The sequence below is a fragment of the Schistocerca serialis genome, chromosome 6, assembly GCF_023864345.2.
Source record: "Schistocerca serialis cubense isolate TAMUIC-IGC-003099 chromosome 6, iqSchSeri2.2, whole genome shotgun sequence".
NCBI lineage: Eukaryota > Metazoa > Arthropoda > Insecta > Orthoptera > Acrididae > Schistocerca > Schistocerca serialis.
Window position 1 is genome coordinate 538,368,709 of NC_064643.1, and position 1,047,937 is coordinate 539,416,645.

At 43.5% G+C, this 1,047,937-nt stretch overlaps 1 protein-coding gene, 1 non-coding gene and 1 pseudogene across 2 annotated transcripts; 2 read left to right on the forward strand and 1 right to left on the reverse strand.

Annotated features, from left to right (window-relative positions):
• Nucleotides 1-73,632: 73,632 nt before the first annotated feature.
• Nucleotides 73,633-803,331, reverse strand: LOC126484447 (uncharacterized). Its single transcript, XM_050107967.1, has 5 exons — nt 803,209-803,331; nt 509,814-509,891; nt 297,933-298,016; nt 261,086-261,185; nt 73,633-73,869 (listed from the first exon to the last, which is right to left on the reverse strand). The coding sequence occupies exons 3-5, from the start codon at nt 297,933-297,935 to the stop codon at nt 73,637-73,639; spliced, it is 336 nt and encodes a 111-aa protein (XP_049963924.1). The 5' UTR covers nt 297,936-298,016; nt 509,814-509,891; nt 803,209-803,331; the 3' UTR covers nt 73,633-73,636.
• On the forward strand, nt 97,332-97,405 carry Trnat-ugu (transfer RNA threonine (anticodon UGU)). The gene has a single exon. It is a non-coding gene; the product is annotated as a tRNA-Thr (tRNA).
• Nucleotides 751,302-751,419, forward strand: LOC126485311 (5S ribosomal RNA; annotated as a pseudogene).
• Nucleotides 803,332-1,047,937: the final 244,606 nt, after the last annotated feature.

A 1,047,937-nucleotide genomic window follows, 5' to 3' on the forward strand; every position in this document is an offset into this window, starting at 1 on the left:
CATTCTGCAAGTACTGACAGGGATGATATCGACGGCGCATTTGACACTAATAAGTTAATTCAGAATAAAATTCAAACAATTGAGAATTGTAATGACACTGATAGGCAGGACCTTTTTGAGATATTACAAGCACATTCCACAGTTTTTACTCACAAAACAGGTACAATCAAGTGATTTCAATACCAATTTCGTGTTCGTGAGCATACTAAATTTTGTGTTAGACCATATGTAATTCCAGCACATTATAGGGACCGTGTTAGAACAGAAATACAATCTATGCTCGACGAGGGCATTATTGAGCCTGCAGTAAGCTCATACAACAATCCATTACATGTTGTTGAGAAGAAAAATGGATCGATCAGGCTTGTCTTAGATTCGAGACAAATCAATACGATCATTATTCCTGAAACAGACAGGCCGCAAACGTTGGAAGAACTTCTTCAAAATTTTAATGGTGTAAAAGTGTTGTCTTCCATTGATCTCAGATCCAGCTTTTATCAAATCGAACTTCATCCAGAATGTAGAAAATACACAGCTTTCCTTTGTTTCGGCGTTTGTTATCAGTTTCGGAAACTTCCTTTTGGTTTGAACATTTCTTCAGCAGCATTCATTCGCGGGCTAAATTCCATATTACCTGAGTTCTTAAAACGTCACATCACCTTATATGTGGACGATATTCTAATAGCAGAAGCTTCATGGGAACTACATAATCGCATCCTCAACAGTTTGTTACGTATTTTTGCAGAATCTGGAATTACAGTTAACTTGGAAAAGTCTGAATTCGGTAGGACAAAGGTGAAGTTTTTGGGACATATTATTTCTTCTGAAGGCATTCAGCCGGATCCTGAAAAGTTAGAAGCAATCAGAGCCATTCCAGTTCCATCCACAAAAAGACAAGTCCGCAGTTTTCTAGGTCTCGTAAATTTTTACCGTCGTTTTCTGAATATGCAAATTCTTGTTACACCAAAACTTTGTTCTCTCACTGGAAAAAATACTATTTGGAACTGGGACGAACAAGCACAGTTGGAATTCAATTCTTTGAAAGAAGCGTTACTTCACGCGCCAATCTTAGCTCATCCAGATCTGTCACAAGATTTCTGCCTTAGCACGGATTCTTCTAAAGTCGGTCTTGGTGCTCATTTATTTCAAGAAGCCACAGAAAATGACACTACTGTTCAGAAAACCATTGCTTTTGCTAGCCGAGTGCTAACAAAATCTGAAAAAAATTATTCCGTTACTGAATTAGAAGCTTTAGCTATCGTTTGGGCATTTAACAAATTCCGTTTCTTTCTTTCTGGTAAGCACGTAAAAGTATACAGTGATCATCGTGCATTACAATTTCTTATGTCTTCAAAATTAAATCATGACAGGTTAAAACGTTGGGCATTGTTTCTGCAAGAATTCCACTTCACAATAGTCTACATTCCCGGCAAGGAGAACATTGTTGCGGACGCACTGTCACGCGCACCGGCTGGGCTTGAGAAAAGTACCGCAGAAGGCAACCTCGAGAAAAATTTCAGTATTCTTTACATTCAGAAAGTCGCCTTTGAAAACTTCATCACCACATCTTTAAAGGACATTGCTCATGAACAAGATAAAGATCCGATTTGGAAAGACATCAAGAGCAAATGTCATGAAAAGACACACACACAGATTCGGCATTATTACCTGGTTAGAAACAACATACTCTTCAAACGCTGCACTGTTGATGACAAGCTATGGGTACTTTGCATTCCAGACGATTTTGTTAATAAGCTCATTTGGTACATTCATTTCAGCTACGCACATTTTGGCCCACGAAAATGTTATCATATTCTTCGAACGACTTGTTATTTTAACAATATGGAAAAGAGAATTCGAAGAGTCTTGTCTATTTGTAAAATTTGTCAAAAGGCGAAACGATCTACTGTCTCACATCGTGCTCCGTTGTTTCCTATTATTCCTTCTAAATTAAAAGAATTTGCTGCTGTTGATCTCTTGGGACCGCTTGTCAGAACATCTAATGGATTTTCGTACGTTCTAGTCGCTGTTGAACTTACTTCAAAATTTGTTTCTTTCACTCCGTTACGTAAAGCCACTGGACGGTCTGTATCCAACGCCTTTGTTAAAAATTTCTTACGTGAAGTTGGCCACGTTGCTAAAGTCATTTCAGATAACGGACCGCAATTTAGATCTGCTGTTTGGTCACGCATGCTTCGCAACCATAAAATCAAACCTGTTTTTATTTCATTGTACTCACCACATTGTAACCCGTCTGAACGTATTATGAAAGAAATCAATAAGCTTTGCAGACTTTATTGTCACAGAAAGCATCAGCATTGGGACAGATATTTACACTTATTTCAAAACGTGCTGAATGAAATGCCTCATGATTCCACTGCTTTACCACCTACTCTTGTACTAAAGAATGAAGAACCACCGAACAGAATCAGAGAGCTTGTACCTTTCCCAAATACACGTAAACTTGACACAAAGACATAATTGATTTGGCTCTTAAAAATATAAAATCTGCAGCAGACAAAAGGAGAAAACTACACGGTAAAGCAAATGCAAAGAAATTGTATATTGGTCAGAAGGTTCTCATTAAAGCTCATTCATTGTCACATAAGAAGAAACATTTGAGTCACAAATTCTTTCTAGTTTACAATGGACCTTACAGAATCCGACGTATACCACATGATAATTGCGTTGAGGTTGAAACTCTGCGTACTAGGAAGAGTAAAGGTTTACACCACATTTCACATGTAAAACCGTTTATTGAAAGATAATCTGCTTTTTAACTTAGTCCTTGTCATAAAATTTTTCGCTTCACATTACTAATATGCTTTGTCAGACTTAGAAACTGTTAACATGCAACAATGTTTGAAGTTAAATATCCAGTCTAGAACCTAGGGAACATTTTTAAAACAGAAATTACGAATGCATTGTTATAGTGAACAGACGACACAGTGTTGTATTTGTACATTCTTGCTTGTTAGTTGCACGATTACGTAACGACTATCAGGGTTACATACTTAGGACACATACTGGTACTGCTAATGAGATTTTAATGCAACATTTTGGTTTACTTGAAAATACATTCTGGGTTTAAAGTGCTTTCTGAGAGATACCAGATGACACAGAGGTTAGTTTATGTGACAGCTACACGATTTTTATCACGACGCTACTAATGAGTGACAATTTACAATGTTGCTTTTGCGGTGTTTCTGTTTCATATCTGCACAGTTTTTCTGTTTTATTCTAGAAAGTAAAACATGTTTTAGTAGTAACTTTTGTGGTATAGCTACAAGGAGACAGCCTTTTCCATAGCACAACAATACGTTACAGCACAGTACTTTCATCATCATGGCAATAAGCGTAATAACTAAGATATCTACACGCAAAGCATTTCACTTTGTTTATCATGAGGTAAGTACATTGACTTCTGCAGAACTTAGCTTTCGGAGGACGATAACTACGACACTTCCACAGAGATTATGTTGCAACAAGACGCACATTTAGCGCTACAGGACACGTATTTGAGTCATTAATTTTGTACTTAAAACATTTATTTTTAAAGATTTTTGAATTACAAAGAAAGTTTTCCGTGATACATTTCATTCCATTGCTGTAATCTGTAACACCTGAGGGTATAATTACATTAATCCTCAGGGGGGTACATGCTTACTTTGTGTACCATGTGTGTGGCAACCACAAGGAACCCTAGCTAATATGGTATTTGCTTATACAACTTTACACTTCGGTACCATATTTCTCTAACACAGAATTACACAGCTATCTGATTATTTAACTGAGAGAGACAAACATTTATTTTACTGCATCAGTGACACATGTTTACGCAATTACACGGTTGGATAACTTCACACTTATGAAACTGTATTTTGTCTGTGCATTGTAAACTGTTCATATTTTTTTGGAACCATTGTGATACTATGAGAGCTTTGAATGATGTATTTGGTAAAGGGATTATGATTTTTAAAGTACGTTTGAGGCAGATGACACTTTTGACATGAGCAGAGAATTTTTTTTAATTATTGGAGGAAGCTACGACGATTTTGAGATTTGACTGAGGTGTTATGATGTTATTTTTACGACGACGATGTGTATTATGCTGCTGAGGTATGTTTACGATTAATAGGCTGAGGCTATATGAGTTATTTGATTATGCTTCATATTTATAATGACGAAATATTGACGAGTGTCGATGGATACGTATATGTGTAATAAGGTAAGGAGTAATGAATAGTGGGTAGGGACTCTTGACTTGTGAAAAAGGATGTTGGAAACCAAGAATCGTACTTTAAGAGTTATGACATGTGTGAATCATGTGTGAATGTATCACAATGCCACTGAACATTTTTTGGACACTGTTATATCAATAGCATTTTGTTTCTACAGATTTGTAACGCAAATTCTTGACCTGTGAAATATTTTTATATGTGACTGTCTCTGTAGCGGAAACTGCTGTCGTAAATATTTCCGTAAGAAAGTTAACGGACCACCTACACATAATGCGTCGTGGGCACCCAGCTGTGTCAGACGCCTGGAGAAAAAGCCATTACCGCGTGCCTTTCAGAGCACAGGAAAACACCTGGAGAACAAGCCATTAGGGTGTGCCTTTCATCGCTAATGCGACACCCTCGTTACTTGAAAACATATGATTACTCGCACTTTGTGCTAATTGCTGAAATGCTTATGAATTGATGGGAAATATTCGTACATCTGCACACCTGATTACAACAAGCGTCTTTCTACGAGAGTTGAGAGCTACTAACTTATGAAATGTCACATGACTACTGAATGATATTTTTATGCTTTGCTTTTCATAGTTGCTTATTTCATTTGACATCTGTTTTCCAGCTGTGTTGCAGCATTGCTTTTATAAAATAAAATGCATTTGCTAATGTGAACACTTTCTGTCAACAGATCTATTAAATAATTATTTTATGATCCACATTCTTCAAAAAAGGAGCACTTGGAAAGGAAAGAACAATAAGAAGGAACTAGTAACTGCATTCATAATTTTCTTTTCAAGTAATTGGTAACTTTTTGGTAGAATAACTTCTTGTGGTGCACCACTTTAATTACATAGACATTAAGATGTGAATATACATTTCCCTTATCTGCATTGTTGTTTAGTGTAATATTTTTTCTGCTTGCGCTATGTCATGTTTAGGTATAAGTTACTGCTGTTTGCCAGGCATAGTGTTATTGAATTTGACTTTTGCTCATTTATGCTGCTAGCTTTGCCAATTTGCATTTTTTGCATTGCTGTTTGTGTTGATTTGTTATGTGATGCTGCATTGCCTCGTCCCTTAGTTTAGCATCTGAGCTCAGTAGATTTAAGTTAGCTTAAGAGGGGGTAGCCTCTAAGAGAATGAGTTGCGATGAATTGGAAGAAATGCATTGAGAAAACAGGTTTAGGTAGGATTTTCTTGGAAATAAATGTTGAGGTAAGAAATGTGTGAACATATAAATACAGAAAGCATGCTTAGATAGAATCTTTTTTGGTGGAAACAAAGGATGAAATAAGAGGAAAGATATATGAAGTTTTGGGTTGGACTGCAGTACCAAATGTTACACTGAAAACGAACCCTGTCCTTTCCTATTGGTGTTATCCCACTATGTGTTTGTGTACCCTTGAGTATTTGTTTTCTTCCTGTCTCTGTGTACTGTTTCATAGAATTTTTCTCTCTTCTAATACTAAGCTATATTCACTATGAGGAGGAATACTGTTATCCTCAAATATAAGTTGCATTAATAATATGTTATTTTCTTTGTAAAGTTGTTTACAATTCTGTTCTGTTTCAAGGTTCATGTGTGAAATTGTTTCGAAAACTATTCTCATTATTTTATGTATGTACTCATGTCATAATTCCTGTAACACTGATGTATATGTCTATTTCTATTCTGTTGTAAAGCCTGTACTACAAATGTTCTCTGTATTGTTATGTTTTAATGATGTTTTCTGTATCTTTGTAATTGTATTCTCATGTTATAAGATTGTAATTGACACCAGTTTATCAAACTAAGTAACTTGTAAGCATTCATTGCACTGCACACGTTTCTGTTGGTCATAGTATATGGACAATATGTGAGAAGTAGGGACTGTTCGTGTTTGCACGTGTGTTAATAATTCTGCAAGGGACTGGATAACAGCATTGCTCGTTCTAAGGACAATTCCAAAAAAAACTTTGTGAGTGCACAAGTGGTGGTTTATGGACTTGCTATATTCTCCGCAAGACTCTTCGATGGTGAATGTGCACCTGCACAATCGCAACAGATGGCTGCTGGCCATCTCTACAAGGACTACAGTGGGTCTGCACCTCTTGTGGCCCACCAATACCATTATCTCTTCAAGGACTACAGCGGGTCTACATCTTTGATGACCCACAATGCCATTATTTCTACAAGGACTGCAGTGGGTCTGCACCTCTGGTGGCCCACCAATACCGTAATCTCTACCAGGACTACAGTGGGTCTGCTCTGTGATGCCCTACCTACCAATATTCATCAAAACTTCGACTGACTCTGCTGTGGGTTTGCTCTGTTGTGGCCCATTACCTGTATGCATGTCAAGAGTCAGCACTGTCTTTCCGTTGGAAGGACAACACTACTTCTTCAAGACTGCATGGAAATCCACTACTTCTGTGTGCAATTTCTTTTACTAATGAGACTTTGTGAAAAAAAACCTGTGATTACTGTGATGAATCAGGACTGTCTTTATGGACCTTGAGAAAATTTTAGCTTTTGACCAACATTGTATCAATAAGTGTGTGCATTTGATTTCTTTGTTATTGTAATTATGAAAAATTTTATCAAATCATTATTGGCCACTGCCCAAAAAAAATTTTGTAAAATTTTTTGTGGGGAGCATGGGGGCTATGTAAGTAGGCTGTTTATGTTTTCTTATTGGCAACGTTACGTAGCGCTCAATATGAAAATCACTGGCTGTGCTGTGTGCAGTCTGTGGCTAGTTTGCATTGTTGTCTGCCATTGTAGTGTTGGGCAGCGGCAGCTGGCTGTGAACAGCGCGTAGCGTTGCGCAGTTGGAGGTGAGCCGCCAGCAGTGGTGGATGTGGGGAGAGAGATGGCGGAGGTTTGTAATTTGTCATGAACTGATATATATATTATGATTTGTGATGATATTAAGGTAAATACATTGTTTGCTCTCTATTAATATCTTTCATTTGCTAACTACCCCTATCAGTAGTTAGTGCCTTCAGTAGTTTGAATCTTTTATTTAGCTGGCAGTAGTGGCGCTCGCTGTATTGCAGTAGCTTGAGCAGCGAAGATTTTTGTGAGGTAAGTGATTTGTGAAAGGTATAGTTTAATGTTTGTCAGGGCCATTCTTTAGTAGGGAGTTTTGAAAGTCAGATTGCGTTGCGCTAAAAATATTGTGTGTCAGGTTAAGCACAGTCCTGTATAATTGTTCAAAGGGGACGTTTTCACAGGTATTCCACTGTCAGAGGTATCAGAAAGATTTTCGCTTATAACCAGGGAACTTTACCTCAAAGTGATACATTCACCCTTCTCCATCATCCCTATAAGTTTGTAACACCGTCACAAATCACCCTAAACGTGAAGAATATCACAAGACCTAAAGAGAAACCGTGTTGACGTCGTCATCCGACAGAGTCGGAACATTGTGATACACGTTCCTGGGCGTGGGTGGGACATTGTCATGTACTGTAGCGAGCTCATAGCCAAGAAGCCTCATCCAGTGGATGCGAACAATGGATGCTGGTCGACAAGCAGATTCTACAATTATTTAAAAATGTGTCTCTTCTTATTACATGAGATGACATTGGGTTGGACGAGGAAAAAACCTCCTATTAATGAATGTTTGTAAAAATATTACTTATTTGAGATGTGAGCCACTTTTTTCAATGACCGGCTTTTTTCTGTTGATACAATGCACTCACCATCCATTCTTACGTATGCTTCATCTTTCACGTCTCAAGGAATCATGAACTCGTGCAAACACATCTGCCCTGGATTTACACTCTCTCTCTCTCTCTCTCTCTCTCTCTCTCTCTCTCTCTCTCTCTCTCTCTCTCTCTCTGACGTGTGCACGTTGTCAGTAGCCGTGGAGCACGCCATCAGTTTCAAATGCTCCATAGCTGTATCTATGAGAGATTAGCGGGTGCCGAACGGGGAGGCTACGCTACGGGAACCCCTCGACCAATCTGTCGCTCATGAAACGTTTAGGCTAGGTACTGTCGTGCGAGCCACGAGAAATGGGATGGTACCCGTCATGCATAAAATAACTCCGTTGCATTTCACAAAGTGCAATACTTTCCAATAGCGCAAGTAATATGTCGTGTATAAACTGGTGTGAAGCACCGCATGCTAATCATACAGTAACAGCAAACGGAACCTGATACCTCGGTTTAATGATCGCTAGAGGCTTGCCTCTCCCTACACATAGCTATTTTGATAGTTTACTGTACCAATCTGTGTAAATTACTTCTCAGCCGTCTCGACATACTTAAAATGACTCATGTCTCAACAAGTCTTTTTCTAAGTTTTACCAGTACTATCTCCATTAGGAAAATGCGATTCGCCCTTTTTTTTAAACACCATGTACAGTATGGGATCAAAAGTATCTAGACTAAGTAATGCGGAATTCACTAAACGTCACGAGGGACGGACCCGCCAGTATAAACGGAAGCAGAGAGTATTTTGAAGCGGTAACGGCAGAATGGGTCGGTTAGGAGAGTCCGGTGACTTCGGACGTTGACTTAGTCATTGGATGTCATCCATCTGAGACTTTCAAGCCATGTAAACCACCCCATGTCCACTACTGATTATGTGATTGTGAAGTGGAAATTCCAAGCAACAACCGCTATTAAACTGATACCAGGCAAAACTCATGTGCTATAGGGGAGGAAACGTCGAGCTTTCTCGAAGGCGGATGTAAAGTATCACATGAAATCAGTGGAAGGAATCACTCCAGAGTTCCCATGTGCTACCAGCAGTCCAGCTAGCGTTATGGGTACGTGTAGGTAATTCAAATGAATGGGGTACAATCGGTGAGAAGCTTCTCTAAGCTATACATTTCTGTTGTGAATGCTAAACGACATCCGAAGTGGTGTAGAGAGCGTCTCTTTCATACAGTGGATGAATGAAAAAGAGTGGCTGACGAACCACGCTATACTCTGTGGCAATAAGATGGATGGGTTTCGGTTTGGTGGAAACTTAGAGAAAGTTACCTGTCCCCCAGTGTACAGCAAACACGTGGTTAAGATGCCATCCTGTTCCGCAACTTACGAAAAGACCAAATGCAGCCGCGCGGGATTAGCCGAGTGGACTAAGGCGCTGCAGTCAAGGACTGTGTGATTGGTCCCGGCGGAGGTTCGAGTCCTCCCTCTGGCGTGTGTGTGTGTGTGTGTGTGTGTGTGTGTGTGTGTATGTGTGTATGTGTATGTGTGTATGTGTGTGTGTGTTTGTTCTTAGGATAATTTAGGTTAAGTAGTGTGTAAACTTAGGGACTGATGACCTTAGCAGTTAAGTCCATAAGATTTCACACACATTTAAACAAGACTAAATGCAGAAGGCTATGAACACATTATACAGCATTATGTATTTCATGCAGTAGAGTAACAGATCGGAGACGATAACTGTTTCAGCAAGATAATGCAACGTGCCATAAAGCTGCATCTATGAAGTAATGGTTTGTGGACAGTAACATTCCTGAAATTGACTGGCCGGTCCAGTGTCCCGTCTTTAGTCCAATGGATCAGCTTTGGGTTGAGTTATTTTATTAATTACCTGCCCTCCTCTTGACAGTCAAAGGTTGCTGACGCAAACTTGATTCTAACATCGGAACTCGTACCAGCTATCTACATAGCAATAGCGCTTGCACTGTGAGAGGTCCTTGCAGCGATACTTCGTCAACAGCCAATGTATTGTAACTGAAGAATCAAAGCATATGACAGTTTTCGAACTGAAACAGCTAACTTCAAAGTGAACAGTAATACAATCAGTAGATCGGCTAACAAGTAAGACTAGTGCAACAATTGCACTGTGCCGTTGCTCTGTGACGCATTTAATTAGGTTATTTAACTAACAGCCATCAATTTCGTGGTGGTAGGCAAGCTGTTTACCACAGAGGGTGCCCTCATGAAGTTCGAGTGAGAGATCTGTCGCAGTAAGACAAGAGAAATGATACAAATTTGTTGACTTATGTAAGTTTTGGTCGCTTGCAAAGGAAGCCCCATTTCAGTGCACTTCTTCAACTCCTTTCTTGCGAGTCTGCGACACGAAATTTCCGTTGGTGCATTCTAGAAGAGTGCAAAGACACGCATTTGGCAAACTCTTGGTCCATTGATTTTAATAAAACTTATTACCGTGTAACGACACAGTTTAACACCGAGGAGAAGACGCCCACCAATACACCGAGAGGTAAAAGTTCCTTAATAATACGAGCAGACTCATTGTTTTGGGTCAAGGTTGTTATGAATAGCAAAAAAAATGGTTCAAATGGCTCTTAGCACTATGGGACTTAACATCTATGGTCATCAGTCCCCTAGAACTTAGAACTACTTAAACCTAACTAACCTAAGGACATCACACAACACCCAGCCATCACGAGGCAGAGAAAATCCCTGACCCCGCCGGGTATGAACAGCAGTTGATCTTCGTAGCTACAATAGCTCCTTTTCAGATGATAACCCCACGTTCTCCTTAACTCTCACAAAACTGCTAAATTGGCTATAAGTGAAATACTAGAGCTTTCGTCAATTTGGAAAGCTTCTTGTTGATCAAATCAATTATCAGTTATCAACACGACTGCCAGTTGGAGATCAATATTCACGAGTAAGTACGCAAAAAATTTCATAAAAGTCATAAACGTGGTAGTATCACGTCTAGCGCGTACACATTTGGTATTTAAAAACGACCGAAGGTAATGGGAAATTTTTTTACTACGTAATTGTACCCGTATGGTGACAAATTAACACAGTATTAGTATTCTTAACGTTTCGTTTTTCGCCATATTCATTCGAATATTTTTATTGTTATTCGTGGAACAATACTTTTTACTAATATCCTTGGACGGTTGTTGAAAATACATGTAAACTTAATGTTTTGGGATGTAGCTTCTCGCAGACATTGTCGAACGAACACAAACTGAATGGTAAGCGTGCTGTCTTAGAGCGCTGGCAGGCGATGTTTAAATGGCAACAGAGGTGAAATAGAGTCGGGTTTGATCCTCAAATTTGTCACGTTTCCTTACTATTTTTTGAGAAATGTTTCACTACGAGTAATGAGGACACATCATAGTACTATTTGCATAAATCTCTATTGCCGTATGAAATGTACACTGCCTGACAAAAAATGTGAAGCACCTACAAGTGTAGCAGGAAACGAAATGAAACTTCACAGGTTGGAACGGTATATGAGGTTGTTTCAGTTATTACAAATTCGAGTCAAATTTACAAAAAACTTGGCAGTATGAGCCCACTTATGACAATGGGGCCTGGATGTATGCATTGACTCGGTTGTGAATGGAGTCATAAAGCCGGTGAATGCCTTTCTGAGGGAAGCTGGACCACAACTGTTGTAATTTGTCCTTGACATATTCTATACTGTCACTAGAGGATGCAGTTCGATCTGGTCACACACATGCTCTATCGAAGCAGGTCTGGGGTTCTTGCCGGCCAGGGTAGTACCTCAGTATTACGCTGACAGTTCAGAGAGACATGTGCCGCGTGTGGACTGGACGTTGTCCAGTTGAAAAACGGCACCACAGTACTGTAGAATGGGAGGTGACGCATGAGAACGCAGGATGTTCCTGACGTAGAGTTGTGGCGTCAGGGTTCCCTTACCCACCACAACCTTGACCTGAAGTGATACCCGAAGGCTTCCGAAGGCATGGCGCTTGGGTCATACTGCTGTGCCCCTCCAAATCATTGCCCCTCTCATAAGGTCGCCTCTATACTCGCCGACGATGGCAATCTGTAGTAGTGAAGAATTGCAATTGATCGCTGAACACCATGCGGCGCAATTCATCAGAAGTACACACTTCGCGGCCACGGCAGCACTCCAAACGCAACCGTTTGTATTTTGGTGTTGTCGGCAGCCGACACATAGCTCAATAATTGCCTACTCCGGCGACTCAAGTCTCCGGCAAATGGTGCGGCATGACACAAGACTTTTGAGTGTGTCCATACTTGTTGAAAGGGAGGAGCTGATGAGAAGGGGGTACATTATGCTTGGTGCTCGAAACGGCGATCCTCGCTTGTGGTGGTCAGATGCGCTCTATCGGAACCTTGACGACGAGCGTATCTGCCCTCACGTTGGACCACTGTCATATCCGAATGTCCGAAAAATCTCGATGGTGCTCGATTCGACGAGCCGGCTCAATGGAGACCTACACTACTGGCAATTAAAATTGCTACACCACAAAGAAATGCAGATGATAAACGGTTATTCATTGGACAAATATAATATACTAGAACTGACATGTGATTACATTTCCACGCAATTTGGGTGCATAGATCCAGAAAAATCAGTACCGAGAACAACCACCTCTGGCCGCCTGGGCATTGAGTCAAACAGAACTTGGATGGCGTGTACAGGTACAGCTACCCATGCAGCTTCTACACGATACCACAGTTCATCAAGAGTAGTCACTGGCGTATTGTGACGAGCCAGTTGCTCGGCCACCACTGACCAGAAGTTTTCAATTGGTGAGAGATCTGGAGAATGTCCTGGCCATTGCAGCAGTCGAACATTTTCTGTATCCAACATGCGGTCGTGCATTGTCCTGCTGAAATGTAGGGCTTCGCAGGGATCGAATGAAGGGCAGAGCCACGGTTCGTAACACATCTGAAATGTAACGTCCACTGTTCAAAGTGTCGTCACTGCGAAGAAGAGGTGACCGAGACGTGTAACCAATGGCACCCCGTACCATCACGCCGGGTGATACGCCAGTATGACAATGACGAATACACGCTTCCAATATGCGTTCACTGCGATGTCGCCAAACACGAATGCGAGCATCATGATGCTGTAAGCAGAACCTGGATTCATCCGAAAAAATGACGATTTGCCATTTGTGCACCCAGGTTCGTCGTTGAGTATACCATCGCAGGCGCTCCTGTCTGTGATGCAGCGTCAAGGGTAACCGCAGCCATGGTCTCCGAGGTGATAGTCCATGCTGCTGCAAACGTCGTCGAACTGTTCGTGCAGATGGTTGTTGTCTTGCAAAGGGATCGAGATGTGGCTGCACGATCCGTTACAGCCATGCAGATAAGATGCCTGTCATCTCGACTGCTAGTGATACGACGCCGTTGGGATCCAGTACGGCGTTTCGTATTAGCCTCCTGAACCGACTGATTCCATATTCTGCTAACAATCACTGGATCTCGACCAACGCGAGCAGCAATGTCGCGATACGATAAACCGCAATCGCGATAGGCTACAATCCGACCTTGATCAAAGTCGGAAACGTGATGGTACGCATTTCTCCTCCTTACACGAGGCATCACAACAACATTTCACCAGGCAACGCCGGTCAACTGCTGTTCGTGTATGAGAAATCGGTTGCAAACTTTCCTCATGTCAGTATGTTGTAGGTGTCGCCACCGGCGCCAACCTTGTGTGAATACTCTGAAAGGCTAATCATTTGCATCTTCATCCTGTCGGTTAAATTTGGCGTCTGTAGCACGTCATCTTCGTGGTGTAGCAATTTGAATGGCCTGTAGTGTAGAATGAGATCGATTACTAACTCTGTCAGCTGCTGATAACTCTGTATCACACGAGTACTCTGCATTTCCATGTCCTTCACAGCGATCACTCGAATTCTAACACTATTGTCGCACTATCTATAGCCAGCCAGGCCTGGTAACAAAATTAAACATGAAGAACACTAACGCATTTTGGCGGTCGTTCTACCTGTCACAGAGAATTGTAACTCTCATGGTTTACATATCCGCTAATGATGTGTACGTGTAAGAAGTGACATTGATGACCGACCACATCTTCCGACAGCTTCACTTTTTTCTGTCAGGCATTGTGCAGACGATGGAAATATTAATTCGACAAGGTGATATTAGATAATGGGGTATATTGATTACAAGTTTCTTTGTTGAAACGAGAGAACAGTCACAAATACTAGCAAAGATTATGCAGAAAACGTAATGGGTTTTATGTGAGCGGGTTATTGCTATGGAAACGGTGTAATTCGACAGTTTCATAGAAGCGTCTCAGAATCGCGGTTGAGCTGTAATGATGACATTAACGCGCCCAATAGCGTTTTTAATTAAATCAGAAGAAGGAATATGAACATTCGGTTAGCAATTATGAACACTGTCTGTTAATGAAAAGGCATTAAGTTGTAAGTGAAATTCTCCACTTTTGTCTTTGATATTACTACGTCAATGTGAATCATACAATAGTAACAGAATGTATAAAATGAATTAGAAATAATACACTACTGGCCATTAAAATCACTACACCACGAACATGATTTGCTACAGACCCGAAATTTAACCGCCAGGAAGAAGATACTGTGATATGCAAATGATTAGCTTTTCAGACCAGTCACACAAGATTGGCGCGGATGGCGACACACCTACAACATGCTGACAAAAGGAAAGTTTCCAATCGATTTCTCATACACAAACAGCAGTTGACCGGCGTTGCCTGGTGGAACGTTGTTGTGATGCCTCGTGTAAGGAGAAGAAATGCGTACCATCACGTTTCCGACATTATTAAAGATCGGATTGTAGCCTATCGCGATTGCGGTTTATCGTATCGCGACATTGCTGCTCGCGTTGGTCGCGTTCCAGTGACTGTTAGCAGATGGAATCGGTAGGTTCAGGAGGGTAATATGGAACGCCGTGGTGGATCCCAATGGCCTCGTACCGCTAGCAGTCGAGATGACAGGCATATAATCCGCATGGCTGTAACGGATCGTGCAGCCACATCTCGATCCCTGAGTCAACAGATGGGGAAGTTTGCTAGACAACAACCATCTGCACGAACATTTCGACGACGTTTGCAGCAGCATGGACTATCAGCTCGAAGACCATGCATGGCTGCGGTTACCCTTGACGCTGCATCACAGACAGGAGCGCCTGCGATGGTGTACTCACAGACGAACCTGGGTGCACGAATGGCAAAACGTCATTTTTTCGGATAATTCCACGTTCTGTTTACAGCATCATGATGGTCGCATCAGTGTTTGGCGACATCGCGGTGAACGCACATTGGAAGCGTGTATTCGTCATCGCCATACTGGCGTATCACCCGGCGTGATGGTATGGGGTGCCATTGGTTACACGTCTCGGTCACCTCTTGTTCGTATTGACGACAATTTGAACAGTGGACGTTAGATTTCAGATGTGTTACTACCCGTGGCTCTACCCTTCATTCGATCCCTACGAAACCTTACATTTCAGCAGGATAAAGCACGACCGCATGTTGCAAGTCCTGTACGGCCCTTTATGGATACAGAAAATGTTCGACTGCTGCCCTGGGCAGCACATTCTCCAGATCTCTCACCAATTGAAAACGTCTGGTCAATGGTGGCCGAGCAACTAGCTCGTCACAATACGCCAGTGACTACTCTTGATGAACTGTGTTATCGTGTTGAAGCTGCATGGGCAGCTGTACCTGTACACGCCATCCAAGCTCTGTTTGACTCAATGCAGAGGCGCATCAAGACCGTTATTACCGCCAGAGGTGGTTGTTCTGGGTACTGATTTCTCAGGATCTATGCACCCAAATTGCGTGAAAATGTAATCACATGTCAGTTCTAGTATAATATAACTGTCCAATGAATACCCGTGTATCATCTGCATTTCTTCTTGGTGACAACAATCGAATTTAGCCCACAAAGAGACGGGTGTTTACTCTGATAGTAGCTTTCAGTTATTTTACGAAGTCGTAGACATGGACATGTCCTTTGTTAGTAAGGGAGCGACCGGATATTTGTGGTCCCAAAAATCTCCTCAGAAAACATGCAAGGAACTTCCCGACAGAATAAAGTTTCGATTGGTCCTGCGATGATTCTGCTAAATCTTCATCGAAATTGAACAAATGCTATTTATTTAATGACCAAGAAATAATCTCTGAAACGCGAAAATGTAGTTAACATCAGATACGAATGACAGTCCTTCACCACCGTCGGTAAGTCAGGCGAAGCGTATCAGAGAGATTCGCTCTGGGGATTGGCTGCAGTCAGTACAAACAGCAGGATAAGCAGCTAAAACAATAATTAGGACATGGACAACAGGAATGAGCTTATTTCGAACAATATTTTACACATCTGAAGTTTCTAGGGCTTATATTGTAGGACTGTGGTTGCTCAATTTCTTGTTTTGAGGAAACGACCGGCGTCTGAGAGCAATATGAAAGCGTGGTGTCTGTTCTTTCGGTCTTGTCTGAAAGAACAGACATCACACGGAAACAGCAGCTGTGATACACATTACGGAAAATGAAGATGGAGTATAGATAAAGGAAAGGAACTGATGATATCAGCTGCGCAACGACTTTATACGGAATCAGCGTTGGTGGTTGAAAATGAGTGACGGACTGGGATTCGAACCCGGAATCTCCTGCTTAGTGGGCAGTTGAGTTAACCACTGCACCACAGTGTTAATCGCAAATGCGAGGACTATCTCGATACGCTCCTCTCCTGACCCACATTCTCACCTAGCGCCACCTACGATCCACAGTCACCGTCCTTGTCCTCGACGTTCACTAATTTTAGGTTTCCTCTGGACGTCGAATTCAAATTTGCATCAGCATTGAAGGTTGTGGATTCATAGCCCATCGAGGCATATGAATTATACGGATATAATATAGTTGATACGTCTTGATGGGGCGCGAATCCACAACCTTCAGTGTAGATGCACATTTACGTTTGACCTTCAGCTTGAATCTATGAATAGCGAGTGCGGAGGAAATGGACAGGGTCTATGGCTCAGATATGGCGCTAGGTGAGAATGTGGGTCATGAGAGGAGCGTGCCGAGACAGTCCTCGCATTTGCCATTAACACTGTGCCCGGGTTGTGCAGTGGTTAACGCAACTGCCTTGTACACAGTAGATCCCGGGTTTGAAACCCGGTTCGTCACACATTTCCACTCGTCGCCCCTGATTCCGCATAAAGTCCTGATGCAGCTGATATCAGTTCCTTCCCTTTCTCTTCCTTTCTCCTCCCTCCAACTTCAAATTACATATTCTCATAGCTAACTGTGAAAGTGCCAATAAGAAAATATCGTAAGGAAAGTGAAGAGATTTTGTTACTCTGCAAAACATGGATGCCTAGAGAAACAACAAAGGTTGCAGATCAGCCCATTTTGGTATCAGTGTCGAAAATCCATTCCTATCAACTTCAGAAACTTGGTTCTGTTTCCAGTTACCGGGATCCTACAAGAGAAGAAGCCATTACTCCATTAGAAACACGTATAGCCTTCCGTCTCCACTATATCCCACCTGGCAGATTTCTGTGACTTGATGACGCAGCCTGACGCGAAAGGTTTTTGGTTTGCACGATGAAGGCTGTGTGTATGGAGACCCGATAACTATCGCTGGTTCCCAAGTTTGTACAAGGGTGACTGTATGTACGAAGACCCAACAACAATCGCTAGTTACCTAATCACATTATTGGAACAGCACAAATTGGAAAAAAAGTGGAAGAATACACGTAGCTAACGTTCCATAGCACCCCGGCCCCTTCCGCTTTGCTTCTAGTTCACCCAGCACTATTTGTACGCCACAGTTAGCGAGTTAACCAGTAGCGTTTGTAAGGTGCGGCAAGCCATCCACCCTTTTGGGCGAAGATGGTGTTTTCAAGTGGATTTCTGGGGCAGGTGAGTGTCGGTATGGATATAGAAAAGGTGCCGCAACCCATGCGGGACGGAGGTTGTTCAAAATGGTTCAAATGTTTCTAAGAACTATGGGACTTAACATCTGAGGTCATCAGTCCCCTAGACTTAGAAATACATAAAACCAACTAACCTAAGGACAACACACACATCCATGCCCGAGGCAGGATTCGAACCTGCGACCGTAGCGGTAGCGCGGTTCCTGACTGAAGCGCCTAGAAACGCTCGGCTACACCGGCCGGCAGCGTGTCCTCCTTTTGATTTTAATCAGTTATCCCCTTGTGTTTCAGATATTATCGGTGGTAATTGATAGAAAATGGTTGGAGATGTTGTAGTGGTGTAGTAACGATTTTCGGGGTTAATATTCCAGTCTCGTGCTCGGATCTGAGGGCTGTGACGGTTTTCCGTTGAGTGGCTTGCTGTGCTTCGCAAGGATTTGAGTTAACTTGAGGCACGACATGCTGTGGTGGGGAAGTGTATTTTAATAATTGTGGTAGTCAGCAGTCGAGGTCCAGGCTTTGTTCATTGCCCGTACTTCAATTCTTTTAGTGGGTTACACCCTGTACTTAAGAGCACTAACTGATATTAGATTTGCGTCAATTTTTTACCTTATCTTTATCTGCTGGCAACACTTGAAAGACAGGGGTTTTATGACTAAATGTTCTGTTAATGGTGTTTTAAAATTTTTTTTGTGTTTTAGGTTTTACTGACCTATCTTAAGCGGTGGTGAGCTTATTGAAAAAGACTCTTACTTAACCACACTAATTTGCAACCATAGATCCATTGTCGTACAGCAGTAATCGATCGCAAATTATTTTGCTATTTGACAGTTACTATTAGAGTTTCATTGCGTACAAGTAAATTAACTACTGAGCAATTTTGGCGGCTCCATTAGCTGACGCCGTGTATCCTTTATTTAAGGATATTCTTTAAAATTTCTTCTTATGCACGAAAATATTCTTTAATAAATACAGTTGCTGTTATTGTGTGTTATAATTCCCGAGCTCTTATTAGGTTTTGGTCGTTTAAAACAATTGTACTTTGTTTTTATATGTTAAGCTCGTTCCTTATTTTAGAAGTTACATGCCCCAGCCTGTAACCAGACTTTTCACGCTAACGCATGCGGCCGCTGTAATAGTAGTATGGCGACCAGGGGCCTTATTGTTCCTGTTTGTAACAGTTTTACAACCAATAATGTTTTTGTACTGGAGCTATTTAATTAATGTAAGGTATTGTAATAAAGTGTCTTGAATTTACATTTTTGTAACTTCTGCCTTATATCCCTAGCACTCTCGAGATTGAACGTAATTTTGTCCATCTTCTCGTGTTTATGATTGCTCTTTGGCTGTATTTTACTTGTAGAATTACATTTTCATGTTCTACTTTGTCGATAAAAGTGGAGGGACAGTTGATGATTTGTTAGTCTTCCAGGAGCAGTGACAGTTTTAAGCCTGTCTCACGGATTAAAGTGAAGATGACCCTTATTTAGACTGATTTAACAGTATAGCAATGCTCAGAGTTAATCCGGATCCGCTAACAAACGTTTCTGGGAACATCCACGGAGCAATAAGTCGCTATGAATGCGTAGATTCTCGCTGCAGCCTTCGTTTGTTTGTCTGGTTATTTGTTTTGCACATGATCAGAGCCGCACGTCATTCAGTGTTGGCCATCATGTATCTTATACCTTTACGGAACATGAAATACATTTTGTAAGTAATAAAAGTAAGCTGACACGTAGCTTCTACGCTTTTACGTAACCAAACCAATTACTTTTGATGTAAGTATTGTTGTTGTTTTGTACTCAAGAGAACTTTCTTCTGCAGAAGCAAAGGGAAGAGTTTCCTGGTATTATTGTTAAATGCGAAAGTTGTTTATGAACAATAGAAACATGTTTTCTCTAAGTTTGGCGAAGTATTGAAGCAATTTTCCACATATTTTTGTTTTGCGTGTTTTTAATTTACTTTTTTTGATAAAATCACGTTTTTTAGTGCTGTGTGATGAATCCGTACTTCTTTATTTTTCCAGCAATATCCATCTTTTTTACGTTACAAATCAACAATTTTAGCATAAAATCTGAATTAAACATTAACAATTTCAATTTTGCTGTAAATATTGTTTATTTTTAAGTAACTGACACGAGGATGCAGAACAAAAATGTTCCGCAGGTTACACGGCCCTTTATATACCCTCACTCAGGTTCTACACAGATCACCACTTCCCGTTTCTAGGGGAATCTGATAACACACTGATCATGTGTGTAAACAAAGCGATCGATATCAGGTAACACACGATAGGTATGCAACACACCTAACGTACAGACAACGTTGGCACGACCTTAATAGATCAAGGGTATTAGGAAAACTAGCATAGTCTACACTTACTTATGATGCCCTGCAGTAGTTTTGTAGCTACACTTACGACCTTCCGAAGGAAGGAGGGAAGATTTGCTTTAATGTCGCATCGACAGCTATGTCATTAGAGACAGAGCACAAGCTCGGATTTCAAAAAGAGGAGAAAGGAAATCGCCAGTGTCCTTGTAAACGGAAACATCCCGGCATTTACGTAGAGCGATTTAGGGAAATCACAGGAAACCTAAATGTGGAAGGCCGGACGGGGATCTCAGCTACCACCCTGCCGAATGCGAGTGCAGTGTGCTAACCATTGCGCCAACTCTTTCGATATAACCATTCGAAATCGAGGCGTTTTCCGCTTACTGTTTCGTGACAATACTGGCAGTGGACATCACTGTTAGCTGGGCACTGATCGTGGTGCTGGCGTGTAAACACAGTACTGCCGCAGCCGTCGCCCCGTGACGTCACTGTTCGCCCGGGCCCGGTCGCCGATCTTCCGTCCCGGGGGTGTGTTTGCCCGTACGTTAAGCGGCCAGCCCTGTGACGTCCCGCACTTACGTAATTAACCGCTGTGTGCCCGGCGCATACAGCGCCGGCCGCAGCACGCCAGGCGGCTCTCCGCTGGCGTACCCCGCCTGCAGCCAACTGATGGCGCCAGCGATTCAGGCGCCAGCCGCTGATTCTGTTTTTTTATCCGAGAGATGGTCGACGTTATTAGCAAGACCTTTTATCTGAGCCAGCCGCCCAAACGGAAGTTTATCGCAAAGATTTGAAAACACTAATCGTCAACGATTTTTCGCTGCGCTGCGAAAATTTTCCACTTGCTTATCCGTGGTATTCTATACATGGTGTTAAAAAAAGGTACGGCCAAACTTTCAAGAAACATTCCTCACACACAAAGAAATAAAATATGTTATTTGGACATGTGTCCGGAAACGCTTACTTTCCATGTTAGAGCTCATTTTATTACTTCTCTTCAAATCACATTAATCATGGAATGGAAACACACAGCAACAGAACGTACCAGCGTGACTTCAAACACTTTGTTATAGGAAATGTTCAAAATTTCCTCCGTTAGCGAGGATACATGCATCCACCCTCCGTCGCATGGAATCCCTGATGCGCTGATGCAGCCCTGGAGAATGGCGTATTGCATCACAGCCGTCCACAATACGAGCACGAAGAGTATCTACATTTGGTACCGGGGTTGCGTAGACAAGAGCTTTCAAATGCCCCCATAAATGAAAGTCAAGAGAGTTGAGGTCAGGAGAGCGTGGAGGCCATGGAATTGGTCCGCCTCTACCAATCCATCGGTCACCGAATCTGTTGTTGAGAAGCGTACGAACACTTCGACTGAAATGTGCAGGAGCTCCATCGTGCATGAACCACATGTTGTGTCGTACTTGTAAAGGCACATGTTCTAGCAGCACAGGTAGAATATCCCGTATGAAATCATGATAACCTGCTCCATTGAGCGTAGGTGGAAGAAACTAAAATGAGCTCTAACATGGAAACTAAGCGTTTCCGGACACATGTCCACGTAACATCTTTTCTTTATTTGTGTGTGAGGAATGTTTCCTGAAAGTTTGGCCGTACCTTTTTGTAACACCCTGTATTTGTACAGCCAGCCGGAGTGGCGGGTTCGAATACTGCCTCGGGCATGGATGTGTGTTATGTCCTTAGGTTAGTTAGGTTTAATTAGTTCTAAGTTCTAGGCGACTGATGACCTCAGAAGTTAAGTCGGATAGTGCTCAGAGCAATTTTCTATACTTGTACATTTTACTGGGTGTCAAACAAGATTATGACTTTGTTTGGCCTTAACTAAAAAAGCTGGTATTTAACTGATAAACATTGTTTGTTGAGTGCCGCTCTAGCCGAGGTGAAGATAGCCAACTTTTATTTTATTTACTGAGTATAAGTGGGCTGTAGCATCACCAAATGGTAAGACGAAGGTTACAACTAAATAATACGAACGCTCGTCTTTAAAAATCATGGTTAAATATCCCGTTAGGCACTTTCTCACCAAGCAGATGGAACCATTCCTCTGTTAAGTTCCCCCCCACCCCCCTCACGCCACCCACCGCACCCCACCCCACTCCACTCCACCCCACCTACACCCCCACCCCCACCCCTCACCCCTCACCCAAGAAATTATTTATTTATTATTATTGCATCAAAGTGCAGTTAAAGTGTTCGTACCGTAAACCATCATTCAAAATAGCCTACTTTAGACAACCACTTTTTTTATAACCAGCCAAAAATTATTTTTAACAGTGTCTTCGAACGTAGAAAAGTGAGTCACAAATTCCTCATCTCCCCTATTCCTAAACTAGAAATCCTATTACGAGCAGTACTGCCATGTTAGAGCTTCAGTAACATCACACTTTCGGAATCACGCCGCATCTTCCATTCGGGGTAGTAAAACGGTTTCATTCGGAAAAAATTTTGACGAAAATTAGCTTACATTGTTGGGATGAATTTAAATATATTATTAAGTCAGGAATTTGTTGAATGTCGGTCACCTCAATATTATGTGGAACAAATACAAAAAGAAAATGAAGACACTCATTCTATAGAACCAGATCTCACAAGGAAAAGTCGCATTTGGTATTGGTAGGACTCAAACACGGAAGGTGTGCATTAAAAGATTCAAAAGATTGATTTTTCTGAGAACGGCAGTTAAAAGTATACGTACCGATTAAATTTCCCTGACACGTACGGCAAAAATTTTATCAAATGAGATGACTGTAACACTGATGTATTTACGTCATTTTCTAAATGCAGAGTACCGAGACAGGCATTTGATTAATCCAGTGTAGTTACTAGCGTATTATAGATAAGGTTTCAATGTTCAAAAATTGACTTGGGAAATTATCTGGAATTTACTGAAAGAAGAAAAATTCCAGTTCCATTCGAACGCAAGGAAAGACATTAACAAATTCGAATAAATGGCAGCGACGAAATGTACTCTTTTCTAAAGAAATTGTAGATTACACAAAAACGGGTTGTCATTCATCCACAGAAATTCAGACATCTCACTCAAAGTGTCTCCAGCAGAGTTCGAGGCGTCATATAGGCGAATGGTGGACGCACCACATATTAATGTCCACTAACACGTTTACAAGTATTTTATCAGATAATGTGTTTGTAACTCAAAGCTACGGTACGAGAACTTAATAGTTTTCCACAATGACCGCATTTTAAAATCTTTAAAAAGGCGGCACATCTCTCGAATGTTTTCAGAATGACAAGAATTTCGTAGTTTATTCTCACATTTCAGCAGCTTTTGTCAGAAGTTTGTACTAGTTACAGCAACAGTTAGCTCAGCACCTAACAATATTCCACATCCCGACTATTAAACACTTACACTGAAGCGCTAAAGAAACTAGTATAGGAATGCGTATTCAAACACAGAGATATGTAAACAGACAGAATATGGCGCTGCGGTCGGCAACTCCGATATAAGACAACAGGTGTCTGGTGCAGTTGTTAGATCGGTTACTGGTACTATAATGGCAGGTTATCTGGATTTACATGAGTTTGAGCTTGGTATTATAGTCGGCGGACGACCGATGGGTCACAGCATGTCCGAGGTTGCGATGAAGTGATGATTCTCCCGTACGACCATTTCAAGAGTGTATCAAAACACCAACATCGCTGCGGCTGGATTTGGATCATCCAGGAACGGGACCGACGACGACTGAATAGAATCATTCAACGTGACGAAAGTGCAACTCTTGCACAAATTGCTGCAGATTTCAATGCTGGGCCATCAACAAGTGTCAGCGCGCAAATTATTGAACGAAACATCATCGATATGGGCTCGTGTACCTAATATGACTGCACTACACATGGCTTTACACCGACATTGGAAACATGTTGCTTGATCGCACGAGTCTCGTTTCAAATTGTATCGAGCGGATGTACGTGTACGTGTATAGAGATAACCTCATGAATGCATGTCAGCAGGGGACTGTTAAAGCTGGTGGAGGATCTGTAATGCTGTGGGGCGTGTGCAGTTGGAGTGATATGGGACCCCTGATACCTTTAGATACGACTGTGACAGATGACACATACGTAAGCATCCTGCCTGGTGATCTGCATCAGTTCATGTCCATTGTGCATTCCGACGGACTTGGGCAATTCAAGCAGGACAATGTGACACCCAACAAGTCCAGAATTGCTACAGAGTAGCTCCAGAAACACTCTTCTGAGTGTAAATACTTCCGCTGGCCACCAGACTTCCCAGACATGAAAATTATTGAGCACGTCTGGGATGCCCTGCAACGTGCTGTTCAGAAGAGATCTCCACCCGCTCGTGCTCTTACGGATTTATGAACAGCCCTGCAGGTTTCACGGTGTCAGTTCCCTTCAGCACTACTTCAGATATTAGTCGAGTCCCTGCCACGTCGTGTTGCGGCGCTTCTACGTGCTCGCGGGGGCCCTGCACTATCTTAGGCATGTGTACCTGTTTCTTTGGCTCTTCAGTGGATGTTGAGTCTCGATTGCGTTTCCTTCATGTAACTTTTATGTTTTCCTATGTGTAATGTAATATCTGTGTTTCAGTGATCTGTTACTCATCGTGTATATACAGGGTGTTTCAAAAATGACCGGTATATTTGAAACGGCAATAAAAACTAAACGAGCAGCGATAGATATACACCGTTTGTTGCAATATGCTTGGGACAACAGTACATTTTCAGGCGGACAAACTTTCGAAATTACAGTAGTTACAATTTTCAACAACAGATGGCGCTGCAAGTGATGTGAAAGATATAGAAGACAACGCAGTCTGTGGGTGCGCCATTCTGTAGGTCGTCTTTCTGCTGTAAGCGTGTGCTGTTCACAACGTGCAAGTGTGCTGTGGACAACATGGTTTATTCCTTAGAACAGAGGATTTTTCTGGTGTTGGAATTCCACCGCCTAGAACACAGTGTTGTTGCAACAAGACGAAGTTTTCAACGGAGGTTTAATGTAACCAAAGGACCGAAAAGCGATACAATAAAGGATCTGTTTGAAAAATTTCAACGGACTGGGAACGTGACGGATGAACGTGCTGGAAAGGTAGGGCGACCGCGTACTGCAACCACAGAGGGCAACGCGCAGCTAATGCAGCAGGTGATTCAACAGCGGCCTCGGGTTTCCGTTCGCCGTGTTGCAGCTGCGGTCCAAATGACGCCAACATCCACGTATCGTCTCATGCGCCAGAGTTTACACCTCTATCCATACAAAATTCAAACGCGGCAACCCCTCAGCGCTGCTACCAATGCTGCACGAGAGACATTCGCTAACGATATAGTGCACAGGATTGATGACGGCGATATGCATGTGGGCAGCATTTGGTTTACTGACGAAACTTATTTTTAGCTGGACGGCTTCGTCAATAAACATAACTGGCGCATATGGGGAACCGAAAAGCCCCATGTTGCAGTCCCATCTTCCCTGCATCCTCAAAAAGTACTGGTATGGGCCGCCATTTCTTCCAAAGGAATCATTGGCCCATTTTTCAGATCCGAAACGATTACTGCATCACGCTATCTGGACATTCTACGTGAATTTGTAGCGGTACAAACTGCCTTAGACGACACTGCGAACACCTCGTGGTTTATGCAAGATGGTGCCCGGCCACATCGCACGGCCGACGTCTTTAATTTCCTGAATGAATATTTCGATGATCGTGTGATTGCTTTGGGCTATCCGAAACATACAGGAGGCGGCGTGGATTGGCCTCCCTATTCGCCAGACATGAACCCCTGTGACTTCTTTCTGTGGGGACACTTGAAAGACCAGGTGAACCGCCAGAATCCAGAAACAATTGAACAGCTGAAGCAGTACATCTCATCTGCATGTGAAGCCATTCCGCCAGACACGTTGTCAAAGGTTTCGGGTAATTTCATTCAGAGACTACGCCATATTATTGCTACGCATGGTGGATATGTGGAAAATATCGTACTATAGAGGTTCCCAGACCGCAGCGCCATCTGTTGTTGACAATTGTAACTACTGTAATTTCGAAAGTTTGTCTGCCTGAAAATGTTCTGTTGTCCCAAGCATATTGCAACAAACGGTGTATTTCTATCGCTGCTCGTTTAGTTTTTATTACCGTTTCAAATATACCGGTCATTTTTGAAACACCCTGTAAATGATTGTTCTTTTTGGAAACACAAGCGCCCGAAGACACTCCTTAGGGACTAACCATCTATGGTAACTTTGTACCTACACAAACGACACAATGAGGCGAGTCCCTGCACATCAGCCACAAACTAGCTTCCTAGCTGAGCCTCTGCCATGAGAACTGGCAATCGCAGGGAAGCCATACACGACTCACAAACAAACCCCAACATGTATCACACTGCCAGTTCCTCCAGGACCACCGAACTGATAGAGCTACAACGACATGGCTATGTTACAGGAGCAGCAGCAGCTGGCCCAGGAGACATCGTCGGCCCAGCAGCAGCAGCGCTCACCTCCTCGTCAGGACTGATCATTCCATGACAATCTGGCATTGCTTCTATGTTACTGATGCATGATACCCAACCTTTAACATAACCTTACCTTGCACGAGCTGTCGCAGATAGCAAGAAACCGCTACTGCCCTTACTACCTAACCTGACACTGTCGCAGAGGTTTTTTTTCCCTTGGCACTTGCCTTGGCACTTTTTGCCCTCTGCCCTTCAAACCGCTCTTCTTTCAAGCCTGACTCTGTCGAGCTTTTTCGACCACTTCTATCACCCGGATGCGCCCGTATTAATGGGTAACCCTACCCAGACGCATGGATAACATCATTCTAAACACTAACAATGCAGAGGTGACAGTAGGCCTTTTGAGTTGGTCACCATGCTTGTGCGAGCGTGGAGGGGCTCACACCCATAAAATAAAATAATATCTGTAAAGTTGCTGAATATAAGTTTCAAAACTACTTTCTATCACAAAACTATTACGTCAAAGTATTATGTCTAAAAATGTTTCATTAGTAGCTAACGTAGGATATACAGATGTAAAATTTGCAGGAAGTCCCTGCAAAAAGAAAACTTGAAGTTGGGAATATAAAAGGTGGTCTGACGTGAAAGACCGAAAGAAGTCTTTGGAGCACAGATAGTCGGATTAGGCAACCCGTTCGACTTCCTCCAGGCGTTAGAGCAGCCACGACGCTGAACTGGTGTCGACGTTTCTGACAGGTACATTTGTACTGTGTTCATCAACACAGGTACGTGTTTGGGACCGATAGGCGAAATGGGGAGACTTAGAGGAACCCTCGCTGTTTTATTCACGCCCATGTTAATTTTTCACCGCTCCCTCCCCTCACTACCCCGGTCCCCTCCATTGCACTACCCCCCCCCCCCCCCCCCCCCGCCGTCCTTTCCTTGTCCGCGCCACAGGAGGGCTGAAAAAGAGTAAATACCCTTTACTGCTTCGAATGACGTTCATATTTCGTAGAATGATTCTGAATTGTCGCTAGTGGTTCCACCCTGCACACCAGAGCAAAAACTACGCTCGCACTGCACTGAAACTGGGTCAGATCACGCTCAGTGGGGTTGTAGCCCAACGGTGTGCTTGGAGTGGGTTTGGAACGCTAGGGGGTGGCAGCAGTGTCAAACGTTGTCAAGAACATCGTCCTGTTGCTCACTGCACTGCTAACTGTCGTTTTCGACCACGAAATGTGTGGTAATCAACGTCCCAAGGGAACAGGTGGTTACATTGACGACAGTTATTCCATCCCCCGTGTCGATTCTGACCGGTGGCTGTCTGAAATGTTTTGCTAGACTGACAATAACGAAACCTCATGCTTTCAACACTAGGTGTCGCGGTTCTGACCTCCATCATAGAGACGTCAGAAGAAGGAGTGAGATGTGGATAAGACAGAATGTGACGACCTTCACATCGTGGGACACGTCCGAGGTGGGGCTGGGCAGAATTGTGGCGAAATTTGTTGAAAATGTGACATCATTAATCCACCTTACACGTCACATGAACTACTCAGCTGTGGCCTTTTCTTCGCATGGGTTCGACACCTTGCTTTCTCAAGCGCCGCTGAACCCAAGAGTCGGCCGCCACGCTTTGCTAAATTTAACTTAATAAATGTTTTACAATAGTGTAGCGCTGTCACTACTGACTTCATAACGGTTAAAAATCTATTCATAAGAATGCACAGGATCTTAAAAACGAGTATTCTGTGTTTTGCGAGGTGGTAATATGGACCAAAACAGTGAAATATAATTTCCAGTAACGATGTGCACTAAAATGCATACCTTCACAGCTATCATCACTTGCTGATCTCCGATATTGTCGAACACATCTCTTCCACTGCAACTTTCTTGCTGTTGCGAACGACCTACCGAATGCAGTAAACAAATGAGTAGCCATTCCTGTGTTACTGTCAAATGGTTCAAATGGCTCTGAGCACTATGGGACTTAACTACTGTGGTCATCAGTCCCCTAGAACTTAGAACTACTTAAACCTAACTAACCTAAGGACATCACACACATCCATGCCCGAGGCAGGATTCGAACCTGCGACCGTAGCGATCCCGCGGTTCCAGACTGTAGCGCCTAGAACCGTTCGGCCACTCCGACCGGCTGTGTTACTGTCGATAGATACAGTACGCTGTTAGTTTTTGTACTGTAAACCGTATTGACAGTTCTGGGCGGGTGCAGCACATGCTAATGGAAGCAGTTTTTGTTTTCATGAGTTTGTGGAATGCTTTTACACTATAGGTTTATCTTTGCACTTACCAGCATAATGGAAGCCTATTATTTCTCGCGGAGAATAACTGATATGATCGTCTATTACGGTCTGTCAAATGGAGGCAATGTTTGCCATTTCCGTTGTGGGATAATAAGCTCTTACTACGTTTCATTAGAACTAATGGAGGCGCTGCACCTGCCCAGAACTACGAATACGATTTGCGTTAATTCCACTAACTGATGTTTACAGCATGCTGTAACAATAGACAATAACATAAGAATGTATACTCATTTATTTACTGCATTCCGTAAGTCGTTTCTAATAACTAAAAGTTCGCAGTAGAAGAGATGTATTCCACTATAGCGAAGATAAATAAATGCTCATAGCTGTTAAAGTTGGAGCTCATGTTTAATGGAGATTTTTTATTATTTTATTTCACAGTAGCACCTCTCAAAATTTGGATTTTTTTTTTTTTTTTTTTTTTTTTTTTTTTTTTTTTTTTTTGTATTCTGTATAGCGTCGCCACATATATGATGATCCCATCCAATGGCGAATAATCAGCTGACATTATTTCAAAAAGAAAGCAGACAAAGTTTTTTTTTTCTTGTTGTCAGGTCGCAAATGAGATGTCAGCAGTGCACATTGTTGGGATTGAGTGCATGCAAGTATCAATGTTTTCACAGTTAATGCAAATTAGAGGATTAACACTTGTCCCTCGATTCACAATTGACAAATCTGTAGTGAATTCATGAAATTACTCAAGTGAGGTGTAAAAGATGGTTCAAATGGCTCTGAGCACTATGGGACTTAACATCTATGGTCATCAGTCCACTAGAACTTAGAACTACTTAAACCAAACTAACCTAAGGACAGCACACAACACCCAGTCATCACGAGGCAGAGTGTAAAAGATGATTAACACATTCATCATTGCGTGTGTGAAGACTTCCATGATGAATACTACTGAGGGAAGCTCTCAGGTTCCCTGCCTGGTGGTTGTGTTGTGATACCTCGGCGTTTCATCGTGTATTATTCCACTTTTTGGCGATGTTCGATGTTTTAAGGAAGTCCCTATATTTATATTGGTAGGGCGGCCACCCCTGGCTAATAGTTGTGTTCCGCTGAAGTGGTGTAGAGATTGCGGTCGAATTTCTCCATGGGCACTCTTGGTCAGTCAAGTGTGGTGCCCATTGCCGGGCGCCCCCTCTTGTCATAACTGCTAACGCGGGATTTCACGACGAAGTGATAATCTTAGTCCCTGTTGAGAAGACAGACAGAGAATCCATAAAAGATTTACATCTGTGTATACATAGATACTCTGCAAATCACAGTACGATGCTTAGCGGGAGGTACCGTGTACCACTTCTGATCATTTCCTTTCCTGTTCCAATAGCAAATATAGTGAGGAAAAACGACTGTATGCCTCCTCATGAACCCTACTTTCATGTATATATTCGTGGTCCTTACGCGCAGTGTATGTTGGTGGCACTAGAATCGTTTGTCAGTCAGTTTCAAATGCCTGTTCTCTAAATTTTCTCAATTCGAAAAGAATGTCGCCTTCCCTCCAGGGATTCTCATTTGAATTACCGAAACATCTCCGTAACATGTACGTGTTGTTCGAATCTACCGGTAACAAATCTAGCAGCCCGTCTCTGAACTGCTTTGATGTCTTCCTTCAATCCGACCTGGTACGGATCTCAAACACTAGAGCAGTACTCACCACGATAAAATAAGGGAAAGCAGAGCTCGTACGGAAAGATATAGGTGTTCATTCTTTCTGCGCGCTGTACGAGATTGGAAAAATAGAGAATTGTGAAGGTGGTTCAATGAACCCTCTGCCAGGCACTTAAATGTGATTTGCAGAGTATCCAAGTAGATGTAGATGTAGATGTCGCACCAGCGTCACATCTGCAGTTTCATTTGCAGGTGAATCACTCTTTCCCAAAATTCTCTCAATAAATCGAAGTCGACCATTCGCCTTCTCTGCCACAGTTAGATTGCATATCGCTTTGCAACGTTACCCCTAGATATTTAAACGACTTCACAGTATCAAAAACCGTTCAAGTGGCTCTGAGCACTATGGGACTTAAAATCTGAGGTCATCAGTCCCCTAGAACTTAGAACTACTTAAACCGAACTAACCTAGGGACATCACACACAGCCATGCCCGAGGCAGGATTCAAACCTGCGACCGCAGCGGTCGCGCGGTTCCAGACTGAAGCGCTTAGAACCGCTCGGCCACACTGGCCGCCTTCACAATATCAAGCAAGACACTAGCAATCCTGTATCCGAACATATCAGGTTTGTTCTCCCTACTCATCAGCATTAATTCACATTTATCTACATTTAGAGCAAGCTGCCTTTCATCACACCAACCGGAAATTTTGTCTAAGTCGTCTTGTAACTTCATACAGTTACTCAACTTCAACACCTTACCGTACACCATACCATCATCAGCAAACAGCAGCAGATTTCTGCCCAACCATTTCCCCAAATAATTTATTTATGTATAGAACAACAGTGGCCCTATCGCATTTCCCTGGGACCCATCTGACGATACGGTTGTCTCTCATAAACACTCGCTTTCGAGGACTGGTTCTATTACTTAAGAAGTATTCGAGTCACTCAGATATCTGCGAATTTATTCAGTATGCTTGTACCTTCGTTAGCAGTCTGCAATGGGGCACCGTGTCAAATGCTTTCCGGAAATCTAGAAGTATGGCATCTGCCTGTTGCCCTTCATCCATAGTTCGCAGCTGAGTTTCACGCGAACGATGTTTTCCAAAACCATGCTGGTTCGTGGACATAAGCTACTCAGTCTCAAGGAAGTTGATTATATTCGAACTGAGAATATGTTCAATGGTTCTGCAGCAAACCGATGATAGGTATATTAGTCTACAATTTTTCTGGTGCGTTGTCCTTTCTTTTACCCTTCTTATACAGGGTGTTACAAAAGGGTACGGCCAAACTTACAGGAAACATTCCTCACACACAAATAAAGAAAAGATGTTATGTCGACAGGTGTTCGGAAACGCTTAATTTCCATGTTAGAGCTCATTTTAGTTTCGTCCACCTACGCTCAATGGAGCACGTTATCATGATTTCATACGGGATACTCTACCTGTGCTGCTAGGACATGTGCCTTTACAAGTACGACACAACATGTGGTTCATGCACAATGGAGCTCCTGCACATTTCAGTCGAAGTGTTCGTACGCTTCTCAACAACAGATCCGGTGACCGATGGATTGGTAGAGGCGGACCAATTCCATGGCCTCCACGCTCTCCTGACCTCAACCCTCTTGACTTTCATTTATGGGGGCATTTGAAAGCTCTTGTCTACGCAACCCCGGTACCAAATGTAGAGACTCTTCGTGTTCGTATTGTGGACGGCTGTGATACAATACGCCATTCTCCAGGGCTTCATCAGCGCATCAGGGATTCCATGCGACGGAGGGTGGATGCATGTATCCTCGCTAACGGAGGAAATTTTGAACATTTTCTGTAACAAAGTGTTTGAAGTCACGCTGGTACGTTCTGTTGCTGTGTGTTTCAATTCCATGATTAATGTGATTTGAAGAGAAGTAATAAAATGAGCTCTAACATGGAAAGTAAGCGTTTCCGGACACATGTCCACATAACATATTTTCTTTCTTTGTGTGTGAGGAATGTTTGCTGAAAGCTTGGCCGTACCTTTTTGGAACACCCTGTATACTGGAGTCACATGCGCTTTTTTCAGTTGCTTGAGAACTTGTGCTGGACAAGAGATTCACGATAAATGCACGCTAGGCAAGGGGCAAAAGCCGTTGAGTGCTCTTTGTAAACTCGAATTGATTCGGTCCGGACGTGGTGATTTATTTGCTTTCAAATCTTTTAGTTATTTCTCTACGCCAGGGATGCTTATTAATATGCAGTCCGCATGGGAGTCTGCCTGCTCGGCATGCACACATGCTAACCATCCTAGCAAGAGTAACTGAAGAAGTAACCTATAAAAGCAGACAGAATTCTAGATATGCAATTTCCTACCCCCTTGGTGCGTCATCAATGGTCGCTGATGCGCAGCCGGCTGTTCAGTGAGCAACTACAACGCTACAGACTGAATGAACTTACACTCACAAAAGCGCGAGGTTGAACCTCTTAAACAGAACAAAGACGCACGAAATGTAATAACTATACTACGAGGGAAACACAGAAAAAGATAAACACTTAACTGGCCGCTCTGTTGTTGTATATAAGTTGAAGCTGGAGCCTGACATGAAAGGAATCCATAGAAATAACGATTTACGAGTATCACGAGAATTTGGACGAAGGTTATCTCCTGAGTTTGCAATATCTGAGATCGCTAATATAGCCAGAGAATTAGCGACATTAAGTCTTCCAGAAAATTCAGGCGAGATGGAAACTGATAACTGCTTTGACACGAATTCGGATCAATTGTCGCTCAACTACTTCAGACTTACATAGGATAGGCATCAAGGATAATTCTTTCTGTGAATGTCAAAAGAAAGGAGATGGAAACCACGTGCTGTCTTCCTGTAGTTTCCCCGAAGCACAGAAAAACCGCTTACTGAAAAATCTTGTGAATTTGAACGTGGCCTTTCTAGCACATGTTCCTGTCACTCATACTCTTTTCCCTAGCGTTTATCCAGTCTAACTCTGGATCCGTTTTTTCCAACACGTGTTCCTATCGTACACACTTGTGACTTTCTTTTCCCTAGCGTTTATCCAATCTAACATGGGGTCCGTTTCTTCAGGCTTCGGCACATTTTTGTTTTACTATTTAGTACTGTGGCCGGGTGCCATTCCAGGCGCCACAATCTTCAAGTTAACGTAAGGGAGGGAAGCTATGTGCGTCATCTGCCTATGAATCGTGTAAACTTTGTTCCATGTATGATGGTAAACCACCCACTGTTCGTGTAAGATAGTATCTCAGGTGGAATTTGGGGCCAGCCCAATATTGGCCTAAACGATCTTGAAGAACTGCCTAAAAACCGCATTCAGGCTGACAGGTGTACCAGCCCACGGCCGTTAATGCGCCCCGAGGATGCAATCCCGGTCTAGCGCACCTCCCTGTCTCGCAAGCTAGAGCGCTACGCGTTAACTACGAGGGCTGTCCAGAAAGTAAGTTACGACTGATTACGAAACGAAAATCACAGTGAAAATCGGAAATGTTTCATATGTAACAGTTAGCTACACCTTCCAGCTACTTCTCTACGTAGTCGCCGTTCTGACTCAGACATTCGTCGTAGCGTTATACCAACTTTCCAATACCCTCATCATAGAAGGCAGCCGCCAGTGCTTTCCGCCAATTCTCTACGCTGGCCTAAAGTTCGTTGTCTGTGCCAAAATGTTGTCTTCATAGCCAGCGGTTCGTTTGAGCAGAGATGAAACACAGTGGGAGACAATTACGGGCTGTATTGTGGGTAACCAAACATTTCCAATTGAAACGATGCAGGAACATCTTCATTGCCCCTGCAGAATGAGGCTGAGAATTGTCTTGAAGAAGAAACCGCACGACAGTTATGTAATGTTGGTTGCATAGCTTCAGGGGAAAATTCTCACCAGGCCCTCGTACTTGACGGGAGACACTACTTTCTATAACATCTTTACGCGCTCACTAAGAGCTCAGGAATGAAAAGAGCGACATAAGTCTACCTACACACTGCCCAACACATCTTTGCAAAGCTTTATCGGATTTTCATAGTCGTTTCCATTTCGCGACCGATCGTAACTTACTTTCTGGACAGCCCTCGTATAAGAGCAATCCCCTCCTATTAACACAGAGCATTTTTTTTTTTTAAATTTTGTACGAATAGTTACGTGTGTAAATGAAATTTGGTTTACTATAATGGTGTAAGCAGTATAAGTCCACATATTTATATTGGTGACTCAACAACATCACATCAGCATTTACATCATTGCAAACAAAAAATTATAGATATCACAAGTCTTATATTTTTAGGGTGGTTAGTATCTCCAAGAACGTGTGGCATGAGCAAGCCATTAATGTTTATTTTCCCATAGGCAGCAGATCAGGTGTTTAAATGTGGACACGTGGACGTGGAACGGTTAGTGTATACTAACAGGTGAAATCAACTTAGTGCTGCAGGTACAGCCATGCAGAAAACATCAGTTCGCAGAGTCTGTGATGTGTTTGTGGGAAGACTGTTCGAAGCAGAGGAAAAACAACCAACACACTAATGTGTGTACATATTAAGATACCACATAGAAAAATATCTGCACTGACACCCGTTAAGTCATGAATATATTTGCATAAACACTTACCTCTAGGCGTAAATTTCCCAACCTCTATTTCAGTTCTTTTTTATTCTTTTTTTGCTGTAGTTGAGATCATGGTAAAGATGTTTCAGCTGTAAATATTGTGCCTACGTGGACACTGTGAACTAATCTGAAATCATTGCGCCAATTATTTAAACTGAGACGTGTTTGTATGTATGACTCTATTTCTGTGCCAACCTGTTGACGGTGAGTCCAGTAAACTTAAGTATAATAATAAAATGGTTCAAATGGCTCTGAGCACTATGGGACTCAACATCTGTGGTCATCAGTCCCCTAGAACTTAGAACTACTTAAACCTAACTAACCTAAGGACATCATACACATCCATGCCCGAGGCAGGATTCGAACCTGCGACCGTAGCGGTCACGCGGTTCCACACTGAAGCGCCTAGAACCGCACGGCCACACCGGCCGGCTATAATAATAATAATAATAATAATAATAATAATAATAATAATAATAATGAAGCTCTGCATACCTGTGACAATTCATTAGATGGTTAGTATGATGTCGTGGCATGTAAATAATGCCACCAACCTGCAAACCTCAGAGCTTTCCATCAGATCCATTACATCTTAAATCATGAAACAATATACAAGGTGTTCCAAAAATCAATTCAAAAATCTATGATTGGATCCCTCATCTAATAAAAAGAAGTGTCTAGTAAACAAGGGCTCTAAAATGCATTTCTTAAAAGCTATAAGCATCTCTTCAATCTTCCATATTGTAATTCAGATCTCTTATAGTGTAAGCTCTTCGCTTTCAATATTTTGGGAGGAGGTAGTACGGACCAAAACAAAAAAAACAAAAAAAAATTAAAAAATTAAAAAAAATAACATGTCCAGTAAACACAGACTCCAAAATGCATACCTTAAGAGACCGAATGCTTATTCGGTAGAAGAGATGTGTTTCATTGTAGCGAAGATCAACGAGTGCTCATAGCTCTTAAGCTATGTTCCTTAGAGCCGATATTTACTGGACATTTTTTCTTGTTTTGGTCCATAATACCACCTCTCAAAATATGTAAAGGAAAGAGTTTGCAATGAAAGCGCTTTGTTTCACAGCTTCGAAGATTAAGTGCTCATGTCTATTAAAGTACGGTATGCTCATTAGTGCCCATGTTTACTTAGACTCTTTTTCTTATCGTTGCATGAAGAATCCCTTCCTGAAATTTCGTCGTCTATTTTTGGGACTCCATGAAAGCCAGAACCGGTCTGCAGACGTGCGTGTTGCTGACGATGCGTATTTAGGTGTGGACCCCGAAGTCAGCACAGGGACATGGAGTGAGACTGCACGCTGCGTTGTTATCCCGGGCGGCACGGCGCGGTCACGCCAAGCAACTTTTAATGAAAGTAGCGGCGAGACGACGGGAGACGAGCACGTTCAAGGAGCGCGACCGGCAGAGCTGGCTCCGAGAGCTAGGTGCCCGTTTGATATGCAGCCCGCCTTACGGCTATGTCCGACATTGCGTCTGCATCCTAGGCGACCGCCAAAGCAAGCCGAAAGCAGCTGTAGCCACTAGAGCTGTTGGTGATCGTACATAGTCGTTACCGAGTAACGGGAATTCCACGTGACACGAAGTACCGTTCCATTACCGGCTGAAATGTTTCGTTACTCGGCTGATTTCTTCCCCGCACGCAGTTCGTACCCGACCAGAGCCGAGTTGGTACTCCCCTTATTCGTCCAATTTGTTACCTTCAGCGCAATGCGAGTAACCGGGAGATTTCGTTGCTGGCTGTCTTTTTTCCAGCACGTTCGTATCCTCTCTGTAATTTTTGTTTTCCTCAAGTTTATTTTTTGCATCATAGCAAATCTTTAGTGAAACTGAGTACCAAATACATGTTGCCAACATTGTAACTTGAACTGTTCTTTTGTTAACCTGTGTCTAGGTAAAACAGTATGGACTTGAGAGTCCGCCATGATAAAACCACTAGTTGTTAAGTACTTTATCCATTATCAGCAACGGTATTTCTGTTTGTTGAAATAATCAGCAACCATCTGCACAAAACAAATTTTATGCCTTCATGGGCTTCACAGCAAAACGCTTCGAGGACTGACAAACTAAACGCCACTAATCTTTCACCCACGTAGTTGGACTAACAAAACACACACCACATATGTGAGCCTAATCACAGCTCACACCTCACAGTGTAACCAATCACAATGCAGCTATAACAATTCACCTGAGGAACCACTCGCAGTTGAGCTACAACCGATTCCCAAACGCGTGATACAGGGTAGACCAGAAACACATACATCAAGCAAACTAACTACCAAGCCTCTCTGACACGAGTTTATCGATGACTGCCGCAGGAAACAAACCTAACTTGATGTTGCTAGAACATGAACGAGGCTAGTCAGTTCATTCACATTTCAAAATATGGTACCAAGCCATGTGACAGTGGAGAAAAACAATTAAAAACACCTTCCATTTTAAGGCGCATACTGCACAGGATCTAACACACTGCCGATTTCGTCGCACATGACAGAACTCACTATGAGAATGCTGCAACCGTTATTACGGAAATATTGTATAGGATATCAATCAGACTGAGCAACTCAGACATCAATGTACAGCTGGCCGTACTAAACATCGAGTGTAAGCTTCAGAGGATTAAACCTCTAAACATTTCGCGTGTATGGCAAACGTAAATATCCTATTAGTAGCGGCACGTTACGCTGGAAACCTCGCCAAACGATCAAAACGATTTCGTTAGACCTGGGGCCAAAACTGCCGGCAACACACGCGCTCCTTGGTGCAAAACGTGAGACTGACACAAATTAAAAACTATTCCTACAAGCAGTGCGCACACCAAACAAACACAACACATATCCATAATCACTAACCATAAGTCATTTACTAAACCACTTTCAGTGGAGCCAACGCATTTCAGAACACGTGATTCATGATAATTAAGAACACAAACACGTACTACATACACCACGAACCACGGGGATTTTAGCTTGCCGGTCCCTACAGGAAATAACTCTTACTACAGATAGCAGAAGATCAGAATTCAGTCAGATGCTTCCAACATTTTACGAATGAGTAACCACGATCAAACAACAGGACCAAGTACTTTTTAAGCCGTTCAGCTACACGGAAGAATACTGAACACTACACAGCTCCACTGTACTAGATGTGATAGATATGACGGCTCGAGGGAAAGCCTGCCACAATAATTTATAAATACGTAACTTGACGCCTCGGTGATACAACGAGGGAAAGCTGTAACTACAAGCACAGGAGGCGGCCCTTACTGGTAGCTAGTTCCGCACTATTCCATGTCGCCGGTCGCCGAGCGGTTCTAGGCGCTTCAGTCTGGAACCCCGCGACCGATAGGGTCGCAGGTTTGAATCATGCCTTGGCCGTTGATGTGTGTGGTGTCCTTAAGTTAGATTTACGTAGTTCTAAGTTCTAAGGGACTGATGTCCTCCGATGTTAAGTGCCATAGTACTCAGAGCCATTCCATGTCACTCGAGAGAATACCAAGGTTTCTGGCCGTTGCACGCCTCAGGTCGTGAAATCCGACGCCAGAGGGAGTCACTTTGACAGCAGCTCCGAACACCGCAGGTGGCGCTGTTTCCAAAACATCGGAGGATAGGCCCACAGGGCACAAGAGACATCCGTGGCTGTCGGTTTCCTTTGGACGAAGACGTGCGCGCTGGGTACAATCATGGTTCCCCAAGTAAACATAAACGTTTTTCCATGAAGTCAATGACCATTTTGCCTCACAGTATGATTAATGTATTAACAGTTATGGCGATTACATTTTAATTAATACACTGTTTACTTACTTATTTTTCATCTGTCACGTCATCATTTGAATGTCTCTTACAGAAACGACTGTTCAAGTGTAGAGGACCAACTCTAATGTCTCACTTATGAGCACAGTTATACTCACAACTTGCTAGGTTACCAGAAATGCATTAATGCGGAATGGTTACATCAGCAACAACGTTCAGTAAAGAAAATAACGATCACCGAACACTTGGATAAGGTTGGTTGGTTGTTTTGGGGAAGCAGACCAGACAGCGAGGTCATCGGTCTCATCAGATTAGGGAAGGATGGGGAAGGAAGTCGGCCGTGCCCTTTCAGAGGATCCATCCCGGCTTTTACCTGGAGTGATTTAGGGAAATCACGGAAAACCTAAATCAGGATGGTCGGACGCGAGATTGAACCGTCGTCCTCCCGAATGCGAGTCCAGTGTCTAACCACTGCGCCTCCTCGCTCGGTCTTGGATAAGGGTATGTGTCTTGACAATACCGAAAACATATGTTGCTTAGACAGACCCATTAGCCACAGATCACTGTTAATGCCAAGTTCACCACGCACTTGTTCCCTGGAGCGGAGAACTGAGCACCACATAGTGCAGCTCTATCACAGGCACACAAAAAAAGAGAGAGAAAGAAACCGAAAAGGTGCAAATGATACACTGGCAGTAAACCTGTACACAAAACAAAACAGTCGCTAAGTAAACCAACAATTCTTCCAGCTAAAATCGTAAAATTCCTCGCGTTGTCAATTTGATGTAACTTCCAGATCACCGGTGACGTGTTTCACATCCCACAATACACGCAAAATAAAATGTACAGAACGAGAAAACAGAAAATTTCGAAGCGAATATATGTCGCCGAATTTTCTTCAGCGGAAATACGTCTCGTAAGTTATCACAAGAGTGGAGACGAGGACACTGGCAAGACACAAAAAAGTAACTTTCATTTTATTTAAGTAAAAATTATGGTGTGAACTGTTACAAATATATAGGTAACAAAGGTAAAAATAAAACTGTACATTTTGCAGAAAGATCCATTAAAGAATACTTTATTGTAAGAGACGAAATGAGTCTGAAAATTAAATGTTACCACCTCAGCAAGAAAAGTCGTTTAATTTATGAAACGAATATTGTTATACTCGCTGCAGAAAATGGTCACACAGCTAATGGCCACACAGCTATATTTATCTCCCCACAGAGCGAAGAAGGTATTTAGCCCGATTAAAATTACTTGATAATTGACATCTGTCACTTGCTGCTCCAGCGTAGCTACATACGCTGCCGGTTACTGCTTGGTTATAGGGGACACACGAACACGGTGGGTCAAATGACAAATGAAACGGAGCACACAGCGAGGTATGTCCGAAATGCGAGATAATCTGTCTACAGCTGATGTTATGTGCCCAATGACTGAACTGCTGCAGACGACACGTTTTATAGCCACGAATTTAAACTCACTTCCTAGCCTAACCACAACCTCTTGACGTGCAATGTATCCGAGAAAACGGCAATCTGTGGCAGAACTAAATTCACGACAGCTTTGTTCACGGCGTTTAAGATTAACTTCTAAGAGCGAATTCAAGACAGAAAAAATTTATAATATGTTTGTTTACATAGCCACCTCCCGCAGCAAAATTCCAGTTTTAGCTGTAAAAGCAAACTGATTTCTCCCTGTCATTGGTTATCTGAAATGATTGACACACTGGCTACAAGGGATGCCGCGATACCAACCGATGAGCAGCGTTAGCTGGTATTTGGTTACAGATTATCGCCGCCACAGATTCCAAATGAAAAATAAGAGCAAATATAAAAGTCAATATGACGATGAAAATGACGCGGCATCCAAAGCATTAGAAATTAAAAAAATACATTTAAACCAATTAACTGAATAAAAATGATGAACAGTGTCTTTAGATCTGATTTAGAAACATAAAAATCCCCCCTTCCCTTTTATGACTTTCGAATATGCGATCTTTTATCGTAAGGTTTACACGGTAACCACAACGCTATTCCATTACACTGTAAAGCGCTCTTGTATTTACGACTCTGGCGTTGCAGTCACAAAGCTTAATAGACAGCCTTCAAGAATTCGACTTAATTCAGTGTATTACAAAGCTTACCTACCGTAAACACATCTCTGTTATTATAATAAGTATATAAATGACGCTGATTCGCATCTTTTGCAGAAGGATTCAGTATTGTTTGGTTAGTACTGTGTGTGAAAATTGTGTATTTAGTCAGCATATGTGTGTGTGTGTGTGTGTGTGTGTGTGTGTGTGTGTGTGTTTTTGGTGTCGTTATAACATGTGCTGAAATACGAAAAAGAGGGCCACACCCAGGATTCAGGATGCAAACACAAGACAGAAAGCCTGACGGGGAACTGGAAGCGAATTAATTGTTGTGGCAGTTTGGCAACAGCGAACGGTTCGGGCGTGGCGTTGAGCGCTCTGATTGGAGGAAACCAGCTAAAGCGCCTGCAGTGTCGACTATCAAGTAATTTTAATCAGACCATAGTGTGCGATACCATTTACACTACCAGTCCTACGCCATTCAGGAACTAACAGGCCGCCTTGCCAGCATAGAGTCACTTTGTATCGTGCTGGTCTGTACTTTATCTGCCTCGCTGACACTGTGCGTGCATGACTGGGCTGCTTATTAGAGATTACTTGGACAACTCTTTGGATTGCGAATGCTCGATGCTAATAGACTTGCGTGACCTCGGACTGTCTGGATTTTCTCCTGGTATTTGCCTACGACTAACGACGACCCACAAGAATTGATTTTGTCAACTGTCAAGTGATAATTGCGTATTCATCCTTACTGCGTAATGAACAGTGTTGGACATTACATCACGTAACTTGCCTTATAATGCAGCTGGGATCTGGAGTATTTTACGAGAGTACAAAGAAAGTATGACTTGGCAAGTTCCCTTGAGATTTTGCGTCAAAATATGTAATCCCAGCTTCAGCTTCATCTATACTCTGCAAATAACTGTGAAGTGCATGGCAGAGGGTACATCTTGTACCAGTTACAAGGTCTCTTCCTCCTCCTATTCATGTGGGGAGCACAGGAAGAAGGTGTGTACTGTAATTAATTTTGTCCTCACAATCCTTCGGGAGTGATACGTAAATTGTTAAGATAAACTCACAGTTAAAGTTGAAAAAATACTGGGCCCGGCAGGAGTACAATTGTTCTTATGGGAAGTTCCGTCGGTTTACACAAATTTCAGTTAAGACGCATTACGAACTCATTTTTCAGTGCCTAGCGTAATTAAATTTCGTTTTAATACAAACTTTTGATGTTACAGTATTTTTAAGTGTTAATTTTTCCAAAATGAGTACAAGAAATGTAACTACAAAGCTAACAATCCACTGTTTACTTGTTTGTAAAGTATGGCAGGGCAGCAGCTGCGATAATCACCTCAACAGTCAACTTGTACAATGCATTTAAATAAATTGTGAATTAACATTTATATATGTATTTGATGCCTAGTGTCATAACCAAATCGAGTTATAATACTGAATAAAAATTTAAAAACAGTAGCATGCGAAACACGGTAAATAGGAAAGAGACAGCTCTAAAGGTACAGATAAACGTAATACACTTCATCTATGATAATTGAGAATGGAGAAAAAATCATTAATGCTGCTGCATCAGATTCAGGAAACAGATCTAAGCAACTTCGTAGCGCTACGCGTGAAGTCACCGAGACATTACCGCTGGAACTGAGGGTTTATGTTTCCTATGCCATGACTTGGTCCTACTCATTCAGGGCAGCATGAACACGAACCAGTAGGTTTATTTTAACATTCTAGGGGACTATATGTTGGTCTTTCTTCTAAATCTTCGTAATGATTACACTGTCAACAGACTTGTCTTGCAAGACAACGGCAGTATTCACAAGGGGGCCGGCATGTGTTCCTGGCTTGACAGCCACTGAGACATCCTGCCACAACTCGACTGGCATGCCAAGACATGCGTCCCTCTGAGGTGGTACGATTTGCGATTCGATACGTAATGTGACTTGCGATGTGATAGAGAAGCAACCCACATTGGTGGACTGCATAGAACCAGTTAACGGGTCCATACTGGGACGATAGTGCTACAACATTGACACCTCTATTGTGCATCCCAGTACAAGACTGAGTGCTGGCAGCTCCGTGCAACAGAACAGTTCAAGAGACAAGGAAGGGAGGACCCAATTTCATGACGTCTGATGCGCCTCGAGAAAAAAATTGTTTTACCTAAATGGATTAAAGCTACTTCTGTCTCCGTAAATAATTTCTCAGTAAAGCTTTTATATTTTGCGTAAAAAATATGAAACCACCGTTTTCGATTCCATATGCTGTTAATTACACAGTCTTTATCATTCGATTCTAAGGAAACTATTAAGTAAAAAAAATATTATTTTTTTCATCTTATAGTTTCACATCTCGGCTAGGTAACGAACTGTTTTTTTTCGCTATTGGCCACAGTTACCGTCATACCTCAAAATTAAGTAAACCGCTCTACATATTTTGAAATGCTTACAGCGAAAAATGCAGTTCCTGGCCAGCTTTAGTTTGTTGTAACGTAGATCACACAATGCTGCATTTGAAATGCAGGTATACATCGAATTTGTTCAATACCAATACCTCTTTCCAGTCTCAAGTAAATATTAGTGATATACACAGATGGGGAAAAAATCACAACACCAAGAAGGAGTTGTGCGAGATAAACTAAAGCTGGTAGGCATGTTTCTATACCTGAAGGATGATGTCTGTTCAAACTTCGCGCCAGTGGCACAAGAGTAGCGCTAGTAGGCGCTCCTTGGCAGAACGTAGGGTACGATGCAGGGGACCCGCACCGGAAGGTCCTAGCGGAGGTGGTTTGCCATTGCCTTCCTCAGACCGTAATGGGGATGAATGACGATGATGAAGACGACACAACAACACCCAGTCATCCAGAGGCAGGTGAAAATTCCTGACCTCGCAGGGAATCGAACCTGGGACCACGTGCTTGGGTAACTAGAACGCTAGCAGTGCCACTATCAGGATGCAAATCAGGTTCGCTTTAGCGCTGCAGTGGTCGTGAGCAGGGCGCAAGCGCGGAACAGAAGACGGAGTTTGACTTTCAACCCCGTCAGCGCGTATGCTGGGAATTTTTTGCGCCGTATTCACACGAGTGTCAATACGTGCGGTTCGGCTAGGAAACGGCAATAGTCTTCAAACCACCAGGGGGAGAGAAAGAGAGAGAGAGAGAGCAGTCTTTGATTGCGTTGACTAAACGTGGCATGAGATGCGCTGACGCCCTGCAACGCCAAAGCTGTGCTCTGAATTTTTGTGCTGCTACTTAATCAAGGGTGAGCATTCGCTGGAATCCGGAATCCACCTAGGAGTATTTATTCCTACAGTTCAGTGAGATCGTTTTGCACTGGTGTTGATAATATTCCGCTTACCGTGTCTTGGGCTCGAATTCTAGTTGGGAGAAAATGTTGCTTTTGTTGAAACTGTTACCCTCATCCTGCACTCTAAGTAACATTAATCTTAAAACTATAACCAGTGGTTTTTACTTTATGTTAAAAAGGAAGAACTTAATATCTAACTTTCCTAATTCAAGATCTTATGGTTCAAATGGCTCTGAGCACTATGGGACTCAACTGCTGAGGTCATTAGTCCCCTAGAACTTAGAACTAGTTAAACCTAAATAACCTAAGGACATCACAAACATCCATGCCCGAGGCAGGATTCGAACCTGCGACCGTAGCGGTCTTGCGGTTCCAGACTGCAGCGCCTTTAACCGCACGGCCACTTCGGCCGGCTCAAGATCTTATCCTGGTTATCAGTTTATTCCTATTTTGAGAAGTCATTTGAGACTAATTTGTCTGCCATAACGTATAAACTTACGTTGCTTCTCTGTCCGTTTTAGAAGCCCGCTAGTTAGTGTGTACCGTAGAGATTATTTAATGCATGGTATGGGTGCACTGGCGATTTGGACCAACGGTTGACTGAAAATGTTGAGACTAGTGAAATTAAACACGCGCCTGCTCAAGGAATGTACATGATACACTGTGTTCGCACATCTGGGTATAGGTTCACGACTGATTTCATATCCCGTGCAGTTTTCTTGACTGGTAGTGCTATTGTTTTGTAAATTCTGTTTTATTGTATTTTTTTCCCCTAAACTACTCAGTCTGTAGGCCTCTGATAAAGGTTCACTGCAATGCAATTTTTTGCGAATGAAAATCATTAGCTAGTCAGCTTTGGCAGCCACACTCTGTTTTACTGTAAATGTGTAAAGTTTTGATATCTACTAACTACTGTAAACTCTGACTTGACGCTGTTTAAGCAATTATCTAGGATTTACAACCTTAGTTGCTTAAATTTAAAGTGGGCTAGAGTCCGTACTTACGTCTAGTCATTCTAATGTGCAGAAGCCCGCTCTATGTGTAACTGTTTATAGCAGAAACCCGGTAGTTATTTCGAAAAATTTTGTTCAAATCAGAGCGGGCTAGAACCCATGCAAAGATAACGTACATTATAGATCAAGTTCTCAATTGATCTAAGGGCAAAACGCCATTACTCTTTCTTAAAACCAGAAATAGTCGATGTACAGGGTGATTCAAAAAGAATACCACAACTTTAGGAATTTAAATCTCTGCAACGACAAAAGGCAGAGCTAATCACTATCTGTCGGCGAATTAAGGGAGCTATAAAGTTTCATTTAGTTGTACATTTGTTCGCTTGAGGCGCTGTTGACTAGGCGTCAGCGTCAGTTGATGCTAAGATGGCGACCGCTCAACAGAAAGCTTTTTGTGTTATTGAGTACGGCAGAAGTGAATCGACGACAGTTGTACAGCGTGCAGTTCGAACGAAGTATGGTGTTAAACCTCCTGATAGGTGGTGTATTAAACGTTGGTATAAACAGTTTACAGAGAATGGGTGTTTGTGCAAAGGGAAAAGTTCTGGACGGCCGAGAACGAGTGATGAAAATGTAGCACGCATCCAGCAAGCATTTGTTCGCAGTCCAGGAAAATCGACTCGCAGAGCTAGCAGAGAGCTGCAAATTCCACAATCAACTGTATGGAGAGTCCTACGAAAAAGGTTAGTTATGAAACCTTATTGTCTGAAATTGGTTCAAGCACTGTCTGCAGCTGATAAGATTAAAAGAATCGATTTCTGTGATTTTATCCTTGCTCAAATGGAAACAGATGAATCTTTCGTTTCAAAGATTGTGTTTAGTGATGAAGAACTTTCCACACTAACGGGAAAGTCAACCGTCACAATGTCTGTATATGGGGCACTGAGAATCCGCGGGAAACAACTCAGTATGAACGTGACTCGCCTAAGGTGAACGTTTTCTGTGCCGTTTCAGCCAATAAAGTTTTTGGTCCCTTTTTCTTCGAAGGTGCTACTGTAACTGGACTACAGTATCTGGAGATGTTAGAGAATTGGCTGTTCCCTCAGCTCGAACAAGAAGCACAACAATTCATATTTCAGCAGGATGAATCGCCACCACATTGGCACTTATCTGTCCGCAACTACCTGAACGTCAACTACCCGAGGCGATGGATCGGCCGCCAGGCAGCCCGTGACAGAGCACTTCATCACTGGCCTCCAAGAAGCCCTGATCTTACCCCCTGCGATTTTTTCTTATGGGGGTATGTTAAGGATATGGTGTTTCGGCCACCTCTCCCAGCCACCATTGATGATTTGAAACGAGAAATAACAGCAGCTATTCAAACTGTTACGCCTGATATGCTACAGAGAGTGTGGAACGAGTTGGAGTGTCGGGTTGATATTGCTCGTGTGTCTGGAGGTGGCCATATTGAACATCTCTGAACTTGTTTTTGAGTGAAAAAAAACCTTTTTAAATACTCTTTGTAATGATGTATAACAGAAGGTTATATTATGTTTCTTTCATTAAATACACATTTTTAAAGTTGTGGTATTCTTTTTGAATCACCCTGTATTTTAACCAAATGTTTTGTGGGCTAAGGCCCAGTTCTTTTCTGTAACAGTCTATTTGGTTGGATCTAGGTGGATGGCCTTTTTGTGAAAAGACATATCAAGTCAGTTTTTGGTGAAAATGAGTTACTGGTAGACACCATTTCTAAGATTGTAGACGCATCGTTCAGTAACTAAATCTGGTGCTTAGAATGGCACGAACAAGCCTGATTTTTTAAAAATGTAATCTCTTAGTAAGTCGCATTACGTTCCACCATAAGCAATTTAAAAAAAGTTCATCTTTCAAGTGCCATGTAACGAATGTAAACAAGCTGGAAGCGCGCAAAAATGCGATTCTTCAACTGTACGCTGTAGCCGAAAAGAGTGTGAAGGAACTATAGCCTTTATTATTGCTAGGAAAATTGCCAACGGGTAGATTGCGCCAACAAGAAAACAAGGGGACAGACGAAACAGAAATTGTGCAACAAATTAAAGAACATATACGTTCCCGCCCAGCAAGCATCACTCACAATGCTTCAAGTGAAATTAAGTATCTTCATTCGGCTCTGGATACTACAAAGTTTTGTTGTTTCTCAAGGGAAAGTTTCCATATTCACAGGTGCAGTATTCATCACATTTAAAGATATTCAGAGTTTGCTTTGAATCGTCTCTACGTAAACCACAGGTTGATATTTGTGGTATTTGTGAACAGCTCAGAGTTAGACAGTCATACTTTAAAAACGATGAAGCAGCAGTATGTGAAAGAAAAGCTTAAAAGGTTTACAAAAGTGTATGAGAGATTGAACAACTACCTAAAAACAGTAATACTATTGGGAGTCTCACGTTCGATGTCATGCACAACTTATCCGTGCCATGCATTCAAGTTCAAGAGGTGCATCATTACAAGCAGCTTTCTATTTTGCCATTTACAGTACATAATCTTTTTGCACCATGGAGGCGAAGGGAAGAAAGGCACAAATGAAAAACGTTAACACATTTTCAGATATTTGGATGAGCATGCTTTCCCGAAGATCAGAGAACTTCATCTTCTTAGCGATTCCTATGGAAGATAAAGTAAGAACCATTGGATGATAAGATTGTTACTAGACGTCACAGACAATAAGAAATTTGACAAAAGTGATTACCGCTTTCAATCCGCGATCACTCATTCTTAAGTGTGACGGGGAGATTGATCTTGTAAGAGGAATATTCAGAAAGAGAGGTAGCTACGATGAACCGTAGAAGTTTGTGAAAATACCTGATCTGCAGCAGTTCCTGATAAATTTAATATTCACATGGTTACATCGGAGGGTGTACTAATTTTTAAAACATGGTGGCCAAAACAGTACAAGCGAACATGCTTATCAGAAGAATCTAAATCAAGTACAGTTCCACGATCCCAAAAACAAGCTTCACCATTGCTAGTTTCATGAATTTTGAATACAACTAAGCCAACACGTAGGGCTTTCGATAAAACACACTTTCGTATTCAGGCAACAGAATCATTTGAATGTCACATGTGTAATGCCAAGAGAAGCAGCATGTGATGATGAAAAATTTCCTATTAGTCATGATAAAATTAAAGACTTACCTAACACGAAATATATAGCAGATGAACATAAAATTTTATAGAGCTCTCTTCCACAGGAAAACAAACAATCTTCTGGGTAATTATGTTTTATAACTTACTGGTATTCGTTAAATGAAATACCCTATGCTATTTGTTTATTCTAAAAGAAGTGAAAACAAAGTATTATTATTGTATATCTAATATTATTCGATGTTTTTCCTAAAATATTTATGTAGAGGCGTAAGTCAAGAAAATTTTCAAAATTTCAACTTTTTTTGTGGGTGCCCTACATTGTTCATGTCTGAAACCTTCCCATTAAGCGATCATACATATACGGACAAATAAATTAATGAGTGTAAAGTGTGGCGGGCAGAAACCTGATGAGTTTCTAAAAATTTGATGTGGTTTTATAATTCTGTAATGATTATTTATGTTATGAAATGAAAGTAACTGTTCAAGTACCAATGTATACTTAATTTGTATTGCACTTATTTGCTGTACAAATAAAATTTTGTAAATAAGTGTTCATTGGCTTACCACTTAAGGATCTCTGCACAAACCTGCTCTGTGGTTAAACCTCCATCAACTGCTGTGAGAGATGGTACGCACTTTCACTACAGGGTCGATCTCGTAATCCCGATGAATACTGTATGGGGCTCCCATACAGAGCCCAGCCAGTGGGCTATTCCAATCTGCTGAACAGGTCTGTCCCAACCCATTCACATGTGTGTGGCCGATTTTAACAATAGTCAGATCCACAGTCCGAGTGCGTCAGTTTGCCGGTCGACCTCTACCGGCCGGCCCTGGCTGCTAGCTGCCAGTCCACATTACATCAGTGCAGGCAAGCCTTGGCCCACGAGGAAGACAGGCCCTGGCACACACCCATCACAGCATGTGACACTGCAGGTCTTTGAGTGGCAGCAGCCGTCTCCAGTGGGGACCGAATAACTACACTCATGCTCATAAATTAAGGCTAATGCTGACGCATGGTGAAACAACGCTCTGGTGGGCGGTTTGCGGGTTTAAATCACCTCGGGTTATGATCATGCGGTGCGTTTGATCTGCGCTCGTCGCACGTTGGCGCTGGCAGCAGTCCACATACGCAGATGTGTGTTGGTGCATGTCAGAGTACGGTGCAGCGAGTAAGTGTGCAGACGTTTTCAGATGTGCTAATGGTGACAGTGTGTTGAAAATGGCTCAAAGAGCACATATTGATGACGTTACGAGGGGTAGAATACTAGGGCGACTGGAGGCTGGTCAAACACAGCAGGTCGTAGCACGGGCCCTCCGTGACACAAAGCGTTATCTCAAGATTACGGCAACGATTCCAGCAGACATCAAACGTGTCCACGGGCTACATTTCGGGACGGCCACAGTGTACAACACGACAAGAAGACCGATATCTCACCATCAGTGCCCGCAGACGGCCACGGAGTACTGCAGGTAGCCTTGCTCGGGACCTTACCGCAGCCACTGGAACAGTTGTCTCCACACACACAGTCTACAGATGACTGAACAGACATGGTTTATTCCCTGGGAGACCTGCAAGTTGCATTCCACTGACCCCTGGTCACAGGAGAGCCCGAAAAGCCTGGTATCAAGAAGTCAGTACATGGTCAGTGGAACAGTGGTCCCAGGTTGTGTTCACGAATGCGTCCACGTATAGTCTGAACAGTGATTCTCGCCAGGTTTTCGTCTGGCGTGAACCAGGAACCAGATACCATCCCCTTAATGTCCTTGAAACGGGCCTGTATGGGGGTCGTGGTTTGATGATGTGGGGTGGGATTATGATTGGTGCACCTACACCCACGCATGTCTTTGACAGAGGAACTGTAACTGGTTAGGTGTATCGGGACGTCATTTTTCACCAGTATGTCCGCCTTTTCAGGGGTGCAGTGGGTCCCACCTTCCTCCTGATGGATGATAACGCATGGCCCCACTGAGCTGCCATCGTGGAGGAGTGCCTTGAAACAGAAGATATCAGACGAGTGGGGTGGCCTGCCTGTTCTCCAGACCTAAACCCCATCGAGCACGTCTGGAATGCTCTCGGTCGACGTATCGCTGCACGTTTTCTAACCCCTACGACACTTCAGGAGCTCCGACAGGCACCGGTGGAAGAATGGGACGCTGTACCCCAGCAGCTGCTCGACCACATGATCCAGAGTATGGCAACCCGTTGTGCGGCTTGTGTACGTGTGCACAGTGATCATATCCCATATTGATGTCGGGTACATCAGCAGGAAACAGTGGCGTTTTGTAGCACATGAGTTTTGGAACGGTTCTCTCAACTTATCACCAATACCGTGGACTTACAGATCTGTGTCGTGTGTGTTCCCTGTGTGCCTGTGCTATTAGCGCCAGTTATGTGTAGTGCCACGTTGTGTGGCACCACATTCTGCAATTATCCTTAATTTATGAGCATTAGTGTATTTCAGAAAACTTTAATAGTTATTGACTATGCATTTAAATGCATGCAAACTCTCGCCACATGACCAAGTTAAGATCTTAAGTCGGTACCTTTTCAATTACATATTGATTTCCCGTGGGCCCTGCACGGAGCCGGGCATTCGCGAAGTGTGATGGACCAGCTGACTAAAGTGCGCGTCATTTATGTTGGCGGCCGAGTTTAGGTTCGTTCTGCGCATCTGACGTCACAAAACACAGTCAGCCAATGAACAGAGAACGACGTTGCCAGATCTCGACCACAGAGCAGAGCACAGATGAGTGTCTTCAAAAAAATGGCTCTGAGCACTATCGGACTCAACTGCTGTGGTCATAAGTCCCCTAGAACTTAGAACTACTTAAACCTAACTAATCTAAGGACATCACACACATCCATGCCCGAGGCAGGATTCGAACCTGCGACCGTCGCGGTCGTGCGGTTCCAGACTGTAGCGCCTTTAACCGCACGGCCACTCCGGCCGGCCTGAGTGTCTTCAGTTTTAGAAATGTTCAGTCATAAATAAAGTAATAGAACAAAAGAAATGTCTTGATAGCAGACTTTCTTTTATAGAAAGTTTGAAAAAAGCATTCTTTATACCAATTGCTTCATATTCTATTAATTAATTAAACCAAACAAGCAATAAGACTCCTAATTCAGGCGATAGCAAGGAAAGGTGTTTGTATCAATCTCACGAACCGCTTTTTCGCAGTAAAGAACAGCGGTAATTTTTTATTTCCTATTGTACTTCGACGAAGTGTGAGTAATTCATAGTCATACCAACAGTGTTTGTCAGTGTTTTGCGTGACGTGTTACACTCCTCATGGAGCTGCCTTGTAGGACGAGCTGCGGTAGCGTAACGGTTAATGCATTGGATTAGTAAGTGGATGGTGAAGAGTTCAAAACTTGTGTGGGCCTTAATATTTTCTTTATTTAAAAACAATATCGAAGTGTCTTACCTCACGAATTTTATTCGTTTGAATGCAATTTTTTGAAATTTCTAGTGCTTTGTCTCTTCATTAAGCCTTTCGCCGCTGCAGACACGTGCTCCCCGCATTTTGTCATCACTGCACTGCTCGCCTGTGCAGACAAATGGTGTTCCCACTGCTTTGACACACTTATTCGATTTCACAAAAACTATTTGGCCCAAAAATTATATTTCTACACACCTTCTTGACTGATACCTTCCCCCCACAAATGACTTAATTTTGTTTCGATGCTCAACCCAGTTATTGAGCAGCATTAAATGTAGTAAACCATTGAAGTGTTTGCAGAGGTTAAGGTCCATAGCGTATACTTTCCGTATGGTCGATTTTAGTTGCCACACTGTTGAGAATGAAATGTGGACAAGATAACTGAATTTCATATAAAATTTACTGTATAACAATATCTCATTTAATTTAAGTACCACATAGGTGTCGTATGTAACATTGAGAAATATTCCGTCTTTCGCGACTGTAATAAAAGTTTTATTTACACCGGGCGCGTTTGGCTTTATTTTAAAGCACTTCAATCAAATTTTATATGAAATTTAGGTATCTTGTCCACATTTCATTCTCAACAATGTGGCAACTAAAATCGACCATACGGAAAGTATACTCTACGGACTTTTACCTCTGCAAACTCTTCAAAGTTTCGTGCAATGGTTTACTATATTTAATGCTGCTTAATAACTGCGATGAACATCGAAACAAAATTAAGTCATTTATGGGGGAAGGTATCAATCAAGAAAATGTGTAAAAATCTAATTTTTGGGCCAAATAGTTTTTGTGGAATCGAATGATAAGTGTGTCAAAGCAGTCGGAACACCATGTGTCAGCACAGGCCAGCAGTGCAGTGACAAAATCGCGCACAGCGCGGAATGCGGGGAGCACGTCTCTGTAGCAGCGAAAGGGTTATGCGGCCGTGGTGGCTTTACTTCTTGAAACTGCGCGCTCCCCCCTAAACGCAAGCTTGCGAACTATACTATGGCGCTGCTTGTCTTGGCGCGTGCGTCGTGTGCAACTGGCAACGCAGTAATCTCCCGCGTCCGGGCGGGCATGCGCGAGCCGCCAAGATAAAAGAATTGAACTATAGTGCGGCGTCACAAGTTCGTTGCGGCCCACGTATTTCTCGTGGACCCCCAAATATATAGCGTCCGCCGAGTAGTTAGCGTTGCCCACACACAGTCAGATGGAGTGGCAACGGAGCCGGCGCACCGGTCGGGCTGTGAATGGGCGGCTGAAGAAGTGTCACAACCCCGGGCGTTTTCTGAGGCGGCCCGGTAAACGGCAGGGCGCGGCGCGGCGCTGCGTGGCCCGCTAGCCCAGTGAAGCACGCGGTAGGCGAGCGCGGCGGCCGCCGAGGACCGCACCAGGCCCGGGCAGAGGGCTCTCTTCAATTAGAGCGCTCTGCCGGCGAGCAATTAGGCCCGCAGCGGTGGGCCCAGCAGAGATACTCAGCCGCCACCGCCGCCAAGCAAAGCGCAGGTCCGGGCCTGCAAACCGCGCGCCTGCTCTGCTCTGCCGCGGCTCGCGTAGCGGCGCCACTGCAGCGCGAAGCACTAGCAGCGACCGCAGCAGTACGGTCTGCTGCAGCGCCCAATCTCAGCTCGCGTCAGCTCTGCTGCGTACCGTAAGGTCCGTGTCCTAACACAGAGAGACACTGTCACCTACGCATTTCCTATTTTCTTGTCACAAAATTACACGCTGAAAATCCAGTACCTGACGATTTTGTCATTGCACCCCTTCCCTTTTTCTGGGCCTCAGTCTGTAAAAACGTAACCCTTATACATTGTGTAAGTAGGCTGTTTAGGTTTTTATGTTGGTAACACCACGTAGCGCTCTGCATGAAAGTCACTGACTGTGCTGGTTTGCATTGTTGTAATATTCGATATTGTAGCGTTGGGCAGTTGGATGTGATCAGTGCGTAGCATTGCGCAGTTGGAGGTGAGCCGCCAGCAGTGGTGGACGTAGGGAGAGAGATGGCAGAATTTTCAGAGCGGACGGTCTAGACGTGTGTCCATCAGAAAGAGTAAATTTGTAATACTGCATATCATGAACTGCTATATATATTATGACTTTTGAACACTATTAAGATAAATACATTGTTTGTTCTCCATCAAAATCTTTCATTTGCTAACTATGCCTATCAGTAGTTAGTGCATTCAGTAGTCTGAATCTTTTATTTAGCTGGCAGAATTGGCGCTCGCCGTATTGCAGTACTTCGAATAACGAAGATTTTTGTGAAGTAAGTGATTCATGAAAGGTATAGGTTATTGTTAGTCAGGGCCATTCTTTTGTAGGGATTATTGAAAGTCAGATTGCGTTGCGCTAAAAATATTGTGAGTCAGTTTAATGATGATCAGAATAAGTAAAGAGAGATATGTCTGAGTAGGTTCAGATTTGCACATCTGTTTGAAAATCAAATCACGTAAGTAGTTTACCAGCACAATAATTCATAAATGTTTCCAAGGGGAGATTTCAATTGACGCGCCAAAAAAGAAAAAAGAATGGTAAAGGCATGCGTATTCAAATACAGAGATAAGTAAACAGGTAGAATACGGTGCTGCGGTCGGCAACGCCCATATGAGACAACAAGTGTCTGGCGCAGTTGTTAGATCGGTCACTGTTGCTACAATGGCACGCTATCAACATTTAAGTGAGTTTGTGGTAAGTTCCGATGGGACCAAACTCCTGAGGTCAACGGTCCCTAGGCTTAACATTACTTAATCTAACTTAAACTAACGCTACGGACTACACACACATCCATGCCCGAAGGACACGAACCTTCGACGGAGGAAGCCGTGCAAGCCGTAACAAGGCGCCCCTGACCGCGCGGCTACCCCGCGAGGCCAGTTAAATGATTTGAACGTGGTGTTACAGTCGGTGCACGAGCGATGGGACACAGCATCTCCGACCTACCGACGAACTGGGGATTTTCCGGTACGATCATTTCACGAGTGTGCTGTGAATATCAGGAATCCGGTAAAACATCAAATCTCCGACATCGCTCCCGCCAGAAAAATATCTTGCAAGAAAGGGACCAAAGACGACTGAAGAGAATCGTTCAGTGTAGCCCTTCCACAAATTGCTGCAGATTTCAATGCTGGGCTATCAACAAGTATCAGCGTGCGAACCATTGCACGAAACATCATGGGCCTTCGGAACCGAAGGCCCAGTCGTGCACGATTGATGACTGCAAGACACAGAGCTTTACGCCTCGCCTAGGCCCGTCAACGCCGACATTGGACTGTTGATGGCTACCGGCCAGAGTGTCCGTGCGGTTCTAGGCGCTTCAGTTTGGAACCGCGTAACCGCTAAGGTCGCAGGTTCGAATTCTGCCTTGGGCGTGGATGTGTGTGATGTCCTTAGGTTAGTTAAGTTTAAGTAGTTCCAAGTTCTAGGGGACTGATGACCTCAGATGTTAAGTCCCATATTGCTCAGAACCATTTGAACCATTTTTTGTTAATGGCTGGAAACATATTATGTGGTCGTTACAAATTGTATCGAGTGGATGGACGTTTACTGGTGTGGAGACAATCTCATGAATCCGTGGTCCCTGACCGAGCGAGGTGGCACAATGGTTAGCACACTGGACTCGCATTCGGAAGGACGACGGTTCAACCCCGCGTGGCCATCCTGATTTTGGTTTTCCGTGATTTTCCTAAATCTCTTCAGGCAAATGCCGGCATGGTTCCTTTGAAAAGGGCACGGCCGACTTCCTTACCCATCCTTCCCTAATCCGATGAGACCAATGACGTCGCAGTTTGGTATCCTCCCCAAAAACATCCCCAACTTCCCCTCATAGAGGCCTTCATGGCCCCTGCATGTCAGCAGGGGACTGTACAAGCCGGTAGAGGCTCTGTAATGGTGTGGGGCATGTGCAGTTGGAGTGATATGGGACCCCTCATTACTCTAGATACGACTCTGACTGGTGACACGGACGTAAGCCTCCTGTCTGATCTCGTGCATACATTCATGTCCGTTGAGCATTAGGACGGGCTTGGGCAATTCCAGCAGGACAATGTGACACCCCACACGTCCAGTATTTCTACAGAGTGGCTCCAAGAACGCTCTTCTGAGTTTAAACACTTACGCTGGCCACCAAACTTCCCATACATGAACATTATTGAACATATCTGAGATGCCTTGCAACGTGCTGTTCGGAAGAGATCTTCACCCCCTTGTAATCTTACGTATTTATGGACAGCCCTGCACATTTATGGTATCAGTTCCCTCCACCACTACTTCATACATTAGTCGAGTCCATGCCACGTCGTGTTGCTGCACTTCGACGTGCTCGCGGAGGCACTACACGATATTACGTAGGTGTACCAGTTTCTTTGGCTCTTCAGTCTAGGATAGCTTAGCTGCCAGTATCTCTGTCTGGTAAGGCCCCTTTTTCTTTGAACAAGGTGGCGTATCTAATTCAAATCTCTGTCTATATTAAATTCTATGCTCCCTTGCCGATGTAAAACATTTAAGCGTCTAAGCTAATTAAGTTAGAAGATTCGCCCAGTTATGTCACATATTTTGAAACTCACAAACGCATTCTCATCGTAATCTTCCATTCAAGAATTAGCCTGTTGCCTGTTCCGAACTCACAAATAAAATCACTCGCATCTTGTTCGATGTCTTCCAAAATCTCTTTTCCCATTCGTGTTGTTGTTCAGGATCTTCTGAGGAATTCTGTTTCCTGGCATTCTCGTGTGGTGTTGTCTCCAATCTTCGTTTCTAATCATCTCTCTTCTTACGCAGCCCTTCGTCTTTCTTGGCAACCTCATCCCTGCTGTTTGCAAAAATGGTTCAAATGGCTCTGAGCACTATGAGACTTAACTTCTGAGGTCATCAGTCCCCTATAGCTTAGAACTACTTATACCTAACCAACCTAAGGACATCACACACATCCATGCCCGTGGCAGGATTCGAACCTGCGACCGTAGCGGTCGCGCGGTTCCAGACTGTAGCGCTTAGAACCGCTCGACCACCCCGGCCGGCGAAATAGATACAGTAACCGTGGTAATTGCAGTAACACAGCAAGTGCTTTTAAGAAGAAAGTGAAATGCAACTATAGAACTTCGAAATCTCCAGAGAAGATTGAAAATGCAATTTTTAATATTGATCTAATGTTTAAAGAAATAGAGAGATACCTACATTGTGTGTGTGGTGAACAACTGAAACTAAATGCCGCTCTGTTTAGGTTTAGGCTGAAAAGTCTCAATAATGTGCGGTAAATGTGGAAACGTTGGTGCATTCCGAAACAGTGCCATGATTGGACAGAAGAAAAGAGTGTATGCAATCAACCGACAAATTGTTTACACTATGCGGTTCTTAGGACAAGGTTTGTCAGCAATCAGCTTGTTTTGTGGATTGATGAACTTTCCTCCTCCAATAAAACAAACAACATACAACCTGATTGTTGACAGATTTCTGGACTGCCTTTGTCTGTAGCAGAAGAGTCAATATCACAAGCTGGTAATGAAGAAAAAGCTTTGGAGCAGAGTAATGAAATTGCTGTTAGTTGTGTCAACAGTCATTGGGGTAAAATGTTGTGAAGTTCTTGACACGGATGCACTGTCTTTGAGTTGTAAATCTTGTCAGTTTTGGAAAAATAAAAAGAACACTGTAGAATATGCTTAATGGATGGAGAAGCATGAAGGTAAATTCAGCATTAAACATACAGGAACATCTGGCAGTATGGAAGCAGAAGGGATGAAATCAATTTTCATGCGATCTGAAAAAAGCATAGTGTAAAATATTGTAAATTCATTGGGGATGGTGATGCGACAACTTTTATATCAATTTCTAAAATGCAGCCATATGGTCCAGATACTCCTGTGGTTGTGGTAAAGTATGAATGTGTTGGTCACATACAGAAGAGAATGGGTACGAGATCAAGAAAGTTGAAGGCAGACTATAAAGCAACAAAACTGTCAGATGGAAAAAGTATTGCGGGAAAAGGTTGCTTGACTGATAGTGCCATAGCAACATCAACCAGTTATTATGGCAATGCAATCACAGCAAATAGCTCATCTGTTGAAAATATGAAACATGCTGTGTGGGCTGTTTGGTTTCACAAGTCTTCTACAGATGACAATCCAATGCCCTCACTTTGCCCAAAAGGAGCTGATAGCTGGTGCCCGTACCAAAAAGCTTTACATGAAAATAATTTAAAAATGTATAAGCATAAAAACAGCGTTCCAGTTGCAGTAATGGAAGCAATTAAGTCCATCTTTCAGGATCTTTGTGACCCAAAATTGTTAAAAAGGTGTGTGGGTGAATTCACTCAAAATCCCAATGAGTCATTCCACTCAAAAATTTGGAAAGTTTGCCCAAAGACTGGCTTTTATAGAAAGAGAATAGTACGAATTGGGACTTATGATGCTGTGGTTACTTTCAGTGATGGTATGGATGGCAGATAAAAGGTTTTTGAAGGACTGGAAGTACCTGTGGGCCACAACATCATAACATATTTTAGGAATGAAGACATGCAGAAAATAAGCAGTTCCCAAAAAAGGCAAAACGGTCCACGAAGGATTCAAGAAAAGCAAGGAAGAGGCTAAAGTTACAAAATGAAGCTAGGAAAGAAGACGAACATCTGGGCAGTTTTAGTTCAAAAAACTTATATTAAGGTGCAGTAAAAAGATTTTCGAACTTCAAAGTTGATTTTCTCGGTTCATGTATTTCTAAAATGATTTCCCTGGTAACTCTTTGTTTGATGCTCATATTATCTTCTAATTTTCAGTGAACACTCACGATACCATGGTCTACAGCATAGACTACAAGATCTGAAGAAAAATGAAAATTTAATGATTTATGATTTTTTGTTGTTGTATATTTTGAACGAAAAGCTATTTATATATTAGTTTTTTAATAAAAACATTTATATAAAGAAAACTTTGATGATTCTAGAGGATAATTGTGTATTATACCTATAATTCTAAATTACAATAAATGCAAAGTATTGAATACTTATTGTTCTATAACGAAAACCTTGATAATATGCACATTTGCGTTGTTAAATTTTCATCGACAATTGGGCCTTTATCAACCTTCTATATGATACCTCGGGAGCAAGTGTCTCTTCCAGCAACAAGTAATTAGCCATCGATAGTTTGGCAGCAAGTGTCCCCTGACTTAACTCTTCAAAGCCTGACTATTTCTGCCAGTTACAGCAGACCTTCCGAGTTCTGACCAATAATTAATTTCTAAATAAGTTACACGCACTCCTGAGTGCCCGGTTTTTGCCATGGTTAACCAAGGATGTTCTGGCGCAATGAGTAAGTCAGAAAATCTGTCCCTCTCTATGAAAGGTTGCTAATCCTAGCCAGCTGACGGGCCTACACAATGACACATGCGGAGAAAGTGAGCCTTCTACGGCAATAATTATTGTAAGTCAATCAGAGTGCTCATCTCTAGGATTTTAAATGAACATTTTTTCATGGTGTGACCCCAAAGAAACAGCCAGTCTCGGAACGCCCCCATTCTGGCAGCTACACCTGGATTCACATGTTATCTATGGAAAATTATTTCTTTTAGCGTCCTACACAACAAAGCTTTATGGCAGATAGGCCGCTCCATCTCACCTGCTGTTGTGAACTCTGCTTCTCCTGCCTGCTCAGGCCGACAGTATTCAACGTTTATGACTCCGTATACTCCTTTCAAGTAAACTTTCATGCTGCATGAGTAATTAAACATCGATAGTTTAACAGCGTCGCCTGACTTAACTCTTCGAAACTTGACTATTTCTCAAGACTGCAGAAAGTAACAGGCCTCCCTCACCATAATAAAAGGAAATGAAGAGAAGTAATTAGTAGAGCAATATTGAGTACTGTCTGCAGTTATGATGCTGCTTTAAGGGATTGGCTACATTGACAACTGGGACAGGTGTATCACAAAAATGTTGCGTGATGGTTTTAGGTTATATTTCTATGTAAGAACAGCTTCAGACCAGCGACTCTTGTGTTTTAGATTGGCTCTGAGCACAATAGGACTTAACATCTGTGGTCATCAGTTTTAGATTGGATTCGGCCTTTGTTGGCTCTGTTAGTGTGAAGGGATTCTTCGAAAGCGTGCCGCTGCAGCCATATGTCCCACAGTTCATGCTCTCCTGCTCTTCAGCATTGTTGTCCATTAATTATAAATCGATATGCTACTTTACTGGATGTATTATGACCGAAATTGAACACAGCGCGATTAGCAGTGACGGTTTTGAAAACGTCGACATTGTTGTTGTTGTGGTCTTCAGTCCTAAGACTGGTTTGATGCAGCTCTCCATAAAGTCGACATGCCCCAAATCATATGCACTCCTGAACTTCGTGCATATGTGTCTGCAGCACAAATTGTGTTATAAAAAGAAAGGATGAGATTCAAAAAGGCGCTGATATTTACCCAGGTTGAACTGTTACCCATTTTCAATCTAATGATTTATTTTGGTCGGCATCCCATTACTGTTGTTAATCTAATTGGTATTAACGAAAGTTAACAGACGATGTATCACCATCCTAGAAGGAAATCATTAAATTGTACTACATTTCCTAACTATTCAAGATTTTTCCTCATTTTTGGGTAATGTGTGTTTACGAAGTAGCAGTTATTTGAGCTACAGCTAATTGTGAATATACTACTATGGAATGACAAGTATGCTGTTCTTTGTCCTGCTGCAGGAGGAGAGAAGAGAGAAAATGTGGAGGTAGTGACCGCGAAAGCGCTCTGAAAATCTGTTGCTGTTGTTGTTCTTGTTGTACAGACGTCATTTCACTAAGGCTTATTCTCTGTAGATTCTAACAGTGTCTGTGTGACGCATAAAAGACTCTCTTGTGTCAGTTGCCACTGTGTAAGATTTGTGTGTCACACGTTTCTATATATCAAATTTAGAGCTTTACCGTACAGCTGGCCCGGATCTTCTTCATTTTTACTGACAGCACCATGAAAAGTTCCTGCAGAATACAGCTTTAAAGTACATGAGCTTAAGAAATTGTTTGTAATGCGTATGCTTATTTGATCATCAGCATTCTTTCACGTTGTATGAAGTGGGAGATATTTACGGAAGGCTTGTATCCACTGACTGAATATATGAAAATCATCTCCAGAGTTGAGCTGTCTGCCGTCGGTAGACAGTACCTCCCTATTTAAAAAGGAAAAGAACGAAAAACGTTTGGTACTTACCGGTGTACGTCGTAATTGCTGCTTAGACCCACTCTGGCTCTGTAATAAAAAAGGTCTGCTACAGTTTCACCATTCCACTGCTTAAATGCTCTCCGGTGACGACGTATTACCTACTTTACCAAACCCGAAGATTCTGACTGCGTGGCGCTCTCCATTTGTCCCGTTGTCATTCATCTCCGTCATTTGTTGTCATCGATAAACTGTAACAATTTGCAATTGGACGTTCGCAGTAATCGATGGTGATTTCGACTTCAGGTTAGTGATTTTAATTCCATTGCAGCAGTTTTCTGTAGCACCAGCCACATTCTAAACTGATGAGGCTGCTATTGGTAGCATTTTTTATATTAGCGATGCAATGTGGACCGTGTAATGACGCAGATGATGGGACGGATATCAAGGTACGTCCTCTAGAGAGGAAGAGATTACCGCCAATATTTGTTGGATGCTACCTTAATGTAAGCTTCATATGGGCCATAATGTTTAGCTTTAAACTATTAGACAAATTAATATACTTACCATAGGTTTTTCAAAGAATATGCTCTAACTGTCATATGTCGGTGAAGAAACCGTTACCGAAATTAATTGCAGTCTTCGCAGTCGTCAAATGTTAGCGCTTGTCAAGAGACTATTTACCACTGCGCACTGCAGTTTCTGCACAAAGTAATTTTTGAAATATCTATTAAGCTTCAACGATTCAATCGCTGCTGTTGTCATCTGCCACGTCATTTTCTCTTGAGCTGGTTCATATTTGCAGGTCTGCGTATAATATTGTTCCTAGACTGGCATAATAACGTCGATTTCTTGTTTCCCTAGTAGCTTTCGACATCCTTAATCATTTAGTACGTACAACCTTCATGTAGGGGGGAATGTTGCATCCAGTGAACAATGTACAATGTACTTTACTTGATTGGTGTTGCGGTCTAATGAGTGGTTTTAGATTCACTTAAAGGAATGCGCACTACAAACAGCCACAAGCCGTTTTTTTAATTTTCTATTTTTTTTGTGTTATCAAACACGAGGATGTGTTTTGTGCAGCGTTTGTAAATATTATGGGCACTATGTATTTAAGTAATGTATAATACATTAAAGTTATCTGGAAGGTATTGTTAATTCCCTATGGCCAGTGAAATACTGTATGTTTTTAAAACCAGTTGCGTAATGTGTGGACAATGCAGCCATAGTTTGTCAGTCGTGAACAATTGTGTACCTTGAACTGAAGAAGGTTTTCAGTATTTGAAAATAAACTGAATTTCTTTAATGTCTTCACAATTTTCTCTGTCTTGTAAATGGATATCTGCATTGGCTATCAACAGCGTCTACTTCGAAATGTTTTTAACTTGTAACTGGTTTTTGATAATTTTTTTTTCGTATTGAGTGTTAGTGTGTTGTAGATTAATAATGTAATACATAGGCTACAGTACCAATGAGATTTTGTCGATTATAGCACTTTTAAATTTGAACAGAATGTTTGATCCTTGTTACATAGTTTTTCACATTTGAGAAAACCTTAATAATGGCTCAAAGTCCGAAACAGTAATAGTGAAGTGAAATAAATGGAGGCCTACGCGGAAAGTAACAGCCGTTTTGAAATAAAAATTACCAACATTGAAAAACCAGGTTGAAGTCATCCAAGTTTTACTATGCATACACTCTTAAGCTATTTTTTACATAATCGCCATTCAGACTGAGGCACTTGTCATTCCATGGCACAAGTTTTTCTATACCATCTTTGTAGAAATCTTCCGGCTGCGATTGCAACCACTGGTATGTAATGACATGCAATTCGGCGACAGTATCAAAGCGTTGTGCAGCTAGCCACGTCTTCATTGCTGGACAGAGGTGGTAGTCGCTCGGCGCCAAATCCGGGTTCTATGGTGAATGATCAAACATCTCCTATCCAACACACCGTAGGAGCTTTCGGATACAATTGGCCTTATGTGGGCGTGTGTTGTCGTGAAAAAGCAAAATTTCTGCGGTAACTTTTCCCCGATGCTTGTTTTGTATCGCTCGCTTTAACTTTCTCAGTGTTGAACAACTGGTTTGCAGTTTTTTGCCAACATAAACCTAATCATAGAGCCCACCTCACAAGTAGCGGGATTTTCTATTGCAGCGCACATCTTAACACGTCACAGAAAGCAAAGCAGCAGACACGCAGACCACATGCAACCACCGCTGGATGCATATTGAATGCTGGAACATTATGGCACAAAGATGGCGGCTGTAGCCACGCCCTGCGCCGCGATAGACCAAAACGTCAGTTACTTTCTGGGTAGACCTCGTAGTTTCCTACAGTCAACAGTGAAAATGATGTCTTTCAAAAGATTGTACATGATTGTGAACACCGACCATGAGAAGTTACAGTTTTTCAGAGTTATTTTTGTGTTTTTAGAAAACGCCTGTAGCACGCATTAAGTGAAAGCTGTCATTTAAAAATGGAATAAGAAAATATATTAAACTTGTATTACGGTGCTGGCTAGAGGTGAAAAATCTGAAATGTGTTGCAAGTTACAACACTCTCGCCTATTTGATATTTCACCAGTGCTGACTCAAAACACCTCGTTACTATATCTGCACCCAAAACATTTCCTATCCGTTCATATCAGTTCTGAGCTTTATGCAGAGATGAGTAATGTATTGCTGACACAACAGTTTATTCAAAACCTGTCTAAATGCAGTTCCAAATTCGCTTTCCTTTATTTCCACATGACCAGTTTAGGGTCAGATGCCCATTTTTAGATCTATTACAAAATTTTTTAAATTGCATATGGTTCACATTACAAGTGGTTTAACATTTATGTCTAGAAAACTTCAACATCCTTCAGAAATGTGTCACAATATAATACTTGTGCAACATATCATTTGTTACAGTATGAGAGTAACTTGTCGAATACGAAACTGAAAGTTCACTGTCTTAACTAGCCATACACTATCGTGTTGCGGACTTTTTAAAGAACAATAACAAAAAACTTAAAAAATTTTGTAATAACGACCCCAACTGGTGCAAAGCCTGTAGCGCTCAGAAGTGTCCTCCATGAACTGATATAATACCTAAACATGTTCCTAAATTAGACATATTAAACATAGGTGAGGAGATTAACATTACAAAAAATTTTGAAAGAGCTTAAAAACTTCCAAAAATATCTTCTCCTCCTTCCATTTGGCGATAGTAGACTGAAATAATTCATACTTTAAAATTTTAAGTATGCCTGACTTACAAAACATAAATCAGGTGTTTAATATCATTAAATCTTTAAAAGAAACTTTACAAAATTCCCTAAGTATCTTCTCTTGCTGTTATTCGGCGATCGTAGAGTTTCTACTGTGCCAGGCCGAACACCTGCCATGCTGAAGTTTTCTCTGCCGTGGCCAGTTCGCCGTTGCCAGTGCACTGAGGGCTGGCGCAGCTGGTGGTAGAGCATCTTACACCAGCGCAGACCAAAGCTGTAATATCTCTTTAAAATTTTCGTAACGCTACTACGCATGCTGTCGCTTTGCTCATTACGTAATTTCTCTCGGTCTTTCAGTTGGTGGTACTGTATTTCCAATTCCTCCAGCACATTCACATAAAAACTTTACGGAGCTCTCCGAAACACTTTAATTTGCTCATTTATTACGCTAACCTCATGCCTCCCATCCTTTACGTGCGCTCCACATTCTGTTCGGTCACTGTGACTACATTGTGCTTTGTTGTAGAAATAATTCAAAAACCAAGATCACTTAAATACTGTTTACTGGATAACCGGTTTCAACACACTGAAGTTGCCATCATCGGATCTGTATGTAGAGAAACGTTAATCTACATAAAGATCCGATGATAGCACCTTTAGTGTGTTGAAACCGGTTATTCAGTAAACAGTATTTAAGTGATCTTGGTTTTTGAATTATTTCTACAACAGAGCGATCGCCCCACTACGCACTGTGTGTTCACTACAAAATTTTACTTTGCATTGAATTTCGAAATTTCGACCGTTTGATCTATGTAATACTCATCACACACCGCGCATTTAATCTTGTGAACACCGGAGTCATTCTATTTATTTTGCTTCGTTGCGTGCTTTAACGTATGCGCCATATGCCCTTCATTTTGATACGCCATGGCGATTTTTTTTTTTTTTTTTTTGGAAAGAACTTCGCACCTCTCTTCGGTTTATGCCCTTCGTATGACAAATATATCCAGTTTCGATAGTTTAATCCACCGACGCTTTTTTAATCTTTATTGAAAATAAATGTGCGTGTGTCCTCAAAAAAACGCGCAGCGTAATATTTCTGTTACTCTACATCCACGAAATTTCGGTGTGGACAGAACAACTAGAGCCTAATATTCTGGATTTTATGCGGTATACGTAACACGAACAAAATTTTTAGCGGTAATTTATGTGTTTCTTAGCTGATTATCTGACTTTGACTCACTTCTGTTAGACAATAAAAGGAATTATAGTGCAGAATCAAAGCATTTTTAGTTCCATATTTTTATAAAAGTTCAAGTACACTACGCACTTCTAAAATAAAACCTTTACAAAGTTAGCTATAATATACATTCAACCTACTATACTGATTCCCCCCATCCAGCACAAGTGGAAGAATAAATGCATTCTTGGATGAAGAAGTACATAAACTCCTCTTTACCAGATTTAGAGCCCGGGCCTCATTGTGCAAGCGATCAGGAAGATGAGGCGAGGATTAACAACATTGTAGAAACCATGGTTCACCTGGTCCAGTTGACAGAAATCTATGTTGGGCCCTTCCTTAAGTTACAGCAAAGAATTGGACGGTAGTGAAGACGGAGGCAGTGGACATCCGTTCGGTGAAGCTGGCAGAGGTGGCGTTTCAGTTGACAAAATTCACTTTACGCCTGGTTTGGGTCAAGCGGCAGAGTAATCAGCGTCTGTTCACCAGAGCTGCCGCCGGAACTTAACATTCTGGAACCAAACCCTTCAATTTTAACCACAGGTTCTTTTTTCCAAACTGAACCCTGTAATTAGAAGTACACTAACAGAGCATTTTAATAACCATAAAATTACCCGTGTTGTAACAACTCCTTCGCCACCTGTGCTTCAACTAGTCTATAGGATTCTGGGGAGACTAGGATGCGATGTTATATCCCAAATCAGAACAAATCTGAGTTCTCTGGTCAATTGCAGAACAGAAACAAAACTGTGGCGCAGTCATCACTAACTCACTCCTAAAGCTCTACAAAATAGAAGGAACAAGAATTAGCCATGCAAGAAGTAATAGTGTCAGATGAGAACACTATGAAATTTTAAAAATTACACGATGTTCACTTGTTAAACAGACAAAAAGTCTTTAAAACTACATCTCATCTGAAGTTGCATTCAGTTTTCCAAGACATTCTTAGTTACATGATCGAAATAAAACTTGTGAGCAACAGATTACTGATAACGTCTTCGAAATGTGCAAATGAATATCTACACACTCTGTAACGCACATATGTGAGTCAACCGAGAAAATAAACCCAGGAAAAGCAAATAACTCATGGTAGATGGGAGAAAATACAACCGATAAAATTCCACAAAATGGCATGAAAATTCTAATGAATTTCAATGCACTGTTATGGAAAAAGAGGAAATTTAGGAAAATCACTGGTGAAAATCAACCGATCAGAATGTAAAAGAGTAGGTGGAACCACACAGAAATTTGTCTCAAAATTATGACAACCCATTTTAAGATGAAAGCCGCAGAACATAAAAAGCATGGCGATTGCCCAGCAAGAATGTAGGCGAATTAAAAAAATTGATCATATCATAGTCTCGTATCCATATTAGAAAAAAAAAATTTAGTGTTCAAGTACGCAAAGGAGTAAATATTGACACAGACCGCTACCCAACCCAAATTAAATTAAATTTCAAGCCCAAAGCTTTAGCAAAAGGATGGCAGTAACCTCTAAACTTGCAAATAGCAAACTCCAGTCACTACTGTTAGCAAACGAACTCGACAAAAAGCACAAAAACACAAAATTGGGGATAGATCGAACACAAGCTTGTCAAAATTGCACAAAACCAAATTCTTTTACAAACGAGCAAAAACGTCCTTGGTGGAATGAAGATTGTGAATAAGCTGTAAAATCTCGACGCAAGGCATGCAAAACTTGGAACAGTAAAAAATAAGAAAATGCACTTGACATGTTCCTGGTGACTAGAAAAGGAACTTAAATGAACTGGGAAAACAAACACACAAAATGAGAACAGTTGACCCGGTGAAATTAAGGAAGACTTTTAAAATAGGCTACACCAGGACTTTTTATAAAACCTTTAAAAAAGCTTAATGGGTACTAGCGGATAATCTCTACCCCAGGAAGTAAAATGCAGGATAATGGTAAACATTTTTAGAAATCATCTACGTAAGCATGAGTTTAAAAAATGGCTCAAATGGCTCTGAGCACTATGGGACTTAACATCAGTCCCCTAGAACTACTTAAACCTAACTAGCCTAAGGACATCACACAACACCCAGTCATCACGAGGTAGAGAAAATCCCTGACCCCGCCGGGAATCGAACCCGGGAACCCGGGCGTGGGAAGCGAGAACGCTACCGCATGACCACGAGCTGCGGACTAAGCATGAGTTCATGGAAGGATTTCCACCAGAAATTTCTCTGAAAACCGATCCATTTTCAGAAGAACAATGTGAAGAAGAAATTCTTAGAGAAATTAAAAGGTTACAAAATTCTTGCTGAATTTCTGATGTCAACTGGCTACAAAGCATTAATAGAAATCACATTTATCATGAAAATTGCTCTATTACATCCACCACGTAAACAGAAAGAAGGGGTATTAATAACTATAGAGGGATTCTCTTCTTGATAACACATACAAAATGCTCTCTCATTGGACCGAGCACAGAAACAGCAACAAGAATACAAAATTGGCTAGTATAAAACAGGTTTCAGACCGAATACATTTCATGAAGAACAATTTTTGATTCTGAAACTGACTCCCAGGTATCGGAAAATTAACAATAAGAAACTATTTCGTAAATTAGTTGACTTTAACAAGGCTTATGGACCGTAAGCCTCACTTGAAAATTCTAAATGAATAGTGTTTGGACCACAAAAAGACTGCATTTAATAGCGAAACACTCAATGGTACAAAATGTATGATAAGATCCTGGAGGGAAATTTTGGAACATTTTAAAATTAAAGCAGAAGTGAGACACGCTGATGGATTTTCTCCATTACTTTTCAGCTGTTCCCCTAGAAAGAATAATCCAAGAATGGCGGGAACTAAAATCAGATCTTAAAACTGACGAACCAACCAAATTAGGAAAAACCAGAACAAGGACAGATTGTTTAGATTTTGCAGGTGACCTAGAGGTTCTTTGTCAGGACACTCACGCACCATAAAGCAAATATAAGTTCTTAAAGAAACAGAGGAAAGAATGGGACTCCAAATATCGTTAAAAAATGTGCCCAGCAACTATCTGGCACCCAGAATTCTAAAAACTAACAATGAAAAGGTCGAGAGAGTTTCTCAATTCAAGTATTTAGGCAAAAGCTTTCGGGGAAATGGCATAGAAAAGACTGGTTGCGAAATTGGTTGTCACGAAATGGAAACATCTTTCAACCTTACAAGAGACATCTTTAACAAAAAGTACATCTCAAAATACGCCAAATTCAGACACTGCAACAGTCATCAAACCAGAGGCTGAGACAATAATTTACACAGCAAGAGAGACGCTGAAAAACTTCAAATGAAAGAATGAAAAGTATCGGAAAAAGTGCAAATTATGTTGAAGAATGTACGTACAGACTTTAGAGTAAGTAAAGAAATTGAAAAGTAACCAAAGTATATTGGGATATGAAGAAACGATGGCTAAAATTATATTGGTATATTTAAAGAATAGAAATAACCAGATTACATGATACGTTGTGGAATTCTATGTCCGTAAAGACAAAATTGAAGCAATGAAATGTGTCGGTGCAGTGAGAGAAGAGCCGAAAGAAGCAGGCACAACACAACTTGGTATACGAGACATGAGAATATTTAGGCTGAAAATTCGCACTGGTCAGTTGACCTGGCAGAAAAACCCAAGAATGCAGGAACAGTGTGATCTTACTAGCGGAAAGCAGTCCATTCTGAGAAAATTAAAATAATATCGGCACAAAGTACAGCTAAAGCAATGAAATGTTAATTGAAGTTAGCCAATCAGATCATTGTGCGCGCACACTCAAGCAAGCTGCCGGAGGCTGTGTCACTAAACGCGTTCTTAGCTTGGTTTCCTCAAATAGAACAAACGGAGCTTTTGCTCACCTAGCTTAGATTTATCACTTCCGAGGGTACGTTTTAAGTGGCAATGGACATTTCAACAGGTGGTAACTCACGACCTCACTGATGTCTCTGCAATACCTCATATTAGCACCTGCAAATGAAACGACCAGACTGGCTAAATTCAATGCTAAATTTCTCGGTCCCCATAAGTAACAGGTCAGTATATGTGACTGCTATGCGAAGGACCCAGGTTCAATTCCCGGTACTGCTACGGATTTCTCCTTTGGGAGTCTGTTCAATTTCGTCATACCTGTTGATGAGATACCGGAGTGAGAGATAGCGGCTACAAGGTCTGGAAAGATCACAACGTCCGAGAGAGCGGTATGCTGATCCTATACTCTACGTTAACTCATCTGAGTGGTGCCACTGACAGAGGACGACGCGGCGGTCGGCCGCAACCGAATGGTCCATTAGGGCCTGAGCATCGAACAGGCGGATCATAGCAGTAAGCTATTACACAGGTACGACGAAATGCTAGACGGTATAATCAGTTATTTCATGAATTACGAGGTAACTGTGATACTACGAAGCACCATCTCACATTCTTGCATTAGTTATGAAGTTGTACCTCATCGTCCCCCGTAAAAAATTTCATTATAAAACACTGTATAGCATTTACACTGTCCAGACATATTAACGTTACTTCTTGTCAAAAAGCCTGAATAATCACATTTCGCAGCATGGACCTCTGCGAGACGAGTGGGAAGAGAGTCATTGAGGTTCTGGAAGGTATCGACACTGATGTGGAGCCATACCGACTCTTGTACCGTGGCAAGCTGCGCTAGATTTCTCGTTTGAGAATCCCCGGTGGTCCCACAGATTCTCGACTGGGTTTAAATCCGGAGAATTTGGTGTCCAGGGAAGTACGGTAAACACATCCTGGTATTCTTCGAACGATGCACACACACTGCAAGCAGTGGGACACGTTGCATTGTCCTGCTGGTAGACGCCATTGTGCCGAGGAAAAACAAACTGTGTGTAGGGGTGGACACGGTCCCTTACAACAGACGCATGCATCTGTTGATCCATTGTGTCTTCGAAAAAGACGAGATCGTCCGAAGAACGCCAAGCAAACTTTCCTGAAACCATAAGCCTCCCTCGTCCGTCCTTGACCCTTCCGACAAAGTGTTTGCTCTCAGTCCGATGGAGCATAAGATGTGACACATCATTATAAAAGGCCAACTGTCGCCACTTAGTGGACGCCAAGTTGAGGTACTGTCGTGGCAATTCCAGCCTTCGTCGCCGATGACCATGTCAGCTTGAGCGCATGAACATGGCACCTGCTGCAGAGGCCCATATCAGCAAATTTCGCTGAGGAGACACTGTTGGTTGCCTCTTGGTTCAACTGGATGATCAGTTGCTCAACAGTTGCACGTCTATTCGCCCGTACAAATCACCGCAGCCGTCGCTCACCCCTGTCAACAACGGCTCTTGGTGCACCACAGTTGCCTCATCGCCAGTTTTGGAAGCACTACTTTGCCAGGCACGGCGGCAGGGCAACAGTTTACAAACTTAGGCGTTTCAGATGTGCTTCCACCATTGGCCCGAAAACCAATGATCGTGCCCTTTTGGGCGTCAGATCAATTGCTCCGTTTCCGCAGTACAATAATAAATGCATTGTTTTACGTGTCCCACTTCGACACGCTATATATGCCCTCCACTACCAGAACCTTCACCCGCCGTCTGAGAGGGGGTGTTGCAAATTGACGTCGAACGTAAGCGGTGCACACGTTACTGTGGCTAGATCGCATATTACAGTGGTAAGAGTGTCACCACGGTTAGTACTGTATAATCAAATTCGAGATTCCAATACACAACTGCTAAAATACAGTTAATTCCGTTACTATTGTAAGTAGGCTGTTTAGGTTTTTATGTTGGTAACGTCACGTAGCGCTCTGTATGAAAATCAGTGGTTGTGCTGTGTGCAGTCTGCGGCTGGGTTGCATTGTTGGAACATTGTTATTGTAGTGTTGGGCAGTTGGCTGTTAACAGCGCGTAGCGTTGCGCAGTTGGAGGTGAGCCGCCAGCAGTGGTGGATGTGGAAAGAGAAAAGGCGGAGTTTTGAGAGTGCATGATCTGGACGTGTGTCCATCAGAGACAATAAAGTTGTAAGACTGGAAGTCATGAACTGCTATATATATTATGACTTTTGAACACTATTAAGGTAAATACATTGTTTGTTCTCCACCAAAATCTTTCATTTACTAACTGTGCCTATCGGTAGTTAGTGCCTTCAGTAGTTTGAATCTTTTATTTAGCTGGCAGTAGTTCGAGTAACGAAGATCTTTGTGAGGTAAGTGATTTGTGAAAGGTATAGGTTAATATTAGTCAGGGCCATTCTTTTGTAGAGATTATTGAAAGTCAGACTGCGTTGCGCTAAACATATTGTGTGTCAGTTTAGTGTTGATCAGAATAGGTAAAGAGCGAAATGTCTGAGTACGTTCAGTTCTGCTCAGCTGTTTGAAAATCAAATAACGTAAGGAGTTTACCAGCACAGTAATTCATTAAATTTTCATACCATGACCATGTACAAGCCTTTTCAGTTATTATCGTCAGTGAGTAATCAGATGCGGAATTCTCAGGAGGCCTCGTTTGATACCCACTTTGGTCAGCGGATGCCCCTTCCGTTATATGTGAAAGTGTGTGGGAAAAGTGAAGAATAACACAACGAAGGAGCGATCGCTAGCACTACCTAAACAGCCATTCCCATGAGAGGACACTTCACAAAACTTTCTGTTGATACGTAAGATAACAAATCACTGAATCTGTTATAGAGATATTAATGATAATTTAAGTGATAAAAAGCTGGTTTTCTGTCAATAAAGTGCACAAATTAATATGTTGTTAGATTCTTTTTTGAAAGATTTCTTCTCCACACAATATTTTGAAAGCTGTAGCCCCATAACAAGTGAATACTAGTATGCGTTGCGCATACTCAGATTAAGCAACATTGTACACAGCGCATTATCTATGCACTTGCATTCTTGTCATCCTGTATGAATATTTCAAGGCAAATACTTGTTTTAGTACACTGAAGAGAGTCGAAAACATTTATAAGCAATTGTAAAATTCATTATCGGCTTTTTGTTGTTAGGCTTCTCTCTTATTACACAAGATCATCACTATTAGATACAAGCTGCGCAAATAACTGTTCAAAAGTAATGTGAAGGATCAAATGAAATGCACAAATGAAAAATCTGCTGTGCTCTTTTTTGGAAGGTGTCTTCTGTGCGTAAAATATTGATAGCTGTAGAATCATAACAGCTGAATATAACTATTTCTTGCGGATACTAATTTTAAACAAGATTTTACACCATGTGTTATTTATATAACTGCGTTCTCATGATCCTGTAAGAATATTTCAAGGAAAATAATTGTTTTGGCAAACTCAACAGAATAAAAGGATTTGAAAAAAATTTCTTGGATGCTATGGATGCATGATCGATCATATTTCTAGCGCTCAGTTAAGTAGGTTGTGCATAAATGTTTTCAGTTATCAAATATTCAAACTGATAAAGATAAGTGCAGTTGATTAGTACCAACGAATGAGTGCAGTATTGTCTCTTAAAATGTTTAATTAGTTTGTATTCATTCTGTGATTTTCTTCTGTTAAATTTGTTTTTTGTGCGAGCTGCGGCTGCAAATAGGAAGTGAATGTTGTGCTCAGGCGACATTACCCCAAACACCATCCAGTTGACCACTGCAGGATCCAAGGATGAGACGGTTTGACAAAGGCTTCAGATTAGATTCTGTATAAAACGGCGAAAAAAAAAACTGTAGGCTATACGTATGAATACTGAAAAGCATTATCGTGTAAACTTTATTGGAACACATCAAGTATCTTGCGTAACTTAAAATGTTGTTGTGTTAGAATCAAAGCGTCGTGTAATCTAAGATTATAATAAACAATTACATACTGTCAGTGGATGTAATTAAAAAGACACAAATAAAACTATTCCGGCGTCGACATTTATTGACTAGAACTATAATTTTCCAGATAAATTAAACTGAAATTTGAACAGATCAAAGCTGTTGCGAGACACTGTTAAAGCTGAAGTAGTAATTTAAAGATATCGTAAGCTGATAAAACTTTGAGCACATATATTATGCGAATTTCAGAAATGAGAAATGATTGTTCTCTGGTAACACAGAAATTGCTTAGAAAAACACTCTGCAGACATAAAATACAATCAATGGATTATACCAGACTGTTCGCAGTTTTTGTTTTATAATCGACTTTTTATACCAGGTATATCCTGTGTGGAACAAGTAGACATAAGGAATAACAATCTTTATTGAATTACTCTGATAGGTTGTTTACATAATCTTCGAATCTAAAATTCCCTTCGGTAAGCAACAATAACTCTCATTGCACACTTGGTCCCAGAATGTGCTGGATATGTGCATTTCTGCTGCTGCTCCTGCTGCTGCTGCTGCTGCTGCTGACGTCACAGTGTCGGCGCTCACAGGCGTCATTGCTGCGGTGAGCGCCACGGACAGGCAGCTGCCATGTCTGCGTATTGTGAAGGCAGCGGCCATTGCGAATCTTTCTGCAAGTCAATGATTTTACGTACAAGTCGGAAAAAAACATACTTCTGTAAGTGTTTTCAACAAATATATGTTGTAGATCTCTCTCTGGAAAGGCACACACCAACTGTCTTGTGCTTATATGACAACCACACCTTTTACTTATCAATTTCATGTTGTATATACATCTTTTCAACTAAATGGAAATGCCGTGTGGCTACGGCCCCCCGTCGGGTAGACCGCTCGCCTGGTGCAAGTTTTTCGAGTTGACGCCACGTAGGCGACTTGGGTGTAGATGGGGATGAAATGATGACCCAGCCGGGAATCGATCCCGGGCCGTTACGCATGACATTCCGTCGCGCTGACTTCTCAGCTACCAAGGGCAGACTTCAACTAAATGAAAATCCAAAGATCGAATCAGGAATTTTACCCACAGTTTGTGGGTAAACCTATTTCATCATGAAGTGGTTTACACATCTGTTCTGACCTATAATTCTTTATCTTTAGCTTTTTTTCACAATATAGCTTAATAATGTGGTGTGGCAACAGCACAGGTTTGGAGTAACTGAGGCGACAGCTGAACTACAACCTTCGTGTATGCGGGACATGTGGAACGAAGTCCGCAGCTCGTGGTCTAGGGGATCACGGGCTCCCGTGTTCGATTCCCGGCAGGGTTGGGAATTTTCTTGCCCGGGGACTGGGTGTTTGTGTTGTCCTCATCATTTCATTATCATCATTATTCGCCACAGTGGATAAATTTGACTGTGTGAAAAAATTGGGACTTTGTACGGGCGCTGATGACCACCCCACAAACCGATCATCATCAACACGTGTAGGACGAAGGTGATACAGAAATTTGAGGAGAGGGGGAAATTTCATCCTCTGATAGAGGATACGTGCAGAAGACGAACACAATAGCGAACGATGACGCCAGTTTTGCCTTAACTTTTCTAGTTTCTCAAGTGCTAAAACACATATTCAATTACTTTATACTGTTTTTATTGTGGATGAGATGCAATGTTTTTCGGCTTTCAGTTTCTCTCAGGTTTTCAATAGACTGCATAAGAGTTCTGTCTATGAATTTCCTTCTCAGGTGAAAACATAGATAAAAGGTTGTTACAAGGAAATATGCATTTCTATAAGGATTCAATTTAGCGACCTTCTTATATTTCAAGATATTCTACAGGCTTTTTAACGCTTCAGGTCTAGGATCTATTCAGTATGAGGGGAATCCAAGAAGGAAATTACTTATCTTGTCCCACGCCAAGAGTACTTCGTAATAAGAGTGGCACGTTGCCAGAAGAGAGTACATGTTCTGATTTTCCTACAAACAGAGTTCTACTGCGGTGCAGATAAGAGGTGTGTCAGAGTGTGGGAGTGGAATGTCACGGAATCTGGAAATTTACTCCAAAGCTGAATTACGAAGGACAGTACTCCTCTTGCAGGCAAAAAATCTAAATTGCACGCACATTCATCATGGAATTCTGGTGGTACATGGATCAAATAAAATTACACATTCAGCCATAATGAAGTGGTGCCAATGATTTGACCAAGGTGGAACAGGCGTGGGTGATGTTACTCAGGAAGGAAAGCCATCGACATCGATCAATGATGATAATTCCCAGGCAGTCGAGGAACTGAGTCGCAATAAAAACAGATTTTCCGACGATAAGGATGTTTCACTACTGGCCTGGCAAGATGATGATGATGATTATTATTATTATTATTGGTTTGTGGGACGCTCAACTACGCGGTTATCAGCGCCCGTGCAAATTTCTGTACTCAGTCCAATCTCGACACTTTCATGAATGATGATGAAATGATGAGGACAACACAAACACTCAGTCCCCGAGCAGAGAAAATCCCCAACCTGGCCAGGACTGGGCCGGCTAGTGACACCACGCACCAGATGTGTGGCCGCGAAGCGCTGGCTCAGTGGTCAGCTGGCATTCGGTGCCGACAAGTACACTCTGTTCCGAGCCATGTCGCACTGTTCACAACAGTCATGGGGATTTAGACAGTGCACTGAGGTCAACGAGCATGGGACAAATGCCCAGTCTGTCCACGAGATGTGGACATGGCGCACCCCTGTACCTGAAGAAAGTACATTACATGTATATGTCTGCAACATGAACATTGCTGAATTTGCGACCGATTCCCAATGACGAACCCAATGGTTATCTTGTGAGGATCGGAACGATCACCCTGACAAACCTGTATCTGCTCCCCCACCCTTCAATTGGGTTTGCGCTGCCTAATATTACCGACTCATTAAACAAATAAAATAGATGCCTCTTATAATTTCTTTACTATTAAGCAATTGTTACATCAACCAGAAGCTTGGGTGGAGTCTTGCGTCGTACTGAACTTGATGTTGTTGGAGGAGAACTCCAAAATCATAAATGTCTTACCCCTTGGAACTTCAGTTCACTGTTATAGTATGAGACAATGCTACAGATAAAAAAATGAGATAGTAAATAGTTATCTGCTGATCCACAAAGGTATTCGACATACCGCCGTCAATAATCAAAATCTGTTTGGTTCAGATACGTTTTACATCTCGTAGTTAAATATTCCCAAAAAAGATCATAGCAGATTCATTTTTACACTCTTGTCTATATAATCCAGAACTTTTTTCGGAATATGTGACGAGGGGGATAGTGGGCTCTAGCTGCACTGTTTCCAGATTTCAAATCACTTCTCCCCCCAACCCACCGACTGCACTGTTCCCCTACTGGCAGACAAATGAATATGTTGTGATTTCTTAACCCCATTATCCAGGACAAAAGAACGGTACATTACACCCTTTCCCTCCCCCCCCCTCCCCCCAGCGACTAACAAAAGATATGACAGGGCTGTCACCAGTGGTATAGGACAGACAGTACGGTCCAGGACGATTTATTACCTTCTCCCCCACACACAGCCTCTCCCAAACCCAGGACAGACATAATACAGACCCACAATTCCCCCGAATCTATCACAAGGGTTGAAGTCGTTGAAAGTTCGATGAGATTTCGGGATTGCCGCCGAATCACGTTGACTTCTTGTGGCAAGAAGTCAACGTGATCCGGCTGCAATCCCCAAATCTCATCGAACATTCAGTACGCCGGGAAAACTTCAAGAATCACAAGTCACTGGAAGTCTCCCGCAGAAATAGTGAGCCATGCTGCCGCTATGGCCGTCCATAATTGCGAAAGTGTTGCCGGTGCATGATCTTTCGCTCATGCTCATTTCGCGCGATCCTGATGGCCAAATCATATGCTCCAATTGCGCATAATGTGCTTCAAAGCAATTGCGATCAATTGTGGCCCCGTGATATGGGGCATTGTCATCCATAAAAATTTCATCGCTGTTTGGGACGTGAAGTCGATGAATGGCTGCACATGGTCTCCTAGGCAATGATTGAATCAGTTAGGCCAAAGGACTCAGTTCGTTACATATAAACGCATCCCACACCATTACGGAGCCACCACCGGCCTGCACAGTGCCTTGTTGACAATTTGCGTCCATGGGTTCGTGAGGTGTGCGCCACACTCTAACCAACTGAAATCGGGACTCAACTGACCAGACATGGTTTTTAGTCGTCTAGGATCCAACAGACATGGCCATGAGCCAAGAAGATGGATTGCAGGCTATATCGTGCTGTTAGCAAAGACACTCGCGTCGGTCGTGCGCTACCACAGCCCATTAATGCCAAGTTTCGTCTCACTATCCTGACTGATAAGCTACTCTTAAGCCTCACATCGATTTCTGCTGTTATTTGCTCGTCTCTTAGCACTGACAGCTACCCGTTAGCCGCTGCTCTCGTTCGTTTAGTAAAGGCCGTCAGCCACTGCCTTGTCAGTGGTAAGAGGTAGCGCCAGACATTTGGTGTTTTCGGCACACTATTGACACTGTGGTTCTAGGAGTATTGAATTCCCTAACGATTCCCGAAACGATGTTCCATGCTTGTAGCTCTAACTACCACTCTGCGTTCAAACACTCTTAAATTCCGCCGAGTGGCCATGATTACATTGGAATTTTCACAGGAATCACCTGAGTATAAATAACCTCCCCGACAATTCATTGGCCTCTTATACCTTCTATAAGCGAAACTATCGGCATCTGTATATGTGCATATCGCTATCACATGACTTTCGTCACCTCTCTGTATGCAGTTTATACTATCAATGATTAATGAAAACCACTTCATCTGCATTTTTCTAAATTTCTTGCGTTTCGACCGGTTTCGTTTCTTTGAACATCTTCAGGTTGCCAAAGTGTGCTGAAGTCAGTACATAGATAGTCTGGTTGTCGTATGTAATGTTAAAGGCAACATCAAGATCACCGATCGGAAGGAATCTGTCGGCCACTGGGAAAGAGATTGACTGGTTCTTCACGACCAGTGATTTTGGATGTTGTCGTTAACATTACATACGACAAGCAGACTATCTATGTCTTTATTTCAGGTTCAAATGGCTCTAAGCACTATGGCACAACATCTGAGGTCATCAGTTCCCTAGAACTTAGAACTACTTAAACCTAACTAACCTAAGGACATCACACACATCCACACCCGAGGCAGTATTCGAACCTGCGACCGTAGCAGCAACGCGTTTCCGGACTGAAGCGCCTAGAACTGCTCGGGCACATCGACTGGCTTGATTTCAGGACTCGACAGTCTAAGATGCTCAAAGGAATGAAATCGATCATAACGCAATAAATGAGTAAAAATACAGATGAAGTGGTTTTCATTAGTCATTCACAATAATGTCAGCTATGGGCACAAATTGATCAAGACTGTTCAAAAAATGGTTCAAATCGCTCTGAGCACTATGTAACTTAACATCTGTGGTCATCAGTCCCGTAGAATGTAGAACGTAGAACTACTTAAACCTAACTAACCTAAGGACATCACACACATACATGCCCGAGGCAGGATTCGAACCTGCGACCGTAGCAGTCGCGCGGTTCTGGACTGAGCGCCTAGAACCGCATGGACACCGCGGCCGGCGATCAAGACTGTTTCTACTGTCTTTGCGTTGGGTACCTTGAAACAGCGGGAATGAGCTCAAGTATGATAAGGAAAAACAAAGTCACAAGCGCCTCCGTAGCAGGGAGAGGCAGGTGTGACGAAATTGTCACTCGTCGGAAATAATAATCTCCTCATCACTTCCTCTATATATCTCCGTCCCCTTCCCGTTTTAGTTTCTTCCAACCCTTTCACTTCTTCTTCTCCTTCGTCTCCTCCTTCCATTTTCCTTTAACCTTCCTAAATTTTTTCTCCAATCGCAGAACTGACACCATTCCTCCCCCAGTGACAGCGTCCAGCGCGCGCGCCTCATTTGGAATCCCCTAACTACGCCGTGGGCTGGTTATTTACCTGCTGTGATTTGGGATAACTTCGTAAAACCTCCAAATCGGAATGCTTGAAATGGAAATGACCTCGCTACTCTACTTCACGTTAACCACTGCACCAGCTCGCGTGGCTGAAGTGCATGTCGTCGACGACGACAGAGCGACAAGTGTTAGCAGAGATGTGACGTCGTCAACCGCCCCCGCTGATGTAACACAGCGGAGTTAACACGCGTAGCGTCGGGCAGTGGAGCATTGCGCAGTGCGTATGTGTGTGTGTGTGTGTGTAATGGGGAACAGCTGCGTGGGCTGCGGCCGTGTGACGGATGGCTGTGACACGCACAGCCGGCCCCCTTGTGATACAGGTCAGCTCTGCGTGCCCGGCTGCCCGCAACTAGGTCAGGCACATTCCAGACCACCAGCCCGGAGCCAGCGCCCTACCTTGCGTTTCCAGGTCAGTTTTTTATCGATCCTCTTATAACAGCGTGTAACATTTCTGGCACTTCCAGCCATGATTACTTTATTCTCAATCAGAGCATCATAAGTAGCGGGCACCTGATGTCACTAGGAAGTAGTGATCGGTATATGCGACCACGTGTCGTTTTGTAGATGGCACCAGAGTTCATCTCCTTCGTGTAACTAACGTGGAACCGACTGAGCGACCCTGTACTCTAATTGGCTACTGTCCATGAGTACCAAAATATCTAACGTCTTTACTTATCATTTTCTGAGTAAGACGACAATAGGAATTTGCGTCAGTTTAAAGGATCTCTCACCAACGTCGTCATTAGCAAGTACTTTTGAAAATAATCTGACAACAACATTTGTAAGACAGGAAAAGCTATGAACAGCCCAAATCACTTCGTGCTGGCACGAATGATGCCCAACGGCAGTGAGCCGTGCTGGCTGTAAAGAGAGTTCAAGTTCTTTCCGGCAGCCAGTGAAATTTTGTTTTGTTAAGCTAAGTGGCTAGAATTCAAGTCCTGTCGGTAGCGGCCGGCCGAGGTGGCCGAGCGGTTCTAGTCGCTAGAACCGTGCCATCGCTACAGTCGCAGGTTCGAATCCTGTCTCGGGCATGCATGTGTGTGATGTCCTTAGGTTAGCTAGGTTTAAGTAGTTCTAAGTTCTAGGGGACTGATGACCTCAGAAGTTAAATCCCATAGTGCTCAGAGCCATTTGAATTTCAACCTGTCGGTAGCCAGTAAATACTGGTGTGTATTTTGTGCCGCGAGTTTGTGACCACTGCAGAGCAGTCATACAGTGGAAAAGTGTTACCTATTGTCATTTGTGTATTAAAATTGTGTTGATTACAGGTGTGGATTACTTTGCTTGCAGATTCGTGGCACACAATTTTATGGCGAATGTGGTTTTGTTGTTTTAACCACCGGCGTATCAGAAATAAAATAATTGGCACCCCTTTTGAAATTTCAACAGCGACGCTTAATAGTGTGTCTGAGGATGAACATCCATTTCACGCACAGTAGAAATACATTTCAACCAACAGTACATGATCAAAAGCCGACGTATCACATTTCACTGTTCTGCAACAAATACCTAGAATAAAGACACAACTTAGATACAATGTGCAGAACTTTGCAATCTTTTCCGACGAGAGTCAACATCCAGCAGCGCCCCCCCCCCCCCCCTCACTCTCCACCTCCAAAGATTGTAGTTTCAGAACAAATGAGGCCAATACGGAGGATAATGTGGTAACATTTTAGGGGGAAGGCTATAATTAATATACCTTTTGAAATGTGGTGCTACAGAAGAATTCTTAAGATTATATGGCTAGATAACGTAACTAATGAGGAGGTACTGAACAATCTTGCAGAGAAAAGAAATTTGTGGTGCAGCTTCACTATAAGAAGGGATCTGTTGGCGGGACATATTATGGGGCATCAAGATATTGGAGGGAATTTGGGAATCGCAGGCGGAGAGCAAGAGATGAATACAGTAAAGCGATTCAGAAGAATGTAGTTGTTAGTAGTTATTCGGAGATGATGAGGTTTGCACAGGATAGAGCAGCATTGAGAGCTGCATCACACCCGTCTTCGGACTGAATATCACAACAACAACCACAACAACAATGCTTTAATAAGAGATTAAAACTTAAATAAGGGCCATTCAGAAACTATTGCTTCCCTTGTTTTGTTTTGAGCGTCCAACGCCAGATTACGTTTGTGTGTCGCTAATTATTAAACCGTCCTGCTAATGTCTTGTTAGTGTAGTTGTTGTGCGGTGGATAACAGCGGTATGTTAGCGTTCCAAAATGACACTGACGTGCGTACAAAGGAAGTCTTTGTAACTGTATTCCCCATATCTGAAAAAATTGAGCCAATTAAAATCTATCGACGCTTGTTGTAGATGACTAAAGACCGCACAGTGCACGAGGGTAGTGTGAGCTGGAGGGTACGGCATTTCAGGGGTGACGAAAAGGGCGCCGGCACGGTAGCTCAGCGTGTTCGGTCAGAGAGCCGGTTGGCCTCTGTAATAAAGAAACTGAGTGGATGGATCAACCACCGAACTCGAACAGGATGTCTTGCGACGTCCGCAACGACCAAACAACGATCAATATCAAACAAAATACAAAAAAAAGGAGGTGCACGACAAGACGCGCCCCTGCCGACCCTGTTCTGTTGCCATTCCTCATAATGAGCAGCGTCTGGACCGATTCATCAGTGACGATGGGGGGATTACGACCAAGAAATTGTGTGCACCCCTGAAATGTCGGTTGCAACGCCTTACGCAAGATGTTACGCAATCTTGGTTATCGGAAAATGAGCTTGAGAAGGGTCGCGCAAAAGCTTACACAAGGCTAAAAAAAATGACACTCAAGGCGAATTTACCGGGAACTTCCAGACCAACACTAGGATGACGGGTACAAATTTCTGAACGCCACTATCACTGCTGATGAGACATGGTGTCATAGCTATTTGCCGGAATCCAAAAGGCAGTACATGAAGTGGCCACACGTTCTCCAAAAACGAAGTAGTGCAAGACGCAGTTCACGGAGAGGATTAGAACCCGTACTTTCAGCATGTTAGCGGTGGATCTCAGCCACTGCGAAACTTGACTAACGCTACGGCTACAGAAGGTGAGCACAAAAATTCGATTTTCTCACAAACTAAGGACCGTCGCATGAAAATGAAAAAAAAAAGGAAAATTGAGTTTAACGTCCCGTCGACATAGATTTCGTTAGAGATGGAGCATGAAAAGCCGCTCACGACAAGTCCCTCTAGAAAATACCTAAGTTATAAACTTTCGTGATTAATAACTCTGATGGTCCTCTTGTGAGTGAAATGGTGGCGGCCTTGGGACAATGACTATTTGTCAGATACACTCATACAAATTTTTTGCAGTAACTACTCACGTAGTATTTGTTACACAAGACAATAATCTTAGACGAATGAGGCCTAAGGAGGTGGCAGTTGTATTCCAGAATCACTCTTAAATCCGTGTTCTCAAATCTTTCAGTCATCGGCGGAGATCTGCGTTAAAACTCACAGCTTATCACAATTCACCATTTCGAGCCATAAACTAGAAATAATATTATGATATCTTTATCGCATTCCGTTCAACTGCATTTACACATATCAGTGTTTGATTTTATTCTGGCAATGTGACATCCGGAATTTTCTTCAGAAATAGTACTCTTCTCTACAATAGACCATATTATTAATAACTTACGGAAAATGTTTTGCCCATATCTGAGGGCAAAATTAAGTATTGAAGGAAAAAAGACTGCTTTGAACCTGACGCTCGTTCGACCGTCAACGAGATGAACGGATCCCCAGGGCGCTTCCCCAAGCTACGACTTCGCGCGGTGGCTACCTCGCCTCGTAACACGGTACTGGGCAGCTAGCCGCTTACCTCAGATACTGACGTTAAAGGTACTAGGAGCACATCCCCTTTGTTCGTATATGTATAATTCATTACTACCCGACCGCAATATTAAATTACACTACTGGAAATGGAAAAAAGAACACATTGACACCGGTGTGTCAGACCCACCATACTTGCTCCGGACACTGCGAGAGGGCTGTACAAGCAATGATCACACGCACGGCACAGCGGACACACCAGGAACCGCGGTGTTGGCCGTCGAATGGCGCTAGCTGCGCAGCATTTGTGCACCGCCGCCGTCAGTGTCAGCCAGTTTGCCGTGGCATACGGAGCTCCATCGCAGTCTTTAATACTGGTAGCATGCCGCGACAGCGTGGACGTGAACCGTATGTGCAGTTAACGGACTTTGAGCGAGGGCGTATAGTGGGCATGCGGGAGGCCGGGTGGACGTACCGCCGAATTGCTCAACACGTGGGGCGTGAGGTCTCCACAGTACATCGATGTTGTCGCCAGTGGTCGGCGGAAGGTGCACGTGCCCGTCGACCTGGGACCGGACCGCAGCGACGCACGGATGCACGCCAAGACCGTAGGATCCTACGCAGTGCCGTAGGGGACCGCACCGCCACTTCCCAGCAAATTAGGGACACTGTTGCTCCTGGGGTATCGGCGAGGACCATTCGCAACCGTCTCCATGAAGCTGGGCTACGGTCCCGCACACCGTTAGGCCGTCTTCCGCTCACGCCCCAACATCGTGCAGCCCGCCTCCAGTGGTGTCGCGACAGGCGTGAATGGAGGGACGAATGGAGACGTGTCGTCTTCAGCGATGAGAGTCGCTTCTGCCTTGGTGCCAATGATCGTCGTATGCGTGTTTGGCGCCGTGCAGGTGAGCGCCACAATCAGGACTGCATACGACCGAGGCACACAGGGCCAACAACCGGCATCATGGTGTGGGGAGCGATCTCCTACACTGGCCGTACACCACTGGTGATCGTCGAGGGGACACTGAATAGTGCACTGTACATCCAAACCGTCATCGAACCCATCGTTATACCATTCCTAGACCGGCAAGGGAACTTGCTGTTCCAACAGAACAATGCACGTCCGCATGTATCCCGTGCCCCCCAACGTGCTCTAGAAGGTGTAAGTCAACTACCCTGGCCAGCAAGATCTCCGGATCTGTCCCCCATTGAGCATGTTTGGGACTGGATGAAGCGTCGTGTCACGCGGTCTGCACGTCCAGCACGAACGCTGGTCCAACTGAGGCGCCAGGTGGAAATGGCATGGCAAGCCGTTCCACAGGACTACATCCAGCATCTCTACGATCGTCTCCATGGGAGAATAGCAGCCTGCATTGCTGCGAAAGGTGGATATACACTGTACTAGTGCCGACATTGTGCATGCTCTGTTGCCTGTGTCTATGTGCCTGTGGTTCTGTCAGTGTGATCATGTGATGTATCTGACCCCAGGAATGTGTCAATAAAGTTTCCCCTTCCTGGGACAATGAATTCACGGTGTTCTTATTTCAATTTCCAGGAGTGTATAATCACTGCTATGAATATCCCATATGCCCTATGATGATCGGGAACAATTTGGCCTGTTTGTGAGTGATGTTCACGGAATTGTTTAACTCTCATTGTTACACAGAAAAGAAAGAAAAAAACAATCCGTTACCCGTTGAGGTACAAAATCAATTTTAAAGTCCCTCTAACAATATAAAGGCATATAAAAATAAACGTATTTCAGGACCCAGCAACACCTTTTCAGATTGAATCCACAGAAAGGCTATATACTTGAATGTTCTAACAATAGAAGTACAGCACTAGGAAACCAGTGGAATAGAGACTCGCTTCGGACATGAGCAAATAATAGATATTTCCATATGCGAGGACAAATCGAAAAGTCTTTGCCCCTATTTTTACTGCTGTAAAAACTAGAAACCGCCCTTTCTACAATGTCAACGTACTACAAAAAGAATTCTCTAAAATCCAAACCCTCCAAAACTCAAGTGAATGCATTCCATCTGAACTCGAGGCAGGCAAAGTACAGGCTCAATGTTACCTGGGATGGGACATTTCTGGAACACACTGATACTCCCACCTACCTTAGCGTCGTGCTGGACAGAACATTGACATACAAATATTATTGCGAAAAAACACGCAAAAAAGTAGAAGCACTAAATTCCCTAATAAGAAAGCTGTCCAATTGCAAATGGGGTACCAAACCTACCGTGGTCAGAACTTCAGCCCAAGCTTTGTGCTTCTCAACTGCCGAATATGCCTGCCCGGTATGGTGCAGATCCGCCCACGCAAGAAAGGTAGATATTAGCTTGAATGAAACATGCAGGATAGTGACAGGCTGCATGAAACCACCCCCATAGAAAATCTTCACAGAGCCGCAGGTTTCACAAACCCTGACTCACCTAGGAAAGCCCATGAACATACCGAGAAGCTAAAACAAACCTTTGATGCCCGTCACTCAATATTTGGCCTAGAGTGTGGCCCCAGCAGAGTCAAATCTAGACGCAGTTTCCTAAGTTGCGCCTTAGATGAGCCCCCCATCTACTATCCACTAAGAGAGGACCCACCAAGCGGCGTTTCTGGTGATTGGAAAACCTGGAGAATGCTTAACCGCATCAGAACTGGGGTGGTTCCTGTGAAATCTAATCTGATCAAATGGGGTTTGTTGGACGAAAATGACGACAAATGCGACTGCGGCACTCGACAGGACATGGAACATCTCCTACAATGCCCTGCCTGCCCCCACAGATGCACCCTCGACGATCTATGGCTGGCTAAAGAAGAAGCATTGGACAGTGCCCAATACTGGGCAAACAAATTGTAGTTTCCGGACACGAAAAAGTAAAGTAAAGTACTGCTGTAAAAGCGAAGTCAACGTATCCATTCCAAGCGTTGTACCTTTCTTGGTTCGTGCCAACCCTCCGCCTCCGGAAACTCCGCTGCACGGCGCTGCTGTCAGTTCTTATAGGTGGCGATTGTGCTTCACGTGTCCTCGGCGTTAGAGCAACGAAGTGTGATTCATTTTATATGGAGCAAGGGACGAACGCCCGTCGAGATCTACAAGGAAATGCAGCCCACAGGTGGGGAAAACCGTCTCGTTTTGAGAACTGTGAGGTGGTTACGTTGCGATTTCGACAAAGGCCGTGAAGTCTTGCATGACAATGAGCGTTCGTCTCAGACTGACAACAACATTTCCTGCGTGGATGAAATGGTGAAAGCGGATCGGCGTGTGCACCTCACGGCCGTTTCCCGGGAACTTGGCATACTGTATGTGAGTGCTTACGACATCATTGACGGGTCCTTAAGGTACGGCAAGGTTTCATGTCGGTGGGTGCCTAAGCAGTACGATGACATGATGAAAGGCAAGCGAATGATGTCTTTACTGGATTGGTAGCCCATTTGGAATTGGTACATCTGGAATGGTACTCCAAGGAGGGTGAAGGTTTCCTGGACCGCATTGTTATAGGCGGTGAAACGTGGATACCGCATTTCACGGCGGAATTCTAGCAGCAGAGCATGGTGTGACCAAAAAAAAAAAAAAGATCATTCAGCGCCATTCGTTGGGAAAGTGATGTTAACGGCCTTCTGGGATAGCCGTTGATCGCTGCTGCTGCATTTCATACCACAAGGTGCAACCATCAATGCAGATGGTTATTTTTCTACACTGTCACGACTGAGGGTTGCCATCAGGCGAAGGCACCAAGGGATTCTCCATGTGGGCAACATGATACTGCTCTACGAACGTGCGAAACCACATGTGGCAATCATAACTGACGAAAGGCTCCGGGCATTTCACTGGGAGATTGTGGACGACCCATCATACAGTCCAGACCTCGCCCCTAGTGATTTCCACGCTTCTGGACCGCTGAAGCAGTTCTTGGCAGGACAGCAATTCACAATTAACAGTGGAGTCGGACGAACTGTACAGCAGGAGCATCTCAAATCAGTGCTGTGATCGGACAAATGTGTGAACCGGTGTGGAGAGTAAGAGGAAAATTAGTGCAAGGTATGTGCTCTAGGATGTATATTCGTCATTACCTGTATTTACCTTACTTTCGGTAGTAAAAAATAGGAGCAAAGACTTTCTGCTTTGCCCTCGTACGCTTTTAGAAAGGAAGTTAGTACTGTGAGCTAGAAACGAGAGCTCGCTTGAGAGAGATCGATACGTCCGTATCTCATAATTTTCTGTCGTAGATAGTGAAATGGATTTTGTGAAATTTTCTGCCGAATATGTCCCCATCATTGGTGATGTAAGTGAAATAGTTTTACAGGTTGTCATTATGTATTGCATACCGTTTAATAAAGTTAGTTAGATGGTTCATTTATCGTATGTACTCTAACTGATCATTGTATTGAATCATATTAACGTAGCATACCTCTGACTGTGACAAGCGTTACTGTGAGCAGCTATCGGTAAGTGTGTAAGTGTCCCCTGCGACTGTAAACGAAACAGGATTAACTTATGAGTAAGATAGGTACAAGTACTACGGAAAAAGTGTACATGTGTTATAGCGCAATAAAAAGCAAGAAGTAGGGTATGTGAGCATCTTCAGTTCTTGCAGACGTCAATAATTGATCTTACCCTACCAGGACACGGTGCATTAAAGCGAAAATACGCTTTTTGATCAAAAGTATCCGGACACCTAATACTGGACATTAAATTGGAGTTGATCCACCGTGCACCTTCATGGTGGCTTGAACTCCACTGCAGACACTTTGAATGAGATGTCTGAATGTCGGTGAAGGAATGGCACCCTCTTCTTCTTCAAGATCCGAAACCACAGTAGGCAATGATTCTGGGCGCTGAGGTCTGGAGCAAAGTCAAATTTCTGACTCATCCCAAAGATGTTTCATTGGTCTCAGGTCGAGGCTCTGACAAGCCAGTAGGTGTGAGGAGTGTTATTGTCCACAAACCATTGGCTCTTATAGGTGCTGATCTATGACAGGGTGCATTGTCATACTGATACAAACAATCATGGTCCCCGAACTGTTCCTCTATCGTGCTCAGTACACGATGGTGTGAAATGGGCTCATATACTTCCGCATTCAGCGTTTTTTTAAGGGCAATAAGGGACGACACCGTAATTACCAAATACACCACCTCCTCCCTACTTCACTATTGTCATTACAGATGATGGCAGGTCACATTCTTCATTATTCACCAAACCCAAACACTTGCAGGATGACAATAATTTCCGCAGCGCGTGGTCTTGCGGTAGCGTTCGATTCCCGGCGGGGTCAGGGATTTTTCCTGCCTCGAGATTACTGGGTGTTGTTGTGTCGTCTTCATCACCATCATCATCCATCCCCATTACGGCCGGAGGAAGTTAATGGCAAACCACCTCCACTAGGACCTTGCCAAGTACAGCGATGCGGATCTCCTGCATCGTCCCCTACGCTCTTCTGAGTACGGAACCACATCATCATCATCGCGGAAATAACGTAAATTAGTTACAAACTACGGCGTGCACAAACTTTATTCAACAGATAAAAGTAACTACAGATATTCGGATTTAGGTTATGACATGTTCAATATGTCTACCATCATTGGTGATGTGGCGCAGACGAATAGCGAAATTCTGCATGGCCCGCTAAAGCGTCTCAACATCGATGCTGTCGATGACCTCACGATTGGCTGTTTTCAGCTCAGCAATGGTGTCGGGGTTATTACTGTACACCTTGTCTTTAATACAGCCTCACAAAAAGGAGTCGCATGTGTTCATATCCGGAGAACATGGCGGCCAATTGAGATCCATACAAATGGCCTCTTGATACCTCAGGGCTCGAATGTGGTCCACAGAGTGCTCCTCCAGGACTCTCCTGCTTCGATGGAGTCGAGCTCCGTTTGCATGAAACACATCTTCTCGAAATCGGTGTTGCTTTGGATAAATGGGATGAAATGATCTTCGGAAACCTTCACGTACCGTTCGGTAGTCGCCATGCCATCATGGAATACCACAGCGATTATTCCGTGACTAGAAATCGCACCCGTTGAGGGTGAAGAGGCTTCTCGATCGCGAAATGCGGATTCTCATTTCACAAATGCGCCAGTTTTGCTTACTGATGAAACACTCCAAATGAAAGTGGGCTTCGTCGCTAAACCAGAGCATACTAATTCCCATCGTGCCCCGCGGTCAATCGGGCAGTTTGAACGTCCTAACGCAAACCGTTCAGAAGTTATGACGTTGTTACTTCATGTAGTTCAACAATTGTAACCCTGTACATCGTATTGTCACAGAGTGTAGCGTGTTCCATCACTGCATATCACTACTTTCAGTCACCCACTATCCAGTGGTGTCGCTCTTTACACCAGCTTAAGCTCCGCTTAGTACTTACTATATAAATGTGTGGCTCCTAAAGTGATCGAGCATTGCACGTCATTCTTCTCGTCCTTTTACGCACAGTCATTGTGCTGGCTGGATAGCTGGTAGCACTTTGGAACTCAGAGGAAATCCATTTGCTGATTTCACGTTATTTGTTACAAACACTCTCTGAAAATGCTCGACGGTTCCTGTCCACATGCTGCCTGGGCTTGGTTACGCTGTGGGTGTTCCTTGGCGTCTCCAACTCATAATTACATCACCGACAGTCTGCTTGGGCTACCTTAGAAGAGTTGAAAGGTCACTAATGGATTTGTTACTCACATGACTTGCAGTAACTATCCTACGTTCGAAGTCACTATGCCCTCCTGACGGACGCAGAATGCTGCTTCCCTACTAACAACGTAATATTCCCCCACCTCCTTTCATACTGGTGGATCGACCGGCTCTCGCCACATCTAAAGGTCAATTGCACATTCCATAGAGGTGCCCGGGCACTTTTAATACATTGTATATTGGCACTCTGCCCAAAATAGGTAATTATAGTGGCTTAAAACGAAAATAATAATTATCATTAAACACACATAATGCAGTTAGACGAAAATTGTAATACTGACACTGTCCTTTAACTTTAGAGCACAACCATCGTCGCATGTTTGCAGCCGCTAAGTATTTATTACTTCGCACGGTAGTTTTTAATACCTGTAGATCAATGGGCGGAACGTAAGGTACGCGTCCTGGCAAGGGAAATTTTGTTGCAATTAAACCGAATAAACATCAGGTTAGAGCATTTTTCGAATTAAAAGCCTTTAGCTCAGTACTTAAGGTTTATTATTTCATGGTTTTATTCTATGGTAAAAGATATGATTCAATGAATTAGTGAAATAAAATGAAAAAGTTCTGTTTTTAAATTTATTTAGCTTTTTAACAAAATTAATTTGTAGTTCGTGGCAGCCTGTAATAGTAGATTACACGGGGAAATATAAAAAAAGGCGTTTTACTACAATTTTAGCTTCACAGTTGCTTTTACTTACAATTAAAATTGTACAGCAGCTACAAGTCGTAAGTAACTTTCCTTTACTGACATGATTCACTCGACAGACGTGAGCATTTGCAGACATTAAGCAGCTAAGAGCCACACGTTAAATGTACCTGGCTGTATATAGTGACGACGTCATACGTAAAAGTTACATGTATGACGGCTTCACTACATACAGCCAGGTGCATGCAACATGTGGCTCTTGGCTGATTAATTTCTTAAGATGCTCGAGTCTGTCCAGTGAATCACGTGAATAAAGGGCAGTTACATGCGACTTGTAGCTGCTGTACAATTTTAGTGTTTTACCGTCGCCGTTGCCCCTGCAGGCGATGCCTACGCTCGCAAAGTTTGTTCTTACGTTGTAATTCGCCTGCAACGACTCGTACAGCTGCCACAGAAATACTGCATAGTGCGCACCAACGACAGTTACATGCGTCATAATGCTGTAATAGTGATGTTGACATATTTTTATAGGTTTTCCGACTGGTGGTAATATAGTTATTACAAACAAATGAATATTTCACAAAAAATAAATTCATAGTTTTAAAATTTGTACATTTCACTACTGCGTTTCCCGCTAAAGCGTATACAGCGGTCGCGTGATCATAGCTATGACGCTGCGAGCCAGTAAGCAACCTATCATATGCTGCGGATCTTAAGGCACCGTGCATGTTTCTTGGTTCGGATTGAATTAGTTACGCAAGAAATCGGGTTCTGTTCCTGGAAATCGAGGTTATATCTCCGATTTGCAACACTCACTTTCGAAGACATGACTTGCTGCAAACTCCTTTTTCTTTTAGAGGTTGTGTGACTTGTAAAGAAAGAATGTGTTAGAATGAAAATCGCTGCTTACTACTGTCATTTCGCGACATAAAATCTCATTCCAATACAATGAACTAATTTCCACTGTGATGCACGCCTTCTGAACGCACTTTACGCAGCAGAAAACACGAGAGCTTCATTGCAGCGATTTTTCACGCCACACAGCGAACTCACCGACGACAACCGCCTCCATACGCAGTTAAGTTCAACTTAACTATTACGCCACATATTTTGTAGTGCCACTTGTAAAGGCTGTTGATTACATTATTGCCCTTCTATACTGTTGCTGTAGCTGCTCGATGGGCGCTTTAGAAGATTATCAGTAATAACTCTACGCCTGTAGATTGTTGATGACTAGTTCTGGCATCTGTCAGTTTTTACTATGCTACGTATTGCCTTCAACCACTCAGTCAATTATAATTACTTCACGATGTCTAGCACAGAAAACGCTGATAACAACAATCAGTTGCAGTGCCTTAAGAGAGTATGGACGAAAGCAGGAGCTAATATTATGCCTTTTTTTTTTTTTTTAAGAAGTACACAACTTTAAAGACAGAACTCCTACTGAAGATTATGAAAATTCTAAGGATCGTTTACAGGAACTGTCAAGATCAACCGATCTTGATAACAAAATACGTAATCTTCTCGCTGACGATAATAATGCTGTTGACGTGTCAAAACCTGACGAATACACAGACGCAGCCAAGCGCGCAATTTTACCGTCGTCACGGGAAACAGAGGGGAACGTATGACTTCTATGGTTTACATCACCGTCTTTGATAAACAACCCGCTGCGACAGTCAATCCACCATCTAATATTAGACTGCCCACTATAAAACTTGATACATTTTTAAGCGATGTTGAGGGACGAGCTTGTTTCTGAGAACAGGTCCAGAAATTGATTGAGCAAGACCCCACGATATCCATATACATAAACAGATTTTTCTTTGTGGCTGTGCCGGCCGGTGTGGCCGTGCGGTTCTAGGCGCTTCAGTCTGGAACCGCGTGACCGCTACGGTCGCAAGTTCGAATCCTGCCTCGGGCATGGGTGTATGTGATGTCCTTAGGTTAGTTAGGTTTAAGTAGTTCTAAGTTCTAGGGGACTGATGACCATAGATGTTAAGTCCCATAGTGCTCAAAGCCATTTGAACCATTTGAACCTTTGTGGCTGTTTCAAGGGGAGCCAAAGCGTTTAGTTGGCGGTATCGCTGAGAGTTCTGACACACACGAAGAAATTAAGAGAATTCTCAGAAGATAGCATGGCTATAAAAACAGAATTATAGAAGCTCATTTGGACTATTTGGAAGCTATGAAACCAATACCCTTCCCGAATCCAGACTGCCTTAATTCTACCTTTATTGATAACAACAGACGCGGCCAAGCTTTGCGCGCGCTCGCTGAAGACGTAAATGACTACGGTCGCGTACTAGTACTAAAAATTCTCAGATCTTTTCCTGATCATATCTGCAGACGTTGGCCTATTCAGCTCAAATAAACCAGCTTCTCAAAAGGAGGCATACCTCAGTTATAGGAATTTATAGGAACAGGAATAGCGCTTAATTCAAAGATGATACGTTGCGACATTAAAATATTGACTTCAGCTTCCGCAGTTGCGACCATTCAAATCCGTGCTCAAGAGAAACACAACCCAAGGGTAATAAAAATTATTGTCCATTTTGCGCCCATTGTAAAGAACGTGGCCATTAGTGCAAGAATTTACGAGGGTCGTTCAATAACTAATGCCTCACTTTTTTTTTCTCAGAACGTATTATTTTATTATTAAGAATCAGAATTTGGTGTCAATATACATCAACATGTCTTGTCCATGTACTATTTTTCTACGTATCTCCATCACGTTCTATGGTCGTACGACAACGTTGTGGAAGAGCATGTATTCCCTGCTGGTAAAAGCTCTTGTCCTGTAGGCGTAGCCATGTTTTCACTGCATGACTGACTCTCTCGTCATCTTCAAAGTGTGTTCCCCGTAGAAAATCTTTAAGCGGCTCAAAGAGATTGAAGTCCAAGGGTGTCAGGTCTGTACTGTAGGGTAGATGAGGAGGCAATGATGTCCAACCCAATCTGACGATGTGTCTAAATCACTGCAGACGCACTTCCAATGCTGACCGATAATTGTAGAGCCAATTGTCGAGTTATGATGCACTGGTCGGCACGATTAATGGCATCCACAAGAGTCAGCATGTCTGGAGCAGTGGCTGTGACAGGACGTCCCGAGCGTGGCTGATCGTGGAGCTCTATTTCTGCATTTCCTCAGGCTATAACTTTCTTTACCCATTGCCATACACTGCACAAAAACTTTGTGGATATTCACCACAAAATAAGTGGCTCTGAGCACTATAGGACTTAACATCTGAGGTCATCAGTCCCCTAGAACTTAGAACTACTTAAACCTAACCAACCTAAGGACATCACACCCATCCATGCCCGAGGCAGGATTCGAACCTGCGACCGTAGCGGTCGCGCGGTTCCAGACTGAAGCGCCTAGAACCGCTCGGCCACTCCGGCCGGCTATTCACCACAGTTTCTTTTTCTGCACACAGGAATTCAATAAGAGTATACTGCTTGTAAGGTGAGTCGTATGTAGACGCCATTTTGACGCTGCACTACGGCTCTGCCATCTGCCAGAACGGTTTGAAATTCACCGGCTCACAGAACAAACATCAAATGTGAAACACCAACAAGGATGTTTGTCTGTCTATATTAATGGCTCTTTAAAGAAAATGTTTGGAATAACTTCATGAGCGACCCTTGTAGTAACGTTACTGACACCACAGAATGAAAACAGAAATTAAAAGTCGCTAACCGGAGTTTTCTATAACTAAAAAAAAGGATATAACGTGTAAAATTGCGGAGAGAAGGGTCGAGTCTTTTGCGCTAATTGTAAAAAAATCCACATGACAAGCCGATATGCGCGAAAGATACGACATGTAAGAGAGTAGCGCGGAGTAAAGTCGCTTCTGTTTGCAAAATTGACGCAATTACACCCTCCTTCACATTCTTGCAAACTGCTCCGGTGAGCATCGTAGCACCAACAGGATTAAGCAGACTTGCTCGATACGAGCCAGATAATGGAAGCCTAGCCTCTACAGGAGGTGGGCACAAGTATGGGAATACCAAAATCACACTGCCATGCCTATCACGGTGCAGTAAAACCAGTGGACTTGAAAACAGCATCATCACGCGATGGACAAATACAGGTCCAGTATGGAAATTTTATAGGATTCTTCCTGCAAATCAGAGGCAAGTTCAGGGAACAATCAGGGTGCTGGATAGTGATTACACACTCTTCTCTCCAAAGTACACCATAAAGGCTCAATAAAATCGGGATATGGTGGCTGTAGTGGCCAGGGGATTTGCGATAATTCATTCTCCTGCTCACAAAACCAGTCCTTGACGATACGAACTGTGTGAACATGGGACTTGTCGTCTTGGAGCACAGAATCGCCACAGGGGAACAAACATCGTATCTCGGGATGGACCCCATCAGCCAAGCCAATCGCATAATCTCTAGGGGTAATGCGATCTTCCAGAATGCCTTGGGGTTCGTGGAATACCGCGATGTGGCTGCCCAAAATCATCATCGACCCCAAGGCATGCGTCACTCCTGGGACATAAGATCTGCCAGATGTAGGAAACAGTGCGAAACAAGACTCATCCGATCAAATTATTTTCATCCATTGACCATAGTTCAGGTCTTATGGCTTCGGCACCCCGTTTTTCTGTTACTGTCATCTGCATCAGTAATGAGTGGTTTTGGAATTCCAGCTACGTCTACATCTACGTGATTACTCTGCTAATCACAATAAAATGCCTGGCAGAGGGTTCAATGAACCACCTTCAAACTGTCTCTCTACCGTTCCACTCTCCAATAGCGCGCGAGAAAAACAAGCACTTAAATTTTTCTGTGCGAGTCCCAATTTCTCTTATTTATCGAGATGATCATTTCTGTCTATGTAGCTGGGTGCCAACAGAATGTTTTCGCAATCGGAGGAGAAAACTGGTAATTCAGATTTCATGAGAAGATCCCGTCGCAACGAAAAAGGCCTCTGTTTTAATGATTTCCACTCCAACTCATGTATCATGTCTGTGACTCACCCTGCTATTCCCTCCTTTTAGAGTTCCCTTCCAGTTTTGGTGCTGACAGAATTCACGTGTTGGACATTCAGTTCTGCAGTAACTTTTGCAACTGTCGTCTTCTTATTTTTCATCGCAATCCTCTTGTGTGACTGTCTGTCGGCCGGCCGTTGTGACCGAGCGGTTCTATGCGCTTCAGTCCGGATCCACGCTGCTGCTACGGCTGCAGGTTCGAATCCTGTCTCGGGCATAGACGTGCTTGATGTCCTTAGGTTAATTAGGTTTAAGTAGTTCTAAGTCTAGGGGACTGATTACCTCAGATGTTAAGTCCTATAGTGCTCAGAGCCATTGTTGTGACTGTCTGTCACGATCGCTGACACACAAACTCTGACCAGTGTTGTGGCTTAGCGGATGATGATTTTTCCGCTTTCCCTATGTGGTATGTAGCTCGGATATGGCGCCTCTTGAAACACCAAACACTTCGGCTACCTTGGTTAGGAAGCACGAGAACGAATTGTCGCATCCACTCTGATCACCATAATTGCAAGAACTTGGTTACGGAGGGACGCACCATATGGGCACCAACGATTTGCACAATAATTCACTTAGTTCCAATATAACACACTCGTAGCTACACAGAACACTATTCTCACCACTACTGGCAGTTGGAAAGCATTGAGGACATCAGACAAGTGCCGATCGTGGTCAAATACAACAGCTCAACCTGCAGGCTCTGCTAGCATCTGCGTTTATGTTCAGACATGCGTTTCCCTCAGTATCTCGATACTTTCGTCCAACCCCTGTACAAAGAGGACCTGCCCAGACAGGGCTCATCACAGACTTAGCGACAGCGCGGCCTTGTCCAGCAGTCCGAGCTTCACTTACCAGCGTGTCCCGCCTGCTGCGTCACGTCGCCGTCCGTGGCTATTTTTGCGGCGCGCCATGCTGGCTAAGCGCTGCCGGGGACGGAACCTGGCGGCTGAGTGCGCGTTCTTCGCGGACAAGCGGACAGGTCAATATTCTGCGCCAGCTAGCCGAGCCTTAATTAGAAATTAACATGGATGAAACATGGCGCTCGTCAGCCAAAATTACGACGGACTGCACTCCTGATGGCACAGGCGCCGGGGCGAAATCGCGCCTCCCGACGGGGAAGCGAACTTGCAGAGGAAGCGTAATTAAAACGTTGGAATAATTACGCTTCTGCAAATCTCCACCGTAACAGTTTCCTTACCGCTGACTGGCTTTCTCTGTGAGGAAGAATTTCTGTGGCACAGAACAGAGATGCTGCTTTCTCGGCGGGAGAAAGCACGTCCGTTTCATCCGAAGCGACGTTGTTCCGCTGTCAGTTTGCAAACAAAACAGACGTTTTGCTGTCTATCGTACATAGTTACATCTTTAAACAAGAATCTTTAGTATTCTTATTTAACGGATCCACCGGCCCTACTCTCAAAATACCTGAATACTCTGCATTTTGGTATGTTTGGAAAATCACATAAAGGTATATATATGAAGACAGTAACTGTTCTCGAAAGGACAGATACTGTAGATGACCGTGCAGCTTTTCCCTGGAATAAATGATGACTAACTGAAACCCTCAGCTGCCGACAGGTGTTGTTGATATACCTCGATGTGAACAGCTGAAAATGTGTGCCCCGACCGGGACTCGAACACGGGATCTCCTGCTTACATGGCAGACGCTCTATCCGTCTGAGCCACCGAGGACACAGATGAATAGCGCGACTGCAGGGACTTATCCCTTGCACGCTTCCCGTGAGTGAATGGGCAAATGTCTTCATATATATAGCTATAAGGCTACCCAGCCATTGACCTTCGTCTGTGCTAAAGCGCACAGGTTGCCCAAACTCTTACGGGAATCGCCAAAGCGTGCGCGAGGAATGAGTGAAGGGGCAAATGTCTATAAGGTACATTACGTAGGTAGAATTGTGGACAGCTGGGAATGTGAGTCTCACGGGAAACGAGCAAGGGATAAGTCCCTGCAGTCGCGCTATTCACCTGTGTCCTCGGTGGCTCAGACGGATAGAGCGTCTGCCATGTAAGCAGGAGATCCCGGGTTCGAGTCCCGGTCGGGGCACACATTTTCAGCTGTTCACATCGAGGTATATCAACAACACCTGTCGGCAGCTGAGGGTTTCAGTCAGTCATCATTTACATACAGGTATCGTAAAAGTAGTCCACCGATTTATAAAACAATATACGTGGTGTCTGCTCATTCGGACATGTCCAAAATCTCAGCACCACATATACAGGTTTCATCGAACAGGACTTTCCAACTTGGAAATGATAGAGAAAATTATGTGTCATTATGTAGAAAACAACCACAAGTTTCATATAAAAGTGTCAAGTGTCGTTTTGATTCGATTTGACCACCACTTGTGTTGCGGCAAATTTCTCAGGTCAGTGGACTGGCCGTGAAGGGCTATCGCATGGCCACCTCGCTCACCAGATTTGGATTTCTTTCTCTGGGTTTCCATTCAAGAGCGTATCTATGTTCCTCCCCTACCAAAAAATTTAGCCGACCTGAAAAATCGAATCCACGCTGCCGTTGCACAAATTACGCCCGATGATATGCTGCAACAGGTGTGGGAAGAAACTGATTACCAGTGGAATCTTTGTCGCATCACAAATGAGGCCATATCGAACCAAAATGGCACTTGACACTCTTATGTGAAACTGTAGGTTGTTTGTTACAAATGAGAAACCTACCAATTCTGTAAGTTATCTCTATAAATTTCTATATCTTTCCAGAGTTGTAAAGTTATTTTTGACTCACGCAGTATAATTAAGGAGAGATGGCCAATGATCCCTTCAGTGCAGACGCACACCAGGCTCAAAGTCTTACGGAAATCGTTGAGATGCCGCGAGTAATGAGTCTAATGAGGAAGAGCACTACATCAGTAATTTTTATTTAATCGTATCGCTAGGGCCCCCCGTCGCGCAGGCCGTTTGCCGGGCGCCGGTATTTCAATTTGACGCCACTTCGGCGACCTGCAGTTGATGAGGATGATAGGATGATGATGATGATGACAACACAACACCCAGTCCCTGGTCGGAGAAAATCGCCCGACCCAGCCGGGAATCGAACCCAGGCCCAGAGGATTCACAGTCCGTCACGCTGACCATTTAGCTACCGGGGACGGACTACATCAGTAGTGTGTGGTATAAGTTGAGAATTAAGTCTCACTGGAGGCATGCTATAGTAGGCCATGCGGTAGTGATCACCATCGCATCCGGATCGCATCTGTTGAGTAAGCAGGTGACCGGGTTCGGATCCCGGTCCAACTTAAATTTTCATATTACCCCACTGATTATAAATCAATGCCCTCTGGCAGCTATCTTTAATTCCTTTAAGTCTTAATATTGCGAGACCATGCACGCTCTGTTATGCTCTAATTGGTTATTCTTCCTCCTTTCCTTATCTTGCCAAACAATCTTTATGGTAATGGGAACTTATTCCACTACCATGATTTGGGAGGACCACATCCAGATCGAATGTTACCGTGGTAGCAGGTGAGTTACTGCATTTAGGTGGTCGTTGTGGAAATCGGGGCAACTCACTTTGCTTCACAACAGTTCAATTTCTAAGCAAATTCGCCCCGTCTGAGCTTCGTATGGGTACAGATGACCCATCTTTTGCTAGTTTCTTCTGTCGCTTAAACACCTCTCCAACTACTGGGCAACCTTATGTAATACACTGAAGCGCTAAAGAAACTGATATAGGCATGCGTATTCAAATACAGAGATATGTAAATAAGCAGAATACGGCGCTGCGGTCGGCACCGCCTATATAAGACAACAAGTGTTCAAAAAAATGGCTCTGAGCACTATGGGACTCAACTGCTGTGGTCATTAGTCCCCTAGAACTTAGAACTACTTAAACCTAACTAACCTAAAGACATCAAACACATCCATGCCCGAGGCAGGATTCGAACCTGCGACCGTAGCAGTCGCACGGTTCCGGACTGCGCGCCTAGAACCGCGAGACCACCGCTGCCGGCAACAAGTGTCTGGCGCAGTTGTTATATCGGTCACTGCCGCTACAATGACAGCTTATCAAGATTTAAGTGAGTTTAAATGCGGTGTCATAATCGACGCTGGAGCGATGGGACACAGTATCTACGAGGTAGCGATGGCCTGGGAATTTTGTCGTTTGACCATTTCACGAGTGTACCGTGAATATCAGGAATCCGGTAAAACATCAAATCTGCGACATCGCTGCGGCCAAAAAAAGATCCTTCAAGAACGGGACCGACGACGACTGATGAGAATCGGTCAACGTGACAGACGTGCAACTCTTCCGCATATTGCTGCAGATTTCAGTGCTCGGCCATCATAAAGTGTCAGCTTGCGAACCATTCAACGAAACATCATAAATATGGGCTTTCGGAGCTGAAGGCCCACTTGTGTACCCTTGATGACTGTACAACACAATGCTTTATGCCTCGCCTAGACCCGCCAACACCGACACTGGGCAGTTGATGGCTGGAAACGTGTTGGATGCGCGGAAGAGTCTCGATTGAAGTTGTATCGAGTGGATGGACGTGCACGGGTATGGAGATAACCTTACGAATCCATGGACTCTGCATGTCAGCAGGGGACTGTTCAAGTTCGTGGAGGCTCTGTAATGGAGTGAGGCGTGTCCAGTAGGAGTGATATGGGACCCCTGATACGTCTAGATACTAAATAGAGACTAAGGGGATTAAAAGAGATTAAATTTGAAGTTATGATGTATTGTTTTGTAATATCGCGAAATAGGAAGTGAGTGTCACGGAGCGCGGGGTAGCCGCGCGGTCTTGAGCGTCTTGTCACGGTCCGCGCGGCTCGCCCCCGTCGGAGGTTCGAATCGCCACGCGGGCATGTGTGTGTGTGTGTGTGTGTGTGTGTGTGTGTGTGTGTGTGTGTGTGTGTGAGTGTCAAGGATACAGTAAGCAAATTGGGGCGGCAATAAAAAAAAGGCGTTTTTCATTGTGACGAATATAAACAATCAAATTTCTCTCCGAACGCCAAAATATTTTTTTAAGTCCAACATACAGACTGAGAAATGATCACTATAACAAACTAAATGAAATAGCTCGAACGGAAAGATTTAAGTGTTTATTTTTTCTACGTACTATTCAAGAGTAGAACGTTAGAGATATAGTCTTGTCTGAAAGTAGTTCTTTGAAGCCTTCGTCAAGTGTGAAATCACAAGCTAAATATGTGGATGTAGATGTAGAGTTTTTTATCACTGATTACTATTAATATCATTTCACACTACGTTTGTTCATATTCTATCATTGATTATTATTAATGTCATTTCAGACTACGTTTCTTCATATTCTCTGATAGGTTGTGTGTTGTAAATATAATTATTGGTACTAGGAGTACGGTCTGCTTCTGAAGGTGTTTCGAGAAGAAAGGAAACGAGTATGCCCACCGCTCTTGCGGTCTCGCTCCCAGGTTTGTGGAGGCTGTTGGAAGTAAGGGGACGTTTCACTTGCGAGTGGAGGCGTGGCGCAAGATTTTATGTTGGTGGATTCATCAGTGTCCACAGCAGGGGCACTCCCCGGGCTACAAGTAAGACGTCGTTAAGGAGAAGTGGGCCTGACAAATTCGCCGACCGCCCAACGCCAGGACAGAATGGCAGAACCGCTAGAGCCCGGTGCGGCCAATGTCGGCGTCAACCGACGATGCCACTGCAAAACCATTTTCTTCAGCACCAGCAAAAGAACTACGTGTTTTCTTGAATAACAGTTTTAATTATAACTGTTGACGTTTCTAGTGTAGTATTGCTATTCGCTGTTCATTGTTAGCCAGACAGGATCCTTTAACCTCTATCAAATTGAAATTCCAGTCATCGTTAATCATGAAATATTGAGAACTAGTTTAACATATGAACCAAGCATTTCAATTAGTGAGTTTTTTATATTTAAACAACTGCAGTTTTGAAATCAGGTATGGTTTAAAATTTCTTTGAAGAATAACGGACTTTGGTCTCAAGGTCGTTATTCGCAGTTATTATTATTTAAAAATGTTCTGGCACCCGAATTTTTGTAGTTTCCTGCTACATTTGTCGAGTGTTCGCCCGACGTTCAGTATTTCCACGTTGCTGCGCCATTTTGAATAAAAAGTGTTTAATAAGCTAGACAGTGAAATAACAAATTAAGCGAATTTACTCAGTTCATATTTTTTATACCGAAACGTTACTGTGTCTTAATGTTGTTCAATATCCTGTGCGTGTCTGGTTCATTTATAAGTAATTACTTCTACGGCCATATATGAACTCCTAAAGCCACTTTACGGTGTATAGTGAAGGGTACTTTGCGTACGACCCTCACTTCCCCCCTTTACTATTCCAGTCGCGTATGGTACACGGGAAGAGCAGTTGCTGGTAAACCTCAGTGTGGGCTCGGACTTCTCTAATCTTACCTTCATGGTCTATTTTCGAGATATGGGAGGAAGCAATTTATTGGTTGGCTCTTCTAGGAAAGTCTGTTCGCGCAATCTTAACAGAAAGTCACACCGTGGTGCCCAATACCTCTCTTGTAATGTCTGTCATTGGAATTGGATGAGCATCTCCATGACACTTCCGAGTCTGCTAATCGAACATGTGACGAAACGCGCCACTCTTCTTTGGATCTTCTCAGTTACCTGTATCAGTCTATGGATTCAAGATTGACGAGAATATTCATTTATCGTTTTAACGAAAGATTTGTAAGCAGCTCTGTCGTGCGTGTTACAGTGCGTATTTCAAAATTGTCAGATAATGTCTTTTCTGAAAGACATGAATTGCATCCGCTCAGACAATGTTAATATTTGATTCATTAAGGGTGCTGTACGATTCTGAATATCGTTGTTCACGCGTACATGGTAGTGTACAGGACCTAAGATGAAAAATTTCATATAATTAATACCACAGAACAATATTTTTATTAAAATACCGAATCAAATTAAGGGAAGAAATATTCACCATTTTCTATCTGAAGAATATCTGAAGGTAATCAATGCAAAAATAAAAGACGATATACTCGTAAATAATCAAGAGAGAAAATTTACACGCCAGCGTAATAAGAACCATATTAATGAGTAGTTGACTGAACACTGAGGACAGTGTTATTAGTTTATTTTCGATTTAACTGGCATTATACGCACTTCGAGTCAGTTATGTTGAGATCAGCACTATTAATGGAATTTATTAACAGTTACAATAAAATTTTCGAATGTAGGGCAGGTGTCTGTTTCGTAGCATATTTCACTCATTCCCAGTATGATCAGAAGTTTTTCGCACTGAAACTTTGTTTCGAAACAGCGCGAAACACTACCATATGGCTTTAACGTAATTACAAGGATCAATATCTAGCAATGCTACAACCCGCATCATCAAGCGGACAGGAGGCCAAAGCTTTACATTCCGATACTCTACTATTAGCAATCATTTCGGAAATCCCTCTCGAGGGACAACAGCACTTCCAACCGATAAAAAGTCCGTTTCAATATTTTCACCAAGTGCAACATTTCGTTAAGAGAATCTGCGTTCAGCGACTCCAAACTGACGTCAGGTAATGATATATTGAGTTCCATGAGTTGAGATGTTCTTACGAAAACGTCTTTACGGCGACAAACATTACGGTAGATGTGAAAATGTCGTAGTAACTGCCCTTGTCACCTAAGAGCAAATGTTTTTATTTTTCCTTAAAATGAGTTTTCGTTAGAAATCATAACACAACAATGTGAAGAGATTTAATACTTGACTGTAATAGTCTAAACAACATGGAATATAAACAGGAAGGGTGCACAGAACTGCAAAGTCAGCACTACATATTTTATTCGTAGCAACTGATAAATTAGACAAAATGATAGAAGGGACAAGGGCTTACAAGCTGAAACATTTGTATCCCGCCTGGGGCGGAAATTGTTGGATTTTGTACCACAGCAGTATACTGCATGACGTATGGACAGCAAAGGATTAAGGCGGTACGTCTAATCGTAAGTTCTACACCTGTATCTCTGCTCTATAACGTGTGCCTACGTTTTAAATTACGCAGTCTGTTGTAGACATTAGTGGTGACAAATCAGTAATCCGTTAATATTTTGTTGCTAACGGTTGTGGTTACATCAAACAGTTGTCTCTCTCAGGAGCAGTTCTAAGTCGGATGTCAGATCGAGCCGGTTCTCCTTTCGCCATAACCTTTCTCATTATATGTGTGCCATATCCAACGCCTGGGCAGACGGATGTGGAATGAGGTGTTTCGGTGTAATAAGAGCAGAGTGAATTTAAAGATTTGCGTTGCAATGACTGCCATTCAAATATACATGTATGTAGAAACTGGTATTCAAGTACGCTGAAGGACTGTCCGTCTATTTAAGAAGAAAAGGGTCTTCGTTGCTTTGCTCATGCTGTTAACACACGATGGTTGAGTTAATTTTACGACCAGTAGTAACTGAGACTTGTGTAAAGACTACTAGCTTAGTCCTGTCGCTGTAATTTTCTCGCAGCTTAGTAAAATGGTGTGGGTGTCTGTCCTTAGCGATATCGGTTTCAGGAACTATTTATGGTTGTTTTCAGATTACGTGATGAACTGTCTGATGTAATGTTCGCGGATCTCTAGTGAATATTGTCAGTACTACTAGTCCGGCGTCATTTCCCCCTATATGGTGCGTGGCGGTTGTCTGCATAGCGGATCTGGGAGCTACTGGGTCGCCTGTGTTGTCAAACAAGGTGCTGTCAAAAGAAATGTACTAATCCCCGTCACGTGTTGGTAATTTAAAGTATCCTTATGGGTTGTTACTGCTAACCCATTGTGACGGTGCTTGAAATGCTTACAATGCCTGCTGAGCGATGTGTGGACACAAACTGTAAAATTTCTTCAGTTACTATTTCATGGTTAGTAGAAAATTATGCCTGTTATACGGAGTTGTGCATATAATTATTATGGTTTTGCGGTTTTTCTGGTCAGTCAGTTTCAAGTAAATTTTAAGTGTGTAAATGGCCATTATGCTTTTATGATTTTTATCGTTAAGTAACGAGATATAAATTAAAATTAAAAAAAAAAACAAATATGATCGAATGTGTGTGAAATCTTATGGGACTTAACTGCTAAGGTCATCAGTGCCTAAGCTTACACACTACTTAACCTAAATTATCCTAGGGACAAACACAAACACCTATGCCCGAGAGAGGACTCGAACCTCCGCCGGGATCAGCCGCACTGTCCATGACTGTTACGCCCCAGACCGCTCAGCTAATCCTGCGCGGCAAAAATTTAAAAAGAAGTGGTTCTATTTAGGTGCTATATTCAGTGGATTATTTAATAGGAATCTATCTGGTAAATACCTACTGGAATATATAATTCACAGAAGGCGTACCGAAAAAGAGAGATTGTGATTAATGATTTAATAATTTGTAATCTCTGGTGAATGTTTAGTTTTAATAAAAAATTGAAAGCATCAGTCGGCGTTTCAAATACCCAGTCCTTACTCCACATTACCTTCTGGTACAAATTTTTCTAACGGCTATTAAACCACGGAAGGTCTTCCCAATCACTTAAGACCTTGCTACGACCATGGTTCCCTAACGCATACTGAACGGAGCTTTTTTTTTCATTTGCGCATCACGTACTCATTCTAGGCACTACTTATTTGATGTTGACTACTCAGACACAGTGCAATTTGTATCCCGTCACGATAGCTGAGCAGAAATATTGTCCTACCTTTCTTAATATTCCTGGTAACGCCCGTAGTCATAGTTGCTGTCACTGCCTTATGATCGGATACTTTCCTCTACTTTAACTGACTCGATTAGTTTTATGAGTAGCTGCGTATCGCCTGGAACGTAATCTGGTGGACGCACTGTTGGAATATTCACAAGGATTTTTCTTGCCCATCTCGTGCACCTTTCTGCACACAGCCGCAGTTTCACCAGGAGCAGTTCAGACTAATAACCCTCTCTAGAAGGAAGACCTCTGACCTCGTGTGTGAACCGAACGACTCACAGTTTGTTCTATTTGTTACGCCAAAACTGCTGCAGAGGGTTCTGCCTGTTAGCAAAGGACTTCATACGAACACTTCCGAGAAGAAAGTATTGCCCATGCAGCAGCTCGCTACATGATAAATGTACCCGTCAGTTCAAGTACTGCGTTATGATGCCTAAGCGCTAATTCAGTTAACTAAATGAATTTTGAGCACGTTTTCTACCACTCTTATTATGTTACAAGCGTATCCTAAAAAATGCTATGCGCAGGTGTCCCATGTTTAAGAAGAGGGGTTATTTATTACTTCAAAAATTTTCGATTGTCCACCATTATCTTCAACAGTTTCTGTCCTCTGAATACTGGATGAAAGTATGCCAACTGACTATTTTTAGCGCACCAGCGCCCCGTTGCTGCCATATGAAGGTGGGCAGGGACAAGCCCCCCCCCCCCCCCCCTCCTCTCCGTCTATAACTGTATACACAGACATCAGTGCAGAAAGCGTTGTTAAAACCCCATCAGGAAGTCGCAATATCCACTACACATGGATCCAGCTCTGTAGGTAGTACTTGCAAATACGTTTCGTACTAAATTTTTTCTCCGAAAAACTCCTCCACTCTTTGTGATGTTAGTGATCAAATTTCATGTAAACGACAGTTCCTCCGTTACCTTATCATTCCGATTAATGACCTTAAAACTTCTGTAATCTCTCACAGAAGGTCCTAACAACAGAAACAATAGAAATTATAGATAAGAACCTCAAAACTTATAGTCAACTCCCTGATGATCATATTAAGGGAATATGCACACTAATAAAGCTCATAACAGAACAATATTACTTCCAATCTAATAATGAATTTTATTTACAAGAAGATGGATTTCCAATGGGGTCCCCCCTTGCAGGAGCCTTAGCAAATATTTTTCTAAACCACACTGAACAGACCACTTTAAAAAAAATGGTTGAAATGGCTCTGAGCACTATTGGACTTTACTTCTGAGGTCATCAGTCCCCTTGAACTTAGAACTACTTAAACGTAACTAACCTAAGCACATCACACACATCCATGCCCGAGGCAGGATTCGAACCTGCGACCGTAGCGGTCGCGCGGTTCCAGACTGGAGCGCCTTGAATCGCTCGGCTACACCGGCCGGCATTTTCACAAAAACAGTAGCAAAAGAATACAACATATTATATTGGTTCAGGTATATGGATGACGTCCTTCGGTTAATAGATGAACCACAAAAAAAAAAAAAAATTTGAAATCCAAAGCAGAGGGGAAAATCCTGTTGAATAACCAAGTACACATGCTAAGCAATTCATTATTTACACTAACAGAAGAATAACGTTCGCAAAAGGTATTAATAGAATAATACTGTCCAATATGATAATAATAATAATAATAATAATAATAAATAATAGAACCCAACATCTTTACACTCATCCACGAATCCCTTCACAGAATACTGAAACGAAAAGTCAAATCAGCTGTCACCAAAGTTGTCAACCACTCGCTAACAATAAGTACAACCCCCCCCCCCCCCCTCTCTCTCTCTCATACACACACACGTCTTTAGGTTGGCAACAGATGGGTAAACATACCTAAGAAGATGAAACATGTAATGGAGTCGCAATATTTACGTTGTGGAAAACAGTGTACGACGAAATAGGAAATAGTTGTACCGAGTGACAAAAGAACAATAGTCCACCACAAAAAAGAGTGAGAAACATGGTGAACAGTGTGTGGAAGGCGAGAACACAAAGATGTGATTATATGGCAGTGATAAAAGTGGTAGTGTGACCTCCAGACCAGATGTGAGGAAACGCAGATCAGCAAATCATAAGTATTTACTTTTTTTACAAAAAAATCGCGAAGTGAACTGCTTAATAATCTAAAACTAACAAAACTGTATCGTTATAGATCCCACTGATGATGCCTTAGAACAGGAGAAGGCGAAACGTATATGGGATAAATAAAGCAACTAGCAGCAGGAAAAGGCAGTTTTGTTTACAAAACAAGTGTCCACATACATTATCCGATCAAATGTATCGGGTAACCTGTCAGTATCATGAATGTAGGGTGTGTCCATCCCCTACATTTTGACGACTTGAGGAGGCTTTCAGTGATTCGCCTGAATGTATGCGGAGGGATGGGAGTCCGTTCATTCTCATGAACAAAACCACGGAAAGTAGTGACATTGGACACTAGAATCTGGGGCGACTTCGACATTCTAACTCATCCTACTGGTGCAGCATTGTATTCCGGTTGGGAGTCTGGGCAGACAAGTCCATTTCAGAAATGTTATTGTCCACAAACGATTTTCTGCTTTACGATAGGCTGCCCTGTAATGCTGATACATACAACTGACCCCTCAGAACCGTTCCTGTACTGTACGCAGTGCACAATGCTGTAAAACGTATTAATATTCTCCCGAATTCAGCGTTTTCTTCAGCGTAATAAGGGGAGCACACCATAACCACGGAAAACAACACCCCCCTGCAAACCGTAATACCACCTCACCTGTGCTTCACTGTCGGCACTAAGCCCTCTCATCGTGCAGTCACAAAGTATCCCGTGACTGATAACTCCAAACCTCTCGTTTCCAGTCGGTTGCTATCCAGCGACGTTTCTCTTTACACAGCCTCTAGTGCCGGTCAGTACTGACCACGTAAATGTGGGACTTATGAGGCCTTGTTCCACCAACGTATCCCATTCTTTTTAACTCCTACCGTAATCATGAGCTATTCCTTCCGACGATTTCATGCCATTTTTTTACCCACCCCCTCCCCTCCCTCCCCCCCCGTTCCCCCCCCCCTCCCCCCGTCCTTCGTAAATGAAGTATTCCTGGCCTTAGTTTAGCTTAGATATTCCTTCGCACTTCCACTTCGCAATCACAGACGTGACCAGCTTTAGAAAGGTTGAAATATCTCTGATGGATGTACTGCCCAGGTGACATCGAATAAGTAGTCCACGTTGCAAGCCGCTGAGGTCACCTGAGCAACACGTTCTGCTGTCAGTGCCTCCCTACCGACAGTACAATGCTTCCCGCCTTCTTTTACGCTTGCTAGTCATCTGGTGATACACAGTGGTCAGTTCCGGATTACATAGGTGCGTCCAGATACTTTTTATGGCATAGTATAGCCATAGAACAAATGCTGGCAAACATAGACGTGCAAAGAGTGTTCCCCGTGATACGCAGACGCTGTCTCCTGCGTTGCGCAGGGAGCCAGTATCTTCACGAGCAGGCTACCGGCGCTGCGCGATTCTCCAGCTCGTTGCTCGGACGGTTTGACCGGCAGGGAAAGTACGAGGGGCGTTTGAAATGGCCGTGCAAAGTCTGAGAGATTGTCATGTTTAGTTAGTACCATCTTTGAAAAGAAAGTACACCAGGTTCCAGCCATATTGGTGTATTTCTTTGTGTTTGGCATTCGTGTGAATCAAAGAAGTTGAGTGATTGTCAAACAATGTACGAAGAAGAATTTCGTTTGGTGATTGAACATTACTTTATGAAAGGCATAACGACTCAGGAGACATTACGGTGACTCTGCACCTTCGATTAGAAGCGTTCATAAGTGGTTTCAAAATTTTCGGAGTGGCCATATGCGCACAAGTGATGCTGAACGTTCTGGACGCTCTGTGGACGTTACAACTCCAGAATTCATTGATAAAATCCATGATATGGCGATGGATGACAAAAGAGTTAAGGTGAGTGAGATTGTTAGTGCTTCTGGCATCTCGAATGAAAGGTTACATAATATTTTGCATAAACATTTGGAATTGAGAAAGTTATCCGCAAGATGGGTTCCGCGATTGCTCACGCTTGACCAAAAACGGAATCGTGTGAAGTGTTGCAAGGATGGTTTGCAGCTGTTCAGGAAGAATCCGCAGGACTTTAAGCGTCGTTTCCTCACTGTGGATGAAACCTGGATACATTACTATACTCTTGAGACCCAACAACAATCTAAACAATGGGTTACTAAGGGAGAATCTGCACCAAAAATGGCGAAACCAGTCCTTCGGCCAGAAAGTTCATGCGACTGTCTTTTGGGATTCACAAGGGATAATCCTCATCGACTATCTGGAAAAGGGTGAAACTATTACAGGTGGATATTATTCATCGTTATTGGTCCGTTTGAGAACCGAGCTGCAGGAGAAACTCCGGCGATTGGACCGCAAAAGAGTCCTTTTCCATCACGACAATGCACCAGCACACACCTGAGCAGTTGTGGTCGCAAAATTAATGGAAATAGGATTCCAATTCGTTCCACATCCCCCGTATTCTCCAGACTTGGCTTCCTCGGACTACTATTTGTTCCTCAATTTGAAGAAATGGCTGATGGGACAAAGATTTTATTCAGACGAGGAGGTGATTACAGCAACTAATAGCTATTTTACAGACTTGGACAATTCCTATTATTCGGAAGATTAGAACAGCGTTGGACGGAGTGTATAAGTCTAAAAGGAGACTATGTCGAAAAATAAAAAAGGTTTATCCAAAACACGTAAGTAGTTTTTATTTTTGCACGGATTTTTCAAACGCCCCTCGTAGACCGGTTAGAAATGGTCTTGGGAAGCAATCCCAGAACATCGTCTGCGCCGTTTAGCATCTGCTCACGCAACTGGGTACTGAGTGAAACTGAAAACTAACAACATAAATTCGGTGCTTCGACTGATGAATCAGTTACTGTCGCCTGACCTCAGTACGGGAAAGGTTAATAAAGTGCTCTTCTTTTCTTGTGAATCATTGCTGCTTTTATCGTGGTTCGTCAATTTTCAGAACAGTAGACGTTGGAGTTATGAAAATCCTTAGGAATTCCATCGAAAGCAACTGCATGTTGTGAGAACGGAAGCGTCATGTGCTATTTGTGTAACACGAATTTTGTGGCTCATATTTTCCTACCAAGCTATAACTTCTGATGGGTATATGAACAGTATATATTACTTTTCGCAGTACAGTGCAAGATTATGCACCACCGATGCTTCTATAACAGTATTACGAGGATTAAGATTATGAGAATTGGCCTTTGAGTGAGAATTTGTGCACAGACCTGTGATCAGACGCTACTGAAAACCCAGTCTGAAGTGATAAATGGCGCAACGATTTACTCGGACTTCTTTCACACGCCACTCCCAGCCCCGTTAGTTCTTTCCCGGTTCAGACCAACACCCGTTGCCACACAGTCCGAGCAACGGGTCGCAGATTGATTCATTGATAGCAGCCACAGTCTGCCCGCAAGGCTGCTAACGTACGCACAACGGCGGCGAAAACGATTGGGTCGCATTTGAAACTCCGTCTATGGCAGAGTTAAGTCAATAGTCTTGTTCGCGTGGCAACTGTTAGCGGAAACCGGAAGGCCGTGCATAACAGAGGTATAATTTCCCCTCCATCGTAAACGTGCGGAGGTTTGCGCAGCGTGAACATAAAAGCAGTTCTTGTGGAGAGGTCAATATTCGGTTTACGACCCGTGTGCGACTGCGTTCACTGCAGCTGGGAACGTGTCACAGCAGCAGCTGCGACGGCAGTAATAGTCGGCTACACGCTGAGATAGGTACCTGGCTGCGTCCTACAACACCGCCGTCTTGCTCAAAGCGTTACTTCCCTGCTCGGCGTAACATATCGATATCCCTAATATACACTGATATGCTCTCTGAGGTTACGGAAACTCAAGAATTCTGAATAATCTGTTTACCAGGTTTTTGCTATCTGGTCCTAACCAGTTTACAAGACTGGATGGAATGACACTGTAGATTGTGTACAAAAATGAGCGCTTGAAGCAGTCGCAAGAAAGGAAAAAAAAAAGAAAAGGAGGTTGCAGTATGGATGAGATAGAGGAAGCCATCAACGAAAACCGAAAACCTTACTAACTCCTACCAGAAAGGAGATAACAAAAAGCAATGAAGGAGTACAAAGATAAGTGAAGTCACGCTAAACATTCAATAAGAAAACGACACAAAGATTCGTGGGATGAAATGATTACAAACACTTAACATGAAACACAGGACATAATTTTGCTTATAAAATGTCGATGAACTTAAATCTATCTGAAAAAGACAACGCTAGAATTAATGAATAAAGAACAATGGATGAAACATTATAAGAAACTGTGGAATAATGAAACTGATGGATCAAATATGCAGCACGTGACACCCCAATACAATAATTTTCTCCATAACACTACACGACCGCCAACAAGTTTAAAAAAAGTCGTAAGGCGTGCAGCTCAGATGGAATAAACTTATTAAGCATGGAGGTGTTCTGTGTCAGTTAAGGCTTTTAAACTTGTTCAGTGAATGCTGGATAGGTTATAAAGTCACGGCTGATTAGAAGACCGCAGAGATAATCTCTACTATTTAACAAAAAAGTTGCATTTGAAAATTACAGTCGTGTAAGAATTTTGAACGTAGTTTATAAAATTTACTCAAAACATTAAATAATCGCTTCAAAGCAATAGCAGACGCATTTTTCAGAGAGTAACAAGATGGGTTAGGCAAGGGACGCTCCCCCGAAGATAGAATTTTCAGCGTTAAAAGAATTCTAAAAAGCATCGCGGTCTAGAAACACATATTGCTTTCATTGACTCGGTTCTTGGAAACAGAGTATGGACAATAATGGAAGAAAGAGGGTATACCATGCATCTTAAACAGACAATCAAAAACGTACATGAAGATTGCAGCTACCAGCAGGCCTGGGTAACCGAGCGGTTGTAGGCGCTACAGTCTGGAACCGCGCGACCGCTGCGGTCGCAGGTTCGAAGCTTGCCTCGGGCATGGGTGTGTGTGATGTCCTTAGGTTAGTTAGGTTTAAGTAGTTCTAAGTTCTAAGAGACTGATGACCTCAGAAGTTGTCCCATTGTGTTCGGAGCCATTTGAACCAATGGTGCAGCTTGCCACCGACACGTTTGAACATCTGTACTGAGAATCTCACAGGAAATGGTAGAATGAAGTACTGAAAAAAAGAAAAAGATAGAAATATCCTTTAAAGGCTATGCCGTGTGCTGATTTTGTAGCCTTAATATATAATAATGGGGCAAACTTACAACATTTGGTGTATAGATTATATGAACCAGAAAGACACATCCACAATCGGAAAATATCCAAAATTGAAATTAAAGTTATGTCTCACATAGGTAGAATTCTTACTGAAGACAATACACTGGAACAAATCCTCAGCTTTAGATATTTAGGATGCAGTGTCAACCTGAATAATAATGGTGATGTACATGATGCAGTCAATAGATCTAGCATATATGAGGAACTACAAATAGAATCTTAAAGAACAAGACAAGGAAGGACACAGAATTAAAGTTTTACAAATAGTGGCTGTGCCTGTCTTATCCTGTGGCAGTGAATCTTGCGTTGCGTAAGAGGAAAACATAGGAAAACAATCATCCGAAATGAAATTTGTAAGATCGGTCAAAGGTTGCTCAAGGCGCGAACTTATAAGAAATGAGAATATACCAGAAGAATAAGAAACATTTACCTTAAATGATAAAATGGAAGAACGTAGAGACAAATGGAGGCAACTTATTATACGTATGTATGAGAACAGAATATATTGTTGTAAACAGGTGCAAGTCCTCGGGAAAAAAAGACATTGGAAGATCGAGAAAAAGGTAATCTTAAAATGTGTATACGGAACAGACATATTGATAAACCTTTAAGTGAAGAAGGAGAAGGAGAAGAAGAAGAAGAAGAAGAAGAAGATGACGATATTAAGATGGGAAGGACGAAGGATTTAAGATTAAGATCCCCATCCAGCTCGAGGTTCTTTTAAGAGTAGAGGGAGGATTAACTCAGACGCCAGTAGGATGTAGGACGCAATTGGCTGTTATCTTTTAGCGAATCATTTAACTGAAGTAATACAAGATACCAGTGAAAACACATAGAAGACTAACCAGACAGGGATTCAAACTTCAATCCTACAGGGTATCTGTAATTAAAGCTCCAATTTCAAAACACTGTAGAAAGAGAACCATTGCTCAGAATGACTAGGAATTCTAACAGCATATGGCTCTGTAAGTGTCAGAGTATGCACATCAACAACCGCGGGGCACAAGGCTGTTCTTCAGTTTCTTGCAGAAGTTTCGTACAGTCAAGGTCAAAAAGAGCATTGGTACGATGTCTGCTTAGCGTCTAGAGAAAATGATTAGTAAATTTGAAGCATCTGAAATACAATGTAGCAGACGGAGGAAAGCAGTTGAGCCGGCATCTGTCGAAAATGAGGCCACAGCATTGCAGGAGCGGCCAAACTGTGGTATGTAAATATTCCGTGCACGGGTAATCGCCCGAACGTTGGACATACCTGCGAGTACAGTACATAAAATACTACGAAATATGATGCCTAACTATCCATACAAAATTACCTATGTTAAGGAGTTGCTTTCTGCTGACCTGTCAGTAAGAAAGACTTTCGCTTTGGAACTTCTTGCTCGCATGGAAGTGGACAATGAAAGGTCATGCGACATTCTGTGTACAGACGACGCCCATTTCCCTATCCAAGGACACGTCAATACGCAGAATTGCAGAATATAGGAAACGAAAAATACTTCATTCTGCCGCGCGGCATTAGCCGAGCGGTCTAGGGCGCTGCAGTCATGGACTGTTCGGCTGGTCCCGACGGAGGTTGAAGCCCTCCCTCGGGCATGGGTGTGTGTGTGTGTGTGTGTGTGTGTGTGTGTGTGTGTGTGTGTGTGTGTGTGTCCTTAGGATAATTTAGGCCTCCCTCGGGCATGGGTGTGTGTGTGTGTGTGTGTGTGTGTGTGTGTGTGTGTGTGTGTGTGTGTGTGTGTGTGTGTGTGTCCTTAGGATAATTTAGGTTAAATAGTGTGTAAGCTTAGGGTCTGATGACCTTAGCAGTTAAGTCCCATAAGTTTTGACACACACAACACACACACACACACACACACACACACACACACACTTCATTCTGCGCAGGTAACTGTGTGGAGCAGGTTGTAGGGAGGCTAAAATCTGTAGTAGAAGACAGATATTGGAATACATCCAACAAATAATTGAGGACGTAGGGCGCAAGTGTTGAAAAAAATAATAAAGAAATCACTGTACTCCCGCATGCTGTCGGGTTGTTTCTTTCCATGTTCTTCTGTATGCGCATCATTGGTATTCCCATTTTCTCGTTTATTGCTATTCGCTGTCTGATCACTTAGTCTAGTGCTATGTTGGACAAAATTGGTGACAATACATGTCCCTGTTAGACTGGCTGGCTGGTTTGGGGGAGGAGACCAGACAGCGAGGTCATCGGTCTCATCTGATTAGGGAAGGACGGGGAAGGAAGTCGGCCGTGCCCTTTGAAAGGAACCATCCCGGCCTGGAGCTATTTAGGGAAATCACGGAAAACCTAAATCAGGATGGCCGGACGCGGGATTGAACCGTCGTCCTCCCGAATGCGAGTCCAGTGTGCTAACCACTGCGCTGCCTCGCTCGGTCCCTGTTAGACACCAGTGTCGATTTCAGTCGCTGTACCTAGTGTTTGTATATTTATTAAATTTAATTCATTTTGGTTAGTTGTAAATGACAACAGTAGCTGGCTTTCAACGCTTTTCTACGAGCCCGCACTTGGCAGTTCCTTGCTCCTTTAATCGCTGCGTGGCAGCCTTACCCATTTATGTCGGGAGCCTTCCTTCCTTAAGGCATGCAGATCTCGTAAGGATCATTACACGTATTTCGGTCCAGCTGAGATGTATCACCGGCCTGACGCTCTGGTCGTTAGCGGTACACGAGAGCTGAGCGCCCCCTCTGGGCTGCGACGCCCCCGGCAGCAGGTAGCGTGCGCCGCGCCCCTTCCCACAGCCTTATCCCTTCCCTCCACCCCCACACCCACCCCCACCACCATCACCCAGCAGAGACGGCACTCATCTTGGCAGCGTCGCCGATCCCCGGCGTCCTTTCAGACGATTTAATGAGCACAGGCCGGGGAAGAGGAGCCCGTATTCCCGGCCGGGGCAAATGAACCACACTGGCTTAAAAAATAAAGTTACGCCTCCCGGTCCGACAGGAGACGCGGCCGGATCTTTTTCTGTTTTTTGCCCGTTTTTCGCAGAGCAGTGCCGCTGACGAATAAAACACCGTTTAAGCCACTGTGGCGCGAGGCCCGGTATTGATCCGCCGGCTGCGGGGGCGGCGGTGGGCGGCAGCCGCCTCCAGCCTTCTTACCGCCTCCCCATTCATGTGGCCACATTCCACGCCACGCCACAGTTGCCGCCGCCACCGCAGTTTAGCCCACAGCGCGCGCTCTGTGCGGTGTGTGCTGTGAGCTGTGATCTTCCGCTGTAACAAAGCCCTGGGGTTTGCTGGCACTCAGCCCACTCAACCCAAAATCCCCGAAATCTCGGCTGCAACCAGGTAATTCTTCCCTGTTTACAGTAAAGGTTACGGCTTTCTAATTGTTGAAGGGCCTCTAAGGTCCAACAGTAAATCGTTTGGTTTCTGACTTTTGGGTCATCAGTCCTCTGGTGTGATGCAGGCCACCACGACTTCTCTTCTGTACTAACTGCTTCATCTCAGAATACGAAGTGTATGAGAAAAAGCGACTGATTTTTCATGTACCAAAGACTTGTATTTTTTCAAACAACAATATTGTCCCCTTGAAAGTAGTTCTCTTCGTCAGCTATATACCGACGGAATCGCTTTTCCAGTCGTGGTGGCAGCGCTGAAAAGCTTCAATTTGTGGCGCCCTTACCACGTTGGTCACATTCTTTTGGACGTTATGCAGAGTCCCAAATTGATATCCTTACGCCTCATTTTTCAATTTTGGGAAAAGAAAAAAGTCACTAGGACTCATGTCAGTTGAATTCGGGGGCTGTGGAACAACCTGGGTGCCTTTTGAGCTCAAATATTCCGTGATAGAAGTAGCCTTGTGACATTAGGCGTTGTCATTATGCAGCATCCACTTGTCTGCAATAACTGGTATCACTCGATTCATCCTTTTCCTGAGCCTTTCAAGAACGTCTGTAAAACATTTGGTCGATAATTTGTACTGGAGGAACAAATTCTTTGTGCACTATACCATACTCCTGCCGTCAATAAAGCAAATAAGCTCTGTTTTGATCTTTTATTTGCTCATTCGAGCTCTTTTTGGTCTAGGAGATGTCTCAGTGTACCACTCGTCACTTTTCCGCTTCGTGTCATGATGGTACTCAGAAATCGTTTGCGTTGTAGAGCAATTATGGTGTACGCGTACGTAAAGATAGTGTTTGCGCAATTGCTGACATAGTGTAACTGAGGCGGAATAAGGGGAACCAGCCCGCATTTGCCGAGGCGGGTGAAAAACCGCCGTAATAGCCATCCACAGGCTGGACGGGACACCGGACCTCCACACTAATCCGCCGGGCGGATTCGTGCCGGGGACCGGCACGCCTTCCACTCACGAAGAAGCGCGTTAGACCGCGTGGCTAGCTGTGCGGACGAACCACTCGTGGTTGTTCCAATTCCCTCAATAAAATCAGCGCACTCGTTTCTTCGATTGTCCAAATTCTCAGATGAGAGATTTTTCGGCACCGTTTTGGCATAAGCCTTTCGCATGTGCAAATCTGCGATCCAAATTTTGATGTGGGATAAAAGTATTTAACAGGTTATCCATTATACCTATTGTTAAACGTTAATCTGACCTCACAAGAGCACGCACAAGTTCGACTTTTTTGTGCGTTTGAAGTTGAAGGCCTCCCTGAACGAGGTTCATCTTCAATATGTTCTCGACCTTACAAAAATGATTCGTGCCTGTGAAAAATTTTGTGCTCTTGATAAGGCCTGTTTCAACATTTCAAAGATTACACTCGCGGATTACCCAAACTTAACACAAAACCTGATTGCAAAACTTCGCTCTATATTTCTCTGCTCCATTTTCGTAACACACGACAAAAACATAACTTCACTGATAGTGGTCTCAAAAATCGCGAGACGGCAATTCGGAGCTAAAACTGGGGCTGAGTACCTGGAAGGGATGAACACCCCAGCCTACAAAAAAAATTGCTCTGAGCACTATGGGACTTAACGTCTGAGGTCATCAGTCCCCTAGAACTTAGAACTACTTAAACCTAACTAACCTAAGGACATCACACACATCCATGCCCGAGGCAGGATTCGGACCTGCAACCGTAGTGGTCTCGCGGTTCCAGACTGTAGCGCCTAGAACCGCTCGGCCACTCCGGCCGGCCCAGCCTACACAAGTTCAACAACACAGCGTTGCCAGATCGCTCGCAGTGTTGTCAGTCTCGTTACTTTTCTCACAAATTCACTTCCGCCTAACGTCACCGACTGTCTTCCCGTTCAGTTTTTACTTTCCACAGCTCCCCCTAGCACCATGGAAGTTATTCCTTGATGTCTCTTAATACACATACTATCATCCTACCCCTTCTTGCTGTCAATGTTTTCTATTTGTTTCCCTCCTCACCTGTTCTGTGCAGAATCTTCTCATTTCTTATCCCATCAGCCAAATTAATTCTCAGTATCCCTGTATTGTACTCTATTTTACACTCATCGATTCTGATCCATTTCAGCTTTCCCACAATTCGTAATCCACTTCCACACAATGCTGTGCCGCAAACATATTTCCTCACAAACCTCTTCGTCAAATTAAGACCAATGTTTGATACTAGTGGTCTGCCTTTGACTAGCCTACTCGAAGAAAACAGTCTATTGACACACGGTCAACATGGGGTTAGAAAACATCGTTCCTGCGAAACACAACTAGCTCATTATTCACATGAAGTGTTGAGTGCTATTGACAAGGGATTTCAGATCGGTTCTGCATTTCAAATGGTTCAAATGGCTCTGAGCACTATGGGACTCAACTGCTGAGGTCATTAGTCCCCAAGAACTTAGAACTTGTTAAACCTAACTAACCTAAGAACATCACACACATCCATGCCCGAGGCAGGATTCGAACCTGCGACCGTAGCGGTCTCGCGGTTCCAGACTGCAGCGCCAGAACCGCGCGGCCACTTCGGCCACTTGATTCCCACAAATTTCGTGGTTCAAAACAGCGTTTCTCAGTGCTATGAGGAATAGGGGGAAGTTCTTCGCAACCTTTGACACTGTTGACACCCTCGGATGTTTCACCCCTTACTTAAGGACATTGTCGGGTTGCATCACCATTGAACGTGATTCCACCAGTTCGAAGTACTGCGCGACCGCAATTTTTGCTCTCAGGTGCTTGTGTTAACCACTAGATAAGATTCAAAATCGTTTATGGAATTTTGAACGTATACATTCAGAAGTTTCGACACCATGTTAGCTTGGCGGCAGCTGCAGCACCTACAGACTATGCAACACCTTTGACAAATCTGGGTTGCGATTTGCCTACTTTCAGGCGCTGGAGCAGCTTCGAGGCTCGAATTCATATCGAAGTTCCTGACGGGTACATTTTTTTAATGCGCTCAACAAAGTTGCGTGGGTGACACCGACGGTGTTGCCGAACGGGGGGGAGTGACACTTTACCACTTTACCGTTGTATTCACGCATACGTTAATGTTGCCTGATAGCGCCACAACAGGGCAGAAAACTGGAGGTCTGAAGAAGCGTAAGTACTCTTTCTCCTACGGATCACATTCAAATTTTGTTGAATGGTTTTGAACGGTCCTTCATGATTTCAGTTTGCACACAATGTGACATCATTAACCCACGTTACAGCTCACATCAGCTCCTGAGCTGTGGCGTTTTTTTTGCACGTGTCGACACATTGTTGTTTGAAGCATCACCAAGCCCCAGGAGAGACGTCGTTGCATGGCATCACTATTTTGCACCATTACAGACGAAGGTTGTACTCATCTTTGACCTAAATTTCAGTGACTTACAAGTTCGTGGCGCTCTCCATCGGTAATGCTAGGAATTCAATATTGTGCTGCCCCACCCTCAGCCTTGATGACAGCTTCCACTCTCGCAGGCACACGTTCAATCAGGTGCTGGAAGGTGTCCATTCTTCACGGAGTGCTGCACTGACGAGAGGTATCGATGTCGGTCGGTGAGGCCTGGCACGAAGTCGGCGTTCCAAAACAACCCAAAGGTGCCTTATAGGATTCAGGTTAGGACTCGATGCAGCCTAGTCCATTACAGGGATGTTATTGTCGGGTAACCAATCCGTCACAGGCCATGCATTATGAAGAGGTGCTCGACCGTGTTGAAAGATGCAATCACCATCCCCGAATTGCTCTTAAACAGTGGGAAGCAAGATGATGCTTAAAACATCAATGTAGGCCCGTGCTGTGATAGTGCCACTCAAAATAAGGGGTGCAAGCCCCCTCCATGAGAAATATGACCACACCATAACACCACCGCCTCCGAATTTTACTGTTGGAATTATACATGCTGGGAGATGACATTCACCAGGCATTCGCCAAACCCACACTCTGCCATCGGATCGCCACATTGTTTACTGTGACTCGTCACTCCACGCAAGTTTTTCCACTGCTCAGTTGTCCAATGTTTACGCTCCTTACACCAAGCGAGGCGTCGTTTGGCATTTACCGGCGTGATGTGTGGCTTATGAGCAGCCGCTCGACCATGAAATCCTAGTTTCCACACCTCCCGCCTAACTGTCATAGTACTTGCAGCGGATCCTGATGCAGTTTGGAATTCCTGTGTGATGGTCTGGATAGATGTCTGCCTATTACACATTACGACCCTCTTCAACTATCGGCTGTCTCTGTCACTCAACAGACGAGGTCAGCCTGTACGCTTTTGTGCTGTACGTGTCTCTCTACGTTTCCACTTCATTATCACATCGGAAACAGTGGCCCTAGGGATGTTTAGGAGTGTAGAAATCTCGCGTAGGGACACAAGTGACACCCAATCACCTGACCACGTTTAAAGTTCGTGAGTTTTGCGGAGCGCCCCATTCTGCTCTCTCACGTTGTCTAGTACGTGTTCCTTCACGCTTCCATTTCACTATCACATCGAAAACAGTGGACGTAGGGATGTTAAGCAGTGTGAAAATGTCACGAACATACGCATGACAAAAGTGACACCCAACACCTGACCACTATGGAAGTCCGTGAGATCCGCGGAGCGCCCCATTCTGCTCTTTCACGATGTGTAATGATAACTGAGGTTGCTGATGTGGGGCACCTGGCAGTAGGTTGCAGCACAGTGCACGTAATATGAAAAACGTATAATTTCGAGGGTATACTTTTGATCACCTAGTGCACCTTGCTACCGTCATCCAAGGCCCTGAGTTTTGTGGGTCAATTTGCTATCCATCTTATAGATGGGTGTGACCTGCGCTTTCTTCCAACTGTAGGTCACACATATCAGGGTTGAAACGGGAGCTAAATGAGCTACTAATGTTATGTACTTCTTTGAACACAATGGCAAGTAAAGGGGCGCTAGAGAATTGTGCAGCAACTGTCGTACGAAAGCTAGACAGGAGCAGAAATTATTTGCGAACAAGTTAAGGCAACAGAAATAATATTTACTTAACTCTAATTTCTCACAGTGTACGAGGACTAATTACAAATAACGCAGCATGAATTAGAGCCGAACTCATTGAGTAACAAATAGGATGAGGCTCATCGCACTAAGCAGGAACGATAGTGTCGTAGCGATGATGCTCCAAGAGCAAGTGGACTGAGTGGGTGCCGCCGCGCCGGCTGTCCTATACCGCGGCGGCAGAGGGTGCTCACGATACACAGCCGCTGGAGGCGTGGCCGCGTAGGTGCGCACCATTGGGCCTGTCACATGGATGCTTATAGTTCCGTTGCTATGACGTCCGTGATACCACAGCTAATTCTTTATAGAATCTGATAGGGATTCAAACGAGCTATGGTGCCTAACTCTGTTTCAGAAATTTCAGCTTTTTGTCAACACTACTCCACTAATATCGATGTAACCTATCTTTGCAGAGGTAAGGGAATCAAACTGGAGCAATACTCGTCGACCTTCATTTGTAACAGAACATCTCAAACAGAATACAGCAATTCTGCTTTTGCTTTGTGAACCTCAGTTTCAGTTCCTGCATCATCCATGAGTATCTGGACACGTAACGTTGCCGCCACTAACAAACGTTACACGTGGTCAGAATTGCTTTTGTCAGAGGTCTTTAATATTGTACTACGACATTCGTTGAAGGATCTACTCATTGTTCTACTGACAGTGAAAAGTGTTTCGTTTCGTAATTCTCTGTCTATAGTCCTATACCTTGTTTGACACCTAACGTGCAATAGTTGCTGTTTGTTTAAAACTTTCGTAACAGAGACTGTGGAGTGTATCTCCCATCACAAACTGTTCTGCTAGATACATATGGGTCCAGCGCTTGGTCAGTTATTATTCTAAACTTGACCAATAATTCCTATACATTCTCCCATCTTTCTTTCTTTCTTTCGCTTGTGCCTGTTCCCACAATGACGCAGGGTCGGCATGGTTAATTGGATTTGGCAAGGTTAATTTAAGGGATGGCCGGATGTCCTTCCTGCTGCCACCCTGTACCCCCCAGCGCGGAATTAGTGTACCCCAACTGTCTGTGTCTAGTGTAATCCATGGAATAGTACGAACGTGTTCAGATCTCTGCGAGCCGAGTAACTGAGGCGGCACTTGGGGATCAGCCTGGTATTCTCCTAGCGGAATGTGGAAAACCGCCTAAAAACCACATCCAGACTGGCCGGCACACCGGCTTCCGTCGTTAAGCCGCCGGGCGGATTCGATCCGGGGCTGGCGCGCCTACCCGAGTCGAGGAAGCAGCGCATTAGGGCTCTCGGCTCACCCGGCGGGTTTCTACTTTCTCCCATCTACATTTAAATATATAGAGGTACTCATTCGATATGAAACATGCACCTCTTTATTTAGCTTCCTGCACATATATAACTTTCCGTTTACTTTAGTCGTCCTCCTGAATGTGATGATCACATTTGCTACAACGGCCAAATGGGAAATGGTACCGTGGATATGCTTTAAGTCGTAAAGTGTATTATTTGTCTTTAAATATAATATACACTGAGCGACACAACTAAAGGATCACCTTTTCGAAACCCTTTAATTGTCTCCTATTATGATGCATAAGTTTGAAATTTGGCTCAAAGGTGCCAACAACCTTCCTTTGTAAAGGTGACGCCTTCCTCGGGCTCTGACGCTTCAAACAGCAAAGTGTCGACATACGCGAGACAAAGGCCAGGGCACAGAAGTTCATGTGACGTGTAAAGTGGATTAATAATGTCACATTGGCACCAAATTGCACCATAGTTTTATTCAACGCCATTGTTGACGTGTCACACGATGCGAAGGGCGTCACACCCCCTCTTACCCACATTTCACCCCTTCTTTTGATGCCTGTGCGGTGAAGTTGAGAATCTTTGAAGCCCATCGTTGAAATCAGCGGTGTCTTATGGGTGATATAAGAAAAATTTTTAGACATACAGACGCTTAGAATCAGAACGAAAAGCTTCAGGGTCTGGTATAAAAAGCACCAATGAAACCACCCCCATCCCTTCAGGCGTTGATTCCCACGAATTAGGCTGTTGATACGACATTCCGCGGAGTGACGAGCAACAGGACAAGTTCTTGACAACGTTCGACACTCCTGACAACCCTTGGACTAATCAACACTTCTCTAAGTACATTGTGGGAGGTACAACCCCGTCGAATGTGATCAGACCCCTTTGGAGTGTAGCGCCACCTTAATTTTCACTATGATAAACAGGGTGGAACCACGAGGGTCCGTTCAAAACTCATTCTACGAAATTCAGACTACATCCTAAGCAGCACAGGGTGTTTATGCTTTATCAACCCTCTTGTATTGCGCCCTTGTGTGACGTGATTAGCCGGCCAGGGTGGCCGAGGGGTTCTAGGCGCTTCAGTCTGGAACCGCGAGACCGCTACGATCGCAGGTTCGAATCCCGCCACGGGCATAGATGTGTGTGATGTCCTTAGGTAAGTTAGGTTTAAGTATTTCTAAGTTCTAGGGGACTGATGACCTCAGATGTGAACTCCCATAGTGCTCAGAGCCATTTGAACCATTTTTTGTGGCGTGGTTACTGGGGGAGGGGGTTGGAACATTGAAATGTTAGTGACTAGAATGGCAAAGGGTCTCTCTTCGACAAGCATTAAGCTGAGTGGCTCTACACTGGTGCTCTAGGGCCTTGCCTGCTGGCATACGGAAAATGAGGGGTGTCGAAGGGACTGGCTGCCATCAGGTGGTAGAGCACTAGGCACGTACCACATAGCTGAATGAGTGTCGAAGTCTCTACACAGGTACATTTTTAATTTTTAATTTTTAATTTTAATTTATACTGCATTCTGGCCCGAACTACAGGAGTTGGCGAACATGTTTGCGCGAGGTGTCCTTGCTTGTGTGCATGAATGGTGTGTGTTTCTCTTTTGCTGATGAAGCGGCTGGTCCCGGTGGAGGTTCGAGTCCTCCCTCGGGCATGGGTGTGTGTGTTTGTCCTTAGGATAATTTAGGTTAAGTAGTGTGTAAGCTTAGGGACTGATGACCTTAGCAGTCAAGTGCCATAAGATTTCACACACTTTGGAACATTTGGAGCTGATGAAGTCTGTGGCCGAAAGCTTTGCGTAAGTGTCTTTCAATGTTCCCTGTTTGCAATTTAAAGTGTCTTCTTTACGGTAAGTAGCACTCTAACTTTTCCTACGTTTTTGATATTCTTTCCTGGTGGGTTAAAAAAGCATAAACATACTTTGCTGCTTCAAATTCCATCCAAATTTCGTCGAATAGTTTCGGACGGTTCCTAGTCGTTTCAGCGTGTATACCAGAGCAAAAGCTGCGATCGCGCTACACTTAAAAAGTGTCAGATGACTTTCTTTGGGGTTGCAGCCCCACGATGTTCTTATAGAGGGGTTGAGTAGTCCATCGGTATGGCTCAAATGGCTCTAAGCACTATGGGACTATGAGGGACATCTGAGGTCATCAGGCGCCTAGACCTACAACTACTTAAACCTAATTATCCTACTGACATCACACATCCATGCCCGAGGCAGGATTCGAACCTGCAGCCTTACCAGCAGCACGGTTCCAGGCTGAAGCGCCTAGAACCGCTCGGCCACAGAGGCCGGCTAGTCCAGTGGTTGGCAGGTGTGTCGAACGTTGTCAAGAACGTCACTTCGTGGATGTTTTTTCGAGCGCATAGTGTATGGGAATCAGTGCATGAAAGGAAGTGGTGGTTTCATTGCTTCCTTTATATCACCCCCTGAAGCCTTTCCATGCTGGTTCTCAGCGGCTCTCTGTCTGAAAATTGTCCTATGCCACCCACAAGAAACCGCGTAACTTCAACTCTGGGCGTCACGGTTCTGTCCACCATCGCAGAGGCGTCAGAAGAAGGGGTGAAGTGTGGCTAATAGGGGTTGTGACATCGTGTGAAACGTCTACGGTGGCGTTAGGTAACATGGGGCGTGTCGACTTTCCCAGCGGGTGACACGTCCACAATAGCGCTGGGCAGAAACATGGCGAGATTTGCTGCCAATGCGACATCATCAACCCACGTTCCACGTCACAAAGACTTCTGAGCTCTGGCCTTTTTCGTTCGCATGTGTCGACATCTTGATGGCTGAAGTGTCGTCGAGCCCGCGGAGAGGTCGAAGGGGCCACGATTTCGCACCATTACAAAAGAAATACACTATGTGATCAAAAGTATCCTGACACCTGCAAAAACATACGTTTTTCATATTAGGTGCATTGCGCTGCCACCTACTGCCAGGTACTCCATATCAGTGACCCCAGTTGTTTCTAGACAACGTGAGAGAGCAGAATGGGGCGCTCCGCAAAACTCACGAACTTTAAACGTGGTCAGGTGATTGGGTGTCACTTGTGTCCCTACGCGAGATTTCTACGCTCCTAAACATCCCTAGGTCCACTGTTTCCGATGTGATAATGAAGTGGAAACGTGGAGAGACACGTATAGCACAAAAACGTACAGGCCGACCTCGTCTACTGACTGACAGAGACTGCCGACCGTTGAAGAGGGTCGTAATGTGTAATAGGCAGACATCTATCCAGACCATCACACAGGAATTCCGAACTGCATCAGGAGCCACTGCAAGTACTATGATAGTTAGGCGGGAGGTGAGAAAACTTGGATATCATGGACGAGCGGCTGCTCATAAGTCCCACATCACGCCGGTAAATGCCAAACGACGCGTATTTTTGTGTAATGAGCGTAAATATTGCATGATTTAACAGTGGAAAAACTTTGTATGGAGTGACAAATGCAAATGGAAATGAGCGTACGGCTTTGTGGGCCGGGAGTCCCCCATTCAGGGAAGTTACGTGGCGTGACAAATCACGGTACGCAATGTGGCGATCCGATGGCAGGGTGTGAGTTTGGCGAATGCCCAGTGAACATCATCTGCCACGTCATCGGAGGCGGTGGTGTTATGGTGCACTCGTGTTTTTCATGGAGGGGGCTTGCATCCCTTGTTGTTTTGCGTGGCATTATCACAGCACAGGCCTACATTGATGTTTTAAGCACCTTCTTGCTTCCCATTGTCGAAGACACCTTCTTGCTTCCCACTGTCGAAGAGCAATTCGGGGATGGCGATTTCATCTTTCAACACGATCGAGCACCTGTTCATAATGCACGGCATGTGGTGGAGTGGTTACACGACAATAACATCCCTGTAATGGACTGGCCTGCAAAGAGTCCTGACCTGGATCCTATATAACACATATGGGATGTTTTGGTCCGCCGACTTCGTGCCAGGCCCCACCGACCGATATTGATACCTCTCCTCAGTGCACTACTCCGTGAAGAACGGGCTGCATTTCCCAAGAAACCTTCCAGCACCCGATTGAATGTATGCCTGCAAGAGTGGAAGCTGTCATCAAGGCTAAGGGTGGGCCAGCACAGTATCGAATTCCAGCATGACCGATGGAGGCCGCCACGAACTCGTAAATGATTTTCAACCAGGTGTCCGGATACTTTTGATCACATAGTGTATGTAGGTAACTTCGAGCCAAGTTTCAAACTTATGCCGTCATAACAGGAGAGACTTATGGGGTTTCGAATAAATGGTCCTTTAACTGTGGTGCGCAGTGTATTTGGGTCATAAGCGAGTTTTCAAACTATCTTTTCGATGTGGTTTTCTGACAAAGTATGTTGTATTGAGAATTCGTAGAAACAAAACAGTCATGGACCACAAATTTCATTACTTAATTCATTTTCCGGTTTCGATAATTACCATCATCTTCAGATGCATCTAATAAGTGAAGGACGTGCTTACTTAACACTATTGTTTTGCAGGATGGCTTGGTTCGCCACCACTTAGAAATCTATAATTAGCGTAATCGGCTACTGTATGACTGAAGTCAAATACAGTGATCTCATTATGCTTTGGGAACGTATGTAATAACAAGATGAGGTTTCCTCTAAAATTTTTAATTATATATTGTTGTAAGTCTGATGGTCGATACAAGGACTAGTTGCACAGTTACGGTCATCTTTGATACGGAGTGTTACCCATACATTTTTACTCTTTCTATCTCAGCGAATTTGAGTCGAAATCTAGTGGCAAGCCAATACTGTAAGAACTGCAAACACTGGCACACTACTGACACAGAAAATCCAAATTTCCTTTCAAGAAATTTACATCTTCCATTCGCGTTTCCCTTACTGATTTCACCTGTTCGTCCCATACAATATCGCTTCTTAGGGTCACCCTCAAAAATCTGTGCGCGCTGGTGACAATACCCTAAAGAGCTTTAGCAGGTATTCAGAATATTAGCAGTCCTGTGACGCTCCGTTGTGACACACTTGTTACTATCGTCCTTATTGAAAACTTGCAGTAAAATACAACTTTCTTCCATATATCAGTTAACAGTTCTTCAAGACAATCACATATCCTCGGTGGTATTACGCATGATCGTGTCTGACTGTCAGTTCATGCTGTGATAGACTGTCAAATGTCTTATGGAAGTCTAGGAAGACAGGTAGATTCTACCTGTTAATATTTAATAACGTTTCAAGGTATTGTGTATGAGTGTGAATAAAGCGAGCTGTTTTAGGGACGAGCGCTTTTTCTGAAATCGTGCCGATTCTTAGACGGAAACTTCTTTTCCACCAGGAATGTAATAATGTACCAGCTTGCAATATGCTGTAGGATTCCAGAACAGACAGAGGGTAGGGATATTGTGTACCCGTCCTTTTATTCTTTTTACAAACAGAAGTAACCTTCATTCGTCGACAGTCATGCGAGACTGTTCACAGCTCGAGAGATTCTCAATAAACAAGATCTGAAAAATGCTCCAATATCGCTGCTTATTCAGTATAAACTCCAATGGCAGTTCAGCGCCGTCTTGTATCTTTCTTCGATTTAAATAGTCACAGTTGCTTTTCATACTGAGAGGTTTTATTTCAGCATAATCCATTTGAGAGTTACTGGAAGTCAAGCAGAGTGACGTGTATCTTGAATACATGTTTGAACACAAAATTCACTATTTCCGATACCTGGCTTCAGTCTTAAAACCAGACTGATCGATAAGAGATTGGCTGTATGGCTTCGTCTGCAGAACGAGGCCTCATGTAAAAGTTGGTACCTCGCAACGGCACCACAACCAAAGACAGTCGTTCGTTAAATGAATCGGAGATGTTGGCGCACAGACGCCTTCAAGTGTTTCCCTTATGACCGAGGGCAGTGCCGCCCGCCCAAGTCTCCATGTAATCAGCAACCACTTACAATCATCGCTTACGACAACAACAACAACAACGTCTTATCACAAATTCGGCTGCGCGCAATAAAATAGTTATTCATAACTTTGTATCAGGATGCAGACAATTTTACTGTGATGTGAAACAGTCATTCTCCAATGAACGAAGTACTAAATGTTGTGTCAGCGACAGTTGTTGTTGTTGTCTTCAGTCCTGAGACTGGTTTCATGCAGCTCTCCACGCTACTCTATCCTGTGCAAGCTTCATCTCCCAGTACCTCTTGCAGTGTACATCTGTCTGAATCTGCTTAGTGTATTCATCTCTTTGTCTCCCTCTACGATTTTTACCCTCCACGCTGCCCTCCAATACTAAACTGGTGATCCCTCAATGTCTCAGAACATGTCCTACCAACCGATCTCTTCTTCTAGTCAAGTTGTGCCACAAGCTCCTCTTCTCCCCAATTCTATTCAATACCTCCTCATTAGTTATGTGATCTACCCATCTAATCTTCAGCATTCTCCTGTAGCACCACATTTCGAAAGCTTCTATTCTGTTCTTGTCCAAACTATTTATCGTCCACGTTTCACTTCTATACATGGCTACACTCCATACAAATACTTTGAGAAATGTCTTCCTGATATTTAAATCTATACTCGATATTAACAAATTTTTCTTCTTCAGAAACGCTTTCCTTGCCACTGCCAGTCTACATTTTATATCCTCTCTACTTCGACCATCATCAGTTATTTTGCTCCCCAAATAGCAAAACTCCTTTACTACTTTAAGTGTCTCATTTCCTAATCTAATTCCCTCAGCATCACCCGACTTAATTCGACTACATTCCATTATCATCGTTTTGCTTTTGTTGATGTTCATTTTATACCCTTCTTTCAAGACACTGTCCATTCCGTTCAACTGCTCTCCCAAGTCCCTTGCTGTCTCTGACAATTACAATGTCATCAGCGAACTTCAAAGTTTTTATTACTTCTCCATGGATTTTAATACCTACTCCGAACTTTTCTTTCGTTTCCTTTATTGCTTGCTCAATATACAGATTGAATAACATCGGGGATAGGCTACAACCCTGTCTCACTCCCTTCCCAACCACTGCTTCCCTTTCACACCCCTCGACTCTTATAACTGCCATCTGGTTTCTGTACAAATTGTAAATAGCCTTTCGCTCCCCTTATTTTACCCCTGCCACCTTTAGAATTTGAAACAGAATATTTCAATCAACGTTGTCAAAAGCTTTCTCTAAGTCTACAAATGCTAGAAATGTAGGTTTGCGTTTCCTTAATCTATTTTCTAAGATAAGTCGTAGGGTCAGTATTGCCTCACGTGTTCCAACATTTCTACGGAATCCAAACTGATCTTCCCCGAGGTTGGCTTCTACCAGTTTTTCCATTCGTCTGTAAAGAATTCGCGTTAGTATTTTGCAGCTGTGACTTATTAAACTGATAGTTCGGTAATTTTCACATCTGTCAACACGTGCTTTCTTTGGGATTGGAATTATTATATTCTTCTTGAAGTCTGAGGGTATTTCGCCTGTCTCATACATCTTGCTCACCAGATGGTAGAGTTCCGTCAGGACTGGCTCTCCCAAGGCTGTCAGTAGTTGTAATGGAATGTTGTCTACTCCGGGGCCTTGTTTCGATTCTGGTCTTTCACTGCTCTGTCAAACTCTTGACGCAGTATCATATCTCCCATTTCATCTTCATCTACGTCCTCTTCCATTTCCATAATATTGTCCTCAAATATATTGCCCTTGTATAGACCCTCTATATACTCCTTCCACCTTTCTGCTTTCCCTTCTTTGCTTAGAACTGGGTTTCCATCTGAGCTCTTGATATTCATACAAGTGGTTCTCTTTTCTCCAAAGATCTCTTTAATTTTCCTGTAGGCAGTATCTATCTTACCCCTAGTGAGATAAGCCTCTACATCCTTACATTTGTCCTCTAGCCATCTCTGCTTAGCCATTTTGCACTTCCTGTCGACCTCATTTTTGAGACGTTTGTATTCCTTTTTGCCTGTTTCACTTACTGCATTTTTATATTTTCTCCTTTCATCAATTAAATTCAGTATTTCTTCTGTTACCCAAGGGTTACTACTAGCCCTCGTCTTTTTGCCTATTTGATCCTCTGCTGCCTTCACTATTTCATCCCCCAAAGCTACCTATTTTTCTTCTACTGTATTTCTTTCCCCCATTCCTGTCAATTGTTCCATTATGCTCTCCCTGAAACTCTGTACAACCTCTGGTTCTTTCAGTTTATCCAGGTCCCATCTCCTTAAATTCCCCCTTTTTTCAGTTTCTTTAGTTTTAATCTACAGTTCATAACCAATAGATTGTGGTCAGAGTCCACATCTGCACCTGGAAATGTCTTACAATTTAAAACCTGGTTCCTAAATCTCTGTCTTACAATTATACAATCTACCTGATACCTTTTAGTATCTCTAGGGTTCTTCCACGTATACAACCTTCTTTCATGATTCTTGAACCAAGTGTTAGCTATGATTAAGTTATGCTCTGCACAAAATTCTACCAGGCGGCTTCCTCTTTCATTTCTTAGCCCCAATCCATATTCACCTACTATGTTTCCTTCTCTCCTTTTTCCTACTCTCGAATTCCAGTCACCCATGACTATTAAATTTTCGTCTCCCTTCAGTACCTGAATAATTTCTTTTTTCTCATCATACATTTCATCAATTTCTTCATCATCTGCAGAGCTAGCTGGCATATAAACTTGTACTACTGTAGTAGGCGTGGGCTTCGTGCCTATCTTGGCCGTAGTAATGCGTTCACTATGCTGTTTGTAGTAGCTTATCCGCACTCCTATTTTTTTATTCATTATTGAACCTACTCCTGCATTACCCCTATTTGATTTTGTATTTATAACCCTGCATTCACCTGACCAAAAGACTTGTTCCTCCTGCCACCGAACGTCACTAATTTCCACTATACCTAACTTTAACCTATCCATTTCCCTTTTTAAATTTTCTAACCTACCTGCCCGATTAAGGGATCTGACATTCCACGCTCCGATCCGTAGAACGCCAGTTTTCTTTCTCCTCATAACGACAGTATCAAATACATTACCGTCAGGACAATAATTGTTTCCAAAGTTAAGTATTTGGCATCATCAAATTTTAATAATACATATCTGAAACGTAAGGGACAGTTAAATGGAAACCGAACGTCCACCACAACCGGATCATGGAATGGTTCCACTGAAAAGTTATCACCACATGCGTTAAGACATTTATCCCATTGGGAGACGATCAGTTCCTGTATCGTAAAACGCTGCTGGTCGCTGTTGCATCCACAACCACATCCACTCTTGCACTTCCTCGTCCGACTGAAATCGACGTCCACCCACGTCTTTCTTCAGGTCACCAGAGACGTTAAAATCAGACGGTGAAGGACCCAGGCTGTACGGGGGATGTTGCAGTGTTTCCTGAAGAAATCGCTGAAGCGTAGCCTTCACCGGATCGGAAACGGGCATTACCGTACAAAAGGATGATTTCGTTCGACAGCGTTCTTGGACTTTTTGACTTTATGGCGCATCACGGTTCCTGAAATGTGTATTCTCTGTGCTACGCAATGATTGCGGTTTCACGCTCGAGGTTCTCGACGAGCAGCGGACTCTTGCAGTCGAAGAAAAAGGTCACCATGACCTTGCTGGAAGTTGCGTGAACAACTTTGGATTTCTTTGGTGGGGAAATGTTGGTTTCTTCCACTGTTGGCTTTGCCGTCTAGCCTCGGGCTGCAGGAATGCTTTCGGACGGAATCATCCTGTTGCACTAAAATGCCCCCGCCAATCGAAGAATACTCATCAGCAATTTGGTTGCGAAACACTGCAACACCCTCCGTACAGGTTGGATCTTTCACCGTGTGACTTTCATACTCATAGCGACCCGAATATAGACATGCGTGGACTTGGGTTTCAGTCGGACGGGGATGCAAGAGTGGGTGCGGTGTATACCCCTCAGCGTCCGAACGCGTTCTACGAAACAGGAACTGATCATCTCGTCTGCCAGTGGGTTAATGTCTTAACGTGTGTGGTGGTAACTTTTGAATCGAACCATTTCATGGTCCCGTTGTGGCGGACGTTCGGTTTTCATTTGACTGCCTCTCATAATCTAGACTTGCTGTAATACACCACAACTATCGAGCTATCCATTGATTTTGGGTAAGTTCGGAACGTCCCACGAGTTCTTTCATGGGTTTCCACAAGAGCCAGACTGGATCTTGTAGGGTTCTCGCGCAGCCTTTCTTTACGGCACCGAGAGAGGTGGCGTAGCAGTGATACTCTGGATTCGAATTTCTGAGAATGGCGTTCAAATCTGCGTCAAGCCGAATAGTTTAAGGTTTTCCGCGGTTTTCCTAAATCACTTAACACAAGTGCCGGGATGGTTTCCTTGAAAAATAAATAACCGGTATCTTTTCCTGTTCCGAGGTTGTGCTTCGTCGCTGAACACCTTAACATCGAAGGAATGTTTATCGCTTATCGCCCTCTTTTTATTTTTGTTAATGATGCACGAGTTTCCTTTACATACTGTTTTTAGTGATATTGTAACAGTATCAGCTGTCGTTATACAGGGTGTCATGTGTGCCCTGTGCAAAGGAATACTTGAAGCTATCTGAAGCTCTGCAGTCCTCTATAAAATGTATTGGGAGGCGCCAGCAACAGGAAACAACAGGAGAGACGGTGTTTTACGTTCCACCACTGGTGTGTGTTCGTTACCTGTGAGCTGAGAATCGTCCTATACTGACGTCAAGTGTCGCGGACCGCCACTAAGTCTGCAACTCGTCCGGTCATAATCAGCTATTTGCTCCTACATACTCATTTCAGTGGCAACAAGGCCATGTTAGTTAATGACCCACAACCTTGAGCGTTCCTCAAGAGCGGCGTGCCTTACACAGACGTTCATAAATCGCAATTTAGCGTAAGCACTTGCTTTAATTAATGTCATACCGGACACTGAATGACCTACAAATATCTCACGGGACGGTCATAAGTGGTCAAGTAGTGCCATCAACAACAGCAACTTCCTTATGCAATAGCGACCTACATTCCTCCTACAAGCACTTCAGTTCTGTCCTGTACGGTACGGTTTAGCATCTGTATATAAAGATATTCTACAGAATGGAGCTCTATAAAAACATTTCTAGGTGACGAATCTGAAGATATATTCCTAGAAAAAAAATCTGTGGGTCACCTACGAGTCTTTATTCGCAGACTTGGAAAGGACGGATGCCAAAAATGAAAAAGTTATTGTTCGGGAGACTGTTTGTATATTTCAGACAGACAGACAGACAGACAGAGAGCGAAAAAAGGGAGTCTTACGTCAATAGTTCCGAATGACAAATTTTCGACAAAATTTTTGTAGTCAGTCTCTTTTATATCATAAAGTACGCCGACAATCTTTCGCTTATCCTTAATAGCTCGATATGATCTCTTTGCTGAATACATCAGCTGGCGTGAACATAAATTCAGTATTAAATTTTTTCCAATGATGTAACTCTGGGAATCGATTTTTCGAAAACTGAACTCCATAACTGTCTATTAATCCCAAAGAACATCCGCTATCGCATAAATTACTGAAAGGCCTGTTCATCGCAGTGCTGTAATTGTTAGGAGGCGGTATGAACACTGACTTGGACGTAGTGTTTAGTACTGGTCCTGAAGCCTCGTCGTATAGGTAACAACTAGTGTCAATTCTGTAACAAATTCAGTAATAAACTACAAAAGAAAAAACTCGAGTATTTATTTCTTATATTTAAAAGGAGCAAAGTATTCCCTTACCCTAACGCAGCCACTACATCGTCTCCATGTTTCGACGCAAGGCAAGAGTCGGAGGACCAGGGCGCAGGAAATATCACCTAGGAGCCGACAGCGCCATTTCCTCGAGCTTGCGGAAGAGTGGTAACATATTCACTTTGCGGAAATCGATCATTCGCTCTCCAGAGTGCCCGTCTGCCAATAATTCACATGATACAGAATCCAAGAGAGGTTTCTCGTGAAAATTTGTGTGACATGGCTACGCCTCTCACGACAAACGGAATTCTGCACCGTAAACAAAACTGAACATAGGATGAATTATTAGTCAGTTCTGACGTGTTGATACTTCTGCTATTAAGGTACATTTGGATTTTACAAACTGTTCGAAATAGACTCTGTAGCATTACTTACAAATTTGTGTCATAAAGAAGGCATATCAGAAATCATTGAAATTTTACATCAGTACTAGCTGTAGAGGGCCAAGCGATGTCGTGGCTGAGTGTGGTTAAATGGAAAAGATTAAACGAAAAATCACATGCTAATATCCTTCTCTGCCCTGCTCCTCTCCATCTCCTCTTCCTCCTCTCTTTGTCAATTTCCCTCTCCTTCCCCCTCTCTCTCTTCATCACCTCCGCCTTCTTCTCTCTGTCCCACTCCTCGCCTTCTCTTTCCATCTCCTTCTGCCCCCGTTGTCCTTCTCCTCCTTACTGCTCTTCACGTCAGTTTCCTGCCACTCATCTGTCCATTTCTACTTCTCTTCTCTCACTAGCCTTAAGCCTTGCTTATTACATTAATGGCCATTAAAATTGCTACTCCAAGAAGAAATGCAGATGATAAACGGGTATTCATTGGACAAATATATTATACTAGAAATGACATGTGATTACATTTTCACGCAATTTGGGTGCATAGATCCTGAGAAATCAGTACCCAGAACAACCACCTCTGGCCGTAATAACGGCTTTGATACGCCTGGGCATTGAGTCAAATAGAGCTTGGATGGCGTGTACAGGTACAGCTCCCCATGCAGCTTCAACACGATACCACAATTCATCAAGAGTAGTGACTGGCGTATTGTGACAAGCCAGTTGCTCGGCCACTATTGACCAGACGTTTTCAGTTGGTGACAGATCTGGAGAATGTGCTGGCCATGGCAGCAGTCGAACATTTTCTGTATCCAGAAAGGCCCATACAGGACCTGCAACTTGCGGTCGTGCGTTATCTTGCTGAAATGTAGCGTTTCGCAGGATCGAATGAAGGGTAGAGCCACGGGTCGTAACACAACTGAAATGTAACGTCCACTGTTCAAAGTGCCGTCAATGCGAACAAGAGGTGACCAAGACGTGTAACCAATGGCACCCCATACCATCACGTCGCGTGATACGCCAGTATGGCGATGACGAATACACGCTTCCAATGTGCGTTCACCGCGATGTCGCCAAACACGGATGCGACCATCATGACGCTGTAAACAGAACCTGGATTTATCCGAAAAAATGACGTTTTGCCATTCGTGCTCCCAGGTTCGTCGTTGAGTACACCATCGCAGGCGCTCCTGTCTGTGATGCAGCGTCAAGTGTAACCGCAGCCATGGTCTCCGAGCCGATAGCCCATGCTGCTGCAAACGTCGTCGAACTGTTCGTGCAAATGGTTGTTGTCTTGCAAACGTCCCCATCTGTTGACTCAGGGATCGAGACGTGGCTGCACGATCCGTTACAGCCATGCGGACAAGATGCCTGTCATCTCGACTGCTAGTGATACGAGGCCGTTGGGATCCAGCACGGCGTTCCGTATTACCCTCATGAACCCACCGATTCCATATTCTGCTAACAGTCATTAGATCTCGTCCAACGCGAGCAGCAACGTCGCGATTCTATAAACTGCAATCGCGGGAGGCTACAATCCGGGCTTTATCAAAGTCTGAAACGTGATGGTAGGAATTTATCCTCCTTAGACGAGGCATCACAACAACTCTTCACCAGGCAACGCCGGTCAACTGTTGTTTGTGTATGAGGAATCGGTTGGAAACTTCCCTCATATCAGCACGTTGTAGATGTCACCACCGGCGCCAACCTTGTGTGAATGCTCTGAAAATCTAATCATTTGCGTATCACAGTATCTTCTTCCTGTCGGTTAAATTTGGCGTCTGTAGCACGACATATTCGTGGTGTAGCAATTTTAATGGCCAGTAGTGTATTATTGCAGACACAAATAATGTATGAATGTTTAATAGAGTATCCTTTAAAATTTCAACGAAATCGGTGAAGAAATAATATTACGTATTTATTTATAGTGTACATAATATCTCTTTAAAAAGAGGTGTACCAAAACAAGCTTATTCGAGTGCAAACTAATGTCAAATTTCAAGCCAGTCGATCGACGTCCTTTCGAGTTTTGCTAGCACGAAAATACGCAGGCTGAATTTTTATACACTGACGGAAAAAAATCGCGGCAACAAGGAGGAGTTGTGCGACGCAAACGAAAGTCGGAAAGTCGGCTGGCGTGTTCCTATATCTGAAAGATGATCTCTACTTAAATTTCATGCCAGTCACATAAAGGTGGCGCTAGCAGCAACACTACCAGTTTTAAAACCAGGCTTGCTTCCACCACACGCTGAATGGTCCTGAGAGTTAGTTACCTTCAAGATTGGACGTGCTGAGTTATTTTAGTCAGTGCTGTCGTTTAGATGACAAAGATGTCATTATGAGTACCGCACTGAGTTAGGGCTACGAAAGGCTGAATGTTCCTTCTGCAGTATTGCAGAAAGACTTGCCAGGAATGTAGTCGCAGTACATGATTGCCGGCAGCGGTGGTCACTAGAATGTAAGATCGCGAGAAGATAGTGCCCCGGTGGGCAACGTGGCACGACCGAGAAAGAAGAGCATCGTGTTCGGCGTATGGTTCTGGTGCATCGTACTGCGTCTGTAGCAGCAATCTGAACAGCAATTGGTGCCACAATGGCACAACGAACTGTTGCAAATCGGTTACTTCAAGGAGAGCACCGAACCAGATACCATGTAGCGAGCTTTCAACTGACCCGAAACCGCGGCCATTTGCGACTTCAGTGGCGTCAAGCGAGAGCTCACTGGAGGCCAGGGTGGGTTTCTGTTGTGTGTTCTGATGAAAGCTGGTTCTGTGTATGTGCTAGTGATGGCCACTTGTTGGTTAGAAGGAGGCCAGTTGGGAACCTGCAACCAAGGCGTCTGCTTGCTAGACACGCTCGACCTTCACCTATAGTTATGGTCTGGAGTGCGATTTCGTATGACAGCAGGAGCACTATTGTGGCTATCCAATCCATCCTGGCTGCAGATTTGTCTGCCAGTCTGGTGATTCGACCTGTTGTGCTGCCATTCATGAACAGCATTCCAAGGAGCGTTTTCCAGCAGCATAACGCTCGCCCAGATATCACTGTTGTAAGCCAAATGCTCTACAGAATGTCGATGCATTGCCGTGGCCTCCCCGATCAACAGATCTGCGCCAAGCGAGCACAATAAGGGACTTCATCGGTCGACAATTCCAGCGTCATCTACAAACAGCATTAACCGTCCCTCTATTGACCGGCCAAGTGCAAAAGCATGGAACTTCATCCCACAAACTGACATCCGGGACCTGTGCAACACACTGCATGTACATTTTCATGCTTATATTCAACGTTCTGGCTGTTACACCAGTTATTAATGTATCAGCATTTCACATTTGCAATGACTTACCTCGCACTTACATTAACCTGTCACCTTGGAATCTCAGTCACTTAAGTATGATACCTGGGCAAATGAATTCTCGAAATTTCGTTACTACACGTTAATATTTCTTGGTGTTGCAATGTTTTTCGTTAGTGTGTATAAATACATGTTGCAGATATACAAAAGTAAATAAAGAAACGAAATTGGTTCAAATGGCTCTAAGCACTATAGGACTTAACATCTGAGGTCACAGTCCCCTAGACTTAGAACTAATTAAACCGAACTAACCTAAAGACATCGCACACATCCATGCCCGAGGCAGGATTCGAACTGCGACCGTTGCAGCAGCGCGATTCCGAACTGAAGCGCCTAGAACCGCTCGGCCACAGCGGTCGGCTAATAAACAAACACATGTACAGAATAATAACACCATATTATTTCTCTTAAATGAGTATTTGTTGGTCTCCATGCGCAGTATTAAGAACCTTTGCAGGTATTGACACAGAATGAGGCAGGCTACCAAAGTATTCCGATGAATACATTGATTTAGATATCAAGAAGGCTTTCGACACCGTTCGTCACAAGCGTCGTCTAACTAATCTGCGTGCCTATGGAATATCGCGACTGGATTCGTGATTTTTTGTCAGAAAGGTCACAGTTCGTAGTAATAGACGGAAAATCATCAAGTAAAACAGAAGTAATATCCGGCGATCCCGAAGGAAGTGCTATAGGCCCCCTATTGTTCCTGATCTGTATAACCGATATAGGAGGCAATCTTAGTAGCAGTCTTAGATTGTTTGCAGATAATGCTGTCATTTACCGTCTTGTAAAGTCATCAGATGACAAAACGAGTTGCAAAATCATTTAGATAAAATGTCTGTGTGGTGCGAAAAGTGCCAGTTGACGCTGAATGAAGAAAAGTGTGAAGTTATTCACATGAATACTAAAAGAAATCCACTAAATTTAGATTACACGATAAATCACACAAATCTGAAGGCTGTAAATCCAACTAAATACTTAGAGATTACAATTGCAAATAACCTAAATTGGAACGATCACATAGATAATATTGTGGGTAGACTAAACCAAAGACTGCGATTCATTGGCAGAACACTTAGAAGACTCAACAGGTCTGCTAAAGAGACTGTTTACACCACGCTTGTCAGGCCTATTCTGGAGTATTGCTGTGCGGTGTGGGATCCGCATCAGTTGGGACTGACGGATGACATCGAAAAAGTAGAAAGAAGGGCGGCTCGTTTTGTATTATCGAAAAATAGGGGAGATAGTGCCACTAACATGATATGTGAATTTGAGTGGCAACCATTAAAACAAAGGCGTTTTTAGTTGCGACAGGATCTTCTCATGAAATTTCAATTACCAGTTTTCTCCTCCGATTGCGAAAACATTATATTGGCGCCCACCTACATAGGGAGAAATGATCACCACGATAAAATAAGAGAAATGAGGACTCACACAGAAAAATTTAAGTGCTCGTTTTTCCCGCGCGCCGTTCGAGAGTGGCCGCGCGGGATTAGCCGAGCGGTCTGGCCGCTGCAGTCATGGACTGTGCGGCTGGTCCCAGCGGAGGTTCTAGTCCTCCCTCGGGCATGGGTGTGTGTGTGTGTGTGTGTGTGTGTGTGTTTGTCCTTAGGATAATTTAGGTTAAGTAGTGTGCAAGCTTAGGGACTGATGACCTTAGCAGTTAAGTCCCATAAGATTTCACACACATTTTTCGTTCGAGAGTGGAACGATAGAGAGCCAGCTTGAAGGTGGTTCATTGAACCCTCTGCCAAGCACTTCATTGTGAATAGCAGTGTATTCATGTAGATGTAGATGAATAATCTTCTGGATGGGTTCTATAAGAGTTTGAAGCTCAGTTGTCACTCATAGGCTATAATTTTTTGATACACCCCTCTTTAACTGTTATCCCGGCTTAAATATTCTGCAATCTGTTCGTATGACACATTGTGGGAGCATTCAGGTTCAAGCGTTTAGCCCTAAAGATAAACTATAAACGAAATTCAGCACTCCTAAACAACTCATTTTCATCTGAACAACAGTTACGGTTGCTCCGCTCAACCAAAGCACCTGTATCCGTTAGCATGTCGTTCCGTGCTTTGAATGCCCTGTAAAATTCTGAGCATCTGAGTATTTCCTGCACGCTATTTTCGTATGTAACACATCTGTACCGTAGCGAAAATTGGTATTGGCTATATGCTTAGGGGAATTTAAGTTCGCCCTGAACCATTTTACATCGCAATGGTCAGCAGTGAGTGGTACGTATAACTTCCTTCCGTACTTACCGACCAATGAACTTACTTTTTACGAACGGGTCGTGTGAATAGCAAGACGAGTGAAAGAGAGTTGCAGCCTTACAAGCGAAAACAAAATTTTGTTGCCATATTCATCATGAATATCGCAGCAGTTCTGACCGCCTTATGAGAATGGGTGAGGGGGGAGGCATTTCAACGAAAGTCTTATTACAAGCGTGTTGGAGTGCACTTGAGGTTGATAAGAAAAACTTAAAACCGCTATTTGGGTTGGCGGCAAGATTTTTTATTCAGTCTTTATGTTGATGAAGATATGATACTGTCTAATTTTTAATCACCGCGTATTTCACTTAGCTTCGATAATACGTGTCACAACGAATGGATGAATCCGTGATTCTATCGAAGTAGGTTTTTTAGAATGGCAGAAACCAATCACTCATTTTAGAAGGACAGGTTTGGAACATTTCCTACATCTCCTCAGGTGGTTTAACTCCCCATCGGGATGTATCATGCAGATGACGCATACTTTACTTACAATACGCGAGACCAGCCTGCCTTCGACTATGTACGACGCTGTTTTCACCGATCGACGTCAGTGCTTTTAAAAACTGGTTCCTTGTTTTGTGTCATTTCGTCAAATTTTTTAGATGTGCAACAGAGATAACAGGTACTGGGATGATACAGGTTGTGATCGAAAGCATCTCCTATGCAGCAAATGAAGAGCTTCGCAACTCAGTTTTAATGACGCCGTTGATCATCATTCACACTCATTTTACGACCTTAGATCACAATTTGTAACAGGGTAACGTATAGTTTATTTGAATCACAGTATGTACCATTCGCATGAAATATCTACACTAAACTTAAATCACCTGAACATGACTAGCGTGTGCTCGAAACAGGTTGGTTGGTTGGTTTGGGGAAGGAGACCAGACAGCGTGGTCATCGGTCTCATCGGATTAGGGAAGGATGGGAAAGGAAGTCGGCCGTGCCCTTTCAGAGGAACCATCCCGGCATTTGCTTGGACTGATTTAGGGAAATCACGGAAAACCTAAATCAGGATGGCCGGACGCAGGATTGAACCGTCGTCCTTCCGAATGCGAGTCCAGTGTCTAACCACTGCGCCACCTCGCTCGGTTCGAAACAGGTATTGGTTTACAGAAATATACGTTCTTCTGGCACATAATGTCTTTAAAATACAACATTTATTTCTCGTAATTTTTCTATGCTTTAAGAAGGGAACTACTGGATTTTCTAAAACAGTAGTGAATTATTTCTTCCGTTAAACAACTTTCTACGTGTCAAAGGTCATTTCAGCTGTTAGGTTTAGAGGTAGTAGAACATCCGTGGGAGAGTGTCTTAGTGTGGTGTTAAATTTAACCGGTAGGGGGCTGAGGGTAAGAGAACGAAGGCAGAGGCAGAGAGAGAGAGAGAGAGAGAGAGAGAGAGAGAGAGAGAGAGAGAAGTGCGGTACTTGTGTGTTTGCGCAGGCTCCAGCAGAGCAGAGTTGCCTGGGGGAGTTTTCGTGCCGTAACAGAGCGACGCGGCCCAGTGAAGGCAGCCTTTTAACGGTTTTCATCACGGCGGGGAGGACGTTTCTCGTTTGCATGCTGCGGCAGTCGCTAGGCCGCCTCCGAAATGCTCTAAATCAATACGGCGCCTGTGCCATGCCGGCGGTTATTGAAAGCAGAAATTGCCTCCCTCGTAAATAATCTTGTGGTACACAAAAGCGAGTCTGCACGGAATGCATAAGATAGCAAGGGCATCGATACTGGCTAAAATTGAGTGCTACGCAGAGCTGATCATTTGCTCACTCAGACGGCCGTGCGTCTTCACTTATCGGGCTTCTCCTTTGTGCTGTGTTTCCATCTCTCACTGCCCTGTCTGCACCAGCAGCAGAATACGTTCGATTTATTTGAGTCTCTGTCCTTCAGCTTTGATCGGAATACCCTTTCTCAATACTCCACCGCGTTGTCATTTTATGAGAAAATGATTGTAAGCACGGTAAGTTATCCGGCGAATAGTCGTACAAAACATCGACGTCATTCGAACATTCAAGCGCTATGTGCGACACAGAACATTTAAAATCTGAATCGTAGTGATCTCTCGCGGTGAACAACATCAGCTGATAGCTGCTGACTAGAAATTATGGCTCGTCGGTAATCTGAGGAGAAGGCACTGTGTGCGGGCTTTTTGAAGGCAACGGGGAAAAATGTGTCGACCTCTGCAGTACAATGAATCGAGCGCGACCACAGAATAGCCAGAATACGGAAAGGAAAGCGGAGGGTGGCTCCTTTGCTTTATATGAAGTCAAGGGTTGTGAGTGAATGTGAAAAGATAGCTGCCTCCTGCTACGGCTCTAAATAGACGTTCTTACGAAACAGAAGTAGTATAGCCGACTAACTGGAAACTTTTACGAACGGAAACACTAACGAAACGAGTTATAATAAATTGTTAGTTCAAAACTTATGAAAAATGGTTCAAATGGCTCTGAGCACTATCGGACTTAACATCTGAGGTCATCAGTCCCCTACAACTTAGAACTTCTTAAACCTAACTAACCTAAAGACATCACACACATCCATGCCCGAGGCAGGATTCGAACCTGCGACCGTAGCGGTCTTGCAGTTCCACACTGAGCGCCTAGAACCGCTCGCCACCCCGGCCGGCAAAATAACACATAGGTATTACTTTAAATGAAGACAGTAGGCTGCATTAAAATTTAATTTATATGAAGGGTTTGAATTAGGTAGAGACCCGTAAGTTCACTCTAACATATTACGTTATGTGAATCATAACCGTCTAATAAATGATAACTGAGAAGTATCAAAAAGAAAGTTTTGTCATGCTTTGTCTAAAATATGAAATGTCTTTCATTTTTTCTATTTTGAAACTGTTGGTGCAGAATGTCTTCTTCTTCATAATTTTCTTTCACAAGTAAGTTCACGATTGAGGTGCAGGATAATTGCACCTGCCACCGTCAGATAGCGTCCTTGATGCCAGTATCCTCAAATAAAACTCTTCAATTTCTATTTTCTCCATACTGCAGTGAGAAATTGCTTCCGTTCAAACTTTAAAAACAATTTCGATATGTTAGCTACATTTAGTACGCTGCAAAGTGTCAGTTAAAGTGAACCAAACGTAAAACAGCCAGTGACCACATTTTTCACCACCAACCTTGAAATCTTATCCTGCAGAGTATTTGAAAATTATCGTAGTAGCTTCGATCAATGTCGAAAAAAATAGACTTTTATCATCAAGCGGTGATATGAAACTATAAGATACGAAAGAAAACAGTTTGTGTACCAAGGCGAATGAGAGGTATTATATACTTCAGTGCAGAAAACGCGCAAATGCTTAACACGTTGTTTTAAGTTTTTTAAAACAAAAAGGGGACTATTTACGGAGAAAATAACTCCAGGAGTAGTAGCTTTGCTTCATTTACATACATATTTTTTTCATTTTAGTGAGCTATTATTGTCAACAGCAAGAAAAACTGAATACTCATTTTTCTCATGTACTGCTATCAGCCGCTTCGTGGGAATCTCTCTGTACTTTCCTGAGTGGTACATTAAACAAATGTTTACTTGTTTGTAATCCCAACAGCCAAAGTGGACAATTAGTGAAATAAACCAAACGTATCCTTTCGCCTTTGTCTTTAGACACAACTGTTTACTAAATTTTTGTGCATGGATGTAGCAGAGTTTCCATTCTATGTACTCTCTGTTCTGTGGCGAGACCGTCTTGTGGGGCCATACAGTGATGGTGGCCGGGAGCATGGGCGTTGAGAGGTAGGAAAGCATCAAGAAGCACAGAACATTCCTGTGTGGTAGTGTGCTGCCAGGTAGAGGGCAAAGCAGACAGAACTAACCGCAGGCCGCAGCACCCAGTTTAAGTCTACATGAGAGCATCTGTAACATTCATACTTACATGAAATTTCGTTCATCATGTTAGACGTTTCAGGGAAGTCCGAAACTGTGTCATTCACGACTTAAATATTGAAAGCTTCGCCAGTTACTTATGTTTGGAAGTTAGCACAAATGTTTCGAGAATTTATTCTCATTTTCAGGTACTTTTGTACATCTGTTTACATGAATGTGTGTGTGAAATCTTATGGGACTTAACCGCTAAGGTCATCAGTCCCTAAGCTTACAACTACTTAACCTAAATTATCCTAAGGACAAACACACACACCCATAGCCGAGGGAGGACTCGAACCTCCGCCGGAACTAGCCGCACAGTCCATGACTGCAGCGCCCCAGACCGCTCGGCTAATCCCGCGCGGCTTTACATGAATTTGTTTGGTAATGTTTGTACGCGTGATTTTCTTCCTCTCATGCGTCTTTCTGCGGTTAGAAGGTATCTTGTCTCCATTATACAGACTATCACATATCATAGTATCGTAATATCTCTGTAGCATGTTTTGTAAACAAATAATGAAGTGGCGGTTTGCAAGTATGGTACTGGAGAGGAGAGGAGGAGATTAGTGTTTTAACGTCCCGTCGACAACGAGGTCATTAGAGACGGAGCGCAAGCTCGGGTGAGGGAAGGATGGGGAAGGAAATCGGCCGTGCCCTTTCAAAGGAACCATCCCGGCATTTGCCTGAAGCGATTTAGGGAAATCACGGAAAACCTAAATCAGGATGGCAGGAGACGGGATTGAACTGTCGTCCTCCTGAGTGCGAGTCCAGTGTGCTAACCACTGCGCCACCTCGCTCGGTTCAAGTATGGTACTCTGTGTAACGGAGGAGGCACAGTACCTTCTAACCTCAAAAAGACGAAAGAGCGGAAGAAAAATCACACATGCAAATATCACCAAACGTATTCACGTTAACAAATGCACAACTTCTTTTTTGGTCTTCACTCTTCTGACTGGTTTGAGTCGGCCCACCACGAATTCATCTCCTGTGCTAACCTCTTCATCTCAGACTAGCACTTGCAACCTACGTCCTCAATTATTTGCTGGATGTATTCCAATCTCTGTCTCCCTCTACAGTTTCTGCCCTCTACAGCTCCCTCCAGTACCATGGAAGTAATTCCCTCATTTCTTAACAGATGCTCAGCACAAAGTGTCTCGAGAATTTGTTCTAATTTTCAAGTGCATTTGTACATTTGTTTACGTGAATAGCTACTACTTTTAGCTTCAGATGACAACGAAGCTACTTTGTTTTGTAAATATCAGTTTTTTTCTTGCGGCAACTTTATTTTACTTCTTAATGTGTCTTTTCCGGGACTTCGAGCTGATAAATCAGCTTGACTTCCAACAGAAACAACTGTTATGGGACGCTGTATTGGAGTTTCTGTGTTTACATCAGTGTTGAAATTTCTATTCACGTTTTCGACCTCAAAATAATACATATGTGTTATATTAAGATATGTATTACATGAAAGAACAGATACCATCTTCATATAGTTAAGGCTAACTGACCATTGACCTTCTCCTTACCAGTGTTTTCCACATATTCCTTTCCTCTCCGATTCTGCGTAGAGCCTCCTCATTCCTTACCTTATCAGTCCATCTAATTTTCAACATTCCTCTGTAGCACCACATCTCAAATGCTTCGATTCTCTTCCGGTTTTCCCACAGTCCATGTTTCACTATCGTACAATTCTGTACCGTAGCCGTACCTTCTCAGAAATTTCTTCCTCAAATTAATGGCGATATTTGATATTAGAAGACTTCTCTTAGGCAGGAATGCCTTTTTTGCAATAGATACTCTGCTTTTGATGTCCTCCTTGTTCCGTCCGTCTTTGGTTATTTTACTGCCTTGGTAGCAGAATTCCTTAACTTCATCTACTTCGTGACCATCAATCCTGATGTTAAGTTTCTCGCTGTTCTCATTCTACTACTCCTCATTACCTTCGTGTTTCTTCGATTTACTCTCAGTCCATATTGTATACTCATTAGACTGTTCATTCCGTTCTGCAGCTCATGTAATTCGTCTTTACTTTCACTCAGGATAAGAATGTCATCAGAGAATCGTATCATTGATATCCTCTCACCTTGAAATTTAATTCCACTCCTGAATGTTTCTTGTATTTCCATCATTGCTTCCTCGTTGTACAGATTGAACAGTAGGGGCGGAAGACTACATCCTTGTCTTACACCCTTTTTAATAGGAGAACTTCGTTCTTAGTCGTCCACTCTTATTATTCCCTCTTGACTGTTGTACATATAATATATATACCCGTTTCTCCCTAAAGCTTACCCCTACTTTTTTCAGAGTTTCGAACATCTTGCACTATTTTACACTGTCGATCGCTTTTTCCAGGTCGACTAATCCTATGAACGTGTCTTAATTTTTCTTTAGTCTTGCTGCCATTATTAACCGCAACGCCAGAATTGCCTCTCTCGTGCCTTACCTAAACGGATCCTCGTCAATTTTCTTTTCCATTCTTCTGTACATTATTCTTGTAAGCAACTTGGATGCATGAACTGTTAAGCTGCTTGTGCGGAAATTCTCGGACTTGTGAACTTTGCACAGTTGCACTTCAAATTGGGAATAAATACTCAAAATGCATTGTGCTAAGCAACAAAACATAAGTAACAGGTGCTGTTTTTATTATCTGAATTATTACGTGAAATTCTTAGTGCATCGTAACATACTATCCCCCAAATATCTAGTTAAACCGGCACTATGCGGCAAGTCACGTGGAAGAGTTTGCAAAATAAAAAATTGAATATTTGGTACTATCCCCCGTTGGCCCCCACCTGGCACCGATTAGTTACTCATGGCACTGACCGTACTTTTATGGCTATCTGAAGTAATTGAATAAAATACCACCAACAGATTACTCAAAGGGTCCTCTGGAAGAGCAGCCACGCACATTCATCAGAACAGAAATGGTCTGGATCAAAGGGCATTGGTACAATCTGTGAAGATAACACTACAGAACGCTGTAGATGTTTTCTTTTTCCTTTGCTTGCTTTTTCTTTGTTTTCTGTTTTGTTTTCGTGATACATTCGAAGAGCTATTTTAGGATAACTTTTAGCCGGCCGCTGTGGCCGAGCGGTTCTAGGCGCTTCAGCCCGGTACCGCGCGACTGCTAGGGTCGCAGGTTCTAATCCTGCCTCAGGCATGGATGTGTGTGACGTCCTTAGGTTAGTTAGGTTTATGCAGTTCTATGTTCTAGGGGACTGATGACGTTAGATGTTAAGTCCCATAGTGCTCACAGCCATTTGAACTATTTAGGATGAATTTTGTAAATTTATTTCTTTGTGCAATTTCGTTTCTGTTTACATCATGAAGTTGGTACGAATGTAATCGCTATTTACATTTTACTGGTGCTGTATGTTTGTCCTTTCATTAACATGTTATTTAAAAGCATTTACCATGAATATGATAATGAGAAGTTGTAATTTTGTGTGAAATTAAAATTGTTGCTCTCGTTGTAGTGCTGAGTGATATCGGTTGAGCGATGTGGAAAGATACCGATAAATCAACAGGGGAAAGTGTTGTGCACATAGTTTCGTGTTGTCAGCGCGTACACAACTTTCCCACTAGAGCGCATCCCGCTAAGCACAACAGTGCAGGCGCAGCGCTCGTCCGTCTCCGCGCTAAGAGACGGCGCTGCCGTAGAGATGGACCAAATTCTGTTTCCGTCGATCCGCGTATTAATATGTAACGCAGCCAGTGAGATTGCTGCTAACGTAGAACCTTTTCTCCTCGCGGATCCCACTCGCGCAGTGATACATGAATGTGCGAGGTATTATAATGAGTGTACAGACCTCCGATTAGTCAGTCTGCATTTGTCTGTACCAGTCTGCATTAGTCTGTACCAGTCTGTACGAGTTCTACATTTGTCTGTACCAGTCTATAGTCAAGTTTCAGTCTGGGCCTAATAAGATTACCATATTCCTGTACATAGCCATGAAGATAAATGTATAGACACTTTCGTCAAGTATCAGAGATATATGCGAGAATAAGATTAACTTCCCAATGCCGAAGGAACTGCAGATTGTCAAATTTGGTCACTGTCAATCTGCTACTCTAAGTATGCAAGTAGCATTTCTATCGTCTGACCTAACGGCAGAAGATAAACACGCCACGATAAGATCACGAGACATATTGCTGACACTCCCCTACTTCGTTAGAGCAACAAGTCAAATAATCTGATGGTATGTGTACTGAAGGTCTTACAGTACGCACACCAGAGAAAGCATCCATAACAAGGCTGGAGCGAGGATAAGAAGTAACTTGTGGTTCTTGCGTGAAAGCTTGTGTGTACTGTGTGCGTGACCGATGTAATCGTTGATACGCTTTTGTGATTCCGGTGTGTACCGCGTATAAGGAACTAAATAACAACACGTGTCGCGTTGCTCATAGTGGAACTGCTATCGGCAAATTAATCTTGAAAACTATGACGTGCAGACCGCTAGGCTGTGTAAATCCTGTAATTACATCGTTTTCATTGTAGACAGCACAGACTGTTTAGTGCATAACGCGATGTATTAAATTAAAATGTAGCACGGTAAAGCATTCTCTTGGCATGAACTGATATCAGGAACATTAATCTTGAACATACGGCGTGTCGATTGCAGCATAAATAATGTGACTGCATGGTAAGTACTGAGTGCACCACTGTCTTTTTGGTACCTACCGTGGACTGTTAATTCAAATTACGAATAGGTTGGTTACGTGAATGCGTGTTGTTTGTTCCCTCGGTGATATCCGAAAGAACAGACAGAACGCAGGTACTGCAGCTAATATATACACTACTGGCCATTAAAATTGCTACACCACGAAGATGACGTGCTACAGACGCGAAATTTAACCGACAGGAAGAAGATGCTGTGATATGCAAATGATTAGCTTTTCAGAGCATTCACGCAAGGTTGGCGCCGGTGCCGACACCTACAACGTGCTGGTATGAGGAAAGTTTCCAAACGATTTCTCATGCACAAACATTAGTTGACCGGCGTTGCCTGGTGAAACGTTGTTGTGATGCCTCGTGTAAGGAGGAGAAATGCGTACCATCACGTTTCCGACTTTGATAAAGGTCGGATTGTGGCGTATCGCGATTGTGGTTTATCGTATCGCGATACTGTTGCTCGCGTTGGTCGAGATCCAATGACTGTCAGCAGAATATGGAATCGGTGGGTTCAGGAGAGTGATACGGAACGCAGTGCTGGATCCCAACGGCCTCGTATCACTAGCAGTCGAGATGACAGGCATCTTATCCGCATGGCTGTAACGGATCGTGCAGCCCCGTCTCGATGCCTGAGTCAACAGATGTGGACGTTAGCAAGGCAACAACCATCTGCACGAACAGTTCGACGACATTTGCAGCAGTGTGGAGTATCAGCTCGGAGGCCATGGCTGCGGTTACCCTTGACGCTGCATCACAGACAGGAGCGCCTGCGATGGTGTACTCAACGACGAAACTGGGTGCACGAATTGCAAAACATCTTTTTTTCGGATGAATCCAAATTCTGTTTACAGCATCATGATGGTCTCATCCGCGTTTGGCGACATCGCAGTGAACGCATATTGGAAGCGTGTATTCGTCATTGCCATACTGGCGTATCACCCGGCGTGATGGTATGGGGTGCCATTGGTTACACGTCTCGGTCACCTCTTGTTCGTACTGACGGCGCTTTGAACAGTGGACGTTACATTTCAGATGTGTTACGGCTCGTGGCTCTACCCTTCATTCGATCCCTACGAAACCCTACATTTCGGCAGGATAATGCACGACCGCACTTTGCAGGTCCTGTACGGGCATTTCTGGATACAGAAAAGTTTGACTGCTGCCCTGGCCAGCACATTCTCCAGATCTCACACGGGTCTGGTCAATGGTGGTCGAGCAACTGGCTCGTCGCAATACGCCAGTCACTATTATTGATGAAGTGTGGTATCGTGTTGCAGCTGCATGGGCATCTGTACCTTTACACGCCATCCAAGCTCTGTTTGACTCAATGCTCAGGTGTATCGAGGCCGTTATTACGGCCAGAGGTGGTTGTTCTGGATACTGATTTCTCAGGATCTATGCACCCAAATTGCGTGAAAGTGTAATCACATGTCAGTTCTAGTATAATATATTTGTCCAATGAATACCCGTTTATCACCTGCATTTCTTATTGGTGTAGCAATTTTAATGGCCAGTAGTGTATTATGTAAAGCGAAGGCGGGCGACAGAAAGGAAGGGGAAGGGGAGGAAAGAATTATATAAGTGATGAATAAAAATATATGCTTGACCGGAGATCCAACCGAGGATCTCCTACTTACTAGGCAGCTGTGCTAACTACTGGCCATCTTAACACAGTTTTTACCGCAAATGCGCGAACTATTTTGGCAAACTCCCCGGCCGACTAACATTCTCACCTGGCGCCTCCTATCCGTCCGTGTCCTCCATGCTCTCTAATTTTAGATTCCCGCCGGAGTTCAGACTTTCGACAGGAATCTAAAATTAGCGAACATGGAGGACATGAACAGGAGCTATGGTTGGGTGGCGCTAGGTGAGAGTGTCAGTCGACCCGGCAGTTTGTCGAGACAATATGTGCATTTTCGATAAATGTCAGGGGTGTGCAGTAGTTAGCGCAACTCTTAATAAGTAAGAGATCCTGGGTTTAAACCCCGGTCAAGCACACATTTTCTCTCATCGCTGCTCATTCCGCGTAAGAGTCCTGACGCAGCCGATATCATTAATTCATTCCCTTTCGTACCTCCCCCCCCCCCTCCCTCTTCAGTTTTCAGAAGAGATTAATGTTCTTTCGTATTGTGGACAGTAGTGTTGCGAAATGCGCCGAGTCGCTATCGAACAGGAAACGATAAATTTGAATCTGTGACTATTAAAACGTTGAGCGCAGAGCTGATTTTACTGGGCTTTCCGTTGAGGCAGCTGTCTCGAGTGCCGGCGACCACCTGACATGTGTAGTTCGAGTGAAATGGAAAACGTGACGAACAGAAGTAGTTTTATCGAAAACCAAGAACTGTTACTGAATATAATAACGGAAAAACAGCTGTTCACAATTCTGATGATACGAGTGCATGCAGCAATCCATTGAGAAAGACAGTAAAATGGTATCGAAAATTAGCGTTCCTTCCCTTTTTGTACACAGTAGTTGTGATGCCTTACGTATATCCCAGTGCGTGGCGCGACGGAAGGCGTCAATCACGATATTTCAGAAACAGCTGGCAGATGCGTTCTCTTACGAACTCCAGTCAGTATCGATACGTGAAGAAGCAAACACCTGCTTAGCTGAGTGGGTACCGTGTATGCCTACCATGCTACGGGTCTGGGTTCGATTCCCTGCCATGTTGGAAACTTTCTCGGCTCGTGGACTGTGTGTTGTGTTGTTCTCATCATCATCGACACCCGAGTCGTCCAGTGTGGCGTCACCTGGAATAACACTTGCATCTCGGCGGACGAATTTCCCCCGGCCATCAGTACCTTATGATAATTTCATTGGTTTTAGTATTACAAGACAAGCACAATAATATTTGGCTGAAATGCAGCTATGATGTTAACTAAACACGCGTTTACCGTTTTTGATACGTGCAAATCTAAACCCCACCTTTGTACCGAATGTCTTAATAAATTTCATTAAAATTACAACACTTGTTTCTGAAAGTCGTCGTTGCCGTTCCCATGCACTGATGTCATCCAAACGAAAAGTACACTGTCAGCCCGGACGGACTGGCGTTCGAACGAAAAGTACACTATCACACTCAGAGGACTCAGGCCGCCCAAACCCAGAGTCCACTGTCAGTCCCAAGACGCGTGACGGCGTCGGTATACGTCACGTGTTAGGTGAGTAGAGTATGTCTCACTTTCGTCACGACATGTAGATAAGCGTTCACAGCGGGCGTGTACGACCAAGAGGAACAGCAAGACGATGATCATTATTGGACTGCACGCTTAAAGTTTGAGGACCAACGACGCGGACGGCGACGACTCGCCGACAGCACCAGCTAAATTAAGATTAATTTATCATAGGAAAGCTCAACCCACGTGAACAGTTGTCAAAAGAACTTTATATTCAACTTAATATTGTGTTCGAGTTATGTTACTTTTTCATTTTCACTATCTCTCGAAAAACTGAAGTTGCCGTTGAAGTCGAACTGCATTTTTTTTCAGTATCTTTCAAAATTCAAGACTGAAATCTTTTTTCTTCAGTATATTAATTGGTTTATCATATGTCATTTCCTTGGAAGTCTGTTATCTTACTACAGTGTTCATATTATTGCAATTATTAGCACAGATACCAAAGTCCTCACTCGCAATTTCCCTTTCACTTTTAATATACATATTTACTTATATATGATATTTGTGCGTTTTTTTCCAATGTTTTCGATTTTTGTGTGTAGATTAGTGTCCTGTGATGATCAAATACGGGAGTTGTACAGCGTCCGCCATTCTATTAGAACACAGTAGCCCAAGATGACTTGTCCATTGCGCATGGTGAAATATTTCGTTAGGGTGAAGCTTTTTGGTTTTGGCTGATGGATGAATACTCATCATGTTATAGTCTTATGAGCTTTCCTTGCGTGTATGGGCGTAATTTTCACCTAATTTTTGAGGAAAGTTAAATATGCTTGTTTTGAGTTCCATCAAAAGCTACGTTCACGAGGTATCAGAGGAGAACATATCAGAATTCCTCCAGTTTTATTAGATAAATAAGGTCATTTCAATGGTCTAACACCTGAGGGGATGTCCTCCCCCGGTAGCTGAGTGGTCAGCGTGACAGAATGTCAATCCTAAGGGCCTAGGTTCGATTTCTGGCTGGGTCGGAGATTTTCTCCGCTCAGGGAGTGTGTTGTGTTATCCTAATCATCATCATTTCATCCCCAGCGATGCGCGAGTCGCCGAAGTGGAGTCAAATCGAAAGACTTGCACCAGGCGAACGGTCTACCCGATGGGAGGGATTCGCTACACACGTATCTGACGGGATCCTGTTTGGTCACAGACCATACTCTCAGGGTTGAATAGCAATACTGTGCCTGTCGATCGATTGCAAATCTGCAAGGTGGGTACGGGTAGCAACAAATAGTGTATTATTTCGGCTGGATATGCAAAATAATTTATAAACACATGTACCTTGGGAAAACGACATACGTTCTTAATGCATTTCAGTCCACAGATAAAATGATAGAAACGCAGAGAAGTCCTATGAGCAGGGGAGAAGACAGAGGAACAACTGCCCCAGTGATTTGCCACGCACGGAGAGTCTACGCCGTAGTGCAACGTGTCTTGCTGTGGCGGCAACGGTCTCAGAGCCAGTCGGATCCAACGCCGGAAGCAGAGGCTCATCCATCACGGAAGCGGCTGCACGACACCTATCCTCTCTAACACTGTCCGTCTGCAAGCAGGTCCACAAAAGGATGGCATTTCCTCCGCGGCCGGCTTCAGTACTGGCTCCTCCAGGACTGACAACCCAACTCGTGCCGAAGGCACGCACCTGTCACAGGAAAAACAGAAGAATTTCTTCTGTTAGGTTTCCTCGTAAGGTCGATTTTGCGTGACGCAAGAGACTGACAATATCTGTGTCGTCCTTGCCGAGCTTGAACCTAAGGCCCTCAATCTCACTTCAATCCCAAGAAGCGGCCATTGTACGAGAGGAGTTCAATAAAAAATGCAACATATTTTTCTTTCTGAAAGCAGGTTGGTTTTATTTAGAATTCCAATACGCCGTATTATTCCTCACTCTTCTTGGCTACGACAACGTAATCTTCGTTCAATTGGACAGTCTTTCGCCACGTTATTGGGAGGGCCTGTATGCCCGCGTGATACCACTTTAGTGGTCGACGTCTGTGTCAACGTCTTTTTGTATCAGTAACCTGCCCACCATCCGCGTATTGCTTCCCGTGGAGTGCATCCTTCATTGGACAAAACAGTTGTAAGTCTTCCGTTAGGTAGCGACAAACCCATCGGTCTCACAGCTTTGAGTACCCCAACTGTCGGACGAGTGTGTCAGCACTACCAACGGAGACGTCCTGTTGAGCTGCAAGTTGTTTGATTGTGATACGTCGATCATCTCGAATGGAGTGTCCGCACGTTTCAACACTATGGGAGTCACAGCAGGGTGCAGCTGGACGGCACGCGGGAGATCAGACAGGTTTGAGCGACCTTGTTGCGATGATGACAGATGCCTCGCTCAACGACTCACCCGGCTTTTATTCACAGTCTGGTTTTCCGCCGAAAGAAACTCAATGACAACTGTCTGCTTGCAACGCACCTCTGCTCCCGACGTCATTTTGAAGGCTACATATAGCGGCGCCACCAATCGGAGCTTCAGGAAGCATTAGGGGCTGAAGTGGAAACATTCCACGACGTCCTACAAGAAATTCCGCATTTTTTCAACCCAAAGTGGCCGAGAAAGAGAGGGTTGCATTACTTACTGAACACCTGTCGTACAAAATTTCTCCCAATATGCAACCAAGAGTTACATCTGGCCAGATACTGGCCATGCCCTTCCGCTGCTATCACCCTCGTTAACGTCACTGACACTTTAAAAAAATAGATCTATATACACTCCTGGAAATGGAAAAAAGAACACATTGACACCGGTGTGTCAGACCCACCATACTTGCTCCGGACACTGCGAGAGGGCTGTACAAGCAATGATCACACGCACGGCACAGCGGACACACCAGGAACCGCGGTGTTGGCCGTCGAATGGCGCTAGCTGCGCAGCATTTGTGCACCGCCGCCGTCAGTGTCAGCCAGTTTGCCGTGGCATACGGAGCTCCATCGCAGTCTTTAACACTGGTAGCATGCCGCGACAGCGTGGACGTGAACCGTATGTGCAGTTGATGGACTTTGAGCGAGGGCGTATAGTGGGCATGCGGGAGGCCGGGTGGACGTACCACCGAATTGCTCAACACGTGGGGCGTGAGGTCTCCACAGTACATCGATGTTGTCGCCAGTGCTCGGCGGAAGGTGCACGTGCCCGTCGACCTGGGACCGGACCGCAGCGACGCACGTATGCACGCCAAGACCGTAGGATCCTACGCAGTGCCGTAGGGGACCGCACCGCCACTTCCCAGCAAATTAGGGACACTGTTGCTCCTGGGGTATCGGCGAGGACCATTCGCAACCGTCTCCATGAAGCTGGGCTACGGTCCCGCACACCGTTACGCCGTCTTCTGCTCACGCCCAACATCGTGCAGCCCGCCTCCAGTGGTGTCGCGACAGGCGTGAATGGAGGGACGAATGGAGACGTGTCGTCTTCAGCGATGAGAGTCGCTTCTGCCTTGGAGCCAATGATGGTCGTATGCGTGTTTGGCGCCGTGCAGGTGAGCGCCACAATCAGGACTGCATACGACCGAGGCACACAGGGCCAACACCCGGCATCATGGTGTGGGGAACGATCTCCTACACTGGCCATACACCACTGGTGATCGTCGAGGGGACACTGAATAGTGCACGGTACATCCAAACCGTCATCGAACCCATCGTTCTACCATTCCTAGACCGGCAAGGAAACTTGCTGTTCCAACAGGACAGGGCACGTCCGCATGTATCCCGTGCCACCCAACGTGCTCTAGAAGGTGTAAGTCAACTACCCTGGCCAGCAAGATCTCCGGATCTGTCCCCCATTGAGCATGTTTGGGACTGGATGAAGCGTCGTCTCACGCGGTCTGCACGTCCAGCACGAACGCTGGTCCAACTGAGGCGCCAGGTGGAAATGGCATGGCAAGCCGTTCCACAGGACTACATCCAGCATCTCTACGATCGTCTCCATGGGAGAATAGCAGCCTGCATTGCTGCGAAAGGTGGATATACACTGTACTAGTGCCGACATTGTGCATGCTCTGTTGCCTGTGCCTATGTGCCTGTGGTTCTGTCAGTGTGATCATGTGATGTATCTGACCCCAGGAATGTGTCAATAAAGTTTCCCCTTCCTGGGGCAATGAATTCACGGTGTTCTTATTTCAATTTCCAGGAGTGTACTTTCCCAATATCACGTGTCTAGCTTTGTGGTGACGAATAGAAACATTCGTCATAAAATTTTCATAATGTATAGTAGGCATGTAATTAAAGTTTACATATCATGACGAAACTTTGTGGATTATCATAATATGGGAAGACACCAATAATATGCTGGAACCACTGTAAGAATGTTTGTAGTAACTAAGCTATCTTGAGATGATAAATTCCTATTTAATTTTTATTCAATTACAAACAAATCGAACAATATGCCTTTACATATGTGTTAACTTGGGAATAACGGAAGTCATGTTGTGCAAGAGAGGGAGAAATCTATGTGCATCGACATAACCGCGGTTGAAGGACTCTCCTATTCTAGTCACACGATTCATGTCGAAGCATATAGGAACTTCACGCCATTGTTTTGAAGTTAACTTGTTTCCCTTTCCCCTTTCAGATAACGAATGCAGAGGTTCTGTAAAGACTTGGGGATAAGTAACTTGACAAAGGAAGGGATCGATTGACAAGAACCACTCAGAGTTATTCAAGCAATTTTAAATTTGGTGATGGATGGCAGTGGGTGGGAGGTAATAATTTACAGGAAAACAGAGACTTGGCTACAATACTGAGAGGTTCCCATGCCCTCTTTTGCACGTCGCCTCTCATTTTCATCAATTTTATTAATGTTTTATGATGATAGACCGAATAAGGTTATCTTAATGAGAGTATTTGTACGAGAGCTCAAAATACTTCTCACTTGATTGAGGTGCATATTGGGAACTGTACGTGATCTTGCATTTAGTTTCCTCTGATACTTTCCTGGGTGGCCTGTTGAGGGGCGAGCACCGGAGGACATGGCACACTGCATTTCCAGAGGGGGCTGCACTTCCATGCATACAGAGAGGGTCGTACATCAATGGGCTTGAGCACCTGGTGGGATGACTGACGTCGGTCGAGTTTCGCCTATTGTATGCAGGGCTAAACGACTGGTGAGCCGTATGAATGTCGCCGCAGTTTAAGTGTTTACCATTCCGGTGCATCTGGGACGAAGACTGCTGGCGCGGACCGACTGCATTGTCCTCATGATTCTGAGAATACTTGTGGACTGTGCCCTGCTGGGCGCGACTGTCTGAAGCCAGATGGCCGGTGGTCTAGGCATGTTGTTTTCGTAGCCGGTCAAACGGAAATTTCAGTGCCCACAGTTGAATAGCAGAGGCATGATTGGTCAACTGAAACTGAGGCCAGTTGACGTCATAAAGACCTGTTTGAAATTGGATAGAACGCTCGCCATTGGGCGATGCTGAGGGAATTCGATTAGGAAATTAGACACTTAAAGTAGAAAAGGAGTTTTTCTATTTAGGGACCAAAATAAATGATGAGGATATAAAATGTAGACTGGCAATGGCAAGGGAAGCATTTCTGAAGAAGAGAAATTTTTTAGCATCGAGCATAGATTTAAGTGTCAGGAAGTCGTTTCTGATGGTATTTTGTATGGAGTGTAGCCATGTATGGAAGTGAAACATGGACGATAAATAGTTTGGACTAGAAGAGAATAGAAGCTTTTGAAATGTGGTGCTACAGAAGAATGCTGAAGATTAGATGGGTAGATCACGTAACTAATAAGGAGGTATTGAATAGAAATGGGGAGGAGTTTGTGGTACAATTTGACAAGAAGAAGTGATCGGTTGGTCGGACATGTTCTGAGGCATCGAGGGATCACCAATTTAGTATTGGGGGAAGCGTGGAGGGTAAAAATCGTAGAGGGAGACCAAGAGATGAATACACTAAGCAAATTCAGAAGGATGTAGGCTGCAGTAGGTACTGGGAGATGAAGAAGCTTGCACAGGATAGAGTAGCATGGAGGGCTGCATCAAACCAGTCTCAGGACTGAAGACCACAAAAACAACAACATGATACAGAGAATTTATGCATTTTGAATGTTCTTATGGCTATTATTACTAGACAAATTGTCAAGGGAAAGTTCAGAAAGAGATTGTTTGACCGATAATACTACACGATATGCTTTCCAAATGTCTATTTTTTTCTAAAATTAAGCTGTAGTGATCTGAACACTTTTTCTAGAGTTACGTTCGAGTGATCCCCTATCAGTGTTTTAAGGCCCATCGAAATCGATGGGTCGTCGTGTGTTCATCTTCCATCTACATCTAAATACATCTTCGGCAACTGACCATAAGGTGCATGGCCGAGGGTAACTTGTACCACTACTATTCATTCACTATCCTCTACCACTCGCAAATGGAGAGAAGAAAAGGAGACTATATACAAGCCTCCTTACGAATCCTAATTTCTCTTATCTTGACGGTCTTCAAGCGAAATGTAGAATCTGCAGCATTACAACAGTTTTGCAGCAGATGCAAATATCGGTTCCCTATTTTTTTTTTTTTCAATAGCGTTTCGCGAAACTGACATCTTCAAAATGGTTCAAATGGCTCTAAGCACTGTGGGACTTAACATCTGAGGTCATCAGTTCCCTAGACTTAGGACTACTTAAACCCAACGAGCCTAAGGACATCACACACATCCATTCCCGAGGCAGGATTCGAACCTGCGACCGTAGCAGCAGCGCGGTTTCGAACTGAGGCGCCTAGAACCTCTCGGCTTCAGCGGCCGGCATCTGCCGTCTTCCCTCAGGGGATTCCTATTTGACTTCACATAACATCTCCAAACCTACCAGTTACAAATTTAACAGTACGCCTCTGAACTGCGTCCTGCAGTTAACTGCCAAAAATTTGGAAATGAAGAAACCTCTGTTTGCGTGCTGCTGCTCTTGTACACAAGGAATAATCATTTTTTACACTATTCGCCCTTCTGATACACTGTGAAGGAATTAATTTGTTACTTCTATATTATTACTTTAACATTACCCTTTTTCGGCTGTAGGTAGCGTTTGTTATACTGTATCAGTAATAATAATAAGTTTTTGCAGTAGTCATAGCCATCCCGCATGTGTGGTCAGACAGCAAATGTTTTGACCAGTTACATCATACTTGCCACTAAAAGTGACCCTCTCATTTGATTTAGAGCCTAAAAACTGTACATTTACTGTATGAAATAAATTTAATACCATCGAAATAGGGGTATATTTTCTATGTAGTATGTATCTCTTACAGCAAGGAAGGAAAAGAAATTATTAATACTTAACGTAGAATCGAGGGCAACGGCCTTGCCCCAATGGATACACCTGTTCCCGTCAGATCACCGAAGTTAAGCGCTGTCGAGCGCGGCCGGCACTTGGATGGGTGACCATACAGCCGCCATGTGCTGTTGCCATTTTTCGGGGTGCACTCAGCCTCGTGATGGCAATTCAGGAGCTACTCGACGGAGCAGTAGCGGCTCCGATCACAGAAGACCGTCCATAACGACCGGGAGAGCTGTGTGCTGACCACGTGCCCGTCTTATCCGCATCCTCAGCTGAGGATGACACGGCGGTCGAATGGTCCCGATGGGCCACTTGTGGCCTGAAGACGGAGTGCTAACATAGAATCGAACCTCTGCTCTTGTATATAGAAAGGCTACAGCTTGATCGCTCAGCTACAACAACGAGCAGCAAATATTTACCTCTTAAAGTTTTACGTAGTGTATCTGTACCTGTTGGCAGCAGAATAAGTTTTGTATCTTATTAGGCAACGTCTAGAATATGCACAGGTACATTTTTCTGTAATATTTCAAGTAATAGTTCCTCTTTTGCATGTTCTCAACGTAATCTGTAAAAACAGCGTATTACATTTCATTTCCATCAGTATAGCGGACGCAGACGCCGGCTGCGTTTTTCTCTGCACTTTTTGTACTGTTAAGTGTACGTAGCTCAGCGCACTAAAAGCCTACTACCCCACATTGCACTCCTACATGAAATGTCCTAAATAACTGCAAGCGTAGTGAACTTGCGACGTTCAAGCCGTCTGAGTACTGCCCGGAAGCGAATTTCCTCCATAGAGATCAGAAAAAATTACAACTTCGCTCGTTTGTATTCTCCAGCGTGAATCACAATGAAAGAGTACACAGATTTTGTGTCGACTCGAAAACCACAGCAGACACAGAGAGAATGAGAGAGAGAGAGAGAGAGAGAGAGAGAGAGAGAGAGAGAGAGAGAGGTAGACAAACTGCGTCACTTGTCGCGAGAGATTTCGCTCTGTTGACGTCCCGCAAACAGCGAAATATCGAATTGCGTTCGAAATATATGCAGCACGGCCCATTAGAGCGATGAAATATTTGGTGCGGTAGGACGCTAAACAACGCATGCAAATGAAGTTTGTTGGCATTCCGTGCTTATATCGGATCCCGGAGCGCGACCGTTATGAACGGCTACATTAGCGCATTACGGCGGATCGAGCAAACAGCGGCGCGCGGAACGAACGACAGGAGCCGGCGTCGGCAACGGGGGTCTCGCTGCCGAGTTTGTGCACTGCCGGTGGCCGCCCCGCCAGGCGTCAGTTTAAGGCTGGCCGCTCGGCAATTGGCTGCTCTGAAAGATTAATCGGCGTGTGATGAGCGTTTTTGAAACACCTGTCACCGGCCATTCAGCCGACCTGAGGTTCCGCGCGGCTGTAATAGCGGCGCGGTAATGAGCCGCGATTACCAAATATTGTGCCTCTCCCCCCCGAGCACCGTTTAGCGCCGGCTGCCCCGGAGACAATGGCCAAAAATTGCCCTCATTGTTTCAAATGACTCCTAATTGGAGCTGCGAGCGTTCTGAAATTTTACGATGCTGCACCTGCAATTTGTACGCGGCGCCGCTACGATACTGGATGGATTTACGGCGAACTAAAGCGGAAAACAGAGGGAAACGAGGCGCTGCAAACTTAGGCCTCTGACAGAAATGAATGTTAATGTGCGACAGGAGCGAAAGGTAAGTAGCGAATAAGAGAACCAGTTCTGAGATTTCCGGTCATTCTTGAAAAAACGTATGATTTTGCATAGTCTACGAATATGAGAACCGCTTACAAAAGGGTAGGACCGATTTTGAGAACAATTCACTATTAACGACAGAATTACTGCTGCAGGAAGACTGAATTTTCAAAAAGACTCATCTGATTGTACAATACAGTACTTCTACATGCGAGAAAATAGAATAGGAGATAAAATTTATCTTAAGGTGGCAGGACGTCAAACGGGTCGACTTGGAGCAGGAGAGGCACCACAGGGCATTTTAATTTCCACTGTGTATACTTTCACAAATAAATACTTACAACTTTGTCAGCGTCACCAGGAAGGATTCAAGATTCACATTCATAGCAATGAAAGTTCAAAAACATAACCAAATTTTTTTTTTTTTTTTACAAGTGAAATTTCATAATTTTTTCGCTTACTATTGGCTGCATTTGTTGCTATAGGTACACTTTTCTTCATAAGTAAGAGTGATTCTTCGATGAATTTTGCACAGCATACAAACCATACTTACATGTGCATGAAACTATAGAATTTATTTAATTTATGGAAAAATGAATGAGCTGTTACATTTTAAACTTCATATTTAGAAGAAATTCAAATTTTATAATTATTTATCTCAACTGTCACCACAGATTTTAATAGATTTGGAAAATTCTAGAGTTTTGCATTAAGGAGTTTGTGTTTAACAAGCAGTGCAAAATTCGTAGAAGAATCTCTCTTACTTATGAAGAAAAGTGTACCTATAGCAACAAATGAAGCCAATAGTAAGTGAAAAAATTATGAAATTTCACATGTAAAAAAAATTTATTTCCTTCTGTTTTTGAGCTTTTACTGCTACAAGTGTGAATCCTGAATCCTTCCTGGTCATACTGACAAAGTTTTATGAATTTATTTGTAAAAGAATAGACAGTGGAATTTAAAATGTCCTGTGGTGTCTCTCCTGCTCCAAGTCGGCCCGTTTGACGTCCTATCCCCCTTAAGCCTAGAACTACAAAGTTTTTATTTTCGAAATAACTATTCTTTCTGACGCATGCACGCACACACACACAGACACACACCACACACACACACACACACACACACACACACACACACACGTGGAGTAACTTTTACAAGCCACTGTAAGCATAATATACACACGGAAGACTGTCGAACTCGTCCTATTCTTTTCCGAGTTTGTCTGAAGCTACTGCATTCACTGCTGTAGCTATGCTGCATCAGCCTTCGACTAAAGTCGTTGGAAAAGAAGGCGCATAAAAGAAATGCGTCTATAATGTAGATTATCATAAAGTAACAGTGCTCAAATGGACGCTGATTCAAAATTTATTCGGTTTTGTACAGTAGTCACTGGATGTAAGCCGACGAATTCACTGAATCGTTTCGATCCTAATGATCGTTAGAAAATCTGAAAGAGTTATAGAGAACAGAAGAATAGTGTAGCGGAGTTGTTTAACATACAAGCAAAGACAAACAAGAGGAAATGCAAAATCAGAGTGCACAACCACCACATACTGCTGCGTGGGATAAAATTTCATACGATCAGTATGGTGTCGTGAGCATATTACACGTTCCAAGATGATAACAAAATGGTCACCATGTGGCACTGGTATGACATGTCGATGCGTTAAACACAAACACAAATGTTCATACGTAAATATAAAGGGTGACAATTATTGAACTACCTGAATAAAACGTAAATTAGTTTCAAACTACGGCGTGCACACACTTTACTCAACATGTAAACGTCACTACACATATTCGGATTTAGGTTATGACATGCTTGATATGCTTCCAGCCACTGGCGATGATGTGGCGCAAACGAAAAGCGAAATTCTGCATGACCCGCTGAAGTGTCGGAACATCGATGCTGTCGATGACCTCCTGAATGTCTGTTTTCAGCTCTGTAATGGTTTTGGGGCTATTGCTGTACACCTTGTTTTTAACATAGCCCCACAAAAAGGATTTTCATGAGTTCAGATCAGGAGAATATGGAAGCCAATCGAGGCCGATGCCAGTGGCCTCTGCGTACCTCATAGTCAGAATGCAGTACCAAAGTGCTCCTCCAGGACGTCAAACACTCCGTCTTGAGATGGGCGCTGATATGTCATCTCACTATACACGCTCCTCTCAGAGTTAATAGGTTGGTAGATAAAATAGTGGTGGAGGAAAGAAATCACTTGGATACATATATAGATGGATGTGCCATTTAATTAAAGTGAGATTGGTGGGAACCACATCATGGTCTCAAAATTATAATTACGAGATATTTGAATTTTGATGAAGCATGATAATCTGAATTCATATTAGCCAGCACCGGCCGCGAGAAAGCATTGTCAGCATGAAGGCGTAGGTGCTCGTAAAGAACTCCAGTCATCTTGGCGGGAGTTCAGACTTCGGTGTCTGGAAGTCCGGAAGTCTGGCATAAGAAGAACATTCGTAACAGTGAGAAAACATAAAAATATGACGAAGTTTATAGGGACGGACTTCCCGCAGGTATGATCTGGTGAAGCAGCCCAAGAAAAAGCAGCAAGGAAAAGGAAAAACTGTCCATCATAAAATTACAGATTATCAGACGAAGGAGATAGGAGAAATTATGTCATGCGCCTATATGAGAATGTCTCCGCTGGAGGCACAGAGTTAATCCATTAGAATAAGACAAGCGTTAGTATTCTTCAAGTGGATTGTCTGTGTCGGTGCAGCACAGAAATGTTGGCAGTGGACATGGGAAGCCATTGTTCAGAGAAAATGCAGCTGGTGTTCAAAGAGATCGGACGTACAGTGAAAGTAAGCCTCACCTCTAAGGGATATTAAGCTTTGTCTTTGCTCATACAGAGTTAACAATACCTAATCAAATACAGTTACATAGGCAATGGATTTGATTAGTATTGACAAAGTTTATTTTGATTTATTAGTACATATGCAGAATTAGATAATTATAGGTAATGAGCAAAGTTTATTGTGTGACAGGTCGTCATTCCAACTCATGGGCCGGCCGGAGTGGCCGTGCGGTTCTAGGCGCTACAGTCTGGAACCGCGGGACCGCTACGGTCGCAGGTTCAAATCCTAACTCGGGCATGGATGTGTGTGATGTCCTTAGGTTCGTTAGGTTTAAGTAGTTCAAAGTTCTAGGGGACTGATGACCTCAGAAGTTGAGTCCCATAGTACTCTGAGCCATTTGAACCCTATGAACCAACTCATGTCGGTAAGTGGGATGATACGTCCTCTCCAGTACTGCTGCCGAGTTGTGATTGTATTGTCGGTGATGAATTCTTGGTCGTGACAGCAGGATTAGATATTTTTAATGTCTTGGAGAACATCATGCTATTAACTCACTCCCAGAGTCTAAATTGTCCTTGCATTCTGGTTTTAAGTCCCACCTGTCAGAGAGCGTAAAACATATGCTGCACTCTATGGCAGTGTTGTGGCAGCTCAGACTTACAAATTAATACGCGAGTAATCATCTTGTGGTGTTGCAGTTCTTCTTATGTCCGTGCTTGCTATGAAAATAGGACGAGGAAATCCGCCTAATGCAAGACACCTATTCAGTTTCGTTTCACCCAGACATGTTTCAGCACTTCTTGCACTATCTTCAGTGGTCTCTCTTAATTTTATTACAGTAAAATTGTTGTTACGTATTAACATTTACAGAAACTTTTGGTACAAAATATTTACAATTGTGAATGAATAATTGTTGTGAAATAATATACATAATTTGTTTACGGTTGACAGTTAATATGTATTAACGATCTGATGCACTTTATGCTGCTTATTACATTACGTCTAAAGTTCTAGTTTAATTGGTAAAAGAGCGAATGTGTGCGTTAATTTATAAACTTTACATGAAGCTATTGTGTATTTATGTTGGTAGCTAGTCTGTTACACAATCTACGACTTGTCATCTGCAAACAGCAAACCGTAATTTTTATTTTTCTGTTTATTATGCATGTACGAACGGAAATGAGTGATCGATTGACAACGCTCTTTCTACGAATTTTCAAACATGGGCAGAGTTATCGCCGCCATTACGAGATGTTGTAGCTGTTTCGCGCCTTACCCAGAAAAAAAGGCCACGAAATAAGTGAATAATAGACAGCTGTTATTTATTTTCTATTTCGTCTCATTATTTTTTGCAGTGATGAGGTGGACTTCATACTTCTGTGGTATAATAATTCTTTCTCAATTTTCTGAATTCAAATAACTGATGTGCAAAAAGAGGTACACAGTTTTTTGATCCTCCTGACAAATGTGAGGTTTGGCACTAAGGAGGTTTTCCACTTCCGCTCTTCGTACAGTTTTATGAAATCGAACGAGTCTTTTTTAAACACTCTATACAAGATGAAGAGAACCCATTGAAGAGGAGTAATGGGAACAGACTATTGTGTCACATCATCACACATCCTTTCCTTGTTCTCATGCTGTAGGCTTCGATTTTATTTCCAGGTAGAAAGAGTGATCCGTTGTGTAACTCCTGGAGTTATTCAGTCAATTTCTTGTGCTCTAGTAATGCGGATGAGGCACTTAGAGTCACATGGAAAAGCATGGGAAGGGCTATCCATTTATGGCATTTTACGTACAAACATGAGAAGAAAGAGGGAAAATTAATGGCCAATGAGATTACTGAACACAGGTCACACAGCCTCGAATAGGAAAAAGATGAGGAAAGAAACTAGTCGCTTGTCAGGGACTCGGTTCGAGTATATCCGTTAATAGATTAACAGCAAATTACCGACATCTTACCCGTCTCCTAACCAGAGTTGACGCACGCTCGTGTGGTTGCGCTGAGCTGCGAGGCAGTCGTTTTGAATCCTGCAGCTGAAAGAAATTTTCACAGCCAATTTTTGGCTGGCACGGAGAGGAGAATGAATGACACAGAGCTGCTAACCACCAGGCTCTGTGCCAGTACCATAGGTAATATTCTAAACCTTTTCACAGTTTCTCTGGGAGTGAGGCCATATGACAATATTGATGGTGACCCGTCCGTTGGACGGGAAAGTTACTCTCGGAAGCCATCTTGGTACCATTCTAGATGAGTAGGCTGTGTCCAGCACTGGGATTCACCTCCTCCTTTCTCTTATCATCGTACAACACACATAGAATATCAGACACCACAAAAACCGATAACAGTCACCAACACTCAACATATATACTTATGACCAAACTCACACCCTGCTAGGAAGAAGAACCTTCCTGATCAGGCTCAGCATCTTACAGCCACAAACGCAATACCAGTCTTTACGGACACGTAAAGCTAGGTGGCCGACCGGAGTTTGAACCTCTGTCTCTCCGCTGAATACCAGTACAATCCCTTAAAGCATGTTCCACCAGGGTTGATTACAGCTACACGAAATCTCATAAAAACCTTGATACATCAGATAATAGGGTCATTTTCCTTAGTTTGTGGTGTAAAGTGACCCCATTCAAAACATGTAAGTCTATTGAGTGTATGTGAATAGTGCATAGGTGCATACAGAACTCCGACAGATAAAATCCACTGATAAGAGAAGGACCCACGTATTTAATAATAGGGATACTGTGTGAGATATCCACTTTCACAGCCCAGTTTCCTAACGGTCGTTTATGTGTAGCACTCATTCCGGAAATACTCTGTTCGAATTGTAACTGCGCAAGCAATTTTCATCCGTTATCTTCTTACTAATTCATCATTTATGTATAATTCCATTCTTGTATTAAAGTTTCCTGCTGTTATTACTTCTGGTGGTTTTAACTTGGTTGAGTTGGTAGTCTAATGTATTATTTCCACTTGTAAGAAGGGGAACAGATTAGATACTAACTGCTACAGACGCATTAGTGTGAACTGCTCATTTGGCAAAATTACGTATGAGAAAATAAGGCAGAATGTTGGCCACCATACTGGGGAAGAATAGATCCTGTACAGGTACGATCTTCATTTTACAATAGCTGATGGAGAAATTTATAACAGTACGGAAGTAGTAACACATTGCCTTTGTAGCTCTAGCAAAACATGACACTGTTTCTAGAGAAAAGTATAGGCACTATGTGCACAGATAATAAGGTATAGATTAAAAGAGGGTAGAAATTAGCAGAACCTATTTATACCACAAAAGGACTGAGACGACGTTCTAGTCTGTCACTCATCTTGTTCAATTTGTTCACAGAAATGGATTTCCATAGATAAAACAACAGTTGTGGTGGAATGAGAATTATACCTAATGATGTACAGATGTTTTCGTTATGTTTCACCACGTGAGGTGGCGCAGTGGTTAGCACACTGGACTCCTTTCTGGAGGACGACGGTTCAAACCCGCGTCCAGCCATCCAGATTTATGTTTTCCGCGATTTCCCTAAATCGTTCCAGTAAATGCTGGGATGGTTCCTCTGAAAGGGCATGGCTGATTTCCTTCCATATCATTGACACAATCTGAGATGCTAAACCAGTCTCTCTCTCCCCCCCCCCCCCCCTTTCCTTTCGTTATGTTTCGCTGATGATGAAGCCATTTAGCACGATGTTGAGTTTATGATACGACTTTTACGTCAGGAATATATATATCTATGGCAGCAAATAGTGACACTAGATCTGAAGCATACATCAATGACGAAGCAGTGAGAACTGTCGATTTTAAACTTTCTCAAAATGAATGAGAGAAAATGAAACACTGGTACATAAAATTAAAAGAAAATCCAGAATGAGATTTTCACTCTGCAGCGGAGTGTGCGCTGATATGAAACTTCCTGGCAGATTAAAACTGTGTGCCCGACCGAGACTCGAACTCGGGACCTTTGCCTTTCGCGGGCAAGTGCTCTACCATCTGAGCTACCGAAGCACGACTCACGCCCGGTACTCACAGCTTTACTTCTGCCAGTACCTCGTCTCCTACCTTCCAAACTTATAGAAGCTCTCCTGCGAAACCTTGCAGAACTAGCACTCCTGAAAGAAAGGATATTGCGGAGACATGGCTTAGCCACAGCCTGGGGGATGTTTCCAGAATGAGATTTTCACTCTGCAGCGGAGTGTACGCTGTTATGAAACTTCCTGGCAGATTAAAACTGTGTGCCCGACCGAGACTCGAACTCGGGACCTTTGCCTTTCGCGGTCAAGTGCTCTACCATCTGAGCTACCGAAGCACGACTCACGCCCGGTACTCACAGCTTTACTTCTGCCAGTACCTCGTCTCCTACCTTCCAAACTTTGGAAGGTAGGAGACGAGGTACTGGCAGAAGTAAAGCTGTGAGTACCGGGCGTGAGTCGTGCTTCGGTAGCTCAGATGGTAGAGCACTTGCCCGCGAAAGTCAAAGGTCCCGAGTTCGAGTCTCGGTCGGGCACACAGTTTTAACCTGCCAGGAAGTTAAAAGAAAATCGTTTAAGTGATATGGTACTTTTTGAGAACGCCAGATCATCAATGGTCACAGAAAATTTTTGAATGGAGATTACGTAACAGACGTAAACGACAATATCAACGAAATAGTGGAGCATCGCGGTGTACGCAACGAAACCCTGAAGGAAAAGGCTTGGCAGAATATAACATAAATGCAAGAAAATGTTTTTATGAGGTGATCTTTGTCTTATTAATTCTGTATTATTATTATTATTATTATTATCATTAATTTTGATCCCATTATTTGCCCTGAATGAATGGCAAAGATGGTGTAAAAATCACTACACGGTGCAACATCGTTGCTTAAGTTCTCTATAGTGTCTCAACCAGATGACGCCGGTAACAGCGATCCCTTCATAGGATGGGGACGTTAAGCTCGGCGACCTCCTTAGAGATAATCATGAGGAGCAGGCTGTATGCTAGCACCGAATTTCACGATCGCTTCCTCACTCCCTCCGTCCATCCCTCCCTCCACCCCCCCTCCCTCTCTCTCTCTCTCTCTCTCTCTCTCTCTCTTTCTCTCTCTCTCTCTCTCTCCCTTGGATATCGGCAACACATACACGACATTGCACTCAACACGCTCTCATCTCAGACATCATCATGAAAAATTATACTTGGTTCACGAAACTCAAACTTCGCAAGGGAATGATGCTCAGTGGCTCCAAATAGCGAAGACTGAGAACCCGTAAGGGCTTTTCGAGCCAACAGTTCAACGCGACACTTCTTTTCTCTAATGGAAGATGCACCTTCTCCTACACTATTCTGGGGTGGGGGGTGGGGGGCGGAGGGGTCAGAAGGGGCTGCGAAAACTGGCCAGAGATACCATCGAGAAGCAAAAACAAATGATGAAACTTCCCTTTTCCTATTTCCAGAAAGCACAAGTGTATCTATAGAGAGCCTCTAGAACAGTAGAGATATTTCGTCACACAACTACTCTGACACACGAAATGACACTGTCCTCTGTAACATGTACTAAATATCCATCTATACTTAGCAATCCAAATTGTGGTGTGTGGCTGAGGGTACTTTGTGTACCATTGTAACTTCCCGCATTTCCTGTTCCAGTCGCAGATGGTGCGCGGCAAGGACGGTTGTTGGTAAGTCAGCTCTAATCTCTCAGATTTCATCTTCATGATCTTATCGCGAGATACACTTAGGAACAAGCGGCTTCTCGTTTCTCTTTCAAGCAGTTCGGAACTCGGTAATCGCAACCTCTGAGTGGTTTTGAGTATTGCTAAATGCCGGATCAAAAGTAATATTGGTTTCTGTGTTACCGGCAGCAGCAGGAGTCCGTAGGACAGTACGTACGATTCTTCCCCAATTCAGACATACCAAGAATTTCTACAGCGTATCGGTGACTGTTATGAAATACTGTCAGTCTGCACGTACGATTCTTCCCCAATTCAGACCTACCAAGAATTTCTACAGCGTATCGGTGACTGTTATAAAATACTGTCAGTCTGCACCTGCGGTTAAAATAGCGAAAATACCATTGAACGAACAGGTATAATGAATAAAATTTCTTCAGTTGTCTAGTGAAGAGAAAGAAGGAATGGGCGAAGGCAGAAAAAAAAAGAAACCGAGGAAGCTCCACAAATTCAAAAGAGAGCAAGCATCCTGTATCCTGTAGAAGTGACTATCCTGGTACGCAAGTGAAGTGGTTTTGGAAAATAGCTGTAAACGCAAATAATATCTGCCGGATGGACGTAGGGACTCAGTATCTCATTATTACGGCACGCTGCTCTGTATCTGTCCTGAGACCCTTTCGTCGAACCGACGGATTTCACTTGCCGAGGCACGAACAGGTCGCAAGCCAATCTCATTAGCATTAAGGAGAGCGCCATCGTTAGAACAAGACTGACTTCTTCCACCGGAGCACTAACAACCCAAGTTTCTGGGCTGCTAACGATTTGACTAATTATTACAGAAGAACGGTCTCACTCCACTTTCTGGCAAAACTTTTGTTAGGAGGAAACATCCCTGACGGCAGAAATCTCTTGTGAAATTCTGAATATTTGTGATGTTTTGTTTTTTGACATCTAGATACGTCCAGTTCTGTTTAGTGTCCAATTTACTCCCAAAAATTCAAGAATTTCAGCAAATTATGTGGGCAGTTTTGAGTGACATTATGTACGCCGTACGCTACACAAATGTTTCAGACAAAAATGCATGTGTTATTTAGAACTTTTTACGATTCACAGGCCCCTCATATCCTTGATGAATCTTGAAGAGTACATGGTGTACCTGTATAGCTACCCCATCACGTAATAAGCCATTTTCGGATATTCACTGGGAAAATACATTGACTATATTTCTCCGAATGAAATTCTCTCATTTCTTCTTTTTTGCTCGAGGTTAACACGCGGTTTATGCGAGAGAGAACAGTGTGTTCCTAGGCTCCTCTCGAATAGCTGTGTTCTGAATTTTATGCATCATTATTTTCTTGACACTCATCCTCTTTACTTGCGGCAGCAGTAGAATTTGCTTAACGTACCGATGACGACAATGACATCTCATGTAAGCAAACTCTTGACAAATCGCGAATTTGTCCATCTACTCTCAGGATGGTAACTGTTTTTCCATGGAATTAGGTTTGTATGGTGTGCACATCGTACGGTGCACCGACTAGCACCCCGTCAATTTTCGACAGCGTTAACTGACTCAAATAACTTATCGCAGATTGTGTATACGAACAAGATAGAACAGATTCTCCTCTTCACCACGCGAAACAACATTATGTTATCTCTTATACTTTCTCTATGTAGCGATGTGGCCCATCTGCTTTCCCGCTATTGATGTATTTTCTTACTTTCTTCAGTTTTACTCCAATTCTCGGATGAGGTGTTAATAGCGGTTAACGACTAGAAGGAATATTTACTAAAATGGAGTACTGGTATCTATTATGGACGTAGCTGGGTTTGGCGTCTAAGTGTTGTAAATGTTATCAAGATAATAACGTCCAATAACGTTTCATTGCTCACTCTTGGAGTCCGAATTTAAGAAGGGAAAGTAACGAACTCGACACAATGAATACAACAAATTTAACCAATGTTAACAATTACATAACGAGCGAGAAAATCCCACTTAATATGTCACAGAATTGATAAAATAGTTTGGATTAACATTAACAAAACTTATTTTCGCCTAAGTCGGATCTAGAATTGAATATATTATTTTATTTTCGGTGACTGAAGGCGTGTACTGAAGGACAGTACTTTCATTACTATAATTATTAGTTTCATTTTTGCTGCTTTGGTTATACACTGTTTGAGGTGTAAAAATAGGGCGCCTCTCCTTGCAAGTTGTATGTGACACTGTCTTTCCCAGAATCTATTGCAGTTAAATAAATTTTGGTGTTTTGCTGTTACATGATATAAATAAATGCTGCCACGTTTGCCGGCCGAAGTGGCCGTGCGGTTAAAGGCGCTGCAGTCTGGAACCGCAAGACCGCTACGGTCGCAGGTTCGAATCCTGCCTCGGGCATGGATATTTGTGATGTCCTTAGGTTAGTTAGGTTTAACTAGTTCTAAGTTCTAAGGGACTAATGCCCTCAGCAGTTGAGTCCCATAGTGCTCAGAGCCATTTTTGCTGCCACGTTTCGGCTGTGTTACAGGCAGCCTTCATTAGGACAACTAGTTGTGACGTATCCCTCCAGCTGTGTATCGCTGTTATGTAAAATGACACGGACGTCTTTGACTCCCCGGGGGGTAATTGGAGGACAAGAGTAGTGATGAACGAGATTACTTGATTAATGCGGAGAATGTCCGATATTAATTTAAAGTGATCATCGTTTACGGCCCAAACATAGTATTCCTAGCGTTTATCCAAACAGATACTTATCAGCGGAAGGTATAAGATAGAGGCTACACGACACAGCACACACGTCGGACAACAACTGGCTTTGCGGGTTGCCTGATACACAGGCCAAGGGGCCGGCTACACCTGTGAAGCACACACGTCTTGCATCGTTGTAAACACTTTGTTATGGGAACCAGCAGGCACTGACAGCATCAAGGCAACGTCGAGGACTGTCAGCAAATTTCGCCGACTCGGTGACGTAAACCAATAAAAACTAAAATAAAATTCTTCCTGCAGTAACGAACTGATACTTCTCCCCATGTATCCTGCCAGCTTGTTAGCAAACTCGATGTCGAGAAACGACTATCGTGTGGCAACTTCTGGGATAGCACGCATGTAGCTGTACCGACATTTAGCAAGTAGTCACCCTAATGGAAGCTATGTATAACATAGGCCGTAGTGTTGGTTAGTTTTATTTGAATCATGATACCGGTACAAACACAACAGAAATTCAGTGAAATAATGGTGATCGTTGTCTGAGAGTGTGTCGATAGAGTTCTGGCTCACGCTGTGTGCCCGTCACGAAATTTGGCCCAATTGTGGATCTTGATCCTCTTATGTACACGCACCACATACATTGTAACAGCAGTGTCAGGTCGACTCAATGGGAGAACATTCAAAATAAATCGAGCCAGACTATTCTTCGGACATTGTTCTCAAGTTAGTAGAACACTAAAATTTTGTCTCTAACACATTCAGTATGTGATAAAAAGTATCCGTACAACCCCAAAAATATACATTTTTCATATTAGGTTCTTTGTGCTGCCACCTACTGCCAGGTACTCCATACCAGCGACCTCAGTATTCATTAGACATACTGAGAGAGCGGAATGGGGAGCTCCGTGGAAATCACGGACTTCGAACGTGTATCATATATCTGCACGCGAGTTTTCCACAGTCGTAAACATCCCTAGCTCCACTGTTTCCGATGTGATGGTGGAGTGGAAACGTGAAGGGACACGTACAATACAAAAGCGCACAGGCGAGCCTCGTCTGTTAACTGATAGAGACCGCCGACAGTTGAAGAGGGTCGTAATGCCTAATAGGCAGATATCTATCCAGACCATAACACAGGAATTCCAAACCGCGTCAGGGCCCACTGCTAGTACTATGAAAGATAGGCGGGAGGTGAGAAAACTTGGATTTCATGGTCGAGCGACTGCTCATAAGGCACACATCACGCCGGTAAATCCCAAATGACGCCTAGCTTGGTGTAAGGAGCATAAACACTGAATGATTGAAAAGTGTAAAAACGTTGTGTGGAGTGATGAATCATGATACATAATGTGGCGATACGATGACAGGGTGTGAGTTTGACGAATGCCCAGTGAGCATCATCTGCCAGCGTGTGTAGTGCCAACAGTAAAATTCGGAGGTGGTGGTGTTATTGCGTGGTCGTGTTTTTCATGGAGGGGGCTTGCACCCCCCTTTTTTGCGTGGCACTATCACAGCACAGGCCTACATCGATGTTTTAAGCGCCTTTTTGCTTCCCACTGTTGAAGAGAAATTCTGGGCTGGCGATCGGGCACCTGTTCATAATGCACGGCCTGTGGTGGAGTGGTTACACGACAATAACATCCCTGTAAAGATCTAGCCTGCACAGAGTACTGACCTGAATACTATAGAACCCCTTTGGGATGTTTTGGAACGCCGACTTCGTGCCAGGCCTCACTGATCGACATCGATACTTCTCCCCCGTGCAGCACTCTGTGAAGCATGGACTTGCATTCCCCAAGAAACCTTTCAGCACCTGATTGAACGTATGCCTGCGACAGTGGAAGGTGTCATCAAGTCAAAGGGTGGGTCAACACCATATTGAATTCCAGCATTACGATGGAGGGCGCCACGAACTTGTAAGTCATTTTCAGCCAGGTGTCCGGATACTTTTGACCACATAGTGTATAGTCTATACATATTTAAATTGAAGTCCCACGCCTCGTTTTTCTGTCTGTATCTTTTGGTTAATGTCAGGAGATAGTGTTGGAATTTTGATACGGTTTTTCTAACAGAATACTTTGCGAGAAAGGATTTTATATATCAATGATTATTTATAGTAATGAGTGTATAGTATACGAGTAGATACTGTTGTCTGTTCCGTAATTAATTGGCGTTTGGAGTGATATGTCATAGCAATGATGGGAGCTACCAACTGGTCAGCAATAGTGGAGGCGGTATCTGGAGGGGCAACCAGTACATCAAACAGCTACTGCAACTCCGATAACGGCAAAGCTTGACCAGATTCTCGACAAATTCTAAATTAAAGTCTTTTACTGCAATATTCTTACTGTATGTGAACGCACTACAATTAGGAAGCTATTGCAGAGATTTCGATATGGTTTTAGATAAGCGGATTCACAAGGAAGGATTGTGTGTATTTCTTTTCCGAGTCTTCAGTCTTTGGTTTGATGCGGCCCGTCACGAATTCCCCTCCCGTGCGAACCTCTTCATCCCGGAGTGGTACATGCAGCCCATAGTTTTGCAAGTGATTTATGACTAATTACTACAACGTCTCCAGTTACAAATGAAAAATCTTATGTTGTCTAAGGTCTGTAGGTGCAAGTTCCAGATTTATATGAAATATCACTGAAAAGATTTAAGTTTAATACACTGAGGTGACAAAAAATCATGGGACAGCGATATACACATATACAGATGGCGGAGGTAGTATCGCGAACATAAAGTACGAAAAGACGGTGCATTGGTGGAGATGTCATTTGAACTCTGGTGATTCACGTGAAAAGGTTTCCTACGTGACTAAAGACGCGCGAGGGGATTTAACACACTTTGACGCTGACTCGTGGTTGGAGCTACACGCATGGGACTTTCCATATCGGAAGTCGTTGGTATTCAGTATTCCGTGATCCACAATGCTAAGGGTGTGTCGACAACACCAAGTTTCAGGCATTATTTGTAATCACGGACAACGCAGTGACCGACGGTCTTCACTTAGCGACCGAGAGTTTTGGCTTTTGCGTAGAGTTTTCAGTGCTAATAGACAAGCAACACTGCATAAAGTAACCGCAGAAATCAATGTGGGACGTACGGCGAACGCGTCCGTTAGCACAGCGCGGTGAAATATGGCTTTAATGAGTCATGGCAGCAGGCGACCGACGCGAGTTCCCTTGTCAACAGCACGACATCACCTGCAGCGTTTCCCCTGGGCTCGTGACGACATGACGACATGACTGGAAAACCGCTGCCTGGCCAGGTGAGTTCCGATATCAGCTGGTAAGAGCTGATGGTAAAGTTCGAATGTGGCGCAGACCCCACGAAGACATGGACCCAAGTTGTCAACAAAATGGCTGTGAGCACTATGGGACTTAACATCTGAGGTCATCAGTCCCCTAGGCTTAGAACTACTTAAACCTAACTAACCTAAGGACATCACACACATCCATTCCCGAGACAGGATTCGAACCTGCGACCGTAGCAGCAGCGCCGTTCCGGTCTGAAGCGCCTAGAGCAGCTCGGCCACAACGGCCGGCACCCAAGTTGTGAACAAGGCACTGTGAAAGTTGGTGGTGGCTCCGTAATGGTGTGAAATGTGCTTTCGTGGAATTGACTGCATCCTCTGGTGCAACTGAACCAATCATTGATTGGAGACCATTTGCAGACACTTATGGACTTTTATGCACCGAGACAACGATGGATTTTTTATGTATGACATTTCACAATGTCACTGGGACACAATCGTTGGCAGGTCGTTTGAAGAATATTTCGGACAGTTAGAGCGAATGATTAGGCCATTCAGATCACCCGACATGAATCTCATCGAACATTTGTGGTAGATGATCGAGAAGCCGGCCGGAGTGGCCGAGCGGTTCTAGGCGCTACAGTCTGGAATCGTGCGACCGCTACGGTAGCAGGTTCGAATCCTGCCTCGGTCATGGATGTGTGTGATGTCCTTAGGTTAGTTAGGTTTAAGTAGTTCCAAGTCCTAGGGGACTGATGACCTCAGAAGTCAAGTCCCATAGTGCTCAGAGTCATTTGAACCATTTGATAATCGAGAAGTCGTTTCGTGCACGACACCCTGTACCTGCAACACTTTCGCAAATATGCACGGCTATAGATGCAGCATTGTTCAATATTTCTGCAGGGGATCTCCAATGACTTGTTGAGTGCACGCCACGCCGAACTTCAAAAATGGCTCTGAGCACTATGGGGACTTAACTTCTAAGGTCATCAGTCCCCTAGAACTTAGAACTAATTGAACCTAAGGACATCACACACATCCATGCCCGAGGCAGGATGCGAACCTGCGACCGGAGCGGTCGCGCGGTTCCAGACTGTAGCGCCTAGAACCGCTCGGCCACCCTGGCCGGCGCCGAACTTCTGCTCAATGTTGTGTAAAAAGGAGGTCTGACTCAATATTAGGAGCTATCCCATGACTTTTGTCAACTCAGCGTAGACACCGATATCCGAAACGGGTCTCGAAAGCAGAACTTCTGCTTAATGAGGCAGCTAACGAAGGCCGAGACAACGGAGCAGGCACTAGACTGCAATTCTCTATCTTTAGAGATACGCAAGAAAATCGCTCTGGTAAAACTTTGTAACGAAAGATTGGCGGGAGGGGGGGGGGGGGGGGGCAATGGAATTAGAGATATAAAAGTAAGCAAACAAATGCTGTAAGTCAAACCGTGTGCTGTTGACTCATCAGCGGGGAGTGCGAGCGTCAAACAGAAGGCCGCCGCGGCCCGCGCGCACCCACGTCCCGGCGTGCCGGCGAGTAAAAGGTTCGGAAACAAGTTTAGTGCGGCCGCGATAACCAGCCAAGTGCATTAAAGCACTCAGCCACCGCAGCCAGCACCCACCTCCTCCCATCGCCGCCGTTTTTATGCAGCCCCTGCCCCCACCTCACCCCCCCCCCCCCACCTGCCCTCTGCTGCCGCGTCGTCCCGCGACAGCAGCGCCGGTCCAGCTCTGATCCGCGTTGACAAGTGACAGTCGACGCACCTGCCGGACACGGCCGACCTGCAGTAAAAAGCTTTCCCTGTCCTCTGACCGCCGCGTCACTCTCACAACCTATACAGCACACCGACACCGTTCCCACCTTTATTTCCACGATCACAGATTTATCTTCTTCAACCTACTGAAAAGAAAGATTTTTATAAACTTTGTAAATGATTACACGAGTGTTCTGCATACGATCTGGTTCAAGAGGTTCCGGTGGAGGCACTTACACTACTGGCCTCTCAAATTGCTACACCAAGAAGAAATGATGATGATAAACGGGTATTCAGTGGACAAATATGTTATACTAAAACTAAGATGTGATTACATTTTCACGTAATTTGGGTGCATAGGTCCTGAGAAATCAGTACCCAGAACAACCACCTCTGGCCGTAATAACGGCCTTGGTACCCCTGGGCATTGAGTCAAACAGAGCTTGGATGGCGTGTACAGGTACAGCTGCCCATGCAGCTTCAACACGATACCACAGTTCATCAAGAGTAGTGACTGGCGTATTGTGACGAGCTAGTTGCTCGGCCACCATTGACCAGACGTTTTCAATTGCTGAGAGATCTGGAGAATGTGCTGGCCAGGGCAGCAGTCAAACATTTTCTGTATCCAGAAAGGACCGTACAGGGCCTGCAACATGCGGTCGTGCATTATCCCGCTGAAATGCAGGGTTTCGCAGGATCGAATGAAGGGTAGAGCCACGGGTCGTAACACATCTGAAATGTAACGTCCACTGTTCAAAGTGCCGTCAGTGCGAACAAGAGCTGACCGAGACTTGTAACCAATGGCACCCTATACCACCTCGCCGGGTGATACGCCAGTATGGCGATGACGAATACACGCTTCCAATGTGCGTTCACCGCGATGTCGCCAAACACGGATGCGACCATTATGATGCTGTAAACAGAACCTGGATGCATCCGAAAAAATGACGTTTTGCCATTCGTGCACCCAGGTTCGTCGTTGAGTACACAATCGCAGGCGCTCCTGTATGTGATGCAGCGTCAAGGGTAACCGCAGCCATGATCTCCGAGCTGATAGTCCATGCTGCTGCAAACGTCGTCGAACTGTTCGTGCAGATGGTTGTTGTCTTGCAAACGTCCCCATCTGTTGACTCGGGGATCGAGACGTGGCTGCACGATCCGTTACAGCCATGCGGATAAGATGTATGTCATCTCGACTGCTAGTGATTCGAGGCCGTTGGGATCCAGCACTGCGTTCCGTATCACCCTCTTGAACCCACCGATTCCATATTCTGCTAACAGTCATTGGATCTCGACCAACGCGAGCAGCAATGTCGCGATACGATAAACCGCAATCGCGTTAGGCTACAATCCGACCTTTATCAAAGTCGGAAACGTAATGGTACGCATTTCTCCTGACACGAGGCATCACAACAGCGTTTCACCGGGCAAGCTGGTCAACTGCTATTTGTGTGTGAGAAACTTTCCTCATGTCAGCACGTTGCAGGTGTCGCCACCAGCGCCAACCTTGTGTGAATGCTCTGAAAAGCTGATCATTTGCATATCACAGCATCACCTTCCTGCCGGTTAATTTTCGTGTCTGCAGCACATCATCTTCGTGGTATAGTAATTTTAATGGCCAGTGGTGTATATTAGGTCTGAAATTTATTACCTAGAATTTTATGCGATCTCGTGCATGTAATTGACATCTACATTCCGAAACGAGAGTATTTCTATATTTACAGCTTATGCATGGCTGAAGTATTACTCAGTGACGATTATCATGTTGGGCATGTTTTTAATATTATGATGGCGATATGTTGTATTTTACTGAAAATTTTCGATTATTTTTAACGTACTTCCGCTACAACATGTAATCCAGCTGTCACTAATATCCTTCTGAAGAAGACATATTTATAAACGTTGAAATCATGTTCAGGCGGTTTGAATAAACCTTCCATTTAGCAGCTGATTGGCTGTTTATTATTTCTTCACGAAAAAGTGTAGAATTAATCGCATTAGCATCTTGTACTCGATTCTCTTTGTAGGTACCTAATCACTTAGACTCTGAAGACTGTCTTGAACAACTAGTGATTGCAATAGTGTGTATAATTTGCAGGTAACTTGGCAGTATGACGCGACATATCATAAAGTTGCACCACCTCTAGCCTGGTTGCACGCCCTGATTAGTTTGGGCAGTGTGCCATAAAGCCGTCGTAACTATTCTAAGGCAAGGTGGCACACAATTGTTGAAAAGAGCCGGCGGGGTGGCGGAGCGGTTCTAGGCGCTACAGTCTGGAACCGCGAGACCGCTACGGTCGCAGGTACGAATCCAGCCTCGGGCATGGATGTGTGTGATGTCCTTAGGTTAGTTAGGTTTAAGTAGTTCTAAGTTCTAGAGGACTGATGACCTCAGAAGTTAAGTCCCATAGTGCTCAGAGCCATTTGAACCATTTTTGTTGTAACGAGTCCTTGATATCCCGGATGCCGGTTCTAGGATGGAGCTGACGTCCAAGCTGGACTCACAACTGTTCTATTAAGGACAGGTCTGGGGATCTTGCTGGCAACAGTAGTACCTCAACATCAAGCACACTGTTCCCAGACACAGGTAGCATATGTGAACGAATATTCTCCTGCTGAAAAATGACGCCACAATACTGTCACATGAGAGGTAACACATTCTACTGCTGAAAAATGACACCACATTACTGTCACATGACAGATAACACATGAGGACGCAGTTTTGCCCTGCCATATTACCAGTGGTGACCTACGTCTGCTTTTACATGGATACTCTGCAAATAACATTTAAGTGCTTGGCAGTCGGTTCATCGAGCCACCTTCACAATTCTCTATTATTCCAAATTCAAAATGGTTCAAATAGCACTGAGCACTATGGGACTTAACGTCCAAGGTCATCAGTCCCCTAGAACTTACAACTACTTAAACCTAACTAACCTAAGGACGTCACACACATCCATGCCCGAAGCAGGATTCGAACCTGCGACCGTAGCGGTCGCGCGGTTCCAGACTGTAGCGTCTATAACCGCTCGGCCACCCCGGCCGGTCTATTACTCCAATGTCGTATAGAGCGCGGAAAGAACGAGCACCTATATTTTTCCGTATGAGCTATGATTTCCCTTATTTTATCGTGGTGATCGTTTCTCCCTATTTAGGTCGGCGCCAACAAAATATTTTCGCATTCGGAGGAGAAAGTTGGTGATTGTAATTTCGTGAACATTCCGTCACGACGTAAAACACTTTTCTTTTAATAATGTCCAGCCCAAACCCTGTATCATTTCAGTGACACTCTCTCTCATATTTCGAGATAATACAAAACGTGCTCCCCTTCTTTTAACATTTTCTATGTACACCGTCACTCCTATCTGCTAAGGAACCCACACCGCGCAGCAGTATTCTAAAAGAGGATGGACAACCGTAGTGTAGGCAGTCTCTTTATTAGATCTGTTACATCTTCCATGTGTCCTGAAAATAAACGCAGTCTTTGGTTAGCCTTCCCCCACAACATTTTCTACGTGTTCCTTCCAATTTAAGTTGTTCTTAATTGTAAAACCTAGGTATTTAGTTGAATTTACAGCTTTTAGATTTGACTGATTTATCGTGTAACCGAAGTTTAACCAATTCCTTTTAGCACTCATGTGGATGACCTCATACTTTTCGTTATTTAGGGCCAATGCCAATTTTCCTACCAGTCAGATATCTTTCCTAACTCGTTTTGCAATTTGTTTTGATCTTCTGATGACTTTATTAGTCGATAAACAATCTAAGACGGATGCTGAGATTGTCTGTCAAATCATTTATATAATAAGGAACAGCGAAGGGCCTATAACACCACCTTGGGGAACGCAATAAATCACTTCTGTTTTACTCGATGACTTTCCGTCAATCACTACGAACTGTGACCTCTCTGGCAGCAAGCCACAAATCCAATCACATAACTGAGACGATATTCCATAAGCATACGATTTCACTACAAGCCGCTTGTGTGGTACTGTGTCAAAAGCTATCCAGATATCCAGAAATATGGAATTGATCTGGAATCCCTTGTCAATAGCACTCAACACTTCGTGTGAGTAAAGAGCTAGTTGTATTTCACAAGAACGGTGTTTTCTAAATCGATGTTGACTGTGTGCCAATAGACCGTTCTCTTCGAGGTAATGCATAATGTTCGAATACAATAAACGTTCCAGGATCACGTTGCATATCGACTTTAATGATATCGAACTGTAATTTAGTGGATTGTTCCTACTACCTTTCTCGAAATTGGTGTAACCTGTGCAGCTTTCCAGTTTTTGGGTCCGGATCTTTTGTCGAACGAACGGTTGTATATGATTTAAGTATGGGGCTGTTTTATCAGCATACTCTGGAAGGTCCCTAACTTTTATACAGTCTGGACCGGAAGACTTGCTTTTATTAAGTGATTTAAGTTGGTTCACTACTGCGAGGATATTTACTTCTACGTTACTAATGTTTGCAGCCGTTCTTTATTCGAATTCTGGAATATTTACTTCGTCTTCTTTTGTGAAGGCATTTCGGAAGGCTGTGTTTAGTAACCCTGCTTTGGCAGCACTGTCTTCGATTGTATCTACATTGCTATCGCGTAGAGAAGGCATTGATTGTTTCTTGCCGCTAACATACTTCACATACGACCAGAACTCTTTGGATTTTCTGCCAGGTTTCGAGACAAAGTTTCGTCGGGGAAACTGTTACAAGTATCTCACATTGAAGTCGGCGCTAAATTTCGAGCTTCTGTAAGAGATCGCCAATCTTGTGGATTTTGCGTCTGTTTAAATTTGGCATGTTTGTTCCGTCGTTTCTGCAACACTGTTCTGACCCACTTTGTGTACCAAGGAGGATCAGCTCCGTCGTTTGTTAATTTATTTGGTATAAATCTCTCAATTGCTACCGATACTATTTCTCTGAATTCAAGCCACATCTGGTCTACACATATATTATTAATTTGGAAGGAGTGGAGATTGTCAATCAGGAAGGCGTAAACTGAATTTTATCTTCTTTTTTGAATGGGTAAATTTTTCGTTTGTTTTTGGAGGATTTAGGGGCTACCGTGTTCAGTCTCGCTACGTCAACCCTGTGTTCGCTAATCCCTGTATCGGTTTTGATACTCGTTATTAACGCAGGATTGCTTGTTGCTAAGAGATAAAGTGTGTTTTCACAACCGTTTACTATTCGTGAAGGCTCATGAACTGACTTCTCGAAATAATTTTCAGAGAATGCGTCTAGTACAATTTCGGATGATGTTTTATGCGTACCACCGGAATTAAACATGTATTTTCGCTAACGTATCGAGGGTAAATTAAAGTCACAACCAACTGTAATCGTATGAGTAGGGTACGTGTTTGAAATAAAACGCAAGTTTTCTTTGAACCTTTCAGCAACTGTATCATCTCAATTGGGAGGTCGGTAACATGATCCAATTATTATTTTATTCCGGTTGCCAACAATGACCTCAGCCCATACTAACTCACAGGAACTATCTACTTCAATTTCGTGACAAGATAAACTACTTCTAACAGCATCAAACATGCCACCGCCAACCGTGTTTAGACTATTCTTTCGGAACACCGTTAGGTTCTTCGCAAAAATGTCGACTGAGCTTATCTCCGGCTTTAGCCAGCTTTCAGTGTCTATAACAATTTGAGAATCAGTGCTTTCTACTAGCGCTTGGAGTCTGGTACTATCCTAACGCAGCTACGACAATTTACAACTGTTAAATCGATGGTTCCTGTATCTAAGTTCTTCCTGTGTTCAGCCTGCACCCTTTGTGACTGAAGCCCTTCTTGTGTTTTCCCAAGACCCTCTAACCTAAAAAACCGCCCAGTCCACGCCACACAGCCCCTGCTACCCGTGTAGCATCCTCCTGCGTATAGTGGATCCCTGACCTAATCAGCGGAACGCGAAACCCAACCACCCTTTGGCGCAAGTCGAGGAGTTGGCAGCCTATACGGTCGCAGAACCGTCTGAGCCTCTGATTCAGACCCTCCACTCGACTCTGTACCAGAGGTCCGCAATCGGTCCTGTCGACTATGCTGCAAATGTTCAGGTCTTCTTTCATCTTGCAAGCAAGACTGGCAGCCTTTACCACTTGTGTTAGCCGCTCGAAACCAGAGGAAATCTCTTATGATCCAAAGCGACGCACATCACTGAGACCGACGTGAGCAACCACCTGCAGTTGGCTGCACCCTGTGCTCTTCGTGGCATCCGGAAAGACCCGTTCCACATCTGGAATGACTCCACCCGGTATGCACACGGAGTGCACATTGGTGTTCTTTTCCTTCTTGGCAGCCATGTCCCTAAGGGGCCCCATAACGCGCCTAACGTTGGAGATCCCAACTATCAATAATTCCACCCTCTGTGCTTGTCCGGATCTTACAGGCTGAGAGGACCTGGAACTGTTTGCGGCCGCCTGGGAAGTCTTCCGCCGCCTGTTACGTCCCAGGGCGACCTCCTCCTCGACCACAGGTGAGGGGTCAACCTCAGTGCTAGCGGTAACTGGGCTGGCCACGGGTGAGGACCGATCGGATGACTCGGACGTGGTGGACGTCAGTTGGATCCTCACGGCCGGCCCATAACAATGGTGCCCATCCACTGCAGCCTCAAGCCGTGTAACCTAAGCCATCACAGCCTGAAGGTGTAATGACTGGCAGTTATCTCTCAATATTAGTAAGTGTAACCTACTGCGTATAACAAGGCGAAAATCACCATTAATGTACGAGTACAAAATAAATACCTAGTATTTTGAAGCAGTAACTTCCGTCAAGTATCTGGGTGTGACTACTCGAAATGATGTCAAATGAAATGATCATATTACACAAGTAACGGGCAAGGCGAACTTTAGATTGCGGTTTGTTGGTATAATTCTGAAGCGATGCAGTCCTTCAACAAAGGAAATAGCTTACAGTACGTTAGTTCGTCCAGTCTTGGAGTATTGAACGTCTGTATGGGACCCTTACCAGTTGGGTCTGATTCGAGAAATTGAGAAGGTCCAAAGAAGAGCGGCAAGATTCGTGACTGATACATTTAGTTATCGCGAGAGCTTTAGAAATATCATAGAAAGTTTGAAGTGGGACACACTTGCAGATAGACGGCTCGCTAAGCGGAAGGGTCTGCTCACTAAATTCCGAAATCCGATCTTCGCCGAGGATGTAGAGCATATATTATTACCACCAACTTTCAAATCGCGCAATGATCACCAATCAAAGATAAGGGATAATCTGAGCTCGTACTAAGGCGTTCAGATCGTCGGTTTTCCCTCGCGGGATCCGCGAGTGGAACAGACTAGGCAAAATATAACTTTCTCGCGAATTGTGCCCTCCTCCACACACCGCTTGGTGGCTACCGGAGGATATATGTAGATGTAGATGTAGATCTAGAAGGTGAGAGCGAGGTGTCACCAACTCGCCTGACATCCGCACACAACAATTGTAGTCCCTGTCCATAGTAAAGACCATGGAAACCTAAACTATGCAGATAAACGGACTATCGGCATGTGCCGCGCTACGCAGAGGTTAGAAAACCTAACTACCGAAGCACTCAGGTGAAACTAAATAATTCGATCCTGATTAGGAACTTGTAATATGTCACAAAATCGGTTTACTTTCCGACGCAAACGAGAACGCGAGAATTGTGGCTATTAGATATTAAATAAATATGCAGAAACTCAAGAAACTAAACTATTACGCATACAGATGATATTATAAAATGCGTTCCTGGTTAGGAACTCGTAAAAGTCACAATATCGGTTACTTCCCTGTTGCTGGATGCCGGGGTGGCCGAGCGGTTCTAGGCGCTACAGCCTGGAACCGCGCGACCACTACGGTCGCAGGTTCGAATCCTGCCTCGAGCATGTATGTGTATGATGTCCTTAGGTTAGTTAGGTTTAAGTAGTTCTAAGTTCTAGGGGACTGATGACCTCAGCAGTTAAGTCCCATAGTGCTCAGAGCCATTTGAACCGTTTTGAACCCTGTTGCTGCTTGTGTCTCGGCCGGCCATTGCTGCCTGACTCACGTGTCACTGTGACGCCAGGAGTGGGCTGTTACCACTGTAATTCTCCAAAATATTAAGCCAGTGGCCTTGCCGACGCCGGTTCCTTCAGATCACCAAAGTTAAGCGCTGTCGACATTGGCTAGCATTTGGATGGGTCACCGTCCGGTCTACCGAGCCCTGTTGACAAGCGGGCTACACTCAGCCCTTACGAGGCCCATTGGGGTGCTACTTGACATAAGTACCGGCAGCGGTTACGAAAACTGGCAACGGCCGGGAGAGCGGTGTGCTGACCACGTCTCCATAATCGCATAATAAGGGCTGAGGACGACACAGCGGCCGATCGGTACCGTTGGGCCTTCAACGCCTGTTCGGACGAGGTTTGTTTGTTTTTCCAAAACGCTGCAAGAATAGGGATCCCTTGTAAGGTGACCCCCATACTCGCCGATGATGATCATCCAGGGCAAGGCAGAACCGTGATTCATCGCTGCATACGATACGACGCCATTCATCATCAGTCCGTGCTTCTTGGCCATGGCAGCACTCCAATGCAGCCGTTTGTGTTGTACTGTTAATGGCAGCCTAAGCACTGGAAGGTAATTCCCTACTCCAGTTGCCACTATTTCCAGACCAATCGTGCGGCACGGCACATATTGTTTGAGAGGGTCTATTACTTCATCTAGGATTGCTAGCACAGATGTGATGAGGTTGTGATGCGCTTGGTGCACAATACGGCGATCCTCGCTTATGGTGGTCGGACCGGAATCTTGACGACGAATATACCTGCACTCAGGTTCTTCCCATGTACTCCAGCATCGGTTCACTGCCGCATCCAAATGTCCCACAATTCTGGACAACTGCACTGTGCTCTGGCGGCCGTTATACGTGCCACAGAGAATTGCAACTCAAATCATTTACATATCCGCCAACGAAGTGTATGCTATTTGCAGATGACACTATTGTCTACAAGAAAGTAGCAACATCAGAAGACTCGTACGTACTCCAGGAGGACCTACAGAGGATTAATGCATGGTGCGACAGCTGGCAGCTTTCCCTAAACGTAGATAAATGTAATATAATGCGCATACATAGGGGCAGAAATCCATTCCAGTACGATTATGCCATAGGTGGTAAATCATTGGAAGCGGTAACGACCGTAAAATACTTAGGAGTTACTATCCGGAGCGATCTGAAGTGGAATGATCACATAAAACAAATAGTGGGAAAAGCAGGCGCCAGGTTGAGATTCATAGGAAGAATTCTAAGAAAATGTGACTCATCGACGAAAGAAGTAGCTTACAAAACGCTTGTTCGTCCGATTCTTGAGTATTGCTCATCAGTATGGGACCCTTACCAGGTTGGATTAATAGAAGAGATAGACATGATCCAGCGAAAAGCAGCGCGATTCGTCATGGGGACATTTAGTCAGCGCGAGATCGTTACGGAGATGCTGAACAAGCTCCAGTGGCGGACACTTCAAGAAAGGCGTTACGCAATACGGAGAGGTTTATTATCGAAATTACGAGAGAGCACATTCCGGGAAGAGATGGGCAACATATTACTACCGCCCACATATATCTCGCGTAATGATCACAACGAAAAGATCCGAGAAATTAGAGCAAATACGGAGACTTACAAGCAGTCGTTCTTTCCACTCACAATTCGTGAATGGAACAGGGAAGGGGGGATCAGATAGTGGTACAATAAGTACCCTCCGCTACACACCGTAAGGTGGCTCGCGGAGTATAGATGTAGATGTAGATGTAGATGTACCAAGTTACATTGACATCCATGTCTTCTGTGTGTTCCACTCTCAGTAGCCAGTTAGTGTACTTTAGATTGCGCAGCTACAAGCACGCCTGACCTTGGCGATAGTGGTGGTATTCAAATGGTTCAAATGGCTCTGAGCACTATGGGACTTCACTTCTAAGGTCATCAGTCCCCTAGAACCTAGAACTACTTAAATCTAACTAATCTAAGGACATCACACACATCCATGCCCGAGGCAGGATTCGAACCTGCGACCGCAGCGGTCGTGCGGCTGCAGACTGTAGCGCCTAGAACCGCTCGGCCACCCCGGCCGGCTGAGTTGTGGTTTAAAGACAGGGATTGTCAGTCATGATGTCTTCATAGCCAAGACGCTTATTAAAGGTAATAAATCCAAGGAAAAAGGCTAGGAGAGATTTTATGCTGGAAAGAGCAGATAGTATACTACTTAGACTATGAACAGAGGTCATTTAGTTCCAAAGTAGTGAATGTAGACATATTATGGACAAATTTTAAGATGACTGCAAATCACAACCTGGTGAAGTACGTTCCGAGTAAGTGGATTAACGACAGGGAAGACTGCTTTAATAATAAAATTCGGAAGATGGTGAGAAAACATATCTTGTTGCACTCCTGCTTTAAAATAAAACGCAGAAATCTAGATAACCATAAATTACACTCATGCTCATAATTTAAGGATAATGCTGATACATGGTGAAACAACGCTCCGGTGGGCGGTTTGCGGGTTTAAATCACCTCTGCGTATTACCTTTTCTGACCTGCTGTCGTAGCACGCTGGCGCTAGCGGCAGTCCACATACGCTGAGGTGTGTTGGTGCATGTCAGAGTACGGTGCTGCGTGTAAGTGTGCAGCCGTTTGTGACTGTGTGTTGAAAATAGCTCAAAGAACACATATTGATACGTTATGAGGGGTAGAATACTAGGGCGACTGGAGGCTGGTCAAACACAGCAGGTCGTAGCACGAGCCCTCCGTGTGCCACAACGTGTGATCTCAAGGTTATGGCAACGATTCTACCAGACAGGAAACGTGTCCAGGCGCTACAGTACGAGACGTCCACAGTGTACAACACCACAAGAAGACCGATATCTCACCATCAGTGCACGCAGACGGCTACGTAGTACTGCAGGTAGCCTTGCTCGGGACCTTACCGCAGCCACTGGAACAGTTGTCTCCAGACACACGATCTACAGACGACTAAACATACAGGGTTTATTCGCACGGAGACCTGCAAGGTGCATTCAACTGGCCAGTGGTCACAGGAGAGCCCGTAAAACCTGGTGTCAAGAACACAGTACATGGTCATTGGAACAGTGGTCCCAGGTTATGTTCACGGACGAGTCCAGGTATAGTCCGAACAGTGATTCTCACCGGGTGCTCATCTGGCGCGAACCAGGAACCAGATACCAACCCTTAATGTCCTTGAAAGGAACCTGTATGTAGGTCGTGGTTTGATGGTGTGGGGTGGGATTATGATTGGTGCTCGTACACCCCTGCATGACTTTGACAGAGGAACTGTAATAGGTCAGATGTATCGGGACGTCATTTTGCACCAGTATGTCCGCCTTTTCAGGGGTGCAGTGGGTCCCACCTTCCTCCTGATGGAAGAGCTGCCATCGTGGAGGAGTACCGTGAAACATATTTTATCAGGCGAATGGAGTAGCCTGCCTGTTCTCCAGACCTAAACTCCATCGAGCAGGTCTGGGATGCTCTCGGTCGGCGTATCACTGCACGTCTTGAAACCCCTACGACACTTCAGGAGCTTCGATAGGCACTGGTGTAAGTATGAGAAGCTATACACCAGCAGCTTCTCGACCACCTAATCCAGAGTATGCCAACCCGTTGTGCGGCCTGTGTACGTGTTCATGGTGATCATGTCCCATATTGATGTTGGGGTGCATGCACAGGAAATAATGGCGCTTTGTAGTTGTGTTTCGGGACGGTTTTCTCAACTTGTCACCAATACCGTGGACTTACAAATCGGTGTCGTGTATGTTCCCTATGTGCTTATGCTATTGGCGCCAGTTTTGTGTAGTGCCACGTTGTGTGCCACCACATTCTGCAATTATCCTTGATTTATGAGCATGAGTGTAGTATAAGTTCATGTATCTATATAAAGGCCGAAGTATACAACTGCTGTCACTGTCATACCTTAGCGAGAGATCAAGCCAAGAAAAATCTCGCCGAAGCAGTCAAGGCTTATATTCAGTCAGCCGGTTCAAATCATCGTACGCCCATCCAGATCTTGGTTTTGCATGGTTTCCCTAAATCACTCCAGGCAAATGTCGGAGTGGTCCCTTTCAAAGGGCTTGGCCGATTTCCTTCCCCATCCTTTCCTAATCCGAGCATGTGCTTAGTTTCTGAATACCTAGCTGTCGACAGGACGCTAAAACATTAGTCTTCCTCCCTTCTTTTCAGTCGCTCGTAGACCAGTCAGGTGTGGCAACACAAGGCAGCAAAAGGAAGCAAAAGTTTTAAAGTTCACTTTTAAGAAATCTGTCATGCAGGAGGAGTCTACAAGCTTACCGTCGTAATCAAAGACTGAAAAGTTGCACAAAAAAATGGTTCAAATGGCTCTGAGCACTATGGGACTTAACTTCTGAGGTCCCCTAGAACTTAGAACTACTTAAACCTAACTAACCTAAGGACATCACACACATCCATGCCCGAGGCAGGATTCGAACCTGCGACCGTAGCGGTCGCGCGGTTCCAGACTGTAGCGCCTAGAACCGCTCGGCCACTAAGGCCGGCAAAAGTTGCACAGTTCACAACAATATTCAAGACAGGTAGTAGGAGTAATCCACCAATTACAGGCCCATATAATTAACGTCGATATGCAGTAGGATTTTGCAACGTGTATTGTGTTCGACCATTATGAATTACCTCGAAGACAACGGTCTATTGACACACGGTCAACACGGATTTAGAGAACATAGTTCTTTCGAAAACAGCTAGCTCTTTACACACAGGAAGTGTTGAGCGCTATTGACAAGTGATTTCAACTTGATTCCGTATTTCTAGATTTCCAAAAGGGTTTTGACACTGTACCACACAAGCAGCTTGTAGTGAAATAGCGTGCTTACTGCATATCGTCTCTGTTATGTGACTGGATTCGTGATTTCCTGTCAGAGAGGTCACAGTTCGCCGTAGCTGACGGAAGTCATCGAGTAAAATAGAAATGATTTCTGCCTTTTGCCGAGACAGTGTTATAGGCCCTCTGCTGTTCCTTATTTACATAAATGATCTAGGAGACAACATGAGCAGCCGTCTTGGGTTGTTTGCAGATAGTGCTGTCGTTTATCATCTAGTAAACTCATCAGAAAATCAAAAGAAATTGCTAAACGATTTAGAAAAGGTACATGAATGGTGCGAAACTTATCAATTGACACTAAATAATGAGAAGTGTGAGGTAATCCATATTATTGCTGAAAGAGATCCGTTAAACTTCGATTACACTATAAATCAGTCTAATCTAATGGCTGTAAATTCAACTAAATACCTGGGAATTATGATTACGAACAATTTAAATTGGAAAGAACATACAAAAAATGTTGGGGGGAAGACAAACCACAGATTGCGTTTTATTGGTAGAATACTTAGAAAATCGAACAGACCTACTAAAAAAGACTGCCTACACTACGCTTGTCCGTCCTCTTTCAGAATACTGCTGCGCGCTGTGGGATACTTACAAGATAGAATTAACAGAGTATATCGAGAAAGTTCAAAGAAGAGCAGCACGTTTTGTGCTATAGCGAAATAGCGAAGAGAGTGTCACGGACATGATACATGATTTGGGATGGAAACCATTAGAAAGGCGTTTTTCGTCGCTGCTAAATCTTCTCATGAAATTTCGATCACCAACTTTCTCCTCCGAGTGCAAGAACATTTTCTTCATGCCGACCTTCATTGGGAGAAACGGTCATCATAATAAAGTTATGGATATCAGAGCTCGTACAGAAAGATATGAGTGTTCGTTTTTTCCGCACGCTGTTCGAGAGTGGAACAACAGAGAATTATGGTGAAGGTGGTTGTATGAACCGACTGCCAGGGAATTAATTTGCAGAGTGTTCATGTAGATGTAGATGTAGACAATCGCAGAGAAACCTGTATGGAGGACATAGCGATACGCATCTCAGGCGCTGAAGAGCAGCTGAAAGATTTGATAACAAGAGTCGTCAGGGGGGTATCAGAGCATGTTATAGCGAAGACAACAACCTTATTTTAAGGTTACTGATTAGGTAAGACTTCTGCTGGCCCCCCCCCTCCCCCCTCCATCAGGGAAACACCGCATCTGGGGCAAAGGAGAATGCGAATGCACTCGTTTTTGTTTACTTCTTTTTACTACTGCAGTCGGTCATCCCCACCTTCCTTACCACTCTATATGAAAGTGGAATTAATACAAAGGTTTTAAGAACATTTCAAATGCACTCCTTCAGAATCAGAGGGCAGTTTAAATTTTTACATTGGTATTGGATTCGAACCGTTTTTTTTTTTTTGCCGTATTTTCCCTGCTATAAACCTGTGTTTTATATCCACTCTACTTCAATTACATTGAGACAGCAAAAGTCTGGGATAGTCGTATGAACTTATACAGATGTCGGTATTATTGCGTAGATATTGACATTTGAACTCTCGTGATTCATGTCAATAGGTTTTCCGACATGATTATGGCCGTAAGACGGGTATTAAAAGACTTAGAACGCGGAATGGCGGTTGGAGCTACACGCATGGTACATGTCATTTCGGAAATTGTTAGAAAATTCAATATTCCGAAATACACAGTGTCAACAGCATGCTGGGAATAGCAAATTTCAGACATTACCTCTCATCATCGACAACGAAGTGGCCAACGGCCTTCACATAACAAACCAGAGCAGCGCCGTTAGCATAGAGTTCTCCGTGCTAACAAGTAATGCTGCGTGAAACAGCCGCAGAAATAAATATGGAACTTACGACGAAAGCATTCGTTAGGACAGTGCGGCGAAATTTGGCGTTAATGGGCCATGGTAACAGACGGCAGACGCGAGAGTCTTTGCTAACAACACCACAGCGCTTGTAGCGCCTCTCCAGAGCTTGTGATCATGTGATTGGAGCCTAGACGACTGGAACCCTGTGGGCCGATCAGATGAGTCCCAGTTTCAGTTGGTAAGAGCTGATGGCAGGGTTCGAGTGTGGCATCGACCCCACAAAGCTATGGACTCAAGTCGTCAACAAATCACTGTGCAAGCTGTTCGGTGTTCCATAATGATGTGGGCTGTGTTTACAAGGAATTTGGTCCAGCTGAATCGATCATTGACTAGAAATGGTTTTGTTCGGCTACTTGGAGACCAATTGCAGCTATTCATGATATGTGCCCAAACAATGATGGAATTTTTATGGATGACAACGTACCATGTCACCGGGCCACAATAGTTCGCGATTGGTTTGAAGAATATTCTATACATTCCGAGTGAATGATTTGGTCAGCCAGATCACATGATGCGAATCCCATCGAACATTTACGGGATGTAATCGAGGGGTCAGTTCACTTTTAAGGTGGCTATTATTTCGCACCTTACAAACACTCATCCACATACTTTGCCGTGATCTACAAACACAATTAGATATCATGTGATAGGTTGTACATCGTATATATGAATATATAAATGAGACTGACGTTGTCACGTACACCTTGTAAATAACTGTCAACGCTTATTACATGAAAGGTGACAGAGTGTCTTTGTTATCAGAACGGCGCAATGAATGAGTGCCTATACTAGTAGAGGTTGGAACGACAGTGGAAATGAAACGGCAGGCGGAACTCAAGCCCTGGGTGGAAGGCCCACACAGGTGTGGCGGTCCTGCTTAAACACAGGAAGTAGCAAGACGGACGTCGTGACACCTGAGCGCTAGAGCACAGTAGAGTCGCGACTGGGCGGTATTGTAGCCGGACGGGAAGGATTATACATCGGAAACTACGAAAATCATGGACGCAGCTGAGAGGAACGAGGAAGCATCACCTTGGAAATCATGCAGGCTGGGTTACTTCCGCGGGTTTTTACTCAGAAGCGTACCATTGAGCGGGTATAGGTTTTCCTCGCAAACTTTCCGCGCTGGACGCAAAAGACTAAAATACGGTTGGTCGGCATTCCGAAGAATATGGAGAGAGGGACAAAATTCCGTGGTTTCGGGAATATGATTCGTTTTCGAAATTACGAGGGTGTGGGAGCCGAGTCTTGCTGGGAAGCCGGCGTTGGAGGGACGTGGTCTTCTGTTTTGAGCGTAGTTCAAAAAATGTGCAAATGTGTGTGAAATCTTTTGGGACTTAACTGCTAAGGTCATCAGTCCCTAACCTTACACACTACTTATCCTAAATTATCCTAAGGACAAACACACACACCCATCTCCGAGGGAGGACTCGAACCTCCACCGGAACCAGCAGCACAGTTTGAGCGTAGTAGTATAGTAGTCAGAGGACCGGCTACTGAAGTCCTAGTGTTTCAAAGAGTTTTATTTTGTGGCTGTGGCTGTGGTCGACCCAGACGTGTACGAGAACAAGCACGCCGACGCACCAGACGCAGTGCATACGGTGATATCGCAAATTGCTTCGGCTTATTACAGATATAAATAGTAATATCACAAATTGAGTCCACCTTGATGCAAACACCGTGTTATTTGTTTATTTCTTTATTATCCCAAAGTAGTTTCGGCGACAAATATCACCATCATCAGTGGTTTTTCTTTTTAATCTAAAAGATTCAGAAAATGGTATGGTTATACAAACACAGTAAAACGTAATTACATTTTTACAAATCGGCTTCTGAAATATAGTTTTATATTGATACTTTTATACTGCCTTATTTATTGTACACTACAGCATGTTTTAAGCTATTATTGGCGCTGTTTGTGACATATTTTCTGTGCTCTTTTTCTGTTTCCGTCTTTTTATTCTTAGTGAACATCTTATCTGCCACCATGTGAGCGGCTGTTAGTAAACAAATACTCAAAGGTGAACTACGTATGTCAGCAGTATATACTTAGGGTTGTGGTAGTGTTTGCGGAAACCACTTATTTTGGTGTGTATTTAGTTATAGCTTAGCTATTCGTGTACTCACGTTCGTTGGATGGTGTGTGGCTGCTTTTTACACAGAAAAACAAAACTTTTGCACTTTGTTTCTGATCCATAATCTTACGCCATAAACAGCTGTGATCACGATAGTTTATTTCCACTAAGGTCCCACACCACTGAAGATCATCTTTGAAAGTAGTGTCTTCTAGTGTTTGGTACCTAAATAATGTCAGTCATTTCCCGTTATTTATGTTAAATCGCGTGGCAATAAAAGGGGGCAGAGTTGGGCAATTGATTAATAATTTTACTTAGGAAATATAGAAATTTGTCAAAAAATGGTTCAAATGGCTCTGAGCACTATGGGACTCAACTGCTGAGGTCATTAGTCCCCTAGAACTTAGAACCAGTTAAACCTAACTAACCTAAGGACATTACAAACATCCACGCCCGAGGCAGGATTCGAATCTGCGACCGTAGCGGTCTTGCGGTTCCGGACTGCAGCGCCTTTAACCGCACGGCCACTTCGGCCGGCCCAGAAATTTGTCATAAAGGGTGTTTTTTTAAGCTGCAATAAACGTATAATAAGAAACAACGTTTATCATTAAGTTGTATTAGTTGCCTTCACCATTCAGTTATATTTAGATTGTAATTTATGGAATTAAGAGATCTTAAGATCTGTTTCAGGTGGTAGTCAGACAGCGCCAAATCATCATTTTAGCGTTTATTATTTTCCGTTGCGCACATTCATTTTACACCTGCTTGGAGTAGCATCTTGGTCACTTTCACAATTATGGAGGCGGTATGGCTCAATATTTCTGAAGGGGACTTCCAGCTACTTGCTCAATCCATGCCACATCGAGTTGGCGCACTATGCCGGCCGCGGTGGCCGAGCGGTTCTAGGCGCTCCAGTCTGGAACCGCGCGACCGCTACGTTCGCAGTTCGAAGCCTGCCTCGCGCATGGATGTGTGTGATGTCCTTAGGTTAGTTTTAGGTTTAAGTAGTTCTAAGTTCTAGGGGACTGAAGACCTCCGAAGTTAAGTCCCATAGCGCCCAGAGCCATTTGAACCATTTGCTGCACTACGCTAGCCAAAAGGAAGTCCGACACGATATCGGAAGATATGTCATGATTTTTGTCACCTCAGTGTATTTTGCTGCCGAAATAGCAAAATTCATCTACTACTCTTAATGTCCCATTTCCTGATCTGGTTCCCTCAGCATCGCTTAACTTAAATCGAAATGCTACATGAGTTACATTAGGAAGCCCTGGAGGGAAGGAGACACTGTTTTCACGAAATACTACTGAGAAAGGTCAGAGAGCCGGCATTTACGAGAGAATGCAGAACTAGTGTCACAGTGACAGCGGGTCGGCCGTGCGCGCTGTGACATCGATTAGAGGCTGTCGCTGTGGGTGTGGGCGAGGTACCGGGCTCAAGCCTCGATGGGCGTGTGCTGTGCAGTGTGCACCGAGCGGCAACCTCAGCACGTGCCAGTGAGCTGCTCGGCTCTGCCTGCTTCCTGCTCATCGGCCGGGTCGCTGCTGTTACACCTGCTGCCGCAAACCACCCCGCTGCCGACGCGGCTGTACAATGACCAGCCAGAACATTACGAACACCGACCTACTACTGATACAAACCCGTCCAGACGGTAGCAGCGTCACCTGGAGAGGGATGATTTCTAGTCAGTAGTCAGACACACGCACGGTGCATGTAGTATCAATGAGCATGTTGTCCGTGTGTATCCGAGTTTAACACAGGGCAGATTGTGATGCACCACCGGAGGATCGGCAGGAACATTTCGAAAACTACTATATATATATATATATATATATATACAGGGTGTTTCAAAAATGACCGGTATATTTGAAACGGCAATAAAAACTAAACGAGCAGCGATAGAAATACACCGTTTATTGCAATATGCTTGGGACAACAGTACATTTTCAGGCGGACAAACTTTCGAAATTACAGTAGTTACAATTTTCAACAACAGATGGCGCTGCGAGTGATGTGAAAGATGTAGAAGACAACGCAGTCTGTGGGTGCGCCATTCTGTACGTCGTCTTTCTGCTGTAAGCGTGTGCTGTTCACAACGTGCAAGTGTGCTGTAGACAACATGGTTTATTCCTTAGAACAGAGGATTTTTCTGGTGTTGGAATTCCACCGCCTAGAACACAGTGTTGTTGCAACAAGACGAAGTTTTCAACGGAGGTTTAATGTAACCAAAGGACCGAAAAGCGATACAATAAAGGATCTGTTTGAAAAATTTCAACGGACTGGGAACGTGACGGATGAACGTGCTGGAAAGGTAGGGCGACCGCGTACGGCAACCACAGAGGGCAACGCGCAGCTAGTGCAGCAGGTGATCCAACAGCGACCTCGGGTTTCCGTTCGCCGTGTTGCAGCTGCAGTCCAAATGACGCCAACGTCCACGTATCGTCTCATGCGGCAGAGTTTACACCTCTATCCATACAAAATTCAAACGCGGCAACCCCTCAGCGCCGCTACCATTGCTGCACGAGAGACATTTGCTAACGATATAGTGCACAGGATTGATGACGGCGATATGCATGTGGGCAGCATTTGGTTTACTGACGAAGCTTATTTTTACCTGGACGGCTTCGTCAATAAACAACTGGCGCATATGGGGAACCGAAAAGCCCCATGTTGCAGTCCCATCGTCCCTGCATCCTCAAAAAGTACTGGTCTGGGCCGCCATTTCTTCCAAAGGAATCATTGGCCCATTTTTCAGATCCGAAACGATTACTGCATCACGCTATCTGGACATTCTTCGTGAATTTGTGGCGGTACAAACTGCCTTAGACGACACTGCGAACACCTCGTGGTTTATGCAAGATGGTGCCCGCCCACATCGCGCGGCCGACGTCTTTAATTTCCTGAATGAATATTTCGATGAACGTGTGATTGCTTTGGGCTATCCGAAACATACAGGAGGCGGCGTGGATTGGCCTCCCTATTCGCCCAACATGAACCCCTGTGACTTCTTTCTGTGGGGACACTTGAAAGACCAGGTGTACCGCCAGAATCCAGAAACAATTGAACAGCTGAAGCAGTACATCTCATCTGCATGTGAAGCCATTCCGCCAGACACGTTGTCAAAGGTTTCGGGTAATTTCATTCAGAGACTACGCCATTTATTGCTACGCATGGCGGATATGTGGAAAATATCGTACTATAGAGTTTCCCAGACCGCAGCGCCATCTGTTGTTGAAAATTGTAACTACTGTAATTTCGGAAGTTTGTCTGCCTGAAAATGTACTGTTGTCCCAAGCATATTGCAACAAACGGTGTATTTCTATCGCTGCTCGATTAGTTTTTATTGCCGTTTCAAATATACCGGTCATTTTTGAAACACCCTGTATATTCAATGTCAGTGCTGAACAGGGACAGGAGACTCAGGTTTTAGACTTCGTTACTTCCTCAAGTTTAGAGCAGTACACTTCGATTCCTAACTTGGGCCAGACTTTTCCTTTGGGAATGCGTAAAGATTCGAGCTTTTTAAGACGGCGTAAGCGATGTCTGACGAATTCGAGTGACAGCCACCCGCACCATCCGCAGTCTACAACTTGGCACAACTACTACGGTTAGGATATCAAGCGGCATCAGTTGGTTAGGAAGGAATGAAGTTAGTAAGTTAAATTCATGAGTCACATCCAAGATCTAGCCAACAGGAGTAGTTGCATGTTATTTTCATTGGAACCTTTACGGGATCACGTTGTTGTCGGTCTGTCTGCCCGTGCGTCGTTTAGATTCTAAAAGACTCATTTTCTCATGAATGAATAGATGTATCATATTGAAATTTGTGTCAAATACTAAGGATTCCAGGGTGAAAAATTGAAGCTCCTGAAGTCAATGCAATCAAAAGATACAGCAATTTACGTCACATATTTCGACACTCGCAAACTCATCAAAACTTGTATGATGCTTCCCGTAGGCCTAGAATCATGAAATTTGGGCAGAAGCAAAGTTTCACCATATAAGTAAAGGAAAATTGCCGGAAATTGTGAATATCATACGAAAAAATATTCCTCTTGTCATTTGTTATCCGACTTCAAAATTTTCTCGTGAGTCTTGGTACTTCCGGGACCGATATCTTGCCAAAATCAATGTCGATGATGGCATAAATCGTCGAGATTTTCGATTCAAGGTATGGATGAAGTTCCTATACACACAATTCAGTTTGTGCGGAACCCTGAGAGTACGAGTTCTACTCGCATATGGTCAGTTTTTTATTTGGCACGATCTTATAATCACTGCGCCTCTAAGGCGGCTATGTTTCATACAATTAATATTCTAGGATGTTGATTATTCGTAATCCCTGTCTCCTTTTTTCAGAACTCTTCCGATGTGCTAGTGTCTCTCAGTAAACTGTTCGCATTAGATCTTTCTTTTAACATGTGTTGAATTAAACCTTATGTCATTGATCGACCTATGCACACTGAATGTGATTGGAATTAATTTTGGCTTCACTTGGACCAAGGTTTAACTTAGTTGTTAGTTAATCCGTTTTCCATGCAGTATACTTCATTGATTTTGTGAAGTCTAATACCAATGACTCAGTTACCAGGGCACCCATTTGATATCGTTAAACGCGTGGCGTGACATTTATTGATTTAGTAACTGAGTTCATTGGGGAGCGATCGGCTGATGAACATTCAATAGCTTTCCGAGAGGAATGCGTTCAGGCTCGGCTGGATTTTCGGAATATGATCTTATTTTTCTGTTCACAAAAGTTGAGTCACTTGTATTTTCAGCACACAAAGCGCTGTTTTTATTTATATCTAAACTATGCATTTTTCTTAGTGACCTGTGCAGTGTTTTCCTCTTAGTTCCTTCTCCGAATCGTTTAGTCCCCATAACAACTTTGCACTATCAGATATTACACATGGGTACATAAATAGAAACTGTGTGATTATTATTTTATGTAAAGGCAGCCGACGATTAGTATAACAAATGGAAAACAGAAATAATGACTCATACATCAAAACATTTCCATATATTTGAATACTGTGCTAAAACGCTAAAAGATCTGATAGATGCTTGTGTGGAACACGGAATTTGAATCAATACAAAGAGTATGGTCATCGGTGAAGGAAGGAGACTGGCAGATATTAAACAGGAAGCGCTATTATTAGCCAAGTAAGAGCATTTAAATATCTTGGAAGTACGATTACTGTAGACTTGAGATGCAATTAGGAGGTAAAAACTCGCAATGCTCCAGCGAAGGGGCCATTCAGTAGCAAGAGGAGATTATTATGTGACCTATCATTACTAGATAAAGGTCTGAGGAAAAGATTTGACAAATGTTTTGTCTGGAGTGTGGCACTATGTGGGGCAGAAATATATGCACTGAGACGAGAGGATGAGAAAAGACTAAAAGTATTTGAGATGTAGATGACAATGGAGAGAATAAGCTGGATGGAAGAGTAAGTAACGATAGTGTGTTGGAAAGTGTTGTCAGAGGAGAAGACTGCTGCAGATTATAAGACAAAAGAAGAAAAACTACGTACATGGGACATTTGTCAATACTGGAGTGCCTGCAAACAGACACGCTGGAAGGTCTAGTTTGTAGAAGGAGTTTGAGAAGAAGGTAGAGATACAGAATGATAGACGACATAAAGGGAAGCAAAAAATTACGTGGACCTCCCTAAATACACGCAGTGGAGTGAATAATATTTTTCAAATTTACTGGCACACTCAGCTTTGAAATTACAAATCCTTATCTTCTATGTTTTGTTCGGATATGAGTTTTTGCTTTGTTATTTGCTCTGCCACCTGTGAAGGACTTGCTATTGAAAATGATTCTCATAAAACAGTTTTTCTTATTCTATACGCATACAGAGTTCTGTTTTCTACGTTTTATTCTTCCTTTGAATAACGACGCTTCCTTGCAGTAGCGCATGCGACGTAAAACTTTTTTTTCGGATCCTTACTCATTGGCGACGGCTGGTTGTACTTCCTACCTCGTTGCTGTCAAATTACTCTTAAACAAAGCACTAGATCAACTATTTTACCTTATGTATGTACTTAAGAGTGAGATTCACAGACAAAGCGTCTGTCGAGACGAAAGGAGGAAGATTTATTTTTTATTTTTGGTTTTTAATTGCAGGAGTACTGTACGAACTGCGCTCTTGGTCACTATAGCTGAGCTATAATGTTGCTATTGCTCTTACCTAAGAGCACCAACTTGTTGCGGAAGGGCAATGTTCAATCGCAAAAATGTTCAAACGTGTGTGAATTCCGAAGGGATCAAACTGCTTAGGTCATCGGTCCCTACACTTACACACTACTTAAACTAACTTAAACTAACTTACGCTAAGAACACACACACCCATGCACGAGGGAGGACTTGAACCTCATCTACATCTACATCTACATCCATACTCCGCAAGCCACCTGTCGGTGTGTGGCGTGGCCGCACAGTCCGTGACATGACGCCTCAAACCGCGCAGCCACTCCACGCAGCTGTTCAATAGCAATTTGGAACTATCTAACAGTTAATGAAGGAGAGAATAAAACTCTAAACCTTATGAAATGCACCAAAACAGAGGAATTTGATGAAATAATTGAGTCTAATTAGTTTTATGTACATATAACTCATAAAAAATTTAATGTATTACATGGAAGAAGAGAACATACTAGTTCTGCATTGATATACCATTGGTTTAAGTAGCTGACTCGGGAAGACCGAAGGTCGCCTTGCCCGATCTGACTACTACTCTACACTTAATTCTGCAGTTGAAACGGTTCCTGCCGATTTAGACATTGTTTCCGCAAGGCTCTAGTCTGAACTACTCGAGCGAGTCCGTGCTGTCTATCGTAACAGACGCACAGCTATTACTAAAAGATCGTGCTAGTTACTACTCCTTTACTAAATATTATCAGTGCTTATGAAATTACGAGCACTGCCATAAAAACATTGCTACAGCTGACCTACCACTACATTTATGCGAGTAAAAACCTGTTTTCTGTCGTGTGATTGTCCCTACGGGTTATCAGTACGGTCCATATTCACAGGAGTGACAAACTGGCTATCGATCGGTGTATAGCCTCTTCTGTTGCGTCTGGAAATGTGGCGGTTTCTTCATTTGATGTTGTCAGCGACGTCATATCACGCAGCGAGATGAAGAGACACATGCATTTATGGTGTAAAAGGTACAATAACTTTTCCTCATTACGGGCACTCACGAAACTGCCGCTCATTAGAGCATCCCCAGGTCTACTGATTCCATCGCCACTGTCCACTATAAGTTTTTTGGAATCATCAGTCTTCTGACGGGTTTGATGCGGCCCGCCAGGAATTCCTCTCCTGTGCCAACTTTTTAATCTCAAGGTATCATATGCAACCTATGTTCTCAATTATTTGCTGGATGTATTCCAGTCTCTGTCCATCTGTATAGTTTTCACCCTCTAATTCCCTCTACTGCGATGGAAGTCATTCCACGATGTACTAACAGTTGTCCTATCGGCCTGTCCCTTCTTATTGTTAGTTATATATTCCTTTCCTTGCCGGTTCTACAGAGATCCTCCTCATTCTTTACGTTATCAGTCCATCTGACTTTCAACATTCTTCTACAGCACCATATTTCAAATGATTTGTTTTTCTTCTTTTCCGGTTTTCGCATAGTCGAAGTCTCACAACCATATACGCTGCGCTCCAAACGTACACTCTCAGAAATGTCTTCCTCATCTTAAGGACTATGTTTAATACTGGCGGACTTCGTTTGCCGAGGAATGTCCTTTTTGCCAACACTAGTCTACTTTTTATGTCGTCCTTACTCCGTCCGTCATGGTTTATTTTGTAGCATAGGTAGCGGAATACATTGCCTTCTTGATCCCCAATTCTGATGTCAAGTTTCGCGTTGTTCTAATTTGCGCTACTTCAATGACTCTGAGCACTATGGGACTTAACATCTATGGTCATCAGTCCCCTAGAACTTAGAACTACTCAAACCTAACTAACCTACGGACATCACACAACACCCAGCCATCACGAGGGAGAGAAAATCCCTGACCCCGCCGGGAATCGAACCCGGGAATGCGCTACTTCTCATTATTTTCGTCCCTCTTCGATTTACTCTCAATCCATATTCTGCACGCATTAGTGTGTTCACTCCGTTCAATATATTCTGTAATTCAATTTCACTGAGGAAAGCAATGCCATCAGCAAATCTTATCACTGATATCGTTTCACCAGGCATTTTTAATCTCTATCTCAACCTTTCTTTTTTCCCGTCATTGCTTCTTTGATGTGTAGATTTAACAGTAGGGGTGGCAGACTACATTGCTGTCTTACTTCCTATTCAATCCGAGCACTTCGGTCTTTGTTCCCTCTTGGTTCTTATACAGAATGTGTATTATCCGTATTTCCCCACAAGTTACTGCTTTTTTCTCAAAATTTCGAATATCTTGCATCATTTTACATTGTCGAACGCTTTTCCAAGTCGACAAATCCTATGAACGTGTCTTGATTTTTCTTCAGACTCGCTTCCATAGCAACCGCAAGGTCAGAAATGCCTCTCTTGTGCCCTTACCTTCCCTGAAGCCAGACTGATCATTCTTCTTCTTCTTCTTGCGTTACGGCCTCTGTAGGACCACGGGTAGCACCTTCGTGGACTGCATTTTCCTCCTCTTCTCCCAGAATCTCTTCATTCTTTCTCTTCTCCTCTCCCGCTCTTCTTCCGAGATTTTCAGTTTCCGTTTCTCCTGGTGGCTCCACTGGTGACATTCTAATCTTTTCCTGTATTCTTCTCTGTCATTGATCTCCGGCATATTTTTCGGTGTATATTTGTTCCTCCAATTTTCCTTTCCTTCGACCTTGATCCCAATTCCAACCAGTCCTTCCGAAGTTCAACAATCCACTTGGTTCCTGTCTTTCCCCTTGTCCTCCCTGTGGTTTCCAACACTCTCTTCGTCATTCTGTCCATGCTCATCCTAACTACATGCCCAGCAAACCTTGCCCCTTTGAGTCTGATTTCCCCGGATATTGTTCTTATGTTCCGGTACAATTCTTCCCTGGGTCTTCGCATCCACCTCTCTGCACCTCTTTTGGGACCTAGTATTTTTCTCACTATTTTCCTCTCTTCTTTCTGTAGTTTCTCTGCCCCATTTCTTCCTAGTGTTATCGTCTCAGCAGCATATAATACTGCATTCCTCACCGTTGCCTTGTAGTGGCTCATCTTTGCCTCTGTGGATATATTCTTTTTATTGTATACCTCTCTCGTCATGCAGAAGGTTGACATCATCTTTATCCTCTCTGTTATTCCCTCCCTGCTCTTGTTCCTTCCTGTTATAAATTTTCCCAGGTATTTAAATTTGTCCACCATTTGCACTGTGCCTTCCGGTGTTTCCCAGTTTGCAGTGGTGTTTAATGTCTTTGTCTTGTTATAGGCGATCCTCAGTCCCACCTTTCTGGCTACCTTACTTAAGTTGTCGAGTTGTGTCTTTGCGTCTTCTTCCGTCTCACTTACTATTGCTATGTCATCTGCAAAGGCTAGGCACTTGAGCCCTGTTGTCCTTTTTGTCCCCCACATGGGTCTTTGGTATTCCCATTTCCTCGTTTATTGCTCTCCACTGCCTAATCACTTCGTCCAGTGCTATATTGAACAACAATGGTGACAATCCATCTCCCTGTTTAACACCAGTCTTGATCTCAAATTCTTCTGACAGTGCTCCTCTAAGTGTCACCATTGCTTTTGTGTCTGTCAGAATTTCTTTTATGCGTTCTTGTGTAGTTCCATCAAGTCCTCTGTTCTTCAGGATCCTAACAAGAGTCTGTCTGTCGATGGAGTCATATGCCTTTGTGAAGTCCACGAAGGTTATTACTGTCTTTTTGTTTTTTAAGGCCTTATGTTCTATCACTCGCTTCAGGGTAAATATCTGTTCTACACAACCTCTTCCCTTCCTGAATCCTGCTTGGTAGTAGCCAACTGTACTTTCTACCTGTTCTTCTACTCTCTTGAGCAATAGTTTTGACAGCACCTTGTATCCGACATCTAGCAGCGATATTCCTCTGTAGTTGTTTGCATCTCTCTTGTCCCCTTCTTGTGTATTGGTACTACAATTGCATTCTTCCATCCTTCTGGCAACTTCTTTGTTCTCCAGATCTGGTGAATTATGTTGGTCATGTTGTCTATTGCTCTGTTGCCTCCCCACTTTATCATCTCGGCTGCTATACCATCTTCTCCAGTTGTCTTATAATTCTTCAGATCGCTTATGGCATGTGTGACTTCATCCCTGGTTGGAGGGCGTGGCTCTCTCTCTTCTGTGTCAGTCCCCAGTTCCAGCTCTTCTTCAGGTGGTTCACAGTTCAGCAGGTCCTGAAAGTGCTCTACAAAAATCCGACAGTTCTCCTTCGCACTGACAGCCAGCTCCCCTTTCTTATCTCTTATAAACAGTTCTCTAGCCTTGTATCCAATCAGACTCTTCTTGAATTTCCCGAAAAAGTGTCTGCTGTTGTTTTTCCTGAAGTTGGTCTCAATCTCGTCCAGTTCCTGCTTCATCTTCTGTCTTCTGGTCCATCTTATTGTTCGGGCTGCTTCCTTTCTTGCTCCTAAGAAAACTTTCCATTTTTCCGGGTCCTTCTTGCTGCTCCAGTCTCTCCAGGCTTTCCTGCGAGTCTCTACCGCTTCCTCACGTTCCTTGTTCCACCACCAGTACTTCCGTTTCCTTTCTTCCTTTCCCCATAGTTCAGCCTGTTTCGCCATATTTCGCTTCATGTCGTCCCATTCATTGAATGATACAATTCCTTCCTCATATCTGGATCGATTGTGTCTTAATTTGTCTCTGTCTACCTTTATGTTTTCTGTTCTTCTGTTCGTCTGTGGCAGTCTGTCCCTGTTTGGAATCCAAAGGCACTTAACTTCTGTAAGATAGTGATCCGATTCTATTCTTGTGTTCTTCCTGACCTTTGTGTTCATTATCTCTTTAGCAATTGTCCAGCTGATTGCTATGTGGTCAATTTGGAATTCCCCAAGGAGGGGACATGGGTTTGCCCATGTCTTTTTCTTACACGGTTTGGCCCTGAAGTGTGTTGTCATCAAACTCATTTTGTGTTCTCCACACAGTTCAATTAGCATTTCTCCATTTTTGTTTGTCCGCTGGTGTGCAGGGTACTCGCCCACTAATCCTTTATGTTGCTTCTCTCTTCCAATCTGTGCACTATAATCTCCTACTAGTATCTTTACATGTCTGTATGGTATGTTTCTCAGTATATCGTCTAGCTCTTCCCAGAAACTATCAGCAACTTTCTTGTCTTTCCTGTTCTTGTCATTTGTAGGTGCATGTCCATTTATTATCGTATACTTTTTGTTCCCTGCTTGAAAAGTCAGTGTTGATATCCTTTCTGACCTGCTCTTCATTTCAGTTATGCCATCGTCGTATCTCTTGTCTACTATGAACCCTGTACCAAAGCATCTAGGTGCATGTCTTTCCTTTCCCACTTTAACTCCTGGTTTCCCCTTCAGTATTATGAATTCTTCTGACTCCACTGTGTCTTCGTCAGTGTATCTTGTTTCTTGCATCGCTAATATTCCAATGTTTCTCTCTTTCATCTCATCTATAACCTGTTTACGTTTACCAATCTTAATCATTGTCTGTACATTTATGTTCCAATTCTGAAAGTCTTTTTAGTTTTAATCTTCTTTGAGGTTCTTGGGAACTCCGACTCTTCCCTTATGCACTGTTTGTCAGGTCCCCCAGAATCCTAATTCCTGCTTGCGTCGACCTTGGTCAACGGGGGATTGTCCCCCTGGGGTAATCTCGATTTCACAGTGCGATCCATTCCATGAGCTAAAGAATTTTTTGATGGGACGGCTCATGTCCGTCCAGTTATATGACTGAAGTTGTTAGCCCCAGAAGTTGTGTTCAGGCCGCCCCTGACATGGGGACACAGACGCCTTTGGTAGCGGCCCCTAACATGGAGTACCGCCGCTACCTGATATATTTCAGTGGCTCTTCCGCTCTCTCTGCCGTTGGGAAGCGACGTTCCTCTTCCGCCTTCGAGGCCGTTGGCCGGGCTTCGCCTGTAACCCTAGGTAGGGGCCCTAACTGGGTGCTACCATCCGGAGCCAGATGGACCCAAGTCTTTTTTACGAGGTTGTTACTCCTCCTCCTCCTCCTTCCCCATGACTTGCGAGATGGGACCCCGGGCTTGGGACCGGCAATGTAACAGATCCTCAGTTTTCTTTTCCGTTCTTCTGTATATTATTCTTTTCAACAACTTAGATTCACGAGCTGTTAATCTGATTATTCGGTAATTCTGACACTTGTCGGCGTTTGCAATCTTCGGAATTGTGTCAATGACGCTTTTCCAAAAATCTCATAGTATATCGCCAGTCTCGTACATTCTACTCACCAACGTCAATAGTCGTTTTGTTGTCATTTACCCAATGATTTTAGAAATTACGATGGAATGTTATCTATCTCTTCTGCCTTATTTGATCTAAAGTCGTCCAAAGCTCTTTTAAGTTTTCATTGTAATACTGGATAAACTACACCGAACAGAAAAGTTGGGACCCACAGGAGACATCAAGCAAACACCGTGTAACATCGCTCTAGTGTTGAAAGTCGTCTCGATTCGGTGAGGAAGGGTCACGCGATTCTTCAGGCATGCAATGTCCATCGAAAACCAGGCATTGACGATTATTTCCCATTGAGATACCAAATTGCTGAGGTAACTGTATTCCACCCGCTATTGCTAATAGATCCGTCCATTCTCTATGGGATTATGATTGGAAGATTTAGCGAACCATTCGTGGAGCGATACCGTGCATGAGCGTCAAACCAGGATCACATGTGTGCAGCCCTGTGATTATGGCTGCGGTCATCTAGGAAGATGGAAATAACCACAGCATATTCTTCGTCAGGAGGAAGAGTAAACAGCAACACCTGAATGCCTATTATGTTGAAATAAGTATCCTGGTTCATGTCCAAGGAAACGTGAATGAGTACCTCCAAAACATGAATCAAAGAACACTCTGAACTACATCTTCCAGACAATGCAGATTAAACGCCTCATTAGGCGTTTGGTGCAATTCACCATTTATCATTGTCACTGACAAGGTTTCAGTTAGGATCTTTCGCGAGCGCTGTTCTTACGCCATGGTACATGGCTACAAAGAATGTACGAGTCCATGTAGACATACTGGACAGTCTAAATGGATACATCAACAAATCGGGCAACTTCATTCATGGTGTAACCGTGGCCATATCCAACCACAATCGCTTCTTACTGCCATTATGTCTCGTTGCCATGACAACTCCTCTGATTGTGCTAATTGTATACAGCTGGCTCTCTCTCTCTCTCTCTCTCTCTCTGTCTCTCTCTCTCTCTCTCTCTCTCTCTCTCTCTCTCTCTCTCTCTTTCTCAAGACCAAAACGTATGGAGGGTGTCCCAGAAATGTTGCGACAAATGTAGAGGGTTTGTAGAGGGTGTGTTGAGGAACGAATCAAGTATTGGAACCCGTGTCTGAAAACGTCATCCAAAGACGGTACAGAGCTTTGAAGTTATAGGCGCTGGCGCCTTCAACTAGGCCACCCAACTGACAGAAAACATGATGGCTCTGAGCACTATGGGACTTAACTTCTAAGGTCATCAGTGTTGTGTCTAGACAAGACAGCCTAGACACAATGAGAGGAAGCTGAAAGGCACGCGCTAAGCTAAAGCAGGGTGCGTGAGGTCTGAAACAGGATACGTTATGAATGCTATAAAGAAAAGTACGTAGCTTCTGGAATACTTAACTTTAATCCATCCTTTTGGTACATCTGGAGATTGTGGCGATACAAGTGAGACTCTTTAGATACATGCACTGTTACTAATGGCGCCTTGCTAGGTCGTAGCCACTGACTTAGCTGAAGGCTATTCTAACTATCTGCTCAGCAAAGGAGCGAGGCTTCGTCAGTGTAGTCGCTAGCTACGTCGTCCGTACAACTGGGGCGAGTGCTAGTCCGTATCTCGAGACCTGCCTTGTGGTGGCGCTCGGTCTGCGATCACACAGTGGCGACACGCGGGTCCGACATGTACTAATGGACCGCGGCCGATTTAAAGCTACCACCTAGCAAGTGTGGTGTCTGGCGGTGACACCACAATCAGTCCCCTAGAACTCAGAACTACTTAAACCTAACTAACCTAAGGACATCACACACATCCATGCCCAAGGTAGGATTCGAACCTGCAACCGTAGCGGTCGCGCGGTTCCAGACTGTAGCTCCTAGAACAGCTCGGCCACTTCGGCCGACAGAAAACATGACTTCGTATGCTTATGGACCTCATGAGGAAAGTCTCGCTATGAAGTTTCTTATTCAGTGACCGTGACTGATCGTCATGCTCGCTAGTGGGGAAGACAGACCTAGCTGCTATGGAGACAGGCCTTGTCTCTTCTCTTGCGTTAATGGATGTCGGTTTTGGACCCGAGTTTCTATCCGCAGTATTTTTTATTGTATACCGAAAAGCATTGGAGATTTTAGAGGGTTCCAGGAGAAAAATAAACTACAGACTGAGAAGCGTGTCTGAAACCTTCACCCACAAAGGCATCAAAGCATTGTATTCACAGGAGACAAGGCCTTTCCATGCAGCCGCTAGCTCCATCTTCTCCACTCGCGATTGTGGCATTCAGGTGCGTTCGTAGGATAACAAAAAGCGTTGCAAGATGTTCTACCTACAGTCCTTCAACGTACAAAGTCACGTTTCTTGCGAAGGGGTTGGCCTACTCTCTGTCAGCGCCTGTAACTATGACACTCTCCAGAGACGAGAGAGAGAGAGAGAGAGAGAGAGAGAGAGAGAGAGAGAGAGAGAGCTAAAGGCCTTCAAAATGTATGTCTTGTGGTCGGTATCCGGCAAAAGGCGTTCAGTAGTGAAGTGAAGTTTTCAACGATGGATAACCTTACAGTAATCGCAAAAATAGGAAAAAAGCAGCAGAGGTGAAAAAGGACATGAAACATTTCTAGAGAAACAAAAAAAATATGCGGCCTCTATGAAAATGCAGAGGGCTGCCGCCTGAGGCGCTACCTCTGGGGGCAGCGCCATGTTTGGGAACTGGCCACATAAATTTGTATTAGCGCCCCGCAGTAAATCTCTGCAGGAAGTGGCGACAGGCGCTCTTAAAAAGGGCTTATCTGGCGGCGCGAGATAGCGCCGCGTCCCGCCCTTATATTAGCGGCCGCGAAGACATCGGCCCCGAGGGCGGCGACTGCGAGGCACCGCCAGGTGAGCGCCTGACGAAGACAAACGAGCACCGGGCAGACACCTTACAGATTTCGTACCCGTCAGCCACAGGTCGAGTACTTCTTTTATGTCACGACAAGGAGAGAATGCCCTGATACCCCACGCAGACGTTGCCAAAGTCAATGAAACTTTTTATGTTAGAAGAAGATGGAAGATTAGATTTTAACCCGTGGACAGCGTTGTCATTAGCGATGGGGCACGAACTCTGACTACGAAAGAATGGGTGAAGGAAATCGGCCGCGCCCTTTTAAAGGGACCATCCCAGCATTCGTCTGGAGCGATTTAAGGAAAAAAGAACCTAAATATGCATGGTCGGACGGGGATTTGAATCTTCGTCTTTCGAAAAAAAAGGTTGGTGCTGGTTGTTAGTAGTTGTAAGTGGCTCAGTAGGTAAGTGTCACACCATTAATCCAGAGGTTCGTTGTTCGATCTCCAGTCAGTCGTAGCGTTGTTTGCCCTCAGTTATCGCTTATTTTCACTTCTGGCAATGATTTACTAATTTGTAAAATGCCACGTCACACTGTGGTTCGCAGCCCAGGTTAAACTGTGGGTCCTCTCATGACTCGCTGGATAAATCCGTTCAAATGGCGGAGGAAGGAAAGGGCATACCATCACTTCTTACAAGACCATGAACAGTAACCAAAAGCGTAAATTGGGTAAGTCATTCAGGGCTAGTGCTCTAGGCGCTGTTAGCGATGAGACGCAATTTTGTGACTGGCGAAAAATTGACGAAAGGCTAAAGAAAAGTGGCAGAACGAGAATAGAAGAGGACAAAGAAGAAGAGGGGAAATGATTGGAAGACACTGAAATGGGATGGGAGTGGAAATGTATGAAAGAAAATCACGAAGATATTCGTATTGGAGAGTTCCATTTCTTCCTGGTATGACTCCACTTGTTTTTTGTTTCCGGCTGCTACATAGCCTTATGCTAAATAACCCAACACAATGAATGTGTAAGGAGTATATTTTGATTATTCGTTTCCTTTGTTGCGATTTTGCACCGATTGGCAATGAAATAATGAAACGGGAATTCATTCATTATAGGATGCAATGCGACTCGTACAAGGAAGAATTACTGAAATGTGTACTTTTTATTTCACAGTAACCTTTTGATCTCAATGAAAAGGCGAAGCTGTAACGATTAATTAGATATTGACACTATTAGTGGGATTTTGATCTAGTCACTCCCAGTTTCATCATTATTACTTAACAGATCCGCATGTAATCAGTGCTACCATTTTCGTAGGTGATGTACTTGTGAAGTGAGTTTGCGTGGAACATTTTATTGCAAATAATCTATATTACTATCTCCTAAAATATTTACGGTTCTCCCTCAACCACCTTGTATTTATACGTGTTTATAGCTATTTCTTAACTATTTTTGTTCGCCATGGCAATACCGTCTAACAGATCGTCTAACTAAGATGCATCGAATTGCCAGTACGCGCTAAGCCCAAAGGTCTGCTCCTTGTGAATCCAGTACTTGAGTCGGTGTTTGCATTGGTGGGCATAGCGAGGTCGGTTATGGAGTGCACTACATTAACACCCACGCCTTTCACCGACATAAGACGCATTGAAGAGCGTAAAATTTGCTACATATGTTATGTGGTTTCACAGACAACCTACATTGCTTTCATCTGTGCGCAGGAGTACGATTCGTCAACTTTTTATCAACGTGTGCCTTTCAAGCACATGTCCTCTGCACTGTGTATTCGAGAGCGCTAACCTTTGTGTGATACGCCGCCACCCAGACATGAAATGTCAATGATCCGCTGAAGAATAGCGGCACATTTTGTTTTCTGGTGAATGTTAATTTTTTCTTTAAGCAGGAGGCGTTCCCATCAGGCGTTAGAGTCGCAGCAGTGATAACTAATCAAATATACACTTTGTAAAGTCTCAGTTTGAAGTATTATTGTTTTCGCCTGCGAGAGCGCAGCATTGTAAATAACATAGTTGGCTTGTAAGCATTCCGTGATTTTTTCAAACTTGTGTATTCCGTGACTTTACTCATGATTTTTTTTCTGAACGTAGACTTGGCTACGGAAGGACGTATTTTCAGAAGAGGTGTACTTCTGCTGTTAAAAAGAAACGACAGCCGCAATTGCTGCTAGATATCAGAAAATATGAATTTTTGTCAATATACTCTCATTTAAGAAGCTGAATATATACTTTAATAGCTGAGCACTGAGGAGAACGTTTTCGTGAAATAATAACTGTTAGCTTAAAAGGTAAAATTTTTTTCATTCCTCCAGTGAATGTTATGCTCATCTTTCCTCTCCTAGTAATTACGATACAAAGCGCAAGCAAGCAGAAGACTTATGATTTTGAATGCTAGGTAGTACTGTGCGATCCCTATTCAATAACACGGTCTTATAAAATGAACAGATTATATTTTTTGAAAAGCGAAAATTTGTGGAACGTGCCCTACCGACACGGACTATCACAGTTGTTCAGAATCGTGTCCGTCTGACTTGCTCTTCAATAACAGCGTCGAGAATTTTTGAGAGATACATTACGACGCAGATCTTGAAAAGCTGTTTTTTACGCCGGCTGCTCAGAAGAACTTTAATCTTGGGTGCGCTCGATTGCACTCCGTAGATGTCACGTATTACTGCAAAATTAATAATTTACTCATTTTCAGCGAAGAAGACAGTAATTAAGATTCACAGCCCTAAATATTTTATTTTTGATGAAAAGGTCAATTTCAATTTTCATATTCAAACTTAACACCAAAGGACACATTTATTTAAATCATTTAATACTAGGACGGAAAGAGGACCTGGTAAGAGTAGTGAACAGTAGTAATAATTAATTTTGGAGCAGAGTTGCGAGTCTGCCTGTCTGTTTGTTCTTTTTGCTCTTAGCAAGAATACATAATAAATTTCCTAGTAGCCGTGGGAGGGTCATTAGAACGCTATGCTTTCTTTCTTTGTTTAGAGGAAGGGAACGACTGCCTGCTTTGTTACGACTACCGACCATTTACCTGACAAAAACGTATACAGTCAAAAGTCGTCGAGCAAGTTCCTAGCACCTCTGCGAGGTCAGCCTTATTGCATCACCCGCCTCCGTATACGACGTCACATTCACTCAGTCACCACGCTGGCACCGCAAAGGAAAATAACACAGAAAAGGTCGTCATACTGAATTCAGTTTTCCAGATTGTTTCACCGTGAAAGATCGTAAAGCGTTCCCTCCTTTCAATCGTCCTACGCGCGTCGTAGTGACAGATATTGAGGTGAAATGAAATGTCGTGTGGCTAGGGCCTCCCGTCGGGTAGACCGTTCGCCTGGTGCAGGTCTTTCGATTTGACGCCACTTCAGCGACCTGCGCGTCGATGGGGATGAAATGATGATGATTAGGACAACACAACACCCAGTCCCTGAGTGGAGAAAATCTCCGACCCAGCCGGGAATCGAACCCGACCACTCAGCTACCGGGGGCGGACGGATATTGAGATAACCGATCGTAAAACAGAAAAGCATCTACAACGAATTAGTAGTTGAAAGGCATCACTATCAGATTCCACAAAGATTATTTAAAAGAACTTGCCCCCTTTCTAGCAGCAGTTTATGGTAGATCGCTGGCGCAATGAAGGGTACCTAATGACGGGAAAAAAGTGCAGGTATTCCTGTTTTCAAGAAAGCCTGTAGGACGCATGCGCATAATTATAAGCCTATATCGTTCACATCAATCTGTTGTAAAATTAAGGAACGCATTTTATGCTAAAGAATTATGATGTTTTTGGAGAACGAAAATCTCTTTTGTAAAAATCAACATAGATTCCGCAAATATCTTGCGAAACTAAGCTCGCTCTGTTCCTCCATGAGATCCGTAGCGCTGTAAACAACGGTGCTCAGGTTGATGCCGTGTTCCTTGATTTCAGTAGGACATTTGACACCGCCACACACTGCCGGCTAGTGAAACAAATACGAGCTTACCGTGTGACGGACCAAATTTTCTACTGGATTCGACACTTCCTCGCAGATAGAACTCAACACGTCGCACCTAACGGAACAAAATCGACAGATGTAAAGATAATTTCCGGAGTGCTTCAAAGAAATTCTACAGGAGAGTTATTGTTTGTAATGCGTATAAGTGCTCTAGTAGGAAGTGTCGAAAACACTTTAAGACTGTTCGTAGATAATTCGGTTGTCTATAACAAGGTAGCATTGCCAGAAGACAGTGTCTATTTGCAGAATGACCTCCAGCGGACTGATGAATGGTACAGGCTCTGGACGTAAATAAATGTAACCTACTGTGCATACATAGGAAACCAAATACACTACTGGACAACTAAAACACTGACGATAAACTCCTGGAAACACTGTCTGCTATAAACTATCTAGGAGTAAGTATCCAGAATGATCTTACGTGAAATGTCCTCATAAAACAAACAGCAGGGAAAGCAGATGCAACAATGAGAGTTATGAGAACAATCTTAAGAAAATGTAGCTCGTCCACGAAGATAGTGACTTATAAGACGCTTTTTCCAACGATTCTTGAGTAGTCATAAATATGGTATCCTTGCCAGATAGGACTTTTAGAAGAGTGGAGAAGATACAACGAAAAGTAGCACGTTTCGTCAAGAGATCGTTTAGACAGTGTGAGAGCGATACAGAAATGGTCAGCAAACTCGAGTGGCAGATGTTACAAGGGAGGCATTTGTATCCCTGAGAGGTTTAGTACTGAAATTTCGAGAGAACACTGTTCCACCAAGAGTCGAAAAACACATCACTTCCTCTCACACATATCTCTCGAAATGACCACGAGGAGAAAATTCAAAAAAATAGATGTAATACAGAGACTTATTGACGATCCGACGATCATTCTTAGGACGCGTCATTCACAAGTGAACCAGGGTATGGGGATCAGTTCGTTGCACCCGAAGTACCCTCTGCCACACACTGTCAGATGGCTTGCGGAGTATGGCATAAATATAGGCATACGTTAGCGAGGTGGCGTTGGACTCGGTGTCAGCCGCTTCGAACCCACGCTGCAGAAAAAAAGTTTCACCCCCAGTGTCTGGCCAGAAAGGGGAGCTAAATGGGTGGCATACACTTATTGATCACTAGACGTTGTCCCATTACCTTGCGCACAATTTGAAACCTCTCCGCAGTGTTTCAAGGAACGGGAGAATGTGGCAGTCTTGATAGAGATGTATCCGACGGAAAGGAACGTTGGATTTCATGAATCCCTTGGTGCTATTTGAGAGGAATAAGCTATGTGCTGTCACCTGGTTTCACCCTCTCTCATAGTCATCAACAATACGAAAACAAAAATATGAGCAAAATATTACTCACCCACTTAAAACAGTTCACTGGTAGCCATGTAACACTAGGACTTGTGTAGTACTGGCGCCAGGCGAACATGTAACCCTCGAGCACTGTATAAGCCAGTCAGCTGAGTGGAATCAGTGCAGTGGGGCCGTCGTGGAAACGAGACAGAATGGAAGAAATGAGCGATAGTGTTTGCAAGTGGCCCTGGCTAGACCGTGAATGAAAAAAAATGGTTCAAATGGCTCTGAGCACTATGGGACTCAACTGCTGAGGTCATTAGTCCCCTAGAACTTAGAACTAGTTAAACCTAACTAACCTAAGGACATCACAAACATCCATGCCCGAGGCAGGATTCGAACCTGCGACCGTAGCGGTCTTGCGGTTCCAGACTGCAGCGCCTTTAACAGCACGGCCACTTCGGCCGGCCCGTGAATGAAGTTGTCCGACAGGCTAACGTATCAACGCCGATTTTACAACGTGTCTATAAGGGATGGTGTACACTTGTAGCTATGCAACACTATCTAAGAACAGTGGTCACAATAATCCTAATCCTTAGGGATTCGATCCCTGTAACACTAACCAAAACGGCCTTGCTGTTGTGGTACTGCGAACGGCTGAAAGCAAGGGGAAACTACAGCCGTAATTTTTCCTGAGGGTATGCAGCTTTACTGTATGATTAAATGATGATGGCGTCCTCTTGGGTAAAATATTCCGGAGGTAAAATAGTCCCCAATTCGGATCTCCGGACGGGGACTACTCAAGAGGACGTCGTTATCAAGAGAAAGAAAACTGGCGTTCTACGGATCGGAGCGTGGAATGTCAGATCCCTTAATCGGGCAGGTAGGTTAGAAAATTTAAAAAGGGAAATGGATAGGTTAAAGTTAGATATAGTGGGAATTAGTGAAGTTCGGTAGCAGGAGGAACAAGACTTTTGGTCAGGCGAATACAGGATCATAAATACAAAATCAAATAGTGGTAATGCAGGAGAAGCTTTAATAATGAATAGGAAAATAGGAGTGCGGGTAAGCTACTACAAACAGCATAGTGAACGCATTGTTGTGGCCAAGATAGACACGAAGCCCACGCCTACCACAGTAGTACAAATTTATACGCCAACTATCTCTGCAGATGATGAAGAAATTGAGGAAATGTATGATAAGATAAAAGAAATTATTCAGGTAGTGAAGGGAGACGAAAATTTAATAGTCATGGGTGACTGGAATTCGAGAGTAGGAAAAGGAAGAGAAGGTAACGTAGTAGGTGAATATGGATTGGGGCTAAGAAATGAAAGAGGAATCCGCCTGGTAGAATTTTGCACAGAGCATAACTTAATCATAGCTAACATTTGGTTCAAGAATCATGAAAGAAGGTTGTATACATGGAAGAACCCTGGAGATTCTAAAACGTTTCAGACAGATTATATAATGTTAAGACAGAGATTTAGGTACCAGATTTTAAATTGTAAGACATTTTCAGGGGCAGATGTGGACTCTGACCACAATCTATTGGTTATGAACTGTAGATTAAAACTGAAGAAACTGCAAAAAGGTGGGAATTTAAGGAGATGGGACCTGGATGAACCGAAAGAACCAGTGGTTGTACAGAGTTTCAGGGAGATGATAAGGGAAAAATTGACAGGAATGGGGGAAAGAAATACAGTAGAAGAAGAATGGGTAGCTTTGAGGAATGAAATAGTGAAGGCAGCAGAGGATCAAGTAGGTAAAAAGACGAGGGCTAGTAGAAATCCTTGGGTAACAGAAGATATACTGAATTTATTTGAAGAAAGGAGAAAATGCAAAAATGCAGTAAGTGAAGTAGGCAAAAAGGAATACAAACGTCTCAAAAATGAGATCGACAGGAAGTGCAAAATGGCTAAGCAGGGATGGCTAGAGGACAAATGTAAGGATGTAGAGGCTTATCTCAAGAGGGGTAAGAGAGATACTGCTTACAGGAAAATTAAAGAGACCTTTGGAGAAAAGAGAACCACTTGCATGAATATCAAGAGCTCAGATGGAAACCCAGTTCTAAGCAAAGAAGGAAAAGCAGAAAGGTGGAAGGAGTATATAGAGGGTCTATACAGGGGCGATGTTCTTGAAGACAATATTATGGAAATGGAAGAGGATGTAGATAAGGATGAAATGGGAGATACGATACTGCGTGAAGAGTTTGACAGAGCACTGAAAGACCTGATGCGAAACAAAGCCCCGGGAGTAGACAACATTCCATTAGAACTACTGACAGCCTTGGGGGAGCCAGGCCTAACAAAACTCTACCATCTGGTGAGTAAGATGTATGAGACAGGCGATATTCCCTCAGACTTCAAGAAGAATGTAGTAATTCCAATCCCAAAGAAAGCAGGTGCTGACAGATGAGAAAATAACCGAACTATCAGTTTAATAAGTCACAGCTGCAAAATACTAACACGAATTCTTTACAGACGAATGGAAAAACTGGTAGAAGCTGGCCTCGGGGAAGATCAGTTTGGATTCCGTAGAAATGTGGGAACACGTGAGGCAATACTGACCCTACGTCCTATCTTAGAAGCTAGATTAAGGTAAGGCAAACCTACATTTCTAGCATTTGTAGACTTAGAGACAGCGTTTGATAATGTTGACTGGAATATTCTCTTTCAAATGCTGAAGATGGCAGGGGTAAAATACAGGGAGCGAAAGGCTATTTACAATTTGTACAGAAACCAGATGGCAGTTATAAGATTCGAGGGACAAGAAAGAGAAGCAGTGGTTGGGAAAGGAGTGAGATAGGGTTGTAGCCTCTCCCCGATGCTATTCAATCTGTATATTGAGCAAGCAGTAAAGGAAACAAGAGAAAAGTTCGGAGTAGGTATCAAAATCCATGGAGAAGAAATAAAAACTTTGAGGTTGGTCGATGACATTGTAATTCTGTCAGAGACAGCAAAGGACTTGGAAGAGCAGTTGAACGGAATGGACAGTATCTTGAAAGGAGGGTATAAGATGAACATCAGCAAAATCAAAACAAGGATAATGGAATGTAGTCGAATTAAGTCAGGTGATGCTGAGGGAATTAGATTAGGAAATTAGACACTTAATGTAGTAAAGGAGTTTTGCTATTTGGGGAGCAAAATAACTGATGATGGTCGAAGTAGAGAGGATATAAAATGTAGACTGGCAATGGCAAGGAAAGTGTTTCTGAAGAAGAGAAATTTGTTAACATCGAGTATAGATTTAAGTGTCAGGAAGTCGTTTCTGAAAGTATTTGTATGGAGTGTAGCCATGTATGGAAGTGAAACATGGACGATAAATAGTTTAGACAAGAAGAGAATAGAAGCTTTCGAAATGTGGTGCTACAGAAGAATGCTGAAGATTAGATGGGTAGATCACATAACTAATGAGGAGGTATTGAACAGAATTGGGGAGAAGAGGAGTTTGTGGCACAACTTGACTAGAAGAAGGGAACGGTTGGTAGGACATGTTCTGAGGCATCAAGGGATCACAAATTTGGTACTGGAGGGCAGCGTGGAGGGTAAAAATCGTAGAGGGAGACCAAGAGATGAATACACTAAGCAGATTCAGTAGGATGTAGGCGGCAGTAGGTACTGGGAGATGAAGAAGCTTGCACAGGATAGAGTAGCATGGAGAGCTGCATCAAACCAGTCTCAGCACTGAAGACCACAACAACAACAGGGATTCGAGATAAGTTCATGCTTTGTCAATGGCAATCGACTGCAAATAAGACATCAAATGCTGCTGTTATTGAATAACTGAACGGCAGCCACTTAACGACGAGCGCTTTTACGATCCTCCTGAATTTGCAGTACACATCATGTCTGTCACTCGTTTGACCAGCCTGCCGATCAACGTGTCGACTGCAAAACGCCGGAGTAGTGATCTCTCCTGAAATGCTAAGGTATTTGAACCCGAGTGAGCCAATAAAATACTAGGCGATAGTTTCGCTTGATCCGGCCATGGCTTGGATGCACACAAGGCACCCTACTCCCTGGATGATCGTCGTTCAGTGGCACAGGTGTACTGACTCCTCTTGCCGTCGTTTCAAGCACACTATATAAAGCCGATATTCAAATGCATATTGCCGTGCGAATTGTGTTTAGCTTGACAGGATTATCGAGTTTGCAATTTCGTGTGCTAAATTTGGGTCTTTGTTTGACTTAGGATTTGTTCTATAGCAGGAGTGATCTCCAATCCGTTTGCATGACAGGCATCCTAAACCTGAACCGACTTACATGCATCTCAACTCACTTTAAATGACAAATGGTTCAAATGGCTCTGAGCAGTATGGGACTTAACATCTGAGGTCATCAGTCCCCTAGAACTTAGCACTACATAAACCTAACTAACCTAAGGACATCACACACACAACTATGGCCGAGGCAGGATTCGAATCTGTAGCCGTAGCGGTCGCGCGGTTCCAGACCGAAGCGCCTAGAACCGCTCTGCCACTCCGACCAGCTTTAAATGACATGTTCATTCCACGTGGAATACTATTTTTGTAATTTGGTTTTGAGATACTGTACAAAAAGCTTTTAAAATCAGCCTGTTTCAATATGTGAGTACAGTTACCAGTCCTGAATTGTGTGTTTGATTCCTGATTCCGTTATAGTGTCTGTCAGTTTAATTTGCCTATAGACATTCATTAATTTACTTCACCTTTGATTTAGAATTGTGTTATTAGATCAATATACGAAATATTCATTTAACAGGTTGGAAATAGAGATGAAAGATTACAAAGTTCAAGAACAAGCCAGCACTTGTGCGCTCTGTAATGGGATTACTCCTGCGTTGAGGCAATAATCAACTTTATGGTCCTAGTTAACGAACTCGAAAAGCCTCGGAACGGTTTACTTCAGCCCACCTCAGCTTATATGCTTGATCAAAGTTATTATTTAAGTGGGGGAAGAGAGTGCTCACTGGGAAGGAGTAAGAATCACATTACTATTGAACCCGAATTCAAGCACTGTTCCATCTGTTAGTTCACACAGGTATAGCAGTGATTATATAGCAATGTAAAATAGAAAATCTGTCCCATTAGCGACGAGTAGTAGCACCAAACGCTGCTACGCCTTATTTAGGAACTGTCTTCAGTTAATTCCTCGTCTCTCAGGACGTTATGTACTCGTAATCTTGTTAGAATAATAAACTTTTTCTTGTTCCTGTTGTTGACAGGAGCGAAACATCTTAAACTATAGGGCACGTTCGTTTCAGCCAAAAAAACATCTACTGAACATCTTAAAGTGTCTTCAGTACTTGCTACTCTAGAAAACAAACTCTAGAGTAACAAGTACTTAAGCAAGGTTCCTGTATTTTTTTTTATTATTATTTCTGTAAAGTCATCTTTGCCAACCGAATATTTCATTTCTTAGTCCACAATACTTATTTGTGAAACTATATTCATTGTGAATGTGTATTCTGGTTTGAGAAAAAGGACAAGGGCCGGCCTGGGTGCCCGAGCGCTTCTAGGCGCTACAGTCTGGAACCGCGCGACCGCTACTGTCGCAGGTTCGAATCCTGCCTCGGGCATGGGTGTGTGTGGTGTCCTTAGGTTAGTTAAGTTTAAATAGTTCTAAGTTCTGGGGGACTGATGACCTCAGAAGTTAAGACCCATAGTGCTCAGAGCCATTTGAAGCATTTGAGAAAGGACAAGCATTCCTACAAAGAGCAAAACTCGAAGGAAAGTTCCTACAGTTACATGCCCGAAAACCAATAACTGTCGAGATATGGGCATTTTACTTGTGCCGAGAAATGTGTTGCATTCGGTGGTGTAGGTCGTCTTTCTGTTGTCGTTCATTGCATGATGTATTACCAATGCCACTGCGCTTGTAATAGAGGTCCATTCCAAGCTGTGACTGAGTTTCTTTTGATGGAAAACCAGAGCTTCACAGATATTCATAGGCGCTTGCAGAATGTCTACGAAGACCTGGCAGTGGACAAACGCAAGGCGTCTGTCATCATTGCAATAAGGTCGCTCAAATCTGTCCGATTTCCCGCGCGCCAGCCGGCAGTACACAACTGTGATTCCTGCAATGCGCGCACTCTCATTCTAGGTAATCGACGGAGGCAAACAGACTTCTCCTTCGCCAGGACAACGCAAGCCCTCACACAACACTGCGCACCAGAGAGGAGCTCACAAAACTTCACTGAAATGTCCTACCTCATTCACCGTGCAGCCCGGATCTCGTACCTTCCGACTTTGGTCTGTCTGATCCAATAAAGGATGCACTCCGCGGGAAACATTACGTGGACGATGGGGAGGTTATTGATACAGTAACTCGTTGGCTCCGACGTCGATCAGAAGCGTGGTACTACGCGGCCATACAGGCTTTCCCAGTAAGGTGGCGTGAAAGGCCGTAACACTGAACGCAAATTATGCTGAAAGTTAGGGTTTAGTAGTCAAAGGAATGCGCAATAATACTGTGTGTTGGAATCCTGTATAGAACTAACCACCTTTCAGAAAGAAATAAGTTTTGCACTACATATTGAACGCATCTCGTATTTTGCGTTTGAAGACTTCACTAATAACTTTCATGATGTAACGTGATGTGGTTACGATGAATCCAAAGCGTGAGAGAGTCGTAGGTAAGGAGCAATACAACAGGTTTTGAAGTCAAGGCAACCCAAAGCTCGCCTTATTTGATGAAGTTATGTTGGCGTACTCAACACAACACCCCACATCGTGGCGAGAGTCACCACAGCCGGTATGCAGTCTGAGAGCGCGCTTCTGCACCACTCGCGCAGGTACTGCCTCTGTAAATACGCTCTACAAATGGGAAATCGACAGTGACACGCGATGCACAAATCGTTTATGATGCTATTAGTAAATATCTACGTAAATAAACGTGGGACGACAGTGGAAAATCTTCAAATTATAAGCAGTAGTACATATGTGAAACCAGGTTTATTATCCATCTTGATTGCGGTAATTTTTTTTCAATGACTGTTTTCAATTTGACATGAACCATCCTCAGATCTCTAGAAAACAGTAAACTAACTAATCAGCAAATACTCCACCAACGGCCGCTGTCAGCAGACGGCTAGTCAGTTCGCGACTCACCACCAAAGCAGCGACCAGACGAGGAAGCAGACCACAGGTTAGACAGGCCTAGAACAAGGCCATGGCCATCGACATGGGCACCGCCCGTCTCTTATGGGGACCGATAGGGTGACGGTCGGAAAAACTCGACTTTTTTATCATGCATTTCGAATGTGTATACACTGAAGAATTATTCCCCAAAATATTATTCGCGAACTCCAAAAAGTAACTGTTCTGTGAGCGTTTGAAGCCTAGCGTTCACTGCAAGCATCGGCCTTAGAGAACCGGTTCAGCGCTCACACTTCGTTCGTTGCGTCCGTGAGATGTTTAAGGCTGATTCTAATACAGTAAAATTTGAGTAAGCCTGGTTGTTTGGTCAGTTTCACTCAAAATGTGAACGAAAGTTTCAATAGTCTCATTTGGAGATACGCTCCAAAAATAACATCCAGGCAGAACGAAATTGTAAATATTGCTTAAAATTTGGCCGCAAGTCTATTCAATGTAGGCCATACTGCTTTAATGCACGTAGAAAATACCCTTCAAATCAAAATCGGCGATGAAATGCCCGATTCTGTGAAGACAGAGACGCCAGCGGCGATGCACTCAGCGACGAAAATGAGGGCCTATCAGGTCAAAGTAGCACAAAGCGGCCATCCACTAGCCGGAGTGATGATTATTATGGACCAGGCATCGATAATATCCCATAAGTTTCAAGCTTTGTCCTTTTTCCTGTATGATAAATTCTTCTCAAACTTTAAATGCGTTTTTCTCGAAACCTTGTTTTTTGGCATGATTGTCGTCGCTCACGCTACAATTTTCATCCGATTTTAATGATCTGTGGTCTCCCTTGAAGCAAACTGAATTCTCTTCAGTTCGTGGTAGCCGATTTTTTATGTTGCTATTTAGTTTTTTTTTCGGCCAGAAACGTGGGGTCCAAAAAACGCCCATTTTTTCAAATGTCTCTTATTTCGCCATTTTTTTTTCAAATCCATAGGATGAACTAAAGTTACATCTGCAAGGATGTTACATTCATCTTTCAGTTACAGCGACAACCGTCGATCTACATACTTTCAGAGTTGCCACGAGAAAACCTCTATTAGACAGCGAAGATATTAATATTTTTCTGTAAAAAAAATACCACTAAAAGCTTCAATGTATGGTTTATTCATTGCAGCGAAGCTCATTTGTCTACTACTTTCCAGTACGGAGAAAAAATCCTTAATTTGAGCATATTTTCGTCCGTCGTCCTGTCGTTCCCGCTTAAATTACAAAATTCTTCATATTTGTATAATGTATTTTAACCTTGATAACACACATATTTTAATTAAGTTCACCCAAGAACAGTACCCTTACAAAACAAGCAAAAATTAACATTAATTCAATGTGAGTGCACATGTTTTATTAACATGTGACAAATTTAGCAGACGCCATCTGTTGAAAGTATTATGGGCTATATTAATAAAGTGGATTCTGCCACATCACTATTTAATTACGGGACGTCACATATTAATTTTGCTGACAGTCGGACGAGTTACTCTCGTAACCGATACTATCAAGAACGTTCTGGTGCATTTGATGTTTGATGATGGCATGGTATGATAACTTTTGTGCTTCGTGGAATAGTTGCTTATTAGTTATTGTACTGTTGTCTACAGACCTGAAGATGGCTCATGTGGAAACGGAACCGGTCACTCAAAAAATTAATGCAGTCAAGACGGATAATAAATCTGTTTTGAAACCAGTGTTTGCGGATTTTATCTCCAACGGGATTATATCATATTTTGCAAAGTTTCTGAAACCAAATAGACTGGAGTGCTGTGCCAGCTCGCACATGTGCCTACCAACAGCCAAAAACGACACGTAGTACACTAATAATAATAACAATAATTTGTGATAGATATTTGGATATTTGGTATCACGTGGCGTTTTAACGCCTCTGTCGCGTCCGCAGCTCGCGGTCGTGCGGTAGCGTTCTCGCTTCCCACGCCCGGGTTCCCGGGTTCGATTCCCGGCGGGGTCAGGGATTTTCTCTGCCTCGTGATGACTGGATGTTGTGTGATGTCTTTAGGTTAGTTAGGTTTAAGTAGTTCTAAGTTCTAGGTGACTGATGACCATAGATGTTAAGTCCCATAATGCTCAGAGCCATTTGAACCAAGCCTCTGTCGCTTTTAGTGCGTAGGTGACCATACGGATGATCATTGACAGGCACCGTAAGTCGTGAACTATGTTGCAGTCTGATCGTAAACATATTATCCAGCACCAGAAGCAGTAGTAAGAAGTTCGCTGGCGTTTCCGAAAGTGTGTAAATAATAGCACGAATACCTGGAGTACATACCACTAAATTGTGGAACAATGGCCAATATTGTTTTCTTTTAACTCACGACAGGCTACACAAGACTGACACAGAAAAATGCTAGACGGTTTCTCACTGATACAGTGGGTCGATATATCATTAAAATTACACCGGTACAGCGTTAAATTGGCCTTATTTTTAACAGTGTAGCTTCTTTTTCCTTTCATCGCCCCCCCCCCCTTTCAGTGGACTAAGTAAGTGCTTTTTACTGCTGATCTTGTCAGCCGTTCCGATAGTCAACAAACCAAAAGGTCTGAATTGACATAAACAAAATGTCCAACCGAAGAGAAGCTGAAAATGGACTTCTCTATTTAATTCTAGGAAACGAAGGGGCAGAGGAGCTCTTAAGTTCCTTTAATGTTCGGATTTTTACGGCGGCGGGGTTGTATCACGTTCCGGAATTAATAACAGACCCAGGATTTACGGCTGTTATAAAACTGAGGCGGATATATCTGCACATCACCTCTGGTAAAAGATCCGCTAGGTCAGATTTCTGGCCAAGCTGCGCACGTAGTAGCAGCGGCATCACCCCTAAAGTAGTTTATGTATTATTTGATGACTTCCGGTCGGCCTGCAGTCACTTATCTCCCTCACGGCGAGGGAAGCAGTTTGGGAACACAGCTGCACTTGCGGTTGCAGAAAGAGGGCGGGAGGCTGTCATTAGGATATGGAAGATAGCGAGAGACGGCCACGCAGCTCTAAATCGCTTCCTAGAGCATATCTTACAGATACATTACAGAGATGGTGGGTGATAACTGTGAGACATAAGGTCTCATAGCGGGTTTTCAATAATAGTCACCCGATTTCACAAAGCTGCTACATGAATGACGACAGAAAATTGCGGTGACTTGTAACTTGAGCACAGGACTATAAATATGGGTTAGAGGGCTACTGCTTAAGAGCTCTAAGACGGCCGTTTAGTAAGCAATGAAACACATTCTTGTCCTTGGCCAGTTTCGGTAGAAAAAAAAAATGCGGGATTTACGGTGGGACATCGTGGAATATTCCTGCTTCAGCACCTACACTCCTGGAAATGGAAAAAAGAACACATTGACACCGGTGTGTCAGACCCACCATACTTGCTCCGGACACTGCGAGAGGGCTGTACAAGCAATGATCACACGCACGGCACAGCGGTGTTGGCCGTCGAATGGCGCTAGCTGCGCAGCATTTGTGCACCGCCGCCGTCAGTGTCAGCCAGTTTGCCGTGGCATACGGAGCTCCATCGCAGTCTTTAACACTGGTAGCATGCCGCGACAGCGTGGACGTGAACCGTATGTGCAGTTGACGGACTTTGAGCGAGGGCGTATAGTGGGCATGTGGGAGGCCGGGTGGACGTACCGCCGAATTGCTCAACACGTGGGGCGTGAGGTCTCCACAGTACATCGATGTTGTCGCCAGTGGTCGGCGGAAGGTGCACGTGCCCGTCGACCTGGGACCGGACCGCAGCGACGCACGGATGCACGCCAAGACCGTAGGATCCTACGCAGTGCCGTAGGGGACCGCACCGCCACTTCCCAGCAAATTAGGGACACTGTTGCTCCTGGGGTATCGGCGAGGACCATTCGCAACCGTCTCCATGAAGCTGGGCTACGGTCCCGCACACCGTTAGGCCGTCTTCCACTCACGCCCCAACATCGTGCAGCCCGCCTCCAGTGGTGTCGCGACAGGCGTGAATGGAGGGACGAATGGAGACGTGTCGTCTTCAGCGATGAGAGTTGCTTCTGCCTTGGTGCCAATGATGGTCGCATGCGTGTTTGGCGCCGTGCAGGTGAGCGCCACAATCAGGACTGCATACGACCGAGGCACACAGGGCCAACTCCCGGCATCATGGTGTGGGGAGCGATCTCCTACACTGGCCGTACACCACTGGTGATCGTCGAGGGGACACTGAATAGTGCACGGTACATCCAAACCGTCATCGAACCCATCGTTCTACCATTCCTAGACCGGCAAGGGAACACGCTGTTCCAACAGGACAATGCACGTCGGCATGTATCCCGTGCCACCCAACGTGCTCTAGAAGGTGTAAGTCAACTACCCTGGCCAGCAAGATCTCCGGATCTGTCCCCCATTGAGCATGTTTGGGACTGGATGAAGCGTCGTCTCACGCGGTCTGCACGTCCAGCAAGAACGCTGGTCCAACTGAGGCGCCAGGTGGAAATGGCATGGCAAGCCGTTCCACCGGACTACATCCAGCATCTCTACGATCGTCTCCATGGGAGAATAGCAGCCTGCATTGCTGCGAAAGGTGGATATACACTGTACTAGTGCCGACATTGTGCATGCTCTGTTGCCTGTGTCTATGCGCCTGTGGTTCTGTCAGTGTGATCATGTGATGTATCTGACCCCAGGAATTTGTCAATAAAGTTTCCCCTTCCTGGGAAAATGAATTCACGGTGTTCTTATTTCAATTTCCAGGAGTGTATAATGTCAAAAATTTCCGATGTGCGGCGGCCCTATAAGTAGCCTTCAAAATGGCATCTGTAACAAAGGTACGTTCTAAGCAGAATGCTGTCACTTGGTTTCTTTTGGCGGAAAGCCAGAGCAGGTATTCAAAAATGTGTGTGAAATCTTATGGAACTTAACTGCTAAGGTCATCAGTTCCTAAGCTTACACACTACGTAACCTAAACTATCCTAAGGACAAACACACACACCCATGCCCCAGGGAGGACTTGAACCTCCGCCGGGACCTGCCGCACAGTCCATGACTGCAGTGCCTGAGACCGCTCGGCTAATCCCGCGCGGCCGAGCAGGTATTCAAAGGCGCTTGTAGTACATCTACGGAGACCTAGCAGTGAACAAAAGCACGGTGAGCCGTTAGGTGAGGCGTCTGTCATTATTACACCAAGTTTGCACGAGCCAGTCCCATCTCTCGCATACGAGCCAGCCCCACACAGCTGTGATCCCGGCTATGCTGGAATGTGCAGACACTTACTCGAAGTGATCGACGGATCACAATCAAACACTTGTCTGCGCAATTGGACACCTATCAGAAGGCCATAAAGAGCAACGAAGGACCGTCTGTGCGGAATTCTTTACGAAGCTGATCGTGACAATTTTTTTCGAACGTTGTTACGGGCGATGAAACATGGGTTCATCAGTTGGAACTGGAAACAAAACAGAATCGACAGAGTAGCACCACACCACCTCTCGTCCAAAGTAAAAGTTCAAAGCCGCACTCCCAGCCGGTAAAGTCATGATGATGATCTTCTAGGACCCTGAAGGGGTCAGTTTGTTTGATGACCTGCATCATGGAGCAACGATCACTTCTGAAGTGTATTGTGCTGTCCCCAGGAAATTCAAGAAACGACTTCAATGCAAACGAACTTCACCTTCTCCATGATAATGCAAGGCTTCACACAAGTCATCACACCCAAAAGCAGCTCAAGAAACTTCATTGGACTGTTCTTCCTCATCCACCCTACATCCCGGATCTCGCACCTTCCGACATCCACCTGTTTGGCCAAATGAAGGATGTACTCCGTGAGAATCAGTATTTGAATGATGGATAGTTTATTGATGCAGCAAGACGTTGGCTCCGACCTCGACCAGTAGAGTAGTACCATTCGGGCATACAGGCCCTCCCAGTAACGGGGTGTAAGGCCGTCGCATTGAACGGAGATTATGCTGAAAAATAGGGTTTTGTAGCCAAAAGAGTGGGAATAATATGGTATACTGGAATCCCGAATAAAACCAACCTGCTTTCATTAAAAAAATTGTTGCATTACTCACCGAACGCACCTCGAAGAATTTTCAAATGCAAGCATACTTACACCTTATTTAAAAATATGTTGGCTCCATGCCGCCGTTGGATAAGCAGCTTCAGCAGCAAGTCGTATACCCCTAGCTTGCTTATTTGTTACATAGTTTAATTCTTAATTTCTTTGCGTGTTTTTGGGTACTTTCATTGTTTAATTCATAAATTTCGGGCGTATTATAGTATTTGAGAGCTGTAGCATCACGCTTTAGTGTTTACTTCGTAGATTCTTACTTAAATTGCGCGTGTGTTTCGTATAGGAGGTGTAATTTCGAGTTTTAGTTACTGTAATCGTAAATTCAGGCAGATTGTAGCGCAGTCGTTACGCATTTGTACAGGTTAGTTAATACATTCTTTGCGTGTTTCCCTTGCGTTATCTAGGCACGGACTCGTGTTTCAGTAACTGTTGTTCAACATCGATTAGAATGGACAGGGACTGTGGTTGCTGTGTTCGGATGAGGGCTGAGTTGGCATCCCTTCGCTCACAGCTGCAAGCGGCGCTGACTTCGGTCGCGCAGCTTGAGGCTGTTGCCAATGGGCACCACTGTGGGGAGCCGGACTTGGGTATCACGGGGATGTCAACCTCGTCCCGTCTGTCCCCAGATCGGTCTTCCGCTGTGGTTGCCCCTGTTGCTGCCCGCAGTGGGGCTGAGCCCTCGCCTGTGGTTGATTGGGAGGTCGTTCCAAGGCGTGGCAGGCAGCGAAAGACGTCCCCGGAGGCTGATCAGAAGCCTCCCCGGTGCGTCTGACAAACAGGTTTCAGGCACTGTCTCTGCCTGCTCTGTTTCAGAGGATGATTCTCAGCCTTCAAGGTCCGGGCAATCACAGAGAGTGGGCTTATTGGTAGTTGTGAGCTCCAATGTTAGGCGCGTAATGGGGCCCCTTAGGGATATGGCGACTAAGGAGGGGAAGAAATCCAGTGTGCACTCCGTGTGCATTCCGGGTGGAGTCATTCCTGATGTGGAAAGGGTCCTTCCGGATGCCATGAGGAGCACAGGGTGCAGCCAGCTGCAGGTGGTGGCACATGTCGGCACTAATGACGTGTGTCGCTTTGGATCTGAGGAAACTCTCTCTGCATTCAAGCGGCTCTCTGATTTGGTGAAGGCTGCCGGTCTTGCTTACGAGATGAAGGCAGAGCTCACCATCTGCACCATCGTTGACAGAACCGACTGCGGACCTTTGGTGCAGAGCCGGGTGGTGGGTCTGAATCAGAGGCTCAGACGGTTTTGCGACCGTGTTGGCTGCAGATTCCTTGACTTGCGCCATAGGGTGGTGGGGTTTCGGGTTCCGCTGAATAGGTCAGGAGTTCACTACACTCAGCTGGCGGCTACACGGGTAGCGGAGGCTGTGTGGCGTGGACTGGGTGGTTTTTTAGGTTAGAAGGCCTCGGGAAAGTACGGGGTGGGCTGCAATCTCAAAGGGTTCGTGGCAAATACAGGACGTGCTTCGATCAAGGAACAATCGGAATTGTAGTTGTAAATTGTTGTAGTTGTGCTGAGAAAGTACCTGAGCTTCAAGCGCTAATAGAAAGCACAGAAGCTGAAATCGTCATAGGTACAGAAAGCTGACTTAAGCCTGAAATAAGTTCTGCAGAAATTTTTACGAAGTCTCAGATTAGGAAAGATAGATTAGGCAGAATTGGTGGTGGAGTGTTTGTGTCTGTCAGTAGTGGTTTATCTTGTAGTGAAGTCGAAGTAGATACTCCGTGCGAATTGGTATGGGTAGAGGTTATACTTAACAGCCGAACTAAGTTAATAATTGGCTCCTACCGACCCCCGGACTCCGATGATATAGTTGCTGAGCAGTTCAGAGAAAATTTGAGTCTCGTAACAAATAAATACGCCACTCATACGGTTATAGTTGGTGGGGACTTCAACCTTCCCTCGATATGTAGGCAAAAATACTTGTTCAAAACCGGTGGTAGGCAGAAAACATCTTCCGAGATTGTCCTAAATGCTTTCTCCGAAAATTATTTCTAGCAGTTAGTCCACGAACCCACGTGAATTGTAAATGGTTGCGAAAACACACTTGACCTCTTAGCCACAAACAATCCAGAGCTAATAGAGAGCATCATGACTGATACAGGGATCAGTGATCACAAGATCGTTGTAGCTGAGCTCAATACCGTTTCTTCCAAATCCACCAGAAACAAACGCAAAATAATTTTATTTAAAAAAGCGGATAAAGTGTCACTAGAAGCCTTCCTAAGAGACAATCTCCATTCCTTCCGATCTGACTATGCAAATGTACACGAGATGTGGCTCAAATTCAAAGATATAGTAGCAACAGCAATTGAGAGATTCATACCTCATAAATTGGTAAGAGATGGAATTGATCCCCCATGGTACACAAAACAAGTCCGAACGCTGTTGCAGAGGCAACGAAAAAAGCATGCGAAGTTCAGAAGAACGCGAAATCCCGAAGATTGGCTAAAATTTACAGACTCGCGAAGTTTGGCACGGACTTCAATGCGAGATGCCTTTAATAGGTTCCACAACGAAACATTGTCTCGAAATTTGGTAGAAAATCCAAAGAAATTCTGGTCGTATGTAAAGTACACAAGCGGCAAGACGCAGTCAGTACTTCGCTGCGCAGTGCCGATGGTACTGTTACCGACGACTGTGCCGCTAAAGCGGAGTTATTGAACGCGGTTTTCCGAAATTCCTTCACCATGGAAGACGAATGGAATATTCGAGAATTTGAAACACGAACAACTGCTAGCATGAGTTTCTTAGGAGTAGATACCTTAGGGGTTGCGAAACAACTCAAATCGCTTGATACGAGAAAGTCTTCAGGTCCTGATTGTATACCGATTAGGTTCCTTTCAGATTACGCTGATACAATAGCTCCCTAGTTAGCAATCATATACAACCGCTCGCTCACCGATAGATCTGTACCTACAGACTGGAAAACTGCGCAGGTCGCACCAGTGTTTAAGAAGGGTATTAGGAGTAATCCATCGAACTACAGACCTATATCATTGACGTCGGTTTGCAGTAGGGTTTTGGAGCATATACTGTATTCAAACATTATGAATCACCTCGAAGGGAACGATCTATTCAAAAATGGTTCAAATGCCTCTGAGCACTATGCGACTTAACTTCTGAGGTCATCAGTCGCCTAGAACTTAGAACTAATTAAACCTAACTAACCTAAGGACATCACACACATCCATGCCCGAGGCAGGACTCGAACCTGCGATTTTAGCGGCCGCTCGGCTCCAGACTGTAGCGCCTAGAACCGCACGGCCACTCAGGCCGGCGAACGATCTATTGATACGTAATCAGCATGGTTTCAGAAAACATCGTTCTTATGCAACGCAGCTAGCTCTTTATTCGCACGAAGTAATGGCCGCTATCGACAGGGGATCTCAGGTTGATTCCGTATTTCTGGATTTCCGGAAAGCTTTTGACACCGTTCCTCACAAGCGACTTCTAATCAAGCTGCGGGCCTACGGGGTATCGTCTCAGTTGTGCGACTGGATGCGTGATTTCCTGTCAGGAAGGTCGCAGTTCGTAGTAATAGACGGCAAATCATCGAGTAAAACTGAAGAGATATCAGGTGTTCCCCAGGGAAGCGTCGTGGGACCCCTGCTGTTCCTGATCTATATAAATGACCTGGGTGACAATCTGAGCAGTTCTCTTAGGTTCTTCGCAGATGATGCTGTAATTTACAGTCTAGTAAGGTCATCCGAAGACCAGTCTCAGTTGCAAAGCGATTTAGAAAAGATTGCTGTATGGTCTGGCAGGTGGAAGTTGACGCTAAATAACGAAACGCGTGAGGTGATCCACATGAGTTCCAAAATAAATCCGTTAGAATTCGATTACTCGATAAATAGTACAATTCTCAAGGCTGTCAATTCAACTAAGTACCTGGGTGTTAAAATTACGAACAACTTCAGTTGGAAAGACCACATAGATAATATTGTGGGGAAGGCGAGCAAAAGGTTGCATTTCATTGGCAGGACACTTAGAAGATGCAACAAGTCCACTAAAGAGACAGCTTACACTACACTCGCTCGTCCTCTGTTAGAATATTGCTGCGCGGTGTGGGGTCCTTACCAGGTCGGACTGACGGAGGACATCGAAAGGGTGCAAAAAGGGCAACTTGCTTTGTATTATCACGTAATAGGGGAGAGAACGTGGCAGATATGATACGCGAGTTGGGATGGAAGTCATTAAAGCAAAGACGTTTCTCGTCGCGGCCAGATCTATTTACGAAATTTCAGTCGCCAACTTTCTCTTCCAAATGCTAAAATATTTTGTTGAGCCCAACCTACATAGGTAGGAATGATCATCAAAATAAAATAACGGAAAACAGAGGTCGAACAGAAAGGTTTAGGTGTTCGTTTTTCCCGCGCGCTGTTCGGGAGTGGAATGGTAGAAAGATAGTATGATTGTGGTTCGATGAACCCTCTGCCAAGCTCATAAATGTGAATTGCAGAGTAGTCATGTAGATGTAGAAACATGAAAAGTCAAGAATTCACTTCGGGCTATAAGTAGCAAAATTATGGTTCAGAATAATGGCCTGCCAAAGATTTCTGCATTAGGAAAATGGTTTAAATGGCTCAGAGCACTATGGGACTTAACTTCTGAGGTCATCAGTCCCCTAGAACTTAGAACTACTTAAACCTAACTAACCCAAGGACATCACACATATCCATGCCGAAGGCAGGATTTGAACCTGCGACCGTAGCGGTCGCGTGGTTCCAGACTGTAGCGCCTGAAACCGCTCGGCCACTCCGGCTGGCTCTGCATTAGCACCCATGGTTTTCAATCTGTGTATTGCTGTGTATTGCACCAAAACACACAGATTTACTTACGCATACGACCTGGCTATCTCATATCAAAGTGGGAATGTTAATGCCGTCGACAGAATTCCGTATATAAACATGAAAGTACTGAGCACCTACTACTCCAAATGCCATCCACAGCCAGACTCTAAGAAAAAGACCAACACCATAATCCATCTGAACTATAGAGATATAAATAGAAAACTACAGCTCTGTATGAATGGACCCGGCCACAGTGGAAGAGCGGTTCTATGCGCTTGAGTCTGGAACTGCGCGCAGGTCGCAGGTTCGAATCCTGCCTCGAGCATGGATGTGTGTGATGTCATTAGGTTAGTCAGGTTTAAGTAGTTCTAAGTTGTAAGGGACTAATGACCTCAGACCTTAAGTCCCATAGTGCTCAGAGCAATTTGAATCATTTACTGGGAGCTGAAATGGTAAGTGACGGTCCGCTGATAATCACGCAGTCAAAGGTTAATTGGGATTTGGAAAAGATAAAGAGTATAAGAGTGGGAACAGCACTGCATAAATATTGATTTAGGTCCTCCTAATATTTCTTATGGTCCAGGTGGCCTGACAGCTAGAGCACTAGACTCAGGTCCTGCAGGTTCTAAGTTCACTTCGAATAAGGGTGGGGATTTTTCCTCATTCCAATCCCAGATCCACTCATCCGGTTGTGAAAATGGGTACTGGGGATCTTTCCCGGTGGTAAAATGCGGCCGGAGAGAGCGGCCCATCAGCCGTCGCTTTCCTAAAGCCGCAGCGAATAGGAAGGCTGCATAATACCTAGAGTTACTGTACATTTTCTTATGTCTTATCTCTCATCAGGGACAGAATGGCAGTAAGGCGGACAGTTGTCTTACAACGAACTGCACGGGTAGCTGTGTACAAGAGGGGCCTCAAATAGCCCGGCGCGCGCCACAGTCGCCGGCTCTGCGATGGAATCGAAGCGCGGCCGGGTGTGTGGCGTGACAGGGTGGACGCGACACCTGACACGCAGGCGGTCACCCACCTGTCCTGGACGCACGTCATCCGAAGGCCGCGGCGTGACGTGACGTGACGTGAGGCGAGGCGAGGCGGCCTGGCGCTAGGCGTTCCCTCGGCCCCTAATGGGATTGCTCTACCGGCCTCCGGTTTGCGCGCGCATCACCGTGACGTTGGACCAGCGTCATTCGACCGCGGCCTTCACGCTGTCGCTTTGCGGGTATTTACCTGTACATTCTCTTGTGACTGCTCCAGTTCCATTTTCCACACTGGCCAACAAAACTTTACTTTTTTTCTGAAAAGAGCAAATCTTTATGTTTTCGGTTGTGATGATTACAAAAATGTTAGTGAAAATGCCAGATTAGCTCTCGTCTTGAGGTTACTGCCTACTTAATTTTAAGCACATACAGGAGATAGGCAAAATAATGTGAGCAATGGTAGTAATGGGATAGTTGTGTTTGACAGTCAACAACGCTGTAAGGCACGTGTCACGCTCGACTTTCCATATTCAGTACGGACTAGGCATCAGTACAGATTCTTTAAGAGTAGTGCACACTTCTAGCGGAGCGGTCTAAGGCGCTGCAGTCATGGACTGTGCGGCTGGTCCTGGCGGAGGTTCGAGTCCTCCCTCGGGGTGTGTGTGTTTGTCCTTAGGATAATTTAGGTTAAGTAGCGTGTAAGCTTAGGGACTGATAACCTTAGCAGTTAAATCCCATAATATTTCACACACATTTGAACATTTGAAGAAGGACAGATTTTAGGGGCCCGATTAGCTGGAGCATCAGTAACCAAGACAGAAAACTTATTGAATGCTTCAAGAGCAATTGTTTCAACAGTCATGACAGCCTACACAAAACATGGCAAGACATCATCGTGTAAACGTAATAGCGGGCGCAAACCAAATCTAAATGACAGAGATCTTCGCACGCACACACGAACAACACAAAACTAAAGCGGCTAAAGTGACAGAGGAGTTCAATAGTCATCTTCGAGATCCCCTATCTATCGACACTGTACGCCGAAAACTCCATAAAGCGAATATTCATCGACGAGCTGCTATAATGAAACCATTAGTGACGACAACCAAAGCAAAGAAGCGTAAAACATGGTGTTAGGAGCATAAATCCAGGACAGCTGATCAGTGGAAACACGTCATATGGTCCGACGAGTCAACGTTTCCGTTATTTCCGGTTTACGCCTGAAGAACACCAAAAGAAGCCTACAATCCTGATTGCTTGATTCCAGCGGTTAAGCTTGGAGATGGAAGTGTGATGGTGTGGACAGCCATATCAAGGTATTCTGCTGGTACCATCATTACTCTCAAAGACCGTTTTACAGCCAACAATTATGTGAACATTTTAGGTGATGATGTGCACCCCATGATTCAAATGTTGTTCTCCAACAATGATGCATCCATTCACACAGCCAGGACAGTACAATCGTGGTATAAGGAGTATACAACTGAACTGCAGCGTCTTCCCTGGCCAGCACAGTCCCCAGACTTGAACATTATCGAACCCTTGTGGGCGGTGTTGGACGCAGACTCCGAAGCAGATTTCCTTCTCCCTCCTCACTACATTAGTTAGAAGAGGTTCTGATCGAGCAGTGGCAAAACATTCCACTGGAGACTATACAATCATTATACGCCTGTATTCCAAGAAGAATCGCAGCTGTATTACGAGCAAATGGGAGTCCTACTCCTCAGTAATAAACCGTTCCCAAGAAAGTATAGGTGTTCACATTATTTTGCCTGTCCCCTGTATTTACCTTGGTGTTATCCCTTGGAGAAAGGTCACTGAAGGCGCAACTACTTTGCCTGACATTTGTAGTTTTCTGCTGGTGATTCCCTGATTAATGTCCAGCTAACACTGATACACTCTACCTTCCTTGTTATCTGATTTCTGTGTCCTGATATGCTGACGGAATCGTTCTCCGCGCTTGTCGATTACAGTACCACAATCGTCCGGAAAGAACTGAGAATCTAGAACATGTAACTTTAAGGACACTTGCACCCCAGTCTACTACAGCAGTGCGGAAGATTTGGTACTTTGTTGACACTTGCACATAGCCATCCAAAGCTAACTCATCGTTGTACAGTTTGCGTATCTGCCGATCCACAAATATCCTCTCTTTTATTTTCGCCTCACTAGGACGTGGAAATTTCTCACTTAAACAGAGAAATGCTTCCCCACTTTTGTCCACAGTCTTAGCGAAATTTTTCATTTGGCCCGTTTTGTATGAACAGCAAGGAAGATTATGTTTTTGCATTCGACACGTGCTTCGTGCATAACAATGTGAGGTCCTGGTTCAAGTGGCTTAGGCCAATCTTTCTTTTTATAATGAAGTGCTTTGTGACTGTCCGAGAGGCACAGGAAGCAACAGAATTTGGTTTATCAGTGTAGTAGCCCAAGTAATATTGTAATATTTTTGGCTTTGTAGCCATTATATTCACTTACAAGAAGCTGTTTCTAGAGCGAAAGAGAAGGCAGCAGTGGAAAGATGACTTAATGTGGTGTGAGGTACCGATGATAGATGGTTTTTCGGTACGGGTATCGTGAGAAAGACCGCCTAAATTGTGGTCCTTCTCCGCGATTGGCTACTGCATTCGGAAGTTGCGCGCCAAAATGGTAATCTTCTGTTATTAATATTAGACAAACTACGCAGCGTATTTACTTGCATTTCATATTTAAAGCATCTCTCAATAGCGTGCTATCATTCCATTATTTCACAATTATTAATAATGAGCAGAATAATAAGCAGCTGCTAAAGGGAAAGGTAGACGTAGCGACTCAGTGATCTTCGGATCGCACCTTATTTGGATGGCGGGCGAAGTGGTTCGGCTGCAAGATCAGAGCTGTTTTGGGAATATGTCAGGACAGATATATTGTCTGCCGCGGTCGGTGTTAGTTAAAGATTCATTGTCAAAGTATGGTTATTTGGACCAATTAGTTGAGAACAATGTTACAGTAACTACGGAAATACGCAGTTCATTAATTTGTTCAAGAATAGAACTTATTTGCGAGTCTGAAGTGGAATGTAATTGAGAATTTTCTCGTGCTCTGACAATAAAAAGTGAGTGGCATTGATTGGAAGAATGCAGGTTGGTGAACTTTTATTAGAACTTATACATCCCACTCAGGGCGGAGGAAGCAATGGCGCCGGCCGCGGAGGCCGTGCGGTTCTAGGCGCTCAGTCCGGAACCGCGTGATTGCTACGGTCGCAGGTTCGAATCCTGCCTCGGGCATGGATGTGTGTGATGTCCTTAGGTTAGTTAGGTTTAAGTAGTTCTAAGTTCTAGGGGACTATGACCACAGATGTTAAGACCCATAGTGCTCAGAGCCATTTGAACCATTTGAAGCAATGACATCTCGCGTGCACTGTACTACAGTCTTAATACAAATGAGATTAGTGATACATCATCTGTGTTAACACAGAGGAGGTATGGAGAAGAGAAATGTTTTTGAGGGAAGGGGTTTATCATATGCACGTATATCTCTCGCTCACACCCACTCTCTTTTCCAACTTGCCGTAATACGCCTAAGGCATTCAGATGCCCGGAAATCTGCCACTTGAACTTGTAGTTCAATCGCAGTAACAACTTTTATTGGATGTTTCTTTCACGTAAGATGTATACACAATCAGAATCGATGGTAACACTTTTCTCTGTGCAGTAGCACACACTTCAGATTTTCGTTGGACAAGTCGATGAACAACCTCCACTGATCACTTTTATAGGCAATGCTTCTAGCTGCCATTAGTCCCTGTACATCACTAGAAAATACTAAGTCCTTTTCCCTTTCGAAAAATTGAAAGAATAACATATGGCGATTACGGAACGCAGGCACATTTACCGTCTTATCAAGATAATTCCACTGTTGCAGTCTTGATTCCAATAGTTCAGCTTCACCTTCCAGCAGTTTTACATCTCTCACTAGGTCATAAAGTTCACAGTGTGTTACTGTGTGAATCTCTGTAAACTCATCGTTACGCAAGAAATCGGGATATTTCGAAGAACTGGTTTTTTAAGATGATGGTGCAGCACTTGTTTCACCCTGCCCTCGTCACTATCACAGTCAGGTGGGACAGGAACAGGCATTCCGTCTACCTGAGGCACTTGTCGCATGGCCGACAGGATGTTAGGATACGTCAAGGAAGCCTTTTTCTTCTTGGAAGTACCATGTATTAATGGAGCTGTCATACAAAAGAAACAATCATTCACAGGGTTTAGTGCAGGGCCGGCCACGGCGTGTCGAACTTCATGTGTGCAGGATTTTCGGGCCACGGGTGGGCCAAGCCCTGCCTGTCACTCGGCTTTGTTCGGTCCTCCTCGGAAATGCCACGAAGCGCGACATTTCCTTTAACGTTGCGGTGCGGCATTTTTCGGTCGGCACAACTGTCTTCAGTTCGACAGAACAGTACTGTCAGCCTGTTAAACCTCCGCTGTTTGTTCGTGGCATTAAGGATATCCACTGGTCCAGTGGCTGTTTGCACAACGGAGGCAGTCTAGCGATCTATCGTCGGAATCTTTTAAAAGCGATGGGGATGACAAAAGAGAAGGATGAGAATTCTTAATTCGCATAAGCGACAGCTACTGCATATTTGCTATGAAACGACATTACAATACTATACAGAAAGAATTAAAAGATTTAGTTGATAATGAAAGGGCAAAGAATTATAGATCGACAGGCGGGAATTTATTGTTTTGTGCCTCAAAAAGCGCTTTGTGCTGAATTTTCAGGCCTTGAGCAAGTGAAGGAATTGGGTTACGAATACTAAAATTTCTGAAGTCAGACACATTATTCCATTGTCAGTTGCTATAGTTTGTATGGAACTGAACGAACAGTACGGAGACTTCATTTGTTACTGCAAAGCACATAGGTTAAGACAAGGGACAGGCCTGGAACGACTTCTCGATTTAAAACTCACTACCGTTTAATTTCTTGAAGGATAAAGGAGTGCAGGATAAAAGTTAGAACATCCGGAATGAAATGCAGACTTCGCAATTTAATTGAACTTTACTGCAGACTGCCCACAATAAGACACTGAGAGTAACTTTTTTTTCTGATTTGATGGAGATGCATTTAAAAAGAAAATCTCGTTGTATAAGGGACACATTCTGACAAATACGGTCCAGTTCTCTAAGCTCAACGACACTAAAGAAAATGCGGTGTTTGAAGAATTCATTATGTGCTGGGAAGAATTGCCAGGATTGTTTTAGAAAGGTTTTGACGACAATGTCAATTTAACATGAGTTTCCGAGCTGTTTTTGAGACCTTTGCCGTTTCAGTTGAAAGTGCTCCTGTGCATGTTCAGATGTAGCTGATTGCAAGGTAATTCTAGTTTTAATCACAAATATTTTTAAGAAAACTGTCCAGGACGTCTACATTACTTTTCCCAGTAGATTTTCCACCTCTCCATAGTGAATTTGTAAAAGTGCATCAATATTTCGATCGACATATTTGTGAGTAGGTCCTTTTTTCGATTACAAAGCTAAATAAGTCACGAATACTTGGCAACTTGAGGGCAGAACTCTGTGAAATTGTCTGTGTCTGTCCGTATGCCGACAGTTTTTACCATATAAAAATTATGTCTTCAGAACGCCAAAAATAATTAAATAATACTGAAAATTTGTTTGGTTGTGACCTACGATGCTGAGAAATAAGAACTATAAAACCAAGTCGCATGCAGTGTGACTACACTGCAATTAAAAGCGACGCTTTCGCATTTTTCCCTTATTCCCCCTCCTCGCACTCAGAATGCTGTGGTAGTGGGGCTAATGTGAAGCGAGGCTGAGCGCTTTGGCAATTGTACGCCGAAATCCTGGCCGCCGTGGTTTAATAATTCTCGCCAGATCATGTGCATAGGAAAGCCCATGGAAGACCTTTTACAATTCATCCACAAATGAAGACTCGAGACACAAGATATACAACATACATTATGAGCCCAGGGCTTGTCCTGGTGCCCGATTTCACAGCCAAAATACCGTCTGTAAGGCGTTATTGGCCGCCATTGCGATTTCAGTGTAGTGCAGTGCAGTGCAGTGCAGTGTAGTGCAGTGTAGTGCACAAATGCAGAAAAATATTTTCAGCAAGTTTATACATTTGCGAGGCATATTGAAACACAGGAATTTCAATGTTCACACACACTAACTGCTCTTCTGTAACATGATCTTCCAGCACATAAACAGAACACAGCTTGTAACAGATTCCAACTACGCTTAAATGAAACATGGTCCGCTTCTCCCTTCCTTTTCCCCGTCCCCTTCTTGCTACTAGCCTGAACTAAAAACAACAACAAAATTCCGTTGGAGAAATGCAGAATTTGTTGGTGGACATCGTGGAATATTCCCACTTCAGCCAGTATTGTTTCGCAGAGTTCCGATAGATGGTGACGTTATTCGTTGCCTTCAAAATGGCGTCTGTAACGAAGATGCGTTCCAACCGGAGAGCTGTCATTTGACTTTCTTTTGGCAGAAAATCAGGGCATCACAGATATTCGTGGGCGCTAGATCTATGGCGACAACCTGGTACGAAACAAAAGCACGGTGAATCGTTGTGCGAGGAGCCTGTCATCATTGCAACAAGGTCGCACAAACCCGTCGATCTCCCACTTGCCGGCTGGCCGTATACAGCTTTGACTCCTACAGTGTTGAAACGTGTGGACACAGTCATTCGAAGTGATCGACAGATCAGAATCAGACACCTCGCTTCACAACTGGACGCCTCTGTTTGTGGTACATCAAGAAGTTGGCTCCAACGTCTGGAAGTTCAGTGGCACCACGGGGCTTACAGGCCGTCCCAGAAGGCTCGCGTATGGCCGTCGCAGTGAACGGAAATTACGTTGAAAAATAGGATTTTGTAACCAAAAGAGAGGGGAACAATATTATGTATTGGGTTCCGCAATAAGACCAACCTCCTTTCAGAAAAAAATGTGATGCATTAGTTATTGAATGTCCCTTGTAGATAACATCTGCGTCCCCCCAACCAAGAAATATTTTCCAGTGTACTTTGGTGATGTATTGTGCAAAATGCTTATCCAAAGTCATGAAATACTGCACCCTCCTAAATGAAGTTCACTCATGGCTTTCAGAATATCGTCTGAGAAAAAAGCGAGTTGGCCTCCACATGTCCGTTATTTTCAAAATTCAAACTGTTGACGTGGAAAGCTTCATTCGGTTCGAGATACCTCATTACGTTTAACATCAGAATATGTTCTCCGAGTGCGGAAGTTAATGATATTGGACGGTCGTTTTGTGTATGAACTCTACTCCCCTTGTTGTTGACGGGTGTGACCTGTGTGTTCTTTCGAATTCTGAGTACAGCCCCAAGTTCTGCACAGAACCGAAAAGAAATTCCGTTGGAATGTTACAAGTTTAGCGATTTCGGCTGTTCCCAATGCCTCGGAAACTAATATACTACTAATGTTTGCACTGGTGCAAGGCTTATATTGGGACGTACTCCTGGATCCTTCTTTGTAGTGAAACACTTGAAAACGGAGCTGAGCAGCTCTATTTGTTTTCATTCGGTTTCAGTATCTGTGTTGCCCACAAACCGCCGCCCTGTAATTTACGGGAATTGAATGGCCTGTGAGTAGGCATCTGGTGCCATAAGCCTCCAGAAACTCATCACGGACTTGTGGAATCCATGCCACATAGGATCGCTTCTGCATTGTGTCCCAAAGGTGGTCCAATATTTTATTGAGCAAGTAGTCACAATTTTCTGCCTCATTAGTGTGTGTGCTTGACTCAATTAAAGCGTATCCTAAATTATCGTCTACCTTGGCATACGAAAACCAGTGGAATATGGATTGCATTAAACGCTTCTTTTACAGTTCAAAATATCAGTCGTTCCAAAGTATCATGAATAAAACACACACCTCCAAGTATCTTATGCGTGTTCCAACTCCCCACACTGACCTATCCCACCTTGGCATGTAGAAGCAGCAAATACCTGTTCATCTTATACCGTATGCTCACGTCAACGCTGCCCTGCCTTCCATCGGCGCTACAGACAGCTGAAGGGTCACTCTAGCTTCAGATGATTTTCATTATATGCTGTTGCAACCAAAGCAACCTCAAGATCAGTCCCTACTCACGTGCCTCCACTGACACTATAAGATACGTGATACAAAGGCTCCAATTAAGTCTAACGTACAACAAGTAGCTTGCAAGACGATATCTACATGTCAGACGTAAATTTCGTATGTCATTGTTGGCTGGGATATGTCAGTGGGTGAGTTCAGATGCCTGCCGAAAAGGGTGTTCTCTCTCGATGTACGTTGGCCCCTTACCTTATGGATATATGAGAGTTGTGTCGTATATGTATTTATAGAACGTAGATGAATATAATTAATGATTGTTAGTTTAGTGTTATGTTTGCGTTGGATGATGATGATGAGAGAACGGAGAGGGTGAAACCATGTGCCGCCAGGTATCCTACTCCTCTCGAAAAGCACCGAGGGGGCCGCCGAGCTTAAGCGTCCCCTTCCGACTGACGGATCACCGTCAACAGTATCCTCACTTCAGGAGACACTGTGCGGAGGTTTGGAATTTAATCCAGGACATTGGCGCGATGTCTGCTGATCTGGAACTTTACGTCACCACCTCTCTTCCCCTTGCTGGTGAAATACTGGCAGTGAAATCTTCATAGACAACAGGATTTATAACCGGCTTACCTCCGACTCAAGGTCTACTGCACACGCGTGCATCAGCGACCGCGGCTCCGAAGGCAAGTTATGATACCGGTTAAATTACTAAACTACAAAAAATGCAAGTTGAACATGGGAACTAAATTCTTCCACTGTCTTGGATACACAAAAAATTATTATCCAACCTATTCTCACTTCTGCTTATGTATCCTGGAAATCAGTATTCCAAATTTCTACCATTACCTTCAATTTCTTGAATGAAATTATTTACTCCTTATTTCCTACGTCCGACCATCGCTTCCATCCCGTTTTAAGCACGAGTTAATATATCTTAAAACAGTATGAATATTGTAACTAATCCATCGCTTTCAGAAAGTCCGAAATACAGCGTCCCACCGTTTCCATACTCATGAATCCCGGCTTGCTGCTGACCCTGTAGTAATACAGTTCTCGTTTCCTACACAACCAACTCTTCAAAACTTCTCTCTAAATAATTCCAGTAGACTGCCTCTTCAAAACATAGGTCTCCTTTCCTTGTCTGTAGTGATCAGCCCGCAGTTTTCCATACTCATCCTTCCACATCCAGCACCATTTCCCAAAATTGCAGTCGCCCCCTCGAGACTCCCATACTTACCCTCTCAAATCTTGTAACTTCTATCTACCTGCTCACCTGCTTGATACCATTGCCTCCCAAGAGCTACATCGTCCCATATGCTGGAGCACAGCATGTATGAATCACCATAACAACTATGATAACCACACTAAAATTTCATGTTACTTATTCTTTGACATTCACTGACACAACAAAAATTTCGCCGAAACAAATGTTTATTATACCTGGTATGAAGATTACAAATTGGCTGGTGTGACCCAGCCCCCAACCTGCAATTCGACATTATCAGTAAAGGAGAAAAAAGAAATTACCTCAAATATGTTTAATCGATGTAATTCCGGAACAGTTGTTTAAAAAGTAAAGACCTGGCATCGATTTCATGGCAATTTCGACACGCCGTGTGAGCTTTTTTGTCTCATTAAACTGACTGACTTACCATGTGTTTATGATTATTTGCGAAGCATCACAATAATAAAATGACGACAGGCTTGTAGATGTTGGTGATCGATGCTGATCAAGTTGTCTGAGTTGGTCGATGTAGTACGACGTAAGTTGGGGAAGCTACTTGATAAGGACGTTGAGGATTAGATTTTCGCAATGAGATGTACAAGGAGGCAGCTGAATTTGTGATGAAATCGGTATAGGGAATGTATTGTTTTGAGTTTCGGGGTCCAGTTAGCTATCAGGACTGTGCTTCCAAAGAACAGGATTTTTAATCTTACAGAAAGAAGTGAAACTCTATTACATGACGTTATGTACTTTTTGAACAGATGCCTGATTCTCCAGATTTTGGAGAGAGGCGTCTAATTCGAAGCCAGGTACGGGTGGGGGCGTGAAGCTCAGCGTGGGCTGAGGGGAAAAGGCTATGACCGTTATCAGGTTTCATTCTAACCTTTGTTTTCGGCAATAATCGACCATAAGAAAATTACAACCCCAATGTTACAGTGGACAAGCATCCACACAGTGTACACATACGCGCTTACTCATTAACGAGTTCTTATTGACAGCCTGTGGACTGCTAGGCATCGTCTAATTCAAATCAAGCTTTACTGTTGTTGTAGAATGACTGAAGTTTAAAAAAAAACTCAGTTCCCTTTAAAACATAGCTAACAAAACGGAAAAAAACTTTCATCTGTGACGTTTGAGAAAATAATAAGACACTTAAATATTAATTGTGTATAGAGTGTGAGGAGTAACTAGATTATATACATTACTTACAGATATCTGCGACGTTCATCACTGACGGAATAGTTAAGTAAATTCGATAGTCGTTTCTTAACAACAGCACGAGTCTTGGATACACGTCGCACTTCTTTTGAATACTGTGGACATAGATGTAGATAACTGAAGACAACGCAAAGAAATGGTGCTTTGTCAAACATATCAAACATCTCTCATGTGCAGCCACTTTCTGGGCAGCGATAAAGTCTGAAAATACTTAAAGTCGAACTTCTGAGCTCCTAAGTTGCATAATGTCTGGAAAATAAACTAGGTTGGAGTGTCGACGTTTGTGGGAGACGGTCAGTCGACAACCATCTCTTGCGGTTACCTGTAGAAAGCAAAAATATCTCTCAAATATATAAATACGAGTAATCGTAGGTCATTAAAGAAACCAACTTTATAATCCTTTCCTAATATTTGAACGTCTCTTGTTCTTATTTGAGTTCTTAGACACATACCAGTGAAAAGGAATTTTAGTGGCAAGTATCTGTACGATTTTTAATGGACCCTGCCCCCACGACCAATCCAGTTGCAGATGAGGATGATCTGTCAGGTAGTGGTGTAGTCCTCCCGAATGGTAGGAAAACATTTTCGGGTCCCAAAAAAACAACCAAAAACAATGCCCACAGTTACAATTGTGATCTTGGCCACCCACCGTGTATGATAGTCTCGCCCCAACTGAAGAATAATATCCCTCCTTAAATAGTAATCGCAATTAATGAATTATCGAGAGACGAATATGATCTGGAGATGAAGCAGGCTGATATCCGTTCAACCAATCGCCATCAGTGTAGACTTGGTGATGAACAATTATTCTCTACCTGTGTACAATATGTCATCGTCCTATGCTGAATATCAGCCAAACTACTCCTCGCAACGGGGTTCATAATTTAGCACTCAGCGTAACGTGGAAATGAATTCTTATTCTTTTATCTTCAGGTGAGTAGCAAGAAGTACACCCATTCTTATAAAATGTTTGTACTCATGCAATAGGCTCTTACCTCAAGAGTATTTTAAATCGTAACACAGGTGGCAGAGTAATAAACATTCCTTCAAGGACTCAGATGGCAGCTTGCTATAAGATTCTTCTACGCGTTCATTGTGAGAAGCTCTAGATGTGCTTTACCACATTCTAGAAGAAAAGAATTAACATGGATTTTCTTTACCCTTGGCCAAAAGAAAAGGTAAGGAATAATGACATGTACAAGATATGAGAAAGTAAAGTACACGAGAAATGAAACATTTCGCCTCGTCAGATTACTTGTAGGCTGGTGATGTCTTCATCCAGTATCTGGTGGTGTACAGCATTTAACGATGTACGCTATTTAAAGATCGATATTGTTGTGATAGCTGTGTGCTGTTCCAGAGAGAAATCCAAGCACTGTATTAATTACATTCCGCTGAATTAAACTGTCAGAAATCATCTTGAGTTAAATGCAGCTAAAGATATGTACAGAGCGAATCAGCTGTCTCTATCTGTAGGTTTTATGCAACCTGCGCCTTCAAAAACAGTGCGAGATTTTCATATTCTCTCACTCGCTACGTGAAAACTGTAAATTTAACGTAGTTAAATTTTTTAACGGAATAGGTTTTCGCCGGAGGCCACAGTTATCGATTTATTCAAGGAAAACGAGGTTTCAATGTCACTTTTGTACGTATTTTGAATAATTCGAGAACTATAGTCTGTACCGAAAATGAATCCTAGTTTAAAATTCAACTACATGAAATTTACTACACAAAGGTCCTGTTCATTTTTTCTGTAGGACTAGTAGATCGCGCAAACCGAGAGGGAGAATGTGGAAATCTCGCAGATGGTTTTTGAAGGCCTTGTGGGTTGCATAAGACCCATAGCTGGTCCAGCTAAATCACCCTGTATGTGAAGCTTATCTACATTACTTGCATTTTATCAGTTATCACATAGTATGGCATGTATCATGAAACAAATAAATGAATACAACATGAAAATATCAGTCAAAATATTGGAGCACTATAATTACTATTTTCTTTTTAAATATAAGTATAAAATTGAAGTAATGTTAAAACACAACCTTCTACCAAGCTGCAGTTTAGTGGAATAATAAGTTGCTGATTCATCATCATCTGAAAACTACAAATACATTTTCGTGCAGTTTTAAAAGAGCTAAGCTACCTTAGCATATTATCAAATAATGTAAGTTTCTACCAATTTCAATTGGTACAATACGTCAGAGACATGCAGCTGCGAATTAATAGCTTTATTAGGCATTAATTATTTTATTGATAAGTGGAAACGTTTGCTTCGATGAGAACAACATTTTAAAGCAACTTCATTAATAATAGTGAAAACAGTAAACTACGTAATAACCTGGAACAGTATGATTAATTATGTGGAATACCTTGTTCACCATGCTCGACTTATGTTACATGTGGTAGCTGAGGTGTGCACACTGAGAGCTTGTAGAGTCTGTGACTGTCTGCTGGTATTCTTCGGATAGTGGAGGCAATAAAGGGGGGATCGGCGAACGCTGTAGTCGCAGAACATCAGTCACGCGAAGATTGTGTTTTTACTATTTCCATAGTCGTCTCTTCTCGCTGTACATGCGCCGGCGTTTCTTAATACCACTGCCTTCAGGCGAACTCAAATCTTCTCTTGATAACAGCATTCCAAATGGAATGCTGCATATAAACTATATGACAATCACTTTTAGTTCTAACGTCGAGGAAACAAAAATAATTTTAAAAAGGATTTATCCATATGCTCATAGAATAGATTGAAGACAAGAGAAAATTAGTGAGCTGTGTAGCGAGAGAAGTATGCTACTTCGGATTCTGCATGTTTTCGTTTAGAGTAATTTTAACACTGGTATTTTAATAATGAGTTTTAAAATGCAACTATTGTAACGTCGCATGTTACGGGGGTCCGATGAATCGGTACATGTACCTTCATTAAACGATAATTTTACGGTAACCACACTGAAACGTTACTAAAGATGAGCACTTTTATAATTTTGTTTTAATAAATGTAATATTTAAAGTACTGCAAAAATTATTCAGTTTTGGGACCACAATGAGGAAACAAAACTTCGATACACTTTGTAACTAACGAAGTAACTCCTTGGAAATAAGCATAAAGCATTTGTTCTGGCGAGGGACTAATAATAAACAGCTCGATGATACTAAATGAGAAGTAGGCGTAAAGGTGTGTTGGTGTTCCTGCCTTCCGTATGCAGTATTTTACCAGCAGGGAAGCAATGCCAGTGCAGGAAACAGGTTGGCTTTTTAAAAATCGTGTTCTTAAAATAAGCAGACCTGAAACATATGAGGAGGGACTGAGACCTCATTTGTAAGGTAGTGCACTGTTCGTCGACTCCTTGCTGCTGCTAACAAAAAAATAACGAACAGCGCGGAGCAGATACACTTCGTGTTATGGGCGTACTTTTCATGATGATAATTTCATTAAAGATGAACGCTAAAAACACCACGTCTTTGTAGTATTCCATAAGGGAGGGTTTATCAGAAACGAAGAGACAAAATTATTCTTTCAATCAAGGATTGAAACAAATCAGACGTTACATTTTTGTTGCTTTTTTCATAAGCTGTTTAGGTCATAAAACAGAAAATATTTGTGAGGAAACTAATTAATCGTTATTACAGAGAATGAAAACTGGCCGGTTTGTAATAGAAGAGTAAAATGTGATTTGAAAGCACAGAAAAGAACACATATTTATAAAAATAAACGTGAATAGCAGCCAAATGATTCGCTCAAGACATTCCCATGCTCAATGACAGCGAGGAACAATTACAGAACACAATGAATGGAGTGAATTGTCTACTGAGCACAAAGGGCGTTCCTGGGCAAGAAGTCTACTAACATCGAACATCGGTTTTAATTTGAGGAAAAAATTTCTGAGAATTTACGCCTGGCGAACAGCATTCTATGGAAGTGAATCGTGGACTCTGAGAAAAACGGGAAAAATGAAAATCGAACCGTTTGAAGTGTGGCGCTATAGCAGGATAATGAAAATTAGATTGAATGGTAAGATAAGAAATGAGGAGGTACTACGTACATTCGGCGAGTACAAAAATACGTATAAAACACTGAACACTGACTAGAAGAAGGGACAGGATGATGGGATATGTGTTAAGACATCAGGGAATAACTTCCATGCACCAGAGAGGGCAGTAGAGCGTAGAAACTGTAGGAGAAGACAAAAATGGCAGCTGTCTAACAAAGAGCGCGAGCGAAGTGCATTTTGAGAAGAGAGAAAAGGGTATACAGGATGAAAACAGCACCGGGAAACTGCGAGGAGCTGTAGAGGGTGTCTAGAGGTTTAAATTGATGGTGGAAATCCACGTTCAGAATCGTCATCCAACGACGCTACAGAGAGGCCAATGCCTGCCTCTTTCGCATACCTTCGGCAGCAAGTGTCAGTTCGTTTCTTCCACCCTTGAGCTTGTCGGTCGCTACAGTGACGTTGTCTAGTGTATAGGATGCTGTCAAGCTCCAATGGCGTAAGAACTCATGTTTGCTGCAGATGAGTTGGCCTAGCGGCACACACTGGGCTCTTTAATGTCGACACACTATACGTGGGTTCCAGCCCTCAGTTTCACTCTCAAGACATTTACAAACTTGTGAAATTGGTCACTGTCGCTTTGTTCCTCTATTTATAACTGCTTGATAACTTTAACAAGTTTCAACAGCCGCGCGGGATTAGCCGAGCGGTGTAAGGCGCTGCAGTCATGGACTGTGCGGCTGGTCCCGGCGGAGGTTCGAATCCTTCCTCAGGCATGTGTGTGTGTGAGTGTGTGTCCTTAGGATAATTTAGGTTAAGTAGTGTGTAAGCTTAGGGACTGATGACCTTAGCAGTTAAGTCCCATAAGATTTCACACACATTTTTTGAAGCTTCAACAGACTCGCCGTGTTGATATCGGAAGGAGAAAGCAATATGTGGATGATCAAGCAGCAACGGAAGTGGATGATACAAGCATTAAGGTGTGGTTCTATAGAAGGGTCCGCAGCTCGTGGTCTTGAGGTAGCGTTCTCGCTTCCCGGGGTTCGATTCCCAGCGGGGTCAGGGATTTTCCCTGCCTCGAAATGACTGGGTGTTGTTGTGTCGTCGTCATCATCATCATTCAACTCCATTACGGTCGGAGGAGGCAATGGCAAACCACCTCCGCTAGGACCTTGCCTAGTCGACAGTGCGGGTCTCCCGCACCTACCCCTACGCTCCTCGGAGTATGGGATTTCATCATCATCATAATCATAGTCATCATCATCATCATCATCATCATCATCATCATCCACAGAAGGATGTTGAAGATCAGATAGAATAATGAGATAGACGAGTATGTTCTCCACAGAACCTGTAAGAAAATTGTGCAAAAATAATGACGAGAGGAAGGTATAAATCGTAGGACGTGTGTTAAGACATCAGAGAATAACTCTTGAAGAGCAATGCAAGAGGCTGGGGAAACACATGCTGCACAGTAAACAAAATACAGTTGTAGATGTGAACGGACCATAACGATTAAAACTAGACTGAAGTAGAAAAGGCAGAAACAGTACAGGCAAGATGGTAGCAACAGACGCACAGATAAATGCAAAGTTCTCGGTGATCGTGATCACAGCGGTACGCCAAGGAAATATGACTAATCTCCACTGAAGAGCGGTGAAAAGCAAACAAGTTTAAAGAAATCGCAATACCAGTAGACATGGGGGAAATCAATAGACGAGGGCAAAGGTAGGTAATATTGAAACTAAAAAATGTAGTAATAATGTAAGAAAATAAGAGAAAGCAAAAGAAAATTGGTTACGTCAGTCGTAAAGAAATTAAAGTTGCCTGGAATTGCAGAAAACTTATAGGCTAATTATAATATTTACAGCGCTATCACATTTGTTTATGCTGTGTACAGTTAACTTCTAGGATGGCTCGAGACAGCTTGCTATCTAGCGATTTGTATAAGGAAGACTGTCTGGAGATGAAGTATTCTCCTTCCGGCACAACTAACATGTACAACAATGGGAGTATGTTCTTTTTCTCCAGATCTACATGGTGAAGCAGTGTATTAATTTACTGCGGCTCTACTCCTCCACATATTCAAAATGAGAGAGTTGTAGTTATTTACTGTGACCCTTGTAACTATTACGCTTGTATTTAATTAAGTTGTGAGGTAACAGTAATAATTGCTAACTACCGTAATAGGAGAGAGGGATGTAGACTGTCCACTGAGGAAGAGATGCTGGATATGCAATTTAACGCGGGAGTCCATGAAGATCCTTAGCTTCGAGGATTGTTACCGCGCTAGTGAATGGGTTTACATCATAGTAATAACCGAAGTCACAGTATATTACTATCGCTAACTTCACCCAAAGCAGATTCGATAAAGGGGAAGGTACTCGTATTGTTTAACGCCTTACTTTCTGTAAATACTGCACCACTCTATGTTTCTGCACAATTACAGAACCACCTAATGCTAGGAGTCTGTTAGAGGAACTTAAAAACAGTCGAAGTACAGCATTTAATTTGGGGAATTTTTTTACGTAAGGTGTGAGTTTCAAAAACATGTTGTCCTAAACTAGGTTACGTTTACGTTGTCTGATTTCCTAAGTGGTAGCGTTTCTATGGTGATTGTGTGACATACCTTTCTTGTAAGGTGAAACGCTATGCTATTGGATCTCTTCTTTGTGTTTGCTACTCTGCGTATCATCTTCACGAAGAGGCTGTTCCTAAGTAGTGTGACTGTACCCTCATTGTAACGGAAGTGTGACAGAAGTTGTTCAGAGGGTAAGTGCGATATAAACAACTGGTGTGGCTGTTTGTATCGCATAACAATTGCCAAGTTGACTCAAATGATTGCAAACATTGTATTGAGAAACAGTAAAAGTTAGACACAAAGATTATTACAGGTCATGAACACTGGCGTGTTGAAATGGATAGTTCTTTTCTCCTGGAAAAGTCGATGCACATTCGCAATGAAAACATATAGTCACAATTCAGAGTTGTGTCAGAAAAATATTCTGAGAGCACGCTTGTGTTTTCTCAATAGCTGTTTTACAAATGTACTCTGTGCAAATTTGTCGACATTAGCTACACAACTTAAAACAAAATGCTTCGTGGTTTTCAATACAAAACCAATTATAACGAAGTGCAAATACCAATTGTGGTATGGCCAATATCCCACTTTGTCTTCACCGTTATTGTCGCCATCAGTGGGTGAAGGTGAACCGTTTCGCCTTCAGTAAAGCACTAGAAGAAGGAAGTTAAGGCGACACAAATTTGTAGAGCCTTGTAACTGTCCTTCCATGCCACTATCAGTTCATCGTCGGAGCAGCTGACTCCTAAAGGAAATTACGGAAAGATGTATATGCAGAAACGAGACATCACCTACGCTTTGCTCAACAGTAATTTTTGAAGGCATAAACGTGTTCCATTTTGGGGATGTCACGTATGTAATATGGCTTTGCATTTCTCAGGTTGTTTAGCTTTGATTGTCTGGATGTTCGTTGATGCTATTTGTATGCCAATCGCCTAGATAGTCTCCACTGACTACTTTCCAGTGATTTGACCCGCATCAGAAATTTGTTGCACCATCGTTATTAATTATTTTTATGGTTACAAACAGTTGTAACTCCTAAACGAATTGGTTGGTCAGCGTAGCTCACAACTCATTCTCGCTGATGTTCCAACGTAAGGAATTAACTACACACATCGGATTTAATGGTGCTAACTCGAAAACAAATACAACCCAAGTCATTATATAGAAGCGAATGTTTTTATTTGTTTTAGATTTTTCTCTTCACCATATCAAACTCTGTGCTTGTTTACGTGCTAAACAATTTTTTCCGTGACGCTTATCTGTGACTTTGCATTATTCTTAAAGTATAGTGTACTTGGACAAGCGAATTGAGCTATAGTCTTTTACATTTAAAAATTAAGGTTCATTGCCATTACTTTTATACCACTATTGTAATTTTCACCGAAATATATTAACACAGGGCATTATCTCAAGTTATTGATAAGTAACGAATCTCGTATTGATTCCGAAGGTAATGAGTGATGAGACAATCCGCATTAGCTACTGATAATGAACTATGCTTTATTCGAAAGTTTATGTATTTACATACATGCATAAAAGCAGCATGAAGGATTGTTCAGGGATATTAACATTTCTTCAACACAACATGAAAGGAGAAGAAAATAAGACCGCTGTGAATTAAAAAAACACTTTTGTATCGATATTATTTCCTGCAGTAACCGTTTTTATATACCCGGCATTGTGCTCAATGTGCTTTGGTTATTTTATTGCAGTACTTCCACCTAGTCTGTCTGGATAAGAAAACATTCCTTAATTCTTACAACTGTAGGAGTGCAGCTCGCACAACACAGATGTTGCAGATGTAGATCAGAAAAAAACCATCTTTCGCACTGTGAGCAACACAAAACGCTCAAAGAATGTTTTGTACCACCCTCATGTCTTGCATAATTTTCGGTTCTTTTCTTTTCAGAATAATCCTCTTTCTCGATACTCTTTTGACAACAGGAGAGCCCTACGTGCAGCCAGGTGTGTAATGGACGTAAAAAGTAAACGTCTGTTTGCATTGGAATTTATCAGGGCACGCTGTACCTCCAGTGTCGAATTGTGCAATGTTTCTTGCGTACACTGTTTAGACCACCAACATGTATCGAAGAGTCATTTCACGCTTACATGTTAGACTGTGGGCACACAGATAAGGCGAGTTTTCAGGGTCGGAAGTTACGCGCAGAATTGTCGTGGCATAAGACGTGTAGTTTCAATCAACACCAGCTGGTCACAGCTGAGTACAAATCACGACTCATAGGAACCCCGAGGAGAATGTTTATTTGGAGGCAGCTTGGAGGGCAAAGTTCCGATGCACCAGTTGAAGTAACCTCGTGTTGCAGAGGAAACTGTGGTGTAGTGGTTATGATACTTGACTATTGCCTGCATGGTCGGGAGTTCAGAACTCACTTGAACTTTAAGATTTTAATTTCTATATTCGGTTCGAGTACATTCTAGAAGTATCCCCAAATGTCAAGAATTTTTGTACTGGTATGTTCTGTAACTGTATATATACCATATGTGTTCTGGCCGGAGGCAGTTCGCTCCGCGCTCTTGTATGTGCAAGTGCTGAATAAACCTTCGTTCAGTGAAGTTAGTGTTCATCTAATTACACCTAACCATGAACATATTTTGATTTCAGATACCTGCAGACAAGTAAATTTTAGAATCTGTTTTATTTTGTTTATCCCCTAGTTTTACTTCATAATAATACTTTTCATAATGTGTATCCTATCATCGCCTGTTCTCATTGAAGCAGAACACAAACGAGATGTCTCCAGAACAGCAACGTGGAATGGAAGATAACTGATAGTGGAAGGGAAACTAGATATGCTAGGAACGAGAGAAGAGCGACTTCCAAAGATTAGAGGTTCTAATAGCGGGGATTACAGATTCCTAACATAATGAAAACGAAAATGGAAGCAGAAGCGTATAATCAGAGTGTAGATTCGGATTTTTTCGAAATATGGCGGAGTATTACGTACGTGGAAGTATTGATGAAACTGGCATGACATGAAATGGGAACTAGCTAAAGAAGCGTTCTTTGAGATGGGATATAAAATTCTGTACAGAGGGAGGCGGAGGAGGAGATGGACAAACTGTAGCCTCAGCACAATGAAAGAAAATATAGAGCGAAATATAGCACGATATCAGGCAGGATACTGACAATACAGAAATGCGATGAACAGATAAAGAAAGCATGTGGAGAATAGTTTAAAATTAATGAGGGAGAAGGATTAAACTATAATAAAAGGTAACATTGAGCGAGTGTACCAAGATCTTCAGTTCAATGGCCGAGCGGCTCTAGGCGCTTCAGTCCGGAACCGCGCTTCTGCTACGATCGCAGGTTCGAATCCTGCCTCGGGTATGGGTGTGTGTGAAGTCCTTAGGTTAGTTAGGTTTAGGTAGTTCTAAGTCTAGGGGACTGATGACCTCAGATGTTAAGCCCCATTGTGCTTACAGCCATTTGAACCATTCAGTTCAAAACAAGACTTTACCAAATAAGTGAAAGAGGACAGAATAATAACAGATGATGACAAAGTAGCAGTATTATGTATACAAACTGTAGGAAGGAAAATATTATGATGAGAACTCTCTGGAAATGAAGAAATCGTCAGAGGAGTAAATGAGCTGCATGATCATACAGGTTCGAAACTAAAGTCGCTCGGAGAAAGAACCCAAGAGACATTGTTTAAAATGCTAATCAATATGTACGTGAAGGGAGAAACAATCCACGATTTGCCGCAAACAGGTACGATAATTATCCTGAATACCGTCAACGCAAAACAGTGCAAGCAGTGTACAGGGTGTCCCAAGAATGTTGTGACAAACTTCGATAGACTGTACAGGGTGTCTTGGGGAACAAATCTAGGATAGGAAACCGTGTCGGAAACGCCATCCAACGATAATACAGAGCGTTGAAGTCATAGGCGCCGACACCTGATACTAAGCCATCCTTCCGGCAGCAAACGTGACTTTGTACATTGACGGACCGAGTCCTCAAAATAAAAGCCATGTTGCTAGTAAAATAAGACGTTCCGATGTCCCTATTGAACACCTCGCCAACTTGAAATGTTCGAAAAGCAATAACAACTCTGTTATTGAAAGCCTCCAATCCAGAAACACCTTTAACGGTACTACCATCGTACCGTACAATAGCAACAGTTATCCAGTTATTACCAAGCTGTGGAGCTTTAGTTTTGGTAACACTAAATTGCAAAACACCTCCACAAAACGTAGACGGGCCCTGAAGAATCACTTGACCTCCAAGACCTGACGTTGTAGTAATTTCAACATCATCTTTGGCCTTATGAACTGGAAGGCGCGCACGCCTGAATCTCCTCCTATAGCGAAGCATGCTCTCTGTGTGATCTTCGATGCTGCTGCACGCGCGGCTGCACGACGAATGACGCCGTATTTACTGATAACAACACTGATATAGCTGCCCGGAATGGTACCTACAACGCCACATCCGGTCTGGCAACTTGAGTTTAGTGCTCGCACAGTGTTGCTTGTTGTTCAGTGATCGCTACTGATTGCCACGTACGCCAGTGGAAAAGACGTAGCCAGCTGCTGCGGTGGTGCTCTGTTGCCTTGACGGATGGCATGGGTTTCCATCAGCAGTTTATTTTTGTCCTGAAACCCTCTAATATCTCCCATGTTTTCTGGTACACAGGAGAAAAGTAAACTGCAGGTGGAAACTCGTGTCAGAAACCATTATCCTCCAAGGCAACAGAGTATTGCATTTAGAAGAGACAATACCTGTCTACGCAGCAGCTAGCTTCAAATTCTCCACCGGCGATCATGGCAATCAGTTGAAAATCAATGAATAACAAACACCGTTGAGAGACGTTCCGCCTATGGTCCGCTGGTGTACGAAGTCATGTTTGCTGCCAAAGGGGTGTCCTAGTGGCAGGCGCCGGCGTCTATAACTTGGACCCTCTGCAGCGTCATTGGATGACTTTCTGGAAAAGGGTTTCTATTCTCCATTTGTTCCTTAAGGCACCCTCTACAACCGCTCGAAGTTTGCCGCAACATTTCTGGACACCATGAAGAAAAAGCAGGCTCATATTTTACTACAAAGGAGAGGCAGTGAAGGAATTCTCTGAAATAAGTATCACTGAATATGATCCAGCGTGCCGGTTTTCATTACCTAATTAGCCAGAAACAAAAACAATCTGTCGAATGCGGTTTACTTGTTTTCAGCAAATATTGTACATTACTGAAAGGAAAGAGAAGATGATGATGAGATCTTATGTGGTTGAGTGGAAGCTCTGTTTTGACAAGGATTAGAAACGAAACCAACCATGGCCGTTTCAAAGAAACTATCCTTCCATTTTCCTGAAGTGAAACTATATAAAACATATATGTGGATCATTAGATCGAGATAGGAACACCGGTCTTCGTTAATACTGACAAGGGAACCTCCTCATCGCACCCCCCTCAGATTTAATTACAAGTTGGCACAGTGGCTAGGCCTTGAAAAACTGAACACAGATCAATCAAGAAAACAGGAAGAAGTTGTGTGGAACTATGAAAAAAATAAGCAAAATATACAAACTGAGTAGTCCATGCGCAAGATAGGCAGCATCAAGGGCACTGTAAGCTCTGAAGCGCCGTGGTCCCGTGGTTAGCGTGAGCAGCTGCGAAACGAAAGGTCATTGGTTCAAGCTTCCCTCGAGTGAAAAATTTTTTATTTTCAGACTATTATCAAAGTTAAGGCACTCAAACATAATCAACTTCGCTCTCCAAAATTCCAGGACATGTTCAGAATTGCTTGGACACATGCAGGATTTGACGGTCTACACACGGAAAAATTTGAAAACGTTAGAAACATATGTTTTGATAGAGCACAGGGAAAACTGTGCGACTGCGAAACTGTTGAAGTCATTTGTTGCAGTTCAGGTGGCAAACTCTTATGTTTTCATCACTTTTTTGGGAGTGATTATCACATCCACAAGAAAACCTAAATCGGGCAAGGTAGAAGAATCTTTTTACCCATTCGCCAAGTGTACAAGTTAGGTGGGTCGACAACATATTCCTGTCAGGTGACGCACATGCCGTCACCAGTGTCGTATAGAATATATCAGACGTGTTTTCCTGTGGAGGAATCGGTTGACGTATGACCTTGCGAGAAAATGTTTTCGGTGCCCACTGGAGAGGCACATCATTTCGTGTACTAATCGCACGGTTTTGCGGTGCGGTGGCAAAACACAGACACTAAACTTATTACAGTGAACAGAGACGTCAATGAACGAACGGACGGATCATAACTTTGCGAGAATAAAGAAAGTAAAATTTTCACCCGATGGAAGACTTGAACCAAGGACCTCTCCCTCCAGAGCTGCTCACGCTAACCACGGGACCACGGCGCTCCTGAGCTCATAATATCCTTAATGTTGCTTATGTTGCGCATGGACTACTCAGTTCGTATATTTTGCTTATTTTTTTCGTAGTTCCACACAACTTCTTCCTGTTTTCTCGATTGATCTGTGCCCAGTTTTTCAAGGCCTATCCACTGTGCCATCTTATAACTAAATCTGAGGGGGGTGCGATGGGGAGGTTCCCTTGTGAGTACCCTGTCTTAACCATTGCCCTACCACGCTCGGTTAAGTAGTAAGTTTATTTCTGTAGCCAAATGACTGGCTCCTTTTTTGTTGTAACAAAAAAAGAGCAAAGTATCTGAAAATGTCTATAGCAACCAGCTTTCTCCACAACCTTCCTTCTCCATCAGAAAAGCATGTGTATGGGCGCCCAACAGAAATGCTTGCGAATGTCAGAACTACCACCAAATCATGTTACTACTTCCAAATTTTATTATCAACAGGAACTGTCTGTCAAAGAGGTCACAGTTAATATTTTATTAGATAGTGCAGTCGCACATAAATACACAGCGCACAGATACTTGATAGACGATGCTCACATATTAGCACTGAAACAGAACACCTAGAATGAGAAGTAAATTCAATCAAAATTACTTAGGTATACCAATTACTCAACAATCCAAATGTAAAGCTTATCCAATAGGCTCAAGGCAACATTAGCTGTAAAGGAGCAAAACTATACAGGGTGCAAATGATATGTGTTCACAGAGTACAATGTACCGTAGTGGTGTAAATGAAATTTAGACAAACAAATTTCTACATGGTCCATAAAGCTGGGAAACAGTCTCGAATTGGCCTACTAAGTTCACCCACACTACAGAGCTTGTGCTCTGCACGAAAGTTTGGCTGGAATTGTCCCTGAATATTAAAATCGCAATTTCTTGCACCTAGAAAATGTGAAATTGACGTTTGTGTAAATTTTATCTAGAAATATTTTGAATTTTAACAGCATAAAATTAGCAATTAAATCGTTTTGTTTGTCTGAACTTCTTATTACTGAACTTCTGGGCTTGTAAGGATTACGTTTAGATTTAATTGTAAGCGTAATTAGTTTCTTGATAAGTTTTACAGAAGTTTTTATTTCGTTTCATTACCCTCAAGGGAAAGTTTAAATTAGTAATGTTGACGAAATAGCTATTAATGCCGGTGGCGTAAGAGAGGGAGACGATACTGAAAATCTCGCATGGCGCGCATACGCAGCAGCTTACATGTCTTCTTGTAGGCCAATTTGAGGCCGTTTCCCGGCTTGACAGTCCACAAGTGCCCTATACCAATTTGTTGGTCTCGATTTTCCCTAGCCCACTGTGATACCTAGTAAACAGTTAACGTTTACACTCTGTAGAACAGCCATCATACAAGTACAGAGATTACTATACTTAAAAAAATCTTATTCTGTGCTTACAAAATAAGTGGGTGGAAGTGGACATGAAGAGATGAACACAAAGAGGGGGAGCGGATGAAGAGAGAGAGAGAGAGAGAGAGAGAGAGAGAGAGAGAGAGAATAAGAGGAGGCGGACAGAGAGAGTGGGAGGAAGAGACGGACAGAGAGAGTGGAGAGGAGGAGATGGTCAGAGATAGTGGGAGAGAACATGGATAAGATAGGGGAGGAGGAGGATGAGATGGACAGAGATAGGGGGAAGAGGAGATGGACAGAGAGAGGTGCAGGAGGAGATGAACAGGACAGGGGGAGCAGGAGACAAACAGAGGAGGAGGAGGAGGTAGACAGAGAGAGGGGAGATGGAAATAAAAAGAGAGAAGGAGAGGTTGAGAGGGATAGAGACAGACCACAAGCGTCCTATACCAAATTATTGGTCTCGACTTCCTCTACACCACTGTGGTACGTTATAAACAGTTAACTCTTCACACTCTGTAGAAAAGTTACCATATAAATACAGAGATTACTATACTTATAGCACATTTTCGAAAGAAACTTCTAATTCTGTCTTACAAATAAGCTACAGTTGTAGGTGGAAGTGGATTTTCCTTTCAGATTCAGTGGTTGCATGGTATTGTATTAGTGTTACGAAATACAGGGTGCAACAAAAATGTACTTCACAAATTGCAGGGCACATACCTCATACATAAACGAAAAAATTATGTTACATGAACATGGGTCTGGAAAAGCTTTATTTCCATGTTACAACTCATTTTCTCTACCTCATTAACCATTGGAAACACGCACAAACTGAAGGCACCAGCATACCAAATGCAACTCTTTCTCACAGGAGGTGTTCAATATGTCTCCCGTGAGTGTTTATACATGCATCAATGGCTCCAAACTTTTTCCTATCGAAGCATCTTCGATCCAGACATCACATGGGCATCTAGTATCTACATTTGTGTATACTGCCATTCCATGAGTCAAGTCTGTGATTAAATCTATGTAGTAACCAGTGTGCTTACAACGGTCATAGTAATCGTTAAAACAGTTGACGTTACCTGTAAACAAGCAATGACGTACGTCGCATGGAAGCAGGGACATGTAAAACAAAAATTTGGCGGTGCACAACGTAACCAGACGTCACCAAGAGTGCATGTTCTCCAGGATTCTAACGTTCTGTTCTTGTGTGTTTCCCTTTATTAAGGGGAGTTTTACTATCTTTGCCCGAAGAAAGCATGTTCTTTGAGAATTTTTTTCTCGGGGTGTGTTATAGATAATTTTTTTCTCGGGATGTGCTATAGATATCAATGTCAATTTTGGTCAAAATGTTTATTGATATTTTCTCTACAAACTGGAATGTTTTCGACCGAAAATGTATAAGAGCAAAGACGGAAGTGCGGTCTGAACGAAACAAAATTTCGACGTAGACCTCCACGCGCGGTATGTCACAGGTCAGCCGGCTCGTCTAAAATCAAAATTGGTTGACGTTAGCGAAGTATATAAGATTCTTTAGGAGTTGTACCTCGCTTGAATTATTTGGACCATAGGATACAAAACGGCGGCCATCTGAAAACATTTGGTTTCTTTCATCGATTTTTCGACTTCGTCGGCCAAGTAAAAATATTTATAGTTGATGGATCGGAATAAAAGTGGTACAACTCCTAGACAATTTAGTTATTTTTGTCAGAAACAAAGAATCATGCCAGTCGGTTCAGTAGATTTGAAGTTACCATACACGCCATAAACAAAACGTCATTTCGAGAAAAACGCGTTTGAAGTTTTGACTATATATAAATGCAATATTATGCAACGTACGTTCAATCTGCCATTCAGAGTCCATAAACTAGTCCTTCCTCTTCCTCATAGAGGGCGTTCTGCTCGATCTGGGCCATCCTGCGCTGCTCCAGAGCTGCTCGTACGGCCGGTGACAAGCGGTTTTCGGCCGCTTGAATCCGGTGGTCGTCCGAATGCCTGGTGAACTGCGTCGAATAGAGTCCCAGGATGACGTCCATCGTTGTCATGGTCTTCAGAATTGCTGAATACCCTTCGTTGAAGCTGCTCACTGCCAGGAAATTCGCAATCTCCACAGTCTTCGCACCAGAATGCAAATGCTTGGAGGCTAACTTCCAAACACACGCGTTCAAACTTTCATTTGAATTTTGTGTGTTTCCTCCCAAGCAAACTCATCCTCCGAAAGAAAAAAAACTGGTGCGTGAAAAAGGCCGGTTTCAGGCAGGTGCATGTTTTTGTTCAACCGCGAATAACAAACATTTCCGTTCCGTATTCGGAAAAACCGTTTCATGGGTGGATTCTAAACACTTTTATGGATCCAAAAATGCAATTTAAAAAATATCGATTTTTTGAACCAAAAGATAGTAAACCTTCCCTTAATGAGTTGGAGAAAGTTAGTTGTACCATGAAAACATAGCGTTTACAGAGCCACGTTCATATAAAATAATTTCCTTGTCTCCATGAGAGGAATGTGTCATGCAAATGTGCTATACATTTGTTTATACCTTGTATGCCATGTACATCAATCCTGTTCTGGTGATTACCACGTGGTGGTGTAATGTGAGGAGACATCATCACGCATCAGCTGTGAGATGTCATAATCACCGTATGTTCCGCTATGTAGCGGTGGAAATTATTTAATGAGGATTCTCGTATACATTTCGAAGTTGTCTTGATACAGAATGGGAAAACGTCTGAAAATCTCTAGTAATGTGTAGTTGAAGCTTACGATAGAACTTTTTATTGTGTATGAAAATAAATAAATTTTCAGTGGATCTTAAACTACGTATAGATAGTTTACGCTTTTCATGTAGTCACTTTACGTACTCAGAAAGGAATAAGCTCTAGTCTCTCAAAAAGAAAAGAAGGTGAAAGCATTTTTAAATGACTTAATTTTCTCCGTTAAAATAGAACAGAACGAAGAAAAGCTATTTTTTAATTCTTACTTGAAGCGCTCTGAATAATTTAAATGAAATTTAGAATGTCTCTGACAAGCATATGAAAGGATATTCCGCACCAAAATACGGCGTGTAGAGTGAGAAGCATCTAATATAGTGCTCCACTTTGCGAAAAGCTAAATAAAAATGTTTTTCCAATAAGATACGTATAGGTATAAATGTTTGTTTTTAATCAAGAATTGCTAAAGAGAGTAAGAAAGTGAAAACTGTAAGTATTCGATACAAATGCTGCAACTAGTTATCGAACTACGGCGCAAATCAGATACTGGAAGTTTTAATGAGTAACTTCCAATTTAGACTGTTGCTTCTTCTCGTGCAGATAAGAATAAAGTCTATAACTGTAATGAAAACCCATGCATAATTCATGTAATACTTGATAATGTATATAGTATGAATACGTAAAAAGTGAAGTGAAGTAGAGAGAAAAATGTATGAATAGAATAAAAGTGTGTGCGTAATAAAGTATGCACGAGAAATCGCCATGCACTGTAGGGCAGAGTGGTGGTACCCGAGTCACCAGGGGGAGTTGGACTGCCGCCACGGCCCACGGCCGCCGCCTGCAGCGGGATAAGAAGAGGAGAGAGGAATACTCTGACTGTGAGCGGCACCTGAAAGAGAGCGCGCCTGTTAAAAAACACCGACAGCCTCTCGCCGCCCAGCGCACAGCCTCAGACGCGCAACAGCTTCCATGCTTACACTATCACCAAAAGATACACACAGTCATAGCACAGTCATTATCATGAACACATTGCCGACATCGCAGTATCGTTTCTGCTGCACGGAGGTACTCAGCAGAGCAGACGAAAAACTAGGAGAGAGGTCTTCGTTCTGTTCGGATAACAAAGGCAGCGATCCTCGCAGAGTGAATATGTGTGCCTCCAGTCGGAGACTCGACGTTAAACCTGTGACTGCAGCGGTTAACACTCCACTTGTAGAATTCAGTTGGCTGGAAGTGGATCACTCCACAGCTCACCAACTTAAGGTTTTTTTATTTTTTTATTCTAAAGGTTTCACGTTCCAACAGTAAGGGAAGGATGACAAGGCCAGCCTCTGTAGACACATTTTCATTACATTCGTCTAATAAAGGAAAAATCAGTGACAAAACATACCACGATCTTTCTGGAAGATACTTCCTCTGTGAATCCAGATCTGACTTCAGAATTTCAGTAGCGGTCTCAGTTTCCATGTGATATTGATTTGTGCAAATGCTTGCATCAGCGTACGTACTACACCATTATGTGTGTCTTGTAAAAAGAGAAACAACAACTTTGTGCCAGTATACAAATTAATCAAAGAAACGAGCAACGTAAGAGTAAAGAAAAGTGAATAGAGATACATGTTATGTTATCATGCTACTGACTGAGCCACTGGGTGTGTTGGACCTTCCATCGAGCTACGCACCCCCTTCAAGATGTCTCCCGCTGTCAGAGACGAAACGTTGGGAACTGACCCAGAATTCATCAACCGACCACGGCATAACAGCCCGGATAATTATAATGGACATGATATTTCCGGCCGTGAAAGTCTACATTTTAGTATGTTATGTTATGTTAACTAGGGACCTAGAAACGACGGAGAGACTCCATCCCCACCGCAGCTGCAGTGGTCCACAACCCCACGACGACTACCGCAGTTCACTTCACCCCTAAGACGCCCCACACCGAACTCAGAGTTATTGTGCGGTTCGGCCCTCGGTCGACCCCCCCAGGGAACGTCTCACACCAGACGGGTGTAACCCCTGTGTTTACGTGGTAGAGTAATGGTGGTGTACGCGTACGTGGAGAACTTGTTTGTTCAGCAATCGCCGACATAGTGTAGCTGAGGCGGAATAAGAGGAACCAGCCCGCATTCGCCGAGGCAGATGGAAAACCGCCTAAAAACCATCCACAGACTGGCCGGCTCACCGGACCTCGACACAAATCCGCCGGGCGCTCCTTCCCGCCAGGAAAGCCATGCGTTAGACTGCACGGCCAACCAGGCGGGCGAATAAAGATACATAATATTATTTCTTCCCGATTTGCTAAGATATTTTACCTCTGGAATGTCAGTTTTTCACTTTGACGTATATGTCTTAAAGCGGGTGGTAAATTAGGATATTACACAGTTTTCTTTGTTTTAGAGGTGATCGCAGCTATTTTTGTCATACAAAAATAACAGTCTGTTGAGAAATCTGTTGGTAGCCTTCAAATCATGGGGACACCAAAGGACATGTGATCTGATCATTTTAACCAGCCTGTCAGGACTGTAGCACATGTCGAACAGCATATGTGGGAGGCCAATGTTTTGTCTTGATCGACAACCTTGCACCACAAATAAAGTTCGTAATGTGGTATTACGTATCGATACGCCCCACGGGCGTCAACGTTGTCAGTTGGAATTGCATGTTTCCGTCTGAAGCTGACAGTGGTCGCGCGGGATCTGGTGGAACCAATGGGGTGCGCCCGCTGAGCCATGCTTACAGTGGCTGTGGACTGTGAGCACCGTCACTGCCGCTATATAGGATGGCCAGACACCTGACACACTTGTGCTTGGAGCCACATCACTGTGGGATGCTATGTAGGCGCCGTGTAGTTGTGGCACTGACACCATTGTTCACGCTTCAGAACAGACAGTCTCTTCCTGGCTGACATTGTGATAGTTGTACTCTGTTTCTTGCTACATTATTTGTTCTGAGTCTTCGTATACTTGGAGAAACACAAGTTAAGTACATCTTTTGTTTGTCGTGTTAAGTTTTTCGCTAATCATGTCTACTCCCGTCCAGCTATTCTACAACGACGGCTGCCACACCACACTTTAGCCCACCTCTCATTACCGTCATGTATGAAGTCGTACACAAAATGCAGCATTGTCTTTACAACAGGATTAAGTGTGCGTTTTTGCGATTACAGGGTTAACGCGCCACAGATATAACACGGAGAAATGGGTTGTTTATACAGGTGAAGACATTACTCTTTCTGAATTCGCATAAAGCTGAAACTTTCTCGAATCTGCAGCAACTAACTCCGCAAGGTCAGAGCTCTCTCACTACTGAAACTGATGCAACAAACATAGTGCGATGCGACGTAACACCAGGGTGACATACGCGCCTCCTTCGTATCCTGGCAGTGAACGTCGGAACTGGGGATCAGGCATGGAATTCCCTGTATATATTCCGACTGTTTACCAACAATTACAGCCGTAAAAATAAATAAAAGCAAATAATTACGCAATACCAAAGTAACCAATATGCAACCTTTTCAAGTTATTTTATACATAGATGGTACTGCATCACGAAATTTTCGAATTCCGTATGACAAAGATACTGTTGAGCAGAGTGGCCGCGTTTCATTTATCACAAGGGGAACGAACGCAGATAGGGGTCTTTTGTTCCAAGTATATTCTAAGTTACACTTATACTCGAATGAGACTCTCCAATTTCCACAGTAGATGTTCTACGTTGAGTGAACCTTTGTGTCCTTCCTCAAACCAGTGCCACACCGAGCTGTAAATCAGAGCTTTTGATCTGGGAGGAATGAGGCAAGTACAAGGAGACAGACTGTGTCACAGTTTATTATGTCTCCCCACGGTAGTGGATCCGCGTGGCATAGTCGAGTGAGCGGCGCTTGCTCCCCATCACTCGCTATCCACGTCGTTCGGGCCTACTTGCTTTCAGGGAGGAGAGCACTTTTCGAGTGCGACCGAAAATGTTTGTGGTTCCCTTCAGCGACTAAGAAAGTATGGATGTGGTGCCCACGAAAACTACGGGCCACGCAACGAACTTGGGGCGACAAACCAGTAGCCTTATCCGCCATACTTCGCGAATGCTCTACACTGTGCAGGGCCCACGGGGAATCAGTATGTCAATGAAAACATACCCACCAAAGGTCTTAACTTTGATGTGCGTCATGGAGAGCTTGCAATCATTTAAATGCGCAGTTAAGAATTATTAAACTCGTCTGAAATCGGTACTCGCTTCCCGCCGAAGACGACTGCTGGCACTGGTAAGGCCTGTAGTGTCACGTGCTCTGAAGTACGCACCACGCCCTGTCCTCGTGGGCCTCTACATTGCGGTTAGTGACGTCACAATGCAGCTCTAGGTCTAACAAGAGCAAATCGTGTGGTCACTGCAACATCACGGCCACATTGTGTGAGGTAGTGTCGGCCATCTTCTGCAACTTCTGCCACTGTGCCAAACTTACTCGTCCTCACTCTTGCACACCGCAGCCTCGTAAACGCAACACGAATCGGGCACGCGCCTGCAGCGCTCTAGTCCCACGTTTCTCAACCTTTTTTCCTTTGCAGTACACCCAAGTACTTTTCAAACTTTCGCGACGCTCCATAAGTGATATTTTTTTCCTAGATGCAATATACCAAACACAAATTACAAACAAAAATTTTTGTTACTGATATACATATAATCATAAATAATGATGGGCGATTTATTACGAATTGAACTACTCCAAGAAACGATTTGGTGTTAATTTTTTATGCTCTAGACATTTTATCTACAGAATATTAGAATACATTAAAAATATCGCAGCACACATGAAACACGTATTCGTGACACAGTAGTGTGTCACCACGGCACGTTGATTGAGAAACGTTGCTCTAGTCTCTCCCCCCCCCCCCCTCTCCCCCATCACCCCCCCCCCCACACACACACCAAACAGAACATGCACTCTAACCCATTTTTACCAAGCCACAGAGGCCTTAGATTAATAGTAACAGCAATAAAACATTAAAAAGTTTCAATATAATTATATATATATATATATATATATATATGTGTAATATATTATACATGATAATATATTATGCACTATGTAATCGAAAGTATCCGGACACCTGGCTGAAAATGACTCACTAGTTTGTGGCGCCCAAGATCGGTAATGAAGGAATTCAGTATAGTGTTGGCCCACCCTTAGGCTTGATGACAGCTTCCACTCTCGCAGGCATACGTTCAGTCAGGTGCGGGAACGTTTCTTCGGGAATGGCAGCCCATTCTTCACGGAGCGCTACACTGAGGAAAAGTATCGATGTCAGTCGGTGAGGCCTGGCACGAAGTCGGCGTTCCAAAATATCCCAAAGGTGTTCTATAGCATTCAGAATGAAAGGTGCAATAGCCAGCCCCTAATTGCTCTTCAACAATGGGAAGCAAGAAGGTGCTTAAAACTTCAACGTAGGCGTGTTGTGCGATAGTGCTACGCCAAACAACAAGTGGTGCAAGCCCCCTCCATGAAAAACATGACCACACCATAACACAACCGCCTCCGAATTTGGCAATACATACGCTGGCAGATGACGTTCACGTACCCACACCATGCCATCGGATTGCCACATCGTTTTCCGTGATTCGACACTCCACACAACGTGTTTCAACTGTTCAATCATCCAATGCTTACGCTCCTTACACCAAGCGAGACGTAGTTTGGCATTTACCGACGTGATGTGTGGCTTATGAGCAGCCGCTCGGCCATGTAATCCAAGTTTTCTCATCTCTCACGTAACTGTCAAGTACTTGCTATGGATCCTAATGCAGTTTTGAATTCCTGTGTGGTGGATCGGATAAATGTCTGCCTATCACACATTACGACCCTCTTCAATTGTCGGCGGTCTCTGTAAGTCTACAGACGAGGTCGGCGTGTGCGCTTTTGTGCTGTACATGTCCCTTCACGTTTCCACTTCACTATCACATCGAAAACAGTTGACCCAGGGATGTTTAGGTGTGTGGAAATCTCGCTTACAGACGTATGACACAAATGACACCCAATCATATGACCACGAACGAAGTCCGTGAGATCCACGGAGTGCCCCATTCTGCTCTCTCACGATATCTAATGACTGATATGGAGTACCTGGCAGTAGATGGCAGCGCAATGCACCTAATATGAAAAACGTATATTTTTGGTGGTGTCCGGATACTTTTGCTGACATAATGTATATAAGATTCAATATAATTATAAAAATCTGTTTAAAAGTGAAAATACCGTATAAAATCTCTTACTATACTAATAATTTGTATATTAGTTGTTAGTACACCGCTTTATCATATGTTCCAAGAAATTTCATTTTCGAGAAATATATCATTTTTAAAAGCAATCATCCCAATATTTAAGTACATGTGTCATACAACTGAGGCACTGAGAACCATTATGGTCTAAAGAACAGAAACAAAGTTTAGAATAAAATAAATGTTTGTGAAAATTAAATTTATAGGCAAACCAAAGATTGTATTTATTATTAGTATTAATTCACAAAATTTCCATGTATAGGCTAGTGACAACAGCGTCTTTTGACACTTGCAAAGTTTGTAATTAACGTGAAACCAGAATCAGAATCAGAATATGAAAAGCAGGCACTAAAGGCACCACACACACGATTATGACGTATTCCAGCACTTTATGGTCCTCTTTATCATCATTTTCATTAAGAAAACTATCTGCCTTGAGCTTCAGATAAAACTGCCAGTACACCAAGCATTACTACGACGTTCATAATGTAAACACTAAATTACAGTGATAATTCTGGATAACAATTGAGTAGCGCAGATAAACAAAATTACGCTTTATTCTTTGGGCCTGTATTGGAATGAATATCCTAGAAATTAGTGAGACACCTTTTCGTAAATGTTCATATATACAGTGTGGGGCTAGAGACATAGATAAAGCTGGTTCACCATAGGATCAACGTATGTCAAGAGCATGCATACATGCTACAATCTCAGAATAGATGTTTATGTGCTTTAGTCCCTTATGGTTCTCATCGCCGCAATCGATTTAAGAACTGTAACAGAACTTTAACGTTGTTATAGTTCTGAACCATGTGAAGCTCGAATAACGGTAGTTAAACCAGTTAAAAATTTTGCATGCATTGTATTGCATATTAATCACTTACAGTAAAATCGACTGCTCCATTCCTTTCGATAAATTACATTCCAAATACAAATTTAGGTGGATCTAAAGTATTCTTGTAAAGGAGACGAGACGTTTTCCTGAAGAAAAGGTTTCGATTTTTAAAAATCTTTCATTTATGACACCAAAAAGTATGAAGTGGAGTAAGCAAGTTTCAGTGTATCGATGGTACTAACAGCGTATCGTCTTCTGAAAATGAACGCAGCTCCATTCAGTTCCTGCAGGAAACAGTGAACACGAGCGTTCCACGACAGCTAATCGTCTCTCTTTAATCTGGAGTGTTCTGCTCCACTTATCGTTCCATCATTCCAAGAAAGATAATTGACAACGTGATCAGAACTGTATGTCAGAAAGTATGTATAGTACATTAGCTGATTGCGGAATTCATGAAATGTATTAAAGTATTGGTACGGATGCATCGTACTTACCGTTCAAGCTGTGTGCACACTGTTCACTTCCCCCCACTCTTCCAGCTAGTGTAAATCATTCTACTGCGAGTAAGTTGTCTCTGAAGTATTAGATAACAGCAGTTCGTTTCTGTGCATTTTTATAATATTTTATACTTCGTTGTAATTGTTAATGAGGACGTAAAATCGTGGTCTCTGTGATGACACTAATATGCTGCCCATCCGTGTTAGATAAGAGGAAGAAATACGTTCTCCATGTACCCTGTTGTCTGGTATGCTTACACGCTCCAGCGAGTTCTGACACATGTGGTCAGAGCAGCTGTAAGACGGCAGCTACTTACGTCTCTGCTTCCGTCGCGATTAGGCGTACCGCACCGTTGACAGCGAAGCCGTGACGTGGAAACGAGGTAACGTAAATTCACGATGGTATTTATTGAGTATTCATGCTGCAGTTGGTCTCATAAAACTACAGGACTTTGTGTCTGCAAAGAAAGACAAAACTACTAAGGTAAAACAATGAAACATCGAACTGTTACGTCTTTGCGATTTCTTTTGTGTTGCTAAAACAAGAGTTCGGATTATCGAATTGGAGGAGAAAATATCATTCTTACCAGCTCATAACTTCCAAGTAACATTTTCCATCTTAAATTCAAAGGGCTGGCTCCAACATTTAAGACGAATTTAAAGTCATTTATTTGTATATCGATAGCTACAAAAAGGTACAGTGTGTTAACGAAACTAATAACTACAGAAATAAGTTGAATCGTATGCGAGTAGCTCAATTTTATATTGCATTTTTAAGCTATACATGGACGTTTAATATGAGAACCGACTGACTGTCGCCCAAATAACAGAAGAAACGCTAAGACACGTACTACTTCTTTATGGTAATGTCGAATACGTTCTGCTCTACACCGAAGTTTCGTACCGTCCCCTAAGCACTGCGCAGTGAGGTACGGCGTATGTATAGTAGCTGTATTACAGTGTTCTCAGAACCCCACACCCACACCACTCCCATCCGCACTCCGATTCCAATACCCCATAAAGCTTCGTACTTGGCTGATAAATCCTTCGGCGCCAAGTGATTGCTCTTATCGCTAAGTGAACTATGAGAAATACGATATTCAGTCATGTAAGAAGACGCATAACGCCACGAAAATCAAGACGCGTCTGGGGAAAAACTTTCGTAATATTCAGTACGATTCTCACAGAAATCATAATTACTATGAGACCTATCGTAAATATGGCCTTCCAACCAAACCTGTATGTGTCACTAAAGTGTGTGAAAATGCACGAAACAATTTACGCAAATGCGATTAAATCATACAGCAAACAAACTGATGAGCCAAAACATTATGACCGCCCGTGTAAGAGACTGACGGCGCTGGGTGGTACGGATTCAACGAGTAGGTTTCTGGAGTTCTGCGGCAGCAGATGTCGCCATAGGAGTCACGCAATTTCCGTAAATTATGGACCGGTGGTTTGCGGGGAGGAAATGGCGCCCCTTAGCCTTCAGAACAGGCGAATCTGGTTAGCAATGAATTAATGAGAGTTCACTCTCAGTATGCAAGAGAACACCAGGATTGGACAATGGAACAACGTTTGTCTTCACCGACGAGTGTAGGACTTGTCTGTTGTCTGATGATCGCGGTTGGAGAAGTGAGCGGGTACCGATACACATTTCAGCTATGCAATCCGACGAGAGGCTGCGCCGTCATATTTTGGACCAGTGTCGTCGAGAATCGTCGGGCGCCTCCCATTGTTGACGAGCGTAATTAGTATAGGGGCAGGACCCTCCAACCATATTTCAAGACTTACAGGCAACATTTCGGAGACGGGTTTGCCTTTTAAGAAGACAGTTCACGAGCACACCGCGCACACCTTGAGAACACTTTTCCCGAGCAGACAGGAGTTCACGGAGTGGAATGGTATGCGTTATCTGCTAATATGAATGCGACTGACCACGCTTGGGGCCAGTCTAAACTAGCAGAATGTCTTCGTCACAAGGTCGCTGCACATATTCTCGATGACCACTGGAAGGTCGCCCTCGATGAGTGGAACAAGGCTAAGCGAAAACGTCACGAACATCCTGTGGACATCATGCCAAACAGGATCCGAGCACGTCGCACGCAACGGAGTGTGGCAACACGGTACTGAATGTTGCCCGGCTGCAGATTTTGATTTCACAGACGTGCACTTTATAACAGGCTATCTTCATTTGGTGGTACTTTTATCTTCATTTCACAAGAGAGTTATTTTTAGTTTCATAGTGCTTACATTATCATTCTCTGCTTTCGTTGCATCTCAGCCCACAGACAACAGCGAATAGTCAGCTATTGGAAGACTTTTCTTAATGGTTTATACAGGATGGGGAAGATACATTGCTGACAAAAGCTAAGGAAAACGGACATCGTTAGAGAGGAATAATCACAGGTTATGACTGTCGACATGAAACATAGTACGTACGTAATAGAGCTGAAGTGGTATATTTGTAACGAAAAATGGTACAGATTTCACAACATGGGAAAGCAGAATAACAACATAAATAACGTTCATGTTTGACACAGGTCAGACTCCAAACATTAAGTCGATATCGGACCCTGAACAAGAAGGATGCCCTCCTCGGACACTAATGCGCAGTTTGCACCTGTTATTCATGCTGTAGAGTTCTTGGCGATATTTTCCTATTCCTTTCTCAAGGCGGTTTTCGGTTCTTGCACGGTTCGGAGAAGGGGTGTTCGGAAATAAACACTTATACCATGGACATTCAGGCATGCTCTATAGGGTTTAACTTCGGGGAGTACGCAGGCCGTCCCATACATTCAGTATCTTCACTTCCAAGTATGTGCGACACTTTAGTGGTGCTGTGCGGGTTGGCTATATCGTCCATAAACAGGAAGAGGGGACCTGCCGCATCCCTAAACAGACTGACACGATCCAGAATGCATGAAATGAATTCACAATTGCGAATAAGGACAACCATCAGCTGTAGAATGGAATGACGACAATGAAAATTTGTGCCGGACCGGGACTCGAACCCGGATTTCCCGCTTATCTCGAGCGGTCGTCTTACCATTTGGCTGACCAGACCCAAACTTCCACATGTTGGTTATTGCAGTGCCTGTGTTATTCTGATTACGATGCAAAGTTTCTTCGGACATGCATGCACGTCCAAAGGCACTGTGCATCGTTATTAGAATAACACGGGCACTGCACTATCGAATTTATTCGCCGATACCGGGAAAGCAGCTTTCAAGAACGACGTCTGACCTGCACGGGAATATACTTAATGGATGTACGAGTACAGGTCGTAGACGCGTAGTTGACGACATATGGAGGTTCGGTTCAGGCCTTAAGTCGTGCACGGATAGTCAAATGGTAAGCGGGAAATCCGGGTTCGGGTCGCGGTCCAGCAAAAATTTCCATTGTCGTCATTCCATTCTACAGCTAATGGTTGTCCTTACTCGCAGTTGCGAATTCATTTCATGTATTTCATAATTGTTGTAGTAGCACGTCCAAAGGAACTTTGCATCACAATCAGAATAACACAGGCACTGCAATATCATAGCGATTCAGAGCAATCTGCCTGCTACAGCGTTGTGCTGTGAAGGTTCCTCGCGTAAATGTATGCAGCGTTATTCCATCATTTTGCGTAACGCCTGCCCACACCGTATCGCCTAGGCCGCACCGACGACGTTCATGAATTTTCTGTGGTGTGGGCCGTGTTCGCCTCTCTCTGTCCACACTAACTGGAGGCCACAATCGCTAGCAACAGTAAAGCAGTATTCGTCGGAGAACATCGCTTTGGACCATTGTTGCTGACCCCAACTATCATGCTGCCTACACCAAGGAACTCTTTCTGAACAGTGACGTGGTTGAAGTGTAACGCATTCATCGAGCACACAAACCAGCGTGAGTTAATCGCCGCGACATGCTTCTGTCAGACATACGAATACCGGCAGCGTTTCTAAGGGCTGCAGCGATCTGCTTAGGAGTGAGATATCTGTTTCCTTTTCGCCACTAGGGCTACGTATCGATCCTCTTGCGGTGTGGTGGTCCGCCTACGACCACCGTCATGGTTTCACACAGAATTTTGACCTTTATCGGCCTTTTTTAGTCGCGAGATGACGCTTTTCGATACACCCATTACTGCGGGCACAATAGTGACTCTTTGACCGGCTTTGAACCTTCCAATTTCTCGTCCACGATTCCGAAGCAATTACCATTGTTCGTTACTAAGTTGTTCCTAAGCAATAGTCAAGCAGTGCAAAACTGGCCTGGAAATTATTTAATGCAGCGTAAAATAGGAAACCAAACTTACGTCATGCACATTTTTGGTGCATTTTTTAAGTTGGGTTGCCTGTTTTAAGGTGCATGAAATAATTTCCAGGCCAGTTTTATTTTTCGCTGCCCATAAAACATCTTGTGCCATGATGAAGCAGCTTTGGCTCACGTGCACCCACGTAACATGAGAAAAGGAAATAAAAAACTATTTTATTAGTGTTTTTGATGGCGCACGCGTTGCCGTCAATTTCCTGTGAAATTTTGACTTTTGGTTGTTGAAGTGGAACTTTTAGAAAGGAAGGAAAAACACATCTTAAAGCGTTCTCGATTCTTGTGCCTACGGATGATGCCACTCAGTGTCCACTGCTACGGACACAGAAGCTCAAATAACTCAATGGCGAAGTAAGATGAAGATACTGACTGTATAGAATGCGGGGGAGTTTTTCCTTCCTGACCTCCAAGTACCAGAACAGTGCAGATGAAGAAGACGTTTGACACGGGACATGAATGAACAAGTACTGGCATACTTACATCAACTTTTGTAGACATTAAAATTCCGATATGGAAAGATAGAGAATACAAAAAAATATTTTTTCCGAAATATGGCAACCATACAGACCTCGGGTATCCTGCAGCTGAAGAAGTCACAACTGTCGCAAAACGAAGTCAGATGAATTGGACAGAATGATTGCAATGACAAGCTATGGTCCTCATTACCAAAAGAAAAGTGAAGAAGATTATAATGTAATTAACTACGAACGTCTTCGGAAATCATTTATTATTTTATTAATCACTTTTGATACTAAAGAAAATAGAATTACTAGTGGTGTATAACTTGAAAAGTGCTTGTAATATTAAGGTATTCCGTAAAGTCGACTGAAAAACTGAATTATGTTCTAATATGCCTCATTATTTCACCTTAATCGCCTTTGGCACGGCAACTACTGGCTATCTGGGGGAGTCTCTGCAAGTACAAGAACGTAGTTAATAGGAAACAAATCCACCACGAAAAATGAATGTTCCTTGCAAAATAAATATCGTAGAAAACAACAGAACACTCGTATAACAATGATAATTAAGTTTCCAGTGTAATTTTCTATCTGAAGGTAGTAGGATACACCTCGAGTGTATCAAAACAGTTATATAAGCGTGGGAAGTAGTAATTATTTTCTCGAGTGGTCACGCTCTCTCATGATTTCTTTCTGTCCCAGAAATACTGTTTTCGGCTTTGTTAGAAATAGTTGTGTTTTTTATCACTGTGTTTGCTTTATCAGCGTTTTGAGAGTGCTGTTTCTTCTTTGTGTAATTTTGTTCCTTAATGTATTCGGTTAGAGCAGGTCGAGTGTGTTACTCGCAAGTTTGTCCTGCTTCTTTTGCGATAACGAACTAAAACAAAGATAAAACACGGGAACAGACAACTGAAGACTGAGGGACAGAAATAAATAATCAGAATGTTGATTTTAAATTGGTAATGACAATGCAGAAATGCTCGTTTCCTTATTCATTTCGAACCCTTTTGAATGTTTATTTGAAACTGCTGTCTGGTCGCTGGGTGCTCTAGCTCTTCTTTATCGTCAGCTCTACGAAGAAATTACGTTACACGTATATAATTACGATTAATGAAACGATTCTTTCATTCGGACTATATTTAATGAGTATATTAATATATAGGTGTATAATTTCTTTACACAGCTTCTTTATCGTATTATGATTGATCAGGAGACTTGCCCCATCACGGGCATAGTACATTAGGCGATATGACACGCACTCACGTGTAGTAGGAGCAGAGTAACACTTCGACGGCCTCAACTAGGAATTTCGTAAAAGATTTATCTCCATAACTACTTCACTAAAACTGCACCTCCCTTTTAGTGTAATTCGACTTAATTTTTATTTAACTGTCTTGATCGTACAGCTTTTAGAATAGAATTACTGGTTTCGGATATGCAGTAATTATCTTCAGACTACGTTGTTGTTGTTGTTGTGGTCTTCAGTCCTGAGACTGGTTTGATGCAGCTCTCCATGCTACTCTATCCTGTGCAAGCTTCTTCATCTTCCAGTACCTACTGCAATCTACATCCTTCTGAATCTGCTTAGTGTATTCATCTCTTGGTCTCCCTCTACGATTTTTACCCTCCACGCTGCCCTCCAATACTAAATTGGTGATCCCTTGATGCCTCAGAATACGTCCTACCAACCGATCCCGTCTTCTGGTCAAGTTGTGCCACAAACTTCTCTTCTCCCCAATCCTATTCAATACTTCCTCATTAGTTATGTGATCTACCCATCTAATCTTCAGTATTCTTCTGTAGCACCACATTTCGAATGCTTCTATTCTCTTCTTGTCCAAACTATTTATCGTCCATGTTTCACTACTTCCATACATGGCTACACTCCATACAAATACTTTCAGAAATGACTTCCTGACACTTAAATCTATACTCGATGTTAACAAATTTCTCTTCTTCAGAAAAGCTTTCCTTGCCATTGCCAGTCTACATTTTATATCCTCTCTACTTCGACCATCATCAGTTATTTTGCTCCCCAAATAGCAAAACTCCTTTACTACTTTAAGTGTCTCATTTCCTAATCTAATTCCCTCAGCATCACCCGCCTTAATTCGACTACATTCCATTATCTTCGTTTTGCTTTTGTTGAAGTTCATCTTATATCCTCCTTTCAAGACACTGTCCATTCCATTCAACTACTCTTCCAAGTCCTTTGCTGTCTCTGACAATTACAATGTCATCGGCGAACCTCAAAGTTTTTATTTCTTCTCCATGGATTTTAATACCTACTCCAAATTTTTCTTTTGCTTCCTTTACTGCTTGCTCTATATACAGATTGAACAACATCGGGGAGAGGGTACAACCCTGTCTTACTCCCTTCCCAACCACTGCTTCCCTTTCATGTCCCTCGACTCTTATAACTGCCATCTGGTTTCTGTACAAATTGTAAATAGCCTTTCGCTCCCTGTATTTTACCCCTGCCACCTTTAGAATTTGAAAGAGAGTATTCCAGTCAACATTGTCAAAAGCTTTCTCTAAGTTTACAATTGCTAGAAACGTAGGTTTGCCTTTCCTTAATCTTTCTTCTAAGACAAGTCGTAAGGTCAGTATTGCCTCACGTGTTCCAGTATTTCTGCGGAATCCAAACTGATCTTCCCCGAGGATGGCTTCTACTAGTTTTTCCATTCGTCTGTAAAGAATTCGTGTTAGTATTTTGCAGCTGTGACTTATTAAACTGATAGTTCGGTAATTTTCACATCTGTCAACACCTGCTTTCTTTGGGATTGGAATTATTATATTCTTCTTGAAGTCTGAGGGTATTTCGCCTGTTTCATACATCTTGCTCACCAGATGGTAGAGTTTTGACAGGACTGGCTCTTCCAAGGCTGTCAGTAGTTCCAATGGAATGTTGTCTACTGCGGGGGCCTTGTTTCGACTCAGGGCTTTCAGTGCTCTGTCAAACTCTTCACGCAGTATCGTATCTCCCATTTCATCTTCATCTACATCCTCTTCCATTTCCATAATATTGTCCTCAAGCACATCGCCCTTTTATAGACCCTCTATATACTCCTTCCACCTTTCTGCTTTCCCTTCTTTGCTTAGAACTGGGTTTCCATCTGAGCTCTTGATATTCATACAAGTCGTTCTCTTACCTCCAAAGGTCTCTCTAATTTTCCTGTAGGCAGTATCTATCTTACCCCTAGTGAGATAAGCCTCTGCATCCTTACATTTGTCCTCTAGCCATCCCTGCTTAGCCATTTTGCACTTCCTGTCGATCTCATTTTTGAGACGTTTGTATTCCTTTTTGTCTGCTTCATTTACTTCATTTTTATATTTTCTCTTTTCATCAATTTAATTCAATATTTCTTCTGTTACCCAAGGATTTCTACTAGCCCTCGTCTTTTTACCTACTTGATCCTCTGCGGCCTTCACTACTTCATCCCTCAAAGCTACCCATTCTTCTTCTACTGTATTTCTTTCCCCCATTCCTGTCAATTGCTCCCGTATGCTCTCCCTGAAACTCTGTACAACCTCTGGTTCTTTCAGTTTATCCAGGTCCCATCTCCTTAAATTCCCACCTTTTTGCAGTTTCTTCAGTTTTAATCTACAGGTCATAACCAATAGATTGTGGTCAGAGTCTACATCTGCCCCTGGAAATGTCTTACAATTTAAAACCTGGTTCATAAATCTCTGTCTTACCATTATATAATCTATCTGATACCTTTTAGTATCTCAAGGGTTCTTCCATGTATTCAACCTTCTTTCATGATTCTTAAACCAAGTGTTAGCTATGATTATGTTGTGCTCTGTGCAAAATTCGACCAGGCGGCTTCCTCTTTCATTTCTTAGCCCCAATCCATATTCACCGACTATGTTTCCTTCTCACCATTTTCCTGCACTCGAATTCCAGTCACCCATGACTATTACATTTTCGTCTCCCTTCACTATCTGAATAATTTCTTTTATTTCATCATACATTTCTTCCATTTCTTCGTCATCTGCAGAGCTAGTTGGCATATAAACTTGTATTACTGTAGTAGGTGTGGGCTTCGTATCTATCTTGGCCACAATAATGCGTTCACTGTGCTGTTTGTAGTAGCTTACCCGCATTCCTATTTTCCTATTCATTATTAAACCTACTCCTGCATTACCCCTATTTGATTATTTATTATAACCCTGTAGTCAACAGACCAGAAGTCTTGTTCCTCCTGCCACCGAACTTCACTAATTCCCACTATATCTAACTTCAACCTATCCATTTCCCTTTTTAAATTTTCTAACCTACCTGCTCGATTAAGGGATCTGACATTCCACGCTTCGATCCGTAGAACGCCAGTTGTCTTTCTCCTGATAACGACATCTTCCTGAGTAGTCCCCGCCCGGTGATCCGAATGGGGGACTATTTTACCTCCGGAATATTTTACCCAGGAGGACGCCATCATCATTTAATCGTACAGTAAAGCTGCATGCCCTCGGGAAAAATTACGGCTGTAGTTTCTCCTTGCTTTCAGCCGTTCGCAGTACCAGCACAGCAAGGCCGTTTTGGTTATTGTTACAAGGCCAGATTAGTTAATCATCCAGACTGTTGCCCTTGCAACTACTGAAAAGGCTGCTGCCCCTCTTCAGGAACCACACGTTTGTCTGTCCTCTCAACAGATACCCCTCCGTTGTGGTTGCACCTACGGTACGGCTATCTGTATCGCTGAGGCACGCAAACCTCCTCACCAACGGCAAGGTCCATGGTTCATGGGGGGGGGGCTTCAGACTACAACAGAAGCAAAAAAAAATAAAATAAATAAATAAATAAAAAATAATAATAATAATACATACTAGCTACCACATTAAGAGGTTAAAAACAAGTGACAGCACTTATAATAAAAACAGAAATATACCTCTCATTCTGCTGGACTGCAACAAATCATGTCAAAACAAGACGAGTAAATAGGGCCACGCATACTTCAACTAGCCATATACAGAATGCAAAGGGATCCTACAGGCCTTTGATGCACGCATAACGTACAAATAAATATACAAAGTAATTAAAAGGAATTTCATGTAAGCGTACCGTTCTTTAAAATATTCTTAGCTAAATATAAAAAAGCAAGATTTTTAAAAAATATTTATACATATGAAACATATATTCGTCTTCTGACAGTTGAAATAGGTCAGAATTTTCCAAAATGTTCAAGAAACAAAAATTACTTACAGAAATTATTTTAAAACTGAATATACAGAGAAGGCTCTAAAATAAGTCTTATAAAAGAAGAAGACGGAATAAACTTTGATAATATTCATATTATCCTTCTCTCATATACCAGTTTGTATTTTGATTAGGACAGTTAGTATTAAAAATGAAAATCGAACTGGAACGGAAGCAAAGCACCGAAAATAAGTAAATTATGAAAGTATTACAACAAAATAAATAACACATAGCATAATTTATTCTAGGAAGGAAGTAGAGTGTATTTAATTTTAAAAATCATTTCTGTAGCCAATTTTTATTTTTTTAACGTTTTGATAATTTAGGACCAGTTTAAACTGTCAGAAAACGAATACATATTTCATAATGTTATACTTTTTTTTTAAATTATTGCTTTCGTATATACAATTTAGAATATTTTAAAGAACCATAGTTTTAACTGAAATTCCTTTCAATTACTTTGTGCGTTTATTTGAACGTTACGTATGCACAACAAAATCGCTTTCCATCTGGCTGAAGCATGCATTGTAGTTCTGACTCCTGCTATTTTTACATGTTGTGATTCGTTGCAGTGCAGCAGAGTGAGAGGTATATTGTGTTTTTGTTATAACTTTCGACACTTCTTTTTAACGTTTTTAAAGTGATGTTCTTCCTTTTACTTGTATTATAGTGTCTGAAGATGCCTATAGCATAGCCTAAACGGTAATTCTATTCAAAACGCTGTCCGAACTGGACAATTAAATGAAAAATTATGAAAATCATGATCGCTCCCTAGATGATCATTTTATGCCAACTTCTATTCGTCTGAAGCTGTAGCTGACTTGATTTGAGTACCACTGTCTTACTGTGGAAGAAACATGCGATGCAAAGAAACTCATTAGTCACCACCACAGACTGGAGTTAAATATTAATTCGTCCAATACAAAAAGACGCAAAACATTATTTACTATTCAGTTCCGTATGGCTCGAATTCATGTTTGATCTTTTATGTCGTTAAGAAAACTCCCGAGCACGACATAATACACTTGATGACAATAAATAACGTTAGTCTTAACAAAATAAGCAAGCGGAAGAATCGGAAATCACGACCTACAGTGTTTCAAAACTATAATGTATTCTGCCACTTCGTCCCGTAGCAGAGCTAAGCGGATTACTGTCTGTACCTCCATACGTGATCAGACCCGCTGTACGTGCTATGCTTTTATTTTCGCTTGACAGGTGGTAAGAACTACACCAATGCGTCATGTACCAATTTCGAAATCACCGATTGTACATAAAGCTCTGCGAAGAAAATTCAGCAGTTACGAAACACATATCATTGTAGTACTAGTGCGCGCACGCGCGCGCACACACACACACACACACACACACACACACACACACACACACACACAACACCAAATCGCTAATGACGAAGTATTGGATTAGGTGAATAATACTTCTCTCCTGTATTTTCAGTTATTAATTGTTATATCGAGTAATCCGACGCTTCTATGTGAACGTATTTCTAAGGTACAAGTTCTTCCGTAAACTGTTTGACATACTCTACATTCTACCCTTGTCTTATTTTTGAGATGAGTGTAATCCTGGATTCGGATACACGTAGTATATTGGGGTATATTGATCTGTAGACCCAGAGGAGATATTTGTCTACTTTAGCGAAAAATAAAGAAAAACCAAGGTAGTTGCTCGAAAACAATGTTCCAAACAAAACGTTGATTGATTTAATGTATAGTACGCTGTCAGGCAGATTCGCTTCTCTGTGAGTACAACGTATCTATAGTTGTCCTCACAATAGCAAAAGGCATTATAGCCCACCGATATATGTCCAGTATCTTTTTTCACATGCCTGCAAATTTGGACATGTTATAGGTACATAACGGACAACTTTATACCTCGATGATGAGACAGAAACACCACAAGCAGGTACAATTTTGTCGAATCCACTTTTTACTTATCGTGACTAGTTTGCACTTGAGACCATCTGAAGAGGGCAGAGCATATTTCTCGATTAATTACACCGTACATTCTAAATGATAAATACATAAAGTTGCACAAGAAACGAATACCATCGTCTGGAGATGAGCTCAGAATGGGAACTAGGAGCAAATAGGTCAGTTATGACTGGTTTTCGTGTTTTAAATGCAATAGAAAAGTTTGGAGCCCATCATGGATAAAACGTCTCTGTATACTGGGAGAGTCACTAACTATTGCCACCAAGAATAACTTCGAAAGTCTGATAGGAGCTGAAAGGTTTGTGGGACAAACGTTGCGTGGGACCACGGGGGCTATAATTGGACGTTCGTTTTTTGTTGCTAGGTGAGGCCGCTTCAGAGATATGAAGGTCAACTTTATTTTTTTTCAATGGGATGCTATAGTTTGGTACTTATTTTCTGATAACGGCTATCGAGACGAATCTGATGACATGTAACAGTAAGGTCTTTGAAGGTCACAAAGGTGGCATGAACATCCATTTACAGAAAGTGTTCGAAGTGATGACCATTGGTATCAATGCAGTGCTGCAATCTTCTTATCATGGATTGAGTGGTATTCCTCACCAAATCGGCACGTCTTTATAAACAATGTCTTAATGTCTTTTACGAATCTCCACAAGAAAAAATCCAGAGGCGTCAAGTCTGGCAAACGAGCTGGCCACACCACATCTCCTCTGCATCCAATCCAGCGATTTGGGAATTGTCTCTGCAACTCATTTCTAGCCATCAGCGAAAAAATGTGCTACACCCATCGTGTTGATACCACATTCTAAAAATGGTTCAAATGGCTCTGAGCACTATGGGACTCAACTGCTGAGGTCATTAGTCCCCTAGAACTTAGAACTAGTTAAACCTAACTACCTAAGGACATCACAAACATCCATGCCCGAGGCAGGATTCGAACCTGCGACCGTAGCGGTCTTGCGGTTCCAGACTGCAGCGCCTTTAACCGCACGGCCACTTCGGCCGGCCGATACCACTTTCTGTTCTTTGTTCCTGAAGGTATTTCTTCCGATAACAGACCTAATGTTTCTTGCAGGAATGTGGTGTACTTCCTCCCATTAAGATTTCCTTCGATGAAATAGGGGCCTATAATTCTGTCCTCCAGAATCCCACACCATCCATTAAGCGACCACGGTTTTTGGTGTGCAACTTTCCACAGCCAAAATGGATTTTCAGTTGCCCAATAATGCACGTATGCAAATTAACATTTCCATGGATCATGAATGTAGCCTCGTCAGTAAATAAAATCAAATTAATAAATGTGTCATTTCTCTTAATCTGAAGTTGACCCCATCGGCAGAATTCAGTGCGACGCATACAATCCGTACCAGTTAATTCTTGGTGGAAACTGATATGGTAAGGATGATATTTATGGCGACGCAGAACACGAACTATGTTACTCTGGCTCAAGCCAGATTCCCTTGCGGTTTGACGCGAACACACTAGGATCTCGAACCACGGTGGCTAGAGTACCAGTTTCCGTTTCCTCGTCAGTAACTTTCCTTTGTCGGATATGTTTCCGATGCGTTAAAGATCCAACTGTTCTCAATTTATCATACACATATTTAAACGTACAATGTGTAGGGTGAGTACGTTGAGGACATCTTTCTGCGTATAAATCTCTAGCTCTCACTGAATTTCGTTGGAATTCTCCGTAAATGAGAAGCATATCGACCTTTCCTTCGAAGGAATACATCATTCCCATTCGCTTGATTCGACGATACTAGTCTTACCGTTCCTATTAGTGTTGTATTGAGAAACCATCGAATGGTGTTTACATGTCAATGGCACGTTAGATGCATACGGCGTATTCGGCGAATATTTACTATTTGCACAATATACGACAGAGAATTTCTCAGAGCATGTCCTTCGATAAGTGGTAAGGAATACCACTGTAAGACTTCATCGTCTCCTGACCTTCATTGCTCTCACAATCATATTTCACACATCAAGACGCTTCATTCGAACCCAAACTCGATAAGATAAAGTCAATGTTGTATGAATTCATGTAAACGATATGCAAATAACTAATAAATCGCAAGTGCTCATCGTGGTTGAAATACTCGAGGTTGGCGTACACACGTACATTCCAGACACGACGGACACAGGAACTTTTAGTTCGAGAGAGGCAACCGCACGCCAGGAGGCCAGTTCCAACCCATCTACGTCAGCCGGTGGCCGCCCGTGGAGAGGACAGCGTTCGCCCGAGGGAAAGGAGGAACGACCCCGCCTTCGGCTTAAAAGCAAATTCCGCTACATTGTGTGGGAGCTGCCAGCCTACGCATTCTTTACACATAGCACGCTGTTTTAGAGATTTTCACAGGGAGACAGCAAACGCCAAACGCCGATACTACAGGTTTCCGGATTGGTCGCCTTAAACGAAACGTCATTCTCTCGTTTTAGAAGAGCAATGCTGATTGGCAAACGATATTTCTGACGCCTTGAGCTGAAGGAGTAATGGAAGAGACCGAAAGATATACCCCTTCACGTCTGGCGTGGAGAGGCGCCGTTCCGTTGTCGCTCTTGGAGCGAGGAACAAGTCTCTCCTCTGTACTTCACTGGGAGAGCACCTCTGTCGAGAGCGAATCGGAGTGCGACTCCCTATATTGAGTCCTTGCTATTAAGCGTTGTTCACTGTGTTGGCCGACAGACACACTTATAGTGTGGTATGAACGGACAGAGTTATAGTTAAACGCCTGCGAGCGAATTTTTGAGTGGCATCGCGGTGGACTGGTTATCTGACCGGTGTACCACGCCAATAGTTAGACTGGGGGCGAATAGGAATCTGTGACTTCATCAAGGCGTAGGGGAAGTTTGATTGGCGAAGGTTAATCCGGATAGAACGAGAGTTATCTTATTTATCAGCAGTGCAGACAGCAGTCATCGCAGCTTACGGTATAGTGCGCTACAGCTATTGCGAGCCCCATATTTCCTCCACAACGGTACACTTCACTGCATTTCACATGCGACAGCCTCTACCGTACCTAACAACATTCTAAAGGATAATTATTCAAGTTGAGTAGGCGCGCCTCTCAGCCATTCTGCCAAGTCAATAACAATCTTTGTATAGAAATTTCATTAGCGAATCCTATCCTTGAGAGATAACTTCACATTCCTAAAAGAACCAGGATATAACTTGTTCAATTCATAACTAGAAGTGCCATTGTGATTTCTCAGTATTTTTGCTAAATAAATAATAATTTTCGTTAGTTTCATGTTTTTCTTACACTAACTAGCACTACTCCAGTACCCAAGTATCCCACTAGTTAGGTAAGAAATTTTGTAAATTTTTGTGTAATTTCCTTACAGCGGACGAATCCAGAAGATATTTATTGCTTAAAGTTTTTCAGGTATTTCTCTAGAACGTTAGGAGCGTCTGCCTGACTTCTGTAGTAGTGTGGGAGTGGAAATTGCACCTTGCAGGAGCCACAGGGTAAAGGGTACATCTCAGATTAATCCGTTGCGCAGAATAACAGAATCTCAGATCAACCGCACACGCTCACATCATTTAATCCATGATAAGAAGAGTACAGCACTACACTGATACCAATGGTCATCACTTCCAGCACTTGCTGTAAATGGACGTTCATGCCAGCTTTGTGACCTTCGTTGACCTTACTGTTACACATCATAGGATTCGTCTCGATAGCCGCTATCAGAAAATAAGTACCAAATTATAGCATCCTTTAAAAAAAAAAAAAAAAAAAAAAGTTGACCTTCGTATTTCTGACGTGAACCCACCCAGCAACAAAAAATCAACGTCACATTGTGGCCCCCGTTGTCCCATGCAACATTTGTCCCACAGACTTTTCAGCTGCTTTCATTATTCTAGATGGCAACAATTAGTGACTCACCCTGTACAATATATACTAAATAACGGGCGTATTACTACTTTGCTCAGCAGTACATGGTGTTTTGATACACAAAAGTGAAATTCTTCTGAAGAGAAATTCATCGTTTAATTGCATGACAAACGTATCGCCTAAGGTATTTAGTCTTCGTCTCGCGTGATGTAAAAGTTATAAAACAAAGATACCATCAGGAAACAGATATACCATTCTGATTGTGCCGTGGAGTGTGAGAAACTAACTGTGGTTCTTTAAAATAATTTTAGCAGAAGGGGTCTCGTGTGGCGTGAGAGGTACCATCCGCTCACATCGCACATTTTCATGTCCGTCACCGAATTAGCTTAAAATGCATAGAGGTCAGTTCACCCAACAAATTATTTTATGATGTTGCTGCTTTAACATTTTAGAGTACCTACAGAGCTGGGGAGATTGTAATTACCTTAACAAGGAATATGTCATGATCTTTATCTGAAGTGGATTGTTTTCTGTTGAATTGTTGTATTGCGTTATTGATTTTTTCACTCTAGCTGCATTGTAGAACGCATACAAAAAAGTGCAGTCTGACGATAATTTATAAGTCATAATTAAACGACATTTCCAAAAAGCCGTAAGTTCTGCTCAGATAATAATATTTTACTACTGTACTGCAACCATGGATGTTCAATTGTCACAGTTTCGCAGATGAGTTAATAAGACTCATGACGTCTTAGTGTCCGTTTGTGACAAAACAGTGGATTTCTTAAACGCGATCTGCTGGTACAAAGATCGTTGTCCACATCGACACACTACATACAGCATGAAGTTCTAAAAAAGGCAGTTGTGTAGGATGTTTTACATTATCCGCAGAAAACCCTTCCCGCAATGGTTATGAAAAAGAAATTCTGCTTATACTTCAAGCATATTGCTACAGACATGTTCGTATAACGTCCCATTACCCCTGGGTGCATCAGATATTAGCTAGTTCCCCTCAGCTGCAGAGTCATCAACATTAGTGCTTAACTAACTTTTAGAATGAAAAAGAATTTTGATTGAATACTTTTATGTTGAGAGTGGTGAAAGACAGTTTCTGTAGGTGTTTTATTATATAATGAACTAATGGTTCTGCTTATTTCTAACAAGCTTTTTTTATAGAATGATGAAGCACTTAGCAGCGCATCGCGAGTGCTACCTGTAACTCCTCTTCAGAAAAGAAAGCTAACTACCCACATTGAGGATAGACATTTGTTAAAAAAAATATCCTTACTCTACACTACTTCTCTGCGTAGCAACTCTTGAGTCACCCAACTTTACTCTCCCATTTGAAAGCAACCAAATAAAAATGCGTGAGCTGAACTTACTGTTTGTAAATTACTTCACTACTGAACACCTTTCTTCGGAAGTGGTAGAAATTGGAAGACCTTATTCTGCCAATTCATTACGTTTGACCAATGCCACTAACATTAATAACACTGTGTTGGCCCTACAGCAATTTAGTAACCATTACGCAGTTACTGTTGTGTTGTGATGGATTATCTGCTACCAAGTAAATAATCAAGCAGTTTCTGGTCTACTGCGGGACTATTTACAGGTCCGAGACGTCAAATAATAATTGATACACGTGTATCAATTTTCCTTTCATAGATGCATGACACCATAGTAAAATGTTTGTGTGTAGTAAGTGACTACGTGAAGAAAAATATGTTCATACATTCGTTTCGTAAGTTTTATCCTCAACCAAACTATGTCACGGTTTAATTCTCGTATTTCAAAAAAAAGAAAGAAAATAAGGACAGGGAACTTACTAACCAGTGTTACAATCTTGCAAAATGGTGATAATAATACTGGTCTTTAAAAAATATCTGTTTCCTAAACGGAACACCATCGACCATCAAATTATTGTTTTTTTACCCCTAAGAAAATTTCATTTTACCACTCAGGGGGTAATTACCCCAGATTTGGAGCCACTGTTCCAAAGAGATTTGCTGTCCGCGCATTTGTTCACGACACACACACACACACACACACACACACACACACACACACACACACACACACACACACACACACACACAGGAGAAATTATCGTTATTGTTTGAGGAATTACACGAAGATGCAGACGTAACTTTAGTTCTTAAAATTATTTATTTGTTCTACGGTATCTGTGATGCACTTTAAATGACATTTCGATAAAATAAACTAATTGTACGAGCAAGTGTTGTGTAAAATAGGCACCTTTGGGTATTTGCGTACCTTGGTGGACGCATATCTCAGCTGAAATCAGACAAAGTGAAAGCAATTATTTCTGTTGATTTGTAACATCAAAACACTTCAGTGACCAATTTCGTTCATTATTTACGCATATATGCTTCAATTGCTTACAAGATTTCCAATAATTCTTATTAAGATCTGACCTCAACACTGTTTTGACTGATTACATTTTAGTTTTATTGCGATGTGGAAATTTTAGTGAACTACTAATATTCTGGAGCTTTTATTTTGTTAGCGTCCCGAGGCTTCATGCTCCACAAGATGCAAAATGACATTCTGAGGTTCATATACCACTTGCGCAAAGGGACTGTGACAGTTTCATAATTTCCCGTAATAGACAAAATGATACACTGAAATTCAGATCCAAAATAACAGAGGCACTCTGAAAGCAGGTAAAAGATATAATGAAATAAGACAGGTAGGTCTTCAGCCAGTATGGAGACAGAACTACTATGCAAGAAGCATCGGGGTCCAGCAAGACCGACTCCAGATTAGTCTACCCGAACAGACGCAGTAGGTTATTGGCCTCAGGTTACAAAGATATGTAAAAGACTATATTGTAAAGGACGGACAGTATTCACATGTGATAAGTTAATATTCTTCTGCTTCTGACAATTTCGTAAATAAGAATACACAAGGTGTAATGGGTAATAAGTGCAAATATTTCTGTTGGTGACTGAGGACGGTGTACTGGATGACATTACTTCAGTATTTAAGTAATTTGCAGACTAATAATTATAGCTGTTACAAGTGGTTTGTTTTTAGGCGGGTTAGTACCTCCAAATACGTATGGCAAGTGCTATTAACGCTTGTTTTCTCCTGGGCAGCAGATCAGGTGATGACGTGTAGACACGTGGACGCAAAACGGTTAGTCCATACTGACAGGCGTAGTCCAGTGAGAGGTGGAGTAACTGCAATGCAGAAAATATCAGGTCCTAAAGTGTGTGATGTGTTTGTGAAGAGACTGTTCGATGTACAGAAAAACATTCAAAACACTGATGTGCATACGTGTTAAGGTACCACGTATAAAAATATTTGCACCTATACCCGTTTCATCCTGTATTTTACTGTCTTTAAAAAGTATGCCAACACGTATTTCTCATATTTAATGATGTAAATCTATAGATTTATCATAAATATATTAAATAAAATTGTTTTACTGAATGAAGTGATGAAAGATTCAATTTTTCGAATGCCTGTTGTAAAAATGCAACACACTGAGTTGTACCTGACAGGTATATCGTACCTTACATTTGACGCTTCATTACTGGCTACAAAGTAAGATTTTTGATTTTTTCTTTCAAAAGGAAATTTATTCAGGCATTAAGCGCTTAATATTGATTATAGATGGCAGAACCAGTTTTGTTAATGTCTTTCACTCACTTTGGTAGATTACAGTGTAGGGGCGTGTTATGTAGCAGTTTAAAAATGTGGAAGAACAGATTACCAAACGAAAACGTACAAAGAATACTTAATAGGCAGTATGAATTTCATTTTCCTGGTCTTCAGGTACTTTGACTACTGTCGGTCCTGGTCTTTCAGTATCTCTGAGTAGAGAAAATCAATCTTCACGTTTCCCGCGCTCGTCAAACAAAAATAAATTTCTAGAATGAAATTTTCACTCTACAGCGGAGTGTGCGCTGATATGAAACTTCCTGGCAGATTAAAACTGTGTGCTGGACCGAGACTCGAACTCGGGACCTTTGCCTTTCGCGGGCAAGTGCTCTACCGACTGAGCTACCCAAACATGACTCGCGCCCTGTCCTCATAGCTTCAATTCCGCCAGTACCTCGTCTCCTACCTTCCAAACTTGACAGAAGCTCTCCTGCAAACCTTGCAGAACTAGCACTCCTGGAAGAAAGTATATTGCGAAGACATGGCTTAGCCACAGCCTGGGGGATGTTTCTAGAATGAAATTTTCACTCTACAGCGGAGTGTGCGCTGATATGAAACTTCCTGGCAGATTAAAACTGTGTGCCGGACCGAGACTCGAACTCGGGACCTTTGCCTTTCGCGGGCAAGTGCTCTACCGACGGGGCGCGAGTCGTGCTTGGATAGCTCAGTCGGTAGAGCACTTGCCCGCGAAAGGCAAAGGTCCCGAGTTCGAATCTTGGTCCGGCAAACAGTTGTAGTCTGCCAGGAAGTTTCAAAAATAAATTTTATGAGGCTTGCAAAGTAGAGATTCCCCACCTGTTCTGTGGACAATATTCGGTACTTGGGAAAGGACAGCACAGCTGGGGCTGGCGTGAGGCAAAACAGCCGCACGCAGCGGGCGCACTGCTGCAATCAACAGCGAAAGGGCTAAAAAATATTGTCTTGCTAAAAATATACCTTAGTTCATTCAATATGTACTGCTGTAAAACTTACGAGTGTGTCTGTACTCACCTCTTTGTATTGTCACTCGTCCAATACCCTACTATAAATTTTTTTTTTACGATTGAGGAAAAAACAGGTGGACACAATTTAGGTGACTCGACCAATATAGTCACTACAGAAGAGAGGCCTCACTGTTGTAAAATTTGGCAGTAGATTTTCATCTGGCTCTCATTGCTTCTTCTTATTTCAAAACTGCGAGGTCATTTGCTGGAGCCTGCCTAGCACTCAGTCCCGGCGCACTGTAGGCGGGACTGTCGGTCAAGCCGTGGAGGTTCCCCCTGAACAACGCTGCCAGAAATACTTACCGGGACGGGGCGTGCCGTCACTTGAGACTGTGTTCCTGGCTGCACTCGGCCCCTGGGCTATTTCTGGAGTAGAGGCGCGCCTCGGTGACGGCGCACGTCACCTGCGCCGCCGTTCCAATACGTGCCGGCCAAAGTCTCAGAGGGGCGGCCTCAGCTGTACGTGTATACTGACAGGCTGCTGCAATAATCGGTTGCAGCAACCGCGACTCCGACGCGATATTTGAGAGGGCTCGATCTCGCCTGATGCCAAGAACAACAGAACCGTTATTTTTGATACGTAGAAATCAATATCTGCCCGATTGGCCGCACACGCCCAATTTCAAAACGCTGGGATAGGCTGCTTTGAGAAACGAATTTCAAAGCTGGATGTATTAGGGTCATTCGGTAAGGAAGGTCCAATTTCTTATAGAATAGACGATTACTTTTTTTTTCAAAAATGTTTTTATTTAATACCTTACATGTTTCTCTATTTTTTCTAGGTAGTTTCCATGTATGTGTAAACATCTGTCATAACGTACTATAAGCTTTTGTATTACTAATCCATAGCTGTCTGCCGCCTATGAGGATAGCCAGGGTCATCTGCTGCTTTCTTGTCGCCGTCTGCTACGACGCGCTTGTCATCGAGAAACTCCTTTAGGTTGCGGATCTATCTGAAATTGTGAATCGCCGATGGGCACGAATAGTTTCGTCCACAGCTTATACCAAAATCTTCTGAGACCACTCATAATCGGTCTGACCGCGGTTCATCATGGGCATTTTCTCGCCCTTCTTCGAGACCTCTCACCCACTCACTCACTTTGCTGTCACACATCGCATCGGGACCATAGACCTCACTTACCTGTAGATGAACTTCCGCTGCTGCCACGTTCCTTGCTGTCCAAACCGAATCATTAACCGTATTTCACAGTTGGCGGACTGATCAATTGTTTTATCGTTTTGAACTCACACTGTAAACAGAACACTCCCACATACCAATGAAAATGACGTCGTTTGGCGAGCAAGACATGCAAGGAGTCGGTGTGCATGCGCGTTTCAATTTTCGCGCGGAATTCGATTAGCTACGATGGTTCGGAACTTACTTTCTGAATAACCCTCGTATTAAACGCTGTATGTAACACAAGGGCGAAAGATTTGTAGAGGACCCTGTCAGGTGTTTCAGAGCGTGCACAGGTCCTCCGCATCTGAGCTGTCCTAGCTGTTCACAGTGTTGTCGACTGCTATTCGTGTCTCAATGAGCTACCTGTCGAACTGTGTATATGTGGGCACACACAAGCGGAGTCATCAAGTTTTAATTATCACCGCGAAAAATAAAAATTACATAATTTTTGGTTTGTTTGGAAGTGTATGTCTGCAGTCTTGGTACACTCTGAATTCCCCGCGCTACAGTACCATACCACACCGAAAGCTGATCCCGTTAAGAAAAAGGAAACGGGCTCTGCCATTTTATTTTGGCTCTTCTAACGCCGAGTTGCCCTACTGTGACGCGGGGAATTCATTGTCTATTAATTGCATGAATTTATTTCCCGATATAATAATTAAAACTTTATTACTGCTCCTCAGATGTGGGAAGAGTGTGATTCCAGCATCACAATTTCCAGGATATGTCCTAAATCCATAATAGTAACTGTATAATAAACTGTAAGACAAAAAAAATCGACGCACCATGAAGGACTTATCCGAATAGGATGGAAATCAATAGATGTGATGTGCGTGTACTGACAAACAAACGACTACAATTTCAGAAAAGTTGGATGATTTATTCAAGAAAAAGACCTTTACAAACTGAGCAAGTCAATAACGCTTTAATCCACCTCTACAAGCGGTTATTCTGATTGGCATTAACTGATAGACTTGTTGGATGTCCCCGCGACGGGTATCGTGTCAAATTCTGTCCAATTGGCGCTTTAGATCGTCAAAGTTCCTACCTGACTGGAGGGCCCCTGTCCGTAATTCTCCAAACATTCTCAGTTATGGAGAGATCCGGCGACCTTGCTGGCCAAAGTAGGGTTTGACAAGCACGGAGAAAAGCAGCAGAATCTCTCGCCGTGTGCGGACGGACATTATCTTGCAGAAAGGTAAGCCGAAGGTGACGTGTCTCGAAGGGAAACAAAACGGGGCGTACAATGTCGTTGACGTACCGCTGTGCTGTTAGTGTGCTGCGGATGACAACCAAATGGATCCTGGTATGAAAAGAAATGGCACCCTAGACCACCACTTCTGGTTGTCGTGTCGTATGGCGGACGACACTCATGTTGGGGTCCCACCGCTGCTCAAAATGGTTCAAATGGCTCTGAGCACTATGGGACATAACTTCTGAAGTCATCAGTCCCCTAGAACTTAGAACTACTTAAACCTAACTAACCTAAGGACAACACACACATCCATGCCCGAGGCAGGATTCCAACCTCCGACCGTAGCGGTCGCGCGGTTCCAGACTGCAGCGCCTAGAACCGCTCGGCCACTCCGGCCGGCAATGCGTTGTTGGTTTGGTCAATTTGCGAAGCTCTTTCTTTTGAATAAATCATCCATTTTTTTTGAAATTGTAATCATTTTTTTATCTGTTCATATACATCCCATCTACCGACTTCCGTACCATTCAGATAATTCGTTCGTGGTGCATAGTTATTTTTGTTTGTTATTTTTGTATCCCAGAGTGTATGCTACACTGCTGTACGATTGTCAATTAAAGTGGTAAGCCAAAAGCTATAGAATTTCACTTACCGTCAGCGATTAGATTTGTTAACGTAAAACTGCAGGCAGTGACTGTTGATGAAATAGGTGTAATATGCACTCAGAATAATAAAAGTTACCATTTTGTCTGTTCAAATTTCGAAGATATGAAAAAAGCACACACACAAAAAACATCGATACCAAAGATAATAGCTGCCGTGTTTTTGGATAAAATAAGTGTGGTAGTCTTATGGAACCGAGACAGTCAACAGCATGTGACAAGTTCTGTTCAACGCTTTCAGAATCGACGATGCTAAAGGCAGCAACTGGAACGGTCTTCGTTAATGATAATGCATGCAAGGCCTCACGTGTACATCCGCAGCTGCTGGTGTGTTTTTGGATAAAATAGGTGTGGTGGTCTTATGGAACCGAAACAGTCAACAACACGTGACGTGGAACAGTCTTCGTTAACGATAATGCATGCAAGGGCTCACGTGTACATCTGCAGCTGCTGGTGTGTTTTTGGATAAAATAAATGTGGTGGTCTTATGGATCCGAGACAGTCAACAACACGTGATGACTTTTGTTGAACGCTTTCAGGATCGACGATGCTAAAGGCAGCAACTGGAACAGTCTTCGTTGACGATAATGCATGCCCGGGCTGACTTGTACATCCGCAAGTTCTGGTGGGAACTTTCCGTCCACCCTGCCTACTCGCGCCACTGCTTGTACATCGCGGCATAGGGTGATTGTCAATGTTCTGAACATAGAGACGCTTTGAAAACGTCGTTTTTAAAGAGGACGTAGTCAAGGTACCGGAAGTTTCCAGAGAGTGATGTTGACTGCGGCAAAAAATGAGGAGATTTGATAAAAACATTTATCTGAGTTTATTTTTTAGATAAACGAGCTTTTATTTTGATATTCTTCTTACGTAATAGTACTATTTATTTCCGAAATTTTGCCTTATGTAAAACTTACTGGATTGAATGCGAAGTTGAAATAATTATGCAACAGCTGATGCCAGGTAATTTCAGAGTTCACAGGAGGAAAATATCACCAGTTCTCTGCGACACAGATGTATAATCTATTCTTTGTAGCTCGCTAGTCATTAACCCGTCTACAGTCAAAAAAAATAAAAAGAAGTAAACTGTTTACCTAAGAAAATAATTATTTTTGTGCCATTCTATCGCCAGTCAGTTGTATAAGGTCTGCCACCATATTTAACCACTGAACGAAATATAAAACTGTTGAGGCTTCTGTGGCCAGTTTTTTACGTATTGCCTAATTGTCACGTTTTGTCTCAGCGCCTTCGGCTGACGCTTGTTCCACGATTTTTCTGAGGTTTTGGCAGTACTTTTGACTGGCAGTGCCAAAGCTTCAATTTCCATTGCTGAAGATCTTAAGATGGTGGACACCGAAAAGCTGTATAACGTGGTACATCAGTGAAAATGTTTGTTGTGATCGACTCATAAGATGTAATTTTGTGCACACAGCTTGCTGATATCTGTCGACAATGATCTGGTTTGCATTCCGACAGAAAATCAAAGTGACTGAGCTCCTCCGGAACTTCACGCAGATCGACGTACAGAAAGGTTTTTCGTCCGTCATAAGAAATACTCTAAATGAACTAATACTACCATATGCAAAATAAAATGAATCAATTATGAACGAAATATATTACGTTTCTGAGTGAATTACATTGGAATACGATTAGAGCATTTAACTGATGACGTAATTTTCACTTTAGTTTTCTCAAACTTCTCGTAGATTCTGCTTCATTTTCAATAAATAGTACAAGTTATAGCACGCGACTGTAGCAAGCAAGGAACGCCACGTTTTTACATCAGGTTCGTAAAGATGCATGAAGCTGAACTAGTTATTAATGTAAAAATCTTGAATCCTTGGTGCTCTCTGTAGCTTCCAGATGTTTATTAAGGGACATCTTCTATACACCATGAGTTGCACTAGAAATTTTTATTTGTCGAAACCTATTTTCGGATTTATAACCCATTATCACTGGCATCTGATATAGAGGAACAGCCACCCGTTGTCGCCGAGCTGTTCTAGGCGCTTCAGTCCGGTACCTTGCTGCTGCTACGGTTGCAGGTTCGAATCCTGCCTCGGGCATGGATGTGTGTGATGGTGATAGGTTAGTTAGGTTTAAGTAGTTCTAAGTCTAGGGGACTGATGAACACAGATGTTAAGTCCCATAGTGCTTAGAGCCATTTGAACCATAGAGGAACAAAAAAACTGTTGGTGCATCGACTTCTACAAAATGAAATCGGTATATATAGTAGAAGTAATGTTAGTCTATTTACATTATGTTCCTCTGTAGTAGTGACATGAGTGTAAGCTAATACGGTATAATCTAGAATCTGTTCTGTTACACAGTATACAGGTTGTCCTGTATGTTACTGCTGTCAAATCTTAGACAGTGACAATTCGTGAGTACTTTGACATTACAATCACAGAGTGTAAACGTGGAGCTGACAGGTCAAAGAGTCTACATCGTGTGTCTTTTGTTATTCCTAAGCTCAAATTTATATATGTCAGTGACATGCATTCATACATGTTGGCTTATTTTGCAGCTTTACAAGTTTTGTATATTCTACCTTTATATACCAACTGCCGAAAAATTGTAATTTACATATAAGAACGTATGTCACACACTTAAGTAAATATATCTGTGACAAATACCAAAAGACAGGTAATGTAGAATCTTTGACATGTCAGTTACACTTTTACGCTATATGACAGTTACGTCAAACGTTATCAGTATTTGTCACTGCCTAAGATCTGACAGCAGGAACATACATAACAACCAGTGTATTATATGATAGGACAAATTTCATATCCTATCGTCTTAACTGAGACGCGTGTCATTATTAAAACTTACATAATGTGAGTAGACTTATACAGGGTGAGTCACCTAACATTACCGCTGCATATATTTCGTAAACCACATCAAATACTGACGAATCGATTCCACAGACCGAACATGAGGAGAGGGGCTAGTGTAATTGGTTAATACAAACCATAAAAAAATGCACAGAAGTATGTTTTTTAACACAAACCTACGTTTTTTTAAATGGAACCCCGTTAGTTTTGTTAGCACATTTGAACATATAAACAAATACGTAATCAGTGCCGTTTGGTGCATTGCAAAATGTTAATTACATCCGGAGATATTGTAACCCAAAGTTGACGCTTGAGTACCACTCCTCCGCTGTTCGATCGTGTGTATCGGAGAGCACCGAATTACGTAGGGATCCAAAGGTAACGGTGATGGACCTTAGGTACAGAAGAGACTGGAACAGCACTTAACGTCCACATGCTAACACCTTTTTGTTGGTCTTTTTCACTGACGCACATGTACATTACCATGAGGGGGGAGATACACGTACAGACGTGTTTTCCGTTTTCAATTACGGAGTGGAATAGAGTGTGTCCCGACATGTCAGGCCAATAGATGTTCAATGTGGTGGCCATCATTTGCTGCACACAATTGCAATCTCTGGCGTAATGAATGTCGTACACGCCGCAGTACATCTGGTGTAATGTCGCCGCAGGCTGCCACAATACGTTGTTTCATATCCTCTGGGGTTGTAGACACATCACGGTACACATTCTCCTTTAACGTACCCCACAGAAAGAAGTCCAGAGATGTAAGATCAGGAGAACGGGCTGGCCAATTTATGCGTCCTCCACGTCCTATGAAACGCCCGTCGAACATCCTGTCAAGGGTCAGCCTAGTGTTAATTGCGGAATGTGCAGGTGCACTATCATGCTGATACCACATACGTCGACGCGTTTCCAGTGGGACATTTTCGAGCAACGTTGGCAGATAATTCTGTAGAAACGCGATGTATGTTGCAGTTGTTTGGGCCCCTGCAATGAAGTGAGGACCAATCAGGTGGTCGCCAATGATTCCGCACCATACATTTACAGTCCACGGTCGCTGTCGCTCTACCTGTCTGAGCCAGCGAACATTGTCCACGGACCAGTAATGCATGTTCCGTAGGTTCACTGCCCCGTGGTTTATGAAACCCGCTTCATCGGTAAACAGGTAGAACTGCAACGCATTCTCTGTTAATGCCCATTGACAGAATTGCACTCGATGATTAAAGTCATCACCATGTAATTGCTGATGTAGCGACACATGAAACGGGTGAAAGCGGTGACGATGCAGTATGCGCATGACACTACTTTGACTCAGTCCACCGGCTCTCGCAATGTCCCGTGTACTCATGTGTGGGTTCATGGCAACAGCAGCTAACACACCCACTTCTCCTGTGACGGGCCTGTTACGGACCCATTTGATTGCTACGACCATACCTGTTGCATACAGTTGGCGGTAGATGTTTTGCAATGTGCGGCACGTTGGATGCTCTCTGTCCGGGTACCGTTCTGCATACACCTTGCAGGCTTCAGCTGCATTTCGTCGACACTCGCCATAGATGAGTATCATCTCTGCCTTTTCAGAGTTCGAATACACCATGGTCACAGTTCCTACAACACTACACTATCACAGACGTCTGGTAACACGGTGTACTACAGTTGGTCTGCGTGCGGAGACGAATGCAGAATAACAATAGCAGCAAGCGCTACATGCGGACACTGCGACAGCTAGACCAAACCACAACAGTGCACTACAGCCACACTCGTAAACACGGTCGTCATCGTAAACATGTCCCTGCAGATGCTGCTCGCCGACCGTGGCCCGTGTTTATTAGAACACGCAACTGAACGTCGGAGGTTTCAAGCGTCAACTTTAGGTTACAATATCTTCGGATGTAATCAACATTTTACAATGCAACAAACGGCACTGATTACGTATTTGTTTATATTTTCAGATGTGCTAACAAAACTAACGGGGTTCCATTTAAAAAAACGTAGGTTTGTGTTAAAAAACATACTTCCGTGCATTTTTGTATGATTTGTATTAAACAATTATACTAGCCCCTCTCCTCACGTTCGGTCTGTGGAATCGGTTCGTCTGTATTTTATGTGGTTTACGAAACATATCCAGCGGTAACGTTATGTGACTCACCCTGTATTTCTGCTACTCTAAGGGTTTCCAGAACTTCCTGTTACAAACTTCTAGGACTTGTAGAGGGGAGTGGGTACATAATATGATTACGTACGCTTTCCCGGCGGGACTCATCAGCAGAAGTAGCATTTTCCTGAAGATGGCGACCAGTTGGATCGCCGAAATATCGAGTCAAGTTGATTTTAGGATCCGGCAGCAAACCCGAAGAGACTTTCAAGGGTACATAATATTTTGAACAGAAACCAATGTTCGGAAACCTACATCTGAAAAACATGTTTGCTAGATAGCTATGTCACAGGGTAGGCATGGTGGGATGAGGTTACGTCGGAACGGCTGACGTCACCTCACGTCTGTCCTACCTCTTCGACCACGTTCGAGTGTCATTCGCGTTACTGTGAGTGTTACAGCAACATGGCTCAGTACACGTTTGTAGAATACACCGACATGTTATTTCTGAATGGTGCAGGTCACGTTAGTGGAAGAGCTTTATCAGGCCCGTTCTCCGCAACGTCCGACTCCGTCGCACATCATTTTCTCCACAACTACGCAACGCCTTCGAGGAGGGGTACCTTCACCGTCAGCAGATGTGACTCGCGCGTTCCAAGGAGACCATACACATCTGAAATGGAAGAGGTCGTGCTGCATCCAGTTAAGGAGAAACCGCCAGTGAGTACAAGAGCAGTTGGAAATTTTGGAAATTCGTGGTAAGTTCCTATGGAATCAAACTGCTGAGGTCATTAGTCCCTACGCTTACACACTACTTAATCTAACTGAAGCTACCTTACGCTAAGGACAACACACACACACACCCATACCCGAGGGAGGACTCGAACCTCCGACGGTGGAAGCCGTGCGAACTGTGGCAAAGCGCCGTGGCAATGCGCAGTTGCTTTGGCTGTTAATAAGTGGAATTGGAAAACAAGTGATGTGCTGGGTTACGGCTAATAAATTACTTGTAAAAGTGGTTTCGTTACCAAATGTTTTCAAATAGTTGTAGCACGGAAACGGCACATTCCCGCACTTGCATTCCCAGTCAAAATATTATCTATTCAATCTGCTTTAGAAGTCCTAGAATTTTGTAACGAAAATTTTCGAACACACTATAGATACAGTTGTCATTTTGTAGAAGTCGATGTATGTACAGTTGTCTGTTCCTTTATATCAGATGCTGCTGATGACGAGTTACAAACCCGAAAAGCGGTTTAAGTAAATAAACATTTCTAGTGCAGCCCAAGGTGTATAGCAGACGTCCTTTAACAACGTTATTAATGAAGTTGAAGTGTACACAAGATATAGCGTATAGTATTAGTGTGCTAATTATTATCATTTTGGATTACCGTTCTGTTTCAGCTGAAAAATAATTTTTTCAGTTTTCCAACTAATCTTACGGGTTAATAAAAATCCTGACATCCTTGGGTTGAGAATTCGAAAACAAACAAAGTTCCATATGACATGTATTTTGCTCGTGCAATCTGCAGACATTCACGATTCACAAGTGTTGGCGCTGAGCATGTCTACGGCTGCAGCAGCGGACGGTACCTGAGCCAAGGCGACGCTGCGGCAAGTACTCACCATCGGGCGATCTGGCGGTTGAACGGATGATAGACGAACTGTACAGAGGCCGTGGCTGACGCGGGGTTCGAGCCGGCAGTTTTCCTGCAACACAAAGCATCGGCTAGAAGTCGTTCCGTACAGTTTGTGAGCTGGTCAGGGATACAGTGAATCTTCAACAGTGACAACTTATTTCTTCATAGCGCTTATTGCTAGTTACTATAGGAGTCCGTACACTACTGGCCAATAAAATTGCCACTCCACGAAGATGACGTGCTACAGACGCGAAATTTAACCGACAGGAACCAAGATGCTGTGATATGCAAATGATTAGCTTTTCAGAGCATTCACACAAGGTTGGCGCCGGTGGCGACACCTACAACGTGCTGACACGAGGAAAGTTTCCAACCGATTTCTCATACACAAACAGCGGTTGACCGGCGTTGTCTGGTGAAACGTTGTTGTAATGCCTCGTGTAAGGAGGAGAAATGCGTACCATCACGTTTCCGACTTTGATAACGGTCGGATTGTAGCCTGTCGCAATTGCGCTTTATCGTATCACGACATTGCTGCTCGCGTTGGTCGAGATCCATTTACTGATAGCAGAATATGGAATCGGGGGGTTCAGGAGGATAATACGGAACGCCGTGCTGGATCCCAACGGCCTCGTATCACTAGCAGTCGAGATGACTGGCATCTTATCCGCATGGGTATAACGGATCGTGCAGCCACGTCTCGATTCCTGAGTCAACAGATGGGGACGATTGCATGACAACAACCATCTGCACGAACAGTTCGACGACGTTTGCATCAGCATGGACTATCAGCTCGGAGACCATAGCTGCGGTTACCCTTGACGCTGCATCACAGACAGGAGCGCCTGTGATGGTGTACTCGACGACGAACCTGGGTGCACGAATGGCAAAACGTCATTTTTTCGGATGAATCCAGGTTCTGTTTACAGCATCGTGGTGGTCGCATCCGTGTTTGGCGACATCGCGGTGAACGTACATTGGAAGCGTGTATTCTTCATCGACATACTGGCGTATCATCCGGTGTGATGGTATGGGGTGCCATTTGATACACGTCTCGGTCACCTCTTGTTGGCACTGACGGCACTTTGAACAGTGGACGCTACATTTCAGATGTGTTACGACCCGTGGCTCTACCCTTCATTCGATCCTTGCGAAACCCTACATTTCAGCAGGATAATGCACGACCACATGTTGCAGGTCCTGTACGGGCCTTTCTGGATACAGAAAATGTTCGACTGCTGTCCTAGCCAGCACATTTCCAGATCTCTCACCAATTGAAAACGTCTGATCAATGGTGGCCGCGCAACTGGCTCGTCACAATACGCCAGTCACTACTCTTGATAAACTGTGGTATCGTGTTGAAGCTGCATGGGCAGCTGTACGTGTACACGCCATCCAAGCTCTGTTTGACTCAATGCCCAGGTATATCTAGGTCGTTATCACGGCCAGAGGTGGTTGTTCTGGGAACTGATTTCAAATAATACCCGTTTATCATCTGCATTTCTTCTTGGTGTAGCAATTTTAATGGCCAGTAGTGTATAAACCACATATAAAGAAACTTGAACGAAGTGTTGGTGACGCACCAGGACAGTATCAAGTTACCTACTTAGCTTCCTCTGTGGGATTTTATGGTTTAATTCTTAAGTGCCGTAGTACTAAGATGGGTAGGATATGTGAATGTTGTGTGCGGACGCTGCAGGAGCTGGCTGCAGTTCGCGAACAGCTGAAGACGCTCTTGTCCGGGATCAGCCATCTTCGGGCCGCTGGCTCGGGGTATAGCGGCGGTGGAGGATCTGGCGCGTCGCATAGGACACCTCAGGTGTCGTTTGTTTCAGCCTATATTTCTGTTGCCGTGGCACCTTGCACTGTATGCAACGCGATGGCTCCGCCGCCACCTCTGAGTGGCGGGTAGTGATGCGTTCGCATCACCAGAGACGGACTGTGAATGTGGAGGCTGACGGCCTGAACTCGCCCATTCACACTGTGAGTAGACATGTAGCCACTCCTTCAGCAGGGTCCGAGCATGCACACGAGGTGAGGAGCTCCAGTGTTAGATGCTTCCCTTAGGGAAATAGCACCCAGGGGTGGAAAGAAATCTGCTGTGCACTCAGTATGCCTGCCAGGGACATCATCCGAGATGTGGAGGAGGTCCTGCCTATGGTTATCGAGCGTGCAGGGTTCAGTCGTCTGCAAGTAGTGGCACGCAATAACACCAATGATGCATGTCTCATGGGTTATGAGGCCAACCTCAGTCCATACTGGCAACTGGCGGAAGTGGTGAAGACTGCTGACCTCAAGCATGGGGTGCAAGCCGAGCTCACAATTTGCAACATCGTTCCCAGAATGGATTTGGATGCTTTGGTTTGGAGCCAGATGGAGGGTCTCAACCAAAGGCTCCATCATTTCTGTGACGGTCTTGGCTGCCGTGGACGTGCATTACGGGGTGGAGAATTGTAGGACTCCTCTTGATGGGTCAGGGGTCCACTACACAGAGGAAGCAGTTACTTGTGTAGTAGAGTGCGTACAGAGGCAATGTGGGTGTTTTGTTAAGCTAGGCGGTAGTTTGAGATCCTCTGATGAAGACACGCCAGATGATACGCAGATAGCGAAATAAGACCGGGACGAAAGTAAAAGCACTTCAGCTGTCAAAATTTTATTCTCGGAATCGACAGCTGGATGAAACCTGAATCAGAAACTTCTGAAATATTTAGCCAGGCATGGGACGGATATCGAAGAGATAGATTAGACTCTTGAGGAAGGGGGGGTGTTTACTACAAATATTGTGTCTATCGAGATGCAAACTGAATCTAATTGTGAAGTTATCTGTATGCGAGTAACAGGCCTAGGTGAAATCACTTTATCTGTCGGGTGTTTTTACCAGCCATCTGATTCCACCGTGACAGTTTTACAACAATTCAAAGAAAGTATACGTTAAGCAGTGCGGTAATACCCAAATCATGCAGCACTAGTTGGAGGCGACTTTAAACCACAGAGTATAGACTGGAACCCCTACGGATTCATTGCACCTGGCACAAGCAGATAATCTTGTGAAGTAGTTTTGAACACGTTTACTAAAAACTGTATTGAGCAGCTAGTTTGGCAGCTCAAACACAATGGGAATATTTTAGACCTTGTAGATACAGACGGGGCTGACCTTTTCGACAATGTCAGTACATAAACAGAAATCGGTGGTCATGACATCTTCATAGCGGCGCTGGTTACTAAGGAAGGCTAGGAGAGTATTTCTGCTGGAAACAGCAGATAATCAGCTGTTAGCACCACATTTAGACAATGAATGGACATCATTTAGTTCCATTATAACGGACGTATCGGAGTTATGGCAAAAATTTAAAATGGTTGTAAATCGCGCTGTGGTGTGGAGTGTGTCGAGCAAGTGGGTTGAGAACGGACTTTTCCGTGGTTTAATAACATAATTAATAAGAAAATTCGGAAAATCCCGAGAAATAGGAGACTGTTGCACTCTCGGTTCAAAAAACAAAGAGCAAATTCCGACAGCCAAAAGTTGTAGAAATTCACGCGTGTCCAAAAACATCAATGTGCAAAGTAAACAACAATTTAGACAATCATGCTTTAACGAAAGATCTTGCCGAGAACGAGAAAAAATTCTGGTCGTACTTAAAATCACTAAACCGGATGGATCACACAGTAATAGACAATCCTTGCATAGAGAATCAACTGAAAGAGTTGAAAACAAATAAACCACAAGGCTCTGATGGAATTCGAATTCGGTTTTACAGAGATTACTCTGCGGCATTGGTCTGTTACTTAGCTTGCATTTATCGCAATTCTCTGAGCCGCGCAAAGTCTTAAGAGCCTGAAAAAAAGTACACGTGACTAATGTATAGAAGAAGCGTAAAAGAACAGATCCGCAAAATTACAAACCAACATTCTTAGCATCGGTTTGCTGCAAACATCTTGGTCATATTCTGACTTCAAATATTCCCTGAGACGGAATAGCTTCTGTCTACAAATAAGCACTAATTCAGAAACCATCGCTAGTGAAAAACACTGCTTGCCTTTTCTCTCATGTTATCCTGCGATCCATAGATGAAGGCCAACAGATGGAGTCCACATTCCTAGATTTCGGGAACGCGTTTGACACGATAACCCACTGCAGAATACTAACTAAGGTCCAAACATTTTGGCTAGGTTCCCACAAATGCGAGTGGCTCGATATAGAACCCAATTCGTTGCGGTAGCTCATCAGAGGCTAGGATGTTACCAGGAATGCACCAGGGTAGTGTGATAGAACCGCTCTTACATTCTGCACATAGAAATGACCCGACGGACAGGCATCGTTGAGCGACTCTAGGAGGATATCGGATTAATTAGACATCATTTTTAGTTGGTATAATGAATGGCAGCTTGCTCCGTATGTTGAAAAATAATCCCGTAATTATCGAATGCAGCATTAGTAGTCTGTTGCTTGACACGGTCACGTCCGACCTAGGAGTAACGTTGCAAAGCGGTATGAAATAGGACGACCACTTAACGTCGGTAGTAACGAAGACGAATAGTTGACTTCAGTTTATTATGAGTATTTTAGGAAAGTTTAGCTCATCTGTAAAGCAGACCGTGTATAGGGCACTAGTTCGACTCATTCATGGTATTGATCAAGTGTTTGGGGTCTGCACCGGGGCGGATTAAAGGAAGATTTCGAAGCAATTCAGAAGGGTGCTTCTAGATTTTTTACCGAAGTTCGATCAATACGCATTAAGGAAACGCTTCGTGAACTTAAATGGGAATCCCTGAAGGGAAGACGATGTTCTTTTCAAAAAATACTGCGTAAATTTAGAGAATCGCCGCTTGAAGCTGACTGCAATACGATTCTACTGCCGCTAACGTACATTTCGCGTAAGATCCACGAAATAAGTGGAATTAGGGCTCGTACAGAGGCATCTAGACAGCCGTTTCCCTCTCGCTCTCTTTGAGAGTGGAACAGTAAAGAAAGTGACTGGTGGTCGTGCAAGGTACCCCCACCATATGGTGGTTTGCGGAGTATGTATGTTGATGGAGATGTAAATTTAACTATTCCGTCCCTGATAATGCAGTGTGTTTGTGTGGATCCTGTACTCTTTTCATTAAACGTGTGTATATTCATACGTCTGTATATAAGGTGAACCATTTATTTTGAGGATTCCGAATACATTTTTGTCCCGGATACAAAACAAAAATGTGTCAAGCAAATGTTGTTTATCTACCAGAGGGACATTAACCATTAAGATTGCCTTTATCGAAACTTTATTTTTTCGTTATGAAGACGTCAGCAGTGGTACATCTTTCAGATAGCAACATATATTTATTCGGTAATCCACTTCCTATTTCAAGACCTGTTCAAAAATGTATCACGTATCCACGTAAAAAAAAAAAAAAAAAAAAAAAAAAAAATACAGTCTGCTTAATAAGAAACAGAAACGGAGATTTTAATACTGTTTTGTAGTGAAGGTGGCTATAGATGAACTTGTCCTGTTTGAGCCAGTGTCAACGGAAAACTACTTATCGTATGGGTACCCAAATTAATACAAATAATGTTCAGACTGTGTGCTGAAGGATTTACCTTGATGGTCGTGTCAATGTCATGACTTGCCGTTAGGCGCAGGTACTGGTACGGCGACGTAGGACTGAAACACAAATATCAACGACCGAGGACGTACACGATGAACGGCACACGTTACTGTGATCTATTACGACAAACGTATGATTCCTCATCTACGGAAGAAAGGAAGTTTGGACTCATTTGTTGTGATTCACGATGGAATTCCACCTCATATTTCTACTGAAGTCACATTTGGAGGAAACCGAATCATTTGCCGATCGTTCCAAACTGCGAGGCCACCACAGTCAGTAGATTTGGACCCGTGCGATTTTTGGCTGTAGGACAGGGTTCATCAATGGGTCACTAACACACGTTGGACCTTGAAGATAAGCATAGCGAGGGAGGTAGCAAAAATTCCACCTGGAATGTTTCAGACAACATTAGAGCAATCTTCAGTGCGGTTCCAGGTTGTCGTGGATGCAGATGATCGTCACAATGAGCAACGTTTGTAACTTAGAACGTAAATATGGTGCACAATTAACAAATTTTACCCTCTCACGTGGAAATTAAGATGTATTTCTTTCAATAATTTATGTGTTATTTCCCTTCCGCATGTCCTTACAAATGTTTCAGCAAGATTTCATTGTTCTACGCTCACTCGTTTTTCATGGAGGCCCTTTCGGGTAGCGAAAGTTTAATTATAACCACCATGCACTGTAATCCGTTGTGGGAACGAAAGGGGTAGAATATTCAAAGGTGCTGATATTGGCGACTATGGACAGTGATACGCCACGGATTTGATAAAGAATTCACCCCTGCTTCCAGTGTCGCCTGACGAAGTCAATTACAAGCGAGTACGACGCGTTCCTGCATGTTCCGTAGAGGTGCTGCAGTATCGCAATAGACGCCTTATGTGCGTCTCCTAAGAAACTAAGTCCAGAGGAGTTAATTCAGCAGACAATCAGGACAATTCAGTGATATACCACGACCAATTCATCGGGTAGGATACCTTATGCTAAGATCACGACGTGCCCGCAATGCGTTATGTGCTGGACATCATCGCCTCGGTACCACCTAAGTGTTTTGGCTCTTAGAGGCACTTTATCCAGACGACGAAGAAGAATTCGTACGAAAAAGCTGGCATGTGCCTTGCTGTTCAGGTTACCATTGATGAAAGAAGCGCCAGTAATTGTTGTACCAAGCATCCCATATCAGACACTAACTCTCCTCTTACACTGGTGCCCCACCCATTTAACTGTAAGCTATTGCGGGTTTTCGCTGGTTCAAATGGTTCAAATGGCTCTGAGCACTATGGGACTTAACTTCTGAGGTCATCAAACCCCTAGACTTAGAACTACTTAAACCTAACTAACCTAAGGACATCACACACATCCATGCCCGAGGCAGGATTCGAACCTGCGACCGTAGCGGTCGCGCGGTTCCAGACTGTAGCGCCTAGAACCGCTCGGCCACTACGGCCGACTTTTCGCTGCTTCAGTAATGCATCTTCTTTGTATTTACCTGTCCTTCTTGTTTGAGAAGGAACATTCATCGGTAAAAGAACACTGGAGCAGAATTTCCGATTGGCGAGGATTTGCTGCTGTGCCCACTTACAGAACTGTACACGCCTATGGATTTCTATCCCATGCAATTCTTGGTCTGATAAGGATGGAACTGATGACTTGATGGAATGTGATGTACGCTGGTCTTAGGAATTCCAGTCTCCTATTTAAGCTGTCGTGAGCTCACGTGTGGATTCATTGCAATAACAGGGAGTACAATAACTTCGACGGCTTCATTTGTGCTTGTTAGCGGCGACCGCGTTGCGTTGGGCTGAAACTTCCCGTCTCCGGAAGTGTCACAGAGAGACTAGAAAACATCCGCCGAGAATGTGTGTTCTTCACAGGATTTTCTGTAGAGATTCACTGCCTAGATAGCTACACCCACTTTCAACAATAGTGAAGGAAAAGTAATGATGATTCGGTTTTTAATTAACTACTGCTTTTACTGCACACAACATATCATTTAAAAGGACTACAGTTGAAAGACGTACGTTTATTTGAGTACGTCTTTACTTATAGTATATCCTATCAAGTGGATACGGAATTTTATCGTTTTTATATGCCTTCGTAATCATTTTCTATTTCCGGCCGATTTCCTTCCACATCTTCCCCTAATCCGAGCTCGTGCTCTCTCTCTTATGACATTGTTGTCGACGGGACGTTAAACACTAATCCCACTCCTCGTCGTCCTCCTCCACCTCCTCCTCCTCCTCCTCCTCCTTCTCCTCCTCCTCCTCCACCTACTACTCCTCATCCTCTTTCGTAATCTGTATTGCATGAAATCCATTCTGTTAGCTTGACTATGAGCTAAGGCGAGCTTTGTGCTCTAAAAATGGCTCTGAGCACTATGGGACTTAACATCTGAGGTCAGCAGTCCCCTAGAACTAAGAACTACTTGAACGTAACTGAACTAAGGACATCACACACATCCATGACCAACGCAGGATTCGAACCTGCGACCGTAGCAGTCGCGCGGTTCCAGACTGGAAAAAGCAAAGACTGATGGCAGAGGATCCCAGCGCCCCGTGCCTTGGCGTACGTGGAACGACGTAGGCGTAGGTGGAACGACGTTTCCCACCAAAGTCGTGAGCGAGTGTTCCCATCCGTTGTTAGAAATGTATGATATACGATTTGAGTTCTTTCTAGAGAATCTCTCAGTTAAAACGAAAGGATAAGGAATACGTAGGGCGCGCTGTTGATGGGAGCCGATTAGATCGTTGTGTTGTGCCCGGAAGTTAGGCCCCTGATTGGCTGGAATGTGCGCCAAAAAATGCTTCCTCTCAGGGTATCGAGAAGCGAACGGTGGGCAGTTGAAGACGGGGCGGGCTGCAGTCTGGTCGTGTTGGAGATGCTGCCGGACTTTGGGGACACGCCGTACAGCTGAACCACGAGGCAACAACGATGAGACACAATGCGACTGCCTGCTGGCGTACTGCTAGTTACGCCGCGATCAGAGCTTGTTCGTAGTCACAGTCCTGTGAACCAGAGTATTTCCGTATTACTGTAATCTTCGCCGTTTGTGTCATAAGGTAAATTCTTTACACCGCCCCCCCCCCTCCCCCCGCCTCGCCCTGTTTTTAGGTTGACCAGTTTGTTCGTTCTCTTGCTTCAATAACTGTACCTAGTATCTACTTTTCTCTCGCTCTCCTCTCGTCCCGCGCAAATCGGTTAACGAATTTGTAAGTTTATCAGTCCCGCAAATCTAAAAATGGTTCAAATGGCTCTAAGCACTATGGGACTTAACATCTGAGATCATCAGTTCCCTAGACTTAGAACTACTTAAACCTAACTAACCTAAGGACATCACACACATCCGTGCCTGAGGCAGGACTCGAACATGCAACCGTAGCAGTCGCGCGAATGAATTATTCACGCCCAAAATGAAAGATGTTTTTAATTTGCAAAACGGGCATGTAACAATTTAGTAGAATGAAAATAATATTTATAGCTGGTATAATTACGCAGAGCAGTGACACTGCATTAGCCGTCCACAATATTATTGGATCTTGTAGTGAGGGTGCTTCGGTCAGCTTATCGTGAGTTTTTATCGTGATATTTCACGAAGACGCGCGGAACCACTTTGTAGTGTATGCTGAACTTGATGTGTCGGCAGCTGGGCCGACAGCTTGTACTTCGAGATGGCTGAAAATGCACGCTAGACTAACGCAGACGGGCGTGAAGTACTGGAACAGGCTACGTAATTAATGCTATGAAGAAAAGTACGTAGCTGGATTAATACTTATCTTTAATCAATCATTGTGGTACATCGCTCTTGACTATACACAGGAGACTTTAATTACAATCACTGTAAGGCTAATGGCGCCTTGCTAGTTCGTAGCCATTAACTTAGCTGAAGGCTATTCTGTCTCTCGGCTAATGAGAGAGAAAGGCTTCGTACATCTAGTCGCTAGCTAGGTCGTCCGTCCAACTGGGGCGAGTGCTTGTTCGTATCACGAGACCTGCCTTGTGGTGGCGCTAGGTCTGCGATCACACAGTGGCGACACGCGGGTCCGACATGAACTAAATGGACCGCGGCCGATTTAATCTACCACCTAGCAAGTGTGGTGTCTGGCGGTGACACCACAGAACTGTCTTGAAATCATTCACAAGGCGATGCATTTTCCTTGGTCACCGCTGTAATTGTTTACTGTAACGTCAATGCTGCCATGGGCTGAGAAGATGAACTGTGAGCAGCAACATACCTCCTGACAGCATCTCAAACATGTTTAATATCCTTATTCAAGAATAAGAATAAGAATGATTGGGTTTAACTTCCCGTCGACGACGTAGTCATTAGCGACCGAGCACAAGCCAAGCTCGTATAAGGGAAGGAAATCGGCCCTTTTCTTTCCAAAGGAACCATCCAGACTTTTCCCTTTACCGATTCAGGTAAATTACGTGAAACCTAAATCTGGATTGTTCAGCTGTGATTTCAACCGCAGACCTACCGAATTTGAGTCCAGCGTCTTATCACTGCATCGCTTGGCTCATCCAGTCACGTTCTATAGAATGCAGTTTGGGAGATCCTGCACCGTAATGTTTGTAGCTGAAGGTATTAGCTCTAGAGGCAAGCTATACTGCATACCGTGTTACTAGTCACAGTATTTTATTTGACCGAGGAGAATTTTACGGTGATAAAGCATCTTTCAGCGTAATACAAGGGAAGTCTGTCCCACTTATCTAGACCACACCAAATGGCTTTTTGTTGAGGAGGAGAATAAAAAATGTATCAAACAGCCGTCCGCAAAAGCGGGTAGGCGGGTGGGGGGTGGGGGGGGGGTGGGGGCACAAGAGGGTTAGCTTGCCCCTCCTGGAATCTGAGCTACAGATTACAAAATTCTCATATCTTTGTAAAAGTGATCATCTGATTGTACTACACCGTATATCTAGTAACGCCGAGTGCACCAGGAAGTATTTTGGCTTTAGAAACGATTCTGTAGCTTTGGACTGCTTGGTGATTGCTGCGCAGTCCTGCAAACATGGCGAATATGAAGAGCATCGTCAAGGTTTGGTTTTGTGAATACGAGGATGAATTATCACACCTCCCCTGGCAACAGCAGTCACCAGTTCTCAATATTTTTGAGCCTTTGTGGTCTACTTTGTGTAAGTGATGGCTAACCACGTCTGTCATCTTTACCTGAACGTGTCACTATTTTGAAAGAAGAATGGTGTAAGACCCTCTTGAAAGCAATACATGACGTGCATTTATCCGTTACGAGACGACTGGAAGCTCTTCTGAATGACAACGGTTTTCCTATAGCGTATTAGGCATTGTAATGTGTTGTGTTTTTGGTCACCCCTTGTTTTTATCCGCCCCCTGTATGTTGTGTCGCGTAGTTTGCTTTTGGTTCAGTATCACAACGTTTGAGAGATACATTTTGCCGTTTTTCTTGCTGATTTTTCCATAGTTTATAGAGAATACTAGCCATACCCGGCGAACTTCGATGCACCTCTGAAAATCTTTATATGTTATAGCTGACCCGGCAAACGTTGTATTGCCATACAAATTATCCCTAGTATATAAGAATAATGTATACGTGTAACACAATAGCCGCTGTTCGCGGGATCTCGTGACACAAACAATAATAATGGCCGAAAACTGTGTAGAGAGTGACAAAAGGCTTAGGGGGAAGTCCGGCAGTATCAGCCACTATTAGTTCTAGCGCTTCTATGGTAGATGGCGTGGATTTAACAATTGCAACCTATACACAGCTCGTCCATGAGCATACAAACATAGCGGCAATTTCGTGTCGAAACGTGTTAACCAGCATTATGAATAAGGCCAAGGGCACACGCATCGATTTTTATCGTACGTAAAAATATTGTACCATTAAATTCTTTTAGAGGAACAAAGGAGAGCATAGGAAGTTCTTTGTTCTACTAAAAGAATTTGATCGTACGATATATTTCCGTACGATAAAAATCGATGCGTATGCGCTAGTCCTAAATGCCAGTTTGGCGAATGACGCGTGCTACCTAGTTAAACTTCTCGGTCTAGTTACGTCGATTCAAAGAGGGATATTCGAGTCGTTGCTTTTGGTACGTTTTCTTAAATTACCTATCTATCGAATAGTGAAAGACTATCACCGGTAGACACCTGGCGGGTGTAACTGATCAAGTGTTAATTCATTGGTTATCGACAGGGGTTGAAAATTATTAAATTACTAAAATCGCTACTCAAAAATAGGGTTAGTGGTAGAGAGGTGAAAATTTAGGGTTGTTTGTATTTTTTTAATGCCACATCATAAAAAATAAAAATAAAAAGTTCTGTCCAAAACATAAGAAAACATTTTTTGGGTGGATCACTCTTATCACATAGGGGTATGAAAAATTGATTACGACTGATTCTGAGACGTACCGAATATACATGTAAAATTTCATCAGAATCAACAGAGCCGTTTCGGAGGAGTTCTAGCAACTAACACAGTGACACGAGAATTTTATACATAAGGATATTACTGGAGAGTTAGGAAAAAGGCGACAAGAATGTTATGCAAAAGTACGAGGGTTGGAACTTTAATTGTGGCAACTATTTATTTACAGCTCGTACAAAACAGATACGTATTTCAAAGTTTTCCTGACCTCCAAAGTAGCCACCAGCATTGCGTATAACCCGTTGCCAGGGATGTGGAAGTCGTAGGATACTATTAGCAGTGCCAGTTGTGATGACAGTTCGAGCGACGCGGTCTATTTCCTGACGAATTTGTAGCAGTTCTGAAGCGAACGCCGTGAAGAGTTTCCCTCAGTTTAGAAATCGAGCTGAACTCACGAGGGCTTAATTCAGGGGAGTGCAGTAGGTGATGTAGCACTTAGCAGCCCCATCATTAAAGCAAATCAGGAAGTGTACGTGCTTGAGCATTGTCCTGCAAAATGATGGTCTGGCCAGGTCCTGCAGAAAGTCTCATCACTTGTGTCTCTATGCTGTTCACTTCTGAACCACAGCCCACATTCGCTTCAGAAATGCTACAAACTCGTCGGGCAATAGACCGTGCTTCTCCAACTGTCAACACAACTGGCACTGCTAAGAGTATCCTACGGCTTCCACATCGCTGGCAACGGGTTATACGCAATGCTGGTGACTACTCTGAAGGTCAGTGAAACTTTGAAACACGTATCTATTTGGTACGAGCTGTAACTCAATAGTTGCCACAATTAAAGTTCCAATCCTCGTAATAAGCCTTTCACTGTCATCATGTCATGCGAGGCATTGTGTTGGTGTATGAAATGAAATCGTTGTTTGACACTGTGAGACGATAGGAAAGAAATGTGGGCCGAGGACGGCAGCAGGAGCGCGAGATACGTGGCGGCGTCGCGGCCCTTGTTTTGCGACCCACGCGTGGCGACAAACAAAGTGCTTGCCCGCACGGTGCGGCAGCCGGCCTGTCGCAGCCGGTGCCTCGGAAATCAATGGCCGGCCGCGAGGACCCACTCAGGGCAGCCCAGGCCAGGACTTACATCGCGGCCCACTCCGCTATTGGCTCCCGTAGGTCAATAGCAGCCGAGCGCTGACAGCGGATCCACGTGAAGCGACGGTTAACGTCGTTGTGTGTCCGACATTCACGGCACGTCCCTACAGTTGAGTGTAATACAACTCAGACGGCTGCGTGTGTGGAACAAGTAATCGGTGAAGTGACACTGAGATACGTAAGTAGTGGAAAAATTGGTAAAATGACTTAATATAGTTTCCAGACAAAATTAAACACACTAGACAAAATTAAACACACTGGACAAAATGCACTATAAGACAAAAGAGGACGCACCACAAACAAATTATCCGAATGGGACGGAAATCGACAGATGTGATGTATATGGAGACAACTTCAGAAAAATTTGATGATTTATTCAATAGAAATAGCTTCACAAACTGAGCAAGTCTATAACGCGTTAGTCAACCTCTGGCCCATGCGCAAGCATTTTTCGGCTTTAAATTGGTGAGGCTGTTGGATGTACTCCAGAGGGATATGGTGTCACCTCTGATGACCAGCGCGTTAGATCGCCACAATCCCGAGCTCGATGGAGGTCCTTCCCCTAATGATTCAGATGTCCTCAATTGGGGAGAGATCCGGGGACCTTGTGGCCAAGGTAGGGTTCGGCAAGCACGAAAACAAGCAGTAGAAAGTCTTGCCGTTTGAGGGCGGCCATTATCTTGTTGAATTGTAAGCCCAGTGTGGCTTCCCATGAAGGGCAACAAACGGGGCGTAAACTGTCGCCCACGTACCACTGTACTGTAAGGATGCGGTGGATGACAATCAAAGGGGTCTTGCTATGAGATGAAATGACACTCCAGGCCATCACTCCCTGGCATTCCCGAAATAGAACTTCGCTTGGCATTACGTCGTCAGGTTTTGGGCCTTTGGGATGCAGAATGGCACACCCTTACTTCGCCGAACAAGCTCAGGGCGGTTAAGGATTCTACAACTCCGTGGCGGTCCTCCTTACGGGCCTCTAGTAGGGCCTGTGTCGTCCTATGCCGGCTCCGCATCGGCCATACTTGGCTGATTCACGGTTATCTCATCCGTCGTGAGGACCCCCCTCTATGTCTTTGTGGATCGATGTTGACTGTGGCTCACGTCTTATTGGGCTGTGCCAACTTAGCCGCCCTGCGACGGACTTTTCGCTTTCCAGACTCGCTACCCCTGGTGTTGGCTGACTCAGCCTCAGCGGCAGATCTCGTTTTACGTTTTATTCGTGATGGGGTTTTTTATCGCTTTATTTTAGGGGGGACCTTCCACCTACTCGGTGAGTGAAGGGGATGGTAGGCCCTCTTGGTCCCCGCTTCACCCCGACTGGATTGGCTTCAACTGGGCTTGGTGGTTCACCCCAGGCCTCTGCCTTCCCACTCCTTTCCTTATGGGGTTTGGTATGTCTTGAGCGTCACTCTTGTCTCCTGTGCTTCTTCCTTCACCCCCTGTCATTAGTCACTTTCGTTCCCTCACCTATTCTTCCGCTCTTATCCTTCCTTCCCTGTCAATAGTTTATCATTTTATGGACATTTTTGTTCACTCTTCTAGTACGGGATTTTATCGGCTCTAGTTACTCCAAGGTCGGAGGGACTGATGACCGCTTAGTATGGTCCCTTCTCCACCCAACCAACCAACCAACCATCATTCTTGGTTGTCGGATCGTATGGCGAGCGACAGTCAAGTTGGTATCCCACCATATTCTGCGGCATCTCCAGGCGCCTCTTCGTTGGTTATCGGGCCTCAGTTGGAGGCAGGGCTCATCACTGAAGACAAGTCTACTCCAGTCAATGAGATTCTAGACCGAATGTGCCGGGCACCACTGCAGCCGAGCGATTAGCGTATTATTCCAACCGGCTTCTTTGAATCCAGCTACACGTCCTCTCTCAAAGGCTGATATCGGCGTATATTGTTCAAAAGACTGTCTGCGAGGCATAGTTACTGTCCATCTGAGTACACGGAATGAAATTCTCAGAGAGTTTATGCTCTGGTATAGAGCTGTTTACTATACCTGCCAACTGCGTGGTGAAATTGCGCTGCAGCGTCAAACATTCAGTCTTCCTTCACCAAAGTTTACTATTTTGCTTTTCCGTCAATACCTTTATGATATAAATTTATGAGCAATTTGCGTAAGTACTTCGTGGTGTGTTGTTTCTTCTCTCTCTCCATTTCTTTTTCTTTAATTATATTTTTATTTTCTTCTTCGAGTGTATTAGTCGCCCCCTTAAAAGAGTACATGTCCGCCTCTGTGGCTAAGTGCTAAGCGTGAATGACTAAAATGTGGAGGGCCCGAGTTCGATTACCAGTGGCTTTTCTTCTTGGGAGAAATGGAACGGGACCCATTCAGCCTTGCGATGCCAACTGAGGAGCTGCTTGAAAAGAAGTAGCAGCTCCAAAGTTTGGAAGGCCAACAACGGCCGGGAGAGTTTTGGTTGATCCCATGACCCTCCATAACGCATCCGTGTGGCGCCGTATGGTATAGGATGACACGGCGGTCTGTCGGTTCTCGCGGTCCTCTGGGCCTGATCACGGAGCACTTGCGAACACTATAGCTGGTGTGTAAATGTTACCAGATACTTATATGAATCTCCACCGATCACGTAAATAATGGCAGTGAACTGGCGTATTTGTGCCAGTCGCCTGTAAAGAACCAGCGCATTAAGAGGGATCGACCTGGGGCGTGACAGGATAGCAAAAGGAGCTATCCGGTCTGGAGAAACCCATGATCATACCGTGTATGAAGTCCGTTTTGTTGGTACATAAAAGTGAGTTGTCCAATATACACTATGTGCTCAAAAGTATCCGGACACCTGTCTGAAAATGACTTACAAGTTCGTGGAACCCTCCATCGGTAATGCTGGAATTCAGTATGGTGTTGGCCCACCGTTAGATTTGATGGCAGCTTACACTCTCGCAGGCATACCTTCAATCAGGTGCTGGAAGGGTTTTTGGGTAATGGCAGCCCATTCTTCACGAAGTGCTCCACTGAGGAGCGGTGTCGATGTCGGTCGACGAGGCCTGACACACAGTCGGCATTCCAAAACATCCACCGACATACAAATTAAGTGATGAAAAATCAGGACCTATTGGACATGGTCGATCTCCTTGAAGTTAAATACAGGAAATATTACACTACTGGCCATTAAAATTGCTATACCAAGAAGAAATGCAGATGATACACGGGTATTCATTGGACAAATATATTACACTAGAACTGACATGTGATTACATTTTCACGCAATTTGGGTGCATAGATCCTGAGAAATCAGTACCCAGAACAACCACCTCTGGCTGTAATAACGGCCTTGATGCGCCTGGGTATTGAGTCAAACAGAGCTTGGATGGCGTGTACAGGTACAGCTACCCATGAAGCTACAACGCGATACCACAGTTCATCAAGAGTGGTGACTGGCGTATTGTTACGAGCCAGTTGCTCGGCCACGATTGACCAGATGTTTTCAATGGGTGAGACATCTGGAGAATTTGCTGGCCAGGGCAGCAGTCGAACATTTTCTGTATCCAGAAAGGCCCGTACAGGACCTGCAACATGCAGTCGTGCATTATCCTGCAGGGATCGAATGAAGGGTAGAGCCACGGGTCGTAAAACATCTGAAATGTAACGTCCACTGTTCAAAGTGCAGTCAATGCGAACAAGAGATGACCGAGACGTGTAACCAGTGGCACCCCATACCATCACGCCGGGTGATACGCCAGTATGGCGATGACGAATACACGCTTCCAATGTGCGTTCACCGCGATGTCGCCAAACACGGATGCGACCATCATGATGCTGTAAACAGAACTTGAATCCTTTTGCCATTCATGCACCAAGGTTCGTCGTTGAGTACACCATCGCAGGCGCTCCTGCCTGTGATGCAGCGTCAAGGGTAACCGCAGCCATGGTCTCCGAGCTGATAGTCCATGCTGCTGCAAAAGTCGTCGAACTGTTCGTGCAGATGGTTGTTGTCTTGCAAACGTCCCCATCTGTTGACTCAGGGATCGAGACGTGGCTGCACGATCCGTTACAGCCATGCGGATAAGATGCCTGTCATCTCGACTGCTAGTGATCCGAGGCCGTTGGGATCAGGCATGGCGTTCCGTATTACCCTCCTGAACCCACCGATTCCATATTCTGCTAACAGTCATTGGATCTCCACCAACGCGAGCAGCAGTGTCGCGATACGATAAACCGCAATCGCGATAGGATACAATCCGACCTTTATCAAAGTCAGTAACGTGATTGTACGCATTTATCCTCCTTGCACGAGGCATCACAACAACGTTTCACCAGGCAACGCCGGTCAACTGCTGTTTGTGTATGAGAAATCGGTTGGTAGCTTTCCTCATGTCAGCACGTTGTAGGTGTCGCCACCGGCGCCAAACTTGTGTTAATGCTGTGAAAAGCTAATCATTTGCATATCATAGCATCTTCTTCCAGTCGGTTAAATGTCGCGTCTGTAGCACGTCATCTTCGTGGCGTAGCAATTTTAATGGCCAGTAGTGTATTTTTCGGTGTGTCGCTGACATCAGTATTGTATTCAGTGCTACTGTTCAGAAATAAGTGAGGTGATATGCACATTCTATACATATACAGGAAAGGATGTAGTTTGACTTTTACAGTTTAAACCTCAAATATTATATACACATATATAATAGATACAATTGTGAATCCCTGGTGAAACAACATTATTGAAAAAATCTCAATAAAACGCAGAAGCAGCAAGTCAGATCCCTACTATACCCTGTAAGCAATATAGACAGACCTAACAGGACAGGATGTAGTTTACCTTCTACAGTTTAAACCTCAAATAGAGTAAGTAACATTTTAAAGGCAAATGGTTTCTCTTTGTTTTTATATGTCCCATAGACGTTAGGTATATGTTACTTCAGTTCAAAAAAATGGTTCAAATGGCTCTGAGCACTATGGGACTTAACATCTGAAGTCATCAGTCCCCTAGAACTTAGAACTACCTAAACCTAACTAACCTAAGGACATCACACACATCCATGCCCGAGGCAGGATTCGAACCTGCGACCGTAGCGGTCACGCGGTTCCAGAGTGAAGCGCCTAGAACCGCTCGGCCACTCCGGCCGGCTTACTTCAGTTCAAAAGATAAACAACCAGCCGTCATGAAAAGTGTGGTTTATAAGATAATATCCCATGAGTGGCAGCCTTACTATAATGGACAGACGGGGAGATGAATCTGTACTATGTTCAGAAAACACCGTTGAAGCTGGAGATTAAAGAAGCCAGATTCTGCCTTTGACGAACTTTGCTTAGACTAAAACTACAACTACGTAATAGATGTAGAAGTCCTGCATATAGAGGGAGAGGGTGCAAGATTCATTCAGTCAGTGATGTTAGAAATTAAGAAACAGGTATGTGCATAGCCACATTTATTATTCAATGCGCAAGTTCTGTTCAGTTGTTTCTCCTTTTAGACAATGTGACAAGCTCTTCATAGGAGAAGAAAATTCGTGCATGAATAGATAAGGACAAAAATTCCCAAACCTGTACACAGCCCTATTCCAGTGCATGTATAGTCATAGTCTAAATGCTGTCCATATGAATTCTGTAAACCTATGAGCAACTGCGCCGAAATTGTCGACAGATATAACTTCCATAGTTTAAGTCAAGAACAAATAAATTACACTGAGGTGACAGAAGTCATGGGATAACGATTAAAACGTATACAGATGGCCATAGTATCGTGTACACAAGGTATAAATAGGCAACATATTGGCGAAACTTTCGTTTGCACTCGGGTGATTCATTTTCTGATGTGGTTATGGCCACACGAGGAGAATTAACAGACTTAGAACGCGGAATGGTAGATGGAGCTAGACGCGTGGGACATTCCATTTCGGAAATCGTTACGAAGTTCAGTAGTCTGTGATCCACAGTATCAAGAGTGTGCGGATAATATCAAATTTTAGGCACCACTTTATCCAGAGGCTGACGGCCTTCACTTAACGACCGAGATCAGCGGCGCTTGCATAGAACTGTCAGTGCTAACAGACAAGCAACACTGAATGCAATAACTGCAGAAATCAGTGCGGCACGTACGACGAACGTATCTAGTAGGACAGCTATGACAGCAGACGACCGACGTGAGTGCCTTTGTTAATAGCACGACTTCACCTGCAGCTCCTCTCTGGGTTCGTGACCATATTGGTTGCACTGTAGACGACTGGAAATCTGTGGACTGGTACGATGAGTCCCAATTTCAGTTTGTAATAGCTGTCGGTAGGCTTCAACTGTGGCGCAGACTCCGCGAAGCCATGGGCCCAAGTAGTCAACAAGGCATTGTGCGAGCTGGTGGTGGCACCAAAATGGTGTGGGCTGTATTTGCATAAAATGAACTGGGTCCTCTGGTTCAACTGAACCGATCATTGACTTGTTTGGGTACTGGGAGACCATTTACAGCTTCTCATGGACTTCATGTTCCCAAACAACGACCTAATTTTCATGGATGACAATGCACCATAACACCGGGCCACAATTGTTCGCGACTGTTGTGAAAACATCCTAGACAACTCAAGAGAGTGATTTGTCCACCTAGATTGCCCATCATGAATCACAACGAAGATTTATGGGTGGAACCGAGATGTGAGTTCGTACACAAAATCCTGCACCGGCAAAAATTTTCGCAATCTTGGACCGCTGTAGAATCAGCATGGCTTGATATTTATTCAAACTATACCTATTCAAAAAAGCTGATAAAAATTCACTTGACGCCTTCCTGAGAGAGAATCACCACTCATTCGAAATTAATAAAATAAGCGTACACCAGATGTGGCTTAGATTCAAAGAAATAGTATCGGCAGCAATTGAGATATTTATACCAAATAAATTAACAAACGACGGAGCTGATCCTCCTTGGTACACAAAACGGGTTAGAACACTATTGCAGAAACAACTAAACAAACTTGCCACATTTAAACAGACGCAAAATCCCCAAGATTGGCAATCTTTTACAGAAGCTCGAAATTTAGCGCCGACTTTAATGCGAGATGCTTAGAACAGTTTCCGCAACGAAACTTTATCTCGAAACCTGGCAGAAAATCCAAAGAGATTCTGGTTGTATGTGAAGTATGTTAGCGGCAAGAAACAATCAATGCTTTCTCTGCACAATAGTAATGGAGACACCATTGAAGAAAGTGCTGCCAAAGCAAGCAGAGTTACTAAACACAGCCTTCCGAAATGCCTTCGCAAAAGGAGACGAAGTAAATATTCCAGAATTCGAATCCAGAACAGCTGCCAACATGAGTAACGTAGAAGTAAATATCCTCGGAGTAGTGAAGCAACTTAAATCACTTAATAAAAGCAAGTCTTCTGGTCCAGACTGTATACCAATTAGGTTCCTTTCGGAGTATGCTCATGCATTAGCTCCATACTTAACAATCATATACAACCGTTCGCTCGACGAAAGATCCGTACCCAGAGACTGTAAAGTTGCACAGGTCACACCAATATTCAAGAAAGGTAGTAGGAGTAATCCACTAAACACAACTAGCTCTTTATTCACATGAAGTGTTGAGTGCTGTTGACTAGGGATATCAGATCGATTCCGTATTTCTGGATTTCCGGAAGGCTTTGACACTGTACCGCACAAGCGGCTCGTAGTGAAATGGCGTGCTTACGGAATAGCGTCTGCCGGCCGCAGTGGCCGAGCAGTTCTAGGCGTTTCAGTCTGGAACCGCGCGACCGCTACGGTCGCAGGTTCGAATCCTGCCTCTGGCATGGATGTGTGTGATATGCTTAGGTTGGTTAGGTTTAAGTAGTTCTAAGTTCTAGGGGACTGATGACCTCAGATGTTAAGTCCCATTGTGCTCAGAGCCATTTTTTTGGAATATCGTCTCAGTTATGTGGCTGGATTTGTGGTTTCCTGTCAGAGAGGTCACAGTTCGTACTGACGGAAAGTCATCGAGTAAAACAGAATTGATTTCTGACGTTCCCCAAGGCAGTGTTATAGGCCCTCTGCTGTTCCTTATCTACATAGACGATCTTGGAGACAATCTGAGCAGCCATCTTAAGTTGTTTTCAGATGTCGCTGTCGTTTATCGACTAATAAAGTCATCAGGAGAACAAAACAAACTCAAAACGATTTAGAAACGATATCTGAATGGTGCGAAAAGTGGAAGTTGACCTTAAATAACGAAAATAGTGAGGTCATCCACACGAGTGCTAAAAGGAACTCAGACTTCGGTGACACGATAATCTAAAAGCCGTAAACTCAACTAAATACCTAGGTATTAAATTGGAAGGAACACACAGAAAATGTTGTGGGGACGGCTAACCAAAGACTGCGTTTTATTGGCGGGGCACTTAGGAAATGTTTAGAATACTGCTGCGCGGTGTGGGGTCCTTACCAGATAGGACTGACGGAGTACATCGAAAAAGTTCAAAGAAGGGCAGCACGCTTTGTATTATCTCGAAATATGGGAGAGAGTGTCACGGAAATGATACAGGATTTGGGCTGGACATCACTTAAAAGGCGTTTCTCGTTGCGACGGAATCTTCTCACGAAATTCGAATTACTAACTTTCTCCTCCGAATGCGAAAATATTTTGTTGACACCGACCTACATTGGGAGGAACGATCACCACAATAAAATAAGGGAAATCAGAGCTCGTACGGAAAGATATAGGTGTTCGTTCTTTGTTCTTCCATATAGAATTGTGAAGGTGGTTCAATGAGCCCTCTGCCAGGCACTTAAATGTTATTTGCAGAGTATCCACGTAGATGCAGATGTATTTCTGCAGGGGACTTCCAACGAATTGTTGAGTGCATGCCACGACACGACGAGCTGCTGGACTACGCCGTGCTTAAAGAGGTTCGACAAGGTATTATGAGGTATCCTATGACTTTTGTTATCTCTGCGTGTATATTTTAAATTCTAAATTTACTACACTTTTGCATTATTTTTTTCTGTCAAAACTGCAAACTATGTGAAAATATAATTTACATTCCTTCGAATGAAATTGTCACGTATTTTTCTTGCCGTCTTTACATTTTAACACTGTGCACTTCGAGAGTTTCGCAGACTTCAACTGTGTAATACGTATTCATTACCGTTACAATGTTTCGAGATATTGACCTTGGCCTTATTAATACAGATGGTGCGGGAGATATTCAGCTGCTGCACGCGAGAGTCGATTCAGCTGGGCTACTGAGGTGTGACAGGAACGCGACACGTCGGGTTATTAGGGGGCGTCCGCAGAGGGAGATTAGCCGCCACTTGCATCCAAAACAATAAGCAGCAGGGGAGGAGCGTGGGGTAGAGGGGTGGGGGGGGGGGGAGGGGAGAGGCAGAGTAGAGCAGAGGGGGGGATTCCCGCCTGTCGCTGCTTTTCATCACCAGGCTGCCCCGCCACGCCACGCTGGTTTTATCAGAGCCACAAAGCGGCCGCGCGCAGATGTAATTATACGACAAAAATGCGGCGCGGACACGGCCCCGCTCCTAACTGTATTACGGGCGGAGCGCGCCCGTCACAACTTCCCTCCGCCCTCTGCATTCCTCTGTCCCAGCGCGCGTGCTCCACCTAACTTGCTATCACTACCTTCCACACAACTTGTTTCTGTGTGCGGTTGTATCTGTTCCTTTCCCCTTTTTCGTTTAGATGTAGCCACGGACTGCTCCCAGTCAAAGACTCTGAGGCGGAGCCGCCCTAAAATAAATTTTAAATAAATTTTCGACAATTATCAGGATGCATTTCGAATTTCCTCCACGCAGATTTAAGTAATCACAGTAACCTGATTTAAATTTTTAGAGAATGAAAACATGGTCCAAGTGGGCTGTATTCTTTTTATTATCCGTTCAACTTGCCAGTTTCAACCGTGGGTCATTTTGAAGTTCATATCTTAAGCTTCCAGTTTCATATCAAAATTGTAATGCATTGCTGGTAAATATGGACAGGTAGACTTAGAGAAAGCTTTTGACAATGTTGACTAGAATACTCTCTTTCAAATTCTGAAGATGGCAGGGGTAAAATACAGGGAGCAAAAGGCTATTTACCATTTGTATAGAAACCAGATGGCAGTTATAAGAGTCGAGGGACATGAAAGGGAAACAGTGGTTGGGAAGGGAGTGAGACAGGGTTGTAGCCTCTCCCCAATGTTATTCAATCTGTATATTGAGCAAGCAGTAAAGGAAACAAAAGAAAAATTCGGAGTAGGTATTAAAATCCATGGAGAAGAAATAAAAACATTGAGGTTCGCCGATGACATTGTAATTCTGTCAGAGACAACAAAAGACTTAGAAGAGCAGTTGAACGGAATGGACAGTGTCTTGAAAAGAGGGTGTAAGATGAACATCAACGAAAGCAAAACGAGGATAATGGAATCTAGTCGAATTAAGTTGGGTGATGCTGACGGAATTAGATTAGGAAATGAGACACTTAAAGTAGTAAAGGAGTTATGCTATTTGGGGAGCAAAATAACTGATGATGGTGAAAGTAGAGAGGATATAAAATGTAGATTGGCAATGGCAAGGAAAGCGTTTCTGAAGAAGAGAAATTTGTTAACATCGAGTATAGATTTAAGTGTCAGGAAGTCATTTCTGAAAGTATTTGTATGTAGTGTAGCCATGTATGGAAGTGAAACATGGACGATAAATAGTTTAGACAAGAAGAGAATAGAAGCTTTTGAAATGTGGTGCTATAGAAGAATGCTGAAGATTAGATGGGTAGGTCACATAACTAATGAGGAGATATTGAATAGAATTGGGGAGAAGAGGAGTTTGTGGCACAACTTGACTAGAAGAAGGGATCGGTTGGTAGGACATGTTCTGAGGCATCAAGGGATCACCAGTTTAGTGTTGGAGGGCAGCGTGGAGGGTAAAAATCGTAGAGGGAGACCAAGAGATCAATACACTAAGCAGATTCAGAAGGATGTAGGTTGCAGTAGGTACTGGGAGATGAAGAAGCTTGCACAGGATAGAGTAGCATGGAGAGCTGCATCAAACCAGTCTCAGGACTGAAGACCACAAAAACAACATCGTACTTGTCTACGTATGTGACAAAAAAAAAAAATACGCGCAGTCATACGATGTATACCTGTCCACATGTACGAGCGATGTTTCACAATGTGAAATTAAGCTGCATGCTTAAGATGTTTGCTTGAAAATGACCCACAGTTGAAACTGGCCAGTTGCATGGATAGTAGACCAGCCTACTTGGACCATATTTTCATTCTCAATTCACTTTGAGACTGTGGACACCCATAAAAATAAAATTTTAAAAAGTTTTCAATCTGTTGCTAGTGAGAGGTGATTTTCAAACAAGTAATGCTCCTATTACGGCAGCACAATGAAATACCGAGTAGCCCCACGTAACAGAGATTCTAGGGAGTGGCTGATACAGAGTGCACCTGTTATGGTCTCCTAAAAGACTCAACTGACTCCTTCTGGATTCATACCAACCTGAACAATGAACGGGAATTAGCAGACTGGCTGAATCTTCACTCTCGAATTCTAGTCCTTATATCAATATGTTATGCTTTCACTTGTTATTAAGTTTAATATTACGTTTTTATAGTGTTAAATATACTCTTTTGTTTGTGACATACGAAATTCTACACACTGTAATAAAGGCATGCTGATCTGTAAATGACTCAGTAGAATGAACTAGAATACGGTAACTACCTAGTGACAACTCCACAATCAACTGTATGAAATAACAGCGAGAAACAGGTATCGCTAATAATACTTGCTAACTAATTCTTTCCTCGCTACTGCTATTTGCTTGATAAATGCATTATTTATGGTAATTTTTATTTTCACTAATTGTGCATTTGACGATTTTCGCAATGAGTATGTTAGAAATATAAAAGGAACGTAAAAGAGGAGATAAAAACATGTCATCAACTTGAGGGATTTACTGTTGACATCAAAACGTTACAAAACGTGCATACGAACATGGGTCAGAAAATCCTTTGTTACACAGGTATGAATGGAATTCCCTATAGCGACCCCTGATTGTAAGCCTTACCTCACATGAGCATTTTTACTCACGTTCTTATTTGCAGTTGGTCATGGCATTTCTTTTGTTTTATCTGTCTGTTCTCTGTTCTGTTTCAGAGTAGCTTCAGCCACATCTCGTCAGAAAGATGTATACAGTATCTAAAATGACGGATGTGCTCTACATGTAAGGCCTAGCAGATGGGAATGCCGTCGCTAGCACGTCAGCTTTTTCCTGTATGTCACCCTGGGAGGCAGTTATCGTGTGCGAGAATTCCAGCAAAGCTTGTGAGAGACAGGCCCAGTTGAGAAGAGAGTTGTAGACGGTGGGAGACCATGCGGTGTACGTACGCCTGAGCTTGAACAACGAGCTGTTCGCAGTACGGATGAGTCTCCATCAGCTAATACGAGAAGGGAAGGCGTTAATGACAAGACGACCTGGAACATCCTGCATGAATGTACCCTTATCACCTTTAACGAGCGCAAGGATTAAATGAAGCAGACTCTCAGCCAAGAATAGCTTTCTGCCTATGCATGTTAGGGCACTTTCTGCAGTTCTTAGCATGTTCGTTATTCACCAATGACGTTGGCGTTTCAGGTGGAGGCGTCTTCAGTTATCACAAGAATCTCGTTTGGGCTTATGAAAACGCTCAACAAGTGCCACAAGACAGACATCAACAGAGGTTCGGCCTCAACGTGTGGGCTGAAATAATTCGTGATTATCCCACTGGCCTCTACTTCTTAGCGCAGTGTCTTATTGGACAATCATATCTCCATCTTCTTATGTTATATATGATTTTCGTCATTTACTTGATCGCGTATCTCTAGATGTCATTCAACCAATGTGGTTTACGCACGATCGTGCTTCACCTCACTGAACACGAATCGTTCGTCTGTATCTCAATAGTAAAATTTGCCAACAGATGGATTGGTTGAGGGGATACACTACATGGCCAACCCGATCACCAGATATGAATCCAATGGATTTCTTCGTTTGGAAACATCTAAAATCCTTGGTAAATTCAGCTCCCGTACCTATTGCCGATGTTCTGAGTGAACGTATCCAAAATGGTTTTGACCAAATACGGAAGACACCAGGAATGTTCCATAATGCACGGCAAACTATGGAACTCCAACTCAGGGGATGCGAGGAAGCAGGAGTTGGTCACATAAGCCATTTTTGTAAATGTAAATGTGTTTGGTAAATCCATAATTTTTGTGTCATGAATTATAAATCCTTTCATACTTCCTAACGAAGGATTTGCGGAACTATTTCCATTTGAACTTTTTGCAGTGTTATGATGTCAAGAATAAATCCCAAAAGTTTCTGGCACCTGTTTTTATACACACCCTTGTCTGGGGCATTTCCAGACTGGCCTTCAGCCTCGAATCTCATTGACCGTTGTATTATTGTCGGCAGTGATGAGTCCTGCTTCTAACTTAGCGCCGATGAACAGCGGAGACATGTCTGGAGACACCCCAGACAGCGGTAGGATACCTAACTGACTGCCGCCAGCCATGTGGTCCGACAACTAGGATGGTCGGATTCCCATTTCTTATCATAGCAGCACACATTTGGTTGTCATCCGTGGCAACCTTACAGCACAGCGATACAGAAGGTCTCATTTTGTCGCCCTTCATGGCAAACTATCCTGGGTTTAAATTTCAGCAAGATAACGCCAGCCCGCATATGGCGAAAGTTTCTACTGCTTGTCTTCGTGCTTGCTTAACCCTATGTTGGCCAGCAAGGTCACCGTATCTATCCTCAACTGACAACATTATGGACATCTCTCCAACCAGGTCTGGATTTTGACGATCTAAAGCGGCAATCAGATTGAATTTGGCACAATATCCCTCACGAGGACCTCCAGTAACTCTGTCAATCAATACGAATAACTACTTGAATAAGGGACAGAGGTCAGTCGTTACTATGACCAGTTCCGATAGATGCGATGATCGAAGTTGGGACGAATTTTCACACGCTATTTTATCCATGGGCCTATTACTCAATAGTGTGCTCCACATCTCTCCTTGCCGGCCGAAGTGGCCGAGCGGTTAAAGGCGCTACAGTCTGGAACCGCACGACCGCTACGGTCGCAGGTTCGAATCCTGCCTCGGGCATGGATGTGTGTGATGTCCTTAGGTCAGTTAGGTTTAAGTAGTTCTAAGTTCTAGGGGACTTATGACGACAGCAGTTGAGTCCCATAGTGCTCAGAGCCATTTGAACCTTTTGAACATCTCTCCTTCAATATCAAACACCCACGATCATCCCATAAGTACAATAACAAACCACATACGTCCTAAATCGTGGCCGTACCTACGAATTACACTGCGTCTTTCTCCATCTACACCTACATGTACATTCCTACTCCACAGACAACATACGGTGCACGGCGGTGAGTATTTTGTACCACTGGTAGTCATTTCTTTTCCTGTTCAACTCGTGAATGTAGCGACGAAAATACGACTATATGCTTCAGTATGACTCCGGTTTCTTGTCATCTTGTCTTTATAGTCCTTACGAGGGATGTACGTTAGTGGTGGAAGAATAGTTCTGCTGTCTGTCGCAAACCCTAGTTCAGTTAACTTTCTTGTAGTCGCTTTTCTTTATTTTCTATTAACAACAAGGTGGGAACGGCGGTTTATTGTAATTTGCATGATGTAAATTTCAGTTACTCAATTCTTGCCTCCATATCTTAAAAGTTTGTTCGTTGCAAAAATACAGCTATGATCATAATTTATGTAAACTCTGTGGTTGTATTGCGGAGAGTGTTATTTTTGTCTTTCAATTAATAACGCCAGAGGTAACCAAACGAAAACTTTTTTTCTTTATTTTCATTGTCTCCAGAGTGAGAGAAACTATTTCAAGGAACTGAAAAAATAAAGATTCTATGAACTGCAGTATTAGTTCATTTTGATTACAACTTCCTCTGAAATCCGAAATTATTTTTTTGGTAACGCGCAGCAACATCTGACAAAGTGGTTGTTATTGGTAAAATTTAAAAACTACGAGTAGGTGAGCGTTTAGTCAACCAGTGTTAATAGCCGACAACGGCGGAAAGAATTGTCTTTTTTCGTTATTATTGTTCATGTGGCAATGAAATAATAATTGTATCTGTATTATAGACGGAAGCAGCAATGTCGCACTGTTGTACACAGTTTGTATATGCATTTACGTACGATTGTAGGCCGGCCGGGGTGGACGAGCGGTTCTAGGCGCTTCAGTCTGGAAACGCGCGACCGTTACGGTCGCAGGTTCGAATCCTCCTTCGGGCTTGGGTGTGTGATGTCCTTAGATTAGTTAGGTTTAAGTAGGTCTACGTTCTATGGGACTGATGACCTCTGATGTTAAGTCCCATAGTGCTCAGAGCCATTTGAACAATTTACGATTGTAAGCTAGTAGCTGTGTGGTACAGTACATTCAAGACTATAATCTGAATTAGTTGTAAAATTTTCTTCCATCTCTTATAATCGTTTTTGTCTTTGAAGTAATAGAGCTGCATTTTGTTTGGTGGATCAAAAATGGTTCAAATGGCTCTGAGCACTATGGGACTTGACTTCTGAGGACATGAGTCCCCTAGAACTTAGAACTAATTAAACCTAACTAACCTAAGGACATCACACACATCCATGCCCGAGGCAGGATTCGAACCTGCGACCGTAGCGGTCGCACGGGTACACACTGTAGCGCCTAGAACCGCTCGACCAGCTCGGCCGGCGTTTGGTGGTTCGACTGGGAAACCGATGATCACATCGGAGACTGCCAAATACACAATCTCCAACAGAAGAATACCAAGCCAAGCACTATGGCGTTCAGTCCAACCTTGTTGTTGATGACTGCTCTACTTCTGACTCCCCGAGTTGAGAAATAGAACTGAGTAGTCGCCAATGTTTGACTGGAGTCCCTCATCACATGCAAGCTCGCGAGACTAGGAAAGCGGGTTGTTTTAGTCATATTTATTGCGACAGCAGTTTAGAAATGTGGACAGCGTTGGTGCCGAGGATGATCATCAAGAGCAGAACTAGAAGCAGTAGCCATTCAGATCCGCTACTGGATACACACTTCCTCCAGACTTCTCCGAGGATCACGATCTTCATCCATCAAACGGCGAGGTCATTGATTCCATTGGATTAGGGGCGGGTGGAGAAGGAAGACGGCCATGCCCTTTCAAAGGAACCATCCCGGCGTTTTCCTGTAGCTATTTAGGGAAATAACGGCAAATCTAAGTCAGGATGGCCGGACCCGAGTTTGAATCGTCTTCCCCCCGAATGAGAGTCCAGTGTGTTAATCACTGCGGCACCTCGCTCGGTCATTGCGTATTTCTGTCAGATACCTTCTGTACTATACTTAGCAGTTCTTCCTACGTATCGCGCAAGTTTCATAGAGATATGTTGCATGGCAGTGAAACATCATGTGGACGTTAGTTTCGTCTGTAAAGCATTAGACACGCGTATTTATTTGATTTTAAAGTTTGCTCTAAAACTCACTCTGTTACGCTCTTGCAATCCTTGTTTAAATTTATCTACATCAGATACAAACAGCATAATTTTATCTGCACAACGAAGGTGGTTCAGCCATGTTCCAGCAACAGGTTTTCCCTCTCCCTTCACCCATTTGAAGATCTGAGAACTTCTCCTACGACTAATGAGATTAGTTTTGGTGATATGAAACCTCTTTGTTTGATTCCTCTATCAGTTCTGATTTTCTTGTCCTGTGTAACGCTTAAATAAGTGCTAAGATAACTCAAAAATTACAACTACGTGGACGAATTGTATAAAATATTGCGACTGTTAAGAATCACTAGATACAGAGAAGATAAAATTTCTTTGAACAAGCTGGAATCGCAGGTAGCTCTTAAACTAACAGTGTTATGTTTAAAACCCAAATGCCTTTGATTGCACGTATCTTTTATCATGATAATGCAGTTAGGTGGCACAATTCATGGAATATCTCCTAATACCGTGTCGGACCTTCTTTTGCCAGGTGCAATGCAGCAATCCGATATGGCATGGCCTTAACAAGTGGTTGGAAGTCCCATGCAGAAATACTGAGCCATGATGGCTCTGCAGCCGACCGCAATTGCGAAAGTATTGCCGGTGCGGAATTTTTTGCACAACTGACCTGTGGATTATGTCCCATAAATGTTCGATGGGATTGATGTCGGGCGATCAGAATGTTCTTCAAATGGTTCAAATGGTTCAAATGGCTCTGAGCACTATGGGACTTAACATCTATGGTCATGAGTCCCCAAGAATGTAGAACTACTTAAACCTAACTAACCTAAGGACATCACACAACACCCAGTCATCCACAACGTTCTTCAAACCAATCGCTAACAGTTGTGGCCCAGTAACATGCCGAATTCTCAACTATAAAAAATCCATCGCAAATGCTGCAAACTGTCTCCAGGTATTTATCAGTAAACACTTCCGGGCTAAGTTGCCGTGGTCGATCTGTAGATATTCTTCTCCCTGACGTTTCGTTCTCAACTACGGAGAACATCTTCCGAAGTGAGTCGACGACTGGCTGCTAGGAGCTGGGGCTGCCGCTTATATGGAGATCGTAGAGGGCGCCACCACACGTCACGTGGCGTCGATGTGTGGCTATCTCTGCCTATCGTCTGTTCTCTCGATTGCAGGCAATCGATTGTCACGTGATTGATGCAACGTCGACCGCCATATATTGCTCAATTTTAATCCTTCTTCTTTACGATTAAAATTGTATTGATGTTTGTGGATTTCAATTGCCTCTCTAAACATACGTGTATAATAGTGCGACGTCCTCGCTAGCACGCTTGTCTCACCAAATTTTATTTCGTGATCTCCATCCTTGAAAACATGTTCCGCTACTGCCGATTTGTCGATATGTCCCAAGCGACAGTTTCTTTTGTGCTCCGTCAACCGTGTATTGATGCTTCTTTTTGTAGTTCCTATGTAAACCCTGCCACCACTACACGGAATTTTATATACCCCTGGGGTGGCCAGGGGGTGACGAGCATCTTTTGTTGATCTTAGGCATTCACTAATTTTCTTAGTAGGTCTGAAAATAGTCTCCACCTGAAACTTGGCTAGTACTTTTCCAATGCGATCAGTGATGTTATGGATGAACGGAAGAAATACTTTTCCAGCTGATGGTTGTTGCTGTCTCCTATTTTTAGGCATTTTTCTACTTGGGTGAAGTGATCGGTTAATCTCGTTTTTCGTAAAACCATTTTTCGCAAAAGCCATTCGTAAATGATTTAGTTCTTCTTGTAAGTAGCCTGGTTCACAAATATTATTGGCCCTATCCACTAGTGTTTTTATGACCCCCCTCTTTTGCCTAGGGTGGTGGTTTGAGTTCTTATGGAGGTAGCGATCAGTATGTGCACCGTTCCTGTAGACCTTATGGCCTAACGTTCCATCCGCCCGTCTCCAGGTAGCCGAATATAACCACTTCCAGTCAATGACTGGTTCAGTTGGACGAGAGGATGCAGTCCATTACATGTAAACACAGCTCACACTATTATGGACCACCACCATATAGCACAGTTGCAATTGTTGACGATTGGGTCCATGGCGTCGTAGGTCTGCGCCACACTAGAACCCTACCATCAGCTCTTACCAACTGAAGTCGGGACTCATCTGACCCGACCACGGTATTTCAGTCGTCTACGATGCAACAGATATGGTAACGAACGCAGGAGAGACGCTGCAGGTGATGTCGTGCTGTTGACAAAGGTCGTCTGATGCCATAGCCCATTAACGCAAAATTTCACCGCACTGTCGTAACAGGTACGTTCGTCGTACGTTCCACATTTATATCTGAGGTTATTTCACGGAGCGCTGCTTGTCTGCTAGCACTGACAACTCTACAGAAACGCCGCTGTCCTCAGTCGTTAAGTGAAAGCCGTCGGCCACTGCGTTGTCCGTGGTGAGAGAGAATTTTAGGAACACTTTTGACACTAAGGATCTAGAGGTACTGAATTCTCTAACGATTTTCGAAATGAAATGGCACGTTCCGTATTCAACGTCTGTTAATTCCCGTCGTGGGGCCACAATCACGTCGGAACTGTTTTCACGTGGATCACCTGAGTACAAATGACAGCTCCACCGGTGCACTGCCCTTTATACCTTGTCTGCACGATACTACTGACATCTGTATAAGTGCATATTGCTATCACATTGCAGTGCGAATACTGCTATTGGCGCTCAGTCCAATTTCCGGCTTGCTTTCGGACGGTTCTTGTGATGTTTGCTCGATACTACACGAGGACGAGATTCACATAGGATCTGCAGTCCAGACGCTCTCTGTGATGAACGCCCGCCGTCATCAACTAGATCTAGAGGGGCGATGGTTATCTCCCGCCCCCCCCCCCCTCCCTGCCGCCTGCCCCCCCCCCCCCCACCTCCTCCACTCCCAGTACCCGTACTGCTGCCGAGAGCGAAAACAGATGCCTGCGGAAATGACGCGGGTGCTATTCCCAGGGCGCACTTGCACGTGAGCAGGCAGCCTGGGACGTAATTAAACTTCAGCACTTCTGGCATGTCCTGGGAGGACTAGGATGCGAACACAAACCTTAATTTGCCGGAATGCGTGTGGTGTGACGTATATACCAACGCTTCTGGGAATTGTAGCCCCAACAGATATACATTTAACCTCTGAGCTACGTATCAGATGTTACATAACTGATAGTACATAAATCAGTAGGTTCATGGACAAGTCGTAAACCCTGACTTTACAATTCAGTATGATTTCATTCCGCAATTTGGGGAAATAGAAGCTTCTGTAAGTCAGCTGTCGAATCAAAGATGAGTGGGTAACTCCCTGGTGCATTCTCCTTCCATGTAAATAAAACATGCACAAAAACTGTTAACTCAGAACAAGTGTGGCTCTCGAACAAACAGTCGTCAAACTAAGCGTGTAGCAACTAGCTGCACGGCTTACATAGGTTAGCATCGAGCGCGAGAAATTTAGTAGGCTGATGCTCTGCAGCGACCTGCAATCGTAATATACAATGTAGTAATTTAAATTCCTATCAGTATGAAATAGTATAACCGCAATAGAGAAAAAGCAAATAAAATTAACAGGTATAAGAAAAGTATTTCATGATATCAAACTGTACCAACTACAATATTTTTCCGCTGTGTAAAGGCAATAAAAACTAAACTTAAGACTTGAGTAGCATGTTTCTCTAGGGTAAAGTGCACGAAAAATTGTTAAGGGAAAAGTTCAGGAAAAATTTTTTAAGCTTTGGTACCGAAGTTGCAGGAAGTAAATGACAGTGCCTCCTTGTGATGAACTAATAGTGCTATCTTGTGAAACTAAAGGAAAGTATCGCAAGACGTATGTGAGGAAAGCAACGCTTGCGAAGAGGATGTGGTGTCGACAAACAAGGCACCCGCGACAAGATGTTACGCGGTATATAAGTCTCCGTTTCTGCAACCGCTCGTTTAAAAGCTGGCCATCTTTCCTTATCGTATGTCTAAAAATCTTTAAATCTTATAATCTATCCAACCTCCACTCTTTGTTTTGTTCATGCAACATTTCCATTTTGTCTGCTCTTTTCGGATTATGACCTGACGTTAACAAATATTGTGCGAAAGTAGAATTATGGATATTGCTATTGTTTTTAGTCAAAAGGTGGTTTTTTTATATCTAGCATTAAACGCCTTCCCAGTTTGTCCGATGTAAAACACAGGACATATGTCGCATGTAATCCTGTAGGCATTCGAGCTGCGTAAGGGATCGATTGTGGTTTTGATAGCATGGAGTATGTTTTTCTGCAGCCATATTCTTTGATAAATAAATGTCTTACTCATCATGACATATTGCTTACAAAAATAATTGAAACATGCCTTTCATTTTCACTTTTCCCGTTTTTAAAGACACCTAAGTTAGAAACTCCACTCGTTTTCTTCTTAAACATTTTGTGTACAAAAGATGGATCATATCCGTTGTTACAAGCTACCGTTTTAATTAAATCCATCCCTTTCCCTATTTCTTAAAGGTGTACTATTGCACGATTTATGGCTGAGTGAGGAAAAGCCATCTTGTGGAACTTAGGGTATTGTGAGTAAAATGATATAATTTGATCCATACCAGTTGCTTTGCGAAAAATATCGAAACTCGTTCCGTCATCTTTAATCTCGAGTTTGAGATCTAAGAAATTTATTTCATGATTTACATTTTGTAGCTCAAAAATAAATTTAATACTATTAAACATTCCAGAGAGCTGCTTAATTTCATCTTCCATTCCATTATGTACAGTTAAAATGTCATCAACATACTTCGTATGAAATATTTAATTTTGTAGGTGGATGACTTTCAAAAAATTTCCTTCTAACGTATTTATAAAAATGTCGTCCAGAATGTCCGCCAATGGATTGCCCGTTGCAAGGTCGTGTGACGGTTGATACAGTTTTTCATCAAACTCGAAACTGTTGTATTTTGCTACCATTTTTAACAGAAACATTAATACTGTAATCTATTCACGAGTTATTTCTTTCTTATTTGACCTCTGGGTCTTCTCCATTATTTCTAAAGTCATTGGAACCAACTGACTGGTAAAAAGGTTAGCAATTATGAAATAAATTAGTTTAGTTTCTCGGCTACATTTCAGAATCTTTTTTTTTTTTTGCCAGGTCCTGTCTGTAAGTTACTGAAAAGTTATTTCGAAAAACATATGATTTTTTATCTTTCAATGCAAAATTGTAGCTAATTCAGTGTATCCAATGGTAATACTGTTAACCACCAAACGAATTGGATGGTCTGTTTTATGGACTTTAAACCTGGATTGTAGCTTAGGAACCGGTGGATTCAGGTTAACCAATCGCTTTCTTTGAAATGGTTTTAACAATTGCTTGGAATCACCTATAGCGATCGTAATTTCTTTGTACAAGATTATAGTCGGTCCCTCCTCCAATCAATGTCAAACGGAATAACTGCTTGCACAAGGGCTATAGGTGGCCCAACGCGTTATTGACTTGCTCAATCTGTGAATCTCTTTCTCATGCATAAATCATCCAATTTTTAAAAAACTGTAACTATTTGTTTGTGTGTACATGTAAGTCGCATCTAGCGATTTTCGTCCGATTTGGATAATTGCATCGTGGTGCCTCTGTTTTGTGTTAGAGACTATTTTGGACCTTCCTTTTGTTTTTAAACTAAGCAAATCTCTCGCTAGGTAACAAATGTTTCCTTTGTGTAGTCGCGGTACTCTGGTGTAACTGAGAAGACAGAGCTGTGGCTCAGAAACATTTATGCTGAGAGTATCGCTTACTATTCTTCGGTATTCTTACGATATGCAAATAAATGCTGCACGGAACGAATTTTCTATGCATACAGCAGCCGATTTAAATTACTTTTATACTGTTGACTAAAGCCGTAGGATCAAGTACCATCTGTGACGTTGGAGCGGTGTTAACGGTTACTGTACGTTTATTCCCCCTAAATAATGTAGCACTGACAGGAATGTCCATATGTGTGCTTATTAAGATGTGTAGATATACAATGGATGGACCATACATGAAAAAAAATGCATAACCGTCCCAATTCGTGGTTAGCAGAGGAAGAAAAAAAACGATCTTCTGAACTGATCATAACTGTCAAAAAATAGTGTGTTACTTCTTAAACGATAAACAAAAATAAAAATGCCACTATCTGCAAATGAATGTATAAGTAATGACAAAGAGTGTAGATTAATCCCTAATAAACATTTATGACTACAAACGTATCAGATGGTTACATGAAGACCATACGAATTTTATGGGCACTTGACACACAAAAATACTGATCATCGATACACGAAATAACGACATTGCTCGCAAACTTTACAGCATAGCGGAATCACATGCCGCTTGCATATTCTGACAAAGTACGAGCCACCTGTCAACTGCAATCACCCCACGTTATTAACATTCCTGCTGTTTCGTTACGCTTCGAGAGTCACTGCACAAAAAGATAGCCTGTTGCGTTGTCAGTTATCGAGGACTGTGGTGCAGCCTTTGGAAGTATGCTGGTACGCGGCAATGTGTAGCGAATGCTCACGCAATAGGCACCCGGCCCGCCGAAAGCCAAGGATTACAGGTTCGGAGTGTCAGCTCTAGTGCGCTGATACCACAACTTTCTGCCGGCGTTAATTACCAGCCGAAACAAATTCCTCTTCATTCTACGGCAACCATTAAGCACTTTATCACCGGAATGAAATGTTACGCTCTCTCATAACAACAGCTACAAAAGAGAATATTACAGCCATCTGTTCCACAGATTACGGACATAAACGCGGTTTGGGCCTGTTTGAATACCATGCAAGCTGTATGATCGGCCACAGAAATATAGGCTTATGTTATTTGTGCAAGTGGAATAGAAAAATAAATTTTGGGGAATAGTACGGTTGAAAATGTTTTATATTCTATATATTTTGAATGTTTGTTACAAAAAAATAAAATAATATAAATACCACCGTTTTAGAGGCGAACAGAGAGAGAGAGATTCGAACATATCTTCAACAGGCAGTACGAAGAACAGAAGAAAACGATAATAGAGTTCAACGTTCCTCTGACTTCGTGGCCGTCAACGACTGCTTTACACGTAATGTTTTTGTTTACAAGCAAACTTTCTCCAAAAAGCAAGGATATCACAGATTTCTGGAGGAGCAAAAATCGCATCTACTCAACGCCTCCCACGCATATCCTATGCTTAAGGGAAGGCAGTTGATATCTTTGCTTGTCAGGAAAACTGTGATATCTTTGCTTCTTGGATAAACTCTGATCGTAAACAAAAGCTTTAGTACAAAGTACATGTCTGAAGCAACAACTGTCATTAGAAATATTGTGAAATGTTAGTGTGCAACCATTGATAGTGCAAGAGATGGTGTAGTGTGGAGCGTGCTGTTTACATTTGAACATTTTGTGCTTGCTACCAAGAATATGTAAGGGCAAATGATGAACGAAACATGCTTCACTATAAAAAATTTAACTGTTAAAAATTTTTTCACTTCATATCTTTTCAATTGCACTGACATTAGCATATTTTTCGAAATTATATAACTCATCTTTACAGCCAATAAATTGTCTCTAACTATTTAGATACTCTTATGCAAGCAACAGGCAACATGATACTGACGATTTTGACATGGTTCTAAAACAAGAGTAGGTATCTAAAGGTAGCAATAATATGCCTAAATCGGTTATGGCTATAAAAAAACTTCTTAAAATTATTTGTGGCTGGTTGCGACCTCGCTCAACAATGTTTAATTGAATGACAACTATTTAGATTAACAAGATTCGGCGTCAGTAATTTTACGACACTTCAAATAGCTTCAATCATTTCTGTCTCGTATGAAGCTTGGTGCTTGCTTTGTAAATTTCTCTAAAATTATGATTTAAACTGGAAAGAGCCTTATAGGGAACAACAGTTTAAAAATAAAGAGAAGATGACATGGGAAGCTGCTTTTTAGATATAAGTAGTACATTTAAGCATGAGTGCTTCAATTTGATCTAAAACACACTCAAGAATAAATTACGAAACATTGTACCACTCTCCTGCGTTTTCAAGTAATATTTGCATTTGAGCTTTCATGTCTGGCGTAAGTTATAAGTAATAAAGTAACAAGATGTGTTGCACATCAACGTATAGTCAGTCGTGGTGTAAAAAGTCACGGCGAGCCCCAGTATTTACGGGAAGTAACGTATCGGAAGGTTAACTGCTGAAGCTTGCTTCGCACTTAGATAAAGCTGATGGACTTGAAACAATAGGGAAATGGTGCCGTGAAAAAATTTGTTAACAGTCATATAACAACAAAACACTACAGACATAAGTTCTTGAACATAAAGTGAAAAAATAAATTTATCTTGTTACAGATAATGTAATGTATGTAATCGTTAATGATTTCGCTTATACGATCTTAGTTCTCACATTTGCATTGTTTTCAGATTGGAGACAACAATAGGATCAAAAAATATGGAGAACTGAATCATATTCAGTTATCTGTGAGGTCTTGCGTCCCAACCGTCAACAGTATGATCGATATTCTAAAGCGTTTGAGAAAAATGGAAGCAGTCTCTACTTACTTTATCATCGTCACACCTGTCTTGCATTCTACCAAAACTATTTCATTTCGAAAGTGCGTACTGTGTGTGAATCATTGTTCGTTATCTTAATATTTTTCCTCAGGTACATCTTTTATTTCATCTCGATCATTCATCTAAATTGTGACAGGCCTTGGACGCTATTTTCATAGGCTTTTGAAGTAGAACTTTCATCAAGAAAGCAAGATAACAGTATGGAGATAGTATCGTTATGGCTAATAAAGAATTTTTGAACAAAAAGTAGTGAGTTCTACATTGTTATACACATCACTAACGACACGACCCGGCTTCGCGCGTGTACCATTAAATATCTACGGCCAGATGATTTGACTGGCGCAATCTGTTTTCTTCATGGTTAAGAATAAAACTCAGAGAACAACACCAATATGACAACTTTCATATAACTTAAACAATGTAAGCAGCGCACGGTAGGAACATTGTCTTTGAGGTATGAATGTTAAGCTTAGCATTCACTGTGATCCATTTTTGAGACTCCTTGTCGCAATTCTTTATCGTGGACCCTTTATGGCAGACTTCGCCGTTTCACGCAAATAACGGTGCCCGCAAGTCCGTTTCATTCAAGAGAAGCAGAAACCTGAAAATTGAGTCATCTAGTACTCTGCAGAAAGAACGCATGGCATGCAGCAAAGTTACTGAAGTACTGTTTCGGAAAACGTTTAACTTGAAGGATAACACATAAAACACTACGTGTTTTGGATTCGCATGTTTTTTCGCTATGCAGTTGTTCTCAAACGATTGCAGAGAAACTATTGGTTAAAAATATTTGATTATTAAAAATAGTAAGTCCTCAAACCACAGCCTGCTGATGAGGTAGTTATCTTTCCGTTACTCATCATGTTTACCGATACTTCAAAGCTGAGAATTGGCAGTGAATTAAGACTGCTCATTGCGACTGGTAATCTGAAGATATAAGAAACTGGCAGTTTGAAATTGTGGACATATTTCAAAATGTGTCCCTGAAACATCTGTAGAAGTAGTTCGAAATCTTATGTAATTATCGGCAAGAAATTTTGGAATAACAATCAAGAAGGTCGTGCTTATGTCTTTATGATATTTAAAAGCCCTAAATCTCATTCCCGATAGTGGAGATTCGTTTACCAGTCTTCTGTATGATTTGAAAATATCAAAAATATTGTGCCCCACCAATCAGATAATCGTATTGGCATCTACATCTGACCCAAGGAAAGCAGGAAGCCTGAGTCACTCGCTGAGCTGCTGCAAAAAACCAGGTACAGGTGCATCCCAAGCTGCGCTTTACTCTATGCATAAATAACTGAAAAGCACAGGTTTTGGATTCGCATACTTTTTCGGTAGGCAGTTGTTCTGAAGCCGGCCGAGGTGGCCGAGCGGTTTCTAGGCCGCGCGACAGCTACGGTCGCAAGTTCGAATCCTGCCTCGGGCATGGATGTGTGTGATTTCCTTAGGTTAGTTAGGTTTAAGTAGTTCTGAGTTCTAGGGGACTGATGACCTCAGCAGTTAAGTCCCATAGTGCTCAGAGCCATTTTAACCATTTTTTGTTCTGAAACGACTGCAACCAAGGCGACTCTAACCTGTTACCAGACCGAGACAAGTAGAGCTGCAGACTAGCGTGGAATCTGACCCACGTTTCGTTTCTGGCGAATCTCCACATCATTGAGAGGTGAATGTTAGGTTAAGAGGCAGAGTGGGAAGAAAATCTGACCTTGTCAGAATTTGATCGTGCAACCTTTACACTATTAGCCAAACACTCTTCTTTTCTCTTTTTGCCTAACTATATATTTATCTAAGTTTAATAAAAAAAAGAAACAAAAATCAAAACTACCCATACTTGGCGCTGCCAGTTTTACCCTACCATAAAAAAATTAACAGTCTCTCTTCAGACATTGCCACTAATTATTCCTAAAAATTCTGCCATGGCGATAGGACCTACGGTTATATTTTCTTTTATTTTTTATATTTTAATACACAATGATAATTAGTAAATGTGTACAAATGAAATTCTATAAAGCATTATGTTACAAAAAATGATATTCAAAGGATAAACAAAAATGACATTTGTGTATTACTTGTGCTACTTCACCTATAAGAACCTTTCTTCAAGAAATAGAGCGACTGGTTTTTTCTTGTCCACTGCCATTGGCGTTTCCTACCAACAACAAAGGCCCTGTAAAAATATTTACAACATACTCAATCTGAATGGTCGCCTGCCCCTACCATGGATGTACTTCTCTATCAAGTAATGGGAGACTCATTCTACTTTGCCTCAATGATTGCAACTTTCCATGAATCAGCCGGTCTCTTTCCTTTCTCTCTGTTTACAGTTCAGGACATTCTGTCTTCAATGTGATTGTGATGCTGTGCGGATGTCAAATCGACCATGACGCTCCATAACTGGGGGTGGCAAGGGGGGAGGGGCGAGGGCAGGGGTGTCAATGAAAACACTGCGTAAACAGTTTGTGCAGACCGTACGGCACACCGATGTGCGTTCGAGGACTTTGTGAGTCTTTTGCAGGTACCACCAGAAATCATGCTCCACTTTCTCCCCTTAGCCGAAGATGTAGTCGGGTTATTCCCTTGAACCATGTACACGCGTAATATTTTGTGCGGAGAAATTAATAGTCATCCGAACAGAGGGGGGTCCGAGGTGTGTCGTGGAAGTAACAAGTTAAGGTTATGTGTGTCAGCCGCTAACGTTGGACGAGATGCATGTGAAGCGATATGAACGGGACCGGCTGCTTTGGCCGAGCGGTTCTAGGTGCTTCAGTCTGGAACTGCGCTGCTGCTAGGTCGCAGGTTCGAATCCTGCCTCGGGCATGGAAGTGTGTGATGTCCTTAGGTTAGTTAGGTTTTAGTAGTTCTAAGTTCTAGGGGACTGCTAACCTCAGATGTTAAGTCCCATAGTGCTCAGAGCAATTTTTTTCACTATGAACGGTGTCGAGGAGGCGACAGTCAGGGCAAAATGGGAGTCCATTATCCGATAGCGTGGAATCAGCGTCTAGTTACATATTTTCTATTGGTGACTTGACACTATGTAGCGTGACAGTGGCGGGCAGAAAGTGGTGCTGGATCGTTTCCCACACTCGTGGCCAATCGAGACTTGAGTACTTGGTTCCTACCACGTTATGCGGAACCGACCGTAGAAGGGTGATGTAAGATCTTTTGTCTTCGGCGACTGCAATTCGTGGAGGTCCGAATCACATAGCTAAATAAGAGAATGAATGTTGGTACATGGGAGATCTATGTCACAACATGTACCGACACGCGCGGGACATGAGAGACGAGAACCAGAACGTCTAATAGACGACCAGAGGGAGAAGCGTGTTGACTGGTTCATAGTTTCAACATATTGTGCATATAGAGGGCAGCTGCCCGTGCCTAAACGTTAACCAGTTCAGATGGTTCAAATGGCTCTAAACAGTATGGGACTTATCATCTGAGGTCATCAGCCCCCTAGACTTGGAACTACTTAATCCTAACTAACCTAAGGACATCACACAAATCCATGCCCGAGGCAGGATTCGAACCTGCGACTGTAGCAGCACCGCGGTTCTAGACTGAAGCGCTTAGAACCGCTCGGCCACAGAGGCCGGCCGTTAACCAGTCCCAGCCCTCCATGGTGCAGGGGGAGCGTGGTATTGGCGTAATATATTTTAAATAAATGTCCTGTGGAATGGAATAACCGAAGGCCGACTGAAGTATGCTATCCATCACCGCAGGAAGGAGCTGTGCCACGTGATTGAATTTCAACGTCACGTAGAGGTTCTCGTATTCCACACGCTGCAGCTGTTCCAAGTTCTGGAGGTTGTTCTGGCGCACCATCACGTGTACAATACGTAGTAGCCATCGATAGTTCGCAGCGGACGTTCAGCATACACCCTTCGTAAACGTGACTTCCAAATATCTCAGCCCAGTGACCGCCGCGAGTGGCCGATAGCACGTTGCCGAAGACCGCACCTGATACCCAACGCCGCCAACTTGTTAATGTTCAGAAGACTGCCTGCTGTCTATCTGTATTGCTGGATCCAGTTTATTGTGCTGCGTACTTCATCAGTGGAAGGAACCAGCAGTAGCAGGTTGTTAGAGTGCGCCCTATGGAAGAAGGTAATGTCCAACAGGGTGATGCCAGATAGCCTGCAGTTGTGACCTCTGAGGAGTTGATCGAGCACGACTTCGTGAAGGTAAGCAGAAAGAGGGCAACATTGCCGTAGAGACTTCTTAATGGGTATTAGGCCCACCGCCCATCTGTTGACTTGGACCTTGTGCCAGAAGGCGCCGCAGGGTGTCAATAAGGCTATGGGTAAATCCCATGCATTCTATCACCTCTAGGAGAAAGTTATGGAGCACTCTATTGAATGTCTGGTCAAAACTCGCTCTCACGCGGCACGCCAAGGTGATCATTATTAAGCCCCTGCAGTTGCTGGTGGTCATTTGTATGTTGGCATCTCCCCCTTGCGACGTCTGTTCCAGGGCGAGGATCATTGGCAATGTCGTCTTAATGAGGTCAGCCAAAAGCCTGGCAACGGTCTTGAAGTAAATGTTCCACATTGTAAGTAGCTGGTAGTCACTGGCCGACTGTCCTCACGCTGGCTTGTGTACTGCCATAAGAAGTCCTTCGACTGAGGTAGGAGGAACAATGCAGTCCAGTGACGTGAGTTCGTTTAACACTGTAATCCAGAGGGGCATCATAAAGTCATGGAAGATCTGGCAGAACTCGATTGGTAGGCCATCAGGCTCTGGAGATTTGTTGACCACACCCTTACCCAAGACATCCTCCACCTCTCCACCTGTTGCCTTGTCGATAGTGCACGTCACCTGTTGTAACACTTCTACAGTGGCCTCGACATCTACAGTTCTTTCCTGGTGAACATGATGAAAATGGACCTCCACTACATTCACTATGGTTGCTTGGGCTGTCAAGAGCAACTGTCTTGCATTGTAAGGCGTGTGATTAACCTTCAGCGATGTCTGTGCATATCTGCCAAAACGTGGTGCATAGTGTGTGCCTCTCAGCTATTCGGTCCTATCTTCGGTGTCGTTCTTGTTGTCTGTCCAGTGATGGCGGTAGAGTGCCTAAGTACCTGAGCATGGCATAGTAAACGTCCAGGGTCTGTCGGTGTCACGAAGCTGTATCCTTGCCAAATTGCACAAGTGACTTGCGGATTGCCGGTGCCAAAGTCGAGGGGTATCGGGAGTGACGTCGTTCGTAGTTCGCTTGCGTTGCGGCGACTTACCGATGGCACTCTGAGTCCTGGAGGTGAGTTATGTTCATCTTCTAAAAGCCGTTACTGTACCAGACCTGTAGCGGGATAAGATGCATCATGCAGTTGTAGGTGCTGTGATCGGAGGAAGGCAGAGGCCATTGTTCAGTGACCCCTACTCCCTGTGAAAGACCTGTGACACATATACGTGATCCAGTAGGCTCGCTGAATGACTGGTAAGATGTGTGCGTTCAGAGCTGTCGCAGTGTACGGTGCATAACGTTGCATAACCACAAAACCATAAAGATTCAAATTTCCTGCAATAATGTGAAGTCAGCTCCTGTGGCTCTATAGTTTCCCTCAGGAGTCGGATCTTGGCAGTGGAGCTAATCATGTTGATATTCATTGTCGCTAAGTGGTAAGCCAGGCAGTTCGGTGGTTAGGCAGGGTTGTGATATCGCAAGTGACGTCACACCCGTCCGACTGTGGCACTCCCGGTGTTGTTCAGACTGGATGGACCTGCAGCATCTCAGTAGCCCTGGATCGGAGTCCTGTCAGATCTTGGTCTCCTTGGCCCACGACTTGGGCACAGTAGTCAATTGAAGTTCCGTAGGGTCGTATTGGTTCATAGGAAGGGACCGAGCTGCTTCGAAGCCTGCACTGGAACCTTTCTGTTAATGACTATTCATTGCAGAGGACTGGCAGATGAACGTTCCCATCCTGCTGTCCATTATGCAGGAGTAATATTTTTGGCAATGGTGTCAACGTCGCGGTCAGCGTCCTGAAGATCAGTTCTTTATTCTCCAAGCTTTGTTTTCCGGGTTTCGGTGAATACTGTTTTCGTGCGTGCGTGCCTCACTGGCACAAAGTCTTCAGTTGGTGCGATAAATGAATCGATTGCCATCCTGCTCTCGGAGGTGCCTGCAGTGTTTGGTGGTAATGATGGCGTTGTACAGAGTTCTACTACCACTGACCACGCTGATTGATCGGCGTGGCGCTGGTCTACAGAGGGTTGTTATGGTACAGCATCGTTGGTATAATTTGCCTTTACGGATGAGGACTTCGTGTACACTATTGATTAAGTCACTGGGAGGATTCTCGGCGTCGTTATAGGTAGCAGGTCCTGCAGTGGAAGTTGTGTGATCCGGTGCTGTAGGCACTCAGAATGTAGGTGACCTCCCTTGCCGAATCCGGAACAGATTTTAGGCTGACTGTCATAAATAATTATGGTCCAGCAGCCTTCTGTCTGGAGGTATGATGGTTCGTGTCATCGGAGTTCGATGCCCACCTGGCATACTCCATTGAGGACATCTTAAATTGGGTACACTTTTCTGCCATGTGTTCTTGTAACATGCTGTAGGGGCAGACCGCCGCCACGTCGTTTGAGGCAGACATTTCCGTATGCAAGACGGAAGCGGAGTATTTGCTTCATCACTTGATGAATCTTCTCATATATGGCGTCATTAATAAGTTTCACATAGACCGTACTACTTATGATCGAAAAGTGGATACCGACGATGTCGACAGCTGGGATTTTGGCCTCCTCTTTTAAAAAGATGTTAGACATCGAGTGCTGTTGATCTAGCAAAGTCGTTTCGAAAAGCAAACTTCAATGTTGATTATCTGTGTTGATTGGCCATGATCTTTTCGTGCTATAGCGTCACGTCATTGTTGGCCAGAGGAGGTAAACAAGGCGAGCATGCTTCCGCTGCAGGAATAAACACGTAGCATATCCGGTCCACTCGGCTGCTTGAGTTGGATTGTCGCTTGACCACCAAGTGCTTGGCCACACTTTCTAATAACTCAAGGCAGTGCTGCTCTCATGAGTTACCACCGCTGTTCGGTAGGTGGCAGGGGCATCGTTTTCAATATATACGTATATATTGTGGCATAACAATTGGAGAACATTTAACGCATATTGCGTTAAGGGGCTCACTACTACTCACATGTAAAAGCTGACATTAACGGAAAGCAACACGTTGTTCTTTGAACAAGGTAACAACAAAGCAGGCTTAACGCAATTTTTCCAAGGACAACTTCGCATAATACCCACTTTGACAGTTGCGTGTAACAATTACCGCTAGTTATTTGTCAAAAAATGTTACCCATAAATCGTAGCTTGGGCCCTTATTTAAACGGTGCTGCTGCAACTGATTGGCAGTGAAAGCAAGTTGACGAGGCACGTTCGACTGCCCCACCCCATGCCACATTCCACGCGATGTTCGAATTGCGGCTGCGGTACAAACATGCTAAACCCGTGGAGCTCGTACGATGCGTATCGGCTTTACAAATTGGTAATCGGAAATCATACGGCTCACTTTCACTGACAAGCATAGAGTAATGCTGGCATCCAGCCACTGACCTACTTTGTATCTCTCCTAGTTTTCCAGCACTGAATTAAATCTTGTATTTGCTACGTAATTCGATAAAGATTAGTTTGAGAGGGGTCCAATGTTTAATATACTTCAGTCGTACTACGGAGGAGAGGGTGAAATTCCGTCCCGCCAGCTATGGATATGTTACTCTTCAAGGTACTCATTTCTTACTGCATACAATCTTTTTGTGTGGCGATGAATGGAAAGCGATGTCTACAAGGTACAGTATATACAGTATGAGTCACCAGACCCCTTTTACTTCTTGAACGGATACACATTTCGAAACGTGGTTTTCGGCAGATATTAGAGCGTCGAGGGATACGTATGTTTTTGTCTGGTTAATGTTTTTACCGCTGATATCAAATGAGAAATTAAATTAGGTACTTTTTTAAATGGAACGGTGTGCTTTTTATAACTGCATTCGGTAGCTCTTGAGAAGACAATTACAGTGATATAGCATTTTTAATGTTGATATTGAAACCTATCGTAAAAAAATTAGAGAAATCTCCTAGAATGAGAAAGCACGGGGGACGGAAACGGTGTTTGCAGTGAAAACACTGCCAAACAGGAGTCTCGGAGCAGGGTGCGTAGCTATATACCGTACGGTAGACCTGCTCTTCGAGAATAAAGCTTTATTTCCCCCTGAACCAACTTACGACCTAGATGCAGATTCACCTATGAATGTTACGTATGGAAATACGACATAGGCTAGAATCTAGCGTATCACAAAGGACTTAGAGAAACTATTCCACATTTGTGTATCCTCCCAGATTCAAGTGAGCTGAAACACAGTAATCAGTTGTTCATTATTTAAAAATAAAGAGGTCTTATACGCTGCTAAAAGCAATTATTGTATTAAACATCTAAATGTTCGAAGGAAGATTTGACCTTTCCTTTTCAGTACTTGGTTGTGTTCTTCTTAGAGGTAAAATACCTGCTGTCGTACAACTATCTCCGCCTACACTGCTCTAAATAATATCATATTAAATACATTCGTTGAACTAAACAATTTATTGAAAATACTTTTGGAGCACCTGTACACCGCAAAATAAACATTCCACTTAAAAAAAGTTTGTTTCATGCTGAACGTAAGCGCATAATGACAGTGTTACCAGCTACGTGCAATATACGCTGTCGACTTCTTTGACATTGCAATGCAATTTCGTACACACGCAACTGAAATAAACAACTTACTAACAATGATTTGGTAACCACCCAAATCACATAACATAAATTTTGTCTTCCAAAAAAAGTGACTGTTTCCTTTATTTAAGCACGTGTTCAAACTTTTCCATGGACTGAAAGGCAGGTCTGCAGTCGCCGTTCGAAAGAACGATGAACAGATGCTGCGAGCGAAGAGCTTCTCTTCTTCTGTCTCGCTGAGTGTGAACGTCGTTACTTGGTCCGCGGGAGACAGTGAACAATAAATATTATTCCAAAATTTTTAAATACAAAGTAACTGACTAGATTCCCATTTTTTCAAAAAGTGCGCGCAAAATACCCCCCCCCCCTCCCTTTTCTCCTCCCGCCACCTTGGTATTGCCAGGGGTAAGAGCTATGAGCACTTCTTTATCTCTCTCCTGCAAGCTCTTCGCTTTCTCTCATAAGCTTGCTCTCATGTTGGCATCGCCCACAGAACAATTCCTTGCTCCACGAGCAAACACCTAGTTCCTTTTAGTTTTTATTTTTCAAATATAGCATCGTCATGGCGGTGATGACGGGTACAGCAACAGTGGTGGTCTCCCTCAAACTGAGGCCTCACTCTTCCCGTGCGTCTTTCGTTCGACGTTACGCTCTGTGTCACCGATGACAAGAGAAACGCTATCTGCATGAGCAGTGTATCTGCGAATCCCTTGTTCGCAACCGCATTCGCATTTCTTTAGTCCGCATCTCCATTCGAAGTCCAACGCTCCCGACCAAACGACTTTATTTCATTGCTCCAAAGTCCGGGTTTTATGGCTTCGGCACCTCGCTTTACTGTTACGGTCATTTGCATAGCTGGTGAGTGTTTTTGGAATTCCAGCACCCCTGAAATGGAACGCCCTTCATGTTGCTTTGGTGCAGATACGGTTAGAGGATCTTACAGTTTTGAACATGGCTGTAGTTTAACAACCCTATATTAGTTTCAGTATAAGATTAAACAGACGATCGGTTGCATATAAACGTTAGGTACACTGACCTAAGTTTCGACACCTACTAGGGGTGTCTTCAACAGAATTAAAGTTGCTAAATCGTAAAATTACACTGTTTTACGTCTGACTCGAGCATAGCTACACCAAATTCTGACTGTTGCTTTTTAGCAATGTAATTTTACGATTTAGCAACTCTTCATTCTGATGAAGACACCCCTGGTAAGTGTCGAAAACTAGGTCAATGTACCTACTGCTTTTGTGCAACCGGTTGGCTGTTTAATCTTATACTGAAAGTTCACGCGTCTGGTATTCAGTTCTGCAGTTACTTCTGCAGCTGTCGTCTTGTTTTTCGCCACAATCCTCTTCAATGCCCGTCTATCACGGTCACTCTACACACGCTTTTATCCATGTTGTGCCACAGACGATGATGTTTTTCCGCTATCCATGTACTCGGTATAAATCTTATACGTGGCGTTCCTTGATACACCAAACACTTCCGCTACCTTGGCTACGGAAGCACGCATCATACGAGCACCAACAATTTTCTCCCGTTCGAATTCACTTAGCTCCGATATAATACACTCACAGCTACACACAACAATGTTCTGACCACGACACACTTGCAACGTACAGAGAGCACTGCAGCGGTGCCATTCGTATTCAGACGTAACAGCGCAATTTGCAGTCTTAGCTAGTTTCTACATTTATGTCCAAGCATTTCTCAAGGTCTTTCCGTATTTCTCTCCAACCTCTGTATAACCATAACAACTGGAATGAATTTAAGTAGATAATAAAACGTCCAAGACAAATAATTTTGTGTTAATATGGTATTATAGTTAAACTAAAGTAGTAGAAGAAAAAGAAACAGAAAAAAGGCATCAGTAAAGAGCCACAAACTGATATCCATACTGTTATCGACGAAAAATGCAAAATTGGAAATTTTGTCGATCTGTGGATGAGTATGTGACGCTGCAGCGCAATTTCACCACGCAGCTGGGAGTATATTAAACAGGAGACATATCGATACCAGGGCATAAAGTCTTCGTGTATTTCTTTTCGTGTACTCAGACAGAGAATAGCTTGGGTGAACAATATACGGAGACGTCAGCGTTTGAGAGAGGGCGTGCAGTTGGGCTCATAGGAGCTGGTTGGGGCAATGGGCAAATCGCTCGACATTTGAATACGAGAGGCACCACTATTCTACGATTATGGCAGGAACGGGTAAATCATGCCGAACACAGTGTCGAGAAGGGAATGGCGGACCTAGAGAGACATCAAAACGTGAAGTCCGAGCACTCGACAAATAGACGTACAGAGGTCGTGATTCATCATTATCATTGATCCGACTTGCAAATGGTGCTTTAGTGACCCATGATCGCCGGCTGGAGTGGCCGAGCGGTTCTAGGCGCTACAGTCTGGAACCGCGCGACCGCTACGGTCGCAGGTTCGAATCCTGCCTCGGGCATGGATGTGTGTGATGTCCTTAGGTTAGTTAGGTTTAAGTAGTTCTAAGTTCTAGGTGACTGATGACCTCAGCAGTTAAGTCCCATAGTGCTCAGAGCCATTTGAACCTTTTTTTTTTTTTTCCCCGTGGTCCTTTAATAGGAGGCTCACAGAAAGGGAGCTGAACTGAGGACGCCCCTTGCGTTGTGTACCGTTGACATCTGTACACTAACAACACGTCTGCACTGGTTTCGGGCACATTCCGCCTGGAGTCTTACCGTCTCATTGACTGGAGTATAATTGTCTTCAGTGATAAGTTCTCTTCAAATTGAGTCCCAAAGACCAGTGAAGACGTGTCTGAAGACGCCCCGGAGAACAGTGGTGTACCAGCCTGACTGTCGCCCATCATATGGCCCGTCAACCACGAATGATGGGGCTGCGGTGCCATTTCATTTCATAGCAGAACCACTTTTATTGTCATCCGTGGCATCCTTACAGCACTTCAACGACATTCTACGCCCCGTTTTGTTGCCCTTCATGGCAAGCAATCCTAGACTTACATTTCAGTAAGATAATGCCCGCCCACACGTGACGAGAGTTTCTTCTACCTGTCTTCGTGCTTGCCAAACCCTACCTTGGTCAGCAAGGTCACCGCATCTCTCCCCAATTGAGAGCGTTTGGAGCATTATGGGCAGGGCCCTCCAACCAGTCCGGTATTTTGACGATCTTATGCGCCAATTGGTCGGAATCTGGGACGATATCATCAGGAGGACAACCAGCATCTCTATGAATCAGTGCCAAGCAGAATAATTGCTTTCATAAGGGCCAGAAGTAAATCGACGTGTTTTTGCCTTGTTCGATCTGTGATGCTCTTTCTCTTGAGTAAATCATACAATTTCTCTGAAATTCTAAACATTTTTTTTGTCTGTACGTGTACATCGCATCTATCGATTTCTGTCCGTTTGGACGATTCCTTCATAGTGCGTGACTTTTTTTGTGTTTTACAGTGTATTTTAACAATATATACACCACCATCTAAGCTACACAAGCACGACTCACGCCCCGTCCTCACAGCTTTACTTCTGCCAGTATCTCGTCTCGTACCTACCAAAGTTCACAGAAGCTCTCCTGCGAACCTTGCAGAACTAGTAATCCTGGAAGAAAGGATATTGTGGAGACAAGGCTTATCCACAGCCTGGGGGATGTTTCCAGAGTGAGATTTTCACTCTTCAGAGTAGTGCGGGCTGATGTGAAACTTCCTGGCAGATTAAAAGTGTGTGCCGGACCAAGACTCGAACTCGGGACCTCTGCCTTTCGCGGGCAAGTGCTCCACCATCTGAGCTACCCAAGCACGACTCACGCCCCCTCCTCATAGCTTTACTTCTGTGAAGTTTGAAAGGTAGGAGACGAGATACTGGCAGAAGTAAAGCTGTGAAGACGGGGCGTGAGTCGTGCTTGGGTGGCTCAGTTGGTAGAGCACTTGCCCGCGAAAGGCAAAGGTCCCGAGTTCGAGTCTCGGTCCGGCACACAGTTTTAATCAGGCAGAAAGTTTCATTATCAGCGCACACTCGACTGCAGAGTGAAAATCTCATTTTGGAAATACATACATCACTATGAAACAGCTGGACAATTAAAATTATTCCATAAATCAAGTTCACACCTGGCCTTCATGACTATAAGTAATATACTACCATAAGAGAGAATCATCTTGTGACACCATCCAGACACTTTCTCCCCTCTCATGTACCACTCGCAGAAGTTTACGTGGAGGGAAATGAATACTACCCTGCAGTGTGGTGTGAAACTTCGTAAGAACTGCTGTTTCAAGTCAGCTCTGACCTCACCAACAGCATGCACCATTAGCTACTCTTCTTCACTGCAGTTGGCAAGTACTGTTGAAATACTGTTGAAACACGTTGGTCTTGAGTCGCCATATCACGAATAAAGTATGTCCAGTAGCAAGGATATCACAGTTTTTTGTATAACCACCAGTGTTACATTCATTATATCCAGTTTTTGTGCAGCGTGTATTAAGGTTGCTGGCAAATAATTAATACCATAAACACAAATTGAAATTATTTACTTGACAACTCCCCACATTCTATAAGCGAACTTATGAACAGACTAGTTGTTAATGAAGTGGCCAAGGGGAGCTCTGTCGAAAGCTCAAGGAATTGTAACCACCAGACACCGCTAGCAAGCGGCGTAGGGTGGTTACAATTCCTCGAGCTTTCGACCGAGCTCTCCTTGGCCATTTTCGAGTGGTAAATGACTGCCTGTCGCTGTATAACAATAACGACGATGCCACATCTACACAGTAGTCATTGATCAGTTGACAATTCCCAAGTACAGCTCCGACAAAAGCTCGTGGGATTTTAACCATCCCACGCCGCTGGAAGCCTGATAAGATTTTATTAATTCAAATCGCTGTGAGACCATGCAGTCAGACTTGCTGTTACTGGCAGCTCCACTCACATATCGGTAGTTTTGTTGTAATGAGCGATGGTGCTGCACGGAGTGGCGGCGCGGTTTGAGGCACCATGTCTCGGATTGTGCGACCTCTCCGGCCGGAGGTTCGAGTCCTCCCTCGGGCATGAGTGTGTGCGCGTTGTTCTTAGCGTAAGTTAGTTTAAGTGGTCTGTAAGTCTAGGGACCGATAACCTTAGCAGTTTAGTGCCATAGAATTTCACACACATTTGAACATTTGATTTGAGTGATGGTGAGTAAGTAAGCTATAACGTCAGTTGCTCTCACATGCCTGTCTGTTTGAATAAGCACAGCTTGTGATGTGTGTTCACCCTAACCAGCCACAATGTATGATGCGGCAGCATATGCAACATCGCCTCTGAACAGTGTGTTCGGAGGGCCATGGGAAGAAGCACGCATCTGCGCAACGTGCTATTTAAGTATCTGTACATAATACAGGCTGATTATAATTATGGTTAAGCTTTCAAAACGCTGTAGAAATGGCACCGATGGCCAGAATGACGTCAAATTGCAACAGAATAAAATCGGAGAAGCGGGAAAACGTATGGTAGAAGGAAAAAAAAATAGCTTGAAACTTGATCAAGGGATGGCGCTGTATGTGTCAGAATACGTAAATGAAAACACCTGTCATGCGCACGACCCATTGAAATTGGTATAAGCACTCCGGGTACACGGCTTTTAGTCCCTTCGTGTCTGCGACGTTCGCCATGTTGCTACGTTCTCAATGCAGGATCACGCTCTGCTTGTAAAGCTGTATTACAAGAATGATGACTATGCACACGTCGCTCTGCAGAAGTTCCGTACAATGAAAAGTTTAAAAAAAAGGCTTTGGTCCGATGACTGCCGTGGGTCTGGAGAAAATTATTCGGAAATTCGAAAAGACGGGTTCTCTTGGTGTGCAACCTGGTAGGGGGAGGAAACGAATTGATTCGACGTCAGTGGAAGCAGTGGCCACAGTAATTCTGGAGGAGACGAGTGGTGGTATGCAAACGTGTAGTGCACGGAGAATTGCCCGAACCCGTAAATCGCGTAAAATGAACGAAACTTCCTTCTTTGCTATCCGTTCAAAATTACCCATGTGCAAGAGTTACTTCCTGTTGACCTGCCAGCGAGAGAGACGTTGCTTTAGAATTTCTTGCTCGCATAGTAGTGGACAATGATTGGCCGTGGAAGATTTTGTGGAAATACGAAGCCCACGTCCATCTGACAGGATATGTAAATACATAGAATTGTCGAAATGAGCAACGGAAAACTCACACGCAAATCAACCAGTACCACTTCAGTCTGAAAAGGCCACTGTGTGGTGCGGGTTTACCGAATAATTTATCATAGGGCCGTATTTTTTCTTAGAGACAGTTGCTTCCGGTCCTGTTACCTGTACCATCACGGGTAAGCGCTACGAGTGTCTTGTGTAACCACGTCAGTCCAGCTCTCTAGCAACGTGGATGTGTGGATGGGATCATTTTTATGCAAGATGGCGCACCTCTGCACATTGAAAATTCATTTAAGCAGCTGCTGAAGGGCCATTTCGGAAATGCTAGAATTATCAATTGCCATTTCCCTACAGCCTGGCCGTTCCGATCACCTGATCGTAAACCTTGTGACTTCTGAAAGATGTTGTGTTCAGTGTTCCGATTGCGAATTTAACTGTAATGGAGGCACGCATTGCGCAACGTAATCTGAACGTGACCCTGGCAACACTTCGATCAGTTGAGGAACATACTGTTTCTCGATTTCAACTTGTTGCAGAAAACTTTAGACAGCATATTGAACATGTTTTGCGCCAGTCACACGGAATTTAATAATCGGATTTGATTTTGATTGCTGATTTTTAGGCGGTTTTCCCATCAGGACAATTAAAAACTGACGTGTTCTATGCTTTTTACGAGGTTTTGGCCTCAGGACAATTAAAAACCGATACGATTTATGCTTTTTGTGCGGTTTTTGGCCTCAGGACAGTTAAAAACCGACATGAGTGATGCTTTTTATGTGGTTCTTGATCTCATGACAATTAAAAACCGATTTTTCCCATCCGATGTGCTATGACCTTGCCGTGGCGGATGCGCTTAAGTAACTAACAGTATCATACCCGTACACCCATACATACCGAGAGGTACAGTTTAACGTCAAACGTACACCGCAGGCATTGTTGTAAGATTCATTTGTCATTTTTAGTCGACCACTATTAAATTATGATGCTGACAGCGCCATCTATTGCTGCATTTTGTAACTATTTCTTTCTTCTGCCAGACGTTTTCCCCCTTCTCCGATAATACTCCATTGCAATTTCACGTCATTCTGGCCAGAGCGGTTTGAAAGTTTAATTATAAGCACCCTGCACAATGTGTACATTGTGCAACATATTTAATAATTTTTTAACAAGGTTTACGTTCACTGATGTAAGAAAGATGTTTCACTCTCCGCTTCAGTCTCATAGGGGTCGATCTTCTTTTTCTATTTTCTAACTTCGTACAGAAGCCTTTGTTCTTCCTCAGGGTTCAAGATATCTCCATACCACGTTTAATGGAAATCGGTTCAGCAGTGTAGTTGTGAAAACGTAACAGACAATATTACTTTAACATTTAATAATATTAGATAATACCAGTAGGGAAGTGTGGCTTAAATATGTTGAGGATTGCATAAGCATTGTCTCCATTACTTAGAATCGCAGTATGTACAACATATCAACCAATAACCGTATTTTCAATCAACCAATAAAAACATTTATACAAATATGATAAACTTCAAAAGTCAAAGAGTACGTAGCTTCTCCAAAGAGTATACAGTTTCTCTAATTTGCGTTCTGTTCTTCAGATCAATAAATATCTTGTGCTACACACTTCCTAAGGTAGCCTATGTTCTGTCCCAGCGTTCAAACTATCTCCATACCAAATTTCATCGAAACTGGTCCAGCCGTTTAGCCGTCAAAAAGTAACAGAGAAACAGACTTTCGCATTTGTAATGTTAATATAGATACTATGTAAGTGGTTGAGTTACACATATCACATTTTGTTGTGGATTAAAGTTAAAAAAGAAAAAAAAATCCAGTGATGTAAATGGGCAGCAAGTAGCCATGTTTCCACAGAGAAACATTTTTAAACCTGCTGGCACGTTCCGTATAATAATGAGTATGAACCACGGAACATGCAGAAAAATTAAACAAAAGTCTCTTAGACACGGGAAACGTGCTCTCTAACCAGCTGGCCATGACACTGAGGCTAGAGCCGTCGGACATGCTGCAGGGCTCTTCGTAACAGCTGGGACAAAATTCGAGTGCATACCCGACGGCAGTAAGTCCGTACATACGGGCAGATTACATTCGGGAGGAAAACTGCTTAGGCCTGCACTCGCCCTTAACGAATTCCGGAGCACGGCCAGTACGAGCAAATACCGCCGCGAGCAAATATTGCTCTGCCGAGGAAAAGAACGAAAATAGCGCGCGCGCTGCCGCTGCCGCTGCCGCTGCCCACTGTCGCGGTGTCGGCAGCAGCAATTAGCGGGGGCGGCGCGGCGCAGCCACGGCTAGTGGCGTCAGTCACAGTGGGGGCGGGGCAGCCCCCGCGACGCCGACGGGGCTCGTTAAACGTGCGCGCCCACCCCCGATCCGCTGGAATGGGTGGCGGTGCGGAGGGGAGGGGGGGGGGGCTTTGAATTAAAAGCTGCTCCCCCTGCTCACCTATTAAACAGTTCGCCAAGTGTTGTAGGCCCAAACCATTGCGCGCGTACAGGAAACTCAACGAAGAGCCACCGAAGACAAAAACTACTAGGGGCCTTCAATAAGTAACGCAACACATTTTTTGGACAATGTCGGTTGAAAAAATACGAAATTTGCTCCTATGGTTTCATGAAGTGGTGGTGGCGCCATATGTAGCCTTGAAAATGGCGTCTGTAACGAAGGTACGTTCCAAGCAGAGCTGTCTTTGAGTTCATTTTAGCGGAAAACCAAAGCATCCCAAAGCGCCTCCAGAATGTCTACAGAGACCTGACAGTGAACAAAACCACGGTGAATCATTGAGCGAGGCGTTTATCATCATCACAACAAGGTCGCGCAAACCTTTCCAATCTCCCGCGTGCTGGCCCGCCGCACACAGCAGTGATTCCTGCAATGTTGAAACGTGCGGACACTCTCATTCGAGGTGATCGACGGATCACAGTGAGACACCTCGCTGCTCAACTGGACGTCTCTGTTGGTGGTGCTGACACACTCGTCCACCAACTGGGATACTCAAAAGTGCGTTCCCCTCTAAGATTCTCGCAGCATAACAGAAGACCCTAAAGAGCAACAAAGGACTATCTGTGCGGAATAGCTTGCGCGTTACGAGGCTGATCTTAACAATTTTTTGTTGAACATCGTCACAAGTGTTTGAAACATCGTTTCAAACAAAACTGCAATCCACGAAGAGGTACCACACCATCTTTCCTCTGAAGAAAAAGTTCAAAGCCGGACCTCAGCTGGATGTTACAATGGTCTCTTGGGACTCTGAAAGGGTTATTTTGTATGAGTAACAGGAACTACTTCTTCATGCCAATGCAAGGCTTCACACAAGCCCGCAAACCCTAGAGGTGGTCACAAAACTTCAGTGGACTGCTGTACCTCACCCACCCTACAGCCTGGCTCTCGTACTTTGTGACTTCCATCTGTATGGCTCAATGAAGGATGCACTGGGCGAGCAGCAGCACATGATGATGGGGAGGCTATTGATGCTGCAAGACGCTGACTCCAGCGTTGATCAGTATAGGGGTTCCATTTGAACACACAGGCGTAAGGACGTCGCACTGAGCCGAGGTTGGTTGGTAGTCAAGGGAACGGGGCAGTAATATGGTATATTGGAATGCTGAATAAAACCAACCTGCTTTCAGAAAGAAATGTGCAGCATTACTTACTGAACGCTCCTCGTAGATACGAGAGGGAATGTAGAAACAATGAAGGGAGCTGGGGTTTCTAGGGAACAACATACTCTCTGACAGGCACTGTAAGGTGTTCCTGAATGGACAAGCTAGCAGATGAAAGATTCCAAATAATGACCTACCTCAGGGATTAATTCTGGCCCCTACTCTTATTAACTTGTGTATCCATGACATGTCAGAAATGGACTCTATGAAAATCCGGTACGCAAATAACCGAGCACTAGCCTTCCACAATAAAGATCTTAGGCACTTACACTGATGTGACGAAATTGAATGATTACTTCTTCAAACGGAGAGCCCAGCCTAAACCATTTACAACTGAGGCTACAGCATCCTATCTAGTAATATTAAGCCAAGGGAAATTAGATATAACTTTCGATGGAATAGAAGTACCCATATGTATAACCCAATATATCTAGGAATCAGTCTCGGTCTGTCCTTGACATTCAAACAACAGCGCACCAAGTAACCTAATAAACTCGACGGAAGAGTGAACCTACCTCGCAAGACTACCTGAAGCAATTAAATTGTGAATGCCAATACTTCTGCTTGTGACTGTTGCGCTACTCTGAGGGAAAACAGCACCCACGTTACAAAGATAATGTACCTTACCGAATCCACGAGATTTATGACTGGTACTTTTATATTTGTTCCCATTCAGCAGTTACCTGTCCTAGCTAACATTGCCTCCCAAGATCTAAGGAGGAAAGCAGTTAAGGTACACTTGTTCAAGAACATCACAACTCAAAAACTTTCCCTTGTATGACCGTTACAAGATTGATCAGTAACTCGTCTGAAATCACGCAAACCACAATGGGTTGATTCAGAAGATATCAGATCTTTTGACGTGCCCTCCAAGTGCCTTGGAAGATTCCAAGTACCCGGCCAAACCTGGTCGAAGCTGAACCACATTAGAACAGATCGAGGAAGGTATGGCTACACTTTGAATAAGTAAGATTTCCGTTCATCTGCTAACTGCGATTGTGTAGCGGAGGATCAAATAATACAGCTCATTCTTAAGGAGTACCCGTTTCGAGCATTTGACCGTTATCTAGGGACTCTACATCCGGTGAATCCAAATTCTCTGAACTTGTCGTCGAATTTTGTGTTGCACAACCATTAATGTCAAAATAGCAACCTCTTTAATTAAATTTCAATGAATTAATAAATCCAGCCAGTCTCAATTAACCCGAAACTACGAATGAGAGTACAACTATGATGAAAGTTAATGTCAGTATTGCCATATTCCATAACAATGATTCCATATTAAATTCTTCTTATGGTGATCTGTTTAAATGTAGCTGGGAATCTTACTGACTGCAAGCTGCAAAGGCCACCCGAGGAGGAGAGATAGCCAATGTCCAGCCATTAATAGGGACCACAGACCTTCTCAAAAGGCAAATACCGCCAGGAGAAGGAGACGCACAGGTAGAAAGTTCGGCGCAATATGTTGCATGCAGGCTAAACTCCGTCAAAGAAGATCTGTCTGTGTTGTGTCTGAAATGACGGAAAGCCGTTGTATCGTATTTTCAATGTGTCAAGTCCACAGGCGCCATAGAGGACGCTCCACGTAGTGGGGGAGAGCCGTATTATAGCGCCCTGCGCACCGCAAGAAGCTAGAATTCTGGGAACTGCAAGACCGAAGCGGTGCAAAGATACTATCTCTCAAACGGACTGAGACGGGGCGCCATCCAGCCTGTTTGTGTTTAAGGACGCAGGGCCCACACTCTTCAGAATGGCGCCAAGTTCATTGCCTTGTTGTTGGCTCTTTTAGGAACAGTAAGAACAGCTGCATTGGATAACATAAACAAATTCTCGAGTGGAAGAACTGAAACCGATGTGTGTACGTAAAGAAGGCCTAGTTGGCTAAAATGTGGGACAGGATGGATGGTGGGAGTCGGGAGTTGCTTGTTCCTGAGTTGCAGAAAACGCTCGCACGACTGGTTAATTATGTTTGAATTAAGTATGTAAGGCCAATTGCTGCATTATTAAATGGATCTGACTGGTCGACAGTCCCAAGAATCTCTGTCATTGGTGTGCAAAATCATGCAAAAGGAAAAATTCTGCTTCTTCCTGGGAGCACACTATAGAATTTTCATCCACCTGAGGTGCACGAGGGATCCTTCACTCGACAGAATTACTTTGATTCCGGACTGTGATGGAGAACAGCCTTCGACACAAGCTAGATGACAGAATTTTGAGCGGGACTGCTACGGTCGCACGTTCGAATCCTGCCTCGGGCATGGATGTGTGTGATGTCCCTAGGTTAGTTACGTTTAAGTAGTTCTAAGTTCTATGGGACTGATGACCACAGCAGTTGAGTCCCATAGTGCTCAGAGCCATTTGAACAGAATTTTGAGTCAACACAAACCGGCACCGCTAACGGTAATTATCGCAAAATGCTGCAGCGTTTGCAAACGAAGTGAGAGGATGTGCGCAGATTCTTTATATTGACGTTACGGCTTTTATATTTCTAATTCAAGTACATATATTAGCAATCTCAAACACAACATTTGTTTGATCAAGATACTGGGTGCATGCTTGATTCGTTCTGTGGTCCTTTCTTTCCATCGTGATTTACATGTCTGACATTTCTGAACTTATTCGTTGCCAGAAATGTTGTGTTGCCTTTAAGGCATTCACCTCAACCTCCTTACCCTATCTTTACCAAGGTGCTACTATTTTAATTCCATTGTAATTTGTTCTAGTGTTTAACAAATGTAACAAATTCATGCCCTTGTGCACTTGTGTTTAACCTGATATCTACAACAAATTTTAATAAACAAGGTTTTATAGTGACCATTGTTTCATTCGGTAATTTGATGAAACTTCATATTTTAACACCTTTGAGTTACAGCACCCGCGTTTCATTAATGCTAGGGCCATCCCTGTTCAATACAATAAATTCATTTAGCAACAACTGTAACTAATTTCAAGTGATTCTGTGAGAAGTGAGCTGAGTATCGGTAAGGTCACCCGGTTTAGCTGTTTTTGACATCCACATGGGTATACTGATTTCCATTCGACTGTAGATACTTTAATGTAGTTGTAAAACGGTACGATATACAGGGTGTCCCAGCTATCTTGTCCACCCAAAATATCTCTGGAACAATAACAGCAATTGGAAAACGACTTTCACCGGTATCAATGTAGGGCTGGGGCCCATGAATGTACATATTTGGAAACATTCTAAAACTAAAGCCTATGTGTTTTTTAACACAAACTTATGTTTTTTTAAAATGGACCTACTATATTTTTTCTTCAGCAATCCATAGCATGACAAAGCACATACACAATGGCGTTGATTGCATCGCAATATTCCCATTACATCCCGAGATATTAAGACGCGAAGTTGACGCTTGAAACACCCGACATGCGCTGCTAGCGCACGTCCTGAGGTTCAGGCGTGAACCCCACGCTGCCCGTAATCGCGATGTGATTGACATGCGTAATCACACTTCCATACTTATCAAGAGGTCCGAAACGAATAATACGGTCTGCTGCCATCATGCATTAACGTCGTACATTCCAGCAAGTATTTATCCCATAGGCTAGGGGCGATGCGGTTCTGTAACATGACAGGCACAATGGGTCATATAACGCATTAGATAAACTTTATTTTGGGTGTGCAGGATAAATAAGACAACCTGACGGGTGTACACCGATCGATACTGGTTCATATTGTGTACGTAGATACGTAAAACGTGCAAGAGGGAAACTATTATGTGCTAATGAGAGTTGATGGCAGCAGACCGTATTATTCGTTTCGGACCTCTTGATAAGTATGGAGGTGTGCTTACACATGTCAATCACATCGCGATTACGGGCAGCATGGGGTTCACGCCTGAGCCTCAGGACGTGCGCTAGCAGCGCATGTCGGGTGTTTCAAGCGTCAACTTCGCGTCTCAATATCTCGGGATGTAATGGGAATATTGCGATGCAATCAACGCCATTGTGTATGTGCTTTGTCATGCTATGGATTGCTGAAGAAAAAATATAGGAGGTCCATTTAAAAAAACATAAGTTTGTGTTAAAAAACACATATGCTCTTGTTTTAGAATGTTTCCAAATATGTACATTCATAGGCCCCAGCCCTACATTGATACCGGTGAAAGTCGTTTTCCAATAGCTGTTATTGTTCCAGAGATATTTTGGGTGGACAAGATAGCTGGGACACCCTGTATAGTGCAGGAAACATCACATAAATATGTTGTAACGCTGTCTCTGCCTTTGATAATGGCCTCAGTTTGTGGAGGAAAAGAATTGCAAGTTCCTCCAGGTGTCCAGCAGGCAACTGAATCCACTCACTGATGATTTGATCCCATAGATGGCAACACTCAGTCACCGAGAATGTCCAAGTAAATTTTTTGCTACATGTTGAATATATGGACCCAAGTCATGGAGCGAAACATACTCCAAAAGCATCACTGAAACACCTTCAACCTAAGCTAAGCCCTAAGTCGTACGAAGGTACCAGCATACGGATTAGGTTCACAGATGTGTGAGTGGCTCGAAGACTTCTTAAGCAACAGAATCCAGTACGTTGTCCTCGATGGTGAGTGTTCATCAGAGAGAAGAACATCGTCAGGAGTACCCCAGGGAAGTGTGATATGACCGCTGTTATTTTCTTTACTCATAACTGATCTGGCGGACAGAACGAGCAGCAATCTGCGGTTGTTTGCTAATGATGCTGTGGGTTACGGGAATGTGTAGAAGATGAGTAACTGTAGGGTAACAGAAGATAACTTATACAAAATTTCTAATTGGTGTCATGAATAGTAGCTGGCTCTAAATGCAGAAAAATGTAAGTTAATGCGGACCAGTAGGAAAAGCAAACGTGTGATGTTCGGATACAGCCTTAGTGGTGTCCTGCACATCAAAGTCACGTCGTTTGATTATCCGTGCATAACGTTGCAAAGCGGTATGAAATGGAACGAGCATCCGAGGGTTGTGGTAGGGAAGGCGAATAGTCGACCTCGGTTTGTTGGGAGGATTTTAGGGAAGTGTTGTTTATCTATGTGGGAGACCGCATATAGGACGCTTGTGCGACGTATTCTTGGGTACCGGATCGAGTGTTTGGGATCCGAACCAAGTCAGATTAGAGCAAGACATCGAAGCATTTCAGAGGCGAACTGCTGGATTTATAGACGGGTTCCAACAACACGAAACCGTTTCAGAGATGTTTCGGGATCTTCAAAAGAAAGTACTGAAGGGAAGGTGACGTTCTTTTCGAGTAACACTATTGAGAAAATTTAGAGAACCGGTATATTAAACTGACAGATGAACAATGGGCACGTCGAAAGACTGTAGGTCATTTGCACCAGTCTGTCATGTCTCTTCACTAACCCGTCATATTGCGCTGATTCCATACAACTAATTCGCACGTACACGATACTTAATTGCTTCGATTTTCATCAGTGGTGAAGGGTGACATGGCCGACTGGTACCACCTCAACGACGTGTACAGCGCTCTAAACTGGCCCGTATGCTCTCATAAGGGGGGTGAGTAATACGAGGGGGCGATCAATAAGTAATGCATCACTTTTTTCTCGACAAATATCGGTCGAGAAAATACTGAATTTGATATAGGAGATTGTTGAATATTCGCGCTTCAGCCCCTATAGTGTTCCGACGGGTGGCGGCTCTGTAATTACCCTTCAACATTTCTTCCTTAACGGATGTACGTTCCAAGCGGAGATCCAGCGCTGAGTTTCTTTTGGCAGAAAACCAGATCATCGCATGCATTCATAGGCGCTTGCAACTGGGAGACAACAAAAGCACGGTGAGTCGTCGGGCGAGGCGTCTATTATCATCGCAACAAAGTGGAGCAAACCTTCAAATGGTTCAAATGGCTCAGAGCACTACGGGACTTAACATCTGAGATCATCAGTCCCCTAGACTTAGAACTACTTGAACCTAACTAAACTAAAGACATTACACACATCCATGCCCGAGGCAGGATTCGAACCTGCGACCGTAGCAGCAGCACGGCTCCGGACTGAAGCGCCTAGAACCGCTCGGTCACAACGGCCGGCTGGAGCAAACCTTTCTCATCCACCCTACAACCCGGATCTCGCACCTTGTGACTTTTATCTGTTTTGCCAATGAAGGATGCAATCGGCGGGAAGCAGTACGTGGGAGATTATTCATGCATAAGACGTTGGCCCCGAAGTAGACCAGTAGTGTCGTACCATGCGGGCATACAGGCTCTCCCAGTAAAGTGGCGTACGGCCGTCGAACTGAGCGAAGGTTATGTTGAAAAAAACGATTTTGTAATCAAAAGAGTGGGAAATGATACGATGTATTCCAATCCTGAATAAAACCAACCAGTTTTCAGGAAAAAAAAATTTTTTTGCATTACTTACTGAACGCCCTTCGAATTTTGTCCGCAGAGCTTGTAGCATAATATGCATCTGGTGAGGATGAGTATACTGACAAATATGTTACGGAGCCCCAGTGAGATGCAATCAGAGTTTCGTGGGGTGGAATCAACGAGGACCTCAACACATTCGTAGGCAGTTTCCCCCGAAAGATTTACATATTTCTTGATACTTACTTACATCACCAACTATAATTTCCTTATGCACGCCCAAATGGCACTATTTTATCATGTTACATGATTTATATTTTCGCATACGTAAACAGATTAGAAAACACACGATAACAATAATAATGAAAAACATACGTTAAATTAATCCACATTTTTGACTTATCCTGATCTTTTAGATTCTTACATCATACGCACTGGTTTTTAAGGGAACATTTATGTGGTTTAATTACGGGTATAATCTTGTTACGTTTTATTCTGTATTTTAGCTTGCTACTGTTACACTGAAGCGTTAAGGAAACTGGTATACGCATGCGTATTCAAGTACAGAGAGATGTATACAGGCATAATACGGTGCTGCGATCGGCAACGCCTCTATAAGACAAGTGTCTCGCGCTGTTGTTAGATCGGTTACTGCTGCTACAAAGGCAATTATCAAGACTCAAGTGAGTTCGAACGTGGTGTTATTGTCAGTGCATGAGCGACGGGACACAGCATCTCCGAGGTAGCGATGAAGTGGGGAATTTTCGGTACGAAAATTCCACGAGTACACATTGAATATCGGGAATCCGGTAAAACATCAAATCTGCAACATCGTTGAGGCCGGAAAAAGATCCTGCAAGAACGGGACCAACGACGACTGAAGAGAATCGTTCAATGTGGCAGAAGTGCAACCCTTCCGAAAATTGCTGCAGATTTCAATACTGGGCAAGCAACAAGTTAGGCGTGCGAACCATTCAACGAAACATCATCATTAAGGGCTTTCGGAGCCGAATGCCCACTCGTTTACCCTTGATGACTCCATGACACAAAACTTTACGCCTCGCCTGGGCTCGTCAACACCGACATTGGACTGCCGATGACTGGAAACATGTTGCCTGGTCGGACGAGTCTCATTTCAAATTGTATCGAGCAGATGGACGTGTACAAATATGGAGACAACCTCATGAATCCAGAGGTCTGTGATGGTGTGGGGTGTCTGCAGTTGGAGTGATATGGAACCCTTGACACGTCTAGATACGACTCTGACGTGTGACACGTACGTAAGCATCCTGTCTGATCATCTGCTTCCATTAATGTCCACTGTGCATTCCTACGGACTTGCGACAACCCACAGGTCCAGAATTGCTACAGAGTGGCTCCAGGGACATTCTTCGGAGTTTAAACACTTCCGCTGGCCATCGAACTCCCCAGCATTAACATTATTGAGCATATTTTGGATGCTGTGCAACCTGCGGTTCAGAAGAGATCTCTACCCCGTCGTACTCTTACGGATGTATGGACAGCCCTGCAGAATTCATGGTGTCAGTTCAATCCAGACATTTATTGAATCCATGCCACCAGATGTGCCAGTTTCTTTGGCTCTTCAATGTATGTATGTTAAATGGACCTCTTCTTCACTATCTCAGTTACTCATTATGGAGTCAGAGCTTTAATGTTGTTAGTGATGACTGACGAACATCTATTTACGGACTCCATACTAGAGAGATTTAATGCCATTTATACATTTTGAGTCAATCAGCGTTTTTCAGTTACTCATGATGGAGTCAAAGCTTTAATGTTGTTAGTGATGACCGACGTACATCTATTTACAGACCCCATACTAGAGAGATTTAGTGCCATTTATACATTTTGAGTCAATCAATTTTTTTGCTGGTCATTAGCCTTCTGACTGGTTTGATGCTGTCCGCCACGAATTCGGCCCTTTGCCAACATCTTCATCTCAGAATATCCCTTGCAACCTACGTTCGCAGTTATTTGCTGGATGTACGTTGTCCTCGATGGTGAGTGTTCGACGGAGGTGAGGGTATCATCTGGAGTGCCCCAGGGAAGTGTGGTAGATCCGCTGTTGTTTTCTATCTACATAAATGATCTTTTGATTAGGGTGGATAGCAATGTGCGGCTGTTTGCTGATGATGCTGTGGTGTACGGGAAGGTGTCGTCGTTGAGAGAATGTAGGAGGATGCAAGATGACTTGGACAGGATTTGTGATTGGTGTAAAGAGTGGCAGTTAACTCTAAATATAGATAAATGTAAATTAATGCAGATGAATAGGGAAAATAATCCTGTAATGTCTGAATACTCCATTAGTAGTGTAGCGCTTGTCACAGTCACGTCAATTAAATATTTGGGCGTAACATTGCAGAGCGATATGAAGTGGGACAAGCATGTAATGGCAGTTGTGAGGAAGGCGGATAGTCGTCTTCGGTTCATTTGAGGGAGGACATAGAAGCGATTAAGAGGCGGGCTGCTAGATGTGTTACTGTTAGGTCTGATCATTACGCGAGTGTTACGGAAATGCTTCAGGAACTCGGGTGGGAGTCTCTGGAGGAAAGGAGGCGTTCTTTTCGTGAATCGCTACTCAGGAAATTTAGAGAAGCAGCGTTTGAGGCTGACTGCAGTACAATTTCACTGCCGCCAACTTACATTTCGCGGAAAGACCACAAAGATAAGATAAGAGAGATTAGTTCTCGTACCGAGGCATATCGGCAGTCATTTTACCCTCGTTCTGTTTGGGAGTGGAACAGGGGAGAAGACGCTAGTTGTGGTACGAGGTACCCTCCGCCACGCACCGTATGGTGGATTGCGGAGTATGTATGTAGATGTAGAAGCGTTAAGTGTGGTTTGTGCAGTATCGGCCGCTGACCGGTCGGCCGCACCTTCGATTACGCGCGCCGCCAGTTACGCCCCCCCCCTTTCCTACAGCCGCCACCGAGGCACGAGGGCGCTGCCACGAACGATTACGTCGTTGCCAATGAGACGCAAGGAACCCCTCTCCGGAATTCCAGCGGTGGGTGTACTTAACTTCGAACGTGTACGTGCTGTGCCCCTTCTTTCCCGTGAATGCCAGTTGAATAACATTTACAGACTTTCATAGTTTCCAGGGCTCGACGTCTTCTGAATAGACGTTGTTTTGAAGAGTTACAGATTTACAGATTTTTAATCTGTATGCACACTGATCTGCCAAAACATTATGACCACTGCCCACCGCGACGTTGAATGCCGGCTGGAGCCTTTGCGGGCACGTGACTCGGTAACAACAGTATGTAAGCGGAGCAGATACGGACAGGCCATCATCCTAGCGAAGATACGAAATACAAATGGCCAAATCCACTGAGATAAGCTACTTTAACAAAGGACGCTTGCTTATTAAGCAGGGTCTGTGAACGAGTATCTGGAAAACGGCGAAGCTGGTCGAATGTTCACGTGCTACTGTCGTGAGCATCTATGGAAAGATGCAGAAGGACAGTGTAACTATCACTAGGCGCTAAATGGTTGCACGTCCACGACTACTCACAGAACGTGGGGTTCGGAGGCTTGTCTGCTGTTTAAAATAGGATAGATGGTAATATGTGGCATCTCTGGCGAAAGAACACCATGCTGCTGCACGTACACGTGTTTCAACGTACATTGCTGAACATGGAGTTCCACAGCAGATCAGCCGTACGTGTTCACATGTTGACCCAACGACATCGTCAGTTACGGTTGCATTGGGCACAGGATCATCGGAATTCGGCTGTCGATGAATGGAAACGTTTCCGGCTCTTCGGTAGAATCACATTTTTGCCACACTCGGTCGCTGGCCCTCTCCACAAACGCTGTCATCGACGTGATGATGATGAAGTTCCATACTCCGTGACAGAGCATAGGGGAACGACGCGGGAGACCCGCACCGCCGTACTGGGCAAGGTCCTAGTGGAGGTGGTTTGCCGTTGCCTTCCTCCGACCGTAATGGTGATGAATGATGATGATGAGGACGACACAACAGCACCCAGTCATCACGAGGCAGGTGAAAATCCCTGACCCCGCCGGGAATCGAACCCGGGACCCGGTGCTCGGGAAGCGAGAACGCTACCGCGGGACGAGCTGCGAACTCATCGAGGTGAACGGAGACTCGAAACGTCTAGTGCGCCACGGATGTAGGCTGTTGGGAGCAGCATTATGCTATGGTGGACTTCTTCTGCGCTTGTATGGGACCTGTGGTAATAATCAAAGATACGCTGACAGCTGTGAACCACCTGCATCCATTCATGTTTGATGCCTTCCCCGACAGCGATATCATTTTTCAGCAGTGTAACTGCCCGTGTCTTGGAGCCAGAACCGTGCTATAGTGGTTTGAGGAGCTGTATAGTGAACTAACGTTGATGTCTCGGCGCCTGATATAAATCGTATGGAAAGCATCTGGGTCGCTATAGGGCACCGTCACCGCGTGGGCAAATCAGCCGCCTGTCATTTACGCGAATTACATAGCCTGTGCGTAGACATCTAATGCCACATACCGACACAAACCTACCAAAAAAGCAGTCGGATCCCTGATACGCAGAATCAGTCATGTATTTCATTCTAGAGACCGACAAACAATATATTAAGCAGGTGATCATAATGTTTTGGTTCCTCAGTTGAGTGGTAATCTACTCGGCGCAATTGGAATGTGTCCGTCGCTGAGGCCAGTGCAGCTTGCTGCCCACTTCGACACCTGCTGACAGATGGAGGCTGGACTCTGTAGAAGGCCACTCGAACGGAACTTCTGTAAAATGAAGAAAGCCAGGAAGGACGATTAGTTCTCAGTATCCTGTTGGTGAGGAATTCCTCAAAGATAGAGCATAAGTTCGTGTTGGGGAAGGAAATGTACCGTGCCCTTTCAAAGGAATCATCTTGGCAATTGCCTCAAATGGATTAGGGAAATCTTGGGAAACATAAATCTGAATGACTGGGTAGGGGTATGAGCAATCAGTCTCCCAAATGTGAGTCCCGATTCTTACCGTTGCCTCACTACGCTCGTACCCGGTGTAACATGATCATTCTTATTGAAACTGTCAACTAACGTATTTGAGAGAATTATTTGCAAATTCCGTTGATCATCAGTTGGATACCTCTGTAATTGAAGATCTGGATTAGTTCGCCAGTGACTGTTTTTCGCCTTACTGTTTGTTCCGCTTCTTTTCCTATGTATCTGGTGTACGTTTCAAAGGCCCGAAGGCCTGAAAGTGGTTTGCGTAAGGTAAGTGTTCTCTTAAGAGGAATTTGTCGCTATAAAACTGTTGTGCTCTGGGCAGGCACCTGACCGCAGGTAGCGAGATAGGCCTTCTCGTTCCTCCAGCTCGCTCTTCAAGAGGATTGCTGAACACACGTTCTTCTATCGGTAGAAACGTGGAAGTCCTCACAGAAGTCTTTTAGCTAGGGAGTTAGGCAGGTGTGGCTCACCTTGTGGCATGTGAATGTTCGTTACAATGCCTCAGAGTAACGTTCAGTTTAAACTTTCAGAATACCACCTTCTTATAGGAACGTTGTGGTTGTACCCAATAGCACCCTACAACACAAGACCTTGACCTGACGTTGTTTGTCTTGTGCGAATTCAGTCACTGTGATGCATTTCCCCTGTCTGTAGCGAATCAAAATGCGGCCATCATTTTCAAACAAATAAACCTGGATTCGTCCGAAAACACTATCTGACGCTATTCCTGTCCCCAGCGACATGGTTCCATATATCATTGACGTCCAGAATGTTTCTGCACATTCGTCAAAAGTAGGCGGAGAAGTGGATGAGGTGCACGTATCCCAGGCCACAATAAACAGCGACGGAGTGTCGCCCCTGATAGTGCACGATGTGTTACACGTTTCCACTGTTGCGCCAGGGCCGAGGAGGACGGAGATTTGTCGTGCAATGCCATTCCTATGAGGTGTCCATCTTCTCGGGGAGTGGTCGTTGTGGCGCGATCTGACCGTCTCGTCATTTTCTATGGTCTTACGCCTGAATCATTCGGCACACACTTGTTGCACTGCAGAAACACTTCGTCCCACACGCGCAGCAATTTCACGGATGGACGCATCACATTCTCTCATGGCAATGATGTGCCCTCCTCAAAACTCACTGATTTGATGGTACGGTTCACGCATATGTCTGCGAGGCAACCTTCACGTCTGCTCAAGTCACACTGGTCCATTACCTTCGGTTCATAGCGACAACGAGAACTACAGGCATATTTTACGCGTAGGTGGTGTTGCGCCGTGATATCGGTGTTGACCTTATACCCGCCGGCCGACATGGTTCAAATGCTAATCATTTCTGCAAAACATAATAATGTACGTGTCGTGTGAATATGATCTCACTATCTATAGTCGTTGCCAGCCGCTCGTGGTCTTGCGGTAGCTTTCTCGCTTCCCGAGCACTGGGTTCCAAGTTCGATTACCGGCAGGGTCAGGGAATTTCCCTGTCTCGAAATGACTGGGTGTCGTTGTGTCGTCTTCATCATCATCATCATCATCATCATTCATCCCCATTACGGTCGGAGGAAGGCAACGGCAAACCACCTCCATTAGGATCTTGCCTGGTTCGGCGGTGCGGGTCTCCCGCATCGTTCCCCTACGCTGTCACGGAGTATGGGACATCATCATCGTCATCTTTAGCCGTTCAAGGTGCTCTGTTTTTTATGAACATGAGTGTATAATGAGATAGAAAAAGGTAGGAGATTATTCAAGGCTGTTACGAATTTTTCATTCGTCCGAACTCTGAATCCCTATCCTCAATGGGAAACGATTTTCAGTTCTGCAGCAACGCAGCCGAGCTACAGACGGCTCCTAATATGTTTCAGGCTGTGGTAAACACTTCACCTTAGGCTGTTGTAGAGTGAAGACTTTTGGTTAGGACAGGAGAGATGACTGATGAGGCGAGCCTTGCTGCCACTGAGGAACGTCCGTACTTGAGCACTAAGAACAAAGCGAACGCGGAAGTCATTCTCCAGCCGCTGTAGCCGCCGGCTACCTTATTCACGCTCTGCGTGCTTTGGGAAGACGAGCCATCGTCGCACCCGCCAACGACATTCAGACGCCAAGTCAATTCACACCAATTAGGAGCCGAGTACGCATTGTGAAAATTACTTATCCAGCTTTTTCTCCCAATGCCCATTCCGGCAATTCCATACTGTTCGCTCATATCTCACTACTTTTAACTAACAACTTCGCAGTCACTAGTCATACACGCGAACTATTAACATAACTTTGTTTCATCCTCCCTAACCACCTGTTCCGACCTCATAATTCAGCGTTATAATCTCTTTTTCACTTGCCAGCGGTTTTTTTAAGAAATCAGTGGGTAACTTTCATGTTCAAAGTCAACGAATCTATTTGTTATAGTCACCATTTCTTCCCATTCATAGCCATAAGCTCGTCCCATTAATATGTTTACATGTGTGGTATGGTACCTATTTGTTTCAAGCTTAATTGAGCCAGCCCTACAAATATTCATTTAAATAAGACGTTTTCCATTGTGCGACAGTATCCTTGTTTTCATTTAATTTGCATGATCTTTTGGGGTGGTACCTCATTCTGTTGGGGACCACAATTTGGTAGTGTGCATCCTACGGGTATGCTTATAGCACAAACGACACCACACACTGGTCATGGCCTTTGAATTCGTTTATTCCGAAACGGACGGTAGTGACGTAACGAATTATACAGTAAGTACTTTAGGCGTGCGCAGAAGTGGTCGAATTGAGTGGTGCGTCGCACTGCCTGGCCTCGTCTTGTGAGGTGCAAAAAGTATCGATAGGACTGTATGTAGAAATCAACCGAAAAGTAACTTCGGAATTAACGCAGGGGAGTTTTACAGAGCTGAAACCGTTCACGTAAAATACACGAATGAGCTGGCAGGTACAGTTGGAAGCTCTGCGATGCTGTTCGCAGACAATGCTGTTGTCTTAGGAAGGTTGCAACGTCACAAAATCGTTGCGAAATGTGGGAAGATCTGCTGAAGGCCGGCTATGGATGCAAGGACTAACGGTTTACGTTCTGAGTAAGTAACTGTAACTTATCGCGCATTTATTACTATTAATAACAGATCATTTGGAACGGTAAGCACCACAAGGTACCCATGAGTAAACGTCTTTTACGACTTGTCGTGTTATCTGTCCTGTTTTGCTAAATAAAGACAGGTCGTTTAATATAGTCACCGAAACTCTGGACAAATTCGTAACCAATTTGCTTCAGATTTTTACACAGTACTTTAATGAAAGTTCCGACAGATAAGGGCAACATATTTTTAAAATATTTATGGTCTATAAATACTTAAAAATACTATATAAAGCGTAGCTGTTGTTAGCAAGAATCTCGAAAAAATTTTTACCGTTTTACTTCAGTATTTTACGTGATACTCTCATAAACTTTCGCAAAACCGTAGGCTATGTAATGCTTAATATATATACATCCTATAGTACTGAATAAAGACATACCGCCGTTTAATGTTGCTACCAAAAACCTCGGAAAGTTCTAGCCCGATTTCATCCAAATTTTAACACGACACACTAATACACTGTCGGAAGGACATAGGCTATATATTTCTTTAACATACAGTTTTTATGAATATACCTATACTATATAAAGGGGAAACGCTGTTACCAAAAATTTCTAAAAGTTCTTGACCGATTCATTTCAAATCTTTAGAGGATAATCTACTAAACGCTTGGAGATGCAATGGCAACATATTATATAAATTCTAAACCGAGGTTTGGCAACAACAATAAACAAGGCTCAAGGTCAGAGAGAGGCGGAAGACGAAATGGACAGAGTGTGGATGGTGGGGAGAAAATGGACGTAGAGAGGAAGATGGTGGAGATAGACAGTGAGAGGAACAGAGGAACAGATGGACAGAGAGAGGGGAGAAGAGGTGATGGGCAGAGTGAGAGGGAGAAGGAGGTTAGGGTGTATATCTAATTCCCATGCACATTCATTAATTGTGAAGTATTTCTGGATTCGCTAGTCACAACATAAAAATAATTTAAGAATAATATCAGCCAGGCTGAAATTCATTAAAAGATGATGATGTTTGGGTTGTGGAGCGCTCAACTGCGCGGTTATCAGCGACCATTCAAATTCCCAACCTTTGCTCAGTCCAATCGCACCACTTTCATGAATGATGATGAAATAATGAGGACAACAGAAACACCCAGTCATCTCGAGGCAGGTGAAAATCCTTAACCGCACCGGGAATCGAACCCGAGACTCCGTGTTCGGGAAGCGAGAAAGCGACCGCGAGACCGCGAGCTGCGGACCAGTAAAAGAAAGTAAGGAAATTCAGCCACTAAAAAGGTTATTCGACCGTCTACCGAGTATTGCTCTTCAACCTGCGACCCACCTAAGATTGATATGGAAATCTGAGAAGATCCAAAGAACAGTGGCACTCTTCCAAATGGCTCTGAGCACTATGAGACTTAACTTCTGAGGTCATCAGTCCCCTAGAACTTAGAACTACTTAAACTAACTAACCTAAGGACATCACACACAACCATGCCCGAGGCAGGACTCGAACCTGCGACCGTAGCGGTCGCGCGGGTCCCGACAGTAACGCCTAGAACCGCTCGGCCACCCCGGCCGGCAGTGGCACTCTTCGTCAGGGGAAGGCTTAGTAAGCGCGACAGCCTTACAGAAGTGTTCCTGAAACTACAGTGTCAGTCGATGCAGGGGAGGCATTGTGTGCCATGAATTGGTATACTGTTAAAATTACGAGATCGAACATTCCAGGAAAGATCGGGCATCTTATTACTTCCTCCCACCCATGTCTCGCGAAATGACCAAAACGAAAAATTCAGAGAACTCAGAGGTCATGCGGTGGCTTACTGGTTGCAGCCTTCCTACGCAGCGTTCGCGAATGATACAGGAAAACGAACAAACGAGAGCTGCACGAGATGTACCGCACACAATAACGAAGCTTGCGGAATGTACATGCATATGTGGAGTCTCTAAATAGTTGTTTTGTAATACCCATAATGGCAAATAACGTGATACCAACGTTCATTTCAGACTCCGTGTTAAGTTGCTGAGTGAAGTTGTTGGGACGTGGGTTTCTATTATGCAGAGAATAAGCTTGAGTAAAGAATTTACACTGGAGTCCGGCCAAAGTTAATGTACATTAGAGAATGCGCAATACTGATGACTCTCACCGTTTCATTGCAGCTGGAAATCGGGAAGTATTCGTGAGGGAAAGATTCCATCTTACATGATCTATAAAAAGCATTAAAAGCATTTTCAAATCGATTTGCTTCCCTACTGGAACGCACAAAATTTGTGGCTGAGTCTTTCATAAAGCAAGAAGATCAAGACACCTAGATGTTTCCAGATACATCGGTTCCATGATATGTCAAGCGAATCTTCAGACTACAGAATACCCGCCGACTTGATACCTGCCGTCTTACCTACCCCTAGATACATGTTGCTTCTCATGAATGTGTAATGTCGCGTTGCCATTAACACGAGGTGTAATAACCTCCATTCCTTCAGCAGTTGCTATTCAGAATTATCTGAATACATAGGAGTTGATAAACCACCTTGAATCACAAACCATCATATCGGAATAGTAGTGGTTGCCAAGCCGGGAAAATAGTTCTGTGAAATTTACGCCTAGTCCGAAACATAATACACTGCTGGCGACAGTTCGAAACATAATACACTGCTGACCATTTCAATTTCAAAACCACAAACATGTTAAGAATAGAACATCAAAAGTGTATTACACTGAAGAGCCGAAACGTTATGATCACCTGTTTGAAAGTTTGCTTGTCCGTCTTTGGGATGAAACACATCACTGATTCTGCATGTCAGGGATCCGAAAGTTTGTTGGTAGGTTTGGAGAGGTATGTGTCATTCGATGTCTACGCAGTTGCTGCGTAATTCGCGTAAATATAGGCCGCCAAGAGGTGATGGCGCCAGATAGCTACCTAGATGAGTTCCATAGGACAAGGCAATTTGGTGGCCAAAACATCAACTTGAGTGCACCATAACGCTCCTCAAACCACTGTAGCACGGTTCTGGCTCCGCTCCGAGGCACGGATAATTATACTGTAGAAAGACGTTATCGCCGTCGGGGACAATATCAAGCATGAAGGGATGCAGGTGGTTATCAGCTATCAGTGTTTCTTTGATTACTGCAACACGTCATATGCACGCGGAGGAGAGTATCTCGAATAGCATAATACTGCTACCACCATCCTACGTCTGTGGCGCGCTGCACGTTTCGAGCCTCCGTTCAGCTCGATGGCGGCGTTTGTGGGGACGACCATCGACCTAGTGTAGCACAAATGTGATTCACCCGAAGAGCTGACACGTTTCCGTTGATAGAAGGTCGAATCCCGGTGGTCCGTACCCAGTGCAATCACAATTGACGATGCTGTTGGGTCAACATGAGAACATGTGTGGGTGGTCGGCTGCGGAGATCCATGTTCAACAACGTACGATAAACGATGCGCTCCGAAACACTTGTGCGTGCACCAGCATTATGCTCTTTCGGTAGAGATGGCACAGATCACCATCTATCCTACTTTACATAGAAGACAAGCCTCGGAATCTCATGTTCTATGAAGAGTCGTGAACATCCAATCATTTAGCGCCTAGTGGTAGTTTGACTGTCCCCCTACCTGTTTCCGTGGAAATGAAATGAAATGATCACAGGCTCTGCGTAATAATCAACTGCTCTTTGTCAAAGTTGCTTATCGCAATGGATTTCCTCATTTGTAGCTCACATCTTCGCTAGGGCCATCTCCGTCCATCTCTGCTTGGCTTACATACTTTTGTCACCGACTCATGTACCCGCAACGCAACCAGCCTGCACCCAACGTCGCGTTGGGCAGTGATCATAATGTTTTTGTTGGTAACTGTACATGCCTGGTACTGCAAATGATTAGCACCCCAGCACAGCCATGTAAAGTAATCAACAACGTACTGTATACGGGAAGTTCCAGGAGGAATGGTCGGTATTCAGGCGTATGACAGGAACGATCACTCGAAGTAAAAGTCAGCTGAACACGGGCTCTGAACTGCATACCTTAAGAGCTACAGCACATCCTCGTCTTCGATACTGTGAAACACATCTCTTCCATTGCAAGTTCTTTGCTTTCTATATATTGAGAGGTAGTAGTGTAAATCACAACGAAACAAAAATGTCCAGTAAACATGAGCTCTAAAGTGCATACCTTAAAAGCTATCAGACTTGCTCATCTTCGCTGCAGTGAAACACATGATGTCTCCTACTGAAGATGTGCTCATAGCTCTTAGTGATACGTACTTTACAGCTCCCGTTCATTAGTCAAATTTTTCTCACTTTTGTCCCTACTAGCTCCTCCCAAAATATGGAAAACAAAGAGCTTGTAGTAGAAGAGATTTGTTTCACGGTATCGAAGGTGAAGAACTACTCGTAACGCTTAAGGTGTGCATTTTACAGCCCATGATCACTGTACTTTTTTGTTTCGAATGACTGTACCTCTCATATCCGTGAATACTGAGCATTCCTCTACACCAGGAAAGAAACCAGAGCGCTGTTATAAGAGTCGGAGGATACGAAAGACAAGCGCTAGTGGAGAAGGTAGCGAGATAGGTTTGCACCCTATCTTCGATGTTATTCAATCTCTAAACTGGCATGAGCAAAGGAAATCAAGGCCAAATTTTGAAAGAGAATTGAGGTTCAGGGAGAAGATGTAAAAACATTAAGGTTTGGCGATCAAGTTGTAATTCCGTCAGAGACAGCAAAGAACTTCCAAGAGCATATGATCGGAATGAATAGTGTCTTGAAAAGGGATTATAATCTGGACGTCACAAAAGTAAAGAAAGGGTAACGGAATGTAATAGATGTGGGTGGCAGTACCTATTCAGAGATAATGGAACTTCCACAGGGTGGACTAGCGTGGAGAGCTGCATTAAAACTGCCTGCGAACTGAAGACGAGAACAGCGACAACAACAAAAATAAGATGGGGAAACATCTACCAAACGTGTCGGAATTAAATACTGCCAGGGCCGTGGTGCTCTATCGGACCAGCAGTTTATTGTTTCGCGAGACCGGCCGGGGTGGCCGAGCGGTTCAAGGCGTTACAGTCTGGATCCGCGCGACCGCTACGGTCGCAGGTTCGACTCCTGCCTCGGGCATGGATGTGTGTGATGTCCTTAGGTTAGTTAGGTTTAAGTAGTTCTAAGTTCTAGGGGACTGATGACCTCAGAAGTTAAGTCCCATAGTGCTCAGATCCATTTGAAGCATTTTTTTGTTTCGCGAGACAGCTGGAACGGGGAATCGAAGGGCTTAAGGAGGGTCGTCCTCAACGCGATGCAAGATCTCAGCGAACGTGTTGCGAAAGCGCCCGAGAGGGGACATGTTGTTCGCTAGGGTGTGCAGCGTCATACAGCCACGTCACGCGCACTGAGTTAGGAAACAGGTTTGTTTTCAACAAGACAAGAACCCAAACAGATACTGTGATGAGATACGGAGCACCTAAACACCGGCGTTTTTGCTACTTCCCTTGACACCGTGACGGAGAGGGGGTCACTGACAAGGGTGCGCTCAACGAAAATTCTGTACACAGGAGGGGAAAACGTCTTATTCTCAGCGAATTTCGGTTCTGCGTATAGCGTCAAGTCGGACATAGCCGCGTGTGCAAGTTCCGAAGAGAATGGACGTTGCCAGATTGTGTTTGCCGTCGCCATGGGAACCCAGCATTGGAAGATACGGTACAGTGTGCCACTGGTACACAACTCCAAAGCCTCTGGTTCGCACAGCAATTAATTTGGAAAACAAACGTTACAGTTTTGACGTGTGAGGGCCGTTGGCTGTACCGTATCTTCAAGGTTTCCCTAAGGTTACGTTTCAGCGAGATAACGGAAGACCGCAGGTTGGCCGTGCTGTCATGAGTTACCTGGGTTCGACTACTACCCTGGCCAGCGTGTTCTACAGGTCTGTCATAGCAACGCTGAGAAACACCACGTCCAAAAATTGTAAACATGGCCGACCCGCGCTCACACAGTATTGACAGAATCAGAAGTGACTGATTTCGCTAGTAAAGATAACCGTCACTAGGCGGCCAAAATACCGGTACAATGCCATCAATGACAAAACCATTACTGTAGACAGAAAGAAATTCTCATAGGCTAGGTAAAATAGGTTAAATAGGAGATAAATTGGACAAATACATGGCGTACGTAAAGTTCGGAAACACTTTCAATTACTTATTGCACAAGAACCAAACATTGTACAGATATCATACATATGTCATTTTGAAGAGAAATCCTGAAAGTTTTTTTACTGTATACCGCCACAGCGTAGTTTGGTAATTTGCCGATAGTCAGCGCTAGTCGCAAAAATGGCGTGTTCAGGTGCGGAGCTACAAAAAGAGACAGCTGTTTCATTAAATGGCCTCCCCGATCACTAGATCTCAATCCGGTGACGTTTTTCTGTGGGGACACATTAAAGATCTGGTGTATGTACTGCCTCTAGCACGTGGTGTAGCAGAGCTCCGGGAGAGAATACGACTGCCACAGTCGACGATGCCATGCTGGGGCGGGTATGGCAAGAATTCGATTACCGTATTGACGTCTACCGGGTCACTTATGGTTCGCAAATCGAATTTTTGTAAAAAAAAAAAAAAAAAATCTTCAGAGTTTCTCTTCAAAATGCAATATGTATGACATCTGTAAAATGTTTAGTCCTTGTGCAATAAATAATTGAAAGTGTTCCGGACTTTATGTACACCCTCAATTATTACATAATCCTATCCAATACCAGAAGCAAGGGGTTCAAGCATGCGAACGTAGTACAATTAAATACAAAAGATTTAGAAACCAGTAGAAGAAATGCGGCAGAGCTACGTAACACAACAAACAGTCGGAAAGCTGACAAACGATAAGAAGATAAAATAAAAATCATTATACAACGTTCAAATTAAAACCTTCCTGAACAGAAATCTTCATAATTAAAAATTTAGTGAAACTATGCACGGGGGCACGAGTTAGAAGGTACATATGCGGGAACGCTTGTCAGTAAAAAATTTAAAATTTCTTATAAAGAGTGACTAGAACTAAAAGACGGTCAGTAATTGTCAAGAGCGTATAGCCCAAAAGACAACCTGGTGCGCGCGGATCGGTCACCGCCGGCCGGGGTGGCCGTGCGGTTCTAGGCGCTACATCTGGAACCGTAGGACCGCTACGGTCGCAGGTTCGAATCCTGCCTCGGGTATGGATTTGTGGTGTCCTTAGGTTAGTTAGGTTTAAGTAGTTCTAAGTTCTAGGGGACTTATGACGTCAGAAGTTAAGTCCCATAGTGCTCAGAGCCATTTGAATCATTTGGATCGGTCACCGACACTTTGCGCTGGCCCAGTGTTAACAGTTTAAGAGCTTGTCTCACTCTCCTCTGCTATGACTGGCGAACCACATCACACGAGGTAAGGTGGCGATTGCACTTTTCAGGTATTCTTAGGTCGGTTTGGTGGATATTTTACCACCTTTCACAGTGTTTTTCAAGTTCGTTTACGGGGCATTTAAGGCGTACTGTACGAATGCTTTTTGACAATAATTATAAGATTTTTTATGTGCTTTTCTATCCTTTACGTCTTACGTACTTAAGTTTTTGGTTTTCACTTTTGAGTATAGACGCTCAGGATAGGACCAAGATCGATTTTTTATCGTATCCATTTTTCGTTGTACTTCCAGATAACCTGACGACGCCCTAGCCTGTTGCAACGTATTGTTTTTGAGCCAATGGATTGGAATAAATTCTAGTACAGTACATAAATGTAGAAAATATTTGACATGGAAATCAAACGTTATGCACCAAACTACCCGTAGAATGTGATTCTTCAGTTTCTCCCGGCGTATTTGTTGCTCGAACAGTCCACAGGTGTACTGCCGGTTCATAGTGTCCAACGGGCACAATATTTCGGCGATCAGACATGTGGCCATCGTCAGGTGCGCGACAAACTGAGCTCCTGAGGGCGGGTGGCGGATTTAAATGCCCCCCCCCCCCCCCCCCCCGCCCGCGGGGGGCCGCTCTCTCCGTCGTCCGCGCCCGCGCGCCGGCGGTCGCGAAGACGTGGGCGTCGGAAACTGTCGTAGCGTCGATGTGCTTGCTACGTCTGCCCTGGTCGCCAGTTCGTACTTCCTGCTGAGAGTCTTGTTAATTACATTCAGTGCCGGGTCCCAAGCCTTGCTGAGATTGTAGCCGCAATCTCGGTTGGTAAGATCTTCCCTGGTGCGAATTTCGATAGCCTCCCTTATGACGCTGTCCCAATATTTAGAGGTCTGAGCCAGGATCCTGATACGCTCATAATCCATCTCGTGTTTCTCGGACAAACAGTGCTCTGTTACCGCCGACTTATTTGGATATTTCAGTCGAGTGTGCCTTTGATGTTCTCGGCAACGATCTCCGATGGTGCGTACTGTTTGTCGTACTGTTGCCAGTTCGTCAGCGCACCTGACGATGGCCACATATGTGATCGTCGAAATATTGTGCCCGTTGGACACTATGAACCGGCAGTATACCCGTGGACTGTTCGAGTCCCCGTAGAATGTTTTCCTCTTCACTTGTGGGAAACGTTTCCCGAAAGTCTGTCGGAAACTTTTTGTTACCTGGTGTAAACAGAGACTTTTAACAGCAAAACTAAACTCTTCCAGAAGCACTACATAACCTTCATCATTCATCACAGGTGTCATCGTTCGCTTGAATTTTCCTGTCGCTGCGTTCGTTTATCGCCGAAGTCTTCCTTCGTCGTTTGGCGCGGTCAGCCAATCACGGGCGCGATCGTCACTCGCCGCGAACGATCTGTCGTCGCCGTCTGTATCGTTAGGCGGCGCTTACTTTGGTGTTGTCGTCACTGCAGTCTCTCTCTCATCAGGGCAGTCTTCCTATCGTCACCTGTCCCAGTCGCCATTACCTACAGCGCCACGGGCAAACCTCTGATTCATCGTTATTTATCAGAATTATTTATAAGTCAACCATAACAGACGCTCTGTCTACTATAACGGCCGCCAGCTAAGCTTTCTGTTCTAGCAGTCACTTCAAGTTTTATAACTACCATCCCCTTCCATACAGCGCTACAAGATTTCTTACTCTCCGCGCGGGATGACAAAATTGTCGACTTGCTGCATCGTTCCAAGGACTGATCGTCCTCCTTTGCTGAAGTCCTTTCGACAACTAGGACAAAAGAATATAAAACAGGAATTGAGGAACACTAATAAAGAAAATCGGCTGTGTTGTATTGAAGAAAATCATCGTGGCACTTGCCTTCATCATATACGGAAACCACGGGCAACCTAAGTCTGGATTGCCAGTCGGGAATTCGAACGGCCACCCTCCTAAATGCCAATCCAGTGTCCTATCGCTCACGGCGGCGCGTCAATCGGCGCGAGCATACAGAAAACACGAACATATGCTGACTATACAGGAAGTTGTAAGGTTTCTAGTATATTTTTTAGTGTTGAATGAAAATGATGTGAGCTTTCTTTTTTATTCGATGTATCATACTTCACATTCGTACATTGGATATTTTTCAGACACAAGTCTTCAGTAGTCGATGTACGGGGTGTTCAAGAAGTCTCTCCGCAGTGCCTTATGATTGTTAGCCGCGCGTGCCGTATGCCGCAGTGAATAGTTATTAATTTATTGAATATTCATTTTTACTTACAAATTTTCACATTAAATGTTGATAGTGTCACCCCTTTTGCTGAATACACAATTCATTTCGTCTAATCATGTTTCCAAACACAAGCTGTAACATTTCTTCTGTAACAGAAGCAGTGAAAGTGGATATTGCAGTTTTCAATTCATCTATGGATTTTGGACAGTTTTTATAGACAGTTGCTTTCGCTGCACCCCAGAAGAAAAAGTCAAGTGGCGTTAGGTCAGGCGATCGTGGAGGCCAAAGTCCATGTGAAATTATGCGATCACGAAAAACATCAGCAAGCTGTATGCGCGGATGCACCATCTTGTTGAAAATTACCGTTCAGTATTTTACTCGACACAAGTTCTTCTATGAATGGGTACAGAATATCACGGCAGTATCGTTGTGTGTTTACTGTTGCTTTGAAAAATATAGGACCCACAATCCGACGTCTAGAAATTTCAATCCAAACTCCTATTTTCACAGAATGAAGTGGTTCCTCATGAACACACAGTGGATTTGCAGTACTCCACATACGAGAATTTTGCGGGTTCATGTACCCGGATAAATGAAACCACGCCTCATCAGTGTAAAAGGTTTCATTAAGAATGTCCATTCCATTTTGTTGAACGAAATTTTTTAACCACTGACAATAATGCAATCTCTTGCCATGATAAATGATTTTCAGTTTTTGCACGATTGTCACTTTGTACGGGAAAAGTTCTAATTTTTTACTTGCAGCTATGTGGGCCGTTCCGACAACCCACGCCCGGGTTCCCGGGTTCAGTTCCCAGCGGGGTCACGGATTTTCTCTGCCTCGTGATGACTGGGTGTTGTGTGATGTCCTTAGGTTAGTTAGGTTTAAGTAGTTCTAAGTTCTAGACGACTGATGACCTCAGAAGTTTAGTCGCATAGTGCTCAGAGCCATTTGAACCATTTTTGAAATTTGTTAATCAAATCTCGCACAGTATCGCGATGTGGGAGTGTTGTCTCCAGGAAAACTGAATTAAATGTTACACGAACTGAAACTGTGTATTTACCGCCAGCTTTGAACACTTGTTGGATTAAAAACACGCATTCTTCAATGGTTAGCATTAAAAAGCGACAAAAACGAAACAAATGAACAAATGAACTAAACTTACGCGTTCACGTCAACACGTAACGACACACACCATCGCATCGATACTACTGACGGTGGCTCAGATAAACGAAACAGCGGAATGTTGGGAGAATCCACTTGAAGGGAAGTAACCCAGGCAGGTGAACAATCATACGGCACGCGCCGCTAACAGTCATACGGCACTGCGGAGAGACTTTTCGAACACCCCGTATAACGCCACAGAGGTTCTGAGTACAAGCAATATGATCTTTAGTTGTCAGTAGCTTTGTCGTTGCTGGTAGCGTTTTGTGGCAATTAAGGGAGAGATTCGGGTGCTGGTTACGCTGCTGAATTGTCTACATTTACATCTACATCTACGTGATCACTCTGCTATTCACAATAAAGTGCCTGGCAGAGGTTTCAATGAACCACCTTCAAGCTGTCTCTCAATCCTTCCATTCCCGAACGACGCTCGCGAGAAACGAGCACTTAAATTTTTCTGAGGGAGCCCTGATTTCTCTTATTTTATCGTGATGATCATTTTTCCCTTTATAGGTGGCTGCTAACAGAATGTATTCGCAATGAGAGGAGAGAACTGGTGATTGAAATTTCATGAGAAGATCCCGTCCCAACGAAAAACGCCTTTGTTTTAATGATTGCCACTCCAATTACGTATCATGTCTGTGGCACTATCTCCCCTACTTCGCGATAATACAAAACGAGCTGCCTTCTTTGTGCTTTTTCGATGTCATGCGTCAGTTGTCCGAAAATAGCTGGCAGAGCACCAAGGTACGAATGCCGAGAATGATGAATTTTGAAAATATAATTTGGTAAGGACTGATTTGAGAACTGTGAAGATTTTCAGGTAATGTTGTTGCTCCATCGCTTGTTCACGAATAATTTATGGTGAGTTCGGGAGATTTTCGGTGACTTTTCTTTATTGGTTTAGGTTAGCTAGTTAGACTGGTGAGACGTGATTAAACAAAGGTATCTGCTCACATAGAGTTATAGGCTTATCAGTCCTTTACTAGTCTATTAATTAATTTCATGGTAGGGTCATATTTTCATAGCAAATTATTTTCGTTTTGATGATTGTAATCGTTAAGGAGTGGTGTCCATAATACAGTTTTGAATGTTAGTCTGTTTTCAATTATTTAATAAGTTGAGCTTTTACCACCGTCTCCCCACGAAAATTTGGTTTCGTAGATATGTACCGTCACATTGCACTGAGCGGAACACAATCATCCTAAAGTAAGCATGGTATGTTTAGCATAACTGCGCTTCCTTGTATTGCACTTGTACATGGCTTTCTCTTCTTCGCTGGTTAGCTGCTGGGCTGCATTTTAATATTCGTCACCTTCCGAGTTTTAATGAGTTTCCGTTGCCACAGGTAAGCCACGCAAATGCGTTAGGACCCGTTTAATAACAGTCAGGACACAACAAGATCATTTATTGTTAAACTTTGCATTTCCAAATTATTATTAGGTTCAGTTTAAGTAAAGTTCGGTTCTGGTTATCATTTCTTATCCAGACATTCATATTCTTACTTTTTACTCTGTTAGTTTTGTGTGTTGGAACTGCAAGATACGTACTGTGACGTCACACATTTTAACACTGTTCACCACGACACAATGCAGAATCTCACAGAATAGATCATTTAGTATAAAGGCTTATGTTTTCTAATTAAGTTTGGTAGAAGTTAATTGTATCACAGTTTTACAATTTTAGACATTTGGCGACTCTTTTATTAGGCAGCGTTTACGTAATCACATTACTTGCATTGTTCAGCTTCATATTCATCACACACACGAAGTTAAGAAAACGAAATCAGTCCAGCTCAGTTTACAGAATGCAACAACAAACCCAACAAGTTACACAATAAATCAGTTAAGATAGCAGAAAGCTGTGCGAGGATTACAAGATTTCTTGAACAACATTTATATTCAAAATACGTAATGAGCGTATAGTTAATCATGAATATAACGGTATTTCAAAAGTGAACTCATGTTGAGGCGTGGCGCCTTTATGTCGCCCCTTTCTGGAGCCTGTGTATGGGAGAATGTCTCATGCGTGCACAGTGACATAGTCTGAAGAGGGTTCAGTAGAGTACGTAGTTCTAATTTTCATCTACCAGAGTACAGTAGCGGACAGAGACATTCAAGAATTAGGTCAAGAGAGTGTTTTTGTGAATTGTTCCGTTTATTTCCTGAAGAATTCTTTGTTTATGTCTGTACAGTTTTTGTACAGTTTTGTATATGTTTTTCGTAGTGTGAATGTCCGCAGCTCGTGGTCGTGCGGTAGCGTTCTCGCTTCCCGCGCCCGGGTTCCCGGGTTCGATTCCCAGCGGGGTCAGGGATTTTCTCTGCCTCGTGATGACTGGGTGTCGTGTGATGTCCTTAGGTTAGTTAGGTTTAAGTAGTTCTAAGTTCTAGGGGACTGATGACCATAGATGTTAAGTCCCATAGTGCTCAGTGTCATTAGTAGTGTGAATGATGCGTGAATGTAGTCTAAAGTAAATATGTAGATCATTGTTATATTGACAAACGCTGTACGAACTAGCGTGAGAAACATTTTTTAACACAGTGTGAATGCAGACGACGGGGAAAATTGTATCATAATATGTTAAGTAAGTTTATGGTAAAAGGAAAGCTAATTCGAGTGCAAATGAAAATAGTTGTCGGCCACTGTGGCCGAGCGGTTCTAGGCGCTTCAGTCTGGAACTGCGCTGCTGCTACGGTAGCAGGTTCGAATCCTGCCTCGGGCATGGATGTGTGTGATGTCCTTACTTAGTTAAAGTAGATCTAAGTCTAGGGGACTGATGACCTCAGATGTTAAGTCCCATAGTGCTTGGAGCCATTTTTGAACCCAAACAAACCTAGAATTTTTGGGAATGGCAATGCAGTATGTCACCGGGGCACAACAGTTCGTGATTGGTTTGAAGAACATTCTGGACAATTCAGGCGAATGATTTGACCACCCATATCGCCCGCCCCATAGAATTTCAATGTATCCTAATCGAGAGGTTGGTTCGCGCACAAAATTCTGCACCGGCAACGCCTTCGTATTTATGGACGGCTATAGAGGCAGCATGTCTGAATATTTGTGCAGCGATCTTTCAACGACTTTTTGAGTGAATATCACGTCAAGTTGCTGCACTACACCTGGCAAAAGGGGATGCGACACAGTATTAGACGGTATCCTACGACTTTAGTCAACTGTGTTTTTCTAAGTGCTCCGCCGAGGCGAGCCGCTTCTGCGCGGTATCACTCGTTGCATCGCGTTTCATTTTGCCTCATTGTGAACTGCGCCTTACATGAAAAAAGTGGACTGACGACGATTGTGCCACTGGAAGCACATTATTTTTGTGTGCATAAATTGAAACTCGGCAATGATGATGGAAATGCCGTGTGGCTAGGGCCTCCCGTCGGGTAGACCGTTCGAGTGATGCAAGTCTTTCGAGGTGACGCCACTTCGGTGACTTGCGTGGCGATGTGGATGAAATGATGATGATAAGGACAACACAACACCCAGTCCCTAAGCGGAGAAAATCTCCGACCCAGCCGGGAATCGAACCCGGGCCGTTAGTTATGACATTCCGTCGCGCTGACCACGCAGCTACCAGGGGCGGACGGCAATGATGATAAACGTCTTTTAATTAAAATTCACACATCTATGTAGGCCATATTATGCTACCAGGTAAAAGTTCACCAAAACTTTGTTTACTGCCACTAAAATTGTTGCGATTCACCACCTTAATTGGTGTCAGTAACACTGTAATTGCTTGCTGCTAACAAAAAGTGTTTTTAAAAGTTTGGTGGTGTTTTTTTTAGTCATCATTGTCATGTATGATGTGTGTCAACGTGCCCCCATAACTGCGTAAGGTTTCCCCATATCATGGCAAGTTCGTGCGCTCGCCGTGATTCTACGTAATATTATTTTGCGCTCTTAAATGTAATGTTGAGTTAGAAGTACGCTGTGGTGATAAAAGTCATGGGATACCTCCCACTAGTGTGTCGGATCCTGTCATGTCTGGCTTAGTGCAGCAACTCGAAGTGGCATCGACTCGATAAATCTTTGCAAGTCACCTGAAGGAATGCCGACCATGGCGCCTCTATAGCCGTCCATTGTTGCGAAAGTGTTTTCAGTGCAGGATTTTGTACACGGACTGACCTGTCGATTACGTGTCGTATCGGGCGTTCTGGGTGGGCAAATCATTCGCTCGAATTGTCCAGAATGTTCTTCAATCCAGTTGCAAACAATTGTAGCCCGGTGACGACGGCGCATTGTCATCCACAAAAAATCCTTAGTTGTTTCGGAAAACAGATTCCACTAATGGCTGAAAATAGTGTCCAGGCAGCTGAACATAATCATTTCCAGTCAATGATCGCTTCACTTGAACGAGAGGACACAGTCCATACCACGTAAACACAGGCCACACCATTACGGAGTCACTACCCACTTGCACAGTTCCTTGTTGATAACATGGGTATGGGTCTTTGTTCAAATGGTTCAAATGGCTCTAAGCACTATGGGAGTTAACATCTGAGGTCATCAGTCCCCTAGACCTAGAACTACTTAAATCTAACTAACCTAAGGACATCACACACATGCATGCCCGAGGTAGGAATCTAACCTGCGACCATAGCAGCAGCGCGGTTCCAGAGTGAAGCGCCTAGAACCACTCGACCACAGCGTCCGGCTTGGGTCTTTGTCATCGTGGGGGCTGAGCCACACTCAAACAGTGCTATCAATTGTTACCAAGTGAAATCGCCGGCTGGAATGGCCGAGCGGCTCTAGGCGCTACAGTCTGGAACCGCGCGACCGCTACGGTCGCAGGTTCGAGTCCTGCCTCGGGCATATATGTGTGTGATGTTCTTAGGTTAGTTAGGTTTAAGCAGTTCTAAGTTCTAGGGGAGTGATGACCTCAGAAGTTAAGTCCCATAGTGCTCAGAGCCATTTGAACCAAGTGAAATCGGGACTCATATGACCAGACCAAGGTTTTCCAGTCGTCTAGGGCTCAACTGATATGGTCATGAGCCCAGGAGAGGCACTGCAGCCGATGTCGTGCTCCTAACTAAGACACTTGCGCCTGTCGTCTGCTGCCATAGCGCATTAACGCCAAAGTTTGCGGCACTCACTGTCCTAACTGATACATTCGTCGTACATACCATGTTTTTTTCTGCTGCTATTTCATGGAGTGTTGCTTGCCTGTTAGCACTGACAAACTACACAAATGGCGGAGCATTGGTCGTCAAGTGAACCGTCTGGAAACATCCAGACGGACAGTGGATGACGTCTGGATCATCATGAACTGTCAGAAGCCCGATCATTGCTGCGACTTTCTCGACGCGGCAGTAGATGGTGGAGCGCCAACAGTGGAATGCCCCACGGCTACGCTGGAAGCAGGAGAGGAACGAGGAACATTTTTCACTCACAAGGGGAGGCCGCCAATTGTGAAATTCAGATTCGATTCATACTGCGCATAATAAAAGCTCATGGCCAGAGGTGTAATGTGGCAAAGCACCAAGATGCACTTCTCAGCCGTTGTCGAGAAAATCGACAGTTAAAAGAAACCGTTGCGGTGAAATACTCTCTACGATTAATGATTTTCTACGACGCTGTGGCGCAGCGGTAAGCGCTCGGGTTCGTAATTCGAAGGTCGCCGGTTCGAATCTCGCGCCATGCAATTTTTTTTATTATTAGTTTTTTGTAATGCATGTTGGTGAAGGCGGATTGCTCTCCAATTGTACCGCCTCCATTTTTCCGTTTGTTTAACAGGGTGTACCAAAGCTCTCCCGTCCGCACTGATTTTCGACGATGTTATAAGTTGCGCTAGGGACCGCATCTACCTTCTTTCGAAGTTAGCAGGCAACTACGCTGTTACGCGGCGACTCGTTTCGACCCATTCAACATCTGTCCTTCAAGTGTAACGAGCGAGTAACGGAGTTTATATTTCATACCTGCCACAGCAAGTTTGTGTTCGTAGGGTCTCTATTCTAATTCGAACGTTTGACTTACGCTATACGTATTCGTTTCGGAATATCGTTTCTACGTCTTGCGTTAACTATACGTGGTTAACATTATGAAGCTAATTAATAAAATTTGTGAAATACAACTTTGTTTGCGGATAACATAATGATGTTCGAAGTCGCCAGTTTTTCCACGACAAACGACTTTCAACAACTAATTATATGCATAATTATTGCAACTGATTGCCGGGAATTATATATATATATATATATATATATATATATATATATATATATATATATATATATGTGTGTGTGTGTGTGTGTGTGTGTGTGTGTATATATATATGTATATGTATATTTGAATTACAAAAAACAAATACTAAAAAAAAGTAGCATGGCGCGAGAATCGATCCGGCGATCTTCGGATTACGAATCCGACCGCTTACCGCTGCACCACGACGGTGTAGAAAATTAGTAATCGTAGAGAGTATTTCACCGCAACGGTTTCTTTTAACTGTCGATTTTCTCGACAACGCCTGAGAAGTGCATCTTGGTGCTTTGCCACATTATACCTCTGGCCATGAGCTTTTATTATGCGCAGTATGAATCGAATCTGAATTTCACAATTGGCGGCCTCCCCTTGTCAGACGAGTCTGTGTGTTGAATACAGTATCACGATGGATGTATCCGTGTTTAGACACTTTGATGGGAACGAACGGTGTCAGACTGAACTCGTCATTATCATACGTGCCCAGCACATAACATGACATAGGGTGCCATTGGGTAGATATCATGATCACCTCTGGTTCACATATTCGGTTATTTGGGCAGCATCCGATACCTTTCCGAGATGTTAATGCTGCTCCGTATCTTCGAGGTCTCTGAGACATTATCCATCTAAAGGATAACGCAAGACTGCATGTTGAATGCCCTGCCCTAATCTACCTCCATGCGGAGTGTGCTCGACTTGCCAGCACGTCATCCCGATCTCATATCTCTCAAACGCTGAGAACACCTGGTCATAGGTCCCTGAGAGAGTGACACGTGTCTATGGTCTGAGGTCAACTTGACTCGAAGCCCAACAGGGTTAGAGCCATTGTGGCAGCTAATGGTAGCATCTCCGTGTATTAAATTTTACATCGTGTATACACCAAATCACGTAATTACATTCTAAAAAAAAAGAATGCACCACAAAGAAATCATCCGAATGGGACGGAAATCGTTAGAAGGGGTGTAAATGTACAGACAATTTCAGAAAAATTTGATGATTTATTTAAGGGAAAGAGCTTCACAAACTGAACAATTCAATAACGCAATCGTTCACATCTGGCCCTTATGCAGCCTGTTACTTGGCTTGTGATTGATAGATACAGTTGTTGGACGTCCTCCTGAGAGATATCGTGCCAAATTATCTATAATTGGCGCATCAGATCGTTAAAATCCCGAGCTGGTTAGAGGGTCGTGCTCATAAGGCTCTAAGCGTTCCCATTTCGAGATAGATCCAGTTATCTTGCTGGGCAAGATATAGTTTGGCCAGCACGAAGCCAAGCAGCACAAACTCTCGCCGTGTCCGACGGGCATTTTCTTGCTGAAATGTAAGCCCAGAATCACTTGCCACGATCGGCAGCAAAATGGACCATAGAATATCGTCGACATACCACTGCGCTATAAGGGTGCCGCGGATGATAACCAACAGATCCAGCTATGAAACGAAATGGCACCTCAGACAATCGCTCCAGTCTGTTGGAGCGTACGCGGGCAGCTATCATGTTCGTATCCAATCCCTGCCCGTAGCGTCCCCAGACACGTCTTCGGCCTGGAGTATTACTGACTGGAGTAGAACTGAATGCAGTGATGAGTCCCGCTTCTAACTCAGCTCCGATGGCCAGCAAATACAAGTCTGGAGACGACGCGGATGCCAAACTGACTGTCGCACACCACACACCCCGACATCCAGGAGTGATGCTCTGGAGTACTATTTCTTGTCCTAGGTAGACCCCTTTGGTTGACATCCGCTGCACCCTCACAGCACAGTGATGCTTCGAAGATATTCTGTGCCGCGTTTTGTTGCCCTTCGTTGCAAGCCAAAGAAAAAAAAATGGCTCTGAGCACTATGGGACTTAACTTCTGTGGTCATCAGTTCCCCAGGAACTTAGAACTACTTAAACCTAACTAACCTAAGGACATCACACAAATCCATGTCCGAGGCATGGATGTGTGCGGTCGCGCGGTTCCAGACTGTAGCGCCTAGAACCGCTCGGCCACACCGGCTGGCGCGTTGCAAGCCATCCTGGGCTTGTTTTTCAGCAAGATAATGCCCAACCCCACACGGCGAGACTTTCTACTACTTGTCTTCGTCCTTGACAAACGCTGCCTTGACCAGCAAGTTCGCCGGATCCCTCCCCAACTGAGAACGTTTGGTGCATTATGAACAGGGACCTCCAACCAGCTTTGAATTATAACGATCAAACGCGCCAAACGGACAGAACTTGAAACGATATCCCTCATCTACATCTACATCTACATCTACATCTACATGATTACTCTGCAATTCACATTTAAGTGCTTGGCAGAGGGTTCATCGAACCACAATCATACTATCAATCTACCATTCCACTCCCGAACAGCGCGCGGGAAAATCGAACACCTAAACCTTTCTGTTCGAGCTCTGATTTCTCTTATTTTATTTTGATTATCTTTCCTACCTATGTAGCTTGGGCTCAACAAAATATTTTCGCATTCGGAAGAGAAAGTTGGTGACTGAAATTTCGTAAATAGATCTCGCTGCGACGGAAAACGTCTTTGCTTTAATGATTTCCATCCCAACCCGCGTATCATATCTGCCACACTCTATCCCCTATTACGTGATAATACAAAACGAGTGCCCTTTTTGCACCCTTTCGATGTCCTCCGTCAATCCCACCTGGTATGGATCCCACACCGCGCAGCAAGATTCTAACAGAGGACGAACGAGTGTAGTATAAGCTGTCTCTTTAGTGGACTTGTTGCACCTTCTAAGTGTCCTGCCAATGAAACGCAACCTTTGGCTCGCCTTCCTCACAATATTATCTATGTGGTCTTTCCAAATGAAGTTGATCGTAATTTTAACACCCAGGTACTTAGTTGAATTGACAGCCTTGAGAATTGTGCTATTTATCGAGCAATCGAATTCCAACGGATTTCTTTTGGAACTCATGTGGATCACCTCACACTTTTCGTTATTTAGCGTCAACTGCCACCTGCCACACCATACAGCAATCTTTTCTAAATCTCTTTGCAACTGATACTGGTCTTCGGATGACCTTACTAGACGGTAATTTACAGCATCATCTGCGAACAACCTAAGAGAACTGCTCAGATTGTCACCCACGTCATTTATATAGATCACGAACAGCAGAGGTCGCAGGACGCTTCCCTGGGGAACACCTGATATCACTTCAATTTTACTCGATAATTTGCCGTCTATTACTACGAACTGCGACCTTCCTGACAGGAAATCACGAATCCAGTCGCACAACTGAGACGATACCCCGTAGGCCCGCAGCATGATTAGAAGTCGCTTGTGAGGAACGGTGTCAAAAGCTTTCCGGAAATCTAGAAATACGGAATCAACTTGAGATCCCCTGTCGATAGCGGTCATTACTTCATGCGAATAAAGAGCTAGCTGCGTTGCACAAGAACGGTGTTTTCTGAAACCATGCTGATTACGTATCAATAGATCGTACCCTTCGAGGTGATTCATAATGTTTGAATACAGTATATGCTCCAAAACCCTACTGCAAGCCGACGTCAATGATATAGGTCTGTAGTTCGATGGATTACTCCTACTACCATTCTTAAACACTGGTGCGACCTGCGCAATTTTCCAATATGTAGGTACAGATCTATCGGTGAGCGAGCGGTTGTATATGATTGCTAACTAGGGAGCTATTGTATCAGCGTAATCTGAAAGGAACCTAATCGGTATACAATCTGGACCTGAAGACTTGCCCGTATCAAGCGATTTGAGTTGCTTCGCAACCCCTAAGGTATCTACTTCTAAGAAACTCATGCTAGCAGCTGTTCGTGTTTCAAATTCTGGAATATTCCATTCGCCTTCCCTGGTGAAGGAATTTCGGAAAACTGCGTTCAATAACTCCGCTTTAGCGGCACAGTCGTCGGTAACAGTACCATCGGCACTGCGCAGCAAAGGTTTTGACTGCGTCTTGCCGCTTGTGTACTTTACATACGACCAGAATTTCTTAGGATTTTCTACCAAATTTCGAGACAATGTTTCGTTGTGGGACCTATTAAAGGCATCTCGCATTGAAGTCCGTGCCAAATTTCGCGCTTCTGGAAATTTTAGCCAATCTTCGGGATTTCGCGTCCTTCTGAACTTTGCATGCTTTTTCCGTCGCCTCTTCAACAGCGTTCAGACCTGTTTTGTGTACCATGGGGGATCAGTTCCATCTCTCACCAGTTTATGAGGTATGAATCTCTCAATTGCTGTTGCTACTATATCTTTGAATTTGAGCCACGTTTCGTCTACATTTGCATGGTCAGTTCGGAATGAATGGAGATTGTCTCTTAGGAAGGCTTCTAGTGACACTTTATCCGCTTTTTTAAATAAAATTATATTGCGTTTGTTTCTGGTGGATTTGGAAGAAACGGTATTGAGCCTTGCTACAACGACCTTGTGATCACTAATCCCTGTATCAGTCGTGATGTTCTCTATTAGCTCTGGATTGTTTGTGGCTAAGAGGTCAAGTGTGTTTTCGCAACCATTTACAATTCGCGTGGGTTCGTGGACTAACTGCTCGAAATAATTTTCGGAGAAAGCATTTAGGACAATATCGGAAGATGTTTTCTGCCTACCACCGGTTTTGAACAAGTATTTTTGCCATCAAATCGAGGTAAGGTTGAAGTCCTCACCAACTATAACCGTATGAGTGGGGTATTTATTTGTTACGAGACTCAAATTTTCTCTGAACTGTTCACCAACTATATCATCGGAGTTTGGGGGTTGGTAGAAGGAGCCAATTATTAACTTAGGCCTTCCGGAGTGGCCGAGCGGTTCTAGGCGCTTCAGTCTGGAACCGCGCGACCGCTACGGTCGCAGGTTCGAATCCTGCCTCGGGCATGGATGTTTGTGATGTCCTTAGGTTAGTTAGGTTTAACTAGTTCTAAGTTCTAGGGGACTAATGACCTCAGCAGTTGAGTCCCATAGTGCTCAGAGCCATTTGAACCATTTTTTTGTCGATGTGCACCAACTGGGATCTCAGGCGGCAGGGAGCACACTAGCTGTGACCGAACGACACTGGCCGTCCAAAACAAAAACAGAAGACAGACGACTACGCGAATTTACACTATTCAGGTACTAAAGCGCGATGCTACAACTCTCAAATACTATAATACGCCCGAAATTTATTAATTAAACAATGCAAGTACACAAAAACACGCAAAGGAATTAAGAATTAAACTGAGTAACAAGTAAGTAAGCTAGGAGTATACGAGTTGCTGCTGGCAGCTGCTTATCCAGGAGAGCTTTCAACTGCTCTGTCAATCAGTGCCAAGCCGAATAATTGCTACCACAAGGGACAAAGGTGGGCCAACGCATTATTAACTTGATCAGATTGAGAAGGTCTTTCTGCTGAATAAATCAACAAATTTTTCTGAAGTTAAAATAATTTGGTTGTCTGTACATGTACATGACATCCATCAGTCTCGATCCAATTCGAATAATTCCTTCGCGGTGTGTGGTCCTTTTTTTTCTTTTTCTTGAGTACTTTTAGTATACGTATTGCTTCCATAGTGTAAAGCCACGATAAGCAAAATTTCGTCTTGCGCTATACCTCCATGTGTTGAAATTTTAATGGTGAGGAGTGTATGCTCCGCGATTTTACTTCTCATTCAAAATTCCATTTCGCCTCAGCGTCACTTTAGCGGGACGCTAAAACATAAATAGGATTCGGTTACGGTCGGCACTCGGTGTGTCGCAGTGAATTTGCGTAATCTGTACGCGCCTGTAATTGTAGTTGTAGCCGCGGCTGCCTGTGTGAGCGGTTGGCTCGCACGCCGATGGCTCGGACGCACGCAGGGCCGGCGTCGGATTGCCAGAAGCGCGGCAGCTGGTGGCTCGCCGGATTACATTAATGAAGAGCCCCGAAATAATTGCTTCTGGCCGCGAACACGAGCCGGCGGAGTCGATCGCGCCTTGGCTTCTCGAGGGCGTTTCATTTGACCCGAGGGACAGCAAATTCTGTTGACCGACCAAGCGCGGTAAAGAATCTAGTTACGCGTCCAGGCTATTTTAACGTCACGCAGAACACACCTAATCCCACTACGAATATCATGTTTCAATGTACGGCAGCCGTGGTGGTCATTTACTGGAAACTCAATGAAACAGCCGGCACAGTAACACGAAACTAAAACTAAATTTGCTACACTGAAGACCCAAAGAAACCGGTACACCTGCCTAATATCGTGTAGGAGCCCTCGATCACGCAGAAGTGCCGCAACACGGAGTGGCATCGACTCGACTAATATCTGAAGTAGTGCTGCAGGAAATTGACACCATGAATCCTGCAGAGCTGTCCATAAATCCGTAACAGTACGAGGGGCTGGAGATCTCTTCTGAACAGCACATTGCAAAGCACCCCAGATTTGCTCAATAATCTTCACGTCTGGGGAGTTTAGCGGCCATCGGAAGTGTTTAAACTCATAAGAGTGTTCCTGGAGCCACGCTGTAGCAATTCTGGACGTGCGGGGTGTTGCATTGTCGTGCTGGAATTGCCCAAGTCCGGCGGAATGCACAATGGACATGAATTGATGTACGTAATCAGACAGGATGCTTACGTACGTGTCAACTGTCAGAGCCGTATCTAGACATATCAGGAGTCCCACGTCACTCCAATTGCACACGCCCCACACCATTACAGAGCCTCCACTAGCTTGAACAGTCCCCTGCTGACATGCAGGGTCCATGGATTCATGAGATTTTCTCCATGCCCGTACACGTCCATCCGCTCGATACAATTTGAAGCGAGACTCGTCTGACCAGGCAACACGTTTCCAGTCATCAACAGTCCAGTGTCGGTGTTCACGAGTCCAGACGAGGCGTAAAGCATTGTGTCGTGCAGTCATCGAGGGTACACGAGTGGGCCTTCGGGTCCGAAAGCCCGTATCGATGATGTTTCGTTGAATAGTTGACACGCTGACACTTGTTGATGGCCCAGCATTGAAATCTGCAGCAATTTGCGGAAGGATAGCGCTTCTGTCACGTTGAACGATTCTCTTCAGTCGTCGTTGCTCCCGTTCTTGCAGGATCTTTTTCCGGCCGCATCGATGTAAGAGATCTGATGTTTTATCGGATTCCTGATATTCATGGTACAGTCGTGAAATGGTTGTAAGGGAAAATCCCTACTTCATCGCTGCCTCGGAGATGCTGTGTCCCATCGCCGGTGCACCGACTGTAACACCATGTTCAAACTCACTTAAACTTTGATAACCCGCCATTGTAGCAGCAGTAACCGGTCCAACTATTGCGCCGGACTCTTGTTGTCTTACATAGGCGTTGCCGACTGCAGCGCCGTATTCAGCGTGTTTACACATCTCTGTATTTCAATACGCATGTCTATACCAGTTTTTTTGGCGCTTCAGTGTATATTTAAATGCAATAATCATCTTTTACAGTTTGAGAGGCAGTAGATTTCACAAAATGTACAAGAATTGCCATGCTACAGAGGATATGCCTAAGACAGATCAATCTAATTTTAATATTGCTACCACATGCTTCAAAACTTACTTTAAATATTGTAGATAATAGATGAAATGCTAAAATAAACCGAAGACTAGGCGAACAGAATAGGTAATAAAACGAGGAGACTCATGCTAACGCATCAAATTAATTTAGAAAGAAGAATCTAGAAGAACGTAAAAAACATATGAAATGTTCGTCGACCTATAGAAGACGGTAGATTCCTTTCGAGAACTCAACCGAAATTAATTGAAATGATAGACTATTAATGCTCTGTTTATTCTACATTCAGAATAAAGAAGTAAATAGTGATGGCATTAAAAAGGGACTAAAATTATAATGTACTTGAGGCAAGATTCAAATAATTAGTTTTTAAAAAATGCATTACTGCCGGTGAAAAATAAAACACAAGGCATAGTCATAGACCAAAAATACTCGGTTTTCAAGAGATCGTTCATTTAACGTATCTAATGTGTAGCTCACAAAACGCGTTAAACATTCGTTAAATATTATTCGGAACTGGACCCATCGCATGAACAGAGCGGCCGATAGTGTCCCAGATGTGCTCAATAGGACTGACATAAAATATGGCCTGGGCGGTCACACAGAAACTCTCATGTTGTTGCAGTTTTGTTCAATCAATTCTGACACAATTTTGGACGAAGGGGTGTTGCATTGTGTAGTTAGGTGCACAAATAGCACCTTTGTGCGAATAACCAAACGCACGTTACCGAGTAGCAAGTTTCTGCATCGTTCACAGGTGAGATGACAGCGTATGTATCAAGGTCCTCATTTCATGTCAATCCGTCCTACACAAAAACAGCACCACCAGTTGTCTGAACAGCAACCTGTCACCAAATCGGGTGCATCGCCTCATTTTGCTCGTATCCTTCCAGCGGAATGTACTACAACACATCATACTAAGTGGCCTCTCTCCATTCTTCAACTACAGAACTGCAGGCGCGGGACAGAGCGGCGTTGTGTTTACTTCAGCTGTGGTGTTGTGTGCTAAAGGAGACGGCGGATAAACTTCGCACAGCCTGTCGTAAGGTGCCAAAGTAGACGGACAGTACCCCGCCTAATGACACGGCAGTCAGTGCGACTTGCATAGCCACGTGGAACTCCTGTGTAAGCGCATAGGCCAAGAATCTGCAGTGTGTCGTTCTCAGTGCTCTTCCTATACTGTTAGCGCTTCATAGTTGTGACGTAGATAACCGTCATGTTTCATAAGCCGGTATTACACGGCATACCTAACGCGTAGAAGTCAGATTCAGACGGTACGTCACCTAGTGGGAGAACGGGTGTAGCAGCGATTTTAGCAGACAGTTTATCCGCCCGGGAGAAATAAGGACCGCTCTATTTTGCCGTGGATCAGCTTATGCGCCGTAGACGAGGTGTACATGCGCATGCGCACAGCGCAGCATTTCGAGCGGACCATCTGCTTGTTACTGTTTTCACTTGTCGGCAACAGACGAGAAATACGTTAGGTCTTGAGGCCTCTTTTGGCTACTGTGCGGGGGAATCTACACATTTTTCAGTGAGTAAATTTTTTATAAAATACAATAATAAAACAGATGAAAATTCTCTTTTTTTGAACGGCCGTTGAGAACAGCTGCATTTGTAACGTCAGCTTCTTATGGTACAAATGGAATGAAACAAAGAAAGTATAAGTGCTCTTATTGAGGCATACAGCAAGGAAAGGTGACTACGTGATCCTCTAGTAACTTTGTACCATAATCAGTTATGTCTTCAAACGTTTAATTCTGAGTTTACATGTTATACGTAAATGTCTATGTTGTTTTGTTTTCGACACGTGTACGTATCACCTTAATTGGTGAAAGTACCGCATGTGTTTGATTTTACTACCTCTTTTGCATTATTTCAGTTTGCCAGGAAGGACTGGGTTTTATAGCAGTTGAGCCGGCCCCGAATAGCGAGAAATGTAAAACCCTTTTTGCGTCTTTGCTATCGCACTATTGTGAAACAGCTTTCCTTATTACTGTGTCGCTTGTGCGAATCGCGTCATGTATGATCGACGGTAGCTTGTCAATACGAGGCATATCCATTCTGACGAAGTTCCTATATTCCCGTGGATCTCTGAACCTCAATTCTTTCATTAACAGGGAATATATATCCCTGCCTCCACCTCTTCTTTCCAGCCAGGGTCGAACCCAGTTCTTACTCCCGGCACTTTTGTGCGTCGTAGTTCCGTCCTTCTCTTAACGACTAAGAGGGGCGCTGTCACGGCAAATGCTGCATAGATAATTGGGTCCACCTTGTCCGAAAAACTGTGAAACGTAAATATAGGTAATCATTTGCTTGTACCACATGACATAACATGAACATTTTAGTTTAAAATTCTGTATAATCATAACACAATTTCATTCTTTCTGCACAAGAAAGCAGGAACTGCTTAATGAATAGGGACCTATACGTCTCAGAACTTTCAATGTCAGAAAACAGCAGCTTTGTAAAAACATCAACTTTCACAGTCAACAACATAAACAAGCATGCAGTTCCGAATATGTAACCTTGGGTCGCTGGCGCAGAGTTACACATTATGTGTATCATGCAGTAAAGTGAGATGCTCATACGAACGTGACATAAGGATAGTGCAATTCCACCAGATAAATGTCTTCTAGTAATTTTTAACATTATAGGATTCTAAGTTGAACAATGAACTTTAAAATCTAAAGAGGCATGTCATTACCTGTACATCAAGGCTGGCCACAGCGTGCCGAACTTCACGCGAGCCGAGTCTGTGGACTGCGTGCAGGCTAAGGCCCGGCCTGTCTCGGCTTTGCGCGGTCTTTGTCGGAATTACTCGGTACAGCGCGATATTTTGTTCACGATCGCCACAACGGGCCAGAAGGTGGGCCGCGGGCGCTGAGTCGCAACTCACCTGTCTGGCCCGTTGGTGTGACCAAAGGCAAACCTTAGTAGAAGTTATTATTACTATGTACTGCAGTACTAACATTTTAGGTTTGACAAGGCAAATATCTGGCATGTTTTACTTTAATTTTATATTGTGACGTTGGAACGTCCCCTTAGAAAAATTGTAAATGACTGTGCTTAAACTGACACACAATATTTTTAGCGCAACGCAATCTGACTTTCAAAAATCCCTACAAAAGAATGGCCCTGACTAACAATAACCTATACCTTTCATGAATCCCTTACCTCACAAAAATCTTCGTTACTCGAACTACTGCAATACAGCGAGCGCCAATACTGCCAGCTAAATAAAAGAAGGTACTAACTACTGATAGGCGTACTAAGAAAATGAAAGATTTTGATAGAGAACAAACAATGTATTTACCTTAATAGTGTTCAAAAGTCATATATATATATATATATATATATATATATATATATATATATATATATATATATATTAGTTCATGACATTCAGTCTTACAAATTTACTGTCTCTGATGGACACACGTCCAGATCATACGCTCTTAAAATTCTGCCATCTCTCTCCCTACAACCATCACTGCTGGCGGCTCACCTCCAACTGCGCAACGCTACGCGCTGTTAACAGCCAACTGCCCACACTACAATAGCAAATTCCAACAATGCAAAACAGCCACAGACTGCACACAGCACAGCCAGTGATTTTCATACAGAGCGCTACGTGGCGTTACCAATATAAAAACCTAAGCAGCCTACTTACAACATTTCTGAAGAAGGATACATTATTATAGCCGAAGTCTAGGTAACGTTTCTTAGGTTATGCAACTGGAGACTGAAATTTTATATAATTAAATGGTAAAAAGATACAAAGCTGTATTTTCCTTTCCTGACGTACGATGCGTGACACGTGTAGGTTGTTTAAACTACAGTACACCCGATTCGTACTTATTCTTAGTCGAATTTCCTTCTCTACCTCACTTTCATTCGACAATGTTGACCTCAGCTACTTGAATTTATAACTCTTTCAAAATTATGACCGTCTATACTGATGGCGTCCGCATCATTTTGTCGACGAGAGACTACCTTATACTTTGTTTTCTAATCATTGACCAGTAACACTAGTTTGCTCGCTTCTAGCACAAATCGAGAGGTATTTGCCGTCATCTCAATTAGTGTTGAGCCCACAATCACCACGTCATCCATTACTCTACATTAATTATTTTATGGTGTTGTGGTTTTTTTCCACAGTATATTTAAATATCGACTGGTATTTTTTATTATTATTACTATTATTGTAATTATTAACAGTATATATCTCAATAGAAGGCAAAGAAGTTTCAGTTTATGCTCTGGTTTAATATTTTTTTGTCACTTCATTAACATAACTAGCAGCAGTTGTTCATAAAATCTCGCAATTTTTCCTCATATAAGTAGTTCAGTTTTTCTTAATTAGCCTGGTTACTTTGAAGACTATACCTCATGCTGGTGAATTGGACACCCTGTTTGTCCATTTCCCTCTGTTTAAAAAAAAAAAAAAAAAACAGTTGTATTCTACAGACTATGCATCCAATAGTAACGCAGCTAATATATGTTTGGATTTCGGCACCATAACAAAACCAACAATTATTTTCAATACGGTACTGCTATATAGCGCTTTCAGTTCCTCTCAATAAATGCAGTCAAACTGTAATGCTATATGCCGACGTTTTCATGTAGTAATGTAAAATTGACAATGTCGTCTTTTACGGCTTACATCTACTACACCCTGGAGTATAATGGCTGACTGCCAGTCGAAAATACAAGGGAAGCATTTGGTAACGAAGAGATATTCCTTAATTTGACTTTGGAGTGCCTCTGGCGCCTTTAGTTGGCAATAAAGTATTCGGCCTTATGAAATCATCAGGTCTGACCTACCCAGAGACTTTGGTACGTCTCCATCAGGAATGGAAGCCGCCCGCCTCGAGTCGTGTTGGCCTCCCCCACCTCTTACCCCTTCCCTCCCCACCTCCCTCAGCAGCGAGACGCCAGTCCATGTTATTAACTCCGCGGGGGACGTTACAGTTTAATGGCGCCACTGCGCTCGCCGAATGAGTTAGGCCGTATTATTGCTAATGCAACAAACCGCTAACTGCTTCCGCGACGCAGTGCCCCAGCTAATACCGGGCGCCAGGAATTCAGCCAATGGAAACGCTAACTTCTCCCCGTTTCACCTATCTGCGTACAGTCCTACGCATTATACACTGAGGTGACAAAAGCCATGCGATAGCAATATGAACTTATACAGATGGCGGTAGTATCGACCGCACAAGGTATAAAACGTCAGTGCATTGGCGGAGCTGTTTCTATTCTTCGTCGTGTGTGCTTCATCGTGGGTTTAACGTGTCTTGCTCTGGAGTGTTTAATACTGTGGCCAACTTTTAACCTGTACGTGTGACTTCAGTGTCTTTTCGTGCTCTACGAATCACCAATTGCGTTTTTTTAACTTTATGTCGACTTTTTTAATTGTCCCCCCATGAACATCTCCATGTCAGTGTATTTTTACCTCCATTATCTCCCCTTACTCGGTTTTTGTGTTCCCTTTTTTATCGCCCTTATATGTATAATTTTTTTTTGTATTAGCTGTCATGTCACACGCTGAAGAGTGGCGGATTGTGCCGCTGACAGCTCTCCCCTGCCCATATGGGGCAGGGGAATGAAATCACAACAAAGAAAGAAAAAAAACGGAGCTGTCATTTGTGCTGAGGTAATTGATATGAAAGGGTGTCCGACGCACATTAACAGATTTTGAACGCGGAATGGTAGTTGGAGCTAGGTGTGTGGGACATTCCACTTCGGAAAAAGAGGAATTCAGTATTCTGAGATCCACATTGTCAAGACCGTGCCGAGAACACCAAATTTCAGACATTACTTCTCAATACGGACAATGGAGTGGATGTCGGCCTTCACTTAATGACCGAGAGCAACGGTATTTGCATATAGTTGTCAGTGCTAACAGACAAGCAACACTGAGTGAAAAAACCGCAAAAATCAATATGGAATGTACGATGAACGTATCCATAAGAACAGTATGGTGAAATCTGGCGTTAACAGGTTATGTCAGCAGACAACCAATGCGAGTGCCTTTGCTATCAGCACGACATCGCCTACAGCGCCTCTCCTGTGCTCGTGACTAAGGTATCAGTTGCACTGTATACGGCTGGAAAACAGTGGCCTGATCAGATAAGTCCCAATTTCAGATGGTGAGAGCTGATGGTATGGTTGGAGTGTAGCGCAGACCCCCAAAACCATGGACACAAGCTGCCAATGAGGCTGTCGGTGACTCCATAATTGTGTGGGCTGCGTTTACAAGGAATGGAGTGGGTCCTCTGGTCCAACTGAACCGATGATGACTGGAAATGATTATGTCGGCTACTTGAAGACCTTTTGAGTCATTATGGACTTTATGTTCCCAAACAACGATGGAATTTTGATGGGTGACAGTGCACTAATCACCAAGTCAAAATTGTTCGCGATTGTCTTGAAGGACATTCTGGACAATTTGAGCGAATGATTTGGCTACCCAGATCGCCCAACATGAATCCCATCGACCGTTTAAGGGACTTTAATCGAAAGATCAGTTCGTGCATAATCATCTGCATCGGCAACTCCTCTATTTCGGACGGCTATACAGGATTTTTGGGGAGGAAAGGTCAATACTTTACACAGTGATAGTATAAGCAATTCTCAACAAAAAATGTTATATGAACATAGGTCCGCAAATGCTTAGCTAGGGAGGTATGGGTATTGAAAGCAACTTTAATTCTGCAAAACTGATGTGCACAACGCGAACGTATACGCAATACAACTGGACCGTAACGTTATTTTCTTGAAAACAATATTACAGAGAGGACAGTTACGTTACACATTTTTACATACTGTTTATTAACTTTGCATTTAGTACATAATGCATTACAACATGCATGTTACATGTATTCAGTTGAAAAAGACGTAGCACGTGTTTTAAAAACGGCTTTAACACTTACCGTACAGATGTTGTACAGTTCACAGAACAGGTTCGAATATCCCACCATGAGCGTCAATGCACTTTTGCGCTCTAGCGGTAACATGTTGTGTTGCTTGTTCTGTTGCTTGTGGTTGGTTCCTAATCAATCCAGCAACGTCCAGGAAGCGACGAAGCAGTTCACCTCGTGTACTTATCTTCACTTTGTGCACCTCTGATTTCATCCAACCCCATAAACAGAAATCTAAAGGTGTAAGGTCAGGTGACCTTGGAGGCCAGTTAGTAGCACCGCCACAGCCAATCCAGCGATGAGGGTAGGTGCTGCTGAGATAGTCCCTCACACGTAAGGTAACATATGGAGGGGCACCGTCGTGTTGAAAGTACATTCTAGTTCGCTTGGCTAAAGGAACGTCTTCCAATAGTTCCACAAATCAATTTTCCAAAAAGTGCAGGTACCTCTCTCCCGTCAGTCGCTGATTGATAATAAATGGACCAGTCAAAAGGTTACCGATCATGCCGCACCAAACATTTATGGCAAAAAGAGCTTGGAAACTTCTGCCAACTGAAGCGTGTGTATTTTCCCGTGACCATCGATCGGTCTGGCACACAGTTTTAAGCTGTCAGGTAGTTTCATATCAGCGGACACTCCGCTACAGAGTGAAAATCTCATTCTAGAATGACTATTCTCAATTTCCCAGTGACAGAATTGAAGTCGTTGGGCTTTGTCGCAAACGCGGAGATTTTGGGCACGCTGAATGTGAAATGGATACAGGCTTTCCGCATGTAATATTTCCCATACACGTGTCTGTGGGACATTCATACACAGCGACATTCTTCGTATGCTCGTACCGGGACTTCGCTCAACGCTTGCCATAATCTCTTCCTGTTCTTGCAGAATTTATTATCCTGCACGCTCTGACGAAAAATGTCTACCTGGAAGAGAGCCTGTAGCACGCAAAGTGATAAACACTTTGGTAAACACCCCGCGATGAGGTAATCGTCGAGTCGGAAAGCGCCTGTGCAGCGGTAGCATTACCGTCGCAGAAGCAATACACATACACCACTTCTGAGTACTCCTCATTTCTCTAGACGTGTGGCATTGTTAGCAGCGCTTGCACGAACACAGTTAACACCATACACTACACAGGTAACCTATACGTCGCCGGTACACTACAAAATGCGGCTGAAACAGTACCACTGCGCAAACAACGGATGATTGTACGACGTACATCACGTGACCGTAATACGTGGTAGGTGCCATAGCGTAAACATAACATGTCCCCGTGCATTGTTTGCAAGAAAATCACGTTATGGTCCAGTTGTATTGAGTATACGTTCACGTTGTGCACATCAATTTTGCAGAATTAAAGTTCCTTTCAATACCCATACCTCCCTAACGAAGCATTTGCGGACCTATGGTCATATGAAATTTTTTGTTCCGAATTACTTATACTATCGCTGTGTAAAATATTGACCTTCCCTCCCCAAACACCCTGCAGAGGCAGCATGGCTCAGTATCTCTGCAGGGGCCTTCCAACGACTCGTTGAGTGCATACCACGTCGAGCTACTGCATTACGCCGAGGAAAAGGAGATCCGATCGCACTGTACAGTAGCATATCAAAATTAACTGAAGATTCTAGTGTCAGAAAAACAGCACAAAACTTACTTCAGAAGAGCTTATCGTCAAGATCAATTGCAGTGGATTCAGTCAAAGAATGTAACACAAAAAGAAAATTGCACTACGTAACAAAAGAAAAAAAAGTGCCGTCCGCGGTGGCCGAGCGGTTCCGGAGTCGCGCTGCTGCTGCGGTCGCATGTTCGAATCCTGCCTCGGGCATGGATGTGTGTGATGTCCTTAGGTTAGTTAGGTTTAAGTAGTTCTAAGTTCTAGGGGACTGATGACCTCAGAACTTGAGTCCCATAGTGCTCAGAGCCATTTCAACCATTTTTGAACAAAAAAGATTGAAGTACTCGTAAGTAAAAGACATGGTAGAATTTCAGTGTAACTTCGTAAACTTACGTACCGTCGGCGAATATGTAAATGATAAGAGTTTAAACTGTCTATCACAGGTAGAATAGGCACCAGAGTGAAATAGCGTTAGGTATTGTTATCATTCCTGATACAATATATGAGAGCCGCACAGCGTCAGATGTTGAGTGTTCGTCGTGAAATTTATGGACGGATGACGTGTACTCCTACGAGACGGCATTATCTGCAACTGACAAAGTCTGAAACAAGCCTGATTTTGGGCTTCTATTTAGTATGTTGGTCGAATCGTGCAGTACTCTGATTTGCTGGGCATTCGGATCTTACAAAAAGTATGTGAATTGCTAAGGGACCAAACTGCTGAGGTCATCGGTCACTAGACTTACACACTACTTAAACTAACTTACGCTAAGAATGAGACACACACCCATGCCCGAGGGAGGACTCGAACCTCCAGCGGGAGCGGCAGCGCAATCCGTGGCATGGCGCCTCTAACCGCGCGGCCACTCCGCGCGGCTCAGATTTTACAGTTGCCTAGTGTTGGACTGCATGGAAACGTGAGGACATCCACACTCGCCGTCAGGATTCCGATCAACCCTGTCTGTCTACCTCAAGTTAAGAGCGCCAGATTGTGCACAAAGCACATCGTCACCCCTGCACATCTCCGCCTGCCATCCGTGAACAAGTAATAGACTCCCTACAGTATTCTGTGTCATCCCGCACCGTTAGTCAGAGATTAGTAGTAGTCGAACAAGGGAATTAGTGTTCTACTCTTAAGCTGCCGTTAACCCCATAATGGAAACGACTGCATTGGGAGTGGTGCTCTCACAGAGAAGCATGGGTTGCTGACGAATGGCGTAGTGTCGTCGAGTATAGCGGCTCCAGGCTCTCCAGTAATAATCACAAACTAAATCGTTCGTTAAGCTGGTCTTGCCTTCCTCCCTAATAGCTGATAGATGTTCAGCACATTGGAGTAAGACATGTTGATACTATCACAGAAGACTGCTCGGTTACGATATCAAGCCTCTGATCAAGTGATCTTCCACTCATCACTCCAAAATGTGATCGTACAGTCTAGTTCTAAACTCCAAGCTCAATTCCACTATCGTGTGTGCACGTGTGTCAGTTACTCGCTAAGCCGTCAGGCGTCGGGAGTTATGCGTCAGTTGTTAGGTGTCGAGTGATTACCACACCCCCACTCAGCTCGCGTTGGGACATGATGCCTGGACCTCTAGATTCGAACCTCCACATTTTCCCGGGCGTACGCTACCAGCTATCCTGCTGTGTAGTCTTCTCGAACTGCCCTATAGAACCTTATTTTTACAACTTTTGCTAATGAATGCTTATTGAATGTTGTTACTCGTATTCCGCGGGTTTTAAGCCTTGAAAGCGATTTCTCTGTTGTTCATGTACAATATCCAGTCCAGATCATTTTGATACAATGTAACCATCCTATATAAGCAGCTTCCTATGGGAATGGAGCTTTATAAACAGACTTTTCGTGTCCTATGATGTAGTAAACATGCCCCAGTCCATCATTTTCGACGAGGACTTCAACACGTGGCTACGTACCAGTGCTATTAACAGTAAATGCAGATATTTTATATTCCCGAGTCATAGCCTGATTTCGCCAAACACTGTCTTTAAAACAATATTTAAGACTTGTCAGCACATCTGCAATAGTTTTTATCTTTTCCCGGTTGCAGTTTATATTCTTCCTTTATGGCAGTTGTTTTCACTGCTCGTTGGGGCGCATTCGAAGACTCATCACTGAGGACAGTTCTACTCCAGTCAATGAGATTTAAGACCGAGGATGTGTCTGGAGACGCTAGTTCAAGCACTTGGATGCCAAGTCGATTGTCGCCCGCCATACGGCCCAGCAACCACGAGTGGTGGTCTGGGGTGCCATTTCATTTCATGTTATAGCCGGACCATTTTGGTTGTCATCCGCGGCACCCTTACAGCACAGCGGTACGTCCAAGATACTCTACGGCTCATTCTGTTGCCCTTCATGGCAAACCATCCTGGACTTACATTTCAGCAACATAATGCCCGCCCATACACAGTGAGAGTTTCTACTATCTGGAGTCTTTGTGCTTGCCAAACCCTACCATGACCAGCAGGGTCACCGGATCTCTCCCCACTTAAGAATGATTGGAGCGTGGTGGGCAGGGCCTTCCAACCAGCTCTGGATTTTGACTATTTAACGCGCCAATTGGACAGAATTTGGCTCGATTCCCTCAGGAGGATATCCATTGTCTGTCAATGCCAATAGGAATAACTGACTGTATATGGGTCAGAGATGGACCAACGTATTGTTGAGTGGCCCAGATTGTGAGTGAATTATCCAATTTTTCTGAATTGTAATCAGTTGTTTTCCCGTACACCTATGTCGCATAATGTCGGATAACGCTTCTGTGGTGCGTCTTTTTTGTGTATTTGTAGGCAATACAGTAAGAAGGAGTGCTTTTTTTCTGATATGTTCTCGGTTAACTTTTTGACTCAGATTAGAACAAAATCTCAAATTTTTATGTTTTGATTCTTGCAACTGTAATTTGACATTGATTTATTGTAAATATAGTTACCTGGGTCTTGTTTTATGCGTACAAAATGAAAGACGTTACAGAATAAAAGCTCGGCGTATAAGAAAAGCAGAGTTTTACGTTAAGCTTCTGAGAATGACAATCTTGAGAACATTATTAAGTGTTTTGAAGACGAAATTAGACTATATGTAACGACTAACAAGCCAGTTGCCTCCAAACCTTTGTACGCTGCGTCGCAAGATTTTACTCATTACTGAAATTCGTTCGCACGAGGTGTGAAGGATTGAGGTAATGTGTCAGACGTCTTAGCGACAAACAGTCCAGAGGAAATACAAAACATCTAAGCAGATACAGGGAGCAGTGATCAAGGGCTGTTGTAGCGAGAAAGAAACAACGTACCAACCAAATCCGCCAAATTAAACTCAGAGTATATCTGTTTAAAAAAATACATAAAAATTCTCTTGACGCCTTCCTGAGGATCTCATCAGAAGTCCCATATTAACTATGTCAGCCTTGACCGGATGTGGCGTAAGTTAACATAAATAGTGTCGACGGCAGCTAACGTTTTGTACCAAGTACAAGTAAATTAATAACGGACGGAAAGATTCGCCATAATACAGTAAACAGACCAGGGCACTATTGCAGAAGCAACAAAGGAAGTATGTCCAATTTAAAAGAAGGTAAAATCCTGAAATTTGGCAACTGTTTTCAGATTCTCAAAACTTAGCGCAGACTGTGACCGAGATCCTTTAAATAGTTTCTACAACGAAACTGCTTAGAAATGTGGCTGCAAATTCAAAAAAATTATAATCATATATAAAGTACACCAGCAGCAAGACACAATTAATACCTTCACTACGAGATGGCAATTATAATGTTCCCGATGACAGCGCCACAAAAGCAGAGATGCTAAGCACGGTTTCCAAAAATTCCTTCACCAAAAAGGATGCATTAAATGGTCCTGAATTCGCATCAAGAATAGCTGCCAACATGAGTAATTTGAGAGCAGAGATCCCCGGTCTAACGAAGCAGCTTAATAAAGGCCAGTCTTATGATTCATATTGTATATCAGTTAGGTTCCTTTCGGTGTATACTGATGAAACAACTGCATCACATACAACTTTTAGCTCGGTTAAAGATACAGACCTAAGGACAGAAAATTAACGCTGGTCATATCAACAGCAGAAAGGAAACAGAAGTAATTGGCTGAATTATAGTCCGATATCACTGACATCGATTTATAACTGGTTCTTTATTCACACGAAGTAATGATGTTATCGACACGTGATCCGAATCTGACTCCCCATTTCAAGATTTTCATAAGGTTTTTGATACTGTTTTTCTTCTTATCAAACTGCGAGTTTTTGAATCAGTTGGCGGACTGGATTTTCGAGATTACCTGTCACAAAGACCTCAATTCGTAGTAACTAGTATGTTGAAAATTCAACCAAACACTAACAGATTACATGTAGAAACACCTTATTGGAACTATCACACAACAAATGGTATGGGGACGGCGAACCAAAGACTGTGTTTTATTGGGACAGAACACTTAGAAGATGTAAGAAATCTATTATAGCTGCCTCCACCACGCTTGTGCGTCCCCTTTCGGGATTTTACTACCCGATATGCGATACTTAATTCACTGAAAAAATGGGAGACACAGAAAAATCTCAAAGAAAGTTGGCATGTTTTGTATTATCGCGAAATAGGTGAGTCACGGATATTGTAACGAGTTGGGGTTGGCTATTATTAAAACAAAGGCGTTTTTCGTTGCGACCAAGTCTTTTCACGAAGTTTCGATCACCAGCTGTCCCCTCCGAGGCCGGCCGGAATGGCCGAGGGGTTCTAGGCGCTACAGTCTGGAACCGGGCGACCGCTACGGTCGCAGGTTCGAATCCTGTCTCGGGCATGGATGTGTGTGATGTCCTTAGGTTAGTTAGGTTTAATTACTTCTAAGTTCTAGGCGACTGATGACCTCAGAAGTTAAGTCGCATAGTGCTCAGAGCCATTTGAACCATTTGTCCCCTCCGAATACCAAAATATGTTTTTGACTCCCATATTTATAGGTATGACTATGATACTAGAATACTTGGAAAGTAAACTTGGAGGAAATGGCACTGCCCAATCTGTTGTTCTTAATGGAGCAATTTTTTTTCGCGATGTAGACTTAATTTTTCACTGGACGTCGCAACTGGATCAGCTGGCAGTGGGTGGTTTACACTCGCAATCGTCCGCTGTGAGAACGCTTCCCTTCCTGGACTAGAATTTTTTGCCGACCGAGATGTCATCGCCTACAAGACATGGCATTGTTGAATCGACCCGAAGACACAAAGTAGACCTTGTTTCGTTTATAGTATTATGCCTTAGGGAGTGGAACGGTCGATAAATAGTCTGAAAATAGTTGTATTGAAATTCTGCCAAATATTTAAATGCAACGTGTTCATATCATGAGAGTCAGCAACTGTATTGATGTTTAAGACAATTCTTATCTGTTGTTCTGTTGCAGTTGCACATTTTAATCACATGGTATGTTTCGATCACTAAGGATTATCTTCAAACCTAAAACATAGTAAAACTGAATATTTATCAGCTAATATTTTACGATAAGTAGAAAAAAAGAAAATAAGTTTTACATAAATGTAAAATTTACCTAAGTAGTTGTGTCAGCAAACCGTACCGTCTACTGCGAGCAGCATGTAAGACTACTGAAACTCCAGTCAATCTTCAAATTGGTACATGTTGGAAGTAGGGGAAAGAGGCGGGAGAGGAAAGAAAAATGGAGTGAGGGTGACTGGGATAGGGGAAAGGAAACAGGGAGGGGATGGTGGGGAGGTATGAGTTTAACAAGAGTGATCTTGTTAAAATTATAAAATGTACAATTACATAAAAATTCTCTTTAAATTCTAATAGTGTAGAACGATGGATATGAAAAATGTAAACAGCATAAGACACGAAAGTTATGAGATGATTCGAAGGAGATACAGAGTAGGCAAAAAAGGCACGGGATGGGGAGAGGGGAGGTAAGATTGGTGGCAAAGATGCTAAGGGCACCTTTCCCCTCCCTCAACCACCCTCACTCCGTTTTCCTTCCTCATCTCTCCCTCGAATATAAGCCTATCTAAAACATCAACCATAGTTGCAAAACACAGTACTCTGGTATGTTTTTCCGAGTAGACGAGACAGATTGCTGACGCAAATACTTGGACAAATTCTACGTTTATGTACAATTTCTTTTCATTTTCTCTGCTTACTGTCAAATATTTGATGGTATGTATTTAGTTTTACGTACAACTGAGACTGAATAATAAATAAGAATTATCTTAAAGTTAAGTGTGAATTGCAGAGTAGAGATGTACGGGTAAATGCAATTCTCCGCCAGAACGTAATTTCAGTTACGCAGAAAAGGAAGGTGTACAATAAGTGCCCAAAATGTGAGTGACATTCTAGTCGTGCACGATTATGTGACAAGGTTCTCACCAAACTCGTTTACTGCCAAACTTCATAGATTTATTTAATGTAAGTACGGAAGGTACGTATTTTTTCCTTTTATTTATTTTTTTAATTTTCAGGCTGAATCTCACGCAGAAAGCTAACAAGAAAGAAAAGCTTCCTTCATCTTGATTGTTGGGACTCTTAAATATATCGCATATTTTGTTGGAGCTATGATTGTAATTGACTAATTTTTAACTATAAAGCGTTTTTATGAATTAGTTATACAAAAGTAATCCTTAATTGTGGAAAGGGTTAAAAACTTAGAGTAATGTTTGATACATCACTGAGTGGAGTTTATCTTCGCCCCTAACGGTGTTAATTCTTGACATTGCCGCTATGTGGCAAGCGCGAATGAGTTATTCCAACAGTCATCGTGGAGTCGTATAATGGTTGCACTGCATGCACAGTGTTGTATAAGCTTTCATGAATACAAATCCGCTACTACAGCTCAGAAACAATTCAGAACTAAGAATCGCAAACCAACACCCTGCAGGCAAGCTGTTATTAATTGGTGCAATCGTTTCAACAAAACTGGCTGTGTATCATACAGGACTCCGGCCAGGGTCAGCGAGCCGTCTCTGATGCAGCAACTGAACATGTTCGGCAGTCTTACGTCAGTAGTCCGGATAAATCTACGAGACGTGCCAGCTTAGAATTGGACATGCCTAGTGTTACACTGTGGAAGGTACTACGGAAACGTCTATGACTCAGCCGGCCGGGGTGGTCGAGCGGTTCTAGGCGCTGCAGTCTGGAACCGCGCGACTGCTACGGTCGCAAGTTCGAATCCTGCCTTGCGCATGGATGTGTGTGATGTCCTTAGGTTAGTTAGGTTTAAGTAGTTCTAAGTTCTAGGGGACTGATGACATCAGCAGTTAAGTCCCATAGTGCTCAGAGCCCGGGAGTAGACAACATTCCATTGGAACTACTGATAGCCTTGAGAGAGCCAGCCATGACAAAACGCTACCATCTGGTGAGCAAGATGTATGAGACAGACTTTAAGAAGAATATAATAATTCCAATCTCAAAGAAAGCAGGTGTTGACAGATGTGAAAATTACCGAACTATCAGTTTAATAACACACGGCTGCCAAATACTAACATGAATTCTTTACATAAGAATGGAAAAAACTGATAGCTGCCGACCTCAGGGAAGATCAGTTTGGATTCCATAGAAATGTTGGAACACGTTAGGCAACATTGGCACTACGACTTACTTTAGAAAATAGATTAACGAAAGGCAAGCCTACGTTTCTAGCATTTGTAGACTTAGAGAAAGCTTTTGACAATGTTGATTGGAATACTCTCTTTCAAATTCTTAAGGTGGCAGGGGTAAAATACAGGGAGCGAAAGGCTATTTACAATTTGTACAGAAACCAAATGGCAGTTATAAGAGTTGAGAGGCATGAAAGGGAAGCAGTGGTTGGAAAAGGAGTGAGACAGGTTTGTAGCCTATTCCCGATGTTATTCAATCTGTATATTCAGCATGCAGTAAAGGAAACAAAAGAAAAACTCGGAGTAGGAATTAAAATCCATGGAGAAGAAATAAAAACTTTGAGGTTCGCCGGTGACATTGTAATTCTGTCAGACGCAGCAAAGGACTTGGAAGAGCAGTTGAACAGAAGGGACAGTAAACGAGTATATAAGGTGAACATCAACAAAAGCAAAACGAGGATAGGGGTTCAAAAATGGCTCTGAGCACTATGGGACTTAACATCATACGTCATCAGTCCCCTAGAACTTAGAACTACTTAAACCTAACTAACCTAAGGACACCACACACATCCATGTCCGAGGCAGGATTCGAACCTGCGACCGTAGCAGTCGCGCGGTTCCGGACTGAGCGCCTAGAACCGCGAGACCACCGCGGCCGGCCGAGGATAGGGGAATGTAGTTGAATTAAGAGGGGTGATGCTGAGGGAATTAGATTAGGAAACGAGACACTTAAAGTAGTAAAGGAGTTTTGCTGTTTGGGGAGCAAAATAACTGATGATGGTCGAAGTAGACAGGATATAAAATGAAGACAGGCAATGGGAACGAAAGCGTTTCTGAAGAAGAGAAATTTGTTGACATGGAGTATAGATTTTAAGTGTCAGGTAGCCTTTTCTAAAAGTATCTGTATGGAGTGTAGCCATGTATGGAAATGAAACGTGGACGACAAATAGTTTAGACAAGAAGAGAATAGAAGCTTTCGAAATGTGGTGGTACAGAAGAATGCTGAAGATTAGATGGGCAGATCACATAACTAATGAGAAGGCATTGAACAGAATTCGGGAGAAGAGAAATATGTGGCACAACTTGACTAGAAGAAGGGATCGGTTGGTACGACATATTCTGAGGCATCAACGGATCACCAATTTAGTATTGGAGGGCAGCGTGGAGGATAAAAATCGTAGAGGGAGAGCAAGAGATGAATACACTAAACAGATTCAGAAGGATGTAGGTTGCAGTAGATACTGGGAAGTGAAGAAGCTTGCACAGGATAGAGTAGCTCTGTCAAATTCTTCATGCATTATCATATCTCCAATATCATCTTCTTGTACCTCCTCTTCCATTTCCATAATATTGTCCTCAAGAACATCGACCTTGTATAGACCTTCTATATACTCCTTCCACCTTTCTGCTTTCCCTTCTTTGCTGAGAACTGGGTTTCCATCTGAGCTCTTGATAATCGTGCAAGTAGTTCTTTTTTCTCCAAAGGTCTCTTTAGTTTTCGTGTAGGCAGTGTCTATCTTACCCCTAGTGATACATGCTTCTACATCCTTACATTTGTGGTAGCCACACCTAACATTTGTAAATAAAACCTGAAGATATACTGCATTGAGTGTTGTATCAAACATTTCTGTACGTTGTTTCCCTTTTCTACAATCAAAGGTTACTTTGGTATAACTAATTTATAAACATCCTGTATTTCGTTAAATTTCTTGCAAGGAAATGTACAAGAACATGTGACTGTTTATGCTATAGCAAATAGATCTTGCAGCTTTAGATTACCCTACACAACTGGATAGATTGAATGAAAGTTTATGAGCTATCAATGTGTAGATAAGAAGAACGCTGCGAACATTGCTCATGGAGTGAGCATTGCGGCCTGGGCCTAGCTGCGGCTTGCCAGCTGCGGGCTGGTACAGTCCACGCCTCTGACAGGCAGACTGAGACTGGAGAGAGGCTGGTTGGCCGGCGCTCGGACTGCCCAACCGAGATGGGCTGGACCGCCGTGGCGGGCTGAGAGCGATTGGCAGTGAGCAGCACGTGGCTCTGCCCACTGGAAGATCATTACATTCGGCAGATTTTATATGTCGATTACAGTGATTCCGTTTGGTTGACTAATATTTTAGCAAGTTTGGTAGGGTTCCTTTTCGTCATTGGCGTTTCTATGTCGGATTCATTATTTTTCTAATTCGTTACGATTAACAGACGCTTCATTTTCTGGGGAATCAAGTAGCTGCTGTCAACATGTGTTGAGTTCCACTTCCTTCTCATTCAAAGACCCGTTCCATGAGTAAAGTGATGGAACTGAGCTAGGGAGCTTTTGTCACCTACTGTAGCCAATATTTTTATCGAAGAATGACATTTTCACTCTGCAGCGGAGTGTGCGCTGATATGAAACTTCCTGGCAGATTAAAACTGTGTGCCGGACCGAGACTCGAATTCTAGTGCTCTAGCACTTGCCGGCGAAAGGCAAAGGTCGCGAGTTCGAGTCTCGGTCTGGCACACAGTTTTAATCCGCCAGGAAGTTTCATTTTTCATCGAAGATTTCGGGAAACATGTGCTGGAGTCTGCGGCATTGAATCTTGTATGCCTTTTTTATACGTATAGAAGAAACTTGTTTATTCGGTCTCGTGACAGAAAGAGTTACACGGTTTAGAGAAAATCTCAATTCAATCCACTTGAATATTCTATTCACGTAGAGGTGGAAGGAGATGGATTCCCTCCCTCCTTGATGGGTTACTAGGGAGGAAGGCCGATGATACATTAGGACGTGCCGTTTAGGGGAATTCTGTGCAGAACACGATAGCAGCGCACAACGGCATTGTGCTGCTTTGTACACTGGAGAATGCTACACTTATATAGTGATACGTAGGTATGTCGCTGAATGGAAGGGAAGATGCGACAGTCAATTTGACTTGGTTTGGAGTGTGACTTGTAAGTGAACGGTTGTCCTTCACGTTTCCAGTTGTGTTTTTTAATAACATTTGATTTACTGAAATGCAATATATGCTGTTAATCCATAATTGTCTGCCCTTAAATGAAATGTAGTCTTTAATTGCATGCCATTCGCCATATGTCAATTACTTAACATATTTGTCAGTTGTTATGTTCTATAAAAGTTGTTACCACGAAATGTGCACTTGCGACCGAACAGGATGGGATAATGTCTTCTTCACTTTCATTTTTTTATGCAAGTACTTTTTAAACTATGTATTTCTATTTTTCCCTTGCTTTTCCAAGAGGTGTGAAATTACATTAGGAAGACTTACAGAAAGTAGAATGATACTGAATCAACCGAAATGTCAGTTTAAGTCTTTTTGTCTTCTGAAATAGGAGTTTTAGAAGAATCTAAGGAGTTTAATTCATCCAAATCAACTTTGGAAAGATAGATTCGTAAAGCTAAGAGTTGACAAACAAGATGGGAAATTTAAAAATGTGTTCACTCAGGATAAAAGACGAGACAGTAGCACACCTCAAGTGAATGGACTTTTTATACCAGTGATGAAACATGTCAGCCTCAAACCATTAGCCAGTCAATAGCAGAAATAAATGGTTGTCTAGCTGGAAAATGCTGGCTTACAAGACCTATTACTAGGCATCCTATCTTGTCTATTCGCAAGCCAGAAAATGAAACTTGTGCCCAAGCAATGGTATTCAATAAAGTAACAGTAACAATAATACGGCATTAAGCATTAAAAATCATTGTTAATTTTTCAAAATAACATTACAATATTTTCTTACTGTTGCAGACTTTTTAAAGATCCCGTATGCCATAGTCTGAATTGTTCATTACACAACTTTATGCTTTAGTTTTCAGACGATATTTAAATATTTTGCAACAATTTCACAAAAAATGTCTTTACTCCTTTCTGCCCCACATGTGGTGCAGGAAGGGAAATAAGCAAGCATTTCTTTGAAAAAATGTAAAAAATAGCCAGTGTCACATACAGTTTTAAGTGATTTTCAGGTAAGATTCATTACGTTATACTACAAGGCGATTTTTTGTGTATTTAAGAAGTGTTTTCTTGTGTTCCTTTATTTTACAAAACTTTTTGAACATTAAGTATCCCGCTTCACCTCGAGTGCCCTATAGGAAGCCATACCTCACTGCTTCAAGCTGATAGTTGCCACCAACCTCTCAGCGTGAAGGGGTACTTTATATCTTGGTACACAGGACTCATGTTGACTCAGGACCAGCTGAATCAGCACATCTTGAAGATACCTTTCACCAGAATGTGTACGATGAGGGACACTTTAGACCTGTGTTACGCTATTGTCCTACTGTTATAAGGGTGAGTGACGTGAATGATGCCGGTCAAGCCGTCAGGTCCGTGGAGCGCCGGCGTATGGAGCATAAGCGTCACACAGTCATACAATAGCCGAGAAAGTCTGCGATTGCAGGACAATGCGTCGGTACCGGTCATCTGAAGTGGTCGTAATATAACGACATAGAGATTCTGGCGCGTAGTTCCAGTTACTGGGATAATGTTATTAATAAAGCTGTTGAGATTGAACTAGCAGGCGACTTTGTAAGTAACCCGCACACATCGTGTGTCCTCTTGCCGGACGGGGAGACGCACGTTGATGAACCCGGTTGTGCGCAGAACCACAATTTCACCTGCTCTTGGAGTGGTCAACTGCGAATCGAATAACATTTCTAAATAAATCATCTGCGCCTGGTGATCAATTATTGAGTCAACTCAACTGCATGTGGAAGAAAACACGAGTTCAGTTGGCACTATAGCATTTTCCTTCCCGTTTTCAGAGACTTAGGGCTCTCTACGGCCGCTAAGCAGGACATGTGGACTCTCAGGTATTGCTAAAATGCTTGTAAAGTATTCATGTCTATAATGAGGCAGTACTCAAAGTATCTAAAGGGATATGGAACCTACCTTCATTCCATACGATAATAATAAGAAACGCTGTTTAACAAACTCAAACGTGTCATAGGCCCATTTCTGTACTTTAAAATCAAACCCTGTATATACTGCGCCAACCGCATTGCCACAGTGGTAACACCGAGTTCCAATCAGATCACCGAAGTTAAGAACTGTCGGGCTTGGCTACCACTGGGATTGGTGCCCGTCTGGTCTACCGAGCACTGTTGGCAAGCGGGGTGCACTCAACACTTGTGCAGCAAATTGAGGACCTGCTTGAGTGACAAGTAGCGGCCCCGGTCTCGTAAACTGACATACGGGTGTGAGAGCGACATGCTGACCACACGCCCCTCCCCATCCGCCCCCATTGACGCCTACAGGCTGAGGATGACACGGTGGTCGGTCAGTTCCATTAGGCTTATTTCAAATCAACTCGGCAGCCGACAAGCCGGTATTTTTGCCGGGCAGACACAGGACCTGCCACCTCTTCACACATAGACGGCAGCCGCACGGCATACCGTGCCGTCCTTCCTTGTCTTGTGCATATTCAGTTGACCTCGACAACAAATGGAGCACGACCAGCTATTAGCGTGGTATCTCTTGTACAGACGTTTGAAGAACAGTAGAAGAAGAAGAGTGCATTGGGTCCATCCACTCAGTATGAGAAGAGACGAAGTGGGTGCATTCTTTGTTCTTTTTGAGAAATTAAGAGGAGATGAAAATAAGTTTTTTAATTATTTTCGGATGAGTTTACGAACTTTTGACGATATACATGCACGAATGAAGAGTTCCATTCAACGCGTTAATACATCCTTCCGAGAAAGTATCCAGCGTATACAAATGTTGGTAATTAGAGTCAGCCGCACGGGGTATCCGCCTTCACACGGTCCGTGCTACTCTCGTCGGAGGTTCGAGTCCTCCCTCGGACATGGATGTGTGTGTTTTCCATAGCGTAAGTTAGTTTAAGTTAGATTAAGTAGTGTGTAGGCTTGGGGACCAATGATCTCAGCAGTTTGGTCCCATAAGACCTTACCACAAATTTCCAAATTCCAATTACAGTCATGTGAGTGGGAAAGAAAACAATAGCTAAAATTTAAAAAAGTTATCATCCTAAAGGATGTATAGTTTTGCTATGACCTTAAAAAATTAAAACACTGGTTAAATATTTCCACAATCAGTAAAGTAGTCAGATGTCTGTGCCAAGCTATTTGGTCTCTGCGTTATGAATGTATGTCTCTACCCACCAAAGACGACTTTGTAAACATTGCTCGAAAATTTGAGCAAAGAGCAAATTTTCCTCACTGTGTTGGAGCTGTAGGTGGAAAGTACATTCGTATCGTCTATCCATGATCCATTTCACTCATTGTACTGCAGTTACAAAGGATATTCATCTATAGTGTTGACGGCTGTGGCTGACTCTGACTATAGATTTATCAACGTAGATATCGGCAGTTATGGTAAAGAGAGTGGCTCTACTATATTTAAAGAATGTTCTTTGTAGAAATCACTGAAGGAAATAAATGTTAATTCCTGAAGACAGGTGCCTTCAGACTACAGTAAGTCCAAAGATACCTTATTTTTTTATTGGTGATGAAGCGTTTAGACTGCATCAACACCTTCTACGACCATACACTGGGCACCAATTAACAGTTGCTAAAAGAGAGTTCAATTATCCCTTGTCAAGAGCCCAGAGGTACGTAGAATGTTGATTTGGAATACTGACTAATAAATGGAGGATTTTCCACAGAACTATAAATTTAAAACCCGATTTTTCTCGTGACATTGTCAAAGCGTGTGTTGTTTTGCACAATATCGAAGGTACTCTGTCCATGACTGGACTTGAATGTATAACAAGAAGTGAATGTGTACGTGGGGGAATTTATGCCAATAATGTACGAAAAATGATGGCAGATTATTTTATGACACTGGAGTGATCTTTGAAACGACAGTTATCTAAAATTTAATGTGGCACTGATGTAATTTTTTTTTGTATTTGACGTAAAAAAATAATTATTTATAATTACCATAGTCGTCTCTGTCTTTGTCACACATCCATTCAAATTCTTCGGTCAGTTCTTTGCAAACTTCGATTCATGCACTCCGTGTTTGTGTTCTGTCCTTATAAGTACCTAAAGTCTTGTCCCACAAAACTGGTCGTTCCTGAACCAATGTCATAAGGATTTAGATATCAACTTCCGCCTTGACTAGAAATGTCCACAACAGATTGAACAACCAACAAAGCAAAAAACAACAGACCGGCACACGATAGTTGTCAGGTATATGTGTAGCGCTCTACTGTTCTGGATGCCCCAAAACCTGCGCCGGTATTTCCGCACGACACCGACATCGGAGCCGGCCGAAGTGGCCGTGCGGTTAAAGGCGCTGCAGTCTGGAACCGCGAGACCGCTACGGTCGCAGGTTCGAATCCTGCCTCGGGCATGGATGTTTGTGATGTCCTTAGGTTAGTTAGGATTAACTAGTTCTAAGTTCTAGGGGACTAATGACCTCAGCAGTTGAGTCCCATAGTGCTCAGAGCCATTTGAACCATTTTTTTGAACCGACATCGGGCCGACACAGTGGGGCCCGCCGGCATCCCACAGTCTCGGCCCGGCTGTCGGCTGTCGTTTAGCCGTCCACGTCGTCTGTCGGCCAGGTGTGAAAAGTCCCGTAACCGCCACACCCTCACAAGCGGCTATACGGTGCTGCGTGCCGGGTAGATGTGAAATAAGCCTTAGGGTCTTCTGAGACCTGTTCGGACGGAATGGACAGGAGTCTGTCTTTCTTTCTTTCGCTTGTGACGTTTTTCCCGCAGATATGCAGGGTCGTCATGGTTAATCGGATGTGGGAATGTTAGTTGAAGGGATGGCCGGATGCCCTTCCTGCCGCCACCCGGTACCCCCTGGGAAGGAATTAGTGTACCCCAACTGTCTGCGACTAGAGTAATCCATGGAATAGTGCGAAAGTGTTCAGATGTCAGCGAGCCGTGTAACTGAGGAGGGACGTGGGGACCAGCCCGGTATTCACCTAGCGGGATGTGGAAAACCGCCAAAAAACCACATCCAGGCTGGCCGACACACCGGCCCTCATCGTTAATCCGCTGGGCGGTTTCGATTAGGGGCCGGCGTGCCTACCCGAGTCCAGGAAGCAGGGCGTTAGCGCGCTCGGCTAACCTGGCGGGTCACTGCAAATGTTCTTCACGTTATCAGATGCGTGAGTCCTATCTGTATCATTTATTTTAATGTATGTGGTTGTCTAACTCTGAACGATAATTTCAACAAAATGATACAAATTAAGGCCGAAAACCATGTGAAGTGCCTCGCAAGAAGCGCTAAAAACCTGATTTTTAGATAATGAATAAAATGTGTATAGCAGTTACACAACAGCATTATAACAGTTGCGATCACGGCACAAACATGAGATCTATTCAGGTTTCTTGTCATATATGCATTTTTATTCCACGTTAGTAGGTGTAAGGACAAAATGATACAAAATTTGAAGAAAATGAAAGGTTCTGTACGTAATGACTTTAACATATATAACGATACAAGTGCCATCTTATCGATTTTCACTCATTTAAGAATGCTTTCGTAAAAACACTCTTCTCTTTTAGAAATGGAATCAGTTTAAATACATTTCTTTCTTTCAGAAAACCTAGGTTCACAGTGTGGTGCTACCAGCTGCTCCTGTTGAAGATCAGAAGGCTTCGCATTCCTCTTCAAAATGTGATGTCCCTCGAACTCTTCAGGGAGCATTGAAATTTGACAGAACTTGCAGTACTGCTAACCGTTCAGCAGTCAGTTTGATCCACTGTGCTTTTGACGTATGTACATTGGTGACATTTTGTGTTTTTCAGCAGCTGAACTAAAGTCCAAAAGAATCTGTTTCTTGCTTAACAGTCTCTATCATTGGTGTTGTGTATGTGTAGCTTCACCGATGATACGAACTAAATCTTTTGAAACTTCACACACGATTAGCCTCTTTCGTTTCCCAATGTGAGCAAAACCACGATCGCAAGACATAAGAGTGTCATTTCGTTAAAAAATGGTGTACTACTTTCGTAAGTTAACTCTTTGTTGCTTTGTAAACCCACAGAAACACCACCATCTTATTTTTCTTCTGCCCACAGAAATTGTCACTTCAAATTACCAGTTTAAAACACCACCATCTTATTTTTCTTCTGCCCACAGAAATTGTCACTTCAAATTACCAGTTTATAAGTAATTTTCAATGTTTGTGCACACAGGAAGCAATTTCAGTCTCATCCCTGCCACATACAGCCTCACGCCAGAGAACGTGTGACCGGCTTGATTATGGCCAAACATAAATGCAAAAAATTGTAATTTGAGAGCAGCCATAAATACCACATTTCACTGAGCCTTAATGAAGAAAGAGCACTACCTTCACTTCCCTTCCTCCGTTTTCGTGCAGTTTTCCTTTCCGTTTTGCAATATTTCCTATTATCTATTTTAAAAAAATTAACTGAGCGATGCTCTGTTGCTGCGTACAAACCAAAGAGGGATTGAAACTTCCTGGCAGATTAAAACTGTGTGCCGGACCGAGACTCGAACTCGTGACCTTTGCCTTTCGCGGGCAAGTGCTCTACTATTTTTTTTCTTTTAATCTCATTTTGTTCGCTTTCGTTCGTTGCATCTGCTCGGGGCGGACGTCGTAAGACATCCGTTTAAGTTCGTTGTTGATCAATTAACTCAGTTTTTTTTATTACAGAGGGCTGCTAACCCTTTTTCTTTTTTTTTCTTTTTTTGGAATGCCTTCTTTGGCGAGCTGCTTCATCTGTGTTCAAAAGAAAACAAATTCTCCAATTATACTGTTTTCTCCGTCCAGTAAACAAAATTTAGTTTCCTTCGTCTTGATGGCGAAAAAGCACTCTTTTGGAACAAAAAAAACGTTTCTCAAAACCAAAATCAAATTTCTTTGTCCTTTAAGAACAAATTATGAGGAATAAACAAGTTTATATATATATATATATATATATATATATATATATATATATATATATATATATGAAGTTGTCGTGCGACTTTTAGTTAAAGACCAGTTCTTACAGGAGCGCCTGCAGTGTCTCCGCCACCAGCAGGCCAGCTCGTCCAAACGTGTCTTTTCATTGCGTAGGCGTGGGTTCTGGATAGCAGATCTATTCAGTTCGGTTCGGTTAATACAGTTTTCAGCTTCTCAGGGCTTGGACGTTCCAGCTACGAGGTGGGTAATCGAAGATGCTACATAAAAAATAGGAAAAATATTCCTTATAGCGTGGGTTGCGTATCAGGACGCAGTGTCGTTCGTTGAGGTAAGTCCAATCCTCTGACCGAAAACGCTGAGCTACCGTGCCGGCACCATCTGAGCTGCCCAAGCACGACTCACGCCCCGTCCTCACAGCTTTACTACCTCGTCTCCACCCAGCAGAAGCTCTCCTGCGAAGTTTGCAGAATTAGCACTCCTGAAAGAAAGCACTTACCTGCGAAAGGCAAAGGTCCCGAGTTCGAGTCTCGGTCCGCAACACAGTTTTAATCTGCCAGAAAGTTTCATATCAGCGTACACTCCGCTGCAGAGTGAAAACCTCATTTTCAAATAGGTATCATCTTCATCATGGCAGCAACACCAGCAACCGTTACGAAATTCTCTCGAATGAAACACAGCCCACAGTTGAACTAATTATGTTTATTCTAAATCCTGACCATTGTTTCAACTATAATAATATAGCCTTCTTCAGAAGTCCTAAGTATATGGTCCTTTAGTTGCTCTTGTAGGCTTGTGATTAATATATTATCGTAGATATCAACTAGTTTCCTCATAAACGGTGCGTTGTAGCTCAATGTGGGGAGCGCCACCAATGGCCCGAAGGATGTAGCACATTTGACGACCGTTCGCCTAGTATAACAGATGTAGTGGCGGAGGACATACGGTGCCATGTGTAATTTTACTTATGATCGAAACAGGCTTATGTCTGTCGAAGTTATTTTTATTTTGCTGATCATGACGCAGCCGCTGAGCTAAGACGTTTTTCATTTTTAAAAGCTTATGCAAGTAATATGTTACCACATACGTAATTTTAGAAGTTTATTTATAGATTGTTTTACTGGTCTAGATGTTATTTTGATCACTTTTTAGGACTTCTGAAGAAGGCTATATTATTATAGTTGAAACCACGTTCAAGATTTAGAATAAACATAATTAGTGCAACTACGGGCTGTTTTTCATTCGGGGCAAGAGGTATCTCAATTTTCAGCAATTCACACAAGAACACGCCAAGAAATTAACAGACACTTGGCGCATGACTCATTATTTGAACGTCAGCTTTGGTGTTAGACACGACTGTCATTTTGTGACAGCTGGAAACGCTGTTTCTCGTTATTTTGGCGCTTGTGTCAGAATATATATTATCGCCGATGGCATTTGCGGCGAAATTTCACCAATAAAACAAATTTTGATTTTTTGGCTCTTGATGCGTTATTTACTTACATGCCACTAATAGGTTGTTGTTGTTGTTGTTGTTGTGGTCTTCAGTCCTGAGACTGGTTTGATGCAGCTCTCCATGCTACTCTATCCTGTGCAACCTTCATCATCTCCCAGTACCTACTGCAGCCTACATCCTTCCGAATCTGCTTAGTGTATTCACCTTTTGGTCTCCCTCTACGATTTTTACCCTCCACGCTGCCCTCCAGTACCAAACTGGTGATCCCTTGATGCCTCAGAACATGTCCTACCAATCGATCCGTCCTTGTAGTCAAGTTGTGCCACAAACTCCTCTTCTCCCCAATTCTGTTCAATACTTCCTCATTAGTTATGTGATCTAGCCATATAATCTTCAGCATTCTTCTGTAGTACCACATTTCGAAAGCTTCTATTCTCATCTTGTCTAAACTAGTTATCGTCCATGTGTCACTTCCATACATGGCTACACTCTATACAAATACTTTCAGAAATGACTTCCTGACATTCAAATCTATACACGATGTTAACAAATTTCTCTTCAGAAACGCTTTCCTTACCATTGCCAGTCTACATTTTATATCCTGTCTACTTCGACCATCATCAGTTATTTTGCTCCCCAAATAGCAAAACTCCTTTACTACTTTAAGTGTCTCATTTCCTAATGTAATTCCCTCAGCATCACCCGACTTAATTCGACTACATTCCATTATCCTCGTTTTGCTTTTGTTGATGTTCATCTGACACCCTTCTTTCAAGACACTGTCCATTCCCTTCAACTGCTCTTCCAAGTCCTTTGCTGTCTCTGACAGAATTACAATGTTATCGGCAAACCTCAAAGTTTTTATTTCTTCTCCATGGATTTTAATACCTACTCCGAACTTTTGTTTTGTTTCCTTTACTGCTTGCTCAATATACAGATTGAATAACATCGGGGACAGGCTACAACCATGTCTCACTCCCTTCCCAACCACTGCTTTCCTTTCATGTCCCTCGACTCTTACAACTGTCATCTGGTTTCTATAAACATTGTAAATAGCCTTTCGCTTCCTGTATTTTACCCCTGCCACCTTCAGAATTTAAAGAGAGTATTCCAGTCAACATTGTCAAAAGCTTTCTCTAAGTCTACACATGCTAGAAACGTAGGTTTGCCTTTCCTTAATCTTTCTTCTAAGATAAGTCGTAGGGTCAGTATTGCCTCACGTGTACCAACATTTCTACGGAAGCCAAACTGATCTTCCCCGAGGTCGGCTTCTATCAGCTTTTCCATTCGTCTGTAAAGAATTCGCGTTAGTGTTTTGCAGTTGTGACTTATTAAACTGATAGTTCGGTAATTTTCACATCTGTCAACACCTGCTTTCTTTGGGATTGGAATTACTATATTCTTCTTGAAGTCCGAGGGTATTTCCCCCTGTCTCATACATCTTGCTCACCAGATGGTAGAGTTTTGTTACGCCTGGCTCTCCCAAGGCCGTCAGTAGTTCTAATGGAATGTTTTCTACTCCCGGGGCCTTGTTTCGACTTAGGTCTTTCAGTGCTCTGTCAAACTCTTCCCGCAGTATCATATCTCCCATTTCATCTTCATCTACCTCCTCTTCCATTTCCATAATATTGTCCTCAAGAACATCGCCCCTGTATAGACCCTCTATATACTCCTTCCTCCTTTCTGCTTTCCCTTCTTTGCTTAGAACAGGGTTTCCATCTGAGCTCTTGATATTCATACAAGTGGCTCTCTTTTCCCCAAAGGTCTCTTTAATTTTCCTGTAGGCAGTATCTATTTTACCCCTGGTGAGTTAAGCCTCTACATCCTTACATTTGTCCTCTAGCCATCCCTGCTTATCCATTTTGCACTTCCTGTCGATCTCATTTTTGAGACGTTTGTATTCCTTTTTGCCTGCTTCACTAATAGGTATGCAAGAAATAATGAATTTTAGAGAATAGTTTTATACGAACTTCCCTACTTAAAAATTAAGTTATCGATACCAATACCCATTGGTAGAGGTTTCAGGATGTGTGTCAGACTTGATTACACGACAGCAGACATCCGCCCGGATGCCAGCAGGGTGGCGTGTGACGAGGTTACGGACACGGCCGGCCGCGATGTGCCTCTGCCGGCACTAAATCACGGAACATTAGCTGCCGGCCGGTCCGCACTGGACAAACGCGGCACTGCGCGGCGGAGTGGCAGCCCGAATTTATAATGCCGGCCCTTTTTCCCTTTATCCTCCACCGCTTTTCCCCGCTCCCCTTTTTCCTCGTTCTGGCGCTGTCCAGGTGCTACAAAAAGCCGCTTTGTTTTCCGACGCCTTCCGCGGCCGGGAAGCCGGGGAATTATGAAATTTGCGATAGGATAGCGCGCTGCCCACATTTCACGTCAGCGGCAGAGCGCCGATTTATCGGCGTCAACACGGCTCCGGCCGGTTACGCCAGCGCAGCGTCCCTCGGGGCCCCCGCCACGCACCGCGCATGCGCACGCGTCGCCTCGAAGCGATTCCCAACGCGGGGCGCAAACAACACTGCAGACAGAATCACTCCAGCGCCATAAGCAAAGGCGTAATGGTGACTGCACAGGTAAATTCCTGCCAATACGTTATTAAGTGCACCAGACAGAAGATTACTCATTCCGAAGATACTTCACGCCAATATGCGTAACTCCGCTCTAGTCTTCATAAGGACTTCGAAAGGGCGTGGAAATAGTCCACAGGTTTCTTAAAGTATTCCATATCCAGATGAAGAAACTGTTTAACGAGACTGCTGTCTGAACCGTGATTTATTTTCAAAGAATATTCTTATGAATTTATTTTATTTACTAGTGATTCATCAAGAACATTAACACATTTAATCACAATAGGTAAGCATGGAAGAAGTTGCTAGGGAGTAACTGATGAAATCATAACCAAACCCCTTTTAACAAATGGGAATTTTATTAACTTTAATAGCGCCTAAAAGCATTTTATAGAAGAAACTCTAACATTCTGCGTGGAGTCAGTCTGTTCTATATCGTGTCTCCCTACCGCTTCCGCGCAACGACGCTCTGAGCGTGTTTTTTAGGGAATTGACTAGTTTGAACCTGGGACCTGTTGCTGGTAAGGAGACGCCAGACCACACATGACATGTAGAATTCAGAAGAGTTCAGTGAGACTAGCGATGATATAACCAAATACTTAATGATTTCAGCGTCAGCTCCACTGCACTCCCTGTAAAAGAATCTTAATACTAACTAAATTTAGTGGAAGGGGTTCAAGGCTTTCCTATTTTTAGTTAGCTGGTAAAATAACGTCGAAAAAGCAGTTAGTTTAACATTGGAAATTTTATTCTGCTCACAAAACATCGTTTATAAATTGCACTATTGATAAAAGGAATTGTTTTAATACAGGATGGTAAAAACCAACTGCGTCCAACAAAAATGCGAACGAATATTCCCTGAATGGGTTTCCAAGTTCTACAATGGATCGAAGGATGACCTATGCCACATCACATCTATAATCTAGGTTTAAATTAAGTTTCACAAAAGAGAAAACTATCAAAATGGTCTACAGTGACCCTCAATTATCTTTAATTACTTATCTAACTTGTCGTAAATTACAGTGGCTGATGTGGCTTCTCAATAACTATATAACAGAAAAATCATCGTGTTTCAGATTTTTACTTCAAGTGGCAAATATGAACACCATGAGCTTTAATTAACGATCGATACTAGTATTACGCAAAAAGGGATGTAACAGATGAGACTTCTGCAGTTCTGAGTGAAGCTTTATGCGCTCAAAAATGCGGGATCGCGTGCGTTCATTAGCTTGTCGGTGTTCGTCAGGGGGCGGCGGTCGGCACAGCTCCACGCACCTCTCCGTCTCGGACGCAACTCCCTCCTAACTTCTCATTACTACAATTTCCCGAAGTTGGTTTAAAAAAAATTATCTGGCTGTGTTTTCATCTGACCAATCAGGGTCTCAATGTTAACCAAAAGCTCCACCTACAAAAATTCTGTCTATCCAATGAGAAACGTTATACTTTTCGTGGTGGCGCAATGTTTTTAAAGTTTGCAACGTAACAGAGACGCGAAAAAGTCTCACGCTAAAACTTGCGGGTGGTGTGGTCCTAGCGGTTAGCTGGCGACGTGGGTGTCCGTCCCTTATCGTAGGGCCTTCTAACTTAACACGGTTCTGCTCTCGGCTTCTGTTCTCGTTTCTCCCCTCGGAACTGCGTCTGCCTCATGGTGGGAAGGTATGACATGCATTTAGGCATTCTTGTGTTAGTCTGTGGTATTCCATTTGCTCACTCGTTACTCGTATTACTTTGGTTAATTTAATGTCACGATTTATTCGGAGCTATGTGACATACTACTGGATTTGCTTATCATGTCAGGGTTATCATGGAAGGTGTTGGATTTGCCTGACACCTTACAAAACAGATTTAAAATTATAAACAGAAAGCACCCTCTAAATATCAAAGTTACAATTTATTCAGAGGCAGAAAGAAACAAGTTTTGACTGTATGAGCTTTCGGGCAGAGAACCTTGCCGCTCCCTTTTGACACGGCCATAGTTAAGACCGTTCACAACAGCCTCTGAAAGACTACACTGGTGCAAATCTGCAACACACCAGATAACTTTCAACTAAGAGTTTTAACAATTTACACAAGCACACAAATTATACACCCCCCCTCCCCCCCGTAGGAGGGATGCAAATGGTACGAAACACGAACAATTAAATTATTAACCTTGCACCGAAGGTGCAGCTTGATTTTAACTTCTAAGAAAAGTCTTACGCTGAAAGGGTGGCAACTTTATATACTAAAATGATCATTTAAATAAAAGCCCATGAAATGCAATCCTATATAAAATTCTACAAAGCTGCCCAAACAATAGTTAAGATGCTCTACAGAACACAGATGCCGCCTCTCAAGATATAGGCAATAATATCAAAGTTTCCAAAGATCAAAACATATTTGAGGTATTAGGCCGTTACACTCCAAACAATAAATTCGTTAACACACCAAATCCGACAAACATGACAGAGGCAGCCACTAACGTACGGTAGATTGATAGGGAGATTACCGAACAACCGGAACCGCAGGTTGCTCTAACCCGCCCCTACTCCACAAGGGAAAAACGGACCACCCAGTTTATAAACAACCACCTTCCCGCGAGTGGGCAAACGGAGAAGAATGGTGGGACGACCCCAAAGCAAAACGGCTGGTGACCTCACCAAGCAAACAAGTAGAATTTAACAACAGTAAATCAAACAACATATCACCAGTCAGTTAACTTCTAACCAACTGCGATTTCTCGAGAAGACCTGGCGCAGCACGCCCAAATCGCACTCCCGAACCGTCCGCTGCCAGCCGCTTCAACGGACGCAGGAAGGCGCGCCGATCTCCCGTCTCACGGCGTCGCATGTCGCACCGGCCGGACCGATGTCGTGGGTTGACTCCTGTTGCTCTCGTGTCGACCGCGAAGTCACTACCCTTCGCTATACGCCGGGGCCCACTGGACTCACGTGGCGACCTCACATGCGCCGACGCTCAAGACGGACAAGTCATCTTGTGTCTCAGTGCGCGACCGACCAACCGATCGATCCAACCGCCAATGACCATTGCCTGAGCAAACTCGAGCAGACTGGCGGCCTAACGCGCAGGCTCAAATGCAGGAACTAAGCCCCGACCGGGCAACCACTCGCCGAGTTCTCTAACTGGCGGAGTGCAAAGAATCTCATTTTGCCGGCTTTAAAGGTTGGTGCGAACGAAAGACATACCAGCACTCTGAACGACAGACAGACACTAACTGCCTAACAAATGCGGACGAGAGACAGACCAGCAAGATGGGGACGAGAGACTGACCCAGACTGACCGACTGGCGAGCTCATAGCGCCCCTTAAATGCACGTGAACAGGCAGCCTTTCCCCTTTCCCACCAGAGGGAGACACCAAAGCTGCGATTTGCCACAGCGGGGCCACCGCCAGAAACGGAGGGCGACTGCTTCACACTACGAGCTGCGGCGCGCTCTTCAAAACAGCAATTTTTACCACGGCTCACGGTCACTATAAACCTGGCCGTTCAAATCAAGTATAATACGAGGGGCGTTTGGAAAGTCCGTGAGATGGCACCACCGGCGCGTATCGAGGTCATGTTTAGTTAGTAGCATCTTTGGAAAGAACGCTCACCAAGTTTCAGCCATATTGGTCTATTTCTTTGTGTTTGGAATTCGTGTGAATCAAGGAAGTCGAATGATTCTCAAAAAATGGACGAAAATAATTCGTGTGGTGATTAAACATTACTTTATGAAAGACAAAACGCCCCGGGAGACTAAAGAGAAGCTTGACAAACACTACAGTGACTGTGCACCTTCGATTAGAGCAGATTATGGGTGGTTTTAAAATTTTCGGAGTGGCCAAATGGGCACAAGTGATGCTGAACGTTCTGGACGCCCTGTGGAGGTTAGGACTCCAGAAATCGTTGATAAAATGATGATATGGTGATGGATGACAGAAGAGTTAAGGTGCGTGAGATTGCTAGTGCTGTGGGCATCTCGAATGAACGGGTATATTTTGCGTAACCATTTGGGCATGAGAAAGCTATCCGCAAGATGGGTTCCGCGGTTGCTCACGCTTGACCAAAAACGGAATCGTGTGAAGTGTTGCAAGGATGGTTTGCAGCTGTTCAGGAAGAATCCGCAGGACCTCATGCGTCGTTTCGTCACTGTGGATGAAACATGGATACATTAATATACTCTCGAGACCAAACAACAATATAAACAATGGGTTACCAAGGGAGAATCTGCACCAAAAAAGGCGAAGACCATTCCTTCGGCCTGGAAGGTTATGGCGACTATCTTTTGGGATTCTCAAGGGATAATCTTCATCGACCATCTGGGAAAGGGTAAAACTATTACAGGTGAATATTATTAATAATTAATGGACCATTTGAAAACCGAGCTGCATAAAAAAAAAGAAAAACGCCTGTGATTGGACCGCAAAGAAGTCCTTCACGACGATGCACCAGCACACAGCCCAGCAGTTGTGGTCGCAAAATTAATGGAAATAAGATTCCAACTTGTTTCACATCCCACCTGTTCTCCAGACTTGGCTTCCTCGGACTACTATTTGTTCCCCAATTTGAAGAAATGGCTGGGGGGACAAAGATTTAATTAAAACGAGGAGTTGATTGCAGCAACTAATAGCTATTTTGCAGACTTGGACAATTCCTATTATTCGGAAGGGATCAACAAATTAGGACAGTGTCGGACGAAATGTATAGGTCTAAAAGGAGACTATGTCGAAAAATAAAAAACGTTTACCCCAAATACTTGAGTAGTTTTTATTTTTGCACGGATTTTTCGAACACACCTCGTATGCTGTCTGAAAAACGACGATGTTTATGAGCAACTGAACTTATGTATCTGTCCTTATTACAATGGGCGGTCCATAAGTAATGTAACACCCTTTTTTCCTAAAAGCAGGTTGGTTCTATTAAGAATTCCGATACACTATATAAGGAGTTCCCAACAAAATTTTCTCGAAGGCCCCCTCATTGAACATGATTGGTACCTTGTCATATCACAGTATCAAGTACCAAATTAAGAGTACTTTTATATGTTTTCTATTTTTGGTACTTAGAAAAAACATTGACATATTCATTATTGAAAAAATATTGAGCTTAAAACTTTTTCAATTTAGCCATCATTGTTACTATTAAATTTTTGATTATTGCTCAAAATCTTTGTCTTCAAATCTGGGTGTTTAGTATAACAAACTCATTAAAAAAAATAAAAATTGAGTATGAACTGAAAACGACAGGAAAAAATTAAAACTGAGTGTACTGGACTTTCAAGTGTACTACACTTGAGATTGCATTGAGTAGACATGTGTGAAAAATAAGAAAACACTAATTTCGTACAAGGTATTATTTATTTGAAAAAATACAGTCACAACAGAGTACCCCATCAGTATACGACTAGTTTTAATTTTCAGTTCTTAATGAGATGAGTTCAATCTGTCCTTTGAGTCCATTATTTCTGAAATATTAGATTCCAAACTTGAAACTTTCACTCTGAAATCCGACCGCATGTCGAGCCGATTCCTATATTTGTTTTACATAAAACACACGGAAGAAAATGCTTGTTCACACCGATATGTGGTTGCAATGGAAGGATCTTTTTCACTGCCTTATCTCCAAGTTTCTTGTAGTCCTTGCGTGCTGATGCCCAGAAGTCTGTAATTTTATCACGGATGAAAATGTTTATCATCGTACCACAGATGGACAGATCCACAAGCTGATCTTGCTCTTCTTCAGTGAGACCTTGGATTTTGTCTATTTCTTCAGAGCTGAAAGGATTTCGAATCCATCTGTCGTCAGGGTCAGGTGCAGGGAAATACTCTCTGAAAGTGGTGGCTAGGCTGCGTAGATGCTCAGCTACATTTATCTTCAGCTGGTCAGGCAAAGTCTCCTCTGATGACTCCAGGAATTGTTTTGAAGTGGGAAAGTTAGTTAGTGACTCGTTTTCTACCCTTGACGCCCAGATCTGACACTTTTTGACCATAGCACTAATCTTCTGCTCATGCAGGAAGCGGCCAAAACAAAAAATCTGTTATCATACGAAATATATTTAATATAGTTTTTATTCTAATAGCATCTTGCGGACCCCTCTGGCATAGCTCGCGGACCCCTGTGGGTCCGCGGACCACCTGTTGGAAACCATTGCACTATAATATTCCCCACTCTTTAGGTCACAAAACCATGTTTTTCAAAATAATCTTCGTTCAATGCGACGCCTTACGCCACCTTAGTCGGAGAGGCTGTATGCCCGCATCGTACCACTCTATTGGTCGACGTCGAAGCCAGCGTCTTGCTGCATCAATAACCGCCCCATCAACCACACACTGCTCACCGTGAAGTGCATCCTTCATCGGGCCAAACAGCTGGAAGTCGGATGGTGCGGGGGTCCGACCTGTAGGATGGATGAGGAAGAACAGTCCTATTAAATTTCGTGAGCTGCTCTCGGGTGCGCAGACTTGTGTTACGCCTTGCGTTATCCTGGAGAAGGAGAAGTTCATTTGCATTTATGCAGTGAGCAATACGCTGGTGTCGTTTCTTCAGTTTCCTGAGGGTAGCACAATACACTTCAGAGCTGATCGTTGCACCACGAGGAAGGACAGAAAACAGAATAACCACTTCAGCGTCCCAGAAGGCCGTCGCCATGGATTTACCGGCTGATGGCGCTGCTGTGAACTTTTTCTTCGGAGAAGAGGTGGTTTGGCCCCACTGCATGTATTTCAGTCTTTTTTTCCGGTTCGAAGTGATGAACCCATGTTTCATTGCCTGTGACTATGTTCGACAAACCATTGCCACGATCAGCATTCCGCACGATTCGTCGTTCGTTGCTCTTTATGATCTTCTGTTAGGCGCCGAGAAACAAAGTGGGCACACACCTTTGAGTACCCTACCTGTTGGATAAGTGTATCAGCACTACCAGTACACACGTCCAGTTGAGCAGCGAGATGTCTGATTGTGATTCGTCGATCACCTCGAACGAGAGTGTCAGCACGTTCCAATATTGCAGGAGTCACAGGTGTTTGCCGTCGGCTGGCGCGCGGGAGATCGAACAGGTTTGCGTGACCTTGTTGCGATGATGACAGAGGCCTCTCCCAACGACTCACCGTGCTTTTGTCCATTGCCAGATCTGCCTAGACATTCAGCAAGCGCCTATGAATGCCTGCGATGCTCTGGTTTTCCGCCAGTGAGAGCTCTCTGCTTCTAACGCACCTCCTTTACAGACGCCACTTTGAAAGCTATGTACAGCGTCGCCATCATGAAACTATAGTGGCTGAAGTGGGAATATTCCACGATGTTGCACAGTAAATTTCGTAGTTTTCCAACCGACACTGGTCGAAAAAATCTGTTCCATTACTTACTGAAGCCCTCGTAAACGGCGCGCGGGGTAGGCGCGCGTTCTGAGACGTCTTACTACGGTCCGCGCGGCTCCCTCCGTCGGAGGCTCGGGTCCTCCCTCGGGCATGGGTATGTGTGTTGTCCTTAGTGTAAGTTAGTTTAAGTTAGATTAAGTAGTACGTAAGCTTAGGGACCGATGACCTCAGCAATTTGGTCCCATAAGACCTTACCACAAATTTCCCTAGTAAATCTCTTATCGCGTTATTTATTTGAAATGATGAAGCCCTTCAATCACTCCATTTTATTATCACTTATATTTCGCTAGAGTTGTGACACCAACTGTTATCAGACTATCAGACAGTTTTATTACCTCTTGCACCGCCTCTGTTCACTGTGTTGCTCAGTCAAAAATAAACTTCTTCACACACATTTATATTCACTCGCCATTTCTTTCTTGTACTTTCATTATCATGTGTCCACGATGTTAAGTACCACACTATTCCTTCATAAAGTCGATTTCACTTACTACAATCAATGCTACGCCGAACGCTGGAGTTTCAGCTAAAATTTGCCCTCCACTCCGTCCCGATATGCTTTGCTTGGAGTCACTCGCCGAGTGTATCTTTGGGCTGACGCGTCTTGGGTAGAGTTTTGATGTCATTTATTGTGATTTCTATTTACTGTAACATATCTGCTCTAATCACTTAACGCTTTATCATAGCGAGTACGCTAACACTTGTCTTTCCTAGGTTGTGCGTTCTTCTAATCAACTGCTACATGTTGTGGGGTTTCAGTACAGGTTCACTTCAAACCATGTTGGGCTCGTGCATAATTTCGTAGCATTTTTGTCTTGCATGTCAATATCCCGGCTGCTACGTGTTTACTATCGATTGTCGTTTTTTATTTGTACTTTACTGTTGCTATTTGAGTTTCCATACTGTTATTTGGAGATAGCGAGTGGAGCTGTGCACGCTAGAAAACTGACTGCCCGGTGGAGAAATCTGAACATTTCCCACGTATTCTTCTGTTTGAGTTCAGCGGAGGGGCGATAGCAGCGGAAGCAGCCAGAAACATTTGGGCTTTATTGTGGGATAATGTCACTGAACAGAACACGGCAAGAAAATTGCCTTCTCGTTTTAAAGAGGATGGTTTTGATATTAGTCACTCTCCACGCTCAGGGAGACCTTCGGGGTTTAATGAAGATAGTTTAAAAGGATTAACCCACAATGATCCACGTTAGTGTATCGAGAACTGGCAAATGTGATTAACTGTGATCCTTCCACCATTATGCAACATACGCATGCAAACAATGATGTATTAGTATCGCATGTTCTAAGCCAAAACCACAAAAATCAGCGGGTTGCCATATACACACCTCTTCTTGCTCATCGTCAATTGCCTCGTGAACAACACCGACCATTCCTATCTTGTATCGTTAGTGGTGACAAGAAATTGTGCTAAGATGACGAAAAGAAAGGTATGGTTGAGCCGAAACAAAGCAGCAACTCCCCACACAAAGACTTGTGCGCATCCACAAAAGACATTGTTATGAATTTGATGGAACAGCGACTGCGTGGTGTTCTACGAATTTGCTTCCCCGAGGTGTAACCATCACTGTTGACATTTACTGTCAAAAACTGAGACGTCTTGCGGACGCAGTCCACGAATGACGGCTAGGAAGACTGCGTGAAATGATGCTACTCCACGATAACGCCCGCCTACATTCTGCTAGACTGACATAAAACGCCTTACGGGACATGGATTGGGAAGTCATTCCATACCAACCTTATTGACCAGATCTTGTACCCTCAGATTTTCACCTTTTCCGCTCTCTGTCGGACATCCTTCAAGGAACTTCCTTTCCGGATGAAAATGCGCTCCGAACATGGCTCGACGAGTTCTTCGCCTCAAAACCACGATATTTCTACAGTCGCGAAATTCAAGAGTTACGCAGCGCTGGCAGAGAATATATTACTGATGACGAAAGTATCTGTTACGTGTATCTGTTGCATTTATTAAACTCATGGAGAAGCGGCAAAAGTTTATTTACCAACACAATACTTTACATGCAAAAACCTCGATTATTCTGCAATGAATAATATGTAATTTCACTTCGAAAGTTACCTTAGATATTGTCACATTACCGCTGTTTGATGATGATGTGCCACATTGGGGGGATGTTGATTACAATGTTTCACCCGCAGGGTGAAATAGTCCAACAGTTTTCTGTGAGGTTAGGATCGGGTGAGTTAGGCTAGCTGTCGAGTTGCAACGGGGTGCCTGATTGCTCGTCAAACTAAGCCCCGTCAACGTGGTAGTTGTCATCCGGGAAGGCGGAAGCGTCCACAACACACTCATCATTAAGTGGAGGGCGTTCATGGTAGTGGCCGAAAATATCAATTTTCAATTTAATTTATTTGTTAGTCGAACCCATGGGCAGCAAGTTCCCAAAGTTTCAATGACGAAAAGGCATCTGAAATGCCTGAAAAATAATTAAATGTGTCTCGCGACCTTCCGGCAACCCCCGCTTTTTGAAGCAACAATTGAATACTAGCTCGGTGAACAACGATTCTGTGGATTACTTTCAAGCAAAGTTGCACGGGATGCATCTAAAAGGTTGTAGTATATATTCATTGATTTTATAGAGTACCTGTGACTCTCTTCCGTATCTCTAAATTCACTCATATGAAAACGATGCCCTAAAACCACATTTTCATCTGCTACAGTTGTCACAATGGTAAATTACTGTATTTCATGATGTGAACTTAGGGAGGATGAAAGTATTAGAAAGGGCCTTAAGATTTCATTGAAACCGTGTTGAGAAAAATAGATTTGCAGCGTGTCTCTGCAGCTGAAAAGTCAATTGAAGACCTAGTAAAGGGAAAGTAGCTTCGCCAACGCACTGCGCTTTTACACCTTGCGTACACTATACTACCGCCATCGGTATATATGTATACCGCTATCCATGACTTCCTCAGGTTATACTTAACGCAGCTGAGGCCAAGTTACTCGCATTCACTGAATCTTCGATATAATTTCGGACGGTTGTCTATCGTCAACGATGTCTGGTCGTGCACATATGAAAGTAAATGCAGTAAATGTCACATACCGAGACCAGAAAAAGACAAAAACGTCATAGGTCTCCATTCCTCATAGTCTCATTTTCAATAGTGCAATAACACAGAGCATAGTAGTTGTATATCAACAAAAGCGAAAAAGAGGACGAAAAACAAAAATGTCGAGAAATACGGAGTAGAGCTGCGGGCATTTAGTGATGAATGTACAGATTATGGAATAGGGATATGGACAGTGTGACCTATGGGAGTTTGGATAGGTCCGGGAGACGTGCACGGATAGCTTAACGATTAGCCGGCATGGTGTTCTGTCAGAGGGTTAGCTGCCCTCTGTAATAAAAAAAAAAAAAAAAAAAAAATGAGTGAACGGATCAACGAAGAGTCTGAACGGGTCATCGGACGTCCGCCCCGAACGAATACAATGAACAATACAGAACAAAATGAGATCAACAACAACAACAACAAAATGATAAAGCGACCACTCGCAATAAGCGGGAAATCCGGTTTCGAAGTCCCCGTGCAGCATAAATTTTCATTGTCATAATTCCATTATACGGCTGATGGTTCTTCATATCCGCAACTGCAAAGACATTTCATGCGTTTCATAACGGCAGTAGTTACCGCAGTGCCCGTTCCTTTGGACATGCATGCATCTCCGAAGCAACTTTGCATCATAGTTATGAACAACACAGGCAGTGCTTTCAATTAAATTGTCTCCTCTGTACGGCAATACACATAATGAACGTACGAGTGCAGGTCAAAGACACATGAAGAACGGCATATGGAAGTTTAAGTCTGGCAGTGAGACGTACTCACATAGCCTGATGGTAAGGTAAGATTGAAAACTGGGTTCGAATCCTGGTCCGGCACAAGTTTTCATTGTCGTACAGTTGAAGATTGTCCATATTCGCAAATTCAAATGTATTTCATGACGGCTGTAGTCGTCGCATTGCCTGTTCCTTCAGACAAGCATTCATGTCCGGAGGAGGACACAGGCAATATACGTAGTATATTGGAATTAGTGGACAGCGGCGGCAAGAAGAACAGGACAACGGATTTTTCGGTACAGGGTTATAAACAAAAAAATCAGATAGGGGTATTGTAGGATTAGGTCTGCTAAGGAATAAGAAAACCAGAATGCGAGTAGGCTACCGTGGATAGCACATAGGATAAATTATCAAGCCAAGATAGGCACCCGAACACGGCGCACCACAATAGCAGAAGTAAACATGACCACTAACGTACCAGGTTGAATAGATTAAAGAAACAAAATAAGTTATTTAGTGTATTAAGAGAGACTAAGATTTAATTCTGGTCCAAGACTGGAGGTCTACAGTGAAAGAAAACACAAGGCAGAATTATAAGAGGACCTGAACTGGAGGTGGGAACTTAAGAAGAAGTAGCCTGGTAGAGTCTTGCACGAAGCAAGACTTAACGATTGCAAACATTTGGTTTTGAAAACCAAATGGTTGTATACATGAGAGAGCTGATGTCATTGCATCACTTGAAATAGATTTCATAATAGTAAGGCAAAATCCTAGAAAACAGGAGCAGATGTGGACATTAGCCATTATTTACTGATTAGGTAATGCAATCTGAAGCTGAATTACAAAACGCTAGGAAATTAAGGAAATGGGACCTGGGTAAATTGAAAAATCAAGAGACCTTTAGGGAATTACTACCAAAAACAGGGGCAAAGAATGCAATAGAAGAAGAATGGGTAGCTTGAGAGATGAAGTAATGAAATCAGCAGAGGAAAAATCAGACAAAAAGTTAGGAAGCAGCAGAAATTTCTGGATAACACTTGAAATATTAAATTTGATTGAAGAATGGAAAGCAAACAAAAATGCAGCAAACACGTTAACTTGAATACAGACGCTTAGACATGAAACTGACACGAAATAAAACGTGACATAACATAAAAAGGTGGAGGATAAATGAAAATCTGTAGAGACGTGCTTGGATCCATAAAAGATAGATGCTGCAAATAGGGACGTTAATATAAACTACGGGGAAAGAAGAAGCAGATGCATGAAAATCAAAATACCAGATGAAAAGTCAGTACCAGTTGTACAAAGGAATTATATATACAGGGTGACACAGAAAAACGGGAACATTTCCACAATCCAATAAGAACTAGAAGTGATGAAGGAAAGAAATTGCATCCATAGTAATAGAAACCTAACAACTTTGCCATTTCTGAAACATTGATGGCATTTATCATTTTTTTAAAATTATGTCCTTTAGATGGTGTTCACATGTACGATTACATTCGTGAAATCTGCTGTTGACTTCCTCGTTGACCGCTGCAACATCTCAGCTGGGATACTGTGAACTGCATCCCGAATACTCTGTTTTAACTCATCAAGGGTTCTTGGTCGAGCCGTGAAGACTTTGCTCTTGAGGTAGCCCACGAGAAAAAAAATTTCAAACGGATAAATATGGCGATCTACGAGGCCAGGGAATGTTACCGAATCATGAGATCACACGGTTGCCAAACAATTATCGAACAAATGCCATTGATTGCCGTGCAGTGTTCGATGTCGCTCCGCCCTGCTGAAACCAGGCTTCTTGAACGTTTGGAAAGTTGTTCAATGCAGGTGTAACGAAAGTTCGTAACATCTCCACGTAACGATCGGTATTGACAGTTATTGTGTTTCCATGTTAATTCGCTAAAAAATACGGTCATTTAATCCCTTGTGATGTAACACCACACCATATCATCAAGTTACAAGCGTGTAAAGGGCGCTCATGAACGTCATTAGGATTTGTGTTTGCCCGGCTCTAACATTCTGCGTGGTGTCTGTTTGTTCTGTAACGTGTCTCTCTACCACTTTCGCGCAACGACGCTCTGAGCGTGTTTTTTTAGGGAATTGACTAGTTTGAACCTGGGACCTGTCGCTGGTAAGGAGACGCCAGACCACACATGACATGTAGAATTCAGAAGAGTTCAGTGAGACTAGCGATGATATAACCAAATACTTAATGATTTCAGCGTCAGCTCCACTGCACTCCCTGTAAAAGAATCTTAATACTAACTAAATTTAGTGGAAGGGGTTCAAGGCTTTCCTATTTTTAGTTAGCTGGTAAAATAACGTCGAACAAGCAGTTAGTTTACAATTGGAAATTTTATTCTACTCACAAAACATCGTTTATAAATTGCACTTTTGATAAAAGGAAATGTTTTAGTACAGGATGGTAAAAACCAACTGCGTTCAACAAAACTGTGAACGAATATTCCCTGAATGGGTTTCCAAGTTCTACAATGGATCGAAGGATGACCTATGCCACATCACATCTATAATCTAGGTTTAAATTAAGTTTCACAAGAAAGCGAATTATCAAAATGGTCTACAGTGACCCTCAATTATCTTTAATTACTTGTCTAACTCGTCGTAAATTACAGTGGCTGATGTGGCTTCTCAATAACTATATAACAGAAAAATCATCGCGTTTCAGATTTTTACTTCAAGTGGCAAATGTGAGCACCATGAGCTTTAATTGACGATCGACACTAGTATTACGCAAAAAGGGGATGTAACAGATGAGACTTCTGCAGTCCTGAGTGAAGCCTTATGCGCTCAAAAATGCGGGATCGCGTGTGTTCATTACCTTGTCGGTGTTCGTCAGGGGGCGGCGGACAGCACAGCTCCGCTCACCTCGCTGTCTCCGAAGCGACTCTGTCCTAACTTCTCCTTACTACAATTTACCGAAGTTGGTTTAAAAAAAACTATCTGGTTGTGTTTTCATCTGACCAATCAGGGTCTCAATGTTAACCTTAAGCTCTGCCTACAAAAATTCTGTCTATCCAATGAGAAACGTTATACTTTTCGTGGTAGGGCAATGTTTTTAAAGTTTGCAACGTAACAGAGACGCGAAAAAGTCTCACGCTAAAACTTGTGGGTGGTGTGGTCCTTTAGTGTTATCGTAAGATCTATACTGTTCTTCTGGAGAGCTCTATCTTTTAACATGGGCTGGGGGGTGGCCCTAACGTAACAGACGCAAAAAAGTCTCATGCTAAAACTTGCGAGTGGTATGGCCCTTTTTGTGTTATCGTAAGATCTATACTGTTCTTCTGGAGGGCTCTAGCTTTTAACGTGGGCGGGGGGTCCTAACGTAACAGAGACGCGAAAAAGTCTCACGCTAAAACTTGCGGGTGGTGTGGTCCTAGCGGTTAGCTGGCGACGTGGGTGTCCGTCCGTCCCTTATCGTAGGGCCTTCCAGCTTAACACGGTTCTGCTCTCGGCTTCTGTTCTCGTTTCTCCCCTCGGAACTGCGTCTGTCTCATGGTGGGAAGGTATGACATGCATTTAGGCATTCTTGTGTTAGTCTGTGGTATTGCATTTGCTCACTCGTTACTCGTATTACTTTGGTTAATTTAATGTTACGATTTATTCGGAGCTATGTGACATACTACTGGATTTGCTTATCATGTCAGGGTTTTCATGGAAGGTGTAGGATTTGCCTGACACCTTACACGGTAACCGTAGTCCTGGAGATGAAAATGTGCCTCGCCTGACATTCACAAGTTGTTTAGAAGTTCATCGTCATTGCTTATTTTTGTTATCATTTTTTGACAGAATCTTAATCGTAGCCGGTAATCGTTGTCCTTCAATTTCTGAACCATCTGTAGTTTGTACGGATGAAATTTTAATCAAGATAAAGGATTCTGCGAACGCTTTCCCGGGACATTCCAACCACTGCTCCTTGCTTGCGAATTGAACCCCATGGGCTCCGTAAGACAGACTCGTGTACAACATCAATATTCGCTGGAGAACGCACACTTGCTGGTCGTCCTGTTGGTTTCTTCTTGAGGACAGATCCAGTCTCTTCAAAGTTATTAATCCAACATTCTAGCGAATGTTTCGACGGAACGGCATCATGACGTCCTAAATTATAAAAACGTTGAAACTCCCTCTTCGCCGCTACCAAACTATCATTGTTTTTATAAAAAACATTTTTATGGCTAACGCACGCTGTTGTCCGTTCCACAATTATGACTGCTGAAATGGTGGGTTGCTTACTCGCTAACTGTTGCGAACCGCAGTGCTGCCCATGGCTGCCACTACTTATTTCAAACATTCCCGTTATTCTGTGTTGCCCTGTATATATATTCCGAAGTATAAAATATTTTGGAAATTGAAGAGGAAGCTGGCGAAGATGAGATGGATGCTGCGAGAGTCGGCCGTTGTGGCCGAGCGGTTCTAGGCGCTTCAGTCCGGAACCGCGCTAGTGGTACGGTCGCAGGTTCGAGTCCTGCCTCGGGCATGGATGTGTGTGATGTCCTTAGGTTAGTTAGGTTTAAGTAGTTCTAAGTCTAGGGGACTGATGACCTCAGATGTTAAGTGCCATAGTGCTTACAGCCATTTGAACCATCTGAACTTGAATAAAAATGTGATAATCCCAATTACGAAGAAGACAGGCGCTGAGTAACGAATGTACCCTCAACTTAATAAATCAGGGATGCAAAGTCCTAATATTAATTATCTGGAGTAGAACTGAACGGCTGGTAGTACTTAATCGAAGGGAACATCAATATGGAATATGGAGAAATGCAGGAATACGCTAAGCAGGACTGAATGTATGACTTAACGTTGGTCGCTACTACTTTTGGGTCTGGTGTTGCAGCGACAAAGCGCGTCCCTGGAAAAAGAGATGTCGAGGGATCGAATTTTGGTCGGAGACGGAAATTTTCAGTCTGCCTTTAATCTAGGTTTCACTTCTTAACGATGTGAGACGTCGCCAGGAACGACACATGGTTCGGATTACACGTCAAACTGCATATCCCTTGTCTCTGTTTGATAACTTTGCTATATTAGGAACACGAATGTAGCTGAAGTGAAATCCCCGCGAAACACTATTACGCGGCTATTCAGTCACAAGGAATCATAATTATTTTCTTGGAAGATAGGTCGAAGGAGGGCAAACCCAGATTTACGGCATTAGTGAATGTAGAGAAAGGTTTTTGCAATGATAACTGGCAGATACTGAACTGGAATTCTAAGGTTATCAGGAATTAAGTACTGGAACGAAAGGTTATATACAACTCGCACAAAGTTAGTTTTAAGAGTCGAAGGAGATGAAAGGGAGGCAATAGTCGGGAACCGAGTGAGACGAGTTCGTCACTTACTTCTCACGATATCCAGTCTGTAAATTGAGCAAGCAGGGAATTAATGTTCAGCGAAAAGAAACAAAAAGCAAAGGAAAAATTTATGTTTGCCGAGGACTTGGTACATCATTTTTACGGATTGCATATTGTGTTGAAACGAGGTTATAACAAACGTGAAACGAGCATAATGGGTTGTAGTCGAATTACGTCAGGTGATACTGACAGATTACGAAATGAGATGGTGATAGCAGTAGACGAGATTTGCTATTTTGATGGCAGATCAAGTGGAAAGAATATAAAATGTAGACTGGCAAAAGTAATAAAATGTTTCCTGAAAAAATAATACTTATGTCTTACTGCCGAATATAAATTTAAGTGATAGAAAGTTCCTTTTTTAAAGTTCATTTTTTTGCGGTGTAGCGTTATACGGAAGTGAACCGTGAACAGTATAGACAAGAAGAGAATTGAAGCTTTAGGAACGTGGTTCTACAAAGGAAAATTGGAGATTGGATAGGAGGATGCGTTAAATAACGGAGATGTACTGAATTTACAGGAGAGCAAGTGCACTAAGGGGCATCACATAGGCGTAATGTGGAGTAGCTACGCTTATATTGGAAGACTTGCACAGAACTGCCTAGTCTGAGAGTTGACTGATACATTCTCGGCATGTCTACATCAAAACACCACGACCATCGCCAATAACAGTAATAATAATAATAATCCCGTCATTCGCCTAAGGTAATTCAGCGGATCAATAGAAAATGTAATTCCAGATGATACGAGGAGAATCCCATGCAGGCTCCGAGTAATAACGACTTCGGCATCTGACTCGTTATACGAGAATGGCAAGCTCATACGACGTGCAGACGGATGAACAAAAAAGTCTGGGATTTATATGCTCTTTAATGCTTTTATTTCACGTTCGCCCATCGATGTAAGATAAAAACGACGAGCTAACCATTAATCAACCTCAGCTGACACGGATTAACGAGCTCTCAAATACATCTTGAAGTGGAACGTTTAGCAAAACTCGTTAATCCTCGGGAAGCGGTACCTGATTAAGATTAAAAAGCAAGCACTCCTCGTGATTTTAATTTGATGGAACAGCCACTTGTAGTCTGCGGTAACGTATTAGGAGATAATATTTTATTCCTAATTGATGCAGGAAAACTCCTTTGCTGTGTGTACCCCGGTAACGACGAAATCGAGAAAAAGAAAAGTGCCTTTTGGCGTTTATTGCCTTTTTAACGATTAATTCTCTTACCTAAAGGTGAGAGGTGAGTGTGTGTGCGTCGCGGGAGTGTCGAGTTAGAGTCAATTTAAAAAAAGATCTTTGTGAAAATGTTGAACTCATCTGTTTCAATATCTAGCAACAAAACTATGAACTTCCCATGAAAGTTTTATAGGAGTCGGATTTTGTGCAAGTTTTCCGCGTTACCCGGAGACTCACTCTGTGAAGCATAAACTAAAATTATGACGTATTATTCACTCCGCCGATGATTCTTCTTCTAGTCTTGTCGCAACATGCTGCTATCCAGTCTCACCTAACTTAATCAACGTATTTCCCACTCTGTAGGTTTTAGTGAGCAACTACTCAACATCGGATAGATATTAGCTTTTTTTAAAGTGGCTTTAGCAGACGTTTTATTGTGGCATTGCAGTCTTATAACAAACAATCCACTCCGGAATGTATCTGATGCCTCACTCAGTTCATTTTAAAAAGGAACAAAGAATCTTAGGGGTTAACATACCGTGACGACGAAGTCATTAGAGGCAGAGCACAAGCTCCGATTATAGAAGGATGCAGATCCTTACTGGCCGTGTCTGTTCCGAAGGAACCATCCTTGCGTTTAACTTGACCGATTTAGGGCAACCAAGAATACCTAAACCTGGACGGCTGGATGAGAACTTTGACCATCTTCCTCCAGAATGTGCGGAATGTGTAGCAACTGCTGCACCTCACCCGGTAGTTAATTTTAATTTCACGCTAAACAGTTAGCGTGACAAATGACTGTTCTGTCGAGAGACATGCAAGCAAAATTGCAGAACACTGAATGTGCCCGCGGCCTGGGAGCCGCCATGTTTCATCTATCTGCTGCATGTCATCTCAGCAGTAATGGTACTTAATGATATAATGAGATCAAGAAATGAAAACATACACTAATAAACTGAAGATCTGTAAAACCTATACATTTCAATGCTGCTGAGAGGGATGTACCTTTGGTACACCTTTGATCTATATTAATAAGAGACACGCAGATAGATGGTACATACGTGCTTCTTAGGGTGACTAAGAAGCTGGTCAGGATGCATAGCTGAGGAATCTCGATCTCTAGTGGCTTGCTGCAGCACTCACTCATTCGATTTGTTGTGGTGATTGTCTTTAATTGTCATGTGTATGAAGACGAACATGGCGATCTTGTTTTACATAAACACAGAAACCAAGCTGGTGGTTACTTTTCTTATTTTCACTAAGAAATTACTATTCTCGCGCATTCTTACAACGTCAATTTCCTATCAGGAGCATAAGTGGAAGGAAAATGTTTCCATTGACTCATGGTATTCGCTGCTAATAGCTCACCGAAATGCTCTTTTGCCGCTGCAAATTTAGTCTGCAAGGATGACAAGATGATTACGTCATAGATCGAGCACAGGTTCACATTGGTGTTGGAAAGAGAGTGACATCGCTACTGTCCTTTTGAAATGAACAACCCAAGCGTCTGCCTAAATTAGTTTACAGAAATCACAGAACGTCCGGACGGTAATCTGAATATTACACCGCACGATTTCCCTTTTCTAACAGATGTTTTGTGAACGACACTTTAAGCCATAATCTTCCTTCATTCCTCTTCCTTGAAAGTGCAAATCCTGTGTCTTTACAATTGTACCACGTCGCTTGGTTCAACACTTCAGTCTTGTCTCAGATTTTGTCCCCTGCAGAATTTGTTGAAACAAAGTAAAGATGAAATCAAGTATGCACCTCAGGTAGGTGACTGCGGGATGAAGTGAAAAAGCATAAGAAAGAAACCTTCTCTGTAGCAGTGATGGTAATCGTGTCGCAGTGCGTCTGTATCTGTATTCGCCTTCGTAGTCGAAGTGGCTGTCGCACTCGTCCATAGTGGTACTCGTCTCCGGAGGTTTTAATGCTGGTGGTGGAAAAAGAATTTCATCACGGATGTGTGGCCATTGAGGGGAGGCGAGATTCTAATGTAAAGTTTCTGCTCACTAGATTTTACGCCTATGTCCTAAATTAAATTTCAGACTTTTATACGGCGTCTTGCCAAGAAGAGGCATGTGACAATGCTGATGGTGGTCTATCCGTCGAATGGGGTCCCCTTGGTGCTATTCGGGAGGTATAGCCTATATGTTCGCACCCTTCTCTCATTATCGTACTGTACAAACATGACGAACTTTATCAGGTTTCGAGCTTGCAGTCTGATGATGCCAACATCTTGCCACGATATTTCGGCTGACAACCGTTCAGCCACCTTCATGTGATTTTTATACTATAAACTGTCAGTACGCGTCAGTGACTTTATATCTAAAATTGGCGTAGAGGAGCTTGCACATGCAGGTAGGTTATCGCTGCATGAGCACCCCCTGTCGAGTTCAGTGCACTATATCGAATATTCTTCCATCTGAGACGCGCAGGATCATGGGTAACGGAGATAATGCATGCATTCCCTCTGTCGAATACACGTCTGCGGAGTTACAATTGAGAAATAAAAATAGTGAAATCATCTGTCGATATACGTCCCATTAATCATTAAGCTTTGCCATTCTGAACATATTAAAGAAGTCATCGCGCTACACGCCGTAACAAGTTGAAAACAGCCATCAAGGTTAACAAGATCTTTTGCCAAAAGCGTATCCACCGATTCCTTAATACGTAATTTAGTCCAAGAACGAACTGGCCGTGGCCAAGATTTCAGGGGAAGGATAACCCATAGAATGACTTGTGGAGATATAATGCTCGGTTATGGTTGCGAACCTCCCCTCATGAACCATGGACCTTGCCGCTGGTGGGGAGGCTTGCGTGCCTCAGCGATACAGATAGCCGTACCGTAGGTGCAACCACAACGGAGGGGTATCTGTTGAGAGGTCAGAAAAACGTGTGGTTCCTGAAGAGAGGCAGCAGCCTTTTCAGTAGTTGCAGGGCAACAGTCTGGATAATTGACTGATCTGGCCCTGTAACAATAACCAAAACGGCCTTGCTGTGCTGGTACTGAACGGCTGAAAGCAAGGGGAAACTACATCCGTAATTTTTCCCGAGGGTATTCAGCTTTACTGTATGGTTAAATTATGATGGCGTCCTCTTGGGCAAAATATTCCGGAGAATATTAGAATAGTCCTCCATCCGGATCTGCGACCGGGGACTACTCAAGAGGACGTTGTTATCAGGAGAAAGAAAACTGGCGTTCTACCGATCGGAGCGTGGAATGTCAGATCCCTTAATCGAGCAGGTAGGTTAGAAAATTTAAAAAGGGAAATGGATAGATTAAAGTTAGATATAGTAGGAATTAGTGAAGTTCGGTGGCAGGAGGAACAAGACTTCTGGTCAGGTGAATACAGGGTTATAAATACAAAATCAAATAGGGGTAATGCGGAAGTAGGTTTAATAATGAATAAAAATATAGTGCGGGTAAGCTACTACAAACAGCATAGTGAACGCATTATTGTGGCCAAGATAGACACGAAGCCCATGCCTACTACAGTAGTACAAGTTTATATGCCAACTAGCTCTGCAGATGATGAAGAAATTGATGAAATGTATGATGAGATAAAAGAAATTATTATTCAGATAGTGAAGGGAGACGAAATTTAATAGTCATGGGTGACTGGAATTCGAGTGTAGGAAAAGGGAGAGAAGGAAGCATAGTAGGTGAATAGGGATTGGGGATATTTGCGCCCGGAATACCATGGCCAGCTTCCCTAGAGAGAATGCGCTCACTAATCTAGTCTGTGCTCCGTATATTCCGGCACCAGCACTTTCGACTCTTTTCGTCCTGCCAGGAAACCAGACTGTCTCCTGAGCAGTATCGTGGTTTTGTGTGTGTGTGTGTGTGTGTGTGTGTGTGTGTGTGTGTGTGTGTGTGTGTGTGTGTGTGTGTGTGTGTGTGTTCTATATATGTATAAAATTTATGTAGAACATATTGTCCCAGAAAAAGGTAAGAATAGCTTCCATCTTCCGAATCCGAAAGAGATTTCTGGCAGATTTATATTGGTTGTAAAGTAAATGCCAATACTAGGTATTCTGTCCTATATATTCTGAATTGGTATACTCTTGCCCCAACCCTAGTCGGCTAGAATCCGGCTGAAGAGATTCGCATTCTATAAAGATACTGACCGTGCAATGTGCTCTTACGTCAGAACGTTTGATCTTGATGAAGACTTGGTGACAAGACCAGCTCTAGTAATCAGAGGATTCAACGAGACCAGAAAACAGGCAAATGTTTTGAGGGCCTTACACAAACAATTATGTCCGTATTACCAACTGAAGGTGCAGGCATTACAGCTAGCAAATCTCCGGCATCGAGAGGACTTGGTACCAACGTAATAGAAAAATTGTCACTTTCTTGCATTCGTTGCGGCCATATTTACAAGAAATGGCATATACAACAGTAGGGATAAGCAAGTATTGAAATGCCGAAAATGCACACATGCTGATGTGTCGGAGCCATTAATGTGCTGTATTGGCTGGTACTGTGAATGAGTTTCTTAGCGGACCTAACGTACTTTGCGACAGACTTAACAAAACATATATTCTTGAACGTATCTTCTCCAAGTTTCTGAAACACGGGATTACGATCACAAGGAAACCCTTCATACTGTAAATCACGGATTTTGAGGCGCTTCAAATTGTTGTAGAGGCACTTACACTGGTACCTGGCCATCCGGTTTTTTAGATACGGGCCTTTGTTTTTGAGAAAATCGATTTTGAAGTTCATTGCGTGCTTTACATATCCGTAACAATACATAAATTCCGGGCAAGTCAGCTCAGCGCAGCGGTAAAGATTCACGGCTACCACGCTGGAGGTACCGTGTTCGGATCCTGCTCGTGTACTTTCTTTTTTTTTCAAACTTGACCGTATTTTTCAATTTTATTTGAAAGAATATCAACAAACAGTGTAAGGTTATTAATTTTTTCTGTCATACAATATTCCAAAATCTAATTATTCATCGTCCACATTGATTGATGTGCCAGAACAATATTGTGGGTGATGCTCGATGTGGCAGAACAATATTGTGGGTGATACTTTCATCCGCTAATTTCGATGTGAACCATGCGTATCTAATCATGTTTTCAAAATTATGTGCGCTGAATTGATGTAGGATTAGTGAATGTAATTTTATCGAATCTTCCCTAGAAGCGATCTCTCTATTTTCTTTCTTCAAGTCGGGAGCATTCTGAATAATTTTCGTGAAGATTTTCACCTGTCGGTAAAAATAAACATCGCAGGGTTGGCAATAAGGAGTGCACTTCGGTGGGACCACTTTTAGGGTGCAGGTGCTCGCTTTCCTTTCATCAGTGAATAGATGATCGCATAAAATTGAATCGGTGTGCCCTCTCCACGAAACGATAATGTACAAAAAAAATTTCTGTGCCACGTACGGAACAATTACAGAACGCAAAAAGTCTTCGTACGCCAGTCTCGTGAACAGGACCAAATTATCCTGACGGTTCTTGCATACATATAAAAATAAGTGGGGGCAGGATAAGAACACGGTACCTCCATCAAGGTAGCCGAGAACGCCGACATTCTCGGAATATATGTAATGTTACGGGTATACAAAGCGCGCAATGAACTAAAATCGATTTTCTCAAAAACCAAGGCCCGTCGCTAAAAAACCGGATAGCCAGGTACTCAGGGTAAGTGCCTCTACAACATATTTGAAGCGCATCACAATCTGTGATTTACAGTATGGAGGGCCGTCTTGGTAGTAGTAGGACTGCTGCGTATTGGCTAGTAACCTCCACAGCGGGTAGCCGAGATTCAGGCGTCGCCCTGCACAACTGGCTGCAAATCAAGCACCGATTACGCTCGCTTCGCGACGTTAATGAACTTCCGGACAACAACCGCACAGGCCGACTTGTCCTTGGAGTCTGTGGCAGCCGCCACGGGAGGCGCCTGATTTGCTGCCAGCCGATGTCACGTGCCCATATCCATGCACCACGACAGTATTCACGCTGGCGCACAACCACGGAGTGGCAACCGGTACATCCTCCGCTACTCAAAGATGGCATGCACTTCTACTCCTCCCTCCTTTTATTACACACTACAGATCGTCGAGTGCTTTGCATCTAATAAATCAATACATTATTAATTGAATATTACCACAGTCAAGACAACGTATGTAACAGATGTAATCATACACGTAGCAGGAACGCGTATAAAGGGGAGAAGTGTCACATTATATCTAAGTCAAATTTCCATCTCTTATTTCTTTCATTAAAACAACTTTTAATTTAAAACACATCTGCGACTTATTATGCATCTTTCTTATCATTATCTAAGTTAGCAACGAGTATAAAGAAAATTGTATAATACATTTGTACTTTCTAATATCTTTTTTTTTATTTTTTTAGTTTATTCTTTTTTAAAATTCGAAAAATGCACTAGTAATAAAATCGAATTTGTATGATGTAACATGTAAAATCACAAAATGTACGACCTGATGTATAACAGGCAGCTCTTTAGTTGAGAAATAATTAAATAAACATGCACTCTGCCTAGCCTTTCGGATCCGCTGACCCTCCTCACACTATTGTACTTTTAAATATCATTCTTTTTAGTTTTTTTTAATTCCAAAAATGCAGTAGTAATAAAACCGAATTTGTATGATATAAAATAAGTAATCATGCACTCAGCCTAGCCTTTCGGTTCCGTTTACCCTCCCCCACACCTATCCACTGTCCATTTATAAAACTCGCCACCCTACTGCTTCATCTTGAACGTCTCTGAGTATCCTACGTTAGCTGTAAACTCGACACTACCCACCCCCTAGTTTCCCCACAGCTCACTCTGCCACGCCCCTACCACCACATTTCCCAGAACCCAGCACTACACCTCCACACCCTGTCACAACAAAACTTTAAATCTCCTTCTCTTACATGACCATGAAATCCGTTCTGATATGTATGTCCGCTCTACCGGAGGGAAAAGCACCCACCCCACCTCTCCCGGGTGGGGCTTCCTTCCTCTCCACTCCTCATCAAACACATCCAAAGGCTTTGTCCGAAACAGCATCGCTCTTCAGTTTCCCAAATCCATCCACACCCCACCCCCACCCCCACTTCCAGCCATCCGCCCACACCGACACCCTCTTACGTACTACCGCGGCTGCTACAATCCCGTGATACCCCTCTTCCTGGCAGCCTACAACCATTCCTCACATCACTCGTCTATATCTTCAACTTAACCAGTTAACACATTGGCTTCTACATTTCAGCCTGTGCAACTGTCCATCTGTTATTTATGTTTTGTGAAAGTTCATTTGCCGTTTAAAAAAAAAAAATTGTTCAAATGGCTCTGAGCACTATGGGACATAACTGCTGAGGTCATCAGTCCCCTAGAACTTAGAACGCTTTAAACCTAACTAACCTAAGGACATCACACACATCCATGCCCGAGGCAGGATTCGAACCTGCGACCGTAGCGGTCGCGCGGTTCCAGACTGAAGCGCCTAGAACCGCTCGTCCACCCCGGCCGGCGCCATTTCGTCTGTATCAATATATTAATTAATAAACAAATCAGCCTTTTATATTTGAACTTACGCAACTGACATTCTGTCTTTTTATTGTGTCAGACATTCATTTTGTCAACCGCCATGTCGAATTTTATAATATGTTTTAAAACTTTTTACTTTCATGTGGCTGAAGAACGGCGACTTGTATTTATTTATAGTCTACCCCCACCCCATATGGGGAAAGGGGGATGTAATAACAGTACAGGAAAAAATAAACACGGAGTACCAGTTCGGTCTCAACCTTAGAACCAGTTCGCGTTGGGACGTCTCTGGGCAATTACGCCAAACAGCTGCTGCAGTGCCTCATTCAGAGTCTCTCCGTGAAGTGTCCTGCTGTTCCAACTCCAACGTTGGACAGAGTTGCAGCCAGACCGTGACCTGGAAATGACTGCCACGTTAGAACTTGGAGCCGCAGTCTTCCTGTCATCGCCACGCTGAGCTGGCTTTCACAACTGGGCATACACGCTCGACACGGTATCATGCCAAATGGAGTATTTGGATTCAGAGAATGTCATTATACAGTGTGTCCCTTCAGAATTATTTCTCCAGACAAACTATTAGGACCTTGATTTATCCAATGAGAAGTATATACACTCCTGGAAATGGAAAAAAGAACACATTGTCACCGGTGTGTCAGACCCACCATACTTGCTCCGGACACTGCGAGAGGGCTGTACAAGCAATGATCACACGCACGGCACAGCGGACACACCAGGAACCGCGGTGTTGGCCGTCGAATGGCGCTAGCTGCGCAGCATTTGTGCACCGCCGCCGTCAGTGTCAGCCAGTTTGCCGTGGCATACGGAGCTCCATCGCAGTCTTTAACACTGGTAGCATGCCGCGACAGCGTGGACGTGAACCGTATGTGCAGTTGACGGACTTTGAGCGAGGGCGTATAGTGGGCATGCGGGAGGCCGGGTGGACGTACCGCCGAATTGCTCAACACGTGGGGCGTGAGGTCTCCACAGTACATCGATGTTGTCGCCAGTGGTCGGCGGAAGGTGCACGTGCCCGTCGACCTGGGACCGGACCGCAGCGACGCACGGATGCACGCCAAGACCGTAGGATCCTACGCAGTGCCGTAGGGGACCGCACCGCCACTTCCCAGCAAATTAGGGACACTGTTGCTCCTGGGGTATCGGCGAGGACCATTCGCAACCGTCTCCATGAAGCTGGGCTACGGTCCCGCACACCGTTAGGCCGTCTTCCGCTCACGCCCCAACATCGTGCAGCCCGCCTCCAGTGGTGTCGCGACAGGCGTGAATGGAGGGACGAATGGAGACGTGTCGTATTCAGCGATGAGAGTCGCTTCTGCCTTGGTGCCAATGATGGTCGTATGCGTGTTTGGCGCCGTGCAGGTGAGCGCCACAATCAGGACTGCATACGACCGAGACACACAGGGCCAACACCCGGCATCATGGTGTGGGGAGCGATCTCCTACACTGGCCGTACACCACTGGTGATCGTCGAGGGGACACTGAATGGTGCACGGTACATCCAAACCGTCATCGAACCCATCGTTATACCATTCCTAGACCGGCAAGGGAACTTGCTGTTCCAACAGGACAATGCACGTCCGCATGTATCCCGTGCCACCCAACGTGCTCTAGAAGGTGTAAGTCAAGTACCCTGGCCAGCAAGATCTCCGGATCTGTCCCCCATTGAGCATGTTTGGGACTGGATGAAGCGTCGTCTCACGCGGTCTGCACGTCCAGCACGAACGCTGGTCCAACTGAGGCGCCAGGTGGAAATGGCATGGCAAGCCGTTCCACAGGACTACATCCAGCATCTCTACGATCGTCTCCATGGGAGAATAGCAGCCTGCATTGCTGCGAAAGGTGGATATACACTGTACTAGTGCCGACATTGTGCATGCTCTGTTGCCTGTGTCTATGTGCCTGTGGTTCTGTCAGTGTGATCATGTGATGTATCTGACCCCAGGAATGTGTCAATAAAGTTTCCCCTTCCTGGGACAATCAATTCACGGTGTTCTTATTTCAATTTCCAGGAGTGTATTTACCAACAAGAACTGACTATTGTTTCCAAGTGTTCAACTGTTTTCCTTCATCACGGAAGAACAATGGAGTTTATTTGTGTAACTGCTATAAGACCCTTGGTCTGAGCCTACTGGGCAGCCTGTTCATCCTGGTATGCGCCGTCAACGACATATCAAGGAAGATGCTGACGTGCAGTTACACTAGTCATGATAGTCCAGTTCAATCGTCAGTGCGGTCACCAGACATGACAGCGACGGTCTGCTGCTGTGATTACAGCTACTGAGATGACACAAACGGACGCCCAGAAAACTAAAGTATGCAGTGTGTGATATATTGCTGTTCCACTCGCTACTCGAGATCGATTATGATCAATAGATCTATTACAGCTTGACTGCTTCAGATGGAAACTGCTTTATTCATCATAACCTAAATGATACGCAACAAAACGTAACTTAACGTACACTTCAGACCAGGACATAAAATTGCTTGAAATTCTCCGTCCCTTTCGACAGCGATATTTTTACTAATGTAAATATACTTTACCACCTTCCCTTAACTGGTTCAAATTTTCTTATTCGGTTTGTTTCTCAGAACTTATCCCCAGCTAGAGTAACTTCGGTTTTGTGGTGGGTAGCTTCTATCAAAAAATACTGATAAGCCTTATATGAAAACACAGTTGATCTTAACAATGACACTTTAAGAAATACTTCTGAAAATATTTGTTAATTTCGATCGAAGCACGAGGTCAACATGCTTCGGTTCTGATTACTAGTTTCACGTAAAAAGGGATGGTGTAATTATTGTTATTCAGCTCAGAATAATTAACTAGCTATGACCGGCCACGCTTTGATGTAGCTCAGGCTGCTTAAGTGAAAAAGAATCGAGAAACCGCAAGTTTCAAATATGTATGAGGACTGGATACACGTTCTTATCGCCTTATCTCCCTAGCTTATGTCCATCTCACCCCGCGCCATTCTTTGTCCACCGCACCTTCCCCCTCTCTCTGTCCATCTTCTCCTTCCCACCCACCCTCCCTCTCTCTCTCTCTCTCTCTCTCTCTCTCTCTCTCTCTCTCTTTCTCTCCACCTCATTCTACCCCCACTCTCTCTCCCTCTTTCAATCCATCACCTCCTCACCCATTTCTCTGCCCATCTTCTCCCCTCTCACTCTGACGATATCATCCTGGCCCTTCCCCCCCCCCCCCCCTCTCTCTCTCTCTCTCCATCGTCTCCTTCCCCTTTTCTATGTCCATTTTCTTCCTCCCCTCTGTCCATTTCCTCCCTCCCCCCCCCCCTCTCTCTCTCTCTCTCTCTCTCTCTCTCTATCTATCTATCTATCTATCTCTATCTCTGAACTTCAGGCTTGTTTATTATTATTGCAAATTCAGACCCTGTAGTAGCATTCTAACCATCAACCAATAATCCATAGATAAAACGTTCATCTTTACTAACAACGTTTCACTATTATAAACTTTATATATATATATATATATATATATATATATATATATATATATATATACCCATCAAAAAAAGTTTTGCATCACCCCGGTTACCAGAACTCCTGAAGATAGACGTTGACTGTGGATATTGTATCACAGACACAGTCCCTTTGACTGTTTCGAGATGTCACTAAACCCGGCTAAAGATGTAAACAAGCGGCGCCTATAAGACGGACGGGGTTCGACAGCCAAACACTTCCAGTCGTCCCACCAGGAACGAGGTACACGGCTCATGTTGTCTGTAATTCGACCATGCCTAGACGTTCAACACCGCGGTTAGATCACGTCCGCATTGTTACTTTGTGCCAGGAAGGGCTCTCAACAAGGTAAGTGTCCAATGTCTCGGAGTGAACCAAAGCGGTGTTGTTCGGACGTGGATCAGATACAAAGAGACATGCTTCGCCCGGGCCGCGAAGGGCTACTACTGCAGTGGATGACCGCTACCACGGATTATGGCTCGGAGCAACCCTGACAGCAAGGCCACCACGTTGAATAATGCTTTTCGTGTATCCACAGGACGTCGTGTTACGACTCAAACTTTGCGCAATAGGCTGCATGATGCGCAACTTCACTTCCGACGTCCAAGGCGAGGCCAATCTTTGCAACCACGATACCATGCAGCGCGGTGCAGATGGGCCCAACAACATGCAGAATGGACCGCTCAGGATTGGCGTCACTTTCTCTTCTGGTGGGCATGGAAGGCGTTGTAACGGCTGTACGATACGTGAATGCCATCCTCCGACCGATAGTGCAACCGTATAGGAAGCACGTTGGCGAGGCATTCGTCTTCATGGACGACAATTCGCGCCCCCATCGTGCACATCTTGTGAATGACTCCCTTCAGGATGAAGACATCGCTCGACTAGAGTCGCCGGCATGTTCTCCAGACATGAACCCTATCGGACATGCCAGGGATAAACTGAAAAGGGCTGTTTATGGACCCACCAAGCACTCTGAGGGAAATACGCCGAATCGCCGTTGAGGATTTGGACAATCTGGACCAACAGTGCCTTGATGAACTTGTGGATAGTATGCCAAAACGAATACAGGCATACATCTATGCAAGAGGACGTGCTACTGGGTATTAGAGGCACCGGTATATAAGGCAATCTGGATCATCACCTCTGAAAGTCTCGCTGTATGGTGGTACAACATGCAATGTTTGGTTGTCATGAGCAACAAAAAGGGCGGAAGTGATGTTTATGTTGATCTCTATTCCAATTTTCTGCACAGGTTCCGGAACTGTCGGAACCAAGGTGAGGTAAAACTTTTTTTGATGTGTGTATATTTATATATCATAAGTATGTAACTATATATGTCCGATTTACTTCCAATTTATTAAAAAAAATATTTATATCACAGAATTAGGTAGCTAAAAACCAAGCTCAAATTAGAATAGAACGTTGTGCGTTGTGTCAAAATTTGAAAGCAATCGGTCAACAACTTCCGGAGTTACATAATTTGGAACAAACGAACATTTACATTTTTATTTATATAAATAATTTACGTAGATAAAACGCAATTTCATTTTCTTAAGCCTCTGATCAAACGTAATCATTTGATATGCAGCAGCATCATTATTTTGTTTGACTTCTATTTTGTCACGTTTTCTAACGATTTTTGTTCTTGTATATTTTTAGCTCTTCAATGCTATTTCAGCCATAAACACGATTCACATTCTGTCAGAATCGGCAGTTTGTGAGGGACTTACAGTGTCCTTTGGCTGCACGAAATTTTATACATAACTGGCCCTCAGTGAAAGGTAAAATTACACGAAACCTAGTTTGTCTCGTATGACACGTAATTCTAACGTAGCGCTTGTCTGATGCAATGGGAATGACATCACGAGCCACCAAAATAAAAGCAGCAGCCGCGGCTGAAAGGTAATAGTGGTGGAATGTTGACACGGTATTCGCGGCTGTAGCAAGCAGACGCTTTAACAATACAGACGTGCGTGTATTACCGAGATAGCGTTGTATTGTCTTTGCCTAGCGTGGCAAAGCTGATGCAAAGAGACAGTTGAGTGCATCTCACTGGTGTTGTTCAAAAAATGGTTCAAATGGCTCTGAGCACTATGGGACTTAACATCTATGGTCAACAGTCCCCTAGAACTTAGAACTACTTAAACCTAACTAACCTAAGGACATCACACAACACCCAGCCATCACGAGGCAGAGAAAATCCCTGACCCCGCCGGGAATCGAACGCGGGAACCCGGGCGTGGGAAGCGAGAACGCTACCGCACGACCACGAGCTGCGGGCCACTGGTGTTGTTGTTCTTAATTTGTAAGTCAAATAAACAAACATTACGCTAGGTTTTCATTTCTTATTGGTAAAGCTGAGAAACATAGAATCAACATATGAAGACGTGAACGAGTAACCCTGTACAACATACCATCACAAGGTAAGTAATTTATTTTCTCTAGGGGCCGCAGCATGGTAGATGCCTTGTAATGACATTTTAACAATGTTATTAGACTAGAATGCTGCTATAATTAATATTGTTTTATTGCTGTAGATTGTAAAGTAGCTATAGGCCTATTTGAGCTCTATGGCCACCTTCAGATTATTTGCAGACAAATACATTTCGTTAAAGTTACAAAATTATAATTAACAACAATTTAGTTTGATTGGGTATTGGTACGTACATCCGTATTCCACCGTAGCGCTGTCGCTGTCTTATAATCTTAGTGCTACACAATGATCTTCAGTTCCAGCCTAATTTTATTTGTTAATCAGGTACTTCACTTATGATTACCGTTGTTGGGAAATGTCAGCTTAGGTAATTCATCGATCGCATATAATGTTCAGTTTTGACAACTGCGGCTAACAGCAATCCAGCGACGTAGTACAATTTGTTTATTTATTTGTATATGTATCGCAATGATCTATTTTCGTAGTGGGTATACCACAGTCTAATAAATACAGTCACGACACTCTCTTGCGAATGTTGTTAGCGTTTGACACCTAAAGCGACACTAGCGCTCCAAGCGTTGAGAAAGCAGTCAGTCACATGCATCATGAGGATAACGCTTGTTTCCAATTATTTTCTGTATAATTAATATATAGCTTTTATCTTTTTGCTTTCCTTGCCTTAGTAAGGTACCAATAGACCTGAATTATCGTGAAATACATGTAAACATAGCCGTGTCACTCTGATTCAATGACGTAAGCTACAACTCGTTCACGCGGGAATACTTTCGGATATGTTTACATTCGTAGCTTATTCCGCTGAAAGCAAGAGGATATAAATACATTTCATCCATGAGAATCATATATTTCTGTTGTTGTCTATTGTTATTATCATAGGCACTTTCCTTGACACTTAAAATATTTTATGGAGTCCAATGATTTACCTTTTCTTACACATCACTCGATTTTCCTGTATACGAACATTTTTGCGTATGTAATTACTTTTGCTCCAAAAGAGGGTTTGTTGAAAATTCTTGCCATTTGTGGTTCAGATTTAGTGGCAATGGTGGAACAAGTTTCACCTGTGTTGTGAAATAATTTATTGATTTTGACGATTTATCATCACATCCGTGCGGTTTTCCCTTAAGCTATAGTTCAGGTGCATTATTTGACACGTTGAATAATGTGGGCCTTACATTCGATATAGGTTTTCTACGGTCAACATTCAATGATTCAGCTAGAAGTGTATCGAACAAAACTTTGCTTTATTGAATAGCTATACGAAGTCTATCTGTAAAAGGTCAGGTCTTTGGTGCTTACTAGCAATTTTTTGTTATTAAAGGAAAACAATGTAATTTAGTAAACATCTGCATGTTACAAGAGAATCGTAAATAAATTGTCTTGCAATGCACCGTTTCATATCTTCCAGGGTCCTAGGGAAACTAAATGATCACAAATGTTGCGTAACTTTTTATTTATTTTCGATTATTGTGGCACTACACTCACACCCTATTGTAAAAAATATCTCACAAACCAGTAAAAACGTTAGTATTTACAATTACCCGATATCGTGTTCAGAAATGTCGCTTGCTGGTCGCTTGCGGTGCTGCTATGACTGGTGGTAACAAAAACTAGACGGAGTGTCGCGACTGTGGTCAGGCTGTGGTGCATATCGTTGTATTTATTTTGTTTCGATTATCTGGAATAGATCTGTATGATTTCAATAAAGTTATATAGATAACTTTTATGTATCTGGCCCGATTTGAATATTTTATGTTTTATCAGGGTTTATGCGTGAGTGTTTGTATATTAAATAAACAAACGGACTTGAGACATAAAAATTACTTAGATGAAGTTACCTAAATCATACAGCTTGACTCCGGATAGTTGAACCACAATAAAAACAAATACACTATGTGATCAAAAGTATCCGGACACCTGGCTGAAAATTACCTGCAAGTTCGTGGCGCTCTCTGGAAAATACGACGACTCCACAACACCACCGCCTCCGAATTTTACTGTTGGCACTACACGCGCTGGCAGATGGAGTTCACAGGGTATTCACCATACCCACACCCCGTCATCGGATCGCCACGTTGTGTATCCTGATTCGCCACTCCACACAACGTTTTTCCACTCTTCAATCGTCCAATGTTTACGCTTCTTACACCAAGCGAGGCGTCGTTTGGAATTTACCCGCGTGATTTGTGGCTGATAAGCAACCGCTCGACCATGAAATCCAAGTTTTCTCACCTCCCGCCTAGTTGCCATAGTACTTGCAGTGGATCTTGGTGCATTTTTTTAATTTCTGTGTGATAGTCTGGATAGATGTCTGCCTGTTACGCATTACGACCCTCTTCAGCTGTTGGCAGTCTCTGTCAGTCAACAGACGGGATCGGCCGGCCTGCACGTGTCCCTTCACGTTTCCACTTCACTTTTTTGTCATCAGTCTACTGACTGGTTTGATGCGGCCCGCCACGAATTCCTTTCCTGTGCTAACCTCTTCATCTCAGAGTAGCACTTGCAACCTACGTCCTCAATTATTTGCTTGACGTATTCCAATCTCTGTCTTCCTCTACAGTTTTTGCCCTCTACAGCTCCCTCTAGTACCATGGAAGTCATTCCCTCATGTCTTAGCAGATGTCCTATCATTCTGTCCCTTCTCCTTATCAGTGTTTTCCACATATTCCTTTCCTCTCCGATTCTGTATAGAACCTCCTCATTTCTTACCTTATCAGTCCACCTAATTTTCAACATTCGTCTATAGAACCACATCTCAAATGCTTCGATTCTCTTCTGTTCCGGTTTTCCCACAGTCCATGTTTCACTACCATACAATCCTATACTCCAGACGTACATCCTCAGAAATTTCTTCCTCAAAGTAAGGCCGGTATTTGATATTAGTAGACTTCTCTTGGCCAGAAATCCCTTTTTTGCCATAGCGAGTCTGCTTTTGATGTCCTCCTTGCTCCGTCCGTCATTGGTTATTTTACTGCCTAGGTAGCAGAATTCCTTAACTTCATTGACTTCGTGACCATCAATCCTGATGTTAAGTTTCTCGCTGTTCTCATTTCTACTATTTCTCATTACCTTCGTCTTTCTCCGATTTACTCTCAAACCATACTGTGTACTCATTAGACTGTTCATTCCGTTCAGCAGATCATTTAATTCTTCTTCACTTTCACTCAGGATAGCAACGTCATCAGCGAATCGTATCATTGATATCCTTTCACCTTGTATTTTAATTCCACTCCTGAACCTTTCTTTTATTTCCATCATTGCTTCCTCGATGTACAGATTGAAGAGTAGGGGCGAAAGGCTACAGCCTTGTCTTACACCCTTCTTAATACGAGCACTTCATTCTCGATCGTCCACTCTTATCATTCCCTCTTGGTTGTTGTACATATTGTATATGACCCGTCTCTCCCTATAGCTTACCCCTACTTTTTTCAGAATCTCGAACAGCTTGCACCATTTTATATTGTCGAACGCTTTTTCCAGGTCGACAAATCCTATGAAAGTGTCTTGATTTTTCTTTAGCCTTGCTTCCATTGTTAGCCGTAACGTCAGAATTGCCTCTCTCGTCCCTTTACTTTTCCTAAAGCCATACTGATCGTCACCTAGTGCATTCTCAATTTTCTTTTCCATTCTTCTGTATATTATTCTTGTAAGCAGCTTCGATGCATGATCTGTTAAGCTGATTGTGGGATAATTCTCGCACTTGTCAGCTCTTGCCGTCTTCGGAATTGTGTGGACGATGCTTTTCCGAAAGTCAGACTCATATATTCTACACACCAACGTGAATAGTCGTTTTGTTGCCACTTCCCCCAATGATTTTAGAAATTCTGATGGAATGTTATCTATTCCTTCTGCCTTATTTGACCGTAAGTCCTCCAAAGCTCTTTTAAATTCCGATTCTAATACTGGATCCCCTATCTCTTCTAAATCGACTCCTGTTTCATCTTCTATCACATCAGACAAATCTTCACCCTCATAGAGGCTTTCAATGTATTCTTTCCACCTATTTGTTCTCTCCTCTGCATTTAACAGTGGAATTCCCGTTGCACTCTTAATGTTACCACCGTTGCTTTTAATGTCACCAAAGGTTGTTCTGACTTTCCTGTATGCTGAGTCTGTCCTTCCGACAGTCATAACTAAATAGAAACCTAGTCCCAACAGGGAATCATATAGCGCTCTTAGAAAAAAGTGTTCCGAGACTGTTACCTGAAATGCTCCTCCACGATACTGACAAGAGGGAGATTGAGTTAATAATTAAATCACTAAAGACCAAGAACTCTCATGGATATGACGGGGTATCTAGCAGAATACTGAAGTATTGTTCCACGTATGTTAGCTCAATACTTAGCCATATGTGTAACTTCTCCTTTAGGAGTGGTCGGTTTCCTGACCGATTAAAGTACTCGGTAGTGAAGCCACTTTATAAAAAGGGAGACATGGATAATGTTGACAATTATAGACCTATTTCTATGCCATCGGTGTTTGCTAAAGTTATCGAGAGGGTTGTATAAACAAGGTTACCGCAGCATTTAAATTCACATAATTTGCTGTCAAATGTACAGTTTGGTTTTAGAAATGGCTTAACAACTGAAAATGCTATAGTCTCTTTTCTCTGTGAGGTTTTGGACGGATTAAATAAAAGGTTGCGAACGTTAGGTGTTTTCTTTGATTTAACGAAGGCTTTTGACTGTGTTGACCACAAAATATTACTGCAGAAGTTGGAACATTATGGAGTAAGGGGAGTAGCTTACAATTGGTTCGCCTCCTACTTTAAGAACAGAAAGCAGAAGGTAATCCTCCGCAATAATGAGAGTGGTAATGATGTTCAGTCCCAATGGGGCACTGTTAAATGGGGCGTTCCCCAAGGGTCGGTGCTGGGGCCACTGCTGTTTCTTATTTATGTAAATGATATGCCTTCTAGTATTACAGGTGATTCAAAAATATTTCTGTTTGCTGATGACACCACCTTGGTAGTGAAGGATCTTGTGTGTAATATTGAAACATTATCAAATAATGTAGTTCATGATATAAGTTAGTGGCTTGTGGAAAATAATTTGATGCTAAATCACAGTAAGACTCAGTTTTTACAGTTTCTAACCCACAATTCAACAAGAACTGACATTTTAATCAGACAGAATGGGCATGTTATAAGCGAGACGGAACAGTTCAAGTTCCTAGGCGTACGGATAGATAGTAAGCTGTTGTGGAAAGCCCATGTTCAGGATCTTGTTCAGAAACTAAATGCCGCTTTATTTACCATTAGAACAGTATCTGAAATAAGTGACATTTCAACACGAAAAGTAGTATACTTCGCATATTTTCATACGCTTATGTCATATGGTATTATTTTTTGGGGTAATTCTTCTGATTCAAAAAGGGTATTTTTGGCTCAAAAACGGGCTGTTCGAGCTATGTATGGTGTAAGTTCGAAAACCTCTTGTCGACCCCTATTCAATAGTCTGGGAATTTTGACATTGCCCTCACAGAATGTATTTTCTTTAATGTCGTTTGTTGTTAGCAATATTAGCTTATTCCCAAGAGTTAGCAGCTTTCACTCAGTTAATACTAGGCAGAAATCAAATCTGCATGTGGAATGCACTTCCTTGACTCTTGTGCAGAAAGGAGTGCAGTATTCTGCTGCATCCATTTTCAATAAGCTACCACAAGAACTCAAAAATCTTAGCAGTAGCCCAAACACTTTAAAGTCTAAACTGAAGAGTCTCCTCATGGCTCACTCCTTGTATTCTGTCGAGGAGCTCCTGGAAGAGCTAAAAAATTAAGCAAATTCCAGTGTATCATTCTTGATTTTCTTTATTTAAACTAACGACTTGTCGCCTGAATATGTTTCTTATATGTCATTTTATCTGTTTCTACAATCGTGTTATAATTTCATGTATTGACTCGTTCCATGACCATGGAGACTTCTCCTAAATGTGGTCCTACGGAACAATAAATAAATAAATAAATAAATATCTTTTTCGATGTCTTCACAATTTTCCTGCAGCCATTTCGTCTTAGCTTCCCTGCACTTCCTATTTATTTCATTCCTCAGCGACTTGTATTTCTGTATTCCTGATTTTCCTGGAACATGTTTGTACTTCCTCCTTTCATCAATCAATTGAAGTATTTCTCCTGTTACCCATGGTTTCTTCGCAGCTACCTTCTTTGTACCTATGTTTTCCTTCCCAACTTCTGTGATGGCCCTTTTTAGAGATGTCCCTTCCTCTTCAACCGTACTGCGTACTGCGCTATTCCTTATTGCTGTATCTATAGCGTTAGAGAACTTCAAACGTATCTCGTCATTCCTTAGTACTTCCGTATCCCACTTCTTTGCGTATTGATTCTTCCTGACTAGTGTCTTGAACTTCAGCCTACTCTTCATCACTACTATATTGTGATCTGAGTCTATATCTGCTCCTGGGTACGCCTTACAGTCCAGTATCTGATTTAGGAATCTCTGTCTGACCATGATGTAATCTAATTGAAATCTTCCCGTATCTCCCGGCCTTTTCCAAGTATACCTCCTCCTCTTGTGATTCTTGAACAGGGTATTCGCTATTACTATCTGAAACTTGTTACAGAACTCAATTAGTCTTTCTCCTCTTTCATTCCTTGTCCCAAGCCCATATTCTCCTGTAACCTTTTCTTCTACTCCTTCCCCTACAACTGCATTCCAGTCGCCCATGCCTATTAGATTTTCGTCCCCCTTTACATACTGCATTACCCTTTCAATATTCTCATACACTTCCTCTAACTGTTCATCTTCAGCCTGCGACGTCGGCATGTATACCTGAACTATCGTTGTCGGTGTTGGTCTGCTGTAGATTCTGATTAGAACAACCTGGTCACTGATCTGTTCATCTTCAGCTTGCGACGTCGGCATGTATACCTGAACTATCGTTGTCGGTGTTGGTCTGCTGTCGATTCTGATTAGAACAACCCGGTCACTGAACTGCTCACAGTAACACACCCTCTGCCCTACCTTCCTATTCATAACGAATCATACACCTGTTATACCATTTTCTGCTGCTGTTGATATTACCCGATACTCATCTGACCAGAAATCCTTGTCTTCCTTCCACTTCACTTCACTGACCCCTACTATATCTAGATTGAGCCTTTGCATTTCCCTATTGAGATTTTCTAGTTTCCCTACCACGTTCAAGCTTCTGACATTCCACGCCCCGACTCGTAGAACGTTATCCTTTCGTTGATTATTCAATCTTTTTCTCAAGGTAACCTCCCCCTTGGCAGTCCCCTCCCGGAGATCCGAATGGGGGACTATTCCGGAATCTTTTGCCAATGGAGAGATCATCATGACACTTCTTCAATTACAGGCCACATGTCCTGTGGATACACGTTACGTGTCTTTAATGCAGTGGTTTCCATTGCCTTCTGCATCCTCATGTCGTTGATCATTGCTGATTCTTCCGCCTTTAGGGGCAATTTCCCACCCCTAGGACAAGAGAGTGCCCTGAACCTCTATCCGCTCCTCCGCCCTCTTTGACAAGGTCGTTGGCAGAATGAGGCTGACTTCTTATGCCGGAAGTCTTCGGCCGCCAATGCTGATTATTTATCAAAATTTAGGCAGTGGCGGGGATCGAACCCGGGACCGTAGACGTTTTTGATTATGAATCAAAGACGCAACCCTTTTTTCTTTTTTTTGTAAGTGATCACAGGCCTTCTGCGCCCCGCTGGTAATATGTTGAGTCACGTCTTCTCGAAACTGATGTGTTCCGTTCAGTTGTTCAGAAATGTTCATTGGTTCAAACAGGAGACCTTCTTCTCTCTTGGCGGCTCGTGGAAAGCACTCCCAAGGAAGTTCGAGAAAAATTGTCTGTATTTTGGGTGACGGACAACGACATAATGACGGTCATTGAGGTATGTCCAAAAATCGAGTACAGAGTCTACAGTTTGTCCAAATAAGTAGTGAATGGCATGTCCGCGAATCCAATTCACAGCATTGGTCTTTGTCCGAGGAAAATAGTCACGTTCCGGAAATAATAATGAAAGGGGAGTAATCCGAGCCGGAATGTCCCGCGTTAGAAAAGCCACAATACGTCGAACCAAGTGCCAAACCTCCGCCGCCGGTCCGCAAACAAACCGATGTTCATCATTACACGGGTACATCCTTCCACTTCACTATCACATCGGAAACAATGGTTCTAGGGATGTTTAGGAGTGTGGAAATCTCACGTATAGACCTATGACACAAGTGACACCCAATCACCTGACGACGTTCGAAGTCCGTGAGTTCCGCGGAGCGCCTCATTCTGCTCTCTCACGATGTCTAATAATTACTAGGGTTGCTGATATGGAGTACCTGGCAGTAGGTGCCAACACAATGTACCTAATATGAAAAAAGTATGTTTTTGGGGGTTCCGTATACTTGTGATCACAGTGTATACACACACTAATAAAACATCGCAAAAATTATACTGCCACGCCATGTATCATTACGATAAATATACAAATAAACAAATTGTAACTAGACAGCAACGCAGAATTGGTGTCAATAGTAGCTGTCAAAACTGTGACAGTATATAAGATCAATAAAAGACCTAAGCTGACATTTTTCAACGACAGCATTCATAAGTTAATTAAATGACTACGAAATGAATATTGGCCTCACCCGGCCGTTATGGCCGAGTGGTTCTAGGCGCTTCAGTGTGGAACCGCGCGACCGCTACGGTTGCAAGTTCGAATCCTGCTTCGGGCATGGATGTGTGTGATGTGCTTAGGTTACTTAGGTTTAAGTAGTTCTAAGTTCTAGGGGACTGATGACCTCAGATGTTGAGTCCCATAGTGCTCTGAGCCATTTGAAATATTTTTTTTTAATTAGGCTGCAATTTAAGTTCCTTCTGCAGCAATGAGATTAAAAGACGGGTGACGACGCCACCATGCAATATGAATGTAAACACTAACAACTGAACAAAATTTTTATTGATTATAAATTTACGACTGTTAACAAAACGTATTTGCCTGAAGATATCCTGGAGATAGCTACAGAGCTGAAATGGGCCTATTGATACTGTATAATCTACAGCATTAATTATAGCATCATTTTGGTTCGTAAAATCTCATTACAAGATACGTATAAACGCGGGAGTTACGGATTTAGGCTGCTGCATTATTAGTGAGGGCCCGCACTAATACCGTAGGTAGGGGAACTCGGGGCAGAACGGGATAGCGCGGCACGATGGGAAATTGCTCTTTTCTACACTGGACAGTGTTGCAACCTGTTGTATGGGCATGTAACTATTTCTCCGAATGGAAGGGAAGTGAGGGCAGCCATTCTGATTTAGTTTGAACTGCGAGATCTAAGTGAATTGTTGTCCGTCACGTTACCGCTTGCGTTGTTCTAAAGTTTGAGGAATTTAAAGGCCAGGTAAGCTGTTAATTGCATACCCTAAAATGACACATTCTCTTAAAGTGCATGGCATTTGTTATACTTTAGTTATTTAATGCGTTTCAATACGTCAGTTATTACACTCAATAAAAGTTGTTAACATCAAAAGTGCTCTTGGGGCGGAACGGGACGGGGCAGAATGGGATAATGTCCCGTTCTGCCCCCGTCATATTTTGATACAAGTAGAATGCAAACTCAGCCTGGATGTTCATGGATGCCAGACTCTCCCAACCAGCTGTGTTCGCCGCACAACTGAACTTTTCAGATATCGCCCGAGGCTGTCATTCTAATCCCACTAATCTGTCAAAATACTCGGTGGACTACAAGACGAAAAGGAAAAACCGTCATATTAACAGATTCTCCTTAGAAGAAGGAACTGCAGAATGCTGTCGCACGTAAAGTAGGCCTACAGAAAGGAGGAGGGTGCACAAATATAGACAATGTCAGGACAGGGACGTCAGGTGCAATGCAACTTAAGGCAAAAATATCAAACTGTACACCCAAAAAAAAACCAAAACAGAGGACATCAAAGACCTTAAGAAAAATAAAAGGAAGAAGATGATGGAGAACAGAGAATCGAGAGAGAGGATGCTGAGTGTCTCTACTGTGGGGACTTCTACTCCGTTTACAATGAGGGCTGGGTCGCATGCCAGAGTTGGCACACAATTCATGTGTTGGCATAGACAGTGAAGATGATGAGGAAATACTTATTTGTGATTATTGTCGAAAGGGCTAGTAGTTAGCGGTTTGGTAGTTATTAAGCATTGTACATTTTTCAGAATAACATTATAATATTTTCTTATTTTGAAGAATGACTTTTTAATTGTTTAAATTAGACATTCCTTAGTCTGAATTGCCTGTTATACAACATTTTGTCATAGTTTAATACGATATTCGTAATTCAAATTCAACGTTTATGCAATAATTTAACAAACAATAGCCTTATCCCATTCTGCCCCGTGGGTGTGGCGGAACGGGAAATATGCAGGACTTTCTTTGAAAAATTGTAAAAAATGCAAAATGTCTTGTTTTAAGTGATTTTAAAATAAGGTACATTAGTTTACACTACAAGGTATTTTTTATCACTTTAAGAAGTGTTTCCTTGTGTTCCCTTATTTTATAGAAATTGCTGTTCCTGATCTATATAAATGAGCTGGGTGACAATCTGAGCAGTTCTCTTAGGTTGTTCGCAGATGATGCTGTAATTTACCGTCTAGCAAGGTCATCCGAAGACCAGTATCAGTTGCAAAGCGATTTAGAAAAGATTGCTGTATGGTGTGGCAGATGGCAGTTGACGCTAAATAACGAAAAGTGTGAGGTGATCCACAAGAGTTCCAAAAGAAATCCGTTGGAATTCGATTATTCGATAAATAGTACAATTCTCAAGGCTGTCCATTCAACTAAGTACCTGGGTGTTGAAATTACGAACAACTTCAGTTGGAAAGACCACATAGATAATATTGTGCCGAAGGCGAGCCAAAGGTTGCGTTTCATTGGCAGGATACTTAGAAGATGCAACAAGTCCACTAAAGAGACGGCTTACACTACACTCGTTCGTCCTCTGCTAGAATATTGCTGCGCCGTGTGGGATCCTTACCAGGTGGGATTGACCGAGGACATCGAAAGGGTGCAAAAAAGGCAGCTCGTTCTGTATTATCACGTAATAGGGGAGAGAGTGTGGCAGATATGATACGCGAGTTGGGATGGAAGTCATTAAAGCACAGACGTTTTTCGTCGCGGCGACATCTATTTACGAAATTTCAGTCACCAATTTTCTCTTCCGAATGCGAAAATATTTTGTGGAGCCCAACCTACATAGGTAGGAATGATCATCAAAATAAAATAAGAGAAATCAGAGCTCGAACAGAAAGGTTTAGGTTGGCTTGGGTCAAATGGCTCTGAGCACTATGGGACTTAACATCTGTGGTCATCAGTACCTTAGAACTTAAAACTACTTAAACCTAACTAACCTAAGGACATCACAAACATCCATGCCCGAGGCATGATTCGAACCTGCGACCGTAGAAGTCGCGCGGTTCCGGACTGAGCGCCTAGAACCGCTAGACCACCGCGGCCGGCAAAGGTTTAGGTGTTCGTTTTTCCCGCGCGCTGTTCGGGAGTGGAATGGTAGAGAGATAGTATGATTGTGGTTCGGTGAACCCTCTGCCAAGCACTTAAATGTGAATTGCAGAGTAATCATGTAGATGTAGGTGTAGATGGAGATGTAGAAGTATCCGGTTCTGCCCCGAAGGAGTAAAACTGGGGATCAGAATAAGGACGCCGAGGTGCTTTAGTAATTAGGAACGTAAAGGAGTACTGGTGTCTGTCACACTCTCTGTTTAAGAGTGAAACACGCCAGGCGGTGAAGTCAAGGAACGGGAGGGCAGAGAGGCGCTGAGTAAGGCAGGACTCCGCAGAGGGAGATTATAATCGGCGCCGGGCGCGCCTTTCTGCAATCAGCGCCAACTAGGCTCGCGCCGCTGGGGACGTAGTTACGGCCGCGACGCGCAGCGCGACGGCCAATCGATAGCATCTGCCGCCGCCGCTGCCGCTCACTGGGTCAAGCGCTCGCTACCCCCGGTCTCGGCCCGTCCGCTCCCCTCCCAGTCAGCCCCCAGCGACGGCGTGCGTGCTCCGTCCCGATCCACTCTCCCCTGTCTCCCCTCCAGCGCGGATTCTCCACATTACGGGCGTTTATAATTAAAACACATCTTCTTGCGGAGGTCCAGTGTTGGCTGTAATTATCGTGTGGCTGCCAATCTTGGTAGACGCGCTAATTCTTTAGGGCGGAAAAAAAAATTAGTTCCTGTTGTGGCCACCAGGTGGAAATTTGGCGCTGTGCACTGTTTGTATGACACCAGCCCTATCATTATATATACTAAGATGGTATCTGTTGCCGGCCGGAGTGGCCGTGCGGTTCTAGGCGCTACAGTCTGGAGCCGAGCGACCGCTATGGTCGCAGGTTCGAATCCTGCCTCGGGCATGGCTGTGTGTGACATCCTTATGTTTGTTAGGTTTAATTAGTTCTAAGTTCTAGGCGACTGATGACCTCAGAAGTTAAGTCGCACAGTGCTCAGAGCCATTTGAACCATTTGGTATCTATTCTTTCGGACATGTCCGAAAGAACAGAAATCATCTTAGTACATATATAGTTAAGGTTCACCAGCCACTTGACCATCTTCTTCTTCTGTGCGAATGCACGAACAGTGCCCGAACTCTTACGGGAATCGGCAACGCACCGCGAGTAATGAGTATAATGGGCGGGGGCACTACGAATGTAGTGCGGGACAATACGTTGAGAATGTGGGTTTCGCGGGAGGCGTGCCAGAGATAAATCCCTGCAGTGGCGATATTCTCTGTGTCCTCGGTGGCTCAGATGGATTGCCCGCCGGTAGCTCAGCGTGTTCGGTCAGAGGGTTTAGCTACCCTCTGTAACAAAAAAACTGAGTGAACGAATCAACGATCAACCTGAACAGGCGTCATCGGACGTCCGCCACGAACAAATTCAACGAACAATCTAGAACAAAATGAGATTTTAAAAAAAAGATGGATAGAGCGTCTATCATGTAAGCAGGTGATCCAGGGTTCGAGTCCCGGTCGGGGCACACATTTTCATCTGTCCCCTTGACGTATGTCAACGCCTTTAAGCAGCTAAGGGTGTTCATTTCATTGTAAAACGCTATCATTTCCAAAGCCATAAAGAGAGTTGACTGCATGGCTATTGAGAAGCGAGGCCGTACGCTGTTACTGAAACTGTTTTATGTGAACAGCAGCAATCCATGGGCTGCATGAAACAGTATTGCTGACTGAAAGGTGTGACGCCCGTTGTCATAAAATGGTTTAAAGAAGATTATAATGAAATTCGAAAACACAAGTGAGTTTTGTGTGCCACCTGCAAGTGGAAGACGTCCTATGCCGATGGAAGCTATTGACGAGGTTGCTGTTGCTGTAACAGACCACTGTTGCAGATCTCAGTTGGGTTGGGTTGTTTGGAGGGAAGAGACCAAACAGCGAGGTCATCGGTCTCATCGGATTAAGGAAGGACGGGGAAGGAAGTCGCCCGTGCCCTTTCAAAGGAACCATCCCGGCATTTGCCTGGAGCGATTTAGGGAAATCACGGAAAATCTAAATCAGGATGGCCGGACGCGGGATTAAATCGTTGTCCTCCCGAATGCGAGTCCAGTGGCAGATCTCAGTCCCGCCAGACATATACACGAGAAAATTTGAGAACTCTTTCACTGAGGCAGTCCAGAAATCGGCTACAGAGGGGAGTCAGTGTTTGAAACACGATAACAGCGCGAGGCGACCGAGGAGTCTCGTGACAAACAGAGTTACACTCATTGCTACGCGACCGACTGCACGCCGGAACACAGTGAGCAACAGGAAGGAGTCTTCAGAGACGACCAAATATGGTAATGGAAGAACACTATGTACGTGACGAGCAGTTCAGAGTGCTCTGGAAGCAGGCGTAGGGGCCATATAAATAGGAGTACACCGTGAAAAAAGTAAGAGTAAGGGCAGCGTAGCCTCCAGTCGACTCGTCACGGTGTCACGTTTCGCCGCAGGTCGGACCTAGATTGTTTGACTATCTTCGGCACCAGCCGTTGCTATTGAGTTGGGTTTTCAGAGTACCAGATGGGCTGCTGACGAAGAGCTAGATTGAGAGACAGTGCCAGAGGAGACTTCAACTGTTGTGTAGCAAGTGAGGCATTTACAATTTCTCCCCTCATTTCTTAATTATCCTCATCGAGTTTCGTACTGTGCACAACTTGTAGCTTGTGTCTTGCGGCTGTCTGAGTTCTAGAAGCAGCCGACGCAATCTATCACTCATAGAGTATTCGCCTGAGCTAAAACCCCTGTTACTGTAGCTTCGTGTGCTTGGCAACCGCTATCACGACACGACCAATGCAGCGCCACATTTGCAACTGGTGGCCAAAATTGAAACTACACCCATCAAAATGTTTTGTATCACCGCTGTTCTGATAGTTCCGAAACCTGTACAGAAAATTGGAATAGAGATCAACGTAACTATCATATCCGCTGTTTCCATTGCACCTTGCAATGTTGTACCACTATACAGGGAGACCTTCAGAGGTGGTGGTCCAGATTGCTGTACACGCCGGTATATCTGATACCCAGAAGCACGTCCTCTTGCATTGATGCATGCCTCTATTCTTCTTGGCATACTATCGACAAGTTCATCAAGGCACTGTTGGTCCAGATTGTCCCAATCCTCAACGGTGATTCGGCGTAGATCCCTGAGAGTGGTTGGTGGATCACGTCGTCCATAAACTGCCCTTTTCAATCTATCGCAGGCGTGTTCGATACGGTTCATGACTGGAGAACATGCTGGCCACTCTAGTCGAGCTATGTCTTTATCCTGAAGGTAGTCATTCACATGATGTGCACGATGGGAGCCGAATTGTCTTCCATGAAGACGAATGCCTCGCCAATATGCTGCCGATACGGTTGCACTATAGGTCGGATGATGACATTCACGTATCGTACAGCCGCTACGGCGCCTTCCATGACCATCAGCGGCGTACGTCGGCCCCACATAACGCCACCCCAAAACAGCAGCCTTGCTACACTGGCTGGAGAGTGTGTCTAAGGCGTTCAGCCTGACCGGGTTGCCTCCAAGCACGTCTTCGACGATTGTCTGGTTGAAGGTATATGCGACATTCGGTGAAGAGAACGTGATGCCAATCCTGAGCGGTCCATTCGGCATGTTATTGGGCCCATCTGTACCGCACTGCATGGTGTCGCGGATGCAAAGATGGACCTCGCCATGGACGTCGGGAGGGAAAAATGTCTCTGAGCACTATGGGACTTAACTTCTGTGGTCATCAGTCCCCTAGAACTTACAACTACTTAAACCTAACTAACCTAAGGACATCACACACATCCATGCCCGAGGCAGGATTCGAACCTGCGACCGTAGCAGTCGCGCGGTTCCGGACTGAGCGCCTTAACCGCGAGACCACCGCGGCCGGCTCGGGAGGGAAGTTGCGCATCATGCAGCCTATTGCGCGCAGTTCAAGTCGTAAGTGTGAGACCTGAAAAGGTCTCTGGAACCGTGTAGTTCCAATATTGTTTGAAGTAATTGTCTTTTATGTTGCAAATAATCCCTTTATAGGATGTTACGTTAGATACATCATAGAGAAATAATTAGTGGTTCAACAAGAAACGCGGACATTAATAAAGTGTTCCACTTATCGAAAAGATGAAGAAACGTCGTTCCATAGCTATCTTCATTTTTACAGAAGCTTCTAGGAACAATATCGTTATTTCGATTATTTTTGCGAATTTTATTGTAAGAGGTATATCTCAAAATATTCTCGCAATGTGAAGCGCAGTCGAGGACTGTGCGGCTGGTCCCGGGGAGGTTCGAGTCCTCCCTCGGGCATGGGTGTGTGTGTTTGTCCCTAGGATAATTTAGGTTAAGTAGTGTGCAAGCTTAGGGACTGATGACCTTAGCAGTTAAGTCTCATAGGATTTCACACACTTTTATTTTTGAAGCGCAAAGACACCTCAATAGCAGGCAAACTCGAGACCCGCTCACTAGCGGATGTACTTAGTTCAGGCAGGGAGACTACGACAGGGAGAAGCGGGCAGACGACGCGCGAATGTAGAGGCTGGCCGCAGGACCCGTCATCTTTAGTCCTTGTCGTAGCAGAACCAAACGTCGAATCTGAACCAGTCACCTCTTTGTCTACCTGATGCCCAAAAAGTCGGATTTATCGGAAGATCCACTCTCGTTTATTCATTTGTCTCTCATAAGCTCATTATCCTCAACTACTCGGCGCCGCGGTGGGGCCTGCCACCGCCTTGCCATGGGCGAGCACTCAACACGACGGCAGCGTTGACATGCGAGTCACCTTGTGGGAGCGAAAGCAACGAAAGAAAATCAGATTTTAAAATCCTGTCGACAGCTCGCTCATTAGAGACGAAGCACAAAACTCGGATTACAAAAGGATGAGGAAGGAAAACTGCCGTATCTTAAGAAACGATCCCGGCACTCACCTGGACCGATTCAGAGTCCAGTATGCTAATCACTGCGCCACCTGCCACGGTGTTATGCAGGGAGTTGTCTGAACCATCTCTCCGCAATATTTGATCGTATTCTAAAATACATTCTAAGACATAAAAAGCGACGCAGCACGAAGGAATTATCCCAATAGGACGGAAATTGGTAGTTGGGATTACATGTAAAGATAAACAAACAATTACGGTTTCAGAAAAACTGGATAATTTACTCAACAGAAAGAGCTTCACAAATTGAGCAACTCAATAACGCGTTTGGTCTTCCTCAGTCTCCAGACAAGCCCTAGGCCTGGAATCTCATTGACTTTACTAGAATTATCTTCAGTTGTAAGTCCCGCTTCGAACTGAGCCCCAATGACCAACGATAACGCGTCTGGGGACATCCCGGTCAACGATGGGATACCAACCTGAGCGTCGCTCGTCATACGGCCCGAAAACCAAGAGTCATGGTTTGGGGTCCCGTATATTTTCGTAGCAAGATCCTTTTGATTGTCATCCGCAGTACTCTTGCAGCGCAGTGGGAAGTCTACGATATTCTATGCCCAGTATTGTTGCTCTTCATGGCAAGCGATCCGGTATTACTTTTTAGCAATGTGATGCCCGGCCGCAGACGGCAGAAGTTTCTACTGCTTGTCTTCGTGTTTGACAAATCCAACCTTGGCCAGCAAGGTCACCGGATCTCTCCCCAGTTCAGAACTCCCGGAGCGCTATGGGCAGGACTGTCCTACCAGCTCGGTATTTTGACGATCTAACATGCCAACTGGACTGAATTTGGAACGATATTCCTCAAGAGGACATCAAGCAACTCTATGAATCAACTCCAATCCGAAAAACTGCCTGCTCAAGAAACAGAGGTGGACCAACGGGCTATTGACTAGCTCAGTTTGTGAAGCTCTTTCTCTTGAATAAATCGCCAAATTTTTTGCAGTTGTAATCATATCTTTTACTGTACATGTACATCACATCTACCTATTTGCACCCCATTTGGATAAACCTCCATGGTGCATCACGTTTACTATTATTATTATTATCATCATCTTTCCTTTCTCAGACCTTAGGTCTGGTCCGGAATGAAAGTGACGCGGACCTTGATCAAGCGTCACTTCCTTTTAACTGTACGGTATATGTTACATTGCGTTTAAGAACTTTCGGGTAATTGAACATGTATCAATAATTACGGATTTCTGAAGTTGTATATATAAGTTTGGATGTAGCTGTATTGCATTGATGTACTGGTGGATATTGCGTGGTATGACTCCTGTAGTTGAAAGTATAATTGGTATAATGTCAACTTTATCCTGATGCCACATGTCCTTGACTTCCTCAGCCAGTTGGATGTATTTTTCAATTTTTTCTCCTGTTTTCTTCTGTATATTTGCTGTATTGGGTATGGATATTTCAATTAGTTGTGTTAATTTCTTCTTTTTATTGGTGAGTATGATGTCAGGTTTGTTATGTGGTGTTGTTTTATCTGTTATAATGGTCCTGTTCCAGTATAATTTGTATTCATCATTCTCCAGTACATTTTGTGGTGCATACTTGTATGTGGGAACGTGTTGTTTTATTAGTTTATGTTGTATGGCAAGTTGTTGATGTATTATTTTTGCTACATTGTCATTATTATTATTATTATTATTATTATTATTATTTTCTTTTGCTTAGACTGTACTTCCCCAACTCATGCACAGCTGAGAAACTCTCACATGTCTCTGTGATCCCATTATAGCAACTGTAGCTTCCATTTTTAATTCATTAGATATCTTCAATCTAAATCGCATTTACAATTCTATTCCAAGGAGATACGAACCAGTAAGTTAGCCTTTAGAGCCTTCTGCAATACCGAACCCACTTACTAAACCGAGTGAGATGGCACAGTGGTTAGCACACTGGACTCACATTCGGGAGGACGACGGTTCAATCCTGCGTCCGGCCATCCTGATTTATGTTTTCCGTGATTTCCGTAAATCGCTTCAGGCAAATGCCGGGAAGGTTCTTTTGAAAGGGCACGGCCGACTTCCTTCCCCATCTCATCAGAATACGATGAGACAGATGACCTTGCAGTTTGGTCTCCTCCCCCAAATCAACCCTACCCACTTACTAATGTAGTAACTGCGAGAATGCATCAAATGCTGGTTTTACCATATGAAATGAGCTTAGTATACTGAGAGATATTTAACATCTGATACTGATGTGCGTGAAACACACATTTTGTGTCAGTGGTTGTATTCCTGAAGAGTACGGAAAACCAGTGTCACGTACGATTTGGTGACCGAATGTACAAATTTAGGTCTCATCGTGGAGTAGTCTACACCCACTGCTACAGCCTCTGTCAGAATACTGAGTACAATATACACCGGTGTGTGTTAAGTTCCCTATAGCTGCTTCTCCTTAGAGTTGTCGACAGAGTTCCTATATCATTTGTATTCCTGTTAGCTCTACGCGTCAGATTATAGTAAATGCAGAACTTTATGCTGCATGCCGTGCCAGCTCGCCATAATCCGACATGCGATCGGCAGAATATTTGTAATCATTGTCTCTGGATCTCATTTTTAACGTTATACACGACAGCCAGATCATTTACATCATGACTTCATCCTAAATCGGCATCCTGAAGATGTTCTAAGAACCAAAACGGCCGTGGCACAATAAATGTGTAATAATACGGCTGAGAGGTTTCTCGTTACTCATTAAAGCTGTCGGCTGTGGCGCTCAACACGATCAAGATTAAAACACTCACAGGTCTTTATAACAGGAGTAGTTGCGGAACTAGCTATTGAGCCTTCTTTTGGCCTCTCCAGGTCTGCTAATTGCGCCATTGTTTATGTTAATTGCGTAACAATTCATGTTAATTGCGTCAAGTGTTCCGACTTCGGACATTTTGCATACTTAGTATTTAATTTCCGTAGGCACTAAATCAGCTAGCTACACTAATAAACGTCTTCTTAACAACATGAGGCACGTAATTTTCATAGCGCCCTGTGACCAAGATCCTTTCCTTTCATTTTCCCTGTTCTACTGCCTTCTGTTCCGTAGACAATCAACTTGTTTTCGTGTTGTCTGCCAGCGTTGCTTCACGCATTAAAAGTCCATCACTACCTGCATAAGTGAAAACTGGTAACACAGACACTATCCGCTATAGACCTGTTTTGAATCCTCTGTTTGGTGTAGTAAATGCAGTTCACGTCAATTGTATCTATACTGCATCGGTCAATACCAACCACTTACATTGGAGGCTGGCAGAAAAGTCTTCCTACTGATGCCTAGTCTTCAGATGTGCCCTAATGAAGCAGTTTAAAGCTCATCAGCGCCGCCTAAAAGGCAGAACTAGTTGTTTAAGTTATGTATAACGTGGGACGAAGGAATGCTGAGTGCCACTAACCGCCAAGGGAAACGCTACTTGGGAGTGTGTTGTCCGTCGTCCACAGCTGTTTACAAATGTTGTACCGAACTGAATCGTCCACATTCATTAAAATCGCTTGTATTCTCTTGAAATAGAAATCCGTCCACGGAGAAACTCATTTCACGTCAGTGTGGTTTACGTTAGCAGAAGGGTATCTGGCGATTCATATGCTTTACATTGGACCAGTCAGTGTTCTACCAGCATGACATGACCACTATTACATCATCCGTTTGGTGATGAGCGCTTGATATCGATGGGGCGTAAAACTTTAACTGCCTCGTCTTCTCCACATGTCAGTGATGGAGGGTAAAGCATGTAGAACATTAGCAGTACGCTTCTCCACCAGATGGCCTGCATCTGATGCCTCGTGAATTGCATACAGATCTTCCTTTTCACAGACTATCACAGGCGCAAAATGATGCCTGCTGACACAATGGATTCGTAAATACAGGTAGTGTTACATAGCGCTGGTAATAAATCCTCCTTGCGATGACTCCACTTTTAGTTTGTAATACAATGATGATTGAAAGGGCACGGCATACTACAGTGGTGACAGCGATCCTCCAGAGTATGTTATGCAGTGTCATTCTGAGGGAAGCAAGGAAAAAACTAGAAGCCGATTAGAAGAGGGCAAGAGAACATTTCTCAGCAAAAAAAGGCTATTAGTACCAAATAAAGACTTTAACTTGTAAGAAACCTCTGAGGATAATTGATGCGGTGTGGAGCAAATATTTGTATGGAGGTGAATCACGAGCTGTAGGAAAATCTATTAAAAGTAGACAGAAGCGTCTAAGATGTGATTAATAGAAACACACTGAAAATTAAGTAGACTTAATAGAATGAGCAGTTTCTCCGCTGAGTGTGCGAGGAATGGAGTTTATATGAAATCCTCACTAGAAGAATGTTTAGGACGACAGAGTATGTCATAAGAGATCAGAGCATAACCTCAACAGTGCTAAAGGGACCAGAAGATGACAAATATTTCAAGGGAAAGACAGAAATCTGAATACACAAAACAAATAATTCAGGACCATAGGCGTACACGTTATCCCGACAACTAGACGAGGAGATTTTCACTGGAGATGCAATCGTTGTGTGTCACATAAAACCAGTCAGAAAACTAATGATGCAAGAGAAGAAATAACAGGCTTCACGTCTTGTTACACTGCGGTTCCATTACTTAAACTGAATGAAACCAGTTGATTAGAACTGAGGATACTCTGAACATTATTTCGGTTGATTCTAAGCCGGCCGGTGTGACCGAGCGGTTCTATGCACTACACTCTGGAACAGCGAGACCGCTACGGTCGCAGATTCGAAACCTGCCTCGGGCATGGATGTGTGTGATATCCTTAGGTTAGTTAGGTTAAGTAGTTCTAAGTTCTAGGGGACCGATGGCCTCAGAAGTTAAATCCTATAGTGCTCAGAGCCATTTGAACCATTCGGTTGATCCTATCGCGGTATTGTAATCTTCATTGTAGGTGCGTTACCAGAAGAATGTGAAGCCTTAATTAAAAATAAATAAAAACGTAGAAAAATATGTCAGTTAAGAAGGTGATGTCGAACCGAGTGTACATAACACGTTATGTCATTAGTAAAAACAGATTGCAGACAGCAGTGTTGCGCCCAACGTATCTGCAGTTTAAGATAACGAGACAGTCAGCAGCACAGGATCAAGGGGGGAGGAGATGTAACAGTACTACTTTAGTTACGTATTCTATAAGTACAAAAAAAAACCAAGAATGATGCAACTTGTCCGAAGAATCATGTGGTGGCGACCAGACGCTACACCTCATTCACATAGACTGTAAACTGGTCTCAAAAAATTGACTGTGCCGTGCTGCAGTCCTTTCACCAAGGAAAAATCCGTGACAGTGCTGGGAATAGAAGCCAATTGATCCGCGTGGCTGTCACACACGGTGACTGCTTGACTAGGAGACGAACGTATTCTGGTAGTTGACACGAGGAGTTTATACCCTCGAAAGCTGTCCCTCTGGACACGCATATCTGAAGACTAGAGGTGATTAACGTCTTGGCGTACACGTCTTGACGTACCTTGTTGTTGTTGTTGTTGTCTTCAGTCCTGAGACTGGTTTGATGCAGCTCTCCATGCTACTCTATCCTGTGCAAGTTTCTTCATCTCCCAGTACTTACTGCAACCTACATCCTTCCGAATCTGCATAGTGTATTCATCTCTTGGTCTCCCTCTACGACTTTCACCCTCCACGCTGCCCTCCAATGTTAAATTTGTGATCCCTTGATGCCTCAGAACATGTCCTACCAACCGGTCCCTTCTTCTTGTCAAGTTGTGCCCCAAACTCCTCTTCGCCCCAATTCTGTTCAATACCTCCTCATTAGTTATGTGATCTACCCATCTAATCTTCAGCATTCTTCTGTAGCACCACATTTCGAAAGCTTCTATTCTCTTCTTGTCTAAACTATTTATCGTCCACGTTTCACTTCCATACATGGCTGCACTCCATACAAGTACTTTCAGAAACGACTTCCTGACACTTAAATCTATACTCGATGATAACAAATTTCTCTCCTTCAGAAACGCTTTCCTTGCCATTGCCATTCTACATTTTATATCCTCTCTACTTCGACCATCATCAGTTATTTTGCTCCCCAAATAGCAAAACTCATTTACTACTTTAAGTGTCTCATTTCCTAATCTAATTCCCGCAGCATCACCCAATTTAATTCGACTACATTCCATTATCTTCGTTTTGCTTTTGTTGATGTTCATCTTATATCCTCCTTTCAAGACACTGTCCATTCCGTTCAACTGCTCTTCCAGGCCCTTTGCTGTCTCTGACAGAATTACAATGTCATCGGCGAACCTCAAAGTTTTTATTTATTTTCCATGTATTTTAACACCTACTCCGAATTTTTCTTTTGTTTCCGTTACTGCTTGCTCAATATACAGATTGAATAACATCGGGCCGCCCGGAGTGGTCGAGCAGTTCTAGGCGCTACAGTCTGGGACTGCGCGACCGCTACGGTGGTAGGTTCGAATCCTGCCCCGGGCATGGATGTGTGTGATGTACTTGGGTCAGTTAGGTTTAAGTAGTTCTAAGTTCTAGGGGACTGGTGACGTCAGAAGTTAAGTCCCATAGTGCTCAAAACCATTTGAACCATTGTTTGAATAACATCGGGGAGACGCTACAACCCTGTCTCACTCCCTTCCCAACCACTGCTTCCCTTTAATGTCCCTCGCCTCTCATACCTGCCATCTGGTTTCTGTACAAATTGTAAATAGCCTTTTGCTCCCTGTATTTTACCCCTGCTACCTTCAGAATTTGAAAGAGAGTATTCCAGTCAACATTGTCAAAAGCTTTCTCTAAGTCTGCAAATGATTGAAACGTAGGTTTGCCTTTCCTTAATCTAGCTTCTAAGATAAGTCGTAGGGTCAGTATTGCCTCACGTGTTCCAGTATTTCTACGGAATGCAAACTGATCTTCCCCGAGTTCGGCTTCTACTAGTTTTTCCATTCGTCTGTACAGAATTCGCGTTAGTATTTGGCAGCTGTGACTTATTAAATTGCTAGTTCGGTAATTTCCATATCTGTCAACACCTGATTTCTTTGGGATTGGAATCATTATATTCTTCTTGAAATCTGAGGGTATTTCGCCTGTCTCATACCTTATCTTCTTAAATAATGATCATTTTTTTTATTCAAGACTCCCTTTCGAATGACTCCTTGAAGCTAGAAAGCTAGTACACATAGCATCTTAGTTTCATTTAAAATTGCAACGTGTCTTCTGAAAAAGGAAAACCGTTCAACACAGTATTCTTGTCTTTTACATTGTTACAGTGCTGCAATGCTCTACATTTTAAAGAAGTGTGTTATATTTATTTTGTTTGTAGCTGATTTGTAACTGGGTCATACTGCATAAAACTTTGAGACGTGGCGGCCATACTCGTATTTTAAGCTTATAATAAAAGTTTCTTCTTGCACACAAGTATATATTTTATTTATCTCATCCTTACGCATTTCGGCCTTACGCCATTTTTAAAGGAACCATGCTTTTCCGTAGCCCTGCTTGACCTTGAAGACAGTCCTGGATGTCACGTATCTACATCCAGATGATTACTCTGCATTTCACAATTAAGTGCCTGGCAGAGGGTTCATCGAATCACATTCAAGTTATTTCTCTACCGTTCCACTCTCGAACGGCGCGTCTGAAAAACGAACACTCTTCCTGTGCGAGCTCTGATTTCTCTTAGTTTATTGTGATGATCATTCCTCCCTATGTAGGTGGGCGCCAGCAAAATATTTTCACTCTCTGAAGAGAAGGATGGTGACTGAAATTTCATGAGAAGATTCTGTCGCGACGAAAAACGCCTTTGTTTTAATGACTGACACCTCAATTCACATATCATACCGTAGCTCTCTCCCCCCTTCTTTTCGATAGTGCAAAAAGAGCTGCCCTTCTATGAACATTTTCGATGTCCTCCGTCGATCCTTTCTGACACGGTCCCATAGCTGGCTGCAGTACTCCAGAAGAGGACGTACAAGCATAGTGTAATCAATCTCCTTGGCAAACCCGTTGCATTTTCTCAGTATTCCGCTAATAAACAGCAGTCCTTAGTTTGCTTTGCCCACACTATTTTTTGTGTGATCGTCCCAAATTAAGTTATTCGTAATTGTAATTCCTAAGTATTCAGCTGAATGTACAATCTGTACACTTGTGTGATTTATTGTGTAACCGAAATTTAACAGAATCCTTTTGGTTTTCATGTGAATGACTTTACACATTTCTTTATTTAGAGTAGGTTGCCACCTTTCGCACTATACAAATACCATGCCTAAATCGTTTTGCAATTTGTTCTGATCATCTGATGACTTTATACGGCGGTAATTGACAGCATCATCTGCAAGTAATCCGAGAGTGCTACTCATAAAGTCTCCTAAATCTTTTCTGTGAAATTTTTTGTGTGGATCAGGAACAGCAGAGCGCCTGTAACACCGCCCTGAAGAACGCCAGGTATTAATTCTGTTTTAATCGGTGATTTTCGGTCAGTTACTACGAACTGTGACCTTACTGACAGAAAATCATGAATCCACTCACACAACAGAGGCGATACACGAGAGGCCCGCAGTTTAATTATAAGATGCGTATGAGCAACGGTGTCCAAAGTGTACCAGAAATCTAAAACTACGAAATCAATTTGACATTCCCTGTGAATAACAGTGATTACTGCCCGCATCTCGTGGTCGTGCGGTAGCGTTCTCGCTTCCCACGCCCGTGTTCCCGGGTTCGATTCCCGGCCGGGTCAGGGATTTTCTCTGCCTCGTGATGGCTGGGTGTTGTGTGCTGTCCTTAGGTTAGTTAGGTTTAAGTATTTCTAAGTTCTAGGGGACTGATGACCATAGATGTTAAGTCCCATAGTGCTCAGAGCCATTTGAACCATTTTGAACACTGATTACTTTGTGGCAATGAAGAGCTAACTGTGTTTCACAAGAACGATATTTTCTGAATCTGTGCTGAGTATTTGTCAATAAATGGCTTTCGATTAGCGTAAACTGGCGTAAAACCGTACGCCAGACAACATTTCTTCGTCCTCATGTTCATCGTTTTTCTCAAAATGCCTCTTTTATATTTATTCATTACACTAACGTCTCTCAACGCACGTCTAGGCACAGTCTTGAACGAGTAATGCAATAAAGCTTTGCGAGACGTGGCGGTCACGTTTTGCACTTATAACAAAACTCTCCTCTTCATCACACGTATTTATTTTATTTCGTTCATCCTTAAGCGTTTCGGCATTACATCGTTCAAAGAAATGCCGCGCTTTCACAGTCCCTGCGCCTCCTGAACATCGAGACCGAGCCAGCTTTTCCCCTTTTGCTGTTCTTGAGGTTGCTGTGCACACTGAGCTGGCTTTAAGACACCTGCGTTAACCTGTGACAGATGCTCCGCTCCATTCAGACAACTCTCCAGGCAGCGACACGCAATGGAGTCAACTGCGCCGCACCCTCGGGCGCCTCCGTGCACAGGGACGCACGCACACACACCGCAAGCTGTGGCGAACGGACGCGGAGCCGCGGAGAGAACTAACACGCTTGGCTCGAGATCGTCGTGAAGACAGTATTGTCATACCAAGACGCACGTGCTCCGAGTAGCCAAATAAGTTAAGAAACGTTAATGAAATGAATAAATCGAGAGAAATACGATGAACGTAAGATTCTAAAAATTTTGCCTGCCTACAAGATCGAACAGTCTTATGAAAAACATGGTTATTCTGAAAGTGGTGTAATGTCTAAATACGCAGGGATGAAAGAAATAGAATACGAGTAACTACACTACTGTCCATTAAAATTGCTACACCACGAAGCTGTCGTGCTACAGACGCGAAATTTAACCGACAGGAAGAAGATGCTGTGATATGCAAATGATTAGCTTTTCAGAGCATTCACACAAGGTTGGCGCCGGTTGCGACACCTACAACGTGCTGACATGAGGAAAGTTTCCAACCGATTTCTCATACACAAACAGCAGTTGACCGGCGTTGCCTGCTGAAATGTTGTTGTGATGCCTCGTGTAAGGAAGAGAAATGCGTACCATTACGTTTCCGACTTTGATAAAGGTCGGATTGTAGCCTATCGCGACTGCGGTTTATCGTATGCCGACATTTCTGCTCGCGTTGGTCGAGATCCAATGACTGCTAGCAGAATATGGAATCGATGGGTTCAGGAGGGTAATACGAAACGCCGTGCTGGATTCCAACAGCCTTGTATCACTAGCAGTCGAGATGACAGGTATCTTATCCGCATGGCTGTAACGGATCGTGCAGCCACGTCTCGATCCCTGAGTCAAAAGATGGGGACGTTTGCAAGACAACAACCATCTGCACGAACAGTTCGACGACGTTTGCAGCAGCATGGACTGTCAGCTCGGAGACCATGGCTGCGGTTACCCTTGGTGTAGTCAGTGACGAACCTAGGTGCACGAATGGCAAAACGTCATTTTTTCGGATGAATCCAGGTTCTGTTTTACAGCATCATGATGGTCGCATCCGTGTTTGACGACATTGCGGTGAACGTACATTGGAAGCGTGTATTCGTCATCGCCATACTGGCGTATCACCCGGAGTGATGGTATGGGTTGCCATTGGCTAGACGTCTCGGTCACCTCTTGTTCGCATTGACGGCACTTTGAACAGTGTACGTTACATTAAGATGTGTTACGAGACGTGGCTCTACTCTTCATTCGATCCCTGCGAAACCCTACATTTCAGCAGGATAATGCACGACCGCATGTTGCAAGTCCTGTACGGGCCTTTCTGGACACAGAAAATGTTCGACTGCTGCCCTGGCCAGCACATTCTCCAGATCTCTCACCAACTGAAAACGTCTGGTCAATGGTCGCCGAGCAACTGGCTCGTCACAATACGCCAGTCACTACTCTTGATGAACTGTGTTACCGTGTTGAAGCTGCATGGGCAGCTGTACCTGTACACGCCATCCAAGCTCTATTTGACTCAATGCCCAGGCGAATCAAGGCCGATATTACGGCCAGAGGTGGTTGCTGTGTGTACTGATTTCTCAGGACCTGTGCACCCAAATTGCGTGAAAATGTAATCACTTGTCAGTTCTAATATAATATATTTGTTCAATGAATACCCGTTTATTATCTGCATTTCTTCTTGGTGTACCAATTTTAATTGCCTGTAGTGTATTTGTGATTAAGGAGACAGTTTTATTGTGAGTTATATGTAATTTGTATTACAGCAGCTGAAATGCCCGCACAGTAATTATTCACATGTAGATGAATCCAAGATCTGTTTCAGCTATCCAAATTAAGCTTTTCTGCAATTTCTCTAAACAACAGTACCTCATAGAAGAGTCTGCAGTAGCATTAAAAGCATGTGAAGACTGTTCGTGAGAACAGCTTACAGTGAATTCTTTCATGCTGCTTAGTTGCAGGAGGCACCGTATTTTTTTATGATGGTAGTTACCCTAAAATCCAATTTTAGTCAGTCAATAATTAATAGCATGTAGTGTTGTGGGTACTGGATGTGTAATAAAATAATGTTACAAGTGCGGTACAATTCCGCAGTACTCGATTTCCTTTCTTTCTGGTGAAAGTTAATTAGTACTACCGAAAAGGGGAGCAACAGAACACTAAAATCGTAGTTTAGAGGACTGTAGTTCCAGTTCAATTTGGGAAATGTTAATGAAATTTTCAGTTTTTATTTTATTCTCACTGTTTACCAGTCAGTGCTGTGACGCGTCATTGAACAATTACCTCCGACCTTCGACTTATCACTCGGTCTCTCAAAAGAGATTTATGTAGCTGAGTTGTTCAGTGCCGAGTACAGCACGTTTACCATTGTTAGAAGGGTGTGCATTAACGCGGGGACTGAGAAGGTGAGCGGATTGTGGTAGTCGAGGGAGGAATAAGTTTCCGGGAGGCGTCGTGTGCGTGGAAATCATTCCACACGCAGCTACAGTGATTTTAATTTGTCCCTTGCAGCTTACCTGCGGGAGAGGAGCGTATCCAGTATATTTTGTGAGAGTGGATTTTTTGATCACCAATAACTTGTAAGAGATACGTTATGTAAGTCCGTTCTCAGTTACTCAAGAATAAAAAATCATTTTTATAAAAGAATAAAAAAGGAGTTTATTTATGTTTGCAGCAGTGAGAACTTAGCTGGAACCGGTTAACCATAGATGCCTTGAAACTGAATAGTCACAGAAAAAAAAAGACACACCAGGATCATGGAATTATCCGAATGAGACGGCAGATGTACTGTACCTGCACAGACGAAGTGATAGTTACAATTTCGGATAAAAATAGGTCATTAATTCATCAGAAAGATCTTCACAAATTGAGCAAGTCACTAACACGTTGGTTTACTTCTGGCACTTTTCGAAGTAGTCATTCGGCTTGCGTTCATTTCTAGAGTTTTTGGGTGTCGTCCTAGGGGATATAATGCCGAATTCTATGCAACTAGAGCGTTAGATCTTCAAAATCTCGAGATAGTTGGAGTTTCCTGCCCACAATGCTCCAACAGTTCTCAACTGGGGAGATATCCGACGAAATTACCGGCCAAGGTAGTTTTTGACAAACACGAATACAAGAAGTAGAAATCCTCGTCGTGTGCAAGAGGACGTCTTGCTAAAACGTAAGCCCAAGATGGGCAACAAAACGGGGCGTATACACTACTGGCCATTAAAATTGCTACGCCACGAAAATGACGTGCTACAGACGCGAAATTTAACCGACACGAACCAAGATGCTGTGATATGCAAATGATTAGCTTTTCAGAGCAGTCACACAAGGTTGGAGCCGGTGGCGACACCTAGAACGTGCTGACATGAGGAAAGTTTCCAACCGATTTCTCATACACAAACAGCGGTTGACCGGCGCAGCCTGGTGAAACGTTGTTGTGATGCCTCTTGTGAGGAGGAGAAACGCGTACCATCACGTTTTCGACTTTGATAAAGGTCGGATTGTAGCCTATCGCGATTGCGATTTATCGTATCGCGACATTGCTGCTCGCGTTGGTCGAGATCCAATGACTGTTAGCAGAATATGGAATCGGTGGGTTCAGGAGGGTAATACGGAACGCCGTGCTGGATCCCAACGGCCCCGTATCACTAGCAGTCGATGTGACAGGTATCTTATCCGCATGGCTGTAACGGATCGTACAGCCACGTCTTGATCCCTGAGTCAACAGATGGGGACGTTTGCAAGACAACAACCATCTGCACGATCAGTTCGACGACGTTTGCAGCAGCATGGACTACCAGCTCGGAGACCATGGCTGCGGTTACCCTTGACGCTGCATCACAGACAGGAGCGCCTGCGATGGTGTACTCAACGACGAACCTGGGTGCACGAATGGCAAAACGTCATGTTTTCGGGTGAATTCAGGTTCTGTTTACAGCATCATGATGGTCGCATACGTGTTTGGTGACATCGCGGTGAACGCACGTTGGAAGCGTGTATGCGTCATCGCCATGCTGGCGTATCACCCGGCGTGATGGTATGGGGTGTCATTCGTTACACGTCTCGGTCACCTCTTGTTCGCACTGACTGCACTTTGAACAGTGTACGTTACATTTAAGATGTGTTACGAGACGTGGCTCTACCCTTCATTCGATCCCTGCGAAACCCTACATTTCAGCAGGATAATGCACGACCACGTGTTGCAGGTCCTATATGGGCCTTTCTGGACACAGAAAATGTTCGACTGCTGCCCTGGTCAGCACATTCTCCAGATCTCTCACCGATTGAAAGCGTCTGGTCAATGGTGGCCGAGCAACTGGCTCGTCACAATACGACAGTCACTACTCTTGATGAACTGTGTTATCGTGTTGAAGCTGCATGGGCAGCTGTACCTGTACACGCCATCCAAACTCTGTTTGACTCAGTGCCCTGGCGTATCAAGGCCGTTATTACGGCCAGAAGTGGTTGTTCTGGGTACTGATTTCTCAGGATCTATGCACCCAAATTGCGAGAAAAGTAATCACACGTCAGTTCTAGTATAATATATTTGTCCAATGAATACTCGTTTATCATCTGCATTTCTTCTTGGTGTAGCAATTTTAAGGGCCAGTAGTGTAGTATCATCGACGTATCAGTATGCTGTAAGGAGGCCTCGAATGTCAACCAAAGGAGTCCTGCTATTGTAAGAAATGACACCTCCGACATCACTCCTGGTTGTCGGCCTGTCTGGCGGGCGACAGTGAGGTTGGTATCCCACCACTGTCCGAGGCGTCTCCAAGCACTTCGCTGCTCATCAGAGCCAACTTCGAAGCGGGACTCATTACTGCAGACAATTCTGCTCCAGCCAGTGAGATTCTAGGTCGAAGATGTGTCTGTAGCTGAGGACAGTGTTCGGATAATAAGCTGACTGTTTCCCACCACACGGACAGACGACCAGAGTGATTGTCTGGTGTGCCCTTTCTTTAGTTAGTAGGACTCCTTTGGTTGTCATCCCCGAGCACGCCTACACCACAGCGGCACGTCTACGATATACTACGACTCATTTTGTTGCTCTCCATGGCAGGCCACCTGGGCTTACATTTTAGCAAGCCTGCACAGGGCAAATGTTTCTACTGCTTGTCTTCGTGCTTGCCAAACGGTGTCTTGGCCAGCAAGGTCTCTGGATCTCTCCCCAACTGAGAAGTTCGAAGCATTGTGGGCAGCGCCCTCCAACCATCTCGGGATTTCGACAATATAACGCGCCAGCTGGGTAGAATTTGCCATGATATCTCTCAGGAGGACATCCACCAATTCTCTCAAGCAATGCTTCCCCGAATAACTGCTTGCATAAGGGCCAGAGGTGGACCAACGCGTTATTGACTAGCTCAATCTCCGAAGGTCCTTCTAGTGAATAAATTATCCATTTTTCTGAAATTGTAACCATTAGTTTGTCTGTTCATGCACATCATAACTATCGATTTCCGTCCCATTCGGATAATTCCTTCGCTGTACATGTCTTTTTTTCTTAAAAAAAAAAAAGAGAGAGATAAGAACAACTTGTATTGTAGAGCATGGAGTGTGCAGGAAGGGTAAAGTAATAACGCACTAACAAGACAGATTCACTTGAATCTTTCAACGACAAGACATTGGCGACCTTAGAGCATCGCGGTTCAAATTTATCTGCCTCTTCCTTCCCCTGGCTCGGAATGTTTAAATAAATGATAATTTACTTTTTTAATTTAAAGTTAATGATGCTCTTTCCCGAACTTCCTGCCATCTTGCACCCAGCACCGATAATTCCCTTTCGGTAAATGCTGAGATGAACTGCACAGGAAACATATATGTTACAATTCTTTTTCAATTATTTTGAGACTTACCCACTTTCTTTTTAGCATATACCGCTTCTTGTGGGAACTCTTTTTTGCCTAAAATATTTGTCATTTTTTATTTTTATTTTAATTTCTGTAATTAATATACACAATTAGAGAATCATTATGTCGAAACGCCGTAGTTCTCTCCCATTGCGACGCGTAAGTTTGAAATTTGGCTCACCTACAAACTTTCTCTGTAATGGTGCAAAACCGTGGCGCGCTGCAACGTCATCCTCAGGTCCGGCGACGCTCAAAATAGCTAGGTGTTGACAAATGAGAATGAAAGAAAGACCACTGCGCAAAAGTTCATGTGAGCTGTAAGATGGTTAAAGATGTCACGCTGATTCCAAATTTCACCACAGCTCTGCTTAACGCCACCGTGCACGTATGAGACGATAAGAAGATCGTCATACGCCCTCTTACCCACACTTCATCTCTTGTTTTTTTTTACGCCTCTCCGATGGAGTTCAGAACTGCGACGCCCAGTGTTGAAATCATACGATAATCTTACGAAGGGCCACGGAAAACTCTTCAGACACACAGCCGCTCAGGCCTCAGGGAGTAACATAAAAGGTGCCAATGAAATCACTCCTTTCCTTGGGGCGTTTATTCCCACACATTTCGCGGTCGAAAGCGACAGTTCACATTGCGGTGAACACGGCGACGTCGTTGACAACGTTCGATGTGGCTGCCACCACCTGGGCGTTCCAACCCTCCTCTAATGGCAGTCTGGGGCTGAAGGTGACCGGACCGCTTGTTTGCTCTTTTATATAGGACAGAACCACTAGGGACCTTTTAAAACCGTTCGATAAAATTTGAACTGATCCGAGGTAGCAGAGGGTGCTTAAGCTAACATCAACCTTATCATTGGCGAGGATAAAATAGCAAATGGTCTCTATTTGATCCCTAAGTTTGGCAACATCCTCGGTGCCACTCAAAAACGTTTGTTGGGCACTTTAAAAATATGCCGGTCTGAAACTTTGACACCTATTCAGCCCCGCGGCTGCTCTAGCGCCTGAGTGTTAGGCAGCCCCTCGTCATCCTTTGGGTGTGGTTTGCCCACTCAAGTACTAAAGCAGCCGTGAGGATTAATTGGTGTTGACGTTTCTGACAGGTGCATATGTAACATTCTCATCAAATGTACATCGGTGGCACAGAGGGGGTTGTCAATTTGGGGGGGGGGGGGGGGAGGGGAGGGGTCTTAAAGAGACCCTTTGCCATTTTATTCACGCTCACATTAATGTTGCACCCCACCACGATGACGCCACAAGATGACTGAAAAAGCTTAAAAACACGTTGCTGCTTCGGCTCACGTTCAAATTTCGTTGAATGATTTTGAACGGTCCCTTGTGGTCTCACCCTGTAAACAAGAGCAAAAACTGCGATCGTGCTGCGCTCCAAATGGGTCGAATCTCGTTCACTAGGGCTGCAGCCCCACGATGTCTCTAGAGTGGGGTTGACGTCTCTAAGGAATGGCAGCCGTTTCAAACGTTGTCAAGAACGTTCTCGTGTTGCTCATCGACCACAAAATGTGAGGAAGTTAAGGCCCCAAGTGATTTCATTCGTGCCCTTTATGCCGCTTCTTGAGGGTTTTTCGTGACGATTCTACCCGGATGTGTGTCTGAAACGTTTCAGTCCCCCATACAAAACCGTGTGATTTCAGCGCTAGGTGTCGCGGTTCTGACTTCGATAGCAGAGACGTCAAAAAAAAAAAAAAAATGGGTGAAATGTGAGGAAGAGGGTGTATGACCATCTTCCATCGTGTGACACATCCACAGTGGCGTCTGGCAAAATTGTGGTCAAATTTGGAACCAATGTGACATCATTAACCAGTCTTACAGCTCCCATAAACTTCTGAGCTGTGGCCTTGCTTTCGCATGCGTCGACAACTTTCTGTCTAAAGCTTCACCGAGCTTGAGCATGACGACGGAGGGCGCCACGCTTTTGCACCGTTACACAGGAATGTTGAGCCCAGTTTCAAACTTACCCGTCGCAATGGGAGACAATTACGTGGTCTCGAAAACATTATTTTGTTGCAAAATGAGTTCAAATGGCTCTGAGCACTATGGGACTTAACTTCCGAGGTCATCAGTCGCCTAGAACTTAGAACTACTTAAACCTAACTAACCTAAGGACATCACACACTGCAACGTCCCCTTTCAACAATTATACATGACTGTGCTTAAACTGACACACAATATTTTGTTAGCGCAACGCAATCTGACTTTCAAAATTCCCTACAAAAGAATGGCCCTGACTAACATTAAACTATACCTTTCACAAATCACTTACCTCACAAAAATCTTCGCTGCTCAAGCTACTGCAATACAGCGAGCGCCACTACTGCCAGCTAAATAAAAGATTCAAACTATGGAAGGCACTAACTACTGATAGGGATAGTTAGCAAATGAAAGATATTAATAGAGAACGAACAATGTATTTACCTTGATATCATCATATATATATATATATAGCAGTTCATGACAAATTACAAACCTCCGCCATCTCTCTCCCCACATCCACCACTGCTGGCGGCTCACCTCCAACTGCGCAACGCTACGTGCTGTTCACAGCCAGCTGCCTAACACTACAATGGCAGACAACAATGCAAACTAGCCACAGACTGCACACAGGTGGCGTTACCAATAAAAAAACCTAAACAGCCTACTTACATAGCCCCCATGCTCCCCACAAAAAATTTTACAAATTGGATTGGCCAGTGGCCAATACAGATTTGAAAAAAATTTTTCATAATTACAATAACAATGAAATCAAATGCACACACTTATTGATACAATGTTGGTCAAAAGCTCAAATTTTCTCACAGTCCATAAAGACAGTCCTGATCGTTCATTACGGTAAAATAGTAGTGTTTTTCTCAAAGTCTGAGCAGTAGAAGAAAATGCACACGGAAGTAGTGGATTTCCATGCAGTCTTGAAGAAGTAGTGTTGTCCTTCCAACGGAAAGACAGTGCTGACTCTTGACATGCATACAGGTAATGGGCCACAACAGAGCAAACCCACAGCAGAGTCAGTCGAAATTTTGAAGAGTATTGGTAGGTAGGTCATCACAGAGCAGACCCACTGTAGTCCTGGTGGAGATTACGGTATTGGTGGGCCACCAGAGGTGCAGACCCACTGCAGTCCTTGTAGAAATAATGGCGTTGGTGGGTCATCATAGATGCAGACCCACTGTAGTCCTGGTAGAGATTACGGTATTGGTGGGCCACCAGAGGTGCAGACCCACTGCAGTCCTTGTAGAAATAATGGCGTTGGTGGGTCATCATAGATGCAGACCCACTGTAGTCCTGGTAGAGATGGCCAGCAGCCATCTGTTGCGATTGTGCAGGTGCACATTCACCATCGAAGAGCCTTGCGGAGAATATAGCAAGTCCATAAACCACCACTTGTGCACTCACAAAGTTTTTGGAATTGTCCTTAGAACCAGCAATGCTGTTATCCAGTCCCTTGCTGAATTAGTAACACACGTGCAAACACTAACAGTCCCTACTTCTCACATATTGTCCATATACTATGACCAACAGAAACGTGTGCAGTGAAATGTAACTTAATTTGAAGAACTGGTGTCTGTACAATTATAAATTTACAACATGAAAATACAATTACAAAGGTACAAAATACATCATTAAAGAACATAACAATACAGATAACATTTGTAGTAACACAGGCTTTACAAAAGAATAGAAATAAACATATACATCAGTGGAATTATGACATGAGTACATACATAAAGGATCACAATAACTTTTGAAACATCAACTTCACACATGAGCATTAAACAGAACAGAATTAATAATGTCTAACATCTTTACAAAGTAAATAACATATTATTAATGCCAATTATATTCGAGGATAACAGTATTCCTCATCATAGTGAATGTAACTTAGTATTAGAAGAGAAAAAAGTTCTATGAAACAGTACACAGAGACAGGAAGAAAACAAATACACAAGGGTACACAAACATATAGTGGGATAACACAAAAAGAAAGGACAGGGTTTGTTGTACTGCAGTATTTTGCATTATTTCTCGGAGATCTCCCTTCATTCGTCATTATTCCCAAAAAGTCCTATCTATACCTGCTTTCTGTATTCTATTCATATTTCTTTCAAAATAAATATGGCTCATTGTACAATACTCATTTAGGCCCAAATCGTTTTCATGTAACTTTCAAAGCATTCTTCCCCTATTCTCCATAGTTCGTTTCTTATATAGTCTACCCCCTCTTAAGCTAACTTAAATCTACTGAGCTCAGATATTAAACTAAGGGACGAGGCAATGCAGCAGCACATAAAACAATTAATATAAACAGCAATAAAAAAAAAGGAAAATCGCAAAGCACACTACAGTAAATCTAAATTACCAAGCAATTCAACATTACAACTAATATGAGCCAATGTGCAGCAACAATAAAAATAAATGAGTAGTAAAACTGGCTTAGCAGAGTAACACAAAGTCAAATTCAGTAACACTATGCCTGGCAAACAGCAGTAACTTATACCTAAACATGACATAGCTCAAGCAGAAAAAATAGTACACTAAAGATAACAATGCAGATAAGGGAAATGTATATTCACATCTTAATATCTATGTAATTAAAGTGGTGCACCACAACAACTTATTGTAAAAGAAATATTACCATGTACTTGAAAAGAAAATTATGTGTTACTGTTATTAGTTCCTTCTTATTGTTCTTTCCTTTCCAAGTGCTCCTTTTTTAAAGAATGTGGATCATAAAATAATTATTTAATAGATCTGTTGACAGAAAGTGTTCACATTAGTAAATGCATTTCATTTCATAAAAGCAATGCTGCAACACAGCTGGAAACCAGATGTCAAATGAAATAAGCAATTACGCAAACCAAAGCATAAAAACATCATTCAATAGCTATGTGGCATTTCCTAAGTCAGTAGCTCTCAATTCTCGTAGAAAGACACTTGTCATTATCAGGTTTGCAGATGTAAGAATATTTCCGAGGATAATGGCCTCCCCTTTTTTTTGTTCTACCTGTGCCGCTGAAAAGGGCTCGCAATAATGGCTTTTTCTCCAGGCGTCTGACACAGCTGGGTGCCCGCGACGCATTACGTGCAGGTGGTCACTTAACTTTCGTACGGAAATATTTACGACAGCAGTTTCCGCTACAGTGACAGTCGCACATAAAAATATTTCACAGGTCAAGAATTAGCGTTGTAAATCTGTAGAAAGAAAATTCTATAAATATAAGTGTCCAAAAAAATTTTCAGTGGCATTGTGATACATTCACACATGATTCACACATGTACACACATTTCATAATTCTAAAGTATGATTCTTGGTTTCCAACATCCTTTTCCATAAGTCAGAGTCCCTAATCACTATTCATTACTCCTTACCTTATTACACATATACGTATCCATCGACACTCGTCAATATTTCGTCATTATAAATATGAAGCATAATCAAATAACTCATATAGCCTCAGCCTATTAATCATAAACATACCTCAGCAGCATAATACACATCGTCGTCGTAAAAATAACATCACAACACCTCAGTCAAATCTCAAAATCGTCGTAGCTTCCTCCAATAATTAAAAAAATTCTCTGCTCATTTCAATAGTGTCATCTACCTCAAACGTACTTTAAAATCATGCTCCCTTACCAAATATATCATTCAAAGCTCTCATAGTATCACAATGGTTCCGAAAAATGTGAGCATTTCTCAAAGTAGAGACAAAATACAATTTCGTAAGTGTGAAGTTATCCAACTGTGTAATTACGTAAACATCTGTCACTGATATAGTAAAAAAATGTTTATCTCTCAGTTAAATGATCAGATAGCTTTGTAATTTGTGTGTTAGAGAAATATGGTACCGATGTGTAAAGTTGTATAAGCAAATACCATATTAGCTAGGGTTCCTTGTGGTTGCCACACACATGGTACACAAAGTAGGCGTGTACCCCCCTGAGGATTAATGTAATTATACCCTCAGGTGTTACAGATTACAGCAATGGAATGAAATGTATCACGGAAAACTTTCTTTGTAATTCAAAAATCTTTAAAAATAAATGTTTTAAGTACAACATTAATCACTGAAATGCGTGTCCTGCAGCGCTAAATGTGCATCTTGTTGTAAGATAATCTCTGTGGAAGTGTCGTAGTTATCGTCCTCCAAAAGCTAAGTTCTGCAGAAGCCAATGCACTTACCTCACGATAAACAAAAGTGAAATGCTTTGCGTATAGATATCTTAGTTATTACGCTTATTGCCATGATGAAGAAAGTACTGTGCTGTAACGTATTGTTGTGCTACGGAAAAGGCAGTCTCATGTAGCTATACCACAAAAGTTACTACTAAAACATATTTTACTTTGCAGAAGAATTCAAAAAAACTGTGCAGATATAAAGCAGATACAGCACAAAAGCAACAATGTAAATTGTGTCACACATTAGTAGCGTCGTGAGAAAACCGTGTAGCTGTCAATTAAACTAACCACTGTGTCACCTGGTATCTCTCAGAAAGCACCTTGAATCCATAATGTATTTGCAAGTAAACCAAAATGTTGCATTAAAATCTCATTAGCAGTACCAGTATATGTTTTAAGTATGTGAGCCTTATGGTCGTTACGTAATCGTGCCACTAACACGCAAGAATGTACACACACAATAATGCTGTGTCGTCAGTTCACTATAACAATGCATTCGTAATTTCTGTTTAAATAAGTTCTCTTGGTTCTTGACTGGATATTTAACTTCAAACATTGTTGCATGTTAACAGTTTCTTAAGTCTGACAAAGCATACTAGAAATGTGAAGTGAAAAGTTTTATACCAAAGACTAAGTTAAAAAGCAGATTATCTCTCAATAAATGGTTTTACATGTGAAATGTGGTGTAAACCTTTACTCTCCATAGTACTCACAGTTTGGCTGGAATACAATTATCATGCAGTATACGTCGGTAAAGAATACTGGAATTTTTCTCAAGGTTAGCGTCTATGTTATTTTTCCCTGAGCCAGCGGCCGCACGCGGCTGCCTGCGGTGCGAGTCATTGTCTGTCCCTTTGTTGGCGCGCGTCGTTATTGGGATTTGGAGACCTAACTTCTACAAATTCACGTTGTCGAAAGTGCCCTGCTCTGTTTGAATCCCGCCAGTTCTTATGCAATTCAGGTCTGTCGTTACGATCACATCGTCTGTCGTCATGTCGGTAGTTCCTGTAGTTTCTTTCTTGTCGGTTAAGTGGTGGAGAATTTCTCCCTGAATCGTAACTGTGCGCTGAACTGTTGCGTCTGAAGTTATTCTGTCTCCCTTGATAATAATAGTTCTGGTTGTCATATTGTCTATTTCTATGATTGTCTCTGTCATATTCATTACTACCGGAATGCGATCTTTCTCTGTAACTATTATTACTCTGCCAGTGGTTGTCATATGGGTGGTGTCTGTTTTGTTCACGATTTGCGTTGTAAGAATAGCCTTGTCGTGTCCACTTATTATTTCTTTCATCGCGGAATTGCGACGGATATGACCTGTAATTGTTATGTTCCTGTTTCCGCTTTCCGCGATTGTCAGTGTCAGTTTCTAATTCTTGTAAGAGTCCCTGAAATGCTTCAATGTCGTCTTTGCAACGTCCTGCCAAAATAATATGTCGTAAATGTTCAGGCATTTTGATTAAGCAAATGCGGATGAGTTCTGAGGGGTTGTATGGGTTTGAAAGATACTGATTCTTATGCAACATGTCTTCAAAATATTTCATAAGACTGGAAAATTCAGATTGTTCGAAACGTTTCATCATTATGATGCTATGTTTTACTCGTTCTTGTGTAGTTTGAGAGCAATATGCAGAGAGGAAGGCATGATAAAAATCTCCTTCACTGTGACAATCGTGAATGACCGATCGCATTCTTACAGCTGGTTCATTCTCTAAGTAGCCACACATAAATTCTAATCTGTGCTCTAATGACCAGTTGGGAGGAAAACAATGAGAGAATTGATGGAGCCATGCTTGTGGATGAATGTCGTTGCCAGAATTCTTAAATGTTTTGAATTTACGTGTAGTAATGAACAGCTTATAGTCAAAGTCATCATGTCGGCGAGTCGCATATCGGTCATTGTTACGTCGTTTCGGCGGTTCCATTTCAAAATTCGGTGCACCTTGCCAATTTCTTTCATAACTTCCGAAATGCCCTGTGTTATTATTTTGTGGCTGTTCCGTATTTCTGTGTCCCTCTTCCCGTATTGGGGCGCGAGTATCCTCTGAAATACGTAATTCTTGTATTACCTGTGTCAGCTGATCTTGTACTTCTCGGATTTCTCTTTTGTACTGTGTATTGATTTGATTTTGATTCTGTTTGAATTTTCTAATTTGTTCATACTCTTCTGTGTCAGTGAAGGCTACAGGTCTTGTGTCATTCAGATCATCATCTACCTTTGTAGATAAGTTAGTGACCTTATCCGAAAGTTCGGCTACTTTCTCCGATAGTGAACACATTTCCTCAGCGTGTTTTTCTGAACCAAGTTTCAGAGTGTCCATTTGTGTTGAAATCGTATCTACTGTGTCCTTTAAGTTTTCTTGAGTTTTTGCAAGTTGCATAACCGAATCGGTAGATGCAACTGAGTCAATTTTAGCTTGCAAGGTGTTGTGATTTTCATGAACAATGGTTTGCAGTTCTTTTATGGCTGCTTCGTGATTCTGTAATACATTTTCATGCCGCGAAAAAATGGGTTGAAAATGCTCACAAATTTGTGTTTTTATGTCATTACAGACTTTTTGACATTTCGATTCAATGTTATGTAACTCACTAGTTAAATCTTCACGTGTTTGTTCAAGTGTGGTGTCTAACTTTTGAAGATTTTGTCCCATTGCGTCTAACTGTTGCTGTGTTTGTCTCTGGTGTTGTTCCATTGTGTCTAACTTTTGAAGATTTTGTTCCACTGTGTCTAACTTTTGCTGTGTTTGTCTCTGATTTTGTTCCATTGTGTCTAACTTTTCAAGCTTTTGTCCCATTTGTTGCATTAATTGTAATAACAATGCACTGGTGTCTGAAACATGTTCCTCAGTGCTTTTCGGCAGTGAATTTGCACCGGCAACATTCACATTTTGACAAGCGGAAAATGTGTCTTGACTCATTTGGGAAAACGGTGAGAACCCAAAACCTGAGTCTGTAGTATTTGCAATATTTTGTTCTGTCATTCCCGATTCCTGAGGCGAGCTGTTGCCGACCAATCGATCGATAACGCTTCCCTGTTCACTACCTGTTTCACTGTCTACACCATTGTTTGCCGCCCGCTCCATTTCCCTATGCGCAATTACCAAATTACTACTTTGAACATTAGTTAATTCATTACCCAGTGGTGCTGGCAAGCTACGCTCGTCGTCACTATCATTTCTCAATTTACTTTGGAGCCTAGTGTTACGTTTTTCACACGCCATAATTGTCACAATATTTCACACGATAACACAGAAAAGCACAATTTGAAGTGCAAAAATAGGAGAACACATTAACATAGCACTGAAAATAATATCTAGTTAATTGCAAGCGTAGCTGCGAAATACTTGGTGCAAATCTATATGCATGCCACAACTGTTTTACTGTACAACAATGAAAGGCTACAACTACAAAGGGGATTCTCTCTACAATTACGCGCTAGCAATAAACTAAAGCTACACTAAATACACAAACTACAAGAAAAAATCAGAAGATTCCAGTGAGGTATCCTGGCAGGGTCGCCATATGCAACGTCCCCTTTCAACAATTATACATGACTGTGCTTAAACTGACACACAATATTTTGTTAGCGCAACGCAATCTGACTTTCAAAATTCCCTACAAAAGAATGGCCCTGACTAACATTAAACTATACCTTTCACAAATCACTTACCTCACAAAAATCTTCGCTGCTCAAGCTACTGCAATACAGCGAGCGCCACTACTGCCAGCTAAATAAAAGATTCAAACTATGGAAGGCACTAACTACTGATAGGGATAGTTAGCAAATGAAAGATATTAATAGAGAACGAACAATGTATTTACCTTGATATCATCATATATAAATATAGCAGTTCATGACAAATTACAAACCTCCGCCATCTCTCTCCCCACATCCACCACTGCTGGCGGCTCACCTCCAACTGCGCAACGCTACGTGCTGTACACAGCCAGCTGCCTAACACTACAATGGCAGACAACAATGCAAACTAGCCACAGACTCCACACAGGTGACGTTACCAATAAAAAAACCTAAACAGCCTACTTACAACACATACATGCCCGAGGCAGGATTCGAACCTGCTACGGTAGCGGTCGCTCGGTTCCAGACTGTAGCGCCTAGAACCGCACAGCCACTCCGGCCGGCGATTTTGTTGCACAGTGTAATTACAGAATATGAATTATCCTTGCATGTACTAAATATAGCACTGAATTTATCTTGAGGTTTACTGTCTATTCTCCCATTCACACGCAACTGAGGATTTCGGCATTTCGGTCCGGATACGAAGTTTACTGTTAAGTAAACACAGTATTTATGAATATAGACGGTAAACTTAATTAATTATTGGCACTAAATAGAATACTATTTTGTGAATAATGGTAACAGTGACAACAGGCGATAACAGAGTGGTGTCAACGATAATGTTTTAATATCAGACACGATCGATTGTAAACGAATGCGCCAGGGTGAGGCGAGTCCAGTTGTTACTCCCCAGCATTGCAGAGAGGTGGGACATTTGTTACAGACTTCGTTAACACTTCCGGGCTGAGGGGCCGTGGCTAACATGGTTACAGACGGTTTACAGTGCTGGATAGAGACATATTTAACTGTGAAACTGAAGCCGTAATGTGTGTATCCGAATAGCATTTCTTCACACACTGTACCTGCAACTTTTCACAGGCAGTAAAATGTAAACATGTTTGTGTGGGCGGGCTACATACCATATGTAGCAGGTGACGCAATTTTCTGCACAATATATTTACCTTTCGCACAAGTAAAAGGCTGAGTAAGTGTTTAAGTGCTAGATTCAAATGACATTTAATTTATGCAGGTAATCAGATCCTTTCAGTAAAACGGAATGCAACTTGTCTCTAAAATTTGACAATTTTCCTTTCTTCTCCATGCACTCCTTTTACGTTCATCTTTGTGCCCCCGGCGAAACGTCTGTGGAAACAGTTTCCTGTTAATAGCAATTGAATAATTTAATCCACAACACTACATAATCAGCTTTAAATGATGAAAAGAAAAATTAGTCTATTTAGTGCATAATTAAATGAAAATGCATAGCCGGCAGCGGTGGTCTAGCGGTTCTAGGCGCTCTGTCCGGAACCGCGCGACTGCTATGGTCGCAGGTTCGAATCCTGCCTCGGGCATGGATGTGTGTGATGTCCTTAGGTTGGTTAGGTTTAAGTAGTTCTAAGTTCTAGGGGACTGATGACCACAGATGTTAAGTCCCATAGTGCTCAGAGCCATTTGAACCATTTTTTGAAAATGCATGACGCTCATTTTATGTTTGCTGTACGTCCTGAGATGTCTTCACGGACCCCTGAGGATACGTGTACCCCCAGAGAGTATGCCTTCCCTTGTTGTGTATCGCTGCTTTAGCTCAACCAATAAAAGTACAGTAGACTGATTTCACTCAGAAGAATGAATGGATAGTTTTCAACTAAAACAGTAAAGGGTCTTTTCAGTAGAAAAATCGAATATGTTGTTCAGTTGACAGAAAAAGTACAGACTGGTTTCACTTGAAAAGAAAGAATGTGTAATTCAGTCAATGTACAAAACTACAAGGCACTGCATTGATTGTTTACATTCGGTTTCTCCAACAGTCTGGTTTCACACGAAAGAAAACCGACTGATTCTTAAAACTACAGCCAACTGATTTGATTGTTTCTGTCGCTTGTTCCCATAGACTGAATATGTCAACCGATACGAAAAACTGCAACCGAATAAGTTAACTGTTTCCCAACAACTGACTCAATCGATTGTTAGCATTCGATTGTTCCCATCACTATCTCTACGCCTGACGGCCGTCTTTACTTCACGCAGTCCCTCGAAGCAGCTTTCCTGCATATTTTTACGACATTATTGTTAAATAATAATCTGGTGTGGCAAAATGGCCTCCTGCAAGTCTTTCAATTGGACACCGCTTCCGCAGCGTGTTTATATCGAACCTACCCCAGTTATCCAACGAAAGAAACGTGACCTGTAGTTTAACGTGGAATAAGAACCACGTGTTGTTCCCGAGGAACCTTCACTTCATTGAGAGGTGAATGCTGGGTTTGAAGGCGACCTGAAAAATTAGTAGTGCGGCCGAGATTCGATCCTGCAACCTTTCCATTTCCAGGCACGCGCTTTACCGCCAGACCAGCAGGCCCAGCGAAAGCATAGCTCGTACTATCCCCACGTAACGTGCGGTGTTTCCTGGAAAGGAGACTTTTCGTTACGTGTATATGGGAAGGGCGCTTTCTGTTTCTGCAAAGTGGTATTTCCTGCGGCTACAGTTCTCTTGCGGTACTGTTTCATCTAACTGGAAACGCAACGTGTTCGCAATTATAAACTTTTGCCAGCAGTTTTTAAGGCGCAATGTGCGGTGCCGGTTAATTAAAGGCGCCAGTGTCCAGACGAGGACATTTTTCAGGGACAGTCAGTGCGGGCTTTAAACACGGCCTCGTAAAAGCCACGTGTCCGCCGTGCTGCGAGGCAATATAGCCCAGTCGCGACCGTCCCCGGGGCACGTATTGCAATAAAAACGAAATATCGGCGAAAAGTCTGTCCGGGAATATTTGCCGAAATTCATGGTCCTCCAGAGCTATTCTGTACCGGTTAGGTACACACACAGCTCGAAAATTTAAATTATAAAAAGTGTTTTCTAGCGATTTTGGAATAACGCCCTTGATTTGAGTGCGGTACATGCTCATAAATGTAAACCTATCTCTTGCTTTGTAGTACTTTATGATCTTCGAACAAAAACAGCTGAATCGCATATCGTTTCAACCGATTATTAACTCTGTAAGCGTATTAGAAATACTGGAAACCCGCAATTTTTAAAAAGTGTTGTTATATTCCCACTGTTAGATAGTTTAAATATTTATATAATCAATATTTGCAATAAACTGATGAAGTTGCCACAATTATCAACCTCAACGCAGCTCGAACAATAACGCTGGAACCTACTACTGCATACAGAACTCAGACTGGATTCTACTCTTTGTTCCCAGGACACTGTTGCAATGAACCTGCATAACTGATTCTATTGTTTTTCCGTTAAAATAAGGAAATTTTTACCAAGAAGCCGTCACGTTCTGCTAAACGATTTCATTTTTCTCTGTTTCTATTGTCCACAACAATTACATTTAACATGCAGCAGCCACTAAAACAGTCCTGCTTTCTTTGTAGTTGATTTCTGAAAGTCCTTTACTTACATTTATGAACTTGCATTTCTCCACGTTGAACAATCATGGTCGTATTATCGAGAAACCATCTTTTTAATCAAATTAGGATCTACGCTAATGATGATTTGTGTGCGTGTGAAATCTTATGGGACTTAACTGCTAAGGTCATCAGTCCCTAAGCTTACACACTACTTAAACTAAATTATCCTAAGAACAAACACACACACCCATGCCCGAGGGAGGACTCGAACTTCCGCTGGGTTCAGCTGCACAGGCTATGACAGCAGCGCCTCAGACCGCTCGGCTAATCCCGCGCGGCGAAGAAGTCTTCTGAAGATTACAATGAGATGAAATTCCATTGTACAAAACGTCACTACTTGATTTTTGTGACCAGCCAAAATTTTATTGCGAGCCGAGCTAAGTAAATGTTCTGAATCAAGGTGAGAGAATAGTCTTCGTACGGAAGATAAGTCTTATGGGGACAAGTGCAGTACTAAGTTTGGTTTTCATTAAATAAACTTCTTAATCCCCATAGAAAAAAATCGTGATGCGAAACATTCGAAAATAGAAGATCCTCGTTAAGACGCAATTGCCTGATATAATTTCTGTTTCCAACAATACTGAACTGTGAGATTTTCATAATTTGCAGGAAACTTATTAAAACACAAAAGCATTACATATAAAAGGCAAACATTTTTGTTCGGATTAAGTAGAAATCGCCAGCTTTGATCTGCCATTTAACAGACAGTCGAGCGATGCGTTCGTCCACCATGGATTACAGTAATCAGGCTGCTGAAGCCCTTTTCTGACAACGGAAGGTAGGAATTTCAATTTTAATTACGTCTCAGACGGATCACCTTCATCTGTTTCAATTGGTCCAGACAATTACAGGCAAGGAATTAACAGTTCTCTGACAATGCTAAAAAGAAAAGTAAGATGACGGATAATTATTCTAAGGATTTGTTGAACTCTAAGATGTTAATATTACACCACTCTCATTTGTTATGATAAATGATATCGACGAAGTGTCATTCAGATCGGTGCACATGCTTCCTCCTAATCCTTCTCAAGCAGATTTCTCTTAAGAAAGAAACCATAACGTCGCAGGTGCACTGGACGTGCTGACCACGTCACCGCCTTTCTTCTGTATATTAGCAGAGAAATACATTTTCACATACTATACATTTTCGTTTTCGTTTGTGACATAAAAATAGTTCTTTCGAGCGGACTAAAATTTTCGAGAAGATTCCTCTGTACATCAGGCTGGTAACGGAACTGGTGACCCCTTGAAAAATATTCTCAATTGGCTCTCACTCTATGCCACAACTAGCGCACGTGACATGTTCAGAAATCCCTCACTCTCTAAGCTCGCCTGGTAGTTTGCTGAGAAGAACCGAGGCTCTATAATCCGGGTATTAAACAGCACGTTCCGCTCCTTTGAGTAGATTAGAGGATGACCAGTGTATAAATAGGGTTACTCAAAAGTTTCAGAAGACGACAACACGAAAACTGCAAGTCATGCGAAAGAATGATACGTATCAGTAGAGAGAGCATGTCCCCAAGTTTCTGTTCGCAACACTCGCGGTGGCATAATCGCACAACGGATCAGGCGTGTCAGAACATGTAGATTGAGGCAAGCCATACACCGATGACCCAAAACATTCTGACCACCTGTTCCATAGGGTGTTGGTCAACTTTTCAAACACAGCACTGCAGTGATTGTGCTTGGCATGGATTCTGTGTGTCCATGATAGGTTTCCAGGCGCATGTGGTGAAATGGAAAGAAGACAAGGATATCTGGTCAGATGAGTACAGGGTAATATCAACAGGAGTAGAAAACCGTATAAAAGGTGTAGGAAGGTAGAGCAGAGAATGTGTTACTGTGAACAGTTTAGTGATAGGGTTGTTCTTATCAGAATCGTCAGCAAACCAAACCGACAACGATAGCTCAGGTATACATGCCGACGTTGCAAGTTGAAGATGGAGAGAGAGAGAGAGAGAGAGAGAGAGAGAGAGAGAGAGAGAGAGAGAGAGAGAGAGAGAGATATTGGAAGGGTAATACATTATGTAAAGGGATATGAAAATCTAATAGTCATGGGAAACTGGAATGCAGATGTAGGGGAAGGAAGAAGAAGAAGAAGAAGAAGAAGAAGAAGAAGAAGAAGAAAAGGTTACAGGTAGACATGGGCCTGGACAAGGAATGAGAGAGGAGAAAGACTAATTGAGTTCTGTAACAAGTTTCAGCTAGTAATAGCGAATACTCAGCTCAAGAATCACAAGAGGAGGAGGTATACTTGGAAAAGGCCGGGTGATACGGGAAGATTTCAGTTAGATTACATCATGGCCGGACAGAGATTCCAAAATTAGATACTGTAGTGCAGACTTGTTTTTGTGATTGTGTTTCCAAATTACTGTTACGTCAGTGAAAATTTGCGAATAGTGACCAAGAAAGCCAAGACAGCCACGGTAATGGAAACACCTCAGCGCATCACAACGGGATTGCCACGCCAGAAGAACAAAGATAACCACAGCATTTATGTAAAAAAAAAAAATATGGAAATGAGCGTTTTGCGTCATTGGCCGGAAGGCCCTTACAGGGTAGGTCCGGCCGCCTTGGTGCAGGTCTCCTTACATTCGACGCCACATTGGGCGACATGCGCGCCGGATAGGGATGAAATGATGATGAAGACAACACAACACCCAGTCACTGAGCGGAGAAAATTCCCGACCCAGACGGGAATCAAACGCTGGACCGTAGGACGGCAATCCGTCACGCTCACCACTCAGCTATCGGGGCGGACAGCATTTATGTAAAGACTATGTAACATCAGTATGACCTTGCTGTAAAATTGTTTTTGTAATGCCATTTAGCCTGAAGATAAAGTATTCCGTCGAAACACGTCGCTAAATAAATAAGTAATACAATAGTTAACAAAGTTTGTGACTGTTAGCGGTAATTTAAAAACCTTTTCATATTTCTTGAGACGGTCACGGTTAAAAAATAGTCAAAATGGCTTCAAATATTAAGTTCTTGTCAGCGACTTCAATGAACTGAACTCTTGTATTTTCGTTTTCTGTGCCACGAGCTATGCACAAATTGAGCACCTGTTATGTGAGTTAAAATCTGGAGGGATGCTCTATCCAATGATTTGTACCTTTGTCTGTGTATCTTGTAGATATAGCATATTCATCTCCTGATAACCTGGTGATGCTTATGAATAACTTTGGATATAGGTGATCAAGTCATATTAATGTGACCACTGCCTATATTCGACGTCAATGTGCAACAAGTATTCACAGACAGCAGGTGGCAGTACTAGCAGTGCAGGGTATATGAAGCGTGTCTTGGGGGACGTTGAAAACGGTGCAGTCGTTGTCGTATTGCGGAAACGGGGCGATTTATCTGACGTCCGAAAGGGGAAGGGCCAAGGTGAAAGCATTTTAGAAACTATCAAGTTTGTAAACTGCTCGCATGCTGCCGCTGTTGAAGTATACCCTTCAAGGCAAAATGGCGCTATCCAAAACTGGGGCCGAGGCAGTTGTAGTGCAGCACGGCCACGGATGACAGGGTTGAACGACGGCTGCGGAGATGTGTACGGGGAGTAGTCGAGCAACTGTTGGGCTTCTCACCGGCCAAATGAACAAAGGGACTACTAACAGTTGCTCGGCTGGTCGCTTTGGCCGAACGGTTTTAGGCGCCACTTCAGTCCGGAAACACGCGGGTGCTACGGTCGCACGTTGGAATCCCGCATCGGCCATGGATGTGTGTGATGTCCTTAGGTTAGTTAGGTTTAAGTAGTTCTAAGTTCTAGGGGACTGATGTCCTCAGATGTTAAGTCCCATAGTGCTTGGAGCCATTTGAATTTTTGACAGTGGCTCCTCACGGACAGTTCGATCGTTTCTGCGTATGGGGCTCAACAGCACGCACCTGGTAGATGAATCACTGCTGACTACTGTTCATCGGCGATGAAGGTTGGATTTGCAAGCCAGTACCGCAACTAGGCGTCAACTGAGTGGCGACAGGTGGTCTTTTCGGATGAATCACGTTTTATGCTCAACTGGACAGATGAATCACGTTTTATGCTCCATTTTACAGATGGCCTTTGCCGTGTATGGCCCTGCAGTAATCTTCGGAAGCGTACAGGCTGGAGGAGGGCGTGTTATGGTCTGGGGAATGTTTTCGTGGCAGTCCCAGAGTGATCTCGTCATTCTGGAAGCCACGATGGATCAACACAAGTTTGCCTTTCTCGGCGTGTTGACATCTAGCAGCAAATTGATGCAACATGGCACACAGCTCACAATGTACGTGCGTGGTTCGAAGAGCACCAGGATGACATTACCGTACTGCCCTGGCTGCCAAACTACGCGGATTTTAACGCAATCGAGAATCTGTGGCACCACAGTGATCGGGTTGTTCGAGCCGTAGACCCTCAGTCGAGAAACCCAGCGCATCTGGCTACGGCACTGCAGTTGACATGGCTCCACATCCCTTTCAGTACCTTCGAGACCCTCACTGAGTCTCTTCCTGGACGTCTCGAAGCGGTCTGCTCAGCAAATCGACGGAATCCTGCTTTTTTGTCAAGTGCAATGTTTTCTGATGGGGCCACATTCCATGCCTCTGGATATGACAAGCACAAGGTTCGCATTTGGGGGTCACAGGCTCCACACAGTATAAGGGAAAAGGTCCGAGATAGCCCGAAAGTGAGTGTTTGGTGTGCATTCATGTGCGAGTTTGCTAAGAACACTAACACAGGAACGACATACCTAGTAATGTTGGAGATGTTTGTTTTTCTCGGCGATGAATACCTGCAACCAAACATTTTGCTCCAACAAGAGGGTGCTGCACCTTCCTAGTCGTTAGATGTTCGGATATCTCTGATTCGAATATCTTTTCTTTAGAAAGCAACAAACTACAATCTGCCTCGAAGAACATACTAATCACTCACAGCAACAAAAAACTCATAATACGGTAAAACCCGAGGAGGTATGATTATCACTGCTTGATCTACTTGAACTTAAGAGAGCTGAGGTCCATAGAGCCTGATCGGCTCCTGCCATTAGTTTATCGCTCTGAGTACGGAGAAACTATGTTCACGTAAACTAACGCTCCTAAATTTCCCGAAAGATGAAAATATACGTGAATAGGGCGGGCGAGCATGTCAACCAAGGAACTTGTCCTAACATATACCATAATACAAATCAGTCGACGCCCTAAGTTTTTTTTTTCTTTTTTTTAAGGAACTGGTAGTAAGTTTACTTTCACAACAAGCTGTTCTTTCAATTACAGCTCGCAAGGAAATGGTTACATTTCTCACGGTTTCAAAATGGTTCAAATGGCTCTGAGCACTATGGGAACTTAGAACTACTTAAACCTAACTAACCTAAGGACATCACACACATCCATGCCCGAGGCAGGATTCGAACTTGCGACCGTAGTGGTCGCGCGGTTCCAGACTGAAGCGCCTAGAACCGCTCGGCCACACCGGCCGGAATCACGGTTTCCACGCTTGAAACTGCCTGGTGTACGGCCTTGAATTGTGTCGCTGTTGCAACACGACTCACTTTTGTCACTGCTTCCAGTTGCTTGCGAAGCGAGCGTTGAAAGCGATCGTAACAATTAAATAGTCGAAGAAAAAAATAACTTACTTTTTATTCATAACATATCTTCCAAATTACTGTCGACCAAACACAAATATAAATAATGTTTTTAATACGTAAACGTTAGTCTTATTCACTGTAACTACTACAAAACTGTGAAATATTGAGCCAATGTTGCGAACATGTATTGTTTGTGCACAGTCGATAGAGAATTATGGCCGGCATTTGAGATCCCTACATGCCGCAGACGTACGGTTTTAAATAAAATGAACCGGAGTTAGGAAACAATCCAGCATAATATCGGTATATTTTGGGAAGTGCCATGCGTATTTAATCATATTTTGAAACCGAGGAGGGGGAAACTGCACCAGCGACTCCAATTTGAAACTGTTGTCACGCTGGTAGATTGGAAACTGCGATGATCCCTTCGCGAGAATTTTGTCTCGTAATATTCTCTAAAATGTCTTCCATTCATGAGAAATTCCTCTGTCTACCGGTTGAAGCATATTTATTCGTCGTACCACGTAGATCTGAAGCAGTTTTAGTTCTTTGTCAGGGAGATTTCGAAATGCAGCTGCCATTGAATCAGAATTATGACTTTATCAAGAATCTAGAAGGAAAAGGTACCTGTTCGCGCGAAACAGAAAAACAGCGTGACACATGATAAATATAATGTATTTATTTCTCATTTTTCCAGATGACTTCAGTTGGCGTCTTTTGTACATCCCCCTAGCAAGCAACACAACATTCACAGGACTTGCCATCACCTACAAGGCGAGATTGAATGTGTAGAATGTTTTTTGAAACTCGAATAGGATTAGAAAGATGTATTCCAAATACTTACTAGAAATTAAAAGAAAGAGCTTCAAAAAACAAATGTTAAGTTTGTACTTTTACAAAACGTCTGAGGTCCCTCTTCAATGAAGGCCGTGACAACGAGATGGCAAAACTCTCGCCATAATAGCTACTAACGAGACCCAGGAATATCCATCTCTTAGCCGCAAGCACCAAGCAAGAAATGCACCTTTTCGTTACTTTTTATGTAACTTCCAGTTCATGACGGCAATTGAAATTTAGCTCGTGGATGTTAACTGACGTTAACTAAGAGCCGTGGAAAAATCATAGCAGGTTTAGACATGAAAAACCTGACAAGCCCCAGCGAAACTTGGTAGACTATTGAAAAAACTGTGTAAATGTCTGTTAATAATAAAGTCAGCATTATGCTTTTCTCACTTGTTTGACATTTTCTGCCCATGTCCCGGCCTAATCCATTACACCATATGAACACTGGCGTAGGTATGTTAAATATTTAGCCTCTTACTTTTGTACGGAAAATATGGAGAAGGAAGGAGTTGCTGCATTTGGCAGAAACTGTTTTAATTTCAAGAATTTTCATACTGATAAATTTTGCTTAGAGGAGCACTTAGAAGCCTGACCAACAAAAGTAGTAAATCAAATAATAGTAAGTATATACAGAGCACCTTCAGGAAATACGTCTTCATAAAAAGTCTAGAAGCACTGTTGTCCCATCTCACAGTAAAGAACAAGGAAACAGTGGTTGCTGGCAATTTTAATGTGGATTTATTGAAAAGCTGTCAGTAAATAATTATTGCAATCATTAAGTGTCATCCAGTTTAATTCCTACCATGAACTTTGCAACTAGGGTATGTAAATGGTCTGTGACTGCTAGTCATAATATCTTTGTAGTCAAATATAGGGAAAAAAGTCGTATCACAAAATCAATAGCAAATGGGCTATCTGGTCACGACACGCAGCATATAATGTTAAATGCTAAAATTATTCAGGGTATAAAACCTCTTAATTCTGAGTACAGGAGGGCAATAAATCGGTCAAAAATTGAGAATTTTAGGAGAGTGCTCATATATACGAAGTTGATAGATGTTTACAATACTTCTAAGTCAAACGGAAAATTAGAAGTATTCGATATTGAAATTACTTCCTCATTTGAAAACTGTTTTCCCCTAACGGTTACTCAAATCGAACATAAGCCTAAAAATCAAACATGGATTTCACAAGGAATATAGGACAAAAATGAACTTGTATCTACTATCTAGGAACAGCTCTGATGTTGGCATTACAGTTCATTACAAAGAATACTGCAAAATATTGCAATAACTATTCCAGAACTCTAAGCAGCTTTGTTATGACACAAAGATAGTTACACCATGCAACAAAATAAAAACTATATGGAATACAGTGAAGACACAGACAGGTAGGTCCAGAAGGGAAGAGGAACAGACAGGTCCAAAAATAAAGTAGATATTGGTAACACGTGCATGTTGTGTCGCAAACCTCTTAAACAAGAACTGTGTTTCTGTTACTCACAGCTTACGGCTATCAGGTTTAATAACCAGTGCAGTAGAATATCTGAGGCCAGTGTCTACAAATAATTTCAGTAAAATGGAAATGACATTCACTTCTCCCAAAGAAGTAGCATCCTTCATAAAATCCTTAAAATCAAAGTATTCTAGTGGTTACAATAACATATAAATGATGGTAATCAAAGAGTGTTTGAGAGAGTTGAATTTGATCAGTCTCTGAACATTTCCAGACTTTCCAAAAGATGCTAAAGTTAAGCCTCTTTGCAAGAAGAGTGTTATAGAGATACCGTCAAACTATCGACCAATTTCACTTTATCAGGCTTATTCGAAAATATTTGGAAACTTATTGTTCAAGCGTCTTCTTAAGCATCTGACTGCAAATGATATATTGTCCAAGTCACAGTTTGGGTTCCTTAAGGGTTCCATTATAGAGAAGGGTATTTACATACACAGTGGGAATTTACTTAATTCATTAGACAACAAATTAGAGACTACTGACAATTCTGTGACTTGGCTGAAGCCTTTGAATGTGTCAACCCCAGAATTCTTTTAAGTAAATTGGAGTATTTTGACGTCACTGGCGGTGCTACAAAATGGTTCACGTCTTACCTAAGTTACAGGAAACAAAGAATGTCGTTGCGAAATCAGTCTTCATCTGTTTGGGAGTTAATTACATGTGGTGTTCCTCAAGGTTCCATCATGGGTCTGTTGTTTCTTCCTGTGTACATTAATGACCTCTCGTCTATTGCACTGCCAAATGTTAAGTTCGATTTTTCTTCAGATGATACAAACATATCCATACATAGCAAGTCATGTACAGATTTAGAAAAGGCTCCTAATCAAATTTTCACTGGTATTAACAAACCGTTTAAAGATAATTCACTGCCATTATACTTTGAGGAGAATCACTGTATGCAGTTCAGAGCCTGCGAGAGATTTACTTCAACCATGTGTGTAACTTAAGTAAACATGCAGACAGAAGAGGTTGACTGTGTTAAATTTCTGTGATTGCAACTCGATAATAAGTTCAGTTGGGAAGGGGACACCACAGAATTGCTGAAGCACCCAAATAATTTGCTATAAAGGCTTGCATACTTTGCTTACTTTCATTCTGTCATGTCATATGGGACCATATTCTGGGTTAACCTGTCAAACTGAGAAAAAGTTTTTTATAGTGCAAAAGAAAGTAATATGGCTAATTTTTAGAGTAAATTCAATAACAACTTGTACAAATCTGTTCGAGGAACTGAGAATTTTAACTCTTGCTTCTAAGTTTATTTATTCCTTAATGAAATTTGATGCAAGTAATATGTCTCTGTTTGCAGTCAATAGAAGAATACATAGTATGAATCAAGGAATAAGAACAATATACATAAAAATCTAAAACCACTTACTTTGGCCCAAAAAGAGGTCCAACATTAAGGAACACACATTTGCAATAAATTGCCAGCAACCATTACAAACATTTTGGTAGGCAGCTCCTTCTACTCTATACATGAATATTGTATTAGTTACTTCTAGACCACCTTAAGTAAAAATGTCTGTTACAATTCAGATTTGATATCACTTGGTCGCAACTGTCGAGGTTAGATATTTTATGTATGATAAATTTAGTAAAAGCGCATAAATATGTTTCATTGTGACGATGTAGTAATGTATTGACATATCTTTTCAACCTCCAGACAAATGATCAGGGAAATGAATATTATATTCAAAAATTCTATGTTTTTTATATTATACTTTATGACATGTTCCACACCCACGAGCATCTCATTTTTTAGTCTACGGAACGAAAACTGAATCTAATCTAATCGTACATGTAGAATCACTTCTTTACGTCTTTCTTGCATTCACAGCGCCAGATTTGCACCTGGTGTCCGCAATTGGAACTATTTTTTCTCCTCCGTAAATTGGTTCCGCAATACGGCATTAGAATCTCTAACACGTTTCTCTGCCATATGATAATTACAACTTAAATTGGGCCTCTGTGAATAGCTGCACAAGTGTGAACGTAAGATTGTCGGCCATATTTCTGACGATATCTGTTTCAGTTTGCTAGCTGCTGCGCAGAGAACACTATCGTGATAAAGGAAAAGCTGCTCAGTTATTTATCAGCATTGCCATCGGGATGGAGCTGACTAACCCGTTGAAGGACAGAGCCACCGGCCGGCTGCAGGCTCGCTGGCCGCAACGGCAGCTAATAATAATAATGCGTGCGGCACGGCGCAACGCAGCGCAGAGGCGCGGCTTTGACTCGCACTCACCTGATTAGGTTCGGCTCGCTGCCCTGGCCTGGATGGCGACCCATGGAGCTGGCGGCAGAGGTCAGCTGTCCAGCGAAACTGCAACACCAACAGACCACGACTGTAAAGTTTCCTCCCGCTCTTGCCCGTATTTCAGGCGTTATTATCAGCTGCAGATTTAATCAAAGGCACTCGGAAATTATTTAGTTGAGACTGAAGAACTCATGTACAGACAGGTAAACAAGGAGACATTAAAAGCTGTTCCAATCTCAAATCACTGTCAAAAATTTAATACACTTTAATATTGGTCATTGCAATTTGTAAGATAACAGGTTGTGCATAGTTTATATTCAAAAATTCGGGTGAACGGCACTTGTAGCGTGATTCAGATGGCCCTACCTGTGAGTTTTATGCAACCCGCAACGCATTCAAAAACCGCACACAAGATCTTCATATTCTCTCTCTTGGTATTTGCAAACTATTAGCCCCACAGAAAAAATGAGCAGGGCATTTTTGTAGGAAATTTCATGCAATTAAATTTTGTACTGGGCTACGATTCGGCTGAAGGTATGGTTTTCGAATTATTCAAGAAAAACCCGTTTCAAAGTCACTTTTGTGTGTTTTTCTAGAATAATTTGAAAACTGCAACGTCTAGCAAAAACGTATCCCAGTATAAATTTAGTTACATTCAATTTCCTACAAAAGGGTCCTGTTCATTTTTTCTGTACCACTAATAATTTGTGCAAGGGAGCGAGGCAATATGAAAAACTTGGCTGTGGCATTTGAAGGTGTTGCAGACTGCATTGAAGCTCACAGCTAGGCACAACTGAATCACATTGTGCAGTACTGTTTATTAGACAAAATGTGAACCGTAACAAGTTACAGTGCGTATTCATATTACCCACTTAATTGGCTATATATTTCACTCTAGTCAGTGCTGTCCTATAAATTTTCCAATGAAAACCACTAAAGCTCAAATGAAACAACGTATAGGTCATTTACTGTTTATTATTCTCCACAAGCATTGTTAATCTTAAATGTTTGAACCACTTAAAATTCTAAATCACCTTTCCTAATAACTCCTCATAGTCATCCTATCATTTCCACTGAATTTTAACTTCCTTCCTCCTATTTCATTTCCAAACCTACGACATTTATTTCACTTTTGATATTCACTATCATTCAGCATAACTTCGTTCCTTCTTTACTACAATGCCCAATGAATGTACGTCAGTCAGAGAATTTGGTCCCCAGTATAATGTCTCTTTGTATTAATTACCTATTTGGTGTTAGTGTATATTTTTATAAACTGATCCAATAAAGACCTTAAAGCTAAGAGCGCATATTGTATCTGGGAAGCCACTACCGTTCAATTGTTTTCTGAATTTTCTCGCACCGACAAAGAGAAGATACGGATGTGAAATTTTTTTGTTACATTACGAGAAAAGGGACGTATACTTGCTGCAATAATGAGCTACCTGTAGGAAGTTTTCGCATGATCTCAAGAGGCCTTTGAGATGTACGAGCTTCTGTCCACGAATCAACACGGATTTAGAAGGCTTCGCTCACGCGAAACTCAGCTTCCCCTTTTCTCACATGATATCCGGAGATCCGTTCCATTTTTTTATTGGGAGAAGAATAAAGGAGAGATTGTAAAACTGGGTGAGAGCTAGAGATAATGAGTGGTAGGGAGTCTATGACACTGACAAGGGGGAAGAGAGGCTTAGTAAGAGTGAGAAGTGGGAAAGAAGGAAAGAGATATTAGTAGTAAGGGAAAGAAGGAAAAAGGAAAGAAGGAATGAGATAGTAGCATTATGTAAGACGGAGACAGTGACAGTGAAAGGAGATTGTAGTAGTAGTAGTACTAGTAGTAGTAGAAGGACACAACGAAGGAGGCTGTGGCTGTGACAAAGGAGACAGTGATAGTCCAGGAATAAATTTAAATTCCCGTGCCACGAGACCATGACACGCCGCTCGAAGAGCCAAATTAAATGGTGCAGGTCGCTGATCAAATGCAGTATCGTGCACTAATTAGTTTTCTGCATTTAAAAGAGGTTATAGAGCAACAGCCCATGCTGAACTAGTGTAAGCGTACAGCAACAATGCACAACAATACGACGCAGTGCCTGGTGGCACGGACGCTTCCATTGTGGTGAAACAAGACTGAATGTCGAAGAACGAAGAGACTCGCAGTTTCCCTGCGAAGAATAGGGAATCACACAAGAACTGGAGGACTTATCACAATAGAAGCGATAGTCGAAAAAGCGAAAACAGTGATGGGTTATTTTTTGTCATTTTGAACGCGACGGAGTTCATCGCCCACTGGGCTACACGATTGCTCACGCCCGTTCAAAAACCATCAGAACCGAGGCTGAAGTGGAAATGTTGCAACTGTGTGAGGTCAGTCCAGGTGACTTCTTGTAGCCGCCTAATCTCCGTGGACAAGTACTGCTATGACTCACAGACAAAGGAGCAAGCAGGGCAGCGGAAAAAAGGGGATTCGCCAATGCCAAAAACGATGAGGTCCCATTCGTCGTCGGGCAAAGTGACGCTGAGTGTTCCTGGATCTGCCATGATGTGCTGATGAAGATCATGCTCGGAGGGCGCAAACTAGAGTCCTGCATGACCGAGTAAGCGAGCACAAAATACGAGGTGGGGCGAGCACACCCTAACTGGATAGGCTACCCGCACTAGTTCTTGTGACCGAGCATAGAAGCTGTGACCGAATACGTAGCACATAACTTCAAACACATTACACGTGTTATTATCCGTGTGACACTGCAGCCAGTACGGGCTTCTTATTTGTGGTGTGTCTCTCTCTGTAATCATGCAGCGCGAGGAAGCCAGTGTAGTAAGACGTAAGATTGAAACCAATGTTTACACATTAAAGAAACGGGAAGGTCTAAGAAGCCAAGTATGGAGTACATTTCTGTTTGTTGTAGATGAAAACATTGCGTCTACTGGGTACGTATCGTGCATAAACTGCTCCACTTTATTGTTTTTCCAGTCGGGAACCACTCATTTAAAGAAACACAGTTGCAAGAAACCTCACAAAGATCGTTTCTTTGGCCGTCCTTCCGTTATCTTAATATGCTTGAAATAAGTGAAAAGCAGGAAATTCTTAACAATGTGCGACAAATGTGTGCTACGTACGCAGGTACAACATTCAATCATTAACATAATCGTTTTTGCATAGTTGGTTCAAATGGCTCTGAGCACTATGGGACTTAACATCTTAGGTCATCAGTCCCCTAGACTTAGAACTACTTAAACCTAAGGACATCACACACACCCATGCCCGAGGCAGGATTCGAACCTGCGACCGTAGCGGTCACGCGGTTCCAGACTGAAGCGCCTTTAACCGCGTGGCCAAACCGGCCGGCTTTGCATAGTTAGTGGAATGTGTATTATAGAGAAACGGGAATGTTGTGACTCGTATAATATTTCATTAACGTAAAACATCTCGTTTTTATGGGAACGGGGGTCGGGTTGTTTGGGGAGAGAGACCAAACAGCGAGGTCATCGGTCTCTTACGGGAATGTTTCGATGATTTCCATATCAGTTCTGTATTAATTGTCTCTTTTGTTTATTATCATAGATCTTTCAAGTACTGTGTCATCACCACCCAGAAAGAGAGCTCGTTTCAAGGAGTGGAGGAACAACAGATCATCCGCAGCAGATGAAGTAGATCTGTACATTTTAATGCAACCCGGAGATGATGATGGCATCTTAAAGTGGTGGAGCAGACATGAAACAGATCTGCCATGTTTGGCTGCAGTTGCAAGACGTATTTTATGTATCCCAGCAACAAGCGCACCTAGTTAAAGGTGCTTTAGTAAAGCCGCCATGTTACTAACAAATTGCCGCAGCCAATTAAATCCGGAACGCGTTAGTGATTTCCTGCTGATCAACAATAACTATAATTTTGTTTATGTTGCAAACAATTGAACGTATGACAAGTTACGTCTGTAAATGTTTAATGTTCTTTGTATGCTTTCTTTATGAAGATGGTTGTCTTCTAGATTACAGGGAAAGCACTTATTTAATGTTTCCTATAAATGAAAGGAAAAATATCTTTTTTGTTTGGAAATGAGACTCGTCTTCTATCCGCGATTGTATTGAAATATCATTTTACTTTCCAGGTGCTTTATGAATTTAGCTGTGTCACGTACCCGTTCTTGGAAACGTTACTTTTGTATTAAAAGAGAGAGAGAGAGAGAGAGAGAGAGAGAGAGAGAGAGAGAGAGAGAGAGAGAGGCGTTGGATTTGTACAGTAAAGTACAGTGCAACGAGCCGGGGCGAGGCGAGGTGAGACGTCAGCGTTGACCGGTCATGCTCGGTTATCGGCGTGTCCGGAATCCGGACATCAGACATGGGGCGAGTACGTGACTGAGCCGAGTCGTATGGGACCGGACACGAGCTGCTCGGTCCTCCCGTCAACAGGCGAGCCGTGACCGGTCAAACACTGAGCGTTGCAGCACTCTAGCGCAAACCTTCATAGGAGCATACTACAGAAATCTCCTGCTTTGGCTACAATAGGCTGTCAAGACGAAGAGTCACGAGAAGCTGGCGAAGTGGGTGCTTCCGCTATACAGCAAAGCTCCACATCATTCTGCGCAGCACACGGCCACACGTGCTGCTTGTTTGGGCTATCAAATTCCAACTTAACTCAATATTCTCCTGATATTGTACCATCGTGTGGCAGGCATTTCCACAATGACGACGAAGTGATTTTCAAGATGCCACGTTTCGTAAACATCCAAAATGCAGACTTCTACAACGAAGGTTTCCGACAAATTATTCATCGTCGGGTATCAAGCTATTACTGCAGGTTTGGAGAGGGCGAGTGGTTCTCTGCTGGAAGTTGGCCATGGAGTGGACGAAGAAGGTAGCCGATCAGCTGAAAGAACACTTTATTGATGAACACGAGCGGAGATCTTTCAGCACATCTGAAACAGACTGCATGCGACGGAACGTAATCCACGGACGCCAGCAGACTGAGATGGGAGTGCCGACGCAGGCGTTTCCAGTGGAGGGTAGCGGCAGCCCGGGTACCGCAGCATACTGGCGGATGGCGGCTGAGGGCTGAGGGGTTGCGCTGCGGCGCAGAAGCCGTTGGTTCGCGGCCCAGCGGAGACGGTGTCATAGATGCGGCGATGACCGGCAAAGGCTGCGCTTTACCGAACGCCCAAGCTGTGACTACTTGCTGACGGGCTCGTCCTGCTGGTTTAAATCCCGTTTGGACTTGCTAACAGCTGCGGTAGACCCCAGTATCGAGACCGCGTCGAAACATCTGGAGCGGGTTCGATGGCCTGGTGTGGCGTAAAGGGTAGGTCGGTGGAACATGCGACTGGAATCTGTGTGACGTCCCTCACCAGGAAGCGCCAGTGTTTTCTGATGCTGCTGAGCAGGCAGGGCATTGGACAGTAAATGCGGACTGGTTTCGGTAGCTGGCCTGCGGTCTCGACTATCGGTGTTTGAGCCGTTACAGTTGGCAAAAATGTGTCGTATTAAAGAGTGAATACGTAGAGAATAACTGACAGCATCAAAAAATTTCATGCTCGGAGTTCATTTTTTTACATTTTAATTACACTGAAGAGCCAAAGAAACAGGTACACCTGCCTAATATCGTATAGGGCCCCGCGAGCACGCAGAAGTGCCGCAACACGACGTGGTGTGGACTCGACTAATGTCTGAAGTAAGCTGAAGGGAATTGACACCATGAATCCTGCAGGACTGTCCATAAATATATGGGAGTACGAGGGGCTGGAGATCTCTCCTGAACAGCACGTTGCAAGGCATCCCAGATAAGCTCAATAATGTTCATGTCTGGGGAGTCTGGTGGACAGCGGAAGTGTTTAAAATCACAAGAGTGTTCGTGGAGCCACTTTGTAGCAATTCTGGACGTGTGGGGTGCCGCATTGTCCTGCTGGAATTGCCCAAATCCGTCGGAATGCACAGTGGACAAGAATGGACGCAGGTGATCAGACAGGATGCTTACGTACGTGTCACCTGTCAGAGTCGTATCTAGAAGTATCAGGGGCCCCATATCACCCCAACTGCACACGCCTCTCACCGTTACAGAGCCTCCGCCAGCCCTACTTACACGCAGGGTCCATAGATTCATGAGGTTCTTTCCTTGCCCGTACAAGTCCATCCGCTCGATACAATTGGAAACGAGACACATCCGACCAGGTAACATGTTTCCAGTCGTCAACAGTCCAATGTCGTTGATGACGGGACCCCGGCGAGGCGTAAAGCTTTTTGTTGTGCAGTCATCAAGGGTACACGAGTGGACCTTCAGCTCCGAAAGGCCATATCGATGATGTTTCGTTGAATGGTTCGCACGTTGACACTTTTTGATGGCCCGGCACTGAAATCTGCAGCAATTTCCGAAAGTGTTCCATTTTTGTCATGCTGAACGATTTTCTTCAGTCGTTATTGGTCCGGTCTTGAAGGATCTTTTGCCGGCCACAGCGATGTAGGAGATTTGATGTTTTACCAGATTCCTGATATTCATGGTACACTCGTGGAATGGTCGTACTGAAAAATGTCCACTTCATGACTACCTCGGCGATGCTGTGTCCCATCGTTCGCGCGCCGACTATAACACCACGTTCAAACTCACTTAAATGTTGATAACGTGCCGTTTTAGTAGCAGTAACCGATCTAACAATTGCGCCAGATACTTAGGTAGTGGTGGTCGCCTTCGAGGTACTATCCGTTTTATTCCGTACAGGAGTGGACTCGTTCGTTCCAATACTAAAAATACTTGTGTGTGTCGTTTCTCATGTGGTTGTGTAGACGGGCCACCGGTTATTCCCTTTTTGCCTCGCCTCTGCGCCACGACAAATAGTTTTTTACTAATGCGAGCAGTCACGTGCCTGTATTGTGGGTGTCGTACTCTGTGGGCCTAATGGGCCGTCCTGAGTTGTTCATGTTAGCAAAGCTACCGAGAGCACTAATGTTCGTAATAAAGGTAATAGACGAGCAAGGCAAAAACCGTGAATTCCTGGCGGAAAAAAATGTGCAGCAAATATATTCTGATTCGAAAACCATTCGAACAGAACAAAGATCTGTCTTGCTTTTAACGATCGTTTCCTTTGTATGCTGGTTTCCTTACTGTTCTCTTTTCTTATTTGCCAACACTGACCTACTGAGTATTGCATAAAAAGCTATGACTTTAGTGATGCGTTGCACCAAAACAAATTACACATTGTTCTGAGAGTAAATAAATGGATACTCACTAAGCAATAGTTCAAATGGCTCTAAGCACTATGGGACATAACATCTGAGGTCATCAGTCCCCTGGAACTTAAAACTACTTAAACCTAACTAACCTAAAGACATCACACATATCCATGCCCGAGGCAGGATTCGAAACTGTGACCGTAGCAGCAGCGCGGTTCCGGACTGAAGGGCCTAGAACCGCTAGGCCACAGCGGCCGGCAAGCAATAGTTCATTGCATACGCCGTAAGTTAGTACACACAACTGTTTTTTGATGTAACAACTAAATTCTGACCTTGCCAAACCTTAAAAAAGTATACCTGCTTTGCCCGAAGACTGTGCTTGACTTATCCTAATTTGCGGTGATATTTACTCTTTGATTAACGCAACGGCCAGTACGTGGAGCGCAGCTTCTTTTCTCTAGCGTACTGCACAAAAATTGTGAAGGATTAACGTACAGGTGAATGGAAAAAAGTAAGGCTGCTACAATGTGTCAGAGACTGTCTCATATTTCGTTACGACGCTTCTAGCAGCATAGCGCGTGGTAGTGATAGTGGTAGCGTAGGAGTAAACAGGAGAAACGTAGATGACGACGTAAAGGAGATTGAATATTTCCGTCCGCCTACATCTATATTTTCAAGACTACTCTTCAATACACACTTAAGAGCATCGCAGAGGGCTCGTAGAATGACTTTCAGAGGCTATTTCTCTGCCCTTCCATTTTGATTAGCGTGAGAAAAAGGAACACTCAGATCTTTCTGTGAGAGCTCTGATTTCTCTTATTTTATTGGATATTTGTGGTAAGGACTATGGAACCAAATTGCTTAGGTCATCGGTCCCTGGGTTACGCACTACTTAGTCTATATTATCCTAATCACAACACACACACACACACACACACACACACACACACACACACACACACACACACACACACATGCCCACATGCCCGAGGGAGAACTCGAAGCTCCAACGCGGGGGGGAGGGAGGGGGAGGGGGGGAGCCGCGCGTCTCTCTTATTTTATTACAATGATCGTTTCTCCCTATGTAGATGGGCTTCGACAAATTGTTTTCGTATTCGGAGGAGAGAGTTGTTGATTGAAATTTCTTGTATCGATCTCGACGCGACAAAAATCGTCTTTATTTCAATGACTGCCATCGCAACTCGGGTATTATATCCGTGACACTCTCTCCGCTGCTTAGTGGTAGTACAAAACGAGCTGCCTTTCTCTGAACTATTTCGATGTGTTCCGTTAGGGATACCACCCCCCCCCCCTTTCCAGCAGTATCCTGAAGAGGACGAACAACGGACAATAAGTAGTCTCTTTAGCAGATTTGCTGCATCTTCTAAGTCTTCTGTCAATAAAACACATCTTTGGTTCGACATCCTCACAAAATTTTCCATGTGATCCTTTCAATTCAAGTTGTTCGTGATTGTAATTGCCCGGTATTTGGTTGAAACCACAGACGTTAGAATGATGTGATTTATAGTATAACTGAAATTTAACAGATCCCTTTTAGTCCTCTTGTGGATGCCCTTCATTGTGTAGAATAATTGCTACTATTCGCACAATAGAGATTTCTCGTCTAAATCATTTTGCATGAGTTTTTGATCTTCTCATGACATTACTAAACGGTAAACGACAGCATCATCTGCAAACATCTAAGACTGTTGCTCATATGGTCTCCTAAATAGTTTGCATAGATTAGGAATAGTAGAGTAATCCACCAGATATCACGTCTATTGTACTCGATAACTTTCCGTCAGTTACTACGACCTGTGACCTTTCTGACAATAAATCACGAATCCATTCGCTCAACTCTGTCGATACTCCATATGCAAACAATTTAATTAGATGCTGCTCATGTGAAATGGTCTCAAAAGCCTTCTGCAAGTCTGGAGATACGGAATCAATTTGAATTCCCCTGTCGATAGTACTCATTACTTCGTGTGAATGAAGACCTAGTTGTTTTTCACAAGAGTGATATTTTCTTAATCCGTGCTATGTGTAAACAGATCGTTTTGTTCGAGGTAATTCGTTATGTTCGTACACAATGTATGTTTCAAAATCCTAGTGCAAATCGATGTCAGTGCTATAGGTCCGTAATTCAGTAGAGTACTAGTGTGACCTATGCAACTTTCCAGCCTCCAAGTACGGAGCTGTTAGCAGCAAACCCAAATTGCCTGTGGAAAGCGAATGCCGGCTGAGATCGTACTAGCAGATGACATTCTTACCACCAGCGTCTCTCACTGTTGTCCACATAGCCTGTGGGGCGGCGTGGAGCTGGTCTGTTTACTTCCTGAGAGAGATCTTCCACAGGAAACAGGAAGGGATGACGCGATAGGGGTAGAGGTAGTGGGGAGGGAGGGGGGTGGGGTGGGAGGGAGGGAGATACATGCAGGGACGGCACACAAGAGAATTGGGGCGGAATCGAATAAAATAACTTTCACTCAGCGGCTGGACCGTTGCAAGCGTTATTGCAGCATAGCGCATCTCCTTTGAAAGTATTTCTCTACACGCCGTCTTACGGAGAATACAGTGGACGCTCTCTCATGTTGTCTTGACTAGGCACGTACGAATGCCAGCGGGCGAATGATATGCGTTGGTAAAAATGCGAACCAGTACAAGTAACGAAGTGAGTAAAAAACCGAGTGGTTATAATTAAAATGCAGCTACTCACAGATGTACAGTGTGGGCTGTAATTGTTGTATTTGCAGCAAAACTTCGTAGATATACTAACGCGTAAATGCGGGACCGATCTATGCTGGAAAAAATTAGTTCCAATTTTGGCCGCCAGGTGCAAATTTGATGCTGTGAATGCGAGAAAGACACACAGAAATGTTTCCATACGTAATGGATTAGGAATGGAACGTTGGCAGAAGAGGTCAAACAAGCTTTGGCAGAGTGAGGCAGTCGAAGTTCAGCTGTGTTAGAGTTAGGCTGATAATGTTAAGCAATGTTAGAGTGAGGAAGCTATGGCAGTATTATGATTCAAATTTAATGTCTCAGTTTATCATTTTGTTCAATCAATATGATTATGAAACAGATTTGTGAAGGAAGAAATCTAATGGAATGTCAAGCAAATACAATAACGGTGTTACTTTTTTTTCACTATTGCTGCCCCATCGAACTAACTTAGTTCAAAAAAATGGCTCTGAGCACTATGGGACTTAACATCTGTGGTCATCAGTCCCCTAGAACTTAGAACTACTTAAACCTAACTAACCTAAGGACATCACACACATCCATGCTCGAGGCAGGATACGAACCTGCGACCGTAGCAGTCGCGCGGCTCCGGACTGAGCGCCTAGAACCGCGAGACCACCGCAGCCGGCGAACTAACTTGGTTATTGTACTGAAAGTTGTTAGACTTGAGAGATAGGTATGTGTATTGTTTGGATGTTGAGAAGTTCACTAAATTAAAAATCTGCCTTGAGCCCTTTTTCTCAATATACAAAAAAATATGGTGTTGTCATTTTTGCACACATTTCATTTTCTTACCAATCTTTCTCTCACAGTTCTTTTTAATGGATCATACAACCAAGTATGTACGATAAACTGTTCAATTTCCAATTAACAGAGAAGTCATTGCACCTCTCGCGTGTCTCTGTGTAGATAGAGTGTTTTTCAGCTTTAGCATAGCCGCGCAAGACAGAGCTGTACTGCAACGCGTTATCCAGATTTGCGCAGAACAGAATGGGGAGAAAAAAAGATTAAGATTTTTTTTTATTTATTCAATCATGGCCAACTTATGTTATTCAGAGACAGTTTTTGTGATCACATTTTGCAAAGCCAATTACTCTAGGTTTCATATCCAAGTAAATTATCCAGGCAGTTTATACTGTTCAAAATTCTTGCAGTCAGATTGCTAACTTTTACAGTATAAAGTACTTCCCTTTTCAGTACAACAATTAATTACTTTTTAGCGTAGTTTGAGTTTCAGATTACGACAGTAGAAGTTTCATTAGGAAAGTTCATTGATTATCAAGGCTCAGGCTTACAATCAGAAACAGGTTACTTCATGCAATATTTTTATTTATTAGATAATTTTCGTCATCCCGGTTTCAACAAGAATCGTCGAACAGACGTACACATCGGGCGTCGGTCTGTTGTAGAATTTTGAGGCATGTTTCATGCTCGCATATTACGATAGTTTAGGAGATGGGAAATTTGGGTCTCTAGGAATCACGAAAGGTCTTGCAAGCAACGATCGCTCGTGACCCAACTCGTTCTGTTCGTTCACAGGACCCAGGAAGCAGTAACAGTCGTCACCCAGTTCGGTGTTGCCTTCCTTGACATCCAGGCGGCATTCCATACAGTACCACACAGCCGCATAAGGAACAAATACGAGCTCTGTGACACTTCTGATACAGTTCGTTCCAAGGTGACTTTTCATTTCCACAGACAACTCGCTATTGTCGGATTTTGGAGTAGCTGCCAAGCCACTTCAGCGCATTATTACAGAAGAATTGCTGTCGCATCTCTTCGAGCAGTATTCCGAAGTTGACGGCATCAAATCTTCAAATGCTTCGCTAAAAAACTATGACACAACTGTCGTATGTGGTACATTTTGGGTCATTCATCTACATCTACAACCACATCTGCACGACTACTCTGCAATTCGCACGTAAGTACGTGGCAGATCGTTCGTCGAACAACCTTCAGAATATTTCTCTATCGTCCCAATCTCTAACAGCGCGTGGGGAAAATGAACACTTGCATCATTATGAGCGAGCTCTAATTTCTGTTGTTTTACGATGATGATCATTTCTCCCTATGTAGGTTTTGTACAGTAAAATGTTTTCACGTTTAGAGGACAAAGTCGGTGGTTCAAATTTCGTGAAAAAATCTCGCTCCAGCGAAAAACGCCTTTGTTTTAAGGACTGTCATCGTAACTTTGTCAATTCTATTTGGCATGGATCCCATGCAGCCCAGCTATACTCTAGCAGAAATCGAACAAGCGCGAGATAGGCAGTCTCTTTAGTACATCTGTTGCATCTTGTAAGCGCTCTGGCAATAAAACGTAGCCCTTGATTTGCTTTTCCCACAGCATTATCTATGTGATCGTTCCAACTTTAGTTGTTCACATTTGTAATTCCTAGATATTTAGGCGAATTGACAGTCTTAGAATTTGTATGATTTGTGGCGTAATCGATATTAGCGGATTTATTTTTGTGGTCATGTGTATGGCCTCACACTTTTCCTTATTGAGACACATTTGTCACTTTTCGTACCTTTCAGATATAGTGTCATTTTGCAATTAGTTTTGATCATCAGATGGTTTTAATACACGGTGAATGATAGCACCATCTGCCATCAATCTAAAAGGGAAGCTCTGATCGTCTCCTAAATCGTTTATATAGCATATGAATAGCAGAGGGTCTGTAACACTTCCTTTGGAAACATCGGATATCACTTCTGTTTTACTCGATGACTGTCGTCAGTTATCATGAACTGTAAATTGTCTGAGAGGAAATCTCGGATCCAGTCACACAGCTGAAGCGATACCCCATAGCCATGGAATTTGATTAGAAGTCTCATGTGAGGAATGGCGTTAAAAGCCTTTTAGAAATCTAGATATATGGAATCAATTTGAGATCCCCAGTCGATAGAATCCATTGCTTTGTGCGAATGGAGACTAAGGGCAGCTCGCTAAGGGGCGTGTTAACAATCTTTCTTCTCAGTCACCTCTGTGAATGGCACGGGAGAAAACCTTAGTGTACGGTAGAATGAAAAGTACCCTCTGCTGATTCGAGATGTCCACATGAAGATGTGGAAGAGGATGCGCTGTCTTCCATGTGAGCCAGTGTCGGTTAGGCAGTGCAGCGTGTGCCGTACCCTGTGTCATGACCCAGCTGGGCTGGCCGTGTTGTTGGCTGTGTCTGGGGTCAGCACGTCCGCAGCGCCGGCAAGGCTAATTATTGGAGCCCGCGGGCTCATTATAGCGCTGGAGGCGCAGGGCGGACTGGAACGCACGCCGAAGACCTGCTGTTGGCTCTCGCGTGGCTCTCTCAGGTGTCACAGCACCCGCCAAATGTTTTCTCTGTCTGCGACCAGCCGTTTTCCTCTCATACGCTACAAGAGTGATTCACTTGCCCCTACCTGTGTGTTTTATGCAACATTTTTAAAAACCACGTGAAAGATTTTCGTATTCTCTCCCTCACTAAAGAAAAATGAATATCCGTTTTTGTACGAAATTTAATGCGTGAAGAGTTTGACAGAGCACTGAAAGACTTAAGTCGAAACAAGGTCCTGGGAATAGACTACTACTGATGGCCTTGGGAGAGCCAGGCCTGGCAAAAATCAACCATCTGGTGAGCAAGATGTATTAGACATGAGAAATGCCCTCAGACTTCAAGAAGAATATAATACTTCCAATACCAAAGAGAGCAGGTGTTGACAGATGTGAAAATTGGCAACCAACCAGTTTAATAAGTCACGGCTGCAAAATACTAACGCGAATTCTTTACAGACGAATGGAAAAACTGGTAGAAGCCGACCTCGGGGAAGATGGGTTTGGATTTCGTAGAAATACTGGAACACGTGAGGCAATACTGACCCGACGACTTATCTTAGAAAATAGATTAAGGAAAGGCAAACCAACATTTCTAGCATTTGTAGACTTAGAGAAAGCTTTTGACAATATTGACTGGAATACTCTCTTTCAAATTCTGAAGGTGGCAGAGGTAAAATACAGGGAGCGAGAGGCTATTTACAATTTGTACAGAAACCAGATGGCAGTTATAAGAGTCGAGAGGCATGAAAGGGAAACAGTGGTTGGGAAGGGAGTGAGACAGGGTTGTAGCCTCTCCGCAATGTTATTCAATCTGTATATTGAGCAAGCAGTAAAGGAAACAAAAGAAAAATGCGGAGTAGGTATTAAAATCCATGGAGAAGAAATAAAAACTCTGAGATTTGCCGATGACATTGTAATTGTCAGAGACAGCAAAGGACTTGGAAGAGCAGTTGAACGGAATGGACAATGTCTTGAAAGGAGGATATAAGATGAACATCAACAAAAGCAAAACGAGGATAATGGAATGTAGTCGAATTACGTCGGGTGATGCTGAGGGAATTAGTAAAGGAGTTTTGCTATTTGGGGAGCAAAATAACTGATGATGGTCGAAGTAGAGACGATATAAAATGTAGACTGGCAATGGCAAGGAAAGCGTTTCTGAAGAAGAGAAATTTGTTAACATCGAGTATAGATTTAAGTGTCAGGAAGTCGTTTCTGAAAGTATTTGTATGGAGTGTAGCCATGTATGGAAGTGAAACATGGACGATAACTAGTTTGGACAAGAAGAGAATAGAAGCTTTCCAAATGTGGTGCTACAGAAGAATGCTGAAGATTAGATGGGTAGATCACATAACTAATGAAGAAGTATTGAATAGAATTGGGGAGAAGAGGAGTTTGTGGCACAACTTGATTAGAAGAAGGGATCGGTTGGTAGGACATGTTCTGAGGCAACAAGGGATCACCAATTTAGTATTTCAGGGCACCGTGGAGGGTAAAAATCGCAGAGGGAGACCAAGAGATGAATACACGAAGCAGATTCAGAAGGATGTAGGTTGCAGTAGGTACTGGGAGATGAAGAAGTTTGCACAGGATAGAGTGGCACGGAGAGCTACTTCAAACCAGTCTCAGGACTGAAGATCACAACAACAATAAATTTTCTACTGGGATACATGTTCACTAGACGCCATAGTTATCGAATTATTCAAGAAAATCGTACCTTCACATGTGTTTTTCTTGGACAACTCTAGCCACCAGGGAAAACGTATCCTAGTACAGAATTTAACTGCATTAAATTTCCTACAAAAGCGTTCTGTTCATTTTCTCTGTAGGACTAATAGTTTCCATAGAACGAAATAGATAATACGAGGCGTATTCGAAAAGTAAAGTCCGATTAGGACGCAAATGGAAGCCTCAGTGAAAATCTGATGAAGCTCTGTGCAGAGGTGTTGGGCAGTGTTTCTACTACGCCCATTGGTCGCGTGACGTCGCTCTTTTCAGTTCTGAACTCATAGTGAGCACGTAGAGGTACCTACAACAATGTCTCCTGCCAAGTATGTGGATCTGGTGAGAGATTTCGCCTGAAGCTAAGCAGCCCACATGACATAATTGTCATGTGTTTCTTTCTTCAAGACAATTCTCAGCTAAATTCTGCAGGAGCAATGAAGATGCTCCTGCGGCGATTTCGATGGGAAGTGTTTGATCACCCACAAAACAGCCCTTAATTGTCTTCCTCCGATGTTCATCTCTGCTCACATGAATCGTTGGCTACGAAGACAACATTTTGGCACGAACAACGAAAGGCAGACCAGCGTAGAGAATTGGCGGAAAGCACAGGTGGTTGCTTTCTGTGACGAGGGTACTGGAAAGTCTGTATAACGCCACGATAAATGTGTAAGTCGGATCGGCGACTATTTAGAGAGGTAGCTGGAAGGTGTGGCTAACTGTTGCGAATAAAAAAGTTTTGATTTTCACTGTGATTTCCATTTCGCGACCGACTGCACCTTACTTTCCTAACAGCCCTGGTATGTACTTCAAGCATGTGATTTTTGAAGGAATTTTGGGTTGCGTGAAACCCATGGGTAGGGACAGGTGAATAACGCGGTATATTGCCAGCTATGATGGAAATGGTAGGTATGGGAACACCATAGGGTAAGCTAAAATCTTCTAAGACTGACAATATTTTTTTTTTCAGTTAGATACTGCCCTTATTTTTCAAACGTAGTTAGCTTTCAGGTCAATAGGCTTAGTAAATATAACGGTTTCCCAGTGAACAGATTCCATTCCTGAAATGCCTTATCTAAGGCTTCCAAAATTTCTTCACTGGATCTCAAACGCTCTAGTAACAATTTCCTTTAGATCCGCGGATAGTCGTAAGAGAGAAAGTGAAAAATCTTGTGACCATGGTGGGTAGTGAAACAATTAGGGACAGACATCCTTCTGTTTTTCCATCACTTGGGTGCAAGTATATTGTCCAGTCGCTGTAATTTTTCTTTTGAAACTCATACCTCTGTTCACTTTTCCATCCGGTTCCAAAAGCACCTGTTCGCTTCCTGGAAGAACTGGCAATAACATTTCCGGTAAGTGACAAGACTTCGCCTACTTATCTGCAAAGATATAGGCTTCCACAATTGCTTTTATTACAGTTTGGTTTTTTCTGTGAAGTCGTCGCTCTTTACCTCACCTACAATGAAAAAAGATCGTCGAAGAAAGTGTGAGCAAATATTGCCGATAAATTCATTTTCTCGTTTACTTTTGGTAAGTTTCCTACAAATGTAGTGACCATAGTAACGAAGCTCCATCGTGGTTTATACTTTATGTAAAATGTATACTTTCTTATGATATGCCTGTGATGTACGTAATTTCATCACCGCATTAATTGGGTGATGCGGCCTCTTTAACTGAAGAATAGCGATTTCTGTAGAGAAGGCGAACAATCAGAAACACTTTCTTTACAACTATGTGAAACACTGAAAACTATTAACTCTATTAAAGGTGGAAAATGAGTTTTCATAAGTGCGTTTGTAGGGATCCTGTTAACAAGTCGCACCAGCAGTATACAAATACTAAAGGTACAGCTGGGTCAAAATTCTTCTCCTCAAGGAGCACAACAGCTAACAAAGGTTGCGCTTGAAGTTCAAATGCTTCAAATGGCTCTGAGCTCTATGGGACTTAACAGCGGAGGTCATCAGTCCCCTAGAACTTAGAACGACTTAAATCTAACCAACCTAAGGACATCACACACGTCCATGCCCGAGGCAGGATTCGAACCTGCGACCGTAGCGACCGCGCGCTTGAAGTCTTCAGATGAATTAAACACAGTGATTCCTTGATTAGTCGCACAAAATTGAAGATATATCTTGTTAATTTGTATGAGATTTTCGAATATAATAACAGAAAATGGCTTTGAATACTTCGTGCACTGAGGTGGTCTAAGATAGTTGGAAAATTAAAGTAGTCAACTGCGTTTGCCTTGCCATGTACTACAGCATGTGTATCTCCATCAATGATGAGTGGAGCTAGAGGATGTTTCACAGAGTTTTCACGATTTCAAATTTGAATAATGCTCACTAAAAACAAAATAGAACGATGGTGGATACAGGACAGTAACTGACTGCAGCTACATCGTGCGTTCGAAATGGAGTACATTTTCACTACGGCAAATCTGTCATGCGCATGCAACGTGTCTTTCGTAAGAATTTCAAGAATCAACAGCAATATCCAATTCCTGCTTGTGGAACAGTATTGAATTGGGTAATAAACTACCGTTCAACTACCAGTGGATCGAATTGAAAGTACCGTCCCTCGGAAACCGGTCCGAAGTCCCGATAACATCAAACGTATGCTAGCAATCTGCAGGCAAGCCTTCGTCATTCATTACGAAAACGTTCAACAATTCGGCGCGGCGCAAAATGCCACACATCCAACAATACCTTGCAACTTCTCAGCGAAGCGTTTGGCACCCGCGTAGTTTCCAATCGTACTTGGGTCGAAAGGCCGTCTCGCTCACCTGATTTAACCCTGTCAGATTTTCACCTATGGGGTTATTTGAAGGCGAGAGTGTACGCTGACCGGCCGAAAGCTTTCAACAGTTAAAAGATCAAGTTCACTGTGGAATTTCCAGAACTCCACCAATAGTTACGAAAGACTCGTTCGAAAAGTGGGTGAAACGCCTCGAATATTGTGTGGGCGCGACTGCTCGTTATTTGTCCGATGTAGTATGTTATACGTAAAATTGAATATATGCTGAACATTGTGCAAAGCGTTCAACTTCATTTCGCGATTAGTTAGTGTGTTATTCAAATTTGAAATTTTCAAAATGTTGTGTACCTTTATTAAGCAATGATGACCGAAGCTACAAGATCTCTTGAACCGAGACGAGACATTGCGATCTAATTCGCAACAAATCGTGATTTAGACCATTCACTAAAGTTAGAGCACGTTATTTTCGTCACCCGACGAACATCTCCGTGGAGATATGGAGTACATTAAGTACTGGTTACTTTGAACCTAGAATACTGTCAACAAGAACGGCTACTCAAGAGAAAATTTAAAGCCGGATACACTGCCCACCGGTGTATGTAATTTCAGTCCTATCCATGGGCTGCTATTTGCAAAAATTTAAGAAACTAATTTGCACTCTCAGTTAAAGAGTTTCAAACAAAACGTTTTTCTTCGTCTTTAAGTGTAGCGGGACACACAGTTAACACGTAATTTCTTAAGCAGAACAGAGTGATGAAGAAGAGAATAATAATAATCTTGTTTCTCTTTAGGCGTAAGATAGAGTCAAGCCATTTTAACTGCCTTGTGCTGACGTTAGTTCATAATGACCGTAGGACGTCCTGCGCGCTGTTCCGTAATATGCTCCTTCAGTACGAACAGCATTTATGAAAATGATACTGTGTAAGACTCATACGCTACTACCGATTAACAACAAACTTTTACTCTCCTACTCAAATTACAGATGCATATTACAGTTGCTACAGACATTCATAATTTTTTGACCTGATACAAAAAGGAATTTCATTTAAGAAATTTTTTAGTAGCTTGTAATAATATTACCGAACAAGAATGCTACTATAATTGAGGTTGTGTTATTAGTGTGTATTATACAGTAGCAATAGGCCTGTTTTAGCTGTATGACCAGTTTCAGACCATCTCCAAGCAAATAAGCTTCGTTAAGGTTGCAAATTATGACTAATAACAATTTTATTTGATTGTGCCTTGGTACTTACATCCATATTGCATCATGGCGCTGTCGTTGTCTTATAATCTTACTGCTGCGTAAGGCCCTCCAATTCTAGCCTAAGTTTCTTTGTTAATCATTTACGAGTAATTTCGTTTTCAAAAAGGCTCAAATGGCTCTGAGTACTATGCCACTTAACTGCTGAGGTCATCAGTCACCTAGGACTCAGAACTAATTAAACCTAACTAACCTAAGGACATCACACGCATCCATGGCCGAGGCAGGATTCGAACCCGCGACCGTAGCGGTCGCTCGGCTCCAGACTGCAGCGCTCACAACCGCACGGCCACTAATTTCGTTTTCACTGATGATTTCTGTTGCTGAGAAATGTCAGATTCGGACTTTTATCGACGGTATATAATGTTGCAGTTTTGACAGCTATGATTAACAGCTAATTCAGCGATGCGGTATAGTCACAGTATGTATCGTAATGATCTATTTTCGCATTGAGAATATGTTTGTTTTTATTTTGTTTCGATTATCCGTCATCGAGCTGTATGATTTCAGTAAAGTTATCTATATAATTTTTATTGTTCAGGTCCGTTTGTTCATTGATTATTTTATCAGGGTATGCCAGTCAGCGTATAAAGATTTCGCTTTCTTCCAAAAAGTCCATTTTAAATCCCTTTGGTTTATATCTAGGCCTAAGATTTTCATTTCTACCTGTTTGGCCTATATAAAACAAATAAAAGAAATACCCACAAAACAGAAGTTCAGATACATACCGCAAATTTACGCCAGACTTATATCCAGCTAACTGAACACATAACTAAAGAAGACAACAGTTCAATTGGCGTACAGCAACTGGCACATCCTCAAAACACTGATCAAAATGGCTCTGAGCACTATGGGACTTAACGTCTGTGGTCATCAGTCCCCTAGAACTTAGAACTACTTAAACCGAACTAACCTAACGACATCACACACATCCATGCCCGAGGCAGGATTCGAACCTGCGACCGTAGCAGTCGCGCGGTTCCGGACTGAGCGCCTGAACCGCTAGACCACCGCGGCCGGCAAAACACTGATCCTTCCAGATAAAGCAAAACCGTCACTACAGACACAACCAGTCATATATAAAATCAATTGTAAGGACTGTGATAAACTCAGTGTAGGTAAAACAGGCAGAAAATTTAAATTTAGGTGCAGGTAACATACAATAAATAGCGTGACAAACCAATCTACGTTCTTGAACCATTTAGAAACAAAAAAGCGTGAGGTCGATCACTTACAAACACAGTAACAATATTACATTTAACACCAAAGTGGTTTGAAATGAACGTTCTGGAAGAAATCGAAATCTGTAAACAGTCGCGGACCGACCGTGATAAAATATTAAACTAACATTCGGACCTGAAACATAAAAATTATACAGATAACTTTACTAAAATCAAATAGCTCGATTCCGGATAATAGAAACAAAGTAAAAACGGAGATAGACCCACTACAAAAACATAACAAAGACTGTATACTACGCCATACATCATTACGATACATAGATAAACAAACAAACAAATTGTAATCATGCCGTATCGCTGGATTAGTTGTCAATCATAGCTGTCAAAATTACTACAGTGTATACCATCAACAAAAGACCTAAGCTGACATTTCTCAGCAAAAACAGTCGTAAGTGAAAATTCAAGTAAATGATTAACAAATAAAATTAGGCTGCCATTGAATTGCCTTATGCAGCAGTAATATTATGAGACAGCGACAGCGTCACGATGGAATATGGATGTAAGTACCAACATACAATCAAACAAAATTGTTATTAGCTATAATTTTACAACCGTTAACAAAGCGTATTTCCCTCCAGATGGCCTGAAACTGGCCATAAAGTTGAAATAGGTTTACTGCTGCTGTATAATCTACATCAATAAAACAACATCAATTTTAGCAGCATTCTGGTCCAATACTATTATTAGAATGTCATTACAAGACGTCTACCATGCTGCGAGTTGGACAGAAAATAAATTGTTCAGCAGCTAGTGTTCCCGCTGTCTCAAATTAAGGAAAATATGCTCCCATTTATTGGCTACTAGAGGTATTAAACTGTCCGCTTAGCACAGCGACTTGTTATGATCTGTTATGAAGGCCGCGAGTTACTTGGCGAAAAGTAATTAATTCCGCCCACCATTCATCACTCACGTAAAGTACACGATAAAACAAAATTGCACACAATGAATGGCAATTCCTTTCATAACCGCCGGCCGCGGTGGTCTCGCGGTTCTAGGCGCGCAGTCCGGAACCGTGCGACTGCTACGGTCGCAGGTTCGAATCCTGCCTCGGGCATGGATGTGTGTGATGTCCCTAGGTTAGTTAGGTTTAAGTAGTTCTAAGTTCTAGGGGACTGATGGTTCAAAAATGGTTCAAAAGGCTCTGAGCACTATGGGACTTAACATCTGTGGTCATCAGTCCCCTATAACTTAGAACTACTTAAACCTAATTAACCTAAGGACATCACACACATCCATGCCCGAGGCAGGATTCGAACCTGCGACCGTAGCGGTCGTGCGGTTCCAGACTGTAGCGCCTTTAACCGCTCGGCCACTCCGGCCGTCTGTCGGGGACTGATGACCACAGCAGTTGAGTCCCATAGTGCTCAGAGCCAAGCCTTTCATAACCACTAAACAAAACTGAAACAAAGACACGTAAATATTACCAACGTCTGTTCATCTCATCCGTCCATCGGGTTCTCCTCAAATGTCGCCCATTCAGAATGTACACCACGGTGACAAAGTCATGCGATAGCAATATGCACATTTACAAATGGCGGTAGTATAGCATACACAAGCTATAAAACGGTAGTGCATTGGCGGATCTGTCATTTGTACTCAGGCGATTCATGTGAAAAGGCTTCACAAGTGATTATGATCGCAAGACGGGAATTTACATGCTTTGAACGGGGAATGATGGTTGAAGTTAGACGCACAGCACATTCCATTTAGGAAGTCGTTGGGGAATCCAATATTCTTAGATCCACAGAGTCAAGAGTATACTGAGAATGCAAAATTTCAGGCATTACAGCTCACCATGGACAAGTCAGTGGTGGACAGTTTTCACTTAACGCCGACCGCGTGTGGCCGAGCGGTTCTAGTCGCTTCAGTCTGGATCCGCGCCCGCTACGGTCGCAGGTTCGAATACTGCCTCGGACATGGATGTGTCTGACGTCCTTAGGTTAGTTAGGTTTAAGTAGTTCTAAGTTCTAGGGGACTGATGACCTGAGAAGTCAAGTCCCATAGAGCTCAGAGCCATTTGAACCATTTCTTTCAATTAACGACCGAGAGCGGCAGAGTTCTCAGTGCTAACAGACAAGCAACACTGCGTGAGAAAATGTTCAAATGTGTGTGAAATCTTATGGGATTTAACTGCTAAGGTCATCAGTCCCTAAGCTTAGACACTACTTAAGCTAAATTATGTTAAGGACAAACACACACATCCATGCCCGAGGGAGGACTCGAACCTCCGCCGGGACCAGTCGCACAGTCCATAACTGCATCAACTTAGTTATATCAGAGACGAGATTCCGCGCACGAGACCGCCATGTGCTAAGAATTTCTATGTTTGGCTGCTACGACGGGTAAGTTGTCATGTCATTGAACTCAAACACCCCAAGTTGCATTGGCCGAAGATTTGGAGACATGTGCACCAAAAATTCCTTTTACCTTCGTTCGGGCATTGTGGTTCTCTGTCGCCTGTGCCAAGTTCAACACCAACCAACGGCTCCATGCAATTGGACTAGTGGACACTCCACTATGCCCGAAATGCCGCCAAGTGGATGACGACCATCACCCTTAACTTGTATCGTGGTTGAGGACGTACGGCTCCTAGGAAGACAGATGGTGGCTTACTACCTCCGTGTGACCCCGCAATATATTACACCTGCTTCCTTCTTACATCCAGAGAGTGACTACTTTCCGGCGACTAAATCACAGTGTATCATCTGGGTCAAAGGTTGGACGATCGCATACCTCTATGGGGATGCTGCAAAGTCGCGACTTGACTTGTGGTATTTCTTGCAGCAAGCCCACAATGAGGTTCATAGATGGTCGCACTATCGGAAAACCTTTGCCAACTATCTTCAGGCAGTCTTCCTCGACCCCCCACGCAGTTGGGATGTGGCGGGTGCAGTCGGTGTGCACATTTGACAGCTGCTAATGAACCTCACACTTCTCTCACCACTCAATATGTAATGCACATACTATACCATGAATTGATCTACATGTTCCTTTTAACAGAGTGATCTATATTGAAAATAAATAAATAAATAAATAAAAACAATATCCCTGTTCCTTTAAATTTGTGATTTGTTTTACAATGATTTTTTCTTTCTTTTTGCTGAGGATGCATTTCATTTAGTGTTTGTGAACTGCCTAATTTTGTATCCAAATAGAATATCGATAAATAAGTGTTCAAAAAAAAATTGTCTGTCATCATCATCATCATCATCATCATCCTATTATCCTCATCGACTGCAGATCGCCGAAGTTGCGTCAAATTGAAAGACCGGCACCCGGCGTACGGTCTGCCCAGCACCGCCAACACTTTTGCAATTACAGAAGGCTATAGAGGCATCATGGCTAAAATTTCTGCAGAGGACTTTCAGCGACTTGTTGAGCCCACGCCACGTCGAGTTTCTGCATTACGCCGGGCAAAAAGAGGCCCGACACGATATTAGCAGGTATCCCATTTGTCAAGTCAGTGTAGCTGGTATTCCATCAGCCGCGAGTCCCTCCTCCCACAGCAAGTGCAGTTGAACTCTGCATGCCAATGGGTGTTTTCTCAAATCCCTGACGTTATGGGTTCATTCTAAGTCTATTTGATTTGATGAGTGCTCCCTCCACCAAATCATCAATTCGAACGTTTAATATTGTCTTATTGCTGTTACTTTCATTGACTCCTTTAGTTAACAACGGATCGTGCTACTTTGATTAAAAAATTAAACCAAAGTGCTCGAATGACTAAAAGGAGGAAGGAAGGAAGCAAGATTCGGATTTAAAGTCCTGTCGACATCGAAGTCTTTGGAGACGGAGCACAAACTCGTATTACTTAATGGATACCGAGCCACGTGGAGCATTCGGGAGGACGGCGGTCCAGACCCGCGTCCGCTCTTCCCGATTTAGGTTTTCCGCGATGTCCCTAAATCGCTTCAGGCAAATGCCGAGATGGTTCCTTAGAAAAGGCATGGCCGACTTCCTTCCCCATCCCTCCCCAATACGACGGGACCAATGATATCGTTGTTTGATCCCCTCTTCCATATTAACCAACCAACCAACCAAACTGCCAGGAGTGAGTAATGGAAATCACGGAAAACCTAAATCTTGATGGCCGGACGCACATCTGAACCGTCATCCTCCCGAATGCGAGTCCAGTGTGGTAATCACTGCGACACCTCGCTCGGTCGTATTCCTAAGCAACTTTTTGTCGTGTGCTCTTGTACTGTGTCAAGTTCAGCTTTCTGTAAGTCTTAACAGCAGTGAACGAGCTCTAGTGCTCCGTCGTAAAATGTGGTGTACGGGGTCTGACACAATGTCAATTACATTCGTGCTGTAAATTTCCATATGCAACCAAGTATGTTCGGCAGCCCTGTTGGTATAGTTTACCATGCAGTTTGGGGGACAAGAAAGGTCATTTTAGGACCCAAGCGCCACAAGTAGCCGCTTGGGGCGAGAAGCTGAGTGCGGCGCCAGAGACGACAAATTGCTTAATTTATACACTCCACGTGATATAATTAGCGACGGCAGACACTGGTGAAAGTATACGATAGCAGAAGCGAAAGGTTCTAGTAAACATTGGTCTGCAAACGAAACATTGAAAAGTAATACCTAATGTGTTGTTACGACCAGTCACTTACTGCTGAATAATCCCACTAGCTGTTACCCGCGTGGTCTCGCGGTTCTAGGCGCGCAGTCCGGAACCGTGCGACTGCTGCGGTCGCAGGTTCGAATCCTGCCTCGGGCATGGATGTGTGTGATGTCCTTAGGTTAGTTAGGTTTAAGTAGTTCTGAGTTCTAGGGGACTGATGACCTGAGATGTTAGGTCCCATAGTGCTCAAAAATGGTTAAAATGGCTCTGAGCACTATGCGACTTAACTTCTGAGGTCATCAGTCGCCTAGAACGTAGAACTAATTAAACCTAACTAACCTAAGGACATCACACACATCTATGCCCGAGGCAGGATTCGAACCTGCGACCGTAGCGGTCGCCCGGCTCCAGACTGTAGCGCCCAGAACCGCACGGCCACTTCGGCCGGCCCATAGTGCTCAGAGCCATTTGAAGCATATAGACAGTGGCAATTAAAATGACCTGTAGTACCTCTCCTGCTCCAGTCGCAGCCTTTGATGTCCTGCACCCCCTTAACAAGAAAAGTCGATATAGTCAGACATTACTTGTGGTATCGATGGCTACGATGCCACGGCGTAGGTGCAAGTTGGCACTACGACACCGACACCGACGACAGAACCTTCTAGCAGACGCTGTGCAGATCTACGAGCTCCGCTCTAGATTCACCCTATTTGATTCCGAGGAGACGACCTAGCAACATTGTTTCTACTTCATAGGGAGATAACAATTACAGACTGCGTTACTTCAGTGATAGTTTGTCCAACTACTAGTAGCTGTTAGATTTGATGGATGAACGGCTTCGCACCTACGTGCTCATCTGTACGCAAAGTTAAGTAAAAGAGTTATAACCTCATTTCAGTACCGAAGCATTTTCACCTTTTCCTGGTCCTACTCGCGTCCTACCCTTCAGTTTACAGGAGCAGACCCACGCGCCGCCTTCCAGGCGGGATACAAGGTTACTTATTCACAATATTCAGATAAGGCCATAGAGCACACTTACGAGCCAAAACATCCCGACCACGTGCTTGATTGCTTGTTTGTCTCTCTTTGGAACGAAGTACATCACTGAATTCGCGTATGTGGGATCTGACAGTTTGTTAGTATGTTTGTGGAGGTATGAGGCATTAGATGTCTGCGCACAGGTCATGTAATTCACGTAAATAACAGCCCGCTGATTTGCGTACGGGGTTTAAGTGCCCGATAGCGACCCACATGTGTGCCATAGGATTTACATCAGGCGAATTTGGTCGCCGAGACATCAACGTGAGTTCATTATAATTCTCCCCAAACCACTGTAGGAAGGTTCCGGCTCTGAGACAAGGACAAAATGGCTCTGAGCACTATGGGACTTAACATCTATGGTCATCAGTCCCCTAGAACTTAGAACTACTTAAACTGAACTAACCTAAGGACAGCACACAACACCCAGCCATCACGAGGCAGAGAAAATCCCTGACCCCGCCGGGAATCGAACCCGGGCGTGGGAAGCGAGAACGCTACCGCACGACCACGAGATGCGGGCTGAGACAAGGACAGTTATACTGCTGATAGATGACATCGCATCGGGGAAGACATGAAGCATGAAGGGATGCAAGAGTGTCTTCAATTACCATCACAGGTCCTGTGCAAACGCAAGAGAACGTCTCCCGTAGCATAATATTATTCCCACCAGTCTGCTTCCGTGGCACCCAGCATGTTTCGAGCCGCCGTTCAAGTCGATGACGACGTTTGTGGATACGACCAGCGACCGCAGCAAAAATGTGATTGTACCGAAGAGACGACACGTATCCATTGCTCAACGGTCGACTCCTTATCCTGTCGTGCGCACTAAAATCCTAAGTGACGATGGTGTTGGGTCAACATATGAACACGTAGAGGTGTCAGCAGCGGAGGTCAATGTTCAAGAACATACGATAAACGGAGCGCACTGAAACACTTGTGCGTGCGCCAGTATTGTACTCTTTCGGCAGAGATACCATAGAGCACCATCTATCCTACTTTACAGAGCAGACAAGCCTCCGAACCCCACGTTCTGTGAAGAGTCGTGGACGTCCAACCATTTAGCGCCTAGTGGTAGTTTCACTGTCCTTGTACCTCTTTCCGTAGATGCTCACGACAGTAACACGTGAACATTCCATCATCACCGCAATTTTCGAGATACTCGTTCATAGGCTCTGCGTAATAATAATGTGCCCTTTGTCAAAATCGCTTATCTCAATGGATTTCCCCATCTGCAGTGTGTATGTTCGCTACGGTCATTCCCCGTCCGTGTCCGCAGTGGTCATAATGTTTTGGCTCATCAGTGTACTACAAGACTTAGCTAAAGTTCTCCGAAACTACACAATTCGAGCGGGTAGGAATCTCGTACTGAGGCTTCTATACGAATTTAATTAGTGCATTCCTCCTGGAAATCGAGAATCTGCGGTTTTTTGCTGTTACCGATATCGATATCGGCAAGAGACTTCTTGTGGGAATCCTAAAAATTTTGAGGATTTTTTAAGTCTTGAAATTAAATTTATCATTTAATTTCACATTCGCTATTGTAATCTTACATTTGTTTCATTAATTTTAGAATTATATTAACTTGCTGTTCTAACTGGCAATTGCAGATGCTGTTGTTGCTGGTGCTCTTGCTCCTGTCGGGATTACTGGTAAGATTTTATTGAAGTTTCCAGAGAAGAAAACGGTACAGCACGCCATGGGGCTGTTGTTGTTAAGCTAATCTCGTATCTTTCTGTGATCCGCTTCAGTGGATTACTTATACGTACCGGAAACTCATTCCAAACAATGGCTAGACGGCAAACACATCGTTTGCACAGCGGCGGGTGACTTTACTTCATAGTAGCTCAGATAGTTATCACAAAATATTTGTAAATTATAAACGACAAACGTTCCTCGTAAATCACTCATCCAATTACTGAAAACGAGATAAATATCCGTACAATAGTTGCTATATTTTTCACAGGTTACGAATGCAATTGTTTACATTGTGAGAGTAAAAAAAAAAAAAATTATGTGATGTAATTAAAAATCAACTATCTACGGATTTTTTACTTTACTTTCACTTTGAAACCCTGCTTTTTGTCAAATTTCCTGATTCAGGTAACAAAAAATTGCCTTATCTTTTAACTGGATTCACTCAGACGCTTACATTTTTCACACCGACAAGAGCCCGAAGATCGTAGCACATGACATAAATTTCAATTATATACTTCTTCCGTTTCCTGAGAAAAATGGATCTTAACAGCATGAAGGACAGACGGACAGATAGACGAAGTAAAAGTAAGTAAACTTTTATTACTTCAAACATAATTGCCATAGCTGTGTGCTGAGATTCTCAGTGCCATAATGGAAAAAGATTTGCGGTTGCGGGCCGACATGCTGCCAAGGTTATTTCGACTTCGCCGCAGAAATTTCGCTGGGAAGCTGTTACACATTCTCCATTCAGTCTCGATCCCTCCTCATGCGATTTACATATGTTTGGCGCCCTGAATAAAGACATACGCGGCCGTCGAGTTGCTTCGGGCGAAGATATGCTCGCCTGGATACGATCATGTTTCCATAGGCAACCGCAAACATTTTTCCGTGAAGGCACTGACCTTCTTGTCTCACAGTGGGACGCACCTATCAACAGTTACGGTGATGGCTTTTGAAATAATAAACAGTTTACTTACTTTTTCCCATGTGACTCGTTTTCATTAGACTGTCCATTATGTAAGAAGACACAAAAATTTCAAATCGCATTTCGTTCCTTTCATAAGACACCTTTGATGTGAACGGCAAATTACTTTCCTGACAGAAATGCAAGTAAATATTGAAAATGCGTCTCTTTTCCTTAGAAATTTCTATGAAAATATATTATTTCTTATGATACGTGAGCGGGAAACGTGTTTTTCAACACAACACGGCGATATACTCGACACGTCGAAGAATGACTAAAGGAGCGAATACAGAGATTATTTGGCACGTAAATGTCGTAGGAGTGTGTATTATAATTTGTAATATGCCACATTTTCTTGTAATTACAAGCTTTATAAGGTCCGTTCTCCGCCAATACAAACTGCCCCAGCCAATCCTTAACGAAGTCTGGATTACTCGTTTGTAAAATCAAACTAACCTAAACATAAATGTAGTGTAAAAGATCTCTATACTGATTAAACATTCCGTGAGAACTATTTTTTGCGTTGCAGAAAGCTGCAATCGGCTTGACTCCTGTCATTTGGGTGCCACGGATTGGCCGAAGGCAGATGTTTGTTGATAACTTACCTTACGACTGCTGTCCGTGCTCCGTGTTTTTACTGCACTTAATGATTTCCTTAACACTTTGCTAACTAGGGACGGATACTTTCACGTTGCTCGCCAACTGCCTCCTCTAAAACTGGTGCTGAGCAACGGCTCGGGCAGCTTCAGGGTCATCTTCATTGTTGAGAATTGCACCACATCGCCATATCTTGTGTACTCTAAGAGGGTACAGCGGGAAATAATCGCATCACAACTGAGGGTGCTGTCCAGTGGCATTAGTAGAGACGTGACTAGAGTGGGCCAACTGCGGCAATGCCGCAGAGGGTAAGATTCCTGTGAGTTAAAAAAAATGCGTGGGGAAACATAAGAAAAAATAAAAATTGGAAGATAAAGAGGAAAATTTAGTAAAATCGATCACCCAGAGAAGGTCTTCGCTGTGTCGAAATAATGAAAGGTTTTGAAATCATTTGAAGTAAAGATTAATCATTCACCTCATTTACCAATGTCAAAGATCAATACGAACATCAGTTGAATGCATATGTAGAACGTGCTGGAATTGTGTGAACAATATACACTCCTGGAAATGGAAAAAAGAACACATTGACACCGGTGTGTCAGACCCACCATACTTGCTCCGGACACTGCGAGAGGGCTGTACAAGCAATGATCACACGCACGGCACAGCGGACACACCAGGAACCGCGGTGTTGGCCGTCGAATGGCGCTAGCTGCGCAGCATTTGTGCACCGCTGCCGTCAGTGTCAGCCAGTTTGCCGTGGCATACGGAGCTCCATCGCAGTCTTTAACACTGGTAGCATGCCGCGACAGCGTGGACGTGAACCGTATGTGCAGTTGACGGACTTTGAGCGAGGGCGTATAGTGGGCATGCGGGAGGCCGGGTGGACGTACCGCCGAATTGCTCAACACGTGGGGCGTGAGGTCTCCATAGTACATCGATGTTGTCGCCAGTGGTCGGCGGAAGGTGCACGTGCCCGTCGACCTGGGACCGGACCGCAGCGACGCACGGATGCACGCCAAGACCGTAGGATCCTACGCAGTGCCGTAGGGGACCGCACCGCCACTTCCCAGCAAATTAGGGACACTGTTGCTCCTGGGGTATCGGCGAGGACCATTCGCAACCGTCTCCATGAAGCTGGGCTACGGTCCCGCACACCGTTAGGCCGTCTTCCGCTCACGCCCCAACATCGTGCAGCCCGCCTCCAGTGGTGTCGCGACAGGCGTGAATGGAGGGACGAATGGAGACGTGTCGTCTTCAGCGATGAGAGTCGCTTCTGCCTTGGTGCCAATGATTGTCGTATGCGTGTTTGGCGCCGTGCAGGTGAGCGCCACAATCAGGACTGCATACGACCGAGGCACACAGGGCCAACACCCGGCATCATGGTGTGGGGAGCGATCTCCTACACTGGCCGTACACCACTGGTGATCGTCGAGGGGACACTGAATAGTGCACGGTACATCCAAACCGTCATCGAACCCATCGTTCTACCATTCCTAGACCGGCAAGGGAACTTGCTGCTCCAACAGGACAATGCACGTCCACATGTATCCCGTGCCACCCAACGTGCTCTAGAAGGTGTAAGTCAACTACCCTGGCCAGCAAAATCTCCGGATCTGTCCCCCATTGAGCATGTTTGGGACTGGATGAAGCGTCGTCTCACGCGGTCTGCACGTCCAGCACGAACGCAGGTCCAACTGAGGCGCCAGGTGGAAATGGCATGGCAAGCCGTTCCACAGGACTACATCCAGCATCTCTACGATCGTCTCCATGGGAGAATAGCAGCCTGCATTGCTGCGAAAGGTGGATATACACTGTACTAGTGCCGACATTGTGCATGCTCTGTTGCCTGTGTCTATGTGCCTGTGGTTCTGTCAGTGTGATCATGTGATGTATCTGACCCCAGGAATGTGTCAATAAAGTTTCCCCTTCCTGGGACAATGAATTCACGGTGTTCTTATTTCAATTTCCAGGAGTGTATTTCGTGTGTGACGGCGCAAAGTGCACTGTGTAAAATAGACCTCTTTGGCATTGTCTAACACTCTTTGTGTGCGCTTATTATTGTTATGTTCGCTCTAAATTTTTTTTGTTCTTGAATGTGCAAATATAGTTATTAGTAAAATGTCCTTTTTTTCTCCTTAATTCTTATTCAGCTGCGCAAATTCCAATAGAACGAAAGGATATAGATGTGAGCAAGTGCTCCGGCGAACGCAATGACGAAGCATCGGCCATGGCTGGCACATAAAATTGTGTGGAAAAAGGTTCAAGTTGCATTGTAAATTTATTAGTTAATGGCACCCTGGAGGCTAACACGCTAAAGAAGTAACAGTTCTGTATATCGAAACAGGATGGATAAGGAAAAATTGGTTGTATCCTTTCCATAGGAACCATCCCAGCATTTGCCTCAGGCGATATGGTAGAAGAGATTTGAATAGCCGTCCTCCTGAATCTTGAATGCGAGTCAAGGGTCGTAGCGGTGCAAATATAGCAACATGAAAGTGTCATACGACAAACCGCGTGAGGTAATTTTCAACATCTGCCAACCATGAGTCATTAATTATAGACTGACAAAAGCGAATTAAAGGAGTAGGGAAGCTTTTCGTCTTGCGTATGCCAACTGAAGATCGAGCAGGTGATTTCCCACTCCAGGTCACAGGAAGCAACTGCATGGTGTTTCACAAAGTTTTATCGATCTTCCACAGCGGGCCTTATGAATCGCTCAGGACGCAAAGCGCGGACTTGCCCGGGGCGTGTTTATTTTCCACAAAATGTGTTAACACCACATGTAATGTAGATATCAGTTACTAATAAAACTAATGGAAGAAATGCATATGGGCCGAATCTGTTTAAATCGCTGCACACTGTTCTATACTTCTAGAGGGGATTGACTGGTAGTCATCTTGTGCGGTACCTGTAGTATTCTTCTGGGAAAGGGAACTTACCTCAGCAGGAACGCTGTACGTTTCTAGTTTACAGACAGCGCATACCTCTCCAGCACTTTCTGTTTGATTCCCTGGTGAGTAGACAAATTAACGTAACTGAGCTCGTGCTTTTATAGTGCCGTTGTTTTCGGTTCATTAAGTAAATGTCGTGTGACTAGGGCCTCCGTCGGATAGACCGTTCGCCGGGTGCAAGTCTTTCGATTTGACGCCACTTCAGCGACTTGCGCGTCGATGAGAATGAAATGATGATGATTAGGACAACACAACACCCAGTCCCTGAACGGAGAAAATCTCCGTCCCAGCCGGGAAACAAACCCGGGCCCTTAAGATTGACATTCTGTCGCGCTGACCACGCAGCTACCGGGGGCGGACAGGTTCATTAAGTGAGTGCTTTATTTTCAGTTGTTAAGTGAGCTATTACGGGGGCGTGCTGAAAAGAAATGCTGTCGAATTTTTACGTGAAAACGTTTGAGCTAAAACAACGTTATTAACATTTTTGTTCTTCGTGTCTACATGTTAATTTCTCTATATAGTCACCCTGGCGACGAACACATTTCTCCCAGTGAGAGACCAGTTTGTTGATACCGTCACTGTAGAACGTTTGACTTAGTCGACTCAGCCACAACTGCACCTCTGCTTGCGTCACTTCATCACTATCAGAATGAAGTCCTCGAATGTCTTCTTTAAGTTTTAAAAACAGATGAAAATCTGATGCGGCCAAGTCGGGTGTTAATGAAGAATGATCAACGACTGTGAGTCGAAGGCGTTGCGTTGCGTGTCATCTGGCATTGTCATGATGGACAGATTGCTCCTTGTGTGGACGAACTCTTCTAATTCACAACTCGATTACAGCACACTGTTTCTCACGTACCGACATAGATACAGCGCCATGTTACACGCTGCAATTCTTAGCCCTCGAGCGGAAGAGGGTCGCAAACATGTAGACACGAACAACAAAGCTGTGGAATATTTTATTTAAAAAGCCTTAAGAGTTTTTGCATAAAAAACTCAGAGGAATTACTTTCCAGCACAGCCTCTTATGCGAAAGAAAAAGCGTAACAGCTGCAGCTCTCAACTGCTTACCGCACAGAAGACCATGCCCCAAGTGTAGCATGCTGCCAATATCTATTCTGCAACGTTGATTTCATTGTCTCCACTATCACTTTCTTGATTACTTTCCACAGAATGAGGGACATCGAACCCATCACCCAGGCAGAATTCTGACAAAATGTAAAGAGTCACAGAGCCTCACTGCTAAACAAGTAGGTGTACTACGTGTTATAGAACTTCAGATATTACGACATAAGTCAAGCAATGCATTACAACAGATTAGTGTTCTAAGCTTGAGTGCGATCAGTCCCATTCAGTCAGACATGTTCACAATCTTCTTGGAAGATGTAGTGCTGCGGCTGTATGACAAGTAGTGCCACTCAGTGCAGCTCACTCTAGAAGCGCCAGCAATTCCCGAATTGAAGAGATTTATGAAGCCTATCAGTAACCCAATTAATGGTGAGAGGATTGCAGTAACTTTCTGGTCATTCGTTAACTCATCACCAAATGACTACAACACAGTTACATGGCTTTACAAGATGCTGACAACAATAGAAAGCAGCAAAGTGTCACATCTACCAATGCAGTTACTTTACCATCAACACTATAAAGGCCACTACCAACACCAGACACTACTCACCAATAATATATAGGAACGTATTTAACATAAAAGCTCACTAAACTAACCCATACATTTGTTTTTAATTCACTTCATTAAAATACAAATATTAATTTAAGACGTTTGTTAGGGGGCTGTAGACAATTTCATGTGCATTTCTCTAGTTTTTGGGTTTCATGAACGCCAAAGCGCCTTCGTATTTTTTGAGATTATATGCCAGCAGTGTCATCATCAGAGATGTTGTGTCGCCTGAAGTCTTGTCTGGGCCGTCTCTGCTTTACACGATGAGCGGGAGATGACGCGCACCGTAATCCGTCAGATAGGGAAACACGTAGTCGGTAATGGTGTGTCATGAGTAGTGCGGCATAGGCCGAGTGGTGCGGTTGCAGTTACATTCTGAGGAAGTGCAACATGTTGATCAATTGTTTGAGAAGAGGAAAGAGATTGAAGCATTTTGACAATAATATTTTGTTGTTATTTTGACGAGTAGTAGAAGAGGATTTAATTTAAGGCGACTGATTTTGAGTTTGTACTTTATTGCGGCAGCTTGTAGTTATCATTTTTACTCATTCAGATTGGTTAAGAACCAAGTTTCCTTAAGACGAGAGCAGTGTCACTGTGTTCTCACTGTGCAACAGGTAAGCCAAAATTAAACAATAAAAAAGGGGATCGTTGAGTTTTCCACGGCCAAATTATCAATTTAAAAGTTTAATCATTCACAGTGTTAGACAGGAAACGAGATAGGCACTTTCATGTAACTTGCTCGCAGTCAAATTTTGCAATACATTCTCTCAGTCGACTTTTTGTGTTCAATGTTTTTTGTTGTAGTTTAAATAAAAAAACAATTCGTAGTGCGTAATGAATCTAACTAAACGGATCATTAAATAACATTAGTCATGAACCAATCGACATTCAGTGAAATATTATCAACGAAGTAGGCAATAAAGAGCAACCTCAACAGAGTACAAATGAATATGCAGGTGCGTAAGTTATGCAGAAAATGAAACAGCGCAAAATATTGATTTATCTAAAATACTGGATCATGTTCCACAGAGAAAAACGAGAAAAAAACTCATGTAAATAACTTAAGTATTTAGGTTACTAAGCAAATACGTACATTTCATTAGCAGCTTACACCTTTTCATGGACATTCCCAGTTATGTTCTTTGAAATTATTTATGTACTCTTGTTTTGTCTAGAGTATTGGATACAATTTCATTTTTTGTGACTTCATTCCGTTTCTTATTTTGTTTATGCTTTTACTCTAAACGTAATGAAATTGGCTTTCTAGTTAAAAAAAGGATTATCGTAAGAAAGAGTTTGTTTTTGTACTTCATTAAAATGTAGTTTGAGTAGTGTGTTGTAGTTGTTATTTGCTGTGATGCGGGGAAAATAACTGTTTCATGTATGGGTGTATGGAGGAAAATTGCCGAGGTTATGTCTCGCTTCACCAAAGCATTTCAAACAAAGTACACTGTTTGATATACTCTTTTTCCTATATTTTTTCTTTTCACTTTACGATTCAAGTGAGAGGAGGACGACAGGGTTAATGTTATAATGTAGTGTGCGTGTGTGAAAGGAAGGTGGTAGGTGGTAGGGAGATGGGGGGAGGTGCGGGCGACGGCCACCTCTTGTTGGGAATGGGATGGAGTGGGGTAGGCAATGCAATAGAGAGGGGGGAGGCATATTATGTGCCTGCCTCGATGCCCCCATAACTGTTCTCATGCCCCTGTAGAGCTTGTTGTCTGAACGAAGTGGCGTGACTACGCGAGCGACATTGCTGAGTTCTGTTAAATTATTGTTGAAAGCAAGGCGTCAACCGCCTGCAGCAAAACGTGCCCGTGGCGGAGACGAAGCGGCCTATGTTGGCCGGCATCGGAGCTGAAACGGAATGCCGTGGAACGGCGGCAGTGCGATCTTCAATGACTCCAGAAGCATTGCCATCCAGCGAACTTCAGATCCCAAAAGATAGCGCCGTTGCTAACTTACGTGGAGGGGTAGGGGCCAAAGCCTATCTGTTGTGACACGGAACTGACTACGTCTCTTGCCGATAGAAGTTTCACATTCTCACTCGGCCCTCATGTGGAAGATGAAAGATGAGTTTAAAATTTGAATAGAGTGCTTACCACATTGTAAGTACACTGTTCAAGGTCGAGGAAGAGTTGCGCGCTAACACGCAACGATATATAGTTTGGTAGTAATACGAGCAGTCGTGTACCTTTAGCGTCACGGTCATACATGAGCACATATCCCTTCCTGATCCCTTCAAGACAGGGCATTTTTCACAAACTGTGTACATTGTTTTCTCAAATACCAGTTGTAAAGACAGGAAGATTATAGTTTATAGACACATCGGCATCGAAGCCGTTACAGATTGAATCAAGGATGACGTCGTAGGTCCTTATAATGAATACGAAAAGCTAAAATATATACTTAATTTATATAACTGTCTGGTAGATGAATACACTGCACTGGATTGGGACGAATCAGAATTCTTGGCTTTCATGGACAGCCCTGCACATATCACTTGTTTTGGTTCCACTCAGCGTTTCAAACAAACAGGAAGATTCATATAAACATGGAATACTTCAACGAGTCATAGTTCTCCACCGAAAGCTCGTAGAAACGGGGAAAGTTGCTCTGCTAGAATCAGAAGTACCGAAGGTTGTTGGCAGGTTGATTGTTGCTTCTACCCATGAGGCCCTTCGTCCAGTATAGTGCCGCTCTTTCTCGGCTTGTGTAAGGGTGATCTTGCTTCATTTGCTGAGAACTTTTTCAAGTCTTCCATTTTTGAGTGGATAGCAACTGACTTAAAAAAAAATGGTCCCTTGATCGGTGTGTAATACCTCTACGACGTTCTTGAAGGATCCAGAGCCGAAGCTTCGTCTAAAACAAAACTTTTAAAAACACAGGCCTCAGTCGCGAACACAATTAATTTGTGACCTAGGTTTCGGTGTCACAAGGGACACCTTCTTCGGACAAAATTAAAACTAAATGTTACAGCATAATGTACCAAAAATTACGAAAGCTGCGGTCATACCTGATTGCGTCAGATAGTCGGAATTAAAGTAAAATGCAACGGAGGTGCAAGCCACTATGGGCTGCCATGTGTCCTCTTCCACAGCGCGTGTGCGCGTGCGAGTGATCGCGCTGCGTGTTTGTAGCGGCTCAGACTAGCTCAAATAAATTATCACAGAGTGTCTATTGAGAACAACTGCTTGGCGATGCCTATTTAAAGAAATATTTGGGCTGCTTTTACTGAAAGTGATCATCAGATCAGTGAGCAACCAAAATTAATTGTCTCCAGTCGGAGTGCAATGCTCATTTTCTTCTTCATTTTTGTCAAAGACGTTTCTCGGAGCGAAGTAGCTTTATGTAAGGTCACGCAGTAAGCATTCTTGAATTACCTCAGGAAACTTGTCTGTCGTGCTCTGTTCCACTTTGTGTAACATACGTACATCATCATCTCGTACATCTGTTGAAATTACTGCGCAATAAAGCTTAACGAGAGCAGTAGTAACCCTATGTTGAGTGTTGAAAGCATTTAGCACTCACTTAGCTTCGTGCTTGCTGTTCCTTTAGCACTGAAACAACCACCGGTCTGCCATACGCTAAGCAGACGTGGATCACGCTGATCTTTTTGCGTCATCACCCGACTCTTCTGATGAGTGACGCCGCCTTCAAAGTCACTGGTGTTCGTCATGTAACAAAACGCTTTTGTACAGGAAACTACCAGCTTTCCTTCTTATTACAGCAATCCAAATAAATTCGTAATTTTGTGCATTCATCGTTTCACCTGTACAAATCTTCTCTGAATACTGATAGTTGGAAAGATTATGCTTGTACACACACTCACAAATATATAAAATTAATTTCTGTACATATACCCTTTGCTGTATGCATCATAGTAAATGACAGAAGTGTTCGAACGTGCACTGCAATAGTACTTGTCATATAACGTGCGAGCGCTGTTGATATAACAAGTACGTAATTCTTTTGTCTCTTTTTTTGCAATTTTCTTATAGTACGTGCTGTACTTCAATCATTTTTATACAAAGTGTTCTAAATATGATTATGGAATTAACTGATGCTATGTTCCAAATCTATAAAATGCGTAAATGTACTAGGTCTTGCGAGGCCACAGAATTGTAAATTATTAGCTAGGAGTAAATGGCCTTCCAAACTTTCATGGAAAACGAAGAAGACTGTGTGAGACGTACTGCAGTTTCAGAAGTAGTAGGCAAAATGCAAATATAGCGCTGACCACTAGCTACGACGCGTGCTGGAATCTATACAATGAGGTGAGAAAAGTCATTGGATACATCCTAATATCGAGTCGCACCTTCTTTTGCTCGGTGTATTGCTGTAACTCAACGCTAGTCGTTGGAAGTCCCCTGCAGAAATATTGAACCGGGCTGCCACTGTAGTTGTCCATAACTGCGAAAGTGTTGCCGCTGCAGGATTTTGTGCACAAACTGACCTCTCGATTACTTCCCATAAATGTCGGGCGATATGGATGACCAAATCATTCGCTGCAACTACCAGAATGTTTTTCAAACCAGATACGAACAATTGTTGCCCAGTGACATTGCACATTGTCATCCACAAAAATTCCATCTTTGTTGAGGAACATGAAGTCCATAAATGCCTGCAAATGGTCTCCAAGTAGCCCAACATAGCCATCTCCAGTCACGGTTTGGTTGGACCGGAGGACCTAGTCCATTCCACGTAAACAGACCCCACTCCATTATGGAGCCGCAACCGGCTTGCGTAATGTTGTGTTGTCAACTTGACACCATGGTTTATTAGGATCTGTTCCACACTCGAACCCAACCATCAGCTCTTACCAACTGGGACTCATCTGTCCACGCTACGTTTTCCAGTCGCCTAGGGTACAACTGTCATGCTCACGAACCCAGGAGAGGTGGTGCAGGACATGATGCGTTGTTAGCGCAGGCACTCACGTCGGTCGTCGGTCGTCTGCTGCAATAGCCCCCTGACGCCAAATTTCGACGCATTCTCGTAACGGATACGTTCGTCCCACATTGGTCTCTGTGGTTATGTCTGGTCTGTCAGCACTGACAACTCTACACAAACACCGCTGCTCTCGGCCGCTAGGTTACGGCCTTCGGTCACTGTGTTGTCCGTGGTGACAGGTATTGCTTGAAATTTTGTATTCTCGACACACTCTTGAGACCGTGGATTTTGGAATATTGAATTCCCTGACAATTTCCGAAATGGAATGTCCCACGCCTCTAGCTCCAACTGCCTTTCCGCTTTCAAAGCCCGTTAATTTTAGTCGTGCGGCCACAAGCACGTAGGAACTGTTTTCACATGAATCCCCTGCATACATATGACAGCTCCACCAATGTACTACCCTTTTATACCTCGTGTACGTGATCCCATGACTTTTGTCGACTCATTGTTCGTTACCGAATGTCTAAACCGGTCACCTGGACAACCAGCACCAGTGGCAGGTTGCCCGTCTAGCAGCTTCCATGAGCAACAAAAGTTTCACTTTTATTATTTCTCATAACTGTTTACTGAATTTGAAATGTGTTGTAATCCACTCGAGAAGTGGTACAATCTCACGTTAAGCGCTTAAACAATAAGACAGTCATTGAAGTCAGTAACTGTGTATGTACCTTGAGGCAGTGCAACCCACAGTGTGCATATTATCTGTCTGTGGATTGTGGATTGAACAGCGGATCTAGAAACGACGGAGAACGTAGAGACTTCGTTCCGATGTAGTCCTCAGTGGTTCACAACCCCACAACAGGCCAAAGCAGTCCACCCACCCCACCGCCGCCCCACACCGAACCCAGGGTTATTGTCCGGTTCGGTCCCCAATGGACACCCTCCCCCCCTCCCCATCTACCCCTCCCCCCCCCCACCCCCCGCCGTCCCACCTGGAACGTCTCATATCATACCAGACGAGTGTATACGCAAATGTTGGCGTGGTAGAGTAATTATGGTGTATGCGTACGTGGAGACATGGTTTACGCAGCAATCGCCGACATAGTGTAACTGAGGCGGAATAAGAGAAATCATCCCGCATTCGCCGAGGCAGATGGAAAACCGCCTTAAAAACCATCCACAGACTGGCCGGCAGATCGTACCTCGACACTAATCTGCAGGGCGGATTCGTGCCGGAGACCAGCACGCCTTCCCGCTCGGGAAGCAGCGCGTTAGACTGCGTGGCTAGCCGGTCGGGCTGCATATTACCTGTACTATATTCATCGATTATTTGAGAATGAGAGCGCTTAGAGATTTCCAAAAAACATAATTTCAAACATTTTTGAAATTTCTCCTCGCTTGTCACCCGCACCTCCTCCCCCCCCCCCCCCCCCCTCTTACCACACCACCGCTACCACTACAATCACCACTACCACATAGACTAACGTGAGGGAAAAAGTTTATCGCGTATTACGTTTTCGTACTACGTTGTCCATGTACTAAAACTTCAACAGCAGGCAGAACATTTCAATTTAGTACTTCTTTGCTGCTAACTCTATTGTCAACACATACTGCATACAGTTTCCACATATGCCGCTGAATGTGGATGGCGAAATTACAGCATTGTACGTCACTTAGCTCAGGGGATATGACATCATCAACACTGAGATGCGTGAAAACTAGCTGTTTTATACATGGGAATTCGTTTCTCTAAAGAATTGGGTTGGGTGCACGGGGGGTGATATTTGCGTTATAACATTTCTCCAGATGCTTACTCCCTGGTAAATGTGCGTTCAGAGTGATGTACACATGTTCACGGAAACGAAGTGGATTATTAAAGAAGATTGGCATCTCACACCGCAGTAAGCAACACGTCGAATATTTGTATCGGTACAATACAGTTATGTATTTTTAGTCATCAGTCCTCTGACTGTTTCTATGCGACTCTCCACGATTTCCCTACTAATTAAACCTCTTCATTGCACTTATACCAAATGTCCTCAGTTATTTGGTGGATGTATTCCAATCTCTGTCTTACTCTACAGTTTTTACCCTCTACAGCTGCCTCTACCATGGAGGTTATTTCCTGAAACCTTAACACATATCCTTTCATCCTATCACCTCTTCTTGTCAGTGTTTTCCATATGTTCCTCTTCCTCCTTTTCACCAGTCTTCTACAGCATCACATCCCAAACGCTTCGATTGTCTTCCGTTACGATTTTCCGTCCACCGTTCATTATCACACAATGCAGTGCTCCCAGAAATTACTCTCTCAAATTAAGGCCTATATTTTATAATAGTAGACTTCTCTCGGCCAGAAATTCTCTCTTTGCTTGCGCAAGTCTGTTTTGTATGTCCTCCTTGCTGCGTTTATCGTAAGTTATTTTGCTTCCTAGGTAGCGAAAGTCCTTAACTTAATCTACTGCGTGACAACCAGTTTTGATGTTAAGTTTCTCACTGTAATCATTTCTGCATTCAATTCAACAAGCTCTTAAATTTCACTGATCATAACAATGTCATCAGCGAATCTTCTCATTGATATCCTTTCACCCTGAATTTTAACCCCACTCTTGAACCTTTCTTTTATTTTCGTCATTGTGTTTTCGGTATCAAGATAGAACAGTAGCGCCGAAAGTTTACATCCCTGTCTCACACACTTTTTAACCCAAACTCTTTGTTCTTGCACATGTTGCGCACCGTCCGTCTTTCCCTGCAGCTCACTCCTATTTTTCTCAGAATTTCGAACATCTTGCACTATTTAATACTGTCGAAAGCTATTTCTAGATTGACAAATCCTATGAGCGTATCTTAATTTTTCTTCACTCTTGCTTCTATCCGTCATTATCGTGTTAACGTTCCTGCGACAATTAAGACACGTCACACGGCCATGATGTATACGACACTTAGATAAAAAAATTGCTTTTCCCCTTACAAATCAGGTTCATTTGGTTTACATACATAACACATACAAGCACACACGGGCGCTTTGTTCACTGTAAACGAAAACAAACAAGACGTGTCTTGTGGTAGGAAGGTTAATATTACCTGTGATAATATTATGAAACTAATCCTATTTATAACTGAGTATCATTGGGATAATGAAACAATCAGCGTTGTTAACACAAATTGAGTGACTGAATTTTTATCCAAAACTAACACAAAATTAACTTTCCCCGTCATTAAACTAGCTCAACAATTAAAGTATTTGATAAAGGTCTTCCGTTTTAAAATCATACGCTGCTCAGTGTCATGAACGTCACTTGAATTAGTTTTTTTACTATTAATTTTTAGGGCTCTATTTTTTTGTACTTTTAACTTTTTTTACGTATCTTGTGGGGTTAATGATTCGATCTCGTTGTGGGTTGTGATGCAATATTCCCACGTTGACTCATCCAGTCTCAATACAGCATTACTTCATCTGTTACTCAGGAATGTTATTGTAATAGTTTTGTTTAGACTAGCATTGCCAAACTGCAAGCGTTATTATGTCGTGGCGCGTTGGCACTGTCGTGTACACCATATCTGAATCGCGGTAATTATAGTCCTTGTTTAGTACCAGTATTTTGTTTTTAAACTTCGCAAAAACTGTGTTTCAAAGGAACTATGTGTTGAGTCAGACGGGGAAATTTTCCTTCTGTCCTTTCGACCGTTTGCGTAATAGTAACTGCACGTATATGTCAATATCACAACGCATGCTTTTCATACAACTAATTTGTTGTCTACTGGAATCTGTCATATTCGAATAGTGTTCCTTTTGTTTTGCAGCAGTTAATCTCATTTCTTTTCCAATTATGATAAATAATGACCACTGCCACTGTTTCAAATTCTTAGTGATTTGCACTACACCATCGCAGCTATTGCTGTAATGAAAATTAAGTAGGAGAGGAGATTGTCATTTCTGAAGCAGATGTACATTTCCCCATCTCGTTTCTGCTGCGTTATTTCCGAAAAGTTAGGTTCAAAGTGGTTCAAATGGCTCTGAGCACTATGGGACTTAACATCCGTGGTCATCAGTCCCCTAGATCTTAGAACTAATTAAACCTAACTAACCTAAGGACATCACACACATCCATGCCCGAAGCAGGATTCGAACCTGCGATCGTAGCAGTCGCGCGGTTCCGGACGAAAAGTTAGGTTTCCGATCATGCGGTCATTGTATTTTAACCGATCAGGATGTGAGGGTGTTATATCACCATTGCACGAACGGGCCGCACATCTCTCCTGAGTCGGAGAAGTTAGCATTCTCAAAACTTTACAATGACTGTACAAACCGAAAGTGAAAAATTTTAGTTTCTGTTATGCCTTGAGCCAGTAGGATTGCGATGTGGAAGTCCTTTTCACAGATGCATCAGATAATAACAAGCTTTCATCTCTGAAAGCCTCTTATCTGACTGGTCACCCCATATGATGAAATACATGGTCGTTTGTCCTGACGAGTAGAAATTTGGGAAAGCACGAGGACAGAAAATCGCCCCCCCCCCTCTCTCACTCCCTCTCTCTCTCTCTCTCTCTCTCTCTCTCTCTCTCTCTCTCTCTCTAGTGCCCCAAGTGGAGCCTCAAGCTGTTATTTCCAACCTTCTGCGGTAATCCCGGCCTCACAGTTTCCCATTTTCGTGGTGCGCCACGCTCTCTTCCATTTTGCAAGCCAACCTCACTCTGATTAAAACTGTGACGGTACCGGAACTTGGAGCGTCTAACTTCGTAGCTGTTAACAAAGTACTTTCCCGAAGTAGGTCAGAACGCTTGCACGAAAAGCTATGAATTATGCGCACGCTGGCTGTAGAAACACACCGTCGCCCAGGTCGCGTTAGAGGGCGGATGCCCTCCCCCTTTCGCCCCCCCGCCTCGCCCGTCCCCTCCCCCTATCACCAACTCCCCCTCCCCTCCTTGCGGCTTAGCTGAGTAAATTAACTTGCACAACCTTGCACCACAGCACACCGCAACTCGCAGTGTCTGGCACGCTGTGTGTCGATTCGGCCCCAATCCTTTCGATGTGGCAGGACTCAATTTCAGACTGAAAGCCGTGTGATAGGTACACTCTGTTGTGGACATTACGTGAAGTCTCGCAACCGCTTCGACTATACAAGAAACTTCGAGTTCTCTAATTCTATTATTTACTTGGTTCCGTAGCTCGACAGGCGCTGAATAACAATTGAAATCTATCTAAATTTCGTGTAGATGATTTGGCTGCATCATGCTACGTTATATTTGAAATTGTGGACCATGCAATACTTTTGTTTAAGTTGGAACATTCGTGTATCAGGGAAAACCGTCAAAACTGGTTCACTTCATAACTACCTCGTAGAAAGTAGGAACCGGTAGATAGTTTAATAAAATGGGAAGAGACTTGAATCTGACGGGTGTCATGAGAAGCGGGAGGAGGGAAAGGACTACCATTTGACTAAATTTTGCGTCTGTTGCGTTTCTTAACATACGAATACGTCAATGATCTGCCACTAAAAATGACGAGTGACTGAAAGAATTTTGTCTTTGAAGATGTCATAAGCAGTATTTTGGATGATTTATAATGTGATATAAATGATGCAATTAATAATGTAGACGGTAACTACATCAAGTGGATTTCAGAGAGCAGTTTACTCACACGGAACTCCTGTGAAAGCGAAATTGTTACCGTCCCAAGATGGTCAGTCAGTGAAACCGCCCATTTAAATTTCTTAGTGCTGAGCGTATATGAAAAGCTTTCTTGGAAGTACCACAAGTAAGATCTTGGGCAGAAACTGAATGCTTAGTTACTAACAGACCCGATCTTTTCGAGAGCGTCACCAATGATAGCGAGCTTGGTGACCATGATGCTATTACAGAAATAATGGTCAACAAAGCCAAAAATGTCATCAGCATAGCTAAGACAGTATTTTCGTTTGGTTGAATTGATAGTGTGTCATTATCAATGTATTTAAAAGACGAACTCAGAACATTTAGTTCAGGTGTGGGAACGCGAAGAAATTGTGTTTAAAGTTGAAAGAGGTAGAAAACTGCGGTCTGGATAAGTATATTCAAAGTAAGGTAATACAAGACGTCAATAGGACCATTCGTAGAATGTTCCGAAAACAACAGCTTACCACACTCTCGTTAAAAGTGAGATTGCGGGGTTGCTGATAGAGAAAATTAATAGCAATTCGTGCATCCGTAAGAAGGGATATATATGTAACCGACAACAGTTTTCACATTCATATACTGGTGATAAGTAAAGTCAATGAAAGGACCGAAACCTTCTATTCACCTTACCTTCTCTTGGGTCCGTCTGATGTCGAAACTGAAGACAGCACATAATTTTTAAATTACACCTTTCCATATTCCCGCAGGAGGATACTAACTCATTAATCCAGAAAGAAATTTTCACTCTGCAGCGAAGTGTGCGCTGATATGAAACCTCCTGGCAGATGAAAAGTGCGTGTCGGACCCAGACTCGAACTCGGGACCTTTGCCTTTCGTGGGCAAGTGCTCTACCACCTGAGCTACCCAAGCACGGCTCACAGTCTGTCCTCATAGCTTTACTTCCGCCAGTACGCCGGGGCAAAGGTCCCGAGTTTGAGTCGCAATCCGGCACACAGTTTTAATATGCCAGGAAGTTTCACTAACTCATTAATGTTTGACCGCCGCACAGACATTAATGAGCAATATCAATCTTATATTTTCAAAAAAGCAATTGCCCAGATGCTAGTAATACTCGGGTATTGAGGGTTCGGTACAAACTTAATTGCGTATATAGACAGTTCATCCATCTTAGGAATCGAGAATCTTGACGATTTTTGCCTATTAAATACTCTGATACTGGGAATTCTGATACTGGGAATTCCAAGACTTTTGAGGATTTTTTAAGTTTGTAGTCGGATACCAAATAACAAAAAAATATTTATTGCGTGCAATATAAATATAAATTAACAATTTCGGATTTTTTCATTTACTTGTACTGTTAAACCTCGGTTCTTCACAAATTTCATGAAACTAGTCCAATGGAAATTACTTGTAGGTTGTGATGAGTGAGTTTCCGAGTGCCAAAATACGTGACAAACTGCCATATATTTTGATTGCGTTGACTTAGAAGTTTAAATGTTTCACACCGCCAAGGGAACGTAGACCGTAGTATGCGATATAAATTTTATTTGATATGTCTAGCTGTTTCTGAGAAAAAAGGGTTTTCAACAGTCGAACAGAAAGACAGACAAACAGACGGACAAGAAGTGATAGCATAAGGGTTCCGATTTTACCAACTGAAGTCGGAACCCTAACAATTAAAAACACTTAAAGTGAACAAGGCACTTGGCTCTGACAGAATTCCACTGAGACTTACATTAAATACGCCACGGTATCAGCTCATAATAATGGAGAAGCGCTTGCGCATTGAATAGTGCCGTGTGATTGGAAAAGATCGCAGGTTAATCCTGTTCACAAGAAAAGCAATAGATAGGATGCACAGTTTTATAAACCAATATCACTAACGTCTGTTTGTTGTAGGATCCTACTGCATATTCCAAGCTCCCGTAGTATGCCGTTCGTAGAGGAAAACAAGCTTCTGTCAAAGAATCTGAAGGGATTCAGAAAAGAAAGCCACGCGTGTGAAACACAGCTTTCTTCATTCATAAACGACATCTTGCAAAGAACAGATTACGACTTCCAGGATTTCCTTAGCGCGCTCAACTCAGTACCACGTCGTCAACAAAAATAAGTCACGATCGTACGGATATCAAGGCAAATTTGGGATAGGTTGGAGGAATATTTGACTGACGAAACCTACTACGTCCTGCCCAGTGGACGACGAATGTTCCAAAAAAATGAAAATAACTCCGAGTGTGCCACAATGGAACGTAATAAGACCTCCATTGGTTTCCATGTGTGGGGTGATCAGAAGTCATATCCCATAGGACAAAGTCTACATTGATGATTCAATAGTTTTGGTCCACAGGACGAAGTCGATCATTCGAAGTAAAAAAGTCTGGTAATCATGGACTCTACAAGCATACGTTAAGAGCTGTGAGCACTTGTTCATCTTTGCTATTGTGAACCTTAACAACTGCTCATAGCTCTTAACGTATGCAATTTAGAGCCCAGGTTTACCAGACAATTTCTTTTTTTGGTCCATACTACGAGGGACGTTAATTAAACAATGCAACCGAATTTTTTTCTCGCCCGGTTTCGGATGCAAAAAATGCGAGCGCACATACCTGGGACTCCTGCAATGTGTTTGTCGCCACACAAATGCAAATGAACTTCTCCTTTTCCATGACAACGTATGGCCTCACAACAGTCTGCGCACCCGAGAGGAACCCACAAAGCTTGATTGGGCTGTTCTTCTTCATCCACCCTGCAGCCCGGATCTCGCACTTTCCGACTGCCATTTATTTGACGCAATGAAGAACGCACTCCGCGGGAACCACTACGTGGATGATGAGGTTATTAATGAAACAAGACGTTGGTTCCGACGTCGACCAGTACAGTGGTACCATGAGGGCATAAAGGCCCTCCCAATACTACGGCCTAAGGAAGTCGCACTGAACGGATATTATGATGAAAAATAGGGTGAGGAATAATATGGTATACTGGAATCCTGAATAAATTCGACCTGCTTTTAGAAAAAAAAAAAATGTTGTATTACATAATGAACGCACCTCGCAGGTTGCAATTAGTTTCATGACCAAGTCTCTTTGGCTTTCATGATCCTACGTAACCTGATAAATAAACAAATACGTATTTCAATTATATAAGTTCAAAAGAAACACGCCTGCCACACAGAAAGTTGTTTTATTTATCCTGTACAACCAGGTGTGTTAGTTACAAGGGATCTTCAGTGGGTGTCCTGAAGTACTACAGGATTTTTTCGTTTACATATGCAGGTTATCGTTCTCACATGTAAGTTATGGACTTAAAATATTTCATTGAGCTTTTTATAATAAAACTGAAGAGTAATTACACATCCGAATCCATTTCATTATTTGTAAGCCAAACAGCTTTCTCTCATGAGACACACTAGTTGAAAGATTATAGTTTTCTATTGATCACTGTTTTCGAAGTATAGTACTGTCACTGCAGTTTTCATAATGCATATGTATTTGCATATTTGGCTCCTTTTTCCCCAGTTATTGTGTATTTTAACTAAAACTTAGTGACAATCCTTATTTTCGCTCTGTTTTTAGAATATTTTAAAAATTTTGATGGCCGCTCTCTAGCTCGATCTCATTTTGATGTCTCACAGATTGACCGCGACTGAAAACTGCGTGCAATCAATAACCGAAAGGCCACTGCCTTGCGAAATCTTTACAGAAGAGGAACTGGAACAGGCAGACAGAGTCAATGCTCCTGCGCCCGCGCCCCCGGTTAATCCCCTACGCTGTCATACCATGCGTGTCGGAACAATTAAATTAAACTACGCAAACTTTTAGTCGCAACTCCATTTTTTTCAGTTTAACTTTCTGTTTACTTGTATACAGTTGAAAGAGTTTACGGCGTGTACTGTGTAACTTGTGCGCCATTCTGCGGATCGGAGCGTGGAATGTCAGATCCCTTAATCGTTAGGGTTAGAAAACATAAAAAGGGAAATGGATAGGTGGGTTAGAAAACATAAAAAGGGAAATGGATAGGTTAAAGTTAGATATAGTGGGAATTAGTGAAGTTCGGTGACAGGAGGAACATGACTTTTGGTCAGGTGAATACAGGGCTATAAATACAACATCAAATAGGGGTAATGCAGGAATAGGTTTAATAATAAATAAAAAAAAAATAGGAGTGCAGGTAAGCTACTACCAACAGCATAGTGAACGCATTATTGTGGCCAAGATGGACACGAAGCCCACGCCTACTACAGTAGTACAAGTTTATATGCCAACTAGTTCTGCAGATGAAGAAATTGATGAAATGTATGATGAGATAAAAGAAATTATTCAGGTAGTGAAGGGAGACGAAAATTTAATAGTCATGGGTGACTGGAATTCGAGAGTAGGAAAAGGGAGAGAAGGAAACATAGTAGGTGAATATGGATTGGGGGAAAGAAATGAAAGAGGAAGCAATCTGGTAGAATTTTGCACAGAGCATAACTTAATCATAGCTAACACTTGGTTCAAGAATCATAAAAGAAGGTTGTATACATGGAAGAATCCTGGAGATACTAAAAGGTATCAGATAGATTATATAATGGTAAGACAGAGATTTAGGAACCAGATTTTAAATTGTAAGACATTTCCAGGGGCAGATGGGGACTCTGACCACAATCTATTGGTTATGAACAGTAGATTAAAACTGAAGAAATTGCAAAAAGGTGGGAATTTAAGGAGATGGGACTTGGATAAACTGACTAAACCAGAGGTTGTACAGAGTTTCAGGGACAGCATAAGGGAACAATCGACAGGAATGGGGGAAAGAAATACACTAGAAGAAGAATGGGTAGCTCTGAGGGATGAAGTAGTGAAGGCAGCAGAGGATCAAGTAGGTAAAAAGACGAGGGTTGCTAGAAATCCATGGGTAACAGAAGAAATATTGAATTTAATTGATGGAAGGAGAAAATATAAAAATGCAGTAAATGAAGCAGGCGAAAAGGAATACAAACGTCTCAAAAATGACGTCGACAGGAAGTCCAAAATGGCTAAGCAGGCATGGCTAGAGGACAAATGTAAGGATGTAGAGGCTTATCTCACGAGGGGTAAGATAGATACAGCCTACAGGAAAATTAAAGAGACCTTTGGAGAAAAGAGAACCACTTGTACGAATATCAAGAGCTCAGATGGAATCCCAGTTCTAAGCAAAGAGGGGAAAGCAGAAAAGTGGAAGGAGTATATAGAGGGTCTATGCGAGGGCGATGTACTTGCGGACAATATTATGGAAATGGAAGAGGATGAAGATGAAATGGGAGATACGATACTGCGTGAACAGTTTGACAGAGCACTGAAAGACCTGAGTCGAAACAAGGCCCCGGGAGTAGACAAAATTCCATTAGAATTGCTGACGGCCTTGGGAGAGCCAGTCCCGACAAAACTCTACCATCTGGTGAGAAAGATGTATGAGACAGGCGAAATATCCTCAGACTTCAAGAAGAATATAGTAATTCCAATCCCAAAGAAAGCAGGTGTTGGCAGATGTGAAAATTATCGAACAATCAGTTTAATAGGCTGTTGATGTACTTTCCGGGATGTGAGGTCGTGGTCCAAGAACTTTTCTGCTCCTTACGTTTCGTCCAGGAATGCGCTGGACTTCCTCAGAGGCGCTGCTCCGCTGAGTCTTGCCGACTGACTAGTCGGGTGTCTGAGAGCGACTTATGTATTGTGAGAAAGGGGGGCGTGGTTCAGGTGACACGTGATGAGCAGTGATAATCCATAGCAAAGATAAGGTTGACTATCGATTACCACCCTGTCAAAGATAAAAATTGTTAGCAATTATATAGAGAAGCTATTGAAATTTATAAACATCACGATAATTTTAATAGGAAAGAGGAGGCTATGAAACTTAGCGATATATGGACAGTGGCTCTACAAAACTGCTAACAATTTTTATTGTTGACAAGGTGGTAATCGATAGTCAACCTTATCTTTGCTATGGATTATCACTGCTCATCACGTGTCACCTGAACCACGCCCCCCTTTCTCACAATATATAAGTCGCTCTCAGACACCCGACCAGTCAGTCGGCAAGACTCAGCGGAGCAGCTCCTCTGAGGAAGTCCAGCGCATTCCTGGACGAAACGTAAGGAGCAGAAAAGTTCTTGGACCACGACCTCACATCCCGGAAAGTATATCAACAGCCATGTCACCCGGTCGTGAAAGCCTTCAGTCTACAATCAGTTTAATAAGCCACAGCTGCAAAATACTAACGCGAATTCTTTACAGACGAATGGAAAAACTAGTAGAAGCCGACCTCGGGAAGATCAATTTGGATTCCGTAGAAATATTGGAACACGTGAGGCAATACTGACCTTACGACTTATCGTAGAAGAAAGGTTAAGGAAAGCAAACCTACATTTCTAGCATTTGTAGACTTAGAGAAAGCTTTTGACCAGATGGCTGTTATAAGAAGCAGCGGTTGGGAAGGGAGTGAGACAGGGTTGTAGCCTCTCCCCGATGTTATTCAATCTGTATATCGAGCAAGCAGTAAAGGAAACAAAAGAAAAATTCGGAGTTGGTATTAAAATCCATGGAGAAGAAATAAAAACTCTGAGGTTCGCCGATGACATTGTAATTCTGTCAGAGACAGTAAAGGACTTGGAAGAGCAGTTGAACGGAATGGACAATGTCTTGAAAGGAGGATATAAGATGAACATCGGCAAAAGCAAAACGAGGATAATGGAATGTAGTCGAATTAAGTCGGGTGATGCTGAGGGAATTAGATTAGGAAATGAGACACTTAAAGTAGTAAAGGAGTTTGCTATTTGGGGAGCAAGATAACTGATGATGGTCGAAGTAGAGAGGATATAAAATGTAGACTGGCAATGGCAAGGAAAGCGTTTCTGAAGAAGAGAAATTTGTTAACATCGAATATAGATTTAAGTGTCAGGAAGTCGTTTCTGAAAGTATTTGTATGGAGTGTAGCCATTTGTGGAAGTGAAACATGAACGATAAATGGTTTGGACAAGAAGAGAATAGAAGCTTTCGAAATGTGGTGCTACAGAAGAATGCTGAAGATTAGATGGGTAGATCACGTAAATAATGAGGAGGAGATGGGGAAGAGGAGTTTGTGACAACTTGACTAGAAGAAGGTATCGGCTGGTAGGACATATTCTGAGGCACCAAGGGATCACCCATTTAGTATAGGAGGGCAGCGTGGAAGGTAAAAATCGTAGAGGGAGACCAAGAGATGAATACACTAAGCATATTCAGAAGGATGTAGGTTGCATTAAATACCGGGAGATGAAAAAGCTTGCACAGGATAGAGTAGCATGGAGAGCTGCATCAAACCAGTCTGAGGACTGAAGACCACAACAACAACAACAACAACAACAACATAGCCGGCCGAAGTGGCCGTGCGGTTAAAGGCGCTGCAGTCTGGAACCGCAAGACCGCTACGGTAGCAGGTTCGAATCCTGCCTCGGGCATGGATGTTTGTGATGTCCTTGGGTTAGTTAGGTTTAGCTGGTTCTAAGTTCTAGGGGACTAATGACCTCAGCAGTTGAGTCCCATAGTGCTCAGAGCCATTTGAACCATTTTGAACAACAACATATGTGAAGCATTCACTGCAAGCAATATTCCTCTTCACTAACTTACAAACCCTACCCTCAGAGGCTTCCTACGCAAATATTGCTTAAATCAAAATGTATCAGATGAATTAACATCACCTAAAAATTACGTACCTACAATTTAAGTAAATGTTCTGGAAGAAATACGCAATGAACTAGTGCACAGCATTATCTGGATTTCAGTTGACGAAACTGCAGATACTTGTGGACGTTACATTCCAAATTTAATTGTTGGTGCTTTAAAAGAACAGCCTCCTCCTTCCTGTTTAGCTGCCTCCAAGGAACTTGAAAAAGTAAATCATTCTACGATCGCCTGATTTGTGAATGAGGGTATTAGAAAAATATTTCCAGAATCTTCTGCACATGAAAGCGTATTTGCGTTTATTTCCGATGCTGCTCCCTATATGACGAAAGCAGGCAAAGCCCTCTGAGTATTTTATTCCAATTTGTATCACGTGACTTGCTTAGCTCATGGAGTACACACCTTGCTGAAGAAGTACGTTCCACGTTTGCGAATGTAAATAAACTGATTTCATCCACAAAGAAAGTGTTTCTAAAGGCTGCTGCTCGCATCAAGACCTACAAAGAAAAACTACCACATGTTCCTCACGTTCCTTTACCTCTCGAACCAGTGGTAACTCGTTGGGGTACGTGGGTCGAAGCTATGTTGTTTTACAGTGGACATTTCGAGGCCATTAAAGTGGTAGTAAACGACTTCGATAGTGCAGAGGCTTTGGCAGTTCGCCAGTGCAAGAAAGCTTTTAATGATTCCGGTATTAAAAATACATTGCCGTGATTAGCACTCGTATTTCCCATACACCTGCAAGTATTAAAAAGCTTGAAACTCAAGGTTTGGTGTTGAATGAATCTATTCAGTTAATGAATAAAATTATTCTAGTGAACTCCTCATTGCCGGAGGTATTCACAAGGAAACTTAAAGAAAAGTTTGAAAACATTTTAAACAATGACCCGGGCTTTGAACCCTTGCGCCAAATTGATAGTTTTATTAATGGGACGACTGAACTTTTACCATAAATAATAAGTGCCAACATAGCAGCCAAATTCAAATACTGGCCAGTTATCCCAGTTGATGTAGAACGGCCCTTTTCTGCTTATAAAAATGTTTTGAGTGATCGAAGACACTATCTTAATACCGAACATTTGGAACAGTACTTGATCGTTTATGTTTACAACAGCAGAAAAATGTAGAATGAATTGTAAGCGAGGCTTTGGTCCAACAGTATTAATTGAAAATTAATGCTTTTCAAGAAGTTCATAACTGTATATTGTTTTTTTTTTTTAAAATAAAATATTACGGAGTTTTTGAACTTGTCTCTCTGCGTGCGATATACCTTGAATCTTGTCCAGTACATATGGATTGTTTCGCTGTGACTCACTCGCATCGCATCCGCATGTTACCGACAACAATAGCAAAGGAGGAATAATTCTTGAAACACGGTATACATCCCCATTTCGCAAATTTTTAGAAAATAATCCCAGAAAGGCCCCCTTACTAGCTCTTCAAGAATGTATTCAGAAAATGATATCGGCGTTCTAAATGTATCAATTTTTCGCCTGGACGGTGCTATTCCTCGTAACTGATATGCACAGGTTACTCTGTGAGTTATAATGCACGCAGTAACTAGTATGTTTCTTTATTATTTGATCTTGCAAGCATTTTAAGCATATTTCGTGCGTATTTGCATGCATATTTCAAGGTTTCTATGATGCATATAATCCGGTCTCTACTTATCGCTAACACTTTTAGTGTTCCACATTACTACATCGTCCAGAAAGAATTAAGACGGAGAAAATGAAATAGAACAGCAGCTTCCGGCGGCGCACTTTATGTTGAGAGCGTCAGCGAACGAGTAGATAATGTGCTTCTTCGTGGAGGCGTTAAATCACATTTTCGGAGTGGATACAGAGTGCCTTGGAAATTCTCAACACAGCAAGTGTGTAACGAGATACATTGTGAGTACAGTGCGGCCTACGTAGGAGAAACCGGAGGGCCTGTCAGAACCTGTATAGCAGTAAACGAAAGCTGTGTTCGATCAGGTCGGCTCAATAAACCAGCGACAGCGGAACTCCATCGCAACTGTGGGCAGCCTATAAAGTTCCCGCAGGTCCAAGTGCTTGGCAGGCAGCCGTGGATGTCCCACCGTAAAACAGAAAGGCGATCGGGTGCTCGAGGCCGCCTATCAACGTCGGCCGGGAAGACACTCACCAGACGTCCTTACTGCCTGCGTTTCCGTGACCGGTACCTCGGCAGAGCCTCTCCGGGGTCTGGAGCGGCCAAACACTGTTGCGACTGTGTAAACAAACAGCACAGGCATTTCTGCGACCAGAGGGACAGTGCGGTCCATAGAAGTTTGCCGTCGAATCGTAGTTGGCCAATAATTATCAGCAAGCTTTGAAATAGACGAGTAGACTACTGTACTGGGTGTTAGTGGTACAAGTAAAGATATTGTGACCACTGCTATCTTAATATGTACCCACTTCAGTGTGTTAGCTGTTTCGTCTCGGCGTGTAATAGTCTTCCAAATAACACGTCGCCGGCCGCTGTGACCGAGAGGTTCTAGGAGCTTCAGTCCAGAACCACGCTGCTGCTACGGTCGCTGATTAGAATCCTGCCTCGGGCATGGATGTGTGTGATGTCCTTAGGTTAGTTAGGTTTAAGTAGTTCTAAGTCTAGGCGACTGATGACGTCAGATGTTAAGTCCCATAGTGCTTAGAGCCATTTGAACCATTTTGAAAAACACGTCACATAATTTACTACCTGATGTTTTCTGCACGATCGTAGTTCCACCACTAAGTGGACTACACCTCTCAGTACGACTAACCATTTTTCGCGCACGTGGCCACACTTCAGCACCTGACCTACTACCCAAGGAAAAATAAACATTAAGCGCTGCTGTTTCCACGTGTACTTGGAGGTACTGACTAACCTAAAAACATAGTATAGCTATAACTATTAGCCTGCAAACGAAGTAAATACTGATGTACTATTTTTCAGTGCGCTGTCCTCAGTCACCAATAAAAATGTCTGGCCGCGCGGAGTGGCAGAGCGGTTTGAGGCGCTCTGTCACTGATTGCACGGCCCCTCCAGCCGGAGGTTCGAGTCCTCCCTCGGGCGTGTGTGTGTGTGTGTGTGTGTGTGTGTGTGTGTGTGTGTGTGTGTGTGTGTGTGTGTGTGTGTGTGTGTGTGTTGTTCTTAGCATAAGTTAGTTTAAGTAGTGTGTAAGTCTAGGGACCGATGACCTTAGCAATTTGATCCCTTAGGAATTCACAAACATTTGCACATTTGAACAAAAATGTCTGCACTTAATTCCAGTAGTTTCCAAACCACTCAAGTATAAGGCAGTCTTTTCCGCATTGACAGACACAGACTTGCCGTATAGAGAGTTCGTCATAATTAATGGCGTAAACACATGTAACTGAAAATACACGATACTAGAAGAAAAAAAGTCTCAGTAAACACAGACCCACAGACTAACCTCAGACAGGCGCACCTCTCTCCAACATTTCAACAAAGGCGTAATCAGTCTTATATCAAACAAATATTATATTCGGAGATAGGAAATCACAGGAACAACAGAAATAGCGTACCACTGCACTGCAATTTGCATTTATTGTAACATTTCATACCAGACCAAGAAAATGCCGCGTGTAACACTTGACAGATAATAACACTAGAACAGTAATAAACACCTCATACATTTTTCTGCGCTTTAGTCATAGTTCAACAAGCGAACACAATTTAAGTTCTTCCATAAATATAAATATGCGCGTAGGCGCGTTAAAGAACTGGTTCTGAAACAGTCCTAACGTCAAGGCAGGCACACTCCATTTAACGGGAAAATAATTAGCAAGTTTACACATTGACTAGAACATTAAGGTGAATAACAGGAAAGTGCATCGTCCACAACACCTGACGGAGACAGTTAACCTCCAATAAATTCCTTTATTTAAAGTATGGCATTAAGTACAGCTCAATAGTAATAAAAAACATTTAGATTCCTTTGATTATATGCGCATATGCCGGTGAAAAAACACTAAATTGGAAATTGACAAATCTATACTCAAAGGAGCTGCACTCCATCGAATCACCCCAAAAATGGCGACTTAATGGCTACCAAGAGTAACAAAATTAAGAATAGCATGTTTGTAGATTGATAAGAATAAAGGAATAAATAACACATACACGGCTTCCGACGGCCGACATACTGTGTTGGGCTATTGAGCAGTGATAAATTTAAACTAGCCACAACATACGCTAACCAGGTTAGCGGCGTATTTAAAGACAAGCGTCGAGCAATAACACTGGTCAGAAGGTAATGGAACCGGTACTAATTTACAACTAACTACAGCATTGACATCAACTGAGGACAGGTTGACGATTACCGATGTGGCGTACGATGGACAGTCAATAGACTGAACACTCAGCTGAAACAATTATAATGCTGAGGGGCGAAACGCCCAGCCCAAAGCATGTTGAGGGCAGACATCTAGTTTGAGAACAAAACAACCATGAAACATCAGGATGATGATGGAGCTTGCAGTACAAATGCCAGAGCCCCAATATAGCCTTAACCCAAGGCGGGACTAAAGCACAGTAGTTTCTCGCTCAATTAAAGTTTCCAAAACAAACTACCAGGACTCCCTTACACGGCAACGTGCCAACAGTTCCGTTCATACCCCAGAACTAACTAGCGCAACATAAATCATTAACACATTTCAGATACTATTTTAAAACAACATACTTAAATACCTTTGTTTACCACAAGCCTTAATTAGTTAACAGGTCAGGCTCTGTTATTGATGCCACGTAAGTGAGGTAGCAAGTTAAGGTCTACAATTCTACTGTGCCATTTAACACGCGTCGTGATGAACAAAGAAAGAATCCAGCTAAGTAATTGAAAGTTACTACTTGGATTCAGTATCTGACGATGCGCTTAAAATCAACAGACAAAGGTGAGAGTCAAGTTTACACTCGCAAGCAGCACACGCAGAACACGAGCATAAGGTGAACATTAAATAAACTGCTCCTTGTTCAATCATTTACACACAGACGAAACGTATAATCTTCGCCGAATTACTGCAGACGCCGAAATCCCCAGTTGCTTGCAAATGACGCAAATAATGGTCAACACGTCTTACTTTAAGTTCGATGACATCCATAGGATAGGAGTTTCAATGGACAACCAGGCCTCATCCCCTTGGACCCACCTGCAGCCAAGACAATAACATTGGCTGAGATCACGTCTCTAACGATGCATCACACCTGACATGAGTCACGCCAAACTATCAACAAAACGGAGTGGCCTCCTGTACACTCCCAGACATCCGCAATCAGAGTCCCTCCTCCCGACCGACGCTCTCCCGCAAACACGGTAGGCAGCCGGCCGCAGCAACGCCACAGCGCCCTCTGGCTATGGTAAGAAAACGACAGAGCGGGAAGCGGGAATTTCAAAACGAACGCGCTACAGACAAGGAGGAAACGCAGGGAACCAACCGTAAAATTTCTTCACGGCTCATAAACGTTTGCGAAATAAATGCGGCTTAGTGGTTACCAGCCATTGCTGACCCGAACCTGCCTAATCACAGCTTGCTGGTCTGTGGAGGGGTGATGACTGGGTGTTGTGTGATGTCCTTAGGTTAGTTAGGTTTAAGTAGTTCTGAGTTCTAGGGGACTGATGACCATAGCTGTTAAGTCCCATAGTGCTCAGAGCCATTTGAACCATTTGTGGAGGGGTATTTGTTTACATTTTCGAAACTTGGAGTTGTAAATAGAATGCATACACAGTATCAATTGATCAGTTGTATGTGGAGACCTATTTCTGTTGCACAAGTGATGGTGGTAACGTCAAACATTATAGCAGTTAGAAGTATGCCGATACGTATTTCACGTATTGCAGGGCTAATGGCAATGCACGGGAGGCTGCACGCCTCTACCAAGAAGCACACCCTGCCCGAATGCACCACGAGAGTCGAAATTTTACAAGGACGCATCAACGCCTCCGACAACCAGAGAGTTCATCCTGTGGTAGCGCGTAGGTCTGCACGAATTTCACCTACGCTTGAAGATTGGTGCTGAGAACAGTCGAACACTCTCCAAGAACCTCGACAAGGAGACTTGCCTTACAAATTCTTGGAGTAAGCCAAACTAGTGCTTAGAGAATAATCATGTGTACCCGTATCATCCTAAACTGTTTAGTGACCCAGTGAGGCGCACTTTGATCCTACACTAACGTTCTGTCAGCGGGTACAACAACAAGCTGTATGCAACACTGTATTTGACAGTGACATTTCTTTTAGAGCTGAAGTAGTGTGTTTCATTATCACAGAACTCAAACGGTTCAAATGGTTCTGAGCACTATGCGACTTAACTTCTGAGGTCATCAGTCGCCTAGAACTTAGAACTACTTAAACCTAACTAACCTAAGGACATCACACACATCCATGCCCGAGGCAGGATTCGAACCTGCGACCGTAGCGGTCGCTCGGCTCCAGACTGTAGCGCCCAGAACCGCACGGCCACACAGTACTCACCTTTAGACTCATCTAGACTTCAACCCATATGCTGTGCATGATTCCCCACATCACTGAGATTTGTGATTGAATGTGTGATTAGGTGTACTGGGCGATCGTCTGATTTGGCCGTATATATTACCAAACAAATTCAGTGAACGGAATTACCTTCGATTTCTGCGGCATCATCTTGCAGGATTGCTTGAGGATATTCCCTAAGGGTAAAGCCACAGGACATGGTACATGTACAATAGAGCACCAGCAAATTTTGGTGCTGTGCTGAGAAGACATCTATCGTGCCGATATGACCAAACATGAATTTGGCGGGGACCACCTGCACTATGGCCTCCAAGATCATCGGATCTGAAGCCCTTGGATTTCTGTGTTTGGGGTGACATTAAAATTGTAGTGTAACCTGTCCGATTAACACCGTTGAAGAATTGGAGCAGAGACTTGCAGTGCTAGCCAAGAATTTCGAAACTATCCAGGTGTGTTTCAGGGGAATCTAAACTCATTGCAACGCCTCTCAAATGCCTGCATCTGGCTACTAGGATGCCACTAAGAACACCCCCTGTATCTAGGAGTACAGTCGTGTAACTTATCGTGTTCATTCAAAACACCTGCACTTCTACCACAGTATGTCCAATAACTTTTCTTGACGTTGTACGGTACTGTTACCTTTTCCTAAATGGGATGACACACACAATCAGGTCAATGTTAGCTGGTAAGTACGAACTCTCAGTTATCTCGCAACATCCAATGAAATTTCGAGAATACACTTGTCTGTGTAAAATATCTGAGTGATTAGCGCTAACGTACGCACGAGAAACGCCATTGCAAATGTGAAATTTAGGTACATTAATAACGCGTGTGACTATCAAAATGTTGAATGAAAGCATGCAAACGTGTAAGCATTGTGTCGCACAGGTGCCGGACTCCGGTTTGTCGGGCGGAGTTCCACGCCTGTTGCATTTGGCCGGTCAGTACAGGAACGGTTAATACTGGTTGCGGATGACGCTGAAGTTGTCCCCGATGATGTGACATACGTGCTCGATTGGAGACAGATGTGGTGGTCGAGCAGGCTAAGGTAACGTGTCGACACTCAAGAGCATGTCGGGTTACAACAGTGGTATGTGGGAGAGCGTTATCCTGTTGAAAAACACCCCCTGGAATGCTCTTCATGAGTGGCACTAAAACAGGTCGAATCACCAAATTTGCAGTCAGGGTGTGTGGAATAATCACAAGAGTGCTCCTGCCGCCATACGAAGTCCCAAGTATAGGTCCTGTCTGTCTAGACCGCAGACAGCTCGATCGGAGGTGCTCACCTGGCCTCCTCCTAACCAGCACACCGCCATCAATGGCAACGAGGCAGAACCGGCTTTCATCAGAAAACACAAAATACCTCCACTCCATCCTCTAATGAGCTCTCGCTTGACACTAGTGAGGTCGCCAAGTGTGGTTGTTTTGTGGTTAGTGGAATGCATGCTACAGGTGTTCTGGCTTGGAGCTGCCCTTGAAGTAAGCTGTTTGCAACAATTCGTTGTGCCACTGCAATGTCAGCGCTGCTCAAATCACTGCTGCAGCCGCAGTACGATGCGCCACAGGCATTTACCAAACACGACGGTCTTCCCTCTCGGTTCGCCACATGGCCGTCCGGAGCCCAGTCCTCTTGCTACAGTGCCTTTCTGCGACCACCGCCGCCAGCAATCATGCGGACTTTTATTTACTGAGACTTTTCTTACCTCTAGTATCGTGTACTTTCAGCTGCATGCGTTTATGCCGTTAACTATGGCACACCCTTTATGTACCACCCAGGCCAACTGTTGAGGTCGTCAGCACGGTCATGCCATGCATCGTCGCCCGCCATTTGCCGATCTCTGTTGTGGGGTCACTATCACTCTTCTGAAACAACTATCATCGTTGCAACTGGGCTGCAAACGAACGAACGACGGCCTAGACATCAGGGCGCCTTCACTGTGCCGCCATCTCCACGAGGATGCTTGCTGGGGACCCTACCGCTGCCTCAAGGTTCGAGGTATGAACTGACATCCTCCCAGCCTCATGCCGCTGGTGTCCGACTACACCAGACGCAGCGCCGCTTCAGGATTCGTCACACTATAGTCTGTCCAAAATTATCTTATGACTGACAGCGAGGACGGAAGTGGAGGGGGAAGTGGGAGGAGGGGGGGGGGGGGGGAGCTCCCGCGGCACCCCGTGGCCACTTTTCGCCAGTATCACGCCACATGCAGCCACGGCAAATCCCCAAAGTTCCCATATCTTCATCCCACACACCAGTTCCTGCATGCAGTGGGCTTCCGTTCCTGTCAGCCTGCTGTCCTGCGTGATTGTTGCTCCCTGTTACTTTTGCTATGTTTGTTTTTACAGTTGTAGGAATTATTCATTTATTTATTGTTACTGTTACTCATTCCGTTAGCGGGAGGTTCGTAAGTGGAAAAGTTCTAGCTCGTTCTCTTCGCCAGGGGATGCCGTATGAGGCCAGTAGTGAAAAATGGTTTGAGCGTTACACACCTACTTTGAGAATGAAAAACGTAATGATGGCCCACTGTTCTGTTCGCACAGTAATCGACGGAACACCTCAAGCTTTGAAGGAAAAAAAAAACACTGCTGTAAAGGTTATGAGGGAAATGTTCGACAAAGAAGAGGAAGCTGAACAACCATCAAAACTTACCACCCCTGGGAAAAAAATTCGTACGGATAAGCGAATTACCAATATCGATTCGTTTGCAGAGGGTGCGATTCGTCGTCATATTAATTATTACTACAATAGGAAGAAACTTACGACTCAGGAAGTTACTCGACACACTTACAGAATCAGGACTCTTCCAAGGCAATCGCACATCCTTGTCCACAGTTTTATACTAGCTACGCTTTCAGTATGGACATTTCTGTGGCCATAAGCTGTTGGTGGAAACAGAGGATATAGGTTCATGGCGATGTCGATTTTTAAGGGACACCTGTAGTGTAAACATCGGCGAAGTGGTGAGGCTTGATGAAGCGTCGGTCAGTTCAGAGGGCATACACTGGTTAGGCTATCACCTTACCATCGCCATTTCAACTCAACAGAGTTAATATGGGACCAAATTAAAGGTTAAATTTCAAGGAATAGTAAAACATTTGCCATTTCTGCAGTCGAAGCACACACAAGAGAAGCTGCCAGTAACGTCGCATATGAAGATCGGACGAAAGCCGGCAAACATACTCAGAGCAGCTTGGAAAGATCATGGTAGAATGAAGCTCTTTTGGAAAATTCTCTGGAGGAAATGATAATTTTATTAATTGACAACAGTGTCGGCGACTGTGATAGTGACACTTCAAGAATCCGTCATAGCAACAAGAATGGTATCATTGAAGTTCTTCCATTAAGCCCGCAGAAATGGAGCACAGGTGGATTCAGCTACGCGTTTGACGCATGCAGTTTACATCTGTAAGCACCTACGTAGAGAAATTGTATAGTCATAAGTTATGAAATTTTAACAAGAAGGCTTCTATAGCTACTAATTCCAAAGTAGGTTCATCTCACATCACACAAACTAAATAAGTATTACCGTTTATCAATATAACTGCTGCAATACAGAGTCCCTGCTATTTGTATCGCTGTTGATCTTTCTAAACAATAGGCGTTTGCCTATTTAAGATTTGTTTTCCCGCCGTGATTAACAAGCTTAATCTTATTTTTTTTATTGTACACTCCTGGAAATGGAAAAAAGAACACATTGACACCGGTGTGTCAGACCCACCATACTTGCTCCGGACACTGCGAGAGGGCTGTACAAGCAATGATCACACGCACGGCACAGCGGACACACCAGGAACCGCGGTGTTGGCCGTCGAATGGCGCTAGCTGCGCAGCATTTGTGCACCGCCGCCGTCAGTGTCAGCCAGTTTGCCGTGGCATACGGAGCTCCATCGCAGTCTTTAACACAGATGTAAACTGTGGTTCCCCTTAGCTGGGCCCAACCCGACGGATACTTAACGTAGATCGGGGAAAACCACCGTCCAGGCTGAGTTGCCGCGTAACCAGGAGGCGGGAACTGGTCTTACATGCACATGTACACACATACACACACACGCACATAGCACATATATACAAGAACACACACAAGAGGATATGCAGTCAAAGGTGACATGACACCTGTAAACAAGGGTTAACTCCAAGATAGGCACCTACCATACGAACCTACGCCTCCCGACGAGAGGCAACACTGGGCCTGGATGGAAGGATCTTAATTGTGGTTCCCCTTAGCTGGGCCCAACCCGACAGATACTCAATGTAGATCGGGGAAAACCACCGTCCAGGCTGAGTTGCCATATAGCCGGGAGATGCCAATCATTCATCAAGCGAGAACTTGTCTGACAAGCACACACACACACACCCACAACCACACATAGGTGGTGGTAATTTCTCTATCCTTTTCTTTCCTATCTTTCTGTTTACTCCTTCTTAAATTCAAAATGAAATTGTTTTCCATTTCCGTATTATTTATATTATTTGTAATGTATCTAAAAGCTGCACAACGAACAAAACGAACACATAACGTAAAAGCCCGCCTCCACGTGGCAAGACTTGGGCAACAGTGTGAGTGGGATCGGGAACAGGGGAGGTAACTCACATAACCACTCCTGGGCCCGAGCCCAGTCACAGTGGCTAAGAGGCTTAATACGACCCACCATAAGCAATTAGAAGGTGGGTCAATAAATAAAGAGCAGCAAGTGAAAAAAAAAAGGAAAAAAAAAAAAAGTCTTTAACACTGGTAGCATGCCGCGACAGCGTGGACGTGAACCGTATGTGCAGTTGACGGACTTTGAGCGAGGGCGTATAGTGGGCATGCGGGAGGCCGGGTGGACGTACCGCCGAATTGCCCAACACGTGGGGCGTGAGGTCTCCACAGTACATCGATGTTGTCACCAGTGGTCGGCGGAAGGTGCACGTGCCCGTCGACCTGGGACCGGACCGCAGCGACGCACGGATGCACGCCAAGACCGTAGGATCCTACTCAGTGCCGTAGGGGACCGCACCGCCACTTCCCAGCAAATTAGGGACACTGTTGCTCCTGGGGTATCGGCGAGGACCATTCGCAACCGTCTCCATGAAGCTGGGCTACGGTCCCGCACACCGTTAGGCCGTCTTCCGCTCACGCCCCAACATCGTGCAGCCCGCCTCCAGTGGTGTCGCGACAGGCGTGAATGGAGGGACGAATGGAGACGTGTCGTCTTCAGCGATGAGAGTCGCTTCTGCCTTGGTGCCAATGATGGTCGTATGCGTGTTTGGCGCCGTGCAGGTGAGCGCCACAATCAGGACTACATACGACCGAGGCACACAGGGCCAACACCCGGCATCATGGTGTGGGGAGCGATCTCCTACACTGGCCGTACACCACTGGTGATCGTCGAGGGGACACTGAACAGTGCACGGTACATCCAAATCGTCATCGAACCCATCGTTCTACCATTCCTAGACCGGCAAGGGAACTTGCTGTTCCAACAGGACAATGCACGTCCGCATGTATCCCGTGCCACCCAACGTGCTCTAGAAGGTGTACGTCAACTACCCTGGCCAGCAAGATCTCCGGATCTGTCCCTCATTGAGCATGTTTGGGACTGGATGAAGCGTCGTCTCACGCGGTCTGCACGTCCAGCACGAACGCTGGTCCAACTGAGGCGCCAGGTGGAAATGGCATGGCAAGCCGTTCCACAGGACTACATCCAGCATCTTTACGATCGTCTCCATGGGAGAATAGCAGCCTGCATTGCTGCGAAAGGTGGATATACACTGTACTAGTGCCGACATTGTGCATGCTCTGTTGCCTGTGTCTATGAGCCTGTGGTTCTGTCAGTGTGATCATGTGATGTATCTGACCCCAGGAATGTGTCAATAAAGTTTCCCCTTCCTGGGACAATGAATTCACGGTGTTCTTATTTCAATTTCCAGGAGTGTATTAGAATTAAGTGGATGAATCAGAAAAATTAATAACAGTTTCATTATAAACCTATGGCAATCTGTTCCTCGTGACGAAAATGCTTAAGATTCCATTCCCTTGATGTATTCACCTAGCCTCAATAAGAAAAAAGTTTCCCCCCATGTCGAAAATTCGGTAAGGGATGCTTGGGGTAGCTGCGTGGCCTGGGCGCCTTGTCTCAGTTCGTGCGGCTTCCCCCGTCTCAGGTTCGAGTCCTCCCTCGGGCATGGATGTGTGTGTGTGTGTGTGTGTGTGTGTGTGTGTGTTGTCCTTAGTGTAAGTTAGCTTAAGTTAGATTAAGTAGTGTGTAAGCCTAGGGACCGATGTCCTCATAGCTTGCCTGTTTGAGCGAGCTGAATGTGTTCCGTGAGAGACGTGGCAACTCTGTTCCGCGTCAGCACGTTGTTCTGTCGAAGTGTAAAACCCAAAATAATTTTGGACGGACTATAGACAACACCGCCGTCTTCCGCAATAGCTGAGTCGGCGTAAGTTTATTCCAGACAGCGGCAGGCTCGCGGGTTTACATCAACCAATAACGTAGCGTGATTTTTTTAAACGTCACAGCTCGGTTGACGGCTACTGTTTTCGCCTACAGCAGTTAGCGCTTCATAGCTGAAAACCGGCAACAGCGCTGCGAGTTGGCTGTCAGGGGCCTATTTACGTCGTCTGCACTGTAGGTTGGCCACCGACCGCCCTCGCTCCGCCCACACGAAGCCGGGACGCTGTCACCCCATCCTATCTCATCAACAACCAGTTGCCAGAACGCGCTATTAGAAAGGCAGCTCGCTATCGTCTGCCTCTTCGAGGCGGATAACATACGATTTACAATTGTGCAGTCCTGACATCATTTTGGCATCACACATTGTACCGAAGACCGAAAAGAGTTGTCTACCGACTTTCGTGACCTTTCAGTTCACAACACATGAGGTGACCATGAAAACAATAGCATACGCCTCAAGCAGAGAGAACTGGAGGTTACTCCTTTCCTTCACTGCAGAATACGTTAACCTCGAAGTTACGTTGTTTATAAACGTGTCTGTAAAATTCAGCATTCTCGTTGACTGGGTAGCGGATAAGGGAAAGACTGAAGAGTTTGCAAGAACTGAGTCTGAAAGTTACTGAAAAATTTGTGCTAATTATTTTTCCTAGTACGCCTTCAACAGTCCCGATTGTGAGACGACTTACTACTTACGAGAAAAAACAAGCTGAAGTCAGCCAACACTGAATACAATGCCGTACGTAGTCAGCAGTGTTCATTCGCGCGTCTCAACAACTTTATTTTTAGAATCTCTGGCCGGCCGTGGTGGCAGAGCGGTTCTAGGCGCTTCCGTCCGGAACCACGCGGCTGCTACGGTCGCAGGTTCGAATTCTGCCTCGGGCATGGATGTGTGTGATGTCCTTAGGTTAGTTGGGCTTAAGTGGTTTTAATTTCTAGGGGCTGATGACCTCAGATGTTAAGTCCCATAGTGCTTAAAGCCATTTGAACCATTTTTTTTTTAGAATCTATGAAAACTAGTTTCAGGAATTTGTCTGTAATCAGAAAGGGTGGGCATCCATTCCAGGAGATGCCATTTACCTTTCGTCCTATGAATAAATGGTATTTCAAAACATTAGCACGTGGAGCATCTCTAGAAAACACTTCGATATTGAAAAAAAAAATTGCCGTAATGAAATGACAAAAAATTTCATATTGGTGGTTAAAGTTGTTCTTTACTTGGAGACTTTCTTCTCTGGAACAGAACAGTCCTGTAAGAACTAGCTCATAAATTTTCTATTATACTTTAAAGATGGCTGAGTGTAAGTTCCGTTTAAATTTTTTTATTACGCGTGGTTGTTTGTTTTACCAGATTGCCAACATGTTTCGAATATATTACAGAACATATTTCCATTAAATTAATAAAGAAGTCAAAGAACAATTCAGAAACGTGAAGGTGAAAAAAAATGGACATGGCAGGACACAAACCAGACATCTGGCTACTTTATTTGGTAACTACACGCTTATTGCCACTATACCACATTGAACTTAGGAAATTTCTGCCTATAACAATATGTCATTACGTCACCTGTAATTATAACGACTCTTATCAAGAAAGACGACTTTTTATAAATCTTCAAAATACTAGCCTTGAAACGGCATTCTAATACGAAGTTACGACATTAAAACAATCAACTTCGGAATGCAATGTGAGGTCACGCAAGCAACCCGCGTCGAACGCAAACGAAAGTCGATAGCAGTCCCTGCGATCATCGATAGCTGCGTGTGACGTCAAAATGACGTCACGTGTGCACGAAGTCTTGAGAACTGTAGGGTAAACCTTTGAGAAACCCTTATAATAGCGCATGTACAGCGGCCGCGCCTTGATGCAGCGTTCAAAGTCCGTCGCTTGTCGTCTGCTCGCTATAGGCATGTTGCATTACATCTGTTTACGGTTTGGAGCGAAGACTTTTATATGAATGCATGACGCCTGTTCTTTCGGACTTTTATGCCCTCCTTAGCACGCTGTGTCGTTCTTTAGTGGATACAGGAGCGAGGAGCAGATGATGTTGATGAACAGGCAATTCAGATATTAATTTTTCTACATCTAATATCAACTACTGTAGTAAACATTGTTCATAAATCTGTTGCTGTAATCGGAGCGTTAGTTGCTAACAGTAGCTTTGAATGTAGAAATACATACAGATACCAAAATTTTACACATCTGTCGCTCTTCAAAACAATGTCTATTCCGAAGATGTCGAGCCCTAGCCACTACGAAAGTCTGTAAACGTTATTCAACTTGCAAACCCGCAAAATGGGGTATGTGCATGAATGTTCAGACTTAAGTACATCCGCCGTTACAGCTCTAGAGAGGGGATACTTGCATGTCATTTGGCAGCGGCATAGCCGTTCGTGTCAGCTGTAGAAACGCGGTCGCGTAACTGGTGGCGTTTAATTTGAAAGTGTGGCCGACCGGATAGTGACCGATACCGCACGGACATGCCCGAAAGAGTAGACAGCACGCATAATACCCAGCTGAGATGCATATTACGTAAGTTGGAGCTGGAGGGGGGAGAAAGGAAATGAAAGCGCCAACTAATGATATCAGCCACAACAGGACTTTGTGTGGAAGCAGCAGCGACAAGTGAAAATGTGTGCCGGCAGGGACTGGAGACCGGGGTCTCCTGCGTAGCAGGCAGTTACGTCAATCACTGCACCATCCGGACACAGTCTGTGCATTTGCGTTCAACACTATCTCGGCACGCTCCCCAGCCGACTCACATCCCTACCCAGTGCCACCTATCCGCAGTCCCCGTCTTCACTAACTTGAGATTCCCGCTAGTGGTCGAACGAAATATGCCTCCACACTGAATGTTGTGGATTCATTGCCCCCTGAGGCGAAACAGTTATACTAATGTATGGCGTCTGTTCTTTCGGGCATGCATCCTGAAGGACTTGTCTGAATGGGGCGGAAATCGATAGATGTGATGTGCATGTACACATGTACCCACAAACAAATAGTAGTTGTTGGGTTGTTTGGGGGAAGAGACCAAACAGCGAGGTCATCGGTCTCATCGGATTATGGAAGGACGGGGAAGGAAGTCGGCCGTGCCCTTTCAAAGGAACTATCCCGGCATTTGCCTGGAGCGATTTAGGGGAATCACGGAAAACCTAAATCGGGATGGCCGGACGCGGGATTGAACCGTCGTCCTCCCGAATGCGAGTCCAGTGAAACAAATAATTACTCAAACGTTTTTTATTCCAGTCTTTGATCACATTATCACTTCTTTTGACGATGACGGGTTTCAGTCCGTAATGACCATTGCAATGGTACTTGAATTAACGTAACCATTACGGCAGCTCACCTGAACGTCTCGATACCAGCAATACTCTACTGTGTTTCTGTAAAGTAGTTTACATGTTTCTGAGACAACATTCAGATTTGATTTCATTAATGTAGAGATACTTTGATACACCGATATGATTATGTTGCAATGATATTATTCTTACGTGTATCTTTCTTTTGTCACTTTGATCTTTGACGTACGTGTAACTCTGATTTTTGGGCGCATAAGCGATTATTAGTTGTTAGAGTGTCGGACCTTGAGAAAGTCAAGTCTTGGACGTCACGTTGGAAAGACACATATTGTAGTCGGCTTATAAAATGTGAAATTTAACAGTGAGGAAGATGGTTCAAAAAATGGTTCAAATGGCTCTGAGCACTATGGGACTCAACTGCTGAGGTCATTAGTCCCCTAGAACTTAGAACTAGTTAAACCTAACTAACCTAAGGACGTCACACACATCCATGCCCGAGGCAGGATTCGAACCTGCGACCGTAGCGGTCTCGCGGTTCCAGACGGCAGCGCCAGAACAGCGCGGCCACCTCGGCCGGCGTGAGGAAGATGTTTTCAAGTATGTTTTGTATTGTGAAGTGATGTTTTGTGTGTTACGTGATACTGCAACAAAGCAATAACAAAGAAGTGTAACTTAAATTCTGAGTGCTGATTATTTTTTCTACATCACCATTGTGCTAACTTTCAAAGTTTTAATCTTCAAGAATGGTTTGTGAAACACATCTATAAAACTTTGGAATATAGCAGAATAAAACCTAGGCCTCTTTGCATCCGAGCTTGGAATCACCACCACCTAGATTTTCGACGATTGAGCCATGATTTTACAACGAGACCAGCGTGGGAAACACGAATAGATGAGTGCCTAGTTTATTTATTATTACATGAAATAACTTTATTAACTGTGCTCTAATGACGCCTGCCACATAATAACTTTGTTGTTGCCCGAAAATGCAGTTTTTAGCAGCGTGAGCAACACCACAATCATTATTATATTTTGACCTTTGTTGTGGTAGGGTTGTGAGACCATCCTCAGATCTTTTCTGCACCATCTCCTATTAATTTTTATCAGGTAACTTTACAGGGAATACGAAGAAACGTATACATATTATCTAAACCAAAGAACATATTGACAGAGACAAGCATTAACGTAATTCAACACAGAAAGAGATACAGTCGATACTGAACATAAGTGTAACACGGTGTAAATAAGACCTAACTCAGAATGGGAAAGAATAGGAAGAAACTGCTCCAAAGACTGGGTAGCAATGGCAACGAATAGTGTCTGTGCGAGGGAGAAAATTAGTTCAGACGAAGCGACTTGTTCTGGAATGGATTTTCATGATCAGCTAGGAACAATCACGGTGCAGAATGCTCCTCCTCCTGCCAGTTAAGTCGATTTCAGGTGAAAAGACGAGATGAAGCCACCCTGAAGTATCATCGTAGCTGCCGTCTGCTTCACATCTGCTGTGCAGCAAGCTACGTAAATTTAAGTATTAACTGTGTTTTTCTTACTTGTCACTTCTTTTTCCGTGTGTTTCTGCTTTTAGGAAGCTTTAATTTTCGAGTACTAGATTCTTGGTCGTTTTGAATACAGTCCAGAGACAGGTAGTGCTTATTTTCATTATTTCCAACAAGAAGTGTCTACTAACCACAGTTTAGTCAGCTATCAGCCGCCTTTAGTGAATTAGCAGTCTAGTTAAAAGTTGATTAACTCTCTACAGTAAATAGTTGATTTCTTAGGATGGATAGGATGTGTGACTGCTGTGTACGGACGCAGGAGGAGCTGGCCACTGTTCGCGAACCGCTAGCTGAGCGTACTGATGGCCGCGATCAGCCGTCTTCAGGCTGCTGCGTCGGAGTGTAGCGGCAGTGGGGAATCTGGTGCGTCGCATGATACACCCCACGGTATTACGTGCCTCGCCCACGGTCCCTGCTGTCGAGACATCTTCGCGGGTACCGGGCACGGTTGGGCCACCCTCTCCCCAAAGAGAGTGGCGGGTTCAGCGGCGTTCGCGTCGCACGAGGTGGAGGGTCAATTTGGAGGCTGGCCGTGTGGCATTGCCCGCTCTGCCTGTGAGTGGACATGTGGCCGCTCCTTCAGCAAAGTCCGAGCAGGCACACGGGGGGGAGGGATTTATTAGTGATTGGGAGCTCCAATGTCAGGCGGGTGATGGAGCCCCTTTGGGAAACAGCTGAAAGGTCGACGAAGGAGGCCAGTGTTCACTCTGTTTGCTTGCCGGAGGGGGGGGGGGGGTCATCCGAGATGTGGAGGAGGCCCTGCCGGCGGTGACAGAGAGCACTGGGTGCACCCGACTGCAAGCTGTTGCTCATGTCGGCACCAATGACTCCTGCCGTCTGGGTTCAGAGGTAATCCTCAGTTCCTACAGGCGGTTGGCGGAATTGGTGAAGGCGGAAAGCCTCGCTCGCGGGGTGGAATCTGAGCTAACTATTTGTAGTATCGTTCCCAGAACCGATCGCGGTCCTCTGGTTTGGAGCCGAGGGGAAGGCTTAAACCAGAGGCTCAGACGATTCTGCGGAGATCTGGGGTGCAAATTTCTCGACCTCCACCATCGGGTGGAGAAATGTAGGGTCCCCCTGAACAGGTCAGGCGTGCACTACCCGGAGGAAGCGGCTACAAGGGTAGCGGAGTACATGTGGAGTGTACATGTGGGTTTTTTAGGTTAGAGAATTCCCTCCCTAGGCCCGACAAGACGCCTCCTGAGACGCGACAAGGTAGCAGTAGGCAAAACGCAATAGGGAATGACAATATTAATGTGGCAACAGTAAACTGCAGGAGCGTCTATAGAAAGGTCCCAGAACTGCTCTCATTAATAAACGGTCACAATGCCCACAAAGTACCAGGGACGGAAAGTTGGCTGAAACCAGATGTAAACAGTAACGATATCCTAAACTCAGATTGGAATGTATACCGGAGAGACAGGCTGGACAGTAAAGGGGGAGGCGTGTTTATAGCGATAAAAAGCGCCAGGTAATTGACGGAGATCCGAAATGTGAAATAATTTGGGTGAAAGTCACGTTTAAAGCAGGCTCGAACAAGGTAATTGGATGCCCCCTGGCTCAGCAGCTGTTTTGGCAGAGCACTTGAAGGAAAATTTGGAAAATATTTCGAGTAGATTTCCCGACCATGTTATAGTCCTGGGTGGAGATTTTAATTTACCGGATATGGACTGGGAGACTCAAACGTCTATAACGGGTGACAGGGACAAAGAATCCAGTGAAATTTTTTAAGTGCATTATCTGAAAACTACCTTGAGCAGTTAAACACAGAATCGACTCGTTGCAATAACATATTAGACCTTCTGGTGACAAACAGACCCGAACTATTTGAAACAGTTAACGCAGAACAGGGAATGAGCAATCATAAAGCGGTTACTGCATCGATGATTTCAGCTGTAAATAGAAATATTAAAAAAGGTAGGAAGATTTTTCTGTTTAGCAAAAGTGACAAAAATCAGATTTCAGAGTACTTGACGGCCCAACACAGAAGTTTTGCTTCAAGTACAGATAGTGTTTAGGATCAGTGGACAAAGTTCAAAACCATCGTACAATATGCATTAGCTGAGTATGTCCCAAGCAAGATCGTAAGAGATGGAAAATAGCCACCGTGGTACAACAGCCGAGTTAGAAAATTGCTACGGAAGCAAAGGGAACTTCACAGCAAACATAAACATAGCGAAAGCCTTGCAGACAAACAAGAATCACACGAAGCGAAATGTAGTGTGAGGAGGGTATGAGAGAGGCGTTCAATGAATTCGAAAGTAAAGTTCTCTGTACTGACGTGGCAGAAAATCCTAAGAAATTTTAGTCTTATGTCAAAGCGGTAGGTGGAACAAAACAAAATATCCAGACACTCTGTGACCAAAATGGTACTAAAACAGAGGATGACAGAATAAAGGCCGAAATACTAAATGTCTTTTTCCAAAGCTGTTTCACAGAGGAAGACTGCATTGTAGTTTCTTCTCTAGATTGTCGCACAGATGACAAAATGGTAGATATCGAAATAGACGACAGAGTAATAGAGAAACAATTAAAATCGCTCAAAAGAGGAAAGGCCGCTGGACCTGATGGGATACCAGTTCGATTTTACACAGAGTACGCGAAGGAACATGCCCCCTTCTTGCAGCCGGCCGGAGTGGCCGAGCGGCTAAAGGCGCTACAGTCTGGAACCGCACGACCACTACGGTCGCAGGTTCGAATCCTGCCTCGGGCATGGATGTGTGTAATGTCCTTAGGTTAGTTAGGTTTAAGTAGTTCTAAGTTCTAGGGGACTTACGACCACATCAGTTGAGTCCCGTAGTGCTCAGAGCCTTTTGAACCATTTGAACCCCTTCTTGCAGCGGTGTGCAGTAGGTCTCTAGAAGAGCGTAGCGTTCCAAAAGATTGGAAAAAGGCACAGGTCATCCCTGTTTTCAAGAAGGGACGTCTAACGGAAGTGCAGAACTATAGACCTATATCTCTAACGTCGATCAGTCGTAGTATTTTGGAACACGTATTAGGTTGGAGTATAATGACTTTTCTGGAGACTAGAAATCTATCTGTAGGAATCAGCGTTGGTATCGAAAAAGACGATCGTGGGAAACCCAGCTCGCGCTATTCGTCCACGAGACTCAGAGGGTTGAACGAAGTAAGAGCATATGGACTACCAGACGAATTGTGTGATTGGATTGAAGAGTTCCTAGATAACAGAACGCAGCATGTCATTCTCAATGGAGAGAAGTCTTCCGAAGTAAGAGTGCTTTCAGGTGAGCCGCAGGGGAGTTTCGTAGGACCGTTGCTGTTCGCAGTATACATAAATGGCCTTGTGGCTAACATCGGAAGTTCACTGAGGCTTTTTGCGGATGATGCTGTAGTATACCGAGAGGTTGTAAAACTGGAAAATTGTACTGAAATGCTGGAGGATCTGCAAGGAATTAGCGCATGGTGCAGGGAATGGCAATTGAATCTCAATGTAGACAAGTGCAATGTGCCGCGAATACATAGAAAGATAGTTCCCTTATCATTTAACTACAAAATAGCAGGTCAGCAACTGGAAGCAGTTAATTCTATAAATTATCTGCGAGTAGGCATTAGGAGTGATTTAAAATGGAATGATCATATAAAGTTGATCGTCGGTAAAGCAGGTGCCAGACTGAGATTCATTAGAAGAATCCTAAGGAACTGCAGTCCGAAAACAAAGGAAGTAGGTTACAGTACACTTGTTCGCCCACTGCTTGAATATTACTCACCAGTGTTGGATCCATACCAGATAGGGTTGACAGAAGAGGTAGAGAAGATCCAACGGAGAGCAGCGCGCTTCGTTATAGGATCATTTAGTAATCGCGAAAGCGTTGCGGAGATTATGTATTAACTCCAGTGGAAGACTCTGCAGGAGACGCGCTCAGAAGCTCGGTACGGGCTTTTGTTGAAGTTTCGAGAACATACAAAAAAAAAATGGTTCAAATGGCTCTGAGCTCTATGGGACTCAACATCTTAGGTCATAAGTCCCCTAGAACTTAGAACTACTTAAACCTAACTAACCTAAGGACATCACACAACACCCATGCCCGAGGCAGGATTCGAACCTGCGACCGTAGCAGTCCCGCGATTCCGGACTGCAGCGCCAGAACCGCACGGCCACCGCGGCCGGCTTTCGAGAACATACCTTCACCGAAGAGTCAAGCGGTATATTGCTCCCTCCTACGTATATCTCGCGAAGAGACCATGAGGATAAAATCAGAGAGATTAGAGCCCACACAGAGGGATACCGACAATCTTTCTTTCCACGAACAATACGAGACTGGAATGGAAGGGAGAACCGATAGAGGTACTCAAGGTATCCTCCGCCACACACCGTTAGGTGGCTTGCGGAGTATGGATGTAGATGTAGATGTAGAGTTGCAGATCGAGACCATGCAGCCAGCACCTTAGCGACGTTACTGACAAACCTGCTGTGATTTCTATGTTTCTATTTAGCATTGGCCACCGAACAACAGTGGCGACGACTCGATCGTCGTCATCGTAACAGAAAGTGTCCTCAGCAGAGTTCAGCTCTTCATAAATGCGTAGGGCGGTTCACTCCTTTTGGACGTCCACTAATACGAGTAGGTGTCCGGATAGTTTTGATCGGATTGTGCACAGCCACTGTAGTGACAAGAGTTTTAGCAGTTGCCTCACATAGCGGTGTAAGAGTTTCAAGGTACTACGAGTCCACCTATGCGTTGCCACTTCACTATGCCTTTCTTCTTATTGTAGGATGAGTAACCTGTTGAGAGTGACCGAAAGGCTCATATTTTATCACTTCTTGCAGTTTGTGAAACTTGCCAGAGAACCCAGTTAACAGTGTGTAAACAAAGATCTGATGATACAGACAGCATACTTTTCTAAGGTCTTTGTCGTAATACCGCCTTTTCGTTTTTCTATTAGTGTGTGTGAAAACTAACAAAGGAAGAACGATATACAACGTGCCATGGAGCGTGAGTGTAAATGAGCGGAATGGAAACTAACGCTTTATAACAGCGGTAATGATTGGTGTAATTGACAGAGAGCGACCTCTTGGGCGCGCGCCGTTCAATTAGGGCTTGATGCGGACTTCATTTGAGAGGGCGCGCCGTGCCGCGCCGGCCGAGGGAAACTTGCGCTCGGGCGGCCAGCAGCGGCAGCCGGCAGCTGCGCGGGACAGGCCCTTGACGCGTTCCATTTGCTTCTATGGCGGGATTCCTGTGTGCCGGCAGCGCCATTTGCACATGGGCGCCGGTATGCGAGCACATGCCGGCTCTTCCCCCCTCTCCCCAGCTCTGCTCCGCTCTCCAGCGAAAGCTCTCGTGCCTTCTGCAGTAATGGGACTCGTTAACTCGCGAACGCAGCAAACTCGCCACAGAGGCGCAGTTAGCCTCTAACCGCTGTCGTAACACCCTAAGTTGGCAGCACTGCATCGCAACACAAAAACTGTACCTCCTTGTAATTAAGCTGAACACGGGAGGAACTGAGCTCGAAGTAACCAAATTCACGATTGTTGTATCTCTACTACAACGCAAAAAAAAATTCTGCTACGTTGCACATGTGAGGGAGGATTTTTCTGGTATGCTAGGCTATATAAATGGCAAAGTCTGTAAGAAGAATAGAGAGTGCGGTTCACCATTTTTAAACGGGCTAATGGTTGCATATTCCGAGAAAGGAAGGTCTGTCTCACACAAGCCCGAAGAGGTGAAACGATCTGTAGGGTCCCCGATGGACGCCAGCACTACGAATTTGTACTCATACTTTGTATGGAGTATCTATTAATTGTTCACAGCCTCCTGAACCAGGGCTACCTAGTTCGGCAAAGGTCTGTGAAAGTCGTTCAACCTATAAATGGGTCAACTTGAGTTACAAAACTGGGTTAACTCTGGTTGAGCACATTTCAAGTCAGCCCGAGTTAGACTGCCATTAACTCTAATTGTGTACATGCGGTGCGTGGCGGCCGCCTCTGTCGATGACGGTTTCGCACGCGCCGTCCAAAACCAAGTTGAACCGAATTGAGTCAATGCCTACACAACGGAACGTCTTTCGCTATAATTCTTAAAAGTGCAGCGAAATCAAATGGTTGTAAGCACTATGGGACTTAACATCTGAGGTCTTCTGAACTACTGAAACCTAACTAACCTAAGGACATCACACACATCCATGCCCGAGGCAGGATTCGAACCTGCGACCGTAGCAGCCGCGTGGTTCCGGACTGAAGCGCTTAGAACTGCTCGGCCACAGTAGAAAGTGCAGCAGCTAATTATGATTTACTTTGATCGAAATTCTTTAGGAGATTGACAAGTGTTTTTTATGAGTGGGTTGAAGTGAGACTACCTTCACATCCCTATCTGAAATTCCTTTCTCATTTCAACATCACCTGAAGAGGTCATTTTAGCTCGAACTTTTAACTTTTTGGACTTTATACTGTTATGTCTATATCCAGTTCCAGTGGAACCATGGCCTTTAAAAAATTAGTACAAATGAGTTTATTATCTCAGATTGAATTTCACATTAGTATACTACATGATTTATTTAGCGACTAAGGAGAATAAGCCGTTTGTCAATAATCCAACTTTGAAATTTCGCGGCATGAACTGTGCAGTCGTGCTGCAACACATATTCTTGAAAATTTTCCCTATTTCTGAAAAGCTACGATGTTTATTCATTATGATCATCTAAAATGATAGCTCTACTTGAGGGCAAATGGCAATAATGTTAGCAATATTTTATTCAAAGTGATTGGTTACAATTAACTAAAATAAAATTTATATTATTGTGCTTCATATTGTTTGGAATTACACGTGGAACTACGTTAACTTTTCCTAATTATATCTCCGACCTCTAAGCGGAATATAGGGCCCACTTTTTTGGTATATGTAACCAAAATTATCTCATCACCTCCAATTATTATTTTGTAAATCTCAAATTCAATAATGTATTCGACTGTTTTGTTTTGTATAAAAGGAAGTGGTGCACGAGACAGGAGGTCCGTCTGTCTGCATTATTGTCTTTCGGTAGCTGTTTGTGCGAGAGTCTTTCGGAGGCTGTCAGACGGCCATTGCATATTCCACCTATGAACGTGGTAATCAGTCACAGTACAAGACAAGAAAACTGATTGTTGTAACAAACGATGTTAAGTATAACTCAGTCATCATGCCTTCCACATTTCTAGACGATTCAACTCATAGCCGGTGAGTTGGCAGACTGAGGGAAAATTCGTGAATGTCAGAACAAAAAAGGTACTACTAGTTTCGCCAGGAGGGAAATGCTATGTGCTAATATCGGCAGACGAACTTCGCCACTGGCAGGAAGAGCAAGTCACCACATGCCCATCCCAAGTGATTCAGACTGCTACAGAGACATCTGGCGCACAACTATTCATAGGAAGAACAGGGGCAGAAGGATACCCACGGGACATCCTAGCGCCATATCCTTATTTCCAGAAAGCGAGTCCACATTTGAGACATTCTGCGTGATGTTCAGTAACGGTTACTGCGAAGTGTTATGAACAGGAGCGTCCTAAGGCTGCAGAACGGCTGGAGCTGAAAGGTAGCAGCATTCTGTAATTTACGGTGCAGCAGGGATAACTTTTCACCTCCCAGCAACCATAACTGGGGCTACAATTCTATACATACCATGGCCAATACTATTTACATCTACATACATGTGATTACTCTGCAGTTCACAATTAAGTTCCTGGCAGAGGGTTCATCGAACCACCTCCATGCTACTTCTCTAAGATTCGAACCTCGAATAGTGCGTGCAAAAAACGAACACTTAAATCTTTCCGTGCGAGCTATGATTTCTTTTATTTTATTATGATGGAATAGATTAGCGCCAACAAAATATTTTTCGCTTTCTGAAAAGAATTTGGTGATTTAAATTTCACGAGAAGGTATTGCCGCCAACGAAAATCTGCCGCCCCAGTTCGCATTTCGTATCAGTGGCACTTTCGCACCTATTTCGCAAAGATACAATACGAGCTGCACTCCGTCGAACGTTGAACTCCGTCAATCCTGTCTGATGGGGGCCCTATACCGCACAGAAATACTCTAGAATCTTCACAGTGGCTCGGTAAAGGTTCTCCAAGACAAATCTTACGAGGTCTGTCCAAAAAATTTCGGAAAATTTGTAATTTTGCACCAATGGTGTGTCGGGGCGAAATGCGGTTTGCATCCCTGCATACACCTTTGTGTAATGTGTAACTGCCGATAGTTTAATAGTTGTGTGTGTGTTAGCTATTGTTCAGTGCTGTATTGCGTAGAACGTTCTGTCGAACAGTTTGCGAATTTCGAGATGGCGGAGTTAGAGGAGCTACGTTTCTGAATTAAATTTTGCGTGAAGCTCAAGAAAACTTTTACAGAGACACGCCGTATGACGCAGGAAGCCTACGGTGATGAGACCTTAAGCCATACTCGGTGTTACGAATGGTTAAAAAATGGCCGGACGGAAGTTAATGATGACCCTCGTTCAGGCCGGCCTTCGACTTCGACCGACCACGTCATGCCAGGAACGTCAACAATATTGTGCGTGCCAATCGAAGAATGACTGACTGAGAGATTGCAGAAGAGTGTAACATTTTCGTTGGATCATGTCACGAAATCCTGACACAGCATCTTGGAATGCATCGTATTGTCGCCAAGTTCTACCGACGGTTCATGAGTCAAGACCAGAAAGACCTTCGCCTGTGGAGAGCTTTTGGATTGCGCAAATGAGAATGAGATGTTCCTTAAAAGAATCATAACTGGTGATGAGACGTGGGTCTACGGTGTGATGTTGAGACCAAGATTCGATCTTCACAGTGGATCGGTAAAGGTTCTCCAACACCAAAAAAGAACCTCGAGAGGTCAGGTCAAATGTCAAAGCCATTCTGATAGTTTTCTTTGACTTTGAAGGATTAGTTCATCATGAATTCGTGCTACAGGGACAAATTGTTAATCGATAGTACTGTCGGGACATGTTGCGACGCGTGCGAGAAAATATGATAAGAAAACGGCCTGAAAAGTGCTGAGACAATTCATGGCTCTTGAAGCACGGTAACGCACCCGCACATTCATTCCTGCTGGTGTGTGACTACCACAAAAACAAACGAAATCGCTATATTGGATCATCCTCTGTACTCTACAGACCTGGCCCCTGTGGACATGTTTTATTTCCAAAGTTGAAAACTCCGTTGAAAGGACAAAGATTTGCAACGATAGACTAGATAAAAGAAAATTCTCAAACGGCGCTTCGTTTGATCCAGCAAGAGCCGTACCAAGACTGATTCCGGAAGTGGAAATGGGGTTGGAAGCAGTGTGTCAGTTGTGGAGGAGAGTATTTCGAAGGAGACCGTACGCAGTAAGTAAAAGGTAAGGGTAGAAAAATTTTGATGACAAAGTTCAGGAATTTTTTGAATAGACGTCGTACGTCACGATATTCCTGCCGCCTGCCCACGGCTGACACAGCCCTACACACTCGCCGGGATACTGACAGCGCTTTTTCACCGCAGCGCGCTACGTGCTGGGCCAAGTAGACACTGCCACCTGGGGCCAGACTTTGCCGCACGCAGCTGGCCGCATTAAGGTAACCCCTATGACAGCTGTTTTGATTACGAAGCATAAACCTGTTATTTTCTTTCACTGCTTCTACACTGACGAAAAAAAAAAAATCACAGCACCAAGTAGTTCTGCGACATAAACGAAAGTAGGTAGGCGTGTTTCTGCATCTGAAAAGTGATGTCTGTTCACGTTTCACGCCTGTCGCATAAGACTGGCGCTAGTAGCGCCACTATAAAGCCTAATTTACACGACGACACCAGGTTGCATGCAACTGCGCTACCGGCCACTGCGCATGCGCGCCGCGCGTTTTCGCAACTCGTTGGTGAAACTAAACACTTTCGACGTGTTCCAACTCAGGCGACACTAGTTGCATGCGTTTTGAGGTTGTGTGTGTTCGCAGTGTGTAGACAAACTGAAATATGAAGTAGGGGACGGAGAATAATGTTCGTTTTTTGGATATATATGCTTTGCATAGGTGTTTGTGGGATTTCAGTGATGCTGATTACAAAAATAAGCAACATATTGATGCCGCTGAGACCGACACGTGCGATCATAACATGGATTGTTTGACAATATCTGAGCTTCAGAGTAAAATTTATTGAGTTAAGAGCGTATGTACGATACAAGCAAGTGTAATTCTAGCTGTGGCAATGGTCTCGTCTACAAGACTAAAATCCTATTGTTCGAGTTGGCCAACTCTTTGTTAAGGAATATTGTTGACAGGAGTGAAGGCTATACAAATCCAAAAAGCTGCATTCTTTATTCGGTATTCATCTGAAACGTCGCTGCAGTGCTCCCCATTCACATATGTCAGAATTTTGAAATATTGCCACTGTAAAGATCTGTCTTCAAGAGAGTAATTTGCAAACCATTCTCCTCTTAATGCCGCCTGATTCGAATAATTATTGTTGCTAATTTTAATAATTATTACTGTTAATGTTAATAATTATTGGCGTTAATGAAATAGCGTCATCGCCAACTAAATCGTATCTTTTAGCATGCCGAGTGTTCTCGATTTTAATGCACGGAATATGACATATAATTGCATTTCAGGCGACAATGCTTCATGCATTACATACCTTTATTTCTTATCGCATAATTAACTTTATTTAGGAGAAACGTGAACAGTTCTTGTGACACTCTAAGACAATTAAAAGAACTTATTGGATCTTCCTTTATAAATTATTCCAGCAAGGGTGCTGAGCAACCGAGCTGACGTCTTTTCCTCATCCAGTCACGAATCGAAATACGTTTCTAATTTTTTTCTTATGCAGCGATTCCAGGCAACAAGCTTTAACTCCATCACAACTCGTGCGACACGCAGCTGCCTAAACTTGCATTTCAGACACGACTCAGGGACCCACAGAACGACGAAACTGAAGTGTATACTGGTGTCGCCGTGTCTGCAGTCAAATATGAAACCACTTACGTGCAACTCATTCCACGCAACGAGTGGCGCAACCCAGTGTCGTCGTGTAAACAAGGCTTTAGAATGCAAATTAAGTTTGCTTTAACTACACGCTGTAACAGTCGTGAGCGTTAACTGCCTTTGAGATTGCACGTGGCGAGTTGATGTTAGCCAAGATTGCCTTTAAGGTGACAAAGACGAATTTATAAACACCTCACAAAGTTTGAATGAGGTCGTGTAATAGGGCTACGAGAAGTTAGATGTTCCTTCTGCGATGTAACTAGAAGACTTGGTGGGATGTAGCCCTGTAGTGATTGCAGACAGCGATGTTCATGGGAATGTCAAGACCGGTTTCCCCGCGGTCACGGTGCACTACTAAGAGGGAATGCCATTGTGTTCGGCACATCGCTCTGGCGCATAGTACTGCGTCTGCAGCAGCAATTTGAGCGGCAATTGGCATCACAGTGACACAACGAATTATTACAAATCGGTTACTTCAAGGACAGCTCCGATTCAGACGCCCTGTAGCGTGCTTTCTACTGACGCGAAACCACCGCTATTTTCTACTTCAGTAGTGTCAAAGGAGAGCTCACTGGAGGGCAGAGCGGAGGTCTGTTGTTTTTTCTGATGAAAACTGGTCTGTCTCAGTGCCAGTGATGGCCGTCTGTTGGTTAGAAGGACGCCAGTTGAAACCCTGCAACCAACCTGTCTGCGTGTTAGACACACTGGACCGACAGCTCGAGTCGTGGTGTGGGGTGCTGTTTCTTATGACAGCAGGAACAATCTCGTGGACCGGCAGTACACCAATGGACTGTTCGAGCAATCTCGTGGTTATCCCACTTACCCAGACTGCAAATGTATACGTCAATCTGGTGATCTGACATGTTGTGCTGCCATTAATGAACAGCACTCCTCTGCCTCGTGATGACTGGGTGTTGTGTGCTGTCCTTAGGTTAGTTAGGTTTAAGTAGTTCTAAGTTCTAGGGGACTTATGACCATAGATGTTAAGTCCCATAGTGCTCAGAGCCATTTTGAACAGCACTCCAAGATGTTTTCCAACAGGATAACGCCTGCCCAAACAGCGCTGTTGCAACCCAACGTGCTCTACAGAACGTGCTCTACAGAATGTCAACTTGTTGCCTTGGCCTGCTCGATCTCACTGTCTCCAATCGAGCACATATGGGAAATCGTCGGACCATATCTCCAGCATCATACACAAACAGTATAATCTTCCCTGCATTGACCGACCAAGCTCAACAGGCATGGGACTCCATCCCACAGACTGAAATCAGGCGCCTTTAAAACACAATGCATGCACGTTTGTCTGTTGACGTTTATCATCCCGGCGGTTACACCGCTTAAAATGTACAAAAGCTTCTCGCAGTACTGTGGTGGCTTATCTCTTGCTTACATTAACCTGTATTCTTGCAATGTTAATCACTTGAATATGTTACCTAGGCTTCATCACTCTACATTAATTACTTTGTGGCGTTGTGATTTTTCCGTCAGCGTAGGGTCCTGTGGCGGTTAATTACCTGGCTCTTCATGCCGGCTGCCCTGTCGCCCATCCTGCAACGTCAACGCAAACTGCTGCTCGAGCCATCATGTCCCTGTTATAGCGTAGTGAACTATGATGTGCGTAATATGTAGAGATAAAACTGCGTTTAGCAGTTAATGTTTTAAATAATCAGTGATGTCAATTTGTTGTGGCAGAACGCAAAATTAACGTGGCGGCCTCTCGCCTTATCGGAAATATTCAATACTGTCTGACTGGTCCATAAATTCTCCTTTCTGATTCGTTGTTTATAACATAGATTTGCAGCAGAGCTGCAGTGTCATTCATTTAATAAAGAAACTGTTTTCTCTTCATCTGCAATAATTACAGCTTACTACAGAGGAAAAGACGTGAAACCTAAAGTCGATGGCGGAATGGTCTTGTAGGACAATAAACTACTGACGCCAACTTCTTCTTCGTCTGCCAATGGCGTCATTCGATGCAGTACTGCCAGGGTAAATCTTTCCTACAAACCATGTCAGTTTCCGAAAACGGAAGCAATGGAGCACTCTCAGCCGCCTCCTCATATTTCCTCATGACCTTAAGTAAACCCCACCCCCACAAACCCAATTCCTGTTATTCCAAGGTAAATATCTATTGTTTCTTTGGCGGGGGATCGAAACCATGGTTCCCTGTTGACGGGGAGGCGGACCTCTATTTTCTTGGATCTATTTTTTTAATGAAAATTAGATTAAAAGAAATATCATGAAGCGAAACATTTGGACCACTACAAGCATTTCGTAAACGTATCGCATTCTTCTAAAAGATTTACTTGCAGCTCTTTGGACTCTAAATGAAATCTATTTTGCACGTATAAAAAGTGCAGCGTCATTTATAAAACAAGTAATCTGCGTAATCTATAATGAAATCAGATACAACTTATGTACTAACATTCCGCGATGTTTACAACAAATCAGTATACTTCTTGGATACTGGATTGATGATTTCGTTACTTTGATAACGTTTATGTGGATGTGTCAGGAAGTTATTTCTGAAAGTATTTGTATGGAGTGTAGCCATGTATGGAAGTGAAACATGGACGGTAAATAGTTTGGACAAGAAGAAAATAGAAGCTTTTGAAATGTGGTGCTACAGAAGAATGCTGAAGATTAGATGGGTAGATCACATAACTAATGATGAAGTATTGAATAGGATTGGGGAGAAGAGAAGTTTGTGGCACAACTTGACCAGAAGAAGGGATCGGTTGGTAGGACATGTTCTGAGGCATCAAGGGATCACCAATTTAGTATTGGAGGGCAGCGTGGAGGGTAAAAATCATAGGGGGAGACCAAGAGATGAATACACTAAGCAGATTCAGAAGAATGTAGGTTGCAGTAGGTACTGGGAGATGAAGAAGCTTGCACAGGATAGAGTAGCATGGAGAGCTGCATCAAACCAGTCTCAGGACTGAAGAGCACAACAACAACAACAACAACAACAACAACATGGGGATGTGCACATTAATGAACTCACTTCTTCTTTGAACGCGTAAGTTTCAATCTGGAGGCTCTTAGCTAGCAGGAAAGTAAATAATCAAAAAAAAATTATTGTGCCTGAAGATCAGTCAAAGATTAAGACTCTGCGATGGAAGTCCACCGTAAAACCAGCTATCAGGTACAAAAAATGAAGCTCAATTACAGTACCAACAAATTATTTAAAATGCAACTTTTCCTTTGAATTAGTTGTTTATGCAATAGAAAGGGGCAACTACCAGAAGATAACCTTAAAAAAGCATTAGTGGAAATTAAAATGTCGATGGAATCCAGAAATTAAACGTGAAAATACTTCGCATCATTGCAGCAAATACGCAAACACAACTAAAACCATGGTCTGTATGACTGTACCGATGTATAAACCCAGCACCTCAAGTATAATTCCAGATTTGAGCACCAGGACAATCAGGTCAGATCGAGGCAGTGTGCAGGCTAAGATGTTGCACCCACATTCGACATTTTAAAGCATTTTTCCTGCGGCCGTAAATAACGTCCACAAAAACAGAGACAGCCAATCTCTATTGAAATCGACATTGGCGAGAAATTAAAATCTAGTCCCTTTATACACTGCCGAAAAAATTGGTAACAACAACACATAAGTAATGTAGATTAATGAAATTTTGGAAAAACATTTGTCAATGTGACATATTTAAGTCATTAACACTGCAGGATCACAGATTAATGTAAGCAAGAGATAAGCCACCACAAATGTGAAAAGCTGGTACGTTAACAACGGGTATAACCGGCAGCATATTCAACGTAAGCATACAAACGTGTATACATTGTGTTTTACAGGCGAGGGATGTCAGTCTGTGGAATGGAGTCCCATGCCTGTTGCACTTGTTCGGTCAATACAGGGACGGTTACAAGGCCCTCATTGGCATTTTAACGAGAAGGAAGTACGTCTCTGAGCGGTATCAGTAACCTGGCGTCTTGCTGCTTCAGTAAGTCCCTCGTAGCACAGTAGTAGCGCTCAGTCGCCAGGTCCCATGTAGGTGGTAATCCTGCTGAAGTGGAGTGTTTAGGGATGCCAGTTGTTAATTGTCAACAACGTTTGAACTATACTTGTTTTAATACAGAAATTGCTTTGTCACACACGTCACAGAATCAGTATTTGCAATATGGCGGCTCTGGACTACGCCGTTATATTCGACCCTTTTCTTACATTAACATAGTTTTCTGACTTCACATAATGATAGACACTGCCCACGACACGTGGCGTTCTTATAACTAATAACTTCACTTTATATCTTATTTAACATCTGAAATATGCACTCGCGACTATTCTTTTAGAGCCGCCCCGGTTACTCGACCGTGCGTTTTGCGTGGCTCCTCGCGACTCACTGGCCCTGTCTTCCCGAAGGACAGGAGAGACCCCCCCCCCCCTTTCTCCCTCAGCCAATAAGGACGCAGTATATATATATATATATATATATATATATATATATATATATATATATATATATATATATATATATATATAATCTCCAAACTTTCAGCCAACGGGCGTTCAGATCGCTCTTGCTAGGCGGATCTGACGTCACGTTTGCGGACATTGTAACGGAAGTTTGTCTTGGAACACTGTCTCAGATTGTAAGATCCTAATCCCGAATAGTCGGATCTTGTCCCCACTAAGGTTGCACAACACTGCCTCCTATGATTTCATCACTAATGCTCTTGCTGACGCTTAGTAGTTAAATGTACATGTAGCCTGGCTGCTACTGAGCATTTCCGATCGCATAAATGTGCGTAATCCTTGGCTTAAACACGCGAAGGGAATGCCTATATGCATTAAACGGTTATGATGTTTGTGGATGATGTTGGAGATGTCGTCTCGATTGGTGACAGATATGGAGATCGGGCAGGCCAAGGCAACAAGTTGACATTCTGTAGGCCTAGAGCACGTCGGGTTACAACAGCGGTATTTGCGTGGGCGTTATCCTGTTGGAAACAACCCTTGGAATGCTGTTCGTTAATCATAGCACAACATGTCAGATCACCAGACTGACGTATAAATTTGCAATAAGGGTAAGTGGGATAACCGCGGGAGTGTTTCTACTGTCGTACGAAACATCACCCCACACCACGGCTTGAGGTATAAGTCCAGGTTGCTTGTAGGCTCTCAAGTAGTCTCCTCCTAACCAACACAAGGCCATCACCGACACTGAGGCAGACCAACTTTAACCAGAAAACATAACAGACCTCCACTCTGCCCTCCAATGAGCTTCTGCTCGAGACCACCGAAGACGCGCACCGCGGTTGTTTGGGGTCTGTAGAATGCACGCTAAAGGGCATATCGCACGGAGCTGTCCTGGAAGTAAACGCTTTGAAACAGTTCGTTGTGTCACTGTGGTGCCAACTGCTGCTCAGATTGCTGCTGCAGATGCAGTACGATGCGCCAGAGCCATACACCAAACACAACGGTCTTCCGTCTTGGTCGTACACCGTGGCCGCCCGGAGACCGGTCTTTACATTTCCACTAACATCTCTGCCAGCAATCACGTACAGTGGCTTCATTCTACCAAGTCTTCCTGCTATATCACAGAGGAACATCCAGTTTCTCGTAGCCCTATTACACATACTCGTTATATACAGTGAGGTGCTTTAATGGGATCTTTATCGTTTTAAAGGCATTCTTGACTAACATCAGCTGACCACATCCAATCTCAAAGGCCACTAACTCTCACGACCATTACAGCGTGTATTTAAAGGAAAATTTGATTTGCATCCCAATAATGGCGCTACTAGCGCCACTCTCATCTGAGTGACGCGAAATTTGAATAGGCATCATTTTTCAGATGTAGAAACACGCCTGCCAGCTTTCATTTATGTCGCAGAACTCTTACTTCTGGTTGCGATTTCTTCCCTAGTGTATTTAAATCCTTCGTTCTCTCAAGTAGACGGATAGTTATCTCTAGCACAAAATAAGAATCGTTGGTTAGAAATTCACAAAACTCTTTGTCTTTTAGCTTAAGGTCTACGTCGCCGTACTGCTATGAAAACGCTTACTCGAATGTTATGAAAGACAGCAAATCAACTCTGCGGATCGAAGACGTAAGGGAAGTATCTGTGTAGGTAATAGCCACGTGTTTGAAGGACGACACGTTAGTTACAATTATGAGTGTCTTAATTATGGCTAGGAATTGCTTTGTTACCTAATTCATTGACGCTGTTGCTTTCGCGACTGTCGAAAGGAATTACGTAAAACGCTGATGCATACTATATTCATGTCTCCTGCGTGATCGAAACAGCCCAAAATAGCGTATGTCCCACAACCGCTCTGCGGACACCTGAAACTTAGTTGTCCAGGACAGTGCGTTCTTTAAGTGCCGTCATTCACCATCAGACGGCGACGTGCGTCATACTGTTTGTGAATAATGTAGCAGAGGACTGGAGTTAACCTACACTCAAGAGACAATGAAGAAAGAGAGTACAGCCCTTTCACATACGTGCCTTGGAGAAAAACGGTCTACTGTTTTCACTGCTTTTGTCTCGCTACTAATGGTGTGGATGCAAAATCGGAACAGTAAGCTACAAACTCTTGTACTTAGTTAATTTGTTGATATCATTTGCAAATCGAAGTAGGGAGGGAAAAAAAGTAAATGCTCAAGTGAAAGTTTTATTAAATTTAAACACGTTTTTCAGAGAATCTGTGTTTTGACAGCATGATCATGAACGAGGTTACTGTCATAAATGATAAAAGAAATAATTTTGACAAAATATCTAAAACGTTACCACTGCGCAACTCGAAAAAGTCTCCAAATATAAATGCATGTTGTTTCGAGTGTGAACCAATTTGCTTTCCATCTAGGGCCGTCGCCTCCAGAAAACCCTCAGAAACTGTTAGCTTATGCGGGCAGTCAGAGGCAGTTGCCAGTATCTTACACGAACTAGAAAGTTTGACATCATGAGATCTACGCCGTTCCATTATTTGAGTATTTACTCTACTAAAAATTAAGCTACTCTATAAAGACCGGAATCTGCATCTTACAGTAAGGTTTGTCATTGTGAATCTTGAAATTTTCCCTGCACACTGAATACTATGCTTGCGATCGGTCTTCGTTTACTGCCACGCACGATACGTTATCGGCCACCTGCGAAACAGGTCAGAGGAGCTGTAGAAGACATCGGCTACCCACGTCAGATAGCTTTCGTTAGCGCGCTGTATGCGTTTTGCGCTTGCGTCTAACTGCAGCACCGACCACATTGCCAGCAGGCAGCGCGACGTCGATGGCCGAAATGCCAAACGCAGACGTTCTGTGGGTTTCTCCTCGCCTCGGCTCCTAGCGTACTCTGTTGTCTTCGCTGGGAGCAAATGGCGGAAATAATGGGATTCCATTCTTCATGTACTCTTTATTAATGGATTCCCAAAATGAATTAACAATAGCCAAAAACTGTCGTATTATCGTATTCCATTGCATGACGAGTGAATATACAATGCCCAGCAAAGGCAGACTTTGTGGTCTGCAAAAGGTAAGCGTGGGGTCGATGTTCTACGCAATGTTCTTCCACGGTACGTGTCGTCTGATTTATACGGCATTTTGCTCACAAAGCAGCTGACAGCGGGGCCGAAACACAAAACTTTAGAATAGGGACTCATCGCCTTTCAAATAATAGTGAACCAGTCGAAACCTCGTAATGTCGCAGACAAGAATGATAAAACAGTTCTATTAAATGCGGTGCTTACTATTTTGCTGCGTCTAGGGCGTCTTGTCACGGTCTTCCCGGCTCCCCCCGTCGGAGGTTCGAGTGCTCATTCTGGCATATATATATATATATATATATATATATATATATATATATATATGTGTGTGTGTGTGTGTCGTCCTTAGCGTAAGTTTGTTGCTGTTAGGCTAAATAGTGTGTCTGGCGTGAGATCGGTCGCTTGACGGCGCGTTCGGCTTGGCCCTGTCCGTTGCCGGCGCGCCTTAAGGCACGGAGGCTCGCACTGGGGCGTATCGCTTCTAGTGGGGGCGTGCCGCGGCAGTCCTCACACGGGGAAGTGATGCGTCTCTTATAGCCTCTCCTTCCCAAGTGGCTCTTTCCGCCTTCCCCTGGTGCCAGACGTTAAGCTCGGCATTCTGCCTTGCGACAAAAGGGAGAACTGCGACCCAACCCGATGCGAAAGCGACGGGTGCGTGGCACAGGGGGAGCTGTGTCGAGGGACCGAAAACCAGTCCCTTTCTCTTCGCAGGGCACAGACCAGCAGGTGCTCTGCATGCCGGCGATCTCGTTTGTCGGCGTGGGATCGAGGCGCGATTCGGCAAGGGAGCTTCGCCGCGCCCCTGGGTAACTGGGGCGTGTTCTGCCAAACCCAGGAGGTGGTGACATCGCCTGGGCCAGGTTAGATGGGTCCAGACCGCCGAACGTCTGGGGACCGGCCCGCCACCTGAGTAGGAGTGGGTCCTTGGCCGAGAGGTGGAAACTCGGGCAAGTAGCCGGCGAAGGGCGAGAGGTGCATCCGCCTCTCCGGAGTGCGGGGTGCAGTTGCCGAGGAGCGTCGCGTGAAATCGTCGATGACGGAGTCACCGAGGGGGACCAGTGCACTGGCGACAGTGCGCTGAACCCGGCAGTTCGGAAGTGCCCTTGACCTAGGGGCGAGGTCGGTGGGCGTGCTGCACAAGCCCCCCCCCCCCCCCCCTCCCATGCCAGAGGAGCCGGTCCGGGGTAAGAGACGGGCTCCCACCTCCATTTTATCACTCGTACAAAATGGCGACACCAGAGACGAGTGATACGTGTGCGCTTTCGAGAGCTTCTCTTGCGCCTGATCCCTCTCCACAGGACGAGGTGTGGAACAGGCAGATGAGGATTACTCAGTGATGAAGAGGCACGCTAAAATTACACTGCTCCTGGAGCAAAGCATAAAAAATGGGAAAATAAGCCAGGCAGCAATCTCGCAAATAAAGAATGAATTGGCTGCATGGGCAATTGCTCACACAAAACTGGACGTGTAGAGGAGCTAGAGAAAGAGAACACCCGATTGAGACAACAACAACAACAACCGAGCAAGACCTGGTCGGCTGTGGTTGCACAAGTCCCCACTAAACAAAACAACATGAAAGAGACCATAGACAGGGTGACTAAGAAACGAGAGACGGCGGTCTTTCTCAGGACCTTGCCTGGACAAGATACAAGCATCAAAAGAATCCAGGAACTTTTAACCACCACAATTGACCCTGTGAAAGACAAAATAGAGATTAAGCGAGTTAAACCAAGCCGAAACTCGGTGATTGTAGAAGTTGCGTCTGAGGAGGACAAAAACAAGCTGCTTGAGAACCCGAAATTAAACGCAGTTGTAAAGTGTAAACCACCAAAAAAGAGGAAACCCGTTAGTCATACTGTACGATGTTCCTACAGTAATGACAAACGAGGAACTATGTGAGGCAATTAGGAAGCAAAACTTTGAGAGCATGAACGAAAATGATTTCAAAAACAGCTTCAAATTGAGATTTAAGACGGGTCCTCGGTACCGTGATGTCGTACATCACGTAGCCGAGGTCTCCGCAACTACGTGGAGGCAAATTACAGCAACGGGCAGACTATACCTGGGATTCCACGCAATAAACACAAAAGACTACATTGTGGTACCTCGTTGTCACAATTGCGGTGACTTGGACAACATTCTGAGGCACTGCACCAGGGGGTCGGCCTGCTCCAAATGCGGTGATAGCGGTCACACCCGAAAAGATTGTAAGGCCACAGGCGTCTGCATCCCCTGCAAGAGTCGTGGCAAAAAGTCTTGTGGAGCCACAGGACGGAACTGCCCTACCTACAGGATGCTCGAACAAAGATTAATATCACGAATTGATTATGGTTGAAAACGACATATCAAGCTGGATGCCAAAGCATAAATCCCCGAGCAAAAGGAGGAGGGATGCTTTGAGAGCAAGCAGATTCAGGAAATTCCTGAAGTCGCTTACCAGCGCTGACGTACCAACAGTCGACAAATCAATACAGAGTTCCCCACAAGGGACATTGTCATTCAAACTGAGCTCCCCTTAGTGGTCAGAGCACCCTCCTCCCAATGCCGGGACACGCTGCCGACTAAAGATCCAGAACGGCAAGAGCATCCTGTGGTAGCGACAGATAAAGTTGCAAAACCTCTTCAAGAAAACAAGATAACAAGCTCCACCGCCAACTCCGTAGATCCGGTGAGGGTGTACACCATGCAACTAGCCAGGCTGGAGCAGCCGACTACCCTGACCACTGCCTTACGACATGTGGTCCAAGTAGGACTTGAGAACGGACGGAGGGTACCCTTCTCCGTGATGGAGGCTGTGGACAGAATACAATTAAAGGCAGTGAACCTCCCCACTGACTTCGGAGCACTGCGCGACCTACTCAAAAAGGTTTTTGAAAGACGAGGAGAAAAATTTGACCTGAATGAAATCTACCATCAGTCAGTGATGGCAAACGGACGACTAGCATATGACTGGAACAAAACCTGGCCACATGACCACATACACACTTACTTTCTATGAAGACCAAAATAAAAATAGGACAACTCAATACCCATAACAGTCGACTAGTAATGCAGGAGCTCCATAAGGAAGTGGTGGAAAAGAGACTGGACATACTCTGTTTACAGGAGCCGTACTCTCTGGCTGGAAAAGCTGCGTTCACTGCCGCAACATGGCAAACCGTCAGCAGTGGGGATACCCCCAGAGCGGCCATCCTGGTAACAAACACCGCACTGCGCGCAACACCTCTGTCACAGTACTCCAATAGTCACTGCAACGTCGTGGAGATACAATCTCCTGCTGGAATTGTAATTATCATTGACATGTACTTCCAGTACGGAGACAGAATCGAACAGCACATAGACCATCTAGTGAGTGTGGCCACGGCGTTGCGGGGACGCAAAATCATCATAACTGCTGACATAAACGCCAAATCCCCCCTATGGTACAGTGGCACAAGGGATGAAAATGGTGCTAAAGCAGAAGAAATGATTATGGCTCTTCAACTAGTGGTGGCAAACAGACCAGGCAATCTCCCCATCTACGTGGCCGGAGGTGGTCAGGGTACAAACATTGATGTGACGTTGGTCACTCCAAACGCAGTAAATATGCTCCAAGAGTGGAGAGTGGTAGACAACGCCACCACTGGTGATCAAAATTTAATTACCTTTATTGTAGGAGATAGAGAGTGCCACTGGGCCATAGGGTGGGAGTTGCAAAGAAACTTTAGGAAAACAGATTGGGAACGCCTAGCCAGAGAGTGCGACATTCCTCCATTACCAGAAGAGGACGCACGGCAGGACTTTAACGTGGACGACACAGCCGAGGGGCTGGTACGCGCAGTAACAAGAGCGATTAAGGCGGCCGTACCAACCAGGAGGAGGGCCATGGCGGCCACACCGTCACCATGATCAGCCAAGCTACAAGAACTGCGTCAGTCTGTCAGAAGACTGAGAAAGCACTACCAGCGCAGTGTCGTCTGGTGGGAAAAGCAAAGATGGCTGCAGTTATACCGGGAGGCAAAAGATAACTTCCAAAAAGAGCTACAGAAGACCAGAATAAAAAGTTGGGAAACTTTTGTAACCAACCAGCTGGCCCTCGACCCTTGGGGTGTGCCATATAGATTGGTGAGGGAGAAGATCCGCTCCCCAATGACGATATCAACGATCAGGCACGGGGACGGGATGACGGAATCCCGGCAGGAAACTGCCGAGGTCCTCCACCGGTCCCTGTTGCCTGACGTTGACAGGAATGACGACACTGAAGAGCAGCGTCAATTACGGAATGAAGACCTTGTTAGGTACGAAAATGACGAAGCGGTCCTCCGCTTTTCTGAGGAGGAGGTTGCCGCTCTCCTCAAGTCCCTAAAGAAAGGAAAAGCCCCTGGGCCAGGCGGCATTGTGGCGGAGATGGTGCAGTTCTTAGCCCCACAGCTAGTTGCGCCGCTCACACATCTCTTCAACGAATGCTCAGGCAGGGCAGATTTCCAAAAATATGGAAAGCCGCAAATGTGGTAATCATTAAGAAAGGCCCTGAGAAGGACACTGCTGAGGCCAAATCCGACAGGCCCATTTGTCTGCTGGATGGCTTTGGCAAACTTCTCGAAAAATTATTAGCTGACAGACTGACTGCACACCGCATGCTGCATGGGACGAGCGACAGGCAATTCGGTTTCAGGCCAGGGCGATCGGCATCTGATGCAATCGCCTTGGCGGCCGAGGTCTCCGGCTCAGCCCCGTGTAAGTATGTTGGCATCATGGTGGATATCAGTGGCACCTTTGACAACCTGTGGTGGCCTTCGCTTTTCTCCTGCCCAGGGCTACTATATGGATATGGCTGTCTGAGGAGCTATTGTGAGGATCGGGAGGTATGGCTATCATGCCCTAGCGGGAAAGTCGGGAAAACTGTCACCAAGGGTTGCCCCCAGGGCTCCGTGTTGGGTCCCATTTTCTGGGACATCCACATGGAGTCTCTTCTGGACAGCCTGCAACAGAGCGAAGAGGTGCTAGAGGTGATAGCCTACGCTGATGACCTCCTCCTGTTGATCGGCGGCCGAAGTCGCGAGGACACAGAACCGAAAATAGAGAGAACAATAGACAAACTACAGCTATGGTGCCGCAACACCAAGATGACTATCTCACCAATCAAGTCGACTTATCTATTACTCAAAGGACAGCTAATGAGAAATCCGACCGTGAGAATTGACGGTACGCCGGTTCTTCGGAGACGAGAAACGCGCTACTTGGGAATCATCATCGATGAAAGGTGGAACTTCACAAGGCACATTGAAACCGTAACCCAGAAAGCACTACAACTACTAAATAACCTGATTTCCGTCGGACGTAAGAGATTTCACCTTCCGCCTCATCGAATTAAGCTTTATCATAATAGTATACTGACGTCAATAGTGGGTTACAGCTCGGGAGTCTGGGCTCACAGGCTCACGAGGGTGGTGCCCGCCGTGACGGTGAGAAGAGTACAAAGGAACATGTTACTAAGGTCCGTGAGAGCATACAGAACATCTCCGGGAGGAGCCCTGTTAATCATAATGGGGCTCTGTCCCCTGGATATAAAGATAAGGGAACAGGCCGCATGGTACTGGGCCAAGAAAGATAATATCACAAAAGTAGAGGAAATTATGGGGGCATCAGTTAGGGAAAAAGGGGAGATACGGGGAAGGGGTGAAGATCTATGACAGGAGATATGGGAGTCAGATGAAGCTGGTAGAAGAACCTTTCAGTTCCTACCAGGTGTTAAGGAAAGAATGAAAATGAAATACTTCGAGCCAACTCGGGGATTGTTCCACTTTCTCACTAGTCATGCCCCCTATCCGACTTATCTATGTCGATTTGGGAAAAGGGCAACGCCCGCGTGCGACTGTGGCGCATCGGAGGGTACTCCTGACCATGTGGTTTACGAGTGCCCCCTTTTCGATGATGTAGCAGACACACTAAGACGACAACTACCAAGTACAAACACTTATGACCTTCCAAGACAAGAGGAGACCTTTCAGAGACTGAACACGCTAGCCAACGAGGTATCACAAAAAGTATTAGCAACTTTTCTGAGAGACCTTCGTGAATAGATAACTAGAAATCACCCATTGTGACCACTGCCCCAATCCCTTACCGCCTGCTCGTGGATAGGTCGACTTTACAGTTGGAATCCACCACGTGCAGGACTAGGGGGACTGGGGTGATCCTCATCACGAACTGTGACAACGCACCAACTATGACGTAGAATAGGTAGTAGATTTAGTTAAATAGAATAGGATAGTAAGTTAGGAACCTGCAGCGATAAATACCTTCTTGTCTGCCCTGTGCCAGGGGCATGCTCATAGGGATTAGCTCTATGAGCGAGGCATCCAAGTATTAACCCTGGCACAACTGTAACGCTGCAGGCAGTTAATACTAACCTTTCGTAGATACTAGAAATTATGCTAACACCAGTAAAATTAGAAGTAGTCTGCCTGTTAATAAATACAGTACTGTCTGTAGTCAAGTAGAATGTAGAAGCTGCTATTATAACACTAGAAATATAAGACCCACTAATCATTAAGGTGGTGGGTTATTTTGTATAATTATTATTGTTATGAAAATCTTTTTTTTTTTAAATAGTGTGTAATCTTAGGGACCGATGACCTCAGCAGTTTGGTCCCCTATAGACCTTACCACAAATTTCTACGTTCGGTTACTCTGAGACCTGAGAATGGATTTTTTATGGATGACATTGCGCCATTGTCCGTAATTAATTTTAATTTAGGGGTGACTAGACACTTCAACAAAAACCACAAACAGCAGGATTAGCGTTCCCACAACCTAACAAATAGCCTCTAGTCCCCTAATGTTACATCAATGCCAGTTCCCAACCGGCCATGGTTGATTGGCTAAATGACATGGGTGCCTTCAATAACTGCTTACACAACATTACTGATTTACGTAATTTACTGATAATAGTTCACTGACAAGCAAGTGTTAAAACACTTCATAGAAAGGCTGGTTAAATAAATGTTAATTAGGTAATAAATTCTCAACCAATAACAGTAGCAAAAATCATCACTTCCAAATAAAAATTACAGGCTCGTAATGATAGAAAGGTACTTTACAAACTTCAAAATTCACTTTCATTTAAAACGCAGATATAAAAAACATATCCAAAACGCACAGTTAGCATATCTGTCAAATTCCATTATTCATAACCCCCTGAACTACAGCGCAGAACTGACAATTTCAAATCTGTCCAATGAGTAATTCTGATAACAGAAAATTATGTTCAGAAATAAGAAATACAATAACTTTACCACAACGCCCATCCGGCATTGGCCACACTTTTACAAAATCGTTAATTTCGATGAAAAGTGACAGTTACTGCTCAATCTACACACAGTTGAGTAAACTCACACCGCAGAAGTCACTGAAGGTTAATACACGTAGCGTATTCTACTGCTTTCTTCTCCAATATAAAGACTTCCTTATTGTGGGCGAACATGCTACAGCGCAGCGTGTTCAGGAAGGGCCCACGCTGTTTGTTTAGCCGCCGCAGCAAAACACCCACAAACGACATCGGCCACAACTAGCCGTAAATTGCGTCCATACAATTGCAGAGCCCACAGCTTATCGTTCCACAGCAGCGTTGAATTCCCAAGCGTCTCGGTTTAGCCACCAGTTCATTTCGACAGAGTGACAAAATTATTAATTCACAACGCGGACCGTCCGGACCCCAACACTCTGCCGTTCTGTCCTCCTTGCTCGGTACTCTCCAACCGTACTCTCTTCGTCGCCAGTATCTGCGCCCAAGTATCTCTGGCGAGGCCATTATAGACCTCAACACTAGCGACCGGGACGCAATCGTGCCAAAAATCGGCTCACCATGTCGGCGGGCCAAAGTTGTTCCCGACTGGTTTCAAGAACATTCTCGAGAGTTCTAACGAATGATTTGGCCACTCAGAGTGCCTGACATCAATTTCATCGAACATTCATTGGACACAATCAAGAGGTCAGATAGTGCACAAAATCCTGCCCCAGCAACACTTTCGCAATTACGGGCAGCTGTAGAGGTAGCACGGCCCAATATTTCTGCAGGGGACTTCCAACGACTAGACTCCACGCCACGTCGAGTGGCTGCACTACGCTGAACGGTCAATGAAAGAAGGTCCGACACGATATTTAGGAGGTATTCCTTGACTTTTGTCACCTCAGTATATTCATCACGCGGCAGTTTCAACACCATCTCTGAACATCACAAGCGTCAAAACCTTCATGGTTCCCTAGTGGGGAAACGGTGCACTGTCGCATAAAATGTTACTTTTTATCTCCTCTAAACACCGTAAAATTTTGTGTAAGTAGTATTTTATCCCCCACATAGTGTAAAGAAACACCTATTGCAGGGAACTGGAAAATTTTTGCGTTAGTTGGAAATCTCCCGAAGAGTACTGATTAATTTCTTCGATTAAAATTTGCGTAAATATATTGTCTAGACTCTTAAAATGGTTCAAATGGCTCTGAGCAGTATGGGACTTAACTTCTGAGGTCATCAGTCCCCTAGAACTTAGAACTAGTTAAACCTAACTAACCTAAGATATCACACACTTCCATGTCCCAGACAGGATTCGAACCTGCGACCGTAGCGGTCGCGTGGTTCCAGACTGTAGCGCCTAGAACCGCTCGGCCACCCCGGTCGGCTCTAAACTCTTAATTATGGTGGCATGTCTGCCTGAGTGAAGTTATTTTAAAGCGCATCGTCCTGGAATTCGACTTTTGTTTTTAGAAATTTTGCAACAGTCAGATATGTTCTGTCGGATGAAAAAGCAATACGGTAGTAATTTCATGAAGTGTGCGAATGTTTACAAATGGGTGGAAAACATCGGAAATTGACGCTAAAGCGTAACCGCCGAGCACGGCTCCGGGCGTCTGGCAACAGACCGATTTTGGCGTTGCAAATTCGTATTGATTCACTTATCCAAAAAGACCGACAACTATAATTTCAAGAAGCTGCTTTAAAAACAATCTAGTAAGTATTGAGAAACCTCATTTCATCATTCAAAACAAAATGAACTGCCGTAAGACCTGTGCGAGGCTATTTCACAGAAACCTTACCATTCATAACAAAGAACAGAGATTTCGTTTTTTAATAGAGTTCAAAAATCGTTTTAGAGCGAAGATGGTGCACTTTAGGATAGGACTCCAACCTGTGACGAAACATGGACACATCATTTTCAGCCGCAGTCGAAGTGTCAAATCATACAGTGGAAACTATCTGAAATTTCGGTATACAGCCATCGGCTGGTAAGCTCATGTTAACCACGTTCGTTCGATTTTTTGTAGTCTATTGGAGGAGCAACACACTAGCAACAACTGCTAGTAAATCTTATGGGTTGTTTAGTGTTGGCCCATTAACCACTTCGTCCAAAAATGTGCTGGGTATCTACAGCGGTGCTTGTGGTTCCGTTGAGTTTTGTCAACTGGCTGGTTGATGGTGAGGAAAGGGATACTCGGTAATGCGATAACAGACTGGCTTTAACAACAGGCTGGCCCGCTAATTGTTTTTTCGTTCAATCGTTTTTCAAGTGGAATGGAACAACCAAAAGAAACCAGTTTTCGCGCCATGTCAGCTGTATGAATGTTCCACTTAATTTGAACAATTGACACAACTATCTGACAAGTGATATGAATGTTTCCCCTCACTCTCCCTGTTTTAGTGATATTACTGAAATATTTTTTCAGCGTTTTCAGTTGTATGAACCATTACTAAGGTTGCCCACGTTTTTAGAAAAAAAGTATCTTATTTCAAGGAGTTGCAAATGAAAAGTACGTTTGTAAAAATGAAGTCTTTTCAGAACTTATTTATTAATTCCTTAACACGAATCTTTTGTAGTTCTGGCATTAAAAATAGATATTTCTAGGTTTTAAAACGTTTAAATAAATGAACAATAACTTTTTCATTCAAATTTATTGAAGGTCTGCCTTTACACCCATCACCACTAAATCTATTCCAGTAAGTGCTGAGGTGAAGCGCACAAAGCATACAAGATACAATTTTATAAATTGTTTGATGACTTATCACTTCCTTTTTAAGCTTATGCTGTCACTAGTTTGAAGGCATTTTTGTGAGAAACATTTGTCACCATTGGTTAATTTTCTTTGAATTCCTCTTGTTAATACACTGATATCAAAAAATGTTTTGCGTCACCCCGGTTCCCAGAACTACTGAAGATAGACTTTGATTGTGGATCTTTTATCACAGACACAGTCTCTTTAATTGTTCAGAGGAGTCACTAACCCCGCCCAAAGATATTGACAACCATGCATGAGCAGCGCCGATAAGAAGGAGGGTGTCCGACAGCCTGTCACTTCCAGTCATTCCACCAGGAAGGAGGTACACGGCTCGAGTTGTCTGTAGTTCAAGCATTCCTAGACGGTCAATACCGCGGTTCGATCACGTCAGCGTTGTTACTTTGTGCCAGGAAGAGCTCTCAACAAGGGAAATGTCCACCGTCTCAGAGTGAAGCAAAGCGATGTTGTTCGGACATTGAGGAGATACAGAGAGATAGGAACTGTCAATGACATGCTTCGCTCAGGCCGCCCAAGGGCTACCGCTACCTACAGACTATGCCTCGGAGGAACCCTGACAGCAACACTACCATGTTGAATAATGCTTTTTGGGCTAGTCGTGTTACGACTCAAACTGTGCGCAATAGGTTGCATGATGCCAACTTCACTCCCGTCGTCCATGCCGAGGTCCATCTTTGCAACCACGACACCATGCAGCGCGGTGCAGATGGGCCCAACAACATGCCGAATGGACCGCTCAGGTTTGGCATCACGTTCTCTTCGCCGATGAGTGTCGCATATGCCTTCAACCAGTCAATCGTCGGAGACGTGTTAGGAGGCAACCCGGTCAGACTGAACGCCTTGGACACACTGTCCAGCGATTGCAGCAAGCTGGAGGTTCCCTGCTGTTTTGGGGTGGCATTATGTGGGCCCGGCGTACGCCGCTGGTGATCATGGAAGGCGCCGTAACAGCTTTACGATACGTGAATGCCATCCTCCGACCGATAGTGCAACCATATCGGCAGCATATTGTTGAGGCATTCGTCTTCATGGGCGACAATTCGCGCCCTCATCGTGCACGTCTTGTGAATGACATCCTTCAGGATAACGACATAGCTCAACTAGAGTAGCCAACATGTTCTCCAGACATGAACCCTACCGAACATGATTCGGATAGACTGAAAAGGGCTGTTTATGGACGACGTGACCCACCAACCACTCTGAGGGATCTACGCCGAATCGCCGTTGAGGAGTGGGACAATCTGGACCAACAGTGCCATGATGAACTTGTAGATAGTATGCCACGACGAATACACGCATGCATCTATGCAAGAGGATGTGCTATTGGATATTAGACGTACTGGTGTGTACAGCAATCTGGATCTCCACATCTGAAAGTCTAGCTGTATGGTGGTACAACATGCAATGTGTGGTTTTCATGAGCAAAAAAAGGGTGGAAATGATGTTCATGTTTATCTCTACTCCAATTTTCTGTACAGGTTCCGGAACCCTCGGAACCGAGGTGATGAAAAACTTTTTATGATGTGTGTAGTTTTGTAATATGAATCAGCGTTACAGATACTGTTTATTGCATTGTATTTATCTTGTGGACCACTTTTTATCTAGTGATATTCTTTTTTCCATTCCCACATCATTAAGCATTTCTACATTTTGATCCAGGCACGAAGTGCAATATTATGGAAGCGCCTACCCGTAAACATGGACAAAATACTGAACTAAGAACTATTTATTCGCACTCAATGAAAAGAAAATATCGGAACGGCAATAATAGTGACCATAGGTGATAACAGAGTGCAGTAACCAATAATGATTTAACAGTACCAAAATGATCGAACGTTTCCGTTCAGAAGTGAATGCGCTTTACTGCGTCGCTGTTTTCAAGCAGTTGCTCTCTCAGACTGATTTCACTCGCAATAAATGCATGAATAAGAATCCAAATACGCGAAACTACAACAGACTGAACTGATTGTTTTCATTCAATTGCCGCCACGGACTGGTTCACTCAAAAATGGATGAATCATTGAACCGATACACATAACTAACGCCGAGTGAGTCGATTGTTTTCCAACAACCGACTGAATGGATTTTTTCATTCTTTTGTAGCCATTGCTAAACGTGTTAGCAGTTTGCACGTAGTCGGCATAGACTATCTTTGTCAGAGACAAAACTTAACTATCGAACTGTCGTTTGTCAAAGATAAAACTTATCTATCGATTCTGTAGAGCTACTGACCATAAATGGATCAAATGGCTCTTAGCACATGGGACTTAACTTTTGAGGTCATCAGTCCCCTAGAACTTAGAACTACTTAAACCTAACTAACATAAGGACATCACACACATCCATGCCCGCCGGCCGGTGTGGCCGTGCGGTTCTAGGCACTTCCGTCTGGAACCGCGTGACCGCTACGGTCGCAGGTTCGAATCCTGCCTCGGGCATGGATGATTGTGATGTCCTTAGGTTAGTTAGGTTTAAGTAGTTCAAAGTTCTAGGGGACTGTTGACCTCAGATGTTTTAAGTCCCATATTGCTTAGAACCATTTGAACCATCTGAACCTGGTTCATGCACCCATAGGCAACGGCCTTGCCGCAGTGGATAACACCGGTACCCGTGAGATCACCGCAGTTAAGCACTGTCGAGCGTGGCCGGCACTTGGATGGGTGACCATCCTGCCGCCATGCGCTGTTGCCATTTTTCGAGATGCACTCAGCCTCGTGAAGCCAAATGAGGAGCTACTCGACCGAATAGTAGCGGCTCCAGTCAAAGAAAACCATCATAACGACCAGGAGAGCGGTGTGCTGAGCAGATGCCCCTCCTATCCGCATCCTCAACTGAGGATGACACGGTGGTCGGATGGTCCCGATGGGCCACTTGTGGCCTGAAGACGGAGTGCTTTTTCATGTACCGTTCATCGACGATGAAGGCCGGAATTTGCACGCCGATACCGCAACTGGGAGTCCACTGTGTGGCGATAGATGTCGTTTTCAGATGAATCACATTTTACGCTCCTTTGGGCTGATGGCCATTTGCGTGTACGGAGTGAAACGTCTGAAAGCAAACACCATTCAAACAGAAGGGAGCGTTGTGGTCTGGGGTACGTTTGCGTGGAATTACCTGCGTGATTGTGTCATGCTGGAAGGACACAGTGGATCCATAGAAGTATGCATCTGCCATAAGGGACCACATGCAATTCTGTTTTCCCTTGGGACGATGCCATCTACCGGCAGGAAACGCAACGTCTCACACAGCTCGCAGTGTGTGTGTGTGTGTGTGTGTGTGTGTGTGTGTGTGTGTGTGTGTGTGTGTGTGTGTGTGTGTGTGTGTGTGTGTTTTGTAAAGCACAAGGATGAATTTACCGTACTCTCCTGACCACCAAACTCCCCAGATTTACAGCAAAGCGAGAATCTGCGGGACCACGTCGATCGGGCTCACGCCATGAATCTCCAACCGAGAAACCTAGCGCAGGTGTCCACAGCACTGAGGTCGGCGTGGCTCCACATCCCTGCTGTTACTTTCCAGGATCTCACTGACTCTCTTCCTGCATATCTTACGCTGTAAAATGTTGTTATTCATGCTTCTGACAAGTGGTCATATTAATGTGACTGGACAGTGTAGCTTAGCTGGATAAAATATATAAATCTGGGTATAATTTTAACAGAAAAGAAGAATCCACGAAAGATATTGATATACCAATATCTTTGACAAAAGACAGTTCCATACTGTCTATCGATACTGTTTATCTGTGACGATGATTATAGTTGCCGATCAGTTATTGACTCCTACTACGTTCCTTTTTAGGAGTACTTTTTACGTTAGTCTCCGCCAACTGGCAAGACTCAGAAGTGCTACGAGCACATCTGAATGATGTTCTTCGCAACTCTGGACGAAACGTTAGGAACGGAACTATTTTGCATGGACACAACCATACAACCCGAAAGATTTACCGGCAGCTAAGTCAGCTGGCAAAAGTCTTCATTTCACTACCAACTGCCTCTTCTACTCAGGCACGATTGAGAAAGAGCGCATACGTCGTAACTGAGGCTGGAAACTATTGACAGAGCGAGTTGGGAGCAGTTGCCTCTTCCTCTTTACAGCCCTTCTTATTTTTATCTGTTTGGTCCAATGAAAGAAAAGGTTTTTCATTCCATGATGTTCAACGGCAACGAAGAAGTAAAGAAAAACGTTCAAATCTTGCTTCAATACCAAATAAAATAATTCTTCCCTGATGGAATGAGACGCCTCTTAAGGAGATGGGAACGGTGCATAGAATTTGGTGGAGATTACACGAGAAAAACTGGCCAGGTGCAAGTAGAAGTCGCGCACTGAGGGTTCCGCACAAACTTAATTATGTATGTAGAGAGTTCATTCATTCCGAAAATCGAGAATTGCGACCAGTTTTGGTGTTATCTACATTGATACTAAGAAAGTATCGGTCCCATGGATTCCAAAATTAGCGAGATTGTTTGAATTAAGAATGTGACATGGTCGCGCAGAAGGCAATCGAACATAATAATAATAATAATAATAATAATAATAATAAGAGTCAGTAGTCTTCACAGAAGCTGACTGGGCCGCGGTAATCTATCCTGGATATCTGAGGATGGATAAATTCCGAAACGTGTCGTATGACCAATGAAGTTTCTTTTGCCTGATGACTGACTTTTACTATTGTGACACAGTCAGCCTGAATGCAGAACTACTGACTGTTTTAATTTGAAGTCTGACGTCAAATTACAAATGACAAAAGAAATATTTTTTCGTGTGATATGATTAGAAATTAACATTTTTCGGATTATTCCTTTTCTTGTACTGTGAAACCTTGCTTCGCCAAACGTCACCGCTGTAGATAAACGGAAAGAGCCCTGTAGTTTTGATGAATGAGTTTTCGAGTATGAAAATGTATTATATAAATGGCCCTATGTTATGATTGTACAGACGTGGAAGCTTCACTTTCTTGCACCGCCAATGAACCATAGACCTCAGTAAGTGACAGATTTCAGCTTGATACGTCAACCCGTTCTTGAGAATAAGGCTTTTTAGTAGTTGGACAGACATGATATACTGAGAACTATGGATGAAGGGCAACAGGCAGATTCCATATTCCCAGATTTTCGCGAAGCATTTGACACGATGCTCCATTGCAAGCTGTTGACGAAGGTATGAGCATATGGAAGAAGTTCACAGATATGTGAGTGGCTCGAAGACTTCTTACATAATAGATCCTAGTGTGTTGTCCTCGACGGCGAGTGTTCATCAGAGACTAGGGTATCGTAAGGAGAGCCCCAGGGAAGTGTGATAGGACCGTTGCTGTTCTGTATATACATAAATGATTTGGCGGACAGTGTGGGCAGCAGCCTGCGGTTGTTGGGTGATTATGCCGTGGTGTACGGCAAGGTGGCTAAGTTGAGTGACGGATACTAGACGACTTAGACAAATTTTCTGGTTGGTATGATGAATGGCAGATAGCCCCAGATGTAGAAAAATGGAAGTTAATGCGGATGAATAGGAAGAACAAACCTGTAACGTTCGGATACAGCATTAGTAGTGTGCAGCTTGACACAGTCAAGTAGTTTAAACGGCCCCTTCCACCGGAGGTTCGAGTCCTCCCCCGCGCATGTGTGTGTGTGTGTGTGTGTGTGTGTGTGTGTGTGTGTGTGTGTGTTTTGTTCTTAACGTAAGATCGTTTAAGTAGTGTTTAAGCCTTGGAACCGATGACCTCAGCAGTTTGGTCACTTAGGAATTCACACACATACATACATTCAAGTCGTTTAAATATCTGGGCGTAACATTGCAAAGCGATATGGGGTGGAACAAGCATGTGAAAACTATGGTAGGGAAGGCAAATGGTTGACTTCAGTTTATTGGGAGAATTTTAGGAAAGAGTGGTTCACCTGTAAAGGAGACCGCATACAGGACGCTGGTGCGACCTGTTCTTGAGTACTACTCGAGTGTTTGGGATCTGTACCATGTCAGGTTGAAGGACACCGAAGCAATTCGGAAGAGGGCTGCTAGATTTGTTACCGTTAGGTTCCAACAAAACCTAAGTGTTACGGAGATGCTTCGGGAACTCAAATGGGAGTCTCTACAGTGAAGGCGGCGTTCTTTTCGGGAAAGACTATTGAGAAAATTTAGAGAACCGGCATTTCAAGCTGACTGCTGGACGATTCTTGTGGTGTGCGTACTGTAAGACCTTCAGTACACACACCATCAGATTATTTGACTTGTCGCTCTCACGAAATAGGCGAGTGTCAGCAATATGTCTCGTGGTCTTATCGTGGCGTGTTTATCTTCTGCCGTTAGGTCAGACGATAGAAATGCCACTTGCACGCTTGGAGTAGCCGATTGACAGCGACCAAAATTGACAATCTGAAGTTCCTTTGGTGTTGGTACGTTAATCTTATTCTCACATATATCTCTGATACTTGACGAAAGTGTCTACACATTTATCTTCATGGCTATGTACAGGAATATGGTAGTCTTATTAGTCGCAGACTGAAACTTGACTATAGACTGGTACAGACAAATGTAGAACTCGTACAGACTGGTACAGACTAATGCCGACAGGTGCAGACAAATGCAGACTGACTAATCGGAGGTCTTTACACTTGTTATAATACCTCGCGCGTTCATGTATCACTGCGCGAGTGTGATCCGCGAGGAGAAAGGTTCTACGTTATCAGCAATCTCATTGGCTGCGTTACATATTAATACTCGGATCGGCGGAAGCAGAATTTGGTCCGTCTCTATGGCAGCGCCATCTCGTAGTGCGGAGACGAACGAGCGCTGCACCTGAGCTGTTGTGCTTAGCGGGGCGCGCTCTAGTGGGAAAATTGTGTACGCAATGACTACGCGGAACTCAACAATCCTGTTGCCGCTAATACACATCGCGCTTAAGGACCATGAAGATACGAGAAATTAGTAGTGACTTGTGGAGTGTCTATGTAGATGTAGATGAAGATGTAAAGAGCCAAACGGACAGACAAAACTGCGACGCTATAAGGCTTCGACTTTCATCGTTTGTAGCACGGAGCCCTAAAAGAAAAGAAGAATTGAACTGTTAGAATTAACCCTTGTTAATGCACAGCTATTTATCTGTTTTATTATTGGATGACTCTCGTAGAAAGAGATCCAGAGGAGTGTCTCAGCACTGGAGGCTACGCTTCCCTCTCCACAGATTAGCGGCAGAGTTTTCTCGGCCGAGTGCTGCTCTGGAATAGACTAAGCTGAGTAAAAATTTAAGAAGGGCCCGGACAGACAAGAGACAGAGGCAGGCCCGTGCGCTTTTTCAAGCCAGGCCTCGCCTGGGGAGACAGAGCGCGCGCTGGCTTTTTCACGCCACGCCAGGCCGTGTGAGAGCGGCTGTTGACGTGCAGCCGCGGGCAGGGCGTCAAGTTGTGGACACGGGGGACGCGACGCCGGCCCATTGTGCCCGCTGCCCGCCAGACGGCTCCTAATTGTCCGCCTACGCCGGCGCCGCCTCCGCGCCTTGCGGCAGGTCGCGGGCGGGCGGCCGGCCGGCCAGCAACAAGCCAGCACAGGGCGGGGCTTCGCTGTCTCCCGGCAGAGCGCGCGCGTAAAAGTCCGCGCAGGAGCAGCGGCCGATGCCCAGTGAGCAATTTTCTTCCAAAGCGCAGGGATGGTTTATTCCTTTGTTCGGATGTGGAGGCCGTCACCGTTTGACCACTTCCGCTGAGTTGACAGAATCTCCTTCAGACGATTCTAGTTTCATTTTTCTGTTAGTTATACACCACCGGCCTTTAAAATTACTGCACCAAGAAGAAATGCAGATGATAAACGGGTATTCATTCGAAAAATATATTAACTAGAATTGACATCTGATTACATTTTCACGCAATTTGGGTGCATAGATCCTGAGAAATCAGTACCCAGAACAACCACCTCTGGCCGTAATAACGGGATCATACGCCTGGGCATTGAGTCAGAGCTTGGATGGCGTGTACAGGTACAGCTGCCCATGCAGCTTCTACACGATACCACATTTCATCATTGTGACGAGCCAGTTGCTCGGCCACCATCGACCAGACGTTTTCAATTGGCGAGAGATATCGCGAGTGTGGTGGCCAGGGCAGCAGTCGAACATTCTCTGTATCCAGAAAGGCCCGTACAGGACCTGCAACATGCGGTCGTGCATTATCCTGATGAAATGTAGGGCTTCGCAGGTATCGAATGAAGGGTAGAGACACGGGTCGTAACACAACCGAAATGTAACGTCCACTGTTCGAAGTGCTGTGAGTGTGAACAAGAGGTGACCGAGACGTGTAACCAAAGGGATCCCATATCATCAGGCCAGGTGATGCGCCAGTATGACGATGACGAATACACGCTTCCAATCTGCGTTTACCGCGACGTCGCCAAACACGGATGCGACCATCATGCTGCTGTAAACAGAACCAGGATTCATCCGAAAAAATTACGATTTGCCATTCGTGCACCTAGGTTCGTCCTTGAGTACACCATCGCAGGCGCTCCTGTCTGTTATGCAGCGTCAAGAGTTACCACAGCCGTGATCTGCAAGCTGATAGTCCATGCTGCTGCAAACGTCGTCGAACTGTTCGTGCAGATGGTTATTGCCTTGCAAACGTCCCCATCTGTTGACTCAGGGATCGAGGTGTGGCTGCATGATCCGTTACAGCCATGCGGATAAGATGCTGTCATCTTGACTGCTAGTGCTACGAGGCCGTTGGGATCCAGCACGGCGTTCCGTATTATCCTTCTGAACCCACCGATTCCATATTCTGCTAACAGTCATTGGATTTCGACCAACGCGAGCAGCAGTGTTGCGATACGATAAACCGCAAACGCTATAGGCTACAATCCGACCCGTGATGACTGGGTGTCGTGTGATGTCCTTAGGTTAGTTAGGTTTAAGTAGTTCTAAATTTTAGGGGACTGATGACCATAGATGTAAAGTCCCATAGTGCTCAGAGCCATTTACAGTCCGACCTTTATCAAAGTCGGAACGGGCTGGTATGCATTTCTCCTCCTTACACGAGGCATCACAACAACGTTTCACCAGGCAACGCCGGTCAACTGCTGTTTGTGTACGAGAAATCGGTTGGAAACTTTCCTCATTTCAGCACGTTTTAGGTGTCGCCACCGGCGCCAACCTTGTGTGAATGCTCTGAAAAGCTAATCATTTGCATATCAGAGCATCTTCTTCCTGTCGGTTAAATTTCACGTCTGTAGCACGTCATCCTCGTGGTGTAGCAATTTTAATGGCCAGTAGTGCAGATGTATGATAGCTTCATGATGATGTGCACAACATTTCTTTAATGGTCATAGTTACTGAGATATTTGCATCTGAATATGACACTGCGTGAAATTCGAATAAGTTGCCAATGACAAATAGGGTTCGCTATGAGTTTGCATTCGGCACATATTGCTGCATATGATATTTAGCTAACATATTGAATTTTTCATTACACTTCGTTGGAGGTCTATATCTGTCATTAACCTTGAGATAACTGAGTTGACATAGCACACTCATTTACGATCGTACGCGTCAGTGAAAAGGCAAGAATGAAATATTCATAACATTCCTCACATTTCATGAAGTTTTCAGATACAGCAATGAGATTTTTGCAGATGATAGCACACAAGGGGGAGAATATTTTGTCATGTGGTTATTACAGAGTTATTTCACTAACTGCCGGCCGGAGTGGCCGTGCAGTTCTAGGCGCTACAGTCTGGAACCGCGAGACCGCTACGGTCGCAGGTTCGAATCCCGCCTTGGGCATGGATGTGTGTGATGTCCTTAGGTTAGTTAGGTTTAAGTAGTTCTAAGTTCTAGGGGACTGATGACCTCAGAAGTTGAGTCCCATAGTGCTCAGAACCATTTGAACCATTTCACTAACTAGAGACCTTTTCGATGAAAGAATGTCATTTTCAATGGCCATCAATAGCTGGTGAAATAAAAATGCTGAGTTTTGGAACAGCATAAGTGAATACATTGTACAATTATTTTTGTACTGGGGATGTGCTTCTTCAAACATATTGACCCTACTTTTTCACAAAAATTTAAAGTTTGTGGTGAGGTCTTATGGGACCAAAGTGTTGACGTCATCGGTACCTAACCCTGGTGATGATGAGGTCCCATACTCCGAGGGGCGTAGGGGATGACGCGGGAGACCCGCACCCCTGTACTACGGGTCCTAGTGGAGGTGGTTTGCATTGCCTTCCTCCGACCGTAATAGGGATGAATGGTGGAGATGAAGACGACACAACAACACCCAGTCATCTCCAGCAGGAAAATTCCCTGACCCGCCGGGAATCCTACCCGGGAGTCCGTGCGCGGGAAGCGAGAACGCTACCGCAATACCATGAGCTGCGGACCCTTAACCCTACACACTACTTAATCTAACTTAAACGAACTTACGCTATGGACAACACACACACCCATGCCTGAGGGAGGACTCGAGCCTCTGATGGGGGCAGCAGCAGCGATCGTGACAAGGCGCCTCAGACCACGTGGCTACCCGGCGCGGCCTTAGCGTTTTGGTGAAAGAAGAACGTTTTAATATGGCAATACAACAAACGTATCCTTCATCCAAAATTCGCCACACATGACGCTTCTCTGAAAGCTACAAGTAGTTAAAAAGCTAGGTGAAAATAAGTCACTCGTTTGGTTGCACGTTGAGTGGAATTCTTTCTAGGTATGAACCAAAGCATAGGTGAAAGTAGATCCTTTTGAATCAACATTTACATCCAGACTCCACAAGCCACCTGACGGTGTGTGGCGGAGGGTACCCTGAGTACCTCTATCGGTTCTCCCTTCTATTCCAGTCTCGTATTGTTCGTGGAAAGAAGGATTGTCGGTATGCTTCTGTGTGGGCTCCAATCTCTCTGATTTTATCCTCATGGTCATGGTCTTTTCGCGAGATATACGTAGGAGGGAGCAATATACTGCTTGACTCTTCGGTGAAGGTATGTTCACGAAACTTTAAAAAAACCCGTACCGAGCTACTGAGCGTCTCTCCTGCAGAGTCTTCCACTGGAGTTTATCTATAATCTCCGTAACGCTTTCGCGATTACTAAATGATCTTGTAACGAAGCACGCTGCTCTCAGTTGGATCTTCTCTATCTCTTCTATCAACCCTATCTGGTACGGATCCCACACTGCTGAGCAGTATTCAAGCAGTGGGCGAACAAGTATACTGTAACCTACTTCTTTTGTTTTCGGATTGCATTTCCTTAGGATTCTTCCAATGTATCTCAGTCTGGCATCAGCTTTACCGACGATCAACTTTATATGATCATTCCATTTTAAATCACTCCTAATGCGTACTCCCAGATAATTTATGGAATTAACTGCTTCCAGTTGCTGACCTGCTATTTTGTAGCTAAATGATAAGGGATCTATCTTTCTATGTATTCGCAGCACTTTACATTTGTCTCCATTGAGATTCAATTGCCATTCCCTGCACCATACATCAATTCGCTGCAGATCCTCCTGCATTTCAGTACAATTTTCCATTGTTACAACCTCTCGATACACCACAGCACCATCTGCAAAAAGCCTCAGTGAACTTCCGATGTCATCCACAAGGCCATTTATGTATATTGTGAATAGCAACGGTCCTATGACAGTCCCCCGCGGCACACCTGAAATCACTCTTACTTCGGAAGACTTCTCTCCATTGAGAATAACATGCTGCGTTCTGTTATCTAGGAACTCTTCAATCCAATCATGCAATTGGTCTGATAGTCAATATGCTCTTACTTTGTTCATTAAACGACTGTGGGGAACTGCATCGAACGCCTTGCGGAAGTCAAGAAACACGGCATCTACCTGTGAACCCGTGTCTATAGCCCTGTGAGTCTCGTGGACGAATAGCGCGAGCTGGGTTTCACACGACCCTCTTTTCCGAAACCCATGCTGATTCCTACAGAGTAGATTTCTAGTCTCCAGAAAAGTCATTATACTCCAATCTAATACGTGTTCCAAAATTCTACAACTGATCGACGTTAGATATATAGGTCTATAGTCCTGCACATCTGTTCGACGTCCCATCTTGAAAACGGGGATGACCTGTGCCCTTTTCCAATCCTTTGGAACGCTACGCTCTTCTAGAGACCTACGGATCACCGCTGCAAGAAGGGGGGCAAGTTCCTTCACGTACTCTGTGTAAAATCGAACTAGTATCCCATCAGGTCCAGCAGCCTTTCCTCTTTTGAGCGATTTTAATTGTTTCTCTATTCCTCTGTCGTCTATTTCGATATCTACCATTTTGTCATCTGTACGACAATCTAGAGAAGGAACTTCAGTGCAGTCTTCCTCTGTGAAACAGCTTTGGAAAAAGACTTTTAGTATTTCGGCCTTTATTCTGTCATCCTCTGTTTCAGTACCATTTTGGTCACAGAGTGTGTGGACATTTTGTTTTGATCCACCTACCGCTTTGACGTAAGAGCAAAATTTCTTAGGATTTTCTGCCAAGTCAGTACATAGAACTTTACTTTCGAATTCATTGAACGCCTCTCGCATAGCCCTCCTCACACTACATTTCGCTTCGTGTAATTTTTGTTTGTCTGCAAGGCTTTGGCTATGTTTATGTTTGCTGTGAAGATCCCTTTGGTTCCGCAGCAGTTTTCTAACTCGGTTGTTGTACCACGGTGGCTCTTTTCCATCTCTTACGATCTTGCTTGGCACATACTCATCTAACGCATATTGTACGATGGTTTTGAACTTCGTCCACTGATCCTCAACACTATCTGTACTTGAGACAAAACTTTTGTGTTGGGCCGTCAGGTACTCTGTAATCTGCTTTTTGTCACTTTTGCTAAACAGAAAAATCTTCCTACCTTTTTTAATATTTCTATTTATGGCTGAAATCATCGATGCCGTAACCGCTTTATGATCGCTGATTCCCTGTTCTGCGTTAACTGTTTCAAATAGTTCGGGTCTGTTTGTCACCAGAAGGTCTAATATGTTATCGCCACGAGACGGTTCTCTGTTTAACTGCTCAAGGTAGTTTTCAGATAAAGCACTTAAAAAAATTTCACTGGATTCTTTGTCCCTGTCACCCGTTATGAACGTTTTAGTCTCCCAGTCTATATCAGGCAAATTAAAATCTCCACCCAGAACTATACCCAGAACTATAACTTGGTGGGGAAATCTACTCGAAATATTTTCCAAATTATCCTTCAGGTGCTCAGCCAAAATTGCTGCTGAGCCAGGGGGCCTATAGAGACATCCAATTACCATGTCTGAGCCTGCTTTAACCGTGACCTTCACCCAAATCATTTCACATTTTGGATCTCCGTCAATTTCCTTCGACACTATTGCACTTCTTATCGCTATAAACACGCCTCCCCCTTCACTGTCCAGCCTGTTTCTGCGGTATACATTCCAATCTGAGTGAATGATCACTATGCAAGTGTTGGTATGAAGGGGCTGCATTCCATATTTACAAAAACATGAAAGTAGGCTTCAATATAGAACAGTATTTCCCCTCCAGCAGTTCGTATTTCCTCTAAAGCGTATTGACCGCAGTCGCCATCACTACCGCTCTCCCCACACATGCCCTGCCAATTGTGCATCTACAGGCCACGTTATTCTGTGTGGACTCTATCGGCCGGTTCCACACCGAACATGATGCCTTGCAGCTGCCGCCATCACACGCCTCCATGTTCTTACTTACACTTCCTTTCATAGAAACTGAAACACAGAGAAATCGACTAAGATAAACATTGCCATGTAGATGAAGTAAAAATGTGTTCAAAAAATATCGGTACTTTTTATTTTTAGAAACAATCTGTGCCATATGGTACTTACAGCCAGCCGGCCAAGGTGGCCGAGCGGTTGTAGGCGCTACAGTCTGGAACCGCGCGACCGCTACGGTCGCAGGTTCGAATCCTGCCTCGGGCATGGATGTGTGTGATGTCCTTAGGTTAGTTAGGTTTAAGTAGTTCTAAGTTCTAGAGGACTGATGACCTCAGCAGTTAAGTCCCATAGTGCTCAGAGCCATTTGAACCATTTTGAACTTACAGCCAGCTTATCTCACGCCTTTCGGATCAGGTTGGCTACAGGTTTAATTTGAGAGGCCCGCTGCTTCGATTGGTCGTGCACACGGTAAGCAGTCAATGCCCTCTTGTGTACGGCATGGAAACGTGTGCAGCTCTGGCAGCGGCGTGGAGGCGGAAGGTGGTTGGTGAGAGTGGTTCAAAAAATGGCTCTGAGCACTATGGGGCTTAACTTCTGAGGTCATCAGACCCTACAACTTAGAACTACTTAAACCTAACTAACCTAAGGACATCACACACATCCATGCCCGAGGCAGGATTCGAACCTGCGACCGTAGCGGTCTCGCGGTTCCAGACTGCAGCGCCTAGCACCGCGCGGCCACTTCGGCCGGCTGGCGAGAGTGCTTCGGTATGTTGTGCAGTGGGCCACCTCAAAGTTGTGCCAGATTCTCCGTTCCCTGAAGGTAATTCTCTGACACTTTTGTTGAATGGCTTTGGACTTGTGTTCAGATGTTGCTGGGGTTTTGAGTGTTACAAGGATCAGTTGGGCAGTCATCGAATTAGTTTGGTTTGTTGCAGTTATGATTAAATTTTCATGTGGTTTTAAGAGCTGCACAGATCACCAGGGCAGCCTTGTCTTTGTTAGCTTTGTAGAAGTTTGTAGTTTAAATTTACCCGTGGACTTAGGTACTGTTCAGATCAGCTGGGGAGCTGTTGAGTTCATCTGAGTTGTTGTTATTGTTGACTGAATATCCTTCGGTTTTAAGTAAGTTGTACAGATCAGTCAGGCAGCTGTTGGCATGCTGCAGATTTTGCTTATTAAATATTAAGGTGGAGTTAATTGCTGCACAGCTCAAGCTAGCAAGCCTGCAGGTGGTCCTCACGGTAGTTTTGAACTGAAGGAATCTGTATCTGATATTTATCATTTCCATTACAGTTGCATTAGTAGGCGTTGGACTGCACAAGGCGATAACGAAAGTGTCCATTTACGTCTGATGGCAGGATTAATAATAGTTTCAGAGCGCTGTGAAACAAGTATACCTTTCACCCTTGATTATCTGAAATTAGTGTGTGTCCTTGTGGCCCGAGTGGGTTGTCAGTTCCGGCCACTCATCTGGTTGTTGAAATAAGTGCTTCTTAACGTATTGTTATTGTAATGATTCCCTGCCATCCCTTCAAGAAGCATTCTTGGGATCGAGCTCGGGTTACGTATCTTATTTATTAGCCTACATCAATTTTATTCTCTTCAGATAGTACACACTTATGGCAGCGCATATCTCTAAGAAGAGGACTTATCTCACGACGTGATGCAAGAAGAAATAGGGCTCAACAGGGAAGAAATATGAACTCCAGTATTGGAATCGAAATTTGAAACAGATTTGGGCGACTTAGAATGAAATAAGGCGGAAAGGACAAATAACATTCCATAAGAATTTCTGAAATCAATGGGAAAAGTGCCAGCGAAGCGACTGTTAACGTTGGTGTGTAGAATAGATGAGACTGCCGATATACAAACAGACTTGTGGAAAACCATCATCCACACTATTCAGAAATAGCAGGAGCCAACAAATGCGAGAAGTATAGCACAATTAGAGTAAAAGCTCATGTATTCAAGTTACTTACAAAAATAGTACACAGAAGAATGGAAAAGAAAACTGAAAAACTATTAAATGACAATCAGTTCGGTTATAAGAAAGGTAAAGGCACCAGAGATGCAGTTCTGACGTTTCGGTTGATAGTGGAAGCAAGGCTGAAGGAAAGTCAAGACACTTTCATAGGATTTGTCGACTTGGAAAAGGAGGTAGACCGTGTCAAATGGTGCAAAATGTTGAAAAGGAATGGGTAAGCCACGCGTAAAGATGGGTCGGGTAATACACAATATGTACAAGAAACAAGAGGGAACAATAAGCGTGGAATACCAAGAACGAAGTACTCAGGTGAAAAAGAGTGTAAAGCGATGACGTAAGTTCAAGAGTGAGATTAAATTTCAAGGTGGAATGATGTCAACGATAAGATTCTCTGATGACTTTGCTATCCTCAGCGAAAGAGAAAGAGAGTTACAGGACCAGCTGAATGGAATCAACAGCCCGCATCTCGTGGTCGTGCGGTAGCGTTCTCGCTTCCCACGCCCGGGTTCCCGGGTTCGATTCCCGGCGGGGTCAGGGATTTCCTCTGCCTCGTGATGGCTGGGTGTTGTGTGATGTCCTTAGGTTAGTTAGGTTTAAGTAGTTCTAAGTTCTAGGGGACTGATGACCGTAGATGTTAAGTCCCATAGTGCTCAGAGCCATTTGAACCATTTGAATGGAATCAACAGTCTATTGAGTACAGAATATGGATTCATCTACATCTACATGGATACTCTACAAATCACATTTAAGTGACTGGCAGAGGGTTCATCGAACCACCTTCACAATTCTCTATTATTCCAATCTCGTATAGCGCACGGAAGGAATGAACACCTATATCTTTCCGTACGAGTTCTGATTTACCTTATTTTATCTTCGGATCGTTCCTCCCTATATAGGTCGGTGTCAACAAAATATTTTCACATTCGGAGGAGAAAGTTGGTGATTGGAATTTTGTGAAAAGATTCCGTCGCAACGAAAAACACCTTTCTTTTAATGATGTCTAGCCCAAATCCTGTATCATTTCTGTGACATTCTCTCCCATATTTCGCGATAATACAAAACGTGCTTCCCTTCTTTGAACTTTTTCGATGTACTCCGTCAGTCCTATCTAGTAAGGATCCCACACCGCGCAGCAGTATTCTAAAAAGAGGACGGACAAGCGTAGTGCAGGCAGTCTCCTTAGCAGATCTGTCCTGCCAATAAAACGCAGTCTTTGGTTAGCCTTCCCCTCAACATTTTCTGTGTGTTCCTTCCAATTTAAGTTGTTCGTAATTGTAATACCTAGGCATTTAGTTGAATTTACGGCTTTTAGATTAGACTGACTTATCGTGTAACCGAAGTTTAACGAGTTCCTTTTAGCACTCACGTGGTTAACCTCACACTTTTCGTTATTTAGGGTCAACTGCCACTTTTGACACCATTCAGATATTGTTTCTAAATCGTTTTGCAGGTGGTTTTGATCTTCTGATGACTTTATTAGTCGATAAACGGCAGCGTCATCAGCACACAACCGAAGACGGCTTCTCAGATCGTCTCACAAATCGTTTATATTGATAAGGGACAGCAAAGGGCCTATAACACTACCTTGGGGAACGCCAGAAATCATTTCTGTTGTACTCGATGACTTTCCGTAAATTACTACGAACTGTGACCTCTCTGACAGGAAATCACAAATCCAGTCGCATAACTGAGACGATATTCCATAAGCACGCAATTTCACTACGAGCCGCTTGTGTGGTACATTCTCAAAAGCCTTCCGGAAATCCTGAAATACGGAATACATCTGCGCACGACGCATTGTTGGTGAGATGTCTGATACGGTCGAAACGATTGCTCTACGCTTGGCGAGAAACTTAGGCTGCTGAGTTTGGCAAGTACAACATCAAAGTCGACAGCGTCAGAGGCTTTGCTAAAGTCTAAGAAGATCGTGATCGGATGTTGATGTGTGCCGGAGACTTACGGTTACCCCTCACTGGCCTGCAGCCCACGCGAACGACCTGCTGGGGAAGCAGCCTTTCATTTCTCCGCCGCACCGCAGTACGGCCGGACCTCTGACTGTGGCGTTGCCCTCGCTTCCGCCCCACCTCCACACCGACTGAGTTAGTGGCGGCTGGTGGCAGCTGGGGGTGCGCTTGGTCGCCCCGGCCTTTCCAGACGGCTTGTTCCCCGCTATACTCCCGCCGCACCTCGTCCATTACACACCACAAAAAGTATTCACACTTCTCTCCTTGGCGACTGAGTTTCTGGCTGATCCAGTTAAAAGGTGGTTCTCTGTCTGACGAATAATGTTAATTTGTAACATGTATAATTAAGGGGACATTGTATGTCCTATGCAGCCAATGTTAAATTATCGAATTTTGTGACCCATTATCTTGGAAACATTGTAAGACACCAACTTACAATTTTCCATAATTATTAAATGCACCTTTCTAAATACACTGAACTAGAATTACTACTAAAACAGTATTGTGTGGCGTGTTTTTGTTTTTCTTTAAAACACCCAATTTTTTGACAAATTTGTAAATAATTGAACATAAAAACCAAAAAACTCAGGATATTTTAATTATTCTACTTCCATATGTGTTGAATCTCACACTTCGTATGCTGTGAAAATTTCATGTCTCTACCATCAGTACTTTTTTAGAAAAGGGGTCATTTATTACAAAAAAATGTTGTTCAGAGATATTGATGTTTAAAACCTTTTTTATTACAAACTCTTACAAAGACTTACATTTCTGCATCTTTTGTGCGCTAGAATTGACCTCACCCATAGTGTCGTAACAGCCCAGTGCTTGCCTCCTTTTCTTCCTTGTTCTTTAGTCATTTGCTGAGCAGCTAACTCTGCTTCCCGTACACAGCTCATCCAGTTCCCGCAGTCCTTTAGCTGTGTTCTGTCCACTTCTTACCTCTGTCTTCTCCAGAACCTTAAGTCTTTCATAGTTCCCACCATTAGAAATTATTAGAGATCAGATATTGCTAACTTTAGAGTCCTAAGGCCAACAAATACATTTTTAGGGACGGAACCACACAACATTATTGAAGGATTCATTCACATTCTGGGTCGTCCCATGTAAACAGTTCTTTAGTAGCTCAGGATTTGCCAAATTTCTGTAAATAGGTTTTATTGCCTCCATTACTGTCCATAAACTTTAACCACTGTCACCCGTTTCTAAAGTAACTTCCCTTTTCGATGCACTACGGGGCGTGGACACTTCAGAAACATTATCGTGGTTTCCTTCAATGCTAGCACACATGTTTCAAGTACTTCAGAAGAAAATGCAAGTCTCACATATCTGTTACCCGCAAATTTGCGTTTCTTGAAGGTACTTCTACGTATAAAAAGCAATAGAAGTTAGCTTACTATATAAAATAGCCAATAGTCACACTACATTCAACGAGAACTAGTATCAGGAACAGAGGACTGATTTGTTTATTCGTAATGCCAACTTCCGTGACGTGGCAGCAGGCACAAAACAAAGCAATTCACAGCCTTCTAGACTGTGTAGTTCCCAAGATATGACTGCTCAACTGTTGCACTATATGAGCAGCCACGAAATTTTACAGTCCCATGCAACATTCAAAATATTATTTGAAAGACTCACAATTATCTGATTTTAATGTATTATATGCCAAAATGTTCAGGGAAGTCAAAATTACAAATTTCAACGAATTTCAAATACAATGTCCCCTTAAAGAATTTACATCTGCATCTACATGTCCACACATGCCCTGCAAACCGATATGATCTGTGGTGTCACCGCCAGACATCACACTTGCTAGGTGGTAGCCTTTAAATCGGCCGCGGTCCGTTAGTATACGTCGGACCCGCGTGTCGCCACTGTCAGTAATTGCAGACCGAGCGCCACCACACGGCAGGTCTAGAGAGACGTCCTGGCACACGCCCCAGTTGTACAGCCGACGTTCATAGCAATGGTTCACTGATAAATACGCTCTCATTTGCCGAGACGATAGTTAGCATAGCCTTCAGCTACATTTGCTACGACCTACCAAGGCGCCGTATTCGATTGATAATTAATATAATGAAGCATGTACCGTTACGAGAGATGTTCTACAATTGTGGATTAAAGTTAAGTATTACATCATCTACGTACTTTATTTACAATTCTCAAGATATTGTCCTGTTCCAGACCTCACGCCAGTCAGCGTGTAATTCAACGCGTGCATTTCGGCCTCCTCTAGAGAAACAGTGTTGGCTCTTCTGCCAACACAAGATGATCTGTGTGGCAGAGTGTACTTTCCATTGTCTCACATTATTTCCTCGCATTCCCTTTGCAAATGAAGCGCAGGAAGAGTGTCTAAATTCCTCTCTGTGCACTATCTTGTCTTCGCGATCACTAAGGAAGATGTAAGGTTGTACATAAACGCAGAAGGCAGTCAAATCTGCTGGTCTCAGTGTTGTATTTGACCAAGAACGGCACCTGTATATTGTCCTCAGTACGTTGCAAGTGTCATTAATGGTCGGAACAGTATTCTGTGTAGTAGATAGTACATTATGTTGGGGCTAAATGACTTCAAATAGAAAAAAAATTATGGCTGCTCTTGCGATGGACTTCCGCAACTGAGGTAGCCAAAGTATTTGGTTTTTCAAGAGGACTGCATCAAAGATTTATACTGCATACAGGGAAAGCGGAAAAACATCACCTCTAAAAATGAGATTTTGATTTTCACTCTGCAACGGAGTGTGCGCTGATATGAAACATCCTCGCAGATTAAAACGGTGTGCTGGACCGAGACTCGAACTCGAGAACTTTGCCTTTCGCGGGCAAGTGCTCTACCATCTGAGCTACCCAAGCACGACTCACGCCCCGTCCTCACAGCTTTACTTCCGCCAGTACCTCGTCTCCTACTTTCCAAACTTCACAGGAGCTCTCCTGCACAGTGAAAATCTCATTCTGGAAACATCCCCCAGGCTGTGACTAAGCCATGTCTCCGCAATATCCTTTCTTCCATGAGTGCTAGTTCTGCAAGGTTCGTAGTACAGCTTCTGTGAAGTTTCGAAAGTAGGAGACGAAATACTGGTGGAAGTAAAGCGTGAGTCGTTCTAGGGTAGCTCAGATGGTAGAGCGCATGCCCACGAAAGGCAAAGGTCCCGAGTTCGAGTCTGGGTCCGGCACACAGTTTTAATCTGCCAGGAAGTTTCATCATCCATTAAGTAACAACGCGGACTAAAGAGTGTGTTGAGTGATCATGACTGTCGGTCACTGAAGATGACTGTAATGATAAATAATAAGACGGCAGCTACAAAATTCAGTGCACACTTGAATTTTGTACTCTGAATCCTGTCAGCACGAAAAAGAGTACGCAGGGATCACCATAACCAAGGAATTGCAGGGCGAACTTGGGTACCTAAACCTCTCATCAGTGATGTAACTGCCTGTGACAGGAAAACGTGATGCCGAAGACACAAAACATGGACTATGGGACAATGGAAGAAATTGTGTCGGACGAGTCTTGTTTCACATTTTACTGAGTTTACGTTCCAAGAGTGAAACAAGGCGGGGGTTCAGTGAAGGTTCGGGCAGCCTTATCGTGGTATTCCATGGGCCCCACTGGTACTCTGCTAGATCTCATCACTGTCAAGTATTCTGTGACAATTCTGGGTGATCAGGTCCATCCCAAGGCAAAATACTTGTTTCCGGACGGTGGAGCTGCGTTCCAAGACGACAAGGAACTTGTTCACAGAGTTCGAGTCGTCCAGGACTGGTTTTGTGAGCACGAGGCTTAACTGTCGCGTCTCCCATGGCCGCCAGTCACCAGGTCTCAGTATTATTGACCCTTTCAGATCGACTTTGCAGAGGAGGGTGCGTGGTTTATATGGACATCACAGAAAGAACGGTATAAGATTGCCTTGAAACTAATACAGGATCTCTATTCCTCCAGTGTGAAACCACGAAGTTATTTTGAATGCCAACGGATTTCCTGTACCGTATTAGCCATGCTAATGTGTTGTGTTATTGGTGTTACCATAATGTCTACCCACTCCCCCTCTCCCTCCCCCTCCCCCTCCCTAAATCCGCAGTGTGTGAATTATGTGAACTACTAGTTCCTCTGCTTATAAATTTTTACGTCTCTCGGCTACCTTATTGTTGGCCAATTAACCTTTCCCACAAGGTATATTTGTTGCTCATATTAAAGGGACATTGTACGTGAAATTCGTTGAAATTTTACATTTGCTGTTTTCTACTCCATAATGCGCTTTGGACTTTCCTGAACATTTTAGTAATACATTAAAATCAGACAATTGTGAGACCTTCGAATAATATTTTGAATGTTGACTTGTGACTGTCAAATTTCGCGGCTACGAATATGCTGCCACAGTTGAGCAGTCATATCTTGGGAACTACACTGTCTGCAAGGCTCTGAATTGCTTTGTTTTGTGTAGGACATGTCAAGAAAAGGATGGAAACACGTCTGCGTAACGTAAAAACTAAGGTGGGAAACACAAAGCTGTCTGATGTCAAGACAACAAAATGTGCTGGAAGACTAACAGACAAAGTAATTGATGAATTACAGGAATATTATGGGAAGGCCATCAGTGATTACTGTGACAAGTTAGAGAAGATGAAAAGAGCTGTGTGGAGCATTTTATTTCATCGAATATCAACCGATCAAAAGACATGTCATCCTCTGTGTCCACCTTCACCAAACACTTGGTGTAAATACAGGCAAGCTGAATTTTCTGGCATCCTGCATGAATTTATACACAAACATTCTCTGCGTTTGACAATAATGGAGGCAATCAAACCTATTTGCAGAGATTTGGCAAATCCTGAGCTACTAAAGAACTGTTTACACGAGAAGACCCAGAATGTGAATGAGTCCTTCCATAATGTTGTGTGGTGCTGTGTGCCTAAAAATTTATTTGTTGGCCTTATGACTCTAAAGGTAGCAGTGTCTGATGCTTCAATAACTTTTAATGGTGGGAACTATGAAAGACTTAAGGTTGTGGAGAAGTTAGGGGTAAGATTTGGACAGAACACAGATAAAGAACTGCCGGAACTGGATGAGTTTTTCGTGAAGCAGAGTTAGGTGCTCAGCAAATGACATAAGAATCAAGAAAGAAATGGAGGAAGCAAGCACTGGGCTGTTGTGACACTGAAGACGACACAGACGATGGGCCAGGGCCATTCTAGTGCATAAAAGACACATAACTATAAGTCTGTATAAGAATTTGCAATAAAAAAGTTTTAAATATCTCTGAATTACATTTTTTGCAATAAACGACTCGTTTTCTAAAAAAGTACTGATGGTAGAGACAAGAAATTTTCATAGCATACCAAGTGCCAGATTCAACACATATGGAACTAGAATAATTAAAATTTCCTGAATTGTTTTGTTTTTATGTTCATTTATTTACAAAATTCTGTCAAAAATTGAGTGTTTGAAAAAAAAAAAAGGTAAAATGCCCCACAATACGATTTTAGTAATCATTTTAGTCCAGTGAATTTAGAAAGATGCATTCAATAATTATGTAAATTGTAAGTTGGTGTCTTAAAAAAATTCGATAATTTAACATTCGCGGCAGAGCACATACAGTGTCCCCTTAAGAAATGAAAATACCAAGTAGTGAATGTTTTGCAGCGGTTTCCCTATGTCGTGTCTACTTACCTAGCAGAAAGCGTTGGAGAAATGGCAGACAAATCTGAAAGCGGCTGTAGGGTTCCATAAAGCAACGAGCCGACCCGCACGCCGCTGGTGGCACGGAAACTGTCTTGACCTAAAGAAGGAATCGATGGTAATGAAAAACGCGGCGTGCACTCGCAGAACATTAGTGGGGCAGGTGCGGCGGCGGTAAAAGCCGTCGGCTCGGACGGAACTGTCCTCGGAAGCGACACGCGCTGGAGGCAAATGAAGGCGCTTTTTTTGTTTATTCATGACGGAAGCCGGCGGGGGGCGGCGTGCGCCACTCAATCCACGGCGCCACAACAACGCCCCGCGCCGCACGCAATCCGGTCGTCGGCAGACGACACGCAATATCCACATCCGACTTTTTGCCTCTCCGTCTCGCGTCAGAATAGTTAACCACCCTTTCGTAGGTAAAAGAATAGCTCTACTATGAAGAATATTTTATGATAAACAAGGACTGAATTCATTTCACGGCATGAATAGTTTATCGTAGAAATATACAGCAGGGAAGCGAGATAACAGAAGGAAAGACTGTTCACGTTTAACGTTCTTTTTACGTCAAGGTCGGTCGATTCGGAGCTCAGCTTGGGTAAGTAGGAAAGGAAACCGCTAAGTGGTTTGCTTCAGGAACTGCCAGCTTTTTCTTGGATTAATTTTGGAGAAACTAAATGGTTCAGATCGCTCTGAGCACTATGGGACTTAACTTCTGAGGTCATCAGTCCCCTAGAACTTAGAACTACTTAAACCTAGCTTACCTAAGGACATCACACACATCGATGGCCGAAGCAGGATTCGAACCTGCGACCGTAGCGGTCGCGCGGCACCAGACTGAAGCACCTAGAACGGCTCGGCCAGTCCGGCCGGCTTGGAGAAACTGTGCGGAAACTAAAACTGGATGACTGTGTAGGGACTTGCACCCTGCTTGCTTTCGAATGCAATACTGACATCTTCGCTGATGCAAATAGAGATACATAAGCAGAGTTCCATCACTATTCTAGTTGTCCGAACTTAGGCTGTCCGTGATTTATCTGCATCAATTCAGGGAATGTTGGGATGGCTCCTCTGGTAAGGCCGCACCCTTATTTATCCCACTGACCACTACTCCGTCGTCTCTGCTGATATACACTATTGGCCATTAAAATTGCTACACCAAGAAGAAATGCAGATGATAAACGGGAATTCATTGGACAAATTTATTATACTAGAACTGACATGTGATTACATTTTCGCGCAATTTGGGTGCGTAGATCCTGAGAAACCAGTACCCAGAACAACCACCTCTGGCCGTAATAACGGCCTTCATACGCCTGGGCATTGAGTCAAACAGAGCTGAGATGGCGTGTACAGGTACAGCTACCCATGCAGCTTCAACACGATACCACAGTTCATCAAGAGTAGTGACTGGCGTATTGTGACGAGCCAGTTGCTCGGCCACCGTTGACCAGACGTAGCGTATTTTGACGAGCCAGTTGCTCGGCCACCGTTGACCAGACGTTTTCATTTGGTGAGAGATCTGGAGAATGTGCTGGCCAGGGCAGCAGTCGATCATTTTCTGTATCCAGAAAGGCCCGAACAGGAGCTGCAACATGCGGTCATGCATTATCCTGCTGAAATGTAGGGTTTCGCAGGGATCGGTTGAAGGGCAGAGCCACGGGTCGTAACACATCTGAAATGTAACGTCCACTGTTCAAAGTGCCGTCAGTGCGAACAAGAGGTGACCGAGACGTGTAACCAATGGCACCCCATACCATCACGCTGGGTGATACGCCAGTATGGCGATGACGAATACACGCTTCCAATGTGCGTTCACCGCGATGTCGCCAAACGCGGATGCGACCATCATGAGCTCTAAACAGAACCTGGATTCATCCGAAGAAATGACGTTTTGTCATTCGTGCACCCACGTTCGTCGCTGAGTACACCATCGCAGGCGCTCCTGTCTGTCATGCAGCGTTAAGGGTAACCGCAGCCATCGTCTCCGAGCTGATAGTCCATGCTGCTGCAAACGTCGTCGAACTGTTCGTGCAGATGGTTGTTGTCTTGGAAACGTCCCCATCTGTTGACTCAGGGATCGAGACGTGGCTGCACGACCCTTTACAGCCATGCGGATAAGATGCCTGTCATTTCGATTGTTAGTGATACGAGGCCGTTGGGATAAAGCACGGCGTTCCGTATTACCGATTCCATATTGTGCTAACAGTCATTGGATCTCGACCAACGCGAGCAGCAATGTCGGGATACGGTAAATCGCAATCACGATAGGCTACAATTCGACCTTTATCAAACTCTGAAACGTGATGGTACGCTTTTCTCCTCCTTACACGAGGTATCACAACAACGTCTCACCAGGCAACGCCGGTCAACTGCTGTTTGTGTATGAGAAATCGGTTGGAAACTTTCCTCATGTCAGCACGTTGTAGGAGTCGCCACCGGCGCCAACCTTGTGTGAATGCTCTGAAAAGCTAATCATTTGCATATCACAGCATCTTCTTCGTGTCGGTTAAATATCACGCCTGTAGCACGTCATGTTCGTGGAGTAGCAATTTTAATAGCCAGTAGTGTAGAAAAGCAACTGAAATCGCTCAACATAAGAAACGTTTCTAGACCAGACCGCATATCTATTCAATTATACACAGAGTGTGTGAAAGAGCTTGCCCTTCTTCTAGCTGCAGTGGACCGTAGGTCTCCATTGGAGCGAAGCGCTTTTAATGATTGGAAAAATGAACACGTTATTCCCGTTTTCAATAAGAGTCATCAAACAAATTAGAGGCGTAGTATGGCATTCCTCCATAGAATCAACATGCATTCTGAACTTAGCGTGAAACCCAGCTCGCTCCTTTCGTCCTCGAAACCCATAAAACAGTAGATACTGTCACCCAGATAGATAAAACCCTGTAGTGTTTGTAACGTATAGCGTGTGTTCTTGTGGGTGCCTAATGTTGTCTCTGCAGTGGAATTCTCACGCCTACAAATGGTTAAAACGACCATGTCATTGACAGCCTATACCGAGGGATTAGTAAAAAGGAAGTACCTTGTCGTGGTTTTACTTCGTCTCAGTATAGCAAATCAGAACAAATTATTCCTATCGGGATGCTAATAGAATGAATCAGATCTAGATACCATAAATTATTAACTCTCAAAATACGTGTAGATTGCAAAAAATTGTGAAAATATGAAGTACACAACGTTGGATTCTACCCTAAATGTGGTTTCGACATTGGTAGAACATACACTGATGAGCTAAAACGTCACGACCACCTGCTTAAGGGGAGGTTCACTATCTTTTGGTTCAAAAAATCGATTTTTTTAAATTGCATTTTTGGGTCCACAAAAGTGTTTAGCAGCCATCCCATCAACGGTTTTTCCAAATACGAAACGGAAATGTTTGTTATCCTCGGTTGAACAAAAAGATGCATCTGCCTGAAATCGGCCTTTTTCACGCACCAGTTTTTTTCTTTCGGAAGACGAGTTATTGTACCGGTGCTTGAGAGGAAACACACAAAATTCAAATGGATGTTTTAACGCGTGTGTTCAGAATTTAGCCCCCAAGCATTTGCATTCTGGTGCGAAGACTATGAAGAGTGCGACTTTCCTGGCAGTGAGCAGCTTCACCGAAGGGTATTCAGAAATTCTGAAGACCATGACAACGATGGACGTCACCCTGAGACTCTATTCGATGCAGTTCGCCAACCGAACGGCCACCGGATTCAAGCCGCCGAAAACCGCTTGTCACCTGCAGTACGTGCGGCTCTGGAGCAGCACGGGATGGCCCAGATCGAGCAGAACGCCCTCTATGAGGAAGAGGAAGAACTAGTTTATGGGCCCGGAATAGCAGACTGAATGTAAGTTGCATAATATTGCATTTATATGTAGTCAAAACTTCAAACGCGTTTTCCTCGAAATGACTTTTTTTTTATCGCGCGCTATGGTAACTTCACATCTACTGAACCGATTGGCATGATTCTTTGTTTCCGACGAAGCTAACTAAATTGTCTAGCAGTTGTACCACTTTTATTACGATCCATCCACTATAAATATTTTTACTTGGCCGACGAAGTCGAAAAATCGATGAAAAAAAAAACTTTTTTCAAATGGCCGCCATTTTGTTTCTTCGCCTAAAGACTCTTATATACTTCACTAACGTCGACTCAGTTTTGATTTCAAACGAGCCGGCTGACCTGTGACATACCGCGCGTGGAGGTCTACATCGGAATTTTGTTTCGTTCTGACGGCACGTCCGCCTTTGCTCTTCGACATTTCCAGTCGAAAAATTGCAGTTTGTAGAGGAAATATCAATAAACATTTTGACCAAATTTCATATTGATATCTATAACACATCCCGACAAAAAAATTCTCAAAGAACATGCTTTTTTCGGACCAAAGATAGTAAACCTCCCCTTAATAGCTTGTTTATTCGTCTTTGGGACGAAATTTATCACTGAGTCTGCGCATCAGGCATCCGACAGTTTGTTGGTAGATTCCTGGAGATATGTGCCATTAGACTTCTACGCACCGGTCATGTAATTCACGTGAACAACGAGCCACTGATTTGCGTACGCATTGATAGCACCCGATATCGACCCAGATGGGTTCCTTAGGATCTACATCAAGAGAATTTGGTCTCCGAGACATCAACGTGAGTTCACTATGATGCTCCTCAAACCACTGTAGCTCGGTTCTGGCTCCGAGATACGGACAATTACACTGCTCAATGATGATGTCGCTGTCCGGGAAGACACTGAGCATGAACGGATGAAGGTGGTTCGTAGCTGTCAGCGTGTCTTCGATTACTACCATAGGTCCGATACAAGAACAGGAGAATGTCTCCCATAGCACAATACTAGTCTCACCAGACTGTCTCCTCGATAACGGAGTTTGTGGAGGCAACCGTCGGCGTAGTGTAGCAAAAATGTGATTCACACGAAGAGCCGACACGTTTCCATTGATCGAAGGTCGAATTCCGATGGTCCCGTCCCACTGCAATCGCAATTGAAGAAGTAGCTGGGTCAACATGTGTACACGTAGGGGAGGGCTGTTGTGAAGCCCCGTGTTCCACGACGTACGATGTACGATGCACGGTGTGCTCCGAAACTCTTGTGCATGCACCAGCGTTGCGCTCTTTCCACATATCACCATCAGTCCTACTTTACAGAACAGAAAATCCTCAGAACCCCACGATCTGTGACGATTCGTGTACTTCCAACCATTTAGCACCTAATGGTTTCACTGTTCTTTTACCTCTTTCCGTAGATACTCACGACAGTAATACATGAACACTGGACCAGCTTCGCCATTTTCGACATACTCGTCCACAGGCTCTGCGCAATGACGATCTGCCCTTTGTCAATGAAGGTACCTGAATGGATTTCCTTTTTGCACCTCACATCTTTGCTACGGTGATATCTCGTCCGTGTCTGCTCCGCTAATGGACTTTACTTCCCATCAAATTAAACTCTTTGCTGAAAATTAATCTGCACCTCCTATGGGATGGAAGCTCTTCTGCGATCTGCAACCCATTGTACATGTTGGAATGCCCCTTCCGAGGAGGGCTGTTCAGACAATTGCATGTAAGACTACTCGCGTCGAATACACGTCCCCCCCTCCCCCCCATCAAAAAAAATCTATGACGTAACTACTACGCCGGTTGCAGAAGGATCTGACTGTAGTCCAAGTTAGTAAGTCACTCACTGAACCTATTAGATGCCTTTCTCCTTATCAGAAAGCCTAGCCATTGGCTATAAGCAACAGAAGGATCATTTAACTACGTGGTATAAGTCTGAGTTTGATTTGTCCATAGTTTGACAAAGGCCCACATCGCAGTTCATAAGGTCAAAGGCAAGAGACCAAGATGCCTGACACAACAATTTTTTCCTCCTCTTACAGCACTAACCGTATGCAGTTGTCAATTATGCAGCGTCACTGGTTTGCACATTGTAGCTTTTTCGACACTGCGAAGCTAACAAAATATTCAACTTTCATGTAAATTGCTGTTGGTGTACCCTAGTTTTGGCAGTACTTGATCTTTTTCCCTTATTCATAGGAATCGACGTAGCTTGAAACTGCGCAGGCACTGTTCTATAGAAGTTTTTTTTTATGAATAAGAAACAGCCAAATTAATATTACAGAGCCGCGCGGAGTGGCTGCGCCGCCCCTTCCGCCGGAGGTTCGACTGCTCTCTCGGACATGAGTGTGTGTGTTGTCCTTAGCGTCAGTTAGTTTGAGTTGTGTTTAAGTCTAAGAATCGATGACCTTAGCAGTTTGGTCCCTTACGAAATCTTGAACATTTGAATATTATAGTTACAAAGTAGGAAGCGCGTCGTGTACGTGGTACCCGTTCGTGTAAAGGTTTGCGCGCGTGCGTGCGTGTGCGTGTGTGTGTGTGTGTGTGTGTGTGTGTGTGTGTGTGTGTGTGTGTGTGTGTGTAGCGTTTCTTAGCAATGCCAGTTGTAGTCTTCTCCTAAGCAGGAGATGAAGTTAAAAAAAAGTAGAGTCGCTGTCGTATTTTAAATTACAATAGTTACTAGACTCTCAAACGCAGCTAAAGTGACATCATTTCATATTCAACATCAATTCAGATATTGCGGGAAAAGTATTTTTGGTCACCTACTTTTTTCGGTGATGTCACAAAATATAAACTCCCGTTCAATAAACTATTACGATGAACGGGCTGGAGAACCGTCAGTCATTACAGATTAATAATGCGTTTACTTGATGAACTCTTTATAGAGTTGAAGAGTGGAAGAATCGTGTGAAGACATCAATTTCCATCATTGTTGACGCAAATTGTTACTGGCTATATAACTTGGATTTCGTATGACACAATTCGTGAGTCCGTCGTTCATTGTAGTGGCTGCTATTTTGCTCACCAGATGTAAGAAATGGTCAAGTTGAAACACACAGTTTGAAACTTATTGTTACCGGCCTATAGGACACAATCAGTTGTTTGGTTTTTGATTTTACCCCTCAATTTTTCATGGTAACTGTCGATGGATATTGTGAAACTCTAAGACAACACGAAATCAGCAGAAAAATCAGACCATTCCCTCCCCCCTCCCTCCCCCCCCCCCCTCTCTCTCTCTCTCTCTCTCTCTCTCTCTCTCTCTCTCTCTCTCTCTCTCTCTCTCTCTCTTTACTCTTTAAAAATAAATCAAAACAGTATTTCACAGCCCTCGTACACCTGTATAAAGTGTGCTGTATATATACATATTATTCTGTACAGATTGCTAGTTAGGTAAGTGACGTCACCACTTGGTCAGTATAACATTGTCAATATAAGCAAAGTCTCATTACGCTAGATCTATGAAAATGATGTGTTTGCATCTATTGGCATGGCATATCTGTCAAAATATGTTATTATGTAATGAGCAGGAGAACTCGCCCATCTGCAGTTCAGTTCGATTGCGTGAACGAAAATTAACGCATAAAAATTTTCGAGCGTAGAAAAGGTGTGGATCACAGCATAGAGAGAGGGGAGGTGGCAAATGCAGACGCCCAAACCAACTTTTTTAAAACAAATTTCTAGCCAGAATTCGATTATGAAACTTAGCGATGTTATTCTTAAAGAATCAGTCTAATCACCTATGCAATAAAAAAACTTGAATTTTTCGCTGTTTTCCCCTACATCTGCCCTTAAGGCATATAGCGGGATGGCTCCTCTCTAAGCAGGACACAGCCAATTTCGTTCCCAGTCTTTCCCAATCCGTGCATATGCTTCGTCTCTAGTGACTTCGTCGTCGACGTGACGTTATACCGGAAGTTTCCTTTCTTCACTTTACAGGACCCACCACCACCAAACTAGACTCTTTCAACAACGTTCCTGTTATTTTTGCGGCTATTGCTTCCCTTCCAGGTGAATGCAGAGAGACAGTTAAGCAAATCGAAGCAAGACCCATCTGCAGAAAGCATATTACTCCATTGAGTCTCTGAGCAAAATTGGTGGCGCCGACTCCACAAGGAATGAGTACACCTCTGTACCGCTGAGAACCGCGCTCATCAGCCTGATGTCTGGAATTCAGACCAACTGCTTTGAGCCAGCGAGCGATATTTAGTGCCTGGGAACTCCAACTGCTGTGCAATGGCTGTATCCTGCTGCAAACAAATTTTTTTTTTCATATCGTTGCATTTAATCGTCCGTTTAAGACCAGAGGCTATTTGTGGTCTAACTTACACTGGCGCTGATGAATATTTTGTGTGGTTCGGAACCTTCGCCAAAACCTTGACGTGGCATTTTGTAGTGTTGAGACAGGGATCTTAAAGCGGACGAGAAATTCAACAAACGTAATACGGTTCAGATGGCATTTTTGTGACTTTACGCTACAAATTTCACGTACAGACTTACTTCTGCCCCCAACTATACTGAAAAGACGACTGAAATGTTTTGTACCTAATCGGATGATTTGTTTTATCTTTGAATAAGGGGCCCATTCGAAGTAGCAAGCATTATTTTATTAAACACATACAATAATCCCGGTTTGTGTAGAAATTTCGACGTAGATTGATAGTGACTGTTCACATTTTCTCGTTCCTCTGCATTCTTTTCCCGATCATGACCACTTTCTGGATCTTTGTAAAATTATTTATATGCGATGCCCTGATTGAATATTAAATAAGTTTCGAACATTTTGCACACTGTCATCCGTTGTCTTGGAATTTCCACAAAATTTATCGTTTTCTGTTTGTCGTGATCGTTACATGAGCTCGAGCAATACATATGGATTTTTCTACTATTTCTACTGCGTGTAATGGTACCTATATTAGACAAAGTGACTGACTCCACGAAAATCTTCTTTACATAATAGATTGCTCATTTTAGGAGGCCTAATATGATGTAATTTGCCTTCTTGCTTTATCACGAGTCGGGTGGAAAGTCTCGAAGAAAATGTATTTGGCTTCGTATCCCAGGGGAACGGCTTCGTACTTCATCCAGAAAATCCTGATATTTTACAACAATAACCTAATCGAATTTGGTATAGTTACTTCAACGTTGCAGTGTTAACTTTACCGATGATGTTGCTTTTTTTATACGTAATTCGGTTTCTAAACTCAGTAGCCGTTATGCTATATATGTAAGATTCATAACTACCCAACCCTCAGTCACAGAAGGAAGTTACGTTCCTTCTCTAACTTTGGCTGTATTTTTGCCAGTTGCGGCATGACCACGATAAGGAGATTCAAGATCTTTCTGCAACTGAAGGAACAGTTTTAACTATTTAAATGAATTGCCATGCAACAAACGTTATCCAGTAAAGAAGTACAATCATGGCTCATGAATTTATTGTATGAAGAGAAATACCTACAAAGTTACCTAATAACTTGAAAGTAGTTGTCACGTGCCGAACAGCGAAAGACAAGCAAGAAAAAAATTTAAGATTTAGATGGAGCACACATCCTTGCTCATGGACAAATTTATTTTCATTGTGAGATCTGATCGGAGATGGAATTTCACAAGAACGTCATAGAAACTGCGTTCTGAAATAAATCACATTCGTTCATGTAATGTGTCCATATGATGCGAAAGGGCTTTCAAAATCTTTAATCCCTGAGTAACAATGCTCAGTTTCGAACGCCATTTAATTGACGATGACGTTAGTCATTAAGATCTTATTTTTCTCAAACTTGACATCAATCGGGTAACGAGTCCAGCTTGGTTTCGTGCAATTAACAACCCCTTACCTTCCGAGATTTACAGACACCACAGACAAGGAGATTACGTGATTATACAGAAAATGAGAGCAGGCTGCCGGCATGCGCTACGGTCTGATCAATGAAAGCCCAACCCGGAGCGGGGAGTTGTATTAGTGACTGGGTCGAAACTGTGGAAGCGGTGCAGCGGTATCACTACATTTGTAACTTGGTGCACCGGCGCCTGGACAGTCGGTTAGCCAGGCACGTCTTTGTCAGATGCCAGTCTTTAGAGAAGACAAGAACGCAATATCTTTTCTTTCAGAGCTGGCAGTCTCGCAGACAATGCGGGACTACCTTTGAAGGGATTTGAAGCAGCAAGAAAACAACGTGCACTGGTAAGCTGCTCTTCCTGGCTGCGATGGCGGCTCATCGCTTAGACTTTAGAGGACTCGGCCACAGTCAGACATCTGCCTCTGATCCTGTTCCAGATCACCTTACTGACTTTTCACTAAAATCGTCTCTATTATTACATAAAGATCTTTTTTTTTAGAACAATTGGACATTTAATAATCAAAAAGCACAATGAAAAAGTTGCTTCGCAAGTCTGGTGATTCCTATATTTGTGTTTCGTAAATTGCTTGTGCGGATGTTGTGTCAATAATTTAAATACAAAACTAATAAGTTTCGTTACGACATTTAACAATGTGCGCTATTAGCGACCACATCTCTATAATATTTCATCGCAAAAAAAAAAAAAAAAAAATGAGCGTTGCGTATCTAGCGGAGGGTAAGGCTTAAGCAATGAATTTTGGACTACAGCCGTACGTGTTTCATGAACAGAAATGGTACCTCTGTGCTATTCACATAATTTCTGTTATACAGACTTTGGTTTGGTATACATTTTTCTTCAGTTTCTGTAACTACAACACCCTACAGGAAGCAAAACATTACACTATTTCCAGAATGAGTTTCCACTCTGCGGTGGAGTGTGCGCTGAATTGCAACTTCCTGGCATATTAAAACTGTGTGCTGGACCGGGACATTAACTTGAGACCAGTAAAGTTGTGACAGTGAGTCGTCAGTGGCGCTTGGGTAGTTCAGTTGGTAGAGCACTTGCCCACGAAAGTTATAAGAGACATATTCCAGTCCAGGTCCGTCACATTGTTATAATCCAGGAAGTTTCATTGGCTGATTTTGGAGAGCGGACCAAAGAAGGAGCCCATCGGTCCCAAGTTTCACTGCACCAATTACTAAGTCAAGATGATCAGTTGCATTAACTGTCATATAACACCAGCTAAAGCTTACTAATGTGAAATTCCCTGTGTATTGCTGTGAGTAAAAAAAATCTGCATTTACAAATATATTCATTTTTCAAGTTTTTGTTTGCATGCATTCTGACATCTTTATCGACTGTAGCTATTTGTTACGCAACGACGGCCTAATAATTCTAAAGACGATCCACAATAAGTAAATACACTACTGGCCATTAAAATTGCTACACCAAGAAGAAATACAGATGATAAACGGGTATTCATTGGAGAAATCGATAATACTAGAATTGACATGTGATTACATTTCCACGCAATTTGGGTGCATAGATCCTGAGAAATCGGTACCCGGAACAACCACCTCTGGCCTTAATAACGGCCACGATACGCCTGGGCATTGAGTCAAACAGAGTTTGGCTGGCGTGTACAGGGACAGCTGCCCATGCAGCTTCAACACGATACCACAGTTCATCAAGAGTAGTGACTGGCGTGACGAGCCAGTTGTTCGGCCACCATTCACCAGACATTTTCAGTTGGTGAGAGATCTGGAGAATTTGCTGGCCAGGGCAGCAGTCAAACATTTTCTGTATCCAGAAAGGCCCGTACAGGACCTGCAACATGCGGTCGTGCATTATCCTGCTCAAATGTAGGGTTTCGCAGGGATCAAATGAAGGGTAGAGCCACGGGTCGTAACACATCTTATATGTAACGTCCACTGTTCAAAATGCCGTCAGTGCAAACAAGAGGTGACCGAGACGTGTTACCAATGGCATCCCATACCATCACGCCGGGTGATACGCCAGTATGGCGATGACGAATGTCAGGACACTTCCAATGTGCGTTCTCCGCGATGACGCCAAACACGGATGCGACCATCATGAAGCTGTAAACAGAACGCAAGCAGCAGTGTCGCGATACGATAAACCGCAATCGCGATAGGCTACAATCCGACCTTTATCAAAGTCGGAAACGTGATGGTACGCATTTCTCCTCCTTACACGAGGCATCACAACAACGTTTCACCAGGCAACGCCGGTCAACTGCTGTTTGTGTATGAGAAATCGGTTGGAAACTTTCCTCTTGTCAGCACGTTGTAGGTGTCGCCACCGGCGTCAACCTTGTTTGAATGCTCTGAAAAGCTAATCATTTGCATATCACAGCATCTTCATCCTGTCGGTTAAATTTCGCGTCTGTAACACGTCATCTTCGTGGTGTAGCAATTTTAATGGCCAGTAGTGTATTAATTCACCAACTCCTATATACGAGGGGCATTTCATATGAAACACAACATATTTGTTTCTGAAAGCAGGCTCATTTTATGTAAACTAAAGGGGCGTTACTGCTGTGAGCTGCAGCGAGACATTATGCAGAATCAGTGGCGACGGGCGAAAACGTGTACAGGACCGGGATTCGAACCAGGCATCTGCTGCTTACTAGACAAGTGCGTTAGTGACTGCGCCATCCGGGACACAGCAGAATTGCAACTGCGAGGACTATCTCGGCACGCCTCACGTGCGATCCACATTCCTACCGAGCGCACCAATTAGCAGTCCCTGTCCATTATACTCCCGTTCGCTCTCTGAGATTCCCACAGGAGATCTGACTTATTCATGCATCCGCACTGAAGAATCCATTGCACAGCTAGGCATATCCATTATATGAATGCGTGGTGTCTGTTCTTCCGAACATGTCCGAATGGACAGGGACTATGGATAGGTGGCACTCGGTGGGAATGTGGTTCAGCCATTAGGCGTGCCGAGATATTCCGCTCAATAGCATCAACGCTGTGTCCCGAATGGCGAAATGGTTAGCGCACCTCTCTAATAAGCAGGTGATCCCGGATTCAAATTCAGGTTCCATAAATATTTTCGCTGATGGTCGCTGATTCTGAGTAATGTCCCGCTGTAGCTGACGGCAGTGACCCGCCTTTAATTTACATATAGGGTGGTCGGATATTCCCATTACAAATGTCTAGGACTTGTAGAGGGTAGTGAGTACAGAACATTATGAATAGGAAACCATGTCCGGAATCGTATCGTTTCCGTTCTACGACAGTTTCAATTCAGATGCGTACCTCGTCAACGTCTGCTTAGGTTCAGATGGTTCAAATGGCTCTGAGCACTATGGGACTTAACATCTGAGGTCATCATTCCCCTAGAACGTAGAACTACTTGAACCTAACTAACCTAAGGACATCACACACATCCATGCCCGAGGCAGGATTCGAACCTGCGACCGTAGCACTCGCGAGATTCTGGACTGAAGCGCCTACAACCGCTTGGCCACCGCGGCCGGCGTCTGCTTAGTACACGAGGAACGTCTCAGAGTTCCCTGTTCTGGTATGCAACAGGATAGACACGATGGCGTGTACTATGTCAAACGATCCCCAGATGTCACTTATTGTCCGCTTTGCTGTGAGACCGAGTCAATAATTGCGCATCACCGATAGAGGAAAAATGGTCAGGATACGTTTGCGGAATACACAGACATGCTCCCTCTGTATGGCGAAGCTGGAGGTAACGGAAGAGCTGCTAGTCGGCTGTATCACGAACGTTTTCCACACCGTCACACTCCATCGCACAAAGTGTTTGCCCATGTTACACAAAGGCTACGGGATACAGGTACCTTCACGTGAGGAGGCAAGACTGTGGTGCTACACGGCGACGCCGCACTTCCGAATTTGAAGAAGGTGTACTGCGTCGCATTGAAGATAGCCCGTCAACGAGTTCGCGAACAATTGCGCGTGCAATGGCTGTTAGTCACAGTACGGTCTTGGACGTGCTGCATGAGCAACAATTACACCCGTACCACTTACGAAGGGTACACGCTATGGGTCCAGCAGACAGTCCACAACGCGTCGTCTTCTGCACATGTTTCCTGCACCGTTGTATCTACGCGCTCCTATTTCCACGTCTAGTTCTCTTCACAGATGAATGTAGGTTCAGAAGAGATTGTGTTCTGAATGCTCGAAATAGCCATGTCTTGGCGGACGAAAACCCTCATGCCACGCATGTTCAGGGATTTCTTTCAAGACAGGTTTGGAATTAACGTGCGGGCAGATATGCTGGACGGTCATGTGATTGGACCATACCTCCTTCCATCCAAGCTAACGGGTCCCGCATACTTAGTCTTCCTACGACACGTAATGGACCCATTCTTGGGAGATGTGCCATTAAATGTCCGTCAGAAAATGTGGTTTCAGCATGATGGAGCACCACCTCACTTTTCACTGGTTGTCCGGAGACATCTCAACAGACGGTATGGTGAAAGATGGATAGACCAAGGTGATACAACCGCGTGGCCGCCACGATCGCCGGATTGAACCCCTATGGACTACTTCTTGTGGGATCGTATGAAGAGCCTAATTTATGAGACACCTGTAGGGACAGAGGAAGATCCGCTAGCACGAGTTCTGGCCGCTGCACAAGACATGGAAGAGACACCAGGTGGGATGGAGAGATTGTACCGGAACATGCTTCGGAGGTGCAATGTGTGTAACAACGTTGATGGTCGTCACATCGATCCGCTGTTGTAATGCATCGGTGCGTTACGGCTGGTGCCGTAGATGCTGGGTTCTTGTTGTTGTCGACTAATGCAAACCACAAGGTGTAAGTTGTAACGCAAATGCGTAAGTAATAACGGAACGAGTCAGTATTATTTTCAAATGGATTGCACGCCTAAGTACATTCCTCACGTTGGTGTGGATGAGATAATCATCTGCATTGAAACTGTCTTAGGACGGAAACGATAAGTTTCAGGACATGGGTTCGTATTCAAAATGTTATGTACTCATTACCCGCTACATCTCCGAGAAGTTTGTAACAGGAATTTCCCACCACCCTGTATAATGTTCCACAGCTGCGGCATCTGTATGGTGTCTATTCTTTCGCACATTTCCGAAAGAACAGACTCCACGCATTCATATAAGATTGATTTTATTCAGGATTTCAATACGCGATATTATTCTCCACTCTTCTGGCTACAGAACAGTATTGTTCAAATTGATATGCGTTCAGTGTGACGGCCTTACGCTACCACACTGGGAGGTCCTGGATGCCAGCACTGCACCACTCAGCCAACGTCATGTTGCATCAGTGACCTCCCCATTACCCGCGTACCAGTTCCTGCGGAGTGCACCTTACACTGGGCCAAACAGATGGAAGTCGGGAGGTGCGAGATACGGGCTGTATGGTGGATGACGGAGAACAGTCCAGGGAAGTTTTGTAAGCTCCTGTCGTGTGCACAGACCTGTTCGAGGCCTTGCATTGTCAAAGAATTTCGTTTGCATTTTCGTGGCGACAAACACACTGAAGAAGTTTCTTCATTTTCATGAGGGTAGCACAATACACTTCAGAGTCGACCGTTGCATCATGAGGGAGGACATCAAACAGAATAACCCCTTCAGAGTCCCAGAGGACAGTTGCCATTATTTTACTGGCTGAGGGTGAGGCTTTAAACTCTTTCTTTGGAGGAGATTTGGTGTGGTGCCACCCAATGGATTACCGTTTTGTTTCCGGTTCCAAGCGGTGAACCGAAGTGTGGCAGTGCTCGACAAGAAATTTTCCCGATCGGCCTCGTAACCCGCAAGCAATTGTGCACGGATGGTCACTCGTTGCTCTTTATGGTCTTCTTAGGCGACGTGGAACCCAGCGGGAACACACTTTTGATTACTCCAACTCAAATGGTTCAAATGGCTCTGAGCACTATGGGACTTAGCACCTGTGGTCATCAGTCCCCTAGAACTTAGAAATACTTAAACCTAACTAACCTAAGGACATCACACACATCCATGCCCGAGGTAGGATTCGAACCTGCGACCGTAACGGTCACGCAGTTCCAGACTGTAGCGTCTAGAACCGCACGGCCACACCGGCCGGCTTACTCCAACTCGTGGACGAGTGTGTGAGCACTACCAACAGAGACGTCCAGATCAGAAGGGAGGTGTTTGATTGTGATCGTCCATTACCTCGAATGAGACAGACCGCAAGTTCCAACATTGCGTGAGTCGCAGCTGTGTGCAGACGGCGCGTGAAAGATCGGACAGGATTGCGCGACCTTGTTACGATGGTGACAGGCACTTCGCCCAACGGATCACCGTGCTTCTGTTTACGATCAGGAGTCCTTAGACATTCTACAAGCACCTATGAATATCTGTGATGACAGAGCTGTCATCGAGTTACAGCCGCCATTTTGAAGAATACGTATACCGCCGTTATTTATCGGAACTTCATGAAACTATAAGGGCTGAAGCGGGAATATTCCACGATGTCCAACAAGAAATTCCGCAATTTTTTCAACCGAAAATATCCGAGGGAAAAAAGTGTTGCATTACTTATTGAACGCCCCTCGTGTATTTATAAGAAGCCATAGCATTGGCCATTGACTGTAGGAATTATTTATTTTCACCATTACAGTTTCGACCTTAAGGCCGTAATGAAGCGGTATACTGCAAAAGACACTGCTTTAGCACATATCAGTGTTTAAAAATCTTTTACCACATACATGCGTCATCGTCATTTCTGAGCCTTTCAAATGTAAAAATACAGCAACATTAAACGAGTGTGAGGCTATGTGCATTGTGAAAGTGGTATAAACTATTGCCAATGTTATCATCTTTAACACAAATCCCAAGGCGGCCAGTGTGGCCGTGCGGTTAAAGGCGCTTCAGTCTGGAACCGCGTGACCGCTACGGTCGCAGGTTCGAATCCTGCCTCGGGCATGGATGTGTGTGATGTCCTTAGGTTAGTTAGGTTTAATTAGTTCTAAGTTCTAGGCGACTGATGACCTCAGAAGTTAAGTCGCATAGTTCTCAGAGCCATTTGAACAAATCCCAACGAATCACTGTTCTTGTAAAGTGTTTTCATGAGAACTGAGGCAGTTCGCATTTCACGGTCAAACTTACACAGAGATCGGATTCAGTCCTGAGACACTCTTCTTTTCATAAAAGTTGTAAAAGAGGGCGGGTCATGGAGTGCCAAACATCACGCGTGCAGTGTGTGACGGCCGCGTGTTCGTTCCTTCCCGAAAATACTCCGTACAACGCAGCATTTCATTTAGTATTGCGATGTGGCATTTTTTTCGTCGGTACAACTCTCTTGAGTTCGGTGGAATCGTGGTGTCAGCGCTGTTTGCCCTTCGCTGTTTTTCGTGGCATGAAGGACGTTCACCGGTTCAATGGCCGTATGGACAAGAAGAGGCAGTCTAGAGGCCTATCATTAGAAACCTATGAAAAGAATGGCAATAACAAAAGAGAGGGATGACAACTCTCAATATAAGGTGTTTCCCAAAACAACACTGACAAGCTTTAGGGACAGGTCCCTTACACTAATACAAGAAAAAGTTGTCTAGTAAACAAGGGCTCTAAAATGCATACCTTAACGAGATATGAGCATTTGTTCATCTTCGATACTATGATACAAATGTGATCTATTTCAAGAACTTTGCTTTCCATATTTTGGAAGAAGGTAGTATGGACCAAGCCAAAAACAAAAAAATTAAATGATAATTAAATCAAGACCCTAAATTGCCGACAGACGTTGATATACATCAACGGGAACAGTTGAAAATGTGTGCCCCGACCGGGACTCAAACCCGGGATGTCCTGCTTGCATGGCAGACGCTCTATCCATCTTTTTCTTTCCTTTTTCCATTTTTTTCGGTATTGTTCGTTGCGTTTGGTCAGGGCGGACATCACAAGACATCCGTTCAAGTTGATATTTGATTCCTTTACTCAGTTTTTTTTATTACAGCCCTCCGACCGAACACGCTGAGCTACCGTGACGGCAAATGCATCTGAGACACTGAGGGCAGAGAGGACAGTGCGACTGCAGGGATTTATCCCTTGGACGCTCCCCGTGAGACCCACATTCCCAACTCAATGTCCACACACCACATCCGTAGTGCCCCTGCCCACTACACTCATTACTTGCGGCAGACAATCGTACCGAGTCCCGTAAAAGTTCGGGCAATGCGGGTGCATCCGCACAGAATGAGGTCAATGGATGGTTAGCTTTAACTATAACAAGATGGTATCTGTTTTTTCGCACATGCCCGAAGGAACAGATACTATCTTCATATAAAAACAAAAAATGTCCAACAAACATTAAAACACGTACTTTAAGAGCTAGTATGAAACATCTCTTCTACCGAACAAGTGCTCATAACTCTTAAGGTACGCATTTTAGAGACGATGTTTACTAAACTTTTTTACTGATTCGGTGTAAGGAATCTGTCCCTAAGGCTCGTCGATTCTTTTTTCGTTTTTTTAATTATTTTTTTTAGGGCACTGTACATTATGCTGTCACATAAGATATGGACACTGCATATTTGCTAAGAAACGAGATTAAAATAGTAGGCAGAAAGAACTTGAAGATTTGGTTCACAATGAAAGAGCAAAAAATCACAATGATCTACAGACGGGATTCATTTTTCTGTACATTAAAAAGCAGTTTGTGCTAAATTTACAGGTATGGAGCACGTGAAAAAATTGGTGGTACGATTTCTGAAGGCGCACATGTTATTCCACTGTCAGTGGCAACAGCTTTCGATGGATGTGAACGCAGAGTGTGGAGACTATGTATTTCAACAAAGTACGTTGGTTAAGGCAAGGGGCGTGCCTGAAACGATTTTTCCATTTAAAATTCGCTATTGTTTAATTTTTGAAGGAAAAAGGAATGCAGAAAACAAAAATTAGAACATCGAGAATGAATAGCGGACGTCGCATTTGAAGTGTACTTGACTGCACACTGCTCACAGTAAGACGTTGCAAGGTGTGATGCCCCCGATTTGATGGGGATGTATTTAAAAAGAAAACCACATTGTGGAATAACATACTCTGACAAACACAGTTCAGTCTATAGGCACACAGCTGTTAAAAAATTACAAGGTTTGAAGAATTCATTGTGATCTTGAAATAATTACAAGGCTAGTTTTCTAAAGATTTTCAACACACTGTCAGTCTTACATCTGTTTTCGAGCTGTTTTCGAGACCGTTTTGCGTTTCAGTTGAAAGTTTACCTGTGCATATACAGAGGTAACTGACTAATCTGCCATCTAATTCAAGTTTTAAAGACAAATTCCTTTAGCGTTAGTTTGGTCCCGTAGAATCTTACCACCACCTTCAACGTTAATACTGTCCAAGACGTTTACATTGCTTTCCTCAGGTAGGTTTTGGTTGGTTGGTTTGGGGAGATCAAAGGGACCAGACTGCTACGGTCATCGGTCCCTTTTTCCAAATACAAAGAACACCCACAGAGAATAAAAACGAGGAACAGAAGAGACCACAGACGATACAGAACAAGAGAAACTGAGACAAAGACAAGACAAAACGAACTAAAAACCACACAGAGTGTGACGGTGGTTGGCCGACCATAGAAATTAAAAAGGAAAAGCCAACCACTTAAAAACACATTAAAAAATCAGTTTAAAACCATAGGCCAAAGGCCAGAATCAACACAAAACAATAAAATAAAACAGAAACACTCAGATTAAATGATAAAATCCCCCTGCCCGAATAAAACGTAAAACTAAGTCAGCCATAGTGGAGTCGTCTGTTAAAAGGGCAGGGAGCGTAGCAGGCAGCGCAAATGTCTGCCTGACCACAGCTAAAAGGGGGCAAGCCATCAAAATGTGGGCCACTGTCAAAGCCGCCCCACAGCGACCTAGAGGAGGGTTCTCCCGGCGCAGTAAATAACTGTGTGTCAGCCGGGAGTGGCCAATGCGGAGCCGGCAAAGAACTACTGAGTTCCTGCGAGTGGCTCGCAGGGATGACCGCCACACAGCCGTCGTCTCCTTGACAGCACGGAGTTTATTGCGCATTGTCAGTTCGCGCCATCCATCGTCCCATAGCGCCAAGATTTTGCGGCGGAAGACTGCCCGCAAATCAGTCTCTGGGAGGCCAACGTCCAGAGATGGCTTACTGGTGGCCTCTTTCGCCAGGCGGTCAACATGTTCGTTACCCGGGATACCGACATGACCGGGGGTCCACACAAAGACCACAGAGCGGCCGCAACGGGCAAGAGTATGCAGAGACTCTTGGATAGCCATCACCAGACGAGAACGAGGGAAACACTGGTCGAGAGCTCGTAAACCGCTCAGGGAATCGCTACAGATAACGAAGGACTCACCTGAGCAGGAGCGGATATACTCTAGGGCACGAAAGATGGCGACCAGTTCAGCAGTGTAAACGCTGCAGCCATCCTGCAAGGAACGTTGTTCGGAACGGTCCCCTAGAGTGAGCGCATACCCGACACGACCAGCAACCATCGAACCGTCAGTGTAAACAATACCAGAGCCCTGATACGTGGCCAGGATGGAATAAAAGCGGCGGCGGAAGGCCTCTGGAGGGACTGAGTCCTTCGGGCCCTGGGCCAAGTCGAGCCGAAGGCAAGGGCGACGAACACACCATGGGGGTGTATGCAAAGTAGCACGGAAAGGAGGTGGAACAGTGAAAACCTGAAGCCCAGAGAGAAGCTCTTTGACGCGGACCGCTATTGTACAACCAGACCTGGGCCGACGTTCTGGCAGACGGACGACCGACCGCGGGAACAGGAGACGATAGTTTGGATGCCCGGGCGAGCTTAGAACATGGGCAGCATAAGCGGCCAGCAAACGTTGGCGTCGGAACCGCAGTGGAGGTACACCTGCCTCCACTAGCACTCTGTCCACAGGGCTGGTGCGGAAAGCACCAGTGGCCAGGCGTATCCCGCTGTGGAGAATTGGGTCCAGCACCCGTAACGCAGATGGGGATGCTGAGCCATAAGCCAGGCTCCCATAATCCAGGCGGGACTGGATTAACGCCTGGTAGAGCCGCAACAGGGTAGAGCGGTCGGCGCCCCAGCGGGTGTGGCTCAAGCATCTCAGAGCGTTTAGATGCCGCCAACACGTCTGTTTAAGCTGCCGGATATGAGGCAGCCAAGTCAACCGGGCATCGAAAACCACCCCCAAAAACCTGTGGGTCTCCACCACAGCAAGGAGTTCGTCGGCAAGATAAAGCCGCGGCTCAGGATGGACTGTTCGGAGCCGGCAGAAATGCATAACGCGGGTCTTGGCTGCCGAAAACTGAAACCCATGCGCTACAGCCCAAGACTATGCCTTACGGATAGCGCCCTGTAGCTGACGTTCAACAGCTGCAATGCCAGTAGAGCTGTAGTAAAGGCAGAAGTCGTCAGCATACAGGGAAGCGGAGACAGACTTTCCCACGGCCGCAGCAAGCCCGTTAATGGCTATTAAAAACAGACAGACACTTAAAACAGAGCCCTGTGGCACACCGTTCTCCTGGACGTGGGAGGAACTATACGAGGCCGCGACTTGCACGCGGAAGGTATGACACGACAGAAAATTGCGGATAAAAATCGGCAGAGGACCCCGAAGACCCCATCCATGAAGCGTAGAAAGGATGTGATGACGCCATGTCGTATCGTACGCCTTCCGCATGTCGAAAAAGACGGCGACCAGGTGCTGACGGCGGGCAAAGGCAGTACGGATGGCCGACTCCAGGCTCACCAGATTGTCGGTGGCGGAGCGGCCTTTACGTAACCCACCCTGAGACGGAGCCAGAAGACCCCGAGACTCCAGTACCCAATGCAAGCGCTGGCTCACCATCCGTTCAAGCAACTTGCAAAGAACGTTGGTGAGGCTAATGGGACGGTAGCTGTCCACCTCCAGAGGGGTCTTTCCAGGTTTCAAAACGGGGATGACAATGCCTTCCTGCCATTGCGACGGAAACTCCCCCTCGACTCAAAGACGGTTGTAAAGATCGAGAAGGCGCCGCTGGCAGTCCACTGAAAGGTGTTTCAGCATCTGACAGTGGATGCCATCTGGCCCAGGAGCGGTATCAGGGCAAGCAGCTAGGGCACTGCGAAATTCCCACTCACTGAATGGAGCATTGTAAGATTCCGGGTGGTTGGTGCGAAACGAAAGGCTCCGACGTTCCATCCGCTCTTTAATGGAGCGGAAGGCCTGGGGGTAATTTGCAGAAGCGGAACTCATAGCAAAATGCTCTGCTAAGCGATTTGCAATGACGTCGGAGTCAGTACAAACTGCTCCGTTCAGTGAGAGCGCAGGGACGCTGGCAGGGGTCCGATAGCCGTAGACGCGTCGAATCTTGGCCCAGACCTGCGATGGAGTAACATGGAGGCCAATGGGGGGGGGGGGGACATACCGCTCCCAGCACTCCTTCTTGCCTTGGCGGATGAGGAGGCGGGCCCGCGCACGCAGCCGTTTGAAGGCGATAAGGTGGGCTAAGGAGGGATGTCGCTTGTGACGCTGGAGCGCCCGCCGGCGATCTTTAATCGCTTCAGCGATCTCAGGCGACCCCCAAGGCACAGCCTTCCGCCGAGGGGTCCCAGAAGAATGGGGAATGGCAGATGCGGTGGCAGTAACGATGCTGGTGGTGACCGATTGAACCACCGCATCAATGTCATCAGTAGAGAGAGGCTCACAAGCGGCAGTGGAGGAGAACAAATCCCAGTCAGCCTTATTCATAGCCCATCTGCTAGGGCGCCCAGAAGAGTGACGCTGTGGTAGTGACGAAAAGAGCGGAAAGTGGTCACTACCACACAGGTCGTCATGCACACTCCATTGGACAGACGGTAAGAGGCTATGGTTACAGATGGAAAGGTCAATGGCAGTGTAGGTGCCATGCGCCACACTGAAGTGTGTGAAGCGAGAGATCGAGCTGCGACAATAAATGCTCAACGATGGCGCCTCGACCTGTGGCCACTGACCCACCCCACAGAGGGTTATGGGCGTTGAAGTCGCCCAATAGCAAGAAAGGTGGCGGTAATTGGGCGACCAGTGCAGCCAGGACATGCTGCGAGACATCACCATCCGGTGGAATGTAAAGACTGCAGATGGTAACAGCCTGTGGCGTCCACACGCGTACAGCGACAGCCTCTAAAGGCGTCTGGAGAGGGACAGACTCGCTGTGCAGAGTGTGAAGGACATATATGCAGACGCCACCAGACACCCTTTCATAAGCTGCTCGGTTCTTATAATAACCCCGATAGCCACGAAGGGCGGGGGTTCGCATCGCTGGAAACCAAGTTTCCTGGAGAGCAATGCAGAAGAAAGGGCGAAGGCTGATAAGTTGGCGGAGCTCAGCTAGATGGTGGAAGAAACCGCTGCAGTTCCACTGGAGGATGGTATTGGCCATGGCTGGGAAAGGCGTGACGGGACGGGAAAGGCAGATTACGCCGCTGGGTCACCTGCTGCCTCCAAGTGAGCACCTGTGCCAGTGCTTTCCATGGCGTCGGAGGGACTGGCGAGATCGAGGTCCTCAGCAGACGCCAGGATCTCCACCTCGTCCTCAGACGCAGAGTTTGAAGGTTGCGGGGTGACAGGTGCCACCGCAATGTCAGGATGCTTGGGAGCCTTTTTCTTCAACTGCTTCGCACGCTGTGCCTTGGGAGGGTCTGGCTGGGAGGGCCCCACTGGGTCAGTCTCAGGGACAGACGACGACCGTGAAGCCCTATGACCAGCGACCGGTTGTTGTTTCAAAACTTTGCGGGTGTCCGCTTTGACACTGGGCAAAGCCTGGGAAGGGAGGGCCCCAAGGGACCCCTTCCTGGCTAGAGTAGCCGAAGAAGCCCCACGCTTCTCTGGCTGGGAAGGGGGGATGAATGTCCCCGATGGTTGGGGTGGTGTTGCTCCTGGAGTAGATGGAGCAACAGAGGGTGAAGTGCCCCCCCACAACCAAGGGGGCCGGTTCATTGTGACATAGCTGAGAGGCAACAGTACGTGACGACACGAGAGAGGATCGGACCGCTGTTGCAGCAGCGGCATAGGTGGATGTCATGGGCACGGGATGTAGCCGCTGATATTTCCGCCTTGCCTCGGTGTAGGTAGGCGGTCCAGAGTCTTATATTCCATTATCTTCCTTTCTTTCTGGAAGATCCTACATTCCGGCGAGCAGGGGGAATGGTGTTCTCCACAGTTAACACAGATAGGGGGTGGGGCACATGGAGTATCAGGATGCGAAGGACGTCCACAATCCCGACACGTGATGCTGGAAGTACAGCGAGATGACATGTGCCCGAACTTCCAGCATTTAAAACACCGCATCGGAGGAGGGATATATGGCTTCATATCACAACGGTAAACCATCACCTTGACCTTTTCGGGCAATACATCACCTTCGAAGGCCAAGATGAAGGCACGGGTGGCTACCTGATTATCCCTCGGACCCCAATGGACGTGCCGGACGAAGTGAACACCTCGTCGTTCGACGTTGGCGCGTAATTCATCGTCGGACTGCAGAAGAAGATCCCTGTGGAATATAATACCCTGGACCATGTTGAGACTCTTATGCGGCGTGATGCTAACTGAAACATCTCCCAACTTGTCACAATTGAGCAACCTCCGGGACTAGGCAGACGATGCCGTTTTGATGAGCACGGAACCGGAGCACATCTTGGACAAGCCCTCCACCTCCCCGAACTTGTCCTCTAAATGATCCACAAAAAACTGGGGCGTGGTCGACATGAACGATTCTCCATCAACCCGCGTACACACGAGGTACCGGGGTGAATATTCTCCACTGCCTTCTTTAGCAAGACGTTCCTCCCACGCAGTAGCTAGGGAGGGAAACGATCTCTGATCAAATTTCTTCCCGTTGAGGTTAGACCTCGATTGCTTAGAGACTGCTGGTGGAGGCCCACCAGCGATAGATGATGTACCACGCTTCATTGCGGGTCATCCGCCCTGATGCCACCTACTCCGACCAAGGGCCCTCCCCACGGGCGCCACCCAGCCACAGCAATAGCCACCTGGCAGGATGGCCATTGCCGGGAGTCCTGATGCCCCAGGGAGATGGGCATCTACTCCTTGGCATACGTGGGGAGTGAACGGCGCAGGCATCAGTAGAGCGATACCTGTGTTGTCAGGGGCCTACAACCAAGAGGGTACATGGCGGCCCCACCACAACGGACTGGCTACCGTGCTGGATGTTAGGTGACATGTGATCCATGGTCGCCGTCAGTGCAGAAAATGGCCCTGCACAGTGTTTGGCAGAAAGTGTACGCAGGAGCGTATCCATGCCCAAGCGATGGAGAGCGGGCAGGACTGCAATGCAACGACGAATAAGATGGCGAAAGTTCTCAACACAACATGGACACAATGCACCAAGTAAGGCGCCCTTCCCCAGTCGGCTCGTTCTTCGGAAAAATTTTGAGATATGGAGGTCAAACCTGACAGGGGACCATCACATAAGGCCGAAACGTTTGAGACTCCTTTTAGTCGCCTCTTACGACAGGCAGGAACACCGCGGGCCTATTCTAACCCCCGAACCCGCAGGGGGTCAGGTAGGTTTTCCACGGGTCCATAATGAGGTTGGAAAAGGACTACAATATTTTGATCAACGTATGTTTATGAAATACTGTTTTTCGATTACGAAACTAAACAGGTCACGACTACATCACAACCTAAGTTCGAAAGTCTGCGGAACTGATTGCGTCTGTTAGTATGCTGAGAGTCTGTACCTGACAAAAACTGTATTATGTCTTCAGGGCGATAGAGATTATTATACACTACTGAAAAATTTTTATTTGTGATCTATGTTGTTGAGGAATGTGAAATCTAGAACCTAGTCGTATGCAGTGCGACGGCACTGTCATTTAAATGCGGCGCGTTCGCAGTTTTCCCTAACCACCCCCCCCACCCACTCGCGCTCAGACAGTGCAGCGTGGCGATGGGGAAATGTGCTGGTCAGGCTGAGCGCTATGGCACTCGTGCGGTGCCACAACCACGAGCCGAATTATTGGCCACCGCTGTTGTACAATGTAGGCGATATAACACATATCGCGTACAAGTGCGCCAATAGAATTGATGATTATATTAAGAAGTAGTCCATAAATGTACTGCTGTAGGTAAACCCGTTTTGAGGCACTCCTTTCTTTTTTAGGTTGTGGAGTAGAAAGGAGTTCCTTGCAACGAACACCTATTATATTAAACTTGGAAAAAACGCTGTTACAATCGCAGGATTTCTATACGAAAATAAACGTGTTTTAGTTAATAAGAAAGACTTACGAAAAGCAGAGAATTAAAGAATCCGATAGCTATCACCAGATGCCAAAAAACATATTGAATTTGAAATCATGACAAGGATTGGATGATCTCACATTACAACCACATATATGGATCTGTTACAGGTCGAACTGGTAACAAGTTTCCTGTTTTTGTTTTCTTGCAGTTTTATTCATCTGTGGAAAATGAGACTGCTCACAAGAAAATTTTGCGTCCCTTCTTAAAATATTGCTGAAGTGAGTGGGACCCATACCAAATGGGCCCATCAGGAGATGCAAAACTTATTGAAAACAAAGTGGCAAGAATGGTAATAGGTTTGTTCGCCGCCTTGGAGAGTGTCACAGAGATGCTTGAAGACATCAGTCTATCCCACAAAATCCTAGTTATAAAATTTCAAGAACCAATGTTAAGAAATGAATTTGTAAACTACTCTCAGACCCCTATTTTTTGCTCATGTAGGTATTGCCAAGATAATTTAGAGTTATTACAGCGCACGCATAGGTATTTAAGCAGTCTTTCTTTCCTGCTCTATACGTGTATGGAAAAGGTAGAAACCCAGCAAGCGGTACAAGGCTGACTACCCTTTACCATACCCAGTAGCTTGCGCAGCATGTAAGTAGATGTAAATGGTCTCTCTGGAGAGCACGAAGGTATTAGATTGAGATGATAATACTGCTTGTTCTATTAAGATACAGACACAGTCTGTATAAAGGTTCCCTGTATCGTTCAAATACTCAGCCATTGCTACAAGACTGAATGAGGTGACGCATGCTGGTGGTTCAAATCGCCTTCCGACCTTCCACTTTTTCGGTGATTTCCACAAATCGCTTAAGAGAAATAGAAGGACGGTTCCTTTGAAAAACCATGGTCGATGATCTTCCTCCATCCTTACATATATGTCGATGGGACATCAAACCCTAATATTTCTTCCTTTTTTTTACCAACATAACTTTGTTTACTTACACATTATTTGACGATCAGCAGCTTTAAAAAATATTAAAATGACTCTCTGAACGCAAATTTCAAGGTAACAACTGTAACAGGTATAAATGTAATAGACAACTGAGACATATGAAAATTTGTGCCGGACCGGAAATCGAACCCCGACATTCCGTTAATTGAGAGTGTTCGCCTTAACGTGCACATTCCCAGGCCCGATCCAAAGTTAGTTTGTTTGTTATTCGGAGGTAAACTGCTCGATTTCTGGTGTTGAAATTTTCATCGCCAATGTCTGGGGTACAGGTGGAGATGAAACAGCGTACAACTGTTTTACTCCAAAAGTGCGCACCGATGTTGCGGGCTACACCACAAGCCTCTCCGCACTGTTGATGTAGTGATATGATTTGTCATTGTTGACTATGATCCCTCCAATGGGTGTATAATAACGTTTTGTATTAATCTAAAGGGTACTACAGGGTTATTACAAATGATTGAAGCGATTTCACAGCTCTACAATAACTTTATTATTTGAGATATTTTCACAATGCTTTGCACACACATACAAAAACTCAAAAAGTTTTTTTAAGCATTCACAAATGTTCGATATGTGTCCCTATAGTGATTCGGCAGACATCAAGCCGATAATCAAGTTCCTCCCACACTCGGCGCAGCATGTCCCCATCAATGAGTTCGAAAGCATCGTTGATGCGAGCTCGCAGTTCTGGCACGTTTCTTGGTAGAGGAGGTTTAAACACTGAACCTTTCACACAACCCCACAGAAAGAAATCGCATGGGGTTAAGTCGGGAGAGCGTGGAGGCCATGACATGAATTGCTGATCATGATCTCCACCACGACCGATCCATCGGTTTTCCAATCTCCTGTTTAAGAAATGCCGAACATCATGATGGAAGTGCGGTGGAGCACCATCCTGTTGAAAGATGAAGTCGGTGCTGTCGGTCTCCAGTTGTGGCATGAGCCAATTTTGCAGCATGTCCAGATACACGTGTCCTGTAACGTCTTTTTCGCAGAAGAAAATGTGGCCGTAAACTTTAAACCGTGAGATTGCACAAAACACGTTAACTTTCGGTGAATTGCGAATTTGCTGCACGAATGCGTCAGGATTCTCTACCGCCCAGATTCGCACATTGTGTCTGTTCACTTCACCATTAAGAAAAAATGTTGCTTCATCACTGAAAACAAGTTTCGCACTGAACGCATCCTCTTCCATGAGCTGTTGCAACCGCCCCAAAAATTCAAAGCGTTTGACTTTGTCATCGGGTGTCAGGGCTTGTAGCAATTGTAAACGGTAAGGCTTCTGCTTTAGCCTTTTCCGTAAGATTTTCCAAACCGTCGGCTGTGGTACGTTTAGCTCCCTGCTTGCTTTATTCGTCAACTTCCGCGGGCTACGCGTGAAACTTGCCCGCACGCGTTCAACCGTTTCTTCGCTCACTGCAGGCCGACCCGTTGATTTCCCCTTACAGAGGCATCCAGAAGCTTTAAACTGCGCATACCATCGCCGAATGGAGTTAGCAGTTGGTGGATCTTTGTTGAGCTTCGTTCTGAAGTGTCGTTGCACTGTTATGACTGACTGATGTGAGTGCATATCAAGCACGACATACGCTTTCTCGGCTCCTGTCGCCATTTTGTCTCACTGCGCTCTCGAGCGCTCTGGCGGCAGAAACCTGAAGTGCGGCTTCAGCCGAACAAAACGTTATGAGTTTTTCTACGTATCTGTAGCGTGTCGTGACCATATGTCAATGAATGGAGCTACAGTGAATTTATGAAATCGCTTCAATCATTTGTAATAGCACTGTATTTGCTGAGTGTTTAACACACTATTTCATTTCAGTCTGCACGCTCTAGAGAAGTGATAGAACGTGACACTTGACAGTGATACATCCATTAGATAGGGATGAACTCTGAATATTGTTCGGGAGGGGTTGTCTAAATGCTACTAGCATTTAGCACCTCCACTTCCTTTGATCCCCCACGGTCTAGTGGAGTGATCACGTATAACTCTGTTGACAGTGATTTGTCTGTAGTGGGAGACAAAATTTTGGAATTATTCGAGAGTGACAGTCCTCGTGCCTTTTTCTGGGTCAACTTCCTCCTCCATTCGTTCGGTACTCATAATAACAGGGCAATCACAACAATAGGTTGCACAGCCCTCGTCACAAACACGCATACGATACAGGTGCATACTCACTATTTAATAAGGGTCGAAGGAAGACACGGCAGACCGCATCTTTGGTGTCTAAGCGCGGGACGAACTAGGGTGTGGAAACCCAGTTAGAAGGTAAATCGACAGCTCGAAACGCAGTAAGAGCGCACATTACGATGGCAAGTAACGTAATCTCAAATCAGTATCAATTCACAAAGCTAGAATCATCCTTGGCAGCAAATCATAATGACACAGAGAGCTCCAAGCCAAACTCCAGATCCAAAACAAAAGGTAGCAGTTGTAATGGATAATGGGCGTACTGTGGATTCAGTAACGAGATATGAAGTACCGAACCACCCACCGGGTCCGGTAATTAATTCTTGCAGTGGGCGAACGACTATCCTCGTATGTTGTATTTGTTGCGACCCCTGGAGCCACAGTGGCAGAAACAGGAACTGTGTAAAACAAACAATATCGCCACCGCTCTCCAAATCAGTCTCCTTATCGCTGGAGAGGTAGAATCTCTGAATCCACACTATGCCTTTTTCCAGGGCGTAACCTGGTATTATTGGAACGTTCACACAAATTGCTGCCGTAAATGGGACCGACTGTAGTATTTATAGAACGCTTAGTAACGCGAGGCGTTTCTGATGATGATGATAAGGTTTTGTGGGCGCACGACAGCAAGGTCTTTAGCGCCAGTACTGAAACGTAATGTGACTAATATAGAGGAATATCATAAAATTCCTAAAATAAGAACTGCGAATATAAACACGGCAAAAACGGAGAAAGCAATGGAAGTAGTTAAAAACAGACAACAGACACCTGCGGCTGGCCGATTGCGAGAAAAAAGGAGGTGGAGGGGGCGGGGGAGTTTGAGCCAGACTTACGGCCTACCCCAAATCCTCACGTACCCTGGTACTCAGCAGAATGACACTTCCTCCCCCGCTGCTGTAGAACGTACGGTTGGTCGTATATGAACTGGACCAAACCCTCCATTGGGTACACGTGCTGCATGATTATAGGGCACCAAGGGAATCGGAGCAGATGAGAAAGTGTGCTCCAGTGTCTTCAGGAACATATGGAGCTCTACTGAAAATACAATATGGCTATAGAAGAGGCGAATTCTGATGACACAGTCGGGGAAGACGACCGAGTAGCTAAGGTAGTCCTCCTGTTGAGAGCCATATGTATACATCATTGTAAAACCATGACGCCTGCCAAAAAAATGAAAATACTGAGATTAAAAAGTAAATTTGGGGGCGCAATCTTTCTTCTGCGGCAAGTTTCCCAGAAGTTGCCCGCTAACAACTGTTCCGCCTCAACAGCCATGCGGCTCACCGACGCGCAGCACACTTTGGGATAGAGGATCTTTTACAGATGTTTTTACGATCCTCACGATCCAGGTGGTCAAGCCGAGTTCTCCGCAGCACACAACGGCCGCATTGCACAGTGATCGCTGAAGCATATGTAGAGCTTGTAGTGGCAGAGGACTGGCGGCACTTACCAGTCCCAAGCTCAGGAAGCCCGGGGTCGGCAAGCCCGTTTCCAGGAAACTAATACTGAGCCCCCTAAGGGTACGAGACATTTCAGCAGCATGTTGTCATTATCAAATGGATTAGAATTACATGGATATTAATGAGAATTGTGGTTACGTTAATGTGAAGTGTGATTAGGTCTTACGGAAATCCATACACCACGGATACATTTTAGTAGTGCACTTCTTGATTAAGAACTACATCATTGCTGATCTTTTACTGTGGCGTAAGGTACTCAGACAGTGGAACTCTACAAAGAACGACTTCCTGATAGTAACTTTCCTAACTGACGTAGCCGGGAGGGGTGGCCGAGCGGTTCTGGGCGCTACAGTGTGGAATCGCGTTACCGTTACGATCGCAGGTTCGAATACTGCCTCGGGCATGGATGTGTGTGATGTTCTTAGGTTAGTTAGGTTTAAGTAGTTTTAAGTTCTAGGGGACTAATGACCTCAGATGTTAAGTGCCATAGTGCTCAGAGAAATTTGAACCATTTATCTGACGGATGTTTCCTTGTTTTGCCGTGAAGCTTCAGAAAACCGGATGTTTCAACCCAAAGCAAAGCAGTTGTCACACAAATCGCATAGGCGATGTCGTGGACGTTATTATTCTCGCTTCTGTTGCAAGTCGATACGTGAGCACGCGACAGCTGTAACAGAAGACTGGCATTCCTAAAATTTCTCTTCGTTGGTTTAGATTATACTCAAACAAGCCTTCAAGAAAACAATTTGGCTCCTTCTAGTTAGCTGCACGACCAGCGAGGCAGATTACCGAGCGAAGGGGCCCAGGTTCGACTCTCGGCCGGGTCGGAGATTTTCCCCGCTAGGGGACTGGGATTTGTTGTCCCTACGCTCGTATCATCATAATTGACATTTCTCTACTGAGATGACTAAATGGGTATGTCCTGAAAGCCAGTAAACTGAAAAAAATGACGGTTGACGATGATGTGTTGCTCACACTGAAACAGGGGAAACAGCGAAGTTTACGAAAGTTTATTGACTAAGGAAAGAAACGTCTGCTTCGACAATAACAACAAAAATCACAGTTACAGATTGTAATGTTTTCGTAAGTTGAGGTTCAGCAGCTGTAAACTATTTTATAAAATGCATTTCAACCATTATCTGTTTATTTGTCCGCTTAGCCACCTACCACTTCCTGTTCTTAACCATCATCCGGGATGTAGGGTACAACAGATTATGGGACGCTTTTAACTAATTTGTTGTATCCTACTTCCCAAATGATGGTTAATAACCGAAACCGGTAGATGACCAATGGGACAAATATATAGCTGATGGTTAAAATGCGTTTTATAAAACATAATTACAGTGTCTCACAGGTATTAAGTCTGGATAGTATGGTGAATCCAGAGTCTGACAAAGTAACAATTAGGATCTTCATAGATAAATACACTTAAATGGAAAATATTCTAAGTGCAATGAAGTTATCCTGAGTAACACCACCATAGGAACAGAAAAGTTTAGCCTGGGTACAGTCTGATTTCACCAAAGGAAACAACGATGACTGCTGAATACAGCGGCGTTGGTCTCTACGACGGGCTTCGAATGCGTTCTAAGGCGACAAGGTGAGGCGAGGAGATACTCTCGAAGCTGACCTGTGCAATTTTATTTATTTTTTCCTTTGTTGTGTTTTCAGTTCCCCATCCGGGGCGGGCTGGCAGCAGCATGGACGCTGCTCTTCAGCCCAGAGACATTACATGTAGAGAGGAAGTCATTTATAACAATATAAAGAAGAAAACATGGCGGAACATAGAAAAAAGGCTGAACATAAGAGAAGGAAGCATATAAAAAGCGGTGACTGTAAAGCGGAGGTAAAAATCTAGAAGAGTATTATACACAAAAAAAAACACACTGTAAGGTTTAAAAGGCACCAGGCAAAGCACGGCCGGAGCATAAAAAGTCGTAGAACGATTAAAAGAGCCACGCGATGGACGGCGAAGCACGGAACAGACATGGACAGCAAACTATATACAGGTCGAGCACACAATTAAAACCACATCACTTGATAACACTGTATAACGGCACCGAACACAACACTAACGCAGCACACGTGAGATGAATAAAAGCCTGTGAGGAGCTGCCGTGGGTGGGGTGGGGGGGATAAGGGAGAAGGGGAAATGGAGGCGACAAGGAGGGGACCTGTGCAACTCTGGGGACGTCCTTCACAGCGGCTCGCGGCGGAAAACTCGCGGCACTATTTTCTGGTCAAGTGAGTGGCTGACACGAATAGGTCCCTTGGAAGTGGCGGCCTCTGTTAGCTATGGTACTGCCGCCTGGTGTCCGTCCGTCTGTTACTGCGGCAGTGCACTGGACTCACATTCGGGAGGACGACGGTTCAATCCCGCGTCCGGCCATCCTGATAAAGGTTTTCCGTTATTTCCCTAAATCGCTTCAGGCAAATGCCGGGATGGTTCCCTTGAAGGGGCACGGCCGACTTCCTTCCCCATCCTTCCCTAATCTGATGAGACCGATGACCTCGCAGTTTGGTCTCTTCCCACGAAATCAACCAAACTCAACTGCGACAGTGCGAGTTTGCGATGCTGAGTCGTGCAGGGGCTACGTAGGCTGCACGCCTGACCGAGGTGCCCGAATGGTTGCCGGTCACTTTTACGAAGATCTCCCGTATAGCAGACGGAACTAGTGGGCATTTACCTTGATTTTCTATTTGTTTGCTGTCAGCTCCAGCAAGGACGACTTACGCTCCCCAGGATATATGCATTGTGTGCTAGTATAGGACAGTCAAAGTCAATTTTTTTTTTTTTTTTTTTTTTTTTTTTTTTGGAACTGACGTCTTGTTTATGTGAACAGTCCTTGAGAAGAGGAAGTGGATTACACGATTAAATATTCAAACTGCTATTTAAGAAAGACATACAACTGTTCATACAATAGTAACGAACAATGTTACAAAAAAAAAAAGGCAATCACACTGATTAATGTCCCTCTGGTAAAAAAAAAAGAAAAAATGTATATTTGGTTTTTGTTCTTCTGGACGAAAAGTTACATGGGACACGTTCTGTGACGAATTCGCAAAAGACCTGCGGTGGAGCTGCTCAGTCACACACGGTGTTTCCTCGCTGAATGCGCTGGTAGCAAGGTGGACAGCGGCCACGGCCGGTTAAGTAAGGCGGCAGTCAGTGAAACGATCAGCTGGGAAACGCAAGGCGTGCGGCGCTGTCCTGTGGACGACAGGAGAGCGGGCCGTGCGTCTTTTGGTGTCTGGACAGCGTGGTGGGCCCGCGGGCGCCGATAGGGCCGATCAATAAGCGGGCGTCTCGTCTCGGCGCGCCGCGGCCAGCAAACTCCCGCAAGATCGCCTGCTTACCGAGCAGCGCGGCTGCACTCAGACCGCGCCAGCCCCTGATTTACGAGCCGGCTTCGGCGCCGCGGGCCGGATTCGCGGAAGGCAACCTATTCCACCTGCCGCCGCGCCAGGCGACAAATCGTAGCCACCCGCCGCGTCGCTGCGGCGCCACCCAGACACATTTCCCCATCTTCAAGATTAGAGCTTTATTCATATGTCTGTGGCTGACAAGGAAAGCCTCTGACATATGCGGCACTGATTTTGATCAAGTTTATGTGCTGAAAGTAAACAGGGAGGTGCTTCAGCTTTTTGTTCAAAAAATGTTCAAATGTGTGTGAAATCTTCTGGGACTTAACTGCTAAGGTCATCAGTCCCTAAGCTTACACACTACTTAACCTAAATTATCCTAAGGACAAACACACACACACATGCCCGAGGGAGGACTCGAACCTCCGCCGGGACCAGCCGCACAATCCATGACTGCAGCGCCCTAGACCGCACGGCTAATCCCAGGCGGCAGCTTTTTGTTAGGCGCTCCCTAGTTTCTGAAACAAATTGAAGTCAAACTTTATGAAGGAAAATTGTATTATCAATGCTATACATCAAAAGATTTTCCAAAAACAAACTTCTTCCATTAATGTAATATGGGATCCTAAGGCAATAACGCCCGAGTTATTAAGGTTTTTGTCTTTCCATTCTTTAGCTAGGGTACCCGTCCATCGGTCGGCAGTCGAGCGGCCAATGCCTTATACTACCAGAGCCGTGTTCGATTTTCGGTGATGGCTTTTCTTTTTCATTCCATATTTTTACGGTGTATCTGATACTATTCTGATAATGGAAATACCTTTCATTTCCCCTTCTCTTAAGTAAAACATCGGGAGGAGAGATTAATAATCAAACAGGTATTTATAGGGTGTCGCATTTACCTTGACCACCCTAAATAACTGTTTGTCCAGATGCAAATTACAAAATATTTCAAGCAAACGTTCTTTAACCATCAGGGGGACATCAATCAGGTTGATTGCCTTCGTTGTAGCTTCGTTTTTTACAAAGATATGAACAGCGATTAGACCTTTTTAAATGGCACTCTATATTTTTTATTCCGTAATTCATTTCGTCTCATAAAGACCTATTCAAAAATGTATCACAGTGTACCATTCACTGAAACACAATGTTATTAACTACATAACACAACACTGACGTAGACGCTCCCAGCGCATAGTGCAGGTACTCGGGGTAGTGGAACACATGCACGTCCTGACGTTGATAGAGGACAAATGTAAACGTAAGTAGAATGCACACCCGTCATTCCGTCAACCACCGTCAGTTGAAGAGTTCTGTGAGTAGAATGTACACCGACGAAGAGAACGTAGAAATGCTACTCATCTATGGGGAATGTACATTAGCAGAACAGTAATTGCGATACAGGTTTCTTCAGTACGGGTACATTTACTACAGTAGGTTAGTTCTTGTCAGTACTGTTGTGTAGAGTAGGCATACAGTACAGGTTGTCCTTCCTACAAACTGCATCGACATAAAGTTTCTTTCATTGTTGTTGTTGTTGTTGATGTTGTAGGTAGGCGAAATGCTGCGCAGGCAGCGGAACTGTACAGAGAGCGATATCCTGACAAGCACCCACCTTCCCGACGGATGTTTTCTCGTCTTGTTGCGACGCTTCAGGAAACGCGAAATTTCAACCCACGACAACGCAATAGTCGTAGCACTCGCACAGACGAAGCTACTGTTCTCGCTTGCGTAGCAATGAATTCACATGTGAGCATACGACGGACTGGACACGAGATTAGAATTCCTAAAACCAATGTACATCGTATTCTTACACGTCACCGGTTCCATCCTTGCCATGTACACCTACATTAAGAATTGCATGGGAATGATTTCCAGAATCGTGTACAGTTCTACAGTTCTGTCAGTGGGCACAGCAGCAAATCCTCACAAACCCGAACTTCTTTTCCTATGTTCTATTTACTGATAAATATTCCTTCTCAAACAAAGGCCAGGTAAATACAAGGAACATGCATTATTGGTCCAGCGACAGTCAACGATGGCTTAGACAGGTGGAATATCAACGTCAATGGAGAGTTAACGTCTGGTGTGGGATGCTTGGTACTACAATTATTGGTCCTAATTTCATCAATCGTAATCTAAACGGCACAGCGTATGCCAACTTTCTCAGACGAATTCTTCCTCCTGTTCTGGATGAAGTGCCGCTAAGAAACAGAATGCTTATGTGGCATCAACACGATGGATGTCCAGCACATAATGTCTTGCGAGCACGCCGTGTTCTGAACCAAAGGTATCCTGCCAGATGGATTGGTCGAGGAGGAACGATTACTTGGCCTGCTAGGTCTCTTGATTTAAACTCTCTGGACATTTTTCTTTGGGGATTCATTAAAGACGTTGTCTATAGTGATTCCAACAACTCCAGAGGATATGCAGGTACGTATCATGCTTGCTTGTAATTCTCTTCAGCAGGCAACACTGGAAGCAGCAAATAATTCTGTCATTCAACGAGTGCACCAGTGTATCGGTGTCCAGGGTCACCACTTTGAGCACCTTTGAATGTTCTGCTCCTGGGAAATGATACAGGAGAGTCAAAGACAATTTTGTGCTATATTTTTACTTGGTTTTCATTTGTTTTCTGACAACTCCAGCAAGTGGACGAGTTTGTGATCCTGGGCTGAAAGTCAATATTGTGTTATGTAATTATTAACGTTGTGTTTTAGTGAATGGTACATTGTGATACATTTCTGAATAGGTCTTTATGAGAGGAAATTAATTACCGAATAAAAAATATAGAGTGGCATTTAAAAAAGTCATACTGTTGTTCATATCTTTGTAAAAAACAAAACTACAACGAAGGCAGTCATGCTGATTGATGTCCCCCTGACGGCTAAAGAACATTTGCTTGAAACATTTTGTAATTTGCATTTGGACAAACAGTTATTTAGGTTGGTCAAGATAAATGGGACACCTTGTATAATGAATCGACAATTATTTTCATCTTGATCCACGACGCTCTACAGGAGAGCTTTCGTAGATGATGATGATGCTCACACGACCTGCACCATGAAAGTGATACCACCGAAATGTACTTCTCTTTGTCAACCGTGAGACGATTACTTTTTCCGAAAGGTAAAGAATTTCAGTACACGACCTCAGAGTCATGCGACATCACAGCAGAGCAGATGATAACAGGATAGAGCGGATAGTGTCAACCTTGATGCGTTGGCCCATAACCATCTTTCCAGCTTTGCTTTGATACTAACCAAAATGATATCTGACACAGCTGACTTTAGCAACATGAATCAGTTATACTTTACACTTATAATACGAGAGGGGATCAACATAGCGAAATTTAGTTCATGTGTTTTGCCTATTTCTATGATAAGTATCAGCCCACAGACTGCGAGAAAGATTGCGAATAGGCAATAAGTTAGAATTACGCAATTATATGCTCTATGTGTATTTTTCTACTATATATCAAGGTGAAAATAACTGAATACATTATATGTACTAATTTGAATCATAATCACACGTCCCGAAGTTTCACTTTAAAAAAAGACAAACAAAGGTATTATGACTATCAGAATATTATGAGATACACTGACAAAAATATCGAATGAAAAAAAGCCACCCCCAAGGATCGAACACGGACCAGCACTTTGGTGGTGTAATGCCTTGACAGCAGCGCCGACCTCACTTTGCAACGCATCTAGAATGACAGGTCACCAAGCTACAGCATGAAAACACCAAAGCGTTAATAACTATAACACTATTAACTTTGGAGCCCGGATTACATTTACAAAAATGTTTGTTTTTAAAAATCTTTCGATATATAGCACTGAAAATGTTATTTCCGTCATCAACTTTGCCTAGATTTTTTTTTTAACTGGAGAGTGTCTAGCAGAAAGCCGAAACACATGTCTTTATTTTCAGTACAGAACGTCCTTGCAAAACTTTATCAAAAAAGGTGACCCACGTGTCAGATCCCTTTGTGAATTTAACGTTGTTAGCTGAACTCCGCGAAGAATATTCCGTCATTTTGTATTCCTTACGGTTAGTGGTTGTGCTCGTTCCTCCCGTCCCCCATGAAATGTTCCTTATTGGAAAGTTGGATGAAAACTGAGGCCTTAGCCTTTCGTAGACGACTTAGTCACGCAGAAGAGCTCGGAAGCGTGTTGGGAAACGGAAACGGCCGTGTCTTTTCCATGGAAATTATCCCGGCATTTACTTCAAGAGACTTAGAAACGATACAGAAAACCTAGATGTGGTTGGCCTGTAGAGGATTGCAACATAGCTCAGTACCCTCTCCACTGCGTCAGCTTGTAAAGTAGTTCTGATTCAGAAGGTAACCTGAAACTTGCTTCCTTTACAAACTTTCATCCATTGATGCGATCAGAGACTATATTGTAGGTAAAGTTAGTTCACTCTTAATGAATATTAGTGTCCCAGAAGCGAAAAATGACAGCCATATGTTGTGTTAGTTTTTAGCAGGCACTCGTACATTTGCATGAGCTTCGTAAACTACTGCCTCCGAATATTTGATTGTGTTCTCAGTCTTTGTTGATGTACACTCCTGGAAATGGAAAAAAGAACACATTGACACCGGTGTGTCAGACCCACCATACTTGCTCCGGACACTGCGAGAGGGCTGTACAAGCAATGATCACACGCACGGCACAGCGGACACACCAGGAACCGCGGTGTTGGCCGTCGAATGGCGCTAGCTGCGCAGCATTTGTGCACCGCCGCCGTCAGTGTCAGCCAGTTTGCCGTGGCATACGGAGCTCCATCGCAGTCTTTAACACTGGTAGCATGCCGCGACAGCGTGGACGTGAACCGTATGTGCAGTTGACGGACTTTGAGCGAGGGCGTATAGTGGGCATGCGGGAGGCCGGGTGGACGTACCGCCGAATTGCTCAACACGTGGGGCGTGAGATCTCCACAGTACATCGATGTTGTCGCCAGTGGTCGACGGAAGGTGCACGTGCGCGTCGACCTGGGACCGGACCGCAGCGACGCACGGATGCACGCCAAGACCGTAGGATCCTACGCAGTGCCGTAGGGGACCGCACCGCCACTTCCCAGCAAATTAGGGACACTGTTGCTCCTGGGGTATCGGCGAGGACCATTCGCAACCGTCTCCATGAAGCTGTGCTACGGTCCCGCACACCGTTAGGCCGTCTCCCGCTCACGCCCCAACATCGTGCAGCCCGCCTCCAGTGGTGTCGCGACAGGCGTGAATGGAGGGACGAATGGAGACGTGTCGTCTTCAGCGATGAGAGTTGCTTCTGCCTTGGTGCCAATGATGGTCGTATGCGTGTTTGGCGCCGTGCAGGTGAGCGCCACAATCAGGACTGCATACGACCGAGGCACACATGGCCAACACCCGGCATCATGGTGTGGGGAGCGATCTCCTACACTGGCCGTACACCACTGGTGATCGTCGAGGGGACACTGAATAGTGCACGGTACATCCAAACCGTCATCGAACCCATCGTTCTATCATTCCTAGACCGGCAAGGGAACTTGCTGTTCCAACAGGACAATGCACGTCCGCATGTATCCCGTGCCACCCAACGTGCTCTAGAAGGTGTAAGTCAACTACCCTGGCCAGCAAGATCTCCGGATCTGTCCCCCATTGAGCATGTTTGGGACTGGATGAAGCGTCGTCTCACGCGGTCTGCACGTCCAGCACGAACGCTGGTCCAACTGAGGCGCCAGGTGGAAATGGCATGGTAAGCCGTTCCACAGGACTACATCCAGCATCTCTACGATCGTCTCCATGGGAGAATGGCAGCCTGCATTGCTGCGAAAGGTGGATATACAGTGTACTAGTGCCGACATTGTGCATGCTCTGTTGCCTGTGTCTATGTGCCTGTGGTTCTGTCAGTGTGATCATGTGATGTATCTGACCCCAGGAATGAGTCAATAAAGTTTCCCCTTCCTGGGACAATGAATTCACGGTGTTCTTATTTCAATTTCCAGGACTGTATTACATGCCATAAATCAACATAGTCGACTTTCCCGCTCCACTGACGCAAGCTAGAAGCCTCTGCCGCTAGATGCTCTGAATTGTAGCTTGTAACGCAGCTGTGTATAATGTAACTCTATCGGTGCTTGAGAGGCACCCAGAAAACTGAAAGCACCAATTCGAAGAGTTTGTCCGCACATGTCGCGCGGCTCCCCCCGTCGGAGGTTGGAGTCCTCCCTCGGACGTGTGTGTGTGTGTGTGTGTGTGTGTGTGTGTGTGTGTGTGTGTGTGTGTGTGTGTGTGTGTGTGTGTGTGTGTGTTTTGGCCTTACCGTATATTAGTTGAAGTTAGATTAAGTAGTGCGTAAGCCTAGGGAACGATGACCACAGCAGTTTGGTCCCATAGTCCTTACCACAAATTTCCAATTCGCACGCACGTGAAGCACCCTCTCCTTCAGCCAGACCACGCGTGAGGGTTGTGACACATGCAATAATTCTACGCCATGCGTTCACTGTCATCGATCATCCTCCGTACATTCCCTATTTGTATCTCTTCAACTTTCATCTGTTTCCGACACGTAAGGACCACCGTCGAGGATTTCACTTTGATAGTGATGAAGCGCTGCAAGCAGAGGGGAGGGTGTGGCTTTGAAAACAAACTCAAACACTCTATAGTGACAGATTCAACAAACTGGTCTCTCGTTGGGACAAACCTGTTGGTCGCCAGGGTAACTATATTGAGAAATAAATATGTAGGCACGAAGAATGTGGAGTGGAATGTTAATAACGTTTGCTTTTTATTAAAAAGTTATCACATGAAAAATTCGGAGGCATTACGTCTCAGCATGTCCTCGTATATTTAACAAGCTGAGACGTATTTCACTGACACCGCATTACATCAACCTCTATGAGATTTTTGAATCATACTACATATTGTTAAAAGGCTCTAAAAGGTGTTCAAAATTGTTTGGGCCAAATTACAGTTATTGAACTCTAGAATGAAGGCTTAACAACACAAAGGTAAGTAGAAAAATTCAGTCTCTAAATAATGGTGAGTTTCGATCAAACCGGAAATTGTTGGATTTCAGTTGCACCGTTAAAGGTCTGAAATGCTCGGTACCTCCAGTGAGAGTATTTACTGCTTTTCGTACATTGTCGTGTGAATTTTTAGTACCCTCTCGGACAGCCGTGGCGTTTTAAAGCGGCGCTTCCGGGATGAAGAGGTGCGCCGGATCGGTTGCGTCCGGCGAATTTATGACGAGGGTTGACGTGTCGACCTCCCTGGATGTGACTTTTAGGCGGTTTCCCGCATCCAACTAGGTAAATACTGGGCTGATACTCAAATCCCGGCTCGGCTACATGGTTCATAAACATTAAGGAAACTCGTTCACTTTCACAAGACTGACACTAATAGCGGACAGAAAAGGGTACACAGATATCGCCTGGGGGAGGGACGATGTGACGACAGGAAAGGGATCCGACCACCCCTTCCGTTAACCATACGAACTCCGTAAATAACCCTGCGACTCTGCGTTAGTGCGGGACAAAGGCAGAAGAAGAAGGCAGTAGAGCCGGCCGAAGTGGCCGTGCGGTTAAAGGCGCTGCATTCTGGAACCGCAAGACCGCTACGGTCGCAGGTTCGAATCCTGCCTCGGGCATGGATGTTTGTGATGTCCTTAGGTTAGTTAGGTTTAACTAGTTCTAAGTTCTAGGGGACTAATGACCTCAGCAGTTGAGTCCCATAGTGCTCAGAGCCATTTGAAGCTAAGAAGGCAGTAGAATGCTCAGGGTCGTTACACGCCACTTGCATGTAGCTTCCAAGTTCCCATTCTCACTACACGACACTGATTTTGATCAACTTTTTGGGAAAACTGCAGAATCTCCTGTCACTATACTCAACATCGGATGTCCTTTTTGGCTTTCTTTTCCTGGATACTAGGTTCTCCCACTACTACCGAATTCTGTCAGATTGGAGCATTTATCACGTCCTATGGTACTATAATACAAGTAGAGCATTAAATATCACTGGTTTCGTTTAACGTATTCGACATTTATGCTGCATATGTGAAGTAAATAAGGCGCAATTCAAAAAGTTCAAATGTGGGTGAATTCCTAAGGGACCAAACTGCTGAGGTCATCGGTCCCTAGACTTACACACTACTTAAACTATCTTATGCTAATAACAACACACACAACCATTCCCAATGGAGGACCCGAACCGCAGGCGGGAAGGGTCGCGCAATCCATGACATGCCGCCTCATACCGCGCGGCCACTCCGCGCGTCAAGGAGCAGTCAACAGAAAACAAGACATGGAAACCTTATTAACAAGTGCTGTTACAACACTACATATGGGCGAGTTCACATGTTGCCAAAGTTATTTCGACTATGGTGCAGAAGTTTGTCTGGGAAGACCTTACACAATCTACATTGCGTCACAATCTCCCCCCATGTAGTTTCCATATTTTTGAAGCCCTGAAGATAGACATTTGTGGACGTCGATTTGCTTCAGACGAAGAGGTCCATGCCAGGGTACAACCATGTTTTCGCAAGCAACAGCAAGACATTGACCGTCTTGTCTCAGAATGGGACAAATCTTTTGGAGTGTCGCAAGAACCGTCAGGCGCTGACGCCACACTACAAGACACCGCCGTCAGGTTGGTTGGTAGGCTCAGTTCCTGCGAGAACACAACGTTCCGGCTCCGCGATTCGCAGCCCAGAGGGTCTTCAGGTACACCGGACTAAAGCACAGAGGGCCTGTAAATTAACAAGAGAGGTCGCGCCTTCCACGAACCTTTTGCTGCGTCCGTCAATGTCGCGTGCTGGAAGAGTACCTCCGCCTTGCGGGTATTTAGGACCTTGCCCACACCGATCACGGCAGTTACGACGCATCCAGCCAAGAAAAGTCTGCTCTGGATCCATCGCTGCCAAGCGACCCCGGTAACGTGTTCGCGAGCCTATTGGTATTCTGTCGGACTCATCTGGCGAGACTGTAGAAACTGTGAACTCGTGTTACTCTATTCCAATGTGCTCCGCTCAAGAAGAGTGAGGACTTCCACATTTGGTAGTCCAACTAGTCGAGAACTAACTCTGATTGTAGAAGCTTTCATTGGTTATTTTCTCAGCCAAGAGTTGAATTCCAAGTACTTGCATTAGGCGTAAAATAATTTTCGGGTTAGGAACTAGTTAACAAGATTGTTACTTGTTTTTGATGGTCGACGAAGACCGTTTGTGTTGAACTCACTGTTTTCTTATGTATAGAGGTTGAACTACACGCTCGTGTGTTTCATGCGGCAATCTTAAGCGTCCCTAATACTTCAACTTTTAACAGTTATGGCAATTCCTTTTGAAATAATGAACTCTACCTACTTTCTTCCATCTGTCTAGTTTTCATTTGACTGCCCCTTATAATTGGTAAGAATTCATGTCAGAGTAATCTTGACAGGATGATAATACACCGTCATGGGTAACATGTTCCGCATATCCGTCATCCTGTTTCACTCATCAAGTCCAAACATACGATGACGAATAGCCGATACAATTCTTCATAAATCGTGCATCGTAACCCATTCACAGTAATGGGTCTCAGTTTGTAATATATTTATGCAAGGTGAAAGCCTCAAAGAGAGGAAAGGCTTCTGTGATGGTACGATGTAGTTGTACTGAACTCACTCCCCGCCCCTTTTGGTATATCCGAGCTCCATTAAAATAGTTCGACATATTCCCAATCGATAGCTTCAGAAGGAATAATCTTTGTTCGTTGTAACCTAAGTTATTACGTAGTAAAAATTTCTTCTGATTTAATATAACTGATACTTCCAGCCACAGCATAAAATAGTTCCATATCATCTGTTCCTTTTCACATCTGCCTTTTTACTTGTATTTATGAAATATCTTCGTCTGACTGAAGTTTTCAAAAAATGGTTAAAATGGCTCTGATCACTATGGGACTTAACATCTGAGGTCATCAATCCCCTAGACTTAGAACTACTTAAAACTAACTAATCTAAGGGCATCACATACATTCATGTCGGAGGCAAGATTCGAACCTGCGACTGTAGAAGCAGCGCGGTTCCGGACTGGAGCGCCTATTGCCGCTCGGCCACAGATTGAAGGTAGAAGGTCGAAATGCCTCGATACACGTATTCGTTTGGTTCAAACAAAAATTTTATAAATGATATTAATAATTAGTACATTTCTACAAATACATGAACGACATCCGAGACACGTCATCCTGGAATGATTAAAATGCCGTCTTTTATTAAACAGCAACCACATTCTGTGTAATTTTGACGTTTTATAGTGTTTTTGGTTCAAATGGTTCTGAGCACTATGGGACTCAACTGCTGAGGTCATTAGTCCCCTAGAACTTAGAACTAGTTAAACCTAACTAACCTAAGGACATCACAAACATCCATGCCCGAGGCAGGATTCGAACCTGCGACCGTAGCGGTCTTGCGGTTCCAGACTGCAGCGCCTTTAACCGCACGGCCACTTCGGCCGGCTATAGTGTTTTTCGTTTTTCTATGTTTTGCCTTTTTACCCACATGTCAACCCGGCTCAACCAATATATCGTTAAAAACCACTAATATGTGAGGGTACCTCGATTCTGTTTTCATCAGATGACTCATACGGAGAAACGCTCTCTAGCGTAATGGAAAATTCTTTAAAAATTCTGTTGTTCGTTAGAAACACCGCAGTTCTACAGCAGAATGTTTTACGACGCAAGTTTAACGCCACAAGCCACCATACTAAAGGAAATGGTTTCAGCTGGAGTTGGACAGTTACGGGCAGCTGTAGAGAGTGCTGGGATAGTTAGGCCAGAAATTCTGATAATCTGATTTTTTTAAGTACTATTGTGGCAACACCCAGGGTAGAAATAGACCAAGATGAATCTGTTCTTGTACTTAGCACCGATAAATAAAAATTACGCAAAGCCTTTGACTGATATTTATAAAGCTGAGATCACCTCAAATATAAAATGGATCCGGGAACCTGTAACGTTAGACAAACCAACAGAAGAGAAGTATACCCACAGATTTGAGAACCTGCTTATGAGGAATCGCTTTTTATACGCTGTGGAATATGGAAAATGAGGTAGTTCTCGATGATATACAGCAAAAGTTAATCAGTACTCTTGGAGAATGAGAAGGAAGTCTTTCGCGACGGCACTGTTGTATAAAACATTCTCGGACTTCTTGCCGTGTCAGTTCAGGATAAAACCTCGAGGCTTCGATGATTACCTCCATCGTCTTCACCAGGGGCAACTGGCTGTCTAAACTGCTGCTGTGGTGGCCTTACACACTCCATACACGGATTTTGATTGGTAGGTAATTGCGAAATTTTGTCGTAGACGGTGTCAACGCTCCTGCAGAAGCGTAAGCGTGGCGGCGCACATCTATGCCTCTTCTCTGCCTCGAGAGCTCGCTTCAATGTACGACTAAGATTACGTCCGCTGCTACGGTTGAAGCTCTTCTCACACATTCTTATTTCCACAGCCTCCCTGATTACACAAACCCTGTACATAGGAACCTGAGACGAAACTATTGTTTCGTTAAACAATATGTGTTTGTAATGCTTTTCTCAGCAACTGCAGATTTCTCCGGTTCTCCATTTTCAATATGTCACTGAAGTTCCTCACAGCGATCGGAAACTGTGCGGATGGACTGGCTGATGTAATTGTTTCCGCATTCACAAGAGATGTTACAAACCACAGGGATCCTACAGCTGAGACTATCCGTAACAGCGGTAGCGTCTCCTTTATATTCTTAGGTGGTCATAAAGTAGATCTTACTCCGCGCCCTCCCAGGACTCTGTCTGTTTTGCTGGATGTAGCGCCACATAAAAGAAGAAACACGATAGGTGACTTATCACCTCAATGTTCAACACTTTCACGTTTCCTTTTCGTGGAAAACGCTGATTTCATATCATGTGAACCATAGCCGCTCTTTCGGAACACGTACTTCAGGTGATTGATTTCGAAATGCAATTTTTCCTTGTCAGGAACAGTTTTTGCTCTAGGTGGCAAAGGAATTAAAACTAACCTCTTCTGGACTGGATGATAAACACTCTGAGTGCTAAGATATAAACCATTGTGTGTCAGCTTGCGGTACAGTGAGTGGCCGAGAGGTCGGTGCAGTGAAACCTGTGTCCAGGCCCCAGTAACGTAGCAAGACGTAGTATTCACAAATGAGCGGGAGAAAACGTTCACCTCAACTAAACATTAACGCCTTTGGCACACAAAAACAAACTTGTCACAGCTCAGAACCTGCCAGTTACTGCAATGACGACATGGTGTACTAGTCTAGAGCTGTGGCTGATATAAAACGAACAACCCACTCTAGGTGCTTCAGTCCGGAACCGCGCTGCTGCTACGGTCGCAGGTTCGAATCCTGCCTCGGGCATGGATGTGTGTGATGCCTTAAGGTTAGTTAGATCCAAGTAGTTCTAAGTCTAGGGGCCTAATGACCTCAGATGTTAAGTCCCATGGTGCTTAGAGCCATTTGAACTATTTAAATATATATTCGATGTAAACAAATTTTTCTTTTTAAGATATGCATTTATTGCTATTGCCAATCGAAATTTTATATTCTCTCTACTTCTATCATCATCAGTTACTTTGCTAGCCAAACAAATCTGCTACTTTCAGTGTCTCGTTTCCTAATCTAATTACCTCAGCATCATCTGCATTAATACCACAACAATTTATTTTCCCGGAGGTTTTATTCCTTTGCCAAATATACCCTTAGTTTCCGTCACAGGTTGTCAAATGTAAAGCTTGAATATTGAGGATAGGCTACTAACCTGCCTCGCTCTATTCTCAACCACTACCTCCCTTTCATGTCCTTCAACTCTTGTAACTGCAGTCTGACATCTGGACAAGTGGTTAAGTAACCCTTCGCTCCCTGTATCTTGTCACTGCTACTATCAGTATTTCAAATACAGTATCCCAGTCAACATTGTCTACACCTTTCTATAACTCTACATAAGTTATTAACTTAGATTCGCTTTTTGTTTTGTCACTTTGCTGACCTAAGTTGCAAGATCAGTGTTGTCTCGCATGTTTCTACATGTCTCTGAAATCCAAACTGGTCTCCACAAGATCGGTTTCTATCAATGTTTCCGTTTTTCTATGGATAATTAGTGCAGAGTTTTGCGACAACGATTTATTAAACTGATGGTTCGTGCTGTGTGCGTGATAATGTGCTTCGTGACAGTATCACCAGAGTGTGCTACCAAGCGGGCGCCGTCCACGCTATGCACCTCATAGTTCCCAGCAGTCGCCACACAGGTGGCACTCTAAAATGGGAACCTACAAGGATTAACTGGAAAGTAAGCCCCAATTCGCTTTAGCTAATCGAATGTTGAACAAACAATAAAAGTGCATGCTTATCGACTACCACCATGCCTTGCTCGTCAAACGACGCCATTTGCATTGATATTGTCGCAGTGCGATGTTTACAGTGTCAGTTCAAAATGTTTAAAACGACTGATCAGCCCGCCGACTATGAAATACGGTCAGTGATTGGGTCTTTGACAGCAAGGAACATCACAGCAGCGGAAATTAATCATCTTCGTCTACCTAAACGTTCATAAATAATATTAGACAAACAAAATAAATAAGATCATCGACAGATAAGACATGTGGTGGCCCCATTGCGATGAATGAAAGCAAATTACGTAAGTGGGTGAGAACTTTCAAGAATGGGAGGGAAATAGCGTATGATGAACTGCCATGGGGCAGTGATGTCAAAAGATTTGGTCAAACTCATGGACGAGATTCACGGAGACCAGCGATTCAGAATCTTAAATTCAGCACTGTAATTTACGAATTTTGGCAGATCGACTTTACACAACACTGTCTCTGAAAAGTTGCAAATTCGCTAATTGTGTGCATGTTGGGTTCCCAAGCTGCTTACTGAGAAACAAAAGATGAAAAGAATGGCTTGTGCTTTTGATTGTTTTGACCAATACCATATGGAATGTGATCAGTTTTAAAAGAACACTGTCACAGCGACGAGACGTGGGTTTCTCTGATGATCAGGCATACACGACATCACGAGACAAAGTCAAGGCCAAGCAGACAATCTCAATATGCAATGTTAGGGCAACCGTGTTTTGGGACGACATTGGATCTTGTTATTCGCGTTTATGCAGCAAGAAAAAACTATAATGCAGCCACTTACTGTGCTACTCTGACTAAACTTCGACGTGCAATATAAAATACGCGACATGGCCTTCTGACGTCTGACGTTCGTTTGCTGCATGACAATTCCAGGTCCCATTCTGCCATCCACACTCAAAAGTCGAATCATATATTTTCGATGGAAACAGACCGTCCGCCGTCTATGCAGTCCAGACATGGGATCGAGCGATTTTCGCTTGTTCCGGTATTTAAAGGAGTTTCTCGACGGAAAGCGATTCACAACAGATGACGAGGTGAAAGAAGCAGTTAAACTGGTTATCCTCACAGCTAGCAGAAGTCTATGACTTGGGGATACAAAAGCTTGTAGAATGTTATGACATATGTTTGAACAAATGTGGAAAACTTTTAGAAAAATAGAGAAACATGTAAGGAGTGAAATAAAGTTTCTTGAAAAAAATTGTCTAATGGTTTCTGTTTTACAAGAAATCGGATCTTACCTTCCCGATAACTCTCGAATTTATGCTTCCGCCACGACTCCTTCAAACAGTCAGCTCCATGTACCTATAACAAATCGGCAGCCACAGAGGGTGCTGATACCTAGAACTACTTTCCTCTTCCACAAAATAGAGTGCAGATGGATATACACTCCTGGAAATGGAAAAAAGAACACATTGACACCAGTGTGTCAGACCCACCATACTTGCTCCGGACACTGCGAGAGGGCTGTACAAGCAATGATCACACGCACGGCACAGCGGACACACCAGGAACCGCGGTGTTGGCCGTCGAATGGCGCTAGTTGCGCAGCATTTGTGCACCGCCGCCGTCAGTGTCAGCCAGTTTGCCGTGGCATACGGAGCTCCATCGCAGTCTTTAACACTGGTAGCATGCCGCGACAGCGTGGACGTGAACCGTATGTGCAGTTGACGGACTTTGAGCGAGGGCGTATAGTGGACATGCGGGAGGCCGGGTGGACGTACCGCCGAATTGCTCAACACGTGGGGCGTGAGGTCTCCACCGTACATCGATGTTGTCGCCAGTGGTCGGCGGAAGGTGCACGTGCCCGTCAACCTGGGACCGGACCGCAGCGACGCACGGATGCACGCCAAGACCGTAGGATCCTACGCAGTGCCGTAGGGGACCGCACCGCCACTTCCCAGCAAATTAGGGACACTGTTGCTCCTGGGGTATCGGCGAGGACCATTCGCAACCGTCTCCATGAAGCTGGGCTACGGTCCCGCACACCGTTAGGCCGTCTTCCGCTCACGCCCCAACATCGTGCAGCCCGCCTCCAGTGGTTTCGCGACAGGCGTGAATGGAGGGGCGAATGGAGACGTGTCGTCTTCAGCGATGAGAGTCGCTTCTGCCTTGGTGCCAATGATGGTCGTATGCGTGTTTGGCGCCGTGCAGGTGAGCGCCACAATCAGGACTGCATACGACCGAGGCACACAGGGCCAACACCCGGCATCATGGTGTGGGGAGCGATCTCCTACACTGGCCGTACACCACTGGTGATCGTCGAGGGGACACTGAATAGTGCACGGTACATCCAAACCGTCATCGAACCCATCGTTCTACCATTCCTTGACCGGCAAGGGAACTTGCTGTTCCAACAGGACAATGCACGTCCGCATGTATCCCGTGCCACCCAACGTGCTCTAGAAGGTGTAAGTCAACTACCCTGGCCAGAAAGATCTCCGGATCTGTCCCCCATTGAGCATGTTTGGGACTGGATGAAGCGTCGTCTCTCGCGGTCTGCACGTCCAGCACGAACGCTGGTCCAACTGAGGCGCCAGGTGGAAATGGCATGGCAAGCCGTTCCACAGGACTACATCCATCATCTCTACGATCGTCTCCATGGGAGAATAGCAGCCTGCATTGCTGCGAAAGGTGGATATACACTGTACTAGTACCGACATTGTGCATGCTCTGTTGCCTGTGTCTATGTGCCTGTGGTTCGGTCAGTGTGATCATGTGATGTATCTGACCCCAGGAATGTGTCAATAAAGTTTCCCCTTCCTGGGACAATGAATTCACGGTGTTCTTATTTCAATTTCCAGGAGTGTAGTTCCACCAGATTCCGGTAAATGAAGACGCACTGCACACAGCCAGTTGGGTTTGGTGCTCATCAGTTGCAGATCGCCATTCGCAGTTGCCAGCAGTTCCAGTTCATCGCCAGTAACAGTTCCAGTCTACGGTTACCGCAGAGCATCAGTCGCTACCATTATAACCATTCGCTATTAAATGATTACCTTGCAGTAAACTCTGAGTACCTAATTGACATTCAGATTAGAGCCATATTTACTAACCGTAAAATACAGCGGTCCACACTGAACGTCATTAGATTAAGTAGTTCTCTTCCAATGGACTGGGTTAGATTATCTTATAGCACTTTGATTACACAGCCACGCATCGTAATCTCTAAAAGCTGAATATTCTGCAGTAGAAACGTGGTAGTATACTCCCTGACAGCCGATTCATCTTTCATTAAACGACGTGATTTAACTCAGGGTGTAATGAACTCCCCCTCGAGTAATGCTCATTACACCGTGTCCTTGAAACACAAAAGGGAGATAAAATTTTTATACCTGGTATTCACAGTCATGTAGGACTTTATAAGAGACATATTTACGCCAGTGACTGTAACAATTTCTTTTTTTCACGATTGCAATTTCGGCCTTAGGCCATTATCAAGTGAAGATAACGACGTATAAATGTGTCAGTTCATTTTAGGTTGACATGGCCTAATAGCCATAACATCTTCACTTGATAATGGCCTAAGGCCGAAATCGCAGTCGTGAAATAAAGGAAGTGTTACAGTCACTAGCGCAAATATGTCTTTAACATATGGGAGAGATGCTTGCGACAGTAATAGCGTCTTGATCGGTATATTATTTATTTTAATTTAGTACTGTATTCTTACAGCAAGTCTACTCCTGGTATACTGGACTGGCTTGGACTGAAATTTCTGCAGGGAGAGAGCAATTGTCCTCTCGCTAGACCACCTCAAGCGGTAAAGACGGAGAGGTATTGTCGGAAGAGGCTTAGCTGACCAGAGGATGCCGCCGGACTCCTTGACGTGCCCGCACGGTTCCTCTCTCGCCTTTCTTAAAGTATCCGAGGTTGCCTATTCACAGAGGCTGCCTCTTGCAGCGGAGAGTGGCATCGCTGAGGTGTCGGCATGATACGGTATTCAGGCCACTTGAGTATGCTAGTGTACGGCACAGCACGAGTCCTGAGTGCTCCACTTAGGAGCTCAGTCTGCAGTTTCTCCGAGCACCCTATGCCCAGCCGCAGAACACAGAATCAAGTACAGGGGCCTCTCCCGTGGCGAAGGACCGGAGGGCGTGTTCTCCTACCCTCCAGCCCTTGGGTACCTAACGGCGGTCAGCACAGCACCAGTCTGGCTGCGGTTTTTTGTCCCTGCTTGTTTACCAACTGCCTCATCTCGCCTTTCTATCGAAATTGCTTTGCATCTGTTAAGTTTCAGGTCATTTACATAAATGAACGAATAAATTCAATAATGCATGTAACGTTATGAACAAAATAGGATATGTTGCATTGTTTTCTGAAACCAGGCAGCACCGACTGAAAACGATCTGGATAAGTGCGAGTAGGGCACAGGCATCGAGGGTTCTGTATAAACTTAGTTGTGCACATAGATATTTTATTCATACAGGGAATCGAGATTGTAACGATTTTTGCCTGTTATCGATATCGATACTGGCAAGATATCAAAATATCATAAAATAGTCGTATTGATTGCAATGACATTAACGCTTAAACTTTTTTACGCCGCCAGGGGACCGGACTATGCCACATAAATTTTAACGTGACATGTCTACCTGTTCCTAAGAAAAAGATGTCGTATTAGACAGACAAACAGGCAGTCGGATAACATGACAAAGAAGTTTTCTTCGTGTGAAATGCTAGCAATTTCTGGATTTTCCCTTTATTTTAAACGTGCAATCTCTTTTATTATCAAATTTCATTATTGTAGGTCAAGGGGCCTCCCCCCATGAACCATGGACCTTGCCGTTGGTGGGGGGGCTTGCGTGCCTCAACGATACAGATAGCCGTATCGTAGGTGCAACCACAACGGAGGGGTATCTGTTGAGAGGCCAGACAAACGTGTGGTTCCTGAAGAGGGGCAGCAGCCTTTTCAGTAGTTGCAGGGGCAACAGTCTGGATGATTGACTGATCTGGCCTTGTAACACTAACCAAAATGGCCTTGCTGTGCTGCTACTGCGAACGGCTGATAGCAAGGGGAAACTACAGCCATAATTTTTCCCGAGGGCATGCAGCTTTACTCTATGGTTAAATGATGAAGGCGTCCTCTTGGGTAAAATACTCCGGAGGTAAAATAGTCCCCCATTCGGATCTCCGGGCGGGGACTACTCAGGAGGACGACGTTATCAGGAGAAAGAAAACTGGTATTCTACGGATCGGAGCGTGGAATGTCAGATCCCTTAATCGCGCAGGTAGGTTAGAAAATTTAAAAATGGAAATGGATAGGTTAAAGTTAGACATAGTGGGAATTAGGGAAGTTCGGTGGCAGGAGGAACAAGACTTTTGGTCGGTGAATACAGAGTTATAAATACAAAATCAAATAGGGGTAATGCCGGAGTAGGTTTAATAATGAATAAAAAAAATAGGAGTGCGGGTAAGCTACTACAAACAGCATAGTGAACGTATTATAGTGGCCAAGATAGACACGAAGCCCATGCCTACTGCAGTAGTACGAGTTTATATGCCAACTAGCTCTGCAGATGACGAAGAAATTGAAGACATGTGTGATGAGATAAAATAAATTATTCAGGTAGTTAGGTGAATATGGATGAATATGGATTGGTGGTAAGAAATGAAAGAGGAAGCCGTCTGGTAGAATTTTGCGCAGAGCATAACTTAATCATAGCTAACACTTGGTTCAAGAATCATAAAAGAAGGTTGTATACATGGAAGAATCCTGGAGATACTAAAAGCTATCAGATAGATTACATAATGGTAAGACAGAGATTTAGGAACCAGGTTTTAAATTGTAAGACATTTCCAGGGGCAGATGTGGATTCTGACCACAATCTATTGGTTATGAACAGTAGATTAAAACTGAAGAAATTGCCAAAAGGTGGGAATTTAAGGAGATGGGACTTGGATAAACTGACTAAACTAGAGGTTGTACAGAGTTTCAGGGACAGCATAAGTGAACAATTGACAGGAATGGGGGAAAGAAATACAGTAGAAGAAGAATGGGTAGCTCTGAGGGATGAAGTAGTGAAGGCAGCAGAGGATCAAGTAGGTAAAAAGACGAGGTCTAATAGAAATCCTTGGGTAACAGAAGAAATATTGAATTTAATTGATGGAAGGAGAAAATATAAAAATGCAGTAAATGAAGCAGGCAAAAAGGAATACAAACGTCTCTAAAATGAGGTCGACAGGAAGTGCAAAATGGCTAAGCTAGAGGACAAATGTAAGGATGTAGAGGCTTATCTCACGAGGGGTAAGATAGATACAGCCTACAGGAAAATTAAAGAGACCTTTGGAGAAAAGAGAACCACTTGTATGAATATCAAGAGCTCAGATGGAATCCCAGTTCTAAGCAAAGAGGGGAAAGCTGAAAAGTGGAAGGAGTATGTAGAGGGTCTATACAAGGGCGATGTACTTGCGGACAATACTATGGAAACGGAAGAGGATGTAGATGAAGATGAAATGGGAGATACGATACTGCGTGAAGAGTTTGACAGAGCACTGAAAGACCTGAGTCGAAACAAGGCCCCGGGAGTAGACAACATTCCATTAGAACTACTGACGGCCTTGGGAGAGCCAGTCCTGACAAAACTCTACCATCTGGTGAGCAAGATGTACGAGACAGGCGAAATACCATCAGACTTCAAGAAGAATATAATATTTCCAATCCCAAAGAAAGCAGGTGTTGACAGATGTGAAAATTACCGGACTATCAGTTTAATAAAACACAGCTGCAAAATACTAACGCGAATTAATTACAGACGAATGGAGAAACTGTTAGAAGGCGACCTCGGGGAAGATCAGTTTGGATTCCGTAGAAATGTTGGAACACGTGAGGCAATACTGACCTTACGACTTATCTTAGAAGAAAGATTAAGGAAAGGCAAACCTACGTTTCTAGCATTTGTAGACTTACAGAAAGCTTTTGACAATATTGACTGGAATACTCTCTTTCAAATTCTGAAGGTGGCAGGGGTAAAATACAGGGAGCTAAAGGCTATTTACAATTTGTACAGAAACCAGATGGCAGTTATAAGAGTCGAGGGACGTGAAAGGGAAGCAGTGGTTGGGGAGGGAGTGAGACAGGGTTGTAGCCTCTTCCCGATGTTATTCAATCTGTATATTGAGCAAGCAGTAAAGAAAACAAAAGAACAATTTGGATTAGGTATTAAAATCCATGGAGAAGAAATAAAAACTTTGAGGTTCGCCGATGACATTGTAATTCTGTCAGAGACAGCAAAGGAATTGGAAGAGCAGTTGAACGGAATGGACGTGTCTTGAAAGGAGGATACAAGATGAACATCAACAAAAGCAAAACGAGGATAATGGAATGTAGTCGAATTAAGTCGGGTGATGCTGAGGCAATTAGATTAGGAAATGAGACACTTAAAGTAGTAAAGGAATTTTGCTATTTGGGGAGCAAAATAACTGATGGTGGTCGAAGTAGAGAGGATATAAAATGTAGACTCGCAATGGCAAGGAAAGCATTTCTGAAGATGACAAATTTTTTAACATCGACTATAGATTTAAATGTCAGGAATTCGTTTCTGAAAGTATTTGTATGGAGTGTAGCCATGTATGGAAGTGAAACATGGACGAGAAATAGTTTGGACAAGAAGAGAATAGAAGCTTTCGAAATGTGGTGCTATAGAGGAATGTTGAAGATTAGGTGGGTAGATCACATAACTAATGAGGAGTTATTGAATAGGATTGGGGAGAAAAGTTTGTGGCACAACTTGACTATAAGAAGGGATCGGTTGGTAGGACATGTCCTGAGGCATCAAGGGATCACAAATTTAGCATTGTAGGGCAGCGTGGAGGGTAAAAATCATAGAGGGAGACCAAGAGATGAATACACTAAGCATATTCAGAAGGATGTGGGTTGCAGTAGGTACTGGGAGATGAAGGAGCTTGTACAGGATAGATTAGCATGGAGAGCTGCATCAAACCAGTCTCAGGACTGAAGATCACAACAACAACAAGAACAACAACAACAACAGGTCAAGGGGAAGCAAACTTTAAGAGTAGTGTGATGATCCTGGTTCCATTTTGCTTAATAATAATGTTCATAGGAACACACTACGACTTATGTTTCAGGATCACCCAATAAATTATTTCAGTTTCTGTCCTGTACAGTTACTACAATGACTTTTGAGTCAGTGGGAGGAGAAATCATTAAAACTGATCCCCATTTCTGTGTATTCAGTGACCACAGTCTCATTTCATTTAGAGCGTGAGAGCTCAAGTCCTGTTGCAAAGCCATTTTAATTAATTACTTTCGTAATTTTGTGTTTTCCGAATTACTTCTTTCAGATATAAGTCCCTGTAATAAAACCTGTTGAAAGCATACAAGTCAGCCGCCTGCAATAGCAACAATTTTTCCGTAGTAAGGGATCCGCTTCCTGCAGCCTTGGATGTTGGGCATCATATTCGTTTTGATAAATACATTGACGTAGGTAGTAGTCACACCTGTCAGCACACCCCTTCTGTGGAACAGGAATTATTACACTCTTCTGTTAATGGTATTATACATAATTTGCGACGCTGTGCACATAGTTCAGAGATTTCAGACCTGTGTAGTGGGCCTACAGTTTTGTTATGGCAAAGAGTGTAAGGGGTAGGAATTAGAAAAATTTTATTAAAATACACACACACACACACACACACACACACACACACACACACACACACACACACACACACATATATATATATATATATATATATATATATATATATATATATATATATATATATATATATATATATTATACATAGGGTGTTACAAAAAGGTACGGCCGAACTTTCAGGAAACATTCCTCACACACAAATAAAGAAAAGATGTTATGTGGACATGTGTCCGGAAATGCTTAATTGCCATGTTAGAGCTCATTTTAGTTTCGTCAGTATGTACTGCTCAATGGAGCACGTTATCATGATTTCATACGGGATACTCTACCTGTGCTGCTAGAACATGCGCCTTTACAAGTACGACACAACATGTGGTTCATGCACGATGGAGCTCCTGCACATTTCAGTCGAAGTGTTCGTACGCTTCTCAACAACAGATTCGGTGACCGATGGATTGGTAGAGGCGGACCACTTCCATGGCCTCAACGCTCTCCTGACCTCAACCCTCTTGACTTTCATTTATGGGGGCATTTGAAAGCTCTTGTCTACGCAACCCCGGTACCAAATGTAGAGACTCTTCGTGCTCGTATTGTGGACGGCTGTGATACAATACGCCATTCTCCAGGGCTGCATCAGCGCATCAGGGATTCCATGCGACGGAGGGTGGATGCATGTATCCTCGCTAACGGAGAACATTTTGAACATTTCCTGTAACAAAGTGTTTGAAGTCACGCTGGTACGTTCTGTTGCTGTGTGTTTCCATTCCATGATTAACGTGATTTGAAGAGAAGTAATAAAATGAGCTCTAACATGGAAAGTAAGCGTTTCCGGACACATGTCCACATAACATATTTTCTTTCTTTCTTTCGTGGTTGACGTTTCATATGTGGCTGAACACTTCCTGTTTCCTTAAATAATGTAACGGTCCGGACACTGGGATGATGTCGTCCAGGATACCGAGCAGCATTCATAGCACACGCCCGTTGGGCATTTTGATCACAATAGCGATACATCAACATGATATCGACCTTTTCCGCAATTGGTTAACGGTCCATTTTAACACGGGTAATGTATCACGAAGCAGATACCGTCCGCACTGACGGAATGTTACGTGATACCACGTACTCATACATTTGTGACTATTACAGCACCATCTATCACAAAGCCAAAAAAGTGTTCCAACTAAAACATCCATATTTCTTTACGTACTACACGAATATGTAATAAAAATGGGGGTTCCTATTTTAAGAAATGCAGTTGATATCCATTTGACCTATGGCAGCGCCATCTAGCGTGCCAACCACAGCGCCATCTGATTTCCCCCTTCAAGGTAGACGAGTTTGGTTCCTTGTAGTTCTTTCGTTTGATGCGTATTTCGTGAGATATTTGGCCCGGTCACTATCAATGTAATAACGTACTGTCACAGGCAAAATCAAGTCACGCCAGAGACGGAAGAGGAAGGAGGAAGCATGCCAGTATGTCGTAAGTGTGTCACGTCATTGACACATTGCGACACTGTCTGCCAACTGAGGATACGAATTTAGCAGAAAGGTGATTGTGGCAGAATACCAAGGGAAGTGATACAAGCATATTGGAAGAAACTCTATCTCTTTCACAAGTTCGTATGAACTACATGCTGGTCACCATCTACCATCTGCTGATGCAACTGACTGTTTTCCAACAACACCACATTGCAAGGCGGAGCCAGCAGTGAACTTCGACATGATGGCCAACAACAGGGCCTCTTCGTGTCCACATTCCTTATCAACAATCAGGCACCTGCAGGTGCTGAAACCTACTATTAGTAGTAGGAAGGAGATCAACCGCCAAAAGGATACCAACACCAGATGGCACTCCAGATCATCACCCCTGGTTGGCGGGACATTTGGCGGGCGACTGTCATGTTGGCATTCCACCGCTGTCTGGGGCTCATTTCGAAGTGGGAATCATCGCTGAAGACAGTTCTATTCCAGGCCGAAGACGTGTATGGAGACGCACCGAATGGGGCCATCAAGGGTCATCGTAAAATTTGGGCCGGGACGGAGGCCACCCAGCAGCCGACCTGAGGCCACTTCACACTGGGCACCAGCTGTGCCTGCTTGCTGCCAACCAACGACAGTGCCGAGGTCGTTTACACCATCGCCTGGTCATCAGCTGGAAACCAACACACAGCTAGGCTGGTGTAGAAGAATGACTTGTAGAAATTGAGGGTATAATATTGAAATCTAATGGTGTTTTACTAACACCACTATACTTTGTAGGCTCCCAACAGCTATCCTGACTCCGAAAAAAACTTTCTCCGCTCATATTTCTGTAGTTTCAAGTAAAATCGACTGATTTTCCGTAAGCCACTGTCTATTTCCACCGAATAGAGAAATGGCGACGTCGAGAATCTGCGCGAGTTGGTTCGTCTGAGACGCGATCCGAGGTAGGTGGGAGGGCGCGGGCGGACGTTTGTAGAGTACACGGAGCGGAGCGCTATGCCGAGGATGATAAGGGGCTGGAGCTGCAGGCGGAGCCGGGCTGGTGAATAATCCAGGCGGCCGACACACGCCGGCCGCCATTGAGGGCCGCGCGCGCTGCCTCCCCGCTACCTGCCGGCTCAGGCAAATGAAAGTCTCCCACGGAGCAGGGCAGCCACCATCCCCCGGGGATCTTCGCGGTCGCCTCCCTTCCTGTTATTACCAGTTGCTCTCCACCGGCCCTTGAGCGCTGCATTTGTCATTACTGCCTCATTTGTTTCTTCATTCAAGTGTAGAACGGCTGTCAGCACTAGCGAAATAACCCACCATCGCTTCCGATTTCGTAAGGTCGGAACTTAAGGTTGAAATTTCACCTCCAACTTCATTTTGATTTTGATTTTTTTTCGCGCAAAGGTTTTACTGAAGGTTTAGCTCCGTCAAGACCACTCAAGCCAGCACACATGTTAATATAAAGGCAGACAAAATTGCCCAGCAAATGGTACTAAATGGAAAAACAACTCAATCTAGAAAGTTAAATAACAGACCAATAACACAGCAGGATGACCAAGAAAATAACATCCTGTCTCCGCCGTTTAGTGAAGCTGAACTACAGTTACCGCTGATCGAGTGCAAATTGGGTAAAGCAGCTAGATCACACAACATACGAGTAGAACACATTAAGAACTTTCGTCCTGTTACGACGCGCAGCTACTATGTTTAATGACCAACTGAGTCCGGGATTGCAAGATACCCGAAGTCTGGCGGAAGGCTGGAGTAACTGCTATCCATAAACCAGGCAAAACCCGCCTGGATCCTAAAAGCTGTAAGCCTGTTTCCTTGCTCTGCCACCCCTACAAAGAACTGGAGAGGCTCATCTTTCAGACTGATAGACTTTTTCTATGCCACAATAAGCTGGCTTCAAAACAGTAGAAACTGTACGTCAGAGAAATTACACTTGACATAGCATCTCGGGGACACCTCGTCACAGGCTTTGCGGCTTACGACAGTCAGTCGTCAGCTTCTTCTAACAAAATGCATGACATCACTAAAGACTTCAACTTCGTGTCCAACATTTGAAACCTTCTCCACAGCCGAAGACTATTATTGGAGTTTCAGGGACAAATGAGCACATAGAGAACACGAAATAATGGGTTACCACAAGACAGTGTGCTCGCACCATTATTATTCAACGCCTACACTAACGATGAGCCATTGTCTGAAGGAACTCAAAGTTTTGTCTTTGCTGCTCAGGACGAACGTTTCGAAACGGTGGAACAACCCTTACCTAATGCACTGGAAGATTTTACCACCTATCGTAATGAAAATCACGTGAAGCCGAATGCTGCCAAAACTCAGACCTGTGTGCACCGTCTAAAAAAAAAAAAAAAAAAAAAAAAAAACAACAGCTAGTGCCCTCTGTATAATCTGGGAAGGACAAAAAAAGCTACACATCACAAAGGAATCATCCGAAAGGGATGGAAATCGATAGATACGATTTACATGTACGAATCAATAAATGATTACAATTATAGAAAATTAGATGTTTTATTCGCTATAAATAGCTTTACAAACTGAGCAGTAATGTGTTGGCCAAGATCTTGGCCTTATGAGAGCAATTATATCTCCTCGCATTGACTGATGTCCTCCTGAGGGATATCGTGCCAAATTCTGCCCAATTGGTGTGTTTGATCATCATAAGCTCTAGCTGTATGGAGAGCCCTGCACATAATGCTCTAAATGTTCTGAAACGGGGATAGTTCCGGCGACGTTCTTGGCTAATGTAGGGTTTGGAAAACTCGAAGACAAGCAGCAGAAACTCTTGCCATGTATGAGCTGGCATTACCTTGCGGAAATGTAAGCCCAGGATGGCTTACCATGAAGAGCAACAAAACTAGGCGTAGAGTATCGTCCACTTACCGCTGTGCTGAAAGGGTGCCGCTGATGACAGCCAAAAGGGCCCTGCTATGAAAAGTAATGGCAACGCACAACATCACTTCTGGCCGTCAGACTGCATGGCACGCGACAGTCAGGTTCGTATCCTAACGCCATCCGGGGCGTCCCCAATCACGTCTTCGGCCTGAAATATCATTGACTACAGTAGAACTGCCTTCAGTGATAAATCCCGCTTCGAACTGAGCCCCGATGGGCAGCGGAGATATGTCTGGAGACGCTCCAAACAGCGGTGAGATTCCAACACGACAGTCGCCTGCCAAACGCCCCGAGAACCAGAGAAGTGGTGATCTGGAGTGCCATTTCTTCGTTGTCATTCTCCGCACCCTTTAGACCACGGCGGTACGTCGACGATATTCTGGGCCCCGTTTAGTTGTCCTTCATGGCAAACCACCTCAGGTTTACATTTCAGCAAGATAATGCCCGCCTCACTTGGCTAGAACTTCTACTGCTTGTCTTTATGCTTGCCAAATCATTCTGCGGCCAGCGAGGTCACTGCATCTCCTACCTACTGAGAACGTACGAAGCATTATGGGCAGAACCTTCCAAGCAGCTCGGGATTTTGACGACCTAACGCGTCAATTAAACAGAATTTGGCACGACATCCCTCCGGAGAACGCCCAACAAATCTGTCAATCAATGTCAAGCGAATAACTGCTTGCAAAAAGGCAGCGTTGGACTAACATGTTATTGACTTGCTTAATGTGTGCAGCTCTTTCTGCTGATACTGTAATCATTTGCTTAACTGTACATGTATTATCACATCCACCGATTTCCGTCACCTTCCGGTAATTCCTTCGCGGTGCGTCGTTTTTATTCTTCTAGAGTGTATGTGAACCACTGCATAGACAGAAAGTGTTTGCCAGTAACAACATAATGCGGAAACTGACGGGTGCCACATGAAGAGCTCGCGATGGACCTTGAGAACTAGCACGCCAGCCCTGTGTTACTCTAGCGCTGACTACGCACGTTCGTCATAGTACAAATCCAGCCATTCCAGAATCATAGAATTGGCGCTTAATGAGACGGGTTGTTTACGACCTTAGATAAAAGTCATTGTCTTGCTGGCATAACCCGTCCTGAAATTACGAGACACTAGATAGCGGCTGGAAGCGAGAAAAGCAAAGTTGCAACTACGGAAGTCCATGCTCTATACGGCCGCTAGCCAGCACATCCTAGACTGAAATCAAAAAGGAAGTGTTTGGCAATTACTGAAGCTCTTACAAGAACACCACAACAAGCAAGGATCTCTAAGTGGCGTGGGAAATGTTAATATTTGGAGAAATGGAGGGTTCCGAAGGAAGAGCTTGCTCCTTGTGTTTCAGAGAACTCGACAGCATGGCAGGCTCCCGACAGACAACGCTCTAGTATCACGAATGCAAAACCAACATGAAGAAGTGGGTTTTTTGCACGTGTGATGCTGTGCTAACTAACAACCATCTACTGCAGTGTTCTTCGTCTCCAGCTGCATACACTATGAGTGACCTGATGGGGGCGACGCCGAATGCACTCCACGTGGACGATCTCTAGTCAATCTGTGTATATATTGATGTCAACGATCCAAATCCTTTCGTTGATTTTATACTTTGTACCTCTGACACGGTAATAAATAAAGCCCCGAAGAAATGCAGCTGAAATCCACAACAAGCTACGGAAAGGTTCTTGTAAACAAGCTTTGAGTCAAACGAGAACATCTGATTAGTTCAAGAGATTTAAAGGAGTATAAAATTAATGGAGGATGACACACTTGAGCCCCGTCATCACACAAAACTCCAGAAACGATCGCCAGAGTGTGTGAAGTTAATTACAAGGACAAAAAAACAAATATCCCATGAACTATGTGAAATTTTATTACTTAAAGTTTGCGACAATTACTGTTGTTGCTTTAGGTTCTTATTTGTGTTATCTTATTCCCAAATTTGCAGTTTTGTACGAGACAGGTCAACGCATTTTGTTGGTGAACTGAATCTAAGACAACGGCAGCGAAGTTCGTTCCTTGACTTTTGAACGCCAACAGTTCAGACCAGTGGGTTCAGGTGTCCACTGAACTGCAAACAACTGTTCGAATGAACTGATTTCCTCTTCTGGATCATGGCTGCAAATGAATAATGGTTGTACGGTTATGATCCTGTAACGAAATAACAATCTCCACAATGGAAGACACCGTCCCCGTGGCCCTAAAAAGCGCACCAAGTTTGCAGCAAAAACAAGCGAATACTAATGACTTTTTTTACATTATGAGATTTGAGACTATGTTTAGAGGAGACTGATAGAAGTTGTTAGGTGTTAGACGCAAACGGCCTAAGAAATGTGAGAACAAAAACTAGTTGCTGCATCATGAAAAGCACATTCACACACCTCTCTCATTGTAAGGGTATTTGTGGCAAAAGACAACATGACTGCTGATCGCCGTACACTCTTCTCGCCTCATCTAGGCCCTTAAGATTTCTTCCTCTTCCAGAAAATGAAACTGACGCTGAAATTGATTTAAACAGTAGACTTCCAGCACTACTTCCAATAAGGGGAAAATTGATGCAAGCGTAGCATACCAGCACGAGTGGACTACTCTGAAGGCCAGGTTGGAAATTAGGATTGACGGTTAAATATCTTCGGAAATTTAGGGTAGCACCTCGTTACTCTGACAATCAGCGGTTGTAGGGGCTACAGTCTGGAACCGCGTGACCGCTACGGGCATGGATGTGTGTGATGTCCTTAGGTTAGTTAGGTTTAAGTAGTTCTAAGTTCTAGGGGACTGATGACCTTAGAAGTTAAGTCCCATAGTGCTCAGAGCCATTTGAACAATTTGACAATCAGCTAACTACATCCACATGACTGCCCTGCAGTTCACTCTAAAGTGCCTGGCAGAGCGCTCATCGAATCAACTTCAGACTATTTCCCTACGGTTCTACTCTCGAACAGCGTGTGAGAAAAATGAACCCTTAAATCTTTCCGTACGGGTTCTACTTTCTATTATTGTGTTATGATGATCATTTCTTCCTATGTAAGCTGGAGCCAATAAAATATTTTCACATTTAGAAGAAAAAGTTTCTAATTGGAATTTCGTTAAAAGATTTCGCCGCAACGATAAACGCTTTTGTTTCAATGATTGCCATCCCAGCTCGCTTATCATATCTTTGACACTCTCCCCCTCTTTCGTGATAACAGAAAACGAATGCCCTTCTTTGAACGTTTCCAATGTCCTCCGTCAATCCTATCTGACGCTGATTCCACATAGTGCACCAATAATCCGGAAGACGACGGACAAGTGTAATGTAGTCAGTATATTTAGATGATCTAGAGTGCAGCAATCAGTCGTCCTTTTTAGACTTTATTATGCAAATCCAGGTTTCGGCTAGTAGCTAGCTATTCTCAGTGCTAAAAATATAAGAAGTACATAGTCAGATGCTAAGGTAAAAAGTTACAACTAATGGCGTAACTTATATGGTTTGTATATTACCTACCGTTATTTTTTATTTTCAATGCGTGTAAGTCTCTGTTGTTCAGGCGTCACTCACATTTCTTTGAATACTACTGCATACAGAAGGTAGGCTGTGTGGAGAACACATCGGTTGGTTATATGGCGCCCTCTAAATGAACTACGTATATAATATATAAGGGAAGTGAAACGCTTCAGATTTACATGGGAATTTCATAAAATAAAACATAAGTAAAATTCTTTACATTGCTGTCCGACTTATTTCATATTTGCCGGTAAATACAGAAAATATATATAAGAAAATTTCCGGGTTCACTCCTTGTGAGTCAGTTGTTTTATACTTTAAACATCTAAGTAACGTCAGATGGGTAAAACGTTTCTTAAAAAATTATTTATAAGACACAAGAAGGCACATGCTATGTACAACTATTAGAGTTGATCTGATTTAAATTTCTTTATCTTTGTATTATTTTTCTCTCTTTATTAAAACATCATAACAGGTATATTGTTCCTCTTATTTACTAAATAGTTCACAGATGGCGCCAAACGTCAGTCAGATGGATGTTTGGTGTAACTGTGCTATTCAGTATACAGTACAGGGCTGTTCTGTATACAGTAGTATTCAAAGAACTCTGACTGACGCCCAAACAACAGGGACTTACATGCATTGAGAATAAAAAATAGCGGTATGTAATATACAAACCATATAAGTTATGCCATTAGTTGTAACTTTTTATTATAGTGTCTGACTACGTGCATCTTGTATTTTTAGCATTAAGAATGGCTAGCTACAAGCCGAAATCTGGATTTTCGTAATAAAATCTAAAAAGGGCGACTGATTGCTGAACTCTATAATTTGTAAGTCACATACAGTCGCTGAGTGCATCCACGTTGCGAATGGAAGGTAACCTGGTTTAGCAGATCTGTTGCACCAGCCTTTGGTTTGCGTTAACCACTACATTATCTGTGTGATCATTCTAATTTAAGTTGTTCGTAATTTTAATTTCCAGGTACTCTGTTGGATAGACAGCCTTTAGATTTGTGTGATTCGTCGTGTAACCGAAATTTAAAGGAATCTTTTTAATATTCACGTTTGTGTGATCATGGATCCTCTGACAGTCGATCGCACATGGAGGTGGCGGACTGTGCGTACACCAGATTTAGAGGAGCGGGTTGTGCAGGATATTGAGACGAACCATAGTACAAGCTCCAGGCGAGTGGCCCGCCGACATCGTGTAAGCCATAGTACTATTATGTGTATCCTACATGACAACCGCAACTAGCCCTATCACCTGCAACGAGTGCAAGGATAATAAGCAGCGGATTTCCCTCTACGGGAAGGATTTTAGCGATGGCTTTTGCACCAGACCATCTGAATTATGGGATTCCTGTCATCACTGCTCTTTACCGACGAAGCAACCATTACCAGAACTGGTGTCATCGACCTGTATAATCGTCATCTTTGGGCTACAGACAGTCCTCGAGGGAATGGTTGGGGCGTCTCATCAGCATCTGTTCAGCGTCAATGTCTGGGCAGGGATTTCTGGTGACCACGTACTTGGACCGGTTATTGTCGTACAACACCTCGACGGAGGAACGTACCGAGACTTCTGCGGAAACTCTACCTGGACTGCTTGAGACAGTATCTACGGCAATACGACAGGTTATGTGGCTTCTGCATGACGGAGCACCATCCCACGTCAACACTACAGTTCGCTGACACCTCTACATCTTCCCCGGATGTTCGATAGGACGTGGAGGCCCTGTAGCATGGCCTGCTAGATCACCTGACTTAATCCCCAAGGATTTTTGCCTCTGAGGGCATCTGAAAAGCGTTGTGTATGCTGAGCCTGTTCCTGAAGTGCAGACCGTTCATGAGCGTGTTCACGACAGCTGTGACACTATTCGGAGAAAGGCCAGAACGTGCGAAAGAGAGCGGCAATCAGTGCTGTGGCGTATGATCGCGTACACTGCATCCCATAGAGCCCATTTTAAACATTTGTTGTGACGTGGATGCCATATAGCTGTGTCCTATGTTCCAGGACAATTTGTTGCCGTTGCACGCACACCGTTCGTTTCCCGGCACATGTTCATAGGATCTTTTTATCTCCATTTCCAATAAGAAATCAGTTCCTGCAGTTTGTCGCTTGTCTTAATATTCACCTTTTATGTATAAATGTTTATAATAAAATTATTAACGATTACACACACTTTTAATACATGAATATTATTCTATGTAAAAGAAAATGAAAACAGCTATAGAATGAGCCTGTGTGTTATTAAACAAAATAGAAATTTGTTATAAATAAAACATCGTATTGCTGTTAATGGACTTGGTTCTCAGAAAATGGACTCTCCCTTAATTTTGAAAAAACTCACTATATCCAGTTCTGTACACCGAATAGAGTTATACCAACAACTGACGGAGCATATGATCAAGACTCAGTTAACAGGGTATATTCCTCCAAATTTTTAGGTGTTCACATTGGTAACAAGTTTAACTGGAAGAAGCATATTACTGAGCTTCTCAAACGGTTAAGTTCGGCTTCTTTCGCTCTTCGTATAATCTCTAGGCTTGGTAGTAAACAGATGAACCTCCTAACGTACTTTGCATATTTCCACTCAATAATGTCTTCTGGAATAGTTTTCTGGGGTAACTCACCACTTAGACATAAAGTATTGATTGCACAAAAGAGAGCAGTGAGAATAATTAGTGGTGTTCACCCAAGGACGTCATGTAGGCATCTATTCAAGGAGTTAGGTATTTGAACTGCACCATCAGAGTACATATATTATAATGAAATTCATTATAACTAACCCATCTCAATTCGCGATGAACAGTTATGTTCATACGTACAGCACTAGCGGGGAAAAATGACCTTTCCTATCCGTTATTGAAGCTGTCAGTTGCTCAAAAAGAAGTACATTATTCAGCAACAAAAACCTTTGATCATTTGCCCAACAACATAAAATGTCTGGCAGGTAGCAGACCAAGTTTTAAATCTAGCTTAAAATCATTTCTTTTGGACAACTCCTTCTATCCCATGGACGAGTTTCTGTTTCAGAACTGGTAAAAAAAGAAATTGTACCTCTAAATGTAGTTGCATGTGTAGAACTAGAAATTTCAGTAATATTAATATTAGCGCTTTTCATATGTGTGTACATGTATTTTGTAATTTGACTTGTTCCACATCATATCGATAAAATAATCGTGAAAATTATCTACGGAACATGTCATACCGAAACTAAACTGAAGTGTCAAAACAGAAAGTCCTCCACAGTTACACAACAAGATTAGCCTCTACATAAATTATTTCTACTATTATCTTTTATTGTTTATATGCATTAATAAGAAAGTCTACCTCCGTATCTGAGTGGTCAGTGCGGCTGGCTGGCATTTGAGGGACCCTACTTCGATTCCCGGTAAAGCCAGTGATTTTTCCTTGGTTGGAGGGCTGGTACAGGGTGCACTCAGTCTCGTGACGTCAGCTGAAGAGCTACTCGATCAATTAGTAGTAGCGAAAACGCTGCAGGAGCATGTTCATTGCTCCTGCAGAATGCGACCGAGAACTGTCATGAGGAACAAAAAACATGACAGTTTTGCCACGTGGACTGCACGACATCAGGTAAAATCTCTCATCGGGCCATCATACTTGGCGGGAGACATTATTTCCTAAGCATCTTTACGTGCGCACTGTACACTCAGAATTGAAGAGCGACGTGCCACGGTCGACAGACGTACTAGACACCCTACCCAACACGTCTGTGCAAACCTTCATAAGATTTCTGTTGAGGAGTTCCTTGAAAAAATTAAGCTGATTCTTATGTTATATATTTATTGCGTTTCCTTAAATTTATGGGTTGACTTTCTTTGGGTTCATAAACATTTTATTTTATCTGTTATTTTTACGTTGGAATTTCATGCACTGACACTTTCCATGACCTTAGAAATTTGCTCCTCAATCTGGTCCTACGAACTAGACGTGTAAATAAATAAATAAATTTTCGCAGTGGTTTCCATTCAGCGACCGATCGGAACTGACTTTCTAAACAGCCCCCGTATTTGAAAAATATTCACATTACCGTTCTCGGCAAATAGGTGCCACAGAGATGGGCTTAATCCACAAAAAGCATCCTACTGAGTGGCAAATGTAGCTACGCTCTTTGAACATCATAGAGCCGTGTAAGATGTCAGTGAATGTATATAGCGTCAAACGATAGAAGACATTTGAGGATGGCAACTATTTGCCGAAACCGGTTAATGTAAGTATTTTTTCTGTATCCAAGCGATTGCAGACGTAATAAATTATCATACGAACTAGACTAGGTTCAGGAAGTTCCAGCGTAAAATAGTTATCTGAAACATAATTTGAGCTATATACAGCTCTATTCTGTATATTAAAGAAATGCAATCGAATTATAAAATGTATCATGTTTGTTTAATCTGAAATATGTTTAAAAATCTAAAATAATATCAGCTGAGGGTGTGGTAGTTAACAGTTGAGATGGCTACAGTGGCGATCATGTGACACAGTGATGACGGAGAGAGTAGAGCATGTTTAGGATTCTTTCGTTGTCAGTGGCTATTCTGGGTTCGGATAAGAGCTTGCACAGCCTGCAAGTTGCTTAAAGATTTTTTAGAATATTTTTGTCTCGCAATTTTTTTTTTACAAAAACTCATTTTTACATTTTAATGTATGATTTGGAAAGTCGTCTGCTTACTTTTTCAGTATTTTCTATGGCCTCCCTGATAACAAAGAGACTCTTCAAAGCGCCTGCCGCAGCGCTCTGCAAAGATTGATGTTTCTTCAGGAGTTTCTGAGCTACATTCCTCCTAAAGACGCACAATAAACGTTGCATGGACTAGGTTCTCTGGAGACTGCATCCCGCAGTCTGACCCAAAGATGTTTTACAGGGTTTAGGTGTGGACTTTCCTTAATTTTTGGCTTTGTAGAAACCATGAGCGATTATTCTTTCACAAAATACCTCACTATCAACATTATTTTTTTCTGAGAGTTTTGTTGGCTGGATATACGCATGTTGTTCCCCAGGACCGTCCACGAACATAATCTGTTACACTTGTCCACCGATGGTCTTTTGTCTTTCCTGGAAGCCATCTGAGAAATATAGACATTGGCAACTGCCCGCCTATCGACACCAATTTAATCCTTCACGATAAAATTAATTTTTAGTGTTTGGCGAGACTTTTGTTTATGGTCCAGCTCTCTTGTTGTTACTAACATTACCATCATCTCTGTTAACCCCAAAGCATACCGATTTTTTGATCAACACGCAATGATTGAGCATTTTTGGTTTTGGGCGTTTCACTGGGATGGAGGCCATGAATCTGGGAACGAACATGTTCATGATTTGGTCCCAGTTACTAATGAAGACACCATTAAAAATATTAAAAACACAGACAACTACCGAACAGTGCTCAGAGAAAGTTAACGAAACTTTCACAACGCCGTCTTTTTTATCTCGTTAATTAAAATTTAGTGAGGAGATTATCCGATATCGGCCGCTTTCCGGTCGGTCACATTTTCAAATACGCGTGCCGCCAGTTTCGCCGCCGCGTTTCCTTCAGCCGCCACTGTGGCACAAGGGCGCTGCCACGAACGATTACGCCGCTGCTAATAAGACACAAGCATCTCCTATCCGGATCTCCAGCGGCCGGTGTACGCTAAGTTCAAACTTCCATGCACTGAGCCCATTTTCCGTGTTTCCTAGCTGATTGACATTTACAGACTTTCCTAGTGGCCAGGGCTCGACATCTTCTGGATAGACATTGTATAGAAGAGCGACTGATTTGCAAATCTGCAGTATATGTGTAGGTTTCAATTCAGTGCTACTGTTAGCGACTGTCTCTGCAACTACAGCAAGAAAGTTATGTATTATTTTTACTACTTGATATTAGATGTAGAATAAATTAATATCTGAATTCTCTATGCATGAACGGCATCTGTTCCTAGCTCCTGCACACAGCGTGCGAGGAAGTTATAACAGACTACTTTTCTGTTCTTTCATTGGCTAAAAACAGGAATACCTGATAAATTATCGAATGACAAATTTTCAGTAAGTTACCAGGTAGAAGTATGTTAAATTCAGGAAACTTATCTGATTAGGGAAGGAGCACCAGTAGCAGGCAATCAACAGTGGGAATGTGATGAAAATGATACAACAATTATTTTAAACTAGTGTACAGTTCATGCAGCCAACGCCATCTGTTGGTGTGAAGTGGTACTATTCGAGCATAGTATCAAACTTCGGTGGCTCTTTTCATTTCATGCTGGATTTGAACTTCGTGATTTCAATGCATCGGTTTTTGAATCTGGGGTTGCTTTTTCATAGTGTGGTATTTTGAACAACTGTATTGGACAATGCGTTGGTCAAAAAAGTAAACGTTGCCTGTGTACGCTCTGCTTGCTGTGATTATTAGTATTCCAAGGTCATATTTAATTCTTGACTGTTTATCATCATTGTACGACTACCATTTCAGTTAACTCCTTTTCCTGACATACATAAATTAACATTGAATGTAATTTTGGTGCCAGAGTACGTCCTTATCCTAGCGGACTATTCCCGATTCATCTTATTTAATATTTCACATTGTTTGTTCCTTAGGTTGACTGTCTAAGCAATTTAACAGACGAACCACTAAATTTATTGAATGGTTATGTGCTGCACACCAGCTACTAAATAGCAGCACATTGGTTCATCTCATGATGTAGTTCCTATCCAGGACAGGGGCAGCCACCTGACCAACGCTGTAATCATGTTAACTCTTAACTACTAGACCATCATTTCACTTCATTTTTTGTTGTTGTAAGCCAAATGGTACGTTGCGATTGGTTAGTATTTGTCAGAAAATAAATCACGAGTAGCGCACATGAAGTTGCAATCTTTGCTATGACCGACTCAAGAAAAGAACAAAATACTCTTGTTGGCCTATGTCTGTAACGTACTAACGATACAGTCCAATCAGATTAATGTGACCATCGCCTGTGATCGACGTCAAAGTGCGGTAAACACAAACGGTAGGTGGCAGCACTAGCAGTGAAGGATATGTAAAGCGTGTCAGGGGGACGCGGGAAACACTGCAGTCATTGTCGTACAGCGGAGACGGAGCGATTTATCTGTCGTCTAAAAAAAAAAAAAAAATGTTCAAATGTGTGTGAAATCTTATGGGACTTAACTGCTAAGGTCATTAGTCCCTAAGCTTACACACTAGTTAACCTAAATTATCCTACGGACAAACACACACACCCATGCCCGAGGGAGGACTCGAACCTCCGCCGGGACCAGCCGCACAGCCCATGACTGCAGCGTCCCAGACCGCTCGGCTAATCCCGCGCGGCTGACGTCTAAAAGGCCACTGGTTTTCGCATGGAAAAAAAGTAAGATTAGTGTTTAAAGTTCCGTCGATTACGAGGTCATTAGAAACGGAGCACAAGCTCGGATTGAGCCAAGGAAGGGAAAGGAATTCGGTCGTGCTCTGTTAAAGTAACCATCCCGGCATTTACCTGGAGTGCTTTAAGTCAGTCACGGAAAACCTAAACCCATGCTGACTGCTGTTGATCGACGAAGAAGGCTGGAATTTGCACGGTACTACCGAAATTGGACGTCTACCGAGGAGCGACAGGCGGCCGTTTCAGACGAACAGCATTTAATGCTCCATAGGACACATGGCCGTTGGTGCGTACGGCGGGAAACGTCCGGAAGCAAACACCATGTAACAATTGTCGGAAGGGTCCATGCCGGAGGAGTGAGCATTATGGTCTGGGGAGTATTTTCTTGGCATTCCCTGGGTGATATCGTCATTCTGGAAAGCACAATGAATCAACGTATGTATGTATATATTATATATTCTTGGGGACAATGTCCACCCCTACATGCAGTTTGTTTTCCTCGGCACGATGACCTCTACCTGCAGGGCAATGCAACGTGTCACGCAGCTCGCAGTGTACGTGCGTGGTTCTAAGAGCATTGAGACAAGTTTACCGTACTCCCCTGGCCACAAGACGCCCCAGATTTAAACCCAATCGAGAACATGTGCGCCCATCTCGATCGGGCTTTGCGCACGATGGATCCTCAACCGAGAAACCTGGCGCAGCTGGCCACAGCGATGAAGTCGGCACGGCTCTACATTCCTCTTGGTACCTTCCAGATCTTCATTTACCCTGTTCCTGCACGCCTTGCAGTGATCCGCACTGCAAAAGATAGTTCATCAGGCTTTTGACTAGTGGTGGCATTAATGTTACTGAACAGTAGGTCATCAAGAGAGAGTGCAAAAATAAGAAAAGTCCCAGAAAAACTGTTAATATTGTACGCGAATATTTGTATGTAGGCCGTCCTGACGATCAGTTAGTAGCTGATCACATTTGCCGTAGTCGGTTACATTTTATTGCTGACACCTCACTAGGTAACGATGGACACTTCTCACACGTGCTGACACTTCTACGCTACTGATCATCAAAATTGCTACACCACGAAGATGACGTGCTACAGACGCAGAATTTAACCGACAGGAAGAGGATGCCGTGATATGCAAATGATTAGCTTTTCAGAGCATTCACTCAAGGTTGGCGCCGGTGGCGACACCTACAACGTGCTGGCATGAGGAAAGTTTCCAATCGATTTTTCATACACAAACAGTAGTTGAGCGGCGTTGCCTGGTGAAACGTTGTTGTGATGCCTCATGTGAGGCGGAGAAACGCTTACCATCACGTTTCCGACTTTGGTAAAGGTCGGATTGTAGCCTATCGCCATTGCGGTTTATCGTATCGCGACATTGCTGCTCGCGTTGGTCGAGGTCCAATGACTGTTAGCAGAATATGGTGTCGGTTGGTTCAGGAGGGTAATACGGAACGCCGTGCTGGATCCCAATGGCCTCGTGTCACTAGCAGTCGATATGACAGGCATCTTATACGCATGGCTGTAACGGAGTCAACAGATGGGGACTCTTGCAAGACAACAACCATCTGCACGAACAGTTCGACGACGTTTGCAGTAGCATGGACTATCAGCTCGGAGACCATGGTTGCGGTTATCCTTGACGCTGCATCACAGACAGGAGCGCCTGCGATGGTGTAGTCAACGATGAACCTGGGTGCACGAATGGCACAACGTCATTTTTATAGATGAATCCAGGTTCTGTTTACAGCATCATGATGGTCGTATCCGTGTTTGACGACATCGCGGTGAATTCACATTGGACGCGTGTATTCGTCATCGCCATACTGGCGTATCACCCGGCGTGATGTTATGGGGTGCCATTGGTTACACGTCTCGGTCACCTCTTGTTCGCATTGACGGCGCTTTGAACAGTGGACGTTACATTTCAGATGTGTTACGACCCGTGGCTGTACCCTTCATTCGATGCCTGCGAAACCCTACATTTCAGGAGGATAATGCACGACCGCATGTCGCAGGTCCTGTACGGGCCTTTCTGGATACAGAAAATGTTCGACTGCTGCCCTGGCCAGCACATTCTCCAGATCTCTCACCAATTGAAAACGTATGGTCAATGGTAGCCGAGCAACTGTCTCGTCACAATACGCCAGTCACTCCTCTTGATGAACTGTGGTATCGTGTCGAAGCTGCATGGGCAGCTGTACCTGTACACGCCATTCAAGCTCTGTTTCACTCAATGCCCAGGCTTATCAAGGCCGTTATTACGGCCAGAGGTGGTTGTTGTGGGTACTGATTTCTCAGGATCTATGCACCCAAATTGCGTGAAAATGTAATCACATGTCAGTTCTAGTATAATATATTTGTCCAATGAATACCCGTTTATCATCTGTATTTCTTCTTGGAGTGGCAACTTTAATGGCCAGTAGTGTACTTATGAACTCGACAGCCGAATCTGATGCGCATAGAAGATTGGGCTTTTCTCTTTCCTTCGAACTGCTCCCCGGCAAGTCTTGACATTTACGCGGCGGTGCCATCGCGGCGAGTCTCGGATCGAACAAGTGATGTTTCGGCCGACTTGCCGGGAACCGGGCGCACAAAGGATGTCGCTAAGGCTCCACGCGAGCCTCAAGCACTCTAGATAGCGGGCCCTTGTCCGGCGCGCCCGCCATTCAGTCCCGTGCGCTCGCTACCCGTATATTGATTAGCCAAGTGTGTAGCCAGTGGCTACTGTCACACGGCGCCAAGCTTCACCACCTCACAAATATTTCCCCGCTGCCAAGATACCGGTCTGAGCTCTTTTTCTAATTTCCGTTGGTCTAATTGGTACACACTAACTTGCTGGGGGGAAAAAAAGAGACAATCAGAATGAAGCGGTGTGTGTGCGCCGGGAGAGTCCGGAATTTAACGTTTTTTTCCGATCGCGTGATGGACGCTTATTTCTTGGGCCCCGGAACGGGTCGCTCTCCCCTGGTTTAAACTATACAGCGAGCATACGGCGATGCACGCGTCATCATTAATCAAAAAAATTATACGTAACAGAGAATCTCTGGTTTGTAATGCAAGAGAGAAGCTATGCGCTCTATCTGGACTTCACGAATGAGAAATGGTAGAAATGAAATAAGTCGTTCTGGTTTTAAGTATCCGACTAGGTGGACGTGTGCTGTATTTTGTATGGAGCTAATTGAATGTATTATTGGAAGTCAGTCATCTTGTGAAATTTTGGAACCACAGTTAACGCTGACAGGTACTGTGAGACTCTGAAAAAACTGAAACGGGCAATTCAGAATCGCAGAAGAGGAATGTTGAGCAAGGGCGTACACATTCTTCATGACAACGCTCGCCCACACATCGCTCGGCAAACCGTTGCTCTCCTGCAACAGTTTCAGTGGAACATAATCACCCACCCACCCTATAGTCTTGACTTGGCGCCCAGTGACTATCACCTGTTCCCTAGGTGAAAAGAACATTTGGCCGGAAAGCGATTCAGCTCCGACGACGAGGTGAAAGAAGAGGTTCATAACTTTCTGAACAGCATGGCGGCGAGCTGGTATGACATGGGCATACAAAAACTGCCACAGTGTCTACAAAAATGCATTGACAGAAATGGTGAGTATGTCGAAAAATAGCTAAATGTTCAAGCTGCAAACTGATGTAATCCATTGTAGAAATAAACAGGTCTATGTACTTGAAAAAAAAAAATAGGAGACCTTACTTTTGGGATTACCCTCGTATAATTCTATGGGCGCGACGGCTGTTTGATGAAAAAGTTTTATCGTGGCTGCTCAAGCAACGCACGAACTCCTACGGGAATCAAAAATCTGCTTGCAGGGGGTTCATGAGCAGCGGTGCGAGTGGAATGTTGGGAATTTGCGTCTGACAGGAAGAGCGTCCGGATGGTCGAGATTGCCGGCACGGTAGCTCAGCTGCCCTCTGTAACAACAATAAAAAATTTAAAAAATCTGATTGAAGCATTCAACGATTAACATGCAGGGGTGTCATGTGGTGTCCGTCCAGACCAACCGCCGAGAACAAAGACGAACCAAATGGAAAAAATATGATTGTTAAGGGAACCTCTCTAGAGAAGTGGGACGTGGGGGTTCAAGTTCCGTTCCAGAAAATTTTCATCTCTTGCCGTTGCGTTTCCGAAATTTTCTGTGCGGCTGGCAGTCATTATGTTTTCCTATCACTTTCCAATCCTGTTTCCTTCCCATTCCTTTCAACCCTATTATTCATGCGTAAGTTTTAAATGAATGTGATGTTTATGATAATCCTCATCATCATCATCATCATCATCATCATCCACATGTGCATCTACATCTACATGGATTTAAGTGCCTGGAATAGGGTTTTTTCGAACTACCTTCACAATTCTCTATTATTGCAATCTCGTATAGCGCGCGGAAAGAATGAACACCTATATCTTTCCGTAACAGCTCTGATATCCCTTATTTTATCGTGGTAATCGTTCCTCCCTGTGTAGGTCGGTATCAACAAATATTTTCGCATTCAGAAGAGAAAGTTGGTGATTGGAATTTCGTGAGAAGATCCCGTCGCAACGAAAAACGCCTTTCTGTTAATGATTTCCAGCCCAAATCCTGTATCATTTCTGTGACACTGTCTCCTATATTTCGCGATACTACAAAACGTCATGCCTTTCTTTGAACTTTTTCGATGTAGTCCGTCAGTCCTATCTGGTAAGGATCTCACATCGTGCAGCAGTATTCTAAAAGAGGACGGACAAGTGTAGTGTAGGCATCCTCCTTAGTAGGTCTGTTACATTTTGTAAGTGTCCTGCCAATAAAACACAGTCTTTGGTTAGCCTTCCCCACAAAATTTTCTATGTGTTCTTTCCAATTTAAGTTGTTCGTAATAGTAATACCTACGTATTTAGTTGAATTTGCGGCTTTTAGATTAGACTGAATTCCTTTTAGCACTCATGTGGACAACCTCACACTTTTCGTTATTTAGGGTCAACTGCCACTTTTCGCACCATTCCGATATTTCTTCTAAATCGTTTTGCAGTTTGTTTGGTCTTCTGATGACTTTATTAGTCGATAAATGACAGCTTCATCTGCAAACAACCGAAGACGGCTGCTTAGATTGTCTCCCAAATCGTTTATATACATAAGGAACAGAAAAGGGCCTATAACACTACCTCGGGGAACGCCTGAAATCACTTCTGTTTTACTCGATGACTTTCCGTCAATTACTACGAACTGTGACCTCTCTGATAGGAAATCACAAATCCAGTCACATAACTCAGACGATATTCCATAAGCACGCAATTTCACTACGAGCCGCTTGAGTAGTACAGTGTCAAAAGCCTTCCGAAAATTCAGAAATACGGAATCGATCTGAAATCCCTTGCCAGTAGCACTCAACATTTCATGTGAATAAAGAGGTAGTTACGTTTCACAGGAACGATGTTTTCTAAACCCATGTTGACTGTGTGTCAATAATAACAAACAAAACAATTACTGTAACCTGACAAACAAGCACGGATAGATCAGAATGCGTCGACACACACGAAGAAATGTGCTGAAAAGATGACATAGCGTTTGCGGCACTTGGCACCCTCCCCCTTCGGTTTCCAGCGGGACGTTATCCACTCGATATCAATTGGTGGCTGACCCCGCTAATGGAGTGTGAAACGATATGAGTCATTTGTTCCGGATAATTTGCCGTCTATTACAATTGCGAGCCGCGGCCAGCGGGACCCCCTGGTAGGTAGGGCAGGCGCGAGGGCGCGCTGCGAGGGCGTTTTACGACGCAGCCGCGGTTAAAGCGAGTGCCGTTATGGGCCGCTCCCTGCTCCGACTCTGCTGAGTGCACTCGCAGAAAAGAGCGTGTTAAGGGGCCCAGCGCCACGGCGCTCGTATCAGGCCTAAGCGTTTGTCTGAACACCGCAGTATTTCATAGGGCAGGTGCCATGTGATTGCCTTTTAATGTTTTTTTTTTCTTCTTTATTCTTATTTCATCCCTCTCGTCCCACATGGGAGGAGTGGACGGGACAGGAGGGGGGGGGGGGGGGGATGGCGTGGCAGCGGTACAAATAATCCACTCTTCACCCAGCAGAACTTAACGCTGACTTTGATGATGAAACAAATAAACAAGGAGACATATGTACTAGGAATTTAAAATTATCTGAAAAGGTGGTATGTATGAGAGATGTATTAATAATACAATGTTGTCTTCATGACTCCTTTAAAAAAATGATAAAAATGTGGACAGACAACACAGTTAAAAATACTTGAGAAACACTTGAACAATGCTGAACACGACAAAAGATGCACTGATCATTAAAAACGAAACTCCGTGTACTTTTACTAAAACCAGAGAAGGAGCTACACTGGGACGGTAGACGGTAGACAAAAAGAAGGGTGGGTATGGAGGGACATAGGAGACTGGTGTTGATGAGGACTGAGGGCTGATAAGAGGTGATGAATGGACGGTAGACGAAAAGAAAGGTGGGGATGGAGGGACATAGGAGACTGGTGTTGATGTGGATTGAGGGCTGATAAGAGGTGATGAAGAGACAGGGGTAGTTGTGGAGGACAAGGAGAGAGAGGTAACTGGTATTGGGATTTATAGATTGGAGTGGAAAAGGTGGGTGGGGAGAGGAGGGGGAGTAGGAAGCCATTGGGCGGGGGGGGGGGGGGGGAGGTGGATAGGATACGGTGGATTCAGAGTTGGCAGGACGGACACATGCTGGGGCGGAGCTCGTGACGGGGGAAATTTCCGTTGGGCAGGACTTGCAGGGTGAGGAGGTGAAGGCTGGTGGGACGTGTAGGTAGACGCCCGGCCGCACATTAGGATTGGAAAGCAGAAGGGACACCATACGATTGTTGGATTCGAGTTTACGTGTGGTGCAGGTTATTCGGAGGCGTTCATTGCGAGTGAGGAGAGCCTTGCTATACGCTGACCGGCGGTTTCCTCAGAGAGTTACGTGCCGTACTTATAAGCACTGGGCAGAAATAATAAATAAAAAGAGTGAAATTGTGGTCTGCACTGCTTCACAATCGCTAGCGAACGATTATGCATGAGGGGCGTTCAATAAGAAGTACAAGACATTTCCTTTTCCAGGGAAGTTTCGGTTTAAACAGTGTGGAATTTGTTATGGGACATCGTGAATTATCCCCGCTTCATCTGTGGTAGTTTTTTGAAGTTCCGATAGGTGGCGGCGCTGCATGTAGCCTTCAAAATGATGTTTGTAACGGATGTGCTTTCCAATCAGAGAGTTGTCACTAGAGCATCGTACCTATTCATAGGCACTTGTAGAACGGAAAACTGCAGTCTACGCAAAACTGGCAGTGAAAAAAAGCCTAATGATTTTTAGAGCGAGGTGTCTGTCATCAGCGCAACAAGGTAGCACGAACCTGTCGAATTCTCGGTTGCCGACTGGCCGGCCGCACACGGCTGCGACTCTGCAATGTCGGAACGTGCTGACACACTCATTCGAGGTAATCGAGGGATCACAACCATACACCTCGCTGCTCCACTGGACGTCTCCGCTGGCAGTGCCGACACATCCGTCCATCTGTTGGGGAACTCAAAGGCGAGTGCCCGCCGGGTTCCTCACCGCCTAACACAAGACCATAAAGATCAGCGAAGCACCGTCTGTGCGGAATTGCTTGGGCGGTACGAAGCTGATCGTGACAATTCTTTGCCGAACATCGTCACAAGCGATGTAACATGAGTTGACCATTTCGAACCGGAAACAACACGGTAGCCCATGGACTGACGCCACACCACCTCCCTTCCGAAGAAAAAGTTCCAAGCCGCACACCCAGCCGGTAAAGTCATTTCAACAGTCTCCTGGGACTCTCAAGCAGTTGAATTTGTGGTAAGTTCCTATCGGACCAAACTGCTGAGGTCATCGGTCCCTAAGCTTACACACTACTTAACATAACTTAAACTAACTTACGCTGAGGACAACACACACACCCATGCCCAAGGGAGGACTCTTAACCTCCGACGGGGGAAGCCGCGCGATCCGTGACAGGACGCCCTAGAACGCGCGGCTACCACGCGCGGCTCTTTCAAGGAGTTATTCCGTTTGATGTCTCCCTCACGATGCAACGGCCAACTCTGAAGTGTATTGTGCTACTCTCAAGAAACTTAAAAAATGACTTCAGCTTATTCGTCGCCACAATAATGTAAGCGAACTTCTCCTTCTCCATCACAAGGCAAGGCCTCACACAAGTCTGCACACGTGAAAGGAGCTCGCAACACTCCATTGGACAGTTGTTCCTCATGCACACTTCAGCCCAGATCTCGCACATCCGACACCCATCTGCTTAACAAAGTGAAGAACGCACTGCCCGGGAAGCAGTAAGTGGATGATAGGGAGGTTATTGATGCAGCATTACGTTGTCTCCCGCATCGACCGGCAGAGCGGTACCACACAGGTCGTCCCAGTAAAGTGGTATCAGTTCGTCGCACTGAACATGTTGAAAAATATGATTTTGTAGTCAAAAGAGTGGGGAATAGTGTGGTGTATTGGAATCTTGTATAAAACCCACCTGCTTTCAGCAAAAACTATGTTTTATTACTTATTGAAAGCCCCTCGTGTTAATCAGAACTGTAAGTAATACTTAATCCCATAATCAAGAGGAATATGGTTTCCACAAAGTTGTGTTACTTATCTATGCGGTTTTCACGCTACAACAAATCGTACACAGTTGACATCAATAAAGGCAAGGAACACATATAGGCTTGCGGGCTTTCGAAAAATATGAAATGAATGATGTGGTGTGGTGGCCCTCATCTACGTACCCACCGACTCAGAGTTGAAATATTAACATATACTCTTATTAAAAAATACACTTATAAATGAAAGACTGCAATTGAATTAAATCTGCAGGAACTATCGTAACGACTTTAAATGATAAGTACGATAGTAAAAGTACTTTTGAGAATGCGGTATATTTCTGCAAAACACTTACTGCTGTCGATGGTCCAGCAATTAAATAAAATATAAGTTGAATAACAGGGAAACAATAGATTCCTACTGCACGTAATTAGCTATGAACAACAACATAGCTTGCGAGATATTCACTTCTAAAGGTACACTACTTCTTCACTGTAGAAGCCACGGAAATCTCACAAGTGCACAAGTCAGCACTTCGAATTATTTCCATCTGGCGCGACCACGCGCAAACCGCTCCACACTCTCCAAGTCCTTCCCGTGACCGTGCGTCCGTCGCGCCGTACTCTCCTTCGCACCACACTTCCTGTACCGCCCGTGTCCTCTCCGGAAACGATGCTCCTCCCCCACCTCCATTCGTCTCTGCATGTGTCCTTTTTAGAAACGATCGCTGTGATTGGCTAGAGCGCTTCCGCCCTGTCACCAAGCCAAGGTACACTCACAAACTTAATGAAACACTTTCTAAATACTGAATTTACATTTAAATAACTTGAAATTAAATAAATATTCCTACGGCTGGACCATAAACACACTCTAACACACATTATTAAATACATAAACAAATTAAATAGACATATATCAAAGGAACAGCAAGCAAAAGTAGGCCAGTAGCCTAACGTCTCTGTGCTTTCTAAAACACAGTAAATAATTGACCAATTTCGTCATGCCTAGTATATATCGGATATAAACAAAGAAATAGAGGAATAAATATATTTATAAACATGCTGCTACCGTCTTTTTGTGCAACTCTGGAGTACTTATGGCCTGGTCCGATCGGTAGTAATTGGCCACTTTCACCTCCAATAACTCATGTGATATTCACGTTACAAGCCTGTACTTCATACCAGTTTAGGTTTACACAAATAGCTTTCTAAAGACACGTGGATCGACGAAATCAGACGAACCGTTTAGATTTTGGAAATTCGTTGCTGGGTGTTACTTGTATAATTTACAGTCAGATACTAAACTTTAAACTAATAAAGATATTGAAAATCTGAATACACCGTCAGAATCGTCGTGCAAATAATGGTGATGTACATGTTTCTTTTTGAGGTATCATGATTCATCTGGCTACTGTTAATTCCTATACGAACTTTGAAATGTCTGCCATTAAGTTTTCACAAAGTCCACCATCTTTGGCACTCCCGGCATGTCTCCTCCATCGACACAGCGTCACCATGGAATTCCCAGCCACGCAGCCGATAGACCACGTGGTCCGGCCTCGACTCCCGGCTATCGTTCGGCACCGTGCGACCGCCGGCGAGCAGCGGCCCGTCGAGCGGCACCAGCGCGGCCACGCCAACTCCAAACTTAGAATATTTTCAGGGCGCCACCTCTCGCCTGTTACCTCACAGGCTTCATTTACTATAGACTTACATCCACATTCGTCCTCCTCCATGACTGTGTGGTCGGCACGACTGACTGCCATACTTAGTGCCCCGGTTCAATTTCCGGTACTGCGTGCAGTCAGCCTCGTGAAGTCAAATGAGGAGCTATTCGCCGTTCCAAGCTCATGAAACCCGACAACGACTGGAAAAGCGGTGTGCTGACCATACCCGCCTCCATGCTGAATATAATGGCGCCACTGGCGGAGGACGACAAGGCGGTCGATCGGTTCCTAAGGTCCATCTAGGGCTAAAACGTGGAACTTAACCATTTTTACATCAACATATACTCTGATAGAGATTATTTGGCACTGTAATGAAGTATGCAGCGCAGGGTGGATAACTGCTTAAATCACTTTCTCGTGCTGTAATAGTCTAATCTTGTCTTGAAGATCCACCCATCAGACGGCTGAAGGATATCTCTAAATTCCCTTAATACTACTTCCTGAAACTTTGCACATAGGATATCACTTTGTAATTAACACCTAACTTCAACAATCTGCTAATCGGTTTTCACAATTTCGGTGAAGTGTAACAGTTGTGTTACTAAATGTGACACTTCTGTCACTCAATGTAACTGTGTTTTCTCTTTTGATGCTGTCAATTGTCAGGATGAGCATTCTAAAGCATTCTGTCAGGGTGAAAATATTAAATAAATTAACTTTTCTCTCTTAACAACATGTGGGCAGGATGGGTTCTTCCTTGGCTCGGTATGAGGTCGAATGAAACATCATTTTTACATAAGATAACTTTTATTGAAGATTATACAAATGTATCTTACGGGATGTTCTGGTTCGGAGAGCGGCGGCTGTGTCGTTTGTGAAGTCTTCTGCTGCGGCAGCGGCAGTGGCGGCGGTGGCGGCGGCGGCGGCGGCGGCGGCGGCGGCGTCTGATTACGCGTAGCGGTGTGTATCTCGTGTCGCCGTCTCGCCCAGCTGACGGGAGACGCGCAGCGCGAGGTGGCCGGTTTAACTATCGCGAGCGAAGTCGTGCATCGGATGATACCTTGGGTGTGGCGTCCCAGTGTTTCTCTTCTCTAAGCGGCCGCGTGTGTTCTGCGTCGGCTAGCGGAGCGGTGCGGCGGGAGGAGGCCAGTGTGGCGGACTCGAACCACGGACTCCTGCTTGCCAGTCTTCGGCTGTCAGCTCTTCATCCCAGCTCACAGGTGACTGCTGAGGTGAGGCCGTCTCCTTCCCGTCCTCACGAGTCACCCGGGTACGTAAAAATCAGACTTCCAATACCTTTTCACTTCTGTCTTCTGGCGCCGCGGCTGCTGCTTGCTATTCCATTACAGCGGCGGACTTGGTGCGACTGTGCATGATGTAGTCTCTTCTTGCATGACGGTCTTCAGCACCGAAACTGACTGAAAACTACTGCTACTCTTCTTTTCTTCCTTCGTCTCTCGTCTTCGTCTCCATCTGTCTTCATCTGTCGGGCCCACCACGTCTCGCGTATTTATTCACTTCAGTTCACTGGAGGTGAACGACTTCACGGCCATTGCCTCTTCTGTCACATTGAAAAGCTTCTCGAAGAATCTTCTTAACGTCGGTCATTGGCTCTTGGAATGTAGGCGGGGGCCTCTGATCGCATGTGACGACTGAGAAACACGTGAGCCGGTCATTGCCTCTTCCGTCACGTTGAAAAGCTTCTCGAAGAATCTTCTTGACGTCGGTCATTGGCTCTTGGAATGTAGGCGAGGGCCTTTGCTCACATGCGACAACTGAGAAACACGTGAACCGGTCGGGCGATGCCCTGACAGCTGAATCGACAGCGCCCGCTTATGTGGAACTCGCTGACTTCACGGTCATTGTCTCTTCTGTTCTGCTGTTCTGCCCACTGAATGCGAGTATGTAACTCTCTAAACTAAACCAAGTTTTCCATTTACATTCTAATTTCTAGTTCACTTTGATTTCACTAATTTATTTACTTAAGTACCACTCAACAGAAGCTACGCTCTCTCTCCAGTCACACATATCTATAACCCTTCTTGCCGTTCTTATCTGAATACGTTCGATACTCCTTTTCAGTTCTATATGGTATGAGTCCCAAACATTTGAGGAATGTTGTAAGATTAGATGCACAAGTGATGATTGCATTTATCTGCCGGCCGGTGTGGCCGTGCGGTTCTAGGCGCTTCAGTCTGGAACCACGTGACTGCTACGGTCGCAGGTTCGAATCCTGCCTCGGGCATGGATGTGTGTGATGTCCTTAGGTTAGTTAGGTTTAAGTAGTTCTAAGTTCTAGGGGACTGATGACCACAGATGTTAAGTCCCATAGTACTCAGAGCCATTTTTGCATTTATCTAATATTCTACCAACAAATCGAATTCTGCCGACAGCTGCAAATACGAGCGAAACATCGGTATTTTAGTCATATTAGTGATTCATAACAACGCGGACTAATACCCGAAAAAGATTTTATTCACTTCTGACTTCTTATTTCTGCAGAATTTTTCAAGTTGCAGTTGATTCCAAATAACTGCGTCATCTTCAGAATCTCTGAGGTTACTGTTCATATTGCCTGCCAGGCTACTGATATACAACGTAACAATAAATCCCCTACTATCACCTCCCGGAGCACGCGTGAAGTTATTTTTTCTTCTGTCGGTGGCTCTCCATCCAGTATCATATGCTGCGTCGTCCCTACCAATTAATCCTCAGCCTAGCCATAACCATCGTTTGGTACCCCCAGACGATCGTACTTTCATTAATAAGCTACTGAGTCAAGTCCTTTGTGGAGGAAATACTTTTTCAAATTGATCGCCTTGATTAACGGCCTTCAGAATTTTAGAAAGCTCTACATTATGTGACGTCTCTTGCAGGGTGTACCTTTTGCACGTATACTCTGAGGTGACCAAATTCATGGGTATACCTCCAAATATCATGTATCGGCGTACTGCAGCAACTCGACGTGGCATGGACGCAATAAGTCGTTGGAAGTCCCCTGCAGAAGTGTTGAACCATGCTGCCTCTATAGCTGTCCACAATTGCGAACGTATTGCCATTCCAGGATTTTGTGCGCGAACTGACCTCTCCATTATGTCCCATAAATGTTCGACGGGATTCATGTCGGGTGATCTGGATGGCCAGGTCATTCGCTCGAATTGTCCAGAACGTTCTTCAAATCAATCGCAGAAAAATTTTGGACCGGTGACAAGGGGCATCATTGTTTGGCAACATGAAGTCCATGAATGACTGCAAATAGTCTCAAAGTAACCGAACATAATCATTTCCAGTCAATAACCATTTCAGATTGGACCAGAGTATACAGCCCATTTCCTGTAAACACAACCCACACCATTATGGAGCCACCACAAGCTTGCACAGTGCCTTGTTGACAACTTGGGTACATGGTGGTGGTGGGACCAAACTGCTGAGGCTTACGCATTACTTAGTCCAACTTAGACTAACTTACGTTAAGGACAACACACACACACCCATGATTGAGGAAGGACTCGAACCACCGACGTGGGGAGCCGCGCGAACTGTAGCAAGGCGCCTCACACCGCGCGGCTACTTCGCGCGGCTGAGTCCATGGCTTCGTGGGGTTTGCGCCACATTCGTGCCCTACCATCAGCTCTTACCATCTGAAATAGGGACCCATCTGACCAGGCCACGGTTTTCCAGTCGTCTATGGTCCACGAGGTATTTCTCGAGCCCAAGAGAGGCGCTGCAGATGATGTGCTTTTAGCCAAGTCACTCGCGTCGGTGGTCTGCTGCCGTAACCCATTAACGACACATTTCGACGCACTGTTCTTACGATATGTTCGTCATACATCCCACATGGATTTCTGCGGTTATTTCACGCAGAGTTCCTTATCTGTCAGCACTGACAACTCTACGTAAACGCCGCTGCTCACGGTCGTTAAGTGAAGGCCGTCGGCCACTTCGTTGTCCGTGGTGAGAGGTCATGCCTGAAATTTGGTAATTCTCAACACACTCTTGACGTGTGGATCACGTAATATTGAATTCCCTAACGATTTCCGAAATGGAATGTCCCATGCGTCTGACTCCAACTACCATTCCTCGTTCAAAGTCTGTCAATGAGCACAAAGGACAGTTACACCTATGCACCGCACTTTTATACCTTGTATACGCCATACTACCGCCATCTGTATGCGTGCACATCGTTATCTCATGACTTTTGTCACCTCAATATAACACCAAAGAATGTGACGACTGTATTCAGTGACACCAGGGTATAATACGGGCGTACTGAGAGTTTCTAGTGTTGGTGATTCATTTGTCACAGTACTCGGCGAACAGAGGCAGCCTAGGAGGTCTGTTTGTGCACGCTCTGCTTTGATTCTGCAGGCAGAAACTGCGCTTTGTTTAAACGTGAGCAGTGTTTTCGACGTTCACACCATGCCTCATTGATGAATAAGTACTCCTGTCGAACAGCTTCAGCAATTTTAACAGGGTCGCTTTATGGGCCTGAGGGAAGCTGGATAGATGTCTCGACGAATTGCTCCGCATATTGGACACAGTGTATCGGTGGTGTGTCACTGCTTTCAAAATGTGTGTGTGAAATCTTATGGGACTTGACTGCTAAGGTCATCAGTCCCTAAGCTTACACACTACTTAATCTAAATTATCCTAAGGACAAACACACACACCCATGCCCGAGGGAGGACTCGAACCTCCGCCGGGACCAGCCGCACAGTCCACGACTGCAGCGCCTTACACCGCTCGGCTAATCGCGCGCGGCTCACTACTTTCAACAGTGGTCTGTGGAACATTTCTACATGTGTAGAACAGGGTTCTGGAAGTCCGCATAGTACAGGCGCACGTGCAGATTGACGCATTGACCGAATAGCGGTGGCTAACCGATCTTAATCCAGGGCTGAAATCTGGACACATCTTCAGCTGCTGCGTCATCAAGGACCATTGGGAACGGTCTTGGCGTCCTTTTCAGTGCCATATGTGCTTCATTTGGTCTAAATTTATTATACTCCTACGTGACACTAAAACGATCTTATCCTTGAAGTGAAATTACACAATTTCAGAGGCTTTACTGGGCTCATACAGACATGATTTTATGGATTTAGAGTGAAGCAGTGAGTGAAATTTTGTACCAAGACCGGGAATCGAACCCGCGCCTCATGCTTACTAGATAGGTGCGTTAGCCACTAAGCCACAGCAGTTCATAGAACTGCACAGATTACTCTGGCACACTTCCCTCCTAGATCCTAGTTCTCACTGTTCGTTTGTAGGAGGGAATTTAAAGTAGACTGGGGCGGCAATGAGAATTTGAATCGAGGAGGGAGGCGTTCTAGAGTAATACGTGCAGTTGTGTGAGCCACTGTGTCAAGGTGGCTTTGTGGCTAGTGTACAAGCCTCGAAAGCAGGAGACCCTGGTTTGCTTCCCAGCCTTAGTACAAATTTTCACTAGTCGCTTCAGTCTATGTACATAAAATTATCGTTGAAGGTGTTGCATTTTTCCGGCATTGTATAAATGGCATAGCTATCTACCGGGAAACGACAGAACCACTAAATATTATCGATGTGTTAGGCAAGGATGTCTGCCTGTCGCGGATTCCGTATATAGACTATTACATCAAGAGAGGTAAGTGCCGTGACAGCTACACTGAAATGTGTCAGTGCAAAGTCTTAACTTTGCTGGCGATCTGCTTATACTAGACTCTTCTGAAAATGACCAACAGGTGTTAATCTGTTCGTTAATTTCGTTGTAGACTACAATTGTGAAGTATCACAAATGGAGCCCAAGTGATATCATTCTGCGGGAGAGACATCATAAGATAAGAGAATATGAGTTTGTCATATAAAATTGACACATTAACAAGATTACACCATAGAGATTGAAAACTGGCCTCAGTGAAAGTCACGTACCGATGAAAAAAAAAATGGTTCAAATGGCTCTGAGCACTATGGGACTTAACTTCTGTGGTCATTAGTCCCCTAGAACTTAGAACTATTTAAACCTAACTAACCTAAGGACATCACATACACCCATGACCGAGGCAGGATTCGAGCCTGCGACCGTAGCGGTCGTGCGGTTCCAGACGTACCGATGAACCTTGGAAAAAGCGAGGGTAATCTCTATGGTCTGTGAACAGTATCGCTCACCTGTGCTAAACTACCAAGGTTTGCTTTAGAATGCTTCCAGTGATCATGATACCCGCCAAGACTATAAAATACAGTCCACAGTAACTGCAACGATCTTATAATTTTTAATGTGATCGCGTTTTCTTTTTTGGTCCACTGGAGCTGGTGGACAATATTGCTCTTACGTCTGAAAGCAACACGCAATTCCACTCCTGTTGGTTTCAGTCACAACGCTTCACCCTTCATGCTGTTTGGGATAGCGGTAGCAGATAATTTCTACCACCCGCCTTAATACTTCTAAGAATACAGCGAGGCGTTTTACAACGCGATACTTTGCTTCTGTCTCGCCCTCGGAGCTACCAGGCCTCGTAGTAAGTTCCACTCTCTCTCCGGCCAGAACACAAGCATTCTTAGAGATTCCCGGCGGGTTGGGGAAATTACACGATGTGGTGCTGTGCAAGTTTAATTAGACTTTTATTAGCGGACTGGAGTAATTCTCATGGCCGCTACAGTATTTAACCAGTCTAAACAATGATCGTCGGCTTCGTTTTGTCCTACGAGACAGTGTTAAAATTGTCTTAAATTATTCCAGCTACTTTCTTAAACTCCCAAATCCTACCACTAGACTGGAAAATGAACATCACAAAAAGTCACTACATAGTCACCAATTGGTTTCTAGCAGATAAACTCGCCCATAAACAAAACAGCAGAAAAAAGGAAACGCAGGCGAGATCATCACACAAGTTTTCACTGCAAAAAAGGGAATTTGTTGTCTTTTATTACACCTCGCCAAGTGCTCCAAATTCATTAAGTAACACCCTAAGTTAGTAAATGGTTCCATACTCTGCTATGCGGCCTCTTCCTTCCTCGTACGTGTACGCCCACTGACTTTCAAAACTCTCTTAGAAAAACGGCAGAAGGTCAAACCGAATTCAGCGCCTGCGCACAGGACCACACTGGTGAACTCTTTCAAAACTTTCTGCACAGGCAGAACATTTTCACTGATCACTATCTCGCACTCGTGACTTCATACAGCAACAAATTTGAAATATCTCCTCTTCCACACACCAAGAAACTTTCGCCATAGGGCCCAAGTCACCCTCCCAATACCGCAAAGGCTGCCCTCAAACTTCAGAATTTCCCTACAAAACGCTTCCTCCAGCGCTCAGCTCTCAACATTTGCCTCCTACATCCCACGAAGGCTGCCAGACTAGTCCACATTCCCGCGACCTCAGAATCTGAAATTATTTTACGTCCCGCCCTTTCAACTAAAGGGTGTGTCCTGGAAGTTTAGAAAATAAAATTCTCCAGCGAACCAAAAGGCAAGAGCGATGCGGTTTGCGGTGAGACTCATCGACGAAAGAAGTAGCTTACAAAACGCTTGTTCGTCCGATTCTTGAGTATTGCTCATCAGTATGGGACCCTTACCAGGTTGGATTAATAGAAGAGATAGACATGATCCAGCGAAAAGCAGCGCGATTCGTCATGGGGACATTTAGTCAGCGCGAGAGCGTTACGGAGATGCTGAACAAGCTCCAGTGGCGGACACTTCAAGAAAGGCGTTACGCAATACGGAGAGGTTTATTATCGAAATTACGAGAGAGCACATTCCGGGAAGAGATGGGCAACATATTACTACCGCCCACATATATCTCGCTTAATGATCACAACGAAAAGATCCGAGAAATTAGAGCAAATACGGAGACTTACAAGCAGTCGTTCTTCCCACGCACAATTCGTGAATGGAACAGGGAAGGGGGGGATCAGATAGTGGTACAATAAGTACCCTCCGCCACACACCGTAAGGTGGCTCGCGGAGTATAGATGTAGATGTAGATGATGATACGTTGTGACGTAAGTGTTACATCCTTAAGGCGATTTCTATGTTTGGAAGGGTGTGGGTTATCGACCTGTCAGCCCATAAGAACCTAGGCGTACCAGTTACAAATTATCCCCCTAGGGAGGTGCCACACGAATCTGAAGACTAAGTAATTACCTCCGTAAAATTTATATCTCACAATAACAACCCAGCTCTGAATTATTAACTTAACCTGACTTCTCAGAAATTGGCGAAAGCGAAGGGGAGCATTACGATTCTTGAGTAAAAAATACCCACTTCTAAGAATAACACACAAGGAATAAACACGGAGTTACTGTCATAAAATATTCCTACCTCTTTATAAGGGCAATTATGCTCTACTCTGACTTTAAACTCAATCACAGATCATCGTAACAATCCTGCTTAAATTGAACACAAGTATATTGTCTCCGCGGCCGAGCTAATCAACATGTGGCGTCCAAGGTGGTCCAATAGCGCAGGTACTCATGCTGCCATCAACTATTGGACGCAGTCTCCAGGCCGCGTTCGGATACTTTCTTACGGCCGGCTTGTACGCACTTTAAGGTCCGTTAAGAAACGCTCACACTTCCGCCACGAGCAGGCGGCCTTGGGTCTGCCAATATGCGACTCTGGGCGGAGTCCTTGTACATGGCCACTGTGCACAAGCAGTGGAGGGGGAGGGCCTTCATTATGCGCGGCTTGCTGGACATTCTTATGGCCACGTCCATGTCCCCGCCTGTACCAATACGCTACATCATGCCCAATCTGGCAAACGTTTCTGATTTCATCGTCGACTTCAGTTATGCTCACACTCACTTATCGATCACGCACAATCCTCCAAACAAAGATTTCTACACCAACCTGCTAGTAATGTAGTGTTGTATAGTAGTGTAGTCCAGAATTACAAATTACAAAAGTGTGATCTACCAATGCTGCACAGTGCAATAGACCAGTAGAGTGCTCTTCCTGGATTCCGGATGAACAGATGATTAAAGGCAGTATGTAGACTTTTTCAAGTTGTCATTATTATTATGATATTCTTTGTAGATTTCCCCCCTTAAACAGCATAATGCTTAGTTATTACACATATGAAATTATGGCAAAATATTATGTGCTATATTCATACCAATTCATGTGCAACATTCGCTCTGTTCTTTTATATCGATAACAGACTAAAAGAAAATAGTAAATGGCTCTGAGCACTATGGGACTTAACATCTGAGGTCATCAGTCCCCTAGACTTGGAACTACTTAAACCTAACTAACCTAAGGGCATCACACACATCCACGCCCGAAGCAGGATTCGAACCTGCGACCGTAGCGGTCGCGCGGTTCCAGACTGTAGCTCCTAGAAAATAGCAAATACACAAATAAATGACCCACCTACTTGTTTGCATGTCCCGCAACAACGTCGCACTCAAACATCCATTGATTCAGTGGGTCACGGTTCGGAGTCATGTCATCCTGCCTTTCCATGTCACATGTGATAGATTCGCCACAGATCAACGTCTTCACGGAACAGAATTGCCGGAGTCTCCGCTCTGTACAATTTTCCACTTAGTGGACGATGATGCTCACCACCTGACTTAGGCTGCCACCAGTGACGTCTGGAAACTGGGTCGCTGGTCGTTGCCCGGTATCTTCACGTTCCGCCGGACTCGGTTGGCCTATGGTCTTCCATGCATAGTGGGGACACTCATTTCCCCGCCACCAAAAATCACGCTATTGTATGGCTCACGTGTTGGACGATCACTTATCTGAATGTTGATGGCGTTAAATCATGCCTTGACTTGTAGCAGTACTTACAAACCACCCACATAACCGGTCACGTTACCGGACCTTCTTCGCCAAATACTTTTGCGCAATGTTTACGTCAGCCCCGCTCAGCGGTATGGTGCCACATGAGATCGGCACTCCCACTACCATTGCTGATGTCTGAGACACACCGCTCCAGATGTCTATATCGTGCCCCGCAGCAGGGTAGACACACGGCCGCATTATTTATATTATGCCCTGTATCAGGCCAAGCAGAGTACGTCACCCCTCCCAGGCTTCTACCATTCTTTCGTGCGCTCCTGCCTGGTAGTGGTGCCGGGGACCCTGTGGCCAGGCCTCGAATGTTGACCCGTGCCCACTCTGTCGCCACTGGGTGAGGTGGCGCAGTCCTTACTACAATGGACTCGCATTCGGGAGGACGACGGTTCAAACCCGCGTCCGGCCATCTTGATTTAGGTTTCCCGTGATTTCACTAAATCGCTTCAGGTAAATTCTGGAATGGTTCCTGTGCAAGGCCACGTCCACTTCCTTCCCGCCCGCATCTCGTGGTCGTGCGGTAGCGTTCTCGCTTCCAACGCCCGGGTTCCCGGGTTCGATTCCCGGCGGGGTCAGGGATTTTCTCTGCCTCGTGATGGCTGGGTGTTGTGTGCTGTCCTTAGGTTAGTTAGGTTTAAGTAGTTCTAAGTTCTAGGGGACTGATGACCATAGATGTTAAGTCCCATAGTGCTCAGAGCCATTTGAACCATTTGAACTTCCTTCCCCATCCTTCCCAAATCCGATGCGACCGATGACCTCGCTGTTTGGTCCCCTCCTCCCCCCCCCCCCCCCAGAATTAACTAACGAAACTATTCTGCCACCTCGCCCCCTCCGCTGAACAGGCGGATGCCTGCATGTCTTCCCATGCCCTAGCCCCTTCTTCCTTCTATGTCTACGGCATCACACCTCTTACCTTACTTTCAGTTTCACACCTTGTTAATAAAGACTTTGTCCAAGTGCAATGTCAAACGCTGGTTCCACCGGGTGGCTTTTATATTGTATTTGTTTCTGCGGATAAATATGTCTTGTTTAACTTGCTTCCTTTTCCAAGAAATTAAAAAAACAGAAAACAAAAAGGTGCCAAACGCACTCTTGTGTGGTGGCGCACAATCCCGGGGTCAGCCGGTTCGAATCCTGGCAGTGAAAAAAATTTTCACTGCCAGTATTTGGCCGGCAAGGGGCGAAGGGGTGATGGCATAAAGTTCTGATCACCAGTCTTTTCGCCAATGTCCTGAATTAAATACCAGACCTCTCTTCAGTGTCTCATGAATGCCATGTGACACTGTTTGATGGTGATCCGTCCGTCAGATTCGTATGTTAAGCCTGGTGGCCCCCTTGGTGCTATTCGTGAGGAGTAGCCTATGCGCCAGTACCACGTTTCATCCTCTCCCTTCTGTCATCATCATAAAACACAAAATCAAACATTACAAAATGGTTCAAATGGCTCTGAGCACTATGCGACTTAACTTCAGAGGTCATAAGTCGCCTAGAACTTAGAACTAATTAAACCTAACTAACCTAATGACATCACACACATCCAACCTGCGACCGCAGCGGTCGCTCGGTTCCAGACTGTAGCGCCTAGAACCGCACGACCAATCTGGCCGGCCAAACATCACACACACACACACACACACACACACACACACACACACACACACACACACACACACACACACAATGCGTACATGTAGAATTGCAAATATTGTAATAGACCATGCTACAAATAAACAAACAAAAATAAAAGTATTTTGTCTCGATAGAATCGCAGTAATACGCCACTAAATAACCTATCTATCATTGGCTCATAATAATTTTAAACAAATCCCTGTATAATCAAGATTATTCAAGATTAGCTCAGCACTAAGATCTTCACGAAGTGACATACAGATCAGAACAGAGAATTTTTATAACGTTCTTTAATTTTGTCAATCGACGCCTGCGAGGCTATGTACTCCTGGACAACTGTCTCATTGAAGTTAAAATCTTCTGGGTTATTAGGCCGCATCATGTTTCGTCTAAAATAATCGACGTTTCGACCCCTCTGCGGGAATCTTGCTCAGGATCTTCTACCGTCCACTACTGTTAGCAGAAGATCCTGAGGAAGATCCCAGCAGAGGGGCCGAAACGTCGACCACTTTAGAAGAGACATGACGCGGTCTAATAACCCAGAAGATTTTAACTTCAGTGACAACGGCAACGAATGCCAGCAGACTTACATAACTGTCTCATTCTCGCCCGGCTGTCGTCTGCACACTGCTATCGACCGATACTCGGGTCACCGATCGCTTTACCAGCAGCGGCGCCCCCTAACTTGCTCCAAGCTTTCTGCCACACGTATCACTTTCTCTTAACACCTTGCTCGGTCTGTGGTTGCCCCCTCATCTGCCTATGAAACTTCCCGTCATGACGTGCCTGCACCGTGCGAACTCCGGTAAGGTAATTTAAGGCGACCTATATAAGCGGTCCGTCACAACGTTTAGGCTAATGAATAAGATTTGACTCAGTCGCCTCTCGGTAGTGATGAAATGAAGATCGCGTTTGGCGCGTCGTGTGGTTTGGAGCCACGTCGAAATTCAAAATTCAGTGGTTGTTCGAGTATCGATACGCAATCAAATTTTGAATTAAACTCAAAAAATTGGGATCTAGGACAGTGGGCCATATTCGGTAAAGCCTTCCGGAAGAAATCAATGATCCAGCTAAGAAGGCACGCGTACTGGGAGATGTTCCGGAAGACCGAGAAACGTCGACGATGCGCTTCGTACATACGTGAACGTCCCAAAAGCACGTAAATGAGGAGAATATGCAAAAAAAATTGAACGAGAGCCAACACTTGAGCGTAAAAATAACAGAACATTGCAGTGTGCTGAAATCTAATGTTTCTCGCACTCTGAGAGACGAATTAGTAATGAGAAAGGTATGCACAAAGATAGTCCGCAGAAGGGGCAACCGATGAATAGAAGGGAATCCGAGTGCTAAAGTATCACAGAGATTTTGAACGAGGCGAAAGTGATCCTGAGTTTTGGACGTAGCAACAAGCGGCGAGACATATATTTCCGAGTACGATCCTCAGTCACGGCGTCGTTGCAGCCGATAAAAGGTGCTTCGACGCGCTGACAGAAGTCTTTGTTCATCTGAGGTTACACAGACCCGAGATAGCAGTGGGCAGCTAACCGTCAGGAATGCACACTGAGGTTGCAAAGGTCATGTGATAAAGATCAGCCAGAACATTATCTACATCTACATTTATACTCCGAAAGCCACCCAACGGTGTGTGGCGGAGGGCACTTAACTTGCCACTGTCATTACCTTCCTTTCCTGTTTCAGTCGCGTATGCTTCGCGGGAAGAACGACTGCCGGAAAGCCTCCGTGTGCGCTCGAATCTCTCTAATTTTACATTCGTGCTCTCCTCGGGAGGTATAACTAGGGGGAAGCAATAGATTCGATACCTCATCCAGAAACGCACACTCTCGAAACCTGGACAGCAAGCTAAACCGCGATGAAGAGCGCCTCTCTTGCAGACTCTACCACTTGAGTTTGCTAACATCTCCGTAACGCTATCACGCTTACCACATAACCGTGTGATGAAACGCGCCGCTCATCTTTGGATCTTCTCTATCTCCTCTGTCAACCCGACCTGGTACGGATCCCACACTGATGAGCAATACTCAAGTATAGGTCGAACTAGTGTTTTGTAAGCCACCTCCTTTGTTGATGGACTACATTTTCTAAGGACTCTCCCCATGAATCTCAACCTGGCACCCGCCTTACTGACAATTTTATATGATCATTCCACTTCAAATCGTTCCGCACGCATACTCCCAGATATTTTACAGAAGTAACTGCTACCAGTGTTTGTTCCGCTATCATATAATCATACAATAAAGGATCCTTCTTTCTATGTATTCGCAATACATTACATTTGTCTATGTTAAGGGTCAGTTGCTACTTCCTGCACGAAGTGCCTATCCGCTGCAGATCTTCCTGCATTTCGCTGCAATTTTCTAATGCTGCAACATCTCTGTATACTACAGCTTCATCCGCGAAAAGCCGCATGGAACTTCCGACACTATCTACTAGGCCATTTATATATATTGTGAAAAGCAATGGTCCCATAACACTCCCCTGTGGCACGCCAGAGGTTACTTTAACGTCTGTAGACGTCTCTCCATTGAGAACAACATGCTGTGTTCTGTTTGCTAAAAACACTTCAATCCAGCCACACAGCTCGACTTATATTCTGTAGGCTCTTGCTTTGTTTATCAGGCGACAGTACGGAACTCTATCGAACGCCTTCCGAAAGTCAAGGAAAATTATGACCATCGATATACTATCGACATAAACCCGCCCAGGTGACAGCAGCGTCGCCTGCAGAGGAATGGCTGCTAATGAGACACACGCACGGTGCATGTAGCATCAGTGAGCATGCTGTCCATTTGTAGAATTGGGAAGGTACGCGATGTATCCGAGTTTGACCGAGGGCGGATGGTGATCTCACGAGCATTTCACAAACCGCGCAGCTTATCGAGTGTTCGAGGAGTGTTGTGGTGAGTGTCTTCAACACGTGGGGGAACCAAGGTGCAGCCACGTTCAGGCGTCGTAGGGTTGGGCGACCACCCCTCATTACAGATGTCGGACGTCGTAGACTGGGCAGACTGGTGAAACAGGACAATCGGCGAACAGTGGCGGAACTAACATCAGATTTCAATGCTGGGCAGAGAACAAGTGTGGCTGAACACACAGGGCACCGAACACTCCTAAAGGTGGGCCTCCGCAGCCGACGACCCATGCATGTGCCAATGTCACCATCACGACATCGGCAACTACGATTGAAATGGGCACGTGACCATCGGTACTAGACATTGGAGCAGTGGCAGAGCGATGCCTGGCCTGATGCATCCCGACACCTTATTCTTCGTGCCCATGGGACGGCACGAATCCGTCATCTTCCTGCGGAACACCTCCTAGACAAATGTACTGCCGGACAGATAGGCTGGCGGCGGCTGTATTATGCTCTGGGGAACGTTCACACAGACATCTATGGGTGCAGTGAAGCTCGTGCAAGGCACCATGATGGTCAAGGAGTATCGTATACTAATTGCTGACCACATACACACCATCATGAGTATCATGTTTCCCGACGGCAGTGTCATTTTTCAAGAAGATAAATACGCCATGTCACAAGGCCCTAAATGTGAAGAAATGGTTTGAGGAACACAGTGGCGCGTTCCAACTGATATGCTGACCCTCCCCCCTCCCCCCCCCCAACTCGCCAGATCTGAACCTGGTACAACAAATCTGGGATGTGATTGAATGTGGCGTCAGAGCTCATCGCCTTCCTTCCCGGAATTTGCGGAAATTACGTGCAGATATTGGGCCAGCTCCCTCCATCTATCTACCAAGGAATCACTGCTTCCATGCCACGACCCGTCGCCGCTGTTATCCTTGCCAAAGGTGGACATACCGGCTATTATGTAGGTGGTCATAATGTTCTGGCTCATCACTGCACACAGATGAAGGTACCATTGCTCACAGATGGTGTAAATGGGCAGTGCATTGGTGGAGCTGTCATTTGTACTCAACTGATTGATGTGAAAAGTTTTCCGACATGATTGTGGCCACACGATGGGAATTAACATGCTTTGAAAGCTGAATGGTGGTTTTAGATAGACCCATGGGACCTTCCATTTCGGGACTTGTTAGGAAATTCAATATTCAGAGGTCCACCGTGTCAAGAGTGTGCTGAGAATACCAGATTTCAAGCATTACTTCTCACAACGGAAAACGCAATGGCTGAGGACCGTTGCTTGACAACTGGGAGCAGCAGCGTTTGCGTAGAGTTGTCAATGCTAACAGACAAGCAACACTGCGTGAAATAATGAGAGCGGAGAAATTTGGCCTTAATGGGCTATGGTAGCAGACGACCGACGTGAGAGCCTTTGCTAACAGCACGACGTCGTCTGCAGCGCCTCTTCTGGGATCGTGACCATATCGGTTATACCTCACACGATTGAAAAACCGTAGCTTGGTCAGATGAGTCCTGATTTCAGTTGGTAAGAGCTGATGGTAGAGTTAGAAAGTGGTACAGACCTCACGAAGCCATGGACCGAAGTTGTCAACAAGGCAAGCTGGTGGTGGTTCCATAATAACGTGGGCTATGTTAACATGGAATGAACGGAGTCCTCAGGTCCAGCTGGACCGGTCATTAAGTGGAAATGCAGACGTTCAGCTACTTGGAGACCATTTGCAGCCATTCATGGACTTCATGGTCCCAAACAATGATGGCATTTTTATGGGTAACAAGGTGTGTTGTGAGGACATTCTGGAAATTTCTAGTGAATAATATGGTCAGCCAGATCTCACGAATGAATCTCACTGAACACTGGTGGGACGTAACTGATAGGTCAGTTCGTACATAAAATACTGCGCCGGCAACGCTTTCGCAATTTAGGAGGCTTAGTGTATGTGCAACTTACCAAAATTGTCAAGATATTTTCATAATCTCGTTATGTCGCATTCCACGTTTTGATGTCACTTTTGGCATACGATTGTGCCTTTTATGAGAAATATTCATTTTTAAGCCAACAGCAATTATAATTTTTCTTCCGGTTGATGATGCTTTAATTAACCGAAATCGGTGACGAATAAATATTAGATATACAGCTGATGGCAAATAAAAATGCCTTTCTGCAAATATTTCACAATTGTAACTACACAGTTTTTTAGTTCCCTCTTACTCCATCTGTGCTTGTATATTTCGCTCTTAAGCCAGTCCCCCCAACAGTAATCTAATAGAGCAAGATGGGCTGACCTTGTTGACCAATAAATGACTCCACGGCGACCCATCCAAGACCCAAGAAACGTTTCAGTGAGGTATTATGTCATTCGCCGTACAGAATGTGCAGGAGCTCCAATGTGCTGAAAATAAGTAAGATGTCATGTGCCAAAGGAATATCTTCCAAGTTCCCTGGTAACACAATTTTGAAGAAAATTAAGATTTTGCACATCATTAAGATGATTACCTAAAACAACTAGATCGATTAATTGGTCATCAACAATAAAGCGCCACACGTTTACGGAGAAAAATCGCTTAAAATTTGTTCCCACAGTACCATAAAGATTTTCACATCTTCACACATGGGATTTGCATGTGTTATCGATGATGAGTAGAAGGTAAACGTTGATTCATCAGTTAATCGAATACGTGGAATACAACGTTCATTGCCTTTGATTCACTGATGGATTTCCTTTAGTCTGGCATCATCATCTACATGTGGATGTTACACACTGTGCTGATTATACGGATCCATACCTGTAATGTACTAGCGTATTACTCGTGTTTCTGGAATACCATGATGTGTAGCAAGTCTTCTAGAGCTGGCAGTTGGGCTCAGTTCTACCATTTCAAGAATGTTCTCAGCTTTAGTAATATCTTGTTGGAGGAGACGTCCAGATACAACATATGCGCAATCTGTCAAACGCTCTGCTAAATACTCTGCTATCCTGAACTCTGTGATTTGGAAATCGTCGTTCATTATCGCGAACAGCGGCTCAGGAATTCCCATTGCAAAACCTGTAGACAAAGATCGTGTCACTGTAATCGGCATTTATGGAGACCTGTGGCATTTCCACTACAAGGACGCATACTTTTTTTTGACTCTACACGTAATAACATGGTATTACAACGGGCCAACCGTTGTAATATTACGACGTGACGTAAACGTGTACACTTGCAGGACTCGTCGCCCGCCCCGCTACGTGCAAGTGAACTGTACATTTAAATGGTCAAAAATGGTTCACATGGCTCTGAGTACTATGGGACTTAACATCTGAGGTCATCAGTCCCATAGAACGTAGAACTACTTAAACCTAACTAACCTAAGGACATCACACACATCCATGCCCGAGGCAGGATTCGAACCTGCAACCGTAGCAGCAGCACGGTTCCGGACTAAAGCGCCTAGAACCGCTCGGCCACCAAGGCAGACTTGAAATGGTCAGTAAAGACGAACTATGTACCTCAGTGTCGCTTTGTTTATATTCGCATGTGAGTACTGGTGACGAAGGGCATGCGACAGACGCCCGTGATTTTAAAATAGTTTTATGTCTGATACGGTTAAGAAAAGTTTTTTGTTCAGAATAACCAACACTGTAACCCGTCATAACATGAACCTTTCCTCATTCACCCTGTATATTGTTAAGCGTAGTTCCGCTGGCTGGCTGGTTGAGTTTCAACTCACCCTCAGGTCGTCACTTGATACAAGAACCGTGGCTCTTAGTATGACCGTTTTATACACAGGATAACCGTACCTGAAATCGAACGGCAAAATTTTAACTACTCGCACCAGTTTGGTTCAGGGGTCCCTTTAGAGCTGCTCTACTGTCATGAACATCGGCCAAAACAAACTGTTACATTTAGTGATTAATATGTTGGATCAAAATAGATACAAGGACTGAAAATGTAAAAAGATTATTTTCGCATCCTGCTTCTCTCTTTGAGTTCTAGAGTAAAATCTTAACCAATCTGCAGTAAGTTGTTCTGTTATACGGTCTTTGCACATTATATAGCAGCATGCAGTAAACAATTGACGGCGTTTTTCTCGGTATTCTGAGCTGTAAAGCGTTTAGGTTTCCTTTGTGGCAGCTCCTGTGAGAAATGTTGAGAACTCTTTCACGTCCAGGAGATTTAGAAGACAGCTTCTCGGTAAGCCGCACTGGAGATCCTGGAAGCTATATGTGGCGATGCGGGACTTCGCTAAAGCAGCGCGCCTTTCCCCTCTTGTTTACCAAGTTTATTTCGGTCTTTCACTTCTTCCCGCCACCGCAGACTCCCAGAATACTGCGCGCCACCAAGTCTCTGCCAAAGTGCAAAGCCAGATGCGGCATAATGCAGAGCTCTCTTAGTACATTAGCGTCGTATGGAATTTTAGTAGCATTTTAGAAATAAGATGAGGAAAGAAAAATTCATAAATCTGAAGGAAGAAAATGTGTTCGGTAATACAACAACCTGACAAATCGTGGGCGACTTTGAATAAAAAATGTGTAATGATTTAAGAACGTGGGCTAGTACACAGCAGTAATTAAACACTGAGGATATCAAAGAGAACTTGAAGAGCATGAGATGGCCGATCCTGCCGCCAGAAACAGGATGGATATCGTCTAGAATGACAATATGTATCTGCTAACGAAGTGTTTCCTTGTTACGAGTAAAGCAATAGTGCATCAAGTGCCCCGCCTCAGCTGATTTAACGTACTAACATGATCAAAAATATCCGATTGATCTGAACTTCGGACAGAATAACTTCTATGCAGCCCACATAACGTAAATTTATTGGGGTTCCTCTATTTATCCGGTGCTACAGCCACGTGTAAAAAAATTAAACTCCGTCTTCAAGTCCTGAGAACAACGCGATAGTCGACCGACCGCCATGTCATCCTCGTTCATCATGGGATGACGTGTGAAGGAGCATGTAGTCTGCACACCGCAGTCACGCTCATTGGCGACGTTCCGACCTTGGAACCGCTACCTATCACACAGGCAGCCCTCAGTTGGTGCCACGAGGCTGAGTGCACCCTGGTGCAGCCCGCAACAAGAAAAATCCCTAAATTTACCAGGAGTCGAACCCAGCTTCCCTATATAAGAGTCCGTCGCGCTGCTTACCACTCGGCTATGGAGTCACAGTCATGACTATTTGTCACCACAAGAGACCACCATTCATGTGCGATTCGATCCATGGTGGCCGTCTTTCTTTGGTCGCCTTTTGGAGATGAAATGTCCAGAAGCGCTGTTCAAATGCCTAAAGAAAATATCGAAGACAATACCAAAAGGATGTCCGCAGGGGTCAGCGTGTGGCCCAGAGTTGTGTAACGTAGCATTGGAGCCCACTCTGCAGAACTTACATGACAGCGGTAACATAAGCGGACTGGTAGAATTATTAGATTACGTGCTGTTTGTTGCAAGTGCTGACTCCAGAAGAATTATAGAAGACAAATGGAATGCGGTGCTCCACGAACTTGAAGGCTGGTGTCGACATGTAGTCACTAGCATCTCACAATACAATGTACCTCCTGCTGAAAGGAAACCTAGCAAGAAATCCCGAAATAAAATTAAATTATGTGACGATTAGAAGAAGCGCAGTAAAGATTCTTTTTCCTCTCTTGTGGCAACCTCTTCATCTCAGACTAGCACTTGCAACCTACGTCCTCAATTATTTGCTGGATGTATTCCAATATTTGTCTTCTTCTACACATTTTACCCTCTAAAGCATCCTCTAGTACCATGGAAGCTATTCGGTGATGTCTTAACAGATGGGCTACCAAGCAGTTCCTTCTCCTTGCAATGTTTTCCATATATTCCTTTCAAAAAATGGTTCAAATGGCTCTGAGCACTATGGGACTTAACTGCTGTTGTCATCAGTCCGCTAGAACTTAGAACTACTTAAACCTAACCTACCTAAGGACATCACACACATCCATGCCCGAGGCAGGATTCGAACCTGCGACCGGAGCGGTCACGCAGCTCCAGACTGTAGCGCCTCGAACCGCACGGCCACTCCGACCGGCTATATTCCTTTCCTCCCAATTTTCCGGAGAACCTCTTCATTTCTTACCTCATCAGTACGCCTAATTTTCTACGTTCTTCTGCAACACCATATCTCAAATACTTCGATTCTATTCTTTTCTTTGTAGCGAGGTATATATGGGTAATTCTATACGAACGTCGTAACATTGCATATCACATACAGGAAGCAGGCAGAAAAGATACAAACGTGATGAATAAAATTATAACCATTGCAGGGAGGCAATATCGGCTTCCCTTGAAAACTTTCAGAGCATAGCATCAATCTATGGCAGCACTAGTCGTAGGGTATGGTGCGAACGTTTAGGCTCATAGATTGCTGTTAGCGAAGCTTACAGCCTCATTAGTCAGAAGTTACTAAGGTTAACGGGCGCCTACTGCACAACCCAGATTGATGCTTTGTTAGTGAATCTAGGAATGTGTCAACAGAACTTCGAAATTAGAAAACGGTGAGCCCTTTATTGGTTAAAGAAAGGAAATCAAATGGTAATACGAAGGATGCTTGGAACTGAGGCCAACCCGAGAAAGTTAATAAAAGTTCGGATATTACGAGTACAATTGTGGCGAAATCTATGGGACACTTCTGGCACACGCAGGAGAATATTCGAATTTCTCCCTAACATTAGGGAGAAAGTAAAAACGTGATTTCTTAAGCCGTCGAATGTATTGATATATTACCTGACTGGTCGTGGCCCGAATGCTACTACGTATCTTTACAAAATCAAAAGGCAGAGGAATTCGCCTGCCCCAGTGTGGGAGAACGGAGATCCCAGGCCATTCTGGTAATTCTAGCACATGAAAGGAACGTCTTCCTCAGAACAGCACGATAAACACTCGAATTGTTATCTATTAAGATGAAATTGCCATCAAAATGTCGGCGATACGATGCCGCTATTGATTGCAGTATACCTTATAGGGATAAGATAGCCCTCAACAACAACGGGAGATACACAGTGGCCTATGCAGTGCCACCCTAGAACATCACTCCCCTATTACCTTGTTGCACATAAGGAACTTTGACGCGTTTAGTATTACCAGGCCGTCTTGAAACATGGTGTCTGCAATTTTCAGGGCACAAACACATACGAGTTACGTCCGTAAACTACACCAGACACCAATCCTAGAGCGTCCATCCTGCATGATTTATTGCCCAACTGTAACCGTGTCCATGGTATTGTGGTGTACGACATGGTGTTCGCCGTAGTCGTCGGAAACTGAGGTTCACATCATGCAATCATCTAACAGTTTGATGCGATACATGACATTCGGTAGCCTCTTCGAACGCCGAATTCACTCCTGGAGTCCTCAGTCTACGGTTCCTTTGACTCAAATGTCGGAGATATCGATCATCCTGAACATCTGTAGACAGTTGACGAAATGTCCGGTGTAAGTCCTCAACAATACCCGCCAATTGGAACCCATTCCACGCCCTTATCACGTCACATTGATTCCAGTGTACACGTCGAGCAACTTCACTGGTTAAAATGTTCTGCTTATAACACTACGACGTGCATCTTGTCATTAGTCGCGATTACCCTACGTTGTGTGATGGGTGGTCCCCCTACTGTTCCACTAAAGTCTCTAAGGTATCTCTACTGGCACTTGATTTTCAACTGAATGCTGCAATCCATTCGAGTACGGCGTTCCACCTCAAGGCAGTACTCATGGTAACCACGCTTAAGTTTTCGAACAACATCAGGGGCGATATTCCGATCGGTACAGGAAGAATCACAATAGCGACATAATTCCATGGCGAATCTTGGTTATGCAATACTTTTTTGATGTGTTTATTTATCCAGGCCAGTCTGTCTCTAACTGAATGGCCTTGTGGTTGAGATAATATTCAGTGTATATCCAGTATAGCAGACTAGAAGTTCATTCGCGTGCTAGCTGTTGTTCATGATATTTATTTTATTTTGTAATGGTGTACATGTTACAAGAGAAGTCATGAGGAGAGAGCGGATGGTAGTTATTCCCGGTTAATTTCGAGAAGCTACTGATTACACAATCAGATGAACTAGTCGATGAGAAGCAGGAATGACATCTGATAATTCTGGAGCTTTGGGCAGATGACTCTGATTAGTTTCTTCTCGGCGAACTGAGAGTGTCGAGAGGGAGATGTTGGTTTAGGCATATGCTGCTGGTGAATTTCCGTGTTATTTGTCTTGGTTCGTCAAAATTTTTTGTTCCTGACCTTCGTCTAATTATTTATACTGCCAAGGGACCATAAATCTTACTACGTAACATAAATTTCATCTTGATACCCCCACCCATTCCTGAGAAAAAGGAGTCTTAACAGTCGGACAGACAGACAGCCAGACAGACGAACAACAGTGTGATCCTCCGTTTTAGTTGAGGTACGGAACCCTGAAATCAAAAGATTTATTCACCTTCAAGGTAATAACAAGACGCGACTCTTTGGAATTGAGAGCGGTAAGTACGAAGGGCGTTCAATAAGTAATGGAAAGCATTTTTTTCTTGAAAACAAATTTATTTGCTTCAGGGTTCCAGTACACCACAATATTCCCCGCTTCTTTGCTATAAAATCCTATTTTTCAACATAATCTCTGGCCCCGACGTCGAGCAGTGAGTGGTACCATGCGCGAATGCAGGCCTCCCCAGTAAGGTGGCGTAAAGTCGTCGCATTGAACAGTGTGTTGCGTCGATAACCTCTTCACCATCCACGTTCTGCTTTCCGCTGAGTGCACCCTTCATTGGACGAAACAGATGGAAGTCGGAAGGTGCGAGATCCGGGTTGAATGGTGGCTGAGGAAGAACAGTCCAATGGAGTTTCGTGGGCTCCTCTCTGGTGCGCAGACACGTGTGAGGCCTTCATTGTCACGAAGAAGGAGAAGTTCGTTTGCATGTTTATGGCGGCACACACTGCGAAGTCGTTTCTACAACTTCCTGAGGTTAGCACAATACACTTTAGAGCTGAAGGTTTTAGCATGACGGAAGAAATCAAACATAATAACCCCTTCAGAGTCCCAGAAGACCGTCACCATGATTTTACTGGTTGGGAGGGAGGGGGATGCTTTGACTTTTCCATCGGAAAAGTGGTGTGGCGCCACTCTGTGCGTTGCCGCTTTGTTTCCGGTTCGAAGCGATGAAGCCATGTTTGGTTCAAATGGCTCTGAGCACTATGGGACTCAACTGCTGAGGTCATTAGTCCCCTAGAACTTAGAACTAGTTAAACCTAACTAACCTAAGGACATCACAAACATCCATGCCCGAGGCAGGATTCGAACCTGCGACCGTAGCGGTCTTGCGGTTCCAGACTGCAGCGCCTTTAACCGCACGGCCACTTCGGCCGGCGAAGCCATGTTTCATCACCTGTTAGGATGTTCGACAAAAGTTAGCTTAGCCTCGTAACGTGCAAGCAATTCGCGCAGATGGTCCTTCGTTGCTCCTTATAGTCTTCTCTCAGGTGGCCAGAACCGAACAGACACACACCTATGAGTGCCCCAACTAGTCGACGACGAATGTGTAAGCACTACCAACAGATACATCCAGTTGAGCAGCGGGATGTCTGAGTGTGATCTGTCGCTCACCTCGAATGAGAGTGATGATGATAGTGATTAAAATTCTTCTGGGTATTATGCCGCGTTATTGCTAAAATCTAACATCAATAATAAACTAAAACCGACGTTTCGGCCGAATTGCAACGGCCATCCTCAGGGCACGATTGGTTTTGTATGGGGATAGGTGCTTCTATTTATTACAGACTATCGATGTCTGACGTCATTGCTGTAAAACTTTTAATTGGTCCTCTAATATGATTGGCTAGTCATGGCGTAAGGGAAGGTGGAAGGAAAGAAGCTATTCGTGGATGTCCATGTCGTCAACGATTGGTAGCTGCCCGCCAATCAGCGTTCTGCTTCTGGTCGGCAAGTTTTCCTCCTGGTGTGCGCGGAAGTGGACTGACAGTTGCTCTACAGCCGTTTGTGCAGATACGTCCCTGTTCCGTGTAGTTTCTGCCCCGCGACCGCTCGCAGCCCGTCGGACTGGGATGGCCGTCACCCAGGACGCCGGGAGTTTGTAGCCATCTTCTCTGTTGGTGTTGTCAGGCTGCTTAATAATTTCCATCGCCTCCCGTATTTTGCGTTCTCGCATCCAAGATTCTTTCGCCAGTACTCGTGCTTCCTGGAACCTGACAGGTTGTCCACAGTCACGGTGGTGTTCCGCTACCGCCGATTTATTAGATTAATGTAATCGTACATAGCGTTCGTGTTCTGCTACTCGTAAGCTGATAGGTCTCCCTCTTACATCAGTGATGATGATGTTTGGTTTGTGGGGCGCTCAACTACGTGGTCATCAGCGCCCGTACAAAGACCCAATTTTTTCCACAGTTCAGTCTTTTTCACAGTCCAATCTAGCGAGTGTCACGAATGATAAGGATGATGAGGAAAACACAAACACCCAATCCCCGGGCAGAGAAAATCCCCAATCCGGCCGGGAATCGAATCCGGGACCCCGTGATCCAGAGGTAGCAACGCCAGCCACAAGACTACGATCTGTGGACTCGAAGCCGGCCGAAGTGGCCGTGCGGTTAAAGACGCTGCAGTCTGGAACCGCAAGACCGCTACGGTCGCAGGTTCGAATCCTGCCTCGGGTATGGATGTTTGTGATGTCCTTAGGTTAGTTAGGTTTAACTAGTTCTAAGTTCTAGGGGACTAATGACCTCAGCAGTTGAGTCCCATAGTGCTCAGAGCCATTTGAACCATTTTTTTGTGGACTCGAATGAGAGTGTCCGCACGTTCCAACGTTGCAGGAGTCACAACTCTGTGCAGCCGGCCGGCACGGAGGAGAGCGGACAGGTTTACGCTATCTTGTTGCAAAGATGACAAACGTCTCACCCAACTACTCTCCGTGTTTTTTTTTTTTCACTGCCAGGTCTCTGCAGACATTCTGCAAGCGCCTTTGAATATGTGCAATGTCTGGTATTCCGCCAAAAGAAACTCAATGACAGCTCTCTGACTGGAACGCACCACCGTCACAGAGTCATTCTGAAGACTCGGTATAGCGCCGCCACCTATTGGAACTTCATGAAACTATAGGAGCTGAAGTGGGAACATTCGACCGTGTCCCACAACAAATTCCGAATTTTTTCAACCGAAACTGGAATAAATAAAAAATGTTTTGGATTACTTATCGAACGCCCCTCGCATAAGTTTATAAAAACGATGAGCAAGAAATGTCCGTCCCTTACCGAACGCGGAAGGAGGGGGTTTTGCTGGAAGATTGATAGTACTTGTGGCAGATGAGGATGCTGGAGGTCTTCCAGACAGCAAAAGTGAGAGCGCTCCCCGGTGGCTGGAGCAGCGCCGCCGGCAAGTGCCCCTGCTGTCCCGGGCTGCCCCGGCGCGCCGCGGTGGCCGCTTAGGCGACGCATCGACCGGCCGGTCGGCCTCCCACCAGAGGCCGCTATCGACTGGCGCGCTCCCAGCGGCCACAGGGATAGACAGCCTACCTACCACCATCTCCCATCTGCAGCCAGCAGCTTCAATCGTGCACAGTTAGCTTCCGGTTGCTCCTAAACGCTGACAGCCGCATGTGAACAAGCACACCGGACCAGAAACTAGTTACCCGCGGGAGACACCACGTTAATACGCTACTGGCCATTACAATTGCTACACCAAGAATAAATGCTGATGATAAACGGGTATTCATTGGACAAATATTTTATACTAGAACTGATATGTGATTACATTTTAACGCAATTTGAGTGCATAGATCCTGAGAAATCCGTACCCAGAACAACCACCTATGGACTATGGCCGTAATAACGGCCTTGATATGCCTGGGCATTGAGTCAGAGCTTGGATGACGTGTAAAGGTACACCTGCCCATGCAGCTTCAACACATACCACAGTTCATCAAGAGTAGTGACTGGCGTATTGTGACGAGCCAGTTGCTCGGCCACCATTGACCAGACGTTTTCAGTTGGTGAGAGATCTGGAGAAAGTGCTGGCCAGGGCAGCAGTCGAACATTTTCTGTATCCAGAAAGGCCCGTACAAGATCTGCAACATGCGGTCGTGCATTATCCTGCTGAAATGTAGGGTTTCGCAGGGATCGAATGAAGGGTAGAGCCACGGGTCGTAAAACATCTGAAATGTAACGTCCACTGTTCAAAGTGCCGTCAGTTCGAACAAGAGGTGACCGAGACGTGTAACCAATGGCACCCCATACCATCACGCCGGGTTATACGCCAGTATGGCGATGACGAATACACGCTTCCAATGTGCGTTCACCGCGATGTTGCCAAACACGGATGCGACCATCATGATGATCTCCGAGCTGATAGTCCATGCTGCTTGAGGCCGGCCGGTGTGGCCGAGCGGTTCCACGCGACAGTCTGGAGCCGCGCGACCGCAACGGTCGCAGGTTCGAATCCTGCCTCGGGCATGGATGTGTGTGATGTCCTTAGGTTAGTTAGGTTTAAGTAGTTCTAAGTTCTAGGGGACTGAAGTTAAGTCCCATAGTGCTCAGAGCCATTTGAACCATTCCATGCTGCTGCAAACGTCGTCGAATTGTTCGTGCAGATGGTTGTTTTCTTGCAAACGTCCCCATCTGTTGACTCAGAGATCGAGACGTGGCTGCACGATCCTTTACGGCCATGCGGAGAAGATGCCTGTCATCTCGACTGCTAATGATACGAAGCCGTTGGGATCCAGCACGGCGTTCCGTATTACCCTCCTAAACCCACCAATTCCCTATTCTGCTAACAGTCATTGGATCTCGACCAACGCGAGCAGCAATGTCGCGATACGATAAACCGCAATCGCAATAGGCTACAATCCGACCTTTATCAAAGTCGCAAACGTGATGGTACGCATTTCTCCTCCTTAGACGAGGCATCACAACAACGTTTCACCAGGCAACGCCAGTTAACTGATGTTTGCGTATGAGAAATCGGTTGGAAACTTTCCTAATGTCAGCACGTTGTAGGTGTCACCAGCGGCGCCAGCCTTGTGTGAATGCTCTGAAAAGCTAATCATTTGCATATCACAGCATCTTCTTCCTGTCGGTTAAATTTCGCGTCTGTAGCACGTCATCTTCGTGGTGTAGCGATTTTCATGGCCAGTAGGGTGCCATCTAACACCGCAAATGCCCTTCGCCAATGAAGAAGATAGTCCTCAAGTTTTTAGAGGTACCCAGGTGAAGCCACTCATTAATCTGATCCCGTAGAGTTACCGAACTCAGGGAAAGTTGATTGCTACATTTCACTCACTCTACCAAATGGTCCCCGATATTAAAATCGGATGATTTTTGCCGACTAATCGAGATGCGGTATGCTGCCCATGTGTTCGTCAAATCAGGAACGTAGGAATGCGATCCAATTAATAAGGCTGCGTTCATTTTTGAGGATCGGAGTACCCGTAGCACACTCATCAAGAAGCTATAGAAAAATTGTAGCTCTTGGATCAGCGAGAATGTTGAAATAAACATCGTAGTTCATACTAATAGTACCTAGTATGTGGGCCCAAATTGTGGTGTGGAAGAAACATCACAGAAACATGGCAGAACGGCTTCCGGCCTGAACAAAAATCTCCACACACTTTGGGCTAAGCACCTTATTGAGCAGTTCATACACTCACCACCTCGGATAATTTTAAAAGAGAGAAAATCACTACTTGTCTGACCATAGGACACGCCTCCAGTCAGATACTGGCCAGGTTCTCTATTATTTGGTCCAATGAAAACGTGAAGCTCCATGTGCTGCTGAGAGCAATTGCGTTTTAGAAGGTACACGACTGCAAATGTCGATTTAAGGGTCTCCGTATGAAATCTCGAAATTTTCAATTTTTGTTTTTTCAGTGATATTAATTTACGTAATTTCACCTTTCCAAAGACATATAGTACATTACTATTGCCTCATTTATGGTTCATTCATTCATTTAAACAAAACACTCTGTGGGAATGACCATTTTCTAAGAATAAGAACAGTTGAAGAAGGTAAGAGTCTCTAATTATTTAGGAGATGGGGATTCAGAAGCTTTCAAAGCAGTTGAGCATGAGAAGCCATACGGAGAAAATGTAACTATTACTAAACTGGAGCGAATAAGTCATATGCAAAAGTGAATGGATACAAGGCTGCGACGACTGAAAACTGCATTCAAGGGAATGAAACTGGAAGATGGTGGATGACTGCACTGTAAGAACAGACTCCGGCGCAGAAGATGAGAAAGGCTGCATGGGCAGTTTTATATCACCTCTCTTCAACGGAAGATACAGCTGTTCAAGGCCTATGCCCTCTAAGAAGTGATTCGAGGTACAAATACAACAGAGCACTGTTAAGAAATTTATTGACAAACCACCTATGCCTTTTTTCATAGTGGAGGTCTTGAATGAAATTTTGAAAGACTTGTCAGATGTAAGGCTTTTGAAGACATTTCTTCATGGCCGCACTCAGAATCCTAACGATTCCATCAACAGCGTGATCTGGGTCAGACTTCCCAAGACGGTGTTTGTATCAATTAGTACACCGCATTTTGGTGTCTCTGATGTAGTGACAACGTTCAATGAAGGAAATGCAAGTTGTGAGGTCCTGAAAAGAGTGCTAGAAGTTGTTGGTCGTTTCACAGCGAAGCAAAGGTTAAATTTACATAAAAAAAAGAGTTAGAGCATCAGAGAGAGATATTACAGCCCTTGAAACAAGGGCAAGACAACGCAGGCGAGCAGGAGAAAGGACATTGGAACATGAGATGGAAGAGGATGCAGACAACCCAGGTTACGGGACTGTTATGCACTGACAACTTTAATCAGAAAAGGACATTTCAGGATGAGATGAAAGATGTTGCAGACAACCCATCTTATGGAGCTTGAATGCACTGGCAACTTTAATGGCTCTCTCTCATAAGTTGTATTTTTTAATAAAAAAGCATATTTTTTCTCATCTTCAACTTGCCAGAAATTGTTCAAAATTACAGGGTTCACTAATCTGAGTATTCTGCAGTTTTCAACGCAGCGGTTTTCCTATTTTGTAAATCTCAAAGAAGTTGTAGCTCTATGTACACAGAAAAATACAGAGTTTCTTATTTAGATGTCCACTTTTTGCAAGAATAATTATTATCTTAAAACTAATCAGTATTTTCAGAAATTCTTTTCTTAAAATGTTTAGTAATGTGTAACCGAAAAGTCATATATATTACAAATTCTTTTCTCATTAATTTTCAATAAAAGGTGCCCTTCATATGAATAAATTTTACATTATTTAAGGTAGGGATTACCAATTTGCCAAGGCCCCTTAATACAATTTCCTTTTCAATTTTCGCTAGGGAACCGCCTGAGAAGGGCTTGCATTTTCTGACAGTACCAGTTCCTATCTGTTTCAACGTGACTACCATCGACAAGGCACGACACGTGTCACCAATCCCAGTTGGTTTGGACCTTTGCAAGACAGTTGTTCTTACGCCGTGTTACAAGGCTGCGACGGATTCTCCATTGTTTGTATACACTTTGGAGAATCTCTAATGCACCAACAGAACGATTAATTTCATTCACAGATGTGGTCTTGGAGACATTCAAACACGATACCTCTAGTGACGCTGGAGGCTCTCCTGACGGTCTAGTTATAGAAATGGTTTTGGGCAAGAAGTCAGACGTCGTTGTAAAGTCCCCATGTACGACGAACACACTGTTGAGCTGTAACTGATGTTTCCTATTTACGCCAGTACAAGCAGAAAACTCGCAGCCGTGAACACGTCAAATCTGGAAGGGAATAGCGAAGACTCCCCAAATCGGCAGTGAGAAGTACAGCTACTCAACTTGTCCGATGATGAACCAAGGACTTCAGCGCTCTTGCGAAGGCTCTTCTGCTGAGCGCTGCTGTCGAACTCACTAGCGCTGTCTGCGGAAGTCACCTGCCAAAGTACGCTCTTGCGATGATATGTGACAGTCCTCGCTATTGTCATGTCAATATGAAACTTCCTGGCAGATTAAAACTGTGTGCCCGACCGAGACTCGAACTCGGGACCTTTGCCTTTCGCGGGCAAGTGCTCTACCATCTGAGCTACCGAAGCACGACTCACGCCCGGTACTCACAGCTTTACTTCTGCCAGTACCTCGTCTCCCACCTTCCAAACTTTACAGAAGCTCTCCTGCGAACCTTGCAGAACTAGCACTCCTGAAAGAAAGGATATTGCGGAGACATGGCTTAGCCACAGCCTGGGGGATGTTTCCAGAATGAGATTTTCACTCTGCAGCGGAGTGTGCACTGATATGAAACTTCCTGGCAGATTAAAACTGTGTGCCCGACCGAGACTCGAACTCGGGACCTTTGCCTTTCGCGGGCAAGTGCTCTACCATCTGAGCTACCGAAGCACGACTCACGCCCGGTACTCACAGCTTTACTTCTGCCAGTACCTCGTCTCCCACCTTCCAAACTTTACAGAAGCTCTCCTGCGAACCTTGCAGAACTAGCACTCCTGAAAGAAAGGATATTGCGGAGACATGGCTTAGCCACAGCCTGGGGGATGTTTCCAGAATGAGATTTTCACTCTGCAGCGGAGTGTGCACTGATATGAAACTTCCTGGCAGATTAAAACTGTGTGCCCGACCGAGACTCGAACTCGGGACCTTTGCCTTTCGCGGGCAAGTGCTCTACCATCTGAGCTACCGAAGCACGACTCACGCCCGGTACTCACAGCTTTACTTCTGCCAGTACCTCGTCTCCCACCTTCCAAACTTTACAGAAGCTCTCCTGCGAACCTTGCAGAGCTAGCACTCCTGAAAGAAAGGAAGTGCTAGTTCTGCAAGGTTCGCAGGAGAGCTTCTGTAAAGTTTGGAAGGTGGGAGACGAGGTACTGGCAGAAGTAAAGCTGTGAGTACCGGGCGTGAGTCGTGCTTCGGTAGCTCAGATGGTAGAGCACTTGCCCGCGAAAGGCAAAGGTCCCGAGTTCGAGTCTCGGTCGGGCACACAGTTTTAATCTGCCAGGAAGTTTCATATCAGTGCACACTCCGCTGCAGAGTGAAAATCTCATTCTGGAAACATCCCCCAGGCTGTGGCTAAGCCATGTCTCCGCAATATCCTTTCTTTCAGGAGTGCTAGTTCTGCAAGGTTCGCAGGAGAGCTTCTGTAAAGTTTGGAAGGTGGGAGACGAGGTACTGGCAGAAGTAAAGCTGTGAGTACCGGGCGTGAGTCGTGCTTCGGTAGCTCAGATGGTAGAGCACTTGCCCGCGAAAGGCAAAGGTCCCGAGTTCGAGTCTCGGTCGGGCACACAGTTTTAATCTGCCAGGAAGTTTCATATCAGTGCACACTCCGCTGCAGAGTGAAAATCTCATTCTGGAAACATCCCCCAGGCTGTGGCTAAGCCATGTCTCCGCAATATCCTTTCTTTCAGGAGTGCTAGTTCTGCAAGGTTCGCAGGAGAGCTTCTGTAAAGTTTGGAAGGTGGGAGACGAGGTACTGGCAGAAGTAAAGCTGTGAGTACCGGGCGTGAGTCGTGCTTCGGTAGCTCAGATGGTAGAGCACTTGCCCGCGAAAGGCAAAGGTCCCGAGTTCGAGTCTCGGTCGGGCACACAGTTTTAATCTGCCAGGAAGTTTCATATCAGTGCACACTCCGCTGCAGAGTGAAAATCTCATTCTGGAAACATCCCCCAGGCTGTGGCTAAGCCATGTCTCCGCAATATCCTTTCTTTCAGGAGTGCTAGTTCTGCAAGGTTCGCAGGAGAGCTTCTGTAAAGTTTGGAAGGTGGGAGACGAGGTACTGGCAGAAGTAACGCTGTGAGTACCGGGCGTGAGTCGTGCTTCGGTAGCTCAGATGGTAGAGCACTTGCCCGCGAAAGGCAAAGGTCCCGAGTTCGAGTCTCGGTCGGGCACACAGTTTTAATCTGCCAGGAAGTTTCATATCAGTGCACACTCCGCTGCAGAGTGAAAATCTCATTCTGGAAACATCCCCCAGGCTGTGGCTAAGCCATGTCTCCGCAATATCCTTTCTTTCAGGAGTGCTAGTTCTGCAAGGTTCGCAGGAGAGCTTCTGTAAAGTTTGGAAGGTGGGAGACGAGGTACTGGCAGAAGTAAAGCTGTGAGTACCGGGCGTGAGTCGTGCTTCGGTAGCTCAGATGGTAGAGCACTTGCCCGCGAAAGGCAAAGGTCCCGAGTTCGAGTCTCGGTCGGGCACACAGTTTTAATCTGCCAGGAAGTTTCATATCAGTGCACACTCCGCTGCAGAGTGAAAATCTCATTCTGGAAACATCCCCCAGGCTGTGGCTAAGCCATGTCTCCGCAATATCCTTTCTTTCAGGAGTGCTAGTTCTGCAAGGTTCGCAGGAGAGCTTCTGTAAAGTTTGGAAGGTGGGAGACGAGGTACTGGCAGAAGTAAAGCTGTGAGTACCGGGCGTGAGTCGTGCTTCGGTAGCTCAGATGGTAGAGCACTTGCCCGCGAAAGGCAAAGGTCCCGAGTTCGAGTCTCGGTCGGGCACACAGTTTTAATCTGCCAGGAAGTTTCATATCAGTGCACACTCCGCTGCAGAGTGAAAATCTCATTCTGGAAACATCCCCCAGGCTGTGGCTAAGCCATGTCTCCGCAATATCCTTTCTTTCAGGAGTGCTAGTTCTGCAAGGTTCGCAGGAGAGCTTCTGTAAAGTTTGGAAGGTGGGAGACGAGGTACTGGCAGAAGTAAAGCTGTGAGTACCGGGCGTGAGTCGTGCTTCGGTAGCTCAGATGGTAGAGCACTTGCCCGCGAAAGGCAAAGGTCCCGAGTTCGAGTCTCGGTCGGGCACACAGTTTTAAACCGCCAGGAAGTTTCATATCAGTGCACACTCCGCTGCAGAGTGAAAATCTCATTCTGGAAACATCCCCCAGGCTGTGGCTAAGCCATGTCTCCGCAATATCCTTTCTTTCAGGAGTGCTAGTTCTGCAAGGTTCGCAGGAGAGCTTCTGTAAAGTTTGGAAGGTGGGAGACGAGGTACTGGCAGAAGTACAGCTGTGAGTACCGGGCGTGAGTCGTGCTTCGGTAGCTCAGATGGTAGAGCACTTGCCCGCGAAAGGCAAAGGTCCCGAGTTCGAGTCTCGGTCGGGCACACAGTTTTAATCTGCCAGGAAGTTTCATATCAGTGCACACTCCGCTGCAGAGTGAAAATCTCATTCTGGTCATGTCAATAGTTCTCATGGAGTAACAGATCGAGCCGAGTTTCGCTAGACCTCTGTGTGCGGAATCCATGTCCATTTTTATAGAGAAAGTTTTCCTACTCTAAAAACGTCATAATACATGAGCATAGAACATGTTTCATAATTCTACAACAATTGACGTCAACGAAATTGGCCTATAATTATGCGCTTCTGTACTAGGACCTTTCTTGAATGTGGGAATAACTGCGCCTTTTTCCAGTCGCTAGGATCTCTTTGTTGCTCTAGCGACCTACAATAAACCGTTGCTAGAAGGGGAGCAATTTCTTTCGCATAATCTCTGTAGAATCTTACAGGCATATCATCTGGTCCTGGAGCCCTTCTACTACAAAGCGACTGTAGGTTTTTTTTTTTTTTTTTTTTATTCCATTAGCAGGTAGTATCTACAATTTCGAAATTCGTACCATGATTGAAACGAGGGACCGACTTCTGATCTTTCGCTGTGAAACAATTTCGGAAGAGATAATTAATATTTCGGTATTCTCTCTCCCATTTCTCGTTTCGGTGCCGTTATGGTCACTGAGTAGCTGTATACATGATTTCGAACCACTTACTGAGTTTACGGAAGACCAAAACCTCTCAGGATTTTTAGCTAGCTCGACTGAAACAATTTTACTTTAAAAGTCACTGAACGTTTCTGTCATTGCTCGCCTTATGCTTATTTTCGCTTCCTTCAGCTTTTGTTTGTCAGGTAGGTTTTGATTTCTCTTACGTACCAAGTGCACCCGTGGTCTAGCGATAGCGACTTCGGTCCCGGGTCCGAAACCCGCAACCCTTTAAATTCTGTTTCGTAATCAGCATTGGCAGCGGAAGACTTCCAACATAAGAAGTCACCCTCGTTCTGCCAATGACCTTGCCAAAGAAGTACAGAACACTCTCTCGCCCTTGGGACGGGAAGCTGCCCCTAAAGGTGGAAGAATCAGCAATGATCAAAGCCATGAGGACGCAGAAGGCAATGTAAACCACTGCATTAAAGACACATAACGTGTATCCACAGGACATGTAGCCTGTAATCCAAAAAGTGACGATGATCTTTCCACTGGCAAAAGACTTCCGAATAGTGCCCCATGCGGACCTCCGAGGGGACTGCCAACGGGGAGGTGACCACGAGAAAAAGAATGAATAACCAACGAAACAATAACGTTCTACGTTCTACACCAGAAGTTTGAATGTGGTACGAAAGCTATATAATCTGAAAAGGGAAATGCTGTAGCTCAAGACTAGATATTGTGGGGTCAGTGAAGTGAAATGTAAAGAAGACAAGGATTTCTGATCAGATGAGAATAGGGTAATAGCAACAACAGCAGGAAATGGTGTAACGCGAGATTCGTTATGAATAGGAAGGTAGGGCAGAGAGCGTGTTACTGTGAACAGTTCAGTGATAGTTTTGTCCTCATCAGAATCGACAGCAAACCAACACTGACAACAATAGTTCAGGTATACATACCGAGGTCGCAAGCTGAAGATGAAGAGACAGAAAAAGTATACGACGGTATTGAAAGGGTAAAAAAAAGAGCACTCCGTCTTCAGGCCACGAGTGGCCTACCGGGACCATCCGACCGCCGTGTCATCCTCAGTGGAGGATGCGGATAGGAGGGGCGTGGGGTCAGCACACCGCTCTCCCGGTCGTTGTGATGGTATTCTTGACCGAAGCCACTACTGTTCAGTCGAGTAGCTCCTCAGTTGGCATCACGGGGCTGAGTGCATCCCGAAAAATGGCAACAGCGCATGGCAGCCTGGATGGTCACCCATCCAAGTGCCGACAACGCCCGATAGCGCTTAACTACGGTGATCTCACGGGAACCGGTGTATACACTGCGACAAGGCCGTTGCCTATTGAAAGGGTAAAAGGAGATGAAAATCTAATAGTCATGGGCGACTGGGATGCAGTTGCGGGCTAAGGAACAGAATGAAGGGTTACTGGAGAATATAGGCTTGGGACAAGAAATGAGAGGAGATAGACTTATTGAGTTCTGTAATAAATTTCAGCTAGAATAACGAGAACTCTGATCAAGAACAGCAAGAGGAGGAGGTATACTTGGAAAAGGCCGCATGGTACGGGAAGATTTCAGTTAGGTTACATCATGGTCAAGCAGAGATTCCGAAATCAGATGCTGGATGGCGTACCCAGAAGTAGATATAGACTCAGATCACGATGTAGTAGTGATGAAGAGTAGGCTGAAGTTTAAGAGATTAGTCAGGAATGATCAATACGCAAAAAAGTGGGATGTGGAAGAACTGAGGAATAACGAGATACACGTGATGCTCTCGAAGGCTATGGACACGTCAATGAGGAATAGTTCTGTAGGCAGTACAGCTGAAGAGGAATGCACGTCTCTAAAAAGGACAGTGACAGAAGTTGGGAAGGAAAACATAGATAACTGCGAACAAACCATGGGTAACAAGAGAAATACTTCAGTTAATCGATAGAGAAGGAAGCACAAAGATGTTCAGTGAAATTCAGGAATGTGGGATAACAAGTCGCTGAGGAAGGAAATAAATAGGAAGTGCAGGGAAGCTAATGGCTCTGAGCACTATGAAACTTAACATCTGAGGTCATCAGTCCCCTAGAACTTAGAACTACTTAAACCTAACTAACCTAAGGACATCACACACAACCATGCCCGAGGCAGGAATCGAACCTGCGACCGTAGCGCAGGGAAGCTAAGACGAAATGACTGCGTGAGGAATGCGAAGAATTCGAAAAAGAAATGACTGTCGGTAGGACTGACTTAGCATACAGGAAAGTCAAAATAACCATTGGTGAAATTAAAAGCAAGAGTAGTACATTAAGAGTGCAACGGGAATTCCATTATTAAATGCAGAGGAGAGAGCGGATAGGGAGAAAGAGTACATTGAAGACCTCTATGAACGGGGAAGACTTGTCTAATGTGATAGACGAAGAAACAGGAGTCGATTTACGAGAGGTAGGGGATCCAGTATTAGAATCAGAAATAAAGAGAACTGTGGAGGACTTAAGATCAAATAAGGCAGAAGGAATAGACGTCTCCACGTCATTTCATCAAAATTCCTAAAATCATTGAGGGGAAGTGGCAACAAAACGACTATTCACGTTGGTGTGTAGAATGTGTGAGTCCAGCGACATGCCATCTGACTTTCGGAAAAATATCATCCACACAATTCCGAAGACTGCAAAAGCTGAAAAGTGTGAGAATTATCACACAATCAGTTTAGCAGCTCATACATCCAAGTTACTTGAGAGTGTATTAGATGACAATCAGTTTGGCTTTAGGAAAGGTAAAGGCACCAGAGAAGCAATTCTGACGTTGAGGTTGATAATGGAAGCAAGACTAAAGAAAACTCAAGACACGTTTATAGGATTTGTCGACCTAGAAACAGCGTTCGACAGTGTAAAACGGTGCAATGTGTTCGAAATTCTGAGAAAAATAGGAGTAAGCTACAGGGAGAGACGTTTGATATACAATATGTACAATAGCCAAGAGGGAATAATAAGAGTGGAGGACCAAGAACGAAGTTCTCGGATTAAAAAGGATGTAAGGCAGCGATGTAGTCTTTCGCCCCCTATTGTTCAATCTGTACATCGAAGAAGCAATGATGGAAGTAAAAGAAAGGTTCAGGAGTTCGAATTAAAATTCAAGGTGAAAGGATATCAGTGATACGATTTGCTAATGACATTGTTATCCTGAGTGAAAGTGAAGAAGAATTACTTGAGCTGCAGAAGGGAATTAACAGTCTAATGAGTATACAGTATGAACTAAGAGTAAATCGAAGAAAGACGAAGGCAATGAGAAGTAGTAGAAATGAGCACAGAGATAAACTTAACATCAGGATTGATGGTCACGAAGTAGATGGAGTTAAGGAATTCTGCTACCTAGGCAGTAAAATAACCAATGACAGACGGAGCAAGGAGGATATCAAAAGCAGTCTAACTATGGTGAAAAGGCATTCCTGGCCAAGAGAAGTCTTCTAATATCAAATACCGGCCTTAATTTGAGGAAGAAATTTCTGAGGATGTACGTCTGGAGTACAGCATTGTATGTTAGTGAAACATGGACTGTGGAAAAACCGGAACAGAAGAGAATCGAAGCATTTGAGATGTGGTGCTATAGACGAATGTTGAAAATTAGGTGGACTGATAAGATAAGGAATGAGGAGGTTCTACGAAGAATCGGAGAGGAAAGGAATATGTGGAAAACACTGATAAGGAGAAGGGACAGGATGATAGTACATCTGTTAAGACGTCAGGGAATAATGTCCATGGTACTAGAGGGAACTGTAGAGGGCAAAAACTGCAGAGGAAGACAGAGACTGGTATACATCCAGCAAGCATTGAGGACGTAGGTTACAAGTGTTACTCTGAGATGAAGAGGTTGGTGTAGAAGAGAAATTCTTGTTGGGCTGCATCAAACCAGTCAGAAGACTAATGACTAAAAAAACCGTACCAGGTGAATTAGTTTTGTCATGGCTCGCTCTTCCATAAATCATAAATTATTCCTCTCCCAGTATCGTATCACCCATCTCATCTTCAGTTACTTCCCTTTCCGTAACATCATTGTCTCCAAGTTCATTTCCTTTGTATAGTTCTCCATATTTCTTCTGCATTTCAGCTCTCTCTTCTTTGCTTAGTGCTGGTTTTCTGTCTCTTGATATACATATAGCTACTTCTCTTTTCTGCAAATGTCTTTTCAATTCTCCTTTTAGCGGCATTTCTCTTTCCTCTATTTATGCATGCTTCAATATCCTTAAATTTCTCGTCTAGCCATTCCTGCCTTGCCAGTTTCCACTTCTTGTCAGTCTGATTTTTAGCTGCCTGTATTTCCTTGCCCCTGCTTCATTTCCTGCATTTCTAAATTTTCTCCTTTCCTTAGTTAGATTGAGTATCTTGCGCGTTAGGCTTTCTAGTGAGCTTTGCTCTTACGTCTATTACATCCTCTGCTGCCTTCATTACTTCATCTCTAAATGCTATCCAATCGTCTTTTATAGTGTTCCTTACTCTTGTTCCAGCCAATCGTTACCTGAGTTTCATTTTGAGACTATCAACTAACTCTTTTTCTCAGTTTATCTAGGTCCCGTCTCAAATGGTTCAAATGGCTCTATCGGACTTAACATCTGAGGTCATCAGTGCCCTAAACTTAGAACTACTTAAACCTAACTAATCCAATGACATCACACACATCGATGCCCGAGGCGGCAACGGCCTTGCCGCAGTGGATACACCGGTTCCCGTCAGATCACCGATGTTAAGCGCTGTCGGGCGTGGCCGGCACTTGGATGGGTGACCATCCGGGCCGCCATGCGCTGTTGCCATTTTTCTGGGTGCACTCAGCCTCGTGATACCAATTGAGGAGCTATTCGACCGAATAGTAGCGGCTCCGGTCACAGGAAACCATCATAACGCCCGGGAGAGCGGTGTGCTGACCACTTGCCCCTCCTATCCGCATCATCAGCTGAGGATGACACTGCGGTCGGATGGTCCCGATGGGCCACTTGTGGCCTGAAGACGGAGTGCATGCCCAAGGCAGTATTCAAATCTGCGACTGTAGCAGCAGGGCAGTTCCAGACAGAAGCGCCTAGAACCGCTCGGCCACAGCGGCCGGCGCAGGTCCTGTCTCCCCAGCTTCCTAGCTTTGTCTTATGTCTCAAGTTTTATTCCTCAGTTCAAAACTAATAAATTATGGTCAGCGTCCACATCTGCCCCCGGGAACTTCCCAGTTTAAAATCTGGTTCCGAAATCTATCTTTCCTTTATGTAAACTGTTTGAAGCCTTCCTACGTCTCCACGTCTCTTCCACGTACAGAGCCGTTTTTTATGATTTTTGAACAAAATATTACCTATGGTTAATTTATTCTCTGTGCAGAATTCTACCAGGCGGCCTTCCCTTTCATTTCTTCCCCCAAATACATATTCTCCTGTTATTTTTCATTCACATCCTTTTTTTTATATATAATTCCAGTATCCCATTACAATTAAATTTTCGTCTGCTTTTAGTATCTGTACACTTCATTTTACCCTATCACGCATTCTTTTAATATCTTCATCGTTTACGAAGCTAGCTGTCATTTATACTTGTACTGTTGTGGTCGGTGTGGCTTCGTATCTGTCCTGGCTGCGATAATGCGTTCACTATGATGCTCACAGTAGTTTACCTGCATTCCTATTTTCTTGTTCATTGTTAGACCCAATGCTGTCTTTCCCCTATTTGTTTTTGGATTTATGAACCCGTTCGCGCCCCATCTGCAGTACTGTTCTTCCTGCGACCACCTTTCATTAATTTCCATTATATCTAACTGGAACTTATCCATGTCCCTTTTTTAAATTCTCTGGTCTACCTGCACCATTAATGAATCGAACATTCCACGCTCCGACCCGTTGACTGCCAGTTTTGTTTCTCCTCATGGTGAAATCCTTTTGAGTAGTCCCTGCCCGGAGATCCGAATGGGAGAGTATTTTACCGCCGAAATATGTCACCTAGGAGGATGTAATTACCGTTAAGCATTACAGTAGAAAACCACACTGAATACAGAAGGAATGCATTTTGCTTTTATACCTTCACTTTATTTTCTTACAACTCACTACCGTCCTACAAGCTTTCCAGTCCACTGTGAGAAATACCTCCCCTTCTTCAGTGATAGCCTTTCACACATAGAACTTGTAAATTACCTGCGGAATGTACTGCTAGTGCCCCTACTAACTTAGTGTAATGGAAATGAAAACGTAAGAATCATAGTTAGTACTAATCGATGGAACCAATGGTCGGGAACTATACCGGGATCTGGCTTCAAATGCAGTAAATTATGTGATAAGAAAAATATATTTCATATGTAGTTATGTGATGCTTGTAGTTGAGAGAGACCTACCGACAAGAAGTAAGTACTGAAGGATTAGGGGAGAGTGAGTAGACCAAAAAGGAGGTAGGTAAAGTGGTGTTCTTTACTTTGCAGGAAGTGGACAGAATGAAGAAGTCTCACAGCTCTGGCGGCCGTGATGGCGAGAGAGATCTTAACAAACTGAGTGCTGGCCCCAAGCCTTGATTAAACTGAAATCGCTGGGCCTGTTTATTAAGTTTTCAGATAACTTTAATTCTCTTTATTTCGGTAGACCCCTTAATTACACTGTCGCAGAAACACCGCGTTTGCAACACTGTACTGGGCTTGTCCTATTCATTTCACGATTATACTCACGGTATTTCTTGGCGACAGCTGTTTTGTTTGGTTGTTTTAGTAGTTCCTTGCATCTTTCCTCACCCGTTATCATAGTCCGACTCACGTAAAACATGTCACATTCGCGTGAAATGCGGTACACACCCGGCTTTCGGAGACCTAGATCATCTTTCATATTACAAACGAGACACTATATCGTTGTTGACGGGAGCTAAATATTCTGGGTGCCATGTTTCCATAGGAACCTATCTATCTTTCCGGATATTGGGCCACCGTATGGTAGTTAAACGATTCTCAGTTTCTCTTTCTGCGTCTCAGTCTTAATTTCTTTCTCAGGCAGTTCCGATTTTGGCTACAACACCGGCTCACTGTAACGATCTGAGTACCCACACCTTCGTAACACAATTAGTAGGATCTGTAATTATCTAGGAAGGCTCTCCTTGTCTGAAAGTATTCGAGCTCTATGAACTAAAGCAATGAGCGTCGAATTTCTTTATGACGAATACTGATGACTCAAGTTGTGGAGGTGTAAGAAATGGTGAATTCGTTTTCTATAGAGTAGTCAAAAAGAATATGAAAAGCTTGTAGAGTGCTGCTGGGTAGTTTGTGCTGAGAAGTAATTGTTTGAAGAAAATTCGACACGTTGCTCCGTTTCCGAGTTAATTAGCATTGAAGTCAGCAAGTCAGACCGTTGCGCGAGCAAATTCAAGCGGCCCGCCTGAACGGTGTCGCTAAACGTGTTCATCGTTTGGTTCTCTAAAACTGAACGAGAGAGCGATACAAAAATTGGACATGGAACGGTAGTAAGGATCGAACCCGAACCAAAGCATGAGTCGTGACATGCGCTATAACTTATGCTGTGAGAACAACTGATGCTAATTGTGTCCGGCGGGCACTTGAATGGTAATTGCAAACGTCGCAATAGATCGAATTCTTTTAATAATTAATTCTCAGCACAAACTATCCTGCAAGACCCTCACAAGCTTCTCAGACTGTTCCTGAAACCACGTATATACAATATGACTCAGAGATCCGTCCGATGTTCTCTTAACTAACAAGTCGACGAAAGGTAGTTGGCTCTCTTTTTCAAGTCCCACTGAATTTTGTTTTCAGATGGGTAGATCCTAAATGATCCAGGAACTCTCCAATTTTTTTTGTTATATGTGGCCTCATCACAAACGTAACTTAGTCTATGCGCAACTGAATATTTGTGTAGCTTCTTCCAGACATTACTTCATTATTCAACTGCATCATCTGTAAAAAGTCTGAGGTTACAACTAATAATGACCGTAAGGCCACTAATATACACCATGAACAACAAGGGTCCCAACTCACTTCCCCGGGGCACATGAGAAGTTACTTCAATATCTGTCGATGACTCTCCGTCCAAGATATGCTGCATCCTCCCTACCAAGAAATCCTCACAACTGTCGCTTGATATCCTCATATGATCGCTTTTGATCTTCTTTAGTTAGACAGAAACACATTGCCACGAATGTTTCCGTTTTGCAGTTGCATCAAACACGACTCTACTCTTAAAGTAGCGAGTGAATGTCACTGAAGACACACACATTCTGAAGCACGAATTTTTATAACGTCTGGACAAACATGGCGAATTGAAGGTAGTGAAATCTGAGTTCGCAGGACAGGGCGGATCAGGTTCTGGTTGTGGAGGGGGACGTAATCAGTTACTGTTAGTTGCACAAAACACACAAACTTCTTTTCATTGATTAGTTGTCGTGAAATCAATAAAAAAAAAAAAGGCACCTCATGTTCTAATGAAAGCACGAAAGCCGTCTGACCATGAATAGTAATCATTCGAAACCGGTAATGGTACCTTTTGAATAAAGGAACTTAAAACAAATTTGTGGCTGCTAGCTGTCTCAACACCATCAACATCTGCTTTCAAATAACAGCCACGAACCATGTCATCACACGACAAAATTGCAAAAAATGCACTAATAACGAATATTACCGTCAAGTCATCTTCGCTTGTTACATGGATCCAATGTAACGTCTTCTGAGAGAACTGCGCTGCTTGTGCATAGCTCATCGGAGACATACACTAGAGAAGATCATCTAACAATAGCATCTCTCACGTGTTCAGTTCGCTTAAAAATCGTAAACTGGGCCGACACTGATGCTTTTGCCTATTTCGCTCCTAAAGGTACTGACGGCTACAAGTGTTCACTGTGATGTACATTGCCTTCCTGGGGCATACAAAAGTCTCATACTCGGGAAATCGGCACTTCATATTTCCATTCCGCCATCCAGATTTAGGCTTCCGTGTTTTAATTGACCCTTCGAGCCCCAACAACACAAAGAAATTTAATTTCTAAAATTTTCACAAAATTGATCCTTGCCATCATAGTAAGCAACGAATGCCAGAAGAAAGTGGCAAAAAGTAAACAGCTAATAGTTTTTAAGTTCTGGTTTCACTTTGAAGCTATTGGTACACACAATATTCAGTAACGCATTATTTCATGAAATTATATTTGGAAGCAATTTCGCATGTTTCCTAGGCACGATCCCACATCTCCAAACTTCCAAGAGCTCACAATGCCTAAAACAAATTATAGTCCCAAACAACAAGCAAAACTGGACCCAAAATTTAATAAATTTGTATCACAACTACGTACTGATGCACTGGTTTCATTTTGAAACCACTTATAGAAGCAGTAGTTTAAACGCAAATTTACGTAGCAATAACTTCAGATGTAAAAAAAATTCCAAAATAGCAGTTTTATTGCCCAGATCGCAGTTGATACATATCCCGATTACTAGTTTCAGCAAAGTTATATTGCCATCTTCAGATGGTCGGATACGTGAGTTATAAAGCCCCTACGCGTGGCCGTTGAAAATATGGCCAGATGGCAATGCGCCACAAGTAGCGGCTTTATAATTCACGTATCCGATGATCTGAAGATGGAAAAATAACTTTGCTGAAACTAGTAATCGGCATATGTATCAGTTACGATATGGGTTATAAAACTTCTATTTTGGAAGCTTTTTTACCTTGATATAGCCACCGCTCTATATCTGACAATGTCAGGTAATTACGCAATATTAGATGTACTTACTTTTACCGTCAGTGATCTTCTCAACATGGCCACTATAAAAAAAAGTCACAACCTCCTACAGCAACGTACACAATCTTCGATCCGACTGTTCTTTGAACGCTGTAAGTGACTGCTACAGTGCATTATATCCATAATAGAAGTACTTTAGTGTGCCACTAGATGTCTCTGTCTTGCAATGGGATGGTTTCCTTGAAACGGCGCGCTCGATTCAATCCGCATCCTTTATCCGATCATGTCCTTTGTCTCTAGTGACATCATCGACGACGGGACGTCAAACCTCAAACATCCATCCTTCCTCGGTTCCACAAAGTGATGACATTGGGCTGTTTGTCAGCACATTCAATTTACATTACCGCCTGGCAGAGATTTTTCAATTATAACCATAAAAGAAATTAACGATAATCGGTTATCGTTGATGAATAGGCAGTGTTCCACCTACAGCTTCTTTGATGTTTCCGACTGTACTGTGAAATGTGTGCCCGAGTATAAACCGAAAAAGTATTTCCATGGGTGCTGGTAGAGGAAGACAATGAATCTTTCCGAGCCTGCTTATCTGCTGGCTTCAATCTTTCTTCCCTCTCTCGTTAGGTGCCACTCGAATGGGCGCTGCCTCTTTAGTGATGCCTTGCACCTGACCTAGATGGGCCCGCCCCTTCGCACAGTCCCGCTCCGCCCACACCATAGCTCCACACCCTTCCCACCCCCCACCCCACCCCACCCCACCCCCGCAGCGTCGCCACAACTGCTCATTTATTCGGCGTCGTCTGCAAACTTTAGCATTCGTATGTATTCTGTTCGCACTTTTCCCTCTCTTCTCCCGTTTGTTTCCGTTTCTTTCATTGTTCTCTCACATACAAATGATACAATAATGGCTTTAAACTGTAATCCTTAACACTAACTTACCTCCATCTTTTTATTTTTAACACTCGCGCTAGCTTTTTCAGTATATTAACTGCCTGTCAGCTACTACACCTTATACCGCGAACTGCCATAGGTTACTCTGGGTCCACAGACATTCATCTGCCTCTGCGCCCTAAGAATCACTGAAAAATATCTAGTACTCGTAGATTGCAGTCATTGTTATCTCATATGTTAGTCTCTTCCCGTTGCAGTCATCGATGTGACGTAGAAAGAATGAGTACTTGTTAGCCTTGCCGCAAAGCTGTCTTTTCTATGTTTCTGTTTTCATTATGCCTACAGAATTGTTATATTGGACGCTGCAGGTATTCATAGTCATTTCTTGGATTTTCCAAGCACGTTTTCGCGAGGCTTAGGAACGCTTTTCCCGAGTGTCTATGAGTTCAGACTCCGCAATATTTCCGTTCCGCCGGCCGCTGTGGCCGAGCGGTTCTATGCACTTCTGTCTGGAACAGCGCGACCGCTCCGGTCGCAGGTTCGAATCCCGCCTCGGGCATGGATGTGTGTGATGTCCTTAGGTTAGGTTAGGTTAGGTTTAAGTAGTTCTAAGTTATAGGGGACTGATGACCTCACATGTTAATTCCCATAGTGCTCAGAGCCATTGGAACCATTTTTGAACCATTTCCGTTCCGCTCGAACGAACTATCCTTGTTTTGCGTATGTTGGATGTCTTATGTTAGACTTGACATGATATCGAGACGCGTAAACAGCATTCCGTTAACGCACGTAGAAATATTTTGAAAGCAAGCCCATTTATCGGCAAACTGCATCTTCCTACCCATAAATCGAAGTCCTGTTCTTACGTGATCGTTACACTATATTTTTGCGTACGCTGTTACCCCCTAAATACTTGTTTGACGTAAGCTCCACTACGTGTGTCTCACTAACGGTGTAGCCATGACTACTGTACTACATTTGTACGTTTCATAAAACACACTATTTTTACACTTAAGAACTACGTTTCAGTCATTTTCAATAGAATGGTATCCCTTCCCAACATCTTACTGGATCTTACCACAAAGTTTATTTGTCTAACTTTCATCATCTGTGAAAAGTCAGAAGTTTCAATTAACAACATTCACTAAAATATTTTCTGAAAACTGTGGTGCACAGCTTCAGTGTATTTATGGAACGATATAGGCTCACGAAACCACCAGAAACTGCTGCATTTTGTGTTTATGTGCGGACAACCAGTTTCGTTCAAGCGTCCATCGTCAAGCCACCTACACATTAACAAGAACGTTTATGAAATAGTACACGTCAAAATAATTAACGCGAGCTATTGTATATAGGAGACAGTTGCCATTACATCAAGTTATACGACGTTTCTTCGGCGTCAAATACGTATGTACTCTCAGATTCAGCATCCAAAATGAAACAGTTAACAATACGTTGTGCGTAAAGACATTAAGAACATTTTATACATATGTACACACGTTGCAGATATACACAAATCTGAATATCTTTAACTTTTACATGCGTCTATTAACTAATCAATTCTTCTATTAGTCACTAGATGCACAAATTGTAAGTCCATTTCACTTTCCTGTATACCGTCTCACTAAATTCGTATAACAAAGTAACAACTGAACGAGCTGATGTTCGTTTACATACGAGTACAGCTATTTGGCTTAAAAGTTCGGTTAATCGATCATAACCTCATCAGAGATGCATAACGTACATCTGCGTCCTTGTGTATGGACGGAAATAAAATCAGTGAAACAGAGGAAACCACCCGGACCATCAAGCCTTGAAATGTACAATGAGATGCAAAAAGATTACCCGGTCCGAATGATTTGGAGTGTGAGAACAAAGCATTGCTCAAAGCTCAGAAGTGCCAGTGTTCACAACTCTAGCTGCCTGTGGAGCTACAGCTTGGTGTTTACATCGTCAAGTAGAAACAATATAATAGTTTCAATATGTCGAGATTCATTGTAACTTAACTCATCGTATCATTTCTTTTGGAAATCATTATTCGAGTACTTAGAAACGGTCAAAACGAACACCATGTTGTTAGAATTACTATAACAACGAGCGTTTCAAATCTGTCTCAATGAGTGAGCGGCCGCCGGCACGGTAGACAAGCGTTTTCGGTCAGAGGGTTAGCTGGTCTTTGTAATATAAGAAATGAGTGAATAGATCAATGATGAATTTGAACGGGTGTCAAGGGACGTCCATGAAAAAATGCAACGAACAATAACGAATAAAATGAAATTAAAAAAAGAAAAAAATGAATAGGCTGACGGTTTACGAAAGTAAGTGACGAGCTTTCGAATCGTAATGTCATCTTTCTTTTTCTTATTTAGACGTAAGCAGATAACATTTTAAGCCTTAATTCGCTATAAATTGTGCAGTTGTAGGATTTTCTACGTTATAACCTACAAACAGACAAATGGTCATAGTAAAAATATTCAGAATAGATGTAATTTTCTGTAATTACTTCGACCGCCACCTGGTGTGTCTAGAATTTTCAGCTAAGAGAAAGGTAACAACTGATTGGCATACGTTACAGATTTGCTTCAAAATGGCTGTTATGAATGTTCGCGAGCAATAATTGCTCTCTTTGAAAACGGTGTTAGTGCACTTGAGATAGGACGTCTTTAAGGTGCTAATGCTTCCACAGCAAGGCGATGGATTGGGCGTGACGTCCAATACCTGGAAGACCACTAGTACTCTACACGGAGACAAGATGAAGAATTGGTCAGGGTGGCCCATAATGCTCATTTGTCACTCATCCGGGAACTAAGGAGAGCTTCAGATTTCCCGGGCACGTCAAGAACTGCTCTCAAAAAATTAAACGACCATGGAATCAGGTCCCGTCGTGCTCTTATCAAAGAACCGTTGTCTGACGAACAAGCCGTGGACAGTAATTGTGAGTTCCTGGGAAAATGTCGATTGGAGGAAAGTACATTTCTCCGACGAGTGCACCACTAAATCCACGAACAGAGGTCCTACTCTTATTTACCGTACAGATGGGCAACGATATGACGCGGGCTCCGTGGCAACAGGCGCTAGAAGTGGACGCGTAAGTGTGAAATGTTGGAGCTGGATGTCTTTCATGGGTGCAGGAAACTTGGAACATATCCAAAGCAAGTTAAATTCAGCATGCTATGAACATTTGCTTGAAAATGTAATCATCCCTGGAGCTCGACTTCGGTACTACGAAGGACGTCTCACCTACCAACATGATTATCATCCGTCACACACTAACATTAGGATTCAAAGCTGGTTTCAAAGAAGGGAGAATATTCAGTGTCATCCGTGGCGTCGAAAGACACGTAATGTCAGTCCCATAGAGCACGTACGGGCTCAGCTTACAAATACCCTCCTCCGGAACTGTGAATGCCGTATGGGATTTGGTTCATTCTTCATGGGAGAGAATTGCCATGGATGAGGACTTTTTCCATGGACTTGTCAGTTCTATGCCTCGAAGGACTCAAACTGTTCTTGATGTCAATGGCATGCCGTTAAGACACTGAAACTATACGTAACTACTCTTCATTTTATTTTATTTCAATTTTCTGTAAAAGGCCTACATTTCTTTCTGCGCGTTATAAGATTACGACGTGTGAACCTTTGTTTGTAAAACGATCGTTGCATCACTGCAGGAGGTAACGCAAAATATATAATATCTATCATCCCGATGCAGTTTTCACCTACATTGCAGTAAGGTGTGAAATGACTAATCGACCAAAAACTGTCATAGCTTGTGTGACCCGTTTCTGCTGGCTTTGCTTCAGTTTACTTGTTTTAGTGTATTTTTCGTAATATTTGAAAGAAGTGTGGTTGAATTATTAATGCAGTTTTCCATGTTTTTGATTACATTTGAAAATGACGACTCAGTGCGTTGAAAGTAGTTATGTAACTTTTTAAATAAATTTTTAATGACTATGGCTTCACGACCGTTTGTGGTGTCAAGTAAACATTTTAAGCTTATAAATTTACTGAGCCAACAATATTAATTTCAAAATACAAATCTATTTGCTACTGTATTATTTATATTTTTATGAGAGATCAGATGAATATCACCCTGCAAGGAAGATTATTTGTATTTTTATGTGAGATCAGATAAATATCACTCTCCAAGGATGATTATTTTTATTGTTGTGGGAGGTCGGATAAATATTACCTTCTAAGGAAGATTATTTTTAGTCATCAAATTCAGAAGCTTTAATTAGTTATTTACTGAAGAGAATATTGAGAAAGTAAAAACGAAAAAGAATATATGATTTACTAACAAAAAGTAAATAAAGCACGAAACATTTTCGTAGCGATAAATTAAAAAAAAAAACTTCGGTATGGTTCGATTCAGCACATAATACAGCTACAGGTACAGTCAGCTAACACGCTACCACAGAGCTACCGATCTCTTCATTTTAGCGTAACGGTCGACTAGGCCTACCGTAGTCGAAAAACGAATATTAAACTGGGAACAATAGATACTGGAAGGCGCAACCATTCGCTCGTGTAAACCGCGCGTAAGGACCTAGGAAAATACGGCAATCAGCCGATACGTTTCTCTTAGCTGGAAACTATAGAGACAACAGGTGTCGAAGTAATTATAAATAAATAAATAAATCCATTTTCAGTATTTGAATTATGAGCATTTGTCTATTTGCTTAAAGATTAGACTATTATAAAATGGAATCTTTTGAAAGAATGTGGAACCTAGAAAATCCTACAACTGCACAATTTGTAGCGAATTAAGGTTTGAAGTATTACCTGCACAGGAGTAAATAAAAAAAGACGCTTAACTCAAGTTAGGTTCGAACTCCCCCCTTTACGTTCGTAGACCATCAGCCTATCTACTGTTTTTAAACTTTCCTGCTTATATTTATTTAAGAAGGGATGTTGTCGGGGAGGGGCAAAGTTGGGAGGGGTTGTTTTAAGAGGCCTGGCCGCGATGCCTCCATCGCCGAAAAGGAACATATGGTAGGGATGAATGACCACAGGGGAACACTCATTTATTAATTGACAAAACTAAATCCATCTTTCCATGACTTGTCTCTGAAGAAAAGAAAACAAACACAAAGTTACACTTCTGGAATATCCACATGTGGCGTCGATGATCCATGGACTCCGCCGCCCTATCTTCACGGCATGTCTTCTCGTAATGTCGTGTAGGTACCCTTATCTTTCCGTCTCCTACGTGTGAACGTATCAAATTTATCTCCTCCAATGAATAATCCAGCTACGGGGCGGATCGTGGAAGATGCTTCGCAAGAAGTTAGAAAAGTTTGACTGTACTTTCAGCTCTTCACAATAGCACAATGACGGTTTTTAAATAGTTACAACCATCCACGAGACCTATGACATCACCTGCAAACAAATAATGAAAAGCGTGAAATCTCATCCACGTGACAGTGTTGTGTTTAGTCCTCGGTTAATAAACAGCGTCCGGGTAGAGGAAAGTGCGTGAATTGATATAAACGGGTGACATACGTGAAAAGAGAGTCAAAGTTTCACGCACAAAATACCAGATCTCTTCCGCCGGCTCTCAGTGTAGCCGGTGTTCCTCTGTATCCTGAACGTCGCAGTTCACACATCAAGGCGAATCTGCCAGATGGATCCTACGGAGTCTCCCTCGAATAATCTGTTAGCAGTCAAGTACCAGGTCGAAAGTGCTTCTGTATCTAGCTTTACCGCGTTGACAATGCGCCATACTACGTTCCAATGCAAGGTAGGACATGTCAGTTCGACGACATTACGCGACTGGCGGCAAAGTAGACTGCTATAGATGTCACTGGCCGTTGGTAAGTGAGAGACAGGGAGAAAGTCCCGCAGGCAGCTATCTATACTCCAGATGAAATCTCCTTTGGGTACTGGTATCTCAGTAAGGGCCACCGTAGGGTCAGGGGAAGATGGCGCGAGAGCCCCCACCAGTAAGCCTGTGAGGCTGGTAGGGCATCGCCGCCAAAGCTTGAGGCGCATACCAACATTTAGAGACACTGCCCTATCATGAACACTGACAAGGCCAAGTCCGTGACGTTCTTTAGGAAGCGAAGCTTAAACATCATTCCAGTGTTTACAAATGAACCGAATACCACGGCTACGACCTATGATTTTACGTATCGGTAGCGTTCGTGCTACGTGCGGAATTCCTGATGGCTGATAGACATTCATAAATTCGGTCTGGTGATGAAGGTCCAAAGCACAGAAATGATGATCCACATGTCCAGCATGGATGTGTTGCAAGAGGCTCCAATAATTAAGGGTCGTCGTGCGTGAGCTGTCGTCCGTGAAATCGATACCAGAGCATTTTATTACACACTCTGGGTGGGGCGAGGTTTGCAAGTATCATTCCAGTGCCCATATTCAAGGCCATCCATTTATGTGCCTTTATACTGCTCCTCGAAGCTGCGCCATTAGTAGCTAACCAGCTCAAGGCTCTGCGTACATCATGTTCGTCACGAAGAGTTAACATCAGATCATCTGCATACGTAGCGCACCTAAAAATGATGCCACCAAGAGACAAAGGCGGCGTCGCAGACCGCACAACAAAGGTTCTAATGCTAAAGCGTACAGTATTGTCAATAACTGGTATCCCTGTCTAACAGAGCTGTGAATCTGCAAGGTGTTCGACAGTCTACTGTTGACAAACACTTCTGATGTTGCGCCACATAGGAGACGGAGCACCACCTGTGCGAAAGCTCCCGGGTTATACATATTCTGAAGAACATACGACTGCCGCGATCAAATGCTTGACTGAAGTCTACCGCAGCCAGCACTCCCGGTACACGACGCACCGTAATCAGGTCCCTATAGTGGCACAGGGCTGCGCGGATATTACGAGTCCCACCCATAGATGCCTGATCCATTGATAGGACGCGAGACGTATTGCATAGGTGCCATTCCCTCAAAGGTTTATGATAATTATTACGCACATTTATGAACCTTTGCGAGATCTAAACGCTCGGTAATGCTCTGTGGCAGCCAGGATACATGTCCATCTGACAATTATGGGTCAGCAAGGAGCATTAACGATAACATCATAACAGGCAGTGTTGTGCAACCTTAGTAGGGACAAGATCCGACTATTCGGGAGTAGGATCTTACAATCTGAGAAAGTGTTCCGAGACAAACTTCCGTCATACTGTCTGCATCTACATCTACATCTACATTTATACTTCGCAAGCCACCCAACGGTGTGTGGCGGAGGGCACTTTACGTGCACCTGTCATTACCTCCCTTTCCTGTTCCAGTCGCGTATGGTTCGCGGGAAGAACGACTGTCTGAAAGCCTCCGTGCGCGCTCGAATCTCTCTAATTTTACATTCGTGATCTCCTCGGGAGGTATAAGTAGGGGGAAGCAATATATTCGATACCTCATCCAGAAACGCACGATCTCGAAACCTGGACAGCAAGCTACACCGCGATGCAGAGCGCCTCTCTTGCAGAGTCTGCCACTTGAGTTTGCTAAACATCTCCGTAACGATATCACGGTTACCAAATAACACTGTGACGAAACGCGCCGCTCTTCTTTGGATCTTCTCTATCTCCTCTGTCAACCCGACCTGGTACGGATCCCACACTAATGAGCAATACTCAAGTATAGGTCGAACGAGTGTTTTGTAAGCCACCTTCTTTGTTGATGGACTACATTTTCTAAGCACTCTCCCAATGAATCTCAACCTGGTACCCGCCTTACCAACAATTAATTTTAAATGATCATTCCACTTCAAATCGTTCCGCACGTATACTCCCAGATATTTTACAGAAGTAACTGCTACCAGTGTTTGTTCCGCTATCATATAATCATACAATAAAGGATCCTTCTTTCTATGTATTCGCAATACATTACATTTGTCTATGTTAAGGGTCAGTTGCCACTCCCTGCACCAAGTACCTATCCGCTGCAGATCTTCCTGCATTTCGCTACAATTTTCTAATGCTGCAACTTCTATGTATACTACAGCATCATCCGCGAAAAGCCGTATGGAACTTCCGACACTATCTACTAGGTCATTTATATATATTGTGAAAAGCAATGTTCCCATAACACTCCCCTGTGGTACGTCAGAGGTTACTTTAACGTCTGTAGACGTCTCTCCATTGATAACAACATGCTGTGTTCTGTTTGCTAAAAACTCTTCAACCCGGCCATACAGCTGGTCTGATATTCCGTAGGCTCTTACTTTGTTTATCAGGCGACAGTGCGGAACTGCATCGAACGCCTTCCGGAAGTCAAGGAAAACAGCATCACCTGGGAGCCTGTATATAATATTTTCTGGGTCTCATGAACAAATAAATCGAGTTGGGTCTCAGACGATCGCTGTTTCCGGAATCCATGTTGATTCCTACAGAGTAGATTCTGGGTTTCCAAAAACGACTTGATACGCGAGCACAAAACATGTGCTAAAACTCTACAACACATCGACGTCAGAGATATAGGCCTATAGTTTTGCGCATCTGTTCGACGACCCTTCTTGAAAACTGGAACTACATGTGCTCTTTTCCAATCATATTGAACCTTCCATTCCTCTAGAGACTTGCGGTACACGGCTGTTATTAGGGGGGTAGTTCTTTCGCGTACTTGTGTAGAATAGAATTGGTATCCCGTCAGGTCCAGTGGACTTTCCTCTGTTGAGTGATTCCAGTTGCTTTTCTATTCCTTGGACACTTATTTCGATGTCAGCCATTTTTTCGTTTGTGAGAGGATTTAGAGAAGGAACTGCAGTGCGGTCTTCCTCTGTGAAACAGCTTTGGAAAAAGGTGCTTAGTATTTCAGCTTTACGCGTGTCATCCTCTGTTTCAATGCCATCATCATCCCGGAGTGTCTGGATATACTGTTTCGAGCCACTTACTGATTTAACGTAAGACCAGAACTTCCTAGGATTTTCTGTCAAGTCGGTACATAGAATTTTACTTTCGAATTCACTGAAAGCTTCACGCATAGCCCTCCTTATTCTAACTTTGACATCGTTTAGCTTCTGTTTGGCTGAGAGGTTTTGACTACATTTACACTTGGAGTGAAGCTCTCTTTGCTTTCGCAGTAGTTTCCTAACTTTGTTGTTGAACCACGGTGGGTTTTTCCCGTCCTTCACAGTTTTACTCGGCACGTACCTGTCTAAAACGCATTTTACGATTGCCTTGAACTTTTTCCATAAATACTCAACATTGTCAGTGTCGGAACAGAAATTTTCGTTTTGATCTGTTAGGTAGTCTGAAATCTGCCTTCTATTACTCTTGCTAAACAGATAAACCTTCCTCCCTTTTTTTATATTCCTATTAACTTCCATATTCAGGGATGCTGCAACGGCCTTATGATCACTGATTCCCTGTTCTGCGCTTACAGAGTCGAAAAGTTCGGGTCTGTTTGTTATCAGTAGGTCCAAGATGTTATCTCCACGAGTCGGTTCTCTGTTTAATTGCTCGAGGTAATTTTCGGATAGTGCACTCAGTATAATGTCACTCGATGCTCTGTCTCTACCACCCGTCCTAAACATCTGAGTGTCCCAGTCTTTATCTGGTAAATTGAAATCTCCACCTAAGACTATAACATGCTGAGAAAATTTATGTGAAATGTATTCCAAATTTTCTCTCAGTTGTTCTACCACTAATGCTGCTGAGTCGGGAGGTCGGTAAAAGGAGCCAATTATTAACCTAGCTCGGTTGTTGAGTGTAACCTCCAACCACAATAATTCACAGGAACTATCCACTTCTACTTCACTACAGGATAAACTACTACTAACAGCGACAAACACGCCACCACCGGTTGCATGCAACCTACCCTTTCTAAACACCGTCTGTCCCTTTGTAAAAAATTCGGCAGAATTTATCTCTGGCTTCAGCCAGCTTTCTGTACCTATAACGATTTCAGCTTTGGTGCTTTCTGTCAGCACTTGAAGTTCCGGTACTTTACCAATGCAGCTTCGACAGTTGACAATTACAGTACCGATTGCTGCTTGGTCCCCACATGTGCTGACTTAGCCCCGCACCCTTTGAGGCTGTTGCCCTTTCTGTACTTGCCCGAGGCCATCTAACCTAAAAAAAACCGCCCAGTTCATGCCACACAACCCCTGCTACTCGTGTAGCCGCTTGCTGCGCGTAGTGGACTCCTGACCTATCCAGTGGAACCCTAAACCCCACCACCCTATGGCGCAAGTCGAGGAATCTGCAGCCCACACGGTCGCAAACGGGACGTCAGATCCGCCTGGCAACAGCGATCTGAACGCGCATTGGCTGAGAGTTTTGATATTTAAATGCGTAGGAGACAAGTGGAGTATCCCTGTTGGCTGAGGGAGAAAGGTGAGGTCTCTCTTGTGCGTCGGGTAGACGGTGCGAAGTCAGTAGCAAAACGCACGGTCGAGTAACCGGAGGCGGCTCCAAAGGGACGGTCGCGAGTAGGCGGTGGCAGTAGCAGAATTCACCACTGACGACGAAGATAGAAGTGACAAAGATATAAGTTAAAGTGAACGGTATTATCAGTGAACGTCACGTGTCGTGGGCAGTATCTATAACGGGTACTGAAAGTGATAACTGTGTTGTAAAGTGCTGAGTGTAACGGCGCAGCCAAAAGCTGCCATGTTGTGAAGTCTGTGACGCGTGTTTTAAAGTCTTCTTGAGTAAAACGATTATATTACAAAACGTTGTTAACCTTTAACAACTGGAATCCTGACACACTCCATTTCAGCAGGAGCACAAACTTACATTGAACCTACCGCTACTAATGCGACGAGGGACAACCGAAGCAGCAAGACACCAGGTTAGTAATAAAGAAACCAGATAATGAGGGCAGAGTCGCTTCCTTCTCGCTACAATGCCACACATAAAGAATTCGAGATGCAAGTAGACATGTGAAGATATATCACAGTTCAACAAAGGTAATGCTCGGTAGCCGTAATAAGTGATCCTCCCCAACGTTTGTGGGTTGGTATGATATGACACCTTCCACGAAGGCAGCCGGAAGTTGCATCTAAGACGTCATGGGCTCTTGACATACAATAGTCCAATAGGGTACCAAGTCTCTGGAACGTCCTATAAAACTCCAGGGGTAATCCATCCGGTCCTGGTGCCTTATTGGGTCCCCGTTTCCTTTGACATCCAATACTACTTCTTCATTCACCAGTCTAGCAGTTACTGTTAGAGTTGCAGAGTAACCATGACGTGCTACGAAACAGCGACAGCAGCAATGATCTCTGCATAAAATCTCTTCTCCGCATTCAGGTTAGAATAATGGGTAAAGTATGCGTTGTTTATGTCTCTTTGCGTGACCTGATGTGCGGCACCCTCTGCCATCACCTCCTGGATCAATATCCCATGTCTATGCTTTCTTTCCATGGCTATATGGTACATGGAGCGCCGTTCGTTGGCGATCCCGACCGTTTGACGAGTACGAATGATGGTCGCTTCCAAGTGTTGACGCGTCAACGTCACAAGCTTCGCTTTTGCTCCGTTTACTGTCATCTGGCGCTCCGGTGAAGGGGGAATAACCGAACACTCCCTGAGGATGGCGTAGTAGAACTATGTACTGCCGCGCCTCCATGCCGCAGTTTCCCTACTGAAAGTCTTCAAGGTGTGTCGAAGGCTCAGCTTGGCACAGTCCGGCCCCCACTATAAAGCAGACGTAACGCTCCTCGTCGTCATAGGCACAGTCCCCATGTGGCTCCCATCGCAGCTTAACATTTGGAAATTTCGAAATTTGTGGTAAGGTCTTATGGGACCAAACTACTGAGGTCATCGGACCCTAAGCTTACACACTACTTAATGTAACTTAAACTAACTAACGCTAAGGACGACACACACACCAATGCCCGATGGAGGACTCGAACCTCCGACAGAGGGACGCTTAAAACAACGGTGAGGTCAGGTGAGCGGTGTTAAATTTCCACGGGCTGCGGCTGTTGGTGACGAAATGTGGTGTTATAAATTTAAGTAAGGTGGTCAGTAAATTCTGCTGGTCACAGCTCGGTGGCAGTGACCGTATCCCTGAGAGGTATATATCGTGTCTACACTACTAGACGAATGTTCCGTGAAGTATGTGAAATCCGGTCTATCGACATAGATGATATCCCAAGTGTCTAAAAAACCGAGCTCGCGAAAACAGCACCGAGTGCTGGGCATGGTGAATGGTGAGGAATTTGGTCCTTGAGAGATTGGGTACGATTGAAATCACCATATCATATATCCTGCTTTGGATGACTGCGATGATTCCTCAGTAAAAAATAGCGCCTCTTGTTGGCACCGGACGTTGCGTAAACGTTTACGAAGTGTAGTCCTTGAACCATCAGCGCCATTGCCCTGGCTTTCGGTATGTAACCTACATCGGTGGCTATGAAACCTTCTTTGAGAAGTACTGTGACGCCACTGCCTGTATCTGATGCATGCGAATGCATGTCGTGTCTCCAGAGATGTCCAGGAAGCCAAGAACGTATACCTCTTGAAACGTTCATGAAGTTTCATATCAGCGCACACTCCGCTGCAGAGTGAAAATCTCATTCTGGAACGTATACCTCTTGCAATAAGGCCGCGTCAATGTCGGCCGCATAAAGTGTATCTGGTAACAATGACAGCTTCGCGCGCGACCGTATGGTATTGATGTTGATAGTAGAGAATCGACATGACTGTCGTTCCCCCTCGAAGACAACACCAGTCATCACTGTAAGCAGTGGCGACGGGTCTGGTCACTTCAACGCCACCCTGTCGTCTCTATTATCATGCTGTCCGGAGGAGAAGGGGGAGGGAGGGTGTAACTGCACCTCTTCTGTAAGTGATGTGCCCACCAAAGAGGCGTCATCCGTCCACGAGTCACTGGAGAGAGGCTGTCGTTGTGTTACATAGGCTACCAACCAGGTCCTTGTCGCGATTCCTCGCGGCTGCGACGATGTACTATCGCCCCCTCCATCAGCGAACGGGTGTCCAGTAGAAGAATAATCTATCCTGTCAGGTCCTAAAGAGGGAGCAGCGTCGATCGACTGCTTCGTAGCATCCACGGCACTGTCGAAATCAGTGCGACCGTGTCTATCTGTCCGCAAGGGACAGTCGTCAGTCGGCGCCCGTCGGAGTTTCTTGTGCTTGCGGTTCGAACACTGCTTCCGAGCGTGCGTCTCCGTGTCGGAATGTGAGTGCAGATCCGACTCCTTGCGCCTTCCGAGAGGAAAGCTTGGATTGGCACGACTCGTGGATCGACATCAAAATGGTTCACATGGCTATGAGCACTATGGGACTTAATATCTGAGGTCATGAGTCCCCTAGAACTTAGAATTACTTAAACCTAACTAACTTAAGGACATCACATACATCCACGCCCGAGGCAAGATTCGAACCTGCAACCGTAGCTGTCGCGCGGCTCCAGACAAGCGACTAGAACCGCTCGGCTACAACGGCCGGTGGTTCGACATCCATCCCCTCATTGTGTGGAGGCAACTGCTGCTCGGGTTTATCTGGAGAATTCCTCTGCACAGAGCGGGCCATACGTGCCTCATCAGGAACGTGTCCGTCTGTCTGAGGTGCTTAACTATCCTGAACCCGACCGCCATATGTCGTAGGTGCCGTCACTTGTGCGTAAGTAATTGGTAGAATCGAAGGAAGAGCATATTGTACGGCTTCTCCCTATGGAATCTGCATGATCCGCTACTGCAAACAATCAGAGAGAACACGACCCTCTTGTCCACATCCTGAGCATGTGCGCTGTTGTCCATCGTACATGATAATTGCACGACAACATACAAGTGTGAAAGAACATCCTCCATGAGTTCGATTTTGATATGTCTTATTCCATTGAGCACGAGACACATTGTGAAAGACTGCCATTTCTCAGTTACGTGGCTAATGACAGTCCAGGACGGCATACCAGCGGAGATACTTGTAACGGAATCGGCGGGTACCTCAAATGGTCACTGGAAAACTCAGAGGGTCCTCATGCCGAGGCCCGCATGTTCAACGGTAACAGCGCCGATATGTCCATCTCAGCTGCTGAAATGATCTTTGCCGGCAGGAACGGTAGCCATCTGTGTGTACGCTTCTTCGTTAATCATCTTAACATTGACTACATTGGTCGTGAACGAAAAGGGAGTACCAATAGTTTTCTGTGGGTGTAGACGTAGTTCGTCACGCAAAAAGTTTTCTACTTCGTGTGCTCTCTGTCATACATATTTGGCTTGGAACGTAATCTTGATAGTGTTCTTCCTATACTATTTCGCCATATTACTTCAATTAACTTGTAGTAAGCGACTAGACCGGCGGGAGGCTAGGCACACGTCCCTGCCGCTTCGTTGCTTACGGCCAACTTGTCCACTCAGCCATTGAAACAGATGTGAAACGCTCGTTGTTGTAGTATTTCTACCGACGAGAGGTTCCTATATTTTAACCGTTTCTACGTACTAAAATAATGATTTTCAAAAGAAATGATACGCTGCGTTAAAATGCAATGAATCTCGACATATGCATCCTAACTATTATATTGCTTGTATTTGATTTGATTTGACAGACCGCTATAGTTGTGGATACTGGCACTTCTGAACTTGGGCATGTGCAATGCTCTGTTCTTGGACTCTTAAATTGTTAGGGCTGGGCAATCTTTTTGCCTGTCATTGTACATGCCAAGACTAGGCTAGACTGGTGAAATCTTATTATAACAGTATTTGTTTATGGTTCATCTAAATTTTTATAAATTTTTGCTTTGAAAGTTTCGCATATTGGTACTATATTTTTTGTATATGAAAAAGTGTGCCATACTGGAGGTTAAAGTTCTTTGCATTGTATGTGAGTAACGTGTGTGAGATACAATGTAAATTAATTATTCCGTTAAATAATTTTCTGATGTCATTCTGTATTTAAAAATATTTGTGTGTATAAACTGTTCATGTTGATGTAAATTTGACTATTGTAAGAAATGGTCACGTTTAGGAACAATGTAAGAAACAGATGTTACGTAAGAGCCAATGTGATTTTGTTTAGAACAAAAGTGGCTGTGGGGAGTAGAAAAGGTGGCAAGGGCGAATTGGCGCGCTACCTAGAGCAGGCGCAGGATGTAAGTCTGTAGGCAGCAGTGACTGAGGCAACACCCTTGTGGAGCAGGAGAAGCATTGCCTCCAAATTTGCATAAAAATGCCTCTGATGAAGACTGCAAACGGCTTACGGCATAGCTGCGAGTTGTTGAGCTACTGTATGTAAAACTGAACGACGCAAAGAAGCGGAATTGAGCCCATACAGCAAGACACTTGCAGGCTGTGCTGTGGGTAGTGTAGCAGCCGTATTTGTTCGCCACACCCAAGCCTACAGCCACCAGATAAGATTTTTGTTGGTATTTTACTTTTGTACGGTGTAAACCATTAATTTAAACTGTGTTTTCTTAGTGAATAATCATTCTTGAACTTTAAAGAAACTGGTTCAACCTGTTATTTCATCCTTATCATACACCTAATTAGGGTTCTTTCCTGGTGTTTGATTAATCCTGTTTTAGAGATTTATGAAGAGCCAAGTTAACGTAAAGAGGCACCATTTAAATTATTTTTGTGTAAATAATGAATATATATGTGAGGGACTAAATCCTGTAGTAATGAAATCAGTCTCAGTAGTGGAAGAGTGTAAATTGAACAGAGTGAATTTAAATGTAATTTTGCATCATAAAATTACAGAGTTCATAAATATTTTTATCTTGAGCAATAGTTAAAGAAAAGTTATCTTAGTTGTTTACTGCAAGGCGGTAATGAAAATTTTAGTTAGTGTAATAATGGTCGATGCTTTAGTACATTACAGAGAAATAAAGTTAAACTATTCTTGTTTTGAAAGTTTTCTTAACTATTGTAAAGTGTTATCATTAAAGTTTGCTTACGTAAATTTCAGTCAGAATGAAGCAGAGTTACTAGAATCTGTTAAATGACTATACAGAGTTAGTTCAAAGAGTAATAGCTTTTGCAAGTATATTCCAGTAAGAAAGAGGTTTTCTTGAAGTAAAATGTTCAGTATAAAAAGTATGTGTGCATTAGTATCTAAGTATTTTGATATTTAAGTTGGTTGGTTATGGAGAGTGCTTTTCTAAAGGTCCACCCTGCCCAAATTTTTTTTAGTTCCCTTGAAGTTATCTACTGGGCTTTTTCTCTTTTGAAAATGTAATGTATAAGGGTGTGGTAGTCAAATAATTCCATTGTCTGCACCAACATTGTTCACTTGGGGTAATACTTGTTTGGAGAAGCATCTTAAACAGTAGCAAGAAAGTAGGCAAAATTCGTACTTCTGCTTTTCAAATACTTCATTGTTTCATTGCCTAAATAGGCTGGCGACCGATAGTACATATTTTAAACCACTAAATGAACCTGGAACTGAGCTGTCCTAGCTTCAATGTAGTACTATTCATACTGCGTTTCTTTCTAACCGCTGGGAAAGATCTTAGGAAAAGAATTGATTAGTCTGACTTACTTATCCATTAGACACAACACACGGTCAACTTCTGTAAAAAGAGTAACTCTATTGGTTAGATTTTCCTATTGATAGTACTATTCTCCCATAGTGTACTTTATTTGGAAATTGAACTAAATTTAGTAAGAGGGTTATATACGGCAACATCGAGACAGGGTTTTCTTGTAAATAATAGATTTCAGCTATCAGTTATCCTTTTTAATTTGTTTAAATTTTATTGGCAGATCTAGATTTCAGCTAGAAACTAGCCATTTTCAGTGCACTATCATTTTTGATCAATGCATGTAAAGTCTGGTGGTCGGGCTTCATCCACAGATCATTGAATACTACTGTTTTACTTCTAAACTAGTAGATCTGCCAATAAAATTTAAAAAGTTCGACTGACAGTTGAAATCTATTATTTAGAAGTCAATATAACAGTCGCTACGTGCAACAGCCTTCTGAATGGAAGGTAACCTGACAGGGTTTTCTGTTATTTCGGTAAAAGCATACTAAATTACAATTGTAGCGGTAGGGTTATAGTATGGCGCCCAATAGTACATCGATCCTTATATAGTATTCTTTAAAAATGAAAACTTGCCAAGATTATATCGTTGATTATTTCACTGCATTTACCCACAATCGCACATCTCGGGATTCCCATGCACGTTTTAGAATCAGAGCAACGAGAAGGCATGCACTGTCGTATTAATTTTAGTCGTAAGCCCTGTCATAATCTATGAGAAGAAATCGATAGGTGTGTGACATATGGAAGTTTCGGTCGGTCCGGTAGGCATGTTCGGATAGCCCACGTGTAAGACGACTGCTCGCAAATGGGTGGGAAATCCGGGTGGGAGTTCCTATCCGGCACAAATATTCATATGTCGCTTTAGGCAGTACATCTATGCCTTTTACAGTTAAGTGGAATTTAAAGAATAAATTTCAATATTTGAAATTTTTGTTCGTCATAAAATATAAATATAATGTTACATCTCAGTTTATAAACGCAGACTAGGCTTACAAATAATTCCATATATTGGCAGCCTAGTTAAAAACATTTCGATATTGTACTGTTTCATAGAATATTATGTAATTTCGATAACCATCTACTTCTATTGGCCTCATATTGTAAAAAAATGGGTAATGTTTTAATAGATTTTTAAGAGGATGCCCATCAAGATTACATTAGCCGAAGCAACGGTCACTTTACATAGCACAACTGACCCACAATATGTATACCTATATATATTATGTTTTTCAGTGTCTTTACGCAAATTGTGCCTTCAACTGTTACATTTAGATGCTGCAAGTGGCAATAATTAAGTACATATCACCAGTGAAACTTCCTTTAACCTGATGTAACGGAGTCCATGAACACAGCAGGTCACCATACGTGTTTTGACGTTCACTATTTCTTATACGTCTTTGTTAATATGTGGGTGACTTAAAGATGACCGCTTGGCCGAACTGCTATTTCTAAAATAAATACTCATTTAGTAGCCGTTCATCAACTACTGACTAAGCCATTTATGTACATTATGAATAAGAACGATCCTGTTATCTGGGAGACATCGTGTATTATTCTATGTCTGTTGATGACTAACCCAACACGCAAGTCTTGCATTGTCATCTTTGATCTTTGACAGAGCATTTTGGCTACTTCGTTTGACAGTTGTGTTATATGTGTGAAGTTTTCTGTGCAAACCAGGCGCAGACATTGGTTCCTTGTTATATACTTGTACGACTGGATACTTTTTGTCGTTCATGCTTCAGGGCCTGAAGATGCCTCGACTGAGGAGTAGAAACTGGTAGCGTAAATAGAAACTATAAAAATAAAGTATGTTGGAATACTATTTTTACAATTTGTGACAGTTTCTTCGTTTTCTGAACTACATTCAACATCTCCGACGTCATCCACTTAGTTCTTACTCTTGTCTTCATTTCCCTTTCTAAAGCCTCCTCTTTCTTCTGCAACGGACTCTTTCAGGAAACCCTAAAATTCACTGGCACTGCAGTTCTTCTCCACTGCATTCAGCCTTAGATTTAGTCTTTGGTGATACAAATTTTTCACACTTTCTTCTTGTAGAGGATGGATCCAATTTCTGGATCCTCTATAGTTGTACTTCCAGCATCGTCCTCTTTCCTCTTTCTCTTCCCCTTTTGCCTTGATCTTAATCGGAAAAACAAGTTCTGATGTGACCATAAAATGACCGCCGCCACACTCTATTGCTCTTATTACCCTTATGTCAGGCACCTTAATTGTCCGCTGCCTTTGCATTATCACGCAGCCTATAATTGATTTAGGGTCATTGACGGATTGGCCTAAATGTATTTATGTATTTCTCTTTTCTCGAATTGGCCATTCATCACAGTATACTTCCGATTCTTACAGCAGTCAATCAACCTCCTTCCCTTATCATTCTTACATGCCCTCCCCTTGATCCTACGTCAACATTTGAACTTTTTCCATTTCGTCCATTTAAGTCCCCCATTATTAACAATCCACGTCCATCTAGACATACAACTCCTTGTTGTACGTCATCAAAGAAGTACTTCTTCACGTCAGCGGCATCTTCATTAATTAGAATTTTATTACAAGAGGATTTATTAATGCACTTATTATGCTTTCATTCACTTCCTTCCACTTAATTGTTCCGTCTTTCCATTTCCTTCTTAAAATAACTGCTACTCCCGATCTTGCTCTTCCAGTTTTTTCCACACCACTTCATAACAGAATACAGTCTGCAGTCACTTCTTATCCACATCCTTTTTTTCCGTTTCTGTCCTTAGCAGGGTGTCCATTTTCAGTACTTCGATTTCTTTAATTACCGGTATATTTTCAAATTTTCCTTCTAACCCGTGTACATTCCATACTCCACAAATCAGCCTCTTTTTTCTTAACCAGAGTGTTGCCATTTCATCGACTCGGCTTTTTTATTTTGTTTGGGAAACATAGTGAAATATGTTTTTACCCCCACCCCTGCCGAGCCCACAGTCTCAAGGACCGGGATATTTTCTCAGGGAGGCTGCGGCCGTCCCGCCCCCCCCCCCCCCCTCCCACGCACCCAACGTTGCCGTTTCGAGAAAAAGAAGCTCAGAAACGGATAAAGGATAAAAAGAATGATTGTACCATTCGAGAGCAATTCTTTAGCAATATTAGTTTGGTACTGAATCGAAAGCTTTTCAAAACGGTGAATCGACCTCATTATATCTATCCACAGCACTTAATATGGAGGGTCCATAAGAATGGGTTACGACAGGACTGCGTTTTGATTCCTCTATTATTTAATATTTACACCAACGACCAGCCTGTCTCTAATAGCACTCAAAGTTTCATCTGTGCTGATTACCTCGCCCTCTGTTCCAAAAGTGAGACCTTCGAACAGTTGAAACTAAATCTTAACGATGCCTTGAAGGAATCAGATAAATACTACTGTAATAACCAGTTAAAACCAAATCCCAGCAAAACACAAATGTATGCATCCCATCTGAGGAATAGATAGGATCTCAAGAAAGTTCGTTTGACTTTGAGAGGAGTGCAGCTGGAACACAGTTTCCAGTCCAAATATCTTGTGATCACTGTCGACCTACATTGACTTTCATGCAACACCGTTTGAATGTAACGCAAGAAGTACCTGCAAGAAGCAACATATTGCGCGCAAAATGACGATAATATCCTCGGTTTCAGTAGCAAAAACATGAAAATACAGCTCTATCTCTGTTACACTTCAGTGAATATGCTAGTCCTGTTTGGCATAATTCTGTCCATGCTGAACACGTGGATACTGCTCTTAATGAGTCATGCAGAGGAATTACTGAATGTTTAAAACCCACAAACCGGGATGAGCTCTACCATTTATTTGGAACTGACGCTCCAGACAGTAGGCGGGAGATAGTTACATGCTGAAAAAGGCATAAGGTCTATATATACCTCCGGTAAACACCCAGAACATGGTCACCACCTTCATTCTTCACGACTGATGTCCAGGAAAACTTTCACAAGCGCACAGATATTACCGTCCATTAGACATATGAGCGATTATCTGTGTGGAAGATGAAGCTTGAACACCGCTGAATGACACCATCGGAAAATCTAGCTGCTGTTTTCCCTGTGGAAACCTTTGAATAGGCTCAGAACTTGGATTGCAAGTCAAAAGATGGTCTGCAGAAATTGGGTTGCTCTACATCATCAACCATTTGTGACTGAAGTTTAACAAGCTACAGAGTACATATACAATGTAGAATATGTCCTGGAGGATGTACCATTGATGACCTGATGTCCGAAACCTCTGAAGCCATTGTGCCTGCAAAATACTTGGCTAAAGTTGCTTAGATTGCCATCTTCTTCTCTATTTCTTTCGCTCAACATTCGTTTAATGCATACCAGTGTGAAGTGGAATCCGTTAGCTGTAATATAGTCTTCCATTTTTTTAAGCAGCAATTTAGTTCGAAAATTTTATTGTGTAGGTGCCCTATATGTATGTTTGTCGTTTTATGCTTTACGATAAATAAATACTTAAGACGTCTTTCAAAAAGAGCGTGAGTTGGGTTTCGCAAGCTCATTGTTTTCAGAAACCACTGTAAAAATAATTTTATTTGTACGTGTTACTATGTTTGAACTTCAATATGTTTTAGAATTCTGTTACAAATGGAAGCGAGTGATATGCACAGTAGCTCTACAGCTCTGATACTGTGAAAATATGTTACCCAGGCCCAGATAACTAATTGTGATCCAGTCATTAATGTATTATCTAAGCTATAAATTTCAATATGCACGACTTTAATGAGTAAAGCGATTTTAAGTCACTAGGTGTGGAGATTTCCACGAAGAACATTTGAAAACAAGTGGAAGATGTCTAACAGAAGCAATCTTTCAGTTAACACAAAAAAATTATGAAATACTGGAATGGGTTACATATATTGCACTTAAAGGATTTCTTTCGATTCACAGAATTACTTGTTAAATGATGGAAGTATGTCCTCTTCACAGACATATCAGTGTGGACGTCTATCTCAAAGTTTATTAGCCCCAAACAAAAATTACTGTAAACCAGGTGATTAAGGGGAAACGGAAGGGAAGTGGGCATTAAAAATTCGATTTTTAGATTTTAGCATATCTGATGTGTATGGTCTTTCCTGCGTGAAACAGTTTTTGTTTTATATAAATAAGAATTTTTTTGTGAGTTGTTATGGTTTTCCTGACGCTCTGTGCCACCTGGTATTTAAATGCCACGCCTTCCTTTTTGCCCCATGCAGAGACAGTGCCTAGCATTTATACTCCTTGTATATTTCATGTCTTCATGCGAAAACCGAAAATTTAAATGAATGTGTGAATTCTGTCATTTGGAACCTGTTACCGAAAACTGTATTTGTTCAGCTTATAACCCTCAAATTTGGTGTTTATGACGCTATTTTATGCTTCATTGATGGTGTAATTAGAAAACTAGATGTTTTGTAATTATTGGGCATAAAATTTAGTGGAAATACTGCAAAATCCTTGGTGTAAAGATAAAGAGAGAACCCGCAAATGAGATATTGCTAATTTAAAATACACAAAAGAAGCCGGACAGAAAAGGAGGGGGACCAAGAGAAGAAAAGAAGATCAGTATGGTGTAGGAAGATATTAGTGGTACGTAATTCTCACCAATAACTGTAAAATAATTGCAATATTAAACTTAAAATGGATTTTTCTCAAAACTACATTTTTTTACTTTCAGGTACCATTATTTGAGAAACTAATGGGGTTAGAAACATGAAATTTGGCCAATTTATACTGCAGATAGTAATAAGTTATTACAAGTAAATTGAGAACCACCAAACAATCAGAAACATTTATAATAATTAATGTACAAAAAAGTTGCATTTTACTATTGAAAGAATAATTTTTTCCTTCAAAACCATAAGAGGTATTATGTTCATTTTACTTGTAAATTGAAGCGTATATGTTATATATGCAGTGAAAATTTCATTGTTTTATCACTTACAGTTCTTTTAAAAAGTGTACCTATTCAAGGGGTAAAATAGCGTTGGCAAAATAGGGATAAAAATTGCCTTCCGTCTCCCCTTAATCAAGAAGCTCAAATTTTCAATACGGCAATGGTTGACCTGAAATAGTTACCTTACATTTTGTCTGCAAGTGCAGACCAATTAATTCCTTATCATAACGATCTGCTAGGTATGCTCAATGTAATTACGTATTCGCACACAGCCATGGTTACTGTCACTGTCGTGCGAATAGCTCTGCCATAGGAAAGCTGAAGGTGCATTGCTGCTGCCGCAGCTTTGAACGCCGTTCGTCTCCTAGGATAGGTGCTGATCCCCAGTGTACGATGCTGACCTACACAAGATGTGCACAGCTCCAGGTCTCTTCCAATTCACTCTCCTACAATCGTAACCACCGACTCCTCTAATTTTCACGGATTCCTAAGCTCTGCTGTCATTTCCCGCTAAGTACTGATGACCATTAATAGCGAAAAATACTTACATGCTGGCCCAGAAGAGTAGATCCTTCCAGCACAGAAAATCCTGCAAACACAGCGTGTCGTGGTACAATGTCAGCCACCTGACGGTACGCCTTCCAGCTTCCAAAAAAATGGCCGTTGCAGCTCCACCTTTATGACAGCATTGACTAATTTAATTTAACAATGGCGCAATTTTGCGCCAAGCACTAGCCACGCTCAGAGGTCTCCTGAATCTGGAAAGCTCCTCAGAAGACTAGGTCATTATTTTCTGCAAGTCGTCTTTCTGAAAGAAAGCGAGTGATGGTATCCTAACTTCTGCGCTGACAGACGCCTGAGGCTCCTGGCAGCGCTGATGACAAGGACCGCCTTTTTTGTAGCATTCTCTGTCCAACCTGTCTCAAATCCACTGTGCTGTGCTTGGCCATGCACACGAAAATCATCCAGAAGACAAGACATCACAGCAACATGTTAAATAAAACGAAACGAACATAGAAAGAGCAGCGCAACATGTCAAGATACTGTCACTCGATAAACTTTAAATAAAACGATTGCCCAAGAAATCTGCACTGTTATGTCTCTCTAATTACCTAATCAGCCTCAGGTTGAGTGAGAAAGGCACGTGAAAGTGCCCGCTGCGTTTCAGTGTAAATGGGTATGTCCTCTGCTCTTTTCAAGTAACTGGGAAAAGTACATTCAAGTCAAGCATGGAGAAACATTTTTCACAAATTCTATAAAAAAACTCTTCATAGAACTCAGTAAAGCATTGATGCTGTAACAGTAGCTTTCGACCTGGTTGTGCAACGGACAAAATCTTATTATTGTTCAAGTATATTTTAGAAATCCTGTGCCATCATCAGTGGATCGTATTTTATTGACATCTGAAAACAATTCCTAAGTGAAAAATTTGGCCTTAGAATGGTTTTTATCCGTTGTGATCTTTTTCTTAGTCCCTGAAAAGTTAAGTTTCGTAGGATCTTCATAAAATAGTCAGACCACTTTCATCTGCAACAATACGTTTTTTGTGAGGGTAGGAGAAGTATTCATGGAATTACTTTTTCGTTAACTAGACTTTTCCTCATTATCCCTGTTATCATATGCATGATATCTTCCAGACATAAGATCAGAAACATGGCACATATTAATAATAATGTAGCTCCTGCAGCCATGCAGCCAGTTGATGCTGAATACAAATTTTTTTTTAGTTTGGTATCGCGTCATAATGTAAAGAACTATACTGGAGAAAACAACATTTCAGCCACCGTTACAGTGGCCATCTCCTGGATCTACTGGCGTGCTTTTGCTGTGCAGAAGTCACGTATACTTTGTCATTATTACTCACTAAGCTTGGTGTTACATCTCAGTCTTAAAAAAAAAGGCCGTTGTTATAACAATGATATTTTTTAAAATCGTGAGGTAATGTCATAACACCGATCGGTATTAAAATTGCGATCTAATGTCACTCTCAGTGAGCAATAATGACCAAATATAAGCAGATCTGGATAGCTAAAGCACACCAGTAGACACAAAAGATGGCTACTGTAATTATGGCCGAAACGTTGGTTTCTCCAGTATAGTTCTTTAAATTATGTCGCAGTACTGTTATCAGAAAACTTTTATGTGAAAGGTGCATGTTATATTAGTGAGCAAGGAGTATTATGTTAAACTATTCATGTTTTCTTGCATGAGTGAAGGTGTTATTTAACTTGTTTCTTACTTTTGTTTTTTCTGCTGGTCCCACCCACGTAATCTGTCTGTGTATTGATTATTTTATCTGTTTGTGTTGTCGTTTCTGTGTATAGCAGACACAGTTAAAAAAATAAACCAGACAAACAAACATCGAGAGAGAGAGAGAGAGAAACACAGACATACAGACAGAGGGAGAGAGAATGTAAGTGATAGGACATTTCAAGACAAAAAATATTCAGATTGAGATGACGCGCCCCCAATGAGCACGAAGACAATTTTCCCTCGCTAAAGGAGAGTCTGTCTTCTCTTCGGAGGCATATACGATTCGAAAAGTGGTGACATGTGAACAACAGTCTCACTTAAGCAGTTTAAGATCATATCAGATAGTACGAGTGTCATTCAATTTAGCAGTCCTCCAATAGGGCACAGTTACAAGAGCACCCATACGATAGTGTGTGGAGTGGGGAAGGAGGGGTGTGGCATCTAGACCTGGAGGTATAGGTTAGTCTTAATGTCTTGGAAGACGAATGACGACTTGTAAGTAGGTATAAAAAAGTTCCACCTTCGACCCTGTCAAAAATCTCCGTAATACCAACTTTTAAATAGGTATCGGCACCCTTGTACAGACAGTTAATCAAATATTCTGTGCATCAATCAAGAAGTTTAATAAAACAGTGCAGTAGGCAGCAGATACATTCTATATTTGTGAGGAGCCACTCAGTAATAAAATTCGATGAAAATGTGAACTAATTAGGAAAAGACGCAACGAACATATCAGAAACACATAATCTCAAAGTGTAATGAATTCAGATTAACACTGCTGTTAAGCGTGAACCATTCAGAAGTGTGAAAGGTGGTGGAATCAATCTAAAATAGCAAGAGGTGAAAGCTACGCAAACGTACAGGCTGACATGTTTCTAATATCTTGATCTTCTTCGTTTGAAGAAAACAGAAGACAAATAATATATTTAGTAAGCAGTCACCTGCATCAAAAACTATGATTTCCCAACGCTGTATCTGTGACTGGCACGTCATTTTGAGATTTGAGCCACATCGCCATTTTTTATTGCAGCTGCATGACAAAAGTCAAAACGAGTTATTTAACCTTTTAGTAAAATTTGGCCAACAGCAGCCAATTGCTATCGACTGTTTGTTACCCACAAACAATATGGGAGTATATAAAATATAAGTTAAATTTTTGTGTATCTAATATAATTATAAACAATACAGTGCTGTAACCATGAAAATAATTATTTCAGCATATTTATGTAACCTTTCAATACATACCACGAATGTATGATTAGCGTGACCAAATACCCAAATAAAATAAAAACCTGAACCAGACACTGTCGAGCGACGAGGTATTGTTGAGCTTCAGGAAAACAGCAGATTTTCAAGATATTACCAACACCTGCTGTGTCATTCATCTTTGTGGTCATACGACAATTTTGAGAAATCAACTTTCTTTTATTTCAGATTCTGTAAGAACGTCTGAAAAAAGACTGCAAATTTTCTGCATGCGTTTTTTTTATTATCTTTGTCGGTCTCTAACTTGCCAGCTATTACCTGTACTCAAATTTCGTGTCACTGGCTACCTTACGATGCTATCCCTTTTTTATTGTCTTTCCTTCCATTAATAACCAAAAGGAGATGATAAAGCTGGCATCAACATGGAACTGAAAAGCACACTGCGTCACTATACATTGTCCTTTTGGAGTTGGGTGTTGTCTTCCTTTTACAGTAGAAATGCATACGCAGCCAGTTATACAAAAGCCGAATAAACAAATCATTACCAGGCGTGAAAAGTGACAGAAAAATCGTTGAACCGACCAGGAACTGTTCCTTGCATCTTTGGATTCATTGCTAAATTTAAGTTAAAGTTCATAAATTCTTCTGCCCTGTGTTCATCTTTTCTCAGGTAAATTTTATAGATTAGATTAGATTCAGTTTTCGTTCCATAGACTCAAAAATAAGATGATTCTCGGTGGGTTGGAACACGTCAGAAAGTATAAAATAAAAAACATAAAACTTGAATATAATACTTATTATCCTGGTTATTTGTCAAGAGGCTGTCTAAACAGGTGAATGGATTACGGTAACCTGGAACTGCTAATATTTACGGATTTAATACACTGTCAGAATGAAACATTGTTATGAACTTTTAATAAATTTATCATACGCAAAATATGTAATCTTGACTGTTGTGGCCAAGTGCTGTCGTATCAAATCTAACGGGCATTTTTCCTTAAGCTGGTCTAACAGTCCTTGTTAAGATATTCATCTACAGAGTAGAAGGGTTGCCTATCAAAAAGTCTTTCGAACTCTGTTTAAGTCGTGCGTTATCTGAAACCGTATTTTTAATGGTTGCTAGTAATTTATACTGAATACTGGACCCCTTTTTGGACCAAGATAAGTGATTGTAGGTCTTTATATAGATTGTTCTTATTCCAAGAATTGATACTATGTATTGAGCTATTGGTTGGAAATACAGATATATTACTTGCAACAAATTTCATTAAGAAATAAATATACTAAGAAGCAGTGGCTACAATTTAAAGTTCCTTGATCAGGTTCCTACATGATGTTGTTCAATTTACACCGCAAATGATTCTTATTACACGCTTTTGTACGCTAAAACCTTTTGCTCGGTTCGATGAGTTACACCTGAATACGACCTCGACTGACATAATAGAATGAAAGTTAAGAAAGTATGCAAGGTTTTCTTTATATTTATATATCCTACATGTGACATCATTTTCACTGCAAGTACATACTTATTTAGGCACTTCAGCAATTCTGTACCGTACTCGTTCCACATCTTTTTTACTTTTTATATTCCTGTACGTTATTTTAGTCAGAAGCTTATTACAGTGACATGTCAGACTGTAAACATTGACTATCTTATGTTTCATTAGTGCAGAATACTTATTTAAAGATAAGTAAACGGACGTTGAAGCTCACTTTCATTATATCTGTTAAAATAAAAATACCCACTGACGTAACTGAGGAAAGAATCCAAAGATTCAAAATTGTAGTTTCGAATAAAAATTTAGAACAAATCTCATCCTTCAGTTATTTAATCTGCGAAACTAGTAATGTTGAAGACAGTCACTAAGAAAAACTTATCGATCCGCAAGCAACATGCGGTATCATGCTAAACACTTCAATTTAGAGAATTAAACAAGACCAGAAATAAGACTTCAATTTTATAGATCCATGACAGTTTCTAGAATTTCTGTACGGGTATGGGGGAAGAAAAAATGTTTAGAGGCCATAATTGTGAAACGTGGTTCCTAAGGAGCGATCGTTTCGAATCGCGTAACGCTAGAGTTTTTCTGATAACTAAAACTCCGTGGGAACAGGCCTCGGAAGTCCCAACTGCCGTGTCATCCTCATCCGATAGGCATCACTAGATGTAGATATGGAGGGAGGGGCATGCGGTCAGCATACCGGTCTCCTGGTCGTTGTCAGTATTCGTGACCGGAGCTGCTAGACCTCAGTCAAGCAGCTTCTCAGTTGGTCTCACAAGGGCGCAGTTGCACCCCTCTCGCCAATAGCGCTCAGCAGACCCTGACAGTCATCCATTCAAATGCCAGCTAAGCCCGAGAGTGCCTAACTTAGATGATTCGGCGGGAACCTGTATTACCACCGCCGCAAGGCCGTTGGACATTCTGATAACGACCAGATGAGAAATCAATTGCATATTGGAATACGAGGACTAATTTAGTGGTATTAATTTTTTTTGCAAAAGTAAGAGGACATTTTATAAAACTCTGTGCATTGAACGTAAGTGTTTGTAAATGATAATTAATTGAAACCCTCAGCTGCCGACAGGTGTTGTTGATATACCTCGATGGAGACGGCTGAAAATGTGTGCCCCGACCGGGACTCGAATCCGGGATCTGCTTACATGGCACACGCTCTATCCATCTCAGCCACCAAAGACACAGATGAATAGCGCGACTGCAGGGACTTATCCCTTGCACGCTTCCCGCGAGACCCACATTCCTAACTGTCCACAATCCACATACGTAACGTACCTTATAGATATTTGCCCATCCACTCAGTCGCGCTATTCATCTATGTCCTCCGTGGCTGAGATGGATCGAGCGACTGCCATGTAAGCAGGACATCCCGGGTTCGTGTCCCGGTCGGAGCACACATTTTCAGCTGTCCCCATCAATTAATTATCATTTATCCTAGAGAAGCTGCACGGTCATCAGTGATATGTGTTCTTTCGAGAACAGTTACTATATATATATATATATATATATATATATATATATATATATATATATATATATATATGTGTGTGTGTGTGTGTGTGTGTGTGTGTGTGTGTGTGTGTGTGTATTTGACGTAAATGCTTCTGTTGCGTTCTGTATCCCTACACTGTTAATCAGTACTTTTTCTTTGTGATTAGTTACATATCATGAATATCTCTCACTCTCCGCCCTCTTCAAAGCAGAGTGTGACTTGAATCACTGTTGGCTTATCCGCTATCTTTTGGGCACGCTCATGGCACGAAGTGAGTGACCCCCTTACGCCGTAAGTCTTCGATCGCTCAGTAATTTTTATCGAAAACCAAGAGACTGATACGGTCGAATTAAAGACTATTGGATTAAAGAAGAAGCTGGCAGTTCCCAGTGTATACGTTAATGCAAAATGATAAGCAAATTTGAGGAATAACAGCATCCATTCCCTCAACCAAACACCCACGCATTTCGAATCCACTGAAGGAGTTGGCAGGAAGCTATTTTAACATCCGCCCAGATATTTCGCGTGTTACCTCCAAGTACTTAGTGATCTGAAGAAAATTCATAGCATGATTTCGTATTGGATGAGGATAAGTACAACCACGTGAGATTTTAGATTCCGTCAAAGACTGAGATATACACCCATGCTCATAAATTAAGAATAATTGCAGAATGGGGTGCCACACAAGGTGGCACTACACAAAACTGGCGCTAATAGCATAGGCACATAGGGAACGCACACCACATAGATCAGTGATAAGTCCACGGTATTGATGATAAGTTGAGAAAACCGTCCCGAAACACATGTGCAACAAAACGCCACTGTTTCCTGCCCATGAAAGCCGACATCAATAGGGGATATGATCACCATGCACAGGTACACAGGCCGCACAACAAGTTGCCATTCTCTGGATCAGGTGGTCGAGCAGCTCCTGGGGTATAGCCTCCCATTCTTGCACCAGTGCCTGTCGGAGCTCCTGAAGTGTCCTAGGGGTTTGAAGACGTGCATCGATACGTCGATCGAGAGCATCCCAGACGTGATCGATGGGGTTAGGTCTGGAGAACAGGCAAGCCACTCCATTCGTCTGTTTCTAGGTACTCCTCCACGATGGCAGCTCGGTGAGGCCGTGCGTTATCATACATCAGGAGGAAGGTGGGACCCACTGCACCCCTGAAAAGGCGGACATACTGTGCAAAATGGCATCCCGATACACCTGACCTGTTACAGTTCCTCTGTCAAAGACATGCAGGGATGTACGTGCACTAATCCCCACCCCACACCATCGACCCACAACTTCCATACACGTCCCTTTCAAGGGCATTAAGGGATTGGTATCCGGTTCGTGGTTCACGCCAGATGAAAACCCGGCGAGAATCACTGTTCAGACTATATATGGACTCGTCCGTGAACATAACCTGGGACCACTGTTCCAATGACCGTGTACTGTGTTCTTAACACCAGGCTTTACGGGCTCTCCTGTGATCAGGGATCAGTGGAATGCACCTTGCAGGTCTCCAGGCGAATAAACCATGTCAGTTCAGTCGTCTGTAGACTGTGTGTCTGGAGACAACTGTTCCAGTGGCTGTGGTCCAGAGCAAGGCTACCAGCAGTACTCCGTGGCCGTGTGCAGGCACTGATAGTGTGATCTCGGTCTTCTTGTGGTGTTGTACGCTGTGGAAGTACCGTACTGTAGCGTTTGGACACGTTTCCTGTCTTCTGGAATCGTTGCCATAATCCTGAGATCGCACTCTGTGGAACACGGAGGGCCCGTGCTACGACCTGCTGTGTTTGACCAGCCTCCAGTCGCCCTAGTATTCTACCCCTCATAAGGTCATCAATGTGTGTTCTTTGGGCCATTTGCAACACACAGGCACCATTAGCACGTCTGAAAACGACTGCACACTTACTCGCTGCACTGTACTCTGACGTGTACCAACACACCTCTGCGTATGTGGACTGCTGCCAGCGCCACCGTGCGACGACCGCAGGTCAAATGCACCGCTTGGTCGTACCCCGAGGTGATTTAAACCCGCAAACCGCTCACCAGAGCGTTGTTTCACCATGTATCAGCATTATCCTTAATTTATGAGCCTGAGTGTAGATTCTGTCATAGACCTGACGGTCTCTTATGTAGTCTAATGACTTCCTTAACTGTCATAATATTGTGTCGTGAGGAAGAGATCCGGCGAATTGGTTCGCCAAGGTAGGGTTGGACAAGCACTAAGACAACTAGTAGAAATTCTTGCTGTGTGCGGGCGGGCACTATCTTGCTGGAATGTAATCCCAGGTTGACTAGCCACAAAGGGCAACAAAACATGGCGTACAGCACCGTCTACGTACCACTGTGCTGTAAGGGTGCCGCGGATGGCTATCAAAAGCGGTCCTGACATGAAATGAATGGCACCCTTCTCCATCATTCTTGATTGTCGAGTCGTACTGCGGGCGACAATCTGGTTGGTAACTCACCGCTGTCCGGAGCGTTTCTAGACTCGTTTTCGCTGGCCATCATTTCGAAGCGGGTCTCATCACTACACATAATACTACTTCACTCAATGAGATTCCAGGGGGAATGTGTCAGACATCCCTGCAAACGGACTTGGTGAGCAGAGGTCAGTGGTAGCCGGCGCAAGGGGCGCAGCGAGCTCAACCCGCTTTCTGTGAGCCGCTTATTAATGGTCCTTATGGTCACTGAAGCACCATCTGCACGTCAGATCGATGATAATGAGTAATCCGGGGCTCTGAGTGCTTCTCTGACAATTTATCGCTCCTCACATTCTGTCGTCTCTCTATGGGTCTGCTTCCCTCTCGACGCTGTGTTCGAATATTCCTACCAACAGTGCCATCGCTCCTATTCAGATGTCGAGCGATTCGTCGATTATTCCAACGGGCATCTTTGAACCAACTTCATGTCCCCTCTGTCCGCCCCGATAGTTGAGTGGTCAGCGTAACGGATTTGCCTCCTACGGACTCGGGTTCGATTCCCGGCTGGGTCGGAGATTTTCTCCGATCAGAGATTGAGTGTTGTGTTGTCATCACCATTTCATCCCCAACCGGCGCGCAGGTCGCCCAATGTGGCGTCGAATGTGGTAAAACCTGTACCAAGGCGGCCGGACCTGCTCCGCAAGGGGCCTTCTGGCCAATGACGCAAAACACTCATTTCCATTTCCATGTCCTCTCTCAAATGCTAGAGTCTGCGTCTACTGTTCACGGACCTGACTGTGAGGCATCGTTAGAGCGTGTTCAAACAAGGTGTTTGGCAAAAGATAAAATTTTGCTAAATGTCAAGATATTGGAGCAAATATGAACTGTGTGTTTGTAATGGAATTCCATAGCTTATGGGAAGTTTCACGTTTCGCAGAAATAGCTAAGAAGCGTGCTGAATTTAGGACTTAATTCTACACTCAGAGCATAGCCACACAACCTCAATCCCATTACGATACGTTTGCGTGCGCCGGAGAAGAATTTTCACTGGAGCAGTAGTTATCATTCTCAAAATTTTATATATTTCTAATGTATAACTGATATCATAAACAGGACTCTACTTCTCCTCTCTCAACACATGGCTCGGAGGACATGATCTCGGAGTGCCACAGGAATCATTTATTCTGAGGCGTTGACGCACGCCAACGATTTCGACTGTATTCGGATTCCAAGATCTACTTTATGCGTTGTGCAGTAGGCCACTAACAGAGGAAACAAATACAGCACGTCACCATGAGCGGAAGATGGTTCAAATGGCTCTAAGCACTATGGGACTTAACATCCGAGGTCATCAGTCCCCTAGTACTTAGAACTACTTAAACCTAACTAACCTAAGGACATTACACATATCCATGCCCGAGTCAGGATTCGAACCTGTGACCGTAGTAGCAGCGCGGTTCCGGACTGAAGCGCCTTCAACCGCTCGGCCACAGTGGCCGGCTTGAGCGGAAGAGATTTCATAAATTCAGTGTAGCTCCATTAATTGATATACTATCACAAAACTCAACACTCATGTAGAAAACTCAAAGTTTTGTACTGTTGCAGCCGCACTTCAGTTTTCTGCCACCAGAGCGCAGCACTGAGCAGTTAGACAAGATGACAGGCGCTGCTGAAGCGTATGTTTTACTTGAAATGCATTCGCATCACTCTGCTGTGACATGCAGAACGAAGTTCAACAACGATCCCACTCGAAAGTACGCATGTGTCAGGACATGGTACAAAAAGAGGCTCATGCCACAACTGGAGACCGACAGTGTTGACTTCATCTACCAACAGGATGGTGATCCATTCCACTTCCATAACCATGTTCGTGAATTCTTGAACAGGAAATTGAGAAACCGATGGATCGGTCGTGGTGGTGATGATAATCAGCAATTCCTGTCACGGTGTCCACGCTCTCCCAGCCTAACCCCTTACGATTTCTTTTTTGTGTGTTTACGCCTCCTCTACCAACAAACCTACCAGAACTATGAACTCGCATCAAGAGTGCTTTTGAACTGTAGATACGGACATTGGGCGCTGAACTTGGAAACAACTTAATTCACGACTTGAGATCTGCAGAATCAGTAGAGGGGAGGGGAGCGGCACATATGGAGCACCTGTGCTATGTCAAAAAAAAAAAAAAAAAAAAAAAAAAATAAACTTTCGATCTTTTATACGTGTATGCAAAGCCCTCTTGTATCTCACATATTATAGCTACAGCGAATCTGTGAAATCACTTCAGTCATTTATAATAACCCCGTACTTTTGTGCTAACAAGAACAATATTCATACGGAAGTCAGTAGCGGTTCGTAATCACAATTTCAAAGTTGCATCGAAAACGGATCAACTGGGGACCAACGTTTACTGGAACGTCTCTAGTTCTGCTATTACATTCTTTCAGCTATGTCAGGATTCGCCATTAATTATGATATACTAAACAAAGTCCGGTCACGTTTTGTCAATAGTTAACTGCTTCGGTGAACTGGCCACGACCAGCACTCTTCATTTATATCCCAACTTCCGAGAAACAAACTAATAATATTAAAAATATGATACCGTTAGAGACATACGAAGGACGTACATGGTTAAAAATTAAAGAACTTTATCATCACTGTAGTGCAGTTATTGACATATAAACATTTAATAGGTACGTGTCATACAGTTCCACTGACATCTTGCAGCTGAACACACCAGCGAAGTACTAGGCTTTAAACCGGCACAATTTCCGTCTACTGTGCCTCATGCAGCCATTGGAAGTTTCTTCTATAGACATTACGTAACCTAATAACTGAAATTATTCATACATTACTATTTAAAATGTAAAAATCTCCGCATACCATGTAAAGTCCGTATGAACACTATAGGGAGTTCCAAGCTATTCAGTTGTATGGCTATTGGTATAATGGAATTTGCACGTTTTGAAGTCAAAGGCGTACATCGTAGTTGTCAAGACTTAGACGCCGCCGACGATTTGAGATCTTAGTCGTAGGTATGCCGGCACAGCATATAGGTTCATCATCTTTGCTTTGGAATAGGCTGGCGTCAGGAATTACGGTGGCCCTGAGAGCCTGAGCAAAATAAAGTCTATCTATCTGTCCGCTGGAAACAGGATGCTGTGCTAGTGCCTGCTGATACGTTGATTCTTACTTCTAAGCAACAGTATGAATTGATTTCAGTTATGACACCAGTAAGCACCACCTCGTTGTACGCCGCATAATAATTAAAAGTAACCGTTAATGTTTAATCAATAGAAGATGAATCAATAGTAAATGGTGCAGTAGAACAGATGTTTTAGTGGAACTAAAACAGCAAAAAAGGAACAAGTTCACTTCAACTGTAACAGCAGAATATGACAATAATGCTAAACAACGATGAAGTCATTATAGAAAAAGGTGCAGGGTGGAAGGAAAGACAACAGAGCAGCCTGCTTCACATCTGTAGCTAGTGGTAAGATTTTTATGTTTTTACTGTTAGATACGAGTATTGTACATTTTTATAACGTTGCATCATTTTATATTGTTATTTTGCTTCTGTCCCGTAGGATATTTGAGAAGACGCTTGGTGATGACTAATGCACCGAAACCGGTTAATAGAAAAAGAAGTGCGTCTTGGACTTTTATTTACATAATATTTTGTAGCTGCAAAGCAATACCTCAGGTAAATTGGATTGCTTTCGTCTCTCTTTTTCATATTGCTCCCAACTTCAATGGCTCGTCAAATCTGTTTGATTACCCGCTTACAGCTTATTTTTTTCCGTGTATGCACGCCTTGCATGTGTTTACAGGTCTTACAAACTTTGTCAATGTTCAGTTTACGCTTCTCTCTGCACAGTCATTAGTTACGCATTCTCGCGGTTTCGTTCGCGTTACGAAATCAGATGAGAAAAAAGGAATACGTAATGTAAATGAACGCGTTTCATACAAATGTGGGGCACTGAATTTTATAATACGTGTATTGTCACGGGACTTGTGTGAGAAACACATCGTAACACGTCAGACACAGTCGCAGGTTACGTACTCACAAATGGTAATTATGAATCAACATGCATAATTACAATGAGAGTGGAAATTTTATGAGAGGATTTCAAGTCTCTATTTAGAAACTGAGAAACTGTATTATTGAGATTCAGAGCTGAATAGCTGTCACCCATACTTTCTTCCTTGTTTATTGCAACACAACTCGAGAAAGAATTGTAAGTTGCGGCGTTAGTTACCATCCCGTGTCTGTAAGTCCACGCTTTCATTCAACACAGATTAAAAGTTGCGGAGCACATGATGACACATTGATGCATTCTGTCAACCTCGCCTATGCCTTGTGATAGGCTCATGTACCGAAACGCGAATCAGTTCATGTATGCTCACCGTGTGTGACAATGTATTCTCATATACGACTATCACAAACTGAGAATTGTGACAAGTCTTATTGTTAACACACGTAATTAATTTACGGAGAACTGGCATAACTTATCATATAACACTGACAACTACGACGTAATCGATGTGAGACAGCAGCTTTCTAAAAACTCTTATTTTATTTGCCGTTGTGCTGACATTATTACTCCATGTAAAAACAATGAAATACTCGTATGTGAAGATAGGAAGATCTCAGAACTTCGTAACGCTTACCTGAAACAATAAAATAACCTCTGGATCAGTCCCACAATCTAACCCAAATGTTGTCCTGGTATTTAAATACTGCTTACCAGCAAACGTTTTCTTACAGACATCGTCTGTACGCTGAGTAATTGAAAGGTGGCAAATTAGTTCGAAATAGACAAAACTACAGTAATAAATAATTGGCGACAAAAATTCATTACAGTTTCTACTACTCTGAACTATACTTCTTAGTTTTAAAAACTCTTGGCAGTAATGGATCTAGTTTTGTTGCTAATTATCTATCTAACCCTATGTGTGTGTTCTGAATATGCAAGTTATTCGTAGAAAGAGCACTGTCTTCTACTCAGTTATTACCGTCTGCACACCGTAGAACGCAATAGGTGTACATAAAAGCACAAATATTCACTGGAGCGAAGTCTGAACTATAGCCGTGATACTCAAGAGACAATCACACTACACAATGTACGGAAGTGTTCATAAAACTGTTCAGCGGTATTCAGTATATGTGCGAGTGGAGAAGTTAAATGTTATTAAAACACTGAATAAAAGATGTAGGGGAGAGAGAGGTGTAAGCGAACAAGTGGAAAACGTGAGTGGATGACTGACCATGGAACAAGATTAGTACTGCAAAGGTTAAATATATATTTATTCTTAGAAAGTGTAAAATAATACATTAATTAATGACTTTTAGTAATTAAAATAATTGTTTTACTTGATAATAGCAGGCATCTTCAGTGGAGTCCACAAGGAACATCAATGAGTTATTACCATCAGGTAATTATAAATTTATAGTATTACTACAGTTTTAATGGCCAAAATCAGTAAATGACATTCTACTACAATGTGCCAAAAGGTCTGAGAAATTTTCTGTACAACTATTACAGTCACAGAGTTTTTTTAAGTCAGTATGAATTGTTCAGTGCGTCAGATTTTTTTGGCAGTGGGCTCCAGTAATGATATATATATATATATATATATATATATATATATATATATATATATATATATATATGAGCAAGTGTGTGGTTTTCTCTCATTCTTATTCACGATCATTTGTTTGGTCATTTTTTATTATTTTTTTTCCCACTTATGAATGAAGGGTTTTGTGGCATAGTAGTGTAAGTCAGATTTTGACGAAAATGAGTTCACTGCTGTGTTATGTACTAGAAACTGAATGCAAAACAGCAGCACAATGGCGTTCTGATGTGAAATGGTTTGTATGATACATGTTATGGCAAAGTGAAGCGAGTCTGACTTTAAATACATTTTCTGTCCCACTACTGGGAAGTTTTCCTTTATTATTATTATTATTATTATTATTATTATTATTATTACTGTCATATTATTTTGCATCAAAGTTAACAGTTTTGATAATGTTAAAATAAAATAAACTTTGATGCAAAATAATATACTTTAAAATATATGTTATTTCACTTACTTATGCTCAAGTATTGTTGATTCAAAGTGAAATTGTTAATTTAAATTGAAATTTTTGATTCGAAGTGAAATTTGTAATAATGATGATGATAATATTAACACTACTACACTTAATTAAAGCTCTAGTATTAATATTATCCCTTATTAGACTCAATATAGACAAACGTCTCAAAAATGAGATCGACAGGAAGTGCAAAATGGCTAAGCAGGGATGGCTAGAGGACAAATATAAGGATGTAGAGGCTTATCTCACTAGGGGTAAGATATATACTGCCTACAGGAAAATTAAAGAGACCTTTGAAGATAAGAGAACCACTTGTATGAACATCAAGAGCTCAGATGGAAACCCAGTTCTAAGCAAAGAAGGGAAAGCAGAAAGGTGGAAGGAGTATATAGAGGGTCTATACAAGGGCGATGTACTTGAGGACAATATTATGGAAATGGAAGAGGATGTAGATGAAGATGAAATGGGAGATGCAATACTGCGTGAAGAGTTTGACAGAGCACTGAAAGACCTGAGTCGAAACAAGGCCCCCGGAGTAGACAACATTCCATTGGAACTACTGACGGCATTGGGAGAGCCAGTCCTGACAAAAGTCTACCATCTGGAGAGCCAGTCCTGACAAAAGTCTACCATCTGGTGAGCAAGATGTATGAAACAGGCGAAATACCCTCAGACTTCAAGAAGAATATAATAATTCCAATCCCAAAGAAAGCAGGTGTTGACAGATGTGAAAATTACCGAACTATCAGTTTAATAAGTCACAGCTGCAAAATACTAACACGAATTCTTTACAGACGAATGGAAAAACTAGTAGAAGCCGACCTCGGGGAAGATCAGTTTGGATTCCGTAGAAATACTGGAACACGTGAGGCAATACTGACCTTACGACTTATCTTAGAAGAAAGATTAAGGAAACGCAAACCTACGTTTCTAGCATTTGTAGACTTAGAGAAAGCTTTTGACAATGTTGACTGGAATACTCTCTTTCAAATTCTAAAGGTGGCAGGGGTAAAATACAGGGAGCGAAAGGCTATTTACAATTTGTACAGAAACCAAATGGCAGTTATAAGAGTCGAGGGGCATGAAAGGGAAGCAGTGGTTGGGAAGGGAGTAAGACATGGTTGTAGCCTCTCCCCGATGTTATTCAATCTGTATATTGATCAAGCAGTAAAGGAAACAAAAGAAAAATTCGGAGTAGGTATTAAAATCCATGGAGAAGAAATAAAAACTTTGAGGTTCGCCGATGACATTGTAATTCCGTTAGAGACAGCAAAGGACTTGGAAGAGTAGTTGAACGGAATGGATGGTGTCTTGAAGGGAGGATATAAGATGAACATCAACAAAAGCAAAACGAGGATAATGGAATGTAGTCGAATTAAGTCGGGTGATGTTGAGGGTATTAGATTAGGAAATGAGACACTTAAAGTAGTAAAGGAGTTTTACTATTTGGGGAGCAAAATAACTGATGATGGTCGAAGTAGAGAGGATATAAAACGTAGACTGGCAATGGCAAGGAAAGCGTTTCTGAAGAAGAGAAATTTGTTAACATCGAGTATAGATTTAAGTGTCAGGAAGTCATTTCTGAAAGTATTTGTATGGAGTGTAGCCATGTATGGAAGTGAAACATGGACGGTAAATAGTTTGGACAAGAAGAGAATAGAAGCTTTCGAAATGTGGTGCTACAGAAGAATGGTGAAGATTAGATGGGTAGATCACATAACTAATGAGGAGGTACTGAATAGGATTGGGGAGAAGAGAAGTTTGTGGCGCAACTTGACCAGAAGAAGGGATCGGTTGGTAGGACATGTTCTGAGGCATCAAGGGATCACCAATTTAGTATTGGAAGGCAGCGTGGAGGGTAAAAATCGTAGGGGGAGACCAAGAGATGAATACACTAAGCAGATTCAGAAGGATGTAGGTTGCAGTAGGTACTGGAAGATGAAGAAGCTTGCACAGGATAGAGTAGCATGGAGAGCTGCATCAAACCAGTCTCAGGACTGAAGACCACAACAACAACAACAACAACAACAACACATCCCTATATATACCTTTATTAAGCTGTCCTGATTTTTCTATTGTTTTTTACAAAACAATCACACTCTGAAAATGAGCAAAATTGACTTATACCAATGTGCCATGATCTCCTTCAAATATATTTGGTTGCAGCTGGTGTGATTGCTAATTAGATACATCTGTCCACAGTTATTATTATTATTATTATTATTATTATTATTATTATTATTATTATTATTAGAAACATCCACTTGAAAGGTATAAAATCATATATTTCACAAGCAAGGATCCGAAGTTTGACATGCCTTACATCAAAACTATTTACTTCCATCGTATCTGCAGATGTAAAGGCATCCCCACTTGTAGAATTTGAAATATTACTTACAACACGCAATTAATTTTTTCATGTAATATTCTAAGAATTACTTCTACTCTATCAGGTGTTCCTAACGTAAATTTACTAGTGGGCATGCAGCTGCTAGTCCACGTGAGTGCCGTGCAGAATTCCGCCCGCTCCTCCTGGCGGCCTATTCTGCGCTGTCAAGCGTGCTGCCGCCCTCATCGTGTGTAGGGGCCGTGCTGAGCCGTCCCGCCCGCCTGCCCGTTGTTCGCCAGACGTCGTGCGGGCCAGCGCTGAGACGGCACAAGTCGGCCTTAACGAACGCACGGGGGTCGTGCCAAGGAGTGCAGCGTGGCGAGCGGCGCCGCGGGCCGCCGCTCGATACTCGACACCTATGCCGAGGTCGCCGGGCCGACGAATGCCTCGCGTCGCATTTGCTTCCACAAACCTCACAATCCAGACAACCGCATTAAAGGAGCTGTCCGCTGGTTGACAACACCAGAAGAAGCTACCACAGTGCTCAGAAGATCTAGACGTACATTCAGGGAAGTGGCGAAGCTATTGAAAGGAATAGACCTATAATTGTTGTCGCCCCGGAAGGAAGATAATTAAAATTTATAGGACTGAACGTTTCATTTGTGCTACTATTGATGATGTTGCACATATGTTATTTCTCAGAAAGCCACTAACACTTCCACACATCAAAAGAGTAAGCATTCTTTTGTAATATAATTCGGCTGAAGTAACATATAAAGCGCTTGTTGATAAATGAAATACGTCCTGTATCGTTAACTTTTATTTGGTTTTTTGAACCGCCTTATACAACGAAACATAAGAAATAAAAATTGTAAAAGACGACTATTGGAATATTATCGTCCAAAATAATTGAAGCATCTCTCCGAAAAAAAAATCTCCGGATAGGTGCTATTAGAACTCGCGTAGCAGGGGTGCCGTACAAATTCAGTTATGAATGGAAACAGTTTACCCATCTCTAGAATCGAGAATGTCAACTATTTTTCCTGTTATCGACATCAATACTGGCAAGATACCGGCCCCTGGAATTCCAAGAGAAATGAAAAAATATTTTTTCTTGTGATATAATTAGAAATTTTCAATTTTCGGATTTTTTCCTTTACTTGTAGCGTGAAACCTTGCGTCTTAGCAAATTTTCACGATTCTATGTCAATGGGAAGTACTCTACAGATTGTCATGGGTTAGTTTGAAAGTATCAAAATATGTGTCACAAATGACCGTATTTTCTGATTGCATTGACTTAGGAGCTTATATTTATTACACCGTCGAGTAGCCACAAACTTTAGTATGTGACATAAATTTCAACTTGATATGCCTACTCATTCCTGAGGAAGAGGGGTCTAAATACGCTGACTGACGGACAGATAGTCGGCTAAAAATGACAGAAATTTGTTTTCCGCGTGATGTAATTACAAATTAACAACTTCCTGAATTCTTCCTTACCTGCATTGTGAAACCTTGCTGCTTACCAAATTTTAACGGGTCAGCGGGTCGTATTATAGATTTTTGATGAGTGATTTTGAGAGTATCAATATGTGTGATATAAAGAACAATATCTTTTGATTGCAGTTACTTAGATGCTTCAGTTTTCAACACTTCCAATGAATAGTAGACCTTAGTATGTGACATAAATATCGATTTCATACGTCTACACGTTCGTGAGACAAAGGTCTTTTAACAGCCGCAGAGAAAGAAAGACAGACAGACCGACAGCAAATTAATCCTATAACGGTTCCGCTTTTGGCGATTGATTACGGAACCCTAAAAATGGATTTACATTTACAGACAGATAAAATCATCGTGTACTAGAGAATGGCGTCACACTTACTCCAAGGCGACTGAGACACTTAACTTCCTTATCATATTACTCGAACGTAGAATGTCAATGTCCCTACGGCCAAAAATCTTGCTGTTATTCCATGCAAAATTTTCCTCAAGCACTTCAACGAAAGGTGGAAAAAGTTTCAAATGCAACAAAATTATATAAGGAATAAACATCATTAGGAGTTAGCTGTCATTATAGGGTACGGTTGTGGCGATATTCAGACATCAAAATATACGGGAAATAAGCAACACCGAACGCACGTTATTACATGCGTAATGCACATGCCTGAAACACGAAGGAAGGAGGATAAAGTGAAGATGTAGAAGATGAAGTATTCTTTGAGAGGATGGGTGGAGAAGAAAAAGAATTGTTAAAACTGACTACAAGCACTTATTTCGCACTACATCACGAAATTTTCTTTTTGAGAAACGGCTTTTTGATCTAAGGCCACGATTTTGTAAGAAAGATTCTTTGAATATGCCAGTAACTAAAAATTTTTGTTGGGCAAGTTTTGAATGCTAAGAAGATTTCCATTAATGCTGACCAAAGTACTTCACTGTGATTGTTTTCTGGAAATCAGTGGCATTCACAACGATAATATTTCAGAACAACATAAGCATTATAATTGAAGAAAAAGTAAACAATTTGAGTATCTTTGTCTATGATCCCTTTCGGTTATCGATGTCATTCATTGGACTTTTACCAAGTGCTCGTTTCGTGAAACTTGAACAAAGGTTGATTTACTCGTATAAAAGTTGTTTCCAAGTTGTCATCCCACATTTATGGGATTTACAACAGGACGAAGTACGTATCATTTTCAACGTGATCTCTTTTCTGTCTTACACTAGGAAATATACAAAATAATGTATCCCAGCATTCCGCTTCTCCATGACGAAACGGAGATAGTTACTCAGTACTTCTCTGTGGATCAATACATCTGTAACCAATTAATTAGTGTGATACCATCAGCACCTACTGCTTATGGCTGCCACAGAAGTGAAGTATGAGCACCGACACTACTGTGTGGCTTGTGAATGCGGCACGCCACGTTTCAATCGCACCACTGGCCGCCCTTATCACCACGATTGGCTGCAACATACTTACGCGAATCATAGTAACTAAAACCGTATATATCTAGTAAAAGTACGAGACTGCAATAGATTATTCTTTATAGTTGCTCCTACGTCAAGTTACCACTCATTATTATACCTACTCGAGTATAACTGAATTTGGAAATTTTGGAACACTTGGTACTTCACCTATCTGTTTTGTCTTAGTGTAACTCTCAGAAGTAGTAATGCAGTAGTCAGAAACTTCGTTAACATGTTTTAGACAGAACGGTGCGCTGCCGAAGATGAAATTTAGAGGTTATAAGTGTATCACATTCACTTAACAAAAAAGAAAAAACTCTGAAATCTTCGTACAGATGTACATTCACGCTATGTAAACCACTTTACAGGTCATAGCGAAGGGCCCTTCTCACCGTTAATAGCCAGTTCTAGTCCCACTCCCGGAGAAGTATGTACGAGTACATCTTCCTACGACACGGTGTCTCTCTTGCTCTCATATCTCATTCTCACGATACCTGCACGAGATGTAATACAGGGGAAGCAGAATTGTTACAAAGTTTACGTCGAATATCGGTTCTCTATATTTATACACCAGGGTGCCGTTAAAACAACGTGGTCTTTCTTCCAAATATTGCCGCTTACGTTCCTTGAGTGCTTCCTAAAAACTTCCTTATTAGTCAGTGCGTGTCTCTATTACATCGGCATATATTATCCGACAACTGGATGTATGAGGACTCCGAATGCTACAGTAGACCTCTATATTAAGGTGCAGTAACGTTTCTTCTGTGTTTACTTCAACAGACGCAAGGTCATTTGCCTTTTCTGCAAATTTCATACGTTAGATGCAGTTTCTAGTGTAGTAACAAAACTTCTGGGCCATGATCCACCATTAGATACAGATTGGCTGGAGACTTAGCGACAACAGAACATTATGTTTGTTAACAATCTTCAAAAACTTGTTCTGAAGGCTGGTAAACAATTCGCGCCAAATCGCTTCAGTTTCTCTTCGCTCTCCAGAGTACATCCTGGAATTGATGGTCAATGCTCTTGAGGAGTCTGCGTGATTCTCCTCTATTGTTTACGAGGAGAAACTACTCACTTATAATGTGAGGTGTAGACGGGGGGGGGGGGGGGGGTGAAGAAGAGAACAGAATCCTTAGTATTAAATATGCGAAAATAATTTCAGTTGTACGGGAGGTGAATAGCTGACTAGGATTTATTGGGAAGGTCTGAGAACGTATATCGTAACAAGAAAGGAGACCACATACAGACCGACTGTATGGCCCATGCTCCAATACTGGGATAACACCAAAACAATTCAGAGGTGTGCAGCACCATTCCTTATCGGTCGGTTTGATCAGTACGAGAGTGTTACGGAAATGCCCTCTGAGCTTAGACGAGATCCTTGGGAAACGACTAGAGGATCCTTTTGCGAACCGCTATTGAGGAAGTTAGGAAAACCGCCATTTGAGAGAGACTGCAGAATGATTTTACTGCCTGGAACGTTCGTATCGCACAAGGACGGTAAAGACAAAATGAGGGGTAATAGCCATTATTTTCCCCTCGCTCTGTTCACGAGTCGAACAGGAAAGCTAATGCCTAGCAGTTATGCACCATACAGTGGATTGTGAAGCATGTACGTGAATGTAGGAAATAGATCTAAAGACGTTAAGTCTTTGGCGCCCATGCTGTCGACTGCAAGCCGGTCCTCCAGAAGGGACAGAAGACAGCGCCGCAGGAAATGTCCACGGCGCCAGAAGGAGGAAGAGGTTTCCGGAGCAGAGAGTTCCCGCGCTCGAAGCGTCCCGGGCCCTGCACTCGGCCACTCCCACGCAGCGCAGCTTCCGCGAATCCCTGTTTCCCACCACCGCCCTCAGCGGACGCCAGATTTAAATTTAATCACGGCCTCACGCCAGAAGAGCCACTGTTGTCCCTATGGTATAGTTAAATGACGTGTTCTTTCCGGTCACTGTCCGAGACAGTGGCTACTGCATTCGCTATATGATACAGTAGTCGACAGTAACTGTTACCCCTGACCTGCCATTTCTACGTTTCTTATCATTCGGGGCACTGCGCTTCAAGCATGAAACAGTTGCACTCTGCAGCCCATGGAAAGTCGCCTAGAGCAGATTCTCGAACCAAACGGCTATCTGCGAATGCACCGAAATCAAGGAAGTATGCACGTAACATTCCCGTGTAGTAAAGGCGTAACAGAAACTTTGCAGTTCACTTAAGTGACTCCAAGAATCGACAATAACCGTCACTGTCCAGTACTAGAGGAATTTTACGCTGTCTCGTCAGTCATTCACAGACTGATGTACTTCTAAATTTAGTACAGAATTACTGCGGCGATTTTCCTACAGCAGTTGAGAACTCAAGCCCTCCACTGCAATTCATTTCACTTGGGGTATGCGGGGCTCGTTGCTGTACGTTTCGGCCCGTCTTTCCCGCGAGACGAGACTGGAGGAGTAAGCCTAGGAGATCGATAACACGGAGATTCCTCTCGGTTGTTTACACAGGAGAGGTACGCCGCGAGGTACAGCGGCCTGCGCCTCAGTCTCCAACAATTGAATTCTGAATTATAATAGGATCACGTATTTTGGCACACTTGATTTTCAAAACAACAGCCGAATAAAGCCGGTGTGATTCCTTAGCAGATACGAAAACGAATCTGAAGTAGGAAGATTACTGAAGGGGTTACTATCAGTGAAGCCTAGAGTTAATCCTTCATATTCCAAAGATTGGAACATAGGTATTGTTTATGTGGCTATTTAAATTTAAAGCGTAATAAAGAGCTGGGATGATTGAAAGCTGTAGATTGTATTACTTTCAGCAAGAGTTCCTTCTATACCCATTATGCTGAATTCAGTTAATTTTTCCTAAAATAATGCATCTTCGGCACAAACTTCCCCTGAATATACTGTCATAACCCTTGTATATATTATATATATTCACTATAGTTTCATAGTTTCCTTCTCTCGTCGAATTATGAATTATCTGGCAAAAGGATTGTAGAACGTTGATTCATTACAGGAGCTCGTAAACGTTGGTTCGTAATAACTAGGCTCCTAAACTCAACGATGAACCCACATGACTCGCGTAATCGGAAATATTTACGTCTATTCTAAGGTATGTCAGAGGTTTGGAGCACATGCCGCAGATAGTGAAGACAGTAATTAAAATTGTGGAGTAAATGCATCCTTTTTCCTGCTCGTAATTTTGGAGTGTATTTCGACTGTAAATTAAGAAGAGGAAGACGTTGATAGTTGGGATTGTTAAGGCGTATTTCGACGAATGCTGGCGCACACAGCACGGCACAGCACCACCACAGGCGACGCCGTCGTGTCCGAGGCCGGCTTCGCTGGCTAGCAGGCAGCACGCACACTAGCACTCACCCGGATCCGGACACCCTCCGGTGGAGGCTGCGGACGGACATGGGGGTGGCACGCGCGCTCGGGGGTGCTGTGCGATGAGGGCGGCCGCTCCTCGCATCGCCGCGCACCGCACTGCACCGAGGAGGCTCCCGCACTGAGCCGCCGCCGCCGGCCCACGCCGGTCGATGGGCGCCGCCGCCCCTCCGCCGCCGCCCCCGAGCCCGCGCAGCGCCGGCGCCGCCCCCGACGCCGCCGCCCGGCCCCCACGCCGCCCCCGATGCCGTCGCCTGGCCCCCACGCCGCCCCCGACGCCGCCGCCGGCGCGCGCGCGCTGCCTCCCTATTGATCCTTCCACCGCTACCTCCGCCGCCGCCGCGGCCGCTACCGCCTGCTAGCTCCGTCGACCGTGGCGCGCCCTTTGAACCGGAGCGGCTCGCCGACATGCCTGACAGAATCGTGTCGTACCCGAAGAAATCTACCGGGTGATCAAAAAGTCAGTATAAATTTGAAAACTTAACAAACCACAGAATAATGTAGATAGAGAGGTAAAAATTGACACACATGCTTGGAATGACATGGGGTTTCATTAGAACCAAAAAAGTTCACAAAATGTCCGACAGATGGCGCTGGACAGCAAATCGTCTGTGACTGTGCATGACAATCGTGTATAAAAGGTGCTGTAATGAGAGAGATAATCATTCCCCCTTCTACTCCGCCAGCCAGAGTGGCCATGCGGTTCTAGGCGCTACAGTCTGGAGTCGAGAGACCGCAACGGTCGCAGGTTCGAATCCTGCCTCGGGCATGGATGTGTGTGATGGCCTTAGGTTAGTTAGGTTTAATTAGTTCTAAGTTCTAGGCGACTGATGACCTCAGAAGTTGAGTCCCATAGTGCTCAGAGCCATTTGAGCCATTTGAGCCCTTCTACTCCCCGCCATCTCTTGTGCCTCCTTCCAGTGTCTCTGCACTCCCTCCTGCCCTGTCTTCCCTCTTCATCTGCCGCCCCACGTGTCTCCTGCCTCTTCGTGTACCCACTGATGACCCTCCTCTCTTCATCCCGCCGCTTCCCCTGCTGCCCCATGATCTCCCCTCCCTTTCCATCCTCTCTGCCCTTTCCCTCGGCAGGTCCCGCCTGGCAGTTTCATTCTTCATCGTGTGTGCTCCAAGTAGGTTTTAAGTGTGTTGTTCCGGAGTGTTTTTACTACTGTGGCCGACTTTTAACCTGTGCATGTCCATTCAGTGTCTTCTCTGAGTTTTGAAGAATCGCCAACTGTGTTTTCTAACTTTCTGGTGACTTTTTTAACTGTCCTCCATGAACGTCTCCGTGTTAGTCTATTTTTTACCTCCATTTTCTCCCATTATTCTGTTTTAAGTTCCCCTTTATCGTCTTATGTATGTAACATTTTATTCTTATTTCAAGTTGTCATGTCACTCGGCTGAAGAGCGGCGGATTGTGCCGCTGACAGCCCTCCCCTGCCCATATGGGACAGGGGAATGAAATCATAATAAAGAAAAAAAAAGAGAGAGAATCAGATGCGCCAACAGTCGCAGCATGTTGACGTTACCGGAAAAGGCGCTTTTAGTGAAGCTGTATTATCAGAATGGGGAATGTGCTAGTTCAGCGTTACGATCCTATCGCCATAGGAAGGGGATTCGAACGGGTTGACAAATGCAGCTGTGGCGAGAATGAATTCGAAGTTCGAAGCCACGGGTTGTTTAGACGATAGACCCCGTAGTGGCCGACCGAGCACAAGGCGTAATGCTGCTGAGACAGTTCAGGAAGAAAGGGAGACTGTAGCGGGTTCGTCTATGCACGGAGAAGTCAGCGATCGTGCAGTCGCAAGTCGCACCGGCATTCTGTACACTACTGTTTTGTTGGTACTTAGGCGTACCCTCCGATGCTATCCGTACAAAATCCATCGGCATCATGAACTGTTACCTGGCAATTTAGTGAAGCGGAGGGCATTTATGGTGTGGGCGTTTCGAAAGATGGCGGGAGATGACGATTGGTTTAGTAACGTGTTGTGGACCGACGAAGTTCATTTCATGCTCCGAGGGTCTGTCAACGCCCACAACTGCAGAATTTGGGCTACCGAAAATCCTAGAACTGTCGTGGAAACTCCATTATACGATGAGAAAGTCACGGTACGGGTTGGATTTACCACATCTACCATTATCGGGTCTTTTTTCTTCGAGGAAATGCGTGTTTCTGGTTTTGTAACTGCTACTGTGACGGGTGAGCGGCACGCCGATATGTTACAGAATCGTATCATCCCCAGCCTGGCTGATAAACACCTGCTGGAACGTACGATGTTTATGCAGGATGGCGCTCCATCCCATATAGCTAGAGACGTGAAAAATCTCTTGCGAGCGTCGTTTGGTGATGATCGTGTGATCAGCCACCACTTTGGTCATGCTTGGCCTCCCAGGTCCCCAGACCTCAGTCCTTGCGATTATTGGCTTTGGGGTTACCTGAAGTCGCAAGTGTATCGTGATCGACCGACATCTCTAGGGATGTTGTAAGACAACATCCGACGCCAATGCCTAACTCCGGACATGCTTTACAGTGCTGTTCACAACATTATTCCTCGACTACAGCTATTGTTGAGGAATGATGGTAGACATATTGAGCATTTCCTGTAAAGAACATCTTTGCTTTGTCTTACTTTGTTATGCTAATTATTGCTATTCTGATCAGTTGAAGCGCCATCTGTCGGACATTTTTTTAACGTTTGTATTTTTCGGTTCTAATAAAACACCATGTCATTCCAAGTATGTGTGTCAATTTGTACCTCTCTATCTACAATACTCCGTGATTTATTCATTTTTCAAATTTATACTGACTTTTTGATCACCCAGTATATGTACACTAGCTGTTACCCGCTGCTTCTCTCGCATGTCAGTACTTTTGTTATAAAGAGTGATGGTGAGTAAGTAAGCTAGTAATTTTACAAGGTGTCTGTGTGCATAATGCTGTAGACACGTATTTATAAAAAAAATATATGCAGTGAAGGTTTGCAGGCACATAACCAACGTGTTTCTATTATTTTACTGTATGTCGAATATGAAATCATGCATTATACAGAGTGTATTGAGGGCGCGTATCAAAAAGAATCATCAGATCTGGCACATCTACACTTCTGAAACCAATAAACATATACAATGAATTTTGTTTTTTTACTATTAGGATACTCAAAAGGTTTTCCTTTTTCATACCTTTTCATATATCTTCAATATGCTCCCTTTGAGATGCACGGCATATGTCAATGCGGAATTCAAATTTTTCCCGCACTGCAGGGAGCTTATCTTGAGTTAAAACTTCCACAGCCGCTGTTATGCAATGTGTCTGTTCATTGATTGTTGTTCTTAACGGAGGCACGTAAACAGAATCCTTTATAAACTCCACAAAAAATAATCAAAGTCATGTCCGGTGGCCTCAGAGGCCAGTATTGTAAGGCTGAATCATTAGGCCCAGTGCGACCGATCCATCGTTCAGTAATCTTTTGGTTTACAAATTCCCGTTCTTTCAGATGCCAGTATAGCGGCGCTCAATTATAATGGCAGCTACTTCGCAGTTAATAATTTAGATACTAGTCTCGAAGTAAGGATTAAACACACAGAGGACCGTATAAACATTGTATTCATCACGCTGAATCGTATTATGTAGAACATATCGAATAATAAAAGCATTTTCACATATATGATACAGTTCAAAAGTTAGAGAGTATATTGCATCTTTCGCATTATATTCTTCAAATCAATGAATATGTTGTACTTTCTAAAGAAGCATATGTTCCTCCTCAGCGTTCAGGTTATCTCCATACCAAATTTTATCAAAATCGGCTCAGCGGTTTGTCGTGAAAGCGTAACAGAGTTACTTACGCATTTATAATGTTAGTATGGATAACGAAATCTGACAGAAATGCTGTTACAAATTGTAACGACTGTGATTCACAATAGAAGTGCAGTTGGGCTAAGCGTTGCGGTGATCGTCTCTAAACTAACGTTCATACTTATTGCTATGGTTATTAACAGATCGAATCGGACATCCGAGACACTTCATCAAATACCACATATCTGAAACCACTTACTAGTAATTTTTAGTCTTTCTTTTTACTTTCGCAAAGGTATTTGTTTTCTCATAGCTTTGAAGTTCTTTCCACGAACCTTCGGTGACAATTCTGAGGAGAGGACGTGGTCGTCTAAGTTCACTTGCAGAAAAAAACTTTCTTAATTGTTAAGTCAGAAGTAACAATCGTTAGGCGGAATCTGACAATAATAAATATTTTCGGTCAACATATTAAAATACTCTCTAAGACAAAAAATAAAAATAAAGAAGACGCCGCAACACAAAGGAATTATCCGAATGAGATGGAAATCGGTAGATGTTACATGTGCAGGAAAACTAGTCGTTACAGTTTCAGGAAAAATAGATGATTTGCTCAACAGGAAGAGCTTCACAAAATGAGCAAGACAATAACGCGTTGATCACCCCTGGCTCTTATGCAAGCAGTTACAGTGCATGCCGCCGCGATGTTTTAGCCGACGGCCAGCGGACGAAAAAAGAATGGTATCCGCAATGTCAATAGCCTCGCTGCGCTCTGTAACAATGATTGATTTTTGTCTGGGCCTGTCATAGTATCTAGTTTTGGTTTGCACATCCTTGCTTGTTCAGATGTCAGATATAATGCAGTTATTGATCTTTCCATCTCTTCTTAGGATGCCCAACATTTGTTTTCCCTTGAGGTGTAAATTTGTATATTAATTTACATATTCGTTCATGTGACACTCTTTGAATGTGTTCATGCCATTTCTTTCTGTACTCCTTTGTTATCTGAATTACGCTTTTGACGCCTAGTTTATTTCTGATTTCACAATTGTTTATGCGATCTGTGAGTATGTAACCAGCTAGAGACCTTAGGAGCCCCATTTCTGTTGCTTCATTGGAACTGGTACCGCTTTCACCTGTTTCTTGATTTTTTTTTTTTTTTTTTTTTTTTGAGGAGGGTGTGATTTATAGTATCTACCAGTTATCGGAGTTTTTGCAGTTTGTATTCTTGATCTTTGAATGTAATATATGAGACCTCGTACAGCAGATATTTAAAAGTATTTATTTGTTCTCACGAATCATAATCAGTTATTATTATTTCTTTCTTTTCTCAGGCGTTATGTCTGGTCAAAAATGGAAAGTGACGCACACCTTGATCAAGCGTGACTTCCTTTTAACTATACACTATATGTTACATTGCATTTAGGAACTTTCGGGTAATTGAACTTGTATCAATAATTACGGATTTCTGTAGTTGTATATGTAAGTTTGGATGTAGCTGTATTGCATTGATGTACTGGTGGATATTGTGTGGTATGACTCCTGCAGTTGATAGTGTAATTGGTATGATGTCAACTTTATCCTGATGCCACATGTCCTTGACTTCCTCAACCAGTTGGATTTATTTTTCGATTTTTTCTCATGTTTTCTTTTGTATATTTGTTGTATTGGTTATGGATATTTCGATTAGTTACTTTAATTTCTTCTTTTTATTGGTGAGTATGATGTCAGGTTTGTTATGTGGTGTTGTTTTATCTGTTATAATGGTTCTGTTCCAGTATAATTTGTATTCATCATTCTCCAGTACATTTTGTGGTGCATACTTGTATGTAGGAACGTGTTGTTTTATAAGTTTATGTTGTAAGGCAAGCTGTTCATGTATTATTTTTGCTACATTGTCATGTCTTCTGGGGTATTCTGTATTTGCTAGTATTGCACACCCGCTTGAGATGTGATCTACTGTTTCTATTTGTTGTCTGCAAAGTCTGCATTTATCTGTTGTGGTATTGGGATCTTTAATAATATGCTTACTGTAATATCTGGTGTTTATTGTTTGATTCTGTATTGCAATCATGAATCCTTCCATCTCACTGTATATATTGCCTTTTCTTAGTCATGTGTTGGATGCGTTTTGATCGATGTGTGGCTGTGTTAGATGATATGGGTGCTTGCCATGTAGTGTTTTCTTTTTCCGATTTACTTTCTTCGTATCTGTTGATGTTCTATGATCTAAAGGGTTGTAGAAGTTGTTATGAAATTGCAGTGGTGTAGCCGATGTATTTATATGAGTGATTGCTTTGTGTATTTTGCTAGTTTCTGCTCGTTCTATAAAGAATTTTCTTAAATTGTCCACCTGTCCATAACGTAGGTTTTTTATGTCGATAAATCCCCTTCCTCCTTCCTTTCTGCTTAATGTGAATCTTTCAGTTGCTGAATGTATGTGATGTATTCTATATTTGTGGCATTGTGATAGTGTAAGTGTATTGAGTGCTTCTAGGTCTGTGTTACTCCATTTCACTACTCCAAATGAGTAGGTCAATATTGGTATAGCATAAGTATTTATAACTTTTGTCTTGTTTCTTGCTGTCAATTCTGTTTTCAGTGTTTTTGTTAGTCTTTGTCTATATTTTTCTTTTAGTTCTTCTTTAATATTTGTATTATCTATTCCTATTTTTTGTCTGTATCCTAGATATTTATAGGCATCTGTTTTTTCCATCGCTTCTATGCAGTCGCTGTGGTTATCCAATATGTAATATTCCTGTTTAGTGTGTTTTCCCTTGACTATGCTATTTTTCTTACATTTGTCTGTTCCAAAAGCCATATTTATATCATTGCTGAATACTTCTGTTATCTTTAGTAATTGGTTGAGTTGCTGCTGCCAGTAGTTTTAGATCATCCATGTATAGCAATTGTGTGATTTTGTGTGGGTATGTTCCAGTAATATTGTATCCATAATTTGTATTATTTAGCATGTTGGATAGTGGGTTCAGGGCAAGGCAGAACCAGAAAGGACTTAATGAGTCTCCTTGGTATATTCCACGCTTAATCTGTATTGGCTGTGATGAGATATTATTTGAATTTGTTTGGATATTAAGTGTGGTTTCCCAATTTTTCATTACTATGTTTAGGAACTATATCAATTTAGGATCTACTTTGTATATTTCCAATATTTGTAGTAACCATGAGTGGCGTACACTACCAAAAGCTTTTTGGTAATCAATGTATGTGTAGTGTAGCGACCTTTGTTTAGTTTTAGCTTGATATATCACCTCTGCATCTATCATCAGTTGCTCTTTACATCCTCGTGCTCCTTTGCAGCAGTCTTTTTGTTCTTCATTTATAATTTTGTTTTGTGTTGTATGTGTCATTGATTTCTGTGTAATGACTGAAGTTAATATTTTGTATATTGTCGGTAGGCATGTTATGGGGCGATATTTAGCTAGGTTTGCTGTGTCTGCTTGATCTTTAGGTTTCAGATAAGTTATTCCATGTGTACGTGTATCAGGGAAGCAGGGAATGTGTATGGGTCAGCAATGTAACTATTAAATAATTTAGTTAGATGTGAATGTGTTGAGGTGAACTTCTTTAACCAGAAATTTGCTATTTTATCATTTCCAGGGGCTTTCCGATTGTGAGTAGAATTAATTGCTTGGGTGACTTCATGTTGCAAAATTATCACTTCAGGCATTTGTGGTATCATCTTGTATGTGTCTGTTTCTGCTTGTATCCACCGTGCATGCCACTTATGCTGTACTGGGTTTGACCATATGTTGCTCCAGAAGTGTTCCATGTCTGTTATGTTTGGTGGATTGTCTATTTTAATGTGTGTGTTACCTATTGTCTGGTAAAATTTCTTTTGGTTTGTGTTGAAAGTTTGGTTTTGTTTCCTTCTATTTTCACTTTTTTGTATCTTCTAAGTCGTTTGGCCAATGCTTGTAATTTCTGCTTCTTTTCATCTAATTGCTCTATCGCTTCTTGTTGTGAGATTTTATCTAACCTTTTTCGTTTTTTTTCTGACATTTCATTTCCTATAAATTGTGTTAGCTGTCCGATGTCTTTTCTCAGTTTTTCTATTCTGATCTGTAGCCTGTGTTGCCATGCTGGTTTTGTGGGTTTCTTCTGTGTGTTGGTTGGTTCTGATCTCTGCCTAGTGCGTATATTTAGTGTAGTGAGTGCTCCTATATAAAACAGTAGTTTTAACTCTTCCATAGTTGTGTTTTCATTTATTTTGTTGTGTATGATTGTGTTGATAGTTTTTATTGTTGTTTCGACTTATGGGTTATTATTATTATTATTATACACTTTGTTAACTGTATCAAATGCTTTCTCACAATCAGTAAAGTCTTTGTGTGTGGTGTGAGTGTGTACTCTGTGTTTCTCAAAAACGAAACACACTATCTAAACAAAATCTTCCAATCCGAAACCCATTCTGTTGTTCTTTAAGAAACTTTTCCTGAAGTACTTTTAGTCTCCTCGTTGTTACTCTCGCGTATTTCTTGTATCGAAAGCTCCAAAGACTAATACCTCGATAATTGTCACATATTCTACGATACTCTATTTAAATAACGGCATAAGAAGTGCAGTTTGCTAATTTTCTGATATCCTACAGTTTTAAGCCTGTTTTTATATGAAATGAAAATGTTTAGTAACATTTACGAGCTGGTTGACGGTGGAGGTTGTCCGTTTCACACTGAGAATATTTGTAATGCATACAGTGTGAGAGGAGCACAGCCACGTATCCCACAGAAAATAGAGATCAATCTGTGAACGTTTAAGAAATAAGTACATGTGTAGATGCGACTCTTTTAACAATAACACCGAAATTAATGAAGGTCATGTAAATGAAAATACTTTGGCATGTAGACCGAAAATATTACTGGAAGCTACTGTCAAACGATGATCATTTCTGACATACTGCAAGGGAACGTAGTTAACCCTGTCCTCTACTCAGAACTGTCAACCGAACCTGCATATTAACGTGAAAAGTACTTCAAAACTGTTGGAAAACTAATATTTTTGAGAATGCGAGAAACGTAAATAAATATTAACACGAAGTACACTTAAGGGAAAAAAAGACGCACCACGAAGGAATTATAATTTCAGAAAAATTAAATGACTTATTCAAGAAAAGATCTTCACAAATTGAGCAAGCCAACAACGTGTTGGCCCACCTCTGGCCTTTATGCAAGCAGTTATTCGACTTGGTACTGATTAACAGAGTTATTGAGTATCCTCCTGAGGGATATCGTGCCAAATTCTGTCCAAATGACGCGTTAGATGGTCAGAATCCCGAGCTGGTTGTAAGGCTCTGCCCATAATCCTCCAAATGTTCTCAATAGGGGAGAGATCCGGCTGCCTTGCCAAGGTAAGGTTTGACCAGCACGATGACAAGCAGTAGTAACTCTTATCGTGGGCGGGCTAGTATTATCTTGCTGAAATGTAAAACCTGGATGGCCTGCCATGGAGGGCAACAAAACAGGCAGTAGAACTTCATCGACGTACCGCTTTACTGTAAGGGTGCCAAGAATGACAACTGAACGGTCCTCCTATGAAAAGAAATGGGACGGCAGACTCTTGTCTGTTGGGCAGTACGGCGGGTAACAGTCAGGTTGGTATACGACGGCTGCTAAGGCGCAAGCCGTCTCTGGAACTGTCCTGAACAACCATTTAGACTCGAGGGAAGCTCCAACGACGGATAACCTCTACAGCAAAAATTAAACGCTGTCGGAGCCAAAGAATGGGGGAAATTACGACAGTAACTTTAAGATAATGCGACAACAAAACAAATTATGTAACTTGGTAGGCTTTTCCAGTGTAATAAGTCTTGAAAGTCTCTTCCGGTTTAATGCTGGATCCTAAAATCAGATAAGTTCAATATTTCGGCTATCCAACTGTTCACCATCTTCAGGAGAACGCTGCTTCTGCTGATGAGTCCCGCTGAGAACTGATACGAGGCTGTGAATCAACTCCCTATATATCGTACCGGACAGGGCGCATGCGCTGTCCATCACAGTTGCTGCCCTCCAAGGCAGAGCAGGTGCGCTGCCCTTAGTAGAACACCGGCGGCAACGATATATCGCACTCAGAGACGATCTTCGAACACTGGGACTGGCCCCAGTGAAGAACGTTCTGTTTTGATCCGGGATGGTACATGATTCCACATCCTGCTAAGAGGAAACCCATTGTGTCAATTAAATTATCCGCCAACCTAATTTCAATTGCCTCTTTATAGACACTGTTCCAAAAACCGCAAGTGTTACCAATAATCGAACGGCCGATGTAAGCCTTCCCACACTGACAGGGAATTTTGTATATACCAGTCACAATGTCGGAAGGCTTACAATGGCTGTTCGATTTGCACAGTTCATTACAGATGTGTGAAACATCGCCGTAGTACGAGGCAACAACAGATGGAAAAATCGGCTGTCGTGAACCATTGCTTAAACGCAAGACACGGTTTGAAATTTGATGAAACTGTGATAGTTGCTAACACTCCCGGCTTTTGGAACAGTGTCTATAAAGAGGCAATTGAAATTAGGTTGACGGATAATTTAATTAATAGAGACAATGGGTTTCCTTTTAGCAGGACGTGGAAACCTGTACCATCCCGGATCAACACAGAACGTTCTTCGCTGCGGCCCGTCAGAGTGTTCGAAGATCGTCTCTGAGTGCGATATATCGTTGCCGCCGGTGTTCTGCTAAGGGTGGTGCACCTGCCCTGTCTTGGACGGCAGCAACTGTGACGGACGGCGCATGCGCCCTGACCGGTACGATACATAAGGCGTTGATTTGCAGCCTCGTATCAGTTCTCAGCGGGACTCATCAGCAGAAGCAGCGTTCTCCTGAAGATGGCGAACAGTTGGATCGCAGAAATATTGAATCGAGTTGATCCGGCAGCGAACCCGAAGAGACTTTCAATAAATTATTTGCGCAAAATGTAAATGCATCGAGTGCATAGAAATCTTGTAACCTCACACAATCAGAAAGGAAGAAGCAATGTTCCATTTTTTGTTTGTTTTGATCTGTACTGTGCTTTTACTTCAGCTGCTTGAAGATACTTCTTTAAAAACTGACTATGTGTAAAGGAAGACTACGGTTAACGTCGTGTCAGCAACGAGGATCCGGAGAACATACCAGCTCGACAGGAATAGAAGAGAATATCAGCTGTCTCCTTTTCACAGGAACTGTTGCGCACGGAAAAGTTCGGCGCGAATTGCGATTTTTATTTTTTTAAAGTTTTATTCCTACGTGCGGCCAGGCAATAGAGGCCGACCCTGCCGATGTGCTAATCGAACGAGCCACTGACATTAAGCGGGCTACACCAGCGTGTGGCTGTGGGGCCACACCGGGCACCCCGGATCATGTGGTGTATGATTGACACCTCTTCGACGATGTAGCGGCACAATTAAGACAACAGCTACCAAATTACGACACGTGCCACCTGCTCAGGCAAGAGTACAATTTCCAAATCCTGAATAAACTTTCCAATGAAATATCAAGCAATGTTATAAATGAATTCCTGAGGAACAGCAATTAATAGATCATACCTGATTAGACTCGGTACACCTGTTCCGCCGAGGCGTGGACGTGGCCAGCCGCTTCACAGCTGGGATCCGCCACGTCTAGGTTTAGGGGGGAGGGAGCATATTCTGATTCAGACACTAACCGGACATGACTGTAGGATTTAGTATTAGGTTAGACGTAGGATAAGATAGGATAATTTAGCATAGTACAGCAGCGATTCACTATTCTGGGCCAGTCCGTTGCCAGGGGCACGCCCACTGGGATTAGATCGGTGGGCACCGCCAACAATGCAGGTTTATAAACGCTGGAACACCTGTAACGCTGCAGGTAGAGTAGATTAGCAGTAAGTAGTAGATAAGTAAAACACCGATAACCCAAAGACATAGCAAGTAATGCCCATAGTGGAAACAGGATCAACACTACATTCCTAGAACTCAGATAAGCTACAGTAATTGTAATTAGTATAAATTAGGACCCAGTGGTGGGTTAATGTATCATGATTTGAAGAATAAAGATTTTTTTCAAAAAAAAAAAACACTGACATTACACACCGGAACGCGGGCGAGGCGCACGGAATCGTTAACGCCGCAACACAGTGTGACCTAGAATGACGTAATATTTTGTAACTCGGGCACCTACGTGCTACTGAGAAACTCACATGTTGCAAATTTAACCAGGCCTAGCAACGTGTGACTGGGGTAGAGCAAACTATGAAAAGCTGCCAGGACAAGTACCATGAAGCAAACTTACTTCGCTACGGTCGCAGGTTCGAATCCTGCCTCGGGCATGGATGTGTGTGATGTCCTTAGGTTAGTTAGGTTTAAGTAGTTTTAAATTCTAGGGGACTGATGACCTCAGAAGTTAAGTCCCATAGTGCTTAGAGCCATTTGAACCATTTGAACAAACTTACTTATCCCCCTCCAGAAGGCCTAAGTCGGAAGGTTTCCCGTAGAGTTGTAAATGAAGGGTTTATTTCAATAGTGGTACAAGTCCATTTTTTTCATTCTGAGTTACAGAATCTGCAGTTGAGATATCAGAAATATTCAAGTGTATATACTTGAATATTTCTGATATCTCAATTCCAGATTCTTCAGCGATCATTTAACTTTAGGACTCTGTATCTCAGAATGAACAAAAATGGACTTGTACCACTACTGAAATAAGCCCTTCAAATAATAATCGAACTTAGGGGCTCACAACATTCAGTCGTGGCGCCATTCCGTCTGGGTCTTGAAGCGGAGACGGGCTTTCGAGTTTCAGAGGAACCACGACCCGCCCTTGGTGAAGGAAATCAGTTGCTAACATGCCGCAGATTAACTTGTCGAGTTCCAGCACAAGGCGCGCCATACCTGTGGCGTGGTGACTGCGGGACTCGGACGAAGTTTGGCCGATGCGGGGAGCTGGGGTCCAGCCAGGCTCTGCCCTCTGAGCTACTTTCGCCGACGAGCTGCAAGCGGTCTACGATCTGGCTGGGGGAGGCGCAACCTTGCGGCCTCCGGGCCACACAGATATCTTCAGCCACTGTGCTGGTCTTCCCCTGGGCGGTGATCGGAGCATTGGTGCTCGGCATAAGGACGTCTAGCATTGTCTAACGCATCCTAGTGCACGACATGGGGACAAGAGAACGCTCGTGGGTGCTTAGTCGACACGACTCCGGAGGGCATGGGCGGCCCACCCTTGTTTTTGTAACTGGCGGTCCGCGGTCGCTACGGAAGCAGCCAGCGCGACCTAAGACTAAAGGCGTCATCGGGCGTTACGGAGTCGTCAGTGCAATCCACAATCGGCTGCGTCTGCACGTACACAATGCGGTGCTGAGGCGGGCCGGAGTGGTGTATAAGGATTCTTGAAGCAATATCTGTCAATGCTACCACTCTTTCATTGCACACCTTGTTGAATCTGTCCTCTGCTAACCATTTCTATCGCCCTTCCTGACGCGTAGGGACCCGGAATAAGCCGGATCGTTACAGAACAATATTTAAATCTAGATGGCATAGTAGAGGTTTGAACCCCGTTCCTCCCGACTTGTGACCATTACCTTGGCCACAGCGAGACTTTCCTCAGTTCCGATCTGTGAAAGATGAAGAAGGGAGGAAGAAACGAATACCAATTAGGTTCCTCACAGAGAATGCTGACGCAATAGCTCCATACTTCACAATCATATACGACCGTACCCAAAGACTGAAAAGTTGCGCAGGTCACCTTAATATCCAAGAAAGGTAGTAGGATTAACCCACTTAATTACAGGCGCATATCATTAACATCGATACGCAGTAAGATTTTGGAACATATATTGTGTTCGAACATTATGAATTACCTCGAAGAAAACGATCTATCGACACACAGTCAACACGGATTTAGAAAACATCGTTCTTGTGGAACACAACTAGCTCTTTACTCGCATGAAGTGTTGAGTGATATTTACAAGGGATTTCAAACTGATTTCGTATTTCTCGATTTCCGGAAGGCCTTTGACACTGTATCACACAAGCGGCTTGTAGCGAAATTGCTTGCTTACGGAATGTCGTCTCAGTTATGTGACTGAATTCGTGATTTCCTGTCAGAGAGGTCACAGTTCGTAGTAATTGACGGAAAGTCATCGAGTAAAAAAGAGTTATTTCTGGCGTTCCACAAGGTAGTGTTATAGGCCCTTTGTTGTTCCTTATCTATATAAACGATTTGGGAGACAATCTGAGCAGCCCTCTTAGGTTGTCTGCAGATGACCCTGTCATTAGAAAATCAATATAAATTGCAAAACGATTTAGAAAAGATATCTGTATGGTGCAAAAAATTGGCAATTGACCCTAAATAAGGAGAAGTGTGAGGTCATCCCCGTGAGTGCTTTAACGAATCCGTTAAACTTAGGCTACATGATAAATCAGTCAAATCTAAAGGTCGTAAATTCAACTAAATACCTAGAGATTAAAATTAAGAACAACTTAAATTGAAAGGAACAGATGTTATGGGAAAGGCTAACCAAAGACTGCGTTTTATTGGTAGAACACTTACAAAATGTTGCAGATCTAATAAGAAGACTGCCTACACTACGCTTGTCCGTCCTCTTTTAGAATACCGCCGCACGGTGTGGGCTCCTTACCAGATAGGATTGACGAAGTACATCGAAAAAGTTCAAAGAAGGGCAGCACGTTTTGTATTATCGTGAAATAGGGAAGGGAGTGTCACTGAAACGATACAAGACTTTGGATGGACCTCATTAAAACAACGACCTTTTTCGTTGCGGAGGAATCTTCTCACAAAATTCCAACCACCAACTTTCTCCTCCGAATACGAAAATATTTTCTTGACGCCGACCTACATAGGCAGGAACGATCACCATGATAAAGTAAGAGAAATCAAAACTCGTATGAAAAGATATAGATGTTCGCTCTTTCTGCGCGCTATAAGAGATTCGAATAATAGGGAATTGTGAACGTGGTTCAATGAACCCTCTGCCAGGCACTTAAATGTGGTTTCCAGAGTATCCATGTAGATGTAGATATAAACCGTCCCTTCGACAACGAGGCCATTAGAGACGGAGCACGAACTCTGATTGTGTCGAGGATGGGGAAGGAAATCGGCCATGCCCTTTCAAAGGAACCATTCCGACATTTGCGTGGAGTGATTTAGGAAAGTCACGGAAAACTTAAATCTGGATAGCCGGACTTAAGTTTGAACCGTCGTCGTCCCAAATGTGAGTCCATTGTGCTAACCACTACGCCACTTCGCTCGGTTAAAGGCGAAGAATAATTTTATGTTCAATCAAATAGAATGTTATATGAAAAATGTAGAGGTTGTATCGATATTATGACGTTCACAGAAGGACACTATACCACAAGCGGATGCATTCACAGTATGTTCTGTAATTTTTACAGTCGTCCTAACTTTGTATTCACACCTGTACGTCACTATTTATTGTTTGAAACGAAATCGATTGCTGATAGTAGTACGTTCAGTAATGCCAACGATATTTACTTGCTAGCCTCGGTGCGAAATACTGCAACCGAATTTGCGAGATAAGGCTGGTGCAGGCAGATGATTTGTTTTGTATGCTTCTGTGCTGAATATTACACATTGAACTATTCCAGATGAAGTGTTTTATTGAAACCGATAATAAAGAAAAGCGAAACAGGAGAGAGAGAAAGGGTATAAATTTATTTCAAAAGATTTTTGATTTTATACGAAAACTGCAGTAAAAATGATACCTTATAATTTTAAGCTTTTATTTTATTCAGGCGTAATTCAAGAGATGCGCTTAACTTTTTCCGTGTTTCGTAACACGATCATCTTTCTCCAAGATGATAAAATCGTCAGTTAACCCTGTGTCACACATGTCCACTGCAGTGGACAGTTTTCTTTGCTATTTCAATCAGTCTTGAGCCTGCAAATGCACGCACGGCGCATCATCAGTAGGGAGCGTCCATTGGAGAGGACTGCGTGCATTTGCTACCTCAGGACTGATTGACAACGCCAAAGAAGCGACATTAACAGCTGTCCTCTGCAGTAGGCAAGTGTACCACAGGGTTAATCCTCCAAAAAGTATAATTCCTAGGGGTAGTAAGCAATTCTTTAAGTGGAAAAAGATACTACTGAAAGCGAAAGTAATATAATCTGAACACAGGGAGGGTACGATTCTGGATCCACCAGCAAAACAAACATTCTTCTTTGCATGTCTTAGTGGGCGTAAAATAGCAACAGAACCATATGATGATAAAGATAATTCAGCACCGCGATCCAATCTCGCACACTTTAAATCCTAATTTTTAGTGTAACATAGCATCATCTGGTATTTTCTTATTCTTAAGGTTGGGTTTTTGCAATTAATTATCGCTTATATTTAAATAAGTATCATCTACAATGACCGCCCGGTTAGCCGAGCGCTCTAACGCACGGTTTTCCGGAGCGTGAAGAAGCGCCTGGTCCCCGGCACGAATCCGCCCGGCGGATGTGTGTCGAGGTCCGGTGAGCCGGCCAGTCTGTGGATGGTTTTTAGGCGGTTTTCCATCTGCCTCGACGAATGCGGGCTGGTTCCCTTTATTCCGCCTCAGCTACACTATGTCGGCGATTGCTGCGCAAACAAGTTCTCCACGTACGCGTACACCACCATTACTCTACCACGCAAACATAGGGATTACACTCGTCTGGTGTGAGACGTTCTCGGGAGAAGGGGATCAAACCGGGGGCCGAAACGCACAATAAACTTGGGTTCGGTGGGGCGGCGGAGGGGTGAAGTGGAATGCGATAGTCGTCGTGGGGTTGTGGACCACTACGGCTGCGGTGCGGACGGAGCCTCTCCGCCGTTTCTAGGTCCCCGGTTAACATAGCATCACATAACATAACTCCATCTACATTTATAATTACATAGACACTCCGCAAGCCACCGTACGATGCATGGTAGAGGGTACCCTGTACCACTACTAGTCGTTGCCTTTCCTGTTCCACTCGCAAAGAGAGCGAGGGAAAGACGCTTGTCTGTACGCCTCCTAATTCCTCGCATTTTATCTTCGTGATCTCACGTGCGATGTATGTTGGCGGGGGCACAATTGTTCGGCAGTCAGCTGCAAATGCCGATTTTTTCCGAAAAGAACGACATCCTTCCAGGGACTCACATTTCAGTTCCTGAACCATCACCGTAACACTTACGTTTTGTTCGAACCTACCGGTAAAAAAATCTAGCAGCTCTCCTCCGAATTGCTTCGATGTCTTCCTTCAATCCACCTGGTACGGATCCCAAACACTCTAGCAGTAGTCAAGAACAGGTCACCCCAACTTCCTATATGCTGTCTCCTTTATAGGTGCACCGCTATTTCCTAAAACTCTCCCAATAAACCGAAATCGACAATTCGCCTTCCTTACCACAGTTCATATCACTTTGCAACGTTACGCCCAGATATTTAAATGACGTGACTGTTTCAAGCAGGACAATAGTAATACTGTGTCCGAACATTACAGGTTTGTCCTTCTTACTCATCCGCATTAACTTACATTTTTTCCCATTCAGAGCCAGCTGCCATTCATCACACCAACTGGAAATTTTGTCTAAATCGTCTCATATCTTCCAACAGTCACTCAACTTCGACTCTTTACCGTACACCCAGCATCATCAACACAAACAATCGCAAATTGCTGGCCACCCTGTCTGCCAAATCATTTATGTGTATAGAGAACATTAGAGGCCGTATCACACTTCCCTGGGGCACTACTAACGATACTCTTGCCTCTGATGAACACTCGCCGTCGAGGACAACACACTGGGTTCTATTTTTTAAGAAGTCTTCGAAACACTCACGTATATATGAATTTATTCCATATGATAGCAACATCGACAACAACTTGCAATGATGCACCGTGTCAAACGCTTTCCGGAAATCTAGATATGTGACATCTGCCAGTTGCCCTTCATCCATTGTTCGCAGTAAATCGTGTGAGAAAAGAGCAAGCTGAATTTTGCACGAGCGATACTTTCTAAAACCATGCTGATTCGTGGACATAAGCTTCTCAGTCTCAAGAAAGTTTATTATATTCGAACTGAGAATATGTTCAAGGATTGTGCAGCAAACCGAAGTTAGGGATACTTGTCTACAATTTTGCGAGTGCGTTCTATTACCCTTCTTATATATTGGAACCACCTACTCTTTCTTCCAGTCGCTTGGGACTTTGTGCTGGGCGAGAGATTGACGATAATTGCAGGCTAGTAAGGGGAGACTGCCGTAGAGTACTCGATATAAAATCGAAATTGTATTCCATCCGGACCTGGTGATTTATTTGCTTTCAAATCTTTCAGTTGTATCTCTTCTCCAGGGATGCTTATTATTGTGTCGTTCATAGGATAGTCTATACCAGGGCTTCCCAACCTTTTCAGCTGGCGAACCCCTTCTTCAGCCAAAAATCCTTGGTGGACCCCTAGTCAGGCAAGAGTACAGTAACTTTAAATTTCAGAGTGAAACCCATGGGAACTGAAAGCTTCTTAATGCAAGTACTATGTTCCCAATGACCCCCCTCCCCCCTCCCCGAAGTATCAATAGTCTTTGGTTTAGAGATGAATGAAAACAACTTGAAATTAACGATCCAATTTGAGTTCCCACTGTATCCAGACACTTGCTAGTGGATTTACTCCCTTTGTTCAACACACTATAGCCTGATTAAAATTACTTGATATTTGAAATTTCACACGTTGGAGCTGCCTTCCCCCAAGAGCAATCAACGTCACGTCCAAACTGTTCGCTGTTGACAAGTTGCCGCTTGTGGTCTGTTCACTTCCACTGTTTGGCTCCTGTTGTGTAAGGAGCATGCACATTTCGTAACAGTCGCGCGCGCTTTCAAATCTTTCAGTTGTATCTCTTCTCCAGGGATGCTTATTATTGTGTCGTTCATAGGATAGTCTATACCAGGGCTTCCCAACCTTTTCAGCTGGCGCGCGCGTGTGTGTGTGTGTGTGTGTGTGTGTGTGTGTGTGTGTGTGTGTGTGTGTGTGTGTGTGTGTGTGTGTGTGTGTGTGTGTGTGTGTGTGTGTGTGTGGTTTTTCGTGAAATCCGAAGAAAAATGTTCAAATGTATGTAAAGACTATGGGACTTCACACACTAGTAACCTAAGTTTAACTTCCGCTAAGGAAAACAAACACACACACAACCACACACACACACACACACACACACACACACACACACACACACACACACACACACACACACACACACACACGCCCGAGGGAGGACTCGAACCTCCGGCGGGCGAGCGGCCGCGCAATCCACGACGACCTGTCGCCTGAGACTGGGCGGCCATTCCGCGCGGCTGTGAAGAAAAGAGGCAGACCCATGATTCGGGATACAAACACATCACGAAAGAAAAGAGGCCAAGGAATTGCCTTTAAAGGACTATTGTGACATCTGTTGTGCAACGTGTGGGAATACATTCACCCAGTTTACATGCGTTTCCAAAACCGGGTTTCGTAAACCGATGTCCCAGTTCCACTTTTGGTTGGTCAGGTAAACACTACAAAATCTGCTTTTATAAAGCCGTTTTCCAGTTGCACAATCGATTTTCGTGCCCGTGTAAACAGGTCGGAAAGTCTAGTTATTTTTACGTCTCTCCGTATCTACTGAACGGCAGTTGGGAGCTGGCAACTGGCAGGTGGCATGGCAACAGTTCAGCCACAGCTGACAACTTCAACTAATACTTGGACACTATATCGTGGCAGTCAGCCTCTATTGTAAACAAATTAGGAAAACAAACAGATTCTCTTATTTGTATATAAGAAGACAAAGCATTTCACAGAATGTAAGATTCAAAATGGTTCAAATGGCTCTGAGCACTATGGGACTTAACATCTGAGGTCATCACTCCCCTAGAACTTAGAACTACTTAAACCTAACTAACCTAAGGACATCACACACATCCATGCCCGAGGCAGGATTCGAACCTGCGACCGTAGCGGTCGCGCGGTTCCAGACTGACGCGCCTAGATCCGCTCGGCCACACCGGCCGGCAGAATGTAAGACCTTTTTTTCTCAAAGAAAACAATTATGGCAGGGGAAGTTTACCTTTTACAAGGTAGCACGTGAAAAGTCCTCATTTGTTTAAGCTCGCAGCCAGTTGTCAAAATATAGTGTCAGCAAGTAATTGTAATTGAAGTATAGGCAGGCCATATTTTTAACTGAGAGGACGGAATATATTATAAAGAAAAGAAATTAGCTTTAGAGATCATTTTAATTTTCGTAACAAACATATCAATGCCAACAGAATTCTGTTAATAATTATCTTGTAAATGATAGAAGACAGAAACAAAATTCCTACAGAGTTATAGTTCAGTTACGTTCACTGAGCATCTACAAAGAAAAATGCTTTCTTCTTTACTATACTTGAGTTTGTAGGAATAATAATGGAATCCTAATGTGATGGGTGAGGGTGCTTCTGCTGACACAATTTTTAAAAGTTGGGTTCAGTTCTTGACAACTGGAGACGGATGTCTGGTTCCGCATCTAGACAGCTTCGGTGCTTAGTTTTGTGGGCAGCATAGATCGAGAATCCAGAATCACACATGTATGTTGTGGCAAACGGAAGAAGTACACGTTTTGCCTTTTCAACAATGGGGTAGTATTTCTAGTTATCCAAACGGATCCAAAAGTGTGAGTAAACCGTCAATGTCAAAACTTGATTTCAGGGTAGGGTCTCTGGCAATTTCTAACAACAACTCATATTCATTTGGTGATAGAATGTTCGGCTTTTTGGATACAGTGAATGGGTTGACCACCCATTCGTATTTCTGCAGCTTCGCATCTTCATCTGTTGGGAAATAATGCTCCAACAATGACATCAAGCTTCAGAGATGTTCTAGGATTTGATAAAACAAATTCTTCCCATTCACCAATGTTTTGTCTTTCAAAAACTCCTTGAGAAGAGGAAAACACTCGACCTCACCCTCCTAGACACTCTCTGCCCAACAATTGATTTTCCTCTTGAATGCTCGAACTTTGTCGATAGCAGTGACCTTTGTTTCACTTTGCCCTTGGAGTTAAATATACATTTCGTTCATTTTGGAGAAAATATCTGACAAATAGGCAAGTATACACTGCCAATTTTCGTCATTAATAAGGTCTGCTAATTTCGTGTTATGCTCCAAAAGGAAAGCTAAGACTTCCAGTCTTAATTCATACAACCGAGAGAATGCATTCCCACGTGAGAGCCACCTCACTTCTGTGTGGAGAAGCAGGGAACGATGAAGGCTTCCCATGTCTTCACACACTATTGTGAAGTCTTGACTTCAACAGCCTTGATTTTATGTAGTTAATGATTTGAATGGATTCGTCTAAAACATTCTTGAACGAAACAGGCATTTGTTTCGTAGCTAAAGCGTACCTGTGGGGAGCACAATGACTACTGCTGCAATTCTTGGCGTTTTATTTTCGTTATTGCTCCGACTGTAGGACCCGTCATAGCTTTTGCACCATCTGTTCACACATCTATGCAATTAGACAATGAAACTACGTTAGTCCTTAAAAAATCATTCAATAGACGGAATATTTCAGCATCTGTTGTGTTGGCAGGTAGTATGTAATATAATAATGTCGTGTGGCTAGGGCCTCCCGTCGGGTAGACCGTTCGCCGGGTGCAAATCTTTCGATTTGACGCCACTTCGGCGACTTGCACGTCGATGAGGATGAAATGGTGATGATTAGGACAACACAACACCCAGTCCCTGAGCGCCGAAAATCTCCGACCCAACCGGGAATCGAACCCGGGCAATTAGGATTGACATTCTGTCGCGCTGACCACTCAGCTACCGGGGGCGGACTTCGCAGGTAGTGGTCTGCATAATAAGAGGTCCTCCTCAAAACATGCAGAATATTCATAACGGACAAAAGCCAATAAAATCGCTAATCCTGCATCATCGGTGGATTCATCTATCTGCAGAGAAAATGAATTGTGTTGGATGCGAGAAACAAGAGTGTCTTTCACATCATATGACATGTCAACAATGCGTCTCTTGACAGTATTGTTTGATAGTGGCACCGAAGATAGCAAGCTTTACTGCCTTTTCGTCTAGCATGCAAGAAACAATATCATTAACACACGGTTTTATGAGATTTTCTGCAATGGTATGAGCTTTGCCTGTTTTTGCCGCTCGATAACTAACCAGGAAAGAAGCTTTTAATGAATTTTCATGAACTGTTTTTGCATGAGTTTTCATGCAACGTTGAGAGGCAGCTAGTTCAGTACTCTTCCTTTTGAAAAAAATCGATGTCTTTAGCCCGGAAATCCGGGTATCTTCAAAATGACGGCGCAATTTAACTGGAACCATTGAACTGTTCGGAAGGACTTGCGCACAAATTACACACTGAGCTTTACCCTTCTTTGTCTCCATAAAGCCCATTTCTTTCGGTGTATTTACGCTTCTTGGTTATTCCACTTCCACAGGATACTGCAACCAATGGAGTACTTGCAGCGTTTTCACATAATAAATCCGGCTGTGGAGCTTCTTGTGGTTGTTCCTCCTTTGGTCGTCCTCCCTCCTCATTCATTTCAACTGGAAACTTCTCTTGTGAAGGCGATGGAGAAACTACACCCTTCTTCAATGTTCCTTACTTCAGCCACCTATCCATGTTATAAGTAATAAACGGGTCAAAAATCGACTTATGAAATAGGTAGTGCGCTGGCAAGGCAAGTTTAACATTTAATGATGCCTGGGGCCGCATACGTGCCAGCGAGCGCTGTGATTGGTCGACAAAGCTCGCTCCGCACATGCGTAAAAGGTTTCAGCGCATCTAGCGCCGTGAGCCGGCGCACAAGCGACCTACGTATTGTTGCGAAACAGTCTATCAGAGAAGCCGCATTCTCCGGCACTAAATTGTGTATGCGTTCTCACTTAGGAACCGCAAAGGCTGCTTGGGAATACGACCTGAAGTAAAAGTACACATGTTTTTCACACGAAAAGAAAAATAGTGATGAATTTGATTTCCACATTTTTATTCAATAATTTTACTCATTATTTTACACAATTTGGTGAAAGGTGGCCGCGGACCCACTACAAAGAGCCGGCGGACCCCTAAGGGGTCCGCGGACCACAGGTTGGGAAGCCCTGGTCTATACGATGGTCAAATGACGGTATGTTGGTACGGTTCTCCTTGTGAACTATTTCTTGAACACGAAATTTAAAACTTCGGCTTTCGTTTTACTATCTTTAGCTACCACACCATACTGGTCAACAAGGGACTGAATGGAAGCCTTAGACCCACTTAGCGATTTTACATATGACCAGAGTTTTCTCAGGTTCCCTGCCAGATCTTTTGCTAAGGTGTCACGGTGGTAGTTGTCGTGTGCTTCACGCGTAGATCCTTTCACAGACGTACGAATCTCTAATAACCTTCGCTTGTCGTCATTTGTGCATTCCATTTTGAACAGCCTCTGCTTCGTCAACATCCTATGAATTTCGTTATAAGTAGGCCTTTTCCGTCCTTTATCCACTTACTATGCACGTAACTCTCGAGAGCACGATTTACAGCCGGCCGCTGTGGCCGAGAAGTTTTAGGCGCTTCAGTCTGGAACCTCGCGACCGCTACGGTCGCAGGTTCGAATCCTGCCTCGGGCATGGATGTGTGTGATGTCCTTGAGTTAGTTAGGTTTAAGTAGTTCTAAGTTCTAGGGGACTGATTACTTCAGATGTTAAGTCCCATCGTGCTCAGAGCCATTTGAACCATTTTTTAACCACGATTTACAGTCTGCTTAAGCTTTGCCCCTAATTCCTCTACATCCGCCTTACAGGTACTAAGTGAGGTCAGTTCATTGTCTAAGTGAGCTACTAACAACTGCTTATCTGCAGTATCTAGCAGAAACACTCGCCTAGCCTTCTTGGCTGATTTATTAACTGTCGCAACGACCGGAACGTTCGCACCAGAGGCAGGTGTGGTCCTCTGCTTGTCAGACCGTGTTGACCAGCTAAGTTCAAACTGGCTAAACGCCATTTTTATCACTTTACTTGTGAGATTTGTTCAAACCTCACTCTTTCTACGCACAACTCTAAAATCCCATGTAAATCATTTTCTAGTGCAGCAATGAAACATGGTTGCAAGTCAGTATGATGCAGAAGTCACTCAGAGCGTTTAACGCCTAGGCGTCACAAGTCGCCGCTTTGGTCGCCAAGCTGAGAGGTACGGCAGAGGCGGCGGAATAAAAAAAATGTAGACAGATTGTATCATAATCAGCAACGAAAACTGACACAGACGAAAATACACATCAACTCTCGCAGAAGCGAACACGGATGCGCAAACAAGGAGTTTATGAGATAGCTGAGAATTTGTGCTTACCAGCCGCCACTGATTTCCGTATTAAATGTTGTCCTAGTTGGTATAAATGTATTTGTTACGTGAACCTGTTACATTAAGTTAAATTTTACCTAACTGTACCTCACACAAAGTAGATATTACATATGTAGGGTTAATCACCTTCAACTTGTGTGTACGTATACAAAGTGAATCACCCTAAAACTTGCACGGCAAATATTTCGATAGTGGAGGACACCAATCATACGCGAATTTCCCAGATTGAAATGGCAGCAGAGGCCCGCCTACGCAGCCCGTACACAAAGTTTTATGAGTTCCAAACGTGCATTTAGTCTTAAAAAAGGTACAAATATTTCAGTGGTACAATGCACATTGACAGTATCACAATCCAAGCACTATAAATTATAACGTCAATGGTGTTCGTTGCAGCAGTCTAGTGCAACTACACTCCTTGAAATTGAAATAAGAACACCGTGAATTCATTGTCCCAGGAAGGGGAAACTTTATTGACACATTCCTGGGGTCAGACACATCACATGATCACACTGACAGAACCACAGGCACATAGACACAGGCAACAGAGCATGCACAATGTCGGCACTAGTACAGTGTATATCCACCTTTCGCAGCAATGCAGGCTGCTATTGTCCCATGGAGACGATCGTAGAGATGCTGGATGTAGTCCTGTGGAACGGCTTGCCATGCCATTTCCACCTGGCGCCTCAGTTGGACCAGCGTTCGTGCTGGACGTGCAGACCGCGTGAGACGACGCTTCATCCAGTCCCAAACATGCTCAATGGGGGACAGATCCGGAGATCTTGCTGGCCAGGGTAGTTGACTTACACCTTCTAGAGCACGTTGGGTGGCACGGGATACATGCGGACGTGCATTGTCCTGTTGGAACAGCAAGTTCCCTTGCCGGTCTAGGAATGGTAGAACGATGGGTTCGATGACGGTTTGGATGTACCGTGCACTATTCAGTGTCCCCTCGACGATCACCAGTGGTGTACGGCCAGTGTAGGAGATCGCTCCCCACACCATGATGCCGGGTGTTGGCCCTGTGTGCCTCGGTCGTATGCAGTCCTGATTGTGGCACTCACCTGCACGGCGCCAAACACGCATACGACCATCATTGGCACCAAGGCAGAAGCGACTCTCATCGCTGAAGACGACACGTCTCCATTCGTCCCTCCATTCACGCCTGTCGCGACACCACTGGAGGCGGGCTGCACGATGTTGGGGCGTGAGCGGAAGACGGCCTAACGGTGTGCGGGACCGTAGCCCAGCTTCATGGAGACGGTTGCGAATGGTCCTCGCCGATACCCCAGGAGCAACAGTGTCCCTAATTTGCTGGGAAGTGGCGGTGCGGTCCCCTACGGCACTGCGTAGGATCCTACGGTCTTGGCGTGCATCCGTGCGTCGCTGCGGTCCGGTCCCAGGTCGACGGGCACGTGCACCTTCCGCCGACCACTGGCGACAACATCGATGTACTGTGGAGACCTCACGCCCCACGTGTTGAGCAATTCGGCGGTACGTCCACCCGGCCTCCCGCATGCCCACTATACGCCCTCGCTCAAAGTACGTCAACCGCACATACGGTTCACGTCCACGCTGTCGCGGCATGCTACCAGTGTTAAAGACTGCGATGGAGCTCCGTATGCCACGGCAAACTGGCTGACACTGACGGCGGCGGTGCACAAATGCTGCGCAGCTAGCGCCATTCGACGGCCAACACCGCGGTTCCTGGTGTGTCCGCTGTGCCGTGCGTGTGATCATTGCTTGTACAGCCCTCTCGCAGTGTCCGGAGCAAGTATGGTGGGTCTGACACACCGGTGTCAATGTGTTCTTTTTTCCATTTCCAGGAGTGTAGTTTACAAGATATCTTAGTTTAACATTGTAAACACCTACAGTTGTTTTTTTTTTCTTTTTCTTTTTCGTGTTGCAGCACAAACGAATGTGAATTTCACGTGGGTGCTCATGTGCAACCCAACACAGATGTTAATAACTCTCCAGAGCCGTCGTGTTACGAAACGTGACATTGCCTAGGACAAACTAAAGCCAAACAAAGATGAATGCAGTACGTCTGTGAAGTCTGACACGTAAAGAACCAAAACACCCACAAAGCCTGTGCTCAGAATGACCACCACCACCACCAGCGTCAAGACTAGCTTGCAGTCTGCCATGCAACCATTGCTGCACACGTTCCAGCATTTCAGTGGAAACTGCAACGTAGGCATTGTTAATACGCCGTTTCATATCATCAGCAATTGCTTGAAGAGGTTTACTTGGTTGACGTCTATTGGGATATCTTTAGGCGTACGCCGCACACGAACGAACGGCATTCTTCCTGCATGTCAGTCTTTTTCTGATTGGGAAGTACCATCTACCAAGCATGTCCTGCTGCGTTCACTATCTACGTCTACATCATACTCCGTGAGCCACCTAATTATGTGTGGCGGAGGGTATTTTCGGTACCACTGTCTCATCCCTCCAACCCTTTTCCACTCGCGAACAGTGCGTAGTAAACTGATGTATTAGCTCTCATTTCTCGAATTTTCTCCTCGTGGTCAATATACGAGATGTACGTGAGGGAAGTAATATGTTGTCCAACTCCTCCTCAAAAGTGCTGCCCCGAAATTTCAGTAGTAAATATCGCCGAGATGCACAACGTCTGTCCTGTAACGTCAGCCAGTGGAGTTTGTTCAGCATCTCCGTGACGCTCTCTCGCCATCTAAACGATCCGGTGACGAAACGCGCCGCTCTTCGTTGGCTCTTCTCTATATCCTCTATCAGTCCTACGGGATATGGATCCCAGTTAGATGAACAACACTCAAGAATCGGGCAAACAAGCGCCTTATAAGCCCTTTTCTTCGCGGATGAGCTGCATTTTCTTAAGATTCTTCCAATGAATCTGAGTCTGGTATCTGCTGTTCCTAGTGTAAATTTTTCCGTCGTCATCACCGGTCGCGTGACTCAGTTGAGAAAGTGACCGTTTACTACAGGCTCCATACTCAGTGTAGCGGCAGCCGCCGGGCCGAGAAGACGCGCAGCAGCGCCGCCAGCAGTAGCAGTTGTCTCAGACAGTAAATTACTCTTTTTTTACAAGCTTCTGCAAAGAAGTGATCTGTACGTGTGTATTTTACTGTGTTAACTAGTGGTAAGAAAATTAATAGTAGTTTTTATTTTTGCTTAAGTCTCGTGAATAACTTTGTGTAGGGCGGCTTCCAAGTGTAAATTTTCCCGTCGTCAGAAACTCCGTCACATCACTAAGTTTTAATTTTGTACTAGTAGACAGCATACAGTTTAGATCAGTGCAATCTAGTTTGAATATTTATTTGGAAGTACTCTGGGACCAAACTGCTGAGGTCATCGGTCCCTAGGCTTACACACGACTTAATTTAACTTAAAAAACTTACACTAGGGATAACACACAACCATGCCCGAGGGAGGATTCGAACCTCCGACGGGGGGAACTGCGAGAACCGTAGCATGGCACCTCAGACTGCACGGCTACCCCGAGCGGCTGAATATTTCTCTCGTGCAGTACCTTTTCGGTAAACAGGGTTTCTAATAAGAGCTATTTGTAAACATATCAATTTCAGCAGAGAAATTTATTTCTGTTTAATAGCTTCTGGTCTCAGAGTACAGTGAGAAATCTGCACAACAATTTTTAGTGTTACTTTATTCTCCTTTAGTGTATTTTGTATACATTTCAAATTCAATAGCGCCATTTAAGACCTTATATCTATTTTATACATCGTACGATATGGCTATTGACTGTGCTTGTTGTGAGCGAACACAAGAAGAGTTCGCTGCTGTCCCTAACCAGCTGGAAGCTGCGTTGGCTGCCGTCGACAAGCTTCTAGATAATGCTCAAAATTGCGGTGACGTAGGGGCGCCAGTGACGAGACCTGCAACGGCTTTGGTGCCACTGGAATCCCCTGGTGAGCCGGACGTCGCTGCAGCTTCTGATATGCAACATCTGTCCGGTCCGTCCTCACTCCAGAGTGGGTAGTAGACATTGGTGCGTTCGCATGTCACTGGGCGGAAGGCGAAAGAGGGAGCAGGCCGTGCGGTTGGCTACCTACGTCTTAGCAACAGGTACGAGGTGTTACCCAATTTTGATGATAACTCTGAGCCAGCACGGTATGCCTTTCCTGTTGGGCTAGTGGTCGATTTTCCTGCCCAGTCCTGACAAGCATAGAGGCTGGGTATGCTTGTCATTGGGAGCTCCAATGTTAGGCGTGTAATGGAGCCTCTCAATGAGACAGTAGGCAAGGCGGAAAGAATTCCAGTGTGCATTCGGTATATTTGCCGGGAGGTATCATCCGTGATGTCGAGGAGGCGCTGCTGGCGGATGTCGAGCGCACTGGTTGCAAACGGCTGCATGTAGTCTCACATGTTGGCACGAATGACGCCTGCCGCTTGGGTTCTGAGGCCATCCTCGGCTCCTCTAGGTGGCTGGTTGTTTTGGGGAAGGCAACTAGCAACACACGCGGGGTGCAGGCTAAGCTATTTGTAGCATCGTTCCCAGGATTTGTCGCGGTCCTCTGGTCTGGAGCAAAAGGGAAGGTCTAAACCAGAGGGTCAGACGACTCTGTATAGGCTGCAAATTTCTGCACCTCCACTATTGGGTGCAGAATTGTAGGGTCCCCCTAATGCTTCAGGCGTGCACTACTCTCAGGAAGCGGTTACTAGGGTAGCGGAGTACGTGTGGCGTACACATGGGGCTTTTTTAGGGTAGACAACCCCTCCCTTGGAATCAAAGACCATTTGCCTGTTGAAACAGCCACAGTAATCTCAGAGAATCTTGGTCCTCGCAGATCAGAGATATAAAAGATTAATATGATTTTAGTAACCTGCAGGAGCATCCAAGTAAAGGGCCCATAATAAGTATCGCTTACTGAAGGTGATAATGCATAGATAGCATTGGGAGCAGGAAACTGATTGATGCCAAACATCAATGACAACGAAATCCTAAGTTCAGATTGGAATGTTTATAGTAAGGATAGGTTAGTGGCCAATGTCTATTGCAGCAAAAATTTCGATAAAATTTTGTGAGGTTATCTCGGATTCAGAACTGAATTAATCTGGGTGAAATTGAGTAGCAAAGAACGGTCAAAAATGGCCATCGGATGATTTTATAGACCACCTGTGTCAGGATCTATAGTTGTAGACCGCTTCAGGCAGAAATTTGCAGAATATCATTAATAATTTTCCTTCTCATGTCGTTGTAATAGGGGGTGACTTCAACATGCCAGGTATAGATTGGGAGTGTTATGCCATCAAAACTGGTGCCAGGGACAGGGATTCATGTGGCAGTGTTGTGGATGTCTTGTCCGAAAATTGCCTTGAGCAGATAGTTAGAGAACCAACTCGTGAGGGTAACCTCTTAGACCTCCGGGCAACTTACAGACCTGAACTTCTCGAATCAGTTAACGTAGAGGATGGTATCAGTGACCAGCTCTGACAGCATCTACGACGACGGGTCCTACAACGAACGTTAAGAAAGGTAAGAAGATATATATGCTCAGCAAGAGTAACAGGATACAAATTTCAGAATATCTCAGCAGTGAGCATCAAATATTCTGTGATGAGGACGGAGAACAAACGGAAAAAATTCAAAGGCATCGTTCAATATGCCCTAGACAAGTATGTTCCGAGTCAGCTTTTAAGGGATGGGAAAGATTCAGCATGGTTTAATATCCGTGTTAGAAAAGCGCTACGTAAACCAAGAGCACTTCATCGCAGATTGAAGAGTAGCAAAAACCTAGCTGGCAAACAAAAGCTGAAATAAGCGAAAATGAGCGTAAGGAGAGCAATGAGAGAAGCGTTCAATGATTTTGAAAGTAAGACGTTCTCAACCGACCTGAGTAAAAACCCTAAGGGATTTTTGTCGTATGTAAAATCAGCAAGTGGGTCAAAATCATCTATTCATTCTCTCAGCGACCACACCGGCACCGAAACGGAAGATAACACAGAGAAGGCCCAAATACCGAATTCGATCTTCCGAAGTTGTTTGAACGCGGAAGATCGTAACACTGGCCCTCCTTTCAATCGTCGTACGAATGTCGAAATGGCAGATATTGAGATAACCGATCGCGGAATTGGAAAGCAGCTACACTCGCTTAGTATTGTAAAGCGTCAAGACCAGATGAGATACCTATAAGATACTATAAAGGTTATGCGAAAAAAATTTGCTCCACTTCTAGCAGTAATTTATCGTAAATTTTCTTGAGTAACGGATGGTACCTAACGACTGGAAAAAAACGCAAGTCATTCCCGTTTTTGGGAAAGGCCATAAGACAGATCCACACAATTATAGATCTATATCGTTGATGTCAATCTGTTGTAGAATTATTGAACATATTTTATGCTCAAGAATTATGACGTTTTTAGGAAAATGAAAATCTCCTCTATAAAAATCAACATTGATTTCGCAGGAATCCTGCGAAGCTCAGCTTTCTCTGTTCCTTCATGAGATCCACAGGGCAGTGGACAACGGCGCTCAGGTTGATCCCGTGTTCCTCCATCTCAGTAAGGCATTTGACACCGTCCCGCGTTGCAGCTGAATGAAAAAAATACGAGCTTACGGAATATCGGAGAAGACTTGCGATTGGATTTAAGACTTCATTGCTGATAGAACTCAACACGTCGCTCTTAAAGGAACAAAATCGGTAGATGTAAAGGTAATATCCGGAGTACCACAGGGAAGTGTGATAGAACCGTTGCTGCTTACAATGGATGTAAATGGTCTAGTAGATAGCGTCAGATGCTCCTTAAGGCTATTCGCAGACGATGCAGTTGTCTGTACCAAAGCAGCAACGCCGGAAGATAATAAGAATCTGCAGAATGACCTGCAGAGAAATGATGAATGGTGCAGGTTCTAGCAGTTGATCCTGAACATAAATAAATGTAACATACTGTGCATACGCAGGAAAAGAAATCCACTACTGTACAGCTACACTATTTATGACAAAGAGCCGGAGACAGCGTCTGTCGTAAAACATCTAGGCGCAACTATCCAGAGCGACCTTACGCGGAATGGCCACACAAAACGTACAATAAGTGAGGGACCGTCGCAATGCACACGTCACAATGTGAACAAGCACAGAATCGTCACCTAGCATGTAAGTGATAGGATCGAACAAACAGCTGCCGGTGTTTACTGTGTTCAAAATACGACTTCTCATAAAGTACTTACACTGGCTTCCTGCAACAGACACCACTGGCATTCTCATTTTGCTGCTTTTAAGATTTTACTGTCAATAGGTATTGTCCCATTAAAAATCTGTAACTGCTGTATAAAACTGCACTTACGTCAACGTCTCACAATATGTTTATTGGCTGCAAATACGCGCCCTTGCCTATAAGTCAGTTCTATGGCATCACCGTATCCATGGTGACTTCCACGTACGAAATATTTGCAGTGCAAGTCTTAGGTGACTCGCCCTAAGTATATACAGGGTGTAACAGGTATAATTGTAGATATTTCTGTTAGTAAATGAGGACAGTGTACTGAATAACATTACGTCAATATTTACGTCATTTGCAGACTAATAAATGTAGCCATTACAAGTCGTATCTTTGTAGTCTGGTTAATACCTCCAAATACATGTGGCAAGAGCAAGCCATTGATGCTTATTTTCCCCTGCGCAGCAGATCAGATGAAGTCTGGACGTGTGGGCCAAAACGATTAGTCTATACTGACACTACAGTCCACTTAGTGCTGCAGTACGACCGAGCAGAAAACATCAGGTCGTAAAGTTCGTAACTTGTTTGCAGGAAGATTGTTCGACGCAGAGAGAAAAACAACGATATTTATGTGTGAACATGTTCAAGTACTATCACATACCACATATATTTGCACTTATACCGTTACACCTAATTTTTAACTTTCTTCTCTTACAACAGGTCTCAAACAGTCTCTTCTGTTCTAGTTTTCCCACTTTCCATGATTCACTACCATACAATGCTGTGTGCAAATGTACATTCTTCCACAGTTTGATGCCTTCGTTTGATACCAGGAGACTTCTGTTGACCAGGGATTCCCTCTATGCATGTTGTAGTCTGCTGTTTATTTTCTCCATGCTTTGTCCGTTGCGGATTATTTTGTTTCCAACGTATCAGAATTCCTGAACTTCGTCTACTTGGTAAACACCAATTTTGAGGTTAACTTCCTCGCTATTCTCATTTCTGCTGCATGTCATTACCTTTTTTGTTTTCCAGTTTGCTCTCAGTCCATATTATGTACTAATTAGACAGTTCATTCCATCCAACAAATCCCGTAATTCTTCACTTTTATTGATGATATCAATGTCATAAGTTAATCTTATCGTTATCCTTTCCCATTGAATTTTAATCCCACCCTGTGACATTTCTTTTATTTCCCTCAATGTTTCTTCGATGTATAGACTGAGTAGTAGGGAGAAAGACAACATCCCTATCTTACTCCCTTTTCAATTCCAGCATTTGGTTATTTCTTATTCTTTCCTCTTGCTTCTTGTACATACTGTACATTACACGTCTTTCCCTATATCTAACTTCTTTTTTATTTATTTTTTACAATTTCGAACATCTTGTACCATTTTACATTATCGAACGCTATTTTTAAGTCGACAGGTCCTACAAATGTGCCCTGATTTCTCTTCATACTTGCTTCCATTATCAAGCCCAACGTCAGAACCGTTTCTCTTGTGCCTTTACCTTTCCAAAAATCAAACTGATAGTCATCTACAGATCATCAATTTTCTTTTGAATTCTCCTATATAATCTTCTTCCTGTCCTTAAGCTGCTTTCGGTATTGTGTCGAGGATACTTTTCCAAAAGTGTGATTATGTGTCACCGGTCTCATAGATTCTGCCCACCAACTTGAAAAGTCGTTTGGTTGTCACTTACCCCAATGATCTTAGGAATTCAGATGGAATGTTATTTATCCCTTCTCAATTCTTCCAGAGCTCTTTTAAATTCTGAGTGAATTATTTATGACTTTGTTAATAGAAAATTTCTCTTTCACTGTACTTGGAAATTTGTGTTCTCTTTCTCAGTTACATAAACAAATACTTTTATCATCTTTATCAATTGTGAGTTGTGTTCATCCCAGATATTCTAAGATTTCGCTTCTTACTGGTAGTTCACATGTGAACATACAACTCAAGCAGATAAAGAGAGTCTTATGTTTAAAAAGTCAGCATAAAATTAGATACCTTTTTGTATTTATGTCCCATTTTTAAGTGTAAAATGAAAAATTGTGAATCCCTTATTAACCATTTGAGACTAAGTTTTTTTTGCATTCTCGCCTGCTTCTCTGGACTGAGTTATTTTGTATTTATTGTATTACATAGGTTTTTGAAATAAAACGAACTACTGTCCTCCTATTTTCTCATCAAATCATTTAATTGTATAATTATTACATGGAAGCGTTAAAGTTTTTGTTGAGGTAAAGTTTCGACAGAGTAGTTAAAACAGCGCCAAAAATACCAAGGCCACAAGTATCTCCAATTTCTGTTCCTTTTTCTGTGTACACTTTAATATCTGAAATGAATCTATTTTCGACATGGCACAATTTAAAAACTTTTATTCCAAGTTTCTGCCTTTTGCTTCTTATATACTGTTTGAAAACAAGTCTATCTTTCAACATAATTAGAGACTCGTGAGAGCATAAATCTCTGTCTGGATTTAGAATTGACATGAATTTCACTGGCAAAAATTCACAATATGCTTTATTTTATGAACCCTATTCGACCTCTCAAAACGCCTGCATCACTAAATATTCGACGAAATGTAAGAACCTGTATTTGGGTATTAGTTTCGAAAAGGAAAGTGTTTCAGTCAGTGGGTCTGTTGACCAAGAGCCCTTAATTCTTTTTTACGTGAACCATTGGCTTACAGGCAGCTAAAGCTGATAGATCTCGTGTGTACTTGCTCCTGTCCGCTGTATTCCCATGGAAGATCCTTGACATCGTTCCTTCACAACTTTACAGAAGCTGTGAGTTTCGCTGGCAATGTATCCCGTCAATTGCTTGTCCAATGTAAGTTCAAAACATTCACTTTCACTGGGTTCCTCATTTAGCCTACAATGACTATTGACTACAGAATTATCATTAGAAAAATCGTAATTTTGAGGCGTAAACACGCCGTCTTTCAGCCATCTGTAAACACTGTTTCCTTTTTTCTCGTATGTGAAGGGCCCGGTTCGTGAGTAATTTCGACTTCACTCTTAGAACGTTCACTTTCTCTTGGTGGTCTTCGAAATAACTACCATATTTCGCAGCCGAGTGTTCATTTAGGAGTATTTCTCTAATTACATCGTCACTCAAACCTTTCCACCGCTTCTTCTCACAAATCAAAGAAACACAAGAAATGTAAATATCGAATTAAGTTCCCACAGATCGAAGGCATAGAAGGTCTCTTGAAAACCAAATAGATCCAGATGTTCGCAACAGATTTAAGCAGCATTCAGTCACAGAAGGGCGCAATCATACCGATAAGACACAGATACACATGACAGAGAAGCGAAAATGTACACAAGGTCGTAGGCTGGCGAGACAATATGTCTACCGCCGTACCGGTACGACTACCGTACGCAAACTTACTTACGAAGTAACAGACATTTTATATATTCATTCCTTGCAATAACTTTTAAAGCACATTTTTACTGAAGTTAGGACATTAAAAAAGGTCACGTAATTTTTGTTGTCAATAAAAGCTGTTAAAGGTCTTAGGAATTACGTGAAGTGGATATAAATTGCTACTTCTTTTAATATTTAGCACTGGAAAATGATTCAGAACTTTATTTCCGTTACAGAGGAATCTCTATGTAAAACTAATTTTAAAAGAGAAAATAACCCATTTTCAAGATCACAAGGAAGAGATTCACAATTAAAGGTACTACCAAGCGCCCAAGAAAAGGTAATGTATGAAGAATATGAATTTTTTCCTTTTGGGTGGATTATTTGTCGACGTGATACAGAATTTCCTCTCCAACACGGTTGTTTCTCATTCCTGTCACCTTTTTCTGTTATATTATCTTTTTTCTCTTGTCTTTTCTATTGTCAGTTTTCTTTCTATTCATATATTCCTCTTTCAATAGTTAGGTCTATTTTTCTTTCCTTCTCGTACCTTCATTGAGAAAATCTTTTGTTACATTTTTCCTCCGTCTTACCTCTATCCTTATTATCTACAGCTGTAATGATTTAAAATATAGTCTTAAAAGCTGCCTCATGAAACACGTCAGTATTGTGTAAAGACTGAAATAATTAATAATTTTTGGACGTTAGAGAAGGCCTAAAGGCTCTTTGTAAGTACAATAAATGCTTAAATAAATTTTAAACAATCTCACGTGAAAAGCAGTGACTGTATATTGGTTAAAATTATCGTTCTAAGTAGTGGCCGACAGCTGCGTTAACCGACCATTGCGTCTGCATTTAGGCACCACCGCATAACAGGTTGCCCTGCTACTCTAAGTTGGTCTATGACTCTACAGTTACAGCAACGACGTTAAAAAATAATAAACTTACATTTAACTTTTAACAGTAGCATCAGGCGTGCTTAAATACATTCCTGCAACAGTTCACGGAAGGTCACACGTATCGGCATATAATCGAGCTTCAGTTATTTAGGGAATAAAAGCCGATGAGAATATCGTAAAGGGCATATCACTGAAAAGAATAAAACAAATGATACTTTCAGAGCACTTTCACACAGCCGTAATATTTTAAACAGAGAAAATGCATAGGAAAAAATGTCGCATAATATTAGTATGTTTTGAAACTAAACGTTTTGTCGCCTTCAAAAGTCTAATGGATTTCATTGATTAATGCAAAATATTCGTAGATTATTTGTTAAAACTCGTCTAAGTACGTTTTCACAACAAAACATGGAATGTTACGTCTTTTTTACTTTATTTACTTTCCCTTGTTGTTTCAACTCCACTCAACAACGAAGCTGAACCTTGTTTATATTTGATGAGAATAAACGAAGAGCTCCAACGTAAACTTTTTTTCACATCTTCATCTACATGGTTACTCTAAAATTCACACTTAAGTGCCTGGCAGATGGTTCATTGAACCATTTTCATATTACTTCTCTACCACTGCACTCTCGAACGGCGCATGGGAAAAAGGAACACCTAAATCTTTCCGTTCGAGCTCTGATTTCTCTTATTTTATTATGATGCCATTTCTCCCTACTTAGGTGGGTGTCAACAAAATATTTTCGCATTCGGAAGAGAAAGTTGGTGATTGAAATTTCGTAAACAGATCTCGCCGCAAAGAAAACCGCCTTTGTTTCAGTGACTGACACCCCAACTCACTTATCATATCAGTGACACTCTCACCCCTATTGCGCGTTAACTCGAAACGAGCTGCCCTTCTTTGCACTTTTTCGATGTCCTCCGTCAATCCTACCTGGTAAGGATCTCACACCACGCAGCAATATTCCAGCAGAGGACGGACAAGTGTAATGTAGGCTGTCTCTTTAGTGGGTTTGTCGCATCTTCTGAGTCTTCTGCCAACAAAGCACAGTCTTTGTTTCGCCTTCCCCACAGTATTATCTATGTGGTCTTTCCAATTTAAGTTGCTCGTAATTGTAATTCCTAGGTATTTAGTCGAATGACAGCCCTTAGATTTGTGCGATTTTTCGTATACCCAAAATTTATCGGATTTCTTTTAGTACCCATGTGGATGACCTCGCACTTTTCTTTGTTTAGTGCTAATTGCCACTTTTCGCACCATACCGAAATTCTCTCTAGATCATTTTGTAGTTGGAATTGATCGTCTGATGATTTTACTAGACGGTAAAGTTCAGCGTCATCTGCAAACACTCTAAGGGGGCTGCTCAGATTATCACCTAGATCATATATGTGAATCAGGAACAGCAGAGTGCCTATGGCACTATCTTGCGGAACGCCACATATCACTTCTACTCCATAATTTACCGCCTATCACTACGAACTGTGATCTCTGACAGGAAATCACGAATCCAGTCACACAACTGAGACGATACTCCATATGCACGCAGTTTGATTAATAGTCGCTTGTGAGGAACGGTATCAAAAGCCTTTTGGAAATTTAGGAATATGTAATCGATCTGAGATGCCTTGTCGACAGTACTCATTACTTCATGGGAATAAAGAGCTAGCTGTGTTGCACAAGAACGATATTTTCTGAATCCGTGTTGGTTATTTATCAGTAAGTCATTTTCTTCAAGGTGATTCATAATGTTCGAGTACAGTATATGCACCAAAATCCTACTGCAAATTGAGGTCAGTGAGATGGGTTGTACTGTCACAACTTTTCTACGAGTTTTCTACTTGTCATTTTCATGCGAAGTGTCAGATTCATTTCCGGTTCGTTCCTTTATAGCCGCTGGACTGCTGACTGTTCCACAGAGGAACCATTGCAGCATCTTTCGCCATAAAACGAGAACTTGTGGCGTATGTTTGACACGAAACGGAAAGGGGTGTAGCATGAACACTGGCTATAATCTAAACATAGCTCTTCATACTTGATAGACCTCAGATAAGCGCGTATGTACGCGACATACGGGCTCATCTGAGATCCTGTTGAAAAACAGCTAATGCCTGTATCGAGACCCTTACCTTTTAAATCTAACAGAAGCGTTTTGCTTTTTTATATAAATATTTTTAACTTATAATCGGAACGATGAAATGTTTCGTATATTCAGATGAAATGGAGGGTTCGATTGCTTATCTATATTTTCATCCCATAGAAGCACAACAGGGTTTTTCCCGTCTGACTTCTAGCATGGTCAGTGGTGAAATGCGATATAAATGATTTTTTGTATGTGTGTCTGTATGTCCGTAATCTGTTATGCCCTAAATTTTCTAGTTACAGTTGTCGGGTTCATGTCCAGTTCGTTCGTTTACAGCCGCTGGACGGCAGATTCCTCTGCTAATAACCCGACTGGTGGGCCAATCACGTACCGGAGGTAGGGACGGGTCCTGGTGCTGCTGTCTGTTTTGCCCGCTGCCTTCAACGCGTGAACATTAGAAGCTCCTGACGTAGTTCTGCTAACGCTACATTCCATGCGGAGCTCGGTTGAAAACAGCTGTCTGAGTGGACAAGGCCGACGTGTACTCTTATATCCACAGCCTCTTTGAAAAACAAACATGTGTTTTTCGTTGATGTGGTGCTCTGTCACTGTCGACTTCTCTGTTTGGTCGAAGCGAACGCTCCTACATGATCTGAATAGTGCTGCAGGATACATCGCTGCCTCTGGCCGAAGTACTGCATGCCACACTCGCAACTGCTGGTAGAACTTTCTTGATCTTAACTGTTGAGTGGAACACCAGGCCCTTGGTTTGTTCTTCTTCATTGCTTTATTTCTTCTTCTTGTTCGCTCGGAGAGCGCATTCATTTGTGTCTCCGAGTTCCCGTTCTTGTTATTGGTCCACCGACTGGGCCCTCTGTGGAATAGTCCGCAGTCTAGTGGCTACAAAGAAACGAACCGGAAATGAATCTGACACTTCGCATGAAGATGACAAATAGAAAACTCGTCGAAATGTTGTGACAATACGACGCCATGACTTGGCTGATAATCAGAAAAGTTGTCATCGATTAAATTCACCGAGAAAGCTTGCATTCCCACACAGCCATATAAAACTTCGTGTTTTGTAAAATGTTTCAATAGTGTTGGTAAAAATTTCAAGTGATGGTTTCATGTAGAACTGCTCACAGAAATGTGTGTCTTGTTTTCAGTTGGAAGTGGAGATATAGCGACTTAGAGTCGAAGCGTGTAGTTACGATGCGATTAAGTTTGAAACAAATACTAACAAACACGTAACTTACATCTAAATCATAACATACTGCGGCAACTAAAAGCTCGCTGTGGTAATACCCGTAACACTTTTGTAACTCTACACATGATTCCACTTGGGAGAAAGTGGAATATGAAGTCTGCCTGAAGCACCCCTCTCGCTTCAAGACTGAGCCTCTACCCGTTGCCAGCTCCCCATCCGGCGGAGGACAGAAAGGATAGGATGAAAATGAATAATTTCCCTCTCCCCTCCCCCGATAAATAGCTCCCATACTACAGTGAAACATCAATGGGTTCAGGATACACCTGCACAGAAACGCCCCTTGTGCTTGTGTTTACAAAAAGACAGTTTAAAGCTTCTGACACCTCTGTGCTACGAGGAAGCATCCTCCATCGCAAGGATGACCTGAATGAGGAAAGGGCTAAGAGAGCAGTTGCTGTGTTTGGCAATAACACACGTCACTCCTCTCTCTGTCCCTAGTTACTAACCTGCAAGCAGCTGCTCATGATGTTCATGTGGGTCAACGGATTACCATTTTCTCTCTTTATTTACCGCTGCAGGGAGACCAGTGATATCTTAGACCAATTCCCTCACCCACTTCTCCTTCTGGGAGACTTCAATGGCCAGAATGTATTATGGGGCTCATATATTCTTGCCGCAGGGGTCGAGTTTTAGAATGCCTCATGTCGTAACAGAAACTGTGCATTCGCAGCACAAGCAATGCTATTCATTTCAATGCTGCCGCTGGATCATCATCCACTGCTCCCCGTCCCTCGCATTTTCGGCTCAGTGGCAAGTTACTGATTACCATTCCAATTACCACTTAGCACTCTGGATTTACCTACCGGATGGAGCAATTCTTGAAAGAAAGCCACCAAGTGGGATGATCAGCAGAGTCAACTGGAGGCTGCTCCGCTAGCTGGCTGTCTCTGGACACTGAGAAGCGTCCAGGAAAGGATGGACCACATTGCACAAGTGATCCACCATGCCGCTAACTTATCCATCCCAAATGGGACTTTTAATTTTTTTTTTGTTTTCCTCTTGTCTTACTAGGACTTTGACAGTTTTAGAACATCTGACCGTTTTAACGCCGTCTTATAGGATGTGAGCTAATATGATTGTGCGAGTAATCATGAGTGAGATTGAAAGAGATTGACTGCACTTACATCACAGATTGCTTCTTACTTCCTTTATCGCATTTCCTTCGTTTGACCATATTCGATTTGACTGATTATCTTATGGGCGTTAATAAGCTAAAACACAAACACACGACATGAAGTTTATTCAAGTGTTTCATGAGAGAAAACAATCTGCTGTACGTGAAAGCACACTAGTCAGCTTCCTAGTCTAATAGAATGTGATTCAAAAGTGCTTACCCGTTTCTCCAAAGAACTGTGTGCTCGGCGCTATACAAAACCAGCAACAAGCAAGGCAACTGTGGTACACCACAGAGCACAGGTGAAGGGGGTGAACAACGGCTGCAAAGATATGCACGGGCGAATAGACGTGCTACTGTTGAGCAACTAACCTCCTAGATGAACCAAGGGGATACCAACAGCGTGTCCTCAACGACCGTTCAGAGAAAGTTGCTGCCTTTGTGCCGCCGCAGTAAGGGCCTGGTCCATGCACCCATGCTGACTACTGTTCATCGACGACTAAGACTGGACTTAGCACGCAAATACCGCAACTGGACGTCCATTGAGTGGCGACAGGTGGCATTTTCGGACGAATTACGCTTTTGGCACCATCGGGCAGACGGCCATTAGCGTGTGCTGCGTGAAACGTCTGTAAACAAACCCCCTGAAACAATCGTCGGAAGGGTCCAGGTTAAAAAATGGTTCAAATGGCTCTGAGCACTATGGGACTTAACATCTATGGTCATCAGTCCCCTAGAACTTAGAACTACTTAAACCTAACTAACCTAAGGACATCACACAACACCCAGCCATCACGAGGCAGAGAAAATCCCTGACCCCGCCGGGAATCGAACCTGGGAACCCGGGCGTGCGAAGCGAGAGCGCTACCGCACGACCACGAGATGCGGGCAAGGGTCCAGGCTAGCGGACAGTTACTGGGTGATCTCGTCATTCTGGAGGACACAATGGATCAATGCTTCTATCCTTGGGGACTATAAAGACTCCTACATGCAGTTTGTTTTTCCTCGGCACGATGGCATCTACCAGGATGACAGTACAACATATCACATAGCTTTAACAGTACGTGCATGGTTCGAAGAGCGCCAGGACAAGTTTACCGTACCTCCGGATTTAAACCCAATCAACAGTTTTAAAAAAAAGATAACACACCTCGGTCGGGCTGCTCGCGCCGTGGAATCTCAACCGTGAAACCTAGCGCAGCAGGCGACGGGACTGGATTCGGCTTAGTTCCATATCACTGTCGGTTCTTTCCAGAATCTCGTTGACTCCCTTGCTGCACGTCTCGCGCTGCAAAAGCTAATTATTCAGTCTTTTGAAGGGTGGTTACATTTATGTGACTTAACAGTGCATATTAATGTATTCTCTTTCGAACAGTGCACCGTGTCTTAGTACCCCTATTTTGTATAACACAAGTACAAAAATAGATTTCAGTGGCAGGGCAGTTGTTTTGGAGTACTGCTATGAAATTCAATGTCTCTCTTGTAGTAGCTACTAAGGAATTACATTTGTGAAACATTAGACTAAAGAACAGGCTTTTGGTTAACAAGCAGTCTGCAGTCTGCTAAAGCGCACAAATTGGTGTCGTGTGTATTTTAGATCTTTAGAAAAAAGGTACAAGCTACAGATAAAGACGAGTAATGTGTAACATGTACAGAACCGAGAGGGAAGAATAATTACGGAAGGCAGAGACAGAAGTATTCTTATTAAAAAGAGCACGACACGGTTGCAATATTTCTCATTTAATGATCAAACCTTGCAGTGAAGAAGTCATAAAGAAAATAAAAGAAAGATTCAGGAAAGGGATTAAAATTAAGTGTTAAAGGATACCAATAATAAAGTTTGATTTTGACACTGGTATCACAACATGAAAGTGAGGAAGATTTAAGAGCATAAGGAATGGGATGAACAGTCCCACTGAGCAGAGAGTACGGATTAAGAATAAACCAGAGATAGATTCAAGTGTTAAAGAGCAACAGAAATTTGCTTATCGACAAACTTAGCATCACAACTGGGAGAAGGCAGACCATGAACTGAAGCAATTCTGCTGCCTGGAAAGCAAAATAGCGCACAGCAGAAGAAGCAAGGAGCGAGCAAGAAACATACTATCACAGCATCACTCACTTTAAGAAGTCTACCAGTATTTATCATGCTGTAGACCTTAATTTGAGAAACACATTTGTCGAACTTGTCTGGAGGACAGTAACGGACTCCGGGAAAACTGGAAAAGAAGAGAATCTAAGAGTTTGAGATATGGTGTTACAGAAGGATGCTGAAAATTAGGCGGACTGAGAAGATTATAAATCAGGACGTCCACCTAATCGGTGAGGAACCGGGTCTGTGGAAAACACTTAACTACAAAAAGGAACACGATGGCGGAATACCTACAAAAGCACCAGGGAGTAGCACAGGGAGCTTCAAATGGAAAATATTATGCGTGTACACAGACACTAATAAGAATACAACACATACCTGATCATGTTCGATGAAGATGCTACTCTGATCATGTGATGCGTGAGGGGAAATGGTAGCGAGCTGTTTGAAACTAGTCAGAAGACAAATATGTCAAAACATTGGCCAGGTGCGACTAGGATTCGCGCTGTGTGGGTTTCTTACAAACTTAATTACGTATATACACAGTACATCCACCCCAGGAATCGAGAACTTCGACGATTTTTGCCTATCATCGACATTGAGACTGGCAAGATACCGGTGCTGAGAATTTGAAGAATTTCGAGAACGTTTTAATTTTAAGTTTGAAGTCAGATAAGAAATGACAAAAGAAATATTTTTTTCGTGTGACACGCTAACAAATTAACATTTTTCTTACTTTTCTCTCGTGCACTGTGAAATCTTGGTGCTTGCCGAATTGCATGGTTCTATGTCAACTGGAAGTACTCTTTAGGTTTTAGTGAGTGAATTTACGAGTATAAAATTGTGACAAATGGCCGTATCTTTTGTTTGCATTGAGTTAAACGCTTAAGTGTTTTACACCACCTAGGTTAGTACGTGACGTAAATGTCAACTTGATAGTCTACCCGTTCATGAGGGAAACGGGTATTACCAGTCGGACAAACGGACAGACGGACGGACAAAAACGTGGTCCTGTGAAGGTTCTGTTTTTACCGACTGAGGTGCGGAATGCTAAAAATGAAGACAGGCGAATCAGACAAGTGCGGTGGTGCTGTCAGGCGCTGACCAACTGCACGGAGCTCTGCCTTGGCACACTTGGCAGGGGGGTTACGAGATAAGGAGGTCAGTGTGGTGCGGGCGTTCGCCTGGAGCAACAAGCCGCCGACGGTGTCTGGCTCGCGTCCAGCAGTTGCGGTCACTGCACTCCTGCTCGCTGCTCCCTGACCCAGACACAAGAGTTCACTCTTACCCGCCGTCGGAGAACACGTACATCTATATCTACACCTACAAACGTATTCCGCAAGCCACCATACGGTGCACCGTGGGGGGTACCTTGTACCACTTCTAGTCATTTCCTTACCTGTTTCGCCGGCCGGAGTGGCCGTGCGGTTCTAGGCGCTACAGTCTGGAGCCGGGCGACCGCTACGGTCACAGGTCCGAATCCTTCCTAGGACATGGATGTGTGTGATGTCCTTAGGTTAGTTAGGTTTAATTAGTTCTAAGTTCTAGGCGACTGATGACCTCAGAAGTTAAGTCGCATAGTGCTCAGAGCCATTTGAACCATTTGAGCCTTACCTGTTTCACACGCGAATGAAGCGAGCCTGATTTCTCTTGTATTTCTCGTCCTTACGCGAAATTTGCGTTGCTAGTACTAGAAACGTTCTGCAGTCACCTTCAAATGGCACTCTCTAAATTTTCTCAACAGTGTTTCGCGAAAAGAAAGTAGTCTTCCTACCAGGGATTCCCATTTGAGTTCGCGGAACATCATCTTAATAATCGCATGTTGATTGAATCTACCGGTAACAAGTCTAGCAGCTCTCCTTTGAGTTGTCTAGACGTCTCCCTTTAATCCGACCTGGTGTCGATCCCAAACACTAGAGCAGTATCAAAGAATGGGTCACACTACCCTTCTATACGCGGTCTCCTTTACAGATAAGCTTCACTTTTCTAAAATTTCGCGAATAAATCGAAGACGACCATTCCTCTTTCCTACTAATGTCCTTATGTGTCCGTTCCATTTCATGCCGCTTTGCAACGTTAGCCTAGTATTTAACCGACGTGCCTGTGTCAAACAGTACATCACTAATACTGTATTCGGTCACTACAAGAGTCAATGAATGTAACTCCATGTTCTGGTGGAGTATGGGACTACGGCTGTTCAGTGTTCAATAAAAACAATACCAATCGCAGCTGTATAGGTTTATTTCCAGGCAACCAGTTTCGACGTTATACTACGTCATCTTCAGGCCTAAACTGCTCCAATCCAGTAACCTCCGTGTTATAAATATATCAGTGCCTTTAACTGGTCTCGTAATAGCTATTATCAGCATATGTGCTCGCTGGAAAGCAGTCAGTTTAAATGGTTCAAATGGCTCTGAGCACTATGGGACTCAACTGCTGAGGTCATTAGTCCCCTAGAACTTAGAACTAGTTAAACCTAACTAACCTAAGGACATCACAAACATCCATGCCCGAGGCAGGATTCGAACCTGCGACTGTAGCGGTCCTGCGGTTCCAGACTGCAGCGCCTTTAACCGCACGGCCACTTCGACCGGCCAGCAGTTAGTAGGTTGCCTAAAATAAACCTATACAACGGCGAGTGGTATTGTTTCTATTGAACACTACAACATTGGTCTTACTATTCACCTGCTTTTACATTCATTTTTCTACATTTAAAGCAAGCTACCATTCACCACACACAAATAGAAATTCTAAGTCAACCTGTATCCTTCCACAGCCGATTTTTTTCCCTTTATTGAATTTGGATTACCCCCGAAGAGGTGGGGAGGGGGGGGGGGGGGGGGGGGGACTGCCAACAGCTTTGTGCGCCGCTCTTCGGACTACAGAATTTGTTTTGAAAAAATGAAAATAATAAATAATAAAACCAGGAGACCGGTGACTTAAATGGTAAAATGGCGGAAAATTTTGGAACTTAAAATATAAAATAAAGAGTTGGGGATGCTAATAAAATACACAGGAAGCAGGCAGGTAAAATAATAGACAATTAAAAAACACAGCGACAGTCTGGTTTTTGTTCGCAAGAGATATAAAAATCACACCCAGCGACAACATGATTTCTGTTCGCGACACTTTGGAAAGACGCACAACACTGAACATTCACTTTAACACTGCACTAAAAAGTTGGTACAAATATGACACACCACAGCCTATGGCAGACGGGGTGGGGGGGAGGGGGGGGACCTGGACAGATGATTGGGAAGGAAAGGAAAAACGAAGTGAGGGGAGAGGGGGGAAGGAGCCGACAGAGGACGAGGACCCATAAGAGGGGGGGGGGGAGGGGTCTGGGCAGACGCGAGATGGAGTAGGGAAAGGCAGAAGAGGCGAATGCAAAAGGACTCTGGGGACGGGGGGGGGGGGGGATAAAGGAGGCAGAGAGAGGGTACGCAGGGAAAAAAAACAGGATGGAATGGGGGAGAAGAGGGACCACAGGGAAAGAACAGAGGAAAGGAGGGGGAGATGAGGATCAGAGTTGATAGGAGGGATAAATGGAGGGAGAGAGGGCATCATCAGGTAGGGGCAGTTGACGGAAGCCACCTTGGGAAAGGAGATGAGAAGTGTAGAGACAGAGGGTAGGAGGGACACAACGGTGATGACGCGGCAAACGACAGGGGTTGGAGAGGAGTCCACAGCCGATCAACGCCAATACTTCTCTATATACCGCAGCGTCATCACCAAACATGCGCAGATTGCTGCTCGCCTTATTTGTCTCATAATTTGTATGTAAGAGTGTGCTGAAAAGTGATGCCCCCTAATTTTTATGTGAAAACTCTTGAAGCTTTTTAAGTAAGACAAACGTTATTAAAATTCTACGTGTTTCTTCTTCACGCCTATATATTTGCAGCATTCTGCCGCTAGAGGGTGCCGAATTATAGAGTGTAACATGGCGGTGTATTACGTCCATGTGTGAGGAACAGCATGCTGTAATCGGGTTTCGTATTTGAATAGTTCGTGCACTTGAAACCCGCTCTCCTTCAACATGACAACGGCAGACCGCACACGATAGCTACTACATCCACAAAAATTCATCGCCTTGGGTACAATGTCAACGATTACCCTTCTTACAGTTTCTACTTGGCCCCATCCGATTTTCATCTATTTCGCGAACTTATAGAACACCTTTGAGGTCTTTAGTTTGAGAGTGACGATGCGGAGAGAGCAAAGGTGAGGTTGTGGCTCCGTTACCAAAACCACATATTCTACAATAACGATATGAACAAGCTGTTCTCTCGTTGGGAGAAATGCGTTCGCCTCTGGGTGACTATCTTCAGAAATAAAAATGTAGACATGAAGAAAAAAGATGGAGAATGCTAATAGCGTTTGTTTTATTCAAAAAGATTCAAGGATTTTCACATAAAATATTCGGATGCTGCTTTATTTTTAGGCATGCCCTAGTGTATATAGAACTAGGGCCTTAATATCACACTTCCCCAGGACACTCCACACGGTATCCTTGGCTCTGATGAACACTCCCCGTCGCGGGCAAATTACTGGCCTCTATTACTTAAATAGTCTTCCAGCCATAAACATATTTGGGAATGTATTCCGTATTATCGGATCTTCGTCAACAGGCTGCAGAAAGCATATTGTGTCAAACGCTCTTCGGAAATTAAGCAATAAGCCCAAACACAGCCGGCCCATCTTTTTGAGTTGTCTCTGTACTTTTTGCAATATGAGGTACCATAGTGCGTAACTGGACACTTCTGGATTACCAGACCTCTTCCTACCTTACTCCAAGACTACTTAGGTAAATGTGGCCCTGCATGGCGACGACACAGTTGGAGGGATGCTGTCCGTAGCTTCCTGCTTAATGTGGTTTTAATATGCCAGTTTCGCAAATGGTGAATCTGATCTGTGACATCCTGCTTGTTGCGTGGACCAGCATTTCATTTTGAGAAAGTTGAGTCTTCTTTCTTCCCACATTATGGGCTTAAAGATTTACTGACTTACACTACTGGCCATTAAAATTACTACATCGAGAAGAAATGCAGATGATAAACGGGTATCCATTGGACAAATATATTATACTAGAACTGACATGTGATTACATTTTCACGCAATTTGGGTGCATATCTCCTGAGAAATCAGTACCCAGAACAACCACCTCTGGCCGTAATAACGGCCTCGACATGCCTGGGTATTGAGTCAAACAGAGCTTGGATGGCGTGTACAGGTACAGCTGCCCATGCAGCTTCAACATGATACCGCAGTTCATCAACAGTAGTGACTGGCGTATTGTGACGAGCCAGTAGCTCGGCCACCATTGACCGGACATTTACAATTGGTGAGAGATATGGAGAATGTTCTGGCCAGGGCAGCAGTCGAACATTTTCTTTATCCAGAAAGGCCCGTACAGGACCTGCAACATGCGGTCGTGAATTATCCTGCTGAAATGTAGGGTTTCGCAGGGATCGAATGAAGGGTAGAGCCACGAGTCATAACACATCTGAAATGTAACGTCCACTCTTCAAAGTGCCGTCAATGCGAACAAGAGGTGACCGAGACGTGTAACCAATGGCACCGCATACCATCACGCCGGTGATACGCCAGTATGGCGATGACGAATACACGCTTCCTATGTGCGTTCATCGCGATGTCGCGAAACACGAAGCGACCATCATGATGCTGTAAACAGAACTTGGATTCAACCGAAGAAATGAGGTTTTGCCATTCGTGCACCCAGATTCGTCGTTGACTACACCATCGCAGGCGCTCCTGTCTGTGATGCAGCGTCAAGGGTAACCGCAGCCATGGTCTCCTAGCTGATAGTCCATGCTGCTGCAAACGTCGTCGAACTGTTCGTGCAGATGGTTGTTGTCTTGCAAACTTCCCCAACTGTTGACTCAGGGATCGAGACGTGGCTGCACGATCTGTTACAGCCATGCGAATAAGATGCCTGCCATCTCGACTGCTAGTGATACGAGGCCGTTGGGATCCAGCACGGCGTTCAGTATTACCCTCTTGAACCCACCGATTCCATATTCTGCTAACAGTCATTGGATCTCGATCAACGCGAGCAGTAATGTCGCGATACGATGAACCGCAATCGCGATAGGCTACAATCCGACCTTTACCAAAGTCGGATACGTGATGCTATGCATTTCTCCTCCTTACACGAGGCATCACAACAACGTTTTACCAGGCAACGGCGGTCAACTGCTGTTCGTGTATGAGGAATCGGTTGGAAACTTTCCTCATGTCAGCACGTTGTAGGTGTCGCCACCGGCTTCAACCTTGTGTGAATGCTCTGAAAAGCTAATCGTTTGCATATCACAGCATCTTCTTCCTGTCGGTTAAATTTCTCGTCTGTATCACATCAGCTTCGTGGTGTAGCAATTTTAATGGCCAGTAGTGTATGAACACCTGAGAATGTGAGGTTGTATCATGAAACCGGTCATGTTCCTGTAAATAAAGTTTCATATACAGCTGGATGCGGTTTTTGCGTCAGATATGGATTGCTTCAGCTGCGATTGCCCACAACATAAAAGGTTACTCACAACATGAAACTGTTTGCAATATCAATGCATGTCACCTTTCTAATAACTACACTGAAACGTAGCCTCGGGTGTTTCCATAAACATCTTCACAGGCTGCACATCGTAGAGATACCTTTCTGCTCTTGCAGAGATGAAGAGGACACAGATCACCTTTTGTTTCTTTTGGATATGCTGTAGTTGAATGTCACTATTAATTCAGCCCAAACATCTCTGGTAGCAGAAAACTTAATTCCTATTGTGTTTTAGTAATATGGGTATCAGATTGCACGCTTACTATTAAAACACTTGCTTGCCACAGCGACACAAAGTAAAATGTCACACACAATAAGAAATAAGCAGTAATACCTGTTAACATGTGATACAGTATAGTACTTAACTTCGATGCTGTTTGATGCATGGCATTTGATATTGTATACCTTGCATAGTGAAATATAAATAACTTTGTCACCACTAGGATTGAATGTAATGATGAAGACACCAGTTTAATTGTGCTAGTTCCCTACGAATGGCGACTGCAAAGTCGGAACGTTGTCTTCGGAACGGAACTCTTATAACTGTGCTCTGTAGCGTAATTGCGAGAACTGCACGCAGCTGCCTGCAGGCGCCGAACTTTCTCGCCTAACTCCAAGATCCGAACTGTGTCGTAGGATCGGAACTGTGTCAGTGTCCACGACAAGTCTTTTTTCGGTTCATTCTCCGCCAGTACAAGGCGAACGCAATGAAGTCTGTGGTAGACAGTACTCTCTATGGTGGCTGACAACGCTGTAGACAGGCTACGAAGTCCAGAAGGACGTGGCGCGGAAGCAGGGAGAGGTCCCAATTAGTGAACGCCATCTGTAGGCTCCTGCTCAGAACTGCGGGGTGCCAGTAGGTTATGCCCGTGTTGCGGCGACCTCTCGTGGTATTTTTTGTGCATGTACCCTTAAGCCTGGTAAACAAGACATGAGTTGCACCAGACTACATGGAAGCACTACAGTCCTTATAGCTGAGTATCTATAGCATTGCCCAGTTATGAACACAGACAGAAAAAAAAACTCCGTCACCAAGAAGGAATTGTGTGACAAATCAGAGGTGGTCGGCATGTTTCTACATCTGAAAGATGATGTCTAGACCTCCTCGGACTTTTAGCTTCTAACACTCTTAAATTAGTTACCTAAAACAGGTTCTATCACTTACAAAAATAGGTTATAAAATCAGAAAATAGGTGACCAAGATCTGACATTTTACTGTCTGTAAAAATAACTAGTAACAGAAGTCCACATTGTACGATTATTATTGTCCATGTCCATAATTACAGTAAATAACCAACACTTTCTCCAGATTTTCCGTTGAGAAACTGTATCTCTTGTCTGTTAATTGCATTTTATAAGCCTAGAATGAGCGTTCCACGTCAACAGATGTCACCGAAGCATATTTAAATGACGGTATCGGGCACAAGGGGACCGCACACTCATGTTCTGTTGATTTACCTGATATGGCGTCAGCCACAGTGCAGAAGGTGGTCAGTCAGAGTTTTTTTTTTTTGTAGTATTGTCTTTAGTTCTTCACTAATTTACATACCAATAGAACCTGGGACCAAGATGATTTTTTCTTTCGTCTCTTCTATCAATCGCAGTTTCTGGTTTCTCTGAACACTCTAGAGCTTTGATGATAGGCACCAAAAATGAATAGATTTCATGTATGCAATCTCATTGGAAATTGTTGGATCCTTTAGAAGATATTTAGCTGGGGTAATTATCACTGCCTCCTCCCGCAATTTAAGAACAATGTTCTTAATGTCTTCCAAATGCTCACTGTAATATTCCACGGCCTTTTGCCACGTTCCCCATCGAGTAATTATGGGTTCTGGTAAAATTGGTACATTGGGAAGTTCCTCTCGAAATAACTGGATTCTTGTACGTGCTTTAGTATTAAAAAATTTTTTGATGGTTGAAAGTGACTTATTTACATGTGTAAATTCGAGACTACAGCTACACGATTGATGGAATGGGCAAGACATGTAATTTGGAGCAAGGCTGGGTAAAATACTTTCAACAATTTAACAGCAGCAATCATGTATGAAGCTGCATCAGTGTGGATTACAAGTACTTTATTTTCAATAGACTGTTAGAGAAAAGTAATTTGAGGGCTTTATTAACAAAGTGATCAATTGCTTCCTTGTTAGTCTTTTTCAGCTCCTTGTTGTAGATCAGATGAGGTACAGAACGAGTGCCAGGATCTAACTTTCCAACAATCAAATTAGCCACATATCGACCTTGTCTGTCAGTTGGCTAATCGACAGAGATCGACTTGTATGAATCGCCTATATCTTCTCTTATTCTGCTCAATGTATTTTTATTAAAAGTATCTAAATGGTTCTTTCTCAGTGTGGATTCTGATGCAATGTTGCGGAGACAGTATTTCTCTAGGAAACTTCTGAACTGGCTATTATCAACTGCTTTGAATGGTATGTTTGCTGCAGCAATGGGTCGACACAGGTAAATATAAAATTCGTTATTCTTTGTTGCATTTGATTTAGTTAAAACTTTTATTTCAAGTTTGGTTCATTTTTTAAAATTTGCCTGGTGTTTAAGCCTTGCAACATGCTGACTTAAATGCGACCTCTGTTCAGAAAGAATCTAAAAACAAAAAGAATTGAGAAATACTGTGTGATAGAATTTATTTACGAGATCTACTTAGCAAAATTAACCTACATTATGGGTTTAGAAGCAATATTTTTGCATTCATATGTGTCTGGTCCAAGTTAACTCGGTAAAAACAGTGACATCACTGTTCTATGAGTGCCGAAGCAGATAAAAGTTTAACATTTTAATTACAAATTTGCTGCAGACATTGCAGTGAATAACACTTCCGTCTGTAGAGAAAACAGAAATTCCTGTGACAACTGCCGAATCAGAGATGATTTGGAGCTGGCTGCTTTCGGCATGCTTGACTTTCCACAAATACACTGTAACTGTGAAATATTTCACCACATCCAAGCAGCACGCTGACCGACTGAATGAAGACAGTGCAGTTGTTTTAAACTGGCTGTTCCGACAGGGCAGGAAGGCGCCCGAGGCAGATCAAGGTTCATCCGTCTTCTGCAGGCCCATTTGATGGTTCATAGCGGAGCAGGGCGGGCTGGAAACAGCCTGGCGTATGCTCAAATGGTCCAAATGGCTCTGAGCACTATGGGACCTGACATCCGAGTTCATCAGTCCCCTAGAACTTAGAACTACTTAAACCTAACTGATCTAAGGACATCACACACATCCATGCCAAAGGCAGGATTCGAACCTGCGACCGTAGCGGTCTCGCGGTTCCAGACTGAAGAGCCTAGAACCGCTCGGCCACAGCGGCCGGCATGTATTAGCCGCGGCAGAGTTAAGTAGTTGATCAGATGAAACATGGGCTGAAGTACGTAGACAGGACAATATGCATCATGGATTTGGGACAAATAAAATTTGGATTTCGAGAAAAATAAATTCGTTTCTGAAAGTGTGTAAGGCAACTCGGTGGCTCAATGGTGCCGGGACGGTAGTTCAGCGCCATGAGTTCCGCCTCGAGCGCCGAGCGGGAAGGTAGCTTGCCTTCCGTCACACCGCAGTCGCACGCGCATGGAGAGCTCTTTCCTCAGTGTTGTTTGTATCTCCGTGTGTGTTGCATCGTCGTTCGGTCCGCTGTGTCAGTCTTTAGTGTGTCAGTGACCATGGTGTGCAAGTGTGTTCCGAAAAAAGGTACGGGAAGCTTTAGTTTTGACAAATCCATGTGTTCCGTGCAACTTGGATCTTTGGAGATTTGTGACTCCCTCGTCGTTAACACTCGTGAAACGCCTCGTACGGTTCATACTGCCTATTTTGCCTCTGATAACTCTGTCTTTTTCATTAAGTTTTTGGATCCCCTGCAAGTGGAAAGGCTGGTTTTGCATTGTGGTTCTCAAGTTTCATTTACGCTTCATGATGGCACCAGAAGTATGGTATTTCTTCCTAACGCGGAACTCTATCACACAAATGTCCAAGTCCTCAGTCTCCTGCCGGAGGTGGGGACAGTTCATTCAAAGGAGGTTTCGCTCGCTTCTGTGGCAGGGGTATACGGTGCAAACGCTGCTCCACTCAACACCGGGTGATTTGTTTAACATGTCCGCTTAGTTGAGATGGTGGTCAAACGTAACACTGCTTCCCATCTATGGCGTTCACTTAACGAGTGAGGACATACTTTCTCTACAGTGAAAGTGGCAACCTTAGATCTAATTGCCCGCGGTAAGTATTTGTATTGAAGGCCGCATTTGAACAGCGTCGAAAACTGACGTTAGCTGATCTCGTTTCGCCTAGTCGCGAGATTCGTGCAACGTCTTCCCCGGGTGAAACAGAACAACAAATGGTTCAAATGGCTCTGAGCACTATGGGACTCAACTGCTGAGGTCATTAGTCCCCTAGAACTTAGAACTAGTTAAACCTAACTAACCTAAGGACATCACAAACATCCATGCCCGAGGCAGGATTCGAACCTGCGACCGTAGCGGTCTTGCGGTTCCAGACTGCAGCGCCTTTAACCGCACGGCCACTTCGGCCGGCAAACAGAACAACAGAGCGACTTGCAGGCTATTGCTCTTGGTGCAACGTAATAGACGTCGCACACAGGATGGTGAAGAGTCGGAAGCGTCTTCTCCTCACTTACCTCTCCCTGAAATAAGTTTCTCCGTTGATGTCTTTTCTAGTGCTGAGTCCTGCCCTCACATGGGATCGGTGGTGCGAAAACAGCTGCTGATGTCTCCGCCGTTTTCTTTTGTGTACGGCCTGCCGGAGTGGCCGCGCTGTTCTAGGCGCTACAGTCTGGAACCGCGTGACCGCTACGGTCGCAGGTTCGAATCCTGCCTCGAGCATGGATGTGTGTTATGTCCTTAGGTTAGTTAGGTTTAAGTAGTTCTGAGTTCTAGGGAACTGATAACCTTAGAAGTTAAGTCCCATAGTGCTCATAGCCATTTGAAGCATTTGAACCTTTGTGTACCTCTTAGAGCTGAATTAACTCCTCTGGAACCACCCAGGCGTAGGGAAGTCGAGGGACCTTCTTATGTTTCAATGATTCAGCAGCGCACCCCTTAACCCACCTGTTCCCTTAAAGTGCGTGAAGGCGATTGGTAGCCAGGAAGTATTACCTGTCGATCCAGACGTTCTGTTGCCTATTCCCTCTCTTGTGTGTCGATCTGAATTGCAAAGATCCTATTCTGCGGAGTGGGACTCTGAGGCTCCTTATTTGTCACTTCCATGAACAATGTTCAAGAACCGTCTACATCCTCGACTGCAAATGCTGTATTGCATCGTAGTCGCTGTGACTAATGCGTCAAACCTGAACGGAAGAAGAATTAAAAACCTTTTTTTAAAAACTCCTAAGACGGGGATAAGTTAGCTTAAGTTAGATTAAGTAGTGTGTAGCGCTTGGCGGGCTCAGACGGTCGGCCCTCCAAGTGCTAGGCAAGACCGACAGCGCTCAACTTCTGTGATCTGACGGGAACCTGTGTTACCACTGTGGTAAGGCTGCTATCACATACATAGACGATGTGATGAAAGCACTCCGTTCTCCTGCTGAGATTCCGTCGCTCAAGGCTAAGATGGATGCCTTTTGCCTTATATGTGGTGCCCGCAACAAAAAAAAAAAAACAGGACGACCGCAGAAAGTGAAACAACCGAGATGTGAATGTGTAGATTGCGCGAGAGACTCAAAAAGGTGCGCCGAGCAAATAACACAGACGCTTTCCTCTGAGTACTTAAATTCCCAAATCTCCTCACATCGTAATCGAAAAATGTAATGCTTCCATAAAAAATACTAGACAGCTGTTTGTTTCCTAGCCATCATCGCGTGAAGGGGAAAGATCTGAACGATGTAGTATGCTTTGCACAAAATGCAGGTATCCAGGATCCGAATATTTTGAAGCAGGTTGAGGGAACGCCGTTCATGTTTCAGGATTGCACTTTGTATATTCTCCGTAACCGACATCCAATTAAGTGTAGCCATTTTAACTGGGGAGCGATCAACTCTCAGACTTATGGCCATCGACCACTTCAACCACTATTACTCACGGAATGACAGCATTATGAAAAATTATCTCGATCACTTCGTTTCAGGGTCGGTTGATGAATTTACGGGGTTTTCATAATGCTGTCATTCCGTGAGTAATAGTGGTTGAAGCGGTCGATGGACATAAGTCTGAGAGTTGATCGCTCCCCAGTTAAAATGGCTACACTTAATTGGATGTCGGTTACGGAGAATATACAAAGTGCAATCCTGAAACATGAACGGCGTTCCCTCAACCTGCTTCAAAATATTCGGATCCTGGATACCTGCATTTTGTGCAAAGCATACTACATCGTTCAGATCTTTCCCCTTCACGCGATGATGGCTAGGAAACAAACAGCTGTCTAGTATTTTTTTATGGAAGCATTACATTTTTCGATTACGATGTGAGGTGATTTGGGAATTTAAGTACTCAGAGGAAAGCGTCTGTGTTATTTGCTCGGCGCACCTTTTTGAGTCTCTCGCGCAATCTACACATTCACATCTCGGTTGTTTCACTTTCTGCGATCGTCCTGTCTTGGTCAGATTGTCGACTTCGGTCGATTCAATTTTCAGTTGAAACATGTCCGTGAATTTTCTTCTGCTATCAGTTACTTGGGAGGCTATACTCTACAAGCCCGGCTCTCACCAACAAATTTTTGTCAATGTGCGGGAGAGGGACCGACTGAACAGCGCCTGTTAAATGAGCGTTTCCGAAAAATTCTTGGAAGATGGTGTAGTTACAGCTTAGCCTGTTCTACCAACGGCGGTGGCGTCCTTGTGGTATCAAGTGGTTCACAATTTGTTATCCATCAATGAGCACCCATTTCGTATGGCACTTAGTGTCACGGATCAGTGCAATTTCTGTCCTGTCACAGACGTGCTACAACATAGATTTATCTCTCATGGTGTCGAAACGATATGACACTGGCTTAGAAGACAATTAGCGCCTGATACTTTGTTGCTTTCAAACACCTCCTATTTTCAGAGGGCAAAGTCACACACAATTGGATGGCTGTTCGACCAATATGTTCGTTACATTTTAGATGAAGGGGGCGATACAGCACTCGCCTTCCGCCAATATATGGCCACTGCATATTACAAATTTCGGCACCTGCCACGGTATCGCAATTTATTTGCCAGTTGACCCATGTTCAAAATGGTTCAAATGGCTCTGAGCACTATGGGACTCAACTGCTGTGGTCATAAGTCCCCTAGAACTTAGAACTAATTAAACCTAACTAACCTAAGGACATCACACACATCCATGCCCGAGGCAGGATTCGAACCTGCGAACGTAGCAGCCCCGCGGTTTTGACCCATGTATTTCGTCGTCAAGGTAGCGGTTGAATTAGTCAGCCCTCGTGGTTTTCTGGACTTGGCCCCTTTTCAGGTATATTGTCTCGCAGTTAATTCATTTTTGCTGCCCTATTGCACTTTAAAAAAAAAAAAAAATACGAGTAATCTCCTGATTGCATGGGCGCGGAGTCCACGAATCGAGTCTCGCTGACAGCACTTTTACTTTTATCCTTTTGACCTAAATGAAAAAAAATGTGTACGGTTACATGACTGGCCACCCTCTGTAATTAAAAGTGAGTCAAGTTTTCATCGATAGAATAAAAGAGGTGTCCACACAGACCTGCAGGAAAAAAAGATGAAGAAACAGATAAGAACGAAAAAGCTAAGTGGTAATGTGCCAGACTCCAACTTCAAATATCCCATGTTCAGTTCTCTGTGAGTCCTATGATTTTTATCTGCCACTTATCACTTCTTTCACCTCTGGCACTGTTTGTTGTGAAAGAAGCTGAGCTGCACCATGGTCCGGAATCCACGTTAAACTGTAAGCACCCCTATAACTGACTGTAAATCAGTTCGAAAATCAGTGGAAGATAACGGCATACCACCCTCAACAGGACCGTGCATAGTAAAGCACTGTGGTATTCAAAACAATTTTCGCATTGATGACAGCTCTATTTACTAAAGCATGGTTTGCAGATTATCACAGGTGCTGTTCAATTTGAAAGCCAAAGAAGCAATGAAGGATGTGAAGGTAAATTGCGGAAAAGCAATAACAGAGTAAGCGGAGGTCATACCAACGATAAGGGCCGTAGATCATGTAGCGTTTCTGCTCGGATGGAAGCAAGTTACGGTGAAAGCCTGACCTCCTTTAATTACTTTAACCTTTGTGTTTTTTATGAGACTATGACTATGGTTTTTATGCCGTGAAATGCGACGCCTTATATACAATCCTACCCACATGCAAGTAAACGCAATCTGACTGTGTTGACGAAAGAAGGTCATTAGCTCATTCGAAGGAATAGAGTGAGGGAGGGGGGTTTATGAGAGTTAAGCTAGTAGAATTGATATCCGAATCCACATCGTAGACTTTACAAACAGACTGACAGTTGTGTAAATAATTTATGTCTTAAAGATACAACTTGTGCAATGATTTTGTTTTTGCCAGCCATGCCCTAAGCTATCTAATAATCTGAAAAACCGTGAGCTTGCATAGTGGTAGAAATTATCTCGATCACTTCGTTTCCGCCGGCAAGTGTCTCTAAGGTCTACAGTGATATATACTTAAATATATAGATGAAAATTCTTACATAACATAATTCTGATCACTGCTTAAGGCAGGCTACTTCATCCCAGAACGATGTACGTTTCGAGAACGTAGTTCTATTGTGAACACGTGTGGAGATAGGGAGCACGTGGAAAGATTTATTAAACCAAGACCGTGGAAGAGGATAATAAATTTGTAAGATCTCATTCATACTCAAATGTACTATAATGATCAGTGTTCATCTGCAGGGTAATATCCTTCATGAGTAAATTGAATTCATCAGGAAATGTGCTTTTACATTCCCACCGGATATCATAGACGAAAGAATATTATAAAATAGTGTTATTAGTTTGTGAAACATGGTCTTACGTATGCAGGAGCATTGAGGGAAGTCACTTAAGAATTTGGGCAATGGATGTGGAAATGGATATTGATCCTCATATGTTGTAAAGTAGTTGAAAATGCGAACAGTGACCTAACGTTCCCCACACCAAATCCGACTGCAAGATGTAATGCGGAAAGAAACATAATTCTCCATTATCTCAAAGGCCAAGTAATGTATAATCCAGTAATTTACAATCACATAAATATGCAAACTCAGCAACGATTTCACCGTAATCTACATCGAAGTCGGCTGAAAGCACCCATTTCACTATCAGAAGACAAAGCACCTGTACTAAGAGGCAAACCAGCCCGTCCAGTCGTCACAGAGGTAGGATCAGCAGCAGTGTCCCTTTGTGCCTCCAAACTGATACATAACACCCAGCATTCTGACTGTCCGAAGCCAGACGAAGCTCTCTCACCTCGTCAATATAATCCTTGCAATTCATACCCAGAGATGCACCACGATAGTAGACTGACAGGTGACTGCAGATTTTTGAGGCTGACAAGTGATGGTCCTAGCGGACACGAATAGGCTGATGAGAGACGTTTGTGACAAAGCAGACTACTTCCAAGAAGACCAGTGGGGTGGAATGGACTGGATATTTGTCACAGAATGTTGCTTAAGAATAAACAGGCTGACGACTAAGACGATGAAGGGTATTAGTAAGGAGAATAATAGGAGGACGTGCTGAATAACATCTACATCTACATGGTTACTCTGCAATTCACACTTAAGTGCCTGGCAGAGGGTTTATCGAACCATTTTCATACTACTTCTCAACCATTCCACTCTCGAATGGCGCGTCGGAAAAAGGAACACCTAAATATTTCCGTTCGAGCTCTGATTTCTCTTATTTTATTATGATGCCATTTCTCCCTACGTAGGTGGGTGTCAACAAAATATTTTCGCATTCGAAAGAGAAAGTTGGTGACAAATTTCGTAAATAGATCTCGCCGCAAAGAAAACCACCTTTGATTCAGTGACTGCCATCCCAACTCGCGTATCATATCAGTGACATTCTCCCCCCTATTGCGCGATAACACGAAACGAGCTGCCCTTCTTTGAACTTTTTTTGTCCTCCGTCAATCCTAGCTGGTAAGGATCCCATATCGATAAGCAATATTCCAGCAGAGGACGGACAAGTGTAATGAAGGCTGTCTCTTTAGCAGGTTTGTCGCGTCTGCTAAGTGTTATGCCAACAAAGCGCAGTCTTTGTTTCGCCTTCCCCACAATATTATCTATGTGAACTTTCCAATTTAAGTTGTTTGTAATTGTATTTCCTATGTATTTAGTCGAATTGACAGCCCTTAGATTTGTGCGATTTATCGTATACCCAAAATTTATCGGATTTCTTTTAGTATCCATGTGGATGACCTTGCCCTTTTCTTTGTCTAGTGTCAACTGCCACTTTTCGCACCACACAGAAATTCTCTCTAGATCATTTTGTAATTGGAATTGATCGTCTGACGATTTTACTACACGGTAAATTACAGCGTCATCTGCAAACAATCTAAGGGGGCTGCTCAGTTTATCACCTGGATCTTTTCTATAAATCAGGGACAACAGAGGGCCTATGACACTACCTTGTCGAACGCCCGATATCTTTTCTGTTCTACTCGATGATTTACCGTCGATCACTACGAACTATGACCTCTCTGAGAGGAAATCACGAATCTAGTCACACAGACGATAGGCCATATGCACGCAATTTGATTAATAGTCGTTTGTGAGGAACGGTATCAAAAGCCTTCTGGAAATCTAACAATGCCTCCGAATTTTTTATTCTGTTCTCAATAGCGATTGACGTATTACGTGCCATGCATATTACTCAGTCGACTTTCCCGCTACTCCGACGCAAGTTGCAACCCTCTGACGCTAGAGGCCTCCGAATGGTAGCATGTAACACTGTAGTGTGTAACGTAACTGCGTGTGAGAAATACCATGTTGTAATCAAGTTTCTAATCGCAGAAATCGTTCCTCCAATTGAAATTCATAGAAGAATGAAAGGTGTGTGCGGTGATGATGGGTTCCTTAACAACAATGTGACATGTGATGAAACCTGGACTCATCCTTTTGAACCCGAAAATAAGAGTGTATCAATGGAGTTCCGCCAAAAAGGATCACCGACGACAAAAAAAGTCTAAGGACGTAATATCAGTAAGCAAAATCATCCTCACAGTATTCTGGGATGTTCAAGGTTCGGCACATATTGAATACATGCCCAACGACAACACCATGAACTCTTCAAGGTACTGCGGGACCTTCAGGAAACTTAAACCACGCATTCGAAGAGTTTGTCCACACATTGAACACCCTCTGCTTCAGCATGACAATGCAGATCACACAGGAGCGCTGCTTCATCTCCAGAAATCGCACGCCATCGATCATCCTCCGAACAGTCCCCGCTTCGGGCCATTCGATTTTGTTGAGAGTTTTAATGCATGTAGATACTGTCAGTAAATTACTTCAGTTGAGAACACTGACGAACGTATTACTGTACGCTTTATTACACCACTTTAGGTTAAATCTGTTCAAGGAACATAACATGATGCATGACGAGACATAACCCTGTAACATATAAACACTGGCAAGTATACGCACAGTCAATTGGGCACTTACTGAGCCTGAGCAAAGCAAAAGACATACCAAGATCGTGGGTCACACGAGTCCATAGGATGTTCATTTGAATTCTCTGTGGCTAAACTCGGCACACACATTTTCTTCAGAACATCTTGACTCATACAGTTCATAAATTCTTAATCTTTTGTCATTATGTCTGCTTGCGTATCACTTATTTGTAAAAATACTGCGTTTACTACTTTATTAGACACAACTTGATCAAGATCAACAGACAAATTTAATTCACCGTGATTATCATTAAATAAAGTTACACACTTTTCATAGCCTATCAGTTCATACAGTAAACTTCCCCAATAAACGGTCTTTCGACAAATTTCAGAAAAAACCATATATTCTGTGATAGAAAGAGCAACAGTCTTCTGCTTGTCTATTTGCCGTGATTCTACAGAACCACACAAGTTGAAAATAAAACGAGTACCTGATTTCTCGTCTAAGGAACAATTTGTCCAATCATCATCTAAAAACCACATAATTCCAAGTCCCTTTTTGTAAACTTAAGACAATAAGCCCTAATTTTCTTCAAATATCTCAAAATTCTCTTGGTACATTTCCAATGCTTGTTAGAATATGAAGTTTAAACTTGCTTAAATAGCTCACGCTGAAAGAAATATAAATGTAGACAAATACATTAAGCTACCTATTATGACTTGATAAGAAACATCAATCTTTCATTCTTCACTTAGAAAATCAAGTTTAGTTTCAAAAGGAGTTTTTACAGTCTTACACCAACTCATACTGAACCTCTTCAAAAACTGATCGATATACTTCCCTTGACTTAAAGGCAACACTCCATTCACTTTGTCATATCTGATTTCCATCCCTAAACAACCTTTATCTATTCCTAAATTCTTTGCTTTGAATTTTAAACTTAACTTACGCTTCAAGAAAACAGTCTCACATGTGTCATTTGAGAAAATATAAAAATCATCAACATATAAAGATACCACAGTTACAAAGACTTGGACCTTCTGTTTTAAACTCAAACAAATTTCTAGTCTACACCTGTTGTGACCCAAACATTTTAAGGAATCATTTGTTCTATGATTCCATACTCTGGATACTGTTTTAATCCATACATAGCTCTTTTTAGCTTTAAAATGTTTCCCTTAACTTTACAAAGATTAAGGATGCTTTATAAAAATTTCCTCCTTGAGAATACCATTCAATAAAGCTGTCTTCACATCATGATGTGTGATGTTTAAATCTAGTTGAACGGATAAAGCTATTAAAAGTCTAAGTGTGGTACCCCTTATAACAGATGAGGTCTCATGAGAATCAGTTCCAGGTTTCTGAGTGAACCCTCTTGTCACTAACCTGGCAAAAGGCTGCACTTTATTGTCACTGTTGACTTCTTTCTTAAACACCCCCTTTTATTCCACAACATTAGCACTTTCTGGAAAATCTACAACTTCTCAAGAATCATTGTCTTCAAAAGCTTGTATCTCTTCATCCATTGTATGTTTCCATGCTTTTTCATCAGGTCTGGATAGGGTCTCCTCCAAGGTTTCTTGGTCTTCCACCTGATATGAAGTTCCTGCAAAAAAAGTAGGTCTCATAATCATCTTATCACCCATTTGGTTTGAACTGCCATTGTGATCTTCTGTCCTTGCTCACTTCATCTTTCTGCGAAACAAATTTTTGATCATCAGTTTCTTCCTCTGACTTAACGGAATCTTCTGAAGCACCAAGCAAAAAAGTCTCCTTTGATATAGGATCAGGCTTCTTTTTATCTATGCCCACTGAATTCTTGATTTCATCATTATTCTTTACTTCAAGTTCTATGTCACTGGCATTTTACATTACAGTCAAATCTCTGCTTCTCACTACATGATTTGCTTCGGGATCATAAAGCTTACAAATTTTTGTGGTATTGCTATATCCCAAACTGTACGAATACATATTGGGTTGGTTTCCTGCCAACCCACAGTTCATAGGGTGTTTTATTCTCGAAACTTGAGCTTCCTGCTCTATTGTGCAAATATGCTGCACTGTTAACAGCTTCAGCGCAAAACCTTTTATCCAGTTCATCATCAAACAGTATGAAACTTGCCTTTTCTACAAAAATCCTATCCAACATCTCTGCAGGGCCGATTTGTTCTACTGTTTAACTACTAGTCAATTGATGTATAATCTATGCTTTCTCAATACACAGTTAAAACTCACACTATAGAATTCTTTACTATTATCTGTTATTACTATTTTGATTTTCTGCAATTTTTTGAAATTCTTGAAGTTTTTCTCAAGCTTCACCCTTTCAGCTCTAATAGTCTTTCGAAATGAGAAAATACTTTGCACCATCAAATGACGTGACTTCCATTGGTCCACAGAGATTTGCATGTATAACCTCAAATAGCTTGGTAGCTATACTGCCTTCATGTAAAAAGGCTGTTTTGTTTACTTGCCCTCCTTTCATACCACACAATTCTGCATACAAATATTGATCGTATATAAACTAAAGATGGTGCTGTTTTCCTTCAACATCACCATCTGTCATTTTTATAAGATCCTTTGCATTTAAATGTCTTCATCTTGTAGGCCAACTAAATGCAGTAATCACTCCTGGAAAATTATTTTCCTTGTCAATGTTCAGCTAACAAACACCGTTAACGAAATCTGCTTACAACTAATCCTTGATTCCTGTTAAAAATGTGAAATGATCAGCACTAAATTCAACCGAGTTTATTTGCTCAGACAGCCTGTTCACAGACAGTAAATCTGTTAATTCTGGAGCACACATGCAACATTTTTCACTGCAACATCACAGCAAGTCTTTCCAACTACTGCTGACGGATTCTCAAAACTCGTTGAGGCTGTGAACCGCCAAAATAACATTTTAAACAGTTTTTTATTTGCAGTTAGATGCACACTAACACCAGAGCCAACATACCAATCACTTCTGTTAAAAGAACCACTTAAAAACACTGCACATTGAAGATATTTGAGGTTCTGCTTTGTGCTACATTACTAAGCTTCCTGTTAGGACACTTACTTTCAACATGAGCTGGTTTTTGCACTCATGGCAAACAACTTCTCTCTTTCCAGATTCGTCAAACAATTTCAATTTCTACCGCAAGTCGTTTTGCTTCTGTTCCATGAACATGAAAAGACCAATCAGCAGAATTATTTTCGTCTCGCCCATGGCACCTTCAGATACATCCACTTGTGAGATACATTTTGCCAGTCCTTAGAGAACAACTCGTTCTCGATTGCAAAAGCAAAATCTCCTTAATTTCCACGTTTTTTCAGGTTAGGAACATTAACCACATAATTTGTCGCCTATCTGGTGAGTAAAATAATACTTCTACTGAACATCAGTATCCTGGACTGTGGCAGTAACTCGTCGCAAGTTCTAACACATGTGGGTATTCCCAGTAAATTGCTTCTACCGAGAACACTGATGAGCGTATTATTGTAACTTCATTAGACCACTTTAGGTTAAAACAAACTCGCACTTCACACTGCACTGAGTGCTACATGACATACCTTACGAATAGCACAGCACGACAGACGAAACATAACTCAATAATAGGTACACACAGATAAGTAGTTAGCAGCCATGGACTGTGCGGCTGGTCGCGGCGGAGGTTCGAGTCCTCCCTCGGGCACGGGTGTGTGTAATGTTCTTAGGTTAGTTAGGTTTAAGTAGTTCTAAGTCCAGGGGACTGATGACCTTAGATGTTAAGTCCCATACCATTTGAATATTAGTAGTTTTTATTACAAATAAGAGGAATGACAATACTGAACTTGTATTTACAATAAGTGTCGCAAGCGATGGGCGACATTCAGTCAGCAATGATTTACGCTATAGTTAATGTCCAAACAAGCAGTGGATATGCATCACTAATATTCTCTCGTAGCACACTCTGCCAGGCCGTGCTAACACCCTGCGAATACTGTCCACTAATGTCCGGCCGGGACTGGCAGGAGCGGCGCTTATAGTCACTTCGGTTAGATGCCGCTCCTATCATGGTGACGTCAGGTTCAGCGCGCTATTGGCCGACGTCGTTTCAGCGCCTTCTCTTCTTTTGCGTTCCTCATCTTCATTCCGGCGCTTGTGGTTACGCCAGAACAACATAAGTCTTCAGTTGCTAATTTTAATATTTTTGACTAAACTGAAGATTTTCATTTGTTTCGTCTGTTTCACTTTGATAGTGATCAAGCGGTGCAAGCAGAGGTGCCGTTGCGGCTTCGTTAACCATGTCAAACATTCTGCATTGACGGGATCAGAAAACTAGTCTCTCGTTGGGAGAAATGTGTTCGTCAGCATGGTAACTGTGTTGAGAAATAAATATGTAGACAGAACAATAAGTATGTAGAATGTTAACAAAGTTCAAATTGTTTAAAAAGTTTAAAGAGCTTTCATATATTAAACATTCGGAAGCACTAATTTTCAGCACACCCTCGTAGCTTGCTTAACATCTAAACTGGAAACGAAATAGTTATGGAAGAAGTGAATGGACTCTCCTATCTAGGAAGCAAGATTACACAGGAAAGACGAAGCAAGACAGATGACAGAAGTGGATTGCCACAGGTGAAGAAAACTGTCTCACATAAAACATCTCTGTTGGTATCAGATAAAGAAGTTCTCGATGGTTTTAGGTCTAGACAAAAGTATTGTAAGAAGGTGAAAAGTGGATCATTGCTAATCGGAAAAGAAAAATTGGAAGCTTTTGAAATCCGGTACTACTGAAGAATATTAACATTAATTTTCACATGAAGTGTTGAGTGCTATAGACAAGAGATTTTACATCGATTCCGTATTTATGGATTTCCGGAAGGCTTTTGACACTGTACCACACGAGCGGCTGGTAGTGAAATTGTGTGATTATGGAATATCGTCTTAGTTATGTGACTGGATTTGTGATTTCCTGTCAGAGAGGTCACAGTTCGTAGTAATTGACGAAAGTCGTTGAGTAAAACAGAAGTGATTTCTGGCGTTCCCCAAGGTAGTGTTATAGGCCCTTTGCTGTTCCTTATCTATATAAACGATTTGGCAGACCACCTCAGCAGCCATCTTACGTTGTTTGCAGAAGACGCTGTCGTTTATCGACTAATAAATTCATCAGAAGATCAAAACAAATTGCAAAACGATTTAGAAACGATATCTGAATGGTGCGAAAAGTGGGATTTGACCCTAAATAACGAAAAGTGTGAGGTCATCCACATGAGTGGTAAAACAAATTCGTTAAACTTCGGTTACACGATAAATCAGTCAAATCTAAAAGCCGCAAATTCAAGTAAATACCTAGGTATTACAATAACGAGCAACTTAAATTGGAAGGAACACATAGAAAATGTTGTGGGGAAGGCTAACCAAAGACTGCGTTTTATCGGCAGGACTCTTAGAAAATGTAACAGATCTACTAAGGAGACTGCCTGCACTTCGCTTGTCCGTCCTCTTTTAGAAAACTTATACGCGGTGTGCGATCCTTACCAGATAGGGCTGACGGAGTACAACGAAAAAGTTCAAAGAAAGGCAGCACGTTTTGTATTATCGCGAAATATGGGAGATAGTGTCACAGAAATTATACAGGATTTGGGCTGGACATCATTAAAAGAAATATGTTTTTCATTGCGAACCTTCTCACGAAATTCGAATCACCAACTTTCTCCTCCGAATGCGAAAATATTTTGTTGACACAGACCTATATAGGGAGAACGTTCATCACGATATAACAAGGAAAATCAGAGATCGTACGGAAAGATATAGGTGTTCGTTCCTTCCACGCGCTGTACGAGATTGCAATAACAGAGAATTGTGAAGGTGGTTCTATGAACCGTCTGCCAGGCACTTAAATGTGATTTGCAAAGTATCCATGTAGATGTAGAAGTGGGGAGATAAAGTACAAAATATAGAAGTACTAGAAAAAATAGGAGAAGAAAGAACCTCAAGGCAGACCCTTACCAAAAAGAAGGGACAAGTTAGCGGTGTACTTGCTCCGGCATTCAAATACAGTTCAAAGTGAACTGTCAGAGAAGCGAAGACGATAAACACTCGTACAATACCTGAAAAAAAGCGAAGCTCGCAGAAGGAGAGAACGAAACAAAATTAAACTTCATGGTGTGAAAGGATACGTCTTAGTGCACGCACTGATTCGAATGGTATAGATGTCATCAAGTCTTTGTATACTCTTCTGAGGCATATTGGACCACAGCTGTTTCACTGGTCCTTGATATCTTTGCCACTACAACTGGGACGGGTTGGCGTCCGACTTGATACCACAAAAGTTTCATCGAGGACAGATATGTGGAGCAAGCTGGTCACGAAAGTACGTCGCCATCATGAAAGTAAGTACGAGTTGTGTCGTGTGGACGAATATTGTCCTGTTGAAAATCGGCACCACGTTACCGTCGCTTGAGAGATAACACATGCGTATTTTGGATGTCTGTGACGTACTGTTGAGCTGCCAGAGTTCCCTCATTCACTACCAGCTGTGACCTCAAAATTGTGCCCGATGGTTCTCCTCATCATGACGCCACCGTCTCATTAGATCACACTGTTTTCCGCCCCGATAGCTGAATGGCCAGCGTGACGGACTGCCGTCCTATGGGGCCCGGGTTCGATTCCCTGCTGGGTCGAGGATTTTCTCCACTCACTCAGGGACTGGGTGTTGTTTTGTCTTCATCATCATTTTGTCCCCATCCGGCGCGCAGGTCGCCCAATGTGGCGTCGAATGTTATGAGACCTGCACCAAGGCGGCTGGACCTGCCTCGTAAGGCTCATTTCCATTACCCTGTACTCGACGACGATACTCATCCGAGACTCATCGCTACACAAATGCGACAGCATTCATTTGCAGTCAACGCTTTGTGGTCACGGTACCACATCAAACGTAGCCGTTTATGTTATGATATTAACGGCAGTCTATACATAGGACGGTAATTCTCTAGTCCGGCTGCTGGTAGGCTCCGAGCATTTTTGCGCGATGGCACAGACTATCGAAGGAGTATTACTTGTTCCCGCATGACAGTCGCAGTCATGAAGAGGTTACGATATGTTTGTTGCATAGTATGGCGATGCTCCATTGCGGTGGTCACATGTGGTGGACCGGAACTCTGGCGACAAATATGCCTTCCCTCACTACGCCACACCATAGTCCAACCTCGGACAACCGTTACACCATAATGCCTCACAAATCTGGATGTTGCACGATTCGAGCAGCTGCCAAATGTATACCCATAAATGAAGCCCCTTTCGAACCCTATGATGTTCTGGTAACGCCAGCTTGAAAGAATATGCGGCCTCTTCGTGTCCTTCACAGTCATCACTAAATCTCTGGCGCTACTGAGGTTCCTTATACATCTGACTAGGACTGCCAATAAAATTCCGATATTTCTCCAAAAAGACGCAGATAACAGCCGGCCATATTTTTACCACGACATATCGATATCAAAATGGCAATATTGAACTTGTTCTTTTGAAATAGTAGAACGTAATTTTACTTTCACTGTGTGAAGGAGTCCTGCTACTTTTTGAGCTTTCATTACGTGCAATCTTTCTTTTGAATGTGTGAAGCAAGCACAAAAGGTAGTCCGACTGCACTGCGTGGGAGGGGGGAGTGGCGGCGTGAAAGGCTTAACAGAATTTCCGATAGGAAGAAATAGCACACTAGTTGCGTTCTACAACTATTGTGCTATTTCTTCACATCGTCATTCTGCAAAAACAGTTGCTGTAAATCAGGAACAAAAACCTGAATGTCAAGAACGTTTAACTTCACCACTCAATTTTGGCACTGCAACTGCTAGGTCGCTGGCGTTGGCAGAAATGAAAAAACAGGGAAGCCGACGTGAAGTGTTTCGGACAAATCCGATATGTGACAAAACTGAAAGAGAGACCCATTTGACACCTTTTATTGTGCCAGTTACATGCATTTAGCATTGTTAGCGAAGTGGTTATCGCCAAGCGCGAACGTGCACTGTTTTCCTTTCAATTCTTGTTCTAAAACAGGCTTTTTGATGTACAGAATATCTAATGATAAATCAATACTTAAATATACAGCCCTAAAATTGGCAGTATATTTCCAACGTGAAGCCGATATTTTTATACGCCTTTAAGTCGATACTTTTCTTGTCGATATATATGCATCTACCGATTTCTCTTTAGATATGTTGAGTGTCGACAACGATAGTTTATAAATATCGATATATCGGTTTCACAATATTTTTAAAAATATGAACAGGCCTATATCCTGTCAGTTGTGGTAACAACACTAAACAGGAACATCATTAGCGCGTTCTGCTGGCTGTTCTACCTGGCACATACATTTACTACTCCATGTATGATGTTATCTTGACATTCTACCACGTCTTCTGGGTGTTTCACTGTTGTCAGACGGTGTAGTATGAAGAAACAAGCACTGCAGTAAACAGAGGAGATTGTACAGGATGTTTTACGTAATGATCACATAGAGGTTAAAAGATTAGCATCGGAAAGGAAACAAGGACAGAATCGAACCAGTCGAAAGACAAAAGATTACAAAAGATAGATGACACAGTAGGTGCCTTTTCCATGCTGGAATTGTAAACGATATAGAGAAGACACAACGAAGAGCGCCACATTTCGTCACGGGATCGTTTAGTAGTCGCATCATTGTTACGGAGATGCTCAACGAACCCCGGTGTCAGACGCTACAAGACAAGTGTTGTGCATGGAGAAGTTTACTGTTAAAATTTCGTAAGTGTACGCACTACGAACAGTCGGGTAACATTATCTCCTCTGACAGGCATCACCTGGACCAGAGAAACTGAGAAATTGGATCTCATACTCATATTTATGGGCAGCCGTTCTCTCCAAGCACCAATCGCCAACGGAAGAGGAAAGGGACGAAAAGATAGTGGGACTAAAGTCTATACTTAGAGGTAAAAATAATAATTTCTGAAGCACCGTAGCAGCACTACTACGCTCTCGAGCGTATCAATACGCCCAACTCTCCCCCCCCCCCCCCCCTCCCAGAAGCATTAATCCCAGAGAAAAGAAATACAGACCAGAAAACAGCGTAAATACGGCTTAGCCTCAGTGAGAAGACTGGGTGGGAGCAACCTGGCGGGATTCAGCCAATCGAACAAATACCGAATTCACAACACGGATCCCGATTTCACGCAAGCAGAAGCGAAACCGCCGGCCGGCAGAGCTGCGTGGACAATAGTAGGGTGTTCCGGGCGCGCGGCCGATCCCTCGCGTTCCCGTTTGTTTACCTCTGCTCTTTTACCATTGTCGACGCTAATGACGTTCGACCGCGCTGCGCCAGTGGTATGGCGGCTGCAGTCCACTCTTCTCCACTGGACTGCGATTCACTGCGCTGGCTGCAACCCGGAACGCGCACTTGCTACGTCTGAGAGTTGCTTCGTCTTATTTACAGTTGTCCTCTGCGTATACTTGTCAAAAGTGCTAAAACCAGAAAGTGATTCCGACTAATTGTTTAATTCTGGCTCGGACTGCTGTGCTAATAGTACAGTCAATGGCTTATTGTTCTCTGCCTGTGAGGTTACAGGCCTGGCTGGGACCTGGCCGAGCTGCGCGGCATCGAGACGACCGTGTCCCAACCAGTGAGGACCAACACGGATCGAAGGGGAAAAAAATCCGTGTAGTTGCAAATTTTTATACTGTGGTGGAAGGGAGTGTCATAAAGAAGACTAAAAATCGTGATTGGTGGTGCGTGAGCGTGTGGGGCGGTGCGTTTAAACGTCATCTTTGTATGTTTTTCTAGAATTTCCCGAAAACCGGTGCTTCTAGCAAAAAATTTCTCAGTAGAAAATTAAACTAAAATGAAATTTTCACTCTGAGCGAAGTTTGCGCTAAAACTTCCTGGCAGATTAAAACTCTGTGTCGGGCTGAGAATCGAATTCGAGACCTTTTCCGTTCACGTGCAAGTGCCCTACCGAATGAAACACCCAAGCACGACTCATGACCTTCCCTTACAGTTATGAGGTGGGACACTGGCGGAAGTAAAGCTCTGAGTTCAAATGGTTCAAATGGCTCTAAGCACTATGGGACTTAACATCTGAGGTCATCAGTCCCCTAGAACTTAGAACTACTTAAACCTAACTAACCTAAGGACATCACACACATCCATGCCCGAGGCAGGATTCGAACCTGCGACCGTAGCGGTCGCGCGTTTCCAGCCTGTAACTGCTCGGTCACACTGGCCGGCAAAGCTTTGAGGTGGCGGCCGCTGCTACTACAGTCGCAGGTTTAAGAAGTTTAAAGTCTAGCGGACTGATGACCTCAGATGTTAAGTCCCATAGTGCTTAGACCCATTTGAACCAAAGCTTTGAGTCGTGCTTAGGTAGCTCAGTCGTCAGAGCACCTCACCTCGAAATGCTAAGGTCCCAAGTTTGACTCCTGGTCCAGGATTGTTTTATACTGCCAGGAAGTTTGAAAATTAAACTATACTACATTTCCTACAAAACCCCTCCCTATTCATACTTACTCTAGAATTAATAATTTCAGCGTTGCAGGGGATGTAAAAATCGCAGATTATTAAAAGTAGTATTTAATGTTATAAAATTCGAAACGCAAGTCGCCGAAGTGGCGTCAAATCGAAAGACTTGGACCCGGCGAACGGTCTACCCAACGGGAGGCCCTAGTCACAATACATTAACATTTTTTATGTTATAAAATTAATGTTTATTGTTAAGTCAGTTAAGAACAAATATTAAACGTGTGTACCATATCTAAGTGAAGGAGAACCGTATTAAGGAAAAAATTTTGTTTTGGGGATATAATAGTGCGGAAAGAGAGGGCTGGAGGTCAGAAGTTCGAGGATAGGTAGGTCGCCAGTTTGTGGCAATGTATTTCTCTCCTTTTAGGTCTGCGAACTGAAGAGCGAGCAGGCGATTCCCCCACTCTCTACCCCAATATGTCACAAAACCACTACAGGGTACACCGACCCTTTCGCAACCAGCCTTAAGACCGGTACCCACTAGCGTGCGGCAGAGGCAAACAGTTCGCAGAATTGGCTTTCCCACCTGGGAGCAGCAGACGCTAGCGATAACCAATGACAGACTGTCACTGAGGTATGGCTGGGGATCCGGGGAAGTGTGCGACCCATCTGATTAACTGTACCAGGAATCTATACAAAATAAAGACGAACTTTGTGAACACGTTTCATTTTGTTTTAAATTTTCTTTATGACATTCTTTCACATATTTCATTATTCATGTTTTCTTATTTCACCGTCAACACATCTGATGAATTACAATTTATGATTGTTCCATATCTCGTTGTGTAAATTTAGAAAACCGATCTCCCTAAAACAAGAACTTGCTCTGGCTCTCATAACAGCTTATAGCATTACCTTTTGCAGAAGCTAAATGCAGTTTACTGTAATAGCAGTAAGTTATCATCTGCGTTTTAGGCATTATTTATAACAGAAAATGTCTGACAGTCGATCTCCAATGTTTCCTGTGTTAAGATTACATACCTTAACTGCTCGGCTAGTGTTAGTTAATGCAACCATTAATGAAGCAGTATTGCAAGCTAAACACCATCTGCAAACTGCCAATAGCATTTTCATATCCAAGATTGACAGAAAGTCAACATCTGACACAGTGGTATAAGTTTGTAAAGTTTATACGGCTACTAACATCACGGATGAAGAGACTGAAGGAATGTATGATGAGATAAAATAAATTATTCAAAGGGCTAATGGAGACAAATGTGAAGAAAGACTATAATTTAGTGGTAACATAAGATAAAATAGGCAACAGGGACTCAGGGGAAGGAATGAAAGGAGAAACCACGTCGTAAAATTTTGCACAGAGAAAATTTAGTCCTAGCTATCATTCCGTTTATGAATCATGAAAAAATTTTATTACGTGGAATAGACCTGGAGACGATGGAAGTTTTCAAACGCGTTATACACACATCAAAAAAGTCTTTGCATCACCCCAGTTCCCAGAACACTTGTAGATAGACGTTGACTGTGGATATCACAGACAGTCCCTTTGACTGTTCAGAGATGTCACTATATCCGCCCAAAGATGTAAACAACCATGCACGAGCAGCGCCTATTAGGCGATGGGAATCCGACAGCCAATCACTTCCAGTCATTCTACCAGGTAAGAGTTAATACAGCTCGTGTTGTCCGTAGTTCAACCATGCCTAGTCGGTCAATACTGCGGGTCGATCGCGACCGCATTGTCACTTTGTGCCAGGAAGGGCTCTCAACAAGGAGAGTGTCCAGGCGTCTCGGAGTGAACCAAAGCGAAGTTGTTCGGACATGGAGGAGATACAGAACGACAGGAACTGTCGATGACATGCCTCGCTCAAGCCGCCCAAGGGCTACTACTGCAGAGGATGACCGCTACCGCTGGATTATGGCTCGGATTAAGCCTGATAGCAACGCCACCACGCTGAATAATGCTTTTCCTACAGAAACAGGACGTCGTGTTACGACTCAAACTGTGCGCAGTAGGCTGCATGATGCGCATCTTCACTCCCGACGTCCATGGCGAGGTCCATATTTGCAACCACGACACCATGCAGAGCAGTACAGATGGGCCCAACAACATGCCGAATGGACTGCTCAGGATTGGAATCACGTTCCCTTCACCAATGAGTGTCGCAGATGCCTTCAACCAGACAATCGTCGAAGACTTGTTTGGAAGCAACCGGGTCAGGCTGAACGCCTTAGACATAATGTCCAGCAAATGCAGCAAGGTGGACGTTCCCTGCTGTTTTGGGGTGGCATTATGTGGACAGACGTACGCCGCTGGTGGTGGTCATGGAAAGCGCCGTAACGGCTGCACGATACGTGAATACCATCCTTCGACCGATAGCGCAACCATATCGGCAGCATATTAGCGAGGCATTCGTCTTCATGGACGACAATTCGCGCCCTCATCGTGCACATCTTTCGACCTCGTCCCACGCATCACCCGATCGGACTACGGCTGTGGCTGCCCGGGATACTGCCCACATTGAGGCTGACCCCTCACCCGTGGTAGAATGGGAGGTCGTCTGAAGGTGTGGCAGGGGGCGAAAGACTTTCAGGAGGGCTGAACGGAAGGCCTCCCCAGTTTGTCTGACGAACCGGTTTCAGGTTCTGTCTCCGGCTGATACTGATCTTCGGCCGGACATGGCTACTTGTCCTGTTCCAGAGGTTGCCCCTCAGTCTACAAGATCCGGGCGGTCGCAGAGAGTGGGCTTACTGGTAGCTGGGAGCTCCAACGTCAAGCGCGTAATGGGGCCCCTTAGGGATATGGCTGCAAGGGAGGGGAAGAAAACCAATGTGCACTCCGTGTGCATACTAGAGAGAGTCATTCCAGATGTGGAAAGGGTCCTTCCGGATGTCATGAAGGGTACAGGGTGCACCCATCTGCAGGTGGTCGCTCATGTCGGCACCAGTGATGTGTGTCGCTATGGATCGGAGGAAATCCTCTCTGGCTTCCGGCGGCTATCTGATTTGGTGAAGAATGCCAGTCTCGCTTGTGGGATGAAAGCAGAGCTCGCCATCTGCAGCATAGTCGACAGGACTGACTGCAGACCTTTGGTATAGAGCCGACTGGAGGGTCTGAATCAGAGGCTGAGATGGTTCTGCGACCGGTTGGGCTGCAGATTCCTCGACTTGCGCCATAGGGTGGTGGGGTTTCGGGTTCCGCTGGATAGGTCATGAGTCCACTACACACAGCAGGCGGCTACACGGGTAGCAAGGGTTGTGTGGTGTGGACTAGGCGGTTTTTTAGGTTAGATGGCTTCAGGCAAGTACAGAAAGGGCAACAGCCTCAAAGGGTGCGGGGCAAAGTCAGGACATGCGGGGACCAAGCAGCAATCGGTATTGTAATTGTGAACTGTAGAAGATGCATTGCTAAAGTACCGGAACTTCAAGCGCTGATAGAAAGCACCGAAGCTGAAATCGTTATAGGTAAGGAAAGCTGGCTGAAGCCAGAGATAAATTCTGTCGAAATTTTTACAAAGGCACAGACGGTGTTTAGAAAGGATAGATTTCACGCAACCGGTGGTGGCGTGTTTGTCGCTGTTAGTAGTAGTTTATCCCGTAGTGAAGTAGAAGTGGATAGTTCCTGTGAATTATTGTGGGTGGAGGTTACACTCAACAACAGAGCTAAGTTAATAATTGGCTGCTTTTACCGACCTTCCGACTCAGCAGCATTAGTGGCAGAACAACTGAGAGAAAATCTGGAATACATTTCACACAAATTTCATTAGCATGTTACAGTCTTAGGTGGAGATTTCAATTTACCAGATACAGACTGGGACACTCAGATGTTTAGAACAGGTGGTAGGGACAGAGCATCGAGTGACATTATATTGACTGCACTATCCGAAAATTACCTCGAGCAATTGAACAGAGAACCGACTCGTGGAGATAACATCTTGGACCTACTGATAACAAACAGACCCGAACTTTTCAACTCTGTAAGCGCAGAACAGGGAATCAGTGATCATAAGGCCGTTGCAGCATCACGGAATATGGAAGTAAATAGGAATATAAACAAAGGCAGGAAGGTTTATCTGGTTAAATGGCTCTGAGCACTATGGGACTTAACTGCCGTGGTTATCAGTCCCCTAGAACTTAAAACTATTTAAACCTAACTAACCTAAGGACATCACACACATCCATGCCAAAGGCAGGATTCGAACCTGCGACCGTAGCGGTCACGCGGTTCCAGACTGAAGCGCCTTTAACTGCACGGCCACACCGGCCGGCGAAGGTTTATCTGTTTAGCAAGAGTAATAGAAGACCGATTTCAGACTACCTAACAGATAAAAAAAAACCATGAACCATGGACCTTGCCGTTGGTGGGGAGGCTTGTGTCTCTGCGATACAGATGGCCGTACCGTAGGTGCAACCACAACGGAGGGGTATCTGTGGAGAGGCCAGACAAACGTGTGGTTCCTGAAGAGGGGCAGCAGCCTTTTCAGTAGTTGCAGGGGCAACAGTCTGGATGATTGATCTGGCCTTGTAACGCTAACCAAAACGGCCTTGCTGTGCTGGTACTGCGAACGGCTGAAAACAAGTGGAAACTACAGCCGTAATTTTTTCCGAGACCATGCAGCTTTATTAAAATCCATGGAGAAGCAATAAAAACTTTGATGTTCGCCAATAACATTGTAATTCTGTCAGACAGCAAAGGACTTGGAAGAGCAGTTGAACGGAATGGACAGTGTCTAGAAAGGAGGATATAAGACGAACATCAACAAAAGCAAAACGAGGATATTGGAATGTAGTCGAACTAAGTCGGGTGATGCTGAGGGAATTAGGTTAGCAAATGAGCCACATAAAATAGTAAATGAGTTTTGCTATTTGGGAAGCAAAATAACTGATGACGGTCGAAGTAGAGAGGATATAAAATGTAGACTGGCAATTGCTAGGAAAGCGTTTCTGAAGAAGAGAAATTTGTTAACATTAAGTATAGATTTAAGTGTCAGGAAGTCGTTTCTGAAAGTATTTGTGTGGAGTGTAGCCATGCATGGAAGTGAAACATGGACGATAAACAGTTCAGACAAGAAGAGAATAGAAGCTTTCGAAATGTGGTAATACAGAAGAATACTGAAGATTAGATGGGTAGATCACACAACTAATGAGGAGGTATTGAATAGGATTGAGGAGAAGATGAGCTTGTGGCGCTACTTGATTAGAAGAAGGGATCCGTTGGTAGGACATGTTCTGAGGCATCAAGGGATCACCAATTTAGTATTGGAGGGCAGCGTGGAGGGTAAAAATCACAGAGGGAGATCAAGAGATTAATACACTAAGCAGATTCAGAAGGATGTAGGTTGCAGTAGGTACTGGGAGATGAAGGAGCTTGCACAGGATAGAGTAGCATGGAAACCTGCATCAAACCAGTCTCAGGACTGAAGACAACAACAACAGATCAAAACGAAAATTTCTGTTCCGACACGGACAATGTTGAGTGTTTATGGAAAAAGTTCATGGCAATCGTAAAATGCGTTTTAGACACATACGTGCCAAGTAAAACTGTGAGGGACGGGAAAAACCGACCGTGGTTCAACAACAAAGTTAGGAAACTACTGCGAAAGCAAGGAGAGCTTCATTGCAAATATAAACGCAACCAAAACCCCTCAAGTAAACAGAAGCTAAACGATGTCAAAGTTAGCGTAAGGAGGGCTGTGCGTGAAGCGTTCAGTGAATTCGAAAGTAAAATTCTATGTACCGACTTGACAGAAAATCCTAGGAAGTTCTGGTCTTACGTTAAATCAGTAAATGGATCGAAACAGCATATCCAGACACTCTAAGATGATAATGGCATTGAAACAGAGGATGACATGCGTAAAGCTGAAATACTAAACACCTTTTTCCAAAGCTGTTTCACAGAGGAACACCGCACTGTAGTTCCTTCTCTAAATCCTCGCACGAACGAGAAGATGGCTGACACCGTAATAAGTGTCCAAGAAATAGAAAAGCAACTGAAATCACTCAACAGAGGAAAGTCCACTGGACCTGACGGGATACCAATTCTACACAGACTAAGCGAAAGAACTTGCCCCCTTCTAACAGCCGTGTGCCGAAGTCTCTAGAGGAACGGAAGGTTCAAAATGATTGGAAAAGAGCACAGGTAGTCCCAGTCTTCAAGAAGGGTCGTCGAGTAGATGCGCAAAACTATAGACCGTTATCTCTGACGTCGATGTGTTGTAGAGTTTTAGCACATGTTTTGTGCTCGCGTATCATGTCGTTTTTGGAAACCCAGAATCTACTCTGTAGGAATCAACATGGATTCCGGAAACAGCGATGGTGTGACACCCAACTCGCTTTATTTGTTCATGAGACCCAGAAAATATTAGATACAGGCTCCAAGGTAGATGTCATTTTCCTTGAGTTCCGGAAGGTGTTCGAACAGTTCCGCACTGTCGCCTGATAAAGTAAGAGCCTACGGAATATCAGACCAGTTGTGTGGCTGTATTGAAGAGTTTTTAGCAAACAGAACATAGCATGTTGTTATCAATGGAGAGACGTCTACAGACAAAGTAACCTCTGGCGTGCCACAGGGAGTGTTATGGGACCATTGCTTTTCACAATATATATAAATGACCTAGTAGATAGTGTCGGAAGTTCCATGCGGCTTTTTGCGGATGATGATGTAGTATGCAGAGAAGTTGCAGCATTAGAAAATTACAGCGAAATGCAGGAAGATCTGCAGCGGATAGGTACTTGGTGCAGGGAGTAGAAACTGACAATTAACATAGACAAATGTGATGTATTGCGAATACATGAAAAGAAGGATCCTTTATTGTATTATTATATGATAGCGGAACAGACACTGGTAGCAGTTACTTCTGTAAAATATCTGGGAGTATGCGTACGGAACGATTTGAAGTGGAATGATCATATAAAATTAATTGTTGGTAAGGCGGATGCCAGGTTGAGATTCATTGGGAGAGTCCTTAGAAAATGTAGTCTTCATAAAGGAGGTGGCTTACAAAACTCTCGTGCGACCAATACTTGAGTATTGCTCATTAACGTGGGACCCGTACCAGGTCGGGTTGACGGAGGAGATAGAGAAGATCCAAAGAAGAGCGGCGTGTTTCGTCACAGGGTTATTTGGTAAGCGTGATAGCGTTACGGAGATGTTTAGCAAACTCAAGTGGCAGACTCTGCAAGAGAGGCGTTCTACATCGCGGTGTAGCTTGCTGTCCAGGTTTCGAGAGGGTGCGTTTCTGGATGAGGTATCGAATATATTGCTTCCCCCTACTTATACCTCCCGAGGAGATCACGAATGTAAAATTAGTGAGATTCGAGCGTGCACGGAGGCTTTCCGGCAGTCGTTCTTCCCGCGAACCATACGCGACTGGAACAGGAAAGGGAGGTAATGACAGTGGCACGTAAAAAGCCCTCCGCCACAAACCGTTGGGTGGCTTTCTGACTAGATGTAGAATAATTTTATTCAGGATAACGACATCGCTCGACCTGAGTAGCCAGCATGTTCTCCAGACATGAACCCTATCGAACAATCCTGGGATAGGTTGAGAAGGGCTGTTTACGAACGATATGACCCACCAACCACTCTTAGGGATGTACCCCGAATCGCAGTTGAAGTGTGGGACAATCTGGACCATCAATGCATCGATGAACTTGTGGATGGTATGCCACCAAGAGTACAGGCATGCGTCAATGCAAGAGGACGTGCTACTAGGTGTTAGAGGTACCGGTGTGTACAGCAATCTGGACCACCACCTCTGAAGGTCACGCTGATTGGTGGTGCAACACGCCATGTGTGGTTTTCATGAGCAATAAGAAGGGCGGAAATTATGTTTATGTTGATCTCTATTCCAATTTTCTGTACAGGTTCTGGAACTCTCGGAACGTAGGTGATGAAAAACTTTTTTTGGTGTGTGTATATTTGTAACAAACAGTTTTCGAAACGCCGACTGAAGGTAATTAATTGCTTGCAAACTGCAGAGTGGAAGTGAAGACATAGCAAAGGGACATGAAATTAAGAAAATATAAGTTCTGATGCAAAGAGTTTCGAGAATGTCAGTGGGATCATTAGACAATGATCGATTACAACAGGGGAAGGAACACACTACAAGACGAACTGGTAGTTTTGAGAGATGGAATAATGAAACCACCAGAGAATAAAAGTCGTAAAAAAATGCAGCAGAAATCCTTGGACAACACATGTTATACTGAGTTTAATTGAAATAAAGACAAAGTATAAAAAGCAAAAATGAGGCAGCCAAATGGAATGCAGATTTCTAAAAAGTGAGTCAGAGAAACTGCAAAATTCAAAGTGATAATGGCTGTGTGGAAAACAGAGGGCTGTTAAAGTATGCGTGGAAAATCTGGGTGCAATGTATAGGAAATTAAAAATTCTCTGGGCAAACGGCTGCAGCTCCATGTCTAACAAGAGCTCGGTTGTTTACACAGAACTAAGTGCAGAAGGGAAGGTTGGAAGGTGGAAGGATTTTTAGAAGGGAAGCAGGCTATACAAACGAAATTGAACAAAATGTGAAATTCCTGTGATATATCTGAACACGTGAAACAGTACTGATTCTACGACTTTTCTCAGAAGATAGACTGAGGAAAAGCGAATCTATGTTTATAGTATTTGTAGATTTAGATTGTTAATAATTAGATTTTTCCCGCGAGTTCGTCCGCGTGCATCTCGAACGCGCATAAATTTTGAAAAATCCCAAAGCTTATTATCGGTGAGAAAACGGATACAAAAAGCTGAGAGCGAAACTGTCAAAAGGGCGCAATGGTAAAACACTAATATGTTTGTAAGTCATAGATACAGATATTTGAAGTATGAAATGCCAGTGTAATAAAATGATCCTTACACGAAACTGAATCGATCCACGTCAAAATAAAGTTTGCCATTTTTACTAATTTACATAGACAACTCACGCTTGACCAACAATTTTATTACGCCAAAATTGTTTTCACAAAAAAGTATCTAAAAGTTCCTAAGACAGTTTCCCTGTACCTGCAATGGAGTCTGATTTCCCTGTACTGACACAGTACTGTATGTATAGATAACTCGACATTCAGGCGGCATACAGAGATGAAACATGTACCATATTTTACGTTAGATCTCCAACAACACAAATATGAAAACCGCATGCAATTTCATGCAGTAGTTTTAGCGTAATGCGCGTACAAACATACATACAGATAGACAAAAATTCTAAAAATAATTGTTTTAGCTTCTATTGCTGTTATAAAGGCCCTGATATTAAGTTTTATTAAAATGTTCCGATGTACAGACATCGGCCAGTTACAATTATATTATACGTATAGACCTTGACTGGAATGCACCCTTTGAAACTCTGAAGGTATCAAGGATAAAGCACAGAGGCTCAATACTATCATGTACAACTTGTACAGAAACCAGACAGCAGTTATAAGACTTGAATTACTTGAAAGGAAAACAGTAACTGCGAAGCCAAAAGCAGAGAGGATATAAAATGCTACCTAGCAACAGCAAGAGAAGCATTTAAGAAAGAGAGAGAATTGTAAACATCAGACATAAATTTAAATGTTATGAAGTCTTTTCTAAAGCATTTGTCGTAAGTGCAGCCTTGTACGGAAGTCAGACATGGACGATAAAACAGTTCAGCGGAAAAGCGGAAGGGAACTTCGGAAATGTGGTGCTGCAATATAATGTTTAAGATTAGATGAGCAACCTAATGAAGAGGTACTAAAACTATCTTAGGAGAAAAGGAATTTATGGCATAATTTGCCTAAAAGAAGGGAGTGGTTAATGGAAGATCGCACGAGGTGTCAAGAAATCTTCAGTTTGCCAATAAGAGAAGTGTGATATTTGAAAACTGTAGAGGGAGATCAAGACTTGACTAGAATAAGCAGCTTCAAAGGAATATAAGTTTCTGTAGTTTTACAGAAGAGAAGAGGCTTACACCGGACGGTCTAGTGTAGAGAGATGCATCAAACGACCTTTTGTACTGAAGATCACGACAAGTAAACAGCGACGTGATTACATGTAGTTATAAAACATTTGAACGGTTTTAAGTAAGCAAAAGCTCTTGATGACCCTAAAATATTTAAAAAACAGGGGCTACACAGCGATTACGTCTTGTAAGACAACAAGAGGTTTCGATTAAATCTCAGTAGCCCACATAGAACTTAGCAAATATCAACGTGTACATACAACGATATTCTTCTTCGACAAGCTACTGAATGTTGTTAAAAAAGTACAATGATTCTTATCTCAGTGAATAAAAAAGTTTCGAGTATTAATCTACAATGAAGTATATGTCTCTTTGTGCGCTGTTATCAGCAAAAAAAACTCGTTGCGATTTCTTGAACTGTTTGTGAAATGGCGAAATGACAGTTGTTACAAAGGCATTTTTCCCAACGAACAGGGACAGAATTGGTTGTACCACTCACGATATGATGATGAAGTCCCATACTCCGAGGAGCGTAGGGAACGATGCAGGAGACCCGCACCGCCGTACGAGGCAAGGTCCTAGCGGAGGTGGTTTGCCATTGCCTTCCTCCGGCCGTAATGTGGATGAATGATGATGATGATGATGATGATGATGATGAAACAACAACACCCAGTCATCTCGAGGCAGGAAAAATCTCCGACCCCGCCGGGAATCGAACGCTGGACCCTGTCTGCGGGAAGCGAGAACGCTACCGCAAGACCACGAGCTGCGGACACTCACGATTTATCTGCTGCATATAAAAATAAATATCTCAAGAATGGAAAGAAATATCAGTCTGCTCTCAACCTTAAACACAGTTTGGAATGATGACTACACTTCACACAACAGAGTCTGATCTAAAAGGAACCAAAAGCAAAGTCTATGCAATGCGTTTTTACTTCTGCGAACTCTAAAATTTCGTGCAGTGTTTTACTTACTTTCATGCTACACAGTAACTATGATGAATAATGAAAATACGAGGGCAGTTCAATAAGTAATGCAACACTTTTTTTTCTGAAACAAGGGTTGTTTTATTCAGCATTGAAATACACCAGGTTATTCCCCAATCTTTTAGCTACACAACACTGTTTTTCAACGTAATCTCCATTCAATGCTACGGCCTTACGCCACCTTGAAATGAGGGCCTGTATGCCTGCACGGTACCATTCCACTGGTCGATGTCGGAGCCAACGTCGTACTGCATCAATAACTTCTTCATCATCCACGTAGTGCCTCCCACGGATTGCGTCCTTCATTGGGCCAAACATATGGAAATCCGACGGTGCGAGATCGGGGCTGTAGGGTGCATGAGGAAGAACAGTCCACTGAAGTTTTGTGAGCTCCTCTCGGGTGCGAAGACTTGTGTGAGGTCTTGCGTTGTCATGAAGAAGGAGAAGTTCATTCAGATTTTTGTGCATACGAACACGCTGAAGTCGTTTCTTCAATTTCTGAAGAGTAGCACAATACACTTCAGAGTTGATCGTTTGACCATGGGGAAGGACATCGAACGGAATAACCCCTTCAGCGTCCCAGAAGACTGTAACCATGACTTTACCGGCTGAGGGTATGGCTTTAAACTTTTTCTTGGTAGGGGAGTGGGTGTGGCGCCACTCCATTGATTGCCGTTTTGTTTCAGGTTCGAAGTGATGAACCCATGTTTCATCGCCTGTAACAATCTTTGACAAGAAATTGTCACCCTCAGCCACATGACGAGCAAGCAATTCCGCACACATGGTTCTCCTTTGCTCTTTATGGTGTTCGGTTAGACAACGAGGGACCCAGCGGGAACAAACCTTTGAATATCCCAACTGGTGAACAATTGTGACAGCACTACCAACAGAGATATCAAGTTGAGCACTGAGTTGTTTGATGGTGATCCGTCGATCATCTCGAACGAGTGTGTTCGCACGCTCCGCCATTGCAGGAGTCACAGCTGTGCACGGCCGGCCCGCACGCGGGAGATCAGACAGTCTTGCTTGACCTTGCGGCGATGATGACACACGCTTTGCCCAACGACTCACCGTGCTTTTTGTCCACTGCCAGATCACCGTAGACATTCTGCAAGCGCCTATGAATATCTGAGATGCCCTGGTTTTCCGCCAAAAGAAACTCGATCACTGCCCGTTGTTTACAACGCACATCCGTTACAGACGCCATTTTAACAGCTCCGTACAGCGCAGCCACGTGTCGGAAGTCAATGAAACTATACGAGACGAAGCGGGAATGTTTGAAAATATTCCACAAGAAATTTCCGATTTTTTCAACCAAAATTGGGCGAGAAAAAAAATGTGTTGCATTACTTATTGAACTGCCCTCGTATATTCAGTCCTTTATCGAACGAAGGATTTTGGTTCTAAGTTGTGGAAGAATCAATTTTTTCACTGAATACCTTCCTTAAAACTTGACAATAAGTAATCCATATCGGCCGGCACATCAACACCAGTGCTTCGGCGACAGTTCGTGTGGCCGGAAGGTCTACACGTGACGTCACGCTCAGCGCGTTCTCTGATTGGTGGTGCGGACCTTCAGCGTGCCACCGGGCAGCCGACGCCGTCAACAGTGAGCCTGCCATAACATGCCACTGAGGGCATTTCTATGGTAACCCTACCGCTGCCTTGTGGCATATTTTCAAAAAAGTGTATTAACACTACATTGAATATAGATATGTAGTGTTGAGTTACAATACTAACGTAAGGAAAAAAAAGTAGACATTCTACATAAATCTCTGCACACTATTCTACCCAGCCAGAAGGGAAATTGATTCTGTCATCCTTTACGGCAATCGTACCATTCTTCTTGGAAACGCAAGTTCCCTACACCACGAGTGATGCTCGTTTTTCAGTTCACAGGCAGACTATACCTCCTCAGCATTTTTCTTCCAGTTCTCTTATGCAAGTAGACAAAATGTTTATATAGTGGAGTTATTTGTAGTTCATTAAATGAGTAATTGTTTGCAGTCGCTGAGCGAGCTTTTATGTAAAGTACGTTCCTGCAAGTAATGGCTGAGAAGTGATTAATTTGTGTGGTGTTGTCTGTTACCTATGTAGTGCTGGTGGCAAAGGGATTGGATTGGTAAATGTGGTACCTTGCTGCTGTCTGTCATTGACAGCAAACCGTAAAGCTGTGTAACTGTTTTATAGTCACGTCGGGGTGAACTCATGAATGATCAGAAAATGTCTGCACTTCTCTCACCATTAATTATGTTCTAGGTTGCCTACGTAAATCTCTTCCACTCAGGAATTGCTGGCACTCGTATAGTGGGCAGCACTAAGTGTAGCCACTTATCACACATTCACTTTATATGCTGCAAGATAGGTATCAATATATCTGATGGAATAGGACTGATTACGAAACTTCCTGGGAGATTAAAACTGTGTGCCCGACCGAGACTCGAACTCGGGACCTGCCAGGAAATTTCATATCAGCGCACACTCCGCTGCAGAGTGAAAATCTCATTCTGGAAACATCCCCCAGGCTGTGGCTAAGCCTTGTCTCCGCAATATCCTTTCTTTCAGGAGTGCTAGTTCTGCAAGGTTCGCAGGAGAGCTTCTGTGAAGTTTGGAAGGTAGGAGACGAGGTACTGGCAGAAATAAAGCTGTGAGCACCGAGCGTGAGTCGTGCTTCGGTAGCTCAGTGGTAGAGCACTTGCCCGCGAAAGGCAAAGGTCCCGAGTTCGAGTCTCGGTCCGGTACACAGTTTTAATCTGCCAGGAAGTTTCATATCAGCGCACACTCCGCTGCAGAGTGAAAATCTCATTCAGTACTGATTACGTTTAAATCTTGAACAGGAATCTACTGTAATGCATTGCATGGTTTGTGTTGGTGACCAACTTCTCTTACAGAGGGCGCCAGATTAAATCTCTGGACCTGCTCAGATGTTGGGAAGAGCTGCGAAATTCCAGCCATTGATAATGATAACAATGAAAATTGACACTATCGAATACACGTTGGCGAAATGGTACGTTTATGGCACGCTCTGCAGTGTCGTAGACAGTTGACGGCTCCACCTGTTGAGTTCTTTTAAATAACAGCTCATTTAACAAGTGCAAATTATACTCACTTAATAAAATGAAAATAACCCTAGTATAAAAACATTAGCTCAGTGAATTTATTTTGCTTACTCACATGAGAGAACTGGATAGGAAATGGCGGGGAGATTTAGTCTGTCTGTAAAATGACTAGCGAAAAGCACCCGTGGTTGGGGAGGTTGTCTTTCCCAGAAGAACATTATGACTGCCATACAAGATGACTAAGAATCAGTTTCCCTCTTGCATTCTAAGGCAGTGATAAGAGATTTACGTAGATTCTGTCCGTATAAGTTTATTGCGTGATGATTAACAGTAATTCACACACACACACGTGTGTGAAATCTTATGGGACTTAGCCGTTAAGGTCATCAATCCCTAAGCTTACACACTACTTAGAGGGAGGACTCGAACCTCCGCCGTGACCAGCCGAAAGGTAATTCATATCAGAATTCTATGTAGAACATACTTTGCGGAAAGTCAGCACCTCTGGACATATCTGCACACTGCGTCGTCAGTAGACTATAAGGCTAGTTGCTGAAGGGTCAGTATAACTTTGTGAAAAGCCCTGTAGTTGCATTTTGTGATGCAGAGGGGTAGAGACAGTGGGAAGTTGCCCTCTTGCTCTTCCAGTCTGAAGCCTATGAAGGACGGAAGTGCGTGACCAGAATCTGGCGACCTACCTACCCTCACATTTCTAACCTCCACCCCAATTTCCACACTGTTACACACACAGAATTCAATTATACACATTTAATATTTGTTCTTAACCCAATTCATTTAAAAAACAGTAACGTCGAAACTATTAATCCTAGACAAAAACTGAATAGAACCTTGATTGTAGGAAATGTAATGTAGTTTAATTTTTTACCAAGAAACGTTTTCGCTAGAAACCGCGGATTTCGAGATTTTCTAGAAAAACATAAAAAAGTGACCTTTCAACGCACCTTTCCACCACCTCCACGCTCTCACCATACCGGTCACGATTTTTGATGCATAGTTCATGACACTTCCCCCTACCACTGGACAAAAATTTGTAATTACAGAAATTTATTCCTCTAATTTTCCTTCGTTGGCTCAACTAAAGCATAGCTCGCTTACGGCGTGCACCTGGACATCGGGCGACAAGAAGCGGCACGTAAGCCCCAGTAGTTGGAGTAGACGTGTACACTTTCTAGCTACTCAATATAACTCGCAAATACATGAGAAAACCAGAATTTAATTTAATTGAGACTCAAAGAATATGAAGATATCAAATTGTACGTCTTGATTTCACGAATTGATTGCAGCATTGCACTTCGCTGCTTGGCCTTTAGTTCACGAGTAAGATAGATTCCCTTAATCTATGACATAACAAACATTTTAGCATTAACTATTGGCAATCCAATGTGGTCACTCTCTTCATCGATGTGTCAAACTGAAGTTTATGTAAACAGTAAATACAGTAACTTGGTTTATCTGAAACCCTAATGGTAGAGTAACAGCGACCTTAATAGGATTCAGTCAAATAAACGAGAGCTCAAAGTAATCCCCAGAAACTCGTAGCATGACATCAGCATGTGTTCGTTAGAGCTTTAACCTTACCCTAACTGGGTTTAATGTTAGTTCTAAATAACTTTTACGTGCCAACAATATATATTATGTTGGTAGGTTGAAACAGGCCATTATGTAATGCGGCCACCATTTAAACCTCTTGTGTCTTAACTATGAAGTGAGTGTATCACAAGAAATAATAGACATTTTTGTACGTTTTTGATATAGCACAGTTATTTACACATGCATATAGCCTTATGTTTTATTCATCTGAAAATGGCAGATGATATCACTATGTTTTTACTGAGAACTACTATATTTTTCATGTTAGAATGATTTGAAAGATGGGAGCGTAATCAGTGTGGGATGACGGCCATTTGGCGTGTTCTATCGTAGTGAAGTTTTTACATTTGTTTGGGACAAAAACAGTCTCGGCTGCGATTTCTAAAGTCAATGACGCATTTCACCCTTTTAGGGCAACATCAGATTGTGTAAAAGTAGCTGGATACGCGACTCGTCATAATACCACATCTAATATTAAATAGACACCAAGGAAACCGGATATATAATCCATCTGTCATGACACATCTAAACCTGAAGTGGATCTTGGGCGCACCAGCCGGTTCCGTCGTGGCAGTAAAAGATGGGGCCACGCTTACGAAACCGCTGTATGAGCCACATACGGCTTTCAAAATAAACAAGGTATTTCATCAAAAGACCGGTATTCTCATCCGTCAGAGGGACAGTTTTGGAACTCCTGGACTAGAAGCTACGCTAGTATGAAACCATGAGGAGTTCATCTTTGCCATCGATAGGTGCGGGCAACACACTTACCAAATCAGCCATGCAAGACCGAGGGCTCATACCTCAGTCTGCTGATACCTCTCTTCTGTTCATCTAATTGTACAAAATATCTTGTTGAACAAGCACTCCTTCAAGAAATAGTATCGCGGAGTATCGCTTAGTCATAACCTACGGGTAGTCCAGAAGGTAACTATTCCATTCCACACCGGAGCGTAAGCCATTAAGAAACTTCCTGGCACTATACATTCGCCAGGAAGTTTCAGAAATAGCGTCCCTTTCTTAAACAATGATGTCGATGCAAACCTCACAGTCAGCACTCATATTCTCTTCTGCATGAGAAAATACGTTCGTAACCAGTCTATGTGTGCTTGCACGCCAAACACTCGGCCTCGCTTTCTGTAGTAGCTACTATAAAATACCCTAGCGCTTCCATTACAAATGAACGCTCCACTACGCACTTCCTCCACGTAACGGCAATCCTGCCCGCCTCCTACCACCTACGTTTTGTCTGTTGACCTTTCCCAATGCCACATTCTCTCTCATATCACTTCCCCTCCAGTGCCGCCTGCTTCCACATCGCTCACCTACCACCGTCTCAAGGAGCATAAGTAGCCGTTTTTATTGCTGCGAACGTATTTTATTTCTTTTAAGGTTTTTCACAGAAAATCTAAAGGATGTAAATAGCATTTAAAAATCAAAAATATTTGCCTAGCGCTGAGGTGAGTGTTGTAAAGTGGTGCACTTTGTAAAAGCACACAAGGAACTGTTATTGTACTTGTAGCAACTGCAAAATAGGAGACTGGCTAAAAACACTGAAGCACCAAAGAAACCGGTATAGGCGTGCGTATTCATATAAAGAGATATGTAAACAGGCAGAATACAGTGCCGCGGTCGGCAACTTCTATATAAGACAAGTGTGTGGTGCAGTTGTTAGATCGGTTACTGCTGCTACAATGGCAGGTAATCAAGATTTAAGTGAGTTCGAACGCGGCGGTACAGTCGGCGCATGAGCGATGGGCCACATCATCTCCGAGGTAGCGATGAAGTGGGGACTTCCCCCTACGACCATTTCACGAGTGTACCGTGAATATCAGGAATTCGCTAAAACAGCACATCTCCGAGGCTGGAAAAAGATCCTGCAAGAATGGAACGAACGACAACTGAAGAGAATCTTTCAACGTGACACAGGTGCAACCCTTCTGCACACTGCTGCATATTTCAATGCTGGGCCGTCAACAAGTGTCAGCGTGTCAACCATCCCACGAAAAATTGCTGATATGGGCTTCTGGAGCCGAAAGACCACTAGTGTATCCTTGACTGCACAACACAAAGCTTTACGCCACGCCTGGGCCCATCAACACTGACTTTGCACTGTTGATGACAGGAAACATGTTGCCTGGTCGGACGAGTCTCGTATCAGATTGTGTCGAGCGGATGAACGTGTACAGGGCCATCAAAAAGGGCCAGCATGCGCATCATTCAATGAAACATCATCGATATGGGCTTTCGGAGCCGAAAGCCCACTCGTATACCCTTGATGACTGCACGACACAAAGCTTTACGCCTCGCCTGGGTCCGTCAGCACCAACACTGGACTGTTTATGACTGGAAACATGTTGCATGGTCGGGCGAGTCTCGCACCAAATCCCACAGACATTAACATTATTGAGGATATATCGAATGCCTTGCAACGTGCTGCTCAGAAGAGATCTCCACCCTCTCGCACTCTTAAGGATTTATGGACAGCCCTCCTGGATTAATCGTGTCCATGCCGCGTGGTTTTGCGGCACTTCTACGTGCTCGCGGGGGCCCTACACGGTATTAGGCAGGTGTACGAGTTTCTTTGGTTCTTCATTGTAATACGAGGTGTGACAAGAAAAGTGTCTCAAGGCTGTTCAAATCACTAAGGAACTATTTGTGCCAGGTTATCACTGTGCGGCTGTGTGCTGAACTTGTTTTGTTTCCTACGCTGTGACTATTTACCATATGTCATGGCATCACTGTTGCGTTTCAGTGTAAACAATTAGGACGAATCTGACGGATATGTAAGCTATCTTATCTTTGTTTCACGCCGCGTGCGGATATGCAAGTCCAACGGTGGACCATAAGAAGGTCTTCCTTGGAACTACTGCGAATATTCGATAAAATTTCAAACATATCTGAACAGAACTTTCCTTTATATCATGTTATGCGTCAAGAGCCAAAGCTTCTTTTTTTTGTGTGTGTGTGTCATCAGTCTACCGACTGGTTTGATGCGGTCCGCCACAAATTCCTTTCCTGTGCTAACCTCTTCATCTCAGAGTAGCACTTGCAACCTACGTCCTCAATTATTTGCTTGACGTATTCCAGTCTCTGCCTTCCTCTACAGTTTTTGCCCTCTACAGCTCCCTCTAGTACCATGGAAGTCATTCCCTCGTGTCTTAGCAGATGTCCTATCCTGTCCGTTCTCCTTATCAGTGTTTTCCACATATTCCTTTCCTCTCCGATTCTGCGTAGAACCTCCTCATTCCTTACCTTATCAGTCCACCTAATTTTCAACATTCGTCTATAGCACCACATCTCAAATGCTTCGATTCTCTTCTGTTCCGGTTTTCCCACAGTCCATGTTTCACTACCATACAATGCAGTACTCCAGACGTACATCCTCAGAAATTTCTTCCTCAAATTAAGGCCGGTATTTGATATTAGTAGACTTCTCTTGGCCAGAAATGCCTTTTTTGCCGTAGCGAGTCTGCTTTTGATCTCCTCCTTGCTCCGTCCGTCATTGGTTATTTTACTGCCTAGGTAGCAGAATTCCTTAACTTCATTACTTCGTGACCATCAATCCTGATGTTAAGTTTCTCGCTATTCTCATTTCTACTACTTCTCATTACCTTCGTCTTTCTCCGATTTACTCTCAAACCATACTGTGTACTCATTAGACTGTTCATTCCGTTCAGCAGATCATTTAATTCTTCTTCACTTTCACTCAGGATAGCAATGTCATCAGCGAATCGTATCATTGATATCCTTTCACCTTGTATTTTAATTCCACTCCTGAACCTTTCTTTTATTTCCATCATTGCTTCCTCGATGTACAGATTGAAGAGTAGGGGCGAAAGGCTACAGCCTTGTCTTACACCCTTTTTAATACGAGCACTGCGTTCTTGATCGTCCACTCTTGTTATTCCCTCTTGGTTGTTGTACATATTGTATATGATCCGTCTCTCCCTATAGCTTACCCCTACTTTTTTCAGAATCTCGAACAGCTTGCACCATTTTATATTGTCGAACGCTTTTTCCAGGTCGACAAATCCTATGAAAGTGTCTTGACTTTCTTTAGCCTTGCTTCCATTATTAGCCGTAACGTCAGAATTGCCTCTCTCGTCCCTTAACTTTTCCTAAAGCCAAACTGATCTTCACCTAGCGCATTCTCAATTTTCTTTTCCATTCTTCTGTATATTATTCTTGTAAGCAGCTTCGATGCATGAGCTGTTAAGCCGATTGTGCGATAATTCTCGCACTTGTCAGCTCTTGCCGTCTTCGGAATTGTGTGGATGATGCTTTTCCGAAAGTCAGATGGTATATCGCCAGACTCACATATTCTACACACCAACGTGAATAGTCGTTTTGTTGCCACTTCCCCCAATGATTTTAGAAATTCTGATGGAATGTTATCTATCCCTTCTGCCTTATTTGACCGTAAGTCCTCCAAAGCTCCTTTAAATTCCGATTCTAATACTGGATCCCCTATCTCTTCTAAATCGACTCCTGTTTCTTCTTCTATCACATCAGACAAATCTTCACCCTCATAGAGGCTTTCAATGTATTCTTTCCACCTATCTGCTCTCTCCTCTGCATTTAACAGTGGAATTCCCGTTGCACTCTTAATGTTACCACCGTTGTTTTTAATGTCTACAAAGGTTGTTTTGACTTTCCTGTATGCTGAGTCTGTCCTTCCGACAATCATATCTTTATCGATGTCTTCACATTTTTCCTGCAGGCATTTCGTCTTAGCTTCCCTGCACTTCCTATTTATTTCATTCCTCAGCGACTTGTATTTCTGTATTCCTGATTTTCCCGGAACATGTTTGTACTTCCTCCGTTCATCAATCAACTGAAGTATTTCTTCTGTTACCCATGGTTTCTTCGCAGCTACCTTCTTTGTACCTACGTTTTCCTTCCCAACTTCTGTGATGGCCCTTTTTAGAGATGTCCATTCCTCTTCAACTGTACTGCCTACTGCGCTATTCCTTATTGCTGTATCTATAGCGTTAGAGAACTTCAAATGTATCTCGTCATTCCTTAGTACTTCCGTATCCCACTTCTTTGCGTATTGATTCTTCCTGACTAATGTCTTGATCTTCAGCTTACTCTTCATCACTACTATATAGTGATCTGAGTCTATATCTGCTCCTGGGTACGCCTTACCATCCAGTATCTGATTTCGGAATCTCTGTCTGACCATGATGCAATCTAATTGAAATCTTCCCGTATCTCCCGGCCTTTTCCAAGTATACCTCCTCCTCTTGTGATTCTTGAACAGGGTATTCGCTAATACTAGCTGTTACAGAACTCAGTTAGTCTTTCTCCTCTTTCATTCCTTGTCCCAAGCCCATACTATCCTGTAACCTTTTCTTCTACTCCTTCCCCTACAATTGCATTCCAGTCGCCAATGACTATTAGATTTTCGTCCTCCTTTACATACTGCATTCCCCTTTCAATATTCTCATACACTTTCTCTATCTGTTCATCTTCAGCTTGCGACGTCGGCATGTATACCTGAACTATCGTTGTCGGTGTTGGTCTGCTGTCGATTCTGATTAGAACAACCCGGTCACTGAACTGTTCACAGTAACACACCCTCTGCCCTACCTTCCTATTCATAACGAATCCTACACCTGTTATACCATTTTCTGCTGCTGTTGATATTACCCGATACTCATCTGACCAGAAATCCTTGTCTTCCTTCCACTTCACTTCACTGACCCCTATTATATCTAGATTGAGCCTTTGCATTTCCCTTTTCAGATTTTTCTAGTTTCCCTACCACATTCAAGCTTCTGACATTCCACGCCCCGACTCGTAGAACGTTATCCTTTCGTTGATTATTCAATCTTTTTCTCATGGTAACCTCCACCTTGCCAGTCCCCTTCTGGAGATCCAAATGAGGGACTATTCCGGAATCTTTTGCCAATGGAGAGATCATCATGACACTTCTTCAAATACAGGCCCCATGTCCTGTGGATACACGTTACGTGTCTTTAATGCAGTGGTTTCCATTGCCTTCTGCATCCTCATGTCGTTGATCATTGCTGATTCTTCCGCCTTTAGGGGTAATTTCCCACCCTAGGACAAGAGAGTGCCCTGAACCTATATCCGCTCCTCCGTCCTCTTTGACAAGGCCGTTGGCAGAATGAGGCTGACTTCTTATGCCGGAAGTCTTCGGCCGCCAATGCTGATTATTTATCAAAATTTAGGCAGTGGCGGTGATCGAACCCGGGTCCGAAGACGTTTTGATTATGGATCAAAGACGCTACCCCTAGACCACCTAGACCACAAAGCATACAACGTAAGAAAAATAATGCCCTTCGTTTACTCATTGTCAAAATTCGAGATTTCTCTCGCTGACATTTTCTAATGATGAAAAATACGTCCCATTTCTATGCTTATAGTTTTCCATGCTTCATTTACAGTAAATTCATATAATTTGATCTTCTTGGCAAATTTAATTCTCCGCCAAACCGGGACTCACGCTCGTGTTCTTATCTTCAGCTACGCTACCCAAAAAATGTTCAAATGTGTGTGAAATCTTAAGGGACTTAACTGCTAAGGTCATCCGTCCCTAAGCTTACACACTACTTAACCTAAATCATCCTAAGGACAAACACACACACCCATTACTTTTGAATGCATTATGGGAACAGCAGTGATCAATGTCTTGTAAATAATTACTATTAAAAACAGTCTTGATCACGATTTATTTTACAGGTGACCGGTTTCGACCACTACTGTGGTCATCTTCAGACCAATGAGTTGGAACGCCTTTCTGTTGGAGAATCTCCAACAGAAAGGCGTTCCAACTCATTGGTCTGAAGATGACCACAGTAGTGGTCGAAACCGGTCACCTGTAAAATAAATCGTGATCAAGACTGTTTTTAATAGTAATTACACACACCCATGCCCGAGGGAGGACTCGAACCTCCGCTGGGACCAGCCGCACAGTCCATGACGGCAGCGCCCTAGACCACTCGGCTAATTCCGCGCGGCTACGCTACCCGATAACGCCTAAAGCTAGAGGGAGAGCATCCAGGGATTTGCACGGAATCAGAGAATAAGAGGATACTGTCTCCTCTAAAACTGTGGGACGCAAGTTGTAGGGCTAAGTCGTCACTTATTTCAGATACTCATGAATCAGACTAAGGAATCTTCCACAGAGGGCAGGTGATGACAGACGTGGATGCAGCCAAATTATCAGCTTAATAAGGCAAGCTCGCAAAATACTGAAACAATTATATACAAAAGGATGGAGAAACTGGTAAAGGTTGACCTGCTGAAGCATCAGTTTGGATTCCTGACACATGTAGCGCCACGACTTTTTTAGGAGATAGACTCAAGAAAGATAAATCAAGGATTTGTGGATTTACCGACAGCTTTCGACAAATCTGGCTAGCGTACATTCACTGTAATTCTAAAGGTAGCAGGAATAAAATACACAGGGCGAAAGTTTATCTACAATTTGTACAGGAATCAGACAACAATACGAGAGGCGTTCAAAAAGTAGTGCAACACTTTTTTCTCGGCTAATTTCGGTTGGAAAAATGTGGAAATTGTTGCTGGACATCGTGGGATATTCCTTCTTCGGCTCCTATGGTTTTACCAGTATGAAGTTCTGATAGGTGGCGGCACAAATGTAGCCATCAAAATGGCGCCTGTAATGGAGGTGCGTTCCTAGCAGAGAGCTCTCATTGAATTCCTTTTGGCGGAAAGCCAGAACATCTCAGATATTCGTAGGCACTTGCAGAATGTCTACGAAGATCTCACAGCGAACTACAGTACGGCGAGTCGGTGGCCGATGTTTCTGTCATCATTACAAGAAGGTCGCGTAAACATATCCCATCTCCCGCGCGCCGGCCAGCCACACGCAGCTGTGAGTCCTGCTATGTTGGAACGTGCGGACACTCTCATTCGAGGTGATCGACGTATCGCAATCAAACACCTCGCTGCGCAACTGGACGTCTCTGTTGGTAGTGCTGACACACTCGCCCACCTGTTACGGTGCTCAAAAGTGTGTGCTCGCTGGATTCCTCGCCGCCTAACAGAAGACCATAAAGAGCAACGACGGACCATCTGTGCGGAACTGCTTGAGCTTTACGAGGCTGATCGCGACAATTTTTTGCCGAACATCGTCATCGTCACGGGCGATGAAACATGGGTTCATCACTTCGAACAAGAAACAAAACGGCAACGTATGGAGAGGAGCCGCGCCGCCTCTCCAGAGAAGAAAAAGTTCAAAGCCGCACACTGAGGCGATATAGTCATGGTGACGGTCGTCTGCGATTCAGAAGGGGTCATTCTGTTTCATGTCCTCCCTCATGGTGGAACAGTTAACCCTGAAGTGTACTGTGGTACCCTCATGGGATTGAAGAAACGATTTCAGCATTTTCCTCGTCACAAAAATGGAAATAAACTTCTGATTCTCCATGACACCGCAAGGCCTAACACAAGTCTGCACACCGCAGAGGAGCTCATGGAACTCCATTGGACTGTTCTTCCTCAGCCATCCTACACCCTGGATCTAGCACCTTCGAACTTCCACCTGTTTGGTCCAATGATGGATGTATCCAGGAGAAGCAGTAAGTGGATGATGGGGAGGTTATTGGTTCAGTAACACGTTGGCTCCGACGTCGAACAGTACAGTGGTACCGTGCGGGGGTACAGGTCCTTTGAGTAAGGTGGTGTAAGATCGTCGCTTTCAACGGAGATTATGTTGAAAAATAAAATTTTGCAACAAAAGGAGTAGAGAATAATATGCTGAATTAGAATCCTGAATAAAACTTACCTGCTCGGAGAAAAACAATTTGCTGAGTAAGTTCTTAAACGCCCTTCATTGGAGTCGAAGGACATGAAAAATTCTTAATGTAGTCGAGAAGGGGGTAAGACAGGGTTGTAGCCCGACAGCAATCTTACTCAATACGTACACTGTGCAAGCATTAAAGGGAACCAGCAAGAAATCTGGAAACGGAATTAAACTTCAGGAAGCGTGCGTTAAAACTGACGTTTGACGATGATATTTTAACTGTCGGAGATAGCAAAGTACTGAAGATTACTTGAACGGAGTGAGTAGTGTATTGAAAAGGGGCCAAAATACGAAGAATATAAAATGTAGGCTAGCAACAGTAACAAAACCATTTCTAAAAACGATAAATTACTTAACTTTAATATAAGAGCAAATGTTAGGAGGTCTTTTCTGAAGGTAATTGTATGGAATGTAGCCTTGTACGGAAGTGAAACATTGGCGATAACCTTTCCAGACAAGAATAGAACAGATGGGTAGACCATTTATAAATGAGCAGGTACTGAGTCGAACTGGGGAGCAAGAATGAATGGCACAATATGGATAAAAGCAGGGATCGGTTGATAGGACGCATTCTGAAGTAACAAAGAATAATTAATTTGGTAACGCCGCATGTGCTTCGAGGCAAAAAATGTCGACGAAGTTCAGGTCAAGACTACAGAAAGTTGGTCCAAATGGTGTAGGGTGCGGCAGTTGTGCAAAGATGAAGAGGCTCGCGTAGGATAGACTAGTGTGGGGATCTGCACTGAAGCAGTTGTGGAACGGCAGATCAAAACAAGAACAGGCAGAGAAATTTTTTATCAACTTTAGAGCATAGCATTTTGACAGTGTTATGACCAGACGAAACCTCTGTCATCCGGCCATAACTGTGGGTTCTTTGACTTCTTAGGTAACTAGGTCATGAGGACTACAACATATGAAATATTAGTTCGCTTTATCACATGAATGAATAAAACAATTTACTTAACTTGGTACAATCCTTTGCCACAGACGTGCTTCGTAATTTACTACTGTCGTTGACTTTTCAAGCACCACTTTATGCAATAATTAACAAACTCTTCTCTTGAAGTACAGTTTTCAACATTTACAAAAGTACATTTCCATCTGAGCATTTGAGTTAGTTGTATGTTCCATTGTCGGGTAGCACGATAGATCGTAATGATGTGAAACGAGTAATTTTATATTCACATCTACATCTACGTGATTACTCTGATATTCACAATTAAATGCCTGGCAGAGGGTTCAATGAACCACCTTCAAGCTACCTCTCTACCGTTCCACTCTCGAACGGCGCGCGGGAAAAACGAGCACTTAAATTTTTCTGTGCGAGCCCTGATTTATTTTATCGTGATGATTATTCCTCGCTATGTAGCTGGGTGCCAACAGAACGTTTTCGCAATCGGAGAAGGAAACTGGTGATTGACATTTCATGAGAAGATCCAGTCGCAACGAAAAACGCCTTTGTTTTAATGATTGCCACTGCAACTCATGTACCATGTCTGTGGCACTATCTCCCCTATTTCGTGATAATACAAAACGAGCTGCCCCTCATTGAACTTTTTCGATGTCATCCGTCAGTCCCACCTAATGCGGATCCCACACCGCACAGCAATACTCCAGAATAGGGCGGACAAGCGTGGTGTAAGCAGTCTCTTTAGAACACCTGTGCACATTTTAAGACCTCTGCCAATGTATCGCAGTCTTTGGTTGGCTCTACCCACATCATCTATGTGATCGTTCCAATTTAGGTTATTTGTAATTGTAATCCCTAAGTATTTAGTTGAATTTACAGCCTTCAGATTTGTGTGACTTATCACGTAATAGAAATTTAGCGGATTTCTTTTAGTACTCATGTGAATAACTTCCAACCTTTCTTTATTCCCCGGCCGCTGTGCCCGAGCGGTTGTAGGCGCTTCAGTCTGGAACCGCGCTGCTGCTACGATCGCAGGCTCGAAGCCTGCCTTGGGCATGGATGTGTGTGATGTGCTTAGGTTAGTTAGGCTTAAGTAGTTGTAAGTCTAGGGGACTGATGATCTCAGATGTTAAGTCCCATAGTGCTTAGAGCCATTTTTTTTCTTTATTCAGGGTCAATTGCCACTTTTCGCACCACACATATCTTATCTAGATCATTTTGCAATTCGTTTTGGTCATCTGATGACTCTACAAGACGGTAAATGACAGCAACATTTGCAAATAATCTAAGAGGGCTACTCAGATTGTCTCCTATGTCGTTAATACAGATCAGGAACAACAGACGGCCTATAACACTTCCTTGGGGAACGCCGTATATTAATTCTGTTTTACTCGATGATTTTCCGTCTATTACTACGAACTGTAACCTTTCTGACAGTAAATCACGAATCCAGTCGCAGAACTAAGGCGATATTCCATAGGCACACAGTTTGGTTAGAAGAAGCTTGTGAGGAACGGTGTAGAAAGCCTTCTGGAAATCTAAAAATATGGAATCAATTTGGCATCTACATCTACATCTATACTCCGCGAGCCACCTTACGGTGTGTGGCGGAGGGTACTTATTGTACCACTATCTGATCCCCCCTTCCCTGTTCCATTCACGAATTGTGCGTGGAAAGAACGACTGCTTGTAAGTCTCCGTATTTGCTCTAATTTCTCGGATCTTTTCGTTGTGATCATTACGCGAGATATATGTGGGCGGTAGTAATATGTTGCCCATCTCTTCCCGGAATGTGCTCTCTCGTAATTTCGATAATAAACCTCTCCGTATTGCGTAACGCCTTTCTTGAAGTGTCCGCCACTGGAGCTTGTTCAGCATCTCCGTAACGCTCTCGCGCTGACTAAATGTCCCCATGACGAATCGCGCTGCTTTTCGCTGGATCATGTCTATCTCTTCTATTAATCCAACCTGGTAAGGGTCCCATACTGATGAGCAATACTCAAGAATCGGACGAACAAGCGTTTTGTAAGCTACTTCTTTCGTCGATGAGTCACATTTTCTTAGAATTCTTCCTATGAATCTCAACCTGGCGCCTGCTTTTCCCACTATTTGTTTTATGTGATCATTCCACTTCAGATCGCTCCGGATAGTAACTCCTAAGTATTTTACGGTCGTTACCGCTTCCAATGATTTACCACCTATGGCATAATCGTACTGGAATGGATTTCTGCCCCTATGTATGCGCATTATATTACATTTATCTACGTTTAGGGAAAGCTGCCAGCTGTCGCACCATGCATTAATCCTCTGCAGGTCCTCCTGGAGTACGTACGAGTCTTCTGATGTTGCTACTTTCTTGTAGACAACCGTGTCATCTGCAAATAGCCTCACGGAGCTACCGATGTTGTCAACTAAGTCATTTATGTATATTGTAAACAATAAAGGTCCTATCACGCTTCCCTGCGGTACTCCCGAAATTACCTCTACATCTGCAGATTTTGAACCGTTAAGAATGACATGTTGTGTTCTTTCTTCTAGGAAATCCTGAATCCAATCACAAACCTGGTCCGATATTCCGTAAGCTCGTATTTTTTTCACTAAACGTAAGTGCGGAACCGTATCAAATGCCTTCCTGAAGTCCAGGAATACGGCATCAATCTGCTCGCCAGTGTCTACGGCACTGTGAATTTCTTGGACAAATAGGGCGAGCTGAGTTTCACATGATCTCTGTTTGCGGAATCCATGTTGGTTATGATGAAGGAGATTTGTATTATCTAAGAACGTCATAATACGAGAACACAAAACATGTTCCATTATTCTACAACAGATTGACGTAAGCGAAATAGGCCTATAATTATTCGCATCTGATTTATGACCCTTCTTGAAAATGGGAACGACCTGCGCTTTCTTCCAGTCGCTAGGTACTTTACGTTCTTCCAGCGATCTACGATAAATTGCTGATAGAAAGGGGGCAAGTTCTTTAGCATAATCACTGTAGAATCTTAAGGGTATCTCGTCTGGTCCGGATGCTTTTCCGCTACTAAGTGATAGCAGTTGTTTTTCAATTCCGATATCGTTTATTTCAATATTTTCCATTTTGGCGTCCGTGCGACGGCTGAAGTCAGGGACCGTGTTACGATTTTCCGCAGTGAAACAGTTTCGGAACACTGAATTCAGTATTTCTGCCTTTCTTCGGTCGTCCTCTGTTTCGGTGCCATCGTGGTCAACGAGTGACTGAATAGGGGATTTAGATCCGCTTACCGATTTTACATATGACCAAAACTTTTTAGGGTTCTTGTTTAGATTGTTTGCCAATGTTTTATGTTCGAATTCGTTGAATGCTTCTCTCATTGCTCTCTTTACGCTCTTTTTCGCTTCGTTCAGCTTTTCCTTATCAGCTATGATTCGACTACTCTTAAACCTATGATGAAGCTTTCTTTGTTTCCGTAGTACCTTTCGTACATGATTGTTATACCACGGCGGATCTTTCCCCTCGCTTTGGACCTTAGTCGGTACGAACTTATCTAAGGCATCCCCCGTTGATAGCTCTCATTACTTCACGAGTATAAAGAGCTAGTTAAGTTTCACAAGAACGAAGTTTCCTGAATCCGTGCTGCAATAAAACGTTTTCTTCGTGGTAATTCATAATGTTCGAACATAATAAACGTTCCAAAACCATATTGCAAATTGACGTTAGTGATATGGGCCTGTAATTCTCCGTATTACTCCTATTTCCCTTTTTGGGTATTGGTGTGACTCGAGCAGTTTTCCAGTCTTTAGGTACGGAACTTTCTGTGAGCGAGCGATTGTATATAATTGCTAAACATGGAGCTATTGCATCAGCATACTCTGAAACGAACTTGGCCGGTATATAATCTGGACCGGAGGCCTTGACTTTATTCAGTGATTTAAGCTGCTTTGCCACACCGAGGATATCTATTTCTATGTTTCTCAACTTCGCAGTTGTTATTGATTGGACTTCACGAATATTTACTTCGTCTTCTTTTATGAAGGAGTTTCGGAAAACCGTGTTTAATAACTCTGCTTTAGTGGCACTGTTATCAGCGACTTCACCGTTGTTATCACGCAGTGAAGGTGTTGAGTGCGTCTTGCCGCTGGTGTGCTTTATATATGACCAGAATCTCTTTGGGTTTTCTGCCAGATTCCGAGACAGAGTTTCGGTATGGAAATTATTAAAAGCATGTCGCATTAACGCACGCGCTATATTTCGAACTTCTGCAAAACTTTGCCAATCTTGGAGATTTTGCGTTCTTTTAAATCTGGTATGTTTCTTGCTTTGCTTCTGCAACAGTGATCTGACCCATTTTGTATACCATGGGGGATCGATACAATCACTTATTAATTTATGTGGTATATATTTCTCATTTGCTGTCGATACTATCTCTCTGAAAACATTCCACAACTTTTCTACGCTTACACGACCAGATCGGAAGGCATGGCGTTAAGAGCATTTGTATCTGCTTTTTTAAATAGATATACTTTGTGTTTCTTTTTGATGGTTGTAGGTGTTACGGTATTCAGCCTAGTAGCAACTGACTTGTGGTCGCTAATCCCTGTATTCGTCACAATACACCCTATTTGTCCAGCATTATTTTTTGCTAAGAGGTCAAGTATGCTTTCACAACCATTTACGCTTCGAGTGGGCTCATGAACTAATTGTTCAAAATAATTTTCTGAGAAAACATTCAGTACAATTTCGGATGTTTTATGCCTGCCACTGGCTTTAAACGTTTAATTTTTCCAACATATCGAGAGTAGATTGAAGTCACCACCGACTATAATTGTATGAGTGGGGTACCTATTTGAAATGAGACTCGAGTTTTTCTTTTTTTTTAACTGTTCATGAATTATATCTTCCGAGTCGTGGGGTCCGCAAAACGATCCACTTAATAGTTCAGTCCGATTGTCAAGTACAACCTCTAACCGTATTATTTCGCAGGAACTATCTAATTCAATTTCACTACAAGGTAAACTTCTGACAGCAATAAATACTCCATCACCTACTGTATTTAATCTATCCTTTCTGAAAACTGTTAGGTCGTTTGAAAAAAATTCGGCCTAACTTATTTCCGGCTTTAGCCAGCTTTCCGTACCCATACCTGTAACTATTCACATCTCAAACTAATTTGTACACAGTCACATTCTGAACATTTCTAATTTTTTTAATTTTTTTTATTGCAGAAAGAAAAAAGATATACAGATGTGAGTAATTCCTACCCACCTCCTTTTAATGATTACAGAAATACAGATAATTCTACGGAATAGGAAGAGTTGTCAAGGAGAAACGTTTACAGTCTGTTTTCAAATTTTACTTTGCTATCTGTCAGGCGTTTTATATCACTAGGTAGCCTAAGTGATCAATCATTTTTGGTGCAGCTTTATGCATCCTTTTATGTATTAAAGTCAACCTTAATTTGTAATGACGAATGTAGTTTCCCCTTCAGGTATTGTGCGCAATTGCTCCTTTTGAACTACAGTGGATTATTTACAACAAACTTCGTGTGTGTGTGTGTGTGTGTGTGTGTGTGTGTGTGTGTGTGTGTGTGTGTGTTGGGGTTTATGGGCGCTCAGCATCGAGGTCATCAGCGCCCACAAACTTCGTGAGGGAATAACTATACTGTGAAGCAGTAGTCAGTATGCCCAATTCGAACAGGTGTCTAAATGATGACTGTCTATGAGCATCACATATTATTCTAAGAGCACGTTTTTTAGTAATGAAAACTTTCTTTCTTAAGAATGATTTACCCCAGCACATTGTTCCATATGACATTATTAAATGAAATATCCGGAGTATGTTAACTTACTAATTTGTCTCTCCCAAGATTTGAAATGATTCTAAGAGCAAATGTGGCTGAACTAAGCTGTTTTAGGAGTTACAAAATGTGTTTTCTCCTATTTAAATTCTCATCGATATGGATACCTAAAAATTTTGAGGGTTCCGCCCTGTTTCTTATTTCATCACCACATGTTATACTTATAATTGGTGTAGTATAACATTCAGTTCTGCACATCTAAAATTGAGGGTGCGGCCACTCGCAGAAAATCAGTCAATAATACTTAAAATTTTTTGTGTACCGTTTCTTCTGTTCCTGTACGTATGCTTGGATTGATTACAACGCCACTTTCATTTGCAAAAAGAATTAATTATGTTTGTTTTATACCAACGGAAGATCCTTTACACATGAGGAAGAGCAGTGGACCTGAACCGAATCTTGGGGACCCCCATACGTGATTTCTCCCCAATCAGAAGTATGTCCCTGGACTATATTGCTTGAATTACTAAGTACAACTTTCTGCATACTTCTGTTTAAGTATGACATTACACATTCTTTAGCTATACCATCAATCCTAAAAAACGTCAGTTTATCTAGATTACTGTGACTCATTCAGTCAAGTGCCTTAGAGAGATAGTAGTTGTTGATTAATGGTTTAAAATCTGGAGAGTTAACATATAAATGGAATTCTCAATAGAGAAACCCTTCTGAAGCCCAAACTGTGACTTGCTAAGTTTACTATTGTTGCTAAGGTGAATGAATACTTCACCTTCTCAAAAATTTTGGAGAATGATTTAAGCAGTGAAACAGGTCGGTAGTTACTGAGATCTCTCCTATCGTCTTCGTCGTAGGGGAGTTTAACAATGACATATTTGAGTCTCTCTGGAAAATTGCGTTGAGGGAGTGATGCAATACAAATTTCGAATAAGACTGCGGTTATTACATGGGAACAAATCTTTAGTACTCTATTGGGAACACCATCAAAACCGGCTTATTTTTGAGAGACTATATAATTTTCTTAACATTAGGAGAAGTTGGTGATACATTCATATGACTGAATTTTACGAGAGTTACATTTTCAACACACTGTGATTTTGCCCTTGAACTGTTTGTCCCTATGCTTTCTACTATATTTAAGAAATGATTATTAAATGTTTTTGTTAATTGTGATTCATCATTTATAGCGCTTCCATTCAGTTGAGTGGTGATGATGTCTAGTTCTGTGGCTGTTTGTCCTGTCTCTCGCTTCATTATATTCTAAATAGCCCTAAATCTGTTGTTGGAAGCACTGATTTCTGACGTTATGTGCATGTTGCGTGATTTTTAATAATCTTGCTTAGCAACTTCGAGCAGTCTTTTTAGTATGTACTGTAGGATCGCTACTTGTTCTTGTCAAAATATACATTTCATTTTTCCTCTCATAAGGTAATTTAATACTTTTAGGGATCCATGTCTTTTTTATGGCTGTTTGGTATTCTTTCTGATTAGCTTATGCAGAAAGCTATTTGCAAATAATGATATGAATTTATCATTAAGTAAATTAAATTTTATGTTAGCATTTGGTTCATTTTAAATTACATCCCAGGTCATCTCCTGTAAGCTGTTCTTAAATACATTTGTCCTAGAATCAGTAATTATTCTGATTTTCACTAAGGAGCATCCATACTATAAGGCACTATGTTGTTTATCCTAACTGTGCATCGTAATCAGAGACAGCATTTGTTACTGAGTACACATTTATTTTCTTGCTTTGAACTTCATCAAAGAAAATAACAATTAGAGTCCTACTGTTTTTATCTATCTGTGTTGGAAGTTAATTACTGAGATCAAATTGTAGGATTCAAATAAGGTTTCCAAGATCATTTTTCTTACCAGAATCCTTTAGAAAAGCTACACTGAAGTCACCACAGACTTAACTGCTTGCTGCTATCTGACAGATAGCCTAGTAAGGAATCCAGATTCCTCATAAACAGTTCAAAATTTCACAATGGGAATCTATATACAATTGTAATTAAAGACTACTTTTCAGTATTACTTCACAATCACACATTTCTGTGTGTTGGTCACTACAAAATCTACTTGCCTCAATGTTTTTGAACTTATGTTCTGTCTTAATACATGTAACACCTGCTCCTTTTTCCCATGTTAGTTCTGCACAAGTACGCTGCAATAGTGTAATCTTTTATATGTAACTTATCTAACCATGTGGTTATGTGGTGTTGAGAGAGGCGCAAGTTGTATCTTTTCAAAGCTCTCTAAATTTTCCAGACAGGCAAGAAGCTCTTGTCTTATTACTCAGTCATCTAATATTTTCATGAAATAAGCTAACCTTACTTTTCATCCTGAGGCGTTTTATGAGACTCTTCTGTTATTTTCACTTATTTCAAAACAGAGTGCCAGAATCTTAATTCTAACCTAAACGTGCCTCTCCGACACCAGTAACCACAGTGACCTTGCTATGTGTGATGGTGATCCCCTATATATTACCTGCAAGAAGCTCAACCAACCTGTCTTTCCCTCTTCTGTTCAGGTGTAGGTCATGTCTAGTATATCCGCATCTCTCAATTGTAGCAGCTGGCACTGCACTCATAAGAGATTTCATTTCAGTCAGCAGCAGCCAGCTGAACTCAGTGTTTCCACGACTCACAGCATTGTTTACCCACGGCTGGTCATGGTGCTGCAGGACCTCCACAAAACTCACATTTGTATGTGAAGTTGCAATTCATATTTCATCCAGGTCACCCCTAATGCTGTAGTTAACTGTTTTAGCTAGTCGGTTCCCTGCTCCACTAACTACAATAACCTAATCCTCTGCCAAAACCATCGCACAATTCCCTATGTTCTCTGTGATTTGGCTTCACAATGCTTGTGAACCGGTACCCTGTTCCTAATTTCTCCTGTACATCTGGCCTAGAGCCCTGCCACTACTACTACCTGGCAGCAAGACCGCCTTCTTCCTACTTTCTTTTGGTACCGAGTTACATTGAATTTCTTTGCTAGAGGTCTGCTGCACCCTGCTGTGACCTACAGCTGGATGAGGCTCTTCCCATTCTACTTCAGGTAACAAATCAAATTTATCCAATACTGTTATCTCAAATGCAGATGACGCTGAAGAGCTGTTGTCATTTCGCCCATTGCCTCTTAGCTTTACCCAGTTCCCGGTACCCGGCACAGAGAAACGGTGTACTCAGAACACAGGTACACCGGGCACGAACTCTGTCAGATCCGGATAATTTGGCGACGGAGGTAGAACATCTACAGTCCATGTTCTACAAAAATGGGTACTCTTCTCGAGATCTTCAAAAGGCGTTGCACCTTGTTTCCCCACGAGAGGTTCCTGAAGAGATACAACAAGAAACGCAAAAGGTTGCACATTTGCCATATGTTGGGCTGATATCTGCCAAAATCAACAGAATTCATCGCAAATGTAACATTAAAAGCGTATTCCATCCACCCAACAAGATTCAGGCTCTGCTAGAGAGAGTGAAGGTTGACCTGCGTCTACAGAAACCGGGGGTTTACCACGTACCATATGAATGTGGCATGGCATATATCGGCCAGACGACTAGGACCTTTAAGATCAGGTGCAAAGAGCACCGAAGGCACACAAAACAGACAGGCAACCATGTCAGCGATTGCCGAACATTGTTTAGAACTCAATCATTCTGTGAAGTATAATGATGCCAAGATTTTAACACAAACGTCGAGATACTGGGACAGCGTCATCAAAGAATCTCTTGAGATTAAGGTTGCCGAGGATCCCATTAACAGGGACGCCGGTTTCCAGCTGAGCTCGGCCTGGAACCCAGCACTCGATCTTCTGAAAACGCAACGTAAACAACATCCAGACCCCAAGAGAAGCAAGTATAAGGATGGAATTAGAGATGACAGCCCAGTACATGTAACTAAGGACGTACATTAATGCCACCTCAGACAACAAAGTATCTGAGGACGCTCTTTCGAGTCTCGAGCGACGATTTGAACACAATCGGCCTGAAAATGACGCTGCAGCCGCTCCTAGGAGGCAAGAACTTCGGACGGAACGCCTAACACGACACAGCACGGTAACAGGACGGCCTAAATCACAGGACGACTCAAATGACGACAATCGGAAGATAAAACGTCTAGCACAGCTTGGACGCCATTCAGAGTTTAACTCAGCTATAACGACAACGGATAATAACCAGAAAGTAAGCGCACAGCGTTCCTAACAGCCGCAGCTAAAAGAAAACGCTACCGCCGTTGCTATTGGTCGGCGTACACCACGGACAGAGCGCCAGACGCGGCGCGGACCGCAGAGGGAACGCCTAGCACAACGTAGGCATAAATACCGGACTCGTTCCACACTGGAATCAGTATCAGACAGCACCTGAAGAAGACTGCGAGTAACGCAGTTGAAATATCGTGCAGGAAAGACGCGAATAACCGGCAGAAACCCGATTAATCAACATGACAACGCCTCGCCGGGAAAGCTTGAAGAATTACAAGAACTTCGCTCTGCACGTAAATAACCGAATAGTTCGAAAGAAAACATTTTTCCTGCTTGATGATGTTGATTGCTTCAACATATGTCATGTCACGATCGGGCTGAGCTCTTCCCAGATCGGCTCTATAGCGAGCTCCATGCGAGGGCGCTGTGGTGCTGAGAGAGTGTGTGTCGTCTGGTACGCGTCCCATTTGCTGTCGCGGACTGCAGTGAGACATTCTAATGTCTGTGGTATTGATATGTATTACTGATTTTGGCGTGGGACCGCGATCTCTGGAGGATACCATAATCAAGAATTTGCTAATCGACCTATCCATATAATTTACAAAGGAAATGGATGATGAAACATATCCACTCGGCCGCTTCTTGGAAATCCAAACCCAAGACTATTTATCGATATTTGTAGGACATACAGAAACAATGAGGCAGAGGCTGCTTACGTAGCTCAACTTTGTTTAATATATATGACTGTATCGTCTGTATCCTTGTGATGGTTCACTGTGCAGTGTAGTCATCTGCCCGTTTTCTTATGCTTGCTTACGGATACGAAAAGAAAACATACTTCATAGCATAGTCCCCTCAAAGAGCATCGCTGGAACCCGCAGGATTAACCTCTCCTTCCATGACGCACAACACAGAAGAATTTGATTCAAAAAAATGGCTCTGAGCACTATGGGACTTAACTTCTGTGGCCATCAGTCCCCTAGAACTTAGAACTACTTAAACCTAACTAACCTAAGGACATCACACACATCCATGCCCGAGGCAGGATTCGAACCTGCGACCGTAGCAGGAATTTGATTGCTGAACACTCTGGTAATAAGGAATTACACGACGCCGCGTCTACTTTGTTCGAGATCTAAATGCAAATGAACATTGCTAACATTAGGATTGGAACTGATATCTCAGGCCCAGAGCCAGTTACAATGACTTCGTCTGCACTAACATACATCTATAACAACATAGATAACCAACCCATTTAATAATTGTCTTAACTTCCCATTTTTCTTCTTTATATCCAAAGGTGGCATAGTAAAGGCATTTGCACCAGAGTGAAAATCTCAATTCGGATAAAAATGCGAGGTTTGTGAGGGATCTATTACATTTCATTCTGCTGTGGTAACTTATATTAAACTTCATCTGAAATTCGCTTTTTTGGTTTCAAATGCCATCATCGAAAATGTATGCTGTCATGACGGGCTGAAAATGTCTACTACCCGATTTCATAATGTTGTTGACGTTTTGTTAATTACCTGCTCGTTACTCCAGTAAATTATTCCTGAAAAAATATCAGGCAAAAATAAAAAATCTGACTTAATATATTTTTGCGTATGCTTACCGCGACCAGAGTCAGTTGACATAAAACTTTCTGGAATATCGTACTGCGTCCTAGTGTAAAAAACTGTACTGGAGAGACCAGTGTTTCGGTCATGCTAACAGTGGCCACCTTGTGGGTCTACTGGTGTATACAGTAAGCGTGGCTGAAACGTTCCTTTCTCCAGTATATACTTTTACATTAGGACTCGATACAATGCTCAGAAAACTTTTGAGTAATTGTGAAAGATACTTCTAAATCCAAAGCATATTGAACGAAGGAATGTTTTTCTACCCTCTTGCCGAAAAACAAACCATTTTACTTTAGCAGGCTTTTGTAATTTTGTGTAAGAGTAGCGGAGAAGAGTTACTTCACTTGGTTTTTATTTGTTTCCTAAGCACATTCCACATAATCGATAAAGCTAAAGAACATCGTTAAAATGAACATACAAAAAATCGTAAAATGTTAGTATTTCACGCTCAAAATTACTTTTGAATGCTCATAAATATTCTTAAATCCATTTAAATATTCAACAGTACTTTAAATTGAAATCCACTTATAACTGCGCAGCACTGATCGACTTCCGTTTGTTCGTTGCCAATGAAATATACTTGCAGAAATCTACAAGATTAGTTTGGAGATAGTAACGACAATCACACTCTATGATAGACTTGGCCTTTAATCGAAAAAACAGGACTGAATTGATGTTCTTGACTGCTCATGGGTCATGGAAGTAACACCAATGTTATCATTTGAAAGCAAGCATTGTACGCTTTCACATTTTGTAGAAAATGTTTTGATTCTGAAGTAACTCCAGTTATATAATGTAATTCCCATGGAGGCACTTCTGAATGTGCTAATCAGATTTGTCCACTCATACAACATATACCTGACATGTGATTGACTTCTTGATACAACAGCCAAGATCTCTTATTGCCTTAACGATGTGCATCTCCCTTTGTTCTGGAATATTTACATCGCTAGTTAGAAAATGTATTCACTTATTACTAAACTTCGACATGACTTGATACGGATGAATCGTGGAATACCGGTATCGAGAGTTTAGACGTACTACTGGAAGTTGTACGGGTGATTCAAAAAGAATACCACAACTTTAAAAATGTGTATTTAATGAAAGAAACATAATATAAGCTTCTGTTATACATCATTACAAAGAGTATTTAAAAAGTTTTTTTTTCACTCAAAAACAAGTTCAGAGATGTTCAATATGGCCCCCTCCAGACACTCGAGCAATATCAACCCGATACCCCAACTCGTTCCACACTCTCTGTAGCATATCAGGCGAAAGAGTTTGGATAGCTGCTGTTATTTCTCGTTTCAAATCATCAATGGTGGCTGGGAGAGGTGGCCGAAACACCATATCCTTAACATACCCCCATAAGAAAAAATCGCAGGGGGTAATATCAGGGCTTCTTGGAGGCCAGTGATGAAGTGCTCTGTCACGGGCTGCCTGGCGGCCGATCCATCGCCTCGGGATAAGGTTTCATAACTAACCTTTTTCGTAGGACTCTCCATACAGTTGATTGTGGAATTTGCAGCTCTCTGCTAGCTCTGCGAGTCGATTTTCCTGGGCTGCGAACAAATGCTTGCTGGATGCGTGCTACATTTTCATCACTCGTTCTCGGCCGTCCAGAACCTTTCCCTTTGCACAAACACCCATTCTCTGTAAACTGTTTATACCAACGTTTAATACACCACCTATCAGGGGGTTTAACACCATACTTCGTTCGAAATGCACGCTGAACAACTGTCGTCGATTCACTTCTGCCGTACTCAATAACACAAAAAGCTTTCTGTTGAGCGGTCACCATCTTAGCATCAACTGACGCTGACGCCTAGTCAACAGCGCCTCAAGCGAACAAATGTACATCTAAATGAAACTTTATAGCTCCCTTAATTGGCCGACAGATAGTGCTTAGCTCTGCCTTTTGTCGTTGCAGAGTTTTAAATTCCTAAAGTTGTGGTATTCTTTTTGAATCACCCTGTATATTAATGTATACTCTAGCCAGATCCGAATAAACCTTAATCCAGGGCCGGCCACGGCGTGCCAAACGGCACGCGGCAGTGTGTGGCCCCAGGAGAAAGTGAAGAAACTGAATTGAATTTCTGAAGTCACACGCTTTATTCCACTATCTATTGCAAATATTTTTCGATGGGACTGGATGAAGTGTGTAGAGACTATATATTACTACGAAGTAAGTTGGTTAAGTTAAGGGGCATGCCTGGAACAATTTTTCGATTTAAAGCCCCCTATCGTTAAATTTATGGAGGAAAAAGAGTGCAGGAGCGAAAATTAGAACATTGGGAATGGATTGAGGACCTCACATTTTAAGTGGAGTTAACTGTACACTGCCCATAGTAAGACACCGAAAAATGAGAAACAACTTAATTCTGATTTGATGCGGATGCATTTAAAAAGTAAATCTTGACATAGAAAGAACAAATTCTGACAAGAACACAGTCCAGTTCCCTACACTCACAGGTACTAAGGAATATTGGAGGTCTGAAGAATTCATAATGGTCTTGAAAGAATCAGAGGGTAGCTTTCTAAAAGTTTTTGAGGACACTGCCAGTCTTACATATGTTTTTGAGAATGTCACTGCAGTTTGAAGCGCCCCTGTGCACTGACCTGCCAAGTAATCCCCCTTTCAAAGACAAATCCTTTCACGTTAAAACTGTCTAGGACGTCTACAATGTTCTCCATAGTGATAGTTTCCAAGTCCCCATAATGAGTCTGCAAACGTGTAAAGTGTTTCGACTAGAATATATGTGTGAATGGCTTTTTTCGATTATGAAACTAAATAAGCTATGATTATGTTACTGCGAAAATCCGTGAAATGGTCTGCATCGGTCTATATGGCGACAGTTTGTCCCAGATAAGAATTTATGTTTTCAGCGTGCCAAAAATAATTGCATAGTACTGAAAGTTTGTTGCGTTTGTGAGCCACGTTGTTGAGAAATATGAAATCAAGCCGTATGCAATATGACGGTACTGCCATTTAAATACGGCAGAAATGAGCAGTCGCACTAAGCGTTATGGCACTTGGGCCAAGATGCGGCTCACAGGCCGAATTCTTGGCCACCCCTGCCTTAATCAAAGAAATGCGATAGAGAAATGCTATGTTACGTTTTATTAGGAGTACAATGTGTCATAATCCAGTTGGAAATTCTTTTTTCTGCTTACTATAATCATAATAACAATAATAACGGCTGCTGCGGTGTTAACAGTGTCATATTTAACTTTCCATAGATGGCATAATGAACTGCTGCTTCCAGTACCCCTTCAATTTCTATTCTGGAATCTCCGAAGGTATTACCTAGTCAACTTTGTAGTCTTGCTGCTACTACTACTACTTTCTCATCTCGTATTCTTAATTTATATTGTACCTCTCTCAAATATTTTTTCAGAGTTTCCATCATTTCTTTCGCATACTGCTGCAACTGAGTTGTTATTCTGTGCATAGTTTTGTGATGTTCAACATTCCTTATTCAATATTCATTATCTGTGTCGGATGCCAAAGGGTTGTCTCTGTGTTCCCGGCTGTCTTCTGTTACCCCCAGTGAATTATTTAAATTCAAGTCCAAAATGTTGTTTTCAACAGCTTTCCACCTGCGTTTAACCGACCTCTCTTTTGTACTAGTGACTCAGGAATCATCCCTGTCAGTTGTTGCAGTTGAATCCTCGGCTTCTTGCAGGAAATTAATTTCCGATGTTCTGTCTGCATATCAGTCAGCATTTCCCCTTTGATCGCCTCATTAGATAAGTCTATGAACATATGCTGTAATCATCGTACTTCATTTTTTACTTCTGCCTCACATGTAAGACCATTATTCTCACGATAACATGTTTTAACATTATCCTCGACACCACCTTATCTTTAGTCCCCTTCCTCCTCAGGATGAAGGTGGATCTCATTGAAAACAACATATAATATAGCAAACTAACTAAAATAACATAAACCTAGTTTACCTAGTACAAAATTAAATTCACATAACCCATTCCTCTATTACTTAACCATAAACCTAAGTCCATAGGATACATTCTGTGCTAGCTTAGTTCTATGTGATAATTCTTCGGCGATAATGATGACAGTACTTACAATAACGCATCGGCGGTAGCCTTAAATTGCTCTACCCAACTAAAATGCAGTATCGACGTTTTTATCGTCAACTACAACTTGACATTGACCGGTAAAGTCATTTCCACTATCTGATACGATTTTGCACTTTTCATCAAGAATTTCTTAGTCCATACTTTTGGGATAAAAGGGTTCGTCAGTAGGACACACTTCCATTATCTGTACTGAGGTAGCTTATTTGTACCTTGTCGAATGAGTTCTTGACAATCCAGTACTTTACTGTTAGCCTGCCTGTTGCCATACGTATTTCAACGGTTTTGTGAATTGCTTCACATGTGCACCCTGTGTACCCAACATCAGCTGGGTGACGTCAAAAGTTGGAGACATATTTCGTCCTTCCACTACACTGTATCTGTTCCTGTACGAGCTTTGGAGTTGTTCGCACTCACCACATAACTTAGATTTATATTCCAGTCTGTTGGTCATTGAAGTAATAACGTTTTCTCTACTGGATAGCGAACTTGCTCTGTATGAATATTTGATTGTGGGTGAAACGGACTAGTACACAACTTCCTCACTTTTAACGGTTGACGTAACTGCTTCATCAGATCAGAAATAACATTAGTTTCTTTATCTGTGACTGTAGTTTCTGGTACTCCACATTTAAGTACCCTAATGTTAACCAAGGCCTGGGCTAGAGGGAGCGCTTTTTGATCGTATCATCAATAAGTATCTCGAAATGGTCGATCATAGTACATTCTTACTCCTTGCTAAACTATCAAATGGTCCTAAAATGTTAATTTTTACCATTTTAAATGGCTTATCTCATTCTGGAAACCTTTGTAGCTGTGTTTCCTGGTGGCTCAAGTCTATTCACTGAGGACTTGGGATGGAACTTCCAACGTATTGTTCCACATCCCCATGTTGTGTCCTTGATCAAAATCTCTCTGCAGTTCGTCTGCAGTAACTGTTTTACTTCCATGTCCTGACAGCACATTGTCATGTGCTTGTAATAACACTTCGGTTCAGAGTGCTGCAGCAACGACGATGCATGGTCCGCAAATCGTAGACTTTCATAGTGAACCTTCGCGTATAAGAAACCGTTGTTGCCTGCTGTGCAATTTACGATTCGATACAATTACTATAATTCCTGACCAATGGCTGTTGTTGTGTTCTGTTGTGCCTTTTTAAGGCTGCTGATCTACGAACTGTTCTGTCAATGGCTGGAGATGCTTTGATGGTCTACATTGCTTGTGGGACACGGGTGTAAGATTGACAGAATCCAATGTTGTGTCATGGACATCGCAGGCAGTAGACTATCTAAATCAGATAAATATTTGTACTGCACTAAAAAAGACTCTAAGACCGACCGATCATTACCCTTTAAATGTAGCTCTACTACACAACGCAGTTGTGTTGACATTATGCTCCAACACTGACATCTCGATATCTTCTTCATCGAGATATTCCACTGTAACTATTGATAACCCCTTCGGAATGCTCACTTGATCCATTCCGAAATTGTCCAGTCTTATTGGCACCATAACTTTGCCGCCTATGTTCGTTGCATGTGCTGTAGTTCTTCGTACAAAACAATGCTGTTCATCCAAAATGTCATTACTCGACAGCTTGGTGCGGTACAATACACAATAACACAAATTAGTTTCCCTGTGTCTGGCATTACTGTTATGCTAACCAACTTTTAATGCTCTTTTGCATAGTTTATATGGTTCCACCTCAGCAATGGGCGTACCTTATGACATAGAAGCATCTGAAACTACTGTACCCATCGTACTAGTGTACGATTTTAGCTTGATGCCTAACTAGAATGTCTAACCAAAGAATTACAAAAAATTATTGTCCCACAGTTGGCAACACTGCCATTCGCTAAAGAAAACGTGTTTCCTAAATTTAACTTGAGCTGTGTTTTCCCTACTGAATCTATCTTATCATCCACTATTTCTCGCAATCTGTATCTCTGAGTATTCAGTCTCCTCTCGTCCACTGGGCCGAGACCTGCAACCAATACGTGGCTCCAGTATCCTCTAGAAATTTATACTTTTTATCATTCACCCAAATTACCAAGCAACAATTCGTCGCTACATACGTTTCTATTGTACTGCAGTTTATTGAAAACTGCCTCCCGATGGTAGGAATATTCCCACCGGCATTTGACTGTTTCCATTTCCCATTGTGTTTTGCCTGTTTTTTTGCATCCACAATTCCGAGCCTTATGACCGAACTGCTGATAATTGTAACACAGTGCTTGACGAAGTTGTGGATTCAAATGCCCCTGGTGATCGCAAAGGTAAAATTCCTTACTAGTCGTAAATATGTTTCCCTCATAGCGCATTTTTGTTGCACTGTATTTCTTGCAAGCGTGTACCAACGCCAAGCGCTGCAATTAAATCCTCAGGGATTTCCATTCGCATCCACTAAGAAAAATCTGGGGAATCCCTCTCAGGAAAACCTCTAATGCTCTATCCTCTGCTTCTTCAAGCAGCACCCTGTCTGCATCTGGCTATTGCGTCAGCTCGCAAGTATGCGCATTCACTGTGTTTTCTGTCAGAAAATGACTCAACCGTTTCATTCGCTTTCTGTGTCAAGCTACGGAGTTTTTCTCTAAAAAGCCGCGGACTGTTTTGCTTTATACACTTTTGCCGTAAACCGTTTGCTAATTCTGCAAATGTGGACGCCTTATTAAGAGTTTCATGATACACGATATAGGTCTTAACCTCGCCCTTGATATATAACCTGGGCCGTCCACAAGCATGTTTCATCTGACCAACTACTTAACTCTGCCGCGGCTAATACATGCCGGCCGCTGTGGCCGAGCGGTTCTAGGCTCTTCAGTCTGGAACCGCGAGACCGCTACGGTCGCAGGTTCGAATCCTGCCTTTGGCATGGATGTGTGTGATGTCCTTAGGTTAGTTAGGTTTAAGTAGCTCTAAGTTCTAGGGGACTGGTGACCTCAGATGTTGAAGTCCCGTAGTGCTCAGAGCCATTTGAACCATTTTTTGCCTAATACATCGTTTATGAATACAGTAACGTCTCTGATGTTTTTCCAGAGAAGGGGCTATGAGAATCTTGGCAACAAGAAAAGGATGAGAAAGAAACATTTACTACATTTTAATTTTCACCCAGACCCGATTGTGGTGCTTACCTGCCTGCACAGCCTGTAACTACTGATTTAGCTGTTGATTGTGTGATTTCTGCTGTTCACTGCCCTCTAACAATTTAGAAACTTGATTCACATGAGTGTTTATCGTATCACTAGTACTAGCTGCTCGCGGCTGCACCATGTTAGTGCACTTCACTTTTCCTTTTTTCTCGAACAAATTAGTACCACTTCCAAACTTAAATCAATGACTATAGTTGCGACCAGGGTAAGTACATCTAATTCTTACACCTAATCACTGCTGAATGACACTATGAGGAATCATCTGCAGCGTGTCCACATTCCTAGATGTAGCACATTTTGAAGATATAAATTCATCACAAGTTACACTATGACCTGTTAAACTACAAATTTTACTCTTGCCGACTGTTACCCTTAAGTGCGGATAAATCAACTGGATCACTTGGCCTACGAAAAGAACATTTCCAGTCTTTAAGTCCTGTTCTGGACATGGTAAATAATACAGTTTCGTTGAAAAGAAGTACAGTATTCCTTTCCGACTCGCAGGGAATGTTGCGGATGTTGGTGCACTGGGGCGGAACCACTTCCAGAATCTCTGCCGTCCTTAGGCTTGACCAGTATTTCTTGCTCTACAATTCGAATTAGTGCTGGGATTCAGCACTTCTTACATAAAATTTGAAAGGGTCGCCCACTCCAGGCCTGGAAACCCCTACTGTTCCGTCAGGATGGAGACTGAGTAACATGTGTGTTATCGCCAGACGCAATAAAATAAGAATAAATATTTCTTTCATTTCACAGCATATATCTTCTCGCCGTGTCTTCCACAGTAACTGGTGACTTCATAGGCTGGTGTGGAATCTGATGAACCCAGAGACAGACTCAGGGCTGCCGAAGGTCGTTGCATCAGCCCCGAGAGCTGGCGTTTTACTCTGAGTATGGCGGGTTGCCCGCCCGTTGGCTCGGTATATGCTTCCTGTCGGCTGGTCTGCTATAGATGAGGCCGCAACTGCAGCGCGTATGTCTTTGGCTCACACGCCTTCCTCTCAAGTCACTGCACATGTTGTCCTATCAGACAGACCTCGGTGTTGGATGCTATGATGTGATGAATGCTGATCCTGGCCTGCCGGTTTGGTAGGCCATCTGGCCCAAACGATGCTGAAGGTTCAGGGCAGCTGGTGATACAAACTGGAACTGTGTTGGTAGACTCATGGACTACCCATCAGTGATGGTTTCAGTACTGGATGCTGGTTCGTAGTCACCTGTGGCTCATCACCTCAGGCAGAGAGAGTGTGAACAGTACTGGAACAATCACACAACATGTTCCAACATAATAATCACAGAAACGACTGCAAACGACGTGAAATTCATCGAGCCTACTGACTGACAGCTTCTAGGCTATGGGGGTGGACAATTTATGGCGTCAGCTGAGTGGTCAGCGCGGTCGTCTGTCACGCCAGGGGGCCCGGGTTCGATTCCAGGCTGCGTCGGAGATTTTCTCCGCTCGGGGACTGGGTGTTGTGTTGTCCTCATTATCATTTCATCATCACCAGTGGAAGGCAATGGGACACCACCACTGGAATCACTTCCCTGGACACTCATGCGGTGGACCTCTCTGACGAGGCTTCCCCATGGTAAGACCTGTCGTAAGGCAGAACACAAAGTTTTTATTAATGGCGTCAGGGAGATGGCTTTTCTGTAAGACGTCACTTGTAATGACTGAATCAGTCTCGCTCATTACCAGTCATCAGCAGTCTTCAGTTTTGCTATTGGCTTAATTTGTTTCTGTATCACAACTGCTTCGTCAGACCCCTGATAGGTGTTGTTGCATCCTGTCTAGTATTTCTTACATAATGTTACGAGAGTATCAGAGGCAGGTTGGTCTGCACTTGTACACGTTTCCTCTGACCTCGGCCGCACTCATACTCAGAAGTGTTGCTGTCACAGTCTTGCTGCCCGACTAACCGTTTCGAAATTTTTAAGCCTAACGACTGGATCTTTTTGATACTTAACGGGCCATAGAGCTTAGAAAAAGTTTCTCCCCCCCCCCCCCCCCCCCCCTCTCTCTCTCTCTCTCTCTCTCTCTCTCTCTCTCTCTCTCTCTCTCTCTCTCTCTCTCTCTCTCCTGTCTTCGTGTGTAACTGTGTTCGACTCCAGTGCCTGACACAGAATTCCCTTAAGGAGTCTAATTGTAGCAGATTGTAAGGAAAACCCCATGCTCCTGCATTTTGTGACCTTATTTACAGGGACATGAGACATCAATGAGATACCTATATCGAATCAGTAGGTAGACTTCTTGAATATGTTCTATAAGGCATCTAACAGCGAGAAAACATGTTTTGAAGGCAATAATTCGGAATTCAAGCATTTCCAGACACATGTTGTAATGAAATTCTATTATTGTCTACAAATGGGGATTACGAAGTTGAAAATATGCCCTCTATTTTTCAGACACGCTGTATATCAGTTGCGGTCGGGCGAGCCGTGGTCCTCCACCGATTCAGTTCCGCCATTGGTGCTACTCGGACATATTCCATGGGAAAACCTCTACAAGCAGCATTCACAAAAATTACGGAAACATGTGATAATGAAAGGCTGGATCACATCTAGCAGAATGCTCAGGATAGCCCAGTAGCTAAGGCGACTGCTCACAGTAAGTAGGAAAACTGGTTTCGATTTAGAAATTTTCAGTTGGCACTAAACAGCTGATGGTCCTTTCAGTACATCCCGGCCATCGTGTCTTTGCATTCAGTTTGGGGGGGGGGGGGGGGGGGGGGTGGCAGTGGAGGGATGTATGTAGTCAGGAAACCGCTCTACTGCCGTTGTCTATTTCCTATACCTTGGAAGCTCTGCTTCTAATCCAAGTAGCTCCTCAATTCGTGTCTTGAGACTGAATACACCTTATTCCAATCCATTTCCTAACCACATACTCCTAGTTGTACCGTTAACTGCAGCTGGTGAAGTGAAACGTGATTAAGGAAGTGTGATTTGTGGAAATAATGATCTGACACCGTCTTGGTCTCGATGCGGTCGCCTATTTTGATGTTTTGCTGATTCGGAGCTGCAAGGGGCCGCCAAATAACATTGTTCCAGTAGTAGTTTAGGGACTTCGTCTCGCATTGTATATTTTGGGTGCTGAAAGAGAGCCCAAATTTTCTTGCAAACTACTGAAGTAACTCAGAATCCGACGTTGAAGACCTGTATTAACTCTTCTTAATGCAACAACTGATTACTTCCATTCACAAAAACTTCCATAGTGCTTGAAATAAGGCAGTCTTGATTCTAAATTGTCTTATATATTTATTGGCAATGACGTGTTTCGCCAGTGTAGGGGCACCTTCAGATTAACTTATGAAGTAATGTGGTGAGCTAGCGTCAGTCCTTTAATGCCATCATATGTCATTAAGACAAAATTATAAGGAAACGTCGTCGCAGGTGCGCGCGTGTGTCTGCGCGTGTCTGGCGCGCGTGCGCGTGTCTGGCGCGCGTGCGCGTGTCTGGCGCGCGTGTGCGTGTCTGGCGCGCGTGTGCGTGTCTGGCGCGCGTGTGTGTCTGCGTGTGTGTCTGTGTGTGTGTCCTTAGGATAATTTAGGTTAAGTAGTGTGTAAGCTTAGGAACTGATGACCTTTGCAGTTAAGTCCCATAAGATTTCACACACATTTGAACATTTTTGAAACGTCGTCCTATCATTAGGCAAATTATGTCTCCCATGCTTTTATTTGTCTAATGACGACAGAGTGATGTTTCCTTATAATTTTATCTTAATGCCATATGATGACTAAAGGATGGATGTAGAGTCACCACATTACTTATTATGTTAATCTGAAGATGCCCTAAACGCGAAACCCATCGGACAAGTACACAAAATAATTTGCAGCCAAAACTACCTTATATCAAGAACTTCATAACCGATTTCTGTGCCAGCGCCCAGCATGAAATGGAACCAGTTTTAAATTTGTCTTCAAAATACAGTAAGTTATGATGACTTATGTTTGCATCATCTTAGTTCAGACAAGATTCAGCTTACAGTTCATTACATTTTTGCATTTCTCATCGTCCGCACCGTTGTCGTGGAAACCCATTTTTCTGTAGCTGCAAAACTACTCCAAGCTTCGACGTCAACAAACAAGCGGCCCCAAAGCAGATGAAGAATCACCGTCCCACCATGTAGATGTTATGCGCCCACGTCTTTCACAACACCTGCACATATTAGCCATTCTTCCCACAGTGTGACGCGCAAAACTTAACTACTAACAAAATAAACTGTCTTCAAATTTCGCAGACATCTTTCTTCATTATGAAAACTCGAGAGACGTAATATTTTATCAAAACTGATATGTCACATCTCTCCAGGTCCTCCACATTGCAGTCAAACATGTTGAATCCTTAGCTATGGAGGTGGATCTACACTTATTACGAGTGTTAAATCTGAGTTCTGATAAAGTTTTATTGCACCTGCTTCTGTTGAATTTCTGGTTGATTTTATAGTCATTTAAGGCACTTTTCAGTCTTAAAAACGAAGTGCAGATTTAAAGTTATAGAAAATAGCACGCAAACATCTATTGGAAAGTTAAGCTTTTCCACAGAACGAAGGGCAAACTATTGGCATTGAGTTATTAATTATGGTAAATTTTTGTCTGTCATTGAACTGACTGTCACACTTGCATTGCGTTAAGCCAGCTGTCACAGTCGTAGGACACTGGACTCGCATTCCGGAGGGCGGAGTTGAAATCCCTGTCTGGCCATCCAGGTTTAGGTTTTCCGAAATAGCCTAAAGCAAATGCGGGACTGGTAGCCCTGAAAAGTGAACGGCCGTATTTCTCCTCAATCTACGCTCGCGGTCCGTCTGTAATGATATGGTAGGCGACGCGACGTTAAAACCTAACCCTCCTTGTTATTCGTCCAGTACCGTGACAGGAAGAACATTCGTTGGCACTTGTAGCACTGGTTTTCAGTTACTTTCAGCATCTTTCCTTTTAGCTTATAAATGTCCTACTGTTCTAAACACTGGTTTAACAAGATAAGTAGTTAGAGGAAGCCCTGATTTACTGAAGCTGTGCCTTGTTGTATTTGTATTCATGAACCAGAAATCAATTTTATAACGTAATCTGACTTCGAAAATAAGAAAGCGAAACAATCACAGTAGAACACACAAACCGCGCAACTGGCAACTGACAGGCATAGCTTGTATAATAGAACATTAAACAATATTAAAACATCCGGCAAATTCAATCAAAACTGCAGTGTGTGGAGACGGTCAGCTTACATAGTCAAATCGTAGAAATGGATGGTGTCGTCATCGTCGTTCCCCAATACAAAATAGTACCTCAGAAAATGGTTACTTACTATTAACGCCTCACCAAAGCAATATATAATGTGGTTCGATAGATAAACTCTGTATGTAATACAGGGTGCGGTGCGGGAACTTCCTTATTTTTAAAAAGTATTAGAGAATTTTTTTTCTTTACAAAGAGTAACGGCTAAAATTTTATTCCATTAAGTTTTGAAAATTATATCTTGAAGGTGGCCTCCGCTCTGCTCAATTCATTTGGAGAGTCGAAATCGAAAGTTTCGGTTCACTTCTTCCAACATGTCTCTGTCGATGATGACAATAGCAACACGAATATTTTTCCGTAGCTCAGCCAGGGTCAGTGGACGATTGGTATACGCCAAGGATTTGAGATAGCCACATAAGAAAAATTCGCATGGCTAAATATGGCGAGCATGATGGTATTAGACAAAGAATGGACGATAATTATGTAAACTACATTGAGTTTCAATTAAACAGTAGACACAAGCCACGTGTCTTTCGTAATACACATGAAACATGGATCGACATTCTAGCAATCAGAAATCTAAGTTTTCTATACTCTGCGTCCAGCAAGGTACTGGACAATTTATAGTGCAGAAGAGAATGACGAGAGTGAGTGTTTAATTCTGCGCATTAAATGCCTATGACACGCTTTTGTAATCATCTTTCATCTCACAAAAAAAAAAAACGATCCCTGAGTAATATTTCGCCCCTAAATATCAGATCATGTTTGCAATTCACCATAGGTTCAGTACGCCAAATGACTGCGAAGTAACTGTGCTAATACGAATATCACGGGACAGGAATCACTAAAAACGTGCCCCATTATCAACCACTACAAATAAACTATTGCACCAAATTTAAGCTGACACCTCGGAACTGCTGCAACTCCTCACCTCATTGACTTGGACAAAGTGTGCCGTTCAGTCACTCGAAAGCATGGCCAGTCTAACAACCAAGCCCTCTCATTCGCTGAATGTGTACGTATCTCACCAGAGGTACACACGCTACCACAGCAGTGTCTCGCAGACACACAATCCAGAGCCTGCATTAAATATCGATACTGATTACAGAATACCTTAGCGAAAACATTAGAAAAAGTAGTTTTGAGAGTTACGGATACAAGAGTAGTAAAATTTGAAGTGCCATTTAATACCTAATTTTCAAGCTGTTCGGCTTCATTGACACCTTTCTATTCCTTTCTTAGCAAGACATTTGCTCAGCAGGAGTAACTGATAATTACATACATTCAATAAACATGAGCGTAAATTGTTGGTTATAGTCTTCATACTCCTTGCACATTCTTTGCTACAGTATAACGATAATAAATCTTGTTAGATAAATAATACTCACCCAGTGTACCATGTCTTCATGTTACTTCTCCAGTCTGTGTCGCATCGTAATGTCATTAGATACAAAGTACTCATGCAACAGAAAGCACAAAATTTGTTTATTACATATGCAGTTTGTGCTGCAGGATAATGTCAAAGGATACACAATTCTGAGGCAACGGAAAGCACAAAATTTAACTGTCAGAATATTTCACAATATGACCAACAATCGTAGGTTATGACACGTATAAACTTCGTTTGGAGTCGGCATGTGTATCTGTTGCCTTAGATGCAACGTACTAATGTTTCGTGCACCGTACTATAATACAGCACAGTGTTTCCCTTGGCACAGTCTTACCACAGACACCTACAAGAGTTCTCACTTTTTCGAGACACTGTAATTGTCTCCGATGGCGAAGCTTAGTTGATATTTGGCTTAGAGGTGCCTACAATCCTCCCCTGCAGCGGTGCAAAAGTGTGATGCCCTGCGAAGTCACTCAGAGGCTCGACGACACTTCTAACAGCAAGGCGTCGAAAGGCGCGACGAAACGGCCACAGCTCAGAAGTTCAAGTGAGTTGTAAGGTGGGTTACTGACGTCACATTGGCACCAAATTTCATTACAACTTTGCCCAATGCCATTGTGAACGTGTCACACGATGGGACGGTCGTCATACCTCCTCTTGCCCACATGTCACCCTTTCTTTTGACGTCTCTGCCGAGGTGGTCAGAACCACGACACTGGGAGGCTGAAATCACGCGTTTTTCTTATGGGTGGCCAAAGGAAACATTTCAGGCACATCGACGCTCAGAATCAACACGAAAAGCCCTCAAGAGGTTTGCATAAAGGGCGTTAATAAAACGGTTCTTTTCCTTGGGGCTTTCTCGCACATTTTGCGGTCGTAAAAGATAGTTCACTGTATGATGAGCAGCTGTAAGATGTACTTGACAATGTTCGCCAGACTCAGTAAAAGGGCATCGTGAGCCTGCAACCCCATTGAACGAGACATTACCCCTTTGCAGTATAGTTCGATGGCAATTTTTTGCTCTGGTATACAGGATGGAACCACTAGGGGCAATATCTGAACATGATCCGAAGCATCAAAGAGTGTTTATGCTTTTTCAGCCCTCCTGTTTTGCGCCCTCTTGTGGCGTGATCTCAGAGGGGTGAAACACTGACGTGTGCATGAATAAAACGGCAAAGTGTGTGTCTAAGATCTACCTCTTTGGCAACACGCTCACTGCCACCCACGTACATTTGTAGTGCATGTTAAAAAATGTATTATCAGGAGCTTTGCATCCATTCAGATGAGTGGTTGGTCTATCGCCTGTGAAAAGGCAACCCCACGTAAGGGGTGTTGGAGGGGCTGCAAGTCCTCTGGCGCCTGAGTGGTGACCAAGTACCACTCAGCTGAATAGATGTCGAAGTTTCTGGCAGTATATTTTTTAACATGCACAACAAAGGTGTTCAAGATGTTCACTCCCTAGGCTTGCACACTACTTAAGCTAACTTAAATTAACTTATGCTAAGAAAAAACTTAGCACAAGTTAATTTAAGTTACTTTAAGTAGTGTGCAAAAAAAAACTTACATTGTAATTCTATCAGAGACAGCAAGGGACTTGGAAAAGCAGTTGAACGGAATGGACAGTGTCTTGAAAGGAGGGTATAAGATGAACATCAACAAAAGCAAAATGAGGATAATGGAATGTAGTCGAATTAAGTCGGGTGATGCTGAGGGTATCAGATTTGGAAATGAGTTTTGCTATTTGGGGAGCAAAATAACTGATGGTCGATGTAGAGAAGATATACAATGTAGACTGGCAATGGTAAGGCAAGCGTTTCCGAAGAAGAGAAATTTGTTAACATCAAGTATAGATTTAAGTGTCAGGAAGTCGTTGTTGAAAGTATTTGTATGGAGTGTAGCCATGTATGGAAGTGAAACATGGACGATAAATAGTTTAGACAAGAAGAGAATAGAAGCTTTCGAAATGTGGTGCTACAGAAGAATGCTGAAGATAAGATGGGTAGATCACATAACTAATGATGAAGTACTGAATAGAATTGGGGAGAAGAGGAGTTTGTGGCACAACTTGACAAAAAGAAGGGACCGGTTAGTAGGACATGTTTTGAGGCATCAAGGGATCACAAATTTATCATTGGAGGGCAGCGTGGATGGTAAAAATCGTAGAGGGAGACCAAGAGATGAATACACTAAGCAGATTCAGAAGGATGTAGGTTGCAGTAAGTACTGGGAGATAAAGCTTGCACAGGATAGGGTAGCATGGAAAGCTGCATCAAACCAGTCTCAGGACTGAAGACAACAACAACAAGAAAAAATAACACCTATGCTCGAGGGAGGACTCGAAGCTCCAGCAGGAGGGGCTACGCAGTCCGTGACATGACGCCTCAAACCACGAGGCCGCTCCACACGGCCAACGAAGGGATATAAGTGGCACTGAATGTATCGCAGAACTAGCAGATTTTGGAGGGATCCGTTGCTGTTTCATTTACGTAGATGTCAATGTTGTTCCCCTCCTTGATCATACCACAGGAGGGTGTGAAACAGGAGGGCTGGGGCACTATTCTGTATCTTCAGCCATTTTGCCGATCGGTTCGGTGCGCGAGTGCACGGAACGGTCTTGTTTTCGAAACAGAGCCCCAACATTATTCATTAAGCATTTCGAAAGCGATACCTAGCGAACCGGAATGCTCTTGTCAGTTCAACTCGCGCCAACCAATGTAAAGCAATGTGCCTCAGATCCGCGCATGCGCATTGCAGCGCCACAGTGGCACGAACTCGAAGTGGCTATCAGCCGACACGGGCATGCCATTCTTCACACTACCGAAAATTGTAGTTATAAAACGTAATACTATTCAAATTTCGCTGACATTAAGCATTTCGAAAGCGATACCTAGCGAACCGGAACGCTGTTGTCAGTTCAACTCGCGCCAACCAATGTAAAGCAATGTGCCTCTGATCCGCGCATGCGCATTGCAGCGCCACAGTGGCACCGTGGCACGAACTCGAAGTGGCTATCAGCCGACACGGGCATGCCATTCTTCACACTACCGAGAATTGTAGTTATAAAACGTAATACTATTCAAATTTCGCTGACCACGGGCTTCCATGAATGCATGATAACGATAGAATATTGACTGTGTTCTGGAAACTGTCGTAAAGGTCACGTTACATCATTTTATTCTCATTCGCATCGACGTTTTGTGGATTTTACGTTTCGGAATATGAGTTAGGAATGGGGTGTAGTACCACATTGTAGAAATACATCTCTAGAAATACCTGAAAAATTCGTCATTTTTCTGTTTTCCGTCATCCCTTAGTCGCATCAAAATTCATGGAGGTATGTTCCGCGTATGCAACTAATTGAAGGCAGTTTGTTTATTGCCATACACGTTTCGCTTCCTTTATTTGTGATGACGCTTCACAAATAAAATAAGCGAAATACGTTTGGGAATAAACTGGCTTCAATTAGTTACATTGGCGGAACACATCTCCACAAACCCGAAAAAATTAAGAGAATGTCAAAGAATAAGAAGATGCATAGAATGTGATTTTAGCTCGCTCCAAGAGATCGAAATAATGAAGTAGCCTACTTCTCTATGATACATTAACGATTTGGTTCATAAAAATTAAAATTTACAAAATCGCCCTTTCGAGACCTTATGGAGAGTGCAGCTATAGAAGTTCGTAGTAGTTTATAACATGCATCTGATGAATCAAAATGTTCCATATATGATGGCATAGTCAGAAAATATTGTGGTGGGAACCTTTCATCTCTGTATACTGTTGTTAGGGATTCGATCGCAGATAAATACTTGTGACAAGCTTCAGAATAAAGACGATTGCTGCTAGTTTCATTTGCAGCAATTTACGTTGTGCTCTTAAATTCCCGTCTGACCACACTCTCGGAAATAGCTACGTATTCCGAAAAAAAAATGTGAATTATTTGCGAAAGGAAGTACTATAAATGTCACTCAGTTGTTCCACGCACAGTAATTTCATCTTTCATTTCTAAAACATATGGAAGTCACGAAATCGGAGATACTCGTTACTGAAAAAGCGCGCTCTTATGTGTGAATTACAACCAATATTTCAGAAAACTTAACTTTGACGATTAACGAAGTATCACAATGTGTTGCAAACACGAAGAGGAAAAATGTATTTTCGCATCCAGCGATATACGAACATACGTCCTTCGCCACGGCAGTTCGTCGCCTTACCACCTTCGATATTATACTTTCATGCTGTCAGCGCTTTATTTTATGTAATTCCATTCGAGAGAGACGTAGGCTCACTTCCTTGCCAAATGATACGGGCGTAAGCCGTCAATGCATGACATTTTGGAAGGTTTCCTCTATGAGATTTCACAAAATTCCTTCGCATTGTTACTTAAAAGTCTTAGACGCAATTTTCGATAATTAATAAGTAAACCATCTGCTGAAAAAAGAGTACGCGAAGTCACTAGTAATTTCAGCTAACACTCATGCATACGCAAGCAGAGGCCATGTCATGATTTTTAATGATCTTTAAATTCTAAATTGCATAAAAATAACATTTGAGAGAATATTGACCGAAAACTTTTTTGTATGTTGTAATCATTCACAGTAACAATCTAACCTAACCATATTTCCAACAAAGGAAAATAGTCTATTATGAACTCACTTTCCAACCAGACGCGCCTTGTAGTGATTCTTTAGTAACACAATCACTAAATACAAAGCTAAAACCGCTTAATATGTTTAAAATAAATTTTAGGTGTAAATAAACCACAGCTAACCGATTGACAGGGCCATACAGAAATCCAAAACCTCTCAGTACAGTTGACGAAAAATCGGGAGGACCGCTCGGTAACAGGTCTCAGAAGCTTACTGAATAGGAAATTCTGATAGAGAACCGAAAATTATGTCACTACCGAGACTAACCTACTGCATGATCGGTATGAACGATATAGAATAGGGCCGCTGAAGAAGCGTAAACACCTTTCACTACTTCGGATCACGTTGTAATTGTTTTGAATGGTCCCTAGTGGTTCCACCCTGTACACCCGAGCAGAAAACTGCCCCCGCATTATATGTTCAGTGGGGCTACAATCTCACGATATTCTTAGAGTAGGGTTGAATCGTCCAGAGATGTCAGCAGTGCCAAACATCGACAAGTACATCGTACTGTTACTCATCGCACTGCGAACTGTCGTTTTAGGTCGCGAAATGAGTAAGATTTTACTCCACAATGGAAAGAGTGGTTTCGGTGATACCCTTTATGTCACCTCTTAGAGTTGATTATGAACGTGGTTTGCCGGCCGCTGTGGCCGAGCAGTTCTAGGCGCTTCAGTCTGGAACCGCACTGCTGCTACGGTCGCAGGTTCGAATCCTGCATCGGGCATAGATGTGTGTGATGTCCTTAGGTTAGTTAGGTTTAAGTAGTTCTAAGTCTAGGGGACTGATGACCTTAGATGGTAAGTCCCATGGTGCTTAGAGCCATTTGAACCATTTTGAACTGTCGTTTGTCAAATGTTTTCATCGGCTACCCATACTCTTAAGAAAACCACGTGATTCGAACTATGGGTATCGCCGTTCTGACCTGCACGCCCCCTACGGCGTTAGGCAGGATTGTAAATTTCGGTGCCAACGTGACATCACTAACCCACCTTAGACCTCACACACGAACTTCCGGGCTGCGGCCTTTTTTTCGCACGTATCCATCCCTTGCTGTTTGAAGTGTCACTGAGCCCGACGCTGACGTCGCAGGACGCCACGCCTTTACACCATTTCAAAGCAAGGATGTGGACACCCTTGAGCCAAATTTCAAGCTTCTGCTTCACAGTGGGAGACTATTACAGCGTTACGAAGTAGTGGCAACCTTCTTTTCGCAGTGTAATTTCTATCGACCTACAGAGAAAGTATTGCTCGATACAAACCGTATTTGGCTATCATAATTCTTGTTAGCCGTGTAAGGCCACACTTTCCTTCCCAGTAAACATCAGCGACAGTACGTTCACTTCGCATCACTGTTTCTAGATACCGATCTGTGCTGTCTACCAACACTACATTGACACGGATTCTGTTTCACTGTGTGAGAGAAAAGGCGCTCGTTTAAGAGCCACAACTAAAACCTTTTCATATAGCCTAGAAACGTTTAAACTTCGATTTCGACCTCGGTGAATTAAAAAAGTGGGTGTAGCGTGGTGCACGGCCCGACTATCACATGTCACTGTAAATGTAGCAGAGCGTTATAACTGCTCCGTAGGAAGTGATCTCACACAGAGAGGTCACATAAGGTCAGAGGTAATGGCGCTGTGCTGCCTAGCAACTGCTGCTTCGCACGGAGAGCGCAAGAGAATGATTTGCCAGTGTTCTGCGGCAAGCGCACGCGTTTTGCAGTATAACTAGGAAAACGACAGCGCGTGCTAAATGTGACTGCGGTTCATTTTACGAGCAGTAGTAACCTTAAATATTGACAGCAACACTGGCACTTCACTGATGTAATATGCTCTTGAAATGTGATGCACAGCCAGTCTATGTTGCCAGCACTAATCCGAAAGAATATTCTCAACAGTACTGATATTTTGGTTTATTGTTATAAGGCTTTAGTCCAAGGCATAATTCTCTGCCTAACGTTTCATCATCTACTGCTGGAGCAGGGCTTTAACGACCCCGAAAGCTGTTACAGATTCAAAACAAGTTTAGCAAGCCTAACTGTTTATATGTATCCACCCAACGGTTGGTTCGTGGCGTCAGACTTGTTGTAGGCCCCTCTTGCTAAACGGAACAAACAGCGCCTACTCGTCCCCTCCACAATTTCCATAGAATATTGGGGCGCGTCTCCGCGATAGTGGCACATAAATCAAATATCAACGCCTTAAATACTAGCTCTGAAAGCCTACTTAATGTGATCTTAAACGTTATTTACTGATTACGCGATTGGTTCAAATGGCTCTGAGCACTATGGGACTCAACTTCTGAGGCCATCAGTCCCCTAGAACTTAGAAATATTTAAACCTAACTAACCTAAAGACATCACACACACCCATGCCCGAGGCAGGATTCTAACCTGCGACCGTAGCGGTCGCGCGGTTCCAGACTAGCGCCTAGAACCGCTCGGTCACTTCGACCGTCTGTAGCGGTACTCGTAATATATTTTACCTCAAAATACACTCGTTTCTTGTGCTCATTTTGCCGTGTTCTCCTTGGTTGAACATTTTAGACCAAGAAAGTTCTGCTGGATTGCAAGAGATAAGATCCATGAAAGGGAGGAAGACTAGAATCTAATGTCCCGTTGACGACGCTTTCATCAAGAACAGAACACATGCCCGAAGGGGAGGAAGAACGGGCAAGGAAGTCAGCCGTTCGCTTTCAAAGGAACCATACTGGAATTTTCCTTAAGCGTTTCACAGAGACCACAGTAAATTTAAAAATAGATGGCTAGACGGGAATCTGAACCGACGTCCTCTGGAAAGGAAGCTAAAATTTTGAAGTCTCGGCATCAAAGCGGTACAAGGCCAGTTGCGCTGCCCCTCCTTTCCTGACGTCAACTATCACTGTCTAAGAAGCATTCTCTTTCCTCTCTCTACATTGGCAAATGCCTCAAGTAGTTTCACCCTTGAGAAAGTGATGGCCCTAAGTCAGAAAACTAATTTTAAACACCGAATTGACGTGCCCAGACTATCTAGAACATTTCACATTTTTAGCCGTCGCCAACGACGTCATGACCGCAGAAACATTCAGTAGTTAACAATGAATTTGTGCCCACCACACTGCAGCGGATTCCTATACGAACTCTCACAATGGCTTTTGCTGCACAGTGCTTGCCAGTGTTGCCAACCATACTTGTCTTACAAAGAATCTCTTGGGTAAATTTCACTTTATCCTTTGTGACATAGTTGCTGAAAATCTTTTGACTTCTACCGGCGAATAAGGTTTCCTGCTAAAACTTCAGAAGACGCCAAAAAGAGATTAAAAGACATGGGCATCCTTACATACACAAATAAGATACTAAAATGTTGACAATAAGTGTATCTACTACCAAAATCCACAAAAACTGCCATATCGTTTGCTGAAAGTTATATTTTAAGCAAAATTAGCTAAATAAACTTCGCAATGAGAATGTTAACAGATTGCCTAAGACCGCGGAACCAGTGATAGAGTTCGATAAATGTCATTGTAACGTTACTTCCAGAAAGCTACTTGCCGAAACAGTAAAATGTAAATAAGCAACATCTGATTTAAAGCGGGATGCCAAATAAATTCAAGCCGTACTATTACGTCCCACCGTAACCACTACCGCAGCGTTTACGACATATTCAGAACGGCGAAAAGAATGCAGTTACATAATATAAATCGCAGCAACTTATGTTATTTGGTTCCATCATAACCACTGCCTCAAAAATCGCTACATATTTTGAAGAAAATTGTACACTGTACACCACATAACACCCCACTGTAAATTAAAGCTGTAGGATTCCTTTACAAAGTATACCAAATAATTCCCTTTAGTTCATATACTTTTCACAAGAAATGCTACATCTGCGACGTTCTGAGACTAGTTCGAGGATTATCTGGAAGAGGTGATTCGAGAGGCCTTGCTTTTTGTTATCAAATTCCTTTCCGTCCGGATTAATATTGAAGTTATCCGGTATCCTACATCTACCTCTACTTTATTACTGCCTTAAGGCCTTTCGTTTCGAGTATTAAATACTAGCGTGGCAACCACATAGAATTACTGTCCTACAGTAAGGTAAACATACATGCTACGCTCTCAGCAAGGCTCTTAAATTTCACATTTAATTTTCGTTTCACTGATAAACAAAAAGGAATAACGGCATTGTTGGTTAATTTTAAAAAACTCTACGGTAGTGAATGTGGTAATTTTACTTACTGAATACTAAAATACTGGCTCTGAAAAAACTTCTTCGTCCACAGAACTTCAACACTGGGAAAAACATATGATCACACATTTCAAAGATGGTACAATCGTGCACAGAGGTTATTATTCAGTGATCTCTGCTTTGACCATAGATCGCGCATGCCACTGACGGAGGGCAAAAAGTGTCTTTGAGCTGACGTAAACAATTTTGCTCATTTGTACTTCAAATCAAGCATTGATTTTAACAATTGAACGACTTGGTGTAGTAGCATTACAATTGTAGTAGTACAGTGAATCTAATTTCTACGAAATTCGTAATGCAGTGGCTGTCGTTTTTACATTTGTTTAAACGAAAGTGCAACAAGTCTAAGATATTTTATCAAGTTATTACAAGAAATAGAGTACGAAAGGGTGGGGATCACTTCTGAGCAGCACGTTGCAAGGCATCCCAGATATTCTCAATAATGTTAATGTCTGCGGAGTTTGGCGGCCAGCGGAAGTCTTTTAAGCTCAAAAGAGTGTTGCTAGAGACAGTCTGTAGCAATTCTGGACGTGTGGGTTGTCGTATTGTCCAGCTGAAATTGCCCAAGTCGGTCGGAAGGCACAATAGACATGAATGAATGTAGGTCATGACACAGGATGCTTATGTACGTGTCACCTGTCAGAATCGTATCTAGACGTATCAGGGGTCCCGTATCACTATAACTGCACACGCCCCATACCATTATAGAGCCTATACCAGCTTGAACAGTCCCCTTCTCACATGCAGGATCGATGGATTCATGAGGTTGTCTCCATACCCATACACGTCCATCCGCTCGATACAATTTGAAACGAGACTCGTTCGACCACGCAACATGTTGCTACTCATCAACAGTTCAGTGTCGGTGTTGCTGTGCCCAGGCGAGGTGTAGAGCTTCGTGTCTTCAGTCATCAAGGGTACACGAGTGGGTCTTCGGTTCCGAAAGCCCATATCGATGATGTTCCGTTTAGCGGTTCGCACAGTGGTACTTGTTGCTGACCCAGCATTGAAATCTGCACCAATTTGCGGAAGGGTTGCACTTCTCTCACTCTGAACTCGTTTCTTCAATCGTCGTTGGTCCCTTTCTTGCCGGATCTTCCTCTGTACGCAGCGTTGTCGGAGATATGATGTTTTACCGTATTCCCGATATTCACGGTACACTCGCGAAATGGTCGTACAGGAAAATCCCCACTTCATCGCTACCACGCAGATGCTGTGTCCCATGGCTTGTGCGCCGACTTTAACACTGCGTTCAAACTCACTTAAATCTTGATAACTTGCCATTGTAACAGCAGTAACCGATGTAACAACTGTGCCAGACACTTGTCTCATATAGGTGTTGCCCACCGCAGCGCCGTATTCTGGCTGTTTACATACCTCTGTATTTGAATACGCATGCTATACCAGATTCTTTGGCGCTTCAGTGTATAATTTGTGTCCTTACACAAAATAAGTGTTTACGTTTTATGAAATTTGCTTAGTACAGCACAGATACCGAAACAGTACGAAGATAGTAGGCATTATAAACAAGCGGAAAAATGCTCCACTCGGAGCACAAAAGAGTGTTCCTTTTTAAAACACTCTGACAGAGAAGTGAAGAACTAGGTGCCTCAATCCTCAGCAAACATATTTTGGCATGCAAACATATTCGCGCTCTTTTAACACAGAACGTTGTAAACCCTTTTACCCAGACTCTCTTTGTACTTAAGCCTTCATACTCAGCGTCTTCCTCTCACTGCCGGTGTCTCCTTTTTGTCCCATTGACACTTTCTTCAGTCTGTCTCTCCCACTGTTACTCTCTTCATACCTATCTGTCGCTCTTCTTTACCACTGTCTTCATCTCTGCCACTTTTATTGTCTCTCTCTCTCTCCCATTGCCATTGTCTTTGTCCCATTCTTTTTTCTCTCATTGCCACTCTCTCTTTTTTTCTTGTTTACGGTCTGCTGTCTTTCTCTTCAACCACCTTGTCTCCTGTCCAAATATGTCCTTGGAGATGGTTTTCTGGGAGTTTCGACCACTAGACTGGGGAACCTTAACACGTGGGTATGAGGGATAGGGCAAATTTTGCAAAATTTTTAAAATATCGGTATAGGGCTTGTAGGGAAGCAGCCTACTCACGCTGTAGTAAATTCACATCAGTTTCCATTGTGTGCCAGCCAGTCTGCTGCAACTAGCTCTGATGTCATAAATGTTGTGCAATACTTTAACAATCAAGCAAAGAACCTAAAACTTTTCTAGCATGTCAGAAATAATACTAAATTAATGTGTGTTAAATATCAGTTCGATAACTTCAGTCATTTTCGAAATTTGGGCGTTTTTCTGAAAAAATCATTGGCGCAACAGAAAAGAGCTAGAGACTTCAAAATTTATATTTAGATTCATCTTTCATAATGATTTAATAAAAATAGTACTTTGGATTTCACATATTAAGATTTTAGTGGAAATTCATGATTTTCTGGTTTTCGTCTCAAAACTGAAGGAAGCAAGGTAGATTAAGTAGGCTAATAAATAAGGCTAGGATGTTTAGATTTAAATAGGTTGGAGGTCCGCTATGACTATGAAGATGTGAAAAGTTTCTGTTGAATACCTATAAAATTATAGCGATAGCGGATCTAAAAAGGGCCAGTTCAGAGCTCATCTACTGCGTGCAGTGTAATTAAATTAATTCTCTCGCCCAAAATATTTAACTTAGCCACATCAAAATTTTATTATCAATACTTACCTGCGTGCTGAATGCACGTTTAAATTAAGAGCTTCTTCGGCCATCAGCAAAAGAAGCTATAAATTATTATGTAACTTGAAGTGGTGCGTTACTAGCCCAGCGGCTAGTCGAGAGAGCCGAAAAGATCAGGCGTTCCCTTCGCCGTCCGCACCGCGGGTTTATATATAAGGACGCTGCGCGAGGAAAAAAGGCCCCAGTTCTCTCCAGACGCTGAATGACACGCCATCTGTGTCGGGAGTCGCGTCGCATCAGTGTCACTGCTACAAACAGCCTCGGGTGCCGTATTAAGTTACTAGAGATACGCGGAACCATGAAAACATTTTATGTGAAGTGTTAATTCTGGAATTATTTTCATTATCTAGCTTCAGTTTGCGTATTGTCGTATTTTCACGTGCCGTCGCGGGACAGACATTCTACCAAATATTTAGCGTGGCGTTTGATGAAGTATTTTCATCAAATTATGGCGAGCATTCTTTTTAACATTTAATTCGGACATTTATAGTTGCATCAGCGCATTAGACTCTGAACTGCCCTGTTAGTTAGGTTGTAGGGATACTTGTTTTTTTTTTTTTTTTTTTTATCAGTGAATTTCAGAATATACTCAACTATTTTGGAAAACCGTTTTTGATTAGAAATCCCGGACAGTCTCCTAATTCCTCAGAGATATAAGTTGCAGCTATAATTGTATCTCAAATGAAGTGGGCACTAGGATCTCTAGTTACTGGCTCCATGTTTTATTAAATCACTTTCTGGGTACCAAAAAGTAAATAGAGAGCCAGTGTTGAGAACGGCGAAAGACAGCATTATCAACATTCTAAAAGCCAGAAATGTTTCTACATTCAAACAAACAAGGATACAACAGTAAATGTTCCAACTCACTCACCGCCCCACATATGGTGCATCGGCCGGGAAATCAACTAAGTGAAAGTGATTTTTAACTATTCGGATTCGCGAGTGAAATGCGACACGCAACTGAGTATAGAACAGTGAATGTGTTACGTGTGCATGTGGACGACGCAATTGGATTAACAACGCCTCTGGATTGACGGAGCTGGCACTGAGTCTAGCGGTGCTGCCGGCATCGCGAGAAGCCAGTTTCGCCGTACCGCAGTCGTCCGCTGGAGCAGCCGACGCAGCGCCTGCAATTGCGGGCCACGCAAACACACAGCAGCCGTCGGAGAGCCGTCTGCAGTTCAACGTGCCACGTCGCATCAGGAATCCTGGTACGCCGAGCCGGCAACGCCATACGTCGTGCAGAAGGAACTAAGTTAAGTGAAAAGCTGTTAAAACTTTTACTAACCTGCACTAAAAGACTGTCGGCGATGGAACCGCCAAAAGAAACTGACTTTAAACTTAAATTAGAACCTATGTCTGTTGAGGGAACTGTAAATCCAGACAACGGTTCAAGTGTAAATATGCAGGAAAGTAGTAATGTTAAAGTGAAATATGAAGTATTGTCTCCTGACAGTAGTGTGCGAAGGGGCAATGATTCAATAATAGAGACCCCTGTAGTAAAGCGGGAAGTAGAAATTGTAAATTTATTGGATGATAGTTTCTCTGATGAATTAAAAATGAAACAGTCATCAGAGATGGTAGAGTTTAAGAAGGAGAAGTTAGAGATGACTAATCAATCAGAAGATTCATTTAATTTTGATGATTCGGGTATTGGAGCTAGTTTTTTGTCACCTGAGTGTGATAAAAAGCCAGCCAGTGAGCAACCCAAAGATGCTGGGGCTGTTGATCCAAATGTTATATTACAAGCAATAGCTGCCAGTAATGCACAAATGACAGCTGAATTAAAGTCTGAAATGGTGGCCAGTCAAACAAATTTTAATAAACGGTTTGAGGCAATGGACAATAAATTACAATCCAATAATGCTGAATTAAAGTATGAGATTATGGCCAGCCAAACTAATTTTAATAAACGATTGGAGGTAATGGACGATACCTTCAAGGCTGGTTGCAATAAGTTGAAAGAGGATCTAGACAGTTTGAATTGTAAAATTGATTACAATCATGAGGATATTAAGAAAAAGGTTGCTCAACAGTTTTCTGAAATGTATAAAACAATTAAATCCGAAGTTGCTGAGGTTCGCAAAGACTTCCAAATGGAAGATGCCAAGCTGGAGCACAAGTTAACAGAAAAGATCGAGGCGGAATCTGAACTGTGCTCAGATAGATTCAAAGATGTTAATATAAAAGTAAACATATGTCAAGCAGAAGTAGAAGCAATCAAAACTGACACTACTCATATTGTACAAAGAGTAGACAATGTTGAAATGAAAGTAGAAAATATCAGTACTAACATTGCTAACATTGAGAGTAAAGTAGCTTCAGTAACTTCTGGTAATGGTAGTACACAACAAGTTGTAGCTGCAAATGCCGCTTTTATCGGGTGTCGGCAGTTCTTGCGGTTTGATCCAGATAAAAATATCCACCCGCTAGATTTCTGGAACGATTTTGAAGATATAATTCCACCAACTTGGTCTGAGCGAGAGAAAATCTCATTTATTAGAAGCCATTTAGCAGGTGACGCCATGCGTTGGTCAGCTGATGTTATGTTGAAGTGTAAAACATTAGCGGAGTTTAAAACAGCTTTCATTAATGAGTATTGGTCTAGTAATAAGCAAAATGAAGTGTTGAGAGAATTTTGGAGTGGAAAACGCTTCAATGCAGGCAAGGAATCTATTAAAGAGTTTGCTAGGTCATGGATTTCACGTTTGTCACATTTGGCGGAAAGGCTAAAACCAGAAATGATTATACTAGGTCTTGAAGCCAAACTGCCATGGTATTGGCAAACTAGAATTATATCAGCCCCTAGAGACAATCTGGATCGTTTCATTGAATATTTGGAACGTGTAGAACGTGTTGCTGCCAATGAGGAGCAAGCACGTAATAACAAAAATGCCAATAACAATAGTAGTAATTTTAGGAACGAGCAAAATGGCAATGTAAACATCAGAACAGTAGGTGTTCGCCATCCTAAGAGAGGTAGGAATTGGGGAAATAATTATCAGAACCAACAATGGCGTCCAAGGGATAATAATTTTGTTCCAAACAGAAATATGCATGTAAACAACAGTACGGAAAGTAATGTTGGGCCAGTCAACTATAATGAAACTAAAGGAAACAGCAGTAGGCCGAGGCAGGAAAACTAGTTCCCGTCTATGAGGACACTGGCGCTCACCAGGCGGTTACTTTTCCTATGCCAGTAGTTAAGGGTATTGGTAAGACAGATCAGAATACTCAAACTGAACATGTGGATGAAGAGTCGGTAGCACCTAAGAATACAGCAGAAATATTAGATCACTCACAGTATTTGATAGATACCGTGTTAGAGACGCTTTCTAAGTGGGAAGAGAAAGAGAAGGCGCAGCAGTGTAACAGTAGGGAAGAGCTACAAAATATTGAATTGTCAGGTGAAGAAGCAGAAGAAATTCATGCTTATATTTACGATGAGGATGATGTGCTCTTATCTAAAGTGCCTGTGCAGGATATTGATAATGTACTAATAGATTTAGGACAGGAGATAAGTGGGAATGTAGAGGGTAGGCTGTTTGGGGTCGATGAACCCAGTAGCTGTGACCAGTTGTCACTTGAGAAGGAAATCGACGATAATGGTGAAAGTGGTTTAGCTGTAACTAATGTTATGCCCGGTCTGGAGGCGCAGAATCGCTCAGACTACAGTAATTTGGGTCATGTTCAGCAAACTAAATGTAATGAAGTCGTGCGGTGTTTCGATTTAAAATTAATAGACCGACTGGAAAAGGCAGCGGAAAATGTAATTCAGGAAACCCCTACACACTGTGACCTAAATGTAATGAAGACAGATGTCGATCACTTTAGTTGGAGACAAATCCAAAAGGAACTACAAGATGAATTTGAGAAACCACCTGTACAACCTAGAATAAGCCACCCTATAATAATAGTGAATATGTTGGGTATCAATGTACGTTGTCTCTTAGACAGTGGAAGTGAGGTGAGTGCAATATCGCAGTCCTTTTTTGATGCATTACCTGGTAAAGACAAGCTTACAGTAATGAAGGTATCAGGACTAAGAATAATTGGTGCTACTGGCAAGGTTTCAAAAACGGTAAAGCAAGAAGCTTTACTGCCCTTTAACATTAATGGTAATTTAATTGATCATCCATGTTTAATTGTAAACAATCTCAGTATTGAGGTTTTAATTGGCATAGATTTCTTGTCAAAATATCAGAGTGTTGTTGACTTTGAAAGAAGCCAGTTAAAAATGGTCTTGCCAATAACCGGAGTAATTACAGTCCCTTTTAGTGATAAACATGTAGTAACTGATGATGGAACTTGGGAGCTGCCTATACGAGTTCTGAAAAATAGGAGGTATTGGGACGAGGATGTTAATCTTGGTACAAGTAAGCTAAACACAGAAGAAGAAGAAGAAGAAGCAATTATTTTAGACAAAATAGAAGCTAAATTGCAGGAAATCGATAAGATTTCAGCCAATCAGAAGGAAGAACTGAGACAGGTTCTAAAAAGGCATCATAAGGTATTTTCAGATCGACCTGGCAGATTCATAGGTAGCCAATGAATGCTGTAGGGAGGAGGTTGTTCTGTAACCTCTACACAGTGTGGCAGCTGTGCAGTCCCAGCTGTGTGAGATCTTCTTTCCCATTTCAGATCTCACTCATTCTTCATCTTTCCTATCTACAAAAATTTCGACATCTTCTTCCAACACATTAAATTTTCCGTTATGACTATCAATACAGCATTAAGCTAATGAATGCTGTAGGGAGGAGGTTGTTCTGTAACCTCTACACAGTGTGGCAGCTGTGCAGTCCCAGCTGTGTGAGATCTTCTTTCCCTTTCAGGTCTCACTCATTCTTCCTCTTTCCTGTCCACTAAAATTTCGACCTCTTCTTTCCAGACATGAAAATTTTCTGTCATGGCTATCAAGCCATGAGTTATGTAACCATTCCATCTACCGATTAGTGAAGAAAAATACCTAATGTGACAAACCTAATAGTGACAAACAATAGAGAAGTATGACGTAATTAAGATACAAATGTATTTGAGTAACAATTATGTATAGTACCCTGGTAATATAATAAGTACAAAGTGTTGTTGTATGGGAAATGGTCCACCAACAGTAATTTAAAAAGATATATGAATTCATGTACAAGCAGGATCTGAAGTGGTAGTGAAATCTAGTGTATACATTAGAGCTAACTAAGAAATAGTAAAAGAGATTGCTTAGTGTTATGAAAAATATGCAGATAAGTTGTAAGGATAAACTCACCTTGTGTTGCCAGGAATAGCAGTGTAATAGAATTGAGCAAGTGTTTGTGGTTGAGACATAAAGGACACGTCCCTGAAGTATTTATAAGGTTGGAGGTGACCATTATTTTAGTGTAGTGTGTGACAGGATACACCTACACGTATTGAGGTTATGAGTTGGAGGCGTGAATGCGACCATAGGTACCCTTATGTTAGATGAGACAGAGCAGCTCATGGTGTCCTATAGGTTTAAGGAATTTAGCATTACGTTCATCCATAATTATTTGATGTAGTTTAGTGGTAGGTCCGAGAGAGACTACCTGAGGTTTCAGCGTCCGATCGAGTGGAAATGGATTGCCACGTGAGCAAACTAATCAGCTGCAGTACACTATGGATATGAAATAAATATGCTGTCCTATGCTTTAAATATTAATAGAGTGAGTGTTAAAGAAGTACATACACTAGCAAAGTAAATAAATAACATACTGACAGACGTGAAACATTATTTTAGCTCAGCATAAATACACTTCAAAGTAAGTAAGTACCTAATTGCAGATGTGGAACTGACAACAGCAGAGTACCAATAAGTGGATTTAGTAGTCAACTAAACGTAGTGTGTTTGAACACTCACAACTGTACTATTACCAAAAGTTACTCACATGTACAAAGAAGCTGAGAAAAAAACCACTAATCATACTCATACTATCTCTAAGAATAAGGTAATCAAAGATGAGTCGGTTAAGTGCTTAAAATGCAGATGTATCAGGAATATACCGAGCATTGGTTCAGTGTTCCGGCCCAGAAATGATAAATTGATGTTAAATAGGATTCATGATTGTATGCCTTGAGCATAGATTTTCTCTAGTACGTGACTAACGGCGTTTTGAGCCATTTGTTTACCGATTTTATGACAGTTAAGTAACCGTAAGAGTAAAATTGAGAAAGGTTCTGTTAACTTTGTTCCAGCAAATATTGAAGGATAAAATGTATATATCCCCATTTCATTGTGACCCACCCATAGATATTAAGTGAACAGAGTCTGAGGCACTCTTTTTGTTTGTTCTACAGGACAAACCAGATAATGGCAGCCTGGTAGCTGCGTGAAAGCGTGGAGTGACTTGGACACAACTCACAGTGACCCCTCCCCTTTCCCCCATGTAATTTAGAGAGAACGAGAAGGACGCACACCATAGCAACTTCCCCTCCTCTACCCTTGTGAATGGAAGTGTAGAACGCCAGCCAAAGCGGCTACAACCACGTGTGTAAAAATTATTTGTGAACTTTTCTTTCAGGTTTAGAAAAGACTGCTAAGAGATAATCATCTGTTTATGTGTCATGTTATTTTCTTTGAATTTGTGTATGTAAAAATGTATTTAATGTATTTAATGGATCTAAGATGTTCATAATTTTTCAGTTTGTATGTGTTTGTTTGTCTAAGGCAATATGTATGCCAAAATATTTCATTGACTTTGCTTAAAATTTTGAGTAATGACATTGTTTCAAAGGCAGTGAACATGCCTACAATTTAAATAATTAATGTAGGTAATCAGTTTTCTTTAATGTTTCTACAGGTTTATATTTCAATTTTGATTTTTATAGGGAGTTAAACTGTACTCTGCTTCCCTTTTTGTAATTAAATTTTTTTCATTCATTAACATTCATAAACAAAAAATTTAAGTAGAGGGTGATGTAGGGAAGCCGCCTACTCACGCTGTAGTAAATTCACATCAGTTTCCATTGTGTGCCAGCCAGTCTGCTGTAACTAGCTCTGACGTCATAAATGTTGTGCAATACTTTAACAATCAAGCAAAGAACCTAAAACTTTTCTAGCATGTCAGAAATAATACTAAATTAATGTGTGTTAAATATCAGTTCGATAACTTCAGTCATTTTCGAAATTTGGGCGTTTTTCTGAAAAAATCATTGGTGCAACAGAAAAGAGCTAGAGACTTCAAAATTTATATTTAGATTCATCTTTCATAATGATTTAATAAAAATAGTACTTTGGATTTCACATATTAAGATTTTAGTGGAAATTCATGATTTTCTGGTTTTCGTCTCAAAACTGAAGGAAGCAAGGTAGATTAAGTAGGCTAATAAATAAGGCTAGGATGTTTAGATTTAAATAGGTTGGAGGTCCGCTATGACTATGAAGATGTGAAAAGTTTCTTTTGAATACCTATAAAATTATAGCGATAGCGGATCTAAAAAGGGCCAGTTCAGAGCTCATCTACTGCGTGCAGTGTAATTAAATTAATTCTCTCGCCCAAAATATTTAACTTAGCCACATCAAAATTTTATTATCAATACTTACCTGCGTGCTGAATGCACGTTTAAATTAAGAGCTTCTTCGGCCATCAGCAAAAGAAGCTATAAATTATTATGTAACTTGAAGTGGTGCGTTACTAGCCCAGCGGCTAGTCGAGAGAGCCGAAAAGATCAGGCGTTCCCTTCGCCGTCCGCACCGCGGGTTTATATATAAGGACGCTGCGCGAGGAAAAAAGGCCCCAGTTCTCTCCAGACGCTGAATGACACGCCATCTGTGTCGGGAGTCGCGTCGCATCAGTGTCACTGCTACAAACAGCCTCGGGTGCCGTATTAAGTTACTAGAGATACGCGGAACCATGAAAACATTTTATGTGAAGTGTTAATTCTGGAATTATTTTCATTATCTAGCTTCAGTTTGCGTATTGTCGTATTTTCACGTGCCGTCGCGGGACAGACATTCTACCAAATATTTAGCGTGGCGTTTGATGAAGTATTTTCATCAAATTATGGCGAGCATTCTTTTTAACATTTAATTCGGACATTTATAGTTGCATCAGCGCATTAGACTCTGAACTGCTCTGTTAGTTAGGTTGTAGGGATACTTGTTTTTTTTTTTTTTATCAGTGAATTTCAGAATATACGCAACTATTTTGGAAAACCATTTTTGATTAGAAATCCCGGACAATCTCCTAATTCCTCAGAGATATAAGTTGCAGCTATAATTGTATCTCAAATGAAGTGGGCACTAGGATCTCTAGTTACTGGCTCCATGTTTTATTAAATCACTTTCTGGGTACCAAAAAGTAAATAGAGAGCCAGTGTTGAGAACGGCGAAAGACAGCATTATCAACATTCTAAAAGCCAGAAATGTTTCTACATTCAAACAAACAAGGATACAACAGTAAATGTTCCAACTCACTCGCCGCCCCACAGGCTATGAGATAAAATTGACAAAAGTCGATCCTCTTTTCATCCAACCCGGCAATTCGCGGACATGTAGGCTCCTTTCTTTCGTCGCTCTTGTGTGCACTTCTTTCCTTCTCTATCACTGATGCTGTCTACCATCTCACTTACACTCTCTCCTTGTGCCTTTCTTTCTCACTGCCACTGTCTCTACCATACCATGGCAGCTCAAAAATTCTTGGGAGTCCAACTTATTTTTCTCCTCTACACACATGTTTAAACTTTTGGTCCAAAGTGGGCCCTCCCCTACACCTAAATGTTAAAGTTCACCAGTCCTGAGAGATCCAAAGCCCCCAAGCCTTTGTATGGTCTCCACTCATCACTCCTTTTCATTTCCATTGTCTCCTTTCTCTTTTGTTCCCACTGTTACTACATCCATTCATCTCTCTTTTTCTTTTACTGACACTGTCTCTGTTTCATCATCACTATCTCCCCTCACTGCTACTGTCTTCATCCGTCTCTCTTTCTCTTTCGTTTCCACTTTCTCTTTCCCATCGTCACTGTCTCCTTTCTTTTTCAGTGGCAGTGTCTCCTCTCTCTTCCACCGTCATTGTCTCTCTGCTACTCTCTTTCAGCACAAAAGAAGCTAAATATGTTTGCATCCCAAAATTTTTGATGAGAAACGTGGAATGCTACAGCAGTGTGTGCTCCTTATATAAAACGAATTTTGACAGTTTTTTATTTACCTTAACACATTATACACTTTGACACAGAAAACCACACATAATAAACTAACACAAAATTGTTCGCATTACATTTTTATGGATACTTTGCTTCTCAATCACAGTTTATAGAATACATCCCTCTTAAAATCCCTACCTTAACAGAGTAAAAATGTTGTCAGAAATATTTTTCTGAATTTGGAGCCTTTCCTGTTTTACATGATTTTTGGCAGTCATGTTAAGTTCCTTTCAGCCAAGTTAAAATTCTTTTTAGTCCATACTCTGTCACTGCTGCGCCACTTTGAGCATATTGGAATACCTGCAAGTCTTATTGGTGAAAAAATACTGACTAAAAGCATTGTTTCCTGATCTCAGAACTCTTGCCACCTATTCACTACACCAGTTAAAACTACGTTTGCGCCTCAGACTGGATATTCCGTTCATATTTTACGTGCATACGTACGGTAACTTTGAACCTCTGAATCTCGGTAACGAATAATGGTATCGAATAAAGTTTCAAGATTCCCCAGAACATCATCTAAATAACATATGGTAAAAATGTAGACATTGTGCCATGAATATGAATTACAGAAGTTGAAGTTGACACAATGGTACTTTTGATACCCAAAAATCATGGTTTTTCGTTTGTACATTGATAGCAGATAAAGATTTTCGAAAACGGTAAAATAGCATTTCTAACTAAACTCCAAAAGAATATACAGTTAAAATTTAAGCCCTTTGCTATATTTAGTTAATTATATAGTTGGGACCATGGTACAAAAACTACGAAAAACCGGTTTTTGCATTTCCCAAGTACCGACCACGAACAAACGGTGCTTTTATAAACTGCCAGAGGCCATGATATACCACACCTAACGCGAAAAAACCAACCGGTTTGTTCAATTTGCCTGGGCTGGAGGAAGTATGTAGTGTTTAAATTTTTACCCTGTACTTTAGGATAGCTACAGTACGCCTGTTCCTCTGAAAGGTATACAAACGGTGGTTAGGAGAAAGGCTGTTCAGAACACTTGATGCCTTATCCCTGAAATCAGTAGAAAACGAGACATGACCCCCTTAAAAATCGCATTTTTTCGAGCGGATTTTTGGAACGTGTTGTACGAACCGATTAGAAAACGTTGATCATAGAGAAAACTCTTGTAGTGAGTTAGATATTAACATTCTGTCATCTCAAACTCTTCATTCATCGAACTTTAAACTAAAGAACCGGCGTATTTTTACGAAATAGGTGTGTAATTACCATTATCACTCAATTAATGTCATTTAGACACAAAGAAATACTCTCAAATAGAAGATAATTCGCATTTACTTGGTAACGACATCATTCATTAGCTTCAGTCTTAAATTCAGTGACTTAATTTGGAAAAAAAGTGTACGTTGTTTTTTCTTACATTTTTAAAACAACTTTACTTGAGGAGCGATATATTACTTCTTTTAATAAATCCTTCGGACCAATCAAATGCTGCACGATACTCCACCACTGTAATAAACACACCTTTACTGAAAATACAGCCTCCAGTTCAATAACGCGACCACCGCCTGTGTTCAACATAAACAAGCTACAAACACACACAGACGGTATGTGGCAGCACTGGCTGCGGAGAGTATACAAAATGTGTGAGACCTTAACTTTTCCCGGCGAATTAAATGTTCAAATAACTTACGGGTTTGTTGCCGGGTGGCGTCGTCGACCACCGCCGATATTTCGACAGGACACACCCTGCCATTCTCAAGGCACAACTGCAAGGAGGAAGCAATGTGCAACGGAATTTAATACCATGGCTCACAGAGGAGAAACAAGGAAGAAACCACACACAGAACAAGTAACCGCAGAGTCAACACACAACCAAAGATAACCAATTTCAGAAATATCGATAGGAAGCCTACTCACACTGACTTGTATCTGCGAGCTGACAGTTTTCACCATCCAGCTCAACGTAAAGGAGTACTCCGTACCTTGGTTCACAGGGCCCACGTTATCTCAGACCCTGAAAGTTTGGCAGCTGAGCTAGCACACCTCGAAGTCACCTTTCGTCAGAATGGTTATAGTGAGAGGCAGATCAAACGTGCGTTGCGCCATCAGCCTTCTGTGCAACGGGTGAGTGACGATAGCTACGAAGTGGCACCTAAGTCTACGGCTTTTTGCCTTACGCAGGAAGCATTTCCAATAAGATTGGCCGTATTTTGCGGAAATATGATGTGAAATGTGTTTTTCGACCACCTTCTAAGATTAAGGCCCTGTTGGCGTCCGTAAAAGATGATCTTGGTTTGCATAAGGCTGGTGTCTATCGTATTCCTTGCAGTTGTAGCATGTCATATATTGACCAGACAATCAGGACTGTGGAAGACCGGTGCATTGAACATAATCGTCACATACGCTCACAACAGCCGAGCAAATCCGCTATTGCAGAACATTGCCTTGACACCGGTCATCCTATGGAATACAACAACACGGAGATTCTGGCTTGCACGTCCAGCTGTTGGGATAGTGTTATTAAGGATTCTGTTGAAATTAAACTATCAAGCAACCTTATAAACAGAGATAGTGAATTTTGTTTAAATGTTGCTTGGAATCCGGCTCTGTCTCTCATCAAAAAACAAAGGGACAGAATAAATGCTACCTCACCTATTGATTAATAGTCACTATCGATATTTCTGATGTTGGTTATCTTTGGTTGTGTGTTGACTCTGCGGTTACTTGTTCTGTGTGTGGTTTCTTCCTTGTTTCTCCTCTGTGAACCGAGGTATTAAATTCCCTTGAACATTACATCAGCCGGCCGAGATGGCCGAGCGGTTCTAGGCGCTACAGTCTGGAACCGCGCGACCGCCACGGTCGCAGGTTCGAATCCTGCCTCGGGCATGGATGTGTGTGATGTCCTTAGGTTAGTTAGGTTTAAGTAGGTCTAAGTTCTAGGGGACTGATGACCTCAGATGTTAAGTCTCCTAGTGCTCAGAGCCATTTGCAGCCATACCCCTGCGTATGTGAAAGATAGTAATGCCCCCCCCCCTCCCACACACACACACACACACACACACATTTTATTAAGGACAAGGAGCTGGCTGTAACCAGAAGTGAATAGCTGCGAAATTGTAAATTCACATTGAAATATACATTGTTGAGCCAAAACACTATGACTACGTGTTCAGTAACATGCTTGTCCGCCTTTGGAACGCAATAAAGAAGCCATTCCGTGTGCATCAATTCAGCAAACCCTTGGTAGACGACGGCCGCTGTGGCCGAGCGGCACTGCTGCTACGGTCGCAGGTTCGAATCCTGCCTCGGGCATGGATGTGTGTGATGTACTTAGGTTAGTTAGGTTTAAGTAGTTCTGAGTTCTAGGGAACTGATGAGCTCAGCAATTAAGTCCCATAGTGCTCAGAGCCATTTTGAACATTACTTCCTCCTTGCAGTTGTGCCTTGAGAATGGCAGGGTGTGCTCCTGTCGAAATATCGGCTGAGGTCGACATCACCCGGCAGCAAACCCGTAAGCTATTTGAATATATAAAACGTGTCAGGAGGACATAGAAAACAGTGCAGTCGTTGTCGTAATGCGGAAACGGAGAGATTTATCTGACGTCCAAAGTGGCGCGATCATTGGCGTGTAAACCCCCTGTGCATTGCAAAATGGCACTATGCAAAACGGATGCCGAGGCAACTGGGATGCGCCACGGGCCGTAAATGTCAGAGGTGAACAACGGCTGCGGAGATGTGTGTGGGCGAATAGTCGTACAACTGTTGAGTAGCTGACCGCCCAGACGAACCGAGGGGCTACCAACAGCGCCTCCTCAACGACCGTCACCGAACGTTTCTACGTATGGGCATCCGCAGCTGACGACTGGTTCACGCACCTTGCTGACTGTTGTTCATCAGCGCCGATGGCTGGAGTTTGCACGCCAGTACCGTAGCTGGACATCTTCTGACTGGCAACAGGCGACCTTTTCAGGTAAATCACGTTTTATGCTGCATCGTTCTCACCTGCAACAATCTTCGGAATAGTCCAAGCCGGAGGAGAGAGCGTTACGGCCTGGGGAATGTTCTCGTAGCATTCCCTGGGTGATCTCGTCATTCTAGAAGGCACAATTGATGGATACAAGTACGCTTCTATCCTTGGGGACCGTGTCCATCCCTACACGCAGCTTTCTTTCCTCGGCACGATGGCATCTACCAGCAGGACAATGCAACGTCTCGTAGATATTGCAGTGTACGTGTGTAGTTCGAAGAGCACCAGAATGAGTTTACCGCACTCCCCAAGTTGTCAGACTGCCCGGATTTAAAGGCAATCGAAAATCCCCTGGACCACCTCGATCGAGCTGTTCGCCACGGCACTTGTGTCAACGCGGCTCCACATCTCTGTTGATACCTTCCAGAACCTCATACACTCTCTTCCTCCACGTCCCATGCTACAACAGGTGGTTATTCAGACTTTTGATAAGGTGTCTCACTGGACAGCGTACTACAGTTAAGACAAAATGAACAGTATTCGAGCAGCCGCCTGCAAATGGATGCCACCACTAGTCAGCTGATCGAGATATTAGTTCCACATAATGACGCCAAGTGCAGTCTGCATCTTTTGTGTCATCATTCACACTGCAGAGTCTTGTACCATGAAAGCAAGGAGAGGATTTTGTTTGGTGGCAGGTATCTTCTTTCTTCAACAGAACTGCACACGTGTATTAACAGGGTTCCTTATTCATAAGAACAAGAAGTTACTTATCTTTAAGCAAGTTTTTGTTGTACAATCTCTTCCGTAATAGTCCACGTTAGCCTCACTGCTGGTGAAGGACAAGAACCTCTCTAAACACTACACTCTCGTAGCCGGTGACGTGATGTGACAGATGGCAACTAGAATAGTAACTGAGCTAGTAACTGTGCTGACTGAAACTGCGACTGACTGTCTGTGACTGACTGAGCCCTCCAGTCCGCGGTGGCGATCTACATACTGATAGTCGAGAGGGCACTGGACGGCGTGTTGCTATTGAGTTTGTCTTTGGCCTCTTTCTTGAAAGCCGCGCCTGATTCAACGCCTGTTATCAATCTTCTTCCAACCTCTTTGCTGGCCGGTGTCCTGGTGACAGCTTACTCCAGCTTATGCCTCCTCCCCGAAATGCCGCACCGTCGTTGTGTAGGGAAGCTGCGAACGATCGTCGGGAGGGAGGCAGGATGCTGGATGTAGAGATGAGCCAGGAGCCATGACTGTGGAGGACGGCGTACTCCCGACCATACCCCCCCCCCCCCCCTCCACCCATCTGCCTTGCGAGACAGCAGGAACTTCCTCCAGGGCACATATCCAGACGCGATGATGGCGATGGCGACTGCAATGGCGGGTCCAGGTCCATGAGGACGGCGACTGGGGATGGCGGGGACGAGGACGCATCGTCCATCCACCCCTCCTGGGGTGCCCTGGTGGCACCAGTCGGTGGCTGCAAAGGCCACGCGATCCCATGAGGCCATGAATCTGGGGGAAGAAAAGCAGTAGAATCACAGAGCAAATGATATGCACGAAGTTGGTTCTGGTAGCGGCGCTGCAAACCATCGGGATCTGCAATCAGATACATATAGGAGACAATGCGTTCCTCAATTACAGCTGTTTCCCAGCGTCCGTGCTTCCATAAACCCTGAAAAGAACAAGATCGCGCGGTGCAAAGCGATACTTGTGGACCATGGACGGCGCCGGATGCTGTGGTGAGTGTAGCATGTGTAGCAGCGTCCGATGCGGTGGCCATGCAGAAGTTCCGCCGGGCCGGCCGGAGTGGCCGTGAGGTTCTGGGCGCTACAGTCTGGAGCCGAGCTACCGCTACGGTCGCAGGTTCGAATCCTGCCTCGGGCATGGATGTGTGTGATGTCCTTAGGTTAGTTAGGTTTAATTAGTTCTAAGTTCTAGGCGACTGATGACCTCAGAAGTTAAGTCGCATAGTGCTCAGAGCCATTAGCCAGTTCCGCCGGTGATGGTCCATCTCGTGAGTGGGAGCGATACGAGGCGAGGAAGAGTTGCAGCGCCTGTTCACATGTGTAGGTGGTGCGCAACTTGGTCATGTGTTGTTTGAAATTGCTTACTAAACTTTCTGCTTCTCTGTTGGACTGCGGGTAAATCGGAGCACTTGTCAGATGACGAATGCCATTTCGTTCACAAAACTGTTCAGAATCATGTGAAGTGAACTATAGCCGGCGGGGTGTCCGATCGGCTCTAGGCGCTTCAGTCCGGAACCGCGCTGCTGCTACGGTCGCAGGTTCGAATCCTGCCTTGGGCATGGACGTGTGTGACGTCCTTAGGTTAGTTAGGTTTAAGTATTTCTAAGTTCTAGGGGTCTGATGACCTCAGAAGTTAAGTCCCATAGTGCTCAGAGCCATTTGAACCATTTTTGAAGTGAACTATGGTCCATTGTACGACACAAGTACTTCTGGCAAACCTTCTATGCAAAATATGGAGGATAACACATGAACTGCGCTACGTGATGTGGCAGAGTTCATGGTCACCGCAAATGGAAACGTACTAAAAGAGTCTACCACTATGAGCCAACGAGTGTTCCAAAGTGGTCCTGTAAAGTCAGTGTGCAATCGTTGCCATGGCGATTGAGTCTTAGGCCAAACTGAGAATGTCTTTGGCGGAGTGGATTGGTTTTCTTCGCAAGTGCGACACTGTGACACTATCTTTTCAATGAGGGCGTCCATACCCTTGTGAGGTAATGGGCGAGTTGTGGCGCCATGGAAATATTTTAAGCTCAGAGTTGGCAGCCACCGCTCGGGCCGCTCGGCAAGCCGTGGCTTGTTAGCAACTGCGTGATGCCGCACTGCGGCCGGACCACGTGGTCCAGCTGACAGCATGGCTTGTAACTCCATGGTGACGATGTGTCGATGAAGGAGACATGCCGGGAGTGCCAAAGATGGCAGACATTTCACAGTTCGTGTAGAAATTAGTAGTAGCCAGATGATTCATGATACCTCAAAAAGAAACATGTACATTACCATTATTTGCACAACGATTCTGATGGTGTAATCAGATTTTCAATATCTTTATTAGTTTAAAGTTTTGTATCTGATGGTAAATTCTACAAGTAACACCCAGCAACGAATTTCCAAAATATAAACGGTTCATCCGATTTTCTCGATCGACGTGTCTTTAGAAAGCTATTAGTGTAATCCTAAATTGGCATAAATTACAGGCATTTAACTTGAATAATACATGACGTATTGGAGGTCAAAGCGGCCGATTACTATCGATCGCGTCAGGCCATAAGTACTCCACAGTTACACGTAAAAAACGGTATCAGCATGCTTATAAATATATTTATTCATCTATGTCTTTGTTTATATCCGATATATGCTATTCATGAAGAAATTGGTCAATTATTTACTGTGTTTTAGAAAGCACAGGGACATTGGGCTACTGCCTTACTTCTGTTCTATTCCTTTGATATATGTTTATTTAATTTGTTTATGTATTTAATAATTCTTGTTTGAGCGTGTTTATGGTCCAGCTGTAGGAATATTAATTTAAATTCAAGTTATTTAAATACAAACTCAGTATTTTGAAAGCGTTTCATTATGTTTGTGAATGTGTGTTGGCTCGGAGACAGGGCAGGAGCACTCTAGCCAATCACAGCGATCGTTGCAAAAAGGACATGTGGAGAGACTGTATGGAAGTGGGGGAGGAGCATCGTTTCGAGAGAGGACAGGGGAGTTCTGCACAGTACAGGAGAGGACACGCGAGAGTCCTGGACAGTAAGGCGCGACGGACGCCAGGTTGCGGGAAGGACTTGGAGAGTGGAGCAGTTTGCATGTGATTGCAGGAGACAGAAATATTTCGTAGTGCCGACTTGTGCACTTGTGAGATTACCATGGCTCCTGCAGTGAAGACGTAGTATGCGTTTAGAAATGAATATCTCGTGAGCTATGTTATTGTTCATAACTAATTACGCGAAGTAGGAATATATTATTTAATTACTACACCATCGACGCCAATAAGTGTTTTACAATAATAAAGGGCATTCTTAAAGGTATTTCTGCTGTCGTACCCATCATTTAAAGTCGTTAAAATAGTACCTGCAGAATTTACTTAACTGCAAATTACCATAATTTCTGTATAACATTCAAAATTCGCAATTGCCGGGTAACCTTCGACCATTCGATTCATGTGTATATTCATATTGTATAATGTAGACTTAGCAGTATTTAGCTTGTAATACGGCAACTACGTATCCCAGCCCCTTGACAAAGAAACCCGCCAAAACTTTTAATATTTCAACTTTGAGTCAGAGGGTACTTAGTTGAGGGCCACCACACCACATCATTTTATTACATGGAAGCCCGCACCCTGCCGAGTCAGTGCCGTCGCGCTAGCAATTCCCCAATGTCCTTGGTCTATTTCCGTGTCCTGTGCTATTTTTCTGTAGCGCACGGAAAATTCAGTCCTGTGCATCGATTTGGCAAGAAGATGCTACAGATGCATCAAAATCAGAGTCTGGGTCAATCGGAAGGCAAGATAGGACGTCTGCATTGCCACACTTTGCCGTATGTCTGTACACTATTTCATAATGATACTGCGAAAGCAACAAAGCCCAACATTGCAATTTTTGAGCAATGCATGTGGGAACCAGCTTTGATGGATGAAACAAGGACTGCAAGGGCTTCTGATCTGTCACTAAATATAACTTGAGACGTTACAAATAGTTATGGACTTTTGTAACACCACATACAATAGCGAGAGCCTCATTTTCTGTTTGGGAAAAATTGAACTGAGTTCGAGTTAACAACTTTGAGGCAAAAGCAATAGGTCTGTCTTGTCCACCAATTTTGTACGAAAGCTCAGCAAAACCACTGACGTGCCAGGGCAAAATGCACTAACATCTGTTACTAAGCTAGGCATTTTTGAGTTTTTGAAATGCGTCCTGACAGTCTTCAGTCCACACAAAAGGTACATTTTTCCGACGCCATTGATGCAATGGAGCCGCGATAAGAGAGGGCATTCGGTATGAACCGAACGCAGTATGTCATCTTGCCTAGTACTGACTGCAGTTCAGACACATTGCGAGGAACAGGCAAGTCACGGACTACAAGCAAAGAAATTGGAGGTCGTGCACACACTGACTGTTTATCACGTGAACTGGCTCAAATGGTTCAAATGGCTCTGAGCACTATGGGACTCAACTGCTGAGGTCATTAGTCCCCTTGAACTTAGAACTAGTTAAACCTAACTAACCTAAGGACATCACACACATCCATGCCCGAGGCAGGATTCGAACCTGCGACCGTAGCGGTCTCGCGGTTCCAGACTGCAGCGCCAGAACCGCGCGGCCACTTCGGCCGGCATCACGTGAACTAAGTACTGCAATTCAGTTTGAAAGAAGTCACACTTTTCGAGACGACACTTGAGTCTGCTCCCGACAACAGTACGCAAATTGGTAATGCGTTCCTCTGGTGTACGACTTGAGACGACAATATCATCAAGGTAGTTTGAACAGAACGGTACTTTTGCAGTCAGCTGTTCAAGTAACGTTGAAAAATGGCGAGCGCAGAAGCACTGCCGAAGGGCAAACTCAGATACTTGAACAGTCCTAAGTGTGTATTTTCAACAAACACTTTCTTTGATTCTTCATCCAATGAAATTTGCAAGTAGGCATCACGCAAATCTATCCTAGAAAAATAACGTCCTGCACCAAGCCCGTCCAAGAGTTCCTCAGGGCGAGGTAACGGATAAGTGTCAACTACTGTCTGTGGGTTGACTGTAGACTTGAAGTCAACACAAATGCGAATGCCACCAGAAGACACAGGCAACAAAACGACAGGGCTTGCCTATTTACTGGCTTGAATGGGAGCAATTGCACCGTTATCTTGCAGTTCTTTCAGTTCACTGACTACTTTGTGCTTTGTGTTGTAAAGCAATTGGAACGGGACGGGCCGGAAAATACTTAGACTGTGCTTTGTTTTTCAATGTAACATGCGCTACCAAGTTAACTTTTCCCATTGCTTCTGACAATAGTTCAGGAAATTCTTTAACCAACCTAGCGACACTGTCTTTTGGTGCAAATGTAGAGACTGGCTAAGGCCAAACAAATCAAAGGCATCTAGGCCGAGAATGTTCTAACTGTCTCGTGTTTTCAACACAGTAAAATTCACTGTCCTAGTGTGGGATTCGTAAATTGCAGGTAAACTACAATGTCCAAGCACTGGAATTTCCTGTCCATTGCAAGCAGTGAGGTGCTTGGTATGTTTAGAAAGGCGTTGTGACTCTAACTGTTCGTACGTGGCACTATTAAGCAAGGTTACTGAGGCACCTGTGTCCAACTGAAAGTTCACTCGACGGCCAGCAATCCGTAACGAGACAGTTTGTTAGAACGTCGTGGCACAGCGCTAGGGTGAGAATGAGGCACAACCTTAGTCTTATTTTTGTCAGAACCTGTTGAAGGTTTCGAAAACACAGCGTTCACTGCATGTGTACGAGCCTGTTTTTTCTGGGAGCAAACAAATTTTTGTGCCGTTGCAAACAAACTGCATGGATATGGCCTTTTTTCCACACGTATAACACGTTGCGTTACGTGATGGGCAATCCTGTCTTTTATGGCGAGCAAAACATCGAGGGCAAGATTTTACTAAGTTCGCAGGCCTGTTTAGCTGTCTACGCGGCTGTGTACCCGCTCGTTGTTGTGGATGCTTGAGGCGTTCGCGAGGAAGCGGTGACTCGACCCGACAAATCGAGGCCTGGTCAAACTTATCAGCCACTATGGCACCCAAATCATATTGCTCTAAGATTTGCAATACTCTGGAAAGTTATGGATCTAAGTATTTTAAGATCTGTTCCCGTATTCTTCTATCGGGTACACCAAGATAGGTTTAAACACATAAATTCTTGTCCTGTTGAGAATGGGCTTTCTGATCACGATGCTCAGCTAGTTACAGTATATGACATAGCTCCATTCAGTAATTCAAAACTACCCCCCAAAATTGTGCGTTCAATTAATGACTCAAAAATTAGAAATTTCAGAGAAAATCTTCAGCAGTTAGACTGGGATGAGGTGTACAAGGAACCCGATGCTAATTTAAAATATAACTTCTTTCATGATACACTTGTAAGAGAATTTGAAAACTATTTCCCCAAGAAGGTAGTTAAATTTAATTATAGGAAACCATGCAAAAAACCTTGGATTACTATGGGAATAAAAATATCTTGTAACCACAAAAGGGAACTGTATCTAATAACAAGAAAGAGTAATGACCCAGAAACAGCCAAATATTATAAAAACTACTGTCCTACATTAAGAAAGGTTATTAAAAAGTCCAGAAGCATGTGCATCATTTCTGAGATTAATACCTCTGATAACAAAATCAAAACAATTTGGAATATTATTACAAGGAAGGCAGGGCAACCAAGAGCACAGGATGACGGCATAACCATCAAAGAGAATGGAAACTTGATAAACAACGAGTTGGAAGTCGAAAATATTTTGAATAATCATTTTTTAAATGTTATAGACAAGATAGGATCTAAATGTTCATTAGAAGAAGCAAGGCAGTTAATGGAAGAGGCTTTACCCAGACCATTTGATACAGTTGAAATTCCATTCACCTCTCCTTCTGAAATTAGAAAGATAATAAACTCTCTCAAGAATAAAAGCTCACATGAAATTGATGGCATTTCCAGCAGGATAATAAAAGCTTGTTCCCAAGAAATAAGTGGGATTCTTAGCCACATATGTAATAGCTCTCTGAAGCAGGGTATTTTCCCAGATAGACTGAAGTATGCCATCGTTAAACCACTGCATAAAAAAGGGGATACGTCTGATGTCAACAACTACCACCCTATCTCTCTTCTGACTGCCTCATCCAAAATTCTTGAAAAAGTGATATATTGTAGAGTAGCTTCACACCTTTGTAAAAATTAAGTTTTAACAAAATGTCAGTTTGGTTTCCAGAAGGGTTTTTCATCGGGCCGGAAAATACTTAGACTGTGCTTTGTTTTTCAATGTAACATGCGCTACCAAGTTAACTTTTCCCATTGCTTCTGACAATAGTTCAGGAAATTCTTTAACCAACCTAGCGACACTGTCTTTTGGTGCAAATGTAGAGACTGACAGCACTCTGAGTAACCAGAAGTCACCTGTTGGGATTTTTTGTGATCTATTAAAGGATTTTGATTGTGTAAATCATGGAATACTTCTAGATAAGCTCAAGTACTATGGTATGAATGGGACAGCGCTCTAATGGTTTAAATCATACCTAAGTGGAAGAGTGCAGAAAGTTGAAATAAACAGATCACATAATATGCAAACAACTGGTGATTTCTCAAACTGGGGAACAATCAAGAATGGGGTGCGGCAAGGTTCGGTCTTGGGTCCTCTGCTGTTCTTAATACATATTAATGACTTGCCACTCTATATTCACGAAGATGCAAAGCTGGTACTTTTTGCCGATGATACAAGTATAGCTATCACACCCAACAGACAAGAATTAACTGGTGAAATTGTAAACGATGTTTTTCAGAAAATCATTAAGTGGTTCTCTGCAAATGGGCTCTCATTAAACTTTGACAAGACACGGTATATACAGTTCCACACAGTAAATGGAATGACACCATTAATAAATATAAACTTCGATCAGAAATCAGTAGCTAAGGTAGAATATTCAAAATTTCTAGGTGTATGCATTGATGAGAGGTTGAACTGGAAAAAAAAACACTGAAGATCTGCTGAAACGTTTGAGTTCAGTTACTTATGTTATTAGGGTCATTGCAAATTTTGGCGATATACATCTCAGTAAATTAGCTTATCACACCTATTTTCATTCTCTGCTTTCGTATGGCATCATATTCTGGGGTAACTCATCATTGAGTAAAAGAGTGTTCATTGCACAAAAGCGTGTAATCAGAATAATTGCTGGAGCTCATCCCAGATCATCCTGCAGACACTTATTTAAAGAGCTAGAGATCTTCACTGTAGCCTCACAATAATATATATTCACTTATGAAATTTGTTATTAAAAATCAGAACGAATTCAAAAGTAATAGCAGTGTCATGGCTACAACACTAGGGGAAAGGGTGATCTGCACTACTAAAGGTTAAATCTAACTTTTTCTCAAAAGGGGGTGAATTATGCTGCCACAAAAGTCTTTGGTCACTTACTTAATAGCATCAAAAGTCTGACAGATAGCCATATAGCATTTGAAAGGAAATTAAAAGATTTAGATGAATTTTTGGATATAGTGAGTGCGTAATTTCCCAACCCCCACAAAAAAATGAGTGTCATGTAATATTTTGTGTAACGTAGTATCTTGTATAGACACCTCTTATTAACCTGACACGTTCCACATCATTCCGAAGTGTCGTATTCATGATCTATGGAACAAGTACTAATCTAATCTAATCTGAATGTTATTGCATCTCTTGTCATTAAATCACTGTAAAAGTTGCCAAAAAAACGCTTAAATTTACACTTCATAGTCATGCCCGTTAGTTCTGGGTACCAATGACGGTGCGTCTGTTCCGGCTTTTTCTGCAAGCGAAAAAACTGATATCTGCGTGCAGCTATTTGAATTTGCTGCTCCTAATATTGAGTTAATGCAGCGATTACTTTGTTCATAACTGAGTTCGTCGGGACACGCGGTTGGGAATAGTTCATGTACTAACCTGAACACTGGGGACACCGCAATCGAAAGAAAGTATTGTTCCTTTACAGAACTTTCAACACGATGAACTTGACAATGTGCTTGGAACTGTGTCGGGTATTCGAGCCATTCCTCTTCGGTATTATTAAACTGCCGGAACGGTGATATGCTGGTCGGCGGCACTTGTTGGGGTGGTCGGTCTGTCGTTTGTTGCTGTGCAGCCGACGCAGCTTGTGCAGCCAGAAGCTGTTGGACCGTCGTCAGCACGGAAGCAATTTGTTAGTCCTGAAACTGAAAAATTCGTGTTAGAGGGGGCGGGGTAACCACGATTTACACAAATACGTTAACCGAAGAAAAGCAAGCAAAGCCTCTGAAAAGAGAAATTTGATTAGTTCTGCGGCTCACCTCCTGGAATACATGCAAGAACTCAACAACAAATTAGCAAAAGGATCACCACTGCAAGCTGAAACACAAGAGAAGCAAGTAATATCTTTTTCTGCACTGAATTATCCTCGTCACCACTATTGTGTCGTCGTTGATACTGTAGAATCTTTTACTGTGAGAAGCAAGGAGAGGATTTTGTTTGGTGGACAGTGTGGTGTCACCGCCAGACGCCACACTTGCTAGGTGGTAGCTTTAAATCGGCCGCGGTCCATTAGCACATGTCGGACCCGCGTGTCGCCACTGTCAGTGATCGCAGACCGAGCGCCACCACACGGTAGGTCTCGAGAGACTTACTAGCACTCGCCCCAGTTGTATGGACGACTTAGCTAGCGATGCAACACTGACGAAGCCTCGTTTATTTGCAGAGAAGATAGTTAGAATAGCCTTCAGCTAAGTCAATGGCTACGACCTAGCAAGGCGCCATAGCAATTGATAGTTATCGTATGAAACATGTCTCATCAAGAACGATGTATACAAATGATGGATTTAAGTTAAGTATTCCAGCAGCTACGTACTTTTCTTTATAGCATTCATTACGTATCCTGTTTCAGACCTCACTTTCAACACGATGAACTTGACAATGTGCTTGGATCTGTGTCAGGTATTCGAGCCATTCCTCTTCGGTGTTATTAAACTGCCGGAACGGTGGTATGCTGGTCGGCGGCACTTGTTGGGGTAGTCAGCCTGTCGTTTGTTGCCGTGCATCCGACGCAGCTTGTACAGCCAGAAGCTGTTGTACCGTCGTCAGCACGGTAGCAATTTGTTAGTCCTGAAACTGCAAAATTCGAATTAGGGGGGGGGGGGGGGGGGCGGGATAGCCATGATTTACTAACCTGAACACTGGGGACACCGCAATCGAAAGAAAGTATTGTAGCTTCACAGAACTTTCAACACGATGAACTTGACAATGTGCTTGGATCTGTGTCAGGTATTCGAGCCATTCCTCTTCGGTGTTATTAAACTGCGCTGGTGGAGGAATGCACCCTTCTCCGTTTTCAAGAAGGAACGTCGAACAGATGTGCAGAACTATAGACCTACAGGGTGATTCAAAAAGAATACCACAACTTTAGGAATTTAAAACTCTGCAACGACAAAAGGCAGAGCTAAGCACTATCTGCTGTCCGAACTAGAGGACATGATCGCCCACGGAGAAGTACGTCAGCAGAAGAGGGTTACATTGTGTGTAGACCAGGATTTTGGTACTGTTCGCAGCAACAGGAGTGCTCTGAAAAACAGGCACTGCTGTCCGAACTAGAGGACATGATCGCCCACGGAAAAGTACGTCAGCAGAAGAGGGTTACATTGTGGAACGGGCAAGAAGGGATCCGCGTCCCTAGCTATATAACAGACAGTATCCTGTTTCTACAACGTAACTTCACACGTGTAGTAACAGGGTTCTTTATTCATAAGAACAAGACGCTACTTATCTTTTAGCAAGTTTTTGTGGTAGAAGCTCTTCCGTAATAGTTCACGTTAGCCTCACTGCTGGCGAAGTACAAGTTCCGTTATAAACACTACACTCTCGTAACCGGTGATGTGAACTGACAGACGCCAACTAGAATAGCTTAAGCCAGCACAACATCATTTATTCTTCAAAAAATGGCTCTAAGCACTATGGGACTTAACATCAGTCCCCTAGACCTAGAACTACGTAAACCTGACTAACCTAAGGACATCACACAGCAATGCCCGAGGCAGGATTCGAACCTGTGACCGTAGCAGCTACGTGGTTCTGGACTGAAGCGCCTAGAACCGCTCGGTCACAACGGCCGGCTCATTTATTGTCTAAGGATATCTACACTGCTGCGATGTAGAACTTAGTTCCTATGTATAGGGCTGCAGCGAGTCTACACACATTTCTGGTATCTGCATTGTACGTTATCTTGTAGTTTCGATCGGTCTGAACGCGATTAAGGATGATTTACCCATTTCAGATTAAAAACCTCAAGAAAGTGACTGAAATAGAGAATTATCGGAATACCTTGAGGTTCCAATACTATACTACACTGATCGGCAAAACTTAAGGACGAGGTAGATCAAGTAACCTGCCATGCGAACTACTCGGTGGAAATGAATGCGGGTGCATGGTACCAGGGTTTCTCAGTCATGTACAGAAACTTAGACGTCAAATGGCGCCAGGTCAGTGTGGCTATATGGGCAAACAAGACGCAGTTGCAGGAACAGAAAAAGACAGTGTGTGACAATCGGCGAGCAGTTATGGGGCACTGTGTTGGTGTTCATCACATCATGGCCCGGAGACAATATCTCGAATAACTTGACACGGGGAAGAATCACCGGAAAACAAGAAGAAGGATGAAGCGCGATGTGTGTAGACCAGGATTTTGGTACTGTTCGCAGCAACAGGAGTGCTCTGAAAAACAGGCACTGCTGTCCGAACTAGAGGACATGATCGCCCACGGAGAAGTACGTCAGCAGAAGAGGGTTACATTGTGGAACGGGCAAGAAGGGATCCGCGTCAAAGAGCGGGTGCAATTGCAACCACATATAGCAGGACTGCAACGCATTCCCACGCTCCACAGTGGCATAACTACTGCATGGGGGTGGTCTCTTTGCCCGACTACCAGTAAGCTGCGTTCCGCTGACGCTGCCAGTACCGTTTGCGATGGTGCCAGGAGCATACAGACTGCACCAACCAGGAGTCGAATAGCGTACTCTTCCCGTATGAGGGAAGATTCTGGATCATGTCGAGATGTGGTACATCGAGATGTGGGAACACAGAATGCTCGCAGGAACGTGGTCTAACATTTTCGTTTTGGCTGTCCAGGTGTTATGATGTGGGAAGGCATAGTGTCGCATAGGCGTACTAACCTCCAAATTTATGAATACTTTACACTCACCAGTATTCTTTCTTTATATGCGCCTTTACGGGGTGCATTCGGGCCAGACTTCATTTTTATGTATGACAGGGGCGACTGCATCGAAGAGCGCAGGTGGGAGAGCTCTTGCGACGGGAGGACGTTCGGCGAATGGATTGGTCTGCCCGCTCCACCAGCTTAAAACATATCGGGTACGTGTGGGACGCGTTGGGGAGACAAACTGTAGCAAGTCCACACGCACCAGTGACCATCCAACTGTTGCCAACTGCGCTGGTGGAGGAATGCACCCTTCCCCGTTTTCAAGAAGGAACGTCGAACAGATGTGCAGAACTATAGACCTACAGGGTGATTCAAAAAGAATACCACAACTTTAGGAATTTAAAACTCTGCAACGACAAAAGGCAGAGCTAAGCACTATCTGTCGGCGAATTAAGGCAGCTATGAAGTTTCATTTAGTTGTACATTTGTTCGCTTGAGGCGCTGTTGACTAGGCTGAAAACCAAACTACCCGAGGCAGCCCGTGACAGAGCACTTCATCACTGGCCTCCAAGAAGCCCTGATCTTACCCCCTGCGATTTTTTCTTATGGGGGTATGTTAAGGATATGGTGTTTCGGCCACCTCTCCCAGCCACCATTGATGATTTGAAACGAGAAATAACAGCAGCTATCCAAACTGTTAAGCCTGATATGCTACAGAGAGTGTGGAACGAGTTGGAGTATCGGGTTGATATTGCTCGTGTGTCTGGAGGGGGCCATATTGAACATCTCTGAACTTGTTTTTGAGTAAAAAAAAAACCTTTTTAAATACTCTTTGTAATGATGTGTAACAGAAGGTTATATTATGTTTCTTTCATTAAATACACATTTTTAAAGTTGTGGTGTTCTTTTTGAATCACCCTGTATATCTCTTACGTCGATCAGTTGTAGAATTTTGGAACACGTATTATGTTCGAGTGTAATGACTTTTCTGGAGACTAGAAATCTACTCTGTAGGAATCAGTATGGGTTTCGAAAAGAGTCTACAAGACTCAGAGGGCCACAGACACGGGTTCCCAGGTAGATGCCGGGTTTCTTGACTTCCGCAAGGCGTTCGATACAGTTCCCCACAGTCGTTTAATGAACAAAGTAAGAGCATACGGACTATCAGACCAATTGTGTGATTGGATTGAAGAGTTCCTAGATAACAGAACGCAGCATGACATCCTCAATGAAGAGAAGTCTTCCGAAGTAAGAGTGATTTCAGGTACGCCGCAGGGGAGGGTCTTAGGACCGTTGCTATTCACAATATACATAAATGACCTTGTGGATGACATCGGAAGTTTGCTGAGGCTTTTTGCGGATGATGCTGCGGTATATCGAGAGGTTGTGACAATGGAAAATTGTACTGAAATACAGGAGTATCCGCAGCGAATTGACGCATGGTGCAGGGATTGGCAATTCAATCTCAATGTAGACAAGTGTAATGTGCTGCGAATACGTAGAATGATAGATCCCTTATCGTTTAGCTACAATATAGCAGGTCAGCAACTGGAAGCAGTCAATTCCATGAATTATCTGGGAGTACGCATTAGGAGTGATTTAAAATGGAATGATCATATAAAGTTGATCGTCGGTAAAGCAGATTCCAGATTGAGATTCATTGAAAGATCCTAAGGAAATGCAATCCGAAAACAAAGGAAGTGGGTTACAGTACGCTTGTTCCCCCACTGCTTGAATACTGCTCAGCAGTGTGGGATCCGTACCAGATAGGGTTGATAGGAGAGATAGAGAAGATCCAACGGAGAGCAGCGCGCTTCGTTACAGGATCATTTAGTAATCGCGAAAGTGTTACGGAGATGATAGATAAACTCCAGTGGAAGACTCTGCAGGAGATACGCTCAGTAGCTCGGTACGGGCTTTTGTTGAAGTTTCGAGAACATACCTTCACCGAAGAGTCAAGCAGCATATTTCTCCCTCTTACGTATATCTCGCGAAGAGACCATGAGGATAAAATTAGAGAGATTAGAGCCCACACAGAGGCATACCGACAATCCTTTCCACGAACAATACGAGACTGGAATAGAAGGGAGAACCGATAGAGGTACTCAAGGTACCCTCCGCCACACACCGTCAGGTGGCTTATGGAGTATGAGTGTAGATGTAGATGTAGATGTAGATGAACTGCTTACCAACCTCGGGCCAGCTTGGGAGAATGTTGCAGAACATCACAGACCTATTAACGAACATACACTGCCTTTTTAATGCGCAGGATACCATTATAACTGACGCTGATTTCAGTGTAATTGATGTATTTGAACAAAAGTGTCTTCTCTTTTCGTCTGATTGTGTATTTTAGTTACCTTCTGTACTATACTGTTGCATTTCTCTCCATATGTGGTCCAACCTTCGTCGAGCTTTGTAACTTGACAGTGACATAATTTTTGCACACCAATATACACTCATGCTTATAAATTAAGGATAATTGCACAATGTGGTGCCACACAACGTGCCACTACACAAAATTGGCGCTAATAGCATAGGCATATAGGGAACACACACGACGCAGATCTGTAAGTCCACGGTATTGTTGATAACTAGAGAAAACCGTCCCGAAACGCATGTGCTACAAAACTCCACTGTTTCGTGCGCATGAACCCCGATGTCAATATGGGATATGATCACAATGCACACGTACACAGGCCGCACAACGGGTTGGCATACTCTGGATCAGCGGGTCGGGCAGCTGCTGCGGTATAGCCTCCCATTCTTGCACCAGTGCCTGTCGGAGCTCCTGAAGTGTCATAGTGGTTTGAAGACGTGCAGCGATACGTCGACCGAGAGCATCCCAGACATGCTCGATGGGGCTTAGGTCTGGAAAACAGGTAGGCTACCCCCATTCGCCTGATATCTTCTGTTCCAAGGTACTCCTCCACGGTGGCAGCTCGGTGTGGCCGTGCGTTATCATCCATCAGGAGGAAGGTAGAACCCACTGCACCCCTGAAAAGGCGGACATACTGGTGCAAAATGACGTCCCGATACACCTGACCTGTTACAGTTCCTCTGTCAAAGATATGCAGGGGTGTACGTGCACCAATCATAATCCCACCCACACCATCAAACCACGACCTCCATGAAGGTCCCTTTCAAGGACAATAAGGGGTTGGTATCTGGTTCCTGGTTCACGACAGATAAAAACTTGTCGAGAATCACTGTTCAGACTATACCTGGACTCGTCCGTGAAAGTAACCTGGGACCACTGTTCCAATGACCATGTACTGTGTTCTTGACACCAGGCTTTACGGGCTCTCCTGTGACAAGGGTCAGTGGAATGCACCTTGCAGGTCTCTGAGCAAATGTACTATGTCTGTTCAGTCGTCTGTAGACTGTGTGTCTGGAGACAACTGTTCCAGTGGCTGTGGTAAGGTCCCGAGCAAGACTACCTGCAGTACTCCGTGGCCGTCTGCGGGCACTGATGGTGAGATATCGGTCTTCTTGTGGTGTACACTGTGGACGTCCCGTACTGTAGCGCCTGGACACATTTCCTGTCTGCTGAAATCGTTGCCATAATCTTGAGATCACACTTTGTGGCAAACGGAGGGCCTGTGCTACGACCTGCTCTGTTTGACCAGCCTCTAGTCGGCCTAGTATTCTACCCTTCATAATGTCATCAATATGTGTTCTTTGAGCCATTTTCAACACACATTCACCATTAGAACGTCTGAAAGCGTCTGCGCACTTACTCGCTGCACCGTACTCTGACATGCACCAACACACCTCTGCATCTGTGGACTGCTGCCAGCACCACCGTGCGACGACCGCAGGTCAAATACACCACATGGTCATACCCCAAGGTGATTTAAACCCGCAAACCGCCCACCAGAGCGTTGTTTCACCATGTATCAGCATTATCCTTAATTTATGAGCGTGAGTGTAGAAGACGCCTGTATAACCAGAATAATTTCTTTCAACACATAAACTATGAATTTTACTGTTTCTCTCATGGTTTTGTTCCTGCTAGTGGTAACAGAAAATTTAGTGCACCAGATATATTTGCTGTAGTTTGTAACTTTACTGCGTATATCTTGCAGGAAACTGGCAAGCATTTGCAGCCGGCCGGGGTGGACGAGCGATTCTAGGCACTACAGTCTGGAACCGCGCGATCTCTACGGTCGCAGGTTCGAATTATGCCTCGGGGCCGGCCGCGGTGGTCTAGCGGTTCTAGGCGCGCAGTCCGGAACCGCGCGACTGCTACGGTCGCAGGTTCGAATCCTGCCTCGGGCATGGATGTGTGTAATGTCCTTAGGTTAGTTAGGTTTAAGTAGTTCTAAGTTCTAGGGGACTGATGACCACAGTAGTTAAGTCCCATAGTGCTCAGAGCCATTTTTATGCCTCGGGCATTGATGTGTGTGATATCCTTACGTTAGTTAGGTTCAAGTAGTTCTAAGTTCTAGGGGACTGATGACCTCAGAATTTAAGTCCCATAGTGCTCAGAGCCATGTGAACCATTTTTTTTTACAAGCATTTGCAGTGTTATTCTCAAAACCCATTATCTATCATATAGGCTATCTTGTTCTCAAAATAGATTACATGTAGCACCCATATGTACAGTTCATTTTCCTGAAATTATTTAATGCCCTGTTCAAGGACGTATGCTATCGCTTTTACAGCACATGTGTTTATGACAAGACTGATTACACAAAGTTATTTTGTGTAGACTGATATGTAGATGCCCTTGCACAATTTAGTATAATTTTATAATAAGTTCCGGTCACGAAAGCTGACAACGACCTGGAGAGCGGTGTACTGACCACATGCCTCTCCAACTCAGTATCCGGTGACGACCATAGGCTGAGGATGACACGGTGGTCGGTCAATAGCGTTAGGGTCTTGCGAGACCTGTTCGTACGGAGCTCAGTTAGTTCAGTTTTTTAGTAAGGGAGTACTTGCCTTGTTAATATATTATACTTGTTGGTTTTGCTTTGTCTGAGCCAACGATGTTAACTTCTTAAAGAGATACCTGCGCTTTTTACAACACTTCGTTTTTGCGAATAACACGTATTTAAACGTCTGGCTAATACAGTACCTTACTTATTGATTTTGCTGCATCTCATGGCGTTCTTTTCAGTGCAATACAAGGTATGAATAACGCATAAGCGAAATAAAGGCCGGCCGCGGTGGCCGAGCGGTTCTAGGCGCTACAGTTTGGAACCGCGCCACCGCTACGGTCTCAGGTTCGAATCCTGCCTCGGCCAGGGATGTGTGTGATGTCCTTAGGTTAGTTAGGTTTAACTAGTTCTAAGTTCTAGGGGACTAATGACCTGCGATAGTGCTTGTAGCCATTTTTTGAAATAAACCAGAATCTATTTTCTGATCAATTTGTCAATATGCGTATCGCACGAGATTTTTTCAAACTGTACAGCGGAACCATTAATTTCCGATTCTGTGGACAAATGCGGTGTATTCATGAGCTTATTACATTCCATATTCATGATCTATGGAGAACAACATAATGACCTGTTTCAGCAGTTGTGCAGGAGCTCCTGGGGTTCTGCTGTATAGATTCTGCTTCATTTCACGTACGCTTAACTCTTATCTTGCGTTGTCTTGCAAAAGAACACCATGAGATGCAGCAAAAATCAATAAATGAGGTACTGTATTAGCCAGGCGTTTAAATATGCGCAATTCGTTACATCAAGTGTAGTATACGATGCAGACGCCTCTTACGTATATCGTGTGGCTCCTAAGAATCGTCAAGTGCATTTTCCCGGGTGTTTCGGCAGATATCTGCATTTTCATTTTTTACCATGTCTAGCTGGAGTCAGCCCCAATAATACTGTTGAAGACTTTCATGCGACGCCCAGGGTGTGCAGAAAGTATCGCTTTCTCCATTAGAAACAAAATTATTTTTAACATTGAATCGTGTTTCTTAACAACATAAACACTGCATATCATATTTATCCACCGATACTGGGCAGCGACGTTCAATTTTAGTGTCCTCCATTGTACGGGAGTTACGTAAGGTATGTACGAGCACAGGTTGGGGAGCAGAAACTACGACATATGGAATTTACACTGTATAATAGTTTCAAAATTAAGGACTATGTTCTTCCTATCAAGACACTTGTTCCATGAGTAGGTCCGTTGCCAGAAATATTTCCATATAGAGCCAAAGAAACTCGTACACCTGCCTCATATTGTTTAGAGCCCCCACGAGCACGCAAAAGTGCCGCAGCACGACGTGGCATGGACTCAACTAATGTCTGAAATAGTGCTGGAGGGAAGTGACACCATGAATCCTGCAGGGCTGTCCTAAATCCGTAAGAGTACGAAGGGGTGAAGATCTCTTCTGAACAGAACGTTTCAAGGCACCCCATATATGCTCAATAATGTTCATGTCTGCGGAGTCTTGCAGCCAGCAGAAGTCTTTTAAGTTCCAAAGAGTGTTCCTAGAGCCAACCTGTAGCAATTCTGGACGTGTGGGGTGTCGCATTGTCCTGCTGAAATTGCCCATATCCGTCGGAATGCACAATGGATATGAATGGATGCAGGTGACAAGACAGGATGCTTACGTACGTGTCACCTGTCAGAGTCGTATCTAGACGTATCAGGGGTCCCATATCACTCCAACTGCACACGCCCCATACCATTACACAGCCTCCACCAGCTTGAACAGAGCCTTGCTCACATGCAGGGTCGATGGATTCATGAGGTTGTCTCCATACCCATCCGCCCGATACAATTTGAAACGAGACTCTTCCGACCAAGCAACATGTTTCCTAGTCATCAACGGTCCAAAGTCGGTGTTGATGGGCTCAGGCGAGGCGTAAAGCTTCGTGTCGTGCAGTTATCAAGGGTACACGAATGGGCTTTCGTCTGCGGAAGCCCATATCGGTAATGATTCGTTGAATGGTTCACACGCTGACACTTGTTTATGGCCCAGAACTGAAATATGCAGCAATATGCGGAAGGGTTGCACTTCTGTCACATTGAACGATTCTCTTCAGTCGTCGTTGGTTCCGTTCTTGCAGCATCTTTTTTCCGGACGCAGCGTTGTCGGAGATTTGATGTTTTACTCGATTCCTGGTATTCATGGTACCTCGTGAAATGGTCGTACGGGAAAAAACCAACTTCATCGCTACCTCGGAGATTCTGTGTCCGATCGCTCGTGCGCCGACTACAATACTATGTTCAAACTCACTTAAACGTTGATAACCTGCCATTGTAGCAACAGTGACCGATCTAACAGCTGCGCCAGACACTTGTCTTATATAGGCGTTGCCGACCACAGCGCCGTATTCTGTCTGTTTACATATCTCTGTATTTGAAGACGCATGCCTGTACCAATTTCTTTGGCTCTTCAGTGTACATTCAAGACATATGACACACGTTTTGGTAAATAACGTAGCTAACGATTATTGTGGAAAACGACATTTTCATTTAGGTGCCTCGATCAATCTACTGAGGTCTCCAAGCCAACATTCAACATTATTTTTATGGCTTCATAACGCTGTTGCTGGTGTACCAGCCATGGGATACCCCGTAAAGTCTGGCAAGTTTTGGTGTCTTTCGGAAAGAATAAGCACTCTACCGGTATAACGGCACGAGGTACCGTTCTCTTCCTTCGTTTAGTTTCCGTAATAGCCCATAACAACAACACAACATTGTGATACTTAAGCACCCACTACATTCATCCATAAAGACGACATATAGCGCTGTTGGATGAGAAGAACCTTTCCTCAGGAGGTATAATAGACATCCATAACAATGGATCGCAGCGTTGGCGTTATTTTACTTGAAGCGTTATTTTCCGGAGTTTCGTGCTTTCGCTTAGCGTGTTTTCTCTGTGAGCACGGCATTTGTGCACGACAGCACTCTGCTTATGTAAGCCCCGTTACGCGGATCGCGTTGGTTCCACGTGCACTTCTTTGTCTGGAACCATTCAGTTAAAATACCACGATATTTCTGCACCCAACATTGCTTTTGGTGTTACCACAACACTGTCCATGTTAATGTTTTTTTTTATTTACATACTGTCCAGTCCCATCACGTGAAATCTTTGTCGAAACATGTAAGCCATTACGTTACTGCCTCTTTGTTGAGAGAAATCTGTCATTTCTCCACATTTTGAATCATCTGATACACACTAGGAACGTTACTTACAGCTATAACTTTTTTTTCTGCCTGCTTTTAATTCAGCAAAAAACACAGGACAGTGACAGTTCGGAGCCCGAAACCAGGGCACGTAGAGAATAGTTGTTTGGCAACAACAGTTTCGGACAGAAATTCCACTGTGAACCAGAAGCCCAGCCAATGATATTCCCTCTGTGATGACCATATATTAAACTCTTATGGCCTACCTCGAAAAGAGGCCTGTGCATCATGTACCACCTGCTACTAAACAAAAAAATTGCTTCTTGCAAACGAGCTTTCCAACTGTGTAGCCACCAATTAGAAAATGGTATCTTAATCTGGCTGTCATTTTGTCGCGAGAGTTTGTCCGCAAATGAGGCTGCGACGTTACGACGATGGTGATCCGTGGCACAGGCGATATATTCCAGTGAGAAGTTGCAACTGGATGGGGAATGAAGGCTGCTGCTTACCTATATGATTATTTCACATCTCCTCCAAAACCACTGGATCGAAATCATAGAAACTTAGTACACATATCGCTTACTATCTGAAAACAAGCACTGTCTAGGTAAGAACTGTCCTCATTCCCTACTATTCAGGGTGGGCAGATGGTTACAAAAACATAACTCAGGAACGGCTGGAGCAATTTTAGCCAAACATTTATATACATATTATCTGTACAGAAATACTGGGGGTGATTACATACCCCTAATATTTCTTGATATGGTAGTGAGCGACGACAGGTAATAACATCCGAAAACGACCGATATTAGTATCGTATCTATAATTAGGCTCCCTCTAGATTTGGTGGGGAGAGACACAGTAACATACCGATGAACATATCTCTGCAACGCCTGAAGCTGTTTCTACCGGACTTGACACACACGGTAATTGCTATCCAGAAAAAAAGTCTTGTGATAGCAAGACACCCCTAGCACCTCTATGGCTGAGGTTTGCGGTGGCAAAATAGCATAATTCAGCAACGTCTGAGGCAGTTTCAGCCACATTCGGTAAATACGTATTGTATGTTAACCAGGCACCTAGAAACGACGGAGAGGCTCCTACATATAGGATGGGGCCCCTCCACGCCCACACCAACGTGGTGACCAAACCAAAAGATCTACTGTCACCTCCGTAAACATGTTAGTTTTTGAATCAGGCGTCACAGGATGCGGGGTATGATGTTGTCCATGCGTCTGGGTAAGATTACTCATTAACATGGTCCATCAGGAGATATAAGTGGTCGAAAACTATTGAAGTGTAGCGGTTGTAAGGGCAGAGGAAAAAAAGTGCCAAGACAAGAGCCAAGGGAAAAAAACCTCTGCGACAGTAGGACGGGTAGTAAGGGCAGTAGCGGCTTGCTATCTGCGACAGTGCATGTAAGGTGTGGTTGTGTTAGTTCGAAGTATCGTGCATCGTTACCTTTGTCGTTGTTGGAGCTTGTTGCGGCACTTGCTGCAGTTGCTGCGTCCCTGCAACAGTTCAAGGTCGTTGTAGGTTAGTGGGCGATCGGTCATAGATCGGCTCACAGACGGTGTAGGGGGTGTGTGTGGCTGGTTTGCGTGCTGTGTACAGTACGGTTTCCCTGCGGTTGCCTGTTCGACGGCTAGTCGCACATCTGGGTTTCCAGTAATAACTGTGCTGCAGGGGCTCGCCAGTACTGTCGTGTTAGCGTTCTATGGACCATAGATGTTTAGTTCCTAGCCAGCCCGTCCCCGCCGCAGCCGCAGAGGTCCACAAACCCCCCCCCCCCCCCCCCCCCCCCAGGAAACGTCTCACACCAGACGAGTGTAACCCCTATGTTTGCGTGGTAGAGTAATGGTGGTGTAAGCGTACGTGGAGAACTTGTTTGCGCAGCAATCGCCGACATAGTTTGGCTGAGGCGGAATAAGGGGAACCAGCCCACATCCGCCGAGGCAGATGGAAAACCGCCTAAAAACCATCCACAGACTGGCCGGCTCACCGGACCTCGACACAAGTCCACCGGGTGAATTCGTGCCGGGGCCAGGGGCTCCTTCCCGCCTGGAAAGCCGTGCGTTAGAACGCGCGGCAAACGGGAGAGCCGGTAAATACGTTGTAAGAGGTCCATGATTAAGGAATTTGTTGCTAGAGCACTTGATCAGATGTAATTTCGATGGATTGCTCACGCGCTGCCTGCGATATGTAAGCTATAAGAGAATCTCAGACCAAAGAGCAGTGTTGTATGCACTAAGAGCAGTGTCAGTAGCAGTTATAGTAGTAGTAGCTATCAGTCTGGTGTATCGTGTTGGCTGGGCCGGTCGTGGGGAGCGATGGCGGAGCCTGAACGATATATTATAAGGTAAAAGCAGCCTCGCGCATATGTACTATTGTTATGTCAAGCCCCATGTAAATGTTTTTAAAAAATCTCTTAATAATGATCTTTCTTATAAAAAATTAACTTTTGACAATCATTCATCTCAATTTAAAGAACTTACTAATTTCTTCAATCCATGGTCATCCCGATTATTGTAAAGAAAAATCAGTTGTTTCTTTTTATACATGACAAATCTATCGGCCAGCATTGCACAGGGCTGTGCCAGAAAAATTTCTTGTAGGAGCAGATATATACGCGTTATCCGGCGACCTTATTGAGGCAAGAATTTTCAATTAACTCAGAATGATCTTTCAGGGCCATGACACAGCGCAGCTGACGTCAAAAATTCACCAGTTTAAATTCACAATCATTATTGAAAGGTTATAAGTGAGCGACAATTTTATTGAGGAGTTAGTCACATTGTATTGTTGGTAGGTTACGAAATTTTACTGTTGGGAGGTTTTGGAGTGTATCTTTTGGAAGGTTACGCTGAATGTGAATTATAAATAATTATATTTTTTACTGTTGGGAGGTTACACTAAATCTGAATGATATATAATATTTTTACTGTGGGGAGGTTACAACGTGACTCCAGTACCTGTACTCTACTGTAGATTCCCAAATAAAAAACCGTGCCCAATTGTTGGAATAAAGCATAGTCACACCGTTTTGCAAAATTGGTGGTAGGATTTTACAGAATCTGACAACATATTCTGAGCTCAAACGTAATGAGATATATCGAACAGGATGATCTCTTCTATGCAAATCAGCATGGATTCCGAAAACATCGATAATGTGAAAATCAACTAGCACATTTCTCGTATGACATACGGAAAGTTTTGGAACAAGGGATTCAGGGAGATGCAGTATTTCTTGATTTCCGCGAACCATTTGACTCAGTACCAACGCTTATTATCAAAAGCGCGATCGTATAGAGTATCGAGTGAAAGAGGGACGCAGCAAGTAATCTTGAATGAGAAGTTATCGACAGACGTAGAAGTAACTTCAGTGGTGGCCCTAATAAGTGTGTTGGGACCATTGCGGTTCGTGTTGTACGAGGGCAGTTCAATAAGTAATGCAACACATTTTTTTTCTCGGCCAATTTTGGTTGAAAAAACCGGAAATTTCTTGTGGAATATTTTCAAACATTCCCGCTTCGTCTCGTATAGTTTCATTGACTTCCGACAGGTGGCAGCGCTGTACGGAGCTGTTAAAATGGCGTCTGTAACGGATGTGCGTTGCAAACAATGGGCAGTGATCGAGTTTCTTTTGGCGGAAAACCAGGGCATCTCAGATATTCATAGGCGCTTGCAGAATGTCTACGGTGATCTGGCAGTGGACAAAAGCACGGTGAGTCGTTGGGCAAAGCGTGTGTCATCATCGCCGCAAGGTCAAGCAAGACTGTCTGATCTCCCGCGTGTGGGCCGGCCGTGCACAGCTGTGACTCCTGCAATGGCGGAGCGTGCGAACACACTCGTTCGAGATGATCGACGGATCACCATCAAACAACTCAGTGCTCAACTTGACATCTCTGTTGGTAGTGCTGTCACAATTGTTCACCATTTGGGATATTCAAAGGTTTGTTCCCGCTGGGTCCCTCGTTGTCTAACCGAACACCATAAAGAGCAAAGGAGAACCATCTGTGCGGAATTGCTTGCTCGTCATGTGGCTGAGGGTGACAATTTCTTGTCAAAGATTGTTACAGGCGATGAAACATGGGTTCATCACTTCGAACCTGAAACAAAACGGCAATCAATGGAGTGGCGCCACACCCACTCCCCTACCAAGAAAAAGTTAAAAGCCATACCCTCAGCCGGTAAAGTCATGATTACAGTCTTCTGGGACGCTGAAGGGGTTATTCTGTCCGATGTCCTTCCCCATGGTCAAACGATCAACTCTGAAGTGTATTGTGCTACTCTTCAGAAATTGAAGAAACGACTTCAGCGTGTTCGTAGGCACAAAAATCTGAACGAAGTTCTCCTTCTTCATGACAACGCAAGACCTCACACAAGTCTTCGCACCCGAGAGGAGCTCACAAAACTTCAGTGGACTGTTCTTCCTCATGCACCCTACAGCATCGATGTCGCACCGTCGGATTTCCATATGTTTGGCCCAATGAAGGACGCAATCCGTGGGAGGCACTACGCAGATGATGAAGAAGTTATTGATGCAGTAAGACGTTGGCTCCGACATCGACCAGTGGAATGGTACCGTGCAGGCATACAGGCCCTCATTTCAAGGTGGCGTAAGGCCGTAGCATTGAATGGAGATTACGTTGAAAAATAGTGTTATGTAGCTAAAAGATTGGGGAATAACCTGGTGTATTTCAATGCTGAATAAAACAACCCCTGTTTCAGAAAAAAAATGTGTTGCATTACTTATTGAACTGCCCTCGTACATTAATGACCTTTTGAACAATACTAGTAGCAAAATGGCTCTGAGCACTATGGGACTTAACTTCTGAGGTCGTCAGTCCCCTAGATCTTAGAACTACTTAAACCTAACTAACCTAAGGACATCACACACATCCATGCCCGAGGCAGGATGCGAACCTGCGACCGTAGCGGTCGCGCGGTTCCAGACTGAAGCGCCTAGAACCGCTCGGCATACTAGTAGTAAGGTCACACTTTTTGCAAGTGATGTAGTCAACGGTAACAAAGTACTGTCTGAAAGAAGCTGCATAAATATTCAGTCAGATCTAGATAAGATTTCAAAGTGATGTAAAAATTGGCAACTTGCTTTAAATATTCAGAACTGTAAAATTGAGCCCTTCACAAAACGAAAAAATGTAGTATCCTATGACCGTCACATCAGTGTATCACTACTGAAATCGTTCAACTCATACAAATACCTGGGTATAACATTTTGTGTGGACATGAAATGAAATGATCACATAGGCCTAGTCTTGGGTGAAGCAGGCGGTAGACTTGGTTTTATTGGTGGATTACTGGGGAAATGTAATCAGTTTACAAAGAAGATTGATTAAAAAGAACCCGTGCGTCCCATCCTAGAAGACTGCTCAAGTGATTGGTACCTGTGCCGAGTAGGACTAACAGAGGATATTGAGCATATACAGAGAAGGACAGCACTAATGGTCGTAGGTTTGTTTGATCCATGGCAGAGTGTCACGGAGATGTTGAAGAAACTGAACTGGCAGTCTCTTGGATATAGACGTAAACTGTCCCGAGGAAGTCTAATTAAGAACTTTGAAGAAACCTGTTTAAACGGTGACTCTAGCAATATATTACAAGCCCCCACGTATCGCTCCCATATGGATCATGGAGACAAGGTCAGGTTAATTACAGCATGCACTGGGGCATTAAAAGTATCATTCTTCCCGCGCTCCGTGTGTGAATAGGGCCCTAATAATTGACGTAGCGTTTTGACGTACCCTCTGACATACACTTCACAGTGGTTTGCAGAGTACAAATATAGATGTAGCTGTTGATTTGGAGCTCATTATTTGTATACAAATACTGTGGGAGTTAGAGACCCTGTCGCTTCGCTCCAAGGAATGAGGGGTATGGATGTAAAGGGGTGAGTTTAAAAATGTTCGAAAACTACCTGTAGGAATTTCCTTGCAGGATTCAATTGATTTGAAAGCCTTTAAACGTTTTGACTCTTTTGCAGGAATAAGGCGTGATGTTGTAACGTAGTCATGTAATTTTGGTTTTGTAAGTTATCGATGTGCATGCCACAGAGAGAGAGGGCAAGCTATATTACTGTTAAACAATCTCTTGTCTTGTCATGGTACAGTCTTTACCTCTGCGCAATCTGATACATTCTTAGTTGAAGCGCGGTAGGTGACGGACGTATTCAGAAGTGCTGTTTTGACTTGCGATTGTATATATTAGGTGAAGAAAGGTTTATCATAAAGCACAGCAAAGATGAATACGATGTATATACTGAAAAGCGAAGAGAATATAAATTTTGAACAGTGTTATTTTTTTTAAAGAGAAAATGTTTGACGTAAGAGGGCAGCACTGCACAACTAATTACACTACTGGCCATTAAAATCGCTACACCATGAAGATGACGTGCTACAGACGCGAAATTTAACCGACAGGAATAAGATGCTGTAATATGCAAATTATTAGCTTTTCAGAGCATTCACACAAGGTTGGCGCCGGTGGCGACACCTACAACGTGCTGACATGAGGAAAGTTTCCAACCGATTTCTCATACACAAACAGCAGTTGACCGGCTTTGCCTGGTGAAACGTTGTTGTGATGCCTCGTGTAAGGATGAGAAATGCGTACCATCACGTTGCCGACTTTGATAAAGGTAGGATTGTAGCCTATCGCGATTGCAGTTTAGCGTATCGCGACATTGCTGCTCGCGTTGGTCGAGATCCAATGACTGTTAGCAGAATATGGAATCAGTGGGTTCAGGAGGGTAATACAGAACGCTGTGCTGGATCCCAACGGCCTCGTATCACTAGCAGTCGAGATGACAGGCATCTTATCCGCATGGCTGTAACGGATCATACAGCCACGTCTCAATCCCTGAGTCAACAGATGGCGACGTTTGCAAGACAACAACCATCTGCACGAACAGTTCGACGACGTTTGCAGCAGCATAGACTATCAGCTCGGAGACCATGGCTGCGGTTAACCTTGACGCTGCATCACAGACAGAAGCGCCTGCGATGGTGTATTCAACGACGAACCTGGGTGCACGAATGGCAAAACTTCATTTTTTCGGATGAATCCAGGTTCTGCTTAAGGCATCGTGATGGTCGCATCCATGTTTGGCGACATCGCCGTGAACGCACATTGGAAGCGTGTATTCGTCATCGCCATACTGGCGTATCACCCGGCGTGATGGTATGGGGTGCCACTGGTTACACGTCTCGGTCACCTCTTGTTCGCATTGACGGTACTTTGAACAGTGGACGTTACATTTCAGATGTGTTACGACCTGTGGCTCTACCCTTCATTCCATCCCTGCGAAACCCTACATTTCAGCAGGATAATGTACTACCGCATGTTGCAGGTCCTGTACGGCCTTTCTGGATACAGAAAATGTTCGACTGCTGCCCTGGCCAGCACATTCTCCAGATCTCTCACCAACTGAAAATATCTAGTCAATGGTGGCCGAGCAACTGGCTCGTCACAATACGCCAGCCACTACTCTTGATGAATTGTGATATCGTGTTGAAACTGCATGGGCAGCTGTACCTGTACACGCCATCCAAGCTCTGTTTGACTCAATGTCCAGGCGTATCAAGGCCATTATTACGGCCAGAGTTGGTTGTTCTGGGTGCTGATTTCTCAGGATCTATGCATCCAAATTGCGTGAAAATGTAATCACATGTCAGTTCTAATATAATATATTTGTCCAATGAATACGCGTTTATCATCTGCATTTCTTCTTGGTGTAGCAATTTTAATGGCCAGTAGTGTAGTAGAAATAATTATTGGCAGCTAGTTAACTTTGTTCGCGGGCTCCGAGCCGATAGAAATGACCACTCCACTTTCCTGGACCATGCAGTAAAATATCAACTGAATAAGTTGTTTAATTTTTATAGCAATTCCCTGTTGATACTGTCCCCATTTAAATCATCGTTCACTTTGCTTAGCGCAGTAGTGTTCAGACCAACAAGAAAAATCGTTGTCCTGGAATATCATTCCATAGGAATAGTTACGCTCTACATCTCAATGTTTATTATTACGCATGACCACACTGCACTATGTGGTATGAAACAGTTTGAATATTTATTCAGAACTAGAAATCTAACTTAGCCTCTGCCTGCTTACTGTTTGTTGTAGTGCTTGCGAGGAATCTCAATAATATTGTCAAGAAGATAAGTGGAAGTTTTGATTAGGGCCAGATAATTGTTTTATTTAGGTTGCGCATTTAATAAAAAGACAAGTTGTATTGAGAACAGTTACAGTTCAGTCAAAATTAGGTTCTGTTCAGCCAAAGGTTAGCATACGAGTTTAAGCTGAATAATTGTTTGTGAGTAACATGTGGACTTTTTATAGAGTGGAAGGCAAAGTTGGGCTAAATTTCATACAGAGACAAAAATAGTGGGAAGGTTACAATGTATGAATGAATTGAACCTACCCTTATGGTATGTCAGCTTCATCCCATTATGTAACGATTTTCTGGCGTGTGACGTCATACATGCACAATCATAAAGAGAATAGAACACTGACAATATACTTTTTTCAATATAGGTTGTGTTAACAGAATGAAATGTAGTGTAGCTAGAAGTCTAGGTTAGTTTGAAAGCTGATATTTCTGTTGTGAGTTGGTGAAGTGGTATCGAAGGCTTCAACTAATACAGACTTAGTACTAAAACCTACAAACAAGTTTGGTGAACGTAACGAGTAAGCTGAAATCAATGTTACTTTCAAAACTCCTCGACAATGTTGTTGTTGTGTGTTTCTGTTTGAAGACTGGTTTGGTGCAGCTCTCCACTCTGTCCTGTGCAAGTTTTTTCATTTCCGAATAATTACTAAAAGCCGACAACCGCCTCCACCTGCATACTTACTCATCTCTTGGTCTCCCTCTACCATTTCTACCCCCGCCCCCCCTTACCCCACTTCGCCCCATTACCAAACTGACAATTACTTGATGCCTCAGAATGTGTCTCCCGACTGCCGACTGATTCATTATTTCCTCATTAGTACGTGATGTAAACATCTCATGTGCAGCATTCTTCTAAAGCACCACACTTCATAAACTTCTACCCTAACACTTTAATTTATATTGGATATTACAAAATTTCTCTTTTTCAGGAATGCTTCTTTTGCTACAGCCAGCCTACATTTCATGTCATCTCTACTACGATAATCATCAATTATTTTGCTGCCCTTATAACCAAATTCATCAACTATTTTCAGTGTCTTACTTAGGCGCTACAGTCTGGAACCGCGCGACCGCTACGGTCGCAGGTCGAATCCTGCCTCGGGCATGGATGTGTGTGATGTCCTTAGGTTAGTTAGGTTTAAGTAGTTCTAAGTTCTAGGGGACTGTTGACCTCAGAAGTTAAGTCCCATAGTGCTCAGAGCCATTTTTTTGTGTGTGTCTTATTTCCTTATCTAATTGCCTGAACATCGACTGATTTAATTTGACTATATTCGTTTCACATTATGTTACTTCAGCTGATTCGAGTCTTATATCATCGTTTCAAGGCACTATGCGTTCCGTTCAACTGTTCTTACAACTCTCTGCAATGTCTTGACTACATCAAGAGTCGCAATCCCTATTTAGCACACAAAAGACCTACAAACCCCATAGCACAGTGCAAGCGAAAAGCTTAAAGTTCCACCAAGGTGAAACATTTTCGTAAGGGGAATGTGCATACTAGACGATTACAAGAGTAAAAGTTACTTATTAAAACAAATGCAAATGAACAATATTAAACCGATTGAAGATAAATGGACGAAACAGACACGATTTCTACATTATATAAGTGAAAGTTACTTATTTAAACACATACAAATGATCAAGATTATATCGGTACCAAGTAAATGGACAGATCAGACCCGGTTTGAACATTACACAAGTTAACGGTATTTGTTAAAGCAAGTGCAAACGATCAGTATTAACGGATACAAGATACATTAACTAATCAGATACCAATTCTAATCTAATGCAAACCGCCACGCTGGGTGGCCGTGCGGTCTAGGGCACCTTGTCACGGTTCGCACGGCTGCTCCCGTCGGATGTTCGAGTATGGGTGTGTGTCTTGTCTTTACCGTAAATTAGTTTAAGCTACATTAAGTAGTGTGTAAGCTTAAGGGAACGATGACCTCAGCAGTTTGGTCCCATAGGACTTACCACGAATTTCCATTTCCATTTCTGAGACACACCATTACAAAATGCTCGTAACTTAAACACATTACCCAAGGCAAAGACATTTGTTACTGAAAGGTGTCAACTTCATAAGAAAATAAATGGCATATACAAAACACATGGCATTGTAATACAATAAATAGATAACAAGTAACAAAACCACAAATCCGTTACATGTGTCAATGTTGTTCATCACTCTTTAAAGTCATGAGTCATCCTGAATATTCTCACATCTTATGCTGACAGAGTAAATATAATACACTTAAGATCCAAAGAAACTGGTACACCAACTTAATATCGCGTAGTACCCCCGCGAGCACGCAGAAGTGCCGCAAAACCACGCGGCATGCACGCGATTAATGTTTGAAGTAGTGCTGGAGGGAACTAACACCATGAATCCTGCAGGTCTGCTCATAAATCGGTAAGAGTACGAGGGGATGGAGATCTATCCTGAACAACACGTTGCAAGGCATCCCAGACACGCTCAATAATGTTCACGTCTGGGCAGTTTGCTGGCCAGCGAAAATCTTTAAATTCAGAAGCCTGAAGCCACTCTTTAGAGATTCTGCACGTGTGGGGTGTCGCATTGTTCCACTGGAATTGCCCAAGTCTGTCGGAATGCACAATGGATATGAATGGATGCAGGTGATATGACAGGATGCTTACGTACGTGTCACCCATCACAATCGTATCTAGACGTATCAGGGATCCCACATCACTCCAACTGCACACGTCCGACACCATTACAGACCCTCCACCAGCTTGAACAGTGCCCTACTCACATACAGGGTCCATAATTCATGAGGTTGTCTCCATACCCGTACACGTCCATCCGCCCAATACAATTTGAAACTAGACTCGTCCGACCAGGCAACATGTTTCCAGTCATCAGCAGTCCAATGTCGGTGTCGAAGGGTCCAGGCGAGGCGTAAAGTTTTGTGACGTGGAGTCATCAAAGGTACAAGAACGAGGCTTCGGCTCCGAAAGCCCATACCGATGATGTTTCGTTGTATGGTTCGCATGCTGACACTTCATGGCCCAGCACTGAAATCTGCAGCAATTTGCAGACTGGTTTCACTTATGTCACTTTGAACGACTCTCTTCAGTCGTTGTTGGTCCCGTTCTTCCACGATCTTTTATCGACCGCAGCAGTGTCGGAAATTTGATATTTTACTGGATTCCTGATATTCACGGTACACGCGTGAAATGGCCGTACGGGAAAATCCCCACTTCATTGCTACCTCGGAGTTGCTGTGTCGCATCGCTCGTGCACCGACTACAACACCAAGTTCAAACTCACTTAAATCTGGATAACCTGCCATTGCAGCAGCGGTAACCGATCTAACAACTGCGCCAGACACTTGTTCTTATAGAGGTGTTGCCGACCGCGACGCCGTATTCTGCCTGTTTACATATCTCAGTATTTGAATACACATGCCTATACCAGTTTCTTTGGCGCTTCAATGTACAAGGAGACACACAAAATAACATGTACGGTGCAGGTTGTACCGAACTTTAAGTTCGCGAGGTTATGAAGAAGCAAAAGATATAGTCACAGAGCAAACGCATCGAATTATTAGCCTCGGACACTAAAGGCGACGAGACACGTTTACAATACCCGATGTATCTGAATGTACTAAAGGTCAACTCGGACGTCGCACGCAGGATACTCACAGCGCTGACCCATCACGTGGATGTGAATTGGGACAGATTGTGCAACGAAAGCGGTGCTCGTAGACACTGCCAACGTTGAACTGTGGCGCCAACTTTTTAAAGGTCCGTTGTCGCTGACTCTGGTTCTCCCTTGTTCTCGAATGGTAATGTTCAATTTCTCGACACTGTTCATCGGAAAAGGTGCCAGGCACATGGTACTCAAGGATGGAGCAAAACTAATCCGTTAGCTTGCAGCAACTTACCCTCTGAGATTAAATTACAGTTGTCTCCCCCACAGAGAGAAAAGTAGCACTGAAGGACGCCACCGAGTGATGGTGGTTCAAAAATGTTCAAATGTGTGTGAAATCTTATGGGACTTAACTGCTAAGGTCATCAGTCCCTAAGCTTACACACTACTTAACCTAAATTATCCTAAGGACAAACACACGCACCCATGCCCGAGGGAGGACTCGAACCTCCGCCGGGACCAGCCGCACAGTCCATGACTGCAGCGCCGTAGACCGCTCGGCTAATCCCGCGCGGCATGATGGTAGTCTTATTCAAACATTGTTAGGCCATGGTTGCTTTTTAAACTACACCATCACAAGGAAATTCCGTAAAGACTCATATCGATCAGATGAAGTAATAAATTTTGGAGCAGGATTACCAGACACAGTACTTCATCCATGCGTTATAACAGGAACAGGATTAGAGAGGAAATTAGAATTATATATTAATACCTTCAGCTGCTGACGGGCGTTAATATATATCAACGGGGACAGGTGAAAAGGTGTGTCCCGACCGGGACTCGAACCCGGGATCTTCTACTAACATGGCAGCCGCTCTATCCGTCTCAGCCACCGAGAGCACAGAGGATAGTGCGGCAGCAGGGACTATCTCGCTCACGCCTCCCGCGAGACCCACATTCTCACCTTAAATGTCTTCCACGAGTAATGAGTGTGTTGGGTAGGGACACTATGAATGTAACGTGTGGACATATAAGGTGAGAATGTGGGTCTCGCGGGAGGCGTGCGCCATACAGAGCTTGCAGTTGCACTATCCTCTGTGCCCTCGGTGGCTCAGGTGACTAGAGCGTCTGCCATGTAAGCAGGAGATCCCGGATTCGAGTCCCGGTCGGGGCATACATTTTCACCTGTCCCCGTTGATATACATCATTGCCCGTCAGCAGCTGAAGATATTAATATACAATTCTAATTCTAGACGGCTGGAGGTCATCAATGGTGTCTGTTCTTTCGGGCATGTCCGAAAAAACCAGACACCATATCCATATAAGTATTGAGAGGAAATGGATTTTGCTGCCTTATGCAGAGTCCAGACACGTGCCGCAGACCACGTACACATCACTCTCAGAAGAACGTCTGTCAGTACCTATTTAAGGAGCGCTGAAATCTTACAATTATCCCCATTAGGTGCACAAAGAAATTTCCGAAGTCCATTACCTGTGCTCGCTCGGGATTGTTGACAGAACCCCTCCTGGCCGTAGCTCCATTCTGCTGGTGGCCTCTCGACCCGCACAGCCTGCCTCATTCCACGGCTCTTGTAGCTGCCCGGCCCATGTGCGTTGTGCCCTTACTTCTGGATCTGCAGGCGTATACCACATGGCACCTGGCTGTGCCCCCGTCCCCATCCCAGAAGGCGCAAGGCCTGGGGTTCCCACCGGTACAGTGACCTCCGTTGTGTGGTGTCCACTCTCGCTCTCATGTACCCCAGACGTGAGACTGGTTGTCGAGGTTCTCTGTGGTGACCGCTCGGTCGCTCCATTACGTCTGTGTGCCGTGTGTAAAAGTGTCCATCGTACTTTCGTCACATCTGTATAAAGATCAAGACCCCCCCGTTACAGTCCTATCTCTAGATTAACAAACACATGTAAAACAGCCATGGCATCTTTACAATGTATATGACAGAAGGTCCACCTGTTTTCCTTTACATAGGTTGTTACAATAGCGAGGATCAACTACTTTTCTTTTACTAACAAAAACATGTATCACACCCACAAGTTTATGTCCTTTCTTCAATTTCTCATTAAAAAACATAAATTAAATTTCATTTTATTCATGTTGCCACTCAGAAGGAGTATAAATTGTATTACCAGGTGCACATATACTTTTTATTTATGGGTAGACAGACTCTATCCGACACCAGACTAAATAATATTTAACATACACACAGCGCCCTACTTACTATCTGACCTACTGATACCCATATTGGTCTTCATAAGGCATGTCCACCATGGCTCCACTTATGCTATTTTACAAAAAGGAAACTACCATGGAAACCACTTGCTACAGCTACTTATCACTTCTTTGTCCCATCGCATTATCAAGTTTTCCATCATGTCCTGTCCTACAACAAACTTCTAAACAAAGACAGACAAGTAACATACAACAACTGACCACACGCGAAATATATTGGAGCAATAGTCATATCTACTTACACCTGATATTATTATCAGTCAAGGAAAAATACTGAATATCAATTTACCTGGCGATAATACTACACATCTCATTCTGGTATACTCACTTTTATATCGCCTTCACCCTTATTTCTTTCATGTCTTGTATCCTGTTTATATGGTCCATTAGTGCCTACACGTCATCATATTGTCTCTGGATCGGCTCCTGGCAATACGGCGCTTCTATCGACCGTGCAGGCCTTGTTTTTTTTTTTTTTTATCTCTGACTGTTCTTCTTCATGGTGGTACTTGCGGTTCTCTACGACAGGCAACAACAAAAAGAAAAAAAAACACATTAGAGCATTTCGAAAGTTAGTGCAGACTGTATATTACTAATGCTTCACTTCCGGCTGCTTGATGTCCACTCTTTCTTCTTGGTGAGCTAGATTCTCATCAGTGCTCCTCTTCAATACAACATAATGTAGGGAACTGTCTTATTAATAATCTCTGTTCGAGCTCCCTAGAGCCTAGAATAATCATACAAAAACATCATCAACTCCAATACATAGTTCATGTAAACTTGTGTCATTGGACAACAAAAACCGTGCTAGGATTCCAACGCTCATTTGGTATGGTCTACAAAAAGCATCATCACTCTCTAACCTAACTCATTCTCTCTGCTACACTATGGACAACATTCCATTGTGCAAACAAAGACTCAATTCCTGCCTATCACTAACCAAGTAACACTCTAACCTACATTAATTTAGCAGATATTTCCATCACACACCCACATCTCCACCTGCACTGAAGCTTCACATCTTCTGTGAGAGCCTCTTATTCAAATAATTTCACGTCTGCTATAACACAACCGTTGCCACTACTTGTATACCATTTATTCCACACGAAACATACATAACACCCACAACCCTATATATCATAAAATAAGGCTGTATACATGGAAGAAGCCTGGAGATACTGACAGGTTTCAGATAGATTATCTAATGGTAAGACAGAGATTTAGGAACCAGGTTTTAAATTGTAAGACATTTCCAGGGCCAGATGTGGACTCGGACCACAATCTATTGGTTATGACCCGTAGATTAAAACTGAAGAAACTCCAAAAGGTGGGAATTTAAGGAGATGGGACCTGGGTAAACGGAAAGAACCAGAGGTTGTACAGAGTTTCAGGGAGAGCATAAGGGAACAATTGACAGGAATGGGGGAAAGAAATACAGTAGAAGAAGAATGGGTAGCTTTGAGGGATGAAGTAGTGAAGGCAGCAGAGGATCAAGTAGGTAAAAAGACAAGGGCTAGTAGAAATGCTTGGGTAACAGAAGATATATTTAATTTAATTGATGAAAGGAGAAAATATAAAAATGCAGTAAATGAAGCAGGCAAAAAGGAATACAAATGTCTCAAAAATGAGATCGACAGGAAGTGCAAAATGGCTAAGCAGGGATGGCTAGAGGGCAAATGTAAGGATGTAGAGGCTTATCTCATGAGGGGTAAGATAGATACTGCCTACAGGAAAATTAAAGAGAACTTTGGAGATAAGAGAACCACTTGTATGAACATCAAGAGCTCAGATGGAAACCCAGTTCCAAGCAAATAAGGGAAAGCAGAAAGGTGGAAGGAGTATATAGAAGATCTATACAAAGGCGATGTACTTGAGGACAATATTATGGAAATGGAAGAGAATGTAGATGAAGATGAAATGGGAGATACGATACTGCGTGAAGAGTTTGACAGAGCACTGAAAGATCTGAGTCGAAACAAGACCCCAGAGTAGACAACAATCCATTGAAACTACTGACGGCATTGGGAGAGCCAGTCCTGACAAAAGTCTACCATCTAGTGAGCAGGATGTATGAAACAGGCGAAATTCCCTCAGACTTCAAGAAGAATATAATAATTCCAATCCCAAAGAAAGCAGGTGTTGACAGATGTGAAAATTACCGAACTATCAGTTTAATAAGTCACAGCTGCAAAATACTAACACGAATTCTTTACAGAAGAATGGAAAAACTGGTAGAAGCCGACCTCGGGGAAGATCAGTTTGGATTCCGTAGAAATGTTGGAACACGTGAGGCAATACTGACCCTACGACTCATCTTAGAAGCTAAATTAAGGAATGGCAAACCTACGTTTCTAGTATTTGTAGACTTAGAGAAAGCTTTTGAAAATGTTGACTGGAATACTCTCTTTCAAATTCTGAAGGTGAAAGGGGTAAAATACAGGGAGAGAAGGGCTATTTACAATTTGTACAGAAACCAGATGGCAGTTATAAGAATCGAGGGGCTTGGAAGGGAAGCAGTGGTTGGGAAGGGAGTGAGACAGGGCTGTAGCCTCTCCCCGATGTTATTCAACCTGTATATTGAGCAAGCAGTGAAGGAAACAAAGAAAAAATTCGGAGTAGGTATTAAAATCCATGGAGAAGAAATAAAAACTTTGAGGTTCGCCGATGGCATTGTAATTGTATCAGAGACAGCAAAGGACTTGGAAGAGCAGTTGAACGGAATGGAAAGTGTCTTGAAAGGAGGATATAAGATGAAGATCAACAAAAGCAAAACGAGTATAATGGAATGTAGTCGAATTAAGTCGGGTGATGCTGAGGGAATTAGATTAGGAAATGAGACACTTAAAGTAGTAAAGGAGTTTTGCTATTTGAGGAGCAAAATAACTGATGATGGTCGAAGTAGAAAGGATATAAAATGTAGACTGGCAATGGCAAGGAAAGCGTTTCTGAAGAAGAGAAATTTGTTAACATCGAGTATAAATTTAAGTGTCAGGAAGTCGTTTCTGAAAGTATTTGTATGGAGTGTAGCCATGTATGGTAGTGAAACATGGACGATAAATAGTTTGGACAAGAATAGAAGCTTTTGAAATGTGGTGCTACAGAAGAATGCTGAAGATTAGATGGGTAGATCACATAACTAATGAGGAAGTATTGAATAGGATTGGGGAGAAGAGAAGTTTGTGGCACAACTTGACTAGAAGAACGGTTGGTAGGACATGTTCTGAGGCATCAAGGGATCACCAATTTAGTATTGGAGGGCAGCGTGGAGGGTAAAAATCGTAGAGGGAGACCAAGAGATGAATACACTAAGCAGATTCAGAAGGATGTAGGTTGCGGTAGGTACTGGGAGATGAAGAGGCTTGTACAGGATAGGGTAGCGTGGAGAGCTGCATCAAACCAGTCTCAGGACTGAAGACCACAGCAACAACCCTATAAAAGTCAACAGGAGAATCGAACTCCTAGACAAGAATACCAGTCCCTCAAGACAGACCACAGAAAAGCCAGACAAACCAATACTCTTACATGTCTCACTCGGTAGCCTACACGACCATTGAAGAACTCATAACCCCTTTCCTCCAAGTAAAACCCAAAATTTTCCCTTGACAATCCCCTCTAGATTAGCACTATATTTCTCAATATGTGAATTAATTTTGACTAGCGAATCCAATTATTCTACTAAAACACCTCTTGCAGGCTTGTTGCCTCAGTACTCATATTGTTATTGCATGAAGGGCTTAATGTTGCAGATGCGAAGTATACTACAAGATTTGCATGACGTCAGCTACTCCACCTCAATAATGTTGCCATGCATAAACCTGCGTATGCAGAATGAACCATATCATAAAATGAAAAACTTGTGGCGCAACTTGTTAGACAGCTTGTGTGATTTAATAAGCACCTTCTGACTAGTTTCATAGCGTTGAAAGTTTGCCTTCTTATCAATTTGCTCCTTTCTTTTCTTACCAGGCTCTCATATTCACTAGATGTCTATGGAAATTACTTCCTTATGTTCGCAGGGCTGATGGAACAACTCCTGAAATCTGTCCTCTTCCAGTTGATTCTGTGGTACGGTTACCGGCTGAAGAGGTTATTCATTACATACCGGAAGTTCGGTAGAAAGGAATTTCACGATGTTTCATGTTTGACACAGTGCAGATGGAAAAGGGTGCCCAGTGGAAGCATGATTCTCCCTGAGGGATTTGGACTCGGATGGTAAGTTTAAATGAAAACAGTTCTTATAATATACCTCTTCAACATATTCTTCCACTTCCATGAGCGAAAGTGTGTGTTGTTATCGGAGATCAGTTTCTCGACTCTCTGTACCTGTTCCAGAAATCTCTTCCAGAATGCATCCGACATTGTCTTTGACGTGACTATGCGACAGAACCAAGGTGACAGATTTAGAGGTTAGTTCCATCATGATCGAAACGCAACAGAACCCGCTGCTCGACCTCGGTAGCCGGCCTAGATGATCAGTGGCTCTGAGATGACACAGTCTTTCTGGTACAATCGGGAACAGGGGCATCGGATGTGAAGTCACGGGTAGTTTCGCTTTCAGTTATGGTTTGTATACCATCAATATTTTCTGGATCCTGCGTTCCGTGTTATTAAAATAGCATATGGGACTCAACTTCAAGAAACACTTCAAAAGTCCAAAGTGGGCATGGCTCAAATGAGCATATCATATTAACTTATTAAGGAGGACTATGTGTAAAGCAGACTTTGCGCTGTCAGTAATAATACGGATATCTCCTGAGAGATCAGGCTTTGGCCGGCCGGACTGGCCGTGCGGTTCTAGGCGCTACAGTCTGGAACCGAGTGACCGCTACGGTCGCAGGTTCGAATCCTGCCTCGGGCATGGATGTGTGTGATGTCCTTAGGTTAGTTAGGTTTAATTAGTTCTAAGTTCTAGGCGACTGATGACCTCAGAAGTTAAGTCGCATAGTGCTCAGAGCCAGATCAGACTTTCTTCCCAGTCAACTCGCAAAATCGTGTCATTGACAATGTTGGCATGCTAATGAATCTATGGTTTCCTGGTCCTGTGTGTCTGGTACTGTTCTGTCAACTCAGTTTCCGACGGGTCAGGTGATATGCCAGGCCTCATGATTATGTGTGCCAGAAATTTAACTTGAGCCGAACTGAAACAAGACTTCTCAATGTTTGCGGTCACTCCATTACACTCGATCATGGTGGCTCCATGAGTTCTCAGCAGTTAAGATATCACCCACGTACCACATCACTTTTTGGCACAACAACGCATTTAGTGCACTATCCAGGCTGCGGATATATGCAGCGGAAGACACGACCAACACAAACAGAAGGCATTTGAACTGATAACAGCGATCAAACGCCAGAAAAGCCTGTACTGACTCGATATGCCAGTAACTTGAACAGACGTCAAGAGATGAAAAAATTCGTACTCCGTGGTGTTTTTGGAGCAAATTCTACAGGTCTTAAGCCCTGTTAGCCTGTGATAATATTATTTGTCTGACGTGAGCCAAGCACTAAACGGATCACCCCATCTCGTCTCTCCACCACTCAGAGGTGTTTATTGTACAAAGGAACTGCAGGTTCGATTGCAGCTTTATCAAGCTTTATCCTCAAACATTCCGCGGAGCAGGAGACGAGGTGCTGGCAGAAGTAAAGATGTAAGGAGAGGTCATGAGTCGTACTTGAGTAGCTCAATCGGCAGTCTGCTTTCGGCAACGGCAGCGGCTCAGACGTCCTATTTACGTCCCTGTAGCGCTAGCGCGCGCGCGGTGTTGTGGTTTTCAGCCGATTCCGTGCAGCTTACTTCCTTCAACGCACCATGACATATTCAAAGACGAAAGTCGACATTGAAGTACAGTTTTACGAAAGAGTACGCACTACCGAAAGCATCAGAAATCGAACAGCAATTACGAGATGACGTTCACATCGATTACCACGACATAATAGGGAGTCACATATCCATCGCGAGCAGCGTGGTCTACGTGAAGGACGACGCGACTCGTGAAAAGATTCTCAAAAGGATGAGCGACCTTCAGTTCAGGCATTCGGGCGGACACATTGGCCCCGTGAAGGTGGAACATGCGGGTCTCGGCCAGGGGCAGTCTGTGTGTTCGAGTTGCCGTTTGAGGTACCAGCAGAAACGGTAATCGCAGCATTGAGACCCTATGGCACTATGATGAGCCATGAGACGGAAAAACGGGCACATTTTACCACGCACCTCGATCTGAATTGGGTGCGCCTGATGCGCATCGACCTTACTAAACATTTCCCGTCCTCGGCAGATGCCGTGCCATCGTAATTTACGACGGCCAGCCGAAAACCTTTTCGGGGTGCGGGCTATTGCCGACGGGAGAGGAGGAGATGTCCCCGATCCAACGGTGCTCCAACTGACATGCGTGGGGGCCCTTCAAACTGTCCCATCTCATCATCGACCGTCGACAGAAGCGTTGCCTTCAATCAACACTGAGCAGCCTCCAATGCAGCGGCATGGCACTACAGACGAACGTTCTGCAGTGCCAGAGCGAGCCATGGTATCAGCTTTGCAATGCGAGGAGGGAACGGCCTTGCAGAAGAGGTTGGGTACCTCAGAGTTGGTGGTGAGAACCGACGCTTTTGTCCCCGATGGCAACGACCTCCAGTCGTTGTCGGATATGGACACTCATGTCCGCAAGCAACAGACTCCAAAGTGACAGAAGAAACATCGACTGGCTCCACCCAATACTTGCCGGACGAAGTCAACCTAAGACGAAGATCTCGACGGTGACGACTATCCCAGTGGGAAGATATGATTGTCGGTTCCCCTGGCAGGATTCTATTAGCAGCGGATTCGAATGAGACGCCTCGCAGTGCCATGTTTTTGGATGAAGGGCAGCAGATAGATTCAGTATCTGACCCTGTCACATATGTGCTTCAGCATTCGACCACCCCATTAATTCCAAGGCATGATCGCAACACAAGCCTGCCTGCCTGCGTGGGCCGACGATTTCAGGGACGTGACATCCGCTGCAATAGCTAAAGCTGTGGCAGTTGCTTCACATCACGACAGTTAAATGTCATTGGACATAGGAGGGGACCCACTGTTGATAGCGGAATCTTCTTCCCGTCTTCCATCTCCATCTCTTCCAACAGGCGCCAATGCCAGGCCTACCGGTTTGGCAACATGTCTCAATACAGACTGGAGTCTGTTCTGAGGTCAAGCTGCAGATGTTTCGTGACTTCTTGCATGTGACAGATCTCGATGTCGCACTCTTCCAGGAAGTGCGCGCCGACCAGTTCCCGTCTGTTTATGGATACGACGTTTATAAGGCGCCATGCACTGCTAATGGCAGCCGTACGGCCGTTTTTGTGAAGGAAGGCATCGTGATTGATGGTGTGACCTACCTACCGTCTGTATGAGGACTTGCTGTCGCATATCAAGGCATCAGGATTGTGAATATGTGTGCCCCCTGGTACAGACAAGAGGAGACACCGTTTGGGATTTTATGTGGAGGAGGTCACGTCCTTACTCGAGGGACGCTATGGTCATATCATCCTAGGGGGCGACTTCAGCTGTGTCCTGCCACCACAGGATCAAATACCGCACTTTGGCACATGCAGAGAACTGCAACGCCTGGAGCAAGACCTTTGCCTTGTCGGAGTATCCATGGCAATGAACAGGGATACACATATGTTAGCGGGCATTCGGCGAGTCGCCTTGCCAGGTCTGTGTCTCCCAGGTACTTACGGCAGCAACGCTTGATGCTGAGATATGGCAGGCAGCCTTTATAGATCATAATGCCTACCTGTGCACTATCTCCCTCCCACTACAGAGGGTGCGGCACAGCAGAAGGACATGGAAGAGGAATGCAGTGCTCCTCGAGGATCCTAAGTATAGGCAGAGGATAGTGGAGACCTGGAGGAACTGTGAGAGGTGGCTCCCGACGTTTCCTTCCACGATCCAGTGCCATCTCGAGTGCGCAAAATCTGCACTGCGGTGTATTATGATGAATTACGAGAGGCAGCAGCACGTCATAGAATATCATTTTATGCTATTGCAGAAGATATCCGCCCAGCCACTGTCGCCAAGGAGTCAGGCTGAGATCCGGAGACTGCAATCAAAGATCACAACGCTTACACACCGTAGTCTCGAGGACACGCTTGTGGAGCGCGTAGTCAAGACCGGATTGAGAGTGAACCACCGGCCATGTAATACATCATCTGCGAACGTCGCAGATGTCGCAGAGCATTGATCTTCGTGCTGTATATGCCAGATGGCCGGCGCCTGACGGCCCAAAAGGATATTTCCAACGCCTCCTTGTATCATTACTAGCGGTTCTGCGCCGCAGAAGACCAGGATGCTACGGTGATGGATGAAGTCCTCCACTTGCTACCTCGGACCCTCGTTGTCAACGCGGCGGCGACCCTCAAGGAACCCATAATGGGGGAAGATGTCGCCGATGATCTCAGAAAAGGGGCGAACAACAAATCGCCAGGCCCAGATGATCTCCCGACAGAGTTGTATTGGACGTTCCGTGATGTTATGATGCCCCGATGGGTTACGATGTACCAAGAGCTGATGGATACTGCAGTGCAGATGCCACCTGCCTTTGTCGATGGCGTTCTTATATTGGTCCCTAAGCCATCTGACGCATGGGTGGTTGACTGTTAACGCGGCCTCCTACGCTGCTCAACAGCAGTTTCAAGATATTTACGAGAATTCTGGCTGCCAAAATCTGGAGTGTCCTGCACCAAGTTCTTTCTACCCAACAGACCTGTCTTGGCTGTAGCAACATAGATGGTGCTCTGTGGTTGCTACGATGTCGTCGCACTGGCGAAGGCATGTCACATGCACGGAACCTTAGTATCAGTGGACTTCTACCAGGCTTTTGATCCGGTATGCCACGATTACCTCAGAAGGTGCTGCTACAGCTGGCCTTCCCCCAATCCTTCATAAACACCATTATACGCCGTCTGCATGGCGTGACTTCACAGGTTACAATCAATGGACATATAGCGGGCAAGATCACCATTGCCCACTCTGTGAGGCAAGGTTGTCCCCTATCAGCGGTTATGTATGTCATTTCCATGGAGCCATGGAGCCACTGTTACACAGACTATGATACCGACTGCAGGAACGTACTTTGAGAGACCATACCTTTGTCTGCTGAGCGCATGTGGACGATCTGGTGTTTTTCGTGCATTCGTCGGCTGCAGTCCAAAGATCACTGGAGTGGAATGCCCAGTACGATGTTATAGCTGCAGGCCGCTTGAACTTGGAGAAGTTTGGACTGGTGATCATCGGCAGCTGCTTCCCAGGAGAGAGAGCTTGGTCCCATACCCATTCCGGAATACTACCAAATGGTTGGGGATTATCTTTATGTATGACAGTCGATGGACATCACACTTCACCTATACTCGCCTCCTACAAGGCATATGTACATATATCCATAGCAACTTGCTGTCATCTCTGAATATGGTAAATCAGGTGGCTTATATCAACCTCTGCTTGGCATCCAGGATTTCCCATCTCGCCACGGTCCTCCTGACGCCAAAGCACCCAGTGCAGTGGCGCATATTTCGCCACCACTATCTCACTTAAAGGAGTTTTTGGTGGACTTAATTTATGTCAACGCTGACCTGCCGAGTGAGCGACTTCAGGTTAGGACAGGAGAGGCGATTGATAAGACGAGCCTTGCTGTGACTGGAAAGATGCCTGTACTTGAGCATTAAGTACAAAGAGGAAGCTGAAATCACATTCTCCAGCCGCTGCTGCCACCAGCTACATATTTAGTAAGATAGGCCAAGGTCGTACCCGCGGATGTCATACAGACGTGAAGTTAATTCGGCCCCTTCAGGAGCCGAGCCCCAGATTTTAAAGACACATATCGAACTTGTTGCTCTCAATGCTCATTTTGGCAATATTATGGTGTTTGCTCCTATATTTCCGTGTGCTTTCTATATTTAACTAACAGCTCATGCAGTCATTGGTCATTTCTGCGAATTACTAACACAACTGTGTTTCATCCTTCCCATCCACCTTTTCCAAGGTTATGCTATAGTGTCATAATTTCTTGTCCATTTGTCAATGCTTCTTTGTAGTAGATTAGTGGGCAACTTTAATGTTTAAAGAGAATACACCTAACTGTGAAATTAACCATTTCTTTGCATTCATAGCTAGACGATCCCTCCTCCCATTAATATATCTAAGTGAGTGATGTAATGTCCATTTGTTTCGTGCTTATTGGGGCCACATTCATTTAAACAAGACATTTATATTATATGGCAGTATCCCTGTTTTAATTAATTTGTCTTGTCATTTGGGGTGATTTCTTACTCGGTTGGTCACCAGTCTGATCCTGCACATCATAGGGGTATGCAGTCAATCACAATTGGCGCCCCACAGGAGGAATTTAGACATGAGAGCTGAGGTTCTTCTGTATCAGTTAGAATTGAAGATGGTCAGTGTATGGGCATCAGCATACGAACAGTGTCACCTGAATTGGAGCACTTTGACTACAAACAGTACTTGTCTGTACAGAAGTTTCAGCCATTCAATGATAGCGGAAGTACTTTACATCTCCAGGCTTGGCTGAAACAGTTTGACAGGAATCGCCTATCTTCTTTCTCCACTGATGCAACGATTATAGTTCATCTGCGGGCTTCTGGAAGGAGAGATACAAATGCATCTGATCGCACTGCCGTGCAAGTCGTATAAGGAGTTCCATGAAGCGTTTCTGATCGGGGGCTGTGCAAGAAAGCGTGAACGTAGAGATGATCATGAGTTGAGACTTCGAGGTGTCTGGAGCTCGCAGCCCCATGAAATTTCTGGAAGTGACGTAAAAGAAGAATTAATCCCTAGGTGTCCCATATAGTCCCACCAAGACTATTCGGTTTTGTTACTAGAAACTGACTTTGGATTATCAATGGATTTTTACAGGGTGGCGTGGTGAATACATTGAAGCTTGCTAGAACTTGCTACAAGAGGTACAATTCGCGTAAGGAGGAGATTAGTTGGCACAGACAGTATGGGCCAGCGCCCACGTTTTCAGAGCTACGGACATCTCATAGTGAACACAGAGACAATTGGTTTCATACTAACGGTGACGAACAAATCTCGTCACACCAGCTGAACTGAGGAGGCTGGAATCGTTATCAACACCAGAATAACCCTAAGTTAAGGCCGGGAGAGAATAATCTGAAACATACCTGATCACAAGTTGACATAACTGACGTTCGAACTCCTGATCCATGATCAGATCCAGTTGTGGCCCCGTCATCTCGGCAGTGACGAGAAGCTATCATGGGCAGAACCAACGAGTAAGCCAAGCCACATCTCGGATTACGCAAAATTAATGTCATCGAGTATGAAGATTTAACGGATATTTTGTTAGAGGAAAAGACGAACATGACAACTTACAATTTGCACCCTGCTATGTCTTTATTTGCAGGAGCTGTGACACTGGAAGCTGTTCTGTTATAGACAGTAGGAGCCAGCTGTCGGCAATATCAGAATCTGCCTTTCTTCGATGTGTGCTACAGCAGCCAACATGAGCCCTTCACAGCAGCAGAGTACATGGAACACTGGCAGAGCACGGAGGTGCGATAGCAAGGGCGTTCTGTATTTTCGTGTCAGGGAAACAAACGAGAGCGGAACTTTTAGCGGTGCCAAAACTAGCCATATCGTTGATCTCAGGCGTGGACATCTCACAAGAGAATCAGACAATTATGGACATAGAGTGCAGAGAAAGTTACCCCGGACACATTTGTTTTGAGGAACAAGACCTTGGGAACAACTTCCTGCCAACTAATTACAACTTCGTATCGAATCTGAAGAATTGAAAGTAGGATCTTGTAATTGGTATGAACAAAGGGGTGACTCCCATCAGATGGTCGGGCCATGACGGAAGTCGAAATATGAAGGAAAGTTCAGGAGAAGAAGTATGCGATTCAAGATGCTGTAATGAGAGAGAAGAAGGAACAGTGCAAAATTTTGAATTCCAGCGTGTCTGTATTTTTATTGAAGCTGGGAGTAATTAAGAACTTTCAGGATAAATCCACAGTGAGGAAGCACACTAAGCTTTTTGCACCCCTGTATTTGATTCTGCTGGAATACAAGCAGAAATTATGTGATGAAATTAGAATAAGGCTTCCAAAATGAGATTTTCACTTTGCCGTTGAGTGAGCACTGATATAAACTTCCTGGCAGATTAAAACTGTGTGCCGGACCGAGACTCGAACTCAGGATCTTTGGCTTTAGTGGACAAGCGCTCTACCGATTTTTTTTAATCACGAGCGTTCGCCTTACCATTTTCTTCATATTGTTTTTGTGGAGCAGAAAGGCAGGTTAAATAAAATATCTTTATTCTTTCAATGGTGCACTTGTAGGGTAACGAAACATAAATAGAATGTAAAGACTGCCCTTCCGGCGGAATCAACATTAGTCACAACACCCGCTGCTGCCATCGATCAACAAGCTTATAGATCCTTCTAACCCATCATTCGGGCTGGGCACGTCTTCACGAACAAAGGGTTTATATGATTCTGTCACTTGTTCCGGTTCGTTCCATAAATTAAAGATGCACATAGGCTAACTTCTCATACCCGGTACACCCCAACTGTGGGAAGGGTCCAAGAAAACACTACCCAGATAATTAATAAAGGTCTGGCGGTAGCTAGGGTGGTGTCGTAGACTAGTGAATCGTTCCAATAGGAAAGTCCAAAAATCGATAAGGTGTTTGTCATCATCAAGGTAAAGATACAATACAATCAGGTCCTTGATCCATATCACTGCATTCATCTTAGTATGTGGATAAAACGTCATATCTGAGATAAGAAGGGATGGCTAAGTCACTGCTGTAGGAGTTGTTCGCTGAATGAGGGCTAACATCAGTCTGGTCAACCTCCACACTTCCGTGGTGGACCCACATTCCAGACGGTGTTTGTTTGTATCAGGTACATGGTGCGGGAGCATAACGGAGAATCAGCCGTACGCATGGAATGGACCCTGGCGATTCATATATTTGTGGTTGACCACCAAATATCAGGCCGCTCTGGCATCAGAATCGAAAAGAGCACTGTACACTGAATACCAAACCACCAGCCAAGTAACCGAGGGTAAACGACTTTCAATCGGATTTCGGGGATGGCCTCGCATCTAATGGCAGTAAACGTCAGATGCATAAAGTGTTTACTCTGAAAAGGCCTCCAGTTGAAGTGTCTACCTAAGCCCGCACCTAAGTCCAACGCTCAACATTTTTATTACAGCAAATTTCTCTTAAAAGGATTCCTATGCCACGCAGCCAGCTTTAAGATTTTAAGTCTTGGAAACCTCCATTGTACTACATTGGAAAGGTAAAGAACAAACGGTGAAAAGAAAACAGTCACTGGCAACGCTCATCCAGATATGCAATTACAGAGTAGTGTAACTGAACAATTACTTGATAAAGGTAATCTGAAATATGTTAGTGGACAGTTTAGAGAAAGATGGCCACGTTACAATTGGTACCACATACGTTGCCTTCGACCTTTCGCGCACGCTGGTTTTCATGTATTCTGTCTGACGTTCTACGCTGTTAAACTGTTCGTTGCTTATCGGAGAATCTGCTCTAAAGTCTTCACCTTCCCATTTACTCCATTGGAGACAAGTTTGACAGATCTGTGGGAGTTTTACTTTATCTCCGTTCGTGCTTCGTTCATCTTCTTCTTTAGCTACTGATCCAACTTCTTAAGGAAATCGAGGATCATTAACCGAATCTTTCTGTTCTGCAGATTGGGGTGAGGACAGTGTAGGCGAAATCAACTGAGCACTTCGCATGATGATACTGGGCATTAATGCAACGTCCTCCTCATGGTTCTGAATAGTAACTACTACATCGATGGGACATCTTCTTCAATGTGACGCCTTCCTCTGCCTAATTCTAAATTGTTTACTGGATTAATTCCAATTACACTATCGTTTGGAACCTCAGGTTCCGGAGATAACAAGACCTGCTCTCTGGCAGCTGCCATTTCCTCCCTACCTTGACGTGCTTCCATTTCATCTAACTGAATATTTTGTACAAGAGCTGTCCAAAATCTAGCCTGACTTCTAGAATGCATGTAATTGTCGATAACCAGAAGAAGAAGATTCTCGACACAGTCTATCCTGTTGGGACACGTTGACTAACCCAAAATATATCGACACACAACACACATCAGAAACGAACTCCTCCAAAAATTTTCCAGCACGGTATTTGTTGCAGGTCAGAAAACTAAAACTAACAGACACTCATAAATATCAGCCCAAATATGACAACTGAAAAGGAAAACACATAGGTTAAGCAAAATGCGCAGTTAGCTTAATAATTTCCATCGCCTTTATGAAAACGTTAACCATACGTCACAAAGACTTTAACAGAGCTTTGGCACTAAATTCCTCCCTACCTGGAATGATATGTTCGAAAGACACCATAATAAGTAAAACTGTTCATAGACACAATCATCTCTTCAACCGAAGAACAACAAAGAAATCAGACGATAATCAAAATTTTAGAAATTTAAAATTCTTGAGTGCGAACAGATTTAACGAGAAACAGTTTCACGTGTTCCGCCATTCTGAAGCACGATGGTACTTTCCTAACTCAAAAATAACGAGTGAAAAGCAAAATGCAGCTTCTCTGACTCGAACTGAAGATTTCTTATTAGAAAGAAACTACAGAATCGTCGGCGCTAATTTAGTACAGGACGACACTTATCTGACACCATCCACACCATCAGAAGGTTACCTAAAAGCAAGGTCCTTCGAAGGGTCGACAACTGACTACAAGACGCCACTGGGCTAGGGCTAAACATATATGGTGCCTTTGACCTGAATAGAGTGAGCCCGTTAGATATGCAGATCGCCTCCCCCCCCCCCCCCCCCCCAACTGGCCGCTGTGACCGAGCGGTTCTAGGTGCTTCAGTCCGGAACCAAGCGGCTGCTACGATCGCAGGTTCGAATCCTGCCTCGGGCATGGATGTGTGTGATGTCCCTAGGTTTGTTAGGTTTACGTAGTTCTAAGTGTAGGGGACTCATGACCTCAGATGTTAAGTCCCATAGTGCTTAGAGCCATTTGAGCCCCCACCCCCCGCCCCCTAAAACTCAGATGTACTGAATAAATGTGCGCAATGTAAACGGAAGGAGAGGGGATGGTCTTAAGAAGTGAGTGGAGAGTGTGGTTATTGTTGAAGTACATAAATCTAAGTGAGATGGAGGGGTTCATCTGAAGTGAAAGAGTGGTAACTTTGACTATAGTTTATTACATAGTATTCCACACTTGGAGCAGTGCATTGCAAACGATGGAATAATCAGCTCACACACTGGAGATGAGTAAATCATTACATAAGCTCCGTGCAGTTACATGGTCGCCAGAAGCCAGAAACTGAATGACAAACTCCATAGGAAGAGCAAGACCATGATTGCATCGTTCAGGTGGTGTTAGGAAAATACATGCATGAACCGAAATAACTGATTCATGGTTAGATTATCGACTATCAGAGCGCGATTTACAGCAAGATCCTCAGTGGTCTAACTGAAAACGTACCTATTCCTGCCGCACTGGCATTTCACCTCGTTTTGCTGCGAGAGCTCACCACCTCTAAGAGGCAAAATACGAGCCGAAATCTCCGCAACTGCAAACAGCACACGCGCTCCAAAGCTGTCACAAAATGGGCACAGGATGAATCCCATGCCTGAGATCCCGACCACGGATCTTTATGGCTCTGCGTACTGACCAAACGTCCTTACTGCTTCGCATCCCGAATCAAGTCCTCCCTGCTTCACATCCCATCCAACAGAAATTTACTGCTTCAAGTCCCGTTCAAGAGTCAAGTTTAAACGATGCTCCTCTGAGCTTTATGTAGAAAAGACCGTCAAGAATTATTGAATCCCAGTCAGACTGAATGTTTAAAATCCTGCTAATGAGAGGCGACATCCCAAACATTTCCCTCTCTCTTCCGAAAAGTTTTTTGTTTAATGGGTCAATCACCTAATCTTTTAGTTTAAACAGTATGCTGTGAACTTCCACCCTCGGAAACGGTGGCAACTTTAACCAATCTGAAATCAGCAGAATTACCGTCCCTTCGAAAGAAGACACCAGCTCCCCCACCAGGGATGTCTTAAGAACAGCTTTCAATCACGAAGGCGTAACTTCCCACATCCAACACACAGGTCGATGAATTCTAATAAGCCTTGAGACTATGGAGGTGGAGGTGGAAAACAGCAGTCGCCTAATGCAACAGAGCAATCTACGGCCCCGTACGATCTTATCTACGGACCAAACTCCGGCCTAGATACTCCAGGAACATCCGCTTTGCTCACCAGCGCGGCGCTAGGTGGGATGTGATCAAAATTCCCAGCCAGACCTAGTGGACAGGCGACTACCTCTTACGACCTCTGCGAGATCGCATCTGCAAACGGCACATTGGCCAGGAATTTTAGGATAAGTCAGAGCTCAGCGCTAGCCTGATAGCAAGGCTGGCCTTGCATTGCACTCTATAGTTTGACCGACAAAGAGTTGTGGGGGGGGGGGGGGGGGGGGGGGAGTCTATTTGTTCATCTGTTATACTGGTCATTCGTTCACCTGAGTCTGGCAAGCTCCTGCACTGTATTCTTTCAAACGCTTTGCCACCCATGCCCCCCTCTATCCTGTTCCAAGACGCAGAAAAATCAATATCCAGCCCTAAGTGCAAATTAACGTGCAATTAATCGAAAAATGTTGAGTCAGAGGGGAATAATAACCTCGGCAATCATCATACTAGATCATTTGTGTATCAGTACCTGGAATGTAGTAGAACGAATGCCAAAACTACGTCTTTATCTCCCAGTTTAGTAACTAGTACTCTCAGTGAGAATGAAACCGGTAGGTTAGCTCGAGCTTGACATGTTTCAGTTTCTACTAACCTATTCAATTACCAGTATTATAAACTAAACGAGCTTAGGTCACCACGTCTATACACTGTCAATTATGCCATGAAAATTTGGTCGACCATGTTTTGTTTCATATGAGCTGAAGACTTCCTGGGTAATACACGAGTGACACACAGAATATCCTTTCTTCCAGCTGTCCTTCTGGTATGCTAAACTGTCGGTTCTTACACACATTCAAACAAATACTCTGTGCTAATGACTCTTTTTACGACGCTGCAGCTGGCAGCACATCCCAAAAGATGCTCTTTAAGTAGCAAGTGTTTTTTTAATTTGCCTGCATAACATTAAGAAACAATTTAATAAAAATGTATAACTCTTAGTCACTGAACATTATTCACATCAGAGTACATTACAGAGGCTTCTGTTATAGTTAGCAGGGTCGCAAGGAGGGTGTGCTTAAAATCGCGGGTGAGCGAATCGTAACTACCGCCATTACAATGGGGGAATGTTAAGTGCTGCACGAAATAACTAACTGTACTTTGCTGAATAAAAATATTACTTATATCCTGAATCACTTTGGACCCATTGTACCTCAAGGTACGAGGGTCACTCCAAAAGAAACGCACACTATTTTTTTTAAATCCATCTTCTATTTTACATGTTTGAAAGTTTTACAGTGTGTAGATACATCGCTTAGGAACAGTATTTTCATTTCTCTACATAATTTCCATCCCTCTCAACTGCCTCACGCCATCTTGGAACCAGCGCCTGTATACCCGCTCGGTAAGACTCTGGTCCAACCTGTTAGAGCCACTGTTTAGCAGCGTGCATAAGGCAGTCATCATCTTTAAACATTGTTCCACGAAGAGAGTCTTTCAGTTTCCCATAGACATGGAGCCAGGTCAGGACTGTAAGGCGGGTGTTTCAGTGTTGTCCATACGAGTTTTGCGATCGCTTCCATGGTTTTTTGACCGACTTGTGACTGTGCATTGTCGTGCAACAGCAAAACATCCTGCTTTTGCCGATGTTGTCGAACACGACTCAGTCGAGCTTTAAGTTTCTTCAGTGTCGTCACATATGCATCAGAATTTATGGCAGTTCCACTTGGCATGATGTCCACAAGCAAGAGTCCTTCGGAATCGCTAACACCGTGGCCATAATTTGCATGATGTCACTCCATTGATTGCCTCTCCGTCTCTAGTGAAAAATGATGGAGCCATATTTCATCACCTGTCACAATTCTTCCAAGAAATTCATCTCCACCATTCTCGTACTGTTCCAAACGTTCGCTGCATACCGTTTTTCTTGTTTCTTTGCGAGCCACTGTCAACATCCTGGGAACCCACCTGGCACAAACCTTTTTTAACGCCAACACTTTGACTATTCTGCAAACACTTCCTTCCACTTTCCCAACGTAGCGTGACAATTCGTTCACTGTGATGCGTCTGTCAGCAGTCACCAATTCGTTAACACTCTGCACATCGTCTGGATTGTGTGCAGTACGAGGCCCGCCGCTGCGAGAACAATTCTCAATATTGTCGTGCCCGCTTTCATCACGTAACCTGCTTGCCCACCGACTAACTGTACTGCGATCGGCAACAGCATCTCCATACCTCTTGTGGATGTTTCCCACTGTCTCGTTTTCACAGCACAGGAATTCTATGACAGCACGTTGCTTCTGACAAACGTCAAGTGTAGCAGCCATCTTCAAGACATGCTGTGACGGCGCCACTCACGGGAACAGGTTGAACTAAGTTTGAAAACAAGCGGGAAGGATGTATCTAAACACTGTAAAACTTTCACACATGCAGAATGAAAACTGTATTTTTACAAAAATAGTGTGCATTTCTTTTAGAGTGACCCTCTTATTTGCCAGCATTTCGCAACATGGTAATCTGTCTATGTGGCTTGAAAACACTCAGGAGCAAATCAATTAGAGGTCGCTGTTGTAATGGAGCGGTAACGCTTTTATTGGCACGACGAATCATACGCCGTCAGACCTCTTGACAGTCGATCGAATGGCGCATGGGAAGCGCAGTACAGCGCATTTGATCGCGGCTATAGCCTACAGTTGACGTCCAACGCATGGAATACTTCATCTCGGACGTCGCGCAGATACTGGGCATTCACGTACCATCGTGTCAATGGTGTTCCGTGAGTTCCTCCGTCTGATGACAACCACAGCCACCGGAATAAACTGCCGTGGGCAACAACGTGTTGTTGACAGCAATCGCCGTGCGCTATCGCCGGTCGCAACAGTGGTTAGACGGACCAAAGTCCAGTAAATTACTTGCCAGTTCAGTACGGGATAATAGAGATTGGTGAGCAGACATAACGTCCACAACACCTTCTTCGGATGGGATACAGAAGTCAATGCCTGTGCCACTACTCACTGTAGTCACAGGTCACAAAGATTAGCAGGGATGTGAGAGCACTGGTGTGAGAGCATTGCCATTGGATGTTGGGAGTATGAAAGAAGATGAAATGGGCTGATAAGTTGTGTACATGTTGGTACACGCTGCTGGTGATACACGCGTCATCAGTACCCGTACGATGGGATCCATCCCTTTGATTGCAGGCACCGAGTGAGGTAGCGGAATGGTAAGACAGTGGACTCGCAATTTAAATCTGGTAATCCAGCTTAAGTTTTCCTGTGGTTTCCTTAAATCGCTTGACTCAAGGTAAAGGTACCTTCAGATGGACGGTGAAGCTATTTTCGTGTTAATGGTGTTTATTCTGGGTGAAATGGGGCCTTTGGTATGCCAGATGTCGTCTCTTAGCGGTGAACGATGCTGGACCCTCGATCACTTGCTTGTGTACCTTTGTACAAAAATGGTTCAAATGGCTCTGAGCACTATGGGACTTAACATCTGAGGTCATCAGTCCCCTAGAACTTAGAACTACTTAAACCTAACTAACCTAAGGACATCACACACATCCATGCCCGAGGCAGGATTCGAACCTGCGACCGTAGCAGTTGCGCGGCTCCGGACTGAGCGCCTAGAACCGCGAGACCACCGCGGCCGGCACCTTTGTACACCGCACATCGTAGGCGCCTTGTAGTTTCCACAATATAACGCGCTATCCTATCGCTCCCGAGCTGTAGCATGTCTTCTGCATGAAAGAAGATAGAAATTTGCGGAAAATTTTAACTTATTCATGGAAACCGAAAGTTTACCTCTGCGCCAGTTTCAAGTTCTGTGTTCGTGTGCTCAACAGTAGACTAGCTCATATGTTCATCATTGACATGACGATAACACAGCAACGAAAGGTGTTGTTTCCACAGGTGCAATTCAATTATAATTGTGTGAGTACGGCAAATAAGGCAAACATAAAGTTCTCTGCGAGGGGGCGCAAGAGAGATTCTGGGGGAACACCTACATGCGCTTGAATACACGCCTAGAGCACGCAAAAAGTCGTCATTTCTGCATTCACTACCAGACGTATATGAACAATCTAGTCCACCGAAATAAAAAAAAAAATATATTCTTCCAATTGCAGATAATGAGGACGTGTAAATGTATGGTACATCTGTTATTGTTGTGGTCTTCAGTCCTCAGACTGGTTTGATGCAACTCTCCACGCTCTTCTGTCCAGTGCAAGCTTCTTCATCTCCCGGTACCTACTGCAACCTACATCCTTCAGTATCTGTTTAGTGTATTCATCTTTGGTCTCCCTCTACGATTTTTACCCTCCACACTGCCCTCCAATACTAAATTGGTGATCCCTTGATGCCTCAGAACATGTCCTAAAAACCGATCCCTTCTTCTAGTCAAGTTGTTCCACAAACTCCTCTTATCCCCAATTCTGTTCAGTACCTCCTCATTAGTTATGTGATCAACCCACCTAATCTTCAGCATTCTTCTGTAGCACCACATTTCAAAAGCTTCTATTCTCCTCTTGTCCAAACTATTTATCGTCCATGTTTCACTTCCATACATGGCTACACTCCATACAAATACTTTCAGAAACGACTTCCTGACACTTAAATCTATACTGTATTGAGGGATCTGACATTCCACGCTCCGATCCGTAGAACGCCAGTTTTCTGTAACCTTCGTCATCTGCACTAGTACTCTACAAGAGGAGATGTGAGTACTAGCATGTTGTTGTATATTATTTACATTCACAAGACCACTCTACAATTCACACTTTAATGCCTCGCAGAGGGTTGATCGAACCATTTTCATTGTATTTCTCTATCGTTCAACTCTCAGAAAGCCTGTAGAAAAACCGAATATTTAAATGCATCCGTGTGAGCTCTCTGAAGTGTAGGACCGATGTCCCCAGTGGAAACATTGTTGACAGTTAATAATGACTTTTATTGACTTTTTGTAGAACTGATAAACAGTCAACCAGTTGCAAAATGGAAAGTTTATTTCAGCCCCTTTACCCTAGTTTCAACGTTAATAAAACTGTCTTCTTTTGAACGAAATACTGACAGCTGGGTTACATGTTGTGGCGGAGATACGTTAAAATATGGCCAAATGGCGTCATGCAACCCAATTTTAAGTATTTACTTCTGAAGAAGATGCTTTTATAAACGCTGAAACCATGGTGAAGGGGTTTAAATAAACATTCCATTTTGAAACTGATTGGTTGTTTTTTAATTCTGCTGTTGCTGCTCCAGCCATGTATAAAATATCACAACTTTTATTGACTTCAGTACATGACGTGAGGCAACCACGCCCCTCTTTGTTTTCCCTAACTGGCGCTGAAGTAAGGGCAGGGGCGTCTGCCTTGGCTGCTGAGCTGGTCTTCTGCCATTCTGACGACAGGGCCCACGGAACACCGGCAAGCTTTAGAGGCCACAGACACTGACGTAAGTAGCGCAGTAGTTACTTCGGCATGGTCGAGGTTTGGCGGCTTGTAACCTCCCCCTCATTTATCGACCTTAATGACAGTGAAAAATTAAACCGCGTGCACCTAATGTAAATTTGTGAAAAAGCAATCGTCACCGAAGTTAATTTGGGGAGGAAAGGGTTACATCTAAATGAAAGGAAAAATGCAAATGAAATTGGTGGAAATTAATTTTGAGAAGGGGTAAGGTTAATAAAGAAAGTAAATGTGCGGTCGTCACGTTAACAATTAATTGGCGTTAATGAGATATTTGAGATTTGGGGAAAATTACGGTCGCCAGTCCTATTGACAACTACTATGATAACTGAAAAAGAAGGGTTGTTGCACATATAATTAGCACTAAAAGCGTGGCGACTGAAGGTTGACACGTGTTGTGTGAAAACTGAAAGTTTGTCAGAAGTAATAAATTTCGCTACACTCTGACTTAATTTAGCAAAAGAATTAATAAAACCGGAAAATTGAAAGTTAATTTAGTGACTGAAATTAATAGTGAGATTTGTTTCTGAAGCACTACGAAATTCAGTAAAATAAGGTTAGTCTTGGGCTACCTCAACAATCATTTCAAAAGCTACTTGAATCTACGCAATTTAGAAATAAGAGATTTAACTTGGAACTTGAATTAAATGATTCTGGACAGTTAAAAATAGTAACATTTAGTACATACCACGCTGAGCTGCAGTCACAGGTAAGCTAAAATATGCTAACAAAACTCCCACTCTTAATTTGTGCTTGTGTAATCTAAATATTGTAGCCAGCTATGAATACCTTAACTGAACTTTGAAATTAAAGAAGTGAAATCGAATGATATTATTTTAATGCTGGCGTTTGAATTTCAACGACACTCGGGTTCATTCCGGAAAAGGAAGGGTCCCTGCTTGGTAATGCAATTGGGACAATGAGCAACAAAGGATCATGTTACGTTGCTGTAATTTAGTGAGACAAATTTAACAGTTTGAAAAGCTGAGGTCTGCCATACAGTTCTAAGACTTTAATTGCTTCCAGTCTTCCTTGTTGGTTGATTGAAGGTTTGAAGTCGTCGATCGAGGAGGTGGCGACAGTCACTCATTGTCGGCCGTCGCTGTTTGCAGAAGCTGGATGTTGGCGCGCCTCCTTCTCGACACGGTCACCAGGCGAAACGGGCTCTTGATGTGCGCCAGCTGATGCTTCCCGTCCGCGACACCGTGTCAGAAACTATCATAGCAAGTCGAGCGCAATTACATGCTGCCAAACCCCGAAAGCGCGGCAACTCGCGGGAGCGTCACACAACACACCCCACTGCACCACCCCAGCCAGACACTCTCTGCTCTGCCCGCGCTCCACGCGGCAGAGTTAACACTACGAAAGATCCTAAACACTTTGGTTCTTCAGACAACCATCGATGTAATCGTTCGATAGCATAGTTTTCCCTAGGCAAGACCCAGCGTCAAAATACAAATAATATTTACACAACAAACCAAGTATACATCGACATAAATGCATATATATATATATATATATATATATATATATATATATATATATAGTAAAACAAGGAAAAAAATTATAGTACAATAGATGGAATTAGGAGGATATGCATTTCCGGCGTTACAGGCTCCTCGCTCCGCTACATCACCTCAACAGAATCTGAAGATTGTTGTGCACAGGTTGCGACTTCTGGCCCTCAGGCAGGAGTCGCCAAGTCCTACTAGGAACTCGGCGTCGATGCCAGCAGGCTTGGATGCCAGGCTGGAGGCATGTGGCATCAGGTCCTGTGAACGTCTTAGTGCTGGATGCAGACGCAGCCCCGTCTCAAATCTATAGCTGCTGCTGGTGGTGCCCAGTCGTCTCCGTCATCATGGTGGTGCTATTGGTTTCCAGCGACAAGGAGTAGTTCCCGTCTCGAAATTCAGACTTATTTATATGCTTCTTTCTTACTTTTATTCCACTAAAACCTTGCACCTAGCCGCATCGCACATAACAAGAGGCTTGCCCTAGTGCGGTGACATCGCCCTGTTGGTTACTCGATTAATGCTGTGCGGTAGAGCCTACGGCTGCACTCAGCTTTCCTGGCTTAGTAATCCAACTGCATATTTGTCTACCGGCTCTCGGCCGTTAACACACTGCTCCACGGCGGCTTCCACACTGCTTCTCGTTGCTTTTGTTAACGTCTTGTAATTTTTACTTAAAGACTAGGTAGCGGCATACACTCGCCCCTCCACGGAGAAGATCCAATCCCTTGGGTCTTGCCCCGGCCAGATTCTCTATCGTAATTACCCTTACATGGTGAAACAACGCTCTGGTGGGCGGTTTGCGGATTTAAATCACCTCGGGGTATACATTTGACCTGCGGTCGTCGCACGGGGCGCTGGCAGCAGTCCACATACGCAGAGGTGTGTTGGTGCATGTCAGAGTACGGTGCAGCGAAAAGAGTGCAGACGTTTTTGGACGTGGTAACGGTGACTATGTGTTGAAAATGACTGGAAGAACACACATTGATGACGTTATGAGGGGTAGAATACTGGGGCGACTGGAGGCTGGTCAAACACAGCAGGTCGTGGCACGGGCCCTCCGTGTGCCACAAAGAGCGATCTCAAGATTATGGCAACGATCCCAGCAGACACGAAACGTGTCCAGGAGCTACAGTACGGGACTTCCACAGCGTACAACACCACAAGAAGACCGATATCTCACCATCACAGCCCGCAGACGGCCACAGAATACTGCAGGTAGCCTTGCTCGGGACCTTACCGCAGCCTCTGGAACAGTTGTCTCCAGACACACAGTGTACAGACGACTGAACAGACGTGGTTTATTCGCCTGGAGACCTGCAAGACGCATTCCACTGACCCCTGGTCACAGGAGAACCCGTAAAGCCTGGTGTCAAGAACACAGTACATGGTCATTGGAACAGTGGTCCCAGGTTAAGTTCATGGACGAGTCCATGTATAGTCTGAACAGCGATTCTCACCGGATTTTCATCTGGCGTGAACCAGGAACCAAATACCAACCCATTAATTTCCTTGAAAGGGACCTGTATGGAAGTCGTGGTTTGATGGTGTGGGGTGGGATTATGATTGGTGCACGTACACCCCTGCATGTCCTTGACAGAGTAACTGTAACAGGTCAGGTGTATCGGGACATCATTTTGCAGCAGAATGTCCGCCTTGTCAGGGGTGCAGTGGGTCCCACCTTCCTCCCGATGAATGATAACGCACGGCCCCACCGAGCTCCCATCGTGGAGGAATACCTCGAAACAGAAGATATCAGGCGAATGTGGTGGCCTGCCTGTTTACCAGACCTAAACCCCATCGAGCACGTCTGGGTCGACGTATCGCTGCACGTCTTCAAACCCCTACGACACTTCAGGAGCTCCGACAGGCACTGGTGCAAGAGTGGGAGGCTATACCCCAGCAGCTGCTCGACCACCTGATCCAGAGTATTCCAAGCCCTCGTGAGGCCTGTGTACGTGTGCTGGTGATCATATCCCATATTGATGTCGGGATACACGCGCAGGGATCAGTGGCGTTTTGTAACACATGTGTTCCGTGACGGTTTCCTCAACTTATCACCAATACCGTGGACTTACAGATCTGTGTCGTGTGTGTTCCCTTGTGCCATAGCTATTAGCGCCAGTTTTGTGTAGTGCCACGTTTTGTGGCACCACATTCTGCAATTATCCTTAATTTATGAGCATGAATGTATATTAACTTCTGACTTTGTAAACCTATCTTTCATCCTTCGCTCGCGGGATCCAGTCTATCGGATTGGGTTCTCTCACGACTCCGTCATTTCAAACATATAAGGCTGAGCAAAATCAGACTCAGTGCAGCGCTATGAATTTTGACACTGAAGATCACAGTCATCTGATATCTACCATCCCGACACTGTTCCACGTGCTGCAACAAATCCTCTACTGTAATACACCCCTCCTTAATGAACAGTCCAGTCCTGTTTCCCAGGTGTCGTTAAGGAAGGTAAGGTTAAGGTTTGGATAACAACTTTAGAGGTTCATCTGACCAGTACACCAGTGGCTGTGTTACATTCAACGGAGTAACTTCTGTCACAGCTGCTGACAAATGAAATGTGGGTCTCGATTTCACACTTAGTCACGATGATTAATAAGCCACGATCTGTCAATTCTAAAACACCTTACCTCCATGAGTTTTAGTTGCTCATAACAGCTACCAACCACACCCAACCACGTAGTTGTATGCAGAGTATATCTAAAGCAAGCTCGTTCTCTGGCAAGGTCGACCTCCGTTTTACCCGAGAAGAGTTACCTGAAGCATGCACTCTCACTCATAGCAATCTCACGAGTCATGCATGTGGTGACTACCCCACTCTGCATTGTTAGAGCTCAAGACGCGTCGGTCCCTGTCTTCTACTAATAGTAGCACGCCTTCCTCTCTCACTTGTTGTACGGATTTCTCTACTGTGCCAACTTCAGCACCCCTTCTTCTCTCACTTGCACTTCTGAACTGTTGCCAACTTCACCAGATCAGTGTGCAGATGTTGTTACACCCAATGAGAGCTTCTGCAAATTCGTTAACTCCCCTCGTGCATCACAGATATAATCCCCTAATGACTTCAATGGCCTCTTCATTGTGAAAGGAGTCTACTGGGATACATTTATATGTGACACCAGAATATTGTAATGATACTAATGTAAACTAAAATGAAACTATTATATTGTAAACGATATACCTTTATGTGATTAAAAGTATCCGGACACCTGGCTGAACATGACTTACAATTTCGTGGCGCCCTCCATCGGTAATGCTGCAATTCAATATGGTGTTGGCCCACCCTTAGCCTTGATGATAGCTTCCACTCTCGCAGGCATACGTTCAATCACGTGCTGGAAGGTTTCTTGGGGAATGGCAGCCCATTCTTCATGGATTGCTGCAATGAGGAGAGGTATCAATGTCGATCGGTGAGGACTGGCACGAAATCGGCTTTTCAAAACATCCCAAAAGTACTCTATAGGATTCAGGTGAGGACTCTGTGCAGGCCAGTTTATTACACGGATGTTATTGTCGTGTAACCACTCCATCACAGGCCGTGTATTATGAACAGGTGCTCGATTGTTTTGGAAGATGCAATCGCCATCCCTGAATTGCTCTTCAACGGTGGGAAGCAAGAGGGTGCTTAAAACATCATCAAAATGGTTCAAATGGCTCTGAGCACTATGGGACTTAACATCTCGACCGCCTCCGAATTTTAATGCTGGCACTACACACGCTAGCCAACTGCTTTGGCGCAGTGGTAACATCGGTTCCCGTCAGATCACCGAAGTTAAGCGCTGTCGGGATGGGCAAGCACTTGGGTGGGTGACTATCCGGTCTGCCGAGCGCTGTTGGCAAGTGGGGTCCACTCAGCCCTTGTGAGGCAAACTGGGGAGCTACTTTATTGAGAAGTAGTGGCTCCAGTCTCGTAAACTGACCTACGGCCAGAAAAACGGTGTACTGACCACATGCCCCTTCATATCCGCATCCATTGACGCCTGTGGGCTGAGGATAGCACGGCGGCCGGTCAGTACCCTTGGGCCTTCCAAGTCCTGTTCGGATAGAGTTTAGCTTTTTAGTTTTACTACACACGCTGGCAGATGAGGTTCACCGGACATGCCATACCCACTCCCTGCCACTGGATCGCCACATTGTGTACCGTGATTCGTCACTCCACGCAATGTTTTTCCACTGTTCAATCGTCCAATGTTCACGCTCCTTACACCAAGCGAGGCGCCGTTGGCATTTACCAGCGTGATGTGTGGTTTATGAGCAGCCGCTCGACCGTGATATCCAAGTTTTCTCACCTCCCGCCTAACTGTCATAGTACTTGCAGTGGATCCTGATGCAGTTTTGAATTCCTGTGTGATGGTCTGGATAGATGGCTGCCTATTACACATTACGACCCTCTTCCACTGTTGGCGGTCTTGTCATTCAACAGACAAGGTCGACCTGTACCCTTTTGTGTTGTGTGTGTCCCTTCACGTTCCCACTTCACTATCGTATCGGAAACTGGGGACCTAGGGATGTTTGGGAGTGTGGAAATCTCGCGTACAGACATATGACACAAGTGACACCCAATCACCTGACCACGTAGCCGGCCGAAGTGGCCGTGCGGTTAAAGGCGCTGCAGTCTGGAACCGCAAGACCGCTACGGTCGCAGGTTCGAATCCTGCCTCGGGCATGGATGTTTGTGATGTCCTTAGGTTAGTTAGGTTTAACTAGTTCTAAGTTCTAGGGGACTAATGACCTCAGCAGTTGAGTCCCATAGTGCTCAGAGCCATTTGAACCATTTTGAACCTGACCACGTTCGAAGTGCGTGAGTTCCGCGGAGCGCCCCATTCTGCTCTCTCACGGTGTCTAATGACTACTGAGGTCTCTGATATGGAGTACCTGACAGTAGGTGGCTGCACAATGCACCTAATATGAAAAAGTATGTGTCCGGATACTTTTGACCACAAAGTGTATATACACTCCTGGAAATTGAAATAGGAACACCGTGAATTCATTGTCCCAGGAAGGGGAAACTTTATTGACACATTCCTGGGGTCAGATACATCACATGATCACACTGACAGAACCACAGGCACATTGACACAGGCAACAGAGCATGCACAATGTCGGCACTAGTACAGTGTATATCCACCTTTCGCAGCAATGCAGGCTGCTATTCTCCCATGGAGACGATCGTAGAGATGCTGGATGTAGTCCTGTGGAACGGCTTGCCATGCCATTTCCACCTGGCGCCTCAGTTGGACCAGCGTTCGTGCTGGACGTGCAGACCGCGTGAGACGACGCTTCATCCAGTCCCAAACATGCTCAATGGGGGACAGATCCGGAGATCTTGCTGGCCAGGGTAGTTGACTTACACCTTCTAGAGCACGTTGGGTGGCACGGGATACATGCGGACGTGCATTGTCCTGTTGGAACAGCAAGTTCCCTTGCCGGTCTAGGAATGGTAGAACGATGGGTTCGATGACGGTTTGGATGTACCGTGCACTATTCAGTGTCCCCTCGACGATCACCAGTGGTGTACGGCCAGTGTAGGAGATCGCTCCCCACACCATGATGCCGGGTGTTGGCCCTGTGTGCCTCGGTCGTATGCAGTCCTGATTGTGGCGCCCACCTGCGCGGCGCCAAACACGCATACGACCATCATTGGCACCAAGGCAGAAGCGACTCTCATCGCTGAAGACGACACGTCTCCATTCGTCCCTCCATTCACGCCTGTCGCGACACCACTGGAGGCGGGCTGCACGATGTTGTGGGGTGAGCGGAAGACGGCCTAACGGTGTTCGGGACCGTAGCCCAGCTTCATGGAGACGGTTGCGAATGGTCCTCGCCGATACCCCAGGAGCAACAGTGTCCCTAATTTGCTGGGAAGTGGCGGTCCCCTACGGCACTGCGTAGGATCCTACGGTCTTGGCGTGCATCCGTGCGTCGCTGCGGTCAGGTCCCAGGTCGACGGGCACGTGCACCTTCCGCCGACCACTGGCGACAACATCGATGTACTGTGGAGACCTCACGCCCCACGTGTTGAGCAATTCGGCGGTACGTCCACCCGGCCTCCCGCATGCCCACTATACGCCCTCTCTCAAAGTCCGCTAACTGCACATACGGTTCACGTCCACGCTGTCGCGGCATGCTACCAGTGTTAAAGACTGCGATGGAGCTCCGTATGCCACGGCAAACTGGCTGACACTGACGGCGGCGGTGCACAAATGCTGCGCAGCTAGCGCCATTCGACGGCCAACACCGCGGTTCCTGGTGTGTCCGCTGTGCCGTGCGTGTGATCATTGCTTGTACAGCCCTCTCGCAGTGTCCGGAGCAAGTATGGTGGGTCTGACACACCGGTGTCAATGTGTTCTTTTTTCCATTTCCAGGAGTGTATGACACTGAAAGAGGGCAGATCGTTGTTGCCTGATACCTGGAAACAAGCATCTCGGAAATGGCAGAGATGGTCGCCTGTTCTGTCTTACTGTGGTGAGCATCTATGGCAAATGGTTGAAGGTCGGTGAAGCCACGAGTACGAGACAAGATGTTGAAGGTCCACGTCTCATCACAGACATGGAGGTTGGAAGCTTGCACTTTCTGTGAACGAGAACAGGCGGAGATTTGTAGCAAATCTGACGACAGGGTCAATGCTGGTGCACGCACAAGAGTTTGGGATAACACCGTTCAGTGCACATTGTCGGGCACGGGATTCTGCAGCAGACAACGCCTACATATTCTCATGTTGACCAAAAGACATTGTCAATTACGATTGCAGTGGACACACAATCATCAAGATTAGATCTTGGATGAATGAAACGGATCGCCTGGTCGAATTGATCACGTTTCTTGCTACACGGGTTGATGGTTGCATTCAGATATAACGTCATGTGGGTGAACAATTGCTCGAAACATGCACCACACCAAGGACACAGGTTGATGGGTGTAGGGGGATGGGTGGCGGTGGAGAAAGTTAACTGGTGCTTCCATGCAACTTGCGATAGTAATCGAAGGCACCACAATAGCTAAGGACTACATGCACACTACTGCAGAACATGCGAATCCCTTCATATTTGATGCCACATTCCAGCAACCTAACTGTCCGCGTCGTAAATCCCGAATCGCGCTTCGTTTATTTGACTAACATGATAGTAAACTCACGTTTAGGTCTTTGCCATCGGATTAACATGACCTGAACCTGGTGGAACATAACTGGGGCGCTAGCAGGCGCCAGTTCTGCACCCACATACTACGAGCCCATAATTTACGAGAACTGCATCACCTGTAATTAGACATCTGGTGCCCAATACCTCTGGAAGCCTGCCAAGGTTCAAGTGGTTCAAATAGCTCTGAGCACTATGGGACTTAACATCTGAGGCCATCAGTCCCCTAGTACTTAGAACTACTTAAACCTAACTAACCTAAGGACATCACACACATCCATGCCCAAAGCAGGATTCGAACCTGCGACCGTAGCAGCAGTGCCGTTCCGGACTGAAGCGCCTAGAACCGTTCGGCCACAGCGGCCGGCGTCTACCAAGGGATTGCTTAATTAATGCACACAGAATGGCTTCTTTATTGCGTTCCAAAGGTGGACCAGCATGTTACTGAGCACGTAGTCATAGTGTTTTGGCTCAACAATGTGTATTTCAATATGAATTTAACAATTTCGCAGCTATTCACTTCTGGTTCCAGCCAGCTTCCTGTCCTTAATAAAATGTGGGAGGGGGGGGTGGGGGAGCATTCCTATCTTTCATAATGAATACTACTCTTGTTTCTTTACCAGCGATGCTCCTACTGTTTACTAATATCACATTAACATTTCCTTCTTCCGATCTTCAAGGACGAAAGTTCTCTGACAATAATGTTGCTGACCTATTTTTGCAGGTAACCTATCTATATAAGCACGTAACCTCCAGGAATGGGTCCTCTAACCTACAAAATGCTCTTGTGCATGCAGCACGTTCTCTGCCAGCTGCTTCTTTTGGCTACTGGTTTAACCTTACCTATTATCGGAGAGAAAAATTCACATCTGATGCCATCGCAGAAACATCTCAGTGTCTGGTTTAGACCTTCCTCTCGACTCCAGACCAGAGGACTGTGATCGACTCTGAGTACAAATAGTGCACCAAATAGTGAGCCGTTGTCGCATTTTGTATGAGACGCTAGAGCTGCTTTCACCACCCAGTCAATCGCCTACATGAACCGAGGATAGCCCTAGAATCCAGGTGGCAAACATATTTCATGCCAACATGCGCTACAATATGTAACCAATTGCGCGCAATCCGTTCAATAGCTATCGGCTCTGTTTCATCCGCATCTCGGACGAGACCTCCTGGCAAACATATAGAATGCACACTGGTTCTTTCTCCACCTGCCTGTTATTTCCTCATTCAGCTCAGTTACTTGTCTAAAGGCCCCCATTCATAGGCCAATCAGTCGGCTGACCCCCTGCTGAGCAGGTCTACCCCGACCACTTTGCCCCTGTGTGGGCGATTTTATCGCAGTTGGGTCTGCGGTCCATGTACGTCGGTTTGCTGTCGGACCCCTGCCTGCTTGCACCAGTTGCTACCTGCCATCCCACACACCATCAGTGCAGGCAGGCAGCGTCTACAATGTAGTCGCAGCGAGCCCCCACACAGACAGAGTGGGAGGGGTGGCGGGATTCGGGTAACTGGTTCAACTGTGGACAGGGATCTTTAGAACTCCCAACGACCGGGATACCCAGCCTCTGTGTTTGTCCAGACTTGGACTTGGCAGGAAAAAGAGCCACTGCCACAACAGATAAGGCATCCCGTGCTAGCGCATGAGTTGTCAAATCTTGGGCAGCAGCTCTTACCTGTTGTCAAGGCGTGAGGAGACAACTGTGTGATTAGTTCCTTGTTTCCCCCTCCGTCCACAGATACGCACAGATGCAGACGGTTAATGTGCTGACAGCGTTTTCGTACATCCACCTTCTGATGGATCTTGGGCAGACAGATTTTGCAGAGATGGCACTCTTTTTAGGTCTTATTTTTATTGCAATCGATTTCGGTGAAAAAGAACACTGCAGTAAAAATAAGACCTAAAAATACAGCCATGAGTGCCATCCCCACTACAGAAAACGAGTGACAACGCTGTTTCAAAGGGATTCCAACGGCATCAAAGGTGACACAACGTTCGCCATTGGTGACCTAACGTCACTGTAGTTTAAAGAAACAGCCTGAATTCTGTCAACTGTTGCCAACGCAGCATCTAACTCTTTCGGACAGTAGCCAATTCTCTTTGTGTCCGCACAAAACAAGCATATTCCGTATAGATTTCTTACTGTGTAAGACCAAATAAATATCACGAAAAAATACACTAACGAAAGTAGTCACATACTAACTGAGGAAGAACAAACAGACCGCAAGAAGAGAAAAATTACCCTAGTGTGTAGTTAGTAAAGCTGCGATGTATGTAAATTATGAAAATGGAAAAAACTAGCTCTAAAATCTGCTGTAGAAAGTTTGCAGTCTACACTAAATATCGCAAATTGGACAACTTCATACAACAAAACAAATAACATTATTGATAACAGCTGGTCTTACCCCAGTGGTTGCAGCACTACTATTCAAAAAATAATATGCGAGAACTAAATTTTGAGATTGATTGCTGAAATTATTTAGTAGCTTTCTGAAAAATATGGGAATGAAACGTCGTCGTCGAAACATGTTCCTTAGGAGTGCCACAGAAATTAGTCCTAGTGCCCTTGTATATCATTGACATCTAACTGGCTCTGTCTTCCCGGAAATACTATTTCTGTACAGATCACCTCCAGCTTTACTTAACCGCCAGACTTGAAAACGCCAGCTCTGTCTCTATTAACTGAATGACGACCTCCCACAATGTGCAGATGGGTGCAAATCCTGAGGCTTAAACTAAGTGCAAAGAAATTCCACGTGGCCTTAAGATTTCATCAGAAGTTTATTAGTCCTGCATTCCACGAACAAATGTCACCTATTCATCTCTACACTATTGGAAAATGGCAAAGAACTTGGGTGCAACTTCGGATGAGCGCATCGACTTGAGTCTCACTAAAATAAAATATGCCTAACTCTTGCTATCGATGCTAGAAGTTACTCTCATGATTGAACTCAGATTTGCAATATAAGCTTCTTACGACGATATGAAATCTGCCTTTCTGTAATCCTATCTTCTTACCGTTATACAAGTACATTCGCTATTAGTCTCTCTCTCTCTCTCTCTGTCTGTTTGTGTGTGTGTGTGTGTGTGTGTGTGTGTGTGTGTGTGTGTATGTGTGTGTGTGTGTGTGTGTGTGCGTGTGTGCTGGGGGGGGGGGGGGGGGGGAGTTGGCACAATTGTTGTAATACTCCGGGAAACCTCAGTGAAAACAGACGAAGGAAGGAGTTTGTTTAGCCTCCAAATAAGGAAAGGACGAGATACTCCATACAGACAATATATTATCAAGACGCGGTGGCTTCCAGAAACCTTGCTGAACATAAATAACGGTTTCGACGTAATATGTGCTTGGCATCATATTGCAAGAAGCTGTCACGGAGAATCATAAAGTCAGAACATGCCTTCCACAAGGCGTCTACGCAACATTATGGAATCCATAAAAATATTTTTTTATAGCAGGAGCATCAAAACTCGATTACGAAAACATAAACGTGCAAAGAACTTTCCTGCGGAACCGGTATTTAAAAACAACTCAACAAGCTTTTGAACACTGCGTCTACCTTTAGAAAGTTTACTACACAAAGTTACAACGGTCTTATAAATTCACACGTCGCGCTGTGCCGCAATCAAGTAGCCATTAGTAGTATAACACCCACATTGAGAAACAAATCCAATGCAAGCAAATTCCATGGCGTCCTGTATCTTCTGTATCCACGATTGAAAGTTCACTTAAAAACAATTAAACTTCGTAAATATATCTAAATCCTGTTTCACTCAATTTTCATGACCGGTTAATTTTCCAGCCATAGTCTCAGTTTCTCATAATCTCTTCTAAAGTTTCCAGCCCTAAATTTGGCGGTGTCAATTACTGACATGTTTCCTAGCCATGTATCTTCGGAGGCACGCTTGTAAGAACTGATACGGAAATCTACTATGTGTGCCATATCCTTCGCCTCACAATGTTTGCAAACATGTAGAATGTACTGCGACTGGCGGGCTTCTCAGGTTACAGTGCTGCCCTCTTCTTCCTATGCGCCTGTTATACTGTGTTCTCGCTCTTATTTATTACCTCGAACCACCCCTGGTGACTTCTTTATCCATAACATGTGGTGACTCAACAAATTTATGCTTTACTGATACATCTGTTATACGTTAAACTTCAACATGAAGTTATCTCTGGATTTTTTTTCCTCTCTTCCCATGTCAGAACTATTAATCGGTACCGCACTATTTTCCTTTCATCCGCCCATCAATTCCGATGGACGAATCCATTCTCGTGGGTAAGGAGTCTGTCGGCGTAAGCACAGAGTTTACACGTAGAATATTTTTAGTCCCATTCCATCTTTGTGTTTTGTCCCCCCCCCCCTCCCCCATCCCTTCTCTAGGCCGAGATTACACCCTTATACCTTTATGTCATTCATTGATACTAGTGCTAATGCAAAACAAAGTAATTTTCCGAGCATCCCTATGCGTAATGGAGTCTGCCGCATTCCATCAAATTAACATACAGACTGCTTGTTTCATTTCTTACAAATGTATTACATACATCATGTGTGAATCATATCGTCTTTCGCCTGGTCGAATTTTAAACTCATCTTTTGAATTACTACGTCCGAACAGACCTCGGAAGGCCCAACTGTACGACCGACCGCCATGTCATCCTCAGAAACAGGCGTCACTATATGCAGATATGGATGGCCATGTGGTCAGTACACCGCTCTCACAGCCGTTGTCAGATTTAGTCACCGGAACTACTAGTTCTCAGTCAAGTAGTTCCTCAATTGGTATCAAAAGGGCGGAGTGCAGCCCACATGCCAACAGCACTCGGCAGACCCGGAACGTCTCGCATCCAAGCACTTTGGTGCTCTGACGGGAACCAGTGCAACCACTGCAACAAGGCCGTTGCCTTATTGAATTAAGTTTATTTATGTTTTGCTGTGAGATACAGAACGCATCGTGGTTGGCTGGTTGATTTGGGGGAAGGGACCAAACAGTGGGGTCATCGGTCCCATCGGATTAGGGAAGAATGGCGAAGGAAGTCGGCCGTGCCCTTTCAAAGGAGCTATCCTGCACTTGCCTGAAGCGATTTAGCGAAATCATGGAAAACTTAAATCAGGATGGCCGGACGCGGATTTGAACCGCCGTCCTCCCGAAAAATGTACTGTGGACACAAAGATTCCTCACAAGCCCTACACTTACACACAATCGAGTTGACATGCTTAAGTTCCGCCTTCCTTGTTTTTAAAAGTTACCAAGTTTTTTAAGCACTAAAATGATAAAGTAATACTCTGAAATTATTGTGAGTTGCCACGTTTGAGACTGGACATAAAATACTCGTACTGTTGTCACGTGCCGAAAGACTTCCTCTTGCGTTTATAGTTTCAAGAAGTTTCAGGACATTTTTCTGCAGAATGCAAAACGTAAACTTACGCTGTCATTTGATCTGTCGAACCTCAACCACCGTTATGTAATCCATCACTACACGAGGTCCGCCCCGATAGCTGAGTGGTTGGCGTGACGGATTGCCGTCCAAGGGCCCGGGTTCGATTCCCGGCTGAGTCGAGGATTTTCTCCGCTCAGGGACTGGGTGTTGTACTGTCTTCATCATCATTTCATCCCCATCCGGTGCGCAGGTCGCCCAATGTGGCGCCGAATGTAATAAGACCTGCACCAAGGCGGCCGGAACTGCCCCGCAAGGGGCCTCCCGGTCAATGACACCAAACGCTCATTTCTATTTTTTCCACTGAACGAGAAGTGTTAACACTAGACGATTAGAACTGTTATGTAGATTGAAGGTGGAGGAGGGACGAATGAGAGGAAAGGGAAGGGAAGAAACTATTGATGTCAGCTGCTTCGGAATTTTATGTAGAATCAGAGGCGACGCGTGAAAATGTATACTGGACCAGGATTTGGATTCGAACCCAGTATTTCCTTCTTACTAGGCAGTTGCATTAACCACTGCGCCACCTGGACACGGTGTTTATCGCAGTAGTCCACCTCCGCACGCCTGTCGGCCGACCTAAATTCCCACCTAGCGCCACCTATTCCCAATTCTCGTCCAGGTCCATGTTCTCCACACTCGCTACTTTGATAATGATGATGATGATGTTTGGTTTGTGGGGCGCTCGACTGATCGGTTATCAGCGCCTTTACAAATTCCCAACCTTTGCTCAGTCTAATCTCGCCACTTCCATGAATGATGATGAAATGATGAGGACAACACAAATATCCAGTCATCTCGAGACACACTACTTTGAGGTTCCCATAGGAATATAATTGTGCATCCGCGCTGAAGTTGGTGGATTCATTTCCCAGTGAGGCGAATCAATTATATGAATGTGTCCATCTCCAAAAGAACAGACACCATGCATATAACTGATCAGAACTATGTTTATCTGTGTGTATTACATGTGCTAGATCTGTCAGTTTATCCATGTCTGTGCTTCATATGATCAGCGATAGAGGTTGCGAACACACAAGTTATATGAGTACTGTAAGCTGTATCTACTTCATATATCTGCCTCAATGTACATGCATCCCAGTACCTCGCATCACAGTCTGGAACACGTTATCCCAGCGTAACTGGAATGCAAAGTTCCACTTCTCTAGTATCCTAGCTGGGTAAATCCAAAAAACCGAGACGTCCTCAAACTACTTCCCCCACTGCTTCACTGCTGGTACAAGATACTCTGCACTCAGCAGACAATTCAATATGCTGTTGAATTCAAGAAAAAGGGTCCAAATACTTCCTCTTGTCAGCCTCATAACTTTTCTCTCAAAACTCAACAAATATGGCCATTTATCTCAATCAAACTGTAAAGCAAATGCTCACTTTTTCTACTACTTACTTTTCTATCTGTTTCCGTTTCTCAGTCAGCCACTTTTTACCCCTCTCTTCACTACTTGTGTTTTGCCCATTGCTCTTTCACTCCCTCTCTCACGTCTTCGCTCACATCTAGAGCTGATACGGTCCATAATCTTAATTCACATGCCTATAAATTATCTTTATCATTTCATATTACCTGTAACATCTCATAGCGTGTGTGTCATAACGTATGTAATTTAAAATATGAAGAATACTAGGTTCGACAAAAGAGGGCCTTGTTGTCTTAATCTTACCAGGACAAACCGATCAGTAAACGATAAATAAATGAATATGCCTTAACATCTACAGCCACATCTACATTTATACTCTGCAAGCCACCCAACGGTGTGTGGCAGAGGACACTTTATGTGCCACTGTCATTACCTCCCTTTTCTGTTCCAGTCGTGTATGGTTCGCGGGAAGAACAACTGCCGGAAAGCCTCCGTGCGCGTTCGAATCTCTATAATTTTACATTCGTGATCTCCTCGGGAGGTATAAGTAGGGGGAAGCAATATATTCGATACCTCATCCAGAAACGCACCCTCTCGAAACCTGAACAGCAAGCTACACCGCGATGCAGATCGCCTCTCTTGCAGAGTCTGCCACTTGAGTTTGCTAAACATCTCCGTAACGCTATCACGGTTACCAAATAAACCTGTGACGAAACGCGCCGCTCTTCTTTGGATCTTCTCTATCCCCTTCCGTCAACCAGATCTGGTACGGATCCCACACTGATGAGCAATACTCAAGTATAGGTCGAACGAGTGCTTTGTAAGCCACCTGCTTTGTTGATGGACTACATTGTCTAAGGACTCTCCCAATGAATCTCAACCTGGTACAGCCGGCCGAAGTGGCCGTGCGGTTAAAGGCGCTGCAGTCTGGAACCGCAAGACCGCTACGGTCGCAGGTTCGAATCCTGCCTCGGGCATGGATGTTTGTGATGTCCTTAGGTTAGTTAGGTTTAACTAGTTCTAAGTTCTAGGGGACTAATGACCTCAGCAGTTGAGTCCCATAGTGCTCAGAGCCATTTGAACCGTTTGAACCAACCTGGTACCCGCCTTACTAACAATTAATTTTATATGATCATTCCATTTCAAATCGTTCCGCACGCATACTCCCAGATATTTTACAGACGTAACTGCTACCAGTGTTTGTTCCGCTATCATATAATCATACAATAAAGGATCCTTCTTTCTATGTACTCGCAATACATTACATTTGTCTATGTTAAGGGTCAGTTGCCACTCCCTGCACCAAGTGCCTATCCGCTGCAGATCTTCCTGCATTTCGCTACAATTTTCTAATGCTGCAACTTCTCTGTATACTACAGCATCATCCGCGAAAAGCCGCATGGAACTTCCGACACTATCTATTAGGTCATTTATATATATATTGTGAAAAGCAGTGGTCCCATAACACTCCCCTGTGGCACGCCAGAGGTTACTTTAACGTCTGTAGACGTCTCTCCATTGAGAACAACATTCTGTGTTCTGTTTGCTAAAAACTCTTCAATCCAGCCACACAGCTGGTCTGATATTCCGTAGGCTCTTACTTTTTTTTATCAGGCGACAGTGCGGAACTGTATCGAACGCCTTAAGGAAGTCAAGGAAAATAGCATTTACCTGGGAGCCTGTATCTAATATTTTCTGGGTCTCATGAACAAATAAAGCGATTTGGGTCTCACACGATCGCTGTTTCCGGAATCCATGTTTATTCCTACAGAGTAGATTCTGGGTTTCCAGAAACGACATGATACGCGGGCAAAAAACATGTTCTAAAATTCTACAACAGATCGACGTCAGAGATATAGGTCTATAGCTTTGCGCATCTGCTCGACGACGCTTCTTGAAGACTGGGACTACCTGCGCTCCTTTCCAATCATTTGGATCCTTCCGTTCCTCTAGAGACTTGCGGTACACGACTGTTAGAAGGGGGGCAAGTTCTTTCGCGTACTCTGTGTAGAATCGAATTGGAATCCCGTCAGGTCCAGTGGACTTTCCTCTGTTGAGTGATTCCAGTTGCTTTTCTATTCCTTGGACACTTATTTTGATGTCAGCCATATTTTCGTTTGTGCGAGGATTTAGAGAAGGAACTGTAGTGCGGTCTTCCTCTGTGAAACAGCTTTGGAAAAAGGTGTTTAGTATTTCAGTTTTACGCGTGTCATCCTCTGTTTCAATGCCGTCATAATCCCGGAGTGTCTGGATATGCTGTTTCGAGTCGTCATAATCCCGGAGTGTCTGGATATGCTGTTTCGATCCACTTACTGATTTAACGTAAGACCAGAACTTCCTAGGATTTTCTGTCAAGTCGGTACATAGAATTTTACTTTCGAATTCACTGAACGCTTCACGCATAGCCCTCCTTACGCCAACTTTGACATTGTTTAGCTTCTGTTTGTCTTAGAGATTTTGGCTGCGTTTAAACTTGCAGTGAAGCTCTCTTTGCTTTCGTAGTAGTTTCCTAACTTTGTTGTTGAACCACGGTGGGTTTTACCCGGCCCTCGCAGTTTTACTCGGCACATACCTGCCTAAAACGCATTTTACGATTGCCTTGAACTTTTTCCATAAACACTCAACATTGTCAGTGTCGGAACAGAAATTTTCGTTTTGATCTGTTAGGTAGTCTGAAATCTGCCTTCTATTACTCTTGCTAAACAGATAAACCTTCCTCCCTTTTTTATTTTCCTATTTACTTCCATATTCAGGGATGCTGCAACGGCCTTATGATCACTGATTCCCTGTTCTGCGCTTACAGAGTCGAAAAGTTCGGGTCTGTTCGTTATCAGTAGGTCCAAGATGTTATCTCCACGAGTCGGTTCTCTGTTTAACTGTTCGAGGTAATTTTTGGATAGTGCACTCAGTATAATGTCACTCGATGCTCTGTACCTACCACCCGTCCTAAACATCTGAGTGTCCCAGTCTATATCTGGTAAATTGAAATCTCCACATAAGACTATAACACGCTGAGAAAATTTATGTGAAATGTATTCCAGATTTTCTCTCAGTTGTTCTGCCACTAATGCTGCTGAGTCGGGAGGTCGGTAAAAGCAGCCAATTATTAACCTAGCTCGGTTGTTGAGTGTAACCTCCGCCCATAATAATTCACAGGAACTGTACACTTCTACTTCACTACAGGATAAACTACTACATCAACAGAATACAAGACGTTCGTTGTCCCTGTAGTGCGGTATGCCACTGAATGATGGGCAATAACTCTAAAACACTGAATGACACAGCATATTCTACCGTATCCAAACCTGCATACGACTAGGAACTAAATGCTAGTGACCACAACGACGACTTATATATATGCCATGAAGCTATAAATAAACGCATAAAGATAATAGTTCATTGTTTGGAAGTTTCAACAGACTAGGGAAAGTGTCCTTCAAAGATCTTGTAAGCGTATTGTCATATCGCTGGCTTAGTTGTGGAGTATCTTTGTGGACAGCCGCATCTGTCGAGTCGAGCACGGGACACGGAAATGTTATGTTGTGTTATGGGTAGCTCTGCATGTGAGAGGCATTGTGAGTATGGAATTTGAAGTGTTGCTACAAGTGCTATTACTGTAAAGTTATAAAATATGCAAATGATTCAGAGGAAAGTGCGTCAAGAAGTAATTTAAAAATGAGCAGTGCTGCTGATAACGTATTTGTGTATCCTCTCGTTGCGTGTCGTACTGTACAGTATCAATGATCCGCGCCTTATTCGGTCTCCCAGAATGAACTAATGTAATCAGAAAAAAATTAGTTACCACAAAAGAGTGCAGTCAAGTGCCAGTGTCTTGTAGCGAGCGTGAGGACGTGCGTTCGATCATCGCGTTTCCGCATTATCAACAATCAGCCGCGCCGCGACGGTTACGCGCACACTCGTACAAGTGAGAACTGAGAACTGAAAGATTAACTTTACGAACAGTGTTATAATATTACTAGTGTCAAGGAGGACTAGTACCAAAAGAAATCTGTGTATGCGTGGCGAGCCTAAGAACTTTCGTTCGATTATTCGGCTTTCGCATCATCAACAATCATCCGCGCAGTGTCGGTTACGCGTACGCTCGTCCAAGTGATTTGATGTCCAGACAATCACCTAGAAGTTGACATCAAAACTTATGTCTTAGAATGTAAGGGTGCAACCTGTGGTTTCTTATCGTTTCAGAATATAGATGTTCATACCAGACGTAGGACAGTGTTGTGTTTTAACGTTGAGTGGCTCCCCTAAACCCGCTTGCATATTTCGATAGATAATTTCAAGCAAGCCAGCAGCAGTGTGGAGCAGAACAGTACGACCACTGCGGGATTATCAGGTACGTGGTGTGGAAAGGGCGCACGATCCAGAAGAAATGGTCGAAACGACAGCCAGTTTAAGGGCCCTCCCCCATCCATTTGTACCCCCAGGGGTGTTACAATCTGAACCCTGCTAAATCAGAGATATGCAAGAAAGAGAAAGAACACGAGTAGGCTGAATATCTGCGTTATAGAAATAGTTCTTAATCCACTGTCCCACTCACATCGAAGGAAACCTTCCCATCTCACACGCCGCGCGGGGTAGCCGTGCGCTCTAGGGCGCCTTGCCACGGCTCGCGCGGCTCCCCCAGTCGGAGGTTCGAATCCTCCCTCGGGAATGGGTGGGTGTGCTGTCCTTAGCGTAAGTTAAAATTAGGTTAAGTAGTGTGTAAGCCTAGGGACCGATGACCTCAGCAGTTTGATCCCGTAGTCACTTGCCACAAAGTTCCATCTCGTAAGTGTCCTACAGCTGCTGGCTGCTCTTACTCTCCATTACACATTGAGAGATTTGTAACATATCACTCGACATTATAGTCAGTTTACAATTACTTGATAGCTGATGTCTGTCAGCTGCCACTCCAGTGTTGCCATATCGGCTGCCGGCCACCACTCTGGTTACAGGTGACACACAAACAAGGTGGGTCACTTCACAAGTGCTGTTAATGGGTAGCACAGAGCAATACTGAAAGTGGCCGTCGCGAGGTATGTCAGAAATGTGAGGTGCTCTGTCGGCAGTTGATTTTAAGTGAAGAATGACTGAACTGCGGCAGACGACGCGTTTTATAGCCCTGAATTTAAACTCACATCCTAAGCTAACCGCAACCTCGTGATGCGCATTGTATCCATCCACTCGATACAATTTGAAACGAGATCGTCCGATCAGACAACATGTTTCCAGTCATCAAGAGCCGAATGGCGGCGTTGATGGGTCCAAGGGAGGAGTAAAGCTTCGTGTCGTTCAGTCATCAAAGGTACACGAGTGAGCTTTCGGCTCTGAAAGCCCATATCGATGATGTTTCGTTGAATGGTTTGTACGCTGACACTTGGTGATGGCTCAGCATTGAAATCTGCAGCAGTTTGCGGAAGGGTTGCACTTCTGTCTCGTTGAACAATTCTCTTCAGTCGTCGTTGGTCCCGTTCTTGAAGGATCTTTTTCCGGTCGCAGCGATGTCGGAGATTTGATGTTTTACCGGATTCCTGATATTCACGGAACACTCGTGAAATTGTCGTACGGAAAAATCCCCACTTCATCGCTACCTCGAAGATGCTGTGTCCCATGGCTTGTGCGCCGACTTTAACACTGCGTTCAAACTCACTTAAATCTTGATAACCTATCATTTTAGCAACAGTAACCGATCTAACAACTGCGCCAGAAACTTGTCTTACATAGGCGTTGGCGAACGCAGCGTCGTATTCTGCCTGTTTACAGATCTCTGTGTTTGAATACGCATGCCTATACCAGTTTCTTTGGCGATTCAGTGTCTTTAAGAAGTAAATTCCGCGATTTGTGTCTCTTCCTCTTGGTTACATGTTTCATAGTCCACTGTTTTTTCCTTCGCTGTTACCGAAAATTGCAGTAAAAAAACGTATTTGCAATATTGTTGAGAGTGGAACAGGTGAAACTTCATTTCGATTTATATGAAAACAACTTTTATCAAGCTTACGAAAGTGAAATGAAGTGAAAAAAATCGTAAATACCAGAAAAGAAAAAAGCGAGTTGTTAAAATCCATTAAATCGCGAAAAGTAAATGTTCAACCACGCGTTTTTCGACTCCAAACTCCGTTTACAAAGAAGGAAAAGCGGTGGATTTTAAAACATGTAAACGAGAGGAAAACACTGCAGCGAACACAGATGTTACGTAAACGTAAGCACCCACAGTCGGCTCCCTAAAAATCTTCAACAGATTACCACTCTCAGCGTGGTCCACGCCAGCTAAATTATTTCAAAGAAAACTGTACAGCTGGCTAGCTGAAAATCCATTTTATAATATAACGAATTTCTGGAAGAAAAAATGTGAACATATTTTAAAATTTGTGACCTTCATTCAAATGAAACCTGGTCAGTGCGTCTACCTTTGCCTTACACGAGAGGTGGCGCCATCTATTGGTAGAGAGACTGACGCCTGCGCACCGTTTGATGATGCATAGCGCCACTGTGGTTTCAAGCTAAAGTGAAGGTGGTCATACAAATTATCGTCCACTACCGAACATTGGAACTACTGACGGCCTTGGGAGAGCCAGTCATGACAAAACTCTACCATCTGGTGAGCAAGATGTATGAAACTGGCGAAATACCCTCAGACTTCAAGAAGAATATAATAATTCCAATCCCAAAGAAAGCAGGTGTTGACAGATGTGAAAATTACCGAACTATCAGTTTAATAAGTCACAGCTGCAAAATACTAACACGAATTCTTTATAGACGAATGGAAAAACTAGTAGAAGCCAACCTCGGGGAAGATCAGTTTGGATTCCGTAGAAACACTGGAACACGTGAGGCAATACTGACCTTACGACTTATCTTAGAAGAAAGATTAAGGAAAGGCAAACCTACATTTCTAGCATTTGTAGACTTAGAGAAAGCTTTTGACAATGTTGACTGGAATACTCTCTTTCAAATTCTAAAGGTGGCAGGGGTAAAATACAGGGAGCGAAAGGCTATTTACAATTTGTACAGAAACCAGATGGCAGTTATAAGAGTCGAGGGACATGAAAGAGAAGCAGTGGTTGGGAAGGGAGTAAGACAAGGTTGTAGCCTCTCCCCGATGTTGTTCAATCTGTATATTGAGCAAGCAGTAAAGGAAACAAAAGAAAAATTCGGAGTAGGTATTAAAATTCATGGAGAAGAAGTAAAAACTTTGAGGTTCGCCGATGACATTGTAATTCTGTCAGAGACAGCAAAGGACTTGGAAGAGCAGTTGAATGGAATGGACAGTGTCTTGAAAGAATGATATAAGATGAATATCAACAAAAGCAAAACAAGGATAATGGAATGTAGTCGAATTAAGTCGGGTGATGCTGAGGGAATTAGATTAGGAAATGAGGCACTTAAAGTAGTAAAGGAGTTTTGCTATTTGGGGAGCAAAATAACTGATGATGGTCGAAGTAGAGAGGATATAAAATGTAGGATGGCAATAGCAAGGAAAGCGTTTCTGAAGAAAAGAAATTTGTTAACATCCAGTATTGATTTAAGTGTCAGGAAGTCATTTCTGAAAGTATTCGTATGGAGTGTAGCCATGTATGGAAGTGAAACATGGACGATAAATAGTTTGGACATGAAGAGAATAGAAGCTTTCGAAATGTGGTGCTACAGAAGAATGCTGAAGATTAGATGGGTAGATCACATAACTAATGAGGAAGTATGGAATAGGATTGGGGAGAAGAGAAGTTTGTGGCACAACTTGACCAGAAAAAGGGATCGGTTGGTAGGACATGTTCTGAAGCATCAAGGGATCACAAATTTAGTATTGGAGGGCAGCGTGGAGGGTAAAAATCGTAGAGGGAGACCAAGAGATGAATACACTAAGCAGATTCAGGAGGATGTAGGTTGCAGTAGGTACTTGGAGATGAAAAAGCTTGCACAGGATAGAGTAGCATGGAGAGCTGCATCAAACCAGTCTCAGGACTGAAGACCACAACAACAACAACAACCGAACATGCATGCGAGTAAGCAGGAACAGCGAGGAGTGATCCGATTTTTGGCGGCAGAGGGAGTTGAAGGCCGTGAAACGTATCGACGGATGTAGGCTGTGTACGGTGAGTACAGTCTGAGTCGTTTAAGTGTTGTGGAATGGCGCAAACGATTCCTTGAGGGGCGCGAGTCACTGGAAGCAGATTGTCGTCCTGGACAGGCTCATCGTGTCATCACACCGGGAATGGTTGCGGAAGTGAATGCTTTAGTCTTGGACAATCGCAGAATCACCGTGGACGAGATCCATCGGTTACTGGGTACTCGCGTGGGCAACGGACTACGAAGAGTGTGACTGAGTCCAGGCCTGGATCCGACAGCAGTCTACTAGCTTCTTCAGAGATGGAATCGACCGGCTAGTGTCGCAATGGGATAAATGCATCAACAGTTTTGGTAACTATTTTTCAGTATGGCTGGCTCTGAGCACTATGGGACTTAACTTCTGGGGTCAACAGTCCCCTAGAACTTCGAACTACTTAAACCTAACTAACCTAAGGACATCACAGACATCCATGCCCGAGGCAGGATTCGAACCTGCGATCGTAGTGGTCGCGCGGCTCCAGATTGTAGCGCCTAGAACCGCTCGGCCACTCTGGCCGGCATTTTTCAGTATGTATACTGTGTATGACACCATTTTTAAGTTAATAAAATTGTAACCGTTACTTTACTCTAGTGACTGGGTTTCATTTTAATGCCTCTTATAAAACATATGGCTAAATGTTTGTAATTGTAGGTAATTCAGTAGAAATGCTTTAAATTGTGTATATAATTAAGTACAAATATCTGTGACTGAGCATGTAAAAAAGGATGCCAAACGTATGTTAAAGTGTACGGTTAACGAGTGTAATTGTAACTAACCATATTAGTATTATGTATAAGACATAAAGCCTCTTCTGTTATGTTAATGGTCACCGGCTAATAAAGATGAAAAATACGAAACACATCTGGTGAAAAATAACTTTTAAACTGCAGGAAACGTAACACAGGGAAATATATTACTAATGAACTGCAAATAATGAAGCGATTGTTCTTCACGGCTAGTATAGTTTCACCGTTCAAATGTCCCACTCGTTCAAGACTGCCATGAAGTTGCAGCAGGCATCCTTATAAGTTTCATGTAATTAGTTTTATCTGTACCCTAACATTATTTCACAAGGAACCCCTTGAGTGCGAGGTCCCAAAAGGCCAATGATGTTTACGGCATTCGACGCCCCACATCTTGCCTAACATGAAGCCACAATATTGGCTGCTAATGGTAACAGGGAGTGGGACTGGAGGTATCCAGTGGTGAGCAGAGCATGAGGCTAAGGAGCTTAGCTGAACCACTTAGTCGACGAGTAATTTACAAGAGTACTGTAGTGATAGTCGTGTTGATACAAAGCAGAACAATGGCAACGATAAAGAAAGAAAACATTGCGTTACATCTACAACAACAGTTAACGAAATTGACATTTCGTCTGAAAGAAACCCAAGGACTTTCTCAGAGTATGGAAGAAGTGGCAGATGAAACGTTTCTGCAAGATGAACCAGTGGAATGTGTGGTATCGTATACGCTCGACTGCGAGGACAGAGTACATAAAAAGTACAACGATGACGATGCGAGCTTAAAAAATGAAAGTGATATTGCAGTAGGTGTCGAGACACGTAGTTCAAGATCCTTGTCGGGCCGCTAGCCACAAATCCCGTCTCAAGTGAACCGTAGTTGACAATCGTTGTACAAGGAGTGGATTGTTGTTGTTGTGGTCTTCAGTCCTGAGACTGGTTTGATGCAGCTCTCCATGCTTCTCTATCCTGTGCAAGCTTCTTCATCTCCCAGTACCTACTGCAACCTACATCCTTCTGCATCTGCTTTGTGTATTCACCTCTTGGTCTCCCTCTACGATTTTTACCCTCCACGCTGCCCTCCAATGCTAAATTTGTGATCCCTTGATGCCTCAAAACATGTCCTACCAACCGATCCCTTCTTCTAGTCAAGTTGTGCCACAAACTTCTCTTCTCCCCAATCCTATTTAATACCTCCTCATTAGTTACGTGATCTACCCACCTTATCCTCAGCATTCTTCAGTAGCACCACATTTCGAAAGCTACTATTCTCTTCTTGTCCAAACTAGTTATCGTCCATGTTTCACTTCCATACATGGCTACACTCCATACAAATACTTTCAGAAACGACTTCCTGACACTTCAATCTATACTCGATGTTAACAAATTTCTCTTCTTCAGAAACGATTTCCTTGCTATTGCCAGTCTACATTTTATATCCTCTCTACTTCGACCATCATCAGTTATTTTACTCCCTAAATAGCAAAACTCCTTTACTACTTTAAGTGTCTCATTTCCTAATCTAATTCCCTCAGCATCACCCGACTTAATTTGACTACATTCCATTATCCTTGTTTTGCTTTTGTTGATGTTCATCTTATATCCTCCTTTCAAGACACTGTTCATTCCGTTCAACTGCTCTTCCAAGTCCTTTGCTGTCTCTGACAAAATTACAATGTCATCGGCGAACCTCAAAGTTTTTACTTCTTCTCCATGAATTTTAATACCTACTCCGAATTTTTCTTTTGTTTCCTTTACTGCTTGCTCAATATACAGATTGAATAACATCGGGGACAGGCTACAACCCTGTCTCACTCCTTTCCCAACCACTGCTTCCCTTTCATGCCCCTCGACTCTTATAACTACCATCTGGTTTCTGTACAAATTGTAAATAGCCTTTCGCTCCCTGTATTTTACCCCTGCCACCTTCAGAATTTGAAAGAGAGTATTCCAGTTAACATTGTCAAAAGCTTTCTCTAAGTCTACAAATGCTAGAAACGTAGGTTTGCCTTTTCTTAATCTTTCTTCTAAGATAAGTCGTAAGGTTAGTATTGCCTCACGTGTTCCAACATTTCTACGGAATCCAAACTGATCTTCCCCGAGGTCCGCTTCTACCAGTTTTTCCATTCATCTGTAAAGAATTCGCGTTAGTATTTTGCAGCTGTGACTTATTAAACTGATAGTTCGGTAATTTTCACATCTGTCAACACCTGCTTTCTTTGGGATTGGAATTATTATATTCTTCTTGAAGTCTGAGGGTATTTCGCCTGTCTCATACATTTTGCTCACCAGATGGTAGAGTTTTGTCATGACTGGCTCTCCCAAGGCCATCAGTAGTTCTAATGGAATGTTGTCTATTCCCGCTGCCTTGTTTCGACTTAGGTCTTTCAGTGCTCTGTCAAACTCTTCACGCAGTATCTTATCTCCCATTTCGTCTTCATCTACATCCTCTTCCATTTCCAAAATATTGTCCTCAAGTACATCGCCCTTGTATAAACCCTCTATATACTCCTTCCACCTTTCTGCCTTCCCTTCTTGGCTTAGAACTGGGTTGCCATCTGAGCTCTTGATATTCATACAAGTGGTTCTCTTCTCTCCAAAGGTCTCTTTAATTTTCCTGTAGGCAGTATCTATCTTACCCCTAGTGAGACAAGCCTTTACATCCTTACATTTGTGCTCTAGCCATCCCTGCTTAGCCATTTTGCACTTCCTCTCAATCTCATTTTTGAGACGTTTGTATTCCTTTTTGCCTGCTTCATTTACTGCATTTTTATATTTTCTCCTTTCATCAATTAAATTCAATATTTCTTCTGTTACCCAAGGATTTCTATTAGCCCTCGTCTTTTTACCTACTTGATCGTCTGCTGCCTTCACTACTTCATCCCTCAGAGCTACCCATTCTTCTTTTACTGTATTTCTTTCCCCCATTCCTGTCAATTGTTCCCTTATGCTCTCCCTCAAACTCTCTACAACCTCTGGTTCTTTCAGTTTATCCAGGTCCCATTGGATATTAAACACAATTACGTACATGGAAGATCATCTGCAACATAGTTATAAAGAAAACCATTATGAATAGATTTCGAATGAGTCCGTAGCAATATGACCTTGTAGTTCTTAAGGAAAAGGATATTCAAGAAAAGACAAGGCGCACTTGTTACAAAAACTGGTGTTTGCGCGTTTCAAGGATGCTCGATACGATTTACAGGATATTCATAATAGTGACCTACTACATTATGCACACCAAATTGCGCGCGACGTAGGTTACAGTGATTTCAAGGGAATCAGTGGATGGCTATATAACTTTAAACACTGCTCAGAATTGGAGGACGTAAGATAACGAATTTCAAACAAAGCATCAGCTTGACAATGCACAGCAAACTGCAGAATCGGTCCGAAAATTTGTAGATGAGATAAATATGCTTATCCCATCGTTCAATAAGGAATTTCTTTTCAACTCCGACCATTTGGGATTTGAAGACAAAAAGCGTATGAAAGGAATCTGTAATATTATTGGGCTCTCCGTCGTATGAAAGCTGTTAGTACCCTTGAAAAGGCATTCACCTAGCTGTTATTAAATGATCGGCTTATGAGATGAGACCTATTCTTTGAAAGACATTTGTTTTATATAATTTACGTAACCGTAAAGATGCGCATCTAGCGCGAACGCTAATACAAAGATTGCGCAGTCAAAGAAACATTTTAACAGAAGCTGAAATGAGCGTTCCGCTTCGATCTAAATAAAAAATGACGGTAGAAACCTTTGTAGATCTTCAGATTTTATCGTACTTCTTGTTGTAATGTGAAAGCGTGGAGAAGGTCGTCTTTAAGCCATAAAAGTGAGCGGTCTTGCCAGCGTGCAGAGAACAGTTATTAATTAATAAAATTCAAGTAATTTATGTTCAATACTGTAAATCGGCAAGTTATTGTTATGAAGGTGTTGAACGGTGCAAGAATTGTCTCGAAGGAAGGAGAAAAGTAATGACTGAAATTTGTGACAAAAACGTGAACCAAGAAGTTAGCACAGGACAGGCTGAAATCTGATCGCACCATACAGTCAGAAAATTACTTATGTAAGTTATACTGTTTATAAATAAGCCATAATTGCTTGTGAGAATTATTTGAATATATTTAGTGTTTGCCAGATTTTTTATTCTATTCTTTTCCTTTATTTTTTTTACCTCCATGTCATATTATTTTTATAAATGTCAAACAGCCTTTACTACAGCAGAGAATACTGCGGCATCCTGGTCGTAGACAGAAGGCCGCTCCTTGTCTTCTATACAACTCATAGCTTCCCCATTTATTAATGATTTCATTTGCAAATGCAATTCTTTTTATTGTTCGTTGTTAAAGGTCCCTTACGTAATTATAAAATTCATACTGATTACGTAAAGTAATCCGGGTTGTTCTTTTCCAAATAATAGAAGCCTTTGCGTAATCAAAAACTAGCCTCCTTCTGACAACGATCAGGAGCCGACCAGAAGGCGGACGTCTTCGACCGCTTTCGTGTTTCCTGTGGCAAAGCTGTGCCAAACTTGGAAACGACACTCTAGTATGAAACACAATATATACATAATTATCAGATTAAAATTGAAAAAATTGAAATATATTTAACTTATTTTTTTATCATACTAGAAACCGTGGAAATTTGAGGTACAAGAAAGTTGTATCAGAATCAACTAACATCAATGCCTCAACGGATTTTTATACAACTATGCCGACCGTTTACCGTTGGATGGTAAATTGGCCGGAAAGTTATTTGCAGTGCTTCGGTTAAGTTGGAGGTTCTCTGCCCCCTGCGATTCTCTCTCGTGTGCGTGACCCTGTAATGGCGGTAGGGAATATTTACATCACAGCAAGCAAGAGTGGGAAAATGGGCTTAAGAGAACTACAAATATGGTATGCGCACTGCTTTTGGCCAATTGCTGGTCAAATTTATTTGCTTTTGATTGACTCCTGGTCTGCAAATAAAAATCATTCTTCTTTAGAGCAAACAATCCGTAAAAAAAGTGCGTGACATTGCAGTTCATAACACCTGGAACCAAGGGACAAAGTCAGCCTCTGGATGTTTTCCTCCGTGCCTATAAACATATTACTGCACTATCTGCAGCTACGCCTTGAAGAATACCGAATTTCATGATAAGTTACTTGACAAACTATTTCGCATTCGGTTGCATGCCACCGCATTCCAACAGTTCTCATCATCCCGTTACACCAACATGATTCTACAGTACTCTTTACCCAGGTGAACGTCCTGCACGGTTTGTAATTCCCAAGCAGATCGCCTTCGATCTTGATGCTGCGAACCTTTGTGATCACTTTGGCGCGTCAGTTTTCAGTCGATGTTCATGGTGCAAGTTAGTGATTTGTTTTGAACATTTTGAACATTGTTCAAAAAATGGCTCTGAGCACTATGGGACTCAACCGCTGAGGTCATTAGTCCCCTAGAACTTAGAACTAGTTAAACCTAACTAACCTAAGGACATCACAAACATCCATGCCCGAGGCAGGATTCGAACCTGCGACCGTAGCGGTCTTGCGGTTCCAGGCTGCAGCGCCTTTAACCGCACGGCCACTTCGGCCGGCTTGAACATTGTTGATGTCCACTTTGTGAAGTGTAATCCCACAGAAGCTTGATCTCTGCACCTTCTGAACACTCATTTTCTGTCGCCCTCTTGATGCAGATGTTGAGTCATTATCAGCTAACATTTTTCCTGTCTTAATTGTCAACACGACACTTTCATAGGAGCCTTACTACAGACTGAACTTGCGACCTCGCACTCAAGGTGTTCCTTGTCAATCAGTACCTTCAAATGTTATCATACATCAAATCGAGGGTTATCAATAAGAATTTCACTGCTCTAGGTCGAATATTTATGAAGAGAGAATGTCTTCTGATTTTCGTACTCACATTGTCAAAAACGAGAGAAACAATGAGTAGATTCAAATTTTCCTAATGTTAATTGTAATGTATAGTTAGGTTATATGCAGTATATGGAACAAACAATGTTCATTCAGTGTCTTCATTATATACAAATATTGCGCTTGGGCGCCACTCTCGGCCAGGCTGCAGAAGCGGCCACTACTAACTGTGATATGTCCTGTCTAGAAATCTCCCAGGCCCTGCTCTCAGCGTAGCACCCGAAGTCATGGCTGTTATCACTCGGGCCTTAAACTGCCCTGGTTACAGCAATCCATGCTGAGTCAGTGGAAGAACAAGACAACTACACGCCATTATACGAAACAGTGGTTAGGTAGCAAAAATGCTTACATTATAGCCAAACAACTCGTAACAATGAATAACGAAGTTACAGGTAGGTAGGTGGTAAGATCCTATGGGACCAAACTGCTGAGGTCATCGGTCCCTAGGCTTACACAATACTTAATCTAACTTAAATCAACTTACACTAAGGACAACACACACACCCATCCCCGAGGAAGGACTCGAATCTCCGACGGGAGGGAGCCGCACGAACCGTGGCAAGGCGCCTGAGACAGCGCGGTTACCCCGCGCGGCACGAAGTTACAGACCGTCCCTCTGTGCAGAAACCGGAATCGCTAGAGAACAGTCGGCCCTGGTCTCGAAGACCGACATTTTACAATCAAAACGTGAAAATCAGTTATGAATCAGTTTTCAAATCTCGCACGACATTCTAAATATGAAAAACGTCGCAGCCTGCTGGGAACAGCTACCGTTCACACTCACAGGATGCTCGCCGAATCGAGGCAGTAGCAGAAATGTTGCAGCTGTGTCAAGCTAATACAGATGATGTCTTTAGTCGCTTAACCACCATTTGAGTGTTGGTTGTATCATTATGACCTCGACCCAAAGGAGCACAGCAAGCAGTGGGAACATGTGGGTTTGCCACCGCTCTAAGAGGCAAAGATTTTTCTCTTTTTGGAGGGAGTATGTAGGGATGGGGTGGGTGGGGGTGGCATTAACAGATTATGTTCGTAAGGGCCAAATGCAAACGGTCATAGGAGCATACTACTAATATCTCATGACAAGGTCATCAGAGGCTGCTAAGATGAAACGTCAGGGGAAGCGGTCCGAGGGAGTGCTTTTACTCCATGACAATGATCCAGCTCATTCTGCACTCCACGTATTCCCTTCGCATGGCACCCAGTGACTTCTTCCGCTTTCCTTGGATACAAAAACCAGTACAAAAAGAAAAAAAAACCTATCGTGTCCTAACACAAGACAGAGGGAAGACAGGGGCTTACAGGTCAGTCTGCAATTTCCGAGTGATTAGAACCAAATCACATTCATACACACAGACGTCCAGTGAAGGCAGGTTGATTGCATGAATCAGCGCCGAACATTGTCAGAGCGCACCAATGAGAGGGGCGGACTTTGTAACTCGATGTTTGTAGCAGGTTACTGATGTATACTCAGGGGTCTGATTAACACTATTTATGTGCCATCAGATTAACTACGGCGCTGAAGGCAAATTCTAACCATTAGAAAAAGCAATGGATGCAACTGGTGGCACGAAAGAGGTGTCTGAGTCCTTGGGATGAGAGCTAACAGACATAGGAATCACTAGCAGTATTGTAAAATATGAAACTTTGAGAGCAGCGCGCCAAGTGAGAGAAACAGGCTTGCCAGAGCTTACCTGGGGCTCGCGATGAGAAACACGCAGTTGGCGCTCCACCGATCTGACTCGGAATATAAAAACATGAGTTCGTAGCGGTGCAGTATATCTCCCTGCCTACAGACAGCCCACAAGTCCACTGGCATTTTAAAGGCTTTGGCCAATCTGACGGATGGCTCTGCACCTCCACAGCACCTCTGTCCAACAACATTCGGATTCTTCCCCTTCTCCTACTCGGTAGGGACGGATGTTTCTGGTCTTCATTCTGGTCTTTAAATTATCAAACGCCAAGTCTGATAGCACCAGCGTTCAGCTGAAAGCTGCACGTTACTACCCTTCCCATCATGGCTAACAACAACAGCGCTTTACATCAGATGGCACCGTCCTGATGTCTTTCGTGACTGAGGACTGTTGTGATAGCACTCTAACCTTTGTAGACCCACTGACATTGTCATTAAGTTAGCAGTTAATTCTCAGAAGTGAAACTTTCCCCCTGGAACAGCTGCCCAGAGCTTCTGCAATTCACAGGGCTCTAACGTTACTGTTTACCTCTGGTAACCTAAATACTAACACATTTGCCTGCTCTCTAAATTGCATCTCTGATTTCCTTCCTTGGAGTAACCTAGCTGACATCCAACGGCCTAAGCTTCACAACACAACGTACAAGTCAATATGTCTTCAGTATATGATAAACCACTGCTGGCAGGCATTTCCAGAACAACGACGTGGAACAGACAATGTGCAGACTTCTACAACAAAGGCTTCGCTGCCTTCTCCCCCTCCCTCCCCCCCCCCCCCAAGCCCCTCCAAGACAGTCTTCGTTTGTAAAAACATGTGAAGGGTGAATATGTAGAGGAGGACTCACAAAATCATAACATATCATGGTCACAGCTTTTTTTTCTGCAAAGATAATTAAAACCTCAGGACTGTCCCTTGTATGTGTGAACAGAGTGAAATTGCCCAGTATGAGCCAGTTATGAAATTTAAACTACGGTACCTCTACATCCATAATCTGCAAGCCAACGTAAAGTATGTGGCGGAGGGAACTTCATGCAACATTAACTTTTCCCCTTTCGTAATCCATCCGTGAAAAGTGGGCGTGGAGAGTGATTGGTGGCGAGTCTGCACATTAGGTCATGTTTCTCTCCATGCCTGGGGTTTGCCTTATCATGACACTGCTGTCGACATGGGGTGAAACACTATTGACCCATTATAGCCCATTCTATAATTTATCATACATTTGCTGCTCTCAGGCATATTTGTTTTCACAAGCTCTTTCTCAACAACTGAAATATTTCTTGTGTGTTTTATTGTTAGTTAAAAGTCCACAGTTGAAACTAACAGTAGCAGTGGAGGTAAGGATTGTTTATTTCCCAGTGGAGTGTATTTGTTATAGTGCTATTGACTCTGCTGCTTCTCATCATAGATAGGCGGTAAGTAACAACAAAATTATGATGTGTAGGTTCACAATTTCACTCATATTATTTCGGATTAATAATCTGAATACTTAAATGCAATATGTAAGCACAATTAGAAAGGAGTACTTTATTTGCTTTGTTGTGGTACTTGCTTGTATCTTTACATCTGAAATATCATACAGCGGTCAGTAAGGGGTCATTTTCTCGCAGTTGGTCCGATTTATTTCAGATATAATATGGAAAAGGAGAGGGACTTTGAAGAGATTCTGAATGTCCTATTCTCCACACAAAAAAGGGACAAACTGCAGAGATAAGATCAGTAAAAACTGGCGGCACTGTTAAAAGAGTAACATTTTTATCCACTCAATGGCGGCACTGTTAAAAGTGTAACATTTTTATCCACTCAACTGCTGTTCTAGATCACGATCGCAGTCCCAAGATAGGTAAACGAGACACTGAATAGAAGGAAGACTAGACTATTCACAAAAATTTGAGGTACCTCGTGATCCTACACCTGATGTACTAGAACATCTCCGCACGCCAGACTCGACTCCAATAGATCTTTTTCGTAAAGTTTTTGATACTGATTTGGTTGAGATTCTGACAAGAGAGACAGTAAAATATGCTGCCTTAAATGGACACAACGTGCAAATAAGTCATGATGATGTTTACAAATACATCGCTATTTTGCTGTTATATGGATATTGTAAGGTCTGTCATCATCGTCAATGCAAACTTACATGACACTACACACGGTATAATTAAATGACATCAACAGTCTTTAAGGAACTGCAGAGGGTGACCTAAAGAACAAATCGAGGAGGATAGGAATCCATATCAAGATACTTTATTCCTTTGTCGAAGATGTATGGACCAATAGATGCCGCACGTAATCAAACGTGTTTGTATGTTGGCAGATCACAAGTTGCACTTCCTATAATGGGCCTGACAATATTCAGTACTTTATGTGACGCCGTATGTGTCCACACCTGCTGCAAAATGTTCAAATGTGTGTGGACTCTTAAGGGACCAAACTGCTGAGGTCATCGGCCTCTAGACTTACACACTACTTACACTAACTTATCCTAAGAACAAAAAATGGTTCAAATGGCTCTGAGCGCTATGGGACTTAACATCTGAGGTCGTCAGTCCCCTAGACTTTGAACTACTTAAACCTAACTAACCTAAGGACATCGCACACATCCATGTCCGAGGCAGGATTTGAACCTGCGACCGTAGCATCAGCGCGGTTCCAGACTGAAGCACCTAGGACTGCTCGGCCACAGCGTCTGGTGGGAGGGGGCACGCAATCCATGACATAGTGCTTGGCCCAAGCTACATCAAAATTGTAGGGACAACTATTCACAATTGCAGCAGATATATTGACATAGGCCTAAAAACTTATGTTTGTTGCCTAAGAGGTCGCCTCACAGCAGGTGTTTGCTGCTGTTAACTTCAACGCTTTGTAGCATTGTTGGATAATGCTACCTGGCGTGGGTTCCTATCCTCAATTCCTTCCCCATGCAATCCTCTACATCCCCTCAAAGTTCAGCACTTTTGTTTTGTTACAACCTGTTTCTGCATCTGCTAGTCCCCTACATGAGATACCTGCAGTTAGGACACCTGATGTACAAGCTTCTAAATTGTCCCCACCTTTAGTTGCAAGTGTACCAGATCTTGAGCTGCATAGAAAATAAAAAGGGCTAATCAGAACTAGACTAGCCATAAACCCAGCCACTGACTACAAAGTGTTACGTTGTCTCAAAATTATCCACAGTCCATTGACAGGCCATACAGCTTTATCTTGAATCTTGATATAGGCTTCCAGCAGCACTAAAATTTGCCTTTATTGGCGTTCACAGTTCGACGCCATGGTGTCTTAATTTGAAGGGAATGCCCTTGAAGGCACACTGAACATGCACAGTAACTCCTTAAAGCAGGCATTACTCTGTCCAGTGGGAGACACGGATCCTGCAGTATGGTCTGTTACAGGGACACTAAAGTCTTGTACTCACATGCTATGTACATCACTTGTTTCCATGTTGTCCTACTACTGTTTAGTCTGACAGTGTTACCCAGATGCACTGCAGTTTTGTGAATCTTGAACATCCCTTTTATTTATGCGTAGAGGAGTGTTAGTAATGGTACTCATTCAGTAATGGTGTATACAATCACAGATACCCCAGTCATACAACTTTTTTATTCTGTGAAATACAACAAGGACTGCCCCATCCACAAAATTCCTTGATCCTCTACTGAACGACAAATTACAGCACTCCAAGTATACTGGAGCCTGTTATTAACAACCAGATCCACACTAAAAAAAAGTGTCTTATCCCTTACATTACTCAAATATGTTTAGCTTTATGTAAATCCCAAATATTTCAGAGAAATGATGTATGTTATGCAAGGTAAGGTCCACAGCTTCTCAGCATTTGAAAACAGAAGACATGGCCACTGGAAAACTGCAATATCACTTCATTTTATTCAGTTATTATTTCTGATCCTCTATTATCTGATTGAAACTAATCAGATCTTACTGTCTATCTATGGTGATAGCCATTATCATAATGTGCATCGAATCATTAAATTATATAAGCATTTGTATCAGTACCTGTACAATTAGTACAGTATGAAATTTGTGACCTTTACAATAAAGATGCAGCTATACACTGCAAAATTCATAAATACCATAGGCCACGTTAATTATACAGCTATATACCAAATATAAATCTTTATTCTGTACAATTATTCATGACAGAAAATGACAATTGTTCACCATAGTTGCTCAGTAAGTCAGAATTGTGTTTTACTAGATGGTGATGATAATAATAATGCTGTGAAAACTAGTCCTTCATTGACATAAAATCATACTGCAGCATTCTGGGGGTCAACTCTGTAGAAATTTTTGCCACCAACGACAGATGAAATCAACATACTACTAAAGAATCTCTGTAATCAGTGTCGCCCGTTGTGGACATTTCACCTGTAAGATTTTGGTTATAATTAGTAATGAGGTTGGAATCAGGGAAACAAACTAGCAGAAAATGAAAAGTGAAAACTCAGTGGTTCCACATAAATGTAGAATTAATCACTCACTATACAGACTATACCATCTATATGACTGTAATTACATGGTTCTGTACGTATAGGCAGATTGTATTGGACATCAATTTCAATTTTTTGTACAGCATCCTCTTGTTACAGTGCAGTTCTATGACCATGCACAGAAACACTGATAAAGCATTGTATTTCATCTAGGGAGATGTGTTCAATGCTATTTCCATTTGCTGTTAAAACTGAGCAAGACATGTTGCCAGTACTCCAGATTGGACAAGCTGCCATCCCAACATATCCCATATAGTGTTCTTTCAATGTGCTCTTAAGAAGTGATGGATATGCACAGTGATAGTACAACAAGATGCATCTGCTTGATAAAGATTAATACAAAGCCAATAAGTCACATATAATGTGTTGGACTCCTCAAGAAGAATCACTGTATCCAGATATGTTCTGTACTTATTCATTGTGTTAACAGAAATTTTATCAGATAATCCAATTATAGAAACATGTTATGCTGTTACATGCTGATATATTCCACACTGCTTTGTGGATCAAGACATCCATAGGACAAATCAAACCTTACAACATTTTAACATATTTTGTCTAATATTGCTCAAAAATTCTGAGGGGAGATAAATTAGACAATTGCATTTGAAATAAAGCAAATAAAAAATACATCACGTCTTCTTTGATTTCATAAAAGCTTATGACTACACTCATAGGCAAAGCCTTTGGAATTTAGTGGCAGAATTTGGATTTCCAATTAAATTCATAAATCTTTGAAAAATGTGCTTGGATGATAATAAAAGCAGAATTTTGCCAAGTGAAATAAATTCTGACCACTTTAGAAATAAAACTAGATTAAGACAGGGTAACAATCCCCTCTTCTCTTTACTGTAGTCTTGGGAACAGTTGTTAGGAAACTGAAACTAGTGCCTGCTGGTATGCTGAGGTGTTAGCAAATACAGATGATATGGTGCTCATCAGAAAAAGTGAAACAGAGATTAAATTATTTATGGAGTTCACAGAAAAAATGTCCAAACTTGGCCTCAAAATAAATGATCAGAAAACCAAATAAGTACAGTTCAAAGATATAGAGATAAAGAAGACAGTTAATCACATCTAACAATCAGCTAACATTTATTTGAATGTGTTGAGCACTTCCAATTTCTGGCACAAAGTTAAACATAATTAGAGAAAAGTAGAAGTGAAAATGAGACTGCAAAATGCTAACACAACTACCCATATAAAAACTTCTAGCATCCAAATTATTGAGAAAGAAAAATGAAATGAAGCTGTACAACACAATCATTAGACCAGTCCTAATCAATGAAGTAGAAACAACGAGTTTGCCTAAAATGGAAAAACATCACTTACCTGCTTTTGAAAACAAAGTTTCTATGATAATGAATCACAAAGCTGGATTAGGCACACAAAACAGAATTCCACACACTACCACAATGAACATAACAACTTCCAGAAGACTTCAACAGGCCAGCCAGCTGATGAGAACAAAAGAGAATCAAGCAGGTTCAAAAATTTCAAGGAGAGGTCAACTGGTAAAAGACCAATGAGGAGACCCAGAATTACATGGTTATATGAAGTTAAATCAATATGCAACAGGAAAGGCATAAATAATTGGCAAGAAGTAGCACAAGATAGAAGCATTTGTAAGCAACATGTGATATCAGCATAGGATTTTTGAGGCCCTAAAAAGCCAAAAATAAGAAGGAGAAGTAGACGAAGATATTCAAAGATCATAATATTAGCATAAGATAGAAAGAGATGGAGGTCAGCAGCAAACCTGTGAAAGGGCTGAGACAAATGCCACTCACAATGAGATGTGTACAGCTTGCCTGTCCCGTAATGAAACATTATGTCACAGTTCAAGAGAATACAAAAGAATCTCACTCCACTTCTTTGTCAGACAAGCAAGAGTCCTCTGAAAGCAAAGATGAACCTGAGTGCTAATTAGAAATAAGATCATTGTACAAGCATGAACCACTAAGGAAAGCGTATATGAATGTGTACAAAAAACAGCAACTATGCTCATAAAAATAAAACTATTGAACAACTGTAAATGCTTAAACTAGTCCATTTACACAATACTGAAGTGAAGAACCTGATAAAGGTATTACATGAGGACAGACAAATAACTGAAGAGTTGACACAGAAGAGTGTGTAAGTGACAAATTGGTCAAAATGCCAATTTTGCGTGGGGAACAACCTATGTTTCTTTGCCAACAGTGTTGAGAGAAATATAAGTCAGGAGTGTCTGCTTGCAGTTTCCTAGATGCCATCAGATGGCATCTGATGCAAGTTCATGGTTGTTGGCATGGAGAATGATGCATGTGACATTTTTTACTCCGGGAGAATGGATACCATGTTTAGTAAGCACTGCATGTTGTGTTGTATTCACTATTTGTTTATGTGCATCATTCACTTACCAAATTGAACAGATTTAAGATGTCAAGTAACATTCCAAAAACAAAGAAGGCATTTAATCTCCCAAAAAGGTAAGTTTTAGCCATTTCTTTGGGAAGTCTTCAAGCCATAGTGAATATAAACTACTCTGTACTTACATTACGACCCCTTCACTATTAATGGTCATTCCTTTTGTTCATTCTATCCAGGCGTACTGTAAATGCCACTATGGATGCCAATCATTAAGCAAGAGTGACATCCAGATGCTGCATGAGGTTTTCTGACATTTATGAAGGGAAGCCCAAAGCATGTATTCAATGAGTCGTATTCATTTCGTGCACACTGCAAGAAGATGCCATGGAAGCTATGAAGCTCCATCGGAGAGCAGAAGACAGGTGGCAACTACAGTTACTATTCCAACACATCAAAGCACAGTATGGGTCTGCAGAAACACCTTCTTAGCAGTAATAGAGATATCAAAGAATAGAAACAAAATTCTCTTGGAAATGAGAAGAAAGGGGATACTGCATTCAGGGATGCCCAATGCACATCAGCCATGTCACACAAGAGAAAATATAATGGCACTGACATAAGTAACACTAAAAATCATGTGTGATCATTGCAAACAGGAGAGAGCCACTACTCCAGGCACAAGATCCAATATTAACTGGCTTTATCATGTTTTCACCATACCTAACACTCGGTTCAAGAATCATGAAAGAAGGTTGTATACATGGAAGAACCCTGGAGATACTAAAAGGTTTCCAATAGATTATATAATGGTAAGACAGAGATTTAGGAACCAGATTTTAAATTGTAAGACATTTCCAGGGGCCGATGTGGACTCTGACCACAATCTATTGGTTATGAACTGTAGATTAAAACTGAAGAAACTGCAAAAAGGTGGGAATTTAAGGAGATGGGACCTGGATAAACTGAAAGAACCAGAGGTTGTACAGAGTGTAAGGGAGAGCATAAGGGAACAATTGACAGGAATGAGGGAAAGAAATACAGTATAAGAAGAATGGGTAGCTTTGAGGATTGAAATAGTGAAGGCAGCAGAGGATCAAGGTGGTAAAAATATGAGGGCTAGTATAAATCCTTGGGTAACAAAAGAGATACTGAATTTAATTGATGAAAGGAGAAAACACAAAAATGCAGCAAGTGAAGCAGGCAAAAAGGAATACAAACGTCTCAAAAATGAGATCGACAGGAAGTGCAAAATGGCTAAGCAGGGACAGCTAGAGGACAAATGTAAGAATGTAGAAGCTTATCTCATGAGAGGTAAGATAGATACTGCCTACAGGAAAATTAAAGAGACCTTTGGAGAAAAGAGAACCACTTGCATGAATATCAAGAACTCAGATGGAAACCCAGTTCTAAGCAAAGAAGGGAAAGCAGCAACGTGGAAGGAGTATATAGAGGGTCTATACAGGAGCGATGTTCATGAGAACAATATTATGGAAATGGAAGAGGAGGTAGGTGAAGATGAAATGGGAGATATGATACTGCGTGAAGAGTTTGACAGAGCACTGAAAGACCTAAGTCGAAACAAGGCCCCGGGAGTAGACAACATTCTATTCGAACTACTGACAGCCTTGGGAGAGCCAATCCTGACAATCCCAAAGAAAGCAGGTGTTGACAGATGTGAAAATTACCAAACTATCAGTTTAATAAGTCACCGCTGCAAAATACTAACGCGAATTCTTTACAGACGAATGGAAAAACTTCAGTCTGTATATTGAGCAAGCAGTAAAGCAAACGAAAGAAAAGTTTGGTGTAGGTATTAACATCCATGAAGAAGAAATAAAAACTTTGAGGTCAGAGACAGCAAAGGACTTGGAAGAGCAGTTGAACGGAATGGTCAGTGTCTTGAAAGGAGGGTATAAGATGAACATCACCAAAAGCAAAACGAGGATAATGGAATGTAGTCAAATTAAGTTGGGTGATGCTGAGGGAATTAGATTAGGAAATGAGACACTTAAAGTAGTAAAGGAGTTTTGCTATTTGGGGAGCAAAATAACTGATGATGGTCAAAGTAGAGAGGATATAAAATGTAGACTGGCAATGGCAAGGAAAATGTTTCTGAAGAAGAGAAATTTGTTAACATCTAGTATTGATTTAAGTGTCAGGAAGTCGTTTCTGAAAGTATTTGTATGGAGTGTAGCCATGTATGGAAGTGAAACATGGACGATAAATAGTTAAGACAAGACGAGAATAGAAGCTTTTGAAATGTGGTGCTACAGAAGAACGCTGAAGATTAGATGGGTAGAGCACATAACTAATGAGGAGGTATTGAATAGAATTGGGGAATAAGAGGAGTTTGTGGCACAACTTGACTAGAAGAAGGGACTGGTTGGTAGGACATGTTCTGAGGCATCAGGGGATCACCAATTTAGTACTGGAGAGCAGTGTGGAGGGTAAAAATCGTAGAGGGAGACCAAGAGATGAATACACAAAGCAGATTCAGAAGGATGTAGGCTGCAGCAGGCACTTGGAGATGAAGAGGTTTGCACAGGATAGAGTAGCATGGAGAGCTGCATCAAACCAGTCTCAGGACTGAAGACCACAACAACAACATCATGTTTTCATGGAGAAATTTCCTGGCACACATATCAATGCTTGGTTACTGTATAGTTATCAAAAGGGACTTTCCCAATCTCTGTTTTAATGGCGAAAACAGATACCTGCCACTCCTGCAGTAAACTGACATGTGAAATAAATGCCATTAGAAGATTCTCTGTGATTGCTGCAAAAGAACTTCACCTCAGGAAAGGTGAGAAATCTGCAAGACAACTTCCTAATTCCATGGTATCTAGTCAATATCCTTCAAGCACTGTAGTGACTGTGGCTATTGGTATGCAAAAGGTTATGTTAACGCCTAGTTTGACTCACAGCAACATATTCTACATGCTCTGTCAAATCACAATTTTTGTATTCATGTGGGATATTCTGCTTTCATGTGTATGTGGC

Coding starts and splice junctions, on each gene's coding strand:
- LOC126484447 (XM_050107967.1), bottom strand. Junction 73,870..261,085: donor AACTCCCCCTGGTGACTCGG/GTACCACCACTC, acceptor ATTGACTTGCAG/AAAGATTCGCAATGGCCGCT.